This window comes from Capra hircus, chromosome 1 (genome assembly GCF_001704415.2).
Source record: "Capra hircus breed San Clemente chromosome 1, ASM170441v1, whole genome shotgun sequence".
Classification (NCBI taxonomy): domain Eukaryota; kingdom Metazoa; phylum Chordata; class Mammalia; order Artiodactyla; family Bovidae; genus Capra; species Capra hircus.
In genome coordinates, this window is record NC_030808.1 from 137,078,234 (window position 1) to 138,180,013 (window position 1,101,780).

The 1,101,780-nt window shown below is 40.9% G+C and overlaps 3 protein-coding genes and 1 pseudogene across 4 annotated transcripts; 2 read left to right on the plus strand and 2 right to left on the minus strand.

Annotated features, from left to right (window-relative positions):
• Nucleotides 238,930-888,325, plus strand: CPNE4 (copine 4). The gene is made up of 16 exons (XM_018051359.1): nucleotides 238,930-239,298; nucleotides 383,443-383,623; nucleotides 639,036-639,215; nucleotides 690,414-690,485; nucleotides 693,151-693,225; nucleotides 716,230-716,313; nucleotides 719,416-719,505; nucleotides 833,270-833,368; nucleotides 848,355-848,441; nucleotides 852,390-852,449; nucleotides 863,886-864,019; nucleotides 871,149-871,203; nucleotides 874,189-874,240; nucleotides 875,275-875,408; nucleotides 882,655-882,891; nucleotides 887,717-888,325. Exons 2-16 carry the CDS (start codon nucleotides 383,444-383,446, stop codon nucleotides 887,849-887,851), a joined length of 1,674 nt encoding a protein of 557 aa, XP_017906848.1. The 5' UTR covers nucleotides 238,930-239,298; nucleotide 383,443; the 3' UTR covers nucleotides 887,852-888,325.
• Nucleotides 924,042-981,196, plus strand: MRPL3 (mitochondrial ribosomal protein L3). Its single transcript, XM_018051369.1, has 10 exons — nucleotides 924,042-924,296; nucleotides 925,302-925,486; nucleotides 926,517-926,608; nucleotides 928,493-928,591; nucleotides 946,148-946,247; nucleotides 947,834-947,894; nucleotides 964,050-964,158; nucleotides 966,143-966,220; nucleotides 968,675-968,752; nucleotides 980,653-981,196. The coding sequence occupies exons 1-10, from the start codon at nucleotides 924,205-924,207 to the stop codon at nucleotides 980,803-980,805; spliced, it is 1,047 nt and encodes a 348-aa protein (XP_017906858.1). The 5' UTR covers nucleotides 924,042-924,204; the 3' UTR covers nucleotides 980,806-981,196.
• Nucleotides 953,006-953,692, minus strand: LOC102175443 (annotated as a pseudogene).
• On the minus strand, nucleotides 1,088,270-1,089,871 carry NUDT16 (nudix hydrolase 16). Of its 2 annotated transcripts, XM_018051397.1 has the most exons (3): nucleotides 1,089,678-1,089,865; nucleotides 1,089,314-1,089,583; nucleotides 1,088,270-1,088,601 (listed from the first exon to the last, which is right to left on the minus strand). In XM_018051397.1, the coding sequence occupies exons 1-3, from the start codon at nucleotides 1,089,813-1,089,815 to the stop codon at nucleotides 1,088,422-1,088,424; spliced, it is 588 nt and encodes a 195-aa protein (XP_017906886.1). In that variant the 5' UTR covers nucleotides 1,089,816-1,089,865; the 3' UTR covers nucleotides 1,088,270-1,088,421. The 2 variants fall into 2 exon arrangements, with proteins under 2 accessions (XP_017906886.1, XP_017906876.1); XM_018051387.1 differs by having other exon boundaries at nucleotides 1,088,270-1,089,583; nucleotides 1,089,678-1,089,871.

The following is a 1,101,780-nucleotide window of genomic DNA, read 5'->3' on the forward strand; positions in this document are numbered from 1 at the left end:
ATCAGGTGGCCAAAGTATTGGAGTTTCAGCTTTAGGATTAGTCCTTCCAATGAACACTCAGGACTGATCTCCTTTAGGATGGACTGGTTGGATCTCCTTGCAGTCCAAGGAACTCTCAAGAGTCTTCTCCAACACCTCAGGTCAAAAGCATCAATTCTTCAGCACTCAGCTTTTTTCACAGTCCAACTCTCACATCCATACATGACCACAAGAAAAACAATAGCCTTGACTAGACAGACCTTTGTTGGCAAAGTAATGTTTCTGCTTTTCAATATGCTATCTAGGTTGGTCATAACTTTCCTTCCAAGGAGTAAGTGTCTTTTCATTTCATGGCTGCAATCACCATCTGCAGTGATTTTGGAGCCCCAAAAAATAAAGTCTGACACTGTTTCCACTGTTTCCCCATCTATTTCCCATGAAGTGATGGGACCGGATGCCATGATCTTCGTTTTCTGAATGTTAAGCCAATGAGCTTTAAGCCAATTTTTTCACTCTCCTCTTTCAATTTCATCAAGAGGCTCTTTAGTTCCTCTTCACTTTCTGCTATAGGGTGGTGTCATCTGCATATCTGAGGATATTGATATTTCTCCTGGCAATCTTGATTCCAGCTTGTGCTTCTCCCAGCCCAGTATTTCTCATAATGTACTCTGCATATAAGTTAAATAACCATGGTGACAATATCAGGTTTGACATACTCTTTTTCCTACTTGGAACCAGTCTGTTGTTCCATGTCCAGTTCTAACTGTTGCTTCCTGACCTGCATACAGATTTCTCAAGAGGCAGGTCAGGTGGTCTGGTATTTCCATCTCTTTCAGAATTTTCCACAGTTGTGATCCACACAGTCAAAGGCTTTGGCATAGTCAATAAAACAGAAATAGATGTTTTTCTGGAACTCGCTTGCTTTTTCCATGATCCAGCGGATGTTGGCAGTTTGATCTCTGGTTCCTCTGCCTTTTCTAAAACCAGCTGAACATCTGGAAGTTTACAGTTCGTGTATTGCTGAAGCCTGGCTTGGAGAATTTTGAGCATTAATTTACCAGCGTGTGAGATGAGTGCAATTGTGTGGTAGTTTGAGCATTCTTTGGCATTGCCTTTCTTTGGGATTGGAATGAAAACTGACCTTTTTCCAGTCCTGTGGCCACTGCTGAGTTTTCCATATTTGTGGGCATATTGAGTGCAGCACTTTCACAACATCATCTTTTAGGATTTGAAGTAGCTCAACTGGAATTCCATCACCTCCACTAGCTTTGTTCGTAGTGATGCTTCCTAAGGCCCACTTGACTTCACGTTCCAAGATATCTGGCTCTAGGTGAATGATCACATCATCATGATTATCTTGTTTGTGAAGCTCTTTTTTGTACAGTTCTTCTGTGTTTTCTTGTCACCTCTTCTTAATATCTTCTGCTTCTGTTAGGTCCATACTATTTCTGTCCTTTATTGAGTCCATCTTTGCATGAAATATTCCCTTGGTATCTCTAATTTTCTTGAAGAGATCTCTAATCTTTCCCATTGTGTTGTTTTCCTCTATTTCTTTGCATTGATCACTGAGGAAGGCTTTCTTATCTCTCCTTGGTATTGTTTGGAACTCTGCATTCAAATGGGTATAATCTTTTCTTTTCTCCTTTGCTTTTCTCTTCCCTTTTCTTTTCACAGCTTTGTAAGGCCTCCTCAGACAGCCATCTTGCTTTTTTGCATTTCTTTTTCTTGAGGATGGTCTTGATCCCTTATCTCCTGTACAATGTCAGGAACATCTGTCCATAGTTCATCAGGCACTCTGTCTATCTATCCCTTAAATCTATTTTTCACTTTCACTGTATAGTCAGAAGGGATTTGACCACACTGGAGTATAAGAGGAAAAAGCTAAAGGTAGATTTTGTGGTGGTAGAAAAAGCTAAAGGAAGACTGAGAGGACTGAGACCAGAACCAGGGATTTCAAGAACACTTGTGAGGAAACCAAGATCTCACCTGGGTATCTTCCCAATCCAGGGATTGAACCCAGGTCTCCTGCATTGCAGACAGATTCTTTACCAGCTGAGCCACAAGAGAAGCCCCCATTGTTTTTAATGTACCCTAAATACTCCAGGCAAAGTCAAAGTCAGCCAAAGGTAAAGAATATTTTATAAAAATGCCTCCAAATGAGTTTGTTCTCTCTCACTTCTGCCCCTCACCTGTCTGGTGGGATCTTGGTTTCCTCACAAGTGTTCTTGAAATCCCTGGCTCAGGTCTCAGTCCTCTCAGTTCCCCACAATCGCCAAATAAATCTTCCCGTAGCTTTTTCCTCTCATGCTCCAGTGTGGTGTGGTGGCTTCCTCCAAGCCCTTCCTTCTCCCCAGGAGCTATTGCTACCTCAGTGGTGCCAATCCCTATCCAAAACCACCAACACTTACCCAGGGTGTCCTGTAACCATAGAAACTATTGCTACTCATGTAGTCTTTGTGGCCCACGGAGATCATAGCAAAAAATTCTGTACTTGCTCACTAGTTTATTCAACCTTCCCTTTCCATGAATCAGACATGAGTCTACAGAAGTTCTGGAACATTCCGGGGAATGACCTGATCTTCTCATGAGCAGAACAGAGCGCCTCCACCCTCACAGCCTGGGCCCTGCCCTTGAACCACACTGCCCCTCCTCCTTGCCTCCCTCCCCTTTGTCATAGCACACTTCAGGTGTTCCAGCAGCCCAAATGCCACAGCAAACACAGCTTGGGGCAAGTCTCAGACACTGGTTGTCACTAATGAAGTACAACTGGTAATTGATTTTTAAAATCAAACAGATCATTTTCTTTGAAGAAATAAGCACCTTAAAAAGAAGGTGATATAGTTCTTATTTCCAGAAGACCCCTCACAATTTGTTAACAAAGACTTCCAAACAGCCCCATGGGTAAGTGTTACACCAGACATGAGTCCTGAAGTCACTCTGTATTTGAATCTTATCTCTGCCATTTAATTAGTTGTATATGGGACTTCGCAGCACTGATTAAGTCTGGATGTTGGTCAAAACCTAATTTGGTGATGTATTCTCTGCTCTTTACGTTTCTCTTCTTTAATGTTAGTATGTTGAAAGTAAGATAGATAATTCTCTAATAAATATCTGTGTTATTTATTTATATATAATGAGTGGCTTATTTTGTTAACAAATCCTTTGAACCTGAGATGAAAGTGAAAACTTTCAGCAAAACAGAATCTCCATACTGTACAGACTGTCTCAGTACAAAATGACTGATCAGTTTACATTCCTACCAGCTGTGCAGAAGGGTTCCCTTTTCTCCACATGCTCTCCAGCATTTATCGTTTGTAGACTTTTTTTGATGATGGACATTCTGATTGGTGTGAAGTGATACCTCATTGTAGTTTTAACTTGCATTTCTCTGATGATGAATGATATTGAGCATCTTTTCATGTATCTATTTGCCATCCATATGTATTCTTTGGAGAAATGCCTGTTAAGGTCTTCTGTTCATTTAAACAAATTTATTTATTTTTAATTGAAGGCTAATTACTTTACAGTACTGTGTTGGTTTCTGCCAGACATCAACATATGTACCCAACATATGTACCCAGCCATAGGTACTCATATGTTCCCTCCCTCTCTCACCTCCCTCCCCATCCCACCCACATAGGTTGTTACAGAACTCCAGTTTTATTTCCCTGAGTCATACAGCAAATTCTCACCGGCTATCTATTTTACACATGGTAGTGTATATTCGATGTCACTCTGTCCATACATCCCACCCTCTCCTTTCACCTCACCGTGTCCATAAATCTCTTCTCTATGCCTGTGTCTCCATTGCTATCCTGCAAATAATTTCATTAGTACCATCTTTCTGGATTCTATGCATATGAATTAGTATATAATATTTTTTTTTCTGACTTACTTCACTCTGTATAATAGACTCTAGGTTCATCCACCTCATTAGAACTGACTCAAATGCATTCCTTTTTATAGCTGAGTAATAGTCTATTGTATGTATGTACCACAGCTTCTGTATCCATTCATCTGTCAGTGGACATCTAGGTTGCTGCCATGTCCTAGTTGTTGTAAATAGTGCTGCAATGAACACTGGGGTACATGTGTCTTTTTCAGTTTTGGTTTCCTCTCAGGGTATATGCCCAGCAGTGGGATTGCTGGGTCATGTGGTGGCTTTATTCCTAGTTTTCAAAGGAATCTCCACACTGTTCTCCATAGTGTCTGCACATTCCTACCAACAGTGCAAGAGGGTACCCTTTTCTCCACACCCTCTCCAGCATTTATTGTTGGTAAGCTTTTTAATAATGGCCATTCTGACAGGTGTGAGGTGATATCTAATTGTAGTTTTGAGCTGCATTTCTCTAATAATGAGCAATGTTGAGCATCTTTTAATGTGTTTGTTAGCCATCTGTATGTCTTCTTTGGAGAAATGTGTGCTTAGGTCTTTTCCCCACTTTTTGACTGAGTTGTTTGTTTTTCTGGTATTGACTTGTATGAGCTGCTTGTATATTTTGGAAGTTAATCCTTTGTCAGTGGTTTCCTTTGCTATTATTTTCTCCCATTTTGAGTGTGTCCTTTCACTTTGTTTATAGTTTCCTTTGCTGTGCAAAAGATTTTGTTTAATTAGGTCCCATTTGTTTATTTTTGTTTTTATTTCCATTACTCTAGGAGGTGGGTTGGAGAAGAACTTGCTGTGATTTATGTCATAGAGTGTTCTGGTTATATTTTCCTATAAGAGCTTTATGGGTTTTGGCCTTACATTTAATCCCTTAATCCATTTTGAGTTTATTTTTGTACACGGTGTTAGGAATGTTCTAATTTCACTCTTTTACACATAGTTGCCGAGTTTTCCCAGCACCACTTATTGAACAGACTGTCTTTTCTCCATTGTATATTCTTGCCTCCTTTATCAAAGATAAGGTGTCCATAGGTGTGTGGGTTTATCTCTGTACTTTCTATCTTGTCCCATTGATCTATATTTCTGTTTTTGTGCCAGTATCATATTGTCTTAATGACTGTAGCTTTGTAGTATAATTTGAAGTCAGGAAGGTTGATTCTTCCAGCTCCATTCTTCTTTCTCAAGATTGCTTTAGAAAGAAGCAATCTTGAGAAAGATTTGGGTATTTGGGGTCTTTTGTGTTTGCATAAAAATTGTGAAATTTTTGTTCTAGCTCTGTGAAAAATGCCTTTGGTAATTTGATAGGCATTGAATCTGTAGATTGCTTTGGGTAGTATAGTCATTTCAACAATATTCATTCTTATACTCCAGGAACATGGTATATCTCCCCATCTGTTTGTGTCATCTTTGATTTCTTTCATCAGTGTCTTATGGTTTTCTGCATATACAGGTTTTTGTCTCTTTAGTTAGTTTTATCCTACGTATTTTATTCTTTTTATTTCAATGGGATTGTTTCCTTCATTTTTCTTTCTAATTTCTCATTAGTGTATATGACTGCAAGGGATATCAGTTTATTAATTTTATATATTGTGATTTTACTAAATTCATTCATTCACTAGTCCTAATAGGTTTTTGGTGGCATTTTTAGAGTTTTCTAAATGTATAGAATCATTTCATCTGCAAACAGTGAGAGTGTTATTTCTTTTCCAATCTGGATTACTTTTATTTCTTTTTCTTCTCTGATTGCCATGGCTAGGATTGCAAAATACTCTAGCTGTGAGAGTGGGCATCTTTGTCTTGTTCCTGATCTTAGAAGAAATACTTTCAGTTTTTCACTTTTGAGAATGTTTGTTTTGGGTTTATCATATATAGCCTTTATTATGTTGAGGTAGTTTCCTTCTATACTGATTTTCTGGGAAGTATTTTTTTTTTAATATCATAAATGAGTATTGAATTTTGTCAAAAGCTTTCTCTGCATCTATTGAGATGATCATACGTTTTTTATCTTTCAATTTGCTAATATGGTATATCACATTGATTGATTTGCATATGTTGAAGAATCTTTGGATCCCTAGGCTTAATCCCACCTGATTATGGTATATAATTCTTCAAATGTGCTGTTGGATTCTGTTTGGTAGAACTTTGTTGAACATTTTTGCACCTGTATTCTCAGTGACATTGGCCTATAATTTTCTTTTTTATCTGTTTTGGTATTATGGTGATGGTGGCTTTGGAGAATGAGATTGGGAATTTTTCTCCCGCTACAATATTTTGGAACAGTTTGAGTGGGATTGGTGTTAGTGCTTCTCTGAATTTTGAATAGGACTTGCCTGAATTTTGAATAAAATTCACCTAGACTCTGTCCTTGTACTTTTGTTGGTTGGAAGATTTTTGATCACAGTTTGAATTTCAGTACTTGTGATTGATCTGTCCATATTTTCTACTTCTTCCTGATTCAGTCCTGGAAGGTTGTATTTTCCTGAGAATTTTTCCATTTCTTCCAGGTTATCTACTTATTTGGCATATGGTTGCTCATAGTAATCTCTTATGATCTTTTGTATTTCTGTGTCTCTATTGTAATTTCTCCTTTTTCATTTCTAATTTTATTGATTTTGGTCTTCTCCCCTTTTTTCTTGGTGAGTCTGGCTAATGGCTTGCCTGTTTTGTTTATTCTCATAGAACCAGCTTTAAGTTTATTGGTCTTTGCTACTATTACTTTCATTTGTTTTTCATTTATTACTGCTCTGATCTTTGTGATTTCTTTCCTTCCACTGACTTTGTGGGATTTGTCCTTTTTTTTTCTAGTTACTTTAGGTTTAAGTTAGGTTGTTTATTTCATGTTTTTCTCATTTCTTTAGGTAGGGTTGTATTGGTGCAAACTTCCCTCTTGGCACAACTTTACTGCATCCCATAGGTTTTGAGTTGTGTTTTCATTGTCATTTTTTGTAGGTATTTTTAAATTTCCTCTTTGATTTCTTCAGTGACTTCTTGAGTATTTAGAAGTATGTGGTTTAGCCTTCATATGTTTTTGTTTTTTATAGTTTTTTTATTCCCCCTGTAATCGATATCTAATCTTATAGCATTGTGGTAAAAAATCATGCCTGATCAGTTCAGTTCAGTCGCTCAGTTGTGTCCGACTCTTTGCGACCCCATGAATCGCAGCACGCCAGGCCTCCCTGTTCATCACCATCTCCTGGAGTTCACTCAGACTCACGTTCATCGAGTCCGTAATGCCATCCAGCCATCTCATCCTCAGTCATCCCCTTCTCCTCCTGCCCCCAATCATGCCTGATACAGTTTCAATATTCTCAAATTTACCAGCGCTTGATTTGTGACCCAAGATGTAATCTATATTGGAGAATGTTTCATGTGCACTTGAAAAAAAAAGTGTATTCTGCCATTTTTGGATGTAATGTTCTATAGATATCAATTAGGTATGTCTTGTCCAATGTGCCATTTTAGGTTTGTTTTTCTTATTAGGTTTTTTGCTGCATGAACTGTCCATTGGTGTGAGTGGGTTGTTTACTACCTCCACTCTTATTATGTTACTGTTTATTTTTCCTTTTATAGTTGTTATCATTTGCCTCATGTATTGAACTGCTCCTATGTTGGGGGCATATATATTTATAATCATTTTATCTTCTTCTTGGATTGATCCCTGAATCATTGTGTAGTATCCTTCCTTGTCTCTTGTAATGATCTTAAAAGTCTATTTCATCTAATATTATCATTGCTACTCCTGCTTTCTTTTGATTTCCATTTGCATGGAATATCTTCTTTCAGTCCCTCACTTTCTGTCTGTATAAGTCTCTAGGTCTGAAGTACATTTCTTGTATACAGCATATATAGAGGGTCTTGTTTTTCTATCCATTCAGCCAGTTTGTATCTTTTTGGTTGGGACATTTAATCCATTTACATATTAAGGTAATTATTGATGTGTGCACTTACTTTATTTTTTGGTGTTTGTTTTGTCTTTTCTTTCTCTTGTGTTTCCTGACTAGGGAAGTTCTTTTAACATTTATTGTAGAGCTGGTTTGGTGGTGCTGGATTCTCTTAACTTTAGCTTATCTGTAGAGCTTCTGATTTCTCCATCAAATCTAAATGAGATCCTTGCTGAGTAGAGTAATCTTGGTTGTAGGTTTTTCCCTTTTTATCTCTGCAAGTATATCCTGCCATTTCCTTCTAGCCTGCAGAGTTTCTGCTGAAATAGCAACTGTTAACATCATGGGGATTCCTTTATATGTTACTAGTTGCTTTTCCTTTGCTGCTTTTAATAATTTTTCTTTGTGTTTAATTTTTGTTAGCTTGATTAATATGAGTCTCAGTGTATTTCTCTTTGGGTTTATCTTGTGTGGGACTTTGGGCTTCTTTGATATTCGTGGCTATTTCCTTTCCCAAATTAGGGAATTTTTCATATATAATCTCCTCAAATATTTTCTCATATACTTTCTTTTTCTCTTTTTCTTCCATGACTCCTATAATTTATATGTTCATGCACTTCATGTTGTTTCAGAGGTCTCTGAAACTGTCCTTATTTCATTTTTTTTCTCTATGCTTCTCTGCTTCTGTTATTTTCAACCATTCTATCTTCCAGCTCACTTATCCATTCTTCTGCCTCAGTTATTCAGCTATTGGTTCCCTCTAGTGCATTTTCAGAAAACGAAGATCATGACATCCAGTCCCATCACTTCATGGGAAATAGATGGGGAAACAGTGGAAACAGTGTCAGACTTTAATTTTTGGGACTCCAAAATCACTGCAGATGGTGACTGCAGCCCTGAAATTAAAAGACACTTATTCCTTGGAAGAGAAGTTATGACCAACCTAGATAGCATATTCAAAAGCAGAGACATTACTTTGCTGACTAAGGTCCGTCTAGCCAGCTTACCTGGTGGCTCAGAGGTTAAAGCGTCTGCCTACGATGAGGGAGACTTGGGTCTGATCCCTGGGTTGGGAAGATCCCCTGGAGAAGGAAATGGCAACCAGCTCCAGTACTCTTGCCTGGAGAATCCCATGGACGCAGGAGCCTGGTGGGCTACAGTCCGCAGGATCGCAAAGAGTCAGACACGATTGAGCGACTTCACTTCACTTCAGTGAAGTCTATGGTTTTTCCAGTGGTCATGAATGGATGTGAGAGTTGGACTGTGAAGAAGGCTGAGTGCCGAAGAATTGATGCTTTTGAACTGTGCTGTTGGAGAAGACTCTTGAGGGTCCCTTGGACCACAAGGAGATCCAACCCGTCCATTCTGAAGGAGATCAGCCTGGGATTTCTTTGGAAAGAATGATGCTAAAGCTGAAACTTCAGTACTTTGGGCACCTCGTGTGACTAGTTGAATCATTGGAAAAGACTTTGATGCTGGGAGGGATTGGGGGCAGGAGGAGAAGGGGACGACAGAGGATGAGATGGCTGGATGGCATCACTGACTCGATGGATGTGAGTCTGAGTGAACTCTGGGAGTTGGTGATGGACAGGGAGGCCTGGCGTGCTGCAATTCATGGGGTCGCAAAGAGTCGGACACGACTGAGCGACTGAACTGAACTGAGTGTATTTTAAAATTTTAGTTATTATGTTGTTCATTGTTGATTGTCCTTTATTTATTCTAGGTCCTTGTTAATATTTCTTGTATCTTCTTAATCAGAGCCTGCATTCTACTTATCTGTATCACCATTTATTTCTGAGGTTTTGAATCACTTTTGCTATCATTACTCTGAATTCTCTTTCAGGTAGACTGCCTATTTCCTCTTCATTTGTTTAGTCTGGTGGGTTTTTATCACGCTCCTTCATCTGCTGAATGTTTCTCTGTCTTTTCATTTTGTTTCCTTTACTGTGTTTTGGGTCTCTTTTTCAGAGGCTGCAAGGTTGTAGTTCTTCTTACTTGTGAAGTCTACCCCCAGTGTGTGTGACTGGATAGCACTTTGTGAAGATTTCTTGGTGAGGGGGGATTAGTTCTTTGTCAGGGAACATTTAACAGGAGAATTCCTGCATGCTGTTTTCTATTTCTCAAGGATTCTCTCTTCCGTACCAGTTCCTATTCCAAAAATGAGTAAAGCTGCATGCAGTTCTCAGGACTGAGGTCATGGGATGAGACATGCAGTGACTCTTTTCAGTGTCAGAGACCTTGCCTGTATTAGACTATCCATATTGTGGCTATTGATAAAATTTCACCCTGTGTAATAGCTGAGTAATCATCTTACTAAAGATATATAAGCCTGCATTTCTGCTAATAAAGCACCTTTGTTCCATCAGAGCTTGGGTCCCCGTGTCTTTCTTTCTTTCCCTCTTTCTCTCTATCTCTCTCTCCTTGGCTAATTCTTTGGAGCGCAGAGACCCATCTGGCTCACTCTCCTGCCCGGGCTTCTAAGACTCTCTCGAGAAGGTGCCGTGTGCCTTCACTCACCTTGAGAGCACATCCAGTGCCTTCGTGAGAGATGCAAGTCCTGTGTTGAGGGCTTTATTGGTTTTCTGTGTAAACCAGGGAGTATCAGCCTCTCTCTCTCTCTTTCACTTTCTTATCATTGCCTCCAGACTGCCAGGTCCTGGTCCATTAAAGGATCCCAACAAGTGGCCCCCCCGAACAAGGACTCTGGTATATGTGGCATTTCAGTCAGAGGGACTCGGGACCTATTGAGGTTGGTAAGTACTAAGATATGGGTCAAATGGCTGGAAAGCCCCATCATTTCTCTACTTTACTTCACCATTTGTTTAAAGTTCAGGGACTTTTGGTTTCACAAATGAATAGAGGCTTGCTTTCAAACAGTAGTTAAATGTAATCCTTGGTTCCCTGATAAAGGCAGTTTTGATTTAGAAATTTGGCACCAGGTCAAAGAAAATGTTGAATGAGCTACCAAGCAAGGAAAAAATATTCCAACTGATTTCTGGCCATTTCAAGGTAAATTCTGGCCCTCCTAATATTGAGCAACAGAGAGAACACTTATTGCATGAATATGAATTAGATGATGAAACTTTACAAAAGGCCCAATTAGAACAACATAAAATATTTCATAATTTTCTTACTAGCCCTGCCCCGGCTGCTCCATATTCTCCTCCTCTGCCAACAGGCACAACTCCAAAAGTCTCTCCTTTGTTGGAACCTAATGAAAGTTATGCTGATTTTTTGCTAGATTAGAAACTGCTATTTCTCATACTGTAATCAGAGAAGAAACCAAGAAACAGCTAGAGAAATTACTTGCTTATGAGAATGCAAATCAGGAATATCAAAGAGCTATCACTGCAATTCGTGAGACTGGGACTATTATTGATTATTTGAAGGCTTGTCACAATCTAGGATCAGAGACTCAAAAGATGCAAATGCTAGCTAAAAGAATGCTACTGCCTTTAAAAAGGATAATGAAAGATGCTTTACATGTGGAGATAAAAACCACTTAAAAGGGGACTGCTCTAAGAAAGTTAATAAAAGACCTTCAAGAATTTGCCTTCACTACTGTAGAGGAATGCATTGGGCCAAAGATTGCAAATTTAAATTTGATATTGATGGAAAACCTATTCCAGGGAACTTCAAACAAGGGAAACCCCAGGTTCCCTATAACAAAAGCCAGGGGCAAATTCTATCTTTCCCCTCAAACCCTCAACATCAGGCAATACTACTGTTAATATACCAGCCCTAGATGATTTTTTCCTTTACCCTTAAGTAGTCCCTTCTAGAGTACCTACCAGACTTTTTGGACTCCTGCCCCCACAAACCTTCAATCTTTCATTTGGTCGATCTAGTTTGGCTTCTAAAAGAATTACTGTTCACCCTGGAATAATTGATTCAAATTATAAAGGAGAGATTCAAATTATGATGTGATCTCAGATTCTATGGAAATTCAAAAAGGGGGACAAAATTGCTCAATTACTTCTTTTGCTTTACATTTCTATTAACTCCTCTAATAATGTATGGACAGGCAGATTTAACAGTACAGATAAAAAACAATCCTTATGGATATCATTGGTATCTGAATATGCCTGACAAAATATAAATATCAAAATTAATAATAAAAGATTTTCTGGTCTCCTCAACACTGGATCTAGTATTACTATTTCCAAACACTTATGGCCTATACACTTGGCCTATACAAAACACCTGGCCTATACAAAAGGTCTCTTGCCAAACTGCAGGAATTTCTCAAACCAAAGTACAAAAAATTTATCAAAATGTTTAGATCTACCCATATGAAGGACCAAAAGGCCAACTTACAACATTAAGACCTTATGTGATAAATGCACCGCTTATTTATACAATGGCAAACTCAGATATACATCCCACAATTTTCCTAAGGGCCACTGCTCATTTAACAAACAAAGCAGTTACTAAAATAACTTGGAAGAATGACGAGCCTATTTGGACAGAGCAATGGCCCCTTATGAAAGATAAATTTCAGGCTACTAAAGAACTTATAGACACACAATTAGAATTAAAACATATCAGGGAATCTTACTCTCCTTAGAACTCTCCAATTTTTTTAATAAAAAAGAATTCTAACAAATGGTGTCTCTTATCAGACCTTAGAAAAGTCAATGCATTTATAAAACCTATGGGTTCATTGCAACTAGAGATCCCTTCATCTATTACTATTCCTCAAAATTGGCACATTATTATTACTGATTTACAAGACTACTTTTTAAATATACCTTTATACCCTTTAGACCAGGAGAAATTAACTTTCTCTCTCCCTTATCCTAATCATATCAGGCCTCATAAAAGATTTCAATAGACTATATTACCTCAAAATATGCCTAACAATCCTAATATTTTTCAAAAATTTCATAGCCAAATTTTACATCCAATGTGACAGCAATTCCCTCATGCATATATCATTAATAATATACTGTAACTACAAAAAGGAGAAATGATATTTTTGACACTGAATGGCCATGATATTCTTTGACTCCAGAGAAAACTAATTAAAAAAAGTCTTTTTTGAAATTGCAAAACCAGTTCTTCTGACACATGCAGTTAGGAAAATGTTAACTTGTTAAAATACTTTTTTGGAGCTCCAATGCTGCCTGAGAAACAAAACAGGCCTAAGAAAAAACCTAAAGTTAACTCTTACCATGTCCTTGATTTACACAACCCACTCTATCTGAGACTGCAGCCATAAACAAAATTGATGAAAAACAAAATTTTTTTCATGGGAAAGATATTTCAAATGGAAAACTATGCCTACCTATCTATGTCTCAATGTATGCATTTGTTTTTGGATAATCCCAAGAAAGGCAATGCCAAAGAATGCTCAAACTACCACACAATTGCACTCATCTCACACACTAGTAAAGTAATGCTCAAAATTCTCCAAGTCAGGCTTCAGCATTACGTGAACCGTGAACTTCCAGATGTTCAAGCTGGTTTTAGAAAAGGCAGAGGAACCAGAGATCAAATTGTCAACATCTGCTGGACATCTCTTTCTGCTTTATTGACTATGCTAAAGCCTTTGACTGTGTGGTTCACAATAAACTGTGGAAAATTCTGAAAGAAATGGGAATACCATACCACCTGACCTGCCTCTTGAGAAACCTATATGCAGATCAGGAAGCAACGGTTAGAACAATACATGGAACAACAGATTGGTTCCAAATAGGAAAAGGAGTACATCAAGGCTGTATATTGTCACCATGCTTATTTAACTTATATGCAGAGTACATCATGAGAAATGCTGGGCTGGAAGAAGCACAAGCTGGAATCAAGATTGCCAGAAGAAATATCAATAAACTCAGATATGCAGATGACACCACCGCTGTGGCAGAACGTGAAGAGGAACTAAAAAGCCTCTTGATGAAAGTGAAAGAAGAGAGTGAAAAAGTTGGCTTAAAGCTCAACATTCAGAAAACGAAGATCATGGCATCTCGTCCCATCACTTCATGGGAAATAGATGGGGAAACAGTGGAAACAATGTCAGACTTTATTTTGGGGGGCTCCAAAATCACTGCAGATGGTGACTGCAGCCATGAAATTAAAAGACGCTTACTCCTTGGAAGAAAAATTATGACCAACCTAGATAGTATATTCAAAAGCAGAGACATTACTTTGCCAACAAAAGTCCGTCTAGTCAAGACTATGGTTTTTCCTGCGGTCATGTATGGATGTGAGAGTTGGACTGTGAAGAAAACTGAGCACTGAAGAATTGATGCTTTTGACCTGAGGTGTTGGAGAAGACTCTTGAGAGTCCGTTGGTCTGCAAGGAGATCCAATCAGTCCATTCTAAAGGATATCAACCCTGGGTGTTCTTTGGAAGGAATGATGCTAAAGCTGAAACTCCAGTACTTTGGCCACCTGATGCGAAGAGTTGACTCACTGGAAAACACCCTGATGCTGGGAGGGATTGGGGGCAGGACGAAAAAGGACGACAGAGGATGAGATGGCTGACTCATCACTGACTCGATGGACGTGAGTTTGAGTGAACTCTGGGAGTTGGTGATGGACGGGGACGCCTGGCATGCTGCAGTTCGTGGGGTCGCAAAGAGTCAGACACAACTGAGCAACTGAACTGAACTGAACTGAATATGAAGTTAATGAGCTTTATTTAAATTTAGTTTCACGTGAACTGAAGAATATTCAATATTAAATATAATGTTTATTTAAATATAAATATAATTTAAATATAATTGTTTGCTAATCTAATTAATACATGTCTTAACTCTTCAACAGTATGTAATACTTTTATTATGCCTAGGTTTAAGGTAAACTAAATTTTTCAACAAAAGTGTAACTTTATATATATATATATAGTGATAGTGAAGTTGCTCAGTCGTGTCCGACTCTTGGCGACCCTGTGGATTGTAGCCTACCAGGCTCCTCCATCCTTGGGATTTTGCCATTGCCTTCTCCAGGAGATCTTCCCAACCCAGGATTGAACCTGGGTCTCCCGCATTGCAGGCAGATGATTTACCATCTGAGCCACCAGGGAAGTCCATATATATATATATATATATGATGAAAACTTTTGGATAAACTTTATTAAAAATAATTATGTTTTTAATAGGATAATCTATTATTATAATCTAAAATAATCTCAGGTTTGGGGTAACAAGTTTCTGGAGTTATACTAAACTAAATTTAAAAAGTTTATTAAATAACTAGGTCATTTCCAAATGAAATAAGATTTTAAAACATTAATTACTGAACATTAACTTCCTCTTACAGTTTTTCTTATAGAAAAACTAAAGAGATTTTAGATTATTAATAAATATATATTATAATATATAATATGATATAATAAATATATTCACCAATCTATAAAATACTAACATACAAGACACTTCATAGTTGCTAAAGAAAAATAAGATGTATACTTTTATAAAAGTATATAAGATATGGCAAATAAAATGATGAATACAAAAATATAAAAAAGGTTTATGACAAATGAAAGAGAATTTTATGACAAATGGGTTTAACTCATTACCCTGAACTTTCTTCCTCTTCCGTCTTATATGTCTCTATCAATACAAATTCTTCTTTTATATGGGCCATGCCTCTCCAAGGTGAAACTACACAACATGTTATAACCTACCTATCAACTTACTTTGCAATAATGAGAACACCTTATTCTATAAAAACAGACAATGGCCCTGCTTATATTTCTAAGCAAATTCAAACAATTTTTATGTTCATTCTCTATTAAACAGATTACAAACATTCCTTATAATCCACAAACACAGAACATAATTAAACAAACACATTACACACTGTAAGTGCAAATAAAAAATTAAATAAGAGGATATACACAGGAACACTTTTATCTTCCTTATCCAGAACAAACTTTACTAGATTCTAATGCAATATAGTCTTTAAGCCTGTAACTATTATTAATATAGCTTTATTTATGTTTCCAATCTGTAAAATTCTTAAAACAAAATAACCTCAACATCAATGCCTATTTTGCAATATAAAATAAAAACAACATAAAAAAGACACCATTTGCCAAATAAGTTATTTGTTTCTAAGAGTATCAAAAGTGCAAAATATTCACCTTCTTTTCAGGTCTGTCTTGAAAATATAATCGTCTTCCTTGACACACTGAACAGAGAGATTCAACAGCTACCAGGCTGCATTTCTTTTCCAAGGACAGGGTCAAATATATTTAGATATGAGCAACATTTCATTTATCAAGTTGTTCTGCATCAACTTTTCAATAATTTCAGTTAGGAAAAAATGTTTGAATGTTTGCTCCTAATCCTTTGCCCCAAATAACACAAACCACTTAAAACACAGTCAGATTCCATTTCTTTTTATATCAGGAAAAATGTATATACTGAATGAAGAGAAAGTCAACCCATTAAAATTCAAAACCACAGCCAAATACCAGTCCCAAACAGATTTCTAGATGATTTTTTTTCTTTTGGACTGAAATATTTTCCAAGAATGTTTTCATCATTGTCGCTTTCCGTTCTTTCTATAGCTATTGTTAATATAGCTCTATTTATTTTAAAATTTTTTAACTTACTGCAAGGAGATATTTTGACAAGAGCTGAAAAACATTTTGAAACATTAAAGGACACCTCCCTTCCTTTGCACATTTGATATCAAGACGGGTTAACTAATACATGGAAATCTAAGAAACTAATCTTACAGGGAAAGGGATATGCTTATATTTCTCCAGATGGATCCAACGAACTCATATAACTTCCTCTTCAGAAGATTCAACCTAAGGGAGACCCCAACATTCAGACTAGAAACGATACAACAAAAACCTCAGGAGGAAGGAATTCCAATACAAGCTATGGCAACTTTAAAAATTTCCAAAAAACACCACACTCAACATCATTGACCTTATGATTTCCCTACCTGGGGACAGATAAAAACCCTTACTAATCAAACTGAAAATCTGATTTCTCAACAGGGAATGCCTCGGAACCCTGAAAATATTTTTCTATGCTATGCTTGCCTTGCTTGCTTTTACTTCCCCTGCTCAGGCTGACTTGATTGATCACACTTAATGGGCTTATGTTCCTAACCCCCCTTTTTTATTGTAGGTTATAGAATGGGCAGATATAGGACCGATCATATCCACTAATGACTCAACGCATAAGCCCCCTCCTTGGAACTTGGAGGGGCCCTCTCATCCTGAAAAAGAAGAAAAACTAATTAATATCTTTCTAGGTTATGAAGTCCTTCCTTTGTATACGGGCCCAACAGAATTATGCATAAATGTTAGCTGACAAACTTGGGCTTTAGCCCTAGCCTCTAAAAGAGGACTTTTGGACACTGCTTGGATTATTTACTGCCTCTCTTTGTCCATGAACCATGTTTATACTACTGAAACTTTAGGGAAAGAATTAGGGAAAGAACAAAGAACACTATGCAAAGGGTTTACTAATAAGAACTTTAAATATATTCCTGTTCATTGGGACAAATGTCAGGCCAAATCAGGAAAATTAGCGTTAATGGCTAATCATACAATTGTTGTTTGGGGACCCCATAATATATGATTATCTAACTGCTCAAATGATATTAACAACACTATATGTGATTATATTACTCAAATCACATAGAAGGTTACTAATACTACAATGGAACATTACCATGACAGAGGACTTCTTGGGTGACTTGATGGTGGATTGACTTCCCCTCATCCTAGAATCGTCCTTTATAAACAGATTGGGACTAAACAATGGGACGTCTGGAAACTTGCTGCAAGCACCAAGGAACTTAGGACTTGGACTGGACATTTCACAGGGACCAATGGTAGTCATTGGAGAAGGAAATGGCAACCCACTCCAGTGTTCTTGCCTGGAGAATCCCAGGGACGGGGGAGCCTGGTGGGCTGCCGTGTCTGGGGTCACACAGAGTCAGACACGACTGAAGTGACTTAGCAGCAGTAACAATGGTAGTCATAGAAACTATTTCTTTCATTATAATTATTTTTTATACAAGCCTATACAATTTTATACAAACCTATACAATTTATACAATCATATTTTATACAAGCCTATGTTCCACTTCCTTTTGTTGTAGCTATAGGAAATTTACAATTCAATAAGACTTTACATTCTGTAACTTGCATATATTGTAAATTATATACTTGTCTTAATTCCTCTGTTTCCTTGAGAAATGACTCCCTTTTGATTCTTCGATCTCGACATAGTCTGTGGTTACCAATGAATCTCCAGCAGCCCTGGGAAGAAGGTCCCATGGCTGGACTTGCTTCCCGGTTACTTACTAAATTGATCCAGTGATCTAAATAATTCATTGTTTCAATGCCATTCTCCCAAATCATCCCACCCTTTCCCTCTCCCTCTGAGTCCAAAAGTCCTTTATACACATCTGTGTCTTTTTTCCTGTCTTGCACACAGGGTCGTCATTGCCATCTTCCTAAATTCCATATATATATGTTAGTATACTGTATTGGTGTTTTTCTTTCTGGCTTACTTCACTCTGTATAATCGGCTCCAGTTTCATCCGTCTCATCAGAACTGATTCAAATGAATTCTTTTTAATGGCTGAGTAATACTCCATTATGTATATGTACCACAGCTTTCTTATCCATTCATCTGCTGATGGACATCTAGGTTGTTTCCATGTCCTGGCTATTATAAACAGTGCTGCGATGAACATTGGGGTACATGTGTCTCTTTCAATTCTGGTTTCCTCAGTGTGTATGCCCAGCAGTGGGATTGCTGGGTCATAAGGTAGTTCTATTTGCAATTTTTTAAGGAATCTCCACACTGTTCTCCATAGTGGCTGTACTAGTTTGCATTCCCACCAACAGTGTAGGAGGGTTCCCTTTTCTCCACACCCTCTCCAGCATTTATTGCTTGCAGATTTTTGGATCGCAGACATTCTGACTGGTGTGAAGTGGTACCTCATTGTGGTTTTGATTTGCATTTCTCTAATAATGAGTGATGTTGAGCATCTTTTCATGTGTTTGTTAGCCATCCGTATGTCTTCTTTGGAGAAATGTCTATTTAGTTCTTTGGCCCATTTTTTGATTGGGTTGTTTATTTTTCTGGAATTGAGCTGCATAAGTTGCTTGTATATTTTTGAGATTAGTTGTTTGTCAGTTGCTTCATTTGCTATTATTTTCTCCCATTCAGAAGGCTGTCTTTTCACCTTGCTTATATTTTCCTTTGTTGTGCAGAAGCTTTTAATTTTAATTAGATCTCATTTGTTTATTTTTGCTTTTATTTCCAGAATTCTGGGAGGTGGATCATAGAGGATCCTGCTGTGATTTATGTCAGAGAGTCTTTTGCCTATGTTCTCCTCTAGGAGTTTTATAGTTTCTGATCTTACATTTAGATCTTTAATCCATTTTGAGTTTATTTTTGGCATTGAAACATGTATACTATCATGTAAGAATTGAATCACCAGGCTATGTCTGACGCAGGATACAGCATGCTTGGGGCTGGTGCATGGGGATGACCCAGAGAGATGTTATGGGGAGGGAGGTGGGAGGGGGTTTCATGTTTGGGAACGCATGTAAGAATTAAAGATTTTAAAATTTAAAAAATAAAAAACTAAAAAGAAATTAAAAAAAATAAAGAATTCATTGGATGACTGATTTTTGGCATTTTGGGATAAATATCTATTTGTACCGGAGAAGGCAATGGCACCCCCCTCCAGTACTCTTGCCTGGAAAATCGCATGGATGGAGGAGCCTGGTAGGCTGCAGTCCATGGGGTCGCTAAAAGTTGGGCATAACTGAGTGACTTCACTTTCACTTTTCACTTTCATGCATTGGAGAAGGAAATGGCAACTCACTCCAGTGTTCTTGCCTAGAGAATCCCAGGGATGGGGGAGCCTGGTGGGCTGCTGTCTATGGGGTTTCAGAGTCGGACACGACTGAAGCGACTTAGCAGCAGCAGCAGCAGCTATCACTGGTGTTGTTTTACAAACCTCAATTCAAACACATAATTTTATTCAAAATTGGACTAAAGATGCTCATACTATGCAGGCCGCTCAGGCTCAGATAGATGAGGATATTCAAGATGAAATACAGGAACTAAAAACAGCCATCAAATGGGTTGGAGATCAATTAATAGGTACAAAAACAGGTGATGCTAAAATATGATTGGAATTCTACTCAATTTTGTGTTACTCCTGTTCATTTCAATAATAGTGCCTACAGCTGGGAACAAATCAAATTTCATTAACAAAATATACATGATAATGCCTCTCTGAATGTACAATTATTACAAAAAGAAATTTTTGAAAACTTTTTAAAAAATCTGTCCTCATCCACCAATTTGAAAACTTTAGCTGAACAACTAGCTGATCAATTATCTGGGCTAAACCCATGCAGACAGTTTCAAAGCATTACTCACAGCATCGGGTCTGGAATTGTAATTTTGGTGATTGTCTTAACAGTTATATTTGTCATCTACCGTTACCTTCGTGCCAAGATTGTTAAAACTAAACAAACTTTAATGGTCAGAATTCTTTTTACAAATATTATAAATAAATAAGGGGGAATTGTCGGGGAGTGTTTAACAGGAGGGTTCCTATGTGGTGTTTCTCATAAGTCCTTTGTTTCTTCTAAGCAGAACAGCAGGCTGCTCCCAGGAACTGAGGTCATTGTGTGAGACAGGCTTGAATCTCCTTTAGTAAACATTCTCTTTACGACAAACTCAATTAATCAAGACCTTTTTTACAAATATAATAAATAAAGAGGAGTTGTCAGAGAACATTTAACAGGCGGATTCCTGCATGCTGTTTTCTATTTCTCAAGGATTCTTTGTTCCTTATCAGTTCCTATTCCAAGAATGTGTAAAGCTGCATGCAGTTCTCAGGACTGAGGTCATGGGATGAGACATGCAGTGACTCTTCAGCGTCAGAGACCTTGTATGTATTAGACTGTCCATATTGTGGCTATTGATGAAATGTCATCCTGTACATTATGCAGGATGTAATAGCTGAGTAATCATCTTACTAAAGATATATAAGCCTGCATTTCTGCTAATAAAGCACCTTTGCTCCATCAGAGCTGGGTCCCCGTGTCTGTCTGTCTGTCTGTCTTTCTTTCTCTCTCTCTCTTTCTCCTTGGCTGATTCTTTGGAGTGCAGAGACCCGTCTTGCTCACTCTCCTGCCCGGGCTTCTAAGACTCTCTCGAGAAGGTGCCCTGTGCCTTTGTGAGAGATGCAAATCCTGTGTTGAGGGTTTTATTGGTTTTCTGCATAAACTAGGGAGTGTCAACCTCCCTCTCTCTCTCTCTCATTTCCTTATCGTAGCCTCCAGACTGCCAGGTCCCGGTCCATTAAAGGACCCCAACAGTTCTTGTGTTTTGGTGGGTGAAGTTGGATCTCTAAAGGGCAGTGCTGTACCTAGTGGTGTATTATGACATGTTTGTGAGCTTAGTATGACTTTGGGCAGCTTAACTGCTAATGTGTAGGGTTATGTTCCTGTTTTGCTTGTTGTCTGGAATGGGGCATTCAGCACTACAGCTTGCTGTCCTCTGGGTGGGGCTAGATCTAGTGTTGAAATGGAGGCCTTTGGGAGAGCTCTTGCTGATTAGTATTCCATGGGGTCAGGACTTCTGTAGTGGTCCAACATCCTGGACTCAGGTTTCCCACCTTGGATATTCAAGCTTGACCCCTTGCTGGAGCATCAAGATGCCATAAGCTGCACAGAAGAAAAAAAGAGGGAAAGAAATGGGGAATCAAACCAACATACAAACAAACAAACAGACAGACAAAACTCTAAGACAAATGGTGATAGCAACACTAATCAGATAGGAACAAAGAAACTCAAAACTCACACTCACAAAGAGAATGAAAAAGGAAAGAATGAAGAGAGGAACCAAAAAAAAAAAAAAAAAAGAGCAAAATCAAACCAATAAACAAATCCATAAATGAAAACAAACGCTAAAAACTAGAGTAGCAAAAATACAAAGCCAAAAACATGGAAAAATTGTAATACAACAAAAATTTGTTGTAGAAATAGGAAAAAATAAAATGAATTTATTTAAAAATAAAAGCATTAAAAAAGGAAAAAGGAAGTAAAAATAAATATTAAAGGATCAATGAAAAGGAATAACAATAGAACAAAATAACAAAGGAAAAAAACCGTATATATATATAATGTACTCTAATCACTGCAGATGGTGACTGCGCCATGAAATTAAAAGACGCTTACTCCTTGGAAGAAAAGTTATGACCAAACTAGATAGCATATTGAAAAGCAGAGACATTACTTTGCCAACAAAGGTCCATCTAGTCAAGGCTGTGGTTTTTCCTGTGGTCATATATGGATGTGAGAGTTGGACTGTGAAGAAAGCTGAGTGCCGAAGAATGATGCTTTTAAGCTGTGGTGTTGGAGAAGACTCTTGAGAGTCCGTTGGTCTGCAAGGAGATCCAATCAGTCCATTCTAAACGAGATCAGTCCTGGGTGTTCTTTGGAAGGAATGATGCTGAAGCTGAAACTCCAGTACTTTGGCCACCTCATGCGAAGAGCTGACTCATTGGAAAAGACTCTGATGCTGGGAGGGATTGGGGGCAAGAGGAGAAGGGGACGACCGAGGATGAGATGGCTGGATGGCATCACCGACTCGATGGACATGAGTTTGAGTGAACTCTGGGAGTTGGTAATGGACAGGGGGGCCTGGCGTGCTGCGATTCATGGGGTCGCAAAGAGTCAGACACAACTGAGCGACTGAACTGAACTGAACTGAATGTATTCTAACCTGCAGAGAGAGAGAGAGAAACAGTGGTAGTAAGAAGCATGGGGCTTCCCTGGTGGCTCAACAGTAAATAATTCACCTGCCAATGCAGGAGACTTGAGTTCAATCCCTAAGTTAGGAATATATCCTGGAGAAGGAAATGGCAACCCACTCTAGTATTCTTGCTTGAAAAATTCCATGAACAGGGGAGAATGGTGGGATTGTGGGGTTGGAAAAGAGTCATAAATGACTTAGCTACTAAACAACAAAGTAAGAAGAATATTATCCTATAATGAGAGTTGTCCTCACCACATAGTGAGCTACAGCCAATCTGCCTACTCAGAAAGTCCTCTAATATATTTAGGAATGTCTCTGGGCCTGGTGTGGGCACTGTGGGGTCAGCTCCTACTGGCCTTACTTCAGCTTGTTCTTGCTTCCAAAGTCCACAATTGGCCCTAAAGTCCACAGTCTCAGGTTAATTTTCAGGGATTTAATTCACTGCATCTGTAGCTGCAGGAGTGAATTCCCTTCCTCCTCTTTGTTCACACAGCCTCTGGTGCTCAGTTTCTGTTTTGGCCCCACCTCTGCTTCTAGGCTGCCTTCCAATGTCTGTTCTTTGCACAGATAAGAAGGGGTGAGGGCTGAGGCTTATTAGGGCTCACTTGCTCAGTTGGACTGGGGAGAAAAAGAGGGGTATAGCAGCCACAATTTGGGTATGTGGGGAGTGCCTGTGGTGGTAGAGACCTGTAGGAAGTTGCTACATTCTGAAGCGAGTCATGCATTTTCCTAGGGGAATTGGCCCCAGGTTGAGGGTCCCTCAGAAATGTCAAGATTCATAGACTGCCAGGAAGTTTTTGGCAGTGACTTGCATCTGCTCACAGCTTGGTGGCCACTGCAGTGGTCATCATGCCCATCTCTGGGGTCTTGGACCACAGCCCCATCTCACCCCCTATCTATCTCTGGCACTTGTGCCAGCCTTGACAGCAGCAGGTCCACAAGCATGCCCACCTCTGGGATTGCAGATTGCAGCCAGCTTGTTCCATCTATGGCACTCAAGAAGCTGTGTCCTGTTGTCTGCAAGTACACAGAGTCCCCATGACAATGATCTCTTACCTCTCTGGCTGACCCAGGCTTTTCCCTGGACTCCCTCAGCTGTGTCGTACTAGCCTCTTGAGTATCTTCAATGCAGTTAACACCGGGCCTCTCCATGGGGTCCAACCTCCAAAGCCTGAGCCTTAGCACCTAGTCCCCACTTGTCATGGCAGGTGTGCAAATAGCTTCTCAGCTGGGAAGTACTGGTCAGCACTGGTCTCTGTGCTGACCCTGTTTGTCTTCCATGCACTTGTTGCCGTGCTCCCTTCTAAGGTTCTGAAGCTCCTCACCATCCCTGCCTGTAAGAGGTTTCCAAGTGTGATGAAACTTTTCCTCTTTCACAACTCCCTCCCAGAGGGTCAGGGCCTGTGCTATTTGGTCTCTTTTTTGTCTTGTTGCTTTTTCCCTACCACTTCATGTGGAGTTTAGCTTGCCTTTTTGGAAGTCTGAGGTCTTCTGCCAGTGTTTAGTAGGTGTTCTGTAGGAGTTGTTCCACATGCAGATGTATTTTTGATGTATTTGTGGGGAGGAAAATGATCTCCACATCTTATTCCTCCACCATCTTCAATCCCTCTCAAGGTTTTAATATTTTTGTAAATTCAAAGGAAAGGCAGAAAAGAAGATATCTCAGGCCTGCCTCAAAGTATATGACCTGAAAATAACATTCAATAATAAGAATATTAATATTTATGACAAGAAATCTATTTTCCTTGTGCAAAGGATGGGAAGAGGGATATAACTAGTTGAGGTGGGGCAAATAAGCTAACTGCTGCCACTTTCTTCTCTTAGGAGGTACACTTAGGGTTGCCAGAGGTAGCAAAGAAAAATAAAGGACACCAAGTGAAGTTTATATTTCAGAAAAGCAACTAATAATTTGTTAATATGAGTAGTGACCAAATATTGCATGAGCATCTTGTATTTTGCCTGGCAATCCTAAATCCAATTATAAAACCTTCTACCTCTTCTCTTGAGATCCTGGCACCATCAAGCTTTCTGATCTGGACATTTTACCAGACATTTTGGTAATGAGTTTGTCTGTCTGTGTCAGAAGATCAGCAGTTACCCTGAATTACAGAGCTCATATATCAAAGCTGCTCTGTTTAATCAGTGAGGAGATGCTGGCTGGAAGGCTTCTGCCTGGCTCAGACCTTGAGAATTATCCTAATCCATTGCCCTTAAATATGCAGCTCAGAATATATGTGCCTTTGGGGCTGATTCTAGCCGCCAAAACACTTGGTAAATGATGGTAGTTATTGTGATCCATATCAGGGTGGATCTACTGATCATTTGGCATCATCTGCTCTAGCTCCACTGTGTGAGGAGTCTTGACGGAAATGCCTGTGCATCACAGCTGGGGCTCTGGAGAGTAGGATTGGTGGCAGTTACTTGATAATGTATATTTGAGAAGGATTCCCTGTTGGCTCAGTGGTAAAGAATCCACCTGCAACACAGAAGATGCAGGTTTTATCCCTGGGTCAGGAAGTTCCCCTAGGGAAGGAAATGGCAACCCACTCCAATATTCTTGTCTGGAAAGTCCCATTAACAGAGGAGCCTGATGGGCTACAGTCCATGGGGTCACAAAAGAATCGGACATGATTAGAGATTAAGGAACAACAATGCATTTGAGATCTCCAGATCTCTAGATCACAATAAACTGCAGAAAATTCTGAAAGAGATGGGAATACCAGACCACCTGACCTGCCTCTTGAAAAATATGTATGCAGGCCAGGAAGCAACAGTTAGAATTGGACATAGAACAACAGACTGGTTCCAAATAGGAAAAGGAGTATGTCAAGGCTGTATATCATCGCCCTGCTTATTTAACTTATATGCAGAGTACATCATGAGAAACACTGGGCTGGAAGAAGCACAAGCTGGAATCAAGATTGCCAGGAGAAATATCAATAACCTCAGATATGTAGATGATACCACCCTTATGGCAGAAAGTGAAGAGGAACTGAAAAGCCTCTTGATGAAAGTGAAATAGGAGAGTGAAAAAGTTGGCTTAAAGCTCAACATTCAGAAAACTAGGATCATGGCATCTGGTCCCATCACTTCATGGGAAATAGATGGAGAAACAGTGGAAACACTGTCAGACTTTATTTTTTTGGGCTCCAAAATCACTGCAGATGGTGACTGCAGCCATGAAATTAAAAGTCGCTTACACCTTGGAAGAAAAGTTATGACCAACCTAGATAGCATATTGAAAAGCAGAGACATTACTTTGCCAACAAAGGTCTGTCTAGTCAGTTCAGTTCAGTTCAGTCGCTCAGTCGTGTCCAACTCTTTGAGACCCCATGCCAGGCCTCCCTGTCCATCAGCATCTCCCGGAGTTCACTCGGACTCACGTCCATCGAGTTCGTCAAGGCTATGGTTTTTCCAGTGGTCATGTATGGATGTGAGAGTTGGACTGTGACAAAAGCTGAGCAACAAAGAATTGATGCTTTTGAACTGCGGTGTTGGAGAAGACTCTTGAGAGTCCCTTGGACTGCAAGGAGATTCAACCAGTCCATTCTAAAGGAGATCAGTCCTGGGTGTTCGTTGGAAGGACTGATGTTGAAGCTGAAACTCTAATGCTTTGGCCACCTGATGCGAAGAGTTGACTCATTGGAAAAGACCCTGATGCTGGGAGGGATTGGGGACAGGAGGAGAAGGGGAAGACAGCATGAGATGGCTGGATGGCATCACTGACTCGATGGACATGAGTTTGAGTAAACTCCAGGAGTTGGTGATGGACGGGGAGGCCTGGTGTACTGCGATTCATGGGGTTGCAAAGAGTCAGACACGACTGAGAGACTGAGCTGAACTGAACTGATGCATTTGAGAAGCAGCATTGCTTTGTGTTAATTATGAAATCATGAGTAAACCATGTTTCTCTCCTTCTTTACATTAATAGACACAGGGACATGTAGAAGTTTCAATGGCATATTAATGATCTCTCCAGGAAACTCCTTTTCCCAGGCAGCTGGGGTGTTTGGGAACTAGGCAAGCTCAGTATGGCAGCTGCTTATCTTTTCAGAATGAACACAATAGTCTGGAGCTTCCTTAGGGCTTCTTAAGAGGCCACCTGCCTTCCTTCCCTTAGTCTCTCCTGACTTAGTGGGGAAGCTGGAATTATTTATAGAACTCATTGACTGAAGTTTGCAAAAGTCAGTAATAAAACTAGACATTTGTAGAAATTCTTGCAGGATTCCTTCATGCATTTTTTCTCTTTGTTCCAGTATCCTTGCCTGGAGAATCCTCATTGACAGAGGAGCCTGATGTGTTACAGTCCATGGAATTGCAAAGAGTCAGACGCAACTGAGTGACTAAGCACAGCACAGCATAAAGGAACAAAGAGAAAAAAAATGCATGAAGGAAACCAGGTATCCCACATTGCAGGTGGATTCTTTACCATCTGGTCTACCAAGGGAAGCCCTTGTTCCTTCATAGCAATCACTAAAATCTCCATTTCACAGAAGAACAAGTGCTAGTGCTTCCTTATAGTAGTTAAATTTCCAGGATTAGAATCCAGGTCACCTGACCATTGACAAAAGCACATTATATCTTACTTCCATTTTAAGTTAAAAATTTTTTTAAATTTATTTTTAATGAGAGTATAATTGATTTAAAATATTATGTTGGTTTCTGCTGTATGAAAACATGAATCAGCCATGTGTATACATATATCCCTTCCCTCGTGAGCCTCCCTCGTACTCACCCCCGCACCTCTAGGTCATTAGAGCACTGAGCCAAGCTGCCTGTGCTGCACAGCAGCTTTCTGCTATCTATATTACACATGACAGTGTCTATATGTCAATGCTACTCTCTCAGTTCTTTCCCCCATCTCCTTCCCCACTGTGTCCACAAGTGATTCTGTATGTCTGCATCTCTGTTCCTGCCCTACATATCTGACTTCCTTCTGTGGTTACCTTCTAGGAGAGGCAAGTTACTTCATTAGCACTTGCAGACAATTTCATGGTTCCAGAAGAAGGTATAATTCCCACTTGGCCCCAAATTTCAATTAAGGCACCATGGAACTCAGAAAATAGTACAAATTGTTTACCTCTCTGTAATGAGTTAAACAATTACCAGTATACCACTGTTAACCCTACAGGACAGGACTTCTTTGTCAATTTATATGGTCATTGTTTTCTAAAATGATTTTTCTTTACTGTACCTGCACTGTTTAGTATGGAAACACTAAGCATGTGTGTTTTCTGAGCTTTTGAAATGTGGCTGGTTTGGGCTGAGATGTTCTGCGTGTGTAAAATATACACCAAACATTCAAGACTTAGTAGGAAAAATATATCTCATTAATCTTTTAAAAACTATTGACTACATGTTGAAATGATAATATCTTGGATATGTTTGGTTTATTACAATGCATTGTATGGCAGTTTGAACTTTCTTGAACCAGAGTTTCCCTGGTGGTTCAGACAGTAAATAATCTTCCTGCAGTGCTGGAGACCCGGGTTTGATTCCTGGGTCAGTAAGATCCTCTGCAGAAGGGGATGGCAACCCACTCCAGTATTCTTGCCTGGAGAATTCCATGGAAAGAGAAGCCTGGCAGGTTATAGTCCATGGGATTGCAAAGAGTCGGACATCACTGAGCAACTAACACTTTCACTTTCACTTTGAACATTCTTTGGCATTGTCCTACTTGGGGACTGTAATGAAAACTGATTTTTTCCTGTGTTATGGCCACTTGTATGTCTTCTAAATTTGCTGACATATTAAGTGCAGCACTTTCACAGTCTCATCTTTTAGGATTTGAAATAGCTCAGCTGGAATTCCATCACCTCCAGTAGCTTAGTTCCTAGAAATGCTTCCTAAGGCCCGCTTGACTTCAAACTCCAGGATGTCTGGCTCTAGGTGAGTGACCACACCTTCATGGTTATCCACAGTCATAAAACTTTTTTTATATTGTTGTTCTGTGTATTCTTGCCACCTATTCTTAATCTCTTCTGTTTCTATTAGGTCCTTATCATTTCTGTCCTTTATAGTGCCCATCTTTGCATGAAATTTTCCCTTGATAGCTCCAGTTTTCTTCAAGAGATCGCTAGTGTTTTCCATTCTATTGTTTTCCTCTATTTATTAACATTGTTCTTTTAAGAAGGCCTTCTTATCTCTCCTTGCTATTCTCTAGAATTCTGCATTCAGTTGGATATATCTTTCCCTTTCTCCTTTGCCTTTTGCTTCTCTTCTTTCCTCAGCTATTTGTAAAGCCCCTCAGGCAATTACTTCACCTTCTTGCATTTCTTTTTCTTTGGGATGGTTTTGATCACTGCTTCCTGTACAATATCACGAACTTCAGTTTATAGTTCTTCAGGCACTCTGAAGATCTAATCTTCAGGCACTACTAAATCTAATCACTTGAATCTGTTGGTCACCTCCATTGTATAATCATGAGGGATTTGATTTAGGTCATACCTGAATGGCCTAGTGGTTTTCCCAGCTTTCTTCAATGTAACCCTGAATTTTGTAATAAGAAGCTCATAATCTGAGCCATGGTCAGCTCCAGGGCTTGTTTTTGCTGACTGTATAGAACTTCTCCATCTTCAGTTGCAAGGAGTATAATCAATCTGATTCTGATATTGACCATTTGGTGATGTTCATGTGTAGAGTCATCTCTTATATTGTTGGAAAAGGGTGTTTGCTATGACCAATATATTCTCTTGACCAAACTCTCTTAGTCTTTGCCCTGCTTCATTTTGCATTCCATGGTCAAACTTGCCTATTATTCCAGATCTCTCTTGACTTCCAACTTTTGCATTCTAGTCCCCTATGATGAAAAGGACTTTTTTTTTTTTTTTTGGTGTTAGTTCTAGAAGGTGTTGTAGGTCTTCCTAGAAGCAGATGAATTCAGCTTTTCACATCAGTGGTTGGGGAATAGACTTGGATTATTGTGATGTTGAATAGTTTTTCTTGCAAATGAACACAGATCTTTCTGTCATTTTCGAGGTTGCACCCAAGTACTGCATTTTGAGCTCTTTTGTTGACTATGAGCGCTACTGAATTTCTCCTAAGGGATTCTTGCCCACAGTAGTAGATATTAAATTTGCCTATTCCCACTCATTTTAGCTCACTGATACCTAAGATGTTTGAATTTCATGGCTGCAGTCACCATCCACAGTGATTTTGGAGTGCAAGAATCTCCTGCTTGACCATAACCAATTTACCTTGATTCATAAACCTAGCATTCCTGTGCAATATTATTCTTTGCCTTATCTGACTTTCACTGCCAGACACATCCTCACCTGAGTGTCATTTCCACTTTGGCCTACCCTCTTTGTTCTTTCTGGAGCTATTATTAATTGCCCTCTGCTCTTGCAGATGGGCAAATCTGGCTTGGAAAAGACAAGAAACCAGAGATCAAATTGCCATCGTTCATTGGATCATAGAAAAAGCAAGGAAATTGCAGAAAAACATCTACTTCTGCTTCATTGACAATAAAGTCTTTGACTGTGTGGGTCACTGCAAACTGTGGAAAATTCTTCAAAAGATGGGAATACCATATCATCTTGCCTGTCTCTTGAGAAACCTGTATGTGGGTCAGGATGTAACAGTTAGAACCGGACATGGGACAACTGACTGGGTCAAAATTGGGAAAGGAGTACAACAAGACTGTATATTGTCATACTGCCTATTTAACTTATATGCAGAGTGTATCCAGTACTCTTGCCTGGAAAATCCCATGGATGGAGGAGCCTAGTAGGCTGCAGTCCATGGGGTCGCGACTCAGCGATTTCACTTTCACTTTTCACTTTTATGCATTGGAGAAGGAAATGGCAACCCACTCCAGTGTTCTTGCCTGGAGAATCCCAGGGACGGGGGAGCCTGGTGGGCTGCCGTCTGTGGGGTCGCACAGAGTTGGACACAACTGAAGCGACTTAGCAGCAGCAGCAGAGTGTATCATGTGAAATGCCAGGCTGGATGAATCACAAGCTGGACTCAAGATTACCAGAAGTATCAGTAACCTCAGATGAGCAGATGATACCAACTTTATGGCAAAAAGTAAAGAGGAACTAAATAGCCTCTTGGGGGAATAGAGGAGATTGAAAAAGTTGGTTTAAAACTCCACATTCAGAAAACTAAGATCATGACAACTGGTCCCATCACTTCATGGCAAATAGAAGGAGTATAAGTGGAATCAGGGACAGATTTTTTTTTTCTTGCACTCCAAAATCACTATGGATGGTGACTGCAACCATGAAATTCAAAGATGCTTGCTCCTTGGTAATAGAGCTATGACAAACCTAGGCATCATGTTAAAAACCAGAGACATTACTTTACCAACAAAAGTCCATACAGTCAAAGCTATGGTTTTTCTAGTAGTCATATATGGATGTGAGAGTTGGATCATAAAATATCTAAACACCAAAGAATTGATGCTTTTGAACTGTGATGCCGGAAGAGAGTCCTTTGGATAGCAAGGAAGTCAAATCAGTGAATCCTAAAGAAAATCAACCCCAAATATTTACTGGAAGAACTGATCCTAAAACTGAGACTCCAATACTTTGGCCGCCTGATGCCAAGAGCTGACTAATTGGAAAAGAGCCTGATGCTGGGAAAGATTGAAGGCAAAAGGAGAAGAGATCAGCAGAGGATGAGATGGTTGGATAATATTGTTGACTCAATGGACATGACATTGATCAAACTCTGGGAGATAGCAGAGGACAGAGGAGCCTGGTGTACTGAAGTCTATGGTGTCACAAAGAATTAGACATGACTTAATGACTGAACAACAACAACAGCATTATGAGTTATTAGCAGTATATGAATCTTCACACACACACATTATTGTGTATGTGAAGCATGAATTTCACCCGTAATTTTTTGCATTTGTTACTGTGATGACTCGAAAATGTCAGAGGGCATTCATGATTCACATTATCTGTAGGATGGGCAGCATTTCTGGTCTGTAAGCTCCTTGAGGACAGGAGCCATGTTCCTTGGTAACTAGTGAAGTCTGCTATGCAGCAGGTGCTTGATAAATGCATGTTGGCCAAATGCCTAGAAGAAGATAAGCAAAAAGAATAACTCTATAGGGGTGATCTAGTGGGATCTTATCCTCCATAGACCTGCGCAACAATTAGAGCTAAAGGGATGAGAAGTAATATACATAGACCCAGTTCTTTGCTAGGGACAGAAAATCATCTTTAGGATTCCTGGTGGAGGGCACTTGCATTTGCAGGAAAATGTTTGGTGACTGCAAACCTAATGCCTTAAAAGGGCATCTACCCCTGGCAGGGCCTTTATTTGCTCCGAGGATCCCCACTGCATAGTCTTGGGCACATGCATCTACAGAATCCCAGCAGCTGCTTCATGGGTGAGAGTGGCTCCACGTTTTAACTCTCTTCCTCTTCCCTGTTGGCTCCATTGTTGGCCTGTTTCTGGGATCCTTCCTCTTCAACCAGCTATGGGTAGCTTGGTGATGTTTTTGCATATCATCTGGGATTTTGAATGAATTCTTTACCAGGTACCGCTGCTTCCTTAGTTGCTCCCTCAGCATCACACATCCAAGTTCTCAAACAAAGAAAGGACTCAGTTTCACCCTTATATGATTTTTGTGGGTAAAGGTCACTGGCTTGGAGCACCATCCAGAGTTTAGGCTGCTTTTAGACAGGGGAACTGAGATGGTATCAGTTTACCCTCTCCATTGCTGAAGATATTATCCAGGGGGAATCTTCTCAGCTTTAATTCTCACAATTGCCCTATGAGACTGGTAGTATTTTTAAAACTGAAGTATTATTAATTCACAATGTTGTGTTAATTTCTGCTGTACAGCAAAGTGATTCAGTTATATATATGTGTGCTGCTGCTAAGTCACTTCAGTCATGTCCAACTTTGTGCGACCCCATAGACGGCAGCCCACCAGGCTCCCCTGTCCCTGGGATTCTCCAGGCAAGAACACTGGAGTGGGTTGCCATTTCTTTCTCCAATGCATGAAAGTGAAAAGTGAAAGTGAAGTCGCTCAGTCATGTCTGACTCTTAGCGACCCCATGGACTGTAGCCCACCAAGCTCATCCATCCATGGGATTTTCCAGGCAAGAGTACTGGAGTGGGGTGCCATTGCCTTCTCCACATATATATATGTGTGTTTATATGTGTATATATGTATATATATTTTAATTTTTTCCCATTATAGTTTATCATAAGATATTGAATATAGTTCCCTGTGCTATTCAGTATGACCTTCTTATTCAAGTAGTGTTATTAATTCCATTTATACTGATATAAGAACTAAGCCCTGACAAAATTAAATAACTTACCAAAGCTCATTCAGAAAGAATGACAGAATGGGAATTTGACACAAGTTTAGTCTGATTCCAAAGCCTAAATTACTAATCATGTTGCTATGATGTTTTGTAATCAGTTAATTCTGCATTCTGAAGTTCACATTCTCTTCCTGCCTTACTTCACAAGTCTTTCCCTGCTTTCTCAGGGTCATCTTTAAAGAGTTTGAAGAAAGCAGTACCTTCTTCCTTGGCCTAATTAATTTATTTCAGACTGATCAATTTTATTTTCTTCTGCTTTTCCTCATCCAGTATGTTGAGTGGGTATGCTGCTACCACCCCATTTCCCTTGTCCAAGCAGCATGAACTGTCAGACCAATCCTATCACTCACACCTTCGCTGGGAGTTGGTCATACTTCCATTTTAGAATTAGAAGAAGAGTATATGAGAAAATAACAACTTACAGCTCTTAAAAAGAATTTTTACATATACTCATCTTATTTGAGTTTCACAATAATCTTGAGAGGTAGTCTTGATGTTTTCAGATATTACAATGATTGAAGACAAGAAATTAAGTAACTTATCCAAAGTTATACATGTGATGAATGAAATAATTAAAATTTTGAGTCTAGACCATCCCATGCAAAGTCCATCTTTTTCCCACTTAAATGCACTAATACATGATGTTTATACTTATTGGCACATTAACCATGGAACTTGGTTTCCTGAGTTCCTGTACTAGAGTTCCTTGTAATGTCTGAGATTATTTTGACAGTAAGATTCACTCTTTCAGAAATATTACAAAGGCATTGCCATTTATTTTTAAAGAAACAAGTTTTGAGAGAGTAATTGCATCTTTTTAAAAAAGACTTAACTTTAGTTGAGAAATTTTCTTGGATGGTTGAAAAGAAAGACAAGAGACTGAAGGAAACCATTATAAACACTTGATGAACCAACTCACAGCCCTGTGGACTCCCGGGAGAGCATTTAGGAAAGTCCCTGATGTGCAGTAGGCTTTCAGTAAGTGTTCATTTCAATAAGTGAACTCATGCAGCATTAGAAAGGTAGAATAGAGCACACTAAACTTCTTTCCCTGTGTCCAGAGCAATCAGAGTCTGAAAAACTGAGGTCACTTCTCAACATTTAGGAATATTGAATATTTAATGACTTAACTAAGGCCAGAGCTCAGATATATGTATCTGGGCCAGCCCTGGGTTTGGTTACCACCTATACCCTACCAGAGTCACTTAGAAAGGTCTTTACAGAGAATGGGTGAATAATTGTTATGATAACCAGGTTCCATGGTAACCAGACACAATTAGGATCGTGATGGTGGTGAAGTTATAGCCAGTATATTTCCCCATCACTTCCAATAACAAGACTGCTTCACTGTTCCTGGGGAGAGGACTAGGGCAAGTCCAACAGCAAACAGGTTTCCAACAGAAATGAAGCAGCTTCATAAAGTTTCCTATAAGATCACCACTGAATTATATTGATCAGCCCTCTAAGAAGTGTTCAGTGCTCTGTTTAACAGCTCTCAGCCATATCATCACTGTGCAGTTAAATGAACTAGCATTTTTCTGGCTGTCAGGTGGGTTTTCACAACTTAAGTTAGTTTACTGCTTTGCAGCTCACCAATTGCTTATTATAATCATTATATTTCCTCCACATATGACTCCTGGGATGTACTTATGATCCCAGCTTATAGATGAAGCAGAGAATGAGCCTCAGAAAGTGGAAACATCTTATTCAAATCAGGAAACTGGTAGTGAAGGGGATGGGACAAAATAAAGTTTTTTCAACCTCAAAACTCTATGCCTCCTACCCCACTGCATGGAGCACAACCTCTTGTGTGTCCTTCCAGCTTTTTTTCTTGCTGCTCCTCAGAGCCATCCTAATCTGTGCTGTTACATTCATGGGGAACTGTGTGCCTGGTCTCTGAACATCATTCTTCTTCTCTAATTGCTGCCTGTTTTTCTTCTTCAGGAATCTTGTTTAACTTCTGCCCCTGCTGGAAAGTGTCTCAGTCAGTTTAGTTCAGTCACTCAATTGTGTCCAACTTATTGTGACTGCATGGACCACAACATGCCAGGCCTCCCTATCCATCACCAACTCCAGGAGTTTATTCAAACTCATGCCCATTGAGTCGGTGATGCCATCCAACCATCTCATCCTCTGTTGTCTCCTTCGCCTCTTGCCTTCAATTTTTCCCAGCATCAGGGTCTTACCAAGTAAAAGTGTCTACTCATCTTTAGAACTAGATAAAGCATTACCCGTCTCCATGAGAGATTCCTTGAACATCTCTGCTTGGCTGAAAAAGAACTGTCATTCTAAGGAATGGCTTTTATCACTTTTCCCATTTGTCTCTCCACTAGGCTATCAATCACTGAGGGTAGGGCTTGCTTCTCTTTGCTTCTGTATTGCCAGGACCTAGCTCAGTGTCCAAAAATGGGTAGAAATATAATAAACAACTTTTGAAATGATAGGCCCACATGTATTCCTTTTAAATTTTAAATTTATTTTATTGAAGTATAGTTGATTTGTAATGTTGAGTTAACTTCTGTACAGAAAAGTGATTCACACGTATATCTTTTTTCATATTCTTTTCCATCATAGTTTCCATTATGGCAGGGTATTGAATATAGTTCTCTGTGCTATACAGTAAGACCTTATTGTTTATTCCTTCTCTATATAATAATTTGCTTCTGCTAACTCCAAACTTCCAATCCATTCCTCCCCCTGACAACCACAAGTCTATTTTTTGTTTCTGGGCCCACATGTACTTCTAATGGTTAAATGCAATTCAATTCCATTTGGCTTATGAACATGTCACTCCTTCCCATGAATTGACATATCCTTGCAGAGGATGTTTGGCTTCTCTTGAGGTGAGGTCTTCCAACTGACCAGTGTTCAAGTAGCTCATGAGGTACATTTTAATTTTCATGTGAGGGCCAGAATGAGAGTCCTTTTTTTTAGTGGCAAAAATTATTGATATTTATTATTAATTTCTACTCTTTAGTCTTTATAGCTCCTATTGGCTTACTTTTCTATAAATTTTTTCTTAACAATTACTGTGTACAGATCCAATTTATAACCTTTACTACTCAGAGAAATTTGAAAAACAACTTGTTCTAGGCTTAAGAAGGCTGGACACTTTGCAGCTTTCTCATCTCTATAGAGCAGTGCTAAGAAATAATTTATTGTCTCAGCAAACACAATTTCTCAGTCACTGTGAATCCCACACTTGTCCTTCTCAGTGAACGTAATGGTCTAAGATGACACTAATTTTCCTAAATGGAAAAAAGAGATTGTAGGCATTACCGTTAGGTTTTGACAGCTTTGTTTTGTCTGAAGCTTTCATAGTTCTACTCCCTCATATATGGTGGTAAAAATATTATGTGTTTTTTTATTTTTTTTAAATTTTTTTAGTTTTTTATTTTTTAAATTTTAAAATCTTTAATTCTTGCATGCGTTCCCAAACATGAACCCCCCTCCCACCTCCCTCCCCAGTAAAAGTGTGTCTTTTAAAAAATTATTTGCTAAGAATTAGAGTATAGGGTGTTTACATATGCAAAAAGTATCTTCATTGGTATATGTGGGAGACCCTGTGAGTTACTTGCCCTTAGTCCTGGCTAACAGAACTCCAGTTTTTTAATATATACATTCTTTTTCATTATGGTTTATCACAGGATACTGAATATAGTTCCCTGTGTTATACAGTAGTACCTGTTGCTTATCCATTCTATATAATACTTTGCATCCTAAAATATGCTATATTTTAACTATATATAATTATATATATTTAACTATAAATAATTATATTTCAACTATAATCCTAAACTCAGAATCCATCCCTCCCTCAGTCCCCTCTCCTTTGGCAACCACAAGTTTGTTCTCTGTCTGTGAGTGGGGTTTCTGGGTCACATGATAGCTCTATTTTTAGTTTATGAGGAACTGCCATACTGTTCTTCATAGTGGTGGCACAAATTTATATTCCCATCAGCAGTATAGGAGAGTTAACAGAACCTCAGTTTAGTTTCCAGCAGCAGTGTGTCCAGCCTTGGTAGAATGCTTGTGATTAGTGCAGTGTATCGTGGTTCTCCTTTCTCTGCCTCCCTGGCCTAGAGGTAAACTTGTCAGTGAGTTAATGGGAAGGTTTTCTAATTAGACAGCTCTCATCCCTATCAATTCTTGCCTTGGGACATTAAGGTGACAAGCATAAGCTTAAAGAGCCAAATCCTTAGAAGGGTGGAAGAAAGCATAGTCATTGCTGGATCCTTGAGGACACTTCTGAGTTTCTGAACCAGCCATAGGCTCCTCACCTCTGGGCATATTAAGTAAACGACAAATACCTGGAAAGTTTAAGCCACCATGAGACTTTTCATTCAGTTCAGTTCAGTTCAGTCACTCAGTCATGTCCGACTCTTTGCGACCCCATGAATTGCAGCACTAGTAGTCTAATTTCCACATCCAGGGACCCTATCTGCTGGCAAGGACCCATCTCTTCCTGGATTATGAGGTGCTCCTCTAAAATATATTGCTTTTTTCCCTCTGGCTGACATTAAGTTTTGAGAAACACAGGTATATAATAATCACTAACATTGACTGTGTGGATCACAATAAACTGTGGAAAATTCTGAAAGAGATGGGAATACCAGACCACCTGACCTGCCCCTTGAGAAACCTATATGCAGGTCAGGAAGCAACAGTTAGAACCAGACATGGAACAACAGACTGGTACCAAATAGGAAAAGGAGTATGTCAAGGCTGTATATGTCACTCTGCTTATTTAACTTCTATGCAGAGTACATCATGAGGAATGCTGGGCTAGAAGAAGCACAAGCTGGAATCAAGATTGCCAGGAGAAATATCAATAACCTCAGATATGCGGATGATACCACCTTTATGGCAGAAAGTGAAAGGAACTAAAAAGCCTCTTGATGAAAGTGAAAGAGGAGAGTGAAAAAGTTGGCTTAAAGCGCAACATTCGGAAAACAAAGATCATGGCATCTGGTCCCACCACTTCATGGGAAATAGATGGGGAAACAGTGGAAACAGTGTCAGACTTTATTTTCTTGGGCTCCAAAATCACTGCAGATGGTGATTGCAGCCATGAAATTAAAAGACGCTTTCTCCTTGGAAGGAAAGTTATGACCAACCTAGATAGAATATTGAAAAGCAGAGACATTACTTTGCCAACAAAGGTTCATCTAATCAAGGCTATGGTTTTTCCAGTGGTCATGTATGGATGTGAGAGTTGGACTGTGAAGAAAGCTGAGTGCTGAAGAATTGATGCTTTTGAAGTGTGGTGTTGGAGAAGACTCTTGAGAGTCCCTTGGACTGCAAGGAGATCCAACCAGTCCATTCTGAAGGAGATCAGCCCTGGGATTTCTTTGGAAGGAATGATGGTAAAACTGAAACTCCAGTACTTTGGCCACCTCATGCAAAAAGTTGACTCATTGGGAAAGACTCTGACGCTGGGAGGGATTGGGGGCAGGAGGAGAAGGGTACGACAGAGGATGAGATGGCTGGATGGCATCACCGACTCAATGGACGTGAGTTTGAGTGAACTCTGGGAGATGGTGATAGACAGGGAGGCCCGGTGTGCTGTGATTCATGGGGTCGCAAAGAGTCAGACACGACTGAGTGGCTGAAATGAACTGAACTGAACTGAACTGAACATTCTCAAGGGAAATAAGTGTTTCTGATATGGGAATTTCATAGAAGGAAATGCAGAAGAGAAAGCTGTTTAATCAAATTAAAATGTTAGCCCTAGGGGAGGAGAGGGTGAGATGCATGGGGAAAACAAAATAGAAACTTACGTTACCATATATAAAATAGATAGCCAATGGGAATTCGTTGTATGACTCAGGAAATTCAAACAGGAGCTCTGTATCTACCTAGAGGAGTGGGATGGGAAGGGAGATGAGAGAGAGGTTCAAAAGGGAGGGGATATATGTATACCTATGGCTGATTCATGTTGAGGTTTGACAGAAAACAGCAAAATTCTGTAAACCAAATATCCTTCAGTTAAAAATAACTAAAAAAAAATTAGCCCTTATAGATTTTTTAAAAAGAAAAGAAAATCACAAAAGATGAAGTGAGTAAAACAGTTAAGTGGATGACAATATAATTTGTTATACTTAAGTTTTTCTTTTATAACCTTACTCTGCTGCTATACAGTTTGCAAGTAAAAAGCAAATTTAATTGACTTTTGACACTATATTCATGCTTCCTAAAGTGTGTTTTGCTGAAATGTTCTAAAAATGTGGGTTTCATCAACCAGTTTGCTGAAAGCTATGAACCGTATGCAGAGAAGGCAATGGCACCCCACTCCAGTACACTTGCCTGGAAAATACCATGGACGGAGGAGCCTAGTAGGCTGCAGTCCATGGGGTCGCGAAGAGTCTGACATGACTGAGCAACTTCACTTTCACTTTTCACTTTGTTGGGTGATAGGATGAAGAGGGAGGTGGGAGGGGGCCTCAGGATTGGGGAGACATATGTATACCATGGCTGATTCATGTCAATGTATGGCAAAAGTCCTCACAATATTGTAATTATCCTTCAATTAAAGAAAATAATTAAAAAACAAAACAAAACAAAACATGGTCAAGAGAACACAGTTTGTGGTTTGCTCATGGATATTCCTTGTGGCTCAGACGATAAAGCGTCTGTCTACAATGTGGGAGACCCGGGTTCGATCCCTGGGTTGGGAAGATCCCCTGGAGAAGGCAATGGCAATCCACTCCAGGACTATTGCCTGGAAAATCCCATGGACAGAGGAGCTTGGTGGGCTACAGCCCATGGGGTCGCAAAGAGTTGGACATGACTGAGCGACTTCACTTCACTTCATGGATATTACATGAAACAGAGTTCCATGAACAGCCGTGTTTTAAAAAAAGTCAGCTGGATTTCTCAGCAGGACTTTGCAGCCCCTTTATAGTAATAATGTTTATTGGAAGTCTCCAAGAAGAATATATAGTTCTGATGTTGTTTTTAGTCACTAAGTAATTAAGTATATTGTTTAGTTGTTATGTCAAGTCCAACTCTTGCAATCCCATGGACTGTAGCCCACCAGACTCCTCTGTCCATGGTATTTCCCAGGCAAGAATACTGGAATGGGTTGCCATTTTCTTCTCCAGGGGATCTTTCCGATTCAGGATTGAACCTGTGTCACCTGCATTGCAGGTGGATTCTTTACCACTGAGCCACCTGGGAAGCCCCCATATGGTTCATGCTGTTACTGCTGCTGCTGCTAAGTCGTTTCAGTCATGTCCGACTCTGTGCAACTGCCATAGATGGCAGCCCACCAGACTCCCCCCGCCTCACCTCGAGATTCTCCAGGCAAGAACACTGGAGTGGGTTGCCATTTCCTTCTTCAATGGATGAAAGTGAAAAGCGCAAGTGAAGTCGCTCAGTTGTGTCCTACTCACAGCGACCCCATGGACTGCAGCCTACCAGGCTCCTCTGTCCATGGGATTTTCCAGGCAAGAGTACTGGAAGTGGGTCACCAGTGCCTCCTCCATCCTCACACCCTATCCAGCATTTATTGTTTGTAGACCCGTTGATGATGGCCATTCTGACTGGCATGAGATGATACCTTATTGTGGTTTTGATTTGCATTTCTCTAATAATGAGTGATTTTGAGCATCTTTTCATGTGTTTATTAGCCATCTGTATGAAGGATATGGCAACCCACTCCAGTATTCTTGCCTGGAGAATTCCAGGGACAGAGGAGCCTGATGGGTTACAATCTACGGAGTCACAAAGTGTTGAACACCACTGAGGAACTAACATATTAGCCATCTGTATGTCTTCTTTGGAGAAGTGTCTGTTTAGTTCTTTAGTCCACCTTTTGATTGGTTGTTCCTTTTTCTGATTGAGCTGCATGAGTTGCTTGTATATTTTGGGGATTAATTCCTTGTCTGTTGTTTGGTCTATTATTTTCTCCCATTCTGGGTGAGAGAGTCAATTCTTCAGTTCAGTTCAGTTCAGTCGCTCAGTCGTGTCCGACTCCTTGTGACCCCATGAATTGCAGCACGCCAGGCCTCCCTGTCCATCACCAACTACCGGAGTTCACTCAGAGTCGCATCCATCGAATCAGTGATACCATCCAGCCATCTCATCCACTGTCGTCCCCTTCTCCTCCTGCCCTCAATCCCTCCCAGCGTCAGAGTCTTTCCCAATGAGCCAACTCTTTGCATGAGGTGGCCAAAGTACTGGAGCTTCAGCTTTAGCATCATTCCTTCCAAAGAACACCCAGGACTGATCTCCTTCAGAATGGACTGGTTGGATCTCCTTGCAGACCAACGGACTCTCAAGAGTCTTCTCCAACACCACAGTTCAAAAGCATCAATTCTTCGGCACTCAGCTTTCTTCACAGTCCAACTCTCACATCCATACATGACTACTGGAAAAACCATAGCCTTGACTAGACAGACCTTAGTCAGCAAAGTGATGTCTCTGCTTTTCAATATGCTATCTAGGTTGGTCATAACTTTTCTTCCAAGGAGTAAGCGTCTTTTAATTTCATGGTTGCAGTCACCATCTGCAGTGATTTTGGAGCCCCCCAAAATAAAGTCTGACACTGTTTCCACTGTTTCTCCATCTATTTCCCATGGAGTGATGGGACTGGATGCCATGATCTTCATTTTCTGAATGTTGAGAGATTAGACTCTCAAAAATACAATATAAAAAATACAAAACAAAATTGATCACAACAATTAAAAGAAATATATGTATATGGAATTTGTTTGAAAAAACAGGTTCTTTTTTAAAGGTAGGCTATCAAAATGAAAGTTAGAGGGGTAATAAATAACTAAAATTAAAAAAATTAAAAAGTGGTAACAGTAAAAAATATATCTAGGAATTTCTCTGGAGCTGTTTTGGGCTCTGTGGGGTCATTTCAGTGTCAGATAGTCCCTTCTCCTGGCTTGTACATGTTCTTAGAGTCTATAGTTGCTCCTCAAATGCACAGTCTCAGCTTAACTGCAGGGTTTTAATCTGTTGCACCTGTCACTTACAGGGTGGTTCCCCCTTCTCTACTTATTTTGGCTTCCTCTGTTTGGAAGTCTCTTCAGTGTCTAATCTCTGCCCTGACACCAGGGGGTGAAGGTGGCTACTTATTCAGGCTCACTTGCTCAGTTGTACTGCTGAGAGGCAGGGACCCTGCAAATACCACTATCATACCCGGGGTGTGCTCGCAGTGGATGGACCACTCTGGGGATGCCACAGCCCAAGGTGGAGGGTACTTCCCAGGTCCACACTGCGCAGGCTACCGGGTGCTCCGTGAGTGCACTGTCCCAAGAGGGCCCTGAGTTTTGTGCACTTCCCATATCTAAGCTGCTCAGGCTCTCAGTGCTCCCCATGGAGCACCCAAGATGGGCTGTGCGTTTTGCTCCCTTCCCAGGTCCAAGCCACTCAGGTGACTGGGTGCTCCACGAGGGCACTGTCCAACTGGGTCCTCTGTTTTGTGCACTTACCAGGTCTAAGCTGCTTAGACTCTCAGGTGCTCCACACAGGCACAGACCCAGATGGGCTGTGCATTTGGCATCCTTCCCAGGTCCAAGCCTTTCAGGCGTCTGGTGCTCAGCAAGTGCAGTGTCCCAGGTGCACTTATGCAACTCTCAGGTCCCAGTCACTCAGTTTCCCAGGTGTGGTGCACTGTGAAGGCACAGTTTCAGGTGTGTCATACGTATCCTCTGAGGAGCTAATCTCAGGCTGTGACCTTCCTGGCTAATGTGAACTGTCCAGGATCCCAGGAGGACACGGTTGGCAACTGGCAGCCTGCTCACAGTTGGGTGGGAGGTGTGGTCTCTGGGGCCGAGATTGCAGTGGCCCTTTGCCTTCTGCCTCTGGCTGTTGCACACTTGCCTCTCAGCTCCTGGGTAAGGAGGGTTGTAAATGGCAGCAGGCTTGCTCTCTCTTGCTATTTTCTAAGGCACAATCTTTTGTTCTGTGAGCATGCCAGGGGTCACCTACCAGTAGCATGAAGGCCTTCTCTCAGGAAAGGTCCTTTTTTATTTTTTTCTTTTCTTGTCTCTCTGGCATTCCCATAGTATGAGTTACTATGTCACATTATCCCCCTCAGATTGTACTCAGGGCATTTAAGCCCGGTCCTTACCCTAAGGACCAATGGTGTAGCCTGCGCCTCTGGGCCAAGCCTCCACTTGCTGCTGGTAGATGGATGTGAGCATCTGAGCCATTTCTCTGCTGGTAACTGCAATTTTGCCTGAATTCTGTGGGTTTTCTTTCTTTTTTTTTTTGGTTATGTTGTCCTCTGAGATTCCAAAACTCTCCACTGACCCCACCTGTGAGAGGATTTCCTATTGTGTGGAAGATTCTCCTCCTTCATGACTCCCTCCTCATGACAGGTCTCCTTCTCTAAATCCTTTGTCTCTCTTTACATCTTTTATATTTTGTCCTACCTCCTTTTGAAGAGATTGGTTTGTTTTTCTGGATATCTGTTGTCCTCCATCAGTGTTTATAAGTTGTTTTGTGGACGTTGCTCCACATTCATGTGATCTTTTGATGAATTTGTGGGGGAGAAGGTGGTCTCCCCATCCTATTCCTCCACCATCTTGGTACTGCCCCTTGACCATGCTTTAGACTCTTCTAATAGAAATATCAATAACCTCAGATATGCAGAAGACACCACACTTATGGCACAAAGTGAAGAACTAAAGAGCCTCTTGATGAAAGTGAAAGAGGAGAGTGAAAAAGTTGGCTTAAAGCTCAACATTCAGAAAACGAAGATCACAGCATCCGGTCCCATCACTTCATGGCAAATAGATGGGGAAACAGTGGAAACAATGGCTGACTATATTTTTCTGAGCTCCAAAACCACTGCAGATGGTGATTGCACCCGTGAAATTAAAAGACACTTACTCTTTTGAAGGAAAGTTATGACCGACCTAGACAGCATATTAAAAAACAGAGACATTACTTTGTCAACAAAGGTCTGTCTAGTCAAGGCTATGATTTATCCAGTGGTCATGTATGGATGTGAGAGTTGGACTATAAAGAAAGCCGAGCACCGAAGAATTGATGCTTTTGAACTATGGTGTTGGAGAAGACTCTTGAGAGTTCCTTGGACTGCAAGGAGATCCAACCAGTCCATACTAAAGGAGATCAGTCCTGGGTGTGGGAAAGACTGGGGATTGGAAGGACTGATGTTGAAGCTGAAACGCCAGTACTTTGGCCACCTGATGGGAAGAGCTGACTCATTTGAAAAGATCCTGATGCTGGGATAGACTGAGGGCAAGAGGAGAATGGGACGACAGAGGATGAAATGGTTGGATGACATCACAGACTCAATGGACATGGGTTTGGGTGGATTCTGGGGGTTGGTGATAGACAGGGAGGCCTGGCGTGCTGTGGTTCATGGGATTGCAAAGAATCAGACAAGACTGAGTGACTGAACTGAATATAAAACAAACCCTTCATATTAAATATGAAATATATTGCTAAACTTTATTGCTTTATTCCCTCTGGCTAAGTATGTGCCACCCATATCTTTATAAATTCAGCTTGCATTAATCTTCATTTGATCTGTATTCTATACTCCACCATCTAGGATTGTCTCCTCATTTTGTTTTAATATTTCCAGGCAATAGCAGATGAACCTATCCCAGCAAATATAATGAATGCTTTGTTCTACTTTTCTGATTGCATAACTATCTCTGTCATCTAGGTCAGTGCTACCCAATAGAAATATAACAAGAGCCCCATGTGTAATTTAAAACATCCTAAAAGGAGAAAATACATGTAGTTTACAATACAGTAATGTCTTAGGAAATGCAATGGTTAGAGTGAAATGTACTCCTACCAAAAGTGTGTTAAACAGAAAAAAAAATTTGTATTGCTTCAGTTTGAAAATTGATATTAGTTAATATTAGTTTGTTGTATTGGCCATATTTCAAGTACTCAAATAGCTATATATGAATACTCTTTTGGATAGCTCTAAACCTCCTAAAAAGCCTCTTGATGAAAGTGAAAGAGGAGAGTGAAAAAGTTGGCTTAGAGCTCAATATTCAGAAAATGAAGATCATGGCATCCGGTCCCATCATTTCATGGGAAATAGATGGGGAAACAGTGGAAACAGTGTCAGACTTTATTTTTTTGGGCTCCAAAATCACTGCAGATGGTGACTGCTGCCATGAAATTAAAAGACACTTACTCCTTGGAAGAAAAGTTATGGCCAACCTAGATAGCATATTTAAAAGCAGAGACATTACTTTGCCGACTAAGGTCCGTCTAGTCAAGGCTATGGTTTTTCCAGTGGTCATGTGAGAGTTGGTCTGTGAAGAAGATTGAGTGCTGAAGAATTGATGCTTTTGAACTGTGGTATTGGAGAAGACTCTTGAGAGTCCCTTGGACTGCAAAGAGATCCAACTAGTCCATTCTGAAGGAGATCAGCCCTGGGATTTCTTTGGAAGGAATGATGCTAAAGCTGAAGCTCCAGTACTTTGGCTACCTAATTAGAAAAGTTGACTTCTTGGGAAAGACTCTGATGCTGGGAGGGATTGGGGGCAGGAGGAGAAGGGGATGACAGAGGATGAGATGGCTGGATGGCATCACTGACTAGATGGATGTGTCTGAGTGAACTCCGGTAGTTGGTGATGGACAGAGAGGCCTGGCGTGCTGCGATTCATGGGATCACAAAGAGTCAGACACGACTGAGCGACTGAACTGAACTGAACTGAACTGAAAACTTTTGAGGGCAGAAACTATGTTCCATGCAGGTCTCCCCTTGGTTTGTTTCCTAGAATACCTCCCAGGTCCCCCAAGACTGAGTTAAGTGCTCCTCTTATGTGCTCCTACAGTCCTCCGCACTAACTTGTCAGGCGGTGCTTACCTCCCACATTGCAATTGCTTATTTACCTGTCTGGAGGTGCCTTACAGCAAGGACTCTTTCTTTCTCCTTCTTTCTTCTTTTTCTTTTCTTTTGATGTGCAAGACTCATTTTTATTTCTTATTTTTTTAATATAAATTAAAAAAAATTATTTTCCATCACGGCTTATTACAGGATATTGAATATCCTGTGCTATACAGGAGAACCTTGTTGTTTATCCATTTTGTATATACTAGTTTGCATCTGCTAATCCCAAACTCTCAAATCATCCCTCCCTCCCCTTGACAACCGCAAGTCTGTTCTCCATGTCTGAATCTGTTCCTGTTGTAGATAAGTTCATTTGAGTCCTATTTTAGATTCTACGTAAAAGTGATATCATATGGTATTTGTCTTTAGCTTTCTGACTTACTTCACTTAGTATGATCATCTCGAGGTCCACCCATTATTTCATTCATTTTAAGGCTGAGTAATATTTCATTGTAAATACACACCACATCTACCTTATCCATTCATCTGTTGGTGGACACTTACATTGTTTCCGTGTCTTGGCTATTGTGAATAGTGCTACTATGAACATAAGGGTGCAAGTACTTTTCTGAATTATGGTTTCATCCAGATATATGCCCAGGAGTGGGATTACTGGATTATATGACAACTCAAAATAGTTTTTTGAGGAACCTCTAACACTATTCTTTATAATGGATTCACCAATTTACATTCCCACCAACAGTGTAGGAGAGTTCCCTTTTCTCCACACACTCTAGACAAGAACTGTTTCTAGTTTACAATTACATGCTCTGTGCTTAGCATGCGGCCAGACATACTTAGTATGCGGCCAGGCATAATGCATAGACATTCATTAAATATTTATTGCTTTTTTGATGAATTATTAAATTCACCAAAATAAGTTGTTTGGGGAACTTTTATTAGAATATGGATTTCTTGAAGGTAGAGGTCATGATTTATTTATCTCTTTAGTCTCTTTACCTAGCATAAAGCTTAACACATAGTAGGCACTCAGTAAATGTTTGTTGAATGACTACTGAACCCTGTCAAAACTCTATGCTTTCCAGCCCTTCTATCTTCACAGCTGTGACTGACTGAAGCCTCAGCTTCTTCCTCAGGGTTTGAGACTTTGAATCACCTTATGAAGACTTGTATCTGACCCTCTGAGCTGGAGTCTGCCTTGTAACCTCTGTCTGGTGCCGAGGGCTGTCTTGGACTTGTCAAACTCCCTCTGCCTCCATCATCCTCTGCATGACCAAAGGAAATGGCCTCCTGGCTTTTTGAGTCCAGTCTACCTTTGGATTGCTTCATCTTGGATTATGCCTTCCTTTGATTTACATGTTATGGTGTCCTGGTGTAGACTGATTTCTAGCCCATAACCATGGTTCCATGTACACTACCAGGCTAGATTACCTCCAAAGTTGACCTAACTTTAGTTGTTCGGGTTTTGCAATGACAGAACACACCTCCAGGGGAAACATTCATTCACCCTAGATATGAATCATTATTTTGACAGCATTCCAGTAGATGGCAGTAAAGTGTTTTAAGCAAAACTTGTCTTTTTTCTAGTTTGCAGTGTCCCCAGACAAGCCAGGATCTCGGCTACCAGTGGGGTAGCCTGCAAGTCTAGCAGGAGCTTCTAATTGTGGTTTCTTGTCTGTCTCCTTTTTCCCTTATCCTGGTAATTAATTGTACTTGGCCAGGTATACTGCAAATGTTATAAATAGGAAAACCTTAAGCTTGGAGAATGAGACATATTTCTTTAGGAAAATTTCCTATTGCCAAGCATCATAGGATAGCACAACATAGACCCTCCCCAGCCCTGCCCTGTTTCTGGCACTCTGCTCTCATTCTATCACTTCCTATAATTCATCTGTAGACAACACTTGTGTTCTATCATAAGTCTGATTAAAGTTCTTTGCATGGAACACTATGGCCCTGGAGATGTCAGAATATTCTATGCAGATATTTTTTTAAGAGAAAGCTTTCTAAAAAGTATCAATAAGAAAGAAAACCATTTGCAACAATATGGTTGGACCTAAAGATTAACACACTAACTGAAGTAAGCCAGAGAGAGAAGTGTTATATGGTATCACTTTTATGTGGAATTAAAAAAAATGATACAGGTGAACTTGTATATCAAGCAGAATTAGACCTACAGACATAGAAAGCAAACTTATGGTTACCAATGGGGAAAGTGGGGAGGGATAAATTAGGAGTTTGGGATTAATATATACACACTACTATATACAAAATGGATAAACAAATATCTACTGTATAGCACAGGAAACTCTACTCAATACTTAGCAGTAACCTGTAGTGGAACAAATCCAAAAAAAGAACATATATATCTGAATAACTTTGCTGTATACCTGAAACTAACACAGTGTTGTAAATCAATTATATATCAATTTTAAAAATAAGTAAGTAAAGGCATCAAAAGGAAAGAACAAAGAAATGAAAGGGAACTAATTAGTGGTTCCAAGAAAAGGAAGGTTCCCAAATATTTGTGATGCTAATTTTCCTTTTAGGCCCAATCCTCTGGACTGTGGAGTCATATCTAACTATATAAGAGATCTATAAAGCTGTGAGCATCTCTGTGTGTGATGGAAGAGAAAGAGGAACAGAATCTTCCAATTATTGGCACTCATGGTGCAGTTTTGAGTGCATTTGGGAAGGAGAATTTAACCCCTGCAGGGCTAGACTCCATCCCTCCACTCAGCAGGCTCCAGAGATAAGAGCACATCACAACGTGAGGCATGTGGTCAGTTCTATCCTGTTTCAGGAGACAACTTCATACTCATGAATCTCCTTATCCCCAGCTCCCCTGGGAATGCATTCCTGCTTAGGAGAGCAGAACCGGTCATTACCTTGTTTGGTTCTTCCAGGGTTGGATGGTTCTGGGTTATTTCTTAGTAGTTTGTGGGCCAATTTGATATTGGTGACAAAAGACCATCACCCATTGCTTGGGAGAACTCCCCACTGACCTGGCAGAGTGCAGATTTTCTCAGTGTTCTTTCCAAAAGCTGTGTAACAGATATGGATAAGATTAAAGGGAACTTCTCTCATTGTTGTGAAACATTGCTGAGGATAATAAAGAGAATTAGATGGGCGGAAAAGAAAACTGAGGTCTAGCTTTTGGTCCTACCTTTCAGGCAGTTACTTAGCTTTGGCAAATTCATCCTTTCTGAATGCTACTTCTTTTACATTAAATGTAAATTTGAAAGAGAGGAAGTTTCCAGAATTCTCTGATTTGGGTACTGTAAACCAGCAGGCTTTTCCAGTAGAAATACTGAATCATTACGAGCAAGAATGGCAAGTGCCTGGAATGTTGCTGCTACGTTGCCCAAAATCAATCACACTACTCCAGACTTCCCTAGTGATTCAGTGACTAAGAATCCACCTGCCAACGCAGGACACATGGGTTTGATCCCTATTCCAGGAAGATCCGACATGCTGCAAGGCAACCAAGCTTTGCACCACAACTACTGAGCCCACAGGCCCACAGCCCATGCTCCACAACAAGAGAACCCACCAAAATCAGAAGCCCATGCACCACAACTAGAGAGTAGCTCCTTCTCACTGCAACTAGACAATGCCCATGTGCAGCAATGAAGAGTCCATGACCCACAACAAAAACCTAGTGCAGTAAAAAAAAAAAAAAAAATTACACTACTCTTTCCGCTACCAATTAACTGGAGCTGGCTCTCAAGACAGCCATCCCAGACTATGAGTTCAATGCTCTACCTCTCTCATCATGCTGGAATTTCCATTTCCCTAAAAGCTCCTAAGGATGCTTAGTTGTTCATGACAAGAGTAGTCTCAACAGACTCATCAGCATAAACTCCCATTCCCAGCTCAGGCATATATCAAGGAAAGAATGCCTGAATGTGAAAACAAATGAACAACAATAAAGACAGAGGCTACCTATATCGATATAAACAAATAACATTTGATTTGTGCTCTATTAAGTAGGAGAAATAGAGAATTTTTTAAAAAGATCTATAATCTAGTTTGGTAAAGTAACCTCACATCTCCAAGTAAAGGGAAAAAATCTTTAACTGATGATATATTAACAATTCTGTGTGGCTGATTTGACTTATTTGCCTTAGTATAAATTGATGCACAGTAGAGTCTGCTGTGTACATTTCCAGGAACAAGAAACACTACATCCAAGTTCTTACATCCTTTATTCTTTAATACGAATCCTTTGCATTTTATTTAGATGCAATATTGTACAGGTCATAACATTGTACAGGAGGTGGTGACCAAAAACATCCCAAAGAAAAAGAAATACAAGAAGGCAAAGTTGTTGTCTGAGAGAAGAAGAGAAGCAAAAGGCAAGGGAGAAAGGGAAAGATACACTCAACTGAACGCCCAGTTCCAGAGACTAGAAAGGAGAGATAAGTGAACAATGCAAAGAAATAAAAGAAAACAATAGAATGGGAAAGACTAGAGATCTCTTCAAGAAAACTGGAGATAGCAAGCAAACATTTTATGTCAATATGGGCACTATAAAGGACAGAAACAGCAAGACCCTAACAGAAGCAGAACAGATTAAGAAGAGGTGGCAAAAACACACAGAAGGAAAATTAAAAAAAGTCTTAATGACCCAGATGACCATGATGTGTGGTCACTCACCTAGAACCAGACATCCTGGAGTGCATAGTCAAGTGGGCCTTAGGAAGCATTATTACAAACAAAGCTAGTGGAAGTGATAGAATTCCAGAAAAGTGAAAGTTAAGTCACTCAGTCGTGTACAACTCTTTGCGATCCCATGGACTGTAGCCTATCAGGCTCCTCCATCCATGGGATTTTCCAGGCAAGAGTGCTGGAGTGGATTGCCAATTCCTTCTCCAAGGGACCTTCCCGACCCAGGAATCGAACCTGGGTCTCCCACATTGCAGGCAGATGCTTTACCATGGGAGCCATCCGATGAGCTATTTAAATCCTAGAAGATGATTCTGTTAAAGTGATGCACTCAATATGCCAGCAAATTTGGAAAACTCGGCAGAGGCCAAAGGACTGGAAAAGGTAAATTTTCATTCCAATCTCAAGAAAGGCAATGCCAAAGAATGCTTAAACTATCATACAATTGTACTCATTTCACATGCTAGCAAGGTAATGCTCAAAATTCTTCAAGGTAGGCTTCAACAGTATGTGAACCAAGAATTCCAGATGTACAAGCTAGGTTTAAGAAAAGGCAGAGGAACCAGAAATCAAATTGCCAATATACATTGGATCATAGAAAAAGCAAGGGAATTGCAGAAAATTTCTACCTCTGCTTCATTGACTATGCAGAAACTTTTGACTATGAGAATCACATCAAATTATGAGAAATTCTTAAGGAGATGGATATACCAAGCCGCTTTACCCGTCTCCTATGAAAACTGCATGCAGGTAAAGAAGCAACAATTAGAACCTTACATGGAACAGCAGACTAGCTCAAAATTGGGAAAGGAGTATGACAAGGCTGTATATTGTCACTCTGTTTATTTAACTTATATGCAGATTACAGTCTTGGGTGCTGCAGTTGATGGGGTCACAAAGAGTCAGAATATATTATGTAAAATGCTGGGCTGGATGAATCACAAACTATAATCAAGATTGCTGGGAGAAATATCAACAATCTCAGACATGTAGATGATACCATTCTACTGGCAGAAATTGAAGAGGAACTAAAGAGCCTGTTGATGCCGGTGCAAAAGAGAATGGAAAAGTTGGCTTAAAATGCAACTTTAAAAAACTAAGATCATGGCATTGGGTCCCATTCAGTTCAGTTCAGTACTCAGTCGTGTCCGACTCTTTGCGACCCCATGAATCGCAGCACGCCAGGCCTCCCTATCCATCACCAACTCCCGGAGTTCACTCAGACTCAGTCCATCGAGTCGGTGATGCCATCCAGCCATCTCATCCTCTGTCGTCCCCTTCTCCTCCTGCCCCCAATCCCTCCCGGCATCAGAGTCTTTTCCAATGAGTCAACTCTTTGCATGAGGTGGCCAAAGTATTGGAGTTTCAGCTTCAGCATGATTCCTTCCAAAGAAATCCCAGGGCTGATCTCTTTCAGAATGGACTGGTTGGATTTCCTTCCAGCCCAAGGGACTCTCAAGAGTCTTCTCCAACACCACAGTTCAAATGCATCAATTCTTCAGCACTCAGCCTTCTTCATAGTCCAACTCTCATATCCATACATGACTACTGAAAAACCATAGCCTTGACTAGACGGACCTTAGTGGTCAAAGTAATATCTCTGCTTTTGAATTAGCTGTCTAGTTTGGTCATAAGTTTTCTTCCAAGGAGTAAGTGTCTTTTAATTTTATGGCTGCAGTCACCATCTGCAGTGATTTTGGAGCCCCCCAAAATAAAGTCTTACACTGTTTCCACTGTTTCCCCATCTATTTCCCATGAAGTGATGGGACCGGATGCCATGATCTTTGTTTTCTGAATGTTGCACTTTAAGCAACTTTTTCACTCTCCTCTTTCACTTCCATCAAGAGGCTTTAGTTCCTCTTCACTTTCTGCCATAAAGGTGGTGTCATGTGCATATCTGAGGTTATTGATATTTCTCCCGGCAATCTTGATTCCAGCTTGTGTTTCTTCCAGTCCAGCGTTTCTCATGATGTACTCTGCATAGAAGTTAAATAAACAGGGTGACAATATACAGCCTTGACATACTCCTTTTCCTATTTGGAACCAGTCTGTTGTTCCATGTCTAGTTCTAACTGTTGCTTCCTGACCTGCATACAGATTTCTCAAGAGGCAGGTCGGGTGGTCTGGTATTCCCATCTCTCTCAGAATTTTCCACAGTTTATTGTGATCCACACAGTCAAAGGCTTTGGCATAGTCAATAAAGCAGAAATAGATGTTTTTCTGGAACTCTCTTGCTTTTTCCATGATCCAGCAGATGTTGCCAATTTGATCTCGGGTTCCTTTGCCTTTCCTAAGACTAGCCTGAACATCAGGAATTTCACCGTTCACATATTGCTGAAGCTTGGCTTGGAGAATTTTGAGCATTTTTTTACTAGCACGTGCTGCTGCTGCTGCTGCTGCTGCTGCTGCTGCTGCTGCTGCTGCTGCGTCACTTCAGTCATGTCCGACTCTGTGCGACCCCATAGATGGCATCCCACCAGGCTTCCCTGTCCCTGGGATTCTCCAGGCAAGAACATTGGAATGGGTTGCCATTTCCTTCTCCAATGCATGAAAGTGAAAAGTGAAAGTGAATTTGCTTAGTCGTGTCCGACTCTTAGCGACCCCATGGACTGCAGCCCACCAGGCTCCTCCGTCCATGGGATTTTCCAGGCAAGAGTACTGGAGTGGGGTGCCATTGCTTGTGAGATGAGTGCAATTGTTTGGTAGTTTGAGCATTCTTTGGCATTGCCTTTCTTTGGGATTGGAATGAAAACTGACCTTTTCCAGTCCTGTGGCCACTGCTGAGTTTTCCAAACTTGCTGGCATATTGAGTCCAGCACTTTCACAGCATCATCTTTCAGGATTTGAAACAGCTCAACTGGAATTCCATCACCTCCTCTAGCTTTGTTCATAGTGATGCTTTCTAAGGCCCACTTGACTTCACATTCCAAGATGTCTTGCTCTAGATGAGTGATCATACCATCGTGATTATCTGGGTCGTGAAGGTCTTTTTTGTACAGTTCTTCTGTGTATTCTTGCCACCTCTTCTTAATATCTTCTGCTTCTGTTAAGTCCATACCATTTCTGTCCTTTATCGAGCCTATCTTTGCATGAAATTTTCCCTTGATACCTCTAATTTTCTTGAAGAGATCTCTAGTCTTTCCCATTCTGTTATTTTCCTCTATTTCTTTGCATTGATCGCTGAAGAAGGCTTTCTTATCTCCTCTTACTATTCTTTGGAACTCTGCATTCAGATGCTTATATCTTTCTTTTGTCCTTTGCTTTTTGCTTCTCTTCTTTTCACAGCTATTTGTAAGGTCTCCCATTACTTCATGGCAAATAGATGGGGGAAAAGGGGAAACAGTGACAAATTTTATTTTCTTGAGCTCCAAAATCACCAAGGATGGTGACTGCAGACATGAAATTAAAAAAAGCTTGCTCCTTGAAAGAAAAGCTATGATAAATCTAGACAGTATATTCAAAAGCAGAGACATGCTTTGTTGACAGAGGTCCATATAGTCAAAGCTATGGTTTTTCCAGTAGCCATGGAAAAATTGGATCATAAGAGGGTTGAGTGTGAGTGACAGTGAGTGGCTCAGTCATGTCTGACTCTTTGTGACCCCATGGACTATAGCTATGTCTTTGAGCCTGTTTCTGTTTTGTAGATCATAAAATAATCTGTTTTGTAGATAAGTTTCTTTGTGTCATACTGTAGGTTCCATATATCAGTGATATCATACGATATTTGTCTTTCTCTAACTTACTACAACTGATGCTCAGTTCGAAGGCATCAATTCTTCAGTGCTTAGCCTTTTTAATTGTCCAGCACTCACATCCATACATGACTGCTGGAAAAACCATAGCTTTGACTAAACAGACCTTCTGTAGGCTGTCTAGGTTTGGCATTGCTTTTCTTCCAAGGAGCAAGCATCTTTTAATTTCATGGCTGCCGTCACCATCCAGTGATTTTGGAGCCCAAGAAAATAAAGTCTGTCACTGTTTCCATTGTTTCCCCATCTATTTTGCATAAAGTGATGGGACTGGATGTCATGATCTTAGGCTTTTGAATGGTGAGTTTTAAACTAGCCTTTTCACTTTCCTCTTTTATCTTCATCAAGAGGTTCTTTAATTCCTCTTCCCTTTCTGCCATAAGGGTAGTGTTATCTGCATATCTGAGGTTATTGATATTTCCCCAAGCAATCTTGATCCCAGCTTGTTCCTCAGTTCAGCATTTCAAATGATGTATTCTGCATAGAAGTTAAATAAGCAGGGTGACAATATACAGCCTTGACATACTCCTTTCCCAATTTGGAATGAGTCCATTGTTTCATGTCCAGTTCTAACTGTTTCTCCTTGACCTGCATACAGGTTTCCCAGAAAACAGGTAAGGTAGTCTAGTATTCTTATCTATCTCTTTAAGAATTTTCCACAATTTGTTGTGGTCTACACAGTCAAAGGCTTTATTGTAGTCAATGAAACAGAAGTAAATGTTTTCGGAATTCTCTTGCTTTCTATGATTCAAGGGATGTTGGCAATTTGGTCTCTGGTTCCTCTGCCTTCATTAAATACAGCTTGTACATATGGAAGTTCTTGATTCACATACTGTCAAAGCCTAACTTGAAGGATTTTGAGCATTACTTTGGAAGCATGTGAAATGAGTGCAATTGTGCAGTAGTTTGAACATTCTTTGGGGTTGCATTTCTTTGGGATTGGAATAAAAACTAACCTTTTCCAGTCCTGTGGCCACAGCTGAATTTTCCAAATTTGCTAGTATATTGAGTGTGTCACCTTAACAGCGTCATCTTTTAGGATTTTGGAAAAGGTCAGCTGAAATTCCATCCCCTTTATTCACAGTGATGTTGCCTAAGGCCCAGTTGACTTCACGAGTGATCACACCATTGTGGTTATCCCAGTCGTTAAAGACTTCTTTGTATAGTTCTTCTGTGTATTCTTGTCATCTCTTTTAAATATCTTGTGCTTCTGTTAGGTCTATACCGTTTCTGTCCTTTATTGAGCTCATCTTTGCATGAAATGTTCCCTTGGTATCTCTAATTTTCTTGAAGAGATCTCTAGTCTTTCCCATTTTACTGTTTTCCTCTATTTCTTTACATTGTTCACCTAAAAAGGCTTTCTTATCTCTCCTTGCTATTCTCTGGAACTCTGCTTTCAGATGGATCTACCTTTCCTTTTCTCCTTTGCCTGTTGCTTCTCTTCTTTTCTCAGCTATTTGTAAGGACTCCTCAGACAACCATTTTGCCTTTTTGCATTTCTTTATCTTGGGCATGGTTTTGATCATCACCTCCTGCACAATGTTATGAAACTCTGTCCATAGTTCTTCAGGTACTCTGTTTATCAGATCTAATTCCTGGAATCTATTTGTCACTTCCACTGTATAACCATTCGTAAGGGATTTGATTTAGGTCATACCTGAATGGTCTAGTGGTTTTCCCTACTTTCTTCAATTTAAGTCTGAATTTTGCAATAAGGAGTTCATGATCTGAGCCACAGTCAGCTCCTGGTCTTGTTTTTGTTGACTGTATAGAGCTTCTCCATCTTCAGCTATAAAGAATATAATCAATCTGACTTTGATCTTGACCGTCTGGTGATGACCATATGTAGAGTTGTCTCTTGTGTTGTTGGAAGAGAGTGTTTGCTATGACCAGCATGTTCTCTTGGCAAAACTCTGTTAGCCTTTGCCCTGCTTCATTTTGTACTCCAAGGCCAAACTTGCCTATTACTGCAGGTATCTCTTGACTTCCTACTTTTGCATTCCAATCCCCTATGATGAAAAGGACATCTTTTTTGGGGGGGTGTTAGTTCTAGAAGGTCTTGTAGGTCATCATAGAACCATTCAACTTCAGCTTCTTCTGCATCAGTAGCTGGGGCATAGGCTTGGATTACTGTGATATTGAATGGTTTGCCTTTGCCTTGGAAATGAGCAGGGATCATTCTGTCATTTTTGAGATTGCTTCCAAGAACTGTATTTCAGACTCTTTTGTTGACTACAAGCGCTACTCCATTTCTTCTAAGAGATTCTTGCCCAGAGTAGTAGATACAATGGTCTTCTCAATTAAATTCACCCATTTTGGTTCATTTTAGTTCACTGATTCCTAAAATGTCGATGTTCACTCTTGCCATCTCCTGTATGACCACTTCCAATTTACCTGGATACATGGACCTAACATTCCAGGTTCCTACGAAATATTGTTCTTTACAGCATCAGATTTTACTTTCACCACCAGACACATCCACAACTGGGCATTGTTTCTGCTTTGGTCCATCCACTTCATTCTTTCTGGAGCTATTTCTCCGTTCTTCTTCTTTAGCATATTTGACACCTCCCCACCTGGGTGGCTCATCTTTCAGTGTCATGACTTTTTCCTTTTTATGCTGTTCGTGGGGTTCTCAAGGCAAAAATGCTGCAGTGGTTTGCCTACTACATTTAGTATGATCATCTCTAGGTCCATGTTGCTGCAAATGGCATTAATCCTTTCTTTTTTATGGCTGAGTAATATTCGAGTGAGTGCGTGCGTGTGCGTGTGTGTGTGTGTGTGTGTGTGTGTGTGTGTGTGTGTATGTATTTCACATCTTCATCCATGCATTCATTGGTCAGTGAACATTTATGTGGCCTCTATGTCTTGGCTACTGTGAATAGTGCTGCTATGAACATTGGGGTGCATAAAGATACTGTTTATTTAATTTATATATAACATAAGAGGAAAGGGCTATATATTCATTTATCATATACATAGTTATGACTAATTCATGCTGTTGTATGGCAGAAACCAACACAACATTATAAAGCAATTTCCCTCCAATTAAGCACTTTAAAAAAATGTATGGCAAAACCAATACAGTATTGTAAAGCAAAATAAAGTAAAAATAAAAATTTTAAAAATAAAAAATATATATATGCTACAGATTAGGAAACTCTGTGAATGAATTCCATCAGCTAATCCATATGTCACCCAACCTTTCTAAGGGTCCTTGACACAGAAACTTGGTCATTTGGGATATGGAAATGACCAGGTGATTTGAGTTTGAAGTCTGCAAAGGACACACACTGACTGAGTTACCTAGAAACGTAACCAATAAGCTTTAGTTTTCTCACATGTAAAATGATGTTGGTTAACATATTCCTAATGGGTTTGATGTAAAGATTGAATTACATGTACAGTTCTTGGCTTGAAGAAGACAGTTAACACTGGCTTTCTTTCTGCCTCCATAAGAAATAATGAACGCACTCCTTAGGACATAGGCACTGGATAATCTGAAACTTTGTGCTTTCTGCTTAGATTCAGGTTTAATGACTGAAGCTGTCCTTCTCTGCAGAAGACAGTTTAAGGGACTTTCCACTTGGTGCTATATTGATGATATTTTTATTGGTCTGTGCTTCTCTTAAGTGGGTTGCCCATTTCTAAAACTATCGTGTTCATTTAAAATAGTCTCAGCACTCGAGGAATGATACAGAACAACTACCTCATCCTCTTTCACTTGGAGAGCAATGCACAAAGCATCACCCATAATTAGTGTGTTTCTGTCTCAATGTTCTCAAGTTAAGTCTACAAACGGAGCCAAGGTTATTACACCCACTTGGAACATCCTTTTCTACCCCTCATCAGGAGACAGCAGAAGGAAATTTGTGTTTCTCTCTTCCTCTGCAACTATTCTTCAATCTGACACTGAAAATACTCATGCTTGAAGTTTAATTTGAATATCTATGGTATAAAATTACTAGCATTCACATGCCCTAGCATTTTCCTGACGAATTAATTGCCAATACAATTTTCCATGGCAGGGGTATATGGAGGGTGGTGGAGTTGTAGGTTCAGTTTACAGAGGTAATTACAGGTGCACTTGGCCAGAAAGAGCAGAGATGATACTAAGGAGGCCAATGTTAAGGGTAAGCAACACCTGCTCCTTTGCCTACTCCATAGATCTTTGTGTCTAGGAAAAACATGTAATCCGGAGGGCTTAGCATCTGCCTTTGGTACAGGTAATTCAATTTCTTCAACGTGTTATGATCTGTGGCTTCCACAAGTTCTCTGAAACGACACCCTGTGTCACCATCACCTGGTTCATAGATCTTTGCCATGTTTTCTCAGCATTCAGAGTCTTCCAAACATTAGGATAATGACTGCAAATAACAAAACCATGCTCTGAGTACATACATGCTAAGCCTCTTAGTCGTGTCCGACTCTGCAACCCCATGAGCCCACCAGGCTCCTCTGCCCATGGGATTTCCCAGGCAAGACTGGAGTGGGTTGCTATTTCCTACTCCAAAGGCACGGGGTAAATTAGGCTAAAAAGAGATTCTTCATTTTGACTGGGTCTGAAGGAAGGGGTAATGGACAGAAACGTCTACGGTTGAAAAGGGTCAGACATGACTGAAGCGACATAGCACTCATGCACAAGGGAAGGGGCAGTTCTGATGACATATCTGAAAGTAACTGACCTTCACTAAAAAACATGGGGAAATATTCTGTTGGGATGAAGCATCTGACCTTTAAAGCAATAGTCTTTGCTCATTTCAAAGCCTTCATTGAAAACCATTTCTCCGAAAGATACACTTTTGAAAAGATGCATGTGTTTCTTTTTCAGCCAAAGCCTCTTACAGTAGTTGTAATTCTCTTGTGTCAGAGGCATTTCCTGCTGGAGTTGTTTTAATTTTTTCATGTGCTTGCATGCCAAGTCACTTTACTCATGTCCAACTCTTTGAGACCCTGTGGACTGTAGCCTGCCAGGCTTCTCTGTCCATGGGATTCTCCAGGCAAGCATACTGGGGTGGTTTGCCATGTCCTCCTCCAGGGTATCTTCCAGACCCAGGGATTGAACCCGTATCTCTTACCTCTCCTGCATTGGCAGGTGGGTTCTTTACCATTAGTGCCACCTGGGAAGCCCTCGGTTCCATATATAAGTATTAATATACTTTATTTATTTTTCTCTTTCTGACTTACTTCACTCTGTAGAACCAGTTCTAGGTTCACCCTCTTCACTAGAACTGACTAAAGTTCTCAATGATAATTTTAGAAATAAAGGGTTTTAACATTCAGTTCAGTTCAATTCAGTTCAGTCATTCAGCCATGTCCGATTCTTTGCAACCCCATGGACTGCAGCACACCAGGCCTCCCTGTCTGTCACCAATTCCCAGAGTTTACCCAAACTCATGTCCATTGAGTCGGTGATGCTATACAACCATCTCATCCTTTGTCATCCCCTTCTCCTCCTGCCTTCGATCTTTCCCAGTATCAGAGTCTTTTCAAATAAATCAGCTCTTTGCACCAGGTGGCCAAAGTATTGGAGTTTCAGATTCAACATCAGTCCTTCCAATGAACACTCAGGACTGATCTCCTTTAGGATGGACTGGTTGGATCTTCTTGAAGTCCAAGGGACTCTCAAGAGTCTTCTCTAATACCACAGTTTAAAAGCTTCAGTTTTTTGTGCTCAGCTTTCTTCACAGTGCAACTCTAACATCCACACATGACTACTGGGAAAACCATAGCCTTGACTAGACGGACCTTTGTTAACAAAATAATGTCTCGGCTTTTCAATATACTATCTAGGTTGGTCATAACTTTCCTTCCAAGGAGTAAGCGTCTTTTAATTTCATGGCGCAGTCACCATCTGCAGTGATTTAGGGGTTAAGTGAAAAAAACAACTACAACATAAAACAGAAGTGCATACACTTGATACCATTAAGTCTGGTTCTCAAGTTTTCCCTGTGATGTCAGTCGCTTTTAAAGATATTAAAGATATAATGATGAGATAACATTGCTGGCCTTTTAGTTCCTGGAATAATAGGATTGGAGAGAAGAGCATAAGATTCTTTGTTTGCCAAGGCTAATGAACAAGGACTTCCCTTGGTTTTTTGATGAATTTGGATCTTATCCAAACACCTCATGTCTCTCTAGTGAGATGGAGATCATTCCTAGTTTACAAATGAGAAAATCAAGGCTCAGAAAAGTTAAGCATTTTGCCCAAGATCTTTCAGCTGTTAGTGTAAGATTTGAACCCATAAATACATGATTTCAAGTCCATTTATAGTTTTTCTATTCACTATCTTTGTTTCACCCATTTCAATATTATTTTTGTTACTCTTTCTAGCAGCATGAAAACCACAGAGCTGGGCCAAGATAATCAGCCTTATGAACTTACACAGGCACTTGTAGGACATCTACCAACATGAGTTTTGTGTTGGGTGGGAGAAAAATACCAAAGGAATATGAGAACTTTATATAACTTTATGTTTCATCCTCTGAAACTGGAACATTGCCTGGCTCATGTTGTGAATTAGTAAGAGAGTGGACAATGGAAAATGTTTCATTGCTATTGAAATTTCAACATTTTGATATTAAAAGCTAAGATTATTTGCAAATGTTTATCTAAGCAAACTACCAATCTATATAACACAGCATTTTCTTTTTTTGTTTGCTGGTCTGAGATAAAGTTTTTTTTTTTGGCTGCAATTCATGAATTAAGGAAACAAATATGTGGCAGAGGGAAAATTTTTCTTTTTAAACTTTTACCAGTTTCATATAAATTGATTTAGTTAGGGTGGCATTCAGGGATTTTTGATTTAACTGCACAGGTGAGTTTTTCTCTAAATATTTATTCAGTATTTCCCTAGAGAAATGCAGATGTTTACCTTTCACATATGCAAAAATGTGCATGAAACTTTCCCATTTAATTTACAGGCACCTATCATAAAGCAGTTTATTTCTTGGTTAAAAACATTCATTTTGGAGAGAATTCATGCATACTTTATGAGCTAACTCTGCAAGAATCCACTGCAGATATTCTTAGAATGAAAAGGAAAGGTAGCTGCTCTGAATTCTGATGAGACATCCTGGGAAAAGCTCACATCTGTGATCTACAAAGGCCCTATAAAAAGGAAAATGAGAAAGAAAAATCATCTGATATGCAATATGTCAGGTGACACAAAAAATGTGATCTTTTAGCTCTCATTGCAACTTTATGAGTCAATATTGCCCTCATTTTACAGGGTGAGAAGCTGAGCTTGAGGTTAAGAGTTAATCCAAGTCATCCAGCTGGTGTCTACTTCTCCTTCATTGACTACACTAAAACCTTTGACTGTGTGCATCACAACAAACTGTGGAAAATTCTTCAGGAGATGGGAATACCAGACCACCTTATCTGCTTCCTGAGAAATCTGTATGCAGGTCAAGAAGCAACAGTTAGAACTGGACATGAAACAATGAACTGGTTCAAAATTGGGTAAGGAGTACATCAGGGCTGTATATTATCACCTTGCTTAGTTAACTTACAAGCAGAGTATATCTTGCAAAATGCCAGACTGGAAGAAGCACAAGCTGGAATCAAGATTGCAGGGAGAAATATGAATAACCTCAGATATGCAGATGACACCACCCTTATGGCAGAAAGCGAAGAGGAACTAAAGAACCTCTTGATGAAAGTGAAAGAGGAGAGTGAAAAAGCTGGTTTAAAACTCAACATTAAAAAAATTAAGATCATGGCATTTGGTCCCATCACCTCATGGCAAATAGATGGGGAAACAATGCAAACAGTGACAGACTTTATTTTCTTGGGCTTCAGAATCACTGCAGATGGTGACTGCAGCCATGAAATTAAAAGATGCTTGATCCTTGGAAGAAAAGCTATGACAAACCTAGACAGCATATTAAAAAGCAGAGCCATTACCGACAAAGGTCCATACAGCCAAAGATATGGTTTTTCCAGTAATCATGTATGGATGTGAGAGTTGGACCTTAAAGAAGGCTGACTTTTGAAGAATTGAAGCTTTTGAACTGTGGTGTTGGAGAAGACTCTTGAGAGTCCCTTGGACTGCAAGGAGATCAAGCCGATCAATCCTAAAGGAAATCAGTCCTGAATATTCACTGAAAGGACTGATGCGAAGCTGAAGTTCTAATACTTTGGCCAACTTATGTGAAGAACTGACCCATTGGAAAAGACCCGGATGCTGGGAAAGATTGAAGGCAGGAGGAGAAGGGAACAACAGAGGATGAGATGGTTGGATGACATCCCCAACTTGATGAACATGAATTTGAGCAAGCTCTGGGAGTTGGCAATGGACAGGGAAGCCTGGGTGCTACAGTCCATGGGGTTGCAAAGAGTCGGACATGACTGAGCAACTGAACTGATCCAGCTGGTAAGCAGGAAATTCAAATCCATGTTCCTTCTACTGTATCACTGTCCCATCATACTTACTCACTTTCATCCTCCACCATCTACTGTCCTTTCTAGGATGTTTCTACTGCTGCCTTTTTACATGAAAACTCTTTTGTGGGAGCCAAATTTTTCACTTACTGCAGAAGAACATCACAGGGACTAATCACATTATAAAGGTTTTATGAGGAAAGCAGAAATGATAGTGTGAAGTCGCCCATATTACACAGACAGAAAAGGCTCTCATTCTGGAAATCCAGAAATAGAATTTTGTTTACCTCATGGGACTTTGGCATGCTTGGTGAACAGATTCAACCAAAATGTAATTTATCAAGGATTTGGGAGGTCAGCTATTATGGTTTCCCATACACACATGTATATTGCTCCATTAGTCATACATTGTCCAATTGTTGTTATTGTACAATTGCTAAGTGGTGTCCCACTTTTGCTACCCCATGGACTGCAGCACATCAGGCTCCCCCATTCTCCACTATCTCCCTGAGTTTTCTCAAATTAATGTCCATTGTGTCAGTGATGCTATCTAACCGTCTCATCATGTGCCTCTCCCTTCTTCTGCCCTCAATCTTTTCCAGCATCAGGGTCTTTTCCAGTGAGTCAGCTTTTCATGATAGGTGTCTAAAGTATTGGAATTTCAGCTTTAGCATCAGTTCTTCCAAGGAATATTCAAGGTTGATTTCCTTTAGGATTGACCGGTTTGATCTCCTTGCAGTCCAAGGGACTCTCAAGAGTCTTCTCCGACACTACAGTTCAAAAGTATCGATTCTTCAAAATTAAGCCTTCTTTATGGTCGAACTCTCACATCCATACATGACTATTGTAAAAAAACATAGCTTTGACTTGGATCTTCATTGGCAAAGTGATGTCTCTGCTTTTTAATACAGACATAACTTTCCTTCCAAGGAGCAAGCCTCTTTGAATTTCATGGCTGCAGTCACTGTCCACAGTGATTTTGGAGCCCAAGAAATAAAGTCTGTCACTGTTTCTATTGTTTCCTCATCTATATGCCATAAAGTGATGGGGCCAGATGCCATGATCTTACTTTTCTCAATGTTGAGTTTTAAGTCAACTTTTTCCACTCTCCTCTTTCACCCTCATCAAGAGGCTCTTTAGTTCTTCTTTGCTTTCTGCCACTAGAGTGGAATTATGTGCATATCTGAGGTTGTTGATATTTCCCCTAGGAATCTTGATTCCAGCTTGTGAGCCATTCAGCCTGCATTTCACATGGTGTACTCTGTATGTAAGTTAAATAAGCAGGGTGATAATATACAGCCTTGCCATAATTCTTTCCCAAGTTTCAACTAGTCTGTTGTTCCATGTAAGGTTCTAACTGTTGCTTCTTGACTTGCATACAGGTTTCTCAGGAGACAGGTAAGGTGGCCCAGTACTCCCATCTCTTTTAAGAATTTTCTGCAGTTTCTTGTGATCCACACAGTCAAAAGCTTTCTTGTAGTCAATGAAGCAGAAATAGATGCTTTTCTGGAATTCCCTGCTTTCTCTATGATCTGACAAAACTTGCCAATTTGATCTCTGGTTCCTCTGCCTTTTCTAAGCCCAGCTTGCACATATAGAAATTCTTGGTTCATGTACTGCTAACAGTGAGCTTGAAAGAGTTTGAGTATAACCTTACTCATGTGAAATGGGTGCAATTGTTCAGTAGTTTAAATATTCTTTTGCATTGCCCTTTTATGGGATTGGAATGAAATCCAACTTTTACCAGTCCTATGGCTACTGCTGAATTTTCCAAATTTGCTAGTATATTAAGCGCAGCACTTTCACAGCATCATCTTTTAGGATTTTAAGTAACTCAGCTGGAATTCTATCACCTCCACTAGGTTTGTTTATAGTAATATTTCCTAATACCCACTTGACTTCACACTCCAGGATGTCTAGCTCTTGGTGAATGACCACACCATTGTGCTTATCCCAGTCATTAAGGCCTTTTTTGTATAGTTCTTCTGGGTATTCTTTCCACCTCTTCTTAATCTCTTTTGCCTCATTAGGTCCTTACTGTTTCTGTCCTTTATGGGGCCCATCTTTGCATGAAATGTTCCTTTGGTATCTCCAATTTTCTTGAAGAGATCTCTAGTCTTTCCCATTCTGTTGTTTTCCTCTACTTCTTTTGTTGTTCATTCACCAAATTGTGTTTGACTCTTCACGACCCTGTGGACTAGGCATGCCAGGCTTCCCTGTCCATCACCATCTCCTGGAGTTTGTTCAAATTCATGTCCATTATGTTGGTGATGCCATCCAACCATCTCATCTTTGTCACCCCCTTCTCCTCCTGCCTTCAAGCTTTACTTTACATTTTCATTGAAGAATATCTTCTTATCTCTCCTTGCTCTTTTCTGGAACTTTACATTCAGTTGAGTATATCTTTCCCTTTCTCCCTTGCCTTTCACTTCTCTTCTTTCTTCATCTATTTGTAAAGCCTCCTCAGACAATCACTTTGCCTTCTTGCATTTCTTTTTCTTTGGGATGGTTTTGGTCACTGCCTCCTGTACAATGTTATGAATCTCTTTCTTCAGGCACTCTGTTCTTCAGGTACTCCCAGATATAATCCCTTGAATCGATTCATCACCTCCACTTTATAATCAGAAGGGATTTGATTTAGGTCATACCTGAATGGTCTTGTGGTTTTTCCTACCTTTTTTGTTTTTTTGAATTTGAGCCTTTATTTTGCAATGAGCTGCAAAATACAACTGGCTTGTTTTTGCTGGCTCTATAGAGCTTCTCCATCTTTAACTGCAAAGAATATAATCAGTCTGATTTTGGTATTGAACATTTGGTGATGTCGTTGTCAAGCGGAGGACCTAATTCATACTGGATATACTATGACCCTATGCTGACAACAAAATACAAAAGGATTTCCAGGACAATGTGATATTCAAAGAACTGAACCTTTCTAGTCAGGTGAAGGCAGGGAAAAGAGGGCAGGGGGTTTCTTGGACACTTTCCCCTCCTTGTTAGATTGTAGAACTAAGACAGAGCCCCCTTATAGACATATTCTGGGGCCTTCCTTATTTCCTAAGATGCTCATTTTGCATCTTTCCTGCTGAGAATGAACCTATAATTCTATTCCAGAGGCTATGAAAAGGTCCAAGACAAGAATTTCAAGTAAACTCAGAATGCCACCTGGGCTTCCTGGAGTTTTCTGTTATAAACCTGGAGGGCTTTTGAAAAATGAGTACTGAAAGTGCATTAAAATTTTCCACAACAGTTTGTATAACTCCCATTAGAAGGTGCTCATCAGCAACTTTCTGGCAAACCTATGCTTAGCACTTTTTACAAAATTACTGCAAAAAGGTTATATTAAAGTTTAATATCTTTTGGAAAACTAGAGCTTTGTAAAATACATTTCCTCTCATTTCCTGGTTCAAAGTCCATTCTTTCAGAAATTGAAATTCAAAAGACAGTGGGGAATGTAGCCCTTAGTTTATAAAGTTGCTTTCTTTAGTTTATAAAAATCTTGTTAACTTTAATATTTCCCATGGCTCAGAGAGAAAAAACATAAAAACAATTAGAGAATGAGTCTTCTCCATCTATTCTCATTTTGTTTTCATTCCCACTTAGCGGATGACTGTTCCTCTCCCCCTCCCTGAACAGAAATTTGGTTTTTCTTTTTTTTGACTTATTTTATTGAAGCATAGTTGATTTACAATGTTGTGTTAATTTCTGCTGTATAGTAAGTGTTTTAGCTATATAGTTATAGTTATATAACTTATATAACGACCCACTTGACTTTGCATGGTTTTTCCAGTAGTCAAGTATGGCTATGAGAGTTGGACTATAAAGAACGCTGAGCATCAAAGAATTGATCTTTTTGAACTGTGGTGTTGGAGAGTCCTTTGGACAGCAAGGAGATCCAACCAGTCCATCCTAAAGGAAATCAGTCCTGAATATTCATTGGAAGGACTGATGCTGAAGCTGAAACTCCAATACTTTGCCCACCTGATGTGAGGAACTGACTCATTTGAAAAGACTCTGATGCTGGGAAAGATTGAAGGTGGGAAGAGAAGGGGCCGATAGAGGATGAGATGGTTGGATGGCATCACTGACTTGATGGACATGAGTTTGAGTAAGCTCCAGGAGTTGGTGATGGACAGGGAAGCCTGGCATGCTGCAGTCCATGAGGTTGCAAAGAGTCGGACATGACTGAGTGACTGAACTGAACTGAACTTTTATAATATATATATATATATATATATATTTCTTAAATAATTCTTCTCTAATTAAATATATATATTCTTTTTCATTATGGCTTATCACAGATATTGGATATAGTTCCCTGCGCTATACAGTAGAATTTTGTTTCTTATACATCCTAGTTTGCATCTGTTAATCCTAAACTCTTAACCTCTCTCCCATCCCTACTCCTTGGCAACCAAAATCTGTTCTCTATGTCTATGAATCTGTTTCTGTTTTGTAGATAAGTTTCAGTTCAGTTCAGTCGCTCAGTCATGTCCGACTCTTTGCGACCCCATGAATTGCAGCATGCCAGGCCTCCCTGTCCATCACCATCTCCTGGAGTTCACTCAAACGCACGTCCATCAAGTCAGTGATGCCGCCCAGCCATCTCATCCTCTGTCATCCCCTTTTCCTCCTGCCCCCAATCCCTCCCAGCATCAGAGTCTTTTCCAATGAGTCAACTCTTCACATGAGGTGGCCAAAGTACTGGAGTTTCAGCTTTAGTATCATTCCTTCCAAAGAACACCCAGGAGTAATCTCCTTTAGAATGGACTGGTTGGATCTCTTTGTAGTCCAAGGGACTTATTTGTGTACTATTTTAGATTTCACATATTATATGTTATTTATCTTTCTATTCCTGATTCCATTTAGTATGATAATCTCAAAGTCCATCCCAGAGGTTTGTTTTATTTTGGCTTAATCCCCAACCAGGGATTAAACCTACAGCCACAGGAGTGAAAGCACTGAGTGCTAATCACTTGGCCACAAGGGAACTCCCTCTGGAGGTTTTTATTTAAAGATCATTTGCTTACAACTCAAAGTCCCCTTCTTTAAAAAGGTGTTTTTATTTTTATTTATTTTTTTTAAATTTATATTTTTACTTTATTTTGCTTTACAATACTGTGTTGGTTTTGCCATACATTGACATGAATCAGCCACGGGTATACATGAGTTCCCAGTCCTGAACCCCCCTCCCACCTGCCACCCCATATCATCTCTCTGGATCATCCCCAAGCCAAGCATCCTGTATCCTGTATCAAACATAGACTGGCGATTCATTTCTTACCTGATAGTATACATGTCTCAATGCCATTCTCCCAAACCATCCCACCCTCTCCCTCTCCAACAGAGTCCAAAAGTCCGTTCTATACATCTGTGTCTCTTTTGCTGTCTCACATACAGGGTTATCATTACCATCTTTCTAAATTCCATATATATGTGTTAGTATACTGTATTGGTGTTTTTCTTTCTGGCTTACTTCACTCTGTATAATCGGCTCCAGTTTCATCCACCTCATTAGAACTGATTCAAATGTATTCTTTTTAATGGTGGAGTAATACTCCATTGTGTATATGTACCACAGCTTTCTTATCCATTCATCTGCTGATGGATATCTAGGTTGTTTCCATGTCCTGGCTATTATAAACAGTGCTGTGATGAACATTGGGGTGCATGTGTCTGTTTCAGTTCTGGTTTCCTCAGTGTGTATGCCCAGCAGTGGGATTGCTGGGTCATAAGGCAGTTCTATCTGCAATTTTTTAAGGAATCTCCACACGAAACAGATGTTTTTAATAATGGTAGTGAGATATTTAAAAATGCCTGCTCAACCCTTCTTGTGCCTAGTGGTGAGAGTCTCAGTATGATTTCAGTAAAATCTAGGCAGTGTTTACACTATTGTTTTTGAAAATGGATTCTGAAATATTTTACCTAGTAGTGACACAGCAACTGAAACAGTTCTTCTGACACCAGTAATGTAGTGATTTCTTATCTTGGATTATACTGGGGGATCTCAGGAGCACTTATGTTGTTTTGTTATTTTTTAATGGGCAAAGATTGATAGTTCCAATTCTAGAGGTAAACCTGAACTTTCTCCCCATCCAGGGCTGTGGGAATCCATCATTAGTCTAAGCAAATGATGCTTTTCCCTCAAAATCAATAGTTTTCAGTAGTCACAGTTTTATCTTTGGCAGGTGCTGCCCCACAATCAAGTAATCCTTTATAAAGGATAGCTGAGGGGAACATTTGAAGTATAAAATGCTAAAAATGTAGTTCAGGGTGTAGCAGAATCAAAGTAAAACTTTGATGCTGAGTAATTCACTAAAAATCTTTTAGAAACTGTGGGTCACTTTTATCACTGCGAATGGGACACCATTTCTTTCTACAGTCAGGCCCTATCTAGTCTAAGAAGAGATGGGGTCCATAGGTTAGGTCTCAAATGTTTCCCAAGATTTTAGGATCCAGTTGATCAATCTGATCTTAACACAAAGTACATTCTCAGCTCTTTGCTAAGTCTCAGAGGGGCAGAAATATTAAATTTTAGTGTTAAGTACGTAAGAGACAATAAGGCTCTGTTAATAATATGCTATTGTATGCTCAACATCACTAATTTTTAGAGAAATGCAGGCTCACTCTGGTCAGAATGGCCATCATCAAAAAGTCTAAAGATAATAAATATTAGAGAGAGTGTGGAGAAAAAGGAATCCTCACTGTTGGTCAGAATGTAAATTGACAGCCACTCTGGCAAACAGTGTGAAAAGTGACAGTCACTGATTTGTATCTGACTCTTTGTGACCCCATGGACTATACAGTCCATGGAATTCCCCAGACCAGAATACTGGAGTGGGTAGCCTTTCCCTTCTCTAGGGGATCTTCCCAACTCAGGGATCGAACCCAGGTCTCTCTCATTGCAGGCAGATTCTTTACCACCTGAGCCACCAGGGAAGCCCAAGAATACTGGAGTAGGTAGCCTATCTCTTCTCCAGCAGATCTTCCTGACCCAGAAATCAAACCAGGGTCTCCTGCATTACAGGTGGATTCTTTTTTTTCTTTTTGGATTCTTTACCAACTGAGCTACCAGGGAAGTCCAAACAGTGTGGGGGCTCCTCAAAAAATGAAATTGAGTTGCTGTACGATCCAACAATCCTGCTCCTGGGCATAACTCAACAAAACTAGAATTCAAAAGGATACATGCACCACAGTGTTGATTGCAGCACTGATTACAATAGCCAGGACATGGAAGTAACCCAACTGTCCTTTTGACAGATGAATGGATGAGGATGGTGTGGTACCTATGTACAGTGGGATATTACCTAGTCATAAGAAAATAATGAAATAATTCCATCTGCAGCAACATGGATGGACCTAGAGATTATCATAATAAGTGAAGTAAATCAGGCAGAGAAAGACAAATATCGCATGGTATGGCTTACATGTGGAATCTAAAAGAGAAAAAAAGAAAGATATAAATGAGTATATATAAAACAGAAATAGACCCACAGACATAGAAAACAAACTTATGCTTACCAAAGGGTAGGGAAAGAATTTGAAATTTGGGGTTAACATATACACACTGCTGGATAAAGGAAAGATGGCAGGGGAGTAAGACAGGGAGATTACCTTTCTCCCCAAAAGTTCATCTGAATGTGGAACAGCTCCTACAGAACACCTTCTAGGCTAGTAAAAGACCCCAAACTTTCAAAAAGGCAAGCCAATCTCCTTAGAATGAGGTCAGCAAAAGATAAAGACAAATATAAAAGAGACAAAGGATTTCAGGACGAGGACTTGTGCCCTGGGGAGGGAGTCATGAAGGAAGAAAATTTTCTACATGCTAGGAAAAACCCCACAAGTAGGGCAAGGGGGAGTTTTAGAACCTCAGAGTGGGGTGCAACAGCAGGGGCTCAAAAGGCAAAGCAGAGAAAATTCAACACAGAAATCACTGCTGAACAGCACTTCCCAGCCAAGAAGCAACTTGCACACCTCTGCCAACAGCAGAGGATGGGGGCAGGGTGCTGGGGCTCAGGCATGGGTGTCAGATCCCAGGGAGAGGACCAGGGTTGGAAGCCATGAGGGTACTCTGAGAGGGCTACTTCAACAAAGTGGATACAACACTGGACCAGACTAGACTTCGCTCAGAGAAAAGACTGGGTGTCCCAGAGTGGCAAGAAGTCGCTGTCACCAGGACACTAACTTTATACTAATAGACAGTGGCTGAGTGCCCAAGTGAAGCTGCCCAAACCAGCAAAACCATTCAGAGCACCAGCCATGGAATTAGACATGACTGCCACTGTCAAAGCTGGGGAAATTGCTTGAGGCAGCAGGCAAAATGCCACTGATGCAATCCTGACCCCACAGTTGGCAGCTACCACCAGACTGTGAGCAGGCGGAGGCTACTATCCACACCTTGCTGGTAGCTTAAGCATCTTGGCTCTTCCTAGGGAACTATGATCTGGGACCAATTTCTCTGGGAGAGCACATGACTTGCCTCAGACTATAACAACATCTGGCAGGTCTCTATCACTACAGGCACCCCCTGATACATCCCAACTGGGGGTGCCTTATCCTCACCTCATCCCAGCCTAGGTGAGCAAGTGAGCCCTAATAAGCCTCAAATTTCACTCCCTCATGCCTGGGCAGGGAACAGACTGTGGACTCTAGGAGCAACTGTGAACTTTAGGAACGAATACAACCTGGAGTAAGCCAGATCTGAGACTGAGCTGGCCCCATACGCTTACCAAGCAACAGGTCCAGAGACCTTCCTAGAAATATTGGAGGACTTTGGTGTGAGTCTATCTGGGTGTTCTGGGCTGTTGAATGTTGCCTTCACTAACAGTCTTGGAGTATTGTCTTCTGTGCTGTGTGGTTTGTAAGATGTTAGTGATACAATTAGGGTTTGGTGTTGAACACCTAAGGTGGGAGACAGGCTTCCAGGACTTTGAACAATCATAGAACTCCCAATCCCAGGAAACATTAATTGACAAGAGCCCTCCCAAAGGCCTCCATCTCAATATTAAGACCAAACCTCACCCAAAGGCCAGCAAGCTCCAGTGCTGGAAGCTCCATGCCAACTCTTCAACAAAACAGGAGCACAGCCCTGCACATTAGCAGATTGCCCAAAGTCATACCAAACCCATAGACAACCCAAAACACACACTGGACATTGCACTGCCCTTAAGACAAGATACAGCTCCACCCACCAGAACACAGGCAAAAATTCCCCAAACTATGAAACCTTCACAAGATCCAACCCCACCCATGGTGGACAAACTCCAAGATTAAGAGAAACTACAACATCCAGCCTGCAGAAAGGAGACCACAAACACAGTAAATTAAGCAAAATGAAAAGACAGAAACATACAGTAGATGAAGGAACATGATAAAAACCCACAAGACCAAACAAATGAAGAGGAAATGGACAGTCTATCTGAAAAATAATCCAGAGTTATGATAGTAAAGATGATCCAAAATCTTGAAATTAAAATGGAGACATGGATAAATATACTGGAGGCATGGGTTGAGAAAACACAAGAAATGTTTAACAAGGACCTAGAAGAATTAAGAAAAAACAATCAACACAATAACTGAGATTAGAAATACACAAGAGGGAACAAACATTAGAATAACTGAGGCAGAAGAAGAGAGAAATGAGCTGGAAGATAAAATGATAGAGAATTGAAGCAGAATACAATAAAGAAAAAAGAATGAAAAGTAATGAAGAGACTCTCAGAGACATCTGGGACAACATTGAGAATACCAACATTCAAATCATAGGGATTCCAGTAAAAGGACACAAAAGGAAAGGGCATGAGAAAATATTTGAGAGGATTATAGTTGAAAACTTCCCTAAAATGAGAAAGGAAATAGCCACCCAATCCAGGAAGCCCAGTGCATCCTATATAGGATAAACCCAAGGAGAAACTTGCCAAAACACAAAAATTAAACAGAAAGAGTGAATATTAAAAACAGCAAGGGAAAAGTAACAAATAAGGGGATTACCACAAGGCTAACAGCTGATCTTCCAGTAGAAACTCTGCAGGCCAGAAGGGAATGGAGGGATATACTTAAAACGATGGTTGTAGGAAAGCCTACACCAAGAATACTCTGCACAGCAAGGATATCATTCAGATTCCAAGGAGAAATCGAAAGGTTTATAGATAAGCAAAAATTAGAATTCAGCACCACAAAACCAGCACTACAACAAATGCTAAAGGAACTTCTCTAGACAAGGAACACAAAAAGAAAAAGTATACAAAACATGGATATGAGAGAAAATGAGGATTCAAGGCAACTTAAGTGTTTGGAGGGAGTAACCAAGGAAAGGGTGACATATTATCTAACTGAAGAAGGTAGAATAAATTTGGATACAGATATGATGAAGAGTTTTGGGAAGATTAAGATGCCTGTTTGATATCCAAATGGAGACATCAGATAAACTATTGGATGTATATTTTTGATGTACTATCAAAATTGGAATGGTATCAGAATTGGAAATGAGAATTTTAGGGTAGTGGCATATGGATGGTTTCCATAACCTTGGTAATGAAAGAGATTTCTTAAGGAAATAATCTTGATAGAAGAGAGAAAGGCACCAAATAGGCATGAACATTACAGATATTCTCACAGAATGGGAAATGTATCTTTCCAAGCCAGGGAGCGAACCTGGGTATATCTCACATTGCAGGAAGATCTTCCAGATCCCAGGATCTGGAAGATCCCCTGGAGAAGGAACTGGGAACCCGCTCCAGTATTCTTACCTGGAGAATTCCATGGACAGAGGAGCCTGGAAGGCTAGAGTCCAAGGGGTTGCAAAGAGTTGAACATGACTGAAAGACTCACAAGTGGAACCTTAACAGGGCTATTGACTGCAGGTGATACTACAACTCTGATGACTCCTGACAGAGTTTCCCCAAAGTTTCCTTTAGCATATGATTAGCCTGTTTCACATTTCCTGAGGACTGAGGTCTCCAGGATGAATGGAGGAGTTATGAACCTGTGAAAGCTGTTGCTTGACCTTTGCTACAAACAAAAGTCCATTGTCACTCTGAAGGTGATGGGGCAATCTGAACTGAGGAAGAATTTTCTTTTGGAGTGTCTTAGTCACTTCAGTTGCCCTCTCTTCTAGAAGGGAAGTCTTCTACCTATCCAGTAAGAGTATCTGCAAAGATTAATAAGTATTTGAAGCCCTGGAAGGAAGGCATCTGAGTGAAATCTATTTGCCAGTCCTCTCCAGGGTAACACCCTCATAGCTGGACTGGGCTAACAAGAAAGGGAGGCTTGATGTTACCTCCTGCATTACAGGTGGTACAAGGGGCGCAGGCTCAAGTTACTCTTTTAATTTTCTCCAGGAGACTTTTCTGTACAAAAGTTCAGAAAACTATTATAGATACTACATCTCTCCCTAGGTGAAGAGAATCATGTAGACCTTTAATAATTTTCAGTTAGTTAGAGGTATGAGCAATTTCTGATCTATTTCTGATCTAATAAAGGACAGAGGGGACAAAAATACACAGAAGAACTATACAAAGAAGACCTTCATGACCCAGATAACCACAATGGTGTGATCACTCACCCAGAGACAGACATTGTGGAGTGTGAAGTCAAGTGGGCCTTAGGAAGCATCACTACAAACAAAGCTAGTGGAGGTGATGGAATTCCAGTTGAGCTATTTCACATCTTAAAAGATGATGCTGTGAAAGTGCTGCACTCAATTTTCCAGCAAATTTGGAAAACTCAGCAGTGGCCACAGGACTGGAAAAAGTGAGTTTTCATTCCAATCTCAAAGAAAGGCAATGCCAAAGAATGTCCAAGGTACTGAACAACTGCACTCATCTACATGCTAGCAAAGTAATGCTCAAAATTCTCCAAGCCAGGCTTCAATAGTATGTGAACTGAGAACTTTCAGATTTTCAAGCTGAAATTAGAAAAGGCAGAGAAACCACAGATCAAATTGCCAACATCCATTGAATCATAGAAAAGAGCAAGGGAAAATCAGAAGAATTTCTGAAATTTCTGCTCCATTGACAATGCTAAACTCTCTGTGTGGATCACAACAAACTGTGGAAAATTTCTTTAAGAGATGGAAACACCAGACTACCTTATCTGTCTCCCATGAAACCTGTATGCAGGTCAATAAGCAACAGTTAGAACTGGGCATAGAACAATGGACTGGTTCAAAATTGAGAAAGGAGTACATCAAAGCTATATATTGTCACCCTGCTTATTTAACTTGCATGCAGAGTACATCATGTGAAATGCCAGGCTGGATGAAGCACAAGCTATAATCAAGATTTCTGGGAGAAATGTCAATAAACTGAGATACACAGATGACACCACACTTATGGCAGAAAGTGAAGAGGAACTAAAAAGCCTCTTGATGAAAGAGAAAGAGGAGAGTGAAAAAGTTGGTTTAAAGCTCAATATTCAGAAAACTAAGGTCATGGCATCCGGTCCCATCACTTCATGGCAAATTGATGGGGAAACAATGGAAACGGTGACAGACTTTATTTTCTTGGGCTCCAACATCACTGCAGATGGTGATTGCAACCATGCCATTAAAAGATGTTTGTTCCTTGGAAGAAAAGCTATGACCAACCTAGACAGCATATTAAAAAGCAGAGACATTACTTTGTCAACAAATGTCTGTCTAGTCAAAGCTATGGTTTTTCAGTAGTCATGCATGGATGTGAGAGTTAGACCAGAAAGAAGGCTGTGTTTCAAAGAATTGAAGCTTTTGAACTGTGGTGTTGGAGAAGACTCTTGAGAGTCTCTTAGACTGCAGAGAGATCCAACCAGTCCATCCTAAAGGAAATCAGTCCTGAATATACATTGGAAGGACTGATGCTAAAGCGGAAACTCCAATACTTTGCCCACCTGATGTGAAGAACTGACTCATTTGAAAAGACTCTGATGCTGGGAAAGATTGAAGGCAGGAGGAGAAGGGGACAACAGAGGATGAGATGGCTGGACGGCATCACTGACTTGATGGACATGAGTTTGAGTAAACTTTGGGAGTTGGTGATGGACAGGGAGGCCTAGTGAGCTGTGATTCATGAGGTCGCAGAGTCGGACACAACTGAACGACTGAACTGAACTGAACTGAGGGATTCCTTGTTCCCTATTGAAGGGTCAAATGCTTGTAGAATATGGCCATGAATCTTCTGGCTAGTCTTAGTCAAAGTTAAAATAAGGGGCTCCTCAGAGTATGACCCTGAGGAAACCCAGAAGGACCCTCTCAAGGAGAGGAGTAGACATTGAGGCACAATTAGAAAGGCATACCAGAATTGGCAAGTGAGAGGCCCAGTGAAATAATGGGTGGGAGGCTTTACATCGACACCAGTCACAGTACAGCTTTTGGAGGAGAGGTCCAGCATGAGAAATTAAGACAGCGTTTAAGTGGCTCCCGTATCAATTAAGAAATTGATTTTCTTGCCTGCCATGCCAAGGACTACCCAGGGTTCCTTGACAGAGATAGACATCTTGGTGGGGGAGCTGCTAGAATCCCTGGGCCACCTCAGTCATCCAGCATGGCCATTTCAGTAGTGCCTATGACCTGTTGGTTTGCAGGCTAGTCATGGCCCAGGGGGCACTTTCTGGCAATCTCAGGCCCAGTGGCCAGTTGACTTGCATTTGCACCATTCACCTTTGTTGATCTTACCTCTGGATGGATATTTGGACTTTCCTGGCCCCTTGGGTTGTCCCGAGGTCTTAAGGCATGACTGACAGCAACAGCTATCAGTTGTGCATGAGTTGGGTTCTCTCTTCCTTCTGAGCTTGGTCTTGATTATTAAATATCCCAAAGGCCACATCTAAGAGCTTGGGCTTAGGTGTTCCTGAGCCAAATTGTAACTCTGGGTGCTTATGCCTAATATCAGGGGTGGACTGCCTAAGTAGGAATACTGTCAGAAACAAGAAGAGCTCAGTTTGGAACAGGGTGGGCTAGGTTTCCCCCTTGAGAGACAGGAGAGCTTGGGAATAAATCATCCAAAATGTCAGGAGAGTTGCCTGGTTCTCCAGGTTTTAAACTACAGAGCCATATAGGGAAGGATTTTGGTAAAGGTCTGTGAAAGCCTGAACCTAGGGAATCTCACTCCACTTTCCAATTCTGCGATAAGGATCCAGTTGCAGGATGGTGTTATAATTCAGAAATCCATTTCTCCATTCCCCAACTTATAAAAAGGTCAGGAACAGCTACAGTAGAACTGAAGATTTGATAGGGCCCACATGGGGTCTCATTTTATGTGTTTTTGTAGGGCTTCTGTTAACCTGGCTGGAAATTGTGCCAGGTTTTCGACTAGTCTTTGAGTTACTTCCCAGAGCTTATCAAAGATAGCTTTATGTCCTGCCTTTTGAAGGCCAACAATGAGGCAAGCAACCATTCGATTACTGGCTGCTCGCCCAGGTCTCCCTGCCTGATAATCCCAGCTGGGATCATCTCCGGGGACAGCCATTGCCCCTATGGGCTTAGTGTCGTCTGTCCTGGGTATCTCATCAGCATGCGCCTGAGAAACTTGCCATGCTCAGTCCTTCTCTTCTGGGAGAAGAGTGGAGGAAAGTATGATGTAAAGATCATGCCAGTTTAAGTCATAAAACTGGGTAAGATATTTGAATTCTTTTAGATAATTATCAGGGTCTGAGGAGAAGGAGCCAAGATGATTTTCAATCTGAGATAGATCGGTGAGGGAGAATGGGACATGAACCTGAACAATGCCTTCTGCTCCAGCTACTTCCCCTAAAGGGAGGAGTGGAGCAGGGAAAGGAGCAAGGTCCTGTAGTCAAGTGTACAGTCTTAAAGTTGTTTGGACGAGTAAGGGGAGGGAATCTAGAGAGGTTGGGGTAAAGTCTTGGGACCCTCGGGGTGGGGTAGAGGGTGGGGCTGAGGTCTCAGAGCTTGCCTCAGGGATAGGTAGGGGAAGGGTGTTGGGAGATGTGAGGGGGTGGTGGCCTGCACTTGAGAAGGAGGTAGGGAGGAGGGGGCGTAAGGTGGAGGTTGTGTACAAGGCCAAGAACGAGAGGGCCGTGGGGATCCTCCTGCCTAGCGCTAGGACTTGGAAACGAGGCAAGAGAGAGAAGGGATCCGAGGAAATGGGATTTCACTCACCCTTGTAACCCATGGATGAAATGTGGGCCAGTGTGTGGATATCAGTCCAGCAAGGCAAGTGGAGATTCCTGTCCTGGAGCTCATCTCAGCTTCTCAGCAAGGTGCAAGGGAGGCAACCACTGGAGGTGGGCTAGTGAGAGGAGCTCACCCAGTTGTGGTGAATCTTCCCTCCCAGGTTTTGGCACCAGAATGTAAGGAGAGTGCAGAGAAAAATAGAGCAAGCTGGGCAGTCAGGCAAGAAAAGTAAAATTTATTAGAGGGAAATGAGAAGGTGACAGGCCCTTAAAGAGAACCAGCGTCCTCCCTTTCTGACGGGGTCCTTCTTATACCCCATCAGTGAAAAATTCTCTGAAGGGATGGTCACGTAGCTGAAGGTCTGTAATCTGGTGGTCTCAGCTTTGAGAAAATAGGTGCCAGTGAGAAAACAGCATACCATTTGGGCAGTTTGGTCAGTCTCATGGATCACTGTGATTTTATTCTTTGTTTCGAAATCTACATAATGAGCCATCTCATCAATAAGATTCCATGTGGGCCCTATCAAGATTCTCCTTTTTTAATTCCTCAATTTAAAAAAATTCCAGTTCTTAAGGATATACTCCAGAAGTGTTTCTTCTGACTTGGAGAGGGACCCTCCCATGTAGAGTAACCTGCAACTGAGAATAAGACAGCCCTCCTAGAATGGAATGCGGTGTCCTGGAAACATTTACCAGGAGACTTTAACCTGAAGGTGTTCAGAGTGTCCCCCAAATTCCCTTTGAACCTGATGGGGTTTTAAGCATCCTCTACTCTCCCATTGATTTCTGACCAGAGACCTCTGGCCCCCGTGGTAGCCTGTGCAGGGCACCCAACCCAGCAACGCTGGAGGAGGGCTTTCCAGCATAAACCGGTTGCCAGGATTTTCCTGAGGAAGAATTTCGTGTCCATAGTGTTTATGTCCTATTGTAAGTTTTCCTATGCTGGGGTGTACTCTTGAAGTATCCATGAAGTTTTTAATTCAGGCTTCTGGGTAGTAGCCAGCCTGATAGGCTGTCCGTAGCATTGTGGAGGCTGCCAAGGCCTAGATTGTGAAGGGGCTCCAATAGATGTAAAAAGGAACCCTTGGAGAAATTGGGGTTGGGCACCAAGAAAGTTGGTATGGTGCTCAAAGTCTGAGGGCTGGGAGGTGGAGAAATTGTCATAGAGACTTCTGGGCATAAAGTGAGGTGAGAGACTAGATGGCAGAAGAACCCAAAATCCTTTGCCCTCTCTTCCTGTCAGCTAAGATAGAATTGGGCACTGAGTCTGACAGTGTCAGGGATGCAGTTTAGGAATGATGTCTAGGAAATCATTCTGTAACCAAGAGGGGTTAATTTTAAATTTACTCTAAACCTGTTTCAGATATTTTAACTCTTTTTGTTATTGTAAGCAAACATAATGGTTTGCCTCGGGGAGATAACCTGAGCCACCCAACTGTGGAGGACAAACACATTCCCCTGTAAGAAAGTGAGATTAACACATTCCTCTGCCTGAGGCTTGCCATTCTAGGGGACGTTTCAAAGATTGAGCAGTCTTTTTATTTTGTTTTCTCACCTCCCCCCATCTCTGATCCATAAAAAACCTGACAGCCAGGCCCCGACAAGATGGTTATTTTGAGGTGCTAGCCTGCCATCTTCTTGGTCAGCAGACTGCCAAATAAAGCCTCAACCCCTCATCTCTCAGGTTCATGGGCCTATCATGCAGCAAGCAGAGCGAGCTTGGATTTGGTAACAATTCCCTAGAAGGGCACAGAGATAAGAAGTGAGAAAGAAACCTTTGAGTTGCATGAGAGAGTGAGAGCAACAGAAAGACCCCTTAGGCTCCTGCGTGGTCAGGAGGACAGCATCAGCTGCCACTCAAGCATTTTTTGAATCTGCAAGGCCTGGGGAATTCCCCTGCCACCCCCAACGTTGGGGGAAGCCAAAATGCTGTGAGCAGACAGAGATTATGCCTTGCGGGCCTTGAAAAGAAAGTGAAAGGGAGAGAGAGAGAAGGCAGGAGCCAAAGTCAGGGCCTCAAGCCACAGCTGGGTGAGGCCCGCAGTTTACCTTGACTTTCAGAATTCCCCATTTCAGCACCAGATATGATCAACAGGTGACCTCAGCCTACAATGGCTTGGAGCAGGGCTTGCATTCCCTGTTAGAGACTGGGCTGGGTAGTGGTGGTGAAAGCACCAGATCCTAGCCACTAAACTGGTGGTCAGTGACCCTGGCCATTGGCTTTGCAGAAAAGAATTTCCATGAAGACAGAAAGTAGTGAAGCAAGTGAAGTATTTATTAAGAGGAAAAAAAGTGCAGTGCATGTGGATAGATACACAAGGGAACTCAGGGAGAGAGAGAGTCAGTGAGTCGCACCCTTGTGGCAGTTGGAGCTACGTTTATGGGGTATTTATTCGGTTTCCTTTGGCCAATCATCTTGATTTACCTAGTTCAGAGTCCACTGATAGGGCCTCCATGGGGGCTCATGGTAGAAATGGCTCAATATGTTGACCTTGCAAGCAAAGAATAAAATCACAGCAATGCTTGAGACTCACCAAATTGCTCAAATGACATTTGTTTTCTCACTGGCAGCTGCCTTCTCAAAGCTATGAGACCACCAGATACCAGACCTCTAGCTATGTGACCACAGGACTCAACTACAGTCTAAAAATTAACCATCCCTTCAGATAATTTTTCATTTGTGGAGTATAAGAGAGACCCTGTTAGGAAGGGAGGACACTGGTTCTCCTTAAGGGCCAGTCACCCTCTCATTTCCCTCTAATAAATTTCCCTTTTTGCCTGACTGCCCAACTCACTCTCTTTCTCTCTACACTCACCTTACATCCATATTTGGCATATCTCAAGATCTCCCATGTGTGCACACACATATCAGCCAAGGTGGATTTTACTGAAAAGGTGTCTGGGTAGAACATCTCTTAATATAACTCCCCTTTAGCCTTCAAGGAGTCTTTCTGTGCATGTGTGGTCAGGGAGGTCTCCTGACTTTGAGAAGGAGAAATATGTGGTCTGGGCAGGGCCCAGCCTCCTTTCTTAATTGTCTTTCTATTCTCTTCATGAAGTTTTGGTCAATAGGGAATGAATCTCCAATTGCTTTACCAGCCGGGAGAGCAGGAGGCATTTGCCTCCTGTCTCAGGCTGTCCTTAGCATGCTCTACCCTGATGATTTCATGCAGTGATGGTGAGACCTGAGAACTAGGACCAAGGTTCGGTTAGATGTCTTGGAAAATGAAAGAAGACACTAGAGCTGGAAGAAAAAGGAAGTTTCACTGGAAACACTGGGACACTGCTTCGTGAATTCCACTTAATCTCCTCTGTTTTCCAACTTTTCTACAAGTATGATGTACTACAGTTAACCTTGAACAACACAGGGTTTGGGGTGAAAATCCCCAAACAGTTGAAAGTCTGCATATAACTTTATAGTCAGCCCTCAGTAATTGAGGTTTCACACCCACAAATTCAACCATCAGAGGATTGTAGTACCGAATTTATTGAAAGGAACCCTTGTATAAGTGAATCCGTGCAGTTCAAACCTATGTTGTTCAAGGTTCAACTGTGGTTGTATCATTTGTGATATTGTGATTTATAATAAACATGCATTTGGGTTCTGTCCCAAGCACAGAGCTCCTAAAACCCTTGTAATTTCCTGTGAGGAGGGCAATAAAGGTGTCTTTTGTTATGTTAATGAAGTTATATTTGGAAAGCCTCTAAGGAAGGGGACTGTTGCCTTGGGAACCAACTCTTTATTAGAGGGTTGGAAGTTTTATTGCTTGTCCCTCCCCAACCTTTGGAAAGAGAGAAAGGCTGGAGATTGAGTTCAATCACCAACAACCAATGATTTAAACATTCATGCCTATGGAATGAAGCACCTGTAAAAACCCAAAAGGAAGGGGTTTGGACAGCTTCCAGTTCATTGAACCTAAACTCATCCATGTCCTGCTGTGCTGGGCCTTAAATTCCTTGGACAAAGAAGCCCCTTTGTTCAGGATCTTACAGTGTGTATCTGGCTGTTTCCTGTCCTTTAATATCCTGTGTAATAAACTGGTAATCTAATGAGTAAACTAATTTCTTGAGCCCTGTGAACCACTCCAGCAATTGATCAAACATAAAGAGTGGGCCATGGGGACCTCTGATTTGTAACCAATTGGTCAGAAACACAGATAACGACCTGGATTTGAGATTGGCATCTGAAGTGGGGGCAGTCCTGTGGGACGGAGCCCTTACCTGTGACACCTGATACTATCTCTGGGTAGATGGTGCCAGAACTGAGTTGAATTGTAGGACACCACACTGATGTTAGAATTGGTTTGTGTGAGGAAAAAAAAAATTCACATGTCAGGACTGGTGTTAGAATCATATTATTAAAAATTACCTTACCTCCCCCAACCCCACCTAGGCACTAAATGTATTTAATTTAAGCAAACTGTTTATCATACATTTATTTCAAATCAGTGAGGTCAAAGGGTGAAACTGTGTTTCCAGCTTGGCTTATGGGCACCTACAGAACTTCTCTATCTAAACAATAGAAGTGTCACCACGTCCAAGCTCACTCTGCTTGCTGCACGAGGTGTTGAGGCAAGGAAGAGACTTTAATCCGGGAGCTGGCAGACTGAGAAGACGACAGGCTAGCGTCTCAAAATAACCATCTTATTTGGGTCTGGATGCCAGGTTCTTTTATATACCAAAGAGAAAGAAGCAATGAGAAACTAAAATCAAAGACAGAATAGAGTGTGAGAGGGAGTGGGGAAGTAAGGTGAAAGGGTCTTCAGTTTCGTAAGACATCTCCAAGGGAATGGCCAGTCTTCTGACAGCGTGTGTTAATCTCGTCACAGGTGGGCAGGGACAAACCACCTTTCCATGAGCTGAACAAAGGCACTTTACTTCAGTCAAGCAGAGGGGCAGGGTACTTCAGGCAAGTCATTGGAGAAAGAAAGTGTCAGTTGCTCAGTTGTGTCTGACTCTGCAAACACATGGACTGTAGCCCATCAGACTCTTCTGTCCATGGGATTTCCCAGAAAAGAATACTGAAGTGGGTTGCCATTCACTTCTCCAGGTGATCTTCCTGACCCAAGGATAGATTCTTTACCATATGAGCTACCACAGCAGCCATTCAGTTTGCTTATAATAACAAAAACAATGAAAAGCAAGACAAAGAAACAGTTTCCAACATGGAGTCAGAATTAGCTTCCTCCCTGCAACGTCAGCACTTACTCAAAGCCAGTGCATCTGAGTTAACTCAAACTTAATTTTTTTTCAATTGATTGAAGTAGAGTTGATTTACAATGTTGTGTAAATTTCTGCTATATAGCGATGTGGCTCAGATATACATATATATGTGTATCTATATATCGGAGAAGGCAATGGCACCTCACTCCAGTACTCTTGCCTGGAAAATCCCATGGATGGAGGAGCCTGGTGGGCTACAGTCCATGGGATCGCTGAGTCAGACACGACTGAGCGACTTCACTTTCACTTTTCACTTTTATGCATTGGAGAAGGAAATAGCAGCCCACTCCAGTGTTCTTGCCTGGAGAATCCCAAGGACGGGGGAGCCTGGTGGGCTGCCATCTATGGGGTCGCACAGAGTAGGACATGACTGAAGCGACTTAGCAGCAGCATATATATGCATATATATATATATAATATATATACTTTTTCATATTTTTTCCATAATGGTTTATCAAAGGATACTGAATATAGGTCCCTGTACTATATAGTATTATCTTATTGTCTATCCATCCTGTATAACAGTTTACATTTGCTAGTCCCAATCTCCCAATCCTTCCCTCCCTCACCAGCTGTCCCCAGTGGCAACCAAAGGTTGAACTCAAACTTTAAAATGTTTATGATTCATCTTCAGATCTTGTTACAATGAAGTTCTGATTCAGTTTATATGGAGTGGGGTCTCAGATTTCACATTTCTAACAGTTCCCAGGATCCTGATGTTGTTGCTTCGGGGATTGCATTTGAAGAGCCAGGATCTAGGTTTCTTCAAGGTTGAAAATGCTATGATTTTATGGTAGAGGATAGAGAAGGTGTGTCTTTGGCACCGTTCATTCATTCAATACATAATTATTTGCTGCTCATCATGCATCAAGACTTGTGCCAGACATTGGCATTGCAGTGGTGGATGTGGCCCAATCCCATTCATCAAATCACATTCTAGTCAAGGAGACAGATGTGCAAACAAACATTTTTCAAAATCAGTCTGACCCAGATTTCTGAACAGCTATTTCTTTCATTTCTTTAAAATCCCTATCCAATCTCTGGCTAAGACTCTTTTATTCATCCATTCTGAGGCCATCTTAAAAGATATAAGGGCAGATTCTGATATTCATGTTTCTAATGAAAGGATGAACTCACAAAGTTCTTTGTGAGTCTCAGCTCTTTTACAGCTACAAGAGCTTGGGCAAAATTCTCAAGGCCTCAATTCTCCTATTGCAAAATGAGAAGTGTTATACCTTACTTTCTTATCATGTGGAATTTTCATGCAGCTTAGAATGAGATAATGGATGTGAATTGTGTTTGAAACTGTGAAATGAAGTCTAAATGGAAAGAAATTTTCAGCTTATCACATGCACATGAAAAATAATGTTATCTAGCCATAATGATGAAAATATAGATACAAATATTTCAAAAGTGGAACTGCAATAAAGTTAAGGCCTTAGAACTAGGCTAATGAAACTAGTTGTCAGTTGTAGGCCATGGCAGTTAAGAGCTTATATACTTTCCTGGTCCCTCCCTTACCCAGTGCAGACACCCCAAAGCCCACACATACAAGATTATCTAACTACAGGATAGAAGCAGTCCTGATTTTCAAGTCACCATTTGGAGGAAAACCTCATAGAAAGACCACCTTGATCTTGGGAGTTATTTATTATTATAGAATAGCCTATTTTATCTTAAGAGCACAGTTAACTCCTTCAGACTTTCAATGTGTTTAGATATATAGTCAATTACAAATATATACTGTTTCAGTTCAGTTCAGTCAGTCGCTCAGTCATGTCCAGCTCTTTGTGACCCCATGAATTGCAGCACGCCAGGCCTCCCTGTCTATCACCAACTCCCGGAGTTCACTCAAACTCATGTCCATTGAGTCGGTGATGCCATCTAGCCATCTCATCCTCTGTCGGTCCCCCTCTCCTCCTGCCCCAATCCCTCCCAGCATCAGAGTCTTTCCAATGAGTCAACTCTGCAAGAGGTGGCCAAAGTACTGCAGTTTCAGCTTTAGCATCATTCCTTCCAAAGAACACCCAGGACTGATCTCCTTTAGAATGGACTGGTTGAATCTCCTTGCAGTCCAAGGGACTCTCAAGAGTCTTCTTCAACACCACAATTCAAAAGCATCAGTTCTTCAGTGCTCAGCTTTCTTCACAGTCCAACTCTCACATCCATATGTGCCTACTGGAAAAACCATAGCCTTGACTAGATGGACCTTTGTTGGCAAAGTAATATCTCTGCTTTTGAATATGCTATCTAGGTTGGTCATAACTTTTCTTCCAAGGAGTAAGCGTCTTTTAATTTCATGGCTGCAGTCACCATCTGCAGTGATTTTGGAGCCCCCCAAAATAAAGTCTGACACTGTTTCCACTGTTTCCCCATCTATTTCCCATGAAGTGATGGGACCAGATGCCATGATCTTGGTTTTCTGAATGTTGAGCTTTATTTACATTGTGAATTTTTGCCATAAATGTTCTCTTACTGTATATACTGTAGTACAACTTATTATTGTCACTGAATAATATACTGGAGACATGTTTTAAGTTGTCTAATATAGCTCTACCTTATTCTTTCAGCAGATATAAAATATTCATATTAGATGTGTAGCCTTTCCTACACTGATGGATATTCCATTTTTCACTCTTTTATTTCGATACTGAAATAACCATATTTGTTCCTTGGTGTACATGTGGATGATTCTTTAGACTAGATCCTGAGTTACAGTGCCTGTGTTAATAAATATTAATAGAAAGAAAGAAAGTGCAGTTGCTCAATTGTGTCCAATTCTTTGCGACCCCATGGACTGTAGCCTACCAGGCTCCTCTGTCCGTGAGATTTTCCAGGCAAGAGTACTGGAGTGGGTTGCCATTTCCTTCTCCAGAGTACCTTCCCGACCCAGGGATCGAACCCAGGTCTCCCGTATTGTAAGCAAAACGCTTTAAATACTGCTAAATTGCTCTTCAAATTAACTGTTTTTGTATAAAGTATTTGTATACTTCTTTTTGCTTTTGCATTTCATATAAACTGAATTTTAGAGCCATCAGCACTATGTGAGAGTGTTCAAATTCCCCACACCTTCCTCTTACTTCTTAAGTAAGAATATCTGAAAATCATTGTTTATCTGTTACTGCATAACAAACCACCCTCAAACTTAGTAGAAACAATAGCCATTTTTATTATTTCTTATGACTCTAGCTTTACTGGGTTCCACTGGGCAGTTCTCCTGCTGATTATGTCATAGGCAGAGGCTGCAGTTTTCTGAGGACTCAGCTGCCCTGGAATGTCTGTGAAGATTCGTTCTTGTGGTTGCCACTGTGTATTCTCCATGTGGCTTAGACATCTGATATTAATAGAAAAGCAGCTGGATTTTTGGAAAGGAAGCAGAAGCTGCCAGTTCTCTTAAGGCCTGGGTTCTGATGTTCCAAGCATCATTTCCCTCACATTGGTCAAAGCACCCGTGGGCCAGCCTAGGTTCAAGAGCAAAAGAACTCAGAAATCGTTGGTAGCTCTCTTTATGTTTAAAATCGCTCAGTCGTGTCCAACTCTTTGCGACCCCATGGTCTATAGCCTACCAGGCTCCTCCATCCATGGGATTCTCCAGGCAAAAATACTGGAGTGGGTTGCCATTTCCTTCTCCAGGGGATCTTCCCAACCCAGGGATCGAACCCAGGTCTCCCACACTACAGGTAGCTCTCTTTAGTGACTATTTACACAGGAATTGTACTAAAAACTATATTTGTATCTTTGAGTTTGAACCAAGTGGAAGAAAGCCTATCTTCAAAACTTCCAATAAGCTAGTGGAGTTTAAAGTGTTGGTTTCTTGATTAAGAAGTAAATATGGTTTGTGCTAATCAAGTTAGAGAAGTATGAATTTTGCTGGGAATTCTCTCAGCTTGAAGGTCAGTCATTTGACCAGTGACTCTGTAATTAAAGGTGTGAACAAGCTGTAATTTTTTTTTACCCTTTCATGCTGTCTAAGTGTATCAGTAGAAAATAAAATGAAGGTACAGGTTCAGGTTCATTTCCAGGTATGTATAATGTGCTTGGGAGCTTTAAGGTAGATATGATGGGGAGCATTCAAAATAAGTGATTCAGACATGTGCAAGATCTTACATTCAGAGTGACAGCTCATTAATTAATCTCCTGCTCCAGAGATGGGGTAGGAGGTGAGATAGATGAAGGGGTTGTGCTGGGAGGGCTGAGAATCACCACTCAGAGCCTCCTTTAAGAGAGAACTCATTGCCCGGCAGGAAGGATAATGTTTGACTAACAGCTTCCAGCTGTAAGCACTTTCACAGACTGCCTAACTTTCAAGCCAAGGGCATACCATTCTGGGAACAGTCCCCAGTCGATGACTGACTAAAGACATGGTAGTGGGAGTCTTGCTATCCTGAGAGCAGCCCCTAGCTAATAACTAAGCAAGACATGTGGTGCAAGAACTAGCCATTGTCAACCAGAGTAGGACTCCTCCTGTGGACAATTTCCACCATACCCCAAACTCCCCATTGGGCTAGCAGACATTTTGCCAATTCAGGATCACAATGTTAGCTCTCTCAGGGCCTGCTGGGATTGTGTGTCCAGTTATGGATCAACCAGTAATGCCAAAGAGACAAGGGAGAAAGCTGGCAGCTCCAATTTATTTATTTATTTAATGTGGTGAATTTTATTTTTTAATTAATTAGTTTGGTTGTGTTGGGTCTTAATTGTGGCATGTAGGATCTCTCTGAAGCATGTGGAATCTTAGTTCCTTAACCAGAGATTGAACCCATGTCCCTTGTATTACCTGCCAGAATCCTCTGTCCATGGAATTCTCCAGACAAGACTACTGGAATGGGGTGCCACTTCCTTCTTTAGGGGATCGTCCCAACCCAAGAATTGAACCCAGGTCTTCTGCATTGTAGAGAGATTCTTTACTGTCTGGACCACTAGAGAAGCCCCTGGAAAGAACATAAAGAACATCAAAATCTCATTCTTCCAACCAGCAAAGATGCAGACACTCTTACCTCATCCACTGCTTCAAGAAACTCCACAGCTAAGATTTGTTCAGTTTTCTTTATCTATCTTTTTTTTGTATCAGGGATAGCAAAATAGGGGTATCAGTTTGTAGCAAAATAAACACTAAAATTCAGTCACTTCAAGCAACAGCATGTTTTTTTTTCTCACAAATCTATGGGCTGGCTGGTGTTTCAGCAGTGCTCAAGGATGCATCTGTCCTCAGCTATCGGGTGGGTGCTCACTTGTCTGGCTGTTGGCTGATTTTGGGCTGATCTAGGATGTCCTTATCTGGGAGAGCTGAGCTCTGCTCCTCTGGATGGGCTCTTGTCCTCTAGCAGGCTAGCCCAGCTCATTCATATGATGGTGACAGCATTCTAAGAAAGTGAAAAGAAGTGTGCAAAGCCTCTTGACCTGGACTTGGGCCTTGAAAAACATCAAAACAGGCCAGATCCAAGGGGTGACAAAATAAACTCCATTTTTTTTTCAATTGAAGGATAATTGCTTTACAGAATTTTGTTGTTTTCTGTCAAACCTCAACATGAATTAGCCATAAGTATACATATATTCCCTCCCTTTGGAACCTCTCTCCCATCGCCCACCCCATCCCACCCCTCTAGATTGATATAGAGCCCCTGTTTGAGTTTCCTGAACCATACAGAAAATTCCTGTTGGCTATCTATTTTACATATGGCAATGGAAGTTTCCATGTTACTCTTTCCATACATCTCATCCTCTCCTTCCCTCTCCCCATGTCCATAAGTCTATTCTCTATGTCTTTTTCTCCACTGCTGCCCTGAAAATAAATTCTTCAGTACCATTTTTCTAGATCCTGTATATAGGCACTAGAATACAATATTTATCTTTCTTTCTGACTCACTTCACTCTGTATAATAGGTTCAGGTTCATCCACCTCATCAGAACTGACTCAAATTCATTCCTTTTTATGGCTGAATAATAATCCATTGTGTATATGTACCACAACTTCTTTATCCATTCATCTGTCAATGGATATCTAGGTTGATTCCATGTTCTAGCTATTGTAAATAGTGCTGCAATGAACACTGGGATACATGTGTCTCCTTCAATTTTGGTTTCCTCAGGGTATATCCCTAGGAGTGGGATTGCCGGGTCATATGGTGGTTTTATTCCTAGTTTTTTAAGGAATCTCCATACCATCTTCCATAGTGGCTGTATCAATTTATGCTCCCACCAACAGTGCAAGAGTATTCCCTTTTCTCCACACCCTCTCCACCTTGCTTAAGTTTCCTTTGCTGTGCAAAAACTTTTAAGTTTAATCAGGTCCCACTTGTTGACTTTTATTTTTGTTACTCTAGGAGGTGGATCATAGAGGATATTGCTTTGATTTATGTCATCAAGTGTTCTATGTTTTCCTCTAATAATTTTATAGTTTCTGGTCTTACATTTAGGTCTTTTATCCATTTTGAGTTTATCTTTGTGTATGGTGTTAGGAAGTGTTCTAATTTCATTCTTTTACATGTAGCAGTCCAGTTTTCTCAGCACCATTAGTTGAAGAGACTGTCTTTTTCCCATTGTGTATTCTTGCCTATTTTGTCAAAAATAAGGTATCCATAGGTTCATGGGCTTATTTCTAGGCTTTCTATCTTGTTCCATTGGTCTATATTTCTGGATTTTTTGCCAGTACCATACTGTCTTGATGACTGTAGCTTTGTAGTATAACCTGAAGCTGGGAAGGTTGATTCCCCCAGCTCCATTCTTCTTTCTCAAGATTGCTTTGGCTATTCAGGCTCTTTTGTATTTCCATACGAATTGTGAAATTTTTTGCTCTAGTTCTGTAAAAAATGCCATTGGTAATTTGGTAGGGATTGCATTGAATCTGTAGATTTCATTTAGTAGTATAATCATTTTCACAATATTGATTCTTCCTACCCAGGAACATGGAATATCTCTCCATCTGTTTATGTTATCTTTGATTTCTTTCATTAGTGCCTTATAATTTTCTGTGTACAGTTCTTCCTCCTTAGGTAAGTTTATTCCTAGGTATTTACTTCTTTTTATTGCAATGGTGAATGGGATTGATTCCTTCATTTCTCTTTCTGATTTTTCATTGTTAGTATATAGAAATGCAGATTTCTGTGTATTGATTTTGTATCCTGCACCTTTGCTAAATTCACTGATTAGCTCTAGTAATTTTCTGATAAAGTGGACGACGAAGGTGAGATTGTTGGATGGCATCAGTGACTCTATGGACATGAGTTTGAGTAAGTTCCAGGAGTTGGTGATGGACAGGGAAGCCTGATGTACTGCAGTCCATGGGGTCACAAAGAATTGGACACCACTGTGTGACTGAAATGAACTGAACTGAACTGATATTTAGGGTTTTCTATGTACAGTATCATGTCATCTGCAAACAGTGAGAGCTTTACTTCTTCTTTTCCCATATGTATTCCTTTTATTTCTTTTTCTTCTCTTATTGCTGTAGATAGGACTTCCAGAATGATGTTGAATAATAGTGGTAAAAGTGGACACCCTTGTCTTATTCTTGATTTTAGGGGGAATGCTTTCACTTTTTCATCATTGAGAATAATGTTTGCTGCAGGCTTATCATATATGGCCTTTACTATGTTGAGGTAGGTTCCTTCTGTGCCCATTTTCTGAAGAGTTTTAATCATAAATGGATGCTCAATTTTGTCAAAGGCTTTTTTTGCATCTATTGAGATTATTATATGGTTTTTATCTTTCAATTTGTTAATATAGTGTATCACATTGATTGATTTGCATATATTGAAGAATCCTTTCATTCCTGGAATAAACTCAATTTGATCATGTTGTATGAGCTTTTTGATATGTTGCTGAATTCTGTTTGCTAAAATTTTGCTGAGGATTTTTGTATCAGTGATGTTGGCCTGTAGCTTTCTTTTCTTGTGTTGTCTTTGTCTGATTTTGGTATCAGGATGATGGTGGCCTTGTAGAATGAGTTTAGAAGTGTTCTGCACTTTTTTGAAAGAATTTTAGGATAGGCATTAGCTCTTCTCTAAATGTTTGACAGAATTCTCCTGCGAAGTCATCTGGTCCTGGGCTTTTGTTTTTCAGGAGGTTTTTTTTTTTTTTTTTTTTTTTTAAATCACAGCTTCATTTTCACCGCTTGTAATTGGGTTGTTAATGATTTCTATTTCTTCCTGGTTCAGTCTTGGAAGATTGAACTTTTCTAAGAATCTGTCCATTTCTTCCAGGTTATCCATTTTATTGCCATATAGTTGTTCATAATAGTCTCTGTAATCCTTTTTATTCTTCATCATCTGTTGTAACCTCTCCTTTTTCTAATTTTGTTGATTTGATTCTTTCTTTTTTTCTTGATGAGTCTGGCTAAAGGCTTGTCAATTTTGTTTATCTTCTCAAAGAATCAGCTTTTAGTTTTATTAATCTTTACTGTTGTTCCTTTCATTTCTTTTTCATTTATTTCTGCTTGGATCTTTATAATTTCTTTCCTTCTACTAATTTTGGGGTGTTTTTGTCCTTCTTTTTCCATTTGTTCTAGGTGTAAAGTTAGGTTGTCTATTCAATGTTTTTCTTGTTTCTTGAGGTAGGATTATATTGCTACAAACTTCCTTCTTAGAACAGCTTTTGCTGCATCCCATAGGTTTTGACTTGTTGTGTTTTGATTGTCATTTGTTTCTAGAAATTTTTTTATTTCCCTTTGATTTCTTCAGTAACCTGTTGCTTATTAATAAATGTGTTGCTTAGTCACCATGTGTTTTTTCGCTAGCAGTTTTTTTCTTGTAACTGATATCTAGTCTCATAGTGTTGTGGTCAGAGAAGATGCTTGATACAATTTCAATTTTCTTAAATTTACTGAGGCTTGATTGTTGCCCAAGATGTGGTTTATCCTGGAAAATGTTCCATGTGCACTTGAGAAGGTGTATTCTTCTGCATTTGGATGAAGTGTCCTGAAGATATCAATGAGATCCATCTCATCTAATGTATCAGTTAAGACTTGTGTTTCCTTATTAAATTTTGTTTTGATGATCTGTCCATTGGTGTGAGTAGGGTGTTAAATTCTCCTACTATTATTGTGTTATTGTCAATTTCTCCTTTTATGTCTATTAGTGTTTGTCTTATGTATTGAGGTGCTCCTATATTGGGTGCATAGATATTTACTGGGTGCATAGATCTTCCTCTTGGATTGATCCCTTGATCATTATGTAGTGTCCTTCCTTATCTCTTGTAATCTTTTTATTTTAAGGTCTATTTTGTCTGATATGAAGATTGCTACTCCAGCTTTATTTTTCTTCCCATTTCCACCCTCTCACTTTCAGTCTATATGTGTGTTTAGGTCTGACGTGGGTTTCTTGTAGACAGTATATATGTGGGTCTTATTTTTGTATCCATTCAGCCAGTCTGTGTCTTTTGGTTGGAGCATTTAATCCATTTACATTTAAAGTAATTAGTGATATATATGTTCCTATTGCCATTTTCTTAATTGTTTTGGGTTGATTTTGTAGATCTTTTTTTCTTCTCTTGTATTTCTTGACTTTATAAGCCCATTTAACATTTGTTGTAAAGCTGGTTTGGTGGTAATGAATTCTCTTAACTTTTGTCTTTCTGAAAAGCTTTTTTATTTCTTCATCAATTTTGAACTGGTGAGTACTGTAATCTTGGTTGTAGATTTTTCCCTTTTAATACTTTAAATATATCCTGCATCCCTTTCTAGACTGCAGAGTTTCTGCCAAAAGAGCAGCTGTTAAGCAATGGAGTTTCCCTTGTATGCTACTTATTGCTTCTCCCTTGCTGCTTTTAATATTCTTTCTTTATGTTTAGTCTTTGTTAGTTTGATTAGTATATGTCTTGGTGTGTTTCTCATTGGGTTTATCCCGTATTGGACTCTTTGTGCCTCTTGGACTTGATTATTTCATTTTCCATGTTGGGGAAATTTTCAACTATAATCTCTTAAAAATTTTCCTCGTACCCTTTCTTTTCCTCTTCTTCTTCTGGGACCCCAATAATTTGAATGTTGTTGCATTTGATATTTTCCCAGAGGTCTCTGAGACTGTCATCAGTACCTTTCGTTCTTTTCATTTTATTCTGCTTTTCAGAAGTTATTTCACCATTGAATTTTCCAGCTCACTGATCCATTCTTCTGCTTCAGATATTCTGCTATTGATTCCTTGTAGAGTATTTTTCATTTCAGTAATTGTGTTGTTTGTCTTTGTATGTTTATTCTTTAATTCTTCTAGACCTTTGTTAATTGATTCTTACAGTTCTCCATTTTGTTTTCAAGGTTTTTGATCATCTTTATTATCATTATTCTGAATTCTTTTTCAGGTAGTTTGCCTATTTCGTCTTCATTTATTTGGACTTCTGTGTTTCTAGTTTGTTCCTTCATTTGTGTAGTATTTCTCTGCCTTTTCATTTTTTTTTTTTAACTTATTGTGTTTGAGGTCTCCTTTTTCCAGGGTACAGTGTTGAATTATTTCTTTCTTTTGGTTTCTTCCCTCCTAAGGTTGGTCCAGTGTTTTGTGTAAGCTTAGTACAGGGTGAGGTTTGTGCTGAGTTTTTGTCTGTCTGTTTTTCCTCTGATGGGCAAGACTGAGTGAAGTGGTAATCCTGTCTGCTGATGATTGGGTTTGTATTTTTGTTGTTGTTGTTGTTTTTTGTTTAGAAGGCATCCTGCGCAGGGTGCTACTGGTGGTTGGGTGATGCTGGGTCTTGTGTTCAAATGGTTTCCTTTGTGTGAGTTCTCACTATTTGATACTCCCTAGGGTTAGCTCTCTAGTTATCTAGGTTTTGGAGTCAGTGCTCCCACTCCAAAGGTTCACAGCTTCATCTCTCTCCAAAGACTATGAAGAGGAATTTCATCTGAAATGAAAGGGCCTTTAGTTGAGTTCCAAAAGCCAGTGCACAAGAACACAATGGAGATCTCTGACTCAGTGGAAACTCAGTATTCCCTGACACATGGACAGGTCTCCATGGATTGCCTAAACTCCACTTCTTGATGAAAGGAGCTGCAAAGCCATGGTGCAAAAGATGCAGGCAGATACAGAGAAATGTGAAGAATTATGGACAATTCTGAGAAAAAAAAAAAAAAAGAAAGAGTATGACAGGAATTAAAATACACCTTACATTTTCCCCCAAATATGGTCATTTATTATAAAATAACAATTACACTTTACCTGCATCCTCCCTTTATTTATAACTGTTTCACCTTCTACTACCTTCTTTCCCTTGATACATCATTTACCTGTACATCACAGATGAGAAAGTCTCAGAAGCTGAAGAGAATTCAGAGGAGATAAATTCTTTACTTGACACACACACAAAAAGACACAGAAGCTGTATTTGCTGTGTGTGGAAGCAGCTGTTAGATAAATAAATGAAAAGGAAAAGACATGAAGTTACCTCTACAAAATGAGAAGGTATGGCTGGATCATTCTTCACATGCTGTCAGAATGGTCCATGTTGATTCACTCTACTATTTCCTTTTTTTCACAGAAATTTCCCCCAAATAAGAGAAAGGGGTAATCAGAGGAATGGGGTCTAAAAGTCACTCATGTTATAAAACAAAATAGATGTGGGAAATAGTAACCTAGAGTTAGAGAGAGCAAAAGAGAAAAACAGCATTTATTGAGTTCCTCAGCTCTGCTAGACTTAGAACTCTGCATTTGCTGATGTATTTTACCTTTCCCACAATCTATGCAACCAGGTAGTAGCAACCCTATTGTACAGGCAAAGAAATGAAGAGTCAGGAATGTTAAGAAGTATGTCCCAAATCTCAGTTAGTTAGTGGTAACTCTGCTGCTATTTATTTATTGGAGAGTGAGAAATTGCATGGACCTCTACAACAGAGTTTTGTAGGTGCTGATGAGGGAGAAGTTGCCAAATTTCTGTGGTAATGATTGTGAGCTTCTTGAAGACCTGATCTGTATCACCTTCACCTTCGTATCCCACTCCTCAGCACAGTTCCTGGAGGCATTCAAGTGAAGTGAAAGTCGTTCAGTCATGTCTGTCTCTTTGAGACCCCATGGACTACACAGTCCATGGAATTCTCCAGGACAGAATACTGGAGTGGGTAGCTTTTCCCTTCTCAGGGGATCCTCCCAACCCAGGGATTGAACCCAGGTCTCCCACATTGCAGGCGGATTCTTTACCAGCTGAGCCACAAGAGAAGCCCTCTTGGAGGCATAACCGTGTATTATTCTGCAGATAATAATGAGGGCTCCATTGATGTGTAATGGTCAGAGCACAATTGGAGTGTTGAGGAATAGACTTGAATTTGAGGCATAGCGGAGGTCACAGGAAAATAGAGATGAGAGCCAGAGCCAGGAGTCTGCAGCTGAAAGATGGAGACCAAGCATGGCTGAGGAGGGAAGCTGCTGGAGTCTAGACTTCTCCACCCAACAGAATCAGATGTCAGAACCGCCTGGACTTGCTAGAGCCAGTACCGAAGCCTTTCTCATGGCACAAGTAAAGGAAACCCTTGGACCTTTAGCTTTGCCACAGTTGGGGGGAAATAGTAATAATGGAAAAGAGAAGATTCTAAGAATGGAATGAAGTATAGGGAATCGAGAAAAACTTCAGACTGCTTCTGTGGGTCATGAGGGAATCCTGCCTTATCATATACTGACAGGCACTGTGCACTAACCAGTTACTGCAGCAGGGATGGAACAAGTGTCCACAGACTCCAGACATGGGTTTAATCTATATGTCTTATTTTTAAATTGAGCAACCAGTAGGTATACAATTGAAGACTTTCTTCTAAAAATAATGGAAAGCATAAAAATACCCTGGAAAAAATTGTAAGATCCAGTTTTGCTAGTAGAAGATTTACCAGTGTGAGTCCAGTTACTGTGATAACAAACAAGCCCAAGACTCAATGGCATAAAGTAACTGTCTTCTCATATTCACAGATTTTGTGGGTCAGGAATCCAGACAGGGCACAGCATTCTCTGATGCTCCTTCAGGTCTGGGTCCTCAGATTCAAACGCTGGAGTCTCTCAATAGGTTGGGGGCTGGAATTACCTGGTAGTGTAGGGGTCTTCAATCACATGATTGACAGTCAGTTCTGGCTGTTGGCTGGGACCTCAACTGGGCTCTCAGCTTAACAGCTACAGGTGGCCTCTCTGTATGTGGTTTATCTTGAGCTTCTTTAAATATGGTACCTAGATTCCAAGAGAAGTGTCCCAAGAGAGTATGGTAGATGTGAATGGCATTTTCATGATATAGCCTCAGAAGATGCATCATTCATTCTGCCCTATTTTTGAAGAAACCACTAAGATCTTCCAAAGTTTAAGAGATGGGACACAGACTTCATCACTCCCTGGGGAAATATTGAGGGACATTGTAGGAAGGGCATGAAGTATAGGGAGAGTGTTGTGTTCATTTTCGGAAAACACAGTCTTTCATAGATGCACATTCCCTTTTGATGATTTAATGGCAGTGCTTTTCATAACTGGTACAATTCCTGGTACTAGACTCTTAATACATCAGTACCACCCTGGACATGAGGAGAGCTTCTGGCAGAACTCATCCTAAAAGAACATCCTGGGCTGGAAATCAAGTGGTCAGAATTCCAGATCCAACTCTGCCACAACTAGTTGGACCTCAGCCCCTCATCTGTAAAGGTCGAGAGATCTAAGAAATTAAGAACTCTGTTCTTATTAGGGAAAGAAACTTGTTCCCTGGGCATTAAGTTGGATTCTCAGATTTCCCCTTACTCTAGCCCCAGAGATATGGCCCACCTCTCTGCCCCTCACCAGTTTGGCTGTCTGTACCCTGGAACCAAGACTGTAAGCTGGCTGCACTGGGGTTACCCTCTTGGGAATCTGTAATTCTCGGTTGGAATTCCTAAGACAAGATAGGTGGTTCTGGACATTGAGATAAGAATTCTTGTGGAACCATTAGACATTTCCCACCATAGGCCACTGAAACACAGAATATTGCTTTGCAGAAAGACAGGAGTAAGGCCTTTGTGGAGGCAGAGTAAGAAGAGGGAGTTGGGGAGGGCAAGCTGGGTGAGTAACACTGTGGTTTTATGGTCCCTGGTTTCAATCTCTCATTAGATCTAATTGCTTTATCTACTTTAGTTGAAAGAAATCACTGTAGTTTCTAGGAAATTACACATTTGCTTGAGAAGTACATTAAATCATTCTATTCTTTTGAACAAACCCTGCCTGAACAAGATGCATATTCGAACTTCAGTGTAATGAACTTGACAGTATAACCCAGATGAGACCTGTCCATTTCAGACACTCCTCCTGCCCAGCTCTCACCATTCATAGCCTGGTGCCCATATTGTAAAATCTTGAGTGAGTATCACCCTGCAGTTTATTATTCAGTGAGGATATAGAACAGAGAAGGAGAACATTTGTAGGTATCAGTCTTGGAATAGACCTTGGAGACCGTTGAGACCAAGTCTCTCACACTGGAGGGAACCAAGTGCACAGAGGTGAAGGGACTTGCCCAAGGTTGTGGATTATTATCAGTGGAGCTCACATGAAAAGCATATCTGATTGTTATTTCAGCAGCTGTCTGACTTTAAATCAGCCAGAACTACCTAGAAGAGAGATAGCAAATGATTGAGCAATCAAACAATTCTGCATCATTTTTCTCTGCTCCTCTATTTTCCCAGGAGTCAGGCTATATAGGAAAATCTTTACTACTCACAATGACAGATTTTGGTTATTGCCCTGATGCAGGGCAGTGAGGGTAGAGGGGAATAAATGAGGCTCATAAAGGGGTCAAATTAAATTTGTGCAAGTCCGGTATGTCTTTTGAAAACTCTAGTGACACAGTTGAGGCTATAATAAGTCTAAACATTAAAAGCACTTGTTTACCTCCCAGTGGGGGAGGGAAATTGATATGTCATCATCTCAATCCACTTCTTGTTCCATGACTCTCATTATGTTGTACCAAAAAGACAAAGGTACTTCTTTTAAAATTTTTATTCTGGATTATTTTAGACATATACATAAGGGGACAAAATGGTGAACTGGATCTTCAGACAACAAAGCTTGTTTTTTGTGGTTAACACAATGGATATTATATCATATCTTAGGTGCATGTTTAATCTTTTAAGAAATTGCTAAACCATCTTCCAAAATACTTGTAGCATTTTGCATTTCCACCAGCAATACAGGAGTATTCCTGTTTCTCCATATCATCTCCAACATTTGCTATGGTCAGTTTTAAAAGTTTTAGCCACTCTAATAGATATCAGTGGCATCTGAGATTTTGCTTTCAACTTTATAATTGAAATTATAATTATGTTGAGCACCTTTTTAATGTGCTTATTTGACATCCACATTTCTTCATTGATGAATTGTTTATTCAGGACTCTTCCTGATTTTTTAAAAAGTTAGGTGGTTTGTTTTCTTGGAATTTAAGTAAACATTAAGTAACTATAAAAATACTATAAAAAAGTTCTTTTAATACTTGGGTTTATGTTCTTTATTACATATATGCTTGACAAATATTTCTCCCAATCTGTGGCTTCTCTTTTCATTATCTTAATGGTGGTTTTGTTGTAGGAAGGAGGACCCCATCTAGGGCCAGAGAGTAGGCTCTTGTTTAATGCTCAGAAATCAATTGTCCTAGGAGACACACACTCTGACAAAGCAAGAGATTTTATTGGGAAGGGCATCCAGGCGGAGAATAGTAGGGTAAGGGAACCCAGAAGAACTGCTCTACCATGTGGCTCACAGTCTTGGGTTTTATAGTAATGGGATTAGTTTCTGTGTTGTCTTTGGCTGATCATTCTGATTCAGGGTTCTTCCTGGTGGTACATGCATTGCAGTGCCAAGGTGATGTCAACAAGAAGGATTCTGGGATGTGGTCAATCTCATGGTGTTTCCTTTTGACCTCTCCTGAACTCTTCCAGTTGGTTCAGTTCAGTTCAGTCGTTCAGTTGTGTCCAACTCTTTGCGACGCCAAGGGCTGCAGCACGCCAGGCCTCCCTGTCCATCACCAACTCCCACACTTTACTCAAATGTATGTCCATTGGGTTGGTGATGCCATCCAACCATCTTTCATCCCCTTCTCCTCTTGCCTTCAATCTTTCCCACCATCAGGGTCTTTTCAAGTGAGTCAGTTCTTCACATCAGGAGGCCAAACTATTGGAGTATCAGCTTCCACATCAGTCCTTTTAATGAATATTCAGGACTGATCTCCTTTAGGATGGACTGGTTGGATCTCCTTGCAGTCCAAGGGGCTCTCAACAGTATTCTCCAACACCACAGTTCAAAAGCATCAATGCTTCAGCACTCAGCTTTCTTTATAGTCCAACTCTCACATCCATATATGATTACTGGAAAAACCATAGACTTGACTACATGGACCTTTGTTGGCAAAGTAATGTCTCTGCTTTTCAATATGCTATCTAGGTTGGTCATAACTTTTCTTCCAAGGAATAAGTGTCTTTTAATTTCATGGCTGCAATCACCATCAACTGTGATTTTGGAGCCCAGAAAAATAAGGTGAGACACTGTTTCTACTGTTTCCCCATCTATTTCCCATGGAATGATGGGACCAGATGCCATGATCTTCGTTTTCTGAATATTGAGCTTTAAGCCAACTTTTTCACTCTTCTCTTTCACTTTCATCAAGAGGCTTTTTAGTTCCTCTTCACTTTCTGCCATAAGGGTGGTGTCATCTGCATATCTGAGATTATTGGTATTTCCCCCAGCAATCTTGATTCCAGCTTGTGTTTCTTCCAGCCCAGCGTTTCTCATGATGTACTCTGCATATAAATTAAATAAGCAGGGTGAATGATCATACCATTATGATTATCTGGGTCATTAAGATCTTTTTTTGTATAGTTCTTCTGTGTATTCCTGCCACCTCTTCTTAATATCTTCTGTTTCTGTTAAGTCCATACAATTTCTGTCCTTTATTGGGCCCACCTTTGCATGAAATGTTCCCTTTTATCTCTAATTTTCTTGAAGATCTCCAGTCTTTCCCATTCTATTGTTTTCCTCTATTTCTTACTGCTCACTGAAGAAGGCTTTCTTATCTCTCCTTGTTATTCTCTGGAACTCTGCATTCAAATGGGTATATGGTTCCTTTTCTTTTTGCGTTTTGCTTCTCTTCTTTTCATAGCTATTTGTAAGGCCTCCTCAGACAACCATGTTTCTTTTTTGCATTTCTTTTTCTTGGAGATGGTCTTGATTCCTGGCTCCTGTACAGTGTCACAAACTTCCATGCATAGTTCATCAGGCACTCTGTCTATCATATCTAATCCTTTGAATCTATTTCTCACTTCTCCTGTATAATACATCTGCATGCTGGAGTGACTGTGAGGAGATACTCCACATGCAAGGTCAGAGAAACCCAGCAAGACAGTAGGAGGGACAAATTTGCATTTAGAATCAAACCCCATTCCCACCATAGACACTCAAGAGGGCTCAAACAAATCTTGTTTGAGGACCCAGGACCCAGAGACCCCACAGAGACTGAGACAGAACTGTGTTTGAGTGTCTCCTATGGAGGTAGGGGTCAGCAGTGGACTGCCACAGGGGCATGGGCTCTGGGTGCAGCAGACTTGGGTATGGCATAAGCCCTCCTGGAGGAGGTCACCATAAACCCACCATAGAGCTGCCAGACTTCCACAGGACTGGGAAATAGACACTTGGAGGGCACAAACAGAACCTTGTATTCACCAGGACCCAGGAGAAAGGAGCAGTGACCCCACAAGAGATTGACCCAGACTTGCCCAGGAATGTTCAGGGGTCTCCAGTGGAGGCATAGGTTGGTGGTGGCCTGCTACAGGGTTGAGGGCAGTGAGTGTAGCAGTACTTGGATGGGATCTTTTGAAAGAGGTCACAATTGTCTTCATTACCTCCACCATAGTTTGGCCCCAGGTAAATAGCAGGGAAGGAACACAGCTCCACCAATCAACATACAGTTGGATTAAAGATTTACAGTGCATGGCATGTCCACAGAACAAGACCCAGTTTCCCCCTTAGCAAGTCTATCAGGAAGCTTCAGGTTGGTGGTGGCTTATTAATACTGTGTTCCTTACCAGGACCTCCTGTCATAAAATAACTCACACAGATGGTTACTATGGTGGTTAGCCAGTTCAGTTCAGTACAGTCCAGTCACTCAGTCATGTCCAGCTCTTTGCGGCCCCATGAATCACAGCACGCCAGGCCTCCCTGTCCATCACCATCTCCCGGAGTTCACTCAGACTCACGTTCATCGAGGCAGTGATGCCATCCCACCATCTCATCCTCGGTCATCCCCTTCTCCTGCTGCCCTCAATCTCTCCCAGCATCAGAGTCTTTTCCAATGAGTCAACTCTTCACATGAGGTGGCCAAAGTACTGGAGCTTCAGCTTTAGCATCATTCATTCCAAAGAAATCCCAGGGTTGATCTCCTTCAGAAAGGACTTGTTGGATCTCCTTGAAGTCCAGAAGACTCTCAAGAGTCTTCTCCAACACCACAGTTCAAAAGCATCAATTCTTTGGTGCTCATCCTTCTTCACAGTCCAACTTTCACATCCATACATGACCACAGGAAAAACCATAGCCTTGACTAGATGGACCAGTGTCGGCAAAGTAACATCTCTGCTTTTGAATATGCTATCTAAGTTGGTCATAACTTTTCTTCCAAGGAGTAAGCGTCTTTTAATTTCATGGCTGCAGTCACCATCTGAAGTGATTTTGGAGCCCTAAAAAATAAAGTCTGACACTGTTTCTACTGTTTCCCCCTCTATTTCCCATGAAGTGATGGGACCAGATGCCATGATCTTTGTTTTCTGAATGTTGAGCTTTAAGCCAACTTTTTCAGTCTCCTCTTTCACTTTCATCAAGAGGCTTTTTAGCTCCTCTTCACTTTTTAACATAAAGGTGGTGTCATCTGCATATCTGCAGAAGGCAGACACACTGAATCCATAATCACATAAAAGTAGTCAATCTAATCACACTGGGACCACAGCCTGGTCTAACTCAATGAAACTAACCCATGCCCTGTGGGGCACCCAAGACGGGCACATCATGGTGGAGAGGTCTGACAGAACACGGTCCACTGGAGGAGGGAACAAAAAACAACTTCAGTATTCTTGCCTTGAGAACCCCATGAACAGTATGAAAAGGCAAAATGATAGGATACTGAAAGAGGAACTCCCCAGATCATTAGGTGTCCAATATGCTACTGGAGATCAGTGGAGAAATAACTCAAGAAAGAATGAAGGGATGGAGCCAAAGCAAAAACAATACCCAGCTGTGGATGTGACTGGTGAGAGAAGCAAGATCCGATGCTGTAAAGAGCAATATTGCATAGGAACCTGGAATGTCAGGTCCATGAATCAAGGCAAATTGGAAGTGGTCAAACAAGAGATGGCAAGAGTGAATGTCGACATTCTAGGAATCAGTGAACTAAAATGGACTGGAATGGGTGAATTTAACTCAGATGACCATTATTTCTACTACTGTGGGCAGGAATCCCTAAGAAGAAATGGAGTAGCCATGATGGTCAACGAGAGTCCAGAATGCAGTACTTGGATGCAATCTCAAAAATGACAGAGTGATTTCTGTTCATCTCCAAGGCGAATCATTCAATATCATGGTAATCCAAGTCTATGCCCCAACCAATAACGCTGAAGAAACTGAAGTTGAACGGTTTCATGAAGACCTACAAGACCTTTTAGAACTAACACCCAAAAAAGATGTCCTTTTCATTATAGGGGACTGGAATGCAAAAGTAGGAAGTCAAGAAACACCTGGAGTAACAGGCAAATTTGGCCTTGGAATACAAAATGAAGCAGGGCAAAAGACTAATAGAGTTTTGCCAAGAAAATGCACTGGTCATAGCAAACACCCTCTTCCAACAACACAAGAGAAGACTCTACACATGGACATCACCAGATGGTCAACACCGAAACCAGATTGATTATATTCTTTGCAGCCAAAGATGGAGAAGCTCTATACAGTCACAAAAACAAGAGCAGGAACTGACTGTGGCTCAGATCATGAACTCCTTATTGCCAAATTCAGACTGAAACTGAAGAAGGTAGGGAAAAATACTCGACCATTCAGGTATGACCTAAATCAAATCCCTTATGATTATACAGTGGAAGTGAGAAATAGATTTAAGGGCCTAGATCTGATAGACAGAGTGCCTGATGAACTGTGGATGGAGGCTTGTGACCTTGTACATGAGACAGTGATTAAGACCATCCCCATGGAAAAGAAATGCAAAAAAGCAAAATGGCTGCCTGGGGAGGCTTTACAAATAGCTGTGAAAAGAAGAGAAGGGAAAAGCAAAGGTCAAAAGGAAAGATAAGCATCTGAATGCAGAGTTCCAAAGAATAGCAAGAAGAGATAAGAAAGCCTTCCTAAGCTCTTGGTCTTGTTTTTGCTGACCGTATAGAGCTTCTCCATCTTTGGCTGCAAAGAATATAATCAATCTGATTTTGGTGTTGACCATCTGGTAATGTCAATGTGTAGAGTCTTCTCTTGTGTTGTTGGAAAAGGGTGTTTGCTATGACCAGTGCCTCTCTTGGCAAAACTCTATTAACTTTTGCCCTGCTTCATTCTGTACTCCAAGGCCAAATTTGCCTGTTACTCTAGGTGCTTCTTGACTTCCTACTTTTGCATTCCAGTCCCCTATAATGAAAAGGACATCTTTTTTGGGTGTTAGTCCTGAAAGATCTTATAGGTCTTCACAGAACCGTTCAACTTCAGTTTCTTCAGCGTTACTGGTTGGAGCATAGACTTGGATTACTGTGATATTGAATGGTTTGCCTTGGAAACGAACAGAGATCATTCTGTCATTTTTGAGATTGCATCCAAGTACTGCATTTTGGACTCTTTTGTTGACCATCATGGCTACTCCATTTCTTCTGAGGGATTCCTGCCTGCAGTAGTAGATATAATGGTCATCTGAGTTAAATTCACCCATTCCAGTCCATTTTAGTTCACTGATTCCTAGAATGTCGACATTCACTCTTGCCATCTCTTGTTTGACCACTTCCAATTTGCCTTGATTCATGGACCTGACATTCCAGGTTCCTATGCAATATTGCTCTTTACAGCATCGGATCTTGCTTCTCTCACCAGTCACATCCACAGCTGGGTATTGTTTTTGCTTTGGCTCCATCCCTTCATTCTTTCTTGAGTTATTTCTCCACTGATCTCCAGTAGCATATTGGACACCTAATGACCTGGGGAGTTCCTCTTTCAGTATCTTATCATTTGCCTTTTCATACATTCATGGGGTTCTCAAGGTTGGCCCCAGCTAAATAGCAGGGAGGGAACACAGCTCCACTCAGCAAGAAAAATTTGGATTAAAGATTTACTGAGCATGGCCCCACCCATCAGAACAAGACCCAATTTTCCCCTTAGTCAGTCTCCCCCATCAGGAATCTTCATTAAACTTCTTATCTTTCTCAGTCAGAGGGCAGACAGGCTGAAAACCACAATCACAGAAAACTCAGCAATCTGGTCACATGAACCACAGCCTTGTCTAACTCAGTGAAACTATGAGCCATCCTGTGTAGGGCTACCCAGGATTGACGGGTCATGGTGGAGAATTCTGACAAAATGTGCCCACTGGAGAAGGGAATGGCAAACCACTTCAGTATTCTTGACTTGGAAACCCCATGAATAGTATGAAAAGGAAATGGTTCTGAAAGAGTTAGACATGACTGAGCAACTGAACTGAACTGAACTGATCTCAACACACCCGGGAGCCTGTGTGAGGAATCCTGCCTGTGACAAAGGTCATGAGGAAGGAAACCTGACAAAACGCAAAGGCATGATCTAGCTTCAGGGGCTGCCCCTGGGTTTTCCTGAACATCTAACCCCCAAAACCAGAGTTGGCCTGCTTTATTGTACTGGGCTTTCCACTCTTCTGACATTCTCTGGAAAAAGTTAACTCAGGGCTTCAGTTCAGTTCAGTTCAGTTGCTCAGTCGTGTCCAACTCTTTGCGACCCCATGAATCACAGCACGCCAGGCCTCCCTGTCCATCACCAACTCCTGGGGTTCACTCATACTCACATTCATCGAGTCCATGATGCCATCCAGCCATCTTATCCTCTGTCATCCCCTTCTCCTCCTGCCCCCAATCCTTCCCAGCATCAGAGTCTTTTCCAATGAGTCAACTCTTCGCATGAGGTGTCCAAAGTACTGGAGTTTCAGCTTTAGCATCATTCCCTCCAAAGAAATCCCAGGGCTGATCGCCTTCAGAATGGACTGGTTGGATCTCCTTGCAACCCAGGAGACTCTCAAGAGTCTTCTCCAACACCACAGTTCAAAGACATCAATTCTTCAGTGCTCAGCCTTCTTCACAGTCCAACTCTCACATCCATACATGACCACAGGAAAAACCATAACCTTGACTAGACGGACCTTAGTCGGCAAGGTAATGTCTCTGCTTTTGAATATACTATCTAGGTTGGTCATAACTTTTCTTCCAAGGAGTAAATGTCTTTTAATTTCATGGCTGCAGTCACAATCTGCAGTGATTTTGGAGCCCCCCAAAATAAAGTCTGACACTGTTTCCACTGTTTCCCCATCTATTTCCCATGGAGTGATGAGACCAGATGCCATGATCTTTGTTTTCTGAATCTTGAGCTTTAAGCCACCTTTTTTCACTCTCCTCTTTCACTTTCATCAAGAGGCTTTTTAGTTCCTCTTCACTTTCTGCCATAAGGGTGGTGTCATCTGCATATCTGAGATTATTGATATTTCTCCTGGCAATCTTGATTCTAGCTTGTGTTTCTTCCAGTCCAGCGTTTCTCATGATGTACTCTGCATACAAGTTAAATAAGCAGGGTGACAATATACAGCCTTGACGTACTCCTTTTCCTATTTGGAACCAGTCTGTTGTTCCATGTCCAATTCTAACTGTTGCCTCCTGATCTGCATACAGATTTCTCAAGAGGCAGGTTAGGTGGTCTGGTATTCCCATCTCTCTCCTGCATATGAAAAGAATGTATCAGCTCAAACCTCTCTGATGGCTCTCTAACTTGCCTGACAGATTCCCCGGACTTTTTACAACTTGTGAATTGCTTGCAGCCCCCCAACTGCGAGAGGCACAAAGCTTAAAGCATCTTAAAGATACAGAGCCTTTTTTAAAGAGCTAAAATTTATATTGGTTGGGTTTTCACTGTTGACTCAATGACGCTGCCAGGCCTCCATATTCTTTATCTTTTAGACACCTAAAGGATATTAATCAATGTAATTGGGATATAGAAATTGGAATATAGTAGTTTTGATGTTAACAACACTAGACTTTTGAGTTAATTACTTTTCTCTTTGTTATAAATCACTGTACTTCTTTCATTGTTATAAATTGTTGTGTCCTTGCTATGTAAGAGTGTAACTTTATTTAGTGCTTTCTGAGAGTGGCACCAGACTTTGGGAAGAACAACAGTTTTAAGACAAATAAGTCTTCTGGTTGACAAACCCTTATCAGAAAAGGGCCATAAAATGTTAATTGGCCTTCTGGCCAGAAGATGGTGTAAATCACCTAAGACTTGTGTATACAACTAAGTATGCAGAGAGAAAGTCAGGGCTGCTGACGCTGCATAATTTTGTATTATCCATTGATCTCTATGTAAAATCAAAAGGTATATAAGGCCTTTTCGGACAATAGAGGGGGGGCCAGTCACTGGAAAGAGTGGTTTCCCCCGTGTCTTCTTTTCTTACTCTATTTTCTGGCTGAATTCCCATCTGGGGCATTGGGGCTCGCCATGTCTACTTACTTGCCCCGGCTTCTAAGATCCACGAGAGAGGGAGCCCAAGGCGGGGCACCCCCCGCTATTCAAGAGGATGCTGGTGGCCTAACGTAGATGGTGCATGTTCCTTGTCTTGGAACTTTATTGGTTTTCCACGGAAACCAAGTTATTCAGTCTCTTTTTGCCACTAAATTTTCCTACTACACTATTTCTTCCTAATTTAATCTTATATTTCTAAATAAATAAGTCTTCCTTGCCAAGCCATCTCCCCTTTGAATTCCCTGGATCTACTGGGACAGGACCCCGGCACAACACTAAGCTTTATTTTTTAATAAATACACATTTCCCAGCACTTTCTACCTTCAACTACTGATGAATAAGAAAGGACTAAAGATAAGTAATCGGCTGATATACAGAGGTAATATGAATAAACTGGAATATAATAGTGTTTCTTGGACATATGTATTTGTTAGAATGCCAATGTCTTCTTTTCTGTTGTTAGATGTGACTTTTGGTTAGAACTGTAAGTGTGGCTTCTCAGAGCTGTCAGCTGTCCTTTCCCATCTACTTACTCAACTGGAGACAAAACAGCTTTATCCTGCACTCACTCTGAGTCTCACTGAGTTCCCATGCATTGTGAGTCCACCGGGATTCATGAGTCAGAATATCAAGGTGCTGTACATGAATGAAGTAGCAAAGAATAGTGAATGTGCATATTACATGTGTCTCTCTCTGCTCATACATGCTCTATGATTCCCATAAAATTTCACTTACAAAATGCAGATTTAAAGATAAAGTTACCAAGATTTTCAAGATCATGATAGTAGAGCTTATAAATTAGTCCTTCTGAGTGTAAGGCCCTCTGTGGCTGCATATGTAACCCACCTGAGAAGCCAGCTCTAGTGCTAATGATCATTAATTAGTGTATCATAAATGCTTGATATTGTAGGAGAATTCCAGAAAGTTATATTAGGGTTCTCCAGAGAAACCCATTTATCTATCTACATACCTATCTGTCTGTCTATCTGCTGGAGGCCCAGGGAAGAGTTGATGTTGCAAGTTGAGTCTTAAGGCAATCTAGAAGCAGAATTCTTTCTTTCTTGGGAGATGTCAGTCTTAAGGCCTTCAACAGGTTAAATGAGGCCACACATATTATGGAATACTGAAAGAATACTGATTTAAGTGTTAAGCACATCTGAAAAATACCTTTATAGGAATATTTCGTCTATGTTTGAGCAAAACCTGGGTGCCATAGCCTAGTCAAATTGACACAGACATTTAATCGTCATGGAAGTAGAGTCTGAGAGGATATCAATCAGTGTGCAGAGGTTCTATTAAGGAATTCACTTGGATCAATATTGTGGAAAGAAAGAGGAGGAAGCAGGAGAGGTCAGAGGAAAGAGATGAACTGTGATATAGTACCAGCATCAGCAAACCTATGGGAAACTCCAAAGAGGAATGACTTTTCAGAAGTAACACAGTTTGGAGCAAGGGGACTGTTCCTTTAGATGCTCAAGTTGATCATGTTGGCTATGAATTCTCAGGAAGTGGGCATGACCTTGGGCAAAGGCATTCTCTCTGATGCAGGTGTAACCTCTAAGGAACTGTCTGTAATTGCAGCAGCTAGGGGAATAGTCTTTTTCTTTTCAGTTTAATTATTTATTTTATTTTTAGTGGCACTGGCACTTTGTTGTAGTTAGGAACTTTCTCTAGTTGCAGCAAGTGGGGTCTACTCTCTAACTGCAGAGCATGGTCTTCTCATTGCAATGGTTTCTCTTGTTGCAGAGCATGGGCTCTAGAGCATGCAGTTCAGTTCAGTTCAGTCACTCAGTCGTGTCCAACTCTTTGCGACCCCCTCAACCGCAACACACCAGGCCTCCCTGTCCATCACTAACTCCCAGAGTCCACTCAAACCCATGTCTACTGAATAGGTGATGCCATCCAACCATCTTATCCTCTGTCATCCCCTTCTCCTCCTGCCCTCAATCTTTCCCAGCATCAGGGTCTTTTCCAATGAGTCAGCTCTTCTCATCAGGTGGCCAAAGTATTGCAGTTTCAGCTTCAACATCAGTCCTTCCAATGAACACCCAGGACAGATAGGCTTTAGGATGGACTGGTTGAACCTCCTTGCAGTCCAAAGGACTCTCAAGAGTCTTCTCCAACACAACAATCAAAAGCATCACTCTTCAGCATTCAGCTTTCTTTATAGCCCAACTTTCACATCCATACATGACCACTGGAAAAACCATAGCCTTGACTAGACGGAATTTTGTTGACAAAGTAATGTCTCTGCTTTTTAATATGCTGTCTAGTCTGGTCTTAAAATTCTCCAAGCCAGGCTTCAGCAATACGTGAACTGTGAACTTCTAGATGTTGAAGCTGGTTTTAGAAAAGTCAGAGGAACCAGAGATCAAATTGCCAACATTCGCTGGATCATCAAAAAAAGCAAGAGAGTTCCAGAAAAACATCTATTTCTGCTTTATTGACTATGCCAAAGCCTTTGACTGTGTGGATCACAAAAAACTGTGGAAAATTCTGAAAGAGATGAGAATGGCACACCACCTGACCTGTCTCTTGAGAAACCTGTATGCAGGTTAGGAAGCAACAGTTAGAACTGGACATGGAACAACAGACTGGTTCAAAAAGGAAAAGGAGTATGTCAAGGCTGTATATTGTCACCCTGCTTATTTAACTTATATGCAGAGTCCATCATGAGAAACGTTGAGCTGGAGGAAGCAAAAGCTAGAATCAAGATTGCCAGGAGAAATATAAAAACCTCAGATATGCACATGACACCACCCCTATGGCAGAAGGTGAAGAAGAACTAAAGAGCCTCTTGATGAAAGTGAAAGCGGAGAGTGAAAAAGTTGGCTTAAAGCTCAACATTCAGAAAACTAAGATCATGGCATCTGGCCCCATCACTTCATGGCAAATGATGGGGAAACAGTGGAAACAATGGCTAACTTTATTTTTCTGGGCTCCAAAAATCACCGCAGATGGTGATTGCAGACATGAAATTAAAATATGCTTATTCCTTGGAAGGAAAGTTATAACCAACCTAGACAGCATATTAAAAAGCAGAAATATTATTTTGCCAGCAAAGATCCGTCTAGTCATGGCTATGGTTTTTCTGGTGGTCATGTATGGATGTGAGAGTTGGACTATGAAGAAAACTGGGCGCCAAAGACATGATGCTTTTGAACTGTGGTGTTGGAGAAGACTCTTGAGAGTCCCTTGGACTGCAAGGAGATCCAACCAGTCCATCCTAAAGGAGATAAGTCCTGAGTGTTCATTGGAAGGACTGATGTTGAAGCTGTAACTCCAATTCTTTGGCCACCTGATGTGAAAAGCTGGCTCATTTGAAAAGACTCTGATGCTGGGAAAGATTGAGGACAGGAGGAGAAGGGGACGACAGAGGATGAGATGGTTGGATGGCATCACTGACTCGATGGACATGGGTTTCAGTAGACTCTGGGAGTTGATGACGGACAGGAAGGCCTGGCGTGCTGTGGTTGATGGGGTTGCAAGGAGTCGGACATCACTGAGCGGCTGAACTGAACTGAGGTTAGTCATAACCTTCCTTCCAAGGAGCAAGAGTCTTAATTTCATGGCTGCAGTCACCATCCACAGTGATTTTGAAGCCCCCCAAAATAAAATCAGCCATTGTTTCCACTGTTTTCCCATCTATTTGCCATGAAGTGATGGGACCAGATACCATGATCTTAGTTTTCTGAATGTTGAGCTTTAAGCCAACTTTTTCACTCTCCTCTTTCAGTTTCAATAGGCTCTTTAGTTCTTCTTCACTTTCTGCCATAAAGGTGGTGTCATCTGCCAACTGCAGTTATTGATATTTCTCCCAGCAATCTTGATTCCAGCTTGTGTTTCTTCCAGCCCAGCACTTCTCATAATGTATTTGCATATAAGTTAAATAAGCAGGGTGACAATAACAGCCTTGACATATTCCTTTTCCTTTTTGGAACCAGTCTGTTGTTCCATGTCCAGTTCTAACTGTTGCTTCCTGACCTGCATATAGGTTTCTCAAGAGGCAGTCACGTGGTCTGCTATTCCTCTCTCTTTCAGAATTTTCCACAGTTTATTGTGATCCACACAGTCAAAGGCTTTGGCATAGTCAATAAAGCAGAAATAGATGTTTTTCTGGAACTCTCTTGCTTTTTCCATGATCCAAAGATGTTGGCAACTTGATCTCTGCTTCATCTGCCTTTTCTAAAATCAGCTTGAACATCTGGAAGTTCACAGTTCATGTATTGCTGAAGCCTGGCTTGGGGAATTTTGAGCATCACTTTACTAGCGTGTGAGATGAGTGCAATTGTGTAGTAGTTTGGGCATTCTTTGACATTGCCTTTCTTTGGGATTGGAATGAAAACTGACCTTTTTCAGGCCTGTGGCCACTGCTGAGTTTTGCAAATTTGCAGGCATATTGAGTGTAGCACTTTCACAGCATCATCTTTCAGGATTTCAAATAGTTCAGCTGGAATTCCATCACCTCCACTAGCTTTGTTCATAGTGATGGTTTAAGGCCCACTTGATTTCACATTCCAGGATGTCTGGCTCTAGATGAATGATCACACTATCGTGATTATCTGCATCGTGAAGATCTTTTTTGTACAGTTCTTCTGTGTATCCTTGCCACCTCTTCTTAATATCTTCTGCTTCTGTTAGGTCCATACCATTTCTGTCCTTTATTGAGCCCATCTTTGCATGAAATGTTCCCTTGGTATCTCTAATTTTCTTGAAGAGATCTCTCGTCTTTCCCATTCTGTTGTTTTCCTCTATTTCTTTGCATTGATAACCGAGGAAGGCTTTCTTATCTCGCCTTGCTGTTCTTTGGAACTCTGCATTCAAATGGGTATATGTTTTGTTATCTCTTTTGCTTTTTGCTTCTCTTTTTTTTTCACAGCTATTTGTAAGACCTCCTCAGACAGCCATTTTGCTTTTCTTGCATTTCTTTTTTGGGGGGGATGGTCTTGATTCCTGCCTCCTGTACAATGTCACAAACCTCCGTCCATAGTTCATCAGGCACTCTATCAGATCTAGTCCCTTAAATCTATTTCTCACTTCCACTGTATAATCATAAGGGATTTGATTTAAGTCATATCTGAATGGTCTAGCAATTTTCTCCATTTTTCAATATCAGTCTGAATTTGGCAATAAGAAGTTCATGATCTGAGCCACAGTCAGCACCCAGTCTTGTTTTTGTTGACTGTATAGAGCTTCTCCATCTTTGGCTGCAAAGAATATAATCAATCTGGTTTCGGTGTTGACCATCTGGTGATGTTCATGTGTAGAGTCTTCTCTTGTGTTGCTAGAAGAGGGTGTTTGCTGTGACCAGTGCGTTCTTTTGGCATAACTCTATTAATCTTTGCCCTGCTTCTTTCTGTACTCCAAGGCCAAATTTGCCTGTTACTCCAGGTGTTTCTTGACTTCCTACTTTTGCATTCCAGTCCCCTATAGTGAAAAGGCCGTCTTTTTTGGGAGTTAGTTCTAGAAGGTCTTGTAGGTCTTCATAGAACTATTCAGTTTCAGCTTCTGCATTATTGATCAAGGTATAGACTTGTATTACCGTGATATTGAATGGTTTGTCTTGGAAATGAACAGAGTTCATTCTGTCGTTTTTGAGATTGCATCGAAGTACTGCATTTCTGACTCTTTTGTTGACTATGATGGCTACTCCAGCTTTAGCAGTTGTGGTGCGTGGGCTTAGTTTCTCTTAAGATGGGCATGTGGGATCTTAATTCCTGGCATGTAACTGAACCCAAATTGCTTGTATTGTCAGGTGGATTCTTAAGCACTGGACTGCCAGGGAAATAAGACTTTTGACACCAAAGGGGGATTTGGCTGCCACCACACAGCATCTATTATGCTTAATCTCCTTTTCCTATTGCCTTCACCACCCCTCCCCTACCCCACACTTCCCACCCCACCTCACAGACTAGATAGTCTTTGAGAGTCAAGGTCTCCTTTATTTCTTTTGTATTTTCCACACAGAACCCATTGTCTGGCACATAGAAGGGTCTCAGCAAACCCTTATTAAATGAATCAAGAAAAATCTTGAGCCAAAAATGATTTTCTGTAACAAAAAGTACATAGATAGGAGAGAATGACTGAATGTTTATACTGCTTTTTCCAGTTTCCACAGGTCTTGCACATTTATTGCACCTAAACTTCACCACAACTTTGTGAGGTAGGGAATGATTGTTCTCATTTTCTAGATGATGACGAAGCTCAGAGAAACAATGATTTGCCCAGGATTGTGTAGTTAATTAGTGGCTTTTACAAGATATTTTTTGCTGCAGCTTGAAGGGATTGTATTATGTGAACTAAATGTGTTCCAATCTTGTTATCTCCTGAGACCCAGCTCTCATAGTCATGCTCCAAGAACTAAGTGAACAATCAATGCCTTTCCTTACTTTAGCTACTCAAAAGTGCTACAGATGTGTGTTCCCAGTAGAAGCAGGAGTTAAGGGAGATCCACCTTTCTGGACTTTATTGCAACTACCGATGTCAACAGTGGTTTAGGAGGCCTCCTCAGGGATAGAACTAGTCCCTCGTCCTCTTTATGTCACCACACTCTAACTACCAAGGCTAGTGATAAGACAAGATCAGGCTTGAGGCTATTATGAGGAGAGAGATTTGTGAGAGCTCTCCTGAGTTTCTCTTTTTACTTCCATGATGCTGACATTTAAAAATCCTGCAGACCATCAGACGGACATAAAAATAGCCTTTTTTGGCATTGAATAATCTGATTTCCCTTGACAAAGAGGTCATAGACTCCTCTCTTTGATAGCTTCTTTTTGATTAACTAGCCAAATCTGTTGAGGAAAGAGCATTCACTTCTTTGGAGGAAGAAAAATGGAGACATTTAGGTAAAGGACATCTGTTTTTTTTTTTTTTAATGTTCCTAAAAGGTGACTTCCATTTGATCGTATAGAACACATAAAGTATAGATCTGTGGGTTAGAATCATAGCAACAGAACTAAACTCTAATTTTTGAGAGCAAATAAGATGTACCAAATATGTCTTCTGGTGCTTGCTAAAGAAATTAAAACCTAAAATAAAGAGCCCGTTAATCAGTACTCTTAAAGCCATCTGTGATGTAATGGGAAAACAATAGATTCAGATACAAGTAGGTGTTAGCCCATTTACTAGCTCTGTGATTCTAAACCTTAGTTACTCAGCTGTAAAAGAAAAATAAAAACATATGCCTTATTGAACTATTTCTCAGATAAAATATAAGTGAAAATTCTTTTCAAAGAGTAAAGTGATTTTTACTATAAAGTACTTTATTTTTTAACATTTATTTAATTTTTGGTTGTGCCATGTGGCATGTTTGATTTTAGTTCCCTGATCAGGGATTGAACCCATGACCTCAACAGCGGAAGCTTAGAGTCTTAACCACCAGAAAAGTCCCACCAAAGTACTCTATTATTTATAGTATAAGTATGGATAAAAACAGACTTCTAAAGGCCTGTACCAATTAGAATTACTGGGTATTAGGTCTCATGGTTAATCGTACACCATGTTTAATCTAATCATGTATTATATGACAAGCCTCTTGGAATAATATATCAATCACTTGGATTCCAGAAAGTCTTTTGATTATATCTGAATCTAAAGAGTCTGAGTAATAAAGTGAGGTTTTCAAAGGATCAATAGCCATTATTGGAGCAAAAATTAACTCATTCATTTAAAATGTACAATTCTATGAATTTTTACAAATGTAGACATCCATTTAACCATCGCCATAATGAAGATATAGAATATTTCCATCATCTCCTGAAATTCCCTTGTGCCCCTTTGTGGTCAGTCTTCTCTTAGATCCCAGGAACCACTGGTAATTTTTGTCAGTAAGAGCAGATTTATATAGAATTTTATATAAACAGAATCACATAATATGTAATATGTCTTTCATTTATTATAGAGTCTGTGAGTTTCATCCATATTTTGTGTATCAATAGTTTCTCTTTGTTGCAGTGCAATAGTCTTTTGTCAGGATATCTCACAATATATTTACTCATTCATTTGTTGTTGGTGATGGTTGTTACCCTTTAAAAAATATTTATTTTAGTAGAAGGATAGTTACTTTGCAATGTTAAGGTTTTTGCCATACATCAACATGAATTGGTCATAGGTATACATGTGTACCCCCTCATCCTGAACAACCCTTCCCCCTCCTTCCCCACCTATCCCTTTAGGTTGTCCCAGAGCTCTGGCTTTGGGTGCTCTGGTTCATGCTTCAAACTCACACTGGTCGTCTGTTACACATATGGTAATGTATATGTTTTGATGCTGTTCTCTCAAATCATCCCACCCTCTCCTTCTTCCACTGAGTCCAAAAGTCTGTTCTTTATATCTTTGTCTCCTTTGCTGCCCGTATATATGTAGGATTGTCGGAACCATCATTCTAGATTCCATATATATGTGTTAATATACAGCATTTATCTTTCTCTTTTTGACTTCACTCTGTGTAATAGGCTTTAGGTTCATCCACCTCATTAGAACTGACTCAAATGCATTCCTTTTTATAGCTAAGTGATATCCCACTGTGCGTATGTACCAGTTTCCTTATCCATTCATCTATCAACGGACATCTAGGCTACTTCCACGTCCTAGCTATTGTAAATTGTGCTGCAATGAACATTGGGGTACGTGTGTCTCTTTTGGTTCTGGTTACCTCAGGGTATATGCCCAGCAGTGGGATTTCTGGTTCATAAGGGAGTTACTACTCTTAGTTATTTAAGGAATCTCCACACTGTTCTCCATAGTGGTTGCACCAGTTTGCATTCCCACCAACAGTGTAAGAGGGTTCCCTTTTCTTCATACCCTCTCCAGCATTTATTGTTTGTAGGCTTTTCTATGATGGGCATTCTGACCAGTGTGAGATGATACCTCATTGTGATTTTGATTTGCTTTTCTTTAATAATGAGTGATATTGAGCATCTTTTCATGAGTTTATTAGCCGTTTTTATGGGTTTTTTTTGAGAAATGTCTATTTAATTCTTTTGCCCAGTTTTTGACTGGGTTGTTCATTTTTCTGGTATTGAGCTACAAGAGCTGCTTGTATAATTTAGAGATTAATTCTTTCTTAGTTGTTTCATTTGCTATTATTTTATCCCTTTCAGAGGGCTGTATTTTCATCTTGCTTATGGTTTCCTTCATAGTGCCAAAGCTTTTAAGTTTAAGTGAAATTGCTCAGTCGTGTTCGACTCTTTAAGACCCCATGGACCCTTCATCCATGGAATTCTCCAGGCAAGAATACTGGAGTGGTTTGCCATTTGCTTCCCCAGGGGATCTTCCTGATCCAGGGATCGAACTTGGGTCTCCCACATTGCAAGCAGGTGCTTTAACCTCTGAGCCACTATGGAAGCCTCCCCAAAAAACAAGAATAAGTTTTAAGTTTAACTAGGCCCCATTTGTTGATTTTTGTTTTTATTCCATTACTTTGGGAGGTGGGTCATAGAGGATCTTGTTATGATTAATCTTATAGAGTGTTCTGCTTATGTTTTCCTCTAAGAGTTTGGTAGTTTCTGGCCTTACATTTAGATCCTTAATCCATTTTGAGTTTATTTTTGTGTATTGTGTTAGAAAATGTTCTAATTTCATTCTTTTACATGTAGTTGACCAGTTTTCCCAATGCCATTTGTTGAAGAGACTATCTTTTCTCCATTGTATATTTTTGCCTCCTTTGTCAAAGTGTCCATAGATGCATGGATTTATCTCTGGACTTTCTGTTTTGTTCCACTGATCTATATTTCTGTCTTTGTGCCAATACCATAATGTCTTGATGACTATAGCTTTGTAGTATAGTCTGAAGTCAGGGAGGTTGATTATTCCAGTTCCATTCTTCTTTCTCAAGATTGCTTTGGCTCTTTGGGGTCTTTTGTGTTTCCATACAAATTGTGAAATAATTTGTTCTAGTTCTGTGAAAAATACCGTTGGTAGTTTGATAGAGATTGCATTGAATCCATAGATTGTTTTGGGTAGTATACTTATTTTCACTATATTGATTCTTCCAATTTAAGATCGTGGTATATTTCTCCATCTATTGTGTCATCTTTTGTTTCTTTCATCAGTATTTTATACTTTTCTTAATACAAGTCTTTTGTCTCTTAAGGTAAATTTATTCCTAAGTATCTTATTATTGTCATTGTGATGGTGAATGGGGTTGTTTCCTTAATTTCTCTTTCTGATATTTCATTGTTAGTATATAGCATTTCAAGGGATTTCTGTGTATTAACTTTATATCCTGTGACTTTACTATATTTATTGATTAGCTCTAGTAATTTTCTGATGGCATCTTTATGTTTTTCTATGTAGACCATCATGTTATCTGCAAACAGTGAGTTTTACTTCTTTTTTTCCAATCTGGGTCCTTTTTATTTCCTTTTCTTCTCTGATTGCTATGGCTAGGACTTCCAGAACTATTTTGAATAGTAATGGTAAGAATGGGCACCCTTGTCTTGTTCCTGATTCTAGAGGAAATGCTTTCAATTTTTTTCTAATGAGGATAATGTTTGCTGTGGGTTTGTCATATTTGGCTTTTATTATGATGAGGTAGGTTCCTTCTATGTCCATTCTCAAGAGTTTTTTTAATCATAAATGGGTGTTGAATTTTGTCAATGGGTTTCTCTGCTTCTGTTGAAATAATCATGGTTTTTATCTTTCAATTTTTATCTTTCAGTCACATTGATTGTTTTGTGAATATTGAAGGAGAGATACTGCTAAACATCCTCCAAGGCACAGGATTATTCCCCAAAGAATGTCACCATTATAAATGTCAGTGGTGTCAATACTGGGAAACCCTGATCTACCAATTATCACTACATATAAATATAGTTTATTTGCATTTTTATTTAATATCTAGCTCTGTCACTATACTGAAAAGGATGCTAGCTGATTTGTTAATGAACTCTCAGATTATTAAATATGTCATGCCATGTAGAAAGTGCTCACAAAGTTTTGTTCAGTGAATAAAATAATTCCAAATGTAATTCATTCACATTTACTCATTTAAAATATTTTTTAGATATCTACTAAGTGTCAAGCACTGGAAAACCAAGGTGAATAAACTTTAGACCTAGCCTCTATACATCTTTCTTGCTGTATTCATTGTATTTTCTATGCATAGCTCAGAGAAGGCAATGGCACCCCACTCCAGTACTCTTGCCTGGAAAATCCCATGGACGGAGCCTGGTAGGCTGCAGTCCATGGGGTCGCTGAGAGTTGGACACGACTCAGTGACTTCACTTTCACATTTCACTTTCATACATTGGAGAAGGAAATGGCAACCCACTCCAGTGTTCTTGCCTGGAGAATCCCAGGGATGGTGGAGCCGGTGGGCTGCTGTCTATGGGGTCACACAGAGTCGGACAAGACTGAAGCAACTTAGCAGCAGCAGCAGCAGCAGCATGCACAGCTAGTAAACTGTGAACTGTCTCTTCCATAATCCTCTCATTTATGCTTCACAAGTACCCTCTGAACTGGGTATACTACTATGATCATCATTTTCCTATAGTTAACACTCAGAAAGTTTAGTTGATTTGCCAAATATCACACAGGAAGCACATAGAAAAACCAGAATTCTGCTTCAGTTGCATTGAATTGTCAGTAGCTCTTTCCAAACTACATCACAGTATTCATTGCTTTTAAATTTACTTTCAACCAAGACTTCACATTTTTGTTTTATAAGTTGCTTTATTAGTGCTAAAATGCAAAAGCCCTAAGAGATAAGAGGTATAGGGTTTATTGAAACTATTTTGTTCTTATTGTTTAAGATTTTTTTTTTATGTGGACCATTTTCTTAAAGCCCTTATTGAATTTGTTACAATATTGCTTAGGTTTTTGTATTTTTGGCCACAAGGCAACTCCATGACCAGGGATCAAACCCACAAACCCTGCACTGGAAGATGAAGTCTTAACCATTGGACTGCCAAGGAAGTCCTGTAACTGTTTTAAACATGAGGGAAAAGGTGTGCAGTAAAGCCAATTCATCTGCTGCAGGACATATGTCCAGTAAGTGGCAGAACCAAAAAGGAAACACAATGTTGATGTTTACCAGCCAAAAACCAGAAGGAACAAACCTGTGATGGAACAAGTTGGCTTTACTGATACTTGTTTCAACAAGGGAGGGCATGCACCATGGGGAAAAAGGGAACTTTCTGTATGAGAAGATTGCTATGGGATTGAGCTCGGATTAGGAGCGTTGGAGTAGGCTTCAAGGAAACATGGCTTTATTCTGGATTGAGGGCTGTTAGGAGGAAATTTTAGATAGCTGCAGTTGAGTATTCTAAAAACTTAAATTCAGGAGGTGGGAGAAGTGGTGTAGGGATAGAAAGATAACAATCACTCATTTTAGCCACTATAGTAGGATATCTTTGTGGTTTGCACACTTCTAGAGAGGATTTGTTTTGTCTTTGACAAAAATCATTTTGTTAGATATTAATGTCCTGTGAAATAGTTAACTAGAAAATACCAGGCTTTTCCTCTGAGTGCTGACCAGCTAGCTTGTGGCAGCTGTCAGTAACTGCTCTTTTTCTTTCTGAAAGTCTTGTACTTCTAATTCAGTGATTTCACTATGCCATACTACCTGCTTATGTGCAATTTCCTCAATATTGTGTCCAGGTTTACAGGTGCCTGAGAAAGGGCAACGTGAATGGGGCTGGGAGTGGTGTGTTATGATCCCAGCACCTCACCGTAGGCCAACAGTATGCCTTGTCTTTTTCTCCCTTTGCTCAACATTCAGCGATGTAAGTCTTGCCTCCTCCCAGTCCAAACTTGATCCCTGGGACTTCCCTGGTGGTCCAGTGGTTAAGATTTCGCTTTCCAATGCAAGGGGTACAGGTTGGATCTCTGATCAGGGAGCTAAGATTCCATATGACTTGAGGCCAAAAAACCGAAATGTAAAACAGAAGCGATATTGTCACAAATTAAATAAAGACTTTAAACATGGTCCACATCAAAAAATCTTAAAACAAAACAAAACAAAACAAAACAAAAAAAAACTTGCTTCTCTAGAAGAAATGAACCTGAAAACTCCTTGGATTGTAAGTAATTGATGACATTCCCAGAGACCCTAGGTGAAAACAAGATACGAAAGTCCTATCTTTAGTTCAGTTCAGTTCAGTTCAGTCGCTCAGCCCGTGTCCGACTCTTTGCGACCCCATGAATCGCAGCATGCCAGGCCTCCAGGAGTTCACTCAGACTCACATCCATCGAGTCCGTGATGCCATCCAGCCATCTCATCCTCAGTTGTCAACCTTCTCCTCCTGCCCCCAATCTCTCCCAGCATCAGAGTCTTATCCAATGAGTCAACTCTTCGCATGAGGTGGCCAAAGTAGTGGAGTTTCAGCTTTAGCATCATTCCCTCCAAAGAAATCCCAGGGTTGATCTCCTTCAGAATGGACTGGTTGGATCTCCTTGCAGTCCAAGGGACTCTCAAGAGTCTTCTCCAACACCACAATTCAAAAGCACCAATTCTTCGGCGCTCAGCCTTCTTCACAGTCCAACTCTCACATCCATACATGACCACAGGAAAAACCATAGCCTTGACTAGACGGACCTTAGTCGGCAAAGTAATGTCTCTGCTTCTGAATATACTATCTAGGTTGGTCATAACTTTTCTTCCAAGGAGTAAGCGTCTTTTAATTTCATGGCTGCAGTCACCATCTGCAGTGATTTTGGAGCCCCCCAAAATAAAGTCTGACACTGTTTCCACTGTTTCCCCATCTATTTCCCATGAAGTGGTGGGACCGGATGCCATGATCTTCAGTTTCTGAATGTTGAGATTTAAGCCAACTTTTTCACTCTCCTCTTTCACTTTCATCAAGAGGCTTTTTAGCTCCTCTTCACGAGGATTGTGAAATTTTCACCAGTTTATTTTAAGAAGTCTTTCATTTTCATCAGAAAAATACCATATGCTCACTAAACGAGGAATAAAGAGAACTGTGGAAATTCAAAGAGTCACTGAGAATCTCACCACCTGAAGAAAAACACTGTCAATGTTTTTGAGCCTTTTGTATCAGAATTTTCTCTATGCATAATATTGTGTGAGATGTTTGTGATGTGTATTGTTTTGATCAGAATTACTCTATACTTTTTGTCCTGTTCTTTTTATTAACTTAGAAAATAAGTTGTAATCAAGATTTTCAATGTTGACTCCATATGATACTCCATCATATGGCCATGCCAAATTTGTTTCATATTTTAACTTGGGGGCATTTGCATCAGTTTCATTTTTTAAAATGCATGGTTGTCCTTCAGTATCCATGGAGGATTGACTCTAGGACCAGCCCCCCCAAAATCTGCAGATGTTCAAGTCCTTTATATAAAACAATATAGCATTTTTATGTACATCCCAACATTACTTTAAATCATCTCTAGAAAACTTATACTACCTAATACAATGTGAATGCTGTGTAAATTGTTGCAGGCCTGCCAGAATTCAAATTTCACTTTATGGAACTTTCTGGATTTTTTCCACACATTTTTGATAAGCTGTTGGTTGAATCCTGAATTCAGATACAGAGGGTTGACTGTGATAAGCAATCCTGTGATAAACACCTCCTGCAAAAATCTTGCTGCATATCTCTGTCTTGTTAGACTAAATGTTTTTACTGGGGTTGATAAATTGGAGGATATAAACATTTGGAATACTAGTAACATGTATTATTGAATTTGGACACTTGTATTTTGAGAATGAAAGCCTAGACTATAGGAATGAAAATTTTTAGTAGAATTCCAGGTGTTGGGCAGCTAGTGGGTGGGGGGAAAAGTAATGTGAGACATGAGTTTTCCTGAAAAGCACATCATTCTTTCTCTTCCACATGAGGTTGGTTCAGGTGTTCAGAAGGTCTCTGGAGGAAGTCTATTAGACCAAAAGGGCAAAGAGGCTGCAGAATTAGAAGGTCAAAGAGAAGAAATCCAAGATTTATCCTGAAAGTAATGACCTTGCTTTAATTTAATCCCCCCACCCTGACCCTGGTAGCTCAGCTGGTAAAGAATTAGCCTGCAATCCAGGAGACCCTGGTTTGATTCCTGAGTTGGGAAGATCCCTTGGAGAAGGGATAGGCCACCCACTCCAGTATTCTTGGGCTTCCCTAGTGGGCTAAGCTGGTAAAGAATCCTCCTGCAATGAAGGAGACCTGGGTTTGATCTGTGGGTTGGGAAGATCCTCTGGAGAAGGGAATGGCTACCCACTCCAGCGTTCTGGCCTGGAGAATTCCATGGATTGTATAGTCTATGGGGTTGCAATGAGTCAGACACAACTGAGTGACTTTCACACATGCACCCCCACCCTGAAGAAGCATTGCTTTGAGCTGCTCACAGAGCTGAGGGCTGCAGCAAGGATCCCAGGCCCTCACCCAAGGCTGTTGAGATGGGGAGAATGATTAGTATTCATTAGCATTTGCCCAAAATGAGTCATGGGAGAAGGGAAATATACATTGGCAGTCAGGTCTTAAGCTGCAATTGGTGTTAAGGCCAAAGCCTCCCATTCTCAGCAGCTTCTCATTCAAGACATCTTAATTCCCCCTTATCCCCTGGTGAGGCATTAACTACATAGCCAAGGGAAGCCTGTGAACTCTGGATGCCAGCAGAAGAGAACATTAGCTAATTCTTTTCTGATTGGCAATTCTCATTCTCTCTCTCTCTCTCTCTCTCTCTCTCATGACCTCACTATTAAGAATCCTGGAAGCTTTTTGAAAGCCTGATGTTGCTTGGTATAATCTATAGTATCTTAAATGAAAGGTGGAAACCAAGATGATATTGCTTTCAGAAGGGCACCAGCAATGGGGGAAGCTAGCAGGACTTGGCATTTCCCTGGAGCTATAAGCCAAAGTGCAGGCAGGTTATGTTATCAAACCCAGATTTGGTTACTCATCATTCAAAGCCATTCAAGAGGACAGGTTGGCTGAAAATTTGCTTTATTTTGGATTCCAGCAATCACAGGGTGGGGGGCAGGGGACAGACACTTGTCCAAAGGCTGACTCCCTTCTGTCTGGACAATCAGTGGAAAAGAGCTTTTATAGGCTGAGTGAGGGGGCTACATGTAAAAGGAGAATAGTCAGCTCTGACAGTCATCTTGAAATTGGTCGTTTGTAGTCTGACAAGTGTCATCTTGATTGTCTAAGTATAGTTAATCTTCAGTTCCATGGTCAGTTGTTTCCATTTCTTTAAGGCCAATTCTCAAAATTGTGGCAGGTATGTCAAAACTTCCCTTGTGGCTCAGACAGTAAAAATCTGTCTGCAATGTGGGAGACCTGGGTTCAATTCCTGGATTTGGAAAATCCCCCGGAGGGCATGGCAACCCACTCCAGTATTCTTGCCTGGAGAATCTGCATGGACAGAGAAGCCTGGCAGATTACAGTCCAAGGGGTTGCAAAAAGTAGGACACAACTGACCAACTAAGCACAGCATGTCATGGCTGGACTTCCCCAGTGGCACACTGGTAAAGAATTTGCCTGCCAATGCAGGAGATGAAAATGATGCAGGTTTGATCCCTGTGTTGGGAAGATACCTGGGAGGAGGAAATGGCCATCCACTCCAGTATTCTTGCCTGGAAAATCCCATGGGCAGAGCAGACTGGAGGGCTACAGTCCATGGAGTTGCAAAGAGTCAGACATGACTGAAGGACTGACCACACATACATGAATGTCATGCCTACAGTCTGGTCATCATGCAGTTTACTTCTTCCAGCTGATGGAGGTTTCAATGTCTATAAGACAGCTCACAGAATATGGCTCAGAATGTTATCTATAGCCCTTGAGAAGGAACTGGAAGTCCTTGATTACGCTTAAAGACTAAACTATTATTCTTTGGTGTCCTTTGACTGTTTTCCCTTGCTTCTGCATTTTCTCACTTCTCTGATTAAACTTATTCTTTGTCTAAAATTTCTCCACAGACAAAAGGCAGGCAGAGGACATGAGGGTCAAGGACCATAGAGTCTTGCTCCATTTCAGTTATAGACCAGGGAGGTGGAGGCATGCATTCTGCCAAGAAAGCAGGGGAAAAATCACTGCTGCGGAATACTGTCTCCTGGTAGAAGCATTAGAGTTGCAATGTGCAAATTAGTTACCAAATGTTATACTTCAAGAAAGAGAAGGAAGGAAGAAAATGAATATTTATGAAGCCTCTATTAATTAATAGGATCCTGATTGGCACTGATCTTATACTTTCTCATTCATGTCCCAACTTGTTCTATGAAACAGGTGTGTAAATAATATTAAAATTCATCTTTAATGTAAGAAAATAGTTTCAGAGAGGTTTGCTGCATGCTGAGTTCACAGAGCTGATGTGGGTGGGAACAAGGATGCAGAAGTAAGGCTGATGCCATTATAACATATATAGTGTATATAGAAATGCACAAAAATGCATTGAAAGAAATAGTAAGTCTTAAAAGTTAAACATTCAGGTGTTCCTTATTTAGTTATAATTTACACACCTTGAAAATCATCCATGGCGGGGGGGAGGAACACCATTTATAAATCACCATTTATGGTTTAAAATAACCATTTAGAACGGTTTTAGTAAATTTATGAAGTTGTGTAACTACCATCACAAGCTTGCTTTTTAAGATTTCTATCCAGGTATACTTCTTTTATGCAATAAGGTTATGACTGAAGATATGGGTAGAGAAAAATACTATAATTTCTATTGATTGTCTATATTATCTTTCCTAGATTCTAGAAAATAGGATGCTGACCCAGGGTATAGAGAACAATGACAGCTTCTTAGAGCATACCAAAGCTGGGTGAGATTTCCAGAAAGATAACTCTAACAATCAATGATGCCGCGTATGACATAATTACAAAATAAACTGTAGTGCAAACTAATTCTCTCCTAGTATTAGTTAAATAGACATGCAACATTAACACTTTAAATTACTGGCCTGTTGTTATAAAGTTCTATTTATATTTCATGTTAATCTCAAACATTCTAGGATATTAAAGTATGTGGATGTAAAAAGCTGAAATGATCATGACTCTGTACTTTTTTTTCCCTTTCCCCTATGATCTGCTTTGCTGGTTCTTGCTTGGTCATTACTTCCTCTGGGCACCTAGTTCTGACCTTCTTTCTCTTCTTCCTAAGTATGGTTTGCATTTCCCTATAAAATCCTGTGATTATTGCTACCATATTATCATATTGTATGCTTTTATCCCTCTACATTTATTCCTTCCCCATTAGACACTAAGATACTTTAAGGCATAGGAATGATTGTTTTCCACTTTCAGGAGTAAAAATATTCACTTAGATTTCATTTGATTCTAGCTCACCTAGAGAATTGAAAAGCTATAAAGATCACATATTCCTTTAAATTTTTCTAGAAGGAGTATCAACTTTAAAAATAGTCACAACCTAAAAGTTGAGAGTTATGCTATACCCAAAGGGAATTTTTAGGACCTCAAGCCCAGGAGACAGCATCTCAAGTAACTGCTTTCAGGATGTCGGGGGAGGAGTCAAGTTATACAGAGATTGGTAACAAAGGGTAGGTAGTCTGAACATCAAAAGTATTTTGGGGAATTAAAGAAAATTATATATCCCAAGTTAAAGAATTTAGCACTTTTCTATATATGGGAATATGCAAGAGTCTGGGCTCACTGAAATTATTCCTTCTATATTCATTGCAGCTCCCTTGGAGTCAGTATCCTCTGCTTTCACATCTGGGCTCAGGATGTAACCATAGCGAGTGGTTACAGCTTGATGGCTGCCAGATCGTAGGCATTCTTCTCCTTTCTAAGTGCACTTAGGACTCAGGAATTCACGTTTGAAGGGCTGGAATTTCTGATAACTGAGACATCCTTATTTACTGATATGGCAGGAAATACTCCATTTCTCAAGGGCTAGAAAAGACTGAAAAGTATTAGGGTGGAATTCTCTGGTGGTCCAGTGGTTAGGACTTGACACAGAAATGGAGTATTTCCTGCTGTATCAGTAAACAAAGGATGTCTCAGTCATCAGCAATTGCAGCTGTGCCCTATGGGAACTCAGGAAGGAAAGAATACCTGCCATTTAGCAGCCATCAGACTGCAGTCACTCCCTACAGTGAGCCCTGAGGAAATTCACTGTAGGGAGTGGTGCTTGCCAATCTTTTCATACATAGAAAAGTGCTAAATTCCTTAACTTGAGATATCTGGTTTTCTTTAATAAACAATAACCTTTTGATGTTCAGACTACTTACCATTTGTTGCAAAACTTCTATATAAACTGGCTTCTCGTCTCACTTTCTCAGAACAGTTTTTTCAGGGTTACTTGAAATGCTGTCTTCTGGGTGTGAAGTCCTAAAAATTCCCACTGAATAAAACATAACTTTCAATTTTTAGGTTTTGAATACTTTTTAAATCCATAGTGCTTTCACTGCCAAGGGTGTGGGTTCAGTCCCTGATTGGGAAATAAGATCTGGCAAGCTCTGCAGTGAAACAAACAAACAAAACAGCGTCAGGGCCATTGTCATCTAAAGGATGAAAGCCTATTGGAAAAGAATATGAAATATTCCTAAATTTTCAATGTCATTAAATGGGACTATATAACAGTTTGGGAATAGGAGTTGTTTAAGAAGATTCCCAGGCTTTCCCATGCAGTTCAGTGGAAAGAATCCATTTGCCAGTGCAGGAGAAGAAAGAGATTGGAGTTTGATCCCTGGGTCAGGAAGATCCCCTGGAGGAGGAAATGGCAACCCATTCCAGTGTTCTTGCCTGGAAAATTCCATGGACAAAAAAGCCCGGTGGACCATGGGATCATAAAGAGTTGGACGTGACTGAGTGACTGAGGCACAACAAAATTTCCGGTTATAGGGAAAAAAAGTATTTCATAAATTCACATACAGAATGTAGAATCCCCAAAATTTCCAAATGATTTAGAAATTATTTATCTCACCATCTCCTCAATACTAAAAATCTTAAAATTTTGCAGGAATTAACATTTGACAGCAACTTTAAGCACAGCTCTTGAATTTTCATTTGATTCAATTTTGTGTAACTACAGTCCTCACTTTTAAAAAATATTTAATAGTATATAATATTGCCTGAAAAATGACTTTTCAAGTGATATTTGCAAATGTTCTACCACAGCAACATGATTTTCTTTTGGCTATCATATGACTGTGTGCTAAATGAATGTCTGGAACTTTATCTTAAACATGAGATTCAGTTCATTTCAGTTCAGTCGCTCAGTCATGTCCGACTCTTTGTGACCCCATGAATCGTAGCACGCCAGGCCTCCCTGTCCATCACCAACTCCTGGAGTTCACTCAGACTCACGTCCATCGAGTCTGTGATGCCATCCAGCCATCTCATCCTCTGTCGTCCCCTTCTCCTCCTGCCCCCAATCCCTCCCAGCATCAGAGTCTTTTCCAATGAGTCAAATCTTCGCATGAGGTGTCCAAAGTACTGGAGTTTCAGCTTTAGCATCATTCCTTCCAAAGAAGTCCCAGGGCTGGTCTCCTTCAGAATGGACTGGTTGGATCTCCTTGCAGTCCAAGGGACTCTCAAGGATACCAGTAATTATTCAATATGTGAAGTTCTTTTTACAATGTTCAGTTCAGTTCAATTCAGTCGCTCAGTCGTGTCCGACTCTTCATGACCACATGGACCACAGCACGCCAGGCCTCCCTGTCTATCACCAACTCCTGGAGTCTGCTGAAACTCAACTCCATTGAGTCAGTGATGCCATCCATCCATCTCATCCTCTGTTGTCCCCTTCTCCTCCTGCTTTTTCCCAGCATCAAGGTCTTTTCAAATGAGTCAGCTCTTCCCATCAGATGCCCAAAGTTTTGGAGTTTCAGCTTCAACATCAGTCCTTCCAATGTACACCCAGGACTGATCTCCTTTAGGATGGACTGGTTGGATCTCCTTGCAGTCCAAGGGACTCTCAAGAGTCTTCTCCAACACCACAATTCAAAAGCATGAATTCTTCCACACTCAGCTTTCTTTATAGTCCAACTCTTACATCCATACATGACTACTGGAAAAACCATAGCCTTGACTTGACAGACCTTTGTTGGCAAAGTAATGTCTCTGATTTTTAATATGCTGTCTAGGTTGGTTGTACTTTTTACTTCCTTGTATGTGCTATACTCTATATGACTGACTCTTTTGCAGATTCATATTTAAACAACTGTTTGCACACCTCAGGGGCTTCTCTGGCAGCACAGAGGTTAAACCGTCTGCCTGCAATGCTGGAGACCTGGGTTCAATCCCTGGATCGGGAAAATCTCCTGGAGAAGGAAATGGCAACCCACTCCAGTATTCTTGCCTGGAGAATCCCATGGATGGAGGAGCCTGGTGGGCTACAGTCCACAGGGTCGCAAAGAGTTGGACACAACTGAGTGACTTCACACTTTCACACACACATACACACACACACACTTGCACACCTCAACAGAATCACTCCCAGTTTTCTTGTGCCTTTTGTTTTGCCCTAGAAAATATTTCTTACTTGTTGAAGCTATTTTTTTTTTCTTATTGCTCATTGGCAGCAAATGTAATTGCTTCTGATTTCTTTATTTGCTTTCTTATTAGCTTGCTTATTAAGAACTTGGGAGTCTTCAGTCTGGATGGTAATTTAGGAGGTTAACTGTCTCCAATTATCTTTCTTAGAACAACCAATTATCTTTTCCTGATTTGTCTATTTCCTGAAATTTCTTCACCTAATTGAGGGCTAACTGGGAAGCCATAGCAGAGTCATTGCTAAAAAGGTTTCAACTTTGGTAGGAAAGGTAGAAGGGTGGATTAGCATTGTGTTTTCCTTCCAAGTTATTATCTACCTTTCTCCTCTCTTTCTGTGGCCGTCATTTATTTTCATACTAAGCTGGTTCAGATGTAATCACCACCATTGTTTGTATTGATCTTTTCCCCTGTGAGCTAAAGATGGAACTGGACTCTTACTGAACACCTCGTGTGACTTAGAGCTCTTCAGAATCACAGAGGAAGAATTGGAACTGAATGATAGAAACTGTCAACGTTCCCTGGAATCTGGGGGGTTTCATCCAGTGATAATGGCAGAATCTTGACTGAAAGAGCTGAAGATCATTATCAAGCTCAGTGTTTTCCCATTACCCTGTTTGCTATGCAGTACATACTTTATTTGTTTGGACCTCAGATGCATGAAGTTAAGATCAGCATTCTTTTCAGTTCGTGGTGCACTATCACTAGAGTTCCCACTTTTTGTTGTTTTTTTTTTTAACTTAAAATTTTTTTCTTTTGAGTATATGGCTGAGTGGTAAAGAATTCACCTGCTAATGAAGGAGCTGCTGCTGCTGCTGCTAAGTCGCTTCAGTCGTGTCCGACTCTGTGCGACCCCAGAGACAACAGCCCACCAGGCTCCCCCGTCCCTGGGATTCTCCAGGCAAGAACAATGAAGGAGACTCAGTTTCAATCCCTGGGTTGGGAAGATACCATAGAGGAGGAAATGCAACCTATTCCAGTATTCTTGCCTGTAAAATCCCATTGACAGAGAAGCCTGGTGGGCTACAGTCTATGGGGTCACAAAAGAGTTGGATATGACTTAGTGAATAAACAACAGCAACAATAGCTGGTTTACAATGTTGTTAATTCCTGTTATACAGCAAAGTGATTTGATTTTAAAACATACATGCCATCTGTTTTAAATATTCCTTTCCATTATGGTTTATCAGAGTATATTTTTTTTAATTGGAGGATAATTGCTTTACAATGTTGTGTTAGTTTCTGCTGTACAACAATGTGAGTCAGCTAAACATATGTATGTATATATATACCCCCTCCCTCTTGAACCTCCCTCCTATCCCCCCATCCCACCCATCTAGGTCATCACAGAGTACCATGCTGAGCTCCCTATGTTATGCAGCAGCTTTCCACTAGCTATCTTTCCTGCTCTTGTCATATTTTTATTTTCTCTTTTATGCCTTAGCCTCTCTCCCACTCTTTATCTATAGTGTGTTACTCACTAGGCAGCCTGTTTGATGTGTCAGATGCATATCCTTAAGTTTGTGTGGATTCTTAGTGTCTAAAATGGTAATCACAACCTGAAAGTCAGGAATTCTGAGGACTTCAACATCTCAGGTGACCTTGTTTGCAAGGAGGTGGGTGGGGAGGAATCAGGCTATATGGAAGGGGCCTGGTAATCTTAATTTTTAAAGATTATTATTAATTAAAGAAACCAGATATCTTTTGTTAAGGGATTTAGCACTCTTCTATTTATAGAAAATACAAACATCTGGGCTCATAGAATTCATTCCTTTCATGGGATCGCAAGAGTCAGACAGGACTTAGTGACTAAACCACCACCACCAAATGCATTTTAGCAATTTGGGGCCAAATTCTGCTTCTTGCTTGTTCACACCCTTAATTCCTCATTCACCTTTTATTGTATGGTGGATGGCTGCTTCTTGCACTTTCTCACATCACTCCCCCAACCCCTAACTTCTCAGCACTTAATTGGAAAGTGGCTGATGGCTGCCTGATAATGCAGTATTGTTTTCCTGGGCTCACAAACTTACATTAGAAAGGCTGGAATCCCTGATAGCTGTGACATTCTTCTTTACAGGTATAGCAGGAAATATTTCATATCATATTAGAAAACATGATGTGTGTGTTCTTTGGGGTGGTTTTACATTGTAACCTTCATTATTTTAAAAAAAAATTTTGTATTTATTTATTTATTTTTGACTGCACAGAGTCTTAGTCATGGCACGCGGGAGCTTCGATCTTTGTTGTGGCAGGCTGGATATTTAGTTGCAGCATGTGAGATCTTTTTAGATGCGGCATGCAAACTCTCAGTTTCAGCACGTGGGATCCAGTTCCCTGACCAGGGATCAAACCCAAACCCCCTGCGTTGAGAGAGCAGATTCTTAGCCACTGGACCACCTGTAGCCTTCATTCTGATTTTTACTTTTATCACCTAACACTAACTTTCTGAGATTTAGTTATTTTTTTAATTAATTAATTTTAATTGGAGGTTAATTACTTTACAATATTGTAATGGTAGTTATATTGTTTTATCATGTTGAACATCTAGTTCATTGCTTCTAATTCCAGTGGAGTACTTTCTGGTCTTCATTTGGTTTCTTCATTCCCCTAATGAATAAACCAGGCTGCCTCTAATTTCCTACTTCCACAAAAAGGATTCAAATGAACATTCTTGACTCCTTTTGGATCAAGACGAGGATTTCTTTAGGGAATATGCCTTGGATTGGTGATGCTGTGATTTCAAGGATGCACACACCCATCTTTACTATCTACACCAGATTTATTTCCAAAATGGCTATCAGTTCAGTTCAGTTCAGTCGCTCGGTCATGTCTGACTCTTTGCAACCCCATGAATCACAGCACACCAGGCTTCCCTGTCCATCACCAGCTCCCATACCGGATCGTAATTCCAGTAACAGTGTATCAAGTTCCCCATTTCTGCATGTTCTTGCCAATACTTGGTATCACATAATATTTTTTTTTTACTTTTACTAATATGATGAACAAAAAGTAACATCTTATTTTGATTTGCATTTCTCTGATTATTAGTAATATTAGCTTGGGGGTTTCTCTTTCTGTGAACTACCTTTTCATGTTTTTCTGCTCATTTGTTTTTATTAGTATTTTCATCTTTTATTGCAAACTGCATTTTGTTAGGTATAAATGAATAATAATGAATCATTTTCCTATTTCACTGTACCTAGAGCTCTGCCTATCTTTTGGTCTACTGACCATGGCTTCCTATAAGTCTTTCTAATCAATGAATTGATATAATTCCAGCTAAAATAAGACTTATTTATCCGTTGATTCATAAGGTCATTTGTTAATATAAACAGAGAATTTCCACTAGCCTTTTCAAATGCTTGTGGGTAGAACATTGATGACACACCTCTAAGAACTGCTAGAAATCCATCTGGTAATCATGGTCCTAACTCCCTAAAAGGAATTAAAATCGTCCTAAAACCTATAACACTTTTTTCTGAATTTAACATCTTTAAGGCTGACCACTTGGCTAATCAATGAAATGTTATTGCTCCATAAAGGGAGGTCATTATAAAGCCACACTGAGTGCCTATAAAGTAAGTGGTGCTCTTAAAATTAGATATGTAAGTCCTGGTTTGGGTTTCCTTCAAGAAGCATTTGTTTAAGAATATTTATTAAGAAGAATCAGATGTGAATTCTTTCCTCATGTACAATCTAGTTATCATTCAAATGTCCACCTTTGGAGGTAGCATCTTTTATCCAATGATGCTACATTATTCAAAATATTGTGGTATTCTTCAGTTCAATTCAGTCGCTCAGCTGTATTCAACTCTTTGCAACCCCATGGACTGCAGCACGCCAAGCTTCTCTGTCCATCACCAACTCTGGGAGCTTGCTCAAATTCATGCCCATTGAGTCTGTGATGCCATCCAACCATCTCATCCTCTGTCATCCCCTTCTCCTCCTGCCTTCAATCTTTCCCAGCATCAGGGTCCTTTCCAATGAGTCAGTTCTTCACATCAGGTAGCCAAAATATTGGAGATTCAGCTTCAGCATTTGTCTTTCCAATGGACTGATTTCCTTTAGGATTAACTGGTTTGATCTCCTTGCAGTCCAAGAGATTCTCAAGAGTTTTCTCCAACACCACAGTTCAAAAGTATCAATTCTTTGGTGCTCAGCTTTCTTTATAGTCCAACTCTCTCTTGGTCCAACAGCTTTCTTTATGGTCCAACTCTCACTATTTCCCAGTAGTGGTATTCTTCAGTTCAGTTCAGTCTCTCAGTCGTGTCCGACTCTTTGTGACCCCATGAATCACAGCATGCCAAGCCTCCCTGTCCACCAACTCCTGGAGTCTACTCAAACCCATGTCCATCGAGTCAATGATGCCATCCAGCCATCTCATCCTCTGTCATCCCCTTCTCCTCCTGCCCCCAATCTCTCTCAGTAACAGGGTCTTTTCCAATGAGTCAACTCTTTGCATGAGGTGGCCAGAGTATTGGAGTTTCAGCTTCAACATCAGTGGTATTCTTACTGTTTAATAATTATTGAAAAATCCAAGTGATTACATGGAGCCACCACTGTTTGTAGCTGGGAATTCTGAACTACTGTTCAAGAGAGCTGCGTTAACATGCAGCTTTATCATTCTTAGTTGTGAGATGCTGTGCATGGTGTGTATGTAACTTGTATGGATTTCACTTTTCTCAGGCAACAGAGATCCCTCACTCACAGGGCTTGATGGGTACAAAATTAATGTTTACAAATATTTCTTATATTGGAATCCAAATTTGTGTCAAAATCATAGTGAGCTTCCTAGAGTAGCCTTTGTCTAAGTTGTGAAATGTACTGAGGCAGAATGTAGGTGAATATATCAAAGTTTTGTTTTGGTGTTCACTTGTATGTTGGTGAAATGCCACATTCGCCATCATTTTTTTTTGAAGCAGGTCTGTCCTGTTTACTTCCTGACAGTGCCATCTGCTATGGAGTAGCAATAATTCTAAGTTTGGGTTGTTAAACGGAATGATCTGAGAGTATCCAGAAACCTATCAGGGAGAGGGCTCTCTGTTTCTACCTGAAGTGGGGTCACCTAATACAACATTCTCTAACAATGGCTGATGGAGACTAAAAGCCCAGCTTGGATTCTAGGGGCAGATTTCTACCCTGTCATTTAGATGAGGCAGCTGTAGACTTTTGGAAAATATTTGCCATTGGTAGTTGTCTTATCGAATTTCTCCTATTGTCACATTTATCATTTGGATTCTAAGAACACAGTGGAATAGATCCACCTTCCAACTTGTATTCTCATTTTAACCAGCCATATGACCTTGAATGAGTCTAATCTATTTGAGCCCCATTTTTCTCATTTACAGAAGTAAAAAAGAGATCTCGCAGGGCCACTATAAGGATTAAATAAGATAATGTACAAAAATCCTAAGCACTTTGGCACGCCTACTGTAGGTCTTCAGAAATTTTATTTGCTTTCTGATTCATTTAGCCACAGGAAAAGTAGGCTGCTCTGTAAGTGGAAAGCCAGTGTGGCCTGGCACCTCATGTCTTATTCCAAATTGGGCCTCTTTCTCAGATGCCTGCCAGGTGCTCTAAACTTCATTCTTGTTTTGACAGAGGCTGGATTCTGGATTTACAAAGACCATTCTGAGACCTGCTGAGTATAGAAATGAAGCCTCTCCAAGAGCTTCTGAATGTCAGGAAGTAGCACTTCTGCCAAAGACTACCAGTGTGCTCTCTTGCCATCACTGCTCTGAGCTCTCAGAGCACCTTTTAAAATTTTAAAACCAATGAACTTCAAGGGTTGCCAAGGCATGACTCAAGCTTTCTCACTGTAGCTTGAAAGCCATGGTTAGACATAAGGATGCACTGGTGAGAGGCTCAGGGAAGTACTCATCACCTGAGCTGAGGCTCCAATACCAGGGGATCAGAGCACATAGTTTTGAGGGAGGAGAGGAAGGTGCTAACTCTCATTAGGTGTCATGGGGAACAGTGGCTTACTTTACTGATAGAGAGGGCTCTTTCTGCTCAATGGGTCAGGGATCCACTTGCCAAGCCCTAGGATCCACAACAAGAGTGTGACTCTATGGTGAAGAGGAGGAAAGTGAGGCCCATTTCAAGGAATATGTTCCATAAGGTTTCACTAAGTAGTAGAGGTCTTTACTTAGGACTGAAGAAGGCAGATACTTGTAAACAGACCACAAAACTAGAAGCAAAGAAAGTCAGGAACTCTATACTATTTATAAGTTGTTCTTGCATCTCTTACCTGGCATACAATGCTTTTCTCTAGCTTTGACCTGGGCTTGCCCTTGGCTCCTCTCATGCACAAATGTCAGAAGCTAGACATCATCATCATCATTATTATCACTGCAACAATAGTAGCAATAGTGATAATATTTTAAGAACTGATACATGTTACATTGTGTATGAGTAGGTCTTACAGCTTGAAGGGATCAGGCAGAATTTTATAACTGGCTTCAACAACATATTTCTGGCTTTTGGCTAGTGTTCAGTTCAGTTCAGTTCAGTTCAGTCACTCAGTCATGTCCGACTCTTTGCGGCCCCATGAATCACAGCACACCAGGCCTCCCTGTCCATCACCATCTCCCGGAGTTCACTCACTCACGTCCATAGACTCAGTGATGCCATCCAGCCATCTCATCCTCTGTTGTCCCCTTTTCCTCCTGCCCCCAGTCCCTCCCAACATCAGAGTCTTTTCCAATGAGTCAATTCTTCGCATGAGGTGGCCAAAGTACTGGAGTTTCAGCTTTAGCATCATTCCTTCCAAAGAACACCCAGGGCTGATCTCCTTTAGAAGGGACTGGTTGGATCTCCTTGCAGTCCATGGGTTTGGCTAGTGTAAAGTGAAGTCGCTCAGTCATGTCCAACTCTTTACAACCCCATGGACACCAGGCTTCTCCGTCCGTGGGATTTTCTAGGCAAGAGTATTGGAGTGGGTTGCCATTTCCTTCTCCAGGGAACTTCCCGACCCAGGGATCGAACACAGGTCTCCCACATTGTAGACAGACGCTTTCCATCTGAGCCACCAGGGAAGTCGTAGTGGTTAGCTATTGCTGTATAACAAGCAGCTACAAAAAATCTCAGTTGTTAACGATAAGTGTTAACTTAGCTTACATGTCTTCTGGTTTGTCAAGTTGTTGTTGCTTTAAGTTGAGGTTCCAGTTGCTGCATGCGCTTTGTTCTAAGGTTCAGGATCAGGAACAGCTACTTCTTAAGGCAATGGCAGAGACACAAAACAGAAAATAAAAATACATGTGGCCTCTGAAGGTTGAGCCTTGGAATTGGCACTCCTGCCTGTGTATAACTGGCTGAAGAAAATCACAAAATCAAGTCCAAAGGCAAAGGTTAGGAAACTGTATGCCATCAATGGAGGCAGGAGGAAATTTCTTTTTTCAAAAGCTCATAGCATAGTGCTTGGATAGATGGAAGAGTGAAGAATTGGGGCCAGCAATCCCTACCAGTAATTAACAGGAAGACTTTCTATTTTATTAAATGTAATACCTATTTATTTACTTAGCAGATTACTTTGTGATTTGTGGTACTGCACTGAGGGCTAATGTTTCTTTCAAGCACACACATGCCAGCCAGAGTAGAATATGAGATATATGTGCTATTTCTCCATTCCAACTAATATTCATGAAGATAAACCAGTAAATGAAAATAAGTGAAGTTCCTAGAGTTTTCTTTTAAAAATGTTTTGTTGCTCATGATTAATATACGTCTCCAAAGTCCAAAAAGTGTACACATCATGAGGGCATAGCTTGAAGTCGTGGTTCAGTTGCTAGGTCATGTCCAATTCTTTGCAACCCCATGGACTGCAGCACACCAGTCTTCCCTGTCCTTCACTATCTCCTGGAGTTTACTCAGATTCATGTTTGTTGAGTCTATAATGCCATCCAACCATCTCATCTTCTGTTGTCCCCTTCTCCTCCTGCCCTCAATCTTTCCTAGCATCAGGGTCTTTTCAAATGGTAGCCAAAGTATTAGAGCTTCAGCTTCAGGATCAGTGCTTCCAATGAATAGTCCAGGTTGATTTCCTTTAGGATTGACTGGTTTGATCTTGCAATCCAAGGGACTCTTAAAAGTCTTCTCCAACACCACAGTTCAAAAGAATCAATTCCTTGGCACTCAGACTTCTTTATGGTCCCACTCTCACATTTATACATGACCTAATAGCTTAAGGAGTTCTTATTAATACAGATTGAGCACAGCAGTGTAACCAGCATGTAGACAAATTAACAAAATCTCATCAGTATCCTGGAAGTCCACTGTATACCATCTTCCAGTTGATATGTACTAAGAGTAGCTGCTATCTAGACTTCTAGCATTATTGATGAAATTTAGGACTTTATATGGATGGATCATATCATAGCCAGATTCCATCTTTTGAGCCTCCAGCTTCTCCTATATGTGGCTTTTCATAAGTTCTCCCTTTTCAAGTTTCAAGAGTCCTTAGCTTTCACATCCTGCTTGTTAAAGATTCTATAGTTCATTGGCACTTAGCTTGGTATACATGTCAGCAGTGTGGTAGTATTTAAAATTATTTTATTTCTAAATACCTATAAAAGATGTATCCCCCTGATACAGACATGGTTGGTAATGGTATGAAGACAGGGTCAATTGTTCAGAATATTTATTGATGTTATCTAGTTATTCTACTATTTTTGAGAGAGTTGTGTTAAAGTTTTTGGCTAGAGTGGGGTTTTTTTTTTTTTGTCCTTTCTTTAGTTTCATCAATTTTTATTTCATACATTTTGAATTTTTATTAGGTGTGTAACATTTATAATTGTTGTATCTTCCTGACTTTGACACCTTTATTATCTTAAAAAGTCCCTTTTAGTCTATTAACCTATTTTGAAGATCTGAGATGATCTTAGGGAAACAGAGCCAAGTGTCACACTAGTGTGTCCCTTCCTGAGACCACCCTGACCAGAGAGGGGAAACTTTGTATAGGTCAGGTCATGGTCATGGAGGAAAATGGATGACACGATTGAAAGTTTTAGGTGAAGAGATGTTAATGAACGTGGATTGAGATAAAGCAGACCCTGCAGGATGGGGAAACACCCAGAGGTTGGCAACACAGAAGGGCTGTGAACTGCCCAGGCCTAGAGAGGGGAGGGAGGAGACATGGTGACCACAGTCTGTGGAGAGTTGCTGCCCAGCAGGAGCAGATGAGGAAGTAAACTTGGCTGGCACTGTGAGGAGGACAAAGGAGTGAGGGAAGGGAATTGGGAATAAATATCCTGTTCTCTCCCTCTCATCTCATGTCAGCCCTTTGCAATGTCCAACCAGCAGCCTGAGGTCAAGGGAGCCTGAGTTTGCAGGCAGCCTTCAGTCTGTGGGACACAGAGGAAGGCAGAGAAGGGTGCAAACTGGTTGGTCTAGGGGAGAGAGAGGATAACCAGTGAATGCCTCAACCTGAGGTCCATCAGGGTTCCTACAGTATCCTGGGAGACAGAATAGAGAGCAATGCACTTAGGAGCCCAGATTCTAGAGCCAGACTGCCGACATTCAAACCACGCCTCTATCACTCATCTTGTACTAAAACACACTTGTTCTATCACATCCTTATTCTATAATATAATGTATAGGATATACATCCTATGCTATAATATACTTGTCCTATACTATAACGTCCTTGTCCTGTACTATAATGCACTATATCCTATACTGTGATGTCCTTATCCTATACTATCACATACTGTATCCTATACTATAATGACCTTACTCTATACTGTAATGTGTACTATGACATCCTTGTCCTATACTATAATGTCCTTATCCTATACTATGACATCCTTATCCTATATTGTAATGTTCTTATCCTATACTATCATGTACTATATCCTAAAGTACTTAACTTCTCTTCCCCTCACTTCCACTCCTCCCTTTAAAGGTAATTATAATAGCATGCTGTTTTTACATTTATTGTAAAAACATACTATCTATCTATCTATCTATCTATCTATCTATCTATATATATATATACATATATATATATAAACCACCTCACAGGGTTGTTTTGTGGAAATTAAATGATCAAATGCATGTAAAACACTTAGAAGAGTTCTGGACACATAACACTACAGAGATGATGCTTTCATATTTACAGTCCAATGGCTGGGAAATCTTGCTTGTTTAAGAGTCCTTGCCTTGTCCTTCCTCTGGGTCATAGTAGTTTTGTGTGTCAGTAACTTTGAAGCAAGGATAGAGGGGAGCATGGGTTGATAGGATTAAGTGAAGAAGATGCTGGGTGCAGAACAGGGCTCAGTAAATATTCATAGATTAATAAATTGAGTAACCCTGCAAGTCATTTCCACAGTTTGCCTTTAAAATGTCATAGCATTTTCTACTTATGTCAAAATGATGATATATCAGTCAACACCAGTCACTGTGTGTCATCTCTCCAGAATTTCCTTATCATTCTTACTTGCCTTCACTATCTTCCCAGTAAAGGGCTCAAATGAACTGATGGGCTACATAGCTTCAATATTCCTTAGAAAGTTCCTCTTGTTAATTAGGAATATGTTCATCTGAAAATAAAATATCAGCTGAGAGAAGTTGAAACCAGGGATTTTTCTCAATAAAAAGCAACAAGGAAGTGTTGCAGCTACCAGTCCGAGAGATGGCCCTGGGGATTCAAGCTCTGTTTCCATCCTGGCTGGGTCAGCCTTCCTTCCCCCTGCTGGTCACCTACTGGTTAAAGATGGTGAAGTGGCTATGTACCTAGGCCTCACAATTACAGGAAGTAAATTGAATGGTGATGGGGTATTTTTTTAGCAAGGCTTAGCCCTTTTGTCCGTGGATGTTAGCCTATATTTAATCAGTTAGGGATGTGCAATAGGACTACCACTATCTCCAAGGGAGCAAATTGTAGATGGCTACATTACTGCCTTGAACAAATCAGGTTAGCAAGGAAGAAGTAAGTGTGAGCTAAGGGGGAAGTTGGTAGGAGTGGGTGATGTGAGGGGGGTATAGCCATTGAATAGATAATTAGTGAAGTCTATGCTAAGAATTTACCAATCACATGGTTTTAGCAACAGGTTCTCTGTTCTGCTCACACAAACCCAGAAGACTGCCCTGTTTTATACTCATACACACATGAGTAAGGCTGAGTTTATAACCCAGTAGACAGCTGTGGTGTTGGAGAAGACTCTTGAGAGTCCCTTGGACTGCAAGGAGATCCAACCAGTCCATTCTGAAGGAGATCAGCCCTGAGATTTCTTTGGAGGGAATGATGTTGAAGCTGAAACTCCAGTACTTTAGCCACCTCATGCGAAGAGTTGAGTCATTGCAAAAGATTCTGATGATGGGAGGGATTGGGAGCAGGAGGAGAAGGGGACGACAGAGGATGAGATGGCTGGATGGCATCACTTACTCGATGGACGTGAGTCTGAGTGAACTCCGGGAGTTGGTGATGGACAGGGAGGCCTGGCACGCTGCGATTCATGGGGTCGCAAAGAGTCAGACACGACTGAGTGACTGAACTGAACTGAACTGAAGACAGCTTCAGCAGAAGGTCCTGGAGATAAGCTAGACTTTCTGTTTCACTTTTATCCATCTTAAAGAATAACTTGAGTGTGATATAGTCGCTCATTTTGCAGTAAATTTCAGAGATAGTAATTGGGGTGCACACTACGTGTGGCAAGTGAAAAAAAAAAATCAACCCTTCTGTTGTTGCAGTGGAAATCAATAAAGAGAATCACTAGCCTAACAGTTGGAGGGCTTTTCGTAGAAATCCCCACCAGATAAAGGGACTTCCACTGTATTATTTGCTTGGACTTAACTTCTGTCTCAAGCATATCATTCTTGAGTTTTTCTCCCTTGCAACCAACCAGCTCACAAACAGACCAACCCTCTCACTGAACCAAGAAGCCAGTGTCACATTAGAGAAATGATGACACCATAATATCATCACCTTGCATTTAAAGTCCCTTGCATTTCATAGCCTTTTCTACGTGTATCACTTTTTTTTTTTTTTTTTAACAATTGCGTGGTGGGAGTTCGGATACAGCCCAAGGAAAAAAATCTCAGTTCATTCTCTTTGTAGATAGGCAGACTGAGGCTGTAAGAGAGGGACTTTGTTAAATCCACTGAACTGGTACTTGCCCAACCCCACTGAACCTGGAACTTATTTATAACCAGCTGTCACTTAATTTAAAAAGCCACAAATGCTAGCTGACGTTTTGGATGATTTGATGCTCACCTCTTGTGTTATTTTTCTTTTCTTCCCAAATGTCTATTTTTGAGTCTGCACATCTTTCTAACTTGAATATATTTGGGATTATTTTCAATTCTTTTATTGATCTTGAACCTGGGTTCCTACACAGTTTGATATGCCCTTGCTCCTTGTGAGCCCAGGCCTCCTTGGGCTCTTACTAGGGGGCAAACCATGCAGGGACCTTTGCACCAACTTGCCTCCTCATCTTTATACCATCTTACAAGTCACAGTGCAGTTGTTTGAAATAAAACCATAACCGGAATAATACCATCCTTTAATCTTTTAATGATCGATAACAAACACAGCTTTTCAGACTGGCATTGCATTTTACATTCAGCTTATCTGGAAGTCTGATTCATTCTCTTGCTTTGGCTTGGCAGTGGCCCAAACAGTTTTCTCCCCTTTTCATATTCACCCAATAGTTCTCAGGATTTGCATGGATTCTGTTCCCTGTTCTCCAACTCTTTCTTAAGTGGAAAATCTGTGTAGTGATTTGAATTCTGCTCACCCATCCTCCTCTGCCAGGAGCCTACTCAACCATGGGTTTAGCAAATTCTTTCTTGCCACCTTGTACCTATTTCCTGTCCTCTATTGTTGTCACTGGCAACAATGTTCCTGGTGCTTGGTATCTAATTTTCAATTTCTCCATCATGCATCTTTCAACAGAGAGGTCTTACAGTGTGGTGGAAGACCTAGGAAGGAAAATATTCCCAAATGACAACAGGCGTTTGTTGTCTTCATTCTTGGTTATATTTCTGCCTACCAGCTGTACACAATAGCCAGGGGCCCTATGCCATATTTCTGGAGGAGGTTACTGTTAGCACCTCTCTCTTGGTTTTTTCCACCTGATAAAAATGGATAAAGAACTGGTTGCCAGAGACTTCTCTGGTGGTCCAGTGGTTAAAGAGCTGCCTGCTAATGTAGGGAACGCAGGTTCAATCCCTGGTCCAGGAAGATTCCACATGCCAAAGAGCAACTGAACTGTGTACCACAACTGCCAAGCCTGTGCTCTAGAGTCCATGAGCCACAACTACTGAGCCCACAGACTGCAACTACTGAAGTCCATGTGCCCTAGAATCCGTGCTCTGGTTTAAGAGAAGCCACCACAATGAGAAGCCAACACACCACAACTAGAGAAAGACCACATGCAACAGTGAAGACTTAATACAGCCAAAAAAATTAAAAAAAAAAAAGAATTGGTGGCTGGCTTCCTTGGCCCAGACCCAGGAAGTAGAAAGGCTGAGTTAAAAATTAAAAGATGGGGAACACGTGTACGCCCATGGCGGATTCATGTTGAAGTGTGGCAGAACCAATACAATATTGTAAAGTAATTAGCCTCTAATTAAAACAAATAAATTTAAATTAAAAAAATTAAAATTCACTCAGTTGTGTCTGACTCTTTGCAACCCCATGGACTGTAGCCTGCCGGGCTCCTCTCTCCATGGGGATTCTCCAGGCAAGAATACTAGAGTGGGTTGCCATGCCTTCCTCCAGGGGATCTTCCCAACCCAGGGATCAAACCCAGGTTTCTTGCCTTGCAGGCAGATTCTTTACCATCTGAGTTACTACGGAAGCCCAGGAATACTGGAGTGGGTAGCCTATCCCTCCTCCATGGGATCTTCCTGACCTAGGAATTGAACTGGAGTCTCCTGAATTGCAGGCAGATTCTTTACCAGCTGAGCTACCAGGGAAGCCCAGGAAGTAGAAAGGCTGAATTAAAAATTAAAATTCTCTTCAGAATTTGGAAATTAAAATCATCTCAAACTTACAGTGTCTCAAAAGAGGAAAAGGCAGCAGTTCTATATCTGATGGTTCATGTGAAGTGCAGTAAAAGAATAGGGGGTCAAAAGAATAAGCATGACTAGATATTGGGGAACCTGCTCTATTGCAGGCTTTGTGCTAACCAATTAGTTTTGTGACTTGGAGCAAATCAATAAACCTTTCTGAGTCTTATAACTGGACTAGTCTGTTTCCATCTTTAAAATGCTGAAAAAGGAAGAACTCAATGTGTTCATTTCCCTTCAGTGTTAGTCGCTCAGTTATGTCCAACTCTTTGCAACCCCATGGACTTTGGCCCACCAGGCTCCTCTGTCCATGGAATTCTTCAGGCAAGAACACTGGAGTAGGTTGCCATTTCCTACTCCATGGGATCTTCCCAACCCAGGGATTGAACCCAAGTCTCCAGCATTGCAGGCAGATTCTTTACCATCTAACCCACCAGGGAAATCTCCCTTTAGGGCACCAGCTATTCCTATTATTATCCTCTAAGTTTCATGCTCAAAATGTATTTAGAAATAGGAGCCAGGGTCTGAGCTAGACCCTGGATGTCCAGGGTCTGTGCTTTTTTAATGAAGAGTCTGCTACTATCAGCACCTTTTTCATTTTATACAATAGGCCTATGTCCTCTCTTATTGTGAATCAGTCTGGCACAAGGCAGGGGTTCTCAAATTTCAGTGCACATCAGAATTGCTCAGAAACCTAATAAAATATAAATTGTGTGTCCCCCTCCCAGAGGTATTTTTTAGAAGGTCTGGGGGCAAGACCTCCAAATTTGCATTTGTGACAAATTCTTAGGTAATGCTGATACTGATGGAGTGGGGGTCACACTTTTAGAACTTGACACTGGAGTGAGCAGAGGTTTTCCAAACAGATAGGCATTCAAACATTGACTCTGTCATTTACTGTTTGTGTGACTTTGGGCAAGTTATTTCATTCATCCAAGCCTTTTCTAGGTTGCTGTAATATTAAACAGTTGCCATATACTAGGGTCTGGTATTTTCACAAAATTCATTTCCTATTCCCTTGTTCTTTTTCTCCTCCATTTTAAATCTTCCAGGAAAGTAATCAAATCATGGATCAATTTTGTAGACAGTGACTATAATTTCACAAGCAGAATGAAAGGAAATGAGCCTCTATTCTAAGAGTCTTCCTAAAGGACATAATTTTAGTGTGCTTGATAAAAACCTTCTGGCACACTCAAGAAAATCTTTAATAGGAATCTTTGCATCTGAAACTCTTAAATAATTCTTCAGTTATAGCATATATGGCCAATATATTAGCCTTTGTTACCCATTCAAAGTTTTAAAAATCAGGCCAGACCTAAAATGAAGCACAAAATCTTGAAGAAATTGGTAATTATCATTTTCTTTCTCTTAATGTAAACATGTAGGACTTATGTATCTGAGTGGATGACTAAAATTTTGGTATCTACTAGATAAATTACATGTTCTCTTAGCCAAATCAGATTGATTATATTCTTTGCAGCCAAAGATGGAGAAGCTCTATACAGTCAACAAAAACAAGACCAGGAGCTGACTGTGGCTCAGATCATGAACTTCTTATTATCAAATTCAGACTCAAATTGAAGAAAGTAGGGAAAACCGCTAGACCATTCAGATATGACCTAAATCAAATCCCTTATGATTATACAGTGGAAGTGAGAAACAGATTTAAGGGCCTAGATCTGATAGTTAGAGTGCCTGATGAACTATGGAATGAGGTTCATGACATTGTACAGGAGACAGGGATCAAGACCATCCCCATGGAAAAGAAATACATAAAAGTAAAATGGCTGTCTGGGGAGGCCTTACAAATAGCTGTGAAAAGAAGAGAGGTGAAAAGCAAAGGAGAAAAGGAAAGATATAAGCATCTGAATGCAGAGCTCCAGAGAATAGCAAGAAGAGATAAGAAAGCCTTCTTCAGCGATCAATGCAAAGAAATAGAGGAAAACAACAGAATGGGAAAGACTAAAGATCTCTTGAAGAAAATTAGAGATACCAAGGGAACATTTCATGCAAAGATGGGCTCAATAAAGGACAGAAATGGTATGGACCTAACAGAAGCAGAAGATATTAAGAAGAGGTGGCAAGAATACACAGAAGAACTGTACCAAAAAGACCTTCACGACCCAGATAATTATGATGATGTGATCACTAATCTAGAGCCAGATCCTGGAATGTGAAGTCAAGTGGGCCTTAGAAAGCATCACTATGAACAAAGCTAGTGGAGGTGATGGAATTCCAGTTGAGTTGTTTCAAATCCTGAAAGATGATGCTGTGAAAGTGCTACACTCAATATGCCAGCAAATTTGGAAAACAGCAGTGGCCACAGGACTGGAAAAGGGCAGTTTTCATCCCAATTCCAAAGTAAGACAATGTCAAAGAATGCTCAAACTACCTCACAATTGCACTCATCTCACATGCTAGTAAAGTAATGCTCAAAATTCTCCAAGCCAGACTTCAGCAATACGTGAACCGTGAACTCCTTGATGTTCAAGCTGGTTTTAGAAAAGGCAGAGGAACCAGAGATCAATTTGCCAACATCCTCTGGATCACGGAAAAAGCAAGAGAGTTTCAGAAAAACATCTATTCTTTTTTATTGACTATGCCATAGCCTTTGACTGTGTGGATCACAATCAACTGTGGAAAATTCTGAAAGAGATGGGAATACCAGACCACCTAACCTGCCTCTTGAGAAATCTGTATGCAGATCAGGAGGCAACAGTTAGAACTGGACATGGAACAACAGACTGGTTCCAAATAGGAAAAGGAGTACGTCAAGGCTGTATATTGTCACCCTGCTTATTTAATTTCTATGCAGAATACATCATGAGAAACGCTGGACTGGAAGAAACACAAGCTGGAATCAAGATTGCCGGGAGAAATACCAATAACCTCAGATATTCAGATGACACCATCCTTATTGCAGAAAGTGAAGAGGAGCTCAAAAGCCTCTTGATGAAAGTGAAAGAGGAGAGTGAAAAAGTTGGCTTAAAGCTCAACATTCAGAAAACGAAGATCATGTCATCTGGTCCCATCACTTCATGGGAAATAGATGGGGAAACAGTGGAAACAGTGTCAGACTTTATTTTGGGGGGCTCCAAAATCACTGCAGATGGTGACTGCAGCCATGAAAGTAAAAGACACTTACTCCTTGGAAGAAAAGTTATGACCAACCTAGATAGCATATTCAAAAGCAGAGACATTACTTTGCCGACTAAGGTCTGTCTAGTCAAGGCTATGGTTTTTCCAGTGTTCATGTATGGATGTAAGAGTTGGACAGTGAAGAAGACTGAGCACTGAAGAATTGATGCTTTTGATCTGTGGTGTTGGAGAAGACTCTTGAGAGTCCCCTGGACTGCAAGAGATCCAACCAGTCCATTCTGAAGGAGATCAACCCTGGGATTACTTTGGAAGGAATGATGCTAAAGCTGAAGCTCCAGTACCTTGGCCACCTCATGTGAAGAGTTGACTCATTGGAAAATACTCTGATGCTGGGAGGGATTGAGGGCAGGAGATGAAGGGGATGACTGAGGATGAGATGGCTGGATGACATCATGGACTCGACGGACATGAGTCTGTGTGAACTCTGGGAGATGGTGATGGACAGGGAGGCCTGGCGTGCTGCGATTCATGGGGTCGCAGAGTCGGACACGACTGAGTGACTGAACTGAACTGAACTAGCCTAGTCATACAAAGAATTGAGAGTCATTTCCTAAGCAGATTGATAAGAAGTCTGTGAGTTCCCAAGGAGAGAGGAGTCTGTAATTCTCAAGGAGGAAGAAAGGACAAACATTTTTTTCCACTCTACATTCCTTAGATTATATAACAATAATATATCCTGCTTGAGGACAGTCTCTGGAAAAAAAAACCTTCAGGCTAATCCTGTTATCTTAAAATGTAAATTATGGGAATAGGCCTAGTAAGGTCTTTACAACCATCAGACATTCTTTTGATTCACTGTAATAACTAATTGGAGAGTATATAACTCCATTGCTAACACTAGCAAGGGGGTACTCTTTCTGCCCCCTTCTGATGCCTATGTCAGAAGCTTACGCTATCTCCTTTATACTTTAATAAAACTTTATTACACAAAAGCTCTGAGCAATCAAGCCTCGTCTCTGGCCCTGGATTGAATTCTTCTCCTCTGGAGGCCAAGAACCCTGGCGTCTTTTCATGGTTCAGCAACAACCTTTCAGAATAACGGGTGAATCACAATGAATGACTCCTTCATGGATCACAATCTTGTTGTGGTAAAGGGGCTTGTGTAATTCAATAAAGTATAAGACATGACCTGCAGAACAACCCAAGACCAACAGGTCATAGTGGAGAGTTCATAAAAAGTAGTCCACTGGAGGAGAGAATGGCAAACCACTTCAGTATTCTTGCTGTGAGAACCTCATGAATAGTACAAAAAGCCAAAAAGATATGACACTGAAAGGTGAGTCCTGTAGGTCACAAGGTGTCCAACATACTACTTGGGAAGAGCTGAGAGCAATTACTAATAGCTCCAGAGACAATGAAGCCACTGGACCAAGGCAGAAACAACGCTCAGTTATGGGTATGTCTGGTGGTGGAAATAATGTCCAATGCTGAAAGAACAGTATTGAATAGAAACCTGGAATGTTAGGTCCATGAATCAGATAAACTGGATGTGGTCAACCAGGAAATGGCAAGGGTGAACACGGACATCTTAGGAATCAGTAAACTAAAATGGACAAGAATGGATGAATTTAATTCAGTTGACCATTTTATCTACTACTGTGGGCAAGAGTCACTTAGAAGAAATGGAGTAGCCCTTATAGTCAACAAAAAATTCCAAAATGCAGTTCAGTTCAGTTGCTTGGTCATGTCTGACTCTGCGAATCCATGAACTGCAGCACACCAGGCCTCCCTGTCCATCACCAACTCCCGAAGTTTACCCAAACTCATGTCCATTGAGTCAATGATGCCATCCAACCATCTCATCCTCTGTCATCCCCTTCTCCTCCTGCCCTCAATTTTTCCCAGCATCAGGGTCTTTTCAAATGAGTCAGCTCTTCCCATCAGGTAGCCAAAGTATTAGAGTTTCACAATCAACACCAGTCCTTCCAATGAACATCCAGGACTTATCTCCTTTAGGAAGGACAGGTTGGATCTCCTTGCAGTCCAAGGGACTCTCAAGACTCTTCCCCAACACCACAGTTCAAAAGCATCAATTCTGTGCTCAGCTTTTTTTTAATACTCCAACTCTCACATCCATGCATCCATACATGACTCATGATGTACTCTGCATATAAGTTAAATAAGCAGGGTGACAATATACAGCCTTGACGTATTCCTTTCTCTATTTGGAACCAGTGTGTTGTTCCATGTCCAGCACTACTTGTACGCAAGCTCAAAAATGACAGAACAGAATGATCTTGATTGGTTTCAAAGGCAAATCATTCAACAACGCAGTAATCCAAGTCTATGCCCAAACACTAATGCTGAAGAAGCTGAAGTTGACCAATTCTATGAAGAACTTCTAGAACTAACACCAATAAAAGATATCCTTTTCATTATAGGGAATTGGAAAGCAGAAGTAAGAAGTCAAGAGATATCTGGAATAACCAGCTAGTTTCCCCTTGTGTTATGCCCGAGGTCCCAATCCCCAGAACTGAGAGAACAAGACATCCACAGCAATGCAAATGCAAAAAAGGGAATTTATTGCTAGCTCGAGCCAGGACCCAAGTTTCATCCAACGCAGTGGAGTGGAACAAGGGCTCCGAGCCCTGAATTACAGCAGTATTTATAAGGTCAAGACAAAGACAGGGAGTTGGCAGGGGCAGATTGGTTGTAAGGGCTCCTTAGCATCTGCTAATTGGCTAGATTTTCACGCGCGAGGGCTTTCTCGGGGCTGGGGGTGGGGGGGTGGGTTCATCCTTGTCCTGATAAGCTTGAACCAGGCTACAGGGAGTATACTGATTGGTCGAGTCCTGGTGCCTGCAGAGGATGATCTCAGCTCCTCCTTGGCAATAACTCAGCCCCTCTGTAAAGGAGACTTAGGCCTACCTTGGCCCCCTGAAGCCTGTCATGGTGCCTGTTTGGTCCTAACACTTGGAGTTTAAAATGAAGCAGGGCAAAAGATAACAGAATTTTGCTAAGAGTCATATCACTAGTCATATCAAACACCCTTTTGCAACCACACAAGAGAAGACTTTACACATGGACATTATCCAATGGTCAATACCGAAATCAGATTGATTATATTCTTTGCAGCCGAAGATGAAGAGGCACTATACAGTTGACAGCAACAACAAAATACCTGGATCTCACTTTGGCTCAGATCATCAGTTGCTTCCTGCAAAATTCAGGCTTAAATGGAAGAATTTAGGGAAAACCATGAGCCCATTCAATTCAGTTCCGTTCAGTCACTCAGTTGTTTCTGACTCTTTGCTACCCCGTGGACTGCAGCACGCCAGGCTTACCTATCCATCATAAACTCCCAGAGTTTGCTCAGACTTATGTCCATTGAATCAGTGATGCCATCCAGCTGTCTGTTCCCTGTTATCCCCTTCTTCTCCCACCTTCAGTCTTTCCCAGCAGCAGGGTCTTTTCCAACGAGTTAGTTCATCACATCAGGCTAAAGTATTGGAGTTTCAGCTTCAGCACCAGACCTTCCAATGAATATTCAGGACTGGTTTCCATTAGGATTGAGTGATTGGATTTCCTTGCAGTCCAAAGGATTCTCAAGAGTCTTCTCCAACACCACGGTTCAAAAGCATCAATTCTTCAGAGCTCAGCCTGCCTATGGTTTAACTCTCACATCCATACATAACTACTGGAAAAACCATAGCTTTGACTAGATGGACTTTTGTAGGCAAAGTAATGTCTCTGCTTTTTAATATGCTGTCTAGGTTTGTCATAGCTTTTCTTCCAAGGAACAGGTGTCTTTTAATTTCATGGCTGCAGTTACCATCTGCAGTGATGTTGGAGCCCAAGAAAATAAAGTTTGTCACTGTTTCCTTTGTTTCTCCACCTATTTGTCATGAAGTGATGGGACCAGATGCCATGATCTTAGTTTTTTGAACGTTAAGTTTTAAGCCAGCTTGTTCACTCTCCTCTTTCACTTTCATCAAAAGGCTCTTTAGTTCTTCTTCACTTTCTGCCATAAGGGTGGTGTCATCTCCATATCTGAGGTTATTGATATTTCTCCCAGCATCTTGGTTCCAGCTTCTGCTTCTTCCAGCCCAGCATTTTGCATGATGTACTCTTCATATAATTTAAGTAAGCAGGGTGACTATGTACATTCTTGACATGCTCCTATCCAAATTTGGAACCAGTCTATTGTTCCATGCCCAGTTCTAACTGTTACTTCTTGATGTGCACACAGATTTCTCAGGAGGCAGATAAAGTAGTCTGGTTCCCATAACTTTAAGAATTCCCACAGTTTGTTGTGATCAATATAGTCAAAGACTTTGGCGTAGTCAATAAATCAGAATTAGATGTTTTCACAGGAACTCTCACTTTTTCTATGATCCAACAGATGTTGGCAATTTTATCTCTGATTCTTCTGCCTTTTCTAAATCCAGCTTGAACATTTGAAAGTTCTCAGTTCACATACTGTTGAAGCCTGGTTGGAGAATTTTGAGTGTTACATTGCTAGTGTGTGAGATGAATGCAATTGTGTAGTAGTTTGAGCATTCTTTGGCATTGCCTTTCTTTGGGATTTGAATGAACACTGACCTGTTTCAATCCTGTGGCCATTGCTGAGTTTTCCAAATTTGCTGACATGTTGACTTTCACAGCCTCATCTTTAGGATTTGAAATAGCTCAACTGGAATTCCATCACCTCCACTAGCTTTGTTTGTAGTGATGCTTCCTAAGGCCCACTTGACTTTGCATTCCAGGACATCTGGTTGCAGGTGAGTGATCACACCATCGTGGTTATCTGGGTCATGAAGATCCTTTTTGTTTAGTTCTTATTTGTATTTTTGCCATCTCTTCTTAATATCTTCTGCTTCTGTTAGGTCCACACCTTTTATGTCCCTTATTGTGCCCATCTTTGCATGAAATATTCCCTTGGTATCTCTAATTTTCTTGAAGAGATCTCTAGCCTTTCCCATTCTATTGTTTTCCTCTATTTCTTTGCATTTATCCCTGAGGAAGGCTTTGTTATCTCTCCTTGTTATTCTTTGGAACTCTGCCTTCATCTTTCCTTTTCTCCTTTGCTTTCAGCTTCTCTTCTTTTCTCAGCTATTTGTAAGGCCTCCTCAGACAACCATTTTGCCTTTTTGCATTACTTTTTCTTGGGGATGGTCTTGCTCATCACCTCCAGGACAATGTCATGAACCTCCCTCCATAGTTCTTAAGGCATTCTGTCTATCAGATCTGATCCCTTGAATCTATTTGTCAGTTCCACTGATTAATTGTAAGGGATTTAATTTAGGTCATAAGTGAATGGTCCAGTAGTTTTCCCTACTTTTTTTCATTTTAAGTCTGATTTTTGCAATAAGGAGTTCATGGTCTGAACCACAGTTGTCTGCTGGTCTTGTTTTTTCTGACTATATAGAGCTCTCCATCTTCAGCTACAAAGAATATAATCAATCTGATTTTGGTATTGACCATCTGGTGATGTCCATGTGTAGAGTCATCTCTTGTGTTTTGGAAGAGGGTGCTTTCTATGACCAGTATGTTCTCTTGGCAAACTCAGTTAGTCTTTTCCCTGCTCCATTTTGTACTCCAAGACCAAACTTGCCTGTTACTGCAGGTATCTCTTGACTCTCTACTTTTATATTCCAGTCCCCTATGATGAAGAGGACATATATTTTTTGATATTTGTTCTAGAAGGTCTTTTAAGTCATCATAGAACTGTTCAACTTCAGCTTCTTTGGCATTAATGATTGGGGCGTAGAATTGGATTACTTTGATAACGAATGGTTTGCTTTGGAAATGAACAGAGATGATTCTGACATTTTTGAGATTGTACCCACATGCTGCATTTTGGAATCTTTTGTTGACTATGAAGGCTACTCCATTTCTTCTAACAGATTCTTGCCCACAGTAGTAGATATAATGGTCATCTGAATTAAATTCACCCATTCTAATTCATTTTAGTTCACTGATTCCTAAAATGCTAATGTTTGCTCTTGCCATCTCCTGTTTGACCACTTCTAATTTGCCTTGATTCATGGACCTAATATTCCAGGTTCCTATGCAATATATTGTTCTTTACAACATCAGACTTCACTTCCATCACTAGTCACATTCACAACTGGTGGAGAGTTCTGACAAAACTTAGTCCACTGGAGAAGGGAATGGCAAACCTGTTCAGCAATATTGCCTTGAGAACCCCATGAGCAGAATGAAAAAGCAAAGAGATATGACAACAAAAGATGAACTTCCCAAGTTGGTAGGCTGTATAAGTATGACCTAAATCAAATGCCTTAAGATTATACAATGGAAGTGATGAATAGATTCAAGGGATGGATCTGGTAGAGAGAGAGGGCCTGAAGAACTATAGACAGGGGCTCATAACATTGTACAGGAGGCAGTGACCAAAACTATCCCAAAGAAAAAGAAACACAAGAAAACAAATTGGTTGTCTGAGGAGGTTTTACAAATAGCAGAGGACAAAAGGGAAGTGAAAGACAAAGGAAAAGGGAAAGATATGCCCAACTAAATTCAGAGTTCCAGAGAACAAAGAGAGATAAGGAGGACTTCTTAACTATCAATGCAAAGTAATAGAGGAAAGCTATATGATGAGAGAGACTAGAGACCTCTTCAAGAAAACTGGAGCTATCCAGGGAACATTTCATGCAAGGATGGGCACAATAAAGAAAATGGTATGGACTTAACGGAGGCAGAAGAAATTAAAAAGAGGTGGCAAGAACATACAAAAAAGGTCTTAATGACCCAGATAATCTTGATGGAGTGGTCACTCACCTAGAACCAGACATTCTGGAGTGCAAAGTCAAGTGGGCCTTAGGAAGCATTACTATGAACAAAGCTAGAGGGGGTGATGGAATTCCCATTGAGCTATTTCAAATCCTAAAAGATGATGTTATAAAAGTGCTGCACTCAATATGCCAGCAAATTTGGAAAACTCAGCAGTGGCCATAGAACTGGAATGGGTCAGTTTTCATTCCAATCCCAAAGAAGGGCAGTGCCAAAGAACATACAGACTACTGGAAAATTGTGCTCATTTCCCATGCTAGCAAGGTTATGATCAAAATCCTTCAAGCTAGGCTTCTGCTGTTCATGTACTGAGAACTTCCAAATGTTCAAGCTGAATTTTGAAAAGGCAGAGGAACCAGAGATAGAATTGCCAACATTTGTTGGATCATAGATAAGGCAAAGAAATTCAAGAATTTTACCTCTGCCTCATTGACTATGAGAAAGTCTTTGTGTGGATCATAACAAACTGTGGGAAATTCTTAAAGAGATGGGAATATCAGACCCCCTTTCCTGCCTCCTGAGAAACCTATGCAGATCAAGAAGCAACAGTTAGAACCTTACTTGGAACAACTGACTGGTTCAAAATTGGGAAAGGAGTAAATATTGTCACTCTGCTTATTTAACTTAAATGCAGAATACATCATGTGAAATACCAGGCTGGATGAAACACAAGCTGAAATCAAGATTTCTGGGAGATATATCAATAACCTCAGATATGCAGATGATACCATTCTAATGGCAGAAAGCAAGAGGAACTAAAGAACCTCTTGGTGAGGGAAAAAAGAGAGTGAAAAAGTTGGCTTAAAACTCAACATTCAGAAACCTAAGGTCATGGCATCGGGTCCCATCACTTCATATAAGTGGAAAAAGTGGAAGTAGTCACAGACTTTATTTTCTTGGAATCTAAGATCACTGCAGATAGTGACTACACCCATGAAATAGAAGACACTTGCTTCTTGGAAGAAGAGCTATGACAAACCTAGACAGCCTATTAAAAAGCAAAGACTTCATTTAGATGACAAAGGCTCATGTAGTCAAAGCTATGGTTTTTCCAGTAGTCGTGTAGGGATGTGAGAGTTGGACCACAAAGAAGGCTGAACACCAAGGAATTGTTGCTTTTGAACTGTGGTCTGGAGAAGACTCCTGAGAGTCCCTTGGACTGCAAGGAGATCAAACTAGTCAATCCTAAAGGAAATCAACCCTGACTTTTCATTGGAAGGGTTGTTGCTACCTGAAGCTCCAATACTTTGGCCACCTGATGCAAAGAACTGAGTCATTGGAAAAGACCCTGATATTGGGAAAGATTGAAGACAAAAAGTGAAGAGGGTGCCAGAGGATGGGATAGTTAGATAACATCCCCAACTCAATGGTCTTGAGCTGGACCACACTCCAGGAGATTGTAGAGGACAGGAAAGCTTGGCCTGCTGTAGTCCATAGCGTTGCAAAGAGTCAGACATGACTGAGAGACTGAACAGCAAGAAATTTCTGTTCTTTTATTTCACTCTTACAATGAATCGTAGTAGGAATCAGTAGGGTTTTCTGAATTATGGAAATACAGAAATCCTTAATAAAGAGAATTGAAAAGTGTAATTAAGAAGCAGGGAGTGAGGAACCATTAAATGCTGCTGATGGATCAAGAAAGATGAGGACTGGACACTGACCGTAGGACTCGACCACAGAGGACACCTTCATATGAGCAGTCCTGGTGGAGCAGCCATAGAAAAAGTGAAGTCGGAGGAGTGCATTTAGGCAAAAAAAGAATTTTAGATAGTTTGTATGACCAACACTTTCAAAGGGTTTTGCTGTAAGGAAAGGTAGCTAGAGGGAAAGTGGGAACTAGTGGACAAGATGGACAAGTTTTTCATTGAAGTATATAGCTAAATTACACTGTTTTGTTAATTTCTGCTGTATAGCAAAGTGATTCAGTTATATTTATATCAGATATATATATTATTTTCCATCATGGTTTATCACAAGATATTGACTATAGTTCCCTGTGCTGTACAGTAGGACCTTGTTTTTTATTCATTCTATATATAATAGTTTGCATCTGCTAATCCCAAACTTCCAGTCCATCCCTCCCCCCATCCCCCAACCTTGGCAACCACAAGTTTGTTCTCTATGTGTGAGTCTGTTTCTGTTTTATAGATAAGTTCATTTGTGTCCTATTTTAGATTCCACATATAAATGTCATCATATGGTATTTGTCTTTCTCTTTTGGACTTAAACTTCATTTTTGATAATCTCTAGGCCCATCCAGAGAGCATTTTGTAAGATGGAAGATATAAAGTGTTTGTAAGCTAATGTAGGTAATTTCAAAGAGGGTGAAAATTTGCTGATGTAGGGAGAGAATGGGGCTTCCCAGGTGGCACTAATGATAAAGAATGTGGCTGCCAATGCAGGAGACACATGAGATGTGGGTTCGATCTCTGGGTCGGGAAGATCCCCTGAAGAAGGGCATGGCAACCCACTCCAGTATTCTTGCCTGGAGAATTCCATGGACAGAGAAACCTGGCAGGCTATAGTCCATAGGGTCTCAGAGAGTCAGACACGACTGAAGCGACTTAGCACTCAAGCATGCAGGAGAAAGCAACTAATTGCTAGCAGAGTATTGCTAGGAAAATATCCTTCAATACCAGAGGGATGTTACCAAGTACAGAGAGGAGGGTTTTTAGACAGGAGTGTGGTTAATTCACATGTTAGCAGATGAACAGATAGGAGATGTGGCCTTGGAGATGGTAGATAGGTAGAACTGGTGGTGGGGTTTGCCTAACTTCTATTCTTCCAAACTTCTTCAGGAAGAAGCAAGTGAGAATTGGCTAAAAATAAGAATGTGGGAGGTTTTTTGGGAGTTTGAGGAGAGAAGGTGTGAGAAAGTCCTTTCAAAGTGTAGGAAGTGAATGGACTGAAAAAGTAAAGTACGATCTCTCTCTCCTCCTCCCCACTTCTCTTCCTACTTTCTTCCCTCAATCCCTCCCTTCTTTCCTTCCTTTAATCCAACTTCCTCTTGTGCGTCTGTAACACACGAAGACTGGATATATGTAAATGGAGGCACAAACATTTTTCTCAGTGAATTCTAGAGGAAGACGCAGCCCTGTTGCAAGTTGGTATCATAAATGAAATAATCAGGTGTCAGACCCATCCCAAAGTCTTCAAAGCTGTTCCTAGCAAGCAACAAAGGATGTTTAAAATGGGCAGTAAAAATAACAGCCGAGTTTTACAAGAGAGTAGAAATCCAAACTCCAGCAGTGAAACTGATTTTGCCTCCCTCCCACACATAGGTTTCAAATTTCATTTTCAAGGGAGGCTGTTCTCATTAGTCTAGTTGACTAGAAATTTAATTTGGATTATTTCTCAGAGCTGGATGAAAAATATTTTTTTATAATGTAGCATTTTCAGGATTTATCCAAGCCAAGGAAATCCATCATATGAATCAGCTAAAGATTGTTGGTCAATATATCTTCCTCAAATACCATCAGGATTCTCAACATCTGCTGACTGCTTAGAGCCTGTAATAGGGATTGGTTCTTATTGTTCAGTCGCTCAGTCGTGTCTGACTCTTTGCAACCCCATGGACTCCAGCACACTAAGCTTCCCTGTCCTTTACCATATCCCAGAGCTTTCTCAAACTCATGTCCATTGAATTGGTGATGCCATCAAAACCATCTTGTCCTCTGTCATCCCTTTCTTCTCCTGCCTTTAATCTTTCCCAGCATCAGGGTCCAATAGTGATTGGACATTGTCTTTATTCATAGGGACCCAAGACAGAACAATATAGCATTTGTAGATTGACTCTCAAGTGGGAAGTTAAAACCTTCATGGGAAAACGGAATGGCTAGGCATTTTATTCTAAATAGCTTTTCTCCTTTTTTAAAATTCTAAGGATTAAACAACAATATGAGATTGGTTGCTTTTAATCTTTCCAGGCACACCATTTTGGCTCCCATTTTCATTATGTTGGCCTCTCTGTCACCTCTTACATTAAGATGTTAATGTACTTCCAATAATTGAGTGACCTGAAGGTGAGATCCATGGTTCTAACTAGAAATGCATTTTAGAGGTTTGATTAGAAAGTGATTGCATTAATTTTTTCCACATTTCAATTACAATGTATTTTCCAATTGAAGTATAGTTGATTTACAATGCTGTGTTAGTTTTAGGTGTACAGAAAAGTTATATATATATATTTTTTTTTCAGACTCTTTTCCCTTATGTATTATTACAAGACATTGCATTTAGTTCCCTGTGTTATACAATAGGCTACTGTTGGTTGTCTATCTTATATATAATGATGTGCATATGTTAATCCCAAACTCCTAGTTTATCTCTCCCCCCTTTCCCCTGTGGCAACCAAAGTTTGTTTTCTATGTCTGCAGGTCTATTCCTGTTTTGTATATAAGTTCATTTGTATCAGTTCAGTTCTTCTACATGTAAGTTATATGTATATATATATATATATTTGTATGGCTCACTTCACTTAGTATTATCATCTCTTTTCAGTTTTTTCAGTTCAGTTTAGTTCAGCTGCTCAGTTGTGTCCAACTCTTTGCGACCCCCTGGAGTGCAGCATGCCAGGCCTCCCTGTCCATCACCAACTCCTGGAATTTACTCAAACTCATGTTCATTGAGTCGGTGATGCCATCCAACCATCTCATCCTCTGTCGTCTCCTTCTTTTCCCACCTTCAATCTTTCCCAGCATCAGGGTATCATCTCTTTAGATCCATCCATTTTGCTGCAAGTGGCATTGTTTAGGTCTATTTTTAAGACTGAGTAATATTCAGTTGTATATATTTACCATATCTTCTTTATCCATTCATCTGTTAGGGGATATTTAGGTTGCTTTCATGTCTTGGCTATTGTGAATAGTGCTCCTATGAACATTAGGGTTCATGTATCTTCTTTAATTAGAGTTTTCTGTGCATGTATGCCCAGGAGTGGTATTGCAGCATTATCTGGTAACTCTATTTTTAGTTTTTTAAGGAACCTCCATACTTTTTTCCATGTTGTCTAGGAAGTGTTTGTGTTTCTAGGAGACTTAAGTTTTTATTGTAATGAGCTAGGATCATATCTACAATACAGATGGTACCATGACATCATTGTCCCATTTGCCAGTAAATCATAGAGTGACTTGTGATTGTGTTCACTGATGAATCTGTATTGAGTTCAAGTCTAGGTTCCTCCACATATTTATCACCCTCTGACATGATATCTTGATTAATTGATGTGGGTCCTCTCTCGCTTTGCTATTGGTCACTTGTGGAACTCCCTGACACAGCCCCCTTGGAGGGACATGGCTCCCTCATTGTGGGTTCATCCAAAGGCTGGATGTGGAACAGATAACATTACTTCCTATCCACCCCCAATTACACTGTCCTCAACATATACCTCTCCAAGTGGTATGCAGATGCTGCTCTTTATTGAAAAGTTCAGAGAGATAGTTTTTAAAACTGTATTTTATTGAAGTTGAGTTAATTTACAATGCTGTGTTAATTTCCGCTGTACAGCAAAGTGATTCAGTTTTATATATGTATTTTTCATATTTTTCCCATTATGTATTATCACAAGATATTGAATGTAGTTTCCCATGCTATACAATAGGACCCATTCTATAGACAATAGTTTGCATATACTAATCCCAAACTCCCAATCATTCCTTCCCCTACTCCCCACCTCATTGGCAAACACCAATCTCTATGTCTGTGAGTCTGTTTATGTTTTGTAGATATGTTCATTTGCATCATATTTTAAATTCCACATATAAGTGATATATGGTATTTGTCTGGTTTATTTCATTTAGTATGATAATCTCTAGGTCCACCCATGTTGCTGCAAATGGCATTATTGCATTCTTTTTTTATGGCTGAGTTATATTCCATTGTATATATGTACCACATCTTCTTCATTCATCTGTCGATGGGTATTTACCTTGTTTCTGTCTTGGTTATTGTTAATAGTCCTGCTACAAACACTAAACACTGGGGGTACATAGATATTTTTAAATTAGAGTTTTCTTAGATATATGCCCAGGAGTGGGATTGCAAGATCATATGGTAGCTCTATTTTTATTTTTTTAAGGAACTTTCATACTATTTTCCATAGTGGCTGCACCAGTTTACATTCCTACCAACAGTGTAGGAAGCTTCTCTTTTCAGAGAGGAAATGTTAAACTGTAGATTAAATTTAACTTTTGGCAATTTTCAAGGGAAAAACTAGAGAATCAGACCTTTCTAAATGTTGTCTCGCAAAGACCCTTCTGGTTACTAGTCCTACACTGTCAGGTGCTTGCCTCTCCCTGGCACAATTGATCCCCCCCTTTTTTTTTCAACCTCAGGTCTGTGACTTTCTGTCCAACTTGTTGGAAACCTCATTTCTTATATGGTTAGATTTCAGATTCTTGACCTATTCAGTGAGCCACTAGGTCTACCATGGAACCATCTTTCTACAGGACCTTCCTCAAATAGTCCTAGAGTCCCACATTTTGAGGTCTTGACAATCTCCATCCCCTTATCTGTAGAGCAACTCCTTTCTTTCAGGGCCTTCAGGGGAATTTTCTCTCTTCTTTATTCATTCCCCACTGAGACATAAAACATAACTTAAAGGAGTTTGGGCTTTCACCATGACAGAACTATGTTTCATCATATGCATCACTAGAAACTTCAGCTTTCTGCTCAGTAAATCACTCTCTGCGAATTACAGGGAATTAAAAAGAGCCTGTCTACTTTCTTGAAATGGAAATGGGAGAGGAGCCAAAAATTCAGATACAAAAATAAAATAATATTCTATGAAACAAGCAAAATACAAATGGTATAGTTAATAACATTGGTGGAATTAAAAGTAAATACTTTAGCCATGAGCCTCCACACCAAACCAGTTTATTTTTTTATTTTTTTTAAGATCATCAAGACTAAGAATGGGTCAGTTAAAGCAGAAATCTGATTTTTCATGTGGTTCATCAAATGTGTTACATTAAAGGATTTGTCAGGTATGAAAATATAGCATTCACTATGAATTATAGCACATATCTCCCTGAGATGCTGTAAGGTGTCAAGGGCCTTGCAGTTGTGTAGCACTGCCTTTCTCATCATAGAGATCTCAGAATTCAATAAACTAATAGCCCAGTTACTATCATTTAAAGTTTATGAAAGTTGTTAAGGCTTCGATATGGCCAATTACATCCTCTAACCCCAACAAAGGCATACACACACCAAAAAATAGCTGCTAAATGGTCATGCCAGTAGAATACAGATCTTTGACCCATTGGGATCGTACCAATGGTAGATTGGTTGGGGTTACCTCTAATTTGTTAACCTGTATGACCTTAAATTCATGGGAATCCAAGGCTGCACCTTCATATCCATCCCTGTAGATGTGAAAACCATAAATTAGTACCACAAATCCACTGAGTTCCACACCAACCACCCTCTCTAAGGGTAATAATAGGCATATTTCATAAAGCATTCAGCCTCGTCTCATAATTACCAGCTTGATCATTTCTATGATGATTTAACCCTTCCCAACATAGAGGAGCTTTTAAACTTAAATGACCATGCTGCTGCTAAGTCGCTTCAGTCGTGTCTGACTCTGTGTGACCCCATAGATGGCAGCCCACCAGGCTCCCCTGTCCCTGGGATTCTCCAGGCAAGAACACTGGAGTGGGTTGCCATTTCCTTCTCCAAATAAATGACCAAAGCCTGTAGATCCACACCATAATTGTGGGAGTTTTTCTTTTAATAGATGAGAGGTTAATTTTTTTATTGAGACTTAACGCCTCACTCTGATTGAGTTTGAATGACCCTAAGAGAAAACTTAACTCTATGGCCAGCATCAGAGCAGGTATTGTTAATTGGCCAGGTGAGAGGATCCCATCTAGTAATATCATGAAGATAGAACAGTACTGAACACTCATCTAAAATAACTTCCCTAAAGGGTATCCAATCAGAGCCCTAGAGAACAGAAATCCACCAAGGTAACCCAGAAATACTAGACACAGGTAATTGGCCACAACCAAACAATTGGACTGAGTTTTAAACTAGCATAGAATCATGTCCATGATAGAAAACATTTGATTGATAGGCATAGGTCCAAGGAATCAACAACATTATAGATGATCATATGAGTCAGATCAGCATCTTGGGCACTCTGTCTACTTCCTATGTCATCTTCTTCTCATCTTAGTGTAGTGTAGTTTCCTCTGTTTGAGCATTTTTTAGGTGTTTTAAGGTGAGTTTGAGGTTAGTAGGCCTCTCTACTTCCCTTCAGTTTCACTGAGCATGAGCTAGTTTAGAGTACCCGATAGAAATTTTTATTATTAAATAAGATTATTATTTCTTGTATTACCAAGTGTATGACTGAGCCTCCAACGAAAATAATGATGACTAGACTTGAAGCAGTTGATCAAATGTATAGATGTATAGCTCAATATATGATCAATGATTATAATAGTGTAACTCTGGATATGGGAAGATGCAATGAAAGGGGAATATTTTCCTGGACCATAACTAGAAGACAGGTGTCCAGAGATCTTTGATTATTAAGACCTAGTCCAGTAATAGCACATTGAGTGGCCTATCAACAAATTCCTTCTTCAGAACTGCAGCAATGCGGGACAAAATGGTCATGAAATGCCCCCCAAAGCATGGTTGGATTTATGACCACAAAGGGGCCTTGTCAACTACAAATTGGCACTTAACAAGAGCATTGCCAAGAACTGAACAACAAAGCCATTTGCCATCTGCCTCTAGGGAGGTTGAACCCCATGCTGCTATAGCTGTTGAACTTCAACAATCCCTGAGGATGTTCAGGGTGGAGTGATGTACTCTGTACTCCAGGGAATCTGGTGGGACAGGTCTTTAGATCAGTTCAGTTCAGTTCAGTTCAGTTGCTCAGTCCTGTCCAACTCTTTGCGACCCCATGAATCACAGCACACCAGGCCTCGCTGTCCATCATCAACTCCCCGAGTTTACTCAAACTCATGTCCATCGAGTTGGTGATGCCATCCAGTCATCTCATCCTCTGTCGTCCCCTTCTCCTCCTGCCCCCAATTCCCTCCAGCATCAGAGTCTTTTCCAATGAGTCAACTTTTCTCATGAGGTGGCCAAAGTATTGGGAGTTTCAGCTTTAGCATCAGTCCTTCCAATGAACATCCAGGCCTGATCTCCTTTAGGATGGACTGGTTGGACCTCCTTGCAGTCCAAGGGACTCTCAAGAGTCTTCTCCAACTGGGTGTTTTTAGGAACAGATTTTATGATCTCAATCCTTGCATCTCCTCATATCTAGAGAAGCATTAAATCCCTTCATCGTGACATCAGATCCTCATGACTAACAAAAACTTTTGCAAAGTAACTGCTTCATGGTATTGAATGTCATCTTCACCAAAACCTTATATGTTGACTTTCCCCCACTGCCACTTTGGAGCAGTTTCTCAGGGCTATCTAAAATGCTGCCTCCTGGGCTGCAGTCCTCATTTTGCCCCAAATAAAACTTAACTCACAAGTCAAAAATAATAATAATCATAACCCAATCATTTTGCCATAAGTATTTTTTATCTTGTCATTTGAAGAAAATAATGACCACTCTTTCTGGAGTATGGCATGAAATTTCCCTAAAGGCTTCTTTTGAAAAACCTTCAGAAATCTTCAGATGGGGTGGTACATGTCTTAAGTAGTCATTTCCTAGGGTCTTCTAAGAAGGAGATTCAAGGATGGGGATTTGTGTGGATGTACTTTGAGGAAGAGTCATCGGAATAGTGGTGAACTGGAATCAGGTAGGAAGGGTCCAAGAAAGAAGTATGTGTTGAAGAAAGTCCCCCAAGGAGATCTTTGACTTTATACACAGAGACAGTGGAGTTCAGTTTCCCCAGTAGGGAGGGAAGCAAGGTGGAATTTATGCACCCTTGCATCTGTCAGGAATTGGTTGAGGGCTATGGGGGAATGTCACTTCCCAATCACTGGAAGGTCTTTCCAGGAGCATATGTGAAATGGCCTCCTGAAGCCTAAGGGGAGCCCTATGAAAAGAGAAGAAGGTATGAAATCTTGTGAGTGTGGCAGATTGACTCTTCCAAAAGCAGCACAATACTCTCTCCTATTCCACTTGGTTTCCTCACATTACAACTATGACACTCTTCCCATTGAGAAATGGGCTATAATTCTCCCTGAACCTATGCAGATCACTGCTACTGCCTCTGCAGGTAGGATGTAGCAGGAGTAATGCTGGGAATGCCAGCTGGGGAAGAAAACCATGCATATTCTGCCTTGTTCTCTTGTGAGACTTGCTTCAGGAGTTTTGAACTGCCAAGTAAAACCTCTGAGACCAGTTTGCTGTGAGGAACTGATTTTCCCCATTAAGAGGCCAATGTGGAGAGGATCTGGCAGCCAGTATCCAATTGACAGTCTTGTGACTGAGCCAGTTTGGCAGTGGATCTTCCAGCCCAGGCTGCCTCATGATCTCATGACATTCCACTTGGAGTCAACAGTGTTGTTCTGTTGAACCCTGCTCACATTAAAGATGCATATGCAAAGAGATTATTTTTGTTTTAAAGTAGTAAGGTGTCTGTGTGCGTTTACATATAGAAGGCTTTGGAGATACTATAGAAACACTTTCACTAAGTCACATACCCACCCAGATTTGAAAGAAGAGAACACAGATCCAAACAACTGATGGCAGAAATATCAATGTCAAGTTGTAGGAACAGTTTGTAGGGTAGGAGAGTTTTTTTGCATTCATCTTAGCAAACAGAATCTTCCCCATTGGGAAAGTTGAAAACCCCTGAGCAGTGTTAGAAAGGGATACTTCTAAATGCTGCTGTTCAGTTTAGTTCCGTTCAGTCACTCAGTCATGTCCAACTCTTTGCAACTCCATGGACTTCAACATGCCAGGCTTCCCACCCATCACCAACTCCCAGAGCCTTCTCAAACTCATGTCAATCGAGTTGGTGATGCCATGCAACCATCTTGTCCTCTGTTGCCCCCTTCTCCTCCTGCCTTCAAGCTTTCCCAGCATCAGGGTCTTTTCCAGTGAGTCAGTTCTTCTCGTGAGGTGGCCAAAGTATTGGAGTTTCAGCTTCAGCATCAGTCCTTCCAATGAATATTCAGAACTTATTTCCTTTAGGATGGACCAGTTGGATCTCATTGCTGTCCAAAGGGACTCTCTAGAGTCTTCTCCAACACCACAGTTCAAAAGCATCAATTCTTCAGTGCTCAGCTTTCTTCATAGTCCAGCTCTCACATCCATACATGACTACTGGAAAAACCATAGCTCTGACAAGATGGACCTTTGTTGGCAAAGTAATGTCTCTGCTTTTTAATATGCTTTCTAGGGTTGGTCACAGCTTATCTTTCAAAGAATAAGTGTCTTTTAATTTTGTGGCTACAGTCACCATCTGCAGTGATTTTGGAGCCCAAGAAAATTAAGTCTCTCACTATTTCCATTGTTTCCCCATCTATTTACCATGAAGTGATGGGACTGGCTGAGTTTATTTTGGGGGGCTCCAAAATCACTTCAGATGGTGATTGCAGCCGTGAAATTAAAAGACACTTACATCTTGGAAGGAAACTTAGGACCAACCTAGACAGCATATTAAAAAGCAGAGACATTACTTTGTCAACAAAGTCCATCTAGTCAAGGGTATGGTTTTTCCAGTAGTCATGTATGGATGTGAGAGTTGGACTATAAAGAAAGCTAAGTGCCGAAGCATTGGACATGGAACAACAGACTGGTTCCAAATAGGGAAAGGAGTACGTTAAGGCTGTATATTGTCACCCTGCTTATTTAACTTATATGCAGAATACATCATGAGAAATGCTGGGCTGGAAGAAGCACAAGCTGGAATCAAGATTGCCAGAAGCAATATCAAGAACCTCAGATATGCCGATGACACCACCCTTATGGCAGAAAGTGAAGAGGAACTAAAAGCCTCTTGATGAAACTGAAAGTGGAGAGTGAAACAGTTGGCTTAAAGCTCAACATTCAGAAAACAAAGATCATGGCATCTGGTCCCATCACTTCATGGGAAATAGATGGAGAGACTGTGGAATCAGTGTCAAACTTTATATTTTTGAGCTCCAAAATCACTGCAGATGGTGACTGCAGCCATGAAATTAAAAGACGCTTAATCCTTGGAAGGAAATTTATGACCAACCTAGATAGCATGTTGAAAAGCAGAGACATTACTTTGCCAACAAAGGTCCGACTAGTCAAGGCTATGGTTTTTCCTGTGGTCATGTATGGATGTGAGTGTTGGACTGTGAAGAAGGCTGAGCACCGAAGAATTGATGCTTTTGAACTGTGGTGTTGGAGAAGACTCTTGAGAGTCCCTTGGACTGCAAGGAGATCCAACCAGTCCATTCTGAAGGAGATCAACCCTGGGATTTCTTTGGAAGGAATGATGCTAAAGCTGAAGCTCCACTACTTTGGCCACCTCATGAGAAGAGTTGACTCATTGGAAAAGACTCTGATGCTGGGAGGGATTGGGGGCAGGAGGAGAAGGGGACGACTGAGGATGAGATGGCTGGATGGCATCACTGACTCGATGGACGTGAGTTTGAGTGTACTCCGGGAGTTGGTGATGGACAGGGAGGCCTGGCGTGTTGCGATTCATGGGGTCGCAAAGAGTCCGACACGACTGAGCGACTGAACTGAACTGAACTTCATTGGTAACAGCAACAACAATAATAATAGTTATTATTGTTATAATTATTAATATAACAGTCACAACAATTATATGTTGGCTAAATTTACTAGAGAACCATGTGCTGGTGTATGTGTTAAATAATTTAAAAAAAAAATCTCTATAATCTCAAAAACCATCAAGCAAGATAGGCACTGTTATCATTATATTTTAGATGTCAAAGCTGTGATCAAGAAAGATTAAGTAATTTTACCAATAATATATATCTATTAAAAGCAGAACTGGTATTTGAACCAAAGTAGATCTGATCCAAAAGTCTGTGCTCATTCCTCTGTATCTTGTGTCCTTCCTAGGAAACTTTCAATGGCTACTGGGGAATGTCAGATGCCTCCTTGAATAAATAAAGGATTTCCAGGTTTGGAGTGTCAGGGATTCTCAGGATTGAGATAAGTGAAATAGTTACCAAGTTCTTGACTGGTCTGACCTAGAAAACAAAGGTTATATTAAATTACAGAATATGAGTGAACATCTCACTAAGAAGGAAAACTTTCTTTCAGAATATTTAATTTCCTGTACTTCAGTGCTCTGCATCTTGAAGACACATCCCTTTAAAATCTTTACTTGAGTGGGATGGCATGCATTGATTGCCATTTCATTTCATCCCTGGAGCATCTCAAACCATTTCATTACTTATTTGCAAATGGTCATTCAGGAAAGGTTGTATTCACTCTGGGTTTATGAACATGGAAATCTATTTCCTATTTATTTTGCTTCAAACACTACTTATGGGTTTACCTCCATCATAAGTAACTCATTTTAAGTCAGTTTTTAAAGTATTCATTTTCATAAAAGATTTACATGCAGATGATTTAACAAGTCAAGCTGTGATATAAAGTTTGATCAAAAACAGTAGCACTGCTCCTCTACCCAGATTTCTCTTTTAAGGGGAGTTTCATCTCATTAGTGAATTCTTTTGATATTTACTGCCATATTTTAAAATAACATTTTCCCATTAGGCATTATCTATTGACTTCTGAACAATAGGATTTAACTCTCTCTCTCAATCCCTGTAACCCTAACACTCATATTTCCCATTCTCCTGTCATACCATATTTATAAGTTAGAGCAATACTCAAGTTTACACTATGCAAATGTAAAGAGTTTACAACTGAGCCATTGAGTTTACAACTCAGTTTACAACTGAGCTATTCTAGTGCTCTAGAATAACAATTTTGCACTGCTTTTTGTTTTCAGCAGTGAAACTGTCTCTCATTTGCTTGCTTTCTATGTTCAGTTCAGCTCAGTTCAGTTCAGTCGCTCAGTCGTGTCCGACTCCTTGCGACCCCATGAATCGCAGTAAGCCAGGCCTCCCTGTCCATCACTATCTCCCGGAGTTCACTCAAACTCACGTCCATTGAGTCAGTGATGCCATCCAGCCATCTCATCCTAGGTCGCCCCCTTCTCCTCCTGCCCCCAATCCCTCCCAGCATCAGAGTCTTTTCCAATGAGTCAACTCCGCATCAGGTGGCCAAGTACTGGAATTTTAGCTTCAGCATCATTCCTTCCAAAGAAATCCCAGGGCTGATCTCCTTCAGAATGGACTGGTTGGATCTCCTTGCAGTCCAAGGGACTCTCAAGAGTCTTCTCCAACACCACAGTTCAAAAGCATCAATTCCTCGGTGCTCAGCTTTCTTCACAGTCCAACTCTCACATCCATACATTACCACTGGAAAAACCATAGCCTTGACTAGATGGACCTTTGTTGGCAAAGTAATGTCTCTGCTTTTCAACATGCTATCTAGGTTGGTCATAACTTTTCTTCCAAGGAGTAAGCGTCTTTTGATTTCATGGCTGCAGTCACCATCTGCAGTGATTTTGGAGCCCCCAAAAATAAAGTCTGACACTGTTTCCACTGTTTCCCCATCTATTTCCCATTCCCTAAATTCAGTCCAAATTTTCATAGGCTACCAAATACACCTCTCAATATATATTCATATATATCAGCATTAATACAATTTCATTTTCTTGAAGAAAATTATTCTCAAGCTGTCTTACTTGCTCCAGTATGGATGGATTACTTTCTATCCTGGGTAGCAACTGCTTGGGGATTCTGGTGTTGTTTTTTCCTGTTTTCTGAACCCAAATCTTTTTCTTTCTGCTTTATTTATCTTTCAAGTAGCACATATCCATCAGAAAATGCCAAGAAATGTTGCATTAAAAAGTCAACTATAATTTTAGAGATACATATTTGGTTAGTAAATCTATAAAGGAGAACAAAATAATTTAGGATAATGGTTACCTAGAGGGGAAAGCAGTGGTAGAGATTGAGGAGGTCCAATGAAAGTTTCTAAATATGGTAATGTTCTTCATTTTTCCAAACCCAGATGATGGATGTTGCCCACTAAGGTATTGAACTATGCATTTTTATTTTGTGTGCCACTCGGTATGGATAATATATTTGATCATGTGTGTGTATTGTGTGTGCTCAGTCACTAGTTCGTGTCTGACTGTTTGTGACCCCATGGACTATAGCCCACTAGGATCCTCTATCCATGGAATTTTTCAGGCATGAATACTGGAGTGGGTTGCTATTTCCTCCTTCAGGGGATCTTCCAAACCCAGGGATCAAACCTGGGTCTATTGCATCTCCTGCATTGGTAGGCAGATTCTTTACTATTGTGACACCTGGGAAGCCACATATTTGACCATAAAAGGCATTTTAAAAAAGAGTTTAAACCAATCGTTAATCTGTAGTACACCTTCAGGAAATGTTTGCTATTAGTGTACTGTTAAAGCAGCAGTTTTCAACTAGTGGGAATTTCACCACTCTGGGGACATTTAGCAATGTCTAGAGATATTTTTGGCTGTTTCAGCTGAGAAGAAGAATGGTGTTACTGAATCTATTGGGTTGAAGCCAGAGATCCCATTAACATGGTACAGTGTACATGACAGTCCCCAATGGCAAAGAATTATTTGAACCAAAATGTCCATAAATTATGTTGAGGTTGAGAAACTGTTGTAAAGCCTCTCATATCGTATGTAACACCCAGAAGACCTTAATTAATGGTACCACCCCCCACCACAAATTATATTCTTTACTTATATCTGTTTATAGCCTTCTTATCAATTACATCACTGCTTCAATATGATAACAATTCAGGGCTTCTGATTCCTTCATGATCAAATACTGGATAAACTCTAAATAGATGAGAATAATGAAATGGACATGATATCCTCTTAAATCACTTAGGTAGGATAATGTTTTATTTGCTAACAATAAACTCTGCTCTCCAGAGAGTTATCAGATTTACTAGGCACCTGCTGCATCTGTCTTTTCTTCTGAATAAACAAGGGTCATCCTTTGTTTTGTTGAAAGTTTTTCTTATAAATTCAGTATGCATCATTGCAGGCCTGGCTCCTCAGGCAGTAGTGGCAGAGTGTTCATGGATGTCACTTGCATAATATTTACTTAAGCACCAGAGATTTAGACCAATGGGTACAACTCAAGGGACTTTGGCACATCTAATGTTTCTTCTCTGGACATAACTAAAGATCTGTTGGGATACAGTAGCTGACTTTTCTAAGCCATAATTGTCAGATTATTAGATCACAATAATCACAAATTATAATAATTTTTAAAAACTCGCTTACAGAAGATTACAGATAATCTAAAATTAGTGTGGCAGTGGTACAGGAAAAACCTCAAAAATGGAAGCAGGAGAGGCTCTGGCAGAGTAGAAGGCCATGCACAGATCTCCTGAGAGAGCACCAAAATTGCAACTAGCTGTTGAACAATCATAGACAGGAGAACAGCAGAACCCACCAAAAATATACTCCAGTCCAAAGACAAAGAAAACACTGCAATGAGATGGTAGGAGTGATGCAATCATGATATAATCCAATCCCATATTCCCCAGGTGGATGACCTACAAGCTGGAGAACAATAATACCAAAGAAGTTCCCCTACTGTTGTGAAGGTTCTGAACCCCATGTCAGGCTTCCCAGCCTGGGGATCTGAAAGAAAGACTGGGAATACCCAGGGAATCTGGCCTTGAAGGCCAGTGGAATTTGATTATAGGATTTCCACAGGACTGGGGAAAATAGAGACTCCAGTCTTGGAGGGCACAAACAAAACATTGCATGCACCAAGAGTCAGAGGAAAGGAGCAGTGACCCCATGGGAGACTGAACCAAAACTACCTGCTAGTGATGGGAGGGGGTCTCCTGTGCAGGCATGGGTTGGCAGGGGTTTATCATATGGATGGGGGCACTGGCAGCAGCACTCCTAGAAAATCCTCCTTGGAATAAGCCCTCTTGGAATTCTACCATAAATCCTACCATAGAGTCCATAGACCCCAGAGCTGGGTTGCCCCAGACCAAAAAACTAACAGGGAGGGAGTGCAACCCCACCCACCCATTTTAATCCAGATAATTGGATTAAAGCTTTACTGAGCAAGACTCTGCCAATCAGAGTAAGACCCAGCTTTTCCCATGCTAGTCCCTCCCATCAGGAAGTTTACACAAGCCCTTTAGCTTCCACCATCAGAGGGCAGATAGAAGAAGCAAGAACCACAATCTCACAACTATAACAAAAATCACATTACAGAAAGTTAAGCAGGATGAAGAAGCAGAAAGTTATATCCCAGATGAAGAGACAAGATAAAACCCCAGAAAAACAACTAAATGAAATGGATATAGGCAACCTTCCAGAAAAAGAATTAAAAATAATGATAGTGAAGATGATCCAGGATCTTGGGAAAAGAATAGAGGCAAAGATTGAGAAGATGCAAAAAATGTTTACCAAAGACCTAGAAGAACTAAAGAACAAACAAATAGAGATAAATAAAACACTAGAAGGAATCAATAGCAGGATTCATGGGGTCGCAAAGAGTCGGACACGACTGAGCGACTGAACTGAACTGAACTGAGGCAGAAGAACGAATAAATGACCTGGAGGACACAATGGTGAAAATCACTGCCACAGAACAGAATACAGAAAAAAGAATAAAAGAAATGAATACAACCTAAGAGACCCCCTGGGACAACATTAGAACAAACATTCACATTATAGGGGTCCCAGAAGGAGAAGAAAGAGAAAGTTTCCGAGAAAGTATTTGAAGAGATGATATCTGAAAACTTCCCTAACATGGGAGAGAAAATAGTCAACCAAGTCCAGGAAGCACAGAGAGTCTCAGGCAGGATAAACCCAAGGAGGAACACACTGAGACACATAGTAATCAAACTGACAAAAATTAAAGACAAAGATAAAATAGTAAAAACAGTAAGGGAAAAACAACAAATAACAAAGAAGGGAATTCCCATCAGGTTATCAGCTGATTTCTCAACAGAAATTCTACAAACCAGAAGGGAAAGCCACAATATATTTAAAATAGTGAAAGTGAAGAACCTACAATCAAGAATACTCTACCCAGTAAGTCTCTCCTTCAGATTTGATGGAGAAATTGAAAGCTTTCCAAAAAAGCAAAAGTTAAGAGAATTCAGCACCACCAAACCAGCTTTACAGCAAATGCTAAAGGAATTTCTCTAGGCAAGAAACACAGAGAAGGAAAAGACTTACAGAAAATAAACCCAAAATAATTAAGGATTTGGTAATAGGATCATATAAATCAATAGTTACCTTACATGTAAATAGATTAAATGCACCAACCAAAAGACTTAGACTGACTGGGCAGATTAAAACATGTGCATGTATGCATTTCCACTCATCACATCATTCTGCTTGAACCCCTCAATTGTATGTAATTATTTTATATTGTTAGGTTAATCATGTTCCCATTATGGTTTGCAATTTTAATTATCTTTTCTTTTTTGTCTGGTTACTGATTGTGAAAACTGATAAACACCTTTTACTATTGTGATTACGTGAGAAGGCAATGGCAACCCATTCCAGTACTTTTGCCTGGAAAATCCCATGGTTGGAGGAGCCTGGTAAGCTACAGTCCATGGGGTAGCTAAGAGTCGGACACGACTGAGCGACTTCACTTTCACTTTTCACTTTTCTCTTTCCTGCATTGGAGAAGGAAATGGCAACCCACTCCAGTGTTCTTGCCTGGAGAATCCTAGGGATGGGGGAGCCTGGTAAGTTGCCATCTACGGGGTTACACAGAGTCAGATACCTGAAGCGACTTAGCTGCAGCAGCAACTATTACTCACTTAATACCATTGTATCATGATTGGTCAACAGAAAAATAATGGAATTCTAAATCATCAAACTACCACTTCATAGAAACACCTATAATCACTTTTTAAAATCCAGGTCCACGTCAGAATTATCTTGGAGTTTTTTGAAAAATACAAATGCCCAGGTATTTCTCTTTTTCTCCAAAGCTCCAGATATGTTTCTAATGAACAACCATGTTTGAAAACAACTGGACTATATGATGATCTTTTTTAAAAATTTATTTTAAATTTTACTTTACAATATTGTATTGGTTCTGCCATACACCAACATGAATCTACCACGGGTGCACATGAGTTCCCAATCCTGAATCCCCTTCCCACCTCTCTCCCCATATCATCTCTCTGGGTCATCCCAGTGCACTAGCACCAAGCATCCTGTATCCTGTATTGAACCTAGACTGGTGATTTGTTTCTTACATGATAGTATACATGTTTCAATGACATTCTCCCAAATCATCCCACCCTCGCCCTCTCCCACAGAGTCCAAAAGTCTGTTCCATACATCTACATCTCTTTTGCTGTCTCGCATACATGGTTATCATTACCATCTTTCTAAGTTCCATATATATGTGATAGTATACAGTATTGATGCTTTTCTTTCTGGCTTACTTCACTCTGTATAATCGGCTCCAGTTTCATCCACCTCATTAGAACTGATTCAAATGTATTCTTTTTAATGGCTGAGTAATACTCTATTGTGTATATGTACCACCGCTTTCTTATCCATTTATCTGCTGAGGGACATCTAGGTTGTTTCCATGACTTGGTATTATAAACAGTGCTGCAATGAACATTGGGGTACATGTATCTCTTTCAATTCTGGTTTCCTCAGTGTGTGTGCCCAGCAGTGGGATTGCTGTGTCATAAGGCAGTTCAATTTCCAGGCTTTTAAGGAGTTGCCACACTGTTCTCCATAGTGGCTGTACTAGTTTGCATTCCCACCAATAGTGTAAGAAGGTTCCCTTTTCTCCACACCCTTTTTCAGCATTTATTGCTTGTAGACTTTTGGATAGCAGCCATTCTGACTGGCGTGAAATGGTACCTCATTGTGGTTTTGATTTGCATTTCTCTGATAATGAGTGATGTTGAGCATCTTTTCATGTGTTTGTTAGCCATCTGTATGTCTTCTTTGGAGAAATATCTATTTAGTTCTTTGGCCCATTTTTTGATTGGGTCGTTTATTTTTCTGGAATTGAGCTGCATAAGTTGCTTGTATATTTTTGAGATTAGTTGTTTGTCAGTTGCTTCATTTGTTATTATTTTCTCCCATTCCGAAGGCTGTCTTTTCACCTTGCTTATAGCTTCTTTTGTTGTGCAGAAGCTTTTAATTTTAATTAGATCCCATTTGTTTATTTTTGCTTTTATTTCCAGAATTCTGGGAGGTGGATCATAGAGGATCCTGCTGTGATGTATGTCGGAGAGTGTTTTGCCTATGTTCTCCTCTTGGAGTTTTATAGTTTCTGGTCTTACATTTAGATCTCTAATCCATTTTGAGTTTATTTTTGTGTATGGTGTCAGAAACTGTTCTAGTTTCATTCTTTTACAAGTGGTTGACCAGTTTTCCCAGCACCACTTGTTAAAGAGATTGTCTTTTCTCCATTGTATATTCTTGCCTTCTTTCAAAGATAAAGTGTCCATAGGTATGTGGATTTATCTCTGGGCTTTCTATTTTGTTCCATTGATCTATATTTCTGTCTTTGTGCCAGTACCATACTGTCTTGATGACTGTGGCTTTGTAGTAGAGCCTGAAGTCAGGCAGGTTGATTCCTCCAGTTCCATTCTTCTTTCTCAAGATTGCTTTGGCTATTCGAGGTTTTTTGTATTTCCATACAAATCTTGAAATTATTTGTTCTAGCTCTGTGAAAAATACCGCTGGTAGCTTGATAGGGATTGCATTGAATCTGTAGATTGCTTTGGGTAGTATACTCATTTTCACTATATTGATTCTTCCAATCCATGAACATGGTATATTTCTCCATCTATTAGTGTTCTCTTCAATTTCTTTCTGGAGAAGGCAATGGCACCACACTCCAGTACTCTTGCCTGGAAAATTCCATGGATGGGGGAGCCTGGTAGGCTGCAGTCCATGGGGTCGTGAACAGTCGGACATGACTGAACGACTTCACTTTCACTTTTCACTTTCATGCATTGGAGAAGGAAATGGCAACCCACTCCAGTGTTCTTGCCTGGAGAATCCCCGGGACGGGGGAGCCTGGTGGGCTGCCGTCTATGGGGTCACACAGAGTCGGACACGACTGAAGTGACTTAGCAGTTGATTTCTTTCACCAGTGTTTTATAGTTTTCTATATATAGGTCTTTAGTTTCTTTATTTATTCCTAAGTATTTTATCCTTTTCGTTGCAATGGTGAATGGAATTGTTTCCTTAATTTCTTTTTCTATTTTCTCATTTTTAGTGTATAGGAATGCAAGGGATTTCTGTGTGTTGATTTTATATCCTGCAAATTTACTATATTCATTGATTAGCTCTAGTAATTTTCTGGTGGAGTCTTTAGTGTTTTCTATGTAGAGGATCATGTCATCTGCAAACAGTGAGAGTTTTACTTCTTCTTTTCCAATTTGGATTCCTTTTATTTCTTTTTCTGCTCTGATTGCTGTTGCCAAAACTTCCAGAACTATGTTGAATAGTAGCGGTGAAAGTGGGCATCCTTGTCTTGTTCCTGGCTTTAGGGGAAATGTTTTCAATTTTTCACCATTGAGGATAATGTTTGCTGTGGGTTTCTCATATACAGCTTTTATTATGTTAAGGTATGTTCCTTCTATTCCTGCTTTCTGGAGAGTTTTTATCATAAATGGATGTTGAATTTTCTCAAAGGCTTTCTCTGCATCTATTGAGAAAATCATATGGTTTTTATTTTTCAATTTGTTAATGTGGTGAATTACATTGATTTGTGGATATTGAAGAATCCTTCTTTTACTTAGTTTGTTTCACTTTTTCTATTTTACAGTCAATGCTTCTATTTCATTTAGTTTATGTTTTCCAATTTCTCCATCTCTTTTTTTTTTTTGCTGTTTTTCTCAAGTCTTTATCAAGTGTAGTAGAAAAGTTTTTGTATGTATATATATATATATATATAGTATGTATAACATATACATATTTTAGAAAGCATGAATTTTTGTCTAACTAAAAAAATTATGACATTTTGATTCCACTTGTTTGACAATATATATAAATAGAAGGTTAGATTTCTAATTTTTAAAAATAGATATGCGACAAGCCACAAAAGTTTACTGTATAGCACAGGAAACTATAGTCAATATATTGTAATGATATATAATGGAAAATAATCTCAAAAACAATATATGTGTATATGTATAACTGAATCACTTTGCTGTGCACCTGACACACTGTAAGTCAACTATACTTCAATAAAATATATATTAAGATAAAAAAGGGAAGAAAGAAGCTGAATCAATATTTATCTATATTTATTTGTTGGAACAATTGTGAGGCAGTGATTAACTTGGGTGGTCTGTAAAGTTTTTTTTATATGCCTTCATTATAAGTAAAATAGAACATTTGAACCTTGTTAAGTTAAATCCTTTTCTTATAAGTTATTTCATCCCTTCTCTAAACCACTCTGCCTGAAAATAGTAATGCTTTATAAGCTTAGGAATTCCACCAGCTGAACTAGGTATGATTCAACAAGCCACACACTCAGTTTGGACCAAATTCTGATATCACACCTGTGGTTTTGTGCTTTTCCTTGTGTGCTTAAGACAACAACTTTCTCATGGAGGCTGCCCCTAGATTTGCAGCCATCCTGTCAGAAACTATCTTTGGATACAAAGTTTAGATAAACATCTACTAACAAGGGATTCTGAATATTTTGATTTGACTCTTTTGTGTCAGGATAAAGGAATGTTCTCTTTCTCTAATATTAGCGTTTCATCACAGTTTGAGGCAATTTTTCATGGTACAATTAAAATAACAAATATCTTGGCTTTGTTGGATCCCAGTTCTGCCATTTACTGACTCCATGGGAACATTCATTTAAACTCTCTATGTCTAAATTTCCTCATCAGTAAAAGGAACAGATATTTTGAACAGCTATGAGAATAAGGAAGGAAGCGTCATGGGTTTTTTGATGGACAATTTTAAGAAGTGGAGTGGGAAAGCCAGGGAATTAAAAACATCTCTTAGTAACTAGGAACTAGGAATTATGTTCTGAAGAAAAGTTAGACTTAAGATTTAATTTGGGTGACTATAGAGAGAGGAAAAGAGAATATAAAGCATCTTCGTGAATTTCTATATGCCCATCATATATGCTAGGTATATTTACTCATTTTCACCTTGCTTAAATCCTTACAACAGTTCTACAAAGTGAATATTAGTTTGTTCCTTTTCCAGTTGAACCATAGGCTTTGCCAGAGACCTGTATATAATGTGGCCTTGACTTCAAAGATGAACTGGACCCATCAGGTCCTATTTCTTGGAAATCAGGAAACAGAGAGAAAGGGAGAGAAGGAGAGAAAATGAGAGGGGAAGCAGGAGGGAGAGAAGAGAAGGGAGAAAGGTGGACAAGAAGGAGAGGAAGAGTACAGCTCAAGAACTGGAGGACAGGTACCCAGTCTACATGGCTGCGAAGGTGCTGTCAAATCCTGCAATTCCAATTCAAATGTATCCTCACCTAATCCTGAACCTCCTGTATGTATTTAAAGATAAAATCATTTTGGCTGTTCTCTGAGATCCTACTTAACATTGTAATGTCATAGACACATACACAATTCCCAGCAAGCCTCTCCTGAGTGTTGCTTGTGAGCAAGGCAGTGTGCACAACTGACAAAAGTAGCTATCATGGCCACAGAGATATACTTGGGTCTTTCCTCAGGGTTTCTCTGCATATTTTCTCATTTCTTCACAGCTGGCTCCTAACTTCTGGCTTTGCCTGACCAATGAGAATGAATGAATGAATGGGTTTTTCTTTTGAGTCGGGTTCTTAATCTCATGGAGCTACACACTGTATCCAGCACCATAGTAGGGAGTTATTAGGACCTGATCAACTCCTCTTCTCATATTGTGTATGGTCTTCTCTGTCTCTTGCCCTTTCTACCAGGCCAGTTTTCCCAAATACTTAAAAAAGCCAAATAAAACAACTGTGTGCTTGTAGCCACCACCTGGAACTTATTCCCACCTCTGCTCCTGACCATTTGATTGTTCCTGGTTTTCTCCAGCCTCTGATACTCATCCTCTAATTTCCCAGTTCATCTCCAACCATGAGCTTGTCCTCACTTCTTGTCTTCAGATTGATAGCTCTCTTGTATTGTTTAGTTGCTAAGTTGTGTCCAACTCTGGGACCCCATGAACTGCAGCATGGCAGAGTCCCCTGTCCTTTACTATCTCCCAGAGTTTGCTCAGACTCATGTCCATTGAGTCAGTGATGCCATCCAACCATCTCATCCTCTGTCACCCCCTTCTCTTGATCTCAATCTTTCCCAGCATCAGGGTCTTTTCCAATGAGTTGGTCCTTCACATCAGGTGGCCAAAGTATTGGAGCCTCAGCATCAGTCTTTTCAATGAATATTCATCGTTGATTTCCTTTAGGATCAATAGGTTTGATCTCCTTGCTGTCCAAGGGACTCTCAAAAGTCTTCTTCAGCACCACATTGAATACATCAGTTTTTAGGTACTCAGCCTTCTTTATGGTCCAGTTCTCATATCTAAGGTTCTGTAGCGGGGTTATCTAGTGTTTAAACCTCGATAGCCTTTCCCATTCAGAATTTATTGTAATATAACTACTGTTCATCACACTGGCTAAAGTACCCTGACTAGCAGTTGTACCATTCCTTGTAAGATGAAGAGTTCCTTGTAAGATGAAGAGGGGCATGCAGGCATTCTCACAAAGTAAATTTTTCAACATCTGCTCTGGTGGGATTTAGTAACCCAGTAGAGTAGCCCGTCCAGAGAAGGCAATGGAAACCCACTCTGGTACTCTTGCCTGGAAAATACCATGTGTGGAGGAGCCTGGTAGGCTGCAGTCCATGGGGTCGTGAAGTCAGACACGACTGAACGACTTCACTTTCCCTTTTCGCTTTCATGCATTGGAGAAGGAAATGGCAACCCACTCCAGTGTTCTTGCCTGGAGAATCCTAGGGATGGGGGAGCCTGGTGGGCTGCCATCTGTGGGGTTGCACAGAGTCGGACACGACTGAAGTGACTTAGAAGTAGCAGCAGAGTAGCCCGTATGTGGATTCATGTCTAAAAGGGCTGGGATGGAAGGTAGGGAACAGAATTGAAATGAAATCAGAAACTTGAGGTGAATAGCTAGTGAATTTTTATCTGTCACAGGAGACTTTAACAGGAATCTGTTAAATCTGTTAAAGAGAGGAATCTGGCAGGTGCCCTGAATAATTCAAGTGTATGACAAGAATCCAGCATTGTTGATAAGCTGATTGATGGCTTCTTTTGACTATTCATTCTCTTGTTCACCACACATTTATTAAGTATCTGCCTTGTTCCTGGAACCCAGTCTAACAACACATTTTTTCTGCTTCCATGCAATGCTTCAACTACTGGATTTCCAAAAATAAGCATTGTAATCTTGGCCATGTGTTAGACCAAGGTGAGAATAGGAAGTCTCCATTTTCAAACTGTGCTGTGACTAAGAATTTCCCGGGACAATTATGTTTGCTTTCTTTTCTCAACAGCCAGCTGCATGGTCCAATCTGAGCTCTAGCGAAGGAAGCAAAAGGGCTTTGCCATAGAGTCTGTGTGGAAGGAGTGCCTTGTTTGAATGGGACAGTTAGAGCAGGGACTCTAATCTGGGCTTAGGCAGTGATTGAGCCATTCTCTGCATATGGAAAGTGCACAAAAGTCTAGAAAATTTTATATTTTCTATGACCTTAACCCTCTGACACAATTTTGTGTACAAATAAGATTACAAGATATATGCTATTTGTATCAAGTGTTTCCCATTAACGTTATGTCTTGAAAACTTTCCCACTTCATTAGATATTTTTAGGATATATATTTTAAAAATTTTATTTCATTAAAGTATTGCATTGGCAGGCAGATTCTTTACCACTAGTGCTACCCGGGGCTTCCCAGGTGTTAAAGAATTTGTCTGTTAATGCAGGAGACACAAGCAAAGTGGATCCAATCCCTGGATTGGGAAGAACCCTGGAGTAGGATATAGCAAACTCTTCCAGTATTCTTGTCTGGAAAATTCCACGGACAGAGGAACTTGACAAGCTACAGTCACGGGACTGCAGAGAGTCCAACATGACTGAGCAACTGAGTACATACTTATTGTTGATTTACAGCATTGTGTTAACATCTACTCTACAGCAAAGTGATTCAGCTATATATATTTATATATACATTGTTTCGTATTATTTTTCATTATGGTTTATTGATATTGAATATAGTTCCCTGTCCTGTAAAGTAGGACCTCATTGTTTATCCATTCTCTATATGATAGTTTGTATCTGCTAATCTCAGATCAATCCATCCCTCCTCAGGACCCTCCCCCTTAGAAACCACAAGTCTGTTTCTGTTTTGTAGGTAGGTTGATTTGTATCCTATTTTATTTTTTGGTCTGTTTTCTTTTACTTATGTGAATTTCTGCCTTATACATTTTGGTTTTTAAAAATTATTAATTTTCGTTTTGGCTCCACTTTATTTTGGCTGTGCAAGGAGTCTCTCTAGTTGCAGTGAGCAGAAGTTACTCTCCAGTTGTGCTTCACAGGCTTCTCTCCTTGCAGAGGACACCGGCTTTAGCAACTAAAGACCAGGCTCAGTAGTTGTAGCCCCTGGGCTTTAGTTGCCCTATGGCATGTGGAATCCTCTCAGACCAAGGATCTCACCTATGTTCCTTGCACCGACAGGCAGATTCTTCATCACTGGCCCACCAGGGAAGTCCTGTGTCCTATTTTAGAGCCTACATATAAGTGATATCACATGGTATTGGTCTTTCTCGGTCTGACTTACTTCACTTGATATGATCATTTCTAAGTCCATTCATGCTGCTGCAAATGGCATTATTTCATTCCTTTTGTGTCTGAGTAATAGTCCATTGTATATATGTACCACATCTTTATCCATTCCTCTGTCAATAGGCACTTAGGTTGCTTTTATGTCTTGGCTATTAAACAGTTCTGCTGTAACATTGGGATGCACATATCTTTTCAAATTATGGTTTTCTCCAGATTTATAACCAGGAGTTGATTTACAGGACCATATGATAATTTTATTTTTAGTTTTTAAAGGAACTTCCATACCATTCTCTATAAACACTGCCACTGTGTAGCTGAGACGGTAGAGAATTTGCCTGCAATGCAGGAGACCCAGGTTCAATCCCTACATTGAAGGGTCTCCCAGAAGATCCCCTGGAGAAGGAAATGGCAACCCACTCTGATATTCTTGCCTGGAGAATTTTTCATGGCAGAGGAGCCTGGTGGGCTACAGTCAGACACAACTAAGTGACTAACACACACATACACACATAATTTTAATGGCTACATACATTTCATTATTTGACTCTGTCTTAATTTATTTAACAATATTATTGATTTTTTAAATCATAAATGGTGCTTTTATGAATGTTCTTTGCCTGCATCTCTAACTACATTTTTAGGTAGATTCTTAGAAGTACTGAGTTTAGGAATTTTAACTTCTAATGTTTTTGAGGCATACTACGAAAAGTAAGTTTTTTCAGACCAAAAGTCCCCATATGCATCCCAACAGCAAAGTATAAAGGTGATTGAAAAACCACACTGTCTCCAGTATTGTGTATCATTTAAAAAATTCTTCTATGATTCAATTAGTTGTTGAATTATTGATTGGAAGCTAAAAAGAGTTACTTGTTGCACTTGAGGGTTTATTACCCTTTTCTGACTCTTTCCCTGGGAAAGATGAAGCGATTGAGCAGGTATCCACAGTGTCATCATAACTTTTTGTGTTCTGTGATGTGCCTTCATCTTGCTGCCAACAAATGTTGTAAATGTCTCCTGTTCCTCTTCACTTCTCCCCACTCAGAACATTTGTCTCAGTGATATGATGATTTCTCTCTTCTCATTCTGGCTGATAAAGAAGTCAGAATATTCTTGGGGTATGATATAATTTGAACCTGCTGATTGGGACTTGGGAAAGGAAAGGTTATTAAGACCTTAGCATTTTGCCCCTGCCTTAAAATTTTACTTCAATAACATAGTCCTATTTTGGTTTTGTAATACCAAGGGATACTTTCCTTTTTACCCACAATTGCCACAAAATCTTTCTTTCCCAAAAGTAATTTAATATATTTAACTTGAAAATTAACTTAAAAAAAACCTTTTTAGGAAGAAAAGAAAGTATCATAAAACCAAACAAATTAAGTGGGGTTTCTCAGCTCCCTGAAGATTAGCAAAGAGTTCCCTGTTTGTTCCTTGTTCCCTGACTGTTAGTCAAGAATTTTCCTCTGTGTGGCATATTTTTACACAGTTAGGGATGTGGTGTCTTGTTTGTTTGCATGTTTGCTTTTTCTGAGAACAGTGAAGTAAAGTTGATTGGGATGAGACCACTGCTAGGATTATCTGCTTATTGGGGTCAGATGGCAGCTTAGGGGACAGAGCTAACTGTGGAAGTTGGAAAAAAAATATAGCCTATGTGTATAAAATAGTACCTAAATAATATGGTAACAAATATTAGATAATATGGCAATTAGTGATACACAAAGTGGGTTTCAACAGGAAATAATGGGAACATCCCAAGTGGTGGGTGCAACAGAGTATGAAAGTAGATGGCTGTGTTGATCCAGCCAATGTGGTCAGCATTTCCAGCAAGGCTTCCAGAAGTTTGTACGTGTCCAGACATTATGAATATAGGACCGAACCCTAGTTCCTATGTTCCTGGGAGAGTGACATGGCTGAAGGACCTGCAAAGATTGGGATCCTAGGCAGAAGGCCAGGTAACCAGACTACTGTATAAGATTGCCAACTTATTTAGAAAAGAGGACTTTAAGTTTAAGTACAGAGGTGCTTCACAACCCAGATGCAAAGCTGGATGGTGGTGTTGGGCAAGAGCTTATGATAATATGCCTGCTTGGAATTGACTTGGTCCTAGTACAGGCTGGCAATGGATGGCTCTGAGGACCCTGTTTCCAGGGTGAAGCAATTGTGCTGGGATTAAGAGTCAAGCAATGGCAAGCCACTCCTGTACTCTTGCCTAGAAAATCCCATGGACGGAGGAGCCTGGTAGGCTGCAGCCCATGGGGTCGCTATTCACATTCAGACATTGGAGAAGGAAATGGCAACCTACTCCAGTGTTCTTGCTTGGAGAATCCCTGGGATGGGGAAGCCTGGTGGGCTGCCGTCTATGGGGTCGCACAGAGTTGGACACAACTAAAGTGACTTAGCAGCAAGAGTCAAGCAGGTTTGACTCTAGACCAGGAAGATGGCATGGATAATTCATTTCATGCTAAATGTCCCTGTTTGGCCTCAGCACAATGTCTTCTCTTTTGAATGTATAGATGAATTATGAAGACGGTTTTACATCCGTCCCTCTTATCTTCCCTTTTCTCATTTATCTGCTAGAAGTCAATCATCAGCACCCTGTTAAAGAGGGGAAAAGAGAGGCCTGAGAAGAAAGTGCATTAAATACTCCTCACCAATGTCACACTTGTCAGAAGGTAGATGAGGGCTTCAAGGATAGCACATCCATCTTCTGCCACGCGAGTGTTCTTAAAAAAAAAGTGATTCATGGGGCCAGAGTAGTCATCCAGCATAGGACACTTAGCCCTTACCACAACTGTGCAAAGTTACAAAAGTTTTGTGCAAGCAGAATTTGAGGGAAAATGCTCTGAATTTAAGAGGAACATAGATACTGTTATTTTTGTCCTCACCTTGGTCAAATCTTCTGTCTATGCTTCAAAGCACCTGCAGTGTCATGCAGGGGATAGAGCATGAACTTGGGGGTCAAATAGACCTCACTTCTTTTTACTTGAAACTGATCCTCAGTTTCCTCAATTATAAACCTTTCTCTTCTTTGCTGTCTTCTAGGATTGTTTTGTGTTTCAGTTGGAATAATGCAGGTAGAAATGCTCTGCATAGTGAAAAGTGCTACATAAAAATGACAGGATTGTGTGGATCACAATAAACTGTGGAAAATTCTGAAAGAGATGGGAATACCAGACCACCTGACCTGCCTCTTGAGAAACCTATATGCAGGTCAGGAAGCAACAGTTAGAACTGGACATGAAAAAACAGACTGGTACCAAATACGAAAAGGAGCACTTCAAGGCTGTATATTGTCACCTGGCTTATTTAACTTATATGCAGAGTACATCATGAGAAACACTGGGCTGGAAGAAGCACAAACTGGAATCAAGATTGCCAGGAGAAATATCAATAACCTCAGATATGCAGATGACACCGCCCTTATGGCAGAAAGTGAAGAGGAACTAAAAAGCGTCTTGATGAAAGTGAAAGAGGAGAGTGAAAAAATTGGCTTAAAACTAAAAAAACTCAAAATTCGGAAAACGAAGATCATGGTATCTGATCCCATCACTTCATGGGAAGTGAATGGGGAAACAGTGCCAGACTTTGTTTTTTGGGGCTCCAAAATCACTGCAGATGGTGATAGCAGCCATGAAATTAAAAGATGCTTACTCCTTGGAAGAAAAGTTATGACCAACCTAGATAGCATATTGAAAAGCAGAGACATTACTTTGCCAACAAAGGTCCATCTAGTCAAAGCTATGGTTTTTCCTATGGTCATGTATGGATGTGACTGTTGGACTGTGAAGAAGGCTGAGCGCTGAAGAATTGATGCTTTTGAACTGTGGTGTTGGAGAAGACTCTTGAGAGTCCCTTGCACTGCAAGGAGATCCAACCAGTCCATTCTGAAGGAGATCAGCCCTGGGATTTCTTTGAAGGGAATGATGCTGAAGCTGAAACTCCAGTACTTTGGCCACCTCATGCGAAGAGTTGATTCATTGGAAAAGACTCTGATGCTGGGAGGGATTGGGGGCAGGAGGAGAAGGGGACAACAGAGGATGAGATGGCTAGATGGCATCACTGACTCGATGGACTTGAGTCTGAGTGAACTCTGGGAGTTGGTGATGGACAGGGAGGCCTGGCGTGCTGCGATTCGTGTGGTTGCAAAGAGTTGGACACGACTGAGTGACTGAACTGAACTTAACTGAAGTGAAAAGAACTAATAAAATAATGAGTTATCTGTCCTTCAAGTTGACTTTCCACCTCCCGCTTTAACCCTGGTCAGAACTTAGAGATAAGTAGGGCAGTGCTCTCAGGTCCCAAATCAGCAGAGCTAAGGTCAGCCTGCAGGACCATACAGGGTCATCTCACACACAGTTCTCTGCCAGGAAGGGAAGAACCAGCAGGAGACCTTCTATCTACTCTCTTTTTATTGGGGGTGATACTCCTGGAAAAGAAAGAAAGCAAGAGATACAATCAAATTTCCTAGTAAAGAAGCTAATGACAGATTCCCTAGAAAATATGTTCAGTCCTTGTCTATACGATGCTTTTGGAGGGTTTCAAGGATTTTATCCTAAATCTAAATCTTAAGAAAAGATATAGGATCTTATCCTAAATTTATACCTAGGGAGTAATAGATTAATAGGTCACAGATCCTTAGGAAATGGGAGGTAAGCTGAGTTCTTCACTGCTCTGTGTAAGTGATATGAATTATGAATAGGTTAGTCTGGGCCTAAAGTGAGATGGATCAGAAGTTAGTGTCTGAAGTTCCCAGGCCTCTCTTTGCTTTGTCTGAGTCTTGTAGTTACCTATATCTTTGAAATTATTAGAAAAGTTTGATAACTGGGTAAGATTTTGGTTACATGTTGGTATGTTTTGATGATCTGACTTTCATGTAATCTCAAATACCTTCCTTAAAAATGAGCTGAAGCTCTGTAACAGGAATTACCTGTTATTCTCTTCAGAGTGTTTGTATTCATGGGCACTAAGATATGCCATCAGAGAAGGCGATGGCACCCCACTCCAGTACTCTTGCCTGGAGAATCCCATGGATGGAGGAGCCTGGTGGGCTGCAGTTCGTGGGGTCGCGAAGAGTCGGACACGACTGAGCGACTTCCCTTTCACGTTTCACTTTCACACATTGGAAAAGGGAATGGCAACCCACTTCAGTGTTCTTGCCTGGAGAATCCCAGGGACAGGGAAGCCTGGTGGTCTATGGGGTCGCACAGAGTCGGACACAACTGAAGCAACTTAGCAGCAGCAGCAGCAGCAGCAGCAGCAAGATATGCCATTCAGGTATGACCTAAATCAAAACACAGACAATTACATAGTGGAAGTGACAAATAGATTCAAGGGATTAGATCTGACAGACAGAGTCCCTGAAGAACCATGGATGGAGGTTCCTAGCATTGGACATGAGGCAGTGATCAAAACAATCCCTGAGATAAAGAAATTTAAAAGGACAAAATGGCTGTCTGAAGAGGCCTTACAAATAGCTGAGAAATGAAGAGAAGTGAAAGGCAAAGGAGAAAAGAAAAATAAACCCAACCAAATGGAGAGTTCCAAAGGATAGAAAGGAGAGAAAAGAAAGCCTTCCTAAGGGAACAATGCAAAGAAACAGAAGAACACAACAGAATGGGAGAGACTAGATATCTCTTCAAAAAATTTAGAATACCAAGGGAACATTTCATGCAAAGGTGGGCACAATAAAGGACTGAAACAGGATGGACCTAATAGAAGCAGAAGATATTAAGAAGAGGTGGCAAGAATACACAGAGGAACTATACAAAAAAGATCTTCATGACCCATATAACCATGATGGTTTTATCACTCACCGAGAGCCAGACACTGTGGAGTGCAAACTCAAGTGGAACTTAGGAAGCATCACTATGAACAAAGCTAGTGGAGTGGATGGAATTCCAGTTGACTATTCAAATTCTAAAAGAAGATGCTGTGAAAGTGCTGCACTCAGCATGACAGCAAATTTGGAAAACTCAGCAGTGGCCAGAGGGCTGGAATAGGTCAGTTTTCATCAAGATAATGCTCAAAATTCTCTAAGATATGCTTCAGCAGTATATGAACCAAGAAATTCCAGATGTATAAGCTGCTTTTAGAAAAGACAGAGGAACTAGAAATCAAATTACAATCATCTGTTGGATCATCAAAAACACAAGGTAATTCCAGAAAAACCTCTGCCTCAGCTTCAATGACTATGCTAAAGCCTTTGACTATGTGGAACACAATAAACAGTGGAAAATTCTGAAAGAGATGGGAATACCAGACCACCTGACCTGCCTCCTGAGAAACCTGTAGGCAGATCAAGAAGCAACAGTTAGAACCAGACATGGAACAATGGACTGGTTCCAAATTGGGAAAAGAGTATGTCAAGGCTGTATATTGTCACTCTGCTTATTTAACTTATATGCAGAGTACATCATGTGAAATGCCAGGCTGGAATCAAGATTGCCAAGAGAAATATCAATAACCTCAGATATGCAGATGACACCACCCTTATGGCAGAAAGCAAAGAGGAACTAAAGAACCTCTTGACAAAATTGAAAAAGGAGAGGGAAAAAGCTGGCTTAAAACTAACCAATCAAATAACTGAGATGATGGCATCTGGTCCCATGACTTCATGGCAAATACATGGGGAAACAATGGAAACAATGACAGACTTTATTTTCTTGGGCTCCAAAATCACCACAGATGGTGACTGCAGCCACAAAATTAAAAGACACTTGCTCCTTGGAAGAAAAGTTATAACCAATCTAGACAGCATATTAAAAAGCAGAGATATTACCTTGACAACAAAGGCTCATATAGTCAAAGCTATGGTTTTTCAAGTAGTCAAGTATGGATATGAGAGTTGGACTGTAAAGAATTCTGAGCATGGAAGAATTGATATTTTTGAACTATGATGTTGGAGAAGACTTTTGAGAATCCCGTGGATTAGCAAGTGGTCAATCATTTGGGGATTGACTCTTTCCTAGTCAATCCTAAAGGAAATAAACCCTGAATATTCATTGGAAGGAATGATGATGAAGCTAAAGCTCCAATATTTTGGCTGCCTAATATCTAGATAGCATATTCAAAAGCAGAGACATTACTTTGCTGACTAAGGTCCATCTAGTCAAGGCTATGGTCTTTCCAGTAGTCATGTATGGATGTGAGAGTTGGACTGTGAAGAAGGCTGAGCACTGAAGAATTGATGCTTTTGAACTGTGTTGTTGGAGAAGACTCTTGAGAGTCCCTTGGACTGCAAGGAGGTCCAATCAGTCCATTTTGAAGGAGATCAAACCTGGGATTTCTTTGGAGGGGATGATACTAAAGCTAAAACTCCAGTACTTTGGCCACCTCATGCTAAGAGTTGACTCATTGGAAATGACTTTGATGCTGGGAGGGATTGGGGGCAGGAGGATGAGAGGGCTGGATGGCATCACCGACTCGATGGACGTGAGTCTGAGTGAACTCTGGGAATTGGTGATGGACAGGGAGGCCTGGCGTGCTGCAATTCATGGGGCCACAAAGAGTCAGACACAACTGAGTGACTGAACTGAACTGAATACAAAAAGCAGACTCACTGGAAGAGACCCTCATACTGGGAAAGATTGAAGGCAGGAGGAAAAGGGGATGATAGAGGACGAGATAGTTGGATGTCATCACCAACTCAATGGACATGAGTTTGAGCAATCTCTGGGAGATGGTGAAGGACAGGGAAGCCTGGCATGCTGCAGTCCACAGGGTCACAAAGATTCAGACATGATTGAGCAACTGAACAACAAAGATAGGTGTAGCATGTTCATGACTCAGTGACCCAGTAGCAAACTTTGTGTCGAACAAAATCAATATTGATCAGTTTGATCATCATTTCAGTCAGTTCGTTCAGTTCCAACCATCTCATTCTCTGTTGTCCCCTTCTCCTTCCACCTTCAATCTTTCCCACCATCAGAATCTTTTCCAATGTGTCAGTTCTTTGCATCAGGTGGCCAAAGTATTGGAGTTTCAGCTTCAGCATCAGTGCTTCCAATGAATATTCAGGACTGGTTTCCTTTAGGATGGACTGGATGGATCTCATTGCTGTCCAAGGGACTCTCAAGAGTCTTCTCCAACACCATAGTTCAAATGCATCAATTCTTCAGTGCTCAGCTTTCTTCATAGTCCAGCTCTAAATCCATACATGACCACTGGTAAGCCACAGCTTTGACTAGATGGACATTTGTTGGCAAAGTGATATCTCAGCTTTTTAATAAGCTGTCTAGGTAGGTCATAGTTTTTCTTCCAAGGAGCAAACATCTTTTAATTTCATGGCCACAGTCACCATCTGCAGTGATTTTGGAGCCCCCCAAAATAAAGTCTGTCACTGTTTCCCTTGTTTCCCCATCTATTTTCCATGAAGTGATGGGGATGGAGGCCATCATCTTAGTTTTCTGAATGTTGAGTTTTAAGCCAACTTTTTCACTTTCCTCTTTCACTTTCAACAAGAGACTCTTTAGTTCTTCATCACTTTCTGCCATAAGGGTGGTGTCATCTGCATATCTGAGGTTATTGATATTTCTCCTGGCAATCTTGATTCCAGCTTGTGCTTCATCTAGCCCAGCGTTTCTCATGATGTACTCTGCATAGAAGTTAAATAAGCTGGGTGACAATATACAGCCTTGACATAGTCCTTTCGTGATTTGGAACCAGTCTGTTGTTCCACATCTATTTCTAACTGTTGATTCTTAACCTGCATACAGATTTCTCAGGAGGCAGGTCAGATGGTCTAGTATTCCCATCTCTAAGAGTTTTCCACAATTTGTTGTGATCCACACAGTCAAAGATTTTGGCATAGTCAATAAAACTGAACTCGATGTATTTCTGGGAACTCTCTTGTTTTTTTGATGATCCAATAGATGTTGGCAATTTGATCTCTGGTTCCTCTACCTTTTCTAAATCCATCTTGAACACCTGGAAGTTCATTGTTCACGTACTGTTGAAGCCTTACTTGGAGAATTTTGAGCATTACTTTGGTAGCGTGTGAGATGAATGCAACTGTGCAGTAGTTTGAGCGTTCTTTGGCATTGCCTTTCTTTGGGATTGGAACAAAATTTGGTTATACTGATTCTTTTTTTCCCTCAGTGTTTCTCTACCTTTGCCTCCTCCTTGACATCTCCCTCCCAGAACGATATTCATCAGGTCCTGATCTGCTTCAGTTTACTATTTTTTCATTGGGCCTCAGCTTCCCAGGTGGTGCTAGTGGTAAAGAACCCACCTACCAGTGTAAGAGACGTAAGAAATGCAGTTCAATCCCTGGGTTGGGAAGATCCTTTAGGAGGACATGCCAGTCCTCCCATGACAACCCACTCTAGTATTCTTGCCTGGAGAATCCTATGGGGAGAGGAACCTCACAGGCCACAGTCCGTAGTGTCACAGAGTTGGACATGACTGAAGCTACTTAGCACTCATTGGGCCTTGTTAGCATTAAAATGAGAGAGACTTGAGATGTTATCTAATCAACCATCTTTGAATTTCCATCTATGTCTTTGGAAAGATGTCTTTGAAAAGATGTTTTCCATCTGTGCATTGAATATGTCAGGGGTCCCTGATCCCCAGGCCATAACCATCATTGCCTGTTAGGAACCAAGCCACACAGCAGGAACTGAGCAATGGACAAGTGAGAGGAGCTTTATCTGTGTCTACAGCTCCTCCCCATTACTTGCATTGTGCTGTGTGCTGTGTCGCTTCAGTTGTGTCCAACTTTTGAGACACTATGGACTGTAGCCTGCAAGGTTCCTTTTGTCCATGAGACTCTCCAGGCAAGCATACTGAGTGGGTTGCCATGCCCTCCTCCAGGAGACCTTCCCAACCCAGGGATCAAACCCACGGCTCCTATGTCTCCTGCATTGGCAAGCAGGTTCTTTACCTCTATGGCCACCTACTGTCTAAAATTGCAAATGACAGTGGCCCTAAAAGTATGTTTGAGAACTTCAAATCTCCCTAAATTCTGGATTAAAGTCAGGCAGAATATCCTGAGATTGCCACAAATGCACTGAAAAGTCTGCTTCCACTTCCAACATCCTATCTTTGTGAAGCAGGGTTTTCTGCAGTGACAACAAGAAAAATGAGATTACAGAGTAGACTGCACCTAACCAACATGCTTTGAGTGTTACTGTCTCCCATCACCCTCAGATGGGAACATCTAATTGCAGGCAAACAAGCTCAGGGCTCCCACTTATTCTGTGTTATGGTGAGTTGTATACTTATTTCATTATCTCTTACAATGTAATTATAATAGAAATAAAGTATACAATAAACATAATGTGCTTGAATCATCTTGAAACCATTCCCCATTCCTGGCCCATGGAAAAATTCTTCCATGAAACCAGTCCCTAGTGCTAAAAAGGTTGGGGATGGCTGGAATACGTGACCCTTGTGTAGATTCTTCATTCCCTTCTTGGAATGACCAGTCAGTGGTCACAGGAACTCAGAGGTTCCTGTCTCCCCAAACTTTCACTACATGGGTTGAGAACTATACAGCTGAAGCTCACACAGAGACAGTTATAGACCCAGTAATACACTCTGCACATCCACACTGTTTCCTAATTTTCACAGCTCACATGTAAGCATCAGAATAAAGTTTCAAATATTGGTAAAGAATTGCTTTACAGCTTCTCACAGACAAATAGTTAACTTCCTGCTGTACCCTGATTGGGAGACATGGCCTTCCTAAAATCTTTGACAAATGAACCTGTTCTTCTGTACTGTTCTGCCCCTATGGGTTTGTTCTATTAGAAGTGCCCTTGGTATTTAAAAATCAGTTTGAGAGGTGTTTGAAAGATGTTGCTACATGGGAAGAACAACATCTGATTCTAATTTTTTAAAGTGTGTATTGAAAGCTTTGGAGTCCTATCTGGGATGACTCTGTGTCCTTTTCATCATTCTTCCTGTGCCTCTTGGAGGGAGGAGCTAGGTAGTGTTGTGAGATAGTAAAAGGACAGAAGGACAGGAAATTTTAAGCCATCAGGTTGTGAAGTGAAAAGAACCTCTCTTCTGTTTAGTCACTGTGTGGCCTTGGACCTATCCTTTTTCCTCTCTGAGTCACACTTGCCTTATATATAAAATTGAAATAAACATGTACACTGATGGTTGGTTGGGAAGGTCAAATGTGATCGTGAATATGAAAGCATTTTGAAAACTACAAAGTGCTACAAAGAGATGTCCTGATTTGGTATTTTGAATAAAAGATCTTGATTGTTTCTGGGGCTTTCTAAGTTATCTTTATTACCCCTGCTCCCATCCTGATCAGAAGTTCCATAAACATTTAACATGGGAGTGTAGTATGCTTTATCAGGCCCTTGGCAGACCATCTGCTAAATGAATCCTGAGATCTGTCCAAAAGAGGGCAGAAATTCAGTGAACCAAAGTATACATAGATGGCTGAGTGTGCACATGCACACACTCAAACACACACACACACACACACATACACACCCTTCCCCTCAAATCTCATGCATGTGTACTAAGTTGCTCAATTGTTGGGTTCTTTGCAACCCGATGGACCATAGCCTGCCAGGATCCTCTGTCCATGGGATTCTCAGGCAAAAATACTAGAGAGGGTTGCCCTGCCCTCCTCTAGGGCATTTTCCCAACCCATGGATGAAACTATATCTCTTGAGTCTCCTACATTGGCAGGTGGGCTCTTTACCACTAGTGCCACCTAGAAAGTGCCCCTCCACCCCCTCTCCCCCCACACGCAAAAAATCAGAACTACCATTTCTTCAAGTTATGTAATGAAAATAAAATCAGATTGTTTTTCACACAGCTGTTTATGATGCCAGCTGGAAAGCAGCATTCACGCCTTTTAAGGTGGTGCTTCCATGCCAGATAGGTAATCCACCATGACTGTGAGGTCTGAAGTGGGGGAGAAACAGGACACTCCCACAGAAAGGGTCACCTTGGGATCAGAAACCAGGGTTAGAACTTAGATTGCAGAGCTCGATTTTCATCCTGGCATAGACTTTCTGGGGACTTTTTCCTTACCTCCATCCCCATCTCTGGGACCTCCTGCTGTTATCTCATGGGGATGGTCTGGAAGAGAATGAGGAGCTCCAGTGAGCTTCTGGGGTGGAGCCAGAGAGCAGGACAGGCTTGGCATGTCCTCTAGGGGTAGAGGACATTGGAATCAGGTTACTCATGAGTACAAAGTCATGTCCAGGGTATTTTTTTCATTATCTTAGATCTTTGTGGTTCAAACCAGGTTTGTGCATCTCAGAGTAGCTATATAATCTTTTCACTTTTCATTGGGCAAATCTTCATTCTTTGTCAAAAATAGGACTTAGAAAAACTAGCTGTTGAATTTTGGTTTCCCTTCAATGCTGTTCCTAGATATTTGGTACAATGGAACTAAACAGATGTGAGTTCAAATCCCACTAACTAGTTCTAAGGCTATGGGCAAGATGGCTATGCTCTCTGCAGGCAGTTTCTTTACTTGTAGAATGTGGATAATAATATTGATAAAATCACACAACTGTTGCCAGTTTTGGAGTAGATACTCACTAACTGTTGGTTCTTTTCCAGCCCCTCCTCCCTTCTTCAGGTCTCTTTGTTGGGTCTCTCCAGGAAAACTCCCTCCACCCATAGCTGCTCTGTAGATTCAGATTATTTCACACTCATTTGGTTATTTGTCCAATTGTTTTCAAGCTAATGGAGATAAAAAAGAACCTGAGAGGACCTATCACATGGGTCCATTGTAAAGGATAAATGATGTATATTTATGTTACAAATAGAACAGTACTGAGCTTGGCAAGTAGTAGGTGGATGCAGGCTAGCAAAATGTATTATCCTTCTGATAAGGGAAGAAAAAACAGTCCTTGAGTCCTCCATCAACCTCATCTTTAATTGTTCCCTTGACGTCATCTCCATAAGCCAGTAATCCTATCTGAATCAAGAAGTCCTCAAAATATTGTACCTATTCTGGGTGACCTGATGCTACAGAAAAATTTCAGGTCAACTGGAGTCTTATCTCTGTTTTGTGTATCCTGCATACCTTCATTGTCTGGGTTATTGCAATTTGAATTGTTGAGAAGACAAGACACTTCTACCATTTCCAAAGAGTAGACAATGAAATGTTCCAGAAGAGTCTGTGCTGGGCTTTTTGTGTTTTACTGGGCTTATATTGTGAGGGTAAGATGGCAGGGTCTGGAAATTCTCCATTTTACAAAGGAAGAAACACTTTAATTTTATCATTTTTCTGGTTCTAGCTTCAGATCACAATGCGAAGTCAAATCCACCACCCTCAACACACCTTCAGCAATCTAGGGATGGCACCTGATTCCAAATTATAACTTCTGAATTCCAATTCCTCAGAAGCTCTGCTTTCTTTTGATACTGATATTATTGGGACTCATTTTTTCTAATTTCAAGAGAATAGAATATGTAATAACACTGATCAAGAAAGGTAAAAGATTTCTACCTGGAAATGAACATTCGTGGCATTAGAAACATGCAGCTATTTTTAGGTATGTATATAACTGGTCCATTGGAAAACAGAACAACAAAAAAAATGCTTCCCTAAATCTCAGTGTGCAGAGAATGGAAGATGTCTATTAATCAGGAAACAAAAAGAAAAATTACCATTTTAAACAGCAGAAAAATGAAAGTAGCCAGCTTTTCAGGCTGGGGAGAGTTTTATCTTACATCAAAAGAGGTGGTGAATTAAGATGGAGAATTAAGAATCAATCTTGATTATTTCTTTGTAGGTGGAATCTGAAGGTTCTTCATCATAAGACATCAACTTAAGGGAGAGGCAGTAAGATGGAAGGATAGCAGGATTACTCTGCACGATAAACCTAATAAATCTGGAGTGGGGGATTTTGGATTTCTAAGGGCCACCCAGGAAGGGATAAGATATGTGAAGATACAAGGAAACTTGGAAAAGGTGTGAGTATTTGTGCATGCTCAGTTGTATCTGACTCCTTGCGATCCCATGAACTATCCCATGAGAAATCCCAGGCTCCCTCTGTCCATGGAATTTTCCAGACAGGAGAGGGGAGATAGCCAAATGAGGGTTCAGGCAGTCAGCGGTCCCTAAGTTGACAAGAAGCCTAAAGGAAGAAACACAGCCAGCAAGAGATTGTGAGAGGGAAGGATGCATTTTGGAGCAAAATGCATGATTTTGCTGATGTGCAAGAAGACAGAGTAGTTGCAGGAGGAGGGATGCAGAAGCAGAGCACCAGCTGTAGGATAAGATGGCCAAAGGACAGATTAAGCCCTTTGTGAATCCTCGGAAATATCGCAGGGGTGGGGGCAGTGAGAAGGGAAGAGTGTAAGTTTTGGATTTTCTAAAGAAAGTGGGAGAAGCACTTTAGTTTCTGTTGTAAAATTAAAGGACAAGTGAGTGCCTCAAAGCTTGAAGCTGCAGGTCCCCCAGAGACAGCTGAATTGTGTGTATGTAGTGGTGGGGGGGAAATCCTTTAGGTAAGGCAGTTAACAAATGCTGATACCTTTCACAGACATCATTTGTACTTGAGAGAACTATTTTGTATAAATCATAAGGCTAAAAACAGAGCCTAAAAGCCTTGTTATGTGATTCTGGTTCTTGACAGTGAACTATTCCACACTGGCATATTGGAGGTAAGCCAGCTGACAGACACACACAGGTTAGATCAGAGGTAAACTCATTTTGCAGACAAACTTAAGATCCTTTTAAAAAAGAGGATCAATTAGATTATGCTTCAGTTAAATTATGATAGTCAATTAAGATTGTGTTGTTTTATCCTACAACTGTGCTACAGCTTCCTTGGCAGGCGGTGCTACTGGGTAGACAGGCACTTTTTGTGTACCTGGCCTAGGTGGCTGGTGGAGAGTTAACACCAGCCTTCACTCATCTTGAGAAGCTGTGTGTCTGTTAGCTAGTGGGCCCCAGAGCCTCGAAGTAAAAGGCATGATCTCATTGTCATCACTCTTTTCATTTTATTTCTTTTGTGTCTTTTTGTAATTCTTTGTTCAATGGTTCTTTGTGCAATGTACCTTCAGAATATTCTTATTAATGGGGCAAACTTTTAAACTCAACCATTTTGTCCTCTCTGAGGTGACATACTTCAATTTCCTCAACTTTAAAAAAAAAAAAAAAGAGACCATGAAATACTATATAAAGTATCCACTTGGCATGTTCTTGTGCTTTTCTTAAGGAAAATAAAGCAATTATTTCATAGGAGACTTGGAAAATGAAAGTTTTCAATAAGACCTCATCATACTATGATTTGCATGGCCTATCATATTCAGACTTTAGAATTTCATATATTGCAACTTGACCATACCAGCCGGAGTACAAATCGAAATGGAAAGGGGCCATGCTTGTACTCTAAGGCTAGGATAACAAGATTACATTTGGTATAATTGTTAGTAAGTGCCCTGAGCAGTGTCTTGTAAAGATAATAGGGCTATATTCAAGCTGACTCAGGACTGGATGGCCACAAGCCATTAGTGGTGCCTGCTGCAGATATGAAAGAGTAGGGCATATGCCATGTGGTATTATGTGGTCCTGATCTAGGTCCTTTTTATAGTATTGAGCAGAATAGGTACTCAATAAAACTTTGCTTTGTTTTGTAAATTAAGACAAAATATGTTACTACCAAAGGAATGCTGGAATTCTCACATTACTCAACTTCTGTCTGTATAGGACAATAAAGTGTACACCTACAACCACATGGTTTATTGTTCAAATGGTTATGTTTTTTAAAAAATTTTTTTAAATTCTTTTCTATCATGGCTTATCACAGATATTGCATATAGTTCCTTGTGCTATACAGTAGGACCTTGCTGTTTATCCATCCTATAGTTTGTATCTACTAATCCCAAACTCCCACTCCACCCCTTCCCACACCCTTGCCCCTTGGCAACCACAAGTCAGTTCTCTATGTCTGTGAATCTGTCAAACTGGTACACTCTTGATAGTGAAATAGCAGTAACTATTTGCTGGGACAGAGGCTTCCTCTGGGTGGCTCAGACAGTAAAGAATCTGCCTGCAATGTGGGAGACCTGGGTTCAATCCCTGGGTTGGGAAGATCCCTTGAAGGAGGGCGTGGCAACCTACTCCAGTATTCTTGCCTGAAGAATCCCCATGGACAGAGGTCCCTGCCGGGCTACAGTCCATGGGGTCACAAAGAGTCAGACATGACTGAGTGACTAAGCATATTTATTGGAACTGCTGCTGATAAACAAGACATATGGATCACCCTACATATCTTCTTGAAATGACTTTGTAGGGTAAATTAATATTTCTTCTAATCCAAGGGTTAGCAAACTGCGACCCATAGGCCAAAAACAACCAGCCATCTGGTTTTGTAAATAAAGTTTTATTGGAACTTTGCAATGCCTATGTATTTATGTTTTGTGTCTCTAGCTTCTTTTGCTACAACATTGTTGAGTAGTCATGACATAGACTATATGGCCTGCAAAGCCAAAAATATTTACTATGTATCTGGCTCTTTATAGGAAAAGTGCTGACCCCTCCTAGTCAATGGTGTGCTTGTTGTCAGAAGGGTCTATGAGCTGGCTTCTTGGAGAAGAAAATGAATATACTAGGACTTACTATGTGCTGAGCCTCATGTTACACACTTCACATATGTGATCTCATTTAATCTCAGATGACATCGAGACATATGCATAATCACCAATGAACTTGGAATTTTCCTGGCTGCCAAGGACAGAAGAAATGAGACCTCCTGGCCAGCAGTGCTCAGAATCTTTTCCTGTAAACCCTCTGACCACCTATGAGGCATTCATAACATTCCATAGCCAACCCAGCAGCAAATCCTATGGACTCCACTTTCAAATTTTATATCTAGAATTTGACCACTTCTCATCATCTTCACACCTCCAATGCCACAACCCCTATCTGAAGTTTCATGCAGAATCCACTGTCACCTCTCACCTGGATTAAGTCAGCTTTCTCACTTTGTCCAAGCCTACTCTTAAGCCTACAACTGTTGTCACTGTATTATCTACAGTGATCATTTAACCCAAGTCACTCTTATGCTTTGATCCAGTTTATTCCCCTCTTATTCAGAGTAAAAATCAAAATCTTGATAAGGGCTTACCTTCACTGCCCAATATGGTGGTCCCATGGAGTTCTTTAAACATATGAAAATTGAATAAAATTAATAATTGAGTTTTTCAGTCATACTAGCCCCATCTCAAATGCTCAGCAGCCACACATGGCTGATGGCTACATTGGACAACACAGGCATGGAACACTTTTATCATCACAGAGAGTTCTGAATGGCACTGGGACCAGTTCCCTTCTTGTCTCTCATTGCTCTTCCTGCGCCATTTCAGTAAGACACTCTCCTGGCTGTTTCTTAAACATCTGTGCCTCAGGGCCTTCAAACACATTTTATAAATCTGTTGTGAATGCTCTACCCCTAAACTATGATATGTCTGGATTGCGTACAAACTTCAGGTCCTTGTTCAAATAGCACCGTCTCTGACACTCTGTTTAATCTCCAACTCCTTCCCCTCCACCTCCCTTGCATGTCATTCACCACCATCCAACATATAATATGTGTGTGTGTGTGTATATATACATCCCCTCCATTTCCAATCACTTTAACATGACTTCTAATGAGACAGATTTAAGAATTTTTGGTTTTGATTGTCTTTTCCCCATGACTTTCCCCAGCTCACAGCAATGAACTCAAAGTGTCTGATGAAAGAAAGAAAGAAAGAAAGAAAGAATATTCAGCTTAGAAGCCTACCTAGCTTTCTCCACATTGTACCACACTGTTTTTTTCACCTACTAGTCTTGCTTTGTTCGGTAATTGACTGTGGTCCTGTCTGCCCTCCCAGGTGCTTGTCTTCAGGAGTACGCAGTCCCTGTCTAACCCTTCTGCCTCCTCCTCCAGTGCTCAGAGTGCTTCATCCCTATGTTTGCTGATTCACTGGTGTCCATCAAACCGGGAACCCTTAAGTTATTCTCCTAACTCAAAGCAGTAAGAATATATTAGGTTGTCAATATTTCTTCTTCTTTGCTGCTTCTAAGAGCTATTTTCCCATTGCCTTGAGAAAACTGATCTGCACTAGTGGCATTATGCAAATAGTGGAGTGTTTCTATTATTTTAATTAATCAAAGTTCCATATGTACACAAAGAAAAGATCTAATGAAAGATCATTTTCATGGCAACATGTAATTGTAGTATGCCAGTGGAAGAATGTTTGTCCATCAGAACTTGTGTCTTCCTGTCCTTTGATAAGAATTTGGGTCAGATGAAGCTGAGTCTTGACTACTGTTACTGGGCAAAATGGTGACAAATTTTTTTTACCTGGTTTTATGACACACATGTTCTAGAGAATGAAGTGTGACTGTGTGCTTAGTCACTCAGTCATGTCCAACTCTTTGTGACCCCATGCACTGTAGCGTGCCAGGCTCCTCTGTCCATGGGGATTCTCCAGGCAAGAATACTGCAGTGGGTTGCCATGCCCTCCTTCAGGGGATCTTCCCAACCCAGAAATCGAACCCAGGTCTCCTGCATTGCAGGTGTATTCTTTACCATCTGAGCCACTAGGGAAGCCCAAATTGTGACTGAGACTAGGATAAATAATGAGCTACTGAGCATGCATGCTTAAGTAAATTCAGACTCTGGAAAAGTGCTGGCTGTGATTCAAATCCTCAGTTGGACACTTTGGGGCCCTATCTGCATCTACTAACCTTGGGAGAGACATAAAAATAGCAAAAGAGAGCAAAATAAATGCAGATAGTTTGGGGAAGCCAGACCACCATTGAAATACCTGACTACTGGTTCTTTTCTTTTTTTTTTAAAGTGAAGTTTATTTTTATTTATTTATTTATTTATTTTTTATTTATTATTATTATTATTTTTACTTTACAATATTGTATTGGTTTTGCCACACATCAACATGAATCTGCCACGGGTGTACACGTGTTCCCAATCCCAAATCCCCCTCCCACCTCCCCCCACCACGTCTATCCCTCCAGGTCATCCCAGTGCACCAGCCCCAAGCATCCTGCACCTTGCATCGAACCTAGACTGGCGATTTGTTTCTTATATGATATTATACATGTTTCAATGCCGTTCTCCCAAATCATCCCACCCTCTCCCTCTCCCACAGAGTCCAAAATACTGTTCTGTACATCTGTGTCTCTTTTGCTTTCTCGCATACAGGGTTATCGTTACCATCTTTCTAAATTCCATATATATGTGTTAGTACACTGTATTGGTGTTTTTCTTTCTGGGGTACTTCACTCTGTATAATCAGCTTCAGTTTCATAGCAAATTAATTTCTCTGAGCTTCAGATTCTCAGTTAAGATGAGATGCCTTGTGGGGATCACAGATGAGTGGTCTGGCACAGACCAGGCACTCAATAAAAATGTTAGTTTTATTTATTGGTAGTTCCAACTCTGTGTGTGCGCTTAATTGCTCAGTCATGTCTGACTCTTTGTGACTCCATGGACTGTAGCCTTCCAGGCTCTTCTGTCCATGGGGATTCTCCAGGCAAGAATACTAGAATGGGTTGCCAAGCCCTCTCCAGGGGATCTTCCCATCCAGGAATTGAAATGGAGTCTCCTGCATTGCAGGCAGATTCTTTACCATCTGAACTACCAGGGAAGTCTGGTTCTAACTCTACTAATAACTAAGTGTGAAACTCTGGACAGGCAATGTATTTATTTATTTTTAAATGAAGTATAGTTGATTGACAGTGCTGTGTTAGTTTCTGCTCTACAGAAAAGATATTCAGTTATATATAAATATACATTTTTAAAGTTTCATCCCATGATGGCTTATCATAGGATATTGAATATAGTTCCTTGTGCTATACAGTAGGACCTTGTTTTTTATTCATTCTGTATATAATAGCTTACATTTACTAACCCCAACTTTCCATTCCATCCCAACTTGCCATGCCCCCAACTCCTCTTGGCAACCACAGTCTTTTCTCTATTGGGCAGGTCACTTGAAATGTTCAGTTCAGTTCAGTTCAATTGCTCAGCTGTGTCCAGCTCTTTGTGACTCCATGAATTGCAGCACGCCAGGCCTCCCTGTCCATCACCAACCCCAGAGTTTACCCAAACTCATGTCCATTGAGATGATGATGCCATCTAACCATCTTATCCACTGTCATCCACTTCTCCTCCTGCCTTCAATGTTCCCCAGCATCAGGGTCTTTTCAAGTGAGTCAGTTCTTCACATCAGGTGGCCAAACTATTGGAGTTTCAGCTTCAACATCAGTCCTTCCAACGAACACTCAGGACTGACCTCCTTTACAATGGACTGGTTAGATCTCCTTGCAGTCCACGGGACTCTCAAGAGTCTTCTCCAACATCACAGTTCAAAAGCATCAATTCTTCAGAACTCAGCTTTCTTTATAGTCCAACTCTTATATCCATACATGACTACTGGAAAAATCATAGCCTTGACTAGATGGACCTTTGTTGGCAAAGTAATGTCTCTGATTTTTAATATGCTATCTAGGTTGGTCATAACTTTCCTCCCAAAGAGTAAGCATCTTTTAATTTCATGGTTGCTGTCACCATCTGCAGTGATTTTGGAGCCCCAAAACACCAAAGTCTCTCACTGTTTCCCCTATTTCCCCATCTATTTGCCATGAAGTGATGGGATCAGATGCCATGATCTTAGTTTTCTGAATGTTGAGTTTTAAGCCAACTTTTTCACTCTCCTCTTTCACTTTCATCAAGGGGCTCTTTAGTTCTTCACTTTCTGCCATAAGGGTGGTATCATCTGAGATTATTGATATTTTCCCCGGCAACCTTGATTCCAGTTTGTGCTTCATCCAGTCCAGTGTTTCTCATGATGTACTCTGCATATAAGTTAAATAAGCAGGGTGACAATATACAGCCTTAATGTACCCCTTCTCCTATTTGGAACCAGTCTGTTGTTCCGTGTCCAGTTCTAACTGTTGTTTCCTGACTTGCATACAGATTTCTCAAGAGGCAGGTTAGGTGGTCTGGTATTCCCATCTCTTTCAGAATTTTTCACAGTTTATTGTGATCCACACAGTCAAAGGCTTTGGCATAGTCAATAAGGCAGAAATAGATGTTTTTCTGGAACTCTCTTGCTTTTTCCATTATCCAGCGAATGTTGGCAATTTGATGTCTGGTTCCTCTGCCTTTTCTAAATCCAACTTGAACATCTGGAAGTTCATGGTTCCAAGCTAAAGCCTGGCTTGGAGAATTTTGAGCATTTCTTTGTTAGCTGGTGAGATGAGTGTAGTTGTGCAGTAGTTTGAGCATTCTTTGTCATTGCCTTTCTTTGGGACTGGAATGAAAACTGACCTTTTCCAGTCCTGTGGCCACTGCTGAGTTTCCCAAATTTGCTGGCATATTGAGTGCAGCACTTTCACAGCATCATCTTTCAGGATTTGAAACAGCTCAACTGGGATTCCATCACTTCCACTAGCTTTCTTTGTAGAGATGCTTTCTGAGGCCCACTTGACTTCACATTCCAGGATGTCTGGCTCTAGGTGAGTGATCACACCATCGTGGTTATCTGGGTCATGAAGATCTTTTTTGTACAGTTCTTCTGTGTATTCTTGCCACCTCTTCTTAATATCTTCTGCTTCTGTTAGGTCCATACCATTTCTGTCCTTTATTGAAGCCGTCTTTGCATAGAATGTTACCTTGATATCTCTAATTTTCTTGAAGAGATCTCTAGTCTTTCCAATTCTATTGTTTTCCTCTATTTCTTTGCACTGATCACTGAGGATGGCTTTCTTATCTCTCCTTGCTATTCTTTGGAACTCTGTAGTCAAATGGGTGTATCTTCCCTTTTTTCCTTTGCTTTTCACTTCTCTTCTTTTCACAGCTATTTGTAAGGCCTCTTCAGACAGCCATTTTGCTTTTTTCCATTTCTTTTCCCATGGGGATGATCTTGATCCCTGTCTCCTGTACAATGTCATGAACCTCCGTTCATAGTTCATCAGGCACTCTGTCTATTAGATCTAGTCCCTTAAATCTATTTCTCAGTTCCACTGTATAGTTGTAAGGGATTTGATTTAGGTCATAGCTGAATGGTCTAGTGGTTTTTCTGCTTTCTTTAACTTAAGCCTGAATTTACCCCACATTCAAGGTAAGAGAAACCCCAGTAAAACAGTAGGCACTGAGAGACGGCATCAGAGGGCAGACAGACTGAAATCACAATCACAGAAAACTAACCAATCTAACCACATGGACTACAGCCTTGTCTAAGTCAATGAAACTAAGCCATGCCATGTAGGGTCACCCAAGATGGACCAGTTACAGTGGAGAGTTCTGATAACATGTGGTCCACTGGAGAAGGGAATGGCAAACCACTTTAGTATTCTTGCCTTGAGTACCCCATGAACAGTATGAAAATGCAAAAAATAAGACTTTGAAAGACTCCCCAGGTCAGTAGGTGCCCAATATGCTACTGGAGATCAGTGGAGAAATAACTCCAGAAAGAATGAAAAGATGGAGCCAAAGCAAAAACAACACCCAGTTGTGGATGTGACTGGTGACAGAAGCAAGGTCTGATGTTGTAAAGAGCAATATTGCATAGGAATCTGGAATGTTAGGTCCATAAATCGAGGAAAATTGGAACTGGTCAAACAGGAGATGGCAAGAGTGAACATTGACATTTTAGGAATCAGCAAACTGAAATGGACTGGAATGCATAAATTTAATTCAGATGACCATTATATCTACTACTGTGGGAAAAAATTCCTTAGAAGAAATGTAGTTGCCCTCTTAGTCAACAAAAGAATCCCAAATGCAGTTCTTGAATGCGATCTCAAAAGTGACAGAATGATCTCTGTTCATTTCCAAGGCAAACCATTCAATATCTTGGTAATCCAAGTCTATGTCTCAACCAGTAACATTAAAGAAGCTGAAGTTGAATGGTTCTATGAAGACCTCAAGACCTTTTAGAACTAACTCCCCCCAAAAGATGTCCTCTTCATTACAGGGGACTAGAATGCAAAAGTAAGAAGTCAAGAAACACCTGAAGTAACAGGCAAATTTGGCCTTAGAGCACAGAATGAAGTAGGGCAAAGGCTGAAAAGTTTTGCCAAGAGAATGCACTGGTCATAGCAAACACCCTCTTCCAACAACACAAGAGAAGACTCTACACATGGACATCACCAGATGGTCAACACTGAAATCAGATTGATTATATTCTTTGCAGCCAAAGATGGAGAAGCTCTATACAGTCAGCAAACACAAGACTGGGAGCTGCGTGTGGCTCAGATCATGAACTTCTTATTGCCAAATTCAAATTTAAATTGAAGGAAGTAGGGAAAGCCACTTCAAATGTAGATTTTGCTTTTTCATCTATAAAATGCAGAGTTGGACAACATGGATGCATTTTTTACATCTCTTCTATCCTTAACATTTGAGAATTCAACTGTATTTGCACTCATAACACTGTGTTTTTATTTTAGCATCTGTGGGTTTTGCTCATCTTCCTCTGAGTGTTCACGTTATCATCTATGCAATAACTTCACTTTTGATTCCCCAGGATGTGATTCTTGACACCCCAAGCATATCCCTGAGCTATATGGAGTCAGCCTAAGAGTGAAGTGTCATTCTTGCTTCTCCCCCTCCATGTCATTCCCTAGGTAAGCTAACACCCTTTAGAACTTTGGCTTTCCATCTTATGGATTTGGAGTTCATGTAGGAGTTTCTGGGCTGCTTACATTTTATAAGACTCATCAGATGCTCATTTGGATGGCCATTGAGAATTGCTGTTAGTGTACCTGTTTGGATATTGCCTTGCCAACCTAGATTTAAGACAGAAAGCCTAGTGCTCAGCTCAGAATATAGCCAGGCTGTACCTATATACCTAAGGTTATACAACTAATTAGAGATGGAAAACAGTTCTGGGATGCAGGTCTGCCAATTCCAAACCCAGTATGTATCTTGATGCTTTGATTGGGAACATCTGGGTATACCATATAGAAACACTATACATCCTTTGATTCATCAAGGTTGGCAGACTTGATAGAAAATGAACTTAGAAGGGAAAAGCTATGAAATGGTGACATTCTCAAGATTTCAAAGACGAGAGTTGGGGATTACAGGCTGCACTTACCCAGGCTTCCATTTGTAATTTGTCTTAGTGTAGCAGACCAGAACTTAACCTAGGTGTTAGAAAAACAGATCAGTTAGGAAAAGTCATGGTGAAACTTCTACAGTCAAACAAGATTAGGAGGAAGGGTCAACAGGAGAAGCTGGACACACTGCACTGGGTGCTTTCCTTTACTCTCACTTTAGTGGTGGTTATATCATCTGTGTTTCATTCACTGATGGCAAGTTATCCTGAAGCTGAGATATAATTTGGCAACTCGTAGAGTTTGAGCAAGTTCCGGGAGTTGGTGATGGACAGGGAAGCCTGGTGCGCTGAAATTCATGGGGTCGCAAAAAGTCGGACACGACTGAGAGACGGAACTGAACTGAATTGGAAATACTATATTTTTGCTTCTTTCTCATTTTCAACTCTGGAACTATGCATGAAAATGTACTCATCAGCCAAGTGGGAGAAGGATTTTCTTTATTTAACAGCTAAATGTACCCAACATTATGTTAGGCATTTGGAAAACATACCTAAAGACTGGGAATTTGGGGTATCAGAACAAGGAGTGAGAAAAACAATGAAGTGTCTTTTGTGACATTGGATCAGGATGAGATTGGAGGTTGTAAAGGCTCAAAGGTTATGAAAAGTCTTAATATGAGTTTGTTCAACAAAACCCCTAAGAAAATGGGAGAACCAGTTCTGGAATCCCTAAATGAAGACATGATTCCATGCAGGAGACAGCAAACTTAAAAGATTTGTAACAAAAGGTATCAGAGTTGAAAATGCTGTTTCTCTGCAAGGACATAGATATATCCATGGGTGAAAACTTCATTCAAAGTTATTAGTAGAAATGAGGGTTGTTTGAACTGAATTGCTGACCTCATATGGCTGATGTCATTGGAGACCATAATGACCTTCAAAACACATTTCTTGGGTTTCCTCTGAGAAATGGAATTCTAAATCAAATAAATTGTGTTCCTAAACTTGAAGTTTATTGTTGTTAATGACCTCACTATTTTGTAAAAATGTTTCATAGATTCAACCTAAGAGATTCAAAGAATATAAAAAGTACAAGTAACTATCATCAACATCAAGTGAGCATCATTCTAAAACATCTCTCTCTCTCCTCTTCCCTCTTTCTCTCTCCATATATATACAAAAAAGAAAAGTGGGTGGTTTAGATGGAAATGACGATTACATTAAGAGATCATACTATATATATGTCATTTTACATAAAATTATTAAATCCCTTTAAATGTAAACTAAAATAATGATTTCTCAAGAGAATCTAGTACCTAAAGGCTCCTACTAAGACAGTGGTCTCTGGACCAGCAGCATCAACAATTCCTGAGAACTTGCTAGAAAGGTAGGTTCTTAGGCATCAACTCAAACCTGCTGAAGTGGAAAATCATGTGGGCCCAGCAAGTTGTATTGTAACAAATCTTCCAGATAACTTTGTGCATAGTAAGATTTCAGACCTGGGCTTCCCAGGTGGTGCAGTGGTAAAGAATCTGCCTGTCAGTGTAGGAGATGCAAGAGACATGGGTTGGATCCTTGGGTTGGGAAGATCCCCTGGAGTAGGCAATGGCAACACACTCTAGTGTTCTTGCCTGAAAAATTCCGTGGGCCAAGGAACGTGGTGGGTTACAATCCATGGGATTGCAAAGAGTCAGATACAACTGAGCAACTAAACACGCACACAAGATTTGAGACCCACTGTTCTACTAATAAGAAAATAGTTGGTAGAAATGTTGACAGATACAAGTCCTATTTGGGTTTTAACTGTGTTCCATGTTTGTGCAATGCTGATTACTTCTCTATTATGAAAAATAAAAACACTTGCACATTTATATTTTCCCCTATTTTTCTTTCCCTTATGTCCTAATTTCCTTTAGCTATATATTGTGTTTAAGTTGTCAAGATCTATAACATTTACTTCTATTTTGTACAGTTCCCATAACTGTTTAATCCTAAATTATGGAAAGAAATTAGTCCCTTTTACTTCAGTTTCTATATTTTTGCATTTTGTGTTTCACTTTAACTCTCTGTTGGCTTGTTTTGATCATCTGTGTTTTATTTTGTTTTGTTTTTTTCCCGAAGGTTTCTCAGGCATTATAATCCCTTAACTCCTTCATAGTGAAAGCAATTTTTTTGTTTCTTCTATATTTGAAAGACATCCTGATCTTGCAAGATAGGTTAAAATTTCTTGAACTCAGAAATTTGTAGCCATTGATAATTGGCTTCTTTTTTTTATTATTTTACTTTATTTTACTTTACAATACTGTATTGGTTTTGCCATACATCAACATGAATCCACCACGGGTGTACATGTGTTCCCAATCCTGAACCCCCCTCCCACCTCCTTCCCCTGAAACATGTATAATATCATATCAGAAATGAATCGCTTGTCTAGGTTCGATGCAGGATACAGGATGCTTGGGGCTGGTGCACTGGGATGACCCAGAGAGATAATTGGCTTCTGTCATTAAATTTTACTGTGGAGATTCTGATGCCATACTCTATTTTTTTTCTCCGAATGACTTGCTTTTTTGTCTACTAAATACCTGAAGAATTTTCTTTTAGCCATAGTGTTCAATAACTTAACGATAGTTTCATTAATTCTCTCACAATCATTAATTTTTCCTGAAACATTTTATGTCATTTCAATCTGTAGATTATTTTCCTAATTTCAAGGAAAATCTCTTCAATAACTTTTAAATGCATTTTTGTCCCACTTACTTGAATTTTCTATTTCTGGAACAATAATATGCCTTTTGGGGGCAATTGGTCCCCCCCTTTCTGTTTTCTGCATTTATTACCTTTTATTCTTATTGATTTAGGTTCTTGGGTTTTGTTTTGTTTTATTTTTGGTGCTGTTTTATTTTTGGAGTTTTGTTTTTTTCACCCCTCTCTGCATTCCTTGTGATTTCTCCCTTCAGTTTAGTTCAGTTCAGTCGCTCAGTCGTGTCAGACTCTTTGCAACCCCATGAATTGCAGCACACCAGGTCTCCCTGTCCATCACCAACTCCTGGAGTTCACTCAGACTCAAGTCCATCGAGTCAGTGATGCCATCCAGCCATCTCACCCTCTGTCGTCCCCTTCTCCTCCTGCCCCCAATCCCTCCCAGTATCAGAGTCTTTTCCAATGAATCAACTCTTCGCATGAGGTGGCCAAAGTACTGGAGTTTCAGCTTCAGCATCATTCCCTCCAAAGAAATCCCAGGGCTGATCTCCTTCAGAATGGGCTGGTTGGATCTCCTTGCAGTCCAAGGGACTTTCAAGGGTCTTCTCCAACACCACAGTTCAAAAGCATCAATTCTTCAGTGCTCGGCTTTCTTCACAGTCCAACTCTCACATCCATACATAACCACAGGAAAAGCCATAGCCTTGACTAGACGGACCTTTGTTGGCAAAGTAATGTCTCTGCTTTTGAATATACTATCTAGGTTGGTCATAACTTTTCTTCCAAGGAGTAAGCATCTTTTAATTTCATGGCTGCAATCACCATGTGCAGTGATTTTGGAGCCCCCCAAAATAAAGTCTGACACTGTTTCCACTGTTTCCCCATCTATTTCCCATGAAGTGATGGGACCAGATGCCATGATTTTCATATTCTGAATGTTAGTAAATGTTTTTAGCTGTGTCTATTATATTCCTTGTTCCATAATGGGTTGTTTTGGTCCTTGCCTTTTTTGCCTGTCTTTACAATTTCAATTTTCATCTCATCCTTTTGTTTTATTATCTTTGCTTTGTGGTCTTATTTTATAGATTTCATTTTCCATAGACGCCCGTAGAAAAATTATAGCATGAAACATTGCCAGAGAATTTCTTCCACATTAGCTTTAGGAAGAGTTTTGGCATATTCTGTCCTTCTTCTCTCCTCCTTGCTCCCCTCACTTTCACTCCTGCTGTGCCTTCTCTTAAGGTCACGCTTTTCTTTGCATCTTCAGTGCCTGATGTGGACAACCCTACCTAGAGTTTCTATTGATTCTAACAATGTGGACATATTTTCCTTGATCCTTTTCTTGCTCTATCTGTGACTTGTTTGTCTTTCTCTTCTGAGCTACTTTGAAGTGTAGCAGCTTGTGAAATCTCTCCATTTTCAAAAATAGCCTGGAGCGGTGGGTGGGATCTTGGAGAGAAAAGCTTGGGTCATATGCATCTTTCAGAGGATCTGAGACTTCTCTTCCTTCCAAAGCTTTGTAACTGTCCTGTATCAAGCCTCATTGCACTTGGTTGGCTGGTTTCTATTCGTGTCCAGGTGAGCGAGGACAAGGATGGCATCATTCTTTGGTTTTTTCTCCAAGTCAGTGTTTACCTTACTTAATCAGAGTGATTGTCATATTTCCATTCCCACTCACCATCTTTTCTCAATAGTTTTTCTTTCCCACAGTTAGAAGAAGAAAAAGGACAATGATTAGAACTACCCCAGATCTCACCTTTTCCAACAATAACAGAGACAGCAGAACAAGACAAAAAGTATGTTCCTAGGGTACAGAGAGGGTGCTCTGAGAGGCCTGGATGAAGACTCCCTTCTCTGCTCAAAACTGTGAAGAAGGATCCAAATCTCAATAAGACCTTTTTAAATTTAAATTTATTTTATATTAATATATATTATATTATTAGGTTCTTTATTAAACTTAGAGGTGTCCCAAACTGGCTGATTAGAGCAACAGTGATTTTTGTTGATATGTTGTATAAATTTGAGGTTGGAGAACATCAGAGTTGGAGGGTGGGTAGTGAGTTGGTTAACACTAGATAGCCCCATGTGACATTGTCCAGATGCTAGGAAATGCTCTTATTGAAAGCTCCACCAGGAAAAGTTTTCTCTGCCTTTGGGGAATATTCACATGAAACAGTAAAAATGGCTTGAAATCAAATGGTGTAGTGAAGAAATATGAACTTTGAAGCCAAACAGGCCTAAGTTAAGTCCAAGCTTTAACATACGCCCTTATGTGACATTTAACCACCATAACTTCAGATTCTTCACTTGTAAATGGGAATAGTGTCCCTTGTCATATAGACTAACGGGGGAGGATTCAATGGGAGGGCACAGTCAAAACACTGGGTCTACATCTGACATGGCTCTGTTGCTGGGAAATGTGGTTCCTTTTCCCCCTCCCCCACCAATGTCCTCCTCTATCCTTTCTGATCTGCAGACCCAGCCATCAGGAAATGAAGAGGGATGACTAGTATCCTGACACACATCTTATGTGTCACTGACGCTTTTCTTGCCTTGTTTTATCTCACCTAACATAAGGAGTATGAGGTGAAATTAAGTCGTGGGCAGGTGGGAAAATATTTTGCTTTTTTGGCACAAGTGGTGTATTTGGGAGGTGACCCCGGGAAGCAGAAGTGGGGGGATAAGCAGTGACTTAGAGGGTCAGAAAGCTGATGAGGATGCATTTACGAAGGGGTCACCAATGTGGCTCACTGGGGCTCAGTTTCAATAAGGGATCCTAAAGGGCTATGGAGAAGACACCAAGAGTCATCACACACAAAGACAAAGAAACTAGGGTGTTTATCTACAAACTTCCATTCCTCTTTGGTAGAGGGTCACTCTTGAAGTACTGATGTACAGCCAATAGTCAGAATACACCAGACACAAATGCAGAGAGCTTTGTCTATATGAACTGTCTGGAGGTAATCTCAGATGTGGGCAGAGGTATTGTGGACCCACATTAAGTGGCCCCAAACCAGTTTTTGTCTTATGAACATCTCTGGAATTACTCAGCCTTCCCATCTTCACTCTCATCAACATCATCTTTTCCCCAGATCACTGCCACCATCCATAAATAAGCAGTCTCTTGATCTTCAATCAGTTCTCCGCCCACCTTGGAGAAGGAACTTTCTAAGATAGAAATAAAATCATGCTCACTTAGGTCACTCAGTCGTGTACAACTCTTTGTGATCCCATGGACTGCAGCACGCCAGGCTTCCCTGTCCATCACCAACTCCCAGAGTTTACTCAAACTCACGTCCATTGAGTTGGTGAAGCCATCCAGCCATCTCATCCTCTGTCGCCCCCTTCTCCTCCTGCCCTCAATCTTTCCCAGCATTAGAATCTTTTCAAATAAGTCAGCTCTTCACATCAGGTAGCCAAAGTATTGGAGCTTCAGCATCAATTTTTCCAATGAACAGCCAGGGCTGATCTCCTTTAGGATGGACTGGGTGGATGTCCTTGCTGCCCAAGGGACTCTCAAGAGTCTTCTCCAAGACCACAGTTCAAAGCATCAATTCTTTGGTGCTCAGCTTTCTTTATAGTCCAACTATCACATCCATACATGAGTAATGAAAAAATCATGGCTTTGACTAGATGGACCTTGTTGGCAAAGAAATATCTCTCCTTCTTAATAAGCTGTCTAGGTTGGTCATAACTTTTCTTCAAAGGAGCAAGCATTTTTTAATGTCATGGCTGCAGTCACCATCTGCAGTGATTTTGGAGACCCCAGAAATAAAGTCTCTCACTGTTTCCACTGTTTCCTCATCTATTTGCCATGAAGTGATGGGATTAGATGCCATGATCTTAGTTTTCTGAATGTTAAGTTTTAAGCCAACTTTTTCACTCTCCTCTTTCACTTTCATCAAGAGGCTTTTTAGTTCCTTTTCACTTTCTGCCATAAGGGTTGTGTCATCTGCATATCTGAGGTTATTGATATTACTCCCAGCATTCTTGATTCCAGCTTGTGCTTCATCCAGTCCAGCATTTCTCATGATGTACTCAGGATCTAAGTTAAATAAGTGGGTGACAATATACAACTTTGAAGTACTCATTTCCCTATTTGGAATCAGTCTGTTGTTCCATGTCCAGTTCTAACGATTGCTTTTTGACCTGCATACAGATTTCTCAAGAGGCAGGTTAGGCGGTCTGGTATTCCCAACTCTTGAAGAATTTCCCACAGTTTGTTGTGATCCACACAGTCAAAGGCTTTGGCATAGTCAATAAGGCAGAAGCAGATGTTTTTCTGGAACTCTCTTGCTTTTTCAATGATCCAACAGAGGTTGGCAATTCGATCTCTGGTTCCTCTGCCTTTCCTAAGTCCAGCTTGAGCATGTGGAAGTTCACAGTTCACATATTGTTGAAGCCTGGTTGGAGAATTTTGAGCATTACTTTGCTAGCATGTGAGATAAATGCAATAGTGCAGTAGTTTGAGCATCCTTTGGCATTGCCTTTCTTTGGGATTGGAATGAAAACTCACTTTTTCCAGTCCTGTGGCCACTGCTAAATTTTCCAAATTTGCTGGCATATTCAGTGCAACACTTTCACAGCATCATCTTTCAGTATTTGAAATAGCTCAACTGGGATTCCATCACCTCCACTAGCTTTGTTCGTAGTGATACTTCCTAAGGCCCACTTGACTTCACATTCCAAGATATCTGGCTCTAGGTGAGTGATCACACCATTGTGATTGTCAAGGTCATGAAGATCTTTTCTGTATAGTTCTTCTGTGTATTCTTGCCACCTCTTCTTAACATCTTTTGCTTCTGTCAGGTCCATACCATTTCTGTCCTTTATTGAAGCCATCTTTGCATAGAATGTTACCTTGATATCTCTAATTTTCTTGAAGAGATCTCTAGTCTTTCCCATTCTATTGTTTTCTTCTGTTTCTTTGCATTGATCACTGAGGAAGGCTTTCTTATCTCTCCTTGCTGTCCTTTGGAACTCTGCATTCAAATGGGTGTATCGTTTCTTTCCTCCGTTGCCTTTCACTTCTCTTCTTTTCATAGCTGTTTGTAAGGTCTCCTCAGACAGCCATTTTGCCTTTTTTGCATTTCTTTTATGTGGATGGTCTTGATCACTGCTTCCTGTACAATGTCACAAACTTCCATCCATAGTTCTTCAGGCACTCTATCTATCATATCTAGTCCCTTAAATCTATTTCTCACTTTCACTGTATAATCATAAGGGATTTGATTTAGGTCATACTTGAATGGTCTAGTGGTTTTCCCTACTTTCTTCAATTTAAGTCTAAATTTGGCAATAAGGCATTCATGATCTGAGCCACAGTCAGCTCCTGGTCTTGTTTTTGCTGACCATATAGAGCTTCTCCATCTTTGGCTGCAAAGAGTATAATCAATCTGATTTCATTATTGACCATCTGGTGATGTCCATGTGTAGAGTCTTCTTTTGTGTTGTTGGAAGAGGGTGTTTGCCATGACCAGTGCATTCTATTGGCAAAAGTCTGTTAGCCTTTTCCCTGCTTCATTCTGTGCTCCAAGGCCAAATTTGTTTGTTACTCCAAGTGTTTCTTGAATTCTTACTTTTGCATTCCAGTCCCCTATAATGAAAAGGACATCTTTTGGGGGTGTTAGTTCTAAAAGGTCTTGTAGGTCTGCATAGAACCATTCAACTTCTGTTTATTCAGCATTATTGGTTGGGGCATAGACTTGGATTACTGTAATATTGAGTGGTTTGCATTGGAAACAAACAGAGATCATTCTGTCGCTTTTGAGATCATATCCAAGTACTGCATTTGGGACTGTTTTGTTGATTATGATGGCTACTCCATTTCTTTTAAGGGATTCTTGCCCACAGTGGTAGATATAATTGTCATCTGAGTTAAATTCACCCATTCCAGTGCATTTCAGCTTGCTGATTCCTAAAATGCTGATGTTTACTCTGTCATCTCCTGTTTGACCACTTCCAATTTTCCTTGATTCATGGACCTAACATTCTAAGTTTCTATGCAATATTGCTCTTTACAGCATCAGACTTTACTTCCATCACCAGTCACATCCACAACTGGGCGTCGTTTTTGCATTGGCTCCATCTCTTCATTCTTTCTGGAGTTATTTCTCCACTGATCTCCAGTAGCATATTGGGCACCTACTCATCTTGGGAGTTCATCTTTCAATGTCTTATCATTTTGCCTTTTCATACTGTTCATGGGGTTCTCAAGGCAAGAATGCTGAAGTGGTTTGCCATTTCCTTCTCCAGTGGACCACATTTTGTCAGAGCTCTCCATCATGACCCATCCATCTTGGGTGGCCCTAACATGCAATGGCTCATAGTTTCATTGACTTAGACAAGGCTATGGTCCACGTGATTAGATTGGTTAGTTTTCTGTGATTCTGGTTTTCATCTGTCTGCCCACTGATGGAAAAGGATAAGTGGCTTATGGAGCTTCCTGATGGGAGAATCATGCTAGCCCCCTTTAAAATTTGTTAATGATTCCTGAAAGTCTGTTCTTGAATGGCCTTGTAAGATCTTCCATTATCTGCCTCTTCCCCCTCTTGATTCTCATTGAACACTTTGCCATCTCTTTTTCCAATCTGCAACCCCTCCCTTAAGTTGCTAACATGCCTCTTTCTTCCAACTCTCTCCCCAGCCACTTTTATCTCCAGGTACAACCCTTTCTCTGCCTTTTCCTTCTCCCTCACTACCGTTTTCCTGACCAACTTGTGCTAATCCTTCAAGTCTAAGTCTCAGTCTTACCTCTTAAGAAAATCTTCCCATTTCTGTTTCTTTAGATCATGTTAACTCCTCCTAACCCTGATGCTTCCTTGTAGCCCTGAAGATTCTCTATCATAATCTCACCATGCTTTATTAGATCAATCTGACCATGACCATCACCCCAAACAAGTCTATTTTATTTTTCCCATCTCTCCAGTGACAGAAAAAAGGACCTGGTATATAGAAAGTGCTCATCAATACTAAATGAATGAATGATGATTAACACTTGCCTTTGAGTCTGTGCTTCTCTATTCTCTGAATTCAAAAAGAAATGAATCATGAATAAGTCGCCGTGCTCTTGTGGCAACTCTAAGAAGAGGGTGTGAAAACGTAGTGTCTGTGCCATCCTTGTTCTCATTTCTGATAGATGGAAAAATACTTACAAAATAAAGGTCATTTTGAAAACTATAAAAAGCAGAGATATTTTGAGGTGTTGAACCACTTTCTACAAATCTGATGGCCTGAATCACACCATTAAATGACCTGACCAACATCTTTCTTTATCCTGAATGTGTGCTAGTTGCTCAGTCATGTCCAACTCCTTGTGATTCTATGGACTGTTGCCAGGCTCCTCGGTCCATGGGATGGTCCAGGCAAGAATACTGGAGTAGATTGCCATTTCCGCCTCCAGGGGATCTTCCTGACCTGGGAATCATACCTACATCTCCTGTGTCTCCTGCATTGGCAGGTGGATTCTACCATTGAGATACCTGAGAAGCTCCTTTCTTTATCTTACTTGTGCTAGTTTTCATTGTAAAACTTAATATTGGCAGGAAGGAGCTGAACAGTAGAAATCTCTGACATGTTAAATCCAGAAAGGATGTTTTATTTCACTATAGAAAGAATGATGTTTCTGCTTGAGGCAGGGACTTGGTTTTAGTTCGGGCCTCATCTGAAAGCTACTCTTGCTGTTCCCAGAGAGCAAAATGTCAAATCCTTTTCCACTGCTGCAGATAAAGTGAAATACAGAGACTTCCTATAAGAATAATACAGAAATGAGGAGGCAGAAGAAAATGGTGGAGGAGTAAGATGGGGAGATCACCAACCTCCCCACAAATACATCAAAAATTCATCAAGATACAGAATAACTACTACAGAGAAAACTTTAGGAGATAGCAGAAGACCCCAGGTCTCCAGGGGGACAGGCTAAGCTCCCTGGAATGAGGTAGGAGAGAAGATGGAGACATAAAAATGGAAAAGAGGGAGAAATTCTGGATGGAAGCTTGTGCCCTAAGGGAGGCAGGGAGTCATGAAGCAGGAAGAATTCTGGTGCACTGGGAAGCTCCTTCACAGGGGGGCCCAAAGGGGAGCTGTAGAATCTCAGAAATCTGGGCAAAGCAGGGACTTAGAGGGCAGACAACAGAGAAAATTGCACTTCTCAGCCCATGAACAGCTCTTGGACTGTGACTCCAACTAGATGGCAGGCTTGGGGAACCAAGAGAAGACCACAGAAGCCCCATGCAGAGGTCGGGCCTGGGGAGGAGGAGGGATGAGAGAGGCGTGGTATTCAAACCTCTCAAGTGCACATGACCCTCGAGGAGCAGAGGGGAGGCCCAGGTAGCTTGAAGAACACTCAAGATCCAAGACACAGTGGGCAGGGCACTAAAGATGCAAGGAAAGGTTAACACGAGCCCCGTGACAATGGAAGGCAGATCCAAGGAACTGAGGCAAGTACACACAAACCCTGTGACATAGAAGGTGGGCCCAGTGAGCTGAAACAAGAGCACACAAACGCTGAAATATAGTGGGAGAGCTCAGGGGCCTGAGGGAAGCCCACACAAGTCTCCACAACACAGAGGGTGGGGCTGGGGAGCTGCCACACAAGCCCCTGCCTAGCAAGCTTTGGCTTGCAGTGAAAGGCAAGAGCAGTTAACAGAAGCACCAGCAAAGATTCCAGGGACTGTACAAGGCTGGTGGCAGTCAAGTTATGCTGAAAGGGCCACTTTGATGAGGCTGCAGATATAGATGTGTCTAACATGGCCAAAGCCAGAAGGACTCCCCAGAGATGTACTGAACCCATAGACAGCCCCAAACCTACAACTGGCCACTGCACTGCTCTTCAGAGAGATAAGATCCAGCTCCATCAACATACAGACACAAGCTCCCCCAACAAGGAAAACATCACAGGACACTAATCCAATCCCATCCACAAAGGCAGACTCCACAATCAAAAAGAACTACGACCTTAAGAATTTTTTTCTTACTTGTAAATCACACTGTTTATTCCCCTTACATATTTCTATGTTCACTTTAGCCTTTTGCAGTGCTGTGGAGTTTTCTCTTTGCTTTTCTTGTTAAAAATTCTTTTCAAGATTTTTTTCATGCCACCCCGTTTTCTGTGTGTGTTTCTGATTTTGTTTTGATACATTTGACTTCCTTTTTTATAGCTCTTTACTGGCTATGGCTATTCCTGAATATACATAAATCTCTTTCACATACGTCTATCTTTGCTTTTCTAATTTTCCTTTTCTCTCTCTCTTTTTTTTACCCTCTTCCACCCCTTCCTTTTCTTTTTTTTCTCCATTCTTCTCTTTTTTCTTCACTCTTTCTTTTTTCACCATGTAAGTTATATTGTTGTGCTCTCTTTGCTATATTCCCCAGTTGGCAATCTGCTCAGGCTCAGATTTCCAGATTGAGTGTTAGTTGGTGTCAGGAAGCATTTAACAGGAGGCTTCCTGTGTGCTGTTTTGGATCTGTCAGGAATTCTCTGTTCCTTATTAATTCCTGAATATTCAGGAATTAAGAGGAGAGGCAAGCCTCTCCAGGGGCTGAGGAATCCAGACATTTCATTTGGTAGTTTTTCTATACAGTGATAAGTATCCTCTTCCTTTTAATGAACCATATGGTAAAAGTGATTATTTACAACCTTCTCTTGTTCATATGGATGACCTCATGTTTCCTTGTAAGTTTTGATTTTATCTCTGCTGAAAATAGCTATCTTGTAAGACAGTATAAATACCTACACAATGTTGAATAAAACACCTTTGTTCCATTAGAGCTTTGGTCCCTGTGTCTTGCTTTCTTTCTCTCTCCTTCTCCCCCTCTCTCTCTCTCAGGCTATTTCTTTGGAGCGCAGAGGTCCTCTGTGTTCACTTTCCTGCCCGGGCTTCTAAGACCCTCTCAAGAAGGTGCTCTGTGCCATCACCCCATTTAGAGGGCACCTGAGGCCTTCGTGAACAAAGCAAGCCCCATGCTGGGGCTTTATTGGCTTTCTGCATAAACCAAGGAATATCAGCCTCTTTCTCTCTCCTTTACTTTCTTATTGATCTACTCCAGACCACCAGGTTCCAGTCCATTAAATGATCTCAACAAGTTGGCTCTGCTTTTAACTGGTCAATATCACTTTTGGTTTCCCTGTTCACCAAGTCAATCTCCTGTACCCTTTTCTTTAGAATACTTTGGTTATAACTGTATGTGTGGAAGTGTGTGTATATGTCCCATTATTTCTGCAACTGCCTGCTTGATCTGCTTGATCTCCTCCCACCAGAATACAGGCACAAGTCACCCTTAACAAGAAGTTAATACAAACCATTCAACCAACCTTTCTGTCTAATTGGGCGGGGTGGGGGGGGGGGTGGAGAAGGAATACAACCCTAAAGCTTGAGAAAAGGCGATCTCAAGCAGAACAAGTTAGAGAAAAGAAGATGAAAAAACAGAGAAATACAGCACAAATGAAAGAACAAGTGAGAAAATCACACCACCAAATAAACGAAGAGGAAATAAGCAATCTACCTAAAAGAGAATTCAGAATAATGATAGTAAAGCTGCCCTGAGGACTTGAAAATAGAATGGAGACGATGCAAGAAAAGATTAACACAGTTACTATAATCACCAAGGACACAGAAGAAATAAAGAATAAGCAAACAGAGATGAATAACACAATTACTGAAATTAAAAATACTCTAGAAGAAACCAAGCCAGGCTTCAACAGTATGCAAACAGTGATTTTCCAGATGTTCAAGCTAGATTTAGAAAAGGCAGAGGAACCAGAGATCAAATTGCCAACATATGTTGGATCATCAAAAAAGCAAGAGAGTTCCAGAAAAACATCTAATTCTGTCTTATTTACTATACCAAAGCCTTTGACTATGTGGATCACAACAAACTGAAAAATTCTGAAAGACATGGGAGACCAGAACATCTGACCTGCCTTCTGAGAAATCTGTATGCAAGTCAAAAAGCAATAGTTAGAACTGGACATGAAACAACAGACTGGTTCCAATTAGGGAAAGGAGTATGTTAAGGCTGTATATTGTCACCCTGCTTATTTAACTTATATGCAGAATACATCATGAAAAACGCTGGGCTGGATGAAGCACAAGCTGGAATCAAGATTGCCAGGGAAAATATCAATAACCTCAGATATGCAGATAACACCACCTTTATGGCAGAAAGTGAAGAACTAAAGAGCCTCTTGATGAAAGTGAAAGAGGAGAGTGAAAAAGTTGGCTTAAAACTTAACATTCAGAAAACTAAAATCATGGCACCCGATCCCATCACTTCATGGCAAATAGATGGGGAAACAGTGGAAACAGTGAGAGATTTTATTTCTGGGGGCTCCAAAATCACCGCAGATGGTGACTGCAGCCATGAAATTTAAAAAGACGCTTGCTCCTTGAAAGAAAAGTTATGACCAACCTAGACAGCATATAAAAAGCAGAGACATTTCTTTGCCAACAAAGGTTTGTCTAGTCAAGGCTGTGTTTTTCCAACAGTCATGTATGGATGTGAGAGTTGGACTGTAAAGAAAGCTGAGCACTAAAGAATTGATGCTTTCAAACTGTGGTGTTGGAGAAGACTCTTGAGAGTCCCTTGGGCTGCAAGGAGATCCAACCAGTCCATCCTAAAGGAGATCAGCCCTGGGTGTTCATTGGAAGGACTGATGTTGAAGCTGAAGCACCAATACTTTGGCCACCTGATGTGAAGAACTGACTCATTTGAAAAGACCCTGATGCTGGGAAAGATTGAAGGCAGGTGGAGAAGGGGATGCCAGAGGATGAGATGGCTGGATGGCATCACTGACTCAATGGACACGAGTTTGAATAAAGTCCAGGAGCTGGCGATGGACAGGGAAGCCTAGCGTGCTGCAGTCCATGAGGTCACAAAGGGAAGGACACGACTGAGCAGCTGAACTGAACTGAACTGATAAGGAATCAATAACAGAAATAAGTGAGGCAGAAGAATGGATAAATGAGCTGGAAGGGAGAATGGTGGAGATAACTCCTGAAGAGCAGAATAAGGGGAAAAGATTGAAAAGAATTGAGGATAGTCTCAGAGACCTTTGGGTCAATTTGGACAATATTAAATGCATGAAGATTCAAGTTATAGTGATTCCAGAAGAAGAAGAAAAAAGAAAGGCACTGAGAGAATTTTTGAAGAAATTGTAGTTGAAAATTTCCCCAACATGAGAAAGGAAATAGTCGAGTCCAAGAAGCACAGAGAGTCCCTTACAGGATAAACCCAAGGAGAAACACATTAAGACACATGGTAATCAAGCTGACAGAAATTAAACACAAAGAAAAAATATTACAAGCAGCAAAGGAAAGGCAACAAATCACATTTAAGGGAAAACCCATTTGATTAACAGAAGATCTTTTAGCAGAAACACTGCAGACCAGAATTCTACAGGTCAAAAGGGAATGGCAGGATATGTTTAAAGTGCAAAAGGAAACAAAATCTACAACCAAGATTACTTTACCTAGCAAAGATCTCATTCAAAATTATTGGAGAAATCAAAAGTTTCACAGACAAGCAAAAATTAAGAGAATTTAGCACCACTGAACCAGCCTTAAGACAAACACAAGAGAAAGGAAAGACCTACAAAAACAAACCCAAAAGATTTAAGAAAATGACAATAGGAACATATATATCAATAATTACTTTAAATGTAAACAAATTAAAGGCACCAACCAAAAGATACAGATGGATATATAAACAAGATCCATATATATGCTGCCTACAAGAGGCCCACTTCAGACCTAGAGACACATTTAAGAAAATGACAATAGGAACATATATATCAATAATTACTTTAAATGTAAACAGATTAAATACACCAACCAAAGATACAGTTGGATATAAAAACAAGATCCATATATACGCTGCCTACAAGAGGCCCACTTCAGACCTAGAGACACATACAGACTGAAAGTAAGAGGATCTAAAAAAATATTCCATGTGAATGCAAACCAAAAGAAAGCTGGAGTGGCAATCCTTATTTCAGACAAAATAGACTTTAAAATAAAGACTATTATAAAAGACAAAAAAGGACACTACATAAAGATCAAGAGATAAATCAAAGAAGAAAACAAAACAATTGTCAATATTTATGCACCCAACATAGGAGCACCTCAATACATAAGGCAAACACTAACAGGGATAAGGGGGGAAATCGACAGTAACACAATAATAGTTGAGGACTTTAACACTCCACTTACACCAATGGGCAGATCATCAAAACAGAGAATCAATAAGGAAACACAAACCTTAAATGAAACATTAGACCAAATGGACCTAACTGATATCTTGAGGACTTTCCATCCAAATGCAGAAGAATACACTTTCTTCTCAAGTGCACATGAAACATTCTCTAGGATAGACTACATCTTGGGTCACAAATCAAGCCTCAGTAAATTTAAGAAAATTGAAATTGTATCAAGTATCTTGTCTGACCACAGCACTATAAGACTAGATATCAACTGCAGGGGAAAAAAATGCAAAAAACATAAACACATGGAGATTAAACAAAACATTACTAAATAACGAAGAAGTTACTGAAGAAATAAGAAGGGAAATCAAAAGATTCTTGGAAACAAACGACAAAAAAAACAACAACAAGATGACCCAAAACCTATGGGATTTAGCAAAAGTAGTTGTAGGAGGGAAGTTTATAGCAATATAATCCTACCTCAAGAAGCAAGAAAAGCATCAACTGACAACCTATATCTACATCCAAAGCAAGCTGGAGAAAGAAGAAGAAGAACAGCAGCGACAACAAAACAACCCAAAATCAGCAGAAGGAAAAAAAAAAAATCATAAAGACCAGAGCAGGAATAAATGAAAAAGAAAAGGAAAAATAGAAAGATTAATAAAACTAAAAGCTGGTTCTTTGAGAAGACAAACAAAATTGACAAACCACTAGCCAGACTCAACAAAAAAAAGGAGAAAAATAAAATCAAAATTAAAAATGAATAAGGAGAGGTTACAACAGACAGCACAGAAATACAAAGGATCATAAGAGAATATTATGAGCAACTATATGCCAATTAAATGGACAACCTGGAGGAAATGGACAGATTCTTAGAAAAGTTCAACCTCACAAGACTGAACCAGGAAAAATCAGAAATCATGAACAAGCCAATTACAAACACTGAAATTGAAACTATTAAAAAAAAAAACTCTCAAAAAGCAAAAGTCCAGGCCAGGGCCAAGATAGCTTCACAGGGGAATTCTAGCAAACATTTAGAGAAGAGCTAATGCCTATTTTTCTGAAACTCTTCCAAAAAAATTGTAGAGGAAGGAACATTTCCAAACTCATTCTCTGAGGCCACATTCACCCTGATACCAAAGCCAGGCAAAGACAGCAGAAAAAAAAACAAAAGTACAGGCCAATATCACTGGTGAACATAGATTCAAAAATCCTCAACAAAATTCTAGCAATCAGAATTCACCAACACATTAAAAAGTTTATACAGGATGATCAAGTCATTTATTTCAGGGATGCAAGGGTTCTTCAGTATACACAAATCTATCAATATGATACACCATATTAACAAATTTAAAGGTAAAAACCATATGATCATTTCAATAGATGCAGAAAAAGCCTTTGATGAAATTCAGCATCCATTTATGATAAAAATGCTTCAAAAAGAATGGGCATAGAAGGAATCTACCTCAACATAGTAAAGGCAATTTATGATAAGCCCACAGCAAACATTACTTTCAGTGGTGAAAAACTGAAAGCATTCCCTCTAAGATCAGGAACAACAAAAGGGCGTCCTCTCTCACCACTATTATTCAACATAGTTTTGGAAGTCTTAGTTATGGCAATTAGAGAAGAAAAAGAAAGAAGAGGAATCCAGATTAGAAAAGAAGATGTAAAACTCTCACTATTTGCAGATGACATGGTGCTATACATAGAAAACCCAAAAGAAACCATCTGAAAATTACTAGAGCTAATCAGTGAATTTAGCAAAGTTGCAGGGTACAGGTCAATACACAGAAAGCACTTACATTCCTAAAATATACTAAATGAAAAATCAGAAAGAGCAATTAAGGAATCAATCCCATTCACCATTGCAATGAAAAGAATAAAACATCTAGGAAAATGAGACAAAAAAACACTGTATATAGAATATTATGACACTGATGAAAGAAATCAAAGATGGCAAAACAGATGGAGAGATATTCCATGTTCCTGGTAGAATCAATATTGTGAAAATAACTATACTATCAAATGCAAGCTACAGATTCAATACAAGTAAAAATCACTCAGTCACGTCCAACTCTTTGTGACTCCATGGACTATGGAATTCTCCAGGCAAGAATACTGGAGTGGGTAGCCATTTCCTTCTGCAGAGGATCTTCCCAACCCAGGGATTGACTCAGGTCTCCTGCATTGCAGCATATCCTTTTCCAGCTAAGCCAGAAGAGAAGCCCAAGAATACTGGAGTGGGTAGCATATCCCTTCTCCAGTATAACTTCCAACCCAGGAATCAAACCAGGGTCTCCTGCATTGCAGGCAGATTCTTTACCAGCTGAGCTTCCATGGAAGTCCCCAGATTCAATGTGATCCCTATCAAATTACCAATGGCACTTTTCACAGAACTAGAACAAAAAAATTCACAATTCCTATGGAAACACAAAAGATCCTGAATAGCCAAAGCAGTATTGAGAAAGAAGAGTGGAACTGGAGGAATCAACTTTCCTCACTTCAGACTATGCTACAAAGCTATAGTCATCAATACAGTATGGTACTCGGACAAAACCAGAAATATAGACCAATGGAATAGGATAGAGAGCCCAGAGATAAGCCCACACACCTATGGGTACCTTATTTTTGACAAAGGAGGCAAGAATATACAATTGGGCAAAGATAGCCTCTTCAATCTGTGGTGTTGGGTAAACTAAACAGCTATGTGTAAAACAATGAAATTAGAACACTTCCTAATGCCATACACAAAGAAAAACTTGAAATGGATTAAAGACATAAATGTAGGACTGGAAACTATAAAGCTCTTAGAGGAAAACATAGGCAGAACACTTGATGACATAAATCAAAGCAAGATCCTGTATGACCCACCTCCTAGAGTAATGGAAATCAAAACAAAAATAAACAAGTAGGACCTAATTAAACTTGAAAGCTTTTGCACAGCAAAGGAAACTACCAATAAGGTAAAAAGACAACCCTCAGAATGGGAGAAAATAATAGCAAAGGAAACAACTTACAAAGGATTGATTTCCAAAATATACAAGCAGCCATACAACTCATTACCAGAAAAACAAACAACCCAATAAATATGTGAAAAAAAGACTAAACTGACATTTGTCCAAAGAAGACATACAGATGGCTAACAAATAAATGAAAAGATGTTCAACATCACTAATTATTCAGTTCAGTTCAGTTGCTCAGTCGTGTCCAACTCTTTGAGACGCCATGAATCGCAGCACACCAGGCCTCCTGTCCATCACCAACTCCCGGAGTTCACTCAGACTCACGTCCATCAAGTTGGTAATACCATCCAGCCATCTCATCCTTGGTCATCCCCTTCTTCTCCTGCCCCCAATCCCTCCCAGCATCACAGTCTTTTCCAATGAGTCAACTCTTCGCATGAGGTGGCCAAAGGACTGGAGTTTCAGCTTTAGCGTCATTCCTTCCAAGGAAATCTCAGGGTTGATCTCCTTCAGAATGGACTGGTTGGATCTCCTTGCAGTCCAAGGGACTCTCAAGAGTCTTCTCCAACACCACAGTTCAAAAGCATCAATTCTTCGGCACTCAGACTTCTTCAAAGTCCAACTCTCATATCCATACATGACTACTGGAAAAACCATAGCTTTGACTAGACGGACCTTAGTCGGCAAAGTAATGTCTCAGCTTTTGAATATGTTATCTAGATTGGTCATAACTTCTCTTCCAAGGAGTAAGCGTCTTTTAATTTCATGGCTGCAGTCACCATCTGTAGTGATTTTGGAGCCCCAAAAAATAAAGTATGACACTGTTTCCACTCTTTGCCCATCTATTTCCCATGAAGTGATGGGACCAGATGCCATGATCTTTGTTTTCTGAATCTTGAGCTTTAAGCCAACTTTTTCACTCTCCTTTTTCACTTTCATCAAGTGGCTTTTTAGTTCCTCTTCACTTTCTGCCATAAGGGTGATGTCATCTGCATATCTGAGGTTATTAATATTTCTCCCAGCAATCTTGATTCCAGCTTGTGTTTCTTCCAGCCCAGCGTTTCTCATGATGTACTCTGCATAGAAGTTAAATAAGCAGGGTGACAATATACAGCTTTAACATACTCCTTTTCCTATTTGGAATCAGTCTGTTGTTCCATGTCCAGTTCTAACTGTTGCTTCCTGACCTGCATACAGATTTCTCAAGAGGCAGGTCAGGTGGTCTGGCATTCCCATCTTTCTCAGAATTTTCCACAGTTTATTGTGATCCACACAGTCAAAGGCTTTGGTTAGTCAATAAAGAAGAAATAGATGTTTTTCTGGAACTCTCTTGCTTTTTCGATGATCCAGTGGATGTTGGCAATTTGATCTCTGGTTCCTCTGCCTTTTCTAAAACCAGCTTGAACATCAGGGAGTTCACAGTTCACATATTGCTGAAGCCTGGCTTGGAGTATTTTGAGCATTACTTTACTAGCATGTGAGATGAGTGCAATTGTGAAGTAGTTTGAGCATTCTTTGGCATTGCCTTTCTTTGGAATTGGAATGAAAAGTGACCTTTTCCAGTCCTGTGGCCACTGCTGAGTTTTCCAAATTGGCTGGCATATTGAGCGCAGCACTTTCACAGCATCATCTTTCAGGATTTGAAATAGCTCCACTGAAATTCCATCACCTCCACTAGCTTTGTTCATAGTGATGCTTTCTAAGGCCCACTTGAATTCACATTCCAGAATGTCTGGCTCTTGATGAGTGATCACACCATTGTGATTATCTGGGTCGTGAAGATCTTTTTTGTACAGTTCTTCCGTGTATTCTTGCCACGTCTTCTTAATATCTTCTGCTTCTGTTAGGTCCATACCATTTCTGTCCTTTATCAAGCCTATCTTTGCATGAAATGTTCCCTTGGTATCTCTAATTTTCTTGAAGAGATCTCTAATCTTTCCCATTCTGTTCTTTTCCTCTACTTCTTTGCATTGGTCGCTGAAGAAGGCTTTCTTATCTCTTCTTGCTTTCTTTGGAACTCTGCATTCAAATGCTTATATCTTTCCTTTTCTCCTTTGCTTTTCACCTCTCTTCTTTTCACAGCTATTTGCAAGGCCTCCCCAGACAGCCATTTTGCTTTTTTTTTCATTTCTTTTCCATGGGGATGGTCTTGATCCCTGTCTCCTGTACAATGTCATGAACCTTATTCCATAGTTCATTAGGCACTCTATTTATCAGATCTAGGCCCTTAAATCTATTTCTCACTTTCACTGTATAATCATAAGGGATTTGATTTAGGTCATACCTGAATGGTCTAGCTGTTTTCCCTACTTTCTTCAATTTGAGTCTGAATTTGATAATAAGGAGTTCATGATCTGAGCCACAATCAGCTCCTGGTCTTGTTTTTGTTGACTATATAGAGCTTCTCCATCTTTGGCTGCAAAGAATATAATTGTCAATCTAATTTTGGTGTTGACCCTCTGGTGATGTCCATTTGTAGACTCTTCTCTTGTGTTGTTGGAAGAGGGTGTTTGCTATGACCAGTGCATTTTCTTGGCAAAACTCTATTAGTCTTTGCCCTGCTTCATTCCTCATTCCAAGGCCAAATTTGCCTGTTACTCCAGGTGTTTCTTGACTTCCTACTTTTGCATTCCAGTCCCCTATAATGAAAAGGATATCTTTTTTGGGTGTTAGTTCTAAAAGGTCTTGTAGGTCTTCACAGAACCATTCAACTTTAGCTTCTTCAGTGTTACTGGTTGGGGCATAGGCTTGGATTACCGTGATATTGAATGGTTTGCCTTGGAAACAAACAGAGATCATTCTGTCATTTTTGAGATTGCATCCAAGTACAGTATTTCAGATTCTTTTGTTGACCATGATGGCTACTCCATTCCTTCTGAGGGATTCCTGCCCACAGTAGTAGATATAATGGTTATCTGAGTTAAATTCACCCATTCCAGTCCATTTTAGTTCACTGATTCCTAGAATGTCAATGTTCACTCTTGCCATCTCTGTTTGATTATTTCCAATTTGCTTTGATTCATGGACCTGATATTCCAGGTTCCTATAGAAATGCAAATCAAAACTACAGTGAGATATCATCTCACACCAGTCAGAATGGCCACCATCAAAAAGTCTACAAGCAATAAATGCTGAAGAGGGTATGGAGAAAAGGTATGGAGAACCCTCTTGCATTACTGGTGTATGTAATGTAAGTTGATATAGATAATATGGAGTTTCCTTTAAAAAACAAAAAAACTAGGACTAAAATCACCATATGACCCAGCAAACTCACTCCTAGGCATATGCACTTAGGAACCAAAATTGGAAAAGACACATGTACCCCAATGTTCATTGTAGCACTATTTAAAACAGCTAGAACATGGAAGCAACCTAGATGTATATCAACAGATGAATGGATAAAGAAGCTGTGGTACATATGTACAATGGAATATTATTTTGCCATAAAAGAACACATTTGAGTCAGTTCTAAAGAGGTGGAAGAAAATAGAGCCTGTCATAAAGAGTGAGTGAAGTCACTTAGTCGTGTCTGACTCTGCGACCCCATGGACTACACAGTCCATGGAATTCTCCAGGCCAGAATATTGGAGTGTGCTGGGGTCCAGCCCTGGTGGATCCAGGGAATTTGAAGGGTGGATGGAGTTGGCAAGGAGAGATTTATTTAATTAGAAATATAAGATTAGATTAGTGTAATCTTAAGAATACACTAAAGAATAGTGTAGTAGGAAAAACAGTGGAGAAAAGAGGCTGAATAACTTGGTTTATATGGAGAACTAATAAAACCTTGAGACAAGAGGTTTGCACCATCTACGTTAGGCCACCGGTACCCGTTTGAATAGTAGAGGGTGCCCCACCTTGGACTCCCTCTCGCGTGGGTCTTAGAAGCCAGGGCAAGTAAGTACACATGGTGAACCTCCACAACCCAGATGGAAATTCAGCCAGAAAATAGAGTAAAGAAGACACGGGGAGACCAAGCTGCTTCGGTGAGCGAGGCCCAATAGCTTTATTTTCAAAAGGACTTTTATACCTTTCCCACAAATGATGTTGTGTACATTATCTTCTGGCCTTGGAGGCCTGTGAACATTTTAAGACCCTCTTTTGATAAAGGCAGCTTAACCAGAAAACTTATTTTTCCTTGGAGTGTTTTTTTCTTTATATTTCTAATCTATGTCAGCCTCAGAAAATTCAAACAAAGTTACATTTTCTCGAAGCAAAGGTGCAGTAAGTTACAACAAAGAAAGAACCAATTAGCTCAAAAGTCTGATATGGTTAGTTTCAAGGCTACACTTGTTTTTCTTACATTCTAACTATGTTAACTAACACACTCCCAGGTGCACAGTGGATTAGAGATATGGGAACTTAGCAACAAGCATTGGCTCAACAGTGGAATCTTACACCAGCACTACTCTAATAACTCTTTAACTCTTTGAAAGGCTTTATGTTTTAGGCTTCCTGTGCCTCTCACAGTTGGGGGGCTGTAAACAATCACAAGTTGTAAAAGTCTCTAACTGTCAGGCAAGTTAGAGAGCCATCAGAGGGGTTGAGCTGAAACACTCCTTTTATATGCAGGAGACTGTCAAGTGGAGCTCTAAGTTGACTTTTTCCTGAGAAAGGTGGTGGGAATAGCCCCCTGTTACGTCAGAAGAGTGGAAAGCACAGTACAATAAAGCAGGCAGACTCTGGTTTTGGGGGTAGATGCTCAGGAAAATCCAGGGGTACCCCTGAGGGCTGATCTCAGCCTTTGCCTTTTGCCAGGTCCCCTTCCTCATGACCTTTGCCACAGGTGGGATTCCCCATGCTGGCTCCCAGCAGAAGTGGGTAGCCTTTCCCTTCTCCAGGGGATCTTCCCAACCCAGGGATAGAACCCAGGTCTCCTGCACTGCAGGCGGATTCTTTACCAGCTAAGCCACAAGGGAAGCCCAATAATGTACTGCTGCTGCTGCTAAGTCGCTTCAGTCGTGTCCGACTCTGTGCGACCCCATAGACGGCAGACAACCAGGCTCTGCTGTCCCTGGGATTCTTCAGGCAAGAACACTGGAGTGGGTTGCCATTTCCTTCTCCAATGCATGAAAGTGAAAAGTGAAAGTGAAGTCACTCAGTCGTGTCTGACTCAGCGACCCCATGGACTGCAGGGCACCAGGCTCCTCCATCTATGGGATTTTCCAGGTAAGAGTACTGGAGTGGGGTGCCTTCTCCCAATATTGTACTAACCCCTGCTACAACCTCACCAGAGCTCAGAGAGGTGCACTAAGCCAAAAATAATCCCTGAGTCATACTTCCGGGGCTTCCGGGGATGGTAACTCTGGCCAATCAGAGAGATGGTAACTCTGGCCAATCAGAAAGATGATAACTGGCCAATCAGTAAATACCAGGAAACCCCTGCAGCCAATCAACCCTTGCCAACTCCCTGTCTTTGTTCTAAACTTATAAATACTGCTGTAAATCTGGGCTCGGGGCTCTCCTCAAGACTCCACTGCGCTGGATGAGACGGGAGCCCTGGCTCGAGCTGGCAATGAAACCCCTTTATGCTTTTGCATTGCTGTGGACGTCTTATTCTCTCAGTTTTGGGGACTCGGACTCTGGGCATAACAACCCCCATTAAATTTTAATAAAGTAGAATTAACCCCCTTAAATAATGTTCTAATGTCACACTAAGTTGGGAATTGTTGAGGCAAGCTACAAATATCAGGAAGCAAACTAAAGACAGGTGGGCATGAAAGAATTCTGATGGTCATAAGCCAATCAAGTATGTTAAGTAAGTCTATGCAGATGCTGAATATAAAAGTTAATATTTGGGAACTCTGGGGTTTTCATATTGTTGTTTAGTCACTAAGTCATGTCTGACTCTTGGTATCCCTTGGACTGTAGACCATGAGGCTCCTCTGTCCATGAGATTTCCCAGGCAAGCCTACTGTAGTGGGTTGCCATTTCCTACTCCAATATAGAGTGAAGTAAGTCAGAAAGAGAAAGATAAATATCATACACTAATGCATATATATGGAATCTAGAAAGATGATACTGATGAATTTATTTGCAGGGTAGCAATGGAGAAACAGACATAGAGAACAGATTTATGGACATGGTGGGGAGGGCAGGAGGAAGAGGGTGAGATGTATGGAAATAATAACATGGAAACTTACAATACCATATGTAAAATAGATAGCCAATGGGAATTTTCCATATGACTCAGGGAACTCAAACAGGGGCTCTGTAACAACATAGAAGGGTGGGATGGGGAGTTATGGGAAGGAGATTTGGGAGGGAGATTTGGGAGGGAGGGGACATGGGTGTACCTATGGATGATTATTGTTGATGCTTGACAGAAAATAGCAAAATTCTGTCAAGCAATTATCTTTTAATTTAAAAGTTAATTAATTTAAAATAATACAGAAATGAAAAATAAAAACCAAAATAGAGAAGTCATTCCCAAAGCCAGGAATAACCAGCAGCTGGAGCTGGTAGAGCACATTTGAGGAACTGCTTTTTAGAAATAGTTGATGAAGCCTCTGCATTTAAAATGTTAACTTTGAGTGATTATTCATCAAGAGGCTGTAGAGTTTCTGCCAATCATGATAAAGGAGCCCTACTTTGAGCTCTGTTCCCTCACAGAATGATGTTGCACTGGAGCTTACCAGAATTTGTATAATGTGAGATATGTTGAGAGCAGATCACACACAGAAAGTATGTCCTGTGAATCATCATGAATTCCATCATGGAAAACAATGTGGTGACAAGTGCAGTCATTGTCAGTTGCAGCTGGTGCACATGACTCTTCTCCTTTTTTATTTTTAGACTTGTTATGAGGATAGGTTTTCTTTTTCAAATATATTTTTTCGAAGTATAGTTGATTTACAATGTGGTTTTATTTCTGCTATATAGAAAATTATTCAGTTGTAGGAGTTCAGTTCAGTTTAGTTCAGTCGCTCAGTTGTGTCTGACTCTTTGTGACCCCATGAACCACAGCACACCAGGCCTCCCTGACCATCACCAACTCCCGGAGTTTACCCAAATTCATGTCCATTGAGTTGGTGATGCCATCCAGCCATCTCATCCTCTGTCGTCCCCTTCTCCTCCTGCCTTCAATCTTTCACAGCATCAGGGTCTTTTCAAGTTAGTCAGCTCTTCTCATCAGGTGGCCAAAGGACTGGAGTTTCAGCTTCAGCATCAGTCCTTCCAAGGAACACCCAGGACTGATCTCCTTTAGGATGGACTGGTTGGATCTGCTTGTAGTCCAAGGGACTCTCAAGAGTCTTCTCCAACACCACAGTTAAAAAGCATCAATTCTTCGACACTCAGCCTTCTTTATAGCCCAACTCTCACATCCATATATGACCACTGGAAAAACCTTAGCGTTGACTAGACGGACCTTTGTTGACAAAGTAATGCCTCTGCTTTTTAATATTCAGTCTAGGTTGGTCATAACTTTCCTTCCAAAGAGTAAGCGTCTTTTAATTTCATGGCTGCAGTCACCATCTGTAATGATTTTGGAGCCCCCCCTCCAAAAAAAGTCAGCCACTGTTTCCACTGTTTCCCCATCTATTTGCCATGAAATGATGGGACCAGATGCCATGATCTTAGTTTTCTGAATGTTGAAAACTTTACACCAACTTTTTCACTCTCCTCTCTCACTTTCATCAAGAGGCTCTTAAGTTCTTCACTTTCTGCCATAAGAGTGGTGTCATCTGAATATCTGAGGTTATTGATATTTCTCCCAGCAATCTTGATTCCAGCTTGTGCTTCATCCAGCCCAGCATTTATCATGATATACTCTGTATATAAGTTAAATAAGCAGGGTGACAATATACAGCCTTGATGTACTCCTTTTCCTATTTGGAATCAGTCTGTTGTTCCATGTCCAGTTCTAACTGTTGCTTCCTGACCTGCATACAGATTTCTCAAGAGGCAGGTCAGGTGGTCTGCTATTCCCATATCTTGAAGAATTTTCCACAGTTTATTGTGATACACATAGTCAAAGGCTTTGGCAGAGTCAATAAAGCAGAAATAGATGTTTTTCTGGAACTCTCTTGCTTTTTTGATGATCCAGAGGATGTTGGCAATTTGATGTCTGGTTCCTCTGCCTTTTCTAAAACCAGCTTGAACATCTGGAAGTTCACGGTTCACGTATTGCTGAGGCCTGGCTTGGAGAATTTTGAGTATTACTTTACTAGCATGTGAGATGAGTGCAGTTGTGTGGTAGTTTGAGCATTCTTTGGCATTGCTTTTCTTAGGGATTGGAATGAAAACTGACCTTTTCCAGTCCTGTGGCCACTGCTGAGTATTCCAAATTTGCTGACATATTGAATGCAACACTTTCACAGCATCATCTTTTAGGATTTGAAATAGCTCAAGTGGAATTCCATCCCCTCCACTAGCTTTGTTCATAGTGATGCTTCCTAAGGCCCACTTGACTTCACATTCCAAGATGTCTGGCTCTAGTTGAATGATCATACCATAAAGATTATCTGGGTCGTGAAGATCTTTTTGTGTACATTGTATATGCATTCTTTTGTATGTGTATATACATTCTTTTTCATATTTTTTTCCATTATGGTTTATCATAGGATATTGAATATAGTTCCCTGTTTTACAGTAGGACATTGTTGCTTATCCATTCTCTATATAATAATTTGCATCTGCAAATCCCAAATTCTCAATCCATCTATCCCTTACTGTAACCTCCCCCTGCCCTTGGTAGCCACAAGTCTGTACTCTGTGTCTGTGAGTACATGAACTCTTTTCTAGTAGTTGGCCACTACTTCCCCACACAACCCACTTATTTTTGGAGTGGAGAGCTTAAGACATCAGCATTTCACATTATTCTGCTCCCAGCATTGACCCTTTGATGGTTATATGGCCTAAGTGATCCAATCAGAATAGACCTTGAAACTTTCGCTTAGTGTTTCTGGACAAAAGTGGTCCTTTACATCCTTTGAATCTGTAAATGTGTAACCTGAGCAGTTACATGATAGACTGGTTGGTAAAGAATCTGCCTGAAATGCAGGAGTCCTTGGTTCAATTCCTGGGTTGGGAAGATCCCCTGGAGAAGGGAATGGCTACCCACTCCAGTATTCTTGGGCTTCCCTTGTGGTTCAGCTGGTAAATAATCTGCCTGCGATGAGGGAGACCTGGGTTTGATCTTTGGTTTGGAAAGATCCTCTGGAGAAGGGAATGGCTACCCACTCCAGTATTCTAGCCTGGAGAATTCCATGGATTGTGTAGTCCATGGGGTCACAAAGGGTCAGATATGACTGAGTGACTTTCACTTTCACTTCATTTCCTGTCAGAGCAGTAAGACAGCCAGAGTCTCTGGCTAAGAATCATCTGATTATTATCCTGCCTATTCTGTCTTCCAAATACACGAGCCAATCAATTCCTGGCTTTTTATGCTAGCTTGTGTTCTTTTTTCTAATACTTATTGCCGAAAAACATTCCAACTTTGCTTTCTTATATATTGAATCTGAAAAACCATGAAAACTCTTTTGAAGCTAAATAATACATAAGGAAGAATAATGACATAATTCATATATTCAATGAACAGTTACTGAGAGTTTACTACATGCAAAACTCTGTGACAGCCCTAGGTATACAATGGCAAATAAAACATACAGCATGTTAAGGGATATGAGTAGTTAAACCAGCAAATACAGTTGCTGCTAATGCTACTGCTACTGCTGCTAAGTCGCTTCAATCATGTCCAACTCTGTGTACCCCATAGACAGCAATCCACCAGGCTCCCCTGTCCCTGGGATTCTCCAGGCAAGAACACTGGAGTGGGTTGCCATTTCCTTCTCCAATGCATGAAAGTGAAAAGTGAAAGTGAAGTTGCCCAGTCGTGTCCGACTCTTAGCGACCCCATGGACTGCAGTCCACCAGGCTCCTCCATCCATGGGATTTTCCAGGCAAGAGTACTGGAGTGGGGTGCAAATACAGTACTGAATGGTAAATGCTGCTGCTGCTGCTGCTAAGTCGCTTCAGTTATGTCTGACTCTGTGCGACCCCATAGACAGCAGCCTACCAGGCTCCTCTGTCCATGTGATTTTCCAGGCAAGAATACTGGAGTGGGTTGCCATTGCCTTCTCTGGTGGTAAATGCTATCATAGGGTAATAGAGACTACTTGTGGGAACATAATGAGACTGTGTTATCTCGTTTAAGACATTCAGGGCAAGATTCTCAGCAGAAGGGAAATTTCTTCTAAGACTTAAAAAAAAAATGTGTGTCTCTGTGTGCATGTGTGTTTATACTCTTTAAAGGAATTCCCACTTGAGACAATAGCATATGGGAAGAGGGAAGGCTCAGAAATAGGAGCTAAAGGACCTGAAATAAATCCAATCTAGCTAAAGAGTGTATATCAGGAGCTGGATGAGGTCATAGTATGAGACAAGTCAGAAAAGTAGGAAAAACTGGGTCATGTAGGAACTACTTTGCCTTGTTAAGGAATTCAGACACTCCTGAGAACAATAGAAAAGGGCTGACGGGTTTTAAACAGAGGAATGTCATGATCTAATTCATTGTCTTGTGGAGCCAAAGAAAGAAGTAATGAACTAGAGGAATGACAAAATCAAGGCCGGACAATGAAGTTATCAAATTTTGTCAATGACCAGCAGGACTTCCCTGGTGGCTCAGACAGTAAAGCGTCTGCCTAAAATGTGGGACACCTGGGTTCAACCCCTGCATCAGGAAGATCTCCTGGAGAAGGAAATGGTAACCCACTCCAGCATTCTTGCCTGGAAAATCCCATGGATGGAGGAGCCTGGTAGGCTACGGTTCATGGGGCTGCAAAGAGTCGGACGCGACTGAGCGACTTCACTCACTCACTCAAGCAGTTGCTTGATATCCGGCTCAGGTATAGCTGCTTCCTTCTCTCAATCTCAGTCTTGCGGGGACCCTGGACCTGCAACACCAGGTAGGGCACTTGCACCTTGGGCACGTAGGCCTGCAGCAGTAAGTAGTCTGGTGAGCAGCTTGGCAGTAGACCCAATGAGCTTATGCTCCAGGCTCTCTTTGAGGTCTAGAGAAACATCAAAAGTTCTTACTTTTGTGTTGAACTTTTCAAGGTTGGCCCCATAGGATGTTCAGATTCATGCAGGAGCCACACTTTCCCAAGTTTACCCAAGTTTATTCAAACTTCCAGGACTGAAGGTGTTAGAGTAGAACCCACACTGCTTCATCAGGGGATATTTATTATCATTGCCTGTCAGGGGCAATTTCCTGGGCTGCTCCAAGTCTGAGGGCATGGGTGGGACCATAGGCAGGGGTAAAGGTGGAGTCTTGGGGCCAGGGCTTGGAGGAGACTTCTCCAACCAAGAATGTGGTTCCTGAAGAATGCTTCCCAGGTTATACTCCATGTTTCTCAGAACACACTCTTGGCCCAAAAGAGTTAGGGGAATGGGGCTATTAGGCATTAATTAAACTACTTTTATTTATGTTGTGACAGAAAGTTAAAGGACATGCACAGGAGACAAAAGGAGAAAGGTTTGGAAAGAGACAAGGTACAAAGGAGGGATGAATGGCAGAGCCCCACAGGGAGAGAGAAAAGGAGTGCTGAGTAGTTACTGGCCTTGCTTTTAAGGGAGAAATAAGCCAGTTTGTCAAAAGCAAATCATTTCTCATTGTGAGGTGATTACATTTTTACACCAAGGTTAATGCATTTGTTTCAGACTGTTATTGAAGTTAAAAAATAGCTGTCTCTCACCCTTCTTTCCACTGAATACATCATTCTTTACAAAGGTACATACATGCACCCATGCTGTTCACTAACGGGAGAAAGCTAGGGAAGGAACTCTAGTTTTATCACATTCAAGTAACTGTGACACTTGGTTGTGTTGGTTTTTATTCTTGTTTTCATTCCATGGGCAGGGGTTCAGTAGAGGCCTTGGATTTATTTAGTCCTTGGGTTGACTCCTGACTTTCCCCACTTACTAACTGTGTGGCCTTGGATACCTTATTCAATCTTTCTATGCCTCAGTTTTCTTTTAACTTAAAAAGATATTTGACTATCTTCTTGTACTTTTGATATATAATGAACCACTTTCAAAACTCAGTGGCTTAAACTATGAAGCATTTATCAGCTCAGTCTTTTTCCCAGGCTCAGTTGTCTATGGCATGGCTGGTTCATGTGTCTACGGCCAATCAAGGACTGTCTGAGAGCCAGTTTGCTGATCTTGCCCAGGTCGTCTCACACGTCTGGGCTTCAACTGAAGTAGCGCGTCTCCACTCATCTGTTTAATCACCCTCCAACAGGGTGGACCAGACTTTTCCTGGTGACTGAGTGGAAATTGCCAGTCTTTTTAGAAGTCTAGGCTCAGAGCTGGCACCAAACTTCTGCAGCTTTCTCTTGAACACAAGGTCAGCTTAGATTTAAAACATTTAAAACCCCCTACTCAATAGGAAGAGTTGTATAGCCACCTGGCAAGGGATACACCCATATATATCCACATATTTATTTGCATATATATATATGTAGAGGAAGAATAGTGATCACTTTTTGGAATCTCCCACTCTGTTACCCTGCACTGTTGGGAAAAATCAATGAGAACACATCTGAAGAGGCCTAGTACAGTGCCTGGTTTTCAGATGCTGAGGACCTGCTAATGTCTCTCTTCCCATAAATACCAACAGCAAGATCAGACACAATGGAGATCACCCTGCTGCATGCTGCTGCCAGAGGAGGTGATAGAAACAAAATGGATAAACTTTTTAATGTAGGCCTCAGCATTACTTATGCCTCTCCCAATGGGCAAGTGTTTTTAAAAAAGATTTTCAAAAGAGCAAAATTACAGGCCTCACTTTTAGAAGAAAGAGGCAGTGTGGTCTTTCTCTGGCTCATCTTTCCTTTTCCTCCAAAAACATCCTCAGAATGATAGGATTTCACCTTCTCTTCTCTGGAGGAACAATGTGTTATTTTGGTCTGCCTTTGATCACCAGTGATTCACTTTAAAGGCAGTGCTGCTGGGAAAATGCAGAAAGCAGAGTTGCAATCAGAAAAATGACTATGTACAAATGACATCCTCTGACTTTCTGTCCTTGTTTCGCAGGCGTTTTTTTGTTTTTGTGTTTTTTTCTCTGGTCACTTCTTAATTCCTTTGCCCTGTGAGAACCAACCAGGTTAGGAGAGTTGGGCTGGTTCCTAATTCTTTGGCCATTCTCATCAATATTCTCTCTGAGTTCTGTGGAGAAACCTGGGAAATGTCTTCCTGTGGAATTTGCCAAGGAGACATTTGACTTGAAGATGCCAAGCAGATAAAGTAAGGTTTTTGCTGACAAAGTAAGCAAAAATGATGCCTCAAGTTAAATAACCATTAATTTCACAAAATTTATCCAGAGCATGAAAATTTTGCAAAAGCTTAACTTCAATTAGTCTATCTTTATCTTAAGGAGACAAGTGGAAAAGTTGTGTGTTTTTTTAAAAATAGACTTTTAATTGGGGATAATTTTAGATTTATGGAAAAGTTATAAAGAACAGTACAGAGAATTCCCGTACAGTTGTCACTCATTTTCCCCTAGTGCTAACAGATCATGTATATTACCACAGGACATTTGTCATAACTAAGAAACCAACACTGGTGCATTACTATTAGGTAGACTCTAGACTGCGTTTCACCAGTTTTCCCGTTACATTTTAGGCTGTCTCTACAACACAGTGATAGTCGCATACTGACACTCCTTAAACCCAAAGGAATGGAGTCTTCATGTACTTATCACTCTGGAGTGGTGTAGCAGAGCAGACATGATGTTGCTGAAAAGCAGAATCCCAGAACTGAAGATCAATTCAAATATCTTCCTTTTACAACGAGGAAACTGAGAGCTGACCAAGAGGCCTAATTAAATGCAAACTCAAACTATTTTATATACAGGATGGATAAATAACAAGGTCCTACTATAGCACCCAGGAAACTGTAGTCAATATCCTATGATAAATCATAATGGAAAAGTATATGAAAAAAATACAGATGAATCACTTTGCTGTACAGCAGAAACTAACACAACACTATAAATCAACTAAACTTCAATAAAATAAATTTTAAAAAAGAGATAAATGGGATAGTCTGCTCTGAAATAATAGAAAGGTAATTTAGTGCTTTTAAAGCGTCACCCATGGTAAAATATAAAATCTCAGAAAGAAAACGCTCTCTGCCAATGATTTTTAAAAAGCAATGAAGAGCTAAAGGGATTCTGATGCCACCTATTGGTAGACAAGAGAATAGGGCACTCCTTCATGGCTGGGAGGTTGCGACTGGTGGATAGGTGCCTGAGGTCTTCACATACAAGAATGATGGATAGTAGAAGATAATCATCTTGACACAAGGTTGGAATGTGCATATCAGTTCTCCATTGACTCTCAGCATCTTAGAAGGACTTTCTTAGAGCATTCCTCTCTGCTTTCCAGTAACACAACCCATTTCAGGCATATATAGAAACACCAGAGGAAGATATATCAGTCAATTCTCAAAATCACATAAATAGAAAAAAGAACACATTTTATATATATAAATAACCCTAGGGGGAGGAACACAAGATTCTTTTCTGATCCAAAGTCTCCAAAATAAGTCCTGTTATTTATAGCGGTCTCTTTGACTGGTTGAGGATGTAAAAGAGAAAAGATAAAAGAGAAAGAAAGAAAAAAATAAAATAGGAATTTAATTTCAAAACAAAATTCTCACCCTGACTCATTCAGGGAAGAATCCAAGGTTTTCAATACAGGGCACTGATTCTCTGTCTGTTTTTCCCCTTCATCATCTGTCACCCTTAAAAAATGGGATCAATTGCGTTGGTAAGAATCCACATTTTTTCCTTTTCATTTCCTGGCTTCATTCCAGTATTGCACTTGTCACACTGATGGGAGGGATGCCTTTCATACTGGCATAGGACAGTAAGCAAATGCCTCCCCTTATGTTATCAAACAGAGACCCAGTGAGAAGATCTGCACCAGAACTGGAGGTTCCTTTTGCGGCTTGGGAATGCCAGTGGCGCTGTGACTCTGTGGCTTTCTTTAGATCATTTTAACTATGTCTGTAGAGCCCAGCAGCTCAGAATCCATGAAGAGGAGAGCTGGAAGGCGGTGAGTGATACAGATCGGGGTTTTGATGTAACAGTTGTTGAAGGGACTCCAGCGAATAAGCAGCTTGTAGTGACTGCGACCTGAGTTCATGAGCTGGTTATAGATCTTCACTTGCAGAGATGGGCTGGACTGTTAGTTTCATGGGTGAGGTGGGAGAGAATTTTGCTTTCTGTGCCTGGCAGAAAGCCTCTTTGAATTTACCTTCAGTGTAATTTTTTTTCCTCGAGAAAAATAAAATCCAAATTTCTGGCATAGAGTTGCACTTGTGTTCTGCACACTGGTTGCAGGCAACTGTTTCTAATTAGGGAGCTGAATCCTGCTGGCAGAGGAAACCATATTTGTCACAAGTAGTGGCGCTGTGTTCAGTTTGTGTGTTTGTGCCTTTAGCACAGGGACTAACAATGGTTATCCTGGACTCTCTCTGTGGTTCTGTCTGTAATTTGCCCTGTGGTTCCTGGGTATGTCATTTTTAGTTGTGCTTTCAGAGCCTGCTTCCATCAACACTATGTTCTCTGGTCTGTGCATTCTGACCACCCAAACCCTGGGCTTTTTGTAAAGATAATAAAATCTATGTGGGCAATTGGTGGTGGTCAATAGAGTAGCTTACAGATTGCCTGGAAATAGTACATGATCAACATACCTTAATGCCTTTTCTCTCACCTAATTCCTTTTCCTATAAGATGCTTGTGCTTAATAAACTCTAAGGCATTTTTGTAAATTTAACAAATGTTTATTGACTATCTGCTAAGTGACAGATATTGCAATGGCATCAGGGTTGTGATCACAAGACAACAAAACAGGCTATCACCTGCTTTCATGGGACTTAGATTTCAGAGGACACAACCAACATGCGAGGAAATACATAATCACTTTCCTTTTTCTTTCCCTCATTTTTGCAAATTCAATCCAGCTCAACTTTATCTCCAAGGCTACTTCTTCATTAAAATGGAAAGGAAAATTTTCTTACTTAGTATTTCCATATTCAGTAAACATATGCTGACTTTGCCTGCACAGCATCTATCCCTCATTTTCCTGTAGTACGACAATGAATTTCCTTTGGGGGCCATCCTGTGTCTCATGCTCAGTTGCTGTGGATCAGGCGGAGCTCCACTTCGGCTCTAGAAGTGCAGCAGAGCGCAGTGAATGCTCCCCCCAGCTCTGTGGAAGGCCGTAGCATCAAGGGAATCCTGTGAAGCCACAATGATTGACTTGCGCTTAACCACCTGATCCAAGTTTCTCCAATCAAAGTGAATCAAAGGCAGTTACTATACAGACAAGCTCCTTAAGTTTCTTTCTAGGGTTGATATTTTGTGGCTGAAGGTCTCAAGACCTTCAAAATGGCATACTTGAGAGGAAACCTGGGGGAAGAGAAATATTATATTTTTCTTTCTGAAGTCTCTTCCTCTACCTCTCAAAGATCTTTCTAATTGGCTCTACAGAACCATGAGTGAGGCACCTGTTCCTCATCCAATTATTTCTTTTCTGGCCTTTGAAATTAAGAACACTGTGGTTGGTAAAAATCTTTGGCTGATAACCTCTTTAAATGAAGAGAGGTCTTGTTAGATGTGCCTTCAGAAGATGGGGAGGAAGACCCAGCTATGTCCCTGTCTCCCTGTCCACGTTGTGTGTAATAATCCTCCATGTCATCCCAAATCGGACAGAAACAAATTTTTCTGAACCTTATGGATTCCGAAGTCCAATGTGTAGTTCTGACAATACCCTCTATGCCGAGAGAACGTAACTGTCTAGTTTACTATTGTGGAAAGAATCAAGAGCAGTGCACAGTATACACCTGAAGCACTCACTCGCCTGAGTTTGACCTAAATTTGGAGCTGAAAAGTCAAAAGTCACACTTTCTTTCTAAAGTGCTTCATAACATGTGGTCATGGTTAACCTCTTAACATAAGATGGCATGTTTGTACTTATTTTTAAGCAGTGGTATTCCTCAAGCATTTCTTTATCTTATATTATTTGTAAAGTGGATGTATTCCGGAAGATATTATGAGATGAAAAAGAGCCTCAAATGTCCATTCATTTATTCATGCATTTATTTACTAAAAAATAACTATCAGGCTCCTACCATATGCCAAGCAGTCTTGTAGACATAGAGGATTCAGAGATGAGCGATCTCGTCACCGCTTTTGGTGGCAGTTGAGCATCCATCCAGGAAGTTTCCAGGAATGTGTGCGAAGAGTGGCATCACTACTACCTCTTTCCAGATATTTCCGATTTCCTCTGAAATGAAGAGGAGGTCTCTAGGGTGACTTGACCCTCAGGATTCCGGGGTGAGAGACTGGGCCTCGCGGGGAGCTAGGGCTGCAGCTGCCACCAGCGTGACCGCCATCTAGAACTCAACAGCTGTTCAGGATCCGCTCCCGGAGGGCGGGGCAGCGCCCTCGGCTCCCGGCCGCGCCCTCCTCCGAGGCCCCCAGGGGGCGCTCGCTCCCAGGCCTCAGAGCCGGCCGCGCGAGGGCGGTGGGGCGCGCGGGTTTCGTCAGAAGGTGGAAGCTCTCCGCCGAGCCGGAGTTCCCCGCCGCGGGGTCGCGCCCTGCTTCCTCCCGCCCGCTCCGCCCCCTCCCCAGCGCCCCCACCCCTCTCCCGGAGTGACCGAGGGCCGGGCGGCTCCGCCCCCGCCCGCGGCATGGAGCCCGGGTCCCCGCGCAGCCCGAACTCCCCGCTCGGCGCCTCTTCGTTCCGCGGTTGCTGAGCTGCCCAAGAGCCCGAGCGGAGGGCGGCACGACCCCCCGAGCCCGACCGCGTCCCCGCCCCCGGCCGCACCGCAGCTGCGTTCAGGTCGCCCGCCGAAGCCCAGTCCGCCTTCGGGGCCCGCGCCAGGTAAGTTGGTCGGGACCCTGCACCGCGTCCCGGGCTGCGGCCGGAGACCAACTTTTGAGGTGCGGGGCTTCGCTCCGAGCCCGCGCTGCTGTCTAGGAAGAGCTGCGCGCAGCGTCTTGGTCCCGGGGAACTTCGGTCCCTCCCCGCGCCCCTCTCCTCCGCCTGGCAGGCTCGGCTGGTGGAGGTTGGAAGGGGGTGGATCTGCCAGTCCAGAGGGAATCGGGACCTGGCGGCGCAGAATCTAGCCTCCCGACGGCGGGAAAGCGAGGATGGGGGTGGGGCTTGTGCGGGGTCCCGGGGCTGGAACGCCGCGGGGAGACTCAGCTTCTCAGCCTCCTAACCTCCCCCCTTCCTCCCTACCCCCCTTACGATAGGGTGCGATAATACTTAATTGTATTCCGGGCTCTCTGGCTTAAAACTCATCCTCGGTCCTCAGCTTCCCTGATTCAGCCACGTCCCTCTGCACTCCCTCCTCTATTAAAGTACCACGGGGAGGGAGCGGGGTTGGGACTGAGGGACCTCAGAAGCGCTGGCCGCAGCCCACTAAAGAGGTCGGGACCAAAGCGGTCACAGAAGCCCAAGGACCCTTAGGGTGAAATTGAAGGGGACAGTTAGGAGTTGGTACCTGCGGGGTCAAGTGTGTACTGATCACCGTCGTTTGGGGGAGGAGGCTGACCTCTGAAAAGTGCGGTTAGGAAGATCCGTTCCTCCCTCGCTTTGAAGGATGAGGGTAGGCTTTAAAGGTTTCAGTTCCCCCACCCTTCCTGCAGGTCCCACCGCTCCTCTAGCGGCCTTGGAAGCCTGATTTCCAGCCTCCGAACTTGCCAGGCTCCCGGAAGAATCCAGGGTGCAAAGATTGTACCTAGGGGCTCGAGCTTAAAAAGTGCTGCCCCCGGGGTACCCGAGGTGAAGGGAGGAAGGGTGAATGATAATACGTGGTGTAGGGAGGGATGAGTGTCCTGGAGACTTTAAGAGAGAAATACCCTCCATCCACGCCCCCGTGCAACTGACCCATTGATGCCAGAGGATTTTAGTGCCTTTTGGAGCTGATGCTTCTGCTTCTTACCTCCAGTATTCAAAACTATGCAAAACCAGCTCCTCATCCTCTTGCTGCTTTGCCAGGATTTTTAAAGCACTGCTGTGGCTTACTTGGTTTTTGGTTCCCTAACCAGGAGTTTTGAGCTGTCCAAGGTATTTTAAAGTGTTCTCCCGAAACTGATACTAAGCCCTATTCTTTTGGAAAAGCTACCTTCACTTCAGAGGAGATGTGCTTTTCTCCCCATTCCTTCTCTCTGCTGCCCTCTTAACAATCTCTGTTCTCAAGGACCGGTTTTGTGTTTTACTTTTTTGCTTTATGTTAAAACAACCTCCCCCGCTGCACTTTCCCACTCTCCCCACCCCTGGGTGGGGGGGGGGGGGGAACTTTCCTAGAACACAGGTGTTTCAAATCCATGCCATTGTTTTCTACTTCCTGTACACTGGTTGAAAAGACCCTGATGCTGGGAATTGAAGGTGGGAGAAGGGGCGACAGAGGATGACATGGTTGGATGGCATCACCAACTCAATGGACATGAGTTTGTGTAGGCTCCCGGAGTTGGTATGGACAGGGAAGCCTGGCTTGCTGCAGTCCGTGGGATCACGAAGAGTGGGACACAACTGAGTGACTGAACTACTGACTGGTTAAGCTTCATAACGATCCCCTCAAAAGCCACAGGCGAACAGCTTTGCTTACTTTATTTGATGTTCTTCAAGCTTAGGAAGGTTCCGTTTTTATTACTCAGCAGATAAGACAGAGCTCTGGATGTCTGTGGTTGTGATTAGATAACTTCTGATGTTTTCATTTCCCTTACTAAACTGCTGCTTCTAGGTTAAATTCATTTTATTATCAGTCCATTTTAAAAGAAATACTGACAAAATCACTCTAATAGATAGGTCTGAGCTCAGAGCAGATGAAAGGTACCTACATGTAGGGAGGTGGATAAAAATAGGTTTGGCAAGTACAGCCAGGACACCTGTGTTCATTGTGCATATTAATAAAGGCAAGGATCTCCTCATTTCTCTCTGGAGGGAACTTCTGAGGGTTTCATAGGACCAAACTCAAACCACATGAAAACTAGGTGATTTCCTCTAAGCATCACATAAAAAGAAGTATCCCTCCATAGTGGGAGTGGCTGTTGAATCCTGGGCTGGTTTTAATGGTTCAGTGAGAAGTTGTTTAGTCACTAAATTGTGTCTGACTCTTTTGCAACTCCATGGACTTAGCCTACCAGGCTCCTCTGTCCATGGGATTTCCCAGGCAAGAATACTGGAGTGGGTTACCATTTTCTCCTTCAGGGGATCTTCCCAACCCAGAGATTGAACCCTCATCCCTTAAGTCGCCTCCATTGGTAGGTGGCTTCTTTACTACCAAGCCACCAGGAAAACCATCAATCAGAAGTGCTTTCCTCTAATGGAACCAAAGGTCTGCTAACGTGTTGCCCTGTGAAAAGGTTCACAGACGTCAAACCTATACTATTCCTATGAGTGCTCATCCTGGCATAATTTATTGGGAGCAGTGAGCTTCTCAGCATAAGACAAGCAGTTTCCTACAGTTTCTGAATATCTCTTTAAAAATAGTTGCTCTGAGATTTGTGTGTTTCTTTTTATTGATTTATTTATTTTTAAATTGAAGAATAATTACAGAATTTTGTTGGTTTCCGCCAAACATCAACATGAATCAGCCATATGTCCCCACTCTCTTGAACCTCGCTCCCATCACCCTCTCCATCCCACCCCTCTAGGTTGTCACAGACTTCCTGTTTATCTTCAGGCCTCTGGTAGTAGCATGGCATTTTGCTTGAATCCTTGGTTTGTCTTAAGGAGACCCTGCTTGTGGAGGTTTTGATTAAAAAATGCCTTGTCCGACAGGTTTCTTGATCTGCATGTGGGCATCTGATTTTAAAATATTATACTTTAGTTAGTGGGAAGCAAAGTTGTTATCTGTTTCCAGAGCAGTTTTATGTAGTATTCCAGGAAATAGAGGCTGTATCCTTCTCATTATCCAATGATTGAGTCCACTATCACGACTGAAAACCTTTAGCTTCTACTAGCTAGAAGGAATCACAGAGGGGGAAAAAAAATGGGTCAATGGTGAAATCTTTTTTCTTATCTATATTGGAATCTTTTGAACCTCAGCTGAAGGTATTTATAGAGTTTGCACCATGTATTTCTCTGTCTTCTCTTTGCAAGTTTTCTGAAATATAATACGCTGGACTTTTAACCACCTTTATTCACATAAAGAAAGGATTTTCCCACTTGGAGGTAAATACATTGGCGGTTAGTAGTTAATATTGTGTATAATCAGGGTCCCCTACTATCACAGAGGCCTCAGTCCAGAACAAAAAAATAAGAGAACTCTGGTGTTACCAGCCTCACTGGTTGAGAGAAAGTCTCTAAACCAGTTTGGAAAGTCTCTTCACAAATCTTTGTATTTTTAAATCAGAGATGTGACCAGAGGATCTGTATTTCATGCATTTTGAAAAGAAAAGGGGCTGAATTTATTCTCTATATTTATTTTTTCCATTTTTGTCATGTTAATATTTAATAAAAAGCAACAAGAACAGAAACAGAAGCCTCTTTGGATCTCTGCAGTAACCCAAAGTCATATTTCCTTGGCAACAGTAGCCAGTATATCGGAGTCACAGAATGTCTATCAAGAAAGAAAAGTTTCAATGCACTTAAAATAAAATGTCACATAGTTCAAGACCATCCTATAGTGCATTAAAACTGACCTGCCAGCATATGATAATAGAGTTGCCTTTAACTTTGCTTTTCTTCTGATTGAATGTAGATAGTAAAGACAGATTATAGAACTTTAATTCTTTCTAGCATGTTCTAAAAATTCTAGAATGGTCTTTCTTTTGAGGAAGCATGTTATCAAAATTAAGGGGGCTGGAGTAACATATCCTTTCTTTGAGTGAGAAGTTCTTTTTTTTTTTAAACATATTTATTTATTTGGCTGTGTCAAGTCTTCATTGCAGCATTCAAACTCTTAGCTGTGGCATGTAGGATCTAGTTCCCTGACCAGGGGTTGAACCCAGGCCCCCAGCATTGGGAGCACAGAGTCTTAGCCACTGGACCACCAGGGAAGTCCCTGAGTGAGAAGTTCTTGTGGAGGTTGGTAAGTCCAAAGTCAGGCCCAATCAATGGGTCAGGCAAAATGTTATATTTTCTGTGTTATTTGAAATAGACAATATAGAGTAGAACCTCAGTTAGCATTAAATCCAACCAATCTGCTAAAACTTGTGACTGCAGAGTAAAAACATAGTAATGCCTACATATACTTTTAGTCTTTTCTGTACTAGAAATCACATTTATGTGGGAGCTTTCTGCTACGAACTACTAAATATATATGACATATAGTATATGTTTTCCCTAAGTTAGCAAATGCTGGGAAGTCTTTTCTTTGGTGTTGTCATCTTGGGCAAGCATCTTGAGAACTACTAGCTTTTTAACTGAGGAAACAGAGGGACTGAAGGCAAGTCTTGAAGAAGGTTTATCCGTGTACTATGATTTTGGTGCCCTCGTATGGGTGGGGGAGCCCCTTAAAGCTAGGCTGTGGTGGGCTTATCTCTGAACTGTGAACAACAATTATATCACTTTGACTCCTTGACTGTCAGAACCAGAAGAGAGCTTGGGGATCATCTATTGACTCCAGCTGTTTAATTTGACAGATGTGGGAACTGAGCCTCAGAGAGATGACATGCTCAAGATCAGGGAACTCACTAAGCAACCCTCTTGATTACTAAGCAAGTCTCTCGACTCTGAGAAGAGCCTCACATTCCCTGGAGATAATTACTGTGGTGGTGGCCATGGGTGGGATGATGGTGGGGGAAGGGCTCTCCTACCTTCACTGGCTGTCTTGAGTCTTAATGTTTTGCTCTCTCTTGGAGCCGGTGCAATATTTACCCAATAGATGTGATTCAATTTGAACAAAGTCATTATCTGCAGCCATCCCTGTTAATGTGCATGTTTTGTGAAGAATTGCTCATGCTCAGTCCTAACTTTCTATTTTAAATGTCACAATTGAGTCAATAAAGTAAATAAAGATTTTATGTGTATCCGGTTTAAGAAAATCCACAGGGGAATCCTTTATTCTATCTTACATGAAAGATGCATTCAGAAAGAGCAAACTTTCTAAAATGTTGCTTTTCCATCTCTGGCTCAGAACATCATACTGCTGACTTTCTTCTGACTTAGAAAACTAGGGCTGCTGCTTCAAACATCAGAACAGTGTAGTACTTAAGGTTAATTCTAGAAGCAACCTTCTCAGGTTTAAGGTGTATTGACTAAAAAAGCTTCCTTCTTCAAGAGATGCTAACCTGTGTAGGGCACTTCATCGCACTTGGAGAAGAGGAACAAAATCAGGCTGGCTAGTGCCCAAGGCGGGTGCATCCCCCAGAACTGGAGAGGGAGAAAGGAGGAAGGGCTGAGAGATGACGTTAGAGCGGACCGCCGCTAGAGGGCGCCGGAGCACCAGCGGAGCCCTCCTGGAGCTCCCAGGCCGGACCTCCTGGCTGGGAGGTGGGGTTGGAGATGAGGGTGACAGAACCCCAAGGAGATGCCCATAGGGGAGGGGTTGGTTACGGGCACCTCTGACTCTCTGTCTCAAACCGCCTTGCTTCACAGAGGAGACAGAGATCTGCCTTCAGTATCGGATGGGGCGCTCCAGCCTGGTCGGGTCCTAGCGCCTGGATACCTGACATGCTGTCTGCAGCCTCACAGCCCTTTGTTTCTCTGGAGGCAGGACTCCAGACCCAGAAATGCCTGGCTCGAATCTCGGGCTTGCAGGTTTGCAAGCTGCAGGCCTGCGTGGCTGTTGGCCTCTGGAACATGAAGCTTGTGGTGGTGAATGTGGAGTGTGTAGAAGTGGCCTTTTACTGGGCAGGCTGTGCTCATCCCTGTGACTTTTCTCTTGAGAGTTCTCGCTAAACTTCCTTCTTCCCTTTCCATTTGAGCCTTTTCCTCCTGTCCCTATACCCCTCCCTTCAGCAGAAGGGTCTCAGGCATCCATCTGTTGAACAGTCACTGAACACAGCCTCTATGCTCTAGGCTGAGTTAGGTACTGGAATCAGCCAATATGGGGTTCCCCTGGTTTGGAGTTGTGGCTTGAGGGACAGATGGTGATGATGAGAGAGAGATGAACAAACCGTGTGGGTTGAGAGAGGCTGAGTCGTTTGGTTTGTCTCAGAGACCCTGGGAAATGGTCTCTCAAGTTCTTTACACTCATGTTTTTCATCTCCCTACATTTTAAGGAATCTGGTATATAGAGGGTAGTTCTGAGCGAGGGAAAAGGGGATGAAATCTCTCTCAGCATGTGCTTTGGTTTATATGTATATTTAACTGTGCTAATAGAGGTTCTTAAGTCCAACCAACTTGTACTACTGCCCTCTATGTGTTGTTTTCATCAATATCATTAAGATAAATGCCTATATAATTGACTTATTTTCATTTAAGCCGGAAAATTATTTTTAAAGGAAACAGAAATATAATAGCAAAATCCTTACTTCTAATGGTTGGGTCTGGAACAACCTAAATCAGGGTTCTGTTTTTAAAGTATTACAGATGTGGTCAATACAAATCACAAAAATGAGAAAATAATGAGGGCAGCAGGATGGTTGAAAGAAATACTTTATCATTAAAGTGACAAAACACTGTTTATTAGTAAACACTGGGGAAAACTGTGTATTAGTAGGCAGTGGGGACAGAGGATGCCTGATTTGATGTCTTTGTTATATTTGTGCAGTTATTTCAATGAGTCACTTGCAGACAATATGGGAAAACCAGGTGTGTGCCTGAGGTGGTGGGGTGTTTTTGATTTAATTTTTACTGTATTTGTTTTGGCTGTGCTTGGCCTTCCGTTGCTGCACGGGGCTTTCTCTAGCTGTGGCAGGTGAGGGCCACTCTCTCACCAGGGTGTGCCGTCCTCTCCTGGGGTGGCCCCTCTTCTTGTGGAGCACCGGCTTGGGTGCACAGGCTTCAGTGGCTGCAGGTCTCGGGCTCTGTAGAGTGTGGCTCAGTAGTTGTGGCGCATGCGCTTAACTGTTCTGCAGCACGTGGAATCGAATCCAGTGTATGGGCAGGTGCATTCTTAACTGTTGGCCCTCCAGGGAAGTCCGAGATGGTGTCGATAGGAAACCAGGGATGGCCAGCTGGGCCAGGTGAGTTAAGTTTACTTGCCCAGGTAGATAGTTGCGCTCCGGGAAAACCAGGGTTGTCATTCTTCTGCTGGTGCCCTGCAGGTTCTGTGACTTGATTGACTGTGAATTATGTTGGCAGGAAGGCCTGGCCTGAGAAAAGGGGTGGAAACAGTTGATTTGGGGAGCAGCTAACAACATTCATCACATTTCACAGCCTGACTGAATTTTAAAGAGACAGGAAAACAAACGCTTCTTATGGAATCAGAGAATGTGAGGGCTGAATCATCTCATAAAATTAGAAACACCTCTTCCCATTTTCCAGTTGAGGAAACAGAGGCCCAGCAAGATGAAATTCATTACTCAACCTGCACCCACTTCTCCTCCCAACTATGTGCGTCCCAGGATGCAGAACTCCTCTTGTCTTGCTTACTGCTGAACCCCAAACAGGGCCAGCCATCTGGCCGCTGCTTCAGAAAGTTTGATCACTTGCATTAATAATGCTGTTTCTTTTTCTCTCACTCTTATTCTGGATCACTAGGCTGTAACATAATTGATAAAGATAAATATTTATTGAGTTTTTTTAAGATAAGAGCTTAAGCTTAGAAGGTAAACAGACTTGGTTCAGATCCTGGTTCTGCCACTCAACAGCTGTTTGGTTTTGGGAAGATTACTAAATCTCTCAAGTTGTATTTCCTCATTTGTAAAAATGAGGATAAAACTGTGTAAGGCAGCAGAGGACCTGGACTGGTCTTTCTCCGTCTTCCCTTCCTGCTCTGTTCTTCCCAGAGAAGATTAAAAGGGGATATAATGCTTTTTAAAAAGGAGTTTTAATTTCTTTCAGATAATACACATTTGCAGAAAAGATTATTCCACTATAGAAATATAAATACCTGAAATCACTACAAATACATATTCTGTGGGTTAGATGTTAGTTCCATTTTATTAATAATTGGACTAATGCCAAAGCACTGGAAACGGGGGAGGAAGAAGACTCGCACCCAGGGTGCCCCCCATCCCATTTTCAAGACCAGAGAATTGTTTTCCTTTTTTAAATCTTCATTTCCATAGGATATTGACTATAGTTCCTTGTGCTATACAGTAGGGCCTTGTTTTTTTTTTTTTTTTATCCATTCTATATAATAGTTTGCCTCTGCTAATCCCAAACCCCCAATCCATCTCCCTGACTCCCTCTCCCTTGGCAACCACAAGTCTGTTCTATATGTCTGTGAGTCTGTTTCTGTTTGATAGATTAGTTCATTTGTATCATATTTCAGACTCCACATATAAGTGACATCATATAATATTTACCTTTCTTCGTCTGACTTATTTCACTTGGCCTGGTAATTCCCAGATCCATTCACGTTACTGCAAATGGCGTTATTTCAGTCTTTTTTATGGCTGAGTAACATTTCACTGTGTATGTGTGTACCACGTCTTCTTTATCAGTTCATCTGTTGTTGGACATTTAGGTTACTTCTGCACCCTGCCTATTGCAAACAGTGCTGCAGTAAACATTGGGGTGCATGTATTTTTTCAAATTATGGGTTTTTTTTTTTCCAGATGTATACCCAGGAGTGGAACTGCTGGATCATATGGCAACTCTATTTTTAGTTTTTTAAGGGAGCTCTGTACTGCCCTCCATAGTGGCTGTACCAATTTACATTTCCGCAAACAGTGTAGGAAGGTTCAACCAGGGTGTTTTTTAAAAATCCATGTTTCATATGGTCTTTGGATCTCACCTGTCCTTCTGTGTCTGAGTCGCTCAAGAAGGCTCAAATCGTCCCTTTTCACATCCTCCTGAATGGCTGCTGTCTAGCCCCAGCTGTGTGGCACTGGTACGCACGAGTGTGCCTGCCACCCCAGGGTACCATGGGCTTCCCCAGGTAGTGGCTGTGTTGTGTGCTGCTCGCTGTGACCAGAGTGCTTAGAACCTTCTGGTACGTAGGGTTTTCCTTCTATGTGTGCCTGTTTCCTGATCTTACATCCTGCATCTGAGTCAGGTTCGTCAGTGACTGCAGTGTACATTTAATTTCCTTAAAGTAAACTCCACACCCTCGATTACTTGTTAAAAATGCTCATATTGCATTTTGAGTGTTTGCTTTCTATTATATAATCTAATGTGTGACATTGTACGGATATATTACTGTATGATGTTATAATGTCATACATATAATGTATTGTACTTGGTGAACAATTTATGGAAATTTTTTCAAAAATCATTTTGACTTTGAATCATAGCCCTTACCTAAAGTGTCATCTATTATATTGCATTCTGAGTGGGTAGGTAGAATCATTAGTGTTCCTGAGTTTGAATTCCAGCTCTGCTTAATCTCCTGAAGCTCAGTTTCTACAGATGTAAAATGAGAATAATGTGAGAGAGCCTGTGCCCTGGGGTTGCTGTGAGCCTTGGAAGATATGTGCATCCCAAGATCTGATCGTATTGTGGGCTCATGGAAATTCCTCAGATCGTCACTGCTGTTGGCTCATGGCATCCCTCTAAGGTTAGTGTTTAGGAGCAATTACCCTAAAGGCAGTGGTTTGCTGTGTTGTGAGGGAGTAGTGACAACTAGAAGTGTGTGACGGTACAGTAGAAACTAGCAGTAAAATGCGTGCGCTCGCAGCTTCTAACACAATCATTCCCCGTCCTTCCGTTCCCCTCACCTCTGTTTCCACACACAAGTTTATGCCTAGCCACAGAGATGACTCAAGGACAGGGTTTCTCCAAGGTAAAACCGCCTGCTGATTCCAGATTTACTTCAAATGCAAAGTATGTTTAGCACTGGCCCCCAGATACACAGCCAGAATACACAATGAATCACTCTGCCCTACAAGACTTCACATCAGACATTTATTGTATTTATATATCTCCTGTGTATGTGGGGGCATGCTCAGTCATGTCTGATTCTTTATGACCCCATGGACTGTAGCCCCCCAGTCTCATCTGTCCATGGGATTTTCCAGGCAAGAATACTGGACATGGGTTGCCATTTTCTTCTCCAGGGATATATCTCCTATCTTGGCCCAAAAGATTCTGGGCAGCCAGCAATAGATAGCATATTGGGTACACTGTACTCTCAAATCCACAATTCTACTAGTGCAAGATATTCGTTTTTTAGGGAGACCCCATTCATATTGTTCTCACGCTAGAGAAGGAATCAGGAAATCTCCTGCAGGCCTCTTGTTACAGCACAGATCTATGGGCCCCACCATCAGGGTTTCTGATTTGGTGGGTATAGTGTTGCTGCTGCTGCCAAGTCGCTTCAGTTATGTCAGACTCTGTGCGACCCCGTAGATGGCAGCCCACCAGGCTCTCCCGTCCCTGGGATTCTCCAGGCAAGAACACTGGAGTGAGTTGCCATTTTCTTCTCCAATGCATGAAAGTGAAAAGTGAAAGTGAAATCACTCAGTCATGTCTGACTCTTAGCGATCCCATGGACTGCAGCCTACCAGGCTCCTCCATCCATGGGATTTTCCAGGCAAGAGTCTTGGAGTAGGGCGCCATTGCCTTCTCTGGGGTCTAGTGTTAGAGTCAAATAATTTGTATCTCTGACAATATCCCAGGTGATGCTGATGCTACTGGTTTGGGAACCACACTTTGAGAACCAGTGCCTTAGATATTCACTTTATTTGGACAATCTGTGAATTTTCTCTCCTGTGGGGTGTGACTGAGAATAGCATTGATGATGAGAAAAGGGATCTGACATTTACTGAGCACCTGTGACATTTGCCATATTCCAGGTACCTCAGCAGCACTTTACGCATATTATCCTATTTAAGCCTCACAACTGCCCCACCAATCAATTCATAATTATTTATTGAGACCCTGTCATGGATCATGGCATGTGCAGTACAAGGTGCTGGGGATATGGAATCAACACCACAGACATAATCAGGGAAACATGCTTGAGCAGATAATTATGAGGGTGATTAGTCTGATCCATAGAAAATGGAAGATCAGAAGATCAGAGAGTTAAGTAACTGGGCTAAGGTTACACAGCTAGTGGGAAACAAAGGAGACAAACTTAAAAAACATTTTCCTCAAAAATGTACAATCCCTCCACTAAAGCAGAGGTCCTTAGATTTTTGGTCTCAGGTCATCTTTATACTCTCATAAATTATTAAAAACCTCAAAGTTTTTTTTGCTTATTTATGTTAAATCTATCAACATTTACAGTATTAGAATATAAAACAATGTGGCTCATACTTGGAGAACTGCTACACTAAACCAGGCTGCAAACAGTACCATTTTCTTATGCTCTAAACCCTGACTTGTTTTAATGACTTCTGTAAGCCATCAAAGATAAGAAACTTCTCCTAAACTATTTTTTTTTAAAGCACAGGGCCTCAGTCTTTACTTCTAGTGCTGATGGCTTCCTAAAGACAGGGCTGACCTGCTTTGGAATCACAAATATGTGTTTGTGAGACTTCCCTGGTGCTCTAGGGGCTAAGACTCTGCATTCCTAATGCAGGAGGTCGAGGTTCTATCCCTGCAGGGAACTAGATCTCACATGGCCCCAACTAAAGGTTCTGAGTGCCAAAACTAAACCTGGCACAGCCAAATAAATATTAAATTAAATAAATAAATGTATGTGTGTTAAGGAAAAGCAACAGTTAAATGACCAATTGCAGAACAAAACAAGGTGTGGTGGCTTTATTGTTCACTGAAGGGTTCCTATCCCAGCCGGTGGTATTTAAAAAGTTACAGTTCACACAGGTTACTGACCTGCATTGCCTTCAGTGTTCCTTGGGGCAAATGCCATGGCCAGAGAAGCACTGTGGGATCACTCTTGCTGTCTCGTTACAGTGAGAGAAATAGATGGAGGACTGGACTCAAGTCTGGCAGTTTGTATGTAATGTTGGCAGCTGAATCATGTTTAATTGTGGGTTAATGACTAAAATACTGCCTTTCCCATCATTTGTATTCATTGCCTAATGAGCATGAGATGGCCTAGTAGATGCTTACCGTCTGTGTGTAACGGTCTGTGGTTGTTCAGATACGAATGCTCTGCCTGACTCTGAATGTTTTATGGCCTTGTTAAGTTTTACTGAGTAAAATCACCAAATCAGAGCTGCCATAACTCAGTGTAATTCTTGGTGGATGATCAATGAGATCAGGTCTCCTGTTATTTTTATAGAAACCAATGAACTGGTGGCGGGGGAGGGGGGCTTCTCCAGCAAGATCTGTGCAGTTATTTAAATGTAGCAGACCCTAGGATAAGAAGAAGGAAAGAGAAACCTCCAGTCATCTGACCGTGTGATCTTCTGGACACCAAACATGTGGATCACTGGTTCATGGGGAAACTTTTAAAATGTTTATCCAGGTATTTTGTGTCACACGTGCATGTTCCATAGACGAATCAAAGTAAATGAAAAAAATGAGTGACGCTGGATGATCATTCATCATCTTCCTTAAAGGCTGAATTTTGACACCAAGCATCTCTGTTGGTTGACCTGAGGTAACATGGAGTCCTTCACATGGCATTTCTGCAGAGCGCATGTTTTGCCTGGTGACTGTAACATTTTAGAGGAAATATTTTCCTGGAAAGAGGTAATTGTAGGAAGATCCAAGGCATGAGGCAAGTTGAATCTCCTTTTCACCGTCACATCAAACGGGGGATTATGTTACATCCCCTGAGAGGCCATCTCCTGCGAATCCTTTTAGCTACGTTTCTTTTGCTGTTTGTAAATCGTGAGCTTTTTGCCCAGAATTCTGTTTTTGAGTCCATGGGCTCATGTGAGCAGGTCTCAGTGATGAACCCTGTTGGTTTTGTAGATTGTTAGGTCCATTTTCTAGAACCTCTATTTTCTAAAGCAAGCATAAGGAATTGCCTGTCTGTCCAATGATTAGGATTTCCAAGGGCATGAGTTTAATCCCTGGTTGGGGAACTAAGATCCTGCAAGCCATATGGCCAAAAAAATAAAAAGATAAAAATAAAGCAGGCACAGCCATGAAAGGTAGCTGGGCCTCTGCTCCTCACCAGCCCTCCCTGTCCAGGGATGGGGCTCAGGGAAAACCAGACCTGCTCACTGACCCTCCATGTCTGTTGTGTGTCTACTTTGCCAACAGTCAGCCTCAGTTTCTACCCAGTGAACACTTGCAGGAAGGGATGGAGTTATTATCTATGAGGATGGAATAATGGAAATCCACCTGACATCATGGGAACATTGTCTTCCCTAAGTTGGGGAGAAGACGCAACATTTATTTAGCGAGATACAGTGTGGTTACTTGGGTTTCCTAGGTGACACTAGTGGTAAAGAACTTGCCTACCAATGCAGGAGACTTAAGAGACTTGGGTTTGATCCCTGGGTCAAGAAGATACCCTGGAGTAGGAAATGGCACCCCACTCCAGTATTCTTGTTGGGAGAATACCATGGACAGAGGCGCCCTGGTGGGCTACAGTCCATAGGGTTGTAAAGAGTCAGACACGACTGAAGTGAGTGAGCACATAGCATGCAATATGGTTATTTAGGTGGAAACTTAAAATATTAGAGGAGATGAACATTTATGCTTTGTACCCTAGTCTCTAAAGTGACAGCTACAGCCGCTTGAATCCTCATCAGTCATGTTCATTCAGCATGAGCCAGAGTTATTAGGTAATGTCAAAAAGCATGACCATCTGCTGCTACTGTGTATCGAGTGTCTTATATGGAGAGAAACAAGGAGGGTTAAGAGTTGAGAGCATCCAAATTATGCTTAATGGCTGTTTCGAGTTGCTTTGTGGATCGTTGTTTGTGTTCTGCAGCTCGTGGTGTGACCTTGGGTATGTGCCAGATGTCCCAAATCACAGTCCAAAGGGTGGTGAGTGGTAGGTGGATGATGTGGTAGGGGATGGAGGGAAGGAGAGGTGATGGCATTAGTCTTCCACTCAGGGAGAAACATGAGCTGTGCTATGGGGGAGAAAGGCTCATGCTCCATCTTGTGATCTGGCAGCAGACTACTGATTCAAAGCTTATGCTGTTCCTTCCTTTAGGACTTGGAGTTCCTATGGTCCCCTTTCCCGAGGAGATAGCCAGAGTTTCCATCTGCTTAGCTCCACAGAGTTGACTGTGGGGTCATCATTTATTCATTCATTCATTCGGGAGGGTGACAGGCTGCCTCTGCGGATACATAAGCAGAGCCTCAGCCTTTGCATCTGCATCCAGGCTGCACCTTGGTTTTCCTTTCAGGAATTGCAGCCCTCAGAGCACTGGGGTTCAGCTGAGTGGCCCTGCCTCCTCGCATCCCACACTTACTCACTGTGGCAGGTCTGAAGGCTAAGGTCAAGCAGGATGTGAGCAGCCCAGGGCTGAGGAAGGCGAGGCCTGCTCACTTGCTCTTGGCTTTCATGTGCAGGACCCTTTGGGAAGAGAAGGGTAGAAAGCCTGGAGCGCTATACAGTTTGTGCTGTGTCGGACTCTCACACCTTTAAGCTCCGTGGCTAGGAGGCATGTTGCAGCGACAGATTGCCTACTCTTGCTGGAAAAGCAGAATTTGTTCATTCTAGATTTTTAATTTTTGAGAGCTCGTAGTTCTTAGAACTTCTGAATTTTTTTAAATCTTAGGACTGGAGGTAGAGGGATTGATCTGCTGAAGTGTGGCTAAAGTTGCAGTTCAGGAAATTGCATGATTAGGTCAAGTGAGAAAATTAAAGCACATTCTCTGGGGTCATTAGTTTTATATTGGTTGCTTCTGTTGTTCTGTTTTTAAAAGTAAGTATCTGATCACAGACTTTCCTTCTTCCTTTAAATGTGTATCTTCATGTTTCCCATGAATGTATATTTACCTTTATTTACCAAATTTATTTTTCAGATAAATTGTATTATATACTGATGCAATACCATGCCCATTACTTTGAATCAGTTATTTAAGTCCTTCATCTGAAATAACAGCTATCTGAATATTTCTGTTACTTACTACTTAGGGCTTAGAAGATTTCATGTGCAGTTGAGGCTACAGTAGAAGAGATGGCATGCTTTCTAAAGCTTGGAAATCAAGGTGCTAATAGTCAGCTTCACAAAATTGTACGCAATTTAAAACTGTAACACACTTTCTTGCTTGCTTTATTTTTAGACGTTGATCCTGGCACTCAGAATCTCAGAGCTTTTCCTGTTTTGTTATTTTACAACTCCTAAGGAATGTACAAAAGGAAAGGTAATAAAGGACAATCTTTTCAAGATAAAAACATGATTCATAAAGGTGACAGCCATGCCATATGTGAGGAGTGATTAATAGCTGTAGTGTCTGCAAATGGCTTTTTAAAAATAAAATGATAAAGCAGATTTTCCTATTATTTTGTGTTTCAGTGCTTGCTCAAGTACGTACGTTGCCCTGATTCTTCTTCATACCCCAGCAGTGCTGTGTTAGAGCTTACTTAACTATTTCACATAGCTCCATGGTTATTCTTCTAGTATATTTTAAGTTTCAAGACAATGATGTGGTATGTTAAAACCGTAGCCGCCACTTTTTATTTCTGGAGAGTGCAATTGGATGGACAGAAGGCAAAGTATTTTCAAGGTTTGCTCATTTGGAATTTCATCCAGAGCAGTGATGAGCCGGTAGTCGTGCGCTTAATGAAGCATATGTGCACGTTTCCATGGCCTTCCCTTGCCATCCTCAGCAGATCTGCTGCAGGCCTCATGGGGACAGACAAACAGGCCCAAAGACCACTGCCTCTGAGTGAGGGATGGAAGGGGAAGAAAGCTCTTATTTTAAAATCCAGTTGTCTTGCATTTCTCTAATAATGAGTGAGGTTGAGCATCTTTGCATGTGTTTGTTAGCCATCAGTATGTCTTCAACCACTATAGAAGACAGTGTGGAGACTCCTTAAAAAACTAGGATTAAATTAAATTGTCATCTTAGCAAAATTGGTTAGTTCTAGGAAATGTGTCTCCATTAAATTCTGTTGTTTTTGGCAAATAACTGAAACCTTTCCCGTTCACTGATAAGCTCCTTGTTTATGTCGGTAGTTTTCCCCTTGTTTGGGTCACAGTTCCCTTGGAGAATCTACTGAAAGCTATAGATTCTCTCACCTAAAAATTGAACACACTTATTTGTACACAAAAGTCTGCCTCCAGTTTCGGGAGTTTACAGACCTCCCTGAGGGTGAGACCTTTTTCTTTTCCCATCAAGAACCCCTTCGTTGTTTCTTCAGCGGATGTGTTCTTCATGGTAAATGTCTTTGGAAAAAAACCCTACATTAAACTTGTGACATGGTAGCATTTCTTTTAGAGGAAAAGGGAACAGTGGACCTGGGGACATTTTATTACCAGAAATAGCTGTGCATTGTGTTGTCTGGGGCACAGTCTGCACTGAGCATCTGGCTCCTCAGCTCCTGGGGATGCTTGGAGGAAGCAGGTGCAGGAGGGGTGAGGGCAGTGCCTTGGGGGTTGGCAGTGAGGGAGGCATGGCTGCGTGCCAGTCGTTGTCCTCAGGGCACTCCCTGCCCCCGCTCTGTGAAGTCCAGGAGCCCTGATTCCCTGACGGGCTGCCCAGGAAGCTGGTGAGTTGAATGCATCATGTGATGCCTTGCCACAAATAAGAGGAGAAGGCCTCCTGCCGCATTCCTGGTGGAGGTCCAGCAGTGCCCAGGCTTTTGCCTAGGTATCCTCCAGAGCTCCAAGCCCTGGGGCATGAGACACAGCATTTCTGGGACCTGCTTCCCTAGACCAGGGGTGCTGTGCTCACAGGAGAGAGTGGTTGCTTACCAGTGAAGCAAATTGGCCTTGGAAGTGGTTCCCACACATCTTTATGCAGGTGCATCAGGCAGCCTGGAACTAGGTGCCTTGTAAGGCCCCAAGAGATATTTTGGAAATAGAGAGGGAAGAAGAATGAACATGGAGGACCTGGAAGCTCAAGGGTAAGATGTGTCCTCCATCCCTTTATCTTCCCCGTTTTCACACTCCCTCTTCCTCCTGCTCCTTCCTCCATCGTTCTGTCCATCTTTCTTCCCTTCCGTTCTTTCATTCTTCTCTCCTCCTTCCCTGTCTTTCTCCTTCTTTCTCTATTTTTCTTTCCCCTCCTCACTTTCTTCCCAGTACTCTTTCTTTCAGTCTTTTCTTCCTTTCCGTCCCTGCTTTCAAAAGATGTGTTCAGGCGTCTGCCTGTTCAGCTGTTGGTTCTCAGCTGGAGTGGAATTTTGGTGCCCTTTCTGGGTTCAGCTCTTCCTACCAGGGAGCATTTCTGTACTGTGTTGCCTTCCCCTGCTCCTTCCTTCATCAATATATTGAACAGCTGCCTTTAGAGAAAAAAAGCTAAAATGATTATGGACTTCACTTTCAGGAAGGAAGATTAAAATCAGATTTAGGAATTGAGGTACAAGTATGTGAAAAGCTAAATAATAGTGGAATGATGACATGATGTCTTCAAACAAGAAGGTGACATGCCAGAAGACAGAAGGAGCATTATTTTTAGATGAGTGAAACGAGACATGTTTGAGTTAGGAGAATTGAGCAGTTTCGGGGGAATAGGTGGGTTTGGGAAAGTTTTAGAGAGATGGAGTATAAACTGGGGTTCCAAATAGGGTTTTCATATTTGGAAAAGAAACAGAATTTCAGTCCAGGAAAGGGGAATGACGTGGGTAAAATCTCGGTGGTGTTGGTCTTTTCCTTTGGTCTCCTACATTTTCAAGGGAAAGTTCCAGTCCAGGGAACCTTTCTCTCCTGGTCATGGCTGTCTTGTCTCCAGTTCTGTATCTTTTCCCACATTTTAAATTCAGCTGTTGATGTGCTCAGGGGAAGCACCTGGTGTGTCTCAGCCCCTGCCCTGATCAGCAGACTGGTCACTTTCTGCTACATGTAAGGACCTACTTGGAGGGGATATTTAAACTGAAGAGAGGGCGTTGAACCATCTTTCACAGCGTAGTGGTTGAATTCCAACAGTAATTTTTTTATCAGTCCTTGGGAACCAGAGCACTGCTTTTAGGACTCATGATTTAACATGCTGGAGGTCTCAGAGCACCTGAAGTCAAGGTTTTGGATTAGCAGCATTCTTTATGTGACTTGTCCAGTGTGATTGAGTCCAGTCCAGGAAACACTCCCATTTTTCTTGCACATTTTATGTACATTTAGCCATGGTTCTTGTAAGTTTTCATAGTAGATAGGTATTATAAGTTGAAGCCAATCCATATTATTTTGTTCCAGCATCTTAAGTCCTTGAAGAAATAGTTGATTTTTAAGATGTCTGATGAGCTTTGTACCTACCCTCGTGTCTGGGTCTTTCCTGGCAGTGACTTGAGTCAAATCTGACTAAATACTGTGGTGACACCTGGGCTGTGGAAGTTGAAGATTCCAAGTTTAATCCCTCTGAGTCTCAAATTTCTCTTTGATTGTTCCACTGGATCCTTTCCAAAGCTTAGCCTCTTTGGCAACATTGCCAGGGAGATACAGGGTTGCTGGGATCCTCCTAGGCATGTGGGCTTTTGGTATTTGCCCCTAAGTAAAAGAAATAATTCCTTTACCGAATTCTTGCTAGTTGTCCAGAATTGAAATTTTCTCATTGGTCCATTACATTTGATTATTGAAAAGTTCACAGTCAGGCATTGTATATGTCACGTGTTGTGTGTGTGTGTGCATGAAGAAAGAATTCTTTTTCAAGAACAATGTGGTGATTCTCAGGATCTAGTTGGTCTTCTCTTCTTTCATAATCTGGTTTAAAAGATTACTTTGGAGCAGAAGGGAAGGGAGATGATGACCCTGGTGGTAAATGTAAGCCTAACTGAAAGCTGTCCTAGAATGCTATTGTCAGAGGATAATTTTGAAAGTTTTAATTCAGCTCCCCATGTTATGCAAAAAGGAAAACCTAGGTCCAGAAATATGAAGTGATTTCTGCAACAGATTTAAAGACAAACCAGGATCTGAGTACAGGTTCTCTGACTCTTAGAAATAATTACATGTACAGAATCTGTGCAGCCTGTTATCAAAATATGTAGGACAAAGAAAGCAATGATAAATAGTTTTCAGCAGAATAAAGGAAACAGTTTTTTGCCACATTTAATTAGAACTGATTTAACAAAATGTTTCAGAAAAAATTTTGGAGGATAAGTATTTCTCAAGAATACAGAGATCTTTTGCTAGGATATTTAGGGTCTGTTTGAAAAATATGATCGGTTAAAAAAAGCAATCAGACTTATTGCCCATGACATTCACACAACACCATATAATGACTTTGGAGGTGTAGAGTTCTAAGCTAATCAAAAGCTATTCAGTTGCTTGAAAACTATTAAATAACTGTTTTTGTGAAAGGAGCCAAGTACATAGTATATTAAAAGATACTAGAAGTGCAGTCTTCTCATATACCATGGGATGCAGTCAAAACTGTAATTAGACTGTATTTCCTGCTCCTGAAGCCAGTGTTAGACAAAAGAAGAGATTAAAATAGTTTATGAATCAAAAATATTTTAAGTAAAAAAGAAAAAGGAAGGAAAAATCAAAATCATTTAGGTATTGAGGAAGGAAAAACCAAATGGTCTAATGAACAAAGCTATCATTTGTAGCCCAGCTTGATGGTGCCTCCTCCCACCTCTCCTTCTCAGCTGCCCCTCATTCTCACCCCAGTCTCTGAGAAATGCCTGGCCCCTGTACTCTCCTAGGATCTTGGGAAGGTGTGGAGAGGAGGCAGGGACTGCCCTGGCCATTTTCTCTACTCTGTTGCCTTGGGGAAGGCTCTTGGAGGGTCAGAGAGAGTGCTGTTCCCAGCTGTAGGCACATACCCAGGGCCCGGGATGTGGTTGAAGAAAGGTCTTCTTCATGGGCTGCAGACAGGCCTTCTTTCAGCTCCTCCAGTAGCAGCCACCCTCTTAGAGCTGAGTTTGGGTGCAGAGCCCTCAAGATAGTCCTGGGCTCCCCACCCAGGAGAGTGTGCAAAAGTGAGCTCATGGCAGTCATGCACAGTTTGGTTTAGCTTCAATCCAGATCTCTTCCTTTGTTCTCCTTCTCTCAGAGTCACTACTGTCATCTACCCAAACATGTGCTGATCACCTGTGTTGTTGCATTGTTAGAAAGCTATGGTATAAATAGAGCAGAAGAGCACTGGCTCTGGAGCTGGAATACCTGGACTCCACACTTAGTAGCACATGATCTGGGGCAAGTTATGCAATTTCTTTGGGCCTCAGTTCCATTATCTGTGAACATGGAATAATAATGATGTGTGAGTGCTTAGTCACTCAGTTGTATCTGATTCTTTGTGACCCTATAGACTTAGCCCGCTGGGCTCCTCTGTCCATGGGATTCGCCAGGCAAGAATACTGGAATGAGTTGCCATTTCCTATGCCAGAAGATCTTCCCGACTCAGGGATCAAACCTGGGTCTCCTGCGTTGGCAGGCAGGTTCTTTACCACTGAGTCACCAGGAAAGCCCTGGAATAATAATGATAATAAGTCCCAAGACATGGGTTGTGATGTTCTTAAAATGAGAAGGGAAAAGCACTGTGATAGTGCCTGGCATGGAATAGAGGCTCCTTAGATGTTAGTGATGATTATTACTCTAACCTGTATGGATGCTGGGAAAGGGTATAAATACCATCCCTCCCCTGGACGGATTATGCAATAATCTGGGAAACTGAACCTTTTTCAGTCATGAAGAAGGAAGTTGGTCTTGTAAAGCTGGTCTAGTGGTGCTCAATTGTCTTAGTTTTCACTTGTCTGTAAAGCTTTTGATTTCTCTGTCAAATTTTAATGAGAGCCTTGATGGGTAGAGTGATCTTGGTTATAGGTTTCCCCCTTTCATCACTTTAAATATATTTTGCGACTCCCTTCTGACCTACAGTTTCTGCTGAAAAATCAACAGATAATCTTATGGGGTTTCCCTTGTATGTTATTTGTTGCTTTTCCCTTGTTGCTTTTAATATTTTTTCTTTGTATTTAATTTTTGTTAGTTTGATTACTGTGTGTCTTGGTGTGTTCCTCCTTACGTCTATCCTGCCTGGGGCTCCCTGTGCTTCCCTGACTTGGGTGACAGTTTCCTTTTCCATGGGTTGCGAAGTTTTTGACTATAATCTCTTCATATATTTTCTCAGACCCTTTCTCTTTTTCTTCTTCTTCTGAGACCTCTAAAATTCAAATGTTGATGTGTTGGAAGTTGGTCTTATGACCTTGTGTGTCTAGCAAAGGATCACTTTTATGTCTGAGGATGGATTGCTGGCCGTGCCTGGGCGATCTAGCATGGATGGAGCAGAGGGTCCTTATTTTCCAAAAAGAGCTAAGCCCTCTAGTCATATTACTTTTTCCAGATCTTAGGCTTCTGAGAAATCGTGTCTGGGTTTCATGCACTCTTTAGGGAAAAAAAAGCACGTGGTTACATAGGAATAACTACATGGAACTGGCCAAAGAAATAGAATACACATGAATGCTTAATTATGCTACTGTTTTCAAGGCCATCTTTTTGATTGTGCCCCTTTGGTATCTGGGGAAAATGCAGAGGGAAGGCCAGTCTGTTTTGTGGAATCTTGTATGAATTTATTAGTCTCATAATGCCTAGAAGATGCATCTCTTAGAGTGAAGCCTCCATGCTCTAGTAAGTCCCTCCTCTTATTGTGTGATGTCAGTCTTTTCAGGGAAGGGTTTCACACCATTGCCATTTTGGATACTAACTTCTGTTTGGCTGGTAGTGTCAGCTCTTGGTAGCTTTCACGGCTTCTGTCAGTGAACTGGGGCTCAGGTTCTGCCCACTTTATGCCCAGCACCGCCTCAAACAGAGGTCAGCAAACTAACCAAGGAGCTCAATCTAGTCTGCCACAAGTCTTTATAAAGCTTTATTGAGATGCAGCCACAGCCATGAGTTGACATATTACCTATGACTGCTTTTGTGCAATAAATGCAGCGTTAAATAGTACTTGTGAGAAGCCATATGGTCCACAAAACCTAGTAAAAGTCCTGTCCAGCCTGCTGATCCTCGACCTAAAGATTAACTGTAGAGAGAGGGGGAGTCCTCCAAGGCCACATGGGGAGGCAGAGATCACAGCTGCTCAACTGTAGGGATATTCAGGACAAGAAAGTATAAGATGAGAGTAAGAAAGTTGCCTGTAGAATCAAGGAGATGAAGTAGAAGCTGAACTGTTTGGATACAGGCTTCTGCTGTGGTATGTAACCACTTGCCATATTCCATTGGAAGTTGCCCCTGATCATATGTTTTTCTCATCACAGGAGTTACATGAAATCCTCCAGTGAAGGGAAATGTACTGGGTCTGTGACATAATTCCCTGTCTCGCTGCAGCTCTGCTGTGATGGCTCGTTACACTCTCCAAACAAAACTTCCCTTTGAGATTTGACCTTACATTTCTGTGTTGACTCAGAACTGGGTAATGAGATTCCTGTATTTCCAGCTACCAGAGCCCCCTCACTCCTTTGAAAGTGCTGTGTGTATAAGTATCCCTGAGGAAGCCACACCACTCCAAGCGTCTGCCTTTCCCATTTCTATCATTGAAAGGGCCACAAAGAAGACAGAGTATGAAATCCAGTCTTGTTGACCCACGAATCTTGCTTTGCAAGGAGAGCTGTGGCTTAGGAGCCACTCATTTTCTGTATATTACTGACTCTATCTCTACTAAGAGCTTGTCAGTCTGATCTCAGCTCTGTGACAACCCCGTCCCAGAGCTTCTTCACAGGACTATCTGCTGGCCTGGGATCTCTGCTGCTTGCTGGCTGTTTACTGTGGCCCAGGACTGCCTTCATCCAGTTGGGTACCATTTCCAACTTATACAAGGCATCCTGTGGACTTGCAGCAGTCCTGGGTCCTGTTCCTTCACCTCTCGGAGCTTTGGTGTTGCCTGCTTGGGGAAACTGAGCTATATGGCTTCCAAGGCATCTCTTAACTCTTTGATTCGTAGTCCTTTTGAGAAGTCCATGTGGCTGACGAAGTTCCCTTCATGCTCTGTGGTGCTTCCCTGCCTGGAGTGCCTTTGAAACCAGCAGGGAAAGCTGTGTGCCAGGAAATACAAGGGATTGAGAAGAGAGGGCTCTTGGGTTGCTCTGGAGACTGGACATGACAGTGTCAAGGCAAATACTGGCTTTGAGTGTCAGACCAAAGGCAGATATGGCTAAGCCTGGACTGATGATCTCAACGTCAGAGCAGGAGAAAAGCTGGAGCCCATCTGGCTCCATGTGCAGGGAGAACAGCAGCATGTGCCCCAGTGTCTTCTCTCCCTGAGCAGACCATGGCTCAAGTCTGACAGTAGAGATCTGGACACCAGAGTGACCAGATGCCTGGGGTGAGCAAAGGGACAGTCATAGGAAGGAGAACAAGGCACCCTGTGGGTGTGAATACACAGAGGTGAGGCTCACTGAGGCCACAGACCCTCTAGGGAAGAGGCACCTCTGAGCTTCCTTGAGATCTTATCAAACCCACACTCCAGTTCCCTTAGGTTACTAGTGTTTGGTGTATTTTTCTTAAAAACCTTGTTTTCTTCTGTGTTGTCCCTACTTTGTTAGATGTTGATAATGATGGGTGTGGACCTGCTGCTAAATGATTTCCTATTATCTCATGTAATTTAAACCTCACATGGCTAGCTGTGGCCAGTTCTCTCTACATTTGACAGAAGGGACAACCATGGCTCACTGGAGTTAGATCATCTACCCAAAGCCATACAGCTAGAAAGTTCTGCAGCTGAAATTCTAACCTAGACCTTCTACCTGGATGATATTGCTTTTAAATGCTATATCCTGTTGCCTGTCCACATTGGCTTGAATGTGGCTAGTGGAATTGCTAGTGCAATGAGGTTGCAGGAGCAGGGGGAGCTTTCTTACCTGTGCAGAGTTAACAGAACTCAGGGTTCCTTAACAGCGCTACTGACGCTGGGGCAGAGAATTCTTTGGGTGGGGGGACTTTCCTGTGCATTGTAGGAAGTTTAACAGCATCCCTACTCTCTACCCACTAGGTGCCAGTAGCATCTTCATCTCCACCCACTTGTGACAACCCAGAATGTCTCCAGATTTCGTTAACTATTCCCTGGGAGACAAAATTGATCTTTCTCAAGTGAGAATCACTGACATGTTAATTTGTCAATAAAGAAAAAAAATCTCTCGTATGTAATTCTTTTGTTGTCTACCTTTTTTTCCTCTTTTACACCAAAATTCTACTCTTCAGGGCTTGAGCCCTTCTTCCTACTTGGCTGACATCCTGAACTGTGTCACTGGGAACACTTTACCTTGCTGGCATCTTGTCCAGACACTCTCTCTTTGAGCCTGGAGCCTCCTGGGGGAAGTATTAAGAGACAACGAGCTATGAAAACAGTGTGTTCTTCCTTGTGCTAAGCGCCTCTGCTCCGGCAGTAAAACGCTTCAGTGGTGCGAACATATGGCATCAACTCAGCCTCTGAAAACCATGCTGGCATCTAACATGTGTGGAGGAAAGGGGACAGGCTGTGTGAGCTCTGGAAGCTTTTGGAAGGGCCTCCCCTCTCCCCAGGAGCAGCGGGGTTGGGGTTCCTTGGAGATCTTGATTCCACACAGGCCAAGGCTTTGCAGGCCTTAAAACCATTGCATTTTGCTCCTTTAATTAAACTCCTTGCAGCCCCTGACATCTGCCACAGAGAAAGGCCTAGAGCAGAGCAGCCTAGTGGCTCAGTGCCAGCCCTCACCTTGGCTCTAGGCAGGCATCTGTTAAGTGAGGGGTCAGGGCACACCAGTAGGGATCCACTGCCTTCTGCCCACACGGCCTTCTGAGGGTGGGGTGTCACTTGGAGACATCTAGGCCAATAAACAGCCTGGAGTATTGGTCTCAGAGCAGGGTGTCTGAGCTGCTCAGCCGCTCAGTTTAATAGTCCCAGCTGTAAAAGGTTAGTGAGGTCAGGGGTTTAGTGTGCCAGAAAGTGATGCCTGTAAATTTTCATCCACATGCTTCCTGGGGGATGTCATCATGGGATCTGACAATGAGTTTAAAATAGTCTTTTTTTTTTTTTCAGAACATAAATGTTTGGAGCTAAATAGAATTATCAGGAAAAATCTTTGAAAGCTTAGTCCACAGGGATTATATACATATCCTGAACCCTGGCTGTAGGTGTAGGGTGTACACATGCCTGAACCTTTATGCCCTTGTGAACGCATGCGCTTGTCTCCACGTGAAGGATGAGGGGCTTAAATCCGGATGAGCCTGTTTCACATTCCAGGTCAAGTCAGTTGCTGTATATACCCATGGATGAGTTACTTATGATCTCTGAGCCTGTTTCCTTATCCTTAAAATAGTAATAATTGTACTGACATCCATGGCACTGTTGTGAAGGGTTACCGATAATGTGTTTGAAGTTAACAAAGCGTAGAAGACACTCAATAAATGATGTTGTTTCTATCAAAATATCCTGTTGTGAATTGTTAGGGAAAAGATACCAAGTCTAAGGTAGAACTGAGTTTCTTAGATTATTCTTCAATACTTAGGTTACTATATCTCGTAATTCCTTCATTTCACTCTTGGGACTGGATGTGAGTATATTCAATTTCAAAATGCTCTCTCATTCAATAATAACAACGTGATCTTTCAGGAACTTGAATTATTATCACTTAACACTGCCAAAAGGCTCCTGTTTTGTGTTCATTGCTGTGAACCTTTATGAAGCGTGTACTGTGTGCCAGACATAGATCCAAAGGCTGGGTATCCAGCAATTAAAACAGACAAATCTGCTTGCTGATGGTTTATGTGCTGAGTCTGCTTCAGCCATGCCTCCAGGAAAGATGTCCCATCCCATGGCAGAGATAACCACTGTGAACAGACTTCGTACCATGCTCTGTGTTGGGTGCTTAGGGGAGAAACATGAAGTGATGAAAAGAAACACTGAAATATGGCAACGTGTTGGGTTTGTTGGGTAACTGACACATGAGCAAGTGACTGAGACAGAAAATGCAAAACCATGACAGGAAATCTAAGAATTGATTTAGAATAAATTTATGGATGAATAATTCATTAAAGCTGATCAAGGGAAGTTGAGAGCATAGTTTCTGAAACATAGTATGCGAATGTTTGACTGGATGAATTGGTGAATGAAGGGGAGGTCTGCCATGTACAGTTGTGTAGGTTTCACACTGCAGTCCACTGTAGGCCATTCAAACTGTGATGATGGTGTTCGGCGTCTGTGCTCATGTGCCAAGAATTTCACATGTGATCTCATTCAATGTTCCTAACACTCCGCCGTTTAAGTGGTGTTTTCTCCATTCTTCAGCCACGTACTTGGGCACTCAGTGAAGTTGTTACCTGCCCAGGTTCACAAAGGAAGTCAGTGGAAGAAGGGACCCACAATTGGAATCAGACCCCTTTAACTCCAGAGTTCCTGCTTGGAGAATAGGAGAAAAGAGTAGCTTAAAAGGAAACTAAATGGGTTAGGTCTTGTCTTTTAGAACAAAATGTTTGGGTCTCTGAGGTCAAAAGGAGAAGTAGAGACACTGAAATGATTGCTTTTCCAGGTTTCAGGCTTCAGGTCACAAGCTTAGTGAGACCCTTGGCCTGTTTTCTCCACTGTGATCACATCACACTCTAAGCGCTCCATCCTTCTCTCCTTAAGGGAAGCATGGATCCCAGACCCCAGAAAAACCCATCTAGTAGAGGTGGTAAATACCGGAGAAGGCAATGGCACCCCACTCCAGTACTCTTGCCTGGAAAATCCCATGGACGGAGGAGCCTGGTGGGCTGCAGTCCATGCGGGTCACTAAGAGTCAGATACGACTGAGCAACTTCTCTTTCACTTTTCACTTTCATGCATTGGAGAAGGAAATGGCAACCCACTCCAGTGTTCTTGCCTGGAGAATCCCAGGGATGGGGGAGCCTGGTGGGGTGCCTTCTATGGGGTCGCACAGAGTCGGACACGACCGAAGTGACTTAGCAGCAGCAGCAGAGGTGGTAAATACACCATATGTATTATTCACAAAATTAGTAATAAAAGAAGATAACAACACTGGATCAGATGAATATTATCATGTCTACTGTTATTGTAGTAGACACTCAGTCTCTTGGCCAGATGACATCCAGCTCAGATATGCTGTTTCTTTTATGAATAAGTTTAGCCTCTCTCCATTCCTGAGTCAGCAATAAGCTGGATAATGCACTGCCATGTTGGTGTCCTATCAGGACTGTGAGCTAACAGGACCTTCCCCACATTGCCCCCTGAAGTCTCAGCACTTCATGCTCCTGTGTGATCCTGGAAATTGGCAGGAGTAGGGGGTCCACTGACTCCACCTGATTTCTAGTTGCTCTTAAAAGGCAGTTTATTTCTCATCAGATTCATAATGTATCTGTTCAGTCTAGAGAATTGTAGTTCTTAGGTAAAAGAAAACTTTATGGCAGGTTAAGTAGAATCATAGATAACAGTGAATACAATTTTAAAATTTCAGGAAATAGAGGGTTAGAAGTTGCGTGGATTTTGAAGGGGAATGTAGTCTGCCTCCTTTGGAAACATCCTGCTTCTTACGCTGTTCTTCTCTTCGAATTCCAGAACCTGTAGGATTCTTAGAGATAATCTACTTACAGTTGTAGACAGGCTTTACCCCTTTTGTCTGGTTATCTTAGAGAAAGAAGGGGAGGGGTGAGGAAGAGAATTATATTTCTGAGTTATGCGCTTGAGTTCCTTAATTTCTTCCAAGGGTCCTGACAATGAGAGATTATTGTCTCAATTTTACTGTTGATGAAACTGAGGTCCTCAAAAGTCCCAGGGCCCAGGGTGTGTGTTCAAGCTTTTCATCTCTGGACTGCTCATGCCCTTTCTGTAGTCATATTTATTTTTACCCTCAGGGAGGGAGTTTTCTTAAATAGAAGGAGGAGCATTTCTGTTTTAACTAATATCTACCCTAGGTAAATAAAAACAGCAATAATGGGTGTTTAATGAGTTATTGCTATGTTAGACGCTATGCTAGGTGTTGTATTTTTCTGATGAGGAAGGCACTGTTCTTCCGTATTTGACAAATGATGGAGCTGAGGCTCAGAGGCAAATAATTCCCTGGACTGGTACAGGTGTTAGAAGCGCTCTGTCTTTGTACTCACGTACTCTTTGTGCTTTCCTTCCTTCTCTGAAGCATAGTGGCTTACAGCTCATATGTATGCATAACAGGAATGGAGTATTCTTCTTCTGTGTGTGCGTGACTGTATTAGTCAGGATAATACAGGTTGTACTAACCACAGTGAATTGGTATCTTGGAGCAGCTTTCTAGGGCCCCTGTCCCCCATCACCAGTGGTGTAAGATGTGCCTTGACTTTTGGCTCTGCATTTCCACACAAAGCCCTTTCATAGTCACCCCAGTGGGACAGCTGGCTGCTGGGACTGTCCTGTCCTGGTCTTCGAAGAGAAATACATCATACTGGTCACATCCTATCAAGCTGAAATTAGTTGTACGCCCCTAGACAGCAAAGAAAGTGGAGAGGAGGAATTCTGCCCTCTGCACAGAAGAGGAAAGTTAGATGTAATTGATCTTGAGGACTCTAGTCCCCTGGTACTGATCCTTCGTTTTATTTCTTCTACTGAGTATAGAAAAAGTTAAAGGTAGCGGTTATAATACTATGATATCTCTTTGGAATACTTACATGGATTTGCAGTTCCATTTGGCAAAGGATACTAATTTCAATTCCATATGTTTAACCACAGTGACTCATGTCCAACTCTGGCTATTTTAAGTTTTTGTATGTTGGCTATACCAGGAACTGCAATTTTTTTAAAGGATAAGATACTTCTTCTAAACTGTCAAAAATGTTTTAGCTCAGGAAATTGTTCTATTTTCTTGATAATATCTCAAATTATGCCTTAACTGGAGTTCTCAACTTTTTTAAACATCAGTGTAAAAATATTTTCCAACAGATTGTTCAAATACTTCACAAAATAATGCTAAGTGAACCTAACAAAATATAAAACTATATATATTATGATTCCAAATTTCTCTCTCTGATAATTGTTGTCTGCGTCACTGTCTTCTATACACACACACACACACGCACACACACACACAAATACACACATACATACATCCATATTGTAAATCAGTACATCAAAATATTGACAGCTATAGTATCTGAGCCTAATGATTATTTTTATTTTCTTTTCCAATATTTTTGGAATTAAAAAAAAACTTGATACCAAAATATCTTTTTAAAAATTAACATAATTTTTCTCAGATATTTTATAATCAGAAAAATGCATTTTATACATGGATATAAACATAGAATGATTATATACTTCTTGTTATTCTGTCTCACAGAACAGAATTCAATGGTTGCTCATCATGGATTATTCCTTGTTTCCTTTTTCAAGTCATTTAGAGCTTGGAGGCAGTGTTGAGAACAGGAGAGGAGAGAGATGCCATCCAGAGATGAAGGGAATACCATTTGCATCATGAAATCCAGTTTAATTAGGGTCAGCCAGTCCCCACATCCCTCTCCTCTTCTCTTCTTCCTGGACAGTTACTGGCATCTTCTGATGAATGCCATCTTGCAGTTAACATGCTGGTGCCAGCGACTTTTAGCATCTCACCTGCTATGGCTCCTAGGTGTCAGCAGCCTTGTCTTTCCAATTAGGACATATATGGCTCTGTTTATTCAAGTAACTTTGTACTTTCCCAGATTCTAGTGAATTTGGATGGAGAAGAGGGACATTAGTTGAATTTTAGTTTAATCACTTGCCTGTTGGGAAACATGGTAAAGAGATGGTATTAAGATGGTTTGTACAAGGCCAGGATATGGGCCTGATTCCTACTGACTTGTCTGTACCCTGGTACAGAGCACTGAGGGTGAGCAGCAGGCCTGGCACCCAGGAGCAGAAAGTGAGGATGGCTTCCCTTGAAAGAAGGAGAGAAAGGCAGCCTATGGCTGTCAAGGTCATCCTGATCCTTGCTGTCTGAGTTGTGAGTGGAAGGGGATATGGCCTCCACATGCTTGCTCCCTGGGAACAAATGACTGAGGCAAGGTGCTTGCTGGGATTAGCAGAGGACGAGCTGATTGATGAGGGCTTTCTGAAGAGGCTGATCAGACTGACAGCTCAGAGTCATCACAAATAGACTGAGTTTTTCTCTGTGACAGATGCGTCCTCTCCTCCATCTTCCCTTACTTATCACCTTAACTGCATGGAGTCCCACAGGCAGCACCTGTGTTGACATCTGCATGACCTGTGTGGCCTTACAGTGGTGTGTGTACAGCTGCCAGCACTGGGCTGACCAGCAGGGTGTGCTGGCAGTGATGAGTTCCATTCAAAACCTAAGAGCTCACTCATGGAATTCAAGGCTCTTGAGCCCCAAAGAGCAGACAGATCATCTGGGGATCTTGAAAAAATGCAGATTCTGTCTCAGTAGGCCTGAAGTGGGGCCTGAGAGTCTGCATTGCAGCAGGTTTTCAGGTGATATTGAGACTGCAGATTGCAGGGCCTTTCTTCTGAGTTGTTTTCACTGGGGCCATCAGCCTGTTAGGATACTGGCAAAGCTTGGCTTCTTGATACATTCTTCTATTTGAATCTTATCTGGGACTTTCGTGGTGGTCCAGTAGTTAAGAATCCACTTTGAAATGCAGGGCACGTGGGTTTGATCTCTGATCAGGGAAATAAGATCCCACATGCCACAGAGCAACTAAGCCTGCATGCCCAGGTTATACAGGGAGCCTGTGTTACACAGCGAAGACCCTGCATGCCACAACTAAGATCCAGTGTAGTCAGATAAATAAATCACGTAAATAAATACTTATATAAATAAAATTTTATCTATTGCAAAGGATGATTGTTTTAATGTAGCCTTTGATAGGGAATGGCAACTCAGTCTGGTATTCTTGCCCAGGAAATCCCATGGACAGAGGAATCTGGTGGGATACAGTCCTTGGGGTCACAAAGAGTCAGACATGACTGAGCGACCAGTACACTCTGATATAAAAATAGATCTTAAAGGGATTGATTCATGATTGAGTTTCTTTTTGGTTGTTTGTTTAGTTGGAAATGGAAGTACCTAGATGGGCACTGTGGTCTCATTTTCTGCAAGAGGAGGAACACATCACCTCATTTAAATGCTGCAACCCTAATTCCCTAAGTTGTAAGCTTCTGAAGAACAAGGGCCAATACTTGTGCAAACTGGTGCTTAATAAAAAACTTTCTTATCACATTCTGTGTACACTTTTTGATGTGATCTATCTGGGCAAAAAATAAAAAGAATAAAAATGATGTAGGCATTTGAGTTAAATATGACAAGAAAAAATTGAAGCAGTGTCTCTAGAATGTCATGCCTTATCTTCCTGCTTAAATCAGAGTTCAGCTCCTTACAAGACTCTCATGAAAGTGACAAGTTGGCTACACATTAATGAGAACTTTGGTCCCTGTCACTCACCTTTAGTTTCTGGCTCCCTCTGGGGCTTTCTGATGAGGCATAGGTTTAATTTAATATCCCCCAATCTCTACAGCAATTGGTTTTTGGCCATCTCAGACTCTGTTCTTAATGCAATGGTTTACTGCTGAGATCACAAATGGGGCAGATAAAGGAAGTCAAGCAAGCAGCTCTGGGAGGCTGTAGCCATGGGGTATGGGCGCCAGAACTGATGATGAGATTGGCAGCCTAATGGGTTTTATAAGCTAGTATCAGTTGTGTCTGCAGTGATCTCATCCCTTCAGAAAGGAGCTCAAGACTTGCTGGGAACAACGTAACCTGGTTAAGAAAGATAAAAGTGTTTGGAAAGAATCACACATGGGAAAACATTCTATTCAGTAGCAGCTGACTTAGGGAAGTTAGAAAAATGAACTCAGTTGCACATGGGTCATTATAGTTAACATCCAGTGATTTCTTGCACTGAGCAAGAGTTAAATAACCTCCGTGACTTGGGGCACTCAATGATGTGATCCAAGGATGTGGATTTTAGCTTTGATGTAGCCCCCATGTCTCTGGATATCCTCCTCCTTTGTGGAGTGTGCAGAAGGAAGAAGGATTGAGCCTGTCTTCCATCTACTTTATCCAGGCATAAAGTATTTTTGGGATTGTTAAATTGCATCCAAGTTTTTCAGAATTGTTGCTTTGTATCCGTATTCAAAGCATGGATGGAGGTTTTTCTAAATACTGAGAACTACAGGGCACTAGGTATTTCCTATGGTCTAGGCCAGGGGGCTTGGAGTTTCTGATTTTGTTGCATTTTTTGTCTGTGGTCTGTTGATTAAAACAACCACATTGCTGACAGTATCTATTCACCGTACTTTGATAAGATTCCCCTCTCTGCTCCTTTATACAAGTGTCTTATTCTAGTTCTTGTGAATCAAAACTAATCAACATCTTCATCTATTCAAATTGAGTAATCTTGGTTGACTTAGTTAACTGTCTTGCTCTCAAGCCAGCAAAATAAATCATTTGGTATCAGAATTTCATTGAATTTGCTTTGCTTTCTTGATCAGGTTATAATATTTGGAAACTTAGACTTTTTTCTCCATGTAACGCTTGCATCTACAAAGCAAAGAACAGAGACTTTAATTGTACATTAGAGCATGGTACAGGGTCACAACTGTTTCCACTGAGGGTTTGTTTTGAGTGGATTGAGTGTATCTTAACATTTCTGTGCTTTCGTTTTCTCACCTGTCAAATGTGGATTATTATAGAATATAGCTCATATAGTTTATGACCGTGGGATTAAGTGAGATTATAATGTCTTCCCCACTTTTCCAACATTTGTTCTGTCTGCCTAGAATGTTCTTCCTTCCCAAACTCTAATCGTCAACTAACTCTTTTATGTTTTTACTCAAGAATTCCCTTCTCGGACTTCCTTGATAGTCCAATAGTTAAGAATCTGCCTTTCATTGCAGGAGATGTGGGTTCAATCCTTAGTTCGGGAATTAGGATCCCACATGCTGTGTGGCAACTAAGCCCGTGTGCCATAACTATTGAACCCACGAGCCGGAACTAGAGAGAAGCCCAAGCGTGAAAACAAAAGATTCTGCATGCTGCAACTAAGACCTGAAGAAGACAAACAAATAAATAAAAGATTAAAGAAAGAATTCCCTTCTCAATGAGTTTGCCTTATCTAAAATGTCACCTGCCCAATAACTCACATCCTCTTTCTCTGTTAATTCTTTGTCTTTTATCTTATCACTACTATTAAACTGGGCATTTTATTTATCTTATTCATTGACTTCACTCCGTCTCTCTAAACCACCCTGTTTTACTTGTAGCACTTGAGGATAAAGTAAATATGGATAGTGTGTGTGCTAAGTTGATACAGTTGTGGCTGACCCTTTGTGACTCAATGGACCCAGGGATCCAATGCCTTGGACTTTCCAGGTGATGCTAGCGGTAAAGAACGTGCCTGCCAACGCAGGAGACATAAGATATGCATGTTTGATTCCTAGATTTGGAAGATTCCCTGGAGGAGGGCATGGCACCCACTGCAGTATTCTTGCCTAGAGAATCCCCATGGACAGAGGAGCCTGGTGGGCTGCAGTCCATGGGGTCACGAAGAGTCAGACACAGTTAAAGCAGCTTAGCACAGCATGCACACTATGCTTCAAGCACAGTGGCTACTTAATAAACATCACATTGTGACTGCCTCTTTTCTGCTGATTGTCTGTGCTCTACAGCTGAATCCAATTTCATCATCTTTCTTTCTGGGTCCACTCAGATGCCCTCTTCTTGCCAGCTGCTTTCTTTAAAAAAGAGTTTTTAAAGAATTCTGTTTTTTTTTTTTTTCTTTTTTTGATGTGGACCATTTTAAAAGTCTCTGTTCAATTTGTTACAATATTATTTCTATTTTATGTTTTGGTTCTTTTTTTTTTTTTTTTTTGCTACCAGGGGAATCTTAGTTCCCTCTCAAGGGATCAAACCCACACCCACACTGGAAAGCAGGAAGTCCCTAAATCCCATTTTTTATGATAGCATTATCTTTTTATCTTCCCTAACTTGTTCTCTGATTATTTCATATGAGTTGGTCCAATTGTGTCAACTGTATCTACAAGTTTCTTGTGTGGAATAAATAGGTCATACTTCTGCCCTATCTGCTTCAGCATAGTGCCCGAGGCATAGTGAGTATTTGCTGAATATTGTTGCTGTATCAATCTGCATTGAGGAAATGATGTGTGGCTACAGAATTTACTGTTTACTAACTAGAAACCATGACACCAGTAGAATGAAGGGAAAGAAGTAGCATTCAACCAAAAATCACATCGGTGAAACGTTTACTTGTGTGAATGATTTGATCAATACTTGTCTCCATCACATTAGGGTACTCTAGCTACACTGGCCATCTTCTTGTCTTTCCCAAGCTTTTATTGCAAAAAATTTTAAATATCAGAAAAGTTGAAAGAATTTTACAGTAAATACCTAAGTACCCACCAGTTAGATTCTACTGTTAAAAATTTTAGTTTATATCATGTGTAAAATAGATAGTGGGAAGTTGCTATAAAACACAGGGAATCTTTAGGGAACATTCTAATCGCAAATGTTACTATGCAGGGAAAAGAAGCCTATCATAAATAAACTGCTTTGTCACTCAAAAAACAACAACAACAACAACAACAACAAGCAAACACACACACACAGGGAGCCCAGCCTGGCATTCAGTAATGACCTAGAGGGATGGGATTGGGGGAAGGGAGGGAGGTTCAGGAGGGAAGGGACATATATGTAATTATCACTGATTCACATTGTTGTACAGTAGAAACCAACACAAAATTGTAAAGCAATTTTCCACCAATTAAAAACGATAAAAAATAAAAAAAAAATTAGTCTAATTGCGTTATCCCATTCTTCTGCCTATTAATCAAACATATATTTTGGTGCATTTCAAAGTAAAATGAAGGAACTTCCCTGGCAGTCCAGTGGTCAAGACTCCACTATGCGTCCACTTCAGTGGGCACAGGTTTGATCCCTGCTAGGGGAACTAAGATGTGGCATACCTTCCTAAATAGCGTGGCTATTTAGTAAATAAATGAGTAAATGAATAAATAAAATATTGATAGGAAATTCCCTGGCGGTCCAGTTGTTAGAACTCGTTGTTTCACTGCTGAGGGCTCAGGGAACTAAGATCCCACAAGCAGGTAGGGGGAAGAGGTGGGAGGCGGTGGGGAAGTAAACTGATGACCTCAGTACATTTCTGCCTAATTGCTCAGCATATATTGAAATGGAGTTGACCATGTAAATGGAAATTCATCATGTACTATCTTGTTGCATGAGGCTTGCTCACTAAACATAGTGTTCCTAAGATGTTCTTATAAGCTCATTCATCTTCATTGCTGAGTTCCATACTTTGTCTTGCCCCAGCTGCTGGATGTTGTGACCTATTTGGGTGCTATCCATGTATGTTTGTATGCAAAGCTATCTTGTACACCTTGGGTTTCAAACACCTCAGATGAGATTTCTGGGTCATAGAGCACAGTCTTCCTTGTTTGTCCTCAGACATACCAAGCTTTTCCCTACCTTATACCTTGGGCATTCACTCTTTCCTCTGTTTGGAATGCTGTTCTGTGTATGAAATACTGTTGCTTCTTATTCTCATGTAACTGTCTCTGTTGTATCACTGAGATCACAGGCTTCCCTGACAGACATTCTAAAGTAATCATGTAATCTCTCTTTAGCACATGATGCTTTTATAATTATCTGCATAGCATTTCTCATCCTCTGATAATTTTGTTTTTCCCTAATGTAAGGCATGAGATGTTAAAGATGGGATGGTTAGATAGCATCACCAATTCGATGGACATGAATCTGAGCAAACTCTGATGGAGATGGTGGAGGATAGAGGAGCCTGGAGTGCTGCAGTCCATTGGGTTGCAAACAGCATGACTGAGCATGCACACACTACGTACTATGCCAGTGTGACCACAGAGTAACCTAAAACTATTAAAGCCTAAACTGTCGTTGAGCACATTAGGTTCTAGAATGAGAAAAGTAAAGCTGACAGACCCTTTCCCTAGCTTACACTGTTCTTTGTTCAGTCACTCAGTTGCGTCTGACTCCTTGTGACTCAATGGACTTTGTGATTCTAGGGACCCCATGGAACCATGTACCCCCAGGTTCCTCTGTCCCTGGAATTCTCCAGGCCAGAATACTGGAGTGGGTTGCCATTTCCTTCTCCAGGGGATCTTCCCGACCCAGGGATTGAAACCCCATCTCTTGCATCTCCTACATTTGCAGGTATATTCTTTACCACTGCACCATCTAAGAAGCTGTAATAGGCACTCAAAAAACATTTCATGAAGAAGTGAATACAGGGATGAATACACAATTTTGAGTTGCTGGACCCCATCCACCTTGTTCATTGTTTAATCCTCAGTACCCAGCATGTAGCAAGTGTACCCCATCTATTTGAGGGTAGTTCTATTCCTTGGTAGATCATAAACTCCTAAAATGCCACTCCAGAAAAATATCTTCTTTCATGCCTTGTAATATGAAGGGAGTTAACTCAATTCCTTAAACATGTTCAAAATCTGGGTAAAAATATGTCACAGCAGGAGATGCGCGGTATCTGTCGTCTGCCTTGATATCCGGCGGGATGTTGCTGGTGGCAAAGTGGAAAACACATTTATAAGCTGCCTTTAACATATTGGCTCATTAACCTGGTTTTTAATGGTGCTAAAATATGTTTCTCCAAATTTGGTTACTAATAGTTACCCTGATTCAGGGAGTAGGGGTGAAGGAGGAAGGACCTAGGTACCTACAGGGCAGTTAGTACAAACGGTGGGGTTGGCAACTGGACTTGGGTTTCTTGTCTTGCTCAGGCATTGTCATCCAGGATGCCCACAGCCATAGCAATAGGAGCTCTTTGAAGTTCGAGGGAAGGAAAAGTCAGTGTTTTATGCTCATAGAGTCCTGGGGTGGTGGAGAGGGACAAGAAAGAAAAACTTCCTGGTGACATCTACCTCTAGGTCCTTCCTTTTACAGTTTGGCTGACCTTGTACGATCTGGGAGCAAAGAGCTGGACATGCCCATCCTGTAAATTGAGAAAGAGTCCTTGTATCTTCCAATTCTCCACCAAAGAAGTGGAAAACCAGTGGGGACACTGGAGGAAAATCTTCCCAGAATCAGCTTCCTTCTACCTTGGGCACAGTTGCACATGTGTCCTGAGCATTATTATAGGCAGAGGTGTGAAAAAAGGCAAGGCAGAAGTTAGGGTTGAAGTTGTGAATAGCCCCCAGAACAGTGCCACCCCCTTATCCCTGGCCCTACCACAGTGCCCAGCAAAGAATCTGTTTATGTGGAGATCAGACTCAAGCAACCACCTTCCATTGTGTCTTCCACCCACTCCAGTATTCTTGCCTGGAGAATCCCATGGACAGAGGAGCCTGGTGGGCTGCAGTCCACGGGGTCACAAGGAGTTGGACACGACTGAGCAACTTCACTTCACTTCACTTCAGGAAGAACTTGGAGAAGGCAATGGCACCCCACTCTAGTACTCTTGCCTGAAAAATCCCATGGACGGAGGAGCCTGGTAGGCTGCAGTCCATGGGGTCGCTAAGAGTTGGACACGACTGAGAGACTTCTTTCACTTTTCACTTTCATGCATTGGAGAAGGAAATGGCAACCCACTCCAGTGTTCTTGCCTGGAGAATCCCAGAGACAGAGGAGCCTGGTGGGCTGCCGGCTATGGGGCTGCACAGAGTCGGACACGACTGAAGTGACTTAGCGGCAGCAGCAGAAAGAACTGGGTCCAGATATTAAGGCCTTGCTTAGTGTCCAAGTTGAACCAAACCATATCTGTTAAATTCCTCCCTTTGAGGGAAAGGAAAATTATAGCATCAAGACACTCTAGGGCAGCTTGATGAGGGATGAGGGGAATCTTATGTGGACTTCTCTTTCTGCACTAGGCATAACCATAAAATAGCCAAACACTCACAAGGTTCTTTTTGTTTGTTTTTAAAATATCAGGCTATGGTAATTCTAAGGCGGTGCCAGCTACTCTTAATGTAACATTTTGTGAAGTAGAGTTTTGCTGTAATATGAGTAACCACCCTACATTATATCCTTTAGAACCTTGGACTTTGATCTTTTTAGCTGTACTAGAATAATGTTTGAGTTCAGGGGACAATTTGTGGTAAGGGATTCTGGGAAGATGCAGCCTGAAGGTGTATCCTTCATGTTCAGTCCCTCTTGATTCCAAATTATCTGCTTCTCATGGGCCAAGTAGCAGATGGGACTGACACTAGAGGTATTATTGAGGCCGCTTTTACTGGGATTTCTGGATAAAGGAGCAAGCTTAGGACTTTATTACCTTTGGGCCAGATGTTGTTGTTTAGTTGCTAAGTCATGTCTGACTCTTTGCAACCCCATGGACTGTAGCACACCAGGCTCCTCTATCCTCCACCATGTCCTGGAGTTTGCTCAAATTCATGTCCATTGAGTCGATGATGCCATCTAACTATCTCATCTTCTGCCATCCCCTTCTCCTTTTTATCTTCAATCTTCCCAGCATCAGAGTCTTTTCCAGTGAGTATGCTTTTCACATCAGGTGGCCAAAGTATTGGAGCTTCAGTTTCAGCATCTGTCCTTCCAATGAGTATTCAGGGTTGATTTCCTTTAAGATTGACTGGTTTGATAGTCTTCTCCAGCATCACAATTCAGAAGCATCAGTTCTTTGGCATTCAGCCTTCTTTATGGTTCAACTCTCACATCTGTAGATGACTACTGGGAAAACTATGAATTTGACTGTCCAGACCTTTGTCAGCAAAGTGATGTGTCTGCTTCTTAATATGCTGTCTAGGTTTGTCATAGATTTCCTAAAAAGAAGCAAGAGTCTTTTAATTCATGAGTGCAGTCACCATCTGCAGTGATTTTGGAGCCCAAGAAAATAGGTTCTAGGAAATACAGAGACTGAGAGGCCAGGGACAAAGAGTGGTTAGAGATGGGCATAGGAGAGAGGAAAGGACCTCCATGAGGAGGGAGTCCAAGTATAGTCTTTGATGGCAGGCCTGATGGATCTTCCTGGACCCTGAGTAGCTGCCTGGGAGTTAATTGAGTGGGATGAAATCCTCAGATCCTCAGGTCTAGGAGACAACCACCTCTTGTAGCTCAGGTGGTCTGGATGTGGAGGCTTCCTCGGGAAAAAGGAATAGAAAATGGAGGGTTACTGACCAGTGCCTCACCAGCCCCCGGGTGACTGCAAGTGTCCTGCTACCTTGGATAACAAGCAAGTTTCCTGCTACCTTGGATAACAAGCAAGTTTCCTGCTACCTTGGATAACAAGCAAGTTTCCTGCTACCTTGGATAACACTGACTTGATTTCTGGAAGGTGGGAGAAGTGTGGGAAGATTCTAAGTCATGATTAGTCAGAGGAAACAGTAGTGCAGCTGGAGGGGGGAGGGCAACAAATGTTGCCTAAAGAAATTGAACCACTGGCGATGCAAGCTGACCAATGACAATAAGACTACTAAGAATATTTAGGAAAATTTTCTTACCAGGTAAAAAAGTCATTGCAATTTAAAAATTATTTTTAAATTAAAAATGCAATAGTTCAACTGAAAGAGAATAAGTGCTATTTAAAAAGTGGCTTGGAAGGTGAATTAGAAAAAAAATATATTTCAAAGTAGAGACTAAGGAGATAAAAATTTGAAAGTAAGGAGGGATTCCAGAAGACCCAGAGGACAGTCTGAGATCCTCACTAGGCATTTCAGAAGGTCTGCAAAAGAACAAGTGGTAGAGAGACAGTTATTTTTTAAAATGATGAAAAAAATTCCTTACTTTGAAGAAAAACTTGAGTCTGTAAACTGAAGGTCCTCACTGAGTTCTGGACAGGATTAATTATAAAGATATACATCTGGATTTCAAAAATATGGATGTAACTGTCAAAAGCTTCCAAACATCAAGAAATGACTGACAAGCTCAGACTAGCATCAGACTTGTCTTCTGCAGCTCTAGAATCTAGAGCATGGTAGAAATAACATCTATGGAAAACCTGTTTCTTTTAATATTTGATGTTGAACTCTCTGAGAAGAAATGGTTACTGGCTTGAGACTACATGATATAGAAATGTTAACTGTTTTATTTAGTCAGAACTTGGAAGACTAGTGGGCACTCCTACTGATACTGTCACTACAGAAAAAGTCTTTTGATTGCATTTTCTGGCAAGACTTACCATTCTTTCTTGGGAAATTTCTTCCCAGTATCACCGAAGACAGTTCTTGAAAATAGAATTATTTGAGAATTCCAGACTGAAAATGGCTCTTCTGTATTATCTGGTTCTACTACTACCTTACAGAGACTAGGAAACTAAAAATATCAAATAAGTTAACCAAGGTTTCATACGGAATGAGTGTACAAACAGGATAAGAACATGGAGCTGGTTTCCAGTCTAATCAGACTTCCAATTTAGTTGAGGAGAGGAAGTCCTTTACTTCTGTGATCTATTTCACATCCTTTGATATATTTCTTTCTTAAATAAAAGTCTAGCTGTTCTCTCAATTTCAATAATAGCGTATAATCATATGATTACTAACTTGATATTTCTAGGCATGACCTTTTCCTCTGCTTTCAATATCTCAAATTTCCTAAAAGAAGTCTCTCTCTGCAGGACTTACTCATTTTTTCAGATTCAGTAGGCATCAAGTCAGACTCACAATGTCATTTCCAAAATCAGTGTTTTCTTCATGTTCCTGCTTATATCAGTTATATCACTTACTCTAGGAATTTGGATCATTTTTTCATGAAACATTTTCATTGTCATTCTCTTCCTCGGAAACCTCTGCCTTTCTTTGCTGCTTGCAAGATCATGTATGTTATCACCTTGGCTTAGCAGTCAAGTTCCTATCAAATCTCATCATTTTATTGTCATTAATCTATGACCATATCTGTGACCATACTGGACATTCCAACCTAAAGTGAATTTCCCTACCTGAGAAATTTTTTGCATATTGCATGTAATAAAAGAAGATCTAGCTAGTATTACACAGCAACTATCAGTTCAGCTCAGTCATGTCTGACTCTTTGCAACCCCATGGACTGCGGCACGCCAGGCTTCCCTGTCCATCACCAGCTCCTGGAGCTTGCTCAAACTCATGTCCATTGAGTTGGTGATGCCATCCATCTCATCCTCCGTCATCCCCTTCTCGTCCCACCTTCAATCTTTCCCAGCCTCAGGGTCTTTTCTAATGAATTAGTTCTTCACATCAGGTGGCCAAAATATTGGAGCTTCAGCTTCAGCATAAGTCCTTCCAATGAATATTCAGGACTGATTTCCTTTAGGATTGACTGGTTGGATCTCCTTGCAGTCCAAGGGACTCTCAAGAGTCTTCTCCAACACCACAATTCAAAAGCATCAATTTCTTTATGGTACGACGCTCACATCCTTACATGACTACTGGAAAAACCATAGCTTTGACAAGATGGATCTTTGTCAGCAAAGTAATGTCTGCTTTTTTTTTTTTTTTAAATTGACATAGAGTTGCTGTCTGTCAATTAAAAAAAAAAAAAAAAAAAAAAAGCTCTGGCTCTGTGCTTAAAATCAAAGATTTAGTTCCAGTAATCCTGGCTATGGGTCCTTGAAGCTTCAGTTATTTTTATCTATAAAATATGCACATTTTCTGTTCTAGGCCAGATCTTTCATTTTTATTTATGTAATAGAAAAATAAGACAGAGAATTTTAAGGACTCGATCAAGGTCATGTTGCTTCCAAATAGAGGAAAGCTAAATGAATGTGAGATGCTACATTCTCAGGAGGACTGTTTCTCAGGAGTCCCCTGCCTGCTGCTGCTTGTAGCCTTAAGCATATTCAGCTGTGAAGACCAGTCTGTGCACTGGGGATAGAGTGGGCGAGGGGGACAATTTGGGCAGAGTCTGATCTGTAAAGTTTGTTTCAGTCTTTAGTATAACAGCAGCTGTTGGAAATGTCTGAAACTTTTATTTCTGAGTGACCTGCCCTTTCCACTGATGGTTTAAAACAGACTTTTAATATGTTGGGAAATATTTTTTCAGGGAGGCAAATTGGAAAATTGGAAAGCATGCTAGAATCCAGAGACCTTGATGTGAAAATGGGTTCCATTGAAACCACGGTGGAGGGAGGGACCCTTAACCATACTGAGTTGAAAGCTTTTCTGGTCATAATGCCAGTGTCTACACTGACTATGTGCCCCCCTCACCCCATAGGTCTCCCTGTATTATTATTTATGTGTACAAGTTTTTGGTATTATCCAGTCATTCTCATCACCAACATGTAGGTCTCCATCCTTCTTGAGGCAGGTGTTTGGCACATTTAGAATTTCTTGAAATTCTCCAATTTCAAGAATGCTAGTGCAAACCCTCCAGGTTTCCTGAAATTCAGACTGTTCCATTTCTGGACAGAAACGCTTTTAAAGAGGTGTGGCCATTGCTGCATTATCCCACCTCCTGACTCAGAAACCAGATTGTGCCTTGTACGGCTGTGACATTGCACTCCCAGGAGGTTGGGGATGCCACAGTCAGTATCAACTGATGAGGTCTACTCTCATACATAACCCACCTGACAGATCTGATCAGTTCATGCCTGGGCTCTGCAGACAGGTGCAAGCTGAGCTGAGAGGTAATGACTGAAGTGCAAGGGGCATTAAACACTCTCCCTGACCGTATGAGGTTTGCTTGTATACTCGTTGTCTTGGGGCTTACTCCCCTCCTCTCCTTATTACCCTCCCCATTTCACACTGATGTCATTGGGCTTCTCCTTCTAGGTCATCTCCTTCTGCCTTCACCAGGTGCGCTGATTCCTTTCCCTCCTACTTGTTGACTTTCTCATCTCAAGTCCTCCTGCCTTCCAGCCTGAGTTCATTTTATTTTTAATGGAATTTCTCCTCTGGTTCCTCTCTCCTCCTACTCTCTGTGTTCTTCCACAGTCCCTAAGCTATAAATAACCCAAGGCAGCCAACCTTTTGCTCTCATGGAGAAATGAATAATTAAAACTCCAAAGGAAGACACGTGGATTAAATCAGGCACTTAATTCCTGCAAAACACAGAAAGCATTTTGTGGTGTCCTGTGCAAACAGATGAGTCATAGCCAATTACTTCCAGAGTGAGAGAAAGCTGAGGTTTGATTTGGTCAACAGCATAATTTAAAAAAATGGAGCATACTCATGAATGTCAGATGTTGGATGGGAACAATGCTCCTCCCACATTCAGCAGCATGAGCCCTGGAGTCCCAACTGTAACACATGTGAAAGTGATAGAGTTTACTGACCAGTGATTCATAGAATGTTTCTGTACAATATTTCATTTACATTATCAAATATCACAGATTTGAGTTCTTTCTTATTAAATGTACCTCAGCAACAATTCATTCATTAGCAATGCTCTGTTTGTTGAAGTGGAGAATTGAGATTCTCTTAGGGACATTGTTGAGATGATGGCTTATGGGACTGTTTAATAGTCAGTGCTCAGAAAGCTCAGGGATGTCTCAGGAATGGGTCCACAAAGGAGGCTGGCAGTTGCCAGGCTGAATGGTTCTCACTGGCTCCCCTCATGGTGTAAGTTCTTCTTCAGCTTTCCAGAGACTGCCTGTGTTCCTTCCAGAATGGTCTCATTTTATGGTGTCTTCTCTTACCCCGAGACATCTGGCTGATGTTGTCAAAAAAGCGCAGGCATCCGGATCCATTATGCCAGGCTCCTGTTCTGCTGCTTTGTAAAGAGACTTTCTGAAGGAAAGTCAACGAGCATTTTCAACCTGGATGAAGTCTACAGAGCCTTTTATGGGAGGCCAGGGGCTCTACAGAACCTTGAAGGGGGAGGCACCATTCAGAGACCCATGAAGAGAAAAGGCCTGGGTACTGGATTCAGAAGTAAAATAGACACACAACCCTAAAGAAAATATTGGTGATTTTACAGAAATATCTCAGACCTGGCTCAACCCAGGAAATAGCCGTGTGTTGAAACTCTGAAAAGAACAGGGTGTGTGTGTGTGAATTCTGCTTTGAGAACAGATAAAATGAAAACTGCCTTAGAGGAAATTACTCAGCGAGGTAGGAGGGAAGGAAGAGTGACATCTGAAAAACTGAACAGCAAGGAGGGCAGTAGACTTATATTTTTATTAAAAAAAAAATCGTTTGGCAGCATGTGTTTTTGTTAAATCTCTTCTTCTCTTTGAACAGTGATTAGCTGCTTTTCTCTACAATTGAGTTTTATTATAGAAAAACATGTTTTCTTTTGTTTATCTCCCCTTGCTCATATGCTACTCTTTCAGAGTTTAGGTCCTTTGGAGGAATAGGTGTTGATCAAGCTAATTACTTCCTTTAGTTTATTCAGACCTTAGAGATGGCTTTAGGGCCCAGTGCACAGGGCTCTCCCAAAGAAACAAACACATCTTTGAAATAATTTGTTTCTTTTATATGCACTTTGCTGCTAAATAAGGGGAAAGACTTTGGATGAGGGTAAGTTGTTTGGGGAAGGGCTGAAAGTGAAAGTGAACACAGTGCTTCTTAAACTTTAGTGTGTACATGGATTGAACTGCCCAGGGCATCTTGTTAACAATGCAGGTTCTGGTTGGGCAGGGCTACTAGATGGTGCCACTGCTGCTGGTTCTGAACCACACTTTGAGAACAAGGAGCTGTCATTTCGAACTGTGATTCCATTACAATTGCAGCTCACAATTATCTTTACTTTTTCTTAGGTAAGTTTATTGTTTATAATACATAACCACAAAACTCACCTTCCTGATACTTTGATGAATGTTGAATTGAGCCTCTCTCTCTTTCTCTCTTTAGTCCCTAAGTCTTGTCTGACTCTTGCAACCCCATGGACTGTAGCCTGCCAGGCTCCTCTGTCCGTGGGATTCTCCAGGCAAGAATACTGGAGTAGGTTGCCATTTCCTTCTCCAGGGGACTTTCCCAACCCAGGAATAGAAACCGGGTCCCCTGCAGTGCAGGCAGATTCTTTACCAACTGAGCTATGAATTGAGTGTGTACAGCAATATTAAGTGGAGAAGGCAATGGCAGCCCACTCTAGTACTCTTGCCTGGAAAATACCATGGACGGAGGATCCTGGTAGGCTACAGGCCATGGGGTTGCGAAGAGTTGGACACGACTGAGCAACTTCACTTTCACTTTTCACTTTCCTGCATTGGAGAAGGAAATGGCAACCCACTCCAGTGTTTTTGCCTGGAGAATCCCAGGGGCAGGGGAGCCTGGTGGCCTGCTGTCTGTGGGGTCACACAGAGTCAAGACACGACTGACATCTCAAGTTTAGCAGAAGCAAAAACAAAACTCGGGAAGAGGACGAGCCCTAGAAGATTTCTAACCCACAGAGAAGAGTCTCTTTTTGCAGTAACTGAAAAAAATCGCTGACTGTTGCAGCAGCAGCAGCAACAATATTAAGTCTTCAGATATATTTTCATTTATTTAGGTCTTCTTTGATTTTTCTTGTTAATGTTTTGTGCTATTCAGCATGTAATCTGGAGAGAATCTTGCTAGATTTAGATCTTTTATCTAAATTTAAAATTCATCTAGATTTAAATTTCATGTTTTTGGTGCCACTGTTAATAGTACTTTTTAAAAAATGTTACTTTTCCATTTCATGCTATTATATGGACATGTTGTTTTTCCTTATATGTTGTCTTTGTATCAACAATTTGCTAATAAGCTCACTGTTAGTACTAATAGATTTTTTTGTAGACTTTTGGGATTTCTTACATAGATAATCATCTTATCCAAGGACAGAGACAACATTTCTTTCTTGCTGAAATGACTTAGCAGTTAGCACATAGCATGCAGTCTGTATGCCTTGTTATTTCTCATTTTCTGGCATTTTTGCACCAGCAAAGATCACTAATGTTGAATAGGAGTGTCTTACTGGTTCTTTTAAAGGTAGGAGTATTATTTTAAGCAATAATTAAAGCAGATCTATTATTTTTATTTTAAGCATTAATTAAAGCAGAGGAGAAGGGGATGACAGAGGATGAGACGGTTGGATGGCATCACTGACTCAATGGATATGAATTTGAGCAAGCTCCGAGAGTTGGTGATGGGGAGGGAAGCCTGGCATACTGCAGTCCATGGGGTCGCAAAGAGTCAGACACGACTGAGTGACTGAACTGAAAACAGATCTGAGAGTGGGATCTTAAATTGAGGGTTGTTGCCTATTAACATATCTTCAGGCGATTTTTGTCAGTTACTGCAAAAAGACACTCTTCTCTGTGGGTTAGAAACCCTCTAGGGCTCATCCTCTTCCCGAGTTTTGTTTTTGCTTCTGCTAAACTTGAGATGTCACTGTTTGCTCAGACACCCTCACTTCACAGACAAAGTTGTGCTAGTGATGGCTGGACTTCTGGCTCACAGTCTCTGAGCTGTGCTGTCTCTTAGAATTCCTGCCACAAAAGAGGGGTGTCTTCTGCCAAGGCAATCACACTTGAATAGCTCTAACTGACAGCACTTCTTCTGATTTTTTTTTCGCCTTCTCAAAAGGTTGCTGAACGTGAAATAAAACCACGTTTCCTGTGCTCTACTTTTAAAAAGGGCCTGAACCCAGCTAGCATGTGTCAGTTTACTTAGCTTTCATAGCAGAGGAGGCAGCAAATATGTACTCACTTCAGAACTGGAAAATCATCTGTGATGCCTTCACATCAGTGAGGTAGAAGAGAGCAGACAGTTTTGTGTGGACTCACCACCTCCTAAATCACAGCTATGCAGTCCCTTATAGTTCTGCAGAGCCATCACTGGGAACTTCTTCCAGCCCTGCCCTGTGCTTTACCCTTCATCAGCTTTTCAGCCTCTATATACTGCTTTTCTATTAATATTTTTATCAATGAATATCCTAGACAAATAAATTATACTGGGAGCAAAAGGGGCACTAGTGATTTTTTGAATCTATTTTTGAACTATAAATTTGCAAATAAGATATTTATTATAAGAGATCAAAGAAAATAAGGTCAACTTTTTTCACATTTTTCACTTTGTACTGGCATCCTGTTGTAAAGTCAGGTAACATTTCTGTAACATTTTTCATTGAATATGTCCTTGAAAAGCTTCCTACAATTGTTATTGTATTTGCTGGAGGATTTTAAAGGGAAAAAGAACTTAAGACAACATTTATTCCACATGTATAACATTTTAGTCAGTTCAGTCAGTCATGTCTGACACTTTGCAACCCCATGGACTGCAGCACCCCAGGCTTCCCTGTCCATCACCAACTCCCAGAGCTTGCTCGAACTCATGTCCATGGAGTTGGTGATGCAAGATGGTGAAGTAGAAGGATGTGGGCTCATCATTTCCTGTGAGAACCCCCATATTACAACTCACTGCTGAACATCCATCCACAGGAGGATGTTGGATCCCACCAAAATAAGATACCCCACATCCAAAGGCAAAGGAGAAGCCCCAGCAAGATGGTAGGAGGGGCAAAATCACATTTAGAATCAAACTCCATACCCACCAGAGATGCTCGGAGGGCTTAAACAAAACCTTATGTGCACCAGGACCCAGAGACCCCACTGAGCCAGACCTGCCTTTGAATGTTTGAGTGTCTCCTGTGGGGGTACAGGTCAGCAGTGGCCTGCTGCAGGGGCAGGGACTCTGGGTACAGTGGACCTGGGTCACACAGCATGTGGCCTAAGCCCTCTTGGAGGAGGTTGCCATTGACTCCACTGTGAAGCTGCTGAGCAGATTATACCAAATAAATTTTCGCATTGTTAAGAAAGTTCTAGGACCCACAACAGATTTTCCAATCTGGGGATCTGGCAAAGGGTCTGAGAACCCCCAGGAAATTTGACTTTGGAGGCCAGTGGGATTTGATTACAGAACTTACACAGGACTGGGGAAACAGACTCTTGGAGGGCACAGATAAAACACTGTGTGCACCAGGACCCAGGAGAAAGGAGCAGTGACCCCAGAAGAGACTGACTCAGACTTGCCGGTGAGTGTCCAGGAGTCTCTGGTGGTGGGTCAGCGGTGGCCTGCTGCAGGGTCGGGGGCACCAAGTGTGGCAGTGCGTGCATGGGATCTTTTGAAGGAGGTCGCCATTATCTTCATTACTTCCACCATAGTTTGGTCTCAGGTCAAACAAGAGGGAGGGAACACAGCCCCATCCATGAACAGAAAATTGGATTAAAGATTTACTGAGCATGGCCCCGCCCATTGGAACAAGACCCAGTTTCCCCCACAGTCAATCTCTCCCATCCAGAAGCTTCCATTAGCTTCTTATCCTTATCATCAGAGGGCAGACAGAATGAAAACCACAATCACAGTAAACTAATCAAACTGATAACATGGACCACAGCTGCTGCTGCTGCTAAGTCGCTTCAGTTGTATCTGACTCTGTGCGACCCCATAGATGGCAGCCCACCAGCCTCCTCTGTCATAGGATTTTCCAGGCAAGAGTACTGGAGTGGGGTGCCATCACCTTTTCCAAACATGGACCACAGCCTTGTCTAACTCAGTGAAACTATGAGCCATGCCATGTAGATCCACCTATGATAGGCGGGTCTTGCTGGAGAATTCTGACAAAATGTGGTCCCTGGAGAAGGGAGTGGCAAACTACTTTAGTATTCTTGCCTTGAGAACCCCATGAACAGTATAACATTTATTCTCTCTCTATTCAATAATGGCCATTTGGACTTAGTTGCTACAAAATTGGGTAAAACCCCAAACTCACCTAAGCCCTCAAACCACGAAGTGTTTAGGGAAAAAAGAACCTTTCTATGGCATGTACAATCACAATTTAGATACTGTATTTAATTTAAGTATTCTTAAATTCATTTTACAAAATAAAACCTATGGACTCTCTCTTTTCTTTAGGAAACCTGAAATTAGATTTTTTTTTCCCCCTCTTGGAGATATAGTCATGTAAGTTTCTGGAGGCTTGTGTGATAAGCAGAAAATGATAAATGAAGATGTGCAGTTTTAAATCTTTGATATTGTTGTTCAGTCGTAAGACATGTCTGACTCTTTATGACCCCATGAACTGCAGCTCGCCAGGCTTCCCTGTTCTTTACTGTCTCCCTGAGTTTATTCAAACCACTGTCCACTGAGTCATGAGTCAGTAATGCCATCCAACCATCTCATCTTCTGTTGCCCCTTCTCTTGCCCTCAATCTTTCCCAGCATCAGGGTCTTTTCCAATGTGTTGGTTCTTTGCATCAGATGGCCAAAGTATAGGATCTTTGGTATGTGAAGTTGTTTCTGAGACCATGAGCATCACAGTTCAATGGGAGAGATTTTGACTAAAAATTCTTAAGAATCCAATGTTTGTGTTGTTCCCTTTATCCCACAGTCCTTCTCCAGAACCTTCAGTGTCTTCCTACAGCCCCATGCATCACATGTCAGCCTGCCTTTTCCAGGATTCTGCACCTTCCTTGCTTAGTCAGATCCTACTTACTGCAGGGCACCAAAATTTCACGACAGACTACTGCCTGTTTCCCAAAATCTGATTGCAGTTTTGGTTCTCAGTGCTTTTGACATCATATTGTCTTAATCTGGACAGGCTTTCTGTGCCTGTTGAAATTTTATTTCTCAGCCACTGCTCAGATTTCATTGTCTTTATTATGTCTTTCCTGTTTCCCCAGTAAGAGAAAATGTATAATTCCTCTCCCTTTCACCAAAATTCCTTCTCTCTCTTTGTAGCACTCATTTCATTCTGTTTAGGTTATCTTTTCTTCTTACCATGTCTGTCTCCTGGCAAATTACATTTCCATGAGGATAGGACTCTTGGTTTATGTGTCCCCAAATTTGCACTGGGTTTTGGCCATTGTTGATGCTCAAGAAGTATTCTTAAAACAAGTGTATTTTATTTAAAAAATTATCTGGGGCACACATTATCTGGGGTACATACATTGATGTATGTATATAACAAAGCTATTGCCACAAAGAGTTATTAATGCCTGAGACTCTCTCTAAGTGAATTAAACCAGAATATATGGAACAGTAGTTCTCAGTCTTTACTGCAGTCTGGATCCACCTGGGGAACTTTAAAAACCATGGATTCCTGGGTCTCACTGCAGAGATTCTGATGAAAACCCTCAAGGTGATGCTAAAGTACAGCCATGGTTGAGAACCACTGGTCTAATTGGCATGGGTATTTTTATAGCTCTTTGTGATTCAGATGTACATGTAGGGTTGAGAACCACTGCTAGAAATTAATGGTTCTAAAAGATGAATGTGCCTAAGAATCACTGGTGAAATGTAGTTTTAAAAAAATATGTGTATTTGTAGCCAAAGCCTCTTGTGATACACTCAAAATGGTTGATGGAAATTCAGCATGTATGTTCCAGAGGAGCATTTTGTGCCTGAAACAAGCCTGTGTACTTTTAGGGGCATTTAGTTGACTAACCTTTAGATGCCCCAGGCAGCTCTAAACTCCTGTATTTTTATGTTGCATCTGATCTCAATAGCCACCAAAAGTGTATGCACTATAATGAACCCAGGACTGTGGCTTGTCTCCTAGAGGTCATGTTCATCATCATCTTTGCAAGGTACCTGCTGTCATCCAGGAAGTGGGCTCTGAATGTACATTAAAAATGCATGCTGTATACTTTAAAAATGTACAGCTTTTATTTGTCAAGTATACCTTAAGAAGCTGGAGAGAAAACTGCACAGTTTTACATGTTGAAAAATGCATTACTCTGGGAAGTAAATTCAGCACATTGCAAGTCAGAAGAGCACACAATTAGGAGCAATTTCCTAAATGTGTGTCTTCATATACAGTAGTCAACTATTGATTTATGAGAGCTAAAGGGAAGAAGGAAGGGATTCAAAAGAGAAGGATTATTTAGATCTAGTTTTTGAGTTTTGGGGGCTTTATATTCACAGTGAAGTGTAAGTGGACTTGGCATTACAGTGATCCATGGTTATGTGGAAAGAGCTATACTTACATAGGGAAAGAGCTATGCTGACCGTTGGAAAAGAGATGCCATTGTTGTCAAGCGGTTTTTTAATTTTGTGGGTTTATTTCTAGGAAAAGTCTTATATTGATAAACTATGTTTACTGGAAAATAATAAGTTTGTATGAAATTGGGAGTACCCTGGAAAGCCTTAAAAATAGGAAATAATAAGCATAGTGTTCTCCACCTTTGCAAATGGCACCCCCAGTTTTATTAGAGTTGTACAAATGAAAAGATTCAGACTCATCTTTGACAGCCTCACAGTCAGTCTTTCATGAAGACCTGCTCATGTTCCTAGATAAGTATCCTTAAACCATCTCTGTCTCTACAGCTGTCACCCTGTCCAAGGTAAAGTTAACCTCTCCTCTGGTCTACTAGATTAGGCTTCTCTCCTGCCCCCCTCTAAGGGTTCTCCACACTGGAGTTAGAGTGATCTTTTTAAAAATGCAAATCTGATTATGCCATCCCTCAGCCTAAAACCTTTCAAAGGCTTCCCATTGCTCCTCAGATAAAGACTAGAATCCCTTACTGTGGCTCTCAAGCTCTGTCCGCTGCTTGCATCAGTGAACCCTTTGCTTAACTGCTGACCATCACTCCTGATTTTCCAGCCACACTGGACTTATTTCTGCAAACTCAGTTTTATGCTGGTCTTATAGCACTTCTGCCAGTTTGGATGAGTGAATATTTAGGATGAGCATTTTCTGGTCTAATAACTCTGCTTGTAGCAAATGGCAGAGACTCACTGAGATTTTATTTTTTTTTTTTCAGCTAGTGAGTTTTTTTTTAAAACTCTTTATTTTATAATGGAGTATAACTGATTAATAATGTTGTGATAGTTTCAGGTGGACAGCAAAGGGATTCAGCCATACATATATACATGTATTCATTTTCCCCCAAACTGTCCTCCCATCCAGGCTGCCACATAACAGTGAACAAAGTTCCCTGGCTATGTAGTAGGACCTTGTTTGTTTTCCATTTTAAATATAGCAGTGTGTGCATGTCAATCCGAAACTCCTCCTTTTCCTCGGCAACATACATTTGTTCTCTAAGTCTGTGTGTCTGTTTCTGTTTTGTAGATAAGTTCATTTGTATTATATCTTTTTAGATTACTCACATAGGGATGTCCATGATTTTTCTCCTTCTCTGTCTGACTTTCTTCAATGAGTGAATTTCTTGTATGAAAAGTGTTGGACTGTGACTTCTTCAAGGATAATATATGCTGGAGACATGTCCAGGGCCTGTTGTTCATACCAGCTGGGCCCAGCCCTGCACCTGGCACACTTGGGCACTGGGTAAGCATTTGTAGTACATTTACTTTAAATCACAATGACTCTAGCTGAGAGCCTTAAGACTCAGACAAGCAGCATCAGCATTGCTTGGGAGCTTATTAGATCCAGACTCTCTAGACTCACCCAGCCTTACTAAAGCAGGTTCTGATTTCCCCCCTGCTGCTGCTGCTGCTGCTAAGTCTCTTCAGTCGTGTCTGACTCTGTGTGACCCCATAGACAGCAGCCTACCTAGACTCACTGTTTAATTGTTGAAGTTTAGCATATATACTGAGAAGGCAATGGCAACCCACTCCAGGTACTCTTGCCTGGAAAATCCCATGGATGGAGGAGCCTGGTAGGCTCCCGTCCATGGGGTCGCTAGGAGTCAAACACAACTGAGCAACTTCACTTTCACTTTTCACTTTCCTGCATTGGAGAAGGAAATGGCAACCCACTCCAGTGTTCTTGCCTGGAGAATCCCAGGGATGGCAGAGCCTGGTGGGCTGCCATCTCTGGGGTCGCACAGAGTTGGACACGACTGAAGTGACTTAGCAGCATATATACAGTAAAGTATGTAAATTGTACTAAACTTCAGTGCATGACTTAATGTGTTACTTGTGTTACCACTTCTCAGATCAGAAGTAGAATATTCCCAGCCCCCAAGAGGATTTCTTTCTTCCTGTTGTTTTGCCAAAAGTTTTCACTTTCATCTCAGGCTCAAAGGATTTGTTAACAAAATAAGCCATTTATTGTATACAAATAAATAATACCAGTATTTATTAGAGAATTATCTAGCTTACTTTCAATATATTAACGTTAAAAGAAAAGAAAAACAGCAGAAGCTACATCACCAAATTGGGTTTTGACCAACATCCGACCCTAATCAGCCAAGGGAAGTACTGTGTCACAGCATATCTGGAGTCGAGTCCCAATTGGGAAAGGATCCCAGGCAGCATCTCTGCTCTGTGGATGAGACTTCAAAGATTGAAATTTGCAGTTCCACTTATAATCCCAAAGATGGGCTCAATAAAGGACAGAAATGGTATGGATTTAACAGAAGCAGAAGATATTAAGAAGAGGTGGCAAGAATACACAGAAGAACTGTACAAAGAAGATCTTCACGACCCAGATAATCACGATGGTGTGATCAATCATCTAGAGCCAGACATCCTGGAATGTGAAGTCAAGTGGGCCTTAGGAAGCATCACTACGAACAAAGCTAGTGGAGGTGATGGAATTCCAGTACAGCTATTTCAAGTCCTAAAAGATGATGCTGTGAAAGTGCTGCACTCAATATGCCAGCAAATTTGGAAAACTGAGCAATGGCCACAGGACTGGAAAAGGTCGGGTTTCATTCCAGTCCCTAAGAAAGGCAATGCCAAAGAATGTTCAAACTGCTGCACAATTGCATTCATGTCACATGCCAGCAAAGTAATGCTCAAAATTCTCCAAGCTGGGCTTCAACAATATGTGAACTGTGAACTTTCAGATGTTCAAGCTGGTTTTAGAAAAGGCAGAGGAACAAGAGGTCAAATTGCCAACATCCTCTGGATCATCAAAAAAGCAAGAGAGTTTCAAAAAACATCTATTTCTGCTTTATTGACTATGCCAAAGCCTTTGACTGTGTGGATCACAATAAACTGTGGAATATTCTGCAAGAGATGGAAATAGCAGACCACCTGACCTGCCTCCTGAGAAATCTGTATGCAGTTCAGGAAGCAACAGTTAGAACTGGACATGAACAACAGACTGGTTCCAAATAGGAAAAGGAGTACGTCAAGGCTGTATATTGTCACTCTGCTTATTTAACTTCTCTGCAGAGTACATTATGAGAAACGCTGGGCTGGATGAAGCATAAGCTAGAATCAAGATTTCTGGGAGAAATATTAATAACCTCAGATATGCAGATGACACCACCCTTATGGTAGAAAGTGAAGAACTAAAGAGCCCCTTGATGAAAGTGAAAGAGGAGAGTGAAAAAGTTGGCTTAAAGCTCAACATTCAGAAAACAAAGATCATGGCATCCATGATCTTCATGGCATCCCATCACTTCATGGCAAATAGATGAGGAAACAGTGAAAACAGTGAGACTATTTTCAGGGGTTCCAAAATCACTGCAGATGGTGACTGCAGCCATGAAATAAAAAGATGCTTACTCTTTGGAAGGAAAGTTATGACCAACCTAGACTGCATATTAAAAAGCAGAGACATTACTTTGCCAACAAAGGTCCGTCTAGTCAAGGCTAGGGTTTTTCCAGTAGTCATGTATGGCAGCAGCAGCATGTATGGACTATAAAGAAAGAGTTGGATTATAAAGAAAGCTGAGCACTAAAGAATTGATGCTTTTGAACTGTAGTGTTGGAGAAGACTCTTGAGAGTCCCTTGGACTGAAAGGACATCCAACCAGTCCATCCTAAAGGAGATCAGTCCTGAGTGTTCATTGTAAGGACTGATGTTGAAGCTGAAACTCCAATATTTCGGACATCTGATGAGAAAAACTGACTTATTTGAAAAGCCCCTGATGCTGGGAAAGATTGAAGGAGGGAGGAGAAGGGGATGACAGAGGATGAGATGGTTGGATGGCATCACCAACTCAATGGACATGAGTTTGAGTAAACTCTGGGAGTTGGTGATGGACAGGGAAGCCTGGAGTGCTGCAGTCAGTGGGGTAACAAAGAGTTGGACATCCTGAGGGACTGAACTGAACTGAACTGAACTGAATTTATAATCCCAGGATGCAAACTGATATCAATCTGTGAGCAAATTGCAGTTCTGGTTTCATGTTAATGTTGTTTGTTTTGTTATGTAAACCTTGGAATGTTGTTAAGTCCAAGGCTTGGTTGGCCAGGCCCTCTCCAGGGGCTTAGCAAATTCCAAGATCCACTCCCTATCTCTCTGTTGTGTTTCTCTTCTGACACTCACTGCAGGTGTGGCTGATACCCACAGCAGTAGTCAAGAGCACTGTCCAGGTAGGTCAGAAACAAGGTCAGAAGGCTGCTCTGCTCTTCTGTCTCTGAAGTCTGAGCAAGGCTACTTCTATTTAATTTCCCTAACATTTATTTTCAGTCAGTACTCTCTCAGAAGTAACCACTAGTCTTACTTCTCTCTTTATTAATTAGCTTATTAACTTTTCATGTTCTTGAATTTACAGGGTGCACTTTTTTACTTAACATTTTCAGAATCTGCATTTTCACAACAAACCTAGGTGAGTTGCATTCGGGTTCAAGTTTGAGAAGTATTTCTAGGGAGCTTTAGTTCTTACCCCTGGCAGCATATTGATGTCTATAGGTGCCCAGGTACTGCCTTCACTGATGCTGATTTAATTGGCCTTGGGTGAGCCCTAGGCAGCATTTTTTTTTTTTTTTTTAATCTTGAAGGGATTCTAATTTGTAGCAAAATTGAAGACTGCTTGTGTGTGTCCTATGTCAGCCAGTGCTCCCTGCCTCTCTAGTCCATGCTGGGAAAGAATAGTCATTACCGCTCTGAATGAAACATATCACCCAGAGCAGATTTTGTCAGCTTTCTCAGTTTACTGCTGTTCTCATCTCCCATCTTCCCTAGAACCTAGAGAAGATACACTTATCCCTCTGACTTGTGTTCGCATCACTCCGTGGAAGCTGTGGTGTGCCAGAGCTGGCTCATACAGGCTCGTGAAGGCAGACTTTGTGCTTCTCTTTCCAAGTGTGCATTGAAGGAAAACATGTTGGCAGCTCAAAATTGGCCATGGTGGGAGTTTATTTACACCACAGAAATGGGCAAACATGACCATTCAGGTTCTGTTTCTTCCCCGGTCTCTTCCTGGAGAGTTGGTTTGCATCATATATTCCCTTAATACAGGCAAAGTACTTTTCAAAAGATTCCCAGTGTCCACTCATTCTTTCACTTCTGCCAACCCCTAACTTACCACTTGGCATTTAATTGTATGTTTCAGTAATATTGGCAGTGTATCCACTGTTTTGGGAGTATAAGAAGATGGGCATGATTATCTTGTTTCTTCCATCCAGCTTATTTGGAAATCCCGAGGTATATGCTTCCAGGGTCACTACTGTCTGGCCTTATTTAGGCCATCAGTATGTGAATAATGAAGCAGAAGGCAGTGAGAACATTCATTACTGTACCTTACTTAAGATTTTTCATTGCATCTCATATTCTCTTGGAGTTGTTCAGCATGTGACTTATTTGATTTCTATTGATCATTGGATGCCACCGATTACAAAGTGGTTCAGGATATGTTGCAGACATTTTGTAAGTATATCTGTTGGTCAACACTGATAAAAGATTTATGGTTCTTAGTAGTTAAAAACAAGACTTTTAAGTCAGATTTGTGTATTAATTGTGACTCATGCACTCCTAACTGGACGATGGTGGGCCTTTTATAACATTTCTAAGTTTCTCATTCCTCGCCTGTAAAATGAATGTAAAAATCCATTGTGGGATTGTTATGAAGATTAATTAAGGTAAAATAGGCAATGCACTAGTCTTCAAACCTGGCACATAGTCAAACTTTATTCATTGTCTTAGGCTGGGTCCCAAGGAATAGACCCCAAGACAAGGATTTGGGTGGAAGTAGTTTGAGATATGATCTTAGGAAATACAGGTGGGTAAAGGGTGGGAAAGCGAGACAAGCAAGAGCTGGAAACCAATAAAGGGTACCATTGTCAAGCCACTTTACACTGTTAGCAATTGGAACTTAATCCTACTGGGAAACTCTGAGAAACAATGTAAAACAGTGGTCCCCAACCTTTTTGTCACCAGAGATCTGTTTTGTGGAAGACAGTTTTTCCATGGACTAGAGTGGGGGAGGTGGTTTCAGGATTATTCAAGCACATTGCATTTATTCTGTACTTTATCTCTATTATTATTATATCAGCTCCACCTCAGATCATTAAGCATTAGATTCTGGAGATTGGGGACCTCTGATATAGAAGACAGAACTCAGGTTTGTCCTATTAGAAGGTAGAGGAAGCTGTGGTATTAATCTATCAACCCAATAGTAATAGCTGTATATGGGAAAGTTTCCCATACCAGAAGTTTGTTTTTCTGATCCATTACTCTGAGAAAGGCAGGATAGTGTAGCCAGAAGAACATTAGTTCATTTCCTAAGGTTTGTTCTAGCTCTGTTATTCACAAATAGTCTCATGGCTTAATTTCATTTTATATGCACAAACATACATATTGAATTAAATCACATTCACACATACACTCACACATGCAGAAAACCCTTGTACAGTTTTACTTTTCTTACTGTAGTGATAGGAAACAGTAGCTATTCAACTGTAATATACTGAAGCATAGATTTGTCTAGAGGCAGTGTGGCTGCATTGTAATACCACAGGATGAGGAGTCAGGAGGCTTCTGTGGAACCTTGACTCAGTCACTTACTGTTTTTGTAGTCCTTAAAAGGAGCAAAATTTCCATGAAACTCTGCTGAAGGGGAAGAATTTACCTGCCAAGTTAATTCTTTGTGGTGAGAAGAACAAGGATAGTGCTTTAAAAAGGGGTTGTCTCATATGCTGTGGTCTATATTGGAGGAGCCAAGTCTCCATCAGTCATCAAAACAAGGTGCTTCTGGTTGCTTTTGGCAGGATTCTTGAATTCCCTGTAGGGCTTGGGAGTTACCTTGTTATTCTCCTGTATCCACAGCATTGTAGTAATTTGTAGCCTAAAGACAAGATGACTCTTGGGAGACCCTAAGACACCCAGATGTAAATCTGCTGGTTCCCAGGATTCTGTGAGTCTCTTGGCTTCACTGGAGAGTGTGGCTGCAACCACTTTCTTTAGTTTCTCCTAGAAAACAGTGTTGATATCAGTCTGACATCCTGGAATATTTCCTTGATTCCTCAGACATGAAGGAGAAGAAGCACAAATACTTACATAACTTTATTCTTCCTTGTTCTAAAAATCCCAGGAATGATCATGTTGGACTTGGACAGAAGCTTCTTTGCCCTCAACATGTCCATCAGTTTATGAATTAAGTTCTGTATGCATACAAGGTCTTCAATTACCGAAGTGATTGTCACTGTGTAAATATTTAGAGGGTTCCCAGGTTGCTCAGTAGTAAAGAATATGCCAGCTGATGCAGAAGATGCTAGACTGGGAAAGACTAGAGATCTCTTCGGAGAAGGCAATGGCACCCTACTCCAGTACTCTTGCCTGGAAAGTCCCATGGATGGAGGAGCCTGGTGCGCTGCAGTCCATGGGGTCGCTGAGTCGGACACGACTGAGTGACTTCACTTTCACTTTTCACTTTCATACATTGGAGGAGGAAATGGCAACCCACTCCAGTATTCTTGCCTGGAGAATCCCAGGGACAGGGGAGCCTGGTGGGCTGCCATCTATGGGGTCGCACAGAGTCAGACACGACTGAAGCGACTTAGCAGCAGCAGAGATCTCTTCAAGAAACTTAGAGATACCAAGGTACCAAGGGAACATTTCATGCAAGCATGGGCACAATAAAGGACAGAAACGATATGAACCTAAAAGGACCAGAAGATATTAAGAAAACATGGTAAGAATATATAGAACTGTACAAAAAAGGTCTTAATGACTCAGATAACCATGATGGTGTGATCACTCACCTATAGCCAGACATCCCGGAGTGTGAAGTCAGGTGGAGCTTAGGAAGCATTACTATGAAAAAAGCTAGTGGAGATGAAGGAATTCCAGCTGAGATATTTCAAATCCTAAAACATGATGTTGTTAAAGTGCCACACTCAATATGCCAGCAAATTTCGAAAACTCAGCAATGGCTACAGGACTGGAAAGGGTCAGTTTTTATTCCAATTCCAAAGAAGGGCAGGGCCAAAGAATGTTCACACTACCTCATAATTGCACTCATTTCACATGCTAGCAAGACTATGCTCAAGATCCTTCAAGCTAGGCTTCAATAGTGTGTGAACTGAGAATTTCCTCCAAATGTCCAAGCTGGATTTTGAAATGGCAGAGGAATCAGAGATCAAATTGCCAACATCTGCTGGATCATAGAAAAAGCAAGGGAATTCCAGAAAAGCATCTATTTCTGTTTCATTGACTGTTTGAAAGCCTTTGACTGTGTGGATCACAACAAACTGTGGAAAATTCTTAAAGAGTTGGGAATACCAGACCACCTTACCTGTCTCCTGAGAAACCTGTATGCAGGTCAAGAAGCAACAGGTAGAACTGGACTTGGAACAACTGACTGGTTCCAGATTGGGAAAGGAGTATGTCAAAGCTTTTATATTGTCACCCTGTTCATTTAACTTCTATGTAGAGTACCTCATGTGACATGCCAGGCTGGATGAAGCTCAAGCTGGAATCAAAATTGCAGGGAGTAATATCAAACCTCAGGTATGCAGATGATACCACTCTAATGGCAGAAAGTGAAGAAGAACTCAAGAGCCTCTTGATGAAGGTAAAAGAGGATAGTGAAAAAACTGGCTTAAAATGCAACATACAGAAAATGAAGATCATGACATCTGGTCCCATCACTTCATGGCAAATAGAAGGGGAAGCTATGGAAACAGTGACAGAATTTATTTTCTTGGGCTCCAAAATTGCTGCACATGTTGACTGCAGCCATGAAATTAAAAAATGCTTGTTCCTTGGGAGAAAAGCTATGGCAAATCTTAAAGCTTCTCTAATGGCTCAGCGAGTAAAGAATCTGCCTGCAATGGAGGAGACACAAGAGATGCTGGTTTGATCCCTGGGTCAGGAAGATCCCCTGGAGAAGGAAATGGTAAGCCACATCAGTATTCCTGCCTGGAAAACCCCATGGACAGAGGAGCCTGGTGGGCTACAGTCCACAAGGTTGCAAAGAGTCAGACATGACTGAGTTACTAAGCACAACATTTATATAAAATGTCTAGAAATGACAAATTTAGACAGTGTATTAAAAAGCAGAGACATCACTTTGCCAACAAAGGTCCAAATAGTCAAAGCTATAGTCAAAGCTATAGTTTTTCCAGTTGTCATGTATAGATGTAACAGTTGGACCATAAAGAAGGCTGAGTGCCAAAGAACTGATGCTTTCAAACTATGGTGCTGGATAAGAATCTTGAGAATCCCTTGGACTGCAAGGAGATCAAACCAGTCAATCCTAAAGGAAATGAACCCTGAATATTCATTGGAAGAACTGATGCTGAAATGAATCTCCAAGACTGGCCACTTGATGTAAAGAATTGCCTCATTGGAAATGACCCTGATGCTGGGAAAGATTGAAGGCAGGAGGAGAAGGGAGCGACAGAGGATGAGATGGTTGGATGACATAATCGACTCAATGGACATGAGTTTGAGCAAACTCTGGGAGATAGTGAAGGACAGGGAAGTCTGGCATGCTGTACTCCATGGGGTCCCAAAGAGTCAGACATGGCTGAGCAACTGAACAACAAAATATTTAGATGGAAAACTTTGGAATTGCAAGTCTTTACTCCATGTTTTAAACTTTAAAAATGTCCTTTTCTATAAATTAGACTGTCCAACATAAGTTTTTCTTGCATCTCCATGTGGGAGCAAGAAACTTATATTATGTATTTACTTTAAAGATACAATGTGGCATTCTAGCAATTAAAGAGTCTCACTATGATGTAGATATAAATTAATCTCATCAGATTCTATGTTTTAAATTGCAGTAAAAACTATATACATTTTAATGATGGACCTACTATTAGGAAAAAAAACACTTTATTAAAAAAAAATAAGTGTAGACAAATACAGAGTAAGCTAGAATAAACTAGAGTTGATTCTAAAGTCCCTAAACTTAAGTACTTGAAAATTGAGATATTTATAAGTTAGTAGTTTTTAATTGGAAAGTCTAATGCTTACCAAAGCTATTATTCAGTATTAATGTGGTATTTTTAGTTTCAATTTCTAAAAAATAAATTAGTGAGGTTCTTTGAAAGTAAAAATGATACAAATTAAAGATTATAGAAATAATTATATCATCCTTTTCAAAGGTGGTTTTACTTGTTTAAATCAACATTATCTGTAACTTCAGCATAAGCATACATTTCATAGTATCCATAAAGATAATGTGTACAGAATATTTCTAGATAGTTTCTTAGATAGTACATGTATAATAGCTTTATTATGAGCCAAAGAGAAGTTTGTTGACTATTGCACATATAAATTAAAATAAATATGGGTCTTTTTTTTATCAATAGAATTTTTTATACATGAGCAAAAGAACAGCTCTTATGAGCAAATGCTAATAACAGGCCACCAATGATCCCAACAGTGAAGTATACAAATAAAGTGGAAGTTATGATTTTCCTTTAACCATAAACTCTAATCATGGCAAAGGGGATAAAACCACATTGTTTATAATAATTCAGTATTTAATAATTATATTTGATAAACGATTATTCCTTTTATGTAACCTCACTTTCTAAATCTAACACTTCAATTTTATGAGTGGAAGGACCTGCATATTGCATGCAGTATATAGAAGTTGTACACTGAATAACTGCAAATTGATTGGACTCTCTTGACTTTTTTAGTAATTTAAAAAATTGAAGTGTAATTGATTTATTTTTTTTAAATTTTTTATTTTTTTTTAAATTTTAAAATCTTTAATTCTTACATGCGTTCCCAAACATGAACCCCCCTCCCACCTCCCTCCCCACAACATCTCTCTGGGTCATCCCCATGCACCTGCCCCAAGCAAGCTGCACCCTACGTCAGACATGGACTGGCGATTCAATTCTTACATGACAGTATACATGTTAGAATTCCCATTCTCCCAAATCATCCCTTATGACCCAGCAATCCCACTTCTGAAGTGTAGTTGATTTACAATGTTATGTTAGTGTCTGGTGCATAGCAAAGTGACAGATTTATATATATGTGTTCTTTTTCAGATTCTTTTCCATTATAAGTTATTATATGATATTAAATATAGTTCCCTTTGCTATATAGTAGGACCATGTTGTTTATCTCTTTTCTATATAGTAGCTTATATTTGTTAAATTTATTTTCTGTGTCTTTCAATCCATTTCTGTTTTGTAAATAAGTCCATTTGTATCATTTCTAAGTCCATTTGTAACTGGAATCTTATGATTCCAGTTTTACATTCCAGTAATACATTTTTCTTTCTCTGACTTCACTTAGTACGATAATCTTTGGGTCCATCCCTGTGGCTGTAAATGGCATTATTTCATTCTTTTTGATGGCTGAGTAATAGTCCATTGTGGGCTTCCCAGGTGGCTCAGTGGTAAAGAATCTGCCTGCCAGTGCAAGAGATGCAAGAGACATGGATTCGTTTCCTGGGCTGGGGAGATCCTCTGGAAAAGGGAATGGCAACACAGTCTAGTATTCTTGCCTGGAAAATTCCATGGACAGAGGAGCTTGGCAGGCTACAGTCCATGGGGTCGTAAAGAGTCAACCACGACTGAGCACACACGCTCTGTTCCATTGTACACATGTATATCTTCTTTATCCATTCATCTGTTGGTGGACATTTAGGTTGCATCTATATAGTGCTGCTACACTATTGGGTGTATACGTTGGAGTGCATGTATCTTTTCAAATTCAAGTTTTCTCCAGTTCTATGCCCAGCAGCACGATTGTTAGATCATACGGCAACTCTAATTTTTAGTTTTTTAAGGAACCTCCATACTGTTTTCCAGTGGCTGCACCAATTTACTTTTCCACCAACAGTGTAGGAGGTTCCCTTTTCTGATTGGACCCTTTTGAATTGTTATGTTCACTAACTTATCTCTATGACACTTTATTTGTTTCTTTGTGAGTGTTTTTTAAAATTAATTAATTAATTTTATTTGGACGATAATTACTTTACAATATTATGATGGCTTTTGCCATACATCCACATAAACCAGCCATAGATGTATACATGTGTCCCCTCCATCCTCAACCCCACTCCCACATCACTCCCCACTCTATCCCTCTGACTCTGGGTACCCTTCCTAATGCATCAGATTTTTGGAGTGTTTTTATTAAGTCATGTTATTTATGTAAGACTTTCTAGTTGTTTAAAATAACTAATCTGTTAAGAGATCTGAACAGATAAGTCTTAATGATAAGATAATTTACCCCATAGGTTCCATTGGTAAATGAAGCTTAGGGATATATAGTTAGAAATTTTTAGAGCTCAGTGATCAAACAATGGACATTTTAAAGACCCATTTACAGGAGATGCCTGAAGCTAAATAGCATTGCAGTGGTTTTTATGTGGCGGATCAGTGAGGAAGGATTTTCCTCCTTGGGTGATTTATTATCAAATATGGATTCACTGGATATTCAGCACAGGATGTCACCTTAATCTCAGGTCCAGACTGAGGTGTGAGCTTCTATTCTTATGCTACTTTTCACAGCCCTGAAAGGAAAAGGTGTCCTGGTGGCTAATTATTACTCTATCTTGTTATTACTGTCACAACAAAATGGTATCTTGCTTGAATTAATCATCAGTCCATGTGGTGAAGATTCCTTCCTGGGACTTAGCAACTTATTAAACAGTTGAACTACAGTTTTGTGGAGAGTGGTGGTTATCACCCAGTGTCTGCTGCCATCATGCTCTTGTAAGTAACAGGAGACTGTGGTCTCTATACCTCTCTCACTGTGGTTCCTTTGCTTCAAGTCCAGCATCCGTGAATACTGCATAGAATTAGTTCATATTTGATTTTCATCTTTACAAAGACTGTTGAGGAAAAGAACAAAATAAGTTTCACCTAAAATAGCTTTATCAGAAATGATAGTGTTTTTTTCTTTATTACCTATTAATTTTTCAGTTTTGGATGTTTAATCCTTTCAGATATTTAGAAGCCAGTTGCTAAATCCTTCACCAGCCATTACACAACCAGGTCATTTCTTTGGCGCCAACTTGGAAATAATTTCCTTGATCATTTATGTAGTTTTCCCTCCTGAGCTTCCCTTATTTACTCTTCCCTTTAGATATTGTGGAGCCTGGGATGCTAGGTAAAATTCTGATAATCATTTCAGGAGACTACTTAGGGGGACAGATTTCTTAGTTCTTTTTTGTGCCCTCCTCCTGTACTCTCAAATAAATAAAACCAAAGCCAGAAAACAAAGAACCAAAAAACTTTTTCTTGGTGTGTCTGGCTGCAACTGCCACAAATAGGCTGATCTCTTAAAGAAAAAATAGCTTAGGTAAACTCTGTGAAAGTTTTTGTTGTCAGTGTTGGGTTTTTGTTTGCTTGTTTTTATATGAACCATTTTTTTTAATTGGAAAAGTAAACCATAGTCATAGTATTAAAAAAATCAACCCCATAACAGTGTATTTCTCTCCCTACTCAGACACCTGACCCCAGATACTTCTGTTCAAGTGATAGAAATGCTGATAACAAATAAGGCCTTCTTACAGGAGAGAAAGATGAGGCAGTTAGTTATTTTGTAGCATTTTTAACTACCTCATTGGTTTTATCTTCCCCTAAATCAATGAATTTCCAAATTCAGTGATTTGTGCCTGAAGATGCGGTGGTGACTCTCCAGAGACAGGAAGACACGCTTATGTAAATCCACTGGTTCTAAGGATTCTATGAGTCTTTTGGCTTCAGTTGAAAGTGTGACTGCAATGGCTTTGTTCAGTTTCCTCCTGGAAAACAGTATTGATATCAGTCTGTCTGACATCCTGGAATAGTTCCTTGGCTTCTCAGACATAAAGGAGAAAAATCAAGGACAAATGCTTATGTAACTTTATTCTTCCTTGTTCTCAAATCCCAGCAATGATCATGTTGGATTTGGACAGAAGCTTCTTTGCCTTCAACATATCCATCACTTCATGAATTAAGTTATATATGCATACAAGATATTGGCTTTCAGTTACTGAACAGCTTGTCACTGGGTAAATACTTAGGTAGAAGACTTTGAAATTGCAAGACTTTACTACATATTTTGAACTTTAAAGGGTCTTCCCTCCGCTAAGTTAAAATTACTTGTGATCCTAGAAATACTCCAAGAATTGAATGTTACATGGGAAAGGGGATAGGAGAGAATGAAAGGAAGAGAGAGCATTCCCTTTTTTTAATAGTGACAGCCTACGTTTTATTTTGTTTTAAACTCAACTATATATTTTAGAGGTCTTTCTATATCAACATCCATAAGTCTACTTTATTCTTCATCACAGCTGCATAGTATGGATAAGTTATCATCTCTTTTGGCTATTCTTTATCAGTGGACATTTCAGTTATTTCATTCATTCATTCATTTTGACTGTTAAAGTCATGATGTAGTGATTGCCCTTATTTGTATACCTCATACATTGTGTATTCTTGTCAAATAAAACTCTGTGCATGCTACACATAAATGTCTTCATATGCAAATATGATATAACTGCTTGTATACTCAAGCAAAAGCATTAAGAATTCAGTTCTGCACCACCCTAATTTCTTCACTTTACAAACTATCTTAGGATGGCAGCAGGTACAGAGCCATCTCATTCTTCAGGTTTTCTTGCCTTTCCCTCCATAGATGTAGATGTCAAGGTGTTGTTTCTACAGTGAAGACGTTCAGTCCTGCAGAAGTAGCATGAGTAGATGCCCCCTGGATATGAAACAAATGGGCTGAAGAGGTTGGAGCGAGTGGCAGGCATGCTTGTTGTAGTGCAGAAGACTGGGCTCTTGGCCATGGGAGAGACAATGGGGTAGTGGAGCCCAAGCCCTCATTCTCTGAGTGGAGGAACTGGACATCCAGGCAGGGTCATTCTCGTGCCAAAGTCACTTATCCAGTGAGGGGCAGAGCCTCCCCGTTCTCCACTCAGGGCTTTTTCTACTACCCGTGGAAAACTCCATGTATGTCTATTTCTTGTTTGCTGACTCCTGTTATTTATTATTTCTCTTTGTGACCTTGACTAGGTTCTTTTGACCCAGTTAAAGGGATATTTAAACGTCATCCCACTCAACTTCTAGAACATAGTTGAAATTTGACAGGCAGTTTTGTCTTGCAGGAGAGAGTTTTGCCAACTTCTCTAAGGCCCCCATCTCAGTTTAATAATAATAATTTCAAAATCATTGTTAAAAAAAGTGATATAACTTCGGGAAAAAGGAGAGGAAGGGGAGAGTGAGACAAATTGGGAGATTAAGGTTGACATATATACTATCGTGTATAAAACAGCTTGTTAGTGGGAACCTTCTATAAAGCACAGCGAGCTCAACTTTGTGCTCTGGGATGATCTAGAGGGGTGGGAGGGAGGTCTGAGTGGGAGGGGATATATGTATACATATAGCTAATTTACTTCATTGTACAGCATAAATGAATACAGCATTGTAAAGCAGTTATATCCCAATAAAATATGTATCTCTATATATAATCTTAAAAAATAACTTTGGGGCAAAAATGATGGTTCTCTGTCTTTCTCTCTCTCGCATCCCATTTGAAGATGCTTAGGTGATGGGGAAATAGTGTGCAGCCAGGCCTGGTCCTATTGATATAGTATGGGGGAGGGGAAGAAGCAGTGGCGACCTTAATGAACCAGATCACATCTGCGTGGGCCCTTTTCTTGTGAAGATCAGAGAAGAGAAGATGCTGCTTGGTATTCTTTCTCAGCTGAACTCAGGCTCCAGGTGGACAGGCATCTTTCAGAATCATGAGCTGAGAGTACTGTGGTGAAAGGAAGATGTTCTGTCAGGAAATATCCATCGTCATTTGAATGTGCATGTTATAAATATATACACTCATGCATTTGCTATATTTATATATATGCATGCCATGTACATATATGTATATGTGTGTACAAGTGGGGCACATTGATTTTACAGTGTATGGCTGTGAAGGGAAGAAGATAAGGACTCACTCAACCCTCTTCCATGTAGGGAAAAAAAACAAAAAACAACTGTATTAATAAGATTTGAGAACAGAAAGTTCTGACAGAAGCAAGGATGTTTGTCTTCCTAAAGTGAGAGAGCTCCCACAGGACAGATTATCTCCAAATACCCACTTTCTATCACAAGCAGGATTTTAATGACAGCCCTTCTTCTGTTTGTTTACATGGGGGCATCTCCACTGACACTGGTTGCCATGGTAATTTGAAGCAACTGATCTGGGCCTGTAGTTTAGGATAATATATTTTGAATAGGCAGGGTAAATAAGGAGCCCAGAGAATGCACATTTGTGGCCTGGCATCTTGCTAATCTGTGCTGAATTCTTAGGGTTAATTAAAAAAAAAAAAATCAATGGTGTACTGTGTGAACCAATTTCTTTTGACAAGATAGGTGCTTGAGACATGTCTGCTTTTCCTAGGTAATTGTTAAATAGATCTGCAGATTAAATTGACCTTAGAAATAAATAGTCACACTCATTCTTCCATGGTGATGCTAACTATTCAAAACCTTCCGAGTTTCTTGGAACAAGATTCCCATGTGGGAAGACATGTGGAAGCACTCACTCATGTCCGATTACCTGGGTTTGAATCCCAGCTCTGCCACTTACTGGCTGGGAGACCTTGAGAAAAGTATTTAAAGTTTTGGGTCCTCAGCTTTCTTACCTGCTATTGGGAATGATAATAGTCTCCCTCATTTGGGGTTGTATTGAAGAAAAATTAATTGATATACAGAAAGCACTTAGAATTGTGTCTGATCCATACTACAGGCTACATAAATGTCAAATACCACCATCATATTTCTGTTATTATTATCATATTTAATTTTTATTGGGAAGACTTGACTTTTTTTCTCCATCCTACACTTTGATGAACTCAGGGAGAAGAAAGACAATAGGTTCCTAGAGTGGAGTCTGAGTGGAAGCTTGAAATCTCAGAAATTCTTTGAGATAACCTGAAAATCTTCTTGAACACATCTGAGAACCTCCAGCCTTTCTTTCTTCTCTTAAACTCAGATTATGGTAGCTTTTGAAGTTTTGAAGTAGCCATCATTCCACTAATCAGTTATTAAAGTGTTTTTTCTCCAAGCCACTGGATGCACTGAGATTGTGTACTCGGTCACACTCTGCTACTACAACCAGTTGGAGTTTTTTGAGCCAGGAGATGAGTTAGGGAGTGTTTGTACATGTGAGGGGGAGAAGATGGGACCAAGTTGAGTTATGGACCTTTGTTACTTTCTAATTCCTTTTTTTAAATTTTTTTACAGTATATGAGAAAGCTTATTTCAGGAAAGATTAAGAGTAAAACTTGTGGTGCAATGGTTTCTTAGGAACTGTGATCTCATAATGGCAGAGCTGGGATGAGTCCATTGGGAATATTTGCTTTTACACTCTGCAGGTAAAAAATGGAAATGGACCTGCAGGGCCAAGCACAACTCTAGCATAGTAGGACTTTGGTAAATGAATCCAGATGACCCTCTGGGGCCAAAAGGAAAGCATTTAAACTCATAAGGAATTACTATTTGCTCATTAAAGCTTAATATTATTACTGGGGTTTTTTGACTCTAATGATATCATAGGGAATCAGAGAAGCAGTCAAGAGGGTGCTCTTTCATGGTATAATACGTATAATTACAGATGCTTTGTTTGCCCTTGCAGAATTTAATTCCCCTTCCTATCAACTAGACATAGCTTTTTTTTTTTTTTTTCACCAGTAAATCTCAGCTGAAGTAAAGTTCTGAGACTTTTAAAGCTAGATCCTAAGAAGCCTTGCAGATTCTACCTTGGAACACTCTAAGAAATCCAGTTTCCTGAGATGACCGTGTTGGACTAGGTCCTGGATTTAACATAATCAGATGAATCCCTGTCTTCCAGCCATCCCTACTACAGTTCCAGACAAGTTAAGGGAAGATGTCTTAGACTCACTAGACCAGCCTCTTCACCATATAAGCACCAGTAGATGGCCTCATCTATGCCACTGAGCAGAGCCCTTCCCAAATTTCCCACTCATAGAACCAGTGGTATACAATGAAATGGTTGTTGTTTTAACACACTAAGTTTTGAGGCAACTTATTAAGCAGGAATAGATATTTAGGAAATGCCCTTACCATTTATGTCTCCATTGTTAACAGGGGCTGGCAACGACCCTCCACCAACCCCTATACACAGAGATACTAACACATACCACTTTAATTTTACAATTCCCTTCTAAGCGATCTAGGCAGGTAATTCAGTCTAATGTGAAACTTTGGATACTGGATGAATTTTGAATTTGGGGAATGGAGAAATCAGTAAAGAGCAGCACCACCAGTTAACCTGTGCAGCCTAGGGGCAGTGCTCAGTCGTGTCTGACTCTTTGCAACTCCATGGACTATCAGTCCATGGAATTCTCCAGGCCAGAATACTGGAGTGCTTAGTTGTTCCCTTCTCCCTCCCAGAGATCGAACCCAGGTCTCCCACATTGCAGGCAGATTCTTTACCAACTGAGCCACCATGGAACCCAGGGACAGTGCAATTTGGTAAAAGATGACTGGGGATGGAGCAGCCTGGGGAAGGTGCAACGTAGGGAAAAATGATCATCTGTATCACCTCAAATTGTTTTTAAATAAAAGTCTAAGAAGCTATAATATATACACCTTGCCCTGATGTTTCATAGAAAATCAAACAAATCTTTTACTCTTTTATCAGAGTGGTTACACCAATTTCTAAGGAAAAATGTAGCAAGGAAGTGGCAGGTAATGAGACCTAATCAGAAAAGGAATGAATATTAGTAAACAAAGTACTGGTCAGAATATACTGGACTATGCCACTCTAGCAAACTCCAGATCTCAGTGACTTTATACAGGTAAAGCTTTTCTCCTGCTTTTCCATAGGTCCAACTCAGGTTGGTGTGTGGGGGTGTCTCCATTTATTGAAGTTACTGAGGGACACAGAATAACTGGGCTTCACACAGTTTATGCTTCCACCATGTCCTGAGCCTTAGGAAAGGGAAATAGCAGCTCACATGTGGTTCTTTAAGCTTAATTTGGACTAAAAGAGAGACTTTCCATTCACACTTCATTGGCCAAAGCAAGTTATGGGGTGTGTGTGTGGGGGGGGTGGTGGTGCATGCTAAATCGCTTTAGTCATGTCTGACTCTGTGACCCTCCAGGCTCCTGTTGTTCATGGGATTCTCCAGGCAACAATACTGAAGTGAGTTGCCATTTCCTCTTCCAGGGGATCTTCCTGACCCAGGGATCTAACCCACATCTCTTGTATCTCTTTCATTGGCAGGAGGGTTCTTTACCGCTAGTGCCACCCAGCTTAAAAAGGGCAGAGAGTTCTCCTGGGAGAAGGTAGAATGGGTAACCCTTGGTGAGGAGCACTGGTTATGACAACAAGTGTGTATTATGGGACAGGCATTCTACCAGGCATGTCTCACTGAATTCTAACAAAACTCCATTTTATAGGTAGAAAACAGGCCTATGGAGTGAAGCAAGCTGTCCATGGTCACAGCTGATACTTATAAGGAGGGCCTGAGACCTGAGTCCTTGGATTAGATTCCAAAGGGCAGACTCTTTTTGACATGATACTTAACCAAGCATATTCATATTACTGAGGAACAAGAACAGACAAAAGGAAGTGAGGAGAATTTGATAATTATTTGTATTTTGCAGCAACTTTCATCTTAATAAGGCACTTTGCTTTTCCTTTGACCTATGCAGTGAGATACATTGAGATGCTTGGCAAGTTACAGAGGCCTCACTGTGCTCACGGCACTGTTCTTGATCCGTGGGCAAAAGAAAGAAATTAGAACACAGTATCCTTGTACAGTTTATTATATTCTAGTAAAAGACATACTTTAAAAGAATAAGGATTCCTTTTATATACAAATATGTGCGGAACTTGCTCAGATATAAATATATATTGTTCCAAGCAGATTTTAGAACAGTGGTTCTTAATTTTTTTAATGTTCTCAAAGCCATTCTCTTTCCTATAAAAGTAAACTTGCATACTTGAACATTTTTCACAGTTTCTAGGTCTCCACAAATGCATTTTCCTCTAGAAGCTCATCCATTTGCTCAAGACTCCATGATTTAGTTAATTATTCATTGGAAAGACTGATGTTGAAGCTGAAACTCCAATACTTTGGCCACCTGATGCAAGGAGCTGACTCATTTGAAAAGACCCTGATGCTGGGAAAGATTGCAGGCGGGAGGAGAAGGGGATGATAGAGGATGAGATGGTTGGATGACATCACTGACTCAATGGACATGAGTTTGAGTAAACTCTGGGAGTTGGTGATGGACAGGGAGACCCGGCTTGCTGTAGTCCATGGGGTCGCAAAAAGTTGGAGATAACTGAGTGACTGAACTGAACTGATACAGTTTTAAGTTCCTAAAGCTGTAACTACCCCATATCAGGTGCTTGCTGCCTCTCTCTCTCTCTATATATATATATATATAATATATATATATAATATATATATATAATATATATATTATATATATAATATATATATTATATATATAATATATATAATATATAAATATATATATTTTAAATCAACTGTACAGTTGATGTACAATGATTTGGGTATACAGCAAAGTGAATGAATGGGAAGAGAAGGAAGGAATATTTAGATGTAGTTCTAATATATGCTCATCCTTATATGACTGTCACTCAGAAGTATGGTCTGTATTTTCTCTGGGGCATCTTAGAACAGTTTTGTTGTTGTTGTTCATGTTCATAGCGTGAGAACTGGGCCCCATGGAACTGAGAGAAGATCAATGACTGAATAGAGAATAAAGCAATGGATTGATTTTAACTGTCAGAGTAGTTACTTTTAGGGTTGTTGCTGAAACATGTAACAAATGCTGTGGGAAGAAGATACTTTATCATCTACCCTTGACTGAGCATCCACTAAGCACCAAGCACTTGTTGGGTGGGCACTTAAGAAATAGAAATTAAAGGGAAAATTATGATCTTGAGAGGCCCTTAGTCTAATGGATGAAGCAGAAGGAAACAACTACCTACAATGCATTGTGAGAACAGCAGCAGGGACTTGAATGACTTGGAGTAAATGGTGTTCCTGGATCCAGTTCTTGTGTGTGTGTGTGTGTGTGTGTGTTTGGCAGGGTCCTTCCTCATACCAACATCTTGCTGGTGTCTGATAATTCAGTTCTGACACTCTCTTCCTGGAGATAGATATGAGAAGATACAAGAATCTGGGCTCATAAAATCTTTGGAAAATAACTGTTTTAAGGCCTTATTCTGCAAGGTTTTCTCAGAGCACAGAGTATCTCATTCCTGATCTCCACCCTAAATTCCCTCACAAGATATTGAGGTTCAGTGGCTGCAGTGGCCATTGACTCAGTTCCTGCAGAGGCAGATGGCAGGTGCCAATTTTCAGTTGGCAGGGCCCCTTCAGGGTCATAGACTCCATGAAACTATGGGTGGTATTTGATTACCATTTTGTCCCACGGTGCTCAGAATGCTTATTCCAGGTATGGCAAAGATTTCACTGATAGCCCACTCAGTGTGCTATTATTGGACTAGGCCTTATTAGTGCCAAAAGACTCTGGACTACCTGTTTTACTAGTCTCTTACAGTCCAGGAAAATACTCCCTCTTGTTGCCTCTTCCCATATTTAGGGTTATACTAATACAACCATTGATCTCATATGAAGCTATATATCATCATTTTATCAGAGGTTCACATTGGTAATGGAAGAAATAATTTTGTAAAATAGGCAAAATAAAAAATAATATAGCTAGCAGTATTCATAAGGTCATAAGTAAGATTTTAAGAACTTCCATTAGGTGCAGCCGGTATATCATAGATCATCTGGCTTTGTCTGCTTGCTATCAATCCTGTGTTTAAGGGAAATTATATATTTACGTTGTCCAAAAGTTTCCGAGTGCAATTTTCTAGTGTTACTAGGCTGGTTATCCCTAGTATGGTTTAGTTTTCTCCAACGTAAGGCAGCCTTCAAATTTATATAACCATAGTCTGGTGTTAACTTCCTGGTTGTAGATCATGGAACATCTGATCTTCATCCAAAGATGGATTACTGAGTTAAACTTCAGAAACAAACTTAAAGTGTCCTTTTAATAATTCAATTAAACCTGCAGTTCAGTTCAGTTGCTTAGTCATGTCCGACTCTTCGCGACTCCATGTATTTCAGCACGCCAGGCCTCCCTGTACATCACTAACTCCTGGAGTTTACTCAAACTCATGTCCATCGAGTTGGTGATGCCATCTAACCATCTCATCCTCTCTCGTCGCCTTCTCCTCCCACCCTCAATCTTTCCCAGCATCAGGGTCTTTGCCAGTGAGTCAGCTCTTTGCATCAGGTGGCCAAAGTATTGGAGTTTCAGCCTCAACATCAGTCCTTCCAATGAATATTCAGGATTGATTTCCTTAAGGATGGACTGGTTGGACCTCTTTGCAGTCCAGGGGACTCTCAAGAGTCTTCTCCAACACCACAGTTCAAAAGCATCAGTTCTTCTGTGCTCAGCTTTCTCTATAGTCCCAATTAAACCTTATAACAATGTAACATAACAGCAAGGAACTGTCTGAAAAGTGAGTCTTAGTGAATACAGACCTCAGTAAACAGAATTATATTTTGGTGTCCATTGAAACATCTCTTTCTCTCTAAAATTGCTCTCATTTTTATCAAATATAGTCAAATCAAGATTAATTTTCCCATAAATTAATTTTGGTTAATTGATAAAAGGCCTAGCTGGGCCAGGAAAGCCTCACCAAGGGCTTGTCACAGATTTAGGTAAAGTCCTTCTGTTTTGAGGTCTACAGAATACCCTAAGCTTCCTGTGCCTGTTAGGAGGTAGCATTCTTGATTTATCTTAATTGTTAGAAACCTAAGAATTTAGGAAGGATTAGGTAAAGAGAAAACAGAACTGTTTCAACTCTGCTTCAGTTCAGTTCAGTTCAGTCGCTCAGTCGTGTCCGACTCTTTGCGACCCCATGAATCACAGCACGCCAGGCCTCCCTGTCCATCACCATCTCCCGGAGTTCACTCAGACTCACGTCCGTCGAGTCTGTGATGCCATCCAGCCATCTCATCCTCTGTTGTCCCCTTCTCCTCCTGCCCCCAATCCCTCCCAGCATCAGTCTTTTACAGTGAGTCAACTCTTCGCATGAGGTGGCCAAAGTACTGGAGTTTCAGCTTTAGCATCATTCCTTCCAAAGAAATCCCAGGGTTGATCTCCTTCAGAATGGACTGGTTGGATCTCCTTGCAGTCCAAGGGACCCTCAAGAGTCTTCTCCAGCACCACAGTTCAAAAGCATCAATTCTTCGGCGCTCAGCCTTCTTCACAGTCCAACTCTCACATCCATTCATGACCACGGGAAAAACCATAGCCTTGACTAGACGGACCTTAGTCGGCAAAGTAATGTCTCTGCTTTTGAATATACTATCTAGGTTGGTCATAACTTTTCTTCTAAGGAGTAAGCGTCTTTTAATTTCATGGCTGCAATCACCACCTGCAGTGATTTTGGAGCCCAAAAAAATAAAGTCTGACACTGTTTCCACTGTTTCCCCATCTATTTCCCATGAAGTGATGGGACCGGATGCCATGATCTTTGTTTTCTGAATGTTGAGCTTTAAGCCAACTTTTTCACTCTCCTCTTTCACTTTCATCAAGAGGCTTTTTAGCTCCTCTTCACTTTCTGCCATAAGGGTGGTGTTATTTGCATATCTGTGGCTATTGATATTTCTCCCGGTAATCTTGATTCCATCTTGTGTTTCTTCCAGTCCAGTGTTTCTCATGATGTACTCTGCATATAAGTTAAATAAGCAGGGTGACAATATACAGCCTTGGTGTACTCCTTTTCCTATTTGGAACCAGTCTGTTGTTCCATGTCCAGTTCTAACTGTTGCTTCCTGACCTGCATACAGATTTCTCAAGAGGCAGGTTAGGTGGTCTGGTATCCCCATCTCTTTAAAGGTGTAATTTACCAAGTTGCTATAAGTAATAATTAGTTTGAGAGGAGTTATATTAGTTATATTTGCAAAACAGATTGCTGTTTTTCACTTGCTAGGTTGTGTCTGACATTTTGCGAACACGTGCACTGAAGCATGCCAGGCTTCCCTGTCGTTCACTGTCTCCTGGAGTTTGCTCAGACCCATGTCCATTTAGTCAGTGATGCTAGCCAACCATTTCATTCTCTGTCATCCTCTTCTCCTCTTGCCCTCAGTCTTTCCCAGCATCAGGGTCTTTTTCAATGAGTAGGCTCTTTACCTCAGGTGGCCAAACTCTTGGAGCTGCAGCATCAGTCCTTTCCGTGAATATTTAAGGTTGATTTCCTTTAGGATTGACTGGTTTGATCTCCTTGCTGTCCAAGGAAATCACAAGAATCTTTTCCACAGCACACTTCAAAAGCATCAATTCTTCAGCACTCAGCCTTCTTTATGGTGGAACTCTCACATCCATTCATGACTACTGGAAAAACTATAGCTTTGACACATGGACCTTTATTGGCCAAATGATGTCTCCAGTTTTTAAAACGCTGTCTAGATTTGTCGTAGTTTGTCTTACCAAGGAGCAACTATCTTTTAATTTCATGGTTTCAGTCACCATCCAGAGTGATTTTGGAGCCCAGGAAAATAAAGTCTGTCACTGTTTCCATTGTTTCCTGATCTACTTGCCATAAAGTTATGAAACTAGATGCCATGATCTTAGGTTTTTGAATGTTGAGTTTTAAGCCAGCTTTTTCACGTTCCTCTTTCACTTTCATCAAGAAAATCTTTAGTTCCTCTTTGCTTTCTGTCATTACAGTGGTATCATCTGCATATCACAGGTTGATATTTCTCCCAGCAATCTTGATTCCAGCTTGTGAGACATCCAGCCTGGCATTTCACATGATGTGCCCAGTTTAGAAGTTAAATTAAGGGGGCAGTATACAGCCTTGACATACTCTTTTCCCAATTTTGAACCAGTCCGTTATTCCATGTCCAGATCTAGCTGTTGCTTCTTGATCTGCATACAAGTTTCTCAGGAGACAGGTAAGGTGGTCTGGTATTCCCATCTCTTTAAGACCTTTCTACAGTTTGTTGTGGTCCACACAGTAAAAGGCTTTAGAGTAGTCAATGAGCAGAGGTAGATGTTTTTCATGAATTCCCTAGCTTTTTCTATGATCCAGTTGTATGTTGACAATTTGATCTTTGGTTCTTGTGCCTTTTCAAAATCCAGCTTGTACATCTGGAAGTTCTTGGTTCATGTACTGTTGAAGTCTACCTTGAAGGATTTTGAGCATAATCTTGCTAGCAGGTGAAATGAGTGCAGTTGTATGGTAATTTGAGCATTCTTTGGCATTGCCTGTCTTTGAGATTGGAGTGAACACTGACATTTTTCAGTCATGTGGCCACTGCCACAGTTTACCAAGTTGGCTGGTGTATCGAGTGCAGCACTTTAACAGCATCATCTTTTAGGATTTGAGCTAGCTCTGCTGGAATTCCATCACCTCTGCCAGCTTTGTTTGTAGTAATGCTTCCTAAGGCCCACTTGACTTTACACTACAGGATAGTGTAAAGCTCTAGCTGAATGACCTGGGTCATTAAGACCTTTTTTTGTATAGTTCTTCTGTTTATTCTTGCCCTTGCCTTTATTTCTGTCCTTTATTGTGCCCAACTTTGCGTGAAATGTTCCCTTTGTATCTCCAACTTTCTTGAAGAGATCTCTAGTCTTTCCATTCAGTTGTTTTCCTGTTTTTTTACATTGTTCACTTAAGAAGACTTTCTTATCTCTCCTTGCTATTCTCTGGGACTCTGCATTGAGTTGGATATATCTTTCCCTTTCTCCTCTGCCTTTGGCTTCTTTTCTATTCTCAGCTATTTGTAAGACCTTTTCAGACAATTACTTTGCCTTCTTGGATTTCCTTTTCTTGGAGATGGCTTTGCTCACCACCTCCTATACTATGTTAAGAGCCTCTGTCCTAGTTTTCATGAACTCTGCCTACCAGATCTAATCCCTTGAATCTATTTCTCACTTCCAATGTATAATCATAAGGGATTTGATTTTGGTCATACCTGAATGGCTTAGTGGTTTTCCCTACTTTGTTCAATTTAAGCTTGAATTTTGCAATAAGAAGCTCATCATCTGAGCCATAGTCAGCTCCTGGTCTTGTTTTTGCTGACTGTATAGAGCCTATCCATCGTCAGATGCAAAGAATATAATGAATCTGATTTTGATATTGACTTTCTGTTGATTTCTCTGTGTAGAGTCTTCTCTTGTGTTACTGGAAGAGGGTGTTTGCTATGACTGGTGCATTCTCTTGGCAAAACTCTGTTAACCATTTCCCTGCCTATTTTGTACTCCTAGGCCAAACTTGCCTGTTCCTCCAGGTATCTCTTGACTTCCTACTTTTTTCTTCCAATCCCCTATTATGAAAAGAATATCTTTTTTTTGTTGTTAGTTCTAGAAGGTCTTATAGGTCTTCATAGAACCATTCAATGTCAGCTTCCTTGGCATTAGTGATTGGAGTATAGACTTGGGTAAGTGTGATATTGAATGGTTTGCCTTGGAAATGAACTGAGATCCTGTTGTTTTTGAGATATCATCCAAGTACTGCATTTTGGGGTCTTTTGTTAACTATGAGGGCTACTGCCTTTCTTTTAGAGGATTCTTGCCTGCAGTAATAGATACAATGCTTATCTGAATTAAATTTGCCCATTTCCATCCATTTTAGTTCACTGATTCCTAAAATGTCAATGTTTAGTCTTGCCATCTCCTGCTTGACCATGTCTGATTCAATTCACCTTGATTCATGCATCTAACATTCTAGGTTCCCATACAAAATTGTTCTTTACAATATTGGACTTTTTTTCACCACCAGACATGTCCACAACTGAGTGACGTTTCTGCTTTATCCCAGCCTCTTCATTCTTAGTGGAGCTGTTCCTTTGCTCTTCCCCAGTACCATTTTGGAACACCTACTGATGTGGGGGGCTCATCTTCTGGTGTCATATCCTTTTGCCTTTTCATTGTATTCGTGGGGTTCTCAAGGCAAGAATACTGACATGGTTTGCATTCCCTTCTCGAGTGGACCACGTTTTGTCAGGCCCTGACTAGCAGAGACATGTCCCTCAGTTGCTCCATGTAGTTGGATGACATGCCTGGCACCCTGGTTGTCCTACTGCTGGTCCTCATTGACTGTGTAAATCTTCACTGACCACTGGGTGTCAGTCAACATGCTGCCCAGGGGCTGGGGCAAAGCCCCTGCTGGATTCAGTGGGAAGCGAATGGGGGAAAGGCTAGAGACAAGGTTGAAGGACACCCAGGAGTGGATGGGCCCTGGCCTCACTGCTGCTGCTGGCTGCCCTGGGGCTGATCTACCACCCAAGAGTAGGTAAAACTCATAAAAATTATAAACATATTCACTAGTTTACTCCATAACTAATACTTTAATCACTTTTTATGAAGCCATCAGGTTTTTCTTTCAGTTCCGTCACTCAGTCGTGTCTGACTCTTTGCGACCCCATGAATCACAGCACGCCAGGCCTCCCTGTCCATCACCAACTCCCGGAGTTCACTCAAACTCATGTCCATCGAGTCGGTGATGCCATCCAGCCATCTCATCCTCTGTCATCCCCTTCTCCTCCTGCCCCCAATCCCTCCCAGCATCAGGGTCTTTCCCAATGAGTCAGCTCTTCTCATGAGGTGGCCAAAGTATTGGAGTTTCAGCTTCAACATCAGTCCTTCCAATGAATACCCAGAACTGATCTCCTTTAGGATGGACTCGTTGGATCTCCTTGCAGTCCAAGGGACTCTCAAGAGTCTTCTCCAGCAACACAGTTCAAAAGCATCAATTCTTCAGCGCTCAGCCTTCTTCACAGTCCAACTCTCACATCCATACATGACCACTGGAAAAACCATAGCCTTGACTAGATGGACCTTTGTTGGCAAAATAATACCTCTGCTTTTCAGTATGTGGTCTAGGTTGGTCAGAACTTTCCTTCCAAGGAGTAAGCGTCTTTTAACTTCATGGCTGCAATCACCATCTGCCCCATTACTGCATGGCAAACAGAAGGGAAAAAGGTAGAAGTAGTGACGGAATTCCTCTTCTTGGGCTCCAGAATCACTGGATTTTGGTGACTGCAGCCATGAAGTTAAAAGACGTTTGCTTCTTGGCAGGAAAGTGATGACAAACCTAGATGGTGTGTTGGAAAGCAGAGATGTTACTCTGCTGACACAGGTCCATATTATCAAGGGTTTGGTCTTCCCATTGGTCACATGTGGTTGTGAGAGCTGGACCATAAAGAAGGCAGAGTGCCAAAGAATTGATGCCTTTGAACTGTGGTACTGGAGAAGACTCCTGAAAGTCCCTTGGAGAGCAAGGAGCTCAAGCCAGTCAATCTTAAGGGAAATCAACCCTGAATGTTCACTGGATGGACTGATGCTGAAACCGAAGCTCCAGTATTTTGGTCATTTGGTGGGCATAGATGGCTCATTGGAAAAGTCATTGATGCTGGGAAAGATTGATGGCAGAAGGAGAAGAGGGCATCAGAGAATGAGATGGCTGGACAGCATCACCAATGCAGTGAACATGAACTTGAGCAAAAGCTGGGAGATGGTGAGGGACAGGGAGGCCTGGTGTGCTGCAGTCCATGTGGTCTCAAAGAGTCGGACATGACTGGGCAACTGAACAACAACAATAACCTTTCTGTAAGTCTTCTTGAAGAGGAAGCATTTTTGCAGAGACATCAGAGTGAAACCATAACTGTCTATAATGCAAAACACTTCAGAGTATACATTTAAATCTGATTACAATGCAGTTGACAAAGTAACTTGGTTACTGCTATGACGTACGACTTTCAGATAAAAAATAGAATTATGACTGATAACATTTTACAAGGACATATGAGATTTTTAGGAACTCCATATAATTTCTAGAATACCTATATTAGTAACATTTATCATACAGTATAACTTAAGATTTGACAATATTTCCTATGTAATTTAACATACCTAATAAACCTAATTAGCTTAATATCTCTCTTTGGGATGTTTTAGGGGCCCTTTGAAGTCAGCTAAAGGTCAAAAGGATTTCATTAGAATTTGGTGTAGGAAATTTTTTTGTCAAAAAATATCAAAAGGATTTAGAACGCTTAGTCAGGTAGGTAGGTCACTGTGAAACAATAGTTATTTACTATTAGCCAAAGTGACAATAAAAGATTTCAAAGGCAGATATAGAAAAGATCACTTAAAGAGTCAAGAAGCTTAAAATCTGTTGTCAAAGGCAGTTTAACATTTTAAGAAAGTTTTAACAGAGAGAAAGGCCACATTCAGGTTTTGTACCAGCTTACTTTTTTTTTCAGAAAAAATAATTTTTACATTAATATTTAAAAATTGTTTTAAATTATGAACATATAATAACACATTTACAGAAGACTTGGAAAAGAGTTGCATGTAGTTCCACTATATATTACAATTATTTTTAAGTAGATAAATTAAGATTTCTAGTTGGAATTTCCAGAGAAGGTAATGGCACCCCACTCCGGTACTCTTGCCTGGAAAATCCCATGGAAGGAGGAGCCTGGTAGGCCGTAGTCCAAGAGGTTGCTAAGAGTCGGATATGACTGAGTGACTTCACTTTCACTTTCATGCATTGGAGAAAGGAATGGCTACCCACTCCAGTGTTCTTGCCTGGAGAATCCCAGGAACAGGGGAGCCTGGTGGGCTGCCGTCTCTGGGGTCACACAGAGTTGGACACGACTGAAGCAACTTAGCAGCAGCAGCAGCAGCAGCAGTTAGAATTTCAATATCCAACTCTCAAAAATTAATAGAATGAATAGAAAAGTAGAAGAATATAGTAGACCTGAAAAGCAGTATGAACCAGTGCAACATAATTAAGATTTAATGCAATTTTCACACAACAACAGGTTTCAAATTCTATTCAAGTTCCTAGGGACATAAAACATGGTGCAGGAATTTCATGGTCTAAAGGTAGAAATCATTCAGAATTTGTTCTCTTATCACTGTGGAATTGTGTATTAGAAATCAATATCAAAAGATACTTGAAAATAACCCACATGTTTTTAAGTGCAATGTGACATTTACCAAGAGAGATCTTTTACTTAGCCATTGAACACCTCAATAAAATTAAAAGACTGAAGAAACACAAAGGGTGATTGCAAAGAAGAAAGCATCTAAATAAGAACTTAGTATCAAAGGTACTTTAGAAATACCTTGTGTTTGGATATTTAATGTCCATTTTTAAATGATGAGTGTATCTAAGAGGTCATAACAAGGAAAATTAGATATTTGTAATGGAATAAAAATGAAAAAAGTATTTATCAGTATTGGTTGCATGCTGCTGAAGCTGCTCAACAAATACAAATACAAATAAAACCAGTACAAATAGAAATACATGCTGCTGCAAACAAATACAATACCTTAAATAAGGTATGGAAACAAATAATGGACACTAACAAGATTTTGTGAGATTAGAATAAAATCTGTACTTAATAGTACTGTATCACATGTTAATTTCCAGTTTGTTTTTTTTTTTACAACATAGGATTTCTTTATAGTCTCAGAATTGGATTAGACATTTCAAGCCTCATTCGATTTTTGAAAAAAAAATCACTAAAATGATAAGCTTTCTAGACTTTAGCAGTAATACTAGATGCCAGAATAAATGGAACTATATCAAAGTTTTGAGTGAATATAAATTAAAAGTCTAGCATTCCGTTTATACTTAGTCAAACAGGTGGAACCAAAATGTCATAAATTTTTTAGCTAAGCAAAACTTTGTAAGTTTTCTAAAGCATATGTATTACATATGATATATATGTGTACACATATACGCACATATATATGTATCAAAAGTTTTTCTACTCCTTTTGATAAAGGCTTGGAAAGACTCTTGAGAGTCCCTTGGACTGCAGGGAGAGCCAAGCAGTCAATCCTAAAGGAAATCAGTCCTGATTTGAATATTCGTTGGAAAGACTGATACTGAAGCTGAAGCTCCAATATTTTGGCCACCTGATGTGAAGAACTGACTCATTGGAAAAGACCCTGATGCTGGGAAAGATAGCAGGCAGGAGGAGTAGGAGATAACAGAGGATGAGATGGCGGGATGGCTTCATTCTTTCAAAACTATGGACCTGAGTTTGAGCAAGCTCCGGGAGTTGGTAATAGACAGGGAAGCCTAGTGTGCTTTAGTCCATGGGGTCGCAGAGTTGGACATGACTGAGTGACTACTGAACTGAGAAAGAATGACAAAAAGAGACAGAGAAATTGGGAAACATATACTAAATGAAATGGGGGCACTGAACATGAAGTAGAAAAAGTAAAGCAAACTAGATAAAAGATCATTATATAGTCTAGTTATTTTTAAACATGACTGCCATTAGAATCACATCAGGAGCTTTGGAGAAAAAAACAATTCTTGGGCATTTGTATTTTTCAAAAAATTCCAAGATAATTCTAAGGTGCATCTGGATTTTAAAAAGAGATTATGTATTTTTCTATTAAGTGGTAGTTTTAGAATCCTCAATTCTTAAAACTGTATAGAATTTTATTATTTTCTATTGCCCAATCATTATACAGTGATAGTAAAACAAATAATAGTTACATAATCACAATAGTAAAAGATATTTATCAGTTTTCACAATCAATAGCTAGACAAAAAATAAAAGATAATTATAATTGCAAGCCATAATGGAAACATGATTAACCTAACAGTATAAAATAATTACATACAATTGGGAGAGGGGGAGTCAAGTAGAGTGATATGGTAAGTGGAAGTGCATATATGCACATATTTTCATCTACCCAGCCAGTCTATGCCATGCTTGGTGCATGTGATCCATTTCCATTTAAGGTAATTGTCAATATGTGTGATCCTATTACCGTTTTCTTGTTTGTTTGGGGTTTATTTTTTGTAAGTCTTTTCCTTCTCTTGTATTTCCTGCCTAGAGAAGTTCCTTCAGAATTTGTTCTAAAGCTGTCATCAGCTTACTTTTATAATTCATTTACTCAGTTAACTTTAATCTAAACGTGGCCAGCACTGATCATCCACAAACATTCCATCACTTTCTGTATCCAATTAGTCTGTCCCCCGTTCTCTTCTCCATCTAGAAAAAAAAAAAGTTACTTACTTTCCTTTCCCTTAATAAAGTACAATTCCATTCCTCGTACCTTCTTTATTTAAAACACACATCCTACTTTCCTACTGTATACTGAAATGTTTCCTTTATTATTTCTAGTAGCTTTAATTACATATTTAATTTAGACTCCTCAGCTCTTAAAAACTTAATTTCTTGTGAAAATTAAGAAATAAGCAATTATGAACTGTCTTTTACATTAGTGCTCTATTGATTGGTAAACATAAATACTAATGATAATTTCTAAAAGCATTTTTTTAAATAGAGGACTTCTCAGGGTGGCACAGATCATATTCACTAATAATCTCAAATACTTTTGGTTTCTCTGTTTAGTAATTGATACCTTTAACTTCTGTTGAATATTTCCTACCTCTTATTTAACTTGAAATTTATTCTGGCCAGTTTTATATTTCTGATTATACAAGTGCTTTGTTTTAAGCCAATTAAGTAGAGCCTAATTTGGTTATATTTTTGGTTATACCATACATCTACGACATACGCAGATACATACATACACGCACATAGAGAGACCTCATAGTCCTCATTTCAAAATTTCAGCCCTGAATCAGGTACAACAACATAAAATCCATCAGTTACAATGGTTTGGATTCACATTGGGCTTCTGGCAGATGGAACAAATCAAGGTCGTTTGTCTAGATGGCTAAACCCTTTTTTACTAATATTTACAGGAAAGACATTTAGGATTTCTACTACTCCTTGACAAGTCAAGTTCTAATACTTTACCCCCTTTTGCAAAATTTGCATTTTAAAAAGATGGCAGAGATAAGGGTCCCTGAGAAGATCAGGTAAGACATTTATATCTCAAAGGTACAGGCAACTGTATATGCAAAAAGAAACAGTTTTGGAATTTTCAAGACTTTTTCCTACATCAGTGTTTTCCAAAGTCTAAAGAATATTATGGCCACACACTGTCATAATAAAATACTACCTCTTTCTTAGACATGGGGTCATACCTAGAATCTTCCCAGTCACACAGAATTTGTTCAAGAAGGCTCCACAGTGGAACAGAACCAGAATTTCCCATTTGACAGTACAGAATGACCATCACAAGTCACTACACAGAACCCAAAGTGTAAAGCACATAGGCATGGCTGTCCTAATCAGAAATTCCCTTCAGTACAAGATTGCAGTCTCTCAAAAAAAAAAAAAAAAAGAAAAAGAAAAAAGAAAATCTCATATAGAAACATAGCCAAGAACTAACAAAGAGGAAATGGAAATATCTTGAATCTTCAAAGATTTCAAAGGGAGGAAACGAGGCCAGATTGAAAGAAGAAGGGAAGGGGAGGGGACAAAGGTGGCCTTATGGCTGTCTCCTGCCACCTGCAGATGCCCAGGCATTATAGGACTTTTCTTTGGGCTTCCAAGGAGGATTGAAACTTGGTCCTACCAGAAATCAGATTGTCGTTTATTCCTTAAGTCATGTCCGACTCTCTTGCAACCCAATGGACTATAGCCGGCTAGGCTTCTCTGTCCATGGGATTTCCCAGGGAAGAATACTGGAGTGGGTTGCCATTTCCTTCTCCAGGGGATCTTCCTGACCTGGGGACTGAATCCATGTCTCCTGCATTGGCAAGTCAATTCTTTACCACTGAGCCACCAGAGAAGCCCTCAGAAACCAGATACAAGACCAGACCAGAATTTGAGTTCTCTGCCCACTGAGGGTGATCAGGCCCTAACCCTCAGATCAGGCTGAAGCCCTTCAATTGGACTGTTGAATCCAGGACCTGGCGAGAGAAAAAAGAGTAGGACAGGAGAGGTTGAAAAGAGGAAAGGAAGAGGAAGGGGTAAAGAGGTCAATAAAACCTCTTATTTTTTACCCCATCAGGGTACTCTGCGTCAGGAGGAGACCAGGGACAAAAGGTTTCAGTTGTGGCTGCTAGGTCTGGTCCATTGGTGGGTCAGCTGGTCCCCAAAAGTGGTCAGGATGTTAGTTGTGGCGAAAGAGAGGTCCTGCCGGAGTCACCGTTTGTTGCAGGAAGGGGGACCCCTTCTAGGGCCTGAGAGTGGGCTTTTGTCTCACACTCAGAAACGAATTGTCTGAGGAGACACTTGTGCTAACAAAGCAAACGACTTTATTGGGAAGGGTGCCCTGGCAGAGAGCAGCAGGGTAAGGGAACCCAGGAGACCTGTTCTGCAACGTAGCTTGCAGTCTTGGGTTTTATGGTAATGGGGTTAGTTTCTGGGTTGTCTCTGCCCAATCATTCTGACTGAGGGTCCTTCCTGGTAGTGAACATGGCTGCACCAAGATGAACTCCAGGGAGGAGGATTCTGGGAGGTTGGTAGGACGTATGGACTGGCATCTCCTCTCTCCTTTTGACCTTTCCCAAATTCCTCCCAGTTGGTGGTAGTTTTGCAATTCCAAGCTCCTTACCAGGGCCTCCTGTTGTAAGATAATTCATACAAGTGGCTACTGTCTTGCCTGCCCACAGCGGGCAGGTTCAGTCAGCATTTCCTCCAACAATAGGGCTCACTCGCTCTCTTCCCTCACGCAGTATACTGCCAGACTCACAGTTCTTTTCTTTTCAAGGCTGAGTCATTTAAATGACCTGACTCCTTAGAAGCATCACATAGCATGACATATTACTTGATTTGTTATGGATTTTGGTATTCAGAAGATATATTTCTTAAAATAAGGGATTAGTCAGTCAAAGATAGTTCTTTTAGACGTTCGTATCCATAGCTCACTGTCCTTGTAATTCAGGGCACTGTATGACATTTAATTTAGGTGGCTTTATATGAGAGTGGGAGGGAAAGGGTAGTAAAGGGGAGCAAAAGGATTTTGCCTTAATTGCATCTGAGAGTGAAAAACATTCTTTATACCTTCCATTGTTTTTCACAGGTTCCATCATGCTTTGGTGTTACAGGCAGTTACACAGGCAAGTTAGACTGAGTGGAGGAGAGACTTTTTAATTGGGAATTTCACTTTCTCCCTCACGGTCCCATGAACAGAAGTCTGCCAGGCTTCTCTGTCCATGGAATTTTTCAGACAAGAATGCTGAAGTGGGTTGCCATTTCCTACTCCAGGGGATCTTTCCGACCCAGGGATCAAACTCGTGTTTCTTGTGTCTCCTACACTGCAAGCTGATTCTTTACTGCTGAGCCGTCAGGGAAGCTTCCCCCTTTCATAGCGGTCCTCTAATGAGAATGTTGTCAACTGAAAACAAAAGAAAAAAGGCACAATGTGAGAGTTTGAGTTAGGTTTTGTTTTTTTTTTTTTAACTTTATTTTACTTTACAATACTGTAGTGGTTTTGCCATACATCAACATAAATCTGCCACGGGTGTACATGAGTTCCCAATCCTGAACCCCCCTCCCACCTCCCTCCCCATACCATCTCTCTGTGTCATGTATAGAACAGACTTTTGGACTCTGGGAGAGGGAGAGGGTGGGATGATTTGGGAAAATGGCATTGAAACATGTATAATATCATGTAAGAAACGAATTGCCAGTCTAGGTTGGATGCAGGCTACAGGATGCTTGGGGCTGGTGCACTGGGATGACCCAGTGAGTTAGGTTTGATCTGGGGCAAAATGATATACAGTCTGGAAGACAGCATTTCAGATAGTTCTGATAAACTGATAAACTGCTCCAAAGAGATGGAGAGGAAGGTCAGTGTTACATATGATTTTACTGAGGGGGGATATGTGTAGTCACACATTTTGGCAAAGACTTGCTGCTAGTCACAAGGAGCAGATGTCTCTGTTAATGATTTTAGTGCTTTTCTAGATATGAGGAGATGAAAGAATTGTCTGAAGGCCTGTTCTGCCAGTTTTCCCAGAGTACAGAGTGCCTCAGCACAGCCTGCAGCAGCTCATGATGTGTTCCTTGTAGAGGGAGATGGCAAGTGTCAGTTTGTAGTTAGCAATGTTTAGGAAGCTGATGGCTGCGCCTTGGTGAATGGTCATCTGTTCTGAAAGGGCAGTGTTTGAGTTTGTGATTTTTCTGTTCTATGGGTTTTGATTAGAAGTAGCCTGACTTTTCTCTCTTACTCTTTTTGTACCCTTGCTGCCTACATATTGAAATATTACACTCATTTCCCTTCTGTTTGATGTTTTTGATCTTTGGTGCCCAGGGATGACTGGCTCCTGTGGACCTCTGCACATGTTAATCCAAATCCCTCCAACCTTTTTTCGTTTTTTTTTTTTTTTTTTTTTTTTTTTGCTATCTTGTTGGTTTTGGTCAGAGAATTGTTACTTGTTCACAGCCTATGACCAGTTTACATCCAGATATCATTTATGGAGCCTTCACTGCTCTAGGTTCTTGCATTTTATCTCATTATATTCATTATAAACCCTACTAGGATTGGGAAATACAGGGTTACTTATTATTAACTCCATTTTTTAATACAGAAGAATTGAAGCTTAGGAAGGTACATAGATTGTCAGAGGTCACACTGCTGGCATATAGGAGAGCTAGAATTTCTTTCTCCCCTTCTTAACAACTACTTTAGAGTCTGGAATAGAGCAGTGGTTCTCAGGCATCACGTGTGTCAGAACCCTGAAGGCCTTGCTAAAAGTAGTGTCTTGCACCCTAGCTTCAATTTCTTAATCAGCTTATTAGGGACAGGACCTGGAAATTTGCATTTCTAGTATGACCCTGTGTGATGACCATGCAGTCAGTTTGACACTGGAAACAAAAATGTACAAAGAAAGGATTTCCAGAGTCAGTCTATCTGGATTTAAATACAGGCTCCATTACTAATTAAGGGAAAGCACAGTGGAACATCACCTGGTCTCTGAAATACTCATTGCTCATCTAGACCTGCTTCAGAGAGTTGTAGTAAGAATGACATGAAATAAAGCATTCCAGATGGTTCACAGAGTGCCTGAGCCATGTGAAGTTTCATACGGCAATATGGTAACAACCACTCTTACTGAATTTCTCTGCTAGAGCTCTGCAAGTCTTTCTCATGCTCTGAGACATCACATTTTCTATTCTTGAAGTCCTATGGTTTGCTTGATGCACCCATGTTGTTTTCTGTCAGATTCTGAGGTGTTCTTTCTCCCCTTCTTAACAACTACTTCTCCTGGCTCACTTTCGATCCAAAGTACAATGTTGAGAAGCTTCTGCAACCACATGGGTAGCATAAAACTCCCAATCTCAACTTTATCTCCAGCTGTTTTCTGACACAGAAGATGCAGTAGAATCATTTGATTTCAGAACTTTTCTTCTAGAATAAGCTCCTGGAAGACCAGTGTGGTGTGCAACAAATCTTTGATCCTCTGCAATGTCCGTAAGTATGTTTGTCTGATCAGACTTTAGTCAAAGATTGGCATCAATAAAAATAAAGAGGGCTTCTGCCAAGTTATGGGCTTCCCTTGTGGCTCAGCTGGTAAAGAATCCACCTGCAATGTGGGAGACCTAGGTTCAATCCCTGGATTGGGAAGATCCCCTGGAGAAGGGAAAGGCTACCCACTCCAGTATTCTGGCCTGGAGAATTCCTTGGACTCTGTAGTCCATGGAGTCGCAAAGAGTCGGACACAACTGAGCGACTTTCACTTCACAACACATATGTGGTGAGTGAATAACTAAGTGAGGAAATTGGAAGGCATGAGGTCAGAAAGAGCCTTGCTACCTAGGGTGGATTATTTTCCCATTGTGGGTTTTGGTTTCCTCAATGAAAAGCTTGAATTAGAATTTTTTAAAAATATAAATGTGTGCCTTTTCTATTAGAGCTGTACATACCTCAGGTCAAATTATTTCTTATTCAGTAGTTTGATAATAATGCTGGTAACCAAAGGTTCTGTGCATGGTCCTCTTATCTTATTTTACTGTAAGTTTCCTTCTTGTATATCTGGTGCTGAACAAAAGGAAGGACTTGCTAGTGACCATTTTAGTGACTTGTCTTTGTCAAAATCCCTGTGATTCAATTCAAGAAGCTATTATATTTGTCCCAGGATCAGGCGGAAGGCATGGGGACAACATTCTCCTTCAGGAGAGTTTCCTTCGTTTCAGTTTAGAAGTTGCCCTAGATGTATTCTGACAGGCCTAAATTTCCAGCTGGGATGTGTTCTGATACCAGTTTTAGGTGTCAGCAGTTTCTCCTCAAGTTGCAGTGTTGGGTTATTTTGTATCCCTACTCAGTAAGTAGGACATAGCATTGAATTAGTAGAGAATGCCTTTCTGCAGGAGGAGCTAACACCCCATCCTGAATCAGTGTGGCTTTAAAAAACAAAAATGACTTTTTAAAATCTGTTACAACATGTTTTCTTCCTGATGGCAGAAGTATCATTCACGTTTATGATAAAATATATATGTAACAATTTAGTGAAAAATATAGCAAGATTAAAACTTTGAGATATGTACTATGAGTCTTTTATTCTCTCTCCTCTTTTCCTTTCCCTCTGTCTCTCTCTCCCTTTCTCTTTCTGTCTCTCCCCTTCCCTCCTCCCTCCTTCTCTCTTATTTGCAAACAAAAGTAATAGAATATATAATTTTTTTTCACCTTCCAACCCATAATATGCTCTCACACTCTCTAAATATTCTTCAAGAATATAGCTTTTGTTGGTTGTATGGTATTCAATTGAGTGGATATGATACTTTGCTGAAAACAATCTCAGTTTTTAATATTTATATTGTTTCCAAAATTATTGGTGTTATATAAGTACTGCATTGAATTTCCATCCCTATGTATAAATTTTGTGTATCTTTTTGATAATTTCAGTCAGTAAAGTGGAATTCTACTGCATCACAGGGCATGAATGTGCTTTGCTGTTCCATAGATTTCAAACTACATTTTTTATGCAAGCTATTTTAATACTTAAGATTTTATTGACTGAAGGTGACATAGAAAACCACAGTGAACCAATATCCGTTAAAGAAATAGTCTTTGTAGTTAAAAATATGCCTACATCAATTCTATACTTCTCAAGAATAAGAACTACATCAGGCCACTAAAATTTTTTTTTTTAATTTTTTATTTTTTTTTAAATTTTAAAATCTTTAATTCTCACATGCGTTCCCAAACATGAACCCCCCTCCCACCTCCCTCCCCACAGCATCTCTCTGGGTCATCCCCATGCACCAGCCCCAAGCAAGCTGCACCCTATGTCAGACATGGACTGGCGATTCAATTCTTACATGACAGTATACATGTTAGAATTCCCATTCTCCCAAATCATCCCACCCTCTCCCTCTCCCTCTGAGTCCAAAAGTCTGGTATACATATCTGTGTCTTTTTTCCTGTCTTGCATACAGGGTCGTCATTGCCATCTTCCTAAATTCCATATATATGTGTTAGTATACTGTATTGGTGTTTTTCTTTCTGGCTTACTTCACTCTGTATAATTGGCTCCAGTTTCACCCATCTCATCAGAACTGATTCAAATGAATTCTTTTTAATGGCTGAGTAATACTCCATTGTGTATATGTACCATAGCTTTCTTATCCATTCATCTGCTGATGGACATCTAGGTTGTTTCCATGTCCTGGCTATTGTAAACAGTGCTGCGATGAACATTGGGGTACATGTGTCTCTTTCAATTCTGGTTTCCTCGGTGTGTATGCCCAGAAGTGGGATTGCTAAACTAGATCACTTTCTATCACCGTACACAAAAATAAACTCAAAATGGATTAAAGATCTAAATGTAAGATCAGAAACTATAAAACTCCTAGAGGAGAACATAGGCAAAACACTCTCAGACATAAATCACAGCAGGATCCTCTATGATCCACCTCCCAGAATTCTGGAAATAAAAGCAAAAATAAACAAATGGGATCTAATTAAAATTAAAAGCTTCTGTACAACAAAGGAAAATATAAGCAAGGTGAAAAGACAGCCTTCTGAATGGGAGAAAATAATAGCAACTGAAACAACTGACAAACAACTAATCTCAAAAATATACAAGCAACTTCTGCAGCTCAATTCCAGAAAAATAAACGACCCAATCAAAAAATGGGCCAAAGAACTAAGTAGACATTTCTCCAAAGAAGACATACGGATGGCTAACAAACACATGAAAAGATGCTCAACATCACTCATTATTAGAGAAATGCAAATCAAAACCACAATGAGGTACCACTTCACACCAGTCAGAATGGCTGCGATCCAAAAATCTGCAAGCAATAAATGCTGGAGAGGGTGTGGAGAAAAGGGAACCCTCCTACACTGTTGGTGGGAATGCAAACTAGTACAGCCACTATGGAGAACAGTGTGGAGATTCCTTAAGAAATTGCAAATAGAACTACCTTATGACCCAGCAGGCCACTAAAATTTGAACACAAGTTTCATCAAACATCAACTGGTAGTCCCTCTCTTATACATATTTTAGAGAACACAAAAAGAAAGAAAATTATAGACTTTTTTTTAGCTATATTATCTTGATACCATAACCAATACTCAGAATTTAAGGAAAAGGCTGCTGTAGACTAATCTCACTTAGGATCATGAATGAATAATTCCTAAATGAAATGCTAGTGCATGAAATCCAGTATTTTTAAAATATCATGTCCAAGAAGAATTTATCCTGAGAGTGAAGGATTGGTTGACATCAGTCTTTGTATCAGTGTATATCAGCATATCAATGTCAGAGATTAAAAGAGAAAAATGTTACTACTGTCTTAGTAGATGTGCTAGGTTTTAGTCTGAGTACCCTAGGCTGGATCTGCCTGGGGTGCAGATTACAAAGTTGACACTTTGAGGGGTACAGATCTCAGCAGGGAGAATGAGAAAATAGGTGATGTCTGGCAAGGAAAGTTGTGAAGTAGTTGTACTGTTGCCATATTAGCCACAACTTCCAAATAGATTGCAGACATTCGGGCTTGTGACTTCAGCTTATGGGAATTTACACAGAAGGTTTGCAAGAAGGAAGTGCCCCCATTGAGCAGATCCACAGAGGAGCAAAGGAGGGTAAATTTATCTGCCTGACTTTCTCTCGACTTTGTTTGCCATTAGTCATGGTCTATTCCACAGAGACCTGATGCTTTTTTATACCTGTCAAGATGGTGACAACTAAATAAACCCCATTGTGTGACATTTCATCCAAGTCCAGAAGCAGAGGGCAGATTCAGCTGGTTTGGAGGACCAACAGAGTAAAGAAGGAGGCAGCTGAGGGAAACAGGTGATACACAAAAACTTTAGATGCAGTGCAGCTTGAAACACTGGGTGTAATGCAATACTTAGAATAAAAATAAGTAAAAGCAAAGGAAAATTTCATCATCAACATGGTCAATATATCTATCCAAAAGCTCTTGTAAATTTCAGGTTTTAAAAGCTTAGAGATGATTCCATTAAGTCAGATATAAGACAAGGATGCCTACTTTTCTGCTACTATTCTATCTTTAACGGAAGATTCTAGCTTTACCCTTGTGGCTCAGCTGGTAAAGAATCTGCCTGCAATGCAGGAGACCTGGGTTCAGTCCCTGGGTTGGGAAGATCCCCTGGAGAAGGGAAAGGCTACCCACTCCATTATCCTGGTGTGGAGAATTCTGTAGACTGTATAGTCCATGGGGTTGCAGAGCCAGACACCACTGAGCAACTTTCCTTTTCCCTTTCTAGCCTTACCACTTAAAAAACTGAAGTAAAAACAAAAACAGAGGGCTTCCCTGGTGGTCCAGTGGCTAGGACTCTACCCTCCCAATTCAGGGAGCCCGGGTTTGATTCCTGGTCAGGGAAATAGATCCCACATGTAACTAAGAGTTTGCATGCCACAGCTAGATATCTTGCATACTGCAACTAAGACCCAGCACAGCCAAATAAATACATATTTTTAAAAACAAAAAAGAGAAAACCCATAACTTAATCACATGATTACAAGGGAGCCTAAAATATGTTATGTTTAGCTGGTGGCCATGTACTTAGCTAAAACAGGTGTGGGTATTGGGAAGAAGGCCTTTTACCAAAATAAAAATATGGTGAATGGGTGTTGGGACCATAATTAGCACTTTCTGCCCCATCTATGTGAGAAAAATACCAATAGTATCTACAAACAACAATCAAAAATAATAGAGCTCAGTGGTTCCAGATAAAACATTAAGAAAAACTTTGGTAGTATGAGAATGTAAATTAGTGCAGTCATTATGGAAAACAGTGTGAAGTTTCCTCAATAAATTACAGTTGAAGCTACCATTTGTTGTTGTTGTCCAGTCATTCAGTCGTGTCTCTTTGCGACCCCATGGACTGCAGCACAACAGGCTTTCCTGTCCTTTGCCATCTACTGGAGCTTGCTCAAACTCATGTCCATTGAGTCAGTGATGCCACCCAACCATCCCATCCTCTGTCCCCATCTTCTCCTCCTGCCTTCAACCTTTCCCAGCATCAAGGTCTTTTCCAATGAGTCGGCTGTTCACATCAGGTGGCCAAAGTATTAGAGCTTCAGCTTCAGCATCAGTCCTTCCAGTGAATTTTCAGGGTCGATTTCCTTTATGATTGACTGGTTTGATCTCCTTGCAGTCCAAGAGACTTTCAAGAATATTCTCCAGCACCACAGTTTGAAGGCATCAATTCTTTGGCAACTCAGCATTTTCAATTGTCTAGCTCTCGCATTGGTGCATGACTATTGGAAAAACCATAGCTTTGACTATATGGACCTTTGTCAGCAAAGTAGTGTCTCTGCTTTTTAATATGTTGTCTGTTTTAATTTCATGGCTGCAGTCACCATCCACAGTGATTTTAGAGTCCAGAAGAATCCAGCAATTCTAATTCTGGATACATTACATATCTAAAGAAAACAAAAATACTGTGCTGAGATATATCTGCTACCCCCATGTTTATTGTATAATTATTTACAGTAACCAAGACATGGAAACACACGATGGTCTGTGTCCATCAGCAGATATTGATGACATCCATTGGATCATAGAAAAGGCAAGGGAATTCCAGATAAACTTCTGCTTCTGCTTCATTGACTATGCTGGTGTCTTTGACTGTGTAGATCACCAGAAACTGTAGAAAATTCTTTAAGAGGTGGGACTACCAGACCACTTTACCTGCCTCCTAAGAAACCTGTATGCAGGTCAAGAGGAAACAGTTAGAACCAGACAGAAAACAATGGACTGGTTCAAAATTGGGAAAGGAGTATATTGTCACAAGGCTGTATAATGTCACCCTGCTTATTTAACTTCTATGCAGAGTACATCAGGTGAAATGCCAGGCTGGATAACTCACAAGTTGAAATCAAGATTACTGGGAGAAACATCAACAACCTCACATATGCAGATGATAACACTAATGACAGAAAGCAAAGAGGAAATAAAGAGACTCTTAATGAAGGTGGAAGATGAGAGTAAAAAAGCTGGCTTAAAACAACGTTCAAAAAACTAAAATCATGGCATTCAATCCCGTTACTGCATAGCAAATAGAAGGGTACAGTGACAGATTTTATTGTCTTGGGTTCCAAAATCACTGCAGATGGTGACCACAGTCATGAAATTAAAACACTGATTCCTTGGGAAAAAAGCGATGACAAACCTAGATAGTGTATTAAAAAGCAAAACATCACTTTGCCAACGAAAGTTTGGATAGTCAAAGCTATGGTTTTTCCAGTAGTCATGTATGGCTGTGAGAGTTGGACCATGGAGAACTGAGTGCCAAAGAACTGATGTTTTCGAATTGTGGTGCTGGAGAAGATTCTTGAGAGTCTCTTGAACAGGAAAGAGATCAAACCAGTCAATCCTAAAGAAAATCAACCCTGAATATTCATTGGGAAGACTGATGCTGAAGTTCCAATACTTTAGCCACCTGATACAAAGAGCTGACTCTGGAAAAGATTGGGGGCAGGAGGGGAAGAGGGCAGCCAGAGGATGAGATGGTTAGATGGCATCACGGACTCAATGAACATGAGTTTGAGCAAACTCCCAGAGAAAGTCAAGGACTGGGAAGCCTAGCATGTTGCAGTTCATGGGGTCACAAAGAGTCAGACATGACTTACTGACTGAACAATAGCAACTATACACACACACACGCACACACACACACACACTGACTTACCTGATAGCTCAGGTGGTAAAGAATCCACCTGCAGTGCAGGAGATCCTGGTTCAATTCCTGGGTTGGGAAGATCTGCTGGAGAAAGGGTAGGCTACTCACTCCAGTATTTTTTGGCTTCACTTGTGTCTCAGCTGGCAAAGAAACCACCTGCAATGTGGGAGACCTGGGTTTGATCTCTGGGTTGGGAAGATCCCTTGGAGAAGGGAAAGGCTACCCACTCCAGTATTCTGGCCTGGAGAATTCCATGGACAGTCCATGGGGTCACAAAGAGTCAGACACAACTCATTGACTGAACAACAGCAACAGTATACACATACACACACACACGTACATATATATATGCATATATATGTATATATAAATAGTGGACTATTATTCAACCATAAAAAGAAGGAAATCTGCCATATAAAATAATACAGATGTACCTCGAATTCATTATGCCAAGTGAACAAATAAAGACAAATACTGTAAATCTAAGTTAATCTAAGTTATATGTGAAATCTTAAAAAAACAAACTCCTAGAAACAAAGAGCAGACTGGTCATAACAGAGGTTGGGGGTCAGAATTGGGTGCTAAGCTGCTAAGACAGCAGATCTTTAAAGTTCTCATCACGAGAAAAAAATAACTATGTGAGGTGATGAATATTAACTAAACTTATTTACATCATTTGGCAATATATATATATATCAAATCAATGTGTTATATGCTTTAAATGAATGCAATGTTTATGTCAATTATATCTCAGTAAGACTGGGAGGATTTTCAGTAATGAACCCTATAGCAATAGTAATCAATTAGAAAATGTTATGGGGATATACAAATTATAACAAAAAATACACAGTGACTAGAAATAAATTTAATTCCCAAATGTGCAATATTTTTCCAGAGAAAAATCATAAAACATCTCTGAAATACATAAAAGAAGATAGTAATAGATATTTTAACAATGTTATTTCTCCTCAAACTGACCTATAAAATCAATGCAATTCTAATAAATTTTCCAACAGAATTTTTTTTTAAGTGGGCAAGCTTGTTCTAAAATTTGTATGTTGAGATACATATCCAAGGATAACCAAAACTAACCAATCATCAAACAATAGGAAAATGGGAAATGAGCATCTGGGCAATTCAAAGGGGTTCTCAGTCTTACTAGTATTCTGGTAAATCTGCTTTTAAGCAACCAACCACACATTGCCATTTTGTGTGTCCTGGATTAACAGAAGTTAAAAATAGTAACAATACTAAGGGTTGGAAATGATGTGGGGACATTAGATGGGGGGAAGCTTACGATGGAAGTGAAAGAGCTACAACCGTTTTTAGCAACAATGTGCCAACACCTAATAAATCTGAAGATGGCTATTGGTTAATATCTAGCCAGATTTGCAAATTTGCCCACTTGCTAAAATGAGTTTGTAATCCTCAAATCAGTGCCTACAGTGCTTTCACAGTCACTTGTAGATGAGGAGTGGCAGAAGTTTGCATCCCTTCATGTGCACAGTCCCAACTGAGGCCAAACAAGGTGACACTCTGCCTTGAGAAATGGAGTATTTTCTGCTATATCAGTAAACAATGGATATCATAGTCATCAGCAATTACAGCTACTTTGGATAGTGAGCTGGTGAGCCCTGAGGGAGCTCAGGATGCTATGAAAACACAGGATAATGGCCCTAGTTAGCTGAGGTACATATCACAGGAATTATTTCAGTGAGCACAAACTCTTGCATCTTTCCATACAGAGAAAAGCACTGAATTCCTTAACTTGGGATATCTGATTTTCTTTAATGAACAATAATATTTTGATGTTCAGACTACCTGCCCTTTGTTGTAAAACTCCTGTTTAACCTGGCTCCTTCTTCTTTCCTCCTCAGAGCAGTTCTCTCGGGGTCACTTGAGTTGCTGTCTCCTGGGCTTGAAGTCCTAAAAGTCTCCACTGAGTAAAACATAACTCAGCTTTTAGGTTGTGAATATTTTTGAAGTCCACAGCCTTCTGATTTTGATTGCAAGTGAGTGTCCTTCCAGTCATGGTCATTTTAGTGCCCCCCCCCCCCTTTTTTTTGCATTTTGTGGATTTTGTTGGTGATTTCATTTTTAAACTGCCCCCCAAATATATGCTAAAGTGCTGTCTTGTGTTCCTAAATTCAGGAAGGCTGCTTGTGTTAAATATACTTTGTTTAGCCATGAGTCACAGTGCTTTTGACTTTGAGTTCAATGTTAGTGAATCAGTAGCACATATATAAGGTGTCTTGAAACAGAAATACACATAAAACAAGAATTGGTTGACAAAAATATTGTGACCAGAGGTTTGTAGGGATCTAACCCTGGTTCCATAGAGGAAAAGGAGTACGTCAAGGCTGTATATTGTCACCCTGCTTATTTAACTTATATGCAGAGTATCTCATGAGAAACGCTGGACTGGAAGAAACACAAGATGGAATCAAGATTGCTGGGAGAAATATCAATAACCTCAGATATGCAGATGACACCACCCTTATGGCAGAAAGTGAAGAGGAGCTAAAAAGCCTCTTGATGAAAGTGCAAGAAGAGAGTGAAAAAGTTGGCTTAAAGCTCAACATTCAGAAAACGAAGATCATGGCATCTAGTCCCATCACTTCATGGGAAATAGATGGGGAAACAGTGGAAACAGTGTCAGACTCTATTTTGGGGGGCTCCAAAATCACTACAGATGGTGACTGCAGCCATGAAATTAAAAGACACTTACTCCTTGGAAGAAAAGTTATGACCAACCTAGATAGTATATTCAAAAGCAGAGACATTACTTTGCTGACTAAGGTCCGTCTAGTCAAGGCTATGGTTTTTCCTGTGGTCATGTATGGATGTGAGAGTTGGACTGTGAAGAAGGCTGAGTGCCTAAGAATTGATGCTTTTGAACTGTGGTGTTGGAGAAGACTCTTGAGAGTCCCTTGGACTGCAAGGAGATCCAACCAGTCCATTCTGAAGGAGATCAACCCTGGGATTTCTTTGGAAGGAATGATGCTAAAGCTGAAGCTCCAGTACTTTGGCCACCTCATGCGAAGAGTTGACTCACTGGAAAAGACTCTGATGCTGGGAGGGATTGGGGGCAGGAGGAGAAGGGGACGGCCGAGGATTAGATGGCTGAGTGGCATCATGGACTCAATGGGCGTGAGTCTGAGTGAACTCCGGGAGATGGTGATGGACAGGGAGGCCTGGCGTGCTGCGATTCATGGGGTCGCAAAGAGTCGCACACGACTGAGCGACTGAACTGAACTGAACCCTGTGTTTCCGCTAGGAGCGCTCAATATCTCCTAATTCAGTGTTTTCAGTACTTTATAAAACACAATACTGCAAATAACAAGAATCAACTATAAATCACAGAGAAACTCTCAATGTTCATTATTTGTAATGGTGAAAATGTAGATATGACGCTGATGTGTTTCATGCAGGGAGTGGATGAATGCATTATGGCATATCCTTGCAATGAAACACTCTCATGGTGCTAGCATTTTGGCGGAGAGACGTACAGTAAACAAAATTACTATGTAAAGTATGTAATTTGTTAAAAGGTAGTACATGCTGTGGAGGAAAATTAAGTAGAGAAAAATTTCAAGTCCTGCTTTGAAATTTTAAATAATGTGGCCAAGGAATGCCTCCCTGCAAAAATGTAAAATAATTAATATTTGATATTCTTTTCTTATTTCATAAGATAGAACTTCTAGAATTTATTAAATAATGATTAGTAATAGCACATTTTTTTTACTCCTAGCTCAGAATCTAGCAAATAATAGGGGATGAATAAATGTTTACATAATGAATGTCTCTGATGTTTCACCTAAATATAATTTTGGTTAATGTCCAATACATCCATATTTTAGTGCTCTAGGAATTTTGCATGTTTTTTTGCGTGTTTTATTATTTCAGTTGGAAGAAATGCTGTAGGTTTTCCTGGCTTTCCTCCATTCTGAGCTGGAGTTCCTTAACTGACATTTTAATGTGAGTGAAGCATTGCGCCTGACATAAATTAACACTCAATAAATGTTTTTTTAATTGAATTAATGAAGAAACTGAGAGGGGGGGAAGGAAATACAATGTTTACCTTGATTTGTAATTTTTAAACAATCATATATTTATTAACTAAGCCTCTTTCTCCTTTTGCCATTTGCCCTGCAGATGGTAGGGGTAGGCTTAGCCAAGGGAACTAGTATTTGTTCAGCTGCAAGTATGTTCTAAGTACAGAGTATAGAGTGCAGTCCTTCACATGTAATCATAACAAAACCCTGCAAGGCTGATATTATTTCTACAGAAAAGGAAATAGTTTCAAAGAGGTTATACAAATTTCTCAATGTGACACAACCCAAATCATAGCAGAGCTGGATATTCCAACCTACTTGGTTTAACACCAAAACCTGCTATTTCCTTCGCATAATGGTGCTGGTTCCTAGAAACATATCAGAGTGTTCAGAACTGTCTATGTATTTTTGTTTGGTTTTTCCTCCACTGGCATTTTATACTCAGCATTGCCATGCCAAAGCATATCAGCATATAGGAAAAAATCACTTCTTGTTTTCAATTTAATAAATACTTAGAGTTCCTACATTGATTACTTTCAACACTTTATAAAAAATATGACCTTCTCAACATGATAAAAGGCGTTTATAAAAAACCCACAGCTAACATCATGCTCAATGGTGAGAGATTGAAAGTTTTCCCCTTAAGGTGGGGAACAGACTAGGATGCTCACTTTTACCACTGATATCCAACATTGTACTGGACGTTGCAGCCAGAGAAATTTTTTAGGAAAATAAAAGGCAATGAAATTGAAATGGAAAAAGTAAAATTATCTCAATTTGCATATGACATGATCCTATATAGCTCAAAGAATCTACAAAAAACTGTTAGAGCTAATAAACAAATTTAGCAAAGTTGCAGCATACAAGATCAACACACAAAAACCATTTGTGTTTTAAACTCCAGCAATGAACAATCTGAAAAGGAAATTAAGGAATCAATTTCATGTAATATCCCCAAAAAGAATACCCAGGAATGAACTTAGCCAAAGATGCTAAAGACTTGTGCAGTATAAAACACTGCTGAAATAAATTAAAGAAAACTTATATAAATGGAAAGACATCTGTGTTTATGGATTAGAAGACTTATTCAGATATCAGTACGATTCACAGTAATCTATAGATTCAGTGTAATCCCTATCAAAATTTCATTTTTGACAGAAATGTAAAAGCTGATCTTCAAATTCATTTGAAATTGTAATATCCCTCAAATAGCCCCCAAAATCTTGAAAAAGATGAACAGCTTCATGATTTCAAAATTTACTACAAAGCTTCAATAGTTAAAAGTGTGGTACTGGTGCAAAGATAAACTTATGGGCCAGTGGAATAGAATTGAGAGTTCAGATATGATTTCGTACCAAATTATGGTATATTCATGCAATGAAATATTATTTAGTCATAAAAAGGGATTAAGTACTGTTATATGCTGCAAAACAGATGACCTCTAAAACCTCAAGCTAAGTGCAAGAGGCCAGACACAAAATGACAAATATTGTATGATTCCATTAATATGAAATATTGAGAATTGAGAATTTCACAGAGAGAGATTACAGATTGGTGGTTGCCAGGGGCTGGGGAAAGTTGGGAGTAGGGAGAAACCGTTTAATGATTAAGAGGTTTTGTAAGTGATGGAAATGTCTTGGAACTAGATAGAGAAGATAAATTAAGAAAACTTTGAAGATACTAAATGACACTGAATTATTCTCTTTAAAATGGTTGATTTCATTGAATGTGATTTTCACCCCAGTAAATTACTTTTTTTAAGTCATGACCAATCTCAGAGTTCCAGTAGGTATGAGATGGGTATCAACTCTGTCTGTTTTGTAAAACATAGCACTAGTGGTTCAGATGTATACCAAAGGTTGTGAACTTTCGGCCTCCATGCCACCGGTGTCCTGGGATCTTTCACAACATTATCTCCTTATCTCATTTCTGTTCTCATTTAACTCTCCCAGGACCTGACTCTGTGGGTTATATTCACTATACGTGTGTCAGTTTTGGTCCTCCAATAAGAAGTTGCCAAGATGGAATTAGATATTGGAGAGATTTATTTGTGGGAAATAACTGCAAAGAATAAAGGAGGAAGCAAACAGATTTGGTGGAAAAGGCTTTCAGAGTGTGATGCAAGTCTGATGCCTGTGAAAGAGGACCCAGAAGGAAAGAGGCTTGAGGAGGAAAAGCCTCAGACTTCAATGCAGCCCTGGGAAATGCTCTTCTAGGCAATAATATCCCCAGAGTAGAGTGCCCATCAGAGGAGTTCTTAACAGGATGGAATGGCCCATCTCTTGTACCTGAATTATTACGTTTCATTGGCCAGGAGCAGCCCTGGGAGGGAATGATCTCAGGGATGGAGGCTGCTGAAGATTTGAGTATAAGGCACCTGGAGAATGTCCACCAACCAGCCTTCTTGCAGCAGGTTTTCTTGAAAGATCTGAGTACAACACGTCCACTACCACCAATAGTGTGATACTGGGCAAGTCTCATAATCTCTCTGAATCTTATTTGCAAAATGGAGTTCATGTCATCTCCATCACAGGTTTATGTGAAGACAAAATTAGATAAGTAAAAGTACTGGTGAGGTATTTGGAGTGAATATAAGTGATTGACGATTCTTCCTTTTCCCATCATACTTGTGAGCAAACTGTGGCTGAGAGAAAAAAATGGCCTTCTTGAAGGTGCAAAGCTAGTGAGTAGCAGATGCAAGATTAAAACCCAGCTTGACTTCATGTCCTACACATGTTCTATTTAATAATATAGTTAACTGAGATTTTTCTTCCAAGGAGTAAGCGTCTTTTAATTTCATGGCTGCAATTACCATAGGCAGTGATTTTGGAGCCCCCCAAAATAGTCTGACACTGTTTCCATTGTTTCCCCATCTATTTCCCATGAAGTGATGGGACCGGCTGCTATGATCTTTGTTTTCTGAATGTTGAGCTTTAAGCCAACTTTTTTACTCTCCACTTTCACTTTCATCAAAAGATGCTTACTCCTTTGAAGAAAAGTTATGACCAACCTAGACAGCATATTCAAAAGCAGAGACATTACTTTGCCGACTAAGGTCCGTCTAGTCAAGGCTATGGTTTTTCCAGTGGTCATGTATGGATGTGAGAGTTGGACTGTGAAGAAAGCTGAGTGCCGAAGAATTGATGCTTTTGAACTGTGGTGTTGGAGAAGACTCTTGAGAGTCCCTTGGACTGCAAGGAGATCCAACCAGTCCATTCTGAAGATCAGCCCTGGGATTTCTTTGGAAGGAATGATGCCAAAGCTGAAACTCCAGTACTTCGGCCACTTCATGCGAAGAGTTGACTCACTGGAAAAGACTCTGATGCTGGGAGGGATTGGGGGCAGGAGGAGAAGGGGACGACCGAGGATGAGATGGCTGGATGGCATCACCAACTCGATGCATGTGAGTCTGAGTGAACTCTGGGAGGTGGTGTTGGACAGGGAGGCCTGGCGTGCTGCGATTCATGGGGTCGCAAAGAGTCAGACACGACTGAGCAACTGAACTGAATTGAACCAAGATTTTTATCCCAGTACCTGGAACTGGGATCTACATGATCTTTCTGTGAAGCTGTCTGTGGAGACATATCTACCAGCTCTGGGTGTGCAGTACATACTTTTACTTTATTTCCTCATGTCTTCCTTTCCATTGGTGCATCACAGAAAAGAGCCAAACATCTTATGTAATCTTTAAAGAGAGTTTTTCTGTTCCTTTCTTGTTTAGATGCCCTTCATTTGTTTGTTTGTTTGTTTTTTAGTTTTTTAACCTGTTATTTTTTTTTTTATTTTAAAAAAAGTTTTTATTTTTACTTTATTTTACTTTACAATACTGTATTGGTTTTACCATACATTGACATGAATCCATCACGGGTGTACATGAGTTCCCAATCTTGAACCCCCCCCTTCCACCTCCCACCCCATATCATCTCTCTGGATCATCCCCGTGCACCAGCCCCAAGCATCCTGTATCCTGTATCGAACATTTGTTTTTATGGACTAATTTTGCTGTCTAAGAATTCTATTACACATGGAATAGAAGTTCTGAGAATGGACATCTTTGTCTTATTCCTGGTCCTAGAGGAAAAGCTTCCAGCTTTTTTCATTGTTGTGTATGGTGATAGCTGTGGGCTTCTTATATGTGGCCTTTATTATACTGAGGTATGTTTCTTCTGTTTATATTGTTGAGAATTTTTTATAAAAGGATGTCTGATTTCATCAAATGTAACATGATCATATGATTCTTTGTTTTATGTGGTGGGTGATTGATGAATTCTGAGGCCTGTAGCTCCCAGCGCTGGGTAGTTTGTGATCCAGTCCCTCAGAGACAGCCATAACAGTTGGGGTGCTAGGTATGGACAGGCTCCTTCCAGGGAGAAGCTCAAAACCTGATTTGGGTTGCAGTGAACTAGGAGAGGTAGTGGAGGATGTGCCCATGAGCTGTTTCAGGCTCATGGGGGGATCCCCGTCTCTTCCCACATTCAGGCTGATTAGAAGCCAGAGCCTCTGGCAGCAGCTGGGAAATCCATGGAGAGACTGGGAGATGAGTATTTTTGCCTTCTCCCTCTGCAATAAATCTGGAGAGGGTAGCTTCAGGAAGTGCTTATGCAGCTGTTGGAAAACTGGGTGGGTTTTTTCCCCTTTGTTTATTATGTTTCTATGGGACTCATGAACACTGAGCTCATTCGCTATCAGAACCAGATGATTTGAGGGTCCATGTCTTGTTTGGCAGCTTCAAAAGTATGGACAATCTCCTTGGACCCTTGGTTTCACAGTTGAAACTAGGTGGAGAAAGTGTCCTATCAGGCTTCCAGGAGAAGTCAAGTCAGCCCTAAAATTCAGGCTGATTAGAAGCTGAACCTTCAGACAGCAGCTAGGAGAGTATTGCAATCAAATCTCTTTCAAGAGAAAACTGGGAGATGGGCATTTTCGTTTGTTCCATGTGCACTGAACCTGGAGGGGATGTCCAAAAGTAGTGCTTGTGTTCTTTGTTTGCTACAGTCCTGTGGGACTTTGAAATTCAAACCTCACTTGCTGTCAGAGCTGAGTGATTTTGTTGTCTGTCCCTCAAGTGACAGCTTTAAAAGTTGGTACACTCCATGTGTGACCCAAACCCTTTGCTTCTCCTGGAGAAGCTGTCAGCTTCCTTCTCAATGGTATGGTATTGTGCTTAGGGCAGAGATCATGGTGAGAATGTGTTTCAGTCTTTCCTACACATTTCAGTGTGGGCATTTTTTTCATTTGCCTGATGCGTAGGAGTCACTCAACTTCTTTTTGGATTTTCCTCAGAGAGAAGTGATCCATGTATAGCTGTATATTTAGTGCATCTGTAGGAGGCTAAGTCAGGAGCCTCCTAGGTTGTCATCTTGGTCAGTCCTTCATTTCCATCTCCAGAAGCAATTAATAGTGACCAGTAAATATACTGACTCTTTCCCTTCTTCCAGCTTTTCTCTTTTTATCACTTTATTATAATCAATAATATTATCTTTCTTATTAACTTTGTACTATTAAATATACCTTTATTTTTCTTAATTGATATATCAGTTTTAAATGATACATGGCATGTTATTTTTCTGTCAAATGCTTGATAAAGCAGACAACACTTTTTTAAAAATAAAAGGCAGCTAACTTTTACTTATTTATCTACATAATTTTGGTTGAACTAGGTCTGGGCCTTCATTGCAGCTTGCAGGCTTTCTGTAGTTGTGGTTGGGGGTCGGGGCTTCTCTCTACTTACAGCATGTAGGCTCTGTTGTGCCATAGCATGTGGAATCTTCTCAGACCAAGGATCAAACCTGTGTCCCCTGGTGGATTCTTAAACACTGCACGACCAGAATAGTCCTAGATACCACATTTTCTTTATCTCCCAATTTCTTTCCTCTTTGTCCCTCATATTTCTGTTATTCACCTCATTTATGTGATCAAGATGTCGATAGATACATTTTGTTTTGGCATCTTAATTCTCACGTTTGTTTTTGTCTTAGTTAGAGAGTTAACTACCTTCAATGTTCCTTTGCCATAGTTTCTTCAGTCATTTTGTAATTGGTTTGTCTTCTAGTATTTCCTCCTCAAGAAAATCTCAGAAGTACAACATACCTATAAGTTGCAAAGTGCTAGTCAATGACCTTTATACCTAAAGTATCAGTTCAGTTCAGTTCAGTTCAGTTGCTCAGTCATGTCCGACTCTTTGCGACCCAATGAACTGTAGTACTCCAGGCCTCCTTGTCCATCACCAGCTCCCGGAGTTCAGCCAAACCCATGTCCATTGTTTTGGTGATGCCATTTAACCATCTCATCCTCTGTCATCCCCTTTTCCTCCTGCCCTCAATCTTTCCCAGCATCAGAGTCTCTTCAAATGAGTCAGCTCTCTGCATCAAGTGGCCAAAGTATTGGAGTTTCAGCTTCAACATCAGTCCCTCCAATGAACACCCAGGACTGATCTCCTTTAGGATGGACTGTTTGGATGTCCTTGCAGTCCAAGGGACTCTCAAGAGTCTTCTCCAACACCACAGTTCAAATGCATCAATTCTTCTGTGCTCAGCTTTCTTTATAGTTCAACTTTCAAATCCATACATGACTACTGGAAAAACCATAGCCTTGACTAGATGGACCTTTGTTGGCAAAGTAATGTCTCTGCTTTTGAATATGCTGTCTAGGTTGGTCATAACTTTCCTTCCAAGGAGCAAGCATCTTTTAATTTCATGGCTGCAATCACCATCTGCAGTGATTTTGGAGCCCAGAAAAATAAAGTCTGACACTGTTTCCACTGTTTCCCCATCTATTTCCCATGAAGTGATGGGACTAGATGTCATGATCTTCATTTTCTGAATGTTGAGCTTTAAGCCAACTTTTTCACTCTCCTCTTTCACTTTCATCAAGAGGCTTTTTAGTTCTTCTTCACTTTCTGCCATAAGGGTAGTGTTATTTGCATATCTGTGGCTATTGATATTTCTCCCGGTAATCTTGATTCCAGCTTGTGCTTCTTCCAGCCCAGCGTTTCTCATGATGTACTCTGCATAGAAGTTAAATAAGAAGGGTGACAGTATACCGCCTTGTCGTACTCCTTTTCCTATTTGGAATCAGTCTGTTGTTCCATGTCCAGTTCTAATTGTTGCTTCCTGACCTGCATACAGGTTTCTTTTCAAGAGACAGGTCAGGTGGTCTAGTAGTCTCATCTCTTTCAGAATTTTCCACAGTTGATTGTGATCCACACAGTCAAAGGCTTTGGCATAGTCAATAAAGCAGAAATAGATGTTTTTCTAAACTCTCTTGCCTTTTCGATGATCCAGCGGATGTTGGCAGTTTGATGTCTGGTTCCTCTGCCTTTTCTAAAACCATCTTGAATATCTGAAATTCATGGTTCACGTATTGCTGAAGCCTGGCTTGGAGAATTTTGAGCATTACTTTACTAGCATGTGAGATGAGTGCAATTGTGCTATAGTTTGGGCATTCTTAGGCATTGCCTTTCTTTGAGACTGGAGTGAAAACTGACCTTTTCCAGTCCTGTGGCCACTGCTGAGTTTTCCAAATTTGCTTGCATATTGAGTGCAGCACTTTCACAGCATCATCTTTCAGAATTTGAAATAGCTCAACTGGAATTCCATCACCGCCACTAGCTTTGTTCATAGTGATGGTTCCTAAGGCCCACCGGACTTCATGTTCTAGGATGTCCGGCCCTAGGTGAGTGGGAGTGATCACACCTTTGTGAAACCTAAAGTATAGTTTGACTATATTTGAAATCCTTGGCTTATCATTTCATTCTTTCAAAACCTTGTAAGTGCTACTACATTGTATTCAGTGTAAAATTTCTCTGTAGAGAAATCTAATGCCAGTCTGATTTATCCTCCATGGTTTTACATAGTTGTCCGAATAGTTACTTAAAGTGTGATAGCTTCACTGGGATATGTCTTTGTTGTTGTTATTCAGTCACTCAGTCGTGTCTGACTCTTTGCAAACCCCTGATGTGCAGCACGCCAGGCCTCCCTGTTGTTTGCCATGTCCCGGAGCTCACTCAAATTCATGTCCATTGAGTCAGTTATGCCAACCAACCATCTCATCCTCTCTTGTCCCCCTCGCCTCCATCTTTCCCAGCATCAAGATCTTTTCCAGTGAGTTGGCTCTTTATATCAGGTGGCAAATGCATTGGAGCTTCAGCTTCAGCATCAGACCTTCCAGTGAATATTCAGGGTTGATTTCCTTTAGGATTAACTTGTTTGATCTCCTATGTTCAAGGGACTCTCAAGAGTCTTCTCCAGTACCACAGTTTGAAGGCACCAATTCTTTGGCTCTCAGCCTTTATTGTCTATGACAATACACAAATGGATAAAGATTACATTAATATACAATGGAATATTACTCAACCATAAAAATAATGAAATTTTGTCATGGCTTTGACTCTACAGATTTTTGTAGGCAAAGTAATGTCTCCACTTTTAATTATGCTATCTAGGTTTGTCAGAGTGTTTCTTCAAAGAAGCAAGTGTATCTTAATTTCATGGCTGCAGTTACCACCCACAGTGATTTTGGAGTCCCCCCAAAATATGTCTTTTAATTGTCTATTTTTGTATAAATTTCCTAGTGCATGTACTGTACTTTTGATAAATATATTGAAATATTTTATTTCAGTCAGTTTTCTTTATCATATTTAAATTAGTTTTCCTGTGACTTTGTTTAGTTTTCATTGAGTTTTATAAATGGGGAACTCTGACTATTCACAAGTTGGCTGTTTTTTTTCTTTTCACATAATTTTTATTTTCTGTCTAATCCATAATTCATTTTTGTGGCTTTTTTCTTTTTTGATTCCTGTTTTTTTTTCTTCTTCTTCTTTTAAATTTCTGGTACTGTTCCATTACTCTGCTAGCTGTGAAGTCTCCTTTTCTCATGTTCTTTCAAATTGCATCTTTATATCTGTGATTATTTTTTCCTCTGCTTATTTCCTAGGTTCTGCCAGTTCATTTTTTCTTGTTCTTTTTTCCATCTTTTTTCTAAGATTATTTTATTAAAATTATTATGATTTGTTGTGAAATATTTTAATCACAGTTTTGATGTGCCTATGACACTCATGAGAAATGCTGGACTGGGAGGAACACAAACTGGAATCATCAATAACCTCAGATATGCAGATGACACCACCCTTATGGCAGAAAGTGAAGAGGAACTAAAAAGCCTCTTGATGAAAGTGAAAGAGGAGAGTGAAAAAGTTGGCTTAAAGCTCAACATTCAGAAAACGAAGATCATGGCATCCAGTCCCATTACTTCATGGGAAATAGATGGAGAAACAGTGGAAACAGTGTCAGACTTTATTTTCTGGGGCTCCAAAATCACTGCAGATGCTGACTGCAGCCATGAAATTAAAATATGCTTACTCCTTGGAAGAAAAGTTATGACCAACCTAGACAGCATATTGAAAAGCAGAGACATTACTTTGCCGACTATGGTCCGTCTAGTCAAGGCTATGGTTTTTTCAGTAGTTGTGTATGGATGTGAGAGTTGGACTGTGAAGAAGGCTGAGCACCGAAGAATTGATGCTTTTGAACTGTGGTGCTGGAGAAGACTCTTGAGAGTCCCTTGGATTGCAGGGAGATCCAACCAGTCCATTCTGAAGGAGATCAACCCTGGGATTTCTTTGGAAGGAATGATGCTAAAGCTGAAACTCCAGTACGTTGGCCACCTCATGCAAAGAGTTGACTCATTGGAAAAGACTCTGATGCTGGGAGGGATTGGGGGCAGGAGGAGAAGGGGACAACAGAGAATGAGATGGTTGGATGGCATCATGGACTCGATGGATGTGAGTCTGAGTGAACTCCAGGAGTTGGTGTTGGACAGGGAGGCCTGTCGTGCTGCGATTCATGGGGTCGCAAAAAGTCAGACATGACTGAGCGACTGAACTGAACTGATGACAGTTTCTAATGTCTTATTTTTTGTCTATTGATGTCTATTTTTTCATATTCCTGTTGGCTATCTGTTTATCTTTTGGGAAAATATCTATTTAGGTCCTATGTTCATTTTTAAAATTGGTTTATTTGCTTTTTTGATACTGAATTATGTGAGCTATTTATATATTTTGAAGTTTAACCCCTTGTCAATCATATTTGCAAATATTTTTTTCCCATTCTATAGGTTGTCTTTTGTTTTGCTTATGGTTTCCTTTGCTGCGTAAAAGATTTTAAGTTTAATTAGGTCCCATTTGTTTATTTTTGCCTTTTTTTCAGATTAAAAAATATAGTTATTTTTGTCAAATGTGTTCTGCCTATGTTCTCTTCTAGGAATTTTATGGCTTCCAGTCTTACATTAAGTCCTAAATCCATTTTGAGTTTATTTTTGTATATGGTGTGAGGAACTATTCTAATTTCATTCTTTTTACATGTAGCTGTCCAGTTTTCCCAGCACCATTGTCCAGTCTTTTTGCCATTTTCATATTCTTGCCTCTTTTGTCATAGATTAATTGACCATAAGTGTGTGGATTCATTTCTTGGTTGTCTCTTCTGTTCCATTGATATATGTGTCTGCCTTTGTGCCAGTGCCGTACTGTTTTGATTATTGTAGGTTTGTAGTATAATCTGAAATCAGGGAGCATGATACCGCCAATTTTTTCCTTTTGTCTCAAGATTGCTTTGGCACAATTAACCTTTTATTTACTTAAGTAAGCAAGTTGGATTTTTCTGAACTAGTTATATGTAGGAAGTTTCTCTTTGAACTGATATGGGTCCAAGGTAAACTTTCAAACATCCCAGTCCAGAAATTCTTTCCTTTTCTGCTGCTACTCAAACCCATTCTAGTGTTTCTTGTGTAATCCCCTCTTATCTTATCTGAACCAGGCTTAGTAGAACAGGTCTTCTGCTAGCAGCCCTACTCACCCAGCCCACATTGATTATTGCAGAACCAAGGCATACCTTGCTCTCTTCAGATCTAGCCCTCACCTTTAAGTGAATTGTTGCTTATCCCTTTAATGCTGAGTTCCCTTATCTGTTTATTCACTTTTCACCCCCTAGAAACCATCTTCTCAGATGCTTTAACATGTTTTGAGTCTCTGTGGATTAAATCTGTCTCTTTTCTCACAAAAAATAAAGTTTGAAGATTGTATTTTTATTTTCTTTATTGCTTTTTTAAATGATTTTCATGAGGAAAACAATAATGTAGACTTACATAGCTATTATCATACTGGAAGTCCTGAATAATATTTCTGCTAAAAACAAACATGAAATGAAGCAGGAGGCCCCTAATTATGGAAATTACATTGGCTTTCCCCGCCTTTAATGTTTAAAAGGAAATTTATACCCCTCCACTAATCTATGCATCTTCTTTACATACTTCTTTCTGTAGTGCATACTTCTTTCTGTAGTGCCCTAAACACTACCCCTCCTCTCCAAAACCTGCTTATAGTTGGTGTTTCTAGAATTCTTCAAATAATGAACTTCTTGAACTTTTATACTTCTAATGGAAAATTTCCATCCTCTGCTTTGCCTAGGTTAATATGTGTTTGAATCCCTAAGACAGCACTTTTTCTGTTTCCTTCTCAAGCAGAGTCTATTTATCAAAGCCATGCTGTCATGTCCAGCCTCCTTACTACACCCTTGCTGTTACTGAAGGCTTCACTCAATCTTCCTCAGTTCCTTGCTTTCAGCTATCATCCTTGAAAATTGACATCTGTTTGAACATCCCCAAAGGGCTCAGGCCTCTCATTTTCTTATTTTAGTTTTTTCAATCTCCAATGACCCTTTGCTCTCTTTGACTTTGTTGATCTCATCTGTCATTTATGTTGTTGACTTTTGTGATTAATTCAAAGTGCCCCACCTCCAGTGTTGCTAATTCATTCAACCCGCTGTCCTGCTTATTTGTTCAGTTGTCTCTCCACAATGATTTTGTGACCACATCAAGATGTCCAGTCTATTCGTTTTCCAACTTCTCTCTTGACTTCTCCCTGTTTTATTTCCATCCTATCCAGATCACATTTTATTGGCCTTCATTTTTTTGAATTTATTTTTTATATACGTATATTTATATTTAATTAATGTTATTTTAATGGAAGGATAATTGCTTTACAGAATTTTGCTGTTTTCTATCAAACTTCAACATGAATCAGCCATAGGTACACATATAGCCCCTCCCTTTTGAACCTCCCTCCCATCTCCTTCCCCATCCTACCCCTCTAGGTAGATACAGAGCTCGTGTTTGAGTTTCCTCAGACATACGGCAAATTCCCATTGGCTATCTATTTTACATTTGGTTATGCAAGTTTCCATGTTACTCTCTCTGTACATTTCACCATCACTTCCCCTCTCCCCATGTCCATAAGTCTATTCCCTATGTCTATTTCTCCATTGCTGCCCTACAAATAAATTCTTCAGTATCATTTTTCTAGATTCCATATATATGTGTTAATATATAATATTTATCTTTCTGTTTCTTACTTCACTCTGTATAGTAGGCTCTAGGTTCATCCATCTCATTAGAACTGACTCAAATGTGTTCATTTTTATGTCTGAGTAATATTCCATGTGTATATGTACCACAACTTCTTTATCCATTCATCTGTTGATGGACATCTAGGTTGGTTCTATGATCTAGCTATTGTAAATAGTGCTGCAGTGAACAATCAGATACATGTGTCTTTTTCAATTTTGGTTTCTTCAGGGTATATGCCTAGGAGTGGGATTTCTGAGTCATATGGTGGTTTTATTCCTAGCTTCTTAAGGAATCTATACCATCTTCCATAGTGACTGTGTCAATTGACATTCCCAGCAACAGTGCAACAGCATTCCCTTTTCTCCACACCCTCTCCAGCATTAATTGTTTGTAAACTTTTTGGTGATGGCCAATCTGACTGGTGTGAGGTGATATTTCATTACAGTTTTGATTTGCATTTCTCTAATAATGAGTAATGTTGCGCATGTTTTTATGTGTTTGTTAGCCTTCTGTATGTCTTCTTTGGAGAAACGTCTGTTTATGTCTTACCCCTACTTTTTGATTGTGTTGATTGTTTTTCTGGTATTGAGTTGTATGGCTGCTTGTATATTTTGGAAGTTAATCCTTTGTCTGTTGTTTCATTTGCTATTATTTTCTCCCATTCTGAGGATTTTCTTTTCACCACGAATGTAGTTTCTTTTGCTGTGTAAAAGCTAAGTTTAATGAAGTCCCACTTGTTTACTTTTGTTTTTATTTCCATTACTCTAGGAGATAGGTCATACAGGATCTTGCTTTAATGTATGCCATCAAGTGTTCTGCTTACGTTTTCCTCTAAGAAATTTATAGTTTCTGCTCTTACATTTAGGTCTTTAATCCATTTTAAGTTTATCTTTTTGTGTGCTGTTGAGAAGTGTTCTAATTTCATTCTTTTAATGTAGCTGTCCATTTTTTTCCAGCACCATTTGTTAAAGATGCTATCTTTGCCCCATTGATTATTCTTGACTCCTTTGTAAAAAACAAGGTATTCATAGGTGCATGAGGCTTTCTATCTTGTTCCATTGGTTTATATTTCTGTTTTTGACCAGTACTATACTGTCTTCACGGAGAAGGCAATGGCACCCCACTCCAGAACTCTTGCCTGGAAAATCCCATGGATGGAGGAGCCTGGAAGGCTGCAGTCCATGGGGTTGCTGAGGGTTGGACACGACTGAGCGACTTCACTTTCACTTTTCACTTTCATGCATTGGAAAAGGAAATGGCAACCCACTCCAGTGTTCTTGCCTGGAGAATCCCAGGGACGGGGATGCCTGGTGGGCTGCCATCTATGGGGTCACACAGAGTCAGACATGACTGAAGTGACTTAGCAGTAGCAGCATACTGTCTTCATGACTGTAGCTTTGTCGTTTAATCTGAAGTCAGGAAGGTTGATTCCTCCAGCTCCGTTCTTCTTTCTCAAGACTGCTTTGGCTGTTAGGGGTCTTTTGTGTTTCCATATGAATTGTGAAATTTTTTGTTCTAGTCTGAAAAATATCATTGTTAATTTGTTAAGGATCACATTGAATCTGTAGATTGCATTTAGTAGTATAGTCATTTTCACAATATTGATTCTTCCTATCCAGGAATATGGAATATTTCTCCATCTGTTTATGTCATCTTTGATTTCTTTCATTAGTGTCACAATTTTTTTGTGTGCAGTTCTTTTCTCTCTGTAGGTAAGTTTATTCCTAGATACTTAATTCTTTCTGTTGCAGTGGTGAATGGGATTGATTCCTTAATTTCTCTTTCTGATTTTCCATTGTTAGTATATAGAATTGCAAGTGATTTCTGTGTATTGATTTTATATCCTGCAACTTTGCTAAATTCACTGATTAGCTGTAGTAATTTTCTGATAGTAGCTTTATGGTTTTCTATGTACAGTATCATGTCATCTACAAACAGTGAGAACTTTATTTCTTTTCTGATCTGGATTCCTTTTTTTTTTCTTCTTCTCTGATTGCTGTAGCTAGGACTTCCAAAACTATGTTGAATAATAATGGTGAAATTGGACAACCTTGTCTTGTTCTTGATCTTAGTGGGAATGCATTCAGGTTTTCACCATTGAGAGTAATGTTTGCTGTGGGCTTATCATCTATAACTTTTACTATGTCAAGGTAAGTTCCTTCTCTGCCCATTTTTCAAAGAGTTTTCATTATAAATGGGTGCTAAACTTCTTCAAAGGCCTTTTCTGCATCTATTGAGATTATCATATGGTTTTTATCCTTCAGTTTGTTAATATGCTATATCACATTGTTTCATTTGAATATATTGAAGAATCCTTGCATCCCTGGAATAAACCCAACTTGATCATGATGTATGAGCTTTTAAATGTATTATTGAATTCTGTTTGGTAAAATTTTGTTGAGGATATTTGCATCTATATTCATCAGTGATATTGGCCTATAGTTTTCTTTTTTTGTGTTTTCTTTGTCTGGTTTTGGTATCAGGGTGATGGTGGCCTTGCAGAATGTGTTTGAAACTGTTCCTCCCTCTGCAGTTTTTTCAAAGAGTTTTAGAAGGATAGGAATTAGCTCTTGTCTAAATGTTTGATAGAATTCTTCTGTGAAGCCATCTGGTCCTAGACTTTTGTTTTTTGGGAGACCTTTGATCACAGCTTCAATTTCAGTGCTTGTAATTGGGTTATTTATAATTTCTATTTCTTACTGGTTGAGTCTTGGAGATTGAATCTTTCTAAAATCTATTTCTTCCAGGTTATCCATTTTATTGCTATATAGTTGCTCATAATAGTCTCTTATAATCCTTTGTATATCTGCACTGTCTGTTGTAACCTCTCCCTTCTCATTTCTAATTTTGTTGATTTGATTCTTCTCTCTTTTTTTCTTGATGAGACTAGCTAAAGGTTTGTCTATTTTGTTTATTTTCTCAATGAACCAGCTAGTTTTATTAATTTTTACTGTTGTTTCTTTCATTTATTTCTCATTTATTTCTGCTCTGATTTCTTTCCTTCTGCTGATTTTGGCATTCTTTTGTTTTTCTTTTTCCAGTTGTTTTAGGTGTAAACTTAGGTTGTCTATTCGATGTCTTTCTTGTTTCATGAGGTAAGATTGTATTGCTATAAACTTTCCTCTTAGAACTGTTTTTGCTGCATCCCATAGGTTTTGAGCTGTCGTGTTTTCATTGTCATTTGTTTCTAGGAATTTGTTTATTTCCCTTTTGCTTTCTTTCTTTGGTCTTCCCTTGTGGCTCAGCCTGTAAAGGAATGCCTGCAACGCGGGAGACCTGGGTTCAATCCCTTGGTTGGGAAGATCACCTGGAGAAGAAAAAGCATACCCATTTCTGTATTCTGCCTGAAGAATTCCATGGACTGTATAGTCCATGGGGTCACAAAGAGTTGGACACAACTGAGCGACTTTCACTTTCACTTTTGATTTCAATAACCTGTTTATTATTTAGAAACCTGTTGTTTGATATTTCATGTGTTTGTGTTTTTTACAATTTTTTTTTTCTTGTAATTGATATCTAGTGTCATAATGTTGTGGTCAGAAAAGATAGTTGATACAATTTCAATTTTCTTAAATTTACTGAGGTTTGATTTGTGACTCAAGATGTGGTCTGTCCTGGAGAATGTTCCATGTAAACTTGAGAAGAAGGTGTATTCTTCTGTATTTGGATGGAATGTCCTAAAGATATCAAGGAGATCCATCTCATCAAATGTATCATTTACATTGTGTTTCCTTATTGATTTTCTGTTTTGATGATCTGTTGGTTGGTGTGTGTGGGTATTAAAGTCTCCTACTATTATTGTCTTACTGTCAATTTCTCCTTTTATGTCTGGTAGTGTTTGTCTTATGTATTGAGGTGCTCCTGTGTTGGGTGCATAGATACTTACAACTGTTATGTCTTCCTCTTGAATTGTTCCCTTGATCATTATGTAGTGTCCTTCCTTATCTCTTGTAATCGTATTTTCAGGTCTGTTTTTTCTGACATGAGGATTGCTACTCCAGCTTTCTTTTGCTTTCCATTTGCATGGAATATATTTTTCCATCCTCTCACTTTCAGTCTATATGTGTCTTTAGGTCTGAATTGCGTTTCTTGTAGATAGCATATATATGGGTCTTTTTAGCCATTCAGCTAGTCTGTGTATTTTGATTGGAGCATTTAATTCATTTACATTTAAATTAATTATTGATATATATGTTCCTATTGCCATTTTCTTAGTTGTTTGGGGTTTGATTTCGTAGTTTTTTCTTCTCTTGTATTTCCTGACTATATTAAGTCCCTTTAACATTTGTTGTAAAGCTGGTTTGGTAGTACTGAATTCTCTTAACTTTTGCTTGTCTGAAAAACTTTTTATTTCTTCATCAATTTTGAATGAGATCCTTGCTGAGTACAGTAATCTTGGTTGCAGATTTCCCCCTTTCAGTGCTTTAAGTATATCCTGCCATTCCCTTCTGGTCTACATAGTTTCTGCTGAAAGATCAACTGTTAATCATATTGAGTTTTCCATGTATGTTACTTATTGCTTCTCCCTTGCTGCTTTTAATATTCTTTCTTTTTGTTTAGTCTTTGTTAGTTTGATTACTGTGTGTCTTGGTATGTTTCTCCTTGGGTTTATCATGTGTGGAACTCTTTGCACCTGTTGGACTTGATTGACTATTTCGTTTTCCATGTTGGGGAAATTTTCAACTATGATCTCTTCAAAAATTTTCTCATACCCCCCTTTTTTTTTCTCTTCTACTTTTGGGACTGTATAAATCGAATGTTGGTGCATTTGATATTGTCCCAGACGTCTCTGAAACTGTCCTCAGTTATTTTCATTCTTTTTGCTTTATTCTGCTCTTCAGGAGTTATTTCCACTGTTTTATCTTCCAGCTCACTGATTCGTTCTTCTGCTTCAGATATTCTGCTATTGATTACTTCTAGTGTATTTTTCATTTCAACATTTGTGTTGTTTGTCTCTGTATGTTTCTTCCATAATTCTTGTAGGTATTTGTTAATTGATTCTTGCATTTTCTCCATTGTCTTTTCAAGGTTTTTGATCATCTTAACTATCATTATTCTGAATTCTTTTTCATATAGTTTTCCTCTTTACTCTTCATTTATTTGGACTTCTGTGTTTCTAGTTTATTTCTTCTTTTGTGCATTAGTTCTCTGTCTTTTCATTAGTTTCTCTTTTTAAACTTATTGTGTTTGAAGTCTCCTTTTCCCAGGCTTCAAGGTTTAATTATTTCTTCCTTTTAGTTTCTGCCCTCCTAAGGTTGGTCCAGTGGTTTGTGTAAGCTTCCTATGGAGTGAGATATGTGCTGAGTTTTTTTTCCCCTCTGATGGGCAAGGCTGAGTGAGGTGATAATCCTGTCTGATGATGATTGGGTTTGTATTTTTATTTGTTTATTGTTTGGATGATGTGTCCTTCTCAGGGTTCTACTGGTGGTTTGGTGATACCAGGTCTTATATTCAAGTGGTTTCCTTTGTGGGAGTTCTCACTATTTGATACTCCCTAGGGTTAGTAGTTTGGTAGTCTAGATTCTTGGAGTCAGTGCTCCAGCTCCAACAGCTCAGGGCTAATCTCTGGTCAGGAACAAAGATTCCACAAGTGGTTTGTTAGGCATTAAGTGCGATTAAACTGATACCCAAAAAAGAGAAACCAAAGATGAACCCCAGACAAATGCCAGTTACAAAATCAGGCAAATAATAATGTAAAGAATAGAATACAAACACACACACACACACGTACACACACACACACGTACACATACACACACACCCATAAGCAAAATCAAAACAGTCCAACACAAATAAAGTGGTATAGATTGACTTGGTAAACAAAGGAATCCAAAAATGATATCTACCAGTTAAGAACAGAACTAGCTCAAGTCCAAACTGGAATGCACAACTAAAGCAAGGTGCTTAGTCGGGAACAAAGCAATGAAAACAAAACTAGCAAATATAGTGAGGGGAAAGGAAAGAAAGAAAGAAAGAAAGAACAGATATGCAGAGTGAAATAGAGATAAATAAAGACTTAGATCCATTAAAGATTAACTTCAAGGGGAAAAGAACAGCTGGAATAGCCAACAAAGTAATAAATGTAGAAGAAAGAATGACATGTTTAAAAAATTAAAAATTCATATTAAAAAAGGAGACAAGAAAAAAAAGAAGGAAAAAAGAAAAGAAAGCTCCACAGAACTGCAAAAACCCAACAGAGAGGCAGAGGTTTATAACAACAATAAAATGTTTGATTGAAAAAAAGAAAACCGCTCAAAGTTTAATTAGATTTCATAGTACCAACAAAATCAACAAGTATGATAGAGGGGGAAATAAAAGGGAAAAGAAAAGAAAAAAAAAGAGAGAGAGAAACTCCAAAACATACTACATCACAATCAAAACATAATAATATTAAATATTTTTCCTGAGTCATTGGTGTCAGGGTCCTTTCCCTCGCTGGGAGTCACAGTCACCTCACCTCCCTAAGTTACCCTTCAAAACTGTGTTGGTCTCTGGACCTGCTGTGGAGGGCAGCTCAGATTTTAATCTGGTCCTACTCCTGTGTGTTCTTGCCTCCAGTGTCCACAGCTATCAGAACTAGTGTATTTTCTTTTGTGGGAGCTCTCAATGTCCTGTTATATATTCCATAGTCACAGAATCTGCCTAGTTGATTGTGTGGATTTAATCTGCAGATTGTACAGCTGATGGAAAGGTTTTGGGTCTTTTTCCTTAGCTACATTGCCCCTGGGTTTCATTTGTGATTTTATTTCCACCTCTGCATGTGGGTCATCTACTGGGATTTGCTCCTGAGGCTACCCTGGAGGACTTGGGTCTGCCCCTGTGACTGCCAGGTGTGGAGATGGTACAGCTGCTTGGGTCACAGGGTTTCTGGCAGCAGATATTCAGGGGAGTTGGTGACTAGGGCAGCAGGAAATATAGTGCTCTAGAAGGTTATGGCAACCAGTATTGGCCAATACACTCCAGTGTTCTTGCCTGGGGAACCCCTCTGACAGAGAAGCCTGGAAGGCCACAGTCCTCAGGTTCGCAAAGAGCTGGACGTGACCAAAGTGATCCCATGTGCATAGATGCAAGACTTTTTGTCTGTTGCAGTTCTGCCCGAGTAAGGGTGAGTGTGAAGGTAGTGCAACTGCTTGGGTTATGGGGACCCTGGCTCTGCCAAGTGTGCAGGGACACAGACTGCCTCAGCCGCAGGAGTGTTTTTTCAAGCCCCTGGTAGCTGGCAATCAGAAGGCCTCTTTGCCCAGTCTTTCTCCATAGCTCCGCCTCTTCAGGCACTTAGAGGGCTCCCTTGCTTGGGTTCCTTCTGTGCTGTTCAGCGTGTCAGGCACTTAAAGGGACACCTTGGGTGGGGTCCTACTCTGTAGTCCAGCACATCAGTCACTTAAATGAGCACCCTGGATGGGATCCTACTATGTAGTTCAGTGCATCAGGCGTTTGATGAGCCAGCTTCTCTATTGTTCAGCTGCGGATCCTGGCATGTGGGGAGAGAGGCTATAGGGTGAAGGCTCCACCTACTATGCATGACTCAGCAGTATCTCCTTGCTTCTGTGGCTGCCTGGGTTTCCTTCACAGGCATTTCTCACCACAAATAATCACCTTCACATCCCCTCAATCCATCTCTGCAGTCAACAGCAGTCTCACCCTGGGATAGCTCTACACTTGTTAAACTCCAGCTTCTAGCCACTGTGCCTTCTAGGGGACCTGTGTCTCTGTCTGGGGTATGTATGGCTGCAGCAAGGACTATCTGATTCTCATTCCATTTAGGCTGCCACAGATCAGCTGTTTCACTCTCAGCCTTAAATGTTTCTCTCTGACTCAAGACAGTTGTCCTGATGTGGGGCCTGGACCCTTGCTTCAGTTCCCCCACCCACTGAGGGCAGGTCCAGTACTACCGACCCTCCTGTTTTTCCCCCTAGTTCCTTCATCCTACCGAGTTTTGCATGGTTCTATATATTCTTTTCAGCTGGTCAGGTACTTCTGTCTACTCTCAGCTGGTGTTCTGCATGCATTTCAGTGTCCGAGGGTATAGTCCTGATGTATCCATGGAGAGAGATATACTCCACGTTCACCTACTCCTCCACCGTCTTGTTCCCTGCCACCTAGCCTTCTTTTTAATGTCTCTTTTGCAAATACTCTCATGTTCTTTGACCTTCTCTCTATCATTATGGCTGCTTGATCTCAGCTCAGCTAAACCACTTATGTGTCCACACCCAAGAGCTAGGTCAGGTTCTCTTGAGAATATCACGCATTGGGAAAAGGTGGTGATTTGTAAATCCATGACCACCATCCCTCAACTGGGCCTTCAATAATGCCAAAATAGCTTGTTTATGTTTTCTTATTGAGGTTTTTCTTCATCATTAAACTAATATTGCATCTCCTCCATTCTCTTTATATCTCTAAACTCCTTTCCCACAAAGTGCATCAAATGGCATGTTTCTTTTTTTTAATTAATTTTATTGGTGTATAGTTGACTTACAAGTGTTATGTTAATTTCTGCTCTACGTCAAAGTGAGTCAGTCATACATAAACCAAACATATACATAAATCCACTAATTTTTAGATTCTATTCCCATATGTCATTACAGAGTATTGAGTAGCATCCCCGTGTCATACAGTAAATTCTTTTTTTTTTTGGACAGGCATTTTTTAAAATTAGAGGATAATTGCTTTACAATGCTGTGTTATTTACAACAATCTGAATCAGTCATTTGAAGGCCAGAGAAGTGATTTCACCAAGGTCACATGGTTATGAGACCTCTTTGTCCACACCATTCACTTCATGCACATGCCAGCTTTAGATCAGTTTTCTTTGGAATGTTTTTTGAGTTGTAAAAATGTAGAGCAGAATGAAGGCGGGCATGAAATGGGTATGGGAACTTAAACATCTTTGTGATTAGAGGGAAAGGCTCGAGTTCTGCATCTCTCAGTGTTGAGGGAGACCTCACAAGTCATTAAGTCAAAGTAGTGTGGCAGATCCTATAAACCCAGCTGTATGAAGCCCAGTCAGTTCAGTCACTTGGTCGTGTCCGACTCTTGTAACCCCATGGACTGCAGCATGCCCAGCTTTGCTGTCCATCACAAACTCCCGGATTTTGCTCAAACTCATGTCGATGATGCCATCCAACCATCTTATCCTCTGTCGTCCCCTTTTCCTCCTATCCTCAATCATTCCCAGCATCAGGGTTTTTTCTAATGAGGCAGTTCTTCCCATCAGATGGCAGAAGTATTGGAGCTTCAGTTTTAGCATCAGTCCTTCCAATGAGTATTCAGGACTGATTTCCTTTAGGATGGGCTGGTTTAATCTTGCAGTCCAAGGGACTCTCAACAGTCTTCTCCAACAACACAGTTCAAAAGCATCAGTTCTTCAGTGCTCAGCTCTCTTTATGGTGCAACTCTCATATCCATACATGACTCCTGGAAAAACCATAACTTTGACTATTTGGACCTTTGTCAGCAAAGTAATGTCTCTGCTTTTTAATATGCTATCTTGGTTTGTCATAGCTTTTCTTCCAAAGAGCAAGCATCTTTTAATTTCATGGCTGCAGTCACCGTCCACAGTGGTTTTGGAGTCCAGGAAAATAAAGTCTGTCACTTTCCATTATTTCCCCATATATTTGCCATGAAGTGATAGGACTAGATGCCATAATCTTCATTTTTTTAGTGTTGAATTTTAAGCCTGATTTTTCACTCTTTCACTTTCATCAAGAGACTTTTTAGTTCCTCTTTGCTTTCGGCATAAGGGTGGTGTCATCTACATATCTGAGGTTATTGCATTTTTTTCCTGTATAACTCTCTTTCCCTGCATTCTAACTTCTCCTGTTGTCTGTTTATTATATTATCCCTTGAATTTTCCCTGTATCACACTTGCCCTAATTTGAGTGTGCCATTTTTTTTTCCTTGTAAGGACCCTAACAAATATAAGCTAGATATCAAGATGAAGTCTGTCTCACTAGAAAGTTAATGTCCTTACCATAGATGAAACAGGAACTGAGTTCTTGTTCATGGAGCTGAAGAATGAACTTCATGAGCGTGCAAACACTCACAGTAGCAAGCAGGCAGAATTTATTCTAAAGAAAAGCACAAAGCTCTCAGCATAAACACTGAGACAGGATGAAGTGCCCTGAAAAGGCAGACCTTACAGCAGTTTATATCCTTATTCGTATTGATCTGTACATTTTTGGTTGATGCTTAGCCTTCACATATGTCATTTCTAACCAATGAGTTTACAGTGCATAACTTGACATCTTTATGGCTTTTTTGATCCCCAGTTTCTAAGTCTCCTCAAACACTGAGCCACCATCCTGTGACCCTATCTTATGACCCTTGGCCATTTCACAAAGGACCAGATATTAGCCAAAAGTTAATGGTCTGCCTATTGTTTTTCTTTTAATAAGAGGACCAGGAGTTAATGATTGTCTTGTCCTGGATCTGGTTGTTTTATGATCTAACAGGCCAAAGAAGCATTCCTCTGAAAGTCAGGAAACTGGAACAAAGGGTATGGCTTTAGGTTAATGGAGTGATAGGTTTATTGAAAAAAAGACTGAGGTCTTAGAGTCTTACACTGACTGCCTAGCTATTTCTACCTTACTTCTATCTCTTGATAATACCTACTGAAAAGGGCCAGTACTTTCACATGACTGACTGTTAAGTGGAGTCTCTGGCAAGGACCTCCAGGGTGGTACATGTTATTTGCTTCCTTGCAAATCTTCACAGCTCATTTACAGTAGCACTTGTAGCCCAAAAGACATACTGTCTATGTACATCTCATATATGGTTCTCAAGTGATTTCCTAATAAGACACATTACAATAGTCCTTCCTGTGGAAAGGCTCCCCTGCTCCCAGCATCTTGTCAGGCAGCCAGTGCTGTTAATACGAATCCACTCCACAGCACTAAGGTTTGCATCTAGAAATGTTCAGTTAAAGATTTAAAAAGCCCTGTCAGGGGAGAGAGTACACACTCGTGACAGAATGCCTGATTTCTTGGTGTGCTTTCCAGTAGAGCTAGGTGGAGAGAATGGAATGCAGAAAGGGTGATAAGGGGGAGAGAATATGCCGAACAGCTCTGTGTAGATAGCGAGTCTGTGCAGGTGCACGGGATGGCGCAGGGGTGGGGGGTGTGGGTGGCCAAGGGCACACCTAATGTAATGGGTGGGAAGACATTGGAGGACTAGAAAACAGGTGTAGAACAGAGTGGAGTCTCCATCTCCTTTAGAGGTTCCTTTTTTTTTTTTTCCCAGCCCTGAATAATGTCATTATGGATCTCTGGCCAATCATCTTCCTGGCTTAGAGTTTAATCCTTTCACCTCATCATGAAAGTCACTCTAATTTCCTACTTAATTTCTAGCAGCAGTGGAGTTCAAGGCAGACAGATTATCATGAGTGAGTCAGTAGGCTAGAGGGCATCTCCATGAAAGAGATCCCAGGAGCAGCAGAGGTTGGCACACACTCTGAGGGGATGCACCCTTTCTTTAGTTGTTTATCCTTTGAATCAGGTTCAGGGTTGTGGGTAGAGGCTACCAATAAACCATGGAGCCTACATAAGTGCCATCTCTGTCTCATCCTCTGTAGCCATAGGGAGAAAATGGATGGAATGGAAAGACAGAGGTGATATACAGTGGGTGGAAGGACCATGGAAGGAAACCAGTGGCTAAGCTCAAGCTCTGATAGCAGATTCTGATATCACTACCACTATTACTGCAACTGCTGCTTCTAGTACTGCCACTACTGGTACTTCCCCTGTTGCTGCTGCTGCTCTTACTACTATATACCTCCCAGGTTTGCTATGCGAGTTAAAGAAATTAAGTACTTAGCACAATTCCTAGCCCACACTAAGAGCTCATGCTGTGTTAGCCATCATAATTATTGTTGCTGTTATGCAGAAAGGGAAGGAAGGAGGACTATTAACAGTTGGTGAGAGGTTGCCAGAAAATCTTTCCCAACTTGAGTTTGGCTGGAACTAGTCCTGGTTGTGTAACTCAGAACCACCTTTTGGATCCCTTTTGTTATTTATTCACCCATTCAACAAATATTTCTGGAATGTCTGCAACATGCTAAACATATGAGGAGTTGCCTTTGTGATGGGGAATGTCTCTCATGTAACTCAAGAGAAAGCTTGGAGAACAGATTATTACATATAGGAGGGCATGTGCTATATTAGGGGTGAAGCATGTTAAGTGTATATGGAGAAGGAAGACAGGAGAAGGGGGTGGGAATTTAAGTTGGCTTGGAATAATGTCCAAGTTGGCTTCCTGCTGATGCTGACTAACCCCTTAGCTGAAGAAGACTGATACAGGTAGACCTCATTTTATTAGCCTTTACTTTATTACACTTTGCAGATTTTTTTTTTAACAAATTGAAAGTTTATGGCAACGCCATGACAAGCAAGTCTGTTGGCATCATTTTTTCCAACAGTGTTTGCTTACTTGATTTCTTTGTGCCATATTTTGATAATTCTTGCAATATTCATAACTTTTTTATTGTTATAGTACTTGTTATGGTGATCTGCCATCAGGGATATTTTTCATGTTACTATTGTAATTACTTGGGGGCATCACAATCTGTGCCCATATAGAATGATGAAATTAATAAATGTTCTGTGTGTTCTGAATGTACTTTCTTCCTATCCCTGGTCCCCTCCTTCCCTGAGATGCAACAATACTGAAATTAGACCAATTAACAATTCTAAAATGACGTCTAAGTGTTTAGGTGAAAGGAAGAGTTCATGTCTTTAAATCAAAACCTAGAAATGATTAAGCTTAGTGAGCAATGTTGAAACCGCAGACAGGCTGAAAGCTAGGACTCTTGCTCTAAACAGTTAGCCGAGCTGTGAATGAATGCAAAGGAAAAGTTCTTGAAGGAAATTAAAAGTACTGCCGCTGTGAACACACCAATGATAAGAAAGTGAGAGAACCTTACTGTGGACATGGAGAAAGTCTGAGTGGTCTGGGTAGGAGATATAACCAGCCGTCACATTCCCTTAAACCAAAGCCTGATCTGGACTGATCACCAACTCCCGGAGTTCATTCAAACTCACGTCCATCGAGTTGGTGATGCCATCCAGCCATCTCATCCTCCGTCGTCCCCTTCTCCTCCTGCCCCCAATCCCTCCCAGCATCAGAGTCTTTTCCAATAAGTCAACTCTTCACATGAGGTGGCCAAAGTACTGGAGTTTCAGCTTTAGCATCATTCCTTCCAAAGAACACCCGGGGCTGATCTCCTTCAGAATGGACTGGTTGGATCTCCTTGCAGTCCAAGGAACTCTCAAGAGTCTTCTCCAACACCACAGTTCAAAAGCATCAATTCTTCGGCGCTCAGCTTTCTTCACATTTCAACTCTCACATCCATACATGACCACAGGAAAAACCATAGCCTTGACTAGATGGACCTTTGTTGGCAAAGTAATGTCTCTGCTTTTTAATATGCTATCTAGGTTGGTCATAACTTTCCTTCCAAGGAGTAAGCGTCTTTTGATTTCATGGCTGCAGTCACCATCTGCAGTGATTTTGGAGCCCCCCCAAAAAGTCTGACACTGTTTCCACTGTTTCTCCATCTATTTCCCATGAAGTGATGGGACCAGAGGTCATGATCTTCATTTTCTGAATGTTGAGCTTTAAGCCAATTTTTTTCACTCTCCACTGTCACTTTCAGCAAGAGGCTTTTTAGTTCCTTTTCACTTTCTGACATAAGGGTGGTGTCATCTGCATATCTGAGGTTCTTGATATTTCTCTCGCCAATCTTGATTCTAGCTTGTGCTTCTTCCAGTCCAGCGTTTCTCATGATGTATTCTGCATATAAGTTAAATAAGCAGGGTGTCAATATACAACTTTGATGTACTCCTTTTCCTATTTGGAACCAGTGTGTTGTTTCATGTCAGTCAGCAGCCATCAAATCAAGTTCAGACTCTCCACCAGGAAAGATATTATCATTTGCTGAAGACTCAGATGATGGTTAGCCTTCTTTACTCTTAAGTTAAAATAGGCACATTGATTTTTATGCATAATGCTATTGCACACTTAATAAACTACAGTATAATATAAACATAACTTTTATGTGTGCAGGAACCCAAAAACTTCCTGTGATTCACTGTATTATGATATTCACTTTTTGGCAGTGTCTGGAACCAAACCTGCAGTATCTGTGAGGTCTTCCTGTATCTGTGCATTAAGCAGTATTCCCATGGTCAAAGTTACTTTACTGATGAATTCAATAAGTGTTTATTGAACATACTTCCCTGGAAGCCATCAAATGAGATGCTTTAAAACTCCATGAGGTCAGAGAATTTATCTGTTACTCTCTTCTCAGTCAGTAGTCTGAGAAACTCAGAGATCCAGATAATATCAAAGGTCATTTGAATTTCACTCCTTCCTAGGAGTCTCTGATCCCTGTGGGCTTGGTGTTTGTAATAAGGTGATATATGGGTTTCTTTTCTGGCACAGATGAATGTGCAGGGAGTAAATTCAGCTCCTCAACTCAGTGGTATCATCCAAACACAGCATGTCTGTCTTTGTGGACAGGTTGGGGACTGGTGATTGTTGAAGAAAGATGAGTGTCAGAATGTATGACATATGAATCAGGTTGAACTGAAAAATCATAATGATTCAGAGGCATCTCCTCTGGCTTGATAAGCATTAGAAATCTGAGTGAGTTTCATTGCAGTCATTGGAAAGTGCTGAGCTCTGCTTCCCCTCAGCTGGTCCTGGGACTAGCCTTCTCCTCTGGACACAGTCCAGAGCCTCCTTACTCACTGTTTATAACAGAAGCTGGGCTTCGATGCTGGATCAGCCAGCTTCTGCTTTTTACGTTAGTTTTTCTGTATCTTGATGACTGTGTCAAGAAACATGATTCTCACATGACAGCTTTCCCTGGTTTAGGCCTGAGAGACTCGATATTCTTCCACCTATTCTAATCAGGCCTAGAGAAAATGTGGACAGCAGGTAGTACCTCAAGGATGTTGCCTTAACAGGCGTGGTCAGGTACAGTTGTGGAAGGACACAGGCCCTCTTTCCTTGTAGTGGTCACACTTCAGGCATTCCCAGCTGGACACAGCTCCAAGTCTCGAGGTTGGCTTTGGGACACAGGCAGTAAGCAGTCACTGCCAGGGTTCTGTTGTCCTCTTGTACCTCTGTCTATAACAGATAGGCACCTCTTGTTGCTGAATGGCAGAGGAGAATAGTAGGGGCCACCAGCTTGAAAGGCTTTTTCCTTTCAGCGGCTTTAATTATAAAATTCCCTTAGGATTTCGTAGTCGAGTAGATTTAAAGCATGAGTTACAAAGCTTTTGTGTTAAATACAATCCCAATTTCATGTGCAAACTATTTTTTTTGAAAAGCAGACTGTAAAACTTTTGAATTATCTCTACTTTAATTCACTGATATGGTATGTATAATTACTACATGTTTATTCTAGATTTTGAACATTGATATAAGAACTCATCTATAGAGTTTGTTTAATGCTTAAAATGTAATACTTATTGTATTTTTGTTATAAAAGTAGTATATGCATGTATATTATCCACAATTTAGAAGTATCAAAATGTGAAACACTGAAAATTAAAATCATCTATAATCCTGTTATTCTGAAATAAATTAAGATTAGTGTTGTAGTGTATTTTCTTCTGTGATTTTATCCAATGCATGCATCTAGCATGTTTTTGAATGATTTTTACATATAAAATTTGTATCAAGAATGTAGGCAAAAAAAAATGTAATTGCTTTCTTACCTCTTGGCAAGATTATCTTTGAATGAAGGGTCTTTCAGACATAACCCAGCCACCTGTACTTCCTGCTACAAAGACAAAGGCAGAAAACTATGGTGGGGAGGTGGAATGTGGGAACAGGCAGAGAAAATGGAAACTCTGGTTACTGTCCGAAACAGAGGGTCAACTATCATGCAGAATGTATTTGGAGGACTGTTTTATATAGTAACCAAGATGATGTGATTGATTGACTCATTCATCCAGTCAGCAAACATTGATTGAGCCCTCATTTTGAACCATGCATTGTACTTGGCAATAGGATAAAAATACAAATAGGACCCAGCCTAGACCTCTAAGAGCACCCAGCATGAGGTAGGGCAAGAAGAATAATTCAGCAGTGACAATGAGATGTCTTTGAGTTGAAAATGTGTAGAAAATACAAGCCGTTTGCAGTGGATAGGGAAAGGTACTTGAGGAGATGGGGCAGGAGAAGGGCTCTGTGTTAACATGATACTAGGTAGTTTGTTCTTAATCCTTAAAGCACCTGGAGCCCACAGAATGATTGTAAAGAGGAGAATTAAATGATCACTTTTGTGTTTTGGCTAGCACTGTTGGGATCCCTGGGTGGCTCAGTGGTAAAGAATCAGCTTGGCAGTGCAGGAGATATGGGTTCAATCCGTGGGTCAGGAAGATCTCCTAGAAGAAGAAATGGCAACCCACTCCAGTATTATTTTCAGGGAAATCCCATGGACATAGGAACCTGTGGGCTACAGTCCATGGTGTTGCAGAGAGTCAGACACAACTGAGCATGTGCACATGATGCCTATTGGAAACAAACAAGATTTTGATATTACATAGATCTATGATCCTCTGAAAAGCAAACAAAACTACTAAAACCCAAGCAAATCAACAAACATTATTCTCCAAACCTCAGTTTGGTCTTCTGTAAAATGGGAATAGTGACTGCCTGTAAGGTTGTTGTGAGAGAGGAGACAATATGGTGGAGCAAAAAGATATAAGCTCACTTTTTCTTATGGAAGTACCAAAATCAGAGCTAACTGCGAAACAACCAATGACCAAAAAAAAAAAAAAACAAAAAAAACAAAAACCCTGGAACCTCCCAAAAGAGGTAGCCTACATTCAAACACAAAGAAGCTGCAACCAGACAGTAAAGGGATGCACTCATGATCAAAATGAATTCCATACACTCCAAGTGGGAGACCCACAAACTGGAAAATAATTATGCCACAGATGTCATCTCACTGGTGTGAAAGTCTTGAGGCCCATCATAGGCTCCCCAGCCTGGGGGCCTGGGGTTGGGAGAAGGAGACCCCAGAGAATCAGGCTTTGAAGGCCAGTGAGGTTTAATTTTGAGAATTCCACAGGGGTGGGAGAAGCAGAAACTCTGCTCTTGTAGGGTACACACAGGAACTCATGTATACCAGGACACAGGGTAAAAAGTGGTGACCTTGTAAGACTTCAGTTCAGTTCAGTCACTCAGTCATGTCTGACTGTTTGCAACTCCATGGATTTCGGCACGCCAGGCTTTTCTGTCCATCACCAGATCCGGGAGCTTGCTCAAACTCATGTCCATCATGTTGGTGATGCCATCCAACCATCTCATCCTCTGTCGTTACCTTCTCCTCCTGCCTTCAATCTTTCCCAGCATCAGGGTCTTATCCAAGGAGTCGGTTCTTCGCTCGAGGTGGCCAAAGTATTGGAGTTTCAGTGTCAGCGTCAGTCCTTCCAATGAATATTCAGGACTGAGTTCCTTTAGGATTGACTGGTTTGATCTCCTTACCCTCCAAGGGACTTTCAAGAATCTTCTTCAACACCAAAGTTGAAAAGCATCAATTCTTTAGTACTAGCTTTCTTTATAGGCCAACTCTCACATCCATACATGACTACTGGAAAAACCATAGCTTTGACTAGCCAGGCCTTTGTCAGCAAAGTAATGCCTCTGCTTTTTAATACGCTGTCTAGCTTTGTCATAGATTTCTTCCAAGGAGCAAGCATTTTTTAATTTCATGGCTGCAGCCACCATCTGCAGTGGTTTTGGAGACCCCCAAAATAAAGTCAGCCGCTGTTTCCCTGTCGATTTGCCATGAAGTATGGGGCCGGATGCCATGATCTTAGTTTTCTGAATGTCGAGTTTTAAGCCAACTTTTTCACCCTTCTCTTTCACTTTCATCAAGAGACTCTTTAGTTCTTCTTCACTTTCTGCCATAAGGGTGATGTCATCTGCATATCTGAGGTTGCTGCTATTTCTCCTGACAGTCTTGGTTCCAGCTTGTGCTTGATCCGGGCCAGCATTTCTCATGATGTACTCTGCATGTAAGTTAAATAAGCAGGGTGACAATATACAGCCTTGACATACTCCTTTCCCAATTTGGAACCAGTCTGTTGTTCCAAGTCCAGTTCTAACTGTTGCCTTTTGACGTACATACAGATTTCTCAGGAGGCAGGTAAGTGGTCTGGTATTCCTATCTCTTTAAGAAATTTCCAGTTTGTTGTGATCACACAGTCAAAGTCTTTGGTGTAGGCAATAAAGCAGAAGTAGATGTTTTTATGGAGCTCTCTTGCTCTTTAAATGATCCAATGGATGTTGGCAATTTAATCTCTGATTCCTCTGCCTTTTTAACATATTGCTTGAACATTTGGAATTTCATGATTCACATACTGTTGAATCCTAGCCTGGAGAATTTTGAGCATTGTAAGACTTACTTGCTGGTATTGGAAGGTCTCTGTGGAGGCAGGGGACACCTGTGGCTCACTGTGGGGACAAGGACAGTGGTGGTGGCCTCAGCATGAGCCCTCCCTCCTGGAGGCCACTATTTTCTCACCAAGACCTGCCCACCCCCCCAACCCTCTGCCCAACAACCTAAAGGCTCCAGTGCTTGGACACTTCAGACAGAAAGACAACAGAGTAGGAACACAGCCTCACCTGTCAGAAGACAGGCTCCTTAAAGTCTTCCTCAGCACAAAACTGGTTGACAAACACACTCTGACATGGTTCTGCCCATTGGGTGGACAAAACACACCTCTACTCCCATAGGCAAGCACCAATCCTTCCCACTGGGAAGCCTGTAAAGCTTAGACAGCCTCTTTCACCAGAGGGCAGAGACCAGAAGCAAGAACTGTAACTTAGCAACCTGTGGAAGAGAAACAGCAAGTCGCAGAAAGTTAGACAAAATGATAGAGCAGAGGAATGTATCCCAGATGAAGGAACAAGATAAAGGCAAAGAAAAACAACTAAAAGAAATGGATACTCAGGAGATATACATTCTACCTGAAAAGAATTCAGAGTAATGATAGTAATGATGACCCAGGATCTTGGAAAAAGGACAGAGGCACAGATCAAGAAGTACAAGAAATGATTAACAGAGACCTAGAAGAACTAAAGAACAAAGAAATAGCATAAATTATGCAATAACTGAAATGAAAAATACTCTAGAAGGGATCAACAGCAGGAAAACTGAGGCTGAAGAATGGAGAAGTCACCTGGAAAAGAGAATGATGGAAATTGCTGCCACAGGGCAGAATAAAGAAAACAAATTGAAAATACACTAAATGTAAATTTTTCACATTGTTACACAAAAACAGCCCCACTTTGTACTCTGGAAATTCATTGAGAGAAAGAGGCAGAGAATTAATGTGTGCATGTGTCCACATGTGAATACTGACGTGCAGATACTATACCTTCCACATCTGCTATTGGCTTTCGAAGCATCATGATTTGTACTTACAACAGATATCTGAAACAGATAATGATGCTAACCTCCAGAACAGCTTGCCTTTCCAGCAGTCCTCTCTCCACTCCCAAATCACACCCACTTTACATAGTACTTCTACCTCAGTTCTCATCTCTCATTTGTTTTCATCCATTGCTACTCTAGCAAGGCCATAAGCTTATGTTTTGCCATTTTGAAACTTTCTATAGAAATGTCATTACATATTAATCATAAAGGTAATGCCACATTAAAAAAAAAAAGTTCTAATTTCTTAAGGAAACTCCATAGTGTTTTTCATAGTGGCTGCATCAGTTTACATTCCTACCAACAGTATAGGAGGATTCCCTTCTCTCCACACCCTCTCAAGCATTTATTGTTTGTGGATTTTTTTGATGATGGCCATTCTGACCAATGTGAGGTGATACCTCATTGTAGTTTTGATTTGCATTTCTCTAGTAACTAGTTATGTTGAGTATCTTTTCATATTTCTCTTGACCACATATATGTCTTTTTTGGAGAAATTTCTATTCAGGTCTTCTGTTCATTTTTTAAATTGGATTGTTTGTTTTGATGATATTAAGCCATGTGTGCTGTTTATAAATTTTGGAAACTAATCCATATGATCCTGAAATCCCACTCCTGAGCATATACTTAGAGAAAAACATTGTCCAAAAGGATACACGTACCCCTATGTTCATAGCAGAACTATTTACAATAGCCAAAACATGGAAGCAACCTAAATGACTATTAACAGAAGAATGGATAAAGAAGATGTGATACATAAATACAGTGTAATATTACACAACCATTAAAAAGAAATAATGCCATTTACAGAAATACAGATGGACCTAGAGATTGTCATATGAATAAAGTCAGACAGAAAGAGAAATATCATATGATATCATTTAGGTGGAATCTTAAAAAAATGAAACAAACGAACCTATTACAAAATAGAAACAGACTCACAGACTTAGAGAATGAACTTGTGGTTAACGGAGGAAGGTTGGGAGAAGGGGATGACTAGGGAGTTTGGGATCAACAGGTACATACTTCTGTGTTTAAAATAGATAACCAACAGGGACCTACTGTATAGCACAGGTAACTCTGCTCAGTATTCTGAAAGAGCCTAAATGGGAAAAGAACTAAAAAAAAAAAAAAAAAAAGATACATGTATATGTATAAGTGAATGACTTTGCTGTATACTTGAAAGTAACACAACATTGTTCATCAACTCCAATATAACATAAAAAGTTTAAAAAAGAAGTTCTAAGGAGAAGCACACTCCAGTATCTTCCATAAGCTGCTACATCCCCAAATGGTGTGGATGGCAGCCATTGTTAATTAACCACCCTCTTTCTCCTGCGGTCTGTCTCTGTGCGGCATTGGAAGCATTCACCACTGATCAGCTGGCCCTGGAAAATGAGAAAAAACCTATGGACCAAACCAGGACCCATCAAATCCTTATAGTACCTCTGTGTCCAGTCTCACTAAAGAGTGGGAAGTCAATTTCTTTATAAAAGAATCCTGTTGCCATGACTTACTTTGAGGTGAGGTCCTTGACATCACATTCACGTTGGAAGGTTCTTTTGAGCAGCAGCATTCAGGTTTAGTCTTCAGTAGAAACAAAGGGAAAAAAAGAAAGCTATGAACAGTAGTTTAATACAATATCTCAAGGACATGTCAGTTATGGTAGTCACCAGCCACAGGTAGCTATTTAATTTTAAAATGATGACCCTGTATGCAAGACAGGGAAAGAGACACAGATGTGTATAATGGACTTTTGGACTCAGAGGGAGGGAGAGGGTGGGATGATTTGGGAGAATGACATTCTAACATGTATACTATCATGTAAGAATTGAATCGCCAGCCTATGTCTGATGCAGGATACAGCATGCTTGGAGCTGGTGCATGGGGATGACCCAGAGGGATGTTGTGGGGAGGGAGGTGGGAGGGGGGTTCATGTTTGGGAACGCATGTAAGAATTAAAGATTTTAAAATTTAAAAAATTTAAAAAAAAAGAAATAAAATGAAATATTCATTTCCTCAGTTGCACTAACCCCAGTTCAAGTACTCATGGCTGCTGTATTGGACAGTGTAGATAAAGAAAATATCCATCATCACATATTTCTATGGGGCAGTGCAGTACCAGAGGTTGTGTTTTGTACCCTACAAGGTAGTTCTTTTTATACTTTGTAAACTACTAACCCCCTTCTTCTTTTCCAAAACACATGATACTGCCCTGTGCTAACTAAGCAAAAGCCTATTAATGCTAGGATGTCATTCAAAGCAGAAGCAAGTCTTAAACGAGGTGTAGGAGCAGAATAAGACCCATCAGTAGATCAATTATGATGCATTTTCAAGGAAATTTGATTCTGGCTTCATATACTATCTATAGTGTCTCCTGGTGAACATAAAAATAATGTTGCTCCTTTTTGCTTTTAAACTTAGCGACATATATGAGACTAGAAACACACAATCCATTTTGTGAGTCTCCAGCTTCCTGTTAACATGACATTAGTAGAAGAATCCACCCTGTGATTATATTAGAAAGGAAAATAACTGAACAGAAGAAGACTGGGATTTGATTTTTCTATTGGCTAAATTTAGTTGCCTGAGAAACAGGAGGAAATTATTTCAGTACCAAAATAATAAAAAAATCATCTAAATTTGCTTTTTCTCTTTTTTTCAGGAGCTATAATTGCCTTTGGTGTGGTAGGAAAAGGAAGGGCTGTTAAAAGGAAGAGACAGTCATTCATACAATTTCCTTTAGCATTTTGTTCATGTTTCCCTTTTAAAACTTTCTGTCAGCCTTTATAATCATCCAGTTAAATTTGTCTATCCAGTTCTCCTAAAACTGGGTGACATTTGAGTGCTATAAAATTAATATGAATGTGATGCAATGGACATAATTGCTTTCTAGAAAAATCTCATCTTTATGACTCATTGTCAGAGACACAACTGTGAGCCCGGAAGTTCCTAGAACATTGATATATCTGATTCCTCATGTACATTTAACAAAGAAAGCTCTTTTTCAGGAAATAGGATTCTGCTGGATTTTTTTCTTTTGGTTTTTTGGTTGTCTCAAATTAAAAACTCAGGAAATTTCTAAAATAATAATTTACTGCACTTGTGTGATTTGGCATAGTATATTTCAAGAAAAACATTCAAAGCCACATGTTGTCAATTTCGAATCTTATTAGTTAGCACCATGGCCTTTTGAGGTTCATGCGGTTTTATTTCCAGGTTTGCTGGTGTTATAGCCCCACCATCTGTAACCCATTGATGAAATCATGAGGTCACTGAGTTCCCAGACCCCTCAACCTCTTGATGATGCTACTGTTAAAGAGTTCCAAAATTACTTGGGCTGCCTTGAGAGTAAGGGGAGAAAAATGAATTTTTCAAAGCTGTTGTAGCAAAAGGTCATTAATGTACACAGTACACCTTAGAGATTTATTAAAATTGGAACAAGTTTGAAGTTTGCCTTTGCATAATCTAGAAGGAAAATAATTGTTAAGCTAATTTAAGAGTATAAATCATTTTATAAGAAATGATCAGAAACGCAGATTGTGGAGTCCATTAGATCCAGGCTTAATTCCTGACTCTGTCACTTAGCAGCTATGACTTCACCACCGTGAGCCTTATTTTTACATCTACAAAGTGAGGCTGACAATACTTACCTCAAGAGATTTTTTTCAAGAACTATGTGAAACACTGTGCAGTTTGTTATTAGTGTTAGTATTAGTGGTTAGGAAAACAAGCTATTTTTAAAAAAGATTTATAGAACATTGTAGGCTTCATGAAAACCAAAAGTATGAATGTTTCCAGTTTTTCTCTCTTTTCAGCTCTCGTGGGATAGTGAAAGCAGGAACCAAGGGGGCCTGAGCATGATTAAAGTTGTGAGAGGAAAGGAACCTAGAGGGCAGATTAATTTGTAAAGTAAAGAGCTCTCTATGAAGGAAAAATAATAAGGAATCTAAAAGTTTTGAGGACTGAGAGAGAATGGTTCTAGAAGTTGAGGGGATAGCCAGAAAGAGGGAGGAGCGTAGCAGTGTGACACTTAGGAAAACCAGATAAGTTAGGAACGTTTGAGGCAGCGTTGTGCAGTGTGATTCCCCAGTTACCACTTTTATTTAGAGTCTTCTTTAAAAAAAATTTTTTTTTAAATTGAAGTATAGTTGATTTATAATGTCTTAATTTCTACTATATAGTAGAGTGATTCAGTTATACATATATACATTCTTTTTCATAATTTCTCCATTATGGTTTATCACAGAATATTGACTAGAGTTCCTTGTGCTATGCAGTAGAACCTTGTTGTTTATCCATTCTATATGTAATACTTTGCATCTGCTAATCCCAAACTCACATCCATACATGACCACAGGAAAGACCATAGCCTTGACTAGACAGACCTTAGTTGGCAAAATAATGTCTCTGCTTTTGAATATGCTGTCTAGGTTGGTCATAACTTTTCTTCCAAGGAGTAAGCGTCTTTTAATTTCATGGCTACAATCACCATCTGCAGAAGGCTGAGTGCCGCAGAATTGCTTTTGAACTGTGGTGTTGGAGAAGATTCTTGAGTGTCCCTTGGACTGCAAGGAGATCCAACCAGTCCATTCTGAAGGAGATCAGCCCTGGGATTTCTTTGGAAGGAATGATGCTCCAGTAATTTGGCCACCTCATGTGAAGAGTTGATTCATTGGAAAAGACTTTGATGCCCGGAGGGATTGGGGGCAGGAGGAGAAGGGGATGACAGAGGATGAAATGGCTGGATGGCATCACTGACTCAATGGACGTGAGTCTGAGTGAACTCCAGGAGTTGGTGATGGACAGGGAGGCCTGGCGTGCTGCAATTCATGGTGTTGCAGAGAGTAGGACACCACTGAGCGACTGAACTGAAGTGAACTGAACTGAATCCCAAAGTCCCAACCCATCCCTCCCCCAGAGCCCCCTTGGCAACTACAAGTCTGTTCTCTATCTCCGAGTCTGTTTCTGTTTTGTATATAAGTTAATTTGTGTTGTATTTTAGAGTTTACATACAATTGATACATGTAGTTTTCTTTCTCTGTCTGACTTAATTTTGGATGATAATCTCTAGGTCCATCCATGTTGCTGAAAATGGCATTTACTCATTCTTTTTTATAGTTGAGTAGTATTCCATTATTTGTGTGTGTGTGTGTGTGTGTGTGTGTGTCTGTGTGTGTGTGTGTATCACATCTTCATCCATTCATCTGCTGCTGGATTTCCACATCTTGGCTATTGTTAATGGTGCTGCTATGAACATGAGGATGTATGTATTTTTTGAATTATTGTTTTGTCCAGAAACATGCCAGGAGTGGGATTGCTGGATTGTATGGCAGATCTATTTTTAGTTTTATGGAGAACCTTCGTACTGTTCTGCATAGTGGCTATACCAATTTACATTCCCACCAACAATGTAGTAGTTGTTGTTCAGTCACTCAGTCATATCCAAGTCTTTGCAACCCCATGGATTGCAGCACACCAGGTTTCCCTATCCTTCACCATCTCCTGGAGCTTACTCAAACTCATGTCCATTGAGTTGGTGATGGCCATCTACCATCTCATCCTCTGTTATCCCTTCCTCTTCCTGCCTTCAGTCTTACCCAGGATCAGAATCTTTTCCAATGAGTCAGCTGTTCACATCAGGTGGCCAGAGTCTTGGAGCCTCAGCCTCAGCCTCAGTCCCTCCAATTAATATTTAGGATTTATTTCCTTTAGGATTGACTGGTTTGATCTCCTTGCCATCCAAGGTACTCTCAAGAGTCTTCTCCAACACCACAGTTCAAAAGCATCAGTTCTTTGAAACACAGCCTTCTTTATGGTCCAACTCTCACATTCATACCTGACTACTGAAAAAGTCATAGCTTTGACACACGGACCTTTGTTGGCCAAATGATGTCTTTGCTTTTTAATATGCTGTTTAGATTAGTCATAGCTTTTCTTCCAAGCAGCAAGCATCTTTTAATTTCATGTCTGCCACTACCATCTGCAGTGATTTTGGAGCCCAAGAAAATAAAGTCTGTCACTGTTTCCACTGCTTACCCATCTATTTGCCATGAAGTGATGGGATCAGATGCCATGATCTTAGTTTTTTGAATATTGAGTTTTAAGCCAGCTTTTTCACTCTCCTCTTTCACTTTCATCAAGAGGCTCCTTAGTTCCTCTTTACTTTCTGCCATAAAGGTGGTGTCATCTGCATATTTGAGGTTATTGATATTTCTCCAAGTCTTGATTCCAGCTTGCATTGCATCCACCCCAGCATTTCACATGATGCACTCGGCATATAAGTTAAATAAGCAGGGTGACAGTATGCAGCCTTGACGTACTGCTTTCCCAATTTGGAACCAGTCTGTTATTCTATGTCTGGTTCTGAAGACCTTATGAGGATTAATTCATTTAATTTAGTATAGCTCTACAAGGCAGAAGCTATCATTATTTTCATTCCACAGATGTTAAAACTGAGGTACAGAGGAGTCAATTAACTTGGCCAAAGTCATACACAGCGAGTAGCAGAGCTTGTGTTAGCATCAAATATTCTAATGCTGGATCCATACTCTCGTACTCTATAGCAGAGTTACCTAATTCCCAGGCCATGGACCAGTACCCAGTAACAGTCTGTGGTCTGTTAGGAATCAGGCCATAAAGCAAGAGGTGAGCAGCACTTTAGAGAGTGAAGCTTCATCTATATTTACAGCTGCTCCCCATCACTCACATTACTGCCTGAGTTCTGCCTCCTGTCGGATCATTGATGCCATTAGATTCTCATAGGAACATAAATTCTAGAGTACTTGAATTATCCTGAAACCATCCCCACCAGGAAAAATTGTCTGTCATGAAACCAGTCCCTGGTACCAAAAAGGTTGGGGACTATTGGCATCTCATACATAAGTGTCTGGTCTTCAGATGAACAACCTCAGTGGCAGTTTGCCTTGTTTTATAAATGGTTGGTTTGTACTCAGCAATCTTGCCACTCAAGTATGGTCCATAGGCAGTGGGATCAGTGACATCTGAGAACAGTCTCAGGGCCCACACTCCAGACTCTTGAAACAGGAACTATGTCTTAACAAGCTTTCCACATGACCCATGATCATGCATAGCCTGAGAAGCTGTTCTAGGATATGAATATGTAGTAGATGGGCTGTCTTATTAGTATCCATCATCACGCTTGCCGCCTATGAGTAGAGTTATTGTTAATCTACAAATAGGTTGAATAGGAAATAAATTCACAAGTTGAAGGAATAATACCTGCTTCCTCCTCAGCTGAGTGAATGATGCTTGGGGCCTCTGGATCCACTGCAGCAGCGGGCACATAGTAGATTCCCCATCGTATTTCTTGCACTGAGATGAAAATGTTGTGTGATAGAGACATCCAGCATAGTAGCATTCTGCTGCAACGTTTAAAAAGGCTAGATAGTGCCAGGGCAAGCAGAACAGAGATTATGCATGTAATCTTAACAGAGCTTTAGTTCAAGCTCTGCTCAGCTTGTTCCCCTGTGAACTGGAGCTGATTCTCTTCTCTCTTGGGCTCTCTATTGTCTTGGTGCTATTTGCAACTCATTCAGAAACTAATTAAGTTTCAGGATCAGTTTGTCCTGTTAAAAGAGTGTATATATGCTGAAGAAGTGGTTTTTTTAAAAAAATAACTTACGTTTTCTAAGTGAAAGGACAATTATAATTTGCTTCTAAAATTAGGGAAAAGTCAGCTTTCATCAAAATAATTCTCAGCAGACATTAGTCTCTGTAAAACCAGAGTATTGTAAGGAAGGCAACAAACAGATTTACATAGGCCATGGAAAACGTATTGATAATCTGGCCATATTAATCCTGTCCTCTAACAGAGTGTGAAATTACTTGTTTACTCCACTTATCTGGGGCTGGAGGTAGCTGATCACTGGTTGACAGAGCTGTATTTGTGATCACCTTTCAACCATGAGCTTCAGCTGGGCCAAGGCCAAACAGTCTGACTTCACTGGCCTGTATACTACCTCCAAAGTCAGGGGCAGGACTCCTGCCACCTCTGGGCAGCCAGAGGAACTCATGATCTCCAATATGTCGATCTAGGTATGGCTTTCACTTGTGCATGGGTATGTCCTATATCCCATCCCCTGAAAGTGAGGGTCTATAGTGGTTTCATCAGCAGAGTATAATTATTATTAAGGTGAACACTATTAGGGATATAATAGAGTATAGAAGTAGTCCCTCACCTAAAGTAGGCTAACCACTGTGGTAAAATAGACCCTGCTGATGCTCTTCCCAGTTTCCTTTTATCAAGGTAGTGCATCTATCCTCCAGTGCCCAATAGATGTGAGTGTTGGCTGCTAATGGCTCACAGCTGCCCTTTTTCTGGAGACTTGACCCATTGTTGTCAGCTCATGGGTGGCTGGAACCAAATCTGAGGGGTTATGGTTCCCCAACTCTAGCATAACTGTAAGCCTGAAGGAGTCAAAGAAAGAACCTGTATTCCCAAAGCATTGTGAGAGCCTTGGAAATGGAGTTGCCCTACAAGACTGGGTCATGTCAGGGTTTGGCTCACTCCATGGGATTGCACAGAGTTGGACACAACTGAAGCGACTTGGCAGCAGCAGCACCAGCAGACATCCCACAATCAGAGTGCCATCATGGTTGCATGAGGACTCTTCCCACTGTGTTTTCATGTGGCAGAAGGGCCTGGGGAGTTCTGTGGGTCTCTTTTATAAGAGCACTAATGTCATTCATGAGGGTTCCACCCTCTTGAGGCTCCACCTTCTAATCTCACCACCTTCAGGGATTAGGATTGCAACCTTGGAATTTGGGGGTGGGGCACATTCAGACCATAGCAACAGGAAGCTGGCCAACAGTGGTCTGTTACTCAGTGGAGATCAGTCTCTTAGGTCCCTGAACAAAAGAAGAAGGGGGAAATCAATGAGAAAAGGAGAAAATAAATAAAGACCTTATACAGCCTTAGACAGTTATAAGGTTTCTTTTCTCCTCTAGTTCAACCATTGTATTGGCACTAGATTGATTTTTCTTGAATGATTATTTCATCGTCCATTTTCCAAGTTCTAAATCCTCCAGATCTTCGCCACTGTCTAAAAGAATGATTCATTAAAAAGGTTTTGGATCATATACCCAATTGGTTAAGAGAAAGTCTCTAAACATGTGCCTCCTATTCATTTTTTTATTCACTTATCAACAATTTAAATTTACTACCAATTAATGGCTCAGAATACTACATACACTTACAACTTAGATGTCATTCATGATTATGGCATAAAAGAAGCTTTCCTAATAGTTTTACATTATTTTAGGCAGCTTTTGGCCTATATGATCAGATTGTCACGTGTTTTACTATCTGCCTTCAAAACATGTGAGAGTTATCAGCTAGTCAATGTATATGAATCCTCAGACAAACTACTGATTTGAGAGGCAGCTCTGTGCTCATAGGTGGAAAGTGTTATGCCCAGATTGTGGGCTGAAAAGACAGAATGAATTTAAGGGGTCAAGTAGAAGCTTGAGCCTAGAGTAATAGCAGAAAATCTGAGAAAGTTCCAGTTGGTAGTGGGAGAATGAGTGATTTAATCTTGAGAGCAGTTAAATTACAATAATAATAGCTCTACTTTTGGAGCATCTACTGTATACTTGGGCTTCCCTGATAGCTCAGTTGGTAAAGAATCTGCCCATGATGAAGGAGACCCCTGTTTGATTCCTGGGTTGGGAAGATCTGCTGGAGAAGGGATAGGCTATCTACCCCAGTATTCTTGGGCTTCCCTTGTAGCTTAGCTGGCAAAGAATCTGTCTGCAATGGGGGAGACTTGGGTTTGACCCATGGGGTTGGGAAGATCCCCTGGAGAAGGGAAAGACTACCCACTCCAGTATTCTGGCCTAGAGAAGTCCATGGACTACATTCCATGGGGTCGCAAAGAGTTGGACACAACTGAGCGACTTTCACTTTCACTGTATACTTGGCATTGTGCTAATCACTTTACATGTATTATTTAATCTGCCCTTTCATGTCAGCTTCAAGGTAGGTATCACTACAAGAGAGGTTAAGAATCCTGTTCAAGTTTACATAGTGAGTGAAGGAGCCAGGACTTGACCCTGCAAGGAACTGTGTCTTGACAGTCTTTTTTCCATCACATCCCACAATTAAGACCCAGCCTTAGAGTAGGTGTCCCATTCTATAACCACACTTGTTTTATATAGAAAGGAGTCCTAGATGAAAGGAACCAGACTGAAAAGGTTCCCATCTTTGTGACATTTTGGAAAAGGCAAAACTGTGAAGACAGTAAAAAGAATCAGTGGTTGCCAGGGGTTAGGAGGTATGAATAAGTAGAGCACAGAGGATTGTTAGGGTGGTGAAACTACTCTGTATGGTACTATAATGGGTGTACACATTATTATACATTTGTCCAAACTCATGGAACATGCAACCCCCAAATTAACCCTGTTGTGAACTGTGGACTTTGGGTGACTATGATGTGTCAGTGGAGGTTCACTGATTGTAACAAACATCAGTTCAGTTCAGTCGCTCAGTTGTATCCAACTCTGTGACCCTGTGGACCACAGCACACCAGCTTCCCTGTCCATCACCAACGCCAACATAATGGAGATGAAAACGTGGCATATGGGATATCCCTGAACGTCCCTCTCAATTTTGCTATGAACCTAAAACAGCTCTAAAAAAAATAGTGTTTAAGAAAAAGCAGTGGTGGGGGTAGGGATGGAGGGGGTGGACATGGCTATGAGTCTATAAGAATAGGGCCATTTAGAAAGAGGTAGCAATGCCTCCCAGAGATAGAAGAGGCCACTCAGAACTCAGCAGAGCTGTGTGGATCCAAGGAGCCAGTTAATGCTTTGGGAAAGCAGAATTCATGAAGGATAAGCTGTTCTTAGCAAAAGGTTGATAGTCAAATTTTTTTTCCAATATTGTCTGATACAAACCCATCCTCATACTTGTCTATTTTTCCTCTGTGTGTCTTTTTATAAATCAAAGTTCATAGGTGCTCTGCCTTCTATGTTGCTCTAATAATTGGCCTGCTCACAGTCTGTAAAAATAGAGGAACCATCATTTACTAAGCTGTGCATTTATGATTTGTGCATTTTCTATATGTGAATAAAATTTATTTAAAAATAGAACGATTCTGTATGGAAGTTGAAATAAGTCAAGGGTATTGTCATATTCACTGTTGCTTGGCAGATTCAAACAATTCTTTAGTCAACTACTTTACATATGATAAATAATAGTGTGGGCTGAGAGATAGAAAACTGGCATTCCAGTCTTAGCTTTGCTGTTAGAATAACTGTGTGACACAGTCAAGGTACCCAGTCCCTTCTGAACTCGGATTTCCTCATATGTAAAAAGCAAACATCCCAAATTCCCTATTAATTTTCATTATGATAGAGGATAGAGCAACTCTCACCCTCAAACTAATCCCATAGCACTTATTGAAACAGAATCCCAACTCTTCCCAACTGCAAACTCCCCTTACCTGATATTTTAGAGCAGAAATTGGGAAACATTTCCAATTGAGAGGGCCAGGGAATAGGTATTTCAGGCTTTGCAGGCCATGCAGCCTCTGTTGAAAGTACTCTGAGCTGCCATCTTAAAGGTATCCACATATACTATGTAAATGCATGACAAGGCCTGTGTTCCAACAAAACTTTATGTATCAAAGCAGGTGGCAAGACAGATTGGGCACACAGGCCATAGTTTGCCCATTTCTGTTCTAGGACATAACTTTTTGGGATTCAGTTCAACTTCCCTTCAGCGTATATGGGAAAAACCATCTGTTCACAATAATTAAATTAAATAGGGGACTCGAGACTTGGAGGACTTCCCTGGTAGCTCAGCTGGTAAAGAATCTGCCTACAATGCAGGAGACCCCAGTTTGATTCCTGGGTCAGGAACATCCCCTGGAGAAGAGATAGGCTACCTACTCCAGCATTATTTAGCTTCCCTTATGGCTTAGATGGTAGAGAATCTGCCTGCAGTGCAGGAGACCTGGGTTTGATCCCTGGATTGGAAAGATCCCCTGGAGGAAGGCATGGCTATCCACTCCAGTATTCTTGCCTGGAGAATCCCCATGGGCAGAGGAGCCTGGCAGGTACAGTTCATGGGCTCACAAGGAGTTGGACACGACTGAGCAACTGAGCACAGCACAGAGACTTGGAATGTACAAGGGAGGGAGAGTAGAGAGGCTTATGATGCAGGATTGGGAGAGAAAATTCCAGTGATATCTGCTGTGAAGGAGAGGCATTGTCACATTGGAAAAGTTGGCTTTGGCATGGAGCTAGCTGCCAAGTTTGGAGAGACCAGCTGGTGTATGTGTGTGTGTCTACAGGTGTGTGTGTGTGCGGGTGTGTGAGTACATGTATGTGTAAGAAGTTACAGTGTACTCAAGCCTACTGTAGTACCAGATACCAAGGGAACTCACTGAATATTTGTGGAAAAAGGGAAGGAAGAGGGATGGATTATCCTTATTTATAGATGAAGAAATTCCACTGTGGGACTCCAGTGTTGTTTCTCATAGGGAATCTACAGGGAAGCAGAATTTCATAGGAAGGATATTGATTTCACCCTGGAGAGGATCTGTCAACGTCTGTACGGGCCCAGCCCTTCTCAGAAGAGGAGAGTATTGTTGGGCTCAGAGCTGCCTGTAGTCCTGAGCTACAGTCATGCGAAGTGTCAGTGAAAGGTGACCATATGAAGACAGGAAGGGGGACTGCAGTTATTACTTGTGGCAGCTGTTTCCATGGGGTAGGCTTTATGCTCTCCCTAAATGGTCACAGTTGCATTTCCAACATGGCAGCAGGAGCAAGGAAGGGAAATGGGTGTATGAAAATGGACTTATGCATTTGAGTCAGGAGATCAGATGCTGAGTCTCTCTTGGACTTGGTTTGTTGAAAACATCTTGGAAAGGAGGCCAGAATTTGGAGAAGGGAAAATTGTCCTTCTCTGTGCCATCACACAGAAGCTGGATTTGGGGGAAATCTCAGCATCTTGGAATGTGGTTAAACTGATGAACTAACAACTATGTAAAATTTCACACAAGTCATGTTGTTACTAGAGAGCTGATTAAGGTTTTCAGTCTGCTGCACTAATTCATTAATATAATTTCGTAGACTAAAATTTTTACCATGCAAATGTATGCAAATAAGAAAATAGTGTTCTTAGCCAAGTGCATTAGCACCTATTTCTTTGGTTTTGTTTGTTTGTTTCACTGGAACTCTGGCCCTGCTAGATAAGTAATATATTCAGTACTCAAAAGTGTATGTTTAACATTTTCCTGAAGGGTGATTGAGAGACTTTCTCTTTTGACAAATACTGTAGTGACTGGCATGTCTTTTTTCCTCTTTTTCTTGCCTAAAACAGAATGAAGAAGATGAGCAACATTTATGAGTCAGCTGCCAATACACTGGGAATCTTTAACAGCCCCTGCCTGACCAAAGTTGAACTACGTGTGGCATGCAAAGGCATTTCCGACAGAGATGCCCTTTCCAAACCAGACCCCTGTGTCATTCTCAAGATGCAGTCCCACGGGCAGTGGTTCGAGGTAGGCATGTCCAGTGAAATGGAGAGAAGCATGACAGGAGGAGAGGTTCCAAAATGCTTTGGCATTTCCTGTCTTCAGGTGGTTTCTATTGGTGAGACAGAAAATTCTAGAAGTGAATATGATCACATTTCTGCTCATATCATGATTTTAAAAATTTATATATTTAAATTAAAAAATTTATATTATAGTTGATTAACAATGTTGTGTTAGTTTCAGGTGTAGAGCAAAGTGATTCAGTTATACATATATAGGTATCTATTCTTTTTCAAATTAGTTTCCCATTTATGTTATTACAAAATATTGAGCAGAGGTCCTTGTGCTATGCAGTAGGTCCTTGTTGATTATCTGTTTTATATATAGCAGTGTGTATATGTTAATCCCCAAATCCCAATCTATCCCTCCCCTCCATCCTTTCCCCTCTGCTAACCATAAATTCTTTCTCTAAGTCTGTGAGTCTGTTTCTGTTCTATAAATAAGTTCATTTATATAATTTTTTTAGATTCCACATATAAGCACTATCATATGATATTTGTCATTTGGATCTGAATTTTTTCACTTAGGATGATAATCTCTAGGTCCATCCATGTTGCTACAAATGGCGATACTCCTTTCTTCTTATGGCTGAGTAGTGTTCCACTGTGTATATGTACCATATCTTCTTTAGCCACTCATCTGTCAATGGACATTTAGGTTGCTTCCGTATCATGATGTTTTAATACTGTGGATATTTTGACATTTACCATTAATTGGTGTGCTCATTGTGGATATAGTATCTCCTGGGGATGGGCAGCCGGGACTGCTATACTGGGGCCACATCACACACTTATTGTAGGGGAATAAACTTAATATTAGCTAAACTTTACTGGGTGCTTATTAAGTATTAGGCACTATTCTAAGTGCTCTATGTAAAACAACTAATTTCATCTGTACAATAATCCTATGAGGAAACAGAAAGATTAAGGATTTGCCCAGGATCATCCAGTTTATAAGTGGAATAGCTAATATTTCCCAGTCAAGCTCCAGGGCCTGAGCTCGTTATTGCTATTTTATACTTACAGTGCCCATTGGTGTGGCCTTTGGTATTTTGTGTGGCAATACAGCATGTTGAATTCTGCAGTTGAGTTTTGTTGGTTTATTTAAAATTGAAACAAATTGGACAAGGACTGGTTTTTAAGTTTGGGGGAGGTTGCGGTTGTTATTGTTTTCTTTGTTCTAGGTACCTGGTTCAGTTCAGTTTAGTTGCTCAGTCGTGTCCAACTCTTTCTGATCCCATGGACTGCAGCATGCCAGGCTTCCCTGTCCATCACCAACTCCCAGAACTTGCTCAAATTCATGTCTGTCAAGTCAGTGATGCTATCCAACCATCTCATCCTCTGTCATCCCCTTCTCCTGCCTTCAATCTTTCCCAGCATCAGGGTCTTTTCAAATGAGTCAGCTCCTCACATCAGGTGGCCAAAGTATTGGAGCCCCAGCTTCAGCATCAGTCCTTCTAATGAATATTCAGTACTGATTTTCCTTTAGGATGGACTGGTTGAATCTCCTTGCAGTCCAAGGGACTCTCAAGAGTCTTCTCCAACACCATTGTTCAAAAGAATCAATTCTTCGGTGTTCAGCTTTCTTTATGGTCTAACTTTCACTTCCATACATGGCTACTGTTAGCAATGTTTTAAAAAGACCTGGTCTCAGGTGAAATGTGGGATAGGAAGGAATAGGGGATGCAGCTGTGGAAGCAATTATTATCATCTCTAAGGGAATGAAATGCCCAGCAAAATTTGGATGAGGGTTTTGGATCCATGCTGAGTAGAACAAGTGTACACAAATACCTTGCTTGGATCCCTCAGGACAGACTTCAGTCCTCTTTCTGTCTGTTTGCATGGAGCTCACTGGTGCTTCTTTCAGGGCCATTGTCTTCACTGCACAGTAAGAAAAAGGTTCAGAAGATCTCATAGGTAGTATGTTTACTTACTTGTGCATATGTGACAAAAGGTACTTCTATGAAAGGATAGTTTGGTAGAAGTTGGTGAGCAGATGAAGGCAACAACACACAAGGAAATCAATGACAGATGGCAGATTGGGGATCTTCCTTTAACCTCCATCTTATCCAGGACTTATATTTTAAATATAAAATAGCATTCACAGGAATGTTAATGTGTAATGTCTCTTTTTCCCCTTCTAAATATTCTCCTTGATTTTGTTGGTGGACTTCCCTGTCTTTTATTTTTTGTTTAAGAAAACTAAGTGTAATACCTACATTAGGAAAAAGAGACTTGTGGAAAAGTAGAGGGAAAGACTTCATCTCCTAAAACTCTCTTTACATCATTTGTTTATTTGTACATATTTCTTTTCAGTCTTTTCCTTCTGACATTCATATTCTTACAAGATAGTTATGATGAACATAAAATTTTCTTCTGTGATTTTCTTACATAGCAGAATATGTTTTTTGCATATTGCTATAATATTCATAATTTTAATTTTAAGCCTGCATGATATCCCATCAAGTAGATTTATTTAATCATTTTCCTATTTTTTTCACTTTTAGTTGTTTTCAAAATTACCCTATTTTAAATAATGCTGCAGGATCCATCTTTGAGCATAAGGCTTTCCCCTTCCTTTTGGATTAGTTTCTATGAGAGATTCTGTCAAAGTTGAACTAGTGGAATAGGATAGGACACTTCGGGGGTTTTTGATGCATTTGCCAAACTGCTTTTCCAAAGCATTCTTCTACAGAGTTACTTGAAGTGTGTTTGCACATAGCTACTAGCTTGCAAACATTTTGTTACCAGTTCACAGTGAAATCAGAAACTTGTGCCACACCGTAAGCTAATTCACTGCTTCCTTCATCTCTAAAGTCTTTTTAAAAATAGTGTCAGCTGAACTTCCAGCATCCTTAGTGACATGACTGAGTTATATTTTGGAACTTTTGAGAAGCACTTCTCTAATAAATTTTAGTCTTAAGACTACATTTAGGGTATAGTTGGGAAAACAGAGCCCACACCAAGTAACTAATAGAAAAGATTTAATACAAATAACTAGTAACAAAAACATTGGAAATGTTGAGAAACTAAGTAGGCACTGTATGAAAACCCAGAGATTAACAATAGGGAGGTGCTGGTTGATTTAGGGTAGAGCAGTGATGTGCTGAAGCTAGCTCATAGAGGTTTGTGAATCAATTGTTAAATCTTCAGGAATTTTGCAAGCCTGGGTGTAAGTATTTATGCCATAGATATTGGCAAACATTTCAAATGAGAACTTTACTTCCCATCAAGAGAACCAGTTGTTGAGCATTTACTGGGGCATACCACTGGGATAGAGGGACAGATGTTAGTACCAGCTGGACCACCCAGCAGAAGCTGGATTTGTCGAAGGAGGGCCTATCTAATGGGAGCCAGAAAGGTAGAGGAGATGCACGTAGTGCTGGAAACATGGCCAGAAAAGGATATGAGGAAGGAGTGGCATCCCAGGTCTCTCATCTGTGTCTTCCAGTGACGACACCCCTGGTGGAAGCCTGTTACCAAGGTTGCAGGAAGCCTGGAACACAGTTGAAAATACTGAGGTAACTGACTAGCCGGGAGAAATATCAATAACCTCAGATACGTAGATGACACCACCCTTATGGCAGAAAGTGAAGAAGAGTCTAAAGAGCCTCTAGATGAAAGTGAAAGAGGAGAGTGAAAAAGTTGGCTTAAAGCTCAACATTCAGAAAACGAAGATCATGGCATCCAGTCCCATCACTTCATGGGAAATAGATGGGAAAACAGTGGAAACAGTGGCAGACTTTATTTTTTGGAGCTCCAGAATCACTGCAGATGGTGATTGCAGCCATGAAATTAAAAGACACTTACTCTTTGGAAGAAAAGTTATGACCAACCTAGACAGCATATTGAAAAACAGAGACATTACTTTGCCAACAAAGGTCTGTCTAGTCAAGGCTATGGTTTTTCCAGTGGTCATGGGTGGATGTGAGAGTTGGACTGTGAAGAAAGCTGAGCGCTGAAGAATTGATGCTTTTGAATTGTGGTGTTGGAGAAGACTCTTGAGAGTCCCTTGGACTGCAAGGAGATCCAACCAGTCCATCCTAAAGGAGATCAGTCCTGGGTGTTCATTGGAAGGACTGATATTGAAGCAGAAACTCCAATTCTTTGGCCACCTCATGCAGAGAGCTGACTCATTTGAAAAGACCCTGATGCTGGGAAGATTGAGGGCAAGAGGAGAAGGGGACGACAGAGAATGAGATGGTTGGATGTCATTACTGACTCAGTAGACATGGGTTCGTGTGGATTCTGGGAGTTGGTGATGGACAGGGAGGCCTGGCGTGCTGCAGTTCATGGGGTCGCAAGGAGTCAGATATGACTGAGCAGCTGAGCTTAGCTGAACTGAACTGACTAGCACATAGACCTTCTGACAACTCTCAGTAAGTGGGAGAATCACGCACTCAGTCATGAAGTAGTACATATTTATTTAGTGCTAACACATGCCTTTTAGTGCCAGTTCAGTGCGTGGTCCTGTGCTCAAAGTGAGAAGCACCTGACAATCTATTTAAACCACACACCTACTACCTTCTATGTTTAGTGAAAGCTGGCAAATATGGACATTGCCCTGGGACATAACTGATGCACATTCTTCTGTATCTGTCCCTTGGAACAAGACTGGGTTTACATCTCTGTTCTTCGTGCGAAACTACAGGATTCAGAGAAAGCCTTGCAGAATATAATTCATGCTGGCTGTGCGAGTTCCTGTGTGTCTTTGTTATGTGGAATCTGGTAACTAAGTGAAGAAAAAAGAAAAAACCTGGGAGGCTGAACTTCTCTGCATAATAGAGAGATTGTTGCGGGTGTCAGGATGAGAAAGAGAAAAACAAGGTGAACTTCTGTTTTAGAGAATTTTGAAGTTTGGCAAAAGAGCCTCCATGGAGATAAGCACTGTCCACCAGAACTTCACACAGTGATGGGAATGTTCTGCAGGTGTACTGGCCAGTAGGTAGTTGCTCGTCACAGGTGGCTCCTGAGCAGTTGAAAGGTGGACTGTATAACTGAGGAATGGAAAAGTTTAATTACTTAAATGTAATTAATTTGAGGGTAAATAAGTAGCTGATGTGATTTCAGAGTCTCCTTGGGTTGTAAAGAATTAGGGTATGTGGGGAGATGAGGAAAGGGAGTTTGTTAACATGTTATATTCATAGGATGTTGTTTTTATAGCTAAAATTCTTTTGGGGAAAATATACCTAGAGATTGACATCTCTTTGTTATTACTTGTGATTGCTGGCCTGTGCTTTTTCTAATAGTATTCCATCCGGAAAAGGCCCTGTTATGCCCTTATTTACAACTCAGGTACTACTGCAGTAATTGTAACTACCTTCAGATGCCCTGCTCTTATATGGTGAGGGGGAGTGATCTTGCTCTTTAATTGGCTATAGCCTGTTTGCAAGGGAAGAGAACATTTGATCTCCGAAGTGTATCATAAAAATGTAAGCCTGATTGTCAGACTCCAAAGGACCTACAATCCGACCTTCTGTGTTATTAATCGTTGTTGTTGTTGTTCAGTTGCTAAGTTGTATTGACACTTTGTGACCCCGTGGACTAGAGCATGCCAGACTTCTCTGTCCTCCACTGTCTTCCGGAATTTGCTCACATTTTTGTCCATTGAGTCTGATGCTATCTAATCATCTCATCCTCTGTTAATGGTATTGAGTCAATAAGATTACATAGTAGTTTGCTTCTCTTAAACCCCTCCCCTATATTACCCTTCCTCACTTCCATCTCCCTGCATGTAACCACTAGTTTATTCTCTGTATCTATGAGTCTGTTTCTGTTTTGCTATATACATTCCTTTGTTTTATCTTTTTAGAGTCCACCTGTAAGTGATAACATACAGTATTTGTCTTCCTCTGCGTTTTGCTAAGCATAATACTCTCTAGGTCCATCCATGTTATTGTAAATAGCAAGATTTCAATTTTGGGGGGAGAGAAGTAATATTTCATTGTATATATATATACACCACATTGTTTTATCCATTAAGGATATATTGTGCAGTACAAGGAGTTATAGCCATTATTTTGTAGTAACTTTAAATAGAATATAATCTATGAAACTACTGAATCACTTTTCTGTAACCCTGAAACTAATATAATATTGTACATCAATTATACTTCAAAAAGTAGTTGTGGATAAATTGTGTCTTTGAAATATTGGGAATCAGTTATTCTGAAATGTAGAACAGATTGTCACTCTTTGCAGACCAGAGGGTTTGGAGTGTATGTCTGAGGGATGAGGAGCTGGAAAGGATGCTTTTTGTTTCTTCTCAGAGTATAAACACGAGATGGTAAAACTTCTGGTAAATCTTTAATGAACATGATTGTAACTCTCAAAAAGGAAGGAAAGGAAAACTTGTAGCTTGGAAATATATTCCCAATGGAGAATTTCAGACCTGTCATTTAATTTCTCTAATTTAATTCATAGCCATTTTAAAAATCACCCCTGCTTCTCGACATGTAATTGTGACAGTAAATGGTACAGTTCAGTGTGATGAGGATAATTTAGAACACATTTTGTCTTCCAATGAAGGATGGAAATATTTCCCTCTGTCTTCCAGTGAGTGCTGATATTCACTAACTGTAGGAAATGAAGCTTCTTATGTAAATAGAATAAATTGATGCTTCTCAGGGACTTGAAAGGCAATAGCCCTTGTGAACTGGAGGCTTTTATTCAGTTTCCAGGAGCACATCCTCTATTTCCTGGATGAGCTGGATGTTCTCCATGAAGCAGACCTATACTCCTGGTACCCTGGCCCTTGGCAGAGATCTTGTAAATAGCCTAGTACTTGTCCTCATTGGAAAAATCTGAATGATTCCCCACACTACTAGAATGTTGTTCCATCACCTCTAATTCCATTTTCCATTTAATTCCTTCATATGCTAAGTCACTTCAGTCGTGTCCAACTCTGTGCGACCCCATAGACGGCAGCCCACCAGGCTCCCCCATGCCTGGGATTCTCCAGGCAAGAACACTGGAGTGGGTTGCCATTTCCTTCTCTAGTGCATGAAAGTGAAAAGTGAAAGGGAAGTCGCTCAGTCATGTCCGACTCTTTGTGACCCCATGGACTGCAGCCTACCAGGCTCCTCTGTCCATGGGATTTTCCAGGCAAGAGTACTGGAGTGGGGTGCCATAGAATTACCCTTGGATAAATTCCATATGAAAGCATGTTATGATGAATCACATGCTTTGGTAGATTGTTGGTAATAATTGTTAATAATCAATGTGGTCATATTCAATACATTATCAGTGGATGTTAATGCAAGATTACTATGTTTGTAATAATAAAGTATCCACATAATACTTTACGTTCAGAAAACCCATCTATTTATATTACTTCATTTATTTCTCATAATAGCCCTGTAAAAAGGTGGCACAGACATTGAAATTAACCATAGCATGAACTGAGTACTATGAAAAAGACATGGTTTGTGTCCTCAATGACTTCAGGCTCCAGTAGAACAAAGCCCATCTCAGAGACAGAGGCCTTGGAGACTTAGATGGTCATGTGAACTTGAGAAATGGGGCTCAAAACAAGGTCCTAACTTAAACCCCTTCCTTTCATTGAATGTGTGGAGGATAGTCTATTTCAAGGGTCCCTAGGCTCCCTTTGTTTGAGGTAGAACTAAAAGTCAATCATTCCTCCATCCCTTCACTATTTCCCATTTTCTCTCACCACTCCCCACCTACCCAGATGTGGGGTCTATATGCCACATGACCCAGCATCCCTACTGGCAGCACCAGGAGAAATATGGGTCCATGGTGGTGGGCTTGCCCACTCCCAGATAAGTAGTCTGTGAACTATTTTCAGAGGTTCTTTCTTGACTGGAGGGCTCATGGAGGAGTGGAACTTGTGGAACATCTTTCTTTCATGCTTGGGTAAAGGGGGAGGCAGCATCCTTTTGTGTATTGAACCAGGAGATAGTCCAAGATAGTGGTTTCACCTATATTGGAGCTTTTCAATTTTCTATTGCTCCTAAGTGATAGAATTTTATGAAAATGTGTCAGGCAATGTGAACATTTAGGTGTAACAAAGTAATCGTCTCTTAATTGTTAGCACCAGCCGTGTATTCATCATTTTACATGTTTTCCTTCTAATCCTCACAACTGCTCTGCAATGCAGACTTTATTAACCAGGTGAGAAAACTGAGGCTTGGGCCGAATTAATAAATCACCAGATTCCAAAGCTAGTCAATGGTAAAGCTGGAATCTGGTTGACTCTAAAACCCACATTCTCTCTGTTTTCCCAGAGGTCGAGAATTTAAAGCTAAATACCTCTCTTTAATCTCCAGACATGTTTGACCTTCAAGGTGTTTTAACAAGTTTTGCACTGGTTGACAAAATTTAAAGATCAGGAGATTTTTCATAAAATTCCAGATCTTTTGTTCCTTTTGTCAGGGAGACTGGCAACATTAATTCTTGTGAAGTGATGGTCAGCAGCTGCCCCCTATCCAGAGTCCAAGTGTGTCCTTATGCTCACTTGGAGGATGCCTTCTTCTCTCACTGGGATGGTTTGAATGGCCCCCTGGAGGTGTTTGAGTTCAGACCATACTCCTGCAACAGCTAGCTGGGCTGTGCCTCTGAAACATGGCTAACCTCTCAGTTGTGGACTCAGACAAGAGCTGAAAAATGAAAACTAAGTCAGTTAAAGCGTTCCCTCTGGATATCACAAACAAGCTTCTTTCTTGAAAGATTTTCTGTTCACACTTTGCTGACTCTCAGCATTTGAGTAGGTAACACCTAGCCTGATGGATGATAAAAAACAACAGTTTCCTGCAGTTGTTCACAAAGTTTCCACTGTGGTTTCACATCAGACTGCGATTTGGGAAAACTTTGATGTTGCTTTCCACCTCCCCCTTAACATGTCCTCAAATGAGAATAATTTATTTTCTTAAAAAAAAAAAAGAAATTCATTTTGGTGATATTAGAAACCTTTACCCTGAGCACTGAATAGGAAAGAAAACAAAATGAAATATTAGAAGCAGAAAATATTTCCTTCCTGCCGCTGGTGGTTACATCCCTGTGGCCAGGGACTGCATTGCCGTGATGCTCACTCCAATTATGAGGCTTCTTGGATGAAAGGGAAGATTACTGGATTGTGTAATATGTGACTAAGTAGTTTTTTTAATCATTGAAATCAAGTTGTCAATGTTATGGTATCTGAGAGCAGAATGACACAATATGGGAAATTTGAGGCTGCAAATGAGAAAAAAAAACCAATTTGAATTGAAACTTTTTTTTACTACTAATTCTCTTGGGGACCTGGAAGGTGATTTATCAGATGGAAGGATAATATCAGGCCCCCTGCAAAGAGGAAAGCACCATGATATGGTTCCACTGCCTCCTTAGCTCAAACTGGCAAGGTACACTCTGGATAGAAAATCAGCACTGGTTGCCATGGGTTTTGTAATGCGTCTTGATTTTCTATGTTGAGTGTTTGAAAATGTGACTCTGGGCAGGGAAAGAAGATATCAGTGATTTAGAGCTCTCTGACTCTAGCTCAAACCACCTGCAACATTTCAAAGGAGATATTTTCAACACCTTTTTCTGGGTATTCATTTTAATATTTATCTAGTCACTATGATGATCGTCTTAAAATTACCTTTCCTTTGTAATTTCAATCAATCTTATCTTTTTATTAACTGTAATGGTGGTTTACTGATGACGATACCTTAAATATATTGAAAGTTATCATGCGATGTATAAGGCACTCTTTTTAAACACTTTACACATGTCAACCTATATAAATATCAAAACAGCCCTACAAATTGTCCTATGAAGTATAGTTATTTTATAGAGAGGCATAGAAGAATTAAGCAACTTGCTCATTGGTCACACAAGTTTTAAGTGGAGGAGCTGTGACAAATTGAATCCAGACTGTCTGACTGCAGACTCTGCTGCGAGGATCCTTCACTGCCCATCTCTGAGAATAATGCATCGCAGTCATTGGGTGTCTGCTGTGTGCCATGTGCTGAATTTTTACATGCATATTCAGAGTTCTTCCAACAATGTTAGCAGACAGGAACTGATTACTCATTTTACAGGTAAAAAAAATGACACTCAGATAGGAAAGGTACATGTCCAAGGTCACAAGGCTAGTTTGAAGTAGTATTAGGACTTGAACTCAAATCTTCATATCTCCAGTGCCCACGAAGCTAGAGGGACCTCGAAATGCCTCCTAACTCTTCTGAACCTCTCATGCCACCTCCTGTCTAAACGGTTGTCGTTAGGATTGAAATATTGGCTGACAGGATAGTGATAGTGCTAATGCTGTAGTCTCTGCAATTAGACCATTTTGGTCATATGTAAACTTACATAGAAGCCTGACCTTCCCCGGCCCTGCATTTTCTCCGTCTACAACATGGCGATAACAACAAAACCTGCTCCATGAATTTACTGTTAATGTAAGTATAGAATGAAATGATGCTTAAACATGAGTTGCTGTGGCATAAACATGAAATGTTACTTTGCTTAAAGAGTATAATGTGTGCAAAACTAACATGGTTAGTATATTACATAGGATTCCATATGTAGAAGATGTTATCAGGGAATACCTACATGAGGTGTGTTTAACGCCAGCAGCAAGTTTTTGTTGGCTGGCTCGTCCCAGTGTTCTTGGTTCCATTCTTTGTGTTAAAATAATAGAACTTTCAATCAAAAATTTTGACAGGTCTCTGCGTTTCTCCCAAGCCTCCGACTACACTTTGATTGATCTGTTTTGGCTCTCCTGGTAGGGAATTATCTAAGCCTCTTCCTCCCCTGCACTCCCTGCATCTTGAAGAAGATAAATAGTCTTGAAGCAACTTCATTTTACTTGTCTGTGTTCTCTAATCTGTGGATGGGAATCAGAGAGGCCGTTCTGATAACCTTGCCTTTCCATCTTTGCTTCTGTACCAACGTCAGCTAGCTCTGTTCAGCAGTCTTAGAAGAAAAATGACAAGAAAATCCTTCCTTCAGGAAGCTCCAGATGTTCTCAGGGTCAGTTTATAGGCTAATTAAATATTTTATCTCTATTCAAGCTCAGAAATGTTCAACTGCCTGTCTTGGTTAGTCTGTTTTCAAGTACTTGATATTTCAAGACTTTCTTCCAATTTGAGTATTCAGTCTTAGTTTCTTCTTGAGTGTGAAGACTAGTTCTTATTAAAAGATTACAGTTTGAGAACTGTGTATGTAAATAATTTTTTCTAACTTTTAATTTTATTTTTAGAAATTTATGTATTTAAATTGGAGGATAGTTGCTTTACAATATTGTGATGGGTTTTGCCATACATTAGTATGAATCAGCCATAGATATATATGTGTCCCCTCCATCCCGAACCCAACTCCCACCTGCCTCTCCACCCTGTCCCTCTAGGTTGTCACAGTGCACTGGCTTTGGGTGCCCTGCTTCATGCATCAAACTTGCACTGGTTGTCTGTTTTACATATGGTAATGTGTATGTTTCAATGCTATTCTCTCAAATCATCCCACCCTCTTCTCCCACTGAGTCCAAAGTCCGTTCTTCATGTCTGTGTCTCCTTTGCTGCCCTGTATAACTGATTAACAATGTTGTGGTAGTTTCAGGTGGACAACAAAGGGACTCAAGCTTCCTTGGTGGCTCAGACTGTGAAGAATCTGCCTACAATGCAGGAGACTTGGAGAAGGAAATGGCAACCCACTCTAGTATTCTCGCCTGGAAAATTCCATGGACAGAGGAGCCTGGTGGCTGCAGACCATGGGGTCACAGACAGACACAACTGAGCCACTAACACTTCCATACATATACGTGTATCCACTCGCCCTCAAAGTCCCCTCCCATCCAGGCTGCAGAGTTCCCTGTGCTATACAGAAGCCCCCTGTTGGTTATCCATTTTAAATACAGCAGTATATATGTCGATCCCAAACTCCCTTCCCCCTCATCCTTCCGCCTGCCAACTATAAGTTCATTCTCTAAGTCTGTGTCTGTTTCTGTTTTGTACAAAGTTCATTTGTATCATTTTTTTCTAGATTCCAAGTATAAATGAAATCGTATGATATCTGTCTTTGTCTGACTTACTTAGTATGATAATCTCTGCATCCATCCATGTTGCTGAAAATGGCATAATTTTTTATGGCTGAGTAATATTCCATTATATATATATGTGTGTGTGTGTGTGTATATATATAAATATATATATATATATATAGTCACACAGAGTCGGACACGACTGATGTGACAGCAGCACATATATATATATATATATATATATATACATACACACACATACAATATCTTATTTTTTAAAAATTTATTTATTTTAATTGGAGGGTAATTATTTTACAATATTGTGGTGGTTTTTGTCATACATTGATATGAATCAGCTGGTGTACATGTGTCCCCCTAATACTCTATACATAATCTATACTGTCTATATTGTATATACATACCATATCTTCTTTACCCATTCATTTGTCAATGGGCATTTAGGTTGGAAGCAAGAAAATTTGGTACCTTTTAAACACTCACTTTGAATTCTAGCCTTTTCAGAACAACTTCTGAGGAACTGGGATTTGTGGTAGGAGAACCAATATAAGTCTGCCTCTCTTGAAGCTTTCCTTTTCCAGTTTGTTCCAATTACCTCTGTTAGTGTAACAATCACCCTAAAGTTTAACAGCTTGAAACTACATTTTTTTTTTAATTTGATGGATTCTGTGACCTCAGACAGGGCCCAGTGGTGCTCACTTATCTCAGACCCCAAGGGTCTAGGACCTCAGCTGGGAAAACTAGAGAGGATGGCAGGACTTGAGGCTAGGGTTCAAATCACCTGAGGGCCCTTCACTCTCATATCAGTCTAGGACTTCCAACTGGAGCATCTGAATGTGGCCTTCTATATATGGTGATCTCAGGACAATAAGTAAAGTGTTTCATATTTGCTATCCAGTTAAAACATGGACAATGAAGGTTGAAGTCCTTCTTCTGGTTCTTGACACCAGTTTTAAGAATAATGTATAAGAAATAGAGATGCTCACATAGAAAACAAACATATGGTCACCGAAGGAGGAAACAGGGTGGGATGAATTAGGAGATTTGGATTGACATGTATACATTGCTATGCATGGGATAGGTAACTAGTGAGAGCCTGTTGTGTACCACAGGGAACTCTATGGTGACCTAGATGGGCGGGAATCCCAGAAAGGAAGGGATATATGTAAACATATGGCTGTACAGCAGAAACTAGCAGAACACTGTGACAATTAACTTGAAAAAAGAATAATGAATAAATATTACTGTACTATATATAAAGAAGTAAAGGCATAGCCCTTCCATGATTTTTTCATAGATTCCCCATATCAATCTATGAAAGACAGTACTGTTATTTTTATAGCCAGTTTACAGATGAGAACCTGAGATTCAGTGATCCCATAATAAAATTGCCAAGATCATGCAGTCTATTTATATGGTACCTGCTCTCCAAAGTCGTCTCACTCAAAGGTTGAGATCCTTTCAAGTTCAGTTCAGTTCAGTCGCTCAGTTGTTTCCGACTCTTTGCGACCCCATGAATCGCAGCATGCCGGGCCTGCTTGTCCATCACCAACTCCCGGAGTTCACTCAAACTCACGTCCATTGAGTCGGTGATGCCATCCAGCCATCTCATCCTCTGTTGTCCCCTTCTCCTCCTGCCCCCAATCCCTCCCAGCATCAAAGTATTTTCCAATGAGTCAACTCTTCGCATGAGGTGGCCAAAGTACTGGAGTTTCAACTTCAGCATCATTCCTTCCAAAGAACACCCAGGACTGATCTCCTTTAGGATGGACTGGTTGGATCTCCTTGCAGTCCAAGAGACTCTCAAGAGTCTTCTCCAACACCGCAGTTCAAAAGCATCAATTCTATGGCGCTCAGCTTTCTTCACAGTCCAACTCTCACATCCATACGTGACCACAGGAAAAACCATAGCCTTGACTAGATGGACCTTTGTTGGCAAAGTAATGTCTCTGCTTTTCAATATGCTCTCTAGGTTGGTCATAACTTTCCTTCCAGGGAGTAAGCGTCTTTTAATTTCATGGTTGCAGTCACCATCTGCAGTGATTTTGGAGCCCCCCAAAATAAAGTCTGACACTGTTTCCACTGTTTCTCCATCTATTTCCCATGAAGTGATGGGACCAGATGCCATGATCTTCATTTTCTGAATGCTGAGCTTTAAGCCAACTTTTTCACTCTCCACTTTCACTTCCATCAAGAGGCTCTTTAGTTGCATAATAAATCCTCCCCCAGTGGTATTCATCATTCAAATTGTGGCCCTTTCTGAGAACCCAGTACACCCATGGCTGTGGGAGTCACTTGAGCCCAAACACAACTCTCTTCATCTATTTGCTACTTCATTTTTTTCTTGCCCACTCCCTGCCTGCTTCCTTGAAATTTGCTCAACTACATTTTCCAATCCCAGTAAATACTTTCCACACTGATTTACTGGCAAGAGAACAGTTTATCCCATGGGTCAGCCATGATTCACCTGCCATGGTGCACATGTAAGTGGTTCATTTTTTATCCATTTAGCAAACACTTATTGAATTCCTACTATGTGCCAGACACTGTGCCATCCATGGACTGGAAGAACAGCAGGGAGTAACACATAGCCCCAGCCTTCTGTGCAAGTGAAGAGAATAGAAAGTAAACAATGAATGCATAACCTGTTGTCAGGTAGTGGCAGTACCAGGAAGAAAAGTGAAGCAAGAAAGAGGATGAGGAATGCTGAGAGCATTAGTTTAAAAAGTATGGTTAGGGAAGCCTTCCTCTGACTATTAAATTGTGTATGGGTAAAGAGTATTCTAACAGAAGGATGAGCAGAGGCCATGATACAGTGACACTGGTTTGCTAGACTTTCTGAGAAACAGCAGGGAGGCAGAATGGATAGAGAATAGTGGTGTTGGAAGGCAGTGGTGAGAGGGATGTTGTAGGGAGGCAGTGAGGGACTAGGTCATATAGAGACTTACAGGCCACAGTAAGGATCCTGGGGGTTCCTGAACTTTATTCCAACATGGAGGGCATGGAAGGCTTGGGGCAGGGAGTTCAGTTCAGTTCAATTGATCAGTCATCTCTGACTCTTTCCAACCCCATGGACTGCAGTATGCCAGGCTTCTCTGTTCATCACCAACTCCTGGAGCTTGCTCAAACAAATGTCCATCAAGTTGGTGATGCCATCCAACCATCTCATCCTCTGTTATCCCCTTCTCCTCCTGCCTGTAATCTTTCCCAGCATCAGGGGCTTTTCCAGTGAGTTGGCTCTTTGCATCAGGTGGTCAAACTATTGGAGCTTCAGCTTAAGCATCAGTCCTTCCAATGGATATTCAGGACTAATGACCTTTAGGATTGACTGGCTTGATCTCTTTGCTGTCCAAGGAACGCTCAAGAGTCTTCTCCAATACCACAGTTCAAAATCATCAGTTCTTCAGTGCTCAGCCTTCTTTATGGTGCAACTCTCACATCCATACATGACTACTGGAAAAACCATAGCTTTGACTCGATGGACCTTTGTCAGCAAAGTAATGTCTCTGCTTTTTAATATGCTGTCTAGGTTTGTCATAGCTTTTGTTGCAAGGAGCAAACATCTTTTATATTTCATGGCTATAGTTACTGTCTACAGTGATTTAGGAGCCCAAGAAAATAAAGTCTGTCACTGTTTTCATTGTTTCCCCATATATTTGCCATGAAATGATGGGGCTGGATGCCATGGTCTTCGGTTTTAGAATGCTGAGTTTTAAGACAGCTTTTTAACTCTCCTCTTTCTCTTTCATCAACAGGCTCTTTAGTACCTCTTTGCTTTCTGCCATAAGGGTGGTGTCATCTTCATATTTGAGGTTATTGATATTTCTCTCAGCTATCTTGATTCCAGCTTGTGCTTCATCCAGCCTGGCATTTGCCATGATGTCCTCTGCATATAAGTGAAATAAGCAGAATGACCATATGCAGCGTTGCCATACTCTTTTTTCCAATTTGGAAACAGTCTGTTGTTCCATGCCTGGTTCTAACTGTTACTTTTTGACCTGCATACAGATTTCTCAGGAGGCAGGTAAGGTGGTTTGGTATTCCCATTTCTTTTTGAATTTTCCGCAATGTATAGTGGTCCACACAGTCAAAGGCTTTGGCATAGTCAATGAAGCAGAAGTAGATGTTTTTCTGGAACTCTCTTGCTTTTTCGATGATCCGAGGATGTTTGGTATTTTGATCTCTGGTTCCTCTGCCTTTTCTAAATTCAACTTGAACATCTGGAAGTTCTTGGCTCACATACTGTTGAAATATAGCTTGGAGAATTTTGAACATTACTTTGCTAACATGTGAGATGAGTGTAGTTAATGAAGATCATGGCATCCAGTCCCATCACTCCATGGGAAATAGATGGGGAAACAGTGGAAACAGTGTCAGACTTTATTTTTTGGGGCTCCAAAATCACTGCAGATGGTGATTGCAACCATGAAATTAAAAGACGCTTACTCCTTGGAAGAAAAGTTATGACCAACCTAGACAGTATATTCAAAAGCAGAGACATTACTTTGCCAACAAAGGTCCATCTAGTCAAGGCTGTGGTTTTTCCTGTGGTCATGTATGGATGTGAAAGTTGTACTGTGAAGAAGGCTGAGCGCCGAAGAATTGATGCTTTTGAACTGTGGTGTTGGAGAAGACTGTTGAGAGTCCCTTGGACTGCAAGGAGATCCAACCAGTCCATCCTAAAGGAGATCAACCCTGGGATTTCTTTGGAAGGAATGATGCTGAAGCTGAAGCTCCAGTACTTTGGCCACCTCATGCGAAGAGTTGACTCATTGGAAAAGACTGTGATGCTGGAAAGGATTGCGGGCAGGAGGAGAAGGGGACGACAGAGGATGAGATGGCTGGATGGCATCACGGGTTTGATGGGCGTGAGTCTGAGTGAACTCCAGGAGTTGGTGATGGACAGGGAGGCCTGGCGTGCTGTGATTCATGGGGTCGCAAAGAGTCGGACATGACTGCGTGACTGAACTGAACTGATGTAGTAGTTTGAACATTCTTTGCCATTACCTTTCTTTGGGATTTGAGTGAGAATTAACCTTTTCTAGTCCTATGGCCACTGCTGAGTTTTACAAATTTGCTGGCATTTGAGTACAGCAGTTTCACAGCATCATCTTTTAGGATTTGAAATACATCAGCTGGGATTTCATCACATCCACTAGCTTTGTTTGCAGCGATGTTGCCTGACTTTGTATTCCAGAATGTCTCTAGAGGGGTGATCACACTATCATGGTTATCCAGGTCATTAAGGTCTTTTTTGTACAGTTCTTCTGTGTATTCTTGCCACATCTTCTTAATATCTTCTGTTCTGTTAGGTCCATAACATTTCTGTCCTTTATTGAGTCCATCTTTGCATGAAATGTTCCCTTGGCATCTCTAATATTCGTGAAGAGATCTCTAGGTCTTTCCATTCTATTGTTTTTCTCTATTTCTTTGCATTGATCACTTAGGAAGACTTTCTTATCTCTACTTGTTATTCTTTTTAACCCTGCATTCAGATGGATATATTCTTCTTTTTCTACTTTGCTTTTCACTTCTCTTCTTTTCTCAGCTATTTGTAAGGCCTCCTCAGACAACCATTTTTCCTTTTGGCATTTCTTTTTCTTAGGGATGGCTTTGATCACCTACTCCTGTTTAATGTCACTAACCTTTGTCCATCGTTTTTCAGGCACTCTGTCTATCAGATCTAATCCCTTGAATCTATTTGTCACTTCTACTGTATAATCATAAAGGATTTGATTTAGGTCATACCTGAATGGTCTCGTGGTTTTCCCTACTTTCTTCAATTTAAGTCTGAATTTTGCAGTAAGGAGTTCATGATCTGAGCCACAGTCAGATCCCAGTCTTGTTTTTGCTGACTGTATAGACGTTTTCCATCTTTGGCTGCAAATAATATAATTAATCTGATTTTGGTATTCCCCATCTGGTGATGTCCCTGTGTAGAGTCATCTCTTGTGTTGTTGGAAGAGTGTGTTTGCTATCACCAGTGTATTCTCCGGGCAAAACTGTGTCAACCTTTGCCCTGCTTCATTTTACACTCCAAGGCCAAACTTGGGCAGGGAAGTGATTGGGATTTTAAGAGATAACACTGTTTGTTGTGCCAGTGTACAGAGACTACATTTGTCTAAGGGAGAAAGATTATAGTTTGGTAACCGTGGAGATGAGAAGTGGTTGGAAATTATATCTATTTAAAAAATAGAATATACAGTTTGCTGATGGATTGGGTATAGAGTGTGAGAAGAAGAGAGGAATCAAGCATGATTCCAGAGGCTGAAGCACCTAGGTCACTGATGGCAATTCTGGGGGAAAGGGGGAGTACGAAGATAATCCTATGATGAACATGTTTCTAGTAGTGAGAGGCAGGGTGGTACATTTACAGTGTGAGTCATGAACATCTACATTTGAATCCCAGCTCTGTTATTTATCTAGTGTAAGATCTTACCCAGGGATCTTTCTGACCCAGGGATTCAACCCAGGTCTCTGGTATTTCAGGCAGTTTCTTTACCCTCTGAGCCCTTACTCAAGTCAGTTAGATCCATTTTCTTAACTATATAGTGGAGACCCTGATGCTAGGAAATATTGAAGGCAGGAGGAGAAGGGGTCGACAGAGGATAAGATGATAGAATGGCATCCCCAACTCAATGGACATGAGTTTGAGCAAGCTCCAGGAATTGGTGATGGACAGGGAAGCCTGGTGTGCTGCAGTCCATGGGGTCGCAAAGAGTTGGACACGACTGAGTGACTGAACTGAACTGATAATGGAGACGATAAAAGTACCTGCATTGTCAGGTTGTTTGGGGGACTTAATACATAGCAGTACCTAGCACTTAACTGCCAGCCATCAGTGTCATTTTAAACATAACTCTGTTAATACTTAGATTGTTTTCTTAGGGGAAGTGCTAGACCAAAGGACATATATACATATTTAGCCTTTAAAATTATCTAATTCCCTATCTAGAATGATCATATCCATATGTTCCTTACAGCAAACTCTGAAATGAAAAGGAGGCAATTCTTTTTTTTAAAAATGTTTTAATTATTTAGCATTTAATATACAGGCTCCCCAGACCTGTTTCCCCCTCCTGCCCCAGTCTCAGAGGGAGGCTTTCTTTGGTTTGGCATGACTTGAGCTCACATAAGGGATTCTAATGACACTTCTGCTCTTCTCCTTCTGAAAGTATCATTATATTAATATATATTAACTATTAAAATAATATACTATGTCTAATATAATGAAACACTAATGTAATTAAACATAAAAGGCAGAGGAACCAGAGATCGAATTGCCAGCATCTGCTGGATCATCGAAAAAGCAAGAGTTCCAGAAAAACATCTATTTCTGCATTATTGACTAGGCTAAAGCCTTTGACTGTGTGGATCACAATAAAGTGTGGAAAATTCTGAAAGAGATGGGAATACTAGACCACCTGACCTGCCTCTTGAGAAATCTGTATGCAGGTCAGGAAGCAACAGTTAGAACTGGACATGGAACAACAGACTGGTTCCAAAAAGGAAAAGGAGTACGTCAAGGCTGTATATTGTCACTCTGCTTATTTAACTTATATGCAGAGTACATCATGAGAATGCTGGGCTTGAAGAAGCACAAGCTGGAATCAAGATTGGTGGGAGAAATATCAATAACCTCAGATATGCAGATGACACCACCCTTATGGCAGAAAGTGAAGATGAGCTAAAGAGCCTCTTGATGAAAGTGAAAGAGGAGAGTGAAAAAGTTAGCTTCAAGCTCAACATTCAGAAAACGAAGATCATGACCTCTGGTCCCATCACTACATGGGAAATAGATGGGGAAACAGTGGAAACAGTGTCAGACTTTATTTTTGGGGGCTCCAAAATCACTGCAAATGGTGACTGTAGCCATGAAATTAAAAGACGCTTACTCCTTGGAAGAAAAGTTATGACCAACCTAGATAGCATATTCAAAAGCAGAGACATTACTTTGCCAACAAAGATCTGTCTAGTCAAGGCTATGATTTTTCCAGTGGTCATATATGGATGTGAGAGTTGGACTGTGAAGAAGGCTGAGTGCCGAAGAATTGGTGATTTCGAACTTGGTGTTGGCAAAGACTCTTGAGAGTCCCCTGGACTGCAAGGAGATCCAACCAGTCCATTCTAAAGGAGATCAGCCCTGGGTGTTCTTTGGAAGGACTGATGTTGAAGCTGAAACTCCAATACTCTGGCCACCTCGTCCAAAGAGTTGACTCATTGGAAAAGACTCTGATGCTGAGAGGGATTGGGGGCAGGAGGAGAAGGGGACGACAGAGGATGAGATGGCTGGATGGCATCACCTACTCAGTGGATGTGAGGTTGAGTGAACTCCGGGAGATAGTGATGGACAGGGAGGCCTGGCGTGCTGCAATTCATGGATTCGCAAAGAGTCGGACATGACTGAGCGACTAAACTGAACTGACTGAATTGTTACTACTTTTTGTTACCATACAGTGTGGATTTGCGAGACTGAGAGCTTGAATGAGAGAGATATGGGTTTTGTGTGCATGTTAGGAGTGGAGACTGAATCCAATATCTCTAGGTTGTCATCTCTAATTCTGAAAGATCACTGTACTTGATGCTGTGCTTTATTTAAAGAGAGGGAGAGAAATTGATTTAATAACCTGTCACATTATACAACACAAGAAGAAGTTGGGAAGAAAAAGTGCTCTGGTATTCTCAGTGGGAAGAAAAATATTATGACAGCTCCATGGAGAAATCTTTGTACAAAGAAAGCTGGTAGAAATTATGGTGATGAGCTGAGGATCTTAGTAAAATGTACTGCTTCCATAGAAGAAGTGTGACCACTACACCAGCGAGTTTTTCTTTTATAGAAAACTGTTTCCCTCTCTCATCTAAGGGAGTAAGAAAATAGAAACTCTGATTGTTCCTTCTCTTATTCTAATTCCTTAAAATAATTTATCCCAGCATCAGTTCCTCTAGGGCTTTCTAAAATATTTTATTTACCTGAGGTGGGACAGAATATCAACAAATTATGATAATAATAGGATAGAATTATAAAATTTAATCAAGAGACTTTAATATCTTAGTGCAATGATCTGCAGCCTTTTTGGCACCAGAGATCGGTTTCACAGAATACATTTTTTTTCATGGACCAGGGAGCAGGGGATGATTTTAGGGTTCATGCTTCTGTGAGGACCTACTGCCACAGGTGACCTGGCAGAAGGCAAAGTTCAGGTGGTATTGTGAGTGATGGGGAGTGGCTGTAAATACAGGTAAAACTTCACTCACAAATGCCCACTGCTCTCTTCCTGCTATACGGCTTGGTTTCTAACAGGCCACTAGTCCATGGCCTGGTGGTTGGGAGACCTTTGTCTTGGTGTAAATGCTGGCAGTTGGGAGAACTTGGTGAACTGATAAATGTATGGGAATAATACTCTCCAGCCACCAGAAAGACATCTATAGTTGAACAAGCTGGACTTGTTGCTTTTTGCCTCACAAGAACACTGTCCTTGGGGAACTCTGAGGCAGGACTTATAGAACTTGAGGTATTGTTCAGTGATTTGTGGAGAATTTAAGGAAGGACAGCTTTTCTCTGGACTGGGTAGAAGCCAGGACAATCCTGTAATTGAGTACTATAATAGGTCTTATCTAGGAGGGAAGAATAGACCAAGGCTTAAGCTATAATTGATAAAGAAGCAGCAGTTAGTCATTTTAATCAGGATGGGAGATGTTTGGTCATTTTTGTGCTTTGGACAGGGTTTGTGTTTTTGTATGGCTCCAGCATGATAATGAAGTAGTCTAGTTTTTGCCTTGCTCCATCATGGCCTTGTGATATATTGGTGTTCTGTGAAAGGGTTTTGTTTCACAGGACACTGAAACCTAGCTGTAAGTGCCAGGCCAGCTGCTAGTCAAGTTGATAGCACTGAGATGTCAGGGGATGCTTTCCTCTGGCTCAGAGTGAAACTCAAATGTTAAGCTTTTCTACTTCAAATCATATTCTTAACAATAGACCAACTTGTTGACTAAGCAAAATGTAAACCATAACAAGTCTTAAATCCAAATAAAATGACCTTTTATTTCTCAGCTGTCCTTATCCAAAAAATGATAGTTATGATATTCAATGTATATAGATTCTATAAGTTAATATTACTTCAATTTAACTCCAAATCTCCCATATATGTATTAATAAACATATACATATATTTAATATATAAAATATAAATATATATTTAAATCTCATATATATATGAGATTTTTAAATCCCATAAATATATATATATATTTAAATCTCCCTTATATACTTATAAATGTCTCTTAATAATAGGCTTCCCTGGTGGCTCAGACCGTAAAGAATCTGCCTGCAGTGTAAGAGACCTGTGTTCAAACCTGGGTCAGGAAGATCCCCTGGAGAAGGAAATGGCAACCCACTCAAGTATTCTTGCCTGGAGAATTCCATGGACAGAGGAGCCTGACAGGCTACAGATCATAGGGTCGCAAAAAGTTAGACATGACTGACTCACTCCCTTTTTTTCTCTATCTCCCTGTTTAGAGGGAAAATTCCCAGGAGCTCTTGTGAAAACATTCAAGTTTCTGCTCATCTTTTCTCTAGAAATCTCTTCAAGTAGTATCCTCAGTTCATCGGATAGGACATGCATTTTCATTAGATATCTGGGCAGGATAATGTTTTTTGAAGATGAGATAGAGGGCTTAATTTCTATCACATTTATTTTTTTAAATATAAATTTATTTATTTTAACTGGAGGTTAATTACTTTACAGTATTGTATTGGTTTTGCCATACATCAACATGAATCCACCACAGGTATACACTTGTTCCCCACCCTGAACCCCCCTCCCTCCTCCCTCCCCGTACCTTCCCTCTGGGGTCTCAGTGCACCAGCCCCAAGCATCCAGTATCATGCATCGAACCTGAAAGTCAGCTCTAGTTAGCTGTGTTTGGGGGAAAATTATTTTCCAGAAGGTCCATTTTATAAGCACCATATGGTCACTGACATTCATTCAACAAATGGCTAATGAATACCTGCCATGCACCATGCACCCTCCTTGCCACTGGATATGAAAATTGGCAATTATGGGTCTGTCTTCATAAAACTCATTGTTCTCAAAGGATAAGAAAATGTGTGACCCAAAAAATTATTTCAAAGCCTGGAGGAGTCAGAGGCAAGTTATTCAGATCTAGATTGAGAAGAGGAACGAGGGAGGGTTTTATTAAGAAGATGTTACTTAACTAGATCTTAGGTGATGAGTCTACCAGGTAGATAAAATAAGGAATAACATTGCTTAAAAAGGGGAAAATTATGCTATGTGCAAAAGATTGACTTCAACAGGAGCATCAAACAACCTCTACAATCTCCAAGCCTGGATAATTCTGATAAATGTCTCTTGATAGGACTTTGTGAAAGGACCATCTTCTTGGCTAGAGCTCTTCATAAGCTATACTCCAAGAAGAGAATGTCTCTCCTATTTTTAAAGACTTTTTAAGAAGTCCGCAGTCATCCTGGGAGGTCCACAGCTTTGAGTCACAGAACTTTATTAACACAGATGGTGTTTAACAGCTCTCAGTGTGGGAAGGAAGGGATTTTCCAAGAGGGATCCAGGGCCAATTTTGAGGGTTTAATACTTTGAATAGAGAATAACCTTGATGCAGCCATGAGCTGGGATTTTCCCATGAATATACCACGGGAGACAGGATATGGTAATGTCAGATGAAACAGCTAACTTTTTTAAAATCTTTAGGAACAATGGGTGAGTTTAAGGAAAGACTCATTAATGGAAGTAGATTTCCGTTAGTCACAAGATTTGCCTTGGTTACATGTTCCCTTACTCATGGATTCCCTAGAGTGTCCCACACTCCCTTCCTTCACTTTACTTAATCATATTATAAGTTGTCTCTTAGACAATCTCACATGCTCTGTGTGGTTTATGCTCACTGACAAACTCAAACCCTCTGAGTCTGTCTGTGCTTTTTACAAAGACACACACACCCTTATACACATTTAGATCCAATTCATAGTTAACTCTAGTTAAATGACCTTATTAGCAAATGAAACTGAGCCAAGAAGTCAGCAGTAGGAGGCAGTCTCAGCTATACTTTTAATGGAATTATTTAGGATAAACAAGCCAATTTTTTAGATGTTTTTTGTTCTGGAACTTAGAGGAAGGCAACATAAGATCCATAAGGGTGAGATTTTCATCTATCTTACTCATCACTGAATCTCCAGCTCTCAAAATAATGTCTGATACCTAGCAGGCACTAAACAGATGTTTGAATATATAATTGAGTGAGGTTTTTCTCTTCCTTGTAGAAATTGTTGGTGTTTCATCACTGCTGAATTTGATCATTTAGAAGTTCTTCTGTAGAGATGAGTGAACCTCGTTTAGTTTTAGCATGTTTGTTCTTTATTTAAAAAATATATATATATATCTGTATATTTTATTGAAGTATAGTTGACTGTGTTTCAGGTGCAAAGCAAGGTAATTCAGTTATACAAATACACATATATTATTTTTGAAATTATTTTCCATCATAGGTTATTATAAGATATTGACTATAGTTCCCTATGCTATACAATAACACTTTGTTGTTGTTTTTGTATATCCATTTTTTAATTAGTAGTTTGGCAGCAGCAGCAGCATTCTATTCATAATAAGTCAAACAAGCTGAATCAAAATGTCATATTTTTAGTTAGGCAAAAATCAATGTTTTCTGAAATGTATATATTGTACATATATATATGTATACAAAAGCTTTCTTGCTATACTTGATAAAGGCTTGAGAAAAACAGCAAATAAAAAAAAAGAGAGAGAGATGGATAAATCGGAGAATATAAACTAATGAAATGGGAGCACTGAATATGAAGTAGAAAAAGTGAAACAAACTAGATGAAAGAAAAAGATCAACATATGGTCCAGTAGTTTTTAAACACGAGTGCTCATTAGAAACATATATGGAGCTCTGGAGAAAAAAAGCAATACCTGAGTATTTGTATTTTTCAAAAAATTTTGACATAATTCTGATATGCATCTCGATTTTAAAAACTGATTACAGGTCTTTCTATTAGATTGTAGTTTTGGTGATATAGAGTTCTGTTATTTTTCTGTTGACCGATCATGATACAATGGTATTGAGTAATAGTTACATGATCACAATAGTAAAAGATGTTTATCAGTTGTCACAATCAATAGCCAGACAAAAAATAAAAGATAATTATAATTGCAAACCATAATGGGAACATGATTAACTTAGCAATATAAAATAATTTGCATACAATTTAGGGAGGTCAAGCAGTGATGTGGTAAGTGCATGCATTCCTACGTGCATATGTCTTCATCCACTCAGTCTATGTCTTTTGGTTGTTGCATTTATTCCATTTACATTTAAGGCAATTATCAATATGTATGATCTTATTACCATTTTCTTAATTGTTTAGGGTTTATTTTTTGTAGGGCTTTCCCTTCTCCTGTGTTTCCTGCCTGGAGGTGTTCCTTTAGCATTTGTTTTAAAGCTGGTTTGGCGTTGCTGAATTCTCTTAACTTTTGTTGTAAAGCTTTTGATTTCTCTATCAAATCTGAAGGAGAATCTTGCTGGGTAGAGTATTCTTGGTTGTAGGTTCTTCTCTTTCATCACTTTAAATACATCATGTCATTCCCTTCTGGCTTGTGGAGTTTCTGTTGAGAAATCAGCTGATAGACTGATGGGAGTTCCCTTGTATGTTATTTGTCATTTTTCCCTGGTTGCTTTTAATATATTAACTCTGTCTTTAATTTTTGTCAGTGTGATTACTATGTGTCTTTGTGTGTTCCTCCTTGGGTTTATCCTTCCTGGGGCTCTTTCTTTCTTGGACCTGGTTGATTATTTCCTTTCCCCATGTTAGGGAAGTTTTTACCTATCATCTCTTCAAATATTTTCTCAGGTCCTTTTTCTCTCTCTTCTTCTGGGACCCCTATAATGTGAATGTTTATGTGTTTAATGTTGGTCCAGAGGTCTCTTAGGCTGTCTTCATTTCTTTTCTTTTCTTTTTTCTATATTCTGTACTGTGGCAGTGATTTCCACCGTTCTGTCCTCCAGGTCGTTTATTCATTCTTCTGCCTCAGTTATTCTGCTATTGATTCCTTCTAGTGTATTATTCATCTCTCTTTGTTTGTTCTTTAGTTATTCTAGGTCTTTGGTAAATGGTAAACCTTTCTTGCATCTTCTCTATCTTTGCCTCCATTCTTTCCCTGAGATGCTGGATCATCTTCACTATCATTCTGAGTTCTTTTTCTGGAAGGTTGCCTATCTCTATTTCATTTAGTTGTTTTTCTGGAGGTTTATCTTGTCCCTTCTTTCGGGACATAACTTTCTGCTTTTTCATCATGATTAACTTTCTGTAATATGGTTTTTGTTTTAGCTGCTGTGAGATTGTGCTTCTTGGTTCTTCTGTGTTGCTTCTGATGAATGAGGCTAAGTGACTTGTGTAAGCTTCTTGATGGGAGGGACTGGCGTTGGGATAAACTAGGTCTTTCTCTGCATGGCAGATCCTTGCTCAGTAAAACTTAATCCAATTATCGGCTGATGGGTGGTGTTGCATTCCCCTGAGGCAATTCAACCCTGAGGTCTATGGTATGGATAATGGTGAACTCCAAGATAACTCCATGGGCCCCCCATCCCTGTGGTGAGCCGTGCCAACCCACAACTTCACAGGAGGCCCTCCAACACTAGCAGGTAGTTTTGGTTCAGTCTCCTGTGATGTCACTGTCCTCTCCTCTGGGTCTTGGTGTGCACAAAATTTTGTTTGTGCCCTCTTAGACTAAAGTCTCTGTTTCCCTCAGTCCTCTGGAAGGCCATTAAACAAATCTGATGGCTCTCAAGGCCAGATTCCCTGGAGATTTCCAGTCCCTTTGTCAGATCCCCAGGCTGGGAAGCCTGACTTAGGATTCAGAACCTTCACAATAGTGCGAGAATTTCTTTGGTATTATTGTTCTTGAGTCTGTGAGTCACCCACCTGGTGGTTATGGGATTTAATTTGATCGTGATTATGCCCCTCCTACCATCTCACTGTGGTTCTTCTTTGTCTCTGGACGTGGGATATCTTTTTTTGGTGGATTCCAGTGTCCTCCTGTCAATGGTTGTTCAACAGCTAGTTGCAGTTTGGTGCTCTCGCAGGAGAATATGAGCACATGTCCTTCTACTCCGCCATCTTGAACTGGAAGCCCAGCATGCTTGTTCTTAATAGAAATATCTTATTTCTTGATAGCATATGAGTTGAGTTTATGCCTTTTTGTTATTTTAATCACATAACTGATGTGAAATTGTGTCAGTTTGCCTTTGTGGAAACATACTCCAATAATTATTTTAGGTAAACTTTTAATTTTACAAGTTGTAAGGTATTTTCAGGAAATGAATCCAATTATAGAACCAACACCTAGATGAATAAACAGAACATCAGCACAGCCACAGAGCCCCTCTTGTGTCTTCTTCTGTTTACTACCTCTCCACCTGTGTCAGGAATAAACACTGTGCTGACATCTAACCGCAATGATAGCTTTTGCCGATCTTTCACTTTTATACAAATTGAGCATGCAGTTTGTACTCTTTAATGTTGACTTTCTTTCACTGATATTATATATGAGATTCTTGATACTGCATGTAGTCTGGTTCATTCTTATTGATGTATACCATTATGTTGTATGAATTGATGTATCCATTCAGCTGTTATAGACATTTGAGTTGTTTCCAGTTTAGGACGCTTATGAGTAATTCTGTTATGAACATCCTTTGGGATGATTTTTAAGGAGTATATTGATTTGTTGGCCTTGGATAAATACCTAGGAGTATGATTGCTGGATCTTAATGTGAGCAAAGGATGAGCTTTAGTAGATATTTCCAAACAGTCTTTCAGAATGATTATATAAAAGTCATCCCCATTAGTAGTGTTGGGAGTTCTAATTGCTTCACATCTTCAACCTTTGGTATTATTGCCTGTCTTTTTAAGCTTAGCTATTTAGGTAGTGTGTAGTCCTGGCCCATTGGGATTTTAATCTGCATGCTCCTGGTGAATAAGAAGATAATCTCTTTCATTTATTTGTTAGGCATAAATATTTTATTTAGTTTTTTTTAATTGTATCCCTATTGGGCATATATGTTTCCAACTCCAACAATCACTCTCTTTTCAACCTATTTTAATTCACTCCCACTGTAGTTATTTTTGTTATAAACAGGGTAATTCTTAGCTATCACAGTCATTTTTGCCATCACTCTTATTGTGGAACTTCACACTTAAAATTGTTTATATTATTGATTACTATTTATAATATTGTTCTATCCTTCTATTTAAAATGCTATTCCTAAAAAAAATTAGATGCTATTCTTGACTCATAATTGTTATCATCACCCATATTACATCATTAGGCTTTATAGTAAACCACATTACATCTCTGTACCAGCTAAAAATACTTTCTGTTTTGATAAAAGGAGGCTAGAGGGTTTTGAAGAAATAAGGGTTCATTTTTCTCATAAAAGAAGAAGTTATATGAATTGGGTCAGTTACTCCACATCACTGTCAGAAGTTGAAGTTTTTCCACATTTTCTTTGTGCTACTCTTAGTTAAATTATTGCATTTTCTTCCCTATAGCTGTTGCTTCTTAGACACAGGTCAATTGTTGAATTGCCAAATATGATGCCAACATTCCTTACCATTCAGGAAAAATGATGGTAGGCAGAAGGCTATGCCATCCAGTTTAAAACCCTTTTCTGGTGGGCATAGTTTTGTCCCTAGAACTCTGATCTGCTTGCATATTAGGGATCACTTGATGGTAACGATGTCACTGGTTATTACTAGATGCAAGGCAAGCTGGGAGATTAGTGGTTTACTTTGTAGCCCTAAAAGCAGAAGGCAAGGAGAGGGGTGTGGGTTTGGTGTGAAGGAAACAAAATACACTATCTACTGTTGATTATTAGAAAAAAGAATGCACAAACAGCATGATACAATCAACTCCTCTTTAGCCTTGAAAAAATATAGCTCTAGAATGGCTTTTAAAAAGATAGATAATGTCCTTTGCTGATGCTTGTGTACTTTATACCTGGTGCTCAGAGTTTGATTTAGCGGGTACTTGCCAGGTTGTCCCTAGCTGTTCCTTCTGATTAGTGATGTGCCACACATGGTTCATTAGACTCTGTCACCTTCTGTCACCTACCACACCGATTAACCTTTAGTAAAATTGATGATAAAACACACACAGACATACAGTCTCTGTGAAAAGGGAGAAAGACCATCTCATAGCAATAAACAGCTCTCACAAAAAAAATGAAAGGCTTGCCTTCCATTTGGTTGTAGTTGGAGTTTTGTGTACACTAGATAAATATTATTTGCTTTTGTCTTTTATAGGTAAATATGGGAACTTGTTTGTCTGTGGAAAATGGATTATTTATTTTTTAAACTGCACTAGTGAGAAAATAAAATGAAAATACCAACCAGAAAAATCCAACAGGCTGTTTTAAAGTTTTTAAAAACTCAGTGAAATTTTTTATGGTAAGAGGCAAAATGGTTTCAATTTATAAAATTCTTTTCTAGCCTTATTGAGGTATGGTTGACAAATAAAAGTTATCTATATTTATGTTGTACAAGGTAATTTTAAGGTTTGCAATATGATGATTTAATACATGTATATTGTGAAATGATCACCACAATCAAGTTAACTAACACATCTATTACCTTATGTAGACCTTAATGTGTGTGTTTAATGAGAACACTTGAAATATATTTTAAACTATGCTATCTTAGCAAATTTCAAGTATACAGTGAAGTATTATTAGCTATGATCACCATGCTGTACATTAGATCCCCAGAAATTATTTATCTTATAGCTGAAATTTCGCACCTGGTGACCAACATGTCCATATTCCCTTATCCTCTTCTATTCTACTGGTTCTATGAGTTTGACTATTTTAGATTCTACATATAAGTGAGATCATACAGCATTTATTTTTCTATGTCTGACATTTCACTTAGCATAATATCTCCCAGGCTTATCCATATTGTCATCATAGCAGGATTTCCTTCTTTTCTATGACTTGATAAATCTTGTGTGTGTGAATCCACGTCTATATGTGTATTGTTAGTCGCGAAGTCATGTCTGACTCTTTGTGACCCCGTGAACTGTAGCCCACCACCTCCTCTGTCCATGGAATTCTCCAGGCAAGAATACTGGAGTGCATAGCCATTCCCTTCTCCAGGGGATTTTCCCAACCCAGGGATAGAACCAAAGTCTATAAGGCAGATTCCTTATGATCTGAGCCACCACAGAAGCCCATTATGTGTGTGTGTGTATTCATATATGTGTATGGTCACATACAATTATATATTATCAATCTTCTTTATCAATTCATTCATTTATAGATGCTTAAGTTGCTTCCATATCTTGTATAGTGTAAATAATGCTACAGTGAACATAGGAGTGCAGATATTTCTTCAAGATACTGACTTCATTTCTTCTGGATGTATACCAGAAATGGGCTTGCATGACTGTATATAGCAGTTCTATTTTTAATTTTTTGAAAAACCACCATACTGTTTTCCATAGTGGCTGTACCAATTTATGTTCCCACCAAAAGTGCATGAGGGTTCCTTTTTCTCCACATCCTTGCCAACACTTACTATTTTCTGTGTTTTTGATAGTAGTCATTCTAACAGGTGTGAAGTGATATCTCATTGTGGATTTGGATCTCCATTTTCCTGATGATTATATTGAGAACTTTTTTATAAACCTGTTGGCAAATATATCTTTGGAAAAATATCTGTTTAGGTCCTTTGCTCATTTTTTAAAATCAGATTATTTCTTTTGTTTGCTATTGAGTTGTATGAATTCCTTAATATAAACATTTTGGATGTTAACCTCTTATCCAATATATGGGGTTCCCTGGTGGCTCAGATGGTAAAGCGTCCTACAATGTGGGAGACCTGGGTTCAAACCCTGGGTCGGGAAGATCTCCTGGAGAAGGAAATGGCAACCCACTCCAGTACTCTTGCCTGGAAAATCCCATGGATGGAGGAGCCTGGTAGGCTACCGGAGGCTACAGTCCATGTGGTCGCAGAGTTGAACACGACTGAGCTACATCACTTTCACCTTCATCCAATATACGGTTTGCAGATATTTTATCCGATTCCATAGGTTGACTTTTCGTTTTGTTTTGCAAAGCTTTTTAGTTTTATATAGTCTCACTTGTTTATTTTTATTTATTTCTTTATTTTTTGCCTGCACTTTTCATGTCAAATCTAAAAAAAATCATTATCAAGACCAAAGTAAAGATGCTTGCCCCCTATGTTTTCTTTGAGAAGCTTTATGACTTCAAGTGTTATATTTAAGTCTTTAACCAATCCAGTCCAAGTTAATTTTTGTGTATGGTGGGAGACAAGAGTACAGTATCATTTTCTTCCATCTGGGAATACAGTTTTGTTATCTTCACTTATTGAAGAGACTATCCTTTTTCCATTGTGTATTCTTGACATCCTTGTCAAAAAAATAGTTAACCTGATACATGTGTTTTTGTTTTGTTTTTAAATTTGTGTTCTCTATTCTGTTCTTTGGGCTATGAATCTCTTTTTATGACAGTACCAGGATGTTTTCACTATTATAGTTTTGTATCAGAGTTTGAAGTCAGGAAGTGTAATGTCTTTAGCTTTGTTCTTCTTCCTCAAGATTACTTTAGCTATTTAGTGTCTTCTGTGGTTCCACACAAGATTTAGCATGTGTGTGTGTGTGTGTGTTTAGGGAAAAATGCCATTGGGATTTTGACAGGCATTACACTGAATATGTGTTGTTTTGGATGCTTTGGGCATTTTAATGATATTAATTCTTCCAAAACATGAACATGAGATGTTTTTCTATTTATTTATATCTTCATCAATTTCTTTCTTAAATGTCTTATAGTGTTTTTGTTTGTTTTTTTTAAAATTTATTTATTTTTTAATTGAAGGATAATTGCTTTAAAGAATTTTGTTGTTTTCTGTCAAAACTCAACATGAATCAGCCATAGGTATACATATATCCCCTCCCTCTTGAACCTCCCTCCCATCTCCCTCCCCATCCCACTCCTCTAGGTTGATACAGAGCCCCTGTTTGAGTTTCCTGAGACAGAAAGCAAATTCCCATTGGCTATCTATTTAACATATGGTAATGTAAGTTTCTGTGTTACTCTCTCCATAAATCTTACCCTCTTCTCTCTCTCCATGTCCATAAGTCTGTTGTGTGTGTCTGATTCTCCATTGCTGCCCTGCAAATAAATTCTTCAGTACCATCTTTCTAGATTCTGAATATATGTATTAGTATACAATATTAATCTTTTATTTTGTGACTTATTTCACTCTGTATAATAGACTCTAGGTTCATCCACTTCATTAGAACTGACTCAAATGTGTTCCTTTTTATGGCTTAGTAATATTCATATGTACCACAATTTCTTTACCATTCATCTGTCAATGAGCATCTAGGTTGCTTCCATGTTCAAGCTATTGTAAATAGTGCTTCAGTGAACAGTGGGACACATGTGTCTTTTTCAATTTTGGTTTCCTCAGGGTATGTGCTGAGGAGTGGGATTGCTGGGTCATATGGTGGATTTCTTCCTAGTTTTTTAAAAGAATCTCCATACTGTCTTTGATAGCAGCTGTATCAATTTGATCCCTGGGTCGGGAAGATCCCCTGGAGAAGGAAATGGCAACCCACTCCAGTATTCTTGCCTGGAGAATCCTGTGGACTGAGGAGCCTGGTGGGCTACAGTCCACAGGGTCACAAAGAGTCGGACATGACTGAGCGACTTCACTTTCACTTTCATTTCTAGTGTTTTTTTTTTTTTTTTAAAGAATCTCCATATTGTCTTTGATAGCTGCTGTATCAATTTACATTCCCACCGACAGTGTAAGAGTGTTCCCTTTTCTCCACACCCTCTCCACCATTTACTGTTTGTAGACTTTTTGATGATGGCCATTCTGACCGGTGTGAGGTGATATCTCAGTGTAGTTTTGATTTGCATTTCTCTAATAATGAGTGATGCTGAGCATCTTTTCATGTGTTATCTATCTCTATGTTTTCTTTGGAGAAATGTCTAGTTAGATCTTTTCCCACTTTTTGATTGGGTTCTTTGTTTTTCTGGTATTGACTGGTATGAGCTGCTTGTATATTTTAGAAATTAATCCTTTGTCCATTATTTCATTTGCTATTATTTTCTCCCATTGAGGGTTGTCTTTTCACCTTGTTTGTAGTTTCCTTTGCTGTGCAAAAGCTTTAAAGTTTAATCAGGTCCCACTTGTTTACTTTTGTTTTTAGTGCCATTACTCTAGGAGGTGGGTCATAGAGGATCTTGCTTTGATTTATGTCATTGAGTGTTCTATGTTTTTCTCTAAGAGTTTTATAGTTTCTGGTCTTACGTTTAGATCTTTAGTCCATTTTGAGTTTATCTTTGTGTATGATGTTAGAAAGTGTTCTAATTTCATTCTTTTACTTGTAGCTGTCCAGTTTTCCCAGTAGTACTTAATGAAGAGATTGTCTTTGCCCCATTGTATATTCTTGCCTCCTTTGTCAAAAATAAGGTACCCATAGGTGCATGGGTTTATTTCTGGGCTTTCTATCTTGTTTTAGTGATCTATATTTCTGTTCTTGGCCAATACCATACTGTCTTGACAGAGAAGGCAATGGCAACCCACTCCAGCACTCTTGCCTGGAAAATCTCATGGGTGGAAGAGCCTGGTAGGCTGCAGTCCATGGGGTCTTGAAGAGTCGGACATGACTGAGTGACTTCACTTTCACTTTTCACTTTCATGAATTGGAGAAGGAAATGGCAACCCACTCCAGTGTTCTTGCCTGGAGAATCCCAGGGACAGGGGAGCCTGGTGGGCTGCCATCTATGGGGTTGCACAGAGTCGGACACGACTGAAGTGAATTAGCAGCAGCAGCATACTGTCTTGATTACTGTAGCTTTGTAGTATAGTCTGAAGTTAGGAAGGTTGATTCCTCCAGCTCCATTCTTCTTTCTCAAGAGTACTTTGACTATTCGGGGTCTTTTGTGTTTCTGTATGAATTGTGAAATTGTTTGTTCTAGTTCTGTGAAAAATTCCAGTGGTAATTTGATAGGGATCACATTGAATCTGTATATTGCATTTGATAGTATAGTCATTTTCACAATATTGATCCTTCCTACACAGGAACATGGAATATCTCTACATCTGTTTATGTCCTCTTTGATTTCTTTCATCAGTGTCATAATTTTCTGTATACCATTCTTTTGTCTCCTTAGGTAAGTTTATTCCTAAATATTTTCTTCTTTTTGTTGCAATGGTGAATGGGATTTTTTCATTGTTAGTATATAGGAATGCAAGTGATTTCTGTATAGGGATTTTGTATCCTGTGACTTTGCTAAATTTACTGATTAGCTCTAGTAATTTTTTGCTACTATCTTTAGGGTTGTCTATGAATAGTATCATGTCATCTGCAAACAGTGACAGCTTTACTACTTCTTTTCCAATCTTTTTTCCTTTTGTTTCTTTTGCTTCTCTGATTGCTGTTGCTAGGACTTCCAAAACTATGTTGAATAATAGTAAAGTGGACTCCCTTATCTTGTTTATAATCATAGGGGGAATGCTTTTGTTTTTTCACCATTGAGAATGTCTGCTGTAAGCTTATTATATATGGTCCTTACTATGATGAGGTAAGTTCGTTTTACACACATTTTTTTGAAGAGTTTTAATCATAAATGGGTACTGAATTTTTTCAAAGGCTTTTTCTGCATCTATTGTGATTATCATATGGTTTTTATCCTTCAATTTGTTAATATGGTGTATTCACATTGATTGACTTCCGTATATTGAAGAATTCTTGCATCCTTGGAATAAACACAACTTGATCATGGTGTATGAGGTTTTAATGTATTGTTGAATTCTGTTTGCTAAAATTTTGTTGAGGATATTTGCATCTATGTTCATCAGTGATATTGCTCTGTAGTTTTCTTTTTTTGTGTGTGTTGTGTTTCATTTTGGTATCAGGGTGATGGTAGCCTTGTAGGAGTTTGGAAGTGTTCCTTCCTCTGTAATTTTCTGAAAGAGCTTTGGAAGGGTAGGCATTAGCTCTTGTCTGAATGTTTGATAGAATTCTCCAGTGAAGCCATCTGGTCCTGGACTTTGGTTTTCTAGGAAATTTTTGATCACCTCTTCGATTTCCATGCATGTAATTGAATTGTTTATAATTTCTATTTCATCCTGATTCAGTCTTGAAAGATTGAACTTCTCTAACATTCTGTCCATTTCTTCCAAGTTATCCATTTTATTGACTAGACAGACCTTTGTTGGCAAAGTAATATCTCTGCTTTCCAATATTGCCATCTAGGTTGGTCATAACTTTCCTTCCAAGGAGTCAGCATCTTTTAATTTCATGGCTGAAATCACCATCTTCAATGATTTTGAAGCCCCTCAAAATAAAGTCTGACACTGTTTCCACTGTTTCCCCATCTATTCCCTTGAAGTGATGGGACCAGATGCAAGGCTATGGTTTCTCCAGTGGCCATGTATGGATGTGAGAGTTGGACTGTGAAGAAAGCTGAGGCCAAAGAATTGATGCTTTTGAACTGTGGTATTGGAGAAGACTCTTGAGAGTCCCTTGGACTGCAAGGAGATCCAACCAGTCCATCCTAAGGGAGATCAGTCCTGGGTGTTCATTGGAAGGACTAATGCTGAAGCTGAATCTCCAGTACTTTGGCCACCTCATGCGAAGAGTTGACTCATTGGAAAAGACTTTGATGCTGGGAGAGATTGGGGGCAGGAGGAGAAGGGGACGACAGAGGATGAGATGGCTGGATGGCATCACTGACTCGATGAACATGAGTTTGAGTGAACTCTGGGAGTTGGTGATGGACAGGGAGGCCTGGCGTGCTGTGATTCATGGGGTCGCAAAGAATGGGACACGACTGAGCAACTGAACTGAACTGATCCATTTTATTGCTATATAGTAGTTCCTAGTGGTCTCTTATACTCCTTTGCATTTCTGCATTGTCTGAAAAACCTCTCCTTTTTCGTTTCTAATTTTATTGATTTAATTCTTCTCTTTTTTTCCCTTGATGAGTCTGGTTAAAGGTTTGTCAATTTTGTTCTTCTTCTCAAAGAATCAGCTTTTAGTTTTATTAATTTTTACTATTCTTTTTTTAAATTTATTTCTGCTCTGATCTTTATGATGTCTTTCCTTCTGCTAATTTTGGGGGTATTTTGTTCTTCTTTTTCTAGTTGTTTTAGGTATAAAGTTAGATTACTATTCAATGTTTTTCTTGTTCCTTGAGGTTGGATTGTATTGCTATAAACTTCCCTCTTAGAACTGCTTTTGGTGCATCCCATAGGTTTTGAATTGTCGTGTTTTCATTGTGATTTGTTTCTAGGAATTTTTTTATTTCCTTTCAGTAACCTGTTCATTGTTTAGAACTGTATTGTTTTATCTCCATGTGTTTGTGTTTTTTTACAGTTTTTTTTTTCTTGTGGTTGATATCTAGTCTCATACCATCATGATCAGAAAAGATGCTTGATACAAGTTCAGTTTTCTTAAACTGAGGTTTGATTTGTGACCCGAGATATGGTCAACACTGGAGAATGTTCTTTGTGTACTTGAGAAGAAGGTGTGTTCTTCTGCATTTGGATGAAATCTCCTGAAGATATCAATGAGATCCATCTCATCTAATGTATCATTTATGACTTGTGTTTCCATATTGATTTCTGTTTTGATGATCTGTCCACTGGTGTAAATGGGGTGTTAAAGTCTCCTATTATTATTGTGTTACTGTCAATTTCTCCTTTCATGTCTGTTGATATTTGTCTGATATATTGAGTTTCTCCTATGTTGGTTGCATAGATATTTACAATTATTATGTCTTCCTCTTGGATTAATCCTTGGTCATTATGTTCTGTCCTTCCTTATCTCTTGTAATATTCTTTACTTTAAGGTCTATTTTGTTTGATATGAGGATTGCTACTCCAGCTTTCTTTTGATTTTCATTTGCATGGAATATAATCTTCCATCCTCTCACTTTCAATCTATATGTGTCTTTAGGTCGGAAATGCATTTCTTGTAGACCACATATATAAAGGATAAAAAAATTTTGTTCATTTAGCCAGTCTGTTGTTCAGCTGGAGCATTTAATCCATTTACATTTAAAGTAATTAGTGATATATATGTTCCTATTGCTATTTTCTTAATTGTTTTGGATTTGTTTTTGTAGATCTTTTTCTTCTCTTGTATTTCCTGACTAAGTCCCTTTAACATTTGTTTTAAAGCTGGTTTGGTGGTACTGAATTCTTTTAACTTTTGCTTGTCTGAAAAACTTTTTATTTCACTTTCAATTTTGAATGAGATCCTTGCTGGGTACAATAATCTTGGTTATGAATTTTTTTCTTTTCAGTCCTTTAAATATATCTTGCCATTCCCTTCTGGTCTCAAGAGGTTCTGCTGAAAGATCAGCTGTTAAACATATGGAGTTTCCCTTGTATGTTACTTGTTGCTTCTCCCTTGCTGCTTTTAATATTCTTTCTTTGTGTTCAGACTTTCTTAGTTTGATTACTATGTGTCTTGGCGTGTTTCTCTTTGGGTTTTTCCTATACAGGACTCTTTGCACCTGTTGGATTTGATTGACTATTTCCTTTTCCATGTTGGGGAATTTTCAACTATAATCTCTTCAAAGATTTTCTAATATGCCTTTTTTTTTCCTTTTCTTCTGCTGGGACCCCTATTATTCAATTGTTGGTGCGTTTGTTAATGTCCCAGAGGTCTCTGAGACTATCCTCAGTTCTTTTCATTCTTTTTACTTTATTATGCTCTTCAGAAGTTATTTCCATCATTTTATCTTACAGATCACTGGTCCATTCTTCTATTTCAGATATCCTGCTATTGATTGCTTCTAGACTGTTTTTCATTTCAGCAATTGTATTGTTTGTCTCTGTATATTTCTTCTTTAATTCTTCTAAGTCTTTGTTAATTGATTCTTGCATTTTCTTCATTCTGTTTTCAAGGGTTTTGATCATCTTTACTATCACTATTCTGTGCCGGGGTCCAGCCCCTGCAGGATCTAGGGGAACCTGAAGGAAAAACAGTGTCGGCGATTGATTTAGAGAGAGATAAGGAAAGAATGTTGAAGATAAGAAAATAGAGGAGAGAAAGAGGCTGATATTCCTTGGTTTACATAGAAAGCCAATAACACTTCGAGACAAGAAGTTTGCCCTGTTCACGGAGGCCACAGGTGTCTTCCCGGTCTCCCGAGGGAGTAAAGACGCAGAACGTCTTCCTGTTCAGGTCTTAGAAACCCGGGCAGAAAAGTGAACGCAGAGAGCCTCTGTGTTCCAAGGGATCAGCCTGAAAAAGAAAGTAAGAGAGAAAAAAAGAAAAACACGGGGTGACCAAGCTTCTTCAAGCGAGGCCCAATAGCTTTATTTTTAAAGGTACTTTTATACCTTGTCTTATACATAGAGGGAAATGAAACATGCAAAATCATACAGAGTCAGCCCAAACATTACATCTGTTTTGTCTTTATTGAAACCAGGATTTTTTCTGCAAACGTTTCCCATAAACAGTATTGTGTACATTATCTTCTGGCCTTGGAGGCCTGTGAACATTTTATGACCCTCTTTTGATAAAGGCTTCTCAACCAGAATACTTATTTTCTCTTGAAATGTTTTTTCTTATATTTCTAATCTATGTCAGCCTCAGAAAGTATTAAACAAGTTACATTTCTCACGGAGCAAAGGTGCAGTGAGTTACAAGAAAGAACCAATTAGCTCAAAAGTCTGATGTGGTTAATTTCAAGGCTACACTTGTTTTTCTTACTTTTCAACTATGTTAACTAATGCACTCCCAGGTGCACAGTGGATAAGAGATATGGGAACTTAGCAACAAGCATTAGCCCAATAATGAAATCCTACATTAGCACTACTCTAATAACTTTTAACTCTTTGAAAGGCTCTATGTTTTAGGCTTTCTGTGCCTCTCACAGTTGGGAGGCTGTAAATAATTATATGCATAGCTGCAAGAGTCTGGATATACCTGCCAAGCAAGCTATGATGCTAACAGAGGGGTTTTGATTGGAAATATTCCTCTCATGTCCAGGAGACTTATTAGCTATAGCGCTAAGTTAATTTTCTCCAGAGAAAGGTGGTCAGGAATAGCCCTCTAATAATGTCAGAGGAGTTGGTGAAAGTCATGAACAAGTAAAACAGGCAGATTCTGGTTTTGGGGTAGATGCTCCAGAAAGTCTAGGGAGGCCGTTGAGTCCTGAAGCCTTGCTTAACAGTTCTCTTCTACATGACCTTGTCATGGGTGGGATCTCCCGGGGTGGCTCCCGGCAATTCTGAATTATTTTTCAGGTAGTTTACCTCTTTTCTGTTTATTTGGACTTCTAGAACAAAACTTCGTTTGTTCCTTCATTTGTGCAGTATTTTTCTCTTTTCATTCTTTTTGTTTGTTTGTTTGTTTTTAACTTACTGTATTTGAGGTCTCCTTTTCCCAGGCTTCAAGGTTTAATTATTTCTTCCTTTTAGTTTCTGCCCTCCTAAGGTTGGTCCAGTGGTTTGTGTAAGCTTCCTATAGGGTGAGATTTATGCTGAGTTTTTCTTTTTTTTTTTTTCCTCTGATGGGCAGGATGTGTGAGGTGATAGTCCTGTCTTCTGGTAATCGAGTCTATATTTTTGTCTTGTTTGTTGTTTGGATGAGGTGCTCTGCATAGGGGTTCTATTGGCAGTTGGGTGATGGTGAGTCTTGTATTCAAGTGATGCCTTTTACAGGAGTTCTCACTATTTCATATTCCCTAGGGTTAGGAGTTCTCTGGTTGTCTAGGGTCTTAGAGTTAGTGCTCAGGGCTTGATCTCCTGCTAGGAAGGAAGGTTCCACATGTGGTTTGTTATGGCATTAAGTGATATCAAAACAAATACCTAAAAATGAGAAACCACAAATGAACCCCAGACAAATTCCATGTTACAAAATCAGGCAAATAATAAGAAAAAAATAGAATATAAACATATACATGTACATTCATAATCAAAATCAAAACAGTCCAGCAAAGATAAAGACCAATAGATTGACCTGGCAAATAAAGGAAACGAAAAATCATATCTTCCAGTTATGAAACAACAGACTGGTTCCAAATTGGAAAAGGAGTACGTCAAGGCTGTATAATGTCACCCTGCTTATTTGACTTATATGTAGAGTACATCACGAGAAATGCTGGGCTGGAAGAAGCACAAGCTAGAATCAAGATTGCCGAGAGAAATATCAATAACTTCAGATGTGCAGAAGACACAAGTCTTATGGCAGAAAGTGAAGAAGAACTAAAAAGCCTCTTTATGAAAGTGAAAGTGGAGAGTGAAAAAGTTGGCTTAAAGCTCAACATTCAGAAAATAAGGATCATGGCATCCGGTCCCATCACTTCATGGTAAATGGATGGGGGAAACAGTGTGAACAGTGTCAGACTTTATTTGGGGGGCTCCGAAATCATTTCAGATGGTGATTGCAACCATGAAATTAAAAGACGCTTACTCCTTGGAAGAAAAGTTATAACCAACCTAGATAGCATATTCAAAAGCAGAGACATTACTTGGCCAACAAAGGTCTATCTAGTCAAGGCTATGGTTTTTCCAGTGGTCATGTGTGGATGTGAGAGTTGGACTGTGAAGAAAGCTGAGCACTGAAGAACTGATGCTTTTGAACTGTGGTGTTGGAGAAGACTCTTGAGAGTCCCTTGGACTGCAAGGAGATCCAACCAGTCCATCCTAAAGGAGATCAGTCCTGGGTGTTCATTGGAAGGACTGATGCTGAAGCTGAAACTCCAATACTTTGGCCACGTCTTGCGAAGAGTTGACTCATTGGAAAAGACTGATGCTGGGAGGGATTGGGGGCAGGAGGAGAAGGGGATGACAGAGGATGAGATGGCAGGATGGCATCACCATCTCAATGGACATGAGTTTGAGTGAACTCTGGGAGTTGGTGATGGACAGGGAGGCCTGGGGTGCTGTGATTCATGGGATCATGAAGAGTCGGACACGACTGAGCGACTGAACTGAACTAAACTGGAAAACAAAATTAAAGCAAGGTGTCAAGTGGGGAATAAAGCAATGAAAATAAAACTAACAAATACGGTGAGAGGAATGGAAAGAAAGAAAAGGATAGATATGCAAAGTTAAATAGTGGTAGATAAAGAAGATTTGTATACATTAAAGATTAACTGCAATGGGAAAAGAACTGTAGGAAAAGCAATGGAATAAATGTCGAAAAATAATAATAGCTTAAAATTTTTTTTTAATTAAGATTTTAAAAGAGAAAAGCAAGAAGAGGAAGAAAAAGGAAAATGTAACATAACTGCAGAAGACCAATGTAGAGGCAGAGGTTTATAACAGCAAAAAGTGTGATTGAGGAAAAAACAACTCAAAATCTTAATTAGATTTTGTAGTGCCAATAAAATCAACAATTACAACAGCAGTAGGAGGGGAAGGTAAAGGGGGGAAGAAGAAAAGAAATTTAAAAATCCAGAAGAATCTACAGAACAAGTCAAAATATAAGAATAATAAATGTTTTTCTTGAGTCACTACTGTCAGAATCGTTACCTTCACTGGGAGTCAGAGTCCACCTCACCCCTCCAGTGTGCCTTCCAACACTGTGCTGGTCTCTGCACCTGCTGTGAGGGCAACTCAGTTTCTAATCTGTCTCCAGTCCTGTGTGTTCTTGCCTCCAGTGTCCACAGCTATCAGAACTAGTGTGTTTTCTTTTGTGGGAGCTCTCAATGTCCTTTTATATAGTCCATAGACACAGAGTCTGCCTAGTTGATCGTGTGGATTTAATCTGCAGCTTGTACAGCTGGTGGGAGGGTTTTTGGTCTTCTTCCTTAGCCACACTGCCCCTGGTTTCAACTGTGGTTTTAGCTGTCCTGGGGGACTTGGGTCTGTCCCAGTAAGGGCCAAGTGTGGAGGTGGTGCAGCTTCTTGGGTCTCAGGGGTTCTGACAGCACCAAGTACTCAGGAGAGTTGGCAGCCAGAGCAGCAGGAGATACAGTGCTCTAGAAGGGCATGACAATCAGTATTGCCCAATACACTCTAGTATTCTTGCCTAGAGAACCCCACTAACAGAGAAGCCTGGCAGGCCACGGTCCACAGTTTTGCAAAATGACAGAAGCGACTCCACGTGCATAGATGCAAGACTTTTTTTTTTGCCTGTGGCAGCTCTGCCCCAGTCAGGCTTGACCATGAAAGTGGCACAGCTGCTTGGGTCAAGGGGACCCTGGTGGTGCCAAGTGTGCAGGGACATGGACTGCCTCAGCTGCAGGAGTTGTGGCCCTCAGTTCAGTTCAGTTCAGTTCAGTTCAGTCGCTCAGTTGTGTCCGACTCTTTGCGACCCCATGAATCACAGCACGCCAGGCCTCCCTGTCCATCACCAACTCCTGGAGTTCACTCAGAGTCACGTCCATCGAGTCAGTGATGCCCTCGAGCCATCTCACCGTTGGTCGTCCCCTTCTCCTCCTGCCCCCAATCCCCCCTAGCATCAAAGTCTTTTCCAATAAGTCAACTCTTCTCATGAGGTGGCCAAAGTACTGGAGTTTCAGCATTAGCATCATTCCTTCCAAAGAAATCCCAGGGCTGATCTCCTTCAGAATGGACTGGTTGGATCTCCTTGCAGTCCAAGGGACTCTCAAGAGTCTTCTCCAACACCACAGTTCAAAAGCATCAATTCTTAGGCACTCTGCCTTCTTCACAGTCCAACTCTCACATCCATACATGACCACAGGAAAAACCATAGCCTTGACTAGATGGACCTTAGTCGGCAAAGTAATGTCTCTGCTTTTGAATATGCTATCTAGGTTGCTCATAACTTTTCTTCCAAGGAGTAAGTGTCTTTTAATTTCATTACTGCAATCACCATCTGCAGTTATTTTGGAGCCCAAGAAAATAAAGTCTGACACTGTTTCCACTGTTTCTCCATCTATTTCCCATGAAGTGATGGGACCAGATGCCATGATCTTTGTTTTCTGAATGTTGAGCTTTAAGCCAACTTTTTCACTCTCCTCTTTCACTTTCATCAAGAGGCTTTTTAGTTCCTCTTCACTTTCTGCCATAAGGGTGGTGTCATCTTCATATCTGAGGTTATTGATATTTCTCCCAGCAATCTTGATTCCAGCTTATGTTTCTTCCAGTCCAGTGTTTCTCATGATGTACTCTGCATGTAAGTTAAATAAGCAGGGTGACAATATACAGCCTTGACATACTCCTTTTCCTATTTGGAACCAGTCTGTTGTTCCATGTCCAGTTCTAACTGTTGCTTCCTGGCCTGCGTACAGATTTCTCAAGAGGCAGGTTAGGTATTCCCGTCTCTTTCAGAATTTTCCACAGTTTACTGTGATCCACACAGTCAAAGGCTTTGGCATAGTCAATAAAGCAGAAATAGATGTTTTTCTGGAACTCTCTTGCTTTTTCCATGATCCAACGGATGTTGGCAATTTGATCTCTGGTTCCTCTGCCTTTTCTAAAACCATCAGGAAGTTCACAGCTCACGTATTGCTGAAGCCTGGCTTCGAGAATTTTGAGCATTACTTTACTAATGTGTGAGATGAGTGCAATTGTGCAGTAGTTTGAGCATTCTTTGGCATTGCCTTTCTTTGGGATTGGAATGAAAACTGACATTTTCCAGTCCTGTGGTCACTGCTGAGTTTTCCAAATTTGCTGGCATATTGAGTGCAACACTTTCACAGCATTATCTTTCAGGATTTGAAATAGCTCTACTGGAATTCCATCACCTCCACTACCTTTGTTCGTAGTGATGTTTTTTAAGGCCCACTTGACTTCACATTCCAAGATGTCTGGTTCTAGATGAGTGATCACACCATCGTGATTATCTGGGTCGTGGAGATCCTTTTTGTACAGTTCTTCTGTGTATTCTTGCCATCTCTCCTTAATATCTTCTGCTTCTGTTAGGTCCATACCATTTCTTTCCTTTATCGAGCCCATCTTTGCATGAAATGTTCCCTTGGTATCTCTAATTTTCCTGAAGAGATCTCTAGTCTTTCCCAACCAAATTCTTATTTGGAGTCTGATAGCTGGTCAGAAGGCCTCTTTGGCTACTCTTTCTCTGTACTTCCACCCATTCAGGCACTTAGAGGGCTCCCTTGTCTGGTGTCCTCCTCTGTTGTTCGGTATATCAGGCACATAAGGGGCCCCCTGGCTGGAGTACCACTCTGCAGATCAGTGTGTCAGGCACTTAAAGGAGCACTCTGGGTGGGGTCCTGTTCTGTAGTTGGTGCATCACTCACTTAATGGAGCACACTGGATGGGGTCCTACTGGAGTTCGGTGCTTTATGGGCCAGCCTCTCTGTTGTTCAGCTGCCAATGCTGGCGTGTGGGCAGAGAGTGGCTATGGTGATGCCAGCATCCCTATGTGCTGGGGTCCAGCCCCGGTGGATCCAGGGAATTCGAAGGGTAGACGGCGTTGGCGTGGAAAGACTTGTTTATTTATTAATGTAAGATTAGATTAAGAAACTATAGTGTAGTAAGAAGATTAAGTGGAGGAAGAGGGCTGAATAGCTTGGTTTACGCGGAAGGCCAATAAAATTCCAGACAAGGAATTTGCACCATCTACGTTGGGCCACCGGCGCCTGCTTGAATATCTAAGGGTGTCTCGCCTTAAGCTCCCTTTCGTGCGGGTCTTAACAGCCAGGGCAAGTAAGTAGACCTGGTGAGCCTCCGCGCCCCAGGTGGAGATTCATCCTGAAGTTAAAGTAAAGAGCAGAGGGAGGAAAAGGGAGAGAAGAGAGAGACACAGAGAGAGAGAGAGACACGGGGGAAGCCAGATTCCCAAGAAACCAGGCCGAGAGACTAGTTCAAGAAACTGGCCCGAGAAACTGGCCCCCATCCTTTATTGTTCAGAAGGCCTTTTATACTTTTGATAAAACACGGAGATCAATGGGTAACACAAAATTATGTAGCGTTCGCAGCCCAGACTCTTTTTATACATCATTTTGTATATAAAAGGTCTCAGGTGATTTACATTATCTTCTGGCCAAGAGGCTTGTCAACACTTTTTGGCTCTCTTCCTTAATGAATGTTAATTTTGTTTCCCCTGAAGTGTTTTTCTTTAATCTGCATCTCCTTAAAGCATTAAAGTTACATCTCTATAGAACAAAGGTGCAGTGGGATATAACAAAGAAGGTACTTAACTCAAAGATCTAATGTTGCTAATACTAGGTCTACTACTTGCATTTCTATATACCAACTATATCTAAAAATAAAGGATATGAAAATTTGGCAGCAAGCATTGACTCAACAAATGAAACTTTTAATCAGTCCTGTTCTAAAGATTTTGACTCTTCGGAAGCCCCTACATTCCTAGGATGTTTTAAGCTTCCTGTGCCTCCTGCGGTCAGGAGGCCTCAAACAATCACACGCGCAGCTGTACGAGTCCTGCAGGCAGGCTAGAAAGCCATCAGAGGGGTATTTGGATTGAAACACTCTTTCAAATGCAGAAGACTAAAGCCCTGAATTGACTTTTTCCAGAAAATGTCAGAAGAGTGGAAAAGCAGAGCACAAAAGCCGGCAGATTTTTGTTGGGGTACATGCTTAGGAATTTCCAGAGGGGTCCCTGAAGTCTGAGCACGCCTTGCGTATGTCAGCTTCCTTCCTCATGACCTTGTCACGGGCGGGATTCCTCACACTGGCTCCCGGCACCTATGCATGACTTGGCATTATTGCCTTGCTTCTATGGCTTCCTGACTTTTCTCCACAGGCATTTCCCACCATGGTCTCCTCCTTCACATCCCCTTGGTCCATCTCTCCAAAGTCAACAGCAGCCCTCGCCCAGGGATTGCTCCACAACCCCTAGCTCCAGCTCCCAGCCACTGCACCTTCCAGGGGACCTGCGCCCCTGTCTGGGGTATATATGGCCGTGACAAGGACTGTCTGATTCTCATAACATTTAGGCTGCCACAGATCAGCTGTTTCACTCTCAGCCTTAACCGTTTTTCCTTTGACCCAGAGAATTGCCCCAATGTGGGGACTGACCCCTGCTTCAATTCCCCCACTTGCCGAGGGCAAGTCCAGTCCTACTAATACTCTTGTATTTCCCCCTAGTTCCTTCATCCTACCGACTTTTGTGTGGTTCTGTATGTATATGATTTTCTGCTGGTCAGGTACTCCTGTCCACTCTCAGCTGGTGTTCTGCAAGCAATTCTGTGTCTACAGGTGTATTCTTCATGTATCTGTAGAGATATGTAACCCAAATTCACTTATCCCTCTGTCATCTGTTCTATTTTATAGTTTTTAATTTATAGGTCTTTCACCTCCCTGGTTAAATTTTTCCTAAGTAGGGTTAGTAGGAATTGAATATGTGAAAGAGCAAATAGGAGACACTATGGTATCCAAATAATAGCAACTGAAGGAAGCAGCCTTAGCCCTTAGAGCTGGGAAAACAAGGAGGAAAAATGGGCTAAAACCCAGGCCTCTGAGGAAGAGATGGTGCCATGGCCCTGAAGGGCGTGAATGGCTGGTTCTGTGAGTGTTAGAAAAACTTAAAGTAGATTCAACAGCTGCCAAGGGAAGTGCCTTTGTTGGAGTGAGAAGTGTTGGTGCGGGAAGATTGCTGGTGCTCCTGGGATGTGGGAGCCAGCCCCCTCCACTCCTCCATTCTTATCGTCACCTCTAAGGAACCCTGCTTGGCACTAACAGGGGTCTGGTTGCCAAAGCAGACAGTGGTTTTCAGAGTTCTCAGCTTTGACATCACAAAGAAATATAGAAGGGTGAGTGAAACTGAGAGACAAGTTTAATAATCGGCAAGCCCACTTACCTTCCCCAAGCTGTCAGTCACAGAGTATGAGTGTCTTTAATTATTCCACAAGACAGCTAAGCTCCTATCCTGGCCACAGCTAACACTTAATCAAGTTTCATCCTCGTACTATCAGTGGTCCTAGGTAGGTTTTAGGGGTGGATAGAGCAAAATAAGATGGGTCCTATGAAAATTCATCTGCCCAACACATATTTATTGCCCTGTTCTAGGTCTTGGAGACATACAAGTAAAAAGACATGGTTCCAGCCATTTGAGATTTCCCAATCTTGTGATTGATAAAGTAATAAAATTATAATACAGCGTGATAAGACCAATGATTTCATTAAAATGAGTACTGTAGAGTCGTGAAAGATGGCGTAAGGTAACAAAAATTATTTATTATCGCTCACCTTTCTTGTTGGTAAAGGATTAAGGCAGGGTACCTCAGGGAGAGTTTGCCCCTACTCTACAATGTCTGAAGTCTTTAGCAGAAAATTTGAAGGCTAAGGGCCGAAATCACTTGAAGGTTCATTCACTCACACGTGGGATATGTTGGCTGGGGGCCAAACTGGGGCTCTTGCTCAGAACATATGGTCTCTTCATACAGTCTGAACTTCTTCAAAACATGGCATCTGGGTTCCTTAGGCAGTTATGCCAAGAGAGAGCCAGGCAGAAGCCACATTGCCTTTTACAACCTAGTTTCATCTGCCATGTACTTCCATCACAATGTTTTTCTGAGACATGACAAAGATCTACTTAGGTCAGTTTAGGGGAACCAATTTCCCACCTTTCTTTGGAGAAATGTCAGTGTCATGATATAAGGAAGGGCGTGTGCAGTGGGATATATATCAGTGCAGGCATCTTTGAAAAATGTCATCTACCACAGTATCTAACTCAATCCATGGTTATGGTACAAGGTAGTCAGAAAATATTCTTAGAGGGGACGGTATTCCTGATGGATTCAGAAGACCCAGAAGAATTTCATCAATGAAGAAGAGAGGAAGGTTATTTCAGATTAAAAAATAGTCCCAGAGTAGATTTATGTCTAGAAAAGTGCCTATAGTTCATTGTGTTTAATTTTCTTTGAATGGTAGAGTCTCTGTTTACCAAGTCTTTCTCTTTCAGAAGAAAGTCAGGCTGACAATGGGAGGAATAGAGTCTGGCATTCTGAGGCTAGTCTGCCCACGCTCATCCTCCCTTCTCCTCTGTCTAGACACACAAAAAGTGTTGAGATGCTCTGGGTAGTCAATTTCCTGTTGCCACAGGACTGTATCAGGGCCTGAGTGTGAAATGGTGTGGAAGGAAATGCCTTATATCAGCAACCCTACTCTAAACCTGCTCATCTGGCTCTCTGCATCATTCTGAAGAATCAAGAGGAATTCTTGATGCTGACACCAAAAATACAGTCTTCTTCTAAAGATCTCTTCAGCCTTTTATTGCTATATCTTATTGCAATCCCCTCAATTCTTATTAGGAAAAATACCAATTGATCCTTATTTTCTAACTGAGATCACCTCCTGGGAGCATGTCATTCTGTTCTCTTAACTCAGCAAAGGTATATATAGCCTTTAGCCGCCATCAGCTTCTAAGTACCCCTTACAAATATCTTCTTCTTGCTAGTTCTTTCTCCCTAATTCTCCCTACTTTATCCAGTCAAACTCTGCAGTATTTTTTTTCTTCTTTCACTCTTTTATATCTCCTTTGCCCTCACTCTAGACTTTTAGAATTTTCTTGTTAGACTTTTAAGGTGGTTTAATAATTGTTCTCCCAACCCCTTGTCTTTTCGCACTCTCAACCATACTCAGCATCACTAAGACCTCTTTGCAGAGGCCATTCAACTTGGTTGATTTTTCCTAGGAGGCATTTATTGAATTGCTCCCAAGCTGGATGTTCCCAAAGGTACCTCCCTGCACCCTTTGTGTCTCTAAATATGGCTCAGTGTGCTGTCTGCTACTGAGCTAAATGACTTCTAGATAGAAACCTTCCAGTTTCTGGCACCATTAACTAGCATTCTGCATCATTAACTAGCATTCATTCATCAGAACATTTAAGAGAAATTAGTTGGAGATAATGTGCTCCCACACAAAACTAATGAAACATGAAAGTTAGCAACATTAAATAAAATAAATAAGTATGTGCAGCCTTTGTTGGTTAACTGCTCATGCAGAGTTTACGAAACATACCTCTTTTTGACTTCTTGCTGTCCCTTGACCCTCTTACCTACTGCCTTCTTGTCCTCTCTCCTTAGAATTATGACTGTCATGCTCAGTCATGTCTGACTCTTAGCAACTCCAGCCTCCTCTGTCCATGGGATTTTCCAGGAAAGAATACTGGGAATGGGTTGCCATTTCCTCCTCCAGGGAATCTTCCAACCCAGGGATCAAACCAGGTTCTCCTGCATCTCTTGCATTGACAGGCAGATTCTTTATTACTGAGTCAACTGGGAAGCCCCAGAATTAAGACTACTTGTCTTTTAAAGATCACATTGTGTCCTATTCATGCTTGATTGATTATTAACAACTGAAACTCTCATACCATGAACTTAAGCCCAGACTGCCCCTGTTGACGAGGATAAGGACCATTTCTTACGTGTCCCTCTAGGCTCTGTAAGTCGGCTCATTGCATTGGAGGCCAAAGTAATGGAGTTTCGGCTTTAGCATCAGTCCCTCCAGTGAAAACTGAGGATTGATTTTCTTCAGGATTGACTTGTTTGATCTCCCTGCTGTCCAAGTATCTCTCAGGAGTCTTCTCCAGCACCACAATTCAAAGGCATCACTCTTTGTCACTCAGCTTTTTTTACTGTCTAGCTCTCACATTCATACAGGACTACTGGAAAAACAGTAGTGTTGACTATTTGGACCTTAGTCAGCAAAGTAATGTCTCTGCTTTTTAATATGCTGTCTCGGTTTGTCAGTGCTTTTCTTCCAAGGAGCAGGCATCTTTTAATTTCATGACTGTAGTCACAATCCACAGTGATTTGGGAGCCCAAGAAAATAAAAAGTCTGTCACTGTTCTCACTGTTTTCTCATCTATTTGCCATGAAGTGATGGGGCATGATGCTGTGATCTCACATTTTTAGATGTTGAGTTTTAGGCCAGCTCCTTCACCCTCATCAAGGGACTATTTCCTCTTCTCTTTCTGCCGTAAGGGTGGTGTCATGTGCACATCCGAGGTTACTGATATTTCTTCTGGCAATCTTGGTTTCAGCTTGTGATTCATCCAGCCTGTCATTTCACGTAACGTATTCTGCATATAAGTCAAATAAGCAGGGTGACAATACACAGCCTTCACACACGCCACTCCCAATTCTGAACCAATCCGTTGTTCCATGTTTGGCTGCAACCTTTTCTTCCTGACCTGCACAGGCTTCACAGAAGGCAGGTAAGATGGTCTGGTATTCCCTTTCTCTAAGAAATTTCCACATTTTGTTGTGATACACACAATCAAAAGCTTTAGTATAGTCAACGAAGCAGAAGTAGATGTTTTTCTGGAATTCTGCAGCTTTCTCTATAATGCAATGGATGTTGGCAATTTGATCCCTGATTCCTCTATCCTTTCTAAATCCAGCTTGTACATCTGGAAGTTTTCAGTTCACATATTTCTGAAGCCCAGACTGAAGGACTCTGAGCATCACCCTGCTAGCGTGTGAAATGAGTCCAAATGCATGGCAGTTTGAACATTCATTGGCATTGGCCTTCTTTGGGACTGAAATGAAAACTGACATTTTCCAGTCCTGTGGCTACTGCTGAGTTTTCCAAGATTGCTGGCATATTGAATGCAGCACTTTCACAGCATCATCTTTTAGGATTTGAAATACCTCAGCTGGAATTCCATCACCTCCACTAGCTTTGTTCGTAGTGATTCTTCCTAAGGCCCACTTGACTTCACATTCCAGGATATCTGGCTCTAGGTAAGTGATGACACCATCGTGGTTATCTGGGTCATGAAAATACATGACCCAGATACACAGCTTTTTTGTGTAGTTCTTCTGTGTGTTTTTACCACCTCTTTTTAATATCTTCTGCTTCTGTTAGGTCCATACTGTTTCTCTCCTTTACTGTGCCTATCTTTGCATGAAATGTTCCCTTGGTATCTCTCATTTTCTTGAAGAGATCTCCAATCATTCTCATTCTACTGTTTTCCTCTATTTCTTTGCATTGTTCAGTCAAAAAGTCTTTCTTATCTCTCCTTGCTATTCTTTGGAACTCTGCATTCAGACGGGTATATCTTTTCCTTTCTCCTTTCCCTTTTGCTTCTCTTTTCTCATCTATTTGTAAGGTCTCCTCAGACAACCATTTTGTCTTTTTGCATTTATTTTTCTTGGGGATGTTCTTAATTCCTGCCTCCTGTAAAATGTTAGGAACTTCCGTCAGTAGTTCTTCAGGCACTCTATCAGATCTAATTCCTTGAATCTATTTGTCACTTCCACTGTATAATCATATGGGATTTGATTTAGGTCTTGAGAGTCCCTTGGGCTGCAAGGAAATCCTATCAGTTCATCCTAAAGGGAGATTAGTCCTGAGTGTTCATTGGAAGGACTGACGTTGATGCTGAAACTGCAGTACTTTGGCCATCTGATGTGAAAAGCTGACTCATTTGAAAAGACCCTGATGATGGGAAAGATTGAGGGCAGGAGAAGGGGATGACAGAGGATGAGATGGTTGGATGGCATCACTGACTCAATGGACATGAGTTTGGGTAAACTCCGGGAGTTGGTGATGGACAGGGAGGCCTGGCATGCTGTGGTCCATGGGGTCACAAAGAGTCAGACACAACTGAGCAACTGAACTGAACTGATTTCTCACTTCCACTGTATAACCATATGGGATTTGATTTAGGTCACACCTGGATGGCCTAGTGGTTTTTTCTGTATTCTTCAATTTAAGTCTAAATTTTGCAAATCCTAATAAGAAGTGTTATTTTGACCATTTTGTGTAAGGTAGCCAAATGGGATCTAGGCTCGTATCTTGTCCTAATCCTATTGAGATGCTCCTAAACAGTCACCCATGCAGTTTATTCTACTGAGGACAATCTCCTCATCATCCGAGTCATCTCCTACTCGTCATGGGTAGGTTTTAGCTTAACTGCTACTTCCTTGAGAAACTTTCCCCAACACTCTCCCACAAATTTCAATTTTCCTTACTTCTTTGCCAAATTCAGTTCAGTTCAGTTCAGTTCGCTTGCTCAGTTATGTCCAACTCTTTGCAACCCCGTGAACCACAGCACGCCAGGCCTCCCTGTCCATCACCAACTCCCAGAGTCGACCCGAACCCATGTCCATCGAGTTGGTGATGCCATCCAGCCATCTCATCCCGTCGCCCCCTTCTCCTGCCCCTAATCCCTTGCAGCATCAGAGTCTTTTCAAATGAGTCAGCTCTTCGCATCAGGTGGCCAAAGTATTGGAGTTTCAGCATCAACATCAGTCCTTCTAATGAACACCCAAGACTGATCTCCTTTAGGATGGACTGGTTGGATCTCCTTGCAGTCCAAGGGACTCTCAAGAGTCTTCTCCAACACCACAGTTCAAAAGCATCAATTCTTCGGTGCTCAGATTTCTTTATAGTCCAACTCTCACATCCATACATGACCATTGATCATAGCCTTGACTAGATGGACCTTTGTTGGCCAAGTAGTGTTTCTGCTTTTCAATATGCTGTCTAGGTTGGTCATAACTTTCCTTCCAAGGAGTAAGTGTCTTTTAATTTCATGTTTGCAGTCACCATCTGAAGTGATTTCGGAGCCCCCCAAAATAAAGTCAGCCACAGTTTCCCCTGTTTCCCCATCCATTTGCCAAGAAGTGATGGGACCAGATGCCATGATCTTAGTTTTCTGAATGTTGAGCTTTAAGCCAACTTTTTCACTCTCCTCTTTCACTTTCATCAAGAGGCTCTTTAGTTCTTCTTCACTTTCTGCCATAAGGGTGATGTCATCTGCATATCTGAGGTTATTGATATTTCTCCCAGCAATCTTGATTCCTATTTGTACTTCCCCCAGCCCGGCATTTCGCATGATGAATTCTGCATATAAGTTAAATAAGCAGGGTGCAATATACAGCCTTAATGTACTCCCTCCCAGTTTGGAACCTGTCTGTTGTTCCATATCCAGAGCTAACTGTTGCTTCTTGACCTGCGTACAGATTTCTCAAGAGGCAGGTAAGGTGGTCTGGTCGTCCCATCTCTTAAAGAATTTTCCACAGTTTGTTGTGATCCATGCTGTCAAAGGCTTTGATGTAGTCAATAAAGCAGAAGTAGATGTTTATCTGGAACTCTCTTGCTTTTTTGATGATCCAACAGATGTTGACAATTTTATCTCTGGTTCCTCTGCCTTATCTAAATCCAGTTTGAACATCTGAGATTTCATGGTTCACAGGCTCTTGAGGCCTGGCTTGGAGAATTTTGAGCATTACTTTTCTAGTGTGTGATATGAGTGCAATTGTGTAGTAGTTTGAACATTCTTTGGCATTACCTTTCTTTGGGATTGAAATGAAAACTGACCTTTTCCAGTCCTGTGGCCGTTGCTGAGTTTTCCAAATTAGCTGGCATATTGAGGGCAGCCCTTTCACAGCAACATCTTTGAGGATTTGAAAGAGCTCAACTGGAATTCCATCCCCTCCACTAGCTTTGTTTGTAGTGATGCTTCCTAAGGCCCACTTGACTTCACAAACCAGGATGTCTGGCTCTAGGTGAGTGATCACACCATCGTGGTTATCTGAGCCATGAATATCTTCTTTGTATAGTTCTTCTGTGTAGTTTTGCCACTTCTTAATATCTTGTGCTTCTGTAAGTTTCATACCATTTCTGTCCTTTATTTTGCCCATCTTTGCATGTTCCCTTGATATCTCTAATTTTCTTGAAGAGATCTCTAGTGTTTCCCATTCTACTGTTTTCCTCTATTTCTTTGCAGTTATCACAAGGAAGGCTTTTCTTATCTCTCCTTGCTATTCTTTGGGTATATCTTTCCTTTTTTCCTTTCGCTTTAGCTTCTCTTCTTTACTTAGCTATTTGTAAGGCCTCCTCAGACAACCATTTTGCCTTTTTGCATTTCTTTTCCTTGTGGATGGCCTTGATCCCTGCCTCCTGTACAGTGTCACAAATCTCCTTCCATAGTTCTTCAGGCACTCTGTCTATCAGACCTAATCCCTTGTATTTGTTTCTTCCACTGTATAATCCTAAGGAGTTTGATTTAGGTCAAACATGAGTAGTCTAGTGGTTTTCCATACTTTCTTCAATGAAGTCTGAATTTGGCAATAAAGAATTCATAATCCGAGCCACAGTCAGCTTCTGGTCTTATTTTTGCTGACTGTATAGAGCTTCTCCATGTTCAACTGCAAAGAATATAATCAATCTGATTTCAGTATTCACCATCTGATGATGTCCATGTGTAGAGTGTTCTCTTGTCTTGTTGGAAGAGGGTGTTTGCTATGACCAGTGTGTTCTTTTGATGAAACTGTTAGCCTTTGCCCTGCTTCATTTTGCACTGGAAGGCCAAATTTGCCTGTTAATCCAGGTATCTCTTGACTTCCTACTTTTGCACTCCATATTGGAATGAAGATTTTGCATATTGGGGATTAGGTTTCAATATAAGAATTTGGGGTGGAGGACAGTTATTGGGTTCATAGCAGGCAAATAGAAATTCACAAAGTCAGTTATAACAGAGGCAGCAGGACATACTGGAGACGTGATTCATATACTGAAACTAACTGCTTAGGAAATTGGCATTTGCACTGATGTCCAGAAATCTCTGGGTTTTCCCAGGTGGCTCAGTGGTAAAGAATCTGCCGGCCAATGCTGTAGACATAGAAAATTCAGGTTCAATTCCTGGGTCAGAAAGACCCTCTGTAGAAGCAAATGGTAACCTACTCCAGCATTCTTGCCTGGAAAATCCCATGGACAGAGGAGCCTGGCAGACTACAGTCAAAGAATTGAATGTGACTGAGCAATTGAGCATGCTCACTAGTGTATACACTAGTGCAAAATCATACAATGTTCTTTTTCATCAGTTATTAAAGACATACTCATAAAGCAGGTGTTACTCATTCAAAGACAGAGTCACCTTTCACTTTTGAGTATTCTCTGTGCTGAGTACTGTGGTTTATTTTCTTGTTTTGCATTGCTTAACACAGGGAAGATACAAGTTATTTTATTCTTTCAGCATCTTCTGTGACATAAGCAATATAATCTCCATTAACAAATGAGGAAACAAAGACTCTTTGTACTTGACTGACTTAGTCACCACAATCTAGATCTCTGATTCACAATGAGGTCAAATTGACTCAAAGTCCTATATGCTTTAAAACATGTCCACACTGTTTCCATTAAATCCTTCATTAAAAATGTATGCATAACCTAAGTAAAAGGAAGTAAATACAATTTTCAGATTTCTTTATTATCTTAGTGTATCATCCATGCCAGGATCAGAAACTGCTGGGGAATATGCAGACTTTGTCTCAACTGTTTCCCATTGCAGATCCTGCCATTTCTTTTAGAGGTTTATAACAGTCATTTAAATGGGCCTTTGACTTTTTTGTATCTTAGCCCTCCTCTCCTTACGTTTTGCACAAGTAATCCTCAGTTAATATCTAATCTGCTTCCAAATGTTATTATTGTAACTAGTAACTCTTTTATTTTGAAAGGCTATGCCTTAGAAACATCTAACTCTAGTGGATTGAGTCTTTATTATGGCCATCTTTACCTCTTCAGAATAACTTCTGAGGCATTCGTTGTCATGCTTTGTTGGGTGATGTGCCAGCATAACTTTATAGATACAAAAGGACTGACTGATAACAATCATTAAAGGCCCAAGTGCCCTAGCTTGTCTAAATAATGACTTGAGTTTGATATAATTATGTGCACATGAGAAATGGAACCCAGGAGAAGGTGATTTGTTTGAAATAAAGGAAAAGGATGAGGAAATAATTGCTGAGTGAGAAAGTGTGAGAAAGATAACTAGGTCATTCTGTGAATGGACTTACATTGATGTTTTCTATTTTAGTTTGTGCCCTAGGTTCTGGTGGATCAAAATCATTATTATTTCTTTTAGCAGTACCAGTTTTTTCTGTGCATCTTTTCCCATCGGACACAAGTTTTGCATTTTGGTGTAAGGTTCTTGAGAAATAGAAGAGTTTGGACATCACTCATCATCAGCAGACTCACTGAGAGTATGATGAATTGAACAGAGTTCAGTGGATAGCAACACTATCTCCTTTTTGTAATTGCCCGGAGAGTACTGAGTCTCAATTGTGGCTATAGACTCAAATCATCTTTAAAAAATGCTGATGCCTTACGTTTAACCCTTGGAGATTCTAGTTTTGTATACCTGGGATATGGCTTTGTTGTTGTTATTCAGTCACTTGGTCATGTCCAGCTCTTTGCAACCCCATGGACTGTAGCACACCAGGCTTCCCTGTCCCTCACCATCTCCCAAAGTTTGCTAATACTCATTTCCATTGAGTCAGTGATGCCATCCAAACATCTCATCCTCTGTCATCCCCTTTTCCTCCTGCCTTCAGCCATTCCCAGCATCAGGGTCTTTTCCAGTGAGTCAGTTTTTCCCATCAGGTGGCCAGAGTATTGGAGCTTCAGCTACAGCAATAGTCCTTCTAATGAATATTCAGGAATTTCCTTTAGGATTTCCTTTAGGACTGACTGGTTTGATCTCCTTGCAGCTGAAGAGACTCTCAAGAGTCTTCAACACCCTCATGAGTTCAAAACCATCAATTATTTGGCACTCAGCTTTCTTTATTGTCCAACACTCACATCCATACATGACTACTGGAAAAACCATAGCTTTGACTATATGACTTTTGTTAGCCAAGTAACATCTCTGCTTATTAAAATACTGTCTAGGTTTGTCATAGCTTTTTTTCCAAGGAGCAAGCATCTTTTAATTTCATGGCTGCAATCACCATCTGCAGTGATTTTGTAGCCCAAGAAAATAAAGTCTGTCACTATTTCCATTTTTTCTCCATCTATTTGCCATGAAGTGATGGGACCAGATGCCATGATCTTTGTTTTTTGAATGTTAATTTAAGCCAGCTTTTTCAGTCTCCTCTTTTACTTTCATCAAGAGGCTTTTTTGATCTTCTTTGCTTTCTGCCATAAGGGTAGTATCATCTGCATATCTGAGCTTATTAATACTTCTCCCAGAAATCTTGATTCCAGCTTGTGCTTCATCCAACCTGGCATTTTGCATGATGTACTGTGCATTTAGGGCTTCTCTGGTAGCTCAGCAGAGAATGAAATGGCACCCCACTTGAGTACTCTTGCCTGGAAAATCCCATGGATGGAGGACCCTGGTAGGCTACAGTCCATGGGGTCGCTGAGAGTTGGACACGACTGAGCAACTTCATTTTCACTTTTCACTTTCATGCATTGGAGAAGGAAATGGCAACCCACTCCAGTATTCTTGCTTGGAGAATCCCAGGGATGGGGGGGCCTGGTGGGCTGCCGTCTATGGCATCGCACAGAGTTTGACACAACTAAAGTGACTTAGCAGCAGCAGCAGCTGGTAGCTCAGCTAGTAAAGAATCTGCCTGCAATGTAGGAGATCCCCATTTCATTTCTGGGTCAGAAAGATCCCCTGGAGAATGGATAGGCTACCCACTCTAGTATTCCTGGGCTTCCAAAAACTGGTGGCTACTTCTTGAGCCACCAGTATTCTTGGTGGCTCATATGCTAAAGAATCTGCCTGCAATGTGGGAGACCCAGGTTCAAGCCCTGGATTGGGAAGATCCCCCGGAGGAGGTCATGGCAACCCACTCCAGTATTCTTGCCTGGAGAATCCCCATAGTCAAAGGATCCTGGCAGGCTACAGTTGATGGGTTAACAAAGAGTTGGACACAACTGTGCAACTAAGCACAGCACAGCACTCTGCGTATAAGTTAAATAAACAGGGTAACAATATATAACCTTGAAATACTCTGTTCCCAATTTGGAACCAGTCCATTGTTCCATGTCCAGTTCTAAGTATTGCTTCTTGACTTGCATATGGGTTCTCAGGAGGCAGGTAAGGTGGTCTGGTATTCCCATCTCTTTAAGAATTTTCCACAGTTTGTTGTGATCTACACATTCAAAGGCTTGATGTAGTCAATGAAGCAGAAGTAAGTGTTTTTCTGGAATTTTGTTGCTTTTTCTATGTTCCAGTGGATGTTGGCAGTTTGATCTCTGGTTCCTCAGCCTTTTCTAAATCCAGCTTGTGCATCTGGAAGTTCTTGCTGCATATACTGTTGAAGGCTAGCTTGAAGAATTTTGAGCATTACTTTGCTAGCGTGTGAAATGTGTGCACTTGTGTGGTAGTTTGAACATTCTTTGGCATTACACATCTTTGAGATCGGAATGAGAACTGAACTTTTCCAGTCCTGTGGCCATTGCTGAGTTTTCCAAATTTATTGGCACATTGAGGGCAGTACTTTCACAGCATCATCTTTTAGGATTTGAAATAGCTCTGCTGGAATTCTATTGTCTTCACTAGGTTTGTTCATAGTAGTGCTTCCTAATGCCCACTTGACTTTGTACTCTAAGATGTCTAGCTCTAGGTGACTGATGACACCATCGTGACTTTGTGGGTCATTAAGATCTTTTTTGTATAGTTTTTCTGTGTATTCTTGCCACCTCTTCTTAATATCTTCTGCTTCTGTTAGGCCCTTGCTTTTTCTGTCCTTTACTGTGCCCGTCTTTGAATGAAATGTTCCTTGTTATCTTCAATTTTCTTGATGAGATCTCTAGTCATTCTTGTTCTATTGTTTTCCTCTATTTCTTTGCATTGTCCACTCATAAAGGCTTTCTTTTCCCTTCTTGCTATTCTTTGGAACTCTGCATTCAGATACGTATCTTTCCTTTTGTCCTTGGCATTTCACTTCTCTTCTTTTCTGAGCTATTTGTAAGGCCTCCTCTGACAACCATTTTTCCTTTTTGTATTTCATTATTGGGTATGGTTTTGATCACTGCCTCCTGTACATTGTTATGAACTTCCATAGTTCTTTAGGCACTGTGTCTGTCAGATCTAATCCCTTGAATCTACTTGTCACTTCCACTGCATAATCATAATGTATTTGATTTAGGTCATACCTGAATAACCTAGTGGTTTTCCCTACTTTCTTTAATTTAAGTCTGCATTTTGCAATAAGGAGTTCATGATCTGAGCTGCAGTCAGCTTCTGGTCTTATTTTTGCCTACTGTATAGAGGTGCTTGAAAATTTAATCTGTTCAGCAGTTTCTAATGTGTTGTGAGAACCACTCAGATAGAGGTTTGAGAATCACTGAGATCAATCCTTAATTTGGTGGAAGATAGTACGGAAGAGAAAGAAGAATGAAACTGGAGGAGTCAACCTGCCTGACTTCAAATAATACTACAAAGCTAGTCATCAAGAAAGTATGGTACTGGCACAAAAACAACAATATAAATAGATCAGTGGAACAAAATAGAAAGCCAGAGATAATCCATGCACCTATGGACACCTTATCTTTGACACAGGAGGCAAAAATATACAATGGAGAAAAGACAATCTCTTTAACAGTGGTGCTGAGAAAACTGGTCAACCACCTGTAACAGAATGAAACTAGAACACTTTCTAACAAAAATAAACTCAAAATGGATTAAAGATCTAAATGTAAGACCAGAAACTATAAAACTCCTAGAGGAAAACATAGGTAGAACACTCTCTGACATAAATCACAGCAAGATCCTCTATGACCCACCTCCCAGAGTAATGGAAATAAAAGCAAAATAAATAAATGGGACAAAAACTTCTAAATTTTTGCACAATTAAGGAAACTATAAGCAAGGTGAAAAGGCAGGCTTCAGAATGAGAGAAAATAATAGCAAATGAAACAACTGACAAAGAATCTTCAAAATATACATGCAGCTCAATACTAGAAAAATAAATAACCCAATTCTAACATGTATAATATCATGTAAGAATTGAATCGCCAGTCTATGTCTGACGCAGGATACAGCATGCTTGGGGCTGGTGCATGGGGATGACCCAGAGAGATGTTATGGTGAGGGAGGTGGGAGGGGGGTTCATGTTTGGGAACGCATGTAAGAATTAAAGATTTTAAAATTAAAAAACTAAAAAAAAAAAAAAAAGAAAAAGAAAATTTTAAAAAAAAATGAGCCAAAGAGCTAAACAGACATTTCTTTAAGGAAGACATACACATGGCTAATAAACACATGAAAAGATGCTCAACATCTCTCATCAGAGAAATGCAAGTCAAAACCACAATGAGGTACCACCTCATGCCAGTCAGAACTGCTGCCATCAAAATGTCTACAAACAATAAATGCTGGAGAGAGTGTGGAGAAAACAGAACCCTCTTACACTGTTGGTGGGAATGCAAACTAATACAGCCACTATGGAGAACAGTGTGGAGATTCCTTAAAAAAACTGGAAATAGAACTCCCATATGACCCAGCAATCCCACTGCTGGGCATACACACTGAGGAAACCAGAACTGAAAGAGACACGTGTATCCCAATGTTCATCACAGCACTGTTTACAGTAGCTAGGACAAGGAAGCAACCTAGATGCCCATCAGCACGTGAATGCATAAGAAAATTGTGGTATATATACACAATGGAATATTACTCAGCTATAAAAAAGAGTGTATTTGAGTCAGTTCTAATGAGGTGGATGAAACTGGAGCCTATTATACAGAGTAAAGTAAGTCAGAAAGGAAAACGCCAGTATAGTATAATGCATATATATGGAATTTATTTTTATTCAGCTGTGAATATATATATATGTATATATATATGTATCATTCAGTTTCATTTGACTGAAATGTTTAGTCATCATCAGTCTGCTCAGGATTCAGCAGTACTTATTCAGGTCTTGTTCCAACTCATTGGAAAGGGCTCTGATGATGGGAAAGATTGAAGTTAAAAGGAGATGGAGGCTAGAAGATGAGATGACTAGATAGCATCACTACTGACTCAATGGATATGAATTTGAGCAAACTCTAGGAAATAGACAGTAATAAATTTTTTCTATTGCCTTTGTTAAAAATCAGTTGAAAGTGTTTGTGTGAGTTCGTTTCCAGACTTTCCTCTGCTCTGTTTATTATTTTTTCTGTACTTACAACAGTATCAGACTTTCTTGGTTAGTGTATCTTTATAGTATGTCTTGAATTTGGATACTGAGGGTCCTCAAACATTTTTATTTTTCAAGATTGTTTTGGCTATTCTAGATCATGTGCATTTTCACAAAAGTTTAAGATCAGCTTAACAATGTCAATTTTGGCTTGTATTTTGTTGAGATTGCTTTGAATTTTATATCAATCAGGGAATAATTGACATTTAACATGTATATCTTAGCATAAGCTGTCATTCTTTAAATTTTTAAAAAAAATTTCTTCCAGAAATTTTAAATAATTTTTACTGTCCCAGTCTGTGCATGTTTTATTCATTTTATTTCTATGTATTTTTATGCTGTTCTAAATTATATCTTATTTTCTAATTATTTATTATTAGTAAATGCAAATACAATTGGTTTTTGTACATGACTTTGTATCCTGTGAATTTCATAATTTGTTTTATTAGTTTATTTTTTAGATTCCATAGGAATTTCTGAGTACACAATAATATTATCTAAAGTAATGATCACTTTCCTTTTAATCTTTTTTTCTTTTTGTCTAGAACTTTGTAGAACTTCTAGTACACTTTTGAATACATGTAAGGAAAGTAGAAATCTCTACTTTTTTCCTAATCTTGGGTAAAAATGGCTGGTAATTCAACATAAATATGTTAGCTCTAGGTCTTTCATAGGTGTCCTTTATCACACTCAGGAAACTCCCATCTCTTTCCACTTTCCTGAGAGGTTTTAATATCAATAGACTTCTGAATGTTTAAGTACATTTTCTGCATTTCTTGTTATGATGTTTTTTTCTCTTTTGTTCTGTTAATGTGGTGAATTATAATGATTCATTTTCAAATCATAATGTGATCATGAATCCCACATGATCTATTACCCTTCTTGTATATTGCTTGATTTTATATATTGCTTATATATTGCTAATATTGCCAGTGGCACAAAATCATCATACTCTCCTATTAGATATAATTCTTGAGTAGGGAATTTATTTCTAATCTGTGAAAGTTTCCATTACTGTATCATACTCTTAATGACCAACAAGTGCATATAAAATGTTTTATTTTAGGAATAAATGAATTCATAAATAAATAAATATATATGCCTTTGTTCTCCCATGTCTCTTTCAAGAGTAGGCTCTACTTAATAAAAAACTTGGTATGTATAACATCCTTGTACTATAGCACATGATAAATATAATTAATGAGAATAAGTCCAAAGAGTTCTCATCACAAGGAAGAAAATTTTTTTCTATTTCTTTCATGTTCTATGTATGTGAGATGTGGATGTTCACTGTATGTATTGTGGACATAGTTTCATGATGTGTGTCAGTCCAGTCATTATGCTGTACACCTTACACTTAAACAGTGCTTCACATCAATTATATCTCAATAAAATGGGCTCAATAAAATGGGAAGGAAATAAGAAAGCTCACGCTCAGCACCTTCGCCTTTGGACAGGTCTGAGTGCCTCATACAGATGTGAACATTGTAGCTGTCTGTGGTGTGCACAGTCATCCCAGTGTCCCCATCCTCATCCATGAATGAAGACTCAGCCCTGAGTGTATGGTGATCGAGGAGGGTTCTGCTGGGCTCTCAGCCTGGGTTCCAGGAGAACTGCAATCAGGAGAATTTGAGCAATCTACCTCCTGCCCTTGTCTTCATTTCCTCATCTGTGAAGTGAGAAAGGTCTTGGGCCTCTAAGACCTTCTTTGAGTGTCAAATATTCTGTGTCTGAAGGTGGCAGTGAATTACAGGAAGACCAAAAAACAGAATTCAGGTCTCCTTAGGCCGAGCTGCTGTCTCCTGCATTGCAACGCTCTGTCTTTCTCTTCTAATGCTCACCGTTTCATGCTGTCTGTTTGAAGGCTTATACTAAAATTTTTCAATGCAGGGGATGTTTACCCTTTTCTCTTCCATCACCAATTCCCAGGAAGTGACAGTATAAAAGGTTTTTATGCCCATTCACTATTAATACGAGGGTAGTCGTCAAACTGTTATTTTTAGCTTAATTGAGGTATACTTGACAAACAAAATTATAAGATATTTAAATTACTCACTCCTTTTCTTACTTCCATGTTAATCCTTCAGTGTCTTTCAGCATTTCTGTATGTATGATTCGTCTGGGGAGTAACGGTCCTATGGTTTATGATTTTCTGGGTCTAATTTTTTCAGCTTGATAAAGTTCCTCTGTCCAACTGTTATGCAGCTCATGCTAAGCTCATAGAATATTCTTCCAGTCAGCCTTTGGAGTTTCTCACCAAATTTTCTGTTAGGAAGGGATTAAAAATATTAATTTTTAATTGAATGAGAAATATATAAATGCAGTCTAATTTTAAAAGCCACCCCCTTGTTTCCTGGTCACCTCTCAAGAGTTTATCTGTGTGGTAAATTTTCTCATATATTTACATACATACGTTCAGTTTGGTTCAGTTGCTCAGTCGTGTCCGACTCTCTGTGACCCCATGAATAGCAGCATGCCAGGCCTCCCTGTCCATCACCAACTCCTGGAGTCCACCCAGACTCATGTGCATTGAGTCCGTAATGCCATCCAGCTATCTCATCCTCTTCCTTCCTCATCCCTTCTCCTCCTGCCCCCAATCCCTCCCAGCATCAGGGTCTTTTCCAATGAGTCAACTCTTCTCATGAGGTGGCCAAAGTATTGGAGTTTCAGCCTCAGCATCAGTCCTTCCAATGAACACCCAGGACTGGTCTCCTTTAGAATGAACTGGTTGGATCTCCTTGCAGTCCAAGGGACTTGCAAGAGTCTTCTCCAGCACCACAGTTCAAAAGCATCAATTCTTCATGTACTTAAAAAGTCTTAAATGATAACACAAATGGCACCTTGCAATGCTCATTTTTCATTACCTTTCCTCATTGTATTATTTCAGTTCATCAGTGTTGTAAATGGTTCTGCAGTGAACCAACTTCTTAGACACATTGTCTTTCACACGGGAGCAGGCAGAGCCGGCAGGAAGCAGAATTTCTTTGTCATGGAGCTTGTGCATATTTATTTTAATAAATACCATCATAGCAGAGCAGTAAGAGCATGGGCCCTGGATCCAGACTACCTAGGTTTGAATCTCTGCCCTGCTGCTTCCTAACTATGCGACTTGGAGGCTGCTCTGCAAAATGGGGAAAAGATCTCACAAGATTGTTAAGGGGATTAAATGAGATGATAGATAAAATAATACCCACTCCAGAGTGCTGTCTACTGCACTTTAGTTCACTAAAGCTGCGGATCATGTCTTACTCATGTAGTATCCTCAGTAAAGCACTATATTTAGCACTTATTAGAAATTCAGAGATCCTATTAATTGTAGTTCAACACCAATTTTTTTTTTTCACGTAGCCATAGTAGCTCCTTGAATAAGATAGGAGGGGTGTCAGAATAAAAAAGAACCAAGTACTTATTCTGTTACTTGCATATGTCAGGTATTAGGCTGGGTATTCTACATTTCTTACCTCATTTAATGCCCCATGAGATCTCATTTTATCAATTAAATAATTGAGCCTCAGAGAGGTTAAGTAACTTGTTCGAGGCCATGCAGCTAATGATTTTGAATTCAAATTCAGCATTGTTTACTTTCTGATCTAATGAATATCCTTCCAGAACAAACAGCAGGATGCCTTCAGTTCCTATAGGCACAGTGCCATTGGGGGAAGGTATGCTTTTTCTAGAGGTGTCATAACCCTACACCAAGAACTCTTAGAAAGCATTTTTTTCAAGACCAAGCCCCATTTTAAGATATAGTTAACATTAAGTAGATGAGAGGAGTTCTAAATCTTAGCCCAAACGCTAAAAATTGTTTTAAAATTTAGGAAAATTGAAGTGATGAATTGTGCAGACTGCTGCAATCCAAAAAGATACTGTCAGTATTAAGGAGATGCTGGTCATGAATATTGTACTCACAATGAAAGACAGATTTATAGCACCAAACCAAGGATAGGGTACTTCTAGCTTTCAGTGAAACTAGATAGTGCTATAAGAGTCTGCTGTAGCTATGATCATTCTGTGGAACAAACAACCACAGAAACTCAGTGGCACAGAGATGAGTTAGGTGTGTCTGTGGGTTGACTGAGAGCCAGATGGTTTGAGCTGGGCTCCTTCACATTCTTTTTGGTTGAAGCACCTCTGTTCCATGAATTTTTCATCCTCCTCCTAGGACCAGAGGGCTAAAAGGGGAATGTTCTATTGTGGTGATGGCAAAAGTTCCAAAGAGCAACAAGTTCCAAAGAGGCCCATGCATCACACAAGGCCTCTTAAAGCTGGACTCAGAGCTATCACACTATTCCTGCTCCTTCATTCTATGGCCAAGGAAAGTAACATGGACAAACCAAAGTCAATGTGTGGAGAAACATACTCATTACCTTTACAGGGAGGAACTTCAAAATCACTTGGCAAAGTGCATGGATTTGGGCAGGGTGAAAATTGAGACCAGTGATGCAATGTACCTTGAAGATTAGTCAGATTCCCCTTGTTGCTATGTATTTACTTCTCCAGTCTTGGTTGAGCAGCTAAGACAGAAAGAAGTGGCTGTATCTTTTCTTTTTTTTTTTTGTATCACCACTGTCATTCTACTAGTGATGGAAAATGCTTTCTTCAGTTCTCCCTCCCCTGTGGTCACATGGAATGAAGAGTAATTTAAAATGAACAGACTGCTTTAGAATTTTCAGAACACCTGTATCTTATTTTAGAAGCAGTTGACGCTCTTGGCCTGGTTTGTACTTGAGCAATTTGGAGTGATTAAAGAATTTTATATTTCTCAAGTTGCTTCTGTGTTCAGATGAGCCAAATACAGGTTGGATGCAAATTTTCTTCAGTGCTTTTTTTTTTTTTTTTTGAGACATTTTAAATTACTAATCACCTAAAAAAGTGGTTAAGATATGAAGCTCCCAGTGTTCCAGTTTGAATTCACAGCAGAACAAATTTAGAAGCACTCCTGGCAAATTCTACTTCATTGGCTTGATATTTTTTCCCATTTCCCTTTTTATTTTTATCAACAAGAAGTCCTTGACTATCTCTGTGTTTGTCATTTTTGCCCACATGATGTAGGCTTAAAAGAAGTCAGCTTAAAAGTATTGGTCTCTTAAATGAGCTTATTTTGAGATGGGGACTGGTGGAGTGAGATGAAGTAAGAAAAGAAGAAGAGTCGGGGCATGAATGGAGTGGAAGCCACAAACAAGATTAGTCACTGGTAATATTTGCTTAGCAATAGACAAATAACCTAGAGATAAATGGACATGATGCAAAGGAAACAACAACATCTGAAGTTTTTAAAATGAAGCTATCTTCCAAAGAGAGTGAAAGAAAAGAAAGTGAAGTCGCTCAGTCATGTTCAACTCTTTGCAACCCCATGGACTGTAGCCTACCAGGCTCCTCCATCCATGGGATTTTCCAGGCAAGAGTACTGGAGTGGGTTGCCATTTCCTTCTCCAGGAGATCTTCCTGACCCAGAGATTGAACCCAGGTCTCCTGCATTGTAGGCAGACGCTTTACTGTCTGACCCACTAGGGAAGTCAAAGAGGGTGGATTGTACCAAATACTAGTTCAATTTTTTGTGAAATACACGGTTTGGAAAGGCAAAAAGTGGGTGTGGAAACGTAACTTGTCAATAGGAGCCTGGAAGAGCAGAACTGATCTGTGTGAAACAAAAATACAAAATTTCCCAAAGCCTTAGGTGTATTGTCTTGGGGCCAGCATGGGCTACAACCACGAACTTGTCAGAAATGGAGAATCTTGGACCCAAACTGCCTTTTGGATCATAAGCTACATTGCACCAAGGTCCCCAGATGTTTTGTAATGAAGGTGAACTGCCTTAGAACAGGACTGTTTGATTTTACACCTGAGTCTAGGTGGGAAAGACTAGAACCAGCAGATGCAACAAGGCAGGGTCACTAAGTACCTGAGGGAATCTATTGGAATTGGGAGTCTGGGATAAGAGACCACCAGGGTGATGTTGATACAATGAGGATGTTTTAGAACTTAATCATTTTCCCCTTTAGCATGTGCTTGTGACCTCCACATCAACTAAAAGAAACCTTTGCCTCAAGGAGTATTGGTATTATTAAAGCCACAGGGCAATCAGAGATGGTCAGTATGCAAATTCCAGGTGTCTTGACAGTTCCAAGAATTTCCTAAATTATACATGCTTCCCATTACATATCAAGACTCTGACTTGTCTGGCTGTAATCATAGCATTTTATTGTAAACTCTCGTGTAGAGAAGATCCAGACTATAATCTTGAAGAAGGGACCATGTGACAAGAAGTGGACACTAACCCAGGAATCCAGTTTCCCCACTGCATTGGCTTTACTCGGGAGCTGAGAAATAAGAAATCCCAGTTAGGTTGAAGAAGAAGTCAACAGTGAAAGGGCTTCTATCTGCTTTCTCCTTATGACTCTGGGAAGAGATGTGGCTGCGATTCCTCAGGGCGATATATGGTGACCACAGTAGGACTGATGTGGCATTGTTCAATGTGGAGTGAAAACTTGATACTATTTCTCCCTCATATTCATCACACTATTATTAAGACTTGTGGTAAAAAGGAAAGGACTAGGTGGTACCTCTATGCTCAGTGAAAATATGGTATATAACTGAAGAACACTCTGGCAAGTTCTGGCCAAAGTGACTCTATGGCCAAGGGCTTGAAGTAGGGCAGGCTAAGCTGGCAATTACATTGGAGTCATGGCCAGAGCTCAGAAGATTTGCTAAGTCTGTATGAGCTGCTGAGATTGGGAGGAGAACCCAGGCCTCAACCATGGGAGACCTGAAATGTAGAGAGCAATGGTTACACTGAGGACAGGGGCCACTACCTAAATTCTTGGTGAGGTGAGCTTTCTTCAGCCTTGAGTTTCTCAAGGACCATGAGGAAGGACAACTTAGGACCCGACACCCCTTCCCCTGCTGCCAAGAAGATATGAGCTTCACCTTACTTCCAGAATGGCTTGTAAAAGTGGGGTGGTGGTGGTGATGATGATCGGGAGATCCTTTAAGAAAACAGAGAAATACCCTTAATGATGGGTATTTTACACTTAAATTGACAAAGTACTTACCCAAATAAGTTGAAATAACTAGAAAGTTTATTTAAATGTATACTTTTAAAATTAGAGATGCCAAGGAAACATTTCATGCAAAGATGGGCACAATAAAGGACAGAAACAGTATGGACCTAACAGAAACAGAAGATATTAAGAAGAGGTGGCAAGAATACACAGAACTATACAAAAAAAGTTCTTCATAACTGCAATACTGTGATCACTCTCCTAGAGCCAGACATCTTGGAGTGTGAAGTCAAGTGAGCCTTTGGAAGCATCACTATGAACAAAGCTAGTGGAGGTGATGGAATTCCAGCTGAGCTATTTAAAATCCTAAAAGATGATGCTGTTAAAATGCTTCACTCAATATGCCAGCAAATTTGGAAAACTCGGTAATGGTCACAGGACTGTAAAACATTAGTTTTCTTTCCAATCCCAAAGAAAGGCAGTGCAAACTACTGCAAATTGCACTCATTTAACATGCTGGCAAAGCAATGCTCAAAATTCTCCATGCTAGGCTTCAAAAGTATGTGAAGCAATAGCTTCCAGATGTTCAAGCTCTATTAAGAAAAGACAGAGGAACCAAAGATTGAATTGCCAACATCTGTTGGATTATAGAAAAAGCAAGAGCATTCCAGAAAAACATCTATTTCTGCTTCATTGACTATACTAAAGCCTTTTGACTGTGTGGATCACAACAAGCTGTGGGAAATTCTTGAAGAGATGAAAATACCAGTCCACCTTACCTGACTCCTGAGAAATCTGTATGCAGGTCAAGAAGCGACAACTTAGAACCAGACATGGAACAACGGGCTGGTTCAAAATTGGGAAAGGAGTCAATAAAGGCTGTATATTGTTACCTTGTTTATTTAACTTATATGCAGAGTACATCATGTGAAATGCCAGGCTGGATCAAGCACAAGCTGGAATCAAGACTGCCAGAAGAAATGTCAATTAAACTCAGATATGCAGATGACACCACCATTATGGCAGAAAGCAAAGAGGAACTAAAGGGCCTCTTGATGAAGGTGAAAAAGGAGTGTGAAGAAGCTGGCTTAAAACTCAACATTCAAAAAACAAATATCATGGTATCCAGTCCCATCACTTTATGGCAAATGGATGGGGAAACAAAGGAAACAGAGACAGACTTTATCTTCTGGGGCTCCAAAATCACCATAGATGGTGACTGCAGTCATGAAATTAAGATACTTGCTCCTTGGAAGAAAAGCTATGACAAACCTAAACAGCATATTAAAAAGCAGAGACATTACTTTGCCAACAAAGGTCCATCTGATGGGAAAGTTGGACAATAAAGAAGGCTGAGTGTTGAAGAACTGATGCTTTTGAACTGTGGTGTGGGAGAAGACTTTTGGACTGCAAGGGGATCAAACCAGTTCATCCTAAAGGAAATCCACCCTGAATATTCACTGGAAGGACTGATGCTGAAGCCCAATACTTTTGCCACCTGATGTGAAGAGCTGATTCATTAGAAAAGGCCTTGATGCTGGGAAAGATTGAAGACAGGAGGAGAAGGGGACAACAGAGGACAAGATGGTTGGATGTCATCATTGACTCAATGGCCATGAGTTTGAGTAAGCTCTGGGAGATGGTGAAGGACAGGGAAGCCTGGCATGCTGCAGTCCATAGGGTCACAAAGTGTCAGAGATGACTGAGCAACTGAACAAAAGCAATATTTTAATGTGAAGAGTGTGACTTTTAATTGATATGTGCATATTTTCTTTCAAAATTGAAAAAAAAAATGATGAGATGAATTAATAGAAGATAGAGGAAACTACATTTTTTGCAATCTGACATATTGAGTTAAATCTCCCTGTCCAGCTTCCTTGAAACATAGACACACAAGCACATATACAAACACACACTCATGCAGTGTGCACATTTCTGAGAATTTTTAAAAAAAGATACAAAGGGCATCTTTAATTGTTCCACAGTATAGGAAGTTGGAGCTTTCAGTCTTCATGGGCACTGAGACCCCAAATGATATCTAAGTGACAGTAGATGTCAAGTACTTGAGTATCTTTTGTGCTGATACTTAATACATTATTTAAAATAACTTGCACAGAAAGTTTGATTTATTAGTAGGTGGTGGTATTCCAGTTTACAGATGGGAAACCAGAGGCTCAGAATGGCTGGTTAACAGGTAACTTTCCCAGTGTAATGTGGCCAATAAATGACCACACTGGGACTGCAACCCAGATTTAACTCCAGAGTTTATGTTTATATCTCGCAGTCTGTATTTGATACTCTCCCAAATGTATACTTGCAGCATTACGGCCTTCCCTATTCCTTCTTCTTTCTAGGTTCTGCATTTCTATTTTCTCTCCCTTTGCTGCTCCATTTGTAGTTGCATGATGACGGGTTTGTCTCTGGGCATTAGCACAAACATTAGCATCTGTTGTCACATGTACTCCCCTGGGCTGAGTCCTGTGTCCTAACTGGACCTTTTTCAGTGGTCCTTATACATGAAGAAGAGACACATTGTAACCCAGTGTCCATGCAGGTCTCCCTGGAGACACAAGTGTGGCTGAGCATCTATCATGGTGCCTGGTACTATGGCCTCCCATTTACATTCTAGAAAATAGCCAGAGTGCCTCAGCCAGGGAGCCACCCTTGTGTTGGCTGACACTGACTTTGGTTGGTTGTGTTCTTTCTAAGTGCTGGGAACTCTGAATGCCTCCTGGACTGTTGCTGTGCTTTATGACAGCAGTGGACTGGCAGGTTCTGCTATTACATGAGAGCTGTAAAACTTCCTTCTCCCTCTCTCACTGGCTCACTTATTCCCTGAACACACCTTCCTTTGTCCCACTTCTGTTCCCCAGAATCTCACATAGAATTAATATCTAAGGATTCAGTGATTGAGTAAAATATTGTATGTAGTTATTATCAAGCCTCCCTTGAGTGATGAGACCTGGGATAATTTGAAAACACTGCTTACTCAGGCTGTAAAATCAGAAGTTTTAAAAGAAGAAGAGACAAATCAAGAGTGAGCTTTGTTTTTGTTTCTCTCATAATGTCTTTATTTTAGGAACCTGGTCTACAAAGTAGGGGCTTTCCAGGTGGCACTAGTGGTAAAGAACTCACCTGCTGATGTAAGACATGTGGGTTCAATCTTTGGGTCAGGAAGGTCCCCTGAAGTAGGAAATGGCAACCTACTCCCGTATTCTTGCTGAAAAATTCCATGGACTGAGGAACTTGGCAGGCTACAGTCCATGGGGCCTCAAAGAGTGAGACATGACTAAGTGAACACTACAAAGCAATCTTGTACCACTATTTTTTAGGGTCACACTACTACCTGTATTCTGATTCTTCATGAGTTACCCTGACTTACTATCCATGTTTCTCTCACATTAGCAATTGATATCACAAGAGATTTCAAAATATATGTCAATATCTTACTTTGCAAAAGGCGATGACACTGCCTGGGAACACAGAGGCTATACAGGACATAAAAACATTGGCTGAAAGACAGGGGTGAGCTGTGCAAATGAAAATACAGTGCTGGTTATCCTCACTATAAATCAGTGAAGGGAGCCAAGATGCACAAATGTTTTCATACTTTTTGAACTCATTATTCCTTTTTTGGGAATCTTTCCTAAAGGAATAATGAAAGATACAGATAAAACTGCACTGATTAGATAATATGGGATTTACTAAGTCCATGAATACTTTATAGAACTTACCTGTAAAACCATAATGACCTAGCATGCATTAGGGGGAAATACTTCATGAACTTTCCAATTTCTTTGATGGTTATTAGACAATTCAATTATTTTTTCTTGTGTCAATCTCGGTACTTAATATTTCTCACCAATAGTCCATTCCATCAAACTTGTCACATTCCTTTAGAGTTTTTTAAGTCTTCTCCATGTCTGTGGTAATAAGAATTTATTAACATTGTATTGTGAAACTTCAAGTATTCAGAACGTTGGAAAGATTTTATAATGAACACCCATACACTCACCAACAAGATTCTACCACTAACATTTTACCATGTTTGCTTTATCACACTTCTATCCGTCACTCCATCTTTGTAAAATGAATTCCAAAGTAAATTGCAGATATAGTATTAGGATTTTGACATAAAAAAATTGTTTTAATCTCTGAGTAGTAGTATTAGTTGGCATACTGAGATTCATGGAAGAAAAGAGATGGAATGTAATATTGAAGACTGTTCACAAAGATGGGAATGGTGCCACCCCAAGGCACTGGGGCACCAATGCCACCCTGGGACCTAGTGCAGTTCAGTTCAGTTCAGTTCAGTCACTCAGTCGTGTCTGACTCTTTGCGACCCCATGAACCGCAGCACTCCAGGCCTCTCTGTCCAACTCCTGGACTCTACCCAAACCCATGTCCATTGTGTCAGTGATGCCATCCAACCATCTCATTTTCTGTTGCCCCCTTCTCCTTCTAACCTCAATCTTTCCTAGCCTCAGGGTCTTTTCAAATAAGTCAGCTCTCTGCATCAGGTAGCCAGAGTATTGGAGTTTCAGCTTCAACATCAGTCCCTCCAGTGAACACCTAGGACTGATCTCCTTTAGGATCGACTGGTTGGATCTCCTTGCAGTCCAAGGGACTCTCAAGAGTCTTCTCCAGCACCACAGTTCAACAGCATCAGTTCTTCGGTGTTCAGCCTTTGCCAGGGAACAGCCCCAGTGGATCCAGGGTAGTTTGAAGCGGGGATGGCATGTCGAGAGAGATATATAGATTTAGAGAGAGATAAGAAAAGAGTTTGCAGTTAAGAAAATAGAGGAGAGAAAGAGGATGTATTCCTTGGTTTACATAGAGCCAATAAAGCCTCAGACAAGAGACTTACACCGTCTACCTAAGGCCACAGGCGCCTGCTTGAATAGCAGAGGGTGCCCCGCCGTGGGCTCCCTCTTCCATGGGTCTTAGAAACCCAGGCAAATAAGTAGACATGATGAGCCTCTATGGTCCAGAAGGGAAAGAGCCAGAAAATAGAGTAAGAAAGAAAAGACACGGGGGAAGCCAGTCTTTCCAGGAACTGGTCTGTTTCTTTATTTTCCAGGTCCGCTTTTATACTTTCTGTTATACATAGAGATAAATGGAAAATACAAAGTCATGCAGGGTCAGCAGCCGTGACGCTTATCGAGACCAGGCTTTCTCTCTGCATACTTAGCTGTATACACAGGTCTTAGGTGATTTACATCATCTTCTGGCCAGGAGGCCTATTAGCATTTTATGGCCCTTTTCTGATAAAGGTCCATCAACCAGAAAACTTCAGTTCAGTTCAGTTTAGTTCAGTCGCTCAGTCTCTCTGACTCTTTGCGACCCCATGAATTGCAGCACTCCAGGGCTCCCTGTCCATCACCAACTCCCAGAGTTCACTCAGACTCACGCCCATCAAGTCCATGATGCCATCCAGCCATCCCATCCTTGGTCGTCCCCTTCTCCTCCTGCCCCCAATCCCTCCCAGCATCAAAGTCTTTTCCAATGAGTCAACTCTTCACATGAGGTGGCCAGAGTACTGGAGTTTCAGCTTTAGCATCATTCCTTCCAAAGAAATCCCAGGGCTGATCTCCTTCAGAATGAACTGGTTGGATCTCCTTGCAGTCCAAGGGACTCTCAAGAGTCTTCTCCAGCACCACAGTTCAAAAGCATCAATTCTTTGGCGCTCAGCTTTCTTCACAATCAGACTCTCACATCCATTCATGACCAAAGGAAAAACCATAGCCTTGACTAGATGGACCTTAGTCAGCAAAGTAACGTCTCTGCTTTTGAATATTCTGTCTAGCTTGGTCATAACTTTTCTTCCAAGGAGTAAGCGTCTTTAATTTCATGGCTGCAGTCACCATCTGCAGTGATTTTGGAGCCCCCCAAAAATAGAGTCTAAAACTGTTTCCAGTTTCCTCATCTATTTCCCATGAAGTGATGGGACCAGATGCCATGATCTTCGTTTTCTGAATGTTGAGCTTTAAGCCAACTTTTTCACTCTCCTCTCACTTTCATCAAGAGGCTTTTTAGTTCCTCTTCACTTTCTGCCATAAGGGTGGTGTCATCTACATATCTGAGGTTAATTGATATTTCTCCTGGCAATCTTGATTCCAGCTTGTGTTTCTTCCAGCCCAGTGTTTCTCATGATGTACTCTGCATATAAGTTAAATAAGCAGGGTGACAATATACAGCCTTGATGTACTTCTTTCCCTATTTGGAATCAGTCTGTTGTTCCATGTCCAGTTTTAACTGTTGCTTCCTAACCTGCATATAGTTTTCTCAAGAGACAGGTCAGGTGGTCTGGCATTCCCATCACTCTCAGAATTTTCCACAGTTGATTGTGATCCACACAGTCAAAGGCTTTGGCATAGTCAATAAAGCAGAAATAGATATTTTTCTGGAACTCTCTTTCTTTTTCCATGATCCAGCAGATGTTGGCAATTTGATCTGTGGTTCCTCTGCCTTTTCTAAAACCAGCTTGAACATCAGGAAGTTCACAGTTCATGTATTGCTAAAGCCTGGGTTGGAGAAGTTTGAGCATTACTTTACTAGCATGTGAGATAAGTGCAATTGTGCAATAGTTTTAGCATTCTTTGGCATTGCCTTTCTTTGGGATTGGAATAAAAACTGACCTTTTCCAGTCCTGTGGCCAGTGCTGAGTTTTCCAAACTTGCTGACGTATTGAGTGCAAAACTTTGACAGCATCATCTTTCAGGATTTGAAATAGCTCTACTGGAATTCCATCACCTCCACTAGCTTTGTTCATGGTGATGCTTTCTAAGGCTCACTTGACTTCACATTCCAGGAAATCTGGCTCTAGATGAGTGATCACACCATCGTGATTATCCGGCTCATGAAGATCTTTTTTGTACAGTTCTTCTGTGTATTCTTGCCACCTCTTCTTAATACCTTCTGCTTCTGTTAGGTCCATCCCATTTCTGTCCTTTATCGAGCCCATCTTTGCATGAAATATTCCCTTGGTATCTCTAGTTTTCTTGAAGAGATCTCTAGTCTTTCCCATTCTGTTGTTTTCCTCTATTTCTTTGCACTGATCGCTGAAGAAGGCTTTCTTATCTCTTCTTGCTATTCTTTGGAACTCTGCATTCAGATGCTTATTTCTTTCCTTTTCTCCTTGGCTTTTCGCCTCTCCTCTTTTCACAGCTATTTGTAGGGCCTCCCCAGACAGCCATTTTGCTTTTTTGCATTTCTTTTCCATGGGGATGGTCTTGATCCCTGTCTCCTGTACAATGTCATGAACCTCATTCCATAGTTCATCAGGCACTCTATCTCTCAGATCTAGACCCTTAAATCTATTACTCACTTCCACTGTATAATCATAAGGGATTTGATGTAGGTCATACCTGAATGGTCTAGCGGTTTTCCCTACTTTCTTCAGTTTAAGTCTGAATTTGGTAATAAGGAGTTCATGATCTGAGCCACAGTAAGCTCCTGGTCTTGTTTTTGTTGACTGTATTGAGCTTCTCCATCTTTGGCTGCAAAAATATAATCAATCTGGTTTTGGTATTGACCATCTGGTGATGTCCATGTGTAGAGTCTTCTCTTGTGTTGTTGGAAGAGGGTGTTTGCTATGACCAGTGCATTTTCTTGGCAAAACTCTATTAGTCTTTGCCTTGCTTCATTCCACATTCCAAGGCCAAATTTGCCTGTTACTCAGGTGTTTCTTGACTTCCTACTTTTGCATTCCAGTCCCCTATAATGAAAAGGACATCTTTTTGGGGTGTTAGTTCTAAAAGGTCCTGTAGGTCTTCATAGAACCATTCAGCTTCAGCTTCTTCTGCATAGATGGTTGAGGCATAGATGAATTACTGTGATATTGAATGGTTTGCCTTGGAAACAAACAGAGATCATTCTGTTGTTTTTGAGATTGCATCCAAGTACTGCATTTCAGACTCTTTTGTTGACCATGATGGCTACTCCATTTCTTCTGAGGGATTCCTGCCCACCGTAGTAGATATAATGGTCATCTGAGTTAAATTCACCCATTCCAGTCCATTTTAGTTTGCTGATTCCTAGAATGTCGACGTTCACTCTTGCCATCTCTTGTTTGACCACTTCCAGTTTGCCTTGATTCGTGGACCTGACATTCCAGGTTCCTATGCAATATTGCTCTTTACAGCATCAGACCTTGCTTCTCTCACCAGTCACATCCACAGCTGGGTATTGTTTTTACTTTGGCTCCATCCCTTCATTCTTTCTGGAGTTATTTCTCCACTGATCTGCAGTAGTATATTTGGCACCTACTAACCTGGGGAGTACCTCTTTCAGTATCCTATCATTTTGCCTTTTCATACTGTTCATGGGGTTCTCAAGGCAAGAATACTGAAGTGGTTTGCCATTCCCTTCTCCAGTGGACCAAATTCTGTCAGACCTCTCCACCATGACCCACCCGTCTTGGGTGGACCCACAGGGCATGGCTTAGTTTCATTGAGTTAGACAAGGCTGTGGTCCTAGTGTGATTAGATTGACTAGTTTTCTGTGAGTACGGTTTCAGTGTGTCTGCCCTCTGATGCCCTCTTGCAACACCTCCCATCTTACTTGGGTTTCTCTTACCTTGGGCGTGGTGTATCTCTTCACTGCTGCTCCAGCAAAGCCCAGCCACTGCTCCTTATCTTGGATGAGGGGTATCTCCACACCACTGCCCTTCCTGACTTTCAACGAGGGATAGCTCCACTAGGCCCTCCTGCTTCCGCACAGCCACAGCTCCTTAGATGTTGGGTTGCTCCTCCCAGCCATCACCCCTGACATAGGACAGGGGGTGCCCCCTCCCAGCCGCTGCCCCTGACCTCGGACGTGGGGTGGCTCCTCCCGGCCACTGCCCCTGACTTCGGATGCGGGGTGTCTCCTCCCAGCTGCTGCCCCTGACCTCGGATGTGGGGTAGCTCCTCTCGGCCGCGCTTAGTGCGCCGGTTGTGGCAGCCACCTGTGCTTAGTGCTTATTTGCCTTCAAAGTGTTGTTCTTACTAAAGTCTGGTGCCACTCTCAGAAAGCACTAATTAAGGTTGCATTCTTACATAGCAAGGACACAACAATTTATAACAAGGAAAGAGGAGTACAGTAATTTATAACAAAGAGAAAATTCATTAACTCGAAAGTCTAGTATTGCTAACATCAAAACTACTATATTCTTTTTTCTACATCCCAATTACATTGATTAATATCCTCCAGGTGCCTAAAAGATAAAGGATATGGAGGCCTGGTGGCAGTTATTAACTCAACAATGAAAACCTACACCGGTATAAGTTTTAGCTCTTTAAAAAGGGGCTCTGTATCTTTAAGATGCTTTGAGCTTCTTGCCTCTCATGGTTGGGGGGCTGTAAACAATAGTAGTTAAACCTGTCAGGCAAGTTTAGAGAGCCATCAAAGGGGTTTGAGCTGAAACACTCCTTTTATATGCAGGAGACTAGCAACTGGAGCTCTAAGTTAACTTTTTCCAGAGAAAGGTGGTTGGGGATAGCCCCTGTTAATGTCAGACACGTTGGTGAGAGTAATAAAATAATAAGACAGACATTCTGGTTTGAGGGTAGATGCTCAAGAAGGCCCAGGGGGGTTTCCTTGAGGCCTGATCTCGCCTTTGCCTATCAGGCCTCTTCTTCATGACCTTTGCCACGGGTGGGATTCCCCATGCTGGCTCCCGGCAAGCCTTCTTTCTAGTCCAACTCTCACATCCATACATGAGTACTGGAAAAATCATAGCCTTGATTAGATGGACCTTTGTTGATAAAGTAATGTCTCTGCTTTATAATATGCTATCTAGATTGGTCATAACTTTCCTTCCAAGGAACAAGCATCTTTTACCATCTGCAGTGATTTTGGAGCCCAGAAAAATAAAGTCAGCCACTGTTTCCACTGTTTCCCCATCTATATGGCATGAAGTGATGGGACCAGATGCCATGATCTTAGTATTCTGAATGGTGAGCTTTAAGCCAACTTTTTCACTCTCCTCTTTCAGTTTCATCAGAGGCTCTTTAGTTCTTCACTTTCTGCCATAAGGGTGGTGTCATCTGCATGTCTGAGGTTATTGATATTTCTCCCAGCAGTCTGAGACCTAGAGGGACAGCTAAAGATGGCACTTACTAGAACTAGGTACAGAACTGTACAGAGGCAGTTGCCTTACAGGGAAAGTGCAGGTAGGAGCCTGGAAGACCAGCCACCAGCTTCACCTGCCTCTCTCCCTTCAGTCTCCTGCAGGTGCTCCCATTGCCCAAACCCAGCCAGAAGCCAGAAGGCAAGGTTGGCCTTTGGAGCAGATAGCAGAGTGGAGAAGGGAAGAGAGTCAGGAGGGGAGTATCTAAGTGACATAAATTCTAGGTAGAACATAGCATGTTCATCAATAACCTGGATTTTGAAAACCTTGGTGTGTGTAGCTCAAGTAGATATATACATAGTAGTTGTCCAGGAAATGTTAGTTAAATTAATATCAGAGTTGTGGAAAGCTTAATTTATGGTGATAAATCCTGGAAAACCCATCAGCATAGTAGCAGAAAGGCTTCTGTATGGTAGAGGTGACTGTGAGGGAAGGAGAGTGCAAGATAACCATGAGGTTGATTGATCACGCTGTCAGCTTTGTGTGTGTGTATTTCTCGTGGGTCTTCTGCCTCACTGGATGCTCCCAGCCTTGCACATTTGGCCCCCTCCTGACTCACTTAGCTGGCCTGCTGGCTCCACAGTCAAGAAAGTTAATGCCCTTTCTAAAGGAGGTGTTCAAGACATCATGTCTTTGTATCTGGGAATCTTCTGGAAGGTGCCATCTTAGGTACTGTGGGGAATTCAGGCAGGAAAGGCTACCTGCAAGGAGTGTCTCATCAGTTAATGAGATATATGAAGTGAAGTGAAGTACTCAGTCATGTCCAACTCTTTGTGGCCCCATGGATGGTAGCCTATCAGGCTCTTCAGTTCATGGAATTTTCCAGGCAAGAGTACTGGAGTGGGTTGCCATTTCCTTCTGCACAGGATCTTCCCGACCCAGGGACTGAACTCAGGTCTCCCGCATTGCAAGCAGACACTTTACTGTCTGAGCCACCAGGGAAGTCAAATGAGCCATAAGGAGGCATAACTGACATCTTACTTGCAGGTGTCATTGAGATGTGATCCCCAGGTGTGCCCAGGTCATCACTGATTTCTCCTTTATCCTAACACTGTAGGTCAGGCCAATGACAAAGAGAGAAGAGGCCTCCCACTATAGAGTATAAGAGCTGCTTCACTTTTGTTTCAGCTGCCCACCTGCCACCTCTTTCTGTAATGGGAAATCTCCATCTCAGGAGTTTGGGTTGTGCATGCAAGCCTCCTCCTTCCTGTGGAGTCTAAGGCTTAGTTCATTGGCCATGCTGGTGCCAGACGTTGACTCAAAAGCTAGTGAAATGAGACACAAAGAACAAGGAGTTTCTCTCTCTGGTGGCTGTTGTATAGGGGCAGTAGTTTCTTGACCAGAATCAGTTGAAAAGGGAGGTGTTAGTCATATTTCCTGTCTGTTTAGCCTCAAGGTTAGTTTTCAAGCCTTCCCAAAGACACTAGGAACTACCTGAGGTCTTTCTAACATAACTTTGTTTCTTCTTTCTTTCTGTATTTCCTTCCTTTCTCTCTTTTTTCCTTGCAGTTAAAAGCCCTGACTTATACATAAATTCCTGCTTCAGATATTATCATCACATGCCAATAGATACATGTGCACAAACTATGGGCAGAATTCCTAAAGCAGACTCTTAAATGGCTAATAAACACATAAAAATATTCTATTCTATTAATAAATAAATATGAATATAAAATAAGATACAATTTTTCAATTATTGTAATTCCTTAAGTTTTAAAAATGATAAGTGTTTTTGAGGGGGAGATATTCTAAACTTTTTATTTTTGCCGATGAAAATAGGGTCTAATTAATATGTGAATCTTATGTATAGAGAAGGTTGCTCCTCACAGTGGTGATTATAACAGTGGAAATATGGAAACAGCTTATATGTACAACAATAGGAAAATAATTACATAAATTATCTTCATGCAGTTCAATAGTGTTCAGCTATTAACAGTAAAATTTTGAAGCAATATTTAATAATATAGATAATGAAGTAGCACTTTATAAAGAAGGATGTAAGGGTAATATGATCCCATAGCTGTCAAAATTATGAAAGAATATGTTATAATATACACAAAATTATCAGGAAAAAATTCACCAAAGGTACATACTTTTTCTGAGCTGTGAGCAAATAAGAGATTTCATTTTTTCTTTATTCATGTTGGTATATTCCAAATAGTCTTCAATAATCAAGTAAAAATTTTAAATCCATGGTTATCATTTTCTCCCTTATCACTTATCTAGTAGCCCATCTGCTACAATTAGCTTCTGTTTCTCCATTTGAATTTTTGATACACTATTTGAAATAGTGGATGTTTTAAACATTTGTGTCTCTAAAGTGGATGTGTAATGTTTATATTTCTGTGCTGGCTCCTAACACTCATTGCAACCCCTTGGACAAACCCTGGTATGTGGGAGTTGAATGAAATCCCATTGGTCTGGCCTTTTAACACAATTAAAGTGGCCTTGAATTCAGTCTCTACTGATCTATGATTCTTTTCCAGCTCTGTCCCAAGTCAGGAAATATCTAGATTTATTCTCTGAATATACTGTGTCAGCAATGCATTCAGTTGTACTTATTCCTATATGCTCAGGATTGTGAGAAAATTAATCATTAAGAACATTGGTTCCTAGAACTAGTAATACTAGATATAGGGCTTTCCTGGTGACTCAGATGGTAAAGAGTCTGCCTGCAATGTGGGAGACCTGAGTTTGATCCCTGTGTTGGAAAGATCCCTTGGAGAAGGAAATGGCAACCCACTCTAGTATCTTGCCTGGAGAATTCCAAGGACAGAGGAGCCTGGCAGGCTGTTGTCCATGGGGTCGCAAAGAGTCGGACATGACTGAGTGACTAACACTTTTTCATTTTCTTTTTTTTTTTTTTTTAATACATCGGAAACCTATGACTAACAATGAACTAAATGGAATTTGCTTCTCTGTTGGGAGAGAAACAGAGAGGCAAGGGATATATATGTAAAACTCACATTAAACAAAGCTGACCCTGAGTGGAAATAGTGGTGATGAACAAAACCAAGTTCAGGTGGGCACCAGGACCCAGGGCACAGCCATGAGGGGAAGATGAGATGGAAGGTTTAGGGTACCAATGTCCACAAGAAGAACGGCAGGCAGACACTTGAATGAAGAGCCAGTAATGAGATGACATCATGCCAGAGAGCTAGAATCAGGGAAGTGGGTTAACACATTGTGTCTTCCAAAGATGGCTATGAAAATTGGACCCTTCCTCATGCTCTTCCTGTAATAGGACTTTGACATCCCTCCTTTCAAGGTGTGAGATCTGGGTAGACTCGTGACTGTAGTGAATTTTGTGTACCTCTGAGGCTGGATTGTGGGAGGAAATACAGCTTCTGCCTGGTTTGGGGCAACACTTGCTCTTGAAACCCAGCAGTCATGGTGTGAGGAACTCACACAATCCATGAGCATGTTGAAATGGTTGCTCTACACCACTGTGTTTGGGATGTTTGTTACAGAGGATACTAACTGAAATAGGAAGATGTAAACATAAATGAAATGAGTCACATTCTGGGGATTTGGTGCAGAGTTAAGGCTGGACCCCCAGGCTAGAATCATGTGGCTAAAGAAGGGTAAAAACAAAGTTATCTAAAATAAAAATGACATTTAGCTTGTAGTAACTGTATACTGCAATATCACAAAACACAGAAGAAAATCTACAGCATCTCCAAATATGGAGAAAAACTATCACTGTTGGGGTTTCACATGCTTCAAATCTCACAGATCTGAATTGGGAATCTCAATAGGCAGCCTGCCATCTGAAGCCATTCCTCACTGTGAAAGAAGCAGGAAATACTTTCTTCCTTACTAGGGTCTGAACCAGGCAGAAAACTGAACATTTTTTTACTGTGTGGGTGACCTCAGGAAACAGCCACTTATTCTATCCTTGCCAAACCTGCTGTATGTATTCCTAGTAAACTCTAATCTGATTCATTACCTTTACCCACCTCCTGAATAAGGCCAAGCCCTTAGACCTCTCTTACTATTGATGCATCTATTCTGAGACAAGTTTTCCCTGTCAACAAAAAATGGAGGTAACAGGAAGTGGGTTGTACTTGAGAAGCTGTAGGGTGAGGCAGAGGACTTTTAGAGGTAGACTTCTGACAATAAAACATAGGAACTAAAAGACAAAAAAAGAACTCAGGTAGCTGGACATGAGGGATAGATTTTTCTTAGTTTATTCCATCAAGAGAGTTGATAGTTTCTAGCAGCCCCACCCTCTTTGGAACCAAAGACCCGTTGCAAGGAAGACAATTTTTCTACAGACCAAAGACCAGGTTGGGGGTTAGTTTTGGAATGACTCAAATGCATTACATTTATCGTGCACTTTATTTCTATTATTATTATATAACTCCACCTCAGATCATCAGGCATTAGATATTGAAGGTTGGGGACCCTTGCTATAGTCACGAAGGAGGGAAGATATCAGCTCATTCTGGAGGATCTGTGCTAAGCAAATGCCTCTTGGACCCTAGAAATTATACTAGATGTTCTTGAAAAATATATATTTGGTGCTAAGCACTTCTAAGTAATGCACATATATTAACTCATAATAACTCTATTAATTAAGTGCATTATTTCCCCCATTTTACATATAGGAAATAGGCACGAAAAGGTTAAATGCCCTGTCCAAAATTGTATGGCTTGTGAAAGTGAAAATTTAGGCAACCTGGCTGTAATCCCAAAGTTGTTGACCTCTGTTCTATCAAACTGCAAATGCTTGATTTAATTCCATTTAACTTTCCTGAACTGAGAATAGAATCACGGATGCTCAATATTCTGTGTGTTGTGTTGTACTTAGTCGTTCAGTCGTGTTCGACTCTTTGTGACCCTATGGAGTGTAGCCCTCCAGGCTCCTCTGCCTGTCGGGATTCTCCAGGTAAGAATACTGGAGTGGGTTGCCATGCCATCCTCCAGGTGGCATCAAACCCAGGTCCCCCACATTGCAGGCAGATTCTTTACCATCTGAACCACCAGGGAAGTTCCTATAGGGAATAGTCTATAGTAACCTAAATGGGAAAATAATTTAAAAAAAAAAAAAAACAAAGGTATATGTATAACTGAGTCACACACAACATTGTAAATTAAATATAGTACAATATAAAATAAAAATTTAAACAAAACAGTCTTCAACTCAGTGTAACTAAATTTTTCTCACTAAGCAAAAATGCAAAGCATATAACCATCCAGGAATTTTAAACATATCCTAAGGGGAATCTAAATCAAGCTATTTTCCAATTTCTGCTTCATTAAATACCAGAAGAGAAACCAAACAGCATCTACATAGTCTTTGAACAGGAAAGGTATGGACCAACAATTTTATGGATGCTAATTATTACTTCATTGATCATTCATTCAATCAACATACTTATTCAGCATCTATTATTATAAAGGGAGTACATGAAAGTAGTAGAAAAATATCCTTAGACATATTTTAACATCATTGGACCTATGTTCCATCTTTGGGCCTCTTGTCTTCCTGGATTCTTAAAGGTACAGTATGTTTCTCATGACAAATTTAAGTAGCTTAATGGAATTGTGTTACAGTTAACTTTAGCTTTCAGAAGATTTGACTACAGTTAAGTGGATGAGCAGTATAACCTTGGAAGGCAGATTGCATGGTAAAGAGCAAAATCTTTTATGCCAGAGAATGCTGAGTTTGAGTGCTATGTCTGCTACTCGGATGTGACCTCAAAGAAAATAATTATCTCTTTTAAACCTTATTTACCTCACTGTCAAATGGAGTTAATATATTATAGAGTTGTGAAAATTAAGTGGGGTAATATATTTGAATGTTTGAACCTGGTACCTGGTATAAAATTAATATTCAGCATAAGTTGATGTTGATGATTATGATGATGGCCTATTTGTATATGGTGAAGAGTCAGTATTTAAATCAATCTACTAAAGCTTTTCAACAACTGGTTTTTTTTGAGATTTTTTTTTTAACTGAAGTGTAGTTTATTTACAATGTTGTGCTAGTTTCAGGTATACAGCAAAGTGATTTATATGAATTCATCAGTTCAGTTCAGTCGCTCAGTAGTGTCTGACTCTTTGTGACCCCATGAATCACAGCATGCCAGGCTTCCCTCTCCATCACCAACTCCCGGAGTTCACTCAAACTCATGTCCATCGAGTTGGTGATGCCATCCAGCCATCTCATCCTCTGTCGTCCCCTTCTCCTCCTGTCCCCAATCCCTCCCAGCATCAGGGTCTTTTCAAATTAGTCAGCTCTTCTCATCAGGTGGCCAAAGGATTGGATTCAGCTTTAGCATCAGTCCTTCCAATGAACACCCAGGACTGATCTCCTTTAGGATGGACTGATTGGATCTCCTTGCAGTCCAAGGGACTCCCCAGAGTCTTCTCCAACACCACAGTTCAAAACCATCAATTCTTTGGTGCTCAGCTTTCTTCACAGTCCAACTCTCACATCCATACATGACCACTGGAAAAACCATAGCCTTGACTAAACAGATCTTTGTTGGCAAAGTAATATCTCTGCTTTTTAATGTGCTATCTAGGTTGGTCATAGTTTTCCTTCCAAGGAGTAAGCGTCTTTTAATTTCATGGCTGCAGTCACCATCTGCAGTGATTTTGGAGCCCCAAAAAATAAAGTCTGACACTGTTTCCACTGTTTCCCCATCTATTTGCCATGAAGTGATGGGACCAGATGCCATGATCTTCATTTTCTGAATGTTGAGCTTTAAGCCACCTATTTCACTCTCCTTTTTCACTTTCATCAAGAGGCTTCTTAGTTCCTCTTCACTTTCTGCCATAAGGGTGGTGTCATTGGCATATCTGAGGTTATTGATATTTCTCCTGGCAATCTTGATTCCAGCTTGTGCTTCTTCCAGCCCAGCGTTTTTCATGATGTGCTCTTCATATATGTTGAATAAGCAGGGTGACAATATACAGTCTTGACGTACTCCTTTTCCTATTTGGAACCAGTCTGTTGTTCCATGTCCAGTCCACAGTGCAGCAGGAAACACCTTCAAGTTTATATCCTGATATCTTATACTCCATGGTTGATAGCTGGCTGCACAGCTGAGGTGATCCCTGTGGAAGCTGGTACTGAGATTCAGGCAGCAACTCATTCCATGGAGGATCTGGGTGATGCATTTCCAATTACATCACAGTGATGGTGGCTTCTCTGCTAAGTGATGTAATTACTGCTGTCTTTCTTTCTGTGCTCATCTGAATACCTTAAGTTATTTTCTCATGTAGGAAAATCTTTGCCTCATTGCAGTGAAAGGAGGGGGGCAGTTTATGCTCCTTTGGAAGGCCTAGTCACTTTCTAATGGGAATATGAACCCAAAATTGATTTTCTGTACTCTCTTCTCCCCTTGTACTTCCCTGTGTAACACTATTTAATTCCCCCTGTTCCCCCAAAGAAGCTCAATGGTTCCTTTTTAGACATTCCAGGCTTACTATGGTTTTTCCAACTATAATTTTTCCAGTAGTCATATATGGATGTGAGAATTGGATCATAAAGAAGGGCAAGTACCAAAGAATTGATGCTTTTGAGCTGTGGTGCTGGAGAAGACTCTTATGAATCCCTTGGAGACCAAGGAGATCAAACCAGTCTATTGTAAAGGAAATCACTCCTGAATATTCAATAGAAGGACTGATGCTGAAGCTGAAGCTGCAATACTTTGGCCACCTGATGTGAAGAACCGACTCACTGGAAAAGACCATGATGCTGGGAAAGATTGAAGGCAGGAGAAGGGGATGACAGAGGATGAGATGGTTGGGTGGCATTACTGACTCAATGGACAAGAATTTGAGCAAAGTCTGGGAGATGGCGAAGGACAGGGAAGCCTGGTGTGCTGCAGTCCACTGGGTTGTGAAGAGTTGGAATGACTGAACATCTGAAAAAGGCTTACTGGGATGAGTTGTTTCAGGAACTGGAAAGACAGCATTTCTCCTTTGGAGGTGGTGATGGGTTGGGGAAGAACTCTGTTCAAAAGGGAATATGAGTGCAAGACAGGAGGGAGACAGCAGAAAGGTTGAAAGGAAGCTACCTCATTCCTTGTGAAGTTCCCCCAAAGGAATGAAACAGCAGGTAGCCCCATTCAGATGAATGGTCACATCCAAGCTCCCTGCCCCCCACCCCCACCCCATAGTGTGAATGCCTGTTGTAAATTACTACTGGACAAACTACTCCAGGTTCATTTCCTATGAAGTTTAGGTCATTAAAAGGCCAGAATCTGTGTTCTACAAGCCCACTTTGAGGATGCGGGTACATTCAACTGGTATGATGTAAAATGCCAGATAATAAACTCCCAAAAGGAGTCTGTGAAGGGTTGCCAAGGACTCAGATTGGTGTCTGTGTTCAAGAGCCTTGCCATCTGAGATTGGCAACAAAACACTCACACAAATATTTGTCTTTCTGCTTTGAAAGTCCTTTGATTAGAAATCTTACCAGCTAGATATACCACATACTTAGCTGAGCAGAAATTTAAATCAAACTGTAGAATTAAAATCCTGTTGATAAATATTTTGGCTGACTGTTTCATAGTGAGCCTGGCATTTAGCCAACATCTTTGTGGTTCTGTGTCACTGTTACACTTCTGACAGGATTCACTGCAGAGGAAATTGAAATAAAAACTAATAATGATTCAAAAAACTAATGAAATAAAATTGGAAGCCAATTGAGAAAATTATAGAGGAGAACATCAGTTGATTTTGCAAAATCCTTCATGAAAATTTTCTGCTCAACCTGCGAGATGTGGCTTCTCCTCTGCGAACATCATGACTCCCAGCAAACGCTCCCTCATGAACAATGGATTTAGACATGTACATGATTGTTTCCCCTAACTAGATAATAATGTGTTTGAGGTTCAGTTCATATTTTGCATCTTGCATGGCCTTGTGTCAGTTCACTTCAGTTGCTCAGTCACGTCCGACTCTGCAACCCCATGGACTGCAGCTTGTCAGGCTTCTTGTCCATCACCAACTCCTGGAGCTTGCTCAAATTCATGTCTATCAAGTCAGTGATACCATCCAACCATCTCATTTGCCTGTGTAGTGCCTCACATATTCTAGGTAATTGAACTATAAAATAATAGAGCTAACAGGAACTCTGAGATGACATAACTCTCCCCTCCTTTAAGAGGACAGGGACTCTTAAAGTTTTGTAAGGTTGGTCCAAAAGTAATTGCAGTTTTGCATTGTTGAACTTTGCTGTATGACATTGAAATACATTCTTAAATGTGATCATGTTATACATCATTTTAATGCAAATTTCTAGCTTTATGTTTTGTTTTTTTTTCCTAAGGACTTATTCAGTTCACTTCTGTCGAACTCTTTGCAACCCCATGGACAGTATGCTAGGCTTCACTGTGCATCACCAACTCCCAAAGCTTGCTCAAGCTTATGTCCATCGAGTCAGTGATGCCATCCAACCATCTCATCCTCTGTCATCCCTTTCTCCTCCTGCCTTCAATCTTTCCCAGCGTCAGGTCTTTTCCAATGAGTCAGTTCTTGGCATCAGGTGGCCAAAGTATTGGAGCTTCAGCTTCAGCATCAGTCCTTCCAATGAATATTCAGGATTGATTTCCTTTAGGATGGACTAGTTGGATTTCCTTGCAGTCCAAGTGACTCTCGAGATTGTTCTCCAGTACCACAGTTTGAAAACATCAGTTCTTCAGTGTTTAGCTTTCTTTATGATCCAGCTCTAATATCGATACATGACTATTGGAAAAACCATAGCTTTGACTAGACAGACCTTTGTTGGCAAAGTAATAACTGTGCTTTTTAATATACTATCTAGTTGGTCATAGCTTTTCTCCCAAGGAACAAGTGTCTTTTAATTTTGTGGCTGCAGTCACCATCTGCAGTGATTTTGGAGCTCAAGAAAATAAACTCTATCACTGTTTCCATTGGTTTTCTTTGTTTCTCCATCTATTTGCCATGAAGTGATAGAACTGGATGCCATGATCTCCATTTTTTTAAAAAAATATAGGTTTATTTATTTTAATTGGAGGCAAATTACTTTACAATATTGTATTGGTTTTGCCATACATCAACATGAATCCACCATGGATGTACACGTGTTCCATCCTGAACCCCCCTTCCACCTCCCTTCCCATACCATCCCTCTGGGTCATCCCAGTGCACCAGCCCCAAGCATCCTGTATCAAGCATCAAACCTGGACTGGCGATTCATTTCATTTTTTGAATGTTGAGTTTTAAGCTAGCTTTTTTCACTCTCCTGTTTCACATTCATCAAGAAGCTCTTTAGTTCGTCTTTGCTTTCTGCCATAAGGATGATGTCATCTGGGTATCTGAGGTTATTGATATTTCTCCCAGCAATCTTGATTCCAGTTTGTGCATCATCTAGCCCTACATTTTGCATTATGTACTCTGCATATAAGTTAAATAAGCAGGGTGACAATATACAGCCTTGACGTACTCCTTTCCCAATTTGAAACCAGTCCATTGATCCATGTTGCTTTTTGACCTGCATACAGATTTCTCACAAGGCAGGTTAGGTGATCTGGTATCCCCATCTCTTGAGGAATTTTCCATGGTTTGTTGTGATCTTCATAATCAAAAGCTTTGTAATATCCATAAAGCAGAAGTAGATGTTTTTCTGGAACTCTATTGATTTTTCTCTTGCTCGAACTCATGTCCATCGAGTCGGTGATGCCATCCAACCATCTCATCCTCTGTCACCACCTTCTCCTCCTGCCTTCAATTTTTCCCAGCATCAGGGTATTTTCTAAGGAGTTAGTTCTTTGCATCAGATACTTTTTAAATGATCCAGCAGATGTTGGCAATTTGATCTCTGGTTCCTCTGCCTTTTCTAAATCCAGCTTGAACATCTTGAAGTTCACATACTGTTGAAGCCTGACTTGGAGAATTTTGAGCATTACTTTGCTGTATGTGAGATGAGTGCAGTTGTGCAGTAGTTTGAACATTTTTGGCATTGCCTTTCTTTGAGATTGAAATGAAAACTGACCTTTTCCAGTCATGTGGCTACTGCTGAGTTTTCCAAATTTGCTGGCATATTGAGTGCAGCACTTTCACAGCATCATCTTTTAGTATTTGAAATAGCTCAGCTGTAATTCCAATACCCCTTACAGTGATAGTCTTGATCACTGCCTCCTGTACAATACAATGTCGTGAACCTCTGTCCATAGTTCTTTAGGCACTCTATCAGATCTAATCACTTGAATCTATTTGTCACTTCCACTGTATAATCATAAGTGATTTGATTTATGTCATACCTCAATGGTCTAGTGGTTTTCCCTGCTGCTGCTGCTACTGCTAAGTCACTTCAGTTCTGTCTGACTCTGTGAGACCCCATAGATGGCAGCCCACCAGGCTCCCCCATCCCTGGGATTCTCCAGGCAAGAACACTGGAGTGGGTTGCCATTTCCTTCTCCAATGCATGAAAGTGAAAAGTAAAAGTGAAGTCACTCAGTTGTGTCCGACTCCCAGTGACCCCCTGGACTGCAGCCGACAAGCCTCCTCCATCCATGTGATTTTCCAGGCAAGAGTACTGGAGTGTGCTGCCATTGCCTTTTCCCTACTTTCTTTAATTTATGTCTGAATTTTGCAATAAGGAGTAATTGCTATTTATTTTGTATTTATTTTAGACTATAGAAATGATATTAGACAAAAAGCAAATTTGAGTGATTTTTGTTTTATTTGAGTTCAAATGGGTTGTAAAGCAGCAGAGATGACTTGCAACATCAGGAAAGCATCTGGCCCAGGAACAGCTAAGGAGCATGCAGTGCAGTAGTGGTTAAAGAAGGTTTGCAAAGGAGATGAGTCCTTGAAGATGAGGAGCACAGTAGCTGGCCATCAGAATGCATACTATACTACAAAGCTATAGTCATCAAGACAGTATGGTACTGACACAAAAAACAGAAATATAGATCAATGGAACAAGATAGAAAGCCCAGAGATAAAGATAAACCCACACACCATGGATACCTTATTTTTGAGAAAGGAGGCAAGAATATACAGTGGGATGAAGACAGCCTCTTCAATAAATCGTGCTGGGAAAACTGGACAGCTACATGTGAAAGAATGAAATTAGATCACTTCCTAACACCATACACAAAGATAAACTGAAAATGGATTAAAGACCTAAATGTACTGGATGACCCAGAGGGATGTTGTGGGGAGGGAGGTAGAAGGAGGTTTCAGGATGGGGAACACGTGTACACCCATGGTGGATTCATGTTGATGTATGGCAAAACCAATACAATATTGTAAAGTTAAAAAAAAAAAAAAGACCCCTGATATAAAAATCATCAAATGACTCTCTAGCTAATTAGGTTTATGGATGCATATGAATAATAAACTATCTGGACCTCAAAAGAAAAAAAAAAAAGAAAGAAAGAAAAGAAAGACCTAAATGTAAGACCAGAAACTATAAATCTCTTAGAGGAAAACAAAGCCAGAATGCTTGATGACATAAAGCAAGATCCTGTATGACCCATCTCCTAGAGTTCAGTTCAGTTCAGTTCAGTTCAGTCGCTCAGTCGTCTCCGACTGTTTGTGACCCCATGAATCGCAGCACGCCAGGCCTCCCTGTCCATCACCATCTCCCGGAGTTCACTCAAACTCATGTTCATCAAGTCCATGATGCCATCCAGCCATCCCATCCTTGGTCGTCCCCTTCTCCTCCTGCCCCCAATCCCTCCCAGCATCAGAGTCTTTTCCAATGAGTCAACTCTTCACATGAGGTGGTCAAAGTACTGGAGTTTCAGCTTAGGCATCATTCTTGCCAAAGAAATCCCAGGGTTGATCTCATTCAGAATGGACTGGTTGGATCTCCTTGCAGTCCAAGGGACTCTCAAGAGTCTTCTCCAACACCACATTTCAGAAGCATCAATTCTTTGGCGCTCAGCCTTCTTCACAGTCCAACTCTCACATCCATACATGACCACAGGAAAAACCATAGCCTTGACTAGACGGACCTTAATCGGCAAAGTAATGTCCCTGCTTTTGAATATGCTATCTAGGTTGGTCATAACTTTTCTTCCAAGGAGTAAGCATCTTTTAATTTCATGGCTGCAGTCACCATCTGTGGTGATTTTGGAGTCCAAAAAAATAAAGTCTGACACTGTTTCCACTGATTCCCCGTCTATTTCCCATGAAGTGATGGGACCAGATGCCATGATCTTCGTTTTCTGAATGTTGAGCTTTAAGCCAACTTTTTCACTCTCCTCTTTCACTTTCATCAAGAGGCTTTTTAGCTCCTCTTCACTTTCTGCCATAAGGGTGGTGTCATCTGCATGTCTGAGGTTATTGATATTTCTCCCTAGAGTAATGGAAATAAAAACAAAAATAAACAAGTGACACCTAATTAAACAAAAAATCTTTTGCACAGAAAAGGAAACTATAAACAAGGTGAGAAGACAACCCTCAGAATGGGAGAAAATAATAACAAATGAAACCACTGACAAAGGGTTAATATCAAAAACATACAAGCAGCTCATACAAGTCAATACCAGAAAAACAAACAACCGATTCAAAAACAGGGGAAAAAGAGCTAGACAGACATTTCTCCAAAGAAGACATACAAATGCTAATAAACGCATGAAAAGATGCTTAACATCACTCATTATTAGAGAAATGCAAATCAAAATTACAATGATATCACCTCGCACCTGTCAGAATGGCCCTCTTGAAAAAATCTACAAAAAATCTAAATGCTGGAAAGGGTGTAAAGAAAAGGGAACCTTCTGGCACTGTTGGTGGAAATGTGAATTGATACAGCCACTATGGAGAACAGTATGGAGATTCCTTTAAAAACTGGGAATAAAACCACCATATGACCCACTCCTTGGCATACACACTGTGGAAAGAAAAATGGAAAAAGACACATGTATCCCAAGGTTCATTGCGGCTCTATTCACAATAATTAGGACATGGAAGCAACCTAGACATTCATCATTTACAGATGAATGGATAAAGAAGCTGAGGTATATATATACAAAGAAATATCACTCAGCCATAAAAAGGAATACATTTGAGTCAGTCCTAATGAGGTTGATGAGCCTCAAGCCGATTATACAGGGTGAAGTACATCAGAAAAACAAGTATCATATGCTAACATATCACTACAGATGGTGACTGCAGCCATGAAATTAAAAGACGTTTACTCCTTGGAAGAAAAGTTATGACCAACCTAGATAGCATGTTGAAAAGCAGAGACATTACTTTGCCAACAAAGGCTATGGTTTTTCCAGTGGTCATGTATAGATGTGAGTTGGACTGTGAAGAAAGCTGAGTGCCGAAGAATTGATGCTTTTGAACTGCAGTGTTGGAGAAGACTCTTGAGAGTCCCTTGGACTGCAAGGAGATCCAACCAGTCCATCCTAAAGGAGATCAGTCCTGGGTGTTCATTGGAAGGACTGATGCCAAAGCTGAAACTCCAATACTTTGGCCACCTCATGCAAAGAGTTGACTCATTGGAAAAGACTCTGATGCTGGGAGGGATTGGGGGCAGGAGGAGAAGGGGATGACCAAGGATGAGATGGCTGGATGGCATTACTGACTCGATGGACGTGAGTCTGCGTGAACTCCGGGATTTGGTGATGGACAACGAGGCCTGGCATGCTGCGATTCATGGGGTCGCAAAGAGTTGGACATGACTGAGCGGCTGAACTGAACTGAACATATGGAATCTGGAAAGATGGTACTGATGAAACTATTTGCAAAGCAGCAGTGGAGACACAGACATAGAGAACAGACTTATGGAAATGGCTGGAGGGGGAGGGGAGGAGAGGGTGGAATGTATGGAGAGAGTAATATGGAAACATACATTACCATGTGTAAAATAGATAGTCAATGGGAATTTGCTGTATGACTCAGGGAACTCAAACTGGGTCTCAGTAACAACCTAGAGAAGTGGGATGCGGAGGGAGGTGGGATGGATGTTCAAGTGGAAAGGGACACAGGTAAACCTATGGTGACGTTTAGTAGAAACCAACACAATGCTATAAAGCAATCATCCTTCAAATATATATATATATATATTTTAAAGTTGACAGTGACCAATTGAGAGGATTATTTCTTCCCATCAGGTGGCCAAAGTATTGGAGCTTCAGTATCAGTCCTTCCAATGAATATTCAGGATTGATTTCTTTTAGGATTGACTGGTTTGATCTCCTTGCTGTCCAAGGGACTCTCAAGAGTCTTTTCCAGCACCATAGTTCAAAAGCCTCAATTGTTTGGTGTTCAGCCAACTCTCACATCCATACATGACTACTGAAAAAGCCATAGCTTTGGCTAGATGGACCTTTGTTGGCAAAATGAGGTGTCTGCTTTTTAATATGCTATCTAGGTTTGTCATAGCTTTTCTTCCAAGGAACGAGCCTCTTTTAATTTCATGCTGCAGTCACTGTCCACAGTGATTTTGGAGCCCCCAAAAAAGAAAATCTGTAACTGTGTCCATTTTTTCCCCATCTATTTGCTGGGACTAGATGCCATGATCTTAGTTTTTTTAAATGTTGAGTTTTAAGCCAGCTTTTTTCTCTCTCCTCCTTCACCATCATCAAGAAGCTCTTTAGTAACCCTCACTTTCTGTCATTAGAGTGGTATCATCTGCACATATCAGGTTGTTGATATTTCTCTTGGCACTCTTGATTCCAGCTTGTGAGTCTTCCAGCTCAGCATGTCACATAATATCCTCTGCATATAAGTTCACTAAGCAGGATGACAATAAACAGCCTTAAAATATAACTTTCCAAATTTTGATCCTGTCCATTATTCTACATCTGGTTCTAACTGTTGCTTCTTGACCTGCATACAGGTTTCTCAGTAGATAGGGAAGGTGATCTGGTATTCCTATCTCTTTAAGAATTTTCCTCAGTTTGTTGGGATCCACACAGTCAAAGATTTTAGCATAGTCAATGAAGTAGATGTTTTTCTGGAATTCCCTTTCTTTTTTTATGATCCAGAAGATGTTGGCAAGTTGATCTCTGGCTCTTCTGCCTTTTCTAAATCCAGCTTGAACAACTGGAAGTTCTCGGTTCATGTATTGTTGAAGCCTAGCTTAGGATTTTGAGCGTTACCTTGCTAGTATGTGAAGTGAATGCAATTATGCAGTAGTTTGAACATTCTTTGGCCTTCTCTTTATTTGGGATTGGAATGAAAACTGACCTTTCCCAGTCCTGTGGCCACTGCTGAGTTTTCCAAATTTGCTGATGTAATGAGTGCAGCACTTTCACAGCATTATGTTTTAGGATTTGAAATCGCTCAACTGGAATTCCATCACCTCCAGTAGTTTTGTTCATACTAATGTTTCCTAAGGGCCAAGTGACTTCACACTCCAGGATGTCTGGCTCTAGGTGAGTGATCACACCATCAGGGTTATCCAAGTCATTAAGAACTTTTTGTGCAGTTCTTCTGTGTATTCTTGCCACTTCTTCTTAATCTCTTCTGCTTCTGTTAGGTCCTTGCTGTTTCAATCCTTTGTTGTGCTCGTCATTGCATGAAATGTTCCCTTGGTATCTTCAATTTTCTTGATGAGATCCCTAGTCTTTCTCATTCTATTGTTTCCCTCTATTTCTTTGCATTGATCGCTGAAGAAGGCTTTCTTATCTCTCCTTGCTATTCTTTGGAACTCTGCATTCATATGGGTATATCTTTCCTTTTCTCCTTTGCCTTTCGCTTATCTTCTTTTCCTCAGGTATTAGTAAGGCCTCCTCAGATAACCATTTTGCCTTTTTGCATTTCTGTTTTCTTGGGGATGGTTTTGATCACCATCTCCTGTACAATATTAGGAAACTCTGTCCATAGTTCTTCAGGCACTCTATCAAATCCTATTCCTTGAATCTATTTGTTACTTTCACTGTACAATCATAAGGCATTTTGTTTAGGTCATACCTGAATGAGCTAGTGGTTTTCCACACTTTCTTCAGTTTTAGCCTGAATTTTTCAATAAGGAAAAAAACTACAGTTTTGTCAAAACTATATGTCAAAAACATATAAAAAGACAAAAATGATGGAGAAATTTTATAGTAAATTAAATTATTATAAGGAATTCATATATCTAAAGCATTCGTATTAAATAATTAGAAAAACATTTAAATATCTTTGAGATTGACCATAGGATATGAACAAGTTATTCAAAGAAGAGGAAATAAAAATTAACAAATATAGAAAACAAAGTCAATCTCACTAGTAATGAAAATAAAATGATAGGAGGTTCTCTATCTTGTCAATGTGGAATAAATACATTTTATCCTACTTCTGTTAATTATAATTAAAATCCTGGGCCCACAGAAAGCAATTATCAGAAGATTTTAAAAGGTGAAATTAAGAAAGTTAAAGAAGAAGAAAGATTTATGGTGAATTCCCTGAGCTTTGTTTATTTCTCATTTATATCCTTGTCTGGGTGCTAGAATGTCCTGGAACTCAGAATCAGTACAGGACACAATAAAAGTATCAGTTATTCCCAGGAGAAGGCTGCCCTCCATCCAGAAGACTGAGAAGAGGAAGCTCTTCAATGCCGTCCTTTTTACCCCACTTTGCCCTCTAGCACCTCAGAAGAGGCAGCTCTGGGCAGAGTCCCTTTCTTTGCTTATACTTTGAGAGTCTTGGAGTGTAGTGCCCATCAAAGCACTCCTTTTTGCTGAACTAATGACAGCAAGGAAGTGGTACGCTTTCCCCATCCTCACACCCTAATCTGGCATTACTGCTGCGTATACAGTGGTAGAGTTCCATCCCCTTCACCAAGCAAATGCAGGAGAGGCAGCATCGTGTCTGTTTGCTGCTTCTCCCTAACTAGAGACTGGGGAGATCAAGCGAAGACAAGCGGGAGAAAGAGACACTTTGCATCTATGTCTATAGCCCCAGGCTCAGCCTGAAGTGGCCTATGCATAAAACTGACCAAGAATGAACACAGTGAATGCTTTGAGAACTGAATTATGATATAAAACATTACCCTGGTTTTAGATTGGCCTCCACATAGGACCAGAATTGGCATTGTGAAGACTTTAAAATATAATTGGCATTTGAACCACAGATCTCCTGGTCATAGATTCAAAAAGTTTTAACAAATATTTGTAAAATGTAAAGGAATAAAACATCATGACCAAATGGGTCAAAGTTGTTTCAAAACTCAAAAATGATTTTTCTCTTTCCTATAGTTTCTTTCTTCTTTTCTATTTAGAGAAGAATTTTCAATGTTTTCTTTAAGATAGGTTTATTATTGCTTTTTTTTTTTTTTTTTTTTTTCAGTTTTTGCTTGTCTGAGAAATTCGTTCTCTCTCTTTCTGTTTTAAATGATAACCTTGCTGGTTAGAGTATCCCAGGTTGCAAAATTTTCACTTTCAAGATTTTGAATATATCTTGCTGCTCTCTTCTGGCCTGAAGTGTTTCTGTAGAGAAATCAGCTTATAACCTTATGGGGGTTCCCTTGTAATTAACTCTTTTGTTTTTCTCTTGTTGCCTTTAGAATCCTCTGTTTATCTTTTACTTTAATCATAGTATGTCTTGGTTTATGTCTGTTTGGGTTTATTTTGTTTGGGACCCTCTGTGCCTGTACCTGGACATCTGTTTCCTTCTTTAGGTTTGGGAAGTTTTCAGCCAGAATTTCTTCAAATATATTTTCCATTCCCGTTTCTCTTTTTTTCCCCTTCTGGAATCCCTATTATGCATAGATTGGCATATCTATGTTATTCCATAGGACTTGTATTGCTTTTTTTTTTTCTTTCCATTTGATTTTCTGTCTCCTGTACTGATTGGGTGGTTTCTATTATTCTATCCACCAGGTCACTTATTCATTCTTATGCATATTATTTATTCTGCTATTTATTGCCTTTAGTTCAGCTTTTGTCTCAGCAAGTGAAAAGTGAAAGTGAAGTCTCTCAGTCGTGTCTGAACTCTTTGCAGCCCCACGGACTGTAGCCTACCAGGCTTCTCCATCCATGGGGTTTTCAAGGCATTGAGTGGGTTGCCATTTCCTTCTCCAGGAGATCTTCCTGACCCAGGAATTGAACCTGGGTCTCCTGCATTGTAGGCAGACGCTTCACCATCTGAGCCACCAGGAAAGTCCAGCAAGTGAGTTTTCTAATTTTCCTGGTTCCCCTTTATAATTTCTAGAACTTGTATAGGTCGTGTCCTGCCACCTGACAGCATGCACAGGGGAAAAGGCTGCAGAGGTGGGTCCCAGCCCTCCCCATATGCACCCCTAACAGTGGCACCTGGCCTCTAAGGCAGTCCAGGCTTCCTCCACTTATGCCCTCAGTGGCAGTCATACTAGACTTCAGCTTCTTCAGGCTGTTTCATGCAACCAACCCTGATTTTCTCCCCTAGGTTTGATCTCTGAAGTCTGTGCCTCAGCACCCAGCCCCCACCTGAACCAGGAGATGTGTGTCTCAGGCTGGAGAGTGTGGGGTACTGGCACTGACCGTCTGTGCAGGTCTCTCTTCATTCTGGCTGCCACAAAGCAGTTGCTGTGTTCTCCTCTGAGGCTCTGAAGCTCCCACTCTGTCCTTGCTGATCTCCTTGCTGGCGAGGGGACGTCCCAGAGTGTGGGAACCTTTCCTCTTTTATAGCTCTTTCCCAGGGGCACAGTGTCCATCCAGTTATTTTCTTATTTTCTTCTTTTTCTTTTCTCCTACCAAGTCACTTGGAGGCTTTCTTGCCTTTTAGAAGTCTGAGGTCTTCTCCCAGTCTTCAGCAGACATACTTTGTGAATCATTCCATGTGTAGATGTATTTTTGATGTATTTGTGGGAGGAAGTAAGCTTTATGTCCTGCTACTTCTCCATCTTGATCACCAACAAATTTATTTTTAGTCTTTTGTGAGAAGTGATGTAACTTCATCTTTCTTCCAAATAATTGTCTCAACAGATTTCTTTATTTAGTGATCCTTTTTCTCTACTAAGAGATGTAATTATTGAATGAATAAACCCTTTTTCCTTCAAAGAAAAATTTCTTTGCCACCCACACCTTCAAGCCCAATAGACTCTCTTTTTGGATTAAAATAATAAAATATAATCTAACTTCTCTCATAAAAGGTGACATAGAAAGAATCTCCTTGTCTTCTCTTTTCTACTCCCCCCATACCAGTTCACATTAAAGAGATAAACAAGTAAATGAGCCAAACAAAGAAATAAGAGGAATTTAAAAGAAGATAATTAAATCCGGCTGTCCTGTGATATTAATAAAGGAAGAAAATGCAGAAAGATAAAGATTATTATAAAATCTAAAAAGAGAATTTAAAGCGCAGGCTTTCACTGTAGTCTGCATTTTCCTCCTAGCTATTGCCTTTTTAAAAATGAAAAACATGAACATTTATTGCCATCTTTTCAAAATGTGAAATTAAAATTGGTATTTCATAGAGAAGTAAAACAATTGTATTTTAGTTTGTAGACATTTCTGCTATTCCTGTTTAATTTTTTGAGTTATTCAAATAATTTTAATTGGCCATTTTAATAGTTATATGAATTCAAAGATATATCACCTCCCTCAATGGCCCCTGTTTTTATACAAATGGGGAAAATATACCCAAAATGCGAGTTTCCTCTTGCTGGAATGCATATTACTTGGTAAAGGCAGGAATCATGGTGAAATGTATGATAAAGAAGAGGAAATGGTGAATGTTCTTGATGAGTCAGTGGTGACCTTTGCAGGTTACCTCAGTTCAATGAATTATTCTTGAGCAAGTCAGCCAAGCCAAGTTTTATATCTTGAATACTCTGAGCCAGCCCTCTTCTGGCAGAGATAACATTTTTAACTGTAAAGGCTGAGAGATCATCTTTGTTCCCCAAACAGACTCACTTGACCTAGCATGTACTGTCACACTCCACTCAAACCGCCAAACTATGATAACATATTGACATAAATGTCAATTATACAATATAAACCATAAGCGCATCAAATAGAACTTTGAGCCCTTGTCAGTGAGGATGCAAGCATGGCCTGAAAAGGGTTTTAGTCATTGATACTAAACTCCAAGACTCTTTTTTGACCAAAAGAGTTCTTTGTTATTCAGTCAGTAGTGTCTGGTCTTTACAACCCCATGGACTGCAGAACACCAGGCTTTCTTGTCCTTCACTATCTTCCAGAGCTTGCTCAAACTTATGGCCATTGAGTCGATGATGCCATCCAACCATCTGTTCTCCATAGTGGCTGTACCAATTTACATTCCCACCAACAGTATAGGAAGGTTCCCTTTTCTCCACACTCTCTCCAGCATTTCAGTTCAGTTCACTTCACTTGCTCAGTTGTTTCCGTCATCTTTGCAACCCAATGGATTGCAACACGCCAGGCTTCTCTGTCAATCACCAACTCCCGGAGCTCGCTCAAACTCATGTCTATCAAGTCGGTGATGCCATCCAACCATCTCATCCTCTGTTGTCCCCTTCTCCTCTTGTCTTCAATCTTTCTCAGCATCAGGGTCTTTTCCAATGAGTCAGTTATTTGCATCAGGTGGCCAAACTATTGGAGTTTCAGCCTCAGCATGAGTCCTTCCAATGAATATTCCAGACTGATTTCCTTTAGGATGGACTGAATGGATCTCCTTGCTGTCCAAGGGACTCTCAAGAGTCTTCTCCAACAACACAGTTCAAAAGTATCAATTCTTTGGCATTGAGCTTTCCTTATAGCCCAACTCTCACATCCATACAAGACTACTGGAAAAATCAGTAGTCTTGACTACTATATAGCTTTGACTAGACGAACCTTTGTTGGTAAAGTAATGTCTCTGCTTCTTAATATACTGTCTAGCTTGGTCACAGATTTTCCTCCAGGGAGCAAGCGTCTTTTAATTTCATGCCTGCAGTCACCACCCAGAGTGATTTTGGAGCCCAAGACAATAAAGTCTGTTACTGTTTCCATTGTTTCCCCATTTATTTGCTATGAAGTGATGGGACTGAATGCCATGATCTTCATTTTCTGAATGTTGAGTTTTAAACCAGCTTTTTCACTCCTCTTTCACTTTCATTAAGAAGCTCTTTAGTTCCTCTTCTCTTTCTGCCATAAGGATGGTGTCATCTGCATATCTGAGGTTAATTGATATTTCTCCTGGCAATCTTGATTCCAGCCTGTGCTTCATCCAGCCCAGCATTTCACATGATGTACTCTTCATATAAGTTAAATAAGCAAGGTGACAATATACAGCCTAGACGTACTCCTTTCCCAATTTGGAAACAGTCCATTGTTCCATGTCTGGTTCTAACTGTTGCTTCTTGACCTGCATACAGATTTCTCAGGAGGCAGGTCAGGTGGCCTTGTATTCCCATCTCTTGAATTTTCCACAGTGTATTGTGATCCACACAGTCAAAGGCTTTAGGCTAGTCATTGTAGCAGAAGTAAGTGTTTTTCTGGAATTTTCTTGCTTTTTCTATGATCCAATAGATGTTGGCAATTTGATCTCTGGTTCTTCTGCCTTTTATAAATCCAGCTTGAACATCTGGGACTTCTTGGTTCACACACTATTGAAGCCTAGCTTGGAGAATTTTGAGCATTACTTAGCTAGCATGTGATAAAGAGTGCAATTGTGTGGTACTTTGAACATTCTTTGGTGTTATGCTTCTTCAGGATTGGAATGAAAACTGACCTTTTACAGTCCTGTGACCACTGCTGAGTCTTCCAAATTTGCTGGCATATTGAGTGCAGGACTTTAGCATCATCATCTTTTAGGATTTGAAATAGCTCTTCGGGGATTCCATCACCTCCACTAGCTTTATTTATACTAATGCTTCCTAAGTCCCACTTGACTTTGCACAGTGCAAGAACTTCTCTGGTATAATTATTCTCCAGTTTGTGGGTTGTCTGCTTGGCTACTCCTATAGTGGGACCAGAAGAGTACCAATATTTAAGAGTACTTGCTCAGCTGTTTCTCATATGCTACTATCTGCCACATCAGTCTTCAAAACAGTCACTATTGGCCCCATTTCACGGGTGAGGGAAAATGAAGCTTGGAGAGATTATGGCTCCAGGTCAAGTTTTCAGAGTTGGTAAGTGATGGACTTGGCATTTAAATCTGTGTTTTGGACTCCAGAGAGTGACAGAAAGTGAAAGTGAAGTCACTCAGTCGTGTCCGACTCTTGCGACCCCCATGAACTGTAGCCTACCAGGCTCCTCCCTCCATGGGATTCTCTCCAGGCAAGAGTACCGGCGTGGGTTGCCATTTCCTTCTCCAGGGGATCTTCCTAACCCAGGGATCGAACCCAGGTCTCCCACATTCCAGGCAGACGCTTTAACCTCTGAGCCACCAGGGAAGCCAACACTAAATTACTCTAAGGTTCTAGGGACACAGAGATAATTTTAGGGAAAATCTGGATGCAGAATTGAGTAATCCTGAATCACATAGTGAAACAGTTAGCCCTTCTAAATTCTCTTCCTTTTTTTCTGGTGTTGTCAAAAAAGTTTTGTTTTGGTGTTGTACATTTTCATATCTTTTTAACATTTTATGTCCTCCATTTTCAATAAAGAAAGCAAAGATCTCATACCCAAAGTATTGGGCCAACAAAAGTATCTGGCTAGAATTTATTTATTTGCTTTCATTATATATATATTTTTTCCTCTTGTATTTTTGTCTGTATTTATTTGTGTATGATTTTATTTAAATTTTAAGTATTTAAAATTTTATTTAAAATTTTCCATTTATGGTAGTGATGTAAAGCTTCACTTGTTTGGATAGATATACTTAATTTTTTTAACATATCAATTAAAAAATAGTGTTTAAATGCAAGTATGAGTAGTATATGAAAGATTGATATGTGGAAAACACATATTTTGTTTTAGATATGATGCTATAAATTCTTAGGATAATTTCAGTGCTTGAACAATATGATGTATGCTCCCTTACTCTAGGGCCCACATTCATCCCAATATGCCATGGACCACTGGATATGAGAAATATCAGTACCAGAACATAATAGCATTTTTCTTGCAGAGTAAAGAAAAACATTGTTCTCCATTTTGTGAAATTCCTAACAATATTATAATACCAGACGAATTGCTTTTTTTTTTTTTCCTTCTTTTAAAAGCCCTCCTCCACTTCTGGGTACAATAACTTTTGCCTGAGATTCTACATGTAATATAAAAACTGGCCTTCAACAATAAATCTAACAGTGTCTCTCAGTATATTTTCTAAAGATTCCATAGTGAAGTCAACCTCAACACTTCCAATTGGAAGTGTTATTGGAAGAGTGGCTGTGAAGACCTCAGTGGATGGCCCTGTGGAATAAAAGCAATGTTTAAGGATGAGATTTAGGGAAGGATGTTAGCCTAAAGAATAAGTGACCGTAAATTTTTTCATTTACTTCATCTCCCAGTCTGAGTGACCTGTTACAAGGGAGCCCATCCCACATGGGAGCTGGAAGAACCAGAATACACTGAACTCAAAAGCTGGATGGGAATCTTCCCTGAGAAGCATGTACACCCGTGGTGGATTCATGTCTCTCTCTTTTTTTTTTTTTTTGTAAAGAAATTTAAAAAAAAATTATTTTTCTCTTCCCAGGTCCATCTTACTGTTTTCCTTTTGTTGTAAGAGAATGAATGAAGAGTGGCCTTCATTAAGCCCTGCAGTGGGAAGCCTGCTTTGTGTTAAAAGTCACAGAACAGAGTCAGAATTATGCACAGTCCCACATTGTCTTAGGCAAATACATCTTTGTCCTCAAGCCCTTTTTGTAATAGGAAAAATAAGGGTTCTCTGAGGTTCCTTCCAGTCCACTCTGACTTTTCTGTGACTGTTGCTAAAACCTTTCTCAGGTATGAAATTACCTTAAACCTTTACTTTTCCAAGCCACCCAAATATCCTCAGGTGGTTTAGTTTGCATTCTTTAGCCATTTGCATTACTCTAACCCAGAAGATCCCAAGATACACCAGAATACCTGTAGATCATGAAGAGCCTAAACAAACTTTTTGATTACCTACTTACTGCAGGCCCATGTGTGTGTATACACATGTACACACACAAACACACACACAGAGGCAATTTTACCTTATTCTCACCCACAGTCACGTTAAATAGGCATTATTTACCCTATTTCTGCATTGATCCCTGAGGAAGGCTTTCTTATCTATCCTTGCTATTCTTTGGAACTCTGCATTCAAATGGGTATATCTTTCCTTTTCTCCTTTGCTTTTCTCTTCCCTTCTTTTCACAGCTATTTGTAAGGGCTCCCCAGACAGCCATTTTGCTGTTTTGCATTTCTTTTTCTTGGGGATGCTCTTGATTCCTGTCTCCTATACAATGTCACGAACCTCCATCCATAGTTTATCAGGCACTCTGTCTGTCAGATGTAGTCCCTTAAATCTATTTCTCATTTCCACTGTATAGTCATAAGGGATTTGATTTAGGTCATACCTGAATGGTCTAGTGGTTTTCCCTACTTTCTTCAATTTCAGTCTGAATTTGGCATTAAGGGGTTCATGATCTGAGCCACAGTCAGCTCCCGGTCTTGTTTTTGCTGACTGTATAGACTTCTCCATCTTTGGCTGCAAAGAATATAATCAATCTGATTTTGGTGTTGACCATCTGGTGATGTCCATGTGAAGAGTCTTCTCTTGTGTTGTTGGAAGAGGGTGTTTGCTATGACCAGTGCATTCTCTTGGCAAAACTCTATTAGCTTTGCCCTGCTTCATTTTGTACTCCAAGGCCAAATTTGCCTGTTACTCCAGGTGTTTCTTGACTTCCTACTTATGCATTCTAGTCCCTTATAATGAAAAGGACATCTTTTTGGGGTGCTAGTTCTAGAAGATCTTGTAGATCTTCATGGAACTGTTCAACTTCAGCTTCTTCAGCATTACTGGTCAGGGCATAGATTTGATTCCTTTGATATCGAATGGTTTGCCTTAGAAACGAACAGAGATCATTCTGTCATTTTTGAGATTGCATCCAAGTACTGCATTCCGGACTCTTTTGTTGACTATAATGGCTACTCCATTTCTTCTAAAGGATTCCTGCCCACAGTAGTAGATATAATGGTCATCTGAGTTAAATTCACCCATTCCAGTCCATTTTAGTTTGCTGAGTCCTAGAATGTCAGTGTTCACTCTTGCCATCTCATTTCACTACTTCCAATTTGCCTTGATTTGTGGACATAATGTTCCAGCAATATGCAATATTGCTCTTTACAGCATCAAACCTTGCTTCTGTCACCAGTCCCATCCACCACTGGGTGTTGTTTTTGCTTTGGCTGCATCCCTTCATTCTTCCTGTAGTTATATCTCCACTGGTCACCAGTAGTATATTGGGCACCTACCAACCTGAGGAGTTCATCTTCCAGTGTCCTATATTTTTGCCTTTTCATACTGTTCATGGGGTTCTCAAGGTGAGAATACTGAAGTGGTTTGCCATTCCCTTCTCCAGTGGAGAATAATAAAGGACAGAAATGGTAGGGACCTAACAGAAGCAGAAGATATTAAGACAAGGTGGCAAAGATACACTGAAGAACTGTACAAAAAAAAATGTTCACAACTCAGATAATCACGATGGTGTGATCATTCACCTAGAGCTAGACATCCTAGAATGTGAAGTCAAGTGGGCCTTAGGAAGCATCACTATGAACAAAGCTAGTGGAGGTGATGGAATTCCGCTGTGCTGTTTCAAATCCTGAAAGATGATGCTGTGAACGTGTTGCACTCAATGTTCCAGCAATTGTGGAAAATTCAGCAATGGCCACAGGACTAGAAAAGGTCAGCTTTCATTCCAATCCCAAAGAAAGGCAATGCCAAAGAATGCTCAAACTACCACACATTTGCACTCATCTCACATGCTAGTAAAGTAATGCTTAAAATTCTCCAAGCCAGGCTTCAGCAACACATGAACCGTGAACTTCCAGATGTTCAAGCTGGTTTTAGAAAAGGCAGAGGAACCAGAGATCAAATTGCCAACATCTGCTGGATCATGGAAAAAGCAAGAGAGTTCCAGAAAAACATCTATTTCTGCTTTATTGACTATGCCAAAGCCTTTGACTGTGTGGATCACAATAAACTGTGGGAAATTCTGAAAGAGATGGGAATACCAGACCTCCTAACCTGCCTCTTGAGAAATCTGTATGCAGGTCAGGAAACAACAGTTGGAACTGGACATGGAACAACAGACTGGTTCCAAATAAGAAAAGGAGTACGTCAAGGCTGTGTACTGTCACCTTGCTTATCTAACTTATATGCAGAGTCCATCATGAGAAACGCTTGCCTGGAGGAAGCAGAAGCTGGAATCAAGATTGCCAGGAGAAATATCAATAACCTCAGAATGACACCACCCTTATGGCAGAAAGTGAAGAAGAACTAAAAAGCCTCTTGATGAAAGTGAAAGAGGAGAGTGAAAAAGTTGGCTTAAAGCTCAACATTCAGAAAACTAAGAACATGGCATCCGGTCCCATCACTTTATGGCAAATTGATGGGGAAACAGTGACTGACTTTATTTTTCTGGGTTCCAAAATCACTGCAGATGGTGATTGCAGCCATGAAATTAAAAGACACTTACTCCTTGGAAGGAATGTTATGAGCAACCTAGACAGCATATTAAAAAGCAGAGACATTATTTTGTCAACAAAGGTCCATCTAGTCAAGGCTATGGTTTTTCCAGTGGTCATGTATGGATGTGAGAGTTGGAATATAAAGAAAGCTGAGCGCCAAAGAATTGATGTTTTTGAACTGTGATGTTGGAGAAGACTCTTGAGAGTCCCTTGGACTACAAGGAGATCCAACCAGTCCATCCTAAAGGAGATCAGTCCCAGGTGTTCATTGTAGGACTGATGTTGAAGCTGAAACTCCAATACTCCGGCCACCCTATGCAAAGAGCTGACTTATTTGGAAAGACCCTGTTGCTGGAAAGCATTGAGGGCAGGAGGAGAAGGGGACGACAGAGGATGAGGTGGTTGGATGGCATCACTGACTCCGTGGACATGGGTTTGGTTGAACTCCAGGAGTTGGTGATGGACAGGGAGGCCTGGTGTGCTGTGGTTCTTGGGGTTGCAAGAGTTGGACACGACTGAGCAACTGAACTGAACCTTATATTTGTGATCAGGGGATAGAGATGTATAACAACTAAACAACTTACTCAATATTTAGCTTATATAAGTCAGAACTAGACTCCAGGGCTCATTATCTCCCCTCTATTTTGCTTCAGGTCCTGAAATGCTAATTTCACTTATTTATTCATGCAACCAGAATTTGTATCAAACACTTACTGTATACTTGTTTCTGTACTGGGGTTTGGGATGTCCCTAGTATCTACAAATATTAATTCAGGCATTTTCTTTCCTTCAGGAGTGAAAATAGTCCAACGTATATTCCACCAAAACTTTGTAGAGTTCTCTGTTTTTATCACAAGCATTTATGGGGCCCTTTCTCTTTTGTTTTGTCCATTTCTGCCTTCACACAATGCTGATCCAAGACCTGAGGCATAGGGTCTGGACTTTGTTTATCATCCACCATGCTAGAAACAGCTGGCCTGTGCTGTCAGTCCCCTGTTGGAGATGACCGAGAGTTAACCATGTGTTATAGCCTTTATGAAGCCCAGGGACCTTGGTTGGGCCTCTTTCTGATGACCTGAATCATAGTCATCAGCCTGAGGAAGGATTTTATGGCCACTTTCAATGTAAACCTGCACAGAGTAGATGTATTCTTGTGCTGTGCTAAGTCTCTTCAGTTGTGTCCTATTCTTGTGACCCCATAGATTGTAGCCTGCCAGGCTTCTCTGTCCATGGATTCTTCAGGCAAGTATACTGGAATAGGTTGCTGTGCCCTCCTTCAGGGGATATCCAGGACCCAAGGACTGAACCTGTGTCTCTTGCATATCCTTCATTGGCAGGCAAGTTCTTTACCACTGGCGCCACCTGGGAAGCCAGATATATTCTTACTTGCCTTGAACTTTGTGCACTCAGTTTATTATATTCAGGACCCATTAGGACATGACCAAGAACCAGCTAACACTGGTTGGGAATGAGTATGTTTCTTCATTATGATATTCTTCTTAGGATGAAGTTCTATGTTAGAAATGACTACTCACAAAAGTTACCATGGTTTTATTTGTTGATTGGGCCTCTAACAGTGAAAATTGTTTTGCCAAGTTTTAGCCGCCATTTCTGAAGATTACTCTTAAGCATATGCTATAAGAACCACCCACATGGTTCCTATTTCACAGTATTGATTATATTTGCAGTAATTTGGACAGATCCCTTTGGTTCCTGAAACTCCTGGATTCCTCACTGGGTCCTGCTTCAATTATTCCATTGATAGTGGAAGTTCAGATCACATTGCTTGAGAAGACTAAATGTCCAGTTATATGGTCACTTGTATGGCCCCTTCAAGACTTCAAAATTCTGTGCTGCTATGGAGAATTTTCAAGAATATCAGCTTGTCTTACTTCCTACTCCTTAATATGCTGTCCTCTCCAGGACCTTTACCAGAGTTGCTCTGCAAATCCAAGGTGCCCTAGAAATAAGAGCAAGGAAATGTTGCCTCCATTCTCTAGTTATCCCTTCTTTTGGTCTACTCAGGAGGAGAAGGGAACAGACACACCAAAAAAATGGGGAACATTCTCCTTCTGAGAAGGTTCCTAAACTTAATCTGCTTTCACTCAAATAACCTGTTGTTCTTCCCAGTGGGAGAAGTTTTACATAGGCTTTTTAAATACTGATCAAACTGAAACCCAGAGACATTAAAAAGCCTGAGCAGACCCCTGACTGGTATTATTAGCTTCAGCAGTTCTGCCTTTTTCCCCATCATCCCAACTCTAGGTCATGTCACATTTGCAAAAGTCATCATCATCCAGTATCTTTTGACAACATATTCAGGAACCCTTAGAGTAAGCTGCCTCTAAGAGGCAGTTCTTTTTTTTAAAAACTCTGATTTCTACATTTCTTTCTAAGCCACATTTATGTTAAATTCCTATGTTATTGAATAACCAGAAAGTTAACAGAATATGTATGATCTAAATAACTGGGTTTTGATTTATAGAATCAGAGTCATATTGTTAGCTGGAGCCTTTCTGTTTTTTTAAACTTTAAACTTTTTATTTTGTATTGGTGTATAGCCTATTAACAATGTTGTAATCATTCCAGGCAAACAGAGAAGGGACTCAGTCATACATATACTTGTATTCATTCTCCCCCAAACTGCCTTCCCATCCAGCCTGGCACATAACATTGAGCAAGTTCCATGTGTTATGCTGAAGATCCTTGTTGATTATCCATTTAAAAATATTAATAACATTGTGTATATGACCTTCCCAAAGTCCCTAACTATCCCTTCCCCCAACCCAATAACCATAATTTTGTTTTTTGTGAGTCTCTTTCTGTTTTGTAAGTAAGCTCATTTGTATTGTTTCTTTTTAGATTTCACTCTAAGGGATGGCATACGATATTTCTTCCTTTCTGTCTGACTTACTTCACTTAGTATGACACTCTCTAGGTCCATCCATGTTGCCACAAATGTCATTATTTCATTCATTTTAATGGCTGAGTAATATTACATTGTGTATATCTACCACATCTTTTAAAAATTAATTTTAATTGAAGAATAGTCAAAATATTGTGATGGTTTTTCCCATGCATCAACATGAATTGGCCACAGGTATACATGTGTTTCTCACCTCCCTCCCCACCCTATCCCTCTGGGTTGCCCAAAGCAATGGGTGCCCTGCTTCATGCATTGAACTTGTACTGGTCATCTGTTTTACATATGGTAATGTACGTGTTTCAATGCTATTCTCTCAAATCACCCCATCCTCTCCTCACATTGAGTCTAAAAGTCTGTTATTTACATCTGTGTCTCCTTTGCTGCCCTGCATGTAGGATCATTGGTTTTGTCTTTCTAAATTCCATATATATGTATTAATATGCAGCATTTGTCTCTCTCTTTCTGACTTACTTCATTCTGTAAATAGGCTCCAGCAAAATACTAAAGAGAATTTAAATGTCTTACCCAACTAGTCAGCTGTAGGAGTCAGGTTTTCTGTCATCCATACTAGTGTTTTTAATTCTCTGAAAGTTCAGCATATTAAGGATTCTCAGCCTTGAGAATAAGGAATCAGACTCTCATTCATTTATTCATTCAACACAGCTTTATTATAGATCTTTTCTGTGCTAGATGATAAAACGGCTCTGAAGAATCAAGAAACAGTTCTTCACAGTTTCAGGAAACAGTCTTACAGTCTTGTTGTAAGTTCAGTATGCACACCAGTGCCTCTGGTTTTGTTTTGTTTTGTTTTGTTTTTCATTTAAATTATTGAAGAGAAGAAATATCTGGCTTGCTACCCTTGATATCAGACTGAAAACAAAATATAGACTTGATGTATGATCTTATTTAAATCCCACAACAATGTTCTTGTCTTTACATAATATGCAGTATGGCTGATGAAAGTAACTTGGTTTTCATGCCTAACCTTTAAGGAGGGTGTGATTGCAACATGATTTTGCAACTCTGGTAAGTTTTGCATTCATTAGAAAGTGCTTCAGTGGTGCTTCAATGTTCACCCTCCATCATTTGCTTTCAGAAAGGTATTTAATTGTCATGCACTCAGTGAAAATAAAAGTCTTGACCCTCTCTTCAGAGCAGGTGATACACTTCAGTTCCAACATATCAGCAGGTGATACACTTCAGCTCACTATGGTGGTGTCTGTAGTGATATGATGAGGTGATTTCTGAACTATGGCACCATCACACTTATGTCTTGCTGTCAGTGTCATAGCGGAAAGCTCGCAAGTGCTGTTGTTACAGTCAAATGCAGACTTGCCAGTTATGAACTGTGAGGTCTCGAGCAAGTTGCTAACATTTCCAAATGTCCACTGAGTGAATATAACCCAGCATCCTGCAGGGTTGTGATGAGGACAGAATGATACACAAGGCATCTAACAATGCCTGGCACATAGAAAGCTTTCAATAACTGATAGATTTCTCCCCACTTCTCTTGCATTTAAAAAAAAAAAAAAAGCTTGAGATGATGTGTGAGTTGCCATTTATTTCTACCTCCTTCCTGAGAAGTGGAGAAATTATTTTAGAGATTTCATCCTGGACACAAATAACAAGTTGAAGCATATGAAACAGGAATACTTCCCAAATGATCATAAGTGGATGGGTTTTTCTGGGGCTGCAGAAGTGAGGTGATGACCTTGATAGGTGTTACCTTTATGTGAACAACGTACTTCCTGACTCCATAAAACTATGTCTAGACAGGCATTTGGTTCCCTGTGCAGGTAAAAAAGCCAGTTCACTCCCCAAGGAAGATAAGAACATCAACTTGGATGGCTGAATAACAAACTCAGCCAAATTCTCTCCACATGTTAAATTAGTGTATCTTGAATTACATGGAGATTTGGGAGTAGGGTGGATATTTAAGGAGAAAATAATATATCAATTATTTCCTAACCTTTGTTAGTTCATTCCTTTGGAATATCATCCACTTGTGCTAAGGCTGGAATTACAATCACTGGTCTATGCTGGTCTAAGTATCAGGGCACTTTGTATATTTAGCATATAAAAATCCCTCTTTGGGATTTCAGGACAAAGAACCAAATTCCACATCTTCCTACAAAGAGATAACCGAATACATTTTGCTGTAGCCTGATTAAAGGTTAAAATTTTAAGTAGTTTACTTGCAACCTGAAAAAAAGTTCTATTTCGCATAATCAGCTGGTTTTTCAGCTCCACTGGCTTTTACTTTGTTTTTATTTATTTATTTTTTTAAATTTTTTATTTTTTTTTCTCACATTATTTTATTTTATTTTTTTATTTTTATTTTTTTAGTTTTTTTTTTAGTTTTTTATTTTTTAAATTTTAAAATCTTTAATTCTTACATGCGTTCCCAAACATGAACCCCCCCTTCCACCTCCCTCCCCATAACATCTCTCTGGGTTATCCCCATGCACCAGCCCCAAGCATGCTGTATCCTGCATCAGACATAGACTGGCGATTCAATTCTTACATGATAGTATACATGTTAGAATGCCATTCTCCCAAATCATCCCACCCTCTTCCTCTCCGTACAATTTCACTGAATTTATTGAATTTGGGAATTAAATGACTTCTTTCTCAGTTATCAGGAGTATATATAAAATAACAATTTCCCCAGATAGTTGAAATATTTACCAAGTCCTTCTTACTCCTGGAAATATTATTTAATATTACACTTCTCTTGGTAATGAGGGAATAAGCAATCCCTTGAAGAACTACTCAGGGTTGATTTGTCCAGTTTTCCTATTTTCCAAAGGAGTTTATCAGCTATAAATGGAAACCATAAGAATCCCTGGAGAGACCTAGGGCCTGGGAAGCAGAATCCTGAGATGATTTGGACAGCTTCAGAATACAAAGAAAAAGTTGATTTGCTTCCTGGACATAAGTCTGAGTAAGCAACCTTGCACTAAGTATGGGGATTTGTATTGCAATGCCCAGTCACATTCCCCTTTCCAAATATACCCTGGTTTCCTTTTGTGAGGTAAAATCTCCCCAAATTTGTGATGCTTTGGTGGGAGAAAAATTCCATGTGTCTGCACCTACAGTGGAAACGAAAGGGCTTGTGGCCTCTCTGTCCTCACCTGGTATAGCTATGGGGCAGCTTAGCAGATGATTTCTCTTCAGACTTCCCATTTTGGGTGAGTGATAAAGGGTGGAAGGAATACTTGGGAGTCATTCTTCTGTGGCTACACTAATATCATGGATAGTACCTGTCCAGGCTTCTTGCAATAAGCAGACAGCTGGCTTCCTGGTTGCCAGTCCCCAGGGACTGCATAGCTCTGCCAGTTCCACTGACTCCCTAAACTCTTAGCATTCTCCAAAGTATTCTTTGCATAACTTGGCCAAAGCTAGTTTTTATAGCACGCAACCATAACTGATCTAGACCTGTGTTCTAAGCTTGTTTCAAAGTATATTACACTCCACCTATTAAGCTGGATTATCAGTGGAGAATTCTCAAGTCAAAAGGGGCTCCAGTGGTGCTGTAAACCAATCATCTTCTGCAGTTCTTGGGGGCAGTGAAGGGATGAGGCATGGGCTGGTTATACTTTACAATGTAATCACTGTAACATAAAGGGAACATTGTGACATAAACGTTAAATGTGAGTTGGCAAGATACTTGTGTCACCTTTCTCAACAAACAGGAAGAAAGGGAATCTTTGTTGTTCAGCTGTTGATGGGTTGAGCTGAGGTTGGACAGGAACATCAGTGGTGTAGCAAGAAGTGCCATTAAAAACCTATCCAATATCATGTCCTTTCACTCTGAACCACTCATCAGAACTAGCTCTACTTACTGTCTGCACTTGTTCACCTGTAAGATGGAGATGGACTTTATCTCATGGAGTTATTGAGAAGTTTAAATGAGTATAGGTTTCAAAGGCCCGGAGCCCAGGATCTAACAAAGTACTAAAAGCTATTTTTAAGAACAGAGAACCAAAATTGATAAAATGTTAATCATAATAGCATCTTTCTGGACACCAGAATCTCTGTTTGTAAAATAAGTTTTTAAGGACAGTGTAAGCAAAGGAAAGGAAATAAACATGACTTGCAGAGTATGTGTTGAATGAAGAGACATAGCACCCAGATCCCCTGTTGAGGGTTTTGTCACCTAGCTGCCGAGAATGCTGTCTGCCCCTTCAGGGACTTAGTTGGCTGCAGAGAACCCCCTCACCCAAGGTCATGTTCTTCCTTGAGCTGCCCATCTCTGTTGTCTGACTGATAGGTGTGGGATAAATATCTGGCTGTTGGAGCCCACTGTCAGACATCTGTGTCAGGCCATGTAAGCTCCAGAGTTCTCATGAGGTCAGCCAAGTCCATTGTTGGGGCTCACTGTATCATCTCCTTCTGTCCTTTCTGCTCCTTTTCCTTTCCTTCCACAGATGTTTTGGCCCCAAGAGCATTCCCTAACACGTCTACTGAAAGGTGAACTCAGAACCTGCTTCAGAAGGAAGCCCCTTGTTGGGCATTTTACACTGAAATTCTTGCAAGAAACCTTCTGAAACATCTATTTCCCCACTGTAACAGATGAAGGAATTGAAGCTCAGTGAAGTCAGCAGCTTGTCTCAGGAAACACGTTACGTGACAAAGCTGGCATCCAAATCTAGTTCAGTTTGGTTATAAGGACTGTGTTTCAAGAAATTATTAATATATCTTTTCTTGGCCTGAAAAAACAGTTTTCTCACCCAGAGTGAGCAGCTGGGCTCAGTGCTTGGTCAGAATAATTCTGTCCACATGACTGTCTAGGTTGTTTCAGATGAGATTCCCTTTCCTTTTGCCTTTATTCCTTTGCAGCCTTCTTTTGTTCCCTGGGTTAATGTCTATTGTTTAGCTTAAAAATAGCAAGTGTCAGTTTCTACACGTTTTCAAAAATGTCAACGTAATCATTTAAAAATAGGTACTGAAATTTTGTTTTCTCTCTGTTGGCAACCACAGTTGCTATGGAGTTCAAGTAATAGATTGTGATGTTTAACACTGAATTAATTACTACTCCTCACTCGCAGGGAACATCTAATTATATGTATTCATGCCAAGCAGGATTTGATTTTCTTACGGAAAGTGTGGTGTGATGTGTGTGTATGTGTCCTTTTACTCTATAAGATACATGGGGGAAGGGTCTTGGTTTGTGATCTTCTAGAAAAAGACTTCTCTTTCCTTCTTAATTACAGTTTTTCCTAACTAGATCTGACCTATATTGAGATCATACTTCTCTCTTACACACCTGAGTGAATTTTCGTTTTTGCAAATGGCGGCCTTTTTCTTTTATTTTAAACATCTTGGTGAGGAAAGCATGAAGATTTCCTCTCATTTCATCTCCTAGCTCTCTCCTCTTGGACACATGTTTCATGAACTGGAAACAGCCTATTATCTGTTAGAATCAGATATACCTGAGTCTGACTTCTGGTTTTGTAACTTAATTGACTTGGAGCCAAATCAGGTCAGGACTGAATTTCAACTCCTTAACTGATGAAATGGGAATGATTTTATCTACCACTTGGAGCTGTTGCAAAGATTAAATTACATTTTAAGCAAACTTAGCACCATGCTTCTCAAACTTTAATGTGCAAGATGGAGCTCTAGTTAAATTGTAGATTCTGATTCAGCTGGTTAGGTTTGGGGTCCAGAGTCCATTTCTAACTGTCTCCCGTTTGATGCTGATGCTGCTGGTCTGTGGCTCACACTGTGAGTAGTAAGAATGTGCATGATGCTGGACACATAGTATGAGGTAAGTGCATTGGTAGCTGTTAGTACACACTCTTAATTAGTTACCCTATACCTTTTGGATGGAAGAGCACAAAATTCACACCCACCAGCCAAATGGAGAAACTGAGGCATGGGCAAGCAGACTGTCATCAAGAGGATGCCGCTGGGTGTCTCTGCCATGTGTTGCCTTCCCTTGTAAAGATTCTGTTTTTCCCTTATGTGGGCTGTTGCAACTCCTAATGCTACTAATGGGAGTTACTCAGACATGTGGAGGAAAGAACATAAATTCTGTGGTGTTTCTATCTGCTCAGCTAATAAAGCAATTTTGTATTTTGCTGAAGAGAAACCACTTTCTTGACAGTAAGCTGTTGAGAAATTTTCTCTTTCAATTGGCCCATCAGGTGACTAGTTGTTTTTTTTTAAATTGAACTCGGTGTTCACTTGAAACATGATTGTGACTCAAAGGCTTGGGGGACCTAAGTGGTTGAGATTGTGCAACACAGCACTGAGGTTTTTAAGATTAGAAGGCAACCTCTTGCTGAAAAGATCCAGGGATTCTTACAAAACAGGAGTTGGCAACTTTTCAGATGTGGGTAGGTGGTAATTCTTTTATTTATATACTTCATTTAGGGGATATGGTAAATTGCTTCTTCTTTGAAAGGGTTAGAAAAGGACTTTTCCACCTTCCTTTGTCAGTGGCTCAAGGAAATACTTCTCTATTTAATGTCTGCCAAGGGCACCATCATAATTTCTCACCTCCTGGGCTTCCTGACTTCTTTCCTAGAACTTCTGTGTCTTTCTGGCCTGCCCTTTTGAAGCTTGTATCCCTTGCTGCTCTATCCTTTTGATCCAGGATGGAGCAGCAAAGGTCAGAAAGCAATATATCTGATCCATCCTTGGACCAGGACCAACACATACCTGCCACCTTCCCCTTAGCTGATGACTCTGCTGACCCCTGCTGGCATAACCACACGACCGTACCACATGGTGAAATAACAGTAATAACCAGAGTCCTCCAGTGGCCGGCCACCTGCAGCCAGCGTGGTGGCTTGATTCCACCATGATCTCGCTGGTCTGCAATCCTCCTATTCACTCCTCACTTCTCACATTCCAGCCATGGTCTCCTTGGTGTTCCCTGACTGTGTGAGGTATATTCCAGCATCAGTGCTGGATTGTTGCCATAGCTGCCCCCTTTGGCTGGAACTCTTTTTCCTGAGTTAACTCTCTCCCCTTCTTCAAGGCATACCTTCTCAGTGAAGGCTTGCCTGATTTACTCCTTTAAATTACAAACTGCAAATTAAGGCCATCCCCACTCCACCATTCCTGATCCTGTTACCCTTTTTCCACTTTCTTTTTTCCATAGGGCTTACAACCTTCTGTTCCTACGCAGTAAACTGCAATTCTAGTAGCAAACACTCCTCACTCCCTCTCCCTCTCTCAACATTATTGATTTGGTAGCAATACAGGCATACCTCAAGAAACAAGAAAAAAGTCAAATAAATAACCTAACTCTACACCTAAAGCAACTAGAAAAGGAAGAAATGGAGAACCCCAGAGTTAGTAGAAGGAAAGAAATCTTAAAAATTCGGGCAGTAACAAATGCAAAAGAAACAAAAGAGACCATAGCAAAAATCAACAATGCCAAAAGCTGGTTCTTTGAAAGGATAAATAAAATTGCTATGGTTTGAAAATTCCTTCCCCCGCCCCCACCCCATCCCGCCATAGAAGGCAAATCTAAGTCTTCAGAAACAGCAGAAATAATTTCTCCTCAAGAAAAGTTTTGTGTGTCTTGATTTGGGTGGTAGCTACAGAGATGTACTGGAGAAGGCAATGGCACCCCACTCCAGTACTCTTGCCTGGAAAATCCCACGGATGGAGGAGCCTGGTGGGCTGCAGTCCAGGGGGTCGCTAAGAGTCAGACACGACTGAGGGACTTCCCTTTCACTTTTCACTTCCATGCACTGGAGAAGGAAATGGCAGCCCGCTCCAATGTTCTTGCCTGGAGAATCCCAGGGACGGGGAGCCTGGTGGGCTGCCATCTATGGGGTCGCACAGAGTCGCACACGACTGACGCGGCTCAGCAGCGGCAGCAGCACACAGGTGTACACATTTGTCAAAACTCATCCAGCTACTTTAATGAAGTGGATTTTTTTTTAAATTTTATTTATTTTTTTATTTTTTAAATTTTAAAATCTTTAATTCTTACATGCGTTCCCAAACATGAACCCCCCTCCCACCTCCCTCCCCATAACATCTCTCTGGGTCATCCCCATGCACCAGCTCCAAGCATGCTGTATGAGGATATAACTGTTCCTTTCAGTACATGGGTTGGGTGTGAGGTGGGCTGATATTATAGGGTAGAGGTAGTAGTTGGCATTTAGGAAGGTAAGTTTCTTCCTCAGAAATAGTGTGGACAAAGAAGTCAGCACAAATGTATATCATGTGAATCACTCCCTCTGGCTTGAAATGATAAGAGCAAATATTTGGTGTTTATAGATCTGCATTGTCCCTGCTGGCTCTTCTTTTATTTGCAGAGTGACTCTCAGAAACCCAAAGATTAGAAATTTTCAGGTCAGTTTTGTTTTATTATTTTCTAAAGTGAATTGATCCCTGTTGCATTCCTATAAAGATGGTGTGGATTAGAACTCTTCACTCTGAAAACATATAGTTTTCTCTTGGATAAACAAAAACAGAAACAAACAAAACTTCTTATCTTTCTTGGTTGAAAAACAAGCTGGGAAAAGGTAAATGATTGAACTTTTCTTGTTTTAATACAGGAAACAACCAACAGGAGAACAGCTAGCAAACTCCCCAGATGTACACACTCAGGTATCTAAAGATGACCACTCTCCCTCCTCAGCCCAATTTCAGTTTTCAACTTTTCAAAATCAGTCATACAAATCTTTGATGTGAGGATGCAAGGAAGTAAAAGAAAGATATGTCTAAATTCTACCATCACTGAAACAGCTGCCATGACAGCATGGAAAGTTTGAAAAAAACTGTCAGTACCTGATTATTGATATTAGTCCTGGACATATTAAAACTTTGGCTCTAGACTGGAAAAAGAATTAAAATGCTTACGGAAGTATCTTTATCAGTCAGTCAGTGTTAGTCGCTTAGTCGTGTTAGACTCTTTGCGACTACACGGACTATAGCCCACCAGGCTCCTCTGTCCATGCAATTCTCCAGGCAAGAATAGTGGAATGGGTTGCCGTTTCCTTCTCCAGAGGGTCTTCCCAACCCAGGTATCAAACTCAGGCCTCCTGCATTGCAGGCAGGTTCTTTACCCTCTGAGCCACAGAGGTAAGCCCATAGAAACATCTTCAGTTCAGTCGCTCAGTTGTGTTTGAATCTTTCAGACCCCATGAACCGCAGCATGCCAGGCCTCCCTGTCCATCACCAACTCCCGGAGTCCATCCAAACCCATGTCTACGGAGTCGGTGATGTGATCCAACCATCTCATCCTCGGTCGTCCCCTTCTCTGGCCCTCAATCTTTCCCAGCATCAGGGTCTTTTCCAATGAGTCAGTTCTTTGCATAAGGTGCCCAAATTATTCGAGTTTCAGCTTCAACATCAGTCCTTCCAATGAACACCCAGGACTGATCTCCTTTAGGATGGACTGGTTGGATGTCCTTGCAGTCCAAGGGACTCTCAAAAGTCTTCTCCAACACCACAGCTCAAAAGCATCAATTCTTTGGCACTCAGCTTTCTTTATAGACCAACTCTCACATCCATACATGACCACTGGAAAAACCATAGCTTTGACTAGACAGATCTTTGCTGACAAAGTAATGTCTCTGCTTTTTAATATGCTGTCTATGTTGGTCATAACTTTCCTTCCAAGGAGCAAGCGTCTTTTAATTTCATGGCTGCAGTCACCATCTGCAGTGATTTTGGAGCCAAAAAAAAAAATAAAGTCTGACACTGTTTCCACTGTTTCCCCATCTATTTGCCATGAACTGATGGGACCGGTTGCCATGATCTTAGTTTTCTGAATGTTGAGCTTTAAGCCAACTTTTTCGCTCTCCTCTTTCACTTTCATCAAGAGGCTCTTTAGTTCTTCTTCACTTTCTGCCATAAGGGTGATGTCATCTGCATATCTGAGGTTATTGATATTTCTCCTGGCAATCTTGATTCCAGCTTGTGCTTCTTCCAGCCCAGCATTTCTCATGATGTACTCTGCATATAAGTTAAATAAGCAGGGTGACAATATACAGCTTTGATGTGCTCCTTTCCCGATTTAGAACCAGTCTGTTGTTCCGTGTCCAGTTCTAACTGTTGCTTCCTGACCTGCATACAGGTTTCTCAAGAGACAGGTCAGGTGGTCTGGTATTTCCATCTCTCTCAGAATTTTCCACAGTTTATTGTGATCCACACAGTCAAAGACTTTGGCATAGTCAGTAAAGCAGAAATAGATGTTTTTTTTTTCTGGAACTCTCTTGTTTTTTAGATGATCCAGCAGATGTTGGCAATTTGGTCTCTGGTTTCTCTGCCTTTTCTAAAACCCAGTTGAACATCTGGAAGTTCATGGTTCGCGTATTGCTGAAGCCTGGCTTGAAGAATTTTAAGCATTACTTTACTAGCGTGTGAGATGAGTGCAAATGTGTGGTATTTTGAGCATTCTTTGGCATTGCCTTTCTTTGGGATTGGAATGAAAACTGACCTTTTCCAGTCCTGTGGCCACTGCTGAGTTTTCCAAATTTGCTGGCATATTGAGTGCAGGACTTTCACAGCATCATCTTTCAGGACTTGAAATAGACATCTTAAGTAACTCTAATTAATGTAGATACTAGGACTTTTTCCCAAACATTCTGCAAGTATTAAATATAGCAATGGCCCCCAGCCTTTTTGGCACCAGGGACCAGTTTTGCGGAAGACAATTTTTCCTTGACGGGATGGGGAATGGTTTCAGACTGATTCAAGCACATTACATTTGTTGTGTGCTTTATGTCTATTATTATATCAGCTCCACCTCAGATCATCAGGCATTAGATTCCAGAGTTTGAGGTGAATGTGCATGCTAAGTCACTTCAGTTGTGTCCGACTCTTTGCGACCCTATGGACTATAATGCTCCAGGTTCCTCTGTCCATGGGGATTCTCCAGGCAAGAATACTGGAGTAGGTTGCCATGCCCTCCTCCAGGGGATCTTCCCAACCCAGGGATTGGACCTATGTCTCTTATGTTTCCTGCATTGGCAGGCAGGTTCTTTACCACTAGTACCACCTGGGACCCCTGATATATAGGCAGGTTCTGGAATCTTCCCATAGTGGAGTAGAGGGAGAGTTCTTTATAAAGTGTACCAAAATTGAAGTAACAGTATCTTAATGTGCAGTGTTCTTATGAAGATCTAAATAAATAACAGCTATAATAGCGCTTTGCAAAAAAGTTAAAAGCTATGCAGGTAATAATAAAGAGTAAGCAAGTGATCAGAATCTGGGGAGCCCATAATGTAGTGTAATCACTTACCCTTAATCTCATTAAAAATCAGTCTTATCCATTCATCTGTCAATGGACAACTAGGTTGCTTCCATGCACTAGCTATTTTTAAACAGTGCTGCAGTGAACATTGGGGTACATTTGTCTCTTTCAATTCTGGCTTCCTCAGTGTATATGCCTAGCAGTGGGTGTATGGCAAAAACCACCACAATATTGTAAAGTAATTATCCTTCAATTAGAATAAATTAATTGATTTTTTAAAAAGAAAAATAATCAATTTTACTAAATCTCTGTATAAGTTTTCTTAAAAAGCCTCAGTTGCTCTAAACTCTCAGAAGTGTTATCAAGAGGATGGTATAAGCTTCCTTCCCACCCCCTCAACTTCTTACATGAATTTGGGGCCCTTCATTTTCATCCTGGATGGCTCCAACCCTCCTCAGTTCTTATCCATTGGCTTTTATTTTCTGTCTTCACAAGGAAAAGGCATTCAAAGTGCTTCTGTCTCTTTCACTTTATTTATATCATTAGCATTGTCCAATTTCATGATCCCAGAGCCTATTTCCTTATATATCTTTCTCGAATGCCTAGTGATACTTTCTGATTTTCATGCTCAATAATTCTCCCTCTGGTCCTTTACATCTGGTGGATATTTTTAGATTGCTACCCATCCACCTCCACCACCCACTGTTGCTCCCCACTGAGTAGGCTCAGCCAAACTATACATATTTAATTCTTCTAATCTTCCTTTATCCACCAGACCCACCAGTCTCAAAATTGTTTTGCACTTTTTGAGACCTCCTCCTGATTGTTGCTGCCCTGTGACCCTGCAGACTGCCTCTTAGAGATGGTGTTTGAAGGCACATCTCAGTGAATCCTGACTCTGTTAAAAATAAACAGTGGAGACACTGCTTTGGGGAAGCAAGTGTTCTCCTTACTTGCTGCAAGTGATAAATCCTTCTGTAAAAAATAATAATAATAAACAGTGGAGAAAGGAAGATTTTTATGGCAGTCATTAATATTTATTCAGTTTTTTGCCTTCTGAACATGCAGTAGGATTTTACTTCCTGGGCCCTTGTTATTGGTAGAAACTTGTGACCAATTTTGGGAACTGGATTATGAGTAATGAAACACTTCCAGACCAGCAAGACCCTTGAGTACTGTCTTCTCTCAGGAAAAGTGCCAATGTTCAAGCTAGTGATTGCTCAATGCAAGCCGTTGCATGTAGAATGGATAAATAATAGGTCCTACTGTATAGCACAGGGAAGTGTATTCAATAACCTGTGATAAACCATGATGGTAAAGGATATGAAGGAGAATATATTTATGGGTATAAATGCATAATTTTGCTGTAAAGCAGAAATTAGTACAATATTGTAAATCAACTATACTTTAATAAAGAAGATAGTAGTTGCTTTGATAGTCTGATTCCTTGAGTTACTGAAGTGAGTTGAGATACCCAACCCCACCGTGCCAAGCTATGCTATCCATCCAACAAGAGCAAAGAATATACTTTTATTGTTTTAAGCCTCTGAGGTGGGAGGGCTGTTTGTCACTGTAGAATAATCTAACCTCTGCTGACTGATACAACTGTAATAGATGCCCTGAGTTGCTCCATATATATAGAGGTCCGTGTCATGCCCAGCAACCTGTTACAGTGTAGTTTTGTTTGTGGATATAGCAAATCTCTGTTGGATGCAGTTAATATCTAGTTGAAGCCTTCACTTAGACCCTTGCCATTTATCAGTCATAGAGAAACCAGTCTGAAGAGATGACCCAAATGGAACATCTTGCCAAAGACTCAAGATACAAAAAACTTGGGTATCCCCCATATCTTATTGCAAAGCCATCTTGGGTGTAATTAAGCACATCACATCTCAGATCCAGATACTGTGACAGCAGCAGGAATAAGTAAGTTTCCTGAAACTTTTCTTCCCCAAACCTGCAGCGTCATAGCATGGGAATCACTCCCACTTCAGTTGACTGTTGTTTGATATTTCTGTTTAACAATGGAACTTCTTGATTTAAGAATGGAAACAGTGAGCTTCTTGTTTCCCTGGGGAAACAAAAATAGGTTAATGTGTTTCTTTCAGACTTAGATTAAATGGAATATTTTAGATAACTTGACTAAACACTTTTAAAGGATTATGATTAATTTGCTATCACTTTGGTTAACCAAAATGTAAATCTGTACATACTTGTATGTATGCATAGATGCCTATATTATGCACACATATGTGTAAATTAATATGAATTGATTTTAATATTCTCATTGCATCTGCTGTACTGTTACAACAATTATTCTCATTTCAGTTTTCTTTTTCATCATTGTCAACACAGAACATTTTACATGCTTGAATTTATGTTACACATGGAATATTTGTTATTTGTATTTTACCTGTCTTTTTGAATTCTTTTCTCTGTTTCTACATAGTCTTCACAGACTTTCTCCCATTTTCATTGGAATAACTACTGTTAGACTGAAATTCCATTAGGCTAAATAATGTGAAATTATTCTTCAGTGGTTGAACATATTGATTGTTTCCATGTTTGAATTTCAGAGTAAATCTGCTTTCAATATCTTCATGTGCTGTTCTTAGTTGCTTAGTCATGTCTGACTCTTTGCAAACCCGTGGACTGTAGCCCTCCAGGTTCCTCTGTCCATTGGGATTCTCCAGGCAAGAATACTGGAGTGGGTAGCCATTCCCTTCTCCATGAAGTCTTCTCAACCCAGGGATTGAACCAGGGTCTCCCACATTGTGGGTGTATTCTTTACCATCTGAGCCACCAGGGAAGCCCCAATATCTTCCTGCATTTATTTAAAATCTGTTTTCTTGGCATATATTCCCAGATATTGTCTTACTGAATAAGATATTTATTTTTTCTTTGTTTTTCTCTGCTGAGTTCCTATGTTTATTTTGAGATCCAACTCAAATTGCTCCGTGTGTGTGAAGGGGTCCAGTATTCTTGACTCCCCAAGCAGTACTGTGCCTGTTCTGAAGCACAATCTATTCTGTAGATCTTGAAAGGTTTAGTCTACCAGGCTGCTTTCTTGGCCTCTAGATTCTGGGCTGCATCTTACTGTCCTGCAGGCCACTAGTGCTGTCAACAGTGCTGGGATACAGTTAGTGCTCAATGTACATTTGTGAAATGGAACAAACCAAAGGTTGAGCACTCTCCTGGGTACCTAACATTTCCATGTGAGTTCGATATTTATTGCCAAGGCTGTTGATCTAAGACAGAACTCAGAGAAACTCAGATTCTTTCAGTTTTCTTTAAGTAAGGGTGAAGTGGGTTTTGGGCTAACTGATAAAATAGCAGCCTCCAATATCTATGTTTTAGTCCCAAAACCCTGATTGCTACCTTGACTTGACCTTCAACTTGCTTTCCATCAGACTCTACTAAATATGTGTGCTTTACTTTCATCTTTCTGTCCCTAACTTTATTGATTTTTTTGTAATAGAATTGTGGTTCAGACTTTGTGGGCTCTTCCCTCCCAATTTGGCCAACTTCATTTTCATCTTCTTTATTTCCTCTTCAGTTCAGTCCCCTCTCTCAGTCATGTCCAACTCTTTGAGACCCCATGGACTGAAGCATGCCAGGCTTCCTTGTCCATCACCAACTCCTGAAACTTGCTCAAACTCATGTCCTTCAAGTCAATGATACTATCCAGACATCTCATCCTGTCATCCCCTTCTCCTCCTTCCTTCAATCTTTTCCAGCATCAGGGTGTTTTCTAATGAGTCAGTTCTTTGCATCAGCTGGCCAAAGTATTGGAGCTTCAGCTTCCCCATCAGTCCTTCCAATGAATATTCAGGACTGATTCCCTTTCAGACTGACTATTTCCTCTTGGGAAGTGCAAACACTGAATTCTAATTAAAATCCTCAATGATTTGAGCATCAGTTAGGGTACAGGAATAAAATTGCCTAATTTATTCTTTATACCCAAAGACAGTAAAGCAGGGGGCATACTGGGATTTCTAGCAAGGACTATTGATTTCCATGCCCTTACACATGGACAGTTCACTCTCTTATACTGGAATATCAAGCAGTATCCTTCTGCCTTTCTGAAAAGCCATGTTTCTCCCTTTGCTGACTGTTACCCATGTGACCTTTGGCAAGATTCAGTTTCCTGATCAGGACAGTTATAAACTACCACATAAAAATGAGGGGGTTAAATGAGATGATGCATTTAATAGCTAAACTCCTAACATTGTGCCTAACATGACATCAGTTCTTTTTCAGTATTGATGTCCTCTTCATTTGGGACCATGTTCCTTTCGGTTCACTATACTAACTGTTAGTTTGAGAAAGTCTACATGATGCCTTTCCTCTGGGACACTTAGAAAATTAAGAACTTTTATATAAAGGCTAATTTGAATAACATTCTCAGAAGAAGAATTAGAGACAAGGTTGAGGCAGAAAAGAACCATGGAGGGGTAGAATCTCATGAGAGAGCTTTGAATGCACAGCAGAAACTCCAGTAGGTACCAGACAGCTGTCCTCCTGAATGTGAAGCCAGTGACCTAACTCTCTTCCCATCAGTTCTCTCTCCAGGCCCCAGTTCCAACCTGTCATATTTAGGTTATTTCCAAGATCAACATCTTTATACTTTTATGTCTCTTCCACTTCTTTCTTTTCCTCCTTCCCCTTATTCTCCTCTTCCTTTGACTCATTTTCAATTTTTTTCACTGATGTATCCCCATGAAGGGATGTAATCTGCTTATTTAAATAAATCAAATATATTCAATGACTGAGGAAGCACTGTTTGTCTTTTAATCTATTTGAACTTAGTTCAGTTCAGTTCAGTCACTCAGTTGTGTCCAACTCTTTGTGACCCCACGGACTATAGCATGCCAGGCCCCCCTGTCCATCACCAACTCCCAGAATTTACTCAAACTCATGTCCACTGAGTCGATGATGCCATCCAACCATCTCATCCTCTGTCAACCCCTTCTCCTACCACCTTCAATCTTTCCCAGCCTCAGGGTCTTTTCAAATGAGTCAGTTCTTCGCATCAGGTGGCCAAAGTATTGGAGTTTCAGCCTCAGCCTGAGTCCTTCCAGTGAATATTCAGGACTAATTTCCTTTAGGATGGACTGGTTGGATCGTCTTGCAGTCCAAGGGACTCTCAAGAATCTTCTCCAACACCACAGTTCAAAAGCATCAATTCTTCTGCACTTAGCTTTCTTTATAGTCCAACTCTCACATCCATACATGACTACTGGAAAAAGCATAGCTTTGACTAGGTGGACCTTTGTTGGCTTAAAACTCAACATTTTCTAAAACTAAAATCATGGCATCTGGTCCCATCACTTCATGGCAAATCTATGGGGAAACAGTGGAAACGGTGACAGACTTTAGTTTTCTGGGCTCCAAAATTACTGCAGATGGTGACTGCAGCCATGAAGTTAAAAGATGCTTGCTCCTTAGAAGAAAAGTTATGACCAATCTAGACAGCATATTAGAGTCCAGTTCTAACTGTTGCTTCTTGACCTGCATACAGATTTCTCAGGAGGCAGGTAAGATGGCCAGGTAGTCCCACCTCTTGAAGTATTTTCCACAATTTTTTGTGATCTATACAGTCAAAAGACTTCGGCATAGTCAATAAAGAAGAAGTAGATGTTTCTTGGACCTCTCTTGCTTTTTCAATGATCCAGTGGATGTTGGCAATTTGATCTCTGATTCCTCTGCTTTTTCTAAATCCAGCTTGAACATCTGGAGGTTCATGGTTCATGTACTGTTGAAGCCTGGGCTTGGAGAATTTTGAGCATTTCTTTGCTAGTGTGTGAGATGAATACAATTATGGAGTTGTTTGAACATTCTTTGGCATTGCCTTTCTTTGGAACTAGAATGAAAACTGACCTTTTCCAGTCCTGTGGCCTCTGTTGAGTTTTCCAAATTTGCTAGCATATTGAGGGCAGCACTTAAACTGCATCATCTTTTAGGATTTGAAATAGCTCAACTGGAATTCCATCACCTCCACTAGGTTTGTTCATAGTGATGCTTCCTAAGGCCCACTTGACTCTGAAGTTATTTACTCCTTCTTTATATTAAATTTGCAATTTCTGCAATAATATATCAGATAATTATGATCTGTCCACACTCTTATACGTGAACATTGTGGCTTATGGGTGTTTGTCCGTATTTGGTTACTTCTTTGCACATGTTCCACTAGTTTCTCATTAACCCTGGCACACAGATTGTCAATCTCATCCAAGTTTTATCACCAAACAGTTCCTAGGTATTTACTGAAGCTGTGTGGATGAATGGAGAGTGCATATTCATTTGCTATTATAACAAATTACCACAAACTTAATGACTTGAAACAACACACATTTAGCTCACAGTCTCTATAAGTCTGACATGAGTCTTAGTGACTAAAACCAGGATTAGGGCAGAGCTGTGCTCTCTTCTGGAAGCCTTGAAAAGAGAATCAATTTCCTTTCTTCTTTAGCTTCTAGAGACCACCTACATTTAATGACCCTTCCTCCATCTTCAAACCAGTAATGATTGGTTGAATTTCTCTCTCACATATTAGAGCACTCTGACCTACTGTTTGACCTCCCTCTTCTACTTAAAACTTTTTTTTTTTTTTATGTTTTTACCTTGCTGCATCTTCATTGCAGTGTGCGGGCTACTCATGTTGGTGCCTTCTCTTGCTGAGGAGCTTGGTCCATAGAGCACTCATGCTTCAGTACTTGTGGTACATGGGCTTAGTTATTTCACAGCGTGTGATCTCTTCCTGGACCAGGAATTGAACCTGTGTTCCTGCATTAGCCAGCAGATTCCTAACCTCTGGATCACTGGGGAAGTCCTTCCTATTCTACTTTTAAAGACACTTGTGATTACATTGGGCCCACCAGAATAATCCAAGATAATCTGCCTATTTTTATCTCCATGTCCTCTCTAACACTTGTTATTTTTTGTTTTTATTTTGATAATTGTCATTTTAATGGGTATGAGGTGATATCACATTGTTTTAATTTGAATTTTCCTGATAATCAGTAATGTTGAGCATCGTTTCATGTATCTGTTGCCCATGTGTGTTTCTTCTTTTGGAAAACTGTCTATTCAGATTTTCTGCCAATTTTTAATGTATCTTTTAATTGGAGAAAAGTAGTTTTACAGTATTGTATTAGTTTCTGCTGTACTACAATGAAAATCAGCCATAATTGTACACATATGCCCTCCCTCTTGAACCACCCTCCCCTGCCCCCATCTGACCCATCTAGATCATGACAGAGCACAAGGCTGGAGGCTGAGCTCCCTTTGTTATATAGCAACTTCTCATCAGCTATCTGTATTACACATGATAATGTATATATGTCAGTGCTGTTTGCTCCGTTTTTCCCAATCTGTCCTTCCCCCATTGTGTCCACAAGTCCATCTCTACATCTGTGTTTCTACTACTTCCATGAAAATAGGTTTATCAATACCATTTTTCTAGATTCCATATCTATGTATTAATATACTATATTTGTTTTTCTCTTTCTGACTTCACTCTAACATGTTCCAGGTTCATCCACCTCACTAGAACTGACTCAAATTCATTCTTTTTTTTTATGGTTAAGTAATACTCAATTACATACATATACCACCTCTTCTTTATCCACTCGTCTGTAGATGGACATCTAGGATGTTTCCATGCTCTAGCTATTGTAAATAGTGCTAGAATGAACATTGGGGTACATGTGTCTTTTAGGATTGTGGTTTTATCAGAGTGTATTGCCAATAGCAGGATTCCTGGGTTGTATGGTGACTAAAACCATCCCAAAGAAAAAGAAAGCCAAAAGGCAAAATGATTATCTAAGGAGGCCTTAAAAATACCTGAGAAAAGAAGAGAAGCAAAAGGCAAAGGAGAAAATGAAAGATATACCCAACTGTATGCAGACTTCCAGAAAATAGCAAAGAGAGATAAGAAAGTCTTCTTAAGTAAGCAGTACACACACACAAAAATAATAGATAGAGGAAAAAAATAGTATGGGAAAGACTAGAGATTCCTTCAAGGAAATCAGGGATACCAAGAGAGGATTTCATGCAAAGATGAGTTCAATAAAGGACAGAAATGACAAGGACCTAAAAGAAGCAGAAGAGATTAAGAAGAAATGGCAAGAATACACAGAAGAACTGTACAAAAAAGATTTTAATGACTTGGATAACCATGATGGTGTGATCACTTACCTAGAGCAAGACATGGGGAATGTGAAGTCAAGTGGGCCATAGGAAGCTAGTGAAGGTAATGAAATTCCAGCTGAGCTATTTCAAATCCTAAAAGATGATGCTGTGAAAATGCTGCACTCAAATTTGGCAGCAAATTTGGAAAACTCAACAGTGGTTACAGGACTGGAAAAGGTCATTCCACTACCAAAGAAAACCCGTGCCGAAGAATGTTCAAACTACCATACAATTGCACTTGTTTCATATGCTCGCAAGATAATGCTCAAAATCCATCAAGTTAGGCTTCAACAGTGTGTCAACCAAGAACATCCAGATCACAAGCTATATTTAAAAAAGAGAGGAGGCAGAGATAAACAAAAATCTTTGGATCATAGGAAAATCAAGGGAATTTCCAGAATAATATCTACTTCTGCTTCATTGACTACACTAAATCCTTTGCCTGTGTAGATCACAACAAACTGTGGAACACTCTTAAAGAGATGGGAATCCCAAACTACCTTACCTGCCTCATGAGAAACCTATATGCAGGTCAAAAAGCAACAGTTAGAACTGGGCATGAAACAACGGATTGTTTCAAAATTAAAGAAGTATGTCAAAGCTATATGTTGTCACCCTGTTTATTTAACTTATTAATATATGCAGAGTACATCATGTGATATGCCAGGCTGGATGACTTACAGGCTGGAATCAAGATTGCTGGGAGAAATATCAACAACCTCAGATATTTAGATGATACCACTGTAATGGCAGAAAGTGAAGAGGAACTGAAAAGCCTCTTGATGAGGGTGAAAGAGAAGAGTGAAAAAGCTGTCTTAAAACTAAGCATTCAAGAAACAAAGATTATGGCATCTAGTCCCATCACTTCATGGCAAATAGACGGGGAAACAGTGGAAACAGTGACAGGCTTTATTTTGGGGCGCTCCAACATCGTTGCAGATGGTGACTGCAGCCATGAAATTAAAAGGTGCTTGTTCTTTGGAAGAAAAGCTGTGACTAACCTAGACAGCATATTAAAAAACAGAGATATTACTTTGCCAACAAAGCTCCATCTAGCTCAAAGCTATGGTTTTTCCAGTACTCATGTATGGATGTGAGACTTAAACTATAAAGAAAGCTGAACACTGAAAAATTGATGCTTTTGTGTTGTTAGAGAAGACTCTTGAGAGTCCCTTGGACTGCAAGGAGATCCAACCAGTCCATCCTAAAGGAAATCAGTCCTGAATATTCATTGGAAGGACTCATGCTGAGGCTGAAACTTCAATACTTTGGCCACCTGATGCGAAGAACTGACTCATTTGAAAAGACCTTCCCTGGTGGCTCAGAGGTTAAAGCATCTGCCTCCAATGCAGGAGACCCGGGTTCGATCCCTGGGTTGGGAAGATCCCCTGGAGAAGGAAATGGTAACCCACTCCAGTATTCTTGCCTGGAGAATCCCATGGACTTGGAAGTCTGGTCGGCTACAGTCCATGGGGTCGCAAAGAGTCAGACACGACTGAGTGACTTCACTCACTTTCACTTTGATGCTGGGAAAGCTTGAAGGTGGTAGGAGAAGGGGATGACAGAGGATGAGATGGTTGGATGTCATCATCAACTCAGTGGATATGAGTTTGAGTAAACTGCGGGAGTTGGTGATGGACAGGGAGGCCTGGCATGCTATAGTCCTTGGGGTTGCAAAGAGTTGTATATGACTGAGTGACTGACTGAATTGAAGTGATGGATTTTATTGTCTTGGCTCCATAATCACTCTGGACAGTGACTGCAGCCCCAAAATTAAAAGACACTTTTTCTTTGGAAGAAAAGCTATGGCAAACATAGACAGTTTATTAAGAAACAGAGACATCACTTTGCTGACAGAAGTCCATATAGTCAAAGCTATGATTTTTCCAGTAGTCATGTACAGATGTGAGAATTGGACTATAAAGAAGGCTGAGCACCAAAGAATTGGTACTTTCAAACTGTGGTGCTAGAGAAGTACATGAGAAGACTCTTGAGAGTCCCTTGGGCAGCAAGAGATCAAACCAGCCCATCCTAAAGGACATCAGTCCTGAATATTCATTGGAAGAACTCATGCTGAAGCTGAAGCTCCAAAACTTTGGCCACCTGATGGGAAGAACTGGCTCATTGGAAAAGACCCTGATGCTGGAAAGATTGAAAGCAGGAGGAGAAGGAGGCGACAGAGGATGAGATGGTTGGATAACATCACCAACTGGATGGACATGAGTTTGAGGAAATTCCTGAAGAACAGTGAAGCCTGGCATGCCTCAGTCCATGGGGTCCCAAAGAATTGGACACAACTTAGTGCCTGAACAGTGAGCATGGTAGCAAACTTATCCCTAGTTTTTTTTAACACTATCTCCACAGTGTTCTCCATAATGGCTGTGTCTGTTTACATTCCCACTCACAGTGTAAAAGGGTTCCCTTTTCTCCATACATTTTCGAGCGTTTGTAGATTTTCTCACTGGCATGAGGTTATACCTCATTGTAGTTTTGATCTGCGTTTTCTAATAATTAGTGATATTGTGGCTCTTTTCATGTGTTTATTGACCACCTGTAAGTCTTCTTTGGAGAAATGTCTGCCAATTTACAACTTCTGCCAATTTTTTGATTGAGCTGTTCATTTTTGTGATATTGAACTGTGTATGCAACATATATATTTTGGAGATTAGTCCTTTTGTCAGTTGTTTTATTTGCAATTATTTTCTCCTTCTGAGGATTACCGTCTAATCTTCTTTGTTGTTTCCTTTGCTGTGCAAAAGCATTTAAGTTTAATAAGATACCATTTGTTTATTTTTGTTTTTATTTCCCTTACTCTAGGAGGTGGGTAAAAGAGGATCTTGCTGTGATTTATGTCAAGGAGTGTACTGCCTATGTTTTTCTCTAAGAGCTTTATAGTTTCTGACCTTACATTTAAATCTTAAATTCATTTTTTATTTTTGTGTGTGGTGTTAGGTAATGTTCTAGTTTCATTCTTTTACATGTTTGCTCTCCCATTTTGTCAGAACCACTTATTAAGAAGGCTGTCTTTTCTTCATAGAATGTTCTTTTCCTTCTTCATCAAAGATAAGGTGCTCATATGTGTATAGGTTTATCTCTAGACATTCTCTCTTATTCCATTGGTTTATATTTCTGTTTTTGTGTTAGTACCATACTATCTTCATGACGGTAACTTTGTAGTATAGTCTGAAATCAGGAAAGCTGATTACTCCAGCTCTGTAATCTCCAGCTTCCTTTTTCCTGATTTCTTTGGCTATTCAGGGTCTTTTGTGTTTCCATACAAATTTTAAAATCTTTGTTCTAGTTCTGTGAAAAATACCATTGGTATTAATAGTTTGATAGGGATTGCATTAAATCTTTTATTAATACAGTCATTTTCACAATGTTAATTCTTCCAAGAACATAGTTTATTTCTTATTATGTTTGTGTCTTTGATTTCTTTCATCAGTGTCTTATGGTTTTCTGCATACAGATTTTGTGTCTTTTTAGGTAGGTTTGTACCAAGGCATTTTATTCTTTTTGTTGCAATGGTGAACGGAATTGTTTCCTTAACTTCTCTTTCTGATTTTTTGTTACTAATGTATAGGAGTACAAGATATTTCTGCGTCTTAATTTTATATCCTGCAACTTTGCTGTATTCACTGACTAGCTCTAGTAATTTTCTGATTTTCTTTAGGGTTTTTTATGTATAGTAGCATGTCATCTGCAAAGTTTTACTTCTTTTTTACCAATCTGGAGTCCCCTTGTTTATTTTTCTTCTCTGATTACTGTAACTAGGACTTCCAAAACTATACTGAGTAATAGTGGCAAGAGTGAGCACTCTAGTCTTGTTCCTGATTGTAAAGGAAATACTTTGTTTTTCACCATTGATAATAATGTTTTCTGTGGGTTTGTCATATATGGCCGTTATTATGTTGAGGTATGTTCATTCTAGGCTTACTTTCTGGAGAGTTTTTATCATAAATGGGTGTTTAATTTTGTGAGAAGTTTTCTGTGCATCTATTGAGATGATTATATGGTTTTTATCTTTCAATTTCTTAATATCAAATTGATTGATTTGTATATACTGAAGAATTCTTGCATCCCTGGGATAAAGCCCACTTGATCTTGATGTATGATCCTTTTAATATATTATTGGCTTCTCTTTGCTAGAATTTTGTTGAGGATTTTTGCATCTATGTTCAGCAGTGATGTTGGCCTGTAATTGTCTTTCTTATTTTTTTGGTAGTGTCTTTGTCTGGTTTTGGTATCAGGATGCTGGCGGCTTGTAGAATGAGTTTGGGAGTTTTCCTTCCTCTGCAATTTTCTGCAGTATTTTGAGTTTGATAGGTATTAGCTCTTCTCTAAACTTTTGGTAGAATTCATCGGTGGAGCCATCTAGCCCTGCACTTTGTTTTTTGGAAGATTTTTATTAGAGTTTCGATTTCTTTGCTTGTTATTGGTCTGTTCATATTTTCTATTTCTTCCTGATTCAGTCTTGGAAGGTTATTCTTTTAAAGAATTCTCCCATTTCTTCCCAGGTTGTCCATTTTATTGGTATCTAATTACTCATAGTAGTCTTTTACGATCTTTTATATTTCTGTGTTGTCTGTTCTAACTTCTTCTTTTTCATTTTTAATTTTATTGATTGAGTCTTCTCCTTCTTTTCCCTTGATGGGTCTGGCTAATGGGTTGTCAGTTTTGTTTATCTTCTCAGAGAACCGTATTTTAGTTGTGTTGATCTTTTCTATCATCTCCTTCAGTTCTTTTTCATTTATTTTTTTTCTGACCTTTATGATTTCTTTCCTTGCACTAACTTTGGGGGGTTTTTGTTCTCTCTCTAGTTCCTTTAGGTGTCAGGTTAGGTTGTTTATTTGTTATCTCTCATCTCTTGAGGTGGGCTTGTATTGCTATAAACTTCTCTCTTAGCACTGCTTTTACTGCATCAGTTTTGAGTTGTGTTTCCATCATCATGTGTTTCAAGGTGTTTTTTTATTCTCTCTTTGATTTCTTCCGTGACTTCTTCAGTATTCAGAAACATAGTGCTTAGCTCCCATGTGTTTGTGTTTTTTACCATTTTTCCCTTTCAGTTCAGTTCAGTTCAGTTCAGTCACTCAGTTGTTTCCGACTCTTTGTGACCCCATGAATCACAGCACGCCAGGCCTCCCTGTCCATCACCATCTCCCAGAGTTCACTCAGACTCACGTCCATCGAGTCCATGATGCCATCCAGCCATCTCATCCTCGGTCGTCCCCTTCTTCTCCTGCCCCCAATCCCTCCCAGCATCAGAGTCTTTTCCAGTGAGTCAACTCTTCTCATGAGGTGGCCGAAGTACTGGAGCTTCAGCTTTAGCATCATTTTTCCCTCTAGTTGATATCTAATCTCTTGGTGTTGTGGTCAGTAAATATGTTTGAAATAATTTCAGTTTTTAAAAATTTACCAAGACTTGATTTGTGACCAATGATGTGATCTGTTTTGGAGAATATTCCATGAGAATATTTTTTTCTTGAAGAAAAAAAGTGAAATCTACTACTATTGGATGAAATGCCCTGTAGATATCAATTAAGTCCAATGGTCTAACATACAGCTTAAAGCTTGTGTTTCCTTATTAATTTTCTGTTTGGATGACCTGTCCATTGGTGTGAGTGGGGTGTTAAAGTCCCAAATTGTTATTGTGTTACTGTCAATTTGCCCTTTAATAGTTGTTAGCATTTGCCTTATGTATTGAGATGCTCCTATATTTGGGTACATATATATTTATTATTGTTATGTCTTCTTCTTGGACTGACCTATTGATCATTATGTACTGTCCTTTTCTGTCTCTTGTAACAGTCTTTATTTTAAAGTCTATTTTGTCTGATATGAATATTGCTTCTCCTGCTTTCTTTTGATTTCCATTTTCATGGAATATCTTTTTCCAGTCCCTCACTTTCAGCCTGTGTGTGTCCATATGTCTGAAGTGGGCCTCTTGTAGAAAGAATATATATGCATCTTATTTTTGTATACGTTCAGTCAGTTTGTGTCTTTTGGTTGAAGCATTTAATCCATTTATATTTAAGGTAATTGCTGATATGTGTTCTTATTTATGGAGTCTTTCCCCCATGGGTGGAGTTGGACCAGTGCCTTTTGATGGTTTCCTGGTTGGGGAGACTTATGCCTGTGTTCTAGTGGATGAAACCGTATTTTGTCTCTCTGAAGGGCAGTGCCATGTTCATTAATGTGTGTTTTGGGGTGTCTCTGGGTTTGGTGTGTCTCTGGACAGTCTGTCTGCTGTTGTGCAAGTTTATGTTCCTATTTTGTTGAAGGTTGGCATAAGGCATTTGTCACTGGAGCTTACTGGTCTTTGGGTGGGGGACTGGTCTTAGTGTTGAGGCCTTAGGAAGAGCTCTCTTAATGTTCCATGGCATTGGGAGTTCTGTGGCGATCCAAAGCTCTGGACTTGGATCTCTCACTTCTGAGGTTCAGACCCAACTCCTTACTGTAGCACCAAGGCTCCACAAGGCACACAGCTCAGAAGACAAAACCCCAAGAAAATGGTGAAAGCAACACTCAACAGACAGAAACACCCAAAGAAACTCATACAGTTACAAAGGGAAAAGAAGAGAGAAGGGAGAGGGAAAAAAAAGAATAAAAACAAGAATAAAAAAGTCTCCCAATTTTTAACCGGCCTGTTTGGTTTTTTGCTACTGACTGTACGGGTTCTTTGTATATTTTTTATATTGGCCTTTTTCAGGTATATGACTTGGAAATATTTTCTTCCATGTTGTAGGTTGCCTTTTCATTTGGTTGATGATTTCCTTAGCTGTGCAGAAGCTTTTTGGTTTGGTTTAGTCTCATTTGTTCATTTTTGCTTTTATTGCCTTTGCTTTTGGAGTTAGATCCAAAAAGTTATTGCCAAGACTGGTGTCAAGGAGCTTATCACTTGTTTTCTTCTAATAATTTTATGGTTTCAGGTCTTGCATTCAAGTCTTTAATTCATTCTGAGTTAATTTTATGTATTTGTATAATATAGTGGTCTAATTGCATTCTCTTGTATTTGGCTGCCCAATTTTCCAAAACCATTTTCTAGAAAGTCAGTCCTTTATTTATTGTAGGTTCTTGGCTCTTTTGTTGTAAACCACTTGACCATATATACATCAGTTTATATCTAGCTTCTTGATTCTGTTTTTGTTCTGTTTTTACACTCAAACCATGCTAACTGAATTCTTCTTACCTACACTTATGGTGGCCTTGCCTTTCTCTCATGCTCTGTGCTCCATCTCCCCTTGCAGACACTTTCCTTTAGACTTCAGGCTGGCTTGTACCCTGTGACCTCGGTTTGGTTTAAGAAAAGTTGTGAATATTTCGATTATTTGGCTTTTTCTGATTGTTAGAGTAGAAGCTATGCTTTTTCCAGCTATCAACATTATAGGCAGAAATCCTCATTTCAAAAAGATTTGAGAAAGAAAAACTTCTTCTTCCATTTTCTTGTTATGGTTGGTTCATTTATTCAATCATTCATCAACTAATCCTGATTAAATATTTTCTATTATGTACCAAGAACAGTTCTAATTTACATATATATAAAATTAAAGACAGGAAATTTTCTTGCTTTCATGGAGGATACATTTGGACATTTTCTAATATTTCCTTTGCTCTTGAAATTCATCATAAGTTTTAAAATATTTGTTATATATGCATATATATGTGCATATATATATATATATGAAAATGTGGGGAAACAAGTTATCTCATATTTTGCAGATTAAACTACTAATTAATACATCCACTTGAGAAGATAATTAGTCAAGACTAAAATTATATACCTTAAAAAATGCATTTCCTATGACCCAGGAATTTCTTTATTTTCTCTAGAGAGATACATGAACTTGTTCACAAAGAGATTATCACAAGGACATTCACTGCCATATCATTTTAGGGAAAAATTGGGGAAGAAAATACCTGTCAATAGGAGAATGTATTCTATTTTGTGTCCAGATTATGAAATAATATGCAAACAGATACAATAGGGTGGGTCTATAGGTAGTGGCCTAATATTTTTTAAAAGGTATGAAATGATATATGTAATCTGATACTTTTTAAAAAACCCAGACTTTTTAAATGATGTCGAATGATGAATAGTTGAAATAATTGCTTAGAGACATATCAGATAAATTTTAATATTGCTGGGGAGAGGAGGAGGAGTTTCTCATAAATCCACTATTCAGATATTCATTAAGAAACTGGATGTCCTCATGAATTCCTGAATTGAACAGACAGATAATTGTACCATATAACTTGAAGATCTTTTCTAATTCTGAAATTATACAAGCCTATTAAAAAACAAAAGTGAAAGCAATCTTCAGCTTGTGTTTTTAAGCTTAATAATCAAGTTAGCAAATGTACCCCCTGAAACTTGATACATGAGTACAACTTAAGTTCTAACAGGAAGTGTTATAGCTAAAGAGAACTGACTGAGAAAAGTAAAATATGGGCTGTGAAGTAGACAAATGCTTTCATGGAACTTTATTTTAGCAGCTTGTCCCAAAACTTAATGGCATAAACAATAAGGGTTTTTGGTCTCTTACTGTTTCTGTAGGTCAGGAAACTGAGAGCAGTGTTGCTGGTTGGTTCTGGCTCAAGGTCTCCCATGAGATGACAGTCAGATAGTGGCCATGGCTGCAGTATCCTGGAAGCTTGGCCAGGTTTGAAGCAGTTGCTTCTAAGATGGTCCATTTATGTGGATGGTGAGTCAGTGCTGGCTGTAGGCAGAAGGCCTCAGTTTCTCACCACAGGGACCTTCCCATGGGAATATCTGGTTGCCCTCATGTTTATTAGGTTTTCTCCTAGAGCAAGTGACCCAAGAGGGAGCAAGATGAACACTGACCTGGCCTCAGAAGCCACACCACTATTGATTGTGCAGGCTGGCCCCATTCAGTGTGGGAGGGGGCTACATAGGAAATGGGAATCACTGGAAACTATCTTGGATATTGACTATCACAGAATTATTTTCCAACTTTTTTAGCCACATATCTGAAGGAAGGGGTGGACAGACTAGAGCAGACAAGGAAAATGATTTCTAATTCCATCACATTTTATGATATGTCAGTAAATAAGAATGGAATTTTTTCTCATGATTTTTCCTTCAAGTTGTTGTTGTTCAGTTGCTAAGCCACATCTAGCACCTTGGGACCCCATGGACTGCAGCATACCAGGCTTCCCTGCCCTTCACGGTCTCTTGGAGTTTGCTCAAACTCTTCCATTGAGTTGGTGATACCATCCAACAATCTTATCCTCTGTCGCCTCCTTCTCCTCTTGCCCTCAATCTTTCCCAGCATCAGGGTCTTTTCCAATGAGTTAGCTCTTTGCATCAGGTAGCTACAGTATTGGAGCTTCAGCTTCAGCATCACTCATTTCAATGAATATTCAAGGTTGATTTCCTTTAGGATTGATTGGTTTGATCTTCTTGCTGTCCAAGGGACTCTCAAGTGTCTTCTCCAACACCACAGTTGAAAGCATAAATTATTTGGTGCCCAACCTTCCTATAGTCCAACTCTCACATCTGTGCATGACTACTAGAAAAACCATGGCTTTGACTATAGGGACCTTTGTTGGCCTTCAACTTAATTATATTCAAATTGCCCAGTCTTTCATGAGTGCCTATAATATGCATAGATAGGAGGTGAAGACTAACACATCTGGTTGCTACTTCACAGCAACCTTTGCACATTTGTCATAATTAAACTGTTCAAGAGTCCTGTACAGAAGTATGCTTTGTTTCATATCATGGATGACAAAATTGAGAATAAATGAAATGCTCATAATACATACCCAATCAGTAGTATCATCAGATTTGAACCCAAAACTACCTGTCTCCAGGTATTCTTTCTACTAAACTGGGATGAAAGATATTTCCTCCTTCTCTAATTTTCTGTCCACTAATGTAAAATTAATTTTCTTGAAATTAAGAAAATGGTAACTACAAAAATATTTATTTCTCAAATAACAATGCAGTGGTTATGAAGTTTAGTCTACAAACTGTTGAGTGAGAAATATAACTTGCTTCATTTTCTGTAATAAAATTTAATATTTATGATCATATTCTCACTAAGCTAATAGGAAGCTTCAGCATCTGTTTTTTCTGTGATTCCCTGAACCCGTCTTATTCCATCTATATGGTGTCAGAGTTGGGCAAGAGACATGGACCATATGACCCAGAAAGGTCCCTGAGATGTCTTTTGCTACATGGCCTTGAGGTCTTGTGATTGTTTGAGGTTTCTGTGTCTGGTTTGGGCAAAGGTACTTTTGTTCAAAATGGCACTTCCCCTCACCTATACTCACCATAACCATTGCTCCTCATGGATTTGTGTGCCTTCCTTCTCTCTAACACCTTAAATCACTGGTAGCTTAGATCACTAGTTACTGATCTCTAAGCTCTCCCACATCTCTCTGAATTTTCATGTCCTTGCCAGGAAATGCATGTTCCCTTGCTCTCCTATTATGCATGCCTTTTTTCTGCTCTTCTCTCTTCCTCCTAACCTTGGGAAATCTCTGGTTGTAAGCAGAACCTTTTCACCTCCTGATTTATTTAAAATTTTTGTGAAAACTACAAAATTACTCCTTCCTCATCCATTCCCCTGGATAGATGTTAGGTTTTTGAAAATACATCCAGGAAGACTTACAAGTAATTAACTCACCCTTACCCCCACCACATCTTTCAGAGTCAGGGGATCTGGAGTAGACCACCTATGACAAATCAAAGCAAGAAAATGCAACAATAACTTTGCTGTAGTTTGTGGCTTCATAAGGTGTCTAAGAGTCTTTTGATGTTGTTGTTAAGCCTTTTCTCTGCATCTGGGATTTAATTTAGGTGACCAAGTTGGCTGTGGTTTGGCTTTTTTTTTTTTTTTAATCCAGGCAGAGGCTGACAATAGTATAATTACTGTGCTCTGAAGTTAGTACTTTACAGCAAGGTTCATATTTTTAAATTAAATATTATTTAGTTGTGTGTGGAAAGATGGTGTCCAGCCAACAGAAAGGTTCTCATTCAGTTTCAAGATGCTTTTAGGCAGACTCAGATCAGGCAAGGTTCAAGTTCTAGTCAAGACCTGGTTGACTATGACCATACAGAATTTAATGTCTAAATCATTATAGGATTCTAATTGCCTGTTAATAAAATGCCTGGCTTAGGGCAAGGAAAACTGACTCAGAAATTTCCTGATTTCCTATTATTTATCATAACACCTGGAAAGTTTTATTTTCCATTGAAGCCTGTAATAACACCTCCCACCCTACATGTTTTTCTTTAAATGTGACGTTTCCAGATCCATGAGTACTAGAGGCAGAATCTATGTCCCTTTTTCTTGCGCCTAGGCATGCCTTTTTGACTAAGTACTGTTCAACAGATATAGTGTCAACTTCACAGTAGAAGTGATACTCTGGGACTCCTGAGGCATTAAAGGAGTTGCATCTTCTGCCTAGCTGTCTCTCAGACCACTTATTCTTGGTGCTCAGTCACTCTGCTGTGAAGAACCCCAAACCATGTAAAAAACCCACTTGTAGATTGTCCAGCTGGCTTGAGCCACCAGCCAGGTGAGTGAAGAATGTTCAAGGTGACTTCATTGCCACTCATAATTGGGCTGCAGCTTCATGAGAGATCCTAGTTGAGAATCACATAGTTGAGCCCAGAACCATAAGAGAGAATAATAATAAATGATGATTTTTTTCCCTATACTATTACAATCAAGGTGTTTTGTTTATTTTTTCCCAGACAGTTACAAGAAACTAGAACAGCACGTTGGCCCAGGGACAAAAACACCCTGAACTAAGGTGTCAAAGTTGGTGGAATCATCTGCTTGTGGTCTCACTGTAGCTCTAGATGCTAATCTTCTTCTGTTCACCTGTTTATCTTGCCATAAATACTTGTAAAGCATGGGTGCTCCCTGTCATATACATCTCTGTAAAATTATTCTTCAGATCAGGTATCCAGAATAATGTATCTCCCCAAGGCACAAGGCAAGTAAGACAATGCATCTCTCCAGGTTTTACTGTGTGATTAATTTATTGATTGAGAATGAGCAATGAGGAAAGAAAACTCACAAATGGGAAACTAGAATTCTGGCTGGAATCACGGCAGATGAATCTGGGAAGTGCCCAGAATTCTGCTCATTTTGGAATCTAGTTTGCTTTTGTTTCCCTTAAGTAATAAACTTATCCAAAATATAGTGGTTTAAAACAACCACCATTTATTTAACTCAGTATGTGGGCAGCAGTGTGTGCTGTGTTTAGCTGAGCATTCTGGTCTCAGATGAACTTTCTCATCTGTATGTCTTAAACCACAGTAAGGCTTGGCTAATGGAAAAGATAATGGGAGTGACTGGGCCACGTGTTCTCTTACTTTTCTGCAGTATAGCCTGGGATCAATCACATGGCAGTGGTTTAGCTCCAAGAGAAAGAGCAGAAGCCTGCAAGTGTCTTACAGCTAGGCTTAGAATTGTCACATCCCACTTGCTAAAGCAAGTTACAAGGCTAGCTCAGAAGCAGAAGGTGGGGAAATACACTGTACATGTTGTTGAGATGAGTTGAAAAATCACATTGTAAAGATGTGGGACATGGGGAATGGTTACACACACACACACACACACAGACAGACACACACAGACAGACACACACATACACACACACACATTTTGCAATCACTTAGTCCTGGCCTTGATTGACTGGTAGTAAAAACCTTTGTGCTAGTTCTATGGGTAAGGCTAAGGTGGGAAATAGGTGGGAAAACAGTGTCAGACTTTATGTTTTTGGGCTCCAGAATCACTGCAGATGGTGACTGCAGCCATGAAATTAAAAGACGCTTACTCCTTGGAAGGAAAGTTATGACCAACCTAGATAGCATATTCAAAAGCAGAGACATTACTTTGCCAACAAAGGTCCATCTAGTCAAGGCTATGGTTTTTCCAGTGATCATGTATGGATGTGAAAGTTGGACTGTGAAGAAAGATGAACACCGAAGAATTGATGCTTTTGAACTGTGGTGCTGGAGAAGACTCTGGAGAGTCCCTTGGACTGCAAGGAGATCCAAGCAGTCCATTCTAAGGGAAATCAGCCCTGGGATTTCTTTGGAAGGAATGATGCTAAAGCTGAAACGCCAATACTTTGGCCACCTCATGTGAAGAGTTGACTCATTGGAAAAGACTCTGATGCTGGGAGGCATTGGGGGCAGGAGGAGAAGGGGATGACAGAGGATGAGATGGCTGGATGGCATCACCGACTCAATGGACCCAAGTTTGAGTGAACTCCGGGAGATGGTGATGAACAGGGAGGCCTGGCGGGCTGCAGTTCATGGGGTCGTAAAGAGTCAGTCACGACTGAGCGACTGAACTGAACTGAACTGAACTGAACTGAAAGAGGGCAATCTAAGAATGAAAAAGAGCCAGGTGCTGACCATTGATTCTTAACACTGTGGTCATACTCAGGAGAGATATACCTCCCTGTTTGAAAGGCATTTTCAAATCACATAATCAGTAGATATTTATAATTTGTGTTTTGGTAATACTTGCCCACTCCTTGACGTTAACATTTCCCCAACTGCATTTGGCTAAATCATGTAGATTCTTCTTAGGGCCAGCAACTGGGTTCCACAGAGCTGTAAATACTGATGATGATAAAATGTGAATGGGTAGGGAAGGCAGAAATAGTAACAGCTCTCAGAACTTGTACATGATGGTTGAATCAAAGAATCTCAAACTGTCGGTGTTCAGAGGAAATTTCCTCTTCAACTCTGTTGGGATAGATTAATTAATAATAGTGTGTGTGTGTGTGTGTGTGTGTGTGTGTGTGTGTGTGTGTGTGTGTGTGTGTGTGTGTGTGTGTGTGTGTGTGTGTGTGAGGGGCTTCCCAGGTGGTACTAGTGGTAAAGAATCCACCTGGCAATGCAGGAGACACAAGAGATGTGGCTTCAATCCCTTCAATTTCTATGGCTCCAAGATCCCCTGAAGGAGAGCATGGCAGCCCACTCCAGTATTCTTGCCTGGATAATTCCACAGATAGAAGAGCCTGGTGGACTACAGTTCATGGGGTCACAAAGAGTCAGACATGACTGAAGCGACTGAGCATGCATATGTGTGCATGGGTATGTGCGTGAGAGAGAGACAGAAACAGAGAAATAGAAACAGAGATACAGAAAGACAGAGGTTGACTCTAGGTACTACAAAAGGTAAAACAAGGTGAAGAAAAAGAGCTGAAGTGTGTTGTGTCAAGAAGTCTATCTTACAGATGCTCAGGGAGGGAGTCAAACCTTAATAAGGACCTGGATTTCTTATTCAGTAAGAAGATGGTTCTTATTTATAGTTGTCCATTCTTTTCACAACCATCATGTGATCACTGCATAATGCTCCAGCAATTAGAAGTACATAATTTACTTAGCCATTTCCCTGTTGTTAAGTATTTATATTGTGTCTAGTTTCTTATTATTATAAATAATGTTGCAATAAACATTTCTGAGCAGAGTTATGTTCTCCCCAACTTGTGTATAAGTGTCAGGAGATCTGAATTGTTCATCTTTATATCTCTAGTGCCTAGAACAGTGCCTGGCACAGAGTAGGTGCCTAAAAAATATTTTAAAAATATCTTTCCTCACATTTAAAATTTTTTATTTGGAAAAGATTACCAGATATCTATATCTTCAAAGTATTCTTATCCAAATACTTCCTTTAAGGACCAGAACAAGTCACATACTCAGTTTTTCTGTCATTGAAAAACTTTATAGAAGCAATTATCAGCAAAACCTCCTCAATACTTTTGCTTTTCTTTAGGGGAGTGGACTAAATTTATATAGAGCTGAGTGGACAAAGAATGGGGGGAGACTTCAGGTTCCCTTTCACCTGTCACATGCCAGGCACTCTGCTAAGCATGGTGCTGCGTCATCATCATCTTCATGACAGCCAAGATGTGGCAGAAGTCATGCCCATATCCAAACCTCCAGGAGATTGTGCAACTTGTCCAATTCCAAGGCCATCCAGTAAGCTAACAGCAGAGCCGCATTTGAATTCACATTTGTCTGATTTCAAAGTACTTTTTAATTTTACTACTCCTCTGGAAACCACTTTGGAATTATAAGGTAGAAAATGTTTGAAGTCAACCTTGGAAACTTCTAATTCCAGTCCTGTGTTCATCAAAGTTTTCAGACTAAGGCCAGGATGCCAAGACTTGAAGTACTCACTCAGGGATGGTTTTCACTGTGAGTGCTGACCTATTCTGCTGTGGCTCTGGGTTATTATAACCTAGTCTCTGCAAATCATCAGGAGCAAAGCAGCATCTTTTTCAGTGTCTATAACGCTGAATATTCTGTCTTGACTGCCTATCTGACTCTTGCCGTCTCCTCTAGGGATTCTAGCAATGAGACTCTTTCACTTTCTCTCCAGTCGTGTTGGCTTCTGGCTTAGTTTCTTTTGACTCCTAGCATGGCATGAGCTCAGGGTCACTAGTCAGTGTACCTGGACTAGGTCCTGACACTGAGCATTTACTAAGTACCTATCAGCCCTCCCAAGCCTGCGAAAACACTCATGAAGTACATTACATTTTATATCCCAGAACTTTTTACACAGTGATGCCCTCTATTTGAAGAGTGAGCCAGTGCTCGAGTCATGTCATGGCCCAGGGTCCCCCTTGTTTATCCTCTGTTGACACAAAACTCTGGCAGAGAACTAAGCTGATGGAACATCTGGATTGGATTCCAGATGTTGTAATGCCTGTTTAAAGACACAAGGCAACTTTTTTGCCTGTATTGTATAGATTTTAGTTCCCTGGTGGCTCAGAGGTTAAAGCGTCTGCCCGGAATGCGGGAGACCGGGGTTCAATCCCTGGGTCAGAAAGATCCCCTGGAGAAGGAAATGGCAACCCACTCCAGTACTCTTGCCTGGAGAATCCCATGGAGGGAGGAGCCTGGTAGGCTACAGTCCATGGGGTCGCAAAGAGTCGGACACGACTAAGCGACTTCACTTTATTGTATAGATTTATCTCTTCTACGTTGATCTAATTGGTTTGGAGTGATTGGACAGGAAGTTATTGTAAAATACAGTTAAGTATAAAAATAAACCTGACCCCATTTCAGTCAGAAAAGTAGCAAGAGCTTTTTAGAAAATTCCAGGCACCACCTGCATAATGACTGATTGGCCTGCTGTGGGCACTGCTGATAGAAGCAGGTCACTCCTCCCAGTCCCCAGGACAAATGATAGAGGCTGCCTACAGGTGCCACTGAGGAAATACATGTCCATGACTGTGCTGCAGGGTCTGGATACTGATTCTACTTGATATATAAGCCCCTGCTGGCATTTTGAATGAGCCCCTTGGAAGCCATTCTAAATGATTTCTTTCTGGGGTGATATGGTGAGTTCACTCCTATAGTAGCTCTCAATCTCACACTCTCATGGAGGCTTCTTCATTTCTCTCATAAAAGATGAAGTAGCTGCCAGTTAGGCTTGTCCACTTTTGTCTTCAGCCTTCTCCTGTTACTGCCAGAGGTAATTCCACAATATAGATCAATCTTGTCACTTGTCCCAAGCATTCATCCAGTAATATCTCTCATTTGTTCAGAACTTTATCCTGAAATTAAGGCCTCACACTTAAGCTAACACTGAAAGCCTCCCCAGTTATAACCCCAGTATTTCTTTTCTGTGTTATCTTCACCCAGACCTTCCCATGCCACTCTTGGGCAAGACTAGTGAGAAGCTCATGGTGGAAGGGCTTCAGCAGAATTGAAAGAGGCCCTCCTTTTATTACCCATCAAATATTAATGCAGGTAATGTCTTGGCTCCATTCTAACCCTGACATTTTAAGTGTCCATAAAACTAAAATGTTGGTACATTTAGGATCAAAATCCTAAATATTGTTTCCTTTTTTTATGCCAGTGATGGATTTACTGAATGTGACAAAACTATCAGGATTTGTGAAAAACTATTTCCTCTGTCATTTTATTGTGAGGCTTCAACCTCAAGCCTTTCCACCACTTACCTACCATAGAACAACTACTATATACTCGGTAGTTGATATGGATCAGTAGAAGATATAGATCCTTACGATAAATGGACCTGTCTTCAAGCATCTAACCATGTGATAGTGATAGAGACCTGTAAGCAGAGCTATATTATTAGGTGTTGTGAGCTAAAACACTCTTTATGGTTACAGAGAGAGCACAAACTCCTGGGGAAGTTAGGGAAGGCTTCTGGAAGGAGACATATGAAATACACACATATACAATGAACAGTCCATTTGGAGCCTAAGACCTAATGTCTAGGGCTCTAGAATACCAAAGCCCACTCCAGTCCTAAACTTTACATTTTTTCTGCAACGATATAGAGAAGGCAGTAACTCTAGCTGCTGGCACTGGCCATTACTTCGCTAACCCTAGGATGACCTGCAGGCCACTGAATTATCATTCCAGGTATGTTTTACTAGTTATCGTACTAGAGATAGGGGATCTAGGCTACCACTGAAAATGGTGATTATATTTGACCCTTGTCAAATATAATAAATGCTGGAGCATCATTTGTCAGAACTGAAAGATGGGAGAAAGAGGAGATCATGGAAGAAGATTATTCCAGTTTTTTTTTTTCATAACTCAATTTGGAGACTGAGGAGTAACAGCAAAATATTAGAAAAGAAAAAGAAATGAAACAAAACCCAAGAGCAGGTAGAAAATAATGATCTCTTTTCATCATATGTAACAATTCTATGACTCATTCTTGCTTGTAGTAAGGACTCAGTGAGATGAGACTGAATACACCCCTGAAGGCTCTCATGGGAGAATTCTGAGCTCAGTTCAGCACCTTGGATAAGATTATGATGATGGCCCCATTCAGTATTGTAGCTCTGCTTCATGCATTGGTCTTAAAGACACTGCATAGAGTTGAAACCTTTAATAAGTTTATTTTTACCACAGGAGCAAGTCCTGGCCCAGCTGTCTGTGTCTTTTCTAAATCAATTATGCCCAGTCTCATGCTGCTACTGCTAAGTCGTTTCAGTCCTATCCGACTCTGTGTGACCCCATAGATGGCAGCCCACCAGGCTTCCCCGTCCCTGGGATTCTCCAGGCAAGAACACTGGAGTGGGTTGCCATTTCCTTCTCCAATGCATGAAAGTGAAAAGTGAAAGTGAAGTCACTCAGTCATGTCCAACTCTAGCGACCCCATGGACTGCAGACTACCAGGCTCCTCTGTCCATGGGGTTTTCCAGGCATAACTCTAAAACTTAAAAATGTATCCACAGTAGTGATCATAACATTTTTTTTTTCTTTCAGAGTCAGTTTTCAAAACCCCACAAGTGAGCAAATACATCTTAAGCTCTTTGGAAATGTCAGAAGAGTTTAGAGAAAAGTGCCTTTAATTGACTGTGGGGCATAACAAATTCAACTTAAATTCCAAGGTGCAATGAAATTAAATCTTGCACAATTTTATCTTATTTTCTTCTAGGTTTTTAGATTAAAACGTAGAAGAAATAAAAACATCCAAGCAATTATTTTTGTGTGTGTGAAATTCAAGCTATGATGTTAGTAGTATCAATGCCATATTAACAAAACATTGTCAGTTTTCTACCACCTTGTCAATACTTCACAGTCGATAGCTATAGAAAGTGGGTTAAGTACTTTACTTACATTAAGAATGACAGTATTTGTGTCAGCGATGTTCTGAGATAGACAGACTGCAGTGTTCAGACACAGCACATCAATGCCTCTTACAACAAAATTCCCTAAATGAGTCATGTCAAGGCTTGCCTGAAGTGCACCAGTTGAGCAAAACTGCCCACTGAGTGGACATGAGAACTCAGATGCTCTGCCATTGAACCAATAATATAATTATGAGAAGAGTGCTCCTCAAAAGCTTCAGTCACAGGCTTCTGCCAACTAAGATTGGTCTATGGACATGTTCACAATAATTCATTGAATTACCATCAAGGACCTATTTTGTACCATGGCTTATGCTAGATAATAGGAAGATAAGCAGGAATATCACTATATAAGAGACACATAAACAGATACTTAGTAAATATTTTAAAATGTTTAAAGTGACTTCCCTGGTGGCTCAGTGGTCAAGAATCCACCTGCCAATGCAGGACATGTGGGTTCTATGCTTGGATTAGCAAGATCCATGGGAGAAGGAAATGGCAATCCACTCCAGTATTCTTATCTGGAAATTCCATGGACAGAGTGGCCTGGCAGGCTACAGCCCATGGGATTGCAAAAGGGTCAGACAGGACTTAGTGACTAAGCAAAAACAACAATGTTAAAGAAATGCATGTGAAGTGTTAGTGTAAGTGTTAATATAAGTGAAAGTGTTAGTCACTCAGTCACGTCTGACTCTGTGACTCCGCGGACTGTAGCTTCTGTCCATGCATAGAGTGATATAAAAAATCATGTGTAGTAGCATCATCTAACCTGACCTATGAAGGGTGGTAGGAGATCCCTCCTAGAAGAGATGGCCCTTGAGCTGAGTGAGTGATGAGAGTTTTCTGAGATGGCTGGGAGTCTGAGGAAGAAGTTTTTCAACCTTCCAATCTTCTTTCAACTAGGTGTGTGTTTAAGTCTGAATTTTGCAATAAGGAGTTCATGATCTGAACCACAGTCAGCTCCCAATATTGTTTTTACTGACTGTATAGAGCTTCTTCATCTTTGGCTGCGAAAAAAATATAATGAATCTGACTTCAGTATTGACCATCTGGTGATGTCCATGTGTAGAGTCTTGTCTTATGTTGTTGGAAGAGGGTCTTTGCTATGACCAGTGCATTCTCTTGGCAAAACTCTGTTAGCCTTTGAGCTGCTTCATTTTGTACTCCTAGGCCAAACTTGCCTGTTAGTGGAGATATCTCTCGACTTCCTGCTATTGCATCCCAGTCCCCCATGATAAAAAAAGACAAGCTTTTTTGATGTTAGTTCCAGAAGGTCTTGTAGGTCTTCATAGATCTGTTCAATTTCAGCTTCTTCAGCATTACTGGTTGGGGCATAGGCTTGGATTACCATGATATTGAATGGTTTGCCTTGGAAACAAACAGAAATCATTCTGTCATTTTTGAGATTGCACCCAAGTACTGCATTTCAAACTTTTTTGTTTCCTATGAGGGCTACTCCATTTCTTCTAAGGGATTCTTGCCCACAATATTAGATATAATGATCACCTGAATTAAATTCATCAATTCCAATCCATTGTAGTACACTGATTATTAAAATGTCGATGCTCACTCTTGCCACCTCCCGTTTGACCACTTCCAATTTACCTTGATTCATGAACCTACCATCTAGGTTCCTATGCAATATTCACTTCAGTTGAAGAAAGCAGGGAGAAACACTAGGCCATTAAAGAAAGAAAGTTAGTTACCTAGTTGTGACCAACTCTTTGGGACCCTATGGACTGTAGACCACCAGGCTCCTCTGTTCATGGAATTTTCCAGGCAAGAATACTGGAGTGGGTTGCCTTTCCCTTCTCCAGGGGATCTTCCTGACCCAGGGATTGGACCTGGGTTTCCAGCATAGCAGCCAGATTCTGTCCATTTGAGCCACCAGGGAAGCCCAAGCCATTAAGGTTTGGCCTAAATCAAATCCCTTATACAGTAGAAATGACAAATAGATTCAAAGGATTAGATCTGATAGACAGAGTGCCTCAAAAACTATGAATAGATGTCCGTGACATTGTACAAGAGGTGGTAGTCAAAACCATCACCAAGAAAAAGAAATGCAAAAAGGCAAAATGGTTGTCTCAGGAGGCCTTACAAATAGCTGAGAAAAAAACAAGTGAAGCTAAAGACAAAGGAGAAAAGGAAAGATATAACCATCTGAATGCAGAGTTCCAAAGATTAGCAAGGAGGGATAAGAAAGCCTTCCTAAGGGAACAATAGCCAAAGAATTAATGCTTTTGAACTATGGTGTTGGAGAAGACTCTTGAGAGTCCTTTGGACTACAAGATGATCCAACCAGTCCATCCTAAAGATCAGTCCTGGGTGTTCATTGGAAGGACTAATGTTGAAGCTGAAACTTTAATACTTTGGCCACCTGATGCAAACAGCTGACTCATTTGAAAAGACCCTGATGCTGGGAAAGATTAAAGGCAGGAGGAGAAGGGGACGACAGAGGATGAGATGGTTGGATGGCATCACTGACTCAATGGACATGGGTTTGGGTGAACTCTGGGAGTTGGTGATGGACAGGGAGGCTTGGCGTGCTATGGTCATGGGGTTGCAAAGAGTTGGACATGACTGAGCAACTGAACTGAACTGAAGTGAACAATGCAAAGAAACAGAGGAAAACAATAGAATGGGAAAGACTAGAGATCTCGTCAAAAAAAATTAGAGATACCAAGGGAATATTTCATGCAAAGATGGCCCAATAAAGGATAGAAACAGTATGGACCTAACAGAAGCAGAAGATATTAAGAAAAGGTGGAAAGAATACACAAAAGAACTATACAAAAATGATCTTCATGACCCAGATAACCACAATGGTGTGATCATTCACCTAGAGCCAGACATCCTCAAGTCTGAAATCAAGTGGGACTCAGGAAGCATCACTATGAACAAAGCTAGTGGAGGGGATAGAATTCCAACTGATATATTTCAAATCCTAAAATATGATGCTGTGAAAGTGCTGCACTTAATATTCCAGCAAATATGGATAACTCAGCAGTGGCCACAGGACTGGAAAAGGTGAGTTTTCATTCCAGTCCATGTCAAACTCTTGTGACACTATGGATGGTAGCCTGCCAGTCTCCTCTGTCCAAGGGAGTCTCCAGGCAAGAATACTAGAGTGGACTGTCCATTTCCTTCTCCAGGGGATCTTCCCAACCCAGGAATCAAATCCAGGTCTCCAGAATTGCAGGCAGATTCTTTGCCAACTGAGCTACATGGGAAGTCCTTTCCAATCCCACAGAAGGGCAATGCCAAAGAATGTTCAAACTACTGCACAACTGCACTCATTTCACATGCTAGCACAGTAATGTTCAAAATTCTCCAAGCAAGGCTTCAACAGTATGAAAACTTCCAGATGTTCAAATTGGATTTAGAAAAGGCAGAAAAACCAGAGATCAAATTGTCAATATCCGTTGGATCATGGAAAAAGCAAGAGAGTTCCAGAAAAACATATACTTCTGCTTCATTGACTATTCTAAAGCCTTTGACTGTGTAGTAGTAGCAGTGAAAGTTTCTCAGTAGTGTCTGATTCTTTGTGACCCCATGGACTATAGAGTCCATGGAATTTTCCTGGCCAGAATACTGGAGTGGGTAGCCTTTCCCTTCTCCAGGGGATCTTCCCAACTCAGGGATCAAACCCAGATCTCCCGCACTGCAGGCAGATTATTTACCAGCTGAGCCACAAGGAAAGCCCAGGAATACTGGAGCGGGTAGCCTATCCCTTCTCCAATGGATCTTCCCAACCCAGGAATCAAACCAGGGTCTCCTGCATTGCAGGGGGATTCTTTACCAACTGAGACTGTGTGAATCACAACAAACTGGAAAATTCTTCAAGAGATGGGAATACCAGACCACCTTACCTGCCTCTTGAGAAGTCTGTATGCAGGTCAAGAAGCAATATTTAGAACTGGACATGGAACAACAGACTGGTTCCAAATCAGGAAAGGAGTACGTCAAGACTGTATATTGTCACCCTGCTTATTTAACTTATATTCAGAGTACATCATGCAAAATACTGTGCTGGATGAAGCACAAACTAGAATCAAGATTGCCAGGAGAAATATCAATAACCTCAGATATGCAGATGACACCACCCTTATGACAGAAAGCAAAGAGGAACTAAAGAGCCTCTTGATGAAAGTGAAAGAGGAGAGTGAAAAAGTTGGCTTAAAACTCAACATTCAAAAAGCTAAGATCATGACATCTGGTCCCATCATTTCATGGTAAATAGATGGGGAGACATTGGAAACAGTGACACAGTCTAGTTTCTTGGGCTCCAAAATCACTGCAGATGGCAGCTGCAGCTATGAAATTAAAAGGCACTTGCTCCTTGCAAGAAAAGCTATGACTAAACTAGACAGCATATTAAAAACAGAGGCATCAGTTTGCTGATGAAGGTCCATATGTCAAAGCTATAGTTTTTCCGGTAGTCATGTATGGATGTGAGAGTTGGACCATAAAGAAGGCTGAATGCCAAAGAATTGATACTTTTGAATCCTGTTGTTGGAGAAGACTCTTGAGAGTCCCTTGGACTGCAAGCAGATCAAACCAGTCAATCCTACAGGAAAGCAGTCCTGAAAATTCATTAGGAGGACTGATGCTGAAGCTACAATATTATGGCAACCTGATGCAAAGAGTCGACTCAGTAGAACCGTCCATGATACTGGGAAACATTGAAGGCAGGAGGAGAAGGGGATGACAGAGGATGGCATCTGTGACACAATGGACAGAGTCTGAGCAAACCCTGGGAGATGGTGAAGGCCAGGGAAGTCTGGCATAGTGTAGTTCATGGGGTCGCAAAGAGTCATACATGACTGAGTGACTGAACAACATCAAGGTATATTTTGGAAGAAAGAAAGCAGTCACCTCTTAGTCTCTTTTTCAGCCTGATCAAATATTTTTTACAGCTGAATTAGGGCATTTAAAAGGGCACTGTGCTGGGTACATGCTCAGTCTGGTTCTTTGTGACCCCAGGAACTCTAGCCATGGAATGCTCTGTCCATGGAGTTTTCCAGGCAAGATTACTAGAGTGGTTTGCCATTTCCTATTCTAGGGGATCCTACTGATCCAGGAAGAGAATCTGCATCTCTTGTGTCTCCTGCATTGGCCAGTAGATTCTTTATAACCGAGCCCCCAAGGAAGCCACTTTAAACATCACACTTACGCTATTTAATCTGTATTGATTTGTTATATTTATTAGTATCTGTTTATGTGTCTCTCTTATATTGTGGTATTCCTGAGGGTGGAAAAGCTGGGCCATGCTTATATTCCTATTGTTTTGCACAAGTCATGGTACAGTGTAGGTACTTGATGGTGATTCAGTGAATTATTATACATTCCCATAGACTAATCTTAGTTGGCAGAAGCCTGTGACTGAGACTTTGAGGAGAACTCTTGTCATAATTTTATCATTGGTTCAATGGCAGGGCATCAGAGTTCTCATGTCGACTCAGTGGGAAGTTTTGCTACTTGACATGACTCATTCAGGAAGTTTTGTTTGTAAGAAGCATTGATGTGCTGTGTCTGAACAGGGCAGTTAGTCTATCTCAGAACATCACTGACACAAATACTGCTATTCCTAATATAAGTAATACCCCACTATCTATAAACTCTAAAGTATTGAAAGGTATGTAATAGAGCCCCTTTGTTTCTATTTTCCTGTTTCCTACAGAATAAGACAAAAACAAATAATAGGTGTCCTGATAGTTGGACCATTTTGATAATGTATTCATTTTGAAAGTTTTAGTGCAATCTAACCTTTCTTACACTTTGGGAGGAATCCCTGTGATAGGATAAACCAATCAGTCTTGATTAGCCACTTGCATGAAGTTAGCTACATCATGGTTCATTCATGCTTGAGATATCATGGGCAGATACACAGTGAGTTGAATGTGTCCTGTCTAACCCTCCTCAGATCCCTCCCTTTGCCAGTTTGGGGATACTTGCTTTGGAAATACTAAATCCAAGAAAGCAGGCAATTGCAAATGATGAGGGGTCTGAAGTATCCTACTTTCAGCCCAACTGTCCTTGACAAATGAGAATGACAAGAAGATGCTGTTGATGTGGCCAGCATTTCAATCCAGAATTCAGATTTCTGTTGCTTAATAAAACCAGAGCCACTGTGACCAGCAGAGTGTAATCATACAGTGTGGAGTGAATGAGACCTAAGTAAACACCTGTCAGAGGCTGGCACTGATCAGTGCTATCTGGAGTTAATAGAAACCTTTCAGAACCCTCTCCAAAGAAAGATCAGTATTCTGGTTGGAGGCACAGAGCTGTTACTTTTGCAAAGAAAGTTAAACTTGCCCAACATCATCAGAGGAAAAGAATATATGTGTATTATTCTAACAACAAAGCAGTAGCTTGGAAAGGAAGACTCCTGAGGTCTACCTCTGAACTGCAATGACACTGATGTTCTTTGAGTGGGAGGTTTCTGTTCATTTGACATTTTCAGCTTTTTGTGCCAGAAACAGAAGCACCTTGGGAAACTTGTAGGTTAATGCATTCTCCCTAGAGAGCAGCAGATGAGGTTAAACCCATGTACTGATGGAGGGTCTGGGGATAAAGGTGGGGAGCAGGAGAAGAGGCAGTTGGATGTGTGGCAGTGAACTGAGTTAAAGAACAGTTGCTTTCCAGCCTTCCTCCAAAGACTTCAGGGACGAAGCTTGGGAAACATGTCTTTCAGCAGAAAGCTATGGGGTAGTTCATATTCTTGACCTGAGGGAGCAGGTCCAAAATAGATGAATGTGTCTAAATAGTCAGGGTTGGGACACCTGACTTCATCCAAAATGTGGCAGAAGTTGTCTCACAAAATGGCTTTGATTCAGGTAACCTTCAGTTCAGTTCAGTTCAGTCACTCAGTTGTGTCCGACTCTTAGTAACCCCATGAATCACAGCACACCAGGCCTCCCTGTCCATCACCAACTCCCAGAGTTCACTCAAACTCATGCCCATCACGTCAGTGATGCCATCCAGACATCTCATCCTCCGTCGACCCCTTCTCCTCCTCCTCCCAGCATCAGGGTCTTTTCCAAAGAGTCAACACTTTGCATGAGGTGGCCAAAATATTGGAGTTTCAGCTTCAGCATCAGTCCTTCCAATGAACACTAACCTTGAACAGTACAAGTTTGGGTGCAGAAAATTTGGTACCAGGCTTCCTCTGAGATTTTCATGATTCCGTCAGGAAGAATATCTATATGGTTTCTTGAAAGATGTCATGCTCTTAATCAATATAAGTCCTTTTAAGATACTGAAAGTGGTGTATGACAGGTATATCCCTTTATAGCCAAATTGTGCTTGGGCATCTAAGTTGAAGCTCATTCTACTCCTGAGAGCTTTACACCCCAGTCAACTGCATCTCTGAAAAAGTAGCTTCCTAGTGATAATCCTGATGGCATCTCAGGAAGTCTGTGCACCATAGGCAAGGAAACAGGAGGGCAGCCCATGGCAATGAGCTCATGGAAACAGAACACATGAGTCGGCAGTCACTGGGGCATACACACTGGTAAATCCTGATAAAGGACTTTGATCTCATGTGCACAGACATGGAGGTTTACAAGTCTGTTGCCCACTTCTCTGTGACTCTCTTCTTTGAAGAGGTAATATTTGAGCAGAGAACTGAATGGTGACCTGGAACCAGCCAATATGAAAATCTGGGAATAAAGCATTCCAGAGAGAGGAAACAGCTAGTGCAAAGATCCTGGGGCAAGCGCAGATTTGGTGCATTCAAAAAGAAATTTGAATCAGTATGCTTGGATTTTAGTGAGTGAGAGAGGCTGTGATGGGAGAGATGGTCAGAGCAGGAGACAGAAGTCTTATCATGTTGGACAGTGGTTGTTATCAATCACTGGGTATCAAAAATGTGGGCACTCTACCTGCATTGATTCCCATTCAGGTAGTCTAGGATGGGGCATTGCTGTTTGATTCTTGTTTTCATTGTTGGGGCTGTTCCTGGTCTTGTGGTTATTTTGTCTCCAGGTGATTAAACTCACAGGTGAAAAATCACTGATGAGGAGCCTTATAGGTTCTTCTAAAAGTTTGGATTTTATTTGAGGAACAATTTTTAAAAACTACAAAGGATTTTAAGCAGGGAAGTGACATGATATGATTTCCATGTTCAAAATGTCATTCTTGCTCCTATGTAGAGAATTAATTACAAGAGGCAAGAATAAGAGAAACTCTTAGAAGTCCATTGCCAATATCTGTGGAACCTTGGTCTATAGAGTGAGAGTTGAATGGAGAGAAGAAGCATGGAGGTTTGTCCTACACATTTTTTAAGATATTTGTGTGCTGTTGGATTGGATTTGGGAGTATGGAAAAGATGAATGGCCAACAGATTTTTTAGGAATTCAATGCATTGTGGTGCCATTTACAGAAATAGGACACCCTGAGGAGAAGCACATCTTTTAGAGGATGAGGAGTGGAATAAAAACTTCCATCCTGGAGTGTTATGTTGATTCACATGATTCACTATAGGAATTTAGGGGAGAGATACAGACTGTACATAGAAAATTGTGAGTTTGTGTGGTATATCAAGCTATAGGTTGAGATTTCCTTGCAATCAAATGTGGACAGTGTGGGGGTGTGGTAATGTTTAGGGGATCTAAGGCAACTGGGTGCTTTTTTGTGTGAATTAAAATTGGGAATAATGGATCTGTGCAGAGCATTCTTATATTGGGTATGAAAATATTTCTTGAAGAAATAAAAGAATCTGAAGTAGAAGATGAAACTAAAGAGTTTGCTGTATTTTAAATAAGCCCTGTGTTTATCAGCTTTTCTCTATAGGAAGAAATGAAATTAGGTATGAGATGACATGAGGGTTGGGGCAGGAATAAACTTTTCAGTGACAACAGCCTTGATTCTAGAGATAATTCTCTGAAGATGAATCATTGTGTCCTGTTCCTTACCTGCCCCTCACCCCAGGCTGGTTCTCCTGCCAAGTGAGGAGGTACTTTCAGATTCTAGTTCCCTTTAATTCTGCTTCAACTGCCAGTTTTGTGACTATAGTCCAGTATCTTAACAGTGTCTTCAGACAACCTTAATACCAGTGAAGTGGTTCACCTAATGGTAAAAATAAGTCATTTTCTTAAAGAAAGCAACCGAAATCACTGAGGAACCATGGCTTGGTGATGGAAGACAGCCCTGGAGAGGTGAAACCTGCTTCTAGCATGGCTCCAGAGCACCCAGTGGCTGTTGGGGGGTGGGGTGGGGGTTGGTACCTTCCCACACACAGTGAGTTTCTCCATTCCACAAGCACATCGGTACTTTTCCTCCTTTCCCAATCTTGTATGGTCTATTGATTAGTTGACTTAGCAATATTCTTCAGACCCTAGAGGCACATGCTCTAAGGAAACATGAAGATTTTCCAAAGAGTACAAGGGCATAATTACAGATCTTCCAGTTCCATCTGTACTGCTTCCTAAGAATTGAACTGTGTAGGAATTCTCCATTCCCCTACCTTATCAAATAAAGAAACTTGCTCCTGGACTCTGTGTAGTGGTGCATTGCCCAGTGGTTTACAAAAGCTTCCTAAATGATAAACAAGGGGATATTTGAATGTTAGTGTAGATACTGAGGAAATGGAGGACAGTCCTGACAAAAATTTCTGCAAGTCAGGTTTTCCAATTCTTTGATTTTACAAAATTGAAGGTGGACTAATTGACTTGTCAGCTTCTAGATCATTAAAAATAATTTTGATGATAAATCACTTTGTGATTTTGAGATATAACTTGAAAGGTATACAAAAATTAAATGGCACTTCTATTACAAAACTCATTCATGTCTGTTTATTTACAAGAAAAAAGGTCTTTCAGTTCTAGTTGTTGTTCAGTCGCTAAGTCGTATCTGATTCTTTGCAATCCCATGAACTTCAGCATGCCAAGCTTCCCTGTTCTTCACTATATCTTGGAGTTTGTTCAAACTCACTTCCATTGAATCAGTGAAGCCATCTGGCCATCTCATCCTCTGCTGCCCCCTTCTCCTCTTGCCCTCAATCTTTCCCACCAGCAGAGTCTTTTCCAGTAACCAGCTCTTTGCATCAGGCAATCAAAGTATTGGAGCTTCAACTTCAGCAACAGTCCTCCCAATGAATATCCAGGGTTGATTTCCTTTAGGATTGACTGGTTTGATCTCCTTGCAGTCCAAGGGACTCTCAAGAATCTTCTCCAATACCACAGTTTGAAAGCATCAATTCTTCAGTGCTTAGCCTTCTTTATAATCTAATTCTCCAAATCCATACATGACTCCTGGAAAAACCATAGCTTTGACTACATGGGCCTTTGTTGGCAAGGTGATGTCTCTGCTTTGTAATATGCTGTCTAGGTTTGGCATAGCTATTCTTCCAAGGAGCAAATGTCTTTTAAAGTCATAGCTACAGCCACCATCCACATTGATTTTGGTGCCCAGGGAAATAAAATCTGACACTGTTTTCACATATTCCCCATTTCTTTGCCATGAAGTGATAGGACCAGATGCCATGATCTTCATTTTTTGAATGTTGAGTTTTAAGCCAGCTTTTTCACTCTCCTCTTTCACCTTCAATAAGATGCTTTTTAATTCCTCTTTACTTTCTGCCATTAAAGTGGTATCATATGCATATCTGAGATTGTTGCTATTTCTCCTGACAATCTTGATTCCAGGTTGTGATTCATCAAGCTCAAAATTTTGAATGATGCGCTGTGCATATAAGTTAAATCATCAGAGTGACAATATACAGCTTTGAAGTACTCCTTTCCCAATTTTGAACCAGTCCATTGTTCAATGTCCTTGTTGCTTCTTGTCCTGCATACAGGTTTCTCAGGAGGCAGGTATTGTGGTCTGGTATTCTCATCTCACAAAGAATAGTCCACAGTTTGTCGTGATCCATGCAGTCAAAGGCTTTAGCATAATCAATGAAGCAGAAGTAGGGTTTTTTTTGCAATTTTCTTGCTTTTTCTATGATACAGTGTATGTTGGCATATGCTCAGTTCTAAACATTTGTAAAAATAAAAAAGGAATGTAATGGAGGTAGAATCTGATTTATGCTAGAGATTGGTTATATTTATTCATTTATATATGAAGTAATTATCATTCATCTCACTAAGAAATGCATTTTGAATTATAATTTTAACTAATAATTATTAATCAAAATTTAAGATATATTTCATTGTTTTGACCAATGCTATATTCATAATTTTCTTATCCTTATCTGTCAAAAGGCAGACAGAATGAAAACCACACTCACAGAAAATTAATCAAATTGATCACATGGACCATAGCTTTGTCTAACTCAATGAAACTGTGAGCCATGCCAGGTAGGGCCACACAAGATGAATGGGTCATGGTGGAGAGTTCAGATAAAATGTGGTCCACTGGAGAAGGCAATGGCAAACAACTACAGTATTCTTGCCTTGAGAACCTCGTGAACAGTATGAAAAGCAAAAAGATATGTTGAACTGAAAGATGAACTCTCCCAGTCAATAGGTGCCCAAAATGCTACAGGAGAAGAGTGGAGAAATAACACCAGAAAGAATGAAGAGACAGAGCCAAAGCAAAAAGAACACCAAGTTGTGGATGTGACTAGTGATAGACGGAAGTCCAGTGCTATTAAGAACAATATTGCATAGGAACCTGAAACGTTATATCCATGAATCAAGGTAAATTAGAGGTGGTCAAACGAGAGATGGCAAGAGTGAACATCAACATTTTAGCAATCAGTGCACTAAAATGGACTGGAAACAGTGAATTTGACTCAGATGACCATTATATCTACTACTATAGGCAAGAATCCCTTCAAAGATGAAGCAGCCCTTATAGTCAACAAAAGAGTCCAAAATGCAGTACTTGGGTGCAATCTCAAAAGCGACAGAATGATCTCTGTTTGTTTCTAAGGCAAACCATTCAATATCACAGTAATCCAAGTCTATAACCCAACAAGTAATGCTGAATAGCTGAAGTTGAACAGGTCTATGAAGACCTACAAGACCTTCTGGAACTAACACCAAAAAAGGTTGTCCTTTTTTATCATTGGAGACTGGGATGCAATAGCAGGAAGTCAAGAGATATTTCTACTAACAGGCAAGTTTGGCCTAGGAATACAAAATGAAGCAGCTCAAAGGCTAACAGAGTTTTGCCAAGAGAACTCACTGGTCATAGCAAACACTCTCTTCCAACAAAACAAGAGAAGATGCCACACATGGACATCACCAGATGGTCAAGATCAAAATCAGTTCATTTCAGTTCAGTCACTCAGTCATATGTGACTCTTTGTGACCCCATGGACTGCAGCATGCCAGGCCTCCCTGTCCATCACCAACTCCTGGACTTTACCCAAACCCATATCCGTTGAGTTGGTGATGCCATCCAACCATCTCGTCCTCTGTCGTCCTCTTCTCCTCCTGCCTTCAATCTTTCCCAGCATCAGGATCTTTTCAAATGAGTCAGCTCTTTGCATCAGGTGGCCAAATTATTGAAGTTTCACCTTCAACATTAGTCCTTCCAATGAACACTCAGGACTGATATCCTTTATGATGGACTGGTTGGATCTCCTTACAGTCCAAGGAACTCTCAGAGTCTTCTCCAACACCACAGTTCAAAAGCATGAATTCTTCAACATACAAGTTTCTTTATACTCCAACTTTCACATCCATATGTAACTACTGGAAAAACCATAGCCTTGACTAGATGGACCTTTTTTGGCAAAGTAATGCTTTTTAATATGCTGTCTAAGTTGGTCATAACTTTCCTTCCAAGGAGCAAGCATCTTTTAATTTCATGGCTGCAGTCAACATCTGCAGTGATTTTGGAGGCCCCAAAATGTAAAGTCTGCCACTGTTCCCCATCTACTTGCCATGAAGTTATGGGACCAGATGCCATGATCTTATTTTTCTGAATGTTGAACTTTAAGCCAAGTTTTTTGCTCTCCTCTTTCACTTTCATCAAGAGGCTCTTTAGTTCTTCTTCACTTTCTGCCATAAGGGTGGTGTCATCTGCATATCTGAGGTTATTGATATTTCTCCCGGCAATCTTGATTCCAGTTTGTGCTTCATCCAGCCCAGTGTTTCTCACGATGTACACTGTATATAAGTTAAATAAGCAGGATGACAATATACAGCCTTGACATACTACTTTTCCTATTTGGAACGAATCTGTTAGGATTCGTTCATAGGAACAGTTCATGTCCATGTTGTTCCATGTCCGATTCTAACTGTTGCCTTATGACCTGCATACAGATTCCTCAGGAGGCAGGTCAGGTGGTCTGGTATTCCCATCTGTTTCAGAATTTTCCACAGTTTATTGTGATCCACATAGTCAAGGGCTTTGGCGTAGTCAATAAAGCAGAAATAGATGTTTTTCTGGAACTCTCTTGCTTTTTCAATGATCCAGCATATGTTGGCAATTTGATGTCTGGTTCCTCTGCATTCTCTAAAACCTGCTTGACCATCTGAAAGCTCACAGTTCATGTATTGTTTAAGCCTGGCCTGGAGAATTTTGAGAATTACACTACTAGCCTGTGACATGTGTGCAGCTGTGCATTGAGCATTCTTTGGCATTGCCTTTCTTTGAGATTGGAATGAAAATTAATGTTTTCCAATCCTGTGGCCGCTGCTGAGTTTTCCAAATTTTCTGGCGTATTGAGTGCAGCACTTTCACAACATCATATTGAGTGCAGCACTTTCACAACATCATCTTTTAGAACTTGAAATAGCTCTACTGGAATTCCATCAACTCCACTAGCTTTGTTCATAGTGAGGCTTCCTAAGGCCCACTTGACTTCACATTTCAGAATATCTGGCTCTAGGTGAGTGATCACATCATCGTGGTTATCTGGGTCGTGAAGATCTTTTTTGTACAGTTCTTCTGTGTATTCTTGCCATCTCTTCTTAATATCTTCTGCTTCTGTTAGGCCCATACCATTATTGTCCTTTATTGAGCCTATCTTTGGCCAAAATCATATTGGTTATATTCTTTGCAGCCAAAGATGGAGAAGCTCTATATAGTCAGTAAAAACAATATTGGGAGCTAACTGTGGCTCAGATCATGAACTCCTTATCGCCAAATTCAGACTTAAATTGAAGAAATCATGGAAAACCACTAGACCATTCAGTTGTGACCTAAATCAAGTCCCTTATGATTATACAGAGGAAGTGACAAGTAGATTAAAGGGATTAGGTCTGATGGACAGAGTGCCTGAAGAAGTATGAACAGAAGTTCGTGACATTGTACAGGAGGCAGTGATCAAGACCAGCCCCAATAAAAAGAAATGCAAAAGGCAAAATGGTTGTCTCAGGAAGCCTTACAAATATCTGAGAGAAGAAGAAAAACTAAAGGCAAAGGAGAAAAGGAAGGATATATCCATTTGAATGCAGAGTTCCAAAGAATAGCAAGGAGTGATAAGAAAGTCTTCCTAAGTGATCAATTCAAAGAAATAGAGGAAAACAATAGAATGGGAAAGACTAGAGGACTTCTCAAGATAATTAGAGATACCAAGGGAACATTTCATGGAAAGATGGGCACAATAAAGGACAGAAACTTTATGGACATAACAGAAGCAGAAGATATAAGAAGAGGTGGCAGGAATACACAGAAGAACTGTACAAAAATGATCTTTATGACCCAGATAACCACAATGGTCTGATCACTCACCTAGAGCCAATCGTCCTGGAATGCAAAGTAAAGTGGGCCTTAGGAAGCATCACTATGAACAAAGCTAATGGAGGTGAAGGAATTTCAGTTGAGCTATTTCAACTCCTAAAAGATGATACTGTGAAAGTGCTGCACTCAGTATGCCAGCAAATTTGGAAAACTCAGCAGTAGCCACAGGACTGGAAAAGGTCAGTTTTCATTCTCATCCCAAAGAAAGATAATGCCAAAGAATGTTCAAACTACTGCACAATTGCACTCGTCTCATGCACTGGCAAAGTAATGCCGAAAGTTCTCCAAGCCAGGCTTCAACAGTACATGAACCCTGAACTTCCAGATGTTCAAACTGGATTTAGAAAAGTTAGAGGAACAAGAAGTCAAACTGCAAACACCTGTTGGATCATCAAAAAAGCAAGAGAGTTCCAGAAAAACATCTACTTCTGCTTTATTGACTATGCCAATGCCTTTGACTGTGTGGATCACAATAAATTGTGGAAAATTATGAAAGAGGTGGGAATACCAGACCACCTTACCTGCCTCCTGACAAATCCGTATACAGGTCAAGAAAGAAAGTGAAATCTCTCAGTCGTATCCAACTCTTTGTGACCCCATGGGCTTTAGCCTACCAGGCTCCTCCGTCCCTGGGATTTTCCAAGCAAGAGTACTGGAGTGGGTTGCCATTTCCTTCTCCAGAGAATCTTCCCAACCCAGGGATCAAATCCAGGCCTCCTGCATTGCAGACAGACACTTTAACATCTGAGCCACCAGGGAAGCACATGCAGGTCAAGAGGCAGCAGTTAGAACTGGATATGGAACAACAGACTCATTCCAAATAGCGAAAGGAGTACATCAAGGCTGTATATTTTCACCCTGCTTATTTATTTTATATGCATAGTGCATCATGCAAATTGCTGGACAGGATGAAGCACAAGCTGGAATCAAGATTGCCTAGAAATATCAATAACCTCAAATACGCAGATGACACTACCCTTATGGCAGAAAGTGAAGAAGAACTAAAGAGCATCTTGATGAAATTGAAAGAGGAGAGTGAAAAAGTTGGCTTAAAACTCAATATTCAGTTAACTATGGTCATGACATCTGCCATCATTTCATGGCAAATAGATGGGGAAACAATGGAAGCATTGAGAAACTTTAGTTTTGAGTGTTCCAGAAACACTAAGATGGTGACTGCAACCATGAAATTAAAAGACACTTCCTCCTTGGAGGAAAGCTATGACCAGCCTAGACAGCATATTAAAAAGAGACATTACTTTGTCAACAAAGATCCACCTAGTCAAAGCTATGGTTTTTTCCAGTAGTCATACATGGATGTGAGAGTTGGACTATAAAGAAAGTTGAGCACTGAAAGATTGATGCTTTTTCAGTGTGATGTTGGTGAAGACCCTTGAGAGTCCCTTGGAGTACAAGGAGATCAAATCAGTCAATCCTAAAGAAAATCAACCCAGAATATTCACTGGAAGGACTGATGCTGAAGCTGAAACTCCAATACTTTGGCCACCTAATGCAAAGAGCTGACTCATTTGAAAAGACTCTGATGCTGGGAAAGATTGAGGGCAGGAGGAGAAGGGGAATACAGAGGATGAGATGGTTGGATGACATCACTGACTTGATGAACATGAGTTTGAGCAAGATTTGGGAGTTGGTGATGGACAGGGAAACTGGCATGCTGCAGTCCATGGAGTTGCAAAGATTCAGACATGACTGAGTGACTGAACTGATACTCATAATTGTAATGATAACTCAATCCAAATTAAAATCTTTAACACTTAGGGTCACAGAAACCTTTTTAAAAATGTTTACATTTATAAACATATTTTTGCCACAAAAAGGTACTAGAGACCAATGAATAAAACAATTTAATACATAAAATTATATTTCATGAGATAAAATTCTATGAGGAAAATGAAATGGAAAATAAATTGGAAGGGACCCAAGGAACTTTGTAAAATTTGTTAAGGAAGAACTTGCTCACGTATTTTTCAATAGATAGTAGCATTAAGTCACCATGACATCAAATTTCTACTCTTGAGAGTTCAAGCGGTTTTAAGATGACAGTGTAACAAAATACTCTGAACGCTTTTGTTATGAAAACTGATGATGAAGTGTTTCAGTTGCCAGCTTAGACGTGTTTTAGTGGATTCATGGCTTTTCAAACTTCTTTTAAGGGGGAATTTAAGCACAAAGGTAGAAGATGACTCTCAGAGCATGTGATAGTTCTTTATACAGGCTGTTTAGGTTCCTCTGATGCCAAGGACACAAATCTTCATTCAATTCTTCTTTTAAGTTTTTATTGTACTGGAGTATAGCCAATTAACAACGCTGTGGTAATTTCAGTTGGACAGCAAAGGGAGTTAGCCATACATATACATGTATCCATTCTCCCCCAACTCCCCTCCCATCCAAGTTGCCACATAACATTGAGCAGAGTTCCCTGTGCCACACAGTATGTCCTTGTTGGTTATCTGTTTTAAATGCAGCAGTGTGTACATGTCCATTCTATACTCCCTAACTACCCCTTTCTCCCTACAAATCGTCATTTTAAATGGCCACTCTCGGGTCATTGAGTCTTGGTGTTACAGTCTTAGTTCAGGACAATTTCAAAGTGACCACTGGGGGGATATAGACAGACAGACAATATACATAACATAAAGTTGATCATTTTAACTATCTTCAAGTGCACAATTCAGTGATATTAAGTACATTCACACTGTTGTGTGTCCTTCACCACTATGAAAACATGTATTTTTAAAAATATTTAGCACCTCAAATCTTTACCATCAGTGAGTTGTATTTTATTGGTGTTTTCTGAGAGAGAATTCAGCATATGAGAAATTGCACCGTAGTTTCTGTATAATTCTGACCAAGAATTTTATTTGCTCTGTACTGCTATTTAAGTCCCATGTGAGATACCTCCTAGCATGCAAGTCTTGGAAAGAATCTCATTTTAAAAGTATTATCAGTGGCTGGGCTCTTTAGTTTATTTTTCTGCATTAAAAAAGCCTGTAACAATCATGTATTCCTTGTGTGGTAAAATATAAAACAAGAAAGAGTTTGAAGGCCTTTTATTGAGGGAAATAAGCTATATGTTCAGCTTTACATGACTAAGGTGGCCCTCTGTGAAGCCCTGAGAGTCCTAGCAGGAGTCTGTAAGGATGCATTTCTGCCTAGGATTTGCTCTATTATCTTACATTAAGTTATATACCTGACTTGTATGAAAAGTTCACTTTTTCATTCAGTCATTTATTATTCACTCATCAAATACTGATTGTACACCTGTTATATGCCATGGCACCACCATACTGGCACTGGATTATAGGTAAAAGATAATAACCACACTTACAAAAATTAATGGTTTAAAGTGGGAAAGAGAATTCTAAATGTTACTGGTGGGATTGGTGCTCTTGCTGATGGTACCTAGCTGATCCAGGAAGCAGAGTCAGAGAATGGGTTTCAGAAGGGGTGATGCCATAGTTGAGATTCAGCAGACATAAGGAATCAGCATGGTGGAGAGAAGGACAGGATTTCTAGCCAGAGGGAGCAGCTGGCCTTTCCAAAGAGCTCTCCACAGGCTTGGCCCATTCTTGACCTGTACTGGAGAGATTTGAACTTCAAAATTAGACTCCTAAGAAAGGTGCCAATTAGAGGCAGGCATGGAGTGACTGGAAAACAAAATCAGCTGTTGTGGTGTAGGGAGTATCCAGACAGGTCCTGTTTGGCCTGAAGAATAAAGAAGTACCCCCTGGGGATGTTGGATATTGACTAAGCAGCTTAGTTAATTTGCAGACGTCCTGTGTTCCTAAAACTCTGTGACAGCAAGACATGGGTATTTACTGCTTGGTGAGCAGAAGGGTTAGCATAGCCTTTCACTAAAGGTCAACCCAACCCATGGAGGGGAAGTACAGAACTCTTGCAAGAGCAGGAGAAACAGCCTGGAAATGGCAAATGCATGTCAAAAACGAGTGCAAATTTGTAGTGAACTACCAGTTACCTACAGTGGGCGTGGGAAGGTTAACTGGAAGAAAAGCAAGCATGTCTGTTCCTCATTCCCTCTCCTGTTTCTTATTACCTAGTCTCTTCATAGGATTGACAAGGGGAGATGATTAGCAGAGTGGAATAGAGGAAGAAATGGACGTGGGTGAGATACCTATTGTGTGCATCATGACCAATATCACTTCCTTCTCTGAACTCCTAGACTAGACAGATGAAAAGTCCCTTTTTGTGCTCCTAGAGTGCCCTGTACAGACTCCAACCTGATTTACTTTATTCTATCCGGGAAATTTTTTTCTCTATATACGTGCCTCCTTCTCAAAATCAGACTTTCCCAAAAGCAGAGGTTATATATTCTGCTATCGTGGATTCCTTAGAAGGACTTGGCACATAGTAGATATTCAGATTCTGGATTAACTGAATTGCATCTCTTTAATCATGTTTTACACCCGATGCTTCATTGAATTATTGTGGAAAGCATGGGCTTAGTGTGTACCATGTACCAGGATGGATCTAAGTGTTTCCTAACCCATATGCTTCTCCTAAAACCCTGTAAAGTGGACACTCTTATTATCTCCCATTAAATAGGCAGCTACCATATCTCATAAAGGTTAAATAACTTGGCCTGGCCCCACAGTTAGTAGGTAACAAAACTGGAATTTGAACTGAGGCAGCCTGACTCCTGAGTTTGTGCTTTGAACCAGTTGAACAGTTATTCCCATCCTGTTCTTGTCACATTAATATTGGGTAGATATTTGTAACCACATAACCTTGCTTTGTGAAGGAGGAAAGTAAGTCTCATAAAATACATATAAGGGAGTTGCCAAAGAGACACAGCTTGTAATTGCCTGGCCTGAGATTCACATTCAAACTTGTGCAACTCCAAAGCTATGTCTGTTACACTCCAAAGCAATCTGCACATTCTCAGCTCTGGACAGTTATCTCAAATGTTTTGACTAAAGATGCTGAGAAGGTGAAGGTGTCATTTCTTCAAGAATCTAGAGTGAGTAGTTGAAGGTGGGTGGCTGGTGAAAGAGCAGGAACAGACTTAACTGCCTCTGTTATTTGCTTCCTATTTAAAAGTGTGTGTGTTGAGTTTTCGGAAATGCACAAAGTATAAAAGTTTTGAAAACAGAGAAAGAAATGAATAAGGAAATCCATCATTACCATTCCACCCTCCTGACATAATCACTACTAACTTCTATGCATCTAGTATGTATATGTATGTATGTAAATAAATATATTTATAAGTGAATTTAGACTTACAGTGTTGTTTGTGACTTTTTTCAACTAAACATTATAACCTAAGCACTTTCTAATTTCATTAAATATTCTTCGATTATGTGCTTTTTAATAACTTCACAGTAAGTGGATAAATCATTTAATCGTAATTCCTTATTGGTGGATGTTTATCAGTGTTTACATCTCAGATAATTTTACAGAGAAATTTTAAAGTTAGAATAGTTGGATCACACACAGAAACTATCCTTAACAAAGCTGGTATAAATTTATTTTTCCTCCCAATCTATATGTAAATGTATATGTAAATCTCATCTCCCTAATCTTTGTCTACAGAATTATCTTTTCAAAATTTGTAGCTGGATAGATTAAAAAACTTTTTCTTCAGTTTTAAAATTGCAACCATTTGATTATTATAAAGTGGCTAGATGTTTTCTGTATATTTCTTTATCATAGTATTTCTTCTTTTTGGAAAAGTACTTTCATACCATTTTTTTTCCATTAGTATATTTTTATTATCCTAATCACCTTTTCTGAACTCTTATTAAAAAGAAGACTTTATCTGTTACAAATATTTTCCAAATTATTTGCTTTAATTTTTTTTCTTTCTTTTTGCATATGGAAGTTTAAAATTATAAAAGCAAACTCTGAATTTGCTTTGTGATTTCTTTCTTTGCTTCTAAAATTTGAAAATATATTAATCATATGTACTTATCTTTTTTATAATTATATTTATTTTTAATTGATTTATGATTGTGTTATGATATTGGTTTCATTTCTGTCATACATCAACATGAATTAGCCATAAGTGTACATATGTCCCCTCTCTCTTGAACCTTCCTCCCACCTCTCACCTTTTCCCACCCCATTAGGTTGTTACAAAGCCCCAGTTTGAGTTCTCAGAGTCATACAGAAAATCTCCATTGGCTATCTGTTTTACATATGTTAGTGTATATGCTTCCATGATACTCTCTCCATTCATCTTCCTCTCCCCCACCCTTTTCCTTAAGTCTGCTCTCTATGTCTGTGTCTTCATTGCTGACATGCAAATAATTTCAGCAGCAGCATCTTTCTAGATTCCATATATATATGTTAATATATGACATTTGATTTCCTCTTTCTGACTTACTTCACTCTGTATAATAAGCTCTAGGTTTATTCACCTCATTATAAATGACTCAAATGCATTCCTTTTTATAGCTGGAGTAATATTCCGTTACATATATGTACCACAGTTTCCGTATCCATTCATCTGCCAATGGACAGCTAAGTTGCTTTCATGTCCTAGCTATTTTAAATGGTGCTACAGTGAATACTGGGGTATATGTGTCTTTTTCAGTTTTGGTTTCCTCAGAGTATATGCCTAGATGTGGTATTGCTGGGTCATATGGTGACTTTTCATATATACCTGTTTTCTTACACTGTGGTTTCAGTTTTTATCCATTCAGTTCAGTTGCTCAGTCATGTCCAACTCTTTGAGACTCCATGGACTGCAGCATGCCAAGCTTCCCTGTCTGTGACCAAACAACATATTAAAACTCATATCCATGAGTCCATGTCATGCTCAAACTCATGTCCATTGAGTCAGTGATGCCGTCCAACCATCTCATCCTCTGTCATCCCCTTCTCCTACCACCTTCAATCTTTCCCAGAATCAGGGTCTTTTCCAATGAGTCAGTTCTTCCCATCAGGTGACCAAAGTATTAGAGTTTCAGATTCAGCATCAGTCCTTCCAATGAATATTCAGGACTGATTTCCTTTAGGATTGACTGGTTTGATCTCCTTGCTGTCCAAGGGACTCTCAAGAGTCTTCTCCAACACCACAATTCAAAAGCATCAGTTCTTCAGCGCTCAGCTTTCTTTATAGTCCAACTCTCACATCCATACATGACTACTGGAAAAACCATAGCTTTGACTAGATAGACCTTTGCAGGAAAGTAATGTCTCTGCTTGTTAATATGCTGTTTAGGTTGGTCACAACTTTTCTTCCAAGTAGCAAGCGTCTTTTAATTTCATGGCTGCAGTTACCATCTGCAGTGATTTTGGAGCCCCCCAAAATAAAGTCTCTTACTGTTTCCATTGTTTCCCCAGCTATTTGTCATGAAGTGGTGGGACCAGTTGCTATGATCTTAGTTTTCTAAATGTTGAGTTTTAAGCCAACTTTTTCATTCTCCTCTTTCACTTTCATCAAGAGGCTCTTTAGTTCTTCTTCACTTTCTGCCATAAGGGTAGTGTCATCTGCTTATCTGAGATTATTGATATTTCTCCCAGCGACTTTAATTCCAGCTTGTGCTTCATCCAGCCCAGCATTTCGCATAATGTACTCTGCTGCTGCTGGTAAGTCACTTCAGTCGTATCCAACTCTGTGTGTCCCCATAGACAGCAGCCCACCAGGCTCCCTGTCCCTGGGATTCTCCAGGCAAGAACACTGGAGTGGGTTGCCATTTCCTTCTCCAGTGCGTGTAAGTGAAAAGTGAAAGTGAAGTCACTCAGTCATGCATATAATTTAAATAAGCATGGTGGCAATATACAGCTTTGACACAATCCTTTCGCTATTTGGAATGAGTCTGTTGTTCCATGTCCAGTTCTAACTGTTGCTTCTTGACCTGCATACAGATTTCTCAGGAGGCACGTAACACCTATTCTCATCTCTGGTATTCTCATCTCTTGAAGAATTTTCCAGTTTGTTGTGATCCACACAAAGGCTTCAGCATAGTCAATAAAGCCATAGTAGATGTTTTTCTGGAACTCTATTGCTTTTTTGATGATCTATTGGATGTTGGCAATTTGATCTTTGGTTCCTCTGCCTTTTTAAATCCAGTTTGAACATCTGGAAGTTCTTGGTTCACATACTGTTGAAGCCTGGCTTGGAGAATTTTGAGCATTGCTTTGCTAATGTGTGAGATGAGTACAATTGTGTGGTAGTTTGAATGTTTCTTTGGCATTCCTTTCTTTGACATTGGAATGAAAACTGACCTTTTCCAGTCCTGTGGCCACTGCTGAGTTTTCCAGGTTTGCTGGCATATTGAGTGCAGCACTTTCACAGGATTATCTTTTAGTATTTATTTTCATAGTTAATACTTTGATACATTTGCCATTCATTTTGGTACATGATATGATATAAGTGCCAATTAATCTTTTCTTTTTCACAATTAAATAGTTGTTCAATAATTACCTGCTGACAAATATCCATGTAGTCATGGTTACGGTCTTCCTGGTTGTCACGTATGGTTGTGAGAGCTAGACTTTAAAGAAGGCAGAATGCCAAAGAATTGATGCCTTCAAACTGTGGTGCTGGAAAAGACTCCTGAGAGTCACTTGGACAGCAAGGAGATCAAACCAATCAATCTTAAGGGAGATCAACCCTGAATATTCATGGAAGGATTGATGCTAAAGCTGAAGCTCCAGTATTTTGGTCATTTGATGCACATAGATGACTCATCAGAAAAGTCCCTGATGATGGGAAAACTTGAGGGCAGAAGGAGAAGAGGGCATCAGAGAATGAGATGGCTGGATGGCATTACTGATGCAATGAACATGAACTTGGGTAAACTCCAGGAAATGGTGAGGGAGAGGGAGGCCTGGTGTGCTGCAGTCCATGGGATCACAAACAGCTGGACATGACTGGGTGACTGAACAACAGCAATATCAATAATGATCTACTAAGCAGTCCTTTTTCCCATGTCCCTTGGTAGAATTCGTCCCTAGTTTTGTACTTAACAACATCCGCATCCTCCTCATTATATAAGGGGGAATCCTATGTGTTGTGGGATCTTCAGATGCATAATCCCTAGCTTCTGCCCTCTAGGAATGTGTAACACTGTGGGGAAGGTCAAGCTATTGAATTAACTCCTGCACAAGACAGAAGGAAGAAGAAGAGTGATCATATTGGTAAAGGCCTCAAGGTTTTCTTTAGAATATTGATGAAATCTCAGGTCTAGTTTCAACATCCATGCAGAAGTTGTGGAAACTCACCACCCCGACCTCCTTCAAGGAAACTTGATACTCAGCAGTATGGAGGGACAGTCATCAGAGAACCTTAAACTGTCATAGCCTTCAGGGTTGCCTGGGTGCAGAAGAACAACTCATCCAAGAAAATGCCCTTTCCAAAGCATCTGGTGCCTAGGTGAGGCCGGTTGTAAACACCAAGCTGTGTGGACTTAATGTAGGATGATCCTGACAGGCAGTATTTGCTCCAGGGCTCCCCACGAATTGGCCAAGACTTTAAAATCCCTGTGTTGCCATTCATCTTCTTCCTCTGCCAAATCTGCTTTTTACCCCCTTCCTCTCACAGTAGTTAATCCTTGATAAACCAACCTCAACATCTGCTTCTGGACTTCCTAACTAGAGATTCTCCCTCCTTCCCCTGAGTATTGCCCTGGACCGAAGGGGGCTAATCAAGCCTTCCAAGGCACCCATAGAAACTTAATTCTGGAGATCGTGGGGAAACCTTACAAATGACTTCAGTGTGCCAGGAAATGAGTGTATCACCATCAATTAGCAAGTACTATGAACTTAAAATGTGTGAAGATGCAAAAGAGAAGCAGAAGTTCAAGCTGGTAATAACTGATGTGTTCACAGAAGGTGTACAAGGAACCACCTGGCAGTCAGAAACATGTGCTAGTGCTAACTTTTTAGGATCTGATGAAAGAAGCATAGCCTCATTGACTCATATTCACAGAGAGGATATTCTCTTTCCCTGCACAATACAAATATGATTTCTAAATGGGTGCTGTGTGATAGTAGTAACATTTACAGAATATGCCATGTACAGGCACTGAAATAGGCACTTTTTTAAAAAAAATTATTTTTCTATTGAAGGATAATTGCTTTAGAGAATTTTGTTTTGTTTTCTGTCAAAACTCCACGTGAATCAGCCATAGGTATACATATATCCCTTCCCTTTTGAACCTCCCTCCCGTCTCCCTCCCCATCCCACCCATCTAGGTTGATACAGAGCCCCTGTTGAGTTTCCTGAGCCATACAGCAAATTCCTGTTGGCTATCTACTTCATACACGGTAATGTAAGTTTCCATGTTACTCTTTCCATACATCTCACCCTCTCCTCCCTTCTCCCCATGTCCGTAAGTCTATTCTCTATGTCTGTTTCTCCACTGTGGCCCTGTAAATAAATTCTTCAGAACCATTTTTCTGGATTCTGTATATGTGCATTAAAATACAATATTTATCTTTCTCTTTCTGACTCACTTCACTCTGTATAATAGGTTATAAGTTCATCCACCTCATCAGAACTGACTCAAATGCATTCCTTTTTATGGCTGAGTAATATTCCGTTGTGTATATGTACCACAACTTCTTTATCCACTCATCTGTCGATGAGCGTCTAGGTTGCTTCCATGTTCTAGCTATTGTAAATAGTGCTGCAATGAACAGTGGCATACATGTGTCTTTTTCAACCCAGGTTTCCTGAGGGTATATGCCTAGGAGTGGGATTGCTGGGTCATATGGTGGTTTTATTCCTAGTTTTTTAAGGAACCCCCGTATCGACTTCTGTAGTAGCTGTATCAATTGACATTCCTGCCAACAGTGCAAGAGTGTTCCCTTTTTGCCACACCCTTTCCAGCATTTGTTGTTTGTAGACTTTTTGATGATAGCCATTCTGACCAGTGTGAGGTGATATCTCATTGTACTTTTGATTTGCATTTCTCTAATAATGAGCAATGTTGAGCATCTTTTCATGTGTTTGTTAGCCATCTGTATGTCTTCTTTGGAGAAATGTCTGTTTAGCTCTTTATCCCACTTTTTTATTGGGTTGTTTGTTTTCCTGGTATTGAGTTGTATGAGCTGCTTGTATATTTTGGAAATTAATCTTTTGTCAGTTGTTTCATTTGCTATTATTTTCTCCCATTCTGAAGGCTGTCTTTTCACCTTGCTTGTAGTTTCCTTTGCTGTGCAAAAGCTTTTTAGTTTATTCAGGTCTTACTTGTTTAGTTTTCTTTTTATTTCCATTAATCTAGGAGGTGGCTCATAGAGGATCTTGCTTTGATTTATGTCATCGAGTGTTCTGCTTGTTTTCCTCTAAGAGTTTTATAGTTTCTGGTCTTACATTTAGGTCTTAATCCATTTTCAGTTTACCTTTGTGTATGGTATTAGGAAGTGTTCTAATTTCCTTCTTTTACATGTAGCTGTCCAGTTTTCCTAGCATCATTTATTGAAGAGGCTTTTTCTCTTTATATCTTCTTGCCTCCTTTGTCAAAAATAAGGTACCCATAGGTGCATGGGTTTATTTCTGGGCTTTCTATCTTGTTACATTGGTCTATATTTCTGCTTTTGTGCCAGTACCATACTATCTTGATGACTGTAACTTTGTAGTATAATCTGAAGTCAGGAAGGTTGATTCCTCCAGCTCCATTCTTCTTTCTCAAGACTGCTTTGGCTATTCAGGGTCTTTTGTGCTTCCATATGAATTGTGAATTTTTGTGTTCTAGTTCTGTGAAAAATGCCATTGGTAATTTGATAGGGATCACACTGAATCTGTAGATTGTATTTGGCAGTATAGTCATTTTCACAATATTGATTCTTCCTACCCAGGAACATGGAATACCTCTCCATCTGTTTATGTCTGCTTTGATTTCTTTCATCAGTGTCTTATAATTTTCTGTGTACAGTTCTGTTGTCTCCTTAGGTAAGTTTATTCCTAGATATTTACTTCTTTTCGTTGCAGTGGTGAATGGGATTGATTCCTTAATTTCTCTTTCTGATTTTTCATTGTTAGTATATAGAAATGCAAGTGATTTCTGTGTATTGATTTTGTAACTTTGCTAGATTCACTGATTAGCTCTAGTAATCGTCTGATACTATCCTTAGGGTTTTCTATGTCCAGTCATCTGCAAACAGTGAGAGCTTTACTTATTCTTTTCTGATCTGGGTTCCTTTTATTTCTTTTTCTTCTCTGATTGCTGTAGCTAGGAGTTCCAGAACTATGTTGAATAATCATGGTGAAAGTGGACACCCTTGTCTTGTTCCTGATCTTAGGGGAAGTGCTTTCAGTTTCTCAACATTGTGAATAATGTTTGCTGTATGCTTATCATATATGGCTTTTAATATGTTGAGGTAGGTTGCTTCTATGCCCATTTTTTGAAGAGTTTTAATCATAAATGGATACTGAATTTTGTCAAAGACTTTTTTGCATCTATTGACATGATCATATGGTTTTTATCTTTCAGTTTGTTAATATGGTATATCACATTGATTGATTTTAGAATATTGAAGAGTCCTTGCATTCCTGGACAAACCCAACTTGATCATGGTATATGAGCTTTTTGATGTGTTGCTGAATTCTGGTTGCTAAAATTTTGTTGAGGATTTTCGCATCTATGTTCATCCTGTAGTTTTCTCTTTTTGTGTGTTGTCTTTGTCTGATTTTGGTATCAGAGTGATGGTAGCCTCGTAGAATGAGTTTGGAAGTATTCCTTCCTCTGCAATTTTTTTTAATATAAATTTATTTTTTGAAAGAGTTTTAGAAGGATGGGTATTAGCTCTTGTCTAAATGTTTGGTAGAATTCTCCTGTGAAGCCGTCTGGTCCTGGGCTTTTGTTTTGGGGGAATTTTTTTTTTTTTTTAATCACAGCTTCAATTTCAGTGTTTATAACTGGGTTGTTCATAATTTCTATTTCTTCCTGGCTCAGGCTTAGAAGATTGAACTTTTCTAAGAATCTGTCCATTTCTTCCAGGTTATCCATTTTATTGCCATATAGTTGTTCATAATAGTTACATAATTATTTGTATTTCTGCATCATCTCTTATAATCTCTCCTTTCTCATTTCTAATTTTGATGATTTGATTCTTCTCTTTTTTTTCTTGACGAGTCTGGCTAAAGTTTTGTCAATTTTGTTAATCTTCTCAAAGAACCAGCTTTTAGTTTTATTAATCTTTACTATTGTTTTTTTAATTTTTTTTCCATTTATTTCTCCTTGGCTCTTTATGATTTGTTTCCTTCTACTAATTTTGGGGGTTTTATTGTTCTTATTTTTCCAGCTGTTTTAGATGTGAACTTGGGCTGTCTATTCAATGCTTTGCTTGTTTCTTGAAGTAGGATTGTGCTGGTATAAGCCTCCCACTTAAAACTGCTTTTGCTGCATCCCATAGGTTTTGCATTGTCATGTTTTCCTTGTCATTTATTTCTAGAAATTTTTTGATTTCACTTCTGATTTCTTCAGTAAACTGTTGGTTATTTAAAAACGTGTTGTTTAATCTCCATGTGTTTGTGTTTCTTACAGTTTTTTTCTTTTAATTGATATCTAGTTGCATAGTGTTGTGGTCGGAGAAGATGCTTGATATGATTTCAGTTTTCAGAAATTTACTGAGCTTTGATTTGTGACCCAAGATGTGGTCTTTCCTGGAGAATGCACACTTGAGAAAAAGGTATATTCTTCTGCATTTGGATGGAATGTCCTGAAGATATCAAGGAGATCCATCTCATCTAATGTATCATTTAAGACTTGTGTTTCTTTATTAATTTTCTGTTTTGATGATCTGTCCATTGATGTGAGTGGGGTGTTAAAGTCTCCTATTATCATTGCGTTACTGTCCATTTCTCCCTTTATGTTTGTTAGTGTTTGTCTGATGTATTGAGGTGCTTCTACGTTGGGTGCATAGATATTTACAACTGTTATGTCTTCCTCTTGGATTGATCCTTGATCATTATGTAGTAGTGTTCTACCTTATCTCTTGGAATCTTCCTTATTTTAAGGTCTATTTTGTCTGATATGAGAATTGCTACTCCAGCTTTCTTTTGCTTCCATTTGCATGGAATGTATTTTTCCATCCTCTCACTTTCAGGCTATATGTGTCTTTGGGTTTCTTATGGAATTGGGTTTCTTATAGACAGCATATATATGGGTCTTGTTTTTGTATACATTTGGCCAGTCTGTGTCTTTTGGTTGGAGCATTTAATCTATTTACATTTTAAGTAATTATTGATATATATGTTCCTACTGCCATTTTCGTAATGGTTTAGGGTTGATTTTGTAGTTCTTTTTTCTTCTCTTGTATTTCTTGACTATATAAGTCTATTTAACATTTGTTGTGAAGCTGGTTTGGTGGTACTGAATTATCTTAACTTTTGCTTGTCTGAAAAGGTTTTTATTTCTCCATCAATTTTGAATGAGATCCTTGCCAGGTAGAGTAATCTTGATTGTAGATTTTTCCCTTTCAATACTTTAAAGATATCCTGCCATTCCCCTCTGGCCTGAAGAGTTTCTGCTGAAAGATCAGCTGTTAAGTGTATTGGGTTTCCCTTGTATATTACTTGTTGCTTCTCCCTTGCTGCTTTTATTATCCTTTCTTTGTGTTTAGTCTTTGCTAGTTTGATTAACGTCTTGGCATGTTTCTCCTTGGGTTTATCCTGTATGGGACACTTTGTGTTTCTTGGCCTTGATTGACTATTTCCTTTTCCATTTGGGGGAAATTTTCAACTGTAATATTTTCAAAACTTTTCTCGTACTCTTTCTCTTCTTCTTCTGGGCCCCCCATAATTCGAATGTTGGTGTGTTTGATATTGTCTCAGAGGACTCTGAGACTGTCCTCAGTTCTTTTCATTCTTTTTACTTTATTCTGCTCTTCAGGAATTATTTCCACCATTTTATCTTCCAGCTCACTGATTCGTTCTGCTCCTTCAGATATTCTGCTATTGATTCCTTCTAGAGTATTTTTCATTTTAGTAATTGTGTTGTCTCTGCAAATTTATTCTTTAATTCTTCTAGGTCTTTATTAATTGATTCTTACATTTTCTCCATTTTTCTTTCAAGGTTTTTGATCATCTTTACTATTATTCTGAATTCTTTTTCAGGTGGTTTGCCTATTTCCTCTTCATTTATTTGGAGTTCTGTGTTTCTCGTTTGTCTCTTCATTTGCATAGTATTTCTCTGCCTTTTCATAAATTTTTTTTTACGTGTTGTGTTTGAGATCTTCTTTTCCCAAGCTTCAAGGTTGAATTCTTTCTTCCTTTTGGTTTCTGCCCTCTAAGTTTGGTCCAGTGGTTTGTGTAAGCTTCTTATAGGGTGAGGTTTGTGCTGAGTTTTTGTTTGTTTGGTTTTCCTCTGATGGACAAGGCTGGGTTAGATGGTAATCCTGTCTCCTGATGATAGGGTTTGTATTTTTGTTTTGTTTGTTGTTTAGATGAGGCATCCTGCACAGGGTGCTATTGGTGGTTGGGTGATGCTGGATCTTGTATTACAGTGGTTTCCTTTGTGTGAGTTCTCACTATTTGATGACCCCCTAGGGTTAGTTCTCTGGTAGTCTAGGGTCTTGGCGACAGTGCTCCCACTCCAAAGGCTCAGGGCTTGGTCTCTCTCATAACCAGTGTTTCCTTGGACAATCACTTCCTTTTACTTTGCCTCAGTCTCCTTTTCAGCAGCTACAGAGAGTTTGTATGGATAAATTCTGCTAGAAGAGCCTCCAGAGCAGAACACTCGCAGCCTGAGAAGACAGAGTCCACTTCAGGCCTCTGAACTAGGCACTGAATCTTCACACTGAGCATTGTCATCACCTTCAGTTTCCTTAGAAAGTATAAGTACCTGGCCAAAGTCATGCATATTGTAAGAGGTGGACTTAGCACAGGACCCTGAGATTTGAATATAGTTTTTTTTCATTTATTTAATTTTTTTAATTGTAGTATAATTGCTTTACAATGTTGTGCTGGTTTCTGCTGTACCACAAAGTGAATCAGCTATATGTATACATACATACATATATGTAAATATACAACTATGTATGTACATGTATCCCCTCCCTCTTAAGTCTCCCTCCCATGACACTCCAGTCCCACCACTCTAGGTCATCAGTGAGCTCCCTGTGCTATATGGCAGCTTCCTAACAGCCATCTATTTTACATATGATAGTGTATATATGTCAGTGCTGCTCTCTGTTTGTCCCACCCTCTCCTTCCCCCACTGTGTCCACAAGTCTTCTCTACATATGCAGCTCTATTCCTGCCTTACAAATAGGTTCATCAGTACCATTTTTCTAGATTTCATATATATACAATATTTTCTTTTCTCTTTCTGACTTACTTCACTCTGTATGACAGATTCTAGGGTCATCCACATCTCTACAAATAACCCAGGTTCCTTCCTTTTTATGACCTACTAACATTTCATTCTATATATGTACCACATCTTTATTTTGGAGGAGATGCCAAGAAGCAGGCATGAAGGAATTTGGAGAAGGAGTCAGGGAAGAGAAAAAGACAGTAAAGGCTCTTCTAGGATGGGCAGCTGGGCCCCCCTTATATTAAGGACTTTCTGAGGAATTGTGTAGCATGCATCTCAGAACTGTCCCTTCAAAGTGTGGGAAACTGGTTAAGGTCACTTAGGGGAGTGATAACCCACCACACATCCAGGCTGCCTCCAGATGGGCTCCCACAGCTTCAGATAAAGTCCAGATCCTTTGCTCTCTCTTTCTAGAGAAAATGTCAGCAATGCATGAAATACTTAGAGACCTATGTTTTCACTCATTGTTCCCTAACAAAGGGACCTAGAATCTCTGATCCCATCCCCCAGCTGCCAGCTCTTTCACAATATATCACATTCTTTTTAAAAATATTTTAAATCTAGTTGCCTAATTTCAGAAAACATGTATGGCCTTTTTAGAATAAAATTAATCTTTTCCAAATAACTAGTAACAAATGAACTATGTGCATGCATGTATGTGTATATTGTACTTAAATGACATAAACCAAACTGAAATTATTCAGATATGTTCAAAGTGCATCAAATATTTGGAGGGTGTAGATTAAATTAGTAATAGTTTCAATATAGTTATAAGTTATTTATAAGACATGACATGTTTGTTGTTATTGTTGTTCAGTTGCTAAGTCACGTCTGACTTTGCCACACCATGGATTGCAATATGCCAGGCTCCCCTGTCCTTCACTATCTATCTTCTGGAGTTTGCTCAGATTCATTTTCATTGAGTTGGTGATGCTATCCAACCATCTCATCCTCTATTGCTAATATCTCCTTTTGCCTTCAATCTTTCTCAGCATCAGGGTCTATTCCAATGAGTTGGCTTTTTTCATCAGGTGGCCAAAGTATTGAAGCTTTTGCATCAGTCCTTCCAATGAATATTCAGGGTTGATTTCCTTAGGATTGACTGATTTGCTCTCTTTGCTGTCCAAGGGAGTCTCAACAGTCCTCTCCAGCATCACAATTAAAAAGCATCAATTCTTTGGCAGTCAGCCTTTTTTATAGTACAACTCTCACATCTGTACCTGACTATTGGAAAAACCATAGCTTTAACTATATAGACCTTTGTCGGCAAAGTAATATCTCTGTTTTTTAATATGCTGTCTAGGTTTGTCATAGCTTTCCTTCCAAAGAGCAAGTGCCTTTTAATTTCCTGGCTGCAGTCACCATCTGGAGTGATTTTGGAACCCAAGAAAATAAAATCTGTCACTGCTTCCATTTTTTTCCCATTCTATTTGCCATGAAGTTAAGGGACCAGATGCCTTGATCTTAGTTTTTTGAATGTTGAGTTTTAAGTCAGCTTTTCCACTCTCCTCTTTTACTCTCATCAAGAGGCTCTTTAGTTCCTCTTCACTTTCTGCCAGTAGGGTGGTACCATATGCATATCTGAGGGTGTTGATGTTTCTCCTGGCGTCTTGACTCCAGTTTGTGCTTCATCTAGCCAGGCATTTAGTATAATGTCCTCTGCATATAAGTGAAATAAGCAAGATGACAACATAACAGCCTTGTCATATTCCTTTCCTAATCTTGAACCAGTCTGTTCCCACATCTGGTTCTAACTGTGGCTTTTTGACCCACATACAAGTCTCTCAGGAGGCAGGTAAGATGGTCTGGTATTCCCATCTCTTTAAGAATTTTCCAGTTTATTGTGATCCATACAGTCAAGTGCATTAGTGTAGTTAATGAAGCAGAAGTAGATGTTTTTCTGAAATTCCCTTGGTTTTTCTATGATCCAAATGATATTGTTGGTCTCTGGTTCTTCTGTCTTTTCTAAATACAGCTTGTATATCTGGAATTTCTCAGTTCACGTACTACTGAGGCCTATGACAAGACATGTTAGGGACCATTAAATATGTTTGAAAAGAGATGAGATGGTAATAGTATATGAAAATCTTTTGTGTTGGAGGTCTCTTTTCACGAAGATATTCCATTTTATTATGAATTTTAGAAACTGTTATCTTTAGAGTTGACCAAATTGATACTACTACGTTTGATCTCCTTGGTTTGATGTACTCATCTGCTTTTAATTTTGAGGATGCTTAAGAGCATAATGAATATTCAGGAGAGATCTGATTATCGAAAGGGAGAAATGAAGAATGGCAGAAATAGTTTATTTTTAAGTCATTTAACCATTTCAAAGTATTTCCATATTATTTAGCTCTTATCCTCATCTACTCAGTCATTTTAATAGACAGTAACTACTGAACCCTCTATGTGCCGGAATCAGTGGCAGGCACTTGGAGGTAAAGATTCAAAAAACCTATCTCTACTGTGAGAAACTCTGCTAGCAGGGTCCTGGCATGCATGGTGAGGTCCTTCTGTGTGATGAGGGAATGAAACTAAAGAGATGAAACAAGAGAACAGGTTGTTAGTATTTGAAAGGGCTAAAATTTTAATCATGTCTGCAGCTTAAGCAGGAAGCCCAGACATTTTTTTTTTTTAAGATGGTACATTTAATAACAGTTTCACTTGGCATTTACACCTAGGATGTTGATTTCTGAGCCAGGCCTGACCCAGTGGGAAAATAGTAGGAGAACAGAACATGCAAGAATTTCCACTTACTTATCCTCACTTCAGGGAGTGTTTTTCTTTGACTTCACTTGACTTTGCACTCCTCTGCATATCTTAGCTACGTACATTTTAAATTTAATTTTTCAGTCTCTTATTTAGGAGGACCCTGTACTCTGCTGTGCCATGAAGATTCTGAATGGCCTCTGCATATTTATTGTGTATTGTTTTCTTCATCTTAGATATTCAAATGACTAGGCTACACCTTGGAGCTTTAACTCTGATTAACACAAGATGGGGTCCAGTTTGATGATGTCCTCATCCTTATGGAGGGGGCTTCCCTGATGGCTCAGCAGTAAAGAATCTGCCTCAAAGCAAGAGTCGCAATAGATGCAAGTTTGATCCCTAAGTCAGGAAGATCTATTGGAGGAGGACATGGCAACCCACTCCAGTATTTTTGCCTAGAGAATCCCATGGACAGAGGAGCCTGGCAGGGTACAGGCCATAGGGTCACAAAGAGTCAGACATTACTGAAAGGCAGGCATCTTTATAAAAGGCAGGCCAGACTTCTAACAAGTTTTCTGCTCTTTTAGAATATTTGTTCATGAAAATTGTCTGCCTCCTGCCTTATTCAGGCAACTGGTGTAAGACTTCAGTGAAATATTCCTTATCTTTGCTGCTTTCTTAGAAATTTTGCTTGACTTCTTGGTAAAAGTGGAGTCAAAGTTAGACGAAATTTCATTTTATCTTCACCTCAGTTTACCAATGGCAGGGACATATTTATTCAGAGGGAATTTTTTCTCCTTCTGTCCCCTAGTTCAGAGAAACGTTGAGTTGGTTTCACTCATGCAATTGTCAGGGAGTCCCTGAGCAAACTGGTTCTCACCACAGCCAAGATCATGGCCTGTCTTTTTGCAGCCTCCCAACCTCCATTCATCTGTTTGACATCAGTCCAGGTTCACATGCCCCATCCTGGACCTGATGGCAGGCGTATCTTTTCTCACTTGCTCCTGGGTATTCCTCCCTGGATTTTGTATTACCCTCTAGCTCAATAAGCTCTCCAGCCCAACCTCCCTAGCTCCAAAGAGGGGAGAGAAGATGGGTGTGGAAGAGCATTACTTGCTCTCCACAGTGTCTAGTCATGCTGGGGATTTTCTCAGCATGCTGTGTCATGGGTGCTCTTTCTGATCAATCACCCTTGGAATTTGAACAGGGAGGCCAGCTGTGGAGGGAGCAGATACATCTGCCATTTATTGAGGATCTGCCATCCTCTACTCTGTATTCTCTATTCTGCATGCAAACTGCACTTTGCATGAAATTCCTGTGTGGCAGTGATTATAATCCCCAGTTTTAAGGAAATGAAATTGAGTTTCAAGAAGGTTATATGACTTGCCCAATGTCATATCTTTTGTAAGTGACAAGATTTGAGCCTTACTCCAAACCCATACTCTGTACAGAACAGGCTGCTGCTGCTGCTGCTAAGTCGCTTCAGTCATGTCCAACTCTGTGTGACCCCATAGACGGCAGCCCACCAGGCTCCCCCGTCCCTGGGATTCTCCAGGCAAGAACCCTGGAGTGGGTTGCCATTTCCTTCTCCAACTCAGGAAAGTGAAAAGTGAAAGTGAAGTCGCTCAGTTGTGTCCGACTCTTAGCGACCCCATGGACTGCAGCCCACCAGGCTCCTCGGTCCATGGGATTTTCCAGGCAAGAGTACTGGAGTGGGCTCCCATTGCCTTCTCCTACAGAACAGGCTGCATCTCACCAGATCTGAACTAGACATGTACTTCTGGAAGGAGTGCCTGATGGAGAGTGGGGGCAGTGGGTGTTCAGGAAGTACATTGGGCAAGCAGCTGGCCCCAAGGCAGTGCATCGTCCCTAAAGGAAGAATGTAGGAGTATAGGGAGCCTTGTGAGATCTGTCTTTGGTCCCCAGGGATAAGCCTGATGCTTGAGGTCAGCCACACTCTAATCCAGAGGACAAGGCAGGACCTTTTGCATGAGGAATGCAGTCACTGGAGAGCAAAAGCCAGTTCTGCTGGGAGAACTGGATTTGACAGTTGGGCCAGAGTCTTACAGAACCAGTATGAAGCCCTTTTCTGAAGACAACTATGAAACTCCCCCAATACATCATCACTAAGTAGCAGGCACAGGGGTGTATTTTGCCTCCAGACCTGCTCAGGAGAAGGTCTCTGAGTGTTTCCTTCAACTTTGCCCAAGGATAGGTGTCAAAGGCTTTCCATTCCACACCCTAGTTCCTTTCCATGTACCAAACGACCACCCCCGGTCTTGGGGGAGGGGGTTTTAAGGTTCCCCTGGAAAGTGGATAAGTGCTGCCCATAAAGGATGGGACCGCCTGGGATTGCATGAAGTCCTGGGGTGCATACTGAGTACCAATGGCTGCTATCAATAAGACACCCTACCCAGGGAGGACAGCCTCTGTGCCATCTCATGAGCAGTGAGCCAGGAGTCTCCTCCTGGGTCCCTCTCAACATGGGTCTCCAGTGTGATCCATACTCCAGTGAAACAGCCTTCATCTACCCTCCGGGGAGGTCTTCCTGCTCTCCAGTTGTTTCTCCCAATTATTTATAATAAGGTTTGCTTTTGTTAGTTGACATTTCTGGGCTCTTGAAACTAAAAAAAATAATCTGGAAATGCTGTCATCTCTGGTCCAAACTGTTACTTAAAAACGCAGAGGTGAGCACACCTCACATTTTTTTCTGCCTTTATTTCTACCATTTCTGATGTACCTGAAAGCAGGGTTATGTTCAATGCTCCTCCTGCTTTATGAGTGCTGGGAGAAGTCGGGTTCAAGTTCTTATCTTACAAAGGAAAGATTAACATGGGTTACTCTAATAATGGCACCTCACCACACAACCTCCCAAGGGAAAAAAAGAAGCACTTCCACATGAAAGATATATATTTACTGTAAGAAGAGCCCCTCTTTGGGGAAGATTAATGTGTGTATTTTAGAATACATATTGGACCAGGCAAGTCTGCAGGTGAGGTGTGGTCCAATGGCTGTGCTCTGAGGATGGAGGAGCATGGTCTCTCCAGCTGGAAAGTGTAAAAACTCAGCAGCTTCTGACCAGCCTTCCTGTGTACCTGGGGACAGATGTATCTGTAACTGATATAAAGCTTGATGAATTACCCTGTCAATCTTTAATTCAATCGGTACACTTGCTTCAATGTACTTCTTAATGTTTAACAGTTCTCCCTAAATCTGTGTGTACCAGGTACAGGATGAGGAAGGGAGTTGCTTTCTCCCTAAAGATAGGTCCTTAATCAGCTGTCAGCTCCTGATGAATAAAAGGCCATTGTCCAGCAAGATGGGACAAAGCAGTGTGTTAGGCGAGGTGGCCTCGTCCTTAGTGTTTTGTGTACATTGGGTTGGCTTTTAAAGATACGTTTTGTGTAAACTGGGTTGGCTTTTAAAGATACTGATTGCTTCTCATCTGACTGCTTTTGTCCAGCACTTTCCCTAAATTGGCATTTCCTTTATCTCGAGGGTTATCTCTCTTGCTTGGCTTCAGTGCCTCAATTTGAAGCTGACTGGAATGGGTTTGTCTGAAATAAAGTTCCCATCATTACACTCTCTCCTCATCCCTGGTGGGTGGCAGTAGGGTGCTGAGGTGAAAAATCTCCAGCCATGATGCTATCAGCTTCCTCGCTCTCCTGTTCAGGCTTCAATTTCTGGAATCCTCTGACTAGGACTTTGAAATGTCCTCAGTCAGTGAAAAGAGTCCCCCAGCTGGAATCCTGGCCTCCCACTTGTTATAAGCAAAAATCAGTAAATATCAAAATTCCTGAGCCTTGGCTTCCTGACTTATGAGAAGGGAAACAGTTTTATTGGAGGAGATTGGAATCACCTACATTGATATCAGTCCCATGACAAATACATGAAGAGGCTGACATCTGATCATCTAAGATGCTTGGTTGGTTTGGGAAGCTTATTGGAAAGATAGTGAGAAGTTGGGTTTGGACTTACATGGGCTTCCCAAGTGGTGCAGTGGTGAAGAATCTGCTTGCCTCTTCTCCTGGATGAGCTATAGGAGATGTGGGTTTGATCCCTGGGTCAGAAACATGCCCTGGCATAAAAAATTACAACCCACTGCAGTATTCTTGCCAGCATAATCCCATGGACAGAGGAGCCTGGTAGGCTACAGTCCATGGGGTCACAAAGAATCAGACTGAAACACAACTGAGCAACTGAGCACGCAAACACATTTACCTTCTCCTGGATCACATTGTGCATAGAGGCTGAGGGAGGACAGGCCAGCCTGTCTGGGCTGGTACATTTATTTTGCACTTACTTTCATGCTGGCTCACAAAGGCCTCTCTTATCTGTATATTCTGACATTCTCCCAAACACAGTGAAGTCATGACATCTGCACTGTTTCCCTCACCTTTTAATTCTGAAGTCTGAGATGTTGGATTGAGGTAAATAAAGAATAAAAAGGAAAAGGAGAGCCCTGAAATCTCCTTGTTTTCTAGCTGGAACATTTTTTGACTTTTTCCCGCCAATTTGCTCTCTGACCCTTTGCAGGTTGCCATCAGGAACCCTAGTCCAGAGAAAACAAAATCTGAAGAATCAGGGCTTTCAGACATCATGTCCATCTCTCAGTTGAAAACCTAGACAATTCGGGTTCTAGCCTCCCAAAGAAGTGGGAAGGCTCCAGTGGCATCTTTAAATTTCTTCCTGTATTTATTTTTCGCTGTGCTGGGTCTTTGTTGCTGTGTGTGGGCTTTCCCTAGTTGCAGTGTACTGGCTTCTTTCTTGTTGTGGAACACGGGCTTAGTTGCTCTAAAGCATGTGGAATCTTCCCAGACCAGGGATTGAACCCATGCATTGGCAGTCGGATTCTTAACCACTGGACTATCAGGGAAGTCCCTCCAAAATGGCATTTAAACTGATGGGAGAGCTTGTTGGAACACTGCCTCACTCTGCCCCTCTCCACAACCTGTCTCTTTCTCTAGCGTCCTTTAGACATATATTGTGTATAAACCAAAATTCCACGCCCCTAAAGGTGGTTAATCTTCTGAAACAAAAGAAAACAGTCACCAAAATCTGTCTCAGGAGGAATCTAAGGTTTTAAAGAACTTGTGCTCTGGTTGTTTCCACAGTACAGTCAGATGTTACTGCCTCATGAATTCTCTCTTTTCTACAGGACCTGTGGTCATTTTACTCCTCATCAGTACCTTCCCTAACAGGTGAAAAGTACAAGGGAAAAGAAGAAGAGGGTGGTTAGAACAGAAAACAAAGTGACTTTAGCTATTTAATAGCTCAGAGGAAGAACGATCTAGATAAGAAAGAAGACATTAGACCAGTTCAGTTAAGGAGTGATTTCTGAATTGCCTTTGGATTTCATCTTTCCTTCCTTTCTGCCCCATACCTTATCAGCAAAAATCACTGAAGCAAAATTTAGACCATGATTTTAAGGGTAGTCTTCTTAAGCAGAAGAAAACCATCTGTTTAGAATTAGCTTGAAGGGGAAAAAAAAAAATCTGTCTTCAAAGAGACTGCATAGAGTGGTGCAATGGTTTTCCATTATTTTTAATCAGGAAAAACGTTTTAAGAACAGTATCTAACTCTGAACTTCTACATGTTAAACAGTGAAGTGCAGGAGGGAGCAGTAGAGGTCTCTCCAGTGTAGCTCCTCTCTCATTCTTGCCAGCACCTCTGAGGCACAAGGTTTGAGCTTTGTACTCAGTTAGGCCTGTATTTAAAAATCTCATTTCTGTCACTCTTCCAGCTAGAATGCTTTTGATTACAAGTAGAATAATACGTAGTTATTTATTAACTATTATTAATAATTAATGTCGTACAAACCTATTTCTCTCCTCCATCCAGAGCGTGTTGGCTTCACATTCAGGCCGTTTCTGCAGGACTGTGAGTTGGTGGCCATAGCTCAGAAATTATGCCTTCACTCTTCCATGTCCATAGGAAGAAAAGAGGTTCTTTTGCTCTGCCTCTCTCCTTTTCTTAAGGGTAGAAAACATGTAGCAGAGGTCTTCAACAGATGTTCCTGCTATATTTTTGGCTGGACTAGATAGAGACTTCCCTCTAGATGAATCACTGATCAAAGAGAACGAGGTTACCATTTTGAGTTTTGATCAGTCATGCTCCAGCTCAGGGTAAGGGCCCATCTCCTCTGTGGGTCATTTAGTGGTAGATAAGGCAGGGGTAGCCAGCCTTCAGTCAACGGAGCTCACTGGTGCCCCTAAACACATTCACGATGAGCCTACAAATCACATGTTCTGAAAAAGAGCAAAATTCCCACAGGAACAGAATGGAAGGACTGTGCTGACATTGACTCACAGGTAGTAAGGTCTAGGGTGGTTCAGCATCCTCTCCACTGCTCTTATTCCTTTCTTTTGACAGGATGTTACAAAACAATTTGTGTTCCACAAGTCTTAGTAGAAAGACCAGGGACTTCACATTAATAATTTAAGTTTCAAAGGAAACATTATGACTTCTTGTGCCTGGGACAGTCTGATAAGTCTGTTAGGGAAGGAGATGCATGTAGTGATTCTGATGCTGTGAGGGAATTCCGTTGCACATGTCTAACATGGGGATGCTGCCTCATAGCTCACGTGCCGTCGTGGAAACTCTCAACAGAGCTTGCATAACCATACTTTGGCAGCAAGACTTTTTTTTAAAGAGATTTTGTTTTAATTGAAGTATAGTTGGCTTACAATGTTGTCTTACAGCATTGTGTACAGTTTTTTTAATATAAATTTATTTTAATTGGAGGCTAATTACTTTACAATATTGTATTGGTTTTGCCATACATCAACATGAATCTACCACGGGTGTACATGTGCTCCCCATCCTGAACCCCCCTCCCACCTCCCTCCCCATACCATCCTTCTGGGTCATCCCAGCGCACCAGCCCCAAGCATCCTGTATCCTGCATCGAACCTCTACTGGCGATTCATTTCTTATATGGTATTATACGTGTTTCAATGCCATTCTCCCAAATCATCCCACCCTCTCCCTCTCCCACAGAGTCCAAAAGACTGTTCTATACATCTGTCTCTTTTGCTGTCTCGCATACAGGGTTATCGTTACCATCTTTCTAAATTCCATATATATACATTAATATATTTCCATAATAGATTATTATATAGTGCAAGGAGCTATACTGAATATAGTTCTCTGCACTATACAATAGGATTTTGTCATTTAACCATTCTGGATATAATAATTCATATCTGCTAACCCCAAACTCCTAATTTATTTCTCCTCCCCTCAGTTCAGTTCAGTTCAGCCGCTCAGTCGTATCCGACTCTTTGCGCCCTTTGATAATCGTTATTCTCTAGGTCTGTGAATCCGTTTCTGTTTTGTAAATAAGTTCATTTGTGTCACATTTTAGCTTCTACATATAAGTGATATAATTTGACATTTGTGTTTCTCTTTCTGACTTAGTATGATCATCTCTAGTTGATCCATATTGCTGTATTATCTCATTCTCTTTTATGGCTGAGTGGTGGTCCCTTGTATATATGTACCAGATCTTCTTTATTCATCTCTCAGTGGATACTTATGTTGTTTACATGTCTTGGCTCTTGTACCCAGTGCTGCTATGAACATAGGGATGCATGTATATTTTCTAATTAGAGTTATCCAGATATATTCCCAGGAGCAGGAGGGAGGCAAAGCTCTTGAAGTCTCACTCTGTAGTTCCTTCCTAATGCCAATGAGCACTTATATTAACATGTATCACATCTGTTTCTTCATGTAACATACCTTTGTTGGCCACCTGCTCCTCACTGGGCACTGTTATTAGTGTGAGGTAGGTACAGGCCACTTAGCTTTGTTTGCTCTGTCAATCCCTTCCTCTCTGTCTCAGTGAAGATAGTTCCACCAAACCTGTGATGTTGCTGCCCCTTGTGGCCCAACTCCTGTGGTAGAATGAGGAGCCTGCTTTGGGATGATGCTGCTGCTGCTAAGTCGCTTCAGTCATATCCAACTCTGTGCGACCCCATAGACAGCAGCCCACCAGGTTCCGCCGTCCCTGGGATTCTCCAGGCAAGAACACTGGAGTGGGTTGCCATTTCCTTCTCCAGTGCATGAAAGTGGAAAGTGAAAGTGAATTTGCTCAGTTGTGTCTGACTCTTTGTGACCCCATGGACTGCAGCCTACCAGGCTCCTCCATCCATGGGATTTTCCAGGCAAGAGTACTGGAGCGAGGTGCCATTGCCTTCTCTGGCTTTGGGACAATAAACATGGTCAATTCCTGGGACACAATGTGGAGATTCCTTTCAGGAGATTCCTTGTGGCCTCTCTCTTCTGTTTTTTGGTCATTTGCTTACTGATTGTGAGGGATGCTAGTGATTGTTCACATTAACTAGTTGAACTTCATGTAGACTCAGAGGCAGGAATGGTTCTATCTGAAAATGTGTGTGTTGGAAAAAAAAAAAATCAAACCTGATGCTAACCGCAAACTATATCTCAGGCATCTGAGAAGGAGTCCAGAAGCACATGGAACCATTTTCAGATAGTATTGACTTCTTCAGAATGGGGATTTTGAAAATTCAATATGGATTCCAGACCCAATTTCTTTATGTCTGGTATAAATAAATAAATGCCTTATAGTTAGGATATGTCTGTTTGAGGCATTATACAGTTTATTTACTGTTACTTCAACAAGTATTTGTTAAACATCTATTATGTGGCATATTTTGCCATAGACACTGAGGGCAACAGCATTAAAGGGTTAGAAGTGCTTCTCATTTTCATGGGGCTTACAACTTGGTAGGGGCAAAACTTTAACAAACAGACATAAAAATGAAGAGTATAATGGGTATCAGACATTAGATTTAGCCATCACTTTCACTATTTTATTAAGTATAGTAGATTTACAGTGTTGTGCCAATCTCTACTGCACAGCAAAGAAACTCAGTCACACACAAACACACACACATGCATATATATATTCTTTTCATTATGCTTTATCACAGGATATTGTGTTTAGTTCTGTGTGCTACACATTAGGACCTTGTTATTTATCCATCCTGTATATAATAGTTTGAATCTACCAACCCCAAAATCCCACTTCCCCTTTGCAACCACAACTCTGTGCTCTATGTCAGTGAATCTTTTTGTTTTGTAGATAGATCCATTTGTGCCGCATTTTAGCTCCTACATGAATGTAATATCATATATTTGTCTCTGACTTAGTATGACTCATATTGCTGCAAATGACATTATTTAATCCTTCTTTATGGCCAAGTAGTATTCCATTGTGCATATCTACCACATCTTCTTTACCCATTCAGCTGCTAAGTCGCTTCAGTCGTGTCCGACTTTGTTCAACCCCATAGATGGCAGCCCACCAGGCTCCCCCGTCCCTGGGATTCTCCAGGCAAGAACACTGGAGTGGGTTGCCATTTCCTTCTCCAATGCATGAAAGTGAAAAGTGAAAGTGAAGTCACGCAGTCGTGTCCGACTCTTAGCGACCCCATGGACTGCAGCCTACCAGACTCCTCTGTCCATGGGATTTTCCAGGCAAGAGTACTGGAGTGGGTTGCCATTGCCTTCTCTGACCCATTCATCTACTGATGGTTTTTTCCATGTTTTGGCTATTTTGAACAATGCTGCCATGAGCTTAGGGGTGTGTGTATCTTTTAATTATGGCTCGGCCTGCATATATGCCCAAGAGTGGGATTACTGGATCATATGGTAATATAATTTTTGTTTTTCTAAGGAATCTCCATGTTTTCCATAGTGGATGCACCAATTTACATTCCCACCAATAGTGTAGGAGGGTTCCCTTTTCTCCACACCCTCTCCAGCATTTCTATTTGTAGATTTTTATTATTTTTTTGTAGACATTTTAATGATGGCCATTCTCACCAGTATGAGATGGTACCTCATTGTAGTTTTGATTTGCATTTATCTATGCAGCCAAATGTGGAGAAGCTCTATACAGTCAGCAAAAACAAGACTGGGAGCTGAGTGTGGCTCAGATCATGAAATTCTTATTGCCAAATTCAGACTTAAATTGAAGAAAGTATGGAAAACCACTAGACCATTCAGGTATGACCTAAATCAAATCCCTTATGATTATACAGTGCAAGTGAGAAATAGATTTAAGGGATTAGATCTGATAGAGTGCCTGATGAACTATGGACAGAGGTTTGTGACATTGTACAAGAGACAGAGATCAAGACCATCCCCAAGAAAAAGAAATGCAAAAAAGCAAAATGGCTGTCTGAGGAGGCCTTACAAATAGCTGTAAAAAGAAGACAAGTGAAAAGCAAAGGAGAAAAGGAAAGATACACCCATTTGAGTGCAGAGTTCCAAAGAATAGCAAAGACAGATGAGAAAGCCTTCCTTAGTGATCAGTGTAAAGAAATAGAGGAAAACAATAGAATAAGAAAGACTAGAGATCTCTTCAAGAAAATTAGAGATACCAAGGGAAGATTTCATGCAAAGATGGGCCCAATAAAGGACAGAAATGGTATGAACCTAACAGAAGCAGAAGATATTAAGAAGAGGTGGCAAGAATACACAGAAGAACTGTACAAAAAAGATCTTCATGACCCAGATAATCATGATGGTGTGATCACTCACCTAGAGCCAGACATCCTGAAATGTGAAGTCAAGAGGGCCTTAGGAAGCATCACTACAAACAAAGCTAGTGGAGGTGATGGAATTCCAATAGATTCAATGCAATCCCTATCAAGCTACCAACGGTATTTTTCACAGAGCTAGAACAAATAATTCCACAATTTGTATGGAAATACAAAAAACCTTGAATAGCCAAAGCAATCTTGAGAAAGAAGAATGGAACTAGAGGAATCAACCTGCCTGACTTCAGGCTCTACTACAGTCATCAAGACAGTATGGTACTGGCACAAAGACAGAAATATAGATCAATGGAACAAAATAGAAAGCCCAGAGATAAACCCACGTACCTATGGACACCTTATCTTCGACAAAGGAGGCAAGAATATACAATGGAGAAAAGACAATCTCTTTAACAAGTGGTGCTGGGGAAACTGGTCAACCACTTGTAAAAGAATGAAACTAGATCACTTTCTAACACTATACATAAAAATAAACTCAAAATGAATTAAAGATCTAAATGTAAGTCCAGAAACTATAAAATTCCTGGAGGAGAACATAGGCAAAACACTCTCCGACATAAATCACAGCAGGATCCTCTATGACCCATCTCCCAGAATATTGTAAATAAAAGCAAAAATAAACAAATGGAACCTAATTAAAATTAAATGCTTCTGCACAACAAAGGAAACTATAAGCCAAATGAAAAGACAGCCTTCAGAATGGGAGAAAATAATAGCAAATGAAGCAACTGACAAATAATTAATCTCAGAAATATACAAGCAACACCTGCAGCTCAATTCCAGAAAAATAAACGACCCAATCAAAAAATGGGCCAAAGAACTAAACAGACATTTCTCCAAAGAAGACATACAGATGGCTAACAAACACATGAAAAGGTGCTCAACATCACTCATTATCAGAGAGATGCAAATCAAAATCACAATGAGGTGCACTTCACGCCAGTCAGAATGGCAGCTATCCAAAAGTCTACAAGCAATAAATGCTGGAGAGGGTGTGGAGAAAAGGGAACCCTCCTACACTGTTGGTGGGAATGCAAACTAGTACAGCCACTATGGAGAACAGTGTGGAGATTCCTTCAAAAACTGGAAATAGAACTGCCATACAACCCAGAAATCCCACTGGGGAACTGTACCCCAATGTTCATCGCAGCACTGGTTATAATAGCCAGGACATGGAAGCATCCTAGATGTCCATCAGCAGATGAATGGATAAGAAAGCTGTGGTACATATACACAATGGAGTATTACTCAGCCATTAAAAAGAATACATTTGAATCAGTTCTAATGAGGTGGATGAAACTGGAGCCTATTATACAGAGTGAAGTAAGCCAGAAAGAAAAACACCAAAACAGTATACTAACGCATATATATGGAATTTAGAAAGATGGTAACGATAACCCTGTATGTGAGACAGCAAAAGAGACACAGATGTATAGAATAGTCTTTTGGACTCTGTGGGAGAGGGCAAGGGTGGGATGATTTGGGAGAATGGCATTGAAACACGTCTAATATCATATATGAAATGAATCACCAGTCCAGGTTCTATGCATGATACTGGATGCTTGGGGCTGGTGCACTGAGAGGACCCAGAGGGATGGTACAGGGAGGGAGGAGGGAGGGGTTTCAGGATGGGGAACACGTGTATATTTAAAAATATATATAAAATATTGGTACAATTTATGTCAGAGAATGTTTTGCCTGTACTCTCTTCTAAAAGTTTTAAGTGTCATGTCTTTTAAAAAATATATATAAATTTATTAATTTTAATTGGAGGCTAATTACTTTACAATATTGTATTGGTGTTGCCATACATCAACGTGAATCCACCACAGGTGTACACATCATGAACCCCTTTCCCACCTCCCTATCCACACCTATCCCTCTGGGTCATCCCAGTGCCCCAGCCCCAAGCATCCTGCACCCTGCATCGAACCTAGACTGGCGATTCGTTTCTTATATGATATTATACATGTTTCAATGCCATTCGCCCAAATCATCCCACCCTCTCCCTCTCCCACAGAGTCCAAAAGACTGTTCTATACATCTGTGTCTCTTTTGCTGTCTCGCATACAGGGTTATCATTACCATCTTTCTAAATTCCATATGTATGCGTTAGTATACTGTTTTGGTGTTTTTCTTTCTGGCTTACATGTCTTATGTTTAAGTCTTTAAGACACTTTGAGTTTATTTTTTTGTATGGTGTGAGCAGGTATTCTGAATTCATTGATTTACATGCAGGTGTCCAACTTTCCCAGCAGCACTTGCTGAAGAGATTGTCTTTTCCTCATTTTATATTCTTCCCTTTGTTGAGGAGGAATTGACCATAGGTGTGTGAGCTAGTCATTACTTTTATAAATAGATTTTCATGTGTTCTGATTTGGCCAATAAAATGAAACATCCAATTTATGAAGAAAACATGTTATCTCTCCATATTTGCAGCCAGACAAGTCTAGTAAATTTCTTGTGATGGGTGGGAAGGCTTCAGCAATTTAGATTCAGCGGTCCCTTCATGACCTATAACTCAGATAAGTAAGTCAGTGAGGTTTTCCAAGATAAGAACTTTTGGTGGCAGGGGCACAGCTTAAACTGGTTCCAGAGTGGCAGAAATCTCAAGATATCAGCTTTATAAATTGCCCTAGAATTAAATGCAGCATGTGGTCACAGCACTGGGCAGAAGCCCGCAGCCCTCTTCACTCTTGCCTTTAGAGGATTATCCCATGATTTCCTGGAACTCCTGGAGCCTCAGTTGACCCTCAGTAGTAGGATGCATGCGAGACAGTTCAGTGATGCCTGGCTTCCTGGATATCATTTGACCAACAGAAATAACACCCATCTTTGTCATACCAAATGGTAGATTCATTAGCCAACTTGCCAACTCTCTTCTTTCACCACTCAGATCGGTGCCAAGGAAATATTAGCAAACCACTGCATAAGCAGGTGGCCAACCAAGGATCCACTTCCTGCTAGCCTTCTCAGTTTCTGAGGAGAGTTCTCATGCAGGAACTCTGCTCCCCTAACTTTACAGAGTGAAGCTTTACTTCCCTTGAGGGAGGAGACGGCAGTCGCCACACTGGCCATCAGCCAATAAATAAGTACAAATCCAGCCCTTCTTGGCCCTACCTTCCTTCCTTTCTAATCATAAGCTTAAATTGGAGGCACTGATGTTTATGGGTTTGATCATCTCAGAGAGGTGTTTGGCTCCTAATTTATCCCACTCTTTATGAAGTAACTGATGTGTGTGTTCTTAGCTGGAGGTAATTCCAGGGTAATAGGAGAAGCTCCGTTTAAAGTTCCTTCACATGTGTAACACACTAACACAAACCTAATGCCAAACATCATCTTGTGAATCCACATGAAAGCTGGGTCAGTGCTCAGAACACATTCTGTGCTATGAAAATAAACAAACGAGAAAACCTCACGTAAATTTAGAAATGGAGTATCTGAAATCATTCAGAAGTTCGAGATTCATGCTTTGTTGTTGAAATAAATGCATCATGAACTGAGTGTTTGGGGGCCCAAACCAAGAGTAATTTAGCTCAGAGAATAAATCAAAGATTATCTTTGGCCCTATTTGGCAAAAAACATATATAGGTAAGGGGAAATAAACAATCAGTTAGTTCTGTTCAGTCACTCAGTTGTGTCTGACTCTTTGCAACACACAACACATGGTCCACTGGAGAAGGGAATGGCAAACCACTTCAGTATTCTTGCCTTGAAAACCCCATAAACAGTATGAAAATAAACAATGTTCATATCATAATGCAGTTTTAATTATTGACTTTTACAGAAGTCTGTTTAAAAGATAAGGCACACATTATTCATAATCCAGTTACTAGAGAAAGGAGAGAACACTCTCCCATCAATAGTAGCCAAGGGAAGGCCCCCATTGCCACCTAAATCCTAGGACCAGCCAAACTGGTCATTCAGTAAGGAGCAGCAGGAGGAAGAGAGCAGATACACGAACAAAGAAAGAAGCTTCCTAAACAGTCTTGTTGACTCCCCAAACAGGAGTCATCGCCATTGTGGCTTGGGGAATCTCAGGTTACCATTCCTTTCTGTATGTAATTCACATCTCAACTTCTTACTAATTTATCATAAGGAAAATCTTGATTATTTCTTTTTCAGCACAGACCAATCAACTACTGTCAGCTATATCATCTACAAAAGTAAATGTCAGATTTAATATGTACGTATTCTTCACACAAGTGTGCATCCTCATTCACACAAGTGTGCATCCTCATTCACAGGCAGCCAAGTCCTCTAGGACTTCCTTGGTGGTCCAATAGTTAAGACTTCTCCTTCCAATGCAGGGGGTGTGGGTTCAATCCCTGGTTGGAGAGTGAAGATCCCATCCATATGCTTTGGGGCCAAAAATCCAACACATAAAACAGAAGCAACATAATAAATTAAATAAAGACTTAAAAATGTGCTGCCCTTTTTTAAGAAAAGAAGAAGTAAAAGGGAACCTGGCACTTAAGGTTTCTTTACATCTTCCCACAACTCTGAGAGATAACCCCACCAGCTGTGTTTCACTGTTTTCACTGTGTAGTAACTTGATTTTAGAGTACCCCAAACCGGTCCCTGAGCTTGCATGGTGATACTGATTCTAGAAGAGGGTCCCTGAGCCATCATCACCTCATCTAACTCTATGGATTCCATTAGCACTGGACTTTTCTGGTGGCTCAGATGTTAAAGAATCTACCTGCAATGCAGGAGACCTAGGTTCAATCCCTAGGTTGGGAAGATCCCCTGGAGGAGGGCATGGCAACCCACTCCAGTATTCTTGCCTGAAAAGTCCCATGGACAGAGGAGCCTGGAAGGCTACAGTCCATGGGGTCACAAAGAGTTGGACACTACTGAGAGACCAAGCACAGCACAGCACTGGAAAATTCCAAGGGCAAAAGAACATGGGAATATTTACCAGCACCAGAGGGTGAACACTGGATGGGTGAGGTCAAGCTTTGTCAATAGTTGATGGAAATCCACATATTACACCAACATATACCTAAATATAATAACTATTTTCCCTGGCAGTCCTCAGGGCTAAGAAATATTTGGAAGGTCTTTTTGTGGCATAGTCAAGCTATAAAAAACTAGAATTTTCCCTGAATAAGCAAATTGCTTTGAGTGAGGTATAAGTAGCCTTTCTTTCTAGCTGGTCTAGTTTTGGGGCTTGAGTTTCTTTCCAGGAGATTCATTCAGTATTCATGTCCAGACTGGTTGTACTGCAAGGAAGTGTGGCATTAAATTCATGGATGATAGAAAACAAGGCAAAATCATCTTCAACAGCAGAAGCAATTCTGTTTGTCCCAGGCCTTTCAACAGCTGATCAGTGGGAGCCATTCCTCATCCTGCTTAAGATGAAGTTGTTCAGCAGACTTCCCTCTGATTAAAGTGGGTTTTGCAGATAGTGTTAGCTAAATCTCAGCCAGTTCAAGGTCCTAAAAGTGCTGCAAGATCTCAAAATTGAGAGATTCTATTTGATACAACCACAGCACTGAGAGGAAAGAATAGATCACCATGAAGGGCATTTACACAAAGGAGAATTTCTGATTCAATTTCTATCCCGATGGATGGACTCATTCTGGGCTCAGGGTATTACATTTATGGTAGAATTTTTTCAAGTCTCTCCTGAACCCAGTTTAGCCTTTCTAGTGGTCTGTCTTCATTTCCACCTTTCCTTGCAAAACTAAGAATTGAAACTCCTGGGTTCTGATGGAATCTCTCTTACTGGTCATCCTTAGTGACTGTACAAGCCACTGGAAGTCAGAGTTGTATTCTAGAACTTGCTATTGTTGTTGTTTAGTCACGAAGTCATGTCCAACTCTTACATGGTCTCATAGATCATAGCCTGGCAGGATTATCTGTCCATGAAATTTTCCAGGCAAGAATACTGGAGTGGGTTGCCATTTCCAGCTCCAGGAGATCTTCCTGACCGAGGGATCGAACCCTCATCTGTGTCTCCTGCATTGCCAAGTGAATTCTTTACCACTGAGCCACCAGGAAAGCCCTGGGTTCTAATAGAATAAGTGAGTAGAAGCATCCTCAAGACTAGCCTATGCTTTTCTGCAGAAACACTGAAACTTCCGATACATGAAAACTGGCTTCAGCTTGATAACAATCACGAGTTGTAGCCTCCTCTTCCACCAAGCTTTGGAATTCCAGATATCCTGGCCAATAGCTAAAGTGAATGGCCTTTCTTTCCCTGTCTTCTCCTAAACCAGACCTGGGAGGACAGATAAAGCAAGATAACAGAAAAGCCTAAGGTCTCAAAAGTCCACAAACTGGTTTCCAAACAAAATAATAGGATGCGGGTTCAGTTTGATAAGGATATAGGCTTGGTTTTTGACTTTCTGGATACAAGCACTCAAAACATATTTCTCCTAATACCTGTGAAATCTGAATGTGGGTGTTTGGGGGAGGGGATTTGGGGAATTGAAAAAAAAAAAAAAACCCTTCTAGAAAGTTCACTCCTTAGTAGGCAGATTGGATCTGAAGCTCTTGTTTTGAAGAAATACTCACTGAGGTGGCAGAGGGGAAATTATAACTGTGAATTTTTTTTTACCCCACTGAAGTCTGACAAAGTATGAAAAGCATTCTTTCCTTGCCTAAAGGAGAAAGGGGTCATGGCTACCCCTGGTCCCCATCAGTGCCCCAGCCAAGCTGAAGGGAGCCAACTGGGCTCTTTGTTGTTGTTGTTGTTGTTGTTGTTGTTGTTGTTTTTTAAAAAAAGCTACTCACTGTATTCCAGTGGGTCCAACCCTTCATTATTGAGTCCTGATTTTTTTTTTAAACAATACAAACTGGTTTTCTTCAACTTTTTTTTTAAGGGCCAGCTCTAAATATATGTCTCAGTGTGGTTTATCACTTTTTTTTTTCCAAAACTTAAACTTATTATTTTGTATTGCAGTATTTCTGATTAACAATGTTGTGGTAATTTCAGGTGAACAGTGAAGGGACTCAGCCATGTATATACATGTATCCATTTTCTCCCAACCCCTCCTCCTATCCAGGTTGGCACATAATATTGAGCAGAGTTCCATGTGCTATACAATAGGTCCTTGCTGGCTATCCATTTTAAGTTCAGTGGTGTGTACATGACCTTAAGTCCTTAACTATCCCTTCCGCATAGCAACCATACATTTTCTAAGTCTGTGAGTCTCTTTCTGTTTTGTAATAAGTTTGTTTGTATCATTTCTTTTTAGGTCCCATGTATAAGGGATGTCATACAATATTTCTCCTTTTCTGTCTTACTTCACTCAATATGGACCTCTCTAGGTCCATCCATGTTGCTTCCAATGGCATTAGTTCATTTTATGGCTGAGTCATATTCCATTGTATATATGCACCACAGCTCCTTTATCCATTCCTCTGTTGATGGACATTCAGTTGATTCCTTGTCTTGGCTATTGTAAACAGTGCTGCAATCAACACCGGGGTGTGTATATCCTTCTGGATCATGTTTTTCTCCAGATATATGCCCAGGAGTGGGTTTCTCACTTTGAGTTAGAGGATAAACTATGCTGAGAAGTGATGTAGGTTTTGTGTGTGTGTGTATGTTTACTAAATATCTGAATACAATACACATGCGCACCACACACACATGCACACATCTAACACTTGCCACACTTTGTGCTTTTATTACCCCATAATCAGATGTCTTAGATAAAGTTACAGACCAAAGACAAAGGAAGGAAGGAAGGTGAGAGGGAGGTTAGGCTTTTCCCCTTTCTTGCACACATGCTTTTATGTCCAGGTGCATACTCTATTTTAAAGTTTCATTGATTTATTGTTTCTACAACACGAACAGGCATCCAAATGAATGGAAGAATTCCCTTTTGAGATTATTTCAACAGCAAATCAAAGGGTGTTCACTTTACTCTTTTCCTGTCCCCATCCCAACGTTGGCATCAATTTATCTGCCCTTTACTGTTGATTCTAGAGAAGCACAGCTTATGTCGGCCACCACTGATGAAATAACTGCTTTTCAGAAAAACAACAAATATATGGAACAACATTAAGTGGAGATTGTAAGATGCACAGTGACCACAGAAAATCAGCAAAACTCTGAAAACTATGCATCTTAGAATCAAGGAAGGGACTTCTCTGGTGGCCCAGCAGTTAAGAATCTACCTGCCAATGCAGGGGACAGGAGTTTGATCCCTCGTCTGGGAACTAGGATCCCATATGCCACAGAGCAACTAAGCCCATGCGTCACAACTACTGAAGTGCGTGTGCTCTAGAGTCTGTGCACTGCAGCACACCTGCTCACCACAGCTAGAGAAAACCTGCCTGCAGCAACAAAGACCCAAGGCAGCCAAAATAAATCAATAAGAATCGAGGAATCCTGTGGGTTACCATGTCATCACAGACATGGTTTTGAATCTAGACTTTTTATTATGGTAAGCTTTTTGTAGGGCTGTATCTAGTCTTTATAATTCTAATTTCCATAACGTATGTTATCGAGGGACTGTTCTTCTTCCACAGATATTTAGGCCTCCCCACAGTGGTGAGCAGTGCTTGTGCCAGCTCAAGGGGTCCGTCATTCATATCTCATCTCTACCCTGGCTCCAGAGACTTCAGATTGGTGGCTTAGAACTGGCCATGATAGGAAACTTCTACACCATGAAAGTCGGCAGATATGACCATTTACTAGCACTCCACTACTCATATCTAAAACTTTCCCTATTATATGTAATACCATAATGATTGACTAAGCATCCTAATTTTTTTCTTATTCTACATATGGAATAATTCTGCTAAGGGGATAATGATAATTTAGTAGTAATAAATAAACACTGACTTTTCCTGAGTGCTTACCAAACAAGATACTATGTCAGCTACCTTATTTATCCACCTTATAATATCCTACATCAAATTAGGAATTATTTGTAAATTTACTTTACAGATGAGAAGACTGAGGCTTTTAGAACCGTTTGGATAACAGTCAAGTAGCTTACCCAGAATTACACAACTAGTGAGTGGCCAGGATAGAGTGCAGGCAGTCTGAAGCCAGAGGTCACCCTCCTAATTCACAGTGAGGTCAAAAGGATTCCTGAGAGTCTGACTCTGGTCCCCAACAAACAGACTCTCTGAAGCCCAAGCCTGCCAGCTCCCTCCCCTACCCCATCATCACGAGCTCACACAAAGGTTCACACTGTCCTTGGCTGCCCTGAGGATGTTGGTGCCAGATCTGTTGTTCTCTTCTGTCCTCCTTGTACCATCTGGTTCCAGCACTCTGTGAATTGCTTCAGTTTCTCCATTCACAGGGTTCTTGATGCTTTTTCTCACAGGTCTTCTTCCTGATACTGTGGCTTCCAGATACTGTGGCTCATCCTTCTCAGGGCTCTAGGGTTTTCTTCCACCTCAGCAACATCACTGCTACCACCTCACCCATTCCTCTTGCTTCCAGTTTCTCCTCCTGTTCCTTGACCTGAGAGAACCTGAGAGGAGTATGCAAAAGACTCTGAAATCCTGCTGGTCAGCAAATTTGTTAAATTTGCTGCAGCGAAGGACAAGGCCACCTGGACAGTCTTAGGAGTTTCTCAGGGAAATGAGAGGATGTTTAAAGGTTTCAGAGTCTGGGCTCCGTGATTCAAGGTAGGTCTTAGGAGGCAAGGAACTAGTCAGGGTTGGGGAGACTTTATAGGCTTTTGGTTTGTGGGCACAGTCGAGGATCACCTAAAACCACTCCTGATCTGCAGCCAGCCACGAATCTTTCATCAATAAGCTCTCCTGTGGTTCATGTTGTCATCTTCTCAATGCAAGCACTTCCCAGAGCAATTAAGCAAGTTGCTTGTGTGAGTTTCCGATACTGTGTTTAGCACAGAAAAAGGAAATGCATTTGTTCCCAGTATTGTTTATTAGAGAGATAAAAGTGATATTTTAGTTCTTAGGAGGAAGAGGCCCTTTCTGCATCTGCGCTTTGTGATCCCAATGGACTGGTAGAAGCCTGATCATGTCCCTGAAGCCCAGACAGGTGACAGGATCTCTGAAGGCCATCTCTCCGACAACCCACTGGCATACCTGGAGTTAAGTCTAGTCTCCGCTTTTTCCGTGTGGGTTTCCTGGCCTTTAGGACACCAGGACTTTGACAGGAGGTTTTGGTCAACCATGCAGTTTCCTTCAATATGTCTGGTCAGTGTCTTCCCTCATACACCCATTGGCAAGCTGTGCAAAGAGGGGGCCTAATAGCCTGCCAGCCTCTCGGGGTTCTCCTATCAGACACACAAATTAAATATTTCAGTTTTGTATTTCTTAATATGTGCATAAAGCAGTTTTCTTCTTTTAAATTGTGATCATAATTTCCACAAGTGGGACCACAGGGTTAACAGGAAATGAACATTTTCATAAATGATTTTCATTGCCAGCTTACTTTCTATAGAGGTTCATAACAATTTATACTGTGAGCAGCAGTGCATGATTGAATTGTTTTCACCACAATATGGTTGACATTAGGTTTTATGGTTCAAAACATATATCCTATAATTATACTATTATTTCTTGTACTTAAATTTCAATGTGTTTGACTTCTAAGGTGCTTAACATTTAAACACATGGTCTTTGTAACAATGATTGGAACTAAGAGAGAAGCAAAAGGAAAATTTCGGAAGCATCTAAACATGCTGCCCCAAAGAAATCACTGTCAATAGAGTTGGTTATAAAAGATCTTTAGGTTTATTTCTTTCTACAAATACTCTCCTCTTTTTTCTGTGAAAACAGGGTCACACTGTTCAACCATTTTACAACTTTTTTTTTTTTTTTTTTTTTTGCTAACCTCTATATTCTAACACTTTTTCATTAAATGGCATGTCGCCCTAACACCAACACTGCCAATGGAACATTATCTCATTGTTGTGAGGCAGTGTAAGTGATGATTAAGAATACAGACCATAGTGCCCAGTTCAGTTCAGGCCCTGTCATTTCCGACTCTTTGCGACCCCATGGACTGCAGCATGCCAGACTTCCCTGTCCATCACCAACTCCCGGAGGTTGCTCAAATTTATGTCCATCAGTCAGTGACACCATCCAACCATCTCATCCTCTGTCTCCCTTTTCCTCCTGCCTTCAATCTTTCCCAGCGTCAGAGTCTTTTCCAAGGAGTTAGTTCTTCACATGAGGTGGCCAAAGTATTGGAGTTTCAGCTTCAGCATCAGTCCTTCCAGTGAATATTCAGGATTGATTTCATTTAGGATTGACTGGTTCGATCTCCTTGCAGTCCAAGAGACTCTCAAGAGTCTTCACCAGCACCACAGTTCAAAAGTATCAATTCTTTGGCACTCAGCTTTCTTTATAGTCCAACTCTCACATCCATACATGACTACTGGAAAAACCATAGCCTTGACTAGATGGACCTTTGTCAGTAAAATAATGTCTCTGCTTTTTAATATGCTGTCTAGGTTGGTCATAGCTTTTCTTCCAAGGAGCCTTTTAATTTCATGGAAATTCTTTCTAAGTAGTATTTTAATTTCATGGCTGCAGTCACTATCTGCAGTCATTCTGGAGTCCCCAGAAATAAAGTCTGTCACTGTTTCCATTGTTACCCCATCTATTTGCCATGAGGTGATGGAGCCGGATGCCATAATCTTAGTTTTTTGAATGTTGAGTTTTAAGCTAGCTTTTTCACTCTCCTCTTTCACTTTCATCAAAAGACTCTTTAGTTTTTTCCATATATTTACTTTTTATTGAATTTGTTAATGACACATAGCTTTTGCACTGCCAAACCATGCCTGAGAGTTCAAAGAAAGAAATGGTACAATGGACAGCCTCATCCACCCATCATACAGCATATTAAAACTTGATTCATGTGCACGTTGATAATTCCACATATCTTTTAAAAAGTTGTAACAAGGGTTGGGATTTTTAAGTCTCCTTGCAGGTCTTTAGATTTCTATGCTATTAAATAACTTTTCCCATATAGTCATCTCAGTTCCTCAATAACATAACACCCACAAAATTTTGCTGGAAAAAATTCACTTTTCAGGGGATTTATGTGGCTCAAGGTCCAAGAGATTATTTGTTAAAAGGTTTTTGGTTCCCAAATGATGTCTTCAGATTAACCAAGAATCCTTTGTTTCTCAGTCATCCAACCTCTCCTTGGCTGGCTCAGCTACTCACCCAAGCACATCAGAACATAGGCATCCTGCCTGTCACCTCAAGTAACTCCAACATTATTGCCCAGACACACTTTGCAGGTCCCATCAGGTGATTCTGTTAGCTTCCCAGGAGTGAGATTCCTGCACTGACACTTTTATCAAGACTCAACTCCTAGAGGAAAATGCTCCCAACAACAGGATAGTTTTACTCACCCACTTGCTTCACTCTTGCCAGTAGCAAGTCTGCAACTCCTACATTTGGCAAAGGGATTTTATTATAGAGAAACCCAGACTCTGCATCAAGTGGTCACATGCCACTTTGAAATATTTCTACTGCAGATACAAAACTAGGAAATTACCAGACTATCTCATTAGACAGAAGGACTTTTCAGTAATCCTGGGTAGCAACCTGCTGTCCCTTTTCAGTTCTAAAAACTATTGGATAGTTTAAGCTGTAATTATTAAAAACAGAAGTGCTACATCACCTATCTTCACCCCTGACTCTCCAAATGGTCAACTTAAAGACATACCAGAAGGTTGATACCAAAGCTAGGCTGGGACAATCACTGCATCTACAGAATACCTAACACCTTAAATGTTTGGGCACAAGTGCGTCTGGAATTCTTGTCAAAGATCATGCAAGATCTGTAAAACTTAAGCGTGTTTCAAGCTGAGGTTCTGCTCTTACTGCTTTGAATTTGTAAGGACAAGACAGTGACTCCCTTGGCCTGAGTAGAAACTAAACAAAGTCTTTCTACCGGTTTACTATACAATTTAGACCTGATTATAGGAGGCTTTAGCAGCACCTGAAATAGAGCGCCCTGCATTTACTGCCCTTTACATTAAAGGCCATTTGGTTCCACTCTCAGTCAGTTCAGTTCAGTCGCTCAGTGGTGTCCAACTCTTTGCGACCCCATGAATCACAGCTTGCCAGGCCTCCCTGTCCATCACCGACTCCCAGACTTCACTCAGATTCACGTCCATTGAGTCCACGATGCCATCCAGCCATCTCATCCTCTGTCTTCACCTTCTCCTCCTGCCCCCAATCCCTCCCAGCATCAGAGTCTTTTCCAGTGAGTCATCTCTTCACATGAGGTGGCCAAAGTACTGGAGTTTCAGCTTTAGCATCATTCCTTCCAAAGAACACCCAGGAGTGGTCTCCTTTAGGGTTATCATTTAACTTGAACTAAATTACAAGGAGACAACTCCAGAAGCAAGTGGAAGACTTGAAGAAATAATAATGTAATTTATTACAGCTCCATATGCCCACAGAGAGCACTAGGCTGGGCAGGCTCATCACAATGGGGACTTCAGAGAGTGGGCTTCAGACCAGCCTCATCTGACAAAGCCTGCTTGACATGGCACATGTGGTTCGTGTTATCTCAGCTATTAAGTCAGTTGGTAAATCACATTTATCATGAATCCTTATTACTTGTCCAGATTAAAGAGGAAAAACAAATTGCAAACAGAATCAAACACCAGCTTCTTTATCATAATTAAGTATGCATGTACAACAGAATTTCTTTGGGGAATATACATTACTGAATTTAAAGGAGATTCTAGATGGTCATGTCCTGGGTTGAAAAGGTAGTTTTATTTTCTGGAAAAAAAAATTTTGTGATATATACATTCTTTCTTGCCTTATCTCCTTCACCATCAGAATTTCAGTGGGAATTCTCTAGTCACTTCTGTGTGTGTGACTTTTTTCCTGCCTTGACATGTACAAGTTCATTTGTAATATTGAAAAGATCATGAGCTTTTGCCCACTGTAACTTGGTCAAGGGAAAAAAAATAATGTATACCTAAAGTAAGGAGGAAACAGTTGATAAGGTAGGAACACATCCTGGCCTGGCAGATGTGAAATGCATCATCCAGGTCCATAAAGATCATAGGCATTTTAGTTAATTGTAGTTGGTCCACAGAACTTACCAGGGTCTTCAATTTGCTGGTTAGTATTGTGTATCTTTAAGAAGGTTAGTATTGTGTATCTTTAAAATATTCAGAATTTTCCAGCTCTTTTGGCATACCTTCCCCCATACACACACACATGCACACACACACCTATATATATAACCCACAAACAGGCATAATTGTTTAAAAATAATAAATTTTCAGTTAATGTTCCATAAAGCACATTTGGAAAATACTCTTCACTGTACTGGTGAGATATGAGAGACTAAGCAACTTTCTCAAGCTCACACAGAGATTTTGAGGTAGAATTGGCACTTAGTCCCACCAATACAAATCTTAAACTTAGGCTGTTATAGCAGTGCTTTAACAAAAATCCTCACACAGTGGCCAGAACTTGAACTCTAGCTGATAGTTTCTCCTCTGGTTTCTTTTTTTCCCTACATTTTAATATTACTCAGTATTAATTCTCAACTTCAGTTATAAAAGCAAGTCATTCCTTGTTTGTCCTAAGCAAAAGATTGTAAGATACTGAACCTTAGATGAGGATGAGACGTGGTAGAGAAGCTTGTCAGTCTCTAATGTGACCAGACATTCCACAGTGATGAAAGACACAACCTTTGGTGGAGACATGCAGCCCTGATCATACCTGGCTCTGTCACTTGACTGCTGAGCTTTTTAAGTTAATGAGGGCCGTCTCTAGGATGGTTTTGTTCAATAGCATATACCCACTTTTGGCTTACAGACCATTAAGGAATACTAGTTAAGCATACATATATAACATATTTCGTGTGTGCTCAGTCGTGTCCAATCTTTTGTACACCCATGGACTGTAGCCTGCCAGGCTCCTCTGTCCATGGAATTTTCCAGGCAAGAATACTAGAGCAAATTGCCATTTCCCTCTCCAGGGGGTCTTCCTGACTCAGGAATTGAACTGCATGTCCTGCATTTGCAGGCAGATTCTTTACCACTGAGCCACCTAGGAACAATAAAATATGACATATTATACATTATATATTAGATTAGCCAAAAAGTTCATTTGGGTTTTTCTGTAATATTTATGGAAGCTTCCATATATTTTTCCCCCATTCCAACCCTCCAATGGCCTTGCACATCTCATTGAGCCAAAGTGCTTACAGTGGAGAAGTAAATGGCAATCCACTCCAGTATTCTTGCCAGGAAAATCCCATGGAGAGAAGAGCCTGGCAGGCTATAGTCCATGGGGTCACTAAGAGTTGGGCATGACTGAGACTGAGCACACACCCGCACATACACACAGTCAATGGATATTAAGGATTTTGAATGTTGAACTAAACTTACAGGTCCTCTTATGATGTTCTCTTTCACCTACAATGTTAAATATTGGTTAAAAAATAAATTGAATAAATAAAAACGTCAAAGAGAAAACAAAAACAAACAAAAATACTTAGTTCTTCCAGTGCAGGGGGTGTGGGTTTGATCCCTGGTCAGAGAGCTAAGATCCCATGAGCCCCATGGCCAGAAAACCAGAACATTATACAGAACCAATGTTGTAGTAAAATTCATTTATTTTAAAAAGTATTTACAGTGACTGGCCTGCAGAGTCACACATCTCTCTAACTTGATGCACTTTTGCTTTCCCCTTCATTCAGTCTGCTGCAGCCACAGTGGCCTCATCATTCCTTGAGCCCTCCAGGTCTACTCAGGGCCTCTGAAAGTCTGTTCCCTCTGCCTAGAATGCTCTTTCAAAAAGAACTTGCTCCCTAACCCTGTTTGTGCCATTACCCAAAAGTCACCTTTCTTCTGGTTATCAATCACTATGTAGGAAAGAGCCCCCAAAGTTAGTGGTGTAAATAACAATGATTAATTACTGTTACAAATGATTGATTCTGCAGAAAATAAGGCAGAACAGAGGAAATTTGTTTCTGAACCCCAAATTCTGGGGCCTCGGCTGGGATGACTTGTATAGATGAAGATAGGAACAGCTTGGGGATGGCTCTGTCTCTCCCTCCACATTTCTTGCTGTGCATAGCCTGGGCTTCCTTTTAGCACGGCACCCCTAAAGTAATAAAAGTTCTTGCATAGCAGCTCAGAGAAAAATGAGACCAAAGTGGAGGCTGCTGGTCATCTTGAAGCTGCTCCAGTAACTAGGCACAGCATAATTTCTACCCAATATTGTTACATTTGGTAACAATTACAAAGACACCCAACATCCCAGATTCTAGAAGGCTGTCAATAGCACCCTTCTTTTAATAAGAGGAACTGCAAAGAATCCTGCCCTGTGTAGCCTACTACTTACTTCAGTAAGGCCTTCTCAGTCTATCTTACTTGAAACTGCAACCCCCCTAATGCATTTATTCACCTATCCTTGCTGTATTTTTCTCTATGGTGACATAATCATTTCATATATTTTATATCTCACATATTTAGTTTATTGTCAGTAACCCCTACTTATTTATAAATTCCATACGTCCAAGGATTTTTTTTTTCTATTATGTTCACTGTTACAATCTTCATCAACTAGTATAGTGTGTGACACATAGTAAGAACTCTATAAATAGTTATAGAAAGGAAGGAAGAAGGAAAGGACGAGGTTGGGGGAGGGAGGAGAATAAACCTGGGGTAAATCATGAAATTAAAAGACACTTGCTCCTTGGAAGAAAAGCTATGACACATGTAGACTGCATAGTAAAACAGAGAGGCATCACTTTGCCTATAAAGTTATGTTTAGTCAAAGTTATGATTTTTCCAGTAGTCATGTATGGATGTGAGAGCTAGACCATAAAGAGGGCTGGGTGCCAAAGAATTGATGCTTTTGAATTGTGGTACTGGAGAAGACTCTTGAGAGTCCCCTTGGACTGCAAGGAGACCGAATCAGTCAATCCTAAAGGAAATCAACCCTGAATTTTCACTGGAGGACTGATGCTGAAGCTGAAGCTCCAATACTTTGGCCACCTAATGCGAAGAGCTGACTCATTGGAAAAGATCCTGAGTTTGGGAAAGATTGAGGGCAGGTGGAGAAGGAGACAACAGAGAATGAGAAGGTTGGATAGCATCACTGATTCAATGGACATGAGTTTGAGGAAACTCCGGGAGACAGTGAAGGACAGGGAAGCCTGGCATGCTGCAGTCCATGAAGTCACAAAGAGTTGGACCCGACTGAGCGACTGAACAAAAACAACAAAGAGAGAGCAAGGATTTAATGAAAGGTATAGGAGTGACTTATTTTAAAAACAGGGTCCCTTTTGAAGTGAACAACAAAGTTGGTAGAAAGATCCTTAATAAAATGGACATGAGGATGAGTCACTGTATGTATTTCACTGAGAATGGAAACCTCATTTGAGTGCTATCATTTGCTCCCTAATTGATTGACTATAAATAGTATTTCAATCATTTATTTCCACTCAGAAAAAAAGCCTACTAATTTGTTCATGTGAGCCTTAAAGCAGTGCTAATGCAGTTTCATCTCCTCTCTGCTAGAGAATCAAGGTTTGGTAGGCCTATTTTTTGTTTGTTTTTGAGATATGTCCAGAATCCTACCTGCTTCCATTTCTACATCAGTTTTTGCTTCTTCTTCTTTAGACAGTTGACCAAAATTCACTCAAGATTTCATTGTGGGGTGGTGGTGAGAGTCCCAGTGTCCTCAGAGAGGCAAATAGAATGAGAAATCAAGAATACAGAGTTGTAGAGCTACCAGTGCAGCTGAAGGCTTCCATGAGAATCTGGGTGAACTTGGCCCAAGCTTTTCATGGCTGTGGGAGTCACACCCTGTCCCCTACCAGTGGATAAACATTCTCAGAAGCTTACTTCCTTGTCAACTCTGCCTGCATGACTACCAGTTTTCTCCTGTAGTACCAATCTGTCACTCCAGACAATGTGCCCAGGCTTTTCGTGATTTAGTATTCCTTTTTATCAAGTGTTTTGTGACTTTCTTTGGTAATCTGATTAGGAATGAGGCTGGGAAATGATGTGGAATTACTTCATAATCAAAGAGCCCTTTCCTCATTTTTTCTGCTCTACTCTCTTTCCCTGTCTCCTTCTCCCTTACTGGCTTCTCCCTCTTTGGAGGAAAAAAAAACAAATGCTACCCCAAGTCTCAGGCTAAACTATTTTATCCTCATTCTGGCCCTGAAGGTTCAGATTCTATCCCAAAATGGACTTATTTGGGCACCTACTCAACAGGGAAAGCATATATCTTCCCATGGAAGGCAAATATCTTCTTGGACTAACTGCCAGGAAAATGAAATCATCGCCTGAATCTCCTTTTCTTGCCTGAACCAAGTTCATAACCCCATATGATTTGTTGTCCGGTTGGCCCAGTCACCACCCGAAAACATGAGAATGGACGGGACCCTCACCCTGATCTTGACATTGGAAATATATATGTGAACTTCCAAAGCTTTGCTTAGCAAATCATCCTCAAGAGCAAAAGGATTTATCCTATCCCATGAAATATGCAAATAAGCATGTACCCTGCACCTCAAGGGTGACACAGTGTTTCAGGAGATGGAAATGGAAAAAAGTGCAGGCTTTCTGCTACATTTGGGGCTAAGTTTAAACTCTCTAAAGTGGGTAGCTCAGCTGATAAAGAATTTGCCTGCAATGCAGGAGACCTTAATTTGATTCCTGGGTTGGGAAGATCCTCTGGAGAAGGGATAGGCTACCCACTCTAGTATTCGGGCCTGGAGAATTCCATGAACTAATGAACCTGGCAGGCTACAGTCTATGGCATCCCAAAGAGTCAGATACAACCAAGCGACTTTCTCTTTTACTTTCAAAGTGAAATTTAGAAACATATCACATGGGAACCTGGGTTTGATTAGTGAAAAGGAACAGACAATATTGTGTGTGTGTGTGTGTGTGTGTGTATGTGTTTTAACAATTAACTTTAAGAAAAGGGTCAGATTCAAATCTGCAACTTAACAGGTAGACATCCTTGAACCAGTTATAAACCCTCCCTGAGCCTCTTTTCTCTCATTTGTACAATAGTAGGGAGGATGCCCACTTTACAGGGATGCTAAGAGGATTAAGTTCTATGAACACACAAAAAGGTTCAGAAAAAATGCCAGGCTCACAATTTCCTCCCTTAAGTCAGAAAAAAAGCCTACAGTTATCATTTATATGGGCTTCATTGTCAGTCATTTTGTTCTTGGGTATCATAGTGACCAAGGCATTTTCTGTATAATGAAGGATGTACTATTTCAGAAGTGGCAAAGCTGCTTAAGGTCATTCCTATAAAATGCACACTTGACAAAGCCATAATATTGACAACTATCTGCAAGCCACAGCACCTAATCTATATTAGAGTGCAGTCTTTAGAACAACTAGCAATGTACCTTATAGATTTATTCCTGTTTATAGGAGGGATGGTGCTGATTTGAGCTGTTCCTTGCTGCCCAGTGACTTACACTGACTCTGTTTCCCTAACTTGTTCTTTCCTTCTTGCTTGACTCCATCCACTTTATGCTGTCCCTATTATCTGACTAGAATCCCACTGGTGTCCTAACCTGCTTGATTTTCTCTTTGAGTTAGACACTTTTCAGCCCTCAATTCTAGGCCTTTAACTCAAGTCTTTGCTATTGAGTTGCTAAACCCCCCAAAACTGTAACTAATGGCCCAGTCCCAAAAGGGACCCCAAAAGGATCTGCCTTCTCCATGAGATACTCTCTCCTGCCATCTCTTGGTCAAAGGTGAGCTACCAGCTGCCACCCTCTGCTCATTCTTTTCATCCCAAGGGCATCATAGATGGATGATAATGGAATTTAACTTTCTAGGAGAAGACATTTTGGGATAACAGGGTATCAGCACAGTAGCATAAGCTCTGCCCTATAATGGTACTTCAAGTTTGGCCCTGGTTAGAGCTAGTGCCAGACTCCTGTGTGGGTCTGGTGGACGCTGAATGTTTAGAATTTATGAGGTGAAAATTGAAACTTGAGCCTTGAGAAAAACCTAGTTTTTGTCAGCATCTTACAAAGGAGTACTCAACAGGGTAAATATACAGTTGTTAATTTTATGAGATCATTTTTACTTTAGCACTAATGAGTATTTGTGGGTCTAATTACCAATATGTATCAATACTTCTTGTGTTTGGCCAAAGAGATATCAAATTGTTTTGGACACCAAATCTTCTTGGCATTTTTTACCCACTGTCTCTTTATGGCCACTCATAAAGCCCTAGCATGACCCTTGGCACACACTTGTTCTTGGCAGTAGGGTGATTATTGGATCAGGAGGACTTAGATGAGTTTACTCACCTTCTTTCAGGATGAAATAGAGAATTTATGGAAGCACGCTGTCAAGATTTCTTTGGGCCATGCCAGGGCTTTTAGAAATTGGTTTTGCTTTTGGAAATTGGTTTGCAGAATCTCTCAGAAAATGCTTCACAATACTAGCAGCCCTAACAGTCTCCAGGATAAGAGTGCCTAATGTAAGGGGACAGATGATCCTAATATGATTTATTTAATAATTATATATTAAGGTTGACATGCAGCCTTTATATTTAACAAATCCCATTACAAAACACAGAGGAAGTAATCAAACACTATAATGTGCAAACTCTAAAGAGATCTGACACCTGGTTTCTGAATATTGAGAAACTTGTCAAACTTATTGTGTCTCCTAGCAAGGCAGTGCTCAGATTTATGGTGCCTGAAAACCCAATGTAACAGTAATCAATTTGTAATTGTTTTGTGTTCTTTTCTCCCTACAGGTTGTAATGGAGACAGTAAATGGAATAGCAATTAACTTTTTGGGATTAATATGAGTAAAGTTAGTGGCAGCACATTTAGCGTTAAAAAATTCTTTTAACAGATTTATAGAGGAGAGACTTTATTGTATTTTAGTAGTGATCATCCATCCCAGGCCCATTAATGATTTTCATAGCAGTTGCAACCATTTGCCTCCTTCCTTGTGGAGGTTTGAGTTGCTTCGCTTCATCTCTATTATCTTGTAGCAGGGGATGCTCTCACAGCCTTTTTAGTGGCTCAGTAATTTTCTTATGAGCTTCTCTGGTGGTTCAGGGGTAAAGAATCCACCTGCCAATGCAGGAGACACAGGTTCGATGAGTGGGTTGGGAAGATACCCTGGAGAAGGAAATGGCAACCCAGTCCAGTATTCTTGCCTGGCAAATCCCATGGACAGAGGAGCCTAGCGGGCTACAGTCTACAGGTTGCAAAGATTCCAAAACAACTTAACGACTAAAAAAAAATTTCTTACAATGTATTTAGGCTGAAAGAAATGCCAGTTCCATCTATTAAGTAATTAGGTTCAAACAACTAAACAAGGCATTTGAAAAAGTAGTACACATAAATTGAAAGAAAAAATATTTGAAACTGTATTCTTTAGTAATCATCGTTACTCGATAGCAGAAGGTATGTGACTTTTGGGCACACATTTTCAGACCTTGAAATGCTATCAGACCACACCATTCTTATTTCCTGTTTCACATTTTGGCAACTGCCAAAACACCTAGTTTCACAAGGATATCATGACTTTGAAAGAAATGTAGTAAAGTGATCTAATGTTGAAAATGTAAACTATGTAAAGTTTGCAAGATATCCATCAGATATCAGATATCAAATGTCCCTGTACTTCTCTTGAAAATGTATGTTGCTGTGAGCTCACTGTAATACCCTGGGTGCCATGATGTACCCAGTTTAGAACCAGAACACATAGATTCATGTCACAGGAGTGCCTTACTTATATAAATTCAACTACAGTAGCCCCCTCTTATCTATGGGTCATATGTTCTAAGACCCTCAGGTGGTGGTTTAGTCGCTAAGTCATGTCCAGCTCTTGTGACTCCATGGACTGTAGCCCTCCAGACTCCTCTGTCCATGGGATTTTCCAGGCAAGAATACTGGAGTCGGTTGCCATTTCCTTCTACAGAGGATCTTCCTGACCTAGAAATCGAACCTAGGTCTTCTGCATTGCAGGCAGATTCTTTTCTGACTGAGCTACAAGGGAAGTCTGAAACCACAGAGAGTAATGAACCCAATATATACTATGTTTTTTCCTACACACACATATCTAAAGTGAAGTGAAGTCGCTCAGTCATGTCCAACTCTTTGCAACCCCATGGACTGTAGCCCACCAGACTTCTCTGTCCATGGAATTTTACAGGCAGGAGTACTGGAGTGGATTGCCATTTCCTTCTCCAGGGGATCTTCCCAACCCAGGGATCGAACCTGGGTCTCCCTCATTGTAGGCGGACACTTTATCATCTGAGCCACCAGGAAGCATACATATCTATGGGTAACAGCAGTAACTGATAATAAAATAGAAGTTATAATACTGTAATCAGTTATGTGAATGTGGTCTCTTTCTCAAAATATCTTATTGTACTATACTCACCCTTCCTCTTGTGATGATATGAGATGATAAAATGCCTACTTCATGAGCTGAAGTAAGGTGAATGATGTAGGCATTATGAAATAGCTTTAGGCTGCTATTGAAATTCTGCCAGTGTGTCCCAAGGAGCATCACCTGCTTGGGTGTTCCTGTTTTATGGAGCCATGTGTTAATCGTTGAATGTCAGGAGTAGACGATGTCAATGGTTGGGGATCCCAGGTGGGACAGAACAGTATGGCATGAGATTTCATCACTCTGGTCAGAACCACATAAAGCAAATTAAAACTGATTGTTTATTTCTGGAATTTTCCATTTAATATTTTTGGACCAGAGTTAATAGTAGGTAAGAAACTGTAGAATGCAAAACCACCATAAGAGGGGACTACTGTGCCCTCCCTTGCTGCTAAAAGCTATTCCTGTGTTCAGAGTTACATATTTTTTTCACAGTTACATATTTTTAATACAGCATGGTCTACAAATGTAAATCAGCTAATTAAACTTACCTCACACAAAGAGTCAGAGTCTATTCCAACATGGGCAGAAAAGTTAATTGTTTTGGGTATACTGAAAGTTTATGTCTATATTTTATGGGTAATTAGGGTATTTTTTTAATTTTTAAACTTTAAAAAATTACAGGATACTTATACACACAAATATACATATAGTTTTATATAAATATACAAGTGAGATCCAATTTACCTTATAAGAACAATCTCTCTTTTTCTTGTACTTTTTTGCTTGATTTCACCATCATCTTCTTCAATCTTTCAGTGTGTATTCTTACTCTAATATAAACTTAGATTATAAACGTTTAGGTTTTTCTCTTTTTTCATGTAATCTTAAACACTGTCTTGGTAAACACACTGATATGGACACTAATCATTGATTTACATGATGGAGACATATGTATATATATATATGGGTTTCTGTTTGTTATTTTTATGTTCTTGGGGGAGAATGGATACATGTATATGCATGATTGAGTCCCCTCACTGCCCACCCAAAACCATCACAACAGTGTCAATCAGATACACTCCAATACACAACAAAGAGTCCAAAGGAAAAATAATACCTTCCCTCAGACTTGCAAGGCTGTAGAGAAGAGCCTAGAATATAAAATAATATGTGAGAAAAACTTTGTAGATTATTGTTTAATGGGCAGAGAATTTCAGAGTCACAAGATTAGAAGAGTTATAGGGTTGGATTGGTGATGGTTGCCCAACAATGTGACTGTACTTAATATTTCTAAATTATATACCTGAAAATTATTAACAGGGTAAGTTTTATGTTATGTGCATTTACATATACATTGTTTCTTGTGTCTTGCATTTTTAAATAGAAAGTACTAAGTTGGTTGATATGTTAATTTATTTTTTCAAATGGCTGCATGATATCCCATGATGTGGATGACAGTGTATCCAGCCATGCTCTTGTTAGGAGCAATCACCATGTTTCCAGTTTATCCAGCCCCAAAACAGCTCTACAGTCCACAATTATGTTCATATTTTCTCACATACTCAGTGGTTTTATTTCTAAGGGTTACCTTCTCAAGTATGGAATTGCTGTGCTGAAGAGCATATTTACATTAATTTTTAAAAAATAGATGTTGTTAAATGGCTTTTATTTTTATTTATTCTATTTAGATTTGATATATTTCTGCTTTTTAAAGTAGTTTTCAGCCATTGCTCTTTCACTTAGTAGCATTGTTTTCAGCTTCTATAGATCTGATCACATGGTTTCCTCCATTTAATGTATTGATATAATTAATTACATTAATAAATTTCCTAATGCTTCATTTGTATCACAGGAATAAACTATGTGGTCATAGTATATTTTTGTGTACATGCTGGATTCTTTTACCAATATTTGATTTATAATTTTTACAATATTTCAAATGAGGTTAGCATATACTTTTCTGTTTTTCTACTATTCCTTATCAAATTTTAGTATGAAATTTGTGCTTGTCCCATAAAATTAATTGGGGAGCTGTCTAGTTTTTTCTATAGCCAGGAAAAATAAAAGTAGTATTATAATTATTTTATAAAGTTTAGCTCAATCTCAGCTGTGATCCCATCTGGTCCCAGTGCCCTCTTCAATGTTAGATCTCTAATCACCTTCACAGCTTGTCTATATTTGCTAGTCTATTCAGGTTTTCCATTTCTTCTTAGATAAGTTTGAGTAATTTATATTTTGCTATAAAATAATTTCCTCTTGGAAATATTTAATATTAAGTGTTATTTTTGTCTCTTTAATATTCTTTTAGTCCTTTTGTGTCTGTGATTGTTCTTTCTCTTTTATCTATAATTACACTGCTAGATCTTGGTCTGTTTACTTTACATTGTTTTCCAGACTGTCTCCCAAATTTGTTTATCCTTTCTAATATTTGTATTGCTTTATTTTCTATTTTGTTGACATAAGCTCCCATTTTCATTAGTTCCTTCTCCTAGTTTCTTCTGATTTATTTTATTCTTCTAGTTTCTTAAGATGAGTAGTACCAAGTTTCTAAGAAATATTTTTATTCTTTATTCTTTAGTGATAAAAGCATTTAAGGCTAAATTTTTTCCAAAGAATAAAATTTTCAGAGTCCCATAAGTTTTGATTATTCATTTAGTTGCTTTCTAGAATGTTTGAATTTTCTATTTATTTCCTCTTAACATAAACATACCTATAAATTTTGTTTCTAACTTTCAAAGTAAATAAGATTTTTGGTCACATTTTAGTTCTTTACTTTTATTTTTGTTGGATTTGACTCAGAGAATGTGTCTATAGAATCTTTACTGTTCACATTTTCTGAACTAATTTTTATTGGAGTATATTTGCTTATAATATTGTGTTAGTTTCTGTTGTGGAACAAAGTGGATCAGCTATAAGTATACATATATCCCCTCTTTTTTTATTTCCTTCCCGTCTAAGTCACCATAGAGCACTGAATAGGGTTCCTGAGCTATACAGTAGGTTCTCATTAGCTATCTGTTTCATACTTAGTGTATATGTATGTATATGTGTATATATATATAATAGTATCAATAGTGTATATGTATGTCAATCCCAATTTTCCAATCCATTCCACCTCCCCTTCCCACCTTGGTGTCCATACATTTGTTCTCTACATCTGAGTCTCTATTTCTGCTTTCCAAATAAGATCATCTATATCATTTTTCTGTATTCCACATATATGTGTTAATTAATTTGTTTTTATCTTTCTGACTTCACTCTGTATGACAGTCTCTAGGTTTATCCATGTCTCTACCAATGACCCAACATTTAAAATTTACTTATTTATTTTAATTGGAGGCTAATTGCTTTACAATATTGTGGTGGTCTTTGCCATGTATCAACATGAATCAGCCACAGATGTACATGTGTCCCACCATCCTGAAACCCCCTCTCATCTCCCTCCCCACCCCATCCCTCTATGTTTTTCCAGTGTACTGACTTTGGGTGCCCTGCTTCATGCATTGAATTTGTACTGTTGATCTGTTTTACATATGGTAATATACATGTTTCAACGCTATTCTCTCATATTGTCCCACCCTCTTCTTCCCCCACATAGTCCAAGAGTCTGTTCTTGACATCTGTATCTCATTTGCTGACTAGCATATAGGGTCATTGTTACTGTCTTTCTAAATTCTATATATATGCATTAGTATACTGTATTGGTGTTTTTCTTTCTGGTTTATTTCACTCTGCTCCAGTTTCATCCACCTCGTTAGAACTGACTCAAATGTGTTCTTTGTTATAGCTGAGTAATATTCCATTGTGTATATGTACCACAACTTCCTTATCCATTTGTCTGCAAATGGACATCTAGGTTGCTTCCATGTTCTAGCTATTGTGAACGGTGCTACAATGAACTTTGGGATACATGTGTCTCTTTCGGTTCTGGTTTCCTCAGTGTATATCCTCAGCAGTATGATTACTGGGTCATATGGCAGTTCTGTTTCCAGGTTTTTAAGGAATCTCCATACTGCTCTCAGTAGTGGCTATACATAGTTTGCATTCCCACCAACAGAGTAGGAGCCTTCCCTTTTCTCCACACCCTCTCCAGCATTTATTTTTTGTAGACTTTGATGGCAGCCATTCTGACTGGTCTAAGATGGTACCTCATTGTGGTTTTGCAGATGACCCAATTTTGTTCATTTTTATGGCTAAGTAATGTTCCATTGTATAAATGTACCATTTCTTCTTACTAAGTTTCAGTTGGTGGATAACTATAAAGCCAATTTGCATAAATGTTCTATAGAAGTAAAGAAAAATAACCTTCTATTCAATGAGGATAAGGCATCAGTTCAGTTCAGTTCAGTCGCTCAGTCATGCCCAATTCTGTGCGACCCCATAGACGGCAGCCCACCAGGTTCCTCCATCCCTGGGATTCTCCCGGCAAGAATACTGGAGTAGTTTGCCTTTTCCTTCTCCAATGCATGAAAGTGAAAAGTGAAAGTGAAGTCGCTCAGTCGTGCTCGACTCTTAGCGACCCCATGGACTGCAGCCCACCAGGCTCCTCCATCCATGGGATTTTCCAGGCAAGAATACTGGAGTAGGGTGCCATTGCTTTCTCCGAGGATAAGGCATGTATATATATAAAAATATGTATGTCTGTTTGTGTATGCATATGTATATATTCACAAATAAACATGCATACATGTGTGTGCATGTGTATATAGTCACAAATAAACATGCATACATGTGTGTGCATATATATATATATACACACAATTATTTTTTGTATATATAACAAATGCCTCTATGGTTTTACTTATTATCTAATAAATCAGTTCTTTCTGAGACACGTGTATTGAAGTATCCAATAGTAATTCCATTTTTGCAGCATTCTCTTGCATAGGTTTTGTGTTAATATATAGGTGATCTTTATGTGTGTATGCATTCAGGTTTATAGCACATATCTTTTTCACAAATTGTGCAACATAATTACACAGCACCTGTTTACTCTGTCCATCTTATTTGCTATCACTACCAGCAATCCTGCTTTCTTTAGGTTTTTATTTTACTAATTTCCTTCTTTATGTTTAATCTTTATTATTTTCTTTGTGTTTCTTGTAAACTGCATTCAAACTGTTTTCTTTTTAATCAGTAATATGGTCTTTGGATTTTAATGGGAGAAATAAATCTATTTACATTTATTCATTGATTATTATGCTTTATTTTGTTTCTTTTATCTTGATTTATTATTTTACATTTTTATTTCTTCCTGTTTATTTTCTTTGTTTTTACTCATATGATAAAGTTGCTACTCATTTCTCTTCATCAATTTGGTAAAATTGTTTTCTTAATTTTCTTAGAAAAATCAGGAGTGGTTATCAGGAACTCTGTTTAGGAATACAAAGTTTGAAATGCCTGCAAAACATTAAGCAGGGCAGGGGCTTGGAGACTACCTATAGGGTTCAGGAAGTTTCAGTTTTGCCTCCTTTTCAACCACAAGGCAGTAGCTCTGAGACCATATCTCCAGTGTGTCGTGAGAGGGCTCATCCTTGAGTATGCCCAGTTTCTTAGACCATTAGGGGTAGATGTAATTTTATTTTGAAAGCCTGGCTTCCTTGGAGTCATCCCTGGGTCAGTATAGCTTAATATTCATCTAGGGTTGGTCTGAATTTGTTCTTAATCCCCTTGAGCTCATAAGACCCCTATGTTAGTTGATGAATCAAGTGTGACTAAGAACATGCTTTTGAGTCTGTTCCATTTTCTGCTCTGAATGTTTCAGAGTAGGTGCAGTCCAGTGAATGTCCACAGCCTTCCTGATCCCCAGAAGGGTTTTTCTTGTCTGTCCTTTACCCTGGTTCTCAGTGTTAAATTTCTTGCTATTCTGCCAGGTAACCTATTGCTACTAGTATCATGATTACTAACCCTTTCTTAATTGTTCTCCACCAAGATCTCCATGATATTTAACATCAAGGCATTTAAACAGAACTTTTCCAGGCTTTGTTGCAAGTAAAATCAACTCCCTCCATCAGAGATCTCTTCCTTAAGGTTCCTCCCCACTTGGGCAGAACCTCTGTGCTGTTATACCAAGGTGAGCTGGGGTTTACCTTTCAACATCTGAGCTTCAGGGAGAAGGACATCTAGCTTTGAGATATCAGTAGGGATGGAAGTCATCAGATTATCAGTTTTATTTAAAACCATGAGGTTAGATTAGCTGTGGAGAGGGAAATAAGAGCAATTGAAGAATTAAGTCTTGAATCATGCCCTCTTGTAGGGCTGGGCTAAGGCATTTAGCTATGAATAGATGAGGGGTCTCCTGTCTGAGACCAGGGCCAGGAAACATTTGGTTCAGTACCCATGGAGCAGCTCCATCTCAAGCCACAGGGGCAGACTGAGTTTCATACCTTTTGTGTGTCATCCTGTACCCATACCACTTGGTTATAAACATGCTTTCCATTCACCAAGTCTAGTTTATGCTGTTGTCTCAAGAATCCAACTGACTCTACTTGTAGTAGATGAACAGAATCCTTTCCCATTCTGTGTCTGTGACCTTGAAAAAATCAAGGCAGGCTGCTATGACATTCATATTTGGTTTAGAAAAAGGTAACTTGAATATGATAAAAATAAATAATTAAAACCTGGACTCATCATGGCCAGGAACTAAGGGTGACACCACCAGGGGCAAGTTACTTAACTTCTTCAAGTGTCAGTTTCCCCAATATTTATCGTCTCTACCTTGCAATGCTATCATGTTCTGAGACCTAAGTAATAGAATGTAAATACAGTAACATGCAGTAGGTGCTTAGTAAATGTCACCTTGTTTCCTTTACTGACTTCAGAGGCCACGGAAAAGCTACTTGAATCCACGAAGTAATCTCTAAATTTCTGAATGTTGTTCTTTCTTTATCAAGCTGTCTACCTTCCTACAGAAACATTGTTTTTAAGGGTAACTGAAGGGTACTTAGGAGGCTGAGGGAACCTCAAATCTTCCAGCTGTAAAGTGGGAATGATCTGACTCAGTTCCCAATAGCACTTCGCTTTAACCTGATTATTTATATTATTATGTGAAGTTAAGCACATCACTGAACTAAATTTTTTTAGAACTAAGAAATATACCAGAGAGTGTACTAGGAGCTGGTACACAAAGATAACAGTAGCTAATAACAAACGAGTGCTTTAGGAACTTTTGGACTTTCCAAAGGAAGAATATACATTGTCCTATGAATAGTATGGAGAAGGCAATGGCACCCCACTCCAGTACTTTTGCCTGGAAAATCCCATGGACAGAGGAGCCTGGTAGGCTGCAGTCCATGGGGTCGCCAAGAGTCGGACACGACTGAGCGACTTCACTTTCACTTTTCACTTTCATACATTAGAGACCGTAATGGCAACCCACTCCAGTGTTCTTGCTTGGAGAATCCCAGGGACGGGGGAGCCTGGTGGGCTGCCGTCTATGGGGTCGCACAGAGTCGGACACGACTGAAGTGACTTAGCAGTAGCAGTATGAATAGTAATTGTTTTCAGGCTCTTAGTTTTATTCTCTGTAAAATGGGAATGATGGTACATATCCCATAGAGTGTGGTGAATGAAATAAAACACTAAAATGTGGATGAATACCTAGCATGTAGATGTTACTGCCGTGATTTAATTTTTTATCTAACTTAAAATTTTTTTTTAATTGCGTCACCGATGGAGGAGCCTGGTGGGCTGCGGTCCATGGGGTCGTGAAGAGTCGGACACGACTGAGCGACTTCACTTTCATGCATTGGAGAAGGAAATGGCAACCCACTCCAGTGTTCTTGCCTGGAGAATCCCAGGGACAGCAGAGCCTGGTGGGCTGCCATCTCTGGGGTTGCACAGAGTCAGACACGACTGAAGCGACTTAGCAGCAGAAGGGTACTTTAAGGAATTATTTCAAGCATGTATAGTAAAACTTGAAGACACAAAATGATTTTTATACAAGGGGAAGTCAGTACCCACATTTCCCTAGAAACAGGAGACACGGCATGGCACACGGGGCGCATGGAATGGCACCAGGTTCAGTCAGAAGGCGGAGGGAGTGAGGCAAACAGAGGCAGGAGGAGCCTTTATTGTGGTTTTCATAAGAAAGAATGGACAAATAGGGGTAAGCAGGTTTATGATTGGCTGATTTGAAAAATGTCAGTGAGTGCCAGCCAATAGGAGCTGTTCCTAGTTGACTGAATCATGGCTCTGGAGTGATCAGGGCAGGGGAGTCATGGTGGAGAGTGAAAAAGCTGGATAAGGAGGTGATGGGGATTAGGGGAGGCTCTCGGTTGGTTGGTTTGCATGTGGAAGTGTGCCGTCCAGACTTCTTACTCTCTCAGAATTGGCCAGTCCTGACAAGGACAGTCTCTTCAGGGTCAGTGAGGACCAAGATGTCAAAGCATAAAAATGTAGAAAAAAGATGTCATGATTAATACACACATTGTGTTTCATTTATGTTTGTGCATATTTGCTGGACCAAGAAAAATAGGTCTTATGTTGGAGCAAGCAAAATCAGGGAGATTCCATAACACTAAATTATCCTTGAGGTAGTTAAAACTATCCATTCTCTGGATATCAAAGCCAGTTTTTAAAAAGTTCATATTTAGATTTAGGGATAAGATTAGAACTGCAGAGCTAGAAGAAAACTTAAGAATTAATCTGTTCCTCCCCCATACCCACATCTGTTGTTTAATCTCTTCCTTATTTCTATTAAAGTGAAAGTGAAGTTGCTCAGTCATGTCTGACTCTGTGACCCCATGGACCGTAGCCTACCAGGCTTCTCCATCCATGGGATTTTCCAGGCAAGAGTACTGGAGTGGGTTGCCATTTCCTTCTCCAGAGGATCTTCCCGACCCAGGGATCAAACCCAGGTCTCCCACACTGCAGGCAGAAACTTTACCATCTGAGCCACCAGGGAAGCCCCCATTTCTGCTAAAGTGGCATGAAAAAAAACTAAAAAACCTCCTTCAGGTTTTTCTGATTATAAGTAAAGTTCCTCTCTTTATGGAGCCATGATTTGCTTTGCTTTGTCCTTGACCTGTTAATTCCTAAAAGCCTGATGACTTGCTGTATAAATACAAAAAACACTCGACGCAGCCCCCTGAATAACTGCCAGATCAAATAAACTGTGTGGTGAGCTTGCGGAACTGACAAAGGACCCTTCTATTTTCTTTCTCTAAGCGGGGAAGGAAAACGTCCACTGTAGGGAACCCCAGGGTGTTGCCAATAGCCACTGCTACATAAAGTTTCCTTCCCACAGAACAGATGGGACATTGAGTAGGACACCTGTATTATAAATTGAAGTCTTGACTTTGAGAGGTATGGTATATAGTTTAATGCTGAATCCCTAAGGTCTATTTGAGTGCTGGAAAAATCACACACACTCATTAATTCTTCATCAAGTTGTGCTTCCATTGCAGGGGGCATGGGTTTGAACCCTGGTGGGGGAGCTAAGATCCCACATGCTCAATGCAGCTAAAAAACATCTTCATCGAGTGATTGAGAGGATACATGGAAAAGAATATGAAGTGCTAATCAAAAGCATTGCAAATAAGTAAAACAAGGAAAGAAGCATTGGGTTCCTAATAGAAGGGAAAAGCAGTCCTCCAGGGAGCCAAAGTTAGGCACTGAAATCACTGGTGTTGCTCCAAGAAGGCAATATATTCTTTTTAAATTTAAACTTATTTATTTTTAGTTGGAGGATAATTCCTTTGTAATATTGTATTGGTTTCTTCCATATATATCACCATGAATCAGACATAGGTGTATAGCAATGGTTTTCTCCCTCTTGAACCTCCTTCCCACCCCATCTCACCCCTCTAGGCTGTCACAGAATACCAGAATTGAGCTCCCTGCATAATACAACAAATTTCCACTGGCTATCTAACTTTATTAGGTTTTCTCACCTGTTGAGAGAAGGCCGACATAGAAGATTGTTGTCTAGCTTTTAAGAAAGAATGAGCATTAGGAACTTAGCACAGAGCCGACGATGAACATTCAAGCACTCCAGCTATTGAGAAGGCAATGGCAACCCACTCCAGTACTCTTGCCTGGAAAACCCCATGGATGGAGGGCCCTGGTGGGCTGCAGTCTGTGGGGTTGCTAGGAGTCGGACATGACTGAGCGACTTCACTTTTACTTTTCACTTTCATGCATTGGAGGAGGAAATGACAACCCACTCCAGTGTTCTTGCCTGGAGAATCCCACGGACGGGGGAACCTGGTGGACTGCTGTCTATGGCGTCGCACAGAGTCAGACATGACTGAAGCAACTTAGCAGCAGAAGTAGCAGCTATTGTTGATTTGGTATTTCTGTATACAGTTGACTCTTGAACAACTTGGGGGTTTGGGGTGCGAACCCCCTCATGAAGCCAAAAATTAACATATAACTTTTGACTAAAACTGAACTACTAAGAGCCTACTGTTGACTGGAAGCCTTATCAATAACATAAATAGTCAATTAACACATATTTTGTATGTTATATGTATTGTCTACTGTATTATTAAAATAAAGTAAGCTAGAGAAAATAAAATGTTAAAAATTATAAAGAAGAGAAAATAAGACTCTACACATGGATATCACCAGATGGTCAACACCGAAATCAGATTATATTCTTTGCAGCCAAAGATGGAGAAGCTCTATACAGTCAACAAAAACAAGACTGGGAGCTGCCTGTGGCTCAGATCATGAACTCCTTATTGCCAAATTCAGACTTAAATTGAAGAAAGTAGGGAAAACCACTAGACCATTCAGGTATGACCTAAATCAAATCCCTTATGATTATAGAGTAGAAGTGAGAAATAGATTTAAGGGCCTAGATCTGATAGATAGAGTGCCTGATGAAATATGGAATGAGGTTCATGACATTGTACAGGAGACAGGGATCAAGACCATCCCCATGGAAAAGAAATGCAAAAAAGCAAAATGGCTGTCTGGGGAGGCCTTACAAATAGCTGTGAAAAGAAGAGAGGCAAAAAGCCAAGGAGAAAAGGAAAGATATAAGCATCTGAATGCAGAGTTCCAAAGAATAGCAAGAAGAGATAAGAAAGCCTTCTTCAGTGATCAATGCAAAGAAATAGAGGAAAACAACAGAATGGGAAAGACTAGAGATCTCTTCAAGAAAATTAGAGATACCAAGGGAACATTTCATGCAAAGATGGGCTCGATAAAGGACAGAAATGGGATGGACCTAACAGAAGCAGAAGGTATTAAGAAGAGGTGGCAAGAATACATGGAAGAACTGTACAAAAAAGATCTTCACCACCCAGATAATCATGATGATATGATCACTAATCTAGAGCCAGACATCTTGGAATGTGAAGTCAAGTGGGCCTTAGAAAGCATCACTACAAACAAAGCTAGTGGACGTGATGGAATTCCAGTTGAGCTGTTTCAAATCCTGAAAGATGATGCTGTGAAAGTGCTGCACTCAATATGCCAGCAAGTTTGGAAAACTCAGCAGTGGCCACAGGACTGGAAAAGGTCAGTTTTCATTCCAATTCCAAAGAAAGGCAATGCCAAAGAATGCTCAAACTACTGAACAATTGCACTCATCTCACATGCTAGTAAAGTAATGCTCAAAATTCTTCAAGCCAGACTTCAGCAATACGTGAACTGTGAACTCCCTGATGTTCAAGCTGGTTTTAGAAAAGGCAGAGGAACCAGAGATCAAATTGCCGACATCTGCTGGATCATGGGAAAAGCAAGAGAGTTCCAGAAAAACATCTATTTCTGCTTTACTGACTATGCCAAAGCTTTTGACTATGTGGATCACAATAAACTGTGGAAAATTCTGAAAGAGATGGGAATACCAAACCACCTAACCTGCCTCTTGAGAAATCTGTATGCAGGTCAGGAAGCAACAGTTAGAACTGGACATGGAACAGCAGACTGTTTCCAAATAGGAAAAGGAGTACATCAAGGCTGTATATTGTCACCCTGCTTATTTAACTTATATGCAGAGTACATCATGAGAAATGCTGGACTGGAAGAAACACAAGCTGGAATCAAGATTGCCAGGAGAAATATCAATAACCTCAGATATGCAGATGACACCACCCTTATGGCAGAAAGTGAAGAGGAGCTAAAAAGCCTCTTGATGAAAGTGAAAGAGGAGAGTGAAAAAGTTGGCTTAAAGCTCAACATTCAGAAAACGAAGATCATGGCATCTGGTCCCATCACTTCATGGGAAATAGATGGGGAAACAGTGGAAACAGTGTCAGACTTTATTTTTTGGACTCCAAAATCACAGCAGATGGTGATTGCAGCCATGAAGTTAAAAGATGCTTACTCCTTGGAAGAAAAGTTATGGCCAACCTAGACAGTACATTCAAAAGCAGAGACATTACTTTGCCGACTAAGGTCTGTCTAGTCAAGGCTATGGTTTTTCCTGTGGTCATGTAAGGATGTGAGAGTTGGACTGTGAAGAAGGCTGAGCACCAAAGAATTGTTGCTTTTGAACTGTGGTGTTCAAGAAGACTCTTGAGAGTCCCTTGGACTACAAGGAGATCCAACCAGTCCATTCTGAAGGAGATCAACCCTGGGATTTCTTTGGAAGGAATGATGCTAAAGCTGAAGCTCCGGTACTTTGGTCACCTGATGTGAAGAGTTGACTCATTGGAAAAGACTTTCATGCTGGGAGGGATTGGGGGCAGGAGGAAAAGGGGACGACAGAGGATGAGATGGCTGGATGGCATCACGGACTCAATGGACATGAGTCTGAGAGAACTCCGGGAGATGGTGATGGACAGGGAGGCCTGGCGTGCTGCGATTCATGGGGTCGCAAAGAGTCAGACACGAGTGAGCGACTGAACTGAACTGAACTGAACTGTATTAAACTGTAAACTACATCATCTGTTTGCAAAATGAATCATCTATACTAAATGAATTAGTATCTGTATCAATATTTTCTTATACTACATAAAGACTGTAGCTATTATATGTATTACTACCACTAGGCATCAAAAATGAAAAGTTGATGTGAAAAAATATTTATATTTAGATACAAGTATAACAAATCATTCATTGTTAATGGAGAAGCAGTAGAAATATTTCTTCATGGTCACCTAAGAATGAATTGTTATAAAATGTTTGTGGCATACAGTATTAGAATCATATTCATAATACAGTATTGGAAACATATTAGTGCATTTTAAAGAAACTTACTACCTATGATGATAGGCTGATATACAGTTTCTCCAACTATGAGAGAGAGAAAGAGGCATACAGTACAGTAACATAATTCTTTGAAAGCAAAGTTATAAAACAGTCAAAAAGACTAGCACATTATTAACTTTATTTTCCATACTACTCACCTAGTGCTTATGTAATGATAAGTTATCCACTTCAATACAAGTCTTACACACAATGTTCTACATGATGAACACTTAGGAGATAGTGACGATGATAATACAAAAATGCCTACATCATTCTTGCTGTAGTTATTAGAGTTCACAACAAAACACATACGTACTCCCAACAGGTAAGTTTATCAACTGTGACATGGTAATTATTTACTATTCTTTTCATGAAAGTGGATCATCTTTATCTCATGTCTGCACACTGAGTGAGCTGAGTGGGAGGAGAAGGCATTAGTCTTGCTGTCTTGCTTGGGTGGCAGAGGTGGAGGTGGTGGAAGTGCAGACAGGAGGCAGCCCACACTGAGTGTAAACTTATACATCATAGTTTATATGTATATTACATATCATATATAAATACATCACAGTTTCTGATTTTTCAGTTCAGTTCAGGTCACTCAGTCATATCCAACCTGTTGCGACCCCATGGACTGCAACATTCCAGGCTTCCCTGTCCATCACCACCTCCCAGAGCTTGCTCAAACTCATGTCCATCTAGTTGATGATGCCATGCAACCATCTCATTCTCTAACATCCCCTTCTCCTCCTGCCTTCAGTCTTTCCCAGCATCAGGGTCTTTCCCAGGGAGTCAGTTCTTCGCATCAGGTGGCCAAAGTATTGGAGTTTCAGCCTCAGCATGAGTCCTTCCAATGAATATTCAGGACTGATTTCATTTAGGATGGACTGGTTGGATCTCCTTCCACTCCAGGGGACTCTCAAGGGTCTTCTCCAATAGTTCAAAAGCATCAATTCTTCTGTGCTCAGCTTTCTTTATAGTCCAACTCTCACATCTATACATGACTCCTGGAAAATCCATGGCTTTGACTAGATGGACCTTTGTCGGCAAAGTAATGTCTCTGCTTTTTAATATGTTGTCTAGTTTGGTCATAGATTTTCTTCCAAGGAGCAAGTGTCTTTTAATTTCATGGCTGCAGTCACCATCTGCAGTGATTTTGGAGCCCAAAAGTGGAGTCTGTCACTATTTCCATTGTTCCCCATCTATTTGCCATGAAGTGATGGGACCAGATGCCATGATCTTTGTTTTTTGAAAGTTGAGTTTTAAGTCAACTTTTTTTTTCACTCTCCTTTTTTTCTTTCATCAAGAGGCTTTCTAGTTCCTCTTCACATTCTGCCATAAGGATGGTGTCCTCTGCATATTTCAAGTCATTGATATTTCTCCTGGCAACCTTGATTCCAGCTTATGCTTTATCTAGGCTGGCATTTCTCATGATGTGTGCTGTATATAAATTAAATAAGCAAGGTGACAATATACAGCCTTGATGAACTCCTTTCCTAGTTTCTAGCTGTTGCTTTTTGACCTGCATACAGATTTCTCAGGAGGCAGGTAAGGTGATCTGGTATTCCCATGTCTTTCAGAATTTTCCACTGTTTGTTGTGATCCACACAATCAAAGGCTTTATTGTAGTCAGTGAAGCAGAAGTAAATGTTTTTCTGGAACTCTCTTGCTTTTTTGATGATCCAATGGATGTTGGCAATTGGATCTCTGGTTCCTCTGCCTTTTCTAAATCCAGATTGAACATCTGGAAGTTCTCGATTCACATGCTGTTGAAGTGTAGCTTGGAGAATTTTGAGCATTACTTTGCTAGCATGTGATATGAGTGCAGTTGTGCAGTAGTTTGAACATTTTTTGGCCTGGACTTTCTTTGGGATTGGAATGAAAACTGACCTTTCCATTCATGTGGCCACTGCTGAGTTTTCCAAATTTGCTGGCATATTGAGTGCAGCACTTTCACAGCATCATCTTTTAGGATTTGAAACAACTCAACTGGAGTTCCATCACCTCCACTAGCTTTGCTCCTAGTGATGCTTCCTAAGGCCCATTTGACTTCACACTGCAGGATGTCTGACTCTATGTGAGTGATCACATCATCGTGGTTATCTGGGTCATGAAGATCTTTTTTGTGTAGTTCTTCTGCGTATTCTTGTCACCTCTTCTTAATATCTTCTGCCTCTGTTAGGTCCATACTCTTTCTGTCCTTTATTGTGCCCACCTTTGCATGAAATATTCCCTTGGTATCTCTAATTTTCTTGAAGAAATCTCTAGTCTTTCCCATTCTATTGTTTTCCTCTATTTCTTTGCATTGATCACCAAAGAAGGCTTTCTTATATCTCCTTACTATTCTTTGGAACTCTGCATTCAGACATTTTTTTTCTTTTTCTCCTTTGCCTTTTATTTCTCTTCTTCTCAGCTATTTGTAAGACCTCCTCACACAACCATTTTTCCCTTCTGGCATTTCATTTTCTTAGGGATGGTTTTGATCACCACCTCCTTTAGAGCACAGGCTCGTTAGTTGTGGTGCAGGGACTTAGTTATCCCATGACCTGTGAAATCTTCCCAGCAGGTGGATTCTTAATCACTGGACCACCAGGGAAGTCCCTCAGTGATTTTCTTAATGGTGACTGGACACTTATCTGTGGTCTCTTGGTTGGCAGAATTTGCTTCTCCTGTTATGTTGACATTTTTAAAACCAAGCCTCTTTCTAAAAGAGGCATCCATTCTCAATCCATCCTTTGCTGGCATTAAATTCTCCAGTTTTAAATTCTTCATCTTCCATTTATTTTAAGTTGCCATATAATGATTTTGCCTTTTCTCAAATCATATTACAGCCTTAGGTGTCCCTTTCTTTTTAAATTTTTACCTGCTTATCTATTTATTTTTGGCTGTGCTGGGTCTTCATTGCTGCACACGGGCTCTCTCTGTGGCACATGGGGGCTACTCTCTAGTTGTGATGTGCAGCCTTCTCGTTGCCATGCTTCTCTTTTATTTTTATATTTTGACTGGAGAACAGTTGCTTTACAATGTTGTGTTAGTGTCTGCTGTACAATGAAGTTACTAAGCTACACGTATATGTACGTCCCTCCCTTTTGGACCTCCTCCCACCTCCCCCATCCCATGCATCTAGATCATCACAGAGCACCAAGCTGAGCTCCCTATGCTATACAGTAGCTTCCCACCAGCTGTCTATTTTATACATGGTAGTGTATTTATGTCAGTGCTACTCTCCCAGTTCAACCCACCATCTCCTTCCCCCTCTGTGTCCACAAGACCATTCCCTACATCTGCGTCTCTATTCCTGCCCTGCAAATAGGTTCACCAGTACTGTTTTTTCCAGATTCTCTATATATGCGTATGCATGAATGCTGCCTTTTCTCAAAAAATTAAATGCTATTTCACAAAAAGTGCAAGATTTTCACAGCTGCTGGTGTAGCAGAAGTGATCGCTTCACAAATTTCCTTTTCTTTTTTTACAATGGTCCTTGCACTGGATTTGGGCTTACCTTGTGGCTCAGCTGGTAAAGAATCCACCTGTAATGTGGGAGACCGGGTTCGATCCCTGGGTTGGGAAGATCCCCTGGAGAAGGAAACGGCTACCTACTCCAGTATTCTGGCTTGGAAAATTCCATGGACTTATCCATGGGGTTGCAAAGAGTCAGACACGACTGAGCAACTTGCACTTTACACTGGATTCATTCATCTTGAGAGGTGGTAATCCCAGTTGCAGGCCTCAATCTAGGGTACGTATCAAGCAACTGAACTTTGCCTTGTAATGCCATGACTTTCTCTGCTACTTGGGAACATTGCCAGCATCACCAGTGGCACTTTGTGTGGGTCCCATAGGTGCTAAGGTTCATGGCATTGAACTAATAAACATGATGAAAAATACTCAACTGCAAGGGATCACTTTCTACTGCCATATGCAATTTACTAGAGACAAACTGTTCGCATGGAGATGGCTAGCATAACATGGCATCTTAAACAGATACTCAAAACACTTGAGCTCATCACAATCGCAACAGGTGACTACAAATTATTATAGTAGCACAGTATGTACTGAAGTTCCCTTTCTGCAGCTATGATTGAATACTGCATCTTTACATTTGTTTACACTTATCTCAGTGCACCATGATGGCACCATGATGGTCTGTGTTTGTGTATGTAAGTTTTGATAAATTTTAACTTTTTAGGCTAGATTTATATGTTTTATGGTGGCAAATGATGAAATAGACTAGTATCTACATATATTTTATGCATTAATGACATATCTAACTTTTCCTTACTTTTGCCAATATTTCTAGATAGTGCAGTGAGTTTTTCAAATTGTCACAGATCTTCAAAATATTTTACAATATATTTATTGAAAAAAAATCCACATATAAGTGGACCCATGCAGTTCAAACCCATATTGTTCAAGGGCCAGCTGTAATCATAAGAGTATCTAACCCCATGCTTATAAAATGTAGGCATGCAATAAATATTAGTCACTGATGATCATTTGAATGATGCTGATGGTGATGAGTGTCTCCACTCCTGATAGTGCTTGTACCTAGTGAAGGACCCTGCAATGTAAGCTTTTCAGTGTCAACAGAATTAATAACAAATAAGAGGAGTGTCACAGCATCTCTAGGAGATGCCTCTAAAAGAGACTTGTGCTTTATAAAGAAGCCTTGTATGCTGTGTATATCTATGTTTATTTAAAGTTAGAGGAAGTAGATATTTGAGAATGTGAAAGATAAAAAGAAAGAGATTGATTATTTTTACCTCTTCTAATGTTATCTCGTGACAGTCTTAGAATAACTGTGGTCATAACGTGATCATAAAGAATCAGTCTGGGGCCTTCCCTGGTGTCTCTTTGGTAAAGAAATCTGCCTGCCAATGCAAGAAACATGGGTTCAATCCCTGGTCCAGGAAGATCCTACATGAGCAACTAAGCCTATGTGCCTCAACTGTTGAGCCAATTCTCTAGAGCCTGGGAACCACAATTATTGAGTCCATGCACTGCAGCTACTAAACCCCACATGCCCTAGAGCCCATGCTCTGCCACCAGAGAAGCCACCACAGTGAGAAGCCTGAGCACTGTAACAGAGAGTAGCCCCCACTTGTCACAACTGGAGAAAAGCCTGTGCAGCAGCAAAGACCCAGCACAGCCAAAAATAAATAAATAAAAATTTTAAAATGGTCCTCATTGAAAAACATCTTTATTAAAAAGAGAAAGAAAGAATCAGTCTGCCCAAGTGGTTGGCAGTAAATTAAAAAATCCATTGAGATTCATTTTAGGATTACCAGTCCTTTTCATTTATCAGAAGCTCTCTCTGTTGTTTTCAAGGAAATTAATAAGAATAGGGGGAAATACATATATACAATTAAACAGCCTTTGTAGTATGTGGAGTAGCTTGAATCTTCTGGGGTGATGCCAGAGCAGTCATCATCCACAATAGCCTTGAACATTCCAGTATTCAGCTTACCACAGGGTAGGCTCAGGACAGACAACCAGGACTTGACAAGGAGAATGTACCTCCTCACTCTGGGTATCCATCCCACCATGTTCTCTCTCAGCCCGGTGTAGGCAGCTTCAACTTTTAAATTAACTAATACAGTAAGTATATTCAGTCACTAAGTTATGTCCGACTCTTTGTGTTCCCATGGACTGCAGCACACCAGTCTCCTCTGTCCTCCACTACATCCCAGAGTTTGCTCAAATTCATGTGCTTTGAGTTGGTGATGCTATCTAACCATCTCATCCTCTGCAACTCCCTTCTCCTTTTGCCTTCAATCTTTCCCAGCATCAATGTCTTTTCCAATGAGGTGGCCAAAGTGTTAGAGCTTCAGCTTTCCCGTAATATAATGAATCCAATTTATTGGATTCTAAAATAAGTCTTTCAGGGACTGAAAAGTGAAATGAAATATGTGGAAATGGGACAAAAAGAAGCGGGGGCGGGGGGCGGGGGTTGGCAGCGCTGATTGTTGAGTCTCAGTGGAAGGAGAACCCGGGTGAATGGCTGAAATGACAGACACTCCCCAGACTTGTCACCAGGTGTGGCCTGCGGCTAAACAAAGCTGTTTGATCTGAATTGAGTGTGGCGAGAAGGCAGGGGTCAGCATCCACCCTAAGCTGAGAAGAAACTCAGCTCTCCTCCTGTCTTCTAGTTTCTGAGCTAGAGTTTCATGATGATAACAACTTATGGTAACGGGTTTGGCTTCAGGTAGAAGCTCAACGCTTTAAAAAGGAGCTCAGAGAGAGAAGCTGATCAAGAGAAACATCAGGAAAGATGAGAGGCAAGGACCACAGAAACTGCAAACTGTGTGGATGAACGCACTCAGTGGTTTATTTTGTATCATTAATTTAATAAATACTGAGCAAGCAGGTTGTGTTTGGCACTGTGTCTGTGTGGAGCATATAAGTCAACACATCCTACTTATGTTGTAACTTCTTTGCCATTAGAGAAAGTAAAAGATATCTATTTTCTTAACACTTTAGTGCAAACTCCTTCAAGTGTGTTTTGTTGAATATTAATATATATATTTTGGGAGAAGGGGAAAGGAGGGTTAAGTATACTTGGAAAATTTTAGACAAGTTAACACATTAATTGCTGCAGAATCCCTCAGGAGCCTGTAACATACTACACTATGCATGGCAACTTTCTAAGAAAAGGGTACAGTGGGCAGTGAAGTGTAAAGTGAAAGTGTTAGTCGCTCAGTCATGTCCAACTCTTTGCGACCCCATGGACTGTAGATTGACAGGCTCCTCTGTCCATGGAATTCTACAGGCAGGAATACTGGAGTGGGTTGCCATTCCCTTCTCCAGGGAATCTTCCCAATGCAGGGATCGAACCTGTGTCTCCTGCATTGCAGGTAGATTCTTTATTATCTGAACCACCAGTATTCTTGCCTGGAGAATTCCATGGGCAGAGGAATCTGGTGGACTACAGTCCATGCTGTCACAAAGAGTCAGACATGACTGAGCGACTAAAACAGTGGACAAGACTTCCAAAATTCTTTTGACTGCAGATGCCTTATGTCTAGGAGTTGCTTGTTGAACTCAATGTTGTATAGCACGCTTCTGTGTGGATGCTGCTGTAAAGCACCGATCAGGGACTTCCCTGATTGTCTGATGGTTCAGACTCTGTGCTTCCACTGAGGGGGCATGGGTTATTTCCCTGGTTGGGTAGTTACAATCTCATATGCTGTGCAGGGATAGGATACTATTATCCTTACACCTCAGAGGGCAAACAGAATGAAAACTATAATCACAGAAAACTAATCAAACTGATCACATGGATCACAGCTTGTCTAACTCATGAAACTATGAGCCATGCTGTGTAGGGCCACACAAGATGAACGGGTCATGGTGAAGAGTTCTGACAAAATGTGGTCCACTGGAGATGGGAATGGCAAACTACTTCAGCATTCTTGCCTTGAGAACCGCAAGAACATTATGAAAAGGCAGAAAGATATGACACTGAAAGATGAAATCCTCAGGTCGGTAGGTGCCCAATATGCTACAGAAGAAGAGTGGAGAAATAACACCAGAAAGAATGAAGAGATGGAGCCAAAGGGAAAACAACACCGAGTTGTGGATGTGACTGGTGGTGGAAGTAAAGTCCGATGCTGTAAAGAACAATACTGCATAAGAACCTGGAATGTTAGGTCCATTATTCAAGGTAAATTGGAAATATTCAAACAGGAGATGGCAAGAGTGGACATCAGCATTTTAGGAATCAGTGAACTAAAATGGACTGGAATCAGTGAATTTAATTCAGAAGACCATTATATCTACTACTGTGGGCCAGAATCCCTTTGAAGAAATGGAACAGTCCTCATAGTCAACAAAATGCAGTACTTGGGTGCAGTCTCAAAAATGACAGAATGATCTCTGTTTGTTTCCAAGGCAAACCATTCAATATCACAGTAATCCAAGTCTATGCCCCAAACAATAAGCTGAAGAAGCTGAGGTTAAATAGCTCTATGAAGACCTACAAGACCTTCTAGAACTAACAACAAAAAAAAATGTGTCATTTTCATTATAGGGGACAGGGGTGCAAAAGTAGAAAGTCAAGAAATACCTGGAGTAACAGGAAAATTTGGCCTAGGAATACACAATGAAGTAGGACAAAGGCTAACAGAGTTTTGCCAAGAGAACACACTGCTCATGGCAAACACCCTCTTCCAACAACACAAGAAAAGACTCTACACATGGACATCACCAGATGGTCAATACAGAAATCAGATTGATTATATTCTTTGCAGCCAAAGATACAGCCAGGAAAAACAAGACCAGGAGCTGACTGTGGCTCAGATCATGAACTCCTTATTGCAAAATTCAGATTTAGATTGAAGAAAGTAGGGAAAACCACAAGACCATTCATTTAGGGACTAAATCAAATCCCTTACGATTATAAAGTGAAAGTGACAAACAGATTCAAGGAATTCGATCTGATAGACAGAGTTCATGAAGAACTATGGACAGATGTTTGTGACATTGTACAGGAGGCAGTGATCAAGACCATCCCCAATAAAAAGAAATGCAAAAAAAGAAATGGTTGACTGAGGAGGCCTTACAAATAGCTGAGAATAGAAGAGAAGCTAAAGGCAAAGGAGAATAGGAAAGATATACTCATTTGAATGCAGAGTTCCAAACAATAGCAAGGAGAGATAAGAAAGCCTTCTTCAGTGATCAATGCAAAGAAATAGAGGAAAACAATAGAATGGAAAGACTAGAGATCTCTTCAAGAAAATTAGAGATACCAAGGGCACATTTCATGCAAAATGGACATAATAAAGGACAGAAACAGTATGAACCTAACAGAAGCAGAGGATATTAAGAAGAGGTGACAAAAATACACAGAAGAACTATACAAAAAAAATCTTCATGACCCAGATAACCACGATGGTGTGCTCACTCACCTAGAGCCAGACATCCTGGAATGTGAAGTCAAGTGGGCCTTACGAAGTATCACTATGAGCAAAGCTAGTAGAGGTGATGGAATTCCAGTTTAGCTATTTCAAAACCTAAAAGATGATGCTGTGAGAGTGCTGCCTTCAATATGCCAGCCAATTTGGAAAACTCAGCAATGGCCACTCTGCTTCTCCACTCTTCTTTTCCAGGACTGGAAAAGGTCGATTTTCATTCTAATCCCAAAGAAAGTCCATGCCAAAGAATGTTCACGATGGTACTCATCTCACACGCTAGCAAAGTAATGCTCAAAATTCTCCAAGACAGGCTTCGACAGTACATAAACTATGAACTTCCAGATGTCCAATCGAGATTTAGAAAAGGCAGAGGAACCAGACATCCAATTGCCAACATCCACTGGATCATTAAAAAAGTAAGAGAGTTCCAGAAAAACATCTACTTCTGCTTTATTGATATGCCAACGCCTTTGACTGTGTGGATAACAATAAATTGTGGAAAATTTTTCAAGAGATGGGAATATCCAACTACCTTACCTGACCCCTGAGAAATCTGTATGCAGGTCAAGAAGCAGCAGTTAGAACTGGACACGGAACAGCAGAGTGGTTCCAAATAGGGAAAGGAGTATGTCAGGCTGTATATTGTCACCCTGCTTATTTAACTTATATGCAGATTTTATCATGCAAAATTCTGGGCTGCACGAAGCACAAGATTAAATAAAAATTGATGGGAGAAATACCAATAACCTCAGATATGCAGATGACACCATCTTTATGGCAGAAAGCAAAGAAGAACTAAAGAGCCTCTTGATAAAAGTGAAAGAGGATAGTGAAAAACCTGCTTTAAAATTCAACATTCAAAAAACAAAGATCATGGCATACAGTCCCATCATTTCATGGCAAATAGATGGGGAAACAGTGACAGACTATTTTCTTGTGCTCCATAATCACTGCAGATGTTGACTGCAGCCATGAAATTAAAATATGCTTTATCTCTGGAAGAAAACCTATGACCAACCTAGACAGCATATTAAAAAGCAGAGACATTACTTTGCTGACAAAGGTCCATCTAGTCAAAGGTATGGTTTTTCAAGTAATCATGAATGGATGTGAGAGTTGGACTATAAAGAAAGCTGAGTGCCAAAGTATTTATTGATGCTTTTGAACTGTGGTGTTGGAGAAGACTCTTGAGAGCCGATTGGACTGCAAGGAAATCAAACCAGTCAATCCTAAAGGAAATCAGTCCTGAATATTCATTGGAAGGACTGATCCTGAAGCTGAAACTCCAGGACTTTGGCTACCTGATGCAAAGAACTGACTCCTTGGATAAGACCCTGATTCTGGAAAGTTTGAAGGCAGGAGGAGAAGGGGACAAAAGAGGATGAGATTTTTGGATGGCATCACCAACTCAATGTACATGAGTTTGAGCAAGCTTTAAGAGTTGTTGATTGTAGGGTAGCCTGACATGCTGCAGTTCATGGGGTTGGAAAGAGTCAGATACAGTGAGCGACTGAACTGAACTTATGCTGTGCAGTGCAGAAAAAAAAAAAATAAGTTAAATAATAATAATAAAGCACTGATCATCCCATTTGGGGTAGGCAGGATGCCTGACTGGGCACTGCTCTGTTAACCAAGCATCCTAATCTATCTGGCTGCATGGTCACCTGAATGATGCTTGTATTGAAAGGCATCTAGAGTGGTTTAGCTCATTTCCTAAGATTGCATTCCCTGGCATGGCCTGGTTCCATAGCGTTGTCCTTTTTAGGGAACCTGACTTTTAGAATGTTGTTTCAGATGTTGTGGGATTAGCCCTCATTAACCAAAACCACAAAAATGGTTGAATATGTCAGTGTTTGTTTTGAATTTTGAAGTTGAAATGCTGGGCCCTGGGTCCCCAAAGCATCTGTGTAGCTAGTTGTGAAATAAGCAGTTTGGTGTGGGGAGACCAAGTGCTGAACCAGCAGGCAGGGAACATAGTTTATCCACATGCCTACCTATCAGTCTGTAGTTTCAGGAGTTTGAGAATGTTGTTTTAATATCTGTGGGCCTCCGTTTCCTCTGTTACAAGTTGAATCACCAGAGTAGAAGAATGACAGGCATTTGACACCTGAGCCATCCTGCCCCTCCCACACCTAGGGCAGACATTGCTAAGCGACCATCTTCCTTGTAAACACAGAGATGGCCTTAGACACTTTTACTGTACACTATTCCCACCAACCACTCAGAACCAAGAAGGATGGAAAGTGAAAGTGAAGTCCCTCAATTGTGACCCCATGGACCCCATGGACTGTAGCCTACCATGTTCCTCTGTCCATGGGATTTTCCAGGCAAGAGTACTGGAGTGAGTTGCCATTTCCTTCTCCAGAGGATCTTCCCGACTCAGGGATCAATCCAGGGTCTCCCGCGCTGTAGGCAGATGCTTTCCCATCTGAGCCACCTATCTCTCATTAGCTGCTGTCATTCTCAGACTGGATGAATGCTAAGATCTGAGATTATCACTATCAACAACATATACTTTCTGAGAAAAGCCAAGGAGAGGTGAGTGCCCCCAGTGAATGGGGGAGCACTGTGGGGAAGAACCTCAGGTATAGGATCATCTGCTCCTCCCTCATCAATGACATTCAGAAAAGGTCCATTTGGATCTTTTCACAATCTGGACAGTCAAGAGTTGACTTATAAGTAGAGTGGATGTTGATTATCCTAAAGGAGTTAGGGGAGGAGGAGCTGGAACCTAGAAGGTTGACCCCAAGCAATGGGACCACCCCCACTGCTTCATCCCTGCATGTGGGCACCTGTTGTAAGGACGGGGAGGCAGCCTCTAGCGCCCGCCTGCATAGTCAGCTAGTTGGTGCACGTATGGGACTTGGCCTGCATATGCGGCATCCTGCAGTTGAGTTTCTTTTCACTATTTCATGTCAGAGTCAGTAAGAAAGCGAATGCTCTCCAGTCTTGGATGACCTTTCCCAAGGTCTCTAGAACTGTAGAGAGATGAGATGATGGCACCATTCTGTTAATAACCAGCATCTGAGTGAAGTGCAAATTTCTTTCCATTTGTGTGGGCTTAACCTATGTTTTCTCATGTGTAAAATAGTGATAGTGGTACTATATGGTTGTTGGGAGGGCTATGGGATAATACTGTGAATTGGTTAGAAAAAATGCCTGTGGCATATTTAGTGTTCAGCAATGTTCCTTGTGATCTATTACAGAACCCAGTTGAGGAATAGACGTTGAGGCTAAGAGGAAGTTGCCACATGAATCATATATTGATCACCAGTTTTCAGACTCTTAAAAGAGCATATAATGCATTCATCGTGAGCCACCAGACGGGACGCAATTTTGCCTGCCCTTGAAGGCTCTTCCATAAGACATGTTAATGACACACATAGGGATGTGTGTGCAGAGTTAAAGGGATCAGCAAGAGATGCTGAGATGCTCTGTGAGTAGCAATAGTGGGACGGCACCACTAGGCTTGATAGGCAGGTGGAAATAGCAGTGTTACTAGAACCCAGTGAGAGCTAGAACCTTGCAGGCAGGCTACTAGCAGAAGACTGAGGGATGGGAAGATATAGTCACTGTACAGCTGCAGTGTGGGGCAGGGAGAGGGACAAGAAAAACACTGACCTCTCTTTCCTCCCCCTTTCTAATCTCCTACTGATGCCTCCCATTGGCTGAAGGAGACAAACTGGCAAAGAAATCCTAACAAAGCAATTCATGCAGCCAGTCTTCTGGGGGCACAGAGTAGAGCAGAAAATCTGTGGATGCAAAGGAGGCTAATCACCACCTTCACTAACCCATCTCACAAATTGAGAGTGTTCCAGTTAATGGAGTGCTTGGATGGATAAACCTTCAACTAAATCAGCTCACCATTTAGTTATTTCCTTCAATCTTCATATCCTGTAGCACGATGAGCAGCAGTCAAGATGGCAGCTCCCAAGAAAGCAGAAATGTGCCAACACACAGTCTGACTCTGGGGTGCTCAGAGTAGATCACGTGATACCTCCTGGTCACCGTGATCTTGGAGCTGAGCCATAGCACCTGGTAATATAATATTACTAGTTCTCAAACTTAACTGTGCATTGGTTAAGATTTCTAAATTACATAATTACATAATTTAAATTACATAAAAAGTTTAAAGATCACCTTGTGTCTTAGTCTGTTAGGGCTGCTATAACAAAATACCATAGACTGGACGATTTGTAAACAAAAAAATTTTACTTCTTACAGTCCTGGAGGCTGGAAGTCCAAATCAAGGGGTCAGCAGATTTGATGTCTGGTGAGAGCCTGGTTACTAAACACTGAGGTGTCTTCTTGCCATGTCTTCATGTTGCAGAAGGGGCATGGGAGCTCTTTGGGGGCTCTTATTTTAAGGGCATTAATCCCATTTGAGAGCATTCCACCCTCATGACTTAATTACCTCCACAAAGCCCCGTTTCCTAATAACATCACACTGGGGCTCATGTTTCAAATAGGAATTTTTGACCATGGGAACTAAGCCACACACACTGGGCACTCATACTGGGGAGAGGAACGCATGAGGAGGACGCAGAGGTGGATACTTGTGACCCCTGCCAATGGGGGCTGAGGAGGCCAGCAAAGCAAAAGGAAGACCCAGGAGCCCTGCCTGTGGCCCTTGCAACCTCTCTGAAGGTGCCTCTAGGTGATGCTCATTTCATTCATTTCTGAACTACAGTCTTCAATGAGGTGATGTGACTCTGCTGTTTACTCTGAGCAATACAAACCCAGCTGAGACTCGTGGTGAAAGGACTGCCTCACACCAGGCCCTCCAGCAGACTAATCCCACGGGCTGCATAAAGAGAACCCAGCTCACACAAGGGACTCTGTTCCTTGAGAGGAAGATGAAGTGCAGAGCAGAAAGTTAAGTGATATGTGTGTGTTGGGGTGGGGGTTGGCAATGGAATGACTTTTGTAATTCTAGATTAAATTCATTCAATTTAATCTAGAACATTTGAAGATTTTTCTGTGGGGTGGGTGAGGAATGCCTTTTCAGAGATGAATCTTTTTTTAATTGGACTATAATTGCTTTACAATGTTATGTTCGTTTCTACTGTATAGCATTGTGAATCAGGTATGTGTATACAGATATCCTCTTCCCCTTGAGTCTCCTTCCAACCTCACCCCCATCCCAGCCCTCTTGGTCTCTACAGAGCACCAAGCTGAGGCCCCTGTGCTGTACAGCAGCTTCCCACTAACTATTTTACATGTGGTAGTGTATATATATCAGTGCCACGCTCCCAATTTGTCCCATCTGCTTTCCCCCTACTCGCATATCTACAAGTCAGTTCTCTATATCTGCATCTCTATTCCTGCTCTGCAAATAGGTTTATCTGTACCAGAGATTCCATATATATGTTAATATATATTTGTTTTTCTCTTTCTGACTTACTTCAGTCTGTGCAACAGACTCTGTGTTCTTTCATGTCACTCCAAATGATTCAATGTCATTCCTTTTAGTGACTAATATTCCATTGTATATATGTACCTCATGCATGCATGCTAAGTCGCTTCAGTTGTGTCTGACCCTATGGATTGTAGCTGGTGAGGCTCCCTCTGTCCATGGGATTCTCCAGGCAACAATACTGGAGTGGGTTGCCATGCTCTCCTCCAGGGGATCTTCCCAACCCAGAGACTGAACCTGCATCTCTTATATCTCCTGCATTGGCATGTGGGTTCTCTACCACTGGCACCATCTTGGAAGCCTGTATATATGTACCACATCATCTTTATCCATTCATCTTTTATTGGACATTTAGATTGTTTCCATTCTCTTGATGTTGTTCAGTCCCTAAGTTGTGTCCAACTCTTTGTGACCCTAGGGACTGCACCGTGCCAGGCTTTTCTGTTCTTCTCTATCTCCTGTAGTTTTCTCTAACTCAAGTCCATTGAGTCATTAATGCCATCCAAGCATCTCATCCTCTGTCACCCCCTTCTTTTCCTGCCCTCAATATTTCCTAGCACCAGGATTTTTTCCAATGAGTTGGCTCTTCACATCGGGTGGCCAAATTATTGGCGCTCAGCTTCAGCATCTGTCCTTACAATGATAATTCAGGGTTGATTTCCTTTATGGTTGACTGGTTTGATCTCCTTACTGTCCAAGGAGACAAGAGTCTTCTTCAACACCACAGCTCAAAAGCATCAATTCTTTGGCACTCAGCTTCTTTATCATCCAGCTGTCATATCTGTTCATGACTACTGGAGAAACCATAGCTTTGACTATAAAGAACTTTTTCAGCCAAGTGATGTCACTGCTTTTTTTTTTTTGTACATAAGTCGTGTTTATTGCATCTGCATCTGAATGCACTATGTTTTTGTTTTGTTTTGTTTTGTTTTACTTTACAATATTGTATCGGTTTTGCCATACATCAGCATGAATCCGCCATGGGTGTACACGTGTTCCCAACCCTGAACCCCTCTCCCACCTCCCTCCCCATACCAACCCTCTGGGTCATCCTAGTGCACCAGCCCCAGGCATCCTGTATCCTGCACTGAACCTAGACTGGCAATTCGTTTCTTATATGATATTATACATGTTTCAATGCCATTCTCCCAAATCATCCCACCCTCTCCCTCTCCCACAGAGTCCAAAAGACTGTTCTATACATCTGTGTCTCTTTTGCTGTCTCGCATATAGGGTGCTTTTTAATGTGCTTTCTAAATTTGTCATTGCTCTCCTTCCAAGGAGCAAGCGTCTTTTAATTTCATTGCTACAGTCACCATCCACAATGAGTTTGGAGCCCAAGACAATAAAGTCTGCCACAGTTCCCACTTTTTCTCCTTCTCTTTGTGATGAAGTGATGGTACCAGTTGCTATGATTTTCATTTTTTTGAATGTTGAATTTTAAGCCAACTTTTTCACTCTCTTTCACCCTCATCAAAAGGCTCTTTAGTTCCTCTTAGCTTTCTGCTATTAGTGGTATCATCTGCATATCTGAGGTTGATATTTCTCCTGGAAATCTTGATTCCAGCTTGTGATTCATCCAGGTTGGCCTTCACACAATGTACTCTGCATATAAGTTAAATAAGCATGGTGACAATATACAGCCTTGAAGTACTTTCTCAATTTTGAACCAGCCCATTGTTCCATGTCCGGTTCTAGTTGTTATTTCTTGACGGGCATACAGGTTTCTCAGAAGACAGGTAAGGTGGTGTGGGATTCCCATCTCTGTAAGAATTTTCCACAGTTGGCTGTGATCCACACAGTCAAAGGCGTTAGCATAGTCAGTGAAGTGAAAGTAGATATATTTCTGGAATTCTCATACTTTCTCTATTATCCAAAGGATATTGGCAATTTGCTCTCTGGTTCATCAGCCATTTCTAAATCCAGCTTGTACATCTGGAATTTCTCATTTCACATACTGGTGAAATCTAGCTTGAAGTATTTTTTTGAGCATTACTTTGCTAGCATGTGAAAAGAGCACAACTGTATGGTAGTTTGAACATTCTTTGGCATTTCCCTTCTTTGGGACTGAAATGAAAACTGACCTTTTCCAGTGCTGTGGCCACTGCTAAGTTTTCCAAATTTGCTGGCATATTGAGTGCAACACTTTAAAAGTATCATTTTTTAGGATTTTAAATAGTTCAACTGGAATTTCATCACCTCCACTAGCTTTGTTCGCAGTAATGCTTCCTGAGGCCTACTTGACTTTCACACTCCAGGATATCTGGCTCTAGGTTAATGACCACACTATCATGGTTATCTGGGTCATTAAGATCTTTTTTGTACAGTTCTTCTGTGTATTCTTGCCACCTCTTCATAATATCGTCTGCTTCTGCTAGGTCCTTGCCATTTCTTTTTTTTTAATATAAATTTATTTATTTTAATTGGAGGTTAATTACTTTACAATATTGTATTGGTTTTGCCATACATCAACATGAATCCACCACAAGTATACACGTGTTCCCCATCCTGAACCCCCCTCCCTCCTCCCTCCCATACCATCCCTCTGGGTCATCCCAGTGCACCAGCCCCAAGCATCCAGTATCATGCATCAAACCTGGACTGGCCATTTCTGTTCTTTATCATGTTCATCTTGCATGAAATGTTCCCATGGTATCTCCAATTTCCTTGAAGAGATCTCTAGTCTTTACCACTCTATTGTTTTCCCCTATTTCTTTGCATTGTTCACCTAAGAAGTCTTTTCTTATCTCACTTTTCTTTGGAACTCTGCATTCAGATGGGTATATCTTCCCTTTTCTCCTGTGCCTTTCACTTCTTTCCTTTTCTCATCTATTTGTAAGGCCTCCTAAGACACTTTGCCTTCTCGCATTTCTTTTTCTTTGGGTTAGTTTTGGTCCCTGCTTCCTGTACAATATTCCACCTGTAGTCCTTTAGTGACTCTATCTACCAGATCTAATCCCTTGAATCTATTCCTCACCTCCACTGTATCATCATGAAGGATTTGATTTAAGTCATACCAGAATGGCCTAGTGATTTTCCCTACTTTCTTCAATTTAATCCTGGATTTGGCAATAAGAAGCTCATGATCTGAGCCACAGCTATTCCAGGTCTTGTTTTTGCTGTTAACCTTGGCCCTGCTTCATTTTGTACTCAGAGGCCATACCTGCCTGTTACTTCAGGTATCTATTGACTTCCTACTTTTGCATTCCAATCCTATATGATGAAAAACATCTTTTTTTGGTGTTAGTTCTAGAAGGTGTCATAGGTCTTCATAGAACCATTCAACCTCAGCTTCTTTGGCATTAATTGTTGGGGCATAAACTCGGATTGTGTGATGTTGAATGGTTTGCCTTGGAAATGAACTGAGATTACTGTCATTTTGAGACTGCACCCAAGTACTGCATTGTACTCCCTTATTGACTATGAAGGCTGATGAGATGGCTGGATGGCATCACTGACTCGATGGATGTGAGTCTGAGTGAACTCCAGGAGTTGGTGATGGACAGGTGCCAGGGTCCAGCCCCGGTGGATCCAGGGAATTCGAAGGTAGGGACAGAGTCGGCGTCCTGGAAAAAACTTATTTAATTACAGATATAGAGGGAGATTAGAAACAGATAGTGTAGTAGGAGAATTAGTGGAGAAAAGAGGCTGAATAACTGGTTTACACAGAATACCAATCACCACCTACGTAGGCCACAGGCGTCTTTCCATTCTCCCAAAGGAGAGGAGGCACTGAGGCCTCCCCGGTCCGATCTCAGACGCCTAGGCAGAATTAGCAGGCTTGGTGAATACCCACATTTCAGATGGGAATTCAGCCAGGAAAGCGGGAAGCAAGAAAGAAACGACACAGGGGAATCAGTCTTTCCAGAAACTGATCCACTTTCTTTATTTTTCAGGTTTGTTTATATACCTTTTTGTTATACATAGGGATGAATACAGAGTCACGTGGGGGTCAGCAGACCTGACCCTTGTCACAATCAGGTGCTTCATATAAAATTATACAAAAGTCTTATGAGTTTTATCATCTTTTGGCCATGAGGTCTGCTGACATTTTATGGCTCTTTCTGATACCGGTCAGTTAACCAGAAAACTTCTTTTTCCAGGGGTGATTTTTTCTTAAATCAGGCGCCACCCTCCAAATAAACTTGCATTCCTATAGGGTGAGGGTGTAGTGAGTTACAATCAAGAAAGGAATTTACTTAACCTAACGTTTAACATGATTAATCTTAAAGGTTAATACTTATTTTTCCTATATGCTAGTTATATTCATTATAAGGGCAGGAATATGGAGATTTAGCAGCAAATATTGGCTCAACAAATGTAAATCCTTCACCAATGTTCCCCTTAAGATCTATTTTGTCTTAAGATAGTGATAAAGTTACATAGCATAGTGATTTATAGTGATTTATAACAAAGTACAGTGATCTATAACAAAAGAGAAGATTCATTAACTCAAAAAGTCTAGTATTGCTAACATCAAAAAACTACTATATTTCCTTTTCTATATTCCAAATACATTGATTAATATATTCCCAGGTGCCTAAGAATATGGAGGCCTGATGGCAATCATTGACTCATCAATGAAAAAAGCCCTATGCTAATACTCCAGACTCTCTGTGCTGTTTATGGTTGAGAGGTTGTCACACACACGAGCTAGTCTGTCAGCAGAGAGGTTTGACCTGAGACATCCTTGTCACACCCAGGACAGGGAATTAGCAGTAATTATTGGCAGGACAAATGAAAAAACCCTTCACCAATGTAATTCCTAATCAACCTACTAATACTATACTAATGATCTTCTAACTTCTCAAAAGAGTCTGCTTTTAGAAAGTTTTAAAACATCCCGTGCCTCTCACAGTTGGGAGGCTGTAAACAATCACATGCGGCCGGAGGAGCCTGATCAGGCAGGCCAGAGAACCTCCAGAGTTTGTAAGTTGAAACACTCTTATCACGCCCAGGAATTTTTATTAACTGGAGCTGCAAGTTAACTCCTTCTCTGAGAGAGATAGTTATGGGGGAGAGCTCCCCGTAAAGTACTCTGGTTTTGGGGGTAGATGCTCGGGAACAGGGGGTTTCCTGAGGCTTGATCACGCCTTTGCATATGCCAAGCTTCCCTCCTCATGACCTTTGCCATGGGCGGAGTTCCTCACGCTGGCTCCCAATAGACAGGGAGGCCTGGCATGCTGTGATTCATGGGGTTGCAAAGAGTCGGACACGACTGAGTGACTGAACTGAACTGAACTGATGTCACCCCATCATTGTGACAACCCCAGACACCTCTATGCATTTCCACGTGCTCCATAGAAAAGTGAGTATTGCCCCCACTGAGGACCACATATGTTCAGGTGCAAGGTCAGCTTTAGCCCAGGATATTATAACTGAAGGAGAAGCAAAAGTTGACAAATTCTCAGGCATATTTTCATTCCTAATGAGCAGGAACCATTCATTTGGCACGCCACCAGAATGATGTAAGCACAAAGACATAGCACAAAAATGGCGTCAGGAAATTCAGGTTCCCACGTGTGACTTCTTACATAACCAGCAAAATGTGAAAGAGTGTTAGTCCTGTTCAAGTAGAAAACCCACTACAATGAAAATAAAAGCCGTATCTCGCCAGCACCAACCTATCTACCCCTGTTGAGTGATTTTCAAGACCAGTGACTTGTTTCCTGCAGCTGTAGGGAAGCCCACCAACCCCACAGCCAGTACTTGAAAGCATCTGAAGCTGAATAATGCTAATTCCTGTGACTCAGTGACTTATCTTAATATCTAAATTCTACGTGGTTTAATATGTCCCTTTGGAAGTTCCATGGTTTGAAAAACTGTCGTAATCATTCTTTTATTTTTGATCCTAACATTATCCTTTCCTTATTCAGAGAAAGTTAGTTTCTCCTCACCCTCACTAAATAAATATTGAGAAAATATTTCAGGAATATAAGTTTTAAATAATATCTAATTATAAGTCTGCCCTAGGGGTTAGGTTATGTCTCTGTCTGGCACATGATATCACTCTTCTCCAGCCCTGTTATCCTTGGGATAAAGACTTGTACTTCTCCAGGAAACCTTAAACCATTCAGTGAGACATCAGTTTTGGCTCCTGGCTTTAGTTTTTCCCCATTAATAGCATCACATTATTTAGTGCTCACCTCTCAGTCCCCTCACCTCCTTTGCCTCTGTCAGTGCCAGACTTTGGGGGACTCAGGGAGCAGATGGCCATTATCTGTGTTGAATTATTTTTGATGACAGACTGATCTTGTCCCACACACAATTCCCTGGGCAGTGTATGGGGCTCCCCTTGTATCTCCAATATGCCAGCGGACAAACTGGAGACACAACTACAGCTTCATTCACTGACTTTCCCCATTAGTTCCATATCCATGTCTGTTGTGTACAAGAGGATTTAGGTGAAAAAGCTTCAAATTTGCATGACTATTTAGCCTAACGATGAAAAATCCTACCTCTCACAAGCTGTATGAAATTGGGAAAGGTATGGGTGTCTCTCTACCTCTCAGGAAAGGGGATGATAATAGTACCTACATCCCAATGTTGTCATAAGAATGAAAAGAGAGTCAGAAGATTTGAACATAACTTCACCAAAAGAGACAGATGGCACATAAGCACTTGAAAAGATGCTATTGAAGCCCTCATGAGTTATTAGGAAAACACAGATTAAAACCACAATGTGATACCACTACACACCAGTTAGAATTTTAGAAGTTAAACATATACCTATTTCACTCCAAGAGAGAAGAAATATAAAGTCCATACAAATGTTTGTACATGAATATTCATGGAAATTTTATGTGTAACAGCCAAATTGGAAACAGTTCATCAATGAAATATTACTCAGAAATAAAAAAGATGAACCACTGATGCACTATGAATAAATTTCAAAATAATTACACTGAATGAGAGAATAAAGATGAAAAGACTACACAATCTGCAATTAACTTATATGCCATTATAGAGGATACAAACTGATTATGGTAACAGAGAACAGATTGGTAGTTGCTTGAGAACAAAGGCAGGGAGGGGTGAGAGAAAGGTTTTAAGGGGACATGAAGACTCTGTAGGGGGTCATGGGTGCCTTCACTTCGTTGTGGGGAAGGTTTCACATATCAAACCTTCCTGAATTGCGTATTTTAAGTAGATGTGGTTTATTTTGTGTAAATTATACCTAAATAATGCATTTTTAAAAAGTGAGTGCCTCTGACACACCAAGCCTTCCATAAACATTAACTATCATAAACTTTACTGGTATACTGAGAAACTGGTATACTGAAAAATGTTTTAGATGAAAGTCTTTAAAATAGCATCTCATCAAAAGCAATATTCAATGATTGATTCTATCATCATCATATCATAACACAGCTACCTTTTTTTTCTTTCCTTCTAGGGATGTTTATGAATAAAGATGAATTAAGAAAATAGTCCAGACTTTGTGGTCAAAAGGCCTGAGCTCACTGCCCATTCTGTCATCCAGTACTTTGTCCTGATATCTGACCTTGATTTTACTCTTATATAAAATAATATAAACCTACAGCATATGATTGTTCTAAGAATCAAACAAAATTGGATGTGAATATGTTCTGCAAATCATAAGCAACACTAGGATATCAGTCATTACAACTGCAGAGGAGAGAAGCAGAGAGAAGTGTTGACAGTTTTGCAGACTCGGTAACAGAAAGAAAGCAAAATTTTTAAAACCTTGACCAAAAAAAAAAAAAAAAAAACCCCACATAAAAGCAAGAGCTAGACCTTCCATCTCTTCAATTTTTTTACTCTGATATTCTCCCATTCAGATTGCCTAGGACACCTTTAAAATACACATTTCTAGGATCCCCTACTTTTTTTTTCCTTTTTTAAATTTTTTATTATTATTATTATTTTTTACTTTACAATATTGTATTGGTTTTGCCACACATCAACATTAATCCTCCATGGGTGTACACGTGTTCTCAATCCCGAACCCCCCTCCCACCTCCCCTCCTTATTGAATCAGAACCCCAAGTGTAGGGATCATGAATCGAGTGTAAGGAAACTTGCCCCCAATGATTCTGATGCAACTGGCAGCACCAGGCAAAGGGTGGTCCTTTGGAAACAACTGCCTTGACCTTGAAGCCTCTCAATGAGAAACAACAGCCATCCTAGGCTCAGTTGCTCAGGTTAAACCTAACTTCAGTCTCCAGAAATGATAATGTATCTCCCATAAACACAAGGAATGCCACATGTTTTGAAACATCAGCAAGTGTTACAAGCATTTCCCCATCATCATTGTCCTTCTAGTCCTGAGCATCCATATGCAGGAGTCTCACTGGTCCTGAGATTACCCTTGTAATTATCTATGTTGGTAATGCAAATGTGTGTTACTTAACTTGTTTCCAAATCAGTCCTTTCCCTCACAAAATGAAGTCATTCAGTATTGCTTTGGATGGGCCATCTGAGGTGTGGCATGATGTTTGTGTGGGATCAGCATTTAAAAATCAAGAAGTAAGAAGAAAACCAGCAGAACTGATGCACATCAGCCATTTGTGCCCTTTGGGATGGTTAAAGCAGAGAAATAAAGACTTGAGTTTGCATCTTCTATCTCTTATAATCTAAACCTGTCCAGGACTCTCTTCCTTCAGCCACAAGAAAAGCATCTTTTCTGTATCTTGAGAATCCACCTATAAGTTACTTCTTGGGGATTGTGGTTTCAAAACCCTCTATCAAAAGGCACTACATGAATGCAGTTAAATCTTTTATCATATGGTTCATGATGCTATGAATTTTGACCTAAAGTTGCAACAATGCCTCTAGGAGTCAGATGGAAGAATTCATTGAAGATTAAGAGCTTGGAAAATGGAGAAAGAACACCCATCTGAATGAGGCAGCCCCCAATTGGTTTCCATGTACAAATCCAGCCCCAGGTTGCCAGATAATCTCTGTTGTTTTTTTTGGTTTTTTTTTGCCCCACCCCCAAAAGTAGGGCAATAGAAATAGTACTTCCGTTCTGTTGGCAAATTAAAGGAAAACTACTTTTTTTTTTTCTCTCGCAGCTCAGTTTTATTAGGAAAAACAAAGGATAGTACACCCTCAAGGAGTGAGGGTGGGTCGACCCCAAAGGAGAGGACTCAATCCTTCTAGGCTTCTTCCTTTTATACATTTGTCTTCTCCCCTCTGAGCCTGCCCTATGCAAACTGGGCTAGCCAAGAAGGGGGAGTGTTTGTTTCACCTGAAGTTCTCACTCCCGTCTACGGATTTCCTTCTGTTCCACTTTTGCAGACTTTTTCCTTTCTTTGTCTTTTAGCCACTGCCATTTTGGACTCCTTTTTCCTATTCTAACTACCTAACATTCCCCCCTCAAGAGATGGGAGGCCCAATTCTTTGGCAATGGAGCATCGTAGTATCTCTGGCTACTTCCTGCTGAGCTGAGACAACGAGGGGACATTGAACCTCCCCTTCTTGCTTCTCCCAAGCCTCAGAGTCCTTATAGTGATGTCCATCTAAGGATGAGTGATATTTTCTGTGGTCAGGTGTAGTTTTATATATCCTTGTTGAACTGGCACTCCATGTTGTAGCTTGTTGGCCTGGGCAGAGACAAAACAGGTTAGACGATTGATAATACATGGAGAGATCATGGAGATGGAGAAAGCAATGGCACCCCTCTCCAGTACTCTTGCCTGGAAAATCCCATGGACGGAGGAGCCTGGAAGGCTGCGGTCCATTGGGTCTCTTAGGGTCGGACATGACTGAGCGACTTCACTTTCACTTTTCACTTTCATGCATTGGAGAAGAAAATGGCAACCCACTCCAGTGTTCTTGCCTGGAGAATCCCAGGGACGGGGGAGCCTGATGGGCTGCTGTCTATGGGGTCGCACAGAGTCGGACACAACTGAAGCAACTTAGCAGCAGCAGCAGGAGCAATCATAAGCAGCATCAATATGATGATAACAGGGATTAGTACGGGCATTAGCCAACTCCAAATTCCCCCTTTCCAGGTGAAAGATCCCCCAAAGAGAGGTTGTAGCCACCCCAAGAACTCTCCAGCTCATTCTTTGAGATCCTGTAGGATCTGAATGTTTTGCTTGAGGTCTGTGAGACTTTCTTCAACTTAGTTGGAAGTATTTACCCAAAAACAACACACTTCATTCAAGGTGGTTCAAGTCCCTCAGTTTTCAGGGATCAGGAGATCTGTCTCCTGTCTATTTTGGAGTACCACCCCTGCCAAGCTGTGTTGGCTCTTTAGAGCTATCCTGAGAGATCTTATCTCCAGAAACTTAATTTTGGGAGTTTTCATTAGAATGGTGCTCATTTGTAGTTCTGAATAGGTATCTGAGATCTCCAGGGGCTCACAGGTGTATTGAGTGTCCTCTTCTGTTTTCTTCCACAACTTGACTCATGAGTAGTGAATTCAGGAGTCATGTCCTGGTACCTTGACTGCTGTGGGGGTAGAAAGTTTACAGGGTAGGGGCCCTTCCATGTGGGCTGGAGTTGAGCCTTTGGGGACCCATCTTTCCAGACTTTAATTAGGACTTGAGTCCCTGGAGCCTATAGTGTTAGGTCTTTAGAATTTTTTGGGTCCTGGTTGCTACCCCGCAAGCGTATATCTTGTTGGAGCTGCCCACTGGCCATAGTATAAGACTGGAGGGTCTGTGCCTGTGGCTCTAGGAAGAGGTCATTGACATAAACAAAAGGTCTCCTATATACCATCTCATAAGGACTAAGACCAACCTGTTCCTTAGGGGTAATATGCGTGCAGAGGAGAGCTATTGGTAAAGCCTCCTTCTATCCCAGGGAGGTCTCCTGGGTTATCTTTTTTATCACTGATTTTAAGAATTGGTTGCCTCTTTCTACTTTTCCTAAAGACTGAGGCCTCCTGGCACAATGGAGGTAATAAGTAATGCCCAATGCTTTAGAGATCCTTTGGGTGACCTTAGAAGAAAATGGTGTCCCGTTGTCACTTTGTAATGACCTGTGCAGACCAAATCTCAGAATGATTTCATGAAGCAGTTTTTTTTTTTTAACACCTCCTCAGTCTGGGTTGGAAAGCCTTCAGTACATCCTGTGAATGTATCTGTCATAACTAATAGGTATTTATACCCTTGAGATACTGACATCTTCCAGTCCTCTCCTGAGTAGGTCCCACCCCATTGGACGGGCTGGGCCAGCTGGGGTCTTCAAGCTCCTTGGGGGTTGTTTAACTGGCAAGTGGGACAAGAGGAAACCACTTGCCTTATACTTGTTTGGAGGCCTGTTCCTCTAAAGGACCTTTCTAGTAATTTTTGGAGAGCCTTCTCCCCTAAATGAGTGGTGGCTTGTAAGGAGTTAACCAACTTCCACTGGAGGTTCCCAGGCAGAAAAAGGAGTCCCTCCTTTTGGAACCACCCCATATGATCCTCTTAAAAGCCTTCATTCTTAGCTTTAAGAGTCTCACCTTCAGTATATGAAGGAGTTTCTGGCAAATTAGTCTGTGGAAGTAAGGTGGCAACCCCTATTAGGTCATGGTTCTGTACTGCTGCTCTCTTGGGTGCCTGATTGGCTGCTTGGTTCCCTCGTGCCACTTCCATGCTCCTGTTTTGGTGTATTTTACAATCAGATACTGAAACCTCAGCAGGCAGGTAGACTGCCTCTAAGAGCCTAAGGATTTTATCACCAGTTTTGATTGGGGACCCTTGCTTGGGTGGTCAAGTGGCCCCTTTCTTTCCAAATAGCAGCATGTGCATGTAGCACCAGAAAGGCATACTTGGAGTCAGTGTAAATGGCTATTCTTTTTCCTTTTCTCAGCTCGAAAGCTCAAGTCAGGGCTATGAGCTCAGCCAATTGCGCTGAAGTACCTGGTGGCAAAGGTTTGGCCTCTATGATCTCGAAATTGGAGCCTACTGCATATCCAGCTCTTCTTTTCCCATCTAAGACAAAGCTGCTTCCATCAGTGTACCAGATTTCCTCAGGATTAGTCAGAGGATCTTCTGACAATCCCTCTCTGGATTTTGCCCAGTGGTCCAAGGTTTCTTAACTGGAGGTCTTCTGGAATCTGGGACTCAGCTGCGTGAGCTTTCTGCCCAGTGTTTTTGTGCTATCCTGGTTTCCAACCTGCTGGGCTTCTTGTTACTTCCACTGCACTGGGTTTTCTTGGTGTTCAGCTTCCACTGCGTGAGATTTCACCAAGTTGGGCTTCTGCTGTGCTTGGCCTCTGCTTCACAGGGGCTAAGGTAGTGTTGTTCCAGCCAGGTTAAATCCGAGAAATGGCACCATATATGTTGGAAGAGTGTGTAATTTCCTTGATTCTGTCTCACCATAGCAAAGAGTTGAAATGGCAGACCAGTTTTACAGCTAGGTTACAGCTCAGTTTTATTAGGAAAAACTCAAGGCACAAGAGAAGGCCAACGCCAAAGAAGAGGCTGAAAACTACTTTTAAGTGGAGTGAATGAAACACCTCCAGGACACTATGAACTTATAGGCCTCTGATTTTTACTATTATTCAAAAGTATAATTTCTTAATAAAAAAATCAAAGTATACCAATATAATAAATCTTGTACCCACATAATCAGTCAATAACATATACAATCCTGCCTCCCAGAATGAACATTTTTAAAAATACAAATTAAGCTCAAATAGCTGACTCTTCATGGAAAGAGTCAAATAACCATTGGTCTGAGCAGTAGCTTGTTGTCGAATCCTAATCGGCAGTGGATTGAGGTTTGGTTTTCTATCTCTTGTAGCAGGACGTAAAAGAACCATATTCTCCTTCTCCTCACAGCCAGGATCATCCATCCCACCAGAAATAGCAGAAGGTACTCCTTACAGGGTAGCCCTCTCTCACATAAGGCCCTGCATAGGAAGAGATGGGGCCAGGGATCAAACCCTGAGATCAAGAGTGTATCCGATTTTTTTCTTTGCTGGATAACATGTACACGCATGATATGGTCAAAAGTGGCTTCCCTCATTTTATTAAGAAACTCTCCTGGTACTGTAATGAAAGTGGGGAGGTGTTTTTCACCGTTGGTGCTAATGAATGACTCTTGGGGAGTATCCAATAAACTGTCGACTAAAAAAAACTGCACAACATAAACGTTGAGAGTTATGTTTTATTCAGAGAACATGTTGAGCACTTCAAGCCTGAGAAATAGCATCTCAAATAACTCTGAGAGACTGCCCCCAAGAAGCAAGGTGAGGAGCCAGTATATACAAGAGCTTTTGCAACAAAAATCAGGTGGTGGGAACATCAAAACATAACTATTCATTAAAGAAAAACGGCTGTCTCAAGCTAATGAAATTTAGCACTTTCCTATGTATGGGAAGATGCAAAAGTCGGGGCTCACTGAAACCACTCCTTTGATATGCACCTCAGCTACCTGGGTCCAGAATCCTGCTTTTCTCCATCCTGAGTCCCTTCAGGGTACCCCGTGGGGCTGCTGCAGTGGCTGAAGGCTTGGCCGCTGGCGGCCCATTTCTCTCCATCCTGAGCTCCCTCAGGGCTCACCATCAGGGTGACTGTATTGTGATGGCTTGGTGGCTGCAGCATCCTTTGTTTGCTGGTATGGCGGACAATATTTTTTCATTGACAAAATGATGTTTCTTTTGAAATCTGAGAATACATGTAAGCTCCAATTGACCTATGAAATGTGAGTGATGGATATCTCCAGTTGAGAACTACTGTAGGATCTTGGGTTATCTGTAATTTGGTCCTCTAAGGCTTCACAGAATATAAGTGGTGTTGGGTATTCTCATTTGGGACAGATGTGGAAGAGATGAGCTTTAGTGGTTGGGGTACTAGCAGAGAGCAGAGTACCCTATTGGCATTCCCAGTGTTTCCCTCAAAAGGCTGAACTCTTTACACAGAAGCTGTTTGTATATGGGCATGGGATAAGGGAGTCAACCAAGGATGCTGTGGCAGCTGCAGAGTCATCACCATCCTTTGATCTGAAGGTCAGGTCCATGTCACCAGATTCTGGTGGCAGCTCCCTCTGTGGAATGGAGTTGCTAGCAGACTGTGTGGAGAGGTGCAGAGACATTGGCCATGTCCTTCTGATCTCCTGCCAAGTCCCTCCTCAGGCTTCCTCCCTCCTCCGATACCCAGAGGTCCAGGGAGCCCAGGAATCCATAGAGGCCAGCCAGTCTCCTAGGGCACAGAATGGGGAAGAGAGTGAGGGAGAAATGAGAGTTTTTATCTCAGAAGGCTGGGGAAATTTTCACTCCTGGAATATTAGAGACTAGGGGTTTTTCAACCTCTAATATAGAGGTCCCCAATCCCCAGGCCATTAACTGGTACCAGTCCATGGCATGTAAAGAACTGGGCCACACAGCAGGAGGTGAACAGCAGGTAAGTGAGCAAAGCTTCATCTATACTTACTGCCACTCTCCATCGCTCATATCCCCCTAGATGGAACTGTCTAATTGCAGGAAAAGCTCAGGGCTCCCACTGATTCTGCATTATAGTGAGCTGTATGTTTATTTCATCATATATCACAATCTAATAATAATAGAAGTGGAATGCACAATAAATGTATCTGAATCATCCCCAAACCCCTTCCCCCTTACCCCGGTCTGTGGAAAAATTGTCTTCCAGGAAACCGGTCCCTAGTGACAGATTGGGGACCACTGCCCTAATCCTCTAGCCCTCACTGGTTGATGAGGGGACTGAGACAGAGGGACTGAAACTACTGAGTCAATGTGTAAACCCAATAAGAGGCACACTTGAGACCACAGGGATTCATGTGACACTGGAATTTATATGACGCTAACACTAGAATAGGGTTGGCTAAAAGGGACATCTACGAGGTTATTTGCCCAACTGTGTCACTAAGACACCAGGAATTGAGTGCAGATTTTTTTCCTCCTGAGCCAAAACATGCCTTCAGACTTTTTCCTAAGGCTCCAGGTGGCCCCTAATAATAATCCATCTTCTTGCCTTATTACTTAACAACACGAGGTGCTCTAAAACCCTTACACGTAAAGCTCAGATTATTCTGATTTTCCTCCTTGAACCATGGCTCATTCTCAGAAGGTGTATCCTTGAAGATGTCCAGACTGCTCACCCTGGTGACTTGGTGGAGGGCACTGACAGTTTGGAAGGAGACAGAGCACCATAAAATGAAGCTTCCTGAAGGATAACGATACAAGGCCCTGGTCCCTGATGGGTTTTCTCTTCCTCTGTCCTGCAGGTTGACAGAACAGAGGTGATTCGCACCTGCATCAACCCAGTCTATTCAAAACTCTTCACAGTGGACTTTTACTTCGAGGAGGTGCAGCGCCTGCGGTTTGAGGTCCATGACATCAGCAGCACTCACAATGGGCTGAAGGAGGCCGACTTCCTGGGCGGCATGGAGTGCACGCTTGGCCAGGTGGGTCCATGACGCCCTTCCTCCCCTTTAGTCTTCTGAGGGCCTTTCTCCTTCCTTTTTTCCCCTCTCCCCTCATTCAGTCCTTGCTTTCTTTCTCCTGTTGATTTTATTTCCTTTAACGTGTAGCATTGTGTGACATGCACTGCCATGCCCGCTATATTCAGGGTTACACTTTCACGTGGATGATGGTGCAGATACGTCAGATGTTACTTATTTTGCAAAGTTACTCATTTTTGTTTCTGAATTCCTTCATTCTGTCAGTCATTTATTTAACAACTATTTATGGAGCACCTGCTCTGCTCCAGTTGTATGTTGGCTCTTGCCTTATCCTGATACATCACAATCTTCCATCTCCCAGCTCAACTACGGGAACAATTACACAGGGAGTATCGCTCAGTCACAGCTATCCCAAGCCTCTGGTGCTGAAAGCAGCCCAAGAGAAGGCTGAATAGATGCATGGTGAATGATAAATGCTTACTTAATCCTCACAACAATGTTGGGAAACAAACATTCATTTGTCAGAGAGAAACTAAGACTCAGAAGTAATCAGCTTGCCAGAGACCCCACACTAACAAGGGCAGAGTTACACCCAAGTGGGCCTTACTCCAAGCCCCATGATTTTGCCTTTGTAACACCTTTGCTTTTTCCCTTCCTTCCTGCTGTACCCAGAACTTGAATAAGTGCTGAGGTAGAATCTAAGTAGAAATAGTCCCGGTGCTCAACACTGATTGGAGAAGGCTCAGTGTGTGCCCCTCAAACAGAGCCACTCACGATGTTCTCTAAGCTCTCATGAGGCAACTCATCCTGGGTTCTAAATATGGTTGTGGGCCTGCAGGGAAGGGAGAGCTTTCTTCTGGGGAGAATGACAAAAGGCATTGTGAAACCAAACTTTGAAAAAATATGGTCCAGGAGTTGAAGGAGGAGGAGGGATGTCTTCAGGTGAAAAGGCAATGTAAACAAGGCATAGAGGTCAGAGCAACCATGCAGAGCTAAGGGATGAGAGGACCAGCCACCCTTAATCAAGGTCAGAGCCTGATTTACTGGGAAACTAGTGCAGCTTAAAATTCAGAAACCTTCACTTATGTGGATCCTTCCAAAGTTCTGTATCAGGTTTTTATTTGTAGTGTTGTACTTTTTCCACAAAGAAAGATTCCAAATTAGATAAGCCTCAAGCCTCACAAAATCTGCATTAATCCCATGTAGAGGTAACGATATTGTTTAGAGATGAGTACAAAAGAGTTTAAGTTGGCTTAAAACAACACTCAGAAAACTAAGATCATGGCATCCAGTCCCATCATTTCATGGCAAATAGATGGGGAAACAATGGAAACAGTGACAGACTTTATTTTGGGGGGCTCCAATATCACTGTAGATGGTGACTGCAGCCATGAGATTAAAAGACACTTGCTCCTTGGAAGAAAAGTTATGACCAACCTAGACAGCATATTAAAAAGCAGAGACATTACTTTGCCAGCAAATGTCCATCTAGTCAAAGCTATGGTTTTTGCAGTAGTCATGTATGGATGTGAGAGTTGGACTATGAAGCTACACTCCTCTTCCTGCCTTACTGCTCTGCTCCACTGTGGTGCTTCCTTCACCTCCTTTGACTTTCAGTCTCAGAGCCTGTTTTTCGGGAAATCCAAACAAAGATACTCTGCAACATATGCCAAAACTTCCTGATTCCAGAGACTGTATGCAGTGTTCCCATCTGCTCAGAATGTGCTTCCTTTCCCTGCTCACACTCATGTTCCCTTCCCAATTTCAGTGGAAATGTCACTTCTTTCTGGGAGCCTTCTCTGAGCTCTCTGCTTGATACCATCCTTTCAATGTTTGCTTCCTCTTCTGTGCTTCTCCCTAAGGATGGCTGTGATTCATTTGTGTAATTATTTGTTTTACATCTTTATCCCTGACTAGTTGTGAGCTGTTTGAAGGCAAAGACAGTGTCACTGGCCCCTGGCATGAGGTAGAGGGTCAAGGACGGGTTGGACATAGGAAGATAAGCCTTACAAAAGAAGTAATTTTGAGGATCATTCACACAGACCAAATTGTGAAAGCTTTGGATAAACAAGATCTTTTATTCACATGACTTAGTGGATCTACATTTACTTCTTGGGACAGCATGTAACTTTTATACGTAGGCGGGATGCTCATTGCTAAGTGAGAATCTTAAAATTATTCTTTTCTATCTGAAAAATGCCATTTTAATCACCTTTTTAAGTTTATTTATTGTTTATTTAAGTTTGCTTAAGTTTATTTATACATTACAGAATTTCGCCTCAAATCCACTATTTATTCATTGCCCACTTATTGTGCATTGTACCTATCAAGAACTACGTGCTCTCAACTCTTTCCAAAGTCATGAGAGATATATGCAATGATCATTATATAATATGTGATGGAGAATATCCCCAGAACCCACCTTCTTGTGGACTTCTCCTCAGGAGGGAATAAGGTGTCCTGCTGTCTAAGCCCTTTGGGGTAAGCTTTCCCATTACTTAAGTGAAAAGCATCAAGGTTGGTATGGAGAAATGGCCAGATGCCCTAGAGTGGAAGCAACAGAGAATCTGAGGGGTTCATTCACATAATCTTCTTAATCTCTCAAGACAAGACATATGTAGACCTGCACACTTAAGGTGAATTACCAATAGCCCTTCCTAAGTATACTTTGATGCTTTTGAAAGGGCTTTCAAACTGATCATTTCTCATGGCTTGTTAAAAATTTATGTTTTTTGAAGTATAGTTGAGTTACAATGTTGTGTTAATCTCTGCTGTACAACAAAGTGACTCAGTTGGGTATGTATATACATTATATTCTTTTCCATTATGGTTTATCACAGGATGTTGAATATAGTTCCCTGTGATATACAGTAGGACCTTGTTCTTTATCCATCTGATATATGCTAGTTTGCATCTAAGTTGAGAAAACTGAGAATCAGAAAGATTCCATGCCTTGACAGAGCCAAGACCAGAAGTCAAGAGCTGTTGATCTTTTTTTAAATATAAATTTATTTATTGTAATTGGAGGTTAATTACTTTACAATATTGTATTAGTTTTGCCATACATCAACATGAATCCACCACAGGTGTACACATGTTCCCCATCCTGAACCCCCCTCCCACCTCCCTCCCCATACCATCCCTCTGGGTCATCTCAGTTTTCAGAGCTCTTTCTTCTGCCATGATTTAGGAAAGGATAATGCAGGGAGGCTGCATGTTGTGAGAAATTTTTTTGACATTGTGGCTTAGGAGGAAAAAAAGACATGAGCAGCAAGTCAGCCATGCTTCCTGACCCATACTACTGCACCCCCCCACCCCACCCCAGTGATTTGCTGCCTAGGTATCCTGTATATTTTTAAACAACCGCCCTCTCAATATCAGCCATGTGATTGGTGCTATTGACCTGGCCCAAATTTTGGGATGCCACTGACTGAAATCAATCAGAATGTCTCAATTTTGTGGCAACAGTGATTGCTTCAGAGAAACTATGTAACTCATCAAACATAATGAGATGTAAATATATATTGGCTAGAGCCTTATAGGAAAGAAAATGTAGGGTTATGAGGTGGAAATGGACCCTGCAAGAGAAAAACGTGGGTGCTATTGGAGAAAAAGAGAGAAACAGTAGTGTTCTCTGCACCCTAGATAGAGTCTTGTCTGAAGCCAGCCTGTCCTCAACATTTCAGTCATTATCTTCTCTTTGCTGTTTGAACCACTATAGGCTAATTCATTTTGCTGCTTACAAAGTGAAGTCTAACATACTGAATTATATTCCACAGAACCCCTTTCCCAGACCATAGTGATCTCTTTAAACTCCAAACTCCTATAACCCAACTTCATTTCATTCATGTAAATCATTCTACTTTGCACTGAGAAGTTCCTTTGTATCAGTTCATTAAAATAATTTCTCTCTTAATTAGCACTTATTGTTATGGTTACCTGGTCCATCCCTAGATTACAAGTTTTTAAAGCCAGAGGCCACAGGCCACATTAGCACTTCTTTGGGTCTAAAGCAACATCATGCTTTATATATCATGTGCTCAAGTCAAATTTATTGATTAGTTAATTTTGAAAATTCCAGATCAGTATGAACTTATACTTTGACAGGATAAATTTAACTCTTTTATTTATTCATTTTTTTCAGCAAATTTTTAGGAAGGACCCCAGGCATAGAAAATGCCATGCTAGGTGCTACAGGCACAAAGATGAAAAAGACAGGGGCCCTGCTCCAGAAGAGCTGATAATTAGCTGGAAGATACAGACTAGTAAAGAAATCATCAAAATGCATATTACTGAGTGCTATATAATGAGTTGTGTTTCAAGGGCTGTGAGGGAAAGACTTACCTCTGCCTAAAGGCAATCAAGGAAGTTTCAAGAAAATTGTCTCACTCTGGTCCTGAGTCTCAAAGAGTGAGTTTGGGATTGACCAGCAGAGAAAAGAAATAAGGACTCTCTGGGCAAAATGACCAATGCACAGCAGCATGAGAATGTCAGAGAACTCTGAGTGACTCAGCTTGGTGGAATGGGCAAGTGAGTTGGGAAAGGGATAAAGGAGGCCAGACAGGAAAGGGTGAGCTGAGCTGACTGCATGTTTTTATGAGCCGTTCGTTAAAGTTTGGAGAGCTCGGACTGGATGCACAAAATCCCTGAGGGGCTTTAACAAGGGGAGGGCCAAGACTGCATGTGTGTACTGGAAAGATCACGTTGGCATTCCTGTAAGTGGTGGATGGGAGAGGACTGATGCGGAGGCAGAGAAACAAGTTAGGAGGCTGTTAAAACAATAAGAAGAGTTGGGAAGGAAATTGGTGATGAAAGTTGAGAACAGGAGATGCAGAGGGGAATGTGTCTGAGAGCACAACCAACAAGTTTTCAAATCTGGGTGAGGGATGTGGGGTCTTCGGGCATTTGACAAATGTTACTGGAGGAGCAACTTGCTATCATTGAGGGGAATCAGATTGAGGAATGAGATGGGGAGTAGGATGTGGTGCCAACACTTTAAGCTCAGGATTCCTGTGAAAAGTCCAGAGGAGGTTGCCACTTGGTGGTTTTACCATATGCATCTGATGATGACACAGATTTGGGAGCTAAGTCCCTAGAGATGGTTGTTGGTAGCAGAAAATCAAAATCCTTTTCTATACGTAGAGTTCTTTGGATGGTTATTTAGAATGGGGTAAGTAAAATAGACATGTGATTAAAACAAGATTTGGTATTGCTACACTACATAAAGGGGGCTTCCCTCATAGCTCAGTAGGTAAAGAATTTGCCTGCAATGCAGGAGACCTGGGTTAGATTCCTGGGTCAGGAAGATCCCCTGGAGAAGGAAATGGCAACCCACTCCAGTATTCTTTCCTGGTGAATCCCGTGGACAGAGGGGCCTGGAAGGCTACAGTCCATGGGGTCACAAGAGTCAGACATGACTTAGCGACTAAACCAGCACCATGTATAGAGTAATACAACAGACAAATGCATTTGTCATGAGAGCTCTGTGGAGGGTAGGCAGACTCCTTCAGCCTTCACAGTTTGACTGTTATCCTTTGGTGAGAATGGGAATTTTCTCAATTTTTCCAAATTGTTCTTCTCTCTGATATGATCAAGCAAAAAAAAAAAAAAATCAACATTTTCCTTTTTTGTAACTTCAGCAGTGAGGAAAATCAACATTTTCCTTGCACTGCTTAGTTGGGTAGGGAATGGTGGACATGGGAGCTGTAGGAACAGTGTGGTGGGGGCCCAAGGTGCTGTTTCATGATGCTGCACCACGGAGCTGAGTGGACTAGTGTCGGATCCTAGCCTAGCCATGCTCAGTGATATGTCCAGAGGCAAACTCCTGCAGCCATTTAAACCTCAGTCTCTTCATTTGCACGGTGGAGATTATAATTGTTCTGACCTCAAGAAATAGTGTGAGGATCAAGTGAAAAAATACATATAAGGTGCTAAGCAGCCTCCCTGGAATTCAGGGTCTGAAACCTGTTATTAAGGAGATACCACTATGGACACGTGTAAGGACCAACATTGTTTCAGGAATAAATGTGGAAGGGAAAAAAGGTGAAAATGTTATGATGGAACCCATGTCCTGGGCAATTAGTAAAACTGAACTTATAATTTTGCCTTAAATTTGTTGCATGATTTATATAGTTAAAGATTCAATGTGTGTAATATTTACTCTTATCAGGCTACATTTAGTTTAAAAAATTGGTGTCTCTGAAATAATTGGGGACATATGTTCCTGATCATATCTTCCTCAACTGAAGCCCAAGACAAAAGATAAAATGACTTCCCAAAACCCATCCAGAAAGTCACACATTCAGAGCCTCTAAAGTACCTACTCTCTCTGAATTTGTCACATTTCCATTCTGCCATGTGAATCAGCAGGGCTCGTGGTATTTGGGGAGGGAAAATAGCAGCCCTCAGCATGCTAGAAACTGGCATTGGCCATAACATTGGGTACCAGCAGCGCAAGTGACTTAGCACTGAGTGGTCGTGCCAGATGAAGGTTCATGCCCTCTAAAAGCACTCAAGGCAGAACTGTGTGTTCTCAGCAGATGGATGAAGAGGGCGATTCATAGATGCAGGGTGCTCAGAAAGCTGTGCACGCCTTCTGTGTCAGTGTGGAGACCATCCTTGGGTTGCTGTTGGCTGAAAGAAGACCAGAAATTAAACCCTGCTCCTGCTGCACCCATCAGAGAGCATGCAGGGAGAAACTCGACCCCTCACCATCTCGAACAGCAAGCCAACCTTCTTTTTTATTTAACTTTATTTCTTTATTATTTTATATAAATTTATTTATTCTTAATTGAAATATAATTGCTTTAAACATTATGTTGGTTTCTGCCAAACGTCAAGATGAATCAGTCATATGTATACCTATGCCCCCTCCTTCTGAACCTGCCTTCCACTTCACTCCCCATCCCACCTCTCTAGGTTGTTACAGAGCCCTGGTTTGAATTCCCAGAGTCATACAGCAAATTCCCATTGGCTATCTATTTTACATATGGTAATGTATATGTTTCCATGTTACTCATGCCATTATCCCACCCACTCTTTCCTCCTCCCAACCCTTGTCCATATGTCTGTTCTCCATTTCTACCACACAAATAGGTTCATCAATACCATCTTTCTAGATTCTATACATATGCATTAACATACAATATTTGTTTTTCTCCTTCTGACTTACTTCACTCTGTATAAGAGGCTTTAGGTTCATCCACCTCATTAGAACCGGCCCAAATATGTTCTGTTTTATGGCTGAGAAATATTCCACTTTATATATATATATATATACACACACATATATGTGTGTGTATTATATATATACCACAGCTTCTTTATCCATTCATCTGCTGATGGACATCTAGGTTACTTCCAGGTTCTACCATTGTAAATTGTGCTGCAGTGAATATCGGGGTACATGTGTCTTTTACAATTTTGGTTTTCTGAGGGTATAAGCCTAGTAGCGAGATTACTGGGTCATATGCTGGTTTTACTCCTAGTTTTTAAAGGAATCTCCATCTGTCTGTCATAGTGGCTGTATCAGTTTATATTCCCACCAACAGTACAAGAGGGTTCCCTTTTCTCCACACCCTCTCCAGCATTTAATATTTGTAGACTTTTGATGATGGCCATTCTAACTGGTGTGAGGTGATATCTAAGTGTAGGTTTGATTTGCATTTCTGTAATAGTGAGCAAAGTTGAGCATCTTTTCATCTGTTTGTTAGCCATCTGTATGTCTTCCTTGAAGAAATGTCTGCTTAGGTCTTTTGCCTGCTTTTTGATTGATTGATTGATTGATTGTTTGTTTCTCTGGTATTGAGTTGTATGAGCTGCTTGTATATTTTGGAAAGTAATCCTTTGTCAGTTGTTTCATTTTCTATCATTTTCTCACATTCTAAGGGCTGTCTTTTTACCTTGTTAACAGTTTATTTTGCTGTGAAAAAGCTTTTAAGTTTAATTAGGTCCTGCTTGTTTATTTTTGTTTTTATTTCCATTGCTCTAGGAGGTGGGTCATAAAGGGTCTTGCTGTGATTTATGTCATAGTGTTCTGCCTATGTTTTCCTCTAAGAGTTTTATAGTTTCTGGTCTTATATTTAGGTCTTTAATCCATTTTGAGTTTATTGTTGTATATGGTATTAGGAAGTGTTCTAATTTAATTATTTTACATGTAGCTGTCCAGTTTTCCCACCAGCACATATTGAGAAGACTATATATCATTGCCCCACTGTATATTCTTTCCTCCTTTGTCAAAAGGTACCCGTAGGTGTGTGGGTTTATCTCTGGGCTTTCTATCTTATTCCACTGGTCTATGTTTCTGTTTTTGTGCCATTAACTTACTGTCTTGATGACTGTATATTTGTAGTATAGTCTGAAGTCAGGAAGGTTGATTCCTCCAGCTCCATTCTTCTTTCTCAAGATTGCTTTGGCTCTTTGGAGTCTTATATGCTTCCTTATGAAATGTGAGATTTTTTGTTCTAGTTCTGTGGGAAATGTCATTGGTAATTTGATAGGGATCACTCTGATTCTGTAGATTGTATTAGGTAGTATAGTCATTTTTACAACATTGATTCTTCCAACCCAGGAACATGGAGTATCTGTCCATTTGGTTACGTTGTCTTTGATTTTTTTCATCAGTGTTTTATAATTCTCTCTATACATCTCTTTTGTCTCCTTAGGCAGGTTTATTCCTAGGTATTTTATTCTTTTTGTTGCAATGGTAAATGGGATTGATTCCTTAGTTTCTCTTTCTGATTTTTTCATTGTTAGTGCATAGGAATGCAAGTGATTTCTGTGTATTGATTTTGTACCCTCAACTGTGCTGAATTTACTGATTAGGTCCAGTAATTTTCTGATAATATCTTTAGGGCTTTCTATTATATTATCATGTATCTTCAAACAGTGAGAGTTTTACTTCTTCATTTCCAAACTGATTTCCTCTTATTTCTTTTTCTTCTTTAACTGCGGTGGCTAGGACTTCCAAAACTGTGTTGAGTAATAGTGGTGAGAGTGGATGCACTTTTCTTGTTTTGATGTTACAGGGAATGCCTTCAGTTTTTCAACATTGAGAATAATGTTTGACAAGGTTTTATCATATATGACTTGTATTAGTTAAGGTAGGTTCCCTCTATGCCCATTTTTTAATGAGTTTTTATCATAAATGGGTACTGAATTTTGTCAAACGCTTTTTCTGCATCTATTGAAATGATCATATGGTTTTTATGTTCCAACTCATTAATATGGTGTATCACATTGATTGATTTGTGTATATTGAAGAACCGTTGAATCCCTGGGATAAACTCACCTTGATCATGGTGTATAATCTTTTTAATTTGTTGTTGAATTCTCTTTGCTAGAATTTTGTTGAGGATTTTTGCATCTATATTCATCAATGATCTTGGCCTGTAATTTTCTTTTTTGTGTGTTGTCTCTCTCTGGTTTTGGTATCAGGCTGATGGTGGCCTCACAGAATGAGTTTAGCAGTGCTTCTTCCTCTGAAAAATTTTGCAATAATTTTAGAAGAGTAGAAATTAGCTTTTCTCTAAATGTAAGGCAGAACTCACCTTTGAAGCCACCTGGCCCTGGACTTTTGTTTTCTGGGAATTTTTTTTTTTTTAATCACAGTTTTAATTTCAGTGCTTGCAGTTGGCTTGTTCATAATTTCTCTTTCTTCCTGGGTCAGTCTTGGAAGCTTGAACTTTTCTAAGAATTTTACCTATTTCTTGCAGGTTGTCCATTTTATTGGCATGTCAGTTCAGTTCAGTTGCTCAGTCATGTCTGACTCTTTGCGACCCCATGAATCGCAGCACGCCAGGCCTCCCTGTTCATCACCATCTGCCGGAGTTCACTCAGATTCACATCCATTGAGTCCGTGATGCCATCCAGCCATCTCATCCTCTGTCGTCCCCTTCTCCTCCTGCCCCCAGTCCCTCCCAGCATCAGAGTCTTTTCCAATGAGTCAACTCTTCGCATGAGGTGGCCAAAGTACTGGAGTTTCAACTTTAGCATCATTCCTTCCAAAGAACACCCAGGGCTGATCTCCTTCAGAATGGACTGGTTGGATCTCCTTGCAGTCCAAGGGACTCTCAAGAGTCTTCTCCAACACCACAGCTCAAAAGCATCAATTCTTCAGCGCTCAGCCTTCTTCACAGTCCAACCCTCACATCCATACATGACCACAGGAAAAACCATAGCCTTGACTAGACGGACCTTACTCGGCAAAGTAATGTCTCTGCTTTTGAATATACTATCTAGGTTGGTCATAACTTTCCTTCCAAGGAGTAAGTGTCTTTTAATTTCATGGCTGCAGTCACCATCTGCAGTGATTTTGGAGCCCCCCAAAAATAAAGTCTGACACTGTTTCCACTGTTTCCCCATCTATTTCCCATGAAGTGATGGGACCGGATGCCATAATCTTCGTTTTCTGAATGTTGAGCTTTAAGCCAACTTTTTCACTCTCCTCTTTCACTTTCATCAAGAGGCTTTTTAGTTCTTCTTCACTTTCTGCCATAAGGGTGGTGTCATCTGCATATCTGAGGTTATTGATATTTCTCCTGGCAATCTTGATTCCAGCTTGTGTTTCTTCCAGTCCAGCATTTCTCATGATGTACTCTGCATATACGTTAAATAAGCAGGGTGACAATATACAGCCTTGACGTACTCCTTTTCCTATTTGGAACCAGTCTGTTGTTCCATGTCCAGTTCTAACTGTTGCTTCCTGACCTGCATACAGATTTCTCAAGAGGCAGGTTAGGTGGTCTGGTATTCCCATCTCTTTCAGAATTTTCCACAGTTGATTGTGATCCACACAGTCAAAGCCTTTGGCATAGTCAATAAAGCAGAAATAGGTGTTTTTCTGGAACTCTGTTGTAGTTGTTTGTAATAGTCTCTTATGAGCCTTTGTCTGTTGTAACCTCTGCCTTTTTGTTTATAATTTTGTTGATTTGATTCTTCTCCCCTTTTTCTTGATGAGTCTTGCTAATGGTTTGTCAATTTTGTTTATCTTCTGAAAGAACCAGCTTTTAGTTTTATTAATCTTTACTATTGCTTTCTTCATTTCTTTTTCATTTATTTCTGCTCTGACCTTTATGATTTTTTTTCTTCTGTTAACTTTAGGGGTTCTTCTTCTTTCTCTTGTTTTAGGTATAAAGTTAGTTTGTATGTTTGATGTTTTTCTTGTTTCTTGCGGTAGGGTTGTATTGCTATAAACTTCCCTCTTAGAACTGCTTTTGCTGCATCCCATAGGTTTTGAGTTGTCATGTTTTTATTGTCATTTGTTTCTAGGAATTTTTTTGTTTCCCTTTTGACTTCTTTAGTAACCTGTTTGTTATTTAGAAATATATAGTTTAATCTCCATGTGTTGTGTTTTTCACAGTTTTTTCCCTTGTAATTTGTATCTAGTGCCATAGCATTGTGGTTAGAAAAGATGCTTCATATGATTTTAATTTTCTTAGATTTACTGACGTTTGATTTGTGATATGGTCTATCCTGGAGAATGTTCCATGTGCACTTGAGAAGAAAGCATATTCTTCTGCATTTGGATGGAATGTCCTGAAGATATCAGTTAGATCCTTTTGATCTAATGTGTCATTTAAGACTAGTTTTTCCTTGTTAATTTTCTGTTTTGGTGATTTGTCTGTTGGTGTAAGTGTGATCTTTAAGTCCACTACCATTATTGTGTTACTGTCAATTTCTCCTTTTATGTCTGTTAGTGTTTATCCTATGCATTGATGTGCTGCTATGTTGGGTGCATAGATAATTACAATTGTTATATCTTCCTCTTGGATTGATTCCTTGACTATTATGTAGTGTCCTTCCTTATCTCTTGTAATATTCTTTATTTTAAGGTCTATTTTGTCTGATATGAGGATGGTTATTCTGACTTCCTTTTGATTTCCATTTGCATGAAATGTCTTCTTCCATCCTCTCACTTTCAGTCTGTATGTGTCTCTAGGTCTGAAGTGGGTCTCATATGCTGCTGCTGCTGCTAAGTCGCTTCAGTCGTGTCTGACTCTGTGCGACCCCAGAGACGGCAGCCCACCAGGCTCCCCCGTCCCTGGGATTATCCAGGCAAGAACACTGGAGTGGGTTGCCATTTCCTTCTCTAATGCATGAAAGTGAAAAGTGAAAGTGAAGCCACTCAGTCGTGTCCAACTCCTAGCGACCCCATGGACTGCAGTGGGTCTCATATAGATAGCATATGTATGGGTCTTATGTTTGTATCCATTCAGGCCGTCTGTGTCTTTTGGTTGGAGCATTTAAACCATTTACATTTAAAGTAGTTATTGATATTTATATTCCTATTGCCATTTTCTTAGTTGTTTAGGGTTTGTTTTTGTAGGTATTTTCCTTCTCTTGTGTTTCCTGTCCATTTAAGTCTCTTTAACATCTGTTGTAAAGCAGTTTGAAAGTGAAAGTGAAATTGCTCAGTTGTGTCCAACTCTTTGCGACCCCATGGACTGTAGCCTACCATTCTCCTCTGTCCATGGGATTTTCCAGGCAAGAGTACTGGAGTGAGTTGCCATTTCCTTCTCCAGATCTTCCCGACCCAGGGATCGAACCCAGGTCTGCGGTATTGTAGGCAGATGCTTTACCATCTGCACCACCGGGGGAAGTTTGGTGATACTAAATTCCCCTTTGTTTGCCTATAAAGTTTTTGATTTCTCCATCAATTTTGAATGAGGTCCTTGCTGGGTAATCTTGGTTGTAGATTTTTCCCTTTCAGTATTTTAAGTATATTCTGTCATTGCCTTCTGGCTTGCAGAATTTCTGCTGAAAGATCCTCTGTTAATTATATGGGGTTTCCTTTGTATGTTACTTGTTGCTTTTCCCTTGCTGCTTTTAATATTCTTTCTTTGTGTTTAATCTTTGTTAGTTTGATTAGTATGTATCTTGGCATGTTTCTACTTGGGTTTATCGTGTATGGGTTTCTCTGCACTTCTTGGACTTGATTAAGTATTTCCTTTCCCGTGTTGGGAAAATTTTCAGCTATAATCTCTTCAGAACTTTTCTCAGACCCTTTCTTTTTCTCTTCTTCTTTTGGGACCCGTGTAATTTGAATGTTGGTACATTTAATATTGTCCCAGAGGTCTCTGAGGCCTATCCTCAGTTCTTTTCATTCTTTTTCCTTTATTCTGCTCTTAAGCAGTTATTTCCACCATTCTGTCATCCAGCCCATTTATGGATTCTTCTGCCTCATATATTCTGCTATTGATTCCTTCTAGAGTATTTTTAATTTCAGTAATTGTGTTGTTCATCTCTGTTTATTTCTTCTGAGTCCTTGTTAAATGTGTTAATTGATTCTTGCATTTTCTGCATTCTATTTTTGAGGTTTTGGATCATCTTTACTATCACTATTCTTAATTCTTTTTCAGGTAGTTTGCCTATTTCCTCTTTGTTTATTTGGTCTTGTGTGTTTCTAGCTTGTCCCTTCATTTGCACAATATTTATCTGCCTTTTCTTTTTTTTTTATCTTATTGTGTTTGACGTCTCCTTTTCCCAGGCTCCAAAGTCGAATTCCTTCTCCCTTTTGGTTTCTGCTCTCGGTGGGTAAGTTTGGCTCAGTGGTTTGTATAGGCTATGCTGGGTGTGACTTGTGCTTGCGTTCTGGTGGGAGGAGGTGCTGGGTATTTTCTCCCCCTCTGATGAGCAGGGCTCTGTGAGGTGGTAACCCTGCCTGCTGATGATTGGTGTGCGTTTTATTCTTGTTTGTTGTTTACGTGAGGCATCCTGCATTGGGCAGTTGGGTGGTCCCAGTCTTGCATATAGGTGGAAGCCTTTTTGGGAGTTCTCTCTTATTAAAACTCCCTATGTTTAGAAATTCTCTGTCAGCCTAGGGTTTTGCATCAGAACTCCTACTTCAAAGGCTCAGGGCCTGATCTCTGGCTGGGGAACTGAGATTCCACAAGAGATTTGTTATGGCATTAAAGGGGATTTAGACACACAGAGGAAAACAAAAAACAAAACAAGAAACAAAAAATGAACCCTAGATACATGGTAAGTGCAAAATCAAGCAAATAATAACAGAATATAAAAATAAAGTATGCCAAAACCAATACAGTATTGTAAAGTAAAATAAAAAATAAATAAATAAAATTAAAATTATAGTAATGGAATATACACATACACATATACACACATAAACAAAACCAAAACAGCCCAAAAGAAGAAAGTACAAGACATTGACCCAGCAAGCAAAGGAAACTAAAAATGATATCAACCAGTTAAAAACAAAACTAACTAAAACACACAGGAAAGCAAAACCAAAGCAAGATACCAACTGGAGGATAAAGCAGCAAAAACAAAACAAGCCAACAAGCATGATCAGGGAAGGGAAGAAAAGAAAGAATAGAAAATTAAGATTAAACAGAGGTAGATAAAAAAAAAAGGTTTATATATATCAAAGAATAACTGCAGCAGTAAAGAGCAATAAGAAAAGCAAACAAAAGAATAAATATAAAAAAATAAAATTAAAGAAAATTTTTAAGAAAAAAACCCCACAGAACCACAAAAAGCCAATGTAGAGGCAGAAGCAAATAAAGGAAATAAAAGTTGTAATTTAAAAAAATTCTAAAAGCTTAAATAAATTTAATAGTACTAATAAAATCAACAACTACAGCAACAGAGAGGGAAAAAAAGAAAGAAAAAGAAAAAAATCCAGAAGCAGCTACAGAACAAGTCAAAACATAAGAATAATAATAAAATGTTTTTCTTGTATCTCAGCTGTCAGAGTCCTTTCCCTTGCTGTGAGCCACATTCTACCTCGCCTCCCTAGGATGCCATCCAATACTCCACTGGTCTCAGACCTGCTGTGGGGGCAGCTCAGACTCTAATCTGATCTTATTTCTGCATGTTCTCGCCTCCAATGTCCACAGCTGCCAGAGCTACTGAGTTTTCTTTTGTGGGAACTCTCTTTGTCCTTTTACATATTCCATAGACACTCTGCCTAGTTGATCATGTGGATTTAATCTGCAGCTTATATAGCTGGTAGGAAGGTTTTGGGTCCTTTTCCTTAGCCACACTGCCGCTGGGTTTCATTGTGTTTTTATCTCCACCTTTGTATATGAGTCGTCCACGGGGGTTTGCTCCTGAGGTTGCCCAGGAGGACTTGGGCCTGCCCCATTGAGGACAGGAGTGGAAGTGGCACAGCTGCTTGGATCACAGGAGCCCTGAGAGCACTAGGTATGCAGAGGAGCTGGCAGCTAGGGCTGCAGGAAATATGGTGCTCTACGGTTTTTTCCTCGTCTCTGGCAGCTGTGTCTCAGTGGGAATCCACTGTGAAGGTGGTGTGATTGCTTGGATCACAGGGACCCTGGCAATGCCTGGTACACAGGGGCGAGGGCCTCTGTTACCACAGAAGATATAGTGCTATTAGGGTTTTTTTTTCTGGCCTCTGACAGCTCTACCCTAGTGAGGATTGAGTGTGGAGGTGGCACAACTGCTTGGTTCATGGGGACCCTGGTGGTGCCAAGTGTCCAGAGACACTGACTACCTCAGCCATAGGAGCTATGGCCGTATAGAGTCTTTTTATAGCCTCTGCTAGCTGGCAATCAGAGGGCCTCTTTGGCTGGTCCTTCTGTTGCTAGGCACATCAGGCATTTAAATGTCTACCCTGGCTGGGGTCCTTCTCTATTGCTTAGTGCTTCAGGCACTTAAATAGCCACCTGACTGGTGGCAGTTTAGTCACTAAGTTGTGGCCAACCCTTGCAATCCAGTGGGCTGTAGCCTGTCAGGCTGCTCTGTCCATGCCATTCTCCAGGCAAGAATACTGGAGTGGGTTGCCATTTCCTTCTCCAGGGAATCTTCTTGACCCAGGAATCCAACCTGGTTCTCCTGTACTGTAGGCAGATTCTTTAGCAACTGAGCTGTGAGGGAAGCCCCAAAATGAAGCTGTTAGTCATTCAGTTGTGTTTGACTCTTTGTGACCCCGTAGACCCTGGGCTCCTCTGTCCATGGAATTCTTCAGGCAAGAATACTGGAGTGGGTAGCCATCCCCTTCTCCAGGGGATCTTCCCAAACCAGGGATTGAACCCAGGTCTCCTGTGGTCCTCCACTACTGCTCCACGAGCTAGGCATAAAGAACCTCCCTCTGTGGGGTCCTCTTTATTGTTCAGCTGCCAGTGCTGGTGAGGCTATAGCGATGGCTCCCCCTCTGCACATGACTCAATAGTATGGCTTTGCCTCCACGGCTGCCTGATTTTCCTCCACAGGCATTTCCCACCACAGTCTCTTCCCTCACATCCCCTCATGCCATCTCCTGGCAGTCAACAGCAGACATTGCCCTGGGATTGCTCTTCAATCCCTACACTCCAGGTCCCAGGAACTGCACTTTTTAAGGGACTTGTGTCCCTGTCCAGGGTATGTAGGGCTGTGGCAAGGATTGTCTGTGTGATTCTCATTCCATTCAAACTGTCACAGATCAGCAGCTTCACTCTCCAACAGCCTCAAATGCTTCTCCTCTGTCCCAAACAATTGCCCTGGTTTGGGGACTGACCCTTACTTCAGTTCCCTCATCCCACTCCCGCCCCAGGTGCAGATCCTGTCCTGCTCACCCTCCTCTTCTTTTTTCCCTTCCTCCCTTTATTCTACCGAGTTTTTGCATCAGTCTATATATTCTTTTCCAGTGCTCAGGTATTCCTGCCCACCCTCAACTGATGTTCTTCAAGATCTTCCGTGTCTAAAAGTATATTCCTGATACATCCTTGCAGAGAGATGTACTCCATGTCTACCTACCCCTCTGCCATCTTGTTCTCAATTATCCAAGCTGATCTTTAATGTGATGCCTTCATTTTCTGTCACGGCTTATAAACTCATTCATTCATCCTCATATTTCTCCACTCTGTCATGCACCTATACAGTGAGTCAGAAATAATAAAAATAATAAACATAGCAGTCAACTTTCTCTGTTGGTTTAGTCGCTAAGTGGTGTCTGACTCTTGTGACCACATGAATTGTAGCCTGCAAGGCTCCCCTGTCGAGGGGATTCTCCAAGCAAGAATACTGGAGTGGTTTGCCATGCCCTTCTCCAGGGGATCTTCCTGACCCAGGACCCAGGGATCGAGCAGGTGTCTCTTATGATTCTTGCATTGGCGGTTAGGTTCTTTACCACAAACACCACCTAGGAAGCATTTTTATTTACCAGCCACTGGCCTTGGTACTCACTAGCCTTCAACTCATTGATCAGCATCCCTGCAAGGTAGACACTACCATTATCTCTACTTCCATTTGAGGAAGCCGATACAGTAAAGCTTGGTGGGTTCTTCAAAGTCATGTAGCTGCTGAGGGGTCTAGCTAGAATCTGAATACAGATCTCATTGGGCTGCTAAGGCCCTCAGGATCTTTTCAATTTACACTAATAGCTTATCACTAACTACTATAAATTATGATGTAGTGGCTATTAATGCAAATCCATATTGGAGTTTACCTTGCTGCTTTTTTTTTTCTTTTAAGTTTATCTTGTACAAAATTGATAGAGGCAATATAAGAATCCTCTTGGGGTTAAAAATAACATTGGTTATCTCTCCTCAAGATTTTCACACTGAATTCACTTTAGATATAACATGGTTTCTTAAATTTTGCATAATGTGCTATGCATATAACTTAACTAAGTAGTGTGACAGTATATAGCCTTGACGTACCCCTTTCCCAATATGGTACCAGTCCATCATTCCATATCTAGATCTAACAGTTGCTCCTTGACCTGCATACAGATTTCTCAGGAGGCAGGTCAGGTAGTCTGGTATTCCCATCTCTTGAAGAATTGTCCACAGTTTGATATGATCCACACAGTCAAAGGCTTTGGCATAGTCAATAAAGCAGAAGTAGATGTTTTTCTGGAACTCTCTTGCTTTTTCGATGATCCAGTGGACTTTGGCATTTTGACCTCTGGTTCCTGGAAGTTCTTGGGTCACATACTGTTGAAGCTTGGCTTGGAGAGTTTTTGAGCATTATTTTCTTAGCATGTGAGATGAGTGCAATTGTGCAGTAGTTTGAACATTATTTGGCATTGCCTTTCTTTGGGATTGGAATGAAAACTGACATTTTCCAGTCCTGTGGCCACTGCTAAATTTTCCAAGTTTGCTGGCATATTCAGTGCAGCGCTTTAACAGTTGAAGCACAAGCTAGAACCAAGATTGCCAGGAGAAATATCAATAACCTTAGAAATGCAGATGACACCACCTTTATGGCAGAAAGTGAAGAGGAACTGAATAGCCTCTTGATGAAAGTGAAAGAGGAGAGTAAAGAAGCTGGCTTAAAACTCAACATTCAGAAAACTAAGATCATGGCATCTGGTCCCATCACTTAATGACAAATAGATGGGGAAGCAATGGAAACAGTGGCAGACTTTATTTTCTCGGGCTCCAAAATCACTACAGATGGTGACTGCAGCCGTGAAATTAAAAGACACTTGCTTCTTGGAAGAAAAGTTATGACCAACCTAGACAGCATATTAAAAAGCAGAGACATTAGTTTGCCGACATAGGTCCATCTAGTCAAAGCTATGGTTTTTCCAGTAGTCATGTATGGATGTGAGAGTTGGACTGTGAAGAAAGCTGAGTGCCAAAGAATTGATACTTTTGAACTGTGGTGTTGGAGAAGACTCTTGAGCATCCCTTGGACTGCAAGGAGATCCAACCAGTCCATCCTAAACGAAACCAATCCTGACTATTCATTGGAAGGACTGATACTGAAACTCGAATACTTTGGCCACCTGATGTGAAGAACTGACCCCTTGGAAAACACCCTGATGCTGGGAAATATTGAAGGCAGGAGGAGAAGAGTTGACAGAGAATGAGATGATTGGATGGCATCACCAACTCGATGGACATGAGTTTGAGTTCAGTGATGGACAGGGAAGCCTGGTGTGCTGCAGTCCATGGGGTTGCAAAGAGTCGGACACGACTGAACTGACTGACTTCTTAGATAGTACATTAACCTCACAAAATAATAACCTTCAGCACCCAGAGATGGTCCTTCCTGGTCTTTTCACCCTCAACAATGTTGTATAGGCCCATTATCCAACTTCAGTGTTTGCCCTGAATTTCATCATCACTTTTTTTGCAGGCATTTTCTCTCCTCCATGGCTGGGAGGACAGTTACACTGTGTGGAGTCCTCTCCTCATTGTCCTGTGATGGTTCTTTTGTGTATTTCTCCTCTAAATGTCAGAGAATATATGTTAACACCAAGAACTTCCTGTCATCATAAGTGGGCAGGAAATCTTTAAGCCCTCAAAGGAGTCTGAGACTCCCTGGGGACTCCGACTCTTATTCATGAGAGAAGAATCATGTACCATCTTCCCACAAAGCAGGGATTCTCCAACTTGAACTTATCAAAGTCACCTTGAGACCTATTAAAACATGGAGTATGGGACCCACTCTCAGAGTTTCTGATTCAGAAGCTTTAGCGAGAATACAAGTGACTTGCCTTTCTGAGTTCCCAGGTGATGGAGATGCTGCTGGTCACACTTTGAGAATCACTACCCCAGAGTCTTGGGAGAGGAATGCTAACCTGAAGGAATGCTAATCTTGGACAGTACATCTTTTAATAACAAAAGAACTAATGTTTGGGAGCAATTATCTAGAGAAATTAAGGAGAATAAAGAAAACATCCAAAGAGCAGGGAAAAAATTACTTCATAAAGTGTACAGTCACCCAGAGAAGCATACATTTGGCTTTGGGTTTATATTCTCAGTGAGGATCTTGATTTCCAAGGTTTGTTTCTCCCAACCACTCAATGTAGTTGAATGAACCTGTTATCTAGACTATTGGTGCATCTCCCGACACAAGTGAGTGTTAGGATTAGATAAGCCACAGTGACTCCTGAAAGGACTGCAGACCACAAGCTGTCAGTGATCTGCATGCATTTGGTTTCAGGCTGGCATGAGCTTAATCAGTGGGCACTGTGGAGGTTTGATGGTGCAGAGGATGCTATGCAAACTCAATGTAAAGTCCAAGGTGAGATTCCCAAGGTTGATTTTTTTGCTACAAACATGCAGTATCCTCATGACATAAAACTGACGGCCCAGGGAAGTCAAATTTACACTTTAAGATAGGCAACTCATTTTCCTTCTGCTGCTTACATGGAAAGCTTTCTCTAATTTTGTAGAATTACTGCAAGCAGAAGCCACATGAGTGATGATGTCATCAATAAATGTCACTATCTTGGCTCCCATGGACCAGCTGAGGAATCCTGGGAAGCAGTGCTGCTTCCATGCTGACTGTGGGATTCACATAGGTCAATTGTGAGTGAGCACACCTCAGCTCTCCAAGAAGAAGAAAACTAATTCTTGCCTTCTTCTTTGCTATCTTTGTCCAGCAAGTAGTCTTCTTACCTTTGGCTACTAGGGAAACACTTCTGCTTCCTCTAGAGTCTCCTTTTGTACCTTTAAATCTCCTCTATGGTCTCCTAGACTAGCATCATAAGCCCAGGCCTGGATCTGCCACCAAGCCCCTGTGGGATCTTGGTGATGTAGTGACCTTATCGGTTGTTGTTGTTCAGTTGCTCAGTCATGTCCAACTCTTTGCCATCCCATGGACTGCAGCATGCCAGGCTTCCCTGTCCTTCACTATCTCCCAGAGTTTGCTCAAACTCATATCCATTGAACTGATGGTGCCATACAACCATCTCATTCTCTGTCGTTCCATTCTCTTCCTGCCTTCAATCTTTCCCAGCATCAGAGTCTTTTCCAATGAGTCAGTTCTTCACATCAGGTGGCCAAAGTATTGGTGCTTCAGCTTCAGCATCAGTCCTTCCAATGAATATTCAGGACTGGTTTCCTTTAGGATTCACTGGTTTGATCTCCTTGCTGTCCAAGGGACTTTCATGAGTCTTCTCCAGCACCACAGTTCCAAAGCATCAGTTCCTCAGTGGTCAGTGTTCTTTATGGTCCAGCCCTCACATCCATACATGACTACTGGAAAATCCATAGCTTTGACTAGACCTCATCTGTAGAGGGAAGGTTTTGTATTGATTAATCTTCAAGTTCCTTCCAGTTCTCCTAGTCAATGATTCTCACTCATCTCTTATCTTCCCCTTGTTTCTGAAAGTAAAGCATCCCTCCCTGCATCCTCATCCCTTTGCAGGGTGCTCTCTGCTCACCTTCCCTCAGATCCCCACCTTACTGCTTCTCCTCTCATCCAGGATTGACCCTGCCAATCATAAATGTCATTCAGCCACATATTGTCTCTCCTGCCTGAGTGCCCCCCAGGAAAGCAGCTCCTCGTGTCTACTTAATTTCAAAGATAACTTTTAAAAGATATATTTAGTGACACTTAAACTGAGTCTGTGTATACAGGCCCTTTCTCACATACATTCACAGGAATATGGTACCTCTCCTATCTCCATATAAGTACAAGAGAGGAGGGCAAGTGACCTGAAACTGAGTGAGAATTGAAAGAACTGACATATTACTGCTGAAAAGCAGCTCTAGGTGTTAGACCTGGTCTCAACACGTTAAAATAGGCCAGTGCAGGCACTCAACCTTCAGCCTACCTGGTCAGGGTGCCCTGGGCCTGTTTACCCAGATGGGGAGCCACAAGTACCAGCTGGGTTTGAAGGCAGCTACTGGGACCAGACCTACCACTTCTGCTTATTGCCAGCTAGTCTTCATTCCAGTCACTCTTCCACCCAACACAGAACTACTGATTGTAAAAACCCACCCTGAACCCATCTTTTCGGTATTCACACAGGCTGTCTTCACTATGTGGTCCTGTCCTATATTCTCAGCAATGTCTGGTTGCACCTTCTCAATTATCAACATTCTGAGCACCTTAAACAAAAGTGTAAAATAACCAGAAAATCAGTCCACCAAATAATATAGTAGCCACCAAATTAATTCTCTACCAAGTATTTTTATTTAGCAAAAATAATTTTTGAAATATATTTGTGTTTTATTGACATTATTTTAAAACTTGAGAAGATTACTGCATTTTTTTTAGCTTGGCTGCTTATGAAATTTAGTTACCAGTTACCATTAACTCCTCTGAACATCAAATATAGGCATCAGAAGACTAACTCTTCTTGGTCTTGTCTCTCAAATGTGTGTATGGGACAGGGGGCAGGGATGTTACTAGCTCTTAAAGTCCTAATTTCTTCATAGGCCAAAGGACTAGGACTTGTCATTTTTTAATGACAAGCATGAAAATGTGAAGTGTAGGGTTATGAGTGATTTTTAGTGTCACCTCCATAATCTTTTATATTTTCTAAAAAGAATATGTATCACCTCTATAATCAGGAAAAAATTACAATGAATATTAGTAAAAACATAGTAATTTTTTTTTAAGCCAAGCCTGCATGATGCCTTGGAAATTTGTATTCACACAGAAAAATATGACAACTAGTATTGTATAAATTTCAAATTTTGAAGAATTTAAAATGTGTAAAGATGCTTAATCTAGGGAATTGACCAGAAATGCTTTTGAGTAAGATATCTGCTTTATGTTTATGTATGTATTTTTGAAGTATGGTTGATTTACGATGTTGTGTTAACCTTAGGTATATACCACAGGGACTGAAATATCTATCTATAGATATATATAGATAGATACATATTCTTTTTCAGATTCTGTTCCCTTATAAGTTATTACAAAATATCACTCATAGTTCCCAATGCTATTTGTAGATCCTTGTTGGTTATCTATTTTGTGTATGTTGTTTGGTTGCAAAATCATGTCAAACTCTTGCAACACCGCAGATTGTAGCCTGCCAGGCTCTTCTGTCCATAGGGTTTCCCAGGCAAGGATACTAGAGTGGGTTACCATTTCCTTCTCTGGGGGGTTCCAGGGGATCTTCCCAACCCACAGATTAAACCTTCATCTCCTGCATTGGAGGGGTATTCTTTACCACTGAGCCACCAAGAAAACCCTATTTTATATATAGTAGTATGTATGTGTTGATCTCAACATCCTAATTTATTTCCCCCACCATAAATTTGTTTTCTAAGTCTGTGAGTCTGTTTTGTAAATAACTTTATTTGTATCATTTTTTTTTATTCTGCATGTAAGTGATATAATATGGTACTTGTCTTTCTCTTTCTGGCTTACTTTAATTAGTATGGTAATCTCTCAGTCCATCCATGTTCCATTTCTATGTATTTTATATTATATATATATATATATATATATATATATATATATATCACATCTTCTTTACCTATTCCTCTGCTGATGGACATTTAGGATGCTTCCATGTCATAGATGTACTCTGCATATAAGTTAAATAAGCAGGGTGACAGTACACAGCCTTGACATACTCCTTTTCCTATTTGGAACCAGTCTGTTGTTCCATGTCCAGTTCTAATTGTTGCTTCCTGACCTGCATATAGGTTTCTCAAGAGGCTGGTCAGGTGGTCTGGTATTCCCATCTCTTGAAGAATTTTCCGCAGGTTATTGTGATCCATACAGGCAAAGGCTTTGGCATAGTCAATAAAGCAGAAATAGATGATTTTCTGGAACTCTCTTGCTTTTTCCATGATCCAGCAGCTGTTGGTAGTTTCATCTCTGGTTTCTCTGCCTTTTCGAAAACCAGCTTGAACATCTGGAAGTTCACAGTTCACATATTGCTGAAGCCTGGCTTGGAGAATTTTGAGCATTACTTTACTAGCGAGTTAGATGAGTGCAATTGTGCAGTAGTTTGAGCATTCTTTGGCATTGCCTTTCTTTGGGATTAGAATGAAAACGGACCTTTTCCAGTCCTGTGGCCACTGCTGAGTTTTCCAAACTTGCTGCCATATTGAGTGAAGCACTTTCATAGCATCATCTTTCAGGATTTGAAATATCTCAACTGGAATTCCATCACCTCCACTATCTTTGTTCATAGTGATGCTTTCCAAGGCCCACTTGACTTCACATTCCAGGATATCTGGCTCTAGGAGAATGATCACACCATCATGATTATCTTGGTCGTGAAGATATTTTTTGAACAGTTCTGTGAATTTTTGCCACCTCTTCTTAATATCTTCTGCTTCTGTTCGGTCCATACCATTTCTGTCCTTTATCGAGCCCATCTTTGCATGAAACGCTGGGCTGGAAGAAGCACAAGCTGGAATCAAGATTGCCAGGAGAAATATCAATAATCCCAGAAATGCAGATGACATCACCCTTATGGCAGAAAGTGAAGAGGAACTAAAAAGCCTCTTGATGAATGTGAAAGAGGAGAGTGAAAAAGTAGGCTTAAAGTTCAACATTCAGAAAACAAAGATTACGACATCTGGTCCCATCACTTCATGGGAAATAGATGGGGGAACAGTGGAAGCAGTGTCAGACTTTATTTTTGGGGACTCCAAAATCACTGCAGATCGTAATTGCAGCCATGAAATTAAAAGACGCTTACTCCTTGGAAGGAAAGTTATGACCAACCTAGATAGCATATTGAAAGGCAGAGATATTACTTTGCCAACAAAGGTCCATCTAGTCAAGGCTATGGTTTTCCCAGTGGTCATGTATGGATGTGAGAGTTGGACTGTGAATAAGGCTGAGCGCCGAAGAATTGATGCTCTTGAACTGTGATGTTGGAGAAGACTCTTAAGAGTCCCTTGGACTGCAAGGAGATCCGACCAGTCCATTCTGAAGGAGATCAGCCCTGGGTGTTCTTTGGAAGGAATGATGCTAAAGCTGAAACTCCAGTACTTATGCCACCTCATGCGAAGAGTTGACTCATTGGAAAAGACTCATGCTGGGAGGGATTGGGGGCAGGAGGAGAAGGGGATGACAGAGGATGAGATGGCTGGATGGCATCACCGACTCAATGGACGTGAGTCTGAGTGACCTCCGGGAGTTGGTGATGGACAGGGAGGCCTGGCATGCTGCAATTCATGGGGCTGAGCAACTGAACTGAACTGAACTTATGTCATAGATATTGTAAACAATGCTTGCTGTGAGCATTCAGTTCAGTTCAGTTGTTCAGTCGTGTCCAACTCTTTGAAACTGCATGAACTGCAGCACACCAGGCCCCCCTTTCCATCACCAACTCCCAGAGTTTACTCAAATTCATGTCCATTGAGTCAGTGATACCATCCAACCATCTCATCCTCTGTTATCCCATTCTCCACCTACCTTCAATCTTTCCCAGCATCGGAGTCTTTTCCAATGAGTCACCTCTTCACATCAGGTGGCAAAAGTATTGGAGTTTCAGCTTCAACATCAGTCCTTCCAATGAATATTCAGGAATGATTTCGTTTAGGATGGACTGGCTAGATCTCCTTGCAGTCCAAGGGACTCTCAAGAGTATTCTCCAACACCACAGTTCAAAAGCATCAGTTCTTTGACACTCAGCTTTTTTCACAGTCCAACTCTCACATCCATAAATGACTACTGGAAAGACCATAGCCTTGACTAGACGGACCTTAGTCGGCAAAGTAATGTCTCTGCTTTTTAATATGCTATCTAGGTTGGTCATAACTTTCCTTCCAAGGAGTAAGCATCTTTTAATTTCATGGCTGCAGTCATCATCTGCAGTGATTTTGCAGCCACAAAAAATAAAGTCTGTCACTGTTTCCACTGTTTCTCCATCTATTTGCCATGAAATGATTGGACTGTATGCCATGATCTTTGTTTTTTGAATGTTGAGTTTTAAATCAGGTTTTTCACTCTCTTTCACTTTCGTCAAGAGGCTTTTTAGTTCTTCTTCACTTTCTGCCATAAGGGTGGTGTCATCTGCATATCTGAGATTATTAACATTTTTTTCTGGCAGTCTTGATTCCAGCTTCTGCTTAATCCAGCCCAGTGTTTCTCATGATATACTCTGCATGTAAGTTAAATAAGCAGGGTGACAATATACAGCCTTGATATTCTCCTTTTCCTATTTGGAACCAATCTGTTGTTCTGTGTCCAGTTCTAACTTTTGCTTCCTGAGCGCATACAGAGTTCTCAAGAGGCAGGTCAGGTAGTCTGATATTCCCATCTCTTTCAGAATTTTCCATGGCTTATGGTGATACACATAGTCAAAGGCATTGGCATAGTCAATAAAGAAGAAATAGATGTTTTTCTGGAACTCTCTTGCTTTTTTGATGATCCAGCAGATGTTGGCAATTTGATTTCTGGTTCCTCTGCCTTTTCTAAAACCAGCTTGAACATCTGGAAGTTCATGATTCACATTTTCCTAAAGCCTGGCCTGGAGAATTTTGAGCATTACTTTACTAGCATGTGAGATGAGTACAGTTGTGCAGTAGTTTGAACATATATGGCATTGCCTTTCCTTGGGATTAGAATGAAACTGACCTTTTCCGGTTCTGTGGCCACTGCTGAGTTTTCCAAACTTTCTGGCATATTGAGTGCAGCACTTTCACAGCATCGTCTTTTAGAATTTGAAATAGCTCAACTGGAATTCCATTACTTCCACTAGCTTTGTTCATAATGATGCTTCCTAAGACCCCCTTGACTTCACATTCCAGGATGTCTGCCTCTAGGTGAGTGATCACACCATCTTGATTGTCTGAGCCATGAAGATTGTTTTTGTACAGTTCTTCTGTGTATTCTTGCCACCCCTCCTTAATATCTTCTGCTTCTGTTAGGTCCATACCATTTTTGTCCTTTATTGATCCCATCTTTGGATGAAATGTTCCCTTGGTATCTCTAATTTTCTTGAAGAGATCTCTAGTCTTTCCCATTCTATTGTTTTCCTCTATTTATTTGCACTGATCCCTGAGGAATGCTTTCTAATATCTCCTTGCTATTCTTTGGAACTCTGCATTCAAATGGGTATATCTTTAATTTTCTTCTTTGCTTTTCACTTCTCTTCTTTTCACAGTTATTTGTAAGACCTCGCAGAGAGCCAGTTTGCTTGGGATGGTCTTGATCACTGTCTCCTGTACAATGTCATGAACCTCCCTCCATAGTTCATCAGGCACTCTGTATCAGATCTACTCCCTTAAATTTATTTCTCACTTCTACTGTTTAATCATAAGGGATTTGATTTAGGCTATACATGAATGGTCTAGAGGTTTTCCCTACTTTCTTCAATTTAAGTCTGAATTTGGCAGTAAGGAGTTCATGACGTGAGCCACAGTCAGCTCCTAGTCTTGTTTTTGCTGACTGTATAGAGCTTCTACAACTTTGGCTGCAAAGAATATAATCAGTCTGATTTCAGTGTTGACCATGATGATGTCCATGTGTAGAGTCTTCTCTTGTCTAGTTGGAAGAGGGTGTTTGCTATGACCAGTTCGTTCTTTTGACAAAACTCTGTTAGCCTTTGCCCTGCTTCGTTCTGTACTCCAAGGCTAGATTTGCCTGTTATTCCAGATATCTCTTGACTTCCTACTTTTGCATTCCAGTCCCCTATAATGAAAAAGACATCTTTTTTGGGTGTTAGTTCTAGAAGATCTTGTAGGTCTCCATAGTACCGTTCAGCTTCAGCATTACTGGTCAGGGTATAGACTTGGATTACTGTGATATTAAATGGTTTGCCTCAGAAATGAACAGAAATCATTCTGTTGTTTTTGAGATTACATCCAAATACTGCATTTCGGACTCTTTTTTTGACTTATGAGGGAAACTCCATTTTTCCTAAGGGATTCTTGCCCACAGTAATAGATATAATGGTCATCTGAGTTAAATTCACCCATTCCAGTCCATTTAGGTTCACTGATTCCTAGAATGCTGACGATCACTCTTGCCATCTCCTGTTTGACCACTTCCAATTTGCCTTGATTCATGGACCTAACATTCCAGGTTCCTATGCAGTATTGCTCTTTACAGCATCAGACTTTGCTTCCATCACCAATCACATCCACAACTGGGTGGTTTTTTTGCTTTGGCTCTGTCTCTTCATTCTTTCTAGAGTTATTTCTCCACTGATCTCCAGTAGCATATTTGGCACCTCCGACCTGGGGAGTTCATCTTTCAGTGTCCTAACTTTTTACCTTTTCATGCTGTTCACAGGGTTCTCAAAGCAAGAATACTGAAGTGGCTTGCCATTCCCTTCTCCAGTGGACCACATTTTGTCAGAACTCTTCACCATGACCCATCCACTGGGTGGCCCTACACAGCATGGCTCATAGTTTCATTGAGTTAGACAAGGCTGTGGTCCATGTGATTCGATTGGTTAGTTTTCTGTGATTGAACATTGGCATTCCTAAATCTTTTTAAATTAGAGTTTTGTCCAGATATACACCCAGGAGTGTGATTAAGGAATGTATGATAATTCTATTTTTAGTTTTTTAAGGAACCTCTGTACTGTTCTCCCAGAGAAGGCAATGGCAACCCACTCCTGTACTCTTGTCTGGAATACCCCATGGACAGAGGAGCTTGGTAGGCTACAGTCCATGGGGTCTCTAAGAGTCGGACACAACTGAATGACTTCACTTTCACTTTTCACTTTCCTGCATTGGAGAAGGAAATGGCAAGCCACTCCAGTGTTCTGGCCTGGAGAATCCCAGGGACCGCAGAGCCTAGTGGGCTGCTGTCTATGGGGTCGCACAGAGTCGGACACGGCTGAAGCGACTTAGCAGCAGCAGCAGCATACTGTTCTCCATAGTGGTTGTACCAAAACATATCTCCACCAACAGTGTAGGAGGGTTCCTTTTTCTGCACACCCACTTCAGCATTTATTATTTGTGTACTTTTTGATGATGAGGCTGTCCTTTTTGTTAGGTTTTTGAGAAAATTTTGCAGGTGCTGCAGGTAAAGCCTTGATTCCCACGCCGCTGCCCACAGGGAGGAGGTTTTCCTTGGGTAATCTGATTCTGATCTGTCATAGTACTGCTTTTGATTACAGAAGAGACCCAAGAGGATTTGTAGCACTAATAATGAATAAGTTAAGCAAACTTCATTAGAATCGCAAAGAGGTTCTGACATTCCCCCAAACTCCAGAATCTCCAGTTACAGCTTAATTTGAAAAAGAGAATATTTTATTTTGAATTAAATTAATCAAGTTTAAAGGGAGAAAAAACAATAACTGCTTGGGTTACAAAATCATTCCCAAGAGTCTTGGGTTCAGATTCAAGGGCAAAATGAGGCCAAGTATGAATTCATTAACTTTGTTTTGGATGGAATGTGAGCCTTTGAGATTCCTCTGTCCTCCTTGATGGGTCAGGTGAGGCCTCAAGTGAGCTGATTATAGTGCTCACCACTCTTTCCTGGCATCTGCCCACCAGGAGACTGAGGACATCATGTACTCCCAAGCCAGTTTTCAGCAACAAATGAATGGAAATCATTCAGACCTCTCTCCCCACAATGAGACTTGAACCAGGAAAACTAATACTATGTCTGAACTTGCAGACATAGTTCCAATGGAATCAGAAAAGCTTGAAATGGGGAGGAAGACCAAAGGCCAGCTGGGTTCAGGCAGCATTATGCAGGTGTCAGCCCTCATGCTCCTGGCTTCAGCTTAAGTACTTCCAAGGAGGGGAATTCATCCTTACTGTAAGGTATCCTCATAAGGATACGGTAACCTAGACTCCATTTGCCCTAGGCCATCTTGGCTCACACCTATCATCATGGTTTAATTATTAACATTGTTCTCTTCCATTTTCAAGTGTCCAAACTAGGACAATATATTTTACAGTCCCTTCATGATAATAAATCATTTTCATAGCTGACATTTATCAAGTGCTGATCATACGCCAGGCATTCGTGAGCTTGGTGCTGTCAACACCATCATCACAGTTCATCACAGATCATCATCGTCATCACCAGACCAAGATCCACACCTCCTGAGTCAGAGTCAAGATGTAATAACAGGCTTCTGGATTCAGAGTCAGAGCCCTAAGTTTTTCCTTTCTTATCTCTAAACTTCACTACCTCTGGACTTCTGTTTTGTATACCTAATAAGAAAAACATCCATATGCCTCTCCAGATGTCCCCACCACTGACTTTCTCTTAAGTGCTCAGTTGAGGGAGGAGACTGACTGATATCTGAGGGCCTTGTATATCTCAGGTGCTATGTTACCTAATAAGTCAAGAACTGGGCTCTGAAAGCTCAACTAATTCATCTGCACTCATGTTGACAGCAAGTTGTGGAACTAAAATTCAAACCCAAGTAGACTTGATATCAGTACTTGCCTTCCCAGTATACCAATTTTCCCATCCCCATTGCATTCAGTTTCTACAACCCTTTGCAGACTGAAAAAATTGGAGAATAATTCTCCCTAAATGTAAACTGCAATAACTGCTCAGTGAGGTCAGGAAGAAAGCGACCCTTTCCATATGTTGATAAATTGACTTCTGTATCTTTTTCCCAGCTCAGGAAAACCTACAACATCCATCTGTGAGTGTTTATCTTCAATACTCCTGGACCACAGAATCTGAGCAACTTACAGTATTCAGGCCTCACTTCCCTGGGCACAGACCTTTGTTATATAGCAGATATGGATAACAATCAGATAAAAATAGCTGATATATGTTCATTTATTCATCCATTCAGTGAATAACACATTCAATGCAAATAATAATAATAGAAAGATAATATGTATTTATTCACTCATTCATTTATTGAGCCTTTACTATATGCCAGACACTCCCCTAGACCCTGGAGCATCAGCCGTGAATAAAGGGACAAAGCCCTGTTATCATGGAGTTTACCTGTTCCTACATAAAATAATAACAGTGACAGTCCTATGAAGGAAAAATCTTGACAGGATAAGGAATAAGAAGTGATGGGAAGGGATGGGTGCTAATTTAAATAAGGGTTCTGGGAGGCCCTTTCTGAGCTGAGACCAGAATAAAGTATGGGCATAATCCATGCAGAGAATTACAGGAAAGCAGTCCAGGCAGAGAGCAAAGTGACCACCCATACATACTGCCTTATGCTAAAAACTGCCAACCAACCATCTGATTTCACTCTAACAGAACCCCTGAGGGAAAAGTGCTGTATTTCCATATTTTCTGCTAAACACCCAAACCTTGAAGTGACTTGCTTAAATGCAAGCCATTTTCAAGTGGGCAAAGTTAAACCCAGGCCTCCTGACACCCAGATGATGTCTTCACTGTAGCTCCTGGGCATTTCTGTGCCTTTGCCTGTGGGTGACACCCACCAGGCTTTCAATACAAGATTTACAGGATGACCAGGAAGCAACCTCTATAAAGCCTGCATCATCCATCTTATTCTGCATCTGGTTCTGACCTTTTGTTACATATTTTTGATTGTAGAAGAGACCCTGGAGGGCTTGGAGCATTAACAATGGATAAGTTAAGGACCCTCATGGGCCCATAAGGATGGGAAGTTTAACTCTCCATGTCCCAGGCTCACCAAGCAAGCCACAGGCAAGCAGGAATCTTTGATCTAGGGCCAAGCCTGGAATAGGTGGAGTAGGAAGAACAACACCCTGGGAGCCTTCCTTTGTGCCACTCACTCCTTCTGCCCCACAACCCACCAATTATGCTTTCCCAATGCCCATTGTTATCCACACTGAGATCAACTCAGTGTCTTAAATATCTTTACTCTTTACCTCTTTTTCCAATCTACTTCCAGGACCCCAGTCCAAGCCAGTCAATGACTATAATCATCTCTTTGTGGGAATTGATTAGATGGGAGAGAAAAGAAGAGGAAGGAGCATTTCCTAAGCATCTCCATGTACCTGATGCTGGAATTTTATTGGTACTCATTATGCATATGATAATAAACCAGTGGCATGGATAGTATTATCACCATTTCACAGAAGAGGAAACTGAGGTTTGAGGAGGTTACCCTGCTTGTCCTCTATCAGGCTCAGCATTTGGAGCCTCATGTGTGATTCTTTTTAAAATTAATTTATCTTCATTTTTCATCAAAATATAGTTGATTTAGAATATTGTGTTAACTTCAAGTGTACAGCAAAGTGATTCATTATATATCCTTTTTTTCAGACTTTTTCCCTTATAGATTATTATAACATACTGAATATAGTTCCCTGTGCTATACAATAGGACCTTGATCTCAAACTCCTAATTTGTCCCTCTCCCCTTTCCTCTTTGGTAACCATAAGTTTGTTTTTATGTCTGTAAGTCTATTCCTGTTTTATAAATAAGTTTATTTGTATCATTTTTTTAGATTCCACATATAAGTAGCATTATATATTATTTGTCTTTCTCTGACTTCACTTAGTAAGATAATCTCTAGGTCCCTCCATGTTTCTTACTCAACATTATATAGCAAGAATGAAGCATGAAGCTAGGGCACAAGTTAAGTGGCTTCTGCAGTGGTCTGAGGGAGAGGGAACACCCCTCTGAGGTTAGCTTCTCCAGGGTGAGTAGTGAGTATGAATTACTGCATGCATCTGACAGGGTTTAGTGCAGGATCAAGTCCAGCCTCTGTCATTTATAGGAGACAGCAGAGAAGAGATGGACTCTGGCTGGACTGACTGGATTTAAATCTCAGCTCCTTTACTTTCTGGCTGTGGAAACTTGAGCAAGTCACCTAGCCTCTCTATAGTGGGCTGAATGGTGGCCACCCCCAAAATATGTCTGCATCCTCAACCCTGCGGTCTATGAATATGACCTTATTTGGACAAAGAGTCTCTGCAGATCTAGTTAAGTAAGGGTTAGCAAGATGCAGAGGTCATCCTGGGTTGTCCATGTGGGATAAGTTCAATGACAAGTGTCCATACAAAGGAACTACAGAGGAGGAACACAGACAGGAGAGGGCCGCAAGAAGGAGGTGCAGTGGTGCAGCCACAGGCCAGGGAGCAGGCAGGCACCAGACTCTGGAACAGAGGCAAGAAACATAAGTCACCTTCAGAGCCCCTGGAGGGAGCATGGCCCCCACAAACAACTTGATTGCAAACTCTGCCGTTGAAACCATGAGAGAAGATGGTTCTGGTTTTTTATGTCAATTTGTGATAATTTGTTATAGCAGCCCTAGCAAATCAATGCACTCTTTATACTTCGTTTTTTGTCTGCAAATGGATGTAATACTTACTTTATAGGGGTGTTATGAGAATTAAATTAATCAGTACCCTTAAGCCACTTCAGAGCAGTAGCTGGCACACTTAAAGTAGGTGCTCGTCCTGCAGTAGTATTATTACTCTTTGACTTAATTATCTCTGAGCGTCTGTCTCTTCACCTGTTAGCTGGTAATAAAAATACTTGGTCTAATAACATGAAAGTTGGACTTTGCATCCTTCACTTAAAAGTAGTCCAGGGATTTCTCCCATCATCCTCTTCCTGTAGACTACTAGTATCTAGTTGCCAGCCTCACTGACACTGAGTCACCCCCTGCCAAAGGCGAGGATGGTTGAAAAGCTGCCTGTGCCCTTGACCTGACCCAGGGCCCTCCCCTGGGCAGTGGCTGCTTGGAGATGCAGCTCTTCCTCTTTCTCCCAATTGCCATGTGGTATCCCTCAGGTCAGGGTGGGGAGATGGCCTCTGGGCCAGGTCATTGGGGATGAGGAGGCAAAGGTGCAGAAAACACAGGCAGTCCTTAAATCCTTCTCTGAACATCTCTCCATCCCTTACTAATGAAGTCAGAGAAAGGGTAAAAGCCTGTAATTACACTGGAAGTAATTAGAACACTGCTTAATAGAAAGCCGGAGACAGGAAGCCCAAGCGAGCAGATTGCCCATCACGCCTGTCACTTGAAATCATTCTTGCTGGGCTGGTCCTTCAGTAGGTCTCCACTGGGGAGCTGGGGACCAGACTGAGTTTATGTGAAACGTGCATGCACACATGTGTTGCTGTTCTCTCTCCTGAGTATCTGAGAAAGCTTCTAAGCTGCTACAACTTTACTCTTAATCAAAGCCTAAATCAGCAGAGTGGATTCATTTTAAAACCCTTTTCTAAAAATCCTTTAAATCTGATCACACTGTACTGAAATTTGAAATGTTGGTGTGTAATTCTCACTTCTAGCTCAGTGCTTATCACTTTTAATGTACATGCAGGTCACCTGGGGACCTCATCAAAATGCAGGTTCTGGCTCAGCAGGTCTGCAGTGGGCCCTGAGAGTCTGCCTTTCTAGCCATGCGGGTTGCGCTGCTGCAGCTGAATAGCAGCCAGCTAGGATGAGGAGGGGAGAACACAAGTGAAGGGAGAAGGAGTAATTCTCTCTCCTACGGGTGACTCCACATCCCTCCTATCACAGCAACCACTCCAAGCTCCTAATGAAGATCATAGAAATGAATAAAGTTTGCCAACTGAGGGAAGGGGGAACAGCATAAGAAAAAACATAGCTCTTTAAAGGCTATTTTAATCTTTAAAACAATGGTAAAGTTTCCCTTTACTGGTAGTGCATACAAGATGCCAAGCTTCTCAGGCGTTATTTTGTGCTCAGATAGGATTGTGGCTCATCTGGGTCAGTGGTGGAAGCCAGGTGACCAGAAAAGGGAGGGAGAGTGTCAAAGCTAGGGTCTTCGGGCATATTTATCTTAGTAAGTCTGATGTCTACCAGGTGAAGTTATACCTGTCTACCAGCAGTCTTGGGAGGGAAGGAGATGGTAGGGAATTCCCTAAAATCAGTCATCATCAAAGCCATTATCACATCTTTTCCTGGGACTTTGAACCTGGTCATGGGCTAGGTCAGTATTAGTTCCCTGTTACAAATGACCACAAGCTTGGTGGGTTGAAACAACAAATTTATTCTCTCACAATTCTGGGGGAAGAAGTCCAAAGTCAGAGTGTGAGCAGGGCCATGCTCCTTCTGAAGGCTTTAGGGGAGAATCCATTCCTTGCCTTGTCCCTCATCTTCAAATATTTCTCTGCTCTGTCTTCATATTTCCATCCTTTCTAAGTGTATGTTATCATATCTCCTTCTGATTCCTTAGATTACATTTAGAGTCCACCCAGATAATCCAGGATTATCTCCACATTTTAAGATCCTTAACTTAATTACATCTATAATGACTTTTTTGCCACATAAGATAATACACACATGTTTCAGTGATTTAAGGTATGGATATCTTTGTGTTTAGTTGTGTCTGACTCTTTGTGACACCCTGGACTGTAGCCCACCAGGCTCCACTGTCCTTGGGATTTTCCAGGCAAGAATACTAGAGTAGGTTGCCATTTCCTCTTCCAAGGGATATTCCAGACCCAGGGATCGAATCCACACCGCCTGTACTGGCAGGCAGATTCTTTACCACTGAGCCACTTGGGAAGCCCACGGATATCTTTAGGGGGTCATTTTTAACCTACCCCAGCCAACATGGCTAAAGTACCTAGTATCAGTTCGAGGACAACACTGCCAGGAACCTGGTCTGTAGAAATAAAGGAGAAGTCTTCTTTTCTGCCTCATATGTTCATCCTGCTCCTCATACTCATACATGGCCTTGGTAGCTACCATGTGCCTACCTTGTGCCATCATGTTATTCTCAATATCCAGGACATGATAGATACTCAACAGTATACTCAGTGAAGGAATAAATCTTGGCCTCAAATCTTATAGCTTTGTGTATTAGTCTGTTAGAACTGCCATAACAAAATCTCACACACTAGTGACTTCAACAACTGCAATTTATTTATCGTATTTCTTGAGGCTGGAATTCCAAGATCAAGGTGATCAGTTCAGTTCAGTTGTGCAGTTGTGTCCAACTCTTTGCGACCACATGAATCACAGCATGCCAGGCATCCCTGTCCATCACCAACTCCTGGAGTTCACTCAGACTCACATCCATTTAGTCGGTGATGCCATCCAGCCATCTCATCCTCTGTCATCCCCTTCTCCTCCTGGCCCCAATCCCTCCCAGCATCAGAGTCTTTTCCAATAAGTCAACTCTTCACATGAGGTGGCCAAAGTACTGGAGTTTCAGCTTCAGCATCATTCCTTCCAAAGAAATCCCAGGGCTGATCTCCTTCAGAATGGACTGGTTGGATCTCCTTGCAGGCCAAGGGACTGTCAAGAGTCTTCTCCAACACCACAGTTCAAAAGCACCAATTCTTTGGCGCTCAGCCTTCTTCACAGTCCAACTCTCACATCCATACATGACCACAGGAAAGACCATAGCCTTGACTAGATGGACCTTAGTCGGCAAAGTGATGTCTCTGCTTTTGAATATGCTATCTAGGTTGCTCATAACTTTTCTTCCAAGGAGTAAGAATCTTTTAATTTCATGGCTGCAGTCACCATCTGTAGTGATTGTGGAGCCCCAAAAATAAAATCTGAAAGACACTGTTTCCACTGTTTCCCCATCTATTTCCCATGAAATGATGGGACCGGATGCCATGATCTTCATTTTCTGAATGTTGAGATTTAGACCAACTTTTTCACTCTCCTCTTTCACTTTCATCAAGAGGCTTTTTAGTTCCTCTTCACTTTCTGCCATAAGGGTGGTTTCATCTGCATATCTGAGGTTATTGATATTTCGCCCGGCAATCTTGATTCCAGCTTGTGTTTCTTCCAGTCCAGCGTTTCTCATGATGTACTCTGCATAGAAGTGAAATAAGCAGGGTGGCAATATACAGCCTTGACGGACTCCTTTTCCTATTTGGAACCAGTCTGTTGCTCCATGTCCAGTTCTAACTGTTGCTTCCTGACCTGCATACAAATTTCTGAAGAGGCAGGTCAGGTGGTCTGGTATTCCCGTCTCTTGAAGAATTTTCCACAGTTTATTGTGATCCATACAATCAAAGGCTTTGGCATAGTCAATAAAGCAGAAATAGATGATTTTCTGGAACTCTCTTGCTTTTTCCATGATTCAGCAGATGTTGGCAATTTGATCTCTGGTTTCTCTGCCTTTTCTAAAACCCGCTTGAACATCAGGGAGGTCACGGTTCACGTGTTGCTGAAGCCTGGCTTGGAGAATTTTGAGCATTACTTTACTAGCATGTGAGATGAGTGTAATTGTGCAGTAGTTTGAGCATTCTTTGGCATTGCCTTTCTTTGGAATTGGAATGAAAACTGACCTTTTCCAGTTCTGTGGCCACTGCTGAGTTTTCCAAATTTGCTGGCATTACGAGCGCAGCACTTTCACAGCATCATCTTTCAGGATTTGAAACAGCTCAACTGGAATTCCATCACCTCCACTGGGTTTGTTCGTAGCAATGCTTTCCAAGGTCCACTTGACTTCACATTCCAGGATGTCTGGCTCTAGATGAGTGATCACACCATCATGATTATCTGGGTCATGAAGGTCTTTTTTGTAAAGTTCTTCTGTGTATTCTTGCCACCTTTTAATATCTCCTGCTTTCATTAGGTCCAGACCATTTCTGTCCTTTATTGAGCCCATCTTTGCATGAAATGTCTCCTTGGTATCTCTAATTTTCTTAAAGAGATCTTTAGTCTTTCCCATTCTGTTGTTTTTCTCTATTTCTTTGCATTGATCACTGAAGAAGGCTTTCTTATGTCTTCTTGCTATTCTTTGGAACTCTGCATTCAGATGCTTATATCTTTCCTTTTCTCCTTTGCTTTTCACCTCTCTTCTTTTCACAGCTATTTGTAAGGCCTCCCCAGACAGCCATTTTGCTTTTTTGCGTTTCTTTTCCATGGGGATGGTCTTGATCCCTGTTTCCTGTACAACGTCACGAACCTCATTCCAGAGTTCATCAGGCACTCTATCTATCAGATCTAGACCCTTAAATCTATTTCTCACTTCCACTGTATAATCGTAAGGGATTTGATTTAGGTCATGCCTGAATGGTCTAGCGGTTTTCCCTACTTTCTTCAATTTGAGTCTGAATTTGGCAATAAGGAGTTCATGATCTGAGCCACAGTCAGCTCCTGGTCATGTTTTTTTTTGACTGTATAGAGCTTCTCCATCTTTGGCTGCAAAGAATATAATCAATCTGATTTTGGTGTTGAGCATCTGGTGATGTCCATGTGTAGAGTCTTTCTTGTATTGTTGGAAGAGGGTGTTTGCTATGACCAGTGCATTTTCTTGGCAAAACTCTATTAGTCTTTGCCCTGCTTCATTCCACATTCCAAGGCCAAATTTGCCTGTTATTCCAGGTGTTTCTTGACTTCCTACTTTTGCATTCCAGTCCCTTATAATGAAAAGGACATCTTTTTTGGGTGTTAGTTCTAAAAGGTCTTGTAGGTCTTCATAAAACCGTTCAACTTCAGCTTCTTCAGCGTTACTGGTTGGGGCATATGCTTGGATAACTGTGATATTGAATGGTTTGCCTTGGAGACGAACAGAGATTATTCTGTCATTTTTGAGATTGCATCCAAGTACTGCATTTCAGACTCTTTTGTTGACCATGATAGCTATTCCATTTCTTCTGAAGAATTCCTGCCCACAGTAGTAGATATAATGGTCATCTGAGTTAAATTCACCCATTCCAGTCCATTTTAGTTCGCTGATTCCTAGAATGTTGACATTCACCCTTTCCATCTCTTGTTTGACCACTTCCAATTTGCCTTGATTCATGGACCTGACATTCCACGTTCCTATGCAATATTGCTCTTTACAGCATCAGATCTTGCTTCTATCACCAGTCACATCCACAACTGGCTATTGTTTTTGCTTTGGCTTTTTCCCTTCATTCTTTCTGGAGTTATTTCTCCACTGATCTCCAATAGCATATTGGGCACCTACTAACCTGGGGAGTTCCTCTTTCAGTATCCTATCATTTTCTCTTTTCATACTGTTCATGGGGTTCTCAAGGCAAGAAGACTGAAGTGGTTTACCATTCCATTCTCCAAAGGACCACATTCTAGCAGGGTTAATTTGTGGTGAGGCCTCTCCTGCCTTCTCATGGTCTTCTCATAAACCTTTTCCTCTGGAGAAGGAAATAGCAACCCACTCCAATATTCTTGCCTGGAAAATCCCATGGATGGAGAAGCCTGGTAGGCTATAGTCCATGGAGTTGCAGAGTCGGACACAACTGAGCCACTTCACTTCACTTCACTCCTGTGCGTATACATAGAGAGAGACAGAGAAAGAGAGACTTCTAATGTATCATCCTCTTTTATAAGGACACTAGCCCTATTGGACTAGGGCCCCACACTTATGACCTCATTTAACCTCAGTTATCTCCGTTATAGGCCCTGTCTCCAAATACATTGTGGGTCAAGGCTTTAAGATCTGAAGCAGGGGGAAGGGACCCAATTCAGTCCATAATGCTCTGAGATCTTAGATAAATGCCCTAATTTCTCAAAGCCTTTCTTCTCTCATCCCTGTTTCTCTGGGAAAGAGAGAGTTTTGCTCATTGTGCTGAGTTGCTCAGTCGTGTCCAACTCTTTGTGACCCCATAGACTGTAACCTGCCAGGCTCCTTTGTCAATGGGGATTCTCCAGGCAAGAAGACTGGAGTGGGTTGCCATGTCCTCCTCCAGGGGATCTTCCCAACCCAGGAATTGAACTGGGGTTTCCTGCAGTAAGTCCTGCAGGTGGATTTAATATTTTGTTCCTTAAATGACAGTAAATGAGATCATGTACGTGAAACACTCAACACATTATCTGACACAGAGTAGAATGTCAGTAGTGTCTCCCAGAAGCAGACACTCATTGAAAAAAGATTATTTGCAAAGTAAAAGAAACACTAGAAAGGGAGTGGAGAAGTGGCAGGAAAGGAGGAAGAGTCAATAAAGCAAAGGCTGTGATGTCTAAGGAATCACCACTGGGAGTAACTGGAGCTCCATCCACTGGGGAAGCTCAGCTTCTGTGCAGAGCAAACACCAAAGAGTTACACCCATACCTGGGTGAAAGGAGCTGGGGCATTTCTGTCTGCCCCCAAGGGTGTTAATGCTCTCCACTTGCAGCTTTCTGAGCCGGTGGAGAGTGGACACAGACTCAGGGGAACCTACAGGCAAAGAGATGCCAATGTCAGCTGTTGGGAGCCCAGCCAGCCCTGCAAGAGTCCAGCCGAAGGGGACCTAGATCTCTCCCCTTCTGTTGCTATAGGAGCCATCATGAATGTTTGCTTATACACTGTAGTGATGGGAGTAGTAACTACTACTTTAGAGAGCACTAGGGATGCCCCTTGACAAAAGGTTCTGGGGCCAAAAAAGTATAAAGAATACTCCTACCATGGCTGTACTCAGGGTAATTCAAAACTAGAGCTCTGCTGATGTTCTGCAGTTAAGATGTCAAGCTTTTTTCTAGTCCTATGATTTCCAGACTTATCTACAGAAAGACTTTCTCATACAATATTTACTTACCTTTTAAGGGATGAATGTTCTCTGACACATGCTTTGCTGTTGTTATTGTTTAGACACTAAGTTGTGTCTGATTCTTTTGTAACCCCATGAACTGTAGCCTGCCAGGCTCCTCTGTCCATGGCATTTTCCAGTTAAGAATACTGGAGTGGTTTGCCATTTCCTTCTCCAGGCGATCTTCCTGTTCCAGGGATTGAACCCATGTATCCAGCATTGGCAGGAAGACTCTTTATTACCTGGGAGTAGTAAAGCCACTGGAAGCCAACACATGCTTTGGGCATTCTCATTTCTGGCTAACAGAGGTGTGATTGTCCTGTATTGTAAATATGTTTTCATCTGTCCACCTCTGTTGTCTCAGAACAGCACCTAGCGCAGAAAAGATGTTCAATAAATGTTTGTTTTGCAATAAATTCCTAAAGAAATTTCCAGAAATGATCTGAAGATATTTTCAGTAGAAGGAGCTCATGAAAAACAACTGTCTAGTCCCCAAAATGACTGCTTTGAAAGCCTTTGTATGCAAATCCAGCTGAATATACATGTTAAAATATTGACCAAAAATTTTTTTATTCACCTGTATTTTTTTCCATTTATCTAAGTGAAATAGTGGACTTGCCTAAAAAATGAGGATACCTGCTGTTAGAATACTCTTCACTTCAGAAGGAGAGAAGCATTTCCTCCATAGATTCACATGTGAATGCAGATCAGAGACTTGACGGTCGTAATGTCCCGCTGATCTGACTTTGCTAATAAGAGTATGTGCTCCCCCTATACTTCACCTTTCTCGGGATTGCAGCTGAGACCCCACTCTAGGGTGAGAAGATTCAACTCAGAGGACTTCTGACAAGTGCATCCCCTTAAGCCCAGTGCTAAATACTGCCTATTTATTGGCATCAGTGTCAGCTTGGACTAGGGTGAGTCCTTGTCATTCAAACTCCCTCATCCTCTGACAAGACCAAAGGTTTTTCTTGAGTCTGATGCAGTTGCTTCAGTTGCAACAAAGCCTGTGTGAGATGGGGATTGGCATGAATAGGCTTTTCTTCAAAGATCATTGCTCCTGCTGGGTATCCTACTGTTCTAGCCCAAATGCCTAAAAATGGCAATGCCAATAGCAGCTCATTGTCAATCATTATTACAATGAAAGGTTTGAGACTTTAATTGTTACTCATTTTTTGGAGCTAAGATGGAGGCCTGGAACTGTAAAAATAAGTTTGTTTGAATACCTGCTTGATTAGCCACTTTATGTATGCAAAGGCCCATTTCTTGAGAAGGAATATTTTCTGGGATATTGCTTGTCTTTCTAGCATTCATAAAAGGCAGGAGGTGGTACATGGTAGCATTCTTTTCAGGCCCTACCAATGGAAATGTTAGCATTTCTAAATAAGTTCTTCTTCTCCTGTGAGAACTCCAAAACAACAACTCGCTGCTGAACAACTGTCTACTAGAGAATATTGGATTCCACCAAAAAAAGATACCCCGTGTCCAATGGCAAAGGAGAAGCCCCAGCATGATGGTAGGAAGGGCAAAATCATATTTAGTATCAAACCCCTTACCCACCAGAGATACTCAGAGGGCCCTAGTGTGCACCAACCTTGTGTGCACCAGGAACCAGAGACCCCACAGAGACTGAGCCAGAATTGTGTTTGAGTGTCTCCTGTAAAGGTACGGGTCAGCAGTGGCCTACCACAGGGGCAGGGGCTCTAGGTGCAGCAGACCTGGATATGGCATAAGCACTCTTGGAGGATGTAGCCATTAATCCCACCATTGAGCTGCAGAACTTACACAAGACTGGGGAAACAGACTCTTAAAGGGCACAAACAGAACTTTGTGTGCATCAGGACCTAGGAGAAAGGAGCAGTGATCCCATAAGGGACAGACCCAGACTTGCCTGTGAGTGTCCAGGAGTCTCCAGCAGAGGCACAGGTCAATGGTGTCCTGCTGCAGGGTCAGGGGCACTGAGTTCGGCAGGGCATGCATGGGATCTTTTGAAGGAGGTACCTCCATCACAGTTTGGCCTCAGGTCAAACAACAGGGAAGGAACACAGCCCAGCCCATCAATAGAAAATTGGATTTAAGATTTACTGAGCATGTGTTAGTTGTGTTAGTTGCTCAGTCATGTCCGACTCTTTGTGATCCCACAGATTGTAGCCTGCCAGGCTTCTCTGTCCATGGAATTCTCCAGGCAAGAATACTGAAGTGGGTTGCCATTCCCTTTTCCAGAGGAACTTCCCAACCCAGGGATCGAACCCTGGTCTCCTGCATTGCAGGCAGATTCTTTACCATTTGAGCTACAGGGAAGTCCCTAGCCTGGCCCATTAGAACAAGACCCAGTTTCCCCCTCAGTCAGTCTCTCCCATCAGGAAGCTTCCATAAGCCTTGTATCCTCACACATCAGAGGGCACAATCACAGAAAACTAACCAAACTGGTCACATGGGCCATAGCCTTGTCTAACTCAATGAAACTATGAGCCATGCTGTGTAGGGCCATCCAAAGTGGGTGGGTCATAGTGGACAGTTTTGACAAAACATGGTCCACTGGAGAAGGGAATGGCAAACCACTTCAATATTCTTGCCTTGAGAACCCCATGAATAGCATGAAAAGGCAAAAAGTTAGGGTACTGAAAGATGAGCTACCCAAGTCAGTAGGTGCCCTATGCTATGGGAGATCAGTAGAGAAATAACTCCAGAAAGAATGAAGAGACACAGCCAAATCAAAAACAACACCTAGTTGTGGATGTAACTGGTGATGAAAGTAAAATCTGATGCTGTAAAGAGCAATATCCATAGGAACCTGGAATGTTAGGTCCATGAATCAAGGCAAATTGGAAGTGGTCAAACAGGACATGGCAAGAGTGAACATCGACATTTTAGGAATCAGTGAACTAAAATGGACTGGAATCGGCAAATTTAACTCAGATGACCATTATATCTAGTACTATGGGCAAGAATCCCTTCAAAGAAATGGAGTAGCCTTCATAGTCAGAGTCAACAAAAGAGTCCGAAATGTAGTATTTGGATGCAATCTCAAAAATGACAGAATGATCTCTGTTCATTTCCAAGGCAAATCATTCAATAGCACAATAATCCAAGTCTATTCCCCAACCAGTAATGCTGAAGACGCTGAAGTTGAATAAGTCTGTGAAGGCCTACAAGACCTTCTAGAACTAACCAAAAAAAGAAGATATCCATTTCATTATAGCAAACTGGAACGCAAAAGTAGGAAGTCAAGAGATACCTGGCGTAAAAGGTAAATTTGGCCCTCGAGTACAAAATGAAGCAGGGGAAAGGCTAACAGCATTTTGCCAAGAGAACACACTGGTCCTAGCAAACACCCTCTTCCAAAAACACAAGAGAAGACTCCACACATGGACATCACCAGATGGTCAACACAGAAATCAGATTGATTATATTCTTTGCAGCCAAATTTGGAGAAGCTCTATAAAGTCAGCAAAAATAAGAATGGGAGCTGACTGTGACTCAGATCATGAGCTCCTTATGCCAAATTCAGACTTAAACTGAAGGAAGTAGGGAAAACCACTAGACTATTCAGGTATGACCTAAATCAAATGCCTTACGACTATACAGTGGAAAGGACAAATAGATTCAAGGGATTAGATCTGATAGACAGGGGTTAGATACCTGAAGGACTATGGATGGAGGGTCATGGCAGTGTATGGGAGGCAGTGATCAAGACCATCTCTAAGAAAAAGAAAGGCAAAATGGTTATCTGAGGAGGCCTTACAAATAGATGAGAAAAGAAGAGAAGCTAAAGGCAAAGGAGAAAAGGAAAGATATACCCATTTGAATGGTGAGTTCCAAAGAGTAGCCAGGAGAGATAAGACACCCTTCCTGAGTGATCAGTGCAAAGAAAAAGAGGAAAATAGTAGAATGGGAAAGACTAGAGATCTCTTCAAGAAAATTAGAGACACCAAGGGAACATTTCTTGCAAAGATGGACACAATGAAGGATAGAAACGGTATGCCACGATGGTGTGATCACTCACCTAGAGCCAGACATCCTGGAATGCAAAGTCTAGTGGACCTTAGGAAGCATCACTACAAATGAAGCTAGTGGAGGTGATGGAATTCGAGTTAAGCTCTTTCAAATCCTAAAAGATGATGCTGTAAAAGTTCTGCACTCAATATGCCAGCAAATTTGGAAAACTCAGCAGTGGCCACAGGACTGGAAAAGATCAGTTTTCATTCCAGTCCCAAAGAAAGGCAATGCCAAAGAATGCTCAAACTACCACACAATTGCACTTATCTCACAAGCTGGCAAAGTAATGCTCAAAATTCTCTAAGTCAGGTTTCAACAGTACATGAAGTGTGAGCTTCCAAATGTTCACGCTAGATTTAGAAAAGGTTGAGGAACCAGAGATCAAATTGCCAACATCCGTTGATCATTGAAAAAGCAAGAGAGTTCCAGAAAAACGTATACTTCTGCTTTATTGAATAGACCAAAGCCTTTGACTGTGTGGATCACAACAAACTGTGGAAAATTCTGAAATAGATGGGAATACCAGACCACCTGACCTACCTCCTGAGAAATCTGTATGCAGGTCAAGAAGTAACAGTTAGAACTGGACATGGAGCAACAGACTGGTTCCAAATTGGGAAATGAGTATGTCAAGGCTGTAAAATGTCACCCTGCTTATTTAACCTATATATAGAGTACATCATGGGAAATGCTGGGCTGGATGAAGCACAAGATGGATTCAAGATTGCTAGGAGAAATATCAATAACCTCAGATATGCAGATGACACCACCCTTATGGCAGAAAGCGAAGAAGAACTAAAGAGCCTCTTGATGAAAGTGAAAGAGGAGAATGAAAATGTTGGTTTAAAACTCAACAAAACCAATACAGCATTGTAAAGTAAAATAAAGTAAAAATAAAAATTTAAAATCAGTGAAAAAAAATTTAAAAAAAAACCTCAACATTCAGAAAGCTAAGATCTTTGGCATCCGTTCCCATCACTTCATGGCAAGTAGATGGGGAAACAATGGAAGCAGTGACTGACTTTATTTTCTTGGGCCCCAAAATCACTGCAGATGGTGACTGCATCCATGAAATTAAAAGATGCTTGCTCCTTCAAAAACAAACTATGACCAACCTAGACAGCATGCTAAAAAGCAGAAACATTTCTTTGCCAACAAATGTCCATCTAATCAAAGCTATGGTTTTTCCAGTAGTCATTTATGGATGTGAGAGTTGGACTATAAAGAAAGCTGAGTGCCAAAGAATTGATGCTTTTGAACTCTGGTTTTGGAGAAGACTCTTGAGAGTCTTCTGCAAGTAGATCCAACCAGTCAATCCTAAAGGAAATCAGTCCTGAATATTCATTGGAAAGACTGATGCTGAAGCTGAAACTCCAATACTTTGTCCACCTGATGTGAAGAAGTGACTCATTGGAATTGACCCTAATGCTGGGAAAGACTGAAGGCAGAAGGAGAAGATGACAGAGGATGAGTTGGTTGGATAGCATTACCGACTTGATGGACATGAGTTTGAGTAAACTGTGGGAGTCGGTGATGGACAGGGAAGCCTGGTGTGCTGCAGTCCATGGGGTCGCAAAGAGTCAGAAATGACTGAGTGACTGAATTAACTTACTGGCTAAATAGAAGTGAGAAGAGAGACCTAAGATCATAATTGGTGTTCCTTGAAGAAAGACATTGTGGATCTTAGAAGACACAATCTGTAAAAGCAATCTACCAACACCTGGCAATGCAGTGTGTGGATCATCTAAGTGCCGAGAGGATTGTTGGGGTCATTGGGAACTATTGGAATGGGTAACAAATGCGGATGGAACACAATGACACTGAACCAAAATATTTTTTGAAATTTATTTTATCATGTCATATCTTAGTTGCATCACATGGCTTCTTTGTTGCTTCATGTGGGTTCTTTCGTTGAGGCACACGGATTCTCTAGTTGTGGTACATGGACTCTGGAGTGCACAGGCTTAGTAGTTGCAGCATCTGAACTTAGTTGCTCTGTGACATGTGAGATCTTAGTTCCCCAACCAGGAATTGAACCTGCATCCCCTACTTTGCAAGGTGGATTATTAACCACTGGACTACAGGGAATTCCTGACCAAAGTATTCCTGAGCCCAGATTTATTTGGGAACGGGGCATAATATTGCCTGACTACTTCTTATCAATAACTCTTGTTTTGTCATCTATTCGTGCGTCTTCCCCTCTACCCCCCTACTTAAACACCCCTGGAGAGAAAGTCTTCCTAATGTCGTTTTACTGGTTGTGTTCTGTGTTTTGGTTTATTTCGAGTAAAAAAAAAAAAAGGAAATGGTAGCTTTTCTACAACGAGTGATAATCTGGGAATGAGGTAAGGGGGATAATGATTTTGCCAATAAGACTAAAAACACTGAAACATTCTTAATGATAGGGTGGGAAAGGCGAGGAGCTTGGGTTAAAAATTAGCTATGGGAAGGAAAGCCAATTCCTTTATCATCTTAATTTTTCATGTTATTTTATTGATAGCTATACATAAAAATCCTATGTTATTTTATTGGAATATAATTGTTTTACAGTGTTGTATTGATTTGTGCTATATAACAAAGTGAATCAGCTATCTGTACACATATATTCCCTCCCTCTTGAGCCTCCCTCCCACCCTATCCCCATATCCCACCCCTCTAGGTCATCACAGAGCACCGAGCTGAGCTCTCTGTATTATACAGCAGCTTCCCACTAGCTATCTATTTTGCACACGATAGTATATATATGTCAGTGCTACTCTATCAGTTCATCCCACTCTCTCCTTCCCACCCTGTGTCAACATGTCCAATCTCTACATCTGTGTCTCTACTCCTAAGCTGCAAATAGTTTCATCTGAATCATTATTCTAGGTTCTATCTATACATGTTAATATTTGTTTTTACTCTTTTTGACTTACTTCACTCCATATGACAGATTCTAGGTCCATCTATATCACTACAAATGACCCAATTTCATTCCTTTTTATGGCTGAGTAATATTCCATTGTATTATTTATATATATATTAAATATATATCTTATATATATATATACACATACATATCCACCAACAGATGAGTGGATAAAGAAAATATTTTACATATTTACAGTGGAAGACCTATGTTCTTAGTCATTATGCCACAGTGAGCTTAACCAAAGCCAGTATCTTTAGATTACTTCATTCTTAATAAGGTTTAACTTAATTATTTACCATCCTCTCTATGCTTACACATTGAGACTTAAGCACTAACATGAGATCTGGGGCTTAAAAGCAAACACATGTAGTACAAACCCCACTGTGGACATTTTCTGAATCTCTTTTAGGAGTTTCCTTCAGTGCAGTTCAGTTCAGTTCAGTCACTCAGTCATGTCGGACTCTTTGCGACCCCATGAATCATAGTACGCCAGACCTCCGTGTCCAACACCATCTCCCAGAGTTCACTCAAACTCACGTCCATTGAGTCAGTGATGCCATCCAGCCATCTCATCCTCTGTCATCCTCTTCTCCTCCTGCCCCCAATCCCTCCCAGCATCAGAGTCTTTTCCAATGAGTCAACTCTTTGCATGAGGTGGGAAAAGTACTGGAGTTTCAGCTTTAGCATCATTCCTTCCAAAGAACACCCAGGGCTGATCTCCTTTAGAATGGACTGGTTGGATCTCCTTGCAGTCCAAGGGACTCTCAAGAGTCTTCTCCAACATCACAGTTCAAATGCATCAATTCTTCGGCGCTCAGCTTTCTTTATAGTCCAACTCTCACATCCATACATGACCACTGGAAAAACCATAGCCTTGACTAGACGGACCTTTGTTGGCAAAGTAATGTCTCTGCTTTTTAATATGCTATCTAGGTTGGTCATAACTTTCCTTCCAAGGAGTAAGCATCTTTTAATTTCATGGCTGCAGTCACCATCTGCAGTGATTTTGGAGCCCAAAAAATAAAGTCTCACACTGTTTCCAATGTTTCCCCATCTATTTCCCATGAAGTGATGGGACTGGATGCCATGATCTTCGTTTTCTGAATGTTGAGCTTTAGGACAACTTTTTCGCTCTCCTCTTTCACTTTCATCAAGAGGCTTTTTAGTTCCTCTTCACTTTCTGCCATAAGGGTGCTGTCATCTGCATATCTGAGGTTATTGATATTTCTCCCGGCAGTCTGATTCCAGCTTGTGGTTCTTCCAGTCCAGCGTTTCTCATGATGTACTCTGCATAGAAGTTAAATAAGCAGGGTGACAATATACAGCCTTAACATACTCCTTTTCCTATTTGAAACCAGTCTGTTGTTCCATGTCCAGTTCTAACTGTTGCTTCCTGACCTGCATATAGATTTCTCAAGAGGCAGGTCAGGTGGTCTGGTATTCCCATCTCCTTCAGAATTTTCCACAGTTTATTGTGACCCACACAGTCAAAGGCTTTGGCATAGTCAATAAAGCCATAATGTAACTGTAAATCAGTTTCTGGAGTCAGACCCAGGTTCAAATCCCAGCTACATCTATCCTCTCTTATCTCCATAACCATAGGAGAGTTACTTAAACTCTCTGGGTCCAACTTTGCTCCTCTATCAAAAGAAACTAATACTACCAAATTCGTAGGGCTGTAAAGTTAGCAACATAGTGACCACTAAGACAAAAACCTTACTGAATTTCTCCTTCCCCACAGGGTCTATTCTCTCTTCCCTACTATATAGCAAAACTTATTGAAAGAATTATCTTCTTATCCATTTCCTTCCTCTTTTTCTCGTCATCAACCTACTCCAGTGTGTTCTTTGCCTTCCAATTTAATATCCTCTTCATTGACTCAACTCAGTGAAGGGCATTTCTGTCTGATTCAATGATGCCTTTAGGATGCCTCCCACTCTTTCCATGTTCAATCCATTTCCAAATTTTGACTATTTTACATTTATCTCCTAAACCCAGTCTTTTCTCTCCATCTCCACAGTCACTGTTACCTCTCCCCTGGCCTGTTGCCGGAGATTTATAAATGGTTCACCCTCAATTATCCCATTCATCATCCCCACCATGGCCGGTACATCTCTCCTTTGTGACAAGTTATATTTGTTTGACCATTTTGTTTGTTGCTTGTGCGTGTGCTAAGTTGCTTCAGTCACGCCTGACTCTTTGTAACCCCTTGCACAATAGTCTGCTTGGTTCCTCTGTCTATGAGATTCTCTAGGCAAGAATACTAGGGAGGGTTGCTGTTTCCTCTTCCAGGGGATCTTCCCGACCCAGGGATCAAACCCTCATCTCTTACACCTCCTGCATTGGCAGGTTATTTACCACTAGCACCACGTGGGACAGAGAAGGCAATGGCACCCCACTCCAGTACTCTTGCCTGGAAAATCCCATGGATGGAGAAGCCTGGTAGGCTGCAGTCCATGGGGTCGCTGAGGGTCGGACACGACTGAGCGACTTCACTTTCACTTTTCACTTTCGTGCATTGGAGAAGGAAGTGGCAACCCACTCCAGTGTTCTTGCCTGGAGAATCCCAGGGATGGGGGAGCCTGGTGGGCTGCCGTCTATGGGGTCGCACAGAGTCGGACATGACTGAAGTGACTTAGCAGCAGCAGCAGCAGCACCACGTGGGAAGCCCTGGTTTATTGCTATCTCCTCTATTAAAAATGTAAGCTCCATGAGGTCAGAGATTGTATCTGACTTTGCTTACCACTCTATTCTTAGGGCACAGCACCAAGTTTGTCATACAATAGAGGCTAAATAATTATTTTTGGAATGAATAAGGCATCTGACACATAATCTGTGTTCTTACATGGGGGCTCCCATTGTTTTCCTTGATGTCATCATCATCATCATCATCATCACTGGTGAATTTTTACAGAAACATGCCTTCCTCTTCAGAGGATAGCAAACTGAACATTAGGATAGTTCAATCTGCTTGGCCTAGGGAAGTTCTCTGAACTTTTTTGCATTGGATATTAGCACACTCTTGATATTGCTCTAACACAGAGACAAAATAAGGATTTCAGAGAATAAGGTTATGCCCCCACTTTTCACGGTGATCTTCTTCCCTATCTTATGTGTACTTCTACTGATTCCTGCATCAAAGATTACCCCAAAACTTGAAAGCTTAAAAACAAACATTTATTATCTCACAGTTTTTGTGTGTCAGGAGTTGTAGCAATGGTCCTCTGGACCAGTGTCTCTCACAGGCTATTGTCAAGGTACAGTTATCTCAAAGCTCACCTGTGGGAAGGACCTATTCCATGCTTACCTATGTGGCTGCAGATCAGCTTCTGGTTCTCACTGACTATTGAGTGGGGACATCAATTCCTGGTCATGTGGGCTGCTCTTAGAGGGCTATTCACAACCTAGCATCCTGCATTCCCCAGAGCAAAGACTCTAAGACAGAGAACGAGAGATGGTGAGCAAGAAAGAAGTCATGGTGATTTCAGAACCTAAACTTCGAAGTGATATCCAGTCACTTTCGTGGTATTCTGTTCATTAGAAGCAAATCACTGGATCCACCCAACACTCAGGAGAGGGAATTACACAAAGGCAAGAACGCCAGGAAGCAAGGATCACTGGGGCCATTGCAGATAGAAAGTGCCACCAACAACTGGGAACTTTGTTCTCCCTCCTGAGAGCATGGCTTTCGCTCAAGTCTTTTAAGCCTCGTTTCCTTTAGGAATCATTGGGTACATCTGGGTCTCAATGCTTTGCCATCTTTCCCTTCCAGAAAAGAAAACAAGAGGGGGATGGGGTGGGTTCTAATTAGAATAACTCCCAGTGGACTGATGATTTTAGTTGACACTGAACTGTGGAGAGGACCCCAATTACTCCTTTTGGCTTGTCTGAACATCAGTCTCCTGATGACTTACTTTAAAGCTTCATAATGAATATATTAAAAATAGAACTCTAGAGGTTATAGATACAGAAGGTATATATTTAGACCTTGAGTTTCTTTCCTCCCTTCACCCCATGCCCCACTCTGCACAGAGGTTTTAGCACTAATTTGAGATCATTCTGAAACTTCATCTCCTTTATCTTAATTTACATATCCAACATGTTTTGTCTAATTTTAATATAAATGTCTCTGCAATGATTAAGCCACCTCCTAAGTGACTAAATTATCTGTAATCCTTCACTCACACAGCTCAGGCTGTAAGAGGAAAGGAGAGAATGACCTGTATTTAGCAGAGGTTTGTGGAAAAACCTTGGAAAATAAGTGGACATTGATGTCATAATTTAAAGGAGAACTGCAAATGTAGAATTCTGTAAGGAAAATACTGTGCATACCTGCAAGTATATGACTAGTGTCTCCACCTTGTTTTTCCTTCATGCAGATTGTTTCCCAGAGAAAGCTGTCCAAATCCTTGTTGAAGCACGGGAACACAGCAGGGAAATCTTCCATCACGGTGAGCCCTCCCTCAGGTGCCCAAATGGAGCCTGCTGGTCCAACCCAGCCTCATGGGAAGCTGACCCTCTGGATGTTAGGGGTTGATCCCATAACTGCTCAGCTATACCAGTCACCTCTTTTTTTTTTTTTCCAATCTTTCTCCTTCCTAATAATACAATTTTGACCTTTTCATTGTAGGAAAAAAGATTTGAAAGTGAGGCCATTCACTTCAACTAAGCACTTCTGTAATTAAATATAGGTTTTAGCAGGGAACAAAGAAAGAAGTTATTGATCATAGTAAGAATATGAAATTATCTGGCAGTTTCAAATTATCAAAGCTACCTATCCCAGCTTCTCAGTTTCTTGAGAAAAAACATCTAATAGCATTTAGTCCAAGGTCTGGTCTGTTGCCTAATGATCAGAGAGCCCAGCATTTAACTCTTCTTTTCAATATGATAGTTTGGAGCTGCGCTGTTCTATTTGGTAGCCGTGTAATTTTTCAACTTAAAATTGTTTAAAATTAAATAAAAGCAAACAGGCATTCCTTACACTAGCCACATATCGAGTGCTCAGTAGATCCATATACTGGACAATGCAGATTACAGAGCATTTCTGTCGTTACAGAATGTTCTCTTGGGCAAAACTGGAAGTATTTCTAAATAAAACATGCGGTATTCAAGAAGAACTCCAGGATTTAAAACTTTGGCATCTTGTATTGAAGTTCCTGAGAAAGATAATGTAGTCTAACCATTTAGTTGCGTGGGCAAAAAATAATAATAGGTTTAAAAAGTGCCAGAAGAGTTTGAGTTGCTTGCAAGGCAAATTGCCTTAGGCGAAAAACCTAAGTTCTTTGAACATTCCTTTTTAACTCAAAAGTGACCTATTCATTAAAAAAAAAAATTAATCCATTTTTTAAGGAAGAATTCAAAAATATTTCATTTCTACTGGTGAAAGTTAGGACAGTTCTCACAAGAACTTAGCTGTTTATTGGTTTGGATATTTTAAATGATGCAGTCATATCAGATCTGTTTCTTGACTACCATTTTCAATCATGAACAAATGGTTCAAATGGTCTTTGACCATGCCACTGGTGCTCTAAAAAGCTCACACCCAAAGCTCATGGTCCTAGAAAAGACTTGGGATGGTGAACCCAGTTATGAGATCTGCCATGGTTCCTTCCCAGGAAAACAAAAGCTCATCTTCCCACCTTTTCTCTAAGAAGTATTGGAAATTTCCTTTCTCTACACAGCCCATAAGAACTCAGTCTCCTTCCTAATTTTAAATATTTAAAAACTCCTCTTGATCTTGGATCCTTGGGTCAGAACAACTTCCATAGCTTCTGGAAAACACTTGAAAATATGTGCACATTTTTCTAGGCTTCGCAGATGAAAGTCATAACTTTCATCATCTTTACAAAGGTGTCTGTAACACAGGATAGTTGAAGACCATAGCTCAAGTAGAGTGTAAGAGGCAGTAAGGGACAAAAGAGAATCAAATGAACAACCTAAATATGATGATTCCTGGTTTATCAAGTCTTTCTTGAGTTTTTGCTGTAAAACTCAAGAATGACTTGAGTTTTGTCTGGACCCATGTTCTCTACTCCTCGGGTGCTTACACCTTTGGAGGGATCCTCCCCTTTTTAGATAGCTCTTTTAGCTTTAATTTTATACATAAAATAAAAATTTCCAGAGGCTACCAATGTGTACTCAAACAGATGAATGCAATTCATAATGAAAAAGTTTAGCTCAGATAGAATGGAGATAAAATTGAATTAAAACTCAATAATAACTTTTTTTAAATAAAAACTCATAATAACTTTGATAAGGATGTCCACAAGGTCAGAGGCATTATGGCCTCTGAATGCATAGTGACTTCTTAATGACTTAGAAGTACTTTAACCTATATGCAACTACATTGGTCCTATATTTTGTTGTTGTCATTGTTTTTCTCCTTCTTTTCCCATCAATTTCTGCTTCAAGGGTTTAAGAGTCATTATTCAGTATTAGGAAGTGATCTTTTTATGAAACAGGCTTTTAGATACTATTATCTCTTCACTTATGTCAAAGTTGTTGTCAAGAATTCTCTGTTCTTTGGAGTTAAGGTTTAGATCCTTGTTCTCTTTCTTCCCTCTCCCCCCTCCTCTTTCTCTCTCCATTTCAAAAAGCCCAGGGACAGTCTTTTCTGAAGCATTACAATTAGAATTTTCTTTGATGACCTTATAACCTTTGGTCTGGAAGGGCCATACAGACCAGTTTATTTCACAGTCCTTGTGGGTCCGGTAGAAAACAGCAGAGAAATATTGCTGCCTGCTCCTTGTTTTTTGGTCACTTCCCAAAGAAGAAAATATATATAATTATTTATGGATGTGCTGTTCAGTGCTGTGTGGCCTTTGAAGGAGAAGCTCTCCCTAATTACTCCTCTAAAACTTCTTCCTCCAGCTTACACCCCATATTTCATGTTCTCATGCTCAGCACCAGTGAGGTCTCCTTATCTTCTGTGGTTTGTTCTAGGGACTTCCCTTGTACACCTGAAACGCTGTGCCACATTCACTGGATTGTGGGACACTCCGTGGCAGGTGTCAGTCTTTGTTGATTTTTGGATCAAACACGAGCTAAATTGTTCATGAATCCCTGGGTTGAGTGATCCAACTGCCACTGCTCATGATGAATGCTTTTTTCCTTTAGGTGATTGCTGAGGAATTATCTGGTAATGATGACTATGTTGAACTTGCCTTCAATGCACGGAAACTGGATGACAAGGTAAAGTGTCTGGCATCAGCATTACTGAAGAAAGTAATAAAGCTAGCACACAAAGTTTAATAAGATTTCCCCTCAAAGCCATTTTTTCCCTTTCAACTCACATTATTAAACAGATCAATGATTTCAGAGAGTATGGAAAGTAAGACTTCCCCCTAATTGAGAAGCAGTTAATGAGAAGAAGGAAGGACTATAATTAAAACAATTTTATAAGTAAGTTTATAATGAATAATTATAATTAATTTAATTTATAATTAACACAATTTTATTACACTAAAACTTCATTTGTTCCCAAATGCTACAAGTCACATGGCATAGGTGAATGTGATTTAAACTGATTGCTAGGAACTTTTCAAAGGAAAAAAGAAGATGGGAAAAGGAATAAAAGTGGCATTTTTTAAGCATCATATTTGCAGGCATGGGGTTAAGAGCTTTTCAAGCATGATCACAGTTAATCATTCTTATAGCATCCATGTAACAGGTATTATTAACTCTGTTTTACATATGAAGTAACAGATTCAAAGATGACGTAATTGTCTAAAGTCATTCCATGTGTTAGTTCAAATAATCCAAGAAATAGACACCAAGAAAGAGTTAATGATGCAAGCAGGATTGCATTAGGAGAAATGCCTGTGTAGGGAACACAAGAAGGAAATCTAGGAGAGCAGACAGGCCACAACGCAAGTCTGAATATAAGTAAAGACGAGAGGGAAAGAGGGTGGCAGTTTCTGCAACAACACGTAGTCTAAGGAAGGTTCTAAAGAAGATTCTAAGAAGATTCTAAGGAAGGAAGTCTAAGGAAGCCAGAAAGGAGTCCTGTGTGTCTCCCATCAGTGCCTTTATAGCCCCTACACCCGCAGCAATGGCTAGGAGCAGCCCATGTGCAGCCTGGCCTCGGAATGAGGGCAGGACTGGATTTCGGAGTACAAAAGCACTGTTACATTCCCTGAGTGGGAGGTCTGCAAAACACGTGCCAAAGGTTACCCTGCTAGTTGGTGGTAACCCTGAAGACTCAGTCCCAGGTCAGCCTGACTTCCATCTGCACTCTTTTGGTTCTATCTCACAATTTCCATGCAGTCACAGGCCATGTTAGCCTTGTATATATAGGAAAAATCCTAGGGATTCCACCCCTTTAAAAAAATGTTTCCTCTCCAACCATAACGTCATATCCACCAGTGTATTTACAGAGGACTCCATTTTACCAGCATACAACAGGTGATTTAGGGATATGGCACTACTTTTTCAAACAATTGCTTGTAGGCATTAGAAAAAGGAAAAACTTTTTTTCACAGCTCCCCACAGTATTAAGCAGCAGCTCATATCCTGGCATAGTTCATTTTCACACACAAAGAGTACTCAGCCTAATTATGTGTTCATTATTTCACTCTCCTATCGGTTCATTCATTCACTCCTTCATCATTCATTTGCCAAACCTTCGTCATGTGCTTGTCACGCATCTGTTGGTGGGAAATGGGCATCCTTGGAACTATTCTTATATCCAAAACCTGTAATTCACCATCCAAGTAACACATCAATTTAAACAACAAATGACATAATGATACTAAAGCTATAGGAGGATGATATATAATCAGAGTGTCCTGAAAAGAGTAATCCATTCTGCCTTGAAATAGTAAGAAAGACTTCGTTCTTAAGAAGAAATTATAGTTGGATTTTTTTGTTATCCTGAGTGGATTGTGTAACACTTTCACAAACTGTCACCTTTTGACATTAGCTGAACGAGGTACTGGGAACTATAGAGTGCAATGGTGTCAATGGGGTGTAAGATCTTACCACTCACTTCCTGTGATTATCAGGCTCTTTCTCTCCGTCATCTTCAAGTTTCAGAATAATTCACCAGACACCTTTGTAGTATCTTACCTGGGGACATTATAAGCCAAAGGGTCAGTGTGTAGCAGTTTTAAACTATTCACTTTATGGCTTCTCATGACTTCTTTCCACTTAGTCACACACTCCAACTGATTTATGTTACAGAACAAAGGGAAGTGGGGGTTTGTCAGTGGGCCCATCAGCTCTCAGGTGTATAAGCAGTTTCCCTTCATCCAAATGAGCACTTGCTCACAGAACTGAAAGATCCCTATCCACACCTACCACGGTTCTCGACGGCTGTGCCCACCCTGGACTGTGTTGATTGCTCACTACTGAGACCCCAATGACCTGGAGCCACAGACCGCAGGTCCTCTATAATGAGGTGGAGTCTTTCCCAGACTGTCACCCAGAGAGGAGTGGGCCCTGTTCATAACAAAGCAGGTCATTGCTCCAATGTGGACTAGGAGGTGAATGGTCTGAGATGGAGAGAAATCGTAGAGATGAGGAGCAAGATGACACCACGAAGATCAGCTCACACAGCCTCTTCAGGAAACAGAGGCTCAGCAAGGGCTGATGATTTTCACCAAGACACTGCTGCCTGGTTATTTATTGCTGCATCACAAGCTACCTCAAAACCTGGTGACTTAGATTAACAACTACTTTTTTTTTTAATGTCATCATTTTGAGGGTCAGAAATTCAGGCAGGGTTCAACTGGGCAATTCTTCTGTTCCTTATGACATTGACAGAAGTCACTCAGTTAGGGACTTCCCCTGTGGTCCAGTGGTTAGGAATTCATCTGCCAGTGCAGAAGATGTGGATTCAATCCCTGGTCTAAGAAGACTCTACATTCTGTGGGGCAACTAAGCCCAAGCACCACAATTAAGGAGCCTACATCTAGAGCCTGTGAACCATAACTACTGAAACCTATGCACCCTAGAGCCCATGCTCCACAACATGATAAGCTACTGCCGTGAGAAGTCTGCCCACCAGGACTAGAGAGTAGCCCCTGCTTGCTGCAACTAAAGAAAGCATGTGCCCAGCAACACAGACCTAGCACAGTCAAAAATAAATAACTAATAAAATTAAAAGGGGTTCACTCAGTTATACTCAGCTGGTGGAAGAGCTTTACTCACATGCTTGGCACGTAGGATTGCTGGAAGGCTGGGCTCCACCAGGTTGGTCTGTCAGAGTGCCTTCATGGTGGTCTTAGGTTTATCACATTTTCTATATGGTGGCTAGCTTGAGATATCATTCCAAGAGAAGCCAGTGAAAGCTGTGTGGTCTTTCCTTTTTAAAATTTTTTAATTGGAGCATAATCGCTTTACAATGTTCTGTTAGTTTCTGCTGTACACAGCAGGGGAAGGAGATGGTAGGACGAATTGAAAAGTAGCACTGACATAAAAACACTGTCATGTGTATGGCCTTTTCTGACCTAGCCTGGAAAGTCATGCATTATCCCTTCTGCTGCTTCTGATGGTTACAAGTGAGTCATAAGGCTGCCCAGAGTTGAGGGGAGGAAAATGACTCCATGTCTTGGTAGGGGAGTGGCAAAATCATAATGCATAAAAAAGCGTGTGGACATTGTAGTGGAAAATGCAACCTGTCACAGTATCTTTATGACAGAATCAGAATAAGAGAGGACAATTATTTGATGTCACAGCTAGTAAAATAGTTCCCAGAGCTTCTCAAGGAAGACCTCCTTCTAGGCTTAGCAACAAATGAGGTTGTCGCTCCCTTCATGTTAACAGTTAAACTTATATCTATTAATTGACAAAATAGACCATGAAAAGCCACTGAGGTAAACAGCTGTCTTAATTTAAAACATTTTGCTAATTAGTATCATGAGAGCAACTAATTTCTACCTGCATTTGATTTTTTTTTCTACCTGCATTTGAAAAATTGCAGTATGAATATGCTATATCCAATTCAGAATAGTTATAGACATCTGGGCCCCCAGTCTCCATGAAGTAATTCTCCAGTTATCCACATACCTCTGTTAGAAAACTCTGGCCTAATACAAATAGCCTTCTTTTACATATGAAAATGTCAAAGTTTAGGGATGTGAAATGACTTACCCAAGGCCACAGACACTCACACCCACACTCACAATCAGTGACAGAGAGGAACCCAATCAATTTGCCCAACTACAATCTAAATCTTTTTTCAGGGCAGAGACTTAATGAACAACAGGTTAGATTGGTCTTGGGCTATGGAGAACTTGGTCATATTCCCATGTATTTCAGGGAAGAGGGGATCCAGGGAAGAGGAAGATGAGGGTATGTATGCTATTAGGCAGCAGTCCTCAAGGTGTGGCCCCAGGTCCCAAGACCCTTTCAGAAGAATGTATGAGGTCAAAACCATTTTCATAGCAATGCTAGGAAATTATTTTCTATCTTCATTCTCATTCTGTCACATGGGTACAGTGATTTTCCAGAAACTACTTGATGCCTAGTATCACAAGAGATTGAATGCAGCAGCAGGTATGAGAATCCTACTGCCTTTTATTGATCCAGTCATTAACTTGATTTACAAAGATGGAACATAATGGCATTCTTCTGACAATTTTATACATTTGGAAAATATATTCCATTAAAATGTTATTTTATTATGATATAATGGGTTTATCTTTATTATTTTAAAAATGATATAACAAATGAATATTTTTAAAATTTATCAGCTTTAGCTTATAATATGGTAAAATATTGTTAGATATAATCCACATAAGCAAAAGCTCCTTGGTGTCCTCAATAATTTAAGTGTATAAAATTGTCCTAAGACCAAAAGTTTGAGAACTGCTATTGTGAAGTATATTACTTTTGCAAACCATGAAGACAAGTAAATGCCTCTTTTCTTTTGATAGAAGTAGTTTAAAAAAAATTGCAGATCAGAATAATTCATTTTTTCAGAGCTTGTAATTGCTTTGCAATATTGTGTTGGTTTCTTCCATACATCAACATGTATCAGCTATAGGTACACACATATCCCCTCCTTCCTGAACCTCCCTCCCACCTCCCACCCCATCCCATCCCACTGGGTTGTCACAGAGCACCAGATTTGAGCTCCATGGGTCATACAATAAATTTCCACTGGCTATCTAATTTTATATATGCTAATGTATATGTTTCAATACTACTCTCTCAATTAATCCTACCCTCCACGTCCACATACCTGTTCTCTATATCTGTGTCTCTATTGCTACCCTGCAAATAGTTTCATCAGTAGCATCTTTCTAGATTCTATGTGTGTGTATGCTTAGTCGTGTCCAACTCCTTGCAGCCCATGGAATGTAGCTATAATACAATATTTCTCTTTCTCTTTCTGACTTACTTCACTCTGTATAACAGGCTCTAAGTTTATCCACCTTATTAGAACTGAATCAAATGCTTTCCTTGTTATGGCTGAGAAACACTCCATTGTATATATGTACCACAATTTTTTTTATCCATTCATCTTTTGATGGGCATCTACTTGCTTCCATGTCCTATCTATTGTAAATAGTATTGCAGTGAACATTAGAGTACATGTGTCTTTTTCAATTATGGTTTCCTCAGGGTGTATGAACAGTTGTGGGATTGTTGGGTCATATGATAGTTCTATTCCTAATTTTTTTCTAGTATAAATTTATTTATTTTAATTGGAGGCTAATTACTTTACAATATTGTATTGCTTTTGCCATACATTGACATGAATCTACCACGGGTGTACATGGGTTCCCCATCCTGAACTCCGCTCCCACCTCCCTCCCCATACCATCTTTCTGGGTCATCCCAGTGCACCAGCCCCAAGCATCCTGTATCATGCATCAAAACTGGACTGATGATTCGTTTCACATATGATAATATACATGTTTCAGTGCCATTCTCCCAAATCATCCCACCCTTGCCCTCTCCCACAGAGTCCAAAAGACTGTTCTATACATCTGTGTCTCTTTTGCTGCCTCGCATACAGGGTTATCGTTTTTTTTAAGGAAACGCCATACTGTTCTCCAAAGTGGCTATATCTTTTTACATTCTCACCAACAGTGCAAGAGTGTTCCCTTTTCTCCACACCCTCTCCAGCATTTATTCTTTGTAGATCTTTTAATGATGGCCATTTTGACAGGTGTGAGGTGATACTTCATTGTAGTTTTGATTTGCATTTCTCTAATAATGAGTGATGAAGAACATCTTTTCATGTGCTTGTTGGTCATCTGTATCTCTTCTTTAGAGAAATGTCTGTTTAGATCTTCCACCTATTTATTTTTTTACTGGGTTGTTTGTTTTTCTGGTGTTCAGCTGCATGATCTGCTTGTATATTCTGGAGACGAATCATTTATGAGTTGTTTCAACTTGCAATTATTTCTTCCCATTCTGAGGATTGTCTTTTCAACTTGCTTATAGTTGTGCAAGAGCTTTGAAGTTTAATTAGGTCACATTTCTTTATTTTTGTTTTCATTTTAATTACAATGACCTAATGAGGTGGGTCCTTGCTGTGATTGATGTATGTTGAAGAGTGTACTGCCTATGTTTTACACTAAGACCTTTACATTTCTGGCCTTACATTTAAATTTAAGTCTTTAAACTATTTTGAGTTTATTTTATATAAGGTGTTAGGAAGTGTTCTAGTTTCATTCTTTTGCATGTAGTTGTCCAGTTTTCTCAGAACCACTTATTGAAGAGGCTGTCTTTTTTTCCATTGTATATTCTTGCCTCCTTTGTCAAAGATAAGCTGCCCATAGGTGTGTGGGTTTACCTTTCAGCTTTCCATTTTGTTCCATTGGTCTATATTTCTGTTTCTGTGCAAGTATCATACCATCTTGATGACTGTAGCTTTGTAGTATAGTCTGAAGTCAGGAAGGTTGAGTCCTCCAGTTGTATTCTTCTTTCTCAAGATTGCTTTGGCTATTTGGGGTCTTTTGTGTTTCCATACAAATTGTGAAATTTTTTGTTCTAGTTCTGTAAAAAATATATCATTGGTAGTTTGATAGGGATTGCATTGAATGTATAGATTGCTTTTGGTAGTATAGTGATTATCACAATATTGATTCTTCCAATCCAAGAATATGGTATATCTCTCCATCTGTTTGTATCATCTTTGATGTCTTTTATCAATGTCATAGTTTTTTGCATACAGGGCTTTGTTCTCTTTCAGTTCAGTTGAGTCGCTCAGTCATGTCTGACTTTTTGCGACACCATGGCAGCACGCCAGGCCTCCCTGTCCATCACCAGCTCCCAGAGTTCACCCAAACTCATGTGCATCAAGTAGGTGATGCCATCCAGCCATCTCATCCTCTGTCGTCCCCTTCTCCTCCTGCCCCCAATGCCTCCCAGCATCAGGGTATTTTCCAATGAGTCAACTCTTCGCATGAGGTGGCCAAAATATTGGAGTTTCAGCTTCAGCATCAGTCCTTCCAATGAACACCCAGGACTGATCTCCTTTAGAATGGACTGGTTGGATCTCCTTGCAGTCCAAGGGACTCTCAAGAGTCTTCTCCAACACCACAGTTCAAAAGCATCAATTCTTTGGTGCTCAGCTTTCTTCACAGCCCAACTCTCACATCCATATATGACCACTGGAAAAACTATAGCCTTGACTAGATGGACCTTTGTTGGCAAAGTAATATCTCTACTTTTGAATATGCTATCTAGGTTGGTCATAACTTTCCTTCCAAAGAGTAAGCATCTTTAATTTCATGGCTGCGATCACCATCTGCAGTGATTTTGGAGCCCCGAAAAATAGTCTGACACTATTTCCACTGTTTCCCCATCTATTTTCCATGAAGTGATGGGACCAGATGCCATGATCTTAGCTTTCTGAATATTGAGTCTTAAACCAACATTTTCATTCTCCTCTTTCAGTTTCATGAAGAGGCTGTTTAGTTCTTCTTCACTTTCTGCCATAAGGGTGGTGTCATCTGCATATCTGAGGTTATTTATATTTCTCCTGGCCATCTTGATTCCAACTTGTGCTTCATCAAGCCCAGTGTTTCTCATGATGTACTCTGCATGTAAGTTAAATAAGCAGGGTGACAATATACAGCCTTGATGTACTCCTTTTCCTATTTGGAACCAGTCTGTTGTTCCATATCCAGTTCTAACTGTTGCTTCCTGACTTCCTAAGTATTTTATTCTCTTTCTTACAATGGTCAATGATAATGTTTCCTTAACATGTATTTCTGAATTTTCATTGTTAGTTTCAAGGAATGCAAGGGATTTCTGTGTATTAATTTTATATCCTGAAACTTTACTATATTCATTTGTTGACTCTAGTAATTTTCTGGTGGAATCTTTAGGGTTTTCTATGTAGGGAATCACGTCATCAGCAAACTGTGTGTGTTTTACTTCTTCTTTTCCAATTCTGATTCTTTTTATTTCTTCTCTGATTTCTGTGGCTAGGGCTTCCAAAACTATGTTGAATGATAGTGGTGAGACTGGACACCCTTGTCTTATTTCTGATCTTAGAGGAAATGTTTTCAGTTTTTCAATATTGAGAATAGTGTTTGCTCTGGATTTGTTGTATATGGCCCTGATTATGTTAAGGTAGGTTCCTTCTATGCCCACTTTCTGGAGAGCTTTTATCATACATGGGCATTGAATTTTATCAAAAGCTTCTCTGTATGTATTGTGAAGATCATATGACTTTTATCTTTCAATTTGTTCATATGATATATCATACTGATTGATTTATGTATATTGAAGAATTCTTATATCTCTGGATAAAACCCACCTAAACTATTCTTTTAATGCATTGTTGGATTCTGTTTGCTAGAGTTTTGTTGAGGATTTTTGCATCTATGTTCATCAGTGATATTGGCATATATATATATATATATATATATATATATATATATAATTGTGGCATATTTGTCTGGTTTTGGTGTCCTGGTGATATTGGCCTCATAGAATGAGTTTGGGAGTTTTCCTTCCTCTGAAATTTTCTGGAAGAGTTTGAGCAGCATATGTGTTAGGTCTTCTCTAAACTTTTGGTATACTTTGCCTGTGAAGCCATCTGGCCCTTGACTTTTGTTTATTGGAAGATTTTTTTATTACAGTTTCAATTTCAGTGCTTATAATTTGTTCATGTTTTCTGTTTCTTCCTGGTTCAGTTTTGGAAGGTTGTACTTTTCTAAGAACTTATCCATTTCTTCCAGGTTGTCCATTTTATTGGCATATGGTTGTTCATAGTAGTCTCTTATGATCCTTTGTATTTCTGCATTGTCTTTTTTTGTTTCTAATTTCATTGATTTGAGTCTCCCTCCTTTTATTCCTTGATAAATCTGGCTAGTGGTTTGTCAACTTTGTTTATCTTCTTGAAGAACCAGCTTTTGGTTTTAATCAACTTTGCTATTGTCTCCTTCATTTCATTTTCATTTATTTCTGCTCTGAACTTTACAATTTGTTTCCTTTCTCTGGTGATTTCCGTTCTTCTTTTCTAGTTCTTCTTTTTCAGGTGTTTATTTTTTGTCTTTCTTGTTTCTTGAGGTAGGCTTTAATTGCTATAAACTTCCCTGTTGGAACTGCTTTTGCTGCATCCCATAAGGTTTTGGGTGATTGTGTTTTCACTGTCATTTATTTCTAGGTATTTTTTTAAATTTCATTTTTTATCTGTTCAGTAATCTATTGGTTATTTAGAAGCATGTTATTTAGCCTTCATGTGTTTTTGTCTTTTACAGTTTTTTTTTTTTTTTTACCTGTAGTTGATATCTAGTCTCATATGATTGTGGTCAGATAAGATGCTTGATACAATTTTAATTTTCTTAAATTTACTGAAGCTTGATTTGTGACCCAAGATGCAATGCATCCTGGAGATGTTCCATGTGCCCTTGATAAAAATTTTTATTCTGTTGCTTTGGGATGGAATATCCTAAAGATATCAATTAGGTCCACCTGGTCTAATGTGTGATTTAAGGTTGTGTTTCCTTATTAATTTTCTATCAGGATGATCTGTCCATTAGTGTAAGTAGAGTGTTAAAGTCCCTCACTATAATTGTGTTACCATTGATTTCCTCTTTTATGGTTGTTAGCATTTGCCTAATGTATTGAGGTGTTCCTATGTTGGGTACATAATTTATAATTGTTACATCTTCTTTTGGATTGATCCCTTGATCATTATGTATGGCCTTCCTAATGTCTTGTAACAGTTTTTAAAAATCTCAATTTTGTCTGATATGAGAATTGCTAGTCCTGCTTTCTTCTGATTCCCATTTGCATGGAATATCTTTTTCATCCCCTGACTTTCAGTCTTTATGTTTCCTTAGATCTGAAGTGGGTCTCTTGTAGACAGCATAAACACAGACTTTGCTTCTGTATCCATTCAGCTAATCTGTGCCTTTTGGTTGGGGCATATAATCCATTTACATTAAAGTAGTTATTGACATGTGTGTTCCTATTGCCATTTTCTTAATCATTTAGAGTTTGTCTTTTTCTTCTCTTGTGTTTCCTACTAGAGAAGTTCCTTTAGCATTTGTTGTAAGTCTAGTTTAGTAATGCTGAATTCTCTTAGCTTTTGTTTGTTGATAAAGCTTTTGATTTCACCATCTAATCTGAATTAAATCCTTGCTGGGTAGAGAAATCTTGGTTGTAGGTTTTTGTCTTTCACTTTAAATATATTCTGCCACTCACTTCTGGCCTGCAGATTTTCTGTTGAAAAATTTGCTAATAGCCTTATGGGGATTCCTTTGTATGTTAATGTTTGCTTTTCACTTGTAGCTTCTTAGGTTTATTTTTTGTTAGTTTTATTAATATTGTCTTGGTGTACTTCTCTTTGGGTTTATCTTTATGGGACTCTCTGGGCTTCCTGGACCTGGGTGGCTATTTCCTTTTCCATGTTAAGGAAGTTTTCAACTATAATATCCTCAAATATTTTCTCATACCCTTTCTTTTTATCCTCTTCTGGGACCCCTATAATTTGAATGTTGGTACACTTAATATTGTCCTAGAGGTCTCTAAGATTGTCCTCAATTCTTTTCATTCTTTTTTCTTTACCCTGTTCCTTGGGTAAAGGATAGCTATTTCTATCATTCTATCTTCCAGCTCACTTATCCTTTCTGCCTGTTACTCTGCTATCAATAGAGAATTTTTAATTTCAGTGAATGTGTTCTCCATCACTGTTTATTCTTCATTTCTTCTAGGTCTTTGTTAAATGTTTTAAATGTCTCTTGCATTTTCTCCACTCTATTTTCAATATTTTGAAAATTCTTTACTATCATTACTCTAAATTCTTTTTCAGATAGGTTGCCTATTTCCTCTTCATTTATTTGGTCTTTTAGTTTTTTCCCTTACTGCTTCATATGTAACATATATATATTTTTGTGTGTGTCATTTCATTTTCCTTTTTGATGAGTGGAACTGTGTTCCTGTCTCACTAGTTGTTTGACCTGAGGTTTCCAGCAGTGGAGTTTGCAAGCAGTTGGGTAGATCTGGGTCTTGGTGTTGAGATGTGGACCTCTGGGGTCCCTCACTCTGATTAATATTCTCTGGGACCTGATATTCTCTGTTGTTTCAGCAGTTCATACTCAGTGCTCCCACCTCAGGGGCTCAGGCCTGATCTCTGGCCAATGAACTGGGATCTCACAAGCCATGAGCTATGGGGAAAATTTTTTTTTTTTAAGGGTGGGGGAAGCAGAACAATAACAAAAAAATAGCAACCTCTGAAGAGTAACATGTATTCCAATAGTAGAGAGAAGGGAAAAAAGGGGGGGGTGGAAATTTTATATATATATAAGAGGGGGCAGAATAATAACAAAGACTAAAAAGTACTAAAATAAATTTAGAAAACTAACAGAAATAGTAGAAAAAAATAAGTATATGTATGAAACAACTACTAGAGAGTAAAACCAAACTCTACTGGTAAATAGTAAAAATAATAATAAAAACCAAAAGGCAGAACAAACCTTGGCTGTAAAGGGCAGGGCTTAGGCAGGGAATGGCTTAAGGGGTGGCAGTTCCTAGGCGGAGGTGGGAATCCCATGGGGGTGAGGTCCTGACTCAGGACCCAAGCCTCCAGAAAAGGCCCTGGGTGGGGGTGGAGGGAGGCCCAGGCTCCACGCAACTGAGGTGGCTTCTGCATTGCCTTTGGCTTTGGGGAGTAGAAGATAAGGTCCAGGTCCCAGGAGGCTCCCAGGGCTGAGTGGATGGTGGAACACCAGATGGATTCCCCTTTCCTCCATACCTGTAGGAACCCCTTCCCTGCTGGCCCTACTGTCTTCCCTCCCTCCTGTACCCACAGGCCCTATGTGGGTAGTGTGTGCCCTTGATAGTGGCCCTGAAGGACAGAGGGGGCCTCAGAGAGTGGAGATGGATCCCCAGAGGGCAGAGAGCTCAGCCTGGAAAGCAGAGGGGAGGTCAGAGGGAGAGGGGCCCTAGAGGATGGAGGGGGTGCCCCCCAGAAGGAGGAGGGAACCAGAGGGTTTAATGGGGTCCCAGATGGTGGAGAGCCAGTTTCAGTCAGGGCCCTTGGAGGGGTGAAGGACTCACAAAGGACAGGAACCCTGGAGGGAGGAAGAACATGGAGAACAGAGAAGAACTCTGGAAGGTGGAGTGGGGTGTCCTGTATGGCTGAGGGCTCAGCCTGGAGGGATGATGGTGCCTGAGAGAGGAGGGAGGGCCTTGAAGGGTAGAGGGGAACCCCAGGGGTTTCCCAGAGGGAGGGAGGAAACTGAAAGGTGGAGAACAGAGGGAGGCCTGGAGAAGTCTTTGGAAGGTGACCTGGGCCCTGGAGGGCATAAGTGGTCCCAAAGGGCAAAGAGAGATCAGCCTAGGGGGCTTGGGAAGCTTCCCAGGGCCCATGGGCAGGGGACGCCAAGCAGTTCCCTATTCCTGGAACCTCACAGGACCCTCCCCACTCCTCATGTACAGATGACCCACAGGTGTTGGGGCTAAGGAGTGGGGATGAGGAGTCCCTGCAGGGCAGGGTGCCCAGAGAACAAAGGGAAGATGGCTCAGTGGGAAAGCAGAGAGGGCCACGGAGGGCAGAGGAGCCCCCAGAAGGCAGATACCCCAGCCCCTGGCCCCAGAAGACTCCCTGGGGCCAAGTGCAGTGGATACCCCAGGAGGGTTCCTCACTGGATCCTCCAGCCCTCTCAGGGGTCCTTCCCCTCCCAGTGGAGCAGGCACACTGCTCTGGATGCCCAAAGGCACCCAAACCATTCCCAGCTTGGCCCCCAAACCTCTTCCCCTCCCCTAGCATCCCTGCACTCCTCCAGTTGGAGTGAAAGGGAAACCCCATGGGCTTCCTCCAACCCTTGAGGATCCCTCCCCATCCCGGCCAAGCAGGCATGCTGCTCCTGCCACCCAAGGGCTCCCAAACTGCTCCCAGTGTGCCCAAATGGCACCTAAACCCAAACTGCTTCCCCTCCCCCAGCAGCACCTCTGTCCTCCCAGGAAGTGAAAGAAAAGTGCGTCCCTCGCTCTCCCAGCCAAGCAGGCACACTGCTCCAGGCACCCAAAGGCACCTAAGCAGCTCTTGGCACCCAAATGTTCCCCGAGTCCCAACTGCTCCCCCTCCCCCAGCAGCCCCTCTGTCTCTGGTCCTCTGGCCTGGACCTTCCCTCACTCCCCACTTCCTGGTACCTGGTCACCCCTGGGGCTCCTCCCAGCAGGCTGTCTGCCAGAGATCCCTCACCAGGGCCTGATAAGCCCTTTCCAATGCTGTCCAGACCAGCAGCTATCTACTCAAGACAGAAATCCAGTAGGGTTCATGAGATTCATACATAAAATAGGTGAGGTTTGCAGGAAATAATGGTTTTAGTGTAATGTTAATGTAATCCACTTAGTGGAGAGATAGACTTTTTAACTCTTAAAGCTTCTCATTACATTAGCAGCTAGTTGGTGATTAATCTAACAAGTAGAGATATAAATTGAATTACTTTGGAACATTCAAGCTGACAAAGTGTTCTTTCTCCTCTCTTTCCTGAGAAAGTATTCTTGTTGGTATGTTAGAACTGATTCTTGCACTGGTGCTCCTCACATCTGCAATCATGATCATTATATGCTGTATTTCTTTAATGTTGCCATGATGCTAGTTTGATGGGGTGCTATATAAACAGCTAAATGTCTCTAAAGTAGAGGTTGGCAAACTTTTCCTATAAAGGACCAGGTGACTCCTATAAAGGATGGTGAATAGTTTGGACTTTGCAGATTGTATGGTGTCTGTCCCAACAACGCGTCTTTGTTTTGCAGTATGAAAACAGCCATGTGCTGTGCTGTGCTTAGTTGCTCAGTCATGACACTACATAAGTCAATGAGCATGACAATGTTCCAATAAAACTTTATTTAAAAAACAAGCAGTGGGCTGAATTTGGGCCACATGCCATAGTTTCCTGACCCCTGTTCTATAGCAATGGTAACTCTGTCAGGCTGTGCTGTGATTTTAATATGTTCAAGTATGCCTGCCTGAATACTTATCCATCCTACATTAGTGATACAAATTATCATTCATGAGCATCTACAATATACCAGGTGTCAGGTGTCAACCTGCATTACTCCCCAAACATAATCATATTCTTAACAATGGGTCTTATTACTTCCAGTCTACAGATGAAGCACAGTGAGGCCAAAAAATTTTCCCAAAGTCACAAGGGGAAGTCACAGTGTCTGAATATGACCCCAAATCATTCAGTCTTTTCCAGTTCCAATCTTCTATTTTCATGATCACTGTCATGGCTATGCACTGCTTCCTTTTCTCTTTCAAACCTCAACTGACATCTCCCTTAACTAAATTTCTTTCATATTGGACTAAAAGAGCAAGGGCATATAGCCTCCAAGTTATTTCACTATTAACATTTCACTATAGCAAAACTTTAGTAAAATGCCTCTATCATTAATTTTCATTGTCCTGAACTGTCCTAAAGGCCTTCTTAATACTGGTGGTCAAAGCAAAGAAAGCTGAAAATTCCAGCTTGTGGTCAAGTAACTATACAATTAGTTGCAGATTTGTTGTTTTTAACTATGAATCTCTGAGTATACATTTGAGATGCTTTTGAGCTGCTTATGAGTAGTTTTATTTCCAGAAATCAGATGGAAGTACTACTAAATTCTTAATAGTAATTATCCCTGATATTTGTATAGTGCTTTTCTAAGTGTCCTCCTGTATTCTCTGGAGAAGGCAATGGCAACCCACTCCAGTACTCTTGCCTGGAAAATCCCATGGACAGAGGAGCCTGGTAGGCTGCAGTCCATGGGGTCGCTAAGAGTCAGACACGATTGACCAACTTCACTTTCACTTTTCACTTGCATGCACTCGAGAAGGAAATGGCAATCCACCCCAGTGTTCTTGCCTGGAGAATCCCAGGGATGGAGGAGCCTACTGGGCTGCCGTCTATGGGGTCGCACAGAGTTGGACACGACTGAAGTGACTTAGCAGCAGCAGCAGCAGCATGTATTCTCTCTTTTATTGGTAATAATAAATAGCAGTAATGCTTTCTGAGTGCTGATCATGTGCCAGGCACTGGACTCAAAACTTTATGTGCATCACTTCCTCTAATCCTTCTGCATTGCTGTGAGGAAAGGCTGATATCCTCTCCAATTAATGGATAAGAAAACTGAGATGTGAAAAATTAAATATCCTGTCCCAGATCATTCCGATTGTATATGGTGGAATCAAGATTTGAAAGACAGCGCATTACACATTAGATTTTTAGTTGCTTGAAGGTGGAGATTGTATCTGATCTTTCTCTTCTTGATTTATAGTACCTCCTCCTGACAATTCCATGCCAATCCTGAATAGTAACTTAAAATAATGTGAAATGAAGTTAAAAAAATTACAATTTACTGCCATTAGGAAAAATAAGATACTAAAGTGTATATAGAGTATAATTACAAGTATTTTTATAAGAAAAAAAGAAAATCATATCTAGATTCTAGAAAAAATTATCAAACTGTTATGGATAGTTGTGGTATTATGGGTGAAATTATGGACCATTTTTTTCTTCTATTTTTTCATATTTCTACTTATTTATATATTTTCTATTTTTTTAAATGATGACACCAAAAAGTTTAAAATGATCAATAAAAGGAAAAAGAAAAATAACTGATAGAGTTCCTCCAGTGTATTAGGGACCAAGAGTCTATCCCCCCGGAGGAGGGCCCCAAGGGCATGCAGAACATGCTAGCGTGTCCACTAGCAGGGCAGGCTAGTGGGGAGGGGGCGCCAGTTCTTTAATATAGGGATGAAACACAAATAGACTTGAGGGGTGAATGTCTTGAGCAGATGCGTGCGTGTGTGTCCCTGCACAGTGAGGCCAAACAAAGCAAACGTCGGAGTTTGGAGCAGAGACAGATTTCTTTCAGGGCCAAACAAGGAGAGATGGGTGGCTTATGCTCTAAAGTTTGACAAAACTTTTTTTTTTTTTTTTTTTTTTTTGGCCACACCGCTTAGCTTGTAGAATTTTAGTCCCCTGACCAGAAATTGAACCCGTACCATTGACAGTGAAAACCCGGAGCCCTAACCACTGCACACACTGCACCACCAGGGAATTTCCTCAGCACAGCACTTCTAAAATGCCGGGGGAAGGAAGCGGGACCCAGGGTATGTGATCGGCTCGTGCACAATTCTCTGATTGGCTGATGGTGGTGAGATAACAGGAAAGTGTCACAGGGTTTAACATGATCAGTCGTTGGTTCCAGGAGGCCTGGGTGCTATGTGCTGAAGGTCATTATGTAGTTCACATCTTCTGTTGGGTGGGAGGTTTTCACATCTGTGGAACAACTCAGGACATGTGCATCAAATACTGTTATCTGGGCACTTCAGAGAGGAGCTAAAGCAGAGGATGTGGTGGAAGGGTTTGTCTCAGAAAGGCCCCATAGGATCCTGCTCAGTTACTCAAGGAGGTAGCTATCAGATAGAAGTGTGTCTGGGAGGAGGCAGGAGCTGTTTCTGTGGAGAGACACGGTTTGCAGGGCCGACTTACTGATGAACGCAAGTGTCAATCAGGCACCTTCAAAAATAGAGAGGAAAGGTATTTTCCAGACTCTGTGCATTTGGTCCTGGTTGGGTGGGGAGGAGAGTCAAACAGAAGGCAGATATCCCCACCTCCCTCCTCTTTCTAAAGTATCCTACAAAGTTTTCACTATAGAGCCAATCACATTATTTTCCTGCTCAAAATCCTCCAGTGGCTCCCCACTGCCTCTCAGGTGAATGCAAACACTTGGGATGCACCTGTAAGGTGGAGCTGCTCCACCAGTATTGCCTCTAACTCTTTGCCTGCACAACCTTAGGCTGGAGCGTAATTCACCTACTTGGTGTGTCTTTTCTCTTTTACACCTTCAGTCAGTCTATTCCCTCCCTAGAAATATCCTCCTCACAACTGTGTACTTAATATTCATAACATAGAAGTTGAGAGTTATGTTTTATTTGGTGGAAATTTTTAGGACTTCAAGCCCTAGAGACAGCATCTCAAGTGACCTTGAGAGAACTGCTCCGAGGAGGCAAGGAGAGGAGCCAGGTATATAGACGTTTTGCCACAAAGGCCACGTAGTCTTAACATCAAAAGATTATTGTTAATTACAGAAAACCAGATATCCCAAGTTAAGGAACTAAACACTTCTCTTGGTATGGGAAGATGTAGGAGTCTGGGCTCACTGAAGTAATCTCTTTGATATGCACCTCAGCTATCTGGGACCAGTATCCTGTTTTCTCATCCTGAGTTTCCTCAGGTTCACTGTAGAGAGTGGCTGCAGTCTGATGGCTACTCGATGGCAGGTATTCTTACCTTCCTGAGTTCCCTTGGGGTTCACCAGCTCACCATCCCTGATGGCTGCAATTGCTGATGACTGTGACATCCTTTGTTTTCCTTTTCTCAAAGCCATATTTTATAATCAAAATCCATTGACTTTCCCTCTTCTCTGTTGTTCATTCATTCATTCATACTTAACCCTTGGTTATGTTTATGTGTATACTTAGCAAATCCCATGGACAGAGGAGCCTGGTAAGCTGAAGTCCATGGAGTTGCTAGGAGTCAGACACGACTGAGCGACTTCACTTTCACTTTTCACTTTCATGCATTGGAGAAGGAAATGGCAACCCACTTCAATGTTCTTGCCTGGAGAAACCCAGGGACGGGGGAGCCTGGTGGGCTGCCATCTCTGGGGTCACACAGAGTTGGACATGACTGAAGCGACTTAGCAGCAGCAGCAGCAGCACCAAACTAGATAGCACTTTGGAGGGCTGAGAAAAGTTTTTATCCTTCCTTGAATCTTAATATCAAGCACAAGTTTCCATGATCAGTATATTCCCTGAGAGTATTTTTTTGACCTAAAGACTAATGGCTTTAGGCTTTATTCTACTTTGCTGCCACCTGGATTTCTGGGGCAGGGAGTAACCTGGTGAAATACGTACTAAGAATGTGATGACTAAAGCTGCTTCTCAGATAACCTCCTATTATATACACAGTGTTCATGTCACTAATTCATTCACCTATGTATTCATTCATATATCCACTAAGTACATGTGCCACTAAAAACTAGATGTTGTAGAAGATGCTAAGGAAAAGGTAGAAATAAAAAATAAGACATAATTCCTCTTCTCTGAAGTGTTTATAATCTATTGGGGTAAAAAGCAAACTTAAAAGAAAGACATGCTGCTTCCAGTATTAAAGTGCCTGTTTGTTTTATGTTATTCTGCTGCTGAAAACAACTGTAAGTGCTAAACGAGATACAAGGGATGTCTCTTTGGGAGTCTTTAAAGGCAGTCAAGATTTAGGAGTGGAGAAGCTGGGAAGAAGAGAAATCCATTGAGATGATTCAGATAGTCTATGCAGATTTTCCACTCAAGGCAGTTCCATAAGGCTGATTCATAAATCCTAGGGATGGAGAACCTGGGAAGCCTAGCAGAAAACAGCTACTAAGAAATAAAGAAACTGAGCAGTGGTTTTTATAGTCTCATGGGGTTGGGGAAGCAAAACTGGAACTTAGGGTTACAGGGACAGCTTGGGTTATTTGCAGAGGCTTCAGAGGAGGGAAGCAGCCCAACAGCTGGAGTGACTTACTCTCTCAGGGCATTCACTAATTAACAAATAGCAACTTAGAGAGAAACTCAACCAAGAACTGTAGAGCCAAGACATTATGGCCTAGAGCTTGTTATACAGAGTGAAGTATGTCAGAAAGAGAAAAACGAATATCATGTTTTTTAAAAAAAAATAGAAAAACAAATAACACAGATATATGAAATCTAGAAAAATGGTACAGATGAACCTATTTGCAGGGAAGGAATAGAAACACAGACATAGAGAACAGACTTGTGGACACAGTGTGGGGAAGGGTAGGGTGGGATGAACTGAGAGAGCAGCATTGACATATTGGAGAAGGCAGTGGCACCCCACTCCAGTGCTCTTGCCTGGAAAATTCCAGGGATGGGGAAGCCTGGTGGGCTGCTGTCTCTGGGGTTGCCCAGAGTCGGACACGACTAAAGCGACTTAGCAGCAGCAGCAGCAGCATTGACATATATACACTACCATGTGTAAAAGAGCTAGTGGGAAACTGCTTTATAACACAGGGAGCCCAGCCTGGTGCTCTGTGATGACCTAGAGGGGTGGGGTGGAGGAGGGGTAGGAGGAAGGCTCAAGGGGGAGGAGATTTTATATATATATATATATATATATATATATATATATATATATATACACACACACACACACTTATGGCTGATTTACATTGTTGTATGGCAAAAATCAGCACAACATTGTAAGGCAATTATCCTCCAATTTAAATTTTTTTAAGTGAAAAAAAGAAATAACAGAAATAAATAGTCTTTCAGAGAGTCTCACAAACAAAAATGAGTATTGATGGCTTTTCAACGAGAAACATCCCTCGTAAACAGTGAGTTTTTGAGTGAGAGTCTTAAAGGACTATAAGTAAGGAATAAAGAAATCAGAACTACATCGGACTTCTAAAGACTTTGGAAAAAACCAACCTGTACAGAGCTAAATCCTAATTGGATTCAGGTGACTGCCCCCTTTCTAACTGCTTCAGTTCAGTTCGGTTCAGTCGCTCAGTCGTGTCTGACTCTTTGCAACCCCATGAATCACAGCATGCCAGGCCTCCCTGTCCATCACCAACTCCGGGAGTTCACTCAGACTCACGTCCATCAAGTCCGTGATGCCATCCAGCCATCTCATCCTCTGTCGTCCCCTTCTCCTCTTGCCCCCAATCTCTCCCAGCATCAGAGTCTTTTCCAATGAGGCAACTCTTCGCATGAGGTGGCCAAAGTAGTGGAGTTTCAGCTTTAGCATCATTCCTTCCAAAGAAATCCCAGGGCTGATCTCCTTCAGAATGGACTGGTTGGATCTCCTTGCAGTCCAAGGGACTCTCAAGAGTCTTCTCCAACACCACAGTTCAAAAGCATCAATTCTTCGGCACTCAGCTTTCTTCACAGTCCAACTCTCACATCCCTACATGACCACTGGAAAAACAATAGCCTTGACTAGACAGATCTTTGTTGGCAAAGTAATGTCTCTCCTTTTCAATATGTTGTCTAGGTTGGTCATAACTTTTCTTCCAAGGAGTAAGCATCTTTTAATTTCATGGCTGCAGTCACCATCTGCAGTGACTTTTACTAGAAGCTAAAGTCTCATCTAAAGCCTTTATTTTACATTGTTTTACATTGTATCTAGTATTACATGATGTCTACCTAACAGAAACAGATGATATTAAGAAGAGGTGGCAAGAAAACACAGAAGAATTGTACAAAAAAGATCTTCACGACCCAGATAATCACGATGCTGTGATCACTCACCTAGAGCCAGACATCCTGGAATGTGAAGTCAAGTGAGCCTTAAGAAACATCACTATAAACAAAGCTACTGGAGGTGATAGAATTCCATTTGAGCTATTTCAAATCCTAAAAGATGATGCTCTGAAAGTGCTGCACTCAATATGCCAGAAAATTTGGAAAACTCAGCAATGGCTGGACTGGGAAAGGTAAGTTTTCATTCCAATCCCAAAGAAAGGCAATGACAAAGAATGCTCAAACTACTGCACAATTGCACTCATCTCACACGCTAGTGAAGTAATGCTCAAAATTCTCCAAGCCAGGCTTCAACAATACATGAACCATGAACTTCCAGATGTTTAAGCTGGATTTAGAAAAGGTAGAGGAACCAGAGATCAAATTGCCAACATCCACTGGATCATGGAAAAAGCAAGAGAGTTCTAGAAAAACATCTACTTCTGCTTTATTGACTATGCCAAAGCCTTTGACTGTGTGGATCACATCAAACTGTGCACAATTCTGAAAGAGGTGGGAATACCAGACCACTTGACCTGCCTCTTGAGAAATCTGTATGCAGGTCAGAAAGTGATGGTTAGAACTGGACATGGAACAGCAGACTGGTTCCAAATTGGGAAAGGATTACATCAAGGCTGTATATTGTCACCCTGCTTATTTAACTTACATGCAGAGTACATCATGAGAAACACTGGGCTGGATGAAGCACAAGCTGGAATCAAGATTGCTGGGAGAAATATCAATATCCTCAGATATGCAGATGACACCACCCTTATGACAGAAAGCAAAGAGCTAAAAAGCCTCTTGATGAAAGTGAAAGAGGACAATAAAGAAGCTGGCTTAAAACGCAACATTCAAAAAACTAAGATCATGGCATCTGGTCCTATCACTTCATGCAAATAGATGGGGAAACAATGGAAAAGTGAGAGACTTTATTTTGGGGGGCTCCAAAATCACTGCAGATGGTGATTGCAGCCATGAAATTAAAAGATCCTTGCTCCTTGGAAGAAAAGCTATGACCAACCTAGATAGCATATTCAAAAGCAGAGACATTACTTTGCCAACAAAGGTCCATATAGTCAAAGATATGGTTTTTCCAGTAGTCATGTATGGATGTGAGAATTGGACTGTAAAGAAAGCTGAGCACCTAAGAATTGATGCTTTTGAACTGTGGTGTTGGAGAAGACTCTTGAGAATCCCTTGGACTGCAAGGAGTTCCAGCTACTCAATCCTAGAGGAAATCAGCCCTGAATGTTCATTGGAAGGACTGATCTTGAAGCTGAATCTCCAATCCTTTGGCCACCTGATGCAAAGAACTTACTCCTTGGAAAAGACCTTGATGCTGGGAAAGACTGGAGGCAGGAGAAGAGGATGAAAGAGGGTGAGATGGTTGGATGGCATCACCAACTCAATGTACATGAGTTTGAGTAATCTCTGGGAGTTGGTGATGGAAAGAGAAGCCTGGTGTGCTGCAGCCCATGAGATCACAAAGAGTCAGACATGACTGAGTGGGTGAACTGAACCGTCTAGTATTTAATAGAAATTAGCAAGCGTAATAAGAGGCAGAACAGAGAAACAGATAATAACAGGCCCACAGTGTCTATAGTCATTGTCAACTTGAAAAATAGTCAAAACCTAAAAGTTGAGAGTTATATTTTATTTTGTGAAAATTTGTAGGATTTCAAGCCTGGGAGACAGCATCTCACATGACCCTGGGAGATGGAGGGTCTTTCCATCTGCTTCACGGAGGCAGGCAGGATAGCAAGTCAGGTTATAAAGAAGTTTTCGACAAGGGGCAGGTAGTCTGAACAAAGAAGATTATTGTTAATTAAGGAAAATTATTTCCTTATAATTTATTAAGGACATATTTCTTTAGATATTTGAGTTAAGAAATTTAGTGCTTTTCTATGTATAGGAAGATGCAAGAGTCTAGACTTAACTGAAGTCATTCCTTTAATATGCATCTCAGCTATTGGGGCCAGCATCCTGCAACTTGATTTTTCACATCCTTAGTTCCTCATTCACCATAGGGAGAGGGGGCAGCTTGTGGCAGCAGCTTAATGGCTGCCAGATTGGAGGCATTGCTCTTCCTTGGTTCCCTCTGGGCCCAGAAATTAAGTGTGGAGGCTCAGAATAGCTGATGACTGTGACATCCATGTTTACTATGGCAGGAAATACTCCATTTCACACATCAGACACAGGCTTTACAATAACTAGGAACAACCTGTTTGAGACAGCAGATACACTGCTTCTTAGAGACCTGGCATTTGAGCTGATCTTTGAAGACTGCTTGGGACTTCAATCAACTAAGTCCTTTCTTCTCAAAGGACTTGAGGGTTCAGATACAGCTCCTTCTAGCCAAAGGTGATGAAGACTAAAGCAAGGAAGGGTCAAAGTCAGGGGTATTTTATCCAGGGCTGGATCAAATGTGTTTGTGCAAGGGGGAGAGAAAAAAACTCATTTTTGCTTATCTATTTTAGGATTTCTTCAGTAAATCTGACCCATTTCTGGAAATTTTTCGAATGAATGATGATGCAACTCAGCAGCTTGTGCACCGAACTGAGGTGAGAAGTGCCATCTTCAGTTTTGCCATCTTGTTTCCTTAAGATGATACGCTGACTTTACCTTTCTTAATGTCTGTAGGTCTCCCCCAAGACCTGGGGTCTTCCTAGTCCTCTCTTTATTCTGAATGTGGGTGTTATAAGAGGAGACTCACACGTATTCTCCACTATTGACCTTTAATACAGAAAGCCAGCAACTTATTAATAATAAAAATATGAATCCTAGTCAGCATTTGATGAGCGTGACTAGTTACCAAGCAATCCACTGAGCGATTTTACATACATCATTTTATTTACTTCTCACAACTATGCCTTGACATGGTTATTATTACCCCACATTACAGATGAAGAAGCTGAACTTTGAGGAGGTTAATTCACCTTCCAGTTCTCACAGTGAGCAAGAAGTAGAGCTAAGGTTTGAATTGTGTGTGTTTGACCCTGAGCTTTGCTGTAATTGGAGAAGCCAATCAGCCTCCCCAGGGAAATCCACACACAGTCAGGTCTGCATATGAACAGCTGCCCTGTGTTAGCAGGCACTTGATCTGGCTGCATCTCCCTCTCATACTCCCACCTTCTCTCCACATGTCTGTGAACCTCATCCTTCAGTATCCCACCCACCACTGCCCGTGACCACACACCCATTTAACAACCAACCCTAGACTCCACTTTGTATTTTATTTTCCATATAAGCTAGTTCAAGAGAGAGACTTGTTGGGGTGAGAAGTGCATTGATAAGGAGGAATGGCTTAGAGCTGAGAGAACTGCTGTGCTTGCGGTGTAAAGGAAGAAGGAACTGTCATGTCTCCTAGAGGATTATAGCGGGGTGCTGTGTTCCCACACCTCACACTGGAAATCCAGTTCCTTTTTCCTGAAGTGGTAGAGCTGCACGTAGCGTTAGGGGAACATGTCATATTTAAGGTAAGCGAAAACTGAATAATCTTGGACAGGCTAGTCTGTGAATGTCGTTTGGTACATGGTTAGCATTTAATAAAAGAATGAAGACATGAATGGAGTTGAGTATACATAGTATGTCCACTCCCTGTAACAGCACAATGTGACTCTTTGAACAGTCACAAACTATTCCCTAGGGAATAGTTTCAAATGGATAGTTACCCTGAGTGGCACCTCATAACCACCACCAAGTAGAACTTTTTCCCCACATAAAGATTCCTTTGATGGAACAAAGTTATTTCAGAAGAAGTAACTAAATGTTGGAGAGAATCAGAAGTCGTACCCATTCATGCCTTTGCCCAACCAGTGTATGGGGACTTGAATGTACAGGGAGAAGGAAGAGGGGTGGCATCATATTAGACTTCTCTCCTGACGGCATCCCTCCTTTCAGTTTTAACGCTGGTAAATTCCCCTCTTCACAGAGTCTCTAACACTTCCCCATACCCCATTGTGAGGGGATCCTGGAGTCTCACAAGAAATGTGATTGTAAAGTTTTCCAGTGAATCAATCAACATAACATTGCTTTTTCCTCTTTCTTACTCAATAGATATAAAATAACCAGGCAATACTATTCTCCCTGGGTAAGCACATGTGTGCATACACACATACAGATTTTAATTTCAGAGGAAATTTCTAGTAGAAATTTTGATTTGCTATTGAGTTTTATATAAATGTTGCAGTGAAGCAACTTCACTCTTAATATTTCTATAAAGGTGAGAGATTTAACCAAAATAATTTTATCTAACTTTTCTTCTCACTATCACTTTGATCATTCAAGGAATGAGAACAAAAAGCAAAGTCACACAGGAACATAATTTTTCTACTCTTTAATGCACTATAGGAAATTTAATAATGAGCCTACAGTATACTCAATAATTCATCATTATATTAAGGAATTCAGAAGAAGAGGGAATCACTTATAAAATAATTATGTTGGATAGAGAATTAATTTTTTTTACAATACTAAGATTTCTGCTAACTAAAAACTTCTTATGAAGAGAAATCAATATGACAGAATTCCATTTAACTTCATTTGTATGTCCCCTGGAACAGTGGTTCTCAAATATCATGCACCAGGATCACCTGATGACCCACCTAGGGAGTTTCTGTCAGTATATCTGGTTGGAATCTAGGAATTTGTATTTAACAAGTTCCTGCAGTTCCAAGAATCACACTTTGGGACCCACCCCCAGAGCATACAGTACAATCCTAGATACAGAGCAAATGAGTGATTGAGTGAGTGAGTGAAGTCGCTTAGTCGTGTCCGACTCTTTGCGACCCCATGGACTGTAGCCCACCAGGCTCCTCCCCCATGGGATTCTCCAAGCAAGAGTACTGGAGTGGGCTGCCATTTCCTTCTCCAGGGGATCTTCCCGACTCAGGGATCGAACTCGGGTCTCCTGCATTCCAGGCAGACGCTTTAACCTCTGAGCCACCAGGGAAGCCCACAGAGCAAATACTCACACATTCTAAACCAAACCAAATTATTTGAATCATTTGATGGCAGAATAAGACTTGACTCAAATGGACCCTCAGGAAGGATTTAACCAAGTTCATGATTAGTAAACTGCTTTTAAAAAGATTACACCCCATTATAGTCTTAGTTTGTGATCCTGAAATTCTGAAGATCTGCCTTCATGCCTTCCAAGCATACTCCTAGGATTTTTCTTCTGACTTGCAATCTGATCTAACCAAGGTCACGAGTCACCAAAGACCACTCAACTTCAGCAATAGAATTTCCCACCTATAGGCTTTATGTATGCTGACCTCAGTAGAAGGGAATTTATGCCAGAGCACTGACCTACAGAACGGGAGATCCTTTATCAGAGGCAGAGGCAGCCCATCTCCTTAATCATACCCTCTTTTGATATAGAAGGGGTCATCTCCAACACCCACATACTGTGCAATATTATTTTTATTATTCATAAAACAACAGCCAGGCTAGTGATCACAGGAGTTCTGCCCGTAATGTTCACTTAGTGAGCACCTTTCAGAGGTTTACTACTTCAAGTTTTCATTAAGGCCCCTGTTTCAGACAATTGTCCGTTTCATAAGTTTCTCAAGCTTTCAATGCTTCTCAAGTAGTTTTTATGTTGAAAGTGAAAATGTCAAGCATTTCCTCTCCCACCCACCACTCCTTTCTTTTTTCCTCAGGTTGTGATGAATAACTTAAGCCCAGCCTGGAAATCATTCAAAGTGTCTGTAAACTCTCTATGCAGTGGAGATCCCGACCGCCGGCTGAAGGTCAGAAATCTGTCTATGTCTAAGAAATGCAGTTTTACATATTTAATCCTCCTGTTTCTCTTCAAGTGAATGTTGGCAGACTCAAAATTTTCTGTAGCTTTTGCCTAGATCTCTTAGCATCTTGATGAAAAAAACAAGGAGTTTCCTTCTGCTAGACCCTTTGAGGCTCCTGAGATAATAAAAGATAAATCCCAGTTGTGTTAGGTTGAGAGGCAAATCCCATGGCTTCTCAGAGAGAAATGTGGCAATAAGTTCAAGGACTAATTAGGAGTTATTATAAACACAAATACTGTTGTTGTCAGTTATCTACTGCTACATAAAATACTACTCCAAAACTTAATATTTAAAACTATAGCCATTTATTTAGCTTATGATTCTGTGCATTGGCAAGCTGAGTTCACCTAAGAGGCTCTTCTGGAGAAAGACAATGGCAACCCACTCCAATATTTCTTGCCTAGAAAATCTCATGAACAGAGGAGTCTGGTGGGCTACAGTCTATAGGGTCACAAAGAGTTGGACATGATTGAGCACACATACACCATGCCACAAGAGGGTCTTCTCTTGGTCTTGGGTGGACTTCCTCATGTATATGCAGTCAGCTGTACCAAGCAGAATGCCTCTCTTCCTGGGGTTTGTCTGGCTATCCTCTGGAATGATCAAGGTGGTGGGGACATTTGTTTCTCATCATTCAGCAGGTTAGCTTGGACTGATGCACTCAACAACTATAAGGTCTAAAGGATCCAGGACAAAAGATGCGCATGTCTTGAGGCCCAATCTCAGACTCACATGAGGTCACTTCCTCTGTGTTCTACTGGCCAGTCACATGGCCATCTCAGATTCAGGGATGAGGAAATAGGACATGGACTCCACTTCTTGGTGGAAGGAGCTGCAGAGTATGGTGGCCACTTTTTTCAATCTACCACACATGGTTTTTGAGTATCTTGGGAATTAGAAGTTGGAAGAAAAGATGCGTTATGACAATCAGGATGACCAAAGAGGACAATAGGCCAAGTGCCAGAAGCAGATGCCCAGAGGCGTTCCTTATGGTCCTTGGTCTGACTCTCACTCTACCTTAGAAGTCCAGAAGCTCCATGTTGTCAGTGTCCCAGAGGTTATTCTGTCAATCAGGATGACTACGTAGATTCAATAGAGGCCAGAGCTATAAACCAAAAGATCAGCTGGTTCATGTTTAGTGAAAAACATGGCCCTCAGGCAAACTCGATATTTGTTATCAGCTTTACAAGGTCATTTTCTCCATGTGGGTTAACTATGGGGAAGACAGTTATTAGGGAGTATGTGAGAGCCTGAAAACAGAGCCAAAGAAGCTGGATAATGGAAATGGTTAATGGCTTCAGACTTTAAAAGCCTGGGACACCTACCACCATGGTGGAATAATAATAAGCAGACTAAACATTCATATTGGGGGCACCAGCTCCCCTGGAAAGTGTTGGATGGGCACTGCCAATGCCTATATTTGTAACTTTACACTTTCCTTACTCTTTTTGCCCTGTAAACTTCTTCTAGTGGATATAATTATTGGATTTGTCAATGTTACCCTTCATATCAGAATTCTATCTGTCGGTTACTCTCTGACTCTTCATGTGACTTTACATCTATGCTTAAAAACATTGTTTGGACTTTGTACTATCTGTGGACTTGCTTACTTCTGTGATCTGGATGAAGAGTTCAGAGTTATCCCTGATATCTCTTGTGGAAGCCTCCACTTTCACTGCAACTGTCTTTCATGCCAAAATCAAGACTCCTGGTTATTTGGCCCTCAGGTATAAGCTCATGTGCAGGGTAGCCAAGACCTACAGCTTCAGGTCTGAGGTGGGGACTGTCACCTATACTCTGAGCCACCACATCCCACTCTCAGGAAGAGAAATGGGCCCTTTGGGACAAAAATAAGATAATGCCTATATTAACCCCAGGTCAACTTAGTCATGGGGCATTGCTAATTCAATAAAAGGAGATGGTTATCTGTAACTGAGTAAATAACAAATATGTGGAAAAGGAGCATTTTGTGGTTTTTTGAGTGCTCTGCTGTCTGTCTGTAGAGGACAAGTGGGAATAAAAGAGAGACAAGGAAAGAAGGAAGACACAGACAGAGAAAGAGAGGATCGGGATTTCTCAACAGCTACACCATTGACATTTGGATTTTTTTTGACGGGGGCAAGGCAGGGGAAGGGGTTATCCTGTGCATTGTAGGATGTTTGGCAGCATCCCAGGCTGCTAAACACTAGTAGTAGTACTTTACCCCCAGCAGTTATACAGCCCAAAGTATATTCAGACATTACTGAATGTCCCGTGGAGGGTAAAATTGTTTAGAAGGCTGGTTAAAACAAATTATTGGGCATTACCCACAGGGTTTCTGAATAAGCAGGTCTGGATTGAGCCTGCGAATTTGCATTCTCCAACTTCCTGGGTGATGCTAATGTTGCTGGTCCCAGACCACACTGAGAACCCTGGTACAGACATTTGCTTCTTCATTATAGCCCTTCCTCAACTCAGTGCCCCCCACCACTTTCCACCATCCAGTCTCCCCTCTACAATCTTTTCTCTGCCCAGCACTCATGCCCACCTTGCCCTCCCCAAGCCTTCAGGACTTGACACATGCCTCTCCCTATCTGGGATGCTTTCCTCATTCTTCTACTTTTCTTGGATTATCATCATCTGCTACTTTCTTTCATGTCTCTTCAATATCCCTCCACTTCCAGAAACCTTCCCTGATGTCTTTAGCTTCTATGGGTGCCCTCCAGTTCTCTGCACCCACCTTAGGGAGACACCTCTCCACTTGTTTAGAACATTTCTATTTCCATCTCTCTTTCCTGAGCAAGTGATTCATTCTTCCTGGTTTGCTTCTGCAGGGTGAGAACCATGTTTCTTTCCATGCATATCCATGCACCCAGCTCAGTGCTTGGTACAGGGTACACACAATAGCTGTTTCTAGAGGGAATGGATGGAGAACAGGGATGTGCTGAAAGGTTGACAGCACCTCATTGGGCGAGACAAGATACCCAGGTGTGCTGAGCTCCCTAGGTGACAAACCCAATATCATCACTCACCTGCTGCTTTTTTGAGAGGCAGGAGAGGCTTCCTATATTATTCTTTATTTGTATTCATTATTTTGTCACAAATGCCATTGTGAAATTCTCATAGTGTTGTTCCCCTTTAGCTTTCCCTAATATAAAATGGTGTCATATGCCATATTGGAAGGCAGTACCTCCTTGCCACCACAAAATTAAAAAAATAAAATAGAAAGTGAACTTTTAAATTAAAAAAGTTTTAAGCCCTCTCTCCATTTATATACTCAGTCTTAGCAAAATTCTAACACTGAGATCTTGGTCCCAAAAGAGACTTGATATCTTTAGCTCTCATTTATTCAGGGTCACAGTAACACCAAGTTGAAGTAAAACCAGGGCTTTCTTTTGTTTTATTTTTCCTATTCCTGCTTTGTGGGGAAAAAATTTTAAACAAATACGTATTTTTTTAGAAATTTATGTTTTTATTTATTTATTATGAAAAATTTTAAACATCCATAAAAGTAGTCAGTTATCTGTTTACAATAGCCCAGACATGGATACAAACTTAATGTCCATCAACAGAGGAATGGATAAAAAAGATGTATTACATATATACAATGGAATACTACTCAACCTAAAAAAAAAAAAAGAATGCCATTTGTAGTAAGATGGAAATGCCTGGAGATTATCATGCTGAGTTTAGTAAGTGAGACAGAGAAGGAGAAATATTGTATGACACCTTTTTATGCAGAATCTAATAAGAAATGATACAAATGAACTTATTTACAAAACAGAAAGACTCATAGACTTAGAGAATGAATTTATGGTTGCCAGATAAGAATAGGGGGTAGGGATAGTTAGGGAGTTTAGAATGGACGTGTACATGGACATGTACACACTACTATATTTAAAATAGATAACCAACAATGACCTACTGTATAGCACAAGGAATTCTGATCAATGTTATGTGGCAGGCTGGATAGGAGGGAAGTTTGAGAGAGATTGGATACATGTATCAGTTGAGTTCAGTTCAGTTCAGTTGCTCAGTCTTGTCCGACTCTTTGCGACCCCATGAATTGCAGCACGCCAGGCCTCCCTGTCCATCGCCAACTCCCGGAGTTCACTCAGATTCATGTCCATCGAGTCAGTGATGCCATCCAGCCATCTCATCCTTGGTCGCCCCCTTCTCCTCCTGCCCCCAATCCCTCCCAGCATCAGAGTCTTTTCCAATGAGTCAACTCTTTGCATGAGGTGGCCAAAGTACTGGAGTTTCAGCTTTAGCATCATTCCTTCCAAAGAAATCCCAGGGTTGATCTCCTTCAGAAGGGACTGGTTGGATCTCCTTGCAGTCCAAGGGACTCTCAAGAGTCTTCTCCAACACCACAGTTCAAAAGCATCAATTCTATGGCGCTCAGCCTTCTTCACAGTCCAACTCTCACATCCATACATGACTACTGGAAAATAGCTAAATCCCTTTGCTGTCCACCTGACACTATTACAACACTGTTACTCAACTATATTCTTCTCACCCTCAATCTTTCCCAGCATCAGGGTCTTTCCAATGAGTTGGCTCTTCACATCAGGTGGCCAAAGTATTGGAGCTTCAGCATCAATCTTTCCAATGAATATTCAGTGTTGATTTCCTTTAGGATTGACTGGTTTGATCTCCTTGCAGTCCAAGGGACTCTCAAGGGACTTCCCCAGCACCACAGTTTGAAGGCATCAATTCTTTGGTGCTCATCCTTCTTTATGCTCCAACTCTCACATCCATACATGACTATTGGAAAAGCCATAGCTCTGACTATACAGAAATTTGGCAGCAAAATGATGTCTCTGCTTTTTAATATGCTGTCTAGTTATGTCATAGCTTTTCTTCCAAGGTCCAAGTATCTTTAATTTCATTGCTGCAATCACCATCTGCAGTGATTTTGGAGTCCAAGATAATTAAGTCTATCACTGTTTACATTGTTTCCCTATTTGCCATGAATTGGTGGGGCTGGATACCATGATCATAGTTTTTTGAATGTTGAGTTTTAGCCAATATTTTTCACTCTCCTCTTTCACTTTCATCAAGAGGTTCTTTATTGCCTCTTCACTTTCTGTCATAAAAGTTGTGTCATCTGCATATCTGAGGTTATTGATATTTCTCCTGGCAATGTTGATTCCAGCTTGTGACTCATTCAGCCCAGCATTTCACATGATGTAATCTACAAAGAAGTTAAATAAGCAGGGTGACAACAGCCTTGATATACTCCTTTCCCAATTTTGAACCAATCTGTTGTTCTATGTCCAGTTCTGTAGCTTTTTGTCCTGCATACAGGTTTCTCAGGAGACAAGGAAGGTGGTCAGGCATTCCCATCTCTTTAAGAATTTTCCAGTTTGTTGTAATCCACATAATCAAAGACATTTGCATAGTCAATAAAGCAGAAGTACTTTTTTCTGGAATTCTCTTCCTTTATATATGATTGAACAGATGTTGGCAATTTGATCTCTGGTTCCTCTGCCTTTTCTAAACCCAGCTTGTACAACTGGAAGTTCTCAGTTCATGTACTGTAGAACGCTGGCTTGAAAGATTTTGAGAATTACCTTGCTAGCATGATAAATGAGTGCAGTTGTGTAGTAGTTTGAACATCCTTTGGCATTGCCCTTCTTTGGGACTGGAATAAAAACTGACCTTTTCCAGTCCTGTGACCACTGCTGAGTTTTCCATTGAGTGCAGCACTCTAACAGCATCATTTTTTGGTATTTGAAATACCAAAGCTCAGTTGGAATTCCATCACCTCCACTATCTTTGTTCATAATAATGCTTCCTAAGACCACTTGACTTCACACTATAGCATGTCTGGCTCTAGGTGAGTGGCCAAACCATCGTGGTTATCTGGGTCATTAAGACCTTTCTTATACAGTTTTTCTGTGTATTCTTGCCACCTCTTCTTAATCTCTTCTGCTTTTGTTAGGTCCTTACCATTTCTGTCCTTTATTGTGCCCATCTCTGCATGAAATGTTCCCTTGGTATCTCCAATTTTTCCCATCCTATCGTTTTCTCTATTTCTTTGCATTGTTCACTTAAGAAGGCCTTATCTCTCCTTGCTATTCTCTGGAACTCTGCATTCAGTTGTGTATATCTTTCCTTTTTTCCTTGGCCTTTTGCTTCTCTTCTTTTCTCAGCTATTTGTAAGGCCTCCTCAGACAACCATTTTTCCTTTTTGCATTTCTTTTTCTTGGGGATGGTTTTGGTCACTGCCTCCTGTACAAACCTCTGTCCATAGTTCTTCAGGCACTCTATCAGAGCTAATCCCTTGAATCTATTTGTCACTTTTACTGTATAAGGCATTTGGTTTAGGTCACACCAGAATGGCTTAGTTGTTTTCCCTACTTTCTTCAAGTTATGTCTGAATTTTACAATAAGGAGCTCATGATCTGAGCCACAGTCAACTCCAGGTCTTGTTTTTGCAGACTGTATAGAGCTTCTCCATCTTCAGCTGCACAGAATATAATCAATCTGATTTTGGTATTAACTGTCTAGTGATGTCCCTGTGTAGAGTTCTTTCTTGTGTGGTTGGAAGAGGGTCTTTGCTATGACCAATGCGTTCTATTGGCAAAACTCTGTTAGTCTTTGACCCACTTGATTTTGTACTCCAAGGCCAAACTTGCCGTTATTCCAGGTGTCTCTCGACTTCCTACTTTTGCATTCCAGTCCCCTATGATGAAAAAGACATCTTCTATTGGAGTTAGTTCTAGAAAGTCTTTCAGGTCATCACAGAACCATTCAGCTTCAGCTTCTTTGGCACTAGTGGTTGGGGCATAGACTTGGATTACTGTGATGTTGAATGTTTTGCTTGGAAATAAACCAAGATCATTCTGTTGCTTTTGAGATTGCACCAAATTAGTGCATTTTGGACTCTTGTTGACTATGAAGGCTACTCATTTCTTCCAAAGGATTCTCACCCATGGTAGTAGACATGATGGTCATCTGAATTAAATTCACCCATTCCTGTCCATTTTAATTCACTGATTCCTAAAATGTTGATGCTCACTCTTGCCATCTTCTATTTGACCAAGTTCAATATACCTCGATTCATGGACCTAACATTCCAGGTTCCTATGCAGTATTGTTCTTTACAGCTTCAAAATTTTCTTTCATCACTAGACACATCCTCAACTGGATATCATTTCTGCTTTGGCTCAGCTTCTTCATTCTTTCTGGAGTTATTTTTCTGCTCTTCCCCAATAGCATACTGGTCACCTACCAACCTGAGGGGCTTATCAACCTGAGTGTCATATCTTTTTGCCTTTTCATACTGTCCATGGGGTCCTCAAGGCAAGAATGCTGAATTTGGGTTTTGTTCATTGAAATGTGAACAAGGACCAAGCATTGCATTTGACTGAAATATTTCCAGTCTCTTTCAGTCTCTCTCCTTTTATCCTTGCAACTTACTTACTGAAGAAACCAGCCTTTTTTTTTTTTTTTTTTTTCTCTCTGTGTACCCTGTAAATAGCTAGCTGGGTTTGATCAGATTTAGGGATTGTTTTGTAGCAAGAATGTTTTGCAAAGGATGATACTCTTTTATGATCTTAACAGTCACTGAGGCATATTGCCTACATACGTTATTTCATTAGAATTTCCAAAATGGTAGTTTTCTAATTCTGTTATTCCTTCTTTGTTATTTAGAGTTCTTTACAGAAAAACTGTTTGGTTAACAGTTCAACACCTATTTGGTTCCCTGAGGTATGATTTGTATAAGAAAGACAGGAAAATGCTTTATTCTTTCTTTTTTAAAAACTATTTTCAGAATAACACGTTTCTACTCTAGCATCCTTCATTGGTGACTAATGGGATCCCTCATATTATCAAGAATTCATGATTTTTTAATGTATTCTAGTGTTTCAATCTATTTCAGTTAATATTATTCCTTTGAAATCTTATATCTTCTATGTTTCATGAATTAAAACTCCTTCAAATTGTCTCGAGTTCTTTTGATGTAAGCTTAGTAGTTTGGATGGGACTGGGGTGGGAGGGAGGTTCAAGAGGGAGGGGACATATGTATACCTATGGCTGATTCATGTTGATGTATGACAGAAACCAACACAACATTGTAAGCAATTATCCTCCAATTAAATATATTTTAAATAATAGTTTCCTTGCTTTCTGGTATCAATTTTTTAAATTCAAGAGTTTGAATTTTTTTCTGTAAGATATGTATCTCCTTATGGATGCTCAAACATACTTTAGAGATAATTCCTCTCCATGGTTGAAGCTCTAACCCATGGAACTGTTGGGTTCCTTTGTTTAATTTTGCTTTCAACTTTTAGAATTTAATTTTCAACAAAATTAGTTTTATAATTATATAAAATGCTTACATGATTCTAAAGTCAAAACTACAAAATATATTCAGAAAAGCTTAGCTCCTATTCTGTTTCTTCTAGTTTTTACTCTCTTCCCTTATAAGTAATTGTTGTGTAACACATTTTAATACCTGATAGAACTAGGTTTTCTCACTTCTGTATTCTTTGTCTTTTAGGGATTTTCTTGAATATTTTCTTATTACTCTTTCCAGTCAGTTCTTTCATTGCATTTATAAGCAACTAGTTGTTCAGTCACCTAGTCATGTCCGACTCTTCATGACCTCAGGGACTGCAGCATGCCAGGCTTCTCTGTCCCTCACCATCTCCCAGAGTTTGCCCAAGTTCATGTCCCATTGAATCGGTGATGCCATCTGACCATCTCATCCTCTGTCACTATCTTCTCCTTCTGCCTTCAATCTTTCCCAGCAACAGGGTCTTTTCCAATGAGTCATCTCCTCACATCAGGTGGCCAAAGTGTTGCAGCTTCAGCTACATCATCAATCCTTTCAATGAGTATACAGTGTTGATTTCCTTTTAGATTGACTGGTTTGATCTCCTTGCTGTCCAAGGGACTCTCAAGAGTCTTCTCCAGCACAACAGTTAGAAAGCATCAAATCTTTGGTGCTTTGCCTTCTTTGTGGTCCAGTTCTCACATCCATACATAAATACTAGAAAGACCATAGCCTTGGCTATATGGACCTTTGTCAGAAAAGTGACACACTGTCTAGCTTTGCATAGTATTCCTGACAAGAAGCAACCGTATTCTAATTTAATAACTGCAGTCACCATCCACAGTGAATTTAGAGACCAAGAAGAGAAAATCTGTCACTGCTTCCACCTTTCCCCTTCTACTTGCCATGAAATGATGGGACCATATGCCATGATCTTATTTTTTTAATATTTAGTTTTAAACTGGCTTTTTCGTTGTCCTCCTTTACTCTCATCAAGAAGTTCTTTAGTTCCTCTTCACTTTCTGCCATTAGAGTGGTATCATCTGCATATCACTGAGGTTGTTGATATTTCTCCCAGCGATCTTGATTCCAGCTTATAACTCATCCAACCCAGCATTTCTCATCATGTGCTCTGTGTATAAGTTAAACATAGTGACAATAAGCAGCTTTGTCATACTCCTTTCTCAATCCTGAACCAGTCAGTTGTTCCATACAGGGTTCTAACAGTTGCTTCTTGACCTGCATATAGGTTTCTCAGGAGACAGGTAAGATGGTCTGGTGTTCCCATCTCTTTAAGAGTTTTCCACAGTTTGTTATTGTCCACACAGTCAAAGGCTTTAGCACAGTCCATGAAACAAAGGTAGATGTTTTTCTGGATTTTCCCTTGCTTTCTCTATGATCCAGCAAATGTTGGCAATTTGATCTCTGGTTCTTCTTTTTGAAACCCATCTTGGACATCTGGAAGTTTTGGTTCATGTAATGCTGAAGCCTAGCCTGCAGGATATTGAGCATAAGCTTACTAGCATGAGAGATGAGTGCAGTAATCCAGTGGTTTAAATATTTTTTAGTACAGTACTACCCTTCTTGAGAATTGGAATGAGGATAGGCCTTTTCCTGTGGCCGCTGCTGGGTTTTCCAGATTTACTGATATAAGCAAGTAGTACCAGAAGGCAAAAACTGATAGTATTTTTATTGAAATCGAGAAGGAAATCTCCTCTAATGCTGTGTTCCCAGCTCAGAACATGACTTTTCTTCCAGTTCATTCAAGTCTCCTTTTGTATTTGCAAGAGCACTTAGTGTTCCTCTTAGATGTTTAGAATATTTAAGTTTACGCCTAGTTTGTTTGTGTGTGTCTTTCTTTCTCTTCCATTACTCCTTCAGACTATTGTTTGTAAACGTAAAAACTATTGAATTATTTTCTCAAATTACTATTTTACTGTTTTATTGTTGTTTATAGTAATTTTCTGTAATTTTTTGGAGTTTTAAAAATATATTTCATCTGGAAATAGTGATAGTTTTGCCCCTACTCATTTACCTAGTGATTCTCCTTATTTCTTTATTTGTGTGGACCAGTGCTCCCAACACAGCATTAAATAGTAGTAGAGAGTGGAAGGCATACCCATTAGCCTTATCTATCACTATAGTGGAAGAGCCCCTGGTGTTTCCCTATTAATTCTGAAAGGTTAATTTTCTAAAGTAATTGTGAAGGTGTCAGAGACTTAGAACTTTCTCAACCATGTCTACTGAGCCTTAAATACCTGTGGTAGGATTCATAGAGGATTCTTTCCTGGTAGCTCAAGAGACAATGCTGCAACCAGCTGAAATGTCTTCTGAAGTATGTAAAAGACTTTGCACCACTTCCTGAGTAGATTTAGGGTTACACTTAATATTATCTATTTAAAGAAATATTCTAGTAGTCATGTATAGATGTGAGAGTTGGACCACAAAGAAAGCTGAGTGCCAAAGAATTGATGCTTTTGAACTGTGGTGTTGGAGAAGACTCTTGAGAGTCCCTTGGACTGCAAGGAGATCCAACCAGTCCATCCTAAAGGAAATCAGTCCTGAATATTCATTGCGAAGACTGATGCTGAAACTGAAGCTCCAATACTTTGGCCACCTGATACAAAGAACTGACTCCTTGGAAAAGACCCTGATGCTGGGAAAGATCGAAGGCAGGATAAGGGGACAACAGAGGATGAGATGGTTGGATGGGATCACCTACTTGATGGACATGAGTTTGAGCAAGGTCCAGAAGTCAGTGATGGACAGGGAAGCCTGGAGTGAAGCCCTAAAACTGAGCTGATGTATTTAATATCTAATACTACCTATTTAATGAAATATGTTTAATAATTGATATTGGTTATTTAATGAAATTCATATTTTATATTAGCTATCCAATGAAATATATTTAACATTAGCAATTTAATTAAATTATCCATGATTTCTATGGCATATTAGTTCTGTTCAGTTCAGTAATTCAGTCATCTCCAGCTTTTTGTGACCCCATGGGTTGTAGCATGCCAGGGCTCCCTGTCCATCACCAACTCCCAGAGATTACTCAAACTCATGTCCATCGAGTTGGTGATGCCATCCAAACATCTCATCCTCTGTCATCCCCTTCTCCCACCTTCAATCTTTTCCAGCATCAGGGTCTTTTCAAATGAGTCAATTCTTCGCATCAGGTGGGCAAAGTATTGGAGTTTCAGCTTCAGCATCAGTCCTTCCAATGAATATTCAGAACTGATTTCCTTTAGGATGGACTGGTTGGATCTCCTTGCACTCCAAGGGACTCTCAAGAGTCTTCTCCAGTTCCTTAAAAAACTGGAAACAGAACTGCAATATGACCCAGCAATCCCACTGCTGAGCATACACACCAAGGAAACCAGAATTGAAAGAGACACGTGTACCCCAATGTTCATTGCAGCACTGTTTATAATAGCCAGGACATGGAAGCAACCTAGATGTTCATCAGCACACAAATGGAAAAGAAAGCTGTGGTACATATACACAATGGAATATTACTCAGCCATTAAAAAGAATACATTTTAATCAGTTCTAATGAGGTGGATGAAACTGGAGCCTATTATATAGAGTGAAGTAAGCCAGAAAGAAAAAACACCAATACAGTATACTAACACATATATATGGAATTTATAAAGATGGTAACGATAATCCTGTATGCAAGACAGCAAAAGAGACATGGATGTATAGAACAGTCTTTCAGACTCTGTGGGAGAAGGTGAGGGTAGGATGGTTTGGGAGAATGGCATTGAAACATGTATATTATCATATGTGAAATGGATCGCCAGTCCAGGTATGATGCATGATACAAGGTGCTCGGGGCTGGTGCACTGGGATGACCCAGAGGGACGGGATGGGAAGGGAGGTGGGAGGAGGGTTCAGGATGGGGAACACATGTACACCAATGGCGGATTCATGTCAATGTATGACAAAACCAATACAATATTGTGAAGTATTAGCCTCCAAAAAAAATTTTTAGGTAAAAAATAAATAAAAGAATAAAAAAAGAATAGTCGTCTCCAACATCACAGCCCAAAAGCATCAAATCTTCGGCACTCAGCTTTCTTTGTAGTTCAACTCTCACATCCATACATGACTACTGGAAAAACCATCAAAATCACTTCATTTACTTCTAACCAAACTTTGAGGTAGATTCCATGCGTTCATTTTACAGATGGAAAAACAGGCTCAAAACCCCATGCATTCAAATGCCAAATTTCATGCTTTTTGTTGAATTGTACTGCCTCTGTTTTGTTGTATTTCATATAAAATAAGTTGCCCTTATTTTATAATATCGTTATATCCATATCCCATTACTCTTACCCAACCAAAATGTTTATCATCATTCAAATATTTAATAGAAAGACATGTCTCTATGTGACATAGTTAATAAAGCCTGAGAAGCTATTCACTATACCACTAAAGGGAGAAAAAATACTCTCAGTGAAGCTATAACACAGTGCTTTCCTACCAATTTGTGGTTGTTAAGAAAATAAATGTGTGTTTCTTTGATCCTGTGAAATATGATATGAATCATTTCCTTTGATTTTATCAACACATTATTAATACCTAGTATATATTTGTTAGGAGACACTGCTGGTATTTAGAATAGATTCTTCCAGAATAGAATCTTAAAGAGGAAGTGAGGCAAAGGGGACCACCAGCAAGTATTATTAACACCCTAATCTTGCCTAACACTGGGGGAAAGACCATGCAGAACAACCCAAATACCATGTAAGCACCCTGAGGCCATTTTCTGTCCTGTTCTCTTGTGCTCAAACTGTACAGGTAACTTGTAGATTTTCCCCTAGAGAGTTTATCAGGCATCCTCTGAAGATAATTGTTAGAAGCCAGTTGCTTTGAAGAGGAGTCTAGGGTGATGAGGACCAGTTGTTTGTATATAAACTTGCCACCCAGCCTTATTAAGCAGAGAGGCCCAGGTTATTAACTGAGTTCATGGTGAGGTGAGCACAAGCAAGGCAGAACCAGGAGAAATAAGTAGCAGAAAAGAAAGAGAAGCAGGTCCTCCAAGTCAAAGCAGAGGTGAGAATCTCAGGAAACCATGAGGGTTGAGAGGAGGCCTGGACACACATCTAAAGCAACCATAGAATGGCACTTTCACCCACTGCTCATCTTGCTCTTTCTTCATGCCCTCCCTCTTCTGCAGCCATGCCTGGGTGATTTAAAACAGCATGTTCACAAGCTCCCTCCTAAAACCTCAAAGTTGGATTCCTGGCCAGTCAGCAAAGTGCTCTGTGGAATCAGAATCCCAGTGGTCCCAGAAGTTTCAGTGTAAAGGTTTTCCTAAGCAGTGTTGGTGCAGGCCATTTGCCTAGCCTTTATGGATAAACATTGTTTTCTTACTGAATCTCCAAACTTAGCTGGCTTCCTGGCACTTCTCTTAGGTAGCTCAGTGTTTTTCCCGCCACCTCACTGCAAAGCTAACATTTGCTCCTCCTCTGTAGGCAATCCTAGCATTTGTCCTTGGCTTCTATCCAGCTGCGCCTGTCCTCTCTTCTCACGTGTGTCTAGGCCATCTTCACCACAAAATCCATGTCTTTGCTTTGGACTCTCTGAGCCAGACTGTCACACAGCTGCTCAATGGATTGGACTCCTGGAGTATGCTCCTGGAGTTTGCCCAAAACATTCCCCCCTTATTCCCAACCCCCATGTGACTCCTTACTCCTGGATCCTGCATGTTGCTGAACCTTTGGATTTCATCGCCATATTTTTTTCATCCTTAACAAACCCCAGTTCTTACCGCTTGGAAAGGAAGAAACCCCACCCCTGCTCCAACCTCAGGATCTCAATCCTTGGCAGGAGCCCCCAATTCAACCCCATAGTTGCCCCAAACTCGTAGAAGGGGCTTTAATTATTAGAAAACCTATGGCTTACACCAGCATTTCCTGATTCTTGGTAAAAGAACAGAGTAAGTTGGAATTGAGAGGTTCATCACTATGTTCAGTGTTGCTGGAAACCCCTCTAGTAAAGAACCTGACATTCCCAGGCAATTGGGAAGCAAGTTCACTTCCTTCTCTGCCTACCTAATAATAGAAAGGGACAAATTGGGGGGGTGGCTCAGGGTCCCGTGAATCTGTCTCAATATCTGTCAAAATGTAAGTGCTTTCTTGATGGCCTTTGGACTCTAGAGCTGCTGGTTTTATGCCTGTCGATAGCCTGCTCAACCTAGATGCCCTGCAATTACCAGAGGACTGCCGACTCACCAAGGTGTCTCTGTATTGGATCAGCCCTGGCTCAAGAATTCTCAATGCTACTTTAAGTAAATGGCACCTGAGCCCAGCAGGCTGCCCCTACTGAGATCTGTAATCAATACAATACTGCAGCAAGAAAAAGCAACAGCTAGCTTAAAGAATGTTCAATCATGCAGGAATAGAGGTTTCTGAATGGGAGAAAAACTACATATTCTCTTAATTTTAATAATATTTTTCCTTTTCATTTTTTCCCTTTTTATAGATCAGTAATTAAAAACTCTTTGTTTGAGAAAATTGCTTAAGATTACTTAGCAAACTAAGTACAGCCTTAGTTTAAAACCAGGGCTCGCGTGCTGTATCATTCTGGTTAACATTCACTGAGCATTCACCCACCAGCTCCCAGGTGCTATGTTGGACACTGCTTAAATTATCTCATTAAACCCTACAATTATCTTAGGTTAAATAATGCTGCAGTAACAAAGAGCCTCCATGCAATATAAGCTTATGTCTTGCTCACATAACAATTAGAACTAAAACTTTCTAATCAGTGTCTGCCTCTCCTCCGTGCAGTGATTCAGAACCTAAGTTGCTTCTATCTTGTGGCTCCTCCATACTCTAGGGCCTCACTGTTCCTTGCACTGACAGGAAGACAGGTAAAAAATGGGGAGAGTGCACTCTCTAGAAGTTTTAGGTGAAAACAGCACTTGGCATTGCTGCCTATATTCCAATGACTAGAGCTCAGTCAAATGGCCACGCTGAACTGCAGTAGAGGCTAAGAAATGTGGTCTAGTTGGATTTTGTGTGGTTTTTGATGGCTAGTGAGCTGGCTTTCCCACCGGGTGACACTCTTAATATCCCCATTTTGTAGATGAGAAAACTGAGGCTTGGAAAAGGGAAATCATTTGACTCAATTCACAGAACTTGCAAGAGACATAACCAGAATCATATCTGTCTGACTCTGTCCAATAAAACTCTCTGTGATGGAATATTCTGTATCTGTGATGATCCAGAAAGTAGCCACTGCCCATATGTGGCCAAAGCAATCCCCTCCCACCCTCTCCTCTCTTTCTCTTCAAGAAGCCTTCCTATATCCGCTCATCCCATCCTGAGAACCCATTCCTTCTTCTTCAAAGAACACCATCCAAGAAGAAAATTTCCCCTCTTCATGTGTCGAGTGCTAACTGTTCATGGGAAACATTCTCTGCCCAATCTTCAGTGATTCCAAATGGGGAGGAATGGGTGTCTTGAAAATCAGGTGAAAAGTAGGTACTTCAATGCAAATATAATTTTTTCATCATGGGGAATCAAGTCTGATTTCCTCAATATCTAAGAAGAGAGAATACCTTGTCAAAGTGCTGTGTTCCTCCCCTAGGAAGCTATACCATCTGGTCTTCCATAAAAAAGGAACGTTGCAAGTTAGAGCTTAATACTTAATGGGTATACATTTTCAGTGGGGAAGATGAAAAAGTCTGGAGATGGATGGTGGTGCTGGGTACACAGCAGTGTGAATGTACTTAATGTCAGAGCTGTGTACTTAAAATGGTTAAAAGTAGATTTTATGTTATTTAGCTTTTTCTGCAATGGAAAAAAAATGTGTGCAAAAAAAGAATCTTCTTCCTGCTGATGTGACTTTGAGCTTGCTGCTTGTGAAACACCTGCTTGGCATTACTGTACTAAAGAGCATTTGAGTGCTACCCGCACCTGGCAAACCGCACCTAGGATGGCTCTTGCTCACACAGTAACCTGGAATGAGGATGTGGGAACTCCTCAGACCCCCAGACTCCTCCCTTTCCCTCTCAGAAACCCTTGTGGGGTGTAGGGGAGGTCCTTCCTTGCAACATGAGTGAAAAGTGCAGAAGAGTTGGCACAATCTAGCCCAACTATTTTGTGGGGATAATTGTCAATGATTATGCTCCAATTAACTCAAAAAAATTTTTGAGGAAATTACCTTTGGAAAATACTTTGAAATTCTGAACTAAGAAAACCAAATAAACACTAATCAGTGCCCTGGTGAGATCTCTCAAGTAAAGAGGGAGTCCTCTTTTCATCCAAGGTGGACATGTCCCACTAGACAGAACATCTATTTCAATAAATTGTAATTTATTGCTCTGATGAGAAGCAATCTCCTCACATTATTTAACCCATCAATTCCTGCATCTTCACTGAAAATTAAGATAGCTAACTAACTCCTGGGAAGATGCTTAGGGAGAACTAGGCAGCTGGACCAAGTTGCTGAATGAAGGCAAGGAAGGAATGCACTAAGTATGAGGATGCTCTGTACAGCCTTCAGGCACAATTCAACCCGACGGGGCTCCCTGCTCTGAAGAATGATGCCGTGTGCGGGCGACATGGGCATTTCCCTTATGCTCATTGCTCTTGTTTGCTTGTGTGTTTGTGTTTATTTAGGTCACTGTTCATCGCTCATTGTACCACTTTGTTAGCGTTGAAGCTGAAGAAGTTAAGTTGCCTCAAGATCTCAATTTTCATGTTTGTACTTTCCAAAATGCTTTTAAATGTAGCCTTGTCAATAGGAAAGTTTTCGTAAACTGGGTTGACATCCAGAGAGGCCACTGTATTGAGTCCATTTCTGTAGGGCATTCAGCTACTCTCCAATATTTTAAACATTAAAGAGGAATGCAGGTTTAAATAAATAAGTATTGCAATTTGCAGCCATCCTGGGCATTTCTTGTGAAAAGTCTTTTCAATAGAATTTTAAATAAAACATTAACAGAGCTCTCTTTTATGAGGAAGGATAACTTTTACAGAGAGTTATTGAGGCCTAAGGAAATGACCTTTTCACAGGTGCTGAGGGCCCACAGACCTTCCTTCTCAGGAGTTGGAGAAGGTGTCAACATCTTTTCATGGTCACTGTGCTCATGAAATCCCAGCTGCTAAAAGGTGCTCAGTCTTCTTAAAAAGGGTTGGAGAAGGCTAAGATTTTGTCTGTGGGGAGTACATGAAACGATTGTCAGGGGAGAGCAGATTGACTGACATCATAAGAAATAAAGTATTTGTCCCCTGGGAGCATGTGAGTTCCTTCCTTCCTGTAACCTTAAACTCATGACATAGGTTGCAGATGTCCATCCCAATGAGGAAGATAAAGCTAGAATGATCATCACCCCACCTCTACCTAACAAGTTAGAAACAAGTGAGATGATTTTCGTGTTGCCTAGAGTGGCCGCTCAGCTAAACAGCTCTAGCCAGGCCCCTATCCACCTGCTGTGGTCTGTCTCTAGCTTCTTTTGTTAGACAACCACTCAGACTTGATGGGTCCTGGAAGAAGTGACCCCTGTTAGAATTAGATGCATATATCAGGAGACCAATATATGAATTTATAAAAAGTTTAATAATTTAACAAAACTATAATCTCCATGCTCCACACAAGGTACTCATTTCCTGATATCTAAACCTTTAAGAAGCAGAGTTAGCCAACAGAACATTGCTTGAAAAATCAAGGCCAGGGCATATGAGGAGTCTTGAGAGATACTATTGTGGTTAGCAGTGGACATAAAAACCCCCTTGGAGAGTCTGAGTAATAGAATATTTGCCTTTTAAAATGCAGACAATTTCATGGCTACACATACTCATTAAGGCTGATCTCTGGCCCAGAGCCCTGGGCTGAGCTATGGAGAGTCTTGTCAAAATATAATTTTCCAAAAGTTAAAAGCATGACTCATTTGACTGTCAGTGATCAGATATCAAAAATTTTAATCAACTCATTCGTTGTTGAGGAAACCAATATGATGATACACTATTTTCTAAGAGGAATAGGGTTTATACAGTCTTTTTATTTAAACATGACTAGACTAAGATTTCTAAACATAAAATTGGTCAGTGTTCCTCACAGCAACAAATCATAAATTTCAAGGTTATCTGTGTTATTATATAGAAATCACTGCATCATATTTAAGTTTAACATATTAACTTTGCAGAGTCTGAGCTCTCAATTAATACGTAATAAATAGCAAAATCTTGCAATGGTACATTCTTGTAGGAAAATCAATCATCCTTGGGCCGGTTAGACAAAGCTTCAGTATACCTTTGAAAGGACTTGCAGCATCACTCTTAATGTGTTTCCAGGTTATGGATAATTTTCCTTAAATTCTTTGGCCCCCTAGTTCACATTTCTGGAACTTGATATATGCTTGAAATTTCTGTCTGTCCTCCTTCACTCCCTCTCCAGCTCTGAATGGCTATAATGTTCTTAACTTTCAGATGTCAGCTCAAAACCCAGCCACTCAGAAATGTCTGAGTGGTTTGTACATACATTTGTTCAAGTACTCTCTGTCTCACCACCCTATTAATCTCCCTGATGGCACTTATCATCATCTGTCAACCTCGTGTTTACTTGTTTACATATTTATTGTCTGTCTCCTATCCTGAAATGCATGTACCAAAGTCCAAGGGAAAGGAATTGGCCTATCTAATTCACCTTTATATCCTTAGCTCCTAAAGCAGTTCTGAGCATTATAGTTGATGCATGATAAATATTTGCCTAATGGATGGATGCAGGCATGTATGGATTAATGCATGGATAGATGGTGTATATGCATGCCCACAGTTACACTAGCAAGATCTTTTGGAAGCATTCTGCAAGTTTTTGCTCTTCAATCTATACTTTTAAGGGTTCCAAGAAAAACACTCCTCTCATCCACTTACATATTCTTACCCTCACATATATTGACACTATTAACTTATTATTGCCATCCATCACTTTGACCTAGAACACTTCCTTTTATGTAAGGCAAGTCTAAATGCATTACAGAAACATTCCCTCCTTATTGTCAGTGTCTTGGAGAACACCCCACTACAGCCCATTTACCATCATGTCCCTCTCCTGATAGTTTCTCCCTTAAGTTTAAGCATGTCTTTCCTTCTACCAGGCATGTAGGATTGCAAGAAGGAAAAAAAGGAAGAGGGCAGTCTCAGTGAGGGAGAAACCAACAGGAAAATACATTCCTTCAGGACGAAGAGCTAGAATGAAAGCCACAAAGAGGATAAACTAGATCTTGACTTCAGCTAGCTCTCATGGCATAGCTCTTAGAGGCCAGTGGAGCCAAAATTCCTCTCAGAAAAGAAAGGGAAGGAAAGTAGCCTTGTGAATTTTCCAAATGCCAAGTCTCAGACAATCTCTCAAATAGCAGGGACCAAATCCAGGACTGGGAATGAAAAATTCTAGTTCATCTGTAAGCTGTAAGATTTTCAATGGAAAAAGTCAGGAGACAGAGGTAGGGTGAATGAAACAGGCAGGATTTAATTAAGCTCCCCAGAGTAGGTGAGAAAAGAAAGGACCATCTTCTATATTCTGACCCTCAGAACTTTTTCTATAATTTCATTTTCTTTCTTTTTTTTCACTTGTATTTCCCTTGGCAATTAAACATCTATCCAACTTTTATTGCTGTTGACCAGCCAGCAGGCCTGGTTGCACTGTCATTTAAAATATGTTGTGACAGCTATCCCACGAAAGAGTAAAATCACTAAATGGACTTGTCAGGAAGCATTACCTCCAGCTCATCTCCCCTGCAGACCAGCTGGTCCTCTTCATACGCTCTCTTACAATTCACTAACCCCTGGTGCTCCCTATAATGAAACCAACTCTTGGAGGCCAAACCACAACAGACCTTTTTATAGGTCAAAATATGATCTGCAGTCCATAGGGTGGCAAAGAGTTGGACAAAACTGAGTGACTGAACTGAACTGATATGATCTAGAACAGTGTTGTCAAACTTGGGCATGCAATCAGAATCTCCTGGAGGGCTTGTTAAAACACACATATCTGGGTTCTAACCCCAGAGTTTCTGACTCAGTCCATCCAGGGTAGAGCTAGAGAATTTCCTTTTCTCCCATTTACCATGGGATGCTGATGCTGCCAGTCCAGAGTTCACATTCAGAGAATCACTGACATTGAAGCAGCAGTTCAGAGACAACCTCAACAACGTTTCCTTCAATTCATCCATCTCCACCTTAAAATTTCTCATATCTGCATCCACTGTTTCCCTCTTGCCAAAACTAGCTGATTCATTCATTCACTCTAGTTCCTCATAATACTCAAAGACTCTTTGATGGTTAGTCATCAAAATTACTTTAAAGTAAAGCTGATTTTTTAATTTTTTAATTTTTTTTTTAATTTTAAAATCTTTAATTCTTACATGCTTTCCCAAACATGAACCCCCCTCCCACCTCCCTCCCCATAACATCTCTGTGGGTCATCCCCATGCACCAGCCCCAAGCATGCTGTATCCTGCGTCAGACATAGACTGGCGATTTGATTCTTACATGATAGTATGCATGTTAGAATTCCATTCTCCTAAATCATCCCACCCTCTCCCTCTCCCACAGAGTCCAAAAGTCCGTTATACACATCTGTGTCTTTTTTCCTGTCTTGCATTCAGGGTCGTCATTGCCATCTTTCTAAATTCCATACATATGTGTTAGTATACTGTATTGGTGTTTTTCTTTCTGGCTTACTTCACTCTGTATAATCGGCTCCAGTTTCATCCATCTCATCAGAACTGATTCAAATGAATTCTTTTTAATGGCTGAGTAATACTCCATTGTGTATATGTACCACAGCTTTCTTATCCATTCATCTGCTGATGGACATCTAGGTTGTTTCCATGTCCTGGCTATTATAAACAGTGCTGCGATGAACATTGGGGTACATGTGTCTCTTTCAATTCTGGTTTCCTCGGTGTGTATGCCCAGCAGTGGGATTGCTGGGTCATAAGGTAGTTCTATTTGCAATTTTTTAAGGAATCTCCACACTGTTCTCCATAGTGGCTGTACTAGTTTGCATTGCCACCAACAGTGTAGGAGGGTTCCCTTTTCTCCACACCCTCTCCAGCATTTATTGCTTGCAGATTTTTGGATCGCAGCCATTCTGACTGGTGTGAAGTGGTACCTCATTGTGGTTTTGATTTGCATTTCTCTAATAATGAGTGGTGTTGAGCATCTTTTCATGTGTTTGTTAGCCATCCGTACATCTTCTTTGGAGAAATGTCTATTTAGTTCTTTGGCCCATTTTTTGATTGGGTCGTTTATTTTTCTGGAATTGAGCTGCATAAGCTGCTTGTATATTTTTGAGATTAGTTGTTTGTCAGTTGCTTCATTTGCTATTATTTTCTCCCATTCAGAAGGCTGTCTTTTCACCTTGCTTATAGTTTCCTTTCTTGTGCAGAAGCTTTTAATTTTAATTAGATCCCATTTGTTTATTTTTGCTTTTATTTCCAGAATTCTGGGAGGTGGATCATAGAGGATCCTGCTGTGATTTATGTCTGAGAGTGTTTTGCCTATGTTCTCCTCTAGGAGTTTTATAGTTTCTGGTCTTACATTTAGATCTTTAATCCATTTTGAGTTTATTTTTGTGTGCAGTGTTAGGAAGTGATCTAGTTTCATTCTTTTACAAGTGGTTGACCAGTTTTCCCAGCACCACTTGTTAAAGAGATTGTCTTTACTCCATTGTATATTCTTGCCTCCTTTGTCAGAGATAAGGTGTCCATATGTGTGTGGATTTATCTCTGGGCTTTCTATTTTGTTCCATTGATCTATATGTCTGTCTTTGTGCCAGTACCATACTGTCTTGATGACTGTGGCTTTGTAGTAGAGCCTGAAGTCAGGCAAGTTGATTCCTCCAGTTCCATTCTTCTTTCTCAAGATTGCTTTGGCAATTCGAGGTTTTTTGTATTTCCATGCAAATCAACCAAAATACAAAGACTGGCCGAATGGATACAAAAACAAGACCCCTCTATATGCTGCTTACAAGAGACCCACCTCAAAACAAGGGACACATACAGACTGAAAGTGAAGGGCTGGAAAAAGATATTCCACGCAAATAGAGACCAAAAGAAAGCAGGAGTGGCAATACTCATATCCGATAAAATAGACTTTAAAACAAAGGCTGTGAAAAGAGACAAAGAAGGCCACTACATAATGATCAAAGGATCAATCCAAGAAGATATAACAATTATAAATATATATGCACCCAATATAGGAGCACTGCAATATGTAAGACAAATGCTAACAAGTATGAAAGGGGAAATCAACAATAACACAATAATAGTGGGAGACTTTAATACCCCACTCACACCTATGGACAGATCAACTAAACAGAAAATTAACAAAGAAACGCAAACTTTAAATGATACATTAGATCAGTTAGACCTAATTGATATCTATAGGACATTTCACCCCAAAACAATGAATTTCACCTTTTTTTCAAGTGCTTATGGAACCTTCTCCAGGATAGATCACATCCTGGGCCATAAATCTAAACTTGATAAATTCAAAAAAGTGGAAATCATTCCAAGCATCTTTTCTGACCATAATGCATTAAGATTAGATCTCAATTACAGGAGAAAAACTATTAAAAATTCCAACATATGGAGGTTGAACAACACACTTCTGAATAACCAACAAGTCACAGAAGAAATCAAAAAGAAATCAAAATATGCATAGAAACTGATGAAAATGAAAACACAACAACCCAAAACCTGTGGGACACTATAAAAGCAGTGCTAAGAGGAAAGTTCATAGCAATACAGGCATACCTCAAGAAACAAGAAAAAAGCCAAATAAATAACCTAACTCTACAACTAAAGCAACTAGAAAAGGAAGAATTGGAGAACCCCAGAGTTAGTAGAAGGAAAGAAATCTTAAAAATTAGGGCAGAAATAAATGCAAAAGAAACAAAAGAGACCATAGCAAAAATCAACAAAGCCAAAAGCTGGTTCTTTGAAAGGATAAATAAAATTGACAAACCATTAGCCAGACTCATCAAGAAACAAAGGGAGAAAAATCAAATCAATGAAAGTAGAAATGAAAATGGAGAGATCACAACAGACAACACAGACAAAGATCATAAGAGACTACTATCAGCTGTTGTATGCTAATAAAATGGACAACGTGGAAGAAATGGACAAATTCTTGGAAAAGTACAATTTTCCAAAACTGAACCAGGAAGAAATAGAAAATCTTAACAGACCCATCACAAGCACGGAAATTGAAACTGTAATCAGAAACCTTCCAGCAAACAAAAGCCCAGGTCCAGACGGCTTCACAGCTGAATTCTACCAAAAATTTCGAGAAGAGCTAACACCTATCCTCCTCAAACTCTTCCAGAAAATTGCAGAGGAAGGTAAACTTCCAAACTCATTCTATGAGGCCACCATCACCCTAATACCAAAACCTGACAAAGATGCCACACAAAAAGAAAACTACAGGCCAATATCACTGATGAACATAGATGCAAAAATCCTCAACAAAATTCTAGCAATCAGAATCCAACAACACATTAAAAAGATCATACACCATGACCAAGTGGGCTTTATCCCAGGGATGCAAGGATTCTTCAATATCCGCAAATCAATCAATGTAATTCACCACATTAACAAACTGAAAAATAAAAACCATATGATTATCTCAATAGATGCAGAGAAGGCCTTTGATAAAGCTGATTTATAATGTTGTGTTAATTCTTCTGTGGAGCAAAGTGGTTCATTTACACATATACATATACTCTTTTTCATATTCTTTACCATTATGGTTTATCACAGGATACTGAATATAGTTCTCTGTGCTATCAGTAGGACCTCGCTGTTTACCCATTCTACATATAACAGTTTGCATCTACTAATCCCAAACTCACAATCCATCCCTCCACTAGTCCCCTCAACCTTGGCAACCACAAGCCAAGTTTGTTCTCTTTGTCTCTGAGTCTGTTTCTGTTTAGCAGAAAAGTTCATATGGTATTTGTCTTTCTGTTTCTGACTTACTTCACTTAGTATGATAATCTCTAGTTTCATCCATGTTGCTGCAAATGGCATTATTTCATTCTTTTTTATGGATACGTACTGAAATCACCTGGGGACCTTTAAAAAGTTGATCCCACTTCAGACTAATTAAGTAATTTCTGGGTATGAGCCCAAAGCATCAGAAAATTTGAAAAGCTGCTGAAGTGATTCTAATGTCCACCCAAGGTGCAGGACCACTGCTTTAACCAGAGTCCCTGGCTGGTTATTTCTTAAAGGTAATGAGGAGAGAACAGTCTAATACAAGATCTCCCAGGAAGTTTTGTAAGTCTTTTTTAGTCAACTAGTCTTCAAACTTCACTGCCATGTAACTTAAATTTATTATAAAGAGCATAAAATATTTACAGGCTTCAAAGCAGGCTTCCTGTGAGAGTAGAGCATCAAGTCAGGACCTTGAAGATGTATAAAAAAGCACAGAAGTTCATTATTAATAGGCCCAATGTGGCAATATTTTAAAATGTTGAGGAAGAGGACCCAGGAGAGGATTAGAGGTGGGCAAACAGAATCCTATCGGTCATGTTAAGGAATTTGGATTTTTATCCTGAGAGTACTGAGAGGCACTGGAGTGTCTATGCAGGAGATTAATGTGATCATATTCGAATTATTGGGATCATTACTCTGCCTATTTGTGGAATTTGGATTGAAGGAAGAAGGCTTGAAGCAGAATATCTAGTTGGAAGTCACAGCAGTCATCAAGGTAAGAGTTACTTACCAGACAGGGATGATGAGACTTGGTACCAGATTGGCTGTTGGATGGAGAGATAGGAAGAAGAAGGCCTCAAGCATCAGTCCCTAACTTCTGGCATGGTCAAATGGATGGAAAATGGTATCATTCCTTGATATCTGACCCATCAAAGGAGCAGGAGTTTTGCAAGGTGGGAATGATGAGTTCTGTTCTGTACCTGATAAATTTGAGGTATGTATGGGTCACCCAGTGGCAGTTGGCCCAAGGTTGTCTCAGTTTAGCACAGAAAGGCCTGCATCCCAAGAAACTACTTTTGTATTATTATCCTGAGAGCAATGGGAGGCACTGGAGTTTCTATGCAGTGGTGCCATTTATCATCCGTGTGACTAAGCCAAGAGTTAGAGACTGATGCTTGAAGCCTTCTTCTTCCTGTTTCTCCATCCAGCAGCCAATCTGGTACCAAGTCTCATCATCCCTGTCTGGTTTCATCCCTGGTCTTAGGCAAACCAGGACACTTGGACCTGGCAGATATCTAGGTGAGTTTCACTTTCAAAAGAGAAAGCTGGCTGAATATAAGAGTTGTTAATGAATAGATAGTGTCTGTCTGTGTGTGTGAGTATGTGTGGAGTACACATGTGCATATGATTAGAAGACATGAAGTACACATGTGCATGTGATTAGAAAGAAACACACCAAAATGATGCTAACAATCTATATTACTCAGTGACTGAATAAAGCAATTTTTAAGAATTTTTAAAAAAATTCTACCTTAAGAATTGCAACAAGGAAAAAGAGAAGATCAATTTAAAATACACGCACAATTTTTACCCAAGTTTGGAAGATGGCGGAGGAATAGGACAGGGAGACCACTTTCTCCCCCACAGATTCATCAAAAGAACATTTAAACGCTGAGTAAATTCCACAAAACAACTTCTGAATGCTGGCAGAGGACATCAGGCACCCAGAAAAGCAGCTCATTGTCTTCAAAAAGAGGGAGGAAAAAATATAAAAGACAAAAAAAGAGACAAAAGAGGTAGGGAGGGAGCTCCATCATGGGAAGGGAGTCTTAAAAAGAGAGAAGTTTCCAAACACCAGGAAACACTCTTACTGCCAAGTCTGTGGCGAGCCTTGGAAGCACAGAGGGCAACATAACAGGGAGGAAAAATAAATAATTAAACCCCACAGATTACAAGCCCAACCATAACTCCCCCAGCAGAGAAGCAGCACAGATGCCTGCATTCGCCACTAGCAAGCAGAGGCTGGGCAGGAAGGTGCAGGCTGCATTGCTTTACAAGGATCGGGCCCGAATGCCCCAAGGGTAACCAGAGCGAACTAACTTGGGCTAGCAAACCAGACTGTGGGATAGCTACCACGCGAAAAGCTCTAACATAGGACACCAGGACCACGCATAGAACAAAGGACAGAACAGAAATAGCTGGCTGCAGACCATCCCCCTCCAGTGACAGGCAGCCAGAGCCAGAAGGGCCAGAAGGGGGCAATAGCAGCCCCAGAGAGACATTACCTACCAAACTGCAAACAGGCTTCTTTGCTAACTAAGACTTCTCGGGGTCCTGGACGGTCATCATCCGCCTGAGGAGGTGCGCCAGCTGTACACCCAGAAAACTGAGCAGCGGGGACGGGAGAGGCGATAAGTCGCAGCGACTGCGCTCGCCAAACACCTGAGCTACTCGGACCTGAAGGGCACAAAACGCAGGCCCAACCAGTCTGTGCCTCTGGGGACTACCTGAGTGCCTGAGCCTGAGCTGCTTAGACCTGGGAGGTGCATGCAGCCCAGGGCTGGCCTCAGACAGTTCCCAGTGGAGCAACCTAGAGCCTGAGCTGTGTGAGCTGTGAGCAGAGGCAGGCCCAGTGTGGCTGAGACACTGTGAGCACATGCCAGCGCTATTTGTTTGCAGCATCCCTCCCTCCCCACAGCGCGACTGAACAAGTGAGCCTAAAAAAAGTGTCCACCACCGACCCCCTTGTGTCAGGGCGGAAATCAGACACTGAAGAGACCAGCAAACAGAAGAAGCTAAAACAGAGGGAACTGCCTCAGAAGTGACAGGTGCAATAGAGTAATACTCTGTTGTTAGTACCGACTACATAGGAAGGGGTCTATAGATCTTGAGAAATATAAGCCGTGCCAAGGAACTGTCCGAAAATGAACTGACCCCACACTGCCCACAACAACACCAGAGAAAGTCCTAGATATATCTTTACTATTTTTATGATCATTCTTTTTTTCTTCTTTTTTTAACTTTTTTAAATTATTAAATCCTCTATTACTCCTTTAATTTTCATTTTTATAACCTACTATTACTTTTCAAAGAAAAAAAGACCCTATTTTTATTTTTTTTTTTAATTTTAATTTTTTATTTTTTTTAAATTTTAAAATCTTTAATTCTTACATGCGTTCCCAAACATGAACCCCCCTCCCACCTCCCTCCCCACAACATCTCTCTGGGTCATCCCCATGCACCAGCCCCAAGCAAGCTGCACCCTATGTCAGACATGGACTGGCGATTCAATTCTTACATGACAGTATACATGTTATAATTCCCATTCTCCCAAATCATCCCACCCTCTCCCTCTCCCTCTGAGTCCAAAAGTCCGGTATACACATCTGTGTCTTTTTTCCTGTCTTGCATACAGGGTCGTCATTGCCATCTTCCTAAATTCCATATATATGTGTTAGTATACTGTATTGGTGTTTTTCTTTCTGGCTTACTTCACTCTGTATAATTGGCTCCAGTTTCACCCATCTCATCAGAACTGATTCAAATGAATTTTTTTTAACGGCTGAGTAATACTCCATTGTGTATATGTACCACAGCTTTCTTATCCATTCATCTGCTGATGGACATCTAGGTTGTTTCCATGTCCTGGCTATTGTAAACAGTGCTGCGATGAACATTGGGGTACATGTGTCTCTTTCAATTCTGGTTTCCTCGGTGTGTATGCCCAGAAGTGGGATTGCTGGGTCATAAGGTAGTTCTATTTGCAATTTTTTAAGGAATCTCCACACTGTTCTCCATAGTGGCTGTACTAGTTTGCATTCCCACCAACAGTGTAGGAGGGTTCCCTTTTCTCCACACCCTCTCCAGCATTTATTGCTTGCAGATTTTTGGATCGCAGCCATTCTGACTGGTGTGAAGTGGTACCTCATTGTGGTTTTGATTTGCATTTCTCTAATAATGAGTGATGTTGAACATCTTTTCATGTGTTTGTTAGCCATCCGTATGTCTTCTTTGGAGAAATGTCTACTTAGTTCTTTGGCCCATTTTTTGATTGGGTCGTTTATTTTTCTGGAATTGAGCTGCAGAAGTTGCTTGTATATTTTTGAGATTAGTTGTTTGTCAGTTGTTTCAGTTGCTATTATTTTCTCCCATTCAGAAGGCTGTCTTTTCACCTTGCTTATATTTTCCTTTGTTGTACAGAAGCTTTTAATTTTAATTAGATCCCATTTGTTTATTTTTGCTTTTATTTCCAGAATTCTGGGAGGTGGATCATAGAGGATCCTGCTGTGATTTATGTCTGAGAGTGTTTTGCCTATGTTCTCCTCCAGGAGTTTTATAGTTTCTGATCTTACATTTAGATCTTTAATCCATTTTGAGTTTATTTTTGTGTACAGTGATAGAAAGTGATCTAGTTTCATTCTTTTACAAGTGGTTGACCAGTTTTCCAAGCACCACTTGTTAAAGAGATTGTCTTTACTCCATTGTATATTCTTGCCTCCTTTGTCAAAGATAAGGTGTCCATATGTGTGTGGATTTATCTCTGGGCTTTCTATTTTGTTCCATTGATCTATATGTCTGTCTTTGTGCCAGTACCATACTGTCTTGATGACTGTGGCTTTGTAGTAGAGCCTGAAGTCAGGCAAGTTGATTCCTCCAGTTCCATTCTTCTTTCTCAAGATTGCTTTGGCTATTCGAGGTTTTTTGTATTTCCATACAAATCTTGAAATTATTTGTTCTAGTTGTGTGAAAAATGTGGATCACAACAGATAACACAGAAATACAAAGGATCATATGAGACTACTATAAGCAGTTGTATGCCAATAAAATGGACAACGTGGAAGAAATGGACAAATTCTTAGAAAAGTACAATTTTCCAAAACTGAACCAGGAAGAAATAGAAAATCTTAACAGACCCATCACAAGCACGGAAATTGAAATGGTAATCAGAAATCTTCCAGCAAACAAAAGCCCAGGTCCAGACGGCTTCACAGCTGAATTCTACCAAAAATTTCGAGAAGAGCTAACACCTATCCTCCTCAAACTCTTCCAGAAAATTGCAGAGGAAGGTAAACTTCCAAACTCATTCTATGAGGCCACCATCACCCTAATACCAAAACCTGACAAAGATGTCACAAAAAAAGAAAACTACAGGCCAATATCACTGATGAACATAGATGCAAAAATCCTCAACAAAATTCTAGCAATCAGAATCCAACAACACATTAAAAAGATCATACACCATGACCAAGTGGGCTTTATCCCAGGGATGCAAGGATTCTTCAATATCCGCAAATCAATCAATGTAATTCACCACATTAACAAACTGAAAAATAAAAACCATATGATTATCTCAATAGATGCAGAGAAGGCCTTTGACAAAATTCAACATCCATTTATGATAAAAACTCTCCAGAAAGCAGGAATAGAAGGAACATACCTCAACATAATAAAAGCTATATATGACAAACCCACAGCAAACATTATCCTCAATGGTGAAAAATTGAAAGCATTTCCCCTAAAGTCAGGAACAAGACAAGGGTGTCCACTTTCACCGCTACTATTCAACATAGTTCTGGAAGTTTTGGCCACAGCAATCAGAGCAGAAAAAGAAATCAAAGGAATCCAAATTGGAAAAGAAGAAGTAAAACTCTCACTGTTTGCAGATGACATGATCCTCTACATGGAAAACCCTAAAGACTCCACCAGAAAATTACTAGAGCTAATCAATGAATATAGTAAAGTTGCAGGATATAAAATCAACACACAGAAATCCCTTGCATTCCTATACAAGACCCTATTTTTAAAGCAAACTTCATAAATATATTTTTTTAAATAATTCTTGCGACTTCGGTTTTTTTCCTTCTTCTTTTCTTTAATACTGTATTTTTGAAAATCCAACCTCTACTCTAGATTTTTAATCTTTGCTTTTTGGTATTTGTTACCAATTTTGTACCTTCAAAAACCCAATCTTCAGTACCCATTTTTACTTGAGAGCAAGATTACTGGCTTGACTGCTCTCTCCTCTTTTGGACTCTCCTTTTTCTCCACCAGGTTGCCTCTGTCTCCTCCCTTCCCCTTCTCTTCTCTACCCAACTCTGTGAATTTCTGTGTGTTCCAGATGGTAGAGAACACTTTGGGAACGGATTACTGGCTGGATCTATCTCTCTCCTTTTCATTCCCCCCTTTTATCCTCCTGGTCACCTCTGTCTCCTTCCTCCCTCTTCTCTCTGTATAACTCCATGAACATCTCTGAGCAGTCCAGACTGTGGAGCGCACATAAGGAAGTGACTACTGGCTATCTTGCTCTCTCCTCATTTGATTCCACCTCACCTCTAACTCCCTCCTCCCTCTTCTCTTCTCCATGTAACTCTGTGAACCTCTCTGAGTGTCCCTCACTGTGGAGAAACTTTTCATATTTAACATAGATGTTTTATCAATGGTGCTATACAGAAGGAGAAGTCTTGAGACTACTGTAAAAATAAGACTGAAAACCAGAATCAGGAGGCTTAAGTCCAAATCCTGAGAACATCAGAGAACTCCTGACTCCAGGAAACATTAATTGATAGGAACTCATCAAACACCTCCATACCTACGCTGAAACCAAGCACCTCCCAAGGGCCAACAAGTTCCAGAGCAAGACGTACCATACAAATTCTCCAGCAACACAAGAACACAGCCCTGAGCTGCATATACAGGCTGCCCAAAGTTACTCCAAAATTATGGACATCTCATAACTCATTACTGGACACTTCATTGCACTCCAGAGAGAAGAAATCCAGCTCCACCCACCAGAACACGAACACAAGCTTCCCTAACCAAGAAACCTTAACAAGCCACTGATACAACCTCACCCACAGCAAGGAAACTCCACAATAAAGAGAACTCCACAAACTGCCAGAATACAGAAAGGCTACCCCAAACACAGCAATGTAAAGAAGATGAAGAGACAGAGGAATACCCAGCAGGTAAAGGTACAGGATAAATGCCCACCAAACCAAACAAAAGAGGAAGAGATAGGGAATCTACCTGATAAAGAATTCCAAATAATGATCATGAAAATGATCCAAAATTTTGAAATCAAAATGGAATCACAGATAAATAGCCTGGAGACAAGGATTGAGAAGATGCAAGAAATGTTTAACAAGGACTTAGAAGAAATAAAAAGGAGAACATATATAATGAATAATGCAATACATGAGATCAAAAACACTCTGGAGGGAACAAATACTAGAATAATGGAGGCAGAAGATAGGATTAGTGAAATAGAAGATAGAATGGTAGAAATAAATGAAACAGAGAGGAAAAAAGAAAAATGACTTAAAAGAAATGAGGACAATCTCAGAGGCCTCCAGGACAATATGAAATGCTCCAATATTCAAATTATAACAGTCCCAGAAGAAGAAGACAAAAGGAAAGACCATGAGAAAATTCTTGAGGAGATAATAGTTGAAAACGTCCCTAAAATGGGGAAGGAAATAATCACCCAAGTCCAAGAAACCTGGAGAGTCCAAAACAGGATAAACCCAAGGTGAAACACCCCAAGACACATATTAGTCAAGTTAACAAAGATCAAACACAAAGAACAAATATTAAAAGCAGCAAGGGAAAAATAACAAATACCACACAAGGGGATTCCCATAAGGATAACAGCTGATCTTTCAATAAAAACTCTTCAGGCCAGGAGGGAATGGCAAGACATACTTAAAGTGATGAAAGAAAATAACCTATAGCCCAGATTACTATACCCAGCAAGGATCTCATCAGATATGAAGGAGGAATCAAAAGCTTTACAGACAAGCAAAAGCTGAGAGAATACAGCACCACCAAACCAGCTCTCCAACAAATGCTAAAGGATATTCTCTAGACAGGAAACACAAAAAGGGTGTATAAACCAGAACCCAAAACAATAAAGTAAATGGCAACGGGATGATACTTATCAATAATTACCTTAAATGTAAATGGGTTGAATGCCCCAACCAAAAGACAAAGACTGGCTGAATGGATACAAAAACAAGACCCCTATATATGTTGTCTACAAGAGACCCACCTCAAAACAAGGGACACATACAGACTGAAAGTGAAGGGCTGGAAAAAGATATTCCATGCAGATAGAGACCAAAAGAAAGCGGGAGTAGCTATACTCATATCAGATAAAATAGACTTTAAAACAAAGGCTGTGAAAAGAGACAAAGAAGGACACTACATAATGATCAAAGGATCAATCCAAGAAGAAGATGTAAGAATTATAAATATATATGCACCCAACATAGGAGCACCTCAATATGTAAGACAAATGCTAACAAGTATGAAAGGGGAAATTAACAATAACACAATAATAGTGGGAGATTTTAATACCCCACTCACACCTATTAATAGATCAACTAAACAGAAAATTAACAAAGAAACACAAACTTTAAATGATACAATAGACCAGTTAGACCTAATTGATATCTATAGGACATTTCACCCCAAAACAGTGAGTTTCACCTTTTCCTCATGTGCTCACAGAACCTTCTCCAGGATAGATCACATCCTGGGCCATAAATCTAGCCTTGGTAAATTCAAAAAAAAGGGAAATCATTCCAAGCATCTTTTCTGACCATAATGCATTAAGATTAGATCTCAATTACAGGAGAAAAACTATTAAAAATTCCAACATATGGAGGCTGAACAACATGCTTCTGAATAACCAACAAATCACAGAAGAAATCAAAAAAGAAATCAAAATATGCATAGAAACAAATAAAAATGAAAACACAACAACCTAAAACCTGTGGGACACTGTAAAAGCAGTGCTAAGGGGAAAGTTCATAGCAATACAGGCATACCTCAAGAAACAAGAAAAAAGTCAAATAAATAACCTAACTCTACACCTAAAGCAACTAGAAAAGGAAGAAAGGGAGAACCCCAGAGTTAGTAGAAGGAAAGAAATCTTAAAAATTAGGGCAGAAATAAATGCAAAAGAAACAAAGAGACCATAGCAAAAATCAACAAAGCCAAAAGCTGGTTCTTTGAAAGGGTAAATAAAATTGACAAACCATTAGCCAGACTCATCAAGAAACAAAGGGAGAAAAATCAAATCAATAAAATTAGAAATGAAAACGGAGAGATCACAACAGACAACACAGAAAAAATACAAAGGATCATAAGAGACTATCAGCAATTATATGCCAATAAAATGGACAACATGGAAGAAATGGACAAATTCTTAGAAAAATACAACTTTCCAAAACTGAACCAGGAAGAATAGAAAGTCTTAACAGACCCATCACAAGCATGAAAATTGAAACTGTAATCAGAAATCTTCCAGCAAACAAAAGCCCAGGTCCAGATGGCTTCACAGCTGAACTCTACCAAAAATTTCGAGAAGAGCTAACACATATCCTACTCAAACTCTTCCAGAAAATTCAGAGGAAGGTAAACTTCCAAACTCATTCTATGAGGCCACCATCACCCTAATACTAAAACCTGACAAAGATGCCACAAAAAAAGAAAACTACAGGCCAATATCACTGATGAACATAGATGCAAAAATCCTTAACAAAATTCTAAGCAATCAGAATCCAACAACACATTAAAAAGATCATACACCATGACCAAGTGGGCTTTATCCCAGGGATGCAAGGATTCTTCAATATCCGCAAATCAATCAATGTAATTCACCACATTAACAAACTGAAAAATAAAAACCATATGATTATCTCAATAGATGCAGAGAAAGGCTTTGACAAACTTCAACATCCTTTAATAAAAACTCTTCAAAAGCAGGAATAGAAGGAACATACCTCAATATAATAAAAGCTATATATGACAAACCCACAGCAAACATTATCCTCAATGGTAAAAAATTGAAAGCATTTCCCCTAAAGTCAGGAACAAGACAAGGGTGCCCACTTTCAATGCTACTATTCAACGTACTTCCGGAAGTTTTGGCCACAGCAATCAGAGCAGAAAAAGAAATAAAAGGAATCCAAATTGGAACAGAAGAAGTAAAACTCTCACTGTTTGCAGATGACATGAGCCTCTATATAGAAACCCTAAAGACTCCACCAGAAAATTACTAGAGCTAATCAATGAATATAGTAAAGTTGCAGGATATAGAATCAACACACAGAAATCCCTTGCATTCCTATACACTAATAATGAGAAAGTAGAAAAAGAAATTAAGGAAACAATTCCATTCACCATTGCAATGAAAAGAATAAAATACTTAGGAATATACCTACCTAAAGAAACTAAAGACCTATATATATATATATATATATATATATATATATATATATATATATATATATATAATTATGAAACACTGATGAAAGAAATCAAAGAGGACACTAATAGATGGAGAAATATACCATGTTCACGGATCGGAAAAGTCAATATAGTGAAAATGAGTATACTACCCAAAGCAATCTATAGATTCAATGCAATCCCTATCAAGCTACCAGCGGTATTTTTCACAGAGCTAGAACAAATAATTTCACAATTTGTATGGAAATACAAAAAACCTCGAATAGCCAAAGCAATCTTGAGAAAGAAGAATGGAACTGGAGGAATCAACCTGCCTGACTTCAGGCTCTACTACAAAGCCAGTCATCAAGACAGTATGGTACTGGCACAAAGACAGAAATATAGACCAATGGAACAAAATAAAAAGCCCAAAGATAAATCCACACACCTATGGACACCTTATCTTTGACAAAGGAAGCAAGAATATACAATGTATTAAAGACAATCTCTTTAACAAGTGGTGCTGGGAAAACTGGTCAACCACTTGTAAAAGAATGAAACTAGAACACTTTCTAACACCATACACAAAAATAAACTCAAAATGGATTAAAGATCTAAACATAAGACCAGAAACTATAACACTCCTAGAGGAGAACATAGGCAAAACACTCTCCAACATAAATCACAGCAGGATCCTCTATGACCCACCTCCCAGAATATTGGAAATAAAAGCAAAAATAAACAAATGGGATCTAATTAAAATTAAAAGCTTCTGCACAACAAAGGAAACTATAAGCAAGGTGAAAAGACAGCCTTCAGAATGAGAGAAAATAATAGCAAATGAAGCAACTGACAAACAACTAATCTCAAAAATATACAAGCAACTCCTGCAGCTCAATTCCAGAAAAATAAACGACCCAATCAAAAAATGGGCCAAAGAACTAAATAGACATTTCTCTAAAGAAGACATACGGATGGCTAACAAACACATGAAAAGATGCTCAACATCACTCATTATCAGAGAAATGCAAATCAAAACCACAATGAGGTACCATTTCACACCAGTCAGAATGGCAGCTATCCAAAAGTCTACAAGCAATAAATGCTGGAGAGGGTGTGAAGAAAAGGGAACCCTCCTACACTGTTGGTGGGAATGCAAACTAGTACAGCCACTATGGAGAACAGTGTGGAGATTCCTTAAACACCTGGAAATAGAACTGCCTTGTGACCCAGCAATCCCACTGCTGGGCATACACACCGAGGAAACCAGAATTGAAAGAGACACATGTACCCCAATGTTCATCGCAGCACTGTTTATAATAGCCAGATCATGGAAGCAACCTAGATATCCATCAGCAGATGAATGGATAAGAAAGCTGTGGTACATATACACAATGGAGTATTACTCAGCCATTAAAAAGAATACATTTGAATCAGTTCTGAGGTGGATGAAACTGGAGCCGATTATACAGAGTGAAGTAAGCCAGAAAGAAAAACACCAATACAGTATACTAACATATATATGGAATTTATAAAGATGATAATAATAACCCTGTATGCGAGACAACAAAAGAGACACAGATGTATAGAACAGTCTTTGGACTCTGTGGGAGAGGGAGAGGGTGGGATGATTTGGGAGAATGGCATTGAAACATGTATAATATTATATAAGAAATGAATCACTAGTCTAGGTTTGATGCAGGATACAGGATGCTTGTGGCTGGTGCACTGGGATGACCCAGAGAGATGGTGTGGAAAGGGAGATGGGCGTGGGGTTCAGGATTGGGAACACCTGTACACCCGTGGCAGATTCATGTTGATGTATGGCAAAACCAATACAGTATTGTAAAGTAAAATAATAAAATATAAAAAATTCTGAAACTCAAAATAAATAATAATAATAAAATATACACACAATTTTTAGTATCCAGGACAACACTGTCTATTTGCTTAGTCCTTTTTACTTCCTATTAAAAAAGTAAAATTTGAAGTAATTATTTTTAAAAGTCCCTGAGAGTTTTCCTGGTGATAGGCAAACATGCCTTATTTTTTTTTAACTTATTTATTTTAATTGGAGGTTAATTACTTTACAATATTGTATTGGTTTTGTCATACATCAACATGAATCCACCACAGGTATACACGTGTTCCCCATCCTGAACCCCCCTCCCTCCTCCCTCCCTGTAACATCTTATTTTTGTATACAAAATTTATTTTTGTTTTCATACCTTATCTTTGTATAATTTTGCATACCTTATACAAAATTAGGAAATAGACTATAAATCATTGTAGCTTATCTTCTCTTAAATTCCATTGTCTACTTAGGCTTAGAGAAATCTGGCAATATAGAGTGACTATCTGGTGACACAAACTCACACAAGCAAAAGTACTGTCCCTCTATACTTGTGTTAGTTTCTGAAATGGGTTTGTCTTTACCCCATTTCTGTATTCTTCAGTCTTGACCACAATCTATTCTGAGGACTGAACGTGCATTTGAAACTGTAGCTATAGCATCTAACTTCTTTACAAACGTGTCGCCACAGAGTTCATCAGTTCAGTTCAGTTCAGTTGCTCAGTCGTGTCCAACTTTTTGTGACACCATGGACCACAGCACGCCAGGCCTCCCTGTCCATCACCAACTCCCAGAGTTTACTCAAACTCACGTCCATCGAGTCAGTGATGCCATCCAGTCATCTCATCCTCTGTTGTCCCCTTCTCCTCCTGCCCCCAATTCCTCCCAGCATCAGAGTCTTTTCCAATGAGTCAACTCTTCCCATGAGGTGGCCAAAGTATTGAAGTTTCAGCTTTAGCATCATTCCTTCCAAAGAAATCCCAGGGTTGATCTCCTTCAGAATGAACTGGTTGGATCTCCTTGCAGTCCAAAGGACTCTCAAGAGTCTTCTCCAACACCACAGTTTAAAAGCATCAATGCTTTGGCGCTCAGCTTTCTTCACAGCCCAACTCTCACATCTATACATGACCACTGGAAAAACCATAGCCTTGACTAGATGGACCTTTGTTAGCAAAGTAATGTCTCTGCTTTTTAATATGCTATCTAGGCTGATCATAACTTTCCTTCCAAGGAGTAAGTGTCTTTTAAGTTCATGGCTGCAATCACCATCTGCAGTGATTTTGGAGCCCCCCCCAAAAAAGTCTGACACTTTTCCACTGTTTCCCCATCTACTTCCCATGAAATGATGGGACCAGATACCATGATCTTCATTTTCTGAATGTTGAGCTTTAAGCCAGCCTTTTCACTCTCCTCTTTCACTTTCATCAAGAGGCTCTTTAGTTCCTCTTCACTTTCTGCCATAAGGGTGGTGTCATCTGCATATCTGCTGCTGCTGCTGCTGCTGCTGCTGCTGCTGCTGCTGCTGCTGCTGCTGCTAAGTCGCTTCAGTTGTGTCCAACTCTGTGCAACTCCATAGAGGGCAGCCCAACAGGATCCCCCATCCCTGGGATTATCCAGGCAAGTACACTGGAGTGGGTTGCCATTTCCTTCTCCAATGCATGAAAGTGAAAAATGAAAGTGAAGTCTCTCAGTCGTGTCCGACTCTTCATGACCCCATGGACTGCAGCCTACCAGGCTCCTCCGTCCATGGGATTTTCCAGGCAACATTACTGGAATGGAGTGCCATCACCTTCTCCATCTGCATATCTGAGGTTATCATAGTCAATAATGCAGAAAGAGATGTTTTTCTGGAACTTGCTTGCCTTTTTGATGATCTAGCGGATGTTGGCAATTCGATCTCTGGTTCTTCTGCCTTTTCTAAAACCAGCTTGCACATCTGGAAATTCACATTTTCACCAATTGTTCTTTAACATCAGTGGGCTGGGAATGATGACACTGAAATGAGGAGGATGACATGGAGGACACTGCCCTGACTTGTCCTGGTTCTTGTGGGATCTCATGCAGCAGTGCTGTTTGAACCTAGAGCTCCTTAGAATTACGGAATAAAGCCCCAGGGAGGAGAAAGTACTGGCCCTGGACCACATGGCTCATTAGAAGCCAAATCATGACTTGAACCTGGACCTGCAGAAGAGAAAAGAGCATTAAGCCACTATTGTGTGCCTACTGTATGCCAGGAACCATGCCAGGTACTTTCCCATTTTCCATTCCCTCTAATCCACACAACAAAATTTCATGGCTAACAAAGAGGGAAATTAAAGCTCAGAGAGTTGAGCAAGCTCCTCAAAATTCACAGATCTCTTAAGACCTGAGCCCAGATCTAGTTGATTCCAAAGTCTATCTCCTACTTACTGAAGGTTTACAGAGGTCCTTCTTTTATATTTCTTATTCTGAAGATTGAAGGCAGGAGGAGAAGGTGACAATAGAGGATGACATGGTTGGATGGCATCACCGACTCAGTAGTCATGAGTTTGAGTAAGCTCCGGGAGCTGGTGATGGATGGGGAAGCCTGGCATGCTGCAGTCCATGGGGTCACAAAGAGTCAAACACTACTGAGCTACTGAACTGAACTGATTCTGATGCCTGGAAGAAATGAAAGAACGGGTTCAACTGCTGTCTTCAAGGAAGGAGGAAAAACAAAATAGGAGATTTATTAACCCATCATTGTCAATGGTTAAAGGATGAGAGGAGAAATGCCAGACTTTCCTGCAAGTTAATATCACCCTTCACATTTCAGGTGAAGTGCCCTTGCAGTGAACAGCCAGGAAACAGGAACCTAAAGGGATTTAGTAAGTTTGTTGTAAAATCCCGGAGAGCCATATAATATTTTCAGTCTCCTAGGGGGGATCCTGTATATATGTTGGAGAAATCAAGTATAGGCAGAAAGGAGGTGCACCTTGAACAGTTCTTTCTTGCTTTTCTTAGTGTAAAATTAGAGATGATAACCTACTTTAAGGTTTTCTGCTTTTTCTGCCTACTTTGTATGTATTGTGTCTATTTCCAAATGTTTCCCAACATTTTCTCTTCAGGACTTCATCAGGGAGGTAGACAGGTCCGGAATTATTATTCCCATTTCTGCACAAGAAGAAGCTGAGTCATAGATTAAGTAATTTGCATAGGATATCACAGATAATTAGCAAAAGTGAGAAGAGAAAGTAGGGGAAAGATCTATCGCTTGAAATCATTTATAATTTTTATGATGCATTTCTATCAAAAGCACTTTTCATATATACTTATTTTATTAATTATACACCTTTCAGTCAGTCAGTTCAGTCGCTCAGTCGTGTCCAACTCTTTGCGATCCCATGAATCGCAGCACGCCAGGCCTCCCTGTCCATCACCAACTCCCAGAGTTCACTCAAACTCACGTCCATCGAGTTGGTGATGCCATCCAGCCATCTCATCCTCTGTCGTCCCCTTTTCCTCCTGCCCCTAATCCCTCCCAGCATCAGGGTCTTTTCCAGTGAGTCAACTCTTTGCATAAGGTGGCCAAAGTACTGGAGTTTCAGCTTTAGCATCAGTCCTTCCAATGAACACCCAGGACTGATCTCCTTTAGAATGGACTGGTTGGATCTCCTTGTAGTCCAAGGGACTCTCAAGAGTCTTCTCCAACAACATAGTTCAAAAACATCAGTTCTTTGGTGCTCAGCTTTCTTCACAGTCCAACTCTCACATCCATACATGACCACTGGAAAAATCATAGCCTTGACTAGACGGACCTTTGTTGCCAAAGTAATGTCTCTGCTTTTCAACATGCTATCTAGGTTGGTCATAACTTTTCTTCCAAGGAGTAAGCATCTTTTAATTTCATGGTTGCAATCACCATCTGTAGTGATTTTGGAGCCCCAAAAAATAAAGTCTGACACTGTTTCCACTGTTTCTCCATCTATTTCCCATGAAGTGATGGCACTAGATAACATGATCTTCATTTTCTGAATGTTGAGCTTGAAGCCAACTTTTTCACTCTCCTCTTTCACTTTCATCAAGAGGCTTTTGAGTTCCTCTTCACTTTCTGCCATAAGGGTGGTGTCATCTGCATATCTGAGGTTATTCATATTTCTCCCGGCAATCTTGATTCCAGCTTGTGCTTCATCCAGCCCAGCATTTCTCATGATGTACTCTGCATATGTTAAATAAGCAGGGTGACAGTATACAGCCTTGACGTACTCCTTTTCCTATTTGGAACCAGTCTGTTGTTCCATGTCCAATTCTAACTGTTGCTTCCTGACCTGCATATAGGTTTCTCAAGAGACAGGTGAGGTGGTCTGGTATTCCTATCTGTTGAAGAATTTTACTCTTATACTAATACAGTATGTATACTTTAAATCACGTACAATAATAGAATTGTCACTGCTGTGATAAAAATGAATACAAATGCAAATGCTAATATTTTCCCCATTAACTCCAGTTGTGCACAACCAGGATATGGTGTTTGCCTCCCTCCAGTATCCATGTCTTTGTGTATTTCCCTCCCCTCAAGTGTGGGCAGGACCTGTGACCTTTTAGCCTGTAAATATATCAAAGGTGGTGGGACATTATTCTTGTGGTTGTGTTACAGTATATGGCAAAGGTGAAAATGTCATTAAGATCCCTAATCAGCTGACATTAATTGCTCAGAAGGGAGATTATCCTGGTGAACCTGTTCTAATTATAAGCCCTTTAGAAGAGGGCCTGTGTCTTCCCTGAAATCAGAGACTTAAAGTAGCAGACACCCCATATCTCTGTTTCTGGCTTTCAAGGAACAAACTGCTATGAATTCACAGCCACAAATTCTCCCTAGTCAAGCATCCAGATGATAATGCCGCCCAGCCCACACCTAGACCTCAGCCTGTGAGAGCCTGAGCAAGGATGCAGCTAAGATGTGTCTGGACTCCTGATCCACGGATATTATGAGACAGCAAGTGTGTGTTCCAAGTCACTGTGTTGTAGTAATTTGCTACACAGTGACATAAAATGAATACACCAGAGGGTGGTCTCTGTACCCCCTTGTCTTTGTAGAATTTATTTTCTAGTAAAAAATCTGAGCACCAAGCACTAGGCATTCTGCTCAGCACTTTACCTTTAAGATGTCATTTAATCCTCCCTATATTATGGAGTTAGTATTTTTGTACCTAGTTGGGAGTGATAAATCTGAGATTAGTAGGATTAAGCAATCTTCCCCAGGCTACACAGTCAAAAATGAAAGTCAGGGGTCTTGACCCTCAGCTTGGAGCTGAGAATAAAACCAGTTACTCTCTTCCCTTCTTCTGTTGCATCCAGATGACATACAGAAGACAATAATGGTAGACTTATTTCCCATGGCTTTGCCTACTCGTGAAATGCTGATTATGTACAACTACTCTAAATATGAAAATTTACACATATCAGATTGCCCTATTCTTGCCCACAATTTGACTAAGATAATAACAACAAAATGCTTTTCGTTTAAGGGATCTAGTCCACAACCATCTTTTTTCTTTTGCTTTTGAAGTTTCAATTTTATATTGCAATATAGCTGATTAACAATGTGAGTTTCAGGTGGACAGCAAAGGGACTCAGCTATATATACATGTATCCATTCTCTCCCAAACTCTTCTCCCATCCAGGCTGCCACATTACATTGAGCAGAGTTCTCTGTGCTATGCAGTAGGTCCTTGGTTAGCCATTTTAAATATAGCAGTATGTATGTGTTGATCCCAAACTCCCAGCTATCCCTTCCCCCTGTCCTTCTCCCTAGCAACCATAAGTTCATTCTATAAGTCTGTGAGTCTCACAAACATGTTTTAATACTAAGTCACTTGCAGTGTGTTTTCTTTCCACATTTTTCTAGGGCAGAGCTAACAGCTTGTTCTCTTAAGGAGAGAGCTGAAAATTATTTTCTCCTCTGTACCTTTCAGGATGCTGACAGGGCATTTAATGAAGGACTACTCTACAGATGTAAAATGAGAGATGGTTAAGTGTCCAGGAATAACAATAGCAGGAAGCTTTTACCATCCCAGGTCTAAAGTTACAAGGTCAAGGGATTATGTTACGAGAGAGTAAAGCTGTAGAACCCATCTCCTTTCCCCACACCCGGGAGCTGTAGCAACAAAGGAACACAGATCCTACCACAACCTCAGCATGGCAGGGAGGGAGCAGAAGTAGATGCCCTGATACTCCCCTCTCCTGATGGTGCTTCCTATTATAGGAAGGGAGTCAGCCTTTCACTACCTTTCTGCTGGATTTCCATTCATGCTATTCACACTGTCCTGAATACATTTATTGTAGCACTGATGCATTGTGTCCAAAACTCTTAACTTAACAGTGGATTCTGTAGATGTAGAAGTTACTCATGAGAATGGGTCTGTGTGAGAACCATCTGTCAGACCCAAAAAATATATTGAGGTGGGGAGTTCAAACAGTTGAATAATTGAGTATCAGTGGAGCTTGGAGCTCTTGGAAGCAGTTTGATATGACCTCCCTTTCATTCTATTGTGATGTGCTGATAAAGTAGAACAGTGTGCCGCGAACTGCTGCTTACCGCAAATCAGCTTTTCACCTGTCAACAGCTATCCTAGCAGCTGCTATTTCTGCATTTCCATGTTCCAAACCTTGCAAATCCATCACTAATCAACACCAAGAAAATAGAGCAAAGTAGGAAAATTCTTTCACTTTCATCAAGAGGCTCTTTACATCTTCTTCACTTACTGCCATAAGGGCAGTGTCATCTGCATGTTTGAGATTATTGATATTTCCCCACATCAATCTTGATTCCAGCTTGTGCATCATCCAGCCCAGCATTTCACATGATATACTCTATATATAAGTTAAATAACCAGGGTGACAATATACAGCCTTGACACACTCCTTTCTCAATTTGCTTCTTTTAATTAATTTATTTTAATTGGAGGCTAATTACTTTACAGTATTAGAGTAGTTTTTACCATACATTGACATGAATCAGCCATGGGTATACATGTGTTCCCCGTCCTAAACGCCCCCCTCCCATCTCCCTCCCCATCCCATCCCTCAGGGCCATCCCAGTGCACCAGGCCTGAGCACCCTGTCTCATGCATCAAACCTTGACTGGCAATCTGTTTCACATATGATAATATACATGTTTCAGTGCTATTCTCTCAAATCATCTCACCCTCGCCTTCTCCCACAGAGTCCAAAAGTCTGTTCTTTACATCTGTGTCTCTTTTGCTGTCTCATATACAGGGTCATTATTAGCATCTTTCTAAATTCCATGTATATGTGTTAGTATACTATATTGGTGTTTTTCTTTCTGACTTACCTCACTCTGTATAATAGGCTCCAGTTTCATCCACCTCATTAGAACTAATTCAAATGCATTCTTTTTAATGCCTAAGTAATATTCCATTGTGTATATGTACCACTGCTTTCTTATCCATTCATCTGCCAGTGGACATGTAGGTTACTTCCATGCCCTGGCTATTGTAAACAGTGCTGCGATGAACTTTGGGGTGCACATATCTCTTTCAATTCTGGTTTCCTTGGTGTGTATGCCCAGCAGTGGGATTGCTGGGTCATATGGCAGTCCTTTCCCAATTTGGAAGCAGTCTGTTGTTCCATGTCCACTTCAAACTGTTGCTTCTTGACCTGCATACAGATTTCTCAGGAGGCAGATAAAGTGGTCTGGTATTCTACCTTAAAGCTGGCTTAAAACTCAACATTCAAAAAATGAAGATCATGGCATCCAGTCCCATCCCTTCGTGGCAAATAGATGGGGAAACAATGAAAACAGTGACAGACTTGACTTTATTGGGCTCCAAAATCACTACAGATGGGGACTGCAGCCATGACTTTAAAAGACATTTGATTCTTGGAAGAAAAGTTGTGACCAACCTAGACAGCATACTAAAAAGCAGAGACATTGCTTTGCTAACAAAGGTCCATCTAGTCAAAGCTATGGTTTTTCCAGTAGTCATGTATGGATGTGAGAGTTGGACTGTGAAGAAAGCTGAGTGCCAAAGAATTGATGCTTTTGAACTGTGATGTTGGAGAAGACTCTTGAGAGTCCCTTGGACTGCAAGGAGCTCAAACCAGTCAATCCTAAAGGAAATCAGTCCTGAATATCCATTGGAAAGACTGATGCTGAAGCTGAAACTCCAATACTTTGGCCACCTGATGTGAAGAACTGACTCCTTGGAAAAGACCCTGATGCTGGGGAAGATTGAAGGCAGGAGGAGAAGGGGATGACAGAGGGTGAGATGGTTGGATGGCATCACTGACTCAATGGACATGAGTTTGAGCAAGCTCTGGGGGTTGGTGATGGACAGGGAAGCCTGGCATGCTGCAGTCCATGGGGTCGCAAAGAGTCAGACATGACTGAGCAACTGAAAAAAACTGAGGAAAATTCTTCACTTCCACATTTGCCCAGCTGGTTACATTGTGTCCTGGTGAGGAAGGACTTTTGCAGAACATAGTGGCAGGCAAACCACCAGCACTTTGTTTGGGCCCTGCCACCTACTTCCAGGTGATGGGCCTCCTTGGGCATGTCCCAAAGCTTAGCAGCAACTTACCTAAGCTAAGCCTTACTCTCTTCCTCAGTCAAATGGAGATAATAGTCCTTTCCCTTATTCCAGATGATTCATTCATTCATTCAGCAAATCTTGGATCCCCTAGACAGTCTTAACAATTCACATTTTTAAAAAAAATGTCATCAAGGAGCAAAACCAGGCTTTCCCTGGTGGCTCAGTGACAAAGAATCTGTCTGCCAGTGTGGGAAGTACATATTTGATCCCTGGTCCAGGAAGATCCCATATGCCATGGAGCAACTAAACCCATGCACCACAACTATTGAGCCTGTGCTCTGGAGCCTGGGAGCTGAAACTACTGAATGAGCCCACATGCAGAAACTACTGAAGCCTGCACTACTGGAAACTACTAGAGCCCTTGGTCTGCAACAAGAGAAGGCACCACAATGAGAAGCCCAGCCACTGCAATAGAGAGTAGCCCCTGCTTGCTGCAACTAGAGAAAGGCCTGCACAATCTCAAAGATCCAGTGTTGCCAAAAATAAACAGACAAATATATAATTTTGAAAAAAGGAGCAAAACCAGAATTTTCAAAACCATCTCAATTTTAAGTATTCAAACCATTTAGTCCTTGACAGTGATAATCATTTGCTGAATAGCTTTAAATGCCAGCTTCTTAATACATTAAATATGTGATCATTTATTTAATTATATATGTCTCCATTCAAGACCTACAAAGAAGATTTGATATATACATATATATATACACACACAGTAGAATATTACTTATAAATATAATCATAAGAAAGAATGAACTAATACTATTTGCAGCAACATGGATGGACCTAGAGATTGTCATAATAAGTGAAGTAAATCAGATAGAGAAAGACATATTACTTATAATAGAACCTAAAAAATAATACAAATGAACTTATATACAAAACAGAATTAGAGCCACAGACATAGAAAAGAAACTTAAGGTTATCAAAGGGGAAATGGGGGGTGCAGGGACAAATTAGGAGTTTGGCATAACATAAACACATTGCTATATATAAAATAGATAACCAGCAAGGACCTGTATAGCACAGGGAATATACTCAATATTTTATAACAACCTATAAGGGAAAATAATCTGAAAAAGTATGTGTGTGTATATATATATATACACACACACACATGCATATACATATATATGTATATAGAGAGCTTCCCTGGTGGCTCAGCTATAAAGAATTGGCCTGCAGTGCAGAAGATGCAAGAAACATGGGTTCAGTCCCTGGGTTGCCATTTCCTTACCCACTCCTGTATTCCTGCCTGGAGAATCGCATGGACAGAGGAGCCTAGTAGGCTACAGTCCATGAGGTCAAGAAGAGTCAGCAGGACTGGACAGCTAATACACACACACACACACACACACACACACACACACACACACAAATAAATCACTTTGCTGTAGACCTGAAACTAACACAACATTGAAAATCAAAAAGAAAAAAAAGACCTACTCTCTGTGAAGCACCATGCCAGTTTCTGGAGATACAGAGTTCAGTGTCTCCACCATAAGAGAATTCAAAGTGTGATGAGGAAACTTGATCACAGCATATAAGCAGACAGATATATCTTTAAAGTGCAGGAATACTAGAAAAAGAAAAATCTGTAGGACACCCATCCTGGGCTATAAGACATGGAAACTATACTCAGATTCGCATTTCTGATAGTTAATCTGACTCCCTGAACTTGAACAAGAAAAAAATAATTGTGTTTCTGTGGTCCAGGCAAGAGATAGTGGTCCTGCAGTGCAGTGATGTTGACTGTAAGAGAGCAAAGCAGTCTTTTGGAGGCTAGATAGTATGTTTTACAATAAACTATGAAAGCCTTGATATCACATGGGGAAGAAGAGAAAGGGAAGGGGGATTAGCATTCCTCTCTGATTTCTTGCTTGAGTAATCTTATTAATTCCCCTCATCAGCCCTACGGGGTAGGTATTCTTATTAACATTTTACTCAGAGCTTCAAGATAAGTAGCTAGCAAGGTCAGGGCCATGATTCATACCCACAGCCTGATTCCAAAGCCCATGCTTTTGTACTACAAACCCATCCCCCTCCAGAATCTTCATATCAGTCTTTCTATGAAACCCTCTTTTTAGATTCAAAAGTCTGCTCCCTGGATCATTAGATGTGACAAGGGAAAAGAAAGGGTACAGCAGGATTGGAGAGGACAGAGGGAAGGAGAAGAGTGGGGCTGCTAACCAGTCTTATCTCCCTTCCATCATCTGCATCCCTTCCCCACCTCTCTTCTCTACCAGCAGGTGCATGATTCTTGGGGCTCAGGGCCATCCTGATAATCTGGTCCTCTCTATAGGAATCAACGCAGTCAGTCTCTGCATTGGCCCCTGACAGTCTATTTGATGGGGTTTCTCACAGCATTACCAGGTTTGGGGATATTTAATGTGCTCCAAAGGGAATGGTTTAAGAGATTAGAATCAAGAAACTCTAGTTTGCTGTTTGCTTACCAGCATTCTTAGGCTCCATCCTCACTCCAGTTGTCATGTGCAAGGCAGAATTTTCTTTCTGGCCAAAGCAGTATCTTGACAAGTGGGTGGGAGCTATTTTAGCCTTCAGAGTTTCCTCTGGATCTACACAGCAGTTTTAAATTTTCTGGGGGCAGAGTGGAAAGGCTTTCTTTTTCCATCTTTTCCATGATGCTCTGCTCCCAAAGACTGGGGTCTAGTGGTTCAGATGACAGGATGGTGTCATCCATGGACTAAAGTTCTGCATCATCAATGATTTCCAAGGTAGCAAAGGTGTTACCTAGCAGTAACAGAGCCCATTGGCTGCTCAACCCTTTTTCTAATCCTGATGTGTCTCATTTCTCTTCTTCAACTTATCTGTTTACTACTTCTCCAAATTGCCAAAGAAAATATCAAATAATGCTAACAGCCCAGATTTGAGATGAGTTTCTAATACTGGACACACTGTAGGTGTCCTCAGCAGGACTCACTCTCTGAATTTAGCCTGTGGCATTTGTTGAGCCTTTGGAGACCTGGGAGATGTTTTGTGAGATTTCCTAAGGACAGAATTCTAACTTGTGAACTCTTCTGCTGTCAATAAGTAGGAGAGGAATTTTCCTTGTTTCACAGAATAGGTGGTTTCAAGGAAAGTTATCAATACAATTATCTAAAACATTTAGATAATTTCATTCCATTTTATAATAAGAAATATATTGCTGTGAATAGGGGGGAAATACTTTGGCCTAACTCTTAATTCTTGGGGCACTGTATGTTTTAAGAAAAATGTAACCAGAACTCTTCAGCATTTTAGCCTGATATGCACCAAAAGGTTTTCTTTTCTTATCCTTCTATTTGTGTGTAGATTGTTACCTTTTTTGCAGCAGAGTTTGTGTTCTTAGTCAGTCACAAAGAGTGAAATTCTGACTTCTTTCTGTGCACAGTAACCTCCTATGTTAGAAATTGGATATTCTGCAGCTGTTGAAAAGAGGTCTTTTGTGGGCAGCTTCCTGAATCCTCTCCAAGGTCAAGGTCTGATTTCCACTCACAATTCTGAAACTCTCCTCACTGACTATGGATTAATAGCTTTCTTGTACTTAAATTGCATCGTCTACAAAAGAAAGATGATAATGTCTGCCCCCCACCCCCCCCCTTTTTTTTTCAGTCAATGAGACAGTCTGAAAGCACTTGGATTGCTCTATGGGACTTATTTTAGAAATGCTTTATTAGCAGCCGGGCCAGTCAGACAGATGCCACAAAGGCTCAAATGCTGAGACTTCAAATAATGAAAACCCAGCTCTTAGCTCACTTTATCCAAACTCTATACTTGAAACTTTGGACTTATTTAACTTATAACCAGGTGAGATACTTCTCTCAACTTTCATCATTGGCATAAAGTAGTACCTGCTTTATAGAGATGTTCTCAGATTAAAGGAAGAAATGCAGACAACTCAAGCAGCATATAGTGCTCAGGAAACATAGGCTACATTACCTGTATTATATGTTATTATAGATCATTCATTAAGAAGTTTTTTTGGCCAGGGGCCAAATAAAATCAAATGTACATATGTTCTCTGAGGTACCAGCCACTGCCAAAAACAGTGTCAAAATTTCCAAGAAAAAATATGACTAAACCTGAAAGATGTGGTGATACTATCTGTAATTGGTAACCAAGAAATCATCTGCATAGATAACTCCAGCTCTTAGTGGTGAAGGCCTCATCTCATCTCAAGGTATATGCAGTGTTAATTTGAACATTACAGATGGACAGTGCATGTCAGTCAGTCAGTTCAGTTGCTCAGTCGTGTCTGACCCTTTGCAACCCTATGGACCACAGCATGCCAGGCCTCCCTGTCTGTCACCAACTCCCAGAGTTTATCCAAACTCAAGTCTATTGAGTCAGTGATGCCATTCAACCATTTCATCCTCAGTCATCCCCTTCTCTTCCTGCCTTTAATCTTTCCCAGCATCAGGGTCTTTTCAAATGAGCCAGCTCTTCACAAAAGGTGGCCAATGTATTGGAGTTTCAGCTTCAACATCAGTCTTTCCAATGAACACACAAGACTGATCTCCTTTAAGATGAACTGGTTGGATCTCCTTGCAGTCCAAGGGACTCTCAAGAGTCTTCTCCAACACCACAGTTCAAAAGCATCAAATCTTCGGTGCTCAGCTTTCTTTGTAGTCCAACTCTCACATCCATACATGACCACTGGAAAAGCCATAGCCTTGACTAGATGGACCTTTGTTGGCAAAGTGATGTCTCTGCTATTTAATATGCTGTCTAGGTTGGTCATAACTTTCCTTCCAAGGAGTAAGCGTCTTTTAATTTCATGGCTGCAATCACCATCTGCAGTGATTTTGGAGCCCAGAAAAATAAAGTCAGCCACTGTTTCCACAGTTTCTCCATCTATTTCCCATGAAGTGATGGGACCAGATACCATGATCTTCGTTTTCTGAACATTGAGCTTTAAGCCAACTTTTTCACTCTCCTCTTTCACTTTCATCAAGAGGCTCTTTAGTTCTTCCTCACTTTGTGCCATAAGGATGGTGTCATCTGCATATCTGAGGTTATTCATATTTCTCCGGGAATCTTTATTCCAGCTGTGCTTCACCCGGCCCAGCGTTTCTCATGATGTACTCTGCACAGAAGTTAAATAAGCAGGGTGACAATATACAGCCTTGACATACTCCTTCCCCTATTTGGAACCAGTCTGTTGTTCCATTTCCAGTTCTAACTGTCACTTTCTGACCTGCATACAGATTTCTCAAGAGGCAGGTCAGGTGGTCTGGTATTCCCATCTCTTTCAGAATTTTCCACAGTTGATTGTGATCTGCACAGTCAAAAGCTTTGGCATAGTCAATAAAGCAGAAATAGATGTTTTTCTGAAACTCTCTTGCTTTTTCGATGATCAAACAGATGTTGGCAATTTGATCTCTGGTTCCTCTGCCTTTTCTAAATCCAGCTTGAACATCTGGAAGTTCTTGGGCCACATACTGTTGAAGCCTGGCTTGGAGAATTTTAAGCATTACTTTAGTAGTGTGTGAGATGAGTGCAATTGTGCAGTAGTTTGAGCATTCTTTGGCATTGCCTTTCTTTGGGATTGGAATGAAAACTGACATTTTCCAGTCCGGTGGCCGCTGCAGAGTTTTCCAAATTTGCTGGCATATTGAGTGCAGCACTTTCACAGCATCATCTTTCAGAATTTGAAACACCTCAACTGGAATTCCATCACCTCCACTAGCTTTGTTTGTAGTGATGCTTCCTAAGGCCCACTTGACTTCACATTCCAGGATGTCTTGACTTCACATTCCAGGATGGTTTGCCTTGGAAACTAACAGAGATCATTCTGTTGTTTTTGAGATTGCATCCAAATACTGCATTTCAGACTCTTTTGTTTACTTTTGTTTAGCTACTCCATTCCTTCTAAGGGATTCTTGCCCACAGTAATAGATATAATGATTATCTGAGTTAAATTCACCCATTCCAGTCCATTTTAGTTTGCTGATTCCTAAAATGTTGACATTCACTCTTGCCATCTCCTGTTTGACTACTTACAATTTCCCTTGATTCATGGACCTAACATTTCAGGTGCCTATGCAATATTGCATGGATAGCAACACAGAAATGTGATTTTAGTCATCAGTGTCCTTTTAGCTGAAGGACTTCCCAAGGTGATTTCAGCCTTCCAACTTTTTCCTGTTTTCTCTTCCAGGCAATGATGGTTTGGTACCTCAAGAGTCTCTCTTGGCAATAGATTCCCAGGCCTGGTTCATCAGAGGCAAATCATTAGTTCAGTATCACTCTCTGTCCCTTCCCTTATTATCTAAAAACTGTTTTTTATTGAGCTGTGGTTGGATTATATAAAGCTGTTGGCAGTTTCTTTGTTCTGTCCATTACTAGAAACCCTTTTAAACTTTAAATTGTTCCCAACTATTCTTGACCTTTCTTCATTTTGCCTCTCTCCCATTCATGCTACTTTTATCTAGAGTTCATATCATCCTTAGACCTTAAACTTCCTAAGGCCCAGGGGGTTGTATGACTTACTTAAAGTCACAGATTCAATCCACAGGCTGAGTCAAAAAGCGAGAACTCCTAACTCATCATTCTAGAATCATTTTACTTTCTATATGGATGATCTTTCCTTCCATAAAGATGAATGTAACTCAGAACTACAAACTGGACATGGGAAATGGCCTAAGCTAAAATTAATGATTAACAAGCATTAGCAAGAAGCTAGTATTTCTCAAGTGTGATCCTCTAACCAGTAGCATCAGCACCACTGAGTAACTTGTTAGAAATTCAGAATCTCAGGCTCCACCAAAGACTTACGGAAGCAGAAGCCACCAGGGACGTCCTCTTCATTGGTAATATAAATATTTAAGGCTTTAAATTTTCATTGAAGGATCACTTTAACCACATGATACAAATTCTGACATTTAGTATCTTCATTGTTATCTAGTTCCAAGTTTTTTTCAGTTATCATTATTACTTCTTTTTTCATGAATTAATTTGATTAATAAAATTTATTTAAAAATTAGAATATGAAGATGTAGTTGTGTTTTAAAATCAAGTTTTAACTTAGTAGTAATGAGCAAGACATAAGCATCAGACAGAGGCTTCTGGTTCAAGATGGCAGAGTAGAAGGATGTGCGTTCATCTCCTCCTGTGAGAGCACCAAAGTTGCAATTAGCTGTTGAACAGCTATCAACAGGAAGATGCTACAACCCACCAGAAAAATTTACCCTGCATTCAAAGAAAATAAAGAAGGCACAGCAAGATGGTAGGAGGGGCACAATCATGATAAGATCAAATTCCATACCCACAGGGTGGGTGACCCACAAACTGCAGAGCAATAATACTAAAAAAATTCTCCCACTGTTGTAAAGGTTCTGAACTGCATGTCAGACTTCCCAGCCTGTGGATTTGACAAAGGGACTGGTAATCCCAGTACAGGGTATCTGACCTGGAAGACCAGCAGGGTTTGATTATAGGACTTCATAGGACCAGGGGAAACAAAGACTCCAGTCTCGGAGGGCACAAATAAAATCTTGACAAGACCCAGAAGGAAGGAGCAGTGAGTCCACAGGAAACTGATCCAAAACTATCTGCTAGTGTTGGAGGGTCTCCTGTGGAGGTGTGGGTCAATAGGGTCTCACCACAGGGATGGGGACACTGGCAGCAGCAGTCCTGGAAGGTCTCACTTGGCACAAGCCCTTTTGGAAGATACTATTAACCCTGTCGTAGAGCCTGTAGATCTTAGGGTTGGGTCACCTCAGGCCAAACAACTAACAGGGAGGAAGCACAACCCCACCCATCAATGGATAATTTAATTAAAATTTCACTGAGAAAGGCCTTGCCCACCAGAGCAAGACCCAGTTTTGTTTTGTTTTGTTTTCCCCACTGCCAGTCCATCCCATCAAGAAGCTTGCACAAGTTTTTTAGCCTCCTCCAACAGAAGTCAGACAGAAGAAGCAGGAAGAACCACAATCCCATAGCTAGAACAAAGCCACATTACATAACATTAATCAGGATGAAAAAGCAGAAAGTTCTATCCCAGATGAAGGGACCATCTCTCCCCTTTACAAAAGCAGGAGAACTTTTTTAGTATTATTGTTCTGCAGTTTGTGGGTCACCTACCCAGCGGGTATGGGATTTGATTTTATCTTGATTGTGCCCCTCCTACCATCTTGCTGTGGCTTCTTTTTCTTTAAAATGCTCCCAGAAAAACAACTAAATGAAGTGGAGGTAGGCAACTTTTCAGAAAAAAAATTGAGAATAATGATAGTGAAGATGATTCATGATCTCAGGAAAACAATGGAGAAGATGCAATAAATGTTTACTAAAGGCATACAAGAACTAGAGAACAAACACAGATGAATAATATACTGCTGCTAAGTCACTTCAGTCGTGTCTGACTCTGTGCGACCCCATAGATGGCAGCCCACCAAGCTCCCCCGTCTCTGGGATTCTCTAGGCAAGAACACTGGAGTAGGTTGCCATTTCCTTCTCCAATGCATGAAAGTGAAAAGTGAAAGGGAAGTCACTCAGTCGTATCTGACTCTTAGCGACCCCATGGACTGCAACCTACCAGGCTCCTTCATTCTTAGGATTTTCCAGGCAAGCGTACTGGAGTGGGGTGCCATTGCCTTCTCCAGAATAACATATTGGAAGAAATTAATAGCAGAATAACTGAGGCAGAAGAATGGATGAATGACCTGGAGAACAGAATAGTGAAAATCACTACCACAGAATAGAAAATAGAAAAAAGAATGAAAAAAAAATAAAGGCAGCCTAAGAGACCTCTGAGACAACATTAAATGAGCCAACATTTACATTATGGGGTCCTGGAGGGAGAAGAAAGAGAGAAAGGATCTGAGAAAATATTTGAAGAAATAATAGCTGAAAACTTTCAGAGTATGGGAAAGGAAATAGTCACCTAAGTCCAGGAAGCACAGAGAGTCTCAGGCAGGATAAACCCAAGGAGGAACACACTAAGACACATAGTAATCAAACTGACAAAAATCAAAAACAGAAATAAAATATTAAAAGCAACAAGGAAAAAATGACAACATACAAGGGAACTCCTATCAGGGTATCAGCTGATTTCTCAATAGAAACTCTACAAACCAGAAAGGAATGGCATGATACTTTTAAAGTGATGAAAGGCAAGAACCTACAACCAAGAATATTATGCCCAGTAAGATTCTCCTTCAGATCTGATGGGGAGATCAAAAGCATTCCAGACAAGCAAAATTTAAGAGAATTCAGCACCACCAAACCATCTTTACAACAAATGCTAAAGGAATTTCTCTAGGCAGGAAACACAAAAAAAGGAAAAACCCTACAGAAAATAAACCCCAAACAATTAAGAAAATGGAAATAGGATCATACATATCAATAATTACTTTAAATGTAAATGGATTAAATGCACCAACCAAAAGACATAGACTGGCTGGGTAGATGAAAACATGTGCATGTATGCACTTCCACTTACCACATCACTCTGCTTGACTCCCCCCAAGCTGTATGTAATTATTTTCTATTGTTAGATTAATCATGTTCTCATTATGGCTTACAACTGTAATTATCTTTTATTTTTTGTCTGGCTATTGATTGTGACAACTGATAAACATCTTTTACTGTTGTGATTATGTAACTATTTCTAATACCATTGTATCATAATTGGTCAAGAGAAAAATAATAGAATCCTGTATCACCAAAGTGAAAATGAAAGTGAAGTCACTCAGTTGTGTCTGACTCTTAGCGACCCCATGGACTGTAGCCTACCAGGCTCCTCCATCCATGGGATTTTCCAGGCAAGAGTACTGGAACGGGTTGCCATTGCAAACTACCATTTAATAGAAAAACCTGTAATCACTTTTTAAGATCCAGGTACATATCAGAAGTATCTTGAAATTTTTTGAAAAATACAAATGCCCAGATATTGTTTTTTCCTCCAAAGCTCCAGATATGTTTCTAATGAGCAGTCATATTTTAAAACAACTGGTTTATATGATGATCTTTTACTTTTATCTAGTTTATTTCACGTTTTCTATTACATATTCACTGCTTTCATTTCATTTAGTTTATGTTTTCCAATTTCTCCATATCTTCTTGTTATTCTTTCTCAAATCTTTATCAAGCATAGTAGAAAAGCTTGTGTGTGTGTGTGTGTGTGTGTGTGTGTGTATAAATTATCTTAGAAAACGTCTGAATTTTTGCCTAACTAAAAAATTTCTGACATTTTGACTCCACTTTCTTGACTTAGTATTAATTGAATGCTAGATTTCTAATTTAAAAAATAGATATACAACAAGCAGCAAAGATTTACTGTATAACACAGGGAACTATAGTAAATATTTTGTAATAACCTGTAATGGTAAATAATCTGAAAAATAATGTATGTGTATATGTATAACTGAATGTACACCTGAAACATTAAGTCAACTACACTTCAATAAAATATAAATATATATTATGAAAAAGTTAAGAAAAGGCAAAAAGCAAAAGTAAATATTTTAATGTCACATGAAAAGACATAAGTATAATACAGATAAGTAATAAGACAGAAAAAAATCTGTCTTATACTGATTCTTTGACTTTTTGAGGCAGAGGTCAATTTTCATAAATATTTCATGTGCACTTGAGAAGAGTATGATTCCTCAACATGGAAGGTATTCCTGTGGTAGAGTGGGAATGATTGTGGGTAGGTGATAGAATTAGAAAGGGGCAAGCATGGAAGGAAAGAGACAAGTTAGGAGGCTATTATGATTTCAAAATGGTGGCTTGGACCAGGAAGTGAGTAGTGGAAATGGGGAGATGCAGTTGAATTATGGATGTATTTTCAAAGTAAAACCAAGCAGAATTTCCTAAAGGACTGCATGTGGGAGAGAGAAGTCTTGCCTGAGCAACTGAAATGGGTTGGACCATAGGTGGACCAGATTTGGGGTCAAAGACTCATGGAGAGTTCATATTACATACCCAGAGGTTGAGAAGGTAGAGGAGAGGTCTGAACTGAAGATACAAACTTGGAACATAAACGTGGGTATTTTGCACTTGCTGGTGGTTTTTAAAGCTGTAAAATTAGCTGAGAATACCTAGGACAATGGTTTTCAACTGGGAGTGACTGAGGTGGTTGCTACTGGAATGTAATGATTCCACTACAAGGGATGGGATGCTGCCAAACAGGGCTTCCCAAATGGGGCTAGTGGTAAAGAACCCACTTGCCAATGCAGGAGTCATAAGAGATGCAGGTTCTATCCCTAGGTCAGGCAGGTCCCCTGGAAGAGGGCAGGGCAACACACTTCAGAATTCTTGCCTGAAGAATCCCATGGACAGAGGAGCCTGACAGGCTACAGTCCATAGGGTCTCAAAAAGTTGGATGCAACTGACGCAACTTAGCTTGCAAGTGTGCATCGTAAAAAGGGATTATCTGGCCCAGAAGTCCTAAATAGACATTTCTCCAAAGAAGACATACATATGGCTAGTAAACATATGAAAATGTGCTCAATATTGCATATTATTAGAGAAATCAAAACTACAAGTATACCATCTCACACCAGTCAGAATGGCGATCACCAAAAAGTCTACAAATAATAAATGCTGGAGAGGGTGCGGAGACAAAGCAACCCTCTTGCACTGTTGGTGGGAATGCAAATTGATACAGCCAATATGGAGAAGAGTATGGAGATTCCTTAAAAAAAACTAGGACCAAAACTACCATATGATCCAGAAATACTACTACTGGTCATATACCCTCAGGAAACCAGAATTGAAAAAGGGACATGTACCCCAGTGCAGCACTATTTACAATAGCTCAGACATGGAAACAACCTAGATGTTCACTGACAAATGAATGGATAAAGAAGTTGTGGTATGTATACACAATGGAATATTCTTGCTCATGCTCATCAGTTCAGTCTTGTCCGACTCTTTGCAACCCCATGGACTGTAGCCCACTAGGCTCCTCTGTCCATAGGATTACTCAGCTATAAAAAGGAATGTGTTTGAGTCAGTTCTAATGAGGTAGATGAACCTAGAGCCTGTCATACAAAGTGAAGTAAGTTGGAAAGAGAAAAACAAATATTGTATATTAATGCATGTATATGAAGTCTAGAAAGATGGTACTGATGAACCTGTTTGCAGGGCAGCAATGTAGGCTCAGACATAGAGAACAGACTTTGGACACAGAGTGGGGAATGAGAGGGTGGGACAAATGGAGAAAGTAGCATGGAAACATATACATTATCATATGTAAAATAGATACTGGGAATTTACTGTATGACTTAGGGAGCTCAAACTGTGGCCCTGTGACAATCTAGAGGAGTGGGATGGGGTGAGAGATGGGAGGGAGGTTCAAGAAGCAGGGGACATATGTATACCTATGGCTGATTCATACTGATGCATGGCAGAAACTAATATAATATTGTAAAGCAATTATCTTTCAATTAAAAAATGTTTTAATTTAAAAAAATAAAATTGAGTTATTAATTTTCAAAAAAAGGAATTGTCTGGCCCAGATGTCAGTACTCCCAAGGTTGATAAAACACTACCCTGGGAAATGAGAACATGAGCATAGCTGGAGAAGAGGAGCTACTTAGAGACTCAGCTCTTGGGCACTCCTTCCTAGGCATTCAAGAAGATGAGAAACAGTTAAAGGAATGGGAGGATTTATGTCCATACACTAGAAACCACATCTAGAAGGTCTGTTACAGACTAGAAAGTGATCAGCTATGTCAAATGCTTATGACAGGTCAAGCAAGATGAGGACTGAAAATCAGCCATTGAATTTTTCATCATAGCATCATTGAAAAGACCCCCACGTTGACAAGAGTAGTTTGCCAGAGTGGTGTTAGCAAAAGTTCATTGAGTGACCTTGGGCAACCTACTTAGCCTCTCTAAGTTTTAGTTGCCTCACTCATAAAATGAAGATAATTACCTGTATCACAGAGTTGCATGAGATAATGTAAACAAGGTACCAAAGCACCAGCTCAGAACTGGCACCAAGCAGATACTCAAGAAATGTAAGATCTCCTTCTACAATTTTTGCATCATTTCCAACTTCCTGCACCCCTACACTCACATACAAACCCACTCCTTCAGTGTTGTATCACACACTATCGTATTATAAGAGACAGTTCTTGCATTGAAACACACTTTATGAAAGGAACTATAATTCAATTATCTATCATGAATCAAAGAAAAAGAAATGTGTTAGTAACTTGAGGTTTTCTGTATAAGGTGATAAAGTGTACTGAGAGACCCAGGTAGCAATTTGAAAATATAGCAAATCACAAAGTAATTTCTCACGAATTTAAGCATTCTCTTGTTAAGTTGTATTATTTATGAAGTCTCAGGTTTTGGAACTGTGCAGCCTGAAACAGTAAACCCATTTTCTAAGTCTACTTATAGCTTCACACATTTTCCTCATGTAAAACTCTTATATTTCAAACTCACAGTCAAAATAAAAAATCCTCAGAGAGATGTCAAAGGATGGAGATTGGGGAATATCTAGAGAGGTGGATATTCACTCTTTAAAACCTTTTACTCTAGAAACTCTCACTGATATATATATTTTTTTTCTCTTGGGACTCAGAAAATAATTATATCACTCTAATCACTGAATAATAACTTTACAAAAATGAATTGAATTTCAAGAGGTCAAAGGTGGCTATATTGTGGGGAAAACGATCCAAAAAGAAGTCGTTCTGTATTCAATTCTAATTTTCACAGAGCTAAGGTCCCTGGAAGGTCATCAAAGTAATGAGACTTTGTGCTAACTCCCAGCCCAACACAAACAATAGCTCTCAGCCCAAGTGGCTCCTGACTGCTCTAGAAACTCAGAAAACTAAGAAGAATTCTCCATGATTTGGAAGTTCTAGATACTCGGACTCAGTTCCAGGTGATTCTCAGGCAACCTGATTCTCATATCTGCCAATTCCTCAAAGCACAGCTTTCAATCATCTCTCTACTTCTCCATCTACTGTATTCCACTGAGTCTCAAGGAGTACACTTTTCTCAAATTCTTGACTCAGAAATCAGATTGTCATCAAATCAATGGCTTTTTACTGTCGCTGTTGGTCTGTCCTGTCCAAAAGAACACTTTCTATGTTGGAATTATCCAAATGCTGCTGGTATATTCTATCTAATATGGACACCATTAGTCACTCATGGCTTTTGAACACTTGAAATGTAGCTGGTGCAATTAAATAAGTGAATTTTTAATTTTATTTAATTTTCATTGTTTTGAATTTAAATAGCCATATGGGGCTAGTGGCTACCATATCAGACAACACAAGTCAAGTTGAATTCTTCTAAGGAGCAGTTTTTTTTTTTTTATAGGAATGATGAACTTGAGAGCCTTTTAAATTAAATTCTCTGCTTGAGGCTTTTTTGCACTACTCTGGTGGTACAATTCCAGATCATGGCCCTGAGTAAATACAGGTTTGGGTCAAATTCTCAGAGGAGATTTTTCTTTTCCTCCATTTAACCAGTGCCAGTATCGACATATGTAAATTTTCCTGCCATCCCTTCCTGCATGGTGGGCTTATTTTTGTACTCATTTGCTCTTACCCTCAGAGAGTGGCCCTTGAGTTCCAACATGCAGAAATAATTTACTATTAAAAAATATCATGGATTTTTTTTAGTTTCATATTGAATCCAAAAACAGTGATGCTTCTTTCAACCAGTAACAACTAAAAACAAATGAAATGCAGTAATATAATTTCTGATGGATAGTAGAACCTTAATAGATATTGAAAGAGAAAAGGTATACATCAAAGGAAATCATTAACAAAATAAAAAGCAACCTATTAAGTAAGAGAAAATATTTGTAAATCATATACCTGAGCAGGGGTTAATATCCAAAATGTATAAAAAACATACACAACTCAATATCAAAAAATCAAACAATTTCATTTTTAAATGGTCAGAGAATCTGAACAGACATTTTTTCAAAGATACACATATGGCCAATAGGCACATGGAAAGATGTTCAGCATTACTAATCATCAAGGAAATGGAAATCAAAACAATGATGAGATATCACTTCACACCTATTAGAATGGCTATTATCAAAAAGACAAGAAATAACAAATCTTATTGAGGATGTAGAGAAAAGGGAATACTTGTGCATCTTTTGTAGGAATATAAATTGGTGTAGCCACTATGAAAAACAGTATGGACGTTCCTCAAAAAATTGAGGAAAGAACTACCATATGATCTAGCAATCCTGCTTATGGTTACATATCCAAAGAAAATGAAAACATTAATTCAAAAACATGTATACACCCCCATTTACAATAGCCAAGCTATGGAAAAAACCTAAATGTCCACTGGTGTATGAATGGATAAAGAAGATGTGAGATAGATACACATGGAATACTATTCAACCATAATAAAGAAACAAATCTTGTCATTTGTGACAACATGGAGGGACCTTGAGGGCATTGATAGTGATACAGTGTTTGGTGACTGGTGCTAGATTTGTGGTCTCCAAAGGAGAAAATCTCACTCTGGGGCCAAAGATGCAATCTTAGTCACTCAGAGCTTTGTGTAGATTTTTTTAAAGTGAAAGTGATAGAAAAAACTTCTGACATAGATATCAGAAGAAGGTAGAAGAGTACCCACCTCACTAGTTCAAGCAGAGCATTATATACTTTTCAACTGCTGCTGAGAATAGATTTAAAAAATATCTCAAAGTTGTGAAAGTTTCATCAAATGTCTTTTCCCATAACATACATCTTGAGCTTAAAAAAAGCACATCCTTGAGGAAGAGATATCGCTTACAAGGCCTATGTGACTAAGGCAAGAGAATGTGAAAAAGAAAGAATGTTCACCTCCTCCTTAAAGGGACCTTGGCATCCCTATCAACCTGCCTAAGTTAACTGTCTCAGCATTATGCTAAGTGAAATAAGTTGGACAGAGAAAGAAAATACCGTACAATCTCATTTATATGTGGGATACAGAAACAAAACAAAAATACACAAAAACAAGCTTAAAGATACAGAGAACAGATTGGTGTTTGCCAGTGGTGGGATTGGAGGTAAGCAAAATAGATGAAGAAAATCCAGAAGTGTGAATTTCCAGTTCTAAAATAAATAAGTCATGGGGTGTGTGTGTGTGTGTGTGAGAAAGAGAGAGAGAGAGAGAGAAGAGCAAGGGAAGACCATATTTGGTCATAGAATTTGTTTCTAAAAGTGATGGTTCTGTGACCACCTAGTTATTTTAAAGAAGGGAGGTGTTGAATGCACTGTTAACTTCTGTTTGAATAAAAGAAGAGAGAAATTGGAGAGAAAAAAATACATTAAAATATATATATATACATATATGTATATATATATTATATAATCCTTATAGGGTACAGGGCTTTCCTGGAGGCTCAGATGGTCAAGTGTCTGCCTGCAATGCAGGAAACTTGGGTTTGATCCCTGGGTCAGGAAGATCCCCTGGAGAAGGAAATGCAAACCCACTCCAGTACTCTTCCTGGAAAATTCCATGGACTGAGGAACCTGGTAGGCTACAGTCCATGGGGTCGCAAAGAGTCAGACATGACTGAGTGACTTCGCTTTCTTTTCTTTCTTTCTTATAGGGTACAGGAAAGAAAACTTAATACTTTGTGTATCAGTCAGAATCCAGGCATGAAAGAGTTGGTACACGATAGGAAGATGAGATAGCATCACCCTAGCCTGGTTTCTTGAACTGAGCTGGAGCCCTGTTTGCACAGGGGGAGACTGGAAGCTAAAGACACTGTTTCATGAGCATATTTATGAGCTTCTGTGTGTAAGAAGCACAAATTTGGGACTCATAAGTGCAGGGTCCAAGCACGGGTTCCTCTTTACTTATGCAAAATCCATCCCTCTGGTTGCTGGCCTCCAATGTCTTGGAGCTTAGAGAACTTTGAGGGCCACTTTCCTTGATGGGTGTTTCCCTGGTGGCTTAGATGGTAAAGAATCTACCTGCAGTGTGGGAGAGCAGGTTCAGTCTCTGAGCCAGGAAGATCCCCTGGAGAAGGGCATGGCAATCCACTCCAGTATTCTTGCCTGGAGAATTCCACGGACAGAGGAACCTGGCGGGCTACAGTCCATGGGGTCACAAAGAGTCAGACACGACTGAATGACTAACACTTTCACTTTTCTTTCATGGTGGCATCATTCTGGTTGCCAATGACAGCTGTAATCACAAGGCAACCCAAAGTGACTAAGGAGGAGGCTAAAGAAGAAAGAAAGAAACATGACCATACCCCATGGGGATGTGGCTGGACAGGTTGGTTTCTATATGTAACTGAAGACTCTCTAAGATACTTGGGATATGAGGGTGACTATGTAACTCTACAAATGACCGTCATTTATGCTTGAACACATGTACTCATAGATAGAAAGATTTTTCTGTTGTTGTTGTTTAGTCACTAAGTCATGTCTGACTCTTTGCAGCCCCATGGACTATAGTCTGCAAGTCTCCTCTGCCCATGAGACTTCCTAGGCAAGAATACTGGAGTGGGATGCCATTTTCTTCTCCAGGGTATCTTCTTGACCTAGGGATCAAACCCACAGCTCCTGCATTTCAGGCAGATTCTTTACCACTGAGCCACCTGGGAAGACCCAGAAAGATTTTAGTTCATAATATTTATATGATCTCACTTTAGTTGAGGAGAGGATGAGAACTGGGATATTCAGATATTCAGATCATGAGAGAAGAAAAATAAAGGAAAAAATGTAGTTAGCTATATCCAAGGCTGAAACTGAAATTGTGGAGGAAAACATGTATGTCCCTTTTTCTGATTCATTCAGATTTTATCCAGCAGATGCAAAAACTGGAAAACCCTTTTGAAGGTTACTGGAAAGTTGTAAGCCTGTTGGGCCCAAGACATAAGACCAGAATTTTTGCAGAGTCCATTTTTGGCATCTGGGTTGTTGGGCATCAAAGTAACCATCCTCTGTCTCCACTAGGGGCATATCAGACATTATAGACAGATACCACCAGCCTTGGGTTAAGACTTGGGTTTGAGTCAATTCTGTCAAAGGTACAGTGAATTCACTTAACTTGCCAACTATGGGATCCTCATCTGAAAATAGGATATGATACACTCCCATGAGACCTTACAGTTTCTGTAATGTCATCAAATAAGATAATAGAAATTCTGGTGATGGACAGAGAGGCCTGGCATGCTGCGATTCATGGGGTTGCAAAGAGTCAGACACGACTGAGCAACTGAACTGAACTGAACTGAAAGTCCTATATGAATGTAGGAGGGAAAGAGTATGTTTTAAACAGAATCCCTCTGTGTTGTTCAGTCGCTAAGTTGTGTCCAACTCTTTGCAACCCCATGGATTGAGACACACCAGGCTTCCCTGTTCTTCACCATCTCCTGGAGATGTGTGCAGCAATGAAGACCCAGTGCAGCCAAAATAAACAAGTGAATGATTTTTTAAAAGAGAAAATTATGTTCCAAGGCCAAATGTAACAAGGACACATGGGTGCAGAGAAGACAGCCTCGAGAGACTTGGTAAGTAAGGCAGAACATGATGATCAGAAAGATGTCACAAATTATAATCAGAAGATTCAGATGGATTCATGACAGCACAAAAGAGAAAAACAGTCAGATTATCAGGAAAATTTTACAAAACACATGTAGCAGAGAATAGAGCCAGGTCAGATACCCAAAATTAAAGAGAATGGTAAGAAAGGGGAAGGCAAATCAGAGCCAAGTGACAGGGCGAGGTAGTGAACAAGTGTCATAGCAAATAGAAAGAAAAGGAACTGTACCCTTTCTACCTTTTATCCACAGAACCTAGGGAAATGTCTAAATGTCTAGAGTAGAGGCCCAATACTAAATGAATACATAAACCCAGAAACAGACTTAGGATACTGACAACTGACTTTTCTAATTCAACCAACTAATAGCCTAAATTGAAAAGCCTAAAGTTTCTTGAACTTTAATGTGCACACATGTCACTCAGGGATCTTCCAGGGTGCCTGGGGTAAGTCTGGGGTGGGGCCTAAGCATGACTGTGCCTGTTACTACAATGCTCCTGATCCACGGATACATTGATTCACCAGATAATTTAAATAATAAGGGCCTTGACTCAACTCAGCAACTTGTATTAGCTTTTTGCTAAGACAGAAATCTATTACAAAAAAGACTGCGAGTGAAAATAAGAAAAGTATTTTCCAGGAGTAAGGAAGTCAAGTTCAGACAAGAATAACAATTCCTGAATAGAATGATTTGGAGAACTTTCCTGAGGCAGAGGCTGCCAACAGCCCTGTGCCCAGAAAGAGGAGACCATGGTGGTTCAGAATTATATTGATACAGGCAGATGTGGAGGAGTGCAAAATTTGTAGAAGGGTTTACCCAATATTCAGTTCAGTTCAGTTACTCAGTCGTGTCTGACTCTTTGCAACCCCATGAACCGCAACACGCCAGGCCTGCCTCTCCATCACCAACTCCCGGAGTCTACACAAATCCATGTCCATCGAGTCAGTGATGCCATCCAATCATCTCATCTTCTGTCATCCCCTTCTCCTCCTGCCCTCAATCTTTCCCAGCAGCAGGGTCTTTTCAAATGAGTCAGCTCTTTGCATCAGGTGACCAAAGTATTGGAGTTTCAGCTTCAACATCAGTCCCACCAATGAACACCCAGGACTGATCTCCTTTAGGATAGACTAGTTGGATTTCCTTGCAGTCCAAGGGATTCTCAAGAGTCTTCTCCAACACCACAGTTCAAAAGCATCAATTCTTAGGCACTCAGCTTTCTTTGTAGTCCAACTCTCACATCCATACATGACCACTGGAAAAACCATAGCCTTGACTAGACGGACCTTTGTTGGCAAAGTAATGTCTCTGCTTTTGAATATGCTGTCTAGGTTGGTCATAACTTTCCTTCCAAAGAGTATGTGTCTTTTAATTTCATGGCTGCAATCACCATCTGCAGTGATTTTGGAGCCCAGAAAAATAAAGTCACCCATTGTTTCCACTGTTTCCCCATCTATTTCCCATGAAGTGATGGGACCAGATGCCATGGTCTTAGTTTTCTGAACATTGAGCTTTAAGCCAACTTTTTCACTCTCCTCTTTCACTTTCATCAAGAGGCTCTTTAGTTCTTCACTTTCTGCCATAAGGGTGGTGCCATCTGCATATCTGCGGTTATTGATATTTCTCCCAGCAATCTTGATTCCAGCTTGTGGTTCCTCCAGCCCAGCATTTCTCATGATGTACTCTGCATATAAGTTAAATAAGCAGGGTGACAATATACAGCCTTGATGGACTCCCTTCCCTATTTGGAACCAGTCTGTTGTTCCATGTCCAGTTCTAACTGTTGCTTCCTGACCTGCATATAGGTTTCTCAAGAGGCAAGTCAGGTGGTCTTGTATTCCTATCTCTTTCAGAATTTCCCACAGTTTATTGTGATCCACACAGTTAAAGGCTTTGTCATAGTCAATAAAGCAGAAATAGATATTTTTCTGGAACTCTCTTGCTTTTTTGATGATCCAGCGGATGTTGGCAATTTGATCTCTGGTTCCTCTACCTTTTCTAAAACCAGCTTGAACATCAGGAAGTTCACAGTTCACATATTGCTGAAGCCTGGCTTGGAGAATTTTGAGCATTACTTTACTAGCATGTGAGATGAGTGCAACTGTGCAGTAGTTTGAGCATTCTTTGGCATTGCCTTTCTTTACCCACTGTAGTCATTACAACGTTTCAGAACCTGAACAGAAGTCATTACCCAATGATGGACTTCATTTCAGCATGCCCTACTTATCTTATTGCATAAAAGTAAAAGGTTTATTTTCTTTAGTTTGAGTATATCACTACAGTGGAGTTTAGTGACAAAGAAAGCTGATATAAAAATAGAGTTATGTGTGTAGCAAGAAGGTAGAAATGGGAAACTGTAGACACTGCAGACAGAGAATTGTCGCATGAACTCTCTCGTCTCCCATTTACTGGTCCCCCCTCACCTCATACCTATTGTCTTCTGTGAACTATAGCATGTGATCTGGGTTTAAAGAGAACTTGGAGAATACCTTCATCTCTAGTAGATGACCCTAGATGTGGCTACAAAGCACCAGTCCCAAGCAGTGGTGCAGAATCAACCCCAAATTGACTGTGATGAAATTCTGTGTTCTGCAATCAGTAACTTCAGCACCAGGGCAAATCCCTGTGGGATACAACTCTGATATCAGTATGAGGCTTTCAGACCATCTTGACCCTCTTGCCACTGTGCAAAGGACAGTCACTTCTGACCTGCCCTGTCAAATTCCCAAAGCCATCATGTTCCCATTTTTATATGACTGTTCCCTGCTCTGCTTATGCATACAAGACAACATCCTCCTTTTCCCATGGGCAGACTTTGCCATTTTAATTCCAGGAATTAGGCATCCATATGTCAAACAAGTTTTCCAGGATGAGTCACTAGCTCATAGACTGTTTAATACTGATTGTCTACTCTGCTTTGGTGTCTCTGTCTCAGCTATTAGCTGTCAGATGACATCTACTCAAGTACATCAAAGTAGGAGATGGTCCTCAAGACTGTTACTTGAGGCACACTTTGTGACAACAATCAATGGCATGTTCCATGCACAACAATCTTAAGGTCATGTGTGGGTACTTAGATATTCTAATTCATTTACAAACTGAGCAAAATCAAGCTGCCACTCTTCTTAGTATAGTAGAGCATGTGAAATCCCCTTTAGAGCAGGGGGTTAACTGCATGCACCCCCTAAGACCAAAATTGGAGTAAGAAAGTGAAGTTAAAGAAGGTTCCTGAGAGTTGTGAAACCAGGCAGAAGACAAAAACCAAAATTAGCGCTGATGACTACACATTAGTAACTCTCTGAGTTACAGTCATGAGGCATAGGTCTCAGCTAAGGGAGCCATTGATTATAATTAGGAAAGGACACATTAGAATGAGACACCTAGACACAAATGGCCTTGTTTCTAGCAAACGTTTAATTTCCTCAGAATGAGATTTGCAGACTGAAATGGTCACTAGGAAAGATTTTCTGAAGCTGGCCATGAGCACTACAGGTTCAAAGGGATAATGGCCTAGGGGACATCTGAAGGGGCAGCCTCTCTATCTGTAAGAATAGATAGCCATAGGAAAAGTCTTGAGATGGGACACTGTTACTAGCAGTCATACAGAATAGAAGCTCTGGGACTTTCCTGATTGTCTAGTGGTTAAAAATCCACTTGCCAATGCAGAGAACATTGATCCCTAGTCCAGCAAGATTCCATATGCCTGAGAGCAAACTAAGCCCGTGTGTCACAGGTATTGAACCCTGCGTGCCTTGGAGCCCATGCTCCACAGCAAGAGAAGCCACCAAAATTAGAAGCCCGTGCACTGCAACTGGAGAAAGCCTGCATGCAGCAACAAAGACCCAGCACGGCCAAAATAATAATGATGATACATTTTTAAAAAAGAATAAAAACCCCATGGATCTTGTAGTTGAGGGAGGAAATTGGGGCTTTTTGCCCAATGGTGGTTCTAAGTCAGAGTCAACACCGTGGACCTTGAACTTGGGGCTTAATTTGACACCCATGTTGGCTTCTCCTAAGGATCCCACTTGGCCTCAAGAGCCTTCCTAGTCAACATGGAGATAACGAACAAAAGCCTGATGGTGTATTGTTTTCCTGTTTCTTCTGTAACAAAGTACTACAAACTTGGTGGCTTAACACAATACAAACATTATTTTACAGTTCTGGAGATCTGAAATCCAAAATGAGTCTCTCTCTAGGCTAAACTAGGTGCCATCAGAGCTGCATCTCTCATGAAGTCTCAAGGGGAGGATCTGTTTCTTTGCCTTTTTCAGCTTCTGGAGGATGCCTGTACCCCTTGGTTCATGGCCTCTTTCCAGCACTCACATCACTTTGACCTCTGCTTCCATCATTGCATCTTTTTCTCTGATTCTGACCTTCTTGCCTCCCTCTTACAAGGACCCTTTAGGTTACATTGGTCTTACCAGGATAATCTAGAGTGATCTTCCCATCTCAATATTTTTAACTTCACCACATCTGCAAATTCCCTATTGCCTTATAAAGTAACATATTCACAGGTTCCAGGGGTTAGGATATAGACATTTTGAGGAACCATTACTTTGCCTATCTTCACTGAAGATGGTGATATCTTCACTGAAGGCCAAAAACATTAGCAAATATTAATCTGACCTTCAAGTAGCTGGTAAATCTGGACCCAAGGGCTCAGGGAAAACAACCTGTTGTGCTAAAAGGAAATGGATTTGGTACAATTTGGTCAATTTAAAACATTTTAAAACTTACATAATTTCTTGCTCCAAGAAACTCTCTTCAAATCATCTCATTACAATACATCCTCATCATTAGTTTCTAAATAAACCAAACAATTACAGTAATTTTTGTGTTCTGAAAACATGGACATGATAGTTGGCTGCTCTCCCCAAACCCTTTTACATTGCTTTCCACCTGAGTATGATGAAGACCATCTCCAGATGTGTACACCTGCATGCTACTATGCTCTGGCTGAAGCTCTCTTGAGGGCTCACACTCAGGGGAATGTGGCAGGGACATTCTCTGCTTTTGTCCTGCTCAGAGAAGGATGTGGGTGAGAGGCAGGGATTTAGAGCCCACAGAACTCCAGGCAGAAAGTGTTGATGAGGTATTGGAGACTTTGCTTTCTTACAGTCACAGCCCAGTCAGACAGTTCTACCTTCTTAATCTCTCTCTGGGCTTCTCTGGTAGCTCACCTGACAAAGAATCCACCTGCAAGGCAGGAGGTCCAAGTTCTATTCCCGGGTCAGGAAGATTCCCTGGAGAAGGGATAAGCTACCCACTCCAGTATTCTTGGGTTTCCCTGGTGGCTCAGTTGGTAAAGAATCTGCCTGCAATGCGGGAGACCTAGGTTCGATCCCTGGGTTGGGAAGGTTGCCTGGAGGAGGGCATGGTAACCCACTCCAGTATTCTTGCCTGGAGAATCCCCATGGACAGAGGAGCCTGGCAGGCTACAGTCCGTGGGGTCACAAAGAGTTGGATGTGACTGAACAGCTAAGCACAGCACAGCACAATCTCTCTCTATGCCATCCCACTTCCTCTCCAACCTCATGCCACTCTTCAAGGCAGTGTGATACATTGTAAGACTTTTCCCAAATAACCTGATCTTACAAAATGCCTAGAATGTGTATAAAACATCCCAGAAATTCCACTTAGAAATTCTGATTCTAACTCTTGCAAGGGCCTTGGAATTTGTGAGCAATTCTTATTATCTGGCAAGAATGGGCAAGACTCATTTCCACCTTGAGCCAAGAAATCAGGCACATCTTTTTTTTGAATGTTTCTCAAACTGGTGAACTTGGGCAAGTTACTTAAGCTTCCCAGAACCTGTACAGTAAAGAATTCACAGGTTATTTGGAGAAGTTGATAGGATCATGTGCACATTTCACTGAACACAGAGCCCAGAGTTTAATAATTGTGAATTATCTTCTTTCCCTGGCCTTCATGCCTGTCCCCTCAATGCCTGACATATTGTGATTTTCATAGCTGGGAGATGTTGGCTGACTCTGCAAATGTCATAAAATGACAGTGAGCAACACTTGGTAAATCTCTGCCAGGAACCTCCCTACCTACCCAGTTATCAACATTATGGTATAATTACATGGGCTTTCAGAGGTTTCCCTGCCACAAAGCTTCCTCTAGTCTCCAAGGAAATGTCCACAAAGATTCCCCTTTCTTCACAGTACCCAAAGAAAGCTAATCGTCCCCCATAGCTATATCAACCATAGTTCCACAATTGTCTCCAGGAAGTGCTTGACTTTTATTCTTCAAGAGAAAGAATCATGACAGTTTTACTCCTCAGCAGGCTGAGACTAGGAATGACCCTAGATAGGGGCACCTGTTGGCTGGAGAGTTTCTTTACCATTCCCAAAGTTTCAAGTCTCCCTGCATCAGAAGTGTACGTCACACGCCACAGGCCACATGCTGCCGTGATATATACATTTAGCACATGCTGTAGAATCAGCTCAGTTTTTAAGTACCCTACCCATTTTATTTTTGGCAATCTTATTTCTTAGTGGCTCCAAGGAATCTTGGGAGTATATACTGACTGGTGCTCTATTTTATTCTTTTTTTTTTTTTACCACTTATCTCAATTCTCTTTTTATTCTTAAAGTTATAGCAATGGGTACAGAGTGATGAACACACAGTTATAGTAGTTTGTATCTCTTAATCCCCTATCCTTATATTGCCCCTCACCCTCTCCCCACTAGTAACCACTGGTTTGTTCTCTGTACCCATGAATCTGCTCCTTTTTTTGTTGTATTAACTAGTTTGTTGTATTTTTTATATTCCACATATAAGTGATATCATACAGTATTTCTCTTTCTCTGTTTGATTTACTTCATTTAGCATAATACCCTACAAATCCATGTGTGTTGTGGTAAATGGCAAAATTTAATTCTTTTTTATAGCTGAGTAATATTCTATCAGGGCTTCCCAGGTGGTACAGTGGTAAAGAATTTGCCTGCAGTGCAGGAGACTCAGGAGATGCGGGTTCAATCCTTGGGTCAGGAAGATCCCTTGGAGGAGGATATGGCAACTCATTCCAGTATTCTTGCCTGGGAAGTCCCATGGACAGAGGAGCCTTGTGGGCTACAATCTATAGGGTTGCAAAGTGTCAGACACGACTACGTATGCACATATGTATGTAGGATTCCATTGTATATATGTACCAAAACTTCTTTACCCATTCATCCCATCTATTGATGGACACAGGTTGCCTCCATACTTGGCTATTATAAATAATGCTTCTATGAACATTTTCAAATTAGTGTTTTTGTTTTTTCCCATTATATACTCAGGAGTGGAATTGCTTGGCCGTATGGTAGTTCTATTTTTAGTTTTTTGAGAAATTCTTGCCCAAATCACTGATATCTCTTTCTTTCTGTATTTCCCACTCCTGACACTATAGCAAAGTGTCAAATTGTGGCCTCTAGGCCAGCAGCATTACCAGAGCACTTGTTAGAAATGCAAATTTGGGCTATACCCCAGATCTGCTAAGTCAGAAATTCAGAGAATGAGGTTCAAAGATCTGCACTTTAAAAGCCCTAGGTGTCAGGATGGGGGGACACATGTATACCTGTGGCCAATTCATGTTGATGTGTGGCCAAAACCATCACAATATTGTAAAGAAATTATTCTCCAATTAAAATAAATTTTTAGAAAAGCGTTAGGTGATTCACATGCTCTCAGTTTGAGGTTCATCACTCTGTAACCATTTCCTGTCTATCAGCCATCTCCTGAAAGCATCTTCACAATATATCTTGTTTTTAGTAGCTTGGAATGCCACCAATGTCTCCACAGAATGCTTAGGAATCCTCCCCACCATTCCAACTGATCTCATTTTAATTTGCTTTTCTCCCACCCCGTGTACATTGGCCACTATCTCATTCTCCATACCCACCTCCCCAAACTTTAGTTAAACTGGAAATCACCTGAGAGATAATCTAAGCCAAATGTGGCAGTGGTGTCTCAGTTGTGAGTTCTGAGCCACTGGTAGTAAGCTACTTAGACTGCCAATGGTATTCTGAGGTCATGTCCAAGTTCAGTTAGTAAATCTGGCAGGTACTGATGGGTACTATTGAGGTTATAAGGGAAAGTGACAGCAAAGTGCCCTACATAAGCTTTACCAATGTAGGCTACACATAGCCCAGGATTTTAGGGGACAAAACTGAGGCCCAGGGAAAGGAAGTGAGTTGTGTAAAGCCTCACAGCTAGTGATGGTAGAGATGCTTCTTGAAACCATGAATATACCCTTCTCACAAGACCCATGTTCCTTCCCTTTGCTCTCCCTCTATTTCTCCTTTTCTTGACTCTCTCTCACACTTGTAGACTTTCTGCTCATCATTAACATGATTACCACAAATGAATCAAGGAAATGCGGGTGGGGTGGTGAGAGTCAACAGACTGAGCTCCTTTATACTGAGGAGTCTTGAAGAGAGGACAGGTGGAAACCAATTGCTCCATAAAATGTGCTATGGGGGATTTCCCTGGTGATCTAGTGGTTAAGAATCCACCTGCCAATGCAGAGAACATGTGTTCAATTCCTGGTCCAGGAAGTTGTGGGGGCACCTAAGCCTATGCACCACAACTAGAGAAAGCCTGCACAGCAATGAAGACCCAGTGCAGCCAAAAATCCAAAAATAAACAAATAAATAAGAATTTTTTAAAATGTGCTGTGGGTCTTCCTCATCAGTCTCTCTACTGCATGAAAATAAACATGCCTTTCTTCCTTTCCTTCTTTCTCTTCTCCTTCTTTACTTTCTTTCATCAATAAATTTTTGTTGGGTACATACTAAGTCCAGGTATTTTTATAAGCTCAGAATACAGCATTAATAATACACCCAAAAAATTCTGCCCTCGTGGTCCTTGAATTCTAGTAAGGAAGACAGAAAACAAATAATTAAGCAGAATATGTGGCATGTCAGATGGCAACAAATCTTACAAAGACAAATTAAACAGGCAAGACAAATAAGAGGAGCAGAGAGGAGAATAGTTGTCACTAGGATGGTCAGAGAAGGCCTCAGAGGAGGTGACATGTTAGCACAGACCAGGAGGGAAGGGAGCAGGCTACACGCAACCTGTGAGAAAAATGTGTTAGGACGAGTGAACGCAAGCACCAAGTCCACGAGACAAGCATGTTCCAAACAGCTTTGGGGGGATAGGAGGAACCGTATATGGAGCAGAATGCAGGAGGGATGCCTTGTGTAAAGTCCTGTACACCATTGTGGGAACTTGGGACTTTTTTCAGCCCTGTTAGGAAGTCCTTTCTGAGTCTTTTAAGCCCAGCCTTCCTTAATTAGTCTCCATATTTTACCTATAGTTGCAACTCCCTTGCCCAACAGTTCCTTTCTTCCAAGCTCTCTTTACTCAGAAAGGTTATTTTCCTCCCCCCATTATGTGAATTGGGCAACCACTTCACAAGCTCATCTGCAATGCTTCCTACCCTTCCACTGGCCACACTGCTTGTTCAAGTTCAAACATTACTGTCTGCCATGAAACCTTCCCCAGCCTCCCCAAGGTAAAGTCAATGGTCCCTAATCCTGAGTTACACACAAGCCCTTGGATATGAACCACTGTTTATTGCTCACTCAGCCAGTGGTCATAGGCCAATGATGTCTCCCTCCTTGGGGACAGGGGCCTCTTCTGCTTCCCTTGCCCCAGTAATGGATATCCCATGAACATATAGGGCTTTGACAGGTACTCCAAGTATTTGGGAAACGTCTTTTCTAATGTAGACGTACTTGGGCACCTAGGAGTTGGACCATAAAGAAGGCTGAGCTCCGAAAATTGATTCCTTTGAGCTGTGGTGCTGGAGAAGACTCTTGAGAGTCTCTTGGACTGTGAACAGATCACACCAGTCAATAAATGAAATCAACCCGAATACCCCTTGAAAGGATGATACTGAACTGAAGTTCCAATACTTTGGTTACCTGATGCAAAGAGCCAGCTCATTGAAAAGACCCTGATGCTGGGAGAGATTGAGGGCAGGAGGATAAGGTGGTGACAGAGGATGAGACAGTTGGATGGCATCATCAATTCTATGGACATGAGTCTGAGCAAAATCCAGGAGATAGTGAAGGACAGGGAAGTCTGGTGTGCTGCAGCCCATGGGTTCACAAAGAGTCAGACATGACTGAGTGAATGAACTACAGCAATAGAAAATAGAACAGGTTCCTGGAAGTTAAGAACAAAGGAAGAAAATACATTCTGCCATGACTGCACTTTCTCCAAGGATATCCTTGAAATGCTCCAAGAAGTCCAAGGTACTACAGTACATACAGGTGGAAAACCAAAGGACCTATATAGTTCTCAGAAGCACATAGGACAGTAAGAGCAGACATCTTGAGTGTCAGCCCTGCTACACTTTTGGCATTGGCTCTGTGCTCCCAGATCATCTGTGTACTCACCCCCAAGCCCCTTATAGTTACTCAAAGTCTCCCATTATCAACCCCTTCAGAAATTCCCTATAGATCCAGGATTTATTTTTTATCTTTTTTTTTTTTTTTTTTTTTTTTTTTTACCCAACTCCAACTTGATGTTTCAGTTCTCTTACAGTTTTTGGTGGTGCCAAAGCTGCTCATAATTGATAAAATAATGAACCTTAAGGTTGTGGCAATAGACTGTGCTTTCTTATCAGAAGTCTCTGCCCTCCATCTTTGTGGACACTCTGGCTCCTAAGAGATAAATATTTTAGAAGCAGAGAAATCTTTGGAGAGTGCTCTTTTGAGCCTATCAGACAGGTCTTTTCTGTATTTATGTAAGACCATAAGACCAAGGGAAGCTTATTCTCCCAAATTACTGTGCAGTTAAATAGCTCAGGAATGTATGAAGCTCAACCTTATTCCTTTTCGCCTGTCAGTGCACACAGAAAACAAAGACAAAAGAACATATTTATAATTTAAAGAGAAACATATTTGGGGAGGGGCCAGCAGTGCTCAGGATACTTAGTGATAGTGATAGTGATAGTGTTGATCTCTCAGTCATGTTTAACTCTTTGTGACCCCATGAAGTGTCTCCTGAGAAATTTGTATGCAGGTCAAGAAGCAACAGTTAGAAATGGACATGAAACTATAGACTGGTTCCAAATTGGGAAAGGAATACATCAAGGCTGTATATTGTCACCCTACTTATTTAACTTATATGCAGTGCCAGGCTAGATGAAGCACAAGCTGGAATCGAGATCTCCAGGAGAAATATCAATAACATCAGATATGCAGATGACACCACCCTTATGACAGAAAGTGAAGAAGAACTAAAGATCCTGTTGATGAAAGTGAAAGAAAAGAGTGAAAAAGCTGGCTTAAAACTCAACATTCAAAAAACAAAGATCATTGCATCCAGTCCCATCACTTCATGGCAAATAGTTGGGGAAATAGTGGAAACCATGAGAAACTTTATTTTGAGAGGCTCCAAAATCACTGCAGATGGTGACTGCAGCCATGAAATTAAAAGACACTTGCTCCTTGAAATAAAATCTATGACCAACCTAGACAGCATATTAAAAAGCACAGACGTTACTTTGCCGACATAGGTCCATCTAATCAAAGCTATGGTTTTTCCAGTAGTCATGTATGGATGTGAGAGTCATACTATAAAGAAAGCTCACAGCCAAAGAATTGATGCTTTTGAAGTGTGGTGTTGGAGAAGACTCTTGAGAGTCCCCTGGACTGCAAGGAGATCCAGCCAGTCAATCCTAAAGGAAATCAGTCCTAAATATTCATTGGAAGGACTGATGCTGAAGCTGAAACTCCAATACTTTGACTGTTGTTCCATGTCTGGTTCTAACATAGAACTTGTTGCTTCTTGACCTGCATACAGATTTCTCAAGAGACACTTCATGGGGTCACAACAAGTCAGACATGACTGAGAGACCAACACTATCACTATCACTATCAATCACTATCACTATCACTATCAATCACTATCACTATCACTATCAAGTACCCTGAGCACTGCTGCTCCCTCCCCAAATATGTTTCTCTTGAAATTAGAAATAGGGTCTTTTGTCTTTGTTTTCTGTGCACACTGACAGGCCAAAAGGAATAAGTTTGGGCTTCATACAGTCCAATGAAGAAGTGAATCTTTGGAAAAGACCCTGATGCTGGAAAAGATTGAAGCCAGGAGGAGAAGGGGATTACAGAAGATAAGATGGTTGGATGGCCTCACCAACTTGATGGACATGAGTTTGAGTAAGCTCCAGTGATGGACAGGGAGGCCTGATGAGCTGCAGTCCATGGTGTCACAAAGAGTCAGGCACAACTGAGTGACTGAACTGAACTGAAGTGTAGTCTGCCAGGCTCTTCTGTCCATGGAATTCTCAAGGCAAGAATATTGTAATAGGTTGCCATGCCCTCCTACAGCAGATCTTCCCAACCCAGGAATCGAACCAGGTCTCTCCACACTGCAGGCAGAGTCTTTACCATCTGAGCCACCACAGAAGCCTGAGATGGGTTTGAGTTATCCCAGCCAATGATTGCCTGTCTTTGGGATACTCACTTGATTTCAGTGAGTGTCTGCTTATCTGTAAAATGGATCCTTGGACAAAACACTTTTAAGAAAAGTTATACAGCTTAATATAACTTAATATAACTTTAGGCTGAGATGTCAGCAAGACTTCATTATTATTCTTCCTTGATCCTTCCCCTTTTGCCATAGATGTTTCCCTCATTTGGCAGAATATACAACTATAAAGAAGCATTCCCTGCCATCTGTAGCCATCTTGACTTGCGCCAAGAGCTCTCCTGCAGATTCAGAAAGGCAGGTGGTCCTTACAGAGGGCTTGTTCCCAGGATGAGTATTATCTCCTCCAAAATGCCTTCTCTGACCCCTCATTCTGATTTAGAACCTTCTTCTTTGTTTTCACAGTATCCTGTCCGCACTTTTTCTATAGCAAAGATATTTTCATTGTTGGTGTAGTTTCCTGTCTCACCTTTTTCCCCCTCCTCCACTTACCACCTCACCTCCCTAAATTACACTAAATTGTAACCTCCTGGGAAAAGAGGTATTCTGCCTTGTCATCTTTGTATCTTCAGCCTTTAACACAGTGTCTGACACATAGTAGTTGCCTACAAAATGATGCATAAATGAATGAATAAACACATGGTTTTGGTGGTGGTAGGTTAATGCCGGTGTCAAAAAGAAGGCTCTGAAGAAAATGGTCACAGTGATTCAGCCAAGGCTCAGAATGGTTTTGGGAGAAATTTTTAAAGTCACCAGCATTCCAAAGGATCTTACTTATAATCCAGTGGAGACTGACTTAATTTGTGGAAAATTCCTGTAATTGCAAAGTGTGCAGAGAACTGAAAATACAAAGAAAAACTGTCTTTAAGGACGGACCTTTGCAGTAGTCCAGAGAATATGATACGGGGCTTAAGGTGAGGGTTATAATAAAGACTAGCATTTCTATTTCAAATTTTAGTTTACAAATTGTTTCCAAATATGTTCTCCATTGGAAAGGCATCTGGACTACACATCAGAAAATCTGGGATTTGGAAAAGTGGCCTAGCCTTTCTCAGCTTATCCTCTTCAATTGTAAAATGGAAATGATACCTCTGCTCATCTCAAAGGGTGGTTGAAAGGAGCAAATGAGATAAGATATGTAACAGCTATTTAAAAATTTACAAGTGTAGCTGCTGGTGTGGAAGAGTGAGTGTGGGAAGATATTATAAATGGCTCCACAAATTAAGTGACTGAATAGATTGTTAAGATGAAGTTTTTACTCCCTCTGAGCTAAGAATAGGTAGAACAAGACTTTAAAACAATGCTATCATGAATAAATTTAGTGATGTTTGCCCTCAGTTTTCTTATCCTTAAAATTAGAGAGTCCTAGTGCAATGATCCCCAAATTACTATTGAACTACTAAAATTCTGGTGGCACTTGAGACAAGCATGGTGAGTAAGTTCCCATTCAATGTATCTAAGAATACCAAAACTCCTCAGAACAGTGCTCAGACCCTATAAATCTACACTACATGAGTGCAGAGTGAGTATCTGGAACACACTGTCCTCTGACTCATGTTAGAGCTGAGCTTGCTGGCAGCAGTTCTAACCCTCATTATCCCTAGTGGGCCTGGACCAATTGGCCAAAGCCTCACAGAGGCTGGCAGAGCTAATTATTTCTAGATGCAACTCATCAACGCTTTGCACCTTCTTTTGTGTTGAGGGCTGATCTCCTGACTCCCATTCTTCCTTTCTCTTTTATATACTGTCTGTGCCTTAATTCGTTGCATTTTGATGTGCCTTCAGTTCTGATGAATTCAAAGCTCTGAGGATTTTAATGTCCTCATCCATCAGTTGCAGTGATCTTCGGGGAGAAGAAAGAAATACTATCCCAATTCTGCAACTATGTGCCAAATCTGTCACTAGAGCATTTCCATTGGAGTTTATGTCAGTTAGGCTACTTTTATTAAAAGGAATTTCGATGGTCTTTAGTTTGGGTGAGTTAGGTAAGAATTCACCTGAATAAAAGGAAGAAGATATTAGGGATTTTGCTACAGTCTCGGTATTCTGGGAACTGCTAAACCACCAGGTCTCACAGAATTTACTAAAGAGTTCAAGACTCAATAAACCGTTCAGAATTCAGAGTGGCAAAAGTGACTGGGTCATCTGGTCAGCCTCCTAAGCAACAGGGGTTCACAAATACCTATTCTCATGCTCTACCATTGTGGCAACTTGTGTGGGCAGAAACCCTCAGAAGAGGTATATACAAGAAGCAGATGTTCTGAAGCCCAGCCTCCAGTATAAATCCAACTTAAAAGGCACTAAGATTTTAAGGACTCCTTTATGAAAATTTCATTGTTTTTATGCCATGCTACTCTATTATTCTTTGATTAAAGATCATTCAATTAGTGAAGTTCCCAAAGTACTGAAATAAATTTATCAAAACTTCAGTTCAGTTCAGTCATTCCGTCATGTCCGACTCTTTGCAACCCCATGAATCAACAGCACGCCAGGCCTCCCTGTCCATCACCAACTCCCAGAGTTCACTCAGGCTCACATCCATCCAGTCAGTGATGCCATCCAGCCATCTCATCCTCTGTCGTCCCCTTCTCCTCTTGCCCCCAATCCCTCCCAGCATCAGAGTCCTTTCCAATGAGTCAACTCTTCGCATGAGGTAGCCAAAGTATTGGAGTTTCAGCTTCAGCATCAGTCCTTCCAATGAAAACCTAGGACTGATCTCCTTTAGGATGGACTGGTTGGCTCTCCTTGCAATCCAAGGGATTCTCAAGAGTCTTCTCCAACACAATAGTTCAAAAGCATCAATTCTTCGGCGCTCAGCTTTCTTCACAGTCCAACTCTCACATCCATACATGACCACTGGAAAAACCATAGCCTTGACTAGACGGACCTTTGTTGGCAAAGTTAGTTGCATGTAACTTCTTAGTATCAGTCTGTCAGACAGAGTGAAGCACACATGTTCAAGATTGTGTTTTATTTAACTGGTGGTTTGGCCATGGTGTTATTTTGGCAGCCCACTCCAGCACTCTTGCCTGGAAAATCCTATGAGCAGAGGAGCCTGGTGGGCTGCAGTCCATGGGGTCGCTGAGTCAGGCATGACTAAGCAACTTCACTTTCACTTTTCACTTTCATGTATTGGAGAAGGAAATGGCAACCCACTCCAGTGTTCTTGCCTGGAGAATCCCAGGGACGGGGGAGCCTGATGCACTGCCGTCTATGGGGTCGCACAAAGTTGGCCACAACTGAAGCAACTTAGCAGCAGCAGCAGCAGAGAGACACAGAGGAGAATGATGGTCTGTTTAGTAGTTATTATGTGTCCATATCTTTTAAATGACCTAGATTACATGCCAAGCTGAATCTTCCAAGGGTACCTGCCTGCAGGTAGCTTACAAATTCTCTTTTGATTCGCATGTCAAATCAGTACTTAGGTTTATAGAGCACATACTTGCTTGCCAACATAATTGTTTGTGGATATGAATAATAAGATATTAAAAAGTCCACATTTGCCAATTTGTTTACCGCTTCATAGATCAAAGCTCCAGAGAGCATCTTAAAAGCTAACCTTTTGAGTAGAACAGGAGAAGAAGACAAGTTTCCTGCTGTTCTCTTAGAAACTCATGCCAGGGAAATCATCATCATCAATACTATATCCATTGGATGCTGGGGCTTGAGTCATCAGGGAGCTCTGAGATTTGGTACCTGACCTAGAATTAGAAGGACTTGTCATGGAAAATACATGACTTTGTGAAAATGAGAGGTGGGAAGAAGATGGCTGGGATGGTAATTTCTGTGAATGAAATATTTTTTGCTGCTTCATTATGATTCTTGAGTCTTATCAAGGTGGCAAAAAAGAAGGCTACTTTCTTTAATAAAATAGAACACTCTGGATCACTAAAGTTGTCAGTAGGAGGAAGAATCGCAGAGCAAGACAAAGCAGCTGAACCATAGGACCTACATTTCCTAGGAGTGTTTATTAATTAGTAGTCTCAAGGTAACCAGCTTCCCACTTAACTCTGACCCAATCATGGCCATACGGCTCTCTTCTGGGTGTTATGTGGTCCTGCTATGACAAAGTCAAATTATTCAAACCACATGTTGCTAAAAGGCAGGTAGGAACAAAGAAAATAAACCCAGTGAGTACAATTAAGTGAAAATGATGTGATTTACAAGATAAGGCTCACTCTTTAGGGCTTCTATCCCTGCCCCAAAGGGTAAGACAATGACATTCAGGTAGTTCCTTTCCTCCTAGAAACCACCCTACAAACATGCATCCTGACTCATCAGACTTGAAACTGACAATAAGAAACAGGTTTTAATCTTATATTCCAACTATGAACAATAGACAAGGACTGCCTGGGATGCTGGATTGAGGAAGAGTCTGAGTGAGGAAGGTATAATGATTGATTGGTGATGTCTGCAATGGGCAAGGATAAGAGGATGGACAGGGAGTAGTAGGGGAATGCTATATCCATGCCAGGTATTTGCCATCCTGGCCAAGACCTAAGAAAGAAATGCCAAAACAGAGGTATAGAATCCTCTCTCTCCTCTCTAAAGACCTGTCTCTTCTTCTATTATTGATATTTGAAATAATGCCTCCACATTTCAGGGAAGACTCCACCTAAGCACAGGGACCAGTTTCTATAGACAGCCTTGTCAGATTCTTGCATATCAGCCTCAATATTCACACAGGGAAAAAAAAAAAAAAAAAGACTCATTCTGATGGGAGAGGCATATCTTTCCATCAGACATTTTTCTCTCCAGAATGACTCTCAATACCTATGTCAGTCTTTCTTTTGGCCCCACAGGATGTGGAGTTTCTAAGTTACAAGTAACTGTCATAGGCAGAGGGCTAACCCCATGGGGTGACTTTACAAAACAGTCCCTGCATGGGAGGGAAACTCTGACACAGTCTCCTCTATCCTTGCTCATAGTGAAGCTGTTCCCGATCAGCTCAAAGTGGAGGACAAGTTAAAAATAGCTCTAGTGAAGGGAAACACAAAATAGCTGCAGTGAGGGGAAACTTGGAGAAGAGTGGAAATTGATTGCTTTAAAGGCGAATGGCAAAAGGAAAACAGTAAAAGCAGAGAGTCATGGGCAAAGAAAAACTATGACTTGGTGGGGACCTAAAAAGAGGAGGCATTCTAGATAAGGAGGACCTGGCAAGTTCTCCATACCAGCCCCCTCCCAAAGATTAAGCTAGATGGCAAGATGATACTGAATATCAAAGTAGAAATACCAGCTTTGACTCTGGATCTGAGAATAAAGTTCCCATCAGAGGTGGCCCCACACCAGACCAGAGCAACAGTCTATACAGGGAAGAACTGAAATACCACATGTCAGCCTTCACATTCCATGTGTAGCCTGGTAACAAGTGTTTATAAAATATGATTGATCACCATGCAATTTGTTATGTCAATCAGTCATAGAGTTACGTACATGTTACTCTTGGGCACTATTATAAATAATGATATGGCAAACACAGCTAGATTTAATGGTCCTTCGCATTCAGCTATTAAATTGATGACACAACATCAGTATTGATGAACAGGAATTTTCTCTATCAAGGATAATTTGTATCCCTATGTCTGATGGGCTATCTCGCTCCCATTTTTGCCAAGGCATCATTCACACTGATACAGGCAATGAATCCATCAACAAAGAAGAAACAAATACATTTTTAAAAAAGAACCCTGATAAATGCTGCTTATGAGGAAACAGGGATTTTTGCATCACTGACACAGAGGTTACAGAAAATGTAAGCTCACCATAAAATTGCCAGAACAGAAAAATAAGATGGATTCAGGAGAAAGAATTTGAACCCAAGCACAGCTTCTCCAGAATGTGCTGTCCACCTGCCAAGGACATCCGTCTTTACTACCTCTTCTACAAATACATATCCAAGTTCCTTGACCAAGTAAGTTGTGTATTATATACTGTGTATATGCCCTAATCTTGGAAGTTATTCACAATACAAATTAACAGATGTGGACCAGTAAGAGAAGGCAAAAGGAGTATTGATGCAAAATTTAAGGAAGAACTCACTCTCAGCTTCATGCAAGCTTCACTCACAGCTTCACCACCTGTGCTGTGGTGCCCTAAGAACAAGTGCTTCCTTAAATTTTGTGCCATTGCTGCCTGGTTAGCGTCATGCTTGCATTTCAAAGTCTGCAAAACAGAGAAAACTGTTTAACTTTGATAACCCAAGATTACTTGAGGATTCAGCCCTTTTTCGTTGATACCTTATTAACCTCCCATAAAATAGGTCCTCTATGAAATGAACTTTTAAAAGGCTTTGCTATCATATAGATTTTGATTTCTGCCCTTTAAAATAATAACCTTGATGTGGAGAATGGAATTTAGATGGAGACTTGGGTCCATTTATCAAATACCACCATTGAAAATGCTCTATTGTGAAAGCCAGAAAAAAAAATCTAAATAGTTTCCATTACTTTTCCTGGCTTTTAAAGTAGTTATTGATGACCCTGTTACTAGGAGGGCCTTCCTATCAGTGAATGCACAAATTTACACTTCCAGGTGAAGAAATTCTGTGTCATCTCCCCAGAGACAAATAAAGCTATTGGTCTGTCTGGTGATAGAAATGGAATGAGAAAAAAAAAAAAAGGTTCAATTACTTGGGAAATAAGCTTGATAAGATAGGTCAGTGGCCCTGCTTAACACTGTCAAAATCTCAGCTTTCTGCTTGTCCATCTTGCAAATGTGTTTCTGACTTCATCCAGAAGAAAAAATAGGGTTTCTTCCTGGATAACTCAGAACCAAGCCCTCCTATCTCTCAGGGAAGTGTTCAAGTCAAAAGTCTGTCTATAATAATTACTGCCTAGAAAAGGAAAAATGATTTTCTCTGACTAGGAGAGTTTCACCAGTAGCCATTGTAAGCTAGCTACTTAGTACCATTGTTTGGTTTTCCTGTTTCATCCTGGATCTCCATACTCTTCTCCTTACACTCACTTACTAGGCAGCATTGCTCAGAGAGGCACAGATTGACCAGGAACAGCTGGTGCTATGTAGAAAGGCTGACTGACAGAGGAACCTCATCACAAGGAACTAAATGAAACTAAAAGCAAAAGTTTTGGATTTCCCTAAGCTTGGTTTCAAAGGTGTTGGAGTAAATCTATACAAGACTTCAGTCAGAAGTCAGTTCCTGGATGAGTACTCAGGAGCCACACGAAGGTCAGATGTGATGTCTGCCCACAAGGGACCTGGGTGAGAGTGTCCCAAGGTGGAGCCAGAAGCTGAAGAGATGAGCATGCACGGGGGCCCAAAGGGTAAGTTAGGATGCCCAGAGAAGCCAAAGAAACATTATAAACACAGGGACATTGCACGGGCCAGTCTCTGGTGATGATGAGGCAGGAGAATCCAGAACAGTATTTGTGAATCTGACTGGGATGCCAGAAATACTTTATACTGCCTGTGGATAGATTGGCATTGTTCAGTCGCTAAATCATGTCTAACTCTTTGAAACCCCCTGGACTGCAGCACACCAGTCTTCCCTGTCCTTCACCATTTCCCACAGTTTGCTTAAACTCATGTCCATTGAGCCAGTGATACGATTCAACATGTCATCCTCTGTTGCCCCCTTCTCCTCCTGCCCTCAGTCTTTCCCAGCATCAGGGTCTTTTACAATCAGTTGGCTTTTCGCATCAGGTGGCCAAAGTATTGGAGCTTCAGCTTCAGCATCAGTCCTTCTAATGAAGATTCAGGGTTGATTTCCTTTAGGATTGACTGGTTAGATCTTCTTGCTGTCCAAGGGACTCTCAAGAGTCTTCTCCAGCACCACAGTTCAAAAGCATCAATTCTTTGGCACTTAGCCTTCTTTATGGTCCAATTCTCACATCCATGTGTAACTACTGGAGAAACCATAGCTTTGACTATATGGACCTTTGTCAGCAAAGTGATGTGTCTGCTTTTTAATACACCATCTATGTTTGTCATAACTTTCCTTCCAAGGAGAAAGCAACTTTTAATTTCATGACTGCAGTCACTGTCCGCAGTGATTTTGGAGCCCAAGAAAATAAAATCTGCCACTGTTTCCATTTTTAGTTGAATTCAAACTCCAAGAATTGACTTGGATAGGGCAGCCACAAAACTGTTTTCCATAAATCATTTCTTGGGATTGGTTAGAAACAGCTCCCTTCTCCATGATTTTAGGGTCTAAATTTTGTCCCCTTGTTTTAAAACCTCCAAATTTTGAACACCTATGATGGTCCCAAGGGCTTCCCTCGTGACTCAGCTGGTAAAAAATTCATCTGCAATGTGGGAGCCCTAAGTTTGATTCCTGGGCTGGGAAGATTCCCTGGAGAAAGGAAGGGCTACCCACTCCAGTATTCTGGCCTAGAGAATCCCATGGACTGTATAGTCCATGGGGTCACAAACAGTTGGACAAGACTGAGTGACTTTCACTTCATTGTGATGGTTCCAAAGGCAATAATTAAACAAGAGTAAATGAGCTTATGTGGGAAACACACAGAAATGAAGTTGCCTGGCTGAGCCAAGACTCCCTCCTGGCTGTCAGTGAGCCCCATGCTGCCAGCTTGTGGTTTCCAGACTGATTAAGCCATAGGAATGGAGTCATCTGTTCTTTTCTGCTCTTCAAGTGCCTTTTCCTCCTCAGGGACCAATAGGAGGTTGCCTCCAGGCATTAAATTAGAGCAATCAATAAGCCATGAGCAGCATGGCTCATTTAGAAATAGAGACACAGGCATTTTTCTAGAAAAAACAATGATTATCTGTCTTGAGTACAGAGATTCATGGTGTTTATTAGAGGTCAGGAATGTGAGAGTCAACATTCAACACAGCCAAATACTAAACCACCCCTTGGGCCTGCCAGTGATTGACACCCAGGTGAACGGTACATTGAATCACTCAGACCAGCATCTTGCATGTAGTATCAATTTCTTCTTTTTCTTCTTGCTCAACCCCAACCTCTACTTAGAGATTGAGACCCATAGCTGCCACTTCTGTAATATCTCTGTTCCCATGCCATATATTTACTGCAGGCCATCTCTGAACTTCTATCCCCCACCCCTTTTATTCTTACTCCATTTGGCAGTCAGTAATCTCTCTGCACTGCTAATCTGATTATGTCATTCCCCTGTTTAGAATAGTTTACATCTCAGACTTGCCTGCAGCTAAGGAATTCTACAGGATTCTCTGGGATTTGATAAATGCTGAGGTGGATAGACTTCATAAAAATAGTGAAATGGCATCCTGTCTCAACTGTAATGTCCCCAGGAAGTTACAGAAAACACAACAAATAATAAATATCCATTTAATGATGAGTAAAAATGCAATGTGGTATATGGAAAAGCAGGGGCTCTTTCCCAAGAGACCAGGGTTCAAATCTCAGCTTTATCACTTTCTAGCTGAGTGACCTCTGGAAAATTACCTTATGTCACTGGGATTCAGTTTTCTTCAAAATGTTGTTATCAACTCTTGCCTAACGGGTTTGTTACGAGGATTAAATGAAATGTACTTAGAGGACTTGGCCAGTGAGTGCCTGATGCTTAGAAATAACTCAAACACCAATTGCATTTAAAAAAACAGATAAACTAACAGAGCAATAAGCATGTATCCATTAGGCATCACCTGTAGAGGGTAGTTTACATGGAAATGGGGGAGTTGTGACCTCTGACCTGCAGGACTTAAAACCTATATTGCACAGAGGGCATTTACTCAAGGCTCATCGTGCAACTACAATCTGGGCTTTTTGAACAGGGCTAAAGAATCTAACACAGCACATATTGTGGATACTATATCTGACCCTGGAGTCCTAGGATGGCTTTTCTGTCTTGAAATTCTGAGGTTCAGGTTGAGGCTATGGGTTATGTACCTAATCTGAATTCTAAATGAAAGTGGTTTTGTACCAAATCCCACTGATCCTCCAAAATATTTGGAGGGAATTATGAATTAGCATTTGTGAAGTTCTCCAAGGTCCTTAAATAAAATATCTCATTTGCATGTTGGTGTTATTACTCATTCATTTATCTAACCAACTCTTACTGAGACCCAATGATGTACCCACTTTAATTTTACAGTTTTTTTTTTCCTATATGTGATTAATGTCTGCTTTACCACTGGACTGTGAGGTTTTTTTTAATTGGAGTATTTTTTTTTTTTACAATATAGCGTTGGCTGCTACTGTACAATGAAGTGAATCAGCTATATGTATATGTATATATATATATATATACCCTCCCTCTTCACTCTTCCTCCCACTCCCGTCATCCCAATCCTCTATATCACTACAGAGCACTGAGCTGAGCTCCTTGTACTATACAGCAGCTTCCCACTAGCTCTCTAGACACTATCACATGATAATGTGTACATATGTCAGTGTTACCTCTCAATTTGTCCCACCCTCTCCATCGAGCCCTGTGTTCACTCGTCTGTTCTCTATATCTGTGTCTATTCCTGTTCTTCAAATAGGTTTATCTGTACCATTTTTCTTCATATATATGATATTTGTTTTTCTCTGTCATACTTCACTCTGTACAACAGACTCTAGATTCATGTGCATCACTACAAATGACCCAATTTTGTTCCTTTTTATGGCTGAATAATATTCCATTGAAAAATGTACCACACTTTTTTTGTCCCTTCATCTGCTGATGGACAGTTAGCATGGTTCCTTCCATGCAAGACTGTGAGCTTCATATAGGTAGAGATCTGCCCCATGTGTTGCTCCATGGACTACATCTAGCTCATTTCCTGACGCATTGTAAGTATTCAATAAAGGTTTGATAATGAATGAAAGGAAACCATCAGATAGGAAAAGTAAAGCCTATTTTTTTCACTGTTTCTGCCTCTTATTATCAGTTCAGTTCAGTTCAGTCGCTCAGTCGTGTCCGACTCTTCGCGACCCCATGAATCGCAGCACGCCAGGCCTCCCTGTCCATCACCATCTCCCGGAGTTCACTCAGACTCATGTCCATCAAGTCCGTGATGCCATCCAGCCATCTCATCTTGGGTCGTCCCCTTCTCCTCCTGCCCCCAATCTCTCCCAGCATCAGAGTCTTTTACAATGAGTCAACTCTTCACATGAGGTGTCCAAAGTACTGGAGTTTCAGCTTTAGCATCATTCCTTCCAAAGAAATCCCAGGGTTGATCTCCTTCAGAATGGGCTGGTTGGATCTCCTTGCAGTCCAAGGGACCCTCAAGAGTCTTCTCTAACACCACAGTTCAAATGCATCAATTTTTCGGTGCTCAGCTTTCTTCACAGTCCAACTTTCACATCCATACATGACCACAGGAAAAACCATAGCCTTGACTAGACGGACCTTAGTCAGCAAAGTAATGTCTCTGCTTTTGAATATACTATCTAGGTTGGTCATAACTTTTCTTCCAAGGAGTAAGCGTCTTGTAATTTCATGGCTGCAGTCACCATCTGCAGTGATTTTGGAGCCCCCCCCCAAAAAAAGTCTGACACTGTTTCCACTGTTTCCCCATCTATTTCCCATGAAGTGATGGGACCAGGTACCATGATCTTCGTTTTCTGAATGTTGAGCTTTAAGCCAACTTTTTCACTCTCCTCTTTCACTTTCATCAAGAGGCTTTTTAGTTCCTCATCACTTTCTGCCATAAGGGTGGTGTCATCTGCATATCTGAGGTTATTCATAATTCTCCCGGCAATCTTGATTCCAGCTTGTGTTTCTTCCAGTCCAGCGTTTCTCATGATGTACTCTGCATAGAAGTTAAATAAGCAGGGTGACAATATACAGCCTTGACATACTCCTTTTCCTATTTGGAACCAGTCTGTTGTTCCATGTCCAGTTCTAACTGTTGCTTCCTGACCTGCATACAGATTTCTCAAGAGGCAGGTTAGGTGGTCCGGTATTCCCATCTCTTTCAGAATTTTCCACAGTTTATTGTGATCCACACAGTCAAAGGCTTTGGCATAGTCAATAAAGCAGAAATAGATGTTTTTCTGGAACTCTCTTGCTTTTTCCATGATCCAGCAGATGTTGGCAATTTGATCTCTGGTTCCTCTGCCTTTTCTAAAACCAGGTTGAACATCAGGAAGTTCACGGTTCATGTATTGCTGAAGTCTGGCTTGGAGAATTTTGGGCATTACTTTACTAGCATGTGAGATGAGTGCAATTGTGTGGTAGTTTGAGCATTCTTTTGCATTGCCTTTCTTTGGAATTGGAATGAAAACTGACCTTTTCCAGTTCTGTGGCCACTGCTGAGTTTTCCAAACTTGCTGGCATATTGAGTACATCAAATTCATCCAACATAGGTTTCAGGAAATACATAGAGGATGGAGATATAGATAAAAGAGGCAGAGGAACCAAAGAGAGAAAGGAAAGACACTTACAATTTCACAATTCCTTGAGGACAGAAGTGCTTCATCAGATGTTCAGAAGAGTATGCATCCTACTGCAACAGCCCACTGGACTGTCTGGTATTATCAAATATCTGTGCTTTGAGTAGGGATTATATTCACATTTGCAGTTCACCCAAGGAAGTTTCCTGAGTTCAACTACTCATCAGTCCTCTAATTGAATATCAGCTTCTCAGATAGATCTAACACCTGTAAATTTGGTAGAAGTATAGAACAGGTTGAGCCAACACAAAGTAACCAATCATGGAGTTGGAGCTCCTGACAAAAGCTTGGGGCATAAGTCACCATCAAAGCTGGCCTCTTCACTCCACCCACACAACTCTAGGGCTTTCAGTCTTCCTAAAGACTAGTGAGATGTGAAGTTAAAATGGTTTGGACAAGCATTTGGAGGCCCCTGAAGCTTATCTGAACTAATCAAATCTCCCAAAGTCATACATTTCCAATGAAAGCGTCCAAGGGTGACACACCTCACTGTGGAATGTCTGCAGGCTTGGCTGCAGTCCAGAAGAGAAGAGATGTATCACTGGCGAGATAAAGCGGACAGGTGCATCACCCTTCCTCCTGGGCATCTCTCAGTCCAGCTCTCGTGAGTGTAACATTTCAGGATTTTTTGCTGCCTATTTAGAGTGGTGCTACATTGAATGACCATTAACGGATGAGGATGGCCCTGGAATATTGTTTTCCATCTGTGATCAGGTTTCCTATTGATTTGAAGAACGCAGAGTGTAAGCCAGAATGTTGTTGTTCAGTCATCAAGTTGTGTCTGACTTTTTGCTACCCCATGGACTGCAGCATGCCAGGCTTCCCTGTTCCTCACCATATCCTGGAGTTTGCCCAAGTTCATGTCCATTAAATCTGTGATGCCATCCAAACATCTTATCATCTGTCATCCTCTTATCCTTCTGCCTTCAATCTTTCCCAGTATCAGGATCTTTTATAAGGATATAATTGTAATTAGTGCCACCAATGTCACAAGCCATGGACTCCTGAATTTTCTGTCCAGTGTTTCTCAATGTGTCCAGAGACTACATACATCCAAGCTGACAAGTTCAGTTCAGTTCAGTCGCTCAGTCATGTCCGACTCTGCGACCCCATGAATCGCAGCACGCCAGGCCTCCCTGTCCATCACCAGCTCCCGGAGTTCACTCAGACTCACATCCATCGAGTCAGTGATGCCATCCAGACATCTCATCCTCTGTCGTCCCCTTCTCCTCCTGCCCCCAATCCCTCCCAGCATCAGAGTCTTTCCAGTGAGTCAACTCTTCGCATGAGGTGGCCAAAGTACTAGAGTTTCAGCTTTAGCATCATTCCTTCCAAAGAACACCCAGGGCTGATCTCCTTTAGAATGGGCTGGTTAGATCTCCTTGCAGTCCAAGGGACTCTCAACAAGTTGCTTGCTTCTAAATCAGGTTCTTGGGACCCTCCTCCAGAAAACTGAATCAGAATCTCTGAAGGTAAATCTCAGGAATCTGAAAATTAATAAGCTCTCCTTAGACATATTAAAGAGTTGACTCTTGACTGTTACAGGTCAGGAAGCAAGTTAGAACTGTACATGAAACAACAGACTGGTTTCAAATTGAGAAAGGAGTATATCAAGGCTGTATATTGTCACCCTGCTTATTTAAGTTATATGCAGGGTACATCATACAAAATGCTGGGCTGGGTGGAGCACAGGCTAGAATCAAGATTGCCAGGAGAAGTATCAATAACCTCAGATACGCAGATGACATCACCTTTATGGCAGAAAGCGAAGAAGAACTAAAGTGCCTCTTGATGAAAGTGAAAGAGGAGAGTGAAAAAGCTGCCTTAAAGCTCAACATTCAGAAAACTAAGATCATGGTATCCAGTCCCATCACTTCATGGCAAATAGGTGGGGATACAGTGGAAACAGTGAGAGATTTATTTTCTTGGGCTCCAAAATCACTGCAGATGATGACTGCAGCCATGAAATTAAAAGACACTTGCTCCTTGGAAGAAAAGCTATGACCAACCTAAACAGCATATTAAAAAGCAGAGACGTTACTTTGCCAACAAAGGTCCATCTAGTCAAAGCTATGGTTTTTCTAGTAGTCATTTACGGATGTGAGAGTTGGACTATAAAGAAAGCTGAGCACCGAAGAATTGATGCTTTTGAACTGTAGTGTTGGAGAAGACTCTTTAGAGTCTCTTGGACTGCAAGGAGATCCAACCAGTCAATCCTAAAGGAAATCAGTCCTAACTATTCACTGGAAGGACTGATGCTGAAGCTGAAACTCCAATACTTTGGCTGCCTGATGTGAAAAACTGACTCCTTGGAAAAGACCCTGATGCTGGGAAAGATTGAAGGCAGGAGAGGAAGGGGACAACAGAGGATGAGATGGTTGGATGGCATCACTGACTCAGTGGACATGAGTTTGAGTAAACTCCAAGAGTTAGTGATTGACAGGGAAGCCTGGCACACTGCAGTCCATGGGGTCACAAAGAGTCGGACACAACTGAGCAATTGAACTGAACTGACTGAGACATATTAAAACCATACACATCAAAATTATATCACTCTTCCTCCAATGCAAGATAGTCATTCTGACAATGAGGACTGCAGCCCAGAGAGATGAAATGACCTGCCCAATAACTCACAGATATTAGCATCACAGGCCACAACAGGATCCACATCCTGGGGCATTCATCCTAGCATAGTACAAGATCCTGCAGAGACGTGCTCTGATAGCCTTGTCCTTTTGCTCGGACATGTAATTTGAAGGGAGAGGAGAGACTCAATTAGATTACATTCCTGTTGCATTAAGGCTTGAGTGTGAACAAGAGAAAGAAGAAAGTACCCCTGCATCCTCCAGTGGTCCCTTCAGGCAGATGCTCCCCTGCTGTATCTGTCCCTACCTCATGGAAAGGCCTGATTTTAGTTATTTGTCTTTCTGTGTGGATGAGATCAAGACCCCTCATGCTTCCATATGCTGTTCTCTGGGGGCTCTTTTCTCATCTGCTGTCTGACTTGACTGTCCTCAGTGAAGACTCCCAGACAACCCTTGGTGCAACCCTCCAGTTTTGCCATTTCTGCTCTATTTGCACACCCATCTCCTGCACAACATCATCAGCATCTTGAAAACAGGAGCTAAGTCCCTCATTTCTTTTCCCCATTTGCCAGCTTGATTACTAGTCCATGGTAGGTAATAAATAAATAACATGTAAATGTCTAATAAGTCCTCACAACAACGTAGTGAGTGGAGAGGAGTTATCATCCCTACCTTAGAGATGAATAAACTGATGGGGGGGGGGGCATGGACAGCATGAGCTGGGGATGATTACACAGTTGTCCAGGGAAAGAGAGGAGATTTGAATCAAATTCTGAATGACTCCACTAGCAAATTCCTCCCAAGGTCAAGGTATTTACTCCCTTGGAGGCACCTACGTTTTTAACCAACAACTCTGTAATTTTAGAAAAGGAAGCTGTGCCCCATTTGTGAAAAGGTAGTGAGGCAAATGCAAAATATAAATCAAGAGCATATTTAGAAGAAAAAGCAATGAAGTCGACAGCAGTGGAGTCTGGAACCTGAAGATCAAGACGTAAGGAACAGATTGAGGTACATGGCTCTGACCCAAGTCTGCAGGGAAACTTGTGCTTTGGGCTGCTTCTCCCACTGAGTACCTGAGCTCAGTTTCATGATTAGAGGGAGCCCCATCAGTCTGGACACAGGTCACTGACAAGGAAGGTGGTGTACCCCCAGACTGGACACAGCACACCTTCCCACTGCCGCTAGACTGCATGTCCCAGACAGTCTGTGTTTCCTCTTGAGGTGGAGTCAGCAAGTGAGGACAGGCTGGGCAGGGAAAACAGGTGGTGGATGACTGTGCACAGACTCATGTAAGGGTCTGCACCTGAGTTAAGACAAGTTGATGTATCCAATATTTAGTATGGATTTGAAAATAAAGACTGGTGGTAGAGACTACATTTTTCTTTGTCTTGCTCCATCAACTAAAGCAGGACCTCTGACCTCCCCTTCCCTTTAAAGGTCACCCTTCAACTATCTCTTGAATTTTTCAAGCTGGTTCTTGCATATGTTCACCCACATGTCATTTCTGCTACCTCTGGCTTGGGCCATGCCCCCACCCTCTTCCTGTGCATCACCTCCTGCTTCTGCCTCCCCTGAAGCCTACTGAGGGCCTTTCCCCACTCTCACTGTATCAGAAGCTCATGGAAAGTATTAGCCCCCAGACCAAAGGGTGTCATCTTCCATGGATACCTAAGATTTCAGCAACATTTTCTCTCCACTGCTGCTGCTCCTGCCTTGGTACCTAGGTGCCTGAGTGTGTGGAGGCCCAGACTGTGCTCTCTAAGCTGCCAGACCACCCTGCTGTGGCTTCCCTGCCATCCCCCTGCCCTCAGCCCCCAGCAGCACATCCCCTGCATGGAGATACACTGAGCCCTCAGCATGCTCAAATCTGGGCTTCTTAGAGCATCTAACTCCCTCTTTTCTCCTGACCTACATATGACCCTGCTATTTTGTGAAAACTGCTCTGTCAGGCTACCTTTCTACTTACAATCCCCTCCCTCGAACTCAGACATGAATCTATGAAAAACTTATGGAACTTTAACTTATGGGTTAAACTTATGGAAAATTCTGAGCAATGGTCACCAGATTCTGTGCAGCCTTGCCCACTCCTTGAAAATGCAGTTCTTTGTTCCTGGGCCCATCTTGTTGTCCTACTCTCTCTTCCCCTTAGGTCGAGTCCCCAGAAGATACTCAGGCTCTCAGACAGACAGACATCCACTAGTCCTGCCCACCAGCCCAGCAAAGGTGACTCCCAGAGATGCAGATGGCTGAGGCCCCAGCCCTGCCTGCATTTCTGTGGCTATCCCTACATTGTGTTCATTTGAGAGACTCTTCTTCCATCCAGATGCTGCATGTGCCCATCTCCCAGAGTTAAGCTTCATCCCTGCTCTACTGGGAAGATTTCTGTCTTAACTCCCTATGCAGCCCATCCTTCCAGACTCAGAGATCCAAATCAGTGTGTTCTCATTACAAATGGAGAAACTACATTTAACTCCCATCCTAGTAGCTGAGTTGATGTTAGAAGGTTACTGCCAAGTCTGCAATGAGTGAAAGCAATCAAGTAATGATAAAATAATCAAAGGAGTGTTATCATGGACACATCTCACCAAGGTCTGCCTGTGCCCAAGTCACAACCACCAAATAAACAAATAGATATTTAATACTCTTTTTTTGTAGGTGTTTATAGTCCTGTGTAAATCATTAAACGAATTTTGTGTTAAGGGTTGTCATTGAATTTTAACAAAAAAGAAGCCATTGCAAGTACTAAACTATGAATGAAATTCTCCCAAATCCTTGATCATACTATCCTGAAATACAGTTGTATATATTAGCCTAAAACTCCTTAAAATGACAGAGTATTGACTGATTTCCAAATAGCTGCAGTTAGGAGATTGGTCTGGACTAAGTAATATGAGAACACAGTCTGATTCCTACATTACTGATTCTCTTAGCATTAATTTTGATGGTCTCAATTTAAAATTCTACCTTTAAATGAGCTCAGTAAGGCTCTGCCTAGATTAATTATTCTGGGCAATTTTACAGTGCTTATTACCAAAGAGAACATTAAGAATGTCTATAAGCATATTCTTCCCTGGGAGAGGTCAGATGTCCATGATTTAGTTGGTTATTAAAAGAAAAAAAAAAAAGAATTTAGAGAAGAGCTAATACCTATCTTATTCAAACTCTTCCAGAAAATTGCAGAGGAAGGTAAACTTCCAAACTCATTCTATGAGGTCACCATCACCCTAATACCAAAACCAGACAAAGATGCCACAAAAAAAGAAAACTACAGGCCAATATCACTGATGAACATACATGCAAAAATCCTTTTTAAAAAATCTAGCAAACAGAATCCAACAACATATTAAAAAGATCGTACATCATGACCAAGTGACATGAAAAGACAGCCTTCAGAATGGGAGAAAATAATAGCAAATGAAGCAACTGACAAAGAATTAATCTTAAAACTATACAAGCAACTTCTGCAGCTCAATTCCAGAAAAATAAATGACCCAATAAAAAAATGGGCCCAAGAACTAAACAGACATTTCTCCAAAGAAGACATACAGATGGCTAACAAACTCATGAAAAGATGCTCAACATCACTCATTATCAGAGAAATGCAAATCAAAACCACAATGAAGTACCAGCTCATGCTGGTCAGAATGGCTGCTATCCAAAAATCTACAAGCAATAAATGCTGGAGAGGGTGTGGAGAAAAGGGAACCCTCTTACACTGATGGTGGGAATGAGAACTAGTACAGCTACTATGGAAAACAACATGGAGATTCCTTTAAAAACTGGAAATAGAACCCACATATGACCCAGCAATCCCACTGCTGAGCATACACATCAAGGAAACCAGAACTGAAAGAGACACATGTACCCCAATGTTCATCACAGCACTGTTTATAATAGCCAGAGCATGGAAGCAACCTAGATGTCCATCAGCAGATGAATGGATGAGAAAGCTATAGTACATATATGCAATGGAATATTACTCGGCCATTAAAAAGAACACATTTGAATCAGTTCTAATGAGGTGGATGAAATTGGAACCTATTATACACGGTGAAGTAAGTCAGAAAGAAAAACACCAATACAGTATACTAACACATATATATGGAATTTAGAAAGATGGTACCAATAACCCTATATACGAGACAGCAAAAGAGACACAGATGTATAGAACAGACTTTGGGATTCTGCGGGAGAAGGCAAGGGTGGGATGATCTGAGAGAATAGCATTGAAACATGTATATTATCATATGTGAAACAGATCGCCAGTCCAAGTTCAGTGCATGAGACAGGGTGCTCAGGGCTGATGCACTGGGATGGCCCAGAGGGATGGGATGGGGAGGGAGCTGGGAGAGGGGTTCAGGATGGGGAACACATGTACACCCATGGCAGATTCATGTCAATATATGGCAAAAAACACTACAATATTGTAAAGTAATTAGCCTCCAATTAAAATAATTTTTTTAAGAAAGAAAGAAAGAAAAAAGGAAGAAGAAAAGCCTGCCATTGAAAATGCACCTGGCATAAGTATATTATGAAGCTATGTAGTGTAATGAAAAGGGCCCTGGGTATGGAGAAATAAACCCAGGTCCACAGGCTAATTCAATTCTTGGGAATAAGCCACTTTTAGTTGCTATATTGCATTTTAGCAATAGCACCTGTGCAAATGGACCTGCCCTCTCATGATGCTCTTGTGAGGATCACCATGAGAAAATTAATAATTGAATTACAATTGTTCAAGGGGTGTAAAGATACCTTGCAAAAGATAATAAAGTCAGTAGTATTACATTAATGAGATAATTAATAATTTTATACCTTTAATATGATCATCTCAGACTTTGGAACAGAAAGTTGCAAAAGGAATAAAGGACTTCCCTGTTCATCCAGTGGTTAAGAATCCTCCTGGCAATGCAGGGGACACAAGTTTAATCTCTAGTCTGGGAAGATCCCACTTGCCTCAGGGCAACTAAACCTGTACCACAGCTACTGAGCCCACACTCTACAGCCCACATGCCACCACTACCAAAGCCACCACAATAAGTCTGCCCACCACAACTAGAGAGTAGCCCCCACCCACCATAACTAAAGAAAGATTGCACATAACCGCAAAGATTCAGCATAGCCGAAATAAATAACTATTTCAAAACATATTACCTAGTGTAATCATCTCTTTTAATAAAAATTAACCAGTTGATTATGATACCTTCCCTTTGCAGGGTGGCAACTGGACCGATTTGAGAACTGCCATCCACTTAACTGAAAGAGAAAGACCTTTTTCTTGAACTCATCACAGATTTTTCTGAGTTCTTTCTTGTGACCAAGAACTGAGCTAAACTCTGATAGAAAGCTCAATACTCAGAAGTTTCCTTCAAGTCGTGGATATAGACCAGTGGTGACCGTGTAGCGAGAGACACGTCAAAGCAGATATAAACAGATTGCATTGGAAGCTTTGGGGATGATATAATTAAGGAGCCTAGAGAAAGTCAGCAGTGAACCCTACTTTACCTGGACAAATGACAGGTTACAATGTTAAACATATGTAAAAATTTTAAAAGCAAGGGAAGAATAGATTCCATTTTACTATAAGGACTCTGCAGTGATGAGCTGCAGTTATGTAGTTTCATAAACACAGTTTGTGTAACTAGCTCATCCTGGCCTTCCAGGAAATGAATCACATTCAGATTGCAAGAACTTTGATCTCAAAGCCAGTTGTAGTTTAAATACCAAAATATTCCATAACAGTAGATCATTCCTTTCTTTGTGTCTAAGCTTCCTTATCTGTAAAGTGGAGATGACAATAATAGTGATGGACAGGGAGGCCTGGCGTGCTGCGATTCATGGGGTTGCAAAGAGTCACACATGACTGAGTGACTGAACTGAACTGAACTGAATGGCATTACTGTGAAGATTAAGTATCAGAGCCTAGAAAAATGCCCAGGACAAAGTTAAGGGTTCAATAGACATTGACATATTAGTGCAAGAAGACCAATTGTCACTGAAAACTCACATGAAGTTATGAATGTCAAGGCAGAAGGTGAGGGAAGGTGCGTAGGCCAGGTTAACCAGAGAAACAGAGCCAGTGGAAAATAGACATTAATAGATTTATTGCAAGGAACTGGCTTATGCTGTTGTGGGGGGCCAGCTGTACAAGTCTGAAATCCCTAGAGCAGCCCCTCAGGAAGGTCAGACTGGAACCCTCCACTGGGACTAAAGTTAAGTTATGATCCCAAGGCAAAATTTCTCCTCCCTCAGGGAAGCCTCATTCTGCTCTTAAGGCTTTTAACCGATTACATCAGACCCACCCAGATGGTCGAGGGAAATCTCTACTTTGAGATTTTTTGACAGCTTTATTTAATTGACATAAGAAGAATTATACATATTTAATGCATATAATTTTATGAATTTGGACCTGTGAAACCATCACCAGAATCAAGGTAACAGACAGATCCTACACATCCCAGTGTTTGTTTATGTCTTTTTGGCTTGTTTTGTGATATAAACATGTGACGTGAGATCTACACTCTTAACAAGTTTTGAAGTGCACAGCACTATATTATAAGCTATAGGCACAGTGTTGTACAGGAGATCTCTAGAGCTAATTAACTTGAGTGACTAAAACTTTGTACACACTACAACAGCACCCAATTTCCCCCACCACTCAGCAGTCTCTATTGTATTATCTGATTCTATGAGTTTGACTATTATAGATGCCTCATAAAAGTGGAATCAGGCTCTATCATCCATCAGTAACTGGCTTATTTCAGTTAATATAATGCCTATCCATGTTACAAATGGCAAGATTTTCTTCTTTAAGGCTGAAAACTACTCTTTAAACAAAAATTTCTTTAATTACAAAACTATGGTAACACATTTAGAATAGTCTTGGAAAATACAGAAGAAAGTTACATATAGCTCCACTATATAATTGTTTTTAAGTAGATAAATTAAGATTTTTAGCTGAAGTTTCAATATCAAACTCTCAAAAATTAATAGGCTCAACAGACAGAAAAGTAGAAGGATACTGTAGATCTGAAAAGCACTATGAACCAGTTCAACATAAGATTTTTACAATTTTCACACAACAGCAGGATACAAATTCTACTCAAGTTCTTATAGACTATAAACCAGGAGACACTGGAACACATCCAGGGATATAAAACAAGGTGCAAAAATTTCATGGTTTAAAGGTATTGAAATTATATAGAATATGTTCTGTTACTGTGGAATTATGTTAGAAATCAATATCAGAAGATATTTGAGAATAACCCACATATTTTCCAGAGAAGGCAATGGCAACCCACTCCAGTACTCTTGCCTGGGAAATCCCATGGACAGGGGAGCCTGGTAGGCTATAGTGCATGGGGTCGCTAAGAGTCAGACATGACTGAGTGACTTCACTTTCACTCTACACTTTCATGCATTGGAGAAGGAAATGGCAACCCACTCCAGTATCCTTGCCTGGAGAATCCCAGGGATGGGAGCCTGGTGGGCTGCCGTCTATGTAGTCACACAGAGTTGGACATGACTGAAGCAACTTAGCAGCACATATTTTCAAGTGCAATGTGACATTTACCAAGAAAGATCTTTCACTTACCATTGAAAGCCTCAATAAATTTTAAAGACTGAAAAGACACAAAGGGTGATTGCAGAGAAGAAAGCATATAAATGAGGAGCAAATATCAATATTATAAATTAATATCAAAGATACTTTAAAAAACACCATGCTCATTAGAATCACATCTGGAGCTTTGGATAAAAAAGAAAATACCTGGGCACTTGCATTTTTCAAAAACTTCCAAGATAATTCTAATGTGCATCTGGAATTTTAAAAGAGATTACAGGTTTTTCTATTAAATGATAGTTTTATTGATATAGAAGTCTATTACTTTCTGTTGACCAATCATGATAGTTACAAAATCACAATATTAAAAGATGCTTATCAGTTTTCACAATCAATAATATGACAAAAAATAAAAGATAATTACAATTCCAAGCCATAATGGAAGCATGATTAACCTAACAATATAAAATGGTGGTGGTGATTAGTTGCTAAGTCATGTCCAACTCTTGTGACCCCCTGGACTGCAGCCTGCCAGGCTACTCTGTCCATGGGATTTCCCAGGCAAGGATACTGGAATGGGTTGCCATTTCCTTCTCCAACAATATAAAATAATTACTTATAATTTAGGGGGTTAAGTAGAGTGATATGATAAGTAGAAATGCATACATGTACATGTTTTCATCCACTTGGCCAGCCTAGGTATTTTGGTTGGTGCATTTTATCCATTTACATTTAATGTAATTATCAATGTGTATGATCCTATTACTATTTTCTTAATTGTTCGGAAGAAAAGTTGGAAGAAAAGTTATGACCAACGTAGATAACCAGTCCATTCTGAAGGAGATCAACCCTGGGATTTCTTTGGAAGGAAGGATGCTAAAGCTGAAGCTCCAGTACTTTGGCCACCTCATGCGAAGAGTTGACTCATTGGAAAAGACTCTGATGCTGGGAGGGATTGGGGGCAGGAGGAGAAGGGGACAGCAGAGGATGAGATGGTTGGATGGCATCACAGACTCGATGGACGTGAGTCTGAGTGAACTCCAGGAGTTGGTGATGGACAGGGAGGCCTGGCGTGCTGCGATTCATGGGGTCGCAAAGAGTCAGACACGACTGAGCGACTGAACTGAACTGAACCTAGATAGCATATTCAAAAGCAGAGACATTACTTTGCTAACTAAGGTCCATCTAGTCAAAGCTATGGTTTTTCCTGTGGTCATGTATGGATGTGAGAGTTGGACTGTGAAGAAAGCTGAGCGCCGAAGAATTGATGCATTTGAATTGTGGTGTTGGAGAAGACTCTTGAGAGTCCCTTGGACTGCAAGGAGCTCCAACCAGTCCATTCTGAAGGAGATCAACCCTGGGATTTCTTTGGAAGGAATGATGCTAAAGGTGAAACTCCAATACTTTGGCCACCTCATGGGAAGAGTTGACTCATTGGAAAAGACTCTGATGCTGGGAGAGATTGAGGGCAGGAGGAGAAGGGGATGACCGAGGATGAGATGGCTGGATAGCATCACTGACTGGATGGACGTGAGTTTGAGTGAACTCTGGGAGTTGGTGATGGACAGGGAGGCCTGGCGTGCTGCGATTCATGGGGTCACAAAGTGTTGGACACAACTGAGCAACTGAACTGAACTGAACTGAACTAATTGTTTGGGGTTTACTTTTTGTAGGTCATTTCCTTCTCTGTGTTTCCTTCCTAGAGAAGTTCTTTTAGCATTGATGATAAAGCTGGTTTGGTGGTGCCAAATTCTCTTAACATTTTCTTGTCTGTAAAGCCTTTGATTTCTCTGTCAAATCAGAATGAAAGTCTTGCTGGATAAAGTATTCTTGGTTGTAGCTTCTTCCCTTTCATCACTTTAAGTATATCATGCTATTCCCTTCTGGCTTGTAGAGTTTCTATTGAGAAATCAACTGATAACCTTATGGGAGTCCCCTTGTGTGTTATTTTATCATTTTCCCCTTGTTTTTAATATTTTATCTCTGTCTTTAATTTTGGCAGTTTGATTACTATGTGTCTCAGTGTATTCCTCCTTGGGTTTATCCTGCCTGGGTCACTCTGCATTTCCTGGGATTGGTTGACTATTTCCTCTCCCATGTTAGGGAAGTTTTCAACTATTGTCTCTTCAAATATTTTCTCAGGTCTTTTCTCCCTCTCTTCTCCTCCTGCTGCAGCTACTGTTGCTAAGTCGCTTCAGTTATGGCTGACTCTGTGCGACCCCATAGACAGCAGCCCACCAGGCTCCCCCATCCCTGGGATTCTCCAGGCAAGAACAGCAGAGTGGGTTGCCATTTCCTTGTCCAATGCATGAAAGTGAAAAGTGAAAGTGAAGTCGCTCCTCCTGGGACCCCTATAATGCAGATATTGATGTATTTAATGTTGTGGCAACAGTCTGTTAGACTGTCTACAGTCTTTTTTCTTTCATTCCTTTTTCTAGATTCTGTTTGGTGGCAGTGATTTCTACCATTCTGTCTTCCAGGTCACATATCCATTCTTCTGCCTCAGTTATTCTGCTTCTGATTCCTTCCAGTGTATTGTTCATCTGTTTGTTTGCTTTTGGTTCTTCTAGGTCTTTGATAAACACTCCTTGCATCTTCTCTATTCTTTTTCCAAGATCCTGGATCATCTTCACTATCATTATTCTGATTTTCTTTTCTGGAAGCTGACCTATCTTCACTTCATTTAGTTGTTTTTTCTGATGCTTTATCTTGTCCCTTCACCTGGGACATAATCTGCTGCCTTTTCATTTAGATTAACTTTCTGTGATGTGGTTTTTCGTCTGGTAAAAGGAAAATTATAGTTCTTGCTTCTTCTGTCTGTCCTTTGGTGGATGAGGCTAAGGGCCTTGTGTAAGCTTCCTGATTGGAGGAACTAGTGGTGGGAAAAATTGGGTCTTCCTCTGGTGGGTAGGGCCATGATCAGTAAAACTTCAGTCTGATTGTCTGCTGATGGATGGGGCTGTACTCCTTCCCTGTTAGTTTTTTGCCTGAGGTGACCCAACACTAAGGTCTACAGACTCTATGGTAGGGTTAATGGTGACCTCTGAGAGGGCTCATGCCAAGGGGTACCTCCCAGAGCTGCTGCTGCTAGTGTCCCCATCCCCACAGTGAGCCACTACTGATGCATGCCTCCACAGGAGACTCTACAACACTAGAAGGTAGGTCTGGTTTAGTCTCCTGTGGGTTCACTACTCCTTTCCCCTGGGACCTGGTACACACACAATTTTGTTCGTGCCCCCCTAAAAGTGGAATCTCTGTTTCCCTTGGTCCTTTGAAAGGTCTGTAATCAAATCCCACTGGCCTTCAAAGTCAAATTCTCTGGGGATTCCTAGTCCCTTTGCCAGATCTCTAGGCTGGGAAGCCTGAGATGGGGCTCAGAAGCCTCACAACAGTGGGAGAGCTTTTTTGGTATTATTGTTCTCCAGTTTGTAGGTCACCTACTGAGCATGCAGGGATTTGATTTTATCATGATTGCACCCCCTCTTACCATCTCACTGCAGTTTCTCCTTTGTCCTTGGACAAGGGGTATCGTTTTTTTGGGTGGGTTCCAGCATCCTTCTGTCAATAGTTGTTCAAAAGTTGCAATTTTGGTGCTTTCACAGGAGAATATGAGTGCACATCCTTCTATTCTGCCATCTTGAGTCAATCTCTAAGGCTGAATAATATTCTATTGTACAGATATACCACGTTTTCTTTAGTCATACACTTGGGTTGTTTTCATATCTTCAGTTCAGTTAGTTCAGTTCCTCAGTCGTGTCCGACTCTTTGCGACCCCATGAATCGCAGCACGCCAGGACTCCCTGTCCATCACCATCTCCCAGAGTTCACTCCAACTCATGTCCATCGAGTTGGTGATGCCATCCAGCCATCTCATCCTGGGTCGTCCCCTTCTCCTCCTGCCCCTAATTTCTCCCAGCATCAGAGTCTTTTTCAATGAGTCAACTCTTCGCATGAGGTGTCCAAAGTACTGGAGCTTCAGCTTTAGCATCATTCCTTCCAAAGAAATCCCAGGGCTGATCTCCTTCAGAATGGACTGGTTGGATCTCTTGCAGTCCAAGGGACCCTCAAGAGTCTTCTCTAACATCACAGTTCAAACGCATCAATTCTTCAGCGCTCAGCCTTCTTCACAGTCCAACTCTCACATCCATACATGACAGCAGGAAAGACCATAGCCTTGACTAGACAGACCTTAGTCGGCAAAGTAATGTCTCTGCTTTTGAATATACTATCTAGGTTGGTCATAACTTTTCTTCCAAGGAGTAAGCGTCTTTTAATTTCATGGCTGCAGTCACCATCTGCAGTGATTTTGGAGCGAAAAAAAAAAAAGTCTGACACTGTTTCCACTGTTTCCCCATCTATTTCCCATGAAGTGATGGGACCAGATGCCATGATCTTCGTTTTCTGAATGTTGAGCTTTAAGCCAACTTTTTCACTCTCCTCTTTCACTTTCATCAAGAGGCTTTTTAGTTCCTCTTCACTTTCTGCCATAAGGGTGGTGTCATCTGCATATCTGAGGTTATTGATATTTCTCCCAGCAATCTTGATTCCAACTTGTGTTTCTTCCAGTCCAACGTTTCTCATGATGTACTCTGTATAGAAGTTAAATAAGCAGGTGACAATATACAGCCTTGATGGACTCCTTTTCCTATTTGGAACCAGTCTGTTGTTCCATGTCCAGTTCTAACTGTTGGCTTCCTGACCTGCATACAGATTTCTCAAGAGGCAGGTCAGGTGGTCTGGTATTCCCATCTCTTGAAGAATTTTCCACAGTTTATTGTGATCCACACAGTCAAAGGCTTTGGCATAGTCAAGAAAGTAGAAATAGATGTTTTTCTGGAACTCTCTTGCTTTTTCCATGATCCAGCAGATGTTGGCAATTTGATCTCTGGTTCCTCTGCCTTTTCTAAAACCAGCTTGAACACCAGGAAGTTCACGGTTCACGTATTGCTGAAGTCTGGCTTGGAGAATTTTGAGCATTACTTTACTAGCATGTGAGATGAGTGCAATTGTGCGGTAGTTTCAGCATTCTTTTGCATTGCCTTTCTTTGGAATTGAAATGAAAACTGACCTTTTCCAGTTCTGTGGCCACTGCTGAGTTTTCCGAATTTGCTGGCATATTGAGTGCAGCACTTTCACAGCATCATCTTTCAGGATTTGAAGCAGCTCAACTGGAATGCCATCACCCCCACTAGCTTTGTTCGTAGTGATGCTTTCTAAGGCCCACTTGACTTCACATTACAAGATGTCTGGCTCTAGATTAGTGATCATATCATCATGATTATCTGGGTCGTGAAGATCTTTTTTGTACAGTTCTTCCGTGTATTCTTGCCACCTCTTCTTAATATCTTCTGCCTCTGTTAGGTTCAGACCTTTTCTGTCCTTTATCGAGCCCATCTTTGCATGAAATATTCCCTTGGTATCTCTAAGTTTCTTGAAGAGATCTCTAGACTTTCCCATTCTGTTCTTTTCCTCTATTTCTTTGCATTGATCGCTGAAGAAGGCTTTCTTATGTCTTCTTGCTATTCTTTGGAACTCTGCATTCAGATGCTTATATCTTTCCTTTTTTCCTTTGCTTTTCACCTCTCTTCTTTTCACAGCTATTTGTAAGGCCTCCCCAGACAGCCATTTTGCTTTTTTGCATTTCTTTTCTATGGGGATGGTCTTGATCCCTGTTTCCTGCACAATGTCATGAACCTCATTCCATAGTCATATCTTAGCTATCATGAATAATGCTGCTGAAGTTAACATGGGAATGAAAGTATCTCTTTGAGATCTTGACTTCAGTTCTTTGAATGTATACGCAAAAATGAGATTGTTGGATCGATAGTGGTTCTATTTTTAATTTTTTAAGGAACCACCACTGTACTCTTTTCCATGGATGCTGCATTGTTTTATATTCTCACCAACCATTACAAGGGCTTGAATTTTTGCATATCTTTGTCAACAGTTGTTGTCTTTTTCATTTTTTAAATAACTGTTATCCTAATTGATATGAGGTTGTATCTCATTGTCATTTTTATTTGAATTTCCTAATAGCATATTTTCATCTGCCTGTTGGTCATTTGTATATCTTCTTTGGAGAAACATCTGTTCAAGTTTTTTGACAATTTTTAAATCAGGTTATTGGGGAATTTTTTCATAATAAGTTGTAGGATTTCCTTATATATTTTGGAAATTAATCCCTTATTAGATATACAGTTTGAAAATATCTTCTCCCATTCTGTAGGATGACTTTTCACTTTATTGATGGTTTCCTTTGCTATGTAGAAGATTTTTATAATTCCTGTAGGAGTTTGATGTAGTCCCACTTGTCTATTTTTGCTTTTGTTGCTTTTGCTTTTGGTATCATAGCCAAGAAATCATTGCCTAGGCAAACATCAAGAATATTTTCCCCTGAGTTTTTTTCTAGGAGTTTTACAGTTTCAAGTCTCATGATTAAGCCTTCAACCCATTTTGAGTTGATTTTTATGTATGATGTAAGGTAGGGATTCAATTTCATTTTTTTGGCATGGGGATATTCAATTTTCAAAAAATCACCTATTGAAGGGACTACATATTCCCCACTGTGTATTCATGACACCTTGTCAAATATCAGCTGACCATACATACATGGCTATTTCTGGGCTATCTATTCTGTTCCATTGGCCTACAGATCTGTCTTTATGGGAGTACCATGATGTTTTAATTCCTATGGCTTAGTAATATATTTTGAAATCAGGAAGTGACATCTTCAGCCTCATTCTTTCTCTCAAGATTGCTTTAGCAATTCTGTGTCAACAAAATTCAACAACTTTTCATGGTAAAAATGCTCAAAAATTTAGAGATTACTTCAACATAATAAAGGCTGCATATGACAAGCCCACAGCTAATATCTTACTCAACTGTGAAAATGTTAAAGCTTTTTCTCCAAGATTAGAAATGAGACAAGAATGCCTGCTCTTGCCCCTTCTTTTCAACATAATGTTGAAAGTCAATGTCAGAGCAATTGGACAAGAAAAAGAAATAAAATCCATCTTTGTCACTTTCTATATGTCTAGTCAAGTCTTTAATCTCTCTAAGCCTGTGACCAATGTGGAGCCTAAGAAGGCGGAGTAGCACGACATGCCCTCCTGTGATAACTTCTCCTGTGATAACTCCAAAATTAAAACTCACTGCTGAACATCCATCGACAGGAGAAAGTTGGATCCCACTAAGAAAAGATAACCCACGTCCAAGGACAAAGGAAAAGCCCCACCAAGATGGAAGGAGGGGTGAAATCACATTGAAAATCAAACCTCATATGCACCAGAGATGCTCAGAGAGGAGGGCTCAAACAAAACCTTGTGTGCACCAGCACCCAAAGACCCCACAGAGACTGAGCCAGAATTGTGTTTGCGTGTCTCCTGTGGAAGTACAGGTCAGCAGTGGCTTGATGCAGTGGCAAGGGCTCTAGGTGCAGGAGACCTGGTCACACACCCTGTGGCATAAGCCCTCTTGGAGGAGGTCACCATTAACCCCACCATAGAGCCACCAAGCAGACAGCCCACAAACTACAGAACAATTATATCAAAGAAATTCTCTCACTGTTAAGAAAGTTATAAGACCCACAACAGATTTCCCAACTTGGGGATCTGGCAAAGGGACTGAGAACCCCTAGGGAATTTGACTTTGGAGGTCAGTGGGATTTGATTACAGAACTTATACAGGACTGGGGAATCAGACTCTTGGAGGGCCCAAAGAAAACCTTGTGCACACCAGGGCCCAGGAGGAAGGAGCAGTGACCCTACAAGAGATTGAGCCAGACTTGCCTGTGAGTGTCCAGGAGTCTCTGGCATGGGTTGGCGGTGGTCTGCTGCAGGGTTGGGGCACTGAGTGTGGCAGTGCATGCACAGGGGCTTTTGAAGAAGGTTGCCATTATCTTCATTATTTCCACCACAGTTTGGTCTCAGGTCAAACAACAGGAAGGGAACACAGCCCCACCCATCAACAGAAAATTGGATTTAAGATTTACTGAGCATGGCCCTGCCCATCAGAACAAGACTCTTTCCCCTATAGTCAGTCTCTCCCAAAAGGACGCTCTCCCAACAGGAACAGAATGATCTCTGTTCATTTCCAAGGCGAGCCATTCAATATCACAGTAATCCAAGTCTATGCCCGTCAGTAATGATGACGGTTCTATGAAGACCTACAAGACCTTCTATAATTAACACCCCAAAAAGATGTTCGTTTCATCATAAAGGACTGGAATGCAAAAGTAGGAAGCCAAGAGATACCTGGAGTAAAAGGCAAATTTGGCTTTGGAATAAAAAATAAACCAGGGTAAAACCTAACAGTTTTGCCATGAGAACACACTGGTCATAGCAAACACCCTCTTCCAACAACACAAGAGAAGATTCTACACAAGGACCTCACCAGATGGTCAATACTGAAATAAGTTTGATTATATTCTTTGCAGCCAAACATGAAGAAGCTCTATATAGTCAGTAAAAACGAGACCAGGAGCTGACTGTGGCTCAGATCATGAACTCCTTATTGTAAAATTCAGACTTAACTTGAAGGAAGTAGAGAAAACAACTAAATCATTCAGATATGATATAAATCAAATCCCTTATAATTATACAGTGGAAATGACAAATAGATTCAAGGAATTACATCTAATAGAGTGCCTGAAGAACTATAGATGGAAGGTTGTGACATTGTACAGGAGGCAGTGATCAAGATCATCCCCAAGAAAAAGAAATGAAAAAAGCAAAATGGTTGTCTGAGGAGGCCTTACAAATAACTGAGAAAAGAAGAGGAAGTAAAGGCAAAGGAGAAAAAGAAAGATATATCCGTTTGAATGCGGAATTCCAAAGAATAGCAAGAATGTATAAGAAAGCCTTCGTAGATGATCAATGCAAAGAAATAGAGGAAAACAATAGACTGGGAAAGACTAGAGATCTCTTCAAGAAAATTAGAGATACAAAGGTAATATTTCATGCAAAGATGGGCACAATAAAGGAAAGAAATCGTATGGACCTAACAGAAGTAGAAGATATTAAGAAGAGGTGGCAAGAATACACAGAAGAACTATACAAAAAAGATCATGACCCAGATAACTGCAATGGTGTGATCACTCACCTAGAGCCAGACATTCTGGAATGCAAAGTCAAGTGGACCTTAGGAAGCATCACTACAAAAAAAGCTAGTGAAGGTGATGGAATTCCAGTTGAGCTATTTCAAATCCTAAAAGGTGATGCTGGTAATGTGCTGCACTTAATAGGCCAGCAAATTTGGAAAACTCAGCAGTGGCCACAGGACTGGAAAAAGTCAGTTTTCATCCCAATCCCAAGAAAAGTAATGCCGAAGAATGTTCAAACTACTGCACAATTGCACTTATCTCACAGGCTAACAAAGTAATGCCAAAATTCTCCAAGCTAGGCTTCAACAGTACGTGAACTGTGAACCTCCAGATGTTCAAGCTGGTTTTAGAAAAGGCAGAGGAATCAGAGGTCAAATTGCCAACATTTGTTGGATCATCGAAAAAATAAGAGAATCCAAAAAAAAAAAAAAAAGTTTTATTGATTACACCAAAGCCTTTGACTGTGTAGATCACAAAAAAACTGTGGGAAATTCTTCAAGAGATGGGAATACCAGACCACCTTACCTGCCTCCTGAGAAATCTATATGAAGGTCAAGAAGCAACAGTTAGAACCAAACATGGAACAACAGACTGGTTCCAAATTGGGAAAGGCATACATCAAGGCTGTATATTGTCACCCTGCTTATTTAACTTATATGCAGAGTACATCATGTGAAATGTCAGTCTGGGTGAAGCACAAGCTGGAATCAAGATTGTGGGGAGAAATACAAATAACCTCAGATATGCAGATGACACCCACCCCTATGGCAAAAAGCGAAGAGGGACCTAAAGAGCCTCCTGATGAAAGTAAAACAGAAGAGTGGGAAAGCTGGCTTAAAACTCAGCTTTCAAAAAACTAAGATCATGGCATCCAGTCCCATCACTTCATGGCAAATAGATGGGGAAACAGTGAGATATTTTATTTTTGGAGCCTCGAAAATCACCACAGATGGTGACTGCAGCCACGAAATTAAAAGGCACTTGCTCATTGAAAGAAAAGCTATGACCAACCTAGCCAACATATTAAAAAGTGGAAACATTACTTTGCCGACAAAGGTCCCTCTGGTTGAAGCTATGGTTTTTCCAGTAGTCATGTATAAATGTGAGAGGTGGACTATAAAGAAGGCTGAGCACTGAAGAACTGATGGTTTTGAACTGTGGTGTTGGAGAAAACTCTTGAGAGTCCCCTGGACTGCAAGGAGGTCCAACCAGTCCATCCTAAAGGAAATCAGTCCTGAATATTCTTTGGAAGGACTGATGCTGAAGCTGAAACTCCAATACTTTGGTCACTGATATGAAGAACTGACTCCTCGAAAAGACCCTGATGCTGGGAAAGATTGAAGGCAGGAGGAGAATGGGACAACAGAGGATGAGATGGTTGGATGGCATCACCAACTTGATGCACGTGAATTTGAGCAAGCTCTGAGTAGTTAGTAATGGACAGGGAAGCCTGGTGTGCTGCAGTCCACGGGGTCACAAAGAGTCAGACACAACTGAGCAACTGAACTGAACTGAACTGAACCGTGTGACTAATATCTGTAAATTATAACAATAATATTGTCACTTCAAGATTATTGTACAGGATTAGAGACCATAAAAACAAATAGCTTGGGTTCATATGAAATGATCAGTTAGAGCAGTTGAACTTCTTTTCATTCAAAGATTACCTATTGTTAGCTGTGTAGTCTTAGAAAACTTACTCTACCTATCTGTGCCTTGGTTTCCTCGTCTGTAAAGTGGGCATAATGATAAATTGTTCTGGGTTATACATGAATCTGGGTAAAGTATTCAGGACAGTTTCTGGCACATAGTAAGCACTATATGTGTTGTAACTATTGTAATTTGATATTTTGTGATCGGGTGGAAATTAGGTAGGTAGGACACCTGGACTTCATCTCCATCCTGTACTAGATGAACTTGTAGGAGTCACTTCCCTTCTCTTTCACTAATTTCCTTCTCTGTGAACAAGGCCATCTATCAAGCTTAGACATTTTAAGATGATAAACTCCACTGTGAGCTTAAGAACTTGAGAAGGCCTCCTGGCTTGTAGATGGTTTTGAGCTGCTTCTTTCTCATCAGTCTGTCAAGGCTTCCTCATTGATTTACACCAAGAACCCTGCCTCTGTCTCAACTTTTCTGCAGAGCAGTTGATCTGTTTACTCTTCACCAAGATGCATTCCTCTGCCAGTTGCATCAGAGCTGTCATATAAGCCAGCTTCATGGCAGGGAGAGAGAGGAAAATAGTGTTTTTATATTTATGCCTCACTGTGTCTTCCTTCCTCTGGGATCCCTTCTGAAAAAGGTCAAAACAGAATTCTGCAACTGCTGTGATGAGAAATGACACTGATTGAAGAAGCAGAGCCTAAGTAAGCAGTCATGCCCACCCAAGGAGGCGGGGCCTGGAGCCCTGCTGGGCCTGACTCATCCTCCACCCCAGGGGGGCTCTGCCCCTAAAGAGAGCAAACGTCTTGAAAGTTATGGCAGCAGGTGGAAGAAGGGCAGTAACTCATGGAAGCATGATGGAAAACCTAAAAGAGGGCACAGAAGAAGTGATAGTTTTGCTTCAGATTCAGTGACAAACCAAAATATTATATACATTCCCTCTTGCTTTCCCTATATTCTTTTTTTGATTGGAGTATAATTGCTTTACAATGATGTGTTAGTTTCTGCTGTACAACAAAGTGAAATCAGCCATCAGTTCAGTTCAGTTCAGTCGCTCAGTCGTGTCCGACTCTTTGCAACCCCATGAATTGCAACACGTCAGGCCTCCTTGTCCATCACCAACTCCCAGAGTTCACTCAAACTCACTTCCATCAAGTTGGTGATGCCATCCAGCCATCTCATCCTCTGCAATCCCCTTCTCCTCCTGCCCCGAATCCCTCCCAGCATCAGAATCTTTTCCAATGAGTCAACTCTTCGCATGAGGTGGCCAAAGTACTGGAGTTTCAGCTATAGCATCATTCCTTCCAAAGAACACCCAGGACTGATCTCCTTTAAAATGGACTAGTTGGATCTCCTTGCAGCCCAAGGGACTCTCAAGAGTCTTCTCCAACACCACAGTTCAAAAACATCAGTCCTTGAAAAGACAGCCTTCTGAATGGGAGAAAATAATAGCAAATGAAGCAACTGACAAACAACTAATCTCAAAAATATACAAGCAGCTTATGCAGCTCAATTCCAGAAAAATAAACGACCCAATCAAAAAATGGGCCAAAGAACTAAATAGACACTTCTCCAAGAAGACATACAGATGGCTAACAAACACATGAAAAGATGCTCAACATCACTCATTATCAGAGAAATGCAAATCAAAACCACAATGAGGTACCACTTCACACCAGTCAGAATGGCTGCGATCCAAAAATCTGCAAGCAATAAATGCTGGAGAGGGTGTGGAGAAAAGGGAACCCTCCTACACTGTTGGTGGGAATGCAAACTAGTACAGCCACTATGGAGAACAGTGTGGAGATTCCTTAAAAAATTGCAAATAGAACTACCTTATGACCCAGCAATCCCACTACTGGGCATACACACCGAGGAAACCAGAATTGAAAGAGACACATGTACCCCAGTGTTCATCGCAGCACTGTTTATAATAGCCAGGACATGGAAACAACTTAGATGTCCATCAGCAGATGAATGGATAAGAAAGCTGTGGTACATATACACAATGGAGTATTACTCAGCCGTAAAAAAAGAATTCATTTGAATCAGTTCTGATGAGATGGATGAAACTGGAGCCGATTATACAGAGTGAAGTAAGCCAGAAAGAAAAACACCAATACAGTATACTAACTCATATATATGGAATTTAGAAAGGTGGCAATGACGACCCTGTATGCAAGACAGGAAAAAAGACACAGATGTGTATAACGGACTTTTGGACTCAGAGCGAGAGGGAGAGGGTGGGATGATTTGGGAGAATGGCATTCTAACATGTATACTATCATGTAAGAATCGAATCGCCAGTCTATGTCTGACGCAGGATACAGCATGCTTGGGGCTGATGCATGGGGATGACCCACAGAGATGTTATGGGGAGGGAGGTGGGAGGGGGGTTCATGTTTGGGAACACATGTAAGAATTAAAGACTTTAAAATTAAAAAAAAAAAACACATCAATTCTTTAGTGCTCAGCTTTCTTCACAGTCCAATTCTCACATCCATACATGACTACTGGAAAAACCATAGCCATGACTAGACAGACCTTTGTTGGCAAAGTAATGTCTCTGCTTTTGAATATGCTATCTAGGTTGGTCATAACTTTTCTTCCAAGGCATGAGCATCTTTTAATTTCATGGCTGCAATCAGCCATAACTATATATATATCTCCACCCTCTTGGACCTCTGCCCTCCCTATCCCACCCATCTAGGTCATCACAGAACACAAAGCTGAGGTCCCTGTGCTATATATACAGCAGCTTCCCACTAGCTATCTATTTTACACATGGTAGTATATACATATGTCAATCCTACTCTCCTGCTTTTCCTATATTTTAGGGAAGAGTTAAAAAGAAACACAGTAAGACACAAGGGAGTGTAGAAAAGTCTGCTTTCTCTTCTCTTCCTCTTATTGGTTTTGACCCCTTTGCATTCTTATCTGCTTCTCCCCAAGACAGAAGACTGGGTATCTGACCATCAGACTCAGTATCTGACCATCAGTATCCTAGGGCTGAGTTCACTACTGGGCAAAGTTAAGAGCCTAAAAGAAAGAGTCCCAGGAACACACTTCCTTCTCTTTCTGTGTCCAAGCTGGAGAAGCTTTCCTTTACTTCTGGCTACAGCTAATGACTGTGTGAGTGTCAGGGTCAGTGGGCAGGAACTGACAAAGAGAGAGAAAAACCCCTGTGGTGAGTAGCTGAGATCAGTGGACAAGTGTTTGACAGTGTGCTGTTCACCATGTGCTTCCTGAATGATGTTACCCACTGGATGGATGTTGATAAATCCACTGTGACAGAAAATAAATGAGTAGGAATAAGGGAGGTGGGAGGGGGGTTCAGGATTTGGAACACATGTACACCCGTGGCGGATTCATGTTGATGTATGGCAAAACCAATACAGTATTGTAAAGTAAAAGAAAAGAAAAGAAAAAAAAAAAGAGAAAGTGAAAGTCACTCAGTCATGTCTGTCTCTTTGCAACCTCAAGGTCTATACAGTTATGGAATTCTCTAGGCCAGAATACTGGAGTGGATAGCCTTTCCCTTCTCCAGGAGATCTTCCCAACCCAGGGGTTGAATCCAGGTCTCCTGAATTGCACACAGATTCTTTACCAGCTGAGTCACAAGGGAAGCTCAGGAATAAGTTTAGGGGGAGATTATGTTTTGTTTGGGGCAGCATTTCATTTTAGGTCTGTTCAGTATCCCACAGGGTCAGAAAATAGATTTATACACCAAGTTTGCCAGGAAGGACTGACCAGCAGGTTCTTCATCCAAAAACAAAAGGCCAGGATGCCCCATGTACCCCAATATTCCAGGGAAAACCTCTGAGGTAAATGTCTCATTTACTCCCTTGATCTTATCTGAGGTCTGGGGTTCCTGATTGCAAATCCCTGATTTAAGATGTAGAAGTGACATTTGAAGTGCTTGAGACCCTAGTCCAACCTCCTCACTAGAAAATATGGGGATTCCCTCTTTATCTAAGAGCATGTGACCAAGCAGAGGGGTGGCTACTGATTTAACCTGCATTACTCTGCAAAGTGTTACTTGGGAGCCCAGAAAGTAGCATTAGCACTGTTAGATGGAGCCCTCTTGTTGGAAGGTCATGTCTTAACTGTGATGTACGCATGCTTTTTAACCAATGTAACTCACCTCTCTGTTTTTCACCCATTTTTTGCTTGAGTATAATTAATGATCTCACTTTTTGGCTCTCTTGCCTTCAGAAAAAAAAAAAGAAAAAGAAAATGTGATTCATATAATCAAATCATTGCTGCCACTGTGGAAGCTACAGGCATCAGCTCAGGCACCTGGTTCCATCTACAAACCACAGAGGCTCTGCTGTGGGGAAAGCATTAGTGCTGGAGTCAGGATACTTACCTTCAAATCCCAGACTTTTCATTCACTACGTGGTACCTTTGGCAAGTCACTTATCTCCTTTTGGTCTTACTGAACTTGCCTGAAAAATGGCCAAATTATTAGTCACTGTTGTAGAACAGGGCTTCTAGGAGATCATGACAAAAATGCTAAGTAAAGCCAGTGGAGACCAAAGGTGTACCTCATCCCACAGGCTGCAATCCTAGACTTTTGACCCAGAAAGTTTTCGTTGCCTTCAGCTGCTGTGGACACATTCTTAATTTTTAAAAAAATTACTTCTTTTCTGTTGCAGTGCATAGTATGGGACTGGGACTCCAATGGCAAACATGACTTCATTGGAGAATTCACTTCAACCTTCAAGGAGATGAGAGGAGCGATGGAAGGCAAACAGGTATGTGGTGAGCCCCCTGTGGTATTTCTCCCAGACTCGCCTGTCACGATGCCTTGTTAGCACCCAGACAGAGCAGCTAGAGGTGAAATATTAGTGTATAATTAAATGAGGCCAGGAGGGAGCATGGAGGGATCCATAACCCAGGTGCTAGTGCCAACCCCAGTCTACAGCAACTAGTGTGACTTTGGACAGGACCCTGCCCAGTGTGATACCATTCCTCCACTGGCAAAGTGGAGGAGTCAAATAAGGATGGTTCAAATTTTCTTTAGCTGTGTAGCCCTGGACAAGTGACTTAGTTCCTCTGTGCCTCAGCTTTCTCACTTAAAAAAAAAATAATTAAGGTGATAATGGTACCTACCTGTGAAGACTAAATGAGATAGTTCATGATTCGCACTTGGCAGGGTGTCTTCACTTACAAAATATGTACTATTGTTATTATCTAGTAGCAGTATTTTTTCCAGCTCTACATTTCCATAACCTGATAGCATTAATTACACATTTAATGCTTTGGACAAATTGATTCCTTCAAGTTTGAATTTTGGGCACCAGATTTTCAGTTAGTCTCACCATTTCATTCTTGATACCAAGACATAAATCTGAACACTACCAAAAACCACAGGGGCACATAGGGATTTCACTGCATCATGCAGAAGCCTGCCCCTTCTTGGTGTATCTTTCAGGCAACTGTGCTTTGATAGATACATACATACATCTGTTATTCAGTTGCTGTCTTCTGGACCCTGTCCATGTAACTTCTGCTCTGACCTGTTCAGGGTTCACCTGCCCAACTTCAGCTGCAGAACCTGAATCTCTTTGCCTGAGAGCTTTTTCTGGCTGCTGAATCCTACTCTGCACCTGCCAAAAGCAGGCTGAATGTGTCAGGGAAGATGTACATATTTCAGATAGCTGCCCTCAAAAAATAGCTAGTGGTAAGCAGGATATAACACCCCATCTCTATTGCCCTTCAGGCAGCAGAACTCTGAGGTGTGCTCTGAGCAGCTGCCCACAGCTCACCAGCAGGGACTGGCCTGGCTGACAATGGAGTCCCTGACTTGATCACACACCCCTTTTTGGCTGCTTCCCTCTCCCAGTTCCCCACTCTTCTACTCTCGTTTCCTGGAAATACCTACTAGATGAATTGTTGTTCTTGTTGTTGTGCAGTTGCTAAGTCATGTGTGACTCTTTGTGACCCCATTGACTGCAGCACACCAGGCTCCTCTGTCTTCCACTATCTCCTGGAGTTTGCTCAGATTCATGTCTATTGAGTCAGTGATGCTATCTAACCATCTCCTCTTCTGCCACCACTTTCTCCTTTTGCCTTCTTTCCCAGCATCTTTCCCAGCATCTTTCCCAGTATCAAGTCTTTTCCAGTGAGTCAGCTCTTCATATCAAGTGGCCAAAGTACTGAAGCTTTAGCACCAGTCTTTCCTATGAATATTCAGGGTTGATTTCCTTCAGAATTGGCTGGTTTGATCTCCTTGTGGTCCAAGGAACTCAAGAGTCTTCTCCAGTACCACAAATCAAAAGCATCTATTCTTCAGGGCTCAACCCCTTCTTTATGGTCCAGCTCTCACATCCATTTATGACTACTGGATAAACCATAGTTTTGACTATATTGACCTTTGTTGGCAAAATGATGTTTCTCCTTTTTAACACACAGTCTAGGTTTGTCGTAACTTTCCTTACAAGGAGCAAACGTCTTTTAATTTCATGGGTACAGTCACCATCCACAGTGATTTTGGAGACAAAGAAAATAAAATCTGTCATTGTCTCTACTTTTCCCCCTTCTATTTGCCATGAACTGATGAGACCAGATGCCGTGATCTTCATTTTTTGAATGTTGAGTTCTAAACCAGCTTTTTCACTCTCCTCTTTCACCTTCATCAAGAGGCTCTTTAGTTCCTCTTCACTTTTGGTCACTAGAGTGGTATCATCTGCATATCTTAGGTTGTTGATATTTCTCCTGGTAATCTTGATTACAGCTTGTAATTCATCTAGCCCAGCATTTCACATGATGTATTCTGCATCTAAGTGAAATAAGCAGGGTGACAATATACAGCCTTGTCATACTCCCTTCCCAGTTTTGAAGCAGTCCATTGTTCCATGTCCTGTTCGAACTGTGCTTCTTGACCCACACACAGGTTTCTCAGGAGACAGGTAAGGTGATCTGGTTCTCCTATCTCTGTAAGAACTTCCATAGTTTGTTGTGATTCACACAGTCAAAGGCTTTAGCACAGTCAATGAAACAGAAGTAGCTGTTTTTCTGGAACTCCCTTGCTTTCCCCATGATCCAATGAATGTTGGTAATTTGATCTCTGGTTCCTCTGCTTCTTGAAAACCCAGATTGTATATCTAGAAATTATCAGTTCACATACTGCTGAAGCCTAGCTTGAAGAATTTTGAGCACAACTTTGTTAGCATGTGAAATCAGCATAATTTTATGGTAGTTTGAATATTCTTTGGTATTGCCCTTCTTTGGGATTGGAATGAAAGCTGACCTTTTCTAATCCTATAGCCACTGCCAAGTTTTTCCAAATTTGCTGGCATGTTGAGTACAACACTTTAACAGCATCATCTTTTAGGATTGTAAATAGCCCAGCTACTTGAATTTAAATCTTTGCTTTAGCATTAGCTTCTGGAAGAACTCAAGCCAAGATATCTGCCATCCTTACTCTGGGACCACTAGACTCAGAGACCAGAAAAGAGTGATAGCAAAGAAAGACCTTTTCTGTAAGGGATAAGACTCAGTGCCTGATCTGCTCAGAATTACTGCTCAGGGAAAATGTCCCAACTCATTCTTCAAGTCTCTCCTTTCAGATATAAGTCAAGATTTAACCAGACTGGATGGACATAAATTAATACCCTTTAGGATCAAAGGCTTACTCAGAATCAGACCAGTTGCTGAATACCTTTCTTTGGCCTGAGAAGTCAAGCACAGTTCTCTGCATAGCTTCCACAACCCACTCCATATACTGTTGTACACCCAGCATTGCAAGAAATTTGTCAGATAGAGGCCTTCACCCATAAGCAGGCTTTCTGAGTTTCAGGACTATAATTAAAACCAACAGTAAGCTATAAAGAAAGTGACTCCCCAGATAACTAGGAACTTATCCAGAGATGATGTTGGTTCTTTGAATGCACAAGACAAGGCCCCTTTGAGTTAATAAATTAATGACAGTTATCCACATCACCCTCTGGAGTTTTAAAGAGTTTTACCAAGTTTTGCCTTGTTCTCCTTTACAAAGAGAAATAAACAAACCGATAAACATGGGAAACATTACGTCTTTAGAATGCTGGGAACATATTAAAAGTAAGATTATAGCATACATCACAACTGAAGCATACTGAAGTCTGATGCTTTAAAACAAACAAGAAAGAGTCTTTAAGTGCCTCTGAGGAAATGGATCATATGTTCTTGTTCAGGCATTAAGATGTATCCAGATCTCTGCAGCCCCATGGACTGCAGCATGCCAGGCTTCCCAGTCTTTCACTATCTCCCTGAGTTTGCTCAAATTCATGTCTATTTAGTCAGTGATGCCATCAAACCATCTCATCTTCTGTCATTCCCTTTCCCTCTTGGCCTCCATCTGCCCCAGTATCAGAGTGTTTTCCAAGGAGTTGACTCTCCACATCAGGTGGCTAAAGTATTGGAGATATAGCTTCAGTATCAGTCCTTCAAATGAATATTCAGGGTTGATTTCCCTCAGGATTGACTGGTTTGACCTCCTTGCTGCCCAAGGGACTCTGAGAAGACTTTTCCAACACCACAATTGGAAAACAGCAATTCTTCAGCACTCAGCCCCTTCTTTATGGTCCAACTCTAACATCTGTATGTGACTACTGGAAAAACTATAGCTTTGACTATGTGGACCCTGTTGGCAAAGTGATGTCCCTCCTTTTTCAATACGCTGTCTAGGTTTGAACTGTGGTGTTAGAGAAGACTCTTGAGAGTCCCTTGGACTGCAGGAAATCAGTTCTGAATATTCATTGGAAGGACTGATGCTGAAGCTGTACAATACATTGGCCACCTGATGTGAAGAACTAACTCATTGAAAAAGACCCTGATGCTGGAAAAGATTGGAGACAGGAGGAGAAGGGGATGACAGAGGATGAGATAGTTGGATGGCATCATCGACTCAATGGACAGGAGTTTGAGTAGGCTCCAGGAGTTGGTGATGAACAGGGAAGCCTGGCATGCTGCAGTCCATGGGATCGCAAAGAGCCGGACATGACTGAGCGACTGAACTGAACTGAATTAAGTTTGTCATATCTTTTCTTCCAAGGAGCAAGCATCATTTAATTTCATGGCTGTAGTCATGGTGTGCACTGCTTTTGGAGCCTAGAGTTAGGTTCAGTCGCTCAGTCATGTTTGACTCTTTGCGACCCCATGAATTACAGCACGCCAGGCCTCCCTGTCCATCACCAACTCCTGGAGGTCACTCAGACTCACATCCATCGTGTCAGTGATGCCATCCAGCCATCTCATCCTCTGTCGTCCCCTTCTTCTCCTGCCTCCAATCTCTCCCAGCATCAGAGTCTTTCCCAATGAGTCAACTCTTCGCATGAGGTGGCCAAAGTACTGGAGTTTCAGCTTTAGCATCATTCCTTCCAAAGAAATCCCAGGGCTGATCTCCTTCAGAATGGACTGGCTGGATCTCCTTGCAGCCCAAGGAACTCTCAAGAGTCTTCTCCAACACCATAGTTCAAACGCATCAATTCTTCGGTGCTCTGCCTTCTTCACAGTCCAACTCTCACATCCATACATGACCACAGGAAAAACCATAGCCTTGACTAGACAGACCTTTGTTGGCAAAGTAATGTCTCTGCTTTTGAATATACTATCTAGGTTGGTCATAACTTTTCTTCCAAGGAGTAAGTGTCTTTTCATTTTATGGCTGCAATCACCATCTACAGTGATTTTGGAGCCCAGAAAAATAAAGTCTGACACTGTTTCCACTGTTTCCCCATCTAGTTCCCATGAAGTGATGGGACCGGATGCCATGATCTTCATTTTATGAATGTTTAGCTTCAAGCGAACTTTTTCACTCTCCTCTTTCACTTTCATCAAGAGGCTTTTCAGTTCCTCTTCACTTTCTGCCATAAGGGTGGTGTCATCTGCATATCTGAGGTGACTGATATTTCTCCCGGCAATCTTGATTCCAACTTGTGTTTCTTCCAGTCCAGCCTTTCTCATGATGTACTCTGCATAGAAGTTAAATAAGCAGGGTGACAATATACAGCCTTGACGGACTCCTTTTCCTATTTGGAACCAGTCTGTTGTTCCATGTCCAGTTCTAACTGTTGCTTCCTGACCTGCATACAGATTTCTCAAGAGGCAGGTCAGGTGGTCTGGTATTCCCATCTCTTGAAGAATTTTCCACAGTTTATTGTGATCCACACAGTCAAAGGCTTTGGCATAGTCAAGAAAGTAGAAATAGATGTTTTTCTGGACTCTCTTGCTTTTTCCATGATCCAGCAGATGTTGGCAATTTGATCTCTGGTTCCTCTGCCTTTTCTAAAACCAGCTTGAACATCTGGAAGTTCACGGTTCACGTATTGCTGAAGCCTGGCTTGGAGAATTTTGAGCATTACTCTACTAGCATGTGAGATGAGTGCAATTGTGCAGTAGTTTGAGCATTCTTTGGCATTGCCTTTCTTTGGAATTGGAATGAAAACTGACCTTTTCCAGTTCTGTGGCCACTGCTGGCCACAAATTTGCTGGCATATTGAGTGCAGCACTTTCACAGCATCATCTTTCAGGATTTGAAACAGCTCAACTGGAATTACATCACCTCCACTAGCTTTGTTCGTAGTGATGCCTCCTAAGGCCTGCTTGACTTCACGTTCCAGGATGTCTGGCTCTAGATGAGTGATCACACTATCATGATTATCTGGGTCGTGAAGATCTTTTTTGTACAGTTCTTCTGCGTATTCTTGCCACCTCTTCTTAATATCTTCTGCTTCTGTTAGGTCCATACCATTTCTGTCCTTTATCGAGCCCATCTTTGCATGAAATATTTCCTTGGTGTCTCTAATTTTCTTGAAGAGATCTCTAGTCTTTCCCATTCTGTTCTTTTCATCTATTTCTTTGCATTGATCGCTGAGGAAGGCTTTCTTATCTCTTCTTGCTATTCTCTGGAACTCTGCATTCAGATGCTTATATCTTTCCTTTTCTCCTTTGCTTTTCACTTCTCTTCTTTTCACAGCTATTTGTAAGGCCTCCCAGACAGCCCTTTTGCTTTTTTGCGGTTCTTTTCTATGGGGATGGTCTTGATCCCTGTCTCCTGTACAATGTCACGAACCTCATTCCATAGTTCATCAGGCACTCAATCTATCAGATCTAGGCCCTTAAATCTATTTCTCACTTCCACTGTATAATCATAAGGGATTTGATTTAGGTCATACCTGAATGGTCTAGCAGTCTTCCCTACTTTCTTCAATTTGAGTCTGAATTTGGTAATAAGGAGTTCATGATCTGAGCCACTCAGCTCCTGGTCTTGTTTTTGTTGACTGTATAGAGCTTCTCCATATTTGGCTGCAAAGAATATAATCAATCTGATTTCGGTGTTGACCATCTGGTGATGTCCATGTGTAGAGTCTTCTCTTCTGTTGTTGGAAGAGAGTGTTTGCTATGACCAGCGCATTTTCTTGGCAAAACTCTATTAGTCTTTGCCCTGCTTCATTCCTCATTCCAAGGCCAAATTTGCCTGTTACTCCAGGTGTTTCTTGACTTCCTACTTTTGCATTCCAGTCCCCTATAATGAAAAGGACATCTTTTTTGGGTGTTAGTTCTAAAAGGCCTTGTAGGTCTTCATAAAACCATTCAACTTCAGCTTCTTCAGAGTTACTGGTTGGGGCATAGACTTGGATTACTGTGATATTGAATGGTTTGCCTTGGAGATGAACAGAGATCATTCTGTTGTTTTTGAGATTGCATCCAAGTACTGCATCTCGGACTCTTCTGTTGACCATGATGGCTACTCCATTTCTTCTAAGGGATTCCTGCCCGCAGTAGTAGATATAATGGTCATCTGAGTTAAATTCACCCATTCCAGTCCATTTTAGTTCACTGATTCCTAGAATGTTGATGTTCACTCTTGCCATCTCCTGTTTGACCACTTCCAATTTGCCTTGATTCATGGACCTGACATTCCAGGTTCCTATGCAATATTGCTCTTTAAAGCATCAGATCTTGCTTCTATCATCAGTCACATCCTCACCTGGGTATTGTTTTTGCTTTGGCTCCATCCCTTCATTCTTTCTGGAGTTATTTCTCCACTGATCTCCAGTAGCATATTGGGCACCTACTGACCTGGGGAGTTCCTCCTTCAGTATCCTATCATTTTGCCTTTTCATAGTGTTCATGGGGTTCTCAAGGCAAGAATATTGAAGTGGCTTGCCATTCCCTTCTCCAGTGGACCACATTCTGTCAGACCTCTCCACCATGACCTGCCCGTCTTGGGTTGCCCCGCAGGCATGGCCTAGGAAAAGGAAATCTGCTGATGGTTCTACACTTTTCCCCTTTTATTAGCCATGAAGTGATGAATTGGTCTTTTCAATGTTGAGTTTTAAGCCAGCTTTTCACTCTCCTCTTTCACCCTCATCCAGAGGCCCTTTAATTTCTCTTTGTTTTCTGCCATTAGAGTGGTATCATCTGCATATCTGAGGTTGTTGATATTTCTCCTGGGGATCTTGATTTCAGCTTGTGCTTCATCTAGCCCAGCATTTTTGCATGATGTAATCTGTATATAAATTAAATAAGCAGCGTGGCAATATACAGCCTTGACATACTCCTTTCCCAATCTGGACCCTAGTACATTATTTCATGTCCAGTTTGAACTGTTACTTCTTGAACTTCTTGACCTCCAGTTTCTCAGGAGGCAGTTAAAGGTGGTGTAGTATTTCCGTTTCTTGAAGAATTTGTTGTGATTCACAGAAAAGCTTTCACCTAGTCAATAAAGCAGAAGTAGATTTTTTCTGTAATTTCCTTTTTCTTTGATCCAATGGATTTTGGCAATTTCATCTCTGGTTCCTTTGCCTTTTCTAAATCCAGCTTGTATATCTGGAAGTTCTCAGTTCATGTAGTGTTGAAGCCTAGCTTGAAGGAATTTGAGCAATACCTTGAGGATGGGAGATGAGCACAATTATACAGTAGTTTGAACATTCTTTGGCATTGCTTTCTTTAAGATTGGAATGAAAACTGAATTTTTCCAGACCTGTGGCCATTGCTGAGTTTTCTAAATTTGCTTTCATAATGAGTGCAGTACTTTAACAGCATTCATTTTTTAGGATTTTAAATAACACAACTGGAATTCCATCACCTCCACTAGCTTTGTTCATAGTAATGCTTCCTAAGGCCTACTTGACTTCACACTACAGAATGCCTGGTCCAGGTGAGTTTCCACACTACCGTGGTTATCCAGGTCAGTAAGGCCTTTTTTTGTATAGTTCTTCTGTGTATTCTTGCCACCTCTGTTAATCTCTTCTGCTTCTGTTCATTCCTTGCCATTTCTGTCCTTTATTGTGCCCCATCCTTGCAAGAAATGTTCCCTTGGTATCTCCAATTTGCTTGAGAGATCACTAGTCTTTCCCATTCTATAATTTTCATCTGTTACTTTGCATTATTCACTTAAGAAGTTTTCTAATGTCTCCTTGCTATTCTCTAGAACTATGCATTCAGTTGGGTATATCTTTCCCTTTCTCCTTTGCCTTTTGTTTCTCTTCTTTTCTCAGCTATTTATAAGGCCTCCTCAGACAACCATTTTGCCTTCTTGGCATTTCTTTTTCTTTGAGATGGTTTTGGTCACCACCTCCTGTACAATATTATGAAAAGCTGTCCATAGTTCTCAGACACTCTGTCTCCCATATATAATCCCTTGAATCTATCTGTCCCCTCTACCAGAGTAAGACCCAGTTTTCCCTACAGTCAGGGTCTCCCATCAGGAAGCTTGCCTCTTATTCTCATCCATCAGAAGGCAGACAGAATAAGCAACAACTACAATACCACTGCCTTTGGAATGAACACAAAAATCACAGAAAGCTGACCAAAATGATCACATGGATCACAGCCTTGTGTAACTCAATGAAGCTATGAGCCAGGCCATCCAGGGCCACCCAAGATGGACAGGTCATAGTGGAGAATTCTGACAAAATGTGGTTCACTGGAGAAGAGAATGGCAAATCACGTTAGTGTTCTTGCCTCGAGAAACCCATGAATAGTATGAAAAGGCAGAAATATATGACACCTGAAGATGAGCCCCTGCCCAGGTTGGTAGGTATGCTATGGGGAAGAGTGGAGAAATAGCTCCAGAAAGAATGAAGAGGCTGGGCCAAAGCAGAAACAACACTCAGTTGTGGATATGTTACCACTAGGTTAAAGTAAAATCTTATGCAGTAAAGAATAACGCTGCATAGGCACCTGGAATGTTAGGTCCATGAACTGGACGTGGTCAAGCAGGAGATGGCAAGATTGAACATTGACATCTTAGAACTAAATGAACTAAAATGGATGGGAATGGGTGAGTTTAATTCACATGACCATTATATTGCCTACTGTGGGCAACAATCCTTTAGAAGAAATGGAGTATCCCTCACAGTCAGTGCACTGTGTGCTTAGTTGCTCAGTCATGTCTGGCTTTTTGTGACCCAATGGACTGCAGCCTGCCAGGCTCCTCTGTCCATGGGGATTCTCCAGGCAAGAATACAGGAGTGGGTGGTTATGACCTCCTCAAGGGGATCTTCCCAACCCAGGGATCGAACCCAGATCTCCCACATTGCAGGCAGATTCTTTACAGTCTGAGCCACCAGAGAAGCCCAAGAATACTGGAGTGGGTAGCCTATCCCTTCTCTAGGGGATCTTCCCAACCCAGGAATTGAATCAGGGTCTCCTGCACCAGGTCATAGTGGAGAATTCTGACAAAATGTGGTTCACTGGAGAAGAGAATGGCAAATCACATTAGTGTTCTTGCCTCGAGAAACCCATGAATAGTATGAAAAGGCAGAAATATATGACACCTGAAGATGAGCCAAATCGAACCCAGATCTCCCACATCGCAGGCAGATTCTTTACCAGCTGACCTACCATGGAAGCCCAATAAGAGAGTCTAAAATGCAGTACTTGGGTGCAATCTCAAAAACAACAGAATGATCTCGGGTTTTGTTTTCAAGCAAACCATTCAGCATCACAGTAATCCAAATCTATACCCCAACAACTGATGCCAAGCTGAAGTTGACAAGTTCTGTGAAGATCTACAACACCTTCTAGAACTAACACTCAAAAAAGGTGTCCTTTTCATCATAAGGGATTGGAATGCAAAAGTAGGAAGTCAAGAGATACCCAGACTAACATGCAAGTTTGGCCTCAGGGTACGAAATAAAGCAGGGCAAAGGCTAACAGAGTTTTTATCAAGAGAACAGGCCGATCATAGCATACACACTTTGCCAACAACACTAGAGATGACTCTACAAATGGACATCATCGGATGGTCAATATCAAAATCAGATTGACTATATTCTTTGCAGCCAAAGGTGGAGAATCTCTATGCAGCCAGTGAAAACAAGATCTTGGAGCTAACTGTGGCTCAGATCATAAACTGCTTATTGCAAAATTCAGGCTTAAATTGAAGAAAGTAGGGAAAACCACTAGGCCATTCAGATATGACCCAAATAAAATCCCTTATGATTTCACAATGGAGGTGACAAATAGATTCAAGGGATTAGATCTGGTAGACAGAGTGCCTGAAGAACTATGGACAGAAGTTCATAACACTGTACAGGAGTCAATGACCAAAACCATCCCCAAGAAAAAGAAATGCGCAAGGGCAAAGTGGTTGTCTGAGGAGGCTTTACAAATACCTGAGGAAAGAAGAAAAGCAAAAAGCAAGGGAGAAAGGAATAGATATACCAAACTGAATTCAGAGTTGCAGAGAATAGCAAGGAAAGATAAGAAGGCCTTCTTAAATGAACAAGAACAGAAATAGGGGGAGACAATAGAATGGGAAAGACTAAAACTCTCTTCAAGAAAATTGGAGATATCAAGGGAAATTTTCATGCAGGGATGGGTATAATAAAGGACAGAAACAGCAAGAACCTAAAGAAGCAGGAGATATTAAGAAGAGGTGGCAAGAATAAACAGAACTGTACAATTAAGGTCTTAATGACCCAGAAAACCATGATGTTGTGCTCCCTCTTTCTGAGCTGCATATCCTAGAGTATGAAGTCAAGAAGATGTTACTACAAACAAAGCTAGTGGAGGAGATGAAATTCCATCTGAGATATTTAAAATCCTAAAAGATGATGATGTTAAAGTGCTGCACTCAATATGTCAGCAAACCCAGCTGGTAAAGAATCTGCCTGCAGTGCAGGAGACCCCAGTTTGATTCCTGGGTCAGAAAATTCCCCTGGAGAAGGGATAGGCTACCCACTCCGGTATTCTCAGGCTTCCCTTGTGGCTCAGCTGGTAAAGAATCCACCTGCAGTGCGGGAGACCTGGGTTTGATCCCTGGGTTGGAAGGTCCCCTGGAGGAGGGCATGGCAACCCACACCAGTATTCTTGCCTGGAGAATCCCCATGGACAAAGGAGCCTGGCAGGCTACTGAGCATGGGGTGGTAAAGAGTAGACACCACTGAGAGACTAAGCACAGCAACACAGCACAGCAGTGGCCACAGGGCTGGAAAAGGTCAGTTTTCATTCCAATCCCAAAGGGTAATGCCAAAGAATGTTCAAACTACTGTATAATTGCTTCATTTCACATGCTAACAAGGTTATGCCCCAAATCCTTCAAGCTAGGCTTCAGAAGTATGTGAACCAGATGTAGGATTTGGGTTTCCAAGAGGCAGAGGTACCAGAGATCAATTAAATTGAGAACATTCATTAGATCATAGGGAAAGCAAGGGTGTTCCAGAAAAAACACCTACTTCTGCTTCACTGGCTATGCTAAATCCTTTGACTGTGTGAATCACAACAAAATGTGGTAAATTCTTAAAGAGATGGGAGTGCCAGACCACCTTACCTGTCTCCTGAGAAACCTGTGTGTGGGTCAAGAAGCAACAGTTTTAACTGGCCATGGAACAATTGACTGGTTCAAAAATGAGAATGGAGTACTTTAAGGATGTATATTGTTACCCTACTTCTTTCACTTATTAATATATGCAGAGTACATTATGTGAAATGCTGGACTAGATGAATCACGAGCTATAATCAAGATTGCCGAAATATCAACAACCTCAGTATGCAGATGATACCATTCTAGTGGCAGAAAGTGAAGAGGAATTAAAGAGCCTCTTGATGAAGGTGAAAGAGGAGAATGAAAAAGCTGGCTTGAAATGCAACATTTCAAAAACTAATATCATGGTATATAGTCCCATCACTTCATGGCAAATAGAAGGGGGGAAGTGGAAGCAGTGACAGATTTTCTTTCCTTGGGTTCCAAAATCACTGTGGAGGTTATTGCCACCATGGAATTAAAAGACCCTTGCTCCTGTAAGGAAAGCTGTGACAAACCTAGACAGCATAGTAAAAGGCAGAGGTATCACTGCTGACAAAGGTCAATATAGGTAATGCTTTGGTTTTTCCAGTAGTCATGTGTGGATGTGAGACTTGGACAGTAAAGAAGTGTCTGAGTCCGGAAGAATTGACAGTTTGGAATTTTGGTGCTGAGAAGACCCTTGAGAGTTTCTTGCACTGCAAGGAGATCAAACCAGTCAATCCTGAAAAAGGAAATCAACCCTGAATATTCACTGGAAAGACTGATGCTGAAGCTGAAGCTCCAATACTTTGGCCACCTGATGCAAAGAGCAGACTCATTGGAAAATACCCTGATGCTGGGAAAGATTGAAGGCAAAAGAGAAGGGGTGGCAGAGGATGAGGTGGTTATAGAGCATCATCAACTCAATGGACGTGAGTCTGTGCAAACTCCAGGACATGGTGGAGGACAGAAGAGCCCAGGCTGCTTCAGTCCATGGCATTGTAAAGTGTCAAACATGACTTAATGACTGAACAACAACAAAACAAAAACTGAAATTATACATTGTGACAAATGCTATTAAAAAACTGAGCCATTTTAGTTATAAAGGTGTGACATAAAAGAGATCACCTGAAAAAAAATTGAAATTTAACATGAGGGCCCTTAAAAATGAAATATCATCCATGTAAAAAGCAAAGAAACAGCATTTCAGGTAGAGGGAACTTTGCAAATTACTGAGTCAGAAAAGCGTTTAGTGTGTTTAAGGATCTGTAAAGAGACTAGTTTATCTGTAGCAGAGAGCGTGAGGGAGCCATGCATAGACATGCATGATCAAGAACAGAGGCAGAGGCCAGGAAAAGAAGGTTCTGATAGCTTGGAGAAAAGAGTTTCTATTTTCCTATAAATGTGTTGAGAGCACCCTGAAGACTCTCCAATTTAGTAGCCACTACCTATATACACCTATTTCAGTTTTAATAAGTTTCAAGTTAAATTCAGTTAAATTTCAACTCTCTCTCTCTCTTACTTACACACACACATATCGAGTGTTCTGTAGCTAGTGTCTTTCACATTGGTTGGTACAGATGTGTAATCTTCTCATTATTGCAGAAAGTTTTATTGGGCAATGCTATGAGGAGTCTAGGCTGGAGAATGATAAGATTGTCTAGTGACATTAATTTTTTTCAAGATTACTCTGGCTACTGTATAGAGAATCAGTTGTAGAGAGCCAAGAGAGTGAGGCAGGGAGATTTTTTAGGAAGCCACAGCTATAGACAGGACAAGAAGTCAGCAATCTGGGCTGAGTTCCTCTGCGAAACTCCTCTCTGCTCCAAACAATGCCAAGGGGACTCACTCCTGCATTTGTGCCTCTGCAGCTGGAGTAGCTGAGATGTTTCTCAATGTGCTCTTTTATCCCCTAGGACACCAGCCTAGGCTAATTTCACATGGTGGTGAAAACATTCAATCCGCAAGAGCAGGGCAAGCCCCAGTGCACAGGCACTTGTGAAACCTCTGCTCATATCACTTTTGTTAATGTCCCATCAGTCAAAGCAAGTCACCTGATGAAGTTCAGAGTCATCATGCACTGGGAAGAATGGGTCGTTGTGGACAATGCTGTATCAGCCTATACACTAACATCTGCCTCAGAATTTTCTTTGTTTTCAGACACTTTCAGTTGTCAGGGGGTGAAATTTTGTCTTCTGAGTGGAAACCCAAGGATGACTCCTCTAGGACAGTGGGCAGGAGCAATTCAGTGACTCTTGGATGTTTGACTTTGTCAGAGGTCAAAATGCAGTTAGCTTTGTCCCATGAAGTCTTTTTTTTTTTTTTTTTTTTTTTAATTTGTAGAAAGGTTGAGCTCTGTTCACGCATCAACTCCCATCTGCCTCCTCAGTTCTGATTCTATCCCTCACAGAAGCCCCTCTGGAGAAAGTGCCACCATTGTGACGTGTATCAATCCATCATTTTAGTCCTCTGTGAAGTTAAGCAAACTTATTATCCCCATCATCTTCCTATAACCAGCATTCAATGTTCCTCAGTTTTCTTGTCTCTAAGTCAATTCCCAGACACTAACACTCAGCATTTGGGTTACTCAGCTATGTGCCCAAGATCTCTCCTTCTCTCTGCTTTTTGATTTGACCCCATTCATAGCAAGCATTTATAAGTGTCAGGTACTGTTCTAAATGTATTATAGGGGTTACTCATTCAATCCTCATGGTAACCCTATGAGATAGCTATAATTATGGCCTCCATTTTATAGAGGCAATATGCAAGGCATGAGGGAATTGAGTCGTTTGTCAAAGGTCACACAGCTGGAAAGTGAGGAGCTGGGATTCAAACCAGGCAGGTGATGTCACAGTCTTCCTCTCACCGCTTCTCCTTCCTTCCCCTCCAGATGCAAGGGGGTCAACTAGAGACCAGGGGTCAGCCCTCAGGACCACCTGCAACGGTGCCCAGGGGCCTCCTCATGAATGACTCCACTTCTTCCTGAGCTCGCAATCATAGCATAATCTTTCTTATTGCAGGTGCAGTGGGAGTGTATCAACCCCAAGTACAAAGCCAAGAAGAAGAATTATAAGAACTCGGGCATTGTGATTTTGAATCAGTGCAAGGTATAAACATAGCCCCTGTCTTCCAGGAGTATGAAACTAAGGCTGTCTGGGAGGAAGACCCAGGTGGTCTGCACAGAAGGAGTGTCAAGAAGATATGATCTTTTTAAAATAAAAAAGTCAGAAAGTCAAGGTATTAGTGGACATGCATTAAAAGTTTGGGTGGTTTTGGAGCTGTGATAAGCCAATGCCTCCATCACCTCACCAAAGACAGTCCTGCCTGAAGATAACAGAGTCCTGGTCACAGTCAGGTTCTTCTCTGCCCAGGACAGCACCAGAGGGAGGTCCCCAGATGGGGGCAACCAACATTTCTAAAGCTCCTGAGTGAGTGAGTGAAAGTCGTTCAGTTGAGTCCAACTCTTTGAGACCACTTTGACTATAAAGTCCATGGAATTCTCCAGGCCAGAATACTGGAGTGGGTAGTCATTCCCTTCTTCAGAGGATCTTCCCAACCCAGGAATCGAACCCAGGTCTCCTGCATTGCAGGCAAATTCTTCATCAGCTGAGCCACCAGGAAAGCCCAAGAATACTGGTGTGGGTAGCCTATCCCTTCTTCAGGGAATCTTCCTGACCCAGGAATCGAACCAGGGTCTCCTGCTTTACAGGCAGATTCTTTACCAGCTGAGCTAAATGGAAGCCTCTATTTACATGTAATAAGCACTAAGTTTTTAATAAAAAAGATTTTAAATAGAATAGTTAATATTATCAGAACTGTGCCAAGATAATGTAATACCACAAAAAGTTATGGAAATAGCAATAATCTGCTAATAACAGGATTATTTCTATTACATTCTAAATTCAAATTTTAATCTTCATTTATGCATATTTCACAAAAGAAAACACTAATATTAAGTTTTAGAGTAAATTTTTACTCTTATGTTTTTGTACTTTTATTCCATTACTACATTAAAGTATTGCCATTTCAAAGAAACATCTACAGCTTCCCAGAAGAACTAGTTTTAATACTGGCAGTCTTCCTGTTCAATACGCACCAATATAAATCTTTTCTTGTCAGAGATCTCAATATTAAGTACTCTACACCAGGCTTTTTTGTTCTGTGAACTCTGTTTCACTAAAACTTGCGTTCTCCATTTCCTCTTCGTAACCACAGACACACTCAGACTTAAAGATTTATCTTTCTTATGTATATTCTGCGTGCCACCTCTGTCTCTGGAAGACACTTTCCTTCCTGCTGACACTTTCTAAAGCACCTACTCTGTGCTTGTCACACCAAGTGATAATCCCTAGTACTTACGACTCAGTGTTCTGTATGTGGCACCTCCTCCATGCTGAAGAGATGCTATGAAAACAAGACACGGGGGATGAGTAAAGCACCTAAAAATTTCTCCCGGAGGGGCTCTAACTCCGCAGAAAACCTCCTCTGGGAATAATTTTGCCACTGGTTGAGTACTTACTATGGTAAAAATAACTATAATACGTTCTGTTATTCCTACCACAACTCTGAGATTTCTCCTTTCAGATGTGAGTGTAACTAGTTCATTGTCTCACACACATGTAAGAGCTGAGATTTGAATCTCTGTCTGTAGGACTCCATGATGTGAGACTTCCATGCCATCCAGTTTCTCTCTAAACATCTCAGGTTCCTTTTCTCAGAGTTGGCATTCCTGGCTTCCAGGGGCTGTAGGAGCCCATTCTCACATAACGGAAGAGTCGGGCTGAAGACTGATGGGTCTGGCTTAGGTCACAGGCCTATCTCGTGAACTAATTACTGGAACTAGGTGATAACAGTGCTTATGATTGGCCATCTGGGGTCGTTGCTTTGATAATGTTTGCTGTATTTTATAATGTTTTGATATCTTGGGGCTTTGCATACTGGGAGGAACTGCCTCTCTTAGGTTTAACTAATTCCTCAAGAGAGCAATCAGCGTGCCTATGAGCCCATCTTTGACATGCAGACAGAGCAATCCAGAGCCTGTATCCCTAGCCACCCCCTTTCCTGAACTCTCACCAAGCTCACACCAAGCCAATATTCCCCCTGCCCTGTATCACCCCAGAGCCAGCTTCAGACAATTAGAGACCATCCCGATTGCCCAGAGCCTCCAGAACCACTCATTATTCAGTCCTAAACCTGCTTAACTGCTTACGTTGCCTCACTCATTCCTCCCCACAAAAACCGCCATAGTGACTTTTGTCTGCGCTTTCCCTGCATGCCTCCTGCCTCCTGCCTAATCCAGTGCTACCCCCATGTGGCCCCCTTGTGTGGCAGGACATGGGTTCAGTCCTTTGGGGAGCTGTGAATAATCAACTCTTCTTTCAAAGGCAGTTGTCTCTGGTCATCTTACCTACCTCCCTATACAGACCAAATCCTGGTGCATTCACAATAGTCCTGTGCCCATAGAAGCAGGAGAAAAGACGATCCAGATGAGTCGGTTCAACCGTCCATCTCTGTAAGGTGACTGTGCATATAACTGTTTCGATCTAAGAGTCTGGCACTCGGAGGACATGGTATTGATAGGGATACAGTAGTAGGTCCACCCACTCCAGTATTCTTGGGCTTCCATGGTGGCTCAGACAGTAAAGAACCTGCCTGCACTGGGAGAGATCTCCCCTGGAGGAGGGCATGGCAACCCACTCCAGTATTCTTCCCTGGAGAATCCCCATGGACAGAGGAGCCTGGTGGGCTACAGTGCATGGGGTCACAAAGAGTCAGACACAACTGAGTGACTAAGTACAACACAGCATCTCAACTATCAGGCAAAGCATCCCCATAAGGAAGCCGGGAGCGGGCACTATTCTGAGGGCCCAGTAAACATCAGCCCTGAGACAAGTCTGCTGATAGATGTGTGCCACCTGGAGGTGGTGCCTGAAAATGCTGCCACAGGGTTTTGTGGGTCAGTCTTTGGGAAGCTGCCCTGAGCCTCAGATGTAATATGAGAAGCAGAAGCGAGGGTCAAAAATCAGCTGATGGTTGTACCAGTAAAATGATCCAGATTGTGAGCTCTATAACTGCAGGTACCATGTCTGTTTCTCTTTTCCCTGTATCCTTAGCATCCAGAGCATGGTGGAGGCTCAATGAATCCTTGTCAAATAACTGCATAGATGAATGTCACCAAGACTCAAGAAGCAGAATCATAATGAAGCAGAAACAAAGACTAGAAATCAATAAAGAGTGTGAGAACACAGAAGCTAGGGGTAGGGCAGGAAGCAGGAAGCCTGTTGACTTCCAGCTTAGAGGTCAAAAGGATGCATTTGGGTCCCACCTCCACCATCTAGGTAGATGATCTTAGCCTCAGTTTCCTCGTGGATAAAATGGACACAATCATAGCATCACCTTCACAGGCTCATTCTAAGAATTAAATGAGATCATGTATGTTAAGAGCTTGGCATACAGTTCAGTTCAGTTCAGTTCAGTTGCTCAGTCGTGTCCAACTCTTTGCAACCCCATGAATTGCAGCAGCACTCTGTAAATATTAATCCTTGTTCTTCATGGCAACGGAGGAATCTTACTAGCTGGCAGCTTACAGTGGAGAGCTTCTTAGATAATTGTGACCTTGAAGCTGCTCGTCTTTTTCACTGTGGTGTTAGGAACTTTACCAGAACTGGGACTTAGACACGGGCAGCAAGACTGAAGCTAAGTGTGAGATTTCATGTATTTCAAACCAGTGGTGACCCATGAAAACACAGTACCAGTCTCACCCCAGAGGCAGAGGCTGATTAAAATCATATGTAAACCCAAAACAACTGAGCGACTGAACTGAACTGAATTGAACTGAAACCCAAAAAGAGTGAGAAAGAGGAGGGATGGTTGCAGCCCTCACAGGACCATCTGTTTTCTTTCTCTCCTCTCATGAAAGATATCAGCTGACTCATCTTTTTCCCACAGGCCTTTCTCTGCTCTCCCCTCTAGGTCAGCAAACCCCATGTTTAGGCCTTTAACGTGTAAGTACTCGGATCACACTGTTCTAATACAGCTTCCTCTCCTCCGTGCAGATACACAAGATGCATTCTTTCTTGGACTACATCATGGGTGGCTGCCAAATCCAGTTTACAGTGAGTTGTTTGTTTGTTCTTACTCAGGGAGCAAGGTTGGAGGGCAGTGCTGGGTGTGGGGCACAAGGACCCACAGTCTGTTAAGACCCTGGGTTGGCTTTGCTCAGGTCTCACCACTGAAATGTCATACAGTAACATCTCTGACCAACCTAGACAGCATATTAAAAAGCAGAGACATTACTTTGCCAACAAAGTTCCATCTAGTCAAGGCTATGGTTTTTCCAGTGGTCATGTATGGATGTGAAAGATGGACTGTGAAGAAAGCTGAGTGCCAAAGAATTGATGCTTTCAAACTGTGGTGTTGGAGAAGACTCTTGAGAGTCCCTTGGACTGCAAGGAGATCCAACCAGTCCATTCTAAAGGAGATCAGCCCTGGGTTTTCTTTGGAAGGACTGATACTAAAGCTGAAACTCCAATACTTTGGCCACTTCATGTGAAGAGCTGATTCATTGGAAAAGACCCTGATGCTGGGAGGGGTTGGGGGCAGGAGGAGAAAGGGATGACAGAGGATGAGATGGCTGGATGGCATCACCGACTCAATGGACATGAGTTTGAGTGAACTCCAGGAGTTGGTGATGGACAGGGAGGCCTGGCACGCTGTGATTCATGGGGTCGCAGAGTCAGACACGACTGAGTGACTACACTGCACTGAACTGAACTGAACTGAACTGAACATCTCTTTACAATGAGGTCACACTTCTGTTTACCCCATGACTATTTTTTCAGCATCTTATCAGGAAATGCATGCCATTCAACCTCAGAGGGTTTGGGGAACCAGTATATTATGCTTTCCATTCTTTCAGTAACTGCAGGAGGCAGGAGGTAGTGGCTGGGTTGCCAGATTCCACCACTGGGTGAAAAGGGTTGGGGAAGGAGTGAACTGTGCTAAAACGTCCCACTGAACCATGGCTGACATCTTGGCTGTGTTCATTTGGACAGAACACAAGCTTACATGTCGAGCCCAATGGTCAGTGCCAAGAGTAAGCCATTTAGATGACTCATCAGACAATGAAAAAGGGAATTCCAAAAGACTGGAGAACTAATCTGTCAATGTTGAGAAATAGAATTAATGAGCGGACTAAGGATCTTCTCCTACATGGAATCTGTGAGCCCATGGGATTTGTACACTCCTAATAATGTATTTGGTGGTGGGCTGGGTCTTTTTTAAGTGTCTGGGTGGGCCAAATTTATAAGTCCACCTGCCCTGGAAAAATTTTCTGTCAGTGGCTTCATATTCAAAATCCTCCTAGTTTCCAGCAGACATGACCTGCAAAAAGAGAATACCCAGATGACAAGAAATAATCTGTGAAAACCTGTGGGAAAGTCATATGGATGTAAACAAGTTGTGCAGCATCTGTGCCCCATCTTACAGAAGCGTACTTGTGAAACTCAGCCCTATTTAGCTCCCTAGATGGGCTCAATCATGTGAGGAAGGCAAAGAAAATGGTTTGAGCCCAAGAGAGTCGACTGGACCAATGTGTTCCTGAGACATAAGGTAGTGGAACCCAAAGGATTAGAGGGGGGTTCTCCAAGGGGATGAGATAAGGCCTCTCCCTAGATAGAGGCTGGGCTTTTGCTATAACCTACCTACGTCCTGCCTAAACTCAGGCCATTGTTCATTTGCCACTGAATACTTATGGGAGTTAATTATAGATTATGGTCATTTCTCTAAGGTCTAAGGTGCTCTAAAGGCACACCCATAGCGCACCCCACCCCCATACACACACTGGCGTGTTTAGAAGGTAGTAACCATGTGCATTGTGGGCAAACACCCCGACCTCTGTCTGTCCTGGGCACTTGGAGGAGCCAGCAATGTCACAGAGGAGACAGTGTCCCATGATCTTAGGCAAAGGGCTGGTTTCAGGAAACTATTCATAGATTTTCAAGTGAAAGCTCTATTGATTTGGGTCTGTTTTAGGTTCTATAGATCCCATGCTTTTGGACAACTCTTTAGTCAACCTTCAGGGGTTTGCTTTGCCCTTGGGCTGCAAAGAATCAGCCCCAGTGAAAACTGGAAGTTTGAGCCCAGATGGTTTCCAGCTCTACACCCTGGCTCACAGAGGAGAGAGGAGGTCATGTGGTCCCCCTGACCCAAGGAGATTATTCTTCTGGAGTTGCTCTCCCCTCCTTCTCACTTTTTTAAAAAGTGCTTGAGTAATAAGAAATTACTTGAGTAATAAGAAACCCATTTTTTAAAACTAGTTACTTGCCAATTACACTTTTTATTTTTAAACTTTATTTATTTTGGCTGCACTGGGTCTTTGTTGCTATGTGTGGGCTTTCTCTAGTTGCGGCAAGTGGAGGCTACTCTTCATTGCAGTGCACGGGTTTCTCATTGAGGTGACTTCAGTAGTTGTGGCTAGCAGGCTCTAGAGCATGGGCTTACCTGCATGTGGAATCTTCCTGGAGCAGGGATCAAACCTGCATCCCCTGCTTTGGCAGGCAGATACTTAACCACTGGATCACCAGCTGTCCCAATCTTCTCACTTTCACTGACCCTCCCCAACTGGGAGGGACCACCTCAGTGGTTATCACCACTGCTTCCTCAGCCTCCACTTCTCAGCCCTCCAGCATCCACAGAGGGACCTGCAGGAAGTCTGCAGTGAGTGAGGAGCAAGACCTCTGAAGAGGGAGAGCAGGTGCAGATAAATCCCAAGGAGAAGGGGCCAGACCATAGTTCAGTTCAGTTCAGTCACTCAGTCGTGTCCGACTCTTTGCAACCCCATGAATCGCAGCATGCCAGGCCTCCCTGTCCATCACCAACTCCCGGAGTTCACTCAGACTCACATCCATCGAGTTGGTGATGCCATCCAGCCATCTCATCCTCTGTCGTCCCCTTCTCCTCCTGCCCCCAATCCCTCCCAGCATCAAAGTCTTTTCCAGTGAGTCAACTCTTCGCATGAGGTGGCCAAAGTACTGGAGCTTCAGCTTTAGCATCATTCCTTCCAAAGAAATCCCAGGGCTGATCTCCTTCAGAATGGACTGGTTGGATCTCCTTGCAGTCCAAGGGACTCTCAAGAGTCTTCTCCAACACCACAGTTCAAAAGCATCAATTCTTCGGTGCTCAGCTTTCTTCACAGTCCAATTCTCACATCCATACATGACTACTGGAAAAACCATAGCCTTGACTAGACAGACCTTAGTTGGCAAAGTAATGTCTCTGCTTTTGAATATGCTATCCAGGTTGGTCATAACTTTTCTTCCAAGGAGTAAGCGTCTTTTAAATTCATGGCTGCAGTCACCATCTGCAGTGATTTTGGAGCCCCCAAAAAAAGCAGTGCCTAAAACAAAATGCTTCCTCCTGGAGGGCTCCAGGCCAGGGATGCAGGAGAAGGTTCTAGGTGTTCTACTTTGAGGTTTCTGTTAAAGAACGCATAACAACCACCTCATTGTCATTTTCCTCTAAAATTAAGTCAATAATTTCTTATTACTCAAGCATTGCCAGCTAATGTAAATTATAAGCTGTAATGCATACTATTATTAACAATTGACCTGCCTTACTTAATTTGGCTTATAAGTATTTATCATCTGCCCAGTCATTTCATTGAAGCCATCTGGATAAATGAAGCGAACTTTGCAGAGGGATCAGAAATGAGAACAGGGCTTCCTGGTATGGAGATGAACAGAAGAGAGGAAGTGAGGTCCAGGATGACTCAAATGTTTTGTGCCTGAAGACAAAGCATGTTGACCCCATTCATAGAAATATGGAAGTCAAGATTAGCCACCAAACAGCAGAATGAACTTCCCCAAAGATGTGGTGGGGGTGTTTTCAGGTATCCCAGTGAGATGGCATTTATAAATATGGCCCTTGGTTTCAGGAGAGAGGTGGAAGCTGCACATATATAGGTCTGGAGGAGATAGCTAAAGAGAAGACAGAAAGATAGGGGGCCTGGTAACAGAATGCCATGGAAAATCTGCATTCAGCAACAGGGGAAAGAGGAGCCAACAGTAAGATAAGATGCACCAGAGAAAAAGGTCCCAGAGGAGGCAGTAACTCAGATGATCAGGAGAAGGTCTTACAGGATCAAGAACAATAATCTCATATGCTAAAGAAAAGATAAGGTGAAGAATGAAAACCAGTGACTGAGCCATGTTATGAGTAAGCACAAGTCATCTTCAGAAGAGCAACTTCAGCAGAATGAGACCGTAGGCCCAGGTTTTGGGGTGTAACAGACAGTGAGGATGTGAACACAGTGGGTATATCTACTCGATCAAGACAGCCAACAAAGGAAAAACAAGAGGCGGAAAGTAGGTGCCAACCTGAGGATGAGAAGAGGGGAATTTTAAGTAATAAAATAAGCAGAAAAGATCCCAAGGAGGGAAGCAGATAAAGGATGCTAAAAAGAGCCCCCATCAGTGATTCTTCCTCTTTTTCGGTCCCATGGACCACTTGAAATCTGACACAAGAGCTATAGCCACTCACTGGAAAGTGCACACACTCCATCCCACACACAACTACAGGATGCCCTTGGGCACCCGTGAGGACAACCTTTGTTCCTCGTGTGAATTCTTGAGTCATAAGGACTCTGGAGCAACAGTCATGTCATGGTCTTGGGAGAGCTGGGCAGAGGTTAGCAGACATTGAGGGAGAGAGATTGGGTTCCATACATTTGGCACATGGCACAGCAGCCAAAAGAAAACCAGATACTAGAATTTCACCTACAAAATCAATAGTTTAGACAGCATAGATGAGGCCAGACTCCATAAGATATCTGGAAAGACAATGGTAAAAGAATTAAATGTTTCCGTTGAAAGTTATTGCCTTTCCAGATACGAAAAACGTTCATTGTAAGATGGATTTTCATGGAATCAGGTTGTAAGTAACACAAACGTCCTACAATAAGGTAATGGCTATATAAATTGTTGTAGCTCATTTAAGTGGACTATGATAAAGCCATTTTAAGTGATAATTATAATGATTTGTAATCACGTGAGGATATGTTAATGTCATTAAGTGAAGAAAAAGAGAATATAAAGCAAAGCTACCCTATGATTACAACTATGTTAAACATCTTTATGTATTATATATATTTTTACATATAAAATTTTAAAATATTTTGTATTTATATATATGTAAAACTAAAAAGGAAAAATATGACTTACTGAACTAGTAGAATCCTGAGTGGTCATTTTTCTCTTATTATATTCAGATGACCCTTTTTATTATTTGTATTTTTTTTTATTAAAAGGGGTGTTGCTGGGACTTCCCTGATGGTCCAGTGGTTGGGACTTTGCCTTCCAATGCACGGGATGGGGGTTCAATCCCTGGGCAGGGAGCTTAGATGCCACATGCTTTGTGTCCAGGGAACCAAAGCATAAAACAGAAACAATATTGTTAAAAATTCAATAAAGGCTTTAAAAATGGCCCACATCAAAAAGGGCAAGTATCACTTTTCATTATCTCTGATTTTATTATCTATTTTTAATAATATGACATAACAAGCTAAATGGCTAAGCTTGAAGATTAGCCTTCAAGCCTAAGAAAAGATCACCTATTAAAGGTCCTCTCATGTCATCTTTTCTGACCTTAATACACTTAGGATATCCTATGCCCACACTATGTCTCAGTTTAGTTTTAAATCCTGATTTTAAATGCCAGACTAAATAGTGGGGACTCTTGTGTAGACCTCTGAGACATGAGACTGAGTCCTGGGTTGAAGAGGAGAATGTTTTGCACGTTCCAGGAAGTGAACCAGGCAGGTTCTTTCTCATCTTGTCTTGGTTCCTATTTCTTTCCTGCTATGGAGTTTTGAGGAGGCAAAAAAGCACAAGAATTATATGTGTTATTTAAGAAATGGTCCAAACTGAACAGTATCACCACCTATAAGGCTCGTCGTATAGGCCCAAACTGTAAACAGACTTAAAAACGAACAGCTGCCCTATAGCAGATGATATCACAAAGATTTCAGAGAGATCAGACAACTAACCAGAGATGGGTTCACAGCAGCTTTCCCAAAAAAGCATCCAGGTGGGTCTTAAATGGCCCAATTGTCAGAGGCAGGGAAGGGATCTGAGGCATGGGCTCAGTTCAGGTGAGAAGCTAAAAATATCCAAGGAAGGATAACATCGTTAGCGTCCAGCCTTTTTCAGAAGCAGTTCCTCACACTGGGGACTTGGCAGCGTAGAGAAAGTAAGCACTTTGCTCTCATACTTTACAAGATTTTACAAAACTGCTCCATGGCTCTGCTTAATGAACATCGAGGCCTCCTGGGCAGAAGGGGAAACAAAGGAGGCCTGCTCTGGGGCTGCCCACTGGGAAGACGGAGTGCACACCAGAACTGCAGGCTTTCCTAAATGCTTCATAGCAGAAGAGGAAAACAATAGCTCTGCAAGCCTGCCACATTCAGGAAGCCAGGAATCAAGAGCCTCCTCCACAAACTGGCATTTTTCAGTCATTTTCATGCTTTTATTTCTCAACTTAGTCCCATCTTTCACAGCCTCCCTGTTGCTTTTTAAAATTAAACCCAACCTTTCTCTCTGTTCTCTTGCACTCATGCTAACTTAAAGAGCACAGAGAATTCGTGGTAGAAGACCACCTCCTGAAGACAAAATTCTTATCTCCAGCCTCATCAGGGAGACTTTAGGAACCATCACTTGCTGGCGCGGCGGGGGGAGAGGGGGGGAATCTTTGAGCTGCCTTGGGGGGGAATCTTTGAGCAGCCTTGTACCTGAGACTGTCTGTTTACTGTCAAGTCAAATGATAAAGTGAGACGAGGTAGCCGAGAACTGTACAAAAAGATCTTAATGACCCAGATAACCATGATGGTGTGATCACTCATCTAGAGCTAGACATCTTGGAGGAAGTGTGAAGTCAAGTGGGCCTTAGGAAGCATCACTACAAACAAAGCTAGTGGAGGTGATGGAATTCCAGTTGAGCTATTTCAAACCCTAAAAGATCATGCTGTGAAAGTGCTGCACTCATTATGCCAGCAAATTTGGAAAACTCAGCAGTGGCCATAGGACTGGAAAAGGTCAGTTTTCATTCCAATCCCAAAGAAAGGCAATGCCAAAGAATCCTCAAACTACTGCACAATTGCAGTCATCTCACATGCTAGCAAAGTAATGCTCAAAATTCTCCAAGCTAGGCTTCAAGAGTATGTGAACCGAGAACTTCCAGATGTTCAAGCTGTTTTTAGAAAAGGCAGAGGAACCAGAGATCAAATTGCCAACATCCACTGGATCATTGAAAAATCAAGAGAATTCCAGGAAAATATCTACTTCCACTTCATTGACTGCACTAAAACCTCTGATTGTGTGGATCACAACAAACTGTGGAAAATTCTTTGGGAGACAGGAATACCAAGCCACCTTACCTGCCTCCTGAGAAACCTGTATGCAGGTCAAGAAGCAACTGTTAGAACCAGATATGAAAAAACAGACTGGTTCCAAATTGGGAAAGGAGTACATCAGGGCTGTATATTGTGACCCTGCTTATTTAACTTATATGCAGAGTACATCATGCAAAATGCTGGGCTGGATGAAGCACAAGCTGGAATCAAGATTGCTGGGAGAAATATGAATACCCTCAGATATGCAGATGACACCACCATTATGGCAGAAAGCGAAGAGGAACTAAAGAGCATCTTGATGAAAGTGAAAGAGGAGAGTGAAAAAACTGGCTTAAAACTCAACATTCAAAAAACTAAGATCATGGCATCTGGTCCCATCACTTCATGGGAAATAGATGGGGGAAAAAAATGGAAACAGTGACAGACTTTATTTTCTTGGACTTCAAAATCACTGCAGGTGTTGTCTACAGCCATGAAATTAAAAGATGTTTGCCCCTTGGAAGAAAAGCTATGACCAATCTAGACAGCATGTTAAAAAGCAGAGACATTACTTTGCCGACAAAGGTCTGTCTAGTCAAACCTGTGGTTTTTCCTGTGGTCATGTATGGATGTGAGAGTTGGACTATAAAGAAAGCTGAGTGCCGAAGGATTGATGCTTTTGAACTGTGATGCTGGAGAAAACTCTTGAGAGTCCCTTGGACTACAAGGAGATCAAACCAGTCAATCCTAAAGGAAATCAACCCTAAATATTCATTGGAAGGACTGATGCTGAAGCTGAAACTCCAATATTTTGCCCACCTGATGTGAAGAGCTGACTCGTTAGAAAAGACCCTGATGCTGGGAAAGATTGAAGGCAGGAAGAGAAGGGGACGACAGAGGATAAGATGATTGGATGGCATCACTGGCTCAAGGGACATGAGTCTGAGCAAGCTCCAGGAGTTGGTAAAGGACAGGGAAGCCTGCCATACAGGAGTCCATGAACTGGACACAACTGAGTGACTGAACAACTACAACAACAAATGATAAAATATTTTTATGAGCAGAGGGAACTATAGAAAGCAGCACGTGATAGGGATCATTATTTTACTTCCTTTCTTCATCACATAATTTTAAATTTAATACCCTTCCCTAAAGTTTCATCAGCATCTCCTGAGCTTGAATAGCCTCTGTGGTTGTCATAAATAAGGGGGCCATCCCCACAAAAGAGTGCAAACCCCAGAGGCCTGCAGAAAAATAAAAAGCAATTTCCACTGGGCATGTTTTTCTCTACAGCACCACCAGGAACACGCAACTCAATACTGCCTACTAACCTTGAACTTCAAGTTACCGCACTTCATAATCTCCTCAATCCCCAAGGAGATCTGGCCACTCCCTTCCCTAGCTGGCATCCAACTTCACAGTCAATGAATATCCTATTTCTATTCCATGCTTAATATATTCCATCACAATCCTCTTCTCACCACCATCTCTGCCTCTCCCTAGTTTGTTAAACATGAGGGAATTATTCCAAGCCTAAGGATGAAGAGTTGATAGAAATGAAAAGATGTAGAGCACTGGGACCAAAGTGAAGAAAGAGAGGAAGGCACCTAGGGTGCAAAATTTAAGGATACAGCACTCGGATTGGGCAAGTGTAGGATCAGCTCAGATGAGTGCCTTCCTGAGTTTATGCCTAGCCAGATCTCTTATCTTACCCTAATCCCAGCCCTATTATTTTTTTCAAAATTTAATATAGTTGTTGCCAAAATTTTTAATGCTCATCCAGATGTTACATACACTTCTTCCCACACCACAGGGACTCATCCAGGTGATACATCTGGGCTCAGATGCTGCCTTTTGGTGCCTACATGTTTGGAGGATCTTACCTGTGCTTAAGAGATGTTCAGTTATGTTTCTTGAGTTGCCATTTTTCTTTATGGAGGCTTTCCCCTCTATTCTTTATGTTATCTGATTTATCTGATTTCATTCTTTGGTTTTACATTAAGATACCAGCATGTTTTTGTTATCACAAGACACCCTTGACCATCAGGTAATCAACACACACGGGACAACTGCAGTATTAAAAAACACAGATAGATCGGAATGTCAGTGATTTGCAATATTTGCAATGTCACTGATAAATCAGAGCAGAATCAAGTTTGTGTGTGTGTGTTAAGTCGCTTCAGTCATGTCTGGCTCTGTGATCCTATGGACTATAGCCCACCAGGCTCCTCTGTCCTTGAGATATTCCAGGCAAGAATACTGGAGTGAGTTGCCATTTCCTTCTCCAGGTGATCTTCCTGACCCAGGGATCAAACCCACATCTCTTATGTCTCCTGCATTGGCAGGCGGGTTCTTTACCACTAGTGCTAGCTGAGAATCAAGTTTGTCTCTGCAACATCCTTGCAGTCTCTAGAATTTTCTATAGTTCTAAAGTGCTTTCCACAGAAGGAGAGAAAAAGATGCTTTTCTTCTGGCCTTCTCAGCACTATGTTTACTTTTTAAACACTGTGTACACCTGCGAGGTGCCGTGATCTCTTAAGTGTGTCTTGTCAGGACAGAAGTCAAGAGTGGTGGGTGTGTGTTGAAGCTTAGCAAATCCAGGAGGCCTGAGATGCTTGATTTCTCCAAACCCTGTCTCTTGGGTACCTTTCGAGTATATTCCTTGGAGAAGTTTTCCAGGGATTGTCTGAATGTATCTGGACCTTTGTCTGGTTGGTGCCCCATACGTGTGACCTAGAATGCTTTCTGATTGCAAAATGCATATGGACTCGCCACACTCAACTAACTTTTCACCACAGTTCATGTTATCTTCCTCTCTTTTTTCACTGGCTTGGCTTTCACCTTCAGGATGAAATCTATCTCAGAAGATATTGGATTTCACTGGTCCTTTTAGGTCACCCCCAATCATCCTCAGTCACCCATTATCCCACTATGTTTTTTCTTTTTAAAAATTATTTTATTTTAATGTTTTTATTGAAGTATATTTGATTTACAATGTTGTTTTCATTTCTGCTCTATTGTAAAGTAATTCAGCTATACATATATATACATTCTTTTTAAAATATTATTTTCCATTACAGTTTATCATAGGATACTGAATACAATCATCTGCAATATACAGTAGGACCTTGCTGCTTATCCAGTCTATATATAATAGCTTACAGCTTGTTGTTATTGAGTCATCAAGTTGCGTCTGACTCTTTACGACCCCATGGACTCTAGCCCACCAGACTTCCCTGTCCTTCACTATCTCCCAGAGGTTGCTCAAACTCATGTCCATTGAGTCAGTGATGCCATCCAACCGTCTCATTCTCTGTAGCCCCCTTCTCCTACCCTCAGTCTTTCCCATCATCAGTGTTTTTTTCCAATGAGTCGGCTCTTCACATCAGTATTGGAGCTTCAGCATCAGTCCTTCCAGTGAACATTCAAGGTTGACTTCCTTTAGTTTACAGCTGCTCACCCCAAACTCCCAGTCCATCCTTCCCCCACACCCTCTCCTCCTTGGTAACCACAAGTCTCTTCTCCATGACTCTGAGTATGTTTCTGCTTGCACATAAGCTCATCTGTGTCATATTTTAGATTCCACCTATAAGTGATATCATATTTGTCTTTCTCCTGTCTTACTTTTTGCTTAGTATGATGATCTCTAGTTGCATCCATGTTGCTGCAAATGCATTACTTCATTCTTTTTATGGCCCTTAGTATTCCACTGTATATGTGCACCACGTCTTCTTTATCTTTTTATCTGTGGATGGACAGTTAGGTTGTTTCCCTGTCTTGGCTATAGTGAATACCACTGTTATGAACAGAGGGTGCATGTATCTTTTTGAAATGGTTTTGTCTGGATATATGCTCAGGAGTCGGATTGCTAGATCATATGGTAACTCTACTTTTAGTGTTCTGAGGACCCTCCATAAGAACCTCCATCCTGTTTTCCATAGTGGCTGCACCAGTTTACATTCCCACCAGAGTACAGGAGGGTGCCCTTCTCGCCACATCCTCTCCAACATTTGAACAACTAGTTTTTAAAGCTAAAGAATTTCTTCTCTAACTCTGCTTGTCAGCAGGATGTGTAACATACCACTTTCCCCCTCCCTCGGGCTGCATCTCAAGGTTAAATGAAATCTGTTCACTTTAAATCCACCCACTCTCCTATCTTCTCTTCCAGGTAGCCATAGATTTTACGGCCTCAAACGGGGACCCCAGGAACAGCTGTTCCCTGCACTACATCCACCCCTACCAGCCCAATGAGTACCTGAAGGCCTTGGTGGCAGTGGGAGAGATTTGCCAAGACTATGACAGGTATGAGACTTACCATCTATGGGGGTTCTTGTGGCCCCTAGCTAATCCTGGGCAGAATAATGGAAATGAAGTTATGCTGAGGCTCATGAAGGGACAAAATAAAGCCCAGCTCTAAATGTGTTATCCTCTTCACCTCAAGAGGAAATGAATTCATGCCAAGCTCACATTGGCCACCAAAAAATCCTTTCTTCTCTTACTTGGCTGGCAGGACCACTGGATAGAGATTTTGGTTCTGTTTTGTGAAATTTCATTATGTGCCTTACTACGTACAGAAAGTTGCAAAGTTGGGTGCATTGACTAGCAGCATAATGTCGCAGAACATCAAGCTCCACTTGAACATCTAAATCAGCATCTGCACTGTAACATGATTCCTGGATGATTTGTATGCAAGTTGAGATTTGAGAGGCACCGGTTTATTGGGTGCTATTCTTTCTGATCCTCATACTAACCCTTCTGTCGTGGGTGTTGTTTAACAGAAGAGGAAAACTGTGCAGGGAGGTGAAGTGGTGTGTGCCCTGACCTACAGACAAGGGCAGGATTTAAACCCAGAGCCAGCTCCTTCCACAGCATAAGCTCGTAATCATGGGATTTCACTGATCTCAAGAGCTATTGGTAACTTCAGCAGAGGGTGTGTGTGTGCCCCCGACAGTGTTTACATGTGTTTGTAAGTCTGTATAGAAAACACAATTTTGAGATCAGATCAGTATTATATTTATTTTTACTTCTCGGCAAACATTGACCTTGCCCACCAAGAGAATTCCTTGTAAGAAGTGATTTACATAAACTACATTGAACTGAATTTATTTTGCCTTTCCAGTATTTCTAGATTGAGGTGAAGTTGTTCACATGTTTGATTAAGAAGGTTCTTTGAAATAGAACCAGTGTAAATATATTGTGGGTAAATCTCAGTTGACAGCCTGATGTGATTGTAAAACAGGACTAGTTAGTAATAAGCAGTAACTAAGTGATGTGAAAGTTGCTCAGTCATGTCTGACTATTTGCAACCCTATGGACTATACAGTCCATGGAATTCTCCAGGCCAGAATACTGGAGTGGGTAGCCTTTCCCTTTTCCAGGAGATCTTCCCAACCCAGGAACTGAGCCCAGGTCTCCCGCATTTCAGGCAGATTCTTTACCAGCTGAGCCACCAGGGAAGCCCAAGCAGTAACTAATTGACCAGGAAAATAAAGTGACTCTGTCCTCCAATTTCAGAGAGATTTCATGAAATAGCCTGATTTCTGTTCTTTCTAGTCTCATAATTGGTGATAACCATATTAAAAACCTGATACCCAGGCACTTAGGGAGTGACACAACCTAGTGACCAGAAGGTGCATGAGTGTCCTTCCCACTGGTGAGTCCCTGGATTCGGATGGTCATCACCAATAACTCAGATGTGTGTGATGCTAGCTGGGGATGAACGAACAGATGCAGTCAAATCAGATAGTGCTAAACACTTCCCCTTGCCCTTGCCAACACTTCCCCTCCATGTTTGGAACAGAGAGCAGTAATAGCATTTTAAATTACCTTGTTGAACTGATACTTGTACCTACCCTTGAAATATTGTCTGTGAAGGCAACTTTAATCTCAGCTCTTGATTTCTTCAGGCCCCAATTCAGGAGGGATTCTTAGAGAAGCTCAAGTCATAATGGAGATTTCTACCAAGAGGAAAAAAACAGACAGATTGCAATTCCCACTGTTAGAAACTCCTCCAAATATCCCCCAAGATACCACCACAGTAATTCTCTCCTTTCTTTCTCTCTCTCTGCTCCCCCCCCAACACATACACAATGTTACCTTGTGTCATAATGTGTCCATTTAAAAGAAGAAGAATGAGAACTTCTTCAGGATTCTTAACAACTTTTAAATATTGAAATGCTCATAAAATAAAGTAGGTAAAAGCACTTAATACAACACAATAGACACATAGTTGAGTCAGTAAAGTTGGCCTTGACTGACTCTGCAGGCACAAGGCAGCCTAGTGATGAATTCCAAAGAGCAAATTGATGGCATGGCCAGAAATTAAGATGCCAACACCCAGAGCCCTTGTGTGTTTCTGCAGCAGATTTATTGGACAGGCTACAGAAGTTCTGTTTCCTGATTACCTCAAACTCAAAATGCAGATAAGACAGTCAGAGGGACCCACACATCTTTTGGAGCTATTATCCCTTTATAATATGAACCAGACAAAGCCTAGGGAGGATTTTTATATTTCCTCAAAAGTACAGATAAAAGTAAGAGAGATCACCTTCAGCTTACATAAAAAATCATCTCAGATGATTCTTTTAAAAAACTGATTAATGTTATATGTGGCAAAAACCATCAAAATATTGTAATTATCCTCTAATTCAAATAAATTATTTTGTTTAATTTTTAAAGGAAAATACCAAAGTTGTTGGTCCCAACTGGCCAAGAAAATCAGATTTCTTCAACTCAGTGGAGCATTTTTATTTTTCATGTGAAGAAAGCACCTCAGCATTGAAATCGGCGCACTAATCACTTCATGAAAACTGACAAGTTTCCCTCACTTCTCTGTGTGGGTGGAAAGACAATAGACAGACAGTCAGGACATTGCAAGTAGGGGCTTTGGAACTAATTTATTCTGCATCAAAGTCAGTGAAGTTGCTGCTCAAAAAGAAACAGTTGAGTAAAAACTGACAGAGGGCTCCGTCTGCCCACCTGCAGCGACGCAGAGGCATTTAATCCCCAGGAACCTTGAAATTCCTCTCAGCTTCTGACGGCCAAGAGTTTTCTTCCTGCCTTGTACATTCACTGCTCGCGGATCATGACGAGCTGATCCATGAAGCTGAACAGCTTGAGAGACGCGTGAAGCTCAGAGTTCTCAGGGCGGCCTTGAGGGGAGGCTCAGGTCCTAAGCCTGGCAGGCAGCTCTGCTAGCCCGTTTTCTCTGTGTTTCTGAGAGAGAGACCCCTGCCTTCTGTCTCCTCCAGCTCCCCAAGTGTGTGCCTCCCAAATGAGCTCATCTGTTCCCAGTCGGTTGTAGCCCTCCCCTAGCTCCTACAAACAATGTGGTCTCTTTAGGCTGCTCAAAGCCAGGGTGGCATCCATTCCTAGGGCTCGGGTCTCTTTCGAAGAGTGCTGGGTAGGGTGCTGCAAGGTACAGTTAGAACTGAAACAGGCTGGAATGCAGAGGATTGGGTTAGCAGTCAGAAGTCACATTACAGTGCCGTCTTTTTCACTCTGCAGACACCAATCCATTGTTCTCTTGGCTCCACTTTGGAACCACTAGGGAAGCCTTAAAAACAGGCTGGTGCCTGGGCCCGATCCCCAGATTTAATTAGTCTGGTGCACATCCTGAGGTTAAACTCCTTGGGCCTTGTTTCCTTGACAGCAAATGAAAGATTCAGCTAACTTCCCCTGCAGAGTAGTTGTAAGAATTAGATATAGAAGTTCTGCCTTTTGTACATTCTTAATAAATAATAGAGGCTTTCTGAAGGAGATCAGCCCTGGGATTTCTTCGGAGGGAATGATGCTAAAGCTGAAACTCCAGTACTTTGGCCATCTTATGGGAAGAGTTGGCTCATTGAAAAAGACCCTGATGCTGGGAGGGATTAGGGGCAGGAGGAGAAGGGGACAACAGAGGATGAGATGGCTGGATGGCATCACTGACTCGATGGACGTGAGTCTGAGTGAACTCTGGGAGATGGTGATGGACAGGGAGGCCTGGCATACTGCGATTCATGAGGTCGCAAAGAGTTGGACACGACTGAGCGACTGAACTGAACTGAAGTGATAGAGGCTTATACTCTTTACTTATATTTAAAACATCAACTGACACAAAAGGGAAAAGAACTATAGTGTCAGACCTAAAAGTCATTTTGAACCAATGACCTGTAAAATTTTTGGCTCACATACCCCTAAAAAGAATGTTTAAACATATAACCTTCACACCCTATTATATTGAAATCTAACATTTTCCATCATAAGTTTAAATAGTGACAAAGAATGATAATTCTAATGTCATGTAAATATGGACATTTAAAAATAAAACTCTTACATAACTCTACTGAATGCATCCAGCAAAACTAAACGCCACTTGATACCCACCATCATCCATTTAAAAACTGCGTGAACAAGTTCATCAGTTTGAGCTGAGAATTCTGTTTCTTGTTTTTCATGAAGTCATATTTTCATTCCCTTCTCCCATAGAATTTCATCCCAATGTATCTTTAAAATTTGCTTTGAAATTCCTTAATTGATCACTATATTATGTCTTTAATTAAAATATGAATATAAATTTTTAAATTTCCAATTTCTAAAATTTACTATAATGAAAAGATTTGAAGCATTTAAAATATCTTCTGGTTTAGTTTTTATTATAATCATTATTGTTGCCTAATCATAAATATTTGGGAAATTTCAATAACTGATTATTGCCTATAAAATTTTTTTTAATCTTAATGAAACAGATATTCCCCAGTTAGTTTACATATCTGTGGGTAACTGCCCCCTCTGACCAGAATGGAAAAGTCCAGCATCAGTTCTAATTTAATTTTTTGTTTTATCAATGTAAATACTAAGAAAGCTTGTTTTTAAAAGTCCATGGTAATGGAAAGAGTTTGCTTAGCAGTGTTATGCAGTTTTTTCAATTCAAAGTTTTATATAAAAAATTACATATCTATCATCAAAATATATTTTTAATGGTCTACCATCTGACATTAGCACTTTCAACAGTTCTTTTAAGCAAAAACTGGCAACTACCTGACTCATGAAGGGATTTGTTTGCTAGCAGTCATTCTCATCAGGAAATGTCCCTTTGTATTTTGCTTGGAGCTTCTACAAAGGGGAGCAGTGCACACGGTGGCTGAGATTCTGCCTGGGTGAGCAGAGGGTAACTGGGAGACGGGAGGTGTGAATGAGAAGCAGGTACTTCAATCACAGACGTTCCCAAATCAGTTTCAGCAAAGAATACATGGGGAGGTAAAGGAGCTGAATATTGATTTCCTTTAAAAGCAAAGAAGCCATGCTCTTATATCTATAGAAGGGCTTTGTACCTCCACATACCCCAACTTTAAGACCACCGCTTTAGAGAACAGCCTTTATTTAATGTGTAGCTGTTCTAAAATGCGATTTTACTGAGTTCATCTCCATTTCCTTATGGACACAGTCTTTCCTTAATTGTTCTCTTGCTGTAGCCCCTTCTTCCTTATCTGGGAAGACAAAAATGCATCTCCCTTTGGAAGATCATCTGACCAAGGTCTTTCCCTAAGTCCAAGGCAGCAAGCTCATTGCCACTGAAAACCCTGGGCTCTTTGATCATATTTTATCCTATTTTATTCCAATAGTAGGAAATACTGCCTTCAGGAAATTCAATCTGCCTTGAATTTTCCAGGTTGGGAGGTTCCATCAGTCACCTCAGTAGTTTCTAGATGGCCCCTTTATAAGTGCTGGTAGGTCTCATTTTAAGTTCTCTGATGTGTTGGCAAGCCTTCACTTGCTTGTGTGCTCAACTTGCCTTCCCTTTCTCTGTCTAGTTTTATTTTTAATCAAGGAAAGTGAATACTTAAATCTATTGTTCTTAGGCTTGATTTTTTTTTTCCTTTAGTATGCTTATTAGGGCCTGTGTGGTGGTTAACTTCAGAGAACTGACACCCTCATGACTCATTAATTATTCCCCCTGTAGGTGAGACATTTTCCCTACCTTCCTGCTGTTGAAACTCAATTGTGTAACAGTGCCTCATGGTCAGTAAACTTCAAATCCCCAAGGGTGGCTTGAAGGTATAAAATCTGAAACACTGATTTGCTGATTAGAAACAGAATACTAGATCTCACCTCTCTTAAACTCATCAAAGAAAATAAAAGGTGTGGAGCTTCCTAATTTTCTCTGCTTTGACTTCTGAGCCATCTGAGTTGGAAGAAGCTGGACCCATCCTCCACCCAGAACAGCTTTCTTCCAGATTTAACTAGAAAGCACCTCTAAAAACTCTCTCACATTCCTCACCCTTATCCTAGCTAAGAAGGAATCTCTGAGACAAAGCATTTCAATATTTCCAAGGCCCAGAAGTATTTCAGACCTGTGTCTAATCTTTTATAAGCTTTTATGATTTTCTGTTTATCATCATTAATACCCTAATACATGCTAGATATATGCAAAGTCCATACCTACATAACAGAGAGGGAAAGGGGGAACAAGTCATTTTTCTGACAAATTTAGCCTCTGATTTCAAAGAATTCTGATTTCCTTGAATCTCCCAACCCCTGCCCCAAATTTGGTCAAATTGGATGTATTTTGGTGAAGGTCTATCAAAGCCATCTTTGGCTACCAGTGACCTCTATCTAAATCGGTAGATGGTGATGGGTGACAGTCTGGCTTTGATCCTTTGACTTCTCAGCCTGGGGCTCCCCTTTCGCTTCCAGAGACATTCCAGGGACAGTGAGCCCTTATCTGAGTTTCCTCTTCTCCTTGACTGACTCTGTAAGAATTGAGAAATGGAGGAATTTTTCCAAGAACAAATCTCAATTGAGTCTTTAATGGGAGAGCAAATAAAAAGTAGGTGTCCTGAGAAGGACGTGCCCTCTTCAAAGAGCAATATTCCTGAGCTCCACTGTAACAATCCCCTGACAGCACAAAATTCACTTAAGAAGTGTCTTGTTTGTGGTCTGATCAGGGGCCCAGTTACAGAAAGCACAAGAGGAAACCACATTTAATACTGTATGTAATCATTAAGTTTTGATGGTATAATAGAAAATTCATAGGCTTTGGAATTAAACAGTGCTTGCTGGTAAACACCTTAGTTCACTTCCTTAGACTTTTTGAGGCTCAGTTTATTCATCAGTAAAACAGGAATAAAAAGTAGGTGGACCTTCAAATGTATGAAAATTAACTAAGTATAGACATGGCCTAGCATCATATCTGGTGTTGTGCCAATCAATGTTCATTCTTCTCCTACTCACCTCTCACCTATAGTATAGGAAAGCAGTAAAGTGATGAGCTTTGGGGATTATTTCTTTATTTCAGTTTTCCACTCTATTGCTGTCCCCTGTTACCACAAGTAATCAAAAAGCATGAGTTAGCATTTGGCATAATGACCTGTTCTAGGGAGGCAATGCAGGTTTATGTTTTTCTTTCTCATTAGATGAAAAAATACAGCAACTTCTTTTTTAATTTCAGTGACAAAATGTTCCCAGCCTTTGGGTTCGGTGCCAGGATACCCCCAGAGTACACGGTGAGTGGGTGTTTTAATATATACAAAGGATGGCGTGGGTTTCCCTCACAGAAGTCCCACACTTTCAACCTTTAATATAATCATGTAAAGGCCCATAGTCAGAAGTGATCTTCACAACCAGTGAGGTTAGCTCCTCCAGCTGGTGTATAGATGTCACCCATTCTCCTGGGATTCTCGATGGGCTGTCTCAGAGTTAATTCCAAATGAAAACTTCCATTGTTTAGCTTCATATAGACAAGTCAGAGACTGTGGAAACACTTGGAAATTGATCTTCAATGGCTCAGAGCCCATCTATTCAGATCTCTCCTGGAGAAAGACCCTATTGGCCATTCTGACAGTGAAAATCCATGACAGTGAAGTCTACAGACTCCTTCATCCCAAGTTCCTAAGTGCCAGTCTTGTGTGGGAGATACAGAGAAATCCTGAGGAAAGAGCTACTTGGGTTCAGAGAATTTGGAGCTGAAAGGCTACTGTAAAAACACTGGAATCCTATTTGACCTTGATGCCAATTTCTCATGACACAAAGAAGGCCAAGACTGTATATGGAGAGATTTGTGCTGCAGTGGGGCTGAGGCACTCTCCCATGGTATACCAGATGGTCTGGGTGGGAGAATCTTGGGGAGGAGCAGGGACCCCTGTTCCTCAGGAGGCCTCTGCAGTCCCAAATAAATGCAAGCAATACTGCCCAGTCATCAATTTCTCTTTTACTGACCTAATAATCTGAGCTGCACATCAGGAAGCAGATGCCAACTTTTGCTCCCACCCCACAGCAGTCAGACTGAAGGCCTTTCATGAAAAAAGGAGTCCACCTTCCTTTTCCTGCTGGAGTGAGCAGTGATGGAGTAGCCTGTCTCCATGACCTGTCCTCCTTCTTGTTTGCCTATGCCCCACACTGTTCTCCCTGCTGGCCATGCTATAGAATTCTGGAAGCATTTGTTGGAAATGGAGCACATGGTGGGGGAAGAATATAGATCAAGTGTTGTCAACTGTTGGCTTATAGGTGTTAATCAGTCCACAAATATATTCTGAGACTTTTTTTTTAAGAATTAGACAATTTCATGAAAAATGTCAGATTTCTGGCTTCTCTGGAAAAACTGAAAGACCTGGCAATACTAAAATTAAAAGATCATACATAAAAGAATTAACCAGAGCTCAGGAGATGCAGTCCCCTTCAGATGGGGTATCAGTTCCAGGATGTGGGCAGGTGGGTGCCCACCTTCCTCACAGAACTGCTAAGCCTCTAGCCTGGAATTGAACCTGGACAACCACCAGTCCAGCTGCCCTGAGATGTATAAGCATACTCCCCAATCCCCCTAGGTAGCCTTGGCCCGGTGGGGCTGAGGATAGAGGTGTGCGGCTTACCTGGCTCCAGGCCTTCCTGACCTCATCCCTGACATCTGCCTGGTCCCCCTCCTAAAGCAACTTCTTCTAGCTGTTAGCTAAAGTTCTTATCCCCCTCCTGATCCATTCTGCCTGACAGCTAACTTCTTCCTGCTACCCTACCAGGCATCCCTTATGCATCCTCACTCTATTCCCCCAAAGCCATTCAGATACCCCTTTTCCATGCCTCATCTCCATGCCTCATCTCCCCTCTGCTCCAGACAGGCCCTGATGGTCTCAGCAACTCAGGTGCCCCCAGAGAATTTATGAGGTTACCATGACTTATTTCTTCAGGATAAAGTCTCAGTTTGCATTGAAACTGAGTCACAATCACCCCTGTCTTAGTTTGCACTCTCCAGGGACCTTGCAGCAAGGATTAGGAACCAAGCAGTTTATTTGAGAAGTAGAGAAAGCCTCAGTAGAGAGAGGGGAAATGGGAAGAAGTCAACATAGGGTTTTCTAACAAGTCATTACCAGCATGGACAGCCAAAGGCCAGATCCTGGGAGACAGTGCAGAGTACACACAGACCCCAAGGGATTAGAGGGCTGGGATACTGATTCATAGCCTCCTGTTAGCCCATGATGAAGAGCGATTCTCCAGGGACATTACTCTCAGGGGACATTAATTCCCCAACACTTTTTGCCTGTCACTTGGGTAAGCCACACCAGCTCTGGAAGCCCAAGGAAAATTTAAGGTAAATAAACCAGGTAAGATAACTGACAGTTGATTGAGTTGCCTGGAAGAGCCAAGGGCAAGGAAATGTGGGTAAGGCACCAACAGCATCAGCTCTGACCCCCACTGGGAAAAAATGGATTTTTACCACAATGACTTATTTTCTAGGCCCCAGAGAGTCAGTGCTTTGGGAAATAGCCTTTGAAATGGAAACCTCAGTAAAATTCCATGTGACCCAATAAAAATATCTAGATGCCAGGACACATCTCTTATTTTATCAAGTTTTAGAAACAAAAAAATAAGCCACATATTATTTAACCTTGTATTGTACATAGGTCCCACCAGGTAGAGGAATCTGTATTGGAAGTTTCCAAATTATGTTACTTTATTACTTTTCCAAATGCTAGAGTCTATTTTTACCTGTATGTATGTGAAAATCCTCCTGCCCAGCAGTTCTATATATTATGTTAGAATGAGTCGTAAATGTCAACAGCTTAGCTGGAGCCTTTGTAAGCATAGCCATCTCGAGCAGACAGCTTGGGTTATTGAGTTATCATTTTTTAATCACTTGGTCCAAATAGAACTCAGCCAAATCTAGCCTCTATTCTGAGGCCGCTTCTCTCTTGAAGCTATTTGGAGTTAACATTTTTCTGAAATCTTTCCTTGTATTTTTTTTCATATACCTTATTCTCCCTCCCCTGCCAGCATTTATCTGATTCTAGAAAATCTCCCTGTCACCTCAACTCCACAGGGAGCTTAGAATCCACCCTCCATCTCAGAGAGATTCTGTAAAGGCTTAAAATGGTTCTTGCAGCTTGACACAAAATGAATGTAATGAGCTTCTGTTTGCAGACTCTAACCCCAGTGCCCCCTGACTGGATTAATGTTGTCATTCTCCTGTCTTCCTTTTGTAAATTTTAATTGGTGTCCAGGTCTCTCATGACTTCGCCATCAACTTTAATGAAGACAACCCGGAATGTGCAGGTAAATCACGATGTGAAAGGGAGCCAGGGTCCCACAGCCCTTCCCTTCCCCTTTTCCCATCTTAGTGTCTCTCTCCTGATGCAGTGTGTCAGTGATGATTGTCCACAGCAGAGAATTAGGCTCCCTGGACCCAAATAACAAGAGAGCAGAGGCATAACACCTGGAAAAGACAGAATGCAGAAGAGGTCTTGAGCTTAGAGCAAGAATATCAATCCCAATTCTGGATTCCTCTGGCCAAAAAAAAAAAAAAAAAAACCTGAGGGTTTCCTCATCCATCACACGTTTGGGGAGCAGCTACTATGTGCCTGACATGCCTTGAGCTTATGAGAGAGGAAGGTACAATTCCTGCCCACAAAGACTTGAGCCTCTGGAGAGACGGCTGTATGTATACATCATTCACATAGCTGGCCTGGGATGGGTGTACTAGAGTCAACAGGGTGGTATGAAAACTAGAGAAACGTCAAAGCCTTGAGCATGGCCCTTAGAGCACGACACACCTGTGTGAATCCTGAGTCTGCAACAAACCTCTCTGAGCTTCAGTTTCTTCACCTGTAGAAATGATCGCTTTTAACGTGAACCTTTTAAGAGGATGAGATCTGACTAAAAGATTTCTCTCTGAGTTTTAAGCTGTAGGGTTGCAAAATATCCCCAGCATGAATCCCTTATATTTGAAAGTATGCAAAAGTTTTGGGAATACATAGGTTTGTAACTGCCATTTTTTTAACTGAGTCTAGAGTATTCTCCTTGTCAGAAAAAGGCTTGTTTGTATTCTGTAGGAAACACAATCATTCATTAATAAATTCTTTCCAAGCCAATTTCAAAAAATAACTAAAATGCATAAAGAGAATGATTTTAGTGGAATGGAGGCAGAAACACCAGCCCAGATGTGATGTTTTCTTTTTTATCTTAAGAACATAAATGTGCTGTTGATAAGGACTCTTTGAGGGAGGTTAATGCTTCGTGTGTATATGTGTGTATTCTTAAATATATTTCGAAGACTATTTAGCTATTGATCTTTGCCAATTTTACCTCAGGGATTCAAGGAGTTGTGGAAGCCTATCAGAGCTGCCTTCCCAAACTCCAGCTCTACGGCCCCACCAACATCGCTCCCATCATCCAGAAGGTGGCCAAGTCAGCATCAGAGGAGACCAACACCAAGGAGGCGTCGGTAAGGAGAGGGGTGGTCCACCTGCTAGTGCGCCTACCCTTCCTCCCCTGGATACTGGCCATAGCACCCGCCCCACTCTGACAAAGAATCTGCATTTTTACCTGCATGAGTTTGAATAAATGATTTAACCTTCCCTCCCCAGTCCTCAGTCTCCTCATCTGAAAAATGGGGATAATCATGCCCATCTCTGCTGAATTAACATGAGGTTTAGGGATGACGCAACTCAAATGTCTTCAACATTACCTGAACACAGGAGGCACTGAACAAGGGAAGCCTCTATACTCTCTGGAGTGTAAGTCCATGTCACAATGCTCAACTCATCTTCAGTCCCTGGGAAGGAAAAAAAAAAGAAAAACAAAACTAAGCTTAACTTCCAGGGTATCCAGACTACAGATGGAAGTGAAATAAAATGATGGGTTATTCTTCTACCTAGTAATCAAGTGAAGTAACACACAACATCATGGGGAAGATTTGTTTGAGGTCCTATTGGTGGTTTTCTTAAGAAAAATGCAAACCAAAGCTGAAAGACCAGAGTTTGGTTTTTTTCCTAATATGTGGTGTGCATGCTAAGTCACTTCAGTTGTGTCTGACTCTTTGTGACCTCATGAACTGTACCCTGCCAGACTCTGTGTGTCCATGGGATTCTCCAGGCAAGAATATTGGAATGGGTTGCCATGCCCTTCTCCAAGGGATCTTTCCAACCCAGGGATCAAATTTGTGTCTCTTACATCTCCTGCATAAGCAGGCGGGTTCTTTAACACTAGCACTACCTGGGAAGCGCCACCCAATTACATTAGAGTTACATATATTACCAAATATAATAATTTTTCTATGTATCTTTTTTCAATACCATCATTATGTGCCTCTTGAGAAACCTGTATGCAGGTCAGGAAGCAACAGTTAGAACTGGACATGGAACAACAGACTGGTTCCAAATAGGGAAAGGAGTCCATCAAGGCTGTATATTGTCACCTTGCTTATTTAACTTATATGCAGAGTATATCATGAGAAACGCTGGGCTGGAAGAAGCACAAGCTGGAATCAAGATTGCCGGGAGAAATATCAATAACCTCAAATATGCAGATGACACCACCCTTATGGCAGAAAGTAAAGACGAACTAAAGAGCGTCTTGATGAAAGTGAAAGAGGAGAGTAAAAAAGTTGGCTTAAAGCTCAACATTCAGAGAACTAAGATCATGGCATCTGGTCCCATCACTTCATGGGAAATAGATGGGGAAACAAAGGAAAGAGTGTCAGACTTTATTTTTCTGAGCTCCAAAATCACTGCAGATGGTGACTGAAGCCATGAAATTAAAAGACGCTTACTCATTGGAAGGGAAGTTATGACCAACCTAGACAGCATATTCAAAAGCAGAGACATTACTTTGCCAACAAAGGTCTGTCTAGTCAAGGCTATGGTTTTTCCTGTGGTCATGTATGGATGTGAGAGTTGGACCTTAAAGAAGGCTGACTTTTGAAGAATTGAAGCTTTTGAACTGTGGTGTTGGAGAAGACTCTTCCAACCAGTCCATCCTAAAGGAGATCAGTCCTGGGTGTTCATTGGTGGGACTGATGTTGAAGCAGAAACTCCAATACTTTGGCCACCTGATATGAAGAGCTGACTTATTTGAAAAGACCCTGATGCTGGGAAAGATTGAGGACAGGAGGAGAAGGGGATAACATCACCGACTCGATGGGCATGGGTTTGGGTGGACCCCGGGATTTGGTGATGGACAGGGAGGCCTGGCGTGCTGTGGTTCATGAGGTCACAAAGAGTCAGACACGACTGAGCAACTGAACTGAACTGAACTGAAATGTTTTTCAGATTTAGCAGAATATTGATGATGTCTGAAATTTTCTTTATGATTTTATCCTGGATTCCACAACACTAGATTTGCATAAAGAACATGATATGCTGCTGCCTCACCTTCTTACGTGAGCCCATCTTTCCCCCATGCTCTCTGCCTGTGTTCTCAGCATCCCTCACGTTACGATGGGCTGTACATATTCCCATCTCACAGTGGTGTCTGCTCTGTGCACTGCAGCACACACCTGCCAACTATCCAGGAACAGTGACCTCATACTTGCATTCCCTTTCTCTCCTTATCATCTACTTCTCTTTCTACTGAAGACTCATTCCTATTAGCAAATAAAACATGTTGTAATTTCTCTTGCTTAAGTTCAAAGCTCTCCCTTGACACCACTCTACCCTTTAGCTACTGTCCCTTATTTTACTCTTTTTGAGCAAAATTCACTGAAAGAACTGCCCATACTCACCATCTCCATCTCTCTTTCCACTGGTGCCTCTACCCATATCATCCAAACTATGCTCCTGACACCACTCTGAAGACCACACTTGTCAAAGTCAATAGCAGCTCCATCTTACCAAACCCAAGAGGCCTTGGAGAAATTCTGAATCCTCACAGATGCAAGGTTTAGGGATAGGGTTGGACAAGATCAGTATTTCATTTATTTTAACCCCCTTTAAATTACCAGAACCTCAAATTCTTCAAATAATATCTTGCTTAGAAACCAAACATATAGATTTTAAGAAAACAGACTGTTCTGACTGAATCTGGGCTAAGGGGTGGGGCCCACACTTAAGGGGCTTTATCCTTAAGAGGATCCAAGGCATCCCTAGGGCTCCATGGAGCCCAGTTTGAGAACTGAGTTATCTCAGCCTCTCTAGGGTACCAACACTCACAGGAGTAAAGAGAATCTGACATAGGTGTGCATTCTGGATTAACAGAAACCAGAATGAGGTTTTGGGCATCACTTACTCCTCCAGGGTCAGGTGGGTCTGCTCTGAAAGGACAGATCAGAAAACAGTACTGAAAGGATCTAATCCATATCTCATTCTTATATGCCAGGAACACTGATGCTTTCCCCCAGAGTTTCTGTTATCTTATTAACAGAGTGTGGTCCAGGGCCCCTTGTTATCACTGATTGCTAAGTGTCCTAACCTTGAACCTTATAGGCAAGTGGTGTCAGGAAGTCTGTGGCTATAGGATTTTTTCCCCAGTTGTATGAAACTCTTCTAAAAAGAAAAAATTCCCTCATTATTTAAACAGGACCTCAAGTACATTCAGACTATAATGTTTCACCCATGAGCATTTTCCTAGCCTGACTTTGGAATCAAGTGTTACTGCCAGCTTTATCGGAAATTTCCATCAGGGTTTCGATCCAGCAGTCTGCAGCCTATTACCTTTAGCTAGATTAAACCTGGAAGGATCAGGTCTAGAGTCTTGACAGTCTCTTCAGGCCAGAACTTCTTAACCCTTTTTGATCCATGGACACCATTAGCAGCTGGTAAAGCCCATGGACCCCCTCCTCAGAATGGCCTTTAAATGCACAGAATAAAACAAATGTTATAAAGTAAACCAATTATGTTGAAAAGCAGTTAGCTAAATATTTTCAAATGTGACATAGAAGCATCATAAATATAGCAATAAATTTAAATTGTGAGAATTAGTGCCTGGCCTAATAATTCTCTTATTTCTAAGTAATGTTGAATGTAAATGATACACTGTTTTATAACAGGAACATATTATGTGATTTCTATTGGTGACTCAGTACAAGTACAGTTAAAACCAATTCTATTTGTTGATTATACTCAGAATTGAAAAATGATACATTTTTAGTTAAAGGTAAGTGAAAACACAACTTTAATTTACCCCAACTGTGCAGATGGCCTGAAATTATTTCAGTTCAACAGTCTGCAAGCCCAGGCTAAGAATCCCCCCTCTACCTCTTGAACCTCCCTCCCATTTCCCTCACCATCCCACCTCTCTAGGTTGTTACATATGTATACCTATGGCTGCTTCGTCCTGATGTTTGGCAGAAACAAACAAACAAAAAAATCTGTAAAGCAATTATCCTTCAATTAAAAAAAATAAATTTAAAAAAACAAAGTCGAGGCAAATGAGAGAGAAGTAAAGAATGAATAGGCTCCAGTTTCCACAGTCTTTTGGACTCTGTGGGAGAGGGAGAGGGTGGGATGATTTGGGAGAATGGCATTAAAACATATACAATATCATATATGAAACGAATCGCCAGTCCAGGTTTGATGCATGATACTGGATGCTTGGGGCTGGTGCACTGAGACAACCCAGAGGGATGGTACGGGGAGGGAGGAGGGAGGAGGGTTCAGGATGGAGAACACGTGTATACCTGTGGTGGATTCATGTTGATGTATGGCAAAACCAATACAATATTATAAAGTAATTAACCTCCAATTAAAATTTAAAAATTTATATTTTAAAAAAGAATGAATAAAAATTACTGGAAAGAAAAAAAGAATCCCTGCTCTAAATGAAAAGCCAGTAACATTCTGCAACCTGTTTCTCAGTTAGTGAATAATGGCTTCTACAGTTTTAAATGGTTGAAAAAAAATCAAAAGGAGAATCATATTTCATGGCACACAAAAGTTATATGACATTCAAACTTGTGTCCCTCAATAAAGTTTTATTGGAACACAGCCATGCACATTCCTATTAAGTAATATTTATGGCTATTTTCATTCTAACAGGCAGAGTTAGGTCATTGCCACAGACACCATTATGGCCCACATAGCCTAAAGTATTTATCATAGCCCCTTTACAGAAAATACTTTCCCAACACCCTATCTAGACAATGACAACTATAAATTCCTCAATATGGTGGTGTGATTGTCAGGTTGTTTGCTCCTGGAGGTATTGTAGGGGATAGGTAGGGGAGATCCATGCCCTGAACCATGAAGATCAGACCAGACAGGAGTTAGGGGAGGGCGAGGAGTGAATGGTGGGGGTGCAGAAGTGTGATTCACTCACAAGGCCACCTGCTCAGGAATCAGGAGGAGGCTCCAACCAGATTTGGTGCCTGTTATAGCCTCCAAGGCACACCCTGCAAAGAGTCATTTATGACTCTGGTATTTTCTGCATCACATCCATCCATCCCTAAGCCACCAAGTTGCCTCCTTTGGCTTCTTCTCCCTGCACCTCCGTAGCTCCTCCATCACTTTCTCTGATTAAAACCTTCCTCCAAACTCCCAGGCCACTTTCTCTGTAAATGTATAAGACTCCAAAAGCATAGGTATGGATGAAAATTGATAATTCAAATGAATTTAAAAATTGTTCAGTTAGAACTAGGGGTGGGTAATTAGCAGACATGGAACAGAATTTGCCTCTGTATTAAACTGTATGAAAAGCATTAAGGACACGTGTCTGTCTTCATCATAGTATGAATCTCTCTTCTCTCCAGCTGTATTTTGACTGCGTTGTTTTGTTTAAAATATTTTTTTCAGGCTCACAGAGAAAAATGAGAACTCTTTAGCACTACCAGCCCTATATGCAACCTTTTAAGTGTGATTCTCAAAACCAGATGTGTTCAACATGTGATTTTCTATCTAGCCTTCCTCCTTTGAAATGTGGCAACTTGGAGTGGTTTCACCATCCCACATTTATTCCCTGTAGATGAGTATATTGCAAAGTTTACATTAAAAGTTCTTTAGAGTTTGGTGTGAGCAGCATCTCAGTAACCTCATTCCTGAATCCCTTCTCATCCGAGATGCTGTCATGATGCCTCTAATAACTAAGGACAGTGAGGTCCTCCCTGAACTTTCCCTCTTCAGACCCCATAGCCCTTCCCTAGCCCTCCCTGTACTGATGAGTATGGAGCCTCCTGTCCAGTCTCCGTCTCAGATGAGACTCCTACAAGCCTGTTCAGCCATAATTTAGAGTAGGAAGAGCCTTCTGCCCCCATCCTTGGAGAAGGGCAGCCACCTGCAGGCCACTCACCAGTCCAGGGCACACGATCTAAAGAAGGAGAGCCCACAATCCTCACCTCTCCTAGGGCTTTAGTGCAGTGCCATCCTCTGACTTCCCTGGTGGCTCAGGGTAAAGTGTCAGTAGGTAAAGTGTCTGCCTACAGTGAGGGAGATCCGAGTTCAATTCCTGGGTCGGGAAGGTCCCCTGGAGAAGGGAATGGCAACCCACTTCAGTATTCTTGTTTGGGGCTTCCCTGGTGGCTCAGATGGTAAAGCATCTGCCTATAGTGTGGGAGACCTGGGTTCCATCCCTGGGTTGGGAAGATCCCCTGGAGAATGAAATGGCAACCCACTCCAATATTCTTGCCTGGAAAATTCCATGGACTGAGGAGCCGGGTAGGCTACAGTCTATGGGGTTGCAAAGAGTCAGACACAACTGAGTGACTTCATGTTCATGTTCATCCTCTAGAAATAGAGTGGGAGGTGTGCAGAAATTTTTAATTCTCCAGTAGTCACAGTTTAAAGCTGCAGAGAAATAGGAAAATTCATTTTAATAACATTTTATTTAACCCAGCATAACTAAAACCATCATCTTAAGAGGTACTCCATATAAAAATTATTAATAAAGTATTTTAAGTTATTTTTTGTACTAAGTCTTCAAAATCTAATGTGTACTTTATCCTTATATCATCTCAATTTGGATGCTAAATATCATCAAAAATACTTGATCCTTATAAAGATTCAATAAATTGATAATTGAGAAAGTAGATTCACATATTTTTAAATTTATTTTTTAATTGAAGGATAATTGCTTTACAGAATTTTGTTGTTTTCTGTCAAACATCAACAAGAATCAGCCATAGGTATACATATGTCCCCTAGATTCACATATTTATAGTTGTGCAAATATACTTAAAAGATTTCCAGTAAATCAATCAGGTATCCATTTTTTAAGTTAAATTTAAATTTATTTGAATGAGATAAAATGTAAAATTCTGTTTCTCCATTGCTTTCACGGCATTTCAAGGCCTCAGTAGTCACATGGAGCTGGTGGCTAAATTAGGCAGCTCCACTTTAGATTTGCAAATCTCCAAGCTGAAGAGGACGCTATGAATGATCCAGCTCCACCACTCACGTGAGAGATGAAAAGGGTGAGACCCAGAGGATTCAGGGGAAAATTCCCACCATTTCAGAGAACGAGGCTTTGAAACCAGCCCCTGACTCCTCTACTATTCTGTCTATACCCTGTGCTTTATCAACATCACTAAGGTGATTATTTGGATTTGGATTATTTGGATTACTTGCAATTACTGAGCCGGCCTTTAAGTTCCATTCATCCTGTCTTTGGTGTTTAGGGCTGTAAACTCAGGCATTCAGGAAAAGTTTGTCATCACTTTTGCTGTGGTCAGTGTGTACTGGAGCCACCTGAGTGTGTAACTGGCTTTGTCCTTGTCTCCCCCACCTCTCTGTCCCCATTGTCTCCTGATGTCTGACCTATGGCAGCAATACTTCATCCTGCTGATCCTGACTGACGGGGTCATCACAGACATGGCCGACACGCGGGAGGCCATCGTCCATGCCTCCCACCTCCCCATGTCAGTCATCATCGTGGGAGTAGGCAACGCAGACTTCAGCGACATGCAGATGCTGGACGGTGATGATGGGATTCTGAGATCACCCAAGGGAGAGCCTGTCCTCCGTGACATCGTCCAGTTCGTGCCCTTCAGGAACTTCAAACACGTACGCATATTTTGGGGGCTTACCTTGGGAAAGCAGAAACCCCCCATTTTTCCACCAGTGCTGGTAGTGAAGCAATGCCAGCCATACCTGCCTGGGCCAGGCCACCTCCCAGTTAGGACATGAAAGCTTTACTCATTGGAGAAAGAAGTATGCCCTGAGTTATGGATGAGGAGTCATGCTAACTATGTAGCCAACCTTTCATTGGAACTTGGCCTCATCTACATAATTTAGGGTCTTCAGTGTACCCAAGGCTGGCATATACAGCTGGACAGATTGTTTCCTGCTCAAGAGAAGTAGAAAGAGGAGCTGTAGTTTCCTGCATGGCTGAAGTAGAAAGAGGAGCTGAAATGCAGCCTCAATTCTCCTTGTCAAGCCATGTGCTCTGGCAGAGGCCTGTGTTTGCCTTGGCAAAGTATGTTTACAAAGTGATAGAACCCTAAATCCTCTATAAATATATAGTAAGCATCATCAAAGATTTATTTAATTCAGTAATGAAAGAACCAGCGAAATGACAAAGTTAGTTTAAAGGATAATATTAAACAGTTGATTGTGATCAGTAGGGGAAAATGCTGGAATCAGTTTGCCAAGGTAGACTCAAAACTGGTTTATGACCAACGGGTTAAAAAAGAAATTTTTTTCTCTGACTCACACGAAGTTTCCCTCTGGGTTGGTAGTGGCCCTAAAGAGCCCTGCTGTGTTATAGAGTCCCTGTGTTCTTTCATTCCACGCCCATTGTGAAAGCTGCCACAAGTGTGGGCAGTAAGCCTGGGGGAAGGGTACCTCTGCTACTGTAGCCTATCTTCAACTTGCCCAAGGGGAGGTTTCAAGCCCCCAAGGTGTCTGCCCAGGACAGCAAGGAGGGGCATCTTTGTCAAGTCGGGGTGTGCTGGAGCTGAAGCCCCTACAGTTGTGTCCATCAGTGAAGCTAGTTGCTAGGGTAATGCCCAAGGTGGGAGAAGGTATTCTTCCAGACTGTAATGTCCTGCCCCATCTTGACAGCTGACACAATTACCACAGGAGTGACCACCACCCACAATATTGCCTGAGTGATGAGGGGTTCAAGAGTTTCCCCAAACCACCCTCTCCCTACCCGCTGCAAACACACATATACACATATGCCTCTTTGCCATGTAAGGCTGCAGCCTACGCTCCAACCCCTGCTCTCCCTCACACACTTACAGACTGCCAGCTGTGTGCTTGCACTGGTACCACAGTGAGATGAGGAGCCAGGGGCCCAACCTCCTCCGGGAATTTACCGGAGAATTGCCCAGTTGGAACACAGGTGTCCACCTAAGTGATCTGTGGGTGGTTGAGGAGGGCTACTCCGTCACTACAAAACTTCAGAGATGTGGCCAGAATTGCGACATGAAGAAGGCAGACCTTGGTGGGGTGACGGGAGGGGATGAGGGACACTTGCAATAAGGAAGTGCCTAATGGGGCCAGGAAAGAGGGTGGGCTGGCTGTCCCTCTGCCCCAGGGTCCTAGCTTCCTGTGGACCACAGAGCAGAGCAACAGGAGCTCAACACCCACCTCATCTTCCTGAATTTCAAGTTAGATTCTGAGAACCATTTCATTATCCAAACTAATCTACTCTGAATTCAATAAACCATAAATAAAGCACAAGATGAGGTGCTGATATCATTTCATACAGCCAGGAACCTGTGAACTGCCTCTCGTTTTCTGCTCTGCAAAGTAACCCAGACCTTCAGACAGGCAGAGGCTGTGGGCTGTGTGACTCAAGGCAATTTACTTAACCTCTCTGTGTCACAGACTTTCATTTGTAAAATGGGGTAAAAGACACACAGTTTGGAAGATTAGAAGGGCCTATATAAAGCTCAGCACAGTGCCTGATGCATGTAGGTGGTTAATAAATGCAGCTGTTATTACTGTTGTTGCCAGCTACTTTCCTATTTTTTTTTCCTTTGCCCAACCTGAGGACCTCCAAGCAGTCTTTGCTCACCAGAACCACCAGTACAGGTGTGCAAAGGGCAGGAGAATCATTGGGAGCTGTGCCATCCAACACAGTAGCAAAGGGCCACAAGTGGTTATTTAAATTTAAATTCATTAAAATTAAAAAGTTGGTTTTTTAGTCACACTAGCCATATCACAGGGGCTCAGAGACACCATGTGTCTGGTGACTACCACATTGGACAGCATAGATACAGAATACTTTTATCACCCAAGCAAGTTCTATTTGACACACTGGTCAGGAATATTTTTGGCTTAACATAACAGCAAACCCATATCACCGTGGATCACATGAGTTATTCTTAACCAAGGATGATTTTTCTCCCCAGAAAAATTTGGCAATGGCTAGAAACATTTTTGATGGCTACTTGCATCCAGGAGGTAGAGGCCAGAGAGACTTGTAAGCATTCTATGATACAGAGGAATAGTCCCTACATGAAGAATAATCAAACATATCTAGTATAGTAAAATAGAAATTGTGTCCAAATTGATTATATAAGTACAAATATACTTTTCTTTTCTCATGTAGCTAAATGTTAGGGGCCAGGGGCTACTGGCTAGTTTTTTCAGTGGTTCAATAGTGTCAGTACCACTTAGAGATTCTTTTTGCTATTCCCTCATAATGATAAAATGGTTGCCAAAGCTCTAGAAATCACATTCTTGTTCAAGATAGAAAGGAAGGGGAAAGAGATATAGAACTGATGATGTCTGTTGAAGAGCTTTCCAAGAAACAGCCCCCAGGAAACTTCACCTGGGTCTCAAATAATGAAATTGGGTCATATGGCATCCCTACATGCCAGGAAGACTGGGAAATCAAGTCTTTATCTTTCTAACATTTGTGTGAGCAACAACCAGAGAGAAAAGGGAGAAAAGGACTCTTGTGTTTTCCCCAGTGTACAAGCTGGCCATGATCTAACACACTTGAGCAGTTATTTATAAAATAAATATGGCCAACATACTGACATCTTCAAAATGTGAGCAGTCACTTTAGAAGCACAGTATTTTCAGATTGTTTTTGAAATTTTTAAGATCTCTTGCATTTTGAACCACCCAGAATATTTGAGGTAGAATGAATTCCTATTCTCTGCTTTCCTGTCTCAAAACATCAGGGCTCAGCAAAGTCGAATGGCTGAGTGACAAGGAAGACAAGAGCTAGAAACCTCGTCACCTGGCGTTTAGGCCAGCCCTCTTTCCTTCAGGATTTTTCCCGAGGGACCTCAAACATTGCACTCTGCCTCAAGTTCTCAACCTCTGCAGTAACTGCTAACAGTGAAATTCAGGCAATCTTACTTGCCCAGGGGCTGGGCAGTTAATAGTGAGTGCCAGGGTCAGAGGTCAAGCCCAGCTCTTGAATCCAGAGTCCATGCAAAATGTCAGCCTCCACCTTCCTCTGCCCCAAGGCTTAGAGTCTATAATGCTGATAGAAGAAAGGCTATATAAACTAGCTCAGTATTCAGTATATTCCATCGCTCAGCCACAAGTTCATTTTCCAGGTAAATGCACAGCCAATCCTGCATCCCTAATACACACTTCCTTCAGAGCCCCATCAGATGACTCACTATCCCTAGAACGATCAAACGCCAGTCCTCTCCTTCTCCTTGTTTCAAAACATACCCAACGTAAATGCCATCTCTTCTTGGAAGCCTACTGTGATCTCCTAGATGACTTACGCTCTTGATTTTCTGTGCTCTGGTCACACAGTGTTTGTGACTCCCTAGGGCACTGCTTCTCAAATTTCAATATGCATAGGAGTCACCTAGGCATTGACGTAAAACACAGATTATGATTCATTAGCTCTGGGATGGGTTTAAGGATCTTAGTTTCTAATAAGTTCACTTGTGGTGTGATCTGCTGCTCTGTGGTGTGGATCGTGTTCTGCCTCATGGGAGGGTTCATTTCGGCCTCACCAGGCTCCCCTCACACAACTGTGTGTGTGTGTGGGGGGAGGGGTGGGTGGGTGTGTGTTAGTCGCTCAGTTGTGTCTGACTCTTTGTTACCCCATGGACTGTAACCTACCAGACTCCTCTGTCTATGGAATTCTCCAAGCAAGAATACTGGAGTGGGTTTCTATTTCCTCCTCCAGAGGATCTTCCCAAACCCAGGGATCAAACCTGCATCTCCTACATTGTTATCAGATTCTTTAACATCTAAGCCACCAAAAAGGGAGAAGGCAATGGCAACCCACTCTAGTACTCTTGCCTAGAGAATCCCATGGATGGAGGAGCCTGGTGGGCTACAGTCCATGGGGTCACGAAGAGTCAGACACGACTGAGTGACTTCACTTTCACTTTTCTCTTTCATGCATTGGAGAAGGAAATGGCAGCCCACTCCAGTGTTCTTGCCTGGAGAATCCCAGGGAAGGGAGCCTGGTGGGCTGCCGTCTATGGGGTTGCACAGAGTTGGACACGACTGTCTCGACTTAGCAGCAGCAGCAAGCCACCAAGGAAGCCTTTCACATGACTGTAACTTTCCTAATGGCAAGAATCACAGACACTATCAACACTCCCAGAGTGCCTGGAACATAAATAGGTGTCTGGATTTGAATGTAATTCAAACACAAAACTGCAAGGCAGTTCTTCCTATCATCCAATGTTCACCCATCCTCAGATGTGAATAGTTCTATATTTTGAGACAGATATAAAAAAAAGAAAAAACATAGTTATGAAATTAAAAGCTCACTTTCCAACAATCTGATAACTCTTGCTTGGAGTAGATGCTGACAAGTGCAGAATGAATGATGAATAAATGAATAAGTGAATGAACCCCCTGTTCAGAGCAGGATTCAAGTGTTTAGCTGATTTGGGTCAGATTAGTTCAACCAGGTGCCAGAGTCATGCTGATTTCTTCTTTCCTGCAGGCATCTCCAGCTGCCCTAGCAAAGAGCGTGTTGGCTGAAGTCCCAAACCAAGTCGTGGACTATTACAATGGCAAAGGGATTAAGCCAAAATGTTCATCAGAAATGTATGAATCTTCCCGGACACTGGCTCCATGAACTGTACACACTTTTACTGAGTTCTCAGATACTATTCCTGCTAATATTTAATACTTCTATTACTCCTGTACTTAAAAAGACATACAAATACACATTTAAAAATAGCACGTTTGGTGATTTTTAACTAACTGACAATTTTTTTTGCATGTGTAGCCCTGAGGCCTGGATCCATTAATCCCTTGTATTGTTAAAGACTTTTTACAAAGAAACACAGATAATTATAACTTACTCTTTACATTACAGCATGTTGCCTTGAAATAAAAAGTTATCTGTATCTGTTTTTTATACAGGTTTGTTGAAATTTTGCTAAATTTCTTATTATCTTTACACTGTAAAGCATTTTGAAACATTTCTTGAATGTTGATAGCCAAAACATATTTGGTTTTATCTGCTACAGGATGAGAGACTTTTTAAAATGGCAGATGCATGGACTGTATTTTGCATGTTTAAAATAAAAAAAAAAAACAACATACCTTTTTTTGCAGTTGTCATCTATAATTCCTCCCTGCTGGGAATGGTGTCTCCCCTGAAGAAGAGGTTTATCCAGCTAGAGGTGATCTTCTTAAAGTGGGGCTGGGGCACCGAGTCCAGCACTTCTTAGACTTCCTTGTGTATAGAGTTCACCAGAGGATCTTGTTAAAATTTAGACTAATGCAATAGGTCTGTGCGAGCCCAAGATCCAAGCAGCTATCACAGAATCCCAGGTGATGCCAATTCAGGCCCCATGTTTATGTCAGTCCTTAGGTGTGACCTCAAAGAGTCTTCAATAGACCCATGACAGTGGAGACTTGTCCACAGAAAATGGCCATGTGGTGTGGCTCCTCAGAGAGGTGGCCCACCAGACTGATCTTTACACTTAGCTTGGGCTTCTTTGTGCTTCTTATCACTCCTGAGAGCAAATTCATCAACACAAAGGCTTGGGACTGTTTTGGGTAGAGGTGTTTTGTTTTGATATAAACTCGCCACTCTTGAACCCAAAGAATGAAGGTTTCACTTGTATAATCTTCTTACAGAGAAATGGGCAAGCTTTTTGCAAGTATTAAACGCCCTAGGTGGAGCCTACTTTTGTTCAGAGATACAAGAAGGTAAACAACAAGGCACAATAGATCTGTTTGTTGTTTGGTAAGGGGGGAAGTATTTGTGCAAATCAAGTACCTTGTATGATTTCCAGTATTATAAATATAGATCTTAACCTTACAAATATTTGTTAGCCAAAAGCATATTTGGGAATGATGGTAAATATATGACTGAAAAAAATCATAAATATTGATTATGAATAAATTGGGTACTTACAGAATTTTTTCCAAGAGTTATAGTCTTGTTTCTCTTTTTAAGGCCATTTTTGAACAGTGATTTATTCCATGTATGTTACTTGGTCTCAGGTTAGGAATAAATCTTTCAACAGTCCTATAGAAACATGTGTATCTTTGTTTATAACAGACAGGGAATTAAAATACTTAGACCCTGTTCACCAGAAATAGCTGATGGTTGTTTCTAACCCAAAACAAGGACATGAGCTTCCATGTCTATGTGCCAGGAACATAGTAAGCAATAGATTTAATGAATAAAAAACTATTCATTAGACTGATGCTTAAAGAATAAATAGAATACTAATCAACCGGGTAAATGCATGAAAGAACAAATGAATGGACTTATTAATATGCCTCATGAGCAACATCAAATCCACTATAGATTTTTTTTTAAATTTTATTGAAATATAGTTGATTTACAATATTGTGTTAGCTTCAGGTATACAGCAAAGTGATATAGCTTTTTAGATTCTTTCCCATTATAGAGTATTTCAAGATATTGAGTATAGCTCCTCTGTGCTATAGAGTAGGTCCTTGCTCATTATCTATTTTTTATATAGGAGTGTGCGTGTTCTAGTCCCAAACTCCTAATTTATCTCTCCATTCCTCCCTTTCTCCTTTGGCAATCATAAGTTTGCTTTCCATGTCTGTGAGTCTGTTTATCTGTCTTGTAAATAAGTTCATTTGTATGATTTTCTAGATTCCACATATAAGCAGTGTTTATATGTGGTTTTCTTTCTGTGGTTTATATGTGGTTAAATGATAGTTCTCTTTGCCTGGCTTCCTTCACTTAGTGAGATAGTCTCTAGGTTCATCCATGTTGCTGCAAATGGCATTATTTCCTGGCGTATGTATGCGCCACCTCTTCTTATCCATTCAGCTGTTGATGGACAGGTAGGTTATTTCCATGACTTGGCTATTATAAATAGTCTTGCAATGAAATTGTGGTGTATGTATCTTTTTGATTTATGGTTTCTCTGGATACATGCCCAGGAATTGGATTGCTGAATCATATTCAGCAGGTAAAGAATCTGCTTGCAGTGCAGGAGACACAGGAGACGCGGGTTCAGTCTCTGGGTCAGGAAGATCCCCTGGAGAAGGAAGTAACAACTCCAGTATTCTTGCCTGGAGAATTTCATGAACAGAGGACCCTGAAGGACTATACAATCCAATGGGTTGCAAAGAGTCAGACATGACTGAGCAACTAAGCACAATGCAAATGATAAATGGTAGCTCTATTTTTAGTTTTTTGAGGAACCCCCATACTGTTCTCCATAGTGGCTGCACCAATTTACATTCCCACCAATAGTGCAGGAGTGCTTACCCTCTCCAGCACTTACTGTTTGTGGATTATTTTGCTGATGTCCATTCTGACTGGTTGAAGTGATAGCTCATTGTAATTCTAATTTGCATTTATCTAATAATTAGTGATGCTGAATGTCGTTTCACATACGTGTTGGCTATCTGTATGTCTTCTTTGGAGAAATGTCTATTTAGGTACTTCTGCCAAATCCACTGTAGATTTAACAGGTATGAATTGAGTAACTGTGCCTGTCAATCAAAATGAGGCACCAGGTCATTCTCAGATATCTGTTGGAATCCACTGCATTCATGTCAGGATGACTGGGATCTGGGAGATAGGGTTGTAAGGACAGAGTCCAGGTTTTCTGGCAGAACCTAAGGCAGCTGACTTTCCTTTTCATAGCCAGGCTCGAGCCCAGCTCAAAAGAATAGTAAAAATAACAGCTAACAATCACTGAAGGCCTCTTTTGTGCCAGCCACTATTCTAAGTGCTTGTCACATACTGCCTCATTTAATTCTTCCAACAACCCAATGAGATAGATAATATGAGTCTCACTTTTCATTTATTTATTTATTTATTGAAACTAAAACCCACAGAGTTTGGATAACTCATCCAAGGTCACACAACTATCAAAAAGTTTATAACCAAGATTTGAACACAAACACTCTGGCTCTTGAGCACAAACTCACTTTTTAACCCCTATTTCAGCTACTTTCCTGACACCTTACCCATCCACTTGCCATATTCAGCAGCAGATTATTATGATATCTGAGAAAATGAGTCTTAAAATATAATTTTTGCCTCCATTTCAAAAATCCCTGTGTCATCTGGTGATCTTATCTTCTTTTCATGGGCCCTTGGCATCTTGTGATATATAACATCCCCCAAGGAGCAGTGGAAGGAGACACACCCAGGTCTTCCCAGCTTCTTGACACTGAGGAGACCATGTAAATGAGATATTTAAAACACAGATGTTTCCAGGAGCTGAGAAACCATGTGGAAAACTGAGAAGGAGCAGGTTTAAAGGGAGGAATGTAAAGAATGGGATGCGGCAAAAATGGAGGGACACTGCAAGGCATGCATACAGAGGAAGGCTACTCCACCCAACTGCAGAGGCCAGGCAGGATGTGGACCCAGTAAAGCCAGGCCATTCAGTTTTCCAAGACAACTGAAAAATGTGATATTTCACATAAAAACTGCCAATTTTTAAATAGGGAAAGCTCACTCAAAATTCAACAATTGTCCTACATAGTAAAAGGGCTAAAGTCAAATGAAAAGTACCCTGGTTTTACATTGGCTCTGGAGTGCAAATTTGGAACTACTGAGTTGTATCTATGTGTGGCCTGCCCTCCAACAAGCCTCAGTAGATACCATCTACTCTAAAATTTCTGAGGACTCCAAAAAGATTTTATTTCTACAGTTTATGTCTATTAATATTAGTACTATTTGAAGTTGAAACAGAAATTATAGTTAATTTATTAATTCATTTATATCAATAATGAACCCATTATATATTAACATAAAATGTCTATTAATATTTACACTATTTGAAGTTGAAACAGAAATTATAATTAATTAATTCATTTATATCAATAATGAACCCATTATATATTAACATAAAATATGTTTAGAAAAATCTGTATGTTCAAAACCAAAACATGGTCAGTGAGACAAGATGCTTTGTGTCTCTTGCTTAACAAAAGACTGCTGGATTCTTATTTCTGCCTCTGCATTCAACCTGTTGTGAAATGAGGTCTTGGCTAAAGTACAATGAAGCAAATCTAGCCTCATGTGGTTTTTTAGTTGGTAACAGAAGTAATATTTTTAAGATAATTGTGCTAATTCTTCTTTTTACCACAACAAAACTCAACAAGTTTCTTAAAGGTTAGTTGCAATTTGGAATATGGAAGCATATCAGTAAACACTTCTGGCATTTTCCATGGTTCCTTTACTCATGCATGATTCTGTAACATTGATCATTTGGAAAATAATGACCTACTGTTATTCACATGCTGCAAATACTTCCACACTTTATTTTACAGTCTGAAAAAAAAAATCACATTCTTCTGCTCTGTAATATCACAGTTGATCTCATCAGACAGTCTGAGTATTGAGTATCAGTCAAATTCCAGCAGCAGATACAGGTTTTCCAAAATTCTATTCTTTGCTTGAAAGCTCAAATACTGTCATTGGAAACAAATACTGTCAGTTGTTTTTCTTGAAGTGGCAGGCTCACTTCATTCATTTTAAAGAAAATATCTCCTGAATACCCATGTCTGAGTAACCCTCATTTCTGTATCAGTCTTTTGTTAAATAAAAATGATGTTTCATGAGAGAAAAGGCACACGTACCTTTCTTTAAGGCAGAGGGGCTTTCTGATGCTTTTATCACCCAGCATATGGAGAAGACATGGATTTATGGGTCAAGATTTAATTTGTTTTGTTTTGTTCAATAGCTCAGTCATGTCTGACTCTGCACCCCCATTGACTGCAGCATGCCAGGCTTCCCTGTCCCTCACTGTCTCTCAGAGTTTGCTCAAACTTTTGGCCATTTAATAACACTAAGAATTTGTCTGCTCCTTAAGATCATCCTTCAGTGAAACTGCATGTTCTTTCCTTCAAAGTTGTGCTGGAGAAACTAGAATGACCACTGGTAAAGTGATGCTACCTTGACATGAGCCAAGACACCAGTGGTTTTCCCCATCTGTGCTTTTACACTTTTGGTGCAAATATCAACAACATGAAAAAGGCAAATATCATCTTAGTGTTACTGTGAAAATCATCTTCCCTTCACAGACTTTCTTAGAGAGTCTAAGGGAACTTCAGGAATCACAGTTTAAGAAGTGCTTGCTCTAGAGGAATGAATAAAGATGTGGTACGTAAGCACACTGGAATACTACTACTCAGCCATTAAAGAGAAAGAAATCATGTCATTTGCAGCTACATGGATGGACCTGGAGAGTGCCTTACTGAGTAAAGTAACTCAGAGAGGGAAAAATAGGACATCCCTTACATACAGAATCTAAAAAGTGATGATACAAATGAACTTATTTACAAAACAGAAACAGATTCACAGACTTAGAGAATAACCATATGGCTGCCAGGAGGAAGGATAGGGAAAGCGACAGCTAGAGAGTCGGGGATGGACATGTGTACACTGTTATATTTTAAATGGATAACCAACAGAACCAACAGGACTTGGCTATACAGTGTAGCCAGGAAACTGTTCAATGTTATATGGCAGCCTGGCTGGGAAGGGAGTCTGAAGGAGAATGAACACATGTCTATGTATGGCTGAGTCCCTTTGCTGTCCACATGAAACAACATTGTTAATTAGTTATATTCTCATATAAAATAAAAACTAAAAACAGAAAAAAAATAGTCCAGGTAGAATCAGCTGGGTTCTCTCAGCCTCGTAAGGCTGAAATCAAGATGTCAGTGGGACTGCATTCCTCACTGAATGCCCAGAGAAAAAAAATATGCTTCCTGGCTCATTCAGGTTAAAGTCCCATTTCCTCACTAGCTGTCAGCTGGGAGGTTGGTTGTGGGGGCGGGGAGAGAGTGGTCTTTACTCCTAGAGGCCTCTGATCCTTATCTGTTCCCACATGGCCCCTCCAGCATTGCATTGGTGTGTTAAACTCCTCTAAAACGTTGACACTCCCTCACGTCTTCTGCAGCATCCCTCTGACTCCAGCAAAAGAAAGTTCTCTGCCTTCAAGGTTCATGTGATCACAGTGAACCACCAGATAATCCAGGATTCACTGTCTGAAAATCTATAACCTTAATAACATCTGCAAAGTCCCTGATGTCATGAATATAACATGTTTAAAGCTTCTAAAGAGTAAGGCCTAGGCATCTTTGGGGGGGGGGGGGGGGGCATTCTGCTTATCCCAGGGGGAACATAGGATATTGCCAGATGGTTCTACAAGGAAACATCAGGTGTTCAAGTACTGAAAAGGCTCCCAGGAAAAAGAAAGAGAACCCAGACAAGGACAAGGAGTGATGGTAAAAATATACATTGATTCCACATTGCTGCCCAGGAGAGCTTCCTCTGAGTCCATTTAAACATCTTGCTTCAGGCTTTCCATTACTTGTTAAATACCAATCTATACTAAGTTTGGCGGTGGGGATGGGTATGCAGAAGGGAGCAGTTAGGAGTAAAGGAAGCAGAGGAAATACATGATCTCTGTGTCCAGAGGAGCTCCCAACCCAGAACTGCTGATTCTAGGGCTTTGGATCCTGCTAGACATACTGTACATGATTTAACATTAAGACACACAAGATTTAAGGACTTTCTCATGAAGATCCTCTTAAATATTAAAAGGAGAAGAGTAGTGGAAGGAGAGAGGTGGGGGCACGTGTGAGAGGAAACATGAGGCTGACCAACCATTCTCATGATCCTCCTCCTCCTCCCTGCCCTCGGCATGAGACAGACCTTCAAATCAGTTCTGAAAAAAAATTCTACCTTTCATACAAAGATGGGCACAATAAAGGACACATATAGTAAAGACCTAACAGAAGCAGAAGAGGTTCAGAAGAGGTGGCAAGAATACACAGAATTATACAAAGCAAGTCTTAATGGCTTGGATAACCATGATGGTGTGGTCACTTACCTAGAGCCAGACATCCTGGAATGTGATGTCAAGTAAGCCTTAGGAAGCACTACTAGGAACAAAGCTAATGGAGATGATGGGATTCCAGCTGAGCTATTTAAAGACCTAAAAAATGATGCTGTGAAAGTGCTGGACTCAATATGCCAGCAAATTTGGAAAACTCAGCAGTGGCCACAGGACTGGAAAAGGCCAGTTTTCATCCCAGTCCCAAAGAAGGGAAATATTAAAGAATGTTCAAACTACCCTATAACATGCTAGCAAGGTTATGCTCAAAATCCTTCAACCTAGGCTTCAGCAACATGTGGACCAGGGAACTTCCAGATGTACAAGCTGGGTGTCAAAGAGGGAGAGGAACCAGAGATCAAATTGTCAATGTTCATTGGGTCATAGAGAAAACAAAGAAATTCCAGAAAAACACCTACTTCTGCCTCATTGACTACAATAAACCCTTTGACTGTGTGGATCAAAACAAATTGGAATATTCCTAAAAAGATGAGAATACCAGATCACCATACTTGTCTCCTGAGAAACCTATATGCAGGTCAAGAAGCAACAGTTAGAACCAGACATGGAACAGGTAACTGTTTCAAAATTAGGAAAGGAGTACAACAAGGCTGTATATTGCCACCTTGCTTATATCACATATATTCAGAGTGTCTTATTCTTGTTCAGTTGCTCAGTCATGTCCTACTTTTTGTTTACTCCATGGACTGCAGCACACCAGACTTCCCTGTCTGCCGGGGTCCAGCCCCGGCGGATCCAGGGTAATTCGAAGCGGGGACAGAGTCAGCGAGGAGAGACTTATTTATAAAGAGAGATTAGGAAAGAATAGTGTAGTAGGAAAATTAGTGGAGAAAAGATGCTGAATAACTTGGTTTACATAAGAGACCAATAAAGCTCTGAGACAAGGAGCTTGCACCATCTACGAAGGCCACCAGCGCTCGCTTGAATAGTGAAGGGTACCCTGCCTTGGGCTCCCTCTCGCGTGGGTCTTAGAAACCAGGGCAAATAAGTAGACACGGAGAGCCTCTGTGCTCCAGTTGGGAATTCAGCCTGAAAAGGGAGAAAAGAATGACATGGGGGAGCCAAGCATTGGTGCCAGATAAGCAACTTTATTTTCAAAAGCAGCTTATATACCCCAAGTTGTACATAAAGAAATAATGGAATATGCAGAGTTATGTAGGGGCAGCAGTCCTGACCCTTATTGAGACCAGGCTTTCTTTTTGCATACCTTCCCGTATACAAAAGGTCTCAGGTGGTTTTATATCATCTTCTGGCCAGGGGGCCTGTTAACATTTTTATGGCTCTTTTCCTAGATAAATGTCTATCAATCAGAAAACTCATTTTCCCTTGAAGTGTTTTTTCTTTAATCTGCATCACTCTTAAAGTACTAAATAAAGTTACATTCTGTAGAACAAAGGTGCAGTAGGTTATAACAAAGAAAGTACTTAACTCAAAGATCTAATGTTGCTAATACCAGGGCTACTACCTGTTTTTTTCTACATACCAACTATATCTACAAATAAAAGATATGAAAACTTGGCAGCAAGTATTAGCTCAACAATGAAACCCTGAATCAGTCCTATTCTAATGATTTTGACTCCTCTGAAGCCCCTATATTCCTAGGATGTTTTAAGCTTCCTGTGCCTCTCCCAATCGGGAGGATGCAAACAATCACATGCACAGCTATAAGAGTCCATCAGGCAGGCTAGAAAGCCATAAGAGGGGTTTTTGGATTGAAACACTCTTATTATGCCCAGGAGACTTATTATCTAAAAGCTCTAAATTAACTTTTTCCAGAAAAAGGTGGGGGGGGGGGGACAGCCCCCTGTTAATGTCAGAAGAGTAGGTGAAAAGCATAACACAGTAAAGCAGGCAGAATCTGGTTTTGGGGGTAGATGCTTGAGAAAATCCAAGGGGACCCCTGAGGCTGGATCCCCCCTTTGTGTTTTGTCAGGCCCCTTTCCTCATGACCTTTGCCACGGGCGGGATTTCCCATGCTGGCTCCCTGCACCTGTCCTTCACTCTCTTGCAGAGTTTGATCAAACTCATGTCCACTGAATCAATGATGCCATCCAACCATCTCACTTGCTGTCATCCCCTCTCTCCTCCTGCCTTCAATCTTTCCCAGCATCAGGGTCTTTTCCAATGACTCAGATCTTCACATGATGTGGCCAAAATATTGGAACTCACCATGAGTCCTTCCAATGAACATTCAGGGTTAATTTCCTTTATGATGAAGCTTGACCTTCATCTAGCCTGGCATGATGTTCTCTGTATACAAGTTGAATAAACAGCATAACAGTATAAATCCTGATGTACTCCTTTCCCAATTTTGAATCAGTTGTTCCATGTCTGATACTAACCATTGACTCTTGACATGCATACAGAGTTTCTCAAGAGGCAGATAAGGTGGTCTAGTATTCCCATCTCTTTAGGGACTTTTCACAGTTTGTTGTGATCTACAACGTAAAATGCTTTACTGACTGTGGTTCAGATCATGAACGTCTTTTGCTAAATTCAGATTTAAATTGAAGAAAGTAGGGAAAACCACTAGACCATTCAGGTATGACCTATATCAAATCCCTTATGAATATGCTGTGGAAGTGACAAATAGATACAAGGGATGAGATCAGATAGACAGAATGCCTGAAGAAATATGGATGAAAGTCCATGACGTTTTACAACAAGTAGTGATCAAGACTATCCTCAAGAAAAAGAAATGCAAAAAGGCAAAATGGTTGTCTGAGAAGACCTTACAAATAGATGAGAAAAGAAGAGAACCTAAAGGCAAAGGAGAAAAGGTAAGATATGCCTCTTGAGAAACCTGTATGCAGGTCAGGAAGCAACAGTTAGAACTAGACAGGGTTCCAAATAGGAAAAGGAGTACATCAAGGCTGTATATTGTCACCCTGCTTATTTAACTTATATGCAAACTACATGAGAAACGCTGGGCTGGATGAAGCACAAGTTGGAATCAAGATTGCCAGGAGAAATATCAATAACCTCAGATATGCAGATGATACCACCCTTATGGCAGAAAGTGAAGAAGAACTAAAGAGCCTCTTGATGAAAGTGAAAGAGGAGAGTGAAAAAGTTGGCTTAAAGCTCAACATTCAGAAAACTAAGACCCTGGCATCTGGTCCCATAACTTCATGGCAAATGGATGGGGAAACAGTGGAAACAGTGGCTGACTTCATTTTTCTGGGCTACAAAATCACTGCAGATGGTGACTGCAGCCATGAAATTAAAAGATGCTTACTCCTTGGAAGGAAAGTTAAGACCAACCTAGACAGCATATTAAAAAGCAGAGACATTACTTTGCCAACAAATGTCCATTGTCAAGGCTATGGTTTTTCCAGTGGTCATGTATGGATGTCAGAGTTGGACTAGAAAGAAAGTGAGTGCCAAAGAATTGATGCTTTTGAACTATGGGGTTGGAGGAGACTCTTGAGAGTCCCTTGGACTGCAAGGAGATCCAACCAGTCCATCCTCAAGGAGATCAGTCCTGGGTGTTCATTGGTAGGACTGATGTTGAAGATGAAACTCCAATACTTTGGCCACCTGATGTGAAGAGCTGACTCATTTGAAAAGACCCAGATGCTGTGAAAGATTGAGGGCAGGAGGAGAAGGGGATGACAGAGGATGAGGTCATTGGATGGCATCACCAACTCGATGGACGTAAGTTTGTGCAAGCTCCATGATGGACAGGGTGATGGACAGGGAAGACTGGTGTGCAGCCATCCATGGGGTTGCAAATAATTGGACACAACTGAGTGACTGAACTGAACTGAATCAATGAAGCAGAAGTAGAATTTTTCTTGCTTTTTCTATGATCCAACAGATGTTGGCAATTTGATCTCCGATTCCCCTACCTTTTCTAAATCCAGCTTGTACATCTGAAAGCTCTCGGTTCACATACTGTTGAAGCCTAGCTTGAAGGATTTTGAGCGTTGCTTTGCTAACACGTGAAATGAGTGCAATTGTGCAGTAGTTGAACTTTCTTTGGCTTTGCCCTCCTTTGGGGCTAGAATGACCTTTTCCATTTCTGTGGCCAAAGTTGCTGGCATATTGAGTGTGGCACTTAAATAGCATCATATTTTAGGATTTGAAATAGCTCAGCTGGAATTCAATCACCTCCACTAGCCTTGTTCTGGTATATTCAGAGTACATCATGTGAAATGCCAGTCTGAATGAATCACAAGTTGGAATTAAGACTGCAAGGAGAACTATCAACAACCTCAGATATGCATATAATACCATTCTAAAGGTAGAAACTGAAGAGAAACTAAAGAGCCTCTTGATGAGGGTTAAAGAGGAGAGTGAAAGAGCTCTCTCGAAACTTAACATTAAACAAACAAACAAACGAAAAAATCATGGCATTCAGTCCGATCACTTTACAGCAAATCGAAGGGTGGAAAAGAGGAAGCAGTGACAGATTTTCTTTTCTCGACTCCAACATCACTGTGGACAGTAACACCAGCCATGAAAAACAAAAATGCTTGCTCCTTAGAAGAAAATTTGTAACAAACCTAAACAACGTATTAAAGAGCAGCGACATCACATTTCTGACATAGATCAGGATAGTCAAAGCTACGGCTTTTCCAGTGGTTCGGTACGATGTGAAAGTTGGACCATATGAAGGCTGAGTGCCAAAGAATTGATGCTTTTGAATTATGGTGCTGGAGAAGATTCTTGAGGTCCTTTGGACTGCAAGCAGATCAAACAAGTTAATCCTATAGGAAATCAACCCCATATATTCGTTGGAAGGACTGATGCCAAAACTGAAGCTCTAACAATTTGCAATGCAACAACCAACTCATTGGAAAAGATCTGACACTGAGAAAGATTGAAGGCAAGAGGAAAAGGGGGAGGCAAATGATGAGATGGTTAGACAACATCACCAACTCAATAGACATGAATTTAAGCAAACTCTGTGAGATAGTGGAGGACAGAGACCCTGGCATCCTGCAATCCATGGGCTTATGAAGAGAATGACATGACTTAGTGATTAAACAACTTTCTAAATGCCTCTAGACTCTGTGCTCTAATACTGAGCATGGTCCAGTGGAAATACCTACTGTTTTCCATTCAGAACAACTTGGATCCAAAAGCAATCTTTTCTACAGGATTGTAGTTAAAGCTCAGTAATGTCCAACTCTTTGCTGCCCCATGGACTGCAGCACACCAGGCTTCCCTCTCCTTTACCATCTCCCTGAACTTGTTCAAACTCATATCCATTGAGTCAGTGATGCTATCCAAACATCTCATCCTCTGTTGTCTCTTTCCTTTCTGCCTTCAATCTTTCCAAGCATCAGGGTCATTTCCAACGAGTTGGCCCTTTGCATCAGTTCAGTTCAGTTCAGTCGCTCAGTCTTGTTTGATTATTTGTGACTCCATGAACTGCGGCACCAGGCCTCCCTGTCCATCACCAAACCCGGGGTCCTCGCAAACCCATATCCATTGAGTCGGTGATGCCATCCAGCCATCTCATCCTCTGTCATCTCCTTCTCCTCGTGCCCTCAATCTTTCACAGCATCTGGGTCTTTTCAAATGAGTCAGCTATTCACATGAGGTGTCCAAAGTATTGCAGTTTCAACTTCAACATCACTCCTACCAATGAACACCCAGGACTGATCTCCTTTAGGATGGACTGGATGGATCTCCTTGCAGTCCAAGGGACTCTCAAGAGTCTTCTCCAACACCACAGTTCAAAAGCATCAATTCTTCAGCACTCACCTTTCTTTCTAGCTTAACTCTGACATCCATACATGACCACTGGAAAAACCATAGCCTTGACGACAGATCTTTGTTGGCAAAGTAATGTCTCTGCTTTTTAATATGCTGTCTAGGTTGGTCTTAATTTTCCTTCCAAGGAGTAAGCGTCTTTTAATTTCATGACTGCAATCACCATTTGCAGTGATTTTGGAGCTCAAAAAATAAAGTCAGCCACTGTTTCAACTGTTCCACCATCTATTTGCCATGAAGTTATGGGACCAGATGCCATGGTCTTAGTTTTCTGAATGTTGAGCTTTAAGCCAATATTTTCACTCTCTTCTTTCACTTTCATCAAGAGGCTATTTAGTTTTTCTTCACTTTCTGCCATAGGGTGGCATATCTGAGGTTATTGATATTTCTCCCAACGATCTTGATTCCAACTTGTACTTCATCCAGCCCAGAGTTTCTCATGATATACACGGCACATAAGTTAAATAAGCAGGGTGACAATATACAACCTTGATGTACTTCTTTTCCTGTTTGGAACCAGTCTATTGTTCCATGTCCAGTTCTCACTGTTGCTTCCTGACCTGCATATAGGTTTCTCAAGAGGCAGGTCAGGTGGTCTGGTATTCCCATCTCTTTCAGAATTTTCCACAGTTTATTGTGATCCACACAGTCAAAGGCTTTGGCATAGTCAATAAAGCAGAAATAGATGTTTTTCTGGAACTCTTTTGTTTTCTGATGATCCAATGGTGTTGGCAATTTGATCTCTGGTTCCTCTGCCTTTTCTAAAACCAGCTTGAACATCTGGAAGTTCACGGTTCATGTATTGCTGAAGCCTGGCTTGGAGAATTTTGAGCATTACTTTGCTAGTGTGTGAGATGAGTGCAATTGTGCTGTAGTTTGAACATTCTTTGGCATTGCCTTTCTGTGGTGCTGGGGTCCAGCCCCGGTGGATCCAGGGAATTCGAAGGGTGGACGGCGTTGGCGTGGAAAGACTTGTTTGTTTATTAATGTAAGATTAGATTAAGAAACTATAGTGTAATAAGAAGATTAAGTGGAGGAAGAGGGCTGAATAGCTTGGTTTACGCGGAAGGCCAATAAAATTCCAGACAAGGAATTTGCACCATCTACGTTGGGCCACCGGCGCCCGCTTGAATATCTAAGGGTGCCTCGCCTTAAGCTCCCTTTCGTGCGGGTCTTAACAGCCGGGGCAAGTAAGTAGACCTGGCGAGCCTCCGCGCCCCAGGTGGAGATTCAGCCTGAAGTTAAAGTAAAGAGCAGAGAGAGGGAAGGGGAGAGAAGAAGAGAAAGAGAGAGAGAGACATGGGGGGAGCCAGAGTCCCAAGAAACCAGGTCGAGAGACTAGTTCGAGAAACTGGTCCGAGAAACTGGCCCGAGAAACTGGCCCCCGGCCCCTGGCCCCCATCCTTTATTGTTCAGAAGGCCTTTTATACTTTTGATAAAACACGGAGATCAATGGGTAATACAAAATTATGTAGCATTCGCAACCCAGATTCTTTCCGTATATCATTTTGTATACAAAAGGTCTCAGGTGATTTACATTATCTTCTGGCCAAGAGGCTTGTTAACACTTTTTGGCTCTCTTCCTTAATGAATGTTAATTTTGTTTCCCCTGAAGTGTTTTTCTTTAATCTGCATCTCCTTAACGCATTAAAGTTACATCTCTATAGAACAAAGGTGCAGTGGGATATAACAAAGAAGGTACTTAACTCAAAGATCTAATGTTGCTAATACCAGGTCTACTACTTGTTTTTCTATATACCAACTATATCTAAAAATAAAGGATATGAAAATTTGGCAGCAAGCATTGACTCAACAAATGAAACCTTTAATCAGTCCTATTCTAAAGATTTTGACTCTTCGGAAGCTCCTACATTCCTAGGATGTTTTAAGCTTCCTGTGCCTCCTGCGGTCAGGAGGCCTCAAACAATCACACGCGCAGAGTCCTGCAGGCAGGCTAGAAAGCCATCGGAGGGGTTTTTGGATTGAAACACTCTTTCAAATGCAGAAGACTAAAGCCCTGAATTGACTTTTTCCAGAAAATGTCAGAAGAGTGGAAAAGCAGAGCACAAAAGCCGGCAGATTTTTGTTGGGGTACATGCTTATGAATTTCCAGAGGGGTCCCTGAAGTCTGAGCACGCCTTGCGTATGTCAGCTTCCTGCCTCATGACCTTGTCACGGGCGGGATTCCTCACACTGGCTCCCGGCACTGTGGGGTTGGAATGAACCGACCTTTTCCAGTCCTGTGGCCACTGGTGAGTTTTCCAAATTTGCTGGCATATTGAGTGCAGCACTTTCACAGCATCATCTTTCAGGATTTGAAATAGCTCAACTGGAATTCCATCACCTCCACTAGCTTTCTTTGTAGTGATGCTTCCAAGGCCCACTTGACTTCACATTCCAGGATGTCTGGCTCTAGGTGAGTGATCACACCATCGTGATTATCTGGGTCATAAGGATCTTTTTTGTACAGTTCTTCCGTGTATTCTCGCCACCTCTTCTTGATATCTTCTGCTTCTGTTAGGTCGATATCATTTCTGTCCTTTATTGAGCCCATCTTTGCATGAGATGTTCCCTCGGTATCCCTAATTTTCTTGAAGAGATCTCTAGTCTTTCCCATTCTGTTGTTTTCCTCTATTTCTTTGCATTGATTGCTAAGGAGGGTTTCTTATCCCTCCTTGCTATTCTTTGGTACTCTACATTCAAATGGGTATATCTTTCCTTTTTTCCATTGCTTTTCACTTTCTTCTTTTCACAGCTATTTGTAAGGCCTCCCCAGACAGCCACTTGCTTTTTTGCATTTCTTTGTCTTGGGGATGGTCTTGATTCCTGTCTCCTGTACAATGTCAGGAACCTCCATCCATAGTTCATCATGCACTCTATCTATTAGATCTAGTCCCTTAAATCTATTTCTCACTTCCACTGTAGAGTCATAGAGATTTGATTTAGGTCATACCTGAATGGTCTAGTGGTTTTCTCCGCTCTCTTCAATTTTGGTCTGTATTTGGCAACAGGGAATTCATGATCTGACCCACAGTCAGCTCCCAGTCTTGTTTTTGCTCACTGTATCCAGCTTCTCCAGCTTTGGTTGTGAATAAGACTTTATTTGGGGGGGGGGGCTCCAAAATCACTGCAGATGGTGACTGCAACCATGAAATTAAAGGACGCTTACTCCTTGGAAGGAAACTTATGACCAACCTAGACAGCATATTAAAAAGCAGAGACATTACTTTGCCAACAAAGGTCCAACTAGTCAAGGCTATGGTTTTCCTGTGGTCATGTATGGATGTAAGAGTTGGACTGTGAAGAAAGCTTAATGCTGAAGAATTGATGCTTTTGAACTGTGATGTTGGAGAAGAGTCTTGAGAGTCCCTTGGACTGCAAGGAGATCCATCCAGTCCATTCTAAAGGAGATCAGTCCTGGGTGTTCGTTGGAAGGACTGATATGAAGCTGAAACTCCAATATTTTGGCCACCTCGTGCGAAGTATTGACTCATTGGAAAAGACCCTGATTATGGGAGGGTTTGGGGGCAGGAGGAGAAGGGGGCGACAGAGGATGAGATGGCTGGATGGCATCCCCGACCAATGGACATGAGTTTGGGTAAACTCCAGGAGTTGGTGATGGGCAGGGAGGCCTGGTGCACTGCAATTGATGGGGTCGCACAAAGTCGGACATGACTGAACGACTGAAATGAACTGAACTGAACTGAACTGAATATAATGAATCTGATTTCAGAGTCGACCATTGGTGATTTCCACGTGTAGAGTCTTCTCTTGTGTTGTTGGAAGAGGGTGTTTGCTATGACCAGTGCGTTCTCTTGGCAGAACTCTATTAACCTTTGCCCTGCTTCATTCTGTACTCGAAGGCCAAATTTGCTTGTTACTCCAGGTGTTTCTTCACTTCCTATTTTTGCATTCCAGTCCCCTATAATGAAAAGGACATCTGTAGGTCTTCATTAAACTGTTCAACTTCAGCTTCTTCAGAGTTAGTGGTCTGGGCATGGACTTGGATTACCGTGATATTGAATGGTTTGCCTTGGAAATGAACAGAGATCATTCTGTCAGTTTTGAGATTGCATCCAAGTACTGGCATCCAGTCCCATCACTTCATGGGAAATAGATGGGGAAACAGTGGAAACAGTGTCAGACTTTATTTTGGGGGGCTCCAAAATCACTGCAGATGGTGACTGCAGCCATGAAATTAAAAGACACTTACTCCTTGGAAGAAAAGTTATGACCAACCTAGATAGCATATTCAAAAGCAGAGACATTACTTTGCCGACTAAGGTCCGTCTAGTCAAGGCTATGGTTTTCCCTGTGGTCATGTATGGATGTGAGAGTTGGACTGTGAAGAAGGCTGAGCGCCAAAGAATTGATGCTTTTGAACTGTGGCATTGGAGAAGACTCTTGAGAGTCCCTTGGACTGCAAGGAGATCCAACCAGTCCATTCTGAAGGAGATCAGCCCTGGGATTTCTTTGGACAGAATGATGCTAAAGCTGACACTCCAGTACTTTGGCCACCTCATGCAAAGAGTTGACTCATTGGAAAAGACTCTGATACTGGGAGGGATTGGGGGCAGGAGGAGAAGGGGACAACAGAGGATGAGATGGCTGGATGGCATCACAGACTTGATGGACATGAGTTTGAGTATACTCCGTGAGTTGGTGATGGACAGGGAGGCCTGGCGTGCTGCGATTCATGGGGTCACAAAGAGTCTGACACAACTGAGCAACTGAACTGAACTGACTGCATTTCAGACTCCTGTGTTAACTATGATGGCTAGTTCATTTCTTCTAAGGGATTCCTGCCCATAGTAGTAAATATAATGTTCATCTGAGTTACATTCACCCATTCCAGTCCATCTTAGTTCGCTGATTCCTAGAATGTCGACGTTCACTCTTGCCATCTCCTGTTTGACCACTTCAATTTGCCTTGATTCATGGACCTAACATTCCAGGTTCCTATGCAATATTGCTCTTTACAGCATCAGACCTTGCTTCTAACCAGTCATATCCACAACTGGTTGTTGTTTTTGCTTTGGCTCCATCCCTTCATTCTTTCTGGATTTATTTCTTCACTGATCTCCAGAAGCATATTGGGCACCTACCGAGCTGGAGAGTTCATTTTTCAGTGTCCTGTCTTTTTGCCTTTCCATACTTCTCATGGAGTTCTCAAGGCAAGAATACTAAAGTGCTTTGCCATTCCCTTCTCCAGTGGACCACATTTTGTCAAAACTCTCCACCATTACCCACCATCTTGGGCAGCCCTACATGGCATGGCTTAGTTTCATTGAGTTAGACAAGGCTGTGTTCCATATGATCAGATTGGCTAGTTGTCTGTGATTGTAGTTTCAGTCTGTCTGCCCTCTGATGCCCTCTCTCAGTGTCTACTGTCTTACTTGGGTTTCTCTTACCTTGTATGTGGGGTATCTCTTCATGGCTGCTCCAGCAAATTGCAGCCACTGCTCCTTACCTTGGATGTGGGGTAGCTCCTCTTGGCCACCACCCCTGACCTTGGACATGGGGTGGCTCCTCTCAGCAGCGTTTCTGTGCCTTCGCAGCCGCTGTGCTTGTGATGCCATCTTTGCATCAGGTGGCCAAAATATTGAAGCTTCATTTTCAGCATCAGTCCTTCCTATGAATATCAGGGTTGATTTCCTTTAGAACTGACTGGTTTGATTTCCTTGCAGTCCAAGAGACTCTCAAGAGTCTTCTCCAACACCACAGTTCAAAAGCATCAATTCTTTGGCACTCTGCCTTTTTTATGGTCCAACTGTACATGACTACTGGAAGAATCATAGCTTTGACTATATGGACCTTCGTCTACAAAGTAATCTCTCTGCTTTTTAATATGCTGTCTAGGTTTGCCATAGCTTTTCTTCCAAGGAGCAAGAGTCTTTTAATTTCGTTACTGCAGTCACCACCCACAATAATTTTGGAGCACAAGAAAATAAAGTCTGTCACTGTTTCCTATGTTTCGCCATCTATTTGCCATGAATTGATGGGACTGTACGCCATAATCTTCATTTTCTGAATGCTGAGTTTTAAGCCAGCTTTTTCATTCTCCTCTTTCACCCTCATCAAGTGACTCTTTAGTTCCTCTTCCTTTTCTGCCATAAGGGTGGTGTCATCTGTGTATCTGAAGTTATGAATATTTCTCCTGGAAATCTTGATTCCAGCTTGTGCATCATCCAGCCCAGTATTTCTCATGATGTACTCTGCATATAAGTTAAATAGTAGGATGACAATATACAGCCTTGACGTACTCCTTCCCCAATTTGGGTACATTCTTTTGTTCCATGCTACTGGAGAGTTGGTTGGTATCTCTGAGCCTCAACTTTCCTATCTTTGGAATGGGGAGAATAATTTCTACCTTGACAGCTTCCCATAGGGTGTGAGATGATGTGTGTAAGCACTTAGAATCCTATTGCATGTTTCCCAAGAAGTGAACTCAAAGACTGTGTGCAGGTAGGTTATTAAGAGCTCTTAAGAGAAAATTCTTGGAAGTAAGACCTGTGGAAGGAGAGAAAAGGAAGTGATCCTGGGCAGAGGAAATGTTGGGTTGCAACAGGTGGATCTGAAGCTGGGATAGTCCTTCCAAGTTACCTTGAGTTGGGGCAAGACAGCCAGGTCTTTATACTTCCTTACTCACATCACCAGCCAGTGACGTGAGCTTCCTCAAGATGAGGGGTGGTTTGGAGTCAAGTCCTTCAACCCTGAAGGGGAGATCTGGGTTGCACAGCACAACACCCATGACACCTGGCCTATGGCAAGTATATAACACATTGTAACACTTACTATTATAATTGTCAACATCATTTTTATCCTTCTTTTCATAGTCACTGCCCTGACTTAGTTTAAGTTTTCATCATCTCTTGTCTGGAATATAAAAGAACCTCCTAATTGCTTTTCCTCATTTACATTGTCTCCCTCAGATCTGTCCTCCATACCCTTCCAAAGTGATGATTGTAATCTAAGCCTCTCACCACCCTGCTTAAAACCTCCAGTGGCTCCCCACCAACTTCAGAATAAAATAGCTCACTTTAAAGTGATTTTGAACATAGCACGTACCTGACATTTCCATCTGATCTTTGCCCACTTTCCCCACCTACCTCAGCCATCCCACTGCTACCTAACCACCTCTTCACACTCCGTTTGTTGAAGCTTCCCCCACCCTTCTCTTCACTCAGTTGGCTTCTGCTTATCTTTGAGTTCTCAGCTCAGGTGACAACTCCTCTCAGAAGCCCTCCCAAACCAAGTCGTGGCTAAGTATTCTTCTTACCAGTTCCCTTTTCATCTGGGCATACCTCTGTCAGAACTCTCTCCAACTAGGACCCGAGTTTCTCCCAGAGAGCAGAGTCCTTGGCTCCTAATGTCAGCACAGATACAATATCAGAGTGTGCAGGGCTAAACCAGTAAGAGGAGGTGCCTTTCTGGTCAGTGACAGACCTCCCCACAGTCTTTTGAGAAATGCAGTTGCCAAGCACAAATTAGATTTTGGTGCAATAATCACCACCATCACCACCATGGACACCATCTCCATGCTTTATTTTCCAAAATATAGCCAAGAAGAGAACAGCACTCAGCAAAGCTTTCCTAAATGTTTGAACTGAACAAAGAACATTTTTAATATGATGGAGATACATTTTAAAAGGGAATGCACTGTTTGCTCTAAGAACTCATGGATTACATGATGTATCATTCATCTAATAACTCTAAGGAGAAAACGAAACAACATAAAATATTTACAAGAATTTCACATTTGCCAGTAATAGCACACATTCATTCCCACAATCCCATTCTTCTTTCTTCTTTATAGTCAAAATGCATCTGAGCTTTCTTCACATTGTGATGTGCTTCTGCTACTTACAAGTATACTACTGCTTAATCGCTTAGTCTTGTCCGATTCTCTTTGGCCCCATGGACTGTAGTTCGCCAGTCTCTTCTGTGCCTGAAATTTTCCAGGCAAGAATACTGAAGTGGGTTGCCATTTCCTACTCCTGGGTCTCCCCGCAACACAGAGATCGGACCCACATTTCTGGAGTCTCCTGCATTGGCAGGCAGATTCTTTACCACTAGTACCACCTGGGAAGCCCTACATGTAAGCAGAACATCAGGAATAAATATTGGGATTTGTAACTGCTTGGGGCCTTGACCTTTTGGGGTCTTGAGGGCAGATAATATAATTCTGAACTTTACCCAAGAACACTGAGATTTCAAACGTGGTTCCAATTTGATGAAACTTATAGATACCCACTCCAGTGTTCTTGCCTGGAGAATCCCAGGGACGGGGGAGCCTGGTGGGCTGCCGTCTATGGGGTTGCACAGAGTCAGACACGACTGAAGCGACTTAGAAGCAGCAGCAGCAGCATAGTGATTTCTAATTTTAAAAGCCCAGAGTGGATTCACAAAGGAATACCAGTCTGCCATTTCATTCCTGACTGTTTCTGTGATTCCTGAGAACACAAAAGGGCCCTAAAGTTGCAGTCATGTTGATGAAATGAAAAACATTTCCCCAGACTGTAAACACAACTTCAAATTCAGACGGCATGAATAATTTCTCTAATCTTGCCCAAAATTTTCTAAAAGAAAAAATAAAACAGATTCAAGCATACATTGTTTTCTTATAGTATATGGAGTGCTTTTTTCTTTTATACATCGATATACACATATGCACATGTATTCATTAGCTTTCACTTTGTAAAATTGAAAGCAGAGCTGAAGGTTGGCTGAGTTCCCTCTAATATGAACAGACAGGATTTCCCCCATTATCACTCCATCCTGATGGCCAGATGAGATTTCTAAGAAAGAAATTTCTTTCACAGGTGATTAAAAGGCATGGCATACTTCAAAAGAAAAATGTTTTCTTCCCTCTTGCATACTGAATGATTTTTCTAAGTGACATAAAATGCTAAAGAGGACCTTCTGCATACATTAACAATCCACAGGTAAATCTTTGGCAACTGGGACCCACTGAGACTGCAATCCCTGCATTACAGAAAACCACCAAAGTCAAACTCAAGTGGACTGGAGCGCAGGATATGAAAAATATGTACACCCACAGGGACTGAATTAGGCTGAGAAAATAATTTCATAATCTAAACTAATTCATTTAGAGTTGAATACAAATCAAATGAATTGGAAGTGATTAAAAATATCATCAAATATAGCCACAGTCCAAAAATTAACATCATGTTCGGTTTAAGTCTCTTTTGTTAGGCAGTTAGAATAGGAAAAAAGGAGTCAAAAATGGCGGTGGATAAAAGAGAAAGAAGGGAGAAGCACACAAAAAGTGGAACAAAGAAAGGTCTGAGGATCAGAGTGAGAACCTCAGGTGAAAAAAACAGCCATGCTGGCTGGCCCAATTTACACAGGGCATGTTCAAGGAGAGGATAAAAAACATAAAAAGAAGAAACAAAATTGAGCCCCTCTCTTCTTTTGGATTGGCCCACCCTCACGCCTCAAGGATGTATTTTCCTTTGCTTGCCAAATAAAACTGAGCTGTAACAGAGCTATAACACTGGTTCACCGTTTCAAATTTTTATTGCAGTAAGACAGAACCAAGAAAATTATACACTCCCCCAACATATCTGGTGCCATTTCTCAGATTTCACCTGACTGAAACAACCTAGGCTTGGCCCCTGTAAGGCGGAGGCCAAGCGCAGCAGAAGCCCAACTCGGTGAAAGCTGATGCAGCGGAAGCTGAATGCAAAGAAAACGCAGTGCAGTGGGAGTGACAGGAAGACCAGCATGCTGGAAACGGGGACAGCAAAAGCAAACTCAGCAGAGGGCTCATGCAATTCAGTCTCAGATTTCAGAAGACCTCCGGTTAAGTAAGGTAGGCGGTCCTTGCTCCTATGGCTGGAAGGACATATGGCTAACTAAATCTTAATTCCTTTACAATCTCTTGTTTCTTGTTTCCTTGAACCCCCTGTGAACAGGTGAGCAGCAGTAAGTGCAATTGAAGGACTCTGGCAGGGGCTACTCCCCAGTTTGTCCTGAAGGCTCCACTATCTGCTATGACCTAGTAGCTGTTGCCCAAGTGGGTGAGGGTTCTTCTGTCCTTAACCTCCTTTGTGCCCTGGATCAGGCCAATGAATATTGTGGGCACAGGTCAGGCATTAAGCAGATTTTCCAAAAAGTTATGAAGGGGATTCCTCAACATGTTTTTCCAACTGCTTTTCTTCTCATCCTTCAGCTCCTCTCTCCATCTATTCCACTGCTTACAAAGTATTGGGCAGATTATAATTTTCCCATTTCTGAAAGTTGTGTTTGAAATTGTTTACCTAAGATTGGGACTCAAATCCACGTGGCTGGGACTCTGCTATGCTTAGTCACATAGTCGTATTCAACTGGGACTTGAGCCTGGCCTAAACCACAGGTCCTGGTTTCAGGACCTAATGAAGTTCAGGTTTTTGATGTCTCATTGCAAAAAATTCAATGAAAGACACAGCAAAGGGTAAGAGGTAGATTTGTTCGGATTCAGAGAGAAGCACAGTCCACAGAGTATATGCCATCACAGAGGGTGTATCCGGTGGCCATGAAATGTGGTGTTTTCCTGTGCTGGGTGATTTCATAAGCTAATGAGTGGGAGGGTCAATCCAAAAATTGGGGAACCTCCCACTCCTTGGTCTTTTGATAGTGCCTTTTTATGGAATGAGATTCGTAACATTGTACAGGAGACAGGGATCAAGACTATTTCCATGGAAGAGAAAGGCAAAAAAAGCAAAATGGCTGTCTGCGGAGGCCTTACAAATAGCTGTGAAAAGAAGAGAAGTAAAAAGCAAAGGAGAAAAGGAAAGATATAGGCTCCTGAATGCAGAGTTCCAAAGAATAGGAAGAAGAGATAAGAAAGCCTTCCTCAGTGGTCAATGCAAAGAAATAGAGGAAAACAACAGAATGGGAAAGACTAGAGATCTCTTCAAGAAAATTAGAGATACCAAAGGAACATTTCATGCAAAGATGGGCTCAATAAAGGACAGAAATGGTATGGACCTAACAGAAGCAGAAGATATTAAGAAGAGGTGGCAAGAATACACAGAAGAACTGTACAAAAAAGATCTTCATGACCCAGCTAATCACGATGGTGTGATCACTTGTCTAGAGCCAGACATCCTGGAATATGAAGTCAAGTGGGCCTTAGAAAGCATCACTATGAACAAAGCTAGTGGAGGTGATGGAATTCCAGTTGAGATGTTTCAAATCCTGAAAGATGATGTTGTGAAAGTGCTGCACTCAATATGCCAGCAAATTTGGAAAACCCAGCAGTGGCCACAGAACTGGAAAAGGTCCGTTTTCGTTCCAATCCCAAAGAAAGGCAATGCCAAAGAATGCTCAAACTACCGCACAATTGCACTCATCTCACATGCTAGCAAAGTAATGCTCAAAATTCTCCAACCCAGGGTCAGCAATACATGAACTGTGAACTTCCAGATGTTCAAGCTGGTTTTAGAAAAGGCAGAGGAACCACAGATCAAATTGCCAACATCCGCTGAATCATGGAAAAAGCAAGAGAGTTCCAGAAAAACATCTATTTCTGCTTTATTGACTATGCCAAATCCTTTGAATGTGTGGATCACAATAAACTGTGGAAAATTCTGAAAGAGATGGGAATACCAGACCACCTGACCTGCCTCTTGAGAAACTTATATGCAGGTCAGGAAGCAACTGTTAGAACTGGACATGGAACAACAGACAGGTTCCAAATGGGAAAAGGAGTACGTCAAGGCTGTATATTGTCATCCTGCTTATTTAACTTATATGCAGAGTATATCATGAGAAACACTGGGCTTCAAGAAGCACAAGCTAGAATCAAGATTGCTGGGAGAAATATCAACACCCTCAGATATACAGATGACACCACCCTTGTGGCAGAAAGTGAAAAGGAACTAAAAAGCCTCTTGATGAAAGTGAAAGAGGAGAGTGAAAAAGTTGGCTTAAAGCTCAACATTCAGAAAATGAAGATCATGGCATCTGGTCCCATTACTTCGTGGGAAATAGATGGAGAAACAGTGGAACACAGTCAGACTTTATTTTCGGGGGCTCCAAAATCACTGCAGGTGGTGATTGCAGCCATGAGATTAAAAGACGCTTACTCCTTGGAAGGAAATTTATGTCCAACCTAGATAGCATATTGAAAAGCAGAGACATTGCTTTGCCAACAAAGGTCCATCTAGTAAAGGCTATGGTTTTTCCAGTGGTTATGTATGAATGTGAGAGTTGGTCTGTGAAGAAAGCTGAGCGCCGAAGAATTGATGCTTTTGAAGTGTGGTGTTGGAGAAGACTCTTGAGAGTCCCTTGGACTGCAAGGAGATCAAACCAGTCCATTCTGAAGGAGATCAGCCCTGGGATTTCTTTAGAAGGAATGATGCTAAAGCTGAAACTCCAGTACTTTGGCTACCTCATGTGAAGAGTTGACTCATTGGAAAAGACTTTGATGCTGGGAGAGATTGGGAGCAGGAGGAGAAGGGGACAACAGAGGATGAGATGGCTGAATGGCATCACGGACTCGACTGACGTGAGTCTGAGTGAACTCCAGGAGTTGGTGATGGACAGGGAGGCCTGGCATGATGCGATTCATGGGGTCGCAAAGAGTCAGCCACAACTGAGCCACTGAACTGAACTGAACTGATGATAATGGTGATGTTTTTAAACAATGAAAACACTATCCTTTCATATGTTGTATTTCTGTAGTATTGGAAGGAGATCAGCAAACATGTCGATAAAGTACACTATAGGCAAATCAAGGACAAAGAGATCTAAGACCTTTTAGGAATCTTGTATGATTGGATCAAGATGAATTTGTTCATGCCGGAAATATTAATGAGAAAGTTTGAAAAGGATAAGCTAAGATTTTTCATTATTATTGCAGTATCTAACAGAAAGTAAATGTAAATATTATTAATAGTAATAGTAGTTGACTTTTTTCTTTTGGTTATTACTATATGCCAACTACTGTGTTAAGCATTTTGCATGCATCATTTCCCCTGTATTGTTGCCTTGAGAGGTTTTGGGTTTTTTTTTTTTCCCCCTGATTTTATAGATGAGGAAACCCAAGAAACTAAATGACTCCTCCAGGTGCATGGAAATAGTAGCAGACACAGGATCTGAACCCAGATTTTCCCACTTGTAAGAAGTCTGCTCCTAGGCAGTATATGAATAGACCAAATCCTTTGCCCCTGATGTTGGTAGAGGAGACAAAAGGAGCATGTTAGTGAGCAAGACAGACTCTTTTCCTTTTGTTGATCATTTGGTCACCCAAGTTCAGGCTCTTTCACCCAAGCTACTGTTCTGGAGTTGTGTCTACTTCTGTTGGGGTGATAATTCTGACTACTTTTGATTTTTCACATCAGATTCAAATATTTGTTACTGAGGTATAACTCACATACCCCAGTTCAGTTCAGTCGCTCAGTCATGTCTGACTCCTTGAGACCCCATGGATGGCAGCACACCAGGACTCCCTGTCTATCACCAACTCACGGAGTTCACTCCAACTCATGTCCATCGAGTTGGTGATGCCATCCAGCCATCTCATCCTGGGTCGCCCCCTTCTCTTCCTGCCCCCAATCCCTCCCAGCATCAGAGTCTTTTCTAATGAGTTAACTCTTCGCATGAGGTGGCCAAAGTACTGGAGTTTCAGCTTTAGCATCATTCCTTCCAAAGAACACCCAGGACTGATCTCCTTTAGAATGGACTGGTTGGATCTCCTTGCAGTCCAAAGGACTCTCAAGAGTCTTCTCCAACACCACAGTTCAAAAGCATCAATTCTTCGGCGCTCAGCCTTATTCACAGTCCAACTCACATCCATACATAACCACTGGAAAAAGCACAGCCTTGACTAGACGGACCTTTGCTGGCAAAGTAATGTCTCTGCTTTTTAATATGCTATCTAGGTTGGTCACAACTTTCCTTCCAAGGAGTAAGTGTCTTTTAATTTCGTGGCTGCAGTCACCATCTGCAGTGATTTTGGAGCCCAAAAAAATAAAGTCTGACACTGTTTCTACTGTTTCCCCATCTATTTCCCATGAAGTGATGGGACCGGATGCCATCATCTTCGTTTCCTGAATGTTGAGCTTTAAGCCAACTTTTTCACTCTCCTCTTTCACTTTCATCAAGTGGCTTTTTAGTTCCTCTTCACTTTCTGCCATAAGGGTGGTGTCATCTGCATATCTGAGGGTGTTGATATTTCTCCCGGCAATCTAGATTCCAGCTTGTGCTTCTTCCAGCCCAGCGTTTCTCATGATGTACTCTGCATATAAGTTAAATAAGCAGGGTTACAATATTCAGTCTTGATGTACTCCTTTTCCTATTTGGAATCAGTCTGTTGTTCCATGTCCAGTTCTAACTGTTGCTTCCTGCATATAGGTTTCTATAATCCTCCCTTTAAAAGTGTACACCTCAGTGATTTTTAGTATATTCACAAAGTTGTGCCACCATCATCACTAAAATTTTCAAGTGTTTCTGGAGTTCTTATTATATATATATTTTTCTTTTTTTATGGGATGGTGTGGTGCCACATGGCTTGCAGGATCTTAGTTCACCAATCAGGAATGGAACCTGCACCCTTGGCAGTGAAAATATGGAGTCTTGATAACTGAACTGCCAGGGAACTTCCCTGGAGCTCTTATTATAAATGTAAGATTCCTGGGAGAGCTGAGGAAATATATTACCCTGCCTTGAAAGAATTTGTAATGACTTGTAAACTTAAGGCTCCTCACTACTTATAATAAAAGAGAACAATATTGTGTAAGAATGTAATAGATAAAATGCTTAGAAAGAAGAATTAACAAGCAGGGCTAGTGATGATAAGGGAGTCTTCTGTGGGGAGGCAGGCCTTGGAGATGAGGAAAAATTGGAGAAATGGTGTGAGCAGGAGGGCATCAGATGCAAGAAACTGTCAGACTAAACAGCCAAAGTGTTAAACTCTTGCCAAGCTAATTATTTGCCCTACTGAGAGACTACCTGGGACTGCAATAGGAAATAGAAAAGAGATGAGATGAAGACCAGAGATATCAGCCAGAGATGACCTGGCCCATTTGAAGGTAATTTATATAATAGTGACCAGCAGCTTCTCTCGGAAACTAGGGTGTGATGCTCATTGGTTTCAGCAGGATGTATGTTTTGCAGAGCAAAGACAGCATTTGGCTCTTAGTGGAAATTCCTGCTTTAAAAAGGCATTTTGTTCCATTTTGAAATAAAGTGGGAGTGAAAGTCATGCCCCATGATGCTTCATGGTTAACAAAACTGCAAAGGCATTTCTGCCTGGGCATAAAAGATTATTTTAAGCATCATCTCCTGGGCTTTTCGGTTACTAAGAGAATCTTGTCTCAGCTCAGCGGTGCAGACAGGCGAGTTGCCATGACAATCCTGCTAGGCCTGGTTGGAGTCTAAATACCACAGAGGTAAGAAATGCCTGACCCCTGAGCAGCTTGGCAGTGTCCTCCCTACCCCTGCAGCCAGTCACTTCTCCTAGACCCACCTCTGCTGCACAGTCCTTGCCACTAGGAGGCACAGGCATGGCTGTGGGCATTCAAGGATTAGTAGCTCAACCTGTTTGATGGTCAGTCTCCTCTTGTGTCCCAGAATGTGCTGTTCATCTTGAGTCATGTTCAAGTCTTCCTGAATGCTCATAGTCCCTCAAGCCTTGCCTTTGTCTCTCCAAATAGAGGCTGCTCCTGCTGCTGCTGCTAATTTGCTTCAGTCGTGTCCAACTCTGTGCAACCCCATAGACAGCAGCCCACCAGGCTCCACCGTCCCTGGGGTTCTCCAGGCAAGAACACTGGAGTGGGCTGCCATTTCCTTCTCCAATGCATGACAGTGAAAAGTGAAAGTGAAGTCACTCAGTCGTGTCCGACTCTTTGCAACCCCATGGACTGCAGCCTACCAGACTCCTCCTTCCATGGGATTTTCCAGGCAAGAATACTGGAGTGGGGTGCCATTGCCTTCTCCCCAAATAGAGGAAACACTAGATACTTACCAAGAAGTTGCACTAGGAAGCAGGAGAAAATCTTGAATGAATCTTATTCTCTTTCCAGCCAGATTATGTGTAGCCAGACGTAATCTGAAGCTTTTTCACAGAGGACACCTATCATGGTTTTGGTCAATCAACAATTGACCAGCAGTTGATCAATCCCTGCAATTGCCTAGATACCATTCTATCCTTTCATGTGGATGCACATAGTGTTTGTGAGCAACAGTGCTTTCTAAAGATGGCAGTAACCACGTCTTCCATCTCTTGTGCTCTTCAACAATGCGACTCAATGCTCACATTGAGGCATGGATCTATATTCTTCAAATCTGGACCAGTATGTGTCTGAAGTGAAGTAGTAACATGATTTCTAACGTTAGGTCATAAAAGGTAACACAGCTTACATCTGGTATTCTTCGGATGCTTGCTCTTGGGATCCAATGCTCATGTTATGAGGAACCCCAAGCAACCACATGACAGGACCACCTACAGATGTTCCAGAGAACAGCCTAGTAGAGGACCTGACTGACAGGCAGCATCAAACACCAGACATGAAGTGAAGAAAACTTCAAAATACTTCAGTACAATAGCTGGCATCACCCAGTCTTCCATCATCTCAGCAGAGCTCCCAAACATAGCGAAGCAAAAACAAATTGTCCTCACTATGCCCTTTCTCAATTCCTGACCAACAGAAAGCATGCAAAAAATAAGAGTAATTGTTCTGTGCCAAAAACTTTGTGATGATTTAGAGAAAGGGAAAGACATAACTGAACTGAATTCAGAGTTCCAGAGAATAGTAAGGAGAGATAAGAAGGCCTTTTTCAATGAACAATGCAGAGAAATAGAGGAAAACAATAGAATGGGAAAGACTAGCGATCTCTTCAAGAAAATTGGAGATATAAGGGAACATTTCCTGCAAAGATGGGCATGATAAAAGACAGAAATAGTAAAGACCTAAACCAGAAGAAGAGATTAAGAAGAGGTGGCAAGAATACACAGAAGAATACCAAAAAAGTCTTTATAGTCTGGATAGCCATGATGGTGTGCTCATTTACCTAGAGCCAGACATCCTGGACTGTGAAGTCAAGTGAACCTTAGGAATCATTATTATACTCAAAGCCAGCGGAAGAAACAGAATTCCAGCCAAGCTATTTAAAATCCTGAAAGACTATAAAACACTTGTGAAAGAAATCAAAGAGGACATTAATGGAGAAATATACAGTGTTCATGGATTGGAAGAATCAATATAGTGAAAATGAGTATACTACCCAAAGCAATCTATAGATTCAATGCAATCCCTATCAAGCTACCCACAGTATTTTTCACAGAGCTAGAACAAATAATTTCACAATTTGTATGGAAATACAAAAAACCTCGAATAGCCAAAGCAGTCTTGAGAAAGAAGAATGGAACTGGAGGAATCAACCTGCCTGACTCAGGCTCTACTACAAAGCCACAGTCATCAAGACAATATGGTACTGGCACAAAGACAAAAATATAGATCAATGGAACAAAATAGAAAGCCCATAGATAAATCCATGCACCTACGGACACCTTATCTTTGACAAAGGAGGCAAGAATATAGAATGGAGCAAAGACAATCTCTTTAACAAGTGGTGCTGGGAAAACTGGTCTGCTTCTGCTAAGTCACTTCAGTCATGTCTGATTCTGTGTGACCCCATAGACGGCAGCCCATCAGGCTCCACCGTCCCTGGGATTCTCCAGGCAAGAACACTGGAGTGGGTTGCCATTTCCTTCTCCAATGCATGAAAGTGAAAAGTGAAAGTGAAGTCACTCAGTCATGCCCGACTCTTTATGACCCCATGGACTGCAGCCTACCAGGCTCCTCCATCCATGGGATTCTCCAGGCAAGAGTACTGGAGTGGGGTGCCATTGCCTCCTCCAGGGAAAACTGGTCAACCACTTGTAAAAGAATGAAAATAGAACACTTTCTAACACCATACACAAAAATAAACTCAAAATGGATTAAAGATCTAAACGTAAGACCAGAAGCTATAAAACTCTTAGAGGAGAACATAGGCAAAACACTCTCAGACATAAATCACAGCAGGATCCTTTATGATCCACCTCCCAGAATATTGGAAATAAAAGCAAAAATAAACAAATGGGACCTAATTAAAATTAAAAGCTTCTGCACAACAAAGGAAACTATAAGCAAGGTGAAAAGACAGCCTTCAGAATGGGAGGAAATAATGGCAAATGAAGAAACTGATTAAGAACTAATCTCAAAAATATACAAGCAACTCCTGCAGCTCAATTCCAGAAAAATAAACTACCCAATCAAAAAATGGGCCAAAGAACTAAATAGACATTTCTCCAAAGAAGACATACAGATGGCTAACAAACACATGAAAAGATGCTCAACATCACTCATTATCAGAGAAATGCAAATCAAAACCACAATGAGGTATCATTTCACACCAGTCAGAATGGCTGCTATCCAAAAGTCTACAAACAATAAATGCTGGAGAGGGTGTGGAGAAAAAGGGAACCCTCCTGCACTGTTAATGGGGATGCAAACTAGTATAGCCACTATGGAAAACAGTGTGGAGATTCCTTGAAAAACTGGAAATAGAACTGCCATATGACCCAGCAATCCCACTGCTGGGTGTACACACTGAACAAACCAAAATTGAAAGAGACACGTGTACCCCAGTGTTCATTGCAGCACTGTTTATAATAGCCAGGACATGGAAGCAACCTAGATGTCCATCAGCAGATGAATGGATAAGAAAGCTATAGTACATTTGCACAATGGAATATTACTCAGCCATTAAAAAGAACACATTGAATCAGTTCTAATGAGGTGGATGAAACTGGAGCCTATTAAACAGAGTAAAGTAAGCCAGAAAGAAAAACACCAATACAGTACACTGCTGCTGCTGCTGCTGCTGCTGCTGCTAAGTCACTTCAGTCGTGTCCGACTCTGTGTGACCCTATAGATGGCAGCCCACCAGGCTCCCCCGTCCCTGGGATTCTCCAGGCAAGAACACTGGAGTGGGTTGCCATTTCCCTCTCCAATGCATTAAAGTGAAAAGCAAAAGGGAAGTCACCCAGTCGTGTCCAACTCTTCGAGACCCCATGGACTGCAGCCCACCAGGCTCCTCCGTCCATGGGATTTTCCAGGCAAGAGTACTGGAGTGGGGTGCCATCGCCCTCTCTGATACAGTACACTAACACATATATATGGAATTTAGAAAGATGGTAATGATAACCCTGTATGTGAGACAGCAAAAGAGACATAGATGTATAGAACAGACTTTTGGACTCTGTGGGAGAGGGCGAGGGTGTGATGGTTTGGGAGAATGGCATTGAAACATGTAAAATATCATATATGAAATGAATTGCCAGTCCAGATTCGATGCATGATACAGGATGCTCGGGGCTGGTGTACTGGGATGACCCAGAGGGATGGTATGGGGAGGGAGGTGGGAGGGGGGTTCAGATGGGGAACACGTGTACACCATGGTGCATTCATGTTGATGTATGGCAAAACCAATACAATATTGTAAAGTAATTAGCCTCCAGGTAAAATAAATAAATTTATATTAAAAATAAAATAAATTAATTTTAAAACATAAAAATAAATAAATAACTAAAATCCTGAAAAAATGATGCTGTGGAAGTGCTTCACTCAATATGCCAGCAAATTTGGAAAACTCAGCAGTGGCCACAGGACTGGAAAAAGTCAGTTTTCATTCCAATCTCAAAGAAGGGTAATGCCAAAGAATGTTCAAACTATCGCACAATTGCACTGAGTTCACATGCTAGCAAGTTATGCTCAAAATCCTTCAAGCTAGCCTTCAGCATTACATGAACCAAGAACTTCCAGATGTACAATCTGAGTTTCAAAGCAGTAGAGGAACCAGGGGTCAAATTGCCAACATCCGTTTGGATTACAGAGAAAGCAAGGGAATTTCAGAAAAACACCTACTTCACTGACTATGATCACAACAAACTGGAAAATTCTTAAAGAGATGGGAGTACCAGATCCCTTACTTGTCTCCTGAGAAAATTGTATGCAGGTCAAGAAACAATGGTTAGAACTGGATGTGGAACAACAGACTGGTTCAAAATTGGGAAAGATATATGACAAGGATGAATATTGTCACCCTGATTATCTCACTTCTATGTGAAATGCTGGGTTGGATGAATCACAAGCTGGAATTAAGATTGCCAGGAAAAACATCAACAACCTCAGATACACAGATGGTACCACTCTAATACAGAAAGGGAAGAGGAACTAAACAGCCTCTTGAGGGTGAAAGAGGAGAGTGAAAAAGCTGGTTTAAAACTCAAATTTTTAAAAACTAAGTTTATGACACATGGTCCCATCACTTCACGGCAAATAGAAGGGGAAAAAGTGGAAGCAGTGACAGATTTTTTCTTTTCTTGGGCTCCAAATAACTGTAGACAGTGACTTGTAGCCATGAAATTAAAAGATTCTTGTTCCTTGGAAAGAAAGCTTGACAAACCTAAACAGTGTATTAAAAAGCAGAGACATCACTTTGCTGACAAAGGTTGGGATAGTCAAAGCTATGGTTTTTCCAGTAGTCATGTACAGATGTGAGAGTTGGACCATAAAGAAGAGTAAGCACTGAAGAACTGATGCTTCTGAATTGTGGTGCTGGAGAAGACTCTTGAGAGTCCCTTGGAATGCAAGGGTATCAAACCAGTTAATCCTAAAGGAAAGAACCCTGTATATCAACTGAAGGACTGATGCTGAAGCTGAAGCTCCAATACTTTGGCCACCTAATGGTAGAGCTGACTCATTGGAAAAGACCCTGATGCCTGGGAAGATTGAAGGCAACAGGAGAAGGGGTGGCAGAGGATAAGATGGTTAGATAGCATCACCAACTCAGTAGACATGAATTGAAGCAAACTCTGGGAGATAGTGGAGGACAGAGGAGGCTGGCATTAGGTTATGAGGAGTCAGACATGGCTTAGTGACTGAACAACAACAACAAAACACTAAAAGAAGATAATAGGGTTATCTTTTTTCCAGCGAGAAACTGAAGTCCCAGAGAGGCAAAATGGTATCAGGGTCCCAAGGCCATGGTACTGTCTGAAGGATGATGTCAGAAATCCTGGGAAGCTGGAGATCAGTGCCCTCGAGAAGCCCTGGCTAGGTCCCTTAAGGGATTGGTTCTTGTCAATTAGCAGTACACTGTAGTGATGAAATTAAGACAATACTTCCCAATCCCAGCTGTCAGTCGGGAAATACCTGACAGCAGACAGAGTATGTTTTGCTTTGATTTGGTTTAGTGATGGTGTCTGCTAAGGATTTCTTCGCTGAAGGTTGCCATCATGGACTAGGAGAGTTCCTGCACTAGGAGCAAAGGTTAGACTGACTGGCTGCCTCCTTAGGCCTCACAGACTGCCATGTGTGATATGATCACTTACCAATTTTCCTCTCAGCGATGGAATTCCAATGCAAGGATAATAACATACTTGTCTTAGAGAATTAAAGAAACACACAATGGCTCTGCTGAGATTTAAATCTTGGCCCTAACTAGTCAAAAGAACTTAAGTCATGTAGTCTCTCTGTGTTTATTTTCTAATCTGTAAAATGGAGATAATTATAGTATTAGCCTATGGGGTTATTATAAAGATCAAATGAGGAAATACACCAAAGAGTGAACATGAATTCTGTTAGGAATCAGACTTCAGTGTTTAATTTATAATGGAATGTCAACACAATATTTCTAACAGACCACACCCAAGGCCACACTCCAGTTACAAAACAGTTCTTTCCTCAAAAAATCTTATCCTCAGAACAGATCTGCTCCCTCACCATCATTATCCCTATTCACGTTGTCCTTCTTACTTCCAACAAAATTACTGTGATCCCCAAATGCTGAACTTTTGCTGAATAGTATCCATTTCAAAAGAAGTCTGTTTCCTTCACACCACCCAGTGTAAGTCCAAATATTATGACTCATTTGTAGGTGTATGCTCTCTCTTGCTGCAGGAAGCTAATGAAACTTAAATTTATAAATCCAAGTGTGCTCCTGGTAGTCTCTGACTGAGACTTCCAGGGCTTCCACAATACTCATCCCATATTATATGCTCAAGAAATGCTAGCCATTTGCAGTTGTAGGCAAGTCTTTTTATTCCCAGCTTCTTTCATACAGCATATCTCAAGACATGCTTATTCAGTAAAGGGCTATTCTCACATAACTGGGAAGCCAGGCTAGCATGAGCAAACAAAGATTTTGAGAACATTCTTTGTTTTCTAATTTTTATCTTTATAGAACAGTCCAAGTAGTTATCAGGAATTGACCAGGGCCTGGTCTTTTTAAGCCAGCATAGCCATATCTCAGGCAAAAGAAGGTCTCAAAATAGCTTTTCTTTTTATTTTTGAATTTCTACAGGCACTCATCTGACAAAGAAGGAAACAAAGTAATAGAATGAATACCCAAGATCACACATGGTGATTAGGCTGACTCTGGAACCCAGGACAAGGGTTTATTTGTACCTAAAGTATATTAAGAATAAATGATTGTGCAAAATAATTTAGTAATCATTTACTGTCTCCAGGAGTTTCTCCTGGTCAGGAACGCATGAGTTTCTTAGCTGGGCGGTTCAGGCTCAGTCTTTCATGATTGCAGTCATTTGAAATGTTGCCTGGAACCAGAGGAATCCCTTCCTAAGTGGTTAATTCCTAGTTGGAAAGATGGTTCCTCCTCACATGGGCCCCTCCATAGGGATGTTTGAGTGCCTGCAGGACAAGACTGCTGGCTTTCCTCATACAGAGACGTCCAAGAGCCCAAGACACACTAGCAATACCTTTTATGATCCACCCCGGAAGTCACACCACATCAACTTGGCCATAGTCTACTAGCACATGTTAGTCTTGTTTTAGTACCAATTTTTCCATCTGTTTTGGACCAGCACTGTCTGTATTTCTTCATTTGTAATATAAAAGTAACCACCTTCTTGTTTTGAACATAACCCAATATAAGAATATCAAGAGGTGCTTAGTACAATGAGCTGCCCCGCAACGGGCACTACTTAGAAGTGACTTCGCTTCCTTAAGAAGCCTGTCCCTAGTTTGCCTCATTCTCTTAAAGTTTAAATTCCAAGAGTTAAGTTCTTTTTTTCCACCCCATAGAGAGCCAGATCCTACCCATCCCACCCTACTCAGAGCTAAAGTTAGGACTATTCCGGAGGCGGAACTCTAGTTCTTGGAGCCGATCCCGGCACCGGCGCGCTTTGCGAGCGGACCGGAAATGGCTCCGGCAGTTCTTTTTCGTCCGGGAAGGCAGTGTGGGAGGCTGCGGGACAGCTTCGGACGGTTCACAGGACTGGGACACGGTCGCTGCGGCGCCCTGAAAGCCAAGCCGAGCGGCAGGGCGCCCGAGGGTGAAGGGGTTGCGCTCTCCCGGCCTCACCATGCCCAGTTGGAGGCTGCTGGCTTGGACCGGCGCCCGGGTGCTGGACCGCGGCACAGGTGGCCTGGGCACTGCCCTGGGCTCGGGAAACAGGTGGGTGCTGGGGAGAGACGAGCGTGGGGGGTGATTCTTGCACTCGTGGCCACGGGCTGTGGCTTGGCCCGGGCCAGGGTAGGAGGGAGCTCCGTCCAGGCCTGAAGAGTTAAGAAGCACTACTCAAAGGACGTGCCCTTTGAAGGGTTGAAGGGATAGGTTTTTTATTTTCAATGCTGATGAGCCAGCGACTGGCAGCAAGAAGTACCAACAGCAATAATGTTATCTTCCAGTTAGTGACTGTTTATAATAAATGTTCTGTTAGAAACATTAGGCGCCTTGGCTCATGTAGCCTCATGAGAGCTGTTATCATCCGTTTTACAGATACCACCATTATTCCGTCCTATCATTATTCAGTTTTACAGATAAGAGTCTTAGAGACAAGCGATTTGCCCAAGGTCACTTAACTAATAAGTGCATAATTGAGACTCTAGCCTGGCTATCTCTTCCTGTCTACAAAAGAGATAGAACTCAGAAAGCTTACTTATTTCTGACCCTCCTCTCAAGAATTACACACCTGTTTCCTGACCTCTGTCCCCTAAAGTCTTTCTTGTGTGTTTAGCTAGTAGAGGTCAGGTCTTTTATGGATTTTTAGAGTTTGCACACTCCATTTTTTCACCATTATGAGCCTAGGCCATGTCATTACAGATAAGAGGTGAGTTTATCAGAAAAATATCAGTAAGCCCACATTTTGTCACCTCTACTGCATGTTAACTGTTATGGTACATGTTCAAATGGGCCTGTGACTTCTCTTGTCTACATAGGACTACGCTGTTGGAAATCTGTTTATCCCAGAGGAGAAAGGGAGAACTTTTCCTCCAGGATATTTATTAATGGTTAAAATATGAGCCCCGTTTTCATGAGGAATGTCAGTGAAAAAAACTGAAACAGGATGCACACCTTTCCCTAAGGCCCTGACTATACTTTCCAGCTGATGTAACCTCCTGTACATTAAATGGGGAACCTTTTGAATTGTGCTTTGTTCTCTAATTTTATTTTTTGCAGAACAGACATCTGGGTTTTGGTTAGACGTCTCCATGGCAAGAGTGGTACTTGGTGGGATGAACATCTTTCTGAAGAGAATGTTTCCTTTGTTAAACAATTGGTCTCTGATGAAAATAAAGCCCAGTTAGCAAGTAAACTCTGTCCTTTGAAAGATGAGCCGTGGCCTATACATCCTTGGGAACCAGGTGATTATTTTGTATATGTTGTGTTCTCATTGCCTGATTACTGTCTGACTGGCACATTTAAAGTCATAATGACTTCTGGATAAATTTGTCATCTCTGTTTTTCATGACATAACTGTGTTTCATTGTGGTTTGGTTTGCAAGAATATTTCCAGCATCCTAGTCTACTGTTAGTGAATGTCTGATGATCATCAAAACTTCCTCAAGAAACTGCATAGTAGGTGAAAAGAGAATCATTCTGCAAATGTGTTTGTGTGTTTTTTTTTTAATTTTCTTCAGATTAAAATAGAAAAGAAAAGCTGGAAGAGTGTGGTGAACTAAAATGTATCACTCAAAGATTTGCATTTGAGGTGTTCTAGCACTCAATACCTGCCAAGCATAACCCCAGAATCAGCTCTTAGTACCAGACAGAGGGCTACATCCATCTATGGTTAGACCAAAAAGCATAAGACCTTTCCTGCTGAGGCTGTTGTCTTTGATTGGGGGTTATTGTGGCTGTCAAATTGTTTAATGACTAGACATCTTAGTGGAGCAACTTCAGTTTATACAGTATCAGTTTATACAACAAACTGAGTGTCATGGTAGATGCTAACATTTTTTAGCCACATAACCACTTATGTCATCTCTGTAACTCCAGCTAACTTCTTAGAATTTGAGTAGTAGATATTTCCTGATTAATGAGGTTGGATATGAATTGATACTAAGAAAGCAAGGCATAAAGGTAGATTCATCATGCCCTCTATTAATTACCACTATTCTAAATACTAGAATGTATCACTTTAACTGTTTTCTTTATTTTGTATAGTTCTCATATTTTTTTATTTTACAGAGATTTATTGAGTAATACTATGTCAGGCATGGTTGAAGGCACTTATATCTGAAAGGAACAGTTGTATTTTACTCTATGGATATATCAGCATGTTTGTTATCTGCCTACTCCTTATATGAAACCAAAATTTAGGAAATCCTATAGTATCAAGTTGACAAATGTTGAAAAAAACTGTGTGAATACTGATTTGTCTTTAATTGCCAGGTTCCTCTAGAGTGGGCCTTATTGCACTGAAGCTAGGCATGATGCCTTTATGGACCAAAGACGGTAAGAAGCATGTGGTCACATTACTTCAGGTGAGAAAGAAATAAAAAATAATAGCAAATCTGTTGTGTGTGCTGAGATCTATTTGTGCAAACCTGTTGCGCAATAGACAATATTTGTATCCTGAAACGTGAAGAAGAGGTAGAATGGAGCATAAATTCTGTGAAAGAGGTTTACTTCTGAGGATGTCAGTGAATGTTCTTACTCATGCCTGCGTGGTGGCTTTCTTGATACTGGTGTTGGGATAACTGGAGCAATAAATTTAAAAAAAAAAATTGTAACCTAACTTCTTACAGATCTACTAGTTTAACTCACAGTCAGAAAAAAGTCTCAGTCCCATCTTATTTTCATTTATGCGGTTCTTTCAACTCCAAGTTGTAATTTTGATATCTTTACTAATTCAGAGTGTAACACTTACCTGCAGAAGCAGCATTTTGTTGTCTGAAATAAGGTTAATGGTTAAGAATGTAGGCCCTGGAACCTGAATATCTCATATCTCAGTTATACCATTTCCTAGCTGTGTTCTTTGAAGCACTGCCTCATCTGTAAAAGACAGGATTTTATTCTTCCGGAGAAATCACTGTGACCTCCCTCAAAGGGTTACTGTGAGGCTTGCACAAGATGATAAATGTCAGGCACTTAAAATTTAAAACAATGTTCAATGTCCAGCATTAGCTGTTACTGTCTTTATCATTATTATAAAAATCACTGGTAAGTTGAGACCATCGTTCTCCAGATCACTTTGAACAGCTCACTTCATCTTTGGAGTTAAGCCTTGGACAAGTGATTAGGCAAGCGATGGAGGTTAAAGTGAGAGCCCATACATGGAAGTGCTGCCAGTACTGTCAGGCACAGGTGGCCTGCAAGCCCTTAGTAAGTTTTTACTGACTCTGAATGATCCAGTAAAGAATTATATCAATAATTCCTAGAAGTCTACAGAACTTTGGGAGCTTTCAGGAATGACGGGTGGGATTGTAAATTGGAACAACTACTTCAGGAAATAGCTTAGCATTAGGGAAAGTTGAGGTAGGTGAACCTGTGGTCTTCCAGTTTCACTCCTGACTGTTACTAGAAAACTCAAACAGATCAGTTATAGCAGCATTACTCTTAATACTCCAAAACTAGAAATAACTCATGTTTCCATCATGATAGAATGGATAAAGAAATCGTGGTATATTTACATGATAAAGGGCTGGGTGGCAGTGAAAATGCACAGAATGGAGCTGCAGAAAGCAGTGTGGGTGAACCTTAGCAATAGAATCTTGAGCAAAAGCAGGAAAATCTGGAGGAGTCTGTGTGGTCTGATTCCACTTACATGAAGTTTCAACAGATAGCACTAAACTACAGGATTAAGCAGTGCTTTCAAAGGAAGTAATTATAATGAAAAGTTAAATAAATGATTACCACAGTGTCAAGAGGGATGGTTGTTTATTTGAAGGGCAGTGCTTCTCAAACTTTTCTGTACCTCAGGATCACCTAGGGGGTTCAGAAAACACAGGTTCTGTTTTAGTAGATTCTGGCAGGGGCCTGAGACCCTGCATTTTCGCAGTTCCTGGGTGATGCTTGTCTAGGGACCACACTTTGAGAACCACTGCTCAAGGGGTAAAAAGGACAGGGAGGAATGGGTGTGAGGTGGGGATTAGGAAGAGACAGAGAGGTTTGGGGGATTTTTGATATTGGTAGTGGTTATATGCATATTTTCTTTGTAAATACTCCATTTTGTTGTATATTTGTGTTTTATGCACATTATGTACTATGGTTAATGGGTTCTTTAGATTGTGATTGGTTTTAGAGGGATGATGAGATCAGAAACTTTAGAGAATTCCTAACTGTCCTGGGGACTCAGTGTGGCTGGTATGTAATATTAACAGGTATTCCAGCACATTGATTTTTTGTGTGTGTTTTTTGTTTTTTAGGTACAAGACTGTCATGTCCTAAAATATACTCCAAAGGAAAATCATAATGGAAAAATGGCAGCCCTGACTGTAGGAGGAAAAACTGTGTCACGTTTCCATGTAAGGATGCATTTTCATTCCTAGAATACTGCATTTCATTAGCTTTAGATCTGAGTTCTTTGAAATTCTGAATTAAGTTTTGAGGCTATCACATAGTCATAAACTTGTCCTGGAGGTAAACTATGGATTTGGGGGAAGACAGTCTGATAGAGGGGCTTCCCTGAGGGTAAAGAATCTGCCTGTGATGCGGGAGACCTGGATTCAGTCCCTGGGTTGGGAAGATTCCCCTGGAGAAGGGAATGGCAACCCACTCCAGTATTCTTACCTGGAGAATTCCATAGACAGAGAAGCCAAGGAGGGACAAGAAGGCCTTCAATGAATAGTCTATAAAAATAGAGGAAAGCAACAGAAGGAGAAAGACTAGAGATCTCTTCTGGAAAATTGGAAATACCAAGGGAACATTTCACCCAAAGATGGGCACAATGAAGGACAGAAGTGGTAGAGATCTAGTAGATGCTGAAGAGATCAAGAAGAGATGGAAAGAACACACAGAAGGAGTGTACAAAAAAGATCTTAATGAACTGAATAACTAATTCATGTTACCCAGAGCTAGGCATTCTGGAGTGTGAAGTCCAGTGGGCCTTAGGAAGCACTGCTGTGAATAAAGCTAGTGGATGCAATGCAATTCCAGTAGAGCTATTCAAAACCCTAAAGGATGATGCCATCAAAGTGTTGCACTGAATATGTCAGCAAATCTGGAAGACCTAGCAGTGGTCGCAGGACTGGAAAAGGTCAGTCCTCACCCCAGTTCCCAAGAAGAGATGGGACTAAAGCATGTTTCCTACTAAACTTGTTTGTACTAAAGTACTAAAGAATATTCTAACCATCCAACAATTCCACTCATCTCCTATGCTAGTAAGGTCATGCTTAAAATCTTGCTTGCTAGGCTTTAGCATTATGCAAACCAAGAACTTCCAGACGTCCAGGCTGGGTTTAGAAAAGGCAAGGGAACCAGAAATCAAATTGCCAACATTTGCTTAATCATAGAGAAAGCAAGGGAATCCCCGAAAAACATCTACTCTGTTTCATTAGCTTCGCTAAAGCCTTTGACTGTGTGGATCATAACAAACTGTGGAAAGCTCTTAAAGAGATGGGAATACTAGACCATCTTACCTGTCTCCTGAGAAATCTGTATGCAGGTCAGGAGCAACAGTTAGAATCCTGTATGGAACAACTGATTGGCTTAGGATTGAGAAAGGAGTATGACAGTGCTGTCTGCTGTCACCCTGTTTATTTAACTTATACGCTAAGCACACCATGAGAAATGCCAGGCTGGATGAGTTACAAGCTGGAATCAAGATAGGCAGGAGAAACATCAACAACCTCACATATGCAGATGATACCACTCTAATGGCAGAAAGTGAAGAACTAAAGAGCCTCTTGATGAGGGTGAAGGAGGAGAGTGAAAGAGCAGGCTTGAACTAAATATTAGGAAAAAAACACACTAAGATCTTGGCATCAGCCCCATTACTTCATGGTAAATAGAAAGGGAAAAAGTGGAAGTAGTGGCAGATATCCTCTTCTTGGGCTCTAAAATCACCATGGATGGTGACCGCAGCCATGAAATCAGAAGACGTTTGCTTCTTGGCAGGAAAACTATGACAAATCTAAGCAATGTGCTGAAAAGCCAAAACATTACGGTGCTGACAAAGATTAATATATCAAAGCTTTAATCTTTCCAGTGGTCACACACGATTGTGAGAGCTGGACCGTAAAGAAGACAGCACCAGAGAATTGATGCCTTCCAAATGTGGTCTGGAGAAGACTCCTGAAAGTCCCTTGGACAGCAAGGAGATCAAACCAGTCAATCTTAAGGGAAGGGAAGGGAAGGGAAGTGAAGTGAAGTCGCTCAGTCGTGTCCGACTCTTTGCGACCCCATGGACTGTAGCCTACCAGGCTTCTCCGTCCGTGGGATTTTCCAGGCAAGAGTACTGGAGTGGATTGCCATTTCCTTTTCCAGGAGATCTTCCCAACCCAGGGATCGAACCCAGGTCTCCCGCATTGCAGGCAGACGCTTTACCATCTGAGCCACCAGGGAAGACTAATCTTAAGGGAAATCAACCCTGAATACTCATTGAAAGGACTGATGCTAAAGCTGAAGTAACAGTATTTGGCCACCTGATGCAAAGAGCTGACTCATTGGAAAAGACTCTGGTGCTAGGAAAGATTGAAGACAGGAGGGGAAGGGGACAACAGAGGATAAGATGGTTGGATGGCATCACCAATTCAGTGGACATGAGTTTGAGCAAGCTTTGCGAGATGGTGAAGACAGGGAAACTTGGTGTGCTGCAATCCGTGGGATCACAAAAGAGTCAGACATGACTGAGCGACTGAACAACAACAATTCCCAAGTAGAATGCTGAGTTTATAATTTAAATGTGAAAACATCTGCACAATTAGCATTTTGGAGTTTTTTTGGATAACTAAAAGCAGAGAATACCTTTTAAGAAATGGTGATGATTTTCACTAATGGCTGCTGAGATGCCTTTACATTTACTAAAACATTGCTTGTCTCTAGATTAATATTTTTTATTATAAATTGTTTATGAAATGAACATGAATGGAAATTAGGAGATAACCTGTGCTATGTAGCTGTCAAAACTAGCAAGTGTTTATCATTTACCTTTTATTTCCTTGTCACAGTTAATTTTTTATTTAAAAGTTTTAATTTTCTTTTTTTTTTAATTATTTATTTATTTCTGGCTGTGCTGGGCCTTTGCAGCTGTGCAGGCTTTTCTCTAGTTGCAGGGCGCAGGCTTCTCATTGCAGTGGTTTCTCTTGTTGCAGAGCATGGCCCCTGGGGCGCTTGGTCTTTAGTAGTTGTGGCTCCCGGGCTTTGGATTACAAGCTCAATAGTTGTGGCCCATGGGTTTAGTTGCTCCTTGGCATGTGGGTTCTTCCTGGATCAGGGATCAAACCCTTGTCTCCTGCACTGGCAGGAGGATTCTTTACCACTGGGCTACCAGGGAAGCCCCATAGTTAACTTTTCAGCAGTTGTTACATGCTGAGTATATAGGCATAGGTCTTTTACATTTATTAACCAATGAACTTTTTCAGACTCTAATAAGGATAAGTAACTCCCTCAGGGACACCCACTGATGAGAGGTAGACAGTCAGGCTCCAAAAGCCTTACTTTAATTATCTCTTGATATCCACTCTTTGGAAACATACAGGGAAGGTGGACTAATAAATCAGCCATCTCAATATGGAACTATAAATGCAGCAAGCACACTGGCCAGTTCTGCTTGTGGAAATCTTAGGAGGTTTCACAGGGAGGAGACTAGAAGAAGGGTGGGTGTTAAAGGTATGCCAGGGGGAGTGGGCTTTATAGAAGCAGACCTGTGGAGGAGGATTGCTGCCTGGGAGGAGAAGGGCAGTGTGTCTGGATTTTAATGTGTGGTGGGGTTGGTGGGAGAGTGTGATAAAGGTGTGAAATGTGGGGCTGTCAGGATGGAGTTTAGACTTTCTGAATTCTTTAACCAGAAAGTGAAAGAAAGTGTTAGTTGCTCAAGCTTGTTGACTCTTTGTAATTTCATGGACTGTAGCCTGCCAGGCTCCTCTATCCATGTAATTCTTCAGGCAAGAATATTGGCTTGGGTTGCGATTCCCTTTTCCAGGGGATCTTCCCAACTTAGGGACAGAACCTGAGTTTCTTACATTGCAGGCAGATTCTTTACTGTCTGAGCCATTACTACTCACTACTTTAACCAGGGCAGTAGTCAGATTAGTCAAAGCTATGGTTTTTCCAGTAGTCATGTATGGATGTGAGAGTTGGACTATAAAGAGAGCTGAGTGCTGAAGAATTGATACTTTTGAACTGTGGTGTTGGAGAAGACTCTTGAGAGTCCCCTGGACTGCAAGGAGATCCAACCAGTCCATCCCAAAGGAAATCAATCCTGAATATTCATTGGAAGGACTGATGCTGAAGCTGAAACTCCAATACTTTGGCCACCTGATGTGAAGAACTGACTCATTTGAAAAGACCCTGATTCTGGGAAAGATTGAAGGCAGGAGGAGAAGGGGATGACAGAGGATGAGATGATTGGATGGCATCACCAACTCAATGGACATGAGTTTGAGTAAACTCCAGGAGTTGGTGACAAACAGAGGGGCCTGGTGTGCTGCAGTCCATGGGGTTGCAAAGGGTGGGACATGACTGAGCGACTGAACTGAACTGTAGTCATATTGTTATCATGGTGAACAAAATTAGAAAATCCCCCATGCTGGAAGGACATTTAAGGGGTGAGCCCTCTGGGAAAGTTGATAAAAGTCTTTTGCACTGGAGCAGTTGCTTTGGGCTTGGGAGAGGCAAGCATTATAAAAGACCAGGTGAGGATGAGCTGGTGGGACAGGACCCAGCAGGTCAGTGCTGATGCTGTGACCGGGGACAGAGACAAGGAACAGATTGCTTTGGAGGAAAGATGTAAAGAGTTTATAGAAAAGGCAGGTGGAACTGTCCTATAGGAAGTGGGGTATGTGTGCTAAGTCACTTCAGTCATGTTCGACTCTTTGTGACCCCATGGACTACAGCCCATCAGGATCCTCTGTCCATGGGGATTCTCAGGCAAGAATACTGGGAATGGGTTGTCATGACTCCTCCAGGAAATCTCCCAGACCCAGGGATAGAATCTCTTATGTCTCCTGCATTGGCAGGCAGATTCTTTACCACTAGCACCACGTGGGATATACTGATCAGTAAACTGGCAATGGTTGAAGTCCTATGGTTTAATAGGCCTGCCTCATAAATAGGACTTATTTTTGCATGTTATGGTAGTATGTTTAGCTTATTTTTTATTAAGACTTCATAGTAATATCTGCTACCCTTGACAGTTTATTGACTAAATGGGGTTCAGATAAGGTAGTTAAAAGTACAGTGTGATATTTTTGGAAACTTTTTTTAAAATGTCAAATGTTTGAATTTTTAAGTGTAAATATTTGCCAGACCTCCTGTGAATCATATGAACAATTCTTTGGTTTGCTAGATACCACTGTTTTCTAATTGATTATATTTCTGTGTTTTTGTTAGGACTAGCACTGTCATCTTTATTTCATTACCAATTTTGTAAATTTCTGGCTCTGTAGCCTCCATATTTGTAAGTCAGGTGTCATGTTGGGGTAATCCATTCTGCTGTAGCAGATTTATGAACATTACCTCCTCAGGACTGTGAGATAGTGGGAAATGAGTGGGCATGGCATCAGAAGAGCTGAGTTCTGTCTCTGTGGCTGCCACTAGCTCCTTCACTCCACCTTTCAGAACATCCATTTTCTTACCCACCAAAACAAGCAATTGGACTTGATGGTCTCTGAATTCCCTCCCAGTTCTAGAAGTTTCACACTGATTCTCAAATACTTTAGTTTTTAACAAAAAACAGAAGTTCCCCTCCTACTTGCCAGCTCAATTTATTTATGTTCCTTAATGATGAAGACAGTCTTGTTGATAAAATCTTAATAGCTAAACTATTAGAGAAATGTTAGTACTTTTATTTCTACTTTTGTACTTGAGACTGGTCTTCATACCTTAAATTTTATCTCACCAGTGAATGTATAGCACAGCAGGATGCTGATTTGGATGCTGCTGATTCTTATACTGTGGTAAATTTTAACCCCGTAAATGACATGAATTTTTAAAACTATTCACTACTGTGGTATAGGAAGCACTTCAGAGGCTCATTTATTCTTCAAGATATTAATTTTTCTAGGTCCAGAGGTCATGTATTGCAATATTAAGAAACAAGTTTGTCTTTGAATGGCCTTTTGTCAGAATAGGATGTGAAAATGAAGTTCTAGAATTCTTTAGAAGTAAAGCATTTTGGTTCAGAAAGATTTTTGAAATTCAATGTATACAAACTTCAAACTTTCATTTGCACATTGTAACCCTCAGTGAAACTGCAAGTAGGTTGATTTTAGAGGGTCCGAGAGAGAGAGAGAGATCTATGAATATTAAATAGTGTAGCATTTTACAATGAGTTGATTGAATCAGTTTTATTTATACTAAGGCTGGAATGTTATTTTTCTTAATCTGTAAAGAATTTATGCCTCCAAGAAATTAGACTACTTGGCTTTTGCTATTTGTGTACCATATTATAAATAAACACTGATGTGGTACATAATGTTTTTGAATAAAGAATTTAAGTGGCCTTACAAGTTGATTAAATCAATTCATATTTGGAGCAGAGAAGCATTTTCATTGTGAGAAGGATAATTGAAGAGAACTTTGAAGAGGGGGGAAAAAAATGCAACCTTGTAGATGGGATTATCCAAGTGTGACACTGCTGTCAGTCTTTTAAATTGCCTTTTGAAATCGTTTATTTGGAAGTTAGAAAAAAACCATCTGCAACACTACTGTTGACTTCAGCTCAGCTTGAACATTTGGTTTTTCTCAGGGCAGATGCCTGATTAGTTTTATGATATTTTTATTTAAAAGAAAAAATTATTCAACTTTAGTGAAATTGGAAGATAATCAGGAAGTATGTATTACCTTTGTCCTCCTTATGGCTCAGTCTAGGGTTACTTAGTCAAGATGTTATCTTTTCCATTTTATATTACTAAAAAATGTACAAGATTTTTCTCATAAGCCTCCTGGAATACTTCAAAACTGATATTAATAAAATATGTTTTTTAAATTGCCAAGTAGAATATGTGAAGGTCAAATATAAAATTGAAATTCTGGTCTAAAATTCAATAAATTTGAATCTGATACATCAGGGAAATAATTTTAAGTATCCACATTTTTAGATGTTTTATTGAAGTTAAATTGATCTAAAACACTGTTAGTTACAGATGTGCAACATAGTGATTCAGTATTTCAGTCATTTCAATCGTTACAAAATGATTCCCATGATCAGTATAGTTACCATCCATTCATTGCCATTCAAACTTATTACAATATTGTTGACTGTATTCTCCATGCTATACATTTCATCCTCAAGACTCATTTATTTTCTAACTGGAAGTTTACCTCTTAATTGCCCTCACTATTTCATTCATCTCCCCAGCCCCTCCCATCTGGCCACCACCTGTTTGTTCTCTGTCTATGAGTCTGTTTCTGTTTTGTTAACTTGCGTTCATTTGTGTTTTAGATTCTGCATATAAGTGAAATCATATGGTATTTGTCTTTCTCCATCTGACTTACTTCATTTTGCATAATATCCTCTGGACCCATCCATATTGTTGCAAATGGCAAGATTTTATTTTGTTTTTTCGTGGCTGAGTAGTATTCCATTTTGTGTGTGTGTGTGTGTGTCTGTGTGTGTGTACATGTGTGCATGTGTACACAAATACACATCTTCCTTATCCATTCATCTGTTGACAGACACTTAGGTTGCATTCATATCTTAGCTATTGTAAATAATGGTGTGGTGAAAACAGATGTGCATATATCTTTTCCTATGAGTGTTTTTGTTTTGTTTAGAAGAATACTCAGAAATAGAGTAACTTAAATAATATGGTGTTTCTATTTTTAATTTTGGGGGAACCTTCATGTTGTTTTCCATAGCGGCTGCACCGGTTTATGTTCCTGTCAACAGTGCATGAGGGTTGCCTTTTCTCTACATCCTTTATAGAACTTGTTATTTTTTGTCTTTTTGATACTAGCCATTCTGACAGGGGGAGAAAATATCTTCTTGTGTTTTTATTTGCATTTCCCTGAAGAGGAGAGTGAAAAAGTTGGCTTAAAGCTCAACATTCAGAAAACTAAGATCGTGGCATCTGGTCCCATCACTTCATGGGAAATAGATGGGGAAACAGTGGAACAGTGGCTGACTTTATTTTGGGGGGCTCCAAAATCACTGCAGATGGTGATTGCAGCCATGAAATTAAAAGATGCTTACTCCGTGGAAGGAAAGTTATAATCAACCCAGACAGTATATTAAAAAGCAGAGACATTATTTTGCCAGCAAAGGTCCGTCTAGTCAAGGCTATGGTTTTTCCAGTGGTCATGTATGGATGTGAGAGTTGGACTGTGAAGAAAGCTGAGCACCAAAGAATTGATGCTTTTGGACTGTGGTGTTGAAGAACCTTCTTGAGAGTCCCTTGGACTGCAAGGAGATCCAACCAGTCCATCCTAAAGGCGATTGGTCCTGGGTGTTCATTGGAAGGACTGATGTTGAAGCTGAAACTCCAATACTTTAGCCACCTGATGCAAAGAGTTGACTCATTGGAAAAGACCCTGATGCTGGGAAAGACCCTGATGCTGGGAAAGATTGAAGGTAGGAGGAGAAGGGGACGACAGAGGATGAGATGGCTGGATGGCATCACTGACTCGATGGACATGAGTTTGGGTAAACTCTGTGAGTTGGTGATGGACAGAGAGGCCTGGCGTGCTGTGATTCATGGGATTGCAAAGAGGTGGACATGACTGAGCAACTGAACTGAACTGAACTGATGAGTAATGTGTACAATTTTTTCCATGTGTCTTTTGGTCATCTGTATGTCTTTGAAAAAATGACTGTTCATGTCTATTGTTAATTTGTTAATCAGGTTGTTGGGTTTCTTTTGCTATTGAGTTGTATAAATTCTTTGAAATTTTGAATGTTGACCTCTTATCAGATTTATCTTTTACAAATATCTTCTCCCATTCAGAGGGTGGTCTTTTTGTCTTATTAATAGTTTTCTTCAATGTACAAAAACTTTTTAGTTTGATGTAGTCCCATTTATTATTTTTGCTTTTGTTTCCCTTGCCTGAGGAGATAGATCCAAAAATAGCTTTGCCAAGATCTATGTTAAAGATCATGCTATCTATGCTTTCTCTGGGGTTTTCTGGTTTCAGCTCTTAAGGTTTAACTCTTTAATTCATTTTGAGTTTATTTTTGGATATGATATGAGGAAGTCATCCAATTTGATTCTTTAGCATGTAGCTGTCCAGTTTTCCCAAAACCATTTGTTGAAGAGGCTGTCTTTTCCCCTTTATATTTTCTTGCTGCTTTTGTCATAGATTCAGTTCAGTTCAGTCACTCAGTCGTGTCTGACTTTTTGCAACCCCATGAATCACAGCACGCCAGGCCTCCCTGTCCATCACCAACTCCCAGAGTTCACTCAGACCCACATCCATCTAGTCAGTGATTCCATCCAGCCATCTCATCCTCTGTCGTCCCCTTCTCCTCCTGCCCCCAATTGCTCCCAGCATCAGAGTCTTTTCCAATGAGTCAACTCTTCGCACGAGGTGGCCGAAGTACTGGAGTTTCAGCTTCAGCATCATTCCCTCCAAAGAAATCCCAGGGTTGATCTTCGGAACGGACTGGTTGGATCTCCTTGCAGTCCAAGAGACTCTCAAGAATCTTCTCCAACACCACAGTTCAAAAGCATCAATTGACCATTTAACTATGGGTTTATTTCTGGGGTCTCTAGCCTGTTCTGTTGATTTATGTGTCTGTTTTTGTGCCAGTACTTCATTGTTTTGATTACTGTGGCTTTGTATAGAGTTTAAAATTAGGGAGCATGATACCTCCAGCTTTGTTGTTCTTTCTAAAAATTGTTTTGTCTATTCTGGGCCTTTTGTATTTCCATATAAATTTTGGGATTTCTCTTTTGGGTCTGTGAACAAAGCCATAGCTGTTTTGATTGAGATTACATTGAATATTTCCATTGCATCAGGTTAACTTCAGTTCAGTTGCTCAGTTGTGTCAGACTCTTTGCGACCCCATGGACTGCAGGACACCAGGCCTCCCTGTCCATCACCAACTCCTGGAGTTTACCCAAACTCATGTCCATTGAGTCAGTGATGCCATCCAACCATCTCATCCTCTGTTGTCCCCTTCTCCTCCCGCCCTCAATCTTCCCCAGCATTAGGGGATTTTCAGATGAGTCAGTTCTTTGCATCAGGTGGCCAAAGTATTGGAGTTTCAGCTTCAACAACAGTCTTTCCAATGAACACCCAGGACTGATCTCCTTTAGAATGGACTGGTTGGATCTCCTTGCAGTCCAAGGGAATCGCAAGAGTCTTCTCCAATACTGCAGTTCAAAAGCATCAATTCTTCGGCACTCAGCTTTCTTCACAGTCCAACTCACATCCATACATGACTACTGGAAAAACCATAAACTTGAGGAGACAGATATTTTTTGGCAAAGTAATGTCTCTGCATTTTCATATGCGATCTAGGTTGGTCGTAACTTTCCTTCCACGGAGTAAGCGTCTTTTAATTTCATGGCTGCAGTCACCATCTGAAGTGATTTTGGATCATAAAGTCAGCCACTGTTTCCCCATCTATTTGCCATGAAATGATGGGACCAGATGCCATGATCTTAGTTTTCTGAATGTTGAGCTTTAAGCCAACTTTTTCACTCTCTTCTTGCACTTTCATCAAGAAGTTCTTTAGTTCTTCTTCACTTTCTACTGTAAGGGTGGTGTCATCTGCATATCTGTGGTTATTGATATTTCTCCCAGCAGTCTTGATTCCAGCTTGTGCTTTATCCAACCCAGCATTTCTCATGATGTACTCTGCATATAAGTTAAATAAGCAGGGTGACAGTATACAGACTTGATATACTCCTTTTCCTATTTGGAACCAGACTATTGTTCCATGTCCAGTTCTGACTATTGCTTCCTGACCTCCATGCAGATTTCTCAAGAGGCAAGTCATGTTATCTGGTGTTCCCATCTCTTTCAGAATTTTCCACAGTTTATTGTGATCCATACAGTCAAAAGCTTTGGCATAGTCAATAAAGCAGAAATAGATGTTTTTCTGGAACTCTCTTGCTTTTTCCATGATCCAGTGGATGTTGGCTGTTTGCTGCCTGGTTCCTCTGCCTTTTCTAAAACCAGCTTGAACATCTGGAAGTTCATGATTCACGTATTGCTGAAGCCTGGCTTGGAGAATTTTGAGCATTACTTTGCTAGCATGTGAGATGAGTGCAATTGTGCAGTAGTTTGAGCATTCTTTGACATTGCCTTTCTTTGGAATTGGAATGAAAACTGACCTTTTCCAGTCCTGTGGCCACTGGTGAGTTTTCCAAATTTGCTGGCATATTGAGTGCAGCACTTTCACAGCATCATCTTTTAGGATTTGAAATGGCTCAACTGGAATTTTATCCCCTCCACTAGCTTTGTTTGTAATGATGCTTCGTAAGGCCCACTTGAGTTCACACGCCAGGATGTCTAGCTCTAGGTGAGTGATCACACCATCGTGATTATCTGGGTCATGAAGATCTTTTTTGTACAGTTTCTGTGTATTCTTGCCATCTCTTCTTTTATCTTCTGCTTCAGTCAGGTCCATACCATTTCTGTCCTTTATTGAGCCCATCTTTGCATGAAATGTTCTCTTGGTATCTCTAATTTTCTTGAAGAGATCTCTAGTCTTTCCCATTCTGTTGTTTTCCTCTATTTCTTTGCATTGATCACTGAGGAAGGCTTTCTTATCTCTCCTTGCTATTCTTTGGAACTCTGCATTCAAATGGGTGTATATTTCCTTTTCTCCTTTGCTTTTGGCTTCCCTTCTTTTCACAGCTATTTGTAAGGCCTCCTTAGACTGCCATTTTGCTTTTTTTCAGTTCTTTTTCTTGGGGCTGGTCTTGCTTCCTGTCTCCTGTACAATGTCACAAACCTCCGTCCATAATTCATCAGGCACTCTGTCTATCAGATCTAGTCCCTTAAATCTATTTCTCACTTCCACTGTATAATCATAAGGGATTTGATTTAGGTCATACCTGAATGGTCTAGTGCTTTTCCCCACTTTCTTCAATTTAAGTCTGAATTTGACAATAAGGGGTTTATAATCTGAGCCACAATCAGCTCCCAGTCTTGGAGCACAGTCTTGGACTGTACAGCATTTCTCCATCTTTGGCTGCAAAGAATATAATCAGTATGATTTTTATGTTGGCCATCTGGTGATGTCCATGTGTAGAATCTTCTCTTGTGTTGTTGGAAGAGGGTGTTTGCTATGACCAGTGCATTTTCTTGGCAATATTCAATTAGCCTTTGCCCTGCTTCATTCTGTATTTAAGGCCAAATTTGCCTGTTACTCCAGGTGTTTCTTGACTTGCTACTTTTGCATTCCAGTCCCCTATAATGAAAAGGACTCTTTCGGGGGTATTAGTTCTAAAAGGTCTTTTAGATCTTCATAGAACCATTCAGCTTCAGCTTCTTCAGCATTACTGGTTGGGGCATAGACTTGGATTACTGTGATATTGAATGGTTTGCCTTGGAAATGAACAGAGATCATTCTGTCATTTTTGAGATTGCATCCAAGTACTGCATTTCAGAGTCTTTTGTTGACTATGATGGCTACTCCATTTCTTCTAAGGGATTCCTGCCCATAGTAGTAGATATGATGGTCATCTGAGTTAAATTCACCCATTCCAGTCCATCTTAGTTCGCTAATTCCTAGAATGTCGACGTTCACTCTTGCCATCTCCTGTTTGACCACTTCCAATGCCTTAATTCATGGACCTAACATTCCAGGTTCCTATGCAATATTGCTCTTTACATCATTGGACCTTGCTTCTATCACCAGTCACATCCACAACTGGTTGTTGTTTTTGCTTTGGCTCCATCCCTTCATTCTTTCTGGAGTTCTTTCTCCACTGATCTCCAGTAGCATATTGGGCACCTACCAACCTGGGGAGTTCATCATTCAGTGTCCTATCTTTTTGCCTTTTCATACTGCTCATGGAGTTCTCAAGGCAAGAATACTGAAGTGCTTTGCCATTCCCTTCTCCAGTGGACCACATTTTGTCAGACCTCTCCACCATGACCCGCCCGTCTTGGGTTCCTTTGGGGGCATGGCTTAGTTTCATTGAGTTAGACTGGCTAGTTTTCTGTGATTGTGGTTTCAGTCTGTCTGCCCTCTGATGCCTTCTGTCTTACTGGGGTTTCTTTTCCCTTGGACATGGGGTATCTCTTCACGGCTGCTCCAGCAAAGTGCCACCGTTGCGCCTTACCTTGGATGTGAGGTGTCTCCTCACGGCTGCCGCTCCTGACCTTGGACTTGGGGTATCACCTCTCCGCGCAGCACACCACCACTCCTGGGGTAGTATGATTATCTTCACGGTATTCTTTCAGTCCGTTAGCACAGTATATCTTCCCATTTCTTTATGTCATCTTCAGTTTCTTTCATCAGTGTCTTTTTGTTGTCCAATGTAGGTTTATTCCTAGGTTTTGGGGGTTTTTTGGGGTACAATTGCATATGAAATTTTTTTTCTTAATTTCTCTCTTTTCATTGTTAGTATGTAGAAAAACAACAGATTTCTGTATATTAATTTTGTTTGCTGCCACTTTTCTGAATTCCTTTTTTTCTAAAAGTTAAAAAAATTTTTTTCCATAAATACTATCATGTCATCTGCAAACAGTGATAGTTTTACTTGTTCCTTTCCTGTCTGGATTCCTTTTATTTCTCTTTAAAGGAACTATATTCTTAAATGAAAACTTTTGTGTTTGCTTTTATAAAAGAATTGAGTATGATTTAAGATGAAAAGCAGGGTCCTTTGTGATGTTGAATATCAGTCTTAGATTTCAGCATATGGGAAGTGAAACCATAGAGAGTGACAGGAATGAATGTATATTATCACTCTTGTATATTATCACTCCTAGGGGCCTTTGAGGTAGAAAACAGTCTTCTGTGGACATCGAGAGCATGACTTCTCAGTATTTGTTCCATGGTCTCACTGTGGGACTCCAGGGAGATTCTCAGGTGGGGAAAGTGGGTGGCATGTGGACTGATCCAAAACTAAAGTTCTCTGCCCTCAGGCCAGTGCCACCCAATTTCATGTCACCTAAGGGCAGCCTAGTCAGTAAGTTATAAAGGGGCGCAGTTCATATTTCCAACTGAAATTAGCAAATACGTTAAGTTTGCTGGATATTCAAATATATATTCTTCAGATAAGAGCAGCTTGTCACTGGAGCTGGGACTGGGCATGTATTTAACAGAAAGTGGTACATAGTGGGAGGAGATTATGGATCAAGAGACTGGGATAGGCAGGCACAGGTAAGCATATATAGAGTACTGTGGCTCATCAGGGCCCTGCAGGTACTTTGTGTAGGGTCAGAGAGGAAGCTGAGGGAGAGGGAACAGCAGGAAAATAAATACTGTTGATTATATTCTCATGAAAGAGGCTCTTCACATCAGGAAATGTAAAGTGGTACAACTTTTTGGGTAAGTCTTACAGCAATCTATGTCAAGAGTGTTAATTTAAAAAGATACTAGGACATTATGTTAAGGAAATAAGTTGTCCATAAAATCTTCTATTCAATAATATTCACAATAGCACACACAAAAGAGTGAGAGTGAAAGGAAGAGCAGACAGCAGGACCTACCAGGAGCTGGGGATGGAACAGCCAGTAAAGTGCCATTAAAGTGTCTGCTATCTGGAAGCGTACATTTTGGTGCAGTTGGGTGTGAGTCAGAAGCTCTTGTACAGAAAATAAACAACTCAAATAATATTATATTATGACAGATGGAGGGAAGTGCTTTGAAGATTAATATAGTGAACTCAGGTCATTGCAAGAGACAGAAAATGGTGCTATCTATTTTAGTTAGAATAATTAGGAAAGGTAGGTTGATATTTGGGTGGAGACCTGAATAAAATGGGGGAGCATATCATACCAAAGTCTGGCAGAGGCGTGAGGAGAGACATAAGTGAGGTAGGTTAAGAGGTACAGACTTCCAGTTGCAAAATAAGTGAGTCATGGGTATGAAATGTACAGTGTGGGGAAGACAGTCAGTAATTATGTAATATCTTTGTATGTGACAGATGGTAACTAGGCTTATCATATTGTATCTTATGTAATGTATAGGAATATTGTATCACTTTGTTTTATACCAGGAACTAACAGTGTTATAGGTCAATTATACTTTAACAAACAAATTCATAGAAATTTTCAGATTTGTGCCTACCAGAGGCAGATGATAGGGGGAAGGGGAATTGGATGAAGTCAGTCAAAAGGTACAAGCTTTCAGTTATAAGGTAAATAAATACCAGGGGTAAAATTTACAATATGATAAATGTAATTAACACTACTGTACATTACATGTGAAGGCTAATCTTCTAAGAGTTTTTGTCAAAAAGAAAAAAGTTGTTTTCCTTTAATTTTTTATCAACATGAGATGATGAATGTTCACTAAACTTATTCTGATAATCATTCTGTGATGTATGTAAGTCAAATCATTATTTTGTACACCTTAAATTTACACAGTATGGTATGTCAGAAATAGAAACACATGGGCCAAATTTTGATAATTATTGACTCAGAATGTCAGCATTCATGCATATGTTTGAAATTTTCCTTAACAAAAGCATACTCCTAAATTTAAGTAAAGTAAATCTCCCATCTACAGTGGATAGAAGTGGTACAAACTTAAAAAGAACAGACTTGTTAAATTTGCATAACATACAGAATTCATATAAAATCCATAACCTACTGGGGGAGAAGATTGAAATCTTGGAAGAGCATAGGAAATGTTTCCTTCTTGCCCTTTTTTAAAATAGTCAGGCAGACATTGTCCACAGCTGTAAATAGGATAGGCGGTTTAAGACTTTGAAGAGAAAAAGGGAAAGGGGAAACAAATCTGGCAGAATGGCCTTCTAGGCAGAGGGCCAGTAGGTGTGGAGGACCTGAAGTTGTTGTTAGGTGAGTTCTTAGACTGGTAAGGAGCACATTGTCCCTGAGGCAGGGAAAGTTGGGAGAGTAGGTGGTGTTAGAACCTTGTAAACCATGGTGAGGACTTAGGACTTGATTCTGCATAAGATGCACACCTTTGTGGAGATTGATGTAGCTTGAGTTTAGAAGGATCATGCCAGCCTGTGTATGGAAAATAGACCAGGGAGTCAGTCAGGATTATGGAAGCTGAAGAACTAATAGGAGGTTACTGAAATAATCCAGACAATATACAGTTGGCTGGGATGGGGGTGAAAAGTGGCTGATGTGGCCTGTGTGTTTAAATAGAGGCTCCAGGAATGGCTATTGGATGGACATGAGATGTGCAAAAGAGAGGAGTTGTAGGTGACCACAGGATTTTTACTCCAGTACTTTGGCCACCTCATGCGAAGAGTTGGCTCATTGGAAAAGACTCTGATGCTTGGAGGGATTAGGGGCAGGAGGAGAAGGAGACGACAGAGGATGAGATGGCTGGATGGCATCACTGACTCAATGGGCGTGAATCTGAGTGAACTCCAGGAGTTGGTGATGGATAGGGAGGCCTGGCGTGCTGCGATTCATGGGGTCACAAAGAGTCGGACACAACTGAGCGACTGAACTGAACTGAACAGGATTTTTGGTCTAAACATAAGTACAGAGCTGCTGCTGAGACTCAGAAGAAGAGGCGAGCAGACCTCATAGAGTAAGAGGCATGCTGAGTTCAAATTTAAGACGTGTTGAACTTGAGCTGTTCTATGATATCAAAGTGAATGTTGACTTGGCAGTAGGGCAGAAGAATCTGTAGTTCAGAGTAGAATTTGGGATGGATATTGGAGAAGTGGGTCATTAACTTGTGCAAAAACCAGAGGGTGGTAGCTAGAAGTCAAGTGGAGGCCTTCCAAGGAGAGAGTGACCGCCTGTGCCCGTTTTGCTCATGCTCTTGCCTGGAAAATCCCATGGACGGAGGAGCCTGGTAGGCTGCAGTCCATGAGGTCGCTAAGAGTCGGGCATGACTGAGCAACTTCACTTTCACTTTTCACTTTCATGCATTGGAGAAGGAAATGGCAACCCACTCCAGTGGTTTTGCCTGGAGAATCCCAGGGATGGAGCCTGGTGGGCTGCCGTCTATGGGGTTGCACAGAGTCGGACACGACTGAAGCGACTTAGCAGCAACACCAGTGTGTTTGGTGATTTTAACCAGTATGTTTCACCAGGGGCTAGAAGCCCCTGGTGAAAGTGGGTATGAGAAACGGAGGAGTGTTTGTGGCTGAAGAAAAGCTTTTGTTTTAACATGAGTTATTGTGATTCTTTGTATGCTGATAGGAAATTTCCAGTGGAAAGGGGGAAATTATTGATTCAAGAGATGGTGGGGACGATTTCAGGAGTAAAGCCACTGAACTAGTGAGAGGGCTTAAGAAAAGTACACAGTGGAGGATTTGGCTTTAATGAGAGCATCGACAGTTCATCTGTCATTGTGGTTCCCAGCCCCAGATTCACATCAGAAACATATGGAATGCTGAAAACACACTGCTGCCTGGCTGCCCCCTAGACCAGTGAAGTTACAGGGTCCAAGCTGAGGCCTTCGCACTGGTGTTCTCTGAGAGCTCCCTCTGTGCCTCTTGGCACCTGGAGAGGGCTGGGAGGATGACAGTGTGTAAGGCTGGTGCAGGCAGTTTGATCAGCTTGGTGAAAAAAGCTTGGGGAAGGTCTCTCAGTTTTATTTTTTCAGTGAAGTGAGAAGCAACATTATCAGCTCAAAGTGGGGAGAAGAAGGGAAGAGTGTGATAGATGAAACTCTCACCTCCCTTAAATAAGGGGAATGGGGTACTCTTGGTCCATTAGGGAAGCAGAATGCACTCTGATTTGTTTTTTGGGCTGTTAGTAACTTAATTTAGATTTCTATGCATTAAATTCCACCTTTTTATTAAGTTTCCTATGCATTAAATTCCACATATTTAATGTGTTGTTTATATGTGCTGCTTTTCCTCTAGAAATCTACATCTATATTGGAATTTTACCAAGAACTTGGATTGCCACCAAAGCAGAAAGTTAAAGTGTTTAATGTAACAGATAATGCTGTTATTAAGCCAGGTAATCTGAGATCGGGGAGAGGAGGGAGGTAAAAATACTCAAATATGTGATTTGTTTAATGTCAGCCCTTTCAATAAAGCTGATTTCACAATGCAAAGTCCCAAACATTTGTTTTTAAATATAAAACCGTGTCTGATTTAATCACTAGGGACAAACAGGTCTTTTTCTTTTTTAAGTGGAAGAAACTGTAGAGAACTCTTTGTTTTCCATGAAAGAAGGAGGAACGCTTTTGTTTTTAATGTACAGAATGTTCACATTTGGAAAAGCCTCTCCAAATAAGTAAGTGAACTTTTAAAATGTGAAGTTCACTGTTTGTAGGCTGGTATTTTATTAAGTGAGGAATAGATTCTCACTGTGATAGAATAAGAAAATATAGCCAGAAAGAGAAAAGTGACTGACCATGGCACCTCAATGTAAAGATTCTTACTTTAAAATTCCGAAGTATTTTACCTACTCCATGGAATATCAAAAAGTCAGATTTGGCAATATGATTATATTGGTTCACATAGTTAATGGCATTTTGATGTCTTTAAACTTTAGAAAAGCTTCCTAATGTCTTGAACTTGAGTTCTAGAAGTGGACTGTAGAAGGATGTTTTAAGATTTGATATTTTAATACCTGAACTGAATTTCTTGAGGTAGAATACAATTTCAGTAGGCCTTGTTAATTGGGGTGATGAGTCAACCTTGATAAAAGCTAGAATTGAAGGTATTTTTTTTAAGAGCAAATTTTTCATCTTTGAAGTAAAGTAAATGGAGTTAACTAGTATAAACATGAAGTCTGTGTTAACTTTTGCTATAGCTCAAACTGTATTTTGAGCTATATTTTGGGGTTTTTTTGTGGATGAAAAATGGCCAAATATCAATTCAGGTGATTCAGCCTCGTAGAAATTTGATCATTTTCAATCTCTCTATTTTTTCTTAATTCAAGGTTTTTCTCTGCCCATATAAATCCACGTTGGGTCCTACTTAAAGGACCCTACTGAAACCCTGCAGCACTTTACTCCGTGTTTTAAAACAAATACAAATTAGCTTTTGATTATATTGGCTACTACACTGGTTCCAGTTTTCTTTTCTTGAAGTCTTACTGAGTGATATTAATGTTGATTCCTGTTTTTGGATAACTTATTTCCAATAGGGAAAAAAGAAAAGCCTTGATATCCTACGTTTTTTGAGTCGTTCTCTTATTTTTATTTTTCTTATTAGAAATGGGAAATATATCAATATATTGTTATTCACAAGAAAAAAACAAAGATCTCATGTATTTACAGCAGGAACAATGTTGTCACAGGAGTTGCTTTTTTCACCCCATATCATGGTGGCCTGTGAAGGCACAAGCACGTCAGTGGGTGTGGGCCGCCGACCACCCTAGCACCATGTGCCTCGTACTTCAGCCTCCATACTGTCCATTAAAATGCATTTATTGAGCTATTTTATTGTTGATGTTTCTAATCATTAAAATTGCAGAAGAGACTATCCTGACATTTTGAAATCTGATAGCTAGAAAGCTTCCTATCTAGTTTGTTTAATGAAGTTGTTTCTGAGCTGACAAATTTCATATTGATTTTTTGTTTTCTTTTCATAAAGGCACTCCTCTTTATGCTGCTCACTTTCGCCCAGGACAATATGTGGATGTCACAGCCAAAACGTAGGTCCACATAACAGATTTTTTCCTTTTGTTTTCCTTGTATATTAAAAAACAGCAGAGTGAGTGAAAGAAGTGCAGTCTCTCAAAGTCAGTGAATAAAAGATAAGTAATCATTATTCTCATTCATTATTCTAATCTTTAATGTAACTTATGGTACCAGTTTTTAAATTGCACTGAATTAGTTGTGCATGAAGAGTTTACAATTGAGATGTGTGCTTCTTGAGATGGGACTAAGAGAAAGGTTACATTACTCAAGTTCCTTGTGAGCTGGGCCCACATCTATTTGAAGACAAAAGGGTATGTATATTATGTTGGTAAAAGATACAGGAAGCAGTTAAATTACAAACATCTTCTACTGTAGAGCATTTTTGGAGCTGTGTTAAAATCCTGTCAGAAACTGGAAGAAGAAAACATAATCACACCCTAGGCCTCTTCAGTAGCATGACATCATCTCTTGGCACTAGAAGGGACAAAATGTTTTGTCATATGTAAAGAAGAGTTCAGATTTGGTAGAAATGAACACTTAATTGTCACTAACAGAAATGCTGACTTTGAATCATACTTTAAGTTCAGCACTGGCTAGATAATCTGCAGGAAACTTTAGAACTTGTAGAAGTAGTTTTTTAAAAATCAGTTGTGACAAACGAGAGGAGTGGAATAGGAAGGGCAGGGGAGGCTCAAGTGGAAGTGGGTATATGTATACTTTGGCTAATTCACATTGTGTGGCAGAAACCAACACAACATTGTAAAGCAGTTATCCTCCAGTTAAACATTTTTAAAAATCAGTTAATGTTATCTCACTATGGAATAAAGCCACCAAGCCTTTTTCAGTATCATTTCTTATAATCCATATGATCTATGCTAAGCTTAACTCCAGATATCAGCTCCTGTCCATTCTTTTGTTTGGCTTGGCTTGTGAGATCTTAAGTTCCCCTATAGGGATTGAACCCCCAATCTATGGTAGTGAAAGCGCCTAGTCCTAACCACTGGACTGCCAGGGAATTCCCAAGTTCTCATTCACTCTTGTTTCTTGTTCTATTAACATTGAGGACAGTTTCACTGCTTTATGTGTCTCAGATTTCCTTTTGTCATTTGACAAGGTATGCAGCCTATGTTCCAGGAATATTCTGACTGAGAACCGTTTGAAAATGAAAATAGCCTAGAGGTACTCTGGGATAACCTTAGATCACAGTGACTGAGCCAGAGCTGCTGTGTGTATCCACGGAAACCAGATAAATCTAGTGTCAGTTTCCTAAATGCAGTCAGATACTTCTTCGCTTCCTCATTATTACTGCCTACTTTCTAATATGGGCCATGGCACACAGGTCCTAGGGACCTTAGGTTTTGATTAGCTATTTAGAAATGGAGGGGGGTTGGCCTGGAGAGGAGAGTAAGGCTTTAAAGAGACTCTGAGCCGTCCTCCTCTTCTCCCTTCTTCCTGATTGATGTGAACTCATTCCTACTTGCTGGGGCCTCTGAAATTACTGGTCTCATGGTAACGTTTGTCCTGCATGCTCTTGTGAAGAAGTCAAAATATTGGAGCTATAAAACTTTGGTTTGGGTAGATAGGGAGACATGTGTTATGAATCAGATGGTTTTACTTTTTAAATTCCTAAATTATTACACATAATAAAATACTTCACGGTAATCTGTTAACTTACAGTTAATAATGTGTGCTTTCCACTACATATTTTGTAGGGTAAATGAGATATTCAAGAAGCCCCACAAAATTAGTTTCCTTTGTTAACAGATGCCTTGTGGCAGTGTTTGTGACTAGCTTGGATTGGAGCCTAGCCTTTTTAGTGTCTTTGTTCAGTAGATGCTGTTATTTCATATGCTGTTGTTGGGTTTCTTTGACTTCTTTTTTTTTTAATTTTTTAACTGAAGGAAAATTGCTTTACCATGTTGTGTTGGTTTCTGCCATACAGCAATGCAGATCAGCCAAAGTTATACATATATTACTTCCCTCTTGAGCCTCCCTCCCCTCCCCCCATTCCTTAACTTCTTAGAAGCTGTTTTTAAAACTTCAGCCTTTTGTGAGATCGTGTTGGTTTTGTGTTTTAAGAGCATATATCTAGAAGACAAGAGTGTGTCAGCCATGTGCATTTCAGCCTCAGGACTAAACAGCTGATGAGAACTGAGAGAGGAACTAGCCTTAGGCTTTAGATTAGTTGACACGCACCTGTGGAGAAGGGGGACCTACATTTGTTGTGTGGCTGCTGTACCACCTTCTGTTTGACTGTATAATGTGTGCACAGTACTCTAGTGTATGTACCTTTTGGGGGTATTACCTGAGATCAAAATGAAACAGACTGATCTTTTGCTAAATGTTGCTGATAACTATAGTTTTCATAGCTGGTGTGTTATTAGGGCCTCAGGGTGCTTGTAAGTGCTTTCAAATTTACAGAACTCTGTCCTCCTCACGTGGAGACGTTTTGGATCTCTCCTGAGCGGTCTTGCGTCTAAGCTACACACAGTCTTGGTGGCAGCTGTCACTGCCATTGATGTTCCCCATATGTGTGTGTACCTGTGTACATGCACACACACATGAATCTACTTGCTTTTCTTTCTCCTCTTTAAATTCTTCTATTTCCTTTCCATGATGCTTCTCACTTTTTGAACAGTACCCCCACCTTGGAGTTTTAGTCCTTTATTGCCAGTAAGAATGTTTTTTCTTGGTTGACTATAAATGGAACCATTATCTTTTAGACATAGGCTCCAAGTTGTGGCAGTCAACTTTGTCCTCCTTTTTTGTACTTTGTCCTCCTTTTGCAGCCCCTGTTTTAAAATTTTGAAACTTCTGGATTCCATCATCTTGATTATTAATGATATTATAGATGTACACACTGGAGAAAAAGTGTTACACTGACATAGTTAGGTTAGATGAGGGACAAGGGTTCATAGCCTGGAGCATCAGTTCCCACACTTGAGTGGGCTTCAGCATCTCTAAGAAGGCTTGTTAAACAATCTTCTATCTACTTCAGATTCATTAGATCTGGGGAAGTACCTGAGAATTTGCATTTCCAACGAGTTCCCAGGTTGTGTGGATGCTGCTAGTCCAGGGACCACACTGAGAACCACTGGACTGAAAAACAGTCAGGAGCTCAACAGTGAACTTGCTTTTCTGTGCTCCTTTACCCAGCACAGAGTCCCAGTGCCTGCCTTTTCTCAGCTCTACTCAAATTAGTCCTGCGAAATCTGTATGCAGGTCAAAAAGCAACAGTTAGAACCAGACATGGAACAATAGACTGGTTCCAAATTGGGAAAGGAATATGTCAAGGCTGAATATTGTCACCCTGCTTATTTAACTTATATGCAGAGTAAATCATGTGAAATGCTGAGCTGGATGAAGCACAAGCTGGAATCAAGATTGCCAGGAGAAATATCAATAACCTCAGATATGCAGATGACACCACCCTCATGGCAGAAAGTGAAGAACTAAAGAGCCTCTTGATAAAAGTGAAAGAGGAGAGTGAAAAAGTTGACTTAAAACTCAGCAGTCAAAAAACAAAGAACATGGCATCCGGTCCCATCACTCCATGGTGATTAGATGGGAAAACAATGGAAACAGTGGCTGACTTTATTTTTTTGTGCTCCAAAATCACTGCAGATGGTGACTGCAGCTGTGAAACTAAAAGATGCTTGCTCATTGGAAGAAAAGCTATGACCAACCTAGACAACATATTAAAAAGCAGAGACATTACTTTGCCAACAAAGGTCCATCTAGTCAAGGCTATGGTTTTTCCAGTGGTCATGTATGGATGTGAGAGTTGGATCATAAAGGAAGCTGAGCACCAAAAATTGATGCTTTTGAAATGTGGTGTTGGAGAAGATTCTTGAGAGTCCCTTGGACTGCAAGGAGATCCAACCAGTCCGTCCTAAAGGAAATCAGTCCTGAATATTCATTGGAAAGACTGATGCTAAAGCTGAAGTTCCAATACTTTGGCCACCTGATGTGAAGAGCTGACCCACTGGGAAAGATTGAAGGCAGGAGATGGGGATGACAGAGGATGAGATGGTTGGATGCTATCACTGACTCTATGGACATGTATTTGAGCAAGCTCCAGGGGTTGGTGATGGACAGGGAAGCCTAGTGTGCTGCAGTCCATGGGGTCAGACACAACTGAGCAACTGAAATGAACTGAACTCAAATGATAACATATGGACACCTGTTTTAAAGTATGCAAGTCTAGTCAATCTGATTTCAAATAGCATTGCAGTAAAAGTAAGCCTGTGTATTACCCACATTTTAGTTAGCATGAAACTGAAAACTGGTCTCCTTAGTAACTGGCTTCATCATGTTTCCATTAGAGATCAACTTGAGACTTGTTTCTAATTGAAATTTATTTTTCTCATGTTGTAATAATTCTATTTAATTGTTAAGTCTACACTTATATTTTGAGTATTTCAAACTTTTTACCATATACTTTCAGTTTTAATTACTGGATTAAATATATGTTAGAAATAAAATTTTAAAATGGGAAAATACTAATTTAAGAAAATATAGTGTTAATAGAATCTATCTACTTGAAGAATGAAATTGTCTATAGACATTTTCTTTTAAGTGACCAGTAACCAACACTAGCAACCCCCTTTCTTTTTACATTTGTAAAACATTTTATTTATTTTTAATTGGAGGTTAATTGCTTTACAGTATTGCTTTGGTTTCTGCCATGCATCAACGTGAATCAGCCATAGGTATACATACGTCCCTTCCCTCTTGAACCTCTGTCCCACCCCTGTAGGTTGTCACAAAGCTCCGGCTCAAGTTCCCTGGGCCATGCAGCAAATTCCCACTGGCTCTCTGTTTTACATATGGTAAATGTATGTGTTTTCACACTATTGTCTCCATTTGTCCCACCCTCTCCTTCGCCCACTGTGTTCCCAAGTCTGTTCCCTATGTCTGCATCTCCATTGCTGTTCTGTAAATAGGTTCATCAGTACCATCTTTCTACATTCCATATATATGCATTAATATATGATATTTTTCTCTTTCTGATTTACTTCATTCTGTATAATAAGCTCTAGGTTCATCTGCCTCATTAGAACTGACTCAAATGTGTTCCTTTTTATGGCTGGGAGCCTCTTCTTGAAGACTTCCTTAAATTGTCTTTTCACTATGTAATTATCTTTAATGTCCAGAGTTTATAATTCAGGGGCCAGAGCCTTCTCCCAGACTGAAGTTTATAAATTCTCAATTGGCTTGTGAGGCTAGTAGGAGTACTTTTTCTTGTCTAATATGGTTTCTGGGAAAACTTTCAAGGTCATCTGATCAAGTGTTATTATGTTCCTCTTCTTCTCCAGCTCTTTCTCATATTCCTCAGTTCTGGTCTTTGAGAGAGACAGAAACTCAGCACAGCTTTTCACATCTTCTTTTTCTTCAGTGTCTACCTGGGCGGTGTATTTATCCTCTGGCATCGGAACCTTCAGGGCATTAACTCCTTCTCAAAGTCATCTCTCAAGCCAGCCTTTGCCACACTGGCCTTGTAAGCCCAGTCAATGGCAGGTGGTTTCTCAGGCAGGTTAGCCAACCTGGAGGTGAGGGTCTCATTCCAGAATTTCAGGGAATTAGCAGTGGCCTTTGGGAGATAATCTCCGTGAAAGCTACCCAGTCAGTGGCTTTTAGAGCAAGTTTCCATCCAACCATCTTGAGGACCTTTATTGACCCGGGGCCCACAGTCCACAGCAGGCTTCCCTACATTTATAAAATGTTCCTCTTTTAATGATTACATTGGAAAACAAAATTATATTTACCTGTGCTGTATTTTTAAACCAGAAATAGTTTTTTATCTAAAGAGTCTGAGCATACAAGTTCTATTTATATTATGTGCAAAAGATCCTTAACATCTAATATATAAAACTTTTCTATCAGAATAATTTTTCAGTTTTCATTATTCTATAGACAATAAGTCTCAGTCTTTGAAATGTATCAGTTTTATGTAATTTATTCTAATTAAAGTCTAGCATATATAATGATGCATTCTCCACACCACCACGACTGCCTCTAGGCAGTGGTATTACCTAGTGTACTAGGACCCTTTTAAAGACTATATTCTTGTTCTATAATGGCGATTATATTCCACCGTAATTTCTAACAGATGATGGGTTTGGAGGTTCAACGTTTTTCCCTTTCTTTCTCTCTCAATTTTGAGGAGGAAACATCTCTAGATAATATAGAAAGAGTCACTAAGATAAAGTATGACTGTTGATTCTACCCTTAACATACGATGTTTAGTCCATTGTTCTCTGTTGAATTCTAGCAGTGCTTATTTTAACTTTTGAGTTTTTCTTTTTTCTTTTTTTGTTTTAAAGGAGAAAACTCAGGAAAGAATGAAAGTAAGATAAACAAAAAGAAAACTGCAAATACACATTCTGCATTGTTTAGGAGAAAAATGTTAGGTCTCTCTTAAAGAACTTGGAAAACACTGGTGATGGTGATGAGCCCATATTGGTGGGCATGGGACACTTTCCTGCCAGGTGTCTTACTGAACTTTGAATTCATGACAGTGGCATGCCTGAAGTAATTTCTCAAATCTCATATTGAAATCAGAAAACAGTTCATTCAGTTACTTAAAAGATTTTTTTCTTTCTGTATGTAAGATCATCTAAAAAATCTGGCTGTGAGTCTGGGCTAATGAAAACAACCCATATATTTTCAGGCATAATCTTATTACTTAAATAGCAATCTCTGTCATAATCTTACTCATTTTGAAGTTATCAGTGTCCTTTAAATTCTCATTACCCTTTGGCTCACAATAGGAAAAATATGTATGCATGCTCAGTTATGCTCGACTCTTTGTGACCCAGTGGACTGTAGCCCACCAAGTTGCTCTGTTCGTGGGATTTCCCAGGGAAGACTACTGGAATGGGTTGCCATTTCCTTCTCCAGGGGATCTTCCTGACCCAAGGATTGAACCCACATCTCTTGTGTCTCCTGCATTCTTTACCACTGAGATTCTTTACCACTGAGCCACCTGGGAAGCCCAAAGAAAAGCAGCGCCAGGAGAGACAGACAGGGTATTTACTTTGATAATGTTGTTACTGATAGTAAAAATGAAAGGAGTAGGGAAGAGTGAATTTGGGTTCTTTCATTAAAACATCAAAATATGTACAGAAATATTGTCCATCAGAGCCTTCAGGTGATTAAAAAGCTAGGTAGGTTCTTAACAAAGCAGAGACTCTTTTGAGCTGTGTGCTCAGTCCTGCATACTGTTCAGAGAAGCATGCTTCCACATGGTCAGAAGCTCGAAGGAAAACAAGATACATGCTGCCTTCAGCCCTGCACATTTTAATAAGTTACTTTACTTACTGGTTATTCAAAGCAGTAAAATTTTAAGCATACTAGTGAAAAATTTTCTAAATGAATAAACTATAGAGGGAAATAGTCTCTGTGAAAAAACAATGTTTTCAGCAATCAAAGTGAGGTGGTCTAGGGAGAGTGGTCAAAGCGTGGCTCTGCTTCTCAGCAGCACTATGACCTAGACTGCCTGGGTCCAGCCCCAGTGGATCCAGGTAATTTGAAGGGTGAACGACATAGGTGAGGAAAAAACTTATTTATTTAGAAATATAAAATAAATTAAGATGAAATAGTATAGGTAGGAAAATTTAATGGAGAAAAGAGGCTGAATAACTTGGTTTACGGGGAAAGCCAATAAAATCTCAGGACAAGAGATTTGCACCATCTACGTTGGGCCACCGGCGCCCTTTTGAATATCGGAGAGTGCCCCGCCTTGGGCTCTCTCTCTCACGGAACTTAAAAGCCGGGGCAACTAAGTAGATATGGCGAGCCTCCACGCCCCAAATGGGAATTCAGCCTGAAAATAGAGTAAAGAGGAGACACGGGGGAAACCAGCCCAAAGACTGGCCCATCCCCTATTGTTCAGAAGGCCTTTTATACTTTTTGATTGTACATAGAGATCAATGGGTAATACAAAATTACACAGTGTCAGCAGCCCTGACTCTTATCGAGACCAGGCTTTTTCTCTGCATACTTAGTTGTATACACAAGTCTTAGGTGATTTACATCATCTTCCAGCCAGAAGACCAATTAACATTTTACAGCCCTTTTTTGGTAAGGGATTGTCAACCAGAAGACTTATTTGTGTCAAAAATGTTGTTCTTCCCAAAGTCTGGTGCCACTCTCAGAAAGCACTAAATAAAGTTACATTCTTACATAGCAAAGATACAACAATTTATAACAAGTAAAAGGAGTACAGTGATTTATAACAAAGAAAAGTAATTAACTCAAAAGTCTAGGGTTGCTAACATCAAAACTACTATATTCCGATTTCTGCATCCCGATTACATTGATTAATATCCCTCAGGTGCTTAAAAGATAAAGAATATGGAGGCCTGGCAGCAGTCATTGAGTCAACAGTGAAAACCCGTCACCAGTATAATTTTTAGCTCTTTAGAAAAGGCTCTGTATCTTTAAGATGCTTTAAGCTTTGTGCCTCTCGAGGTTGGGGGTGCTGTAAGCAATTCACAAGCTGCAAAAAGTCCTGGGGAACCTGTCAGGCAAGTTAGAGAGTCATCAAAGGGGTTTGAGCTGATGCAGGAGACTGAAGCCCTGAATTAACTTTTTTCCAGAGAATGTGAGAAGAGTGAAAAGCACAGTAATAAAGCAGGCAAACTCTGGTTTTGAGGGGTAGATGTTCAGGAAAACTCAGGGGGAACCCCTGAAGCCAGATCACGCCTTTGCGTTTTGTTGGGCTTCCTTCCTCATGACCTTTGCCATGGGCGGGATTCCTCACGCTGGCTTCCGGCACTAGACAGCTTTCTTAGCCTCTCTGTCACCTCATCTTTGTTGTTGTTCAGTTGCTTAGTTATGTCTGACTCTTTGCCACCCCACGGACTGCAGCACACCAGGCTTCCCTGTCCTTCCTTGTCTCCTGGAGTTTGCTCAAACTCATGTCCATTGAATCAGTGATGTCATCCATCCATCTCATCCTCTGTCTCCCCCTTCTCCTGCCTTCAATCTTTCCCAGCATCACGGTCCTTTCCAGTGAGTTGGCTCTTCGCATCAGGTGGCCAAAGTATTGGAGCTTCAGCATCAGTCCTTCCAATGAATATTCAGGGATGATTTTCTTTAGGATGGACTGGTTTGATCTCCTTGCTGTCCACAGGACTCTTAAGAGTCTTCTCTAACATCACAGTTAGAAAGCATCAATTCTTCAGCATTCAGCCTTCTTTATGGTCCAGCTCTCATATCCATACATGACTACTGGAAAAACCATAGCTTTGACTATATGAACCTTTATTGGCAAAGTGATAACTCTCCTGTTTTCATAAGTTGTCTAGATTGCTCATAGCTTTCCTTCCAAGCAGCAAGCATCTTTTAATTTCATGACTGCAGTCACCGTTCGCAGTGATTTTGGAGCCCCAAAAAATAAAGTCTCTCACTGTTTCCATTTTTTCCCCATTGTGTTTGCCATGAAGTGATGGGACTGAATGCCATGATCTTTTTTTTTGAATGTTGAGTTTTAAGCCAGCTTTTTCACTCTTTCACTTTCTTCAAGAGCCTCATCTTTAACATGATACTAATCATCAGTTCAGTCACTCAGTTGTGTCCAACTCTTTGCGACCCCATGAATCACAGCATACCAGGCCTCCCTATCCATCACCAACTCCCGGAGTTCACTCAGACTCACATCCATCAAGTCAGTGATGCCATCCAGCCATCTCATCCTCTGTCGTCCCCTTCTCCTCCTGCCCCCAATCCCTCCTAGCATCAGAATCTTTTCCAATGAGTCAACTCTTCTAAAATATTAAGATTGAATGAAATAATGCACATAAGGCTCTTAGCCCAAGATCTGGGATGTAGTAAGTGCTTGAAAGTATTGGCTGCTGTCACTATTACTGTTTTTTCATTTGTTTCAAATTTTTTGTTTTGGTTTGGTTTCAAAATTTTAAAGGAAAAATCTATGTTTTCCTCAACAGGAAATATCTTTTTAAATTAATTAACTACATTAAGCTATTTAGAATTCAATTGTGATATTTTCTAATACATCAAGTTATTGCCTCTTAAACTGTTTTGTATAGCCAAGTAGTAACCTTACAAAGCACTCTAGGTAATTTTAAGAATACATAATACCTGGCACATCCAGAATTTACAGTGTAATGAGGATGCCCTTGAAATAGCTCCATGCTTCTCTGATATGCTTCTTCATTTTTGCTTTACTCTGTTTATCAGGAGGCAGTGTGAACTGGGTTGAAAGCATAACTAGATGCTTTCATTTACCAGGGATTTAACCTTGGGCAAGGGGCTTAACTTCTCTGGATACATTTCATTATCTTTAACATAAAAGTTTAGGATTAAATGGTTTCTAAGTTTCTTTTTTTTTTTTTTAAATGTGGGTTTTGTTTTTTTTTTTTAATTTTTTATTTAGTTTTTTTTAAAGTACAGTTGATTGACAATATGTTAGTTTCAGGTGTACAGCAAAGTGATTGAGTTATATATATATATACATCCTTTTTCATATTCTTTTTCCTTATGGTTTATCACAGGATACTAAATATAGTTCCCTGTACTATATGGTGGGACTTTGTTGATTATCTGTTGTGTATATAGTAGTTTGTATGTGCTAATCCCAAACTCCTAATTTATCCCTCTCCTACCCTTTTCCCCTTCAGTAACTGTAAGTTTATGTTCTGTATCTGTGAGTCTATTTCTGTATTTTAAATAAGTTCATTTGTGTCATTTTTTTTAGATTGTACATATTTCTAAATTCCTTTCAGGTATATAAATCTGTTTCCAAAAAATAATCCCTCAGTTTCCCAAATGGCATAATTCACTGTTTTCTATATTAATGAAGAAATAATACTCAGAATTATTTCAGTTTTTTGTTTTGAGAAAAGCAGACTGAACTTAGGACAGCAAACATGGTGTCTGGGTTTAATTAGGACAGCCAGAAAATGCTCCCTTCTATAAAAGGGCCCAAAAGAATCACTGCACATTTGGCTCTTTGTCCTACTGAATGAGGGGCTTCCCTGGTGGCTCAGATGGTAAAGGATCTGCCTGCAGTGCAGGAGACGCAGGTTCAGTCCCTGTGTCGGGAAGATCCCCTGGAGAAGGAACGGCAACCCACTCTAGTATTCTTGCCTGGAGAATCCCATGGACAGAGGAGCCTGGCAGGATACAGTCCATAGGGTCGCAAAAGAGTCGGACACAGCTTAGCAACTTAAACAACTACTGAATGATCTAGATTTAATGTCAGAAAGCTGTAAGCGGTGCATACTTAGCAGTCAGTTGTTGATAAAAATATTCCCAGATATTGATAGTTTATAGTTTTATAGTTTTTATTGATAGTTTATAGCTTTATAGTTTTTTGACAGAAACAGAATACCTCCTGTTCAGGTCACGCTGTCACAAATTCATCATGGAGAGTAACAGCCAAACAGATCTTCCATGTTAGCTTTTACCTTGTGTGTGATGAAATGCAGAGCACCTGAAACATTCCACGATGACTTACCTGTGTGCTCAGGAGCTGTTTTACATCTTTGATTGAATAGGGTTAGACAAGAACACTGCATTGGGTAGAAACTGACTTCAGACATTACAGGGGTCTTCAGTGGCCAGGGCAAGACTTGGTGAAATTCCTTCAGAATTCCTCAGAGGACTCAGAATGGATGGACTTGAAAGTACTCCTCACCTATAGACCTTACTTTATCCTATATAAGTGTATCCAGAACCACACAATCAAAGGCAGTTACCTACTAAGTAGGGAAATATTTGATGGGTGTGTATTAAATCTTTATATCTGCTGGTGGACATTTAGGTGTTTGTCAGAGTGTGACAGGGAAATGAGATTCATAGTAATAATCTCTGGAGATTTATGGAATACAGTTAGAAACACTAAATTATGCATTCTCTTCTGCAAGGTTCTTAACAGTCAGACCTTCACACCCTTCCTCCCCTTTTCTTGATACAATCTTCTTAAACTTTTATTAAAAAGCCCATTATATATAGCATCTGGAAACTATAGGACCAAATCAAGGAAATAATTATTTCTTCACAGTTAAAGCCAGTAACAGGGTTACTCTGAGTTCTCAAGATAGGGTGCTACTTTTAGATGCTGCACAATCCCCGTGCTTCATGAACTTAAAGTACAGTGAGGAAAAACGCTGAGAAACAAGGACAATAAAGTCTAAATTTAAATTGTATCTCTGAGATTTTTTGAAATTTTGTTTTAGCAAGTATGAATCCTGTAAATAAAGTACACTTTTTATGTTTTCCTAATTTTCACATATGTTTCACTAGATTTGGACCTTAACATTGTGTTCTAGCTGATTTGAATTTTCCTTTACTTCATTTATTCTGCTGTCATTAACTAAAAATGGCAGCAAAAAAGGGGTGGGTGAGATTAAAGCATATTATGTATTTTATATCTCTTTTGGTGAGATGAAGGTTTTTATGCAACCTGTGAAAATCCTATGTTGGAACTGTGCGTGGGTATACTAAGTGTATATTCCTTCATTTCCTGCTTTTGTCTTGTTTTTGTTCTCCAGTTGGGTGACAACTGAGAGAAACAAAGGAATAGACACCTGTTCTGCACCCCAACCCCCCACCCCGGACCAACAGGTGCCTTTTGTTCTCTGTGGTCTCAGTTCAGCCAGTGATTTGTCACGTCATGTGTGTCTTATCCTTTTGTTTAAAGGTTATTTATTGAAGAGGCTCCCATTGTACGCAGTATAACAACATGATGTGTTCTAGAACTAGATTGAAAAACAGTCTGTAATTAGCTGACAGTAATTAACACTTTCAGGATACCACTTTGATTTTGTAATCATCTGCTGGTAAAATGAGCTAAATTATCTTCTGAAATTTACCCAGAATGTTTTTGTTTTTTTTTTTTTTTTTACAAGTCCACAGTTGCATGCTCTCTCTGTAAGCGGGAGCTGAATCAGTTTGAGAACTCAGAAGGTACCAACAAACTTTCTACCAAGAAGGACCACTGTTAGTATTTTGAAACCATGCTCACTTTAGATGTGGCAATGCCACTCCCTTCCCTTTTTTTCTTTAAAGTTTTATTTGCTGAACAGTATCATAAGTTCAGATGACTTTTTAGGTACTTTTCTATTTTTAAATTGCAAAGCATTTATTTTTCAAACACATTCTAAAATTCAGTGTTAAGTTTCTGAGGCAAAACTGCAGTGAAATATTTTATTACTTACTTCCTAGATGCTAATTTTGCAAAGTTTATGGTGACTTTTCAGTGAATATTAAAATTCATTAAATTTCTACTTTACCTCTTTGATCAAGGATAAGCATTATTTTGAGTTCTTGAGGCCAAAAAGAATTATGTACAGGCACGCCTTAGATATGTTACAGTTCAGTTCCAGACCACTGTGGTAAAGCAAGTCAAACAAATTTTTCATTTCCTAGTGCATGTAGAAGTTATGTTTACACTGTAGTATAGTCTGTTAAGTGTGCAATAGCATTATGTCTAAAAAACAATTTATGTCCCTTAATTTAAACATCAGTTCAGTTCAGTCGCTCAGTCATGTCCGACTCTTTGTGACCCCATGAATCACAGCACGCCAGGCCTCCCTGCCCATCACCATCTCCCGGAATTCACTCAGACTCACGTCCATCGAGTCCGTGATGCCATCCAGCCATCTCATCCTCGGTCGTCCCCTTCTCCTCCTGCCCCCAATCCCTCCCAGCATCAGAGTCTTTTCCAATGAGTCAACTCTTCGCATGAGGTGGCCAAAGTACTGGAGCTTCAGCTTTAACATCATTCCTTCCAAAGAAATCCCAGGGTTGATCTCCTTCAGAATGGACGGGTTGGATCTCCTTGCAGTCCAAGGGACTTTCAGGAGTCTTCTCCAAAACCACTGTTCAAACGCATCAATTCTTTGGCACTCAGCCTTCTTCATAGTCCACCTCTCACATCCATACATGACAGCAGGAAAGACCATAGCCTTGACTAGATGGACCTTAGTTGGCAAAGTAATGTCTCTGCTTTTGAATATACTATCTAGGTTGGTCATAACTTTTCTTCCAAGGAGTAAGCGTCTTTTAATTTCATGACTGCAGTCACCATCTGCAGTGATTTTGGAGCCCCCCAAAATAAAGTCTGACACTGTTTCCACTGTTTCCCCATCTATTTCCCATGAAGTGATGGGACCAGATGCCATGATCTCCGTTTTCTGAATGTTGAGCTTTAAGCCAACTTTTTCACTCTCCTCTTTCACTTTCATCAAGAGGCTTTTTAGTTCCTCTTCACTTTCTGCCATAAGGGTGGTGTCATCTGCATATCTGAGGTTATTGATATTTCTCCCGGCAATCTTGATTCTAGCTTGTGTTTCTTCCAGTCCAGCGTTTCACATGATATACTCTGCATATAAGTTAAATAAGCAGGGTGACAATATACAGCCTTGACGTACTCCTTTTCCTATTTGGAACCAGTCTGTTGTTCCATGTCCAGTTGCTTCCTGACCTGCATACAGATTTCTCAAGAGGCAGGTTAGGTGGTCTGGTATTCCCATCTCTTTCAGAATTTTCCACAGTTTGAACATACTTCTGGCTTAAAAAGAAACCGTCATCTGATCACACAAGGTTGCCACAAACCTTTCAAACTGTAAAATCCACAGCATTTGTGGAGCACAATTAAGCAAGGTATGCTGGTCAGCGTATACCATAAGTGCTGTGTTAGTTGATTAATGTGAAAAAAAGCTACATTTAAATTATTCATATACAAATAGCTTTGACCTGTGATTTGATAATATTCAGCTGTTATATCCTATACATATTCATATTGTTTTTATGTTGCTAACATCTTGATTTGTCTAAAACAAGTCATCTTAGTCTGGTGGGCTTATTTACTTCAATCCATTACTCTCTGATGATTATTTATTTAGTGATAGCTTTGTTAAATTAAGGGAACATAACATTAAAAAAATGTTGACATATTAATATCTAATGAAAGATAGAGAAATTGTTTTTATCTTAAGGATCTATAAAATATGCCTGATAGAGTCTTAAAACTCATTCTAGGCATTTCTTTGTACCAATCGTCCTCATATATTTGACAATCAGAGACAAACTTTAATACTGTTTGAACCTTAGTATTAGTTTCTGTCTACATTTCATGATGTTTCTCTAGTTAGCAGAATTTGAAAATAGAATAGTTTTGTTTAAAAATTGAAATATTAGACTTTTAAGAAATTGTTAATGTCTGATTTTATTTCTCCATTGGCTTCTGATTCAGACTTTGAAACCAAGATCCAGCTTCTCATCTTGCTGAGCATTTAGGGCATTATTAATATTTTATTTCATGTTCTATTGTATATTCCTGCCTAGAGTTTTAAAACACAGTAGCCTGAAACAATAAGTATTTATTACCTCACTGTTTCTGTGATCATGACTCCTAGTACAGCTTAGCTGGGTGCCTCTGGCTCAGGGTCTCTCACGAAGCTGCAGCCGACGCATCACTCAAGACTGCAGTCATCTCCAAGTTCAACTTGGGGTTAGTTGCCTACCAAGCTCATTAATGTGGCTACTGGTGAGCATCAGGCCCACAGTTGTTGGCTACAGAGGTCTTTGCTGCCTGACTCTCAATAGGATAGTTTATGTTGTGGCACCTGGCTTCTTTCAGAGCCGAGAGCACAGAGATGAAGCCAGTCTCTTTGTAATGTAGAGTCAGAGGTAATGTTTATCACTTCTGTCATAGTTTATTGCTTAGAGCTGAGTTGCTGGTCTACACAGACTCAAGGGGAGGTGATTGATCATACAGGGGCATGCATACTGGGAGGTAGGGGATTTTGTTTGTTTGTTTTGCTTTTTGAATTTTTATTGGAGTACAGTTGCTTTATAGGAGGTGGGGATCTTAATGGTTGCCTGCTGCATCTCTTGCAAGTACCTTGAACCTCTAAAATGTCCCACTTTTACTGTGTTGTTACATAGGATTAGGATGATAGAACTTCTGTTTAACTTAATGTTGTCTTACAATCTTTATATAGAATGAGACTCCAGGAAATGGTGCAATCAGGAGAAAGATAAAGGCATGTTCATTTGTAATTTTGCTTATATGGCCTTTTCTAGTTATTTAGATGAGGAACTTTGCTTAAACTCTAAAATACTATCAAAGTATGCAGTTGGGGATATTTTACCTCTCTTCATTATGTAAATTGTAACCGATTTATCTTGCTCAGTATTGGTAAAGGTTTTCAAGGTGTCATGAAACGATGGGGATTTAAAGGCCAGCCAGCTACTCATGGTCAAACAAAAACCCACAGGAGGCCTGGAGCTATTTCAACTGGTGTAAGTATAAGTTAGTGGTCCTGTTTTTAGTGGTGAAGATTCAGATTTTGTGCATATGGTGCTTTGGTCTGTCTTTGGGATCAAGTCACATAATTTGAATCTTATTTGAGATGGCTCTTAGTAAAAGTCACACTTCTATGGGTTCTGGCCTTTTTTACTTTTCAAAGCCAGACGTGAATTATCTGGTTATATCCTATGTACTTACAGCCAATGTTCTCAGTACTGTCTGCCTACTTTCTTTCCCATCACTGCCTCCCATGCTATACTCTGAAGTCCGCTAAAGTGATCAGGGATCAGAGTGCCCTTCCATCTGGCCTCACTGGTTCCTTAACAGATTTGTTTCTGCCTTAAAAGAGACCATTGGTAAAAGCTGTCAAGGACGATATAATGATAAAGGGGAAAGTAGTAGAGGAAGAAATGAGAAATAGACAATAGGGGCATAGGAAGGAGAGAAGGAGTTTTCTACTGCTAATTCAGGCCTAGTGGACACCTCTCCCTAAGGTATAGCCTAAAGAACCTGGGGGAATGTTACTCTTTGGAGCATCAGAGGATGCAAGGTCAATTCTAAAGCTTGATAATGTATTCTACTTCTTATAAGAGAGATACAGTTTAAAAACACTCGAGTTAATTTCTCACCTAGCAGATTGTGCTGTCAAGCTGTTTAATTTTTTCCACTCTCTTGGCAAGGATGTTCTCTTATCCATTGCTGATGGAAATATAAAAGAGTGTATTCTTTATGGGGGGAAATGTGATATCTAACAAACTACCCATGTATTTTGCTTTTGACACAGCAATCCTACTTCTTAGAATTTACCCAAAAGATATTCTCCCCAAAATATAAAGATGCATTTGTACCAAATTAGTCATTGTTAACATTATTTGTAATTTATAAGCATAAATGTCCATACCTGGGAGTTAGGATGAACTCATCCAAACTCCCAGGTATAGTGGAATACTGTGCAGCTGAAAAACAAACAGCAAGGTCATTGTGAAACAATGACATGATTTCCAGGATATAACAAATACACACATTACCTGCTTATTTTTGCAAAAAGAAGGATGAAAAACCAGAAACTAATAAGATTGATTGCCTACTAAGGATGAGTTAGAGTTGAAGAGCTCAGTAGTGGCAAGAGTGACACTGAAGATATACTTTTTTATTACACTTTTTACTTTGGAACCATGTTAATGTTTTATATATTCAAAGTAAAATAAAAACAGGGGTGAAGGGATCCATAATGGAATATGATTAGAAAATGAACCTATTTCAGATGAGTAACAGACCCTCACTAAAGTGGAGGACTGGAGTGGACTAACTCAAGTAACTTGTGAACACAGTTGTTGGCTGTATACCCAGAATCTAAATTTAAAATGTTCTGTGTGCAAGTATTGAGTTCTAATTATGTTTTTTGAAGTAGTGTTAATTAGCCATTCTGAGATAATTTTCTGTGAACTGTAGGATTGACCAGATGAATAAATATATTGATAATGGAAGCCAAGTTTCTCACTGTTTGGAGATAACTGAGTCTGTTCTTCAGTCACTCTGCAGAAAGATAGTAACGTTAAAAGCAGGGGTGGGAGAGTAGGACCATTCCAGCTGCAGTGGATAGATGGAATTCAAGTCAGTTATTACAGAAGATTTGTGAAAACAGGCTAGACAGTCCACATTTTTTCTTTGAATGATAGTGAGATGTGTTTGTATTTCCTTCTTAACACCTCGTTTGCTGCTCTCTCTTGTTACTGAAGTTTTCTCCTAAAGATGTTCTCGGTCTGTGTTTTTATTGTTCTAATCTAATTTAGAAAGGGAATTTTCTAGGGGTAAATGTGACTAAATCCATGTTTAGTTTTTTACTGGGGCCTAGCAAAATGGGAGGGTGTGGAATATTTTTATGACTTACTTCTCATTTGCATTTTGGTTTGATTGGTACTGTTGGAAATTGAGAAGCACTACTTGAAAAGTGCTAATTTGGGTTCTCTCCTTTAGGATGTTGCCAGAGTCTGGCCTGGAACTAAAATGCCTGGACAGTTGGGGAATGTGGATAGGACAGCATTTGGACTAAAAGTAAGTTTCTGGAGCAACTATTTTTAGGAATAAATTAGTGCCTAAATGCAAATGCAACAGTTTGCGTATTTAACATGTGCCAGTGTATGGTTTTACAGTTACTGAGGGGTGGGGCTGTATGAGCTCTGTGTGTGTGCATGTGTGTGTGCATGCGTTGGAGTTGCTATCATATGTATTCATTTAACGTCCAAGCCTTGGAAAATGTACTCATTAAAAAGAAAAAGTTAATTATCTATTATTTGACCTGGAAGATTTCCACAAGGTGTTTTTTTTTTTTTTTTAATTTTTAAATTTTTTTTATTTTTTAAATTTTAAAATCTTTAATTCTTACATGCGTTCCCAAACATGAAACCCCCTCCCACCTCCCTCCCCACAACATCTCTCTGGGTCATCCCCATGCACCAGCCCCAAGCCTACTGCACCCTACGTCAGACATGGACTGGCGATTCAATTCTTACATGACGGTATACATGTTAGAATTCCCATTCTCCCAAATCATCCCACCCTCTCCCTCTCCCTCTGAGTCCAAAAGTCCGTTATACACATCTGTGTCTTTTTTCCTATCTTGCATACAGGGTCGTCATTGCCACAAGGTGTTATGTGAAAAAATAAATACATACATGTTGTCACGCCATGTAAACACAGAGTAGATGGTTATATACCAGATTATTTTTTATTAAATGTCAAATGTGTGGGTGGATGTGGGTGAGGAAAAGAAGAGAGGGAGACAATAGAGACAATCAAAATAGGAAAAAAAAGTACTCAAAAAGCATTGTGCTATACATCCATTATTGTAAAATAATTCTATATTTTAAAAGGGGAAGTTAAATTCACTGTTTGAACTTGAGGAATATATGTAATATCTAAGTGAAAATGAGTTGTAGATAATAGGTGCCATATAATTATATTTTTATTAAAACAACTAATCTGTGTATATGTATGAAACACATAGAAAGTACAAAGACGAAAATAAGCCATTCAAAAGAACCACCTCCAAAGATAATCATTGGTAACATTTTGGTGCACATTCCTTCATTCTTATTCTAGATATATGTTACTTATAAATTTTAACCAGCAGAAGTTTTTTTAATTTTATATAACTAAATCTAAGATTATTTTTCCTCTTCTATTACTTTTATATGTGCCAGTTCAGTTCAGTCACTCAGTCGTGTCCAACTCTTTGTGACCCCATGAACTGCAGCATGCCAGGCTTCCCTGTCCATCACCAAATCCCAGAGCTTACTCAGACTTATGTCTGTCAAGTTGGTGATGCCATCCAACCATCTCATCCTCTGTCATCCCCTTCTCTTCCCACCTTCAGTCTTTCCCAACATCAAGGTCTTTTCCAGTGAGTGAGTTCTTCACATCAGGTGGCCAAAATATTGGAGTTTCAGCTTCAGCATCAGTCCTTCCAATGAATTATTCAGGACTGATTTCCTGTAAGATTGACTGATATGATCTCCTTGCAGTCCAAGGGACTCTCAAGGGTTTTCTCCAACACCACAGTTCAAAAGCATCAATTCTTCAGCACTCAGCTTTCTTTATAGTCCAACTCTCACATCCATACATGACTACTAGAAAAACTGTAGCTTTGACTAGATGGACCTTTGTTGACAAATCTGCTTTTTAATATGCTGTCTAGGTTGGTCATAGCTTTTCTTCCAAGGAGCAAGCATCCTTTAATTTCATGGCTGCAGTCACCATCTGCAGTGATTTTGGAGCCCAGGGAAATAGTCTCTCACTATTTCCATTGTTTCCCCATCTATTTGCCATGAAGTGATGGGACTGGATGCCATGATCTTCATTTTCTGAATGTTGAGTTTTAAGTCAACTTTTTCACTCTCCTCTTTACACAGACATCTATTTGTATCTACTGTGTGTATTTTCTTTTCATGTATGCATATGTAGGACAGGAGAGATTTCGGTTTCCCTAGTATTTAACATTTACCCATGAGGTGTGGATCAAACTGGATTTTCCCCCAAACCCTTTCTCAGTACTATTTCTTGACTATTCTCACTTGTGTAAATGTTTTCCCCACGTAAAGATCTGTTTGAAGGCCATCTGCTTAGCACACTTTTTAAAAAAATCAGACCCAGAGAGATGATGGCTTCCCAGTTTCTAGTTGCAAGCTCATATTAACTAAAAATAAACTTGAATTTCCACTTGTTACTCTTAATGGTGCCAGCAGAATATTGAGATATCCTAGTAGTCTTGATTGTTCAGTCACATTTATACTTAAAATGAGAGTTCTCTACCACTTAACATGAGACATGTGTTGTGGTATTACAACACAAGTCATCCATAGGATTTGAATTTTTTATTCTCATTCAATATTTTGAGTTGCTAACATGATTATGACTCCAGGCTACTTATAGCCTCAGCTTTTGTTTGTATTAATGTAAGTGTATTCTCATACTTTCAACTCTTAAAGTTTGATTTTATTTCTACTTTAGGTGTGGCGAATAAACACAAAGCACAATATAATCTATGTCAATGGTTCTGTACCTGGACACAGAAATTGCTTAGTAAAGGTATGTGTAACAGTCTTTATTTTCTCTTGTTCAGAGATACGGATGTGTGCCATGAGTTCTCTTCTCACCCATATGTGACTTGAAAATAAGTAGCTGTTTCCCCACGTGTTCTTTGCTAATTTTTCTACTTATGTAGTAGCACCTGAGTGAGAAAATTGCATAAAATAACCTATAGGTTATGTCTCTAAAACCATAAGCCTATACAAAGGGTAGGTCTAGTAAGAGGCTCTTTAGAAATATAAAAAGGTTATTAGCAAAACTACTTATTAAAAATACCAATATATCTCCATCCTTCCAAAAACTTTTTCATTTTTAAAGAGTACTTTGACATGGGAACTGGAATTATGTGAGGTAAAAGTTAAATGAGAGTCAACAAGAAAGGTGGTTTGAAGTGGACATTTTGAGAGATTTATTATTATTACTAGCATTGCTCTGTCTTTTCCTTGAAAATGTATTTTTGTGTTCAAACATGAAGAGAAGAAAACATGTTGTACAAGATACACTTGAAAAAAATTCTTAAGCTCTTAGAGACTTTTTTTCCCATCAAATAAAAACAAAATAAATATTCAGCCTGGGATTTAAGTCAACATAATACAAAATGAGAGATCACTTTTGAATTTTGAATTGTCCATTCTGAAAAATGAACTTGTAGTAGAAGTGTATCAGCAGTTCCCAGAAATAGGCTCTTCATTAATTTTCTAACAAGAACAACAAAATAGGTTGAAACTTAAATCCTAGATTTTTTCCAGTCAGGTCAAGATGGTTGCATTACTAGCATAAGGTACCGAATTTGTTTCAGTCTTACAGTAATTAAAATTCACTTTCTGGCTTCCCTGGTGGCTCAGATGGTAAAGAATCCACCTGCAATGCAGGCGCCCTGGGTTCAATCCCTGGGTTGGAAAGATCCCTGGAGGAGGGCATGGCAACCCACTCCAGTATTCTTGCCTAGAGAATCCCATGGACAGAGGAGCCCGGCAGGCTGCAGTCCATACGGTCACAAAGAGTTGGGCACAACTAAGTGACTAACACTTTCACTTTTCTGGAACTCTTCACTTCTTTGATTGAATTCTCTTTTTTTTTTTTTTAAGAAAAAAAATGCATTTGATTAATTATTGCAAGATTTGGGCAGGTTTTTGCTTTTGTTTTTGTTTTTTGTTTTGTTTTGGTTTTGGTTTTCAGGTTTTTAGGTTTAGGTGTTCCCAAGCTCCAGGTTACCCAAGTCATACTGGTACAGCAGATTGTCACTCTGCTTCTCCTAACATTTTGGCCTCAGAATTCAATGTATTCCTATCTCCAGATTTTGTTATGTCATTTTAAATCACAACCTAATAAAAGAGAAAAAAGGAAAATAACCATTTTTCATAATAAATTATACTGGATAGCAAACGGAATTTTAAACATTGCCAAATCCTCCTTTTCTCTCCATTCGCTGTATACAGTTCTAGGCTAGCTTCCAGCTAAGAACTGCTCAGGTTTACCCCACTATTGTCCTTGACACCAACAGGGATGAATAGGTCAACTACCTTGAAATACCACATGTACAGGGTTCAGATCTGGTTGTTATAGACAATTTACAATCAACAACACTTACTATTTAGATTTTCCATCCACTTCAACAAAGATTGCCTCCAAAAACTCAATTCACTTAATGACTGATGGCTTGCTATCACTGAAGATGTTCAGAAAGTACACTGAAGGCAATTCCAAAATACATTTTGAGAAACTGTACCATCAGAGAAATGTCTGGCCACTTTGAAGTGTTAACACACTAGTGAATATATTTCCAACAAACAGATTTTGATAAAAGAACTCATCTTGAAAAAAGTCTTTGAAATATAGTATCCTTTAACTGTCTTTTATAACCTTAAATGTCCATCCCAAATATCAAAGTGTGGGTTTAGGGGAGTATTTTGTGAGCTTGTGCTTTAAATGTCAAAAGTTTGGTAAATCTTCTGAAAATATTCACCCCACTTTGTCCATTCTTCCCAGTGATTCCATAGCAGGTGGATAAGCCGCTTGTCCTTGGGGGTCTAGGCTCTTTTTGCTGGATGGGCAGCCTCATTAATTCACTCACTCCACAGGAGCTTTTGGCTCCATCAGAATACAGAGTACTAGGCTGCCAATAAATTTTTTTTTCATTCTAAAGTTGGTAAGTGTCTTAGGGATAATAAAACCTGTTTAATCAATGTAAGTTTTTGTTGTTGGAATTCACTAAATGTATTAAGAGAGCCTAAAGAACTGTTTTCTACAACATAATATACTTACTATGCATGTGTGCTTGTCCCTATATCCTGATTTATAATGTGAGTTTATTTTCAGTTTTGCCTGTTTCGTGTGTGTGTGTAAAAAGGAATTGAACTGGTTTGCCAATATACGTAAATATAAAAGAATGAAAGAGAGAGTCCTGAAGGCAGGGAAATAATAAAGCCAGTGGTAAGATTCAGTACACAAAAACATGTACCAGCAACTTTGGCAAAAGATAGTGGAGTAGAGGGACCTTGAGTTCACCTCTTATGAGCATACCAAAATCACAGTTAACTGCTGACCAACCATCAATTTAAAAACAAAGACTGGAACCTCCCAAAAAAGATACTTTACATCCAGTGATATAAAGAAGAAACCACAATGAGATGGTAGAGAGTGCACTTGTGATATAATCAAATCCTTTACCACCTGGCTACCCACAAACTGGAGAATGAGTATATCACAGAAGTTCTTCCACAGGAGTGAGTTCTGAACCTCCCCAGGCCTAACATCAGAAAGAGGAGCTCCCAGAGCATTTGGCTTTGAAGGCCAGCAGAGCTTGATAGCAGGAGCTCCATAGGACTGGGGGAAGCAGAGACCTTACTGTTGAAGGGAACATGCAAAATCTCATGTGCACCTGGAACCATGGCAAAAGCAGTAATTTCATAGGAGCCTGGGTCAGACCTACCTGGTGGTCTTGGAAAATTAACTGGAAGTTGTCAAGCAGCTGTGGTTCAACCTGGGGATGTAAAAACCAGTGGCAGATATATTAGGGAGTATTCATCATGAACTCTCATTGGAGGCTGATGTCTTGCTTGGGTCATTAGTACAAAGACCTGGCCCTACCCAACAGCCTGTAGGCTCCAGTGCTAGGACACCTGGAGGCCAAGCAACCAAGTGGGCAAAGACACAGCTGCATCCATCAACAGACAGGCTGCCTAAAGACTTCCTGAGCCCATAGCCACCTTTGACACACCTCTTGACACAAGCCTACCCACCAGAGGGCCAAGAACCAGTCCTACCCATCAGTGAGCAGTCACCAACCCCTCTCCCTTCAAGAAGCCTGCACAAGCTTATAGAGCAGCCCCATCCAGCAGGGGACAGATACAGAAACAAGAAAACTAAATCACACAGCCTGTGGAACTGAGCCTGCAAACTGATCAGACAATCTGTTGGGATCAACTGATCCCTGAGCCTTTGATGATGAGCTAGGAGTGTACTGCTGGGATACACAAGACATCCCATATAGAGGGCCACTTCTCCAAGATTGAGAAACCTAACTAACCTACCACATACAAAGAAATACAAGTAGAAATTTAAACAGAATGAGGCAACAGAAGAGTATGTTTGAGATGGAGGAACAAGATAAAACCCCAGAAGAACAACTAAGTGAAGTGAAGTTTAGGCATTGTATTCAAGGAGTTCAAAGTAATGATTAAAAGATTATCCAAGAACTTAGAAAAAGAATGGATATGCAGAGCAAGTAGTTAGAAGTTTTTAACAGTCAGAAAACAAGCAAACAGAGATGAATAATGAGGACAGTTGAAGAGACCTTTGGGCCAACATCAGGCACACTAACATTCTTATCATAGGGATCATAGAAGATAGGGCATGAGAAAATATTTGAAGAGGTAGCCTCAAATACCTGAAAATTTCCATAACCTGGGAAAGGAAACAATTACCCAAGTCCAGGAAGTGAAGAAAGTCTCATATAGGACTAACCCAAAGAGGGACACACCAGTACACATAAGAATCAAATTGACAATAAATAGAGAAAATATTAACAGCTACAGGGAAAAACTAGAACATACAAGTGAACTCCCATAAGACTGTCTGCTGATTTTTGAACAGAAATTCTGCAGGCCAGAAAAGAATGGCATGATACATTTAGTGATGAAAAAATCTACAAACAAGGATACCCAGCAAGACTCTGATTCAGATTTGATGGAGAACTCAGAAGCTTTACAGACAAGCAAAAGATAAAGATTTCAGCATCACCAAACCAGCTTTATAGCAGATACTGAAGACTCTTGAGAGTTTCTTGGACTGCAAGGAGATCCAACCAGTTCATTCTAAAGGAGATCAGCCCTGGGTGTTCTTTGGAAGGAATGATGCTAAAGCTGAAACTCTAGTACTTTTGCCACCTCATGCAAAGAGTTGACTCATTGGAAAAGACTGATGCTGGGAGGGATTGGGGGCAGGAGGAAAAGGGGACGACGGGATGAGATGGCTGGATGGCATCACCAACTCAATGGACGTGAGTTTGAGTGAACTCCAGGAGATGGTGATGGACAGGGAGGCCTGGTGTGGGGTCGCAAAGAGTCAACACGACTGAGCAACTGAACTGAACTGAAAGGAAGTTCTCTAAGCAGAAAAGAAAAGGCCGCAACTAGAAACAAGAAAATTATGAAGTGGAAAAGCTCACTGATAAACAGTGAGCAGACATACAATAAAGGTAGGAAATCATCCACGAAAACTAGTAGGGAGGTTAAAAGACAAAAGTAGTAAAATCATCTGTATCCACAATATACAGTTAAGGGATACATAAAATAATTAGATGTAAAATATGATATCAAAAAAGTAATCATGATGGGAGAATAGTACTAATGTGGGGTATATAAAATGCAATTGAAATTACAAAATCAGCAACTTAATCATATGTATATAGCTGATGTACCAAAACCTCATGGCAATCACAAACCAAAAATACATAATCTATATATATATACACAAATAGCTTTACCATCTGAGCTGTAGAACTACTCATAACTCAGATGGTAAGAATCTGCCTGCATTGCAGGAGACCTGGGTTTAATCTCTGGGTCAGGAAAATCCCCTGGAGGAGGAAATGGCAACCCACTCCAGTATTCTTGTCTGGACAGTTCCATGGACAGAGGAGCCTGGCAGGCTACAGTACATGGAGCTGCAAAAGAGTTGGACACAACTAAGTGACTAACACATACACAAAAGTAAAAGGAACCCAAACAACACTAAAGGTAATCATCAAATCACAAGATCAGAGAACAAAAGAAAGTGGTGGGGGTGGAGGGAGACCCACAGAAGTCCACAACAGTTAACAAAATGACAATAAGAACATATATTGATAATTACCTTAAATGCAAGAGTACATCATGAGAAATGCTGGACTGGATGAAGCACAAGCTGGAATCAGGATTGCTGGGAGAAATATCAATAACCTCAGATATGCAGATGACACCACACTTATAGCAAAAAATAAAGAACTAAAGAGCCTCTTGATGAAAGTGAAAGAGGAGAGTGAAAGAGTTGTGCTTAAAACTCAACATTCAGAAAACTAAGATCATGGCATCTGGTCCCATCACTTCATGGGAAATAGATGGGAACCAAGGGAAACAGTGACAGACTATTTTGGGGGGCTTCAAAATCACTGCATGTGGTGACTGCAGCCATGAAATTAAGAGACACTTGCTCCTTGGAAGAAAAGCTATGACCAACCTAGAGAGCATATTAAAAAGCAGAGACGTTACTTTGCCAACAAAGGTCTGTCTAGTCAAAGCAATGGTTTTTCCAATGGTCATGTATAGATGTGAGAGTTGGACCGTAAAGAAGGTTGAGTGCTGAAGAACTGATGCTTTTGAACTGTGGTGTTGGAGAAGACTCTTGAGAGTCCCTTGGACTGCAAGGAGATCCAACCAGTCCATCCAAAAGAAAATCAGTCCTGAATATTCATTGGAAAGACTGATGTTGAAGCTGAAACTCCAACTCTTTGGCCACCTGATGTGAAGAGACCCTGATGCTGGGAAAGATTGAAGGTGGGAGGAGAAGGGGATGACAGAGGATGAAATGGTTGGATGTCATCACCGACTCAATGGACATGAGTTTGAGTAAGCCCCAGGAGCTGGTGATGGACAGGGATGCCTGGCGTGCTATCCTCCACGGGGTCACAAAGAGTTGGACACAACTGAGCGACTGAATTGAACTGAAAGGGGATTAATTGCTCTAATCAGAAGGCATAGACTGGCTAAATGGATACAGAAACTAGACCTGTATATGTGTTGTCTAGAGGAGACACACTTCAGTTCTAGAGACGTACAAACTGAAAGCAGTAGGATGGAAAAAGACATTCCATGCAAATGGAAATTAAAAGAAAGGTGGAGTAGCAATATTCATATCAGACCACTTTTAAAAATAAATGTTGAAAGAGACAAGGAAATTACATAATGATCAAGGAAAGAAGATGTAACAATTGTGAGTATATACACACCCAACATAGGAGCATCGCAACAAGTAAGACAGATATTAATAGACATAAAAGTGGAAATTGACAGTAATACTAGTAGGGAATTTTAATGCCCCACTTACATCAATGGACAGATCATCCAGACAGAAAAATCACTAAGGAAACACAGGCCTTAAATGACACATTAGACCAGATGGAAATATACATTTCAAGGGCATGTGTACCATTCTTCAGGTTTGGTCATGTGTTGGGTTACAAAGCAAGCCTTGGTAAATTTAAGAAAACTGAAATTGCATCAGGCATCTTTTCTGATCACAATGCTATGAGATTAGAAAGCAACCAGGGAATTCCCTAGTGATCCAGTGGTTAGGACTCAGCACTTTCTCTGCTAAGGACGTGGATTCATTCTTTGGCCATGGAACTGATATACCACAAGCTGTTTGGTGCAGACAATGAAAAAGAAAACAACCACAAGAAAAAAATCAAAAACATAAACATGTGAAAGCTAAATAATATGCTACTAAACAACCAATGGATCACTGAAGAAATAAAAAAATACCTAGAGAAAAATGAAAATGAAATAATGATGATTAAAAATCTATTGAACAAAAGCAGTTCTAAGAAGAAAGTCTATAGCAGTACAAACTTGCCTTAGGAAATAAGAAAAATATCAACATAGCCTTATACCTAAAGCAACTAGAGAAAGAAAAACAATTGAAATCCAAAGTTAGTAGAAAATAAGAAATCATGAAGATCAGAGCAGAAATAAATAGACACTAAAAACAAACCAAAAAAATGTAGAAAAGATCAATGAAACTAAAAGCTGATTCTTTAAAAAGATAAACAAAGTTGATAAACTTTTAGCTAGATTCATGATGGGAAGAGAAAGGAGAGGATCCAAATCAGAAATGATAAAGCAGAAATTAAAGCCTATACCACAGAAATACAAAAGATCATAAGAGGCTGCTACAAGCATTACAGAAGGAAATGGCAACCCACTCAAGTATTCTTGCCTGGAGAATCCCATGGACAGGGAGCCTGGTGTGTGTCCATGGGGTCTCAAGAGTTGGACATGACTTAGTGACTAAACCACCACCACAAGCAAGTATATAACCATAAAATGGACAACCTGGAAGAAATGGACAAATTCTTAAGAAGGTGCAGCCTCCCAAGACTAAGCAAGGAAGAAACAGAAAATATGAACAGACCAATTACCAGTACTGAAATTGAAGCAGTAATTTTAAAACTGAACAAACAAAAGTCCAGGACCAGATAACTACACAGAAAAACTGTATCAAACATTTAAAGAAGAGTTAACACCTATCCTTCTGAAGCAGTTTCAGAAAATTACAGAGGAATGAGCATTTCTGAACTCATTCTATGAAGCTACCATCACCCTGAGCTTCCCAGGTGGTGCTAGCGGTAAAGAACCCACCTGCCAATGCAGGAGATATGAGATGCAGGTTCAGTCCCTGGGTTGGGAAGATCCCCTGGAGAAGGGCATGGCAACCCACTCCAGTATTCTTGACTGGAGAATTCCATAGACAGAGGAACCTGGGAGGCTACAAGTCCATAGGGTCACACAGAGTCAGATACGAGTGAAGCAACTTAGCACACATTCACCATCACCCTGATACCAAAATCAAAGATAATTACAAAAAAAGAAAATTACAGGCCAATATCACTGATGATAATAGATGCAAAACTCCCCAATAAAATTTTAAAAAAAAATCTAGCCAGCTGAATCCAAAAATACATTAAAAGGATCATACATCACAATCAATTGGGATTTATCCCAAGGATGTAATGATTTTTCAGTATCTGCAAATCAATTAATATCATACAGCACATTAACAAGTTGAAGAATAAAAACAATATGGTCATCTTAATACATGCAGGAAAAGCTTTTGATAAAATTCAACATCCATTTACGGTAAAACTCTCCAGAAAGCAGCCATTGAGGGAACCTGCCTCAACATAATAAAGGCCATATATGACAAACCCACAGCTAGCATCATAATCAATAGCAAAAAGCTGAAAGCATTTCCTCTAAGATCAGGCAGAAGACAAGTACCCACTCTTGCCACTTCTATTCAACATAGTTTTGGAATTTCTGGCCACAGCAATCAGAAGAAAAAGAATCCAGATTGCAAAAGAAGTAATAAAATTATCACTGTTTACAGATGAAATGAGACTGTACATAGAAAATCCTGAAGATGCTATCAGAAAACTACTAGATCTCATCAATGAATTTGGTAAAATTGCAGGATGCAAAATTAATACACAGAAGTCTGTTGTACTTCTTTACACTAACAATAAAAATCAGATGATAAAATTATGGAAATAATCTCATTTACCATCACATCAAAAAGAATAAAATACTTAGGAACAAACCTATTAAAGGAGGCAAAATACCTATACTCAGAAAACTGAGATGCTGATGAAGAAAATTGAAGAAGACACAAACAGATGAAAAGATATACCATGTTCTTGGATTGGAGGTATCAACATTATTAAAATGATCATACTATCCAAGGCAATCTATAGACTCAGTGTATTCCCTATGAAATTTACAATGACATTTTTCATAGAACTAGAAAAGAAATTTTAAATTTTGTATGGAAACACAAAATCCAGGATAGGCAAATTCAATCTTGAGAAAGAAGTACAGAGCTGAAGGAATCAGGTTCCCTGACTTTATACTACAAAGTTACAGTAATCCAAACAGTTTGGTACTGGCACAAAGACAGACATATAGATCAACGAAATAGAATAGAAAACCCCAAAATAAAGACACACACCTATGATCAGCTAACCTACATTAAAAAGGCAGTAATATACAATGGAGAAATAATAGTCTTTTCAGTAAGTAGTGCGGTAAAATTGGACATCTGCATGTACAAGACTAGAACATTCTCTAACACCATTTACAGAAATGAATTGGATTAAAGGTCTAAAAATAATATGGGATGCTATAAACTTCTACAGGAAAACAGGCGGAACACTCTGACATAAATCACAGGAATATCTTTTTTGATCCATCTCATAGAGTAATGGAAATACAAAAATTAACAAATGGAACCTAATGAAATTTAAAGGTTTTCACAACAAAGGAAACCATAAACAAAGTGAAAAAACAACCTGGAGAATGGGAGAAAATATTTGCAAATGGCGCTACCAACAGAGAATAATTTCCAAAATATATAAACAGCTCATACAGCTCAACTTCAAAAAAACAAACAACCCAATCAAATAACAGGCAAAAGATCTAAGCAGGCATTTCTCCAAAGAAGACATACAGATAGCTAAAAGGCATATGGGAAAAAAAAAAAAAAACTCGCTAATTAGTAGGGAAATGCAAATCAAAACTACAGTGAGGAAGTCACCTCATACCAGTCAGAATGACCATCATTAAAATGTCTATCAGTAATAAATGCTGGAGTTGATATGGAGATAAGGGAACCCTCTACACTGTTGGTGGGAATGTAAATTGGTGCAGCTACTATAGGAAACAGTATGGAAATTCCTTAAACTAAAAATCTGAGTTACCATATAGCCCAGCAGTCTGACTCCTGGATGTATAACCAGAGAAAATGATAATTCAAAGGGGTACATGCTTGCCATTGTTCATCACAATCCTATTTACAGTAGCCAAGACATGGCAACAACCTAAATGTACATCGAAAGAGATATAAAGAATCCATGGTACATTTATACAGTGGAAAATTGTGGGGGGGTGTGTGTGTGCGTGCACTCAACTCAGTCATGTCCAACTCTTTGCAACCCCATGGACTATAACCCACCAGGCTCCTCTGTCCATGGAGTTTTCCTGGCAAGAATACTGGAGTGGGTTGCCGTTTCCTACTCCAGGGGATCTTCCCAATCCTGGGATCAAGTGTGTATCTCCTGCATTGACAGGATTCTTTACCACTGCATCACCTGGGAAGCCCAAGGTGGAATATTACTCAACTATAAAAAAGAAAGTGCCATTTGCTGCAACATGGTTGAACCTAGAGATTACCATACTAAGTCAAAGAGAAATATCATATGTCACTTATATGTGGCATCTAAAAAAAAGATATAAATGAACTTATTTACAAAAACAGAAATAGACTCACAAACATAGAACACAAACTTGTGGTTACCAAAGGGGAAAAGAATAAGAGTGGGATAAATTAGTATTTTGGAATTAGCAGATGCAGACTACTAAATATCAAATAGATAACCGATAAGGACCTACTATATGGCAAAGGGAGGTATACTCAATATCTTGCAGTAAATTACCACAGAAAATTTTGTTGTTCTCTTTATTGGGTATTTGCTTGGGTTTTCTTTTATAAATTCTGAGACAGTTTAATTGGTAAGAATATCTTTTTTTTTTTCCCAAGTTAAAGTTGAACCCAGAATTAGAGAATTGGAAAAAAATTAAAACAAGTGTTTCCTTTTAGGCAACTGACTGGTAATTTCCAACAATTTTAATGAGAGATATGAATATAAATGTTTTTCTGTACTTTGCTATTCCTAGCAGCTGTGTACTAACGTCAACCAAATTACTCATTTCTTATTGCCAAAATGTCTTATTTTAATCTGTGTGTATAATTAACATGTAATTTTTTTTATTTATCTCTGAATGGAGTTTGTGGAATGAGTCAGAAGCTTTAAAGAATCTAATAATATTTTCCAAAAATATAACATTTTAGATCATTTCAATATCTATGTTATTCCTCAGTTTATGAATTCACAAATGTAATTAGAATATTTTTCGAATATAAAGGTTAGTTAATAGAGCTAATTTAGAGACTCTGGCATTATTATTGTTTTTTGTTAAATACTACTCTATGTTTAGCTCTCAGAGAGAACACTACTTGTTAAATATATGCTAATTTCCTTAATAAAACTTGTTATTTGGGGTTATATATTAGAATTTGGGGTTATTTGTTAGAATTAAGACTAACAAAAGTACTAGATAAATTTTATTTTCTTTAATCTGAGCTCAAAAAATCCTATGGTAGAATATAGAATAATAATAACATTGGGTTGGCAAAAAAGTTGGTTCAGTTCAGTTTTTTTCCATAAGATGGTTCTAATAGCATCTGTGTGGGTTTGTGCTCAGTCACTTCAGTTGTGTCCAACTGTGCAATCCTATGGACTGTAGCCCACCAGGCTCCTCTATCCATGGGATTCTCATGAGGTAGTTGATTAACTTGAGGAAGTCTATGTTTCTGTCATTGGATTAGTTAAGTTTATTGGAATATACATATACATATATAAAGTATGAGGAACTCAGTGTATAACAGCTATATTATTCACATTAGAAAATGTAGAAACTAAAAACAAAAATAAACAAAATGCGAAAACAGATATTCTAGGATTATAAGTAAACCAGACTATCTTTAAATAACTTATTAATAAGACCTTTGCTTCCCCCACCTCCCAGATCAAAGATTCTATACTGCCTGCATATAAGGATTTCTGTAAAAATCTACCATTTCCAACATATTTCCCTGATGAGGACGAAAAGGAGCTACCAGAAGATTTGTATGATGAAGAAGTGTGTCAGCCTGGAGCACCTTCTATTACATTTGCTTGACTTCATTGGACATGAGAGAACCCCACATATGCTGTGAATTCTGATGAGCCAGAACAGTAACATAACCAGGAATTATGGGGGTTTTTCCTTAGTTAAAACATACCACATAACCACATGGTTCTCTTTTACTGTCTATTTCTCAAATTATCATAAATGTTTATAAATTTAACTTCTGCTAAAGATTTGTCTGTCTTTGTGAAAGGGTGGTTGTGGAATGGTGTCAACTCATATGGAGACTAGATAACTTATCTAGATTAAAGAAAAAAGAAAACCATTTCTTGAGCCTCAAAAACAGAAAAATTCAGATGTTTATCTAAATTATAGAAATGTTTATGTTATAGTTAAAGGCCTGACACATAATAAAATCACAAATTATGGGTCTTATATATTATACTTGTGTTGGGGGTATAGTTATCTTTTAGCTTGATGATTCAACTATAACTCTTTCATTTTTGGCTGTGTCTCACAGCATACAGTGGTTAAGGCTCTGCACTGAATCACCAGGGAAGTCTTGTAATCATTTTTCCTTGATGCCTTCCAAAAGAGATTTGAAACAACCTGGGTGTGCATTCAACAAACTTATTAACCACCTATTACTCAAAATGTTGATAATAGCTCCTGGGTTTCTCTTCATTGTATCAAATGAAAATATTTACTAGTGGCTACTTGTGACAGATAATTAAGCCTAACAATGTTAGTATCATGCTCATGTTCAGTTGTTCAGTCATGTCAGACTCTTTGCAATTTCATGGCCTGTAGCCTGCCAGGCTCCTCTGTCTATGGAATTTTCCAGGCAAGGATACTGGAGTGGGTTACCATTTCCTGTTCCAGAGGATATTCCCAACCCAGAGATCAAACCCGAGTCTCTTGTATCTCCTGCATTGGCAAGCAGATTCTTTACCTCTGAGCCATGCTCTAGGCCAATGTAAGTATAAGCAGGCCTTACTTAACTACTGGATTTCCTCTGGACTAGATTCCTAAGGATACACAGAATTTTAACTTTTTAAACTTCAGGTGTCTTCCAAGACTTGATTCACATAGCCACCCAAGAGACTTACTAATCACCTTTTAATAACAAATTCATTAGTTACCAGGAAATCACACGAAGACCTACCAGTATTTTGGGGTCCACATTGCATTTCTCATTCTTAATTTTAAATCCAGCTGAATCCACATCTCTCTTAAAGTTTTCATTTATACTTCATCTCTTTTTATTAAAGATTTGTGGTAGTTGACAGATCCATGTGTTAAAATAGTAAAGTAAGGAGAAAACATGTAGGATGATATAAATTAGTATAAGTGGGGGGTTGAGAAGAAATGGTGCCAATATAATACAGTTGAGCAGGCTGTGGCCTGAGTTGAGCAGAGGTGTTATATTTGGTTTGGCTCTGAGCTTCCTGGATAGCAAAGTAAAACAAATAACATTGATTTGTTTCATGTTTCTCTTTAATTACGAGGTCCTCAAGAGGAGTAATTTTAAACTGCAGTAAATCTTGTTTAGCACGTTATGTTTTATTAAAAATAATTTATCAAACTAGAAATTTCTGAACTTGTTAAAAATAAACATATTCAAGGGTAAAATATTAGACACATTGTTGTCAGAGACCAAGTAAGGCTATCCTTTACTACTTCTAGACAACAGTGGTTTTGGAGATCTTAGCCAATGCAGTAAAACAAGAAAGAGTAGTGATATGCAGGGATGTGAGAATAAATCTCATTTGTAAGAAATATGATCTACCTAGAAGATTTAAGACAGTCAACTGATAAGCTGTCAGAACAAATGAAGACAGTTCTGGTGACTAAATACAACTTCAATATACAAACATGGACAGAGGAGCCTAGTGGGGTACAGTCCATGGGTCGCAAAGAGTCAGACATGACTGAGTGACTAACACACTTTATACAAACATATAATAGCAATATTAGGCAATTCTGTGATATGGAAGTGAATACCATCCACAGCAGCAATTTTTTAAAAAGTTACTGAGGAAAGAAGCCTAACATATTCTGAAGTCTTACTGGAGAACTAAAAATGTAATTGAAGAACATGAAAGAAAACTATGATGGTCCTCTCTATTATTTAAGTTATGAATGGGAAGATGTAATATTGTAAAGAATTTAGCCTAATCCTATTTTTAAAATCTCAAAATGACTTACCATAGACCTGTTCAAGCTAATTGTAAAAATGGAATGAATGCATAAATTTAAGAATAACCAAAACTTCAAATGGTACCCATTCATTGGGTTTGCCCCATTGTTTGTTTAGGGATTATTTATACCTGTTTAATTTTGAAATTCAGAATATTGTGTACATCAATTCACTCCTTTAATTAACTGCATTTGACCAAAAGATTTTAGTAAATTTACAGATGTGTCAAGGTTGCTGATGAAATGATGGGAAGTTGTTAACCTACAAGACAGATGAACAGTTATTGCTGGAGAACATAAAATCTTGTTTCTGAACAAGGTATCTGCTGAGATTTGTATCAGGAGTCCCCAACCTCTTCTGAATGAAAAACTGTTTAATTTCCCAGGAGCCATTGATGGGGGAAATCATCACTCAGGAAGGATGCTTTATGCAGTGAAGGAGACAAATCATATCATCTGAAAGTAGTCAGATGACAGAAGAAGGGCAGGATATGTGGCCTTTTGAAGAAGGCAGGAAATCCTCTACACCAGAGAACCTGCCCCAGACCCATCATCATCTTTCACCAGAGTCTGTGTTACCCAGTCCAATCCAGCAAACCAGGAGATGAGTTGTTGGGGCAAGGAAAGCCAGCAGACCAAGAAGATTGTGGGTTCATGTCCCCCAAAAGCAATGTTGCCTAAATTAGAATTCAAGTTTCTTTTATACTAAAAGGGTAGGGAGTAAAGTCAAACACCCCCCTGGTTCTGATCAGACTCTTGAGAGGATGTTTTAATTTCTTCCTTCCTGCAGTCATTCACAGGTGGGCCTGGTCAGGGTGTTTCCTCTGAGCTAAACAGGTATTTTAGCTTAATGCTCATTACCTGCAAGGCTGGGTTCCCAGAGATGGGCCATTATGTATATCCCTTTAGTGATTAACTTATAACAGAAAACAGAGTTTCTTACCCATTAAAATTCCCTACAGTCAGTGTCCATTCCCGTGAGAAAAGGGACAAAGACAGTTGTGGCTCTTTCCTGCTGAACAGGGGCAATGAATATTCTTGAGAAATTTTTAGTAGTAAAATCGCCTTTCCTTTATTATCTACAACTATTTAGACCTGATGGAAACTCTTAGTTCTTTGTTTCTAATTTGTAATTGAACATAGGATTGGGCATAGGGATGGACTTGGGTTCTAGTTCTCAATACATATATACTAAATGCCTATGCTATAAAATAAAATGCATTGACTCCTCTCCAGCCATAATGAAATTACCATTTACTTCAGTTGTGTAGGCAGACCTGTTGGAGGCAAATTCACGAGGAATGTTTAGTATAATGTGCAAAGTTTTAATATAATTGTCAACTTCTAGGTCTTTCAGAACATTTATAGACTTATCCCATCTAGGTAGATGCCTAGAAAAAACAACCATACAATATTTCAAAGGGACTTAATTTAATCCTATTTCTGAGAGCAACTGATCCGGAGCAAAACTTGTTGTTGTCATTGTTCAGTCGCTAAGTCATGTCTGACTCTTTGCGACCCCATGGACTGCAGCATTCCAGGTTTATCTGTCCTCCACTATCTCCCAGAGTCTGCTCAAATTCATATCCATTGAGTCAGTGATGCTATCTAAACATCTTATTTCTGTTGCCCCAGTCTTCTGCTCTTAATCTTTCACAGCATCAAGGTCTTTTCTAATGAGTTAGCTATTCACATCAGGTGGCCAGAGTTTTGGAACTTCACCTTTAGCAACAGTCTTTCCAATGAATATTCAGGATTGATATCCTTTAGGATTGGCTGGTTTGATCTCCTTGCAGTCCAAGGACCTCTCAAGAGTTTTCTCCAGCACCACAATTTGAAAGCATAAATTCTTCAGCAATCAACCTTACTTATGGACCAATTCTCACATCTGTACATGATTACTAGGAAAACCATAGCATTGACTATACAGAACTTTGTCAGCAAAGTGATGTCTCTGCTTTTTAATATTTAATCTAGGTTTCCATAGCGATCCTTACAAGGAACAAATGTCTGAACATCACGGCTACAATCAATGTCCGCAATGATTTTGGAGCCCAAAAAAATAAAATCTATCACTACTTCCACTTTTTCCCTTCTATTTGCCAGGAAGTGATGGGAACATATGTTATTACCTTAGTTTTTTTGTTTGTTTATTTTAATTGGAGGCTAATTGCTTTACAATATTGTGGGGTTTTGCCATTCATTAACATGAATCAGCCATGGGTGTACATGTGTCCTCCCATTCCTGAGCCACCCTCCCCCCCCCACCCCCACCTTCCCTCTGGGTTTTCCCAGAGCACCAGCTTTGAATGCCCTATTCATGCAACAATTTGCACTGGTAATCTATTTTATATACAGTAATATACATGTCTCAATGCTATTCTCAAATCATCCCACCCTCATCTTTTCCCATAGAGTCCAAAAGTCTGTTCTTTACATCTGTGTCTCTTTTGCTGTCTTGCATATAGGGTCATCACCATCTTTCTAAATTCCATATATATATGTTAATGTATTGATGTTTCTGTTTCTGGTTTACTTCACTCTGTATAATAAGCTCCAGTTTCATTCACCTCATTAGAACTGACTCAAATGTGTTCTTTTTTTATAGCTGAGTAATATTCTGTTGTGTATATGTACCACTACTTGCTTATCCATTCATGTGCATCTAGGGCATCTAGGTTGCTTCCACGTCCTAGCTATTGTAAGCAGTGCTGCAATGAACATTGGAGTACATGTGTCTCTTTCAGTTCTGGTTTCCTCGGTGTGTATGCCCAGCAGTGGGATTGCTGGGTCATATGGCAGTTCTATTTCCAGTTTTTCAAGGAATCTCCACACTGTTCTCCATGGTGGCTATACCAGTTTTCATTCCCACCAACAGTGTAAGAGGGTTTCCTTTTCTCCACATCCTCTCGAGCATTTATTGTTTGTTGACTTTTTGATGGCAACCATTCTGACTGGCATGAGATGGTACTTCATTGTGGTTTTGATTTGCATTTCTCTGATAATGAATGATGTTGAGCATCTTCTCATGTGTTTGTTAGCCATCTGTATATCTCTTTGGAGAAATGTCTGTTTAGTTCTCTGGCCCACTGTTTGATTGAGTAGTTTATTTTTCTGATATTCAGCTGCATGAGCTGTTTGTATATTTTGGAGATTAATTCTTTGTCAGTTGTTTCATTTGCTATTATTTTCTCCCATTCTGAAGGCTGCCTTTCACCTTGCTTACAGTTTACAAAAATTTAATTAGGTCCCACTTGTTTATTTTGTTTTTATTTCCATTACTCTGGAAAGTGGGTCATAGAGGATATTGCTGTGATTTATGTCAGAGAGTGTTCTGCCTATGTTTTCTTCTAAGCATTTTATAGCTTCTGGTCTTACATTTAGATCTTTAATCCATTTTGAGTTTATTGTTATGTATGATGTTAGAAAGTGTTCTAGTTTCATTGTTTTACAGGTGGTTGACCAGTTTTCCCAGCACCACTTGTTAAAGAAATTGCATTTTCTCCATTGTATATTTTTGCCTCCTTTGTTAAAGATACAGAAAACGAAGATCATGGCATCTGGTCCCATCACTTCATGGGAAATAGATGGGGAAACAGTAGAAACAGTGTCAGACTTTATTTTGGGGGGCTCCCAAATCACTGCAGATGGTGACTGCAGCCATGAAATTAAAAGACGCCTGCTCCTTGGAAGAAAAGTTATGACCAACCTAGATAGTATATTCAAGAGCAGAGACATTACTTTGCCGACTAAGGTCCGTCTAGTCAAGGCTATGGTTTTTCCTGTGGTCATGTATGGATGTGAGAGTTGGACTATGAAGAAGGCTGAGTGCTAAAGAATTGATGCTTTTGAACTGTGGTGTTGGAGAAGACTCTTGAGAGTCCCTTGGACTGCAAGGAGATCCAACCAGTCCATTCTGAAGGAGATCAACCCTGGGATTTCTTTGGAAGGAATGATGCTGAAGCTGAAGCTCCAGTACTCTGGCCACCTCACGTGAAGAGTTGACTCATTGGAAAAGACTCTGATGCTGGGAGGGATTGGGGGCAGGAGGAGAAGGGGACGACAGAGGATGAGATGGCTGGATGGCATCACAGACTCTATAGACGTGAGTCTGAGTGAACTCCGGGAGTTGGTGATGGACAGGGAGGCCTGGCATGCTGCGATTCATGGGGTCGCAAAGAGTCAGACACGACTGAGCGACTGAACTGAACTGAACTTGTTAAAGATAAGGCGTCCATAGGTGCTTTCTATTTTGTTCCATTGATCTATGTTTCTGTCTTTGTGTGTGTACTATATCGTCTTGATGACTGTAGCTTTGTGGTATAGTCTGAAGTCAGGAAGGTTGATTCCTCCAGTTCCATTCTTCTTTCTCAAGATTGATTTTGCTGTTCAAAGTTTTTTGTGTTTCCATACAAATTGTGAAATTATTTGTTCAAGTTCTGTGAAAAATGCCGTTGGTAGGTTGGTAGGGATTGCATTGAATCTGTAGATTGCTTTGAGTAGTAAACTCATTTTCACTATATTGATTCTTCCAATCCACGAACATGATATATTTCTCCATCTATTTGTGTCATCTTTGATTTCTTTCATCAGGGTTTTATAGTTTTTTACATGTAGGTCTTTCATTTCTTTAGGTAAATTTATTCCTAAGTATTTTATTATTTTTGTTGCAATGGTGAATGGCATTGTTTCCTTAATTTCTTTCTGTTTTTTCATTGTTAGTGTATAGAAATGCAAGGGATTTCTGTGTATTAATTTTATATCCTGCAACTTTACTATATTCATTGATTAGCTCTAGTAATTTTCTGGTGCTGTCTTTAGGGTTTTCTATGTAGAGGGTCAGGTCATCAGCAAACAGTGAGAGTTTTACTTCTTTTCCAATCTGGATTACTTTTATTTCTTTCTCTTCTCTGATTGCTGTGGCTAGGACTTCCAAAACTATGTTGGATAGTATGGTGAGAGTGGGCACCCTTGTCTTATTCCTGATGTTAGAGGAAATGCTTTCAGTTTTTCACCCATTTGCTGTGGGTTTGTCATTTATGGCTTCTGTTGTGTTGTGGTATGTTCCTTCTTTGCCTGCTTTCTGGAGAGTTTTTATCGTAAATGGATATTGAATTTTGTCAAAGGCTTTCTCTGCATCTATTGAGATAATCATATGGTTTTTATCTTTCAATTTGTTAATATAGTGTATCACATTGATTGATTTGCAAATATTGAAGAATCCTTGCATTCCTCGGATAAAGTCCACTTGGTCATGATGTATGTATGATCTTTTTAATGTGTTGTTGGATTCTGTTTGCTAGAATTTTGTTAAGGATTTTTGCATGTATGTTCGTCAGTGATATTGGCCTGTAGTTTTCTGTTTTGTGGCATCTTTGTCTGGCTTTGGTATCAGGGTGATGGCAGCCTCATAGAATCAGTTTGGAAGTTTACCTTCCTCTGCAATTTCCTGGAATAGTTTGAGTAAGATATGTGTTAGCTTGTCTCTAAATATTTGGTAGAATTCACCTGTGAAGCCATCTAGTCCTGGGCTTTTGTTTGCTGGAAGATTTTTTACTCAGTTTCGATTTCCGTCCTTGAGATGAGTCTGTTAAGATTTTCTACTTTTCCTGGTTCAGTTCTGGAAGTGAACTTTGTCCATTTCTTCCAAATTGTCCTTTTTTCTTTTCTTTTTTTTTTTTTTGGCATATAATTGCTCATAGTGGTCTCTTATGATCTTTTGTATTTCTGTGTTGTCTGTTTTGATTTCTCCATTTTCATTTCTAATTTTATTGATTTGATCCTTCTCCCCCATCTCCTTTTTTTTTTTTTTTTTTTTGGATGAGTCTGTCTATTTTATTTATCTTCTCAAAGAACCAGCTTTTAGTTTTTGCTATAGTCTCTTTCATTTCTTTTCACTTATTTCTAATCTCATTTTTGTAATTTCATTCCTTCTACTAACTTTGGGGTTTTTCTTTTCTTCTTTTTCTAGTTGCATTAGGTGTAAAGTTAGGTTGTTTATTTGAGGTTTCTCTTGTTTCTTGAGATAGGCTTCTATTTCTATGAACTTTGTATTGCTCTTAGTATTGCTTTTACTGAATTCCATAGGTTTCAGATTGTTGTGTTTCCATTTTCATTTGTTTCTATGCATATTTCCATTTCCTTTTGATTTCTTCCATGATCTGTTGATTATTCAGAAGCGTGTTGTTTAGTCTCCATATATTGTGTTTTTAATTTTTTTTTCCTGTGCTGCTGCTGCTGCTGCTGCTAAGTCACTTCAGTTGTGTTTGACTCTGTGCAACCCCATAGATGGCAGCCCACCAGGCTTCCCCATCCCTGGGATTCTCCAGGCAAGAACACTAGAGTGGGATGCCATTTCCTTTTCCAAAGCATGAAAGTGAAAAGTGAAAGTGAAGTTGCTCAGTCGTGTCTGACTCTTTGCGATCCCATGGACTGCAGCCCACCAGGCTCCTCCATCCATGGGATTTTCCAGGCAAGAGTACTGGAGTGGGTTACCATTGCCTTCTCCTGTAGTTGACATCTAATCTTACTGCATTGTGATCAGAAAAGATTCTTGAAGTGATTTCAGTTTTTTAAAACTCACTAAGGCTAGATTTATAGCCCAGGATGTGATCATCATTCTTACCTGCTTCTTCACAGATTGCTGCTGCTGCTAAGTCACTTCAGTCGTGTCTGACTCTGTGCGACCCCATAGACGGAAGCCCACCAGGCTCCCCTGTCCCTGGGATTCTCCAGGCAAGAACACTGGAGTGGGTTGCCATTTCCTTCTACAATGCATGAAAGTGAAAAGTGAAAGGGAAGTCGCTCAGTCATGTCCGACTCTTCGCGATCCCATGGACTGCAGCCCACCAGGCTCCTCCATCCATGGGATTTTCCAGGCAAGAGTACTGGAGTGGGGTGCCATTGCCTTTTACAGATTAGCCACCATAAAACCATAAATATCTAATGATCACCTCTAACCTTTAACAGGATGCCTTTTTGCCTTGGCCTCCACCAACAGGACTGATTTTGGGTTGAGGCTTTTGGTGATTATAGGAACGAAGTGGAATCTTCTGTTTCTTTCTTCCATTTGACATCAATAAAACTTTTAAACATCACAAAATTGATTCAGCTGTAAATGGAGAAGCATTAGCAAACAAAATGAAACAAAAAACCCAGAGGACAGACAACCCTCAAGTTTGGTCTTGGGGTTTTACATATACAATGACATTGGAGACCATAAATGATGTAGTTAACACAGCAAGGTTAGCAGAGCATTTGTGCGCAGGATTCCAAGATAACCCTACCTAAACCCATTGTGGAGATCCTAACAGGTACTCTGGCCACATATTTTTACAATAAAATATCATCTTCTTACTCATGGGTTAATTTATGTAATCAGAAATTAAGATCACTTATCCAAAATCCACCTGAGAGGACTTTCTCTAAGGAATAGTTGAAACATTACTCTTTTTTAAGACAGAAATTCAAGACAAACAAAACACAAATGGCACATACAAATACTAGCATTCAAAGAAGCAAATGAACCAGTTCACAAATCAAGCAGAAGTCTAACAACTCTTTCCTCCCTCCAAAATGTACTCCAAACGAAGGTATTTCACCTTAATGCTCGTTTCCTGGGAGGCAGGGTTCCCAAAGATGGGCCATTATGTAAAATATAAACTTGTAGGCAACATGCCTTTGGTAATTAACTCATAGTCAAATACAAAAGTTCTTCCCCACTACAGCTGCAGATGGATGGTGTGTCTGCATTTGAGTTTGAAGGAGAAATTTTCTGATCACCTCTTAGGATCACAAATGTGAGTCCTGATACTTATAGCCAAACAGGGAGCAGAACATCCACTCCACCCAACTCCCCACCACCAGCACCTTGCACAGGTACCTATCTTTGAAGAGATCAGGCCCCATTCCTGCAGAATATTTCAGTTGCCTAGAAGTGACATGAGTTCTCTTGAGCCAGGTGGTAGAGGAGGATGGCTTCTCTGCCCTTATGCGATACAAAAGCCCAAGTCTGCCTGGTCCAACAGACAGTAAGCAAAACACACAATCTGCTAAGAAACTTGGGTCTCAATTTCCAGCTCCAGCTTTTTTCATCCAATATTCAACTTGAGGGAAACAGAACTTTGCCTGCTATAGATAAGCAGTACATGGTCTGGACATGGGCCATTCACTTGCCTTTCTGTTTGGAGCCCGTGCAGTAACAGTGGCCAGCTCCTGAGCTGTGTTGGCTGCTGGGTAGGTGGGAAGACATGGAGTTCAAGTGGGCTTGAACTTGATCTACTGTTTTAGATTTTGTCTTGAAATGAGGGAACTTTCTGTAACCAAACTTCTTTCAGATTAGACATTTCTTCCTTAGTTGGTACTAGCTATTAGTTATAAAATTGGTAAATACCGGACCTTCTATAAATTCTGAAAGGTTCAGGAAGGCCAATTGGTCAAAACATACCTGCTTTAGCATTATTCACAATAGCCAAGATAAGAAAACCTAAATGTCCATTGACAGAGGAATGGATAAAGAAGGTACAGAGAGAGAGAGAGAATACTGGTGAGCCATAAAAAAGAATGAAATAATGCCATTTGCAGCAACATGGATGCAACTGAAGCCATGAAATTAAAAGACACTCGCTCCTTGGAAGAAAAGCTATGACAAACCTAGATAGCATATTAAAAAGCAGAGACATTACTTTACCAACCAAGTCTGTGTAGTCAAAGCTATGGTTTTTGCAGTAGTTATGTATGGATGTGAGAGTTGGAACATAAAGAAAGCTGAGCACCAAAGAATTGATGCTTCTGAACTGTGGTGTTGGAGAAGACTGTTGAGAGTCCCTTGGACTGCAAGGAGATCAAACCAGCCAATCCTAAAGGAGATCAAATATTCACTGAAAGGACTGATGCTGAAACTGAAGCTCCCCACCTGATGCAAAGAACTGACTCATTGGAAAAGACCCTGATGCTGGGAAAGATTGAAGGCAGGACAAGAAGGGGATGACAGTGAGATGGTTGGATGGCATCACCACCTCGATAGACATGAGTTTGAGCAAGCTCTGGGAGACAGTGAAGTACAGGGTAGCCTGGTGTGCTGCAGTCCATGAGGTCGCAAAGAGTCGGACATGACTGAGTGACTGAACTGCACTGGATGCAACTAGAGATGATAAAACTAAGCAAAATAAGTCAGAAAGAGAAAGACAAATACCATAAAATATCACTTATGTGTGGAATCTAAAATATGACACAAACTTATGTACAAAACAGGAAGAAACATAGAAAATAGATTTGTGGTTGCCAAGAGGGAGGGAGACAGAGGAGGGATGGATTGGGATTTGGGATTAGCAAATGCAAACTATTGTATATAGAATGCATAGACAACAGGTCCTATATAGCACAAGGAACAAAGAGTATGAAGTGAAGTGAAGTGAAGTCACTCAGTCATGTCCAACTCTGTGACCCCATGGACTGTAGCCTACCAGGCCCCTCCATCCATGGGATTTTCCAGGCAAGAGTACTGGAGTGGGTTGCCATTTCCTTCACCAGGGGATCTTCCCTACCCAGGGATAGAACCCAGGTCTCCCGCATTGTAGGCAGATGCTTTACCATCTGAGCCACCAGGGAAGTCCACCAGGAGAAGAGTATATATACCTGAATTATGTTTTTGTACTGAAGAAATTAATAAAACATTGTAAATCAGCTATATTTCAATAAAAAATTTTTTGTAATACCCATAAGTGTGAGTTTTGGCTGAAAGTTACTACTTTGAAAGTCCCCTCCCCACACTCTTGCAGGAAGTATGGCAGGAGAATGGGCTTGTGGTGATCTGGTTTCTATAATTTATTTCATAATGAAGCACTTTTGAGATGAGGTGGGGAACATTACTGATACTGATGTTGCTAAACTGCTATCCCTAAAGCAGGTAAACACAGAAGGTAAAGCAGGTAAAGACAGAAGAAGGTCTTGTGCTGTGAAGCCCGCTTAGACAGACATCTTTAGTTGGGAGCTTTGTAATCACATGTCACTTGTTGGCTACCTATCTTCTCTACAGGAACTAGTTCTTCACAGAAGAGTTTACTTGACTAATGATGAATGAAGTTTCCCCTGCTTTCAGAGATTTTCTATCAAGTTGACTCCTCTGTAATGTGAGACCGTTCCCCTTCAGCTTCCAGTGTTATTGCTGTATCTGCTATGCAGCCAGATCTGCCAGTTTCCGATCATAACTCCCGAGGACTAATGGGAACGACTATACACATCCTGTCTCTAGCAACTGCCCAGACTCCCCTGAAGTGAGAGGACCCAACAGACATGTCATCATCTCTTTTGGAAAACAGCCAAAGTCCTAGTTGTGCATGATTGCCAGCCTCCACCCCATCATTTGCTTTCCTGCTTTTAAATTTTGCTTTCAAAGAACTTACAGCAGTCCCTGTCATGCATTGTTTTTCATTCTTTTTAGATTAATGAGGTAGCCTGCTCAAGTTAGATGAGCCAAATTAATCTCAATGAATGCAACTCATAACCGCATAAAAGTAAATAAATGAATTTAACTCCACTAGCCTGGCATGGGAGTTGCCTAATTGTTCTTTCTTGACATTTGACAGAAAGAGTGAAAGTGACAGTTGTGATCTTGCTTCTCCTAAAACAGAATTTTTATGAACATCAAGTATGTGTCAAGACATTTAGAAAGTTTGTTGTTATTTTTAAAGCAAAAGGATAAGATGTCCATCAAGTTCTGCCACTGCATTGAGTTTGCTGTATTTGAGAAGGAACTAAACACTGCATCACAAAAGTCCCGAAAAAAATGCATGGATGACTATTAATCCACTCATCAGAATGAGTAATAATAAATGATTTTCTTGGGTATCCAACAAAGATGTACTTATCTAAAATAGTGTGTTGAGATGATGAAGCAAAGATGGCATCAGAACTGTTGGTTGACTGTCCATTTTTATCTGTTAACTGCAAAAACATTGAATGTGATGTTTCACCTCATAAAGGAGTACTGGGAATTGTAAGGAGGGGGCCCCTCCCCTCCTCCAACAGAGAGTTTTACCAGCTGCCAATAACCGCCAGCCTGACGCTAAAATGTCATCTTAAGGAAGAGAACTGAGTTATAGTATGCACAGAGGATGTGGATATTTAGGAAAACATGAGTCAAAGCTGAGGAAGTTGGCAAAGGACAAAGAACTGGTGAAAAGGAAGTAAATAAGGAAAATATCTATTCTATATAAACTGTAGACTGCCTGTAAAACTGTGTACATGGTTCCTTTTCTCTAGTCAGTAACCATGAGGATGTCCTTACCATGGGAATAATACTGTGACTTAATGAACCAAAGTTCTTTGTAAAATGCCACTTCCTAGGACTTTCCTGGTTGTTCAGTGGTTAAGAATCCACCTTCCAATGCCAAGGACACAGGTTCAATCCCTGATCAGGGAACTAAGATCCCACATGTTATGGGGCAGCTAAGCCCCTGCACCACAACTAGAGAGCCCGCGTGATGCAATGAAACCCTATGCAGCCAAATAAATAAAAACATAGTTTTTAAATGCCATTTCTCATAAAAAGATAGGGTCAAGGATCTGGTCCCCAGGAGCCATCAAGGTGTGTTTTTGTGATGAGGTTCATCCAAACTATGTCACACACAAGAAACACCTTCACCTGACACAGTGCTTGTCAATGTTGGCTGCACCTTAGAACCACACAGGGAGCTTCTAAAACCCTAGCCCAGTGTCCTCAGAATCTCTGGGGCTGGTCACCAGAGGCCAGTGTTTCTGAAGTCTCAGGTAATACGATGCACAGTGGAGATTCAGAACCCCAAGCACAGTACACAGACAGGCAAGCCACGCAGGGCACCTCTGCCAATTATTGAGGAGCCTCCCGAGAGCAAGTCACATTGGAGAAATTCTGGTTAAAATGTAATAATAGGGACTTTCCTGGTGGTCCAGTGTCTAAGGTTCCATTCTCCCAGTGCAGGGGAACTGGGTTTGATCCCTGGTCAGAGAACTAGAGCCCACATACTGCAACTAAAGATCCAGTGTGCCACAAAGAAGACTCAGTGCGGGCAAATAAATAAATTGTTTTTAATTTTTAAAAAAAGTAGTAATAGTAACGTGTATATGTACACACTACTACTTTATATTATAAAGTGTTTTTACGTCCTTGTGAGAATGCCCCCCAGGAAAATGCTTAAAACTATACACATGTTAGATGTAGTCAGTCTGGGACTTCCCCAGGGGTCCAGTGGTTAAGACTCTGTGCTTCCACTGCAGGGAACAAGGGGTCAGTCGCTGGTCAGGGAACTAAGCTCTCACATGTCTCACAGCCAAAAACTAAATACATAAATAAATAAATAAGATGTAATCGGCCTGTTTGTTGAGGAATGATGGGCCTGGGATGAGGTCAGGTCTCAGCAAACAAGTGGTGGCAGACCTTGTACCAGAATCGGGCCCCTGACTTTCCTGTGACAACCTGGGAGTCGGGATTATCTCCTGACTCCTGACTCTTTTAGTCAGAAGATCTCCCTAAAAGATTAACACATTAGGTTTCCTCTGTTATGAGCTGTGACTTAGCCTCATATGCAAACATGTATTAAAAATTGCTCTAAGTTGCCTTATAAATATGTTGCTTCAGTATCTCCATGGTAAGGTCATGAGTGAAACAAGCTCAATTTTAGTTCATCTGAAGTTTTCAAAGTTTTGTTACTGTTTTTGTAATATTTGCAATTGTATTTTCATTTGTCCTGCACTTGCAGCAAGTATCAGAGGTTTAGGAAAAACTACTGAGAGGAAAAGTGGAAACAGAGAGAATTTTATGAACTTAGTTTCTTTGGATGCAAATTGGAATAGATGTGGAAGTGGAAGGTTTTGGGTGGGGATGAAGCTGACTGACTGATCAGTGAGTCTCTCTCTCAGGCCTCATCAGGGCTTCTCTCCCTCAGGACTCAAAGGTAATAACCGCATGGCAATTACTAAACTCACCAATGTCAGATGTTTTTCACACAGCCTCTCCTTTAATCCTCAACCACCCTGCAAGTCCGTTGTTACCACCTCTACTTATAGATGAGGATTTGTGACTCAGAGACTATGTGCCATCTCCAAATCAAATATCCAGTGAGTGGCCAAGCTGGGCTGAGAGCTGAAGGCCGCTCCCCTGGGGACACATGGCCCTGCATTCTGGGCAGAGCCCCAGCTTTGTAATCATTCTGGTGAAAAAGCCTTCTCTTCAGCTGTGGAGAGAGGGAGTCCCTTTCCCCTGGCCACACTTTTTGACATAGATTAGACAACTTTTCTGGAAGGCATTTTCTCCCAAGTCTGCAGAAGAAAAGGTGGGTGTCATGTCTCTTAAACTTGCCACTTCTCACCTCTTCTCCTATCACTTGAGATGGGAAGAGAGAGGAACGAACACTGGTTCACAAGAGCCAGGCCTGATGAGAACTGTGTGGGAGTGAGTGTTGGAAGAAGGCCTTGAGTGTGGTATCACCTACTGCTAGACTGGAGCTCTGATTGACACCACTCATATTTACAGCTGAGCTTTCATGGCAGGGCTACCTAAGCTTCCCATCTTCAAAGAGCAAGAGGGCTGAATATGCATCTGAGGGGTCAGATGCAGATGGTGGTGAATACGTGGTGATGTAACACTCCATGTCACAAGTCAAAATAGTTACAATACCCTCTTGATCAACTCCAAAATTACTGTTTTCACCTGAGCAAAAGTCTTAAGCCTAACTAACAGATATTGATTAGACCTGCAAAATAGCTTCAGGTAGTAAAACTGTATAAAGCCCTGAAGTTCCAGAATATCAGTGGTTATACCAGCTAAAACTGCTGAACCAACTTCTTTATAAATGAGCATTGATTCAAAATCTCATTGAATGGAGAACATTTGCACCTTTTTAAGGGTGTCGTCCCAATTTTCTCTGCATCTAATGAGGGGGGTAGGACACTGGACAGGACAGATAGGCATTCTTGGCCTCTGTTGCCTTTTCATGGCTGGGTGGCCTATGAAGAATGTATGGATTCAGGTCAGTTCAGTCACTCAGCCGTGTCCGACTCTTTGAGACCCCATGAATCACAGCACACCAGGTCTTCCTGTCCATTACCAACTCCCAGAGTTCACTCAAACTCATGTCCATCGACTCGGTGAGGCCATCCAGCCATCTCATCCTCTGTTGTCCCCTTCTCCTCCTGCCCCCAATCCCTCCCAGTATCAGAGTCTTTTCCAATGAGTCAACTCTTCACATGAGGTGGCCAAAGTATTGGAGTTTCAGCTTTAGCATCAGTCCTTCCAATGAACACCCAGGACTGATCTCCTTCAGAATGGACTGGTTGGATCTCCTTGCAGTCCAAGGGACTCTGAAAGAGTCTTCTCCAACACCACAGTTCAAAAGCATCAATTTTTCAGTGCTCAGCCTTCTTTATAGTCCAGCTCCTACATCAATACAAGACTACTGAAAAAACCTTTTTGACTACACAGACCTGTCAGCAAAATAATGCTGCTGCCTTTTAATACATTGTGTAGGTCTGTCAATTGTGCGGTAGTCTGAGCATTCTTTGGCATTGCCTTTCTTTGGGATTGGAATGAAAACTGACCTTTTCCAGTCCTGTGGCCACTGCTGGGTTTTCCAAATTGGCTGGCATATTGAGTGCAGCACTTTCACAGCATCATCTTTCAGGATTTGAAATAGCTCAACTGGAATTCCATCACCTCCACTAGCTTTGTTCATAGTGATGCTTTCTAAGGCCCACTTGACTTCACATCCCAGGATGTCTGGCTCTAGATTAGTGATCACACCATCATGATTATCCAGGTCGTGAAGATCTTTTTTATACAGTTCTTCTGTGTATTCTTGCCACCTCTTCTTAATATCTTCTGCTTCTGTTAGGTCCATACCATTTCTGTCCTTTATCGAGCCCATCTTTGCATGAAATGTTCCCTTGGTATCTCTAAGTTTCTTGAAGAGATCTCTAGTCTTTTCCATTCTGTTGTCTTCCTCGATTTCTTTGCATTGATTGCTAAAGAAGGCTTTCTTATGTCTTCTTGCTATTCTTTGGAACTCTGCATTCAGATGCTTATATCTTTCCTTTTCTCCTTTGCTTTTCACTTCTCTTCTTTTCACAGCTATTTGTAAGGCCTCCCCAGATAGCCATTTTGCTTTTTTGCATTTCTTTTCCATGGGGATGGTCTTGATCCCTGTCTCCTGTACAATGTCACAAACCTCATTCCATAGTTCATCAGGCACTCTATCTATCAGATCTAGGCCCTTAAATATATTTCTCACTTCCACTGTATAATCATGGGGGTTTGATTTAGGTCATACCTGAATGGTCTAGCAGTTTTCCCTACTTTCTTCAATTTTAGTCTGAATTTGGTAATAAAAAGTTCATGAGCTGAGCCACAGTCAGCTCCGGGTCTTGTTTTTGTTGACTGTATACAGCTTCTCCATCTTTGGCTGCAAAGAATATAATCAATCTGATTTCGGTGTTGACCATCTGGTGATGTCCATGTGTAGAGTCTTCTCTTGTGTTGTTGGAAGAGGGTGTTTGCTATGACCAGTGCATTTTCTTAGCAAAACTCTATTAGTCTTTGCCCTGCTTCATTCCACATTCCAAGGCCAAATTTGCCTGTTACTCTAGGTGTTTCTTGAATTCCGACTTTTGCATTCCAGTCCCCTATAATGAAAAGGACATCTTTTTTGGGTGTTAGTTCTAAAAGGTCTTGTAGGTCTTCATAGAACCGTTCAACTTCAGCTTTTCTAGCGTTACTGGTTGGGGCATAGCCTTCGATTACCGTGATATTGAATCGTTTGCCTTGGAGATGATCAGAGATCATTCTGTCGTTTTAGAGATTGGATCCAAGTACTGCATTTCGGACTTTTTTGTTGACCTTGATGGCTACTCCATTTCTTCTGAGGGATTCCTGCCTGCAGTAGTAGATATAATGGTCATCTGAGTTAAATTCACCCATTCCAGTCCATTTTAGTTTGCTGATTCCTAGAATGTCAACGTTCACTTTTGCCATCTCTTGTTTGACCACTTCCAATTTGCCTTGATTCATGGATCTGACATTCCAGGTTCCTATGCAATATTGCTCTTTAAAGCATCAGACCTTGCTTCTATCACCAGTCACATCCACAACTGGGTATTGTCTTTGCTTTGGCTCCATCCCTTCATTCTTTCTGGAGTTATTTCTCCACTGATCTCCAGTAGCATATTGGGCACCTAATGACCTGGGAGTTCCTCTTTTGGTATCCTATCATTTTGCCTTTTCATACTGTTCATGGGGTTCTCAAGGCAAGAATACTGAAGTGGCTTGCTATTCCCTTCTCCAGTGGACCACATTCTGTCAGACCTCTCCACCATAACCCGCCCATCTTGGGTTGCCCCACGGGCATGGCTTAGTTTCACTGAGTTAGACAAGGCTGTGGTCCTAGTGTGATTAGATTGACTAGTTTTCTGTGAGTATGGTTTCAGTGTGTCTGCCCTCTGATGCCCTCTTGCAATACCTACGATCTTACTTGGGTTTCTCTTACCTTGGGCCACAGGACTGGAAAAGGTCAGTTTTCATTTCAATTCCAAAGAAAGGCAATGCCAAAGAATGCTCAAACTCCCGCACAATTGCACTCATCTCACATGCTAGTAAAGTAATGCTCAAAATTCTCCAAGCCAGACTTCAGCAATACGTGAACCGTGAATTTCCTGATGTTCAAGCTGGTTTTAGAAAAGGCAGAAGAACCAGAGATCAAATTGCCAACATCTGCTGGATCATGGAAAAGGCAAGAGAGTTCCAGAAAAACATCTATTTTTGCTTTATTAACTATGCCAAAGCCTTTGACTGTGTGGATCACAATAAACTGTGGAAAATTCTGAAAGAGATGGGAATACCAGACCACCTATCTTGCCTCTTGAGAAATCTGTATGCAGGTCAGGAAGAAACAGTTAGAACTGAACATGGAACAATAGACTGGTTCCAAATAGGGAAAGGAGTGTGTCAAGCTGTGTATTGTCACCCTGTTTATTTAACTTATATGCAGAGTACTTCATGAGAAATGCTGGACTGGAAGAAACACAAGCTGGAATCAAGATTGCCGGGAGAAATATCAATAACCTCAGATATGCAGATGACACCACCCTTATGGCAGAAAGTGATGAGGAACTAAAAAGCCTCTTGATGAAAGTGGAAGAGGAGAGTGAAAAACTTGTCTTAAAGCTCAACATTCAGAAAACGAAGATCATGGAATCCGGTCTCATCACTTCATGGGAAATAGACGGGGAAACAGTGGAAACAGTGTCAGACTTTATTTTTTGGGGCTCCAAAATCACTGCAGATGGTGACTGCGGCCATGAAATCAAAAGATGCTTACTCCTTGGAAGAAAAGTTAGCACATTCAAAAGCAGAGATATTACTTTGCCGACTAAGATCCGTCTAGTCAAGGCTATGGTTTTTCCTGTGGTCATGTATGGATGTGAGAGTTGGACTGTGAAGAAGGCTGAGCACCAAAGAATTGATGCTTTTGAACTGTGGTGTTGGAGAAGACTGTTGAGAGTCCCTTGGACTGCAAGGAGTTCCAACCAATCCATTCTGAAGGCGATCATCCCTGGGATTTCTTTGGCAGGAATGATACTAAAGCTGAAACTCCAGTACTTTGGCCACTTCATGCGAAAAGTTGACTCATTGGAAAAGACTCTGATCTGTGAGGGATTGGGGGCAGGAGGAGAAGGGGACGACAGAGGATGAGATGGCTGGATGGCATCACTGACTCGATGGATGTGAGTCTGAGTGAACTCCGGGAGTTGGTGATGGACAGGGAGGCCTGGCGTGCTGCAATTCATGGGGTCGCAAAGAGTTGGACACGACTGAGCAACTGAACTGACTGAACTGACTGAACTGACTAGGTCTGTCATAGCTTTCCTTCCAAAGAACATGTGTCTTTTAATTTCATGGTTGCAGTCACAGTCCACAGTGATTTTGGAGACCAAGAAAATAAAATTTGTCACATATTCCACTTTTTCTCCTTTTATTTGCTATGAAGTAATGGGACTGGATGCCATGACCTTAGTTTTTTTAATTTTGAGTTTCAAGCCAGCTTTCTCACTTTCCTCTTTCATCTTCATCAAGAGGCTCTTTAGTTCCTCTTCGCTTTCTGCCATTAGATTGCTGTCATCTCCATATCTGAGGTTAATGATATTTTTCCTGGCAGTCTTGATTCCAGCTTGTGATTCATTCAGCCCAGCATTTCACTTGATGTACTTGCATCAGTTCAGTTCAGTTCAGTCGCTCAGTCGTGTCTGACTCTTTGCGATCCCATGAATCACAGCACGCCAGGCCTCCCTGTCCATCTGCATAGAAGTGAAATAAGCAGGGTGACAATATCCAGTCTTGTTATACTCCTTTCCCAACTTCGAACCAGTCAGTTGTTTCATGTCCGGTTCTAACTGTTGCTTCTTGATTTGCATATAGGTTTTTTAGGAGACAGGTGAGGTGATCTTGTATTTACATCTCTTTAAGAAAAATTTTTTCACACTGTGATCCACACAGTCAAAGTGTTTAGATAGTCCATGAAGCAGAAATAGATGGTTTTCTGGAATTCTCTTGCTTTCTCTATGATCCAAAGAATGTTGTCAATTTAATCTCTGGTTCCTCTGCCTTTTCTAAATCCAGCTTGTACATAAGAAATTCTTGGTTCGCATACTACTGAAGCCTAGCTTGAAGGATTCTGAACATAACCTTGCTAACATGTGAAAAGAACACAACTGTACAGTAGTTGGAACATTTGTTGACATTGCCCTTCTTTGGGATTGGAATGAAAACTAACCTTTTCCAGTTCTGTGGCCACTGTTGAGTTTTCCAAATTTGCTGACATATTGACTGTAGCACTTTAACAGCATCACCTTTTAGGATTTTAAATCCTCAGCTAGGATTCTATCACCTCCTTTAGCTTTGTTCATAGTAATACCACCTCATGCGAAGAGTTGACTCATTGGAAAAGACTCTGATCTGGGAGGGATTGGGGGCAGGAGGAGAAGGGGACGACCGAGGATGAGATGGCTGGACGGCATCACGGACTTGATGGACGTGAGTCTGAGTGAACTCCGGGAGATGGTGATGGACAGGGAGGCCTGGTGTGCTGCGATTGATGGGGTCGCAAAGAGTCAGACACGACTGAGCGACTGAACTGAACTGAATGCTTACTAAGGTCCATTTGACTTCATATTCCAGGATGTCTGGCTCTAGGTGAGTGATCACACCATCATGGTTATCTGGGTCATGAAGATCTTTTTATATAGTTCTTCTGTGTATTCTTGCCATCTCTTCTTAATTTCTTTTGCTTCTGTTAAGTCCTTACCATTTCTGTCCTTTATTGTGCCCATTCTTGCATGAAATACTCCTTTGATATCTCCAGTTTTCTTGAAGAGATCACTAGTCCTTTCCATTCTGTTGTTTTCCTCTATTTCTTTGCATTGTTCACTTTAGAAGACTTGCTTATCTCTCCTTGCTATTCGCTGGACCTCTGCATTCAGATGGACATAGCTTTCCTTTTCTCCCTTGCCTTTTGCTTCTCTTCTTTCCTCGGCTATCTGGAAAGCCTCCTCAGACAATCAGTTTGCCATTTTGCATTTCTTTTTCTTTGAGATGATTTTGGTCACTGACTCGTGTACAATGTTATGAACCTCTGTTCATAGTTTTTCAGGCACTCTGTCTACCAAATCCAATACCTTGAACCTGTGCATCACCTCCACTGTATAATCATAAGTGATTTGATTTAGTCATAACTGAGTAGCCTAGTGGTTTTCCCTACTATCTTCAATTCAAGCCTGAATTTTGCAACAAGGTGCTCATGATCAGTTTCAAACAGTTTTAACAGGCAATATAGAACTTTTCCATCTTTGGATGCAAAGAACATAATTAATCTGATTTTGGTATTGACCATCTGGTGATGTCCATGTGTAGAGTCTCTTGGGTTGTTGGAAAAGGATGTTTGTTATGACCAGCGTGTTCATTTGACAAAACCGTTAGACTTTGCCCTGCTTCATTTTTTACTCCAAGGCCAAACTTGCCTGTTATCTCTTGACTTCGTACTTTTGCATTCCAGTCCACTATGATGAAAAGAACATCTTTTTTTGGTGTTACTTCTAGTAGGTGTTGGAAGCCTTCATAGATTCAGTCAACTTCAGTTTCTTCAGCATCAGTTGTTGGGGCATAGACTTGGATTACTGTGATACTGAATGATTTGCCCTGGAAAGAAACCGAGATCATTCTGTCATTTTTGAGATTGCATCCAACTACTGCATTTTGGACTCTCTTGTTGACTATGAGGGCTACTCCATTTCTTCAAGGGATTCTTGCCCACAGTAGTAGATATAATGGTCATCTGAATTAAATTCACCCTTTCCCACCCATTTTAGTTCACTGATTCCTAAAGATGTCAATGTTCACTCTTGCCATCTCCTGTTTAACCACATAAGAGGACACAAAAGAAAAGGAGTAACTATATTTTAAAAATAGACTGTAGTATAAAAATATCTTATTACAAAAGAAAATTGTTCAAAGAAAAAAACATTTCATGATCCCACCTTGTAGTGTTACTAAGACTGTTAACATCTTCTAGAGCTTCTGTGCCTATATATGTGTACATTTGTGTAATATATAGGGTTATACTGTGAATGCTGTTTCATAGTATTTTATCAGTAGATAATTCATCTTTCAGTGTCTTAAAGTTTGAAGGCTATTGTTTTTCCAGTTGGAAACAGGCCTATGATGGGCATCCTTATAGCTAAACCTTTGTGAACATCATTCATTGTTCTTAAGTAAATTACTGAAAGGGAAATGACTGAATCAAAGATGTGCAATATCAAATTTCCCCTCAGGAAGACTGTACCAAGTTACATTTGCTCAAAATCTCCTCTATTGAAGACAAGAGTAACTGGTCCCGTAGGCAACAACATGGATGGGCCAGGAGATTATCATATTAAGTGAAATAAGCTTCCCTGATAGCTCAGAATCTGCCTGCAATGTAGGAGATCTTGGTTTGATTCCTTGGTCGGGAAGATCCACTGAAGAAGGGATAGGCTACCCACCCCAGTATTCTTGGGCTTCCCTTGTGGCTCAGCTGGTAAAGAATCCTCATGCAATATGGGAGACCTGGGTTCAATCCCTGGGTTGGGAAGATCCCCTGAAGAAGGGAAAGGCTACCCACTCCAGTATTCTGGCCTGGAGAGTTCCATGGATTGTATAAACAGTCAATGGGTCACAAAGAGTTGGACACGACTGAGCGACTTTCACTTTTCAAGTCAAATCAGTTCAGTTCAGTTCCTCAGTTGTGTCTGACTCTTTGCGACCCATGAATCACAGTATGCCAGGCCTCCCTGTCCATCACCAACTCCCGGAGTACACTCAGACTCACGTCCATCGAGTCAGTGATGCCATCCAGCCATCTCATCCTCTGTCGTCCCCTTCTCCTCCTGCCCCCAATCCCTCCCAGCATCAAAGTCTTTTCCAATGAGTCAACTCTTTGCATGAGGTGGCCAAAGTACTGGAGCTTCAGCTTCAGCATCATTCCTTCCAAAGAAATCCCAGGGCTGATCTCCTTCAGAATGGACTGGCTGGATCTCCTTGCAGTCCAAGGGACTCTCAAGAGTCTTCTCCAACACCACAGTTCAAAAGCATCAATTCTTCGGCGCTCAGCCTTCACAGTCCAACTCTCACATCCATACATGACTACTGGAAAAACCATAGCCTTGGCTAGATGGACCTTAGTCAGCAAAGTAATGTCTCTGCTCTTGCATATGCTATCTAGGTTGGTCATAACTTTTCTTCCAAGGAGTAGGTGTCTTTTAATTTCATGGCTGCAGTCACCATCTGCAGTGATTTTGGAGCCCCCCAAAATAAAGTCTGACACTGTTTCCACTGTTTCCCCATCTATTTCCCATGAAGTGATGGGACCAGATGCCATGATCTTCGTTTTCTGAATGTTGAGCTTTAAGTCAACTTTTTCACTCTCCTCTTTCACTTTCATCAAATAGAGGAAGACAAATACCATAGGATATCACTTATATGTGGAATCTAAAATCTGACACAAATGAACTTATCTACAAAATAAAAACAGACTCACAGACATACAGAACAGACTTGTGGTTGTTAGGGTGGTGGGGAGATGAATTGGGAGTTAGGAGTTAACAGATGCAAGATGTTATGTATAGAATGGATAAGTAATAAGGTCCTACTGTATATCCAACTTTGTTTTTGTTTTTTACATTTAATTGAGAAAAACAAAGTGTCCCCCCCCCCCGACCATGGATTGCTTATGAAGTAAAAGGGGAAAATGCTGACTATATAGTAATTACCAGGTGATCAAAATTAATAGTACCACTGAGGGCCAAATGAATATTGTGAAACCAGATATAATACACTGAGACAAAATGTCACTTCTGCCATATCCCAGCTGGAATGTTTAATTTGAATTTAATCATTTAGGAATGTCAAGCAATTCCCCCCAAAGGAAAAAGGGACTGAATGCTTTTAAAACATGTCAAGTGCATTAAAACAAAAAAAGACTGGGTATAGATACCAGGTTAAAAGAGATTAGAGACATGACAACCAAATGTAATACCTGATCCTAAACTAGATCCTGTATAGGAGCAGGAAGATGTGGGAAGGGTTCAAGAGAGAACATTACTGGGGCAATTTTTAAAACTAGAACATGGGCTTTATTTTTGTTATATTTTAGTATAGTCAGCTGTGACGGACCGCACAGGAAGCACAGTGGCTGCGATGGACCATGAGGGAAGCATGGGTGAGAGGAGCTACCCCACATCCAAGGTCAGGGGCAGCGGCTGAGAGGAGCTACCCCACATCTGAGGTCAGGGGCAGTGGCCAAGAGGAGCAACCCCACGTCCAAGGAACAGTGGCTGCGTGGGCACAGGAGGGCAAATAGACCTACTCCAGTTCAAGGTCAGGAGGGGCGACTAGTCTAAGCTAAGGAGCAGCAGCTGCGCTTTGAAGGAGCAGCCGTGAAGAGATACCCATGATCAAGTAAGATGGTAGGTGGTGGGAGAGGGAATCAGGGCAGACACACTGAAACCATAATCACTGAAAACTACCCAATCTAATCACACAGACCACAGCCTTGTCTAACTCAGTGAAACTAAGCCCTGCCAAGATGGACGGGTCATGGTGGAGAGGTCTGACAGAATGTGGTCAGCTGGAGAGGGAATGGCAAACCACTTCAATATTCTTGCCTTGAGAACCCCATGAACAATATGAAAAGGCAAAATGATAGGATACTGAAAGAGGAATTCCCCAGGTCGGTAAGTGCCTAATATGCCACTGGATATCAGTGGAGAAATAACTCCAGAAAGAATGAAGGGATGGAGCCAAAGCAAAAACAATACCCAGTTGTGGATGTGACTGGTGATAGAAGCAAGGTCTAATGCTGTAAAGAGTAATATTGCATAGGAACCTGGAATGTTAAGTCCATGAATCAAGGCAAATTGAAAGTGGTCAAACAAGAGATGGCAAGAGTGAACGTCGACATTCTAGGAATCAGCAAACTAAAATGGACTGGAATGGGTGAATTTAACTCAGATGACCATTATATCTACTACTGTAGGCAAGAATCCCTTAGAAGAAATGGAGTAGCCATCATGGTCAATGAAAGAGTCTGAAATGCAGTACTTGGATGCAATCTCAAAAACAATAGAATGATCCCTGTTCATTTCCAAGGCAAACCATTCAATATCACAGTAATCCAAGCCTAAGCCCCAACCAGTAACACTGAAGAAGCTGAAGTTGAACGGTTCTATGAAGACCTACAAGACTTTTTAGAACTAACCCCAAAAAGATGTCCTTTTCATTATAGGGGACTGGAATGCAAAAGTAGGAAGTCAAGAAACACCTGGAGTAACAGGCAAATTCGGTCTTGGAGTACGGAATGAAGCAGGGCAAAGGCTAATAGAGTTTTGCAAGAGAACACACTGGTCATAGCAAATATCCCCTTCCAACAACACAAGAGAAGATTCTACACATGGACATCACCAGATGGTCAATACTAAAATCAGATTGCTTATATTCTTTGCAGCCAAAGATGGAGAAGCTCTATACAGTAAGCAAAAGCAAGACCAGGAGCTGACTGTGGCTCAGATCATAAACTCCTTATTACCAAATTCAGACTTAAATTGAAGAAAGTAGGAAAAACCACTAGACCATTCAGGTATGACCTGATTATACAGTGGAAGTGAGAAATAGATTTAAGGGACTAGATCTGATAGAGTGCCCGATGAACTATGGACGAGTTTCCTGACATTGTACAGGAGACAGGAATCAAGACCATCCCCAAGAAAAAGAAATGCAAAAAAGCAAAATGGCTGTCTGAGGAGGCCTTACAAATAGCTGTGAAAAGAAGAGAAGTGAAAAGCAAAGGAGAAAAGGAAAGATATAAGCATCTGAATGCAGAGTTTCAAAGAATAGCAAGGAGAGATAAAAAGCCTTCCTCAGCAATCCAGGCAAAGAAATAGAGGAAAAGAACAGAATGGGAAAGACTAGAGATCTCTTCAAGAAAATTAGAGATACCAAGGGAATATTTCATGCAAAGATGGGCTCGATAAAGGACAGAAATGGTATGGACCTAACAGAAGCAGAAGGTGTTAAGAGGTGGCAAGAATACACAGACGAATTGTACAAAAAAGATCTTCATGACCCAGATAATCACGATGGTGTAATCACTCACCTAGAGCCAGACATCCTGGAATGTGAAATCAAGTGGGCCTTAGAAAGCATCACTATGAACAAAGCTAGTGGAGGTGATGGAGTTCCAGTTGAGCTATTTCAAATCCTAAAAGATGATGCTCTGAAAATGCTGCACTCAATATGGCAGCAAATTTTCAAAACTCAGCAGTGGCCACAGGACTGGAAAAGGTCAGTTTTCATTCCAATCCCAAAGAAAGAAAAAGGCCAAAGAATGCTAAAACTCCCTCACAATTGCACTCATCTCACCCGCTAGTAAAGTAATGCTCAAAATTCTCCAAGCCAGGCTTCAGCAATATGTGAGCCGTGAACTTCCAGATGTTCAAGCTGGTTTTAGAAAAGGCAGAGGAACCAGAGATCAAATTGCCAACATCCATTGGATCATGGAAAAAGCAAGAGAGTTCCAGAAAAATATCTATTTCTGCTTCATTGACTATGCCAAAGCCTTTGACAGTGTGGATCACAATAAACTGTGGAAAATTCTGAAAGAGATGGGAATTCTAGACCACCTGACCTGTCTCTTGAGAAACCTATATGCAAGTCAGGAAGCATCAGTTAGAACTGGACATGGAACAACAGACTGGTTCCAAATAGGAAAAGGAGTCTGTCAAGGCTGTATATTGTCACCCTGCTTATTTAACTTCTATGCAGAGTACATCATGAGAAATGCTGGGCTGGAAGAAGCACAAGCTGGAATCAAGCCAGGAGAAATATCAACAACCTCAGATATGCAGATAACACCACACTTATGGACCCTGGACTGCAAGGAGATCCAACCATTCCATCCTAAGGAACTCAGTCCTGAATATTCATTGGAAGGACTGATGCTGAAGCTGAAACTCCAATACTTTGGACACCTGATGTGAAGAACTGACTCATTTGGGAAGACCTTGATTCTAGGGAAGATTGAAGGCAGGAGAAAGGAATGACAGAGGATGAGATGGTTGGATGGCATCACCAACTCAATGGACATGAGTTTGAATAAACTCCAGAAGTTGGTGATGGACAGGGAGGCCTGGCATGCTGCAGTCCATGGGGTCGCAAATGGTCGGACATGACTGAGCAACTGAACTGAACACCTCCAAAGCACTGACTTTCCAGAAATGTGTTTTGTATCTCTATTTATTCAGAAAAGTACCTTTGTTTACTTATTGAGCACCTATGATTCATCAACATCATGCTTGGCTCTGTGGAATCCAGCAGGAAACCAGAGGATGTTTCTACACCTCCCACCCCAACCTTCCCCAGAGCTGACTTTCTCAGGACTGGACGGCAGGGTCTTGTTATCTGCCTTACCCAGGGTCAGCCACTGCTCTTCTGCTCTAGCTTGCATCCTTGTGATGGTCAGGTCCTGGTAGCTTCCTTGCAGGGTCAATATTTTATTATTTGATTTTCTCTTGAATTGTATGAATTTGGGAAGCATATATTTATTCCAGAGGCTTTCTCTTCTTTTACTAAGACAACTACAACTTGGGGAAAAGAAAATACAATATATTCAACGTCATGAAAATAGAAACTGTTGTCATTTTTAAAACATCACAGCAAATGTAGTGGAATTTCAATGTAAATTATTTAGCATCCATGAAAGAATCCCCCCAAAGATTATCCCACTTTTAAAGTAGGTCAGACTCTGGGCTATGTGTCTCTAGACTGTACCTAACTGAAATTCAGCTATGTTTAGTGCTCTTGCATTTAAATGATTTTGACATGAAATTTTAATTAGTCTTCAAAAAGCATTGTATGTCTGCTGCTGGGAGATGGGGAATTTGGTAACCTTGACTTTTTTGTTTCTGGATGTTACACCAACAGAGCCAATGTAATGAAAGATGGGGTTTTCTTGCCCTTGATGCCTGGTCAGTTGTGTAAGGTGAAAAAGAGAAAAGTTGCTCTTGACACCTGGGAGCTGGCTTGGTGCTCTCTGCTGGGCTGTGGTCCTCTGACCATCAACATCAGACAAGGCCCTTCTGTGATGCTAATGGGTAGAGACAAAAACAAGTCCACCCTACGGTAATGAATGAACACAGACAAATTGTGATCATCCTCCAAATCGTAGTGACTGATGTTCCCTATCCTGGTTTTCCAAACATCAGCCTTGGTCTTTTTCTCCCTACCTCTAGGTGAGATTACTTGGGTATACAATCACAGAATTCCCCTAGCACATAGATCTCCCAGCCACTCAGGATCAGTGGATAATTGTGGAATCAGTTCAGTTCAGTTCAGTCGCTCAGTCGTGTCCAACTCTTTGCGACCCCATGAATCGCAGCACGCCAGGCCTCCCTGTCCATCACCAACTCCCGGAGTTCACTCAGACTTGCGTCCATCAAGTCAGTGATGCCATCCAGCCATCTCATCCTCAGTCGTCTGGATCTCCTAATACTTGATTCTACATATCCTCTTCTTGAACCACCATTTCCCATTCTTCTGGCCTGACCTCAGATGCATGGATCTTACAGATGCAAAGCCAGGCTTTTCACCTTCCCCAGGCCTGGCCTCTGCCACTGGGAGACTGGAGAAGCTCACAGCATCAATTGAGTTGCCTCACCTTAGGCTCACTGGCAGGATGACTACTGACACTCCCACGTGCTTTCAGGCTGTGGGACATACCAGGCAGGCAATTTCCCCAGAGTGATTTGAGTTGTTCAACCTTGAGGGACGGGAAGAGGGGTTTGAGATAGAAGAGAAAGATTCCAGGGGAACATACAGGGAGGAAAGGGGATCAGGAGTGAGGGGTCATTTTCAGAAACACTGGCTTCCAATGGAAGAAAGTGTCACTTTCTTAGAAAGAAAAAATTCCTTTTGGAAGTGTGACCTTTTACACCTCACCCTCCAAAATCCTAACCATCCCATTCATCCCATCCCTTTTACATAAATCCTTTATATTTTAGAAAGAAATTCATTTCATTTAAAAAAAAAAAAAAGCACTACCAACTAGCTTAGTGCTGCCATTGTTCACAGGGGTAGAGAGTCTCTTAACACCTGGTCTCTGGAGAGCCCACTATTGTTGCTACTCCCATAGCACTAGCCAGCCTGGAATCGCCCCCTTCAATCCAAAAGCCCGTTGCCTCATCCCATGTGCCATCCTCTACTCTCAGCTCATCTGGGACTTAGAATATCTCTTCTCTTAATTTGGCCCACTCTAGAGGCTTCTTCTTTCAAACTCCCCAATCACCTGTCTCTTTCCCAAAGACACCCCAGTGTTAATAAAAAAAAATTTCTGCTCAAGCCACAGTCTCAAAGCATCTAGTGGTAATGCCCATATATGGCAGTAGGAGGGCGTTCTTTCTTACAGAGTGTGGTAGACTGAAAACGGGCCCTCAAAGATATACCTGTTCTAATCCTTGGAAGCTGTGAACGTTACCTTATCTGGCAAAGCAGAACTTTGAGAAGTGATGAAGTTGAGGATTTCGAGATGGGGAGATAGTTCTGGATAATGGGAGTGAACCCTTAATGCAATCACATGTATCCTCCCAGGAAGGAGGCAGAGAGAAGGCAGAAGAGAAGCAGAGTGAGGATGCAGGGAGGGGTTACAGGAGTGCAGCCACACAACAAGGAAGACCCACAGCCCCCAGAGGTTGGAAGAGGCAGGAATGGATTCACACCTGGAGACCCCAGAGTAAACCCAACAGGCTGATGCCTTAATATAAACCTCTGCCCCCTAAACTGGAGAGAATATATTTCTCTCTGAGCCACGGAGATTGTGATAGTTTGTCACAGCCACCCTAGGAAACCAGTATAGGCAGGTCCTACCTCCCCATCTCCTGCCTCAGCTGTGGCTTCCTCTAGAGGCAGCCCCAACTCTGTCAGCAAGCTGGAGAGCAGGCTGCCTGGAGCAGAGAATGGGCATCAGACACAAAAAGACAAAGAAATGTGTGCAGAGCTGCAAAGGGATTCCAGCTGAAGTGTTTGTTTCTGTTCTTGAGATCTCCCTAGGCAATGAGGGTTTCTACCCAACAAGAGGCAGAAAGTCCATTACTTCAGAGGAACCAGAAGCCCTCAGCTACAAATCAGCTTCTTGGGGGGGGGGGGGGGGGTGTGTGTGTGACAATTTTGGAACAGAAAAAGTTTAAGGGAATGCCTTCAGGGGGGTGACCTTTCTTGAAATGTCATGGCCTGTGCAAACTCCCAGTGTTCAGTTTGGAAAATGAAGAGCTCCAGGGCAGAAGAGGAAGGCACAGGATAAGCTGATGCTAATGAGGGTTGTTGGTTTAAAACAGGCTGGAAGCACCAGCAGCTGAAACTGTTTGCAGAAAACTGCTTTCTTTCCTTAGTTCACCTAATCTCAGTGTTGTCCAGCAGGAGCTGAGGAACCAAAAACTTTCAATGAATAAAAATGTTTCTAGCTTTTCAGATCTACCCCTTCTAAGGCTAGTGTAAATGGCAAAAAATAATGCCTTTGGGGGATTGTGAGCTATGCTGTGCCCAAAAGGAATCTGGGATCTCTTAAACCAATGCTTCTTTCTCTTAATAGTTACTTTTCAAAATTAAAATGTATAAGCATCTTACAGAAAACTTGTAAAATAGGGAATAGAAGGGGGAAAATCACATACCCATCTCTCTAATGCACCTATCCACTGATGGAATTTCAGTGGATATTTCCCTCTTCCACAGCATTGTTCTTTGATTTTAGAAAACTATAATCAGAGGGGGCTAGATTCTCAAATTCTGAGAGCTTACACCTGACCACCCACTCTGAGACAGTTACCTGTCACCTCTCCCTGTTTTCAATGTTCCTTGTAGCCCACATCATCTTTTGCAACACTCACCTACAGTCCAGTCACAGACATTATAGGGAAAAGGGGCAACGAGAAGGGGATTGAAAGTTGGTATAGACTGCCAAAGCAAAATTAAGCTCAATTTGGATAAATGGTGTTCATTAGTAATGTTAAATCCAAGTGGCAAAAGTGGAAACACTGACTTTATACAATTGATTCTCATTGTTCATGGATTTGTGAATTCGCCTACACGCCAAACTTCCTCTGTAACCTGACAATCAATACTCATAGCCCTATGGTCATTTATAGACACACAGGAAGGAGTGAAAACCTTAAGACTGCCACATGTTCCCAGCTGAGGTCACACAAAGTGACACTACCTCCTTATTTCAGTTCCTCCTGTAAACAAGTGTCTTTTTGACGTCTATTTAGTGCTATATTTGTACATGTTTGCACTATGTGTTGGTGATTTTGCTGTTTTCTGAGCCTAGTGCTAAAGTGCTGTCCAGGATCCCAAATGCAGAAGGCTGTAATGAAGCTTACAGGGAAAATGCATGTGTTAGGTGAGCTCCATTCCAGCATAATTTCTAGTGCTGTTAGACATGAGTTCAACCTTTATGAATCAACCAAATATATTAAACGGTATCTTTAAACAGAAACACACAGTAAACAAAGTATGTATCAATTGACTGACAAAAACACTATGACTAGAAGACCAGGACTCTAATCCTGTACTTCCACCAGCAGTGGGTGGAGGGTGGGGGGTGGTTCCAGGTTCATGAATCCAGTGTCCATGGCAGCTTTATAGAACATCAGGACCATGAATAGCAAGATTCAATGAGACACCTTTTAAAAAATGCTTTCCTTAAAAACAAAAAATGAAAAATAGAGTTGCCATATGATCCTGCAGTCCCACTCCTGGGCATATATCTAGCAAAAATTCTAATTTGAAAATATACATGTACCCCTGTGTTCATAACAGCACTATTTACATAGCCAGGACACAGAAATTGCCTAAATGTCCATTAACAGATGAATGGACAAAGAAGATATGGTACATATGTACAATGGAATATTATTCAGTCATGAAAAATGAAATAATGCGATTTGCAGCAGCATGGATGGACCTAGGGATTATGATACTAAGTGAAGTAGGTCAGACAAAGTACCATATGATATCACTCATATGTAGAATCTAAAATATGATACAAATGAACTTATTTATGAAATGGAGTCACAGACAGGGAAAATAGACGAGGGTGGGGGCTGGAAAGTTTGAAAGTTTGGAGGTAGCAGATGCGAACTACTATATATAGGATGGATAAACAGCCAGTTCCTGTTGTACACGTGAATGAATGTGTTAGTCACTCAATCATGTCTGACTCTTTGTGACCCCTTGGGCTGTAGCTGCCAGACTCCTTTGTCCATAGGATTTCCCAAGCAAGAATACTGGAGTGGGTTGCCATTTCCTCCTCCAGGTAATCTTCCTGACCCAATGATCGTCTCCTGCATTGCAGATGAACTCTTTACCATCCGAGCCACCAGGAAAGTTGTACATATAGGAAACTATATGCAATGGTGTTGTTCAATCTCTAAGTCATGTCTGATGCTTTGAGACCTCATGGACTATAACACACCGGACTTCCCTATCCTTCACCATCTCCCGAAGTTTGCTTAAACCCGTGTCCATTGAGTTGGTGATGCCATCTTCATTCTCCCTTTTCCTCCTGCCATCAATATTTCTCAGCATCGTGGTGATTCCAGTGAGATGGCTCTTCACACCAGGTGGCTGAAGTGCTGGAGCTTCAGCTTCAGCATCAGTCCTTCCAGTGAATATTCAGGGTTGGTTTCCCTTAGCATTGACTGGTTTGATCTCCTTGCAGTCCAAGGGACTCTCAAGTCTTCTCCAGCACCACAGTTCAAAAGCATCAATTCTGTGGGCTCAGCCTTCTTTATGGTCCAACTCTAACATCCATACATGACAACTGGAAAAATCATAGCTTTGACTATATGGACCTTTGTTGACAAAGTGATGTCCCTGCTTTTGAATATGCTGTCTAGGTTTGCAACAGCTTCCCTTCCAAAGAGCAAGCATCTTTTAATTTCATGGCAGCAATGATTTTGGAGCCCAAGGAAATAAATTCTGTTATTGTTTCCACATTTTCCCCTTCTAGTATTTATTTGCCATGAAATGATGGGACTGAATGCCATGATCTTAGTTTCTTGAACACTGAATTTTAAGCCAGCTTTTTCACTCTCTTTCACCTTCAACAAGAGGCTCTTTAGTTCCTCTTCACTTTCTGCCATTACGGTGGTATCATCTGCATTTCTGAGGTTGTTGATATTTCTCCTAGCAATCTTGAATCCAGCTTGTTCATCCAGCCAAACATTTCACATGATGTACTCTCAGTTCAGTTCAGTCGCTCAGTCGTGTCTGACTCTTTGCAGCCTCATGGACTGCAGCATGCCAGGCTTCCCTGTCCTTCACCAATTCCCAGAGTTTGTGCAAACTTATGTCCATAGAGTTGGTGATGTCATCCAACAATCTCATCCTGTCATGCCCTTCTCCTCCTGCCTTCAATCTTTCTCATCATCAGGGTCTTTCCCTATGAGTCAGTTCTTTGCATCAGGTAGCCAAAGTATTGGAGTTTCAGCTTCAGCATCAGTCCTTCCAATGAATATTCAGGACTGATTTCCAGTAAGATTGACTGGTTTGATCTCCTTGCAGCCCAAAGGACTCTCAAGAGTCTTCTCCAACACCACAATTCAAAAGCATCTATGCTTCAGCCCTCAGCCTTCTTTATGGTCCAACTCTCACATCCATACATGACTACTGGAAAAACCAGAGCTTTGACTAGATGGACCTTTGTCAGTAAAGTAATGTCTATCCTTTTTAATATGCTGTCTAGATTTGTCATAGCTTTTCTTCCAAAAAGCAAGCATCTTTTAATTTCATGGCTGGAGTCACCATCTGCAGTGATTTTGGAGCCTCCAAACAATAAAGTCTGCCACTGTTCCCATTGTTTCCCCATCTATTTGCCATGAAGTGATAGGATGTACTCTGAATATGTTCAGTAAGGAAGGTGGCAATATATAGCCTTCATGTATTCCTTTCCCAATTTTGAAGCAGTCCATTGTTTCATGTCCAGTTCTAACTGTTGCTTCTTGTCTTGCATACGGGTTTCTCAGGAGGCAGGTAAGGTGATCTGGTATTTCCATCTCTTTAAGAATTTTCCACAGGTTGGTTTTTGTTTTTTGTTTTGTTTTGTTTTGTTTTGTTTTGTTTTTGTGATCCACACACTCAAAGGCTTCAGTGTAATCAATGAAGCAGAAGTAGATGTTTTTCTGGAATTCCCTTGCTTTCTCTATGATCCGATGAGTGTTTTGACCTCTGGTTTCTCTACCTCTTCAAAATCCAGCTTGTACATTTGGAATTTCTCAGTTCATATACTGCTGAGGCTTAGCTTGAAGGATTCTGAGCAAAACATTTTTAGCATATGAAATGAGCACAATTGTGTGGTAGTTGGAACATTCATTGTCATTGCCTTTCTTTGGGACTGGAATGAAAACTGGCCTTTTCCAGTCCTGTGATCACTGCTGAGTTTTCCAAATTTGCTGACATATTGTGTGCAGCACTTTCACAGCATCATCTTTAAGGATTTGAAATAGTTCAGCTGAAATTCCATCACCTCCACTAGCTTTGTTCATTGTAATTCTTCCTAAGGTCCACTTGACTTCACATTCCAGGATGTCTGGCTCTAGGTGAGTGATTACACCATCGTGATTATCTGGGTCGTGAAGATCTTTTTTGTACAGTTCTGTGTATTCTTGTCACCTCTTCTTAATCTTTTCTGCTTCTGTTAGGTCCTTACTATTTCTTTTATCATGCCCATCCTTGCATGAAATATCCCCTTGATATCTCCAATTTTCTTGAAAAAGCTCTAGTCTTTCCCGTTCTGTTGATTTCCTCTATTTCTTTGCATTGTTAATTTATGAAGGTCTCCTTACCTCTCCTTGCTATTCTCTGGAGATCTGCATTTGGTTGGGTATATCTTTCCCTTTCTCCCTTGCCTTTCACTTCTCTCATTTCCTCAGTTATTTGTAAAGCCTTCTCAGACAACCATTTTGCCTTCTTGCATTTCCTTTCCTTTGAGATGGTTTTGGTCATTGCCTCTTGTACAATGTTACAAACTTCTGTCCATAGTTCTTCAGGCCCTCTGTCTACCAGATCTAATCCCTTGAATCTATTCATCACCTCTACTGTAACATCATAAGGGATTTGATTTAGGTTGTACCAGAATGGCCTAGTGGTTTTCCCTACTTTCGTCAATTTAAGCTCCAGTTTTGTAATAAGGAGCTCATGATCCGAGCCACAGTCAGCTCCAGGTCTAATTTTTGTTGATGGTATAAAGCTTCTCCCTCTTGGCTGCAAAGGTGGGGGTGCTCATCTTCTGGTGTCATATCTTTTTGCCTTTTCATACTGTTCATGGAGTTCTTACAACAAGAATACTGGAAGGGGTTGCCATTTCCATTTCCAAGGGACCACAATTTGTCAGAACTCTTCACTATGACCTGTCCATCTTAGGCGACCCTGCACAGCCTCATTGAGTTACACAAGCCCCTTCTCCACGACAAGGCTGAGACCCATGAAGGAACGTTACACATAGCTTGTGTATATAGCTTGTGTACACATTTTTTTCATTGATTCATCTGTCGATAAATACTTGGATTGTTTCTACCTTTTAGTTATTGTGAACAATTCTATTATGAATGAAGAAGTGAAGTGAAGTCACTCAGTTGTGTCCAACTCTTTGTGACCCTGTGGGCTGTAGCCCACCAGGCTCCTCTGTCCATGGGATTCTCCAGGCAAGTATAGTGGAGTGGGTTGCCATTTCTTTCTCCAGGGGATCTTCCCGACCCAGGGATCAAACCCAGGTCTCCTGCATTGCAGGCAGATGCTTTATCCTTTGAGCCACCAGGGAAGCCTGTGTTCAGATCCCTCTTTCCATTATTCTGGGTCTATACCTAGAAGTGGAATTACTTGATTATTTGGCAATGCTATGTTTACTTTTTTTGGACAAAGTTGCTAGTAATGCTTTTAAGATAGCCCCTCAAAGTCACCTCTATCAGGGGGTGAAATTTTTACCTCTCCCTGCTTCCTTTACATTCTCTCTGAATGTGGATGTAATGACTGGAGCTTCAGAAACTGTCCTAGAATTGAAAGCACTTTGAGAATGGAGACTAGGCACTAAAAAACAAAGAGGAAAGTTTCCCTGGTCACATCATGAAGTGTGCTATAGAGATGGTGATGGCCAGGTATCCTTCATGTGAGAGAAAAATCCAGTCCCTCATTTGTCTTGTGAGGTTAGAGTGATCTCTGATACTTAGCCAACACTGGTCCTGACACACCTCCCTTAGTACTGACCTCCATCCTGGGGTAACATTGGTTGGATCAGAAACACTGGTTTGCATCTGCTAACCCTGAACTCCTAATCCTTCCCTCCCCCCACCACCCCTCCCCCTTGGCATCCACAAATCAGTGAACATTTGTGATTCTTTCACGTTCCACAAATAAACGATATCATGATATTTGTCTTTGTCTTTCTGACTTACTTCACTTAGCAGGATAATCTCTAGGTCCATCCATGTTGCTACAAATGGCATTTCATTCTTTTTATGGCTGATTAGTATTCTATTATATATATATATATATATATATATATATATATATATATATATATATATATATCTCACGTCTTCTTTATCCATTCATCTGTTGATGGGCATTTAGCTTGTTTCCACATCTCGGTTGTTATGAATAGTGCTGCTATGAACATAACGATGCATGTATCTTTTGAATTATGGTTTTGTCTGGGTATGTGGCCAGGAATGAGATTTAGATGCATTCCTATTACTTTAAACTTTGTGCTGTGTTGCCTGTGCTTAGTCACACTGCTCTGCACCTTTTGTAAAAGAATGTTGTCTATAGCCTGAAATATGGAGGAGAACCTATTCTCAGGAGTCTGACCTTTAAGAGTCAGACCTAAAAGTTGCAAAAAAAAAAAAAAAATTTGTTGGAGGTTTACAGGAACATCATAACCTGACAAACTTGATATAAGAACAAAGGATTCCAACACCAGAAAGTTAGTAACAACTAATCAGATCCCTCCCTTTTCTTGCCTTAAGAAATACTTTGCTGAAACCCTATAGAGAATTCTGGGTTTGGGAGGCATGAGCTACCTTCTCTTTGCATGGCCCTGCAACACACCACTAGCATTTTGTGGTTTTTAGACAGTTATCGTGTGGATTAACTAAGCAAATGCATGTGGAGGGCCTGGCAAAGGGAAAGGCATAGGCTAATAACATTATTATAACTCTTCCTTTGGCAAAAGCCTCCTGTCCATTCAACTTCACACAGTGATTCACATAAAAGACCTCTTTAACAAGGGCACATGAAGCAACAAACACTAGGATTTATGTGTATTTTCCCATTTAATCTTCCTGGGAAACTTACAAGGTGGTTGCCATTAATATCTCCAATTTACAGATGTGAAACTTGAGGTTCAGAGAGAGTATCTTGCTCAAAGCCCATAAGTCATGCAGCCAAGATTCAAATCTGGGTCTGTCTGTGTCCAGAGCATGAAATAATAAGAAATACATGTACTTGTCTCTGCTTCAAGATTCTAACACAGAGTTCCTAAAATCCTTGTAGATAGGGTGGCTGGGAAAATCTTTAGTAGTAATACTTAGTCTTTTTGACCCTTGTTCCTGATACTGAGTTTCTAAATCCCCTGGAATTTCCTGGGAGGTAAGAACATCTTTTTTTTAAATAAGGTGACTCTATGTGGGCTCTTGGATGAGAGCTGATCACAAGGAAGACCAAGCCATGATTAGAAGCTTGGAACTTTCAGCCCCTCTCTTCATTCTCCAAAGTGGGGAGAAGGACTGGAATCAGAGTTCCTAACTGATCATGGCTATGTGATGTTCAGTTCAGTTCAGTCACTCAGTCATGTCCAACTCTTTGCAACCCCATGGACTGCAGCACGCCAGGCATTCCTATCCATCACCAACTCCCGGAGCTTATGCAAACTCATGTCCATTGAGTCCATCCAACCATCTCATCCTCTGTCATCCCTTTTTCCTCCCATCTTCAATTTTTCCCAGAATCAGGGTCTTTTCAAATGAGTCAGTTCTTCATATCAGGTGGCCAAAGTATTGGAGTTTCAGCTTCACCATCAGTCCTTCCAATGAATATTCAAGACTGATCTTTAGAATGGACTGGTTGGATCTCCTTGCAGTCCAAGAGACTCTCAAGAGTCTTCTCCAACACCACAGTTCAAAAGCATCAATTCTTTGGCACTCCACTTTCTTCACAGTCCAACTCTCACATCCATACATGACTACTGGAAAAACCATAGCCTTGACTAGATGGACCATTGTTGGCAAAGTAATGTCTCTGCTTTTTAATATACTGTCTAGGTTGGTTATAATTTTATAAGCATCTTTTAATTTCATGGCTGCAGTCACCATCTACAGTGATTTTTGAGCCCCCCAAAATAAAGTCAGCCACTGTTTCCATTGTTTTCCCATCTATTTGCCATAAAGTAATGGGACCAGATGCCATGGTCTTAGTTTTCTGAATGTTGAGCTTTAAGCCAACTTTTTCACTCTCCTCTTTCACTTTCATCAAGCGGCTCTTTAGTTTTTCTTCACTTTCTGCCATAAGGGTGGTGTTATCTGCATATCTGGGGTTATTGATATTTCTCCCAGAAATCTTGATTCCAGCTTGTGCTTCATCCAGCCCAGCGTTTCTCATGATGTACTCTGCATATGAGTTAAATAAGCAGGGTGACAATATACAGCCTTGATGGACTCCTTTTCCTATTTGGAACCAGTCTGTTGTTCCATGTCCAGTTCTAACTGTTGTTTCCTGACCTGCATATAGGTTTCTCCAGAGGCAGGTCAGGTGGTCTGGTATTCCCATCTCTTTCAGAATGTTCCACAGTTTATTGTGATCCACACAGTCAAAGACTTTGGCATAGTCAATAAAGCAGAAATAGATGTTTTTCTGGAGTTCTCTTGCCTTTTCGAAGATCCAGCAGATGTTGGCGATTTGATCTCTGGTTCCTCTGCCTTTTCTAAAACCAGCTTGAACATCTGAAAGTTCACAGTTCATGTATTATTGAAGCCAGGCTTGGAGAATTTTGAGCATCACTTTACTATGTGATGAGGTTTCATAAAAATCTCAATAGTACATCTGGGGAACTTTTGGGTTAGCAAACACATCCAGGTACTGGGTTATTTGCACACCTGTCAGGGAGGAAGAACTTTCCCCCCTACCTCTCCTGGGTTCTTGCAGCTGGACTAATAATGAAATTAACACAGGACAGATTAACAGGAGGGAAAGAAACAGTTTAAATGGTGAGCACAAAGGTCTCATAGAAATGGTACCTACAAAGTGGCCAAAGCAGACAGCTTTTATACTTTTTAGACAAAGAAACAGTAAATTTGAAAGGAATTGACAAGATGAACTTGGGTTTGGGTGCTTAATTGGTTCCGTGAGCTGTTCTAGCAAATGATGGCATCCAGGGAAGGGACTGTGCAAACATCCAATTTGTAAGCAAGTTGGATAGAAGTTGTGTGTGACCTGGGGACCTACTGCGTGTGACTGGCATCTATCATTCAGGGGACAGTCATGTGGAACTTAGCTCCTAACCTTCGGGGTCTGTGCTAACTCCAGTTAGTGTCAGACTTGAACTGAATTGTGAAACACTCAGCAGGTTGCCGAGAATTACTTGATGAAGGAAAAATGCCCAGACACTGGGGACCAGAAGTGTCAGACCAAAGTGTTCTGTGTGAGGAGCAAGAAGCTCAGCGTGTTCCCATCCTGGACAAGCCTCAGAGGCTGACCACTTTGCTGCACAGCCCCCATGACCCTGACTCTGTCCCCATATCAAACCTTTCCCAAAGTAGCAGGGAATGAAATGAAGATTGCTAGTTTAATACTAGGCAGGGAAAGCCACAGGGAGGATGCAGATACAGATCGGTATCTGCTTCTATTATCTATGTTTATTGGTTTTGGCTTGGAAAAGATAATCCTCAACACATGCCCTGGATCAAATTAGGGCATGACTAAAGAGTACAACTGCTCTCAAGTGAAGCTCCTCTGGGTACCCCAGAGGGAGGGAGTGAAGGGGCTGGAAATACAGAGAAGGGGGAGGAGGAACAGAGTGCAGGTCAAACTGGACAGGACAGTGGGAGCCAGAAGGGACAGTGAGGGGCAAAGCCCAGGCAGCTGCTATGCTGGGGACTTCTAAGAAGAGGGATCCCTGGTATCTGGTGTTTACTGACCTGCTGGCCTGACCCAGGAGCCCAGCCCCACAGTGATCTGCAAATGTTGATGGCAGAGACTTCATGGGAGTGTGGGTGGTTTGGGAGGCAGCAGGGAAAGGAGGTAGGGGCTGGTGTTTGGGGGGCTGAGCAAATCCAAAAGTAGGAATGGCCACAAGAGACAGAATGGGATCCAGAAGTGAGAAAAAACAGGAAATCAGACTGTGATAAGTAGGAGAAACACGTGCCCTTAAGAGTCTCCCCCAAAGGCTAAGGAAGCGAAGATTTTGGACTTGACACATCCAGGTGGTACTAGGTCAGACTGATTGGAAACTGGCTGGATGCCTCCAGTTCAGTGTCTGCTGCTTCTGCAATGGCAGAGCCTAGATGTCCTCTGAACAGGTCCCTTCAAGAATCCTAATTGGAAAGAGAGATAGTGCCCCATCCCAAGTTACCTGAGAGAGAGAGAGAGTGCATGTGTGTATATACATGGGTGTGTGGGCGTGTGTGTCTGTGTATGTGTGCGTGTCATGTGTAAGTATGTGTAGGGGCAAGGAGGATTCTCTGGGACTGGATTTGACCCTGCCTTCCTCTCCCCTTGGGCTAAACCTTCAAGAGCTGAGGAGGGGGAACTGCAGAGAGAGGGCTGCTGAGGGCTCCTGAGGACTGAAAGGAATCATGCCTATGAGTGGGCCCTGCCAGGACCTAACATTTTCCCTTCTCCAGCCACAGTAAAAATAAATGCTCCTGCCATTAATAGGACTAGGCCTTGCCTGCCATGAACACCTCTGCAAAGGAGCCACCTGGAGGGAGAAATACACAGGGACTTATCAGCTATCCACCTGCCAGACCACCTTTCTCAAAGGCTCTGTGGGAAGCCCTCACATACCACCCAGAAGAGAACATGCTAAGTTCTTCTGTGCAGCAGAAAGCAGGCGGGTAAAGGGACAGAGGGCTTCCCTGGTGGCTCAGACAGTAAAGTGTCTGCCTGCAATCCCTGACCCTCTCCTGGCCATCTCCCTCATCAAACCAGACACCCCTGTTCCATCTGCCTCTTCCCCCAACACATACAGTGACACGGAGAAGCAAGAAGGAAAAGCAGGTGAGACAGGGCCCATGCCACTTCCACAGCACACACAAAGCTAATCCCACCTGGCTCCTGCCTTCCCAGGGTGGGAGGCAGCAGCCTGGAGCAGGAAGACTACATAGCCTGGGGTGCACACCCGGCCTAGCACCTGTGAGATGGGAGGCATTGCGAAAGCAGCAACCCCTGATGCCTGTTTCCTCGCCAGTAGCAATAGTGGTTGTGGGAGTTGTTCAGAATATCTCACCTCAAAACATGCCATTTGGGCATATTGATAATTCTGAATTACAGATATTTGAGAGGCAGCCAGTAAAGGACACTCTGAATCTTCCACATGAAATGTACCTTCCCAGTGCCGGGAAGGGAGAAGGCACCCTCATCACCATAAGTAGGGAATACAGGGCCCAGTAGTCTAAATGAACAAATCTGTTACTTCACCAGTTCACTGCCCCAAGGCCAAACCCCTTGTCTTGTCAATTCTTCATAAATATATCATTTCCTTGTCTAAAATGTCCAAAAGCCTCCTGCTTTGGTCACTTCTTTGAGCCTCCTATTTTTATGGGACTCCTACACATAGTAAATTAAATTTCTTTTCCGTTACTCTCAGTCTGTCTTATGTCAATTTAATTGTTAGACCAGCCAAATGATCTAGAAAGGAAGAAGGGAAGTTTCCCTCCTTCCCTCCTGCGCTCACAGTAGGGCTTCAAGGATAAGATTGTGAACATGACATGCCTGGAGCAGAGCTGTGCTCAGCAGATAGCAGTTTATATTTTCTCTGGAAAACCCAAAGTCCTCCCCACCACTTACTCTTTCCCCCAAGTCAACTTGAAAAGGCAATAGAGGGTCATCATGTGACTTGAAGGAAAGTCAGTATTTGCAAGCATACACCATGAATTGCACAGGTTGTTTTTCAGTCACTCAGTCATGTCTGATTCTTTACAACCCCATAGACTACAACATGCCAGGCTTCCCTGTCCGTCACTATTTCCCAGAGTTTGCTCAAACTCATGTCCATTGAGTCAGTGATGCCATCTGACCATCTCGTCCTGTCATCCCCTTCTCCTCCTGCCTTCAATCTTTCCCAGCATCAAGGACTTTTCTAATAAGTTGGCTCTTCACATTAGGTGGTCAAAGTATTGGAGCTTCCATTTCAGCATTAACCCTTCCAATGAATATTCAGAACTGATTTCTTTTAGGATTGACTGATTTGATCTCCTTGCAGTCCAAGAGTCTTCTTTAACACCACAATTCAAAAGCATCTATGCTTGGGCCCTCAGCCTTCTTTATGGTTCAACTCTCACATCCATACATGACTATTAGAAAAACAATAGCTTTGACTAGACAGACCTTTGTTGGTAAAGTAATGTCTCTGCTTGCTAATACACTGTCTAGGTTTGTCATAGCTTTTCTTCCAAGGAGCAAGCGTCTTTTAATTTCATGGCTGCAGTCACCATCTGCAGTGATTTTGGAGCCCAAGAAAATAAAATCTGTTACTGTTTCCATTTTTTCCCATCTATTTGCCACAAAGTAATGGGACTGCATGCCATGATCTTAGTTTCTGAATGTTGAGTTTTAAGTACAGGCTGTGGACCTTCCTAACAAAACAGCTTCCTAACAAAACAGTGGTGTGTGGGATGGGATCAAGAAGCCCATCCTCCTGTTGCAGGGAAGAAAGTGCATTCAAGTCCCTGGGACAGGCCACTAAGGGTAGCTTTTTGGCTTTTTGCAGGGAAGAATTTGAGAGCAAGCCATAGTAAAGTGAAAGAATTATTCATGGATATGCACACTTTATAAAGTGTGGGTCATCTTAGAAGGTAAGAGGCACTAAGGTATGGCGTTGTCAGTTTTTATAGGGGTGGATAATTTTATAGATTAAAGAGTGGGAGGATTATTCCAGCTATTTTGAGGAAGGGGGTGGGGATTTCCAGGAACTCTGCCACCACCCACAGTTTTACCTTTATAGTCATGGCATCTATAGGTGTGTTATTTAGAGTGCTGATGTGTTACAACAAGTATGTGCTGAGGCTCAGGGTCAAAGGGAAGTTGATTCATCCACCATCTTGGACTTATTTGATTATAATCAGTTTATGTCCCTCTTAAACCAGAGGTTTAAACCCCCTTGCAACAACAGAAGAGAAGACTCTACACATGGACATGACCAGATAGTAAATACCAAAATCAGATTGTTTATATTCTTTGCAGCCAAAGATGGAGAAGCTATATACAGTTAGCAAAAACAAGACTGGGAGCTGACTGTGGCTCAGATCATAAACCCTTATTGCCAAATTCAGACTTAAATTGAAGAAAGTAGGCAAAACCACTAGACCATTCAGGTATGACCTAAATCAAATCCCTTAGGATTATACCATGGAGGTGACAAATAGATTCAAGGGGTTAGATCTGATAGACAGAGTGCCTGATGAACTATGGATGGAGGTTCATGCCATTGTACAAGAGGCAGTGATCAAGACCATCCCCAAGAAAAAGAAATGCAAAAAGGCAAAATGGTAGTCTGAGGAGGCCTTACATATAGCTGAGAAAAGACGAGAAGCTAAAGGCAAAGGAGAAAAGGAAAGATATACCCATTTGAATGCAGAGTTCCAAAGAACAGCAAGGAGAGATAAGAAAGCCTTCCTCACTGATCAATGCAAAGAAATAGAAGAAGATAGTAGAACGGGAAAGACTAGAGATCTCTTCAAGAAAATTAGAGATACCAAGGGAATATTTCATGCAAAGATGGGCACAATAAATGACAGCAATGGTTAGGTATGGACCTAACAGAAGCAGAAGATATTAAGAAGAGGTAGTGAGAATACACAGAAGAACTGTACAAAAAAGATCTTCACGACCCAGATAACCACAATGGTGTGATCACTCACCTAGAGCCAGGCATCCTGTAATGCAAAGTCAAGTGGGCCTTAGGAAGCATCATGACATGCTAGTGGAGCTTAGCATCCACAAATCTAGTGGAGGTGATGGAATTCCAGTTGAGCTATTTCAAATCCTAAAAGATGATGCTGTGAAAGTGGTGCACTCAATATGCCAGCAAATTTTCAAAACTCAGCAGTGGCCTCAGGACTGGAAAAGGTCAGTTTTCATTCCAATCCCAAAGAAAGGCAATGCCAAAGAATTCTCCAACTACTGCACAATTGCACTCGTCTCACATGCTAGCAAAGTAATACTCAACATTCTCCAAGCCAGGCTTCAACAGTATGTGAACTGCGAAATTCCAGATGTTTAAGCTGGTTTTAGAAAAGGCAGAGGAACCAGAGATCAAATTGCCAACATCTTTTGGATCATCAAAAAAGCAAGAGAGTTTTAGAAAAACATATACTTCTGCTTTATTGACTACGCCAAAGCCTTTGATTGTGTGGATCACAACAAACTGCAAAATTCTTAAAGAGATAGAAATACCAGACCACCTGACCTGCCTCCTGAGATATCTGTATGCAGGTCCAAAAGCAACAGTTAGAACTGGATATGGAACAACAGACTAGTTCCAAATCAGGAAAGGAGTATGTCAAGGCTATATGTTGTCACCCTGCTTATTTAACTTATATGCAGGGTACATCATATGAAATGCTGGGATGGATGAAACACAAGCTGGAATCAAGATTGCCAGGAGAAATATCAATAACCTCAGATATGCAGATGACACCACCCTTATGGCAGAAAGTGAAGAAGAACTAAAGAACCTCCTGATGAAAGTGAAAGAGGAGAGTGAAAAAGTTGGCTTAAAGCTCAACATTCAGAAAACTAAGATCATGGCATCCAGTCCCATCACTTCATGGCAAATAGATGAGGAAACAATGGAAACAGTGAGGGACTTTATTTGGAGGGGGGGGTTCCAAAATCACTGTAGATGGTGACTGCATCCATGAAATTAAAGGATGCTTACTCCTTGGAAGGAAAGTTATGACCAACCTAGACATCATATTAAAAAGCAGAGACATTACCTTGCCAACAAAGGTCCATCTAGTCAAAGCTATGGTTTTTCCAGTAATCATATATGGATGTGAGAGTTGGACTATAAAGGAAGCTGAGTGTCGAAGAATGGATGCTTTTGAACTGTGGTGTTGGAGAAGACTCTTGTGAGTCTCTTGGACTGCAAGGAGATTTAACTAGTCAATCCTAGGGGAAATCAGTCCTGAATATTCATTGGAAAGACTGATGTTGAAGCTGAAACTCCAATACTTTGGCCACTTGATGAGAAGAACTGAATCATTGGAAAAGAACCTGATTCTGGGAAAGACTTAAGATGGGAGGAGAAGGGAACAATAGAGGATGAAAAGGTTGGATGGCATCATCGTCTCAATGGACATGAGTTTGAGTAAGCTCCGGGAGTTGGTGATGGACAGGGAAGCCTGGCATGCTGCAGTCCATGGGGTTGCAAAGAGTTGGACATGCCTGAGTGACTGAACTGAACTGAGTTCATATCCTGTCCTTGGGCCATGTTATTCTTTTAGAGGTTGTGCCCTGTCCCCTTCATGTCCCACTCCTAACCCCAACCTGTGGCCCTTGATTTTCCCAGAGAGAAAAGCTGAAAACGACAAAGGGTTTGCTCAGGATGATGTATGAAGCCTAGAGCAGAGCCCATCTCTGCTCCCAGTCACTTGACCTTCTGGAGGGAAATTAAGAGAGAATGAAATGGGGTGCAAACCTCTGGTCTCATTGTCTTACAATAACCGGGACTGGGAGCAGGCAAAAGGCTCCAGTCTCTTCCTTGAACCAGGGTTTCCTATAAAACAAAAGCCTTACCCTGCTGGCTGAGGGGCAGCAGAGCTTACTGCCTCCAGGACACAAAGATCCATATACATGGAGGAAGGATGGAAGAAAAATTCTACTGCAGCTTAAAGGGCAGAAACCTGTCTTGGGGGAAGGGAGCTGCTGCACTGTGAAAACACTCCACCAGCCCTCTAGAGAGGCTCTTATGAATAAAAGCTGAGCCCTCTCCCCACTCTACCCGCTCTGGCAACTGCAAACTGGCACTTGCCAAAGGCATTTGCCATCTGCCTCTGCAGGGACTGAATCTTGTGCTGCTGCCACTGTTGACCTGCAGCACACCCTGAGGGGAGTTCATGCGGAGAACAAGAATGAGGCACTTTGTGCTCCAGGAAAACTGGTGGAACTGTTGCAGGAAAGGGGACCCCTTCTAGGGCCCAAGAGCGGACTCAGAAATGAATTGTCTGAGGAGACACATGAGCTGACAAAGCAAGAGGTTTTATTGGAAAGGGCACCTAGGCAGAGAGCAGTAGGGTAAGGGAACCTAGGAGGACTGCTCTGCCACGTGACTTGCAGTCTAGGGTTTTATGGTAATGGGATTAGTTTCCAGGTTGTCTTTGGCCAATCATTCTGACACAAAGTCCTTTCTTGCGTTGCATTCATTGCTCAGCCTAGATGGATGCCATCAAAACGGCTTCTGGGAGGTAGTCGTACACGTGGTGTTTCTTTTTTACTTTTTCTGAACTCTTCCAATTAGTGGTAGCTTATTAGTTCCTTGTTCCTTACTAAGACCTCTTGTCATCCTAGTAACTCATATGTATCCAAAACTCATGCAAATGGTTACTATGGTGCCTAGCCAGGGTGGGTGATTTCAGTCAGTGTGTTTCCCCTAACAGAAAAAGTCTTAGATAGTTAGATATTTTCAGGAACTGGTTTTATGAGTCCAGGCCTTGTATCTCCTCATATCTAGAAAAGCGCTAAATCTCTTTATGAGTACATCAGCCACTTATGTGGTTCAGCTGGTAAAGAATCTGCCAACAATGCAGGAGACCTGGTTTGATCCCTGAGTTGGGAAGATCCCCTGGAGAAGGGAATGACTACCCACTCCAGTATTCTGGCCTGGAGAATTCCATGGACTCTATGACCATGGGGTCACAAAGAGTCAGACATGACTGAGCAACTTTCACTTACTTACTTTTGTTAAATGAGTGCTTGATCACAAGAACTTCCCCTTTACCACAATCACACCTATTGACCTTCCCTCTCTACCATTTTGGTGCAATTTTGAAACCATTTACCACAGATTGGGAATTGAACCCATGTGCTGGTACTCAAACCCAGCCAAAACCCTGCTTGAGACTTGAACCTACAGGGCTGGGACTCTGACCCAGCCAAAACCCTGCTTGGGACTTGAACCCATGTGGCTGAGTCTCAGACTCAGCCAAAACCCATGGTACCTGGTTTCAGGATCTAAGGAAGCTCAAGTTCTTGCTGTCTCATCACAGAAATAATTCAGTGAGAGACAAAGTGATAGGTAAGAAGTGGATTTATTCAGATTCAGAGAGAAGCACACTCCACAGAGTGTGGGCCATTGCAGAGGGCGAGCGCAGATGCAAAATGTGGCCTGGTTAGTTTTTATACGCTGGGTAATTTTATATGCTAGTGAGTGGGAGGATTATTCCAACTATTTTGGGGAAGAGGTAGAGATTTCCAGAATTTGGGCCACTGCCCAAATTGGTCTTTTGACGGTACCTTGGAACTAAGATCATGGCATCTGGTCCCATCACTTCCTGGGAAATAGATGGGGAAACAGTGGAAACAGTGTCAGACTTTATTTTGGGGGGCTCCAAAATCACTGCAGATGGTGACTGCAGCCATGAAATTAAAAGATGCTTACTCCTTGGAAGGAAAGTTATGACCAACCTAGACAGCATATTCAAAAGCAGAGACATTACTTTGCCAACAAAGGTCCATCTCTAGTCAAGGCTATGGTTTTTCCAGTAGTCATGTATGGATGTGAGAGTTGGACTGTGAAGAAAGCTGAGCGCCGAAGAATTGATGCTTTTGAACTGTGGTGTTGGAGAAGACTCTTGAGAGTCCCTTGGTCTGCAAGGAGATCCAACCAGTCCATTCTAAAGATCAGTCTTGGGTTTTCTTTGGAAGGAATGATGCTGAAGCTGAAACTCTGTACTTTGGCCACCTCATGCAAAGAGTTGACTTATTGGAAAAGACTCTGATGCTGGGAGGGATTGGGGGCAGGAGGAGAAGGGGACGACAGAGGATGAGATGACTGGATGGCATCACCGACTTGATGGACCTGAATTTGAGTGAACTCTGGGAGTTGATGATGGACAAGGAGGCCTGGCGTGCTGAAATTCATGGGGTCGCAAAGAGTCGGACACGACAGAGTGACTGAATTGACTGACTGGCTGACTGGAACTGTCATGGCAACTCTGGGTGTGTCATTTCACTTGCTGATTGAGGATCAAGGTCTAGTCTTGTCTGCCATCTTGGTCCCATTTGATTCTAATCAGTTTATGTTGTCTCCTTCAGCTATGTCATTCTTTCAAAAATTGTGCCCTGCCCCTTTCCCTCCTGTTACAATTTCTCAGAGCTATCTTAGGTGCTAATTCCTGTGCTACAGTCCTCATTTTGTCCCAAATAAAACCTAACTCACAACTCTCATATTGTGTGTTTTTTTCAGTTGACACCACCACCAGTGGGTTTCCCTGATAGCTGGTAAAGAATCTGCCTGCAATGCAGGAGACCTGGGTTTGATCCCTGGGTTGGGAAGATCCCTTGGAGAAGGGAAAGGCTACCCACTCCAGTATTCTGGCCAGAATTCCATGGACTGATTAGTCAATGGAGTCGCAAAGAGTCAGACGTGACTGAGCAATTTTCACTTTCACTTTCACCACCACCAACATCGCCCCCACCTCCACCCCAACCTCTGCGGCCTCAAGAGACAGCATGTCCTTGCCAGCTATATGAGTAATACACCTTAGAAATGCTGCCCCAGTCGAGACTTTGGTTAACAACTGATTTTGACCTCATAAGAAACAACGCGCTAAACCATTTAGCCAATTTGGTCCCAAATTCTTCACCCATGGGCGTTAAAACCAACCAGGACCCTATGGAGCCCTCTCTGGTACAAATCCTTTCTGTTTACCCAGTTTCACTGCCAAAATCTTGGCTCTCTATGCATCAATGAAAAACAGAAATATCAAGACAGAGTTCTGGAGGAGAAAGAAAGACTGTTTTTATTACTTTGCCAGGCAAAGGGGGAACATAGTACCTTGAGAACTGTGCCCCTCCGTCCCTGGTGAGTAAGGAAAAGTTATATAGTTAGGCAGGAGTACATGATAAGAATCAAGGCAGGAATAGTCCTCTATTCTTTTTTCTGTAGTTGCAAAAGGGCGGGGTTGCTGACAAGTTAGGGTGTGCACAGGATTCTAGGTTTCAACCCTGAATATTCATTGGAAGGACTGATGCTGAAACTCCAACACTTTAGTCACCTTATGTGAACAGTCAACTCATTGGGAAAGACCCTGGTGCTGGGATAGATTGAAGACAAGAGGAGAAGGGGACAATAGAGGATGAGATGGTTGGATGGCATCACTGATTCAATGGGCATGAGTTTGAGGAAACTCTGGGAAATACTGAAGGGCAGAGACGCCTTGCATGCTTCAGTCCACGGAGTCACAAAGAGTCAGACACGACCAAGCAACTGAACAACAGCAAGGATCCTGGGGGGTCTATACCCTAATATTGATGAACCTCTGGCTCAGTTGGTTTTGTTGCTGCCTCTTCCTTGATTAATAATTGTTCTGCCCTTTGGAACACAGAGAAGGTCATGGAGGCTGGAGTTCTCCATGCTTATGAGGAATGAGGGACAAAAAGGCTTCTGAGCCCTGGAGGCCACAGGGCCCTGCTCAGCATCAATTTCTTGTTTGTAGAAAACAGGTTCATTCAGCTTTCTTGACCTTCTCTGAATTCCAAAAGACAGGCTAAAACAGAAAAGTTATGACCAACCTAGAGAGCATATTAAAAAGCAGAGACATTACTTTGCCTACAATGGTCCATCTAGTCAAGGCTATGGTTTTTCCACTAATCATGTATGGATGTGAGAGCTTTATCATAAAGAAAGCTGAGTGCCAAAGAATTGTGAACTGTGGTGTTGGAGAAGACTCTTGAGAGTCCCTTGGACTGCAAGGAGATCCAACCAGTCCATCCTAAAGGAAATCAGTCCTGAATATTCTTTTGAAAGACTGATGTTGAAACTCCAATACTTTGGCCACCTGATGTGAAGAACTGACTCATTTGAAAAGACCCTTATGCTAGGAAAGATTGAAGGCAGGAGGAGACCGGGATGACAGAGGATGAGACGGTTGGATGAACTCAATGAACATGAGTTTGCATAAGCTCTGGGAGTTGGTGATAAACAGGGAGGCCTGGCATGCTGCAGTCCAAGGGGTTGCAAAGAGTCTGAGTGACTGAACTGACTGAACTGAAAACAGTTGCTGATCAGGGAAAGGAGGAGATAAAGAAACTAGGGTGGAGCAGTCAAGAAACAATAGTGCTGCTTTGGGACAAAATCTTGGTTCCTCCTTGAGGGCTATACATAATAGTATCTTGGAGTTCTTCTACAGAATTAAGGCCCCCACCCAGGTGGAAGATGGTAACTTTAGACTCAGCACAAGATTCCTGGAAAACCACCCTGTTACCTTACCACCAACCAATCAAACATTCTGCAACTCTAACCACAGATTTGCCTATGAAATCTTTTTCCCAAAAATTATCTAGGAGTTTGTGGGTTTTGAGCATGCATCACCTGTCTCCTTGCATAGCTCTGCAATAATCCTTTCTCGGTTCCAAACTCAAACGTTTCCATGTTCTGGTTTGGTTCTGTAACACTGTGAGGCATCATAAAATATTAATTGCTTTAGGTCACTAAGTATTGGGGAGATATTTTTAGCAGTAATATAAAACCAATAAATGATTTATACATCAAAATTCCAAGTAAAATTTCACTTGAAGAACTCTGTTGCATAAAAGAAAACAATACCAAAGAAACTTTACAAAGTATTCATGTAACCCAACTTTCTTTTCTTAAATTAATTTATTTTTCAATTGAAGGATAATTGCTTTATAGAATTATGTTGCTTTAGGTCAAACCTCAACATGAATCAGCCTTCAGTTCAGTTCAGTCGTGTCCAACTTCTTTGCAACCCCATGAATCGCAACATGCCAGGCCGCCCTGTCCATCACCAACTCCCTGAGTTCACTCAAACTCAGGTCCATTGAGTTGTGATGCCATCCAGCCATCTCATCCTCTATCGTCCCCTTCTCCTCCTGCCCCCAATCCCTCCCAGCTCAGACTCTTTTCCAATGAGTCAACCCTTCGCATGAGGTAGCCAAAGTACTGGAATTTCAGCTTCAGCATCATTCCCTCCAAAGAAATCCCAGGGCTTATCTCCTTCAGAATGGACTGGAAAAACCATAGCCTTGACTAGACGGACCTTTGTTGGCAAAGTAATGTCTCTGCTTTTCAATATGCTATCTAGGTTGGTCATAACTTTTCTTCCAAGGAGTAAGCGTCTTTTAATTTCATGGCTGCAGTCACCATCTGCAGTGATTTTGGAGCCCCCAAAAATAAAGTCTGACACTGTTTTGACTGTTTCCCCATCCATTTCCCATGAAGTGATGGGGCCAGATGCCATGATCTTCATTTTCTGAATGTTGAGCTTTAAGCCAACTTTTTCACTCTCCTCTTTCACTTTCATCAAGAGGCTTTTTAGTTCCTCTTCACTTTCTGCCATAAGGGCAGTGTCATCTGTATATCTGAGGTTATTGATATTTCTCCTGGCAATCTTGATTCCAGCTTGTGTTTCCTCCAGTCCAGCATTTCTCATGATGCACTCTGCATATAAGTTAAATAAGCAGGGTGACAATATACAGCCTTGACGGACTCCTTTTCCTATTTGGAACCAGTCTGTTGTTCCATGTCCAGTTCTAACTATTGCTTCCTGACCTGCATATAGGTTTCTCAAGAGACAGATCAGGTGGTCTGGTGTTCCCATCTCTTTCAGAATTTTTCATAGTTTCTTGTGATCCACACAGTCAAAGGCTTTGGCATAGTCAATAAAGCAGAAATAGATGTTTTTCTGGAACTCTCTTGCTTTTTCCATGATCCAGTAGATGTTGGCAATTTGATTTCTGGTTCCTTTGCCTTTTCTAAAACCAGCTTGAACATCAGGGAGTTCACAGTTCACGTATTGCTGAAGCCTGGCTTGGAGAATTTTGAGCATTACTTTACTAGCATGTGAGATGAGTGCAATTGTGTGGTAGTTTGAGCATTCTTTGGCATTGCCTTTCTTTGGGATTGGAATGAAAAGTGACCTTTTCCAGTCCTGTGGCCACTGCTGGGTTTTCCAAATTTGCTAGCATATTGAGTGCAGCACTTTCACAGCATCATCTTTCAGGATTTGAACTAGCTCCACTGGAATTCCATCACCTCCACTAACTTTGCTCATAGTGATATTTTCTAAGGCCCACTTGACTTCACATTCCGGGATGTCTGCCTCTAGGTGAGTGATCACACCATTGTGATTATCTGGGTCATGAAGATCTTTTTTGTATAGTTCTTCTGTGTATTCTTGCCACCTTTTCTTAATATCTTCTGCTTCTGTTAGGTTCATACCATTTCTGTCCTTTATCAAGCCCATCTAGCATGAAATGTTGCCTTGGTATCTCTAATTTTCTTGAAGAGATCTCTAGTCTTCCCCATTCTGTTGTTTTCCTCTATTTCTTTGCACTGATGGCTGAGAAAGGCTTTCTTATCTCTTCTTGCTATTCTTTGGAACTCTGTATTCAGATCTTATATCTTTCCTTTTCTCCTTTGCTTTTTGCTTCTCTTCTTCTCACAGCTATATGTAAGGCCCCCTCAGACAGCCATTTTGAAACTTACTATCCTTCTATGTATGGAAAGCTTCAACATTCTTTGGCATTGCCTCTCTTTTGGACTGGAATGAAAACTGACTTTTTCCAGTCCTGTGACCATCACTGAGTTTTCCAAATTTGCTGGCATATTGAGTGCAGCACTTTAACAGCATCATCTTTTAGATTTGAAATAGCTCAGTTGGATTCCATCACCTCCACTAGCTTTGTTTGTAGAGATGCTTCCTAAGGTCCACTTGAATTTGCACTCCAGGATGTCTGGCTCTAGGTGAGTGATCACACTGAGAAATTCCAGATGTTCAAGCTGGATTTAGAAAAGGCAGAGGAACCAGAGATCTAATTGCTAACATCCATTGGACTATCAAAAAAGCAAGAGAATTCCAGAAAAGCATCTACCTTTTCTTCATTGACTACACTAAAGCCTTTGACTGTGTTGAGATCACAACAAACTGTGGAAAATTCTTAAAGAGACAGGAATTACCATACCACCTTACCTGCCTCCTGCAAAACCTGTATGCAGGTCAAGGAGCAACAGTTAGATATGGACATGGAATAACCAAACATGGAACGATGGACTGGTTCAAATTTGGGAAAGGAGTATATCAATATACATCAATATACATCAGCTGTATATTGTTTTTGCTTATTTAACTTCTATGCAGAATATATCATGTGAAATGCTAGGCTGGATGAAGCACAAGCTGGAATCAAGGTTGCCAGGAGAAATATCAATAACCTCAGATATGCAGATGACACCACCCTTATGGCAGAAAGCAAAGAATAACTAAAGAGCCTCTTGATGAAAGTGTAAGAGGAGAGTGAAAAAAGCTGGCTTAAAACTCAACATTCAAAAAACGAAGATCTGGTCCCATCACTTCATAGCAAACAGAAGGGGAAAAAATGGTACAGTTATGGACTTTATTTTGGGGGGCTCCAAAATCACTGCAGATGGTGACTCTAGCCATGAAATTGAAAGACACTTGCTCCTTGGAAGAAAAGCTATGACAAACCTAGACAGCATATTAAAAATCAGAGACATTACTTTACTGACAAAGGTCCGTCTAGTCAAAGCTATGGTTTTTCCAGTAGTCATGCATGGATGTGAGAGTTGGACTGTAAAGAAGGCTGAGCACCAGAGGATTGATGCTTTTGAACTGTGGTGTTGGAGCAGACTCTTGAGAGTCCATTGAACTGCAAGGAGATCAAACCAGTCAATCATAAAAGAAATCAATCCTGAATATTCATTGGAAGGACTAATGCTGAAGTGAAAGCTTTGATACTTTGGCCACCTGATGCAAAGAGCTGACTCATTAGAAAAGTCCTTGATGCTGGGAAAGATTGAAGGCAGGAAGAGAAAGGGACGACAGGACGAGATGGTTGGATGGCATCACTGACTGAATAGACATAAGTTTGAGCAAGTTCCGGGAGATGGTGAAGGACAGGGAAGCCTGGCTTGCTCCATGGGATCACAAAGAGTAGACAAGACTGAGTTACTGAATGACAAAGATGTATGGGAAGATGCAAGCCTCTGGACTTACTAAATTCATTCCTTTCATATGCATCTCAGTTGTCTGGGGCCAAATCCTGTTTCTTGATTGTTTATGGGCTTCCCTGGTGGCTCAGATGGTAAAGAACCTGATTGCAATGCAGGAGAGCTGGGTTTCATCCCTGGGTTGGAAAGATGCCCTGGAGAAAGGAATGGCTATTCTTGCCTGGAGACTTCCATGAGCATCAGAGCCTGGCATACTAAAGTCCGTGGAGTTGCAAAGAGTGGGACGTGACTAAACAACTAAAAAGTCATCGTTCACTGTAAAGGGTGCAGCTGTGGCAGATGGCTGCTTCTTGCATCCCCCTGTGTCCTTCAGCAATCACTGTGGGAGTGGCAGCAGCTGCTGGATCACAAGTATTGTGTTCCCTTCTGGGAGCCCCCATTCACATTTGGAGTCCAGAAATCACTGATGACTGTGACATTTCTTGCCCACTGATATGGCAGGAAATACTTAGTTTGACATAATCAAGTCAAGGCACAGACAAACCAGCATAGGATTTCCATGACTGCTTTTTTCCATCCCATTCAACAAGATCAGATATTGGGGAACAAGGTACTCAGAGTTTGGTTGAGGGAGAAGACTGATTTATCCAACCTGGTTGAGAAGACAGGTATCAAGATGTATCTTCATGAGAGAAGATTAGATAAGTCTGGTCTTCAATTTAAAACTGGAGGGAAGAGGGCAGGGCACAAACTTTAAAAGAATGACAAACCTCAAGGACACACATAAACTAATTAGAACCAAATGGGTCCAAGACAGACAAGTCAATTTCCACCAGACCTTGAACCTCAATATACGCTCATCATAACACATCAGCAAACTAAGTGACACATCATCAGATCCACGACAGTTCCGAGGCCAAGCACAAAGGTCAGAAATGGGTGGTTATCCACTTCCTGGAAATCTCCACCCAAAATAATTGAAATAATCCTCCTATGTTTTGTTGTTGTTCAGTTGCTGGGTCGTGTCTCACTTTTTGGGGTCCCACGGACTACAGCATGCCAGGTTTTCCTGTCCTTCACCATCGCCTGGAGTTTGCTCCAACTCATGTCCATTGAGTCAGTGATGGCATCCAACCATCTCATTCCACATTTTACTGAGTCCAAGCTCACTCTGCTCACTGCACGACAGGCCAATGAATCCCAGAGATGAGATGCTGAGGCAAGGGAAATACCTTTATTCGGAAAGTCAGGTGACCGAGAAGATGGCAGGCTAGCACCTCAAAATAAATATCTTATTGAGGTTTGGATGCCAGGTTCTTTTATAAATCATAAAAAAGCAATGAGGAACTAAAGTCAAAAGGCAGAATAGAGAGGGAGAAGCAGTGGGGAAGTAAAGTGAAAGGGTCTTCAGTCTTGCAAAACATCTGCAAGGGGACGGCAAGCCTTTGGAAGTGGTGTCTTGGATGTGTGCACTTAGTCACTCAGCCATGTCCAACTCTTTGAACCCCATGGACTGTAGCCTGCCAGGCTTCTCTGTCCATGGGATTCTCCAGGGAAGAATACCAGAGTGGAATGCCATTTCCTTCTCCAAAGGGGTGTGTTAATTTCTTCTATTCACAGAGGGGCAGGGACAAGCTAAAAGCGCTTTAGTTGACAGTCAAGCAGAGGGGCAGTGTCTTTCAGGCAAGCCATTAAGTACGATTACAATCTGTTTGTGGAGTGTCTCTCTCTTTAGTCACTAAAGAAAGTGAAGTAGCTCAGTTGTGTCTGACTCTTTGCGACCCCATGGACTGTAGCCTACCAGGCTCCTCCATCCATGGGATTTTCCAGGCAAGAATACTGGAGTGGGTTGCCATTTCCTTCTCCAGGATATCTTCCTGACCCAGGGGTTGAACCCGGATCTCCTGTATTGTAGGCAGATGCTTTACCATCTGAGCCACCAGGGAAGATAGTCACTAAGTCATGTCCAATTCTTGTGACCACATGGACTGTAGCCTACCAGGCTCCTCTGTCCATGGGATTCTCCAGGGAAGCATACTGGAGTGGGTTGCCACTTCCTTCTCCAGGGGATCTTTTCAATCCAGAAATCAAACCCAAGCCTCCTGCACTGCAGGCAGATTCTTTACCAACTGGGCTATGAGGGAAGCATACATCCACTTTTTACTTGACACCTTATCTCTCACTGAATTTTTTCTGAAAAGAGACACAAAGCACCTCAGTTCAGTTCAGTTCAGTCACTCCGTTTTGTCCGACTCTTTGTGACCCCATGGGCTGCAGCATGCCAGGCCTCCCTGTCCATCACCAACTCCCAGAGATAGCTCAAACTCATGTCCATCTACATGGTGATGTCATCCAACCAGCTTATCCTCTGTTGTCACCTTCTCCTCCCACATTCAATCTTTCCCTGCATCAGGGGCTTTGCAAATGAGTCAGCTCTTTGCATCAGGTGGAGTTTCAGCTTCAACATCAGTCTTTCCAATGAATACTCAGGACTGATTTCCTTTAGGATGGACTGATTGGATCTCCTTGCAGGCCAAGGGACTCTCAGGAGTTTTCTCCAACACCACAGTTCAAAAGTATCCATTCTTCGGCGCTCAGCTTTCTTTATGGCAAAGCTCTCACATCCATACATGACTACTGGAAAAACTATAACCTGACTAGATGGACCTTTGTTGGCAAAATAATGTCTCTGCTTTTTAATATGCTGTCTAGGTTGGTCATAACCTTCCCTCTAAGGAGTAAGCGTCTTTTAATTTCATGGCTGCAGTCACCATCTACAGTGATTTTGGAGCCTAAAAAATAAAATGTGCCACTGTTTCCATTGTATCCCCTTCTATTTGCCATGAAGTGATGGGACCAGATGCCATGATCTTCGTTTTCTGAATGTTGAGCTTTAAGCCAACTTTTTCACACTCCTCTTTCACTTTCATCAAGAGGCTCTTTAGTTCTTCTTCACTTTCTGCCACAAGGGGGGTGTCATCTGCATATGTGAGGTTACTGCTATTTCTCCCAGCAATCTTGATTCCAGCTTGTGCTTCATCCAGCCCAGCGTTTCTCATGATGCACTCTGCATATAAATTAAATAAGCAGGGTGACAAAATACAGCCTTGATGGACTCCTTTTCCTATTTGGAACCAGTCTGTTGTTCCATGTCCAGTTCTAACTGTTGCTTCCTGACCTGCATACAGATTTCTCAAGAGGCAGGTCAGATGGTCTGGTATTCCCATCTCTTTCAGAATGTTCCACAGTTTATTGTGATCCACACAGTCAAAGGCTTTGGCATAGTCAATAAAGCAGAAATAGATGTTTTTCTGAAACTCTCTTGCTTTTCCCATGATCCAGCAGGTGTTGGCAATTTGATGTCTGGTTCCTCTGCCTTTTCTAAAACCAGCTTGAACATCAGGGAGTTCATGGTTCACGTATTGTTGAAGCCTGCCTTGGAAAATTTTGAGCCTTACTTTGCTAGCATGTGAGATGAGTACAATTGTGTGGTAGTTTGAGCATTCTTTGGCATTGCCTTTCTTTGGGATTGGAATGAGAACTGACCCTTTCCAGTCCTGTGGCCACTGCTGAGTTTTCCAAATTTGCTGGCATATTGAGTGGAGCACTTTCAGAGCATCATCTTTTAGGATTTGAAATAGCTCAACTGTAATTCCATCACTTCCACTAGCTTTCTTTGTAGTGATGCTTCCTTAGGCCCACTTGACTTCACATTCCAGGATGTCTGGCTCTAGGTTAGTGATCACACCATTGTGATTATCTGGGTCGTAAAGATCTTTTTTGCATAGCTCTTCAGTGTATTCTTGCCACCTCTTCTTAATATTTTCTGTTTCTGTTGGGTCCATACCTTCTGTCCTTTATTAAGCCCATCTTTTCATGAAATGTTCCCTTGGTATCTCTAATTTTCTTGAAGAGATCTCTAGTCTTTCCCATTCTGTTTTTTTTTCTCTATTTCTTTTCACAAAGCACCTGCTGCTGCTAAGTCACTTCAGTCGTGTCCAACTCTGTGCAACCCCAGAGATGGTAGCCCACCAGGCTCCCCTGTCCTTGGGATTCTCCAGGCGAGAACACTGGAGTGGGTTGCCATTTCCTTCTCCGATGCATGAAAGTGAAAAGTGAAAGTGAAGTCGCTCAGTCGTGTCCGACTCCTAGCAACCCCATGGAATGCAACCTACCAGGCTCCTCCATCCATGGGATTTGCCAGGCGAGAGTACTGGAGTGGATTGCCATTGCCTTGTCCGTCACAAAGCACCTGAGCCTCAGTAAATCCAGACACCAGGCAAGTGATTCAAATTAAAAGAGCATGAGTTCAAGTTTCAAGCTGGGCTTTGGCTAGGTTCAAGTCCCACCTGAGTTATGCAGTTCCAATACCAAGAGTTGAAGTAAATGGCAAGAGGTTAGTGCTTATTACTATCTTGAATGTAAGGCATGATGAGTGGAACTTTAAGAGTCTGTATTTAAAAAAAAAAAATTATAAACAAATGTAAAACTCATCAATCCATTAACTAAAAGCTTTGCTGCCCCAAACATGGCAATTTCTCAGACACCAAATCAGTGATTTGCAACATAAATAAAGCAATCAGAGTGATGAAAATAGAAAGCTTCCAGCAAAATCCACTTCTGAGAGCTGCTGCCAAAGGGAGAAGAAAAAGCATTTTCAAGCTAAAATTTGGGCTGAAAATGAGCTGCAGATAAGCTGCAAATGATCACCTGTCTCTGAAACCCAGTGGTTAATTATACTGTTTCACAGCAAGGTGTGTACAGATACAACCAAGATAAAAGAAATAAATATACATTCAGAGAGAATTCAAACCACAATTCCTTTGATGGTGTGTCACTCGTTTCTTTTTTTCAAGCACAGACCAGGTTGCAAATATACACTGACTTCCTTCAGTAGAGGTTGTGAAATTACTGGAAAATGGCTGAGAATCTTTGACTTGTCTCTTCAAAGGACCAGTTCCCAAGTCTCTCCTTTCAACACTCCCTGCTCACTGCTATTTAACTACCACCTGGAAGTATATTCAGCATGCGGGACCAGCCCTAAAACTTGCTGGAGTTCTTGTTTCTTCCTTGGTCTGTGTGAGTAGCAAAGACATGTAAGATCCTACACATGCAGGCTCTGGGGGCTGCTGCACAGCTCTACATGGAAGCTCTATTCTCTGCACTCAAAATATGACTTATGACTTAATTTTCATATAAACACATCTACTCACAATCCTAGGCAGAGAGAATAGAACTTTTTAAACAATTAAAATGAGCATAGTAGCTCATGTTGAAATGAAGCAGGATCCTGTGGTTCTCCTGGATACAAATCCTTTCTGTGTCCCCTGTTTCTTGTTTGTAGGAAATAGATTTAATTCAGTCTCATTGAGTTTCCCTGAGTTTCAGACAGGGAAGAGAGCAGATGCAGAAGTAAAGGAGGAGGAGTAAGAAAAGTTTAAAAATAGTGTGACCTTGGGGCAGAGTCCTGGTTCCTCCTCAAGGGGTATACATGACAATATCTTTGAGCAGAACTAAAACCCCCACCAAAATGGAAGATGCTAACCACTTGGTGACATATTCTTTATTCCAGAGACAAGGTCACCATTCAATAACCTTGAGAACCATTGAACCCGTCCCAAAACCACCTGATGCCAGATGACTGAAGGAGTGAAGGCCCTGCATGCACCCTGATCCTTGTCAGCACCTCTGCCTCTTGACTACAAAACTCCTCACAGTCCACTTATTCCACCCCTGGTTGGGACATACAGTTTTGAGGGCATTAGCCTGCTGCAGCCCCCTTTGCCTGGCAAAGCAATAAAACTATTCATTTCTACGTCATCCAAAACTGTGTCTTTGAGATTCAATTTGGTGCTGGTTGCACAGAGGCCAGATTTCTGCATCACACATGGACTAAAAATATTCCAGCAGTGTTTTAGTGTGACTCCTTTGCCCAGTCTTAAGCTCCAGTTCACACCATGGAGCCAGATTAAGCTTTCCATTGTCCAGCTCAGGCTATATGACCCCTATGTTTAAAATTCTTCAATAGTTGCCTCCTCTTGATGCAAGAAGGTTCAAATGAATTGGGTTGGTATCCCAGGCCTCTTACGATCATACCCCAACCTCTCTAGATCTATCCTTGACTTCAGGTAGACAGTAGGTACCTAATTAATGTTTGGTAACAAATGGATGATTAAACTCATTAATATCATTTACCTGAATATAATGGCTTACTTTCTGCTGTTAAAAGTAAAAGCTGTTGTCCCTTTCCCTTATTGGGTATCCAAATTAAAGTATTTCTCATTTGGCTTTCCCCAGGAGTAGAGCCCAAGACAGGGATTCAGGGATCGTATTTTGAGAAATGATCTGAGAAAAGTCCAGCAGAGCAGTAAGAGAGCATTGTGACAGAGGGTATGTGATGAAGCCAGTTCCCATGGTAATAACTGTGGATCCAAACAGAACCCCGCACCCCTTCCCCCAAAGTACAAAGGCCTCTTCATGTTTATAGGAAAGCTGAAGTCTCCATGCCTCTTTAAGTCACAAAAGAGCAGGTTCAACCAGCTAATAATTAGGACGATAGAGTCACAGACTCAGGGTCTGATGAATATTCCTGTGTTGTCTTACAGATCCTGTAACTTCCACCAGAGGGGAAAAGCTAGCTGAATGATGACCAGACAGTAGCTATGACTTAAGCTTCTCCATCTTGAGAAGTACAGAATCCATTGCTAGTACAATTCCAAGAACTAGCCTTAGGAGAGTGAGGTTAACACTATTACTCATAATAATCTATATATTTGTGGGTACCAAAATAATGTAGCCTCTTCTGCCTGTATATATAAGTGGGCAGCTGTCAGCAAAGAGATGCTGCAAGCAGTAGCTCAGCTGGTAAAGAATCCAGCTGCAGTGCAGGAAACCCCGGTTCAATTCCTGGGTTAGGAAGATCCACTGGAGAAGGGATAGGATACACACTCCAGTATTCTTGGGCTTCCCTGGTGGCTCAGCTGGTAAAGAATCTGCCTGCAATGCGGGAGACCTGGGTTTGATCCTCGGGTTAAGAAGATGCCCTGAAGAAGGGAAAGGCTGCTCACTCCAGTACTCTTGTCTGGAGAATTTAATGGACTTTACAGTTCATGGGGTCGCAAAGAATTGGCTTTCACTTTCACATTGACATTTTCCAGTCTAAGAATATGGCAATCTGTGTCAGCATAAAGTTACAGAAAACAGACTTTCACCCATTTCTCCATAGAAACAAAATGATGTTCTGAGAAGTGGGGATTTGTAAGCACCTTTTAGCAGAAAAAAAAAAAAAAAACTGTAGGAAAGAGTTCTCTGCATGAGGCCCCTTTTCTCTTCACTAATCCTAAATCAGACACCCACACCTACTCATCTCTGTCTCTAGCATACTTTTCAAATATTTTGATCACACAATACTGTGCCTAACTTATTGGCTCTTTCTGTAGATCAAAAAAGTAGAAAGAATAAGGAATTAACAGATGACCAGATCTCTTCCTCAGCTTCTCTGTCAATATTCTCATGAAGAAACTGAGTGAAATAACATCTGAAGCAAGATCAGGAGAAATCAATAAGCCTGCACACAGTAGGGGATGGTGATGTCTCTCCCTCCATCTCAATGAGTAACTGAGATTACTTCCTAGTTTCCCTTTAGAAGCTTTCATGGCTGAGCAGAATCTTCAGAGATGGTTTTGGGGGACCCTGTGTCCACCATCTCCCCAGATAGCCAGGTTTCTGATTAAAGGTAACTTTCCTCTCTACCATCATCTGTGAGTATTGATTTTGCAAAGAGCAAGGAGCAAGAGAATCTGTGGGATCAGATTCCATAACAACTGGAGATTGCTTCTACTGGGTGTCTTGAGGAATAGAAGAAGACTGCCTTCAGAGCTGTCCCAACCAAGAGGTGAGAACGTGGTGGGTATTTATTGACTAATTCCCCATCTGTTACTTGAGTTGAGTGTTGCTTCTGTGGACATTGTCTCCTGACACTTGCAGCCGCTCTGCACATGGCTCTCTCCTCCAGACAGAAATGCTCAAGCAAAGTCACAAGCCTTCCCAGTAAGCAGCCTTTAGGGCACCAAAAGCCCAGGCTGCAATCCTGTAGAAATTTCGAACCAAGTGATTCAATGTATTTCCTACACATTAAGACAGGCTCCTCTCTCTTAACATTGCTCTTTCAGAAGCCAAATTTTATTTTTCTGATTATATTCTAGCACTATTGAGTTCTATTGCAGTCCTAGATTTAGGCGATATGGCTTTGGAATATACTGAAGGCTCTCAGGAGTCTGGACTCATCAGTGTTCGGCAATACAGGCAGTTAGATATCCGCAGTTTTTTTGTTTTTTGTTTTTTTTAAGATTGTATAATGTGTCAATTACAAGCAAAATGAGATTGGTTGGGACTCCTGCTTGCCTTCATGTCATTATTTCTCTGTGCATTTAATGTGCTCCCTTTGGGTGTTGTTTAGCATTGCAAGTTACAGTATGGGGAAGCAAAGCAGAGGGAGGGAGGAGGCCAAATGCTGGAAACCTGAATCATCTTCATTAAAAGATACTCTGCATGTAAATGAGGAAAGAAAATGGGGAGGCTCATGTCTCTCTGCAGGAGATACTTGAAAACCAATCACAAACAGGTCACTGTTCATCTCTGGGATGGAAGAGGACCAGATTAAACGTGGTTTTGGGAACACATTGAGTCACGAGAAATTTCAGGTGATGATAAAATTTAACTACAGTTGTCTCCAATACAGGTGGAACAAGGCTTGTAACCAAGCAGGACCCTTCAGGGCCCTCCCTGAACACATCCCTTTGCCACATCCTGTGCCATAGCTCTTTTCCAAAGTAGCCAGATAACACTATCTCATGCATATATCCTGAGTTTTTCAAATCCTAAAAACCAACACCAAAAGTTTTGCAGGAAGGGGGATCTCCTTCCCAGGCCCAAAAGTAAGCTCTTATCTAACACTCAGAAATTAATTGTCCAAGGAGACATACATGCCGACAAAGTATCCCTTTATTGGGAAGGGGCTCCCAGACAGAAAGCAGTAGGGTAAGAACCCAGGAGAGTTGCTCTGCTGTGTGGCTTGAAGTCTTGGGTTTTATGGTGATGGGATTAGTTTCTGGCTTGTTTTTGGCCAATCATTATGACTCAAGGTCCTTCCTGGTGGTGCACACATTGCTCAGCCATGATCGATGTCAATGAGAGGAATTCTGGGAGGTGGAAGGGCACATGGCATCTCCTGTTGACCTTTCCCAAACTCTTCCAATTGGTGGTAGCTTGTTAGTTCCATGTTCCTTACCAGGACCTCCTGTCATAAAATAATTCACACAAATGATTACTATGGTACCTGGTCAGGGTGGGAGGCTTCAGTCAGTGTGCTTCCCCTAACAAAAGGAAAAAATTAGTGGGGACTTCCCTGATGGTCCAGTGGTCAAGATTCTGTGCTCCCAATGCAGAGGATCTGGCTCTGATCCCTGGTCAGAGAACCAGATTTCACATGCCACAAATAAAAGATTTCACATGTCACAACTTAGACCTAGTATAGCCAAATAAATAAAATAAATATTAATGGTGGCCCCAGACCTACTGGCACCTACAGTTTGATAATGTTAACTGCTCTGTCATCTCAAATTCAACCAATCAAAGAATCAGGCAGGAGCTGATCACATACCCTAGAACCCCCCTCTCTCACTTGGCCTTGAAAAGGCCTTGCTCAATCCCTTCAGGGAGTTTAGGGTTTGGGGGGACATGAGTCACACATCCTTGTGTGGCCCTGCAATAAACCTTGTTCTGTTCAAACCTCTGATGTTTTGGCTTGTTTGGCCTCACTGAGCATTAGGCACATGGACTTGTGTTTGGAAGAGGCTAACTCCCCATTCAGTTGGGGGGTTATACTTGGAGAAATGCTGTAATCCGTGGATTTATTACCCCCAAACTGAGCTCACCTCTTGGTGAGTGTTGAGCCAAAAGGCACAGCCAAGCCAAAGAGCAGAAGAAAGAAGGACTTACTACTTGTAGCAAGTAAAGAGATCACCAGAAATCTTTCCGAAAGTAGTATCACCCTGAACAGCAAACTTAGGAAGTTTTAAGGTAAAGGTATTTGCATACTCATGAAGGGCTTTGAAGGATGGGGCGGCGGCCAAGAGGAGCTACCTCACTTCCAAGGTAAGGACCGCCCGCTACACTTTGCTGGAGCAGCCGTGAAGAGATACCCCACGTCCAAGGTAAGAGAAACCCAAGTAAGATGGTAGGTGCTGAGAGAGGGCATCAGAGGGTAGACAGATTAAAACTACAATCACAGACAACAAACCAATCTGATCACACGGACCACAGCCTTACCTCACTCAATGAAACTGAGCCATGCCATGTTGAGCCACCCAAGACAGATGGCTCATGGTGGAGAGATCTGACAGATGTGTTCCACTGGAGAAGGGAATAGCAAACCACTTCAGTATTCTTGCCTCAAGAACCCCATGAACAGTATAAAAAGACAAAATATAGGACATTGAATGATGAACTCCCCAGGTCGATAGGTGCCCAATATGCTACTGGAGATCAGTGAAGATATAACTCCAGAAAGAATGAAGGCATGGAGCCAAAGCAAAAACAACACCCAGTTATGGATGGGACAGGTGATAGATAGAAGCAAGAGTCGATGCTGTAAAGAGCAATATTGCATAGGAACCTGGAATGTTAAGTCCATGAATCAAGGCAAATTGGAAGTGGTCAAACAGGAGACGGCAAGAGTGAACATCGACATTCGAGGAATAAGCGAACTAAGATGGACTGAAATGGGTGAATTTAACTCAGATGACCATTATATCTACTACTGTGGGCAGGAATCTGCCAGGGTCCAGCCCCGGTGGATCCAGGGAATTCGAAGGTGGGGATGGAGTTGGCATCTTTGGAAAAATACGTGTTTAATCACAGATATAGAGAGATTAGAAATGGATAGTGTAGTAGGAAGATTAGTGGAGAAAAAGAGGCTGAATAACTAAGATTACGTGGAATAGCATCCATGCTCCAGATGGGAATTCAGCCAGAAAAAAGGGGGCAAGAAAGAAGTGACATGGGGGAATCAATCTTTCCGGAAACTGATCCGATTTCTTTATTTTTAGGTTTGCTTATATACCTTTTGTTACACATAGGGATGAATACAGAATCACAGAGGGGTCAGCAGTCCTGACCTTTATCAAAATCAGGTGCTTCACATAAAAAGGTCTTAGGGATTTTATGATCCTTTCTTTCTGATAACCAAAAAACTTATTTTTTCCAAGGGTGCTTTCTCTTAAACCAGGAACCACCCTCCAAATAAAGTTGCATTCCTATAGGGTGAGGGTGTAGTGAGTTACAATCAAGAAAGGAATTTATTTAACCCAAGGTTAACATGATTAGTCTTAAAGGTTAATACTTATTTCTCCTATATGCTTAAAGGTTAATACTTATTTCTCCTATATGTTAGTTATATTCATTATAAGGGTAGGGAACATGGAGATTTAGCAGCAAACATCAGCCCAACAAATGAAAATCCTTTTACCAATGTTCCCCTTAAGATCTATTTGGTCTTAAGATAGTGATAAAGTTACATTTTTACATAACAAGGACACAGTGAGTTATAACAAAGCACAGTGATCTATTACAAAAGAGAAAATCCATTAACTCAAAAAGTCTAGTATTGCTAACATCAAAAACTACTGTATTTCCTTTTCTATATTCCAAATACATTGATTAATATATTCCCAGGTGCCTAAGGATATGGAGGCCTGGCGGCAATCATTGACTCAACAAGAAGAAAAAGCCCTGTGCTAATTAAGACTCTCAAAATACTCCAAAATTCTCTGTGCTGTTTACGGTTGAGAGGTAGTAAACAATCATGTGCATAGTGGCAGGAGTATGGATAATCCTGTCACACAAGCTAGTCTGCCAGCAGAGAGGTTTGACCTGAGACATCCTTGTCCCACCCAAAGGAGGGAATTAGCAGCAATTATTGACACAACAAATGAAGAACCCTTCACCAATATAATTCCTAACCAACACACTATACTAATAATTTCTAACTCCCCAAAAGAATTTGCCTTTAGTAAGTCTGAAACATCTCATGCCTCTCAGGTTGGGAGGCTGTAAACAATCACATGTGGCCGGACGAACCTATACAGGCAGGCTAGATAACCTTCAGAGGAGTCCATAAGCTGAAACACTCTTGTCATGCTCAGAAATTTTTATTGCCTTGGAGCTGCACGTTTACTCCTTCTCCAAGAAAAACGGTTATGGAGGAGAGCATAAAACAGACTCTGGTTTTGGGGTTAGACGCTCAGGAACAGGGGATTTCCTGGGGCTTGATCACACCTTTGCGTATGCCAAGCCTCCTTCCTCATGACCTTTGCCATGGGTGGAGTTCCTCATGCTGGCTCCCGGCAGGAATCCCTTAGAAAAAATGGAGTAACCATCATAGTCAACAAAGGAGTCCGAAATGCAGTACTTGGATGCAGTCTCAAAAGCGACAGAATGATCTCTGTTCGTCTCCAAGGCAAACCATTCAATATCACAGTAATCCAAGGCTATGCCCCGACCAGTAACACTGAAGAAGCTGAAGTCGAACGGTTCTATAAAGACCTACAAGACCTTTTAGAACTAACACCCAAAAAAAAGATGTCATTTTCATTATAGGGGACTGGAATGCAAAAATAGGGAGTCAAGAAATATCTGGAGTAACAGGCAAATTTGGCCTTGTAGTACAGAGTGAAGCAGGGCAAAGGCTAACAGAGTTCTGCCAAGAGAATGCCCTGGTCATAGCAAACACCCTCTTCCAACAACACAAGAGAAGACTCTACACATGGACTTCACCAGATGGTCAACATCGAAATCAGATTGATTATATTCTTTGTAGCCAAAGATGGAGAAGCTCTATACAGTCAACAAAAACAAGACCAGGAGCTGACTGTGGCTCAGATCATGAATTCTTTATTGCCAAATTCAGACTTAAATTGAAGAAAGTGGGGGAAACCACTAGATCATTCAGGTATGACCTAAATCAAATCCCTTATGATTATACAGTGGAAGTGAGAAATAGATTTAAGGGACTAGATCTGATAGATAGAGTCCCTGATGAACTATGGACGGAGGTTCACAACATTGTACAGGAGACAGGAATCAAGACCATCCCCAAGAAAAAGAAATGCAAAAAAGCAAAATGGCTGTCTGAGGAGGCCTTACAAATAGTTGTGAAAAGAAGAGAAGCAAAAAGCAAAGGAGAAAAGGAAAGATAAACCCATTTGAATGCAGACATCCAAAGAATAGCAAGGAGAGATAAGAAAGCCCTCCTCAACAATCAATGCCAAGAAATAGAGGAAAACAATAGAACAGGAAAGATTAGAGATCTCCTCAAGAAAATTAGAGATACTAGGGAACATTTCATGCAAAGATGGGCTAGATAAAAGACATAATGGTATGGACCTGATAGAAGAAGTTATTAATAAGAGGTGGCAAGAATACACAGAAGAACTATATAAAAAATATCTTCAGGATCCAGTTAATCACGATGGTGTTATCACTCACCTACAGCCAGACATCCTGGAATGTGAAGTCAGATGGGCCTTAGAAAGCTTCACTACAAAGAAAGCTAGTGGAGATGATGGAATTCCAGTTGAGCTACTTCAAACCCTAAAAGATGATGCTGTGAAAGTGCTGCACTCACTACATCAGCAAATTTGGAAAACTCAGCAGTGGCCACAGGACTGGAAAAGGTCAGTTTTCATTCCAATCCCAAAGAAAGGCAATGACAAAGAATGCTCAAACTACCACACAATTGCACTCATCTCACACGCTAGTAAACTAATCCTCAAAATTTTCCAAGCCAGGCTTCAGCAATACGTGAACCATGAACTTCCAGATGTTTAAGCTGGTTTTTGAAAAGGCAGAGGAACCACAGATCAAATTGCCAACATCCACTGGATCATGGAAAAAGCAAGAGAGTTCCAGAAAAACATCTATTTCTGCTTTATTGACTATGCCAAAGCCTTTGACTGTGTGGATCACAATAAACTGTGGAAAATTCTGAAAGAGATGGGAATACCAGACCACCTGACCTGCCTCTTGAGAAACCTGTATACAAGTCAGGAAGAACAGTTAGAACTGGACATGGAGCAACAGACTGGTTCCAAATAGGGAAAGGAGTCCATCAAGGCTGTATTTTGTCACCCTGCTTATTTAACTTATATGCAGAGTACATCATGAGAAATGCTGGGCTGGAGGAAGCACACGCTGGAATCAAGATTTCTCGGAGAAATATCAGTAACCTCGGATATGCTGATGACACCACCCTTATGGCAGAAAGTGAAGAACTAAAGAGCCTTTTGATGAACGTGAGAGTGAAAAGTTGGCTTAAAGCTCAACATTCAGAAAACGAAGATCATGGCATCCAGTCCCATCACTTCATGGCAAATAGATGGGAAACAGTGGAAACAGTGGCTCACTTTAATTTTCTGGGCTCCAAAATCACTGTGGATGGTGATTGCAGTAAAGAAATTTAAAGACTCTTGCTCCTTGGAAGAAAAGCTATGACCAACCTAGACAGAATATTAAAAAGCAGAGACATTACTTTGCCAACAAATGTCCATCTTGTCAAATTTTTCCAGTAGTCATGTATGGATGTGAGAGTTGGACTGTGAAGAAAGCTGAGCACTGAAGAATTGATGCTTTCGAACTATGGTGTTGGAGAAGACTCTTGAGAGTCCCTTGAACTGCAAGGAGATCCAACCAGTCCATCCTAAAGGAGATCAGTCCTGGGTGTTCATTGAAAGGACTGATGCTGAAACTGAAACTCCAATACTTTGGCCACCTGATGCAGAGAGCTAACTTATTTGAAAAGACCCTGATGCTGGGAAAGATTGAGGGCAGGAGGAGAAGGGGACAACAGAGGATGAGATGGTTGGATGGCATCACCGACTCGATGGACATGGGTTTGGGTGGACTCTGGGAGTTGATGATGGACAGGGAGGCCTGGCATGCTGCAGTTCATGGGGGCGCAAAGAGTCAGACATGACTGAGGGACTGAACTGAACTGAAGGGGTTTCGGTGGTGTATGCACATTCATGAAGAGGCTGGAGCAGAAGCGAATCAGCACAAAATTGGGGGAAAGGTCAACAGAGTCTAAACAATTATTGATTACAGTGAGGAGGGTCCGGAAAAATCAACATCATCCCGTAGGTCCAGTTGATCTGGGTGGTCAAGCTTCAGACAAATTTTTATCTTTGAAACAGAACTGGGGAACTTTACACCTAATTTATTTTCTTTGCTATTGTTACTTCTCTTGCCCGATGACAGTTTTCGTTCTTTTGTTCCCTTAAGATCACTAATTACTGAAATTTGTTCAGGGGAAGCATTGAAGTCAGGCTCAGATCCCAAAATGGCTTGGATACCAAAATGGCTTGTGTTAGATCAAGAAAGTAATGCCTGGTTCCCCTTCCTCGGGATCCCCTATCCTATCTGCTTACAGATTTACACACCCTTCACCGTTTTCCTCTGCCTCTGACCCCCTTTCAAGCATCCTTCTTACCTCCCTGGGTTCTAGTGTTCTTAGCAGCTTCTTCAGATTTGCAGTGATACTCAAGAACAGTAGTTCTCAATCTTGCTGCTGCTGCTGCTGTTAAGTCACTTCAGTCATGTCTGACTTTGTTTGACCCCATAGATGGCAGCCCACCAGGCTCCCCCATCCCTGGGATTTTCAAGGCAAGAATACCGGAGTGGGTTGCCATTTCCTTCTCCAGGGCATCTTTCCGACCCAGGAATTGAACCCGGGTCTCCTGCAAAGAGTGGGACACGACTGAGTGAGTTCCCTTTCACTTTCACTTTCACTTCTGCATTGCAGGCAAATTCTTTACTGACTAAGCTATGAGGAAAGCCCTTCAACTCCAATACGTTTCTCCAAAACTGAACTCTTGATCCAGCTTTCAGCATCTCAGAAAGTAGTGATGGAGAGGAACAAACTGAATATGAAAGGATTTTAGTCCCTGACCAAGAGTGCAAAAAAGTTCTCACATCATTACTGGAATTTTTCATGGCCAAGGAGTGATAGGATTAGGACAGTCCTTCTGCTAAATCCCATTAGAATGCGAATTTTCCAGAGAAAGATAGCATCACCTCAATCTGTATCAAGTCTTATCACCTTTGTGCGACTAATTTGAAGCCTGACCAAAGGTATGTGCAGGGGAACATGTCCAGGGCAAGAGTTCCCAGTCCAAGGGACCACCCAGCCTGGCAGGTAAAGTGAATGAGTGATGTCACTCCTCTTGCAGAGGATAAACTGCAACCTGTGCTATTGCTTTGTTAACAAGGTCATGCTGCTTCTCCAGCCCAGCCCCTCCCTCACACATGACAGTACTGCTACAGCTTACAGCTTTCAGTTCAGTTCAGTTCATTTCAGTCCCTCAGTCGTGTCCAACTCTTTGCGACCCCATGAATTGCAGCATGCCAGGCCTCCCTGTTCATCATCAACTCCCAGAGTTCACTCAGACTCACATCCATCGAGTCCATGATGCCATCCAGCCATTTCATCCTCTGTCGTCCCCTTCTCCTCCTGCCCCCAATCCCTCCCAGCATCAGAGTCTTTTCCAATGAGTCAACTCTTTGCATGAGGTGGCCAAAGTACTGGAGTTTCAGCTTTAGCTTCATTCCTTCCAAAGAAATCCCAGGGTTGATCTTCAGAATGGACTGGTTGGATCTCCTTGCAGTCCAAGGGACTCTCAAGAGTCTTCTCCAACACCACAGCTTTCTAAGATGGATTTATTTTAAGTGTGAGAACACTCATTTTTAAACACTGGGGCTAATTCATACTAAATGAAAAAAAAAAAAAAAAACCCTCCAAGGCAGAGGGTGGGGGAGAAGAAAAGGAAAAACGAGGTCAACCATTGCAGTAATCTTGAAACCTCTAGACTAGTATGTTTAGACATTAATCCATTCTTAACATTAGTCCTATTAGGATAAGTGAGAGTTTTCCCATTTTGCAGACTAGAAAACTGAGCCTCCATGGCATGGAATTTGCTCCCAATTAGTCTGAGATCTTGGGCCTGAGTTTCTCTATCTGTAAAATGAGGAAGAGGAGGTTTCTGAGCCCCCTAAAGTTGAACGTGAAGGTCTGAACAAGTTAACATATGTGTATTTTTCTCAGAAAAGGATGAAAAAGCTTCATCATATTCTCAAAAATGTCCCTGACCCAAACAGCTTGAGCATCACCATCCCAGGGAGGATAAGGATGAGAAATTTACAGAAGAAGGTTGTTAGATGTCCAATAAACATGAAAAACCGCTCAATTTAACTGCAGTAGGGGAAATGCATGTGAAAGGGGTTTATTTCAAAGATAAGCCAAGTGGATCCAAGGACTCGAGGTGGTGAAGCAAAGCTGCAAATGGGTCATTCAATCAGTTATGGCTGCACTGATGGCTGTGCCTCTTCTGCTTGACATCTGTGGTCACCCTAGCACTAACCCCACCAACAAGTGCCCACGGGCTGCATGTCTTCTGTGCACAGCCTTCAAGGAACAATTATAAAGCTCAGTGTATCAGGATATAATTCAAGGCCAATTCTAGCTGTTTGAAAATATTTTCTATCTTTTGATTCATTTTGTAACATCCTACATCCTCTATAGCAAAAGGATTTTCAGTGATAACTATGAAATGAAACTGATGATGATAATTATCAGAAGGGAAATGCAGAATGTTTCTATTCTAACAGTAAACGTTTCTGTTGTTAAATTGCATGTGCCTAATTATGTCAGTAAATAAATTTTGAACTAAAGGAGGATTATATTACAAAAGATAAAAGATAATATTTTAAAATATATTGGTGCAATTTTTGAAAAAAGAAAAAATTACCTATTCCATCTTAATGATGAAATAACATTACAGTTCTTGTGCTTAAACCCTAACTTTTGAAAATGTCAATGAGTTGGTCAAAATTTGCATCTTCAGGTTAAATAGAATATGTGGATTTATCTACCAATCTCTTCACTTACAATTCACAGAAGACAGCTTTTATTAATTTTTTTAAAAGATTTTTTGATGTAAACCTTTGGTAAAGGCTTTATTGAATTTGTTACAACATTGCTCTGGTTGATTTATGTTTGGGTTTTTTGGCGCCTACCCATATGGGGTCTTAGCACCCGACCAAGGATCAAACCCACACTTACTGCACCAGGAGGTGAAGTCTTAACCACCGGCCTGCCAGGGAAGTCCCAGGTTTATTCATTTTAATTCTGAAAGTTTTCTTTCACCTGAAGTAAGTTATTCAAATCATTAAGAAAAGTCTTAAAGATAAACTTGACTGATTCATAAAAACCTTAACTTACAATGAATTTCAGAAACTGCAGCATTCTCCACATCTTTATTTCTTCAGGATTGTTTTCAGTGGTTTTCATGTCTCTGTAGCTGAAACATTTCCCTTGAAAGAGTTTCACCAGAAGGTTCATCATAAGTGAGAGAGCTTATTTTTAGGTAGATTGATAAGAAGACCAGGGCCCTTGAGGAGGAAGAAGGGGCAAACTTTTTTTTTTTTTCCTACATTCCTTCATCTTAATCACCCAAGACTTTTTTTCTTAAGCTCTGAGTTATGGCAACAATCTATTTTGCCTAAGATTAACTTTCTTTAAGCCCAGAGCTAATGATAACACAACAAAACAACACATCTTGCTCAAGAGTATGTTCTTCCTTAAGCTCTGTATTAATAATTTTACAACAACAGTGTGTCTTGCTCAAGAATATGTTTCCCCTTCTTAACAAAAACCTTCTGACTAATCCTGTTATATTAAGATGTGTGTTGTGGGAGTGGGTCTGGTAAGACCTTTACGCACATGAGGTATTCATTTGATCTATTGTTTGTAACCAATTGAAAAAGTGGACTTCCTTGGCAGCTGAGTTGGTAAAGAATCAGCCTGCAATGTGGGAGACCTGGGTTCAATCCCTGGGTTGGGAAGATCCCCTGGAGAAGAGAACAGCTATCTACTCCAGTGTTCTGGCCTGGAGAATTCCATGGACTGTATAGATCATGGGATCGCAGAGAGTCCTACATGACTGATCAACTTTCACACAATTGGAAAAGTATACAAAGCTCCACCCAAACTCGTGAGGCGGGCACTCTCTGCCCCCTTCTGATGTCTGTAGAGAAGCTTTCTCTGTCCCTTTTTCACTGTAATAAAACTTTTGATGCACAAAGCTCTGAGTGACTGAAGCTATGTCTTTGGTCCCGAAGCAAAATTCTCTCCTTTGAAGACCAGGAATCCAATACCATTCACCATAAGCTATCAATAAGTTTCTATTGTGTGTGTGCATGTGTGCTAAATCAATTCAGTCAGGTCCAACTCTTTGCGATGCTATGGATTATAGCCAGCCAGGCTCCTCTGTCCACGGGATTTCCCAGGAAAGAATATTGGAGTGAGTTGCAGTGCCCTCCTCCAAGGGATCTTCCCGACTCAAGGATCGAAACTGCGTCTCTTAGGTCTCCTGCATTGTCAGGCAGGTTATTTACCTCTAGCACCACCTGGGAAACCCATGTTTCTATTACATTTAGTAAGATCTCTGAAGATTTTCCTCTTATACTGAATTTAGAGAAAATGACTAAAGAGCAAACACTGACATTATTTGATCCATTTCTTTAGAATGAGTGCTTGTTGTCGGTAAAAATGATTCAGGTGTTCAAAAACCGTCCTTCTGATTTCTTTTGGCAACAGAAGACCAGCACTTTCATCATGTTTCCTGACATTCTTCTTCAAAATTTGACTCTATTTTCCATGGATTGTCTATTTCCTTACTTGTATTGTTGTTGCATTGTTCCTAGCCTTCTGCACAGTTTCTGTGCCCTGACCCTTGAAGAACAGTGTTAAAGCTTGGTGCTTCAGAATATGTGATTCAAGCTTCATTCTATTTGAAAAAATTGTTGTGTACTCTTCAACTTCCATTGGATCATTGAAAAAGCAAGAGAGTTTCAGAAAAACACCTACATCTGCTTTATTGACTACACCAAAGCCTTTGACTGTGTGGATCACAAAAAACTGTGGAAAATTCTTGAAGAGATGGGAATACCAGACCAGCTTACCTGCCTCCTGAGAAATCTGTATGCAGATCAAGAAGCAACAGTTAGAACTTGACATGGAACAACAGACTGGTTCCAAATCAAGAAAGGAGTACGTCAAGGTTGTATATTGTCACCCTGCACATCATGTGAAATGCCGGGCTGGATGAAGCAAAATTTGGAATCAAGATTGCTGGGAGAAATATGAATAAGCTCAGATATGCAGATGACACCACCCTATGGGAGAAAGCAAAAGGGAACTAAAGAGCCTCTTGATGAAAGTGAAGGAGGAGAGTGAAAAAGTTGGCTTAAAAATCAACATTCAGAAAACAAAGATCATGGCATCTGGTCCCATCACTTCATGGCGAATAGATGGGGAAACAATGGAAACAGTGAGAGACTTTATTTTCTTAGGCTCCAAAATCACTGAAGACGGTGACTGCAGCCGTGAAGTTTAAAGACACTTGCTCCTTGGAAGAAAAACTATGACCAACCTAGACAGCATATTCAAAAGCAGAGACATTACTTTTCCAACAAAGGTCCGTCTAGTCAAAGCTATGGTTTTTCCAGTAGTCATGTATGGATGTGAAAGTTGGACTATAAAGAAAGCTGAGTGCTAAAGAACTGATGCTTTTGAACTGTGGTGTTAGAGAGGACTCTTGAGAGTCCCTTGAACTGCAAGGAGTCAAGGAGTGAATCCTAAAGCAAATCAGTCCTGAATATTCATTGGAAGGACTGATATTGAAGCTGATGCTCCAATACTTTGGCCACCTGATGCAAATAACTGACTCATTGGAAAAGACCCTGATGCTGAGAAAGATTGAGGGTGGGAGGAGAAGGGGATGATAGAGGATGAGATGGTTGGATGGCATCACTGACTCAATGGACATGAGTTTGAGTAAACTCTGGGAGTTGGTGATGGACAGGGAAGACTGACGTGCTGCAGTTCATGGGGTCACAAAGAGTCAGACACAACTGAGTGACTCAACCAAACTGAACTCTTCAAACTGAACTCTTCAGGGGCTGAAGGCACAAGCCACACCTGAACTGCACTAAGATTATTGAGAACCATCATAATTCACTTTTGAAACAAATATGTGTGGCTGAATTCATGTGCATTTGAGGCCAATTGTGTAGCTGGGATGTGATGTTTACATGTATTATTAAAACTCAACAGTACCCACAGCAATAGTTTAGAATGTAGGCCAATAAAAGATGTTTAATATTTATTTTATTGAAGTGTTGATTTACAATGCTGTGTTAGTTTCCACTATACTGCAAAGTGGTTCAGTTATATATATAAATTCTTTCATATTCTTTTCCATTATGATTTATCACAGGCTATTGAATATAGTTCCCTGTGCCCTACAGTAGAACTTAGTTGTTTATTCACTCTGTATATAAATAGTTTACATCTGCTAATCCCAAACTCCCAATCCCTCATTTCCCCAACCAACTCCCCCTTGGCAACCACAGTCTGTTCTCTATGTTTGAGCATCTGTTTCTATTTTGTACATAAATTCATTTGTGTCATATTTTACATTTCACAAACAAGTGATATGGTATTTGATATGGTATTTGATATGGTATTTGTCTTCCCCTTTCTGACTTACTTCATTTAGCGTGATCATCTCTAGGGCCATTCATCTTGCTGTAAATGATATTATTTCCATCTTTTTATGGCTGAGTAGTATTCCATTGTATATATGTACCACATCTTTTTTTTTTTTTTTTTGGCTGTGCTGGGTCTTTGTTGCAGTGTGTGGCTTTCTTCAGTTGTGGAGCACAGGCTGTAGAACATGTGGGCTCAGTAGTTGTCACATGGGCCTGGTTGCCCTGTGGCATGTGGAATCTTAGTTACCTGACCAGGAATGGAACCTGGGTCCCCTGCATTGGAAGGCAGATTCTCAATCACTGGACCTCCAGGGAAGTCCCAGCACCACATCTTCTTTATCCATTCACCTGTCCATAGACACTAAGGTTGTTTCCATATCTCAGTTATTATGAATAGTGCTGCTATGAACATAGGGGTACATTTATCTTTTTGAATTATAATTTTTTCTGGATATATACCCATGAGTGGGATTGCTGGAGCATATTGCAACTCTACTATTACTTCTTTGAGGAACCTCCGTACTGTTTTGCATAGTGGCTGAACCAGTTTATGTTCCCACCAACAGCAACAGAAGATTTTTGAGAGAGGAGTACATTAGCAATAACATTGTTATAATGGCCTACATGTGGTGATTGCTAAAAGCAAACTGACCTTGTTTTCAATCTTTCATTGCCTGTACCTTGGCAACTACTCTCACAGGAGTCAGTTTGCCACTGTTGAGAGACACCACTTTTAATCATAATTCTAAAAAAAGGCCAGAAGAAGGATAGTGAAAGGGTAACAAGCAGGAAGGCCAGGGATCTTGAAACAGAGGAAATAGGCTGCAAGCATCAGACATTTTTTTATCTCTCCCTTAATTGGCAGGAGGAAACAAACTACAGGTGTCAGATACCTTTTTTCCTTCTCCACACAAAATTAAAAGGAGGTTTCTCGATGGAAATGTTTTTCTTAAGCTATGTTAATGAAACTATGTCTTTGCATTGGAATTTGCCTTTCTTCAAAATGGTTCCACCGAAGACTAACTTTTTTTCTTTTCGCATACCTTGGGTTACCTAGATAGCATATTGAAAAGCATAGACATTACTTTGCCAACAAAGGTCCGTCTAGTCAAGGCTATGGTTTTTCCAGTAGTCATGTATGGATGTGAGAGTTGTACTGGGAAGAAAGCTGAGTGACGAAGGATTGATGCTTTTGAACTCTGGTGTTGGAGAAGAATCCTGAGAGTCCCTTGGACTGCAAGGAGATCCAACCAGTCCTTTCTGAGGGAGATCAGCCCTGAGATTCCCTTGGAGGGAATGATGCTGAAGCTGAAACTCCAGTACTTTGGCCACCTCATGCAAAGAGTTGACTCAATGGAAAGACTCTGTCGCTGGGAGGGATTGGGGGCAGGAGGAGAAGGAGATGACAGAGGATGAGATGGCTGGATGGCATCACTGACTCAATGGATGTGAGTCTGAATGAACTCCAGGAGTTGGTGATGGACAGGGAGGCCTGGCATGCTGCAATTCATGGAGTTGCAAGAGTCGGACATGACTGACTGACTGAACTGAACTGAACTGAACTGGGTTAATAATAACTCAGCAAATCAGTACTCATATTAATTGTTTTATGGGTGGAGGATGAAATACCTCGTGCCATCCTGTCTCAAAAATGATTATTGTGAGAGAGGGGTATGGTGAAACTCTGACAGCCTTGAGGTATCTCTCTTATCTGATTAATAGCTTTCTAACAGAAATAAAACAGCTTGCTAAAACTAGCTGGGAGGTGGGGGGAAGGATTCTCCTTCTCCCTTCTGATGTTTATGTCAAAAGATTTCTCTGTCCCTTATCACTTTAATAAAACTCTGCTACACAAAAGCAGAAAGGGTAAATTTAACTCAGATGACCATTATATCTACTACTGTGGGCAGGAATCCCTTAGAAGAAATGGAATAGCCATCATAGTCAACAAAAGAGTCCTAAATGCAGTACTTGGATGCAATCTCAAAAACAACAGAATGATCTCTGTTCATTTCCAAGGCAAACCATACAATATCACGGTAATCCAAGCCTATGCCCCGACCAGTAACACTGAAGAAACTGAGGTTGAATGTTTCTACGAAGATCTACAAGAACTTTTAGAACTAACACCTCAAAAAGATGCTCTTTTGATTATAGGGGACTGGAATGCAAAAGTAGGAAGTCAAGAAACGCCTGGAGAAACAGGCAAATTTGGCCTTGCAAGAATACAGAATGAAGCAGGGCAAAGGCTAATAGAGTTTTGCCAAGAGAACACACTAGTCATAGCAAACACCCTCTTCCAACAACACAAGAGAAGGCACATGGATATCATCAGATGGCCAACACTGAAATCAGATTGACTATATTCTTTGCAGCCAAAGATGAAGAAGCTCTATACAGTCAGCAAAAGCAAGACCCGGAGCTGACTGTGGCTCAGATCATGAACTCCTTATTGCCAAATTCAGACTTAAATTGAAGAAAGTGGGGAAAACCACTAAACCATTTAGGTATGACCTAAATCAAATCCCTTATGATTATACAGTGGAAGTAGGAAATAGATTTAAGGGACTAGATCTGTTAGACAGAGTGTCTGATGAACTATGGACAGAGGATGTGACATTGTACAGGAGACAGGGATCAAGAGCATCCTCAAGAAAAAAAAAATGCAAAAAAGCAAAATGGCTGTCTGAAGACGCCTTACAAATAGCTGTGAAAAGAAGAGAAGCCAAAAGCAAAGGAGAAAAGGAAAGATATACACATTTGAATGCAGAGTTCCAAAGAATAGCAAGGAGAGATAAGAAAGCCTTTCTCAGCGATCAATGCCAAGAAATAGAGGAAAACAATAGAATGGGAAATCCTAGAGATCTCTTTAAGAAAATTAGAGATACCAAGGGGACATTTCATGCAAACATGTGCTCAATAGGGGACAGAAAACATATGGACCTAACAGAAGCAGAAGATATTAATAAGAGATGGCAAGAATACACAGAAGGACTGTACAAAAAAGATCTTCACACCCAGTTAATCATGATAGTGTGATTACTCACCTAGAGCCAGACATCCTGGAATGTGAAGTCAAGTGGGCCTTAGGAAGCATCACTACAAACAAAGCTAGTAGAGGTGATGGAATTCCAGTTGAGCTATTTCAAATCCTGAAAGATGATGCTTTGAAAGTGCTGCATTCAGTATGCCAGCAAATTTGGAAAACTCAGCCGTGGCCACAGGACTGGAAAAGGTCAGTTTTCATTATAATTCCAAAGAAAGTAAATGCCAAAGAATGCTCAAACTACCACACAGTTGCACTCATCTCACACACTAGTAAAGTAATGCTCAAAATTCTCCAAGCCAGGCTTCAGCAATACATGAACCATGAACTTCCAGATGTTCAAGTTGTTTTTAGAAAATGTAGAGGAACCAGAGATCAAATTGCCAACATCCACTGGATCATGGAAAAAGCAAGAGAGTTCCAGAAAAACATCTATTTCTGCTTTATTGACTATGCCAAAGCCTTTGACTGTATGGATCACAAAAAACTGTGGAAAATTCTGAAAGAGATGGGAATACTAGACCACCTGACCTGCCTCTTGAGAAACCTGTATGCAAGCCAGGAGGCAACAGTTAGAACTGGACATGGAACAACAGACTGGTTCCAAATAGGAAAAGGAGTATATGAAGGCTGTATACTGTCACTCTGCTTATTTAACTTATATGCAGAGTACATCATGAGAAACACTGGGCTGGATGAAACACAAGCTGGAATCAGGATTGCCAGGAGAAATATCAATAACCTCAGATATGCAGATGACACCACCCTTATGGCAGAAAGTGAAGAAGAACTAAGGAGACTCTTGATGAAAGTGAAAGAGGAGAGTGAAAATGTTGGCTTAAAGATCAACATTCAGAAAACTAAGATCATGGCATTCAGTCCCATCACTTCATGGAAAATAGATGGGAAACAGTGAAAACTGTGGTTGACTTTATTTTGGGGGGGGCTCCAAAGTCACTGCAGATGGTGATTGCAGCCATGAAATGAAATTAAAAGATGCTTACTCCTTGGAAGGAAAGTTATGACCAACCTAGACAGCATATTAAAAAGCAGAGACATTACTTTGCCAACAAAGGTCCATCTATTCAAGGCTATTGTTTTTCCAGTAGTCATGTATGGATGTGAGAGTTGGACTACAAAGAAAGCTGAGTGCAGAAGAATTGATGCTTTTGAACTGTGATATTGGTTAAGACTCTTGAAAGTCCCTTGGACTGCAAGGAAATCCAACCAGTCCATCCTAAAGGAGCTCATTCCTGGGTGTTCATTGGAAAGACTGACGTTGAAGCTGAAACTCCAATATTTTGGCCACCTGATACCAAGAGCTGACTCATTTGAAAAGACCCTGATGCTGAGAAAGATTGAGGGCAGGAGGAGAAGGGGACAACAGAGGGTGAGATGGTTTGATGGCATCACCAACTCAATGGACATAGGTTTGGGTTGGCTCTGGGAGTTGGTGATGGACAGGAGGCCTGGCGTGTTGCGGTTCATGGGGTCACAAAGAGTTGGACACGACTGAGCAAGTGAACTGAACTGAACTGTACTGATACAAAAGCTCTTGAGTCAGCAAGCCTGGCCCCTGGTCCCAAAGCTAAATCTTCTTCGGAGATCACGAATCTGAAACTGTTCACCATAAGCTGTCAATAGCACCTAATGCTGGGTCAGTATGTAGAGTGTCTGGAGACAGTGGGGGGAGGCAGAATATACTCATTACTGGAGGAAATGGGGGTCAGTCTCCCCTTTGGACTGGAATCTGGTAAATCTATGAAAATTAAACATAAAAATGCTTTTCAATCCAATCACCCAACCCCTGTGAAAGAGGCTGAAGCCACCTCAAAATTTGTCTTATATGTGAACAGTGAAATTCCACAAGGCCACAAACAAGAATAGGTTAGATCTGGATTGGCTGACTCAGAAATATTTCCACAATGTTTTATTAACAGAAGAAAAGCAAGTGTTTACCAGCAGCAAACCTTTCTACATGTGATATGAAACTTCCCATGAGGGTAAGAGGACAGGGAAAGGCCCAGAAGGGCTCCTACACACCTGGCTTATCCCAGTGAGAGAGGGGAGAGGTCAAAGCTAGAAAAAATGAGCCATAGACAAGAGAATAACCAAAACAGCATGTAAAACATTCCTTTTATATAAAATTACATGCATTTGTTCACTGTCCCAGAGAACTGTGGGGAAAAAGGCCAAGTTACTCAGGGCCACCAATCAGAACTTTCTGTGATGACGAAAACATTTTCTACCTGTGCTTTGTCATCCAAACCAGTAGCCAGGAGATGCATGTGGTTACTGAGCCTGTGAAATGTGGTAAGTGTGACCAAGGAACCAAATCTTTAATTTATTTAATTTTAATTAAATTTAAGAAGCTAATACATTTACAGACAATGTTTTACCATCAACAGTACAGTTGCTTTTTAAAGAAAGTTATTTTCAGTTGTGCTGGGTCCTTGTCGCTGCATGAGGGCTTTCAATAGTTGCAGTGTGCAGGATTCTCATTGTGGTGGCTTCTCTTGTGGAACACGGGCTCTAGGGCACAAGGGTTTCAGTAGTTGTGGCATTTAGGTTCATTGCCCCACAGCATGTGGAATCTTCCCAGACCAGCAATCAAACCTGTGCCCCTTGCATTGGCAGGCAGATTCTTAACCATTGGACCACCAGGGAAGTCCTGTTTTCTTTTTTCTATTCTTCTATAGTGTTTGAATGGTTCTATGATGAAACTATTATGTAATCAATAAAATAAATAAATAAAATTAAAAGGCTTTAGAGAAACAGTATGTGTGGTGATTAAGAGTTCAAGTTTAGATCCACACAGCCTGGTTCAAATCCTAGCCTTGTGACTTCATTGCTTTGGGGCAAATTATTTAGCCTCAAATTACTTTCTCTACTATGCCTTAGTCTCCTCACCAGTAAAAGGGGCATAATCATAGTACCTACCTCATGGGGTTATTGTGAGGATGAAGTGAGTCTGTACATGAGGAGGTCTTAAGACCAACTCCTGGTACATGATGTTTGTTAAGTATTTGCAAATGTAAGTATTCAGTTCAGTTCAGTCACTCAGTCATGTCCAACTCTTTGAGACCTCTTGGACTGCAGCACGCCAGGCTTCCCTTTCCATCACCAACTCCCAGAGCTTATTCAAAGTCATGTCCATCAAGTCAGTGATGCCATCCAACCATCTCATCCTCTGTCATCCCCTTCTCCTCCTGCCTTCAATCTTTCCCAGTATTGAGGTCTTTTCCAGTGAGTCAGTTCTTCACATCAGTATTACCCAGGATTTAGTTGCAAGTGGTAAGGGACTCTGGCTAAAGGATGTACTAATTGGATACTTATTGGCTTGCAAAAATGTTGAGATGTCTGGAAGACCAGGTGTCAAGCCCAGGAAATGATCCCTCACTGCTGTTCTGATACCAACCTAAGTTGTTGGGGGCCATTGCTTCCCTTTATAACCAGCTCGCTGTTAAAGAGCCCTGAAAGAGCAATGTTGGTGGAAAGGAAAGTTTGCTTTATTTGGATGCTGGCAATGTGGGGGAGGGAGAGCAGTGCCTGTCCAAAGTCTGACCACCCCCCTCCACCCTTGACAGTCAGTGGACAAGAGCTTTTCTAGGCTTAGGGTGGGGGCTACAGGCAGAAAGAGCACAGTCAGTTCTGTCATCTTGAAATTGGTCATCAGTGGTCTGACAACAACACCTTGATTGTTTTAGATACAGTTAATCTTAAGTTCCAAGGTAAGTTTGTTCCCATTTTCTCAAGGCCAGTACTCAGAATAGTGGCAGCTTATGTAATGGCTTCAGTCTGGTCATCATATAGTTAATTTCTTATACCTGGGTGTTTCAGAATCTATAAGGCAGCTCACAGGGTATGGCTCAGAATTTATAGAAAATCTATTACCAACCTAGACAGCATATTAAAAAGCAGAGACAGTACTTTACCAACAAAGGTCCATATAGTCAAAGCTATGGTTCTCCAGTAGTTACGTATGGATATGAGATTTGGACTACAAAGAAAGTTGAGCGCCGAAGAACTGATGCTTTTGAACTATGGTGCTGGAGAAGACTCTTGAGAGTCCCTTGGACTGCAAGGAGATTAAACCAGTCAATCCTAAAGGAAATCAGTCCTGAATATTCATTGGAAGGACTGCTGCTGAAGCACCAATACTTTGGCCATGAGATGTGAAGAACTAACTCCTTGGAAAAGACTCTGATGTTGGGAAAGATTGCAGGCAGGAGAAGGGGATGACAGAGGATGAGATGGTTAAATGGCATCACTGACTCGATGGAGATGAGTTTGAGCAAGCTCTGGGAGTTGGTGACAGATGGGGAAGCCTGGTGTGCTGCAGTCCATGAGGTCACAAAGAGTCAGACACTACTGAGCAACTGAACTGAACTGATAACCTATAGCCCTTGAGAAAGAATTAAAGGTCCTTGATTGTGCTTAATTATTATTTTGTCTTCCTTTGTTTTTGCATGTTCTCACTTCTCTGGTTAAACTTTTTCTTTTACTGAAGTCTTTCCACAGATATAAGGCAGGCAGAGGACATAGAGGGGTGAGGGGAGGAGCACAGGGTCCTGCTCTGTTTCACCTTTGGTTCCCAAGTGAAAGTCCTGTCAAGTGCATCAGGTTGACACAGCCTAGATCATGAGTCTGGGCCAGAGCCCTGGCTGAAGGGAGTCTGTACTAGCAAGTCCCCTATTTTGTTAATTCAGCTTCTGTCAGGGAGGTGGCTCTATGATGGGAGTGCAAGGGTGCGTACTAATTGCTTCAGTTGTGTCTGACTCTTTGTGACCTTGTGGACTGTAGCCCACCTGACTGTAGCCCAGCCCTCCTCTGTCCATGTGATTCTCTAGGCAAGAATACTGGAGTGCATAGCCAAGCCCTTCTCAAGCGGAGCTTCCTGACCAGGGAATGAACCCACATCTCTGTGTCTCCTGTAGTAGTAGGTGGATTCTTTACCATTAGTACTATCTGGGGAAGCCCTTTCAGAAGTGAGACAACAATATTCCGGTAGATGAAAACTACTTCTCACCATGTTTGTGCTGTACCGTCTACACAAAAAGCCACCCAGATAGGACACTCAGAATGTGGGTTCAAGGACACATAAAGCCCTGAGTGGTGAGTGTTCAAGGTCATTGGAAACAGGGGCTCTGCTATTCACAATCATGCAATAACACTTTATGAGGAGCTACTACTTCTAGCTGTGTGAACTTGGGCTTACCCCCAAACCTTGGCTATGTCTCAGTTTCCTCATCTATAGAATGAATGTCATGGTAATAGAATGTTCTTCTATTATCATGAAGTTGTTAGCAGATTGCATGGTCATATCTGAAGCACTTAGAGCACTGCATAGCCATACATCAAGCTATATAAAAGTGTTTTGACAAGTAAATAAAATTTTCATTGGACTGGCTCCTTTCTCAAGATATTTAAAAAATTTTGTTCCCAATAAAAAAGACTGCTCTTACTTACTGCTCTCACCAGAATTCACAGAGCAAGTTTTATACTGGTAAGTACTAGGACAGGATTCCTGCTTCTCCTTTACCATTGGCATTTTTTCCTCTCTTTACACATGGTGGGTTGAAGAATTTACATAATAGATCCTGCTGGTTATTCTAAGCAAGGTCACACATGTTAGCAAGAGAAAGATGTGTTTGGCTTAGAGACACTTGTGATAGGCCTGAATAATAGCCTTTGAAAGATGTCCCATGGTAATTCCCAGAACCTGGGGATTCACCAGAACCTGGTGAATATGAATTACTTTTACATATATATATATATATATATATAATAAGGTAGGTGTGATTAAGTTAAGGACCTTGAGATGGGAAGATTATCCTAGATTATCCTGGTGGGCCAGTATAATCATCAGAATCTTTATAAGAGGCAGATGGGAGGTCAGAGAAGAGGGAAGATGCTACAGCACTGACTTTGAAGATGAAAGGAGGGACTGTGAGTCAAAGAATGGAGGCAGCCCATAGAAGCTGGTCAATGCAAAGAAACAGAGTCTCCTTTAAGCCTCCAGAAGGAATGCAGCCTTGATTTTAGACTTCTGACCTCTGGAACCATAAGATGGTAAATTTGTGTTGCTTAAAGTCACTAACTTCACACTAATTAGTTACAGTATGAACCATAAAAGAATACAATGCTCTCTATACCAAAGACTTTCTCCAGATAATCCATGAAAGTTCAGATGACTTGTCCTTGCAGAAGATGCTCAGAATGAACCAAGAACAATGGGGCATCCTTTTTTTTCTTTGTTTGTTTGTTTCATTCTTTTTAAAGAAAGATTTGGCATCATCCTCTGGACTCTGCTTTGTGATCAGCTAAGAACAAGATCATTTGCCATGTGGTTATGAATTGCACCTGCAGATGTTTCCAAACATAGTAGCAAGTTCTCTCCTTGGAACATACTTGAAAAGTTCCGGTTTTTCTCTTGTGCCATTCCTTCTATTGTTTTTGTTGACTTGTTACCTAAAGCTTTTGTTTACATTTTTACATATCTATATAATAGTACTGACAACTACCCTGTATCACAAACCTTCTGAGTGTCAGGCACTGACCAAAGCAGAACAAACATGCATTCACTCATTTAATCTCCACAATCACCTGTGGAAGAAGACACTGCAATTATGCCCAGTTTACAGATGAGGAAACCAAGGCAAAGAGAGAACAAGCAACTGTCCCAAAGTGAAATAGCTTCATAGTAAGTCATGCTTCAAAACCAGGTCATGAGCCTAACTGCTCATAACTATAAAGTTCCTCAGGGCCAAGACCCAGTGTTATTCTTGTTTTAACCTCCCTCGCTCCCATCCGCCGCACCTAGCACATTATTGAGCTCCTATTCCTGGTAGCACTGTGGTAGACTCTTCCACATCGTCTGTACTATAATCTCAAGCGCCTTATCCAGGGCCCTACAAATACTAACGTGGAAGAGCTCTCCAAGCCACCAAGCGGAATTACAGATATGAGAGCCCTGGAGTTGGGGCCAGAAATCTGACTGGAGCCTTAGCTCTCCCACTTTTTACAACAGTGAAACTTGCGCCAGGCTCTTCACCATTATTGCCTCTGCCACTTCACTTCTAAAATGGGGGTGATCAAACCTACTTTGTAGGCATTTCAATCTCCTCCTGGGTGGGGTTGGTGGCACATTGAAGCTGGGAGACAGACCTGGCTTCCCTCACAGCAACAGCAGGTGTCTGAGGCTTGTTGATGGAGTAGAGCTCTGGAGGGCACTCTACCCTTTCCCCAGTGAAGCCCAGTTCCTATCTTCCTTCCTGGCCCTCTCCAAGAGGAGTTACCATCCAGCTGGAAATGTTGATTATTTCCTTCCAGGGAGCAGCACCATGTCACCTACCCCAGCTCCCATACCACCCATTAGGTGCAAATACTGTTTCTCCCTCCATCCACTCCTCAATCAGGGTCTTGTTGCCATAGGCATTGGCAGCGCCTTAGAAACCCTCACTGTCACATGTGAACGGGTGACCGCAGGCTAACACACTACCTGACCCTTTTCTTCCCCATGGTTCCAGACACCTATCCAGGCACTGAAGGAAATTTTAAGATGAAAGGGCTATGGGACCTTTTCATGTGAGATGAGGGAACAGGTCCCAGTCCCTGGGAAGTAGACATGCCACCAGTTTCTACTACTTCTTTGACCCAAAGATCAGGGAGAAATGAGGCAGCCCAGAGCAACCTCTAACCTCAACTCTAGGAACCAGAATGGATTCTCAGCCACCTCCCAAATTATTCAAAACATAATTCAGGAGACATCAGCCAAGTTGGCGTAGAAAGAACTGAACTTACCTCCTCTCACGAGTACACCAAAATCACAATTATCTACAGGACATCAATGAAAAAGATCAGAACTTACCAGAGAAGGTTTTCTACAGTAAAACACAAGGAATGAACCAAAACAAGATAGGGAGGGGGGTACACTCAAGATACCATCAAGTCCTGTACCCCCAGGTGCGGGATCCACAAGCGAGAGTAAATACAGTGTGTAGGTTATTCCACAGGAAGGAGAGTTCTGAGCTCTCCCCAGCCCAGGGGTTCTACAGAGGGAAGACCAGCCCCCAGTTGTTGTTCATTCGCTCAGTCGTGTCCAGCTCTTTGCAGCTCCATGGACTGCAGCACACCAGGCCTCCCTGTCCTTCACCATCTCTCAGGTTTAACTTCAGCAGCCCCAAAGGCCTGGGTTGAATAGAGACAGCACTCTTAAAGGGTATACCTGAAACCAACACAACACTGTAAGTTTACTTCAGTTTTTTTTTTTAATGAGTTAAAAAAAAAAAAAAAAGACTGACACATTTCACAGTACCCAAGCTTCACTGCAAGGAGATCCAACCAGTCCATTCTGAAGGAGATCAGCCCTGGGATTTCTTTGGAAGGAATGATGTTAAAGCTGAAACTCCAGTACTTTGGCCACCTCATGCGAAGAGTTGACTCATTGGAAAAGACTCTGATGCTGGGAGGGGTTGGGGGCAGGAGGAGAAGGGGATGACAGAGGATGAGATGGCTGGATGGCATCACCGACTCGATGGATGTGAGTCTGAGTGAACTCCAGGAGTTGGTGATGGACAGGGAGGCCTGGAGTGCTGCGATTCATGGAGTAGCAAAGAGTCGGACACGACTGAGAGACTGAATTGAACTGAACTGAACTGAAGCTTCACTTAAAAAAAAAATATGTTGAACCTCTACCTACTACTCCTATGTGTTCTGAACCCTTTAGGGTAGAGTATGCTGGCATCTGCACATTACTTTTAATTACATCACAAAATATGATGAAATGAGGGCTGGACAAAGGGAAGGATAGATGACTGCAGATATAATAGAACAAGTGCAGGAAAATCTTAGTAGTAAAATCTAGATAGCAGGTATTTGGCTACCTTCTGTACAATTCTTAAAATTTTTATTTATGTTTGAAACTTCTTATAACAAAATGTTAGAGAAAACATGTAGGCAATTTATATAAATAGTTGACTGTACTCAGGGTAGGGTAGTCATATATGGATGTGAGAGTTAGACTATAAAGAAAGCTGAGCACCAAAGAATTGATGCTATTGAACTGTGGTTTTGGAGGAGACTCTTGTGTGTCCCTTGGACTACAAGGAGATCCAACCAGTCCATCCTAACAGAAACCAGTCCTGAATATTCATTGGAAGAACTGATGCTGAAGCTGAAACTCCAATACTTTGGCCACTTGATGAGAAGAACTGATGCATTGGAAAAGACCCTGATGCTGGGAAAGATTGAAGGCAGGAGGAGAAGGGGATGACAGAGGATGAGATGGTTGGATGGCATCACCAACTCAATGGACATGAGTTTGAGTAAACTCTGGGAGTTGGTGATGGACAGGGAAGCCTGGCGTGCTGCAGTCCTGGGGTCTCAAAGAGTGGGACACAACTGAGCGACTGAACTGAACTGAGGGTATTATAGATCCTAACAAATTCTAAAATAGTAAAGAGTCTAAAAGATTTATTCCAGTTACTTCATTTAACAGATGAGAAAACTGAGGCTCAGAGGTAAGTGACTTGCATTGGGTCACACAGCTAGCTGGTGACAGGGGAGGCCTAAAACTGCCGATCTGAAAACCCTCTTGATTCTATCATTAGGAAAGTGTTTTGCCTCAAATTGAAGCATTGTTATCAAACGCATTTTAGAATCTCAGAGTTTTATTTTGTACTTCTGCAAATGATAATCTTTGTTATCTACTGAAGCAAAGAACACTATTTTTTAAAGTTTGTAGACTCTGGAGGTAAAAAAGGGGAATGAAATAGTACTTTCTTTTAAGCAGTTTAATTAAAGTTTTTAGCTACTTATCTATTTATTGCATTATTATAAAGTGCTTCTGCAATGCCTAAATGCTTTGGCAGAGCATAGAGAAATACAATTATTAATTGCTATTATCATAACCACTTCACAAAGCAGTGAGTACTTAGACCTTCACCTCTACTTCCTGGGAGCAAAAGTTTCACACCAAACATTCCTCAAATACAAGCAACTTCAGAGTAAAATATTCATATGAATCACCAAGAGCTATTATTAATCCTTTTTCAGAGTGTCTGAGTCATTACCTAAAAGAAGATTTCCCTTGGGTTTAATTTGAGGAGAAAATAAAGGGTTCAAATGTAATATTTTTCTTCTGCCTTAAAAAGTACTGGTCCTTGGCCCTGTTTCCTGGCCTGCTCTCTCCCTTACTGCTTCTGAGAGAGGAGGTGCTCAGAGGCAAACCAACTGCTCTGTGAAATGAGACGTGTGTCCAGGCCTTTTCCTATTTCTGTCAAGGTAGTATATCGACGAGCTTTCTGTCTCCCTGCACCCAGATGTACCCTAGAAAAGCCACAGAAGCAGATGGAATCGTGGACCTGAAAAAACTTTAAAAATACCTCCAAAGTGTGAAATGCCTCTGGGGAGAAGGCAGGTGTGATACAGGGAGACAGAGGGAGGGCAGAGCAGATGAATGGCAAGGGTGGAGCAAAGATTCAATTCTCTTCCCCTGGCCTGACCTTGAGTGGGTCAGAGTGGCCTCTGGCTACAGAAACCTGCAGCTGGCTACAGAAACCTGCAGCATCAGTGCAGGTAGCCAGGGTTGTCAGAGAATATTCAAGTACCACAGAAGCCCTGCTGGGCTGAGGGGCTGATAAAAAACAGGACTGACAGCTGATATTTAGCATTCACTCACTCACCTCTCCCCCTTCAAGCTTCCCAGGATGAGGGATTCTAGCCTAGGAGAACCCTGATCACAGGAAGTACCTGGCAGTGTGGGCACAAAAGTCATGGTTTACAGAGTTCTGCAGGGTCCAGAGCAGTCTGCCAGGGGGCTCATCCCTTCCCCTGTCATTACACTCCCCTGGAGAAATCTGACTCTTCTTGGAAACTAAATAGAGTAGATTAAAACAATAACATGAATTCCCTGGGTAAAATAACCGTGCATCTAAAGACGACAAAGAGAACAACAGACATTGATTGGAACTCATGGGGCAAAGCTTAAATAAGCACAATAAATATTCTCTACAGGGCTGGAGGTTGGGGAAGAGGTGAGAATGTTGGCCAAGGGACAAACTTTCAGTTACAAGATGAATAAGGTTCAAGGAGCTAGTGTATCGCCTGATGACTATAGTTAACAACACTGGGTTGTGTACTTGAAAGTTGTTATGAGATCTTAAATGTTCTAGCAACAGCAACAGAAACGGTGGTTGTGGGAGGTGAAGGAGAAGTGAGCTAAGTGATCAGGAAAAACCAAGTCCTAACCAGGTCATCTGAGCATCAACAGCTAAAGCCAACCACTGATGAACTTCCCAATGGCACAAGCCAATAAAATCCTGTATGTATGTGTATGCGTGTGTGTGCATACACACACACGCACACACACACGATAGACAGCTTACAGACAAGGACCTAAGAGGGGATGGGATGGGGTAGGATTAGACATCACTAACCTTGCTTTTAGTTCTGCCACTTTGTGATGCAATGAACAGAGCAATTTCACAAAGAGTGCCTTTCTGAAGGTGTTACTCTAGCTACTAACTCACTGGCTAAAGCCTCTTTTCTTCTTGTCCATTCTTGATTTGGCAGTCTCCATGATCTTGCTAAAATAATTTTTTTAAATGTGTACTCTTGGGAATATAGTCATATACATTTTGACTCTATTTATGTAAAGCTCTAGAAAATAAAAACTAATCTCCACGGACAGAATGCAGATCAGTAGTTGTCTGGGACTAGAAACATTTAAAAAGGAACAGAGCATTTAAAAGGGGGCAGGAGAAAATGCTTGGGGTGATGGACATGTTCCCTCTTCTGATGGTGTTTATGGTTTCAGCAGAATATATGTATGTAGAAACTCACCCAAATGGATGCTTACATATGTATTGTTTATTATGTGTCAATCGCATCACAATAAAACTGTTAAAAAGAAAAGGAAATAAAAACATATTGACAAAACAAAAAGCAAATTGGATAATGTCACCCTATTTAACACCCTGCAGTGGTTTCCCAGTTCTCTCAGTGCAAAACCCAGTCTATAATGGGATTTGGAAGGCCATCCTGATCCGGCCCTGTTGATCTCAATGCAACTCTTACCATGTCCCACTTCTCATGGGGCCCCAGATATCCTCAATTTCTCCCAGTTCCTAGCTCCACTCCAATCACGTGCCATCCTCTGCTTCTTGGAACATCCTGCTTGCACCCAACCCTGCACATGCACGTGTATTTACCCAATACCTGCTTTAGGCTCCTTCCCAGACATTCCCTCCTATGTCCCTCCTGTGTACTCCTGTCCTGCATCTCCCTAGCCCCGTGACTGTGAGGCTCCCCTCCGATGTACCACATTGTACACAGAACTTCCCACAGCTCAGCACCTATACTCTATCATCTAAGCGCCTTTTTACTTCTCTGAAGCCCCTCACCATCCTGTGAGGTATTCTAAAGATCTGTCTTATATATCATAGCTCTGGTGCCCTGAACACTGTCCAGAATATCATGTGCTTGTTGAATAATTTGATAAATAAATCAGCAGGTCATAGACAGTCCAAGAGTATATCTTAACTACTAAACTTAGAGGAGGGACTTCCTTGGTAGTTGAGTGGTTAAGAATCCACCTTCCAATATATAGAACACAGGTTCAGTCACTGGTCAGGGAACTAAGATCCCGCATGTTGCGTGGCAACTAAGCCTATGAGCCACAACTAGAGAAGACTGTGTGCTGCAGCGAAGACATAGCACAGCCAAAATAAATAAACAATAAACTTGGAGGAGACTCAGGCCAACCTTGAGAAGGGGCAAGAGGCAGGGTAGCTCCGTGGTAAGAGCTCGGGACCCAGTGTTAGGTAGACTTGGGTTCAGATATCAGTTCTGCCACCCCATAGTGTAACCATATGGATATTCCAAAACATCCCTGTGCCTCAGTCTCTCCCTCTGTTACATGGAGATGGTGACATCTATCTCACTGGGTGGTTTCAAGGAGTAAAGGAGATCCCCTGCATAACTTGAGGTCCAAATGTTAACTACAATTAAGCAAAATAATATCATAGTGAAAGGCTGTTGCTGAACCATGAAAAGACGCTGGGATTTTTGGCCTCCGGAGGAGAAGAATTCAATCTGGGGCCAGAGATGAGGCTTGATCACTCGGAGCTTTTGTGTAATAAAGTTTTATTAAAGTGTAAAGGAGATAGGGAAAGCTTCTGACATAGGCATCAGAAGGGGGCAGAAAGAGTACCCCCCTGCTAGCCTTCAGCTGGATGTTATAGTCACTAGCAGTTTGTTAATGAAAGAAAGGAATGTCATAAAACTCAGAATGGCAGCAGGCCCCTCATTCATAAAATGTATCTTGGGATAATCTTGGTGCCAGACGAGTCATCCCAAGCCATAAAATGATTGACTTGAATCTTGTAGAAGGGCAGATTACCATACAAATAGTTTCATTTACATAGATTAGGGGAATAATGTCTAAGTATAACACAATGGTTTGTCAAGTAAGTTCTGAGCCATTAGGCAGAACCGACTTGAAGACAGAGTCTGGGGTAAATGCATAGTACATTAATATAGCTTAAGACAAACATTTCCATAAGAAAGATGCATTGGTTGACTCGAGGTTTGAGAATAGTTAACTTCAAGTGGAACCAGGTGTCATTATGGCAACACAGTATTTTAAGAGAAACCTCCTTTTTAAATTTGTATAGAGAAGGGAAAAAATATATATCACTAGTTTGTTTTCTCCTGCCACTTAAGAGAGAAATAAAAAATGTCTAACACTTGCAGCCTATTTCCTCCGTTTGGAGACCCCTGGCCTTCCTGCCTGTTACCCTCTCATTAGTCCTTAAGAGAAAAGGCAACTACACCAATAGAAGTCAGTTAAATAAATGTCTCTGGTATCACCAAAATGAGGTAGCCGGTTCAAAGTCAAGTAGGTGCATAGCAGTCCAGCCTTTCCCTCTGACCAGTTTGTGCCTGAAAACCCATCTCAACCAACTTCTTACCTGAAAATCTCTGGGCCAGGACCTGCTCCCCCGGAAACTGGACCCACAACATTAAGTCCAAACACCCATCTCTTGAAGCACCAGTCCCTCCAGTGCCCCTATACTCATGTGCCACTGGGCAAGCGGCCAGTTCAGCACCACTGTCCCCTCTGAAGCCAAAACAATGGGGCAGCTGAGTAGCCTGGATCAGAAGACTAAACAAATTCCCACTGCCCTTATGAATCTGAAATGCTGATCATATTTCAGGGCAAGTAGCTTTTGGGAAAGAGGCCCTGAGTTTATTGAATTTCTTATTGAAATTTCCTTATTGAAAGGAAAAAGGATTTTTAGAGTGAAAATCTGGGAGAGCAGGACCCAGACAACTGAGCTTAGTTTTGATAAAATGCAAGCTCCTATAGGGAGGACTTCTGTCTGCAGTGTTCGCCTCTATAGCATCTGGCTTATGGGAGGTGCTCAGTCGGTATCTAGTCAATGAATACAGAGTTTGACAGGGCAGGGAAGGAGGCAAAGCTAAAAAGAAAATTAAAACCTGCAACTTAATTCAAGTCCTAGAGAAAGATTGAGACAGTGGAGCTCGGCGGGTCCAATACTGAGCTGTTTCCTTGCCTGTGAAATGGGATTCATAGTTAATACAGTGACTCTGTGAAGGGAAGTCGCTCAGTCGTGTCTGACTCTTTGCGACCCCATAGACTGCAGCCTGCCAGGCTCCTCTGTCCATGGGATTTTCCAGGCAATAGTACTGGAGTGGATTGCCATTTCCTTCTCCAGGGAATCTTCCCAACCCAGGCCTCGAACCCGGGTCTCCCGCGTTGTAGACAGAGGCTTTACCGTCTGACCCACCAGGGAAGTCAGTGACTCTGAGATGAAGTAAAATTTCAATTAAGTGCTTGTATATAGTAGACACAATTCCCTGTTCATAAGTGGACACACTGGATACACACACACACACACACACACACACACACATGCGTACATACTCACACCATCTCCAGAGACTCGAGGGTGACTGTTTTAATTCTGTATTTCCAGAGGAAGGAGGGTGGTGCTTTGTTCATTACAACATATTGGCATTAAGGATGGTGAGAATCAGTGCAAAATGTTCTGGCCAAGTAGAGCCTGTGAAATAAACTCGAAAGGCTATGCCAGCTCATTAATTTGAATCCTAACCATATTACTGATTTTATAGTCACTTAAGCAAATAAATGGTTCGAGACATACTTTGGAGAACAACCTAATTTGTGAGAAATTTTCTTAAATTGGCCATTTGAGATGTTGCCACTGAGGCTTGACTACTCTGCTCTGACTTAGAGCAAAATGCTTGTTCCAGACAAAGGACAGGTCATTTGACTCTTTCCGCTCATGCATTCTAAACAAGGAAAGCTAGGAAACAAGATTAGCTGCAGCCTCTAGTTTTCACAGTAAATAAACTACAAAACCCATTTCTGACTCCAGTCTCTAATTGAATATGGGACAGAATTGGGGAAGCTGCCAGAGAGCCAATGGTTTTACATAAATTCTTCAATTACAAGGAATTGTTTGAAATCAGGCAGAACAATACAAGTTTCCTTTGTATCCCCTTTCCACTTCGACTGACAAATAATTATATACTTATTCAGGGATAATGTTCTGTCTCCCATGGTACAATTACTGGTTGTTAGGACATTTGTGATTTCCTTTCCTCCCTCATTGAATAGCAGTCATGAGATGTGAATAGAACTGACCCTCACTTAAGCCTATTCACCTAGGCAGTCACTGAGGCCTCCAAGCCAAAGTTCCTGGTTCACCTGATAGCTCACGGTGAACGGTGTTGGATTATTGATCTCTGAAGAAGAAGATTTAGCTTTGGGACCAGGGGCCAGGCTTGATCACTCAAGAGCTTTTGTGTAGCAGATTTTTGTTAAAATGTAAAAAGGGACCAAAAAACCTTCTGACATAGACATCAGAAGGTGGATAGAGAGTGCCCCCATGCTAGTTTTAGCAAGCTGTTTTATGTCTGTTAGAAAGTTATTAATCAGATAAGAGAGACACCTCAAGGCTGACGGAGTTTCCCCAGGCTCCTCTCCCACAATATGCATTTTTGAGACAGGATGGCACGAGGTGTGTCATCACATAAAACAATTGATATGAATACTGGTTTGTTGAGCTATTATTAGCCCAAGGTTTGAGAAAAGAAAAAAAAAAGTTAGTCTTAGGTGGAACCATTTTGAAGAAAGGCAAATTCCAAAGCAAAGACATAGTTTCATTAACATAGCTTAAGAAAAACATTTCCATAGAGAAATCTCCTTTTAATTTTGTATGGAGAAGGAAAAAAAAAAAACACCTGACACTTGTAGTTTGTTTCCTTCTGCTGCTTAAGGGAGAGATAAAAATGTCTGATGCTTGCAGCCTATTTCCTCCTTTTGGAGACCCTGGCCTTCCTGCCTGTTATCCTCTCAATCCTTTGACCACAGGGCTTGGGTAGGGCTGATCATTCATGGCAAAGCTCAGAACTCTTGCTTTGGATACAAATAAGGGGAACCAACCTTGAGATGCCGCCCTCACTAGAGTAGTACAGTGTAGAGAGAGACAGAGAATAAAACTAAGTCACTGAGACTTTGGATCAACTATTCCTGAAATCTATATACTTCTCAGATTTCCAGATATATGAGCTGCCACTGCTGCTAGGTCGCTTCAGTCGTGTCCAACTCTGTGTGACCCCATAGACAGCAGCCCACTAGGCTTCTCTGTCCCTGGGATTCTCCAGGCAAGAATACTGGAGTGGGTTGCCATTTCCTTCTCCAATGCATGGAAGTGAAAAGTGAAAGGGAAGTCGCTCAGTCATGCCCGACTCTTAGCGACCCCATGGACTGCAGCTTACCAGGCTCCTCTGTCCATGGGATTTTCCAGGCAAGAGTACTGGAGTGGGATGCCATTGCCTTATGGTTTAAATTGGAGCTTCTGTTACAACCCAAAATTTCATAAATAATAGATGCCCATCAGCAGATGAAAATGTATATGCATTTCCAAAACTATATTTGACTTCCTGCATTTCATCCCAGCCCCAAATTCCTTGGAGTGCATAATCAAGGTAGACAATTTTACTTATGCCAAATGATTTTTCTTCACATCTGAAATAGACTATGTACCCTAATTTTGCAGCTTGTTTGTAAGTAAGCACTGCACATTCTGACTGCCTCTGATTAGTAAAAGCTCAGAAAGTCATTAAAAACCTGAATTAGATCTGGAAACTGCCTGGTTGGTTCAGCATCAATGAGGCAATCAGTCAGGCAAAGCACCTTAACATCCATTACCCAATGAGTGGGTCAGCAGAAACACAGGAGGTGCCCACAGCCTCTGTGAGCCAGCCTCAAAAGGCTTCTCATCTTTGCTGTTGGATGAAGTTTGGATGAAGTTTAGCAGCAGATTTACCTGCCCTTTTCTACCTGTCCGTCTTGCTTGGTTTCACGTGATTAGTAAGCAGCGTTAGTTATAATCTCCCTGAGTTAAAGCTATGAAGTAGCTTTGCTTCTTCTCATAAGAAACTCAGTCAGAATCACTCAGGTGCCCAGATATGAATAAATATAAATATGAAGGCAGGAACAAGTGGATAATTCTAGTAACTTTTAAAAGCCTGTTCTTACAAGGCCCAGAATGTTCTAGCTGGAAAGGATAAGATGGCAGACCACAAGCTGAGCTAGGAGGTTTTCAGGCATATCAAATCATACCTAAAAATCTATCATTCCGCTTCATTTATCTGTTAAAATGTATGGAAGTCATATTTTCCATAAATAACTTAGATCTTAGTGTAATTATGATTACCTATAATGAGTGCACTTGGAGACCTATCCTGCAGTCTGAAAAATTGCCACCCAGCTGTCATACTGCAGACCTGAAACAATGATTTGTGAGCTTAATTCCCTGAAAGTAATATTATGAGACTGGAGCAATATGACCTCTCAGCTCACCAGTGTTTGTTGTCTTTAAAAGTTCCATGCAGCTAGTACACAAAGAGGTTTGTTCTGATACTGGACACTGTTTTCTAAAAAAAAAATTCTTTGCTTTTTGAAGAGCATAAAGCCCTTCATATCACTTGATAGGGGGAAGAGAATCTGAGGCATATCCCCAGGGACCACTAAAACCTTATCACATAACAATCAGTAAGGCTGGTCTTGAGTTCCAAATCTCAGTGTAATACTAGGTTCGCTCATCTCGAGAGTTCCTATATTTTAAGACTAGCAAGTGTGATATTGCCATGGTAATAAGTTGCTAGGATACTTCCCAGCAGCCATCTAAGCCGACTTTGTTAAACTGTATCACATAGATTAAGAACTAAGATATGGTTTTATGAGGCTTCCCTGGTAGTTCAGGCAGTAAAGAATCTGCCTGCAATGCAGGAGACCCAGGTTCAATCCCTGGGTCAGGAAGACTCCCTAGAGAAGGGAATGACAACCCACTCCAGTATTCTTGCCTGGAGAAATTCATGCACAGAGCCTGGTGGACTACACTCCATGGGGTCACAAAGAGTTGGACATGACTGAGAGACTAACCAGGCTCCTCCGTCCATGGGATTTTCCAGGCAAGAGTATTGGAGTGGGGTGCCATTGCCTTCTCCAACAGACACACAAAGGGACTTAAATATTCCTAAAACTTCTGCAGAGCGTCCTACTCTTTTGAATAATTTTTCATCTTGAGGTCATGGGTGTTCCTGTTTTTCTACAAAACATCAATCTCCGTGCATCAAGAGCAATGTTTCTGAAGAGTTCTCCACCTAAGTCTCTGGGATTTCCTCCCAGGCTGCTGACATTTATCCCACACCTTTTCAAGCCACATGTAGCAGGTGACAACCATATCAAGGCCACTGCCTGACATCAGTTGTAAGACCCATCCTGACTTCAGAGAGTTTAATGTAAGTCTTAGAATAACGGAAGCAAGGGGAAGTCAGACTTCTGTCCTCTGCAGACAATCACTGCTGCAAAACTCCCCAGGGAACAGTCCAGGAACTGAACTTGTCTCAGCCTTTTGACATGGCACCACCCCGTGTGCCTCTCTGGAGATGTCAAAGCCAGTGGCCCCCAATCATTTTGGCACCAGGGGCTGGTTTCATGGAAGACAATTTTTCCATGGATCAGGGTGAAGGTGAGGAGATAGCTTTAGGATGATTCAAGAGCATTACACTTATTGTGTGCTTTATTTCTAATATTACAATAATAAAATAAACATATTAATACAACTCACCATAATGCAGAATAAGGGGGAGTCATGAGCTTGTTTTCCAGCAACTAGACTGTCACATCTGGGGGCGATGGGAGAATGGTGAGGAGGGGCTGTAAAAACAGATGAATCTTGGCTCACTGACCCCCTGCTCACTTCCTGCTGTGCAGCCCAGCTCCTAACAGGCCACAAAACAGTACCGCGGTCTGTGGCCTGGGGGTTGGGGACCCCTGGCCTAAGCTGTGACTAGCTTTTCCTGGCAGCCTCATTCCTATCATGCCCACCCCAGAGGGAGAAGAATGAGCTTCAGAACTGGCACCATAGCCGTTGGTGCCAGAGTTCCCAGAGTTCTGGGATCAAGAACTCTGATTTCAATCCTGTCAAATTCACACTTGTATCCCTCTGAAGAATTCCTGGAGCTGCATGCTGAGTAGGGTAGGCCTACAAGGAGAGTTCTCACACCCAATATCCTCTTTTTATAATCAATATTTCTAGATACCGAAGATGGCTGCAAAGCTACCTGCCCCACATGATCTTCTAGAGATTGGTTGCTCTCTTATCCAGAGATGGAGTCAGCCTCCCCACCACTCAGATCTATGGGAGTTTTGTCTTATTTGTGACAAGTAGAACATGGCAGAAATGAAGCTGACTTTTGAAGCTAATTCAGACAAGGCTGTGTGACTTCCATTTGGCTTGCTGGAGCCCTGATGGCCAGGTAAGCAATCCGACCACCCTGAGGTGACCACAGAGGAGCCCAAGACAGTCACCATAAAAAATAGCCTGAGACTGTGTGGGGAGAGAGAGGCCTGGCCAGCTCCCAGCTGCTCAAATACAGACTGGGATTGACTCCAGCCATGAAAGACAAAGCAACTGCTCTTCCTCTAAGCCACTGCATTTGGGGATGATTTGTTACACGACTGTAGCAAATGGAACTACCCTTTGGGAATGGCATGTCATTGCCACAGGGGAGTGACTGGCCTAGAGCCATTAAAGCCTTCACATGACCACCATAGTTGCCAACTATGGTGCCAAAGGTCTGTCTAGTCAAAGCTATGGTTTTTCCAGGAGTCATGTTTGGATGTGAGAGTTGGACGATAAATAAAGCTGAGCACTGAAGAATTGATGCTTTTGAACTGCGGTATTGGAGAAGACTCTTGAGAGTCCCTTGAACTGCAAGGAGATCAAACCAGTCCATCCTAAAGGAACTCAGTCCTGAATATTCATTGGAAAGACTGATGCTGAAGCTGAAACTCCAATAATTTGGCCACCTGATGCAAAGAACTGACTCATTGGAAAAGACCCTGATGCTCGGAAAGATTGAAGGTGGGAGAAGGAGACGAGAGAGGATCAGATGGCTGGATGGCATCACCGACTCAATGGACATGAGTTTGAACAAGCTCCAGGAGTTGATGATGGACAGGGAAGCCTGGCGTGCTGTGGTTCATGGGGTCGCAAAGAATCAGACACAACTGAGCGGCCGAACTGAGCTGAACTGAACTGCTGCTGCTGCTGCTAAATCACTTCGGTCGTGTCCGACTCTGTGTGACCCCAGAGATGGCAGCCTACCAGGCTCTTCTGTCCCTGGGATTCTCCAGGCAAGAACACTGGAGTGGGTTGCCATTTCCTAATTACCACCAAGAACAGTGACATCAGGGAAAGACTGGAATTCAGTGACCACTATTTTCAGCTGCTTCCTGCTCACAGAGCTTAAGTGACTCTCTCCATCCCTTCTTCTCCTCAACACTCCTAAGTCCCAGGATGGAAAATGTAGATCACTTGTCATCTATTGCATAAAAAGGGAATAATTTGAGCTAGCTCTAGAAGCTTAAAAAGGTCAAATGGATGACAGCTCATTCCCTATGTAATTAAACCCTGGCCTTCACTTTGGGCTCCACTATCCTGGGATTGGGGGCTGCAGGGGGTATGAGGTGGTGACAGGCCCTGCCTGGCTTCCACCACTAAAACAGCATGAGTGTCCAGACAGCGACACAAGGCAGGACCAGGCCTTTTGGGATCTGAATCTTATGCAACTTGGGGAATGTTCTTTAGGTGAAAAAAGAAACCAAAATTATAAAAAGGAAACCAAAGGAGATATTGATATAGGATGTAAAAGCACAACCAACTATAACTTTAAAAAGCTAAGAAATATCACAAACATGACAAAATCCAGGAAAAAAAATTATGAGTTAATTACCTGACATACTTTTATAGTATTCTTTCCTACTTATAGGAGGGTGGATATCCCTCTATTCCATTTCATACTATCATTTTCTACACAGTGTAAGGTAGATTCACCTAGTCCAGAAGATCAGGACTAGAGACTGCTTCCATTCAGTTCAGTTCAGTTCAGTCACTCAGTTGTGTCTGACTCTTTGCGACCCCATGAATTGCAGCATGCCAGGCCTCCCTGTCCATCACCAGCTCCTGGAGTTCACTCAGACTCGCGTCCATCGAGTCCGTGATGCCATCCAGCCATCTCATCCTCTGTCGTCCCCTTCTCCTCCTGCCCCCAATACCTCCCAGCATCAGAGTCTTTTCCAATGAGTCAACTCTTCTCATGAGGTGGCCAAAGTACTGGAGTTTCAGCTTTAACATCATTCCTTCCAAAGAAATCCCAGGGCTGATCTCCTTCAGAATGGATTGGTTGGATCTCCTTGCAGTCCAAGGGACTCTCAAGAGTCCTCTCCAACACCGCAGTTCAAAAGCATCAATTCTTCGGCGCTCAGCCTTCTTCCACAGTCCAACTCTCACATCCATACATGGAAAAACCATAGCCTTGACTAGACAGAGCTTAGTTGGCAAAGTAATGTCTCTGCTTTTGAATATGCTATCTAGGTTGGTCATAACTTTTCTTCCATTAGGAAGTGACATTAAAAATAAGAAAGGATTGGAGTTGGTGAGGCAACATGTGGAGGTGGGAGGTGAGGCTGGGGCAGGGGTGGAGGGGCGGGAAGGGGCATGGCCGGGGGATGGGAGTGAGTGTCCCACGGCAAGAAGCCTGAGGTGGAAATGGCTTTCTCAGCTCTGGTAGGTCAGAGGATGAGAAATGAGAGAGGAGGTGATCAAAATGCAGGGGAAATACCTCCATGGAACATTATGCAGCCATTAAACGGGATTCTGTGGGATCTACACAGCAACATGGAGCAAAGCCTTGGCGGAAAATCACAGGCATGAATTTCTACACGAAAGTATAGCCATGTGAAGAATTATGGAATCTCACCAACAAGGTTCCTAGTGGAACAAAGAGTAAGTTTGAGTCCTTAGTCCTTTTTCCCACCTGTGGGTGGCGTGGACTGATTGTGCTGCACAGCATCGCGGCCCCCTCCCCCAGCCACTGGGAAGGCCAAGGAGCCAGGCCGGCGATCAGGGGCACAGTCCAGGTGCCGCCACGGAGGGGCCAGGTGAGCACGTGACTTTCTCATTTGGGGCTGAAGAACTTCCTCCCGCTCAGCTCAGCAAGCGGACCAAGCATTCTTTCTGGGATGGGTCCTGTGCCTGCTCTCAATCCTTTCTTTGTTCCTTTAGACTTATTTGGGTCCCATTTCAGTAAACTCACAAGAAAAAAGTTTTGCTCTTACTACTTTAACTGGTCACTTTATAAGCAAAATACATACACATTGTAGAAGGTCCAGGCAACATGAAAACCCATAAAGAAGGAAGGTTCAGAGGGTTGCTCTCTGTCATTTATTCCAGTTTTATCACGTTGTGCTCAGAGAACGTGATGTGTACTTGGGCATTTCAGAGGTGGTGCAGACTGGAGAGGATTTACTGAGGTTTTCTAAGGCCCAATCAATGAGTAATTTTGTAAATGTTTAAAGGTAGATTCTCTCTTTCAGTCAACAGAGTTCAGGATTTCTCTCTTAGGCAAAGTATATTATTCTGTTGGACTTTGTGCCAAAGTTTTTTATCTGGAATATGGAGATAACATAACAGTGTCTCTATCTGATGTGGCTGGGCTAAGTTACATATGTTAATACATGAAAAGAGCTGAGAATACTGTCCGCAACACAGTAAGTGCTTACACAGTAAGCATGCTTAATTGTGGCCATCATGGTCATTATTTTTATATCCTAGATTCTGTACTTAAATGGAATTTTGTCTGCCGAGGAACTGGCTTTGTGGCTTCCCAATTGTTTTCTGTTGACTTCTCCTGGTATTTTCCATAGACTTGCTGTATACAATCTGAAATTCATGTGATCATAGTGGATAAACTCTTAAAGAATCCTTGTGTAATTTTAAGCTGATAGAAATCTAGCCCCTTAAGCCCTTTCCTTCATGCTGCCAGCTGGTTTTGTGTCTTACCCCATCTTTCCTCTTAGTCCATGTTTTCCTCATATTTCCTGAGCAAAACTGCTTCTGTGGGATGGAATCAGTTTTCTAGAGCAGGCTCTTTTATCATTTACTGCTGGTGTTCGTGTCCCTTTAGGAATAGATGCATGCTATCTTCTGTTTGCTTCAGTGAATTGGAGGTGATTTTTCCACTCCTTTGCCCTCAAACAAGCACAGGTTCACCATTCTGCTCTCCCCTCCCTGTTAACCCCAACTCTGCCTACATCCTTACCTGGAATGAGTCCTGGACAACTGGAGGTTGTAAACTGATCAGTCTGTCCTTCAGCAGCCAGAAGGGCCTGGGGGTCCAGGGGTATGGGTAAGTGGCCTTCCCAGGAGTTTTTCCAGAGGCTTTTTTCTTTTTTTTTGCCTACTGAAAACCCCACCAAAGTCATCTGAGTGGAAGGAGAGAAATCCTCGCCACTGTATCTGCTAGGAATGCCTGTGGAGGGTAACAGGACCTGGTGGGGAGCAGGGTTGAGAAGCCCACAAGACAGACTCCTTTCTCTGCTTTCAGGCCTCTGACAGGCTGCCTTTACCTGGAGGGAATCTGAACTTTCCCTTTTGTGTATCTGCCTCCCGCAGAGTCAGAAAATAGGGGATGGGGGGGTGGAGGTGGGGAAGGGACGAGGCCATGTGGTTTCTCTTCCCAGGAGTTTTCTGTGGCCTTTGGGCCACAGTGGATGTTTCTCTATGCCATGTCCTTCCTTCTCAGAAGTGAACATGTTTTAGGTATAATCCCCCACCTCCTGCCCTCTGCCCATCTCTAAGGCAGGTCAAAGTCCAACGTTCATTAGTTGAGCTCAAATTCTGCTGACATTCACCAATTTCATCACAGTTTCTCTAGTTTTTTTCCCTCCTGTTCATTTTCCTGTGTGGAAGAAAGTGTTTGGGGGAAAAAAGTACCCTGTACAATAAAGTCACAGGCACCTCTTCCCACATCTGCATGTCTGCCCTGGTCTGGTTCACTCAGAAAGCTTTGGGCCGAGCAACCAGGAAGGTGGCAGGCACTCTCCTCAAACATTTCTGATCAAAGCAGCAGCTCTACCAGAAACTCAATCACACCATGTTTCTGCAAATGACTCAAATTTAGGTCTCAACACATCCAAAATGACCTTGATTCCACCCCCTCCAAAAGCTCATGTGATTCCCTTTTAGCTCTGCTGGGCTTTTCCTTCATCCATAATTTGAACCGTACAATCAAAGCTATAACTTTTCCATTGTCATGTACAGATGTGAGAGTTGGACCAAAAAGAAGTGTATGTGCTTAGTCATTCAGTCTTGTCTGACTCTTTCAACCCCGTAGACCGCCAGGCTCCCCTGTCCTCCAGGTAAAAATACTAGAGTGGGTTGCCACGCCCTCCTCCAGGGCATCTTCCCAACCCAAGGACTGAACCCAGGTCTCCTGCACTGCAGGCGAATTCTTTACCATCTGAGCCATCAGGAAAGCCCAGGAATACTGGAGTGGGTAGCCAATTTCTTCTCCAGGGGACCTTCCCAACTCAGGAATCAAACCGGGGTCTCCTGCATTGCAGGTGGATTCTTTGGCTGAGTGCCAAAGAATTGATGCTTTGGAACTGTGGTGCTGGATAAGATCATTGAGAGTTCTTTGGACAACAAGGTCAAACCAGTCAATCCTAAAGGAAATCAACCCTGAATATTCATTGGAAGAGCTGAAGCTTCAGTACTTCGGCCACCTGATGTGAAGAGCTGACTCATTGGAAAAGACCCTGATGCTGGGAAAGATTAAGAGCAAGAAGAGAAGGTGGTGACAGAGGATAAGATGGCTGAATGGAATCACTGACTCAAAGGACATGAGTTTGAGAAAACTCAGGAAGATAGTGAAGGACAGGGAAGCCTGACATGCTGCAGTTCATGAGGTAGCAGAGTCAGACACGACTTGGTGACTGAACAATAATTTGAACAACTTAAGACACCAACTGAAAAGTCACCCCTGAGTACTCTCTCCGTCCTCCAGCCAGCCCATCAAGGGCTTGTCAATGCTGCTGCCATCTCTCAGGCATCCCCACTTCTCCACCTCTCTACCATCCAGGCCCAGATCAGCACCACTTGCCACATCCCTCCTACCCTCTCCAGGCCTCGTTCCACACTCCTCACCCCTGACCATGGCCTGTGGGCCTCTGTGGGCCTCTGCATGTCTGGTTCCTGCTTTACTTTCCCTTGGTTACTTTATTTCTTTGTTTTTTTAAGTATTTATTTGGCTGTGTCAGTTCTTAGTTGCAGCATGTGGGATCTTTCATTGTGGCACTTGGGCTTAGCTTCCACGCAGCATGTAGGATCTTCCTGGACCAGGGATCCCCTGCATTAACAGGTGATTCCCAAACACTGGACCACCAGGGAAGCCCCTCCCCTTGCTTACTTTAGTCTAATTATACTGGTCCTTCAATTTCCCAGACCATGCTCTGGTAAAGAAGGCTGCAAATTCTTGGCATCACCCCCTGCCACCCTTAATTGAGAAGTGGAGTCTCATTTCCTACCTTTGTTTTAGGATAATTTGCCAAGATTCCTCCTCAGGGCCTTAATATCCAGAATTCTCTCCCCACACTCCTCTCTGGCTCCATTCTTCAACCTAAATGCTCTTCATAGGCCCTTCCAGGCCACCTCAACTAAAAGTGAAAATAAGAAGGTGGAACCTACAGCTGTCCATTATTTAATTCTTAATGTTGTTCAGTTGCGCAGTCGTGTCAGACTCTTTGTGACCCCATGGACTGCAACAAGCCAGGCCTCCCTGCCCCTCACCATCTCCCAAAGTTTGCCCAGTTTCATGTCTATTGCATCAGTGATGCCATCCAGCCATCTCATCCTCTGATGCCCTCTTCTTCTGCCCTCAATCTCTCCCAGCATCAGGGACATTTCCAATGAGACAGCTGTGCACATCAGATGACCAAGACTGGACCTTCAGCTTCAGGTCTTTTGAGTATTCAGGGTAGAGTTCCCTTAAGATTGACTGGTTTGATACAGACATATAGACATAAATAAAACAAGCAAATAAGCATCATAATTGACTGTATCGTCCTCTCTAGAGCAGGGGTTGAAAACCGTGGCCCACACCTTTTAAAATGGTTTTACTGCAACAGTCACACCCATTGTCCATTGCTACTTTGCCATGGCAGTTATGCAGTTGCTACAAATGCCATGTGTCCTACCCAGCCTCAGATACCTCCCATTTGGCTCTTTAAATACCCTGGCTGCACAGAGAGTAAAATCTGTAGCTCTTTCATCCTTAGATCAACAGTACCTAATACAGTTAATTGGTTGAAGGGACTGAAGAGCTCTGAAGCCTGGCTATAAGCCCTTCTTTCCTAGGGGGCTCTTTGTGTTGCAGCAAGGCACAGCCAGCTCCCTTCACTGTCCTCAGAGTCTAAGGGGTCCCAAATGAAAACCCTGGAGGAGATGCACCAGAACCCAGGAGTCTTAAGTCCAAGGTCAGTCCAAGGAGGCCAAACCCTTTCCTCATCCCTTCTGCTGTTTCAGAAAAAGACAGGGGGTAGGTTAGGGCCCTCTACCAGCTTTCGGGGGATACTGCTCTGACCAACCCCTTAGGCAAGGATGAAACATACTTTCGGGGGAAAAACAGGTCCCTCTGCTTCTCTGCTTTCTCTACCAAGTATGGGCTGGGCTAGACCCTGGGAACAGCCATGTAGGAATGTGGAGAAAGACTCTCCCTGGTTCAGAAGCTCCTCCCCAGCAAGGAAGTGGGTATGCTGATATGCCACTTCCTGCTTAAACTGGACATCACAAGGGATAGAGGAGGCATCAGCTTATGTGTCTGCTTAGTTGCTCAGCTGTGTCCAACGCTTTGTGACCCCATGGACTGTAGCACGCAAGGCTCCTCTGCCCATGGGGATTCTCCAGCCAAGAATACTAGACTGGGTTGCCATGCCCTCCTCCAGGGGATCTTACCAACCCAAGGATAGAACCCAGGTCTCCCGCACTGCAAGTGGATTTTTTACTGTCTGAGCCACCAGGGAAGCGTGTGCACAAATATAAAGAAAAGAGCAAGTCTCTGAGAATGTCAGGCCCCTGGGATGAGCTGCAGATTTTTGCCATTGATGCCATGAGTCACCAAGGGGTCCTCTGCTCAGAATATATTACGTACTCTTTTAATCTGTTATCATCTATGCAGCCCAGGCCCAGAAGAGAAAACATTCCCTTTTTCCTCCCTGCCTCCCCAGTACAAAGGGCTGATCTCAGGCAGGTTTCATGGGTCCATGGAGGGCTGCCTCTAGGGAGGAGTTGAAATCTTAAGATGTGCAAAAGAGCCAGGTTCCAGCAGTCCCAGGTTCTGGACGGCTTCCAGCAGCTGTTCCCGTGCATTTCCAATAAAGGTATTCTCCAGGAAGGCAGGCAGGCCTCCCACACCATCTCGCAGGGTATACAGGGGCACCCGCACCAGGCCCAGCACCTGGGAAAGGAAGGAGACAGGAGACTCTGGAAATTCAGGGAGCTTATCCCAGCCAGATCTTTCTAGATCAGAGGTCTCACCCCTTATTAGTTCAAAATAACCAGGCCTGAGCATGCACACCTCTGGGGACGTAGAGGGCACAGGTCTTTGCAGACAAACAACCCAGGTCATGCTATACATCTCACAAATGCCAACCCGTCCCACACCACCTTAGTGGCTCCCACCTCCAAAACGCATGCTACACCAGTTTCTCAAATTTTGGTACCCAAAGCTGCCACATTAGCACTGTTTAGGAACTTTTGAAAAATTCAAATTCTCATGTCTTTCTCCCCTGCCCAGCTGAGCAATTATGGGAGTGGGGTCAGTAATCACTGTTTTAATGAGCCTCTTAGATGACTCTGATTAGCATACACAATCTGTCCCTCTCTCCCCTAGCCTAAGTGCCAAAGTTTTCCAAAAAACATCAGGCAAGAAAAGCATAAGGCCTAAAGTGCCAAGTCTGCCATTTTAAAGTGGTAGCAGAAGAGTGACTTGGATGGCTGAGTTTTAGAAAGACAACGCAGAGGCCTGTAAAGAGGGGAGAGGGCAAGATCTTTGCAGGGAGGCCAGGCTGGCTGTAACTAATCACCCAGACCCCAACTACATGAGGAAACAGCGGGGACAGGCCTTCCGGGGCTGGAGGAGGCGGGGTGGGGTCCTGGGCTGGCCCCACCTCCAGCCCGTGGTCTCGGGCGCGCGGCGCGCCCATCTCCACCGCAGTCAGCTGCTCCAGGGTCAGGAGCTTAGTGTAGAAGTGCGCCACAACGCGCGGCCGCGACCCAGCGTGGGAGCTGCGGTAGTCAGCGCGCTCCACACGAAAGGCGGCCGCAGCCTCGCCCAGCTCCTCGCCCAACTCGCGATTCAGCCCGTCCTCCAAGCTGCCGTCGCGCAAGTCCACGAAGCCGCCAGGGAAGCCCAGGCGCCCATCAAAGCGCATCTGCATCTGTGGGAGAGGGAAGCTGGGATGGCCGGGGACGCCCAAGGCGGCGTGGCCGCGGGACGGGGGCGGGCGGTGGCCAGGAGCGCCCCCTCCTCACCAGCACGGCGTAGCGTAGCGGAATGCGGCCAAAGAGCAGCCCTGGGTCCGGTGCGTAGAGCATTGCGTGGCACGCGTGCCGCCAGCCCGGCCCAAGATGCAGGGCTTCCGCCAGCTCAAGCCTACGCATGCCAGCCATGGCCTGCCTTCCCCAGCTCTGCAGTGCAGAAGGTCCGGCAGGCGTGGGCCACCAGAACCAATCCCTGCAGGGCCCGGGGCGGGGCGCGGTGGCACGGCCCAATCCCTGTAGGGCCCGGCGGCCAGGGCCAATCCCTGCGGGGCTCGGGCGAGACGTGGCAGCGGTGGCAGCCAATCAGAGCGGGACCTGCGGGGAAGGCGAAGGCCCAGTGGGGCATCTGGAAAGTGGCCCTGGGCCGGGGCGGGGGCTGCAGGAGTGGCAGGATCCTGGACGCAAAAGGAGTCCGGTGATAGTGCTGCAGTCACAGTCTAGCTTCAGGGTACTTCACCAGTGTTGGGATTGCTGAGTCGTGCGCAGAGGTTTTCTGCCCGAGTAGAGTTTAAGTGTCTAATTAGGGACAGGGATGCGTCCTGGGAACCGGAGGAGCCAGGTGGGCGTACTGGGAGCCACACCTGGTTAGTCTAGATGGTGCCCTGGGCCTGAGGTGGGAAGGGAATAGAGCAGAATTGGCTCAGAGCCTCGACCTATCCTGTACAGTTGGAACAGAGATGGGTTTAAGAGCCATCCTGAGGGTGGTACTGCAGGGACTCAGTAGCTGATTGAGTCGGTGGGGAGGGATACTTTGCCAGGGTGATGGCAGGGTTTCCGGCCTGGATGGATGGCGCTGTCACTTTCTGGGATGGGTATTATAGGATGAGGTGTGGGGGTGTAGTTCTGGTCAGGACTTGGGGGTGGCGGTAAGTGGTGGATAGAATGGACAGGAGAGATTTTCCCGGAAAGGGCAGTGCTTGAAACCCTGTGGGCGCAGGAAGGAGAGAGAGCAAAAGTCATAGGTAGAAGTGTCCAAGGCTTTCTAGGCTCAGACCATTGAAGGAAAGAAGGTGGGGAACAGCCCACCCCCAGAACTGGGGGCTCCTCAGGGCCTGATGCTGACTGAGGAACAGGGGTTCAGAATCCCTCGTTCTAAGCCTCTGCACCTTTTTTCAGGCCCTTCATTCTGTGTAGGTTCTCTCTTCATCAGCAGTCAGTATTTATTACATAAAGGATAGGAGGAGTCAGCTTCTTGAGCGAGGCTGGGCTTGGAGTCACAGCCTGTAAATGACAGAATGTGGTAAGAAAAAGCCCAAGAACCCTCCCAGACACAGGCTGGCTTTGGCAAAAGTCTGTCAACTCTCTCTGTTAAGTAGAACGTATACCAACCTATTGGGCTTCCTAGATGGCTCAGCGGTAAAGAATCTGCCTGCCAAAGCAGGGGATGCCAGAGATGCAGGTTTGATCCCCGTGTTGGGAATATCCCATGGAGGAGGGCATGGTAACCCACGCAAGTATTCTGCCAGGATAATCCCATGGACAGAGGAGCCTGGCAGACTGCAGTCCATGGGGTTGCAAAGAGCCTAACACTGAGCAGGTAGGCACATACCAACCTATTAGGGATATTAAGAGACTTGGGGCACTCAGAGCAGTGCTAGGCATAGCAAATATAGCTATCTTTGGAGTTCAGGGTGGGCCAGAGAACTGTGTAAAGGCTGGCACTTGGAGCTCACCAGGCCTCAGCATGGGGTAGGGTGGGGTAGGGGGTGGGCGTGGAGTGAGGGATCATCTTTCCTAGCTTGGTCTTCTTAATAAGTGGCAGAGATGGCATCTACTGACAGAGGCAGTTGAATCAAAGTGATGAAACTGTATGAGTGATATAAGTCATTCCCCTCTTAGAGTTCTAGAAAATCTAAGAAATATCCAGGGGTCTGGAAATTGCCAAGGTTAAACGATTAAACTTTGCAAAAAGCTCATAAAAACTGCCAATTCCAGAATGTAAATTGGTGTAGCCACTGAGGAAAACAGTACAATGTTTTCTCAAAAAACTGAAAATAGAGCTACCACATGGCCCAACAATTCCACTCCTGGGTATATATCCAAAAACAAGACAAAGACAAAAAAACACTTACTGAAATTGAAAAAGATACATGCACTCCAATGTTTGTGGAAGTATTATTTACAATTGCCGACCAACCAGAATGTCCACCGACAGACAAATGGATACAGAAGATGTGGTATAAATACAATGGGATACTACTCAGCCATAGAAAAGAATGACTTGGAGGGTGTTGTGTTAAGTGAAATGAGTCAAACAGAGACAAATGCTGTATGATACCACATATATAGAATCTAAAAAAAATACCCTAAACTGGTGAATATAACAAAAAAGAGGCAGACTCACCAATTTAAGAGAACAAACTGGTGGTTACCAGTGGGGAGAGGGAAAAGGGAGTGACAATATAGAGGCAGGGGACTATGAGGTACAAATATTAGGTATAAAGTAAACTACAAGTATATACGGTACAACATGGAGAATATAGCAAACATTTTATAATAACTAAATGGAGTATAACCTTTAAAACTTAAGAATCACTATATTGTATACCTGTAATTTATATATTACATGTCAACTATACCTCAAAAGTATAATAGAAGAAAAAACCCTGCCAATTCCAAGGTTCCACCCCAGACAAAGGGATTCAGAATCTCTGGAAGTGGCACTGAGGCGTAAATGGGTTTCTTTTTTCTTTTACTTACTTACTTATTTATTTATTTATTTTTGGCTGTGCTGGGTCTTCGTTGCTGCACTTGGGCTTTCTTTAGCTGCAGTGAGTGGGGACTACCCTGGTGGTGCTTTCTCTTGTTGCAGTGCACAGGCTCCAGAGCACAGGCTAGTCATTGTGACACACGGGCTCCATTGCCCCACGACATGTAGGATCTTCCCGGACCAGGGGCTGAACCATGTCCCCGGCATTGGCAGGCGGACTCTTGACCACTGGACCACCAGGAAAGTCCCATACGTGGTTTTTATATGCGTTTGAGGTGACTCTGATAAGGAACCAGGGCTGCAAACTGTGCTCTAAACTTAACCCTTACCCTTAAAACCCTTACCCTTAACACTCTAAAGGTGACTTGGTTTCTCTCTAGAAGGGCTTCCTTGGGGATTTAGGGTCGAACGTGCCTTTTCCAAGGCTTCGAGAGATTGTATCCTCTAATGGTTGCTTGAAAGAGACTTTTAATTCAGCTATTTCTATGGCAACGTGAATAACTATAAAACCAAGACAATAGCTCTACAAGAAAATGAGACCAGAGCTTTTTCAGGATGGATGAATATGGAAGCCATCAAGACCCTCCGGCCTGGCCTGCCTTTCCAAACTGCTCTCTGCCTCTGCTGGGGGAGCCCAGCCTCTGTCCCCACCGCTCCTCTTCCACCTCCTGAGGCAGATTGCCCAGCAGCTGGGGCTAAAGGTCGAGAACTGAGCCACATGCCTCCAGAGATGCTCCCAGTTCAAGAGCAAAAATAGCTCAGTGTTCAGCCTCAGAGACTGCTTAGGCAACTTATTCATGATTTTTAAGTAAATGAGAAGAGAGCTCTACCTCAGGCAACCAAATAGTTGATGTTGTTGTTCAGTTGCCCAGTTATGTCTGACTCTTTGCATGGACTGCAGCATGTCAGGCTTCTCTGTCCTTTACTATCTCCCAGAGTTTGCTCAGACTCATGCCCGTTAAGTTGGTGATGGCCATCCAGCCATCTCAACCTCTGTCATCCCCTTTTCCTCCTGCCTTCAATCTTTCCTAGCATCAGGGTCTTTTCTAATGAGTCAGCTCTTCCCGTCCGATGGTCACAGTATTGGAGCTTCAGCTTCAGCATGAATATTCAGGACTGATTTCCTTTAGGATTGACTGACTTGATCTCCTTGCAGTCCAAGGGATTCTCAACACTCTTCTCCAAAACCGCAGTTAAAAAGCAATCAATTCTTCAGCACTTAGCCTTCTTTATGGTCTCAAATCAGTACATGACTACTGGAAAAACCAGGTTTTTCTTTCTATAGAGAATTCCAGTTATTCAGAGAAGAAAGATGAAATCAATCAAAACTTTGCTGTTTTTTAGAATTAAGAGAGCCTAAGAAATGATCATCAATGGCTGCCAACATCATTAAAATGATGGGAAAATATCCCACCTATGAAATATTCTTGCCCAAAAGCTGAATTTGAATCTAGCTATCATAAGAAATTAAAAAAAAAAAAAAATCTTTTTCAAATATCAGAAAGAAGCTAAGGTGATCCAGGTAGTAGTGGATTAGAGTTGGAGACATCAGTTAAGAATTTGTTTAGATATTGAGGGTTATATACAGAAACATTTTTGGATAAGTGTATATTCTAGAGACATTTAGTATACATACAAATGTCCTTGCTCTGTCAGCTGGGAGGGCCTAAATGAAGTGATTCCTTGGGAGCAACAAGCACATGCAGTGCCCAGATCTTGATTTCTGTTACCATTTCCCAGTAAAAGGAACCAGGACTCCTTGGAGAAATGCTGATTCAAGCACTGGGCCAGGAAATATACAGTGGATAGATAATGAGCTCAGAGCATCTTGTGACACTGGAAAGTTAGGAAGTACACTGAAAATTCATCAATCAATCAATAATGGAAAAAAAAATATATATATATATATAGAGAGAGAGAGCGAGCGAGATGGGAGTTTTTCAAAGCGGCAGGGACACAGGAGCCAACTGAAAGAACTCCCTACAGCCAAAGTTGAAACAGTCTGGGCAAGAAAATAAAGCTCTGTTGGGTTATAACCCAAAGATGAAATAAATCTCCACAGGTCTACACTGATATAAATTATGAAAAAGTACATAAATAGAAAAGAAAGAAATCTACTCAGTTGAGTAAAATAATTTTTATAGAGGCTTTGCCCCGAAGGGGTAAGTAAAACTGCCACTCCTCCAGTGTGGGCTATGAGCACGTGGGGCTTAACAGAATGGGGTAGGGCAGGGGCTCTGTACCTGGTGAAACCTGACACTGTTACCTCTGCACCTCGGCCAGGTGACCCAGAGCAGCATCAACAGTGGTAAGTCTTGTGGGTGCCATGCACTCGTGGTATGATGGTGATTGTAGGGGTGACTCTGTGAACTATCTGGGATCTCTGTACTGTCTTCACAATTTTTCTGTAAATCTAATACTTCTAAAAATAAAGTTTTGGTTTTTTTTTTTTTAATTCAGGATGATGAAATCTAGACTAAGGAAACTTTACAAAAGAAATGAGCTGGTTTCTTCAGTAAATTAATTACAAGGGAAGAGGAGATGGGGGCAGAATCCATACATTAAAAGAGATGGAGGAGACATATCCAGTGAAGGGATTATTTAGATTCTAATCTGAAGAAACAAAGACTGTGTACGGGGGGAGATGTGAATACTGAGTGGATATTTGATCTATAGGAATTATTGATCATGTTGTAAGTGTAATTGGAGAAGGAAATGGCAACCTACTCCACTATTTTTGCCTGGAGAATTCCATGGACACAGGAACCTTGTGGGCTGCAGTCCCTGGGGTCACAAAGAGTCAGACGGAACTGAGCGACTAACACTTTTAAGCGTAATAGTAGTGTAGCTTTCTACAAAAAAAGTTTCTTTATCTTTTAGAGATACACGCTGAAATATTTATGAATGATAAGAAAATTAACCAGCGAGGGAGTAATGGTGAGGCTATAAATAAAATCAAGATTGGCCACATATTGATCATTTCTGAAGCTAAGGGATAGTTCCCTAACAAAGGCATACTATATTAGTCTCTTTATATATAGTTTGATGTTTTTCATAGTTTAAAAGCTCTTTGACTTCTCATGAAGTTAAAGGTAAAGGTTATAATTTACATTTGAATAAAGCTTTGCATTTCACACAACTCTTTCACAGAGAGGATCTCTTTTGGTCCAGGAGACGGGTGGGGGGGTAGGGGTGGGGGTGAGAGTTTGGTTTTACTTTTTAGGCAAAAGAAGACTGCAAGCATCCCCCATTTGTCAGAAAATTTTACACCATCCCATTTAATCCTCATAAAAGTTGCCAGGTGTTTCAAATGCAGAGCCAAGATTAAGAACTGCTGATTTTGAAGACTATAGGATGGGAGGAGGAGGGAGGGAGAGGGGGTGCCACCTGCGGAGAGCTGCCAGCAGGTGCCCATTGAGGTTTACCCACCAGTACTTACTAAAAGGGCTAGATGCTGCTGCTATTATTATTAATTTTTAGGCATTCACATACCTGCAGTTACATCCAGCAGCCTTCAAGGAGGTGGCATTCTCAGAAGCCAGCTCTCTTCTTGATTATTTGCAGGCACAGCATCAAAAATATCCACAGCTGTGTTTTCTGGAGCTCATCAGGGGGGTCCATTAGAGGACAGAATTTTTCAGATACTTCCAGCTTCATACCTGGACCTCTCTCCACTGAATACCCTACAAATGCCTCAAATCCAGCATACCCAGGAATGAGCTACTTCTCCCCCACCTGTGTCTCTTATACCCCCACCTCTGTGAATGCCTGTCCGGCCCGCCTTCTGGAAACCTAGGAGCCTCCTCGACACCCTGCTCCTTTGCCCACCCCAGGGAACCCTCACTCCTCAGCTCCCTCTCCTGGTCTCCACTCTCAATGCCCAGACTCATTACGTGATGATCAGGCTTCATCTTTGCACCTGGATCAGCCTAATATTGCTTTATCTCAGACATTTTTCAAACCTGCCCTTCACACAGTCTCAAGTTACAGCTCAAAGCCATGTCTTCCTCAGGGGCTGCGCACTTCTAGGGATTCAGCAAAGTAAACTCAGCGGCTCACGTGTGGAGTTCTGTGGTGCCTAGTGGTTAGGGTTCTGGCCGTTCACTACAGTGGCCAGGGTTCAGTCCCTGCTTGGAGAGCTGAGATCTCGCAAGCTGTGTGACATGGCCAAAAAATAGAGTAGTGTTTAGGAACCTACTTCCCTGGTGGAGCAGAGCTTAAGATTCTGTGCTTCCAATGAAGGGGGCATGGGTTTGATCCGGTCAGGGAACTAAAATGCCACATGCCATGCTGAATGGTCAAAAATATAAATAAAAATAAAGGAACTGAAAAAAAAAAAAACCAAACAGCTCACATGTGAACTTTGCCTTCTGTATTAGTGATCTGTTGCTGAAATGTACTGTTAAAAGGTAGAGGCTTAACAATAAACACATCTCACAGTGGCTGATGCTCAGGAATTACAGAATGGCCGGCTAGATGGTTCTGGCTCAGAGTTTCTCATGCTGTGTTCGTCTAGCAATCAGCACGGGCTGCATCAGATGAAGGCTTGACTAGGGCAGAAGAATTTGCTTCCCAGGTGGCTCACTGTATGACTGGAAGTTAGAGCTGGTGGCAGAAGCCTCAGTTTCATGCCGCATAGATCTAGCCATGGGGTTGCTCGAGTGCCCTCATGACACAGTGGCCGGCTTCTTTCAGAGTGAGGCACCCAAGGGAAAGCAACCTGAGATTCATATCTTTTATGACTAGTGTCAGAAGTCATACATGACTTCTACAGGATCCTCCTGACCACAAGGCCATCCCTGATGCCACATGATAGGGAGCTGCACAGACAGAGCAGGATACCTATCAGAGGTGAGGGCCCGCTGGGGGTGTCTTGGAGACCAGCCACACTCCTTCCACTCAAACCTGCCACGGTCACCCTCGCACTCGATGAACTGGTAGCATGAAAAGGCGGCATGTTCTTCGTGCCTGTAAGATCTTTGTCTCCTTATTGCCTGAATTTTCCCCCAGCTTTCAGTTCAATTCAATCACTCAGTCGTGTCCTCAGCTTTACTGAGGTATAATTGACCAAGAAAAATTGTATATACTTGAGGGGTGCAACATAATGATTTGATATATTTGCTAGACATATACATCGTGAAATTACCACAATCAGGCTAATTAATGTATCTTATCACCTCACATACTTACTATTTTATGTATGTGTGGTGAGAACACTTAAGATTTATTTCTAGGCAATTTGTAAGTCTACAGTAACACAGTATTATTAACTACAGTCCTTATGTACATAAAATCTCTAGAACTTATTCACTGCATATAACTGAAACATCATGCCCTTTAACCAACTATCCCTGTTAAGTTTCCTGCTCCTGAGTGATAATAGAGCTGGAACAGTTCCGTGACCAAACTCAGAGTCTGGGGGTAGGAAAATACCCACCTCCTATGACAGTAGGAAGAACTAAGAAGTTAAAGAGCAGTCAAGGGTCCAGGGAGGGGTGAACTGGAGCCAAAAATTCAATCTTTAAGAGCAGGAAAAAGCGTAATATTTTGGGAAGAAAAAACTCTAGTTGCTGAATGATTGTCTCCCAACTAAACTTACAACTCTGCTTTGCAAATACTCTATTAGCATTAAGCTTTATTTTCTGTGTAAATCTTAATGGCTCCAGGAGAATCCCCATGGACAGAGGAGCTTGGTGGGCTGCAGTCCATGAAATCACAAAGAGTTGGACACCACTGAGCAACTGAGCACAGCACAGCATTCCTAATGGGTATTTACGGATATATTATTTCATAAGATATATTTGTTGGACTAAATTTCTGAATTTCCTTCTGAAGTTGGGGGAGAGCTGAGTATACTGAGGGCACTGGGGATGCAGCTTATGTTGTGGGTTCCTGCATGTGAAGTGTGTTGAGGCCTGGGCAGGACGTGGAGCTGGTCCTTGGCATCACTCAAAGGCCTTCCCAGAGCTGCTTTCTTCACAGCCTCTCAGCTCTCAGCTGACTGTAAGCAAATTCCTAGTCAAAGAACTGGCTGAAAATGGCGTAAAGTGTTGACTTTTGGGGTGTGTTTGGATGTCAGTACTAGAATCTTAACCACCTAAGGAGGCCTTCAGGGATGAATCTCTAATAATGGGAGATCAGGCAGCCTGATAATAAAATTAATAATTCCTCTTCCAAAGTTGAGAGCATCTTAACAGCATCTTAGCAGCATTTAAAGCATGTGCACACGAGCCCCATGAGCAATTCCCCATGATTCAACATGCGACATTATTTTGCTTATTTTTTATGGCAATCTCCAGGCAAAGGCAGGAAACTGAGCTTCCGAGGAAATGACTTGTGCTTGATCTCACAGTACATGGTGAGAGTGGGTCCAGAGTCCTAGTCATCTGTGAGGTGGTTGGTGGTTTAGTTGCTAAGTCGTGTCTGAGTCTTTGCGACCCCATGGACTGTAGCCTGCCAGGCTCCTCTGCCCTTGGGATTCTTCAGCCAAGAATACTGGAGTGGGTTGCTATTTCCTTCTCCAGGGGATCTTTCCAACCCATGAATTGAACCCAGGTCTCCTGCATTGTAGGCAGATCCTTTACCAACTGAGCTATGAGGGAAATCATCTGGGAGCAAGTTCAATTGTTTTCCTTATGCAAACAAAGATCACTATTTTTTTATGTGGACCATTTTTAAAGTCTATTGAATTTGTTGCAGTACTGTTTCTGTTTCATATTTTAGGTGGTTTTTTTTTTTTTTTTTGCCACAAGGCACGGGAGATCTTAACTCCCCAACCAAGGATTGAACTTGCACCCCCTGTATTGGAAGGCAGATTCTTAACCACTAGACTGCCAGGGAAGTCCCAGGAAGATCATTTTAAAATACTCTTTGCTGTGTGGTCACTGCTGTCCCTTTCTCCTCCCCTTCTCTGTCTCTGCCTCTCTCTCACCGCTTTCTTCTTCTCTTCCATTTTTCATTTTTCCTCCTTTATCATGTTGGTGGCCTGGCCCCCTTCCCTTCTGACACAGTAGTTAAGGCACATGAGTTGCCCCACCATCTTGAAAGAGGAGTGGAGTATCTTCCCTCCTTGAGCTGCTGTCTAATTTGCCTGCCTCCTTTATCCTGAGCCTATATAATGGACTGAGAGCTTTCACTTTGGCCCCAGGCCCAAATACATTAAATAATTAATTCCCATCACTCTCCTTTGTGCGCCTTATTTCTACATCACCCAGAATAGCTGGTGGCATTTCCCCTGCATAAAAAGAAAGCAGAGAGGTCAGTTGGCATTTCTGAAATATATATGTATTTTACAAAGCCACGCACTAGCAGAGCTTCTTTATTCCCTCACTCCTGTGACTGATTCATAACAAGCAGCTTCCTAGCTCTCCAATTGCTCAGCCAATTTCCACTTACCATCTTGCAATCTGGTCAGTGATTAATGCCCACACGGAGTATGGCTGAGGGACAAAGCATTTTCCCAATGGTAAAATCCAAAAGGAATTTTCTAGTTATTTTAAGTCTGTGCTGCTGCTCCCAGTAAACCCACTGGAAAGTAAACAAAGTGAGCTTCTTTTATAAGACATGGAGCTCTGATCCAAGATGGTATTTCTTCCTAGCTTTCCTTTCTGTGATGGCTGATACAGTGCACAGCATAAATCCTAGGGGATAACATGTTTTCCTTCTGCACCTGTCTTCCTAGACATTGTAGGGGACAAGAATAGGCCACCTCCAAATATGCCACTTTGGCATAAGGATTATTTTGAGCTGAAAGTAATTAAGAAACAGCAGATGCAGGAAGAGCTCTGTTAAAAGCATCATTTCCCATGAGAAAAGCACCCTCCCTGGACTGGGGAAAGGATAACATTTTTATCACTGGAGATGGGGCACCGATGCCGAGACATATCTGTGCAGACTCCTAACTCACCCTTTATCTGCCACCAGTTCCATGTGTCTCCTTGTCACAGCCCCACAATTTACCCCCCTTGGAGATAAAATCTCTTTTCCCTCTGTTTGTCACATCTCCACATATTGATCCCTGCTCTTTCGTCAAAATAGTGTTTAAGTTGTCAGGCCTGTTTCTTTGGCAGTTTCACTTCTTTCTAAAAAGCACCACCCCCCCCACATACACATATATGTCATGTAAAAACATTAAATCAAGTAAAATGTGTATCCTTTTTCTTCTGCTGTCTGTGGTCACTTTACTTTGAAGACTCCAGCTACAGAACTTAAGAGGGTAAGTTTAGTTCAGTCGCTCAGTCATGTCCAACTCTTTATGACCCCATGGACTGCAGCACACCAGGCCTCCCTGTCCATCACCAACTCCTGGAGTTTACCCAAACTCATGTCCATTGAGTCCGTGATGCCATCCAACCATCTCATCCTCTGTCGTCCCCTTCTCCCCCAGCCCTCAATCTTTCCCAGCATCAGGGTCTTTTAAAATGAGTCAGCTCTTCGCATCAGGTGGCCAAAGTATTGGAGTTTCAGTTTCAACATCAGTCCTTCCAATGAACACTCAGGGCTGATCTCCCTTAGGATGGACTGGTTGGATCTCCTTGCAGTCCAAGGGACTCTCAAGAGTCTTCTCCAACACCACAGTTCAAAAGCATCAGTTCTTCGGTGCTCAGGTTTCTTTTTGGTCCTACTCTCACATCCATACATAACTACTGGAAAAACCATAGCCTTAACTAGACAGACCTTTGTTGGCAAAGTAATGTCTCTGCTTTTTAATATGCTCTCTAGGTTGGTCATTGGAGAAGGAAATGGCAACTCACTCCAGTGTTCTTGCCTGGAGAATCCCAGGGATGGGGGAGCCTGGTCAGCTGCCGTCTATGGGGTCACACAGAGTCGGACACAAATGAAGTGACTTAGCATCAGCAGCAGCAGGTTGGTCATAACTTTCCTTCCAAGGAGTAAGTGTCTTTTAATTTCATGGCTACAGTCACCATCTGCAGTGATTTTAGAGCCCCCAAAATAAAGTCAGCCACTGTTTCCCCATCATACTGTTCATGGGGTTCTCAAGGCAAGAATACTCAAGTGGTTTGCCATTCCCTTCTCCAGTGGACCACATTTTGTCAGAACTCTCCACCATGACCCATCTGTCTTGGGTGGCCCTACACGGCATGGCTTAGTTTCATTGAGTTAGACAAGGCTGTGGTCCATGTGATCATATTGGCTAGTTTTCTGTGATTGTGGTTTCAGTCTGTCTGCCCTCTGATGCCCTCTCTAAGCACCTACTGTCTTACTGGGGTTTCACTTCCCTTGGACGTGGGGTATGTCTTCATGGCTGCTCCAGCAAAGTGCAGCCATTGCTCTTGACCTTGGACGTGGGGTATCTCCTGTCAGCCGCTCCAGCTGGTAAAAGGGTAAAGGCAGTCTTTTCCCCCTCCAGTATGTTCTTAAATG

What these genes read in the sequence shown, in the direction of transcription:
- CPNE4 (XM_018051359.1), top strand. Translation starts at nt 383,444, where the DNA reads ATGAAGAAGATGAGCAACATTTATGAGTCAGCTGCCAATACACTGGGA. An exon ending in AGCTTGTGCACCGAACTGAG is followed by an intron (nt 716,314 to 719,415) that starts GTGAGAAGTGCC and finishes TTTTTTCCTCAG; the next exon opens with GTTGTGATGAATAACTTAAG. An exon ending in CCAACACCAAGGAGGCGTCG is followed by an intron (nt 875,409 to 882,654) that starts GTAAGGAGAGGG and finishes GACCTATGGCAG; the next exon opens with CAATACTTCATCCTGCTGAT.
- MRPL3 (XM_018051369.1), top strand. Translation starts at nt 924,205, where the DNA reads ATGCCCAGTTGGAGGCTGCTGGCTTGGACCGGCGCCCGGGTGCTGGAC. An exon ending in AAACTGTGTCACGTTTCCAT is followed by an intron (nt 928,592 to 946,147) that starts GTAAGGATGCAT and finishes CTTTTCCTCTAG; the next exon opens with AAATCTACATCTATATTGGA. An exon ending in GTGGATGTCACAGCCAAAAC is followed by an intron (nt 947,895 to 964,049) that starts GTAGGTCCACAT and finishes TATCTTGCTCAG; the next exon opens with TATTGGTAAAGGTTTTCAAG.
- NUDT16 (XM_018051387.1), bottom strand. Translation starts at nt 1,089,815, where the DNA reads ATGGCTGGCATGCGTAGGCTTGAGCTGGCGGAAGCCCTGCATCTTGGG. An exon ending in CGCTACGCTACGCCGTGCTG is followed by an intron (nt 1,089,584 to 1,089,677) that starts GTGAGGAGGGGG and finishes CCTCTCCCACAG; the next exon opens with ATGCAGATGCGCTTTGATGG.